We start from the raw sequence: 1,153,433 nt of genomic DNA on the forward strand, positions 1-1,153,433 counted from the left end.
CTGGGCGTCCAGCTCTTGTGCCAGACGGTCGCTGACAGGGAGTCTTCCTTGTGTGACACCACCTAGTGGCTGCAGGTCTGAATTACGGAACCAAAGGAGGAAGACAGGAAGAGGAAGAGAGGAAACACTTCCCTACCACTTTGAGTCCTCATTCTTGGTCCCAGCTAAATTCTAAGATTGAGCCTAACATAAGTCTTTCTCTATCAATAGGCACCGAATTTCTAATTACTACTTAAGTAGCTGGAAGCTTGGCATCCCTAAGGGAGTGGAAACTTCCTGTGCCAGCTCTTAATCTGGAAGCCTGATAAACAAATTCCTTCACTTCCTATAGGATGGTACTGGGAACAATAGGATTTTGCAAGGATTGCCCATAACTACCCAATAAGTAATTACACACTCATCAAGGGACTACTTTTTCTATAACTCCAGCTCCGCAAGAAAGTTTACATTTGGAGCTGCCCTACACGATATCATTAGCATAGTTGCTTTAGAGGGAATTTGAACACCTGCTTTAGTGATGGTTTGTCTTCCTCTTAACCTTCTCACCAGAGTTACCATGCTGCCTATGAACTCACAATGGGACATTGAATAACTCAGCTTATCTCTTTGGACTTGTTTCTTCTGCAAATAAAGGGTTGAACTCATGATCCCTAGTGTCCTTCCTAGGCCTAATATTTTGTGATTCCATCTAGAAGAAGGGTTACGATGTTAGTCATTCACCCCTGCAAGTGAATTCATCCTAGAGGCCTTAACCTAGAGAAAGAGACTGATTGTAGTGGGAGCTGAGCAGTTTTAAGAGCCTCATCACCTGAGGGAAGTAAAATAACAGATAAAAGGGCTTTGGTTAGCAGGTTTAAAATGAATGATAAGAAGGACAACCACTTACTGAGTGCCAACCAGCCGGCACTTTGATCAATGTTCTGTCAGTTCTTCTTTACCTTACAGCAGTGTATCCTAGCGCAGAATCAAAGGCTGTGAAATTAAACAGACCTCAGTTTAAATCCCGAGTTCAAATCCTGACTTTGCCATGCTTGCTCTGTGACTTTGCACAGATTACCTTCACTTTCCCAGTGGAGGTGGGGTGGAATTGGGGTGCAGAACCCTTTTAAAACCACTATCTCATTTTCAGAGTTCCACTTTTCCCCCATCAATGCCGCAACTTTAACAGACAAAACTCAGTAAGATGGGGAATTCAACTTGCTACCAGCACAATTCAGCTTTGACCTGCATTTCAGAAATTTGGCCCTACAACTATAGGAGATAAGAGTTTATTTTAGGGCAATCATAGAAGTATTTGGGTTCCATAACTGGACCCTGAACTGGGAATTTAAAGTCATGAACTCAGCATCATCTTTGCCTAAGTTCCTTAGCACACTTAGAAGCAATCAACCAACCCCTTAACCTCAGCTTCCACTAAAATGTTCTATGCCACAAATACTTGGTCCTCCAGAGCCTTGCCTTCTGCGGGCCCTTGATTACAGGTAACTACAAATGATCATTTAAGTAACTGTTTTGCTACTGCATATCATGGACTTCCAATGTCCCCTTTTGTTTTGGAAACAGGGTCATTAATGACTTTAAAGCTAATCAAATCAGAGAAGCAATTGCAGATTAACACAGCACTATTTCGGAGAACGGATTCTTTTTTTAAAAATTTTTTAATTCAAATATGGTTGACACCCATTAGCTTCAGGTATCCAACATAGTGATTTGAAAAGTCTCTAGAGATCCTATTCTTAAGATTCTGACCGCCAGAACCACTATCAGAGTCAAATCCTTTATCAGGTTTCCATCAAGGAAGCAAGGATTTGACCACAGGTAACTGGGAAAGCTGGTCACACAGTGTATATGAGGTGACCGATTCTCTGTCTGGTGTTGGGATCTGAAGTTTGCGGAGGAGGAAGTCAGGAAGAAAAGATAAGCGAGGTGGGCATCAGGGGGTGCCAAAGGCCAGCCAAGAACTTGGGAGGCTCCGCTGGAAATCGTGATGGCAGACTGGCACCTCTGTCGTCCTCTCACAACTTTGAGACGGAGGGCGCGTCAGAGGCTTAACCACACATCGGGCCCAGAATTCGGAGAAGCTGAAGGGCCTGAGAGGGAGGCTGTGGCTGCCGTGGGCCAACCACGTGAGCCAGCAGGTGAGTTACAACATGACTGGGCGGCAACAGGGCTTCCCAGACGGCGCCCTCTTTCCAAGCAGGGAGAGTAAGGTAGGTGCCCCTCCATTTCTGCCTTCTGGATCTGCTGCCAAACGACGTGGTAGCCAGGCTAACCTAGAACTCTGTAGCAAAGTACTTCTGGGAAACCCAGTTCTGGCTCGGCTAAGCTCACATAATACAAGACCACCGTATCACTGGTCACTGAAGAAATGTCCCTGGAAATAGAAAATACTTGGAATGGAATAATAATGAAAATGCAACATACCGAATTTTGTGGCAATCACAGCAGGCCTTAGAGGGAATTTTGTGGCTTTAAATGTTTATATTTTTAAAGGAAAAAAAATTAAATCAATGATCTGAGCTTCTGCCTTAAGAAGTTGGAGGAGGGGAGAGGGAGGGAGCAGAAGAAAGAGAGGGAGAGGAGGAGAGTGACAGAGAGATCAACTTAAACCAGAATAAATAAAAGGAAAAAGAGGAAGAAATTAACAAAACTGAAGACAAGCAATAGAGAAAAATCAACAGAGCCAAAAGTTGGTTCTTTAAAAAAATCAATTACATGTATATTCTCTCAGCTATACTGAGCAAGAAAAGGAAGAAAACAAATTATCAGTATCAGGAACTAAAAAAGAAACATCAGGACAGATCCTATAAGCATTGAAAGCATAATAGGGGAATGGTACAGACAACTTTATGGCAACAAATTTGAAAACTTAAGTGAAACAGAACAAATTTCTTGAAAAACAGTGTATCAAAACTGACGGAGAAATAAAACTATGAAAAGCCTTGTATCTATTAAGAATCTGAATTCATCATCAAAAATCTTCCCACAAAAATAAGTTCAAGCTTGCTTTGGGATAGGCAAAGACTTCTTAGGTGGGACACAAAATGCAATAATTATGAAAGATGTAAATTGATAAATCGGTCCTAATCAAAATTAATTTTTCTGTTTTTGATTAAAAAAACACAAGGGGGCGCCTGGGTGGCTCAGTCCATTAAGTGCCTGCCTTTGGCTCAGGTCATGATCCCAGGGTCCTGGGTCGAGTCCCTCATCAGGCTCTCTGCTCAGTGGGGGGTCTGCTTCTCCCTCTCCCTCCCATTCCCTCTGCTTGTGCTCTGTCAAATAAATAAATAAAATCTTCTAAAAAAAACCCCACAATTAAGGACATGTAAAGGCAAGCTACAGACTGGAATAAACATTTGTAATACATATATCTGACAAAGGACTTGTGCCAATATGTAAAGAATTCTTATAAATCAAATAATAGAAAGAAAAACAACCTGATCTAAAAAGTGGCCAAACAACTTGAACAGATACTTCACAAAAGAAATGCAAAACAGCCAAAAAGCATGAGAAAAGCTGTTTAACATCATTAGTCATAGAAAATGCAAATTAAGCACAAGGAGAGACACTACTCCATAAGCACTAGAATGGCTACAAATAAAGACCCACAATACAGTGTTGGTGAGGATGTGGAGGAAATGGAATTCTCATCATTCATTGTGGGAATGTAAAATGGTACAACCACTTTGGAGAAGACTTTGACGGTTTCTTATAAAATTAAACATATATCTCCCCTAGGACCGAGCAATTATACTAACAGATATTTACCAGAAAGAAAGGGAAACATAGATCCATACAAAGACTTGTCTGCTTGTTTGTAGCAGCTTTATTCATAATAACCTCACCTAGAAATAACCCAAATATCCATCAGCAGATACGCGGATAAATGAATTCTAATACACTTCAATGGCAGAGCAATAAAAAGGAACAAAGAACAGACATATGCAATAGCATGATTTCAAAACATGTAAGCTAAAAAAAAAGCTAAACACAAGAGTACATACTATCTGGTTCAATTTATAAGAAATTCTAGAACAGGCAAAATTAATCTCCAGAAGCAGGAAGTAGGTCAGTGGTAACCTAGGGCTGTGGAGAGATTGCAAAGGAGGATAAAACTTTTTCAGGTGAAGAAAATGTTCTGTATCTTCCTTGGGCTGGTGATTCCGTGGTGTACACATTTGTAGAAGCTCATTGAACCATGCAGTGAAAACGAGTACATTTTACTGTCTATAAATTATACCCCCATTAAGTAGACTAAATGGAAGAAATCCTAATGAAGGGGTGGACAAAAGTCCCCACCGCAATTGCTCTCAAATATTGGAATGTGCACTACGTTTCCAGGGTCCTATTTCTTTCCTTGTTTGGGAAGCCAAGTGTTCCTTTAACTAAATGGCTTAGTGTGTAAAATTCTAATTTTAAAATAAAGAGATCACCAAATGCTACAAGAAGTAAATGAAAGTCTATAGTACAAATATTTTAAAGTTGAGTGATGGACTCTGGATATCATATGCTATTTTGTGGTTAAGTATGTTTAAGGATATTTGAATCCTGAGTTGTCAAGCAGCTCAGAAAAATATGCTGAGTACACAAGTGTGCCTTTCAGGAGGGGATGAATCAAATACGTTAAATTTCTTATCAAATGTTTAAGAAAATGTGATTAATCAAATCTGTAAACAGTGTTAAGTGTTTAGGAGCATTTAATCAGTCAGACTTCTGAGTTAATTGTTGATCAAAGAACTGAAAACATAATTTCTCTTACTATTGTACAAATTTTACTGTACTTATATTTTAATAAGAGGTGGAGCCTAGATTTAAGAAACACTACGACTTAAGTGTATTTTAATGAAGTATTAACATTAAGTATTTATAAGTATTTTTTTTTCCATACCAAAACTCTGCTTTGACAGTGAATCTCAATAACACAGTCCACACACGTCCTTCTTGCCTTTACGAAATTTAATTTCCAGGGAAGTTAAGTTTCTTCTGCTTTACCTCAAAACCTTGTAAACTGGCCTTATGGTTTACAGCAGTAAATAAAAAAAAATAAATAAATAAATAAATAAATAAATAAATAAATAAAAAAAATAAAATAAAATAAAATAAAATAAATAAAATAAAATAATTTAGCAACAAATAATTTAGCTATCTTACAATTCTTATAAAAAATTTACAGTAGATCATGTGTCAATTTTGGTTTTACTTATGATTTTCCTCTCTGCCCCCTATTTCTAGTTCACCCCCCGTCTTTCACCCTCCAGTGTTAAGGTTGAAAGGACCCAGGGGCTTTTTTCTCCCAGCAATTGATTTCCACTGAGGGCCTATCCTAGGTGTAATGACAATAATCATTGAACCTAGAAAGCAGAGGCATTGAGCACAATTTACATGAAGAATGGCCTCTGCTGACATTTAATTGAGTGTTTCTAACCTATTTAATCTTATTAGGTGGGCAGGATTTCCATCAATTTACAGATAGAGAAACCAAGGTCATGCAATCAGCAAGTGGCAGAGCCAGGACTCATAACTGTTTAAGTCCAAAGCAATTAGTGTCTGTCATTCTTCTCAGGCGAATTACACTCCAGCTGAAGCTATAGCTTTGTCCTCCCTGGTTTGTCATTTCTTGGTGTAATCAACCAATAATTGTGAAGATCTATTTTTTTTCTTTCTGTATCCAGAGCACTGTTATGTAGTAACTGCACACAGATTCAATGAACCCTCTGATCGGTACTCAGACTACTGATTCCTGTATGGTCAGAATCCAGGGTACTGGTGGGTTTTGTTGGTTCCCAGTGGAGGTGGGGCTTTGGGGGGAAAAAAGGATAGTCCGTCCTTGGTGAGGACCCATCTGATTGCTCTTTACTTTCCCTCTGACTCCTCCCAGGCACTCAGCAAATGTCAGCTAATGAATAAGTAAGAAGTGAATTATTGGTTAAAAAGGCGGTGATGAAGAATCTACAGAAGAAATATTTGCAGCCCCTCGTGCAGTGTGGGGCACCTGGTAGGGGTTCATTCAATGTTTCCTGAAGAGAATGACACTTCCATTAGTTCCTTCAGCAAAGTATTTATCAAACCCCAACTATGTCTTTTAAGGACACACAGTTTAATACAGTGATGATTCACATACGGTCTCTACTTTGAGGGAATCTGGGGTCTAGAGTAACTAGGGTGCACTTAACAGTGTTAGAGGACAGAAAGCAGTAACTCTGATACAAGACTGCCAGTCAAGGATTTTGACTTTGAAGAAGGTGTGAAGACAAGGAAAGGAAGTTCTTTACCCCCTACATTGGCTTGTTTCTTGGATATCTTTTTTCACGCTCTCCTCAGACATCTCATGGCCTCAAACTTTTCTTCTCTCTGGGTCAGTCCCAAATCTTTGTTCTGATTCATCTCCCTACTTTCCCCCTTCTCCCCGGACACCATCTCTATTTAAATAACCTGCCAGCACTGCAGACTCCATGCATCAAAACCTGCACTCGGAATTATCTGCCAGGTCTGTCCCTGACTTCTTGAAGATGGGAAGAGAAAGAAACGTGGGCCAGGGCAATGAGAAGTAGGAAATGCATGGCATGTAGAGACAGGCAGACAGAGGAACATACGCAAAGAATAGGACGGCACCCAATGAAAGTCTCTGGGTTTTCGAAATGTGTTCTTGTACCACCCCCTTCCATTTCCTGGTTTCTACCATAAAAGTAGAGAATGTAATCTTGACTTTCCCCTTCTGATCTTCAACTACAAAAGGTTCCAAGTCAAGAGGAAAAGCCTTTCACTTGATGTTCCTCACTTGCACGAATCCTGTCTGAATCCCTCTAATGGAGACCTGGACAATGCAGTAGCTTTCCAGAAACACTGCAGGACCACTTAGCGTAATACTGCCTAATAAGACTAGAATTTAAGAAAAAAGGAGGGAGGGCAGAGACTAGTTCGATCATTACCAACATCTTTAGGAAGCCTTCCTCTCCCTATATATTATGTCCCTTCTTTTCTATTAGCTACACAGTAGTAAGAATCTAGAGGAAACTAACACTCATACTTGCAGTAATGGAATTAAGGCGCCAAGACATCCAGGGGATGGATAACTTGAAGCACTCTGGGGGCTCATTCATCTCTTCAAAGCCTTTACTGGGACCCCCAAAAGAATAAATTATGTGAGCATGGCAAACTGGCTAGCTGTTCCAGAAAGCAGTTGCCCTGTCCTCCCAGGCACAATTAAGACACATTTCCCAGAATCTCTGGTGATCTGAGATGGGCCATTCGACAAAGTTTTGTCCAAAGGAACATGGGTCAGGGATATGCAGGACTTTCGGGCCCTCTCCCCCTGTGGGCTCCTCCAACAAAGAAGACTCTGGAAACTGGAGACAGGCAGCCCCAAGATGGAAGGAGCATGGGTCTCAGAATGACCATGGAAAGCTGTCCACTGACCAAAACATCCACATTGGGCTTTACAAGAGAGAAAAACCTCGGAAAAGTCATGCAACTGCATCCCAATTTCCTCATGTCAAGGACTTGTAACAGTGCCCGATCAAGAGTAAAAGCTCAATAAATATTAGCTGTCATTCCCAACAGTCCAAAACCTCGGGGATGCAGCAGAAGGGTCCTAAGAGGGAAGTGTATAGCAATACAGGCCTACATCAAGAAGCAAGAAAAATCTCAAATAAACAACCTAAACTTACACCTAAAGAAGCTAGAAAAAGAACAACAAATGAAGCCTAAAGCCAGCAGAAGGAAGGAAATACAGATGAGAGCAGAAACAAATGATCTAGAAACTAAAAGAAACCATACAACAGATGAATGAAACCAGGAGCTGGTTCTTTGAAAAAATTAATAAAATTGATAAACCTCTAGCCAGACTCATCCAAAAGAAAAGAGAAAGGACCTTAATAAAGAAAATCACAAATAAGAGAGGAGAAATAACAACCAACACTATAGAAATACAAGGAAGAAAACATGAAAAACACCAACAAATTAGACAACCTGGAAGAAATGGATAAATTCCTAGAAACATATACACTACACCAAAGATGAGCAGGAAGAAATAGAAAACTTGAATATTAGCTGTCATTATCACAGAAAACAAAGTTTACTTATTAATTTCCTTTGGGGGGGGGGCAAAGCGGAGTACTGGAGGCCGGGGGGCGGTGGTCAGTGGAAATCACTGGCTGTATCTATCAGTTACAAAACACCAACTGGTTCTCTACTATGTTTAAGTAGCGCAACACTGTAATAGTAACTCAGAAAAAAGTATTTTCTTCTGGATCCCAAGCATTACATTTTATGACTGGTCTCTTGCTAAACCCCTCAAATCTAATAAAGATATGAAGTATAAAAAGAATGTGATACCCCCTTCTTTCTCCCCTTGACATTGAACATTTGGGGACATTTAAAAGTTCTGAAAATCCACATCATTTCTGTGGTTTCAAATTGACACAAAATTTGTACAAAGAATACTTTGTGCTGTTACAATACTTAACTGATACAGTTTAATAATAGTAATAATCAACTTTTATTGATTTTACATAAATACCTTATAGAATGCCTTTTCCAAACCACGTTTTTCCAATATACTTATGTTACAACACACAACATTTCTTTATGAAACTATTTGTTAAATCTTTTTGCACAGAAGGTGGGAAAAAGTGAAGGGAGAAGAGGGAAAATAAGATTTCAAAACTAATCTTTAGTGATCGGCCTAAATATTTGGCAATTACTTCCTTTTATAGGAAATTATAAGATTGTAACTTTGAAACATATCAAAAGTGCAGTGCATCCATTTAATTAAAAAAGCAGTAGTGTCAAATATATTATCTGGGCATCAAATTTCCCTTTCTAAATATATTCAGCTTCACATAATCTTATTAAATAATGGTTTAAAATAATAACCATCAAAATCTTTAAATAAGCCCAGATCTGGATTAAATTGTGGTAGTATCAGTATTTTTAAAAATTCTAATTTATTTTTTCATCAGTAAAATGTTAATATTTGACAACGTCCCCAGAGAATAAGCTTCCTATGTGTAGGAAGATGATAATCTTATTACACCTGCTATTAATTAGGTCATTTACTTGGCCACTAATACGTTATATCAGATTTTTTTTTTTTTCACACTGATGTATCCACTGGAACAAAATACTACAGGTAGTCATTATCATACCAACATTGACGACTTAACCATTCCTGAAACAAGGAACCATGTTTATATTAGTATTTCTTTGTTATGATGCTTAGTCCTGGTATTATCAAGCACAATGTATTTTTCTTAATGAATATGGGCGGATTAAGGCAAAAGGACATAACCTAGTCCCCTCAATAATTTATTCTCTACCCTTATAAAAACTGTTGTTGAGGCTATACAAGTTACAGATATGCTGGCTACAGAGACACGACATGTCCTTGAGACCAACACCTAATATGGTAAACATGAGGTTAAAATCTCGGTGTTCACAGCATTCCTTCCTTGATCTACATCACGATCATTCCTCAGCAGTACCCACCATGCGGACTCTCAAATACCATTTGCTTGCTATGTCTCTTGGTTGTATGTATGTAGATTATTTTTCCTTATTAAAAATATTTCATAATATTTAATAATAGGGCACCAATCTACTCAGTCTTTGTAAACTCCCCACTGAATAATTTTTCATTTTTACAACCATTTTCTGCATGACTGTTGCACTTTTCTTCTGTCATCTTCTTCACATAACTAAGTGGTCCTTTCCCTTCAAAGGAGGAAGGATTTTTGAATGAGCCTCCAATTCTATCCCACAAGGTGAAATACTGTCCATAGTTATAGTCAAAGAACATGTGGTGGTCTGTATGATGGGCTGAGCCATTAATAAATGGCCTTAAGATGTGGGGAACACGGAAATCACCATCATGAATGGAAATCGTCCAGATGTTGACCAAGATGTACAAACTTAAGTAGACCACCTTGTGTAATGGGAAGATAAAAGGGTATATATGGTAAGGTAGACTCTGAAGGAAGCCATCCACAGGGTGAAAAGCATGACTTGCAAATGGAGTAGGAATCTTCCAGAGATGATGAGGTTTGTGTATGCGCTATAGAAGAAAAGAACACAGTTAAGAACCACCTTTACTTTTCAACTTGGCTTTTCATGCTCACATTGTAGAAATGACATAACTAAAAAAATCTCTTTAAATTCCACAAAATCACTTTATAAAATGCACCCATTTACCTGAAAACAGTAACATGTTAACACAGCCCCTCCAGACCCATAAAGAACAAAAACAAAACGAACCTGGTATCTGTCAGGACTATGGCTACTCAGGTATTTAGTAAGTTAGAGGAAATTCTTGGAAATAGAAAACAGAATTTGGGGGCACCTGGGTGGCTCAGTCAGTTAAATGTCTGCCTTCGGCTCAGGTCATGATCTCAGGGTCCTGGGATCGAGCCCCACTTTGGGTTCCCTGCTCAGTGGGGAGTCTGCTTTTCCCTCTGCCCCTCCACCCTGCTTGTGCACGCTCTCTCAAATAAATAAAATCTTAAAAACAAACAAACTAGGAAACAGAATTTGTAACCATACACTGCTGAAATGTATATATTTTTTCTCTTTCCCCTAAAAATGACTCTACCTTATACACAAGTCTATGATGAAGGCCTCTGTGAATCCAGTAGATCAGCATGTCAGTGAAAAAGAGGAAGGACAGTATACTTATAAAGAGGCGAACCCAGCCTAGGAGAGATAACAGGACATATCAGAATCAAGATCTGGCTTCCAGGACCAGAATTTATTTGGTACTTGTCCATCTAAGTGCACAAAATGTGAGCTTAGACTCAAACACTATAAACTGTTTTGGCTAATGCAATACATTATAAATTAATCTCCCTTAACTCCCTGGTATCTGCTGCTTTCCTCATTTCCCTCCCATAAAAACTTGAAGTTAAACTATGAAGGCAGTTTCGAGATAGAAAAAGCATACACTTAAGGCATCTTTATTATTTAAATCTCTGAGCATAAATAACACCATTTATTTTTCCTTCATATTAATTTTCGTAAAACATATTTTTACATACTATTTTCCTGCTTAGGATCTTATTTTCCACTAAATACCTCAAGCCTAGCGTTTACTCCATAACCCAACACTTTCTCATCTTTCCAACCTCACCTGTTCCTGTACTAAGCAGGCTGGTTTACTCCATGTCCTCCCAACATCTTGAAAGTCTTACCTCTGTACCTTGACTTGTTCTGTTCCAGGTATCTAGAACACTAGTTCTCCTTTTATTTTTACTCATAATCCTATCCACTTTTCAAGGCCTAGCCAATTCATCACCCTACTGTATAATTTTTGTTCCTTCCTTTAAATATCTTACTTGGACAACAGGTGTGTTGGTGCAAGCAAGCCTGGGTTCCAGTCCCAGATCCACCACTTCCTTGCTGAATGACCTAGGCAAGTTACTGTACATTAATTTACTCACCTATAAAAGGAACACGTCATAGAATTGATGTGGAATAAAACAGACTGATACGTGTGAAAAGCTTAGAACTGTAGCTGGTACGTAATAACACTCAGTAAATGTTAACTACTATTCTTACTTTCTAATACTAGATACTAGAGATGTATCTTCATTAAATAATTTCAGAATTTCACAAAAATTTAGTTTAGGCACTGCAGGGCTATCTATAATAGAAAAAAAGGAATAATCTAAAGGTCTAAAAAATTGGGGATCATTTAAATAAACTATGGGTATCTACACAATGTGATACTATAACTAATATACTATATAATGTCAATATTTACTGACATGAAAATATGGGCATATATACTACTAAGGAAAAAAAAAAAATCAAAGTCCAAACCAGTTTATATGGTAGGGCTTCATTTTTGTAACAAATAATGAAGTAGACAGGCATAGAAAAGTGGAAAGATATATGTCAAAAAAGGTAGTTTCTAGGTAGCAGGATAGTGGATTTTAAAACTCTGTCTTTTCTGATTTTTTCTAATTATCATGTACTACTTGAGTTTTTTGTTTTGTTTTGTTTTTAGAGTCTGAATTCAATAAAGAGAATAGTGAATGAATGCAAAGGTCTCTCTGATCATATTCAGCTTTCCCTGGGCACAATTCCATCTACAACCAATACTTTAAAATTGATAGATTAGGAAATGTATGTATGTGGCAAGACATAATACACAAAAACAGAGCATTAAAAACAATTAAACAACTTGCAATTATTTTTAAAGAAAAAAAGAGGCAGATTGGTTCTTTAGAGAAGCCGCTCTGTGCCTGACGTTCATATTATTAACTTACCACTGGGAAACTCTCCTACGTCATCATATAATTTGCTGTAACCTCTCAACTCCAGCAGGAACAGTGACACAGTGGGAATACTAATCCATGGCAATGACTGGACAGTAAACGTAATCTCTCTATAGACTTGATTCTGAAAATGAAATGGCCAGTACTTAAAAATCACAAAATCTGTGTTAAACAAAAACCAGCATAAAATCATCTTGGATTTTTACAATCTCTTTTATATGAAGGAGCTTGCCGCCAACCTGTTTCTGTGAAAATGGCAATAAGTGGTAATGAGTGTGTAAGGAGAACATTCCTTTTGTAAAGGGCAAAGGCAATAAATACTTTAAATTCTGAAACTTTCTCTCTTTCCCACAAAATCTGCATGCTAGATTTCTATTTATGGATTAATCTTGTCTTTCACAAATAATGTCCATCCCCAACCCTCTATTCATTTTTTTTTTCAGTCCTTGGGAGTCACTGATAAATACAAATAACTGGAGTAGAAAAATGATTGTAAACAAGTCTACAATCTCCTATCTAGTCAAAAAATGGGTACGTAGTAAAAACATGTTTCAGTTTGTGAAAGTCAAACATTAAAACAATTACACAAATGTGTGCATTTATTTATTCATCACTATTAGCAAAGAAATTCATTCCTATGTATCTAGGAAGACACAAGGCTTATAATTAAAAAAAACCAAATAACAAAAAACAAAGTTGGATTCATTTATTTGTTTAAATTAAGAGGAGAGAGGGGATTAGCCCTACCAAAACATCTAACCCATCTGAGGCTGGTTGCAAAAATTTTTACTTAATGGTTATAACCAGTTTAATTTGAAAATCTCACATACAAATACCTATTATTTTTACTGTAACAGTAGTTAAAAAGTAGGTAAGAAAATCACTTACCTTTAAAAATTGTGGATGCTTCATTAATGAATGATCATAGACAAAATAATAGCTCAGTGTTGCAAAGAAGAAATAAAGGATATAAGCACCAAGATTTGTTACAATCAGGAGGCTAATAGTTTGTCGGAAGATGTCATCCTCAGACCATGAGGCTGGATAGAAGTATGGTGTAAAAAAATAATAATCTGCAGCATTGAGTACAAGATCCATCTTAGCCCCTAAAGGATAAACATGTGCAACAATTATTTACCCATGCTGATAGTTCTCAATGCAAAAAACCTGGAAAAATTATACAAGAAGTTCCTGCTTTAATAAGCACTTACAGTATAATTCTGCGGCTAGCTACCAGAACCCTGAAATGCCATCGTTAGAGCCAGAAGGGATCTTAAATATCATCTCTAGTCCAATCTCTTCATATTATACCCGGGGACATCAAAGCTCAGAGAAACTGAGGCCCAGAAAGTTTTTTTTCTCTAACATCCAGCTGATAAATGGCATTAATGTAGATCTGATCTAATGCCATCTTTGTGTTCTTTTCCAATGTCTCCTACGGCCACGTGGCAAGTAGTAAAGATGTGGAACGCAGGGCAGTAGATACTCAGATGTTCACTCCTTCGGCTACAAGTTTCAGTGGTACGTCTCTTCTGATTTCAGAGAGTTTTCCTTCAGTGCTGAGACTGAAAGATAAATTTGCTAGATGGATCTATGCTGCCACCTCAGGGACTATCTGTTCTTGTGACAGAAGGAAAGGCCACTCCCATCGACAGAACAAAAGGGGACAGATTCTTGACATTAAGAACTAGAAGACACTTACTCCTCTCCCCCCAATCAATACTCCAGATTGGGGGCTGGCAACTGCAAACTTGTAACTGAAAGTTCAAGGAGGAGAATGCACAAACGAGTTGTCTGCGAATAACTTAAAATTTTCAATTGCCTTCAGTCCAGCCTGCCTGGAGCTTGGCTCACCTGTATGTGTTAGTGAACTAGCCTGAAGATTTTTGCCCAGGTATTTTGTGAGGCTCATTCAAACACTGTGGACATGAATATATACTGAGATATCATTTCTTTGCTATTGGATTAATGAACATCCTACAGTTTGGTGATATTCTCTGCTGGTACGGTTGTAAGGAAATAGGCACGATCCTACACTGCTGTGGGCTTGCCAAGTGACGCAGTTCCTATGCAGAGCAATTTAACAGTATGCTACTACTACGGTATTCCACACCGCTGCAGATTTCTTCAGCACTCAGGCTGTCATCTGGTATTATCGCAGCTAATTCATCAGGGTTATGTTTAGCTGTTTCATGATCAGCAGAATCATTTTCACCATACTTTCAGACATTTTTCACTACATGGCTTCCTAAATTTCTGAACCCTCCCGTCTTAACACTAACGTTTGTCCTCAGTAGAGCAGTTCTTCATGATATATCCTTGCTTGTTGCCCGATCAACAAAGCAATCAGTGGCATTTATTTACATTCTTGTTGTCAAATCCACTTAATCAAAACATGGTTAGCATCTTCATTTTCTCTCCTGGGCTGTGCTTTCCCATTTTTCATTAGTTCTCGGTCCTCACCACTGGTGTAAAACTTCAGCAATCTGTTTTTCCAGTCTCTAAGTCACACGGGGTGGTAATGCCCACGCTGTCTTCCTCAGTAGGAGGGCTCACAGACAACAGGCACAAGCTCCTACAAGAACTCCATGTCTGTACGGGGCAGGGGCTCAGTCGTCAAGCGTCTGCCTTCGGCTCAGGTCATGATCCCAGGGTCCTGGGATCGAGCCCCGCATCGGGCTCCCTGCTCCGCGGGAAGCCTGCTTCTCCCTCTCCCACTCCCCCTGCTTGTGTTCCCTCTCTCGCTGTGTCTCTCTCTGTCAAATAAATAAAATCTTAAAAAAAAAAAAAAAAAAAGAACTCCATGTCTGTGCCATTCCTAATGACGGATGCTTCCATTCATTCTGTTATTCAGATGGGCTATCTTTAACTATTTAAAACAATATTTCCATCTGCAATTAAACCCAAAGTAACGAAAATAGTCCCCGCAAAGAGGGGTAGGGATATCTGACAGGTGTGCCAACACACAGTGGGCAGCTCAGTCAGCTGGAGAAAGCCTGTGCCATCAAATGAGTTTGAGCGCCAGCCTTTAAAAAAACAAAAACTTCTAGTTTTTCAGGGCTTTTCAGACTTTGAAACTGTGGCTAAGGGACTGTGGACGTGCCTTTGTGTGACTTCATTGTTGTTTCACTCATGTATAAGCATTTGGATAGATTCTCACCTTCTGCAATTTAAAACAATGCAACAATGATTAATCCAATATTGCATACATTTCTACAAGCAGAAGAGCTATGACAAAGATCAAATGCGTCGGTAACTTTGGCAGACACTGTTAAATTGCTCTGCATGGGAGCTGCGTCACTTTGCAAGTCCACAGCAGTGTACGATCGTGCCTATATCCCTACAACCTTACCAAAAGAGAGTATCATCAAACTTTAGGATGTTCGTTAATCTGACAGCAAAGAAATGTTACCTCAGTATATAATTTATCTTTTTCTTAATATGAGTGAGGTTGAGCATCATTCCATATATTTAGCATAATTTATATTTTTCTTTTTTTTTTTTAGATTTTATTTATTCATTTGAGAGAGCGTGAGAGACAGAGAGCACAAGCAGGAGGAGAGGCAGAGGGAGAGGGAGAAGCAGACTCCCCGCTGAGTCTGGAGCCTGACGTAGGGCTCAATCCCAGGACCTGGAGATCATGACCTGAGCCGAAGGCAGACACTTAATCATCTGAGCAACCCAGGCGCCCCAATTTATATTTTTTTCAGTGAAATTATGTTTTTATCCTTTGCCCATTTTCCCACTGGGTTTTTAGTTTCTTAAAATCAAATTCTAGAAGTTCTTTATTTATTAAGAGTGTTTATCCTTGTTTGTGATATGAGTTGCAAGCATTTTTTTTTCCTCACTTTGTCATGGAAACTTTTTTTTATATATATATTTTTTATTTATTCATTTGAGAGAGAGGGAAAGAGAAAGCGCACAAGCAGGGGGACGGCAGGCAGAGGGAGAAGCAGGCTCCCCACTGAGCAAGGAGCCTGATGTGGGACTCCATCCCAAGACGCCGGGATCATAACCTGAGCCGAAGGGAGTCACTTAACCAACTGAGCCACCCAGGCGTCCCTGTCATGGAAGGTTTTAATTAACTAATGTCAAATGCCAGATATTAACATATATCCTTCATTATACATTGTTAATTCATTTAAATAACAAGTATCAAGCACTACACTAGGTAATGAGCATACAAATATTGAAAAGATACAGTCTAAATCCATCTGAAAGGTAAGGCAACTATAGAAACAATTACATCAATACAAGTGCTATAATAAAGGTACATACACAAATTCTATATAATCAGAAAAGACAACACAACTACACCAGCTTATAGTAGAAGGCTTCATAGTGACAACAGCTGACTCTGGCTTTAAAGGACTTTATCAGAAAGAAAAGGTCAGGGATGGCCATTTCAAACAGAAATAACAACTTGCAGGGCACCTGGGTGGCTCAGTTGGTTAAGTGTCTAACTCTTGGTTTCGGCTCAGGTCATGATCTCCAGGGTGGTGGGATGGAGCCTCAAGTCAGGCTCCGTGCTCGGCGGGGAGTCTGCTTGAAGATTATCTCCCTCTGACCCTCCCCCCGCTAAAATAAATAAATAAATCTAAAAAAAATAAATAAATAACAACTTGCAAAGGCATGGACAAAGTCATGGTACATTCGTGACTCACTGGGTGTCGCTGGTGGGTGCCAAACAGTGAGACAGGGGTGAAGTAGAGGGGGTGGAAACTGTTCCAGGATAAACCTGGTAAAAGGAAACTGGTGTCAGGCTGTGAAGAGCTGTTGCCCTGCTAGGGAATCTGACTCTCCCTGATAACACGACGGGGAGCTACTAAAGGTTGCTGAGCAGGAAAGACGTTCTAATCAGACCCATATTTCATAGAAAGCACTCCATTAGGAATATGAGTATTGATGAGCAGAAGAGAGAGAGACTACTTTGGTTGCTCCTGCGGTAGACTAACTAGCTCAGCAGCTCTGAGAACACACATGCACGTACACCGGAGATTTAGCAAGTAAAACCCCACAGGGCTTGATGACCAATTAAATACTGGAATGTGAACGAGGGAGAAATCTAGGATGGCTGTGAGATTTTAGCTGGCCTGAGTGGATGGTGATGTCACCAGAATCAAAAGAGGGAGAGCTGGTAGCTGGTAGTCCCCACAGGAACAGGGGCACATAAGGAATGAGGGATTCAGTTTGGGTCTTAAATCTAAGTAAGCAGAGACTAATAAGCTTTAAGTCTATGCTTACTCTTAGACATAAGCAGGAGACTACATACAAATATGAATCTGAAGTTCCAAAGTGAGCTTGTAGTAGTTGAAATTGAAGCCATAAGGAGTAGAGACTGCAGTGAGAGATCATGTAGCAAAGAAAGCAGGCAAAGTAATAGCAGGAAACAAACATTTTGAAACAACCTAACGATTGGAGAAGGATCTTGTGACACCACTAAAGGTGGGTTAAGAGTTTGCAGCCCGATCTGGATGTTACCTTGTGTCCCATAGCCCTAAACCAATACAGTACAGACAAGACTGCACAATGCAGCCCAAACCAACTCAAACAGTAACTAAGACTCTTATTTATTCAACCTTTAATATCAGATGCAAGTAATAACTTTCAAAAGATCTCAGTCCTTAACTTCAAGAAACTCTTTAGTTTTGCTTTTATCTGAAGACCATGCTACTTGTGTTAATTTGTATTTTCCCCAGACATAATTGCTGTTACAGTAAACCAATGCCTGGAAGGGAGGAAGAAATGTACTTCAGTCAATCTAGAGGCAGTTTAGATACTGTGAAATAAAACCTTTTTTAACTGTTTTTAGAATTTTGCTTTCAATTAATTCTATTTGTTGAATGTAATAATTAAATATTCATAAATATATCACTATACTTTCTGACATCTAACAAAAAATCTTCTGAAATCAGGAACAATATGACCTCAAAATTGCATTTCAAATTTGAAGTTTATATTCAAACCCACATCTGTAAAATTATAGAATTGTTGTTAAGGTTTAGAGACTAAGTCCCTAGTGTTTGGGCACCATCTGACAGAGAATTTAGTCAATAAACAGGAGCTATTATTATTGCTGTTACGGGGCCAAAGCTGAGTCAAAATTACTTTAACCTAAGGGAGAAAAAGGTGTCATTTGATTTTTCTTTGAAAAATAATTGGTGATATCTAATATCAATATTTACTATACACTTGGTACCATAAATATTAGCTCCTTTAACACTTTCAAGAAACCCTAAGAGTTAGGTACTAGTGTTACGGATAAAGAAGCTGGGCACAGGAATCTGGGGCACCTGGGTGGCTCAGCCAGTTAAGCGTCTGCCTTCGGCTCAGGTCATGATCCCAGCGTCCCAGGATTGAGACCCACGTTGGGCTCCCTGATCAGCAGGAAGTCTGCTTCTCCCTTTGCCCCTCACCCAGCTCGTGCTCTCTCTCTCTCTCTCTCTCTCTCAAATAAATAAATAAATAAAATCTTTAAAGATTTTCAAGTAATCTGCTTGGGATCATCAAGTAAACAAATGCTGGGGCTGGAACTCAGACACATGCAGTCTGGTTACAAAGTCCCAAAGTTTGTTTGTTTGTTTGAAGTTTTTATTTATTTATTTGAGAGAGAGAAAAAAAGAGAGAGAGCACACGCACACACAAGCAGGGGGAGCGGCAGACAGAGAGAGGGAGAAGCAGGCTCCCGGCTGAGCAGGGAGCCCGATGTGGGACTCTATCCCAGGACCCTGAGATCAAGACCTGAGCCAAAGGCAGATGCCCAACCTAGTGAACCACCCAGGTGCCCCTCAAAGTCCCAAGTTCTTAAACCAAGACTTGAACCAAGTTCGACTGCCTCTTCATCACTATCTCAACTTTTCAGCTCCTTAATTTTTTAAATTCTCAGTGACTACAAACTCACAAAATTTTGCATGTAATTTTAAGGCGTTTATACCTCCTTAGGTCAGGGGCTCCACAGACCCTAAGTTAAATATCCCTGACTAAAACAGAAGCTTGTATTATTTTACCTTTATAGAAACAAAGAAAACTTTTTCATAAAACACAGTTATTAATAAAACACAATTAGGCTAGAATAACTGAGTCTACTATTACTTTGGTTTTACTTTAAAAGTATTGATAATAATAGTTAACATTTGTTGAGAACCAGGTATTATTTAAAAGCATTTTTTATGTATCACCTCGCTTAATTCTCACAACCCTACGAGGTAGGTATTTCTATAACTCCTACTTTATAAATAGGGAAACTGAGGGCAGGAGTATTTAAATAACTTGTCAAGTACCAAGTTACACCTGGGACGTATATTCCAGAGTCTGTTCTCTCAGCTTCTACATTATGTTCTCTCTCAACTTGTATACATACAGATGGGGAATTCTGAGTATCTCATGCTAATTACATTACATAATGAATGGAAAAGCACTCCATAAGTGATCAAGGATCATGTATTTATCTTTTTTTAGATGCTTATCATTAGAAACCTAAACACACACACACACAACGACGGTGATATAAAGACAGGTAACCTGCCAGAAGGTTTTGGTTAAAAATATCTGGCTACCACAAGCTTTCCAGGTTGGAAACTTTTCGTACTGACATTTGGAACTTCACCCATCTATACCACCTCCAAATCCATCCTGCTATAACATATGGATGCCAGTAGACATGATGTTTTCCTTTTACGATGCTAACCTAACAGATTAGTCCTCTCCCCTTTTAGTCTTCTCAAACCGCGGACTGTTGTCCTCCCATCTTAATTACGTTGCAGTAACTAGGGTTTGCGCTGTAATGGTCAGGAGGTCACAGCCTAATTTCTTTGCCCCTTTAAAAAAGAAAAATCCCTCCAACACAGAGGGATATCCGTCTCAAAGTAAAGCATTAGTGTTCGCTGGACGGACTTCCTTGGATGAGCGATCTGCAATAGCCAACATCACACATTTCGTTTTCTGCACGCCTATCTTTGTGCCTGTTTCTTTCACGTGCGGGCCTCCTCGGCGCCCCGAAACCTCGTCTGGCCGGGCAGAGCCCCCCACCCCACCCCACCCCAGGTCTCCGGGACAGCGGGTGTCCCCTGAGCCCCGCACTCGACGCATCACGGCCCGCGCCGGCTTCCGGGATGCCCGGCTGCCTGCCAATCCCTGCTGCCGGTCACCGATAGCCCAGCGCCCGCCGAGAGCCTGACACTCAGGCGGCGTCCCACCCACGGAAAAGAAAGGGCCGGCCGCACATCTTCCCCACCTGGGACCCATCCTGCTGATTGTTCCCCATCCACTTTCCTCGCCGCTCCTCGCCCGTCCCGCTCAGGTGTATTCCGCCTCCTCTTCCCGCCCTCCAGCCATCCCTACCTCCAGACGGTCTGTGGCCGATTCGCCCTTCGCAGGGTCCTAGGCTGCCGGGGCCACTGGGCGGCCGGCGGTGGTCAGCCAGCGGGCCAAGCCTGGAGGGGCGGAGCCAGGCACACGCTCCTAGCGGCAGGGGCCGCCAGCCAATCAGGGGCCGGCGGCATAAGCTGATATGACGGCAGATCGCGCGACTTGGCTGCGCGCGGCTCTCAGTGGTCACGTGGGCGCCGCGTGCTCGGCCACGCCCCCATCGTCCTCCCATTGGAAGGAAGGGCGGGACCCTGGTTCAGGTACTGAAGCGGCGGAGGCTGGAGTTTCAGGTTTTGTTTTTGTTTGCTTTTCAGCTGCCACTCCGGGTGTAGTTCGGAGTCTTGCACGAAGCAGGTTTACTGTGTTTATGCAGACATCCCTAAAACCGATGCTCTACCTTGAGGGAAATAGGTATTTCCTTTGAGTTGAATGTCAGAGGCATTTTCCTACTCTAGTGAGGGAAGCTCAGTAACTGTAAAGCAATTACTAATATTTCTCAATCGGGACCCTGCCCTTTTATATAGCATTGAATGGCTGGAATTTGGCCGAACTAGTTTAGGTAGGTGTTTAAATGACAGGAACGTTTTCATAGAACAGATAAAGCAAATCTATGCAGACTAAACGGGAATATGTGTGGCTTCCTAGAGGTCTGCTTTGGTCTGGGAGTGTGTAGGTTTTTGTGTGTGTGTGGTTGGTGTTGTTTTGTTTTGTTTTTTTGTGGTGTTTGCTTTTCTAAACGTAAATTGAGGTGGTCACACTTGTAAATCAAATTCCTGGGAGCCTCAGTGCAGTGCTTCTCAAAGGCCGACCAGCAGTGTCAGCATCATCTGGGAGTTGCTTGGAAATACAAATTCTTGGGAGCCACTCAGACCTCCTGGATCAGAATCTCCCGGAGGGTCCCAGGAATTTGTATTTTAACAAACCCAAAGTGAGTCTAAACGTTTGTTAAAGTTAGTAAACCACTGTTCTAATGAATTTGACCAGTTAGAAGAAAATTTAGTCCTTCAGTTTTGCTCCCTCCAGAGTGATAAGTAGAAGAAAATGCTGGAAAGTGGGAGATGACTAAGTTTGGTAAAGATCCATTTCTGTTTCCTTATAGGACCATCAGAAGTACGACCATGTTAAGGGGAGAAATTATTAGACTCCAATCATAAAAACCTTTTATATGAATATTGTTTTAAATATCTGTGGCTTGCCTCCTAATTTATTTTTTAAATTGGCCTGTAACAGTATATTAGTTTCAGGTGTACAAAAAATGACTTGCTAATGGTATATTTGTTTCAGGTGTACAACCTAATGACGTGAAATTGGCTCCTACTTTCCAAATCACAGTTCTTGTTTACTTTTATTGTTTTCATTTAATCCTTTAATTTTTGAGATTAAGATTTTTATGTATCATTTCTGAGGAACATAAAAATGTGGTTTGTTAACCTTAAAAATAAAACAGCCAGTTATTTTGCCAGCAAAATGGGTTTATTTGAGAATAGTAGAGGATTGCAATTTGGGACAAGCAAGCTATGGCAAAATCATAGGCAAATCCACAGAACAAAAGAGAGAAACTCTAGTTTATAGAGGAAAAGGGGGAGTTGGGAAGGCTGTTGTAATAAAAAGTCCATTGGAATAAACTGGGAGTTGGAAGTAGAATGGCTTTTCATTGGCTGGGTTGTTGCCAGGGCAGAAGGAAACCTTCCTCTTACCGGGGTAGTAAAGTAATAGCAAAAGTAAATGGGAAAAAAAAAAAAAAAAAAAAGTAAATGGACTTGCAAGGTTAGGCTTTTCCTGTTGGGTCTGCAATTGACTAGGAGTGGTGGGGTGTGAGAGCTCCCCCTGCTGGCCTCTCAACTCCATTTTAGTGAGATTTCCTTTCATTCTCACAGATTTAGAAGGTATTTATCTGGTACAAAGGTTCTACATTTGTGGCTGCTGTAGGCTTGCCAATGTGGTTTGTTTAGTCCATAAGTATATTTTTCCCTTTACTTGAATTAAGTAATTTCACATTTTAGAAAAATGATCTGTTGTGAAAGACTGGGAAATCTGAAATTATAAGCAAACCTCAAATATAATATTCTGAATAGCTAGAATTTTATCATTGAATATGTACTAGATAATACAACACCACCAGATGGTGATACATGCTATGAAGAAAACAAAAGGGTGAAAGGATCAAAATTGATGATGGCTGTTTTTTTAGATGGCTGGTCAGAGTCCGTTTCTCTGTGTGGGGAACATTTGACCAGAGTGAAGTTAGGGAGCCTCACTTGCTCAGAAGCTTCTAAACTGAGATTTAGAGTCTGAGTGTTTTTGATGAGCTGATAGGGCCACTGGCTCACAAAAATCTATTTGTATGAATTTAGTTTTTAGATAGAAAGGAATATTCAAGAAAAAGGTAGGTGCGCAAGTATCCAAAAACAGAGGACGAGAAGATATTTATTCCTCAACCTGGTGCCATGGGTTAGATTTTAACTTCCAGTATGGTACTTAATATTTTAGGGATCAGAGATCCCTCTGAAAATTAGATGAAATCTATGATCTCTGTCCCCCCCCAAAAGTACACATTGCATACAGTAGAAGCTCTTCCTAACTAGTGTCCACTTAACTAATGTTCTCAATAGCCTTTCTGAAATATGCCAGCTGATCCCTGGAAAATACTAAAGACTCACAGCTGGTAGCCTTCACTTTGGTTCACTCCTGCGTATCTGCTTCCACCAATTGAGTGGAATGCTTAGCAAGAGTCAGTTGTGCTTGTTACCAATCTATTGATTTCCGTTGTACTCCTCATAATTATGTAATTAAATTACACAAATTGACAAAATTTGAGTCTGCAAAGAAAAAGAATTTGGGTTTTTTTAAGATCGATTTATTTGAGAGAAAGTGCGCACGCACACTCTCACGCACAAGCAGGAGGGGCAGAGGGACAGAGAATCTGAAGCAAACTCCCTGTGAGTGTGGAGCCCATCTAGGGGCTTAATCTCAGGACCCCAAGATCACAACCTGTGCTTGGGGCTTACGCAGCTGTGCCACCCAGGCACCCCAAGACTTGTTTCTATGAAAACCAAGAATGCTTTGGAAAGACAGCATAAAGATGAGTGCTAATAAAAATTGCTATTGAATTGGGTGTAGGCAAGGTGGTTATGAGAGACTAGAAAGACTTTTTCAAGCCCCAAATCTGGTAGGATTCTGCATTCAATTTGATTTGCAAGAGTCTTTAACTTGTCTCTATTGTGAACAAATTAAAACTGAAAATCAAATGCAAAGCACTAGGCATATAGTTTAGGCAATAAAGACTGCCCAGAATTCCAGTCAGAGGGACCATACTCAAAAGAAAGGCCTTGGGGAATGACTGGAGAATAAATTGGTAAAAATAAAATTCTTAAGTTATGTATGTATATATATATATACATACATGAATATATATATATGTATATATATATAGACGAGGATGTAGGTTAGGCTTCTTGTGACAGACACCCAAAATAATAGTGGTTTACTCCAGAGAAAAGTTTTTCTTTCACATAAAAGTGTTAATTAACATTCTTGTCTGTGGTAACAAAAATTACATAAATTATAATGACCCCAACACAATATAAATTTATTTTTCACTCGAAAAACAGTTCAAATGGATGATCCTGGTCATTGGGTAGCCCTCCTCTAAATGGCATCCAAGTTTTTCCATCCTGTAGTTCTACCATTATCATAACTTTCTGTGTCTTATCTAGAGAAATGGGAAAGAGGGAATGGAACCTGCATACCCACTCTTTTAAAGCCTTGGTCTGAAAATTCCATACATCATCTCTCACATTCTGTTGGCTACAACTCTGTGACATGGCTACATCTAACTATTAGGGAGGCTGAGAAACGTAGCCTTCATTCTGGTAGTCTGTTCAGCTAAAATCAGAGTTTCTAGGGGCGCCTGCCTTCAGCTCAGGTCACGATCTCATGGATTCTGGGGTCGAGCCCCGAGTCGGGCTCCTTACTCAGTGGGGAGTCTGCTGCTCCCTCTGCCTCTCCCTTGAGTGCATGCTCTCTCTCTCTCAAATAAATAAAATCTTAAAAAAAATAAAATCAGAGTTTCTGTTGCTGTAATAGTTATCTCTTGCTTCGTAACAAATCACTCCAAAACATAATGGCTTAAAACAAGAAACATTTACTTCACGGTTTCTGTGGATCAGGAATCTGGATGTAGCTTAGCTGGGTCCTCTGGCTCTGGCTTGCTCAGGAGGCTACAGTCAAGGTATTGACCATGGCTCTATTTGGAGAGGGTTGCTTCCAAGCTCACTCAGTTGTCTGTCAGCAGCCTCAGAAGATCCACTTCCAAGTTCGCTCACAAGGCCACTGGCAGCCATCGAGTCCTTGTTGGCTATTGCCAGAGAAACTGACTTCTTGCCATGTGGGCCTCTCCATAGGGCAGCTCATAACGTGGAAGCTGGAACAGAGCAGGAAGGGGAGAAAGCAAGAGAATGAACAAGATAGAAGCCAGAATCTTTTTGTAACCTAATCTCAGATGTGATTTCTGTATTCTTTTTGTTAGAAGCAAGTCAAAGGTCCAGCCCACATTCAGGGGAGTGGATTTCACAAGGTGAGAACACCAGGAGGCAGAGATCAGAGGCAGAGAATTTAAATAAGTTACCCAAGGGCACAAAACTTGTAAGAATTAGAGGAAGAATTATGAGCTTTTCGTAGCTGGCTGGTGGGTAGATTGGCCCTCTGTGAGTGTTGGGCCCTTTTCCCCTGGATCATCAGTACTCACCAAGGACCCTCTGCAGGTCTCTGGGGTTCTCTCTGTGCAGCTCTCTCCTCTCTGGCACTCTGTCCATGAACTTGAACTGCCTTGGTATCTCCACACTCTTGACTCCATCTCCTCAGCTCAGGGAGCCAACTGGCCTCCACCTTAGTTCTGTCCCTACCCCGCATCCTAGAAACTCTCTGAGCAGAAAACTGGGGCAGTCGCTGGACTCATTCGTTTTCTGTTTTTCAGGCAACACTGTCCTTTGTTACCTGACATCCCGTGTCTTGAAAGCCTTTGATTGGTTGTTGTTTCAGGCAGGAGGGTAAATCTGGTCCCTCCTCCTCCATCTTGTCTACAAGCAAAAGTCAGAGCTCATGCTTTAAGCGCTTCCCTGTATCATCTTCTACAGCATGTAGAAAAGTGCATAACATTTTCGAGAAATTTGTGGCCATCCTTATCGCTATCCTGGGACCGCGATCCCATGTTATGGGGCTGCAGGCAGTAACTGAAGGAGTTTTTGTAAAGACTTCTGTGAATCACAGAGAACAAAGCAAGGCCTCTTTAGGACCAGGTGACAAAACAAGACACACAGTGAGGAGAGGGGCAGCCTCCTCATTTCTTCATGGAACACAGCCTGACTGCAGTCCAGTAGGGACTAGAGGGTATGCTATGTCATTTTAAACAATCTAGTCTATTTTCATCAAAGATGCGTGTGTGTATTATTTAAAAACAAATAATATATAATAGCTTATAAAGGAAAAAAAAAAAGCTCTCTACCTCTTAATCTTGCCCTGGCCGGGTAACTATTCTTTACAATTCCGGCTGTATATTATGCCATGTACCCATGTATTCAAACAAATATTAATCATGCTTGCTGTGCCATTTAGGGATATCTGTCTTTCTCACTTTGGAGCCCTGGGATTAGGACTCTGAGCTAGAAACAATGTTTTTACAGAAAGCTGGCCATGTGACTCCTGTTAAAAACCAAAATTTAACTGAGTAGATCTGAAGATCTATTCGGCTTTATCCAGCCACTCATGAATCGTGCAGCATTCCATCTAGCAAGTAGAGAGGAGCTCCAAGGCGGTGTACAAAATGGAAGGTTTTATAGGCAGGAGGAGGGTGAAACAAGGAAGTTAAGAGTAGATTGTTTCAGGCAAGGTCTCCTTCCCTTAGGGGAAAGCAGGGGGTCTTCTGAGGCAGATCACCTCACTAATGCTGATGAGGAAATCCCAGACTGATTGGCTTCAAATTCCACTCCTGGGAGGCTGAAACTGCAGTTTAGTTAGGAAGTCTTGGTGGGGCTTAGCAAAAGTGACTCCATTTCGGGTCTGTTGTTTCTTTTTAGCGCTCCCTTAGCTGGGTTCCATAACAACAGCAGGACATAGGATCATTCACATGTACCATTGAGGCACACTCATAAGTTCCAGAAATAACAAAGGGAGAGATTTTGTCTGAGACTGTGGGTGAAGGAGCAACCGGTCTGTGCCATTTGAACTGTTAGTGTTGATGTGTTGTCATTCATAACTGTGGGCTGGTGGGTCCTGAGGAAATTTGAGTTATAAATAAAAAATATATGCTGGAATAGAATAGTGCACAGATAGGATACTGACTTTCTCTAAGGAACTCCAGCTTCAGAGGTCAAGTTAAGACTTGAAAGAGAAATGGGAGTTCACTAGTGTCAGGTGATAGGTAGGACTAGAAGGGCAAGGAGTTGTCTGTACTGTGGGTGACAGCATCGAAGAGCGTAGCATGTTCTGGAATGTGAACATGGTACTATAAAAGCTCAAGTTGAAAATTGTCTTATAAACGAGACCTTGAAGGATGGACTGATGAATGAGTTCTATTTGTTGGAATTCTTTTGAAGCCTGGGATGAATTTCTTCATGGGAGAATTTAATTAGCATCTGCCAAGCTTCTGGGGATTCTACTAATCCAAGATCTCTCTAACTTAAATTCTCACTTTGAGGTCTTTAATACTACCAAGACAGCAAGGATTTCGCCCGAGGGCTGGCTTTCAGCTCTAAATTCCCCCTTTTTAAAAAAAAATTTTTTTAAGATTTTATTTTTAAGTGATCTCTACCTCCAACGTAGGGCTCAAACCTACAACCCTGAGACAGAGTCGCACGCTCTACTGACTGAGCCAACCAGGCGCTCCTCAGTTCTAAATTCTTGTCTGTGATTTCCTCCCTTTGCTCAGCAACAACATTTGACTTTATTTATTGACTCCTGTAGTCCCCTGGAGCCAGCGGTGGAAATTTTTTAGTGAAGAACTTTATCCAGACACCTAGGTCACCAAATAATCAGAATGAAAACCATCTTTCTGTTGAAAGAGGCTAGCATTTTATTTACCGGCATCTTACCTGCTGAGAAAATGATTTCCAAATTTCTGTGCTTTATAAAATTTGAAGAAAGGGAAGAACATGGAAATGGCTAGTCCAAATGACCGAGAGCTGGACTTTCCCAAACATCTTTTATCTGCTTACTGCTTTGTTTATCACCAGTGGACTTTGAATGCCAGAGCTAATTTATTCTGATCCCAAGGTTAGTGTCAAGAACAATCGTTTTGAAGACTTGGGTCCAGTGCCGGCATGGTTACACATAAAGTTTGTAACTTTGGGGATTCGTTGCTCCTCTGTAAAACGCAGAACGCCAATCCATTCTGTACCTAGTAGTTTGCTAGGGCTACCATAACAAAGTACCACAAACCGGGCGACTTAACCAAAATTTATTGTCTGACAGCTTCCGGAGGCTGAAAATCCAAAATCAAGGTGCCGGCAGGGCCCCCTGAAATGTTTAGGGAAGAATCCTTCCTTGCCTCTTCCTAGTTGGAGGTAATGGCTCTCAGTCCTTGCTTTTCCTTGCCTTGCAATTGCCTTACCTCAGCCTCTGCCTCTGTCAGTTACGTGGTGTTCTCCCTATGTGTATGTCCAAATTTCCCTTCTTATTAAGGACAGTGGTTACTTGGTGGGATTAGGTATTAGGGCACATACTATGCCAGTAGGACCTGATTTTCATTAACTGATTATTTCCACAACAATGCTATTTCCAAATAAGATTACATCCTGAAACACTGGGAACTAGAACTCCAACATCACTTTTTTGTGGAATTCAGTTCAATTCATAACAACTATCTTCTAGGTTACTCCCTTCTCTGTGTTCCTCAAAATACATCATAGGTACTGTATATACCTTAGTTATAGCACTTATCCTTGTTTTAAAGGCTGCTAACCTTTTTTAAAAAAATCCAGTATAATTAACATACAATGTTATATTAGTTTCAGGTGTACAATATAGCGATTCAATAATTCTAAATGTTATTCAGCAATATAAATGTACTCCAAATCCACTTCCCCTATTTCCCCATCCCCCCACCCACCTCCCCTCTGGTAACCATCTGTTTGTTCTCTGTAGTTAAGACTCTGTTTTTTGGTTTATTTCTTTTTAAATTTGTTTGTCGGTTTTGTTTCTTAAATTTCACATATGAGTGAAATTATATGGTATTTGTCTTTCTCTGACTTACTCCACTTAGCATTATACCCTTTAGATCCATACATGTTGTTGCATATGGTAGGATTTCATTCCTTTTTATGGCTGAATAATATTCCACTGTGTATGTGTGTGTGTGTGTGTGTGTGTGTGTGTATGACATCTTTTTTTTTTTTTTTTTTTAAAGATTTTATTTATTTGACAGAGCACAAGCAAGGGGAGTGGGAGAGGGAGAAGCACACTCCCCACTGAGCAGGGAGCCCGATGTGGGGCTTGATCCCAGGACTCTGGGATCATGACCTGAGCTGAAGACAGATGCCTAACCAACTGAGCCACTCAAGTGCCCCTACATACAATATCTCCTTTATCTATTCATCTACCGATGGACACTTGGACTGCTTCTATAATTTGCCTGTTGTAAATAATGCAATAAATATAAGGGTACCTATATCTTTTCAATTTGGTGTATTCATATTCTTTGATTAAATACCCAGTAGTGGAATCCTGGATCATATGGTAACTCTAATTTTCATTTTTTGGGGAACCTCCTCCATACTGTCTTCCACAGTGGCTAGAGCATTTTGCATTCCCGCTAACAGTACGCAAGGGTTCCTTTTTCTTAACATCCTCACCAACACTTGTTGTTTCTTATATTTTTGATTTTAGCTATTCTTTTTTTCTTTTTTTTTCAACTATATCATTTTTTTATTGTTATGTTAATCCCCATACATTACATCATTAGTTTTAGATATAGTGTTCCATGATTCATTGTTTGTGCATAACACCCAGTGCTCCATGCAGAACGTGCCCTCCTCAATACCCATCACCAGGCTAACCCATCCTCCCACCCCCCTCCCCTCTAGAACCCTCAGTTTGTTTTTCAGAGTCCATCGTCTCTCATGGTTCTTCTCCCCCTCCGATTTCCCCCCCTTCATTCTTCCCCTCCTGCTACATTCTTCTTCTTCTTTTTTTCTTTCTTAACATATATTGCATTACTTGTTTCAGAGGTACAGATCTGAGATTCAACAGTCTTGCACAATTCACAGCGCTTACCAGAGCACATACCCTCCCCAGTGTCCATCACCCAGTCACCCCATCCCTCCCACCCCACCCCCCACTCCAGCACCCCTCAGTTTGTTTCCTGAGATTAAGAATTCCTCATATCAGTGAGGTCATATGATACATGTCTTTCTCTGTTTGACTTATTTCGCTCAGCATAATACCCTCCAGTTCCATCCACGTCGTTGCAAATGGCAAGATCTTATTCCTTTTGATGGCTGCATAATATTCCATTGTATATATATACCACATCTTCTTTATCCATTCATCTGTTGATGGACATCTTGGCTCTTTCCACAGTTTGGCTATTGTGGACATTGCTGCTATAAACATCGGGGTGCACGTAGCCTTTCGGGTCCCTACTTTTGTATTTTTGGGGTAAATACCCAGTAGTGCAATTGCTGGATCATATGGTAGCTCTATTTTCAACTTTTTGAGGAACCTCCATACTGTTTTCCAGAGTGGCTGCACGAGCTTGCATTCCCACCAACAGTGTAGGAGGGTTCCCCTTTCTCCGCATCCCCGCCAACATCTGTCATTTCCTGACTTGTTAATTTTAGCCATTCTGACTGGTGTGAGGTGGTATCTCATTGAGGTTTTGATTTGGATTTCCCTGATGCCGAGCGATATTGAACACTTTTTCATGTGTCTGTTGGCCGTTTGGATGTCTTCTTTGGAAAAATGTCTGTTCATGTCTTCTGCCCATTTCTTGATTGGATTCTTTGTTCTTTTGGTGTTGAGTTTGATGAGTTCTTTATAGATTTTGGATACTAGCCCTTTATCTGATATGTCATTTGCAAATATCTTCTCCCATTCTGTCAGTTATCTTTTGGTTTTGTTGACTGTTTCCTTTGCTTTGCAAAAGCTTTTTATCTTGATGAAGTCCCAATAGTTCATTTTTGCCCTTGCTTCCCTTGCCTTTGGCGATGTTTCTAGGAAGAAGTTGCTGCGGCTGAGGTCGAAGAGGTTGCTGCCTGTGTTCTCCTTTAGGATTTTGATGGACTCCTGTCTCACATTGAGGTCTTTCAACCATTTGGAGTCTATTTTTGTGTGTGGTGTAAGGAAATGGTCCAGTTTCATTCTTCTGCATGTGGCTGTCCAATTTTCCCAACACCATTTGTTGAAGAGACTGTCTTTTTTCCATTGGACATTCTTTCCTGCTTTGTCAAAGATTAGTTGACCATAGAGTTGAGGGTCCATTTCTGGGCTCTCTATTCTGTTCCATTGATCTATGTGTCTGTTTTTGTGCCAGTACCATACTGTCTTGATGATGACAGCTTTGTAGTAGAGCTGGAAGTCTGGAATTGTGATGCCGCCAGCTTTGCTTTTCTTTTTCAACATTCCTCTGGCTATGCGGGGTCTTTTCTGGTTCCATACAAATTTTAGGATTATTTGTTTCATTTCTTTGAAGAAAGTGGATGGTATTTTGATGGGGATTGCATTGAATGTGTAGATTGCTCTAGGTAGGATTGACATCTTCACAATATTTGTTCTTCCAATCCATGAGCGTGGAACGTTTTTCCATTTCTTTGTGTCTTCCTCAATTTCTTTCATGAGTATTTTATAGTTTTCTGAGTACAGATCCTTTGCCTCTTTGGTTAGATTTATTCCTAGGTATCTTATGGTTTTGGGTGCAATTGTAAATGGGATCGACTCCTTAATTTCTCTTTCTTCTGACTTGTTGTTGGTGTATAGGAATGCCACTGACTTCTGTGCATTGATTTTATATCCTGCCACTTGACTGAATTCCTGTATGAGTTCTAGCAGTTTTGGGGTGGAGTCTTTGGGATTTTCCACATAAAGTATCATATCATCTGCAAAGAGTGAGAGTTTGACTTCTTCTTTGCCAATTTGGATGCCTTTGATTTCTTTTTGTTGTCTGATTGCTGTGGCTAGGACTTCCAATACTATGTTGAATAGCAGTGGTGATAGTGGACATCCCTGCCGCGTTCCTGACCTTAGGGGGAAAGCTCTCAGTTTTTCCCCATTGAGAAGGATATTCGCTGTAGGTTTTTCATAGATGGCTTTTATGATATTGAGGTATGTACCCTCTATCCCTATACTCTGAAGAGTTTTGACCAAGAAAGGATGCTGTACTTTGTCAAATGCTTTTTCTGCATCTATTGAGAGGATCATATGATTCTTGTTCTTTCTTTTGTTAATGTATTGTATCACGTTGATTGATTTGCGGATGTTGAACCAACCTTGCAGCCCAGGGATAAATCCCACTTGGTCGTGGTGAATAATCTTTTTAATGTACTGTTGGATCCTATTGGCTAGTATTTTGGTGAGAATTTTTGCATCCATGTTCATCAGGGATATTGGTCTGTAATTCTCCTTTTGGATGGGGTCTTTGTCTGGTTTTGGGATCAAGGTAATGCTGGCCTCATAAAACGAGTTTGGAAGTTTTCCTTCCATTTCTATTTTTTGGAACAGTTTCAGAAGGATAGGTATTAATTCTTCTTGAAATGTTTGGTAGAATTCCCCTGGGAAGCCATCTGGCCCTGGGCTTTTGTGTTTTGGGAGATTTTTGATGACTGCTTCTATTTCCTTAGTGGTTATAGGTCTGTTCAGGTTTTCTATTTCTTCCTGGTTCAGTTTTGGTAGTTGATACATCTCTAGGAATGCATCCATTACTTCCAGGTTATCTAATTTGCTGGCATAGAGTTGCTCATAATATGTTCTTATAATTGTTTGTATTTCTTTGGTGTTGGTTGTGATTTCTCCTCTTTCATTCATGATTTTGTTGATTTGGGTCATTTCTCTTTTCTTTTTGATAAGTCTGGCCAGGGGCTTATCAATCTTGTTAATTCTTTCAAAGAACCAGCTCCTAGTTTCATTGATCTGTTCTACTGTTCTTTTGGTTTCTATTTCATTGATTTCTGCTCTGATCTTTATTATTTCTCTTCTCCTGCTGGGTTTAGGCTTTATTTGCTGTTCTTTCTCCAGCTCCTTTAGGTGTAGGGTTAGGTTGTGTACTTGAGACCTTTCTTGTTTCTTGAGAAAGGCTTGTATTGCTATATACTTTCCTCTTAGGACTGCCTTTGCTGTATCCCAAAGATTTTGAATAGTTGTGTTTTCATTTTCATTGGTTTCCATGAATTTTTTTAATTCTTCTTTAATTTCCTGGTTGACCCATTCATTCTTCAGTAGGATGCTCTTTAGCCTCCATGTATTTGAGTTCTTTCCGACTTTCCTCTTGTGATTGAGTTCTAGTTTCAAAGCATTGTGGTCTGAAAATAGGCAGGGGATGATCCCAATCTTCTGGTACCGGTTGAGACCTGATTTATGACCTAGGATGTGATCTATTCTGGAGAATGTTCCATGGGCACTAGAGAAGAATGTGTATTCCGTTGCTTTGGGATGGAATGTTCTGAATATATCTGTGAAGTCCATTTGGTCCAGTGTGTCTTTTAAAGTCTTTATTTCCTTGTTGATCTTTTGCTTAGACGATCTGTCCATTTCAGTGAGGGGGGTGTTAAAGTCCCCCACTATTATTGTATTGTTGTCAATGTGTTTCTTTGCTTTTGTTATTAATTGCCTTATATAATTGGCTGCTCCCATGTTAGGGGCATAGATATTTACAATTGTTAGATCTTCTTGTTGGATAGACCCTTTAAGTAGGATATAGTGTCCTTCCTCATCTCTTATTACAGTCTTTGGTTTAAAATCTAATTTGTCTGATATAAGGATTGCCACCCCAGCTTTCTTTTGGTGTCCATTAGCATGGTAAATGGTTTTCCACCCCCTCACTTTCAATCTGGGGGTGTCTTTGGGTCTAAAATGAGTCTCTTGCAGACAGCATATCGATGGGTCTTGTTTTTTTATCCAATCTGATAGCCTGTGTCTTTTGATTGGGGCATTTAGCCCATTTACATTCAGGGTAACTATTGAAAGATAGGAATTTAGTGCCATTGTATTGCCTGTAAAGTGACTGTTACTGTATATTGTTTGTGTTCCTTTCTGGTCTATGTTGCTTTTAGGCTCTCTCTTTGCTTAGAGGACCCCTTTCAATATTTCTTGTAGGGTTGGTTTCGTGTTTGCAAATTCCTTTAGTTTTTGTTTGTCCTGGAAGCTTTTTATCTCTCCTTCTATTTTCAATGACAGCCTAGCTGGATATAGTATTCTTGGCTGCATATTTTTCTCATTTAGTGCTCTGAATATGTCCTGCCAGTCCTTTCTGGCCTGCCAGGTCTCTGTGGATAAGTCTGTTGCCAATCTAATGTTTCTACCATTGTAGGTTACATATCTCTTCTCCCGAGCTGCTTTCAGGATTTTCTCTTTGTCTCTGAGACTCGTAAGTTTTACTATTAGATGTCGGGGTGTTGACCTATTTTTATTGATTTTGAGAGGGGTTCTCTGTGCTTCCTGGATTTTGATGCCTGTTTCCTTCCCCAAATTAGGGAAGTTCTCTGCTATAATTTGCTCCATTATACCTTCTGCCCCTCTCTCTCTTTCTTCTTCTTCTGGGATCCCAATTATTCTAATGTTGTTTCGTCTTATGGTATCGTTTATCTCTCGAATTCTGCCCTCGTGATCCAGTAGTTGTTTATCTCTCTTTTTCTCAGCTTCTTTATTTTCCATCATTTGGTCTTCTATCTCACTGATTCTTTCTTCTGCCTCATTTATCCTAGCAGTTAGTGCCCCCATATTTGATTGCACCTCATTAATAGCCTTTTTGATTTCTACTTGGTTCGATTTTAGTTCTTTTACTTCTCCAGAAAGGGTTTCTCTAATAACTTCCATGCTTTTTTCAAGCCCAGCTATTATCTTTAAAGTGATGATTCTGAACTCTAGATCTGACATCGTACTAATGTCCGTATTGAGTAGGTCCCTGGCAGTCGGTACTACCTCTTGTTCTTTTTGTTGAGGTGATTTTTTCCGTCTTGTCATTTTGTGCAGAGGAGAATAGATTAATGAGAGAACAAAATGCTAGCAGGGTAACAACGTCCCCAGAAAATATACTCTAAACAAATCAGAAAAGACCTGAAGCAGTGGGAAAAGAAAGGGAAAGAGAGAAAAAAGAAAAAGAAAGAAAAAAAGAAAAAAGAAAAAGATAAAGATAAAAACAAACAAAAGCAGAACAAAACAAAACAAAACAAAAACAGAATGTGATCAAATATGATCAGGCTGGTTTATAGATCAGTGCCACACACTAGATTTTGGGTGTATTTTGGTCTGTTAAAAGAAAGTCCCTCCCAAAATTTTAAAGAAAGAAAAACTTATATATGTACAAAAATAAGGGTTGATATGATGAAGGGATGGAATATGACTGTAAAGATGGAAATTATAAAAAATTTTAAAAAAGGATTTGATAAGTTGTTTGAAAAAAGAAAGAAGAGGATTAAAAAAAAAGAAAGAAAAAAGGGAGAGAATGTGATCATGCAGGGGAGTAGAAAAAAACCCTACACTAGAGATTTAGAGTATATTTTGATCTGTTAGAAGAAACTATCTCAAGATTTTAAAGAGAGAACAACTTATATATATATGCCAAAAATACGGGTAACTACTATGAAGGGATAGAATATGACTTTAAAAATGAAAAATAAAAATGTTTTTTTTTAAAAAAGGGATTGATAAGATGTTGGTTGAAAAAGGGAAAAAGAAAAATTCAAAAAAAAAGAAAAAAAGACAGTTAAAAAAAATAATTAACTTTGCAAGACTAAAGAATCATGGTAAAAAAGCCATGGATTCTATGTGCAGTATTCCCCTAGCGCTGGAGTTCTGCCATTCTCATTGATCGGTAAACTTGGTCTTGGCTGGCTGTTCTCGCTGATCTTCTGGGGGAGGGGCCTGTTGCCGTGGTTCCCAAATGTCTTTGCCGGAGGCGGAATTGCCCCGCCCTTGCCGGTCCGGGCTAAGTAATCCGCTCGGGTTTGCTCTCGGGAGCTTTTGTTCCCTGCAAGCTTTCCGTACAGCTTTGGAGGCGGAGAGTGAAAATGGCGGCCTCCCAGTCTCCGCCCCGGAGGAGCCGAGAACTCGGGGTCCCGCTCCTCAGCGAGCCCCCAGAGAAAAGCCGTCAGTCACTCCTGTCTCCCCGGTCTCCGGCCACACTCCGCGCTCACCCGGCCTGTGACCGCGCCTTTCTATCTGGCACCCGACCCCGGGTCTAGTCTCCAAACCCAGCAGATCCCTGCGGTGCGCTCCCGCGCCTCTCCTCCCGGGGGAAGAAGGTGAGTCTCCCCGGATCTGCCGCTTGTTGGGTCCCTGCTGGAGGAGCAGTGGCCCGACTGTGCCGCGGATCACGGTTTATGGCAACCCCGAGCTGAGAGCCCGCGCCTGGGCTCCGTCTCTGCAGCCGGCTTCCCTGTTCCAATACCTGGGAGCTCTGCCGCACTCAGGCACCCCCGGTCTTTCTGTGACCCCGAGGGTCCTGAGACCACACTGTCCTGCGAGGGTTCCACCCCCCACTTAGCCACCAGAGTGACGTCCCTCAGCGGAGCAGACTTCTAAAAGTTCCGATTTTGTGCTCCGTGGCTCTATCACTTGCCAGAAGCGGCGGATGGAGGCCCCTCCCCCGCCGTCTATCCTCCCGAATATCGCCTCGGATTCACTTCTCTGCACATCCTACCTTCCAGAAAGTGGTCGCTTTTCTGTTCAGAGAGTTGTTGCTATTCTTTTCTTCGATCTCCTGTTGAGTTTGTAGGTGTTCAGAATGGTTTGATCCCTATCCAGCTGAATTCCTGAGAGGAGACGAAATCCAGGTCTCCTACTCCCCTGCCATCTTGCTCCGCCCCCTCTGATTTTAGCTATTCTGACAGGTGTGAGGTGCTATCTCGTTGTGGTTTTGATTTGCATTTCCCTGATGATGAGTGCTGTTGAGTATCTTCTCATGTGTCTGTTGGCCATCTGGATGTCTTCTTTGGAAAAATGTCTATTCATATCTTCTGGCCATTTTTAAACTGGATTTTTTTTTAGTATTGAGGTGTATCAGTTCTTTATATATTTTGAACACTACCCCTTTATTGGCTGTGTCATGGGCAAATACCTTTTGCCATTCAGTAGGTTGTCTTTTTGCTTTAATTCTTTCCTTTGCTGTGTAGAAGCTTTTTATTTTGATGTAGTCCCCCCAGTAGTTTATTTTTGCTTTTATTTCCCTTGCCTCAAGAGCTATATCTAGATGTTGCTATGGCCAGTGTCAGAGAAATTACTGCCTGTGCTCTCTTCTAGGAATTTTATGGTTTCAGTTCTCACATTTAAATCTTTAATCTATTTTGAGTTTATTTTTGTGTATGGTGTAAGAAAGCAATTTTTTAAAATTTCCTTTTTGATTTTTTGGTTGACCCATTCATTGTTTAGTAACATGTTGTTTAACCTCCAGGTATTTATGTTATTCCAGGTTTTTTCTTGTGGTTGATTTCTAGTTTCACAGCATTGTGGTCAGAGAAGAAGCATGGTATGACTTCAGTTTTTTTGAATTTGTTGAGACTTGTTTTGTGATCTGTTCTGGAGACTATTCCATGTGTGCTTGAAAAAGAATGTGTATTTTGCTCTTTTAGGATGGAATATTCTGAATATATCTGTTAGATCCATCTGGTCCAATATGTCATTCAAAGCCACTATTTTCTTGTTGATTTTCTGTTTGGATGATCTGTCCATTGTTGTAAGTGGGGTGTTAATGTCCCCTATGATTATTGTATTACTATCAATTACTTCCTTTATGTTTGTCATTAGATGCTTTATATATTTGGGTGCTCCCACGTTCAGTGCATAAATATTTACAATTATTATATCTTCTTGTTTGTTCATTTTGATTATGCAGTGTCCTTCTTTGTCTCTTGTTACAGTCTTTATTTTAAAGTCTGTTGTCTGATGTAAGTATTTCTACCCCAGCCTTCTTTTCACTTCCATTTGCATGATAAATGCTTTTTCATCCCTTCACTTTCAATCTGCATGTGTTTTTAGGTCTGAAATGAGACTCTTGTAAGCAGCATATAGATGGATATTACTTTTTTATCCATTCTGTCACCCTGTGTCTTGATTGGAGCATTTGGTCCATTTACATTTAAAGTACTTATTGATAGGTATGTATGTATTGCCATTTTATTACTTGTTTTATAGTTGTTTTTGTAGTTCTTCTCCATTCCTTCTCTTGCTCTCTTACAATTAGTTCACTTTCTTAGTGTTACACTTGGATTCCTTTTTTTTTTTTTTTGCATATTTATTAGCATTTTTTGATTTTTGGTTACCGTTGGGTTTATATTTAATATTTTCTGCATATAGCAGCCTATATTAAGTTGATGGTCACTTAAGTTTGAACCTATTCTAAAAGCATTACATTTTTACTCCTCCAACCCCCCCCCGAAATTTTAGGCATATGGTGTCATACTTTACATCCTTTTATTTTGTGAATCCCTTGACCGATTGTTATAGATATACTTAATTTTGCTGCCTTTGTGCTTTCCTTACTCTTACTTTTGGTCTTTCCTTTCCACCACAAGAGTCCCCTTTAACATTTCTTGTAAGGCTGGTTTAGTGGTGATGAATTCCTTCAACTTTTGTCTGGGAAACTTTATCTCTCCTTCTATTCTGAATGGTAGCCTTGCCAGACCGAGTATTCTTGGTTGCAGGTTTTGTTTTGTTTTGTTTTGTTTCTTTTAGCACTTTGAATATATCTTGCCACTTTCTTCTGGCTTGCATAGTTTCTGTGAGAAATCAGCTTATAGTCTTATGGGGTTTCTGTTGTGTGTAGCTATTTTCTCTTGCTGCTTAAAAATTCTTTATTACTGCTTTTTGCTGTGTGTCTTGGTATGGACATCCTTGGTTTGATTTTGTTGGGAGCTCTCAGTGCTTCCTGGATCTGGATTTCTGTTTCCTTCCCCAGGTTTGGGTAGTTTTCAGCTATTATTTCTTCAAATGAATTTTCTGCCCTCATGTTCTCTCTCTTCTCTTGCTGAGATCCCTATAATGTGAATGTTATTATGCTTGATGGTGCTGCTGAGTTCCCTAAGTCTATTTTCATTTTGTATCATTCTTGTTTCTCTCTCCCATTCAACTTGATTGCTTTCCATTACTCTGTTCTCCAGGTTGCTGATCCATTTTTCTGCTTCCTCTAGTCTACTATTTATTCCATCTAGTGTATTTTTAATTTCAGTGTTGTTGAGTTCTTCATCTGTGATTGGTTCTTTTTTTTATGCTTTCTGTATCTTGTTGAGGGTCTCACTCTACTCTTTTGTCAAGTCCAATGAGTATCTTTATGACCATTCCTTTAAATTCTCTATCAGGCATATTGCTTATCTCCATTTTGTTTAGCTCTCTTGCTGTGACTTTGTCCTGTTCTTTCATTTGGGACATCCTCTTCTGTCTCTTCATTTTGTCTAACTCTCCGTGTGTTTCTCTGTGTTAGGAAAGTCATGAATGTCTTCTGTTCTTGAGAGTGGTCGCCTTATAAAGAAGAGGTCCTGTAATGCAGTGTCCCCTGTTCACCAGAACCTGACACTTCAGGGGCATTTTCTGTGTGTGTTGCATGGGCCCTACTGTTATGGCTGAGCTGCTTTTCCCTGTGGTCCAGTCAGCTATAATAGCTCTCTCTGCCTGTTGTGGGCAGGGTTTGGTCCCTGTGTTGTTAGTGGGCCAGTCTGGGGCCACCCTGGACTTGAGTTGAGTCAGACCAGGCATTTGCCAGAGCTGTGTTAGCACCAAACTGCAGGGCACTCTCCCTGTGTTGTCTCCTGAGAAGCTTTCATTGGTGGGATTGCTCCTATAGTCAGACCAGATATCTGGGGCTGCAGTCAGACTGATGTGTGTGGTTATCTGCCCTCTCTGGGGCAGGGGTCACTCTATGGTGGTGCTGGCCCCTGATGGGGCTGTTTGCACACTGGCAGTCTTGTGGCACGTTTTGGATAGACTCCTGCCAAGGGTGTGTTAGAGCAAGTATGTCTGCAGGAGAATGCTGGGGTGGGGGTGTGCCAGTCCACTGTGGGAACAGAACTGCAGCCACCCTGGAAAACTTCTGCCCAGGCCAGGATGGGGGGTGTCCACAGGAGAGCACAGGGGTGGGGTGTACTGTTAGCAAGCTAGGTGGAGAATGTTCACTCTGAGCTGGTTCCCACAGGTATCCATGTATCTGAGCTGGAGGGCAGGGGAAGGAAATGGTGCCCAACCACTCTTCTGTTCTTGGAGAGGTCTCAAAGATCCCTGCACATGCTCTGAGATTAGTAAATAAATCTCCTTCCCATATACCCCAGGCATTTTTCAAACTACTGCTTCTATGTTGTGTCTCAGCAGGGCTCTTTGTTGTACTTTTTAAGGGCCCGGACTCCATTTCCTATCACCCTCTCAGCTCTTTCAGAGCCAGGCTTGCTGATTTTTAAAGTTCTAGGTGTTAAGCCCCACTGATTGTAAGAACTCATAAGTTCAATGCTTTGACCCACGATTTTAAAGAAATGAGCTTGTTATTTTACTTCTGTGGGATCTCCAGTATGGTCTGAAGCAGCTAGCCCACCCGTACAGTTATCATAGTCCTCATTTCCACCTTAGTTTCTATTGCTTCAACTATGGGTAATGATTTTTAATATTGTTATTTTTCACTGAATTCCATGGATTACTAATGTCATTTTCTACTAGGAAGGTCATCCCTGATTACATGTGTAACCAGGAAAGAAAACCAATTCTTCATGATGTTCAATTCTTAAGGATCTGTTTGTTGGAACCCATACTGACCTCAAACTCTTTATTAGTTAGGATTCAGGTGGGAAATCAGGAAACAGATATTTGACAAGAAGGGATTTCATACATGTATTTAGATACCCGAAAAATTACAGGAAGACCTGGAAGGAGTGAAGGTCAGGGAGGATGGCTGTGAGCTTACAGAAAAATAGACTGTAGAAGTACAGGAAGCTGTCATAGATGATATCAGGTACCTACAGTACTGAAACAGGAAATTCACAGAACGGCTTCCTGGAAGCCAACCTTATATCTGCCCTCTGCCTACAAGTCTACCTGCCAGGGCTGGTAAATAATGGCTTTCCCATCTCTTCTGTTCTTTACATGTCCTACAAGTGCCTTACATTGGCCAATTCTAAACTCCACCCTAGAAAGAGGTTCTTGGGAATGTAATGAATATGCTTCCAAATTTTACAGGTGAAGTGATGATTCCTCCATCAATAAAGCACATTCAACTGCTAGGGAATATTAGAGGCAACAATGAGAAGAAAGATTCTAAAACATGCTCAGAGGCCTTTGAACTAACAACATGAAAAGATGAAGGAAACGGTCCTCAGTTGACAGCAGACAATCCGGCACACTGCATAAATAGTTCCCAAAATATTCCATGGGATGCTGGTGCTATGATGTGATTTGTCAATAAAGGATTTTGTAGCCAAATACATTTGGAAAAAAAATCCTAAAACACTAACTCATTCTTAGAGAGTTATAGGACGTATAGTTATATTAAAGAATCTGAGAAAACCTGCATCCTTTTGAATCCATGGAATTCAGAAACCATCCTTTTGCCTAATCCAGCGTTCCTCAATATTGTTAACTACTCTGGTTTCCCCCCAGGTATCTGTAGAACATTCTGAAAAACATACTTAGGGAAAGGCCAACAATGAACCATTTCTTTGGTTAGTTTTGTTGGCTTGTGTTAGGTCACCATTGACTAAGAATGTTAGAGTGAAATAGGAAATTGCAAATATAGAAATCCCAAGCCACCATATTTGAAATAGCCTGAAGCAATATTAAAAACATGTAGCAGAAAGACTTATTCATATTGCAACAATTTGTATGCACGAAGTAATATGGTGGGATATGTATGCCTGTCTGCAAGCAAAAGTTGAAGGAGCTCTTTACATTCTCTGAGGCATAAGAAACACTATAGTACATGACATCAACATTTTCTAGACAAAGAGTGTTGTATAATGTTGTATAAAACAATGGGAATATCTGAAAAGCATTCCTCCCGATCAAGGGATGGGTACTAGTTCAAGTGTGTTTCATTACTTGCTACCAAAAAGTAATAGCTAATACAAAATCGATACTTGAGATGGGCCATGTAATATAGAGCTGAATCTAAGTGAAAGAAGCCAAACACAAGTGGTCACATATTGTAGATTTCATTTATATAAAATATAAAAGTAAAGTTTATATAAAATAAAAGAATAAGTCCACAGAGACAAAGCAGATGAGCAGTTGCCAGGGGCTACAAGAAGGAGAAAATAGGGGGGACTACTTGGTGGGTAGGAGGTCCCTTTTGGGGTGATAGAAGTGTTTTTGGAACTAGGTAAAAGTGATGGTTGCACAGTGTTGTGAATGTACTAAATGTCACTGAATTGTACACTTAAAATGGTTAATCTTATATGAATTTTATGTTGATTTTTTAAAAAAAAATATAAAACTGATCAAGTCAAAGTGGGATGAGAGGAATGTAAGGAAGAACCCTCCATCCAAGGTAGGAAAGCTATCAAGGTTTGTTTTATGCCCAGAAGTTAGTTAAAACATTGTCGTCTTTTCTTGGTGGTTCTAGACTAAGTATCTGCCAAGCTGGAGCACTTGGTGATGTTCCAGTGAAGTAACATGGTGCCGGAATGCTAGCTCTTTCTTTCAGTCTATAGTAAAAACCCAAGAGAAGGACAGAGGTGAGTGATTGATACGTTGAGAAAGTTGCAGACTAAGCATATAGGCAACAGCAATACAAGTATATAATTTCGATAAGGAAGACGTTTCTGCTCATAATGATTGATCTGAGGTTGCTGGCTGAGAGTCAGGAAAACAAGTATCTTATTGAATTTCAGCAGTAAATTGTGACACCCTAAAATTAGCATGCTGATTGTAAGTAAACTATGGGATATTAGTAAACTGGAAAAGGCACATCCATGTGTATTAATGATCTATTGCTGCTGTGTACTCACAGCCCCTGACCACCCTGCCCATTGCACCCAGCCCCCACCCATCATTCATTGATGCAATCATTGATCTGCAGCTGGCACGGGACTTTCCGCCTTCTTTTATTTTTATTTTTTTGATTAAAGATTTTATTTATTTGTCAGAGAGAGAGAGAGAGAGAGGGAGAATGAGTGCACAAGCAGGGGGAGTGGCAAGCAGAGGGAGAAGAAGGCTCCCTGCTGAGCAAGGAGCCCTATGCAGGACTTGATCCTAGGACTCTGGGATCATGACCTGAGCCAAAGGCAGACGCTCAACTGACTGAGCCACCCAGGGGTCCCTCTGCCTTCTCTAGAATTTCATTTACCTTCTCTAGCTTATACCTATTTGAGGAAATTTTTAGTGGTGTATTAAAGATTACAGTATACATCTTTAACTTATTATGGTTTATTTTTAAATAGTATTATACTATGTTGTAAGCAATCTAAGAACCTTACAACAATATGATTTTATTTGACACCTCTTTTACATATTGCACTCTGTTGTGTATTTTACTTCTACATGTGCTATAAACACCATAAAACGCTATTGTTTGTGCTTTAAATAGTCCATGGTCTTTTTTTTAACTTTTTGAATTTTAATGCCAGTATAGTTAACATACTATGTTATATTAGTTTCAGGTGTACAATAGAGTGATTCAACAATTCCATATATTACTCAATGCTCAATAAGGGAAGTGTGCTCTTGGGGCACCTGGGTGGCTCAGTTGGTTAAGTGTGCAACTCTTGGTTTCAGCTCGGGTCATAATCTCAGGGTTGTGAGATTGAGCCCTGTGTGGGCTCCCTGTTCAGTGGGGAGTTGCTTCCCTGCCTTCCTCCTTCTGCCCGCCCCCCCCACTCGTGCACACTCTCTCAAAAAGTAAATGAGTATTTTTTAAAAATAGGTATACTCTTAATCCCCTTCACCTTATTTCATCCTTCCCCCCACTACCCACCTCCCCTCTGGTAACCATCTGTTTGTTTGTTCTCTATAGTTGAGAGTCTGTTTTTTGGTTTATCTCCCCTTTGTTCATTTGTTTTGTTTCTAAAATTCCACATATGAGTGAAATCATATGGCATTTATCTTTCTCTGACTTATTTTGCTTAGCATTATACTCTCTAACTTCATCCACGTCGCAAAAGGCAAGATTTCAATCTTTTTTATGGCTGAATAATATTCCATTGTGTATATACACCACATCTTTTTTATCCATTCATCAGTTGATGGACACTTGGGCTGCTTCCATAGTTTGGCTATTGTAAATAATACTGCAGTAAACATAGTGGTGCATATATCCTTTTGAATTAGTGTTTTCATATTCTTTGGGCAAATACCCAGTAGTGGAATTACTGGATCATATGGTAATTCTATCTTTAATTTTTTGAGGAGCCTCCATACTGTTTTCCAGAGTGGCTGTACCAGTTTGCATTCCCACCAACAGTGCATGAGGGTCCCATTTACTCCACATCCTTGTGAACACCTGTTGTTTCTTGTGTTTTTTATTTTAGTCATTTAGCAGGTGTGAGGTGATACCTCATTGTAGTTTTGATTTGTATTTCCCTGATGCTGAGTGATGTTGAGCATCTTTTCATGTGTCTGTTGGCCATCTGGATGTCTTCTTTGGAGAAATGACTGTTCATGTCTTCTGCCCATCTTTTAATTATTTGATTTTTGGTGTTGAGTTGTATAGTTCTTTATATATTTTGGATACTAGCCCTTTATCAGAAGCAAAAATAAGCTATTAGGACTACATTACAATATTTGCCGAATATCTTCTCCTATTTGGTAGTCTGTCTTTTTGTTTTGTTGTTGTTTCCTCTGCCGTGCAGGAACTTTTTTATTGTGATGTGATCCTAATAGTTTATTTTTGCTTTTGTTTTCTTTGCCTGAGCAGACATAGCTAGAAAAATGTTGCTATGGCCAATGTCAGAGAAATTACTGCCTGTGCTGTCTTCTAGGGTTTTTATGGTTTCAGGACTCACTTTAGGTCTTTAATACATTTTGAGTTTATTTTTGTGTATGATGTAAGAAAGTGATCGAGTTTCCTTCTTTTGCATGTTGCTGTCCAGTTTTCCCAGCATCATTTGTGGAAGAAACTGTTTCTCCCATTGCATATTCTTGCCTCCTTGGTCAAAGATTAATTGACCATATAATCATGGGTTTATTTCTGTGCTTTCTATTCTGTTCCATTGATCTATGTGTCTGTTTTTGTGCCAGTTCCGTACTGTTTTCATTATTACAGCTTTGTAGTGTATCTTGAAATCTGGAGTTGTGATACCTCCAGCTTTTTTTTTTTTTTCTTTTTCATGATTGCTTTGGTTATTTGGGGTCTTTTGTGGTTCCATACAAGTTTTAGGATTATTTATTTTAATTCTGTGAAAAATGCTGTTGGTATTTTGATAGGAATTGCATTAAGTCTATAGATTGCTTTGGGTAGTATGGATATTTTAACAACGTTTGTTCTCCCAATCTGTGAACATGGAATGTCTTTCCATTTGCTTTTGTTGTCTTCAATTTCTTTCATCAGTGTTTTATGGTTTTTCAGGGTATAGGTTTTTCACCTCCTTCGTTAAGTTTATTCCTAGGTATTTTATTATTTTGCTGCAATTGTAAATTGGATTGTTTTCTTAATTTCTCTTTCTGCTGCTTCATTATTAGTGTATAGAAATGCAACAGACTTCTGTATATTGATTTTGTATCCTGTGACCTTATTGAATTCATTTATCAGTTCTAGTAGTTTTTTTTGATGAGTCTTTAGGGTTTTCTACTTAAAGTGTCATGTGTTCTGCAAATAGTGAGTTTTACTTCTTCCTTACCAATTTGGATGCTACCTATCTATCTATCATCTATTTATTTATTTCAGTACTATGCTGAATGAAAGTGAGAGTGGATATCCTTTTCTTGTTCCTGACTTATTGAAATGATCATATGGTTCTTATCCTTTCTCTTATTGATGTGATGTATCATGTTGATTGATTTACAAATATTGAACTATCTAAGCATACTGGGAATAAATCCCACTTGATCATGGTGAATGATTTTGTTAATGTATCATTAGATTTGGTTTGCTAGTATTTTGTTGAAGAGTTTTGCAACTATATTCATCAGAGATATTGGCCTGTAGTTTTCTTTTTTTTTTTTTTTTTGTGGTGTCTTTATCTGGTTTTGGTATCAGGGTGATACTAGCCTCATAAAATGAATTTGAGAATAGATATTAACTTTTCTTTAAATATTTGGTAGAATTACCTGTGAAGCCATCTGGTCCTGGACTTTTTTTTTTTTTAAGATTTTATTTATTTATTTGTCAGAGCGAGCGAGAGAGAGAGCAAGCATAAGCAGGGAGAGTGGCAGGCAGAGGGAGAAGCAGGCTCCCTGCTGAGCAAGGAGCCCAACGCGAGACTTGATCCCAGGACCCCGGGATCACAACCCAAGCCAAAGGCAGACGCCTAGCCAACTGAGCCACCCAGGTGTCCTTGGTCCTGGACTTTTGTTTGTTGGGCGTTTTTTTGATTACTGATTGACTTTCATTGCTGATAATTCATCTGCTTAAATTTTCTATTTCTTCCTAATTCAGTTTTGGGAGGTTATAGTTTTCTAGGAATTTATCCATTTCTTGTAGGTTGTCCAATTTGTTGGCATATAATTTTTCATAATACTCTCTTAAAATCCTTTGTATTTCTGTGGTGTTGATTGTTATTTCTCCTCCTTCATTTCTGATTTTGCTTATTTGAGTTCTCTCTCTCTCTCGCTCTCTCTCGATGAGTCTGGCTAGAGGTTTATCAATTTTGTTGATCTTTTCAAAGAACCTGCTCCTGGTTTCATTTATCTGTTCTATTGGTTTTTTAGTTTCTATTTCATTAATTTCTACTCTAATCTTGATTATTTCCTTCCTTCTACGGAAGTTTTGGGCTTTGTTCTTCTTTTTCTAGATCCTTCACGTGTAAGGTTATGTTGTTTATTTGAGACTTTTCTTGCTTCTTGAGGTAGGCCTGTACTGCTAAAACTTCCCACTTAGAACAGCTTTTGTTGCATCCCAAAGATTTTGGACAATTGTTTTCATTTTTGTTTGTCTCCATGTATTTTTTTTATTTCCTCTTTGATTTCATGGTTGAGCCATTCATTGTTTAGTAGCATGTCATTTAACCTCTGTGTATTTGTGTTATTCCACATTTTTTCTTGTGGTTAATTTCTAGTTTCATAGCATTGTGGTCAGAGAAGATGCATGGTATGACTTCAGTCTTTTTGAATTTGTTGAGACTTGTTTTGTGGCCTAATATGTGATCTCTTCTGGAGAATGTTCCAGAACGTTCACTTGAAAAGAATGTGTATTCCAGTTTTAGGATGGAATGATCTGAATATATCTGGTTAAATCCATCTGGTCCAAAGTGTCATTAAAAGTTACTGTTTCCTTGTTGATTTTCTGTTTGGATGATCTGTCCATTATTGTAAGTGGAGTCTTAATGTCCCCTCCTATATTGTATTACTATCAGTTACTTCCATTATGTTTGTTATTAACTGCTTTAAGTATATGGGTCCACCCATGTTGGGTGCAGATATATTTACAATTGTTATATCTTCTTGTTGGATTGTTCCATTTATTATTCTGTTGTGTCCTTGGTCTCTTGTTGCTGTCTTTGTTTTAAAGTCTATTTTGTCTGATACCAGTATTTCTACCCTGGCATTCTTTTCACATTTATTTTCATGATAAATGCTTCTCCATCCTTTCACTTTCAATCTGCGTGCATCTTTAGTCTCTTTGTAGGGAGTGTATAGATGGATCTTGCTTTTTTATCCACTCCGTCACCCTATGTCTTTTGATTGGAGCATTTAGTCAGTTTACATTCAAAGTAATTATTTATAGGTAGGTATTTATTGCCATGTTGTTGCTTGTTTTATGGTTGTTTTTGTAGTTCTTCTCTTCCTTTCTTCCCTGTTCTCTTCTCTCCCGATTAGTTGGCTTTTTAGTAATATACTTGGATTCCTTTCTCCCTATTTTTTTCATATCTACTACTGGTTTTTGATTTGTGGTTACCATTCAGTTTGTATATAAAAATCTTCTACATATAGCAGTCTATACTAAGTTGATGGTCGCTTAAGTTTGAACCCATTCTTTACTCCTCCCCCTGCCAATGTTTTAGGTATATGGTGTCATACTTTACATCCTTTCATTTTGAGTCTTTTGACTGAGTTTTTACAGATATGCTTATTTTTACTGCTTTTGTGCTTTCCTTACCCTTGCTTATAGCCTTTCCTTTCCACTTGAAGAATCTCCTTTAACATTTCTTGTAGGGCTAGTTTATTGGTCATGAATTCCTTTAACTTCCATTTGCCTGGGAAATTCTTTATCTCTCCTTCTATTCTGAATGAAAGCCTTGCTGGATAGAGTATTCTTGGTTGCAGATATTTTCCTTTCAGCACTTTGAATATATTTTGCCAATCCCTTCTGGCCTGCAAAATGTCTGCTAAAAAATCAGATGATAGCCTTAAGGAGTTTCCCTTGTATGTAACTGTTTTCTTTTCTATTTCTGATTAAAAACTCTCTTTATCATTATTTTTTGCTATTTTCATTACTCTGTGTCTTGGTGTGGACTTCCTTGGGTTGATTTTGTTGGGGGCACTCTGTTCCTCCTGGATCTGGATTTCTGTTTCCCTCCGGGTTTGGGAAATTTTCAGCTATTATTTCTTCAAATAAATTTTCTGCCCCCATTTTCTTTCTTCCTTCTAGGATCCCTATAAGGCAAATGTTATTATGCTTGATGGTGTCACTGAGTTCTCTAAGGCTATTTTTGCTTTTTATAATTCTGTCTCCTCTCAACGTGATTTCTTCCATTGTTCTGTCTTCCATGTCACTCATCTGTTTTTCTGGCTCTAGTCTACTATTTATTCCACCTCATATATATATACATAATACATGTATTATGTATATATATGTATATATATACATTTTTGAAGATTTTATTTATTTGAGAGGGAGAGAGAGAAAGAGAATGTGAGTGGGGGGAGGAGCCGAGGGAGAGGGACAAGCAGACTGTGCTGAGCACAGAGCCCAGTGCAGGGCTTGATCTCACAACCCTAAGATCATGACCTGAGCCAAAACCAAGAGTTGGACGCCTAGCTGACTGAGCCACCCAGGCGCCCCTCCACCTCATATATTTTTAATTTCATTTATTGAGTTCTTCATCTCTGATTGGTTCTTTTTTATGTTTTCGGTCTCTTTTCTCATGTCCAGTGCGTATCTTCATGATCATTACTTTAAATTCTTGATCAGGCATATTATGTATGTCCATTTCACTTAGGTCTCTTGCTGTGATTTTGTCCTTTTCTTTCATTTGGGACATATGAAGATGTCTCCTCATTTTGTTTCTGTCTCTGTGTCATAGGAAAGTCAGCTATGTCTCCTGCTCTTGAAAGTTAGTGGCCTTATGAAGAAGAGGCCCTGTAGTGTCCTGTAGCCCAGTGCCCCCTGTTCACCAGAAACTGGTTCTTCAGGGGTGTCTCCTATGTGTGTTGCATGCACCTTACTCTTGTGGCTTGGCCACGTTTTCCTTCAGTCTACTCCTCTGTGATGGCTCTCTTTTCCTGTTGTGTGCAGTGTTTGGTCTCTGTGGTGTTAGTGGGCCAGACTACAACTGCCTTGAGCTTGAGTTGAGTCAGAGCAGGCGTTTGCCAGAGATGCAGTAGTACCAAAGTTCAGGGCACTTTCCATGTGTTGTCCCTTAAGAAGCTTTCACTGATGCGTGGGGCATGCAGCCAGACTAGATGTCTGCCTCCAACATAGTGCCGAGGCAACAGTCGGACTTTTGTGTGTGCTCATCTTCCCCTCTTTCCGGGGAAGGAGTCACTTTGGAGTGGTGCCAGCCGCTGTTGGGGCTGCTTGCACACTGCCAGGCCTATGGCATCACCCTGGATGGGCTCCAGGCAAACAGTATCGGAAGGCTCGGATTTGCCTTGTGGGCGGGGGAGCAGGGTGGCAAGTGTGGTGGTGTTAGCAAGGCTTGTGTGCTTCTTGTCCTCTGTAGGAAGGGCACTTGCAACACTGGGCCTGAGATAGGACTGGCTGCAGGGGTCACATCCACCAAACGGCAGGGGCAGTACACGTGGTGTTAGCAAATTAGGCTGCGAGTATAGGCATTGCACTGGTTCCCACAGGTGGCCCTGTGTTTATGCTGGGGGGTTGGGGAGGGAAATGATGCTTGCCAGCTCCTTTGTTCCCGGAGGAGCCTCCCAGCCATCTCTGTCTCTCTGGGGACATGCTCTGAGATTAGTAAGTAACCCTTCCGTATGTCCCAGGTGTTTTTGAAACTGCTGCTTATAATCTTCATCTCCATAGGGCTGTTTGTTGTGTTGTTTCTTTAAGGGTGGGGACTCAGTTTTCTATCCATTTTCCCAATCCTCCCAGAGCCAAGCCCACTGATTTTTAAAATTCCAGGGTTTGGGTGATGGGTATTAAGGAAGGCACTTGTTATAATGAGCACTGGGTGTTGTTATCTAAGTGATGAATCACTAAATTCTACTCCTGAAACCAATATTACACTATATATTAACTAATTAGAATTTAAATAAAACTTTGGAAAGTTGGGGCGCCTGGGTGACTCAGTCGGTTAAGCATCTGCCTTCGGCTCAGGTCATGATCCCAGGGTCCTGGAATTGAGCCCCGAGTAGGGCTCCCTGCATAGCCGGGAGCCTGCTTCTCTCTCTGCCTGCAGCTCTCCCTGCTTGTGCTCTCTCTCTCTCTCTCTCTCTGACAAATAAATAAATAAAAATTTTAAAAAATTTGGAAAGAAAAAAATAAAATGAAATTCCTGGGTTTAAGTCCTACTGGTTGTAAGAACTCGTGAAAATTCATCCCCTCTTATTTTCAAAGCCAGATGTTATGGGGACTCATCTTCCTTGTGTGGGCTCCCCTGTGTAAGGATCTGTTTCTCTCCCCTCCCTGCCTGTGGGTCCCCCACCCCCAACAGACAGTCCTGTGGTCTGTTTAACTCCCCACTGCATCTCTGCCCTTCCTGCCTTCTTTGATGTGGCCTCTTCTGTCTTTAGTTGTGAAGTTTGTTCTGCCAATCTTCGGGTCATTTTCTGGGTTATTATACTGATGTGAGTGTTGATCTCTTTGTATCTGTGGGAGGAGGTGAGCTTAGTGTCCTCATACTCTGTCATCTTCCCTGGAAGTCCATTCCATAATCTTTTAAAGAAATGTAGCTATAAATGTATAATTCTCTCTTTAAAAAGATTAAATTTGTCTTTACTTACCCACATAATTTTCTTGTGTTCATTCCTTTCTTCAGCTCTGAGCTTCCATCTGGTATCATTTCCCTGTAGCCTGAATTACTCTTTTAGTGTTTATTGCAATGCAGCTCTTCTGGAGATGAAATCTCTCCTCTTTTGTCTATCTTAAAATGTATTTTTCATTTGTTTTTGAGTGATATATTTTGCTGCATATAGAATTCTAGGTTATCTTTTTTTCTTCTTCAAGCACTTAAACACTTTCCATTGTCTTCTGGACCACCTGGTCAGCAGTAATTCTCACTGTTGTTTCCCTGTATGTAATATATGTGGCTGCTTTTAAATTTTATCTTGGTTTTCAGCAGTTTGAGTCTGATGTGCCTAGGTGTACTGGGTACTCTGTGTGTGTGTGTGCATGCATGTGTGTGTACACACACTTATGTTGCTTGGAGTTTGCTAATTAACATCCTTCAACAATTTTGGAAAACTCTCAGCCATTGTCTCTTCAACAATTTCTTCTACCCCATTCTCTCTTTTTCCTGGTATTTGAATTACATATATGTATCTCATAGATCTCAGATACTTCATTGCATTTTCTGTCTTTCTAATTTTTGTGTTTTGGTTTATATAATTTCTACTCTCTTTGTTATAGATCATTTTCTTCCTCTGTGCCCAGGCTGCTTCTGATCCTATTGAATGAATTCTTCACTTAGGATATTTTCCATTTCTAGCACTTCCATTTCCTCATTTTTATCATTTCAGTCTTTCTGCTGACATTCGCCATATGTTTGTGAATGTTGTCTAGCTTTCCTATTAGATCCTCTAACATTTTCATGGTTATTTTAGAGTCCCTGTCTCATAATTCCAATGGCCAATCCATCTCTTGGTCTGCTTCTTCCCTCTCATGATCATGAGTTGCATTTTCTTCTTTGTATGTCTCATAGTTTTAATTGTACATTGCACACAGTGTATAAAAGAATAGTAGAGGTTAAAGGAAATAGTATTTTCCCTGGAAAATTAATCAGCCCTTCTTCTGTCAGAATGCCTAGAATCCCTAGCTCTATAGAGGCACCAAGTAAGTACCAATAAGACCTCAGAAATTTCTTTGTTAATTTACAGACTAGACACCAGCTTTTTGAACCATGAGAGATCTCTCTCTGCTTCACAGCCTATTTTCTAGCTTTTTGAGTCACTAGAAATTTCTGTTGGCTCTTCAGTTCCATCCTTATGTTTATATACCCAAGGAGAGCTCTCTCTGTTCTACTATTCTGCTTTCAGTCTTTGGAATTTCCTGCTTTGCCCTCAGTAAAAGCCCAGAGTGCCTGAGAGAGATTTCTCTCCTCTTTCTGCCTTGCTCTTACACTTCACTGAGCATTATATTTACTTGGGAGAGGTCTGAGCACCTTATATGGGATCACTCTGAGCTCTTCTGCTCTTCTCTCAGCCTTTAGCATGTTATCCACGTGCCCTCTGTGAGGGCCTATGGTAAATAGCAGGCAGGTGCACACTCTGTGGTTGGGGCTCCTTGGGGTTCTAGTTCATCATGCTAGTTTACATGTAGTCATTAAGAATTCATTAAAACGTGGCTGGCTTCTCCTTATCACCTACTATGATGAATCTTTCATCTTTCAGTGTCTCCACTAGGATGAAAACAACTATAGTTTTCTACTCTTAAAGGAAGGACTCTTTACTTTCTTTTCATTTAGTTAGATTTATTTTCTGTCCTCAGGTCTCTGTTGGGTTTAAAAACTATGGTTTTGTAGCTTATCTGGTTTGTAATAATTAGGGTAGCACCAGCAATCTTTCGTGATTCGAAGTTGGAAGGTCTGGATTTTGCATTTTAATGGCCTCTAATCGACAGGAGGCAAAGTCTGGATCCAAAGAAGGGTAGGAAGTAGAATCCAAGATTCTAGTATAAGCCAGAACTCTAGAAAGGGTTGATGTAGAAACTAACCACTCAAAGGGAAACTTATCTGTTTAGGTTGGTTCTAGAATGAGTAGGAAAAGAAAAAAAGAATCTACTTTGGAATTTTGAACCATAAGCCCACACTCATGCTGTTTTGGGGACAAAATTCATGCTAACTATGTGGTCTGAATACTATCAAGCCAGATTTCATTTTAAAGTAGCTATAGATTGGTATCGTCCCTATGCTCCTGGCCTGGCAGGAGCAAAGCAAATCTTCCCTGTATGATTGATGAGTGGGTTTCAGCTCTTTCTGTACCTAGAATAGTCATGACTCATGGTCCTGAAGCATATAGCAGCTCCAAAGCATTAGATACTAAACATACTAATGTTTTTGTCCTTTATGCATCCACTGGGCCCTCTCACTATTTTATTAAAGAACAGACTCAGGTGTGCTCTGAGAGGAGAGAAAGTAGATCTGCATCCAGTGATTCCTTAAGCTTGATGGCAGGCTGCATACCAAGATAGGATACCCTGCCAGTTTTATGAATGTCTTCAACATTGACAAGAGTGGTGAGGATTTCCATCTAATCTGTGACCCAAGGGTCACTTTGCTGTTCATCATTATGCCTGAGGAGGCCAAGTAGAAGTTCTGTGACATGAGAAAGATCTTTGTGGGCACCACCCAGATTGACAATCCTCTAGATTGATTTGGAGCTTGGCCAAATCAATTAGGCATTCCATCAAGTTTTGCTAGTCTGTGTATGTTGGCTGAATGTGCTAACGTGGGCCACAGAGAGAGAGCAAGACAAGCTGCTCTTGATGGGTCTCATGTGAAAGATGGCAGTAGCTTTGCCACCAGGCTTTCCAAAATACTCATCTTTGGAGAAGACGACAAACCATGGATTTCCCTGCCCAAAAGAAGGAGTAATTGCCCCACCATTGCTCAAGACAGACAGAGACTGTTATTCAGACAGAGCAATGGGTGAAATGATTTCCAGATCAGAGAAATTGAGATCTCCTTGCAGTTAATTAAGGATATACTAGCAGGGGTGGGAGTGGGGGTAGGGGGCACAAAACATTATTTTGAGAAAACTGCCGCCTAGGGAACAGGCACTCACAATTTTTTCTTAATTACTAAAGCACATGAAGAAACAAGCCCGAGTAAATGAAAATCAGCAGGAAAAACAAACAAAAAAACCCCTGAAGGGTCAGACTCCCAAGACTGATATTGGAATTATTAGATACAGATTACATATCAACAATGTTTAGTCTGTCTAAATTTTAGCTGCATAATGAAAATGAGAATCTTAAAAGTCACAGTACTGAATGAAAAACAAGTCTAAAATTGGTAACACAGATAAACAAATTTTAGTCTGTTCGTACAGCACCATATCATAGAGCAGTTTGAAAAAAATGCACTGGGGCTATCTATACATACCAACGTGGATGAATCTCAGAAGTAGAATGAAGAGTGAGAAAAGCATTTGAAAATACATATAATAATTCTTTTAGATAAGTTTCAAAACCTAGAAAAATTAAACCTATTGTTTAGTGATACATCATATATTGTAAAACTATTAAAGGTATCTGCTAATTTATAATTCAGAATATTGGCCTCATATGGATGGAAGGAAAGGGAGAAGATCAGAAAGGGAGCTCAGTTAGCTTAAAAGATTTATTGGGTTAAGTTTTATTTCTTAAGACAGGAGGTTTAACACACAGGTGTTTGTTTTTATTAACATTATTTAAGTATGTGAGTATATTTTATTCATTATTTTGTATGAATGGTTTACTTTTTAAAACTCAAATCTTGTTTTAAGATCAGTGATCTAAATCTTTATTGGGACGATTTCACTGACTGTAGAACTGCTTTTTCTCTGAAGACAAAATATCAAATAGGTCCATCTAGTGGTGGATTGCAGAATCTCAAACAGGGACACTCCAGCTTACAGGAATACATGAGGATGTAAGGCTTTCGCTCAAAAATAGCACCTTCAACAAATAATTCAGTTAAAAAATGGGCAGAAGACATGAATAGACATTTCTGAAAAGAAGACATCCAGATGACTAACACACACATGAAAAATGCTTAACATCACTCATCAGGGAAATACAAATCAAAACTACAATGAGATATCACCTCACACCTGTCAGAATGGCTAAAATTAACAACACAGGAGACAACAGGTATTGGTGAGGATGCAGAGAAAGGGGAACCCTCCTACACTGTGGGTGGAATGCAAACTGATGTAGCCACTCTAGAAAACAGCATAGATGTTCCTCAATAAGTTAAAAATAGAGCTACCCTACAATCCAGCAATTGCACTACTATGTATTTACCCAAAGAATACAAAATACTGATTCGAAGGGATACCTGGACCCTGATGTTTATAGCAGCATTATCAACAATAGCCAAATTATAGAAAGAGCCCAAATGTGCATCAACTGATAAATGGATAAAGAAGGTGTAGTAAATATATACAATGGAATATTACCCATCCATAAAAAATGAAATCTTGCCATTTGCAATGCCGTGGATGGAGTTGAGAGTATTATACCAAGTGAAATAAGTGAGAGAAAGATAGATACCAGATGATTTCACTCATATATGGAATTTAAGAAACAAAACAGATGAACATGGGGCAGGGGGAGAGAGAGGCAAATGGGAAAACAGTCTCTTAACTATAGGGAACAAACAGGTTTACTGGAGAGGAGGTGGCTGGGGGGTGGGCTAAACGGGTGATGTACATTAAGGAGGGCACTTGTGATGAGCACTGGGTGTTGTATGGAAGTGATGAATCACTAGACTGTACATCTGAAACATACACTGTATGTTAACTACCTGGAATTTAAATAAAAACTTGAAAAAAATAGCCATGAGTACAAATAGAAAAAAAAAAAAATCATGAATCAAGTGACGAACTCTTTGTTTTCAGAAGCATGGTAAAACTTTCAGTTTCTCTCTAACTTGTTGAAAGATTAAAAATCAACTTTAGGCAATTTGTGGGGCTCCATCCTCCCATCTGCATCACTTTGATCCCTCATTGGCAGATTTTTCCCCTTAGTTCCCAGTGCTGTGGCCCTTTCCTCCAGACCTTCTGTTCTTTATTGCATCTTCCTTGCCTGAGCATTGGAGAACTCCTTCCCACCCCATTTTTTTGCCTAAGCTCAAATGTTGCCCTCACCTCTACTTTAAGGTCATGAGATATATTCCTGCAGCTATTCAAGATTCAGGACACTCTATATGTGTGAATAAATTCTCAAATGAAAATGCACAGAGGACAGAACTGTTTGCAGCACATGTTCCCATTTTTTAAAAGATTTATTTATTTATTTGAGAGAGAGAGAGAGAGTACACAAGCAGGTGGAGAGGCAGAGGGAGAGGGAAAAGCAGTCTCACCACTGAGCAGGGAGCCCAACGTGAGGCTGGATCCCAGGATCCTGAGATCATGACCTGAGTCGAAGGCAGACGCTTAATGGACTGAGCCTCCCAGGCGATCCCCCCATTTGTATTTTTTAAAAAGATACATATGTATTTTCATATATAGAAACTATCTGGGGAAGAACACACAAGAAACTGATAACCTAGGCCTTTGGGGTGGTGGGGGGAGGACTCTGGGGAAATTGAGAAAGAGACTTTGTTTTTCTTTTACTGTCTGTTGATGTTGATTGAGTTTTTTTGCAATGTGCATATATTACTTCCTCATACAAATTTTAAAGGGAGGAAATGCTATGTATTCTATACATGTAGATGCTATGACACTGATAAACTTCCTACAGATAAAATACATTGATACTGTCTAACGGATTTTATTTATATCTTCTGCACTGGATATATTTGTGTAAACATGTATATATTCATGCACTGTGGCTGGAGTGTAAGACAGACTTGGGTTGTGAGGGGAATGGTCTTGCTTGGATTGAAGGGCTCTCTCTTGTGTGTCTTTGGACATATTCATTGCATTTAATATTTAGCTGTGACTTTTAGCTTAGAATGATTTATCTTACAATCTTTTTTTTTCCAATTAGGTCAAAAAAATTAGTTTACACTTTTTATTTACGTTTGAGGCTTGATACTTTATCAACTGCGTGAGATCTAACAGCAAACTCAGACTGGCACATAATCTTTGCAAAGATCTTATTTTAGACACTAACTGGAAGACACACCATAATTCCTTTTATCTTCGCGAACTCCAAAATGAAGGTACAATCAAGTATCACCAGTGAAAATGCAAGTGTTTCTGAGCAAATATTTTGTAGTGGGTGGAGTGCTTGATTCTTCAACACTCAGTCTCCCCTTCCCATTGTATGGCAGCAGTAAGCTTTGAGGAACTTCCCTGAGCTCCACTGATAGGCCCGGTTAGGAAGCCAGTGATTGTCTCAAGGACCTAGCCCTACCATTGTTTGGGGGAAAGGTAAATTGGCCCCCAAAGACTGAAGATAAAGACCTCCTTTTGGTGGCTTAGGGAGAGGCAATTTCTCTCCTCTGCTGGCTGTAAACAAAGGCCTAAGCAGGCCTCACTTAACTGGCAACTGTCTACAGCCTGGAGGGGAAACAGTCATGGATGGATACAGATCCTATGGTTATAGAGCAAAGAGAGGGAAAGAAGCTATATTCTTGATGACACGAGCCCCTCAACCAACCCTGGAGCCTGCCCCATCTCTGGACTTCATGTAAAAGCCAGCTGGTCAGTTTTCTATTGTTTGAGTCAGATTGCTTTGGTTGTTTTTTCCTATTCCAATTGAAAGCATCCTGATGCGTATTTCAGTAGAACAGTTAAGAAAAACCCTCAGTAAGTAAATGACACAGTACCAAGGCTAGATTTTGAGTACCATTCTCCTGTTGAATTACTTGAATATTTTAATTATAAAAGCACAAATATATTTCAGAGCATGGGTATTTATATGAAGGATTGGATTGTACATTCTCCCACTAGCATGGTGGAGTGTCTTCCAGCCGCCAGAACCATGAGAACTAAAGGTCTGCTGTTGGAGCCGCCCAGCCTGTGGTATATTGTTAGAGCAGTCCGAACAGACTAAGACACCCCACCGTGCATGGGTGCCAGCAGGGTCAAGTTCTTGGTGAGGCCCTCTTCCTGGTTTACAATGGCCACCTTCGTTATTGCATCCTCACATGGCAGACAGACATCATTTCTTTCATGGCTCTTTTTATAAGAGCACTGATCTCCTTCACGAGGGCTCCACCCTCATGACCTTATTATTTCCCACGGTCCTACCTCCCAATCTCATTACGTTTGGGATTAGGACTTCAACATAGGAATTTTGGGTAGTCCTAGACTTCCAGTGCATAGCATGGAGTGTAACATGGATAGTATTAAACGTTAAACCAGATATTCTATCGTGAGAGAGAAAGAACCCTAGATTAACCATTTAAGCCAAATCCGCACATGCTTAGGTGTTCTAACAAAACAATTATAACATAATGCCATATTATTCTATAAAAAAATACCATAAACTGGATGGCTTATAAACAACAAATATTTATGCCTGACAGTTCTGGAGGCTAGGAAGTCCAAGGTCAAGGTACCGGCAGATTTAGTATCTGGTGAGTCCCCTCTTCCTGGTTCATAGATGGCCATCGTTTTGGTTTTTGTTTGGTTTTCCCTATGTTCTCGTATGGAGAAAGAGGTAAGGGAGCTCTCTGGGGCCTCTTTTATAAGGGCACTAATTCCATTCACAAGAGCTCCACCCTCAAGACCTGTTCACCTCCCAAAGGCCCCTCCTTTTCATATCCTTACATTAGGGTTCAGCATATGAATTTTGGATGTATTTAGTCCATAGCAGTAGGGCACTAGAGAAAGAAGGATGTCATGGAACTTTTCCAAATTGTAATAAAGTCCGTTTTAGATCAGGTTTTAGGAATTCAGTGTGTCCTGATGCTTAACCTAGAAATCAGCTCTGTGATTCAGAAGCTCCACATAAGTTGGCTGGTTTTTCATCCATTTATCTAGCCACTCAAGTGATTGTAGATTATAAACTCCTAATTCAGCTGCTTTCATGGTTTTAGATACATTCAAGCTTTCTGTTTGCCTTTGAGTCAGTTTTAACAAATACCATTTGTATCTGTAGGAAATGGTCCATTTTGTCTGCATTTTCTAACTTAATGGCAGAAAAGTTGTTCACAGTGTTCTCTTATTTTTAAAATCTCCGCAGGACGTGTTATGACCCCTTTTCTCTTCTAACAATTTTGAATTTTTTCCTTGTCTTTTTCTTTACCAGTCATGTCAGGGCTTTTATTTTCTTCCATTTTAGTAGTCTTTCTAAGCAACTATCTTGATGGTGTTAAATAATCTTAAAAAAGAGTAAAGAAAAAGGAATATTTCTTCCACACATTAGAACGTATTTTAAACCTAGGACTGATACAAAAACAGAAACTTCCAAGAGTATGACAGTGTAGAAAATCTATTAATATATGAAATTACACATGAAATTTAATCTATAATGAGTGTCATAAATGAGATTAATGTGTGTACATGTTTGTGTACGTATATGCATATACTTTATAAACCTCATCAATAAAGTACACGAACAATTCATTCACACAGAAGGAATATCAACTCATAACATTTTAAAATCTAATATTGTCAATCATAACACAAATCCAAATGGTAATAAAATACCATTTACACCTAATGAGAGAAAAAGTAAAAAAGTAAGTGTAATATCCTAATTTACATACGTCTTCAAGATAATGGGTTAGCTCAACATTTGTAAGAATGTTAATTCATTTTGGATCCCTGTTTGACAATAGGCATTAGAACCCATAGAAATAATATCCACATCTATTGTTCTAATGAAGCACATAAGGATTTATCTTAAAATAATTCAAAAGATAAAACTATATTCATGACGATGTTTAATGCAGCATTAATCATAAAATTGAAAATGGGGGGCAAAACCTCTAAATGTTCAATAGAGGGAGTGGTTAGGAAAAGCATCATCTATAAACCGGGTTAAACATGTGCTTCTTAAAAACTACAAATGTAGAGCTTGATGTGTATGTATCACCATTTATTGAGCACTTGCTATGAAGCAGGAAGCAGATAGTTGATATAGATTACCTCTAAATCTCATAATCCCTCTGTAAATTAAGTACACTTCGTTCTCAGTTTAAAGGTTCTAGGCCCGGTGCTCTATGACGTTAAGTCACTTGTTCAGGCTTGGTCCCATGCCAGTGCGGTGCCTGCCACTCCCAGGGCCCAGTGAAGGGGGAAGAGGCCCTGCTCACAGTCCCTACCATGTGATTTCTGCACCTGTACGCCACCACCCTTCCTACTGCCATCAGGGTTCGGGTCTTGCCCAAGGGCAGCCAACCCGAGGTCAGGCTAGTATTTTGTGATATGGTCCGTCACGGAATGTTCTGCTAGAGAGGAGAGGCATTATATCCGTTCTTGCTCTTTGTTTACTTTTAGGAATAATGAGCCAATCAGGCAGTTGTTGGGAACTGAAACTAGGAGAATGTGAGAAGGCTTAGAGGGCATTTGAAACTGGGTGCTGGGTCACCCATGCCAGAAAGACTTGGTGGGTTCAAATGGCGCAGAAAAAAACTAATCAAAATATGAAGTAAAGGGAAATGGTCATCAACCACACTAAATTCTGCAAACAGTGCCTACACCTATAAAATCACGCTCATTATGTAGTCTAGTCCCTTCACAATCTTGTCGCTTCTCCAGGCTCATCTCTTAACTCCAGCTAGGTCAGACAACTCATGCGTCTATAAGCACACTGTGCTGGTTATCAGGTTATTGCTTCTCAGCTCCAGATTCACCCTTTGCCTGAATTAGTAAGTACTCTGTGCAGTCCTCTCCCTAGAATGCATTTTCGTTTGCCTAGCTTATTCCTTTGCATCTTCCAAGACTTTGTTCAAGAGAAACTTACTCTAAAAAGTTTTCCATGATCTTCTCCATCACACTGAATCCACCTGAGCACAACTCCATGGAGACCCTCTTGGCTGTAAAGGCTTTATATCAGGAGAAGCTCATTTGAGTAATGATCAGATGTGCAATAAGCAGAAAACAGAAGAGAGGATTAAGTAGCAGCTGTTACAAGGACTGACTCAGGAATGAACATATCAGCCCCTAAAAGTGCTTCCTCAAGAGAGGGAGGCAGACATATGAGTTATAATGGTTTACACATCCTTATTTTACCTCCTGAGTTAAGGTAGATATATAGTATATATGGACATATGTATTGTATGATGTATATATAAAATACTAATTATTATACTTCAATATATATGTATATAATTGAAAGCCTTAAGTGGACAGACTTTTTTTTTTTAAATCCATTTGTAACTGGGGCAAAACTGATCTGGCTCTAAATTAATGAGAATGACACACTATAATAGCAATTTGTGTTACAAACTGTTCTTGAGGCAACCATCTGTACTACACAAATAAATTTGCCTCTGAAACTGCAAGACAACACTTTCCCAGAGTCCTAAGAGAATCCAGATGCAAATTTGCCTGGCTTGCTGCCTTTGCTATATCTCTTTGGCTCACCACTTTGTGAGCAAATTTATATAGAAAATTTACAAAGCTGGCTCAGGACTCTAGTGTGAGGCAGAAACATAATAACAGCAATTTGTATTTATGAAAGTAGAATATTTGTCCTAAATGATCATATCATTTCAAAATATGCTCTCATTCATTTACACCATATTATCAAAAGCTGAGAAGGCTTAAATAAATATTTTAAAGTGATTTAAAGTAAGGGGTCTTTTCAACAGTCTACAGTAGTTTGAACGAGACATGGGTGTTGTAATTTGTATGTTCCTTAGGGAATGTTCCTATGGAGTAGTTCTTTCAACCCAGAAATTTTCTCACCAACTGATTGTTTGAAGTCCCATAAGGTTTTATTTCTTCATCTATTATGCCTATGATCTACCAAACACTGAGCTCAGAACTAGAAATAAGCGAAATCATAAAACCCAAACTTTGGAACACATAAAACTTACAGCTTAATTATTCTTTTCTTCCCCCAACTTTATGGAGATATAATTACATAGAACATATATAAATTTAAGGTGTACAATTGTGATGGTTTGATAGGTATATCTATTGTGAACCACAGAAATGTTGGATGAACACATCCTTTACCTCACATAATTACCATTGTTGTTGTTAACCTAAGAACACTCCAAATCTACTCTTATGGCACCTTTTAATATTCAGTATGGTATTGTTAACCATGGTCACCATGCTGTGCATTAGGTTCCTGGAACGTATTCCTTGTATAACTTGGAAGTTTGCACTCTGACCATCATCTCCTCAATTCCCCACCTCCAGTCCCTGGCAACCAAGGTTCTACTCTTTGCTTCTGTGAGTTCACCTTTTTAAAATTCTACATTTAAGAGGAGATCATATAGTATTTGTCTTTCTCTTTCTGTCTGACTTAATTCATTTAGCATAATGCATCAAGGTCCATCCATGTTGTTACAATGGCAGGATTTCCTTCTTTTTAAAGGCTGAATAAACATTCTGTTGTGTGTTTGTGTGTGTATATGTGTGTGTATATATAGTATATATATAATTTATTAATCTGTCGATGGACACTTTGGTTGTTTTCATGTCCTGGCTATTGTGAATGCTACTGCAGTGAACACAGGGGTGCAGATACCTCTCGAGACAGTGATTTCATTTCCTTTGAATATATAGCCAGAAGTGAAATTGTTGGATCGTGTGATAGTTAGAGTTAAAAAAAATTTTTTCCCATTTTTGATTTTTGGAGTAATCTCTACAGTTTTCCACAGTGGTTGACACCAGGTTACATTCCCATCAACAATGCTTAAGGGCTCCCTCTTCTTCACATTCTTGCCAACACTTCTTATCTCTTGTCTTTTTGATGCTAGCCATTGTAACAGGTGTGAAGTGGTTTCTCATTGTGGTTTTGATTTGAATTTCCCTGATGACTAGTGAGGCTGAGCACCTTTTCATGTACCTGCTGGCCATTTGTATGTCGTCTGTGGAACAATGTCTATTCAGGTCCTTTGCCCATTTTTTAATTGGATTGTGTGTGTGTGTGTGTCTTTTGTTTTGCAATTAAGTTGTATGATGTTTTATATTTTAGATACTAACTCCTTGTTAGGTGGTTTGCAAATATTTTCTCCCATTCCATAGGTTTTCTGTTCATTTTATTCCTTGTTTCTTTTGCTGTGCAGAGCTACTTTATTTTTATTTTTATCATTTTATTTTATCATAGTGTACTCTTAATCCCCATCCTCCCCACCCACCTCACCTCTGGTAGCCATCAGTTTGTTCTCTATAGTTAAGAGTCTGTTTCTTGGTTTGTGTCTGTCTCTTCTTTTTCTTTGCTCATTTGTTTTGTTTCTTAAACTCCACATATGAGTGAAATCATGTGGTATTTGTCTTTCTCTGCTGACTTATTTCACTCAGCATGATACTCTCTAGCTCCGTCCATGTTGTTGCAAATGACAAGATTTCATTCTTTTTTATGGCTGAGAAATATTCCATGGTGTGTGTGCGTGTATCACATCTTCCTTATCCATTCATTTATTGGTGGACAATAATGAATGTAGAAGTGTCCCCACCTCTTCAATTTCTTGGAAGAGTTTGATAGGGATTAATATTAATTCTTTAAATGTTTGATAGAATTCATCCATGAAGCCATCTGGTCATGGGTGTTTCTTTGTTGGGAGGTTTGTTTTGTTTTGTTTTGGTTTGGTTTTTTTAAGTACCATGCCCTTTGTGGAGCCCAACACAGGGCTTGAACCCACGACCCTGAGATCAAGACCTGAGCTGAAATCAAGAGTCAGACACTTAACCAACTGAGCCACCCAGGTGTCCCTGTTGGGAGGTTTTTGATTACTGATTCAGTCTTGCTCAGTATTGGTATGTTCAGATTTTTGATTTCTTCCTGATTCAGTCTTGGTAGGTTGTATGTTTCTAGGAATTTATTTCTTCTAGGTTGTCCAGTTTGTTGGCATAATTGTTCATAATTGCTTCTTAGGATCTTTTGTGTTTCTTTGTATCTGCTGTAATGTCACCTCTTTCATTTATAGTATTATTTGAGTCCTTTTTTGTTGGTAAGTCTAGCCAAAGGTTTATCAATTTTACCATTTCATGACACCAATTCCTAATTTTGTTGATCTTTTCTATTTTTCTGTTTTTTATTTCTGCTCTGATCTTTGTTATTTCCTTTTTTCTGTTAATTTTGGACTCTGGGCTTAGTGTGTTCTTTTTCTGATTCCTTGATGTGTAAAGTTAGGTTGTTTATTTGAGATCTTTCTTTTTTCTTAATTTAGGCATTTATCACTATAAACTCTCAGAACTGTTTTTGCTACATCTCAAGTTTTGTTTCATTGTTTCCTTTTTTTGTTTGGAGATTTTTTATTTCCCTTTTGATTTCTTCTTCACTAGCTGTTCAGAAGTGTGTTGTTTAACTTTCACATGTTTGTGAATTTCCTAGTCTTCCTTTTTTTATTGATTCATTACTTGGTATGATTTCAATATTCTTTAAATTGCTAAGGCTTGTTTTGTGGTCTAGCATATGATCCATCCTAGAGGATGTTCCATGTGCACTTGAGAAGAATGTGTGTTCTGCTGCTGTTGGATGGGATGTTTTGTATATTTGTATATTTCTGTTAGATCCATTTGGTCTAAAATATAGTTCAAGTCCAGTGTTTCCTTATTAATTTTCTGTCTGGATGCTCTTTCCATTGTTAAAAATGGGGTATTGAAGTTCCCTATCATAATTGTATTGTTGTCTATCTCCCTTTATATCTACTGGCATATACTTAATACATTTATATATAAGTTTATGTATATTAACTTTATAGGTTTACTATGTTCCTTTGGTGGTAGCATGTTTCCCTGATTTCTTCACCATCCCTCTAGCCTTGTATTAGATGTCTGTGCATTTGAAGACACAGTCATCTCTTCCAGACTTTATGGACTGATTTTGGTTGGGAAAGACCTTTACCCCTGTTGGTGGGGACATGCCAGAGCATGTTGGAACCCTGGGTCTAGCAGTATAGAGCACCACATGTGGGGACTTGTGATGGTCCAGCTCAGGCTTCTGGGGTCCATGACATCAACAGCTACATGGTTCTAGACAAGGACTGCAGAGGGATTGCAGTGACTACAAGGCATATTGGAGTCCTCAATGGTGCCTCCAGGTCCAGTGGCCAGGGACCAGGGTGAACAGAGCTGGTGACGTGCAGATGCTCGGTTTTGGGGACCAGCTGTAAATGCCTTGTAGCGGCAGGGGTTGGATCAGGCACAGAGGTGGTGGCCAGGGCCAGCGGCATAGTACTGCAGTTAACTGTGGGTGCGCTAGCAGCTGTAGGGGGTCCTGGCCGTCGGCGTGCACCCTGTACTTGCAGACTCACCCTACAGGCACAGGACAGCAGTCTAAGCCAAGGATGGGGGTCAGCCTGGGGGCATGCTCATGCATCATGGGAGGGGCTAGCTGCAGGGGAGCCCCGTGGTGCAGACCAGTGCCAGCGACAGGGCCGGATCCAGGCCCACAAACAGCTGTAAGGGCCCTGGCTTTTGGTGGTCACTGTTGTGGCTGCAGGATCTCTCCAGGGGTGTGCATGTGCTGGCGGAGGCTGGCAGTGGGAATCAGGCCAGGGGCATGTAGGTGCCCAGCTGGGGGGGCTAGTTAGCCCCAGATGTGCACGCAGGGGCGGGGTGTCAGCCACCAGCATCTCGGCTGGCATCTTGTACTCACGCAGCCACAGAGGCCAGGGCGGGCTCCCTACGTAGATCCTAGTTCCGGGAGGGGGGCCAGATTGGGCCCAGAGCAAGGAGGGCATCAGGTAGGCGTTGGCTGTGATGGGGAAAACCTTTGGGGGAAACCCTCAGTGGTGAACTCTGTAGGTTCCACATTGGCTGTGTTGGTCATTGGTTTCTTCAGTGGCAAAAGCTACTGCTGTCCCCTGCGGAACAGTTCACTGGGGACCACAGTCCCTCCTGCTGTGTGGCTGCTACTGGTAGCCCTACTCTTCTTCCTTGCTCCTAGCTACCGCTATATGTCACAGCCTTTTCCGCCTCTGGGTGTGTTGAGACCAAAGTGGGTCCCTTGTGCAGTGCCCCCAAAAGCTAGGGGAGCTTGTCACTCTCCCTGCTCTCCCTTTGCCAGTGAGGGAACTCTTGGTACTGTGCAGTATTGGCCTGGGGGGGTGCCATGATGCAGGCAAAACAATCCTGTTCCTCCTTCCTCTTTTGTGTGGTGGTTCTCAGGTTTTTTTGTTCTGTTGTGGTGCTTGCTGAAGTTTAAGTGGACCCTGAACTCTATCGGAGCTATTTTTTGTTTGTGGATAGCTGTCTAATTGTTGATCTTTGTGGGTGGATGGAGGCTTGGGGTCCCCTACTCTGCCATAGCAGCGATGACACCCAGCTTAATTATTCTTAGCAGTAACTTGGCACCTCTTCTAAAAATCAGATGTTTGCTTTTAGCATGCTTTTTAAAGTATTATAGATTTAATACAGACTTATTTTAAAAATCTGAAAATATAAAAAAGCAAAAGGAAGAATATGAAGCCATCTGCAATCTTAACATTTAGGAATAGCTACTGTTAAAAATTTGGTACATCTTGGGCTGCCTGGGTGCCTCAGTCAGTTGAGCATTCCACTCTTAATTTTGGCTCAGGTCATGATCTCGGGGTCCTGGGATTGAGCCCCATGTCAGGCTCCCTGCTCAGCGGGGAGTCTGCTTGTCTCCCTCTCCCTCTGCCCCTCCCCCTGCTCTCTCTCGAATATAAATAGATAAATCTTTCTTTAATTTTATTTATTTTTAAAGATTTTATTTATTTGAGTGAGAGAGAGAGTATGAGCTGGGAGAGGGCAGAGGCAGAGAGAGAAGCAGACTCCCTGCTGAGCAGGGAACCTGATGTGAGGCTCGATTCCAGGACCCTGAGATCGTGACCTGAGCCGAAGGCAGATGCTTAACAGACTAAACCACCCAGGTGCCGTGGTAAATCTTTTTTTAAAAATTGGTACATCTTGTAGTCTTTTAAAGTACTCACATTAAAATATAAATTTTATGTAGTTTATACAGACCTTGTTTTCCAAATGAAACATAATGTGAATTTTCAAAAGTGGCAAAATACCCTTCACAAACTTTATTTTAATGACTGCATGGTCATTTACACAACCATTAAATATTTTTATACATCTTATTATGTCATTTCCTCATTTCTCGCAGGTTTAAGTACAAACTTGGCAACGCCTCCAAGACTATTATTAAACTTTGCCTTGCCTCATCTCATGCTTTCCTCCTTCACATTCTAGACTAGCTGTACTTAGTTTCCATGTATCATATTCTGTCTCATCTCCTGGACTCTATATATGTGTGTCATTCTAAGACATTTTTATTCTTTTTCCTCCTCATTCCCTCTCTCCACTTCTCCCACTCCTTTTTTCTAGTTAACACCTACCAATCTTTGATGGAGGGAGAGTGTGTGGATAGAAAAATAGAGGGAGGTCTAAGACTAAGTCCTTGATACCTCACTTATAAAAGCAGAGAACCAGGAGAAGGATGAAGAAAAAAAAAGAATGAGAACTGGCCAAAGAGGAAAACCAGGAGAATACAGTATCACAGAAAGTAAGCAAGGAAAAGAAATGTCAAAATGTATAGGCCAACAGAACAGAATAGAGTCCATAAATAGACCCATGTCATATATCGCATATATTGTCAATTGATTTTGACAAAAGAAATAAGGTAACTAAATGAGGGACAAAAATAGTCTTTTCAACAAAGAGGGCTGGAACAACCAGATATCCATATAGAAAGGAAGAACTTTATTTTTTTTAAAAAAGATTTTATTTATTTATTTGACAGAGAGAGATAGCGAGAGCAGGAACACAAGCAGGGGGAGTGGGAGAGGGAGAAGCAGGCTTCCCGCCGAGCAGGGAGCCCGATGTGGGACTCGATCCCAGGACCCTGGGACCATGACCTGAGCCGAAGGCAGACGCTTAACGACTGAGCCACCCAGGCGCCCAGAAAGGAAGAACTTTAAACTTTACCTCACACCGTATACAAAATTAACTCAAAATAAATCATGTACCAAAATGTAAGGATTAAACTACAAAATTTCTAGATGAAAACATAGAATATAATCTTTGAGATTTTGGAGTAGGCAAATAATTCTTAGGACATAAAAGCATGAATCATAAGAAAAAATTTCATGAAATGAACATCAGAATTAAAATATTCTCAAACACCATTAAGAAAATGAAAAGACAAGTCATAAAGTGGGGGAAAATGTATGAATGTGTGATTTATTTAGAATATAAAGAACACTTGCATCTCAGTAAGACAAACAGCCCATAAAAAAATAAGCCAAAACTTTGAACACTTTATAAAAAAGATATGCAAATAGTTAATGAGCACACGAGATGTTCAGCATCATTAGTCATCAGGGAAATGTAAGTTATAACTATAAGATACCACAAAACATCTATTAGACCAATTAAAATTTTAAAAAGTGACCATGACAAGTGTTGGTGAGGTGTGGAGTAACTGGAACTCTGATCATTGCTAGTGAGAATGTAAAATGGTACAACCACTTTGGAAATAGCTTGGTATTTCTTATAAATTAAAATATGCACTTATTTTATGACCCAGCAATTCCATCCTAAGTACTTATTCAAGTGAAATGAAAATATATGTCCACACAAATACTGATACATGAATGTTCATGACAGCTTTATTTGTAAAAGCCCCAGACCAGAAACATCCCAAGTGTCTATCAACAGGTAGATAAACAAATTGTAGCTTGTCTATACAATCTCTATATTACTCACTAATAAAAAGGAATGAGCCACTAATACATGCAGTAACAGATAAATCTCAAAAATATTCTGAGCAAAATAAGTCAAAACAAGAATACATCATGTATGATTCCATTAATATGAAGCTCTAAGAAAAATCTAAAATACAGTAACAGCATTATCAGTTGTTGTTTAGGGTCAGGATGATTGTGGGGATGGATTGGAATGGGCACAAGGGTCCCTTTTGTGGTAGTGGTTGGTACAGAGATGAATATATTTGTCAAAATTCATCAAATTGTACCCTTAGTATGTGTACATTTTATTGGAAATTACACATCAATAAACTTGAGTTTAAAAAATTGTTTCAATTGCTCTTGAGACTTTAGGTAAATCAAGGACAGAGAAGGGGCTTTGGAAATGGCAATATTAGAAGTCATGGGTAATGCCATTAAGAAGACTTTCAATGAAGGGGGGTGAGGACCAAAACCTGATTGAAGTGGGTTTATTTTGTTTAATATTGTTTTTTAATTTCAATATAGTTAATGTACAGTGTTATATTAGTTTCAGGTGTACAATATAGTCATTCAATTCTGTACATTTCTCAGTACTATTTAATCCCATCACCTGTATCACGTATCTCCCCCCCACCCCGTAACCATCTGTTCTCTCTTGTTAAGTCTGTTTCTTGGTTTGTCTCTTTTCCCCCCCCTTTGCTCATTTGTTTTGTTCCTTAAATTCCACATATACATGAAATCATATGGTATTTGTCTTTCCTGACTTATTTCACTTAGCATTATTCGCTCTAGCTCCATCTACTTCTTTATCCGTTCATCTGTCGATAGACATTTGGGCTGCTTCCATAATTTACCTATTGTAAATAATGCTGAAATAAACATAGGGGTGCATGTATCCCTTTGAATTAATGTTTTTGTATTCTTTGGGTAAATACCCAGTAGTGCGATAATTGGATCGTAGGGTAGTTCTATTTTTAACTTTTTGAGGAACCCCCATACTGTGTTCCAGACTGGCTGCACCAGTTTGCATTTCCACCAACAGTGCAAGAGGGTTCCTTTTTCTCCACATCCTTGCCATCACCTGTTGTTTCTTGTGTTGTTGACTTTAGCCATTCTGACAGGTGGGAGGTGACAGCTCATTGTACTTTTAACTGCATTTCCCTGATGATGAGTGATGTTGAGCATCTTTTCATGTGCCTGTGGGCCCTCTGTCTGCCTTCTTTGGAGAAATGTCTGTTCATGTCTTCTGCCCATTTTTTAATTAGATTAGTTGTTGTTTGGGTGTTAAGTTGTATTAACTCTTCATATTTCTTGGGTACTAACCCTTTGTGGGATATGTCATTTGCAAATCTCTCCTCCCACTCAGTAGGTTGCCTTTTAGTTGATTGTTTCCTTCACTGTGCAGAAGCTTTTTATTTTGATGTAGTTCCAGCAGATTATTTTTGCTTGTTTCCCTTGTCTCAGGAGACCTCTAGAAAAATGTTATGGCCAATGCCAGAGAAATTACTGCGTGTGCTCTCTTCTAGGATTTTTATGTTTCAGGTCTCACATTTAGATCCCTAATCCATTTTGAGTTTTTGTGTATGGTATAAGAAAGTGGTCTAGTTTCATTCTTTTGTATGTAGCTGTCCAGTTTTCCCAACAACATTTGTTGAAGAGAACTGTCCCATTGCATATTCTTGCCTCCTTTTTTGTATAGTTTCAGATCTCACACTTAGGTCCTCAGTCTATCTTGAGGGTTTTTTTGTGTGTGTATGGTGTAAGAAAGTGGTCCAGTTTCATTCCTTTGCATGTAGCTGTCCAGTTATCCCAGCACCATTCGTTGAAGAGGCTTTTTCCCTTTGTATATTCTTGCCTCCTTTGTTGTAGATTAATTACCATGTAATTGTGGGTTTATTTTTGGGCTCTCTGTTCTGTTCCATTGATCTATGGGTCTATTTTTGTGTTAGTACCATACTGTTTTGGATTACTACAGTTTTGTAGTATATCTTGAAACCTGGAATTGTGATACCTCCAGTTTTGTTTTTCTTTTTCAAGATTGCTTTGGCTATTCAGGGTCTTTTGTGGTCCCATACAAATTCTAGGATTGTTTGTTCTAGTTCTGTGAAAAATGCTGTTGGTATTTTGCTAGGGATTGCATTATATCTGTAGATTGCTATAGGTAGCATGGACAAGTTAATATTTTTTCTCCCAATCCATGGGCATGGAATATCTTTCCATTTGTTACCTTCAGTTTCTTTCACCAGTATTTTATAGTTTTCAGACCACAGGTCTTTCACCTCTTTGGTTAAGTTTATTCCTAGGTATCTTACTGTTTTTTGGAGCAATTGAAAATGGGATTGCTTTCTTAATTCCACTTTCTGCTGCTTCATTATTAGTGTGCAGGAATACAACAGATGTCTGTATATTGATTTTGTATCCTGCAACTTTACTGAATTCATTTATCAGTTCTAGTAGTTTTTTTGGTGGAGTCTTTAGGGTTTTCTATATATAGTATGTCATCTGCAAATAGTGAAAAGTTTTACTTCTTCCTTACCAATTTGGATGCCGTTTATTTCTTTTTGTTGTCTGATTGTTGTGGCTAGGACTTCAGGTAATAGGTTGAATAAAATTAGTGAGAGTGGCCATCCTTGTCTAGTTCCTGACCTTAGAGGAAAGGCTGTCAGTTTTTCCGCATTGTTAGATGTGAGTTTTTCCGTATAAGGCCTTTATTCAGACCTACTTTGTTGAGGGTTTTTATCATGAATGGATGTTATATTTTGTCAAATGCCTTTTCTACATCTACTGAAAGGATCAAATGTTGATTGACTTGCGAATATTGGACCATTCTTGCAGGCCAGGAATCTCTCTTGATTGTAGTGAGTGATTTTTTTTTTTTTAATGTGTTGTTGGATTCGATTTGCTAGTATTTTGTTGAGGATTTCTGCATCTATGTTCATCAGAGATATTGGCCTGTAGTTGTTTTTTTGTGGTGTCTTTATCTGGTTTTGGTATCAGGGTGTTACTGGCCTCATAGAATTAATTTGGAAGTGTTCCTTCCTCTTCTATTTTTTGCAATAGTTTGAGACAAATAGGTATTAACTCTTTTTTAAATGTTTGGTAGAATTTGCTTGTGAAGCCACCTGGTCCTAGACTTTTGTTTGTAGGGAGTTTTTGATTACGGATTCAATTTCATTGCTGGTTATCAGTCTGTTCAAATTTTCTATTTCTTCCTGTTTCAGTTTTAGTAGGTTATATGTCTCTGGGAATTTATCTGTTTCTTCTAGGTTGTCCAATTTGTTGGCATATGGTTTTTCATGATCTTCTCTTAGAATCCTTTGTATTTCCGTGGTGTTGGGTTTTTTCTCCTCTCTCATCTGTGATTTTACTTGGGCCTTTTTTCTTTTGATGAGTCTGGCTAGTGGTTTATCAATTTTGTTGATCTTTTCAAAGAAAAAGCTCCTGGTTTAATTAATCTGTTCTATTGTTTTTTGTTTTTTGTTTCTATATCATTTATTTCTGCTCTAATCTTTATTATTTCCTTCCTTCTACTGGTTTGGGGCTTTGTTTGTTCCTTTTTACCTCCGTTAGGTGTAAGGTTAGGTTGTTTGAGATTTTTCTTCTTGACGTAGGCCCGTATTACTATAAAATTCCTCTTAGAACAGATTTTGTTGCATCCCAAAGATTTTGGACCATTGTATTTTCATCTCCATTTGTCTCCACATATTTTTTTTTATTCCTCTTTGATTTTTTGGTTGACCCATTCATTGTTTAATAGCATGTTATTTAACATTCATATATTTGTGCTCTTTCCAGACTTTTTTCTTGTGGTTGATTTCTAGTTTTACACCATTGTGATCAGAAAAGATGCATGGAGGACTTCAGCCTTTGAATTTGTTTAGACTTATTTTGTAGTCTAACCTGTGAACTCTTCTGGAGAATGTTTTATGTGCACTTAAAAAGAATGTGTGTTCTGCTGTTTGGGGATGGAATGTTCTGAATATATCTGTTAGATCCATCTGGTCCAGTGTGTCATTCAAAGTCATTGTTTCCTTGTTGATTTTGTTTGGAAGATTTATCCACTAATACATGTGGAGTGTTACAGCCCCCTGCTTTATTCTGTCAGTATCAGTTACCTTGGTACTGCTTTATGGATTTGGATGCTCCCATGTCCATGTTGTGTGTGTAAATATTTACAATTGATATATCTTCTTGTTCTCTCGCTCCCTTTGATTATGCAGTGTCCCTTATCTCTTGTTAGTCTTTTTTTTTTTTAATTTTGTCTGATCTATTTCTATGCTGGCTTTCTTCTCACTTCCATTTGCATGATAAATGCTTTAACATCCCTTCACTTGTAATCTGCATGTGTCTTTAGGTCTGAAATTATAGATGGATCTTGCTTTTTTATCCATTCCATCATCCTATGTCTTTTGATTGGAGCCATTTAGTCCATTTACAGAAAAAATGGCATTTAAAATAACATAATGTAGCCATTTGGGAAAACAGATTCTCCTCACTCTTGGGGTTTGCTATATATCTAGGGTTTTTCTGAATTATGTAGTCTAATCTTTGTGTGGCTGAATTCTCTGATTAGCTTAGTGGTGAGCCAATAATTGGACACAGATTTCCTTAGATGCCTAGAACCATTGTCTTCCAGTCTTTGCAGAAGGGCTGTGTATGTGTATGGGGGCAGGTCTTCAACATCCAGCCAACCTGTTTACAACTGTTTTAGCCTTTACTTTCTGCTTGAGTGGAGCCTCAAGGGTACCCAGAAGTGAGGTCCTAGGACCGTCTCAGCTCTTTCCTGAGCATGTGCATGGTGCTGGCCTTGCACACAACTTTATGCATCCGTATTGCCTTCTAGAGTCCTAGGAACAGGTCACAGCATTTCAGAGACTGTCAATAGATATCTTATTCATTTTTCTTTTATCCCCCTGATTTTTGGTTATCCTATTGTGTTTTGAACAAACAGCTCCTTTCTGCGTCTCTAGTAATTGCCAGGCTGCTGGCTTTAGCTGTGATTGTGGGCTCCTGGTTTTCATGGGCACCATAGAGTTGGAGGAGGGGGTGGTGGTGGAATGGGAATAGGGCAAGTTAAAATGCCACAAGGCTTATTGTTCTTGCCAAGATTTGGCCATTTTTTCTTGAAAATGTTTCCCAATTGCTTGACAGTTTCTGCCAGTGTTCTCATGGCTTTTATAGAGAACTTTTAGATGTCCTGACTCTGCCATTTTTAGTAATATCACCTGTGTCATCTTAAGTTTTTTTTTAAACTGAAAATATATTGTCAAATAGGTTTTAAATAAGAGGTCTATTTATACTGAAAAGAACAGTGATGTAGTCTTCTAATAGTCAACTTTTTGTTTATTTGACAGAGACACAGCAAGAGAGGGAACACAAGCAGGGGGAGTGGGAGAGGGAGAAGCAGGCTTCCTGCGGAGCAGGGAGCCCGATGCGGGGCTCGATTCCAGGACCCTGGGACCATGACCCAAGCTGAAGGCAGACGCTTAACGACTGAGCCACCCAGGTGCCCCATAATAGTCAAATGTTTTATTGTGGAAAGAGATGTTGGGAAAAAGGCAATGAGGAAAGGATGAATTTTACATCCTGATTCTGTAAGTGCTCTACCTGGTTAGGAGGTACATGTAAATATCAGCTTAGAGGGAGGGTTATGTATTAAATGAAGTGGAAATATCCATATTCCTCAAGACTCATTAATAATAAATTGGGAATGTTATTAGGAATTAAGGTGGTCTCTGGCTATGTTAACCATGGAGGAATATTTTACTCTGGAAAATTCAACCTCCCTAAGCGCTTGAAAAAGTAAAAGGGCTTCTTTTTCCAACAAATCACAAGTTAGAACAAAATCTCTCATACAGTGTCTCTTTAAGATTCTAAACTATCAGGCATTTAATCTTAAAAAGGTGTACTGGGTCACACCATTATCGGGCTGGTAGATAATAAGCACTGAAATGCAATGTCTACCCTCTAAAGCAGTGGTTAGTTCTGAGCCTTTTGCTGCCATGACATGCTTGATAAATGATGCTCTTATGTGGGAAACACTCTCAAGGACACATTCATATTTTGACAAACATCTCCCAAATTTGGAAGTCATGCACTGTGATAATTTGTAATCATCAGAACAGTTAACTGCCCATCTGTAGTGGTGGCTCTTTGTGATCAATTGCAGAGATGAACTTGGGCTGTAGGGCAGGACCATTCTCAGCATTCTGTCTATAATGCCTTTCTCTTGTGTCCCGGAATTCATAGTTATGTATATATTTATAATTTCAGCACTTTGGGCTCCAAAGACAAGAAGATGACACCTACTCACCACACTCTTGCCTAGAAGACAATCAGAAATATTTGGTAGGTTTTAGATTATTTTGAAATATGAAAGTTAACCACAAGCATTCAGTTCTGTCTTTTTGTATTTACTATTCAAGAACTAAGACAAGTTTCTGGTGAAGCATGACCCTTTGTATAAGCAGATGTTGAAAGGGGAATTCTTGTTTTCCATGCTTGAGCAGCAAGAACGGTAATAGAAGTTCCTGTGAATGGTTTTCATTTCTGTTCCTTTTAAAGTGTAATTAGAATGACTGGTCTATCATGTAGGTTACAATATTTGCTGGTAAACAACTTATTCACATGTTTCTTCTGAAATGATAAGAGTGATTAAAATGCATGAGACCGTTTTCTGGAATGAATCATTCAAGCATCCTTTCTGATGGTGGGAACTGAATTAGAAAAGTGAGAGCTTATACAACTTAAATATACTTAAGTATCTTCATATGGTGTTTTTTATGTAAGAGGATTTTTCCCCACCTCAAACATTTGCTAACACCAATAATTTGTTTTATGTAACATCCATTTTGAAAAATAAAAGCCATTTCCTGACCAGGGCCTCATGGCCCTTGGTGTAGCATTGTATCCTGGGCTTTCTCCTACCTTTTCCTGATTTTTAATTTAGGTGGAAAAAAGAATGGAGGGTGAAGGATTTGGGAACTGTGGAGAAGGGAATTCTAATAGCTCGTGTGTACTGAGAATATTGCATGAAAAGTGATGATTCCCTTTCTGCTTGGCAATGCAACAGAGCCTAGCTGACCTCCAGGTGTCTACCGTACAATCTCTACTCTGTGGAGGGAAAGCACTTTACCACAGAATGACCAGACTATGTATCTTTCATCTTTACTGTGTAATAGATCAATGTTTTTAATTCCAAGGCCTCACAATATAAAAGTCTTACCCCTCTCAGATTGCAATGATTCCCAAGAGGAATGCACATTACATCCTTTGCAAATTTCTACCAGTCAAGATGTCAGTCTTTTGTATAGTCTATATTATAAAAGAAAAGATAAAATTATACATTTGGAAAACAAAAGTCATCTTAAATATGCTTTTATTCTATAAACAGTGCCCCTTCCCCAAAATGACAAAATGCATTGGGGGATGATGTCTTATTATCCATGGATGAGAATTACTGCTACAAATGAGTGGTCCCCAAATTCACTGGGGGTGGGCAGAACCTGTTAAACTTGTATTAATATTTTTAGCTAACAAGGGAAACAAATTAGACTTTACTAATAGTGAAAGTTAACACTGATACCAATCAGTTGAGAGTAAGTCAACACCTGAGTGTTTTGAGGAAAGAAAGGGAATTTGAGTGTGGAAGGTTTAACAGTGGTACTTTCCTTCATTTGCTACTTTTTATCACATTGTGACTTAGGCAATTTACACTAATTTAAGTGGAATTTATAAGCCTAAGCACAACACAATAATTAGATTAAAATTAAGCATCTTTAATGTGAAAATTAAATTGCCTGTACCATTGAGTTTTAGAGCCATGCAGTATTTAAGGAAAAAAACTTAGGATCAAGCTAAAGCAGTTCTTAAAAACTTATGTTAGAAAAAAAGCATTAGCTAAGCCTACACTTTGAGGAGTTAGGAAAAATAACAAAGAATGTAATAAGAACAAGCCAAAGCCAATAAAATAGAACACAAATACAATTAGAAAAGCTTTACAAAATATTATTTGAAACAATTGACAAAACTGCCAAGATGGATTTAAAAAAGTAGTCTAATAAACCTCAGGAATGAAAAGATTGCTGCAGATGCAGACATTTAAAAAGAGATAATCAACTTAATGCCAATATTTATTTGAGAGAGAGCACAAGCAGGGGGAGTGACAGGGAGAGGGAGAAGCAGGCTCCCCACTGAGCAGGGAGCCCGATGTGGGGCTCCATCCCAGGACCCTGGGATCACGACCTGAGCTGAAGGCAGATGCTTAACGACAGAGCCATCCAGGCGCCCCTAATGGCAATATTTAGAATTTAAATATGATGGAAAAATCTCTAGAAAAGTAACTGCTAGAAGTCAGTTCTATTAAAAGTAAAAATAGAGAACCAAAATAGTAAAAACTATTAAGGGAATTGAAACGATAGTTAAAAATTCTTCCACAAAGAAAACCCTGCGGCTATATGGTCTATAAAACAAAGGAAAATTTCTAATCTTCTAAAAATAATTGCAGAGAATTTTTAAAAATAGGAACTATCCTGGAACTCATGAAGATAGCATAATTTTGGTATACAATTCCAATGAGGACAGTGTAAGAAAACGTATAGGCCGTTATAAACGTAGCAATAGTGTTCAAAAAGATTAATATTTCACAAGCAAGTTTTATGTATCCAAGGAATGCAAAATTGGCATAATACTAGGAAATGCACAATAAGAAAACCCATATAGAATTCTATAGATGATGGGAAAGCATTTGAGAAAATTCAACATCCAGATGTAAAACATAGTAAAAATAAGGGACCTTCCATAAACTAATAAAGAATATTCACAAAGTTTAGAAGCAAATTTCATAACTTAATGGAGACAAGAAAGTTTTCATTTGTATCAGCAACAAGACAAAAGCACCTGCCATCACTCCTATTGAAGAGTGTCCTTGATATCCTACTTAACAGTAAAATAAGAAAAAAGGACTGGAATGAAAAAAATTTTAATAGACAAAAGGCAATCGTATTTCAGCATAGCACCAGTTAGAAGATCTATTTAGAAACAAATACTACTTACATTAAAAAAAAAAAATTAGGAAATTTTTTTTTTTTTTGAAGATAAGAACCTCAGGAGGGGAACGAAAAGTGCATTATTTGGAAAGATTTAAAACCTAAATAGAACATACTATGTTCATGGCTAGGAAATCTCATAAAGATAGTTTTCAAATGGATCTTTGGATTCAGTGCACCTCCAATCAAAAACCCAACAAATTTCCCAAAACACCACAACAAACCTAAGTTTTGTTTATATGAACGCCACACCTGTTATGGAACAGCAAATGCCAAAGAATGGCCAAGACACTCTTGATAGAAACTGTCAGGGAACAAGAAGTCCTGTCCCCTTCAGGGTTCCAGGTGGACTAAGAATCAAAATGGACAGGAGACAGATCAACAGGGGAAAAAAAAAAAAATTTAATAGTGTCCATATGGGGGAACCTACCCAGACATGGAAAGCCCAGAGACAGGCAAAATGGGGTGAACAGGTCATTTGAACTAAGGAGAAAAGGGTAGGGGGTCTGGGATTTCGGGGGAAAGGATTGTACTTCACAGGGTGATGAGAGAATTGTTTGGTAATTAGAGGTTTACCCTGCCATACCGATGGCTCACTCGGATAAAATTAATCTCTGCCAGTAACTCTTGTTCTGGGGAAGACTACCAATTTAGACTCTTACATGTAGTTAAGGGAGGAGCAAAAATTTCTCCTGATCTCATAGGGTCTTGAGTGCCTTCAGCTCGGAATAACCTTTATGCCAAAGTGGTTCATTTTGGGGCAGCCTGACCCTGGGCCCCTACAGTTACCTTCTTTGAAACTTCCATGAATTTTTAGACACGAAAGTTGAGCTGGTGCAGATATACCGAGGTAACTGCCACATCAGCATAACCCGGAAAATCATAGCGGCCACACTGAAAATGGAAGGAAGGCCGGAGGTGCCATCAGCAACCAAACTAATCTGCGAGGCTAACCACCAATGGGAGGGACCCCACAAGCAAGGAGAGGAACAGACCCCACAACCAGGCACCCCAGACAGAGGGGTATCTACGTGGGAAGACAAGTCCTCGTTTGGCTTTAAAAACCAGAGGGGCTTAACTTTGTGGGTGCTTAATAAGTGGGGCTTAACATCAGTGGGTTCAACTCAGAGCTGGAAAGCAATAGGAAATGAAGTCCCCACCCTTAAAGAGAACAGCATAACAAACCACCATCCCCAGGTACAGCATAGAAGCAGCAGTTTGAAAAGAGCCTAGGGTCTATGGGGAAGGAGTTGTATTCACTCATCTCAGAACTGGTGGTGAAGGGGCAGGGATCTTTAGGAGACATCTCAAGGACAAAGAGCTGATGGTGTCTCTTCTCTCCCCTGCCCCCTGCCCCCAGCCTAGATACACAGACACCAGCGGGAACCAGTGTGGAACACTCGCCACCTAGCTTTTGCTAACAGCATGCCTTGCTCCTGAGTTCTGAAGACTGTCCCATCCAACCTGCCTCACTCCAAAGGCCTCCCTCCAAAGCGATACCACAAGGGCCTCATTGCACAAACAGCCTCAACAGGGGTCAGCGCCACTCCGACGTGACTCTTGCCCTGGGGAGAGGAGGAGATACCCACACACACAGCAGTTCAATGGCAGCCCCAGCAAGGGGCGGCAGGCAGACATCTGACTGCCTGCCCCACCCACCAACAGAAACCTCATAGGGTGGGGGCAGCACAAAGAGAACCCAGTAGTTCAGGGTCACTGCAGCCACCATAGAAGACTAGGGACAGACATCTGCGCTGACTCCTGACCTTGCCCACCAATGAAAGCCTCTTGGGGACAACAGAGGGAGAGAACCCTGTAGTTCGGTGCAGCCACAGTTCCAGCAAGTGGGCTGAAGGCAAGCATCTGGTCTGACCTAACTCGAGCCCAGAGTGGCCCCAGACTGGCCCCTTAACAGCACAGGGACCAAACCCTGATGACAACAACTGGCCTAAAGACAAATGTGGCCCAAGCACAACAGTAGGGTGCATGTAACACCCATAGGAGACACCCCCGGAGCACCAGGTTCTAGTGAGGAGGGGACTGCACTACGGGGCATTTCAGGATCTCTTCATAAGGCCACTTCTTTCAAGATCAGGAGACAGAGCTTACTTTAATACATAGAAGCAGAATTAGGAATTATGCCCCAAATGAAACAACAGGACAAAAAAGACAATTTAATGTAATTGTCATAAAGATACTCACTGGACTTAAGCTTGAAAGATCTCCACGTGACCTTCAACAAAAATAGAAAATATAAAAAAGAGGGGTGCCTGGGTGGCTCAGTCGGTTAAGCATCTGCCTACGGCTCAGGTCATGATCCTGGGGTCCTGGGATGGAGCCCCACGTCGGGCTCCTTGCTCAGCAGGGGGCAAAGGGTTCTGAAACTAAAAATACGCTAGAGTGAATAAGTAGACTAGAGGAAGCAGAAAAACAGACAAGAAGCTAGAAGACCGTAATGGAGAGGAACCAAGCTGAACAGGAAAAAAAAAAAAAAAAGGTTAAGAGAACTCAGCAACATCATGTGTAATAACATTCACATTCTAGGGATCCCAGAAGGAGAAGAGAGAGAAAAGGGGGCAGAAATTTTGATTAAGTATCTGAAAACTTTCCTAATCTGGGGAAGTATCTAAAACTTTCCAAAATCTAGGTCCAGGAGGCACAGAGAGCCACCAAAAAGAAAAAAAAAAAAATCAAGGAGGTCCACACCAAGACGCATAATTAAAATGGCAAAAAGTAGTGAGAAATTGGGCGCCTGGGTGGCTCAGTTGGTTAAGCGACTGCCTTCGGCTCAGGTCATGATCCTGGAGTCCCGGGATCGAGTCCCGCATTGGGCTCCCTGCTCAGCAGGGAGTCTGCTTCTCCCTCTCCCGCTCCCCCCTCTTGTGCTCTTTCTCTCTCTCACTCTCTCTCTCAAATAAATAAAATCTTAAAAAAAAAAAAAAAAAGAAAGTAGTGAGAAATTTAAAAGCAGCAAGAGAAAAAACAATTACATACATACAAGGGAACCTCCAGAAAGCTGTGAGCAGATTTTTCAGCAGAAACTTTGCAGTCCAGAGGGGAGTGGGATGGTATATTCAAAGTGCTGAAAGAAGAAAAACCTGCAGCCAAGAATACTCTATCCAGCAAGACTATCATTCAGAATACAAGGAGAAATAGAGTTTTTCAGACAAATAAAAGCAAAAGGAGTGCATGGCCACTAAACCAGCCCAACAAGAAACACTAAAGGGAATTCTTTGAGTGGAAATGAAAGGCCATAATCAGGTATAAGAAAATTAGGGAAGGAAAAAATTTCTCAGGCACATGAAAACATAAAGTAGATTAACCAGTGTATAAAACCAGTACGGAGATTAAAGCACAAAAGCAGTAAAATCAATTAGATCTATAAAATAGTAAATAAAGGGACTCACAAAAGAAGGTAAAGTATGACATCATATACATAAGCGTGTAGGGGTGGGGAGAGTAAAAGTTAACTTGTCCATGCTACCTATAGCAATCTACAGATACAATGCAATCCCTAGCAAAATACCAACAGCATTTTTCACAGAACTAGAACAATCCTAAAATTTGCATGGAACCACAAAAGATCCTGAGTAGCCAAAGCAATCTTGAAAAAGAAAAACAAAACTGGAGGCATCACAATTCCAGGTTTCAAGATATACTACAAAACTATAGTAATCCAAAACAGTATGGTACTAACACAAAAATAGACCCATAGATCAATGGAACAGAATAGAGAGCCCAAAAATAAACCCACAATTACATGGTTGGTTAATCTACAACAAAGGAGGCAAGAATATACAATGAGAAAAAGCCTCTTCAACAAATGGTGCTGGGAAACCTGGACAGCTACATGCAAAGGAATGAAACTGGATCTTATACACCACACACACACAACCTCAAAATGGATTGCGGACCTGTGTGAGATCTGAAACTATACAACAAAGGAGGCAAGAATATGCAGTGGGACAGTTCTCTTCAACAAATGTTGGGAAAACTGGACAGCTACATACAAAAGAATGAAACTAGACCACTTTCTTATACCATACACAAAAACTCAAAATGGATTAGGGATCTAAATGTGAGACCTGAAACATAAAAATCCTAGAAGAGAGCACATGCAGCAATTTCTCTGCCATTGGCCATAATATTTTTCTACAGGTCTTCTGAGGCAAGGGAAACAAAAGCAAAAATAATCTGTTGGAACTACATCAAAATAAAAAGATTCTGCACAGTGAAGGAAACAATCAACTAAAAGGCAACCTACCAAGTGGGAGGAGAGATTTGCAAATGACATATCCCACAAAGGGTTAGTACCCAAGAAATATAAAGAGTTAATACAACTTAACACCCAAACAACTAATCTAATTAAAAAATGGGCAGAAGACATGAACAGACATTTCTCCAAAGAAGGCAGACAGAGGGCCCACAGGCACATGAAAAGATGCTCAACATCACTCATCATCAGGGAAATGCAATTAAAAGTACAATGAGCTGTCACCTCCCACCTGTCAGAATGGCTAAAGTCAACAAAACAAGAAACAACAGGTGATGGCAAGGATGTGGAGAAAAAGGAACCCTCTTGCACTGTTGGTGGAAATGCAAACTGGTGCAGCCAGTCTGGAACACAGTATGGGGGGGTTCCTCAAAAAGTTAAAAATAGAATATCCTAAGATCCAGTAATCGCACTACTGGGTATTTACCCACAGAAAACAAAAACACTAAATCAAAAAGATACAATCATCCCTAGGTTTATTGCAGCATTATTTACGATAGCCAAGATGTAGAAGCAGCCCAAATGTCCTTCCATAGATGATAAAGATGTGGTATAAATACAGAATGGAATATTACTCTGCCATAAAAAAGAAATTTTGACATTTGCAACATAGAAATATAATTATATCCTCTAGATCCATCTGAGTGAAATAAGTCAGAGAAAGACCTATCATAGGATTTCACTCATAAATGGAATTTCAGAAATAAGAGAAACCAAAAAACATACTCTTAACTATAGAGAACTGATGGTTATCAGAAGGGATGTGGGTGGGGATATGGGTGAAATAGGTGATGGGGGTTAAAAGTACACTTACTGAGCACTGAGTAATGTATAGAATTTTTGAATCATTGTATTGTACACTTGAAATATAATACTTTGTTACATTTGGATTAAAAATATATAATTTTCTTTAAAAATTGAGCTGGTAGTTTCACTGAATTGGTCTCTTGGTCATCCTGACAATAATTAGTCTCTTGGTCATCCTGACAATAATCTCTTGGTCATCCTGAAAATAGTCAAACTCACTTTAGGAGGCAGTAAAGCAGGTGTATTCTGGTTCAAGTAATCAGGTATTAAATAGGAGGCATTTCTATTGTCTATACATGAGCTGCTGTTGTGATTTCTCTGAAGTTTACATCAAGTCACTTCTACTTCGTTCACAGGCCTTCAGGAAAAAGGGCAGTTTTAATTCTCAAGTTATTCCAAGTCAGCAAGTTGAGAGAAAAATAAAAATGTTTGGAAAGTTATAGCCAGACATTGGAGGATACTAGAAGAAATCAGGATCTAGTCCAGTTTATAATGGATAGCATTAAAATCCAATACCTACAAAGATGTAATCACCTGCATTTTTAAAAATGAAAGAGTTAAATTAACACGGTTTGTTTGCAAAATTAGTTTAAAAACAAACTTGGCCTGAATATTTATGTAAGTGTAGCAGGAATACTGTTGGGTTAGGTGGATCTGAGATCTGGTCTGCCTCCGACTCCTCCCCCGAGATTGCCTTTATGCCGAGAATGGGATTCCTCATCAGACACAGAGAAGTCCGGCTCCTTTTTTAAACCCTGCTTTTCTGGAACTTTTCATAAGGTACCTCTAGACTGAACTTCTAACAGCACCTCATGGCCTGAAACCAAGCTAAATACTTGACATCAGACTTTGCCTACAATACCTATGGATTTGAGTAAATTCATCTCTTTGAGGTTTCTGCAACTGCCAGGAAGGGACCTTCTTTACTCACCTGGTAAGGCTGCTGGGAACTCTGCAATGAAAGTGTCAGGCTGAGATTTCCAAGGGGCTTCACTTGCTCCATAAAGTCAATCTTAGTTTTTTTTTTTTAAAGCTGTCTGGTCATAAATGAATCTATGTATGTCTCTTGCAAATATTAAATTACAGTCAAAGCCATATTTCTGGTGTGTCCTAAGGAAAACATACTCTTATTGAACTTATGCAAATAAATATTGCCATTAAATCTAAGAAAACTGAGAGACTGAATTCTCAAGGGTTCAGGTAGGGAGAAAAGATCAATGTTTCAATTTGTTCAAGGGTATATTTTATCAAATTGCTGTAAGTTAGCTTAAGAGAAAAAGTTCACTTAAATCTGGAGAAAAAGATTGCTGGGAAGATGGCAGTGTAGGAGGACCCTAAGCTCACCTCGTTCCATGGATACAACTACTTAACTCTCACATTAGTGTAAATAACACAGAAATGACCTGAAGGCTGGGAGAACAGACTCTACAATTAAATATAGAGAAGCCACATTAAAGAAGGTATGAAGGGTGGAGTCATGGTGGGTTGCTAAAGGGACCGTGGGCCATCTATGGGAGGGAGGGACCCATAGGCACAGACAAGGGAGAGAAACAGACTATCACACTGGGGGGAGCCCACATGGGGAAGACAAATCACCATAACATTTGGCTTTGAAAACCAGAGGGATCAAATTCTGTGAGTTCTTACAACCAGCATGACTGAAGACCTGGAATTTAAAAAATGAGCAGGCTGAGTTCTGGGAGAGTCCAGAGGGTGATAGGAAGCTGAGTTCCTACCCTTAAAGAGACGGTACAACAAACAGCCCTGGGAGATACAGCATAGAAGCAGTTTTTGAAAATGGCCTGGGACATTTGGGAGGGAGTGTATTCATTTTGGAGCAGGTCCCAGAGGAGCAGGGATGGCTAAGAGAATTCTCTAGGAACAAAGTTGCTGGCAGCTGCCATCTCCCTTCCCCATGCCACACCCAGCATAAACATGCTGTCACCTGTGGGAACCACAGCAGTGTCAACATTTACTACCTAACTTGCTTACACCAAGCCCCATCCCCTACCCTTTGGCAGATCTGTCCTTTCCAGTCACACCTGTCTTAGTCCCAGTGCTGCGGGTCCCCTCCCCCAGGACACTGGTACAATCCCTGCCAACACCCTGTGCATTTTGTGGGGCCTCGGTCCTGACAGCGGGCCCTGCAGAAACTGGAGGTGCACCCTGTGAAAATTGCACGCCACACCCACGCACGCTTTGCCGATATGCCCAGGCTGGTCCTCGTCCCTGCTGTGGCAGGTCTCATTGCGCAAGCAGGACCAGCACACCACACCCCAGCTGGGGACCAAACACAGCCCAAAAGTCAGAGAGCACTGATGCAGATGAGGGGACTGATAGAAAAAAAGGGCCAGGACACAACAGCAGGGCACAAATAACATAAATAGCAGACAGCCGCCAAAGTGCCAGGTTCTGAGGACCAGGGAACATTGCACTGCAGGGCACTGTGGGACCTCTTCTTCATACAGCCATTATTTTCAGGAGCAGGAAACATAGCCGACTTCCTTAGCACACAGAGTTAGACAAGAGGAGACAGAGGAATAGGTCCTAAATGAAAGAACAAGATAAAGCCACAGCAAGAGACCGAAGTGAAATGGGTATAAGAAATATGCCTGATAGAGAATTTACAGTAATGATTATAAAGATATGTACTGGACTTAAGAGTACAGGACATCAGTGAGACCCTTAAAAGAGATAAAAAAAGAACCAACCAGAGATGAACACAATAAATGAAATTAAAACCCCACTAGATGGAAGTGTGCCTGGGTGGCTCAGTAGGTTAAACGTCCAGCTCAATCTCAGCTCAGGTCTTAATCTTGGGTCAGGAGTTCAAGCCCTATGTTGAGCTCCATGCTGGGCATGGAGCCTACTTAAAAAACAAAACAAACAACAAAAAAATCTCCCCACACTAGAAGGAATAAGTAGCAGGCTAGAGGAAGCAGAGGAACCAATTAGTGCCCTGGAAGACAGAGTACTGAAAAGTAATAAAGCTGAGCAGGTGAGAGAAAAAAAAAATTTATGAATATGAGAACAGCTTTAGGGAACTCAGCAACCGCAACAAGCATTTTAACATTTGCATTGTAGGGATCCCAGAAGGAGAAGAGAGAAAAGGGGAAGGGGGCAGGAAATTTGAAGTAATAGCTGAAAACTTCCTTAATCTGGGGAAGGAAACAGATATCCAGATCCAGGAGGCACAGAATTTGCCCAACAAAATCAACCCAGGGAGGTCTACACCAAGACATGTAATTAAAATAGCAAAGAGTAGTGATAAAGAGAATTTTAAAAGCAGCAAGAGAAAAGACAACCCTTACATACAAGGGGAACCCCATCCCCTCAACCCCTTGCCCGAGGCTGTGAGATTTTTCAGCATAAACTTTGCAGGCCAGAAAGGAATGGGATGATCTATTCAAATAGTTGAAAGGAAAAAAAAAAAAAAAAACAGCCAAGAATACTCTACCCAGCAATGCTATCATTCAGAATGGAAAGATAGTCACTCAGACAAACAAAAGGTACAGATCATGACCACTAAACCAGCCCTACAAAAAACATTAAAGGGGACTCGGAGTGGGAAGGAAAGACCACAAGTAAGCAAGAAAAGTAGGAAACACAAAAGCAGTAAAAATAAGTATATCTGTACAGATCAGTCAAAGGACTCACAAAATAAAAGTACAGTATAGAACCACATACCTAAAATGTGGGGTTTGGAGGTAGGAAGAAAAGAACGGGTTCAAACTTAAGCAACCATCAACTTAATATAGACTGCTATATGCAGAAGATGTTATATACAAATCTAATGGTGACCACAAATCGAAAAACCAGTAATAGAGGTGCCAAGAATAAAGAAAAAGGATTCCAAGTATATCACTAAAAACAGCCAACAAATCATGAAAGAGGAGAGCAAGAAAAAGAAAGGGTCAGAGAAAAACTATAAAACCCACCACAAATAGGGGAAAGATGGTGGAGTAGGGGACCCTATTTCAACTGGTCCCCGGAATTGAGCTGGATATCTACCAGACCACTCTGAGCACCCACGAAATCAGCATGAAATGTAAGAAGATCTGGATCTCTACAAACAGAATATCGCAGGCGGTTGGTTTTGAGGTACGAAGCGGAGAGCCATGATTCTGCGGGCAGATATCGGAGGAAAAATGGCAGCGGGAGGGTGCCTGGACGTGGGGATCCTACACCGCCGGTGAGTGACAGCCTCCCGCGCTGCGGACGGGGCACAGACTCGCAGACCGGTAGTGGCGGGGAAAGGACTGTAGGGCAGCCCCCGGGGCGGAAACCTGGAGCTGCGGGGCCGTGTGCGCACACGAACTGGGAGCGGCTGGTGGTTTTAGAAGCACAAAGGGCAAAGACGGCCCCGACCTGGAGGCAGGACTGGGGGCGCTGCGGAGGGGCGCACAACCCAGGACGCTGCAGTTTATAGCAGCACGGACAGAGATGGAGACGGTGTGGCCTGGAGAGCTCACTGAAGAACAGACTGCGGTCTCTCTGCTCTGAGGCAGAGGGTTGGAAACGGTCTCTTCTGCTCTGACTCGTGGAAGAGACGCGGAAAGCCGCCAGGGAAAGGAGCCAGAGAACAAAAGCCCCAAAAACTGATTCCCACTGAGCCCATCCGCCGCCACAGGGGCGCAGGGCAACTCCGCCCAAACAGGGTTGCCTGAGTAACAGCGCGGCAGGCCCCTCCCCCAGAAGACAGGCTGGGAAAACAGGAGGCCAGCAACCCTAAGGTCCCAAGAAAACAGGTGCATCTTGCTTGGGTTCTGGTCAATAATTTGGACTCTGTACATTCCCTCAAACACCCATCAACAGAAGGACTAGGAGGAGGAGCCCCCAAAATAGAAAAGACTCAGAGATTAGGACTTATGCTGCAGATTTACAAATGGATGCAGATATAACCAAGATGTCGGAGATGGAATTCAGGCTAGCAATTGTGAAGACAATGGCTAGAATGGAGAAATCAATTAATGGCAACATAGAGTCTCTAAGGGCAGAAATAAAAGGTGAATTGGCAGAACTTAAAAATGCTATCAATGAGATCCAATCCAATCTAGATAATCTAACAGCTAGGGTAACTGAGGCAGAAGAGCCAATAAGCCACCTGGAAGACAATATAATAGATAAAAAGGGAAAAGAGGAGGCCAGGGAAAAACAACTCAGAATCCATGAAAATAGAATCAGAGAAATAAGTGACACCATGAAGCATTCCAATGTCAGAATAATTGGAATCCCAGAGGGAGTGGAGAGAGAGAGAGGACTAGAAGGTGTATTTGAGCAAACTGTAGCTGAGAACTTCCCTAATCTGGGGAATGGAACAAACATTCCAGTCCTAGAGGCAGAGAGGACCCCTCCTAAGATCAAGGAAAACAGGCCAAAACCCCGGCATGTAATAGTAAAACTCGCAAATCTTAGAACCAAGGAAACCACCTTAAGGGCAGTTAGGGTGAAGAGATTCCTTACGTACAGAGGGAGGAACATCAGACCTATCCACAGAGACCTGGCAAGCCAGAAAGGCCTGGCAAGACATATTCAGGGTAATAAACGAGAAGAACATGCAGCCAAGAATACTTTATCTGGCAAGGCTTTCATTTAGAATGGATGGAGAGATGCAGAGCTTCCAAGACCGGCAGAAACTGAAAGAATATGTGACCACTAAGCCGGCCCTGCAAGAAATATTAAGGGGGGGGGTTCTATAAAAGGAGAAAGACCCCCAAGAGTGATATACAACAGAAATTTACAGGGACAATCTATAAAAACATCTTCACAGGCAACATGATGACAATTAATTCATATCTTTCAATAATCTCTCTCAACGTGAACGGCCTAAATGCTCCCATAAAACGGCACAGGGTTGCAGATTGGATAAAAAGACAGGACCCATCCATATGCTGTCTACAAGAGACTCATTTTGAACCTAAAGATACATCCAGACTGAAAGTGAAGAGATGGAGATCCATCTTCCATGCCAGCGGACTTCAAAAGAAAGCTGGGGTAGCAATTCTTATATCAGACAAATTAGATTTTAAAGTCTGTAATAAGAGACACAGAAGGACACTATATCATTCTTAAAGGGTCTATCCAACAGGAAGATCCAACAATTGTAAATATCTATGCCCCCAACATGGGAGCAGCCATCTACATAAGCCACTGTTAACCAAAATAAACAGTCATATTGATAACAATACGTTAATTGTAGGAGACCTCAATACTCCACTCTCAGCAATGGACAGATCATCTAAGCAGAAAATCAACAAGGAAACAAGAGCTTTGAATGATACACTGGACCAGATGGACCTCATAGATATTTACAGAACATTCCACCCTAAAACAACAGAATACTCATTCTTCTTGAGCACACATGGAACTTTCTCCAGAATAGACCACATATGGGTCACAAATCAGGTCTCAACCACTACCAAAAGACTGAGATTATTCCCTGCATGTTCTCAGACCACAATGCTCTAAAACTGGAACTCAATCACAAGAAAAAATTTGGAAGAAATTCAAACACTTGGAAGCTAAAGACCACTCTGCTCAAGAATGTTTGGGTCAACCAGGAAATCAAAGAAGAACTTAAACAATTCATGGAAATCAATGAGAACGAAAACACATCGGTCCAAAACCTATGGGATACTGCAAAGGTGGTCCTAAGGGGGAAATACATAGCCATCCAAGCCTCACTCAAAAAAATAGAAAAATCCCGAATTCACCAACTAACTCTACACCTTAAAGAACTAGAGAAAAAGCAACAAACGATGCCTAAGCCACGCATTAGAAGAGAAATAATTAAAATTAGAGCAGAAATCAATGAATTAGAAACCAGAAACACAGTAGATCAGATCAACGAAACTAGAAGTTGGTTCTCTGAAAGAATTAATAAGATCGATAAACCACTGGCCAGACTTATCCAAAAGAAAAGAGAAAGGACCCAAATTAATAAAATTATGAATGAAAGGGGAGAGATCACGACTAACACCAAGGAAATAGAAACAATTATTAGAAATTATCAACTATATGCCAATAAACTGAGCAATCTGGATGAAATGGAGGCCTTCCTGGAAACCTATAAACTCCCAAGACTGAAACAGGAAGAAACTGACAACCTGAATAGGCCAATAACCACTAACGAGACTGAAGCAGTGATCAAAAACCTCCCAAAAAACAGAGTCCAGGGCCTGATGGATTCCCTGGGGAATTCTACCAAACATTCAAAGAAGAAATAATACCTATTCTACTGAAGCTGTTTCAAAAAATAGAAACAGAAAGAAAACTTCCAAACTCATTCTATGAGGCCGGCATTACCTTAATCCCCAAACCAGGCAAAGACCCCATCAAAAAGGAGAATTTCAGACTGATATCCCTGATGAATATGGATTCCAAAATCCTCAACAAAATCCTAGCTAATAGGATCCAACAATACATTAAAAGGATCATCCACCACGACCAAGTGGGATTTATCCCCAGGATGCAAGGGTGGTTCAACATTCGCAAATCAATCAATGTGATAGAACACATTAATAAGAGGAGGGAGAAGAACCATATGGTCCTCTCAATTGATGCAGAAAAAGCATTTGACAAAATACAGCATCCTTTCCTGATTAAAACTCTTCAGAGTATAGGGATAGAGGGAACATTCCTCAAGTTCATAAAATCCATCTACGAAAAACCCACAGCAAATATCATCCTCAATGGGGAAAAGCTGAGAGCCTTTCCCTTAAGATCAGGAACACGTCAAGGATGCCCACTCTCGCCACTATTGTTCAACATAGTACTAGAAGTCCTAGCCAAAGCAATCAGACAACAAAAAGAAATAAAAGGTATTCAAATTGGCAAAGAAGAAGTCAAACTCTCTTTTTGCAGACGACATGATACTTTATGTGGAAAACCCAAAAGACTCCACCCCCAAATTACTAGAACTCATACAGCAATTCAGTAATGTGGCAGGATACAAAATCAGTGCACAGAAATCAGTTGCTTTCTTATACACTAACAATGCAACTGTAGAAAGAGAAATTAGAGAAACAATTCCATTTACAATAGCACCAAAACCCATAAGATACCTCAGAATAAAACTAATCAAAGAGGTAAAGGATCTTTACTCTAGGAACTACAAAACACTCATGAAAGAAATTGAAGAAGACACAAAAAGATGGAAAAATATTCCATGCTCATGGATCAGAAGAATAAACATTGTTAAAATGTCTATGCTACCCAGAGCAATCTATACCTTCAATGCCATCCTGATCAAAATTCCAATGACATTTTTCAAAGTGCTGGAACAAACAATCCTAAAATTTGCATGGAATCAGAAAAGACCCCGAATCGCCAAGGAAATGTTGAAAAAGAAAATATGGGGGCATCATGTTGCCCGATTTCAAGCTATATTACAAAGCTGTGATCACCAAGACAGCATGGTACTGGCACAAAAACAGACATATAGACCAATGGAACAGAATAGAGAACCCAGATATGGACCCTCAACTCTATGGTCAAATAATCTTTGACAAAGCAGGAAAAAACATGCAATGGAAAAAAGACAGTCTCTTCAATAAATGGTGCTGGGAAAATTGGACAGCCACATGCAGAAGAATGAAACTCGACCATTCTCTAACACCATTCACAAAGATAAACTCAAAGGGGATGAAAGACCTCAATGTGAGACAGGAATCCATCAAAATCCTAGAGGAGAACATAGGCAGTAACCTCTTTGACATCGGCCACAGCAACTTCTTTCAAGATGCATCTCCAAAAGCTAGTGAAACAAAAGCAAAAATGAACTTTTGGGACTTCATCAAGATAAAAAGTTCTGCACAGCAAAGGAAACAGTCAACAAAACAAAGAGGCAACCCACAGAATAGGAGAAGATATTTGCAAATGACACTACAGATAAAGGGCTGGTATCCAAGATCTATAAAGAACTTCTCTAACTCAACACCCAAAAAACAAATAAGTCAAAAAGTAGGCAGAAGATATGAAAAGACACTTCTCTGAAGAAGACATACAAATGGCTAACAGACACATGAAAAAATGTTCATCATCATTAGCCATCAGGGAAATCCAAATCAAAACCACATTGAGATACCACCTTACACCAGTTAGAATGGCAAAAATGGACAGGGAAAGAAACAACAAATGTTGGAGAGGTTGTGGAGAAAGGGGAACCCTCTTACACTGTTGGTGGGAATGCAAGTTGGTATAGCCACTTTGGAAAACAGTGTGGAGGTTCCTCAAAAATTTAAAGATAGAGCTACCCTATGACCCCCCAATTGCACTACTGGGTGTGTATCCCAAAGGCACAGATGTAGTGAAAAGAAGGGCCATATGCACCCCAATGTTCATAGCAGCGATGTCCGCAATAGCCAAACTGTGGAAAGAGCCGAGATGCCCTTCAACAGATGAATGGATAAAGAAGATGTGGTCCATATATACAATGGAATATTACTCAGCCATCAGAAAGGATGAATACTCAACTTTTACATCAACATGGATGGGACTGGAGATTATGCTAAGTGAAATAAGTCAAGGAGAGAAAGTCAATTTTCATACAGTTTCACTTATTTGTGGAACATAAGGAATAGCATGGAGGACATTAGGAGAAGGAAGAGAAAAATGGGGGGGCGGAATTGGAGGGAGAGATGAACCATGAGAGACTATGGACTCTGAGAAACAAACAGGGTTTTAGAGGGGAGGGGGGAGGGGGGATTGGTTAGCCCGGTGATGGGTATTAAGGAGGGCACATACTGCATGGAGCACTGGGTTTTATATGAAAACAATGGATCATGGATCACCACATCAAAAACCAATGATGTATTGTATGGTGACTAACATAACATAATAAAATTTAAAAAAATAATAAAAATAAATAAAAATAAGTCAATCAGAAAAAAAATGAGGGGTAAAATATCAAAATTTTAAATAAAGACATGTTTACTAAGTTAAAAAAATAAAACCCACCACAAAACAACAAACAAGATGCTTATAATATATATCAATAATTACCTTGAATGTAAATGGACTAAATGCTTCCATCAAAAGACATCTGGTGATGGAATGGATTAAGAAACAAATCCCATTTATATTCTGACTCCAAGAGACTCATTTCAGACCAAAGACACCTGCAGATTGAAAGTGAGGAGACAGAGAAACATCTATCATGCAAATGGATGTCAAGAGAAAGCTGGGCTAGCAATACTTATATCGAACAAAATATGCTTTAAAACAAAGACTGTAATGAGACAAAGGACACTTTAATAATAAATGGGACGATCCAACAAGATAGAACAATTGTAAATATTTATGCACTCAAACCTGGGAGTACCCAAACACATTAAACAGGTAATGACAGAAAGGGACTAATCAGTCATAATGCAGTAATAGTAGGGAACTTGAACACCCCATGTACATCAATGGACAGATCATCCAAACATAAAATCAACAAGGAAACAGTGGCTTTCAGTGACACCCTGGATTAGATAGATTTAACCTATACATTCAGAACATTCCATCCTAAAACAGCGGAATACACATTCGTCTCAAGAACACATGGAACATTCTCCAGAAGAGATCACATATTAGGCCACAAAACAAGTCTCAACCAATTCAAAAAGACTGAAGTCATACCATGCATCTTCTCTGACCACAATGCCATGAAACCAGAAATCAACCACAAGAAAAAATCTGGAATAACACAAATACATGGAGGTTAAATAACACGTTACTAAACAATGAATGGGTCAACCAAGAAATCAAAGAAGAAATAAAAAATTACATGGATAGAAATGAAAATGAAAACAGTCTAAAATCTTTGGAATGCAGCAAAGGCAGTTTATAGCAATTTATAACAATACAAGCCTACTCAAGAAGAAAAAAAAAAATCTCAAAGCACCTAACTTTACACCTAAAGGAGCTAGAAAAAGAACAAAAAAACCCTAAGATCAGCAGAAGGAAGGAAATAAAGAGTAGAGCAGAAATGAATGATATAGTAACCAAAACAACAACAAAAACAAACAGATCAATGAAACCAGGACTAACACCACAGAAATATGAACAATTATCAGAGATTATGAAAAACTACATGCCAACAAATTGGACAACCTAGGAAAAAATGGATAAAATCCTAGAAACATATCAACTACCAAAACAATCAGTAAGAAATAGGAAATTTGAACAGACTGATTACCAGTAATGAAATGGAATCAGTAATCAAAAAACTCCTAACAAACAGAAGTCCAGGACCAGATGGCTACATGGGTGAATCCAACCAAATATCTAAAGAGTTAATACCTATTCTTCTCAAATTATTCCAAAAAATAATAATAATAATAATAAATAGAAGAGGAAGGAATACTTCCAAATTCATTCTATGAGGCCAGTAACACCCTGATACCAAAACCAGATAAAGACAACATGAAAGAAGAACTATAGGCCAATATCTCTGAAGAACACAGATGCAAAAATCCTTAACCAAATACCAGCAAACCAAATCCACAACACATTAAAAAAAAAAAAATCACTCACCACTCACCACAATCAAGTTGGATTTATTCCCAACATGCAAGGGTGGTTCAGTATTTGCAAGTCAATCAACGTCCTACATCGCATCGATAACAGAAAGGATAAAAACCATATGATCCTTTCAGTAGATGTAGAAAAAGCATTTGACAAAATACAACATCCATTCATGATAAAAAACCCTGAACAAAGTAGGTCTAGAGGGAACATACCTCAATATAATAAAGGCCTCATATGAAAAACCCACAGTGAACATCATAATCAGGAAAAATAGAGCTTTTCCCCTAAGGTCAGGAACAAGACAGGTATGTCCACTTCTCACTTCTATTCAACGTAGTACTGGAAGTCCAAGCCACAGCAATCAGACAACAAAAAGAAATAAAAGGCATCCAAATTGGTAAGGAAGGAGTAAAACTTCCACTTATTTGCAAATGACATGATACTCTATATCTAGAAAACCCAAGACTACACCAATAAACTGCTAGAACTGACAAATTCAGTAAAGTTGCTGGATAGAAAAATCAATGTGCAGAAATCTGTTGCATTTCTATATGCTAATAACGAAGCAGAAGGGAAATTAAGAAAACAATCCCATTTATAAGTGCAACAAAAATAACTAGGCATAGACTTAACCAAAAAGGTGAAAAACCTGTACTCTGAAAACTATAACACACTGGTGAAAGAAATTGAAGATGATACAAACAAATGGAAAGATATTCCATGCTCATGGATTGGGAGAATATTGTTAAGAGGTCTATAATACTCAAAGCAACCTACAGACTTAATGCAATTCCTATCAAAATACCAACAGTATCTTTTCCACAGAACTGGAATAATCCTAAAATCTGAATGGAACCACGAGAGACCCTGAATAGTCAAAGCAGTCTTGAAAAAGAAAAAACTGGAGGGATCACAATTCCAGACTTTAAGTTATATTACAAAGCTATAGTCATCAAGACAATATGGTACTGGCACAAACATAGACACATAGATCAATGGAACAGAAAACCCAGAAATAAACCTACGATTATAGGGTCAGTTAGTCTTCCACCAAGGAGGCAAGAATATGCAGTGGGAGAAAGACAATTTCTTCAGCAAATGGTGTTAGGGAAACTGGAGAGAACATGCAAAAGAATGAAACTAGATCACTTTCTTATACCAGACACAAAAATAAAACAGATTAGGGACCTCAATAGGAGACCTGAAATCAGGAAAATCCTTGAAGAGAGCACAGGCAGTAATTTTTCTGACACTGGTTATAGCAACATTTTTCTAGGTAGGTCTCCTGAGGCAAGGGAAACAAAAGCAGAAATAAATCAACTATTGGGACTACATCAAAATAAAAAGTCTTTGCACAGTAAAGGAAATGAAACTGAAAGGCAACCTACTGAATGGGAGAAGATATTTGCAAAAGACATATTTCATAAAGGGTTAGTATCCAAAACATATAGGGAGTTTATACAACACCCAAAAAAACCAATCTAAAAATGGTCAGAAGACATGAATAGACATTTAGCCAAAGAAGACATCCAGATGGTCAAGACACATGAAAAGATGCTCAACAGCACTCATCCGGGAAATGCAAATTAAAAGTACAATGAGCTATCACCTCACACCTGTCAGAATGGCAAAATACAAGAAACAACAGATGATGGCAAGGATATGGGGAAAAAGGAACCCTCTTGCACTGTTGGTGGGAATTCCAACTGGTGCAGTCACTTTGGAAAACAGTATGGGCGTTCTTCAAAAAGTTAAAACTAGAACTACCCTACGATCCAATTATCACACTACTGGGTATTTACCCGAAGAATACAAAAACACTAATTCAAAGGGATACATGCACCCTTATGTTTATTGCAACTTCACAACAGCCAAATTTCCTAGCGTCCATTGATAGATGAATGGATAAAGAAGGTGTGGAATATATATACAACAGAATATTATTCATCCATAAGAATGAAATCCTGCCATTTACAACAACATGGATGGATCTAGAGAGTATAATGCTACACGATATAAGTCAAAGAAATACCATATGATTTCATTCCTATGTGAAATTTAAGAAACAAAGAGACAAATAAAAAACCAGACTCAACTATAGAGAATCAAGTGAGGGTTAACAGAGGGGAGGTGGGGGTGGGGTGGGGGGAGCAAAACAGGTGAATGGGGTTAAGAGTACCCTTGATGAGCACTTAGTAATGTATGGAACTGTTGAGTCACTATACTGTACCTGAAACTAATATAACACTGTAAGTTAACTACACTGGAATTAAAATATAAGTATCTGGAGAAAAAACTTTAAAGAGTGTTTCAAACAAAAAGTCATAAAAAGTATGATGAGGGAACAGAAGGCAAGCTGAGGACAAAGCAGAACCTGACACCCTACACGTCCCCCTCCACCCGCTTTGGGATACAGGTGACATTCCTCAGGCATTCCTGGCCGCCCTAAAAGAAAAACAAATGGTTAACTGATAGAGATCCCAGTCCTGCAGGACAGAAGTCTCCCTCAGTTTACAAATGTCCTGGTGATTTACAAGGAAGAAGCTTTCTTATCAATAGCCTAACTTTCAGAGACCCATAACTCAGTTCCTGAAGCCCCAACATCACCCTCCCCTCCATAAAATTAAGGGAGGCTGAGGCGGAAGGAAATGTAAATAAAATTGAATTTCTTCTAAACCTAAACCCCATTGGCAAGGACGTGTGATAGGAGGAATGCAACATTCCTCCAGGAAACTCCCAACTGTCTTCATGTTAGTGCCTCATTAGAGGGGAAAACAGCCTTGGCTTGACAAACAACCAGGCCTCCAGTATCCAGAGAGTCTTTAGCATAGTTCAGTCCTTCTGGACACCCCCTTTTTCCTCAACTCCCCAGCTCCTGAGTATATAATCGGCCACCCCTCACAACCCCGGGGCAGCAGGTCTTTCTGCCCACGGGTCCTGTCCCTGTGCTTTAATAAAATCACCTTTTTGCCCCTGTAAAAGAGACGTCTTAAGAATTCTTTCTTGGTCGTCAGCTCCGGACCTCACTTATATTCTAAAACTTCAAGTATAATCATCTTTCTTTATTCAGTCCCATATTATTAATTCTTGTTCTGCCTGAATCCAGTTTTTCTACTAGTTCTGGAAATTTTTACCTAAGTTCAGTTTTAGGATTTTGAGGTTATTGGAAACCTGTATGCTGTTTCCCCCCCCTCCATGAGTCCCACTGAAGATGAAGCACATTTGTAGGAATATTTTTATTCCTTTATAGGTCTGTAAATAATAAGACAAAATGGCTATGGCTAAAGATCTGATTAGAGTTCATTACAAGGTAACTGACAAGGAAATTGGTAACTTTTGTTACATACAACACTTCAAGATACCATACGAGAACATCAGATTCCTAGACAAGTTAGAACACTGAACATTGTAATCTACAATGTAATCTAAGAGGGTTTAATGTCATTTCACAATGCTTCCCATGTAATTTAACATATCAGATAAACCTAATTAGCTTAATTTCTCACAATTCTTTTTTCCTTGAAATGTGCCAGGGAAATTTCAGTTAGACTGGTCAAAACCCTTCTGTTTAGAGTTTGATTTGAGGAAGTAGAGACAGACACACAGACACACAACCCTTCCCCCAAAAATGGTTTGGACATTTAATAGGATCACCAATCATTATGAAACAATAATTCTACACTGAAAGCTTACGGTCACTTTGGTTAAATGGCAAATACAGAAAGTTATATATTTGTGAGCAAAATTTAGTGATTTTACTCTTAAGACTCCATTTTCTTAAGTAGTCAAAGATCTGATAAGTATAGCAAATTATTATGGGAAACAGAATCATTTTTTTAGGTAGATAACTTAAAAAGAAAAACTTGTTTACAATTTCTTATGAAGAGCAGACCAATAGTTCAAGAAAACTAAAGATTTGCGAGAGAGAGAGAGAGAGAGCGCGCACACAAGAAAGCAGGAGGAGAGGCAGAGAGAGAGGAGAATCCTCAAGCAGACTCCCCACAGAGCGTAGAGCTCAACTCCGGGTTTGATTTCACGACCCTGAGATCATGACCTGAGCCGAAATCAAGAGTTGGACGCTTAACTGACTTAGCCATCCAGGTACCCCAAGAAAACTTTATTAAAGAGAAAACAAAAACTTTCCATCAGTATGATGAGGGAACAGAAGGCAAGCTGAGGACAAAGCAGAAGCTGACACCCCACGACCTCCCCCGCCCCATGGGATATATGTGACATTCCTCAGGCACTCTTGGCTGTCCTAAAGGAAAGGAAAAACAACTTCTAGAGATCACAATCCTGCAAGACATGAGTCTCCTTCGGTTTACAAATGTCTTAGCAATCTACAAGAACAAAACATTTTTATCAATAACCTAGCTTCCAGAAGGAAATGTAGATACAATTAAATGTCCTTATAATTTGCTGCCCATTGACAGATACTTGAAATGGGCAAAGTGCAATGTTCCTCCAGGAAGTTCCCAACTATCTTCATGTTAATGCCTCACTAGAGGGGTAAACAACCTTAACCTGACAATGGCAAGGCCTCCGGTATCCTGTAGGTCTTAACATATGAAAATCCTTTTGAAAACCTCCCTTTTCCCTCACCTCCCCTAATCCCATAGTATATAATCAGCCACCCTTCACAACCCTGGGGCAGCAGCTCTTTCTGCCCGTGGGTCCTGTCCCCGTGCTTTAATAAACCACCATTTTTGCACCAAAGACATCTCAAGAATTCTTCCTTGGTCGTCGGCTCTGGACTCCACCCCACTGAACCTCACTTATATTCCAAAACCACATCAAGTATACTTTTGATATTAAAACTCATTTACTTCCATTTATCCTAATCTTAGCTAGTACTGACTATACACAAAATTTCTTTCCAAAGATTCTTTCTGGATAAACATCTTCGCTACTTACATTTAAACTTTGTCCTAAGTTTTCCCTCTTTCAAAATTGGGGCAAAATTTTCTTTTCCCCAACAAATATGTATTTTTATTCCTCAGACTTTCTCTCAAAAAACCACCTAAAAAACCACATCTTACTTTCCAGAGTTGTTTCCCTTATTATTTCCAGTAGTCTTATTAGAATTCTTAATACTTCGAAGCCTCAATTTCCAGTGAAAGCTAAGTAGTAAGTAATTGTGAACTATTACACCAGAACTCTTTACATTGGCAAATTTATGAATATATTTCACAATTTTTAGAAACATTTTTTCATTGTATAGTCTTGATGGGAGAAGCAAAGGCAAAATTAATTAAATGTCCTTACTGCCTACAGCCCACTGACAAGTCCTTGAAATAGGCAAAGTGACCTTCCTCTAGGGACTCAGCTGCCTCGATGTTAATTAATACTTTGCTAAGGGCAAAAGGCAATCTTAGCCTGACTCCCAGGGTCCTGTGAATCTACTGTAAATAAAATTTAATTAAAAATAAAAATAAAAATTCCTTTAGAAACTTCCTTCATCTCTACCCACCGAGATACATGTTTGCAATCATCCCAAGCATATGGCCCATCGATGCACATCTGAAGGGTCTCATGACTAGGGTTTTATTAGACGGTAATAAATGACCTTTTTCTAACAATAGCCAGCCCCCTCAAGGTCCTGGAAACCTTGCTTCCAAAATTCCTTAGGGACTTACACTATCCCTAACCCCCTCCCAACTTGAAAGTATATAATGGGCCACTCCTCATGATCCCAGTGCATCTCTTCTGCCCATGGGTCCTGTCCCTGTGCTTTAATAAAATCACCTTTTTGCATCAAAGACGTCTCAAGAATTCTTTCTTGGCTGTCGGCTCCGAACCCTGACTTCTTTCCTACATGAGTCTTTCAGTAAAGCATAGGCTTAGTAACAAACCCAAATTTATCTTTAGATTCTCTGTAGCAAGACAAAGGGAGATAAAATAATGCAACATTAAGTACTGAACATAGTTTATCTTATTTAGAAAGGATCTGGATGATCGATGAAATTAACTCATTTAACTTAGCAAAACTTAAAAATCTTAGTTACCAAAGGCTATTTAAAAGATTATACACAGTTTTCTTATTTACGTCTAATTCACTTGTTCTTAACAATTATGCTTAGACTACCCATAAAACTTCATGAGGCATTAGATAGTCAACCATTATTTTAACATTTTCTGACAAATTTTGCAAGAGATACCATGAGCTTTGACTTTTAGTAAACACAAGCAGAATATAAGTTTTATATTTAATGCTAACTCCCAAATACAGGTCTAATTAAACCAACAACCTTAAATTAGTTTTAATACCAAATATTTTCCCAAATCACATGAAATTGAGAAACACTTGGGTTAGTTTCTATCCTTCTGAGTTTTAGGATGCCCAATCCTTATACGTGTTTGCTTTCAAACCAACTAAAGCTCTTTTATGAATTAATTTTAGCAGTACTATCTGGAGGTAGAGAAAATCTCCTATTTACAACATACATGAACATACAAAAAAATACAGACAAGATGCAAACAAAATCTTAATTTTGTTTCTACTAATATTTATGGAGAGGTCATTACAGGTGCAATTTTTGAATACTTCCCTCTTTTTCTTCAGTCTCAGGAGACTGTGGGCTGTGTTTACATTCCAAAGACATAAAATTTATCATTTCAATGGACAAAGAAAAAAAAAAAAGAATTTTTAGAGTTTCAGGGTAATTGTTATTTAAAATTTACTTTTAAGTTCAGAACAATTTTGTAACAGCATCCTGATCTTTCATAACATTTATAAGCATTTTGAGAGGTTGGCAGACATAGGTGGGCTTTAACTTGTTTCCAGCGTTTTAGTTCTGGTTTTGTCAAGATTCGTAAAATAAAGACAACTGTTCCTAATTCCCCAATGACCTGGATTGCAGCCTGAATATCAAAGGATTGGCTCATCCTTTTAACTAAATTTGCCTGTTTCTATCAGGAAGAATGTTAACTAAAATGGGAACCAGAAGATTTATGCCTCTGTGAAGTCCGTATAAAGCATTTTAACAAAAGCCTTTTTTCCTGGGTGCATAACTTAATCTTGGCTTCTATTAGCCCCGGAGTGTCAGCCTTTTGCACATCTATAGGAGGGTTTAGGAGGGATTTGGGCCTTTCGTTTCTTGTGCAAAGGGAAGGTTGTAAATATAGTCAGATAATTTTTCTAGTTACTCTCTAAATTCAGAAGAATCTTTTGAAAGTAGAGGTAAAAGGCTTTATAACTTAAAAACTCCGCTGCTGTCTAGGGATGTGAATTCTTGCCCAGCGAGGAGGTGGGCGGGGGGTGGGGGGTGAGGAGGCTAGGATACGCCTGCAAAGGATGTTGTGTGGAAATGCCCAAGGCCTGACAGAGCCCGATTCCAGCGCCCGGGGAAAGTAGGAGCAAAGCCAGCCTTCTTGCCAGTCTCAGGCACTTTTGTTAAATTCATTTTCTGGATTCTAGCATTTCCACATGCAACCTATTACCTCAAACCTAGAGATTCAGGCCAGAGTGCTCTGTCAATCTTGTAGGGAAAGGGAAGTTAAAACAGGCAGAGATGAGGGCAGATTTTTAAGAGGGGGACTTTACCTTGGATGGGGACATTTCTTTCTGTTTCAGGTCTAATTTGTTTTTATCTGATCAAAGGAGTCCCTAAGGCTAGCTGTTATACTAATAAGACAATGGAGAACTTTCCATTTTAAATATAACCAATTTAAAGGATTCATCATCTGGCCATTGAGGAGTAATATCTATTAATAGCGACCCATGCCAACAAGCCTTTTAATGGCTTAACCAAAGATGCAAGAGGCATCCAGAGGCACGGAGGATGCAGACCCATGATCTGCAAGTTTACTCCCGGAAATTAGTTTAAGAAAGCAAAGACCTTTATTTCACAGGCTACAAGGATCATGTAGTGAAAATGGGGGTCTCCGATCTCCCATGAAAACGTGACACACCCCTTGTTACATGGGAAGATACTTCTGGAATGGAATTTTCCCTGCACTAATGAGCAGTGAAGGCGGAGATGACAAGGGTTGCGCTGGGCTGAAACCTCTCATGATAAACACCCCTAAGAACAGGCACAGCAAGACAGACAGCCTCAGGTCCCCGGTCTATTCACTGGACACCAAGGTACATCCCAGTCAGCGCACCCTCCGGATGGGGGAGACCAAAAAGGATATTCTCACTGGTCAAAAAGCCAAGCTCTCAGGACATAGATGAATATCGAAGAAAAAAAAAAATGTAAGTGCTTTCTCTAAGCCTTGGGTCTCTTGCAGCCACACTAATCACAGGGAGGGCTGTGTGGGAGGGCTGGGGACTATGTGAGTTCTACAACGGACCCCAGCACGCATGTTTTCTTGAGGTTGGTGGCTGACCTAGAGTCCATCTAACCCCATCCTGCAACCAATGTACCCTGTCACTGGGGTCTTCTCGGGGTGGTGAGCACGCTTATAGCTTTCAAGTGCTCAACCCGTGCCCACCAATTTTGCAGCTTTGACTTGTCAACATGTCCCCTTAGCGACAGAGGACAGACAACCTACGACACGGACAAAGGAAAAACCATCCATCTCTGGGAGGAAGTGGATCAGTAACCAAAGAGCACGCTACCCAATTTAACCAAAGAGGAACCAGTTCCACAATTATGTTCTCCTGCTAATCTAAGTTTAGAAAGAGAACAAAGGACTCTCACCCCTCTCTCTCCATCGGACTCTGCAGATAGATATTCTGGGAAGCTTACCTCCTGCTGGCCGTAAGTCAGATTTCCCAAGGACTGTTCAGCGGCAGCAGCGTCTGGGTGTGTGCAGGGAGTTAAAGTGTTCTGACGAGGCCACCTGTCGGGAAGAAAGGATTCCTGTGGCCTCACAGGTCCTTCTAGCTGGAGTAGGAAGTGACAGGAGACAGATTAACAGGGGAAAATAAAATTTAATAGCGTACAAATGGGGAATCCACACAGACATGAAAATTCCAAAGGCAGTCAAGCAAAATGAAGTATATAGGTCATCCTGAATGAAGGAGAAGGGGGTACGCGTCTGACACCCAGAGGAAAGGAATCCAATTGACAGGGCGTTAAGAAGAGCTGTTGTCCTGCCATACAGATGGGTCACTCAGATAAAATTTCTACTAATAATGCTTACTCAGGGGAAACCCACCAATTTAGATTCTTCTATGTAGGTAAGGGCAAAAGTTTCTCTTGAGCCTTAAGGTCTCGATTGCCTTCAGCGCAGAATAACCTTTGTGCCAAAGTGGTTCATCTTGGGGCAGCCTGCCTTCAGCCCTTACAAAGGAGAACGGGGTGTCCTTCTAGGTATCAAGATTATAAAGCCATGGTAATTAAGACAATGTGGTTTTTAGGGCAGGGATGAAGAAATAGGCCAAAGGGTAAAACAGAGCTCGGAAGTAACCCACGCATACAAAGCGGGCATTGCCAATGCTTTTGGAAGGTGGAGGTGGTCAGTGAGCTATCCTCCAACTCGAGAGGTCACCTTAAGACAGAAAAACAAAGCAAGCTGCTCCATACCATTTACAGAGCTTTATTCAGGGTAACTTAATGATAGGGCATTGGGCAGACGGACAATCCAGGTGGTAACCAGCCATTCTCTGCCCAGTCCAGATCTTAGTCCCCAGGTTTTATGGAGCGAGGGGCATGGTGGTCTGTGCACCAGTCAGCTCTACCAGTTACCAAAAGGGACACCTTCCGTGTGCCAATTTAGGGAAAATCAGAACAAGCCTTCCCTCATTCTGATCAGGGCCTACATTAACCTCCACAGGGCCAGGGACACGTAACCCCGAGGGAAGACTTCTCTTGGGCATGAACAAGATGGAGGACCAAAGATGGAGTCCGTGTTGTCAGCCATCCTACCCTCCACCCCTGAACTCTTTATGGCCTGTATAATCTTTTACATACCATTTTTCTGGGATGACCCTAGAGCCAGAGGGAGGGGACTTGCATCCCTATGCCACGGTGGTAATGGAACACCAACAGGAGACTAACCAGTACCACCCCTGGCTTTTCACCGTTCCTCATTCTTGAGATAGAGGAGCGATGATCACTCTAGCTACTTCCTGCTGAAAGGGGGCGTAGATGGGGATTTGAGGAATGAAACTGCCTTGCAGCCCATTGCAAATGTTCCCCAGTACGAAGCTGAGCTCCCATCCTTCATGGAGCCATCATGTTGGTGCTCTCGTGTATAGTCTTAGCATCTTATTCCACATTTCGTAACGAGGTCCATTAGGTCTGTTCAGTTAAACAGTGGCCCCATTTCAGGAGGTGGTCCAGCCAGTGGGCTTTCAAAGTCAGGCCTGTTGTGGTCAAAAATTAGCCAGATATACAAGGAAACCAGAAGAATGCAGGATCCAGCCTGGTTTTATAGGTAAACAAATATATGAAGGATAATTATCAGAACTAGAATCTAACAACTATAATGGTGTGTTACTGAAATAATTATTCCCCCTCTCTAAAATCATCCTGATTTCTGGTTTTTCGTAAAACAAGTCCAGTTTTAACAAACTTGGCCTATTTATATAAGTGCAGCAAGAATAGCAAGTTGAGTTCTTTTAAAACTCATAAGGAATTTGAGATCAAGCCCCTAACAGCCTTTCAAGGCCAAGAGCCAAGCCAAACACATGCCATCAGACTCGCCTTCAATATCTATAGATTTGAGTTACTTCCTCTCTTCTCAAAGTCCCTAACGTGTCGTGAGGTTCCTGAGGCTGCCAGGACGTGACCTTCCTAACTCACCTCATAATGCTCCTCGGAACTCTGTGAGCAAGGTACCAGGGTGAGATTTTTCCCAAGGGGCTTCATTGGCTCCATAAAAAAAGTAATAATCAACCTTAGTTCCTTAAAGCCATCTGGTCATCTGAGCCTATGCAGGTCTCTCTCAAATAGGACATTCCAGCCACAGCCTGGGTAATATAACCAGTGTTTCCAGTGGTGTCCTATTGTAAGAATACATTCTCATTGAATTTATGCAAATAACCAGAATTTATTTCCCATTTAGCCACTATCACAAGCCCCAGCCAAACCCTCCTGGATATGAGCTTACATCCAATTCACAACTCACATCTGGCATTAACGCCCCCAGGGACTACACTTGATTTACTACCATTTTTAACTTTAAGAGAGCCTCTTGTTGGTTAGCACCCCAATCCCATTGGCTTCCTTTTCTTTCTTTTTTTTTTTTTTTTAAAGGTTTTCTTTATTTGAGAGAGTGGGAGAGAGCATGAGTGGGGGAGGGGCAGAGGGAGAAGCTGACTCGCCGCTGAGCAAGGAGCCCGATGCAGGGCTGGATCCCAGGACCCCAGGATCATGACCTGAGCCAAAGGGAGACGCTTAACCGACTGAGCCACCCAGGTGCCCCCCCCCACCCCCATTGGCTTCCTTTCTTAGCCAAGGTGTATAAAGGTCTTGCTATCTGTGCTAGATAGTGAAAAAAGGTCTCCAGTAACCCAAAACACCAACAAAGGCCTGTAATTCCTTTACCAAGTTAGGGATTGGGGAAGGCTTGTATTTTCTCATCGACCACCCCGAGCATCACTTCTGTCTTACCTGCCCAGATGAACACCCAGGATTTTTCCTGACTAACCTGGTCCTTGGATCTTGTTGGTATTTACCTCCCATCCTCAGGACTCAGTACGCTTGTAATGGTACAGCTGCCTGAGACAGGGAGGATAAATCATAAGGTAACATCATCTATAGAAGGATAAAGCACCATCTCCACTGGCAACATTTTTTTCCAAATCTCTGGCTACCATCCTGTGACAAATTGTGGGACTATGGGGCAGTGCCTGGAAGGTCCATGGTCTCCCATTCCACAGAAAGGTGAATTGGTCTTGGGATTCAAGTCCTAGTGGAATGCTGAAAAAGGCAGTACTCAGGCCCAGTATGAAAGGATGGGTCTTAATGGATGCCGTGGTGTTTTGTTTTGTTTTCCCCTAACAATAAGGCTACATTAGGTGGCATGGGCAGGTGGGGTAAATTTGTGGAGTTTCCTATAATCTGTTGTCCTTCACCAGGTCCCATTAGATTTCTTTATAGGACAAACTGAACTACTGAATGGGCTTTGAGCAGGTCTGATCCCCCCCACCCCACCTTTGTAATTCTCTTGTGGTGGTAATCTTGTTATACGTGCCAATCTGTAGGTACAGACTAGTTGGTCTCACCTAGATAGTTTGTCCCCCATAACCATCAAAAGCCCGTATGTCTCCCTCAAATTTCGAGGGGTCCCCATAGATAAGTGTGCATTCAGCTCCAGTGTTTATTAGAGCCAATACAGCCTGTTAGCATGAGATCAATACACGGTTAATTCCACATGGGGCCCCTGGTGGCTCCCTACTGCACGCACTCGAGGGCAAAATTGGCCAAACCCCTAGCCTGCAGGGCACGGGCGTATCCAGGCCTGAAACTCCTCTGCGAGCCCTCTTCCAGGGAATGAGCTGCCTTCCTTCAGGCAAAGCCTTTCCACAGTCTTGGCAAGACCAAACTGGGTTGTCTGTCTAGATTTTCTCTCGGGGTCCCAGATGATATTAGATCTCACCACAACTGCTTAAAAGACACCTCGATGGGCCCCCTTTCTGCCATTTTATTGTTGGCAGGATCCTTTCTTTTTCCTTTTTCAATCCCTCTCTTTCCCTTAGGCTGGATTCCTTCCGTTCCACTTAAATCAGCCCCTGTAGAGGCCACTGTAACCATGGGCCAATTAGCCACGGGCAAGGACAGATTAGAGAAGTCCCGAACCATGCCCCAGGGCTGGCTCTGAGATTGGTCTTTCCTACCAGAGGAAAACAATTCTTTGGGCTTCTAAAATGCTGGGCATGCAAGGCAAGTTTCAATCCCAGTTCACACACAATTCCATGAAGTTCTTCCACAGAAGTCCAGTGTAACGATAGAGGGGAGGGCACATGCCCTTCCTCGGGCCAGGGTATCTTACTGCAGCGTTTACCCAATTGATCAAATCAGTTAAGCGCCCGCGATTCTCACCCACGCCGGCGCACACCATCTCCACCACAGGGCAGGTGGAACAGCGGCTGAGGCCATCCCCGACATCCCAAACCCATCCGACACAACCCCATGTCCCCCAGTACCCCCCAACCTCAACAACCAAGCTGCCACCCCTCGCTGGCCCCCCACCCCCACTTGAAGCAGCTGGTTAGCTCCACCAGCCCTGCGGCAGAACATTCCCCACCCAGAGCCAACACTCCTCTCCTCTGTCCAGTGTGTTCTTTACTCAACGGCTCCCCCGCCGTGGGGACTCACAATGCACACAGCAATGGCCAGGCTACTGCAAGACTTCATTCATTGATCCCCTGGGTGTTCTCTGGGTGTCCTCTACTCACACGCCAATCCCAAAAGCTCCAGAGACCTGGCTGTCTTCCCATGTGGCGGTGGCTGGCCAGTGTGGGACTCCCCCCGACATTGACCTCTCCCCCAGTGGCCCCTCTACCCACACTGGTTCCCTTTTCGCTCTCCTGCCTGGCCTGCCAGGGGTTAGAAAGTGGAGGAGAGCCAGTAAAGTATCCTCCAGCCTGAGAAGTCACTTGAAAAACTGAAGAACGAAGCCAGCCACTCCCCGCCACCCGCACAGTATTATGCAGGGTAACTCACCGACCAGGACTCGGGAGGGCGAGGACCCAGCCTGCAACCTGCCATTCTCCACAACTCCTCGCCCTGTCTGGCCCTCAATCCCCAGCTTTATGGAGCAGGGGCGTGGTGGTGAGGTCACGGGGTAGTTATCCAAATGGGCACCATCTGTGGGCCAGAGGGTCTATACTCATTACCTAAAGTGGGGCCTTCTGTGCGCCACTTCAGAGCGGATCAGAACAAGCTTTCCCCCCATTCCAGTGAGGGCATACATTAACCTCCACGGGGCCTGGAACACGTAGTCCCAAGGGAGGTCGGCACGGAGGGCCACAGACGGAGTCCGTGTTGTCAGCCCTCCCACAGCTGGAGCAAGGACAATTCGATAAACGGTGCTTGGGCTATTTGTTACCAACTGGAAAGAAAAAGTGAACTTATCCCAATCTCACACAAAAAATAAAACCTAGTAAATTAAAGACTTAAATATATAACTTGAAATTTTAAAACCTTTAGCAGAGCTTCATGAACTTGAGGTAAGAAAGGATTTCTTACTACTAACCATTGATTGGTAAATCAATTATATTAAAATTAAGAATGTGGGGCACCTGGGTGGTTCAGCTGGTTAAGCGTCTGCCTTCGGCTCAGGTCATGATCCCAGGGTCCTGGGATTGAGTCCCACATCGGGCTCCCTGCTCAGCGGAGAGCCTGCTTCCCCCTCTCCCACTCCCCCTGCTCGTGCTCTCTCTCTCTGTCAAATAAATAAATAAAATCTTTAAAAAAATAAAATAAAATTAAGAATTTATATTGCTTGCAAAAAAATAGAGGGAGGGTAAAAAGAGTTCACAAATTGGGAGAAGATTTTTTTTTTAAGTAGTTAACATGCCCAGTATGGAGCCCAACACGGTGCTTGAACTCACGACCCTGAGATCAAGACCTGAGCTGGGATCAAGAGTTGGGACGTTTAACAGACTGAGCCAGCCAGGTACCCCAGAAGATATTTTCAACATATGTAATCATAGAGATTACAGTCCAGAATATAAAATAACTCTATGAATCCATAAAATGACAATTTATTAGAAAAATGAGCAAAAGACATCAACAGATGGCACAGAAGAAGAAACAAAACTGAGTCATAAATTCATGTAAAGATACTTAACCTTAATAGTAATCAAGAAAATTTAAATTAGAGACACAAGATACTATTTCACACTCAACAGATTGGCAAAAATAAAAAAGCTTTCCAAAACCAGGTGTGGGCAAGGAGTCCAGTCAATGGCTTCTCTCATGCATTTTCCTCAAGGGCACAGTGGGATACAATCACTTTGGAAAACTGTTGGCATCACGTTGTAGAGCTGGACATCCCCTATGAGCCGGCACATCCACTCCTGGATATATACCTGCAGAAACAAAAATGTGCATGGTGGCACTGTTCGTAATAATAGTAATAGAAACCTGGATGCAATGAAAATGTCCTTTTGTAACAGAACGGTTCCTAAGTTGTGGGTTGTTCCTCTAACGAAGTACTATACGGAAGTAGAATGAATGAACTAGAGCTATGCACGTGAACACGGATTGCTCTCCAATGACGGTGCTGAGTGAAAAAAGCAAGTCAGAAAACGCATGTGGTATGATCCATCTTATATGTAGTTTGAACACAGGAAAAAGGAAGTGTTGCATTGTTTGGGGATACATATGTAGTGGTAAAAATATAAGGAAAAAAGAATGAATGATTAAAAAGATAACGGGTATGTGCGGAGGAGGAGGGTTAGGTACATAGGTTTGCTGGGGAGAGCCAGGCGAAGAGGTTTCAAGGTACTGGTAATATTCTATTTTGTGACCTGTATAGTTGGTTCATGAGCCTTTGGTTTATTATAATTCTTTCTTTATCGTTATTCACTCTCGTATATAGATGACATATTTCACAACAAAAAGTTTAATTAAAAGTTTACAATTCTGCAAAGTGTGTATTTGGACACTTCCTTTGATTATTTACCAACATGCATCTCAAAGCTTTTTAATAAATTAGAAGTCACATTCATAAGCAAAAATAACATTAACACTAGAAAATCTTATTAATTTGCTGGTATTTGCCTGATGATTACAGAATTCCTGGATAAGTATTTAAAATCTTCAAAAATAATGAAGCCTATTCTATCACTTTGTTCTACTCAGATACTACTACATAATAATCATTTAAAACCTCATCCTTTAAAAATTTATGTATGCTTTATAATATACATAATAGTAAACTAGTACGGAGATCTAATTTTTTCACTAAATCACCAATACTAAATGGAGGCCCGCCTAAAAAATGTCTTACTGCATAGGCAATCAAAACATTTAGAGACCATTGCTCAAGAAACAGGCAGTGTGGGTGCCTGGGTGGCTCAGTCGGTTAAGTGTCTGCCTTCGGCTCAGATCATGATCCCAGGGTCCTGGGATCGAGCCCCGCATCAGGCTCCCCACTCAGCGGGAAGCCTGCTTCTTCCTCTCCCACTCCCCCTGCTTGTGCTCCCTCACGCTCTCTCTCTGTGTCAAATAAATAAAAAAAATCTTAAAAAAATATACACAGGCAGTGTTTCTCTGACTGAAGATGCCCACGAGTCTCCTGAGCACCTGTTTATTTATTTATTTTTTAAAAAGATTTTTATTTGAGAGAGAGAATGAGAGGGGGGAGGGGCAGAGGGAGAGGGAGGAGTAAACTCCCCACTGAGCAGGGAGCCCGATGCGGGGCTCCATCCCAGGACCCGGAGATCATGACCTGAGCCAAAAGCAGATACTCAACCGACTGAGCCACCCAGGTGCCTCTCCTGAGCACCTGTTTAAAATGCTGTCTCCTGGACATAACCTCCAGGATTCTGATTAAGTCGGTATGGAGAGAGACCCTGGGTCATGTATTTTTAATACACACCCCGGGCTATTCTGATGCTTGTGGCTCACTGGCCCCAATTTTGCAAGTCAAGCCACATCTTTACAGAGCTAGGTCCCCAGACTGTGCAGAATCGCTTTTCCTGAATGGAACTTTGACATGATGCCACTGACTTTCACGGAGGGGCTCTGTAAGAACGGAATGGCCCTTCTAAATTCATGCTAGCACCTAGAATAAAGATGTAATTGATGATATAATATATGTAGAGGGCAGATCATGGAGCCTAGTACAGAGTGCATTTTCAATAAATGGTGGCTTCTTATTGTTATAATTCTGTTTTATGTATTAATTCTTCTTATGAGAGCACTTAAGAGCAAGTTCTTTCTCTTAGTAGAGGGAAGAATTATGCTGTTCTTTATACCATGGCAATTTGACAGTCTGGTTCTTAGTTCAATTTATTTTGATACTTGGTTTAAACGGCTATCAAAGCTGACAAAATGTATCTCCCACGGATATGTAGATCTCAACAGAAGAAGTGACTCATTGGTTGGACTTACTAAATGATTATACCTATTTTTCCTACCTCACTAGTTATTCTAAGCAATTTGTGTGTGTGTGTGTGTGTGTGTGTGTGTGTGTTTACAATAGACACTCAACCGAGTGACGTTTGCATTATTTTCTAGGGAGCTTGGAACCAAATCAGTGGCTCTTAGCACCCAGGTAGAATTTTATGACGTGCAAAAAAGCATCTAATTTTTCATACTGTTTTATATTCTTACCCTTCTCACCTACTTCTAAATGCTATTTTTTTGGTTATTTCTGTATTCCTTTTATTGCTGAAAGAGTCGTTGGAAGGCAGTGAGAGGAAAGAAAGGGAGAGAGGAGTGGTGGGGAGGAACATGGCTGAGCGTGGCGGAGAGCAGGCGTGGGTAGGCAGGAGGGAGCGAAGTGTCTTGGTCAGCCGGTTCCTACATTGTCCTGGTACCGTAATCAGAAGTCGGGGTCAGATATCCCATCCATATTACAGTCTTTTGTGGCTATTTTGCTTCTTCTCTCATGGGTATTTATCTACCAATTCTATATTCATTACATAAATACTACCAAATTAAGAAGCTCTTTTGTGGAGAATTATCTGTGATTTTTGCTTATGAAGTGGTCTCCATTGCATCCTGAAAGGTTTGAGATGCAGCTTTTCAACTGCTTGGGGAACATTTCCAAGTGTTCAATTTAGACAGTAACAGGAGGGGCAGTCCTTTGCCCGTTTCTCTTGGATTCTTTTCCTGAACCTAGAAAATTTATTTTAATTAGTCCTTAAGTTTTCGTTGGTTGAATTTTCGTAGGTTAAACTATACTGTTACCATTCCAACTAGTCCTAATAGAACTTTGTGAGGATAGACGGTTTTGAAAAGAAGTTTCTATTTTTAAATGCTAGTTCAGAGCAGATTTTCATCTTACATTTCTACCTGCTGGTAACATTTAGCAAAAAAAAATATCCAAGTACAATAATAATGGGTCTGAAATGAGTGTGTTTACATAATTTTTAATAAATGAAAGCTACTCATTTTCTTTTCATCAATGCTTCACTGTTTTTAATGGCTTTTAATTTCTCATGCCTTTTTGGAAAGCCTGCATGCTTGATAATTTTCCTTTTTAAATAGTACTTCATTATTCAGAAACACCAGCCAGCTGTAGAGAGTATTCCCATAAGAGCTATGTATGAACGCTTTTACAGTAAGTGGGCTAGTATTTTTAAGATGTTAATAACTTTGCTGAATTGGTCCCTCCTCAGGTTGCAGCTAAAATTAATGGGGGGAAAAAACCCAAACAATCATCGACTTTACAGGACAGCCAAATAGTATAAGGAATGGTGAACAAGCAAAACAGGTGTGAAATAATAATGGTATACTCTCTTGCTGACAATGAAAAGTAGTTTTACAAGAAGAAATTTATTCTTATACCTTTTTAATAGTTGATAATGTCACTAAGGAAAGAGAACTTGTAAAATGCCAGTTTTATTGGCATTCTTCTTTTTTTTTTTTAAGATTTTATTTATTTATTTGACAGAGAGAGACACAGCGAGAGAGGGAACACAAGCAGGGGGAGTGGGAGAGGGAGAAGCAGGCTTCCCGTGGAGCAGGGAGCCCGATGCGGGGCTTGATCCCAGGACCCTGGGGATCATGACCTGAGCCAAAAGCAGATGCTTAATGACTGAGCCACCCAGGCGCCCCTACTGGCATCCTTCTAAACACAATTCTCTACTAGCTTCTCCTGGGCACGTCTATCGTACAAGGCTAATTGATGACATTGAGATAATAATAAAGATTGGAAAAAACCCTACTATCCACTTATTATATACAAAGCCCATGTTAGGTGGCTTAGATTTGTCACTTCACTAAACACTCTGAACAACCACAGGGGACAATGGTATTATCCCTACTTGGTAGAATTTATGGGTTCTCAGAAAGATTAAAAAACTTGCCCAAGATCTTCTTGTACTCAACATAGTTGGCGACTCTGTTCTGCTTGAAATACCCTCTTTCCTGGGTACAGTCACGTTTCCTCTTGGGCTCTCCTTGGCTTTTTCTGGCCATTCCTCAGTTTCTCTTCAGTCATTTCTCCCTCTCTTCCTAACCTCTCAATGTTGATCCTGTAGATTCTCAGGCCCCTTGAGATTGAGGCTCCATCTAGTCTCTCTCTCAACTCTGTCTTCAACGTAAAATGCTATCTAGATGTACATGATTCCTATATTTGGTTTATCACCATCCCAGACTAGTCTGACGAGTTCCTGGCATATCTCTTACTGCCTACTTGACACCTCTACTTGGATCTCTTACAGACATCTCATGCTCAACATGTACAAAATTGAACACTTGATTTCTCCCTGAAACTATTTCTCACTAAGTTTCTCCATCTCGGTAAGTGACATCATCATCCACCCAGTGGTACAAATCAGAAACATTTTTGATTTCTATCTTTCTCCTATCTTCAAATCCAATACATGACCTAGTCCCATAGCTTGTTCCTCCAAAATAGAGCTCAAAGCCGTCCCTTTCTTTTCATATCCTTGGTCCTTGGGCTTTTGCCAATACTCCAGCCCTACACAAATATAGTAGTCACTGTACTTCCTGCTTCCTCCTCTCTCCAAATCCATCCTCCATATAGTATTTGGAATTGTTTTTAAATTGTAAATGGGGGGGATAAGTAGGCGGAGCATGGAGGATTTTTAAGATTAGAGGATTTTCTATATGCTACTCTAGTGGCAGGTACATGTCATTCTCTATGCTTCAAATCTGCACCTTGTCAAAACCCATCGGATCTACAACCCCCACAGTGAATCCTAATGTAAACTATGAACTCTGGGTGATGATGTGTCACTTAAGGTCATTGACTGTAACAAATGAACCACTCTGGTGGGGGATATTGATAGTGGGGAGGCTGTGCAAAGGTGTGGGCAGGGGGTATTTGGGAAATCTGTCTTCTGCTCAGTTTTGCTGTGAACCTAAAACTACTCTAAAAAATAAAGTATTTTTTAAAAAGATTTATTCATTTATTTTAGAGAGAGAGAGAGAGCATGTGCAAGCAGGGGGAGAGGCAGAGGGAGAGGGAGAGACAGAATCTCAAGCACACTCCCTGCTGAGCGTGCAGCCCGATGCAGGACTTGATCTCATGACCCCAAGATCATGACCTGAGCTGAAATCAAGAGTCACAAGCTCAACTGACAGAGCCACCCAGGCGCCCCCAAAGTAAAGTATTTTTTAAAAAGTAAACTGGATGATACCACTCTCCTGCTGCTTATAATCTTCTAGTGGCTTATAATTTGCCTTTGAAATAAAATCCAGGTGCCTTTTTGTGGCTGCCAAAACCCCTGCCTATCTCTCCAGCCCCAGCTATGCCAGTCTAGAACTTTCCGCCCATGCGGGCTCCTTCTCATCTCTGTGAATATGCCACTCGAGTCTCCCGGCCTTGCCTTTGCTCCAGCCTCTGTCTGAAATGCCTCCTCGGATGTGCCCTCCTTCATCCTTGCTTGTTTCCTTCTTTTTTCTCAAATCTCAGCTGAAGCAAGGCCATCTCCGAGGGCCTGCCTGACCGCTGTATCTAAATGAGAACTCCACCCCCATTTCTTCTCGAAACGTCCTCTTTGTTTTCTTCACAAGACTCTTCTCCACCGGGCGCCTGGGTGGCTCAGTTGGTTAAGCGACTGCCTTCGGCTCAGGTCATGATCCTGGAGTCCCTGGATCGAGTCCCGCATCGGGCTCCCTGCTCGGCAGGGAGCCTGCTTCTCCCTCTGACCCTCCCCCCTCTCATGTGCTCTCTCTCTCTCTCATTCTCTCTGTCTCAAATAAATAAATAAAAATCTTTAAAAAAAAAAAAAGACTCTTCTCCACCAAACTCTAAATTCTATTGAGGGCAAGGACTATATCTGTTCTCATTTACCAACTGTAGACCTGATGTCTGGCACAAAGTGCGCCATCAGTAAATATTTGATGAATCAATGAATGAAGGAATGAATGAATGAATGAAGTGCATCTGGCTAGCAAGTGGTGAAAGTAGGGTTCAAACCCAGAAACTGTATGACTCTATAATCTGTGTTCTGTACCATTATGCTGTGAGTAAAATTAATTCATCTTCGGTGGCATTGTAGTGGGAAATGAATTTTATTATAAAAATCTAAAATTCTTTTGACATGGGATAATCCATCTGATAACCCTTCAGTGACAACAGAATGCTTGGCTAGCCTCTATCCTCCAAATGAACGGTGCTGTTGGATAACGTAAAGTATGCCATATTTGGCATTTTGTTTATTAAGATGCCTAGACAAGGTCCCCCGCCGTGATTCTTTCAACTCGACCAAATCCTCTGTGAAATCAGATAAAATGACTTTGGGAAAGTTATTTAACCTCTTCCGACCGCCGGTCCTTCATCTATAAAATAGCGAAACAATGACTTCGTGGGATCACTTAGGAGGACTAAAGGAAATCATAGATGAAACGTCCTCACCACGGGGTTCGTCTAAGGTGAGCAAATAATAACTGTGGTTCTCTTTTTTAGAAAAAAAAGTCTTAATTCTTCAGTTGATTGAAAAACTCTAATAATCCTACTTTAAGGCTAACTAACCAGGGTTCCTTTTTTAAGCTATTTCTAAGCTCTGACATGGTTCAGATGCACTGGATTGACATGCCAAGTCATCAAAAACTAACAATGACATAGGGAGAAGACAGGCGGGAGGGCTGCCCTTGCAGGGGACCTTCGAAATCCGCAGGCAGGCTCTAAATCTGGACCAACCAGATTCTCAATCTCCTCTGAGTTCACACTTTATTCCACAGGTAGCAACCGCCCTGGGTTTGAAGTCGGTACCATTCCTGCAGTTTGTGTTTGGCTCCTAAGTTTACATTCCCACCAAGGCACAGCTTTGAGGAATGTACAAGAAAAATAGGGCAACATACCTGCTCTTTGCTAAGTTACTTTTCAAGAGAAGTTTGGTTCTGTTCATTGATTCTGCCTGGAAGAACAATAACAACAAAGTAAAGCAAAAACTGATATTTAGGGATGGGAAATTGTCTTTCTTTTTTTTCCTTTTGCCTCACAGAACATTGCTGTCCAGGATTTGCCAAGCGCTCTACTTCATGTGCTTAATGAAAGTCGTGGGTCCCATTTTTCTTGAGATCAGTTGGAAAGGGATATTTCTTTCCTAGGAAAAAATGTCAGAATTTCTTTTCTCTCTCTCAGGTTTGGGATGTTATCGTGACAAAACCAGACAAGCTGGTGGAAGAAGCCACAGAGTTTTTAGAGAATGTGGAAATGTAAAAAACGGAATTGAATGGATTTAAAAAATTTAAAGTTGTCATTGAAGTATAGCTGACATATAACATTAGATCAGTTTCCCGTGTACAACATGGGCAATCCAAAAGTTCTATACCTTACGAAATGCTCACTACCATTAGTGTATTACCATGTCATTGACTATACTCCCCATGCTGCCCTTTTCATCCTTGTGACTTATTTATTTTATAATTGGAAATTTGTACCTCTTAACCCCCCTTCACCCACTTTGCCCATGCTCCCACACCCTCCCCTTTGGCACCCACCAGTTTGTTCTCTGAATTTATGAGTCTGTTTCTCTCTTTGTTGCCATTGTTGCTATTTGTTCCTTGGTTTTGTTTTTCGGATTCCACATAAAAGGGAAATCATATGATATTTGTCTTTTTCTGTCTGGCTTATTTCACTTAGCATAACACTCTCTAGGTCCATCCATGTCATTGCAAATGGCAAGATCTCATTCCTTTTATGGCTGAGTAATATTCCTACTGTGTGTGTGTATATATATATATCCTTTATCCATTCATCTATGGATGGACACTTGGGCTGCTTCCATATTTTGGTGATTGTAAATCCTGCTGCAATAAACATAGGGGTACAATCTATGTTTCCAAATTGGTGTTTTCATTTTCTTCAGGTAAATATCTAGAAGTGAAATTACTGGATCGGATGGTACTTCTATTTATAGTTTTTTTTATTTTATTTATAGTTTTTTGAGGAAACTTTATACTGCTTTCCAGTGGCGTGATAAATTCCTAGTGCCTTCTAACTCCAGAAAAATTAAATAGACCTTTTGCTAAGTACTTACTTGTTTTGGAGAAGAAAAACGTAGAGCCACGTACTGCCAATTTTAAGATTTATCATAATGATATTATTTCTTACAACTCACCCTGAGGCCTTATGTTGCTGAATACACACCCACACCCACACCCACACCCACACCCACACACAGAAACTGTAAAATTAATGATACCTTAGCTGCCCCTGATGACTGGAACTTGGGCAAAAGGGGATGGCCAAGGAAATAGTTTAACAACATCCTGGGGGAAAACTATTGGTGTTGCTATGTCTCTTATGGATTGGCTTTAATATTTATTTACTTACTGTTCAAGGTAATCAGTTTAATTTCTTCATTTATAAAATCAGTGAAGTCTATTCAAAGATAATTGTATCAAGACACTTTGTTCTTCTCTTCACATGAGTTTAGTGTCTACAAGGAATATTTTATTAAATTCAAACTTTCTTCCTTAGGGTAATCCTGTCTTTACATTTCATTTCTCGGTTCTGGGCTCCATTCGATTTTTACTCACAGCATTAAATCTGAGAGAGTCATTGTTCTGCTTCGTACAGTATTTCCAAATATCTCAGAAAGACAATTAAGATCATTTTCTTCTACCTTTTAATAAAGTCTACTTAGGGGTTTTGTAGTAAAAGTGAACTTTCTTTTTTTGACATTTTTGGAAAGGGAAGATATTTGGATGCCATCTGCTCAGTCTGGCTCCCTCCAGTTCCCATGGGAAGTCAGGACCAGCCCTGCCCCCTGCGTGCTCTCTACCATCCCCAGCTGCGCTTTGTTACGCACCAGAATGAAATGTTTCTTGGCCTTGTTACCTACAGGAATGAAATGTTTCTTGGCCCACCTTCACAAAACTGAAAGGTTATGCCAACCATGTACATTTACACCCTTCTGGTGAGAGGGAAAAACCCAGAATGGGATTGGAATAGATAACGTGGGAATTGGTGAAAATGCTTACAATTATTTACACCAATAAAATAGCCATAGGAAGACTTTGCCAGTGATCAGTGACTCAAGGTCATGGTTTGGGGTGGCATTTAAAGAACCCATGTCTAAGAGTAGACTCAAAGAGAAGGCATTTTGTTGTTTTTGTTGTCATTTCTTTAACAGAGCACTTCAGAATGATGCTTCTTGGTAGAAGACTTAGAAATTCACCCACACAGCTTACGACATTTTATTATGAAATTTTAAAAATCGCCATCCAGTTTTAAGTTCTATAGTTTCATCCTCCCATCAAAGTATAGAAAACTCTAAAGCAGAGGAAGTAGAAACAGTTCACATTGATGTTGCTGTGAGGTTCTTTGGTGTCTATGAGTCACGGGTGCCTCTTTGGAGGTCTACCAGGAGAGTTGATTTGTGATGAATTTGTGTTTCTAGAGCATAATGCCTAGAAATACCATGAGGTCCTCATGTGTTGTGACTGTTGGAAACCGCTTTTCCTAAAATAAAAAATATTTAGATCCGTATAATGATGTGTTTCCCAATGATTTAGGCAGCCTGGGCTTTTCAGGGTGATTTGCCTAAATAGCATGCATTTAAACTGATTGCAGTCATTGGGTAAATTGTTCACTGTGGTCCAGGGCTAAGATTTCTCTCCCTCTCTTGACTCAGTCCTTGGATTCCACTTAAAGTTAATTAACGAAAGTCATGGTTAATGAGAAGGACGAGGCTAAAAGTATGATTCAAAAATGCCAGCACTTGGGAGATGGAAATAAAGTCTACAGTGGCCGAGCATCTCCGGGCTCTGCTGACCTTGACTTAATATTCAGAATATTCTCACAGCTCTTCTTCGCTTCATTTTCTGCCTTGAATATTCCGATACGACACTTAGACATTTTCACATTATGTGTTCAATCATTTTCCCCTTGTCGAATTAGTTTGCCAAATTGCTTTCTGATCAGGATTCTGCAGGAGAGCAGGCTCCCTCCTTTGTGTGGACGCAGCTATTCCTTATAGCAGTTTGTGGTCATGGACACAGAGACTCATGGACAGCGTGATTGAATATACACTTTGTACCTCTTTGATTTGAATGGTCCATGTAGATATGTAGAATACGTTTAAAGACCAGGACAGCCGGTTGCATTAAGAATGTTTATGGCAGTTCAGAGGAAAATACTGGGAACCATATATTTTCTGCCTTTGCTTAACATATAATTAATAGCATATTTCTATGTGAATATAGTCTTTAAATCAAAAACTTCCATAAGTTCTGGATAGATCCAATGCAAAGACTTTCAAGACCTAAAGTAATGAAATATGTTCTCCCTTTTGATAGATTTTTGCCCAACTAGAAAAGGGTAATATCTGTGGATTTTGCTAAACTATCCCAGGAAGAAATTCAAGAGTAAGGGGGAAAATTTCAGACTTCTGTGTCTAGGTTTTTGGTTCCTAAAAGACTTAAAAGGCTACTATCATCCTCATTGTCTCATGACCAGTTGGAAATTATGAGATAAAGCTACAGGCATGAGCACACATACATGGGTGGGTGGGGCTTTTTTCTTCAGTTAGTACTTGATGCCGGTGTATGTGAAATACCATTTCGAGTTAACACCCTTCCTCTAATTTCCCTGTCAAAATGCAGCATGATTTAGTATTGAACAATATTAAATATAGGTAGGATAGCACTGAAAGTTATGAAAGATGCTACATGAACATAAGGTACTGTGATTTCATCTAATGAGAGCACATCTTAGTTTTGAAACTATTTCACAATCAGTGTCATACGCTAACGGATAAAACAGTGGCTACCCCAGAGGCTACATGCAAACAGAAACAACAAAACGTACAGTGAATGCTCTCCCTTCATTTGTTTCCTTAGCAAATAGAATTTGATTGCCGAGTTCTTCACGGAACGATGAGTCTTTTTGTGTTTTATTTCTATCTATAGACACAGAGCCCTGTCCCTCTGCCATGGAGTTGTCTTATATGAGAATTGTATTTCAGCAAACATAATTAAACCATCACAAACAGAGAGTTCCATTAGTCAGACCAGAGTTATTGCTGTTGTGCTTTGGATGCATTTGCAAGTATTTCACATTCTGCTGGGGGAAAAGAAAGACCGCTAAATATTTCATGGGCTTTTCTTGATCACATTGTTTATTTCTCAATGTTTTAAAGAGATACTTAATTTTTCCCGACAGCTATTTTTGTCAACACGTTGGAGATATAGATATTAAGGGCAAAATTTGCATTGGATGCTAAAAGCTGGTATTTTCCTGGAATGATGCGTACTGCGTGCATTAAAATAAATCTCACACTGTTCCCCCAGAAAATATCCTTGGCATTTGATGTGTTCTCTAAAGCTATATTCTGGTAATGCTCTGCATCTAAGGTTTCGAGGAGGGGGAGAAATCATATTTTGATTGGTGTGGTTCAATAGACATTTGGGTTTCATGCAAAAAATAAAAAGAGGACACTAGAGGGCGCTGTTTGATTTTCTTTTTTCCCTCTCTTGTGCCTCAGATACCAGTGCATCAGGGCACTGAAAAATGCCATCGTGTTCTCCTAACCAGGGCCAAACTGCAATGAAATACAGGGTGTAGAAATCTCCTGAGTTCCAAGAGGGAGGCTGGAAGCTTCAAAATGGGGTAGATGCTAAATTAATTCAGCAATAGTAAACAAGTAATTCTTTATTACACTAAACCTGCTTGATTGTCATCTTTTGAGAATTACTTAATTCCTTTGGTTGAAAGAAATTTTATTAGATTTCAAGCTCTCACTAAATGTCAAATGGTACTAAAAATAGCTAGAATATTAGACAATGTAAAACAATTAGTGCTCTCAAGTTTTGCCATCAGGACTTTGAGTAGCTCACATACCTACTACTGGTTAAGAAACTAATTATAGAATTCCCAATTGTCAGAAATGCCAGACCTCAAGATGTTGTTTCTTTTGATATCAGACAAATACCAAGTTAATAAGATTCCCAATTAACTTCCTTTTTAACCTTTGCTCAGCAAGCGCCTTATTTTTCCTCCCCTTCCTTGAGGCAAATCCCTTTGAGTGGCAGGAAAAGGCAATGTTCTGGAGTTAATCTAAATAAATACTGTCGTATGATTTACATTTGTATAGTGTCACTTTCTAACATAAGAATATTTGAAAAGAAGCTTAATATTCTCCTTTTCCAGAAGGAAAGTTTAGGTATCACGCTGTGGAGTGATTTGTTTCAAGCAGAGAATTAGTAGAAGGGTCAGGATCATCTTCCAGTTCTGCCTTCCCGATAGTCAGCTAAGGGGCCTGTTTGGTTTTAGTTCTGTAAAAATATTTCCTTTGAATACAGATAGGAGTGATTGACTCAAAGATCACATGACAGCTGTCCCCAGGATTTCCAGTTCTTCTGCCTTCCAGGCTCACTGGAAGCTCGTTCTTCCCTGCTCTCATTACAGCCATGCAACTTGCTTCGGACAATGAAATGCGAACAGAAGTGATATGGCGTCCCTTCCCGGGTGTGATTCTCCCCTGGCCTAGGTGAACCCCCAAGCCTGGTGTTGAGCCGGCAGCATCACTAGCTAATGAAGTCTCAAGAGATAACAAGTGTTGGCAAGGATGTGGAGAAAGGGGAACCCAGGTGCACAGTTGGTGGGAATGCAAATTGGTGCCGCCGCCGGGGAAAACAGTATGGAGGTTCCTCAAAAAACTAAAAGTAGGACTAGTGTACAATCCAGCAATTCCACTTCTGGGTAATTATGCAAAGGAAACAAAAACACTAACTTGGAACGATATCTGCACCCCAGGTTCACTGTGGTGTTACTTACAATAGCCAACCTCCGGAAACAACTAGAGTCCATCGAGGGACAAATGGATCAAGAACTGGTGATACACACACACACACACACACACACACACAATTATTCAGCCACAAAATAGAGAAGGAAATCCTGCCATTTGTGACAATATGGATGGACCTGGAGGGCATTATGCTAAGTGAAATAAGTCAGAGAAAGACAAATCCCACATAATCTCACTTAGACATGGATTCTTAAGAAAAAGAGAAAAGAAGAAGAGTTCATAGATAAGGAGAATTGCCAGAGGTGGGGGGGGGCAGTGGGTAAAATGAGTGAAGGGGGTCAAAAATGTACAAATTTCCAGTTATCAAATAAATAAGTCTTGAGGATGTAATGGATGACTATAGTTAACATCTTGAGGATGTAACGACTATAGTTAATAATACCGTGTTGCATATTCTAAAGTCAGTAAGAGAGGAGATCTTAAAAGTTCTCATCACAAGAAAAATATTTGTAACCATGTAAGGTAACAGATGTTAACTAGACTTATCATGATGATCATTTTACAGGACCAGAGCCCACTGGCATAGGCAAGAAAGAAACCTTAGTGGTTTTTTTTAAAAAAAGATTTTACTTATTCATTTGAGAGAGAGAGAGAGAGTGCACACAAGCAGGGGGAGTGGCAGAGGGAAAGGGAGAAGCAGACTCCCCACTGAGCAGGGAGCCCAACGTGGGGCTCGATCCCAGGACCCTGGGATCACGACCTGAGCTGAAGGCAGACGCTTAACCATCTGAGCCCCCCAGGTGCCCCAGAAACCTAGTGTTTAAGTCACTGAGATTCTGGGGCATTCTATTACGGCACCACAACCTAACTTCTCCTAATGATAGACACACTAAGGATGTCAACCAAGTGACAAAACCAAAGGCCAAGAATAAAAGTGTGGCAAGAACAGGTTTAATTAAAAGAGTTAAAAAAAAAAAAACCCAAAACTCAACAAACTATAGTCTTTTATTTAGAACTTTCTAATGACTTTGATAAGAAAATCAACAAAGGGAAGTTGTTAAATATGAAAACACTTCCTCCTTATGTGTTTTTAGTTGAGATTCATTTCAGGAAATCAAGTAAAATAATCGATGAGATATTCTTGTGTTCAACTCAGAATCTGTCTGATTGTGAACACCTAAACCTTCAACTGTGTCAACGAGACGGTTTTTCATGTGAAAATAGGACATGCACGGAACATTGATTTCTCTCTTGGTGAGAAAGCAGCATTGTGTCTCACTTGCAATAGACAGTTGGGTTCCTTAACCCCTCCCAATGCTCAGCATTTGCCCAGATCTCAAAATGTTCAAGCTGAAGTAGACACATCTTTTTTCTCCAACACCACCAGCTACTCTCTTAGCCACCATGTGTAACTGGCAAGACACGCTAGAATTTGTTGACCCTCCCAGACGACTGGGAAGTCAAAGGACCTCAGCACAGACTCAGTCTACACCCTAACTTCTTCAGCCCAGTGCCAGTGCGGTGTGGTGCCCATTACATGCAAGACAGCACCAATCATGTCCATACCCACGGTTAAGGACGCAAGGATTTATGCTCAGCTTTTCACAGAGTTCCCAGAAAAATGCAAAAATACCATCAGCTTAAATCCAAAACAACTTCAAAATAAACTTGAAGTGGGTTTTACTTTGTTTTGAACCTGAAAAAGAGAGGCAGTCCAGGGATTATATTTAGCAGGCCTCAGGTTTGCAGTTAATCACAGCGAATGCGTGTTTACATACTATATACAAAAGAGGATGCTGTCTCTCTTCTGTCCTGCACCTTCATGTCCTGCTAACTCTCTGTAAGTACACACGACAAAACACATTCAAGCTCTGGCCAGTGGGGTCTACCTGGTCCAACAGCCGCTGCTTTTTTTGAAATCAGAGCATGCTATGTAGTATGCAAAGCTTAATATCAGTAAGAAAGATTCCAGTCACCAAGTACTGAGAGTACTTGAACATGAAGTTTATTTAAGCATAAAACACATTAAAAATTATTTGGTTGATTTGTCAGAGAGAAGGGTCTGGGTCTGGGATGGGAGGTGGGGTTCCCCAGGTCTGCAAACAGTATCCCAAGTGGCCAAGCTGCCGTGGCAAGGTTGAGGGACGTGAGGGTAGGGAAGGAGCTCATCACAAACAGGAGTGAGCAACACATGCATATCGTAGATCAGACACTTCCAAACATCATAAAGATTCCTTAAACCTTCCAGTCATTGCTTCTCAATATTGTTCCCACAGGCCCTTTCTCGGTAAAAAACTATGATCCAGAAACAGCACCGGTTGGACAGATTTCCCTGGTTAGACTTCTCTAACCAGAAGTTTTTTTTCCTTTACTGGTTTTTCATGGGAACCAAAGTTTCTAGTGACAACTGTTTGGACATTTTAGGCAAGATACCTGCTTTTGGGAGCCCCGTTGTGTACTTTGAAACAGGAGCTGGGAATTTCACACATTTCTGGGACTCTGACTATTGGAGGCAGGTGGTATCACTTTGAGATGCTGGACACTTTCAATCAGGCTTTGACTTAAGGGCACACACCTTTTATCCTACAGGGAATTGAAGTGAGTAAATTACAGTACTTTATATAGCAACCTTGAGTTAATTATGAGGTCGTGCCTGATTTATAGACAAAATGCCATAGTGAAATCTGGGTCATGATGAGAAGCAGCGTCCAGACTTGAAGTTCAATGGAAGAATTAGAGGCTGTGAACAGAGAGGAACATAGTAAGTCCTATGAAGAAAGATAGCTCTCTGACAGGAATCAGAACTCTGTGGTACTCAGCTAAATGAATGAGCCCACTTTCTTCATTGCCAAGAACTCACTTTATCCAAAAGGCGCTGACCGAGGCAGGAAAGAAGCAGAATTAACTCAACCTTTAGCAGAGTCCCGCTAACCTCAGGGAAACCCATGTGCTAAGGCAACTGCAAGAAATATCATTTGTTGGATCAACCATCCCAGTCCCAACCACAGCCCAGGTAGACTTGGTGACCAGATTTAAGGCCAATATTTGGTCCTTAAATAGTTGGATAACTTTTTTTTTTTTTTAAATCACCTTCATCTTTTAGATAAAAGAACAGGGACCCAAAGGTTAAAAACATTATTATCTGTATCTATATCAATATCTATATCTATATCTCCAAGATGGTGCTAGAATTCCTTGGCATTCCCGTCATCTTTCCATCTTAATATCTGGAATTTTCATAGGTCAATTGCTGACTGAGTGGGCTTCACGAATGAACGTCTCCTCCTCAAGGGAGAGGGCTCCCTGCACCCCCAGCTGCCTGCCCAGAACAGGGGGTGCATCTACCTCTACAGCTCTGGCCATCCGCCTGCAGGGTCCCCGTGACACAGCTGCACAGGGGCCCATCGACCCGGCTGGTGCAAATCTGCTCACACCCTCCGTTGTCCTCACACCAGTCCAGCCCTGAAAAAGAGCAGCTGGTCAGAACAAGGGCAGGCAGGTCAAATCTTCGACGCCGCTCTCGGGGCAATGCTTTAAAACAGAGGACAGCAAGAAGAAAAGCCCAGCGCCGCTGTGGTGTTTTCAGAATCAAGGTAAAGATTTCATCGGGGTGTCCCTCCACCTCTGGTCGGTCACCAGATTCACGTCGTAGTTGAAACACACCCAAGAGTTAGTCCGAGCCCTCAAATCCCATTGTTTTAATAATTTATAACGTGTTTCGGGGGGACATACATACTTTTTCTCCTAATAGGTCCCACTGAAATGATCTGTTCTTTAGGTTCTTTGGTATAATCTGTGGCAATCCTGGAATTTTGTGGGCAAGTCTGAAAGACAGAACACCAGAGGGAAAATTTCACACAATTAAGCTGATAACTTATTCTTCACCATGTTTCCAACCTCCAAAAGAGGCAGTCGTTCCAGCCTCGAGCGCTATCACTACTCCAATTAATTAGAACCAATGCATTCTTGATCCTGGAGCCCACCGGGACTCTGGGCTTTATGTTGAACAGAATTAAATATATTCTCCACATAAGACTTCGATTCAAAGAGGCTCCCTTCCCAAGGATGAGGACTGTTGGATTGCATCCGGCAACAGGGTAGACAGCCGCATGTGTAAGTGGCTTGACCACAATTCACAGCTTGATTCTGCAAACGCCGGGGAAGCACAAAGCTGGAATGTTAAAGGTTAGGGAGCAGATCCCGGGGCAGTAAAATCTTAGGGACACTGGAGTCTGTGGAGGGGATGTAAGCCTGGCATGGAAGAGAGGACTGGTTTGTCACCTCATTCCAGCAGCCCCTCCAGGAGCCCCTGCGGAGCCTCAGGCCCCGGCGTGGATCTGGATGAGCTGTAGGAGAGTCACTGTCTAAAGAACTCCTGGATAAAGTACCCTGAACCCAGGAGTTTGCTTCGATTGTGCAGTGGAGCTTGGCCCCCACTCTCCCCTTCAGATTCAGGTGGCCTGGCTCCTTGAGACTTGGGTGCGGGTGTGGTGGTCCTCAAACAGGGCCAGTTTTGCCCCTCCCTCCCCCGGGGCAGTTGGCAATGCTGGGAGGCATTTTGGGATGTGACAACCAGGGAGGAGGTGCTCTTTGCCTCTAGTGGGTAGAGGCCAGAGATGCTGCTACACATCCTACAAGGCACAGAACAGTCCCTACAACCAAGAACAATTGGGTCCAAAAGGTCAATAGTGCTGAGGTTTCAGAAACCCTGGTCTAGTGCTATGCCCACGACAGACTGACATTTCAGAGACAGAGAAGAGGAGGACATCATTCTACTGCATTCTCTCTCTCCTGTCTGACCAAAGAGGATTGCCGCTCCTAAGCATCTAGGGAGGATTTCGACTTAGCCACTTCCAGGGGCCGCGAGAGCCACAGAACTCCCAGGAGCCAGCCAGATCCTGGCGATCGTGATCCCCGTGCTGGGCAAACCGGGGGCAGTGAGAAATAGGGCGATGCATTTCATTTTCACGCCCTCACTTACTATTTTACAGGAGTACTTTTCGGAATCACACAGTGACACCGCGCAATGAAGATGAACTTCATCGTAATCCCCAATGAACTTGAAGACAGTGACGTGAAAGCGACAGGTTAGGGAGACGCCGTTCTCCTCGATGCCAATGGTGTTATCTTTAATGTTCTGACACCTATTCAGGAGAAAATGGAATCTTTGCTTCACACATTGGCTTCTATTTCATCTAAAGCCGTCATGATAGGTAAGAATGTCTTTGCATTTGAGAGTGACCTCTGGACTGTGTGGGTTTCTCATTTACTCCCACTCCCGTCTGTTTTCATAGTTTGTTTTAAAAGCATCGAATAACACCTCAAATTAATATCCTAACTGCAACTAAAAGCAGGATGACTGCAGGGACTGCCCCCAGTCTCCCCACGGCTTCGGTTTCTCATTCTGCCCCTCACGGAGCCCTGGTTTACTGACACCAACTCAGCAAACGCCATCAGTCCTCACCTCGGCTGTACTTTCTCTGGTTAATTATCAGTGTGTGTATGTGTGTGTGGGGGGGTCCACTGATGAAAACCTTATTGGTCCATGTTAAAATAGGTGGGAGCTGGAGAAGGCAGAGCAGTCCCGGGTGAGCTAAGACGTGTGCGGCAGGCGGCCACCTCTCCTCCCCCCGCCGCCCCCCCTCGTGGTGCAGTGACAGCCACCAGCCTCCCTCAGGCACACGTAGAGTTCCCCAAATGCATCACAGCCCCTTCTGCCCCACTGTCCTTCCGTATGAAGTTTCCCTAATCTGGAAGTCTTCCCACGCATGCACACTCCTGCTCTTTCCCCAGAGCCAGTCTGCGGCTCCCGCTTCTCAGCAGACACGCTCCTACCACGGACCTGACCAGGCGGGAACAGGTGGCCTTTTCTGGATTCCCGGAGCGCGAGAACCCGGATGTCGCCCTCACTGGGTCTCGAACACACTGTAGGGTCTACAGGACGGATCTAAATATCTTTGTGGATGAATGCATGAGTGAACGCATGAACTGTGCCACCGTGGCCAAGGTTGGCCTATAGGGGCTGAGAAGTTATCTAAAAATGATGAAGATAAAGAGTGACTCTTTTTTTTTTTAAATCTTTCCTTCCCATACCCACAGGATTAAATACCTTAGTGATAAGGAAAATTAAAAACCGGAGTTATCCTCCAGCATCCCCACACCTATTAGGTTTTGCAATTAGTCTTCAAGGCGATCGTTTCTTAAATGTTTTGAAGTTAAAGCTTACTTGCCGTACTTTTCCTTGTCACTGTTATTCATTTGAATAATCTAAATGGGTTCAAAGTTTCTAAAATGTTCACAACTCTCCAATCTTCACACAGGCCTTCCCCCTTAACCAGACCACCCCCTCCCAGACCGATGACTTGATATTCAGGTACCGGAAACGCATGGAGCAGAAGGAAGGGGTTGGGGAAGGAGCGACAGGCTCTGTGGATGCCTGCCTCCATGTGAGCACACAAGCCAAGCACTAGAACCCTTTGTCTACCATCAGAGGAACAACTGTCCTTTCCTCTGTCCAGGTGCACGAAGAGGAGACAACAGCGACGGGCATGGTGGGACTTCTGAGTCACTGGGAGATGGTGGTAGCATTGCTGCCCTCCACCGAGCTGACCCCCCAAAATTCTGAAGTGAACCCATTTTGCTGCTCACACGTTCGTCACTGTGCATCAGTTTTCCCACTGGACAAGTTCACTGGGAACACAATAACCACAGCCCTCCAAGAAAGGTCAGAAGGACTCATGAATTAAAATTCCCCCATAGGACGAAAGCAAACAACAGTTTCATCTGGAAGGCCTTTGTTCAGACCCGGGGGAGGCTGCGATTTATGAACACGCGCACTCACTCACTCACTCTCCTCTCTGGGTCAAGTCTATCAAGCACTATTTAAAAACTGCTAAATGCCACTGCGTCCTCCAAAGGAGACACAGGCCCTCCAACCGGGCTGGTATCTGTACAGGGGCTCAGATCTGAGCTCTTTCACTTTAGGAAAGGACTTCGATGGGAAGGAGAGGCATCCAGGCTGCGAGCCACCGAGGAGTCACCACGTCCTTCCCTTTGCCTCTGAAAAGCCCAAGAACCAGCTCAGGAAGTCAAAAGCCTCCGCACCCCGTGCCACCAGTCCTGTCCGGCCGGTTAGGGAGGCTGTGTGTCACGATACTTGAAAGGGTTCCTCTCTGCCGCTGGCTAATTGAGTCACCCTGGGTGAACCGTGTACCTAAATTCTCTGCAAAGCCATGGATATCCAGTTTGCCCAGAACCATACCTTCTTTTGAGAAACTATTCCTTTTCAACCTTGAAGCTAATTGTAGTATCCACAGAGCTCCCTGACCACCTCAGGGTAGGTGTCGACCCAGGCTAGTCATGGGGGTCAGGACACGGTACCCCCCAAAATCGGGCCCCTTGGCATACTGAGTATTTTAAGGTGAAGGAGTTTGAGAAAACAGCAGAGGCAGAAAGGTCACGGTGACCTTCCCCTGACTCTACTCTCCTGAAACAGGTCAAAAAGCCCTCAGGTGCCAGGGGCCCTCCTTCCTTCACAAAAGAAGCATCCTTACCTCCAAAGACAGAGGGACATCAGGAAGAATCCTAACCAAGAGGCTTTGCTAAGCTTCCCCCAGTTTACTACACTTACCACATACCCTTTGACCTCTCATACTTCTCCATGGTCCCTTCTTGGTCTAACCTAGCAGAAAGTTCTCAGGTTCGACCACTTCCTTTCTCCTCATTTCCTTATGGAGGCTTCTGTGTCACCTAAAACCCATATTAAATAAACGTGTATGCTTTTCTCCTGTTAGTCTGTCTTTGTTTAATTTTCACAGCTGGCCAGAACTACTGTTACTTGACATAACCAGTTTTTAAAAAATAAAAATAATTCTCATTATTGTGGTTTGGTCTATAGTCTTTTCTTCTGATTCATTCCTTCTGTAAATTTTGTTATATAACCACCGCGTTTCGGGAAACATAGTAGGTGCCAGGCATTTAGCAGTGAATAAGAAGAAACTCCTTGATTTTATAGGCTATTGTAGTTTCTTCCACTTACTCTCTTATTCTGTTCTATTATTCTAGTTCTTTTCAAATTTTGACAGGTGTCCTGTTCACCAACCTTTCCTTCTCACAATATGCTTTTGTGCAGGTGATCCACATTTCTCTCAAGCTGAAACTCGAAGTCGGCAGGACACAATCCCCTCTTGGATCACATTGCAAACAAAGCATTAATGCCACAAGGACTCGGGGATCTGCTACTAAGTTGCTCTGTGACTTTAAGCAAGTTGCTTGGCCTCCCTGAGCCTCAGCCTGCTCATTGCTCATCCAATGTGTACCTCACAGGCTGTTAAGAGCATTCTGGTTCATGGATGCATAATACAACATTAGCTCCCACTCTCTTCTCTAAAACCTGACGTGGACCAGTATTTATCTGAAAGGCTCTGAGGCTGTCCTCTGATAAGAGGCCACTCACCCTCCTTCAATGATGAAGTATCGGAGTTTGTCATTGCTGTCGCGGGAGGGGGTAGCATAGCATTTGTTCAGTGTCAGGAGCAAGTGTGTGGAGTCAGCTCCAACCACAAAGACCCCTACGTACAGCACATCTCGAGTTGTCAACACCACCTCACCCTGGCGGTAAGGATGTTTGTAGGAAGCATTTTTGTAGAGCGCCATCTTGGTGGTGAAGCTGCCTTCTTGGGTTGGAACTGTGAGGTTAATGACACTAAAAGGGAAACAATCATGAGGCAAGGGACCCCAAACAATTATATGTATTCAATTGCTACTATTTTCAAGCCAAAAACGCAGAGGGAAGGCAAAGCAGATGATAGCAAAGTGTAAGTCCAAAATGGTACCCAAAATGGCAAGCCACATGTGGCAATTAAAATGAAAATTAAATAAAATTTTTAAAAAAATCAATTCCTCAGCACCCCTAACCACATTTCAATTGCTCAATTTTGACATACAGCTATTGTATTGGATAGTAATACAGTACATTTCCATCATTGTAGAAAGTTCTATTGCACAGTGCTGGTCTGAGGCATTTAGGTGCAGAAAATATGAACTGTTTCTTCCCTAGTGTTTCAAAGACAAATGCTAGCAAACAATTTTGATTATGCTAACCTTGACTGTCAAGGAAAAGACAAAGCAATGCACACAGCCCATGAGATTCTTTACCTTAGCATAGGCTTCACAACAGAATCTAAAGAGATCTTGATATCCAGCTCATAAGCGCACGAAAATTCCACATTGATCGTCCGGTCCCTAGTGATGATATTGCCAGTGTTGTTGGCACTTTCTATCCAGACTGTGTTTTTATACATGATATGAGTGCCATTGGACTGCAGAGCAAAGGAAGGTCAGAAATCATTAAATGTGGGAGTATGTGGCTTGCATTTCAAATCCACAGCCCTGAAAGTGGGGAAATGGCTTCATTCCATACATAACCCAGAGGCTGGTATAAGTCAGGATGGAGCAAGCTTCAGCATTTACTAACAGTAATAATGAAAGTATTGCAATAGATGTCAACAGCACCCTTCAGTCTGATAACCTTGAGTGTCCACGGAGGCTGAATCCATGTACCCTGAATTCTAACTACAACTAGCCCTAGTTATCTGTGGGAACCCAAGCTGGGGACAGCATGAAGTATTGCCATCCCAGGGTAATATAAATCTTCTTTTTCAAGTCCTAATCCAAAATCTCTCCTGCACCAAATCTTCTACCAGACTTTCCCACAAGGACCACAATGAACAAAGGCAAGTTGCACCTGCTCACTCCTTTCATTCCCTGATAAAGTGCTAATGAACATGGTTATATATATATAAAATATATATACATATACATACATATATATTTTATAGGAAGGAACAGGAGGATAAGAAGGATAAGAAGGGTAACAGGAGGATAAGAAGCAAGATGCTTTGCCAACCTATACATTGGATAATCTGACATGAAAAGTTGGGACCTTGATGTATTTCTGCAGCCAACCGTTACATGGTGTCTGGGACACCCTTCCCCCCAAAAACTCTTCCTTTACCTGGAAGAACAAGAGAAGCATGAACAAGGTAACAAAAATTTGTCAACATGTAGGGCAAAGGATGACAGCGGACAGCGCAAACCGAGGACAGGAGCCTGTCACTTATCCTGATCTTTCAGTTCAATTAACCACTCAGCACCCGATGATTCTTCTCTCCTTGATGTCTTTCATGTCGGATATGTCTTGTGTTGTTTTCCACGGAGGATATTTCTAAGTAAACCACCCTGAAGTTGGCTTTAAAGATACCCAACGTGCAAACCCTCGGGGCTGTCACTACCTCAGCCGGATGTCCTTTCCGGCCCCAGGTTCTCACCTGCACGATGTTGCCACAATTCCCTTTGGTGTTGTTGATCTGAAAGGAGATGAAATCTTCCCCCTCGATGTGGGAACACTGTCTGTCGTTGATCCTCACACCCTCCCTCTCAAAGCCGAGCTGGAAGAGTCTGCACTTCGATATGGACACTTCCATCTGGGCCGCCTTGCAGGTCACCTCCGCATCAATGATGTCATGGGAGTCTGCAGGGAACAGTTAGTATGAAAGGCAAGTCGGGGGGGGGGGGCTGGTGGCGCTGCAGGGGTGGGGGTGAGGCGTCCCACGACTGGATCCTTGAGAAGAGGCTAGTGATCTTCACACAAAGGCTGGGCGTTTCTAATTAAGCTTTGATCCAACCAAAAGAGCACATGAAGTTATTCAAAGCAATAACCAGGATGTTGTTAAGCTTTTTAAAAAAGATTAACATGCTAGTAAAGTGTGTTTTGTCTTTTCTTCACAAACCTGGACCTTGCCCCACTTTGGTTGGAGCTACTTTCCCCTAAGCTGTGTACCGCATCTGGATTATCCTAGAGAGGCTAAAAGATGTGCCCCGGGGTGAGAGCAGCTCCGGGCAGGCCACTCCTGGAGCCCCCACTAGGAGATTTTTGACACTATTAGGCCAATTGACATTTTCTAGGAGTACATAAACACAAGCTAACGAGCACTAGAGAAACAGAGAGAAGGATTTTATCTGCTCAGGTGAAGCCCTTGAACAGCAGCCCTCCTAGGGAATCTTTCAGTCAAGTAGAATGCTGCAATTTAGCACATGCCTTCTGAGTTATTTGGTTCCAGCAAGGGCACGGGGCTGGGGGGGGGGGGGGCAAAGCAGCACCCCCTTCAGGCCGACATCATGGGTGTGCCCGGTGGGGACAAGGCCTTTCCTACCTTATGGGCACTGAGGTTAGGAGTGGGACATGGGGTCCTAGGTGTTTACTGTTTGCTTCAAACCCCGCAGTCTCCTTCAGGACCAATTAATCTGGCTTTCAACCAGTCTTAAAGCACCTGGCACTCTCGCTCTGAGGGTTTCATGTTTGCGTCAAACTGCCTGACTTCCCTGTGAGACTAAAACATCAATTTGGATCTCTCTGATGTTGAATGGGGCCTCAGATGGAATTGGCTGATTCTATTCATGTACAAATTTAGGTGTTATCATTTATTGAAGAAAAGGCTGTAGCTACGAGGAAGCGAACATTAGCCTACTTTGAAGAAGTCAGATTGCTTCCTCGTTCTGCTTCAACGCTCACGAAAGCTTCACAGGGTAGGTCTCTAACTAGGGCGGCTGCATGGGCTCCACCCTTGGAGTCCTTCTGCGCGGCCGCCAGGCCTCCGCATCAGGCCCAGTCTGGGTGGGGAGGCAGCAGGTGTCACTCACTGTTACCGTAGGGGGGCGGCTCCACGCAGCCACACAGCTCTCCTCCGTTTTCCAGCTCACAGGTCCGGTTGGGACAGTCCGCCCCCACACAGGGATCTTCAACCACTCCTGCTAAAAAGGAAAACAAACACAAACACGCACGACTTGATTTTCACACCCATGCTCGGCAGCAGGTGGCTGCACTCTGGACTTGCCACTTTCATGGAATTGGCCGTGGTCAGATGGCAGCTGAGGATGAACAGACAAGGCAACTTTCCAGAACACGATGACAACACTAGTGATCGGGGCCCTGGCACTGGGCTTTGGTATCTCCTCCAACCCTCACGATCGCTCTGCATGTGAACGAAGTACCATTTCACAGCTGCAACATGCCCAAGGTCCACACAGTGGAAGGTGAGTGGTGAGAATGGAATACAGAGACACAGCGAACTGCCAAGATCTACCCCGATCCCTGTTCTTACCACACTGGTCTACCATTACACGCATTTGTATCTTTGCACTTACACAGAGTGGGGTCCAACCATTTATCTCCATCCTCCCTTGCAGCCAGCCTCCTCATAGTTGCTGCTCAATAAATATTTGTTAAGAATGAAAATTTTAGGGCCAGTAAAGTCCCAGAGAGGTCCTTCAGATAGGACTTGCTGGTCTGTTTTGATTCATGGTCTACTTTCCCCATAAACTTCTATGTACTTAATTTTATAAAAATAGACAAACCCAAACCTACACACAACTCGCCGGCACTGACTTAGATTAATTGTACTGTTTTGCCAACAAGGGTAAAACTGTAAGTAAAAAACAAATGTATGTGGAGTGCCATCATCATCATATTATAAACAATTATTTCTGTAGCAGATGAGTCCACAGACCACCTGCAAGATCGTCAACTCCCCAGTTTAAGAAACACTAATTGAGAGCATTTTCTTTTAGATGCTCGTTTCTTTATTTAAAGAACCTTTCTCCCTATCAGATGTAATAATCCTCCTATTCATCATGGCATGGGATGGTGAGTGCTAAAGAAACAACAACTGTTCAATCCCAGCATGAGCCAAGTTAGCTTCAAGAATTTAAAAACAAAGCAAAACCCCGTGCTGTCTCAGATACTTCTCCTGACTCAGCTGCCACGCCCCTCTGCTAAGTAACTCACTGTGATACGTGGGAGTTTCGGGATGGCTTGGCATCACCCTGTCTTAATTCCCAGAAAGACCACTAACGGAGAGCCATCAGCATAATTTAAATACATTTATTTTTAAAGGCTTCCTTTTATAAAGATCCTTTCATTTGACCAGTGTGTCCGGTGCCTACACAGTGCACACAACGGCCACTCAGCGAATGTTACGGCTGATTAACACGACATGAAAACAGCCCAAGAGAATAGCAAAGTGGGGAGGCTATAGCCCACAGAAGGAAAAAAGCACTTCCCTTACCAATATGGTGGTCCATATACCAATTGGCAAATAAGACATGCCCTTATACAGAGAGAAGTTCTTAAAGGTTCAAAACAGTTCATTTTAAAATTATTGAAACTATTGCTTATTAACACAACAGGGTAAAATATTAAAGTTATCAAAAAATGTATGTTGATTTCCAAGAGAGACTAGTAATTTGCTTGTTAAGAGTTTCTGAAATCAAGGGCGCCTGGGTGGCTCAGTTGGTTAAGCGACTGCCTTCAGCTCAGGTCATGATCCTGGAGTCCCGGGATCGAGCCCCGCATCGGGCTCCCTGCTCAGCAGGGAGTCTGCTTCTCCCTCTGACCTTCCCCCGTCTCATGCTCTCTCTCTATCTCATTCTCTCTCTCAAATAAATAAATAAAATCTTTAAAAAAAAAAGTTTCTGAAATCATTGGATACATATTCTAATCAACTACATTGTTTTTAGGTTCTGAATTAAGTGCATCCCTACTCCTGGTCAGGTTTAGTCTGCAAATTTACTGACATGCATGCAGTCTTGCAATGTGCCAGTTTTTGTGTTGGTACCTGGATGCACACCGGGTTGGCAAAATACACACACTGTTGGCCACAATTTCATACTGCATTAAAAAGACAGGTGATGACACATTTATATATGTTTATATACATATTTGCTCCATCTGTTTGATTAACTTAGTAAGAAAATGACCAAATAATATAATGGATCTACACATCAAAATGATTTTCTTACTACAGAAAAAAATATAAGAATCTATAGATCTACTGGGTGACGGGCATTAAGGAGGGCACGTGATGTGAGGAGCACTGGGTGTTCTATGCAACTGATGAATTACTGAACTCTACATCTGAAACTAATGATGTACTCTATGTTGGCTAATTGAATTTAAATTAAAAAAAGGAGTCTATAGATCATTGGTTTATCAGCTAATTTAATATATGTACAATCCCTTTATAAATCCAACCACAGCTTCCTTTCAAGGCAGGCAGATAGAGTTGGTGCAATTCCAACTCAGCTTGCCACTTGCCACATGCCTTCCCTTTCTGAGCTGGGCTCTGACCCATGTTCAAGGAGGCGAGAAGAGCTGGATTCGAGATCTGAAGGCAGTCAGTATGTTCGTCCCTCTACCTCATCAGTTACTAAACGGGTGCTCCTCCAACCCAAAGAACCTCATCTGCCCAAGCTGGTGTCCCAAATTCCATAGCTGGAGTGGAACCACAGGCGAGTGAGGCTCCCCTGAAATGCCCCCGTCCCCATAGAATCTCTGCTGTAGCTCTCAACTCTTTAAGCCTGGGGACAGACCTATGGCTAAAGGTGGAGGCCAGCCAGCCAGGCCTAGCCCAAGCGGTGTTGCCTGCAAGGCTGTTCTCTTAGCTCGAAAAGAACCCGCAGAAATAAAATAATTCTCTTACAGCAATTCTCCTTCTCGATCCACTCAGTGCTGAGGATCCCGAAGGAGCGACAGGACTCCCCATAGGCTGCCAGGGAGCCACAGACCTGGAACTTGTGGTGGTTGTAGCAGCCGTCCAGGTAGCAGGACTCGTAGAAGGGGAGGGGGTCGAGAAGCCCGTAGCAGGGCTGGAAGAAGCCCTTCATGTCCGTGAGCTTCAGGCAGTAGCCGTCGCCCTGCATCTTCTGGATGTGCACATTATCACACATGGCCGTGTACTGAGAGAACTGCAGCTCGTTGCAGCTAGGAGCGAGACGTCTGGTCAGACGAAGCGAGACCCAAACAGCCCCCCGAGATCCCCGCTGGGAGGGAAGACCCCACCTGTTACCTCGTCTGCTAATCCGGAAGTCAGTGAAGTATGTGGATTCCAAATGCTAATTAGCTATGTGATCTTAGGTAAATCAGGGCTACTGGCCTCAATCTATCCATCTAAGAAAGCGGCACAGTAATTCCTATTGTTGCTATCGCCGGGAGAAGTGAGGGTAAACTAAAATAATGGGTCGGAGGCCAACGTGTCAGATGAAAGGCAGATACCGATATGAAAACTGTTAACCTTTGATAGGATTGATACCATAACCATGAACAGGTATTGATATAATAACCAATAACAACCATAATAATAATGAGAGTTACTATTATTATTAATCAATAATAGTAATAATGATAGTTGGTATAATAGTTGTCTAGAAGCCTTCTAAACTACCTCCCATATAGCTATCAGAGACCAAAAGCAAAACCGTCACAAGAAAATTGGTATCCAGCTGAAATAGTTTATAAAGCAAGAAAAGGAAGGGAGGAAGGAAGAAAGAGAGGAAGGGAGGAAAGAAGAAAGGGAAGAAGGGAGAAGCTCAAACAGAATCGTAACTCCTCAGGAGGAGATTCTGGACTTTGCCACTTACAGGGCCCCTCATGTAATTCATTCTGCTCTAGCTTCCATTTCACCTAGAAAAGGAAGAGATTGGACTAGATATTGCCTGAGGTTTTTTCGGCTCTGGGTCCTATAATTCAGGATCGTCTAATTTATGAGATAGTATTCTGTTTATACCCGCGTCATTTCCCCATCTGGGCATTTAGCTGATGCTAAAGTACAAGGGATGGAACCTTTATAAAAGCAAAGAATTAGCATGAAAAAGAAGCATATCTATAGATCCAGAAATGTATTACAAAATTCAGCAGCTCAGAGGTAATCTGAATTAAGTACCTTTGGAATAACTTGTTTAACTCATTCTATCTCAACTGGCAAGAGAGGGGCCTCATAATAACTTTGGTGACTTCCATTTTTGAAAAGGCTTTCCTGATCTCTGCCAAACTCTACCTGCATTCTGGTGAGAGTCACGGACACATAATTAGACCCAGCCCTGGGAAGCAAGGGACTTTTTCTCCTAAGTCCCAGCAGGTGGGCAGCTGGTCAAGACCTCAGGGGTTAATCCTGGGCACCCTCTTCTGTTTGGCCAAGGGCTAGATGACATGAAGACTTGGAATCATATCATCTAAGCCCAGTTCCTTCCTCTGCCATTCAAGAAATTACTTAGGCCTCTGCTGTGCCTATTTGTCTCATGAAAACTCCCAAGACCTAGGGCTCAGCTCTTTGCAGGAGAGGAGTGGTGCTACTCTAGAGAGTGCATTCCTCATTAACACCTGTCATGGACACGGGAGGACGTGGGACACTGAGTCTAGCAGCTGGAACTCTCACCTCTTCTGCATGCCATTGGTTTTCCAGCTCTGGGCCAGCACCACGCTGCTCACCACTGGCTTCCCCCGCAAGGTCACATAGTCATCAGTTAAGTCCCCATTGAAGTTGCCACAGAGACCACACACTTTGTTCTGCAGCCTCTCGCTGATGCTGATTTTTATGACGTTGAAACCATTGTAGTAGATCTGGATGTCGGGGCTGGTGTCTATCACCAGGAACCCCTCACTGCTGTAGATTTTGGTTGCCAGCCCAGTTATAAATGGAACATTCACTTGTGTGCCATTCACCTGTGGGAGATGGGGGAGAGAAAGTAGATTATAGTAGGGGTTGGCAGTTGTTCCTATAAAGGGCCACTATAGATGTTTATAGGCTTTGTGGGCTATATGATCGCTATTGCTACTCAACTCTGCCCTCAGGGCATGAAAACAGCCCTAGACAATATGTAATTAAATTAAGGAGGCTGCATTCCAATAAAGCTTTATTTAAAAAAAAAAAAAAAAGGCAGCAAGTGGATTTGGTCAAATTCTGTAGCTTGCTGAACACTGCCTTAGAGTTTAAAGGCATTTACTCATCATACTGTCCACAGTTCCCCCCAAAGCTGCAAAACATGGAGGCAGAAAGATAAGAAAACATTATAAAAGTACAACCCACTACAAATGGCTGGATTTTTGTATAAAACTTTCCCCAGCATAAACCAATTACTGAAATGAAATCCCAATCCTGTGCTAAGGAATGTCAAACACGGTTGAAATGAATCTGGGGATCACTGCCATGTTTATTGTTTTCTTGTGTATAAGGTCCAAACTGGAGGTCTCCCCCACCCCAAAGGTCCTATGGGCACAGTATTTTCTGCATTCATCATTCACCTACTTTCTAACAGTTTCTTTTCTTAGCCCTTAGGACAGAACATAATGTGCTTTTCCTGTACTTACCAAATAAATTGATTCCCCCCCGCCCCCGGTTATTAGTAACTTTTGTTTCTTAAAAAAAAGCAGAACCCTTTTGCAAAATATGATTCTTTACCATTTTGGCCAGCTTGGAGTATTTTATTCAGCAATAATGTCAGTTTTGCTCTCTCGGGTGGTCATTTTGACTTTCTAGCTCCCGTATTCGGGAGCAATGCAGTTGTGTCTATGTGGGCCAATTTGTAAGAAGAGCTGGAGTGAGTGTCAAAACCAGTAGCAGCTTTCACTGAAGTTAAAAACCAGTATTAAAATCCAGACTCTTCCTTTTAAGCTTGCAAAATACCGCCAGTCTTTTGCCTAACGCTGCACACTAAGCTATCTGATGATTTTCCAAACAAAGATATGCTCAATGCAATGAGCCAGTGGCGGAAAGCAGAATACACACAATAAGCTTAATTCTGGAAAACGTTAATGTGTGTGTCCTGGCTCTCTACCTGCCCCTCCCCAGCTGGACTCACAGCACTGGGGACTGGCGCCATCTTTCAGGTCTGCCGGCTTGTGAGCAGCCTGGTTTAGCTGAGAGGCTGGAGGTGGCTTTCAGGAGTTTATCAGAGCAGATTATATCTTACATGGAAGGGGCGGGAGGAATCCAAGTTGGGGAGCTGTATCAGTTATGGGGGTTGGTTGGAGATTCACATTTATTTAATATGCCAGTCTAAGATTCACCAGAGACCAGCCAGCCAGGCTAAGGGAGGGCCAACCTAAGAGAAATCCACCGTATTCAGCCTCCCATTTTCTTTCGCTTGCTCTGTCATCATGGAGCCCTCTGATAGTGGGGGATGCTCCATCAGGTTTTTAGCGAGGTCATTATTTTTATAGGCAAATGCTTGCCTTCTCCTGGCTTTTAGAAAGGATAGCAGAAATGAAAGAGCTCGGCTTGGTACAGCTGAGCAGAGCCAAGAATACTTTTAAGGGCTCTGAAAAACAAACAAGATGCTTTTTGGAAATTAATCCAGAGTCAAAGCTGACTTATCTACCGTTTTATCACCTGAGACTCTATTAGCAGCCACGCTGTCATTAGTGGCCCCAGAAGGGTCAGCAAAGGACAAAACAGGGCCGGTTCTCATGCCTGCAGAATCTTTAGACTTTCATTCCTGAAAATCTGGTCATCTGTGTAGGGCACATGCAGAGGAACAACCTACTATCCTCCAACTGGGTTATCCGGAAAAACCGCAAGGTCCCCTAGCCAGGCCCTTGTTCCGGGGCACGTGTCTGAAGAATCGACCACAGGCTTGTCACCTTGACGGTGTTCCGGTCGTTGATGAGAATCTGCTCTTCGTTAATGTAGAAGTAGACGGGCGAGATGATGGTGAGGTTGGGCGCCGACCACTTGTCGAAGTTGATGATGAGCTGGAAGGAGATGTCGGGCAGCTTCTGGCAGATGGTGGAGAGCACAAAGGCGCAGTTGGCGGGGAAGCGGAGGAAGGCGCCGTCGAAGGTGCGGAAGACGCCGCCGCCGGCCGCCAGGCAGTAGGAGGTCTTGGTGCTGAAGCAGCCGCGCACCCCGTTGCGCAGCGCGCACTCCTCGTCCGACTTGCACTGGCGCGGGTCGCACTGGATCAGGTTGCGGCGGAAGCAGCGGCAGCGCCGCGTGCAGTCGCTGTTCCAGAACAGCTGCTTGGGCTGCAAGAGAGGTGGCGGGGGTTAAATGCTGGCTGTGGGCAGTCCCGGGGGACCCCTTCCCCCCTGTGTCCCGGGGGCCGCCTCCATGTGGACCCTGTTCCGGGCTGGGGGCTGGGCTAGCCTCCCGCCAAGGGGGCTGGAATCTGCAACAGGGAGCAGGAGGGGGTTTGCTGCCGTGTAAACGTGACATCGGTTCCACGCCACTCGGATGCCAGACGACATGCAGTTTAGTCTTTATTGGTTTCGGTCCAGAACTTGGGACCCTTATACAGCTGGATTGTAGACCTAATCACAGCCAACCTGTGAATGTCTAGCTGTTAGAGGAAGTAGGTGAAGAGGAAAAATATTTGGTAGGAAAGTACCAGCTCCACCTCGAGGATGAAATTTCAATTTGCTCGGGGCGCCTGGGTGGCTCAGATGGTTAGGCGTCTGCCTTCGGCTCAGGTCATGATCCCGGGGTTCTGGGATCGAGCCCCACATCGGGTTCTTGGCTCAGCGAGGAGCCTGCTTCTCCCTCTCCCTCTGCCTCTCTCCCTGCTCATGCTTTCTCTCTCTCTCTCTCTGTATCTCTGTGTCTCAAATGAATAAATAAAATATTAAAAAAATAAATTTCAGTTTGCTCAAGAATGATAAAAGTGGCCCTTCAGATCTTAACTAAGTTAAAAGAAAGTTATAACCACTTCCTGTGATGAGTCATTTCAACATTCAGTGAGTACAGCCATTCCAAACTTTGTCTTTACTTATCTACTTGGAATTTCCTGTGGTGGCAAGGACCTCCATTCCTACGTGTTCTGAAGGGAGGGATCTAGAGAACAGAGAGGTTCTGGGCTTCAGTTCCAGCCCTGGACCCTATGTGTCCACCCTGAGGAACACTACCAACCTCCCAGAGCCTCCGTTTGCTCAGATCTCAATTGGAGGTAACAATACAGTCTTGCAGGGCAGCCCTGAAGATTAAATTAAGTAAGACCTTATAAGGCATGTTTCCTGGCATAGCATAAGCACTCAATAAATTGTAGATGCTATTCTTACTGGAGAAGAGCCACTCATGCTCTTTGAGAAGGTGAGAAATTACATAGTTACATAAAATACCTGTAGCAAAGTCTATATTCCATGGTGGCAGCCTATAATTTCCTATTCTTCCCCAAACAAGCAATCATCTGTAGACCCAGTTGTACTTGGTGGAGTTTGTGCTCTTGAACTTGCCCTTGTTCTAGATTGAGAACTCCAGGGAATAGTTGGAAATTGGTCATGATCGTCCAGGTGGGGTGTGGTCTCAACAAGTAGACCGCTTCGAAAGACCCGTGATGTAGGCACTAATTCAATTGACCAGAACAGCACTCCCCAGAGATGTGCCAGCTAGGCACAGGAAGGCCTCTGCTTCTGTCTGGTCACTGTTTCCGGCTTCATGGATAGACTTATCAAAATCCCAGCTATCACATATGAGTAATGATCGGATTCGAAGGTAAATAGATAGAGAACGAGATCTCCAGGACAAGTTTTCTCAGTGCAGTGCACGTCAAGATGCCACTGCTGATTCTTTCGTCCTCAAAGTGAAGTTATTCCTGGAACCAAGGCTTTCCTCCTTCCAGACCTGAAAAATATTCCTGGTGCCAGCCGCCTCGCAAATTGACTTCATTTCTCTTATCAGATTTGCAGAATAATTGAGTGGATGGTCTGGCCTCTCTCTGATAAGAAGTCAGACATTACATGGGCAGAAAGAGAAAAATAACCTGGCATATGTGGATATGATAAAGGGTAAATAACTCATCCCCCAGGAGAACTTGATCATGAAGCTAGCTTCACAGGGAAGTCACTGGGCCCAGCGTGGCTTTCTTTACCTTAGTTAGACCTGGCAATGACAGCTGGGTGAGTACCCTACATGCTAATGGCTAGATGTGTTCTCCCTTTATTTCCAAAGAAATTTGTTGTATAACCAAACCCGCAAGCTTGTTTGAATAGTGGCAAGGAGATGTGGATTATTTGTTCTGTAAGTTTGCTACTTCCCAGATAGAAGCCTTTGTCAAAACCCACTGACTTTCTGATAAAAATCGGATAATCATGTTTATAGTGCTAATAGCCGCGGAGAGCTCTCTCTACCTGCGTTTCCTGAGAGTTCCAAGGGCTTTTATATGCATCATTTCATTAACACGCCTGGATTTTTTTATTGACAAAATGCTATTCAAGGGAATAAAAACAACAAACACAATAGCATCTCCCAACTATTGAGCTGCTAGGTGCCAGGCACCTGATGGAGGTTATTTCTACAACAACCGTACGGAGCTGGTATTAGAGCCACATTTCATGGAGAGGGCACCCGAAGCTCAGGGAGATGACACAGCTTGCTCAGTGTCCCTCCACCAGTGGTGTGGTTCAGCGAGGCTCAAACCCGGCTCCGTTCCATGATGCCATGGACACCTGGCAACCCTGCTGAGGGGTGCATGACACCCCTAATGGATGCAGACTCTTCAGTAAGTCTCCGGACCCGGGAGCAGAGATTGCAAGAGTGCTTTTTCAGCTTTGAGTCTGGTTATCTCTCCTCCGAGACTGTGAGAAAAATAGTTATTTTGTTATTTTTTTCTCACAAGTTCTGCCTTTGCCTTTCAAATAAGCAGTAAGAGCTATTTGAAGGTTCTAAGAGCTAAACCCACCTCTCCCCGGAAGTCTTCCTTGATTACTTTTCTAATCTTCTGCCCCACTTCTGTCTCCCTACACTGAAGCAGATTTCCCATTGAACATGAATCTAAAGCAACCCCCATATTCCCTTTCTTTTATTTACTCTCAGAATAAAGTCAACCTGATGGTTCTAGAACGAGGCGATGCATTTTTACAAAAAGGAGACATTCTTTATTTTTTGCCTAATTTATTTCTAATCCAGACGGTTCAATTAGATTTTTTTTTAAGTGCTGCTGTTCTTTTTCATTTAAAATTGATTAGTTCTGTAGGGTATTATTTTTTACTCGTTGATATGTTATTTTGTAATCGTTCTCTTGTTCTTTAACGTGCACGTTTCTCTCTCCTGAATAGACTTTTAAGTTCCTCAAGGCAGGGGACATGCTTTATCATCCCCGGCAGCACCTCCAGCGCAGAGATCTGCAGATAGCAGATACTCGATACCTACGGTTGTTACCTCTCTCCTCACCAATATGAGATGTGCACGTCATCTCAGCAGAGACTGGGCTTGAGGCAGAACCACAGACTAAATACTTTGTCCAGGCAAGACCTTTTCTAGCTTAGTATTATGGCACATAAAGAAAGATTCCAAAGTACAAAAAGTAAATGATTCAGTGAGCTGTTACATAAGGTTTTACTGAGTGACATCTACAAAGGGCATCTTCATCAGCTCTCTGCTGAAGCCCCCATAGAGAGGGAAGCAGAGGGCAGAATGTGGGGGGCACAGCATTAAGCAGTCCAGACAGAGCTCGCTGGGGGACGGTCTCAGAGTGACAAATGGCACACGGGGAGATGGTAGCCTTCACACGCTTTCACGAAGCTTCAATAGCCCAGAGAAGGAAGGCCATTCCTCTTGGCCTTGAGCGCCATATTTTCCAGTTAAAAATGTCCTTAGCTAAGATAGCTACAAATGTCAGATTCACAGCCACCATATTTTCCAACTATAGACACCCCAGAAGCTTTCACTGAGATTTACAGGACAGGAAATCAGAAGGGCCTAGAGAAAGGCATGGCGGGGAGAGAGACGCAAATGCTAGTGGAGAGCGCGGGCAAGTGTAGGAGGCCTCCCAATGCCAAGGACAGGAAGGGACTGAGGCCCAAGCACGTTTCCTCATCCGCTCCTCAGTGAGCAAGGGCCTCACCCGACCTCTCCTTAGCCTCCTTGCCCCGTCCCACCTCCCTGCAGACAAGCACCCTCTTTTCCTAATCAAGGGGGACGACTGGTCAACCATGACCTAGCTCTTGGGGTCGGAGGGAAATCTGAGCTGGCAAGGAGGGACGGGCAGGGCTGGGCCGCCTACCTCGTAGTATTTGCCGTCCGAGTAGCAGCCGCAGCTGTGGGGCAGGATGCAGCTCTTGCCATTGAGGACGTAGCCCGCGTCGCACTGACAGCCCTCCACGCAGTAGTGGTTGCAGTCGCTCTTGAGGCGGATGGCGGCACAGCGCGGTTGGCACACACTGACGCAGCTCTCGTAGTGGCTGTTGGGAGGGCAGGTGACGGCTGGAACACAAGACACACGTCAGGCCTCGCCCGCTCACGAGGACCGTGCACGGTTTCCTTCCGGCCACGGCTTCCCCCACTCAGGGAGGCCTGGCGGGGGCTGAGCCGCGTCACTTTCGCACTACGACTCCCTCTGCTTCTGGAAAGCCTCCATCCGACTCATTCCTGCTTAAACGATGGACCACAGAGCGGTCCCTCACATAATCTTTGTCCTCTGCTCAGCCGTGTTTTTTTGAGGTGTGCTCTGACCTGCGACCTTCACCCCACCTCCCGACATGCATCTCGACTTCAGTCGGGCACCCCTCATGGCCGCCTTTAGACCCTCGCTCATATTGGTCTCCCTTGTGCATGCCCTCCTCGTCCTCTAGGCCTCCCCAAATTCCCCACTCTTCAAGTCCTAGGTGGAGACCCTCTTATTGGCAAAACTCCCCCCACCCTTACACCAATGGCAACTCGCCTTCACCCCAGAACTTCCCCAGAATCTTTTCTAAACCAGGTGTGCAGAGACTGTCCAAAAAGGGGCCCCTGGGCCCCTGGATTTCTGAGGAGGCAAGTGTGTGTTGTGTGTATGTGTGAGTGTGTGTGTGTGTGTGTGAACTATGTTCTACCATTTTCAAGTGCGCGTGGATGCTCTTAGGGAAGGCAGTTAGGGTCCTGGTGAAGAGCATGACTCTGGAGCCAGCTGCAGGAGACTGGAGCCAGTTACTTAGGCTCTCTGGGCCCCAGCTACTTCCCTGTGAAATGCACATACTTACAGCACCTACTTCATGGCTGGGGTGGGGGGAGGAATCATGTGAGCCTGCCTGGCTGGAACAGCGCTTAGCACGTAAGTGTTCAGTGTTAGCCAATCACTAAAGACAGGTTTGCTTAAAAGTTCTAGGGAGTCCATCGTCTCTCATGGTTCGTTTCCCCCTCCGATCTATAGAGGCTATTATTTTAATCAGTGTAAATGAAAAACATGAGTACTATTATGTTGGAACTTCTCTATACCATATACAGTACACATTTGGGGCACATTTTATTTTTTATATTACTTAATGGTAAAAATGGACTTTTTTGGTGCACAGTTCTATGGATTTTACATGTATAGATTCATGTAACCAATATCACGATCTACTATATATATTTTTTAAACATTTAATTTAAAAGGTACTACCTGCCTGTGGTAGACAATGTAAGCCATACAAGTAAAAGTGCAACAGAAAAGCAACCTCTGGTAACAAATTAGAGTTGAATCTTCTAGGAATCTTCTATGCATATACAAGTACCCAGGTGTGTGTGTGTGTGTGTGTGTGTGTGTGTATGCGCACGTGCATGTGCATGCATGTGTGTATTCCATTCCCATTTTTTTCACATGCATAGGAGCATAATATACATATATTCCCGCTCATTGCTTTTTCATGATGGTATTCCTTCCATTACCCTTGAATTACAGTTTTTGCACTGCTACCTGGTATGTATATTTTCTATGTTTATGATGATGCTGCAGTGAACATCCATAGACATATATCTTTGACCTCATGAGTAAATGATTCTGTATAATAAAATCCTGGAAGTGGAATTACTGGGTCAAAGGGTTCGTACGTTTAAATTTTTGATAGATGCAACCGAATTGCCCTATAAAGAGGCTGTGCCAATTCATCCTCCTGCCAGTGCTACATGAGGAGGTTTATTTTCACACATCCTCGCTGACTGTTTAGCACCAAACCTTCTGACCCTTGGAAACGCAAAAGGTTAAATGTCATACATAAATATGACATATACATATCTCAATCCCATATATATATATGTGTGTGTGCACACACACACATATATATATATGGGATTACTACCCAGAATATATAGAGAACTCGTAAAACTCAACACAACCACCACAACAAAAACTCGATTCAAAAATAAACAAATGACTTGAATAGACATTTCTCCAGAGAGGATGATATATGAATGGCCAGTAAGCACATGGAAATATGTTTAACATTACTAATCATCAGGGAAATAAAGATCAAAACTACAATGAAAAACCACCTCACACTCGGTAGGATGGCTACTATTTAAAAAACTCAGAAAACCCGGTGTTGGCAAAGGTGCGGAGAAATCGGAACCCTTGTGCACTTTGGTGGGAATGGAAATGGTACAGCTGCTGTGGGAAGCAATATGGCAGTTCCTCAAAAAATTAAAAATAGAATTATCATGGGATCCAGCGATTCCACTTCTAGATATACGCTCAAAAAATTGGAAAGAAGTTCCTCAAAGAGACCTTTATATGCTTATGTTCATAGCAGCATTTTTCACAAGAGCAAAAACATGAAAGCCCTCCAGGCATCGCTGGACGGATGAATGGGTAAGCCAATGTGGTCTATACACACACAATGGAATATTAGTCAGCCTTAAAAAGGAAGGAAATTCTGCAATGTACCGCAACATGAATGAACCTTGAGGATATTATGCTAAGTGAAATAAGCCACCCACAAAAGACAGATGCTGTGTGAGTCCACATAGAGGAGGTACCAGAAGTCTTCAAGTTCATAGCGACAGAAAACAGAACAGTCGGCTGCCAGGGGCTGGGGTGGGTGGGGCGTGAGGAGTTCGTGTGTCATGAGTACAGAGCTTCAGTGTTGCCAGATAAAAAGAGTTCTGGAGAGTGATGGTGGTGGAGGTTGCACAACAATGTGAATGCAACAATGTTGAGTACTTAATGTCACGGAACTGTAAGCTTAAAAATGGTTCAGAACATAAATTTCATGTTCTGTGTATTTTACCGCAATAAAAAAAATTGAAAAAAACCCCACTATATATCCTTACTTAGTTTGCAGTTCTTCATGAGGCTGATCAGCTTTTCACTTGCTTATAATCCATTTGTATGTCTTCTTCTGTGAACTGCCTTTCGTGTCCTCCTGCGCATTTTTGGTGTTGAATTTTTTTCTTACTACATTGTAAAAGCTTTTTAAAAATTAAAAATAGACTTCTGTCTGTCATATGTTACAAAGTATTTACTGTTTGGCTTTTAAATTGCTTCTTCTTTTTTTGGGGGGGGAGACCTGTATTCGATTGTTTTTGCCGCGTGGAAATTTAAATTTTTAAAGTTGTCGAATTTATGACGTTTTTCTTCAGGCTTTGGGCATTTTGCTTAGAAAGGCCCTCTCTACTGCAAGATTAACAAATACAAAACAAAAATGCCTTTGTCTTCTCCTAGTACTGTTATAACTGACATTTTTATGTTTGATCCTGGTTCTGTCTGGATTTTATTTTTGAGTGAGAAGTAAAGCGGGGATTTAGCTCTTGCCCCCCCCTTCTTCTTGTCCTTTGTTCCTTGCCTATTTATTAAAGAATACATTTTGTTTCCCCCAGTAATTTGAAATACCAGCTTTATGGAATACTAATTTGTCTTTAGTGTTTGGGCCCTATTTCTGGATTTTTCTCATCTTCCCACTGGTTGATCTTTCTATTCATGTCCCAGTGTTAACTTGGTTTTGTTACTGAAGCTCTACAATACATTTTAATATCCGAGAAGATACACCAGCTATTTAGAGATGCCCATTGTTCCAAGTATGCTGGTCCCATTTCCCCAACTAGACTATAACCTATTTTGTACTTCGGATTCTTCCATGGCACCCAAAACAGTCCTGAGAACAGGGCAGGTAGGGTTAATAAACATTTGATTCTTGAGAACAAACTTTAAAACTCCTAATACTGATTTTCTCCACCCAAATGAAGTACCGAGAGCTGTCGGGGCTGATAGCTCTCGGTACTTCATTTGGGTGGAGAAAATCCCCCTGGATTTCCACTGTGGTCACGAATGTGACTATTGTTGGGGCCAGTACACTGATTTCTTTAGCCTTTGTGCCTTGGGGGGGCAGGATGACGGATCCCCCCGAAAAGCGATGCAGTGGACAAGGGCTGTGGAATTGGGCTGAGTGGTTTGAGTCCTGGATCTGCCGCTAACTAGCGCTGTCACCTGGGCAGGTTACCTACTCTCTTGAAACCCATTTCCTCCTCTGTCAAGTGCAGATAATATCTCCCTCACCAAGTAGTTGTTAAGATAAAATGAGGTGTATTTTGCACAGCTCCTAGTCCACTGCCTGGTACTTCAACAACAGTTTCTGCTATTAATAGTGGGAACAGTTGTAGTAGGAGAAGAATTTATTCAACAAGAATTTATTGGATCTGCAGAGAAATCTGTAAGAGAACCCCTAATGACCAGACTTGGGACCCAGGACTCTGAATAAGAAAGGGAAAATGAAAATGATACTCAGCTCTGACTGAGCACTCACCAGGTGTCAAGCGCGGGGTGGCACGGGTTATGAGACATCATCCCACTTAATCCTCACAGTGGCCCACCCACTGTGGGGTGTGTGGGGAAGACACCCCCACAGACCTGATCTTGTACAGAGGTCCTGTACATCCCCTGCAGCATCAGTGGGGGGGGCAGTCCCCAGGGTCCGCGGTCTGCCCAGGGTCAGAGAGGCAGCCCCACCCAGCGGAAGGAGCACTGCCAGGAGCCACTTTTCTTGGGAAAGTTCTGACCTTTCTCAGAGCTTCACTTTCCTCCTCTAGAAAATGAGACTCTTAATGGCACCTGCTTTACGGGATGACTGGGCGGAGACTACGAGCGAGGACTCATGTCGCACTTAGAACAGTGCCGGGCACAAGTCACTGTTAGGCATTGATGGTTTCCTCTCCTGTGGCTTACTGTACTCTCACCATCTACAACGCTAATTTAAGTCCCCCATTAAGGGGCTGAAGAATGACAGACTCAGCTGAATGAATTTTAAGGAGGGGTTAGTGATTAAGACAACGGACCTCCCTCTCCCCCTCTAAACCTATTTGTTCAACTTGGGTGAAGTTTTCCAAAGCATTTACAAATACGGTAATTGGGTAATAAATTATCCCATTGATAGGAACAGTCAATATCATTGAAAAACAACAGCACTCTGCCTTGTCACCAATAAGGGGTAAGTTTGACAGTTCTGGACTACCCCGTTTTCCTCCTGAAAACACCATGTCTCATATCTCGACATGTGAGTGTTGAATTGGACTAATTCTTGGGGGGCGGGGGGACGTGAAGCCTGCCCTCACTTCTCAGACGTTCACGCCACATCCCCTGTGGTCACAGACCCTGTTGAAGACAGGCTTTCTGTGTTCACCAGTCTCTCAGATGGAACGGCTGAGTTAGAACTCAGTCTCCTGCAGCTTTTCTCTGCTTCTGAAATTCAAAATGGAAAACTCAGCTGCCTCCAACTGTGCCCGCCCCCCCATCCCCACCCACATACCTTCTTTAAAGTATAATTTTTCTCTTATTTTAGCATTTCTTTTTTTTCCCCAGTCACTACCAGCATCTATCTCCTCAGGAACTCTCTTTCGGATCTTTGCCCCCATCCTGAAATGCCAAGGTCGGGGGAGGTCTAACTGGCCCTCATGCATCCTAGCCTCAGCCCTGCTGGCAGGCAGCTGGTCTAGGCAGGGATGGGGCCCAAGGCCAAGGGTGAAGCAGGACAGACTCTGCTTTGAGTGCCTTGGATAGAGCTCCCCATTACTATATATGAAGGAGGCAACCCATGTCTGTGTAGAACTTGAGGAGCAGAGAGGGAAGGGTTGCTGGTGGAGAGGCAGAAGAACAAGAAAAAATGGTCTTCATACCCTACAGAGTCTTCCTTTTCAAAACTGTTTCCCAATCCTGCACCATTTTTAGCCCTATGGGTCCAAGCTTGATAGAGGTAGGGGCATTTTCTTCCTCCCGGGTAAGGAAGAGGCTTCCCAACACAATTCCTTTTCCTTCCCGTGAGTGACAACAATTGAGAACTGTCATTTAAGGTGAGAGTTCCTGACATTACCCCCCTCTAAAAACAGTGCTTGCCTATGATTTCCCTGTGCACGGCAGCTAGAAGCAATGGTTTTTGGCATCCACTGTGTCCTGACCCCCATCCCAGCTGCCCCAGGGAGTAGTTCAACCACCACGACCTGGCTACAGGAAAAGAGAGAACTCCTTACAGAAAGTCTCAGGAGGAAGCAGGCAGTTTCTTTCCCAATGGAGTTTCCCCATCCCACAAGATATCTAGGTCCCCAGGTCCAAAGCCCGGTTTTCTGATTTAGGTGGAGGCAAGCTCTCTGGCTACCCCCGTGCTGACCCCAATGGATCCAGAGTACCTTATCCAGACCCTGACTTTTTTACAGGCATATTTATTTCACTGCAGTCACCAGAGGCCAATTCGTCCAGGACAGTGACTCCTGCTGGCATCATCCCCACAATCTCTCACTCAGAGACCAAGCCTGGCTGAAATGGTATTACCATCTTTCCCTCCCTCTCTCTACTTCCTCCCGTCCTTCCCCCCGCCCACTCCCAATCTACATGAATCCAATTATGTGGGATGTAAACCAGCCATGGGAACATTAAACTACAACCCTGGTTCTGGGTTTTCATCGAAATCACCCCTTTTCCAGGAAGGAAAGGGAGTTTATTCTTTGGGACCCCCACTGGATCACTTATTTAGAGTTCTGTGCGTTCAGCATCCATTTGTAACCTTTTCATACACTTAGGCCTAGAAGAAATTTGCTGTCGCTAATGAGATCGAGATGGGAAAATGGACCACGGCAGACCAGCCAAAGACCACTAGGGGTTTCTCCGCCCAATCTTTTCCTATTATGATGTGCTCAATGCAGACAAATTATTCCAGTACATAACACCAGTACAGTGTATATGAGTTGACAGCCTGAGCTTTGGGGTTAGAAGGTCGAATCCTGACTTTGCCACTGAGATTGTATGACCTTAGGCAAGTTATTTAACTCCTCTGAGTCTCTGTTTCTCCCTGACTAATTGGGTTATTGAGGAGAATAAACGAGATAATGTTGATAAAGCGTTTAGCACTGGGCTTGGCTCAGAGCAAACCGTTAATATAACAGCAACACCACTTGGCATGCATACAGTGTGTTATGCTTTCAACTACCTGATTTGATCCTCTGGATGTTTCTGTAGCATAAAGGGTGTAGGCAGCAGCATTATCAAAGCATCATCGGGGGAAACTAAGAACCGGGGAGGAAAAGCAAATTGCTCCCAGGTCACACCAACACTTAAGGACCGAGCAAAGCTAGAATCCAGGGGTTCTAATTCTCTTTCTCATGCTTTTAACGTTCTGCTATGTTTCGTAAACACAAAGACGGACACTTGACATATATGAATCCAACAGAATAGCACACTTAGAGAAAGCATGTAAATGACAAGCGCCGTGATGGGCCCATGAGGTTCTCGAACAAACGAACCTACTAACTAACTCTTCCCCCCATTAGTCCTTTCTTAAAATTGTTGTGCCCTTGCCGAGTCTAAATGCCACATACGGTGCTCTGTGCTTTATGCACGCGATCTTATTTCGTCTCCAGAGCAACACATGAAATAAGGGGTATTATTCCCATTTTACAGATAAGGAAATGGAGGCTCTGGGAGGTTACACATCTTGTTTCAGAGGTCAGATTCAATTCCAAGTGCATATCCTTAGAGGGCTCTGCTCCGTGGACTTCTGTGGAGCTGGAATAGTGGCCCGCCCACAGCAACGGAGGAGAGAGGGAGGGGGAAGGACTCACAGCAGGACGTGTAATTCCTCCAGCCGGTCACGGTGATCCCCTGAGTCTGGCAGGTGCTGGCGTAGTTCTGCAGCCAGCTGCAGGCGGTCTGCACTGCGCCCCCATCGATGCAAGAGTCAAACAGGCAGTTCTTGTAGAAGAAGGCGGGGCTCACTTTGCTGTGACACTTGGCGAAGCCGGCGTTCTGGTTGGGGATCAGGCTGCACAGCTGTTGCACCTTGGAGAACGCTTCCACCTTGGCGCACGAAGGGCAGCGGTCCCCGCAGCCAACCTGGCAGAAGGTGTCCCTCTTCACCCAGCTCTGCCCAAACTCACTGACGCTGGAAGCAAGCAGACCCATGGGCATCTCCAGATCATCTTCGGGGTTGCTGTTATAGCGGCCACACAGGCCGACCGTGCCATTCTGCATGCTCCGGGGGACCGTGACCGACAGGAAGCTCTTCCAGTCATACACGACCTTGAGGCCGAACTCCGTCTCCACTACCACGTGGAAGCCAAAGGAAAAGATATTTATTTTCCCTTGTCCCAGTTTCAGGGGCAGATACAAGCGTTCATTGTTGACCTACAGGAGAGAGAGGGTTGCGGGAGAGAAACACGGTTGGCCCAGAGAACACCCACCTCTCCGGACGATCTGTCTTGAGAGTGGCAGCCCCAGAGGGGGTCGGAGCAGGTTGAACGTAATCTTAGCAAGTAGTGTCGTTTATATCAGTCAACTATTATTATTAGGATCTGAACAGACTTAAATGACTATCCTTTGTACACTAATATACCTATTTATTTCCGTGCCTTCTCTTTACATAGCATTATTTCCCCCCAGGAGTTTAAACTGTTTTCTCCAAGGTAATGAGAGGGTAATAAGAATTCAATTAAAGTTTAGACTAAAATACCAAAATGTAGAACTCTGGTGTTTCTATTTCCAGCTGTATTGTGGATTTGTTTTAGGTAAACCCCAGTTTATTCATTCCTTTGAGATTATTTTTTTTCCACCCCCTAAAGAATGACTTGCCTTTGCTGGTCCTTCTACCTAGGATGCCATTCCTCACCCGTCAACCGCCCTCTCTCTCCCCAGACCCTGCTCCAATGTCACCTCTTCTGTAAAGCAAGACTGTTGGAGCCTGTGGTGAGAATTAATCACTCCCTCATCTGGGCAGCCAGAATGGTATTTATACTTGTGTTCCTTTTCACCTTTGGCCAAGATCAAGCACGTGTGCACTGCCGTGGAAGCACGCATCACAATCTGCCTTATACTATGGTTAGTTGTCTACATTTCTGTCTCACCTACAAGACCATGAGCAACTTGAGGGCAGGAACCACACTTTATTGATCTTTATCTCCATCTTCCCCTTGCTCCCTGCTGGGTGCCAGCGCAATGCCTCATGCTGAGAGGGCCCTTGACACATGGTTCCCCTCATGTATTTTTCATTCGTAAAACAAGGAAATCCCTTAACATACAACCCTGGAAGTGCATTGCCCTTGCACTGCCCTGTTTTGATTCAGATGAGCCAAATCCTATAGCCCTGGCCTGGGTGGGTACATGATAGGAAATAAGACTACTGTAGGGGCCAGGAGAGCAGGTCTCCCTCTCCAGAGAGGCAGGTGGCTGCCAACACTGCTCCCTGACTAGAAACGCCTTCCCTTTTGACCTTAATCTCTCTTGTATCCGACAGCCCCCATCCCCACGGCTACTGCTGTGGTTCAGACCCTCACCACCTTCACCTTGACTACTGCATATTCTCCTGACTGGTCTTCCGCTCTGGTATTGCCCCTCTCCTCCCTTCACTCTCCACTGCCACTCCAGCATCTTTTAATGCAATGGAAAGCCATTAATCCAATACCCTCTCCATGGCTTGAGTAAAATGTCTCATACACTCGGCAGATCACAAAGGGCTCTCCAGGAGCTGCCCCCACATCTCTCAGACCCAACTCACTTACTTCCCCTAGTCCAGCAATACTCAACACTTTGCAGTTCCCCAAATGGACCAAGCTGTGCCATATTCTTTGCTGAAAGTGTGATGGTGCTTTCTGGATCCTGCCCGGGGCCCTCATCCTCAGCCACCGTGACTATGGGCTAATGATAACTCACAGCTGGTCTTGGCCGATTGGAAGCCCAGAAGGTTATGACCCCACTCCATTGCCCCCCTCCACTCCAAGCGTAGCTCTTGGCCAATGACAAACCCACACAGGGGACCAGGGGACCAACTCTGTAGGCAGGTCATGTGCCAGAGCTCCTGGTGGCCCAGGCTGAATCTGGTCTCCAGCTCAGACCTCGTCCTTGCTGAGCTCTCTTCCCCTGGGGCATCCCCCACTTTCCTAAGGATCCCCAGCTCAGACTCTGCCTCTAGGGAACCTGACCTAACCCAGCAATGATGCCCTTCCCCTTGTCCTCCCTCTCTATGGGGTGATGTTCACGCTTCACATTGCAAGTCAACTATCTCCTCTTCTATGAATATTTGTCTAGGCAGAATTTATTTATTCATTTGGCACCATTGTGTGCCACGCATTGTGCTAAATGCCGGAATAAAGCACAGGGCCTTTGCCTTAGTCACACTCATGTGGCAGAGAGGAGTACATAAATCAATACTAAAAACATCATCTGATAAAAGCAATGATAAATAGATGCACAGCACCAGACTCACCCTGGGGACAGAATCAGGCATGCCTGCAAAAGATGATACACACACACACCTGGTCCTAAAGGATGAGTAGTGTTGGCCAGTCGAGGAAGAATGAGATGAAGAATAGGGAATCCCAAGAAAAGGGCACAGCCTAAGCACAGGTCAAACTGGAGAGAAAAAGCCTAATAAATAGGAAGAACCACAGCAAATTAGTGCTGCTAGAGCATAAAATATGGCCTTGGGAATGGTGGGACATAAAGATGGGGAGGTGGGGAGGGCCTGGATCATGGAAGGCCTTGTACACAATATCACACATGACAGAGGCCATGAGATCACACCCAACAAAGACCCCCTCATTTTGCAGAAAAGTAGTCACTGGTGCCTTCATAAGAGAACTTGAGTAGAGTGAGGAGACCAGAAGTCAGAGGGCACAGTTCAACAGCAAATCGGAGCTACGGAAGCAGATCTTCCAGGAAGATCTCTCTTTCCAAGAAACTAGAAAGGAAGGGGAGGAGAGGGACTGAGTAGAAGCTGGTGGTGAATGGGCGTCAAGGTTTGCTTTCAAATGAACATGTTTATGGGTTGAAGAGAAGGACCTAACCAACACAGGAGGGAGAGAAGATGACAGACAGGCAAGATCCCTGAGAGGCAAAACAGAGATGGACAGGTGGGAGTGGCTGTGGAGGGGAGGGGATGTCTCATTCTCTGCACCTGGAAGGGAGGAGGTGAAGAGGATGGTGTGACAGGTCATTTCAGGAGTGCAGGAGGACGGAGGAGGAGGGAGATTATGCCCGGGGAGCACAACTTTCTCAACCAAGAGACCCAGAGGTGGTGATGTGGTCCCCGTGCAGACACAGATCACAGATGCGGAAGGTCATGGAGGGAAGGGGAGACCCACACCAGTAAACTAAAAGCTGTGCCTCTAAAGGCTCACAAGTACCAGCCTGCTTTTCCTCCTGCGTTTCCTTGCATTCTGCATTCCTGGCCACGGGGTGCCAGGCAGGAGGCCATACCTTGGCAGGAGGCAATAGGCTCAGATTCAAGCCAAAGGGCTTGCAAATTCTGTCACTGCCCAGGAGCACCCTGAGAAAGGAACCTCCTCCAACTCAGACAGGCAGGCTCGGCTTCTCTTTGCCTCTGAAGCCCCATGAATGCCACCTCCATCCCAGCCCTGCTGTACTGTCTCTCTTTGTGAGTGACAAACGGAGGGAAAGAGAAAGCAGAAGGAGAGGAGGCCCTGAAAGGAAGAGGTTGGTATGAAGCAGAGCCTGATGACTGGAGCAGGAAGGCACAGAGGAGAAAGAGAACAGGGCATGGGGCTGAGTGTCAGGAAATGTACTGCAAATACTTAAGCATTAGAAATAAGACCACATACCAGATCTTTAGCAGAGACCTTTCCTTTATGCAACTGGCCCTGATCTGCTTCTATAGCTTCTCCAGCTATCCTGAGGTCTCCTCACCCCCCACACTTTGTTTTCTTTTCCTAGAATGCTTTTATCTCATTCTCAGTCTGCCTGACATACCCCTTTAAGGCTAAGCTCTGGGTTACCTCTTCCAGAAAGCCTTTCCTGAAGCCCCCGAGGCTGGTGGAGGCAACCTGTGGGCTCATGACCCTCCATGTGGCACATTTTTGGAGCGCTTCCCATTACATCCAGATAACCTGCTAACACGTCTGTTTCTGCTACTAGACTCTGAGTTCTCTTGGGACAGAGGTCATGTCTGATTCATTCTGCTACCCCCAGAGCTTGGCATAGAATGGGCCTCAATATAAGCCCATCAAACTAACCTGAGCCGGGGTGATGCTCAAACCCTCTCTCTTCTCTGGTGGCCACAGGATTGCCAGTAAATAGAGACACTGGCTGTGAAGATCCTGACAGTCTTCCCCTTTTCCTGGACCACGAAGCTCCTGCTTGTGCTGAAGCCCAGGGGCCACGGCAGGGAAAAGCCCATCTCTGTGGAGCTCTGGCCATGGATGGCTGGGACGTGGACTGCTGTGGTGCCCCCAGGAGTGGCTCACCTTCTGCTGCTCAACCCCGTGACCCTCTCTGGGATATAGATAGCACGTTTATTTCTAGCATCCCTTGTCTTAGTGGTTTCCCTACATCCTTCAGTGCTGCGTAGTGCAAGGCAAGGTCAGAGTCATAGAGGGACCCTGCGTCCCAAGGAATCACTTCCATGATACCTCCAGTTCTGGGAGCACCAGCAGTAACCCGGGGGCCCCTGCTCTGTTTCCCCCAACACTTCACTGCACACTGTCATTGTGATGGTCATTATTCTTGTCTCCGGGAGAGATGGTGACTAATAATAACATCACGGGAAAAACAAATGCAAATCATTGAACAAGCAGATCCTGTAATGCATATTAATAATTCAAAGTAAATGCTAAAATCTATCCCTCAGGCCCCCAAAGAAAAGAACCTTCAAGCATCCTGAACTCAATCTTCATGTCAGAGATTTGCAAGCTATACACTGTTTGCAGCTTGAGCACTTAGGACTTCTGGGTGACTTAGAAAGATGGACCCTGGGAGTGCCTGGGTGGCTCAGTCAGTTAAACGTCTGACTTCAGCTCAGGTCATGATCCCAGGGTCCTGAGATCGAGCCCCACGTTGGGCTCCCTGCTGAGCAGGGAGTCAGCTTCTCCTTCTCCTTATGCTCCTCCCTGCTGCTCGAGCTCGTGTGCGCTCTCTTTCTCCCTCTGTCTCTCTCAAATAAATAAAATCTGAAAGAAAGAAAGAAAGAAAGAAAGAAGAAAGAAAGAAAGAAGAAAGAAAGAAAGAAGAAAGAAAGAAAGAAAGAAAGAGAAAGAAAGAGAAAGAAAGAAAGAAAGAAAGAAAGAAAGAAAGAAAGAAAGAAAGAAAGAAAGAAAGAAAGAAAGAAAGAAAAACAGACATGCCCTGGCTAGGACTCCCCCCTCCACCCCTTTAATCAATTCCTCCTTGATGCCCATTACTGACTCCCTGTTGTGGGTTGAGCTGTGCCCCCCCAAAAGATAGGCTGAAGTCTTAACCACCACCACCACCCCATACCTGTGAAGGTGACCTTATTTGGAAATAGGGTCTTTGCAGGTACATCACGTTGAGATGAGGTCATACTGGATCAGGGTGGGTGCTACACCCAAAGACTGGGGTCCGTAAAGTGGGAGAGTGACTTGCCCCAGAAAACAGAAGGTGCAGAGGGCAGAAAGCCACGTGAAGACGAGGCGGGGACTGCAGTGATGCTGCCACGGGCCTACGATCGCCTACAACCGCCAGAAGCTAGGAGCTGATTTTGGATTCTTAGCCTCCAGAACCGGGAGAGACTAACTTTCTGTTGCTTGAAACCACCTAGTCTGTGATACTTTGTGATGGCAGCCCCAGGAAATGAGTACTCTCGTCCCTCTCCATCACTTTATGGGGGAAGAAGCCAGCCGTGTGATGCCCATGGCTCTTGCCTTTAGCCACGAACACATCCCACGAGACCAGGGCAGGACATATGCCGGGAAGGTGAGCTGACCCATCAGGGCCTTGGCCCGACAGCAGGGAGCGAGGGAGGGAGACACTCAGGGAGAGCGGGGAATCAGCCATCAGGAGAGAGAGCAGGGACAGCCCAAAAGAGAGGAAGTGTTCACAAGGCTCCAGTGGTCTGCCTGTGAAAATAACTGGGTCAGAAAACAGCATGCGAGTCTCAGAGGTCCGTACACCTAAATGCCGAAGAGTGCGGAACGCGAGGCAGAAAATGCAATCTCCTAATACCCTGTATGAGACAGGACCTATGAGCAAATTATATTTTTAAAAGAAGAAAAAAAACCCTAAAAGGTAGAATGGTGGAAGGGTGTTGAATGTCAAGGAGATAAGGAGCTGCATGAAAAGGTATAAATCTAAGGGTAGAAATAGATCAGATGAGGAGAAAAACAAAATGACCCACGTGTTTGTTTTAACACATATGATGACAAAATGGTATCGAGGACCATTACTGCGATGGGCAGCCTCCGCTATCTAGACGTCTGTGGGAAGCCTTATGTGGCTACAAGAAAGGCACCTGATGTCTTCCTATCTTGCCTCCATGGCAATTTAATCCCACAGATTGATGAGGACATGGCCAGCAGCAAAATGGTAAGTCCTGGGGACCGTAGGAGAGAGGGGCTATTATGTCATCTCATTCATCCCCTGGACAAATGTGTTGAGTGTCCTGACATCAGAGTCATTTCACATAAAGATGAACTAGGCAGAGCTCCTGCCCTCAAGAAGCCCACGACTAGTACCGAGCGAGTCAGATATGGGAACCCCCCCACCCCCGGAATGACAATACGATTCATGCAGTCATGGGTATGGACCAACAGTTCTGGAAAGCACCGAGGAAAGCAGTCAGGGGTTTGGGTATGATATCCAAGGAAGGGAAGAAGAATGGGCCCAGCGAGTCCCCTGCCTTAGATGCCAAGAAGGCACATTTTCGGATAAACGGGAAAGGGCAGGCAGTTAGGAAGCTCAGAAGCCTCTGTCAGAGAGGGAGGGTAAGGCGATTCTAAGGAAGGAAAGAGATCTGGAGAGCTGCTCAGGGAACTCCCCTGTAAGAGCTCAGCATTTTTCAGAGAATGTATACAAGGTGAAAAGGAGTCCCCGTAGAGATAAATTACACCACAGATCATCGAGGATCGTGCTAAGAGGCTCACGCCCCGTATCAGCCCCTCCCAAACCTCAGAGCAGGGCCACTGGCTGGTTCGTCAGTGCTCCCGGTTCCGCTCAGAGCAAGACCCGGGGAAGGAGGGGCTGGGTCTTTTGCGGGGGGCTGATGTCCTCAGGCCTGACGGTGAGCACACAGAGCTCCTCCAGCCCTATCTGCTCCTGTCTTCGTCAAGGGAGTGACAAAGTTCACTCCTTCCTATTTGAGGCCCAAGTAGGAAGATTGTAGGAGGCCCCTGAGGGCTCCAGATGCCTGCAAGACTCTTGAACTCTCAGATCTCATGGGGGGCCAACGGGGAGCCAGGAAGTGGTGGGAAGGAGGCCAGAGCAGGGAACTATCATCCTGGGCTCCACAGAGGGGAGGAGGTGGATCGGGCGGTAGTACCACTGACAGGCATCTAAGCCGTGCTAGGCATGTGTTCTCTTTTGCAGATGGAGTGACCGCCCAAGGACACACAGCGGCAGCCCAGCTGGGATTCAAACCTCGGTCTGTGCTCTCTCCAATATACTCTGTTACATGAGGAAGGGTACCATTTCTGCTCCTAATTCGGTGCCTTGGGCAGAACATTTTTGTGTCTGAGGCTCAGTGTCCTTATCTGTAAGATAAAGAGAATCTCCAGGGTCCCTCTCTGCTCTAACATCCTAGGCTTCTCCTAGGATTCTAGGCCAGCCCGGTTCAGCTGCAGCCTGGCCCGCTGACCCAGGACCCCCATGCTCACATCCCCACAACTCCTTTCCTGCCGTCTGGCCTTGACTACTCACCAGCACCGTGTGCTTGTAGGCCCTGTGGATCACAATGCTGTAGCCAAACACGGTCACGTCCACCTGCTTGACCCACAAGGCCAGTGACGGGTCCCGGTCCTCGTTCTTGGCCGTGACGACAAACTTGGGCAAAGTGTCTGAGCTTGTCCTGCTTCCTGTGGTGCACAGGATGAGGGGGCAGCTGGTCTGGAAGTCAAAGGGGTAGCCATCAAAGGTCAGGTAGTGGCCGTAGCCCGAGACGATGCAGGAGGCGTCGGTTCGGGGCCAACAGTAGTACAGGCCTCCCTCCTCCATGCAGTACTCGTCCCCCTTGCACGGGATGCTCTCGCAGTGGACCTTGTTGTCTGTGCCGTTGCAGTAGCAGAAGATCTGGCAGTCCGCGTCCACCCAGAAGGTCTCATTGGTGGCAAGCTGGTGGCCCTCAAAGTTGCAGCCGCACTCGCTGCGGGTGACACACAGGTTGCCTTGCAGGGCATAGTCCTCGTCACAACGACAGCCCTCAGAGCAGCTGTCCACACAGATGGGGCCCAGGGCCAGCGTCTCACAGGTCTCCACACACATCATGCACTCCTCGAAATGGCTGTTCTCCGGGCATTCCAGAGCTGAGGGTGGCCAAGGAGAAGACAGGCTTGAGCAAGGGACAGGGGGCAGAGAGAGTGTGTGTGCACTCGTTAGATGCATGTGGTGTGCACGTGAACGCCGTGTGCTCAGCACTACTGTCATCCTCATTTGGGGTGATCAGAGGCTCAGGGAACCCCTCATGTGCTCCTGGGGCACGTAGCTTTCTGTGTAGAAGATCCCAAGACTATGAGCCTCCGTGAGCACCTGCTACATGCCAGGCATCCTTGTAGACAGTTTGGCGTAACTTTACTCAACAGCCTGGGAGGTAAGCAAAGTCTTCTCATCTCTGTCTTACAGATGAGAAACTCAAGTTCAGTGACTTAACCTAATCCAGCCCGTAAGTACCAGAGAGATCCCAATCTGGATCTCCCAATGCTAAGTCCCCTGACTCAAGGACTCTGGAGGGAGAGTATCCCAGAAAGAACCAGTGCTTTGGGTCCATAGAGACCTGTGGATACCACCTCTGAGCTCGATTTCTTCTTTAATTAAATAAAGATGATACTTATCTAGCACAGTTGTTCTGAGAATTAATGACCTAATATATTAAGTCTACAGTAGAGTCTCAATAAATAGAAAACCTTTCCCCTGTTCACACTTCTTCTAGTAGGATATACTTTATGAAGGCATTTTTACTCTACAAATTGCCTTTCTCTTTGTCTTTCATTTCTTGGCTCCTGGTGCCCTTGGGCCTTTTCTACCTCCTCACCGCCTTCTGCCCCTGGTCCCTCCCACCTTCTTTGCTCACATTCTTTCCCATGCCAGATGGGCCTCACAAAGCCAAATCCTACACATCTGTCAAGATCACTTCACTTGCACTACTGGGTATTTACCCCAAAGATACAAATGTAGGGATCCGAAGGGGTATGTGCACCCCAATGTTTATAGCAGCAATGTCCACAATAGCCAAACTGTGGAAAGAGCCAAGATGTCCATCGACAGATGAATGGATAAAGAAGATGTGGTACATATATACAATGGAATATTATGCACCCATCAAAAAACCCCGAAATCTTGCCATTTGCAATGACGTGGATGGAACTAGAGGGTATTATGCTAAGCAAAATAAGTCAATCAGAGAAAGACATGTATCATATGATCTCACTAATATGAGGAATTCTTAATCTCAGGAAACAAACTGAGGGTTGCTGGGGTAGTGGGGGGTGGGAGGGATGGGGTGGCTGGGTGATAGACATTGGGGAGGGTATGTGCTATGGTGAGCTCTGTGAATTGTGTAAGACTGATGAATCACAGACCTGTACCTCTGAAACAAATAATACATTATATGTTAAAAAAAAAAAAAAGAAGAAGAAGAAGAAGCTAGCAGGAAGGGAAGAATGAAGGGGGGGAAATCGGAGGGGGAGACGAACCATGAGAGACTATGGACTCTGAGAAACAAACTGAGGGTTCTAGAGGGGAGGGGAGTGGGGGGATGGGTTAGCCTGGTGATGGGTATTAAAGAGGGCACGTTCTGCATGGAGCACTGGGTGTTATACGCAAACGATGAATCATGGAACACTACACCAAAAACTAATGATGTAATGTATAGTGATTAACATAACATAATAATAATAATAAAAAAGATTCACTTCATATTGCACTTCTGCCCAGAAGCCTTCCTTGATAGATCGAGTCTCTGAGTCACAAAGGATAGCACATAATATGGTAACAGCCCGTGTTGCTCACCATGGAGTTCCAGGTCATCTTCCCATTTCTCTTTATTATATCAGCCTGCCAAAATTTGACCTGGGCAAGGCATGGATGAATCCAGGAGCCAGAAGAAATCTACCTAGAAGTCTGGGTAGTCTAGAGATCTGCGAATGTCCCCACTATCCCCCGGGACAAAAGAGCCAATTCTTTAAAACTTTCTTTAGCTTTTGTGCATACTCTCACTCCTTAATAGTGTTTTACAACCCAAGGACAGAGAGGACACTACAGAGAAATAAATTGCACGATAATAATAACTCTGCCCACAAGTACCAACTCACCAGTTCTGCACTATGTACTGAGAGCCAATCTTTTTTCCTCTGGGCTAAAGGACTATCTCCACTCCCGTTGACTACAATACCATATGGCTTTGGAGTTGAAGGCTAGTTCAGCCCTGATTAAATATGTCCGTATAGAGGGATTTTCACATTTGTCTCTAAATTATGAATTTTATAACATCGACTGCAGGTTTATGGTGATAGCAAATAACATGACTTATTTAAATGGCTCTCACTTGATGACTTATTGTGTTGTCTGAATTTGTCTGAAAGTCTGGAACATACAGACGTGAAGTAATAAAACTTCCTCTGGCCTCTGAAATGCCTCTGTGAAATTATTTAATTGGGCAGCCTGGCTCTGCCAACATGAGGGCTGGTTCAAAATCTCGGAACACAGCATCAGTGATTGTCTGTCTCTCACTAGGCCCAGAGAAGATTGTGTTCCTGATTTGCAGCTGGTCTTCAGCCCATTCCCCAGCCTGCAAGAACCCGACCAGATTAACCCCTTAGTACCCGAGTCTTCCTTGATCAAACATGCACGCTCCGGTCCTTCTTGCCAGACCCTTGGCTGCTTTTGTCCACATGTCTCTCTCTCTCTAAAAAAGGCAGTGAAAAGAACTTCCCCCAGCTCTGCAGAGGAGGGGTGGTGAGAAGCTATTCTCAGCAACCATCACACCCAGGAAAAGAGGGAATCATCCCCATTCCACTGTGCTTCGCACCGCCGATGCGACCAAAGTATGCTCCGCGCACAGCAAAAGCAATCCAGAAACACTGCCTGTTGGATGGAAGTCATGGTCCGAAAGGACAGCAGACATGGTGACGTGGCAGGGCAACAAAAATGGATTTGGTAGGGGTCAGGCTCAGTAACCCTGAACCGTGAATGAGCTGCAACCAGAAAGCTGAGAGCAGGAGAAGGACAGAGATCATAGTAGATAAGCTGCAGAGAGGACCAGAGAGGATGTGGAGGCAGATTACAAAGAAGGTTTGGGGAACGTATTACAAGGTCCCACTAGATGTGGTGGTCAGGAGAGACCTTGAAGCTTTTCTCCTTGTAGGTGACATATGAATGCTCCCAGAATTCCAGCTTCAGGATTCACAGCGTCTGCTATTCATCCCTCCCCAGTGAGGTTAAGGGTCACCAAGAATATCACTGCCTTTTCTGAGATGAGAGCCACCAAACCATCCACATGCTCCTTGGGCTCCCAAAGCTCAGAAACCAGAGATGTAAAAAGACAAGCCTGTATGTATGTGTGTAATGTGTGTGTGTGTGTGTGTGTGTGTGTGCTAGTTCTTAGCTCTAAGATGTTTCTGTTGAAAGGGCTTAGTGGCAAAGCAAGAATACCCCCGTAGCAATGGATAAGCCTCACCCAGATCTTGGTTTCTAGGAAAAGTCCCCACCGGGGGAAATTAGGGCTTTTTGGAGCAATGGCTGATTCTAGTCTGGGGCAGGGAAGATTACAGGATGAACGTGGAGCATCTTGTTAAACCAAAAAGTAAGAAAGTGACCAAGGCATGCCCAAAGGACATAAGAGGAAGCTCGAAGGGCTCCCGCAGGCCAAATCCGGAATAATTTTAACACCAAAATCATGAACAAATATAATATGAAATAAAAATAATTGAAAAACTATGAATGTGTGTGTCCATATTGATAAGATAGACAGACACAGGTTGTCATGTGTCCATCCATAGCCGAATGGATAAAGAAGATGTGGTATATATACATACAATAGAATATTACTCAGCCATCAAGAAAGAATGAAATCTTGCCATTTGCAATGATGGAGATGGAGCTAGAGTGTATTATGTTAAGAAAAATAAGTCAGTCAGAGAAAGACAAACACCGTATGATTTCACTCCTATGTAGAATTTAAGAGAAAAAACCAGATGAACAAATGAAGAAAAAAAGAAACAAAGAAAAAAACAGACTCTTGAATACAGAGAACAAACAGGTGGTTGTCAGAAGGGGATGGGAGGAGGGGTGAAATAGACAAAGGGGATTAGAAGTATACTTACAGTGATGAGCACTGAGAAGTATATAGAATTGTTGAATCATATTGTACACCTGAAACTCATATAACACCAAATGTTAATTATACTTCAATAAAAAGATGATTGAGTAAGATGGTTGGGTGGATGTGTAAATGGATGATTGGATGGATGGATGGATGACAGGCAGACACACAGACGAGAAGGCAAGCCTCTTGCTTATAGTAGAATGACATCTATACTTTGGTAAATAAGTGAACAGAGTACTGGAGCTGGAAACCATTAGCTTGTAATCATCATGCTAAAAACACTGATACAAGCAAAGATCATCAATGGGCACTAAATAGAGGAGGGGGATTTTGATATTAGCTTACAGTTAGCATTTTGCCCCATTTGCTTTATCATCCTCTCTCACACTTTCTCTGCAAGATACTTGCATTGTCTTAAAGTATCTCCCCACCTGTAGCTGATTAGTTGTAAGAGAACAAAAACAATGTGACCACAGAATGGAGACATTTGACAACACCTGACCAGGGGACCACTGTGCCCATCTCCACTGAGAGGTTAGACAGAGCATGCACTGCATGTGACTTGATACCATGAGGAAAACAGATGTCACCTACGCAGGAGTCTGAGAGGAACGCACAGCAGAACTTAATCACGAGGAAATGTCAAACCCAAATGGAAGGCCATTCTATTTTAAAAGGTGGGAGGCTGTATTCTTTAAAAATGACAATAAAAGAGAAGAAAGCTAAGGAATTATTCCAGATTAAAGGAGACTAAAGAGACATGAGAGCTCTAAACACAACATGGGGTCTTAGACTAGATCTGTATTGAAGGGGGAAAGCCATAAAAGACATCATGAGTCAATTGACAAAATTGAAATGTGGATATTAAATGATTGTATCAGTGTTAAATTTCCTAAGGTCAGTAACGATACTGTGGCTCTGTAAATGAGTGTCATTATTCTAAGGAAATACACACTGAAGTATTTAGGGGCAAAGGGGTATGATGTATGTAACTTACTTTCAAATGCAGAGAGAGAGTGCGAGAGACAATGATAAAACAAATGGGGCAAAATGTTAACTGTGGGTTAATCTGGGTAATGGGTACACAGACACTCATGCAATGTTTCTATAACTTTGCAATTATTTCAAAATAAAAAGTTTTGAGAAATAAACTAGAGAGCAGGAGATTAGTCAAGAGAGATGAACAGATGCAGAGGATGGAATCCTAATGGTAGCATTGGTTTGGGTTTGGGGCTGATTTTTTGGTGGGAAAGGGATGGGTGCTGAAGCCCAGGTGGGGCAGTCCTTGCTCCGGGCATGGGTCCTGCCCTCTCGGCCATGCCTCCCGCCCCTTCTACCTCACTCCTCCCCCTGGCCTCCCCCATTGCCCCGGGTGTTATATGTCAGGGCTTCTCAGCAAGTATTCTAATTACTACTAGTACTGCTACCGCCCTGCTGAGAGGGGTCAGATACTTGGGGGACAAAATGAAAAAAAAGCAACGTGGGACTCTCTTCATAGCCATTGTTAGGCTTGCCCCAGGGAGCAGCGCTAATCTCTACTCCGTGAAAGGCGCTCTGACTGATCACCTTCTATGGAAAGAATGGAGCCGTTCTTTGCCAAGAAAGAAGGCCCTGATGGAGCCATCACAGAGACTTCTAGTCTTTGATATGACGCATATCCTCCACTAGCTAAAACCAAGAGTCAATAGGATGGCTAATCCCTCCACGATGAAGAGACACCGTGTAAGCAGAAACAGAAATAAAGGTGAGAACCAGTCGGGTTTGGGGTGAGGGGCCTTCCAAAGGACACACCAGACGAGGAAGGTACACACAAGCATCGGACTGTCCTTAAGCTCAACTCCTGCCTCTCCCAGGTGGCCTCCCACATCACGGAGCCCCGACTTACGGCAGAAGTCATAGGTCCGCCAGGGGCCCACCTCCACATCGGCGTTCTTGCAAGCGCTTGCATACCGTGCCACGGAGTCACAGAGTTCCGACTCATTACCCCCGCTCTGGCACAGGCGGAAGAGGCAGGTGCGGTAGTAGGCGGTGACATTGACCACCCCGTGGCACTCAAGGAAGGAGCTGTTGGAGGGGTCATTGATGATGCCACACCTGGAGCGGCTCCGATAAAATTTGAGCAGCTCCGAGTCATTGTTGCAAGCCTTCAGCAGGTCCCCACACTCCCCGTTGCAGATCTCCTCAAAGGTTGTCCAGCTTTCCAGGAACACCGCCAGGTTGTCCGTGCACTTGCCATTGGGGAGACAGAACTCATCGCTGACGTTTGCATTAAAGAAGCCACACAGCCCGCCCGTGCAATTGAAATAAACGGTGGAGAGCCGGATGTACAGCAGACCAATGTCCAAGTATTGGATGGTCACAACACCCCTGGACTCTACCGTCGTGCTGTTTTTGTTTCGATAGATTTCCAGCTTCCCCGAAGGATGGAAAAAAGGTAATTCCACTTCCTGACCATTCAGCTGAAAAACCAAATCACTATCATCAATTCCAGATGCACACAGTGTACCCACAATTTCCTAGGTTCTGAAATAAAGACACGGTTCTGCCCCGTGACTCTCCCTTTGAGAAATGTCAAGAAGCTGGCACGCTATGGGAACCACACAGACATACACAAACTGTTTCTGCATGGGCATCTCTTGTTTCTTTCTTTCTCGGCTCCTCTGATTCAACACACTTGCTGTTTATTTGCGTATACATAAGACCCTAAGGTAGCCCAAAAAAAGAGTGAAATGTGAGCAGAAGTTGTCTTGACATATATGTGGCTTCTTCCTTCTGCATGACAGCTCCTTTTCACTGATGGCACCCTTCCTTCCCCACATTTCTGGCTTCTTCCTTTCCTTCAAGTTTGACTGTTCCTGTGCCCCAGCCCCTTGGGAGCATAGAGTTTCTATCTAATTATCTAGTTGTCCACCCACCTATCTCTACCTTTTACTATTCTTTGAATAAATTAATCTCTGCCAGTGTGTCGATGGGAATGAAAACGGCCTCTTCAGTCCTTGGACATGTGTTTTCTGATCTCCTAGCACAGGACTGCATTGACTTCTGTTTTCTAAATTTGACTTCCTGTGATATTACCAAATACGTGTTGGGCTGGGAGTGGGGAGATCTGCCCTCCCGTCATGCCAGCTCCATCACCACTTAGCTGTGAGGTCCCCCATCCCTCACTGAGCCCTTTGGGATCTTCACGCACAAACAAATAGTGGCACTAGATGATTCCTAATGATCCTTCTAGAACGAATGATCTGGATGCCCAATGATGAATATTTTAGACCAGGTCAGAAGGGCAGGAGGTGCCCCTGCGGGTACCGTCTGCATTACCCCACATGGGTTCCCATCTATAGGTAGACGAGTCAGTATAGTACAGGGTAAAGAGCACAGACTTTGAAGCCAGCCTGCCTGGGCTCAAATGCCACTTTATGGCTGTGTGTCTCTGAGGAAGTTATGTAACCTCTCTGTGCCTCAGTTTTCTCATAGGTAAAATGTAAATGAGGATGAAAACATACCCCTCATCAGATTAGGTGTGATCCTGCTTAGAATAGTGCGTGGCACATAGTAAGTGTCCGGTAAGCATCGGCTGTTACAGAGAAAGCCAGTTCTACTACAGCTATCCCTAATTTGTGGGATTCCAGCCTCACTCCGTTTCACCCCCCTGAGAGACTGATTTGGTGCTGAACGTTCGGAAATGCCCCCACTTCGGAGTCATTGCCTTCCTGGAATCCGCTCGTGGTCAGAGGCAGAAGGGCACGCCTGAAGACTACGGCTCCTTCACTTGGCGAGACTCATCAGAAAAGCCGCAAGGGCATCAGGAGTCTTACCTTGACTTCCGAAGCCCCGACTCCTCCTATCTTGACCTCCTGGTCGGCCACTAGGATGCGAAGTCCTCGCAGCCACGCGGGCCCCGCGTCGGGCTTCTTCTTGTTGATGTCGATTTCCAGGTAGTCGGGCCGCTCGGGGCAGGTCTTGAGGAGGGTGTAGGAGAACTCGGTGGGGAAGGCGTAGGCGGCGCCATCGAAGGTGTGCAACACCTGGTTCTGGCTGAGCAGGCACACGGTCTCGCGCTTGGGAAAGCAGCCCTGGTAGCCGTCCTCCACGGCACACACCTCCCCGCCGCGGCAGGTCTTGTTGAAGCAGTAGACGTCCCCACCCTCCTCACAAAGGCACTGCACCGTGCAGTTGGCCGTGGCCCAGAAGAACTCCCCCATGGTGTAGTAGTGGCCATCGAAGTCACAGCCACACTTGTGCAGTGGGACGCACTGGCTGGTGCTGAGCACAAAGCCCTCGTTACACTCGCAGCCCTCCGTGCACGGCGTGGTGCAGCTCTGGGAGGCCGTCAGGTCAGCGCAGGTGTCCGGGCAGCTGCTGGTGCACACGGAGTAGTGGCTGAAGCTCGGGCACTGCACCATGGACACTGACGTGGGGGAGAGGAGAGAGCGGGACAACAGGTGAGTGCCCCAGGTGCTAACCACAGGGATCCAGCACTCACAGGGAACCGCAGGAAGGGCGCTCCTTCTGGACCCGCTTAGCTCCTAGAATGAGGGCCCAGCGGCCACTCATCACGGAAGAGACTTGAGGTGGTATCTGTACAAACAAGCTCCACTGCTTTGTGATAGCCACTGGGAAACGCGATTGTGAACTTGACTCTCATTTGATCATCCTGGCCGAATTAAACTTCAGGTTGCTATCCTAACTAGACAGATTGTTCAACACTGATTTATTATTGGATGATCTACAACCAGCAAGATGCTTTAAGATCTTCGATTGATGGACATATAAGTTGATCTGATCTTAAACAGCATGGCCCACTCTTAGAAGGAAATAAATCCAACTTGCTGGACAAATGAAAAATGTAACCGTGGGAGGAGCCACTTGAAAACGTGAAATTTCTAACAGGGAGGTGCTCGAAATACCTAAGTGACGAAAGAAGACTGTGAAAATGAATACTCTGGGATCTTAAAAATAAGACAGAACCTTGGTTATCTGAAAAGAATGTGTGTGCCTGTTCCTCCAGGAGACTGGGTTGGAACTAAATGCCTCCTCAAGGCCCTTCTTGCCTCAGAAGCCTCTGGTTCTTATTTTAAGAACATCTGAGTCTACATAAATGTTTGAGTCTGGTTGAATCCAAGAGTCAGGGGCTCAAGGGACTGGTAAACTAGCTGTCTGAATCTACTAGAATTCCTCCCACTAACATGAGAGAGGGGTGGGGAATGTGAAAGATAGGAAAATAGTACCACCAGGGGAAAAAGTAGCTATTACAAGTGATTTAATTAGGCAAAGTGGATGCTCTTAGATTATACAAGGATCTTAGATTATACCAAAAAAGCCATCTTCAATCTCAAATTGAGTCAGGATTTGGATGTTCCAGGCATAATAGAGGTTGGTCAATCACACAACCAAGCAACAAGAAAACAGTCTCTTCATGGTTTCATCAATTCTCAAAGAACTGAATCTGATACATGATGATTTTTGAATCCAACCTATACTGATAGGAAAAAAAATCTCCCTTTAGCCTTGGAACTGAAAGAAACTTTGAAACCTTCTTATCTGCATAGGAATCTAAAATGCATGGATATAATGTTCTGGGTACTCTTGTGGAGAAAACCAAGGGCCAGGAAAAAAAAAAGACCCACAGAATTCCAAGAAGCTGTTATTTTGTTTGCTTATTTTAAAAATTTATATAAACAGGATAAGAGAGTTTAAGTGGGATAGAAAGAGAAAACAAGACAACTAAATGGTAAAAATGTTTAATGTAAAAGGTAATTCAAAAGAAACTGAATTTCCCCACACTGTTGGGGCTTTTCCTAACCACTTAGCATTTCAGATAAAGGGCTTTCTTTCCTGATGTTCTTTGCTCCCTGCCGCAGCCCTTTCCCCAACACCAGTGGGTCAGAGGAAGGCTACAGAGCCAGAGACACAGAATCTAGAGGGATGGAAGGTGGAGAAGAAAGAGCCACGGGACAAATGCTGTTGGTTCCGTTTGGGAGGTGAGTTATTTCCCCCAAAGCTGCTTTTGATTACTCAGAGCAGCAACTGTGTTTATTCAATGGCCACAAAGATCACCGCCTCCACCTCTGAAAACCCCACCATCTTGCCTAAGTCTGGAATAGCCATCCCTGGGACCAGACCTTCCTGTGGCCAAGCATTTCCTGCCACATGTTCCGTGTTTCTAGACCACTGAAGCTCATCAATGGCTTCTCGTTTTCTGACTATGGTATTGGGTGGGTGGGCATTGACCGTTCCTAATGTCTGGCTATATTCAGCTCACCCTCACTCTTGGGCAATTGGTCTCAACAAGGAGATTTTTGATGGAGCCCAGAAACCCCCTCCCCGGCCTCCTTGCACCGGCGCAGCCTTCCATTTGGGCAGGATGCCAGCTTACCACACCCCGTCTGGACTCGCCAGTCTCCGATCGGAATGCCCAGGGCTTGGCACACGAGCGCGTAGGCTTGGATGGCCTGACAGAGGAGCGTCCCGTTGTCCCTCACACTGCACAGGTCGTACACACAGCTGTGCACAAAGGCCGTGGGGTCCACGACAGTGCCGCACTCCCACAGGGGGCCGTCTGTCCTGTTGAGGAAGCCACAGTAGTCGGGGCCAAAGAGGAGCGCTTCGGTGGCCGCGTCACACATGGTGCAGTTGTCCACACAGCCCGTATCACACTTCCAGTCGGCGTGGTAGACCCGCCAGCTCTCTCCGAGGTCCAGGACGGACATGGCCGGCCTGCCGTCCGGGCGGAGGAAGTCGTCCAGGGGGTTTTTATTGTAGTTCCCACAGAGGCCACACGTGGAGTTTATATAGGAGCCTGGGATGGAAATGGAGGCGTAGTGCTGGCCGTCAAACGTCACTAAGAGCCCAAAATCTGTTTCCACGGCAGTAGACATGCCACTCTGGTAGATTTTCACCGCCCCCAAGTCTAACGTGACCGGCAAGGAAGTCACTAGGTCATTAACCTGCCAACAACAGTAATGGTAAAAGGCAGGTGAGCAGGTGCCAGGGCAATGGGTCCGGCTGAGGTCAGGAAAGGGAAGCAAAGCAAGTCACTGCTCCGGAGACAATGCCCCCCCCACACACACACACAAACTGCTGGGGCTCCAGTAAGCTTGCCTTCCATGAAGCCCGAGGCCTGGGGGAGCCCACAGAAGCAGGGTGGCGTGGACCAGCTGAGCACAGTGCAGGCTACGGAGGAAGACATGCATGGCCACTACCACTCGAGACTCCTCCGGGGACCAGGTGGCTGTCAACCCTTCCTGGCTGGCTCTAGGGCTAGCTTCAAAGCTTTTCACGAAAGACTAGTTAGCCTGTCTTTCCTTTCCTCTAAATTCATTCCTTTAAGTCTCAGCTGAAGTCACATATTTCCCATGACCTAGTCACTGCCTAGAGCCCTCCCTGACCCTTCCACCCAGCTGAAATGTGTACCATAAACTGGTCCCCACACTTTAGCTTGGAAGCTGCCCTGGTATTATTCTCTGAGTGTTTCACTCTGTTACCTCCTGATGCCAGGGCTATGTCATGTAATCATTCCCAACAACCAACAAATTTAAATGCCTACTGGGTACCAAGCATTATGTGAGGTGCTGAAAAATAAAGAACAAAGAATATAGTTGTCCTGCCCCTCATGGAGGTCTCAGTCTACTGAGGAAGAGAGACACAAATAGGTATTTATACTGTTTTAAATATGCATTAATGGATCATGCAATGGGAGAACAGTAAATGAATCCTATATCCAGCCTCAGGGAGTCCTACAAGACTTTTTGGAGGCAGTTAAGCTTGCCCTGGGTCTTTAAAGATGAAGAGAAGTGGCCAAAGGAAGGGTGGGGGCAGGGAATTCCAGGACAAGAGAATAAAGGCAGGGGTTTAGAAACAGCTGCGTGAGCATGGGGACATTCATCAGGGTGTTACTGGATGGCAGGGGGGGAGGGGTGGCCGGAGATGAAGCTAGAGACATGGGCAAGGTCCATGGTCCATTCATTCAATAAATGGCGATTCAGGCCTTTCTGTGTGTCAAGCACCGTTCAGAGAGTTGGGGATTAGCAATGAATGAAACTGACACAAATCTCTGCCCCACAGAATGTATATTTTGGTTGAGGAGACCAACGACAAACAAACAAAATAAATAAAATAGATGCTAGGGAAGTGCTAGGAAAGAGGGTTTTTAACTTGAAAGAGGATGGTCAGAGAAGGGGATGTTTGAGATAAGGAAGCAAGCCATGCTGTTATCCTGGGTGAGAGTGGATGCCACGGAGGTGACAGCCAAGCCCTAAGGTGGAGTGTGCCTGGGTGCTCCTGGGACCTCAAGGGCTGGCATGGCTGGAGCAGAGACAGCAAGGAGAGGGCGGTGGTAGGTTATGCCAGAGAGATAAGAGCAGCCAGAACAGGGAGACCTTTGTCGGCCATTGAAAGGACTTTGGCCTTGACTCTGAGCAAGATGGGGAGCCAAGAGGGTGTCCAGAGCAAAAGACTGACATGATCTGACTTCCATTTTAAAAGAATTCCTCTGGCCTCCGTGTTGGGAATAGACCTTGGAGGGCCCTTTAAACCATGTTTTAAAACAAAACAAACTCCACAAAAACAAAAACAGAACAACTTGGATTTCTATTCTGCAGACAAGGCCCCCAAAATGTTTTAAGTAAGGGAATGACAGAGTCAGATTTGCATGTCAGAAAGCCCACTCTGACCAGCATGTAAAGATGAGAAGCAGAGAAAACAGACAGGGAGCGGATGCCAAAGTCCAGGGGAATGGAGCATGAGGGCCTAAGCTATGTACTGACATTCGAGGGTGGGACGAGCTCATGGAGTCCACTCGGCAGGACATGTGGGTTTTTTGCAGTGGGGAGAAAGAAGTGGAGGAAACAGTTGAGAGTGAGTCCCATGTGTGTGGGTCATGTGAGTAGATGGCTTGGGAAGCCTCCAGCAGAGAGAGCTCACTTTCTTCTTTTTTTACACTTTGCCATGCCTAGCACCCATAGATATCACATCTGTGTCTGGGATGGGATGGTTAGCCCAGCTCAGTCCTCGGTGGGACAGCCTGTAAGTGCACTGAATCCATACTGATTTCAGGCACCCAGGAAGGACAAGGGTCTTCATGGCCTCCATTGTGCTACTCTCTGAGTTTTCTAGGAAGTGAGGCAGTAGCCTGTCCAAACATCACTCCAAAATTTACTGTGGTAGATGCCATGCGCAATTGCCTGTCTCTAGAGATTAGTAGGACTAAATGGGGGAGGGGACAAAAAAGTAGGCTTGGGAAATAAGCCACCCTACAGAGAGCTACAAGTAGAAAGAAAAACCTGGGGATTGATTGATCCATCCTTGTCTTCTAGGTAGCAGGTTAGCCCACACAGGCGGGAAAAGCCATACTATGAGGAAGGTCGTCTTGCAAGAGCACTGGGTGACTTTTACGTGCTGTCCATGCTGAGATGGAAATGAAGTCTTCCTCAAGGTTGGTATAATTGTAAGTTCCAAATATGCCTGTTGCCAAGCGCCCTCCTCCACTCTCACTCAAGCTTCTGCTAACAAAGGGCAGTCTTCCGTGTCTCGAAATAGGAGCCATGGGGTGGACCGTCTCTGGATATTCCAACGGTCCCCTCCCCCACCCGGTTTCTCTGCGTCGGATCTAGACTGACTTAAGCCCTAGGGTGACCACAGGCACCACCTGGCCCAGTTTTTACCTTCCTTCCTGGTATGTGTTCATTGCACTCCCGTTCACTCCCACACGAAACGTGTCTCAGTTTAAACCACAGATTAGAGTCACTGTGTTTGTCCCCCACAGTGCTCAGAGGAGGTGGTCCTGGGTGATTTCTTATTTCGTTCCTCCAGTCCCACGTCTCAACTCTCGACTAGCCAGCAGGAGATGAACCTCACCTCTTCGCCTCTCTTCTTCTCCCCGTATTCAAGTCATTTCCTCTTTGACAGGATGTGGGTAGGGGGGAGATTAGGAGAGAAAAGGAGAATTGTAGAAGCCTAAGCTCTCAGAACTCAAAGGGATTTTGGTGGTGACGGCAATGTGGGAAGCGCCATGTACTGTGTGCCAGGCTTTGTACTAGGTATCACACATGTGGCTGTTCCTTTTCATCCTCGTGACAAACTTAGAAGGACCTTAGCATCTTCCCCTTTTGCAGATGTGAAAATTAAGGTTCAAGGCTTGAAGACTGGTAGGTGACAGGGCCTGAATCTCAGCAGCTGGGTTCCAAAGCTACTGCTCTCTGCTGCCTCGGTCCCAGTGATGGCTAGAGGTAGCCAAGCCCAAATATAGCCCTAGATCCCTGCCTCCTAGACACTATTACCCCATTTTACAGATGAAGAAAATGAAGCTCAAAGCACACTCAGCCGACAGGGGCGGCACAGATGCCAAGCAGATCTGACCCCAGGGTCTGAGTTCTTCATCACTACCTGCTATTAGGCCTCGATGGTCTTTTCACTGCAGCACCCTAAACTACTTGGGTTTATTTTGGGGAGAAATAGGAAAACTGAGCAGTATTAGCTAGAAGGAGACATCTATTATATACGGATTTTAGCTGGCTGGCTGTAGCCCCCATTAGCATATACAATCCTAAACTGCTTGTTTTGTTATTTGAGAACAATCCAAAGAGGGGAAATCCATAGACAGAAACCAGTCCCCAGCATATGGAGAAAGGTGATCCGTACTTTGCAAGAACAGATCTTGCTGGCCATTCCCGGCCAGGCCAAGCATGTCTGCAGAAGTCAGCTGCCTCACAGACATTTCCTTCTTGCTTCCCATCCCTCTCCCTGCCTGTCCCCACTTCACCCTGGGTGGGGGCTCCGCCGGCCACACAGCCACCCTCCCAGCAGAGCAGGTGTATCCAGAGACACTTGGAAGCCATTTGGCAAGAGGAAAAGGAAGCCATTGTTAGTTCTCAGTTGCAGTCACATAACCTTTTCTTTCTGAAACATTTACATTCACATCCACATCTCCCTATCGCTACAGAAAATTGAGGAATCCATGCCCTATGCTTGGACGACAGAGAAGAGCCACACAAAATTAGCAGAGCTGCTGGGCCTGAAAGAGATGACAGTGTCCCTTTCCTTCTGAAAAAAGAGGCTGACTGTGAGTGAAAAAGAATTTTAATCAAAATGGAAAATAGAAATAAAGCATAAAGCTTTCTTCCTCACCTACAGATATTGTACACATCATCCCCAGAATTCAGGCGAGCAGGGGAATGCGGGAGAACGTTTTTCTAGCTTGAAATCCTCTACAAGGATAAGTATCGAGCTCAACAGCATGATAGAAATTTAAAAGGGAGAAACTCCACACTTCTGTACCCAAAGTCTTACCTTGATTTGATATGCAGAGCTGCCTCCAGAGAGACTAACTAAATAACAGGCAAACTGGGATTGCAGCCACAGTAAAAGCTCACTTTTCTAATTATGACCATGATAAGCGGTACAGCCCTACGACGGGCAGAGCTGGGAAAAGTGGAATTGGTTCTTTGGTCCTGCCTTTTGTTGGACATGCTGTGTTAATTAAAACTACAACCCATTTTTAAAAAAAGAAATCCCTGCATTGGCTTCGGTTCTGGTTTGTAATCCCCATAATGACCTCCATGCATGGGGATAAGGACTGCACGGGGTTGAAGCCATCAACCCCGCGTGGTCTCGGTTATTATCGCTGGAATAAATACATGGTTGCAACAAGGTTGGCATGAAGATTATGAAAATTGGGGCCTCCACAAATTGAGTAGTTGCTAGCGGCTTTTTGCTCTCCCTCCTTTATGGATGCCCCTGCTTGAAATCCAGGTGGACAGTGACAGGAATCATTTGCATATGCTAAACAGACCAGCAGAGAGCCACTTTCTTCGCTCTTCTTCCAGGCAAGAGTGGGGATCCCGTGAGAGGGTGTTTGGACAAAGCTTTCACCGAACCTCCCCCGCCCCTGCCTCACTAAAGAGTTCACCAAGCCCACTCGCGGTGCCTGCATGTGCCTTTGGAAACACCGATCAATTTGGAGCTTTCTCTAACAAGGAAGAAGCAGCTCTTGGGCAAACAGGATGGGGGATGGGTGAGGATTGTTAATGACAGGCTGTACTGAGTTATTAGTGTGTACTCTGTGTTTGCACCATCTCCTAGGCATGACCCTGTGGCTACCACTATTGCAAGCCAGGTCCATGAGACACTGAGCTTACCTCTCTTCCCAGTTACTTCTGAGCTTGGACATGTGTGTGTCTATGTGTGAGAGTGTGTGTGTGTGTGTGCATGTGTGTCTGTGTATACCCATGTTTATGAGGTAACTAGGAATGTAAATGTACTTTAAATTATAGAGCAGATAGGCATATCAAGGAGAGAGCTTAGGTTGGCTCTTGTACAAATAAAATTTAGCCTCGTTAAAAAGTTTTACAAGATATTTGCAAGGAAAGAAGAGCCATGCATCTCTTCGGTATAAACATCACACAGCAGAACGAGCAGATCTGAGAAAGTCTTCCCCAGGCTGAAGAATCTCCAGCTTCTCCATCTTTCCAGGAGGGATAGAGAGGGTCTCACCTTGACTTTTCCGAAGCTTCCTTTGGGGATGAGAATCTTGTAGCCATTGACCTCCACGGAGAGCTCCTTCACCCAGGAGACAGCTGAGCCCCCGCGGTGTTCGTTCTTGGCCTCCACGCTGAAGAAGGGGAGGCTGGAAGTCTGCAAACACTGTCGGGCCAACAGGTAGGCACAGGAGCCTTGGAAGTGGAAGAGGAAGCCATCAAAAGTGTGGTAGTGTGGCTCCCCGAACACCACACATGTGCTGGTCTCCACGGGGTTGCAGTAGAAGAATTTGCCTTTGGGTTCGCACACTTCGTAGGGGCTGCAGGAGGCCTCCTGGCAGTAGATCTCATTATTGAAATCCAGGCAGCGACACTTGTTGGTACAGTTCAGGTCATCCCAAAACACCTCCCCTCTCCGAAGGAACTGTCCTGGGGAAGAATGACATTAAAGCCAACAAACTGAGCACTTACCCTCTGTGCCAGGCATGGGGCTGAGGCTTTCCCTGCCTCATACCATGTAATCCACACAAGAACCCTCTTTGGCAGGTGTTATCGACCTCGCTTGACAGAAAAGGGAACTGAGGCTTCAGAGCACTCAGCCACTCAGGGGTGAAGCCAGGTCCCAGACTGAGGCCGTGGGCATCCAGTCTACCTCGTGGCATCATTATCTCCACGGCTGGTGACCACATGCTCGTTCAAGGAAGGACATGTCGCCTTAGTCCATGGCAAAGGCTACGACCCACAGGGGTCATATCCTTCCCTTCAGGAATAAGAGGAAGGGTATTCCAGAAACAGACCCAGTTTACCCTGGTAACTTAGCAACACAGTTGCTTCATGTGCTAATTTGTTGACTCGTTCACTCACCCATTCACTCAGCAAACATTTGTTGGGGGCCCTGTATGTACCAGAAGAGATCAATAAGCATGAATCAGGAGTCAGCCACACAAGTTTAAGTCCCAGGCTCCCCGGGAGGATTCTGAAAAGGGCTGAACTCTGACTTCAAGGGCTCGTAAATCCTGCAGACACTGCTTAGGCAGAACCTGCATTATACAAGTTGTCTTCTCTCTCACCCCAGGCCTTGTCCAAATCTAGTACTTCTGTGTCTTTATCCACGGGGCAGAACTTCTCGACAGAATCCAGGTCAGGAGGAGAATGGAATGGGGGTGGGGAGGGGTGTGCTGATTTGAAATTATTTACTACTATGTATTTGGTAGACAATCAGTCTTTAAAACCATTTCCCTAAATAAATGATTTCCCCCCACCGAAAACTTCAAACTTTGCCAGTTGTTAATATCAGCCCTCAATGGAAATAGAAGCATGTCTGGGCTGGGACCTGTGATCTTGTCCTTGGTTGGGTGTCAGAGCCAAGAGACCTGGAAAGTGGTCATAGCTCTGCAATCAGCTTCCAAGCCTACTGGCTTGCTTCCATCTGCCTCAGGTTTCCAACCTGTAAAATGTGGGCAGTGCTATTTGCTCGTCCCTGTCCCATGGGGAACAGCGAGACTCTCACAAGCGGGCACATGTGGAGAGAGGGAGAAGCATTTGTAAATCGATACCTGAAAAGGGACATATCAAAGACACAGCATTAAGAAACGTAAATAATGTCATATGCCAGGAGTTCATGGTAGCTTGAAACTGTAGTTTGGAAAGATGTCTCACATTCTGCTACAAAACTGAATACTTAGTGAAGAGCATGGGCTGCAAGATTAACCCAAGCAGAAGGCATGGCTGCCTCGGGAACAGTCCATTCGGTGTCTGTGTAACAGCAACGATGATGTTTCATACCTGTTGAGAATAGAGCCCAAATATGGGATAATAGATTTATTCACGTTCCCAGCAGGTCATATGCATCAGCCCTGAAGGCGGGCGCTGAAGCTCAGTGCTCTTTGGCACTGGTCCAGGCTGCATGCATTTGAACAGCCTCCACTAAGTATGGTTTCCAGCCTCTGTTTTTTCAGGCTTCCAATAAATGAGAGGAAAACGCCTTTGAACAGAGGAGGTTCGGACCAAAAGGTAGACTCACTGAGATAATTTTGTTTGCAAAATGATGATATAATAAACCAGCTCGATGCAAATTTCCCCCAGCTATCACCCAGGCCAAACCCAATTCTCATTAGATTGATATATGTACAGTGGCGCATAAAAATACACAGCAGTCTGTAGAAAGATATTGAATTTGTCCTGTATGTGAAACCCAAACCCATAACTCAGGGGGGGAAAGAATGAAGTCAAGGTGGAGACTTCATCTGTGGCTGGCATCTGACCAGCTCTACAGCTCTGCAAGCCAATGTTTTCCATTATCACGGCATTTCATTCCCAGGACTCGGGCGAGAGGCTGTCACCGGGCACTTAGGTTGCATGACCGTGGCCAGGCAGCTCCGTGAGGCCTGGACACAGGGGCGGAGGTGCTGGGTAGATCCCTAGTCCAGGCCATAAAGGGGAGAGAGATAATGTGGTATTGGTTTGGTATCTCTTGCAGACCTTAAGGGAAGCTGTCTTGCACTTTGTAAGGGAGGAGGGCACCATCTCTGAAAGACGGATGAGCTTTAGAGCTAGGTTCTTTCCCACCCAGCTCCAAAACATTTATTTGCTATTCGGAACATGGAGGACTTCACAGAGTCCACAGAGACAAGGATGCCCAGGCAGGGACATCTGTACAGATGACCTTTCATTAGAGCAAAAGTCCAGAGGTTTGGTAAGCCTGACCGCAATGCAGCGAATGGGGCCAAGAGCGTGGGCATTTCAGGCCCGGGGAATGTGGTTTTTCTTTATATTACACTGACTAAAGCTGAGTCAAAAGAGAAACCTGAGGCCTCCCAGAGCTGCTAAGACACGTGGGTCCCCAGACCATGCTTTCTATCGGAGGGGACAAGAGATCACCTAAAATCTGCATCCCAACCCAAAACTTTCTTAAATATCTGCAAACATTGTCTCCAGGGTCTTCCTCTGTGCTTCTGCAGCCCCCTCCCAATGCACCCATCACAGTATGTCCTATATTGTGTCATCCTTGTTCCCGTGGCTGTCTTCTCTACCAGCCATGTTGTGGGAGTCAGAGCACCTTCATCTCCAACACCTAGTGGAGTGGCCAGCACCTTTTTGGAGCTTTCAAATGTTCTTTGGAAAGAAGCAATGGCTGGCTGGCTAAATGGATAGATGAGTAGACGGTTGGGTAGATGGACAGAGAGCTAGATGGATGATTTCCTACTTCTAGTTGCTGTAGCCTCCACTCCAGAAATACCAACAGAAACACGGTTTCCTGAACACTTTCCGACACGTGAGCAGCAGGAGCCTCTAAGCCAGGATGTTCTTGGGAGAGTCCTGGGCTGTTTTGCACATGCAAAGAGGTTTTGATAGTTCAGAGAAGGCCCCAAACTTTGGATGTCAATGTAAAGAAAACTGAGGGAGGCTCTTACTACCTCTTGATCACACAGACCTGACACAGCTTTGATTGTCCCCCAATTCCTGCCTGTTTTGCTGCTACAGAGAGGAGTTGAGGAGAAGCCACCCTAAAGAGGATGACATTCTCTCCCCTTGCTTTCTAATCATACTAGGAAGTGCTGATTTGCTCTTGTGGAGACTTGGCAACGCTCCAAGCTCACCCACTCCTGCAGATCTACAAAGTGCAGATGGCAGGGCAGGAGTAAAGAGGGGAAGAAAAATGGAAAGGCGAGGGGAGAAGTGGCAACAACAATAACAACAAAAATAATGTTAAACAGGAGGGCTCCCTTCTGTCCCTCTGGCTGAGCAATCACTCGAGAGCCATGTCCACGTTGGAGTTATTTCGGAGACTACAGAAACCACCGTGGAGCAAATGCAGGGTTTCAGCTCCTGATGTGATGAATGTGCATGCTAAAATTACCTTGATCTCCATCACCCAGCTGAGAGATGTCAAAAGAGGAAGGCATCGGGAATGAGCCCGCCCCCGTGGCTTAAAAGCCTGCCTGTCAATCTACACTAAGCAAACCCCACTTTGCCATGGAGAAGAGGAAAATCCTTTACCTCTGGAGGTGCAGCCATTGGCTGGGTCAATTTCCTTCCCATCAACTTTAAATGCCCAGCGGCCTGGAACGTTGACGTTCGTGGTCTCTTGGATATTCACGATATCAGGGGTTCTTGACCCTGGGAGGCTGAAGAAATTGGTGAGGTTTCCACCATTAAATCCTGCCTAGAGCACAAAAGGAAGACGAGACCTGAACACAAACACCACCCTTGTTGGTTAACTGGCCCCAGCACCTTATTTGCAGCATCTGGCACACTGAAATCAGGAGACCCCTTCTCCTGGAGTCCCCGGGGCCACCATTCCAGGTAAGAAAGGCTTGCCTCATTCATGCCACACCCCGATGAAGATATCAAAGATGGGCAAGATTAGCCTCTTGCTCCACCTGCAAAATCAGACACATTTCTCTAGTTAAGAGCTAGAGAAGCTTGGGAGGATTCCCTCCAGGAGGCTGAGCAACATAAGCAGAGAGCAGTGCTTTGGAAACATGATGGAGATGAAATGGAGAGCCACCTACCTGTGCCATCACTCCCCCAAGGCCTGTCAGGGGGTCGCCGCCACTCGCCGTCCCAGTGGTCCAGTTGATTTCATAATAATTGAAGAGCGTGAATGTATAGGATCCATCGGACACCAGGACAGCCTGGAAGGTGTTCACCTACAGGATGGTTGAGAATGGACGGTCTCATGACTTCCCTCCCTAGAAGGTCCTCTCCCCAGCCCCCTCTCCCCTGCACCCTCCCTACCCCCAAGCAGCTCAGAGCTTCTCCAATGCCAGCCCTCATACTCTGCCTCCCCTCTGAATTTGTTCTCACCCCCACTGGGGAAAGCAAGACATGTGGGAGCATGCACCTGAAAGAGAAATCGCCTGAAAAGAACCCAGAGGCTGACTCAGCGCCCCTCTTAACAGCTCTGATTGGAACCAGACAGGAAAGTCAGAGGCCCGGCTCAGCTTGTGATAATGCATGAGCACCTATAGATGGCAGCATGAGAATAAACTATAGGAAGTGGTCCAGGCCGGGGAAGGGCTGCTCAAACACCTGTTCCCAGAGCAGGGTGGGTGGGGCGTAGGGAGATGGGGAGGAGAGCCACCAAATGCTCCTCAGTGTGACTAAGGCCAAGGTCTGCAATGTGTGTTCCCTCGCTTCCTAGAAGACGCCACAAATCCTGGTGAGAGGTCTTCCGTTTTTAAAGTAGAAGTTGGAAAATGATTTTTAAAAAGCACTTTGTGGGAAAAAATTGGTCTTCTAATTGAGCATTTATGTATCACTTTGTATCTGCCAAAATCTCAACACCCGTCTGTACCTCAGATCAAGGATAAGGTGGGCAATTTTCCCATCCGAGAGCTTAAAAACTGAGGGCTAAGGGAAATGAATTGCTGGAAATTACACAAGGACCCAGCAACAGAAAATGGGATTCGAGCTGGAGCCCCCAGTCTGTCTCTTCGTGTGTTGTCATTACGCGCTGTCTTCATTTTAACCTTCTTGGGATAGAAACGTTTTACAAATCCAAACAAGCCTTGCACAGTTTCCAGAAACAAGCTATAGCAAACTCTGTCCTTTACTATTTCCCTTTGTTAACCCCTACCCCTTGACACAGGTTTTCAGGCAACGTAAACAAAAGTAGAGTTAAAGGAGAGGCTGCTTTGACCTTTTCCATTCAAGCCTTGTACTTTTCCCAGCTGTCTGATACCACGCTGGTTAACATCCAGTCAGACACAGAGGAAGACCCAAATCCTTATCCTGTGTAATCAGACTGGGGTAGAGGATCTTGGAAGCCCCAGATCTCCCATCCTAGACAGTCCCAGGGAGGGAGACGAGGTGCAAGGGAAGAAAAGCCTTTTTTATAAATGAGAGCTCTTTCCTCAGGCTTTGTTCTGGCCACAGCCGATGGCGTTTATGGTAGAGTCCTGGAGGTATATGCTTCCATTCTTGGGCCCAGCTCAACAAAAGAGTTAAGTGGGGCGCAGAGATGCACGAACAGTCAGCTCAAGATTGTTCTAAGATCACCGCAGGGTCAGGTTCTGGAGTCAGGCATCAAGTCAAGGTCACACAAGGTCTAAAGTGCAACCCTCCTCCAGACCAGGATTCTCCTTCAGGAAGTAAATCCCTTCTCCTAAAATAAAATTGGAAAGATCTCTGGACCAAGCGGATCTTGAGAACAACCCAGAAGTCACCTCAAAACCAACCAACTACCCTAAGAATACTACAAGGGATGGCTCACCTGCATGCACGTTCTGGCTTGCTCTCACATAACCTACACATATGTATCTCTTCAACATTTGCTCTAAGACTCCTCCAGATCCATTTTTGGACAGAAGGGAGGGGGGTGGGGGGATGGGGTAACAGGGTGATGGGTACTAAGGAGGGCACGTGTGGTGATGAGCACTGGGTGTTATACGCAACTAATGAATCGCTGAACACTACATCAAAAGCTAATGATGTACTATATGTTGGCTAATTGAACATAATAAAAAATAAATTAATTAATTAAAAAAAAAGAAACTATGTTTTCAATTTTTGAAAAGCCCCTTTATACTTTAGAGGACTTTCAGTGATGCCTGGAGGAGACAGGTCAGGAATTGGGAGTTAGAAGATGTTAGCTTGAACCTTGCTTGGCCTCCTGTGAGGTTCAAATCTCTTTGCTTGTCCCTTGGGCGAATCACTTAACTTCTTAGGCCTATTCCCTCACCTTTCAGGCAGAGAGAGTTCCGTTTACTACACAACATATTGTGGGATGATACACATAAATAGCTTATCACTGTAAGCCCTCAATAAATATTAGTTTTCCTTACTTAAAGTAAACATGTCCCCTTCCCTCTCTCTCGTTACTGGGCTTCCCTGGCACCCTCCGCCTCTAAGACACTTCTCATGCCAAGTGCTTAGTTGGCCTGATGATGTGTGTTCCTACAGAGGAGGGGAGTTCTGGGGTGATGGGAGATGGGAGACGAGTCAATTTCAAAGATCAGGATGGATGGACACGTACCATCTTTTCTCCAAGGAGCCCAAAGCACTTAGATGCTACCTCATTCATCCTCATTGAAAGAGTTCTTACCTAGCCCAGAAATTTACTCCAAAGTATAAAGCAGAAAGTATCTAAATTATCTTGCCATTTTTATGGCCAACGGAAGTTTTTTTGAAAAAATAGTGGTCAGCATTTGATGGGCACTTCTTCTCTTTTTTTTCCGCCTACTGACACTAGAATTTATCGATCACTGGCATCCTGCATTTTAACGTTGTAAGGTATGAGGTTTAAAAGACATAAAACATCACCCGAGGAGTCGTTAGCAATCCATAACATGACAGAGGGAAATGTATGCTTCTTGAGAGGTTATTTCCAGCCAATGCATCCACTGTTTAAACTTGTGTCTTTCTGTTCTCCAGAACCTCTTAGCGATAAAGTGCACCTTCATGCTCTGGTCAGAAGGTGCTAAAACACATCGTGCTCACCGAGGGGCAGCCAGGGATGGCTGGCCCTGCACTTGTCCACCTCTGTCTCTATCTCAGGAGTTTCAATTCCATCCCTAAACAAATGACTCATTGCCAAGGAAATTGGAAAACAGATGGAATTGGAAATAATGCTAAGAAAGCAGAGGGCAGATTTTTGAGTGTCTTTGCTTACTGGAAATTATACAGTTGGAGACGTGTCTACGACTTCAAATATCTCCACTGCCAAAGGCACCCAAATGAACCACAGGCTTTCATGAAAACCATGTTCTGTCCGTTTATGTAGAAAGTTGATTATCTCTATGATAATGCCAGTGATAATCTTTCTTATTTGACTTTTATTTGACTGCTCATTTGGGATTTCAGAGCAGATGTTGAAACTTTATTCATGAAACGCTTTAACTGCCCACTTCAATTAGCATCAAATATGAATAATTCCAGACCTGGTCACAATAAAAAAAAAAAAGGTCATAACATAATAAAATGAGCCAGGTCATTTGTACCCAAATCCAGCCCTCTATTTCCTTCTTCCTACCAGGCTTTGTGAAAAAAGGGAAAAAAAAAGCGGGGGAGGGAGAAGGAAATTAACCGATGGAGAGAAGCATTTGTGCCTCTGGCAAGAATAAAGGACCTTTGGGTTCCTGATGCGTCCCTGATCATGTGGCCTGGATGAGGTCGCAGGGCCTCAATCACTCTCCTGCAAAATAGGAATGCTACCTCCTGCAAGAAAATTGTGGAGGGGCTCTTTGTAGACATTCATAATGATGAGTGATTGGGGTGACATGTCTGAGATATCACAGCTGACTGGCCTGGTTAGGTATGATAGCTCCCTCTGTTTCCTGGAAAGTGGATGGCAAGACTCATTAGTTTAACTCAAGAAACTGACATTCCTCCGCTCTCACAATTAGACTGCGTCACAGTAGTGAGGATGGACAAGAATTAGATGTCAGGATATGAAGCAGAAAACAGAAAATGTGAATTATTACAGGTGTGGTGCTGCTCCCTCCATAAAACGTAACTTCCTCCCATGTCACAATGAAAACCCAAGTGGCAGAGAAGGTTGCCATGTCTTTGAAGTACTTCCGGATGTCCTTGGTGGCTCTTTTCAAGATGACAGGGTCCATGGTCTCTCTGTAATAGATCTCGCCTCGAATTCCATTGTGAACATCGGCCCAAAAGGGAGCAATGAAGGCCCTCCCATCCGTCAGGGGAAAGGATTCTGGCGTGAACTGGCTCACTAGCACATTGAAGGAAACTACTCCATTGTTATTGACCTGTGAAAATAAGACAGGTTTGGCACAGTGCATCTGAAAATGTGACAACTTCAGTCACAAACCAAGACAGACGTTCGCCTAATCATATGAATGAAAACAACTTTTAGGTGACCGAATTAGAACCCCCAAGCACCAGCTTCCATCGCTCAACTAGGAGGTTCATTTACTTCCAGACAACTCATTGGTTTTCTTTCACTTTCAATTTGTGGTCAGTTTCATTTCTTATTAATAATCAGTCTCATTTTCATGTTCTTTATCCTATCTCTATTTACACTTATCAAATGTGTGTGTGTGTGTGTCTCTGTGTGTGTGTGTGTGTGTTGGGCCAGGCAGGAGGTAATGTGGACCATAAAAAAGATCCAGCATCACAGATGCAAGATAGATAGAAAAACAGAAAAAACCCATGGAAGCAAAAAGTTTAATTAAAAAATTGTCGAGCTGTATATTAGACCTTGATTCCTAGTATATGACAAAAGAAGAGTGTCAGTAAAAGATAAATCAAACACTCCATTATCGAACTCAGATCTCAGGATCAACCATATCCTGCTCTGGATGAGGCATTTAAAGGACTTCTATTGATTTGATTGACTTCACAACCACCCTGTACCCAGAGCAAGGACGAGGTTACAACCTACAGATGCCCAATTCCATTAAAGCTCTTGCAGTGTGATTCCTTCTTTGTATAATCTCTGCATAAAAATGGAGACATGAAATCTTTACATTGTATATATAAATGACTATCCTATGGTGATTTCTTCATGATTTGCAAAAGACTTAGTAAGCTTATTAAATGACTAAACCTGCTGCAAATCACAGCCAATATATATACTCCATTGACGCAGACCTGTACACAATTCAGCCTCTGCCTGTGTCTGCAGCTCCACGAGATTGATTTAACCCTGTGGCTTGTATGGCTTCAACAGCAGAAATGTCTGGGATGGGGACACTTGCAATTCCTGCATACAGAAAACCTGGAGATCACTTTCCTATACATTTCAGTTGTTTGGTATGTTCCTATTAATTAGTAATATAATGGACATTAACAGTGACCCAGATCCCAGAGGGAAGCTATCAGCACCTGGGCCAAAGGTCCATCAACCTGTTTTGGAAGCAAGGGTATGGGGTTTGGAAAGGAAGCTGGAGACCCAGCTGCGAGGATGTTAAGAATCTATCGTCTGCAAGAGATAGCGAACAACCCAGAGGCTTGAAAAAGATTGCACTACTCAAAGAACTGGAAACCCTGGGAACAATTTGCCCTTAAATAAGTCTGCTCCAAATTAAGGACCCTCCTTTTGCAAGGGCAATAATTGTTCAGACTCCATAGTACGACAGAGGAGAGAGAGGAGCTCAATGAAATACATATCTTCTAGAGCGCTGGGAGACTAAGGCTTCCAGAATGGAGGTCCTGTCCAACTCCCTCATCTCCAAAGTCAGCTCCACACATTCTGAAACTTACCATCAGCTATTATAGGACAAGAAGGCTCTGCTGTAAGTGGAACCCAAAAGGCATTTTGGGATGCCAGAGCAATGTGTTTGCTAGGGAGGAGCAGCTATCTTTAAAACACAGACTAGCAGAGGGAGTTGGTATTGACTGTGGTGTATTTTGCTTATATTCCGTAGTTAAGGTCAGGGGTTCTCAAACTTTTGTGGGCATCAGAATCACCTGGAGGGCTCATGAAAACCCAGATGACTGGGCTCCCTTCCCAGTTTCTGATTCAGCAGGTTGCAGGTAGGCCCCGAGAAGCGGCATTTCTAACAGGCACCGAGGCAGTGTGGTTCAAGGACCACTGGTTAGGTAATGGACAAGGGAATTATTTTCTGATGGGAGTCAGTCCTGAGCTATACAACAAAGTTTGGGGAATATAGAGGTCCCAGATGCAGCGATGGCCAGAGACAGAGGCGTGGGAATTTCAGCTCTTCCTTCAAGGCAAGACGCAGAATAGAATAGGGTGTGACAGAATGGACGTAGGGCTCGCCCCATGCTTTAAAGCCCAAGATAAAGACAGGTTCAGTTGCTCTGAACCTTCTCAATGTGCAACAGTCTCACGAGCAACAAACTCAAGGATCCGAAGAAAAATAGCCTGAGAACACAGGTGCCCAGGAGGGCTCTGACAGCAAACGGTACCATTTCTTCTTGTAGGTTTGACGATGGGACCCCGTGGCATATCTCAGACCCAACAAGGACGGCCCATTCTGCGAACAATTTATATATAATAGTTGATTACCCCTCTACTATGCTCTGGCTCTGTTCCAAATTGGTAGGAAGCCTAAGAACAACAGATGCCTAAACTTTTCACACCCCCAGAAGGGAAAGAAAAATGATATTGCTCCTATTGTGGTTCAGTGTATCTTTTTATCTTGTCGAGTAGCAGAAATAATGTTCATGGCATTGGGGCCTCTGCTTCACTTCTGTGTTTAATCACCCACAAAATCAATTTATTGCCCTGTATACTCCTCTACTATGAACATTAGCCATTAAATATACCTTTGACTTTCTTAATCATAAAACCTATCAGCTCATGAAATCTCAGAACTTGTCGTTCTGGCTGCCAATAAATCTTCCATTCCCGGAGTCCTGGATGAAGGTATTTAAAATGTTTTCCTTAATGACAAACAAAGGGGAGAGCCAGAGAGCCACAGCTGGCCTGCCCCTCCACTTACATAGACGGTGCGGTAAGGAACGCCAAAGAAGAAAATGGGGGTGGCCAACTTAATCTCAGATGAGCTTCCGTCATCTACTTTAGGGGTTTTGGTGTCATTTTGCCAGAATGGATACATGAGCTCCCCAGGCTGAGCTGTCGAGAGAGATGGTGGTTAGATAGATGGCAGAGCCGTCTTCTGTTTGGCAAGCTACTTCCCTCCCACCCGCTAAAGCCAGCTTCTTTCAGTAAGTCTTACAAACAAAATGCAGTTCAGGCTGCCTTTTCATTTATCCTAACCCTAAGCTGTACACAATGCATTATCTTCTGCCTCTGGAAAGGGGAGAATGGGAGCGATGCCATTTCTCCTTAGGAGAAATCACTTCAGGCTTCGTTGCTATGCTTCCATACATTCTGGAGAGAGCAATGGTTAAAACTGGCTGGAAGGTTGTGAAATCACCCCAGCCTGGAGCTCTCAGAACCCTGAGAGCCGGCCTCTCGGTCTGGCATGGTGTAGGACAGCTTCATCTCCCACCACAAGGCAGGTTGAGAGAAGGTGGCCCTGTGGCTATGAACCTCCCTGCTGGTTCCAGCATTCTACTATCGTGTCTTTTCCTGAAAGGAGTCCCCTCCCTCCTGTTACACAGTAGGGGAAGATACCAGATCCCAGAAGGAAATAAACAGCAGTTGGAACCAGGACAGAAGTGGGAGGAGAGGGTTTGTAGTAACTGGCCTGTGAATGACCTCCATTGAGCCCTGGCCCTGAGAGAGGGCTCTCTGCCCAGCTCCTGTTTACAAAAGACAGACATGGGAGCCTCTGGGACAAGGGAGGCTGGGCCCCAAGAACCCTTGGGAGAGGATGCATGGGGCTCTTACTCATTACCCTGGTGAAGGGTGAGAGTCATTGCACAAACACACACAGCTCCCCTCCGGTAAACCACACCACCACCCTTCCTGGCAACCTGGCTTATTCCTCAGAAGTTTCTCGTCCCAAGGCTTGCAAAGGGGGCCCAGTTCAGTGAGAGAAATTCATCAATTTTCCCAGGGTCTACGTTACTCATGATCAGGTCCAATGGCATCTAGGACATAACCGACATTTGGGGTGCATCTTTTCTCTGCCGCCATCCCTTCTTCTCTTGAATGAAAATAGAACAATAGAACATCATCTTTTCTTCCTTTTTCTTTAAATTGTTAGTTTTCAGGGACAGTGGCAAATCCACTAGGGGCTTCTGGCCATAGTACTCGAGGTATCTCCTCACTGTAATCCAGATGCTAACACCCCCTTCTCGGGTCAGGGCCTTTCCTTGGAAAGTCCCCGCTCTGTGCCGATGGAGCTGAGAGGCTGGCGAGCACCTGGCCGAGGACCATCCTGCTCCTTTGGGAGTTTTTATCGAGGATACAACAGCTCATGGAAGGGAGAATGCAGAGTGGTCAGAAGGCAGGACAGCAGTGCCTGGCCAAGGGCCAGCTTCTCTCCTTCTGGAGCAGGGAACCAGAGAGATCTGCCTGGTCGGAGAGCTAATCTGTTTCCAGTGGCTATCATCAGAGGAAAGTGGGGAAACTAGCCCAGTTCATTAGTGCATAAGCATTGATCCCCAAGCCCCGGAAGTTTCTGGGAAGCCAACCAAATCTGAATCGTAAGGAATGCTGTAGCTAGTGTAATTAGAGGGGCCCTGAGTCGACGTTCTTTATTTAATGCCACAATCAGTAGGCCAAAAGGGCTCTTTAAAATTTGTATTTACACAGAAGTAACAAATTCCAAATTCCTAGAAGGTAGGATTTTTTTTAAATCTCTTTATAATCCCTATCATATAGCATTATACATAGGTACTTATTATATGTGAAGGGCGATGTACTTTCTCAAATTAATAATAACAAATCAAATCATGTCATGGATTTATCCTCCATGGGGAACATTTCAGGAGTCATGCCCAAGCATGAATAAGAGCTAGAATTCACACTGAATTGTAATCGTTTTAATGAAAAGATTAATTCATGTTTTGGGAAGTGTTGGCCCATCTGCCTAGGAGCAGGAAAATCCATACCTCTCATGGAGGAGAGAAGAAAGTATGGTCCATGGAGGTTATCCCTAACTTCTTTCTCTGCTCCAAAAGTAAGGCAAATATGCAAGATTCTTCTCTTCATGAGTGATCCTAACTAGTTCATGATTTTAAACAGGAATGAATGGACTGCTCAAATTTTTCTATTTTAAGAAGAATACAAATAGTAAAGATACCCAATATCATAAATACTTGATCAATATGTGTTGAATGAGAAAGGTGCTTTATAAAGGGAAGGAGGTTGAAACTACAGTAGTTTCTACCTTCAAAGCCACTACTATTATAAAAATAGAACTTGTAAACAGCATGGCCTATCATTAGCATCAGAGTTAATAAAAGAAAGACTATCCCTACCCATGCTGGCTTTAGGCTGAGAATTTCACAATAAACTTAACTATGTTCCCAGAACTTTTTTTCCCACTGAATAAAACACAATTTTCTTAGAGCAGGAGTAGGAGGCTAGGGTCCGTGGGACTCTCATTGTTGTTATGCAGTTTCACATTGTCGTTTATATAATATTACTGTTTAAATTTATCCAACCCTGGAAAAATATTAGGGCCACGCATGTCTTACAGATCTGTATACTTAGACTTGTAATCACATGCCAGCTAACCTCAACAAACAAAACAAAGAAAGGTGCCTTAGAATTTTAGTCATAAATGTTTCAAATCTATATAGACCTTCCCATCTTTCTTGTCTAAAATACAAAAATCGTAGAAAGAAACGTTTGTGATCTCTCGCCTACCCCGGGGCAAAGTTACACAGAGAAGAAGGAATCACGGAGGGGAAGAATTTTCTTGTTTCACTTCCCAAAAGTTTTAGATTTTTGCCATTGTAAAAGGCCACTGATTCACAAGTTAAAGACATTAATGCCATCGGGACTTCTTGATTTGAGCTAAAACAAATGTATTTTTAGAATACGCTTTAAAACTTATGCCACAGTTAAATGTCCTAATTGGGATCAATCATCAGGTATGGGATGCACACATTACCTACACCATATACTTTTAATGAAAACTATTCACATTATTTTTGAAGACCTCTTCCATTAACATGGGGCAACCTGGCATATATAAATTTTGTTTGAAGTTAAATAAGAAAAAGTAAGAATATAAGTGAACATCATTCAAAGTTAATGTATTTTGCCCTTGACAACAGAATTTGATTTACATTTTTCTTGTTGTATCTGCAGACACATGTACAGCTGCCCTGACGGTTACAGTTCCAACCAAAGTAGCTCCTTATAAATTCAAGAACATGCTTATCAAGAGCTTTATGGAATTCTGTAGTACTCACCTTGGTGCCGTACGAGTGCGAAGATGAAAGAGACCCAAATTCTAAGTAATGATGAATAATTCATCCTGGAATTTGAAAAAGAAAAAGAAAAAAAAAAAATCCCCAGCTTGCCAGAGTAAATAGAACACCAGGTGTGTTTGGTGGCAAATCCCAAGACACATCACAACCATCATAGAATAAATTCACATAACAACATCAACACTTCTGCGTCAGGTTGAAATTCCCCAAATGCTGGCAGGTCCTCCTACGTTCAATGCTTCATGAACAAATTAGACTCCCCCTAGGAGAAGCCAGTTTGGAAGTATAACAAGATCATCCAAATTGTCAGGAAATTATATGGAATCAATGAGGGTGGCAAAGAGTAAAGGAAACCCATCCATCCTGCAGCTACCAAGCACAAGAAATAGGACCAAACTCTAAAGATGCAGGTCCTGTGTTGTGTCTCTAGAACAAACATCCATCCTCTCTAAGACCTGGCTCTCCTAATTTTTAAAACAGCTTTCAATCAGGATCAAATAAAAGTCGATTAAAGCACAATGTGTTTCTGTAGTTAGTGAGTTTGGCCATCACCTTCTCTATAGTAGGGAGCCAATCCAGCAAATTAATTAAAGAAGGAACATCACAAAAGTGAACTCATTTTCATCTTAGTTACGATCAGTTGAACTGGCAGCTTTACCCTCCGTTAGGAGCGTGGATGGTCTGTGCCGTTCCACAAAGCTGAGACGCAAACACCATGAAAGCTCCAAGTTCTGCATACACCTGCGCGAGAACCAAGTGCATGGGAGAGAACGTGCAGTTTGCTCCCGACAGATTTCTCAAAAATAAAAACCCTCCTCTTATTATTGGAAGCTATTGCAATTCTTCAGCCAAATTTCCATGGAAAATCAGTGGATTTACCCTGTGAGAGCTTTATTGTAAATCTTCAATGTCAGACAGACACATTGAGATCTCAAGCACATGATAAATATTAGTCCATTTGCTGAAAATGGTAGTAAGACTAGCAGAGATCACACGCAGCTATAGCAGAGTGAGAAGCCGTGTGAGGTGAAGACTTAAGCCCTTAGGGAAACAGTTCAGAGAGCAGTAAGGAGGATGCATTTAAGTATTTGTATTTATGAAAAAATGTCACTAACCTGTTCTGTAGAGACTGGAGGAACTGTCAGAAATATTAAGCCAAATCTTGGTAAACCAGGTAAAAATTAGGTAAAACAAGAATTCATGTCAGTTCTCTCCTACTTGCTGCCAATTATTTCTGATTCCTGAAATGATGTCTGAATCCCCTCCTCGTAAAACCAAAAATTCAGTTAGTCCTGCGCTAGAGTCAGATAAGTATTAGGTTGCAATCAAGTTTTTTTCTATTGATTAAGGAAAAGAAAATCTAAAGATCAGTTTCAGGATTGCGTAGAGAGGTTCTTTTCCTGAAAAACTAGACCTTTCTTTCCCCCTCTTAAAAAAAAAAAAAAAAAAAAAAAGTAGATTCAGATGGAAATGTCAGGTACTTGGAGCTGAAACCTTGGTCCTTTCTGATCAGAATCACTTTGCACTGAAAAACACAAAAGAAAACCCCCCTTCTACCTTTGTACCCAAAAAAAAGGCAACTGTATAATGTTACAGAATTAGCATCCACCGCATGGGATTAGAACTGCAAACAAAGCTGCTGCCTCTAACATTTAAATGAAGTTGGTTTCCTACTAACATTTTTTTTGTGTGTGTGTCTCTGGTTTTGAACAGTTGCCACAGATAGACTCTACTCTGGTTTTTTCACAGGTATGCATGAAGTATTTAAAGGCACTTTCTCAAACTTTTCTAGGTTTTATTCCTTCCCTTTTCTCTCTGATACACCACTGTGCAGCATGATAGGGCCAGGGCACGATCCTGTAAAAGGGAAGGAGGTAACCAGTGTAAGGCATGCTCTTTCACCAGGAAAAGAACTAAACTGTGTCCTGAAAACCTCCATTGAGGCCCCAGGACGGTCCTCGGAGGGAGAAGGTGGTGACAGACCCCTCCTGATGAAAATTTGCAGTAAGTAAATAATTTAAGAGGCATTGTACATGTTAGATTTGATTCAGGATGAGGAAAACAGCCTAAAGGCATAAACTAAGACAAAATATTCAAAAATTACTCCAGATTTTTCTCTGACTAGACATTTAAATGCCCATTGTATGAAAAACCGTAATTCCAGTTTTGAGCAAGTTGTCCTAAAATGATCAAGAGTGCTTGGGGAACTAATTTTTTAGTCTATCTTATTCAACATTTCCCCCCAAACCTATGATAATTTAGTAGGTTTTGCACATTAAGCCTACTCTATCACTACTATTATGAACCCTCCACGTAGATTTCCTTACAGATGTGAAAGGACTTTTGCATCTGAAAGGCACATGTATACATAACAGAAAATCTAACTTTTAGGGTGCCGATTTAAAATAAAATTAAATGCAAATCTAAGACCTCCTAGAAAAGCATTCTCCTTGCCTAGTCTGTATGAAGACTTTACTCCTGTAGTCAACCTAAATGTCTTATAGCAAAACGGTTGGCTCTATTTGAAAAACTGCTAGTGACATTTAATTGCTTTGGTTTTCTTTCTTTGTGTACTCAAGGATATTAATATCTCAGCCCTTTTGACCCCTATTAAATGCATCCTTGAGACAGCACTGGGATAAATCCCATCTGGGCATAACCAAATACAAAAGATGGTGGTGTAAGTGAGTCAGAGTGACTTTGAGAATCTGGGTGCAGGCTGGTGCCAGGTGCTTGAGGGGAGACTGGCCTGGCTTATCACTGGTTGGGCTGGGAAGCTGGTCAGTGAGTGTGTGTTCTGGGTGTCCGCTCAACGGTCACAGACGGGGGAATGACAAAAATTTTCTTTTCTGCCATGTCATGTGGGCAGGAGGGCTTGTTTTGTTGAAGGTGCGAAGTGAGCGAAGATTTTTGACAAGATGTAGACCGAAGGTGGTGGTGGTGGGGGGGGGGGCTTGGAGCTAGTAACCCAAGATGCATGCACTTTGCAAAGGTGGCAAAGATCGATGCTGCTTTTCAGACAGGAGGAAAGACGCCTCAAACAAAACCAAAAAATGTAACTCCCTAAAAACAAGTGGAATGGACCTTATGTGCTGATTGTTTTTGTTTTGTTTTATATTTCCTAGGTTTCCTGTACCTTTCCCATGAAAGAGATCGTCAGATTTGAGCCAGTGGGAATTGATGGAGTGAGAAGCGTGGTTGGCCATCAGTCTCCAGATGTTAGCTCCTTCAGACTTAGCCTCAGTGGAGGAGCAAAAGGCATACTCTTCCTGGGGCAGCCCCCAGCCACTGACTGGGCAGGTGGTAGAACAAGAGTCCAGCACTTTCCACCCAAAGCAAGCCTTCTCTAATGAGCAGTTTTGCTCTGGAGAGCCTAGTTGAGCTGACAAAGACACAAGTACTCAACAGAGGCAGCTCCAGTATGCCAAAATCAGGACCTAATTGGAAAAATCTTGTATATGTATATTTAATGCAATATAATTACATATATAGAATTTATTATATATATGTACACGCTCATACGTGTGTGTGTGTGTGTGTGTGTGTGTGTGTGTGTGATGGCATTATTTGGGTAGATAGATTTTGACTCTCCAGATTTCTCAAAATTTCCAAGCCCTCAGACATGTCCCACTCCACCTCATTAAGAGCTAACATTTATCCTAGCACAGGAAGACAACAGAGACGATTCATGCCCCTCAGAAGCTGCTCCCATCTCCTCTTCTGACTGCCAGGCCTATAATCAAGGCCAAGTGGCAGCAGAACCCAGCCAGGGACATGTTGGGCCTGACGAGGGAGGAAAGGGGCCACATTCCAAATGAGTTGCAGGACCTACCAACATATCCTGGCATGGGACGGGGGAGGAGAGTATCCATGGGACTGGATTGTGAGGGTGCTCAGTCAAGGAGACTGGGCCATAACACAGAATAAAGGAAGGTTTTTGGATTTGGGGGCACTCTCTAGGGATACAGGCCTTAACATGCAAGGACCCCAGGGGGTGGAGCAAACTCGCTGCTAGGTCAGCTCCTGGAAGCCTGGAAAAAAAGTGAAGGCCCACACTGAGTGATGCTGAAATGTCTGGATTACTGTGGCAGATGGTAGAAGGGATTAAAGGCTCAGAGAAGCAAACATGCTGGATCAGATATATTATGTGAGTCTGGGAGACCCACCAAATGATCATGTCCCATGCTAAGGCCCAGAGGACAGACACATCCTCCACCAAAGCCAGCAGAACTATACTGGTGAGAGAAGCACTAGCATCACTAAGAAACTCAGGGGTGGCTCCCCTCTGCAGGCCAGGGCTGATGGCGGGACAGGTGATCATAAAACTTGGCTACCTGATAGCAGTGGAGGAGATGGGCTCCTGAAATGATAGAGACCAGGGGGCAGCACTCTACTGCCTGAAGCCAAGGAGGTCATAATCTTCATAGTGACCAAGCAGATCAGAGTGGCAGCCAAGGGGGCCTGATCCATCGAGAATAAAGGAGATGATTAATAGAGCTTGGCATTCCAGGGCAAAGTAGATGAGCCGCTGACAATGGGATTGCTTACCATATATAATTAAAAAGTACAAAAATTGTTGATCAAGAGACTGAAGGCAGTTGTCTTGCCACCCTCCAAATGTTTGATCCCTTGCTCAGTTGATAGATCTGAGTCAGTTTTCAAACCTGGATCCTATACACTAAAAAGGTAACCAGGTCCCCAAAGAGAAGGAAACTTCAAGACCATGACATGTATGTGTGGTAATGATTCTCCCACTCCTTCCCCCAAAGACTTATGGCCATTTACTCTAGGGACTCTAGTAGAAAGAGGTAAGAAGTATTCCTACATAGTTGGAGGACTGTTGGATAAGGGGTTTGAGTTAAGATTGATACCCAAAGTCCCTGGTAGAGTGGGAATACCTAGGGACTAGGAAAAAAAGTGGTTCTGCCCAAGTCCAGCTTATAGTGGGTCCACAGGGGCTACAGACCCACCTGGATGTCATTTTCCAAGTCCTAATTGTAATTGGGATTGTAATTGTACTTGGCCCATTGGGCCTTTTGTCTTTGATGTAAGAGCTATCCTAGCAAGGAAGGAAATGGATCTCCCCACTCCAGCTAAGGTAGCAAATGTAAGAGTACTGCACTGGGGGTCAGAGGAGGATAGTAAAGATCAGCTCACTCTTATAGAGCAAGGGTGGTGGACTCTACCGTATTTCCATTTACCTGGCCAGGATGGATCCCGAAGAATGACTGTTGACTACTGCAAGCTCAATCAAGCAGTAGTGCTAATTTACAGCTCCTCTGTTAACATGGTATCTTTGCTAGAGCTGATTAATATGGATTCAGGTACATGGTATGTGGCCATTCATTCGGCAAATACTTTTTTTCTCTGTCTGAATCAGGAACAAGAATCAGAAGTAGTTCACATTCAAATGGGACAGATAGCAATATACGTGTATAGTTTTGCCCTGGGGCTGAGATATGGACCATTTGGATCCTATAGAACATCACCTTGATTCATTACTCCGGTAACATCAAGCTGACTGGGCATAATGAGCAAAAGAAGGCTACAGCCAAGAGGCCTTGGGAAGACACATGTGCTCCACAAGATGGGAGATAAATCCCTCAAAGATCCAGGGCTAGTACCTCAGTAAAATTTTTAGGAATCCAGTAGTCAGGGACATGCTGAGACCTCTCCTCCAAAGTAAAAGGCAAATTACTATATCTTGCAACCTCTTTACAAATAAATTCTTCCTTTTTTGTTGGTTTCCTTGGGTTCTGGAGGCCACATATTCCATACCTAGGAAAACTGCTCCAGCCCCCATTCCAAGTGATATGGAATTCAGCCAACTTTGACTTGGGCTGAGAGCAGAAAGAACTTTGTTGTAGCTCAAGGCTGAAATGCAAGTAACCTTGACACTGGGTCATATGTTCAGTAGACCCTTTGTTGGAGGTGTCAGTGGTGGAAAAAAAGATAAAATGGGGAGTTTCTTGCAAACCCTAGTGGGAGAACCACAATGCAGGCACCTGGAGTTTTAGAGCAAGGTCATGGCATCTGCAGCAAAGAATAACCACATCTCCTGAAAACCCACTCATGGCATGAAACTGGGCTTTGTGATGGAACATTTGACCAAGATACAAGTGACCATGTGTCCAGAACGTCCCATCATGACCTGGGTCCTATTGGATCCCCCAAGTCATAAAGTCAGGTGGATCCAATAGCAATCTATCATAAGATGGAAATGGTAAATCTGGGACTGGCAATGGCGAGCTGCCTGACTAGTAGCACAGACTCCACACCACCTGCCATAGCTGCACCAGCACTCCCCTAGCCCAAATTACACATACGGCTATATGTGGGGTGGGGGGTGCACACAATGAGCTGAAAGAGGAGGAAAGAGCCTAAACTTGGTGTATGGATGACTCAGCTTGGTGTGCGTATGAAAGCCTAAAGCAGATGGTAGCTGTTACAGCCTCACTCAGGGGTAGCTTTGAAACACAGTGATAAGGGGACATCTTCCTAATGTGTTGGAACTTGAGGCAATATATCTTGTCGTGTACTTTGTGTCAAAGGAGAAGTGTTCTGAGGTTAGACCATGCACAACCTTGTAGGCAGTGGTGAATCATATAGCCAGCTAGACAACGACCTGGAAGAATAAAGCTTGGAAAATCAGTGACAAGGAGCCTGGAATAGAGACATGTGGATAGACAGATGGGAATCGACACGAAGTGTGAAGATCTTTGTATCATATGTTAACACCCGCAAAAAAAAGCATCCACTACAGAAGAGGGACTAAACAACCAAGTAGACAAAATGACTTCGCCAATTGCTGTGAGGCAGCCTCTGTCAGTGTTGGTACAATGGGCGACATGTATGAAGTGGCCACACAGCAGGGATGGAGGTTATGAAGAGGCCCAGGAGCAGGAACTCCCATTTAGCGAGGCTAAACTAGCTTCCATTGCCTCTGGGTGTACAACCTGCCAATCACAGAGACTAAAGCTAAGCCCTCCGCATGTCTCTGTTCCTTGGAGAGACCAGCTGGCCGCTTGGAGGCAAAATGACTACATTGGAGGGGTCGGTAGCTCCTTCTCCCAGGAGTAGACCTCTACTCTGTGTTCTGGGTTCGCCTTTCCTGCCCACAGGACCTCAGCCATTACCATTAATAAGAGGCTTGCAGAATGCCTGACCTATAGGCATAGAATTGCATCCTCCTGAAGGTGCCACCCTCCAGGATACTGCGGATGTATCGAGACCTTTGTGTGATGCAGTCAGTGTCCCCCATAGGAAGAATACATGGATCTGGGAACCGACGTGTGGAAGCAGAGGTGGCCTTGCTTGCCACTACTCCCAGTGATAACTGAGGGACTTTGTGCTTCCCACCCCTTGTCTCTGGGTTGTGCAGTTTGACATCCTCATCCCCGAGAGGGCACACTCTCACCAGGGGATCCAGCGAGAGTCCCACAGAGCTATACACTATGGCTGTGATGCTGTGTGGGCACTTGGGCTCTGTGTTCAGAGACTAGCTGGGAAGAAGATGGGCTACCATCCTGTTAGGTGTCACTGACCTTGATGGGGGGGGGGCTGATGTCACATGACGGATTCAAGGGATAATGTGTGTGGGGCTCAGGTGACCCATTTTGGTGGCTCTCAGTACTCCCTTGCCCAAGTCTGAGCAGCATATGGTTCCCAGGGGCTCAGGCTATGTAGGAATTAGGGTTTGGGAGAAACCACTAGGTAAACACAGACCAGCAGAGGTGACAGCTAAGGTGATAAGATGGACAGTCGAAGAGGGAGACAATGGGTACCAGTTGTGCCCCTGAAATCAATTGCAGTGATGGGGGCTATGGTTCATTCCCCTAACCTCCCTCTTCTAAGGTTCCACTCAGGAAGAGAGAGCCCCCGGAGCATGAGAGGAGCTGGTCCTCATCATGGAGAACTGGATCTATACATTGCATGGAGTGGTCTGTGGTAGATACAAAGGTGCACAGCTCAGATCCCCCTTCAAGAAAGGAATGCTTTCCTGTCACAAGGAGTATGGTTAGCTGACAGCTTCCAGCCATTGGCTCCTTCAGGATTTACATCAGTGTTCAAGCTGAAGTTATGTTCTCATTGTGTTTCCCCAATTGATGACTGAGAAAAGCGTTGGTCGTGGGCCCCAGGCAGGACTCCTCGTTGCTCCAGAGCATCGTACTGGGCTGGCAGACTGTCAGGTCTACAGCATGGTCTGTGGCCTCTCCTTGTACCCCTTCACTTTCCCAGGGGTTATTCCCCAATAAGCCCTTTGCACTTCTAACTCTACCTTAATGTCTGCTTCACAGAGAACTGAATCTGGGATGTTGGTGTCTTGAATAAGTTTGCAAGCCCTCTACAACGGAATGTTTTGCTTTGTTGTATGATCTGTCATGGAGGTTCCAGATATTTCTGTAGTGTAGTTGTTTCTACCCCTTAATCACTGATTCGATGACATTCGACCTCCTAGATCTAGTTCAATAAGGTGGCTACATCTAAGGCTATACTTACATTCTCCCTGAAAAATGGTAGTTATCCATAGCAGGATCCTTGAAATGGATGAGGTCATGTGGAAGCAGTTATGCTTCTGAAGACTTCTCCTAAACAGTAAAGACATTCAGAATGAAATGATTCTGAAGGACATCACACATCTGGATGTTTACTTCTCTTACTGCCTTGGAATCCTCATTCTTAGACATCTAGATTAATGTTCATAAAATGGGATGTTCACGTAGTCTGTTGGGTTTTAATTTTTTCTGAATTAAAAAAATTAAAATTTAATCAAAGTATAGTTGACATATAATATTAAATTAGTTTCAGGTGTACAACATGGTGATTCAACTATTATATACATTACAAAATGCTCACCACAATAAGAGTATTACAATATTCTTGACTATATTCCCTATGCTGTACTTTCAATCTCTGTGACTTATTTATTTTATAATTGAATGTGTGTACCTCCTAATCACCTTCACCCCTTTCATCCACCCCCTCTCCTTTGGCAACTACCAGTTTGTTCTCTGTATTTATTTACTTAATTTTAAAGATATCATTTATTTATTTGAGACATAGAGAGAGAGAGAGAGAGAGCAAGAGCAGGGGGAGAGACAGAGGGAGAGGGATAAGCAGACTCCCTGCTGAGCAGGGAGCCCAATGCAGGGATCTATCCCAGGACCCTGGGATCATGACCTGAGCACCCAGGTGCCCCTGTTCTCTGTATTTATGAGTCTGTTTCTCTCTCTCTGGTTTTGTTGCTCGTTTGTCTTTTTAGATTCCACATATAAGTGAAATCATATGGTATTTGTCTTTCTCTGTCTTATTTCACTTAGCATAATACCCTCTAAGTCTATCCATGCTGTCATGAATGGCAAGCTTTTCCTTTTTTATGGTTGAGTAATATTCCACTATGTATACACACCACACCTTCTTTATTCATTCATCTATCAATGGGCATTTAAGTTGCTCCCATATCTTGGCTATTGTAAATAATGCTGCAATAAACATATATCTTTTTGAATTAGTGTTTTTGTTTTCTTCGGGTAAATACTCAGAAGTGGAGTTACTGAATCCTATGGTACTTCTATTTTTAGTTTTCTGAGGAAGCTCCATACTGTTTTCCAGACTGGCTGTACCAGTTTGCATTCCCACCAACAGTGCACGAGGGTTCCCTTTTCTCCACATGCTCACCAACGCTTGTTATTTCTTGTCTTTTTGATACAAGCCATTCAGTAGTTTTGTTTCTTAAAAGCAAAGTAAAAAAAAAACAATCCTGATGTAAAAATTATTTCTAAATTTTTTCATATAGATTAGTATCATGGTAATAATCATTTAACTGCAAGCTGAAAACATCAGGAGTTCAAATTGTAGCACAAATGATCTGGAATATGTTTTTTAAAGAATTAATATTATTTGCCTTTAAGGATTATTTCTTTTTTGGGCTGGCCTTATTCATTCTAGACCCTGAACTTGGACTAAGCTAAGAAATATGGCTTAATTATACAAAAAATGGCATTGGCTCTTTGAAAACCACATTGAATGACATTAATGTTTATTAACTAATCAGCAAGATTTTCTAGATCTAAGATCTAATAAAAGATGGTCATCTCTGAAATCCAAATAAGCATTCAAAGATATTTTCTGAAAGCAACTTTAGTATCTGTATCTAGCCAAGAAGTTTGGAAGAGTTAATTCTAAGGAGACCCATATAATCAAAAAAGCTCACAATTGGCATTATTCTAACATCCTTGCCAGCACATTAGCAATAAAGCTGGAAAGGGTGGGGGGTGCAGACACACTATATTCCCTATTCACCACGTAGTACCAAGTAGTTCCTCTAAAAGAATTTCACTGATCTGTAAGAAGCAGCTCTGATCAAAGCTTCCTGTAGACAATAAGCAGAGGGTATCAGCGCTATTAATCCATCACTTTTCAAGAGCACTCAGCTGAAACAAATGCTCATACATTGTTATGGATAAATAATACATATACCTTCTCCTGCAGAGGGGAAATCTCACCAATGATTAAAAATTAGATTCCAGAGGAATAAGATAGACGATGTGCATGGCTCATGCAAATCTATGTGTTGAATTCAGGTGCCAAGCTTTGCATGCCTAATTGGGTAGAACCCTCTCTTAGTTGCACAAACCAGGATTCATATATCAAGAACAAGATCAGTAAAGTCTTTGACTTTGCAGGGATGTGACAAATAATAAAGCCAGGAAAAAAAATTCTTTTTATGTATCTCTCATGGAGAACAATTTGGCAATATCTACCAAAATTATAAACACATTGACCTTTTGATCCAATGATCCCACTTCTAAAAATGTATTCTATAGATTCATTTCAAATATGAACATATGCTGTTTACTGCAGCAAATTGAACATAGTAAATAAAAGAGAGGGAGATTGGGGTGGAGCGAGAGAGAGAGAAAGAGGGAGGGAGAAGAAAAACTCAAATGTCTATCAATGAGGTTTGAGTCAAACAAATTATAAATTATGTCTATAAATGGAATATTATATATTATATTGCAAACAAAGGATAGTGTGATTCCCTGTATACTGCTATGGAGAGATCTTCAAGATATATTTCAAGTGAAAAAAGCAAGGTGCATGTTAGTGTATATATGCTAACTTTGCTGTATAAAAGGGGAACAATATATATTATTTGCTATTATTTGTGTGAACCCTGGAAAGACACATAAGAAACCAATAAACGGTGAAGGACAGGGAGTTAGAGTGGGATTTTCCAATGTATACCATCTTTACGTTGTTTGATTTTTTGAAGCATGTGAATATTTTTTATTTAGAAAATAAATTCAAATGGTTTTTGAAGAGACTTCTTTTTGCAAACAAATTGAAAATCAAACCAAACAAAATTTTAACACAGCCAAAGCAATTCATAATGTCCCGTTTCTACTCTTTGGAGTGGAGTAAATCTTACATCTGCCCTCAAATATACCAGATATTTCAGAAAACATTTTTTTCTCTTTTGTCTGTATTTTTTGTCTGCCTCCTTTTATTCTCATTTGTTTAGCACCTTAATTGTATTACTTACAGTGACTACGAAGCATTCAAGGATGAAGAGTCTGTGTAAGACTTGACAAACTGAAATTGCATTGTACTTTTTTTGGCAGATCTAGATCTTGCAGACCATAATAGATAGCCTGTCTCCTCTATTTTGTAAGCAACATTTATATTCTTCACAAGGCGCTGACTTACATTTTAAGGAGGAACAATAGCAGTGACAGCCTCATCCTTTCCTGTAACAAAACATTTCCAACAGGTTGCAGTCAATTATAAAACTTTTTTCCCTCTATAAACACCCATTTTAAGTCTACTTAAACACTCTTGCCTCTGACAGAAGTCTGAGTCTGAACTGAGTGACCTCTCTCACCTCTGTTTACTGAAACAAAGTTTTAAGGCTCTAGAATGTCCTCAGGTTAAAAACCAAATTTTCAGTTTTCTTGCATCATATTATTGTCTCATTTATTCTTGTCAACAGCACCCATCACAAGTGTCCAAGTGGCACGTCAGAGGGGCAGGGAGGACAGTAGGTACATACCAATGGTCATCTCACAATTCTGCACGTGGCCTGAGGACAAATTCCAATTTGGATTTAGAGCCATCAGCCACATCAGTGACTTTGTTATAGAGCAAATCAATTTAGCAAATGGATACTGAGGAGCATCTCAAAGACTAACAATAAAGGTGTGTGTGTGTGTGTGTGTGTGTGTGTGTGTGTGTGTGTGTGTGTGTGTGTGTGTGTGTGTGTGTGTGTGTAGGGTTATGGAGAACTTTAGCAGCAAGTACTACATAATAGATGTCAAATGCCTGGATTCCCCAGCCAAATTCCTTGGGTTTGAATCCTGGCTCTGCTACCCAACTGTTCGGCAGGGACCCTGCTTCTCCTTCTGGCTCCGCCTCTCTCTGATGAATAAATAAAATCTTAAAAAAAAAGTTATAAGTATATGAAATGACCTATACAGGTTATAAAAGTTATCTGGCTGAATTTGAGCTCTAAACTAAGTTGGAGACCACAGATAACTAACTTCCTTTCCAGAGGAGAGTTGGAAAGAGAAAGTGACTTCATTTCTTGAAGGTTAACTTTCTTGATTTACATGCATTCTAGAAACTGGTGGGAGTCACAATATCTTTCAGTCCAGTGGGTACTGGGTGTCTTGACATATGTCTACTTTGTAAGTATACTCGGAGAGGCTCACAATAAATAACTAAATAGCATTTAGTACAGAAGTTAAAAGTATACTCTCTGAAATTTGAGTAAGAGGCAGAAATATTTAAATTTAAACAGATCATGATACTCACACCCTTCTGGAGCACTGAGAGAGAAGTTAATGGTCTCTGTCTTCTAAATACAGAAATAAAGTATAGTTCTTGGACCTTCATTCTTGATATAAGGTTAACTCATTACAGTTTACCAAGAAATTATTGACAAGTGGGTAGGGTTTAAGTGTCCAAAACTCTAATTCTTACAGGAAATCATTTTCTGAAGGCACAAAAGTGTCGCTTGAAAGAAATGTAAATTTTTAGTGCATTAAATTGAGGTTTTCATCCTTACTCAAAAAAGAGGATGCCAAGTATCTCAAAGGGAGGTCTTTATCCTTAAAAGGATAAAAAGGAATTATCAACTACATGTTACAAGTATAAGAATTTGCTAACACAAAAGCAATGACATGCTTCCTATAAATCTTTGTTTTGCAGTTTTCATTTCTAACTGGCAAAATTCCAATGAAATTTGTCAAAATGGTCCAAGTCTTCCCGGCTTTGGCCAATTCCCCAGAGGACTCAACCACAGCAGTGATGTCAACCTTTAGCTATATAAAAATAAGCACGTATCTTGACCCCAGAACTCCAGAAAAAATCAGAACACAAAGAGAAAGTGGACTTGGATTTTTAATTTTTTTTAAAGATTATCTCTATATATATACACGTATTAATAAAAAGTGCAAAGAATAGACCTTCATGTTTAAATTATACTCTAAAATAAAATATATATTTCCATTAGCTGCAGGAGACAACTGGCAAGTAAAGAGCCTGAGAGAACCCAGTCCCTCTCCATCACTACAACGGACATATTATAGTAAAGGAAGCACCTATGAAAAATAGAGTGTTCGCAACACATCTGGTCACACAGATAGATAGCTTCTGGGGGTACTGGAAAGCAGTTTGTTTTGCATTTTCAATCTAACATGAAATGAAGGGAAAAATCAAATTCATAAACAGAAATGACATTGCTTAGAACAATCTATTATTTTGTATTCCTGTTTTATGTGCCCTAGAGCCTAGCACTTGCCATGGAGCAAGTCATGCTCACACATGCATTAGGAAGAGCCATCAGCGGCGTGCCTCGAATGGGGGTCAGTTCCTTGCGCAACCAGTGTTCTCTGGTCTGGACACTGCTGACTTAGCAACAGAGCGGAAACATCTGGTGAGGACTGAACTTGCATTTCTTTAAGTGAACAAAGTTTTAGGACATAGCATTGTAACATGTGGCTCTGTTACACATAGCTCATGTTTTGGGCTTCTTTTCAGCTAAAGGTCTTCAAGAAACAAGGTGTTGTAGGATATCTGCTGCTTTCTTATGTGTTTATGGACATGGTGGCAATAGGTTGCAGAAACAATAGAAACTTTTAATAATAATAATCATCAAAATCATAAAAGACACAGGACTCTAAACTTTTTTTTCCCTCCTTTAAAGCAATCTGAGATATTTCAACAATTCCATTTCAAAAGCTGATTTCTGTTGTGGCTTCGGCAGCTACATGTGGGCACAGAGGATCCCTTGGTTTTGATCTGGCTTTCTTCTATTACTCCTTTCCTTTTTCTCCACTGAAAAGAATTTCTATTTTAGAAAAGATATGTTTTATACACTGTGGCTGCAGCAACATATCTGTAATACTGGCTCTGACAGCATCTTGCCTTATAAATGTCAATAACAGGCTCTCGCTGTATGTGGATGAAGTCAATATTAAAACACAGAGAAGTTGCAGCCATCCATTATGCATAACTTTTAGACTCAAAGGTCCATGGTCTCGTGTCTCCTTCTTTTTGGCCTGTTACAAAAATAGTTTGGGTTACAAGTGTCTACACAGCACCAATTTTATTTCAAAAGCAGCATCTTTACTCAGCCGCCCAAATAAATCTACAAGTACACATGCTCAAATAGCTTTTCTCTTTTACTTCTGTTCTGTAGCTCTAAAAGACCGGTAATTGCATTAGACTTTGTCTCAATCAAAAATTGTTCAGCAACTATTAAAACCATCAATTACAATGCCCTAAAAATAACCACATCCACTGAATTTGATGAGATGTTCCCCTGACATGCAACTGTATAAGAGAGGAATTATCCTGCAGTTGATGGACACTGTGTTCTGTCGTAACAGAAGGAACAGGTCTCTGATAGTAAAAAAGCATCTCATAAAACTTCGTCATATATAAAATATCTTATTAATTGTGACCATTCCACTTATGATTAAAGCACAACCCAAGTGTTTGCTCTGCCTTCTGCTGCGGGACAATCAGGGGTCATACTACCTCAAAAAATAAGAGTGCATCTGTTTCCCAGGCTGACAAAAGGGACAGGCTCAATTACACAGTTTCTCTCTCAAACTCGTCTGCACTCATGCGCACATACACAAAGCACCCACAGTTTTTATCTTCATGACACTGTTTCCACACTTTTTTCCAACTTCCAAAAATCTGTCCGGAAAATGTGATTGCAAAATAATTATTCTTGTCTCTACCCAGCCTGGATCTCCATTGCTCATTCTTAGGATTTTGAAAGATCAAGTCTGCAGCAGAAGGAGAACAGGCTTCATTCATCTTTCTCAAACCCTTTGGTTTCCACCTTTAATGTTACAGTGAATGTAGACTTGACTCAGTAAGCCTGGGTCAAAGGCTTTACAGATACTGAACCTGAAGTGCATTAAGAGAATAAACATCTGCTGTTATGGCATAGGAAAAATTTAAAAATAGCAATAATAATCACAACTCTGCAGAAGTGAAGAATTTACAAGAGTTATCTAAAAATTTCGTTACGAAATTAAAGAATTTTGTAGGAGCGGTGGAATCCTATAACAAAGGTCAAAAGGTCAAATGCAATCAGATAATGATTACATTCTTGGAAAAAATACTTCATGTGCACATCGCCTGCCCTTAGTGATGCCAAGTCTTCCCCGAGTCTCCCATCTGTAAACATGGCGGACCAAGAAAGACGCCTGTCACAGAAAGGGGTTAACCCGATTAACGAAGGACTACAAGAACAAATGCAAAGACTTCAGGGCAGGTGAGGAACGGGCTTTTAAAGAAAAGTGCTTTAAATATGCTTCTGCAAAAAATATGACTTGGAGGCAATTCTGAAGTTTTGACACTTAGACTTTACTCATAGATTAGGCAGAGTTGTTCTTCGGGAGGGGCAGCTAAGTTGAAACGTAAAACAAAAAGAACCGTCCAATTATGACATCACAGAATCCCAGGGAAGAACCGGGAATCAGAAATCCCTTTGATTAAGCTTTCCCACTTGTAATGCAAAGTGCAAGAGCCGGGGCTTCAAATGACGACACGGGCAGGAAGGTCACAACACGCTTTCTCCTGGATGGCTGGACTTCTCTCCCACTCTACTCCCTCACACGCACCAAGAACAGTCAGCTCGCTAACTCCCCACTCTGCAGGCACGTGTATCCTTTACTCTCCTGGGTCCCTCAGAAAGTCAGGCCTCTAGTCCCAATGGTTTAGAGTAAGGAGAAAGACCGCTAGAGATGAGGAAATACATTGGACAAGCAAGAATAAAAGAACTGGGGCACGTGACACGTTTTGGATTACGGAAGTGGGGGTGGGCATCAGGTGTGCAGGACGCGGACACGGGCCTGGGCACGTACAGAGGGGCCAGGGCAGCAGCGAGTCTTCCCAGGGTTTTAACTCTCCGTCGGCTCCTCTTCAAGATCCTAACAGAGTTCCAGGTTCTTACGGAATACCTGAGTTCAGAATCAGGTTGAAAATGCTTAAAGCACTACAATTACTTCAAAAGGGAGAAATGAAGAAAAAATTGCCCACACTGAGAAATGAGAAGTTACTTATGGGCAGGATAAAACTATCAGGTGAACACGTGCTGACAGGAGTCAAAATGAAAAACTGAACCGCAACAGGAAAGGAGGGAGAGAGGGAGGGACAATGCAAGAACTGGGGGAGAGAAGTGCTGGCCCTTCCTTTCAAGATCCCTGCTCCCGATTTAAATCCCACAAGTTGCCCTTCTGAGGGGGGACACACTGCTCACGCTATCTTCACAAATATACCTAAATGGTCGTGATAACCAAGTGGTAGATACAGCCCAGTGAACACAGTAAGAAGTCGGTGATTTCTTGGTCATCTTTCATGAGGGAGGGCACATGGACTGGAGACGTGGCCAATTCTGCTGGGTGAGCTGAAGAAATCTGTGGTAGAAAATACCAAAAACAGCCCCCTACCCATCCTAGAGGGAAAAAAAATATACAAAACCCCCTGAAACCTAAACAAAACAAAACAAAAACAACTTTCTCCCTCCTAAAGGAAACCATATTGGAAACAAATGCCCTGCAAGAAGTCCTTATGTATGTGTTTTTTACAAGGCTGGTCGAGGTTATTTTGTTTTGGATTCCACATAAATTTTATCTCCATCCCTAATGCCAAAAGAATGCAGTGCCCGAGAGCTGTACTTCATTTCCTCTGGGCCAAAGGGTGCTTCATGGTCAAAATAGTAGAGAAGCATGTTGCTTGTGGGTAACTGCACTAGAGTTTTTAATTGTTTCTTTAGTTCTGCAACTGTTTGGTCCAGACGAATGCTCATTTCTTCCACCTGATCGTTAAAGTGGACTTCTACTTTCGCACTGCTCTGGGGTCTTAGGTCCACTTCTGCCAAAGGCTCCAACTTCCCATATTTTGTAATCAGTTCATGATACCTAGAAGGATAAAAAAACAGTGTCAGCTTAAGCCACTAGCACATGAACTACGAACTTCTTCAGAACTTCAGTAAATGACACTGCTACAGCCCTATCCTAATATCATCTCCATCTATTTGCCTGATGAACTATTTGTGTATCTGTGATCTCATACAGTTGCCCTTTTGAGGCCACAATAAAACCACATTCTTGTGGATAGGAGAAGAGTTTGTCCTAAAGATGGCCACCATGCCTGCTGTTAATCGTTATAGAAGAACAGACTTAGGGAGGAAAGGAGAACCTAGAAAAGTAGACAGCACAGGATTACAGAGAGAAGTCTAATCACTCTGTAGAACTTGCTTTCTTGGGTGTCATCATCAAGGGCATATATCTAAGCACATGTTCCTTGGTGACAGATGGGAAGATGGAAGGAAGATGGCCAGTTTCTGACCATCAGAGAAGACAACTTACAAACAACAATAAAAAATCTAGTTGTATGTGAGCTGTTAATCTAGCTTTTTCAGTGATGCTTTATTTGAATGTTCCAGTGTAGTCTCATTGGCTATAATATAAGGTCTCTGTAGAAGAGTCAAGAATATGGTCTTGTGGGGTGCCTCAGTGGCTCAGTCTGTTGAGTGTCTGACTCTTGATTTCTGCTCAGGTCATGATCTCAGGGCCATTAGATCGAGCCCCCTGTCAGGCTCCATGCTAGGTGGGGAAGGCTGCTTGAGATTCCTTTTCCCCTTCTCCCTCTGCCTCCCCACCCCCCCAAAAAAAATAAATAAATCTTAAAAAAAAAAGAATACAATCTTGTGAAAAAGTGGTAAACGGCAAACGAGGAATACAAGTTCCTTGATCAAGGCAGGAATAAAGAGCAGAAGATACTAAGAGGAAAGTGAGTTATAGAGGTGAAACTAGGGCCCATAAGGTCAAATTTCCCATGTGGAAAATCCTGTCTCCACTGCCAGCCTTGGAGGATCTAGGTCTGATTTTACCAAGAAAGCTGAGCAATTTTCTACAAATCAGAGAAGGAAAAAATGATGAGAAGACCTGATATCAGCTTTATTATAACCAAGAAATCCTGAGGTTAATTCAGGATCAGAATACAATGGTCATGTAAGATTATCCCCCCACCCTACTTTTGGCTTTAACTCAGTTAAATCAGTGTTAAAAGTTTGGTAGGAATATTAAAGATGGAGTAAGACATGTGTGGGTAAGGACGGAGGTAATCATTTTCATTAAAGGGAGTAACAGGATATGGTAAAATGGTCCTGGCTTTGGAGTCAGAAGATCTGACTTCAGAGTCTTGACTCCATCTTAAAATTAGCTGTGTGACTCATCAAATCAATCTCTTCATATCTCAGTTTCCTCATTAGTAAAACTGGGATTAAAAAGTCTGCCCTTCCTACCTTATAAAACAGTCAAGAGTATTATATAACATAATAGATGAATAAGTATTTTGTAAATTCTAAGTCTGTATACAAATAAAAAATAAACATTACACTCCTATTCTGGAATTTACATTATTAAAATACACACACCCCTTTAGAAAATAAATGATTGAAATCTATTTAGAACTTCTTTGAAAAGATGGTGCTATGATAAAACAGATTACAGAATCTTCTTCTCCCGGAACTTGTGTCAAAAACAGTATTTTTTAAAGGGTAAGAATGTTACCAGCAACAATTAACAAAAGAAGAGAGGGAATAACCTTATTATGATAGGCTTTATTTAAAAGGAACCAGAAGCTGTGTACTATGTGGTTCTGCTAAGCAAAGATCCTAACCCCCAGAATCCACTATGGAGGAAGAAGATAAAGAGCAAATTCCTGAGTGTGTTAACACTTCCCAATTTAGAGAAAATGGGGCTGAAGGGCTAAGGAGTAAGCCAGGAGAAAGCCTGAGGAAACACTTTGGGGACTAGAAGCCTTTATGTCCCAGGCGCCTGGGTGGCTCAGTTGGTTAAGCGACTGCCTTCGGCTCAGGTCATGATCCTGGAGTCCCGGGATCGAGTCCCGCATCGGGCTCCCTGCTCAGCAGGGAGTCTGCTTCTCCCTCTGACCCTCCCCCCTCTCATGCTCTATCTCATTCTCTCTCTCAAATAAATAAATAAAATCTTTAAAAAAAAAAAGAAGCCTCTATGTCCCCCTACCAGTATGTCAGGATCTTAGCAAAGGTGAACAAAACAAAACAAAACAAGCCCAAAAAGCAAAACCACCAGGACTTGAAATTTTCCAAATTGAAAGAGTGAAATGATTCAAACTCTAAGGGTATCTTTCCCTACCCCTATCTCCTACTATATGCCTTCAAACAAGTGAAACTAGGCTATGATAATTTCACAAAATCTTAGAAAAGACAGCAGGGGTCAAATAGAAGGTGAACCCAACTCAGAGATGTTTTCCCTTCAGACTACAGAAAAGTCGAATTGTAATACCCCAGCTCTCAAACTCTGCCTCAGAGGGACAAAAGAAACAATGGTGAAGGGGTCAAGGAGAGTTTACTTATACTATGTTTCAGTAAAGAGATGGTCTGGAGAGAGGTGCCCACTTTTAAGCATAAGCAGGAGACAAAATGGCAACTAAACACATAACCGCAGCAAAAGGAATAAAAGAAAGAAACACACAGTAAGTAAAATGCAGAGGCAGAACTCAAACTGAAAGAAAAAATAATTGAAGGCAGGCGGTCCAGAACTTATTAAGTGCATGAATTTAATAAAACAAGAGCTCAAAGACAAATGATAAACAGAAGGAGATGAAAAGACAGATCGCAGATGAAACAAATTGAGGAACACAACAATGCCACTGTTGACCAAATAAATGAATTAGAAAGTGTGACCCAGGAATAGTATACCTCGCCAAGCTTTGTTCAGAAAGAAATTTAAAAGCCAACTATTCTGAAACAAGAAGAACTTAGGGAATAGGGTACCCATGCTTCCTTCTGAAAAAGAAAAACTCTGCTCAACAATGAGATTAAAACTAGTGATTAGCCCTAAATCTATTTAAATATAAAACTAAAACTTACAATAATCATTATATAATTCTAGACTTATTTATATTTGGCACTATGGCCAACTGAATTAATCTCAACCATAAACAGATTTGTACACAAAATTATGATCCACAGGCAGAAACTGGCCTACTTGCTACAACTGGCCAAGTCCATCTACAAATTAAATGACCTATAAATTAGGACACCAAGGTCCCATAGTTTTCTCAAATTGACACATCCAGAGATAATTCATTGTCACTCCCCAACCATCTCTTCCGGTCTTTCTCATGTCAGTAAATGGCACCAGGAATGATCGACTCATCCTAGGCTGTAGCTGGACAGTCATCCTGATTCCTTCCTCTCTCTCTTCTCTGCCTCTCTGATCCAATCAATTGCCATGTGCTAACAATTTGATTCCCAAATATTTCCTGAATCTATGTGCACCTCTCTTGCCCACTTGTAATCTTGTAAATTCAAGCCACTGTCATTAATAACCTGGAGTGCTAGAACATTCTGTGGATGAGCTTCCTCGGGATCTGTTCCAGCCTCCTCTGGGATGCCTTCCTCCCATACTGCGAAGACTGGGAAGGTAAAAACGGTATTTTCCACACTCATTTGCAGGTGAGATTTGGCTTCTATCAGTTACATTCAGCAGCCCTGGGGACAGATATAATGGATCTAGCAGATGCTGTGGGCACGGTTTGGGTATAGGCTCCCCAATTACCAAACTGCAGTTCAAACACTGTGTTCCTGGAGTTAAGACCCCTGGCAGCAGTTTGCTGAGCCCCCAGATCACAGCTAAGCTGGTGTGATCCAGCACCAGGGACAGCAGCTTCATGAATGTCTCCTTATCTGATCCCACCAGAGGCAGCAGTGCCATTAGTGGGCCGGTTCTGTGGTAGCACTTTAAGGCAATCCTAGCGACACAGCCCTTCCAAAATTTTTTGTTAAGCACCTACTCCCTGTATTAAATTCCTTTCTTCTTAACATAGCTTGCATGACTTCTGTTATCTATAACCAAATCCCAAATGATACTCCTTCCAAAGGTTTCCCATAACTTTAGGGCGGCCCCACACTGACCCTTGTCTACATTACAGCCAAAGTGACTGCTATAAAGCACAAATGTGACCACATCACTCCTCTACTGAAAATCACACAAAGCCCATCAGAATAAAGCCTGAACTCTTTATCATGATTGTGGAAGGCAGAATTTTGGCCCCTACAATCTTCATCCCCTGGTGCTATTCTCAAGATTATATTATATTGCACTGTTGACCTTAAGATAGGGAGATTCACTGAATGGGACTAATCTAATCATACCAACTGTTAAAAGCAGAGAAGCTTCTCCAGGCAGCAGCAGAAGAGGAAGTCAGAGAGATTCTAAGCATGAGAGAACTTGCTATATCATTGCTGGCTTGAAGATGAAGGTGGCCACATGGAAAGCAGGAGAAAGTACAGAATTCTCCCACCATCCTGAAAGAGCCTGCAAGGTGATTCTTCACCAGAGCCTTCAATAATGAACACAGCCCTGCTAACCCCTTGATTTTGGCCTTGTGGGACCCTTAGTAGAGAACCCAGTTAAGCCACATTGTGCCCATACTTCTGACCCACAGAAACCATGACATAATAAGTACGTATTATTTTAAACCACTAAGTTTAGGGTAATTTGTTATAGCAGCAATAGAAAACTAAGTGACCTATAAAAGGCCCTTCATTATTTGGTTCCTTCATAACTTTCCATCCTTATTTTGTACCATAAACATTACCACTTCTGCACCTGCCTTTCCACTTGTTTAAATCTTAAAATCAATGTTTATTTATTAATTTGCAGGTAAAGCCAATAGACTTTTGTATATGGATAAAGTTTTGATATGGGCTATAACAAATATTCATTCTTTATTCTATAAAAATGAAGGAAAATATCAGAATTGTGTATCACTATACACACTAAATATGCTCCCTTAAAAGTTACATAAGTAAAAATTATGACTTTTTTTTTAGAGGCTGGGGAGGGGCAGAGGAACAGGGAGAGAGAGAATCTTAAATAGGCCCGAAAAGGGATTTGATCTCACGACCCCAAGATTATGACCTGAGCTAAAGTCAAGAGTTGGATGTTTAACCAACTGAGCCACCCAGGAGCCCCTAAAAAGCATGAAAGTATGATTTTAAGATAATATGTTTAATCCCCATTTTCTTATTTTGTATTATCTTTAAGCAGGGCAAATCAGTAAATATAAGAAATCATGATTCTACAAAATGCTCAGTAAATTTCAGGAACCAAATTTTTCCTAGTCTTCCAGTTTAGGTATTTTATTCATTATTCAACAGTCTATCCAAGCTGAACTATAGCTGCAACCTTGGTATTATCTGAGCTTTTATCATCAGCCCCAAAGCTACAGTCTTGAGAGTAAATGGTTTCTGATGACTAAGTATTCTTTAAAACGAATAATCTTGATTTATATTAATATTCTCAATCAGTACTTCTGACTGAGAATAGAAGTACTGATTAAGAATATTAAACACCATTCCACCATGACCTTCTAACAGAAAATGACCAATCTCAAGAGAAATAAAATTTACTACACACGGCATAAAGACCAACATGACCACAGGAGCAACTGAGAATGATCAATGGAAACCAAACGCGAGGTGCAACCTTGTGAAGACTACCACAGGCAAACTGGCATCGTGCTTTTTTCTTTCTTCCTATTAAAGAAAAACACCCACTGAGAGAACAGCTCCTTCCAATTTGAAGGGTCTTTGAATCACGAGCAGTTAGATAACAGGCTGCTGGTAAAGTGGGGTTGAAGGTGGCACTGACAAAGAGAGGGATGGGGAATGGAGCCAACCTTAGTGGAGCGAGAGCAGCTCTGCTTCCAGGGCACAAAGGCAAGCCCTCACACACGAGGGGCTCCTGGGCCGTGGCACACCTGCCTGATGTGATAGACACATGAGCAGATTTCAGCAGCACGACAGTCAGGCTGGGAGAGGTACGCCCCTTCTTCCTATAGCCCATTTTCATTCTTGACTCCTAAGTTACCTGAGAGCATTTCCTCAATCACAATTCAGTCACAGGTCTATGACTCTAGAATAAATGAAGACTTGACACACTACTTAGACTGCATTTCTTACCATAAATCTTAATCTGAGGGTGAATTTAGAATAAAACCTAAAACTCAAAGATGGATGGAGACAAAAGGTTAACTCATTCTCAGTTCTGAATAGCCTTATAAACTAAATAATACAAACAGTAAATATTTTATATAATATTTAGGAAGTTGGAGAACTAAAGTAAGCTTAGACCAGGGGCTTTTAGGCAGCAGAAAGCTTCCACATTTGGACTTCCAGTTTCCATTTCCATAAATGTATGTATAGCTACAATCTCAAGGAACATCCTAGAGAAAAGTGATGGGATTTACATTTTATGCAGGTGCCTAGACCGCAGTGGAACAATAAGTATCTAGCCCTTACAACTGCCTAGAGGTATACTCAAATGTGGCCTATATAGTAGTCATAAGCTAACAATTCTGTTAATATATTGTTCCTCAAATGCAGACCCATATTGAACCAACTGGAGTCTTTATTTTAAAAAAGACCATCTTACTCCAAAATAAATACCTAATACATACATCTCTCTAAGAAATGTGACAAATAAAACATGAAATATCTCTGATGGTTCATTTGTTTTGGTTGAACCAAATCACTTAAGTATAACTAGAAGAAAAACATTCATTTAGTTTACTTCGTTTCCCAAGGCATTATGAAGGACTAAAAATATTTTCCACACATCTGATTGCTGTTATTTAATCTCTCTTGCTATGGTATGCTTCCTCTCATTTTGATATGGTGTCATATCATGGCATATCAAAGAAATCTCCTTAACATTTTACAACTGGGCTTTCACATACCACTGAAACAGTTTTCTCACGGTCGCCAATATACTACTTACTAGAACATATAAACATCACATCTTAGACACAGAAAGGACCTTAGAGATCATCTATTACATATTTTACAGATGTAGTAATTGGGGCCAGTTTGTTAACCCAAAGTCTAGTAGCTGGGGAGTAGAGGGTGGAAGGCTCTCAGACCATTGTTCTGTCTTGGTTCTCATCACTTCAGTGGTTTGCTAGAGTAATGAATACTGTTCTAGAAATTCTCTTCTCCTTTCTACATTTCAAATGCCCCTTTTCAATCTCTCTTTATGGGTTCTCATTCCTCTTTTGACCATCTACACTTGGGTAGTTCTCAAGATTCCTTCCTGGATTCTCCTTCCTTTTCTCTTTATAATCTTCCATCACAGATCTCATTCTCTTACTTAGCTTAAGCCAGAGATATTTTCCCACTTGTCTTCTTCAAGCTTCTGTATTTCACCTACCTCCAGGAATATTTATTCTCACATTTCATACATAGCAAAGTATCTTGAATTGAACTTGGTACTTTTCATATAGTATTTAATCAAGGCTTAAGTCATAGAATTTGTTTCACCTCACTATTTCTTAAACTCAAGTGCTGTCAAAATTACCTCGTGAATGGATAAACAGAATGGATAATTGAATACTATACAGCAGTTAAAGGAATTATTTTGATCAATATTTATCAGTATGATTAGGATTTTGATCAAAATGACTCCATAAATTCACATTTTAATACACTTCTGCTCCAAACATAGAGTAAAATGGATAAAATATGAAAGGTTGAATTCCAAGAAGAAGACATAGCACAGGCTCAAAAATAATAGATATTTCTGTGGACCAGACACAGAAAAGAAATACAAAGCATACAACTAACCACAGAACCAATGGACTCTAAATCCAAAGCAGGCAATGGCAGTCAGGAGCTAAAGTCCTGTTAGGCAAAGGAGATTAAAAGATTAAAAGAGTCAGTTTCACTGCGTGAAGCAGGGGTAGGGCTGGAGGGATGTGAGGCTGGACATAAAATAAGAATGCAAAAAACTGCTGCAGATCCACTGCCTAGGGCTACCTCTTTAGAGCAAAGAATCTAGATAAAAGAAGGAAAAAGATAGCTCTACCACCAGGAATTGCATTAAATCACCTGCTGCTTAGGTGGCTAGATATGTACTAACTGCAATTACTGTGGGATAGGAGTCTGGGGAGCTAGTTAGAGACAACCGCAAAGTCATTAGGTAGGGAGAGGTAAATTCGAACAGGAAGTGTGTATGTACCTAACAACACAGCTCTAGATGTATGTATGTACCTAGCAATCTTCAGTGTGTATGTACCTAACAACACAGCTCTAGATGTATGTATGTACCTAGCAATCTTCAGTGTGTATGTACCTAACAACACAGCTTCAAGATAATGAAGCAAAAACTGATAGAGCTGAAAGTAAAAATAAATCCATAATTACAGCTGAAGACTACAACACTCCTTTCTCAATAATTGATAGAACAAGCAGACAAAGTACTGTTAACAATATAAAAGACCTGAATTCTACTAAAAACTTGACCTGACATTTATAAAACACACTTCTCAACAACATTAGAACACACATTTTTTTCTAGTATGTATGGAGTATTGACCAAAACAGACCATATTCTAGGCTGAAAACATACCTCAATAGGCTTAAAAGAATTAAGATAATACAAAGTATGTTATCTTACTATGATGAAACTAAACTAGAAATCATTAACAGAAAGATAGCTGGAAAATCCCCAAGTATTTGGAAAATATACAACACACCTGTAAATAACCTATAATAGGTCAAAGAGAAAGTCACAAGGGAAATTAGAAAATAATTCTGAATTCAATGAAAATGAAAATACAATATACAAAAAAGTATAGAATGTAACTAATGCAGTGCTCAGAAGGAAATTTATATAATTAAATGTTTATAAGAGAAAGAAGGAAGGTCTCAAGACAATGATCTAAGCTTCTACCTTAAGAAGCTAGAGAAAGATCAAATTTAACCCAAAGTAAGAAAACAAGAACTAGTAAAGATATGAGTAGAAATCAGTGAAATAGGATGCAGAAAAAAATAGAAAACCAATGAAACCCAAATCTGGATTTTTAAAAGATTTTATGTACTTATTTAGAGAGAGAGAGAATGCACACAAGCAGCAGGGAGGAGCAGAGTGAGAAGGAGAGAGAGAATCCTCAGCAGACTCCACATGGAACCTGATCCAGGCTCAATCTCATGACCCTGAGATCATGACCTGAACCAAAATCAAGAGTTGGATGCTTAAGTGACTGAGCCACCTAGGTGCCCCCAAATCTGGATCTTAAGGTGAGCAAATTTGATAAATCTCTAGCCAAACTGATCAAGAAAAGAAGATACTAATATCAGAATTGAACACAGGGACAACACTACAGACCCTATAGACATTAAAGGTTTATAATAAGTGAATATTATGAACAACTTTATGCCCATAAATTCAATAACTAAGATGAAATGGATGAATTCCTGCAAAGACACAAACTACCAAAGCTCATTCAAAAGGAATAGGTAACTTGAATCATCATATCTATTAAATAAATTTAATCATAGTTAAAACTTCCAGCAAAGAAAATACCAGGTACAGAAGGCTTCACCAACAAAATTCTACAAAATATTTAAGAAAGAATATTAACACTACAAAAATTTTTTTAGAAAAGAGGAGCAAAAACTCACAAATTCATTTTATGAGGCCAGTGCTATCCCAATATTAAAATGAGAAAGACATTGCAAGAAAAGAAAATTACAAATCAATATGCCTCATGAACAGATGCAAAAATCATTAAAATATTAGCAAATGAAATCCACCAATGTATAAAGAAGATAATACATTATAACCAACTGAGATTTACCCTGGAAATTTAAGGCTGCTTAAACATTAAAGAAAAATCAGCCAATATAATTCACTATATTGACACATTAAATGAGAAAAACTGTATAAATTTTCAACAGATGCAGAAAAAGAATAAGAAAGGTAAAAAATAAAAATTTTAAAAGTCATATGGATTGGAAAAGAGAAGAAAACATACACCGTGCCTCACAGACAATATGACTGTCTTCAATAAATCTACAAAAGAACTACTCAAACTAATAAGTTTTTAGCAAGGTTGCAGAATACAAGGTCAATATACAAAAATCCCATGTATTTCTACATCTAGCAATGAATAATTGAAAATTGAAATTTTAAAAATGTACTATTTATAACAGCACTAAGATACATGAAATCCTTAAGTATAAGTTTAACAAAATATGAGCAGGATCTATATGTGGAAAAAATACAAAACACCAATTTCTGAAAGAAATCAAGTAAGAAATAAATGGAGAGATCTACTGGTCATGAACAGGAAGACTCAATATTATTAAGATGTCAGTCCTACTCAAATTGTCCTGCAGATTCCACACAACAACAATCAAAATCCCTGTAGATTTTTTTCTATAATTCAACAAACTTATCTTAATATTTATATTAAAAGGCAAAGGAACTAAAATAGCCAAAATAACTTTGAAAAGAAGATCAAAGTTGGAGGACCTACACAATCTGAATTTCAAAACTTACTATAAAGCGACAGGAATCAAGACAATGTGATACTGGCAAAAAGGACAGACACATAGATCAATGGAAAAGAACACAGAATCCAGAAATAGTCTACCTATATGGTTAACTGATTTTCAACAAAAGTGTAAAATCAATTCAAGAAAGGATAGTCTTATCAATAAATACTGCTAGACCAATTGACACTAATATGCCAAAGTTAAAACAAAACACACAAACTCAGGCACTACACTATATACAAAAATTAACTCAAATGAATCAAAAGCTTAAATGGAAAACTTAAAACTATAAAATGTCTAGAAAACATATATGAAAATCTCTGTGATCTTGTGTTAGTCAAAAATTTCCTAGATATCACACCAAAAGCATGATCCATAAAGGAAAAAAGTCAGTAAGTTCAATGTCATCAAAATTTAAAACTCTGCTTTTGAAAGAAACTGTTTGAAAGAATGAAAATGACAAGCCAGCCTGAGAGAAAAAATTTACAAAACACATATCTGGGAAGCAATATATATCTGCAGTATATAAAGAACTCTCAAAAGCCAGTAATGAGAAAACAACCTACTACAAAAGTGGGCAAAAGATTTTAACAAACATTTCACCAAAGAAGGAATTTGGATGGCAAAAAAAGCTCATAAGAATATGTTCAACATTAATAGTCATCAGGGAAATGCAAATTAAAACCACAATGAGATACCACTACACATCTATTAGAATGGCTAAAATTTAAAAAATGAAACAAAACAAACAAAAAAACAGAACAAAAACAAAACAGAAACAAAAAAACGGAAAATACCAAGTGCTGATGAGGATGTGGAGCAACAGGAACTTTCACACGTTGCTGGGGGGAAAGCAAAATGGTGCACCACTTTGGAAAACAGCTTGGCAAATTAAACATACACTTTCAATGTGACTCAGCAGTTCCAGTTCTTGGTATTTACCCAAGAGAAATAAGAACTAATAGTCACACAGAAACCTGTGACTGTTTATCCCAGCTTTCTTCATAAACTGTAAAAAAAAAAGAAAGAAAGAAAGAAAGAAAAGAGGAAATACTTCAAATGTACTTCAGCTGATGAATGGCTAAACTGTTTTACATCTATATAAAAGAATACTACTGGGGTGCCTGGCTGGCTCAGTCAGTAGAGCACGTGGCTTTTAATCTCAGGGTCATGAGTTCAAGCCCCACATTGGGCTTGGAGCCTACTTAAGAAAAAAAAAAAAGAAAGAAAAAAAAAAAGAAAAAGTATACTACTGAGGAATAAAAAGGATCTCACTAGTGACACACACAAGACAGATGAATATCAAATACATCATGCTAAGTAAAAGAAAGCAGACTCAAAAGGCTGCCTACATCTCTTTTCAGGAAATGATAGAACTATTAGACAGAAAATCAGCAAGAATGGGGAAGATTTGCACAAAACAATCAATCAACAGTATCTAATTGACATATATAGAATTCTACACTCAACAACAGCAGAATACACATTTTTTGAAGTTTATGAAATAATCACCAAGATAGGCCATAAAATTAACTTTAACAAATTAAAAAGAATTGCTATTACCCAGAGTATGTTCTCTGACCATACGGAACCAAAGTAGAAATCAGCAACAGAAAGATAACAATTTAGGAAAATTCCTAAATACTAGGAAATTAAACTTCTAAATAATCCATAGGTCAAAGAGGAAGACTCAAATGAAATAATTTTTTAAGGACAAAGAACTGAATGAAAATTAAAATATAACATATCAAAGCATGTAGGATGCCAGTAGTGCTATGAGTGAAATTTAGAGCACTACATGTTTATTAGGAAAGATCTCAAGTCAATAATCTACATTCCTACCTCAGAAACCAGAAAAAGAAGAGCAAATCAAGCAAAAGGAAGGAAATAATAAAGAGAGTGGAAATCAAAATGGCATTTTTTTTTTAAAAAAAAGGAAAACACCACTGAAAACTACAAAACATTGCTGAAAGAAATTAAAGACAAATAAATGAAAAAACATTCCGTGTTCATGGATTAAAATACTTAGTATTATTAAGAAGTTATACTACTCAAAGTAATATACAGATTCAATGCAATCCCTGTCAAAATTTCAACAGCATTTTTTTTGCAGAAAAAGAAAAAATCATCCTCAAATTCATATGGAATATCAAAGGACCCTGAATAGCCAAAATAATTTCAAAAAGGAAGAATCAAGTTGGACGAACTCACACTCCCTTACTTCAAAACATATTACAAAGCCACAGTAATCAAAACAGTTTGGTACTGGCATTAGGACAGACATATAGACCAATGCAACAGAATAAACAGGCCAGAAATAAAACCACATGTACATGGTCAAATGATCTTCAATAACGGTGCCAAGACCACTCAATAGAGAAAGGACAGTTTCTTTAACAAACAGTGCATGCAAAAAGTGAAAGTGGACTCTTATTTTAACCCTATACAAAAATTAAGTCAAAATGCACTAAGACCTAAATATTACAATGCAAAACTATAAAACTGCTAGAAGAAAACATAGGGGAAAATTTCATTGACATTGGATTTGGCAATGATTTCTTGGCTATTACACCAAAAGCACAGGCAACAAAAGCAAAAATAGACAAATGGGACTACGTCAAACTTAAAAATTTGTGCACATCGAAGGATATGATGAGCAGAGCAAAAGCCAACCTACATAATATTGGGAGAAAATATTTGCAAATCATTTATCTGATAAGAGGTTAATATGCAAAATATATAAAGAATCTCTTCAGCTCTGTAACAAAAAAATTAAAAAACTGATTTAAAAATAGCAAAGGACTTGGATAGACATTTTTCCAAAGATGGTATACAAATGGCCAACGAGCATATGAGATGTTCATCATTGTTAGTAATCAAAGAAATACAAATCAAAACAACAATGAAATACCACCTCACACCCATTAGGATGATTACATTAAAAAAAAAAAAAAAGCCCCCACACACATATACAAAATAACAAGTTTTAGCTAGTGGAGAAGTTGAAACTATTGTGTACTGTTGGCGTGACTGTAAAATGATACAACCACTATGGACATAAATGGTATGGTGGTTCTTCAAAAATTAAAAAGAGAATTACCATAGGATCCAGCAATCCCATTTCTGGGATCCAAAGAATTGAAAAGCTGGGTCTTGAAGAGATATCTGCACACCCATGTTCACAGCAGAATTATTCATAATAGCCATGAAGTGGAAGCAACCCAAATGTCTACTGATGAATGAATGGTTAAACAAAATGTGGTCTATACATACAATAAAATATTCAACCTTTTTAAAAAAGTAAATTCTGTCACATGCTACAACATGGATGAACCTCGAGGACATTATGCTAAGTGAAATTAAATCAGTCACAAAAAACAAATACTGTATGATTTCATTTATATAAGGTCTCTAGAGTAGTCAAATTCATAGAGACAGAAAGCAGAATAATAATTGCCAGGTGACTGCAAGGGGTGGGAGGGAATGGACAATGGGGAAGTAATGTTTAATGAGCATGGAGTTTCAGTTTTACAAAATGAAAAATGTTCTGGAGATTTGCTGTACAACAACGTAAATGTATTTAACACTACCAAACTGTGCACTTTAAAATGGTTAAGACAGTAAATTTTATGTTATGTACATTTTACCACAATTAAAAAAAATGGTTAAGATGGTAAATTTTGTTCCATGTATTTTACTACAATGAAAATGTAAAAGAATTTTTTAAATGACAAAAAAAAAAAAAAAAAATTTAACACCAATTGTACACAATCTTTTCCAGAAAACAAAAGAGGAGGAACACTTACCAACTCACTTTAGGAAGCCAGTGCTACCCTGATACTAAAAGCACATAAAATACAGTTTGTTTGTTTGTTTTAAAGAAAAGAATACTACATACTAATATCTCTCATGACCTTAAACACAAAAATCCTCAACAAAGTATTAGCAAACCAAATCAAACAATATATAAAAAGAAACATACACTATGATAAAGAGGAATTTATTCTACATATGTAATGCCAGTTCAACATTTGAAAATCAATCAATATAGCTCCCATATCAATAAGCTAACAAAGAGAAATCATATTAATTGACAGAAAAATCATTTGAAAAAAATCTGATATCTATTTATGATAAAAACTCTCAGCATGTTAGAAATAGAGGGGAACTACTTCACCTTGATAAAGAGCATCTAGAAAAATCCATAGCTAACATTATTCTTAGTGGTAAAAGGCTGAATGCTTTTCCCTAAGATTGGGAGGAAAGCAAGGATGTCCACTCTTACCACTTGTATGCAAGACAGTACTGGAAGTTCTAGCCACTGCAATAAGGCGGAAAAAAGGAAAAAGGTCATACAGATTGGAAAGGCATTAATAGAATTTTTGTATTTGCAAATGACATGAAATACTCAGGCATAAATCTAACGAAAGATTTATAAGACTTGTATGTTGAAAATTACAAAATGCCGATGGGAGAAAATAAAAAGGCCTAAATAAATGAAGAGACATACTGTGTTCATGCATTGGAAGATCCAATATAGTAAATATGTCAATCTTCCCCAAACTGATCTACAGGTTTGATAAAATTCCTATCAAAATCTCAGCAAGATTTTTTGTAGACAGAGACAAACTTAATCTAAAATTTATATAGAAAGGCAAAGGTCCTGGAATAACTAAAATATTCTTGAAGAATAAAGTGGGAAGAATCATTCTACAGGATATGAAAGTTTATTATATAGCTATAAGACAGTGTGGTACTTGTGCAACAATAGACACATAAATTGGTGGAACAGAATTAAAAAATCCAGATAGATACCCACACAAATATACTCTCCCAATTTTTGTTAAAAGTTGCAAAGCAATGCAATGGGGCAAGACAGGCTTTTCAACAAACAGTGCTGGAAAACTGGACAACCAAAGGTCAAAAAAATGAACTTCAGCTTCAACTTTTCATCTTGCACAAAAATTAACTCTAAATGGACTATAGATTTAAATGTACAATGTAAAACTATAAAACTTTTAGGGAAAAAAAAAAACAAGAAAATCTTCAATATCTATGCCTAGGCAAAGAGTTCTTGACACTAAAAACACAATTCATAAAAGGAAAAATTGGTAAACTCATCAAAATTAAAAATTTTTGTGCTATAAAAGCTCATGTGAAAAGACCAAAAAGACAAGCTACATACTAACAGAAAATATTTGCAAACCACATATCCAAAAAGAACTAGTATCTAGAATATATAAACAACTCTCAAACTCAACAGTAAGGAAACAATCCAATAAAAAAATAGGCAAAAACCATAGAGATATTTCACTGGATGTTTTACAGATACAAATAAGCATATGAAAGGATATTCAAGATCTTTAACCATCAGGGAAATGAAAATTAAAATCATGAGATATTATAAACCTATTAGAATGGCTAAAATATAAAAATACACCAAATGCTAGCAAGAGAATGCTGCAGAGAAACTTGATCACCCATTTATTGCTGGTGGAAATGTAAAATAGTACAGCCATTTTAGAAAACCGTATAGTAGTTTCTTATAAAACTAAGTATGCAATTACCACACTGCTCAGCAATTGTACTCCTGGACATTTATCCCAGAGGAATGAGAACTTATGTTCACAAAAAAACCTATACAAGAATATTCATATAATTATGTCATTTGTAATAACTCCAAACCAGAATTGATCCAGATATTCTTCAGTAAGCAAATGGCTAAATAAACTGTGGTACATACATAACACAAAATACTACTGAGCAATAAAAAGGCATAAACTACTGATACATGCAACAATTTAGCTGAATCTCTGGGGAATTATGCTAAGTGAAAAAAAAAAATCCCAAAAGGTTATATACAGTATGATTCCATTTATGTAACATTTTTGAGATGGCAAAATTTTATAAATGATGATAAGATCAATGGCTGCTAGGGAGTAGAGATGGGAGTAGGGGAGCTGGCAGGGAGCTGAGTGTGGTTATAAAGGGCAATCTGAGAGATATTGGTGATGGAACTGTTCACTATCTTGACAATGGTAGTGGATATGTAAACCTACATATGCAATAAGATGTAGAGAACTAAAATACACACAGAGACACACACATACACACACGTGTACAAGTAAAACTGGGGAAATCAGATAAGATCCAGGTTGTGATACTGTACTAGAGTTCTGCAAAATTTTACTATTGGGGGAAAGTGGGTAAAGGGTACATAGGATCTGGCTTTACTATTTCTTACAACTGCATGTAAATCTATAATTATCTCAATAAAATTTTCAATTGAAAGAAAAGGTTACATACTATATGATTCCATTTATATGACATTCTGGAAAAGTGAAAACTAGAGGGCAGAAAATAGATCAGTGGTTGCCAGATGATGGAGTCAGGGAGAGTTTTTTGGGTGATAGAATTGCTGTATATTCTGATTGTGTTAATAGTTACATAATTGTAGTTTTGTCAAAACTCAGAAATGTACACTTAAAATTGGTAAAACTTACTCTATGTCAATTATACCTCAATAGCCCTGGTGTTAAACAAAGGATAGTTCTAAAAATATAATCATTTAGCAGGACTAATCAAAAAGAGAGAGAGGAGATACATAGAAAGAAATAGAGATATGAGGGCAAATATATAATGAGGGCATTGTAGAATGTTACTGAACATCTGTTAAGTGAAAAAAGCAAGATGTATATTGTTTTGTGACTGTGTACAAAAATTATGCACTGAATAGCAATGGTGACTATAACAAGAAAATGGTGTTAGTAGTTGCCCGGGGACCAAATATCTGAATAGCTGCTAAGGATAAAAGTGGGAATAAGACTTGGTTTATGGTCTACACCATTTCAAAAAGTTTTAATTGGGTTCCACGTGGAAGTATCATCTAGTCCAAATGAGAATTAAATAGGATAAAATAATTGAAAAACTTAAACAGCTACTCCCAAATCATAAGAATTTTATGAATGACTGTAAAATTTTAAAACTAAATGGAACAGTTACTTTAATAGAAAAATATAAAATTACCAATCCATTTCATTTTATAGAGCTAATTAACCTTCAATAACAAAACCAGAAAGGAACAGTAGAAAATTACAAACCAATATGAAATATGGTTTGTTTCATCTAAATATGAAAATAGATGGAAACATACCAAATAGCATCATCAAATTAAATTCTGCAGTGTTGAAAGGAATGCAAAGATGGTTCATTATCTGAAAAGTGTATCCCTCAAATTCAGATTCACCTATCAAAACAACATGTTCATCTCAATACAGAAAGAACATTCTATAAGAAATCAATACTCATTCATATTAAAAGAAACTCTTAGAAAAACAGAGGTAGTAACTACTTTAACCTGAAATGAAAGACTGAAAAAACAACAGCAAAAGTCACATTTCATATCAAAATACTTCAAACTGAAACTTTGATGTAGTCCCTTTAAAGTGAGAAACAAGATAAAGATGACCTCTTTCACTGTTCATTTGTAATATTATACTGGAGGACTGTCTACATAGAAACCCAAAAGAAAGTAAAGATTACTTTTTACACAGGCAAGACTGATGGATACGTGATCAACATGCAAAAATACATAGCATTCTTATACACCAACATGAAGCAATTAGAAAGCAGTGACAGAAAAAATGATTTCATTTAAAATAGCAACAAAATGCATAAGATGCCTAGAAACAAAATTTAACAAATATGTGCAAGGCCTTTGAGAGACAATTAGAAACACTGCTGAAGGACATAAAAGATGCTTTGAATTAAATGGGAAGATATCCTATGTTCACAGATAAGAAGACAAAATAGCATCAAGCTGTCAATTCTCCCAAATTAGTCAGTGAATTCAATGCAATCAGAATCCAAATTACAGCAGGATTTTTGTGGTTCTCCTAAAATTCATAGGGAAGAGGGGCTACAATCTCTAAGGTAACTTGAAAAACAATTAGGTGTGGAAACTTACTGAGAATTTATACTCACTACAATTTAGCAATGTAATTTTGCAATTTTGTAATGGTATAGGAATGGACACATACACCAATGGAACAGAACAGGGTGGAGGCAGAAACACAAACGCATATAAAAAACAAGACATATGACAGAGGTGGTATTAAAGATCAGTGGTGAATACCAATTAACCATATGGGGGAGTGAGGAAAAGATGGTGGAGGAGTAGGGGAGCCTATTTCAACCAGTCCCCAGAATTGAGCTGGATATCTACCAGACCACTCTGAACACCCACAAAATCAGCCTGAGATGTAAGAAGACAGATCTGGATTTCTACAAACAGAATATCGCAGGCGGTTGGTTTCCACGTATGAAGCGGGGAGCTGTGATTCTGTGGGCAGATATCGGAGGATAAACGGAAGGGGGAGGGAGCCCAGCTGCCCAGATCCTATACCGCCGGAGAGTGATAGCCTCCCGCGCTGGGGACTGGGCACAGACTCGCAGACTGGTAGCGACGGGGAAAGGGCTTTAGGGCAGCCCCCTCATGGAAACCCAGACTGGCGGGGCCACGTGTGCAAACTGGGGGTGGCTAGCGGTTTTAGAAGCACAAAGGGCAGAGACGAGCCCTGACCTGGAGGCGAGGACTGGGAGCGCTGCTGAGGGGCACACAACCCAGGATGCTGCAGTTTATAGCAGCACACACAGAAATGGAGATAGTGTGGCCTGGAGAGCTCACTGAAGAACAGACTGCAATCTCTCTGCTCTGAGGCGGAGGGTTGGAAACGGTCTCTTCTGCACTGACTCTCGGAAGAGATGCAAAGCTGCCAGGGAACGCCGCCAGAGAACAAAAGCCGCCAGAGAACAAAAGCCCCCCAAAACCGGTTTCACTAAGCCCATCCCCCACCACAGGGGGCAGGGCAACTCTGCCCAAACAGGGTTGCCTGAGTAACAGCACGGCAGGCCCCCCTCCCAGAAGACAGGCTGGGAAAACAAGAGGCCAGCAACCCTAAGGTCCCTAGAAAACAGGTGCATCTTGCTTGGGTTCTGGTCAATAATTTGGACTCTATACATTCTCTCAACCACCTCTCAACAGAATGACTAGGAGGAGGAACCCCCAAAATAGGAAAGACTCAGAGACTATGACTTATGCCACAGATTTAAAAATGGATTCAGATATAACCAAGATGTCAGAGATGGAATTCAGGCTAGCAATTGTGAAGACAATAGCTAGAATGGAGAAATCAATTAATGGCAACATAGAGTCTCTAAGGGCAGAAATGAAAGCTGAATTGGCAGAACTTAAAAATGCTATCAATGAGATCCAATCTAATCTAGATAATCTAACAGCTAGGTTAAGTGAGGCAGAAGAACGAATTAGTGACCTAGAAGACCAATTAACAGACAAAAAGGGAAAAGAGGAAGCCAGGGAAAAACAACTCAAAATCCATGAAAATAGAATCAGAGAAATAAGTGACACCATGAAACGTTCCACTGTCAGAATTATTGGAATCCCTGAGGGGGTGGAGAGAGAGAGAGGACTAGAAGATATATTTGAGCAAATCGTAGCTGAAAATTTCCCTAATCTGGGGAATGAAACAAACATTCCAGTCCTAGAGGCAGAGAGGACCCCTCCTAAGATCAAGGAAAACAGGCCAACACCTCGGCATGTAATAGTAAAACTCGCAAATCTTAGAACCAAGGAAACCATCTTAAGGGCAGTTGGGGGAAGAGATTCCTTACGTACAGAGGGAGGAACATCAGAATAACGTCAGACCTATCCACAGAGACCTGGCAAGCCAGAAAGGCCTGGCAAGACATATTCAGGGTACTAAACGAGAAGAACATGCAGCCAAGAATACTTTGTCCGGCAAGACTGTCATTTAGAATGGATGGAGAGATGCAGAGCTTCCAAGACCAGCAGAAACTGAAAGAATATGTGACCACTAAGCCGGCCCTGCAAGAAGTATTAAGGGCGGTTCTATAAAAGGAGAAAGACCCCCAAGAGTGATATAGAAAAGAAATACACAGGGACAATCTATAAAAACAAGGTCTTCACAGGCAATATGATGACAATTAATTCATATCTTTCAATAATCACTCTCAACATGAACAGCCTAAATGCTCCCATAAAATGGCACAGGGTTACAGACTGGATAAAAAGACAGGACCCATCCATATGCTGTCTACAAGAGACTCATTTTGAACCTAAAGATACATCCAGACTGAAAGTGAAGGGATAGAGCTCCATCTTCCATGCCAATGGACCTCAAAAGAAAGCTGGGGAAGCAATTCTTGTATCAGACAAATTAGATTTTAAGCTAAAGACTGTACTTAGAGACACAGAAGGACACTATATCATTCTTAAAGGGTCTATCCAACAAGAAGATCTAACAATTGTAAATATCTACGCCCCCAACATGGGAGCAGTCATCTACATAAGCCAACTGTTAACCAAAATAAAGAGTCATATTGATAACAATACGTTAATTGTAGGAGACCTCAATACTCCACTCTCAGCAACAGACAGATCATCTAAGCAGAAAATCAACAAAGAAACAAGAGCTTTGAATGACACACTGGACCAGATGGACCTCATAGATATATACAGAACATTCCACCCTAAAACAACAGAATACTCATTCTTCTCAAGCACATATGGAACTTTCTCCAGAATAGACCACATATGGGTCACAAATCAGGTCTCAACCGATACCAAAAGACTGAGATTATTCCCTGCATATTCTCAGACCATAATGCTTTAAAACTGGAACTCAATCACAAGAAAAAATTTGGAAGAAATTCAAACACTTGGAAGCTAAAGACCACTCTGCTCAAGGATGTTTGGGTCAACCAGGAAATCAAAGAAGAACTTAAACAATTCATGGAAACCCATGAGAACGAAAACACGTCGGTCCAAAACCTATGGGATACTGCAAAGGTGGTCCTAAGGGGGAAATACACAGCCATCCAAGCCTCACTCAAAAAAATAGAAAAACCCCAAATTCACCAACTAAGTCTACACCTTAAAGAACTAGAGAAAAAGCAACAAACGATGCCTAAGCCACGCATTAGAGGAGAAATAATTAAGGTTAGAGCAGAGATCAATGAATTAGAAACCAGAAACACAGTAGATCAGATCAACGAAACTAGAAGCTGGTTTTTTGAAAGAATTAATAAGATCGATAAACCACTGGCCAGACTTATCCAAAAGAAAAGAGAAAGGACCCAAATTAATAAAATTATGAATGAAAGGGGAGAGATCACGACTAACACCAAGGAAATAGAAACAATTATTAGAAATTATTATCAACAACTATATGCCAATAAACTGAGCAACCTGGATGAAATGGATGTCTTCCTGGAAACCTATAAACTCCCAAGACTGAAACAGGAAGAAACTGACAACCTGAATAGGCCAATAATCAGTAACGAGATTGAAGCAGTGATCAAAAACCTCCCAAAAAACAAGAGTTCAGGGCCTGATGGATTCCCTGGGGAATTCTACCAAACATTCAAAGAAGAAATAATACCTATTCTCCTGAAGCTGTTTCAAAAAATAGAAACAGAAGGAAAGCTTCCAGACTCATTCTATGAGGCCAGCATTACCTTAATCCCCAAACCAGGCACAGACCCCGTCAAAAAGGAGAATTTCAGACCGATATCCATGATGAATATGGATTCCAAAATCCTCAACAAAATCCTAGCTAATAGGATCCAACAATACATTAAAAGGATCATCCACCACGACCAAGTGGGATTTATCCCCGGGATGCAAGGGTGGTTCAACATTCGCAAATCAATCAACGTGACAGAACACATTAATAAGAGAAGAGAGAAGAACCATATGGTCCTCTCAGTTGATGCAGATAAAGCATTTGACAAAATACAGCATCCTTTCCTGATTAAAACTCTTCAGAGTATAGGGATAGAGGGAACATTCCTCAAGTTCATAAAATACATCTACGAAAAACCCACAGCAAATATCATCCTCAATGGGGAAAAGCTGAGAGCCTTTCCCTTAAGATCAGGAACACGTCAAGGATGCCCACTCTCACCGCTATTGTTCAACATAGTCCTAGAAGTCCTAGTAACAGCAATCAGACAACAAAAAGATATAAAAGGTATTCAAATTGGCAAAGAAGAAGTCAAACTCTCTCTTTTCCCAGACGACATGATACTTTATGTGGAAAATCCAAAAGACTCCACCCCCAAATTACTAGAACTCATACAGCAATTCAATAATGTGGCAAGATACAAAATCAATGCACAGAAATCAGTTGCTTTCTTATACACTAACAATGCAACTGTAGAAAGAGAAATTAGAGAAATGATTCCATTTACAATAGCACTAAAACCCACAAGATACCTTGGAATAAACCTAACCAAAGAGGTAAAGGATCTATACTCTAGGAACTACAGAACACTCATGAAAGAAATTGAAGAAGACACAAAAAGATGGAAAAACATTCCATGCTCATGGATCAGAAGAATAAACATTGTTAAAATGTCTATGCTACCCAGAGCAATCTATACCTTCAATGCCATCCCGATCAAAATTCCAATGACATTTTTCAAAGTGCTGGAACAAACAATCCTAAAATTTGTATGGAGTCAGAAAAGGCCCCGAATCGCCAAGGAGATGTTGAAAAAGAAAAACAAAGCTGGGGGCATCACGTTGCCTGATTTCAAGCTATATTACAAAGCAGTGATCACCAAGACAGCATGGTACTGGCACAAAAAACAGACATATAGACCAATGGAACAGAATAGAGAACCCAGATATGGGCCCTCAACTCTATGGTCAAATAATCTTCGACAAAGCAGGAAAAAACATGCAATGGAAAAAAGACAGTCTCTTCAATAAATGGTGCTGGGAAAATTGGACAGCCACATGCAGAAGAATGAAACTCGACCATTCTCTAACACCATACACAAAGATAAACTCAAAATGGATGAAAGACCTCAATATGAGACAGGAATCCATCAAAATCCTAGAGGAGAATATAGGCAGTAACCTCTTTGACATCGGCCACGGCAACTTCTTTCAAGATGCATCTCCAAAGGCTAGTGAAACAAAAGCAAAAATGAACTTTTGGGACTTCATCAAGATAAAAAGCTTCTGCACAGCAAAGGAAACAGTCAACAAAACAAAGAGGCAACCCACAGAATGGGAGAAGATATTTGCAAATGACACTACAGATAAAGGGCTGGTATCCAAGATCTATAAAGAACTTCTCAAACTCAACACCCAAAAAACAAATAATCAAGTAAAAAAAATGGGCAGAAGACATGAACAGACATTTCTCCAAAGAAGACATACAAATAGCTAACAGACACATGAAAAAATGTTCATCATCATTTCCATCAGGGAAATTCAAATCAAAACCACACTGAGATACTTACACCAGTTAGAATGGCAAAAATTGACAAGGCAAGAAACAACAAATGTTGGAGAGGTTGTGGAGAAAGGGGAACCCTCTTACACTGTTGGTGAGAACGCAAGTTGGTATAGCCACTTTGGAAACAGTGTGGAGGTGCCTCAAAAAATTAAAAATAGAGCTACCCTATGACCCAGCAATTGCACTACTGGGTATTTACCCCAAAGACACAGATGTAGTGAAAAGAAAGGCCATATGCACCCCAATGTTCATAGCAGCAATGTCCGCAATAGCCAAACTGTGGAAAGAGCCGAGATGCCCTTCAACAGATGAATGGATAAAGAAGATGTGGTCCATATATACAATGGAATATTACTCAGCCATCAGAAAGGATGAATACCCAACTTTTACATCAACATGGATGGGACTGGCGGAGATTATGCTAAGTGAAATAAGTCAAGCAGAGAAAGTCAATTATCATACAGTTTCACTTATTTGTGGAACATAAGGAGTAGCATGGAGGACATTAGGAGAAGGAAGCAAAAAATGAAGGGGGGGGATCGGAGGGAGAGATGAACCATGAGACATTATGGACTCTGAGAAACAAACTGAGGGTTTTAGAGGGGAGGGGGGTGGGGGGATGGGCTAGCCCGGTGATGGGTATTAAGGAGGGCATGTACTGCATGGAACACTGGGTGTTATATGAAAATAATGAATCGTGGATCACTACATCAAAAACTAATGATGTATTGTATGGTGACTCACATAACATAATAAAATAAAATTTTAAAAAAAACCCCATATGGGGGGAAAAATCTGTTTACATCTCTATTTGACACCATACACAAAGACAGATTCTAGGCAGATCAAAGACACAAATGTGAAAACACATTTAGAAAAAAATCCAGGAGATTATCTTAAGTGATCTTTGGAAAGGAAAAGATTTTGTTAAATAAGATGGAATAAGAATAAACCATAAAGGATTGATACATTTAATGTTAAAATTTTGAAACTTCTTTTCAACAAAACACAAAGTAAAAACATCAGACTGGGAATCAGCTACAGACTGAGAGAAGAAATTGTAATGCATACTGACAAAGAATTATAAAATCCCACTTTATAATTCAATGGATATATAAAATATAGTAAGTAGACACCAAGTATACACATCAAATTCTTGCCAGGGGTTACTTCTTGGCATAAATAGGATTGAGAACAGGGGCAAAAAATGACTCTAATTTTATCTGTAATACTATTTCTTTTAATTAAAAAATAAACTTGAAGTAGTAAAATATTAGTAATCACCAGTTCTGAATAATGTGAACATGAGTATTTATTTTTATTATTCTCGGTATTTTTTTAATCCTAAAAAGCAAACAAAAACAAAAAAGATAAGACTGGCCCCTGCCCCGGCCAAAACCAAAGTTGACACCAAAGATAATCTCCCCCAAGACCATGAGGTGGGAGGGATGGTTCTTATTCTTTCTCTCCTTTGCAGGTATATGCAAATTCTCATATATAACTCCAATCAAGATTAGGAAGGGAGCCTCTCTTCTGCTGGGCTGGGAAAGTGGCAAGAAGTCAAAATAAAGTCCAAGGTAATTGGAATGACAAAGGTTGTAAGCGACAGGGAAAGCTAACATTTCAGATGCTCTCCACGGTGCGCAAGGGAGAAAGCCCCTTTTGTTTCTCAGGAGACTGGAAGCTGAATGTGAGGAGTGCTGTGTCATGGCCCTTGTCAGAGGATGATGGAGCCTGGCAATATGGAGAACCCCAGGAGACTCATGCCCAATGTAGGAATGTTCCTTCACAACAGCAGGTCCTCTGTCTGGAAGGAATATGAGGTAACAGACACAGTACACTAGGATTTCTCCAGCATCCAAGACAAAGTAAGCCTTCATTGAGGTGGTGTCTGGATACAAGCCTCTGCCCTGCTCTCACAATAATGTGAAGATACAATCAGCAGTATTTAGAAACGCCATTAGTCTGAAGGAGGAAAAAACATACTCTCCATATTTTAAAAAGCCTACCACTAATTACAATCCAATAAGCATTTGAGGAATGTCTAATATAATCCTTGACATCATAAATAAGGATTTCCCAGGGTATAGTTTAGGGACTCCTTGGGACAAAGAGAAAGTGAGGTACCGAAGGAGAATAAAAGTAAAGCAAAGCCCTTTAAGAAAGCCTATTTCTGGCTTTGCCACTCTGTCTCTGACAACAGTGTTTCCTCCCAGCACATAATTGTTCACTAGAGCTATGCCTCATTCTAAGTCTTTATGAAAAACAAAATTTTAAAGTCTGAAAAAAAGAGAGACACCCCAAATTAGTGAATTTACTTGCTTCCCACTACCATCAAAAACAAAAAGAAACAAGGGCGCCTGGGTGGTTCAGTTGGTTAAGCATCTGCCTTCGGCTCAGGTCATGATCCTGGGGTCCTGGGATCGAGCCCCAAGTTGGGCTCTCTGCTTAGGGAGGAGACTGCTTCACCCTCTCCCTCTGCCTGCTGCTCCTCCTGCTTGTGCTCTCACTCAAATAAATAAATAAAATCTTTAAAACAAAATATAACAAAACAAAAAACCAAAAAGAAACATCTTCCACAAATGGTGTTGGGAAAACTGGACAGCTACATGCAAAAGAATGAAACTGGACCACTTTCTTGTACCACACACAGAAATAAATTCAAAATAGATTAAAGATGTAAATGTGAGATATGAAACCACAAAACTCCTAGAAGAGAGCACAGGCAGTAATGTCTCTGACATCGGCCATAGATTGGTCCCCTGAGGCAAGGGAAACAAAAGCTAAAATAAACTATTGGAACTACATCAAAATAAAAAAGCTTCTGCACAGCGAAGGAAACAATCAACAAAACTAAAAGGCAACCCGGAGAAGACTTGCAAATGACATATCCGATAAAAAGTTAGTACCCAAAATATATAAAGAACTTATAAAATGCAACACCCAAAAAGCAAATAATCCAATTAAAAATGGGCAGCAGACACTTCTCCAAAGAAGACATCCAGATGGCCAACAGACACATGAAATGATGCTCATCATCACTCATCATCAGGGAAATGCAAATCAAAACTACCATGAGATATCACCTCACACCTGTCAGAATGGCTAAAATAAAAAACACAAGAAACAACAGGTGTTGGCGAGGATGTGGAGAAAAAGGAACACTCATGCACTATTGGTGGGAAAGTAAACTGGGGCAGCTACCCTGGAAAATGTATGGATGTTCCTCAAAAAGTTAAAAATAGAACTACCCTAAGATCCAGCAATCATATGACTAGGTACTACCCAAAGAATACAAAAATACTAATTCAAAGGGATACATGCACCCCTATGTTTATAGCAGCATTATTTACAATAGTCAAGATATGAAAGCAGCCCAAGTGTCCATCGACAGATGAATGGATAAAGAAGAGGTGACATATTTATATATATCAGAATATTATTCATCCATAAAAAAAGAATGAAATCTTTCCATTTGCAATAACACGGATGGAGCTAGAGAGTATAATGCTAAGTGAAATAAGTCAGTCAGAGAAAGACAAATACATGATTTCACTCATATGTGGAAGTTAAGAAACAAAACAAAGGAACAAAGGGAAAAAAGAGAGACAAACCAAGAAACAGACTCTTCTTTTTAAAAAATATTTTATTTATTTACTTGAGAGAGAGAGACACAGAGAGAGAGACAGAGAGAGCTCCAGCATGAGCAGGGGGAGGGGCAGAAGCAAACTCACGCCGAGCAGGGAGCCAGATACAGGGCTTGATCTCAGGACCCTGGGATCATGACCTGAGCCAAAGGGAGACGTGTAACCAACTGAGCCACCCAGGGGTCCCAAAACAGACTCTTAATTATAGAGAACAATCTGATGGTTACCAGAGGGGAGGTGCGTGGCGGGGTGGGTGAAATAGGTGATGGGGATTAAGGAGTATATGCCTAGTGATGAGCACCAGGTGATTAAAATAAAAACTTAAAAACAAAACAAAGAAACAGTTCAATCCCAAAAGATACATGGTATGTTGATTTCTAAGAGAAAAGTTACATGGTTTTTCTTTTTGTCTCTCTTTAAAACTCAACAGAAGAAGAATGGTATTAGTTCAGTATTAAATAAGCAATTTAAATTCACTCTCTCAGAGGAAATTAAAAGATAAAGCAAATACAACATAAAGGAAACTGATAAACATAGGCAATGTGGACAGACATTTGATAAATGGAACGTAATGATAGATTCGTACAGATTCATAAACGCAGAGGTTTCTTTCTCTCTAAAAATGATACTCTTCTACCCCTAGAGATATCAGGGCCATAAATATCAGAAAACAAGTAGAACTTCACAGCGTGTTTTTAAAGGACTATTTCAAATTCTATAGCGAAATTCAGTCCTAACATGTGTACCTCTGTCAAAGGACATAAGCAGCCTCCAACGCACACTTCCTTTACCAAAGTATCAGTTATTAACGAGGGCTCTCTCTGCCTCTCCCTCTAAATATAAACCAAAATCGGCCCTAGGAATTTCCCCACTTGAAACCTTTCAATGATTTCCCACTGCATTCGAGAAAAAGTCCTTGTCTCCAGCAGGGCATAGCAAGGTCTCTAAGGGCCTGCCCTGGCTCCCACCTTCCTACCCAGCGCTATCTGCCACTACTTCTTTCCCGCTTACTACTTTTCATGGAGTCCTATCAAACTGCCGCACTTCACTGCACATAGGAGTTATTTCCTACCACAGTGTCTTTACTTCCCATGTAGTCCGTTCTGTCTGGAATATTCTTCCCTCACTTTCATCAGGTTGACTCAATCATTCTCTAGGAAGTACCACCTCTTCCAGGAGAGCTAAGTAACCCTGCTTCGTGTTCCGTGAGCATAACGTGAAGATTCAGTCATTTTATTGAACAGCTGCTATTTTGTCAGGCACCACTCTAGGCATTGAGGGTATAAGCAACATTCAAAACAGAAGTCCCTGCTCTTACAGAGCTTATAGTACAGCGTGGGGAGGCCAAGAGTATATAAGAAATGCCAGTTAGGTATTGCTAAATAAGAAAAATACAAGTGGGTTAAGAGAATCGTGGAGGCGGGGTGGGGCTCGCCTGGATGGCTCAGTCGGTTAAGCATCTGCCTTCGGCTCAGGTCATGATCCCAGAGTAGTGGGATCGAGCCCAGCATTGTGCTCCCTGCTCAGCAGGAAGCCTGCTTCTCCCTCTCTCACTCCCCCTGCTTGTGTTCCCTTGCTCGCTGTGTCTCTGTCAAATAAATAAATAAAATCTTAAAAAAAAAGACAGAGAGAATCGTAGGGGACAGAGCTGTGCTATTTGAGATCGGCTGGTAGGGAGGTATCCCCAAGGGAGAGAGCCACAGAGCTAACCTGGTGCATTCCGAAGAGGGACAACAGTGCAGAGGCCTGAGGTGGGAGCGTGCTTGATGTGTTTCGGGAACAGCATGGAAGGTTTTTTTGTTTTTTAAATAAACTTGAGTTCTTATAAACTGACTCCTATGTGGAGAATAAACTATAGGGGGCAATGGCAGATTCGGGGAGACCCAACAGGAGGGAGACATGGTGAAGGCTTGAACTAAAGTGAATGGTGTAAGAACAGTCAGATTCTCTCTGTGTTTTTGCAAGTACTACTGAAAGAAAGAAAAAAAAAAACCCAAAAGACTAGATGTGGGGTATGGGAGAAAGAAATCAGGGATGACTCTGAGGTTTTTTTCCCAAGCAATTGGAAAAATGGAGCGATGGAAAGCTTGCAGAGGAGATGTGACAGTAGAGGAGGGGTCGGGGAAAGGTAAGGGAGGCGATCAAAAGTTTGGTTTTGAACACATTAGGTTTAAACATCCAGGTGGAGATGTCAAGTAGGCATGTGGAAATACTAGGCTGGAATTTAGGGGCAGATAAGAGCTGGAGGTGTAAGTCTGGCAGGTATTAGAATACAGAAAGCATGCAGAGCCACACGACTGGATAAAAGTATCTAAGGGACGAGGACAGAAGAGAAGAGGTCTGAAGACCAAATCCTGCAGTAACTTTATTTTTAGAAGTTGGGAACATGAAGAGGATCCAGCAAAGGAAATATGTCTCAAGAGTAGCCCAGGTGGCAAGCTTCTTGGGAGTAGACACTACTTTTTTGTCTTTTTGTCTCCAGCTTCTGGCCCAGTGCCTCTTGGTTCGTAGTAAGTATTCAGTAAATAAATTAAAGTGTCCTTTGAAACCCAGCTAGAATCCAGAGTTATTTCCTAGAAGTTCCTCTGGTAAACTATAAGGGCCCAATAATTGAAATAGGACCGGCCCAATGAGGACATCTTTCCAACCCCCTGCAGCACACACTGAACTTATTTTGAAATAGCACACCACTCCTACACAAGCCATGAAAAGACAAGGCACAGATGAAGGCTTTAGAAGAAAGAGTCCATTGATTGGAAAAGCAAACACTATGATGTTTAAAGGCCAAGAATCGGGAACAGAGATCTTTCACCTTCTGTTATTTCACAAAGTAAATAAACATGAAACACATAAGAGATTGCTCAGATTTTCGTGTTAGTCCATTATTACCATAAACGTCTATAGTAGAGAAGCTAAACTTCCAGCTCCACATATCAGTAGAAAACAATAAAAAAGGATGATCGAGCACATATAAGAAATTATAAAACTCTTAATTAAGTACATCTCCCTTTTGCCCTCTAAACATTTTATTCTGTTCATCATAAAAAATTGAAATGATTCAGGTAACTGGAGCCTGTATTTTATTCTGAGGTAGAAAAACTGAATATGTAAATTTCTAGATCATCTTTAAAGTCTCCTGTTGCTAAAACAACTAATCACATGGAAACAGATGTGTGTGAGTAATCCAACTGACTCACAAAATAACTGTGCTACCATAAAGGACATTCAACTGATCATAATGGCTTTTTATTCATGCCCTCAAAAGACATATTGCTTAATTTTTCTTATGTCTAAGTTGAGTAGAGGTATTACATGTTTAATGACACAAGACAGGAAAATAGAAGGAGAAGGAAAAGCTCAGGGAACCTAACAACTGGAAAAGGATGTTGTAGAAGTTAGAATTTACAGGAAAATCAAGTTAAGTACTGACTTAAAAAAAACCCATGGTCAAATGAAAAGGAATGTTTCCTCCAAAACAGATGGATACCTCCCTCCATCCTACCTGGAAACCAAAGCTCAAATGTGGTTCTGTATGAAACACCGAATTATCCAGAGTCAAATTTTCACCTTTTACTAACTACACACTTGGCTAATCACTGTTCATTGGTATGTTAGGGAGAGATTATGCATATAATTTGGAAGACAATTAAAAAGATAATAGGTGTAGTAAACACCCTGTTTATAGATCAGTATTCTTAATTCATAATAAATGCATTTTAATACAAAATCCTCTATGTTCATTCACCATTCTATCTTGAGATCAGCATGAATGCTATTATAGCTCTTTTTTAAGTGCCTAACAGTTCCTGGCATATCACAATGGCTCAAAAAATATTTGCTGAGTACATTGATCATTCTACCAGAGGACTTACTAGGAAAACAAAAGAAAACAAAACAAGGGGTGCCTTGGTGACTCAGTTGGTTAAGCGTCCAACTCTTGATTTTGTCTCCGGTCATGATCTCAGGGTTGTGAGATCGAGCCCCGCCCCCCCCAACAGGCTCTGCACTCAGGGCTGGGGTGGGGTGCAGTTTCTGCTTGAGATTCTCTCTCTCCCTTGCCCTCTGCCCTCTCCTTGCTTGCATATGTGCGCACTCTCTCTCTCTCTCAATCAATCAATCAATCCATCTTAAAATAAAAATAAATTTAAAACAAACAAAACAAAACAGACAAAAAACTACTAGGGAACAGGTATTACCGTGGATATATGTCAACTTTGGCTATCCAGCATCTGAATGCCCTTCTGAATTGAGGGGAACCCAAGATAGACGAGAAGTAGGAACTACTTTCCACTAGAGAAGCTAAAGAGAAGTAAATGTTCTCTTTCTTCTTTCCCTGAAAGCCAGAACACAGAAAGGTAACAAACCTACCTAACCACAACTGCAAATACAAAGACACGAGGTCTAACAGGCTTATTCAGAGCAGATATAGAAGAATCAAGAATTCGAAGGCATGACTATAAATGTCGCAGGGTGGGGCAGGGGGCAATGAAGTCTAGCAGTGTGTGATGACTGGCTGGTGAGCAGTGTCAGAAGCATACTGTCTGTAGAGTGAGATACAGAAATCTTGGCTGTGCCCGGCTTTCCATCAATCCTGCCCAAGCCTAATTCTCTAATCTTCTTGTCAATTCTGTGAGCCACACAGTATTCATTATTCTTTTACTCACTTCTTACCTTACTTAAGTTGGCCAGAGTTGGTTTTTGTTGTATGAACTAAGAAATCAGCAGCAGGGAGATCATCAACAAGAGCCCCTCAGGTAATTATGGGCAATTTGAAATTGGTTTCTGGCCTAGTAGGGCCCAGTGAGTGTCATACTGGTGTTCATGGAAGGGATTCTGCAAAGGCCTTAACAAGGAGCGGTGAAAAAACTGTTGACCACTTGTGGTCCCGTGGAAAGCTCCAGGTGATTGAGAGAGTGTTGCCATGAATAAGCCAATGTGAAGGGCAGGAAGAAGGCAAGACTATGAGGTAGAGCATCTGCTATTCTAAACGCACAAGGCAGCCTAAATCAAGAGAATATTAAGGTTGAATACCTATGAACTAGGCTCAAAGCACAGACTGAAACCCAGGTACTTTTAAGAAAAGGCTCTTTTCTCTCTTACAACAATAAAGCTGAGGTAGCTATAAAAACAATGCACAGTTTGATGCTCCGGATTGCTGAATTACAGATCAGTTAAATTTGTATCCATACTGGGACTATTATGTGAAAGTTGAAGCACTGGCTGGAAAGAGAGCAGGGTCGGGGTGGGGGAGAATGAATTGGAGTGGAGGTTTACAGACAGGAAGACGCTGAGGGATGGGAACATCCCGAATCCCTAATCCTCACGTAGGCCCCCTTGTGAGCAGTTTGAATGAGACTGTTCCTCTCTTGCTTGAGAAGGCAGTAAAATCCCCCCTGACTAAGGGAATTAGCTTGCAAGAGTAAATGAATTCCCACCTGCCTCATCCTTCCACATATACACTGCGCTCTCCTACCATCAGATCACAGCATGCTCTGTGGGGTTGACTACAAACACATCAAAAGAATTATAAGAATTGGGTTATATGGACAAAAATATAGGAAATTAGTAAAGGAATAGATTCTGAGCATGCTGACCAAGAAAGGAGAAGCAATTTTAGATCTCGCTGATGTTGTTGATATAGGTACATTACCAGAGATTCCGAGTTCAAAAAGCTAGCTTCAGTGGCTGAGAGTGGTTCTAAATTTTCATCTAGTTGGATGATTAGAAATTGGACTCTTGGTGGTCTATGCTAAAGGAAGCTGAGATGCCATGAATTTGGGGGATAATGTAGAAGGAGAAAATAAAACATTTCAGGACACAGGAATCATGGAAATTATTGTCACCCATGACCTCTCACCCATTCTCCATCCATGAACCCTAAAAGGACCCAGAAGACACTTCCTTTTCCAAGGCCTTGAAAAATACATTACTGAGTAGAACACTCACATCTTTGAAAAATATTTTATAGGCCAGGAAGATACTGAAATCAGTTTGCCCACTTCAATTTCAAGAAGAATGGAAGAGACTAAGCAGTGACATTTAACCACTAGTGAGTGGTAAAGTGGGCATCATTACAAAACAGGCAGCAAGGCCAGAGTGGTAATTAAAATAGCTTGAATCTTTTACAGTAGCTAATTGGTCACGGTCTTTAGGATTAGAATAAATAGGTTATCTCACTTCATGGAGAAAGAAGTGTGTTTTCATTTGTAAAAGGACTGCATTAGGACAGGTGAGGATAATTTTTTTATATCTACAACTATGGGGAAAAGGTATATGCATAGATGTTGGATAGTCAAAATGGCAGACTATAAGAGATGCTCTTTTTGCTTAATTGTTCATATTTGGGGAAATGTTCCAAGACAGGGGAAGATTCTACCTCTCACTGCAGAAGCCAGAGTGACAGATAATCCCTCTCCTTATCTCTCTGAAGACAGTATGTGAGCACATACCCTAAACATAGCCAATCAGTTGGTCAGACACAGATTTCTGACCCTTGGGGAATGAGGCAAAGGTCAGTGAGAGATTATGTTCAGCACAGCCCGTGGTCTATAGAGCTACAAGCGTCCAGGGGTGAAAGTCTGGCCTTGTGGTGTCTGGGGAGGACAGCGCCAGCAGAGACCGGTGAAACCTTGGCTGTCCTTGCCCCCCCGGTTCCTGTCTACGTCTGGTTACTCAGCTTGCCTAACAATTCTTGTAGTTTCTCAACATCCTTCTAATAAATTCCTCCTATGATTGAAGATGATTTCTGTGACCTGCATTTAAGAATACAGACTAGTGCAGAGACCTATATGCACTTTAGGATAATTATGCTAACAGGACAGAAAACAACATACTGCCTGTATATATATACTACTCCCTGTAGCAGACGAAATTAAATAAACTATACGCTCAAAGCCCAAATATTTACTTCTCCCACTAATAAGTTAGACGGAATCAAATGAAACTATAGATATTAGACTATTTTTTACCAAAACAAAACAAAACAAAATTCATGCTGCTTAACCTGGTATTTCTAGGTTGTATTAAAGGCATAGTAATATTTATTTCTCCCTACTTGGTTGTTCTTAGCTAACTTTAAAAAACAATCTTCAAAATTCTTACTTAATTTTTTAAATGTTTAGGCTTTATTTTTTATTTATTTATTTTTGCTTATGAACAAAATTTATTATTTATTTATTTTTATTATGTTCAGTTGGCCACTGTACAGTACATCATTAGTTTCTGATGTGGTGTTCAGTGATTCATTAGTTGCGTGTAATACCCAGTGCTCATCACACACGTGCCCTCCTTAGTACCCATCACCATGTTACCCCATCCTCCCACCCCTCTCCCCTCTGAAACCCTCCGTTTGTTTCCTGGGGTCCAGAGTCTTTCCTGGTTCATCTCCCTCTCTGATTTCTCCCCCTTCAGATTTCCCTCCCTTCCCCTATGGCCTTCTGTGCTATTGCTTATGTTCCACATATGAGTTTAGGCTTTAAAATACTACTAACAAAATCACAAAATCTTTTTATATAGTACTGATTAAGCCTTACAGAGGGTTAACCCCCTCAAAGCTTGTAAATAATGGAAAAGTCTGGGGAAAATTAGATATGTTTAGTAAGAATGAATTAGAATTGCAGAAATTTGTAACCAGAAGGACCAACCGATTTGACTCACGCACACTCCTAATTTGCATCCTATTTGTCTAATGTGATTTCATATTATTTGTTAAAGTGATTAAGGAAAGCATATAACATTTTTGGTAAGTGGTTCTAGTTACCAAAACCTAGAAACCAGTTTTGGGGGTATTTTTTTTCTTGTGTATTTACCTATATCATACCTGCGACTTTCCTTTACATTTATGGAGCATTAAATGTAGCTCCTTCCCAACCGTCACACACTGCTGGTGGGAATGCAAGCTGGTGCAGTCACTGTGGAAAACAGTGCGGAGGTTCCTCAAAAAATGAAGAATAGAACTACCATATAATCCAGCTATTCCACTTTTGGGTATTTACCCAAAGAATACACAAATATTCATTTGAAAAGATATATGCACCCCTATGTTTACTGCAGCATTTACAATAGCCAAGATATGGAAGCAACTCAAGTGTCCACCAACAGATGAACGGATAAAGACGACGTGGCACACAGACACACACACAAACACACACACGTACACACACAATGGGATATTATTCAGCCAAAAAAAAAGGGGATGAGATCTTGCCATTTGCGACAACATGGATGGACCCAGAGGATATTATACTCAGTGAAATAAATAAGATAAAGACGAATGCCGTAAGATTTCACTTATATGTGGAATTTAAAAACCAAAACAAACAAGCAAAAAGCAGAATCAGACCTACAAATGCAGAGAACTGGCAGTTGCCAGGGAGAAGGGGGCTGGGAGGTGGGCAAAATGGGGGAAGGGGAGTGGGAGATACAGGCTTCCAGCGATGGCACGGATAAAAGGTACCGCACAGGGAGGACAGTGAACGGTACTGTGATGGTGTGTGTGGGGACAGATGGTAGCCGTACTTGTGGTCAGCAGAGCACAACACAGAAACCCGTGGAATCACCATGTTGTACACATGAAACGAATGTGACATTGTGTGCCAACGCTACTCAGATAAAAAAATAAATGAATATAAAAAAAGGCAGTTCCTCCTCAAACCATGTATATTACCTCTTCATATACTGAGGGCAATTACAAATTCAGCCCTCAGCATTTCTCTTCATATGCAACCATCCTAATTCCTTTAGTGTTTCCCCCAAAGAGTCTGTTTTCTAGTCCTCTCCTCATATTCTCTAAACCTCATGCCTATTTGCCAAATCTTCCAAACTGCAGAACTTAGTATATCCTGAAAGCAGCTCAATGTGAAAGAAGACACCAGCTTTGGGGGTAGGTGGAGATGTGTCCCTGGAGAAGAGGCTCAAACAGGAATCAATGATATGGAGTATGGAGGGGAAGTAGTCGAATACTTACCCAAACATTCTTAATACAAGTGCAAGGCTAGAAGAAATACACTGTGGAAAATGAGATAAAATGGGTTTGCTTTGTGTTTCTTCCTTTTTTTTTTTTTTTAACCTATCACCAAAGTCCTCTAAGAGGGTCCAGTAACAAATTATTAGATTTGCTCTAAAACAATAGTTCTTAAATTGCCTCAATACTTGCTAAAATGTTGTTAAACCGATGAGGGGTTTTTACCTGAATGGCACTTCTTCCTGTGGAACATCCACATAGTAACGGATAAAAAATCTCTCAGAATCTTCTCGCTCACCATCGGTAACAACACTGCCATTAAGTTTGGAAACTGATGGCAATCTGTAAGTAAAAACCAAAATAAAGGCATTTTAAGACAGTGAGAATATTTAGCTTTAGAAATAAAATCATTGGTTTGAGGCCCCATCTTACTCTCTTGAGAGGACACGTTTGATGTAACTCTGCTCATGTACAACTACTTACACGAACTAAAGTGGTATAGAATAAAAGGACCAAAAATATCTAGTTTCATTTTTAGATGGGACACTGACCTTTTACAATTATATCTTACCTTTCAAAATAAGATTCTAGCCAGCACTGTCCAACTTAAATATATAATGTAAGCCACATATATAATTTTAAATTCTCTAATAGCCATATTTAAAAAAACAAAAATAAAACAGGTGAAATAGTTTTATTAATATATTTTATTTAATCCAATAGATCAAGGATTCAATCATTTCAACCTGCAATCAATACTAAAAAATAACTAATAAGATATTTTACATTCTTTTTTCATATAAAGTATTCGAAGTCCAGTGTATATTTTACACTTAAAGCACCTTTCAGTTCGGAATAACCATAACTCAAGTGCTCAAAAGTCACACAGGGCTAACAGCACCATAGTGGACAGTGCAGGTCTACGTGTAGTCAGGACAAATGGGTTCTATTGTTCAGCAATTAATTTATTATCTTTACAAAAGAATTCTGTAAAGACAATAAAGCATAAGGTCTACAACAAGCCTTATTCTTTTTAGAAGAAAAGTATGCTGAAATGTATTTCTTCAGTGAGATATTAATGTATATGTCCACAACCGGAAAGCAGTAAGGATCTGCCAGGTGTTAGCTGGGCAGGAAGATCAACACCCTGCTTGAAGAACCACTCTTCTTTAGGGAACTGTAAAGCCCCTTTCAAAACTACTATGCATAGTACACAAAGAAAATGAATGAAAGCTCCATGGCCCTTTATATCTTAGCCAGAATCTTAGCGTTGCTGAAGGCTCAGACCTAAATCAACACTCATTTCAATGGTCTTGGGAGGCAGAGTCAGTGACACAAAAGGCTGGGGAGTCAGAGAAAGAACATAACGATGTGGTGGTCATGTTTGAGTCGATGTATATTCAAGAAGAAAACACAGATGCTGCCCTCTTAAGTTTCACACTAATGAAACAGCCCAATTTTTAGGTATTTACACTTTAAATGACCACTATGTTAACAGAGAAAATAAAGACAACTAAAATAGAACTCATTCTCTATTACACCTAGTTTTTCTTCATAATCCAAAATAGGACTTCGAATATTGTAAATATTAAAAAGTATAAAAATAGAATAGATTTGTGAGGGAATGTTTCAGTGGTCCTGGCAAGCCAATTACCTTTTACATCTTTTTTACCATATTGTGTTCCTTTTCTTCTAGGATTTGAAGCTACAGAAGCAGCTCCTTCAAGCACTGTCTGCTCAAGAGACAGATAAACTTACAGTGCACTCCCCCCAGTAGTGCATTACCCTTCTAATGAAACAAGGCCGAGAGAAGAAAGGAGAGTAATCAGGACAACAGACCTGGCTATTACCAATTTCCTCCGCTCCTCAGTGGTATATGGCTGCAGAAGAGGAATTCCTAACAATCTCACTTCTTCAAGTTTGGGAAATGAATTTAGTTTGTCAATGTCTTCCCAGGACTGCAAACCTAATTTGAGAAATATATTGTTTAAGTAAATCCAGAAAAGCAAACCAATAAGAAGATGAACATAAAAAAAAAATTACTTCCATTAATTTCTGAGATGTTAAAATCCTTATAACCTAGTTAGAGATCCTGACAATTGTCTTCATCCAAGGAAAGAACAGAATACAGTTAAACACCATAAATGTGTGATCCCAGTGGTCCCAGTGGTCAAGGAGATAGAACTTTATTCTCCAACATCCCACTAATGTACTGATTCTCCCCCCAAAAGGATTTGTAAAGAGGGTCTCTGGTGGTTCCAATAAGCAAGACGTATGCCGTCATTACATAAAAAAGGTGATGTGGTCAACTCTTTCATCAAATATAGACTCACGGAACGGAACTACTGATCAGAGTTGATACCATCAGACTGAAATTTTTACCTAACAAATTCTAAAATGGGGCAAGGTCAGTAGAACCAGAAACTAAATATTATCTTTCTTACAAACTGTCCTCATTTTGGGGACAGGGAAAACAGATTTTAAAAGTAAAACAAATAAACAAAACAAAAACAGAGAACCTGAACCATTGGGTAAGAAGAACATGCAACAAATTAAAACTGTTTCATGCTAAAAAAAAAAACAACTCTTCTTATGGCTGTGAGCAAATATATCATCCAAGTCGATACTTGGCCCTGCCAGGAAAAGTATGCCTGTAATAATGAAGCTGGTCAATTTTATAATATGTTAAATCTATTTCGGAGAATGCAGTCCCTTCCTATTTCTATCCACCTGCAGCAAGGGCAAAAGCAGAGGGGCAATATACAAGGGCTCTGGTGCGTAACTATCCCAAGTCACAACTGTTCTCTTCCCCTCAGAATGGTATTTCCATCTAGGAGGAAGAACAGAGTTAGCTCAAGGGGTGTTGAGTTGTGCAATCAACAGCTTCCTTATGCAAGATAATGGTTTTTAAAACCTAATTCCTACTCTTATGACTTCTATGGCAAATTAAACTGTCTATGTTTTTTCAATTGTAGATTAGAGTTATTTTTAGTTACGAAGTTATTTTAAGAAATAGGCTGAAAGACAATGTCAAGAGAATGAGAAGAAAAGCCACAGACTGGAAGCATATATTTGCTAAAGACATATCTGATAAAGGATCGTTATCCAAAATATGCAAAGAACTCTTAAAACTCAACAATAAGAAAATAAACAACCCAAATAAAAAAATGAGCAAAAGACCTGAACCGACACCTCACCAAAGAAGATACACAGATGGGACGTAAGCATATGAAAAGATGCTCAGTGTCATATGTCATTAGAGAAGGCAAATTAAACAAGGTTCCACTACACACCTATCAGAATGGTCAAAATCCAGAACACTCGCAGCACCAAATGCCGATGAAGGCATGGAGCAACAGAAACTCTCATTTATTGCTGGTGGGAATGCAAAATGGTGCAGCCACTTTGGAAGACAGCTGGCAGTATCTTATAAGACTAAACATATTCTTACCATATGATCTAGCAATTGCACTCCTTGGCATTTACCCAAGTGAACTGAAAACTTATGTCCACACAAAACCCTGCACACGGAGGTTTACAGCAGCTTTTTCAATAAATGCCAAAACTTTGAAGCAACCGAGATGTCCTTCAGTTTGTGAGTGGATAAACAACAAACTGTGGTGCATCCAGACAATGGGACATTACTCAGTGCTAAAAAGAAATGAGCTATCAAGCCATGAAAAGATATGGAGGAAACTTAAATGCATATTCTTAAGTGAAAGAAGCTAATCTGAAAAGGCTACATGCTGTATGATTCCAGCTATCTGACATTTTGGAAAAGGCGAAACTATGGAGCCAGGAAAAAGATCAGTGGTTGCCAGCAATTGGGGGGTATGGGGAGATGAACAGGCAGAACACAGAAGGTTGTTAGGCAGTGAAACTACTATGAATGATACTATAAAGGTGGAGACATGTCATTATTCATTTGTCCAAACCCACAGAATGTACACCACCAAGAGTGAACCCCCGTGTAAACCGTGGACTTTGGGTGATGTGACAACGTAGGTTCGATTATAAGAGATGTATCACTTTGGTGCTGACACACTGACAGTGGGACGGCTGTGCGTGTGTGAGAGCAGGGAGGATGTGGGAATGCTGTATTTCCTGATCAGGTCTGCTGTGAATTTAAAACTGTTCTAAAAAAATGGAGTTTATTAATTTAAAAAAATAGGCTAAAAATACGCATTCCCGTGAGACACAGAACCAGATGGCAGTAAACTGGTAATCGATCATACATAAATACTAGAAAAGAAAAGTGAGCATTTACAAGGCATAGTAGGGTGAAATTCCTTAACCTAAATCCAGACAAAATAGTCTAGTTTGTAATTCTTTGTACTCCTCTTACTCTGCCTTTTACTGTCCAATTCATCAATTTCATCTCACTCCTTTCATAGCAGGACCTCTTCAATAGATAAAATATAAATAGCTAATAGGATGCTCTGCATTTATGAAAACGAACGCCTTAAATTTAGCTAATCAATAGGTATCTGCATGTCACTCGTGAAAATGCATCCTGTAAGAAGGCAGAGCCACGACTACAAGAAATAGGCTTTCATTTATTTCATGCATAAGTTCAGATCGATTTGCACGTAGAACGAGAACAAGCCTGTACTCACCTGACTTGTGGAGGCTGATGGATCGCAGATTAGGGAACAACCTGGCCAGTGAATCATCAGGCTCCTCAATAGCATTTAAATGATTGTTAGCCAGGACGAGAGTATCCAGTGAAGGAAACATAACTCCTAACTTTCGGATTTCAGTCCAGTCTTGGAGGTTATTGTCTGTTATATGTAGTAGCTTAAGAGAATGACAGCAAATAGAAGGACAAGACACTGTTTCATAGTCATTAAGGCACAGGAAGAGCTCCTCCAAACTGCAGAGAAAAAAGGAAATATTTCATTGTTTAAAGCAGTTAAGTTTCTACTTTGCAGCTACTTTCATTTGTTCAGTAAGGAAGTGCCTACTATGTGGGAGACTCTGGTAGGGATTGTGGAGAAAATATAAAGACGTCTTCCTAAAGCTTAAATACAGCTGGGAAGACAAAACCTAAAACACATAAAACAGCAGAGAATGATATAACCCAGGACTAAATTAATTTTGTGCTTAAATAACCAAGTGCTAAATAAAGCTTTACTAACTCCAAGTACAATAGCAGTTCATACAGGAGGGGCACTGAAATTGCAGTTAGAATACTCAGGAAAGAATACATGGCCTGGAGGGAAGGGTAGACTTGCATAAGTTGCAAGGACATAGAGGAAAATCCCATGAACAGCATGAACAAAATGTTTAGAAACAGAAATAATAACTATCATTTACTGAATTCCTACCCTGAGGCAGGCCCTGCTCCAAGTGCTTCATAGACTGTCCTGCTTTTTCTGCAAGGTAGATACAGTTATGTCCATTTTATAGACAAGGAAACAAAGCTTACTGAGTGAGGCTAATTACCTTATCAGAGGTCATATGGCAGTAAGTGGAACTGGGACTTAAAAGCTCATGCTATGGCATGCTAGATGCTGCATGCGGTGAGGAAACCAATCTCATTAGAGGGATACTGAGAAACTTGGATGGAATAAATGGGGAGAGAGCAGATTCAAAAGGCCTTGATCATTTCTGTAGTTAGACAAAGAAACTATAGTTTCATATATTTCTTTAAACTACTTCCTTTGAACATTTACATGCATACTCTAAACTAGATACAAACAAATCTAAGAAAGTATTTCTAAACTGACAAACAAAGACATAATTTCTTGTTTAAATTATTGAAAAGAGCTCCATTTTCCCATCAGGTCAGTGAGGCACTTAATCATCTGAGTGTTAATATATTTTATAGATACTATGATTTTTTTTTCCTCCCAAAGAAAAGCACTGAGGCAAAATTCTGAAATCAGGTAATCAGAAGATTAAAATGGAGAAAGGGTGGGTTGATATTGAAATGATAAGTGCTTCTCAGGGATATTTTCTTGCCAAAGGATGACAGATCCTATGTCTTGGTGCTACTCAACACTGAACAAGTCTTGCAATGAAAACGCTACTAAATGACCCTCACATCCTGGTTCTAATTACTTTGTTCTTCTGACCTCATTCTCCATCCACTCTGCTGTTCTAGTGTCTCTGAGATGGGAGATCAGCAGTGATTCTATGTACTAACAAAGATGGCGGCACTGCCCCCTCTCCATCATGCCTCCAGGCTTACTCTGGTAACTCCTGCAGTATCGTGTGGACTGTCTCCCAAGAAGCTTTGCTGTTGTTGAGGACAAGTTTGCGAACCCCAGAGAAGGACCCAGCACACGTTCTTTCTAAAACCGACAAATTCAGAGGGTTGGAACTCAGGTTTAGAAACTCCAACTGGGGAACATTTGACACAATTTTACTGACCTAGGGAGAAAAAAAGAAATGCATATCAGGCAGTAATCAGAGTTTTTAAATAGCAATCATGCTCACAAAGCTTAAGTAAGTGGGTCTCCAGGAAAGGGGCCATTCATATCAGGGAGTCCTGTGTTAGTGATGGTACCTACAGAGAGGCAAAGGTAATTTCAACAAATCTTGGCAAATAATTTAATCTTTCTATGAAATAGTGACATAATTGAAAATTAATGGTACAAAAGAAAGACCTTCCATGTTGCCTTGGGCAAGGTTTTTGATTTTGTTCTATATGATATTCTCTTTGATAAATGGAGAAAAGACAGTTTAGAGGACATTTTAGACTGCAAGTTTCTAAAGAGCTGAGACTGGGTCATGTAATTCTCTTTGAATTTCTCCTTCCTTTTGTCCTCAGTACAACATTAAGGCTTTACTGAAGAACACATGGTAACAGCTCACGTGTTCAAAATTGACTACATAGCCACGATCACTTAGAAACAGTTTCAGCTTGGTTCAAAGATGACCGAACTTCAAAATATATATACTCAAAAACCAAAAAGCATCCATAACTATATAAGAAAAGAGAAAACATGATCATCAATTTAACAATTTGGCTAGCAACTTGGTAGGCAAGAAGATTTTTTTTTAAAAAAGGAAATCAGCATTACTGACCTTAACTATTTGCTCTGTATAGTACTAGTCTCTTTGATATAGCCTATTTCACTCAGTTCTCAAAACAACTTGCAAGATAACTATTTTCATGTTAAATAATGAAGAAACTGAGGCTCAGAAACGTTAAATAATTTGACTAAGGTCTCAGCGACACAAAAACCAAATCTAGGATTTAAAAATCAGAGCCACTACATCAAAAACTAATAACATAATGAAAAAAATAAATAAAAATAAAAAAATAAAAATAAATAAAAATCAGACCGTTGTTCTTCCAGCATACCACCACTAGTAAATTATAAATATACCCCGAAAAAAAAAAAAGAAAGAACTAGCTTAAACAAGTAGGAAGTAAATGTTAGAAGCCCAGTAAATGGATTAAGCATCAATGTGGTAACTAAACTTTATGAGAAAAGAAGTACAACAGAATAGTTAGGATTGGTTTCACAGTCAAAAAACCTGGGTTCAAACCAGGTTCCAACACTTCCTAGCTGTGTGGTCTGATGGGTTATTTCACCTTCCCAGGTCTCAGTGTTCTCATTTGTAACACAGAGAAAACAGGACCCACCTGTTTCCCAGGACTGTGGATTGGATTAAATGAGATACATGTGTAAAGCATTTAACACAGTGATTGGTACACCTTTTAGAAATTTATTTTCTTACCTATTCCCCAATAGGATATAAACTCTATGAAAGCGGGGATAGTACTTACCTAGTTCATTACTGCATAGTGGGCGCTTAATGTTTGCTGAATAAATTAATGGCACAAAATCATTCAGTAAATGTAACTATTACTAACATAATAAGTATAGTATGAACCAACATGTCAACCCTAGCTATATGTTATATTGTATTTATCTTTATTTTAATATGTCCTATTTAAAATCATTGGTATGGGGCGCCTCGGTGGCTCAGTATGTTGAATAGCTGCCTGGGTCATAATCTCGGGGTCCTGGGATTGAGTCCCACATCAGGCTCTCTGCTCAGTGGGAAGTTAGCTTCTCCCTCTCCCTCTCACTCTCTCTCTCTCTCAAATAAATAAGTAAAATCTTTTAAAAAATAAAATAAAAATAAAATCCTTGGTATAATTTCAAAAATACACGAATTCCCAGGTTCTACCATAAACTACTAAATCAGGAGCTTCAAAGGTGAGCTAAGCTTCATGGTTGGGACCTAGATTCGGTTTCTTGTCAGAGCCCCATAGGTTATGCCAAAAAGGCAGCCAGCGTTGAGAACTACGGGTGGAAAGAAAAAGTAATGTGCACTTCACCTCAGATTTGTGCGGACCACACAGGTCAGGAGCTCTAAAATCACCGCGAAGTGGACTAATTCCAAGAAGGTTCAGAGTAGGTCAGAGGGCCCGGTCCTCATGCTAGTTCAGCTATGCCACACACTAACCTTGTGAAGTGGGACCATTTTTATCTTCATTTTGCAAATGAAGAAATGAGCTATTTTTTAGAGAAAAACACACTAGGCTTCAGTTTGAAATATAAGTAATTTATACCAGTCTGCGCATATTCTCTTGCCTGATCCCTTTAGTGATCGAATGGTACCAAGCATTTGTGTGACGTACGGCCAGGGTTTGGAGTGGAGTCTGTGGCTACAACACAGCTAAATGGTCCACACACTGATCGGTCCTCTACCTCACTCTACCGCCTGAATACCAGCGCTGTGAAGGGCTCCCACACGGGATGATGGCCGCCTGGCTTCAACTCTTTTAAGGGCAAAAGAAGATGACGAGGAATTGCACTCCAAGTACAGCATGAAGAATAACCAATTATCATATAACCCCAGTTAAATAAAAACAAAACATAAACCTCTTGCGAACCACCATTCCTCGTATTTTATCTTTATAATAAAAAGAAAAAATATCCCCAAATGGATAATTTAAAGGTTTTTGAAGGAATTCTCCCAGAAATTATGTGATAAAATCTTCTTCATATTTTGCATCTATGCAGCTGTCCCGTGATAATAAACATTTAAAATAATGACTCATTAGCTTTGGAATAGTCTAAAAAATTGCAACTGGACTACAGTATAATAATTCAAACAGGAAAAAATAATGTATTTTAGAAATAAATAAATACATTCTTTAAGAGGCTAAAGTTAAAAAGGATTCAGGGGTAACCTTACATTAACGATAAGATTTTAGAAAGTATATTATTTACACAGGGAAATTTACTTATAAAAATGTCCTAACAGCAAAGTCTGCCAAACAAACATTCAGGAAGTCTCTGGGACAGTACACGGACTCACCTTTCTTAAATTCTAAAAATCAAGAAGAAAAAGACTCGTGGGGGTATAGCTCAGTGGTAGAGCATTTGACTGCGAGAAGAAAAAGACTCGTCTAGCTACGGTGATACAGTTGACCCTTGAACAATGCAGAGGTTAGGGGGCACAACACCCTACAAAGCTGAAAATCATCAGGTAAATTTTGACTCCTCCAAAACTTAACTACTAACAGCATACTGTGGACAGGAAGCCTTACAGATAACGTAAACAGTCGATTAACATAGTTTGTATTTTGCGTGTATTATAGACTGTATTCTTAAAGTGAGGTAGAGAAAAATTTTTTTTGTTTTGCTTTTGTTTTGTTTTAGTAACGTGTTTTGTTTTCATATAGAGAAATATAAAGAAAACTAAAAAACACTATAAATTCAACAGCCCACTATCCTCAGTGACGTCAAAACAAAACAATAACAAAATCTTCAGTTATGAAATTCGAACAGAACAAATGAAATTTTTGTGATTCTTCCCAGAAAAAAAAAAAAATGTATGCATATTCCAACATATACACTTACATCTCTAGATATTTTAGAATTTTACACAAAAGAGACCCTCTTGGGGCGCCTGGGTGGCTCAGTCGGTGAAGTGTCCGACTCTTGATTTCGGCTCAGGTCATGATCTCAGGGTCGTGGGATTGAGCCCGTGTTGGGCTCTGTGCTGGGCGTGGAGCCTGCTTGGTACTCTGTCTCTCCCTCTGCCCCTCCTCGCCCTCTCTGTCTCTCTCTTTCCCCATCTCAAAAAAAAAAAAAAGAGAGAGAGAGCCTCTTTTATAGCAAACCTTTTTTTTTTTTATGTTTCAAGTTTTAATTTAAATTCGGGTTAGTTAATAGATAGTGTAATATTGGTTTCAGGAGTAGAATTTAGTGATTCATCACTTACATATTAACACCCAATGCTCATCACAAGTGCCCTCCTTAATTCCCATCACCCATTTAGTCCCTGCCCCACCCACCTAGAGAAAATATTATTAAGAACACCATAAGGAAGAGGAAATTTATTTACAGTACTGTCCTGTAAGAAGTCTGCATGCAAACAAACCCATGCAGTTCAAACCTGTGTTGTTCATGTGCAGAAACACGGAGATGAACTTACATGACCTTCTAGGTCTCCACAATTCTATGATTTAATTGAGGACCCTCTAACTCTGGCTTCTAAAAATGAAGAAACTAAAGTTTTAAGAAAAATGGGGAAAGGGTTGTAAGATAACCATCTGTAACTTATACCCAAGCTATTCTCTGCCTCACCTGAGGGGCTAATTCCTCTCTCCTCTCAACTACTTGGTTTAATTTCTTTTATAAAATGGTTTTGATAAGGAAGGGAGGAAAAAGGAGATGCCTTGGGAAAGGTGAGACGAAAATGTACTTAGCTAAAATTCAAGTCAAGAGCTAAAAAATGCATCTTTTTTCACACGCAGATGCCCAATTTTAGAACGATGGAGACAGATCTTTGCCTCCCTCCACAGTATTACACCTCTCACTGGTATTTATCTTTATCTCTGGATATCCAGCAGCCAGTAGTTTAAACTACAAAAGAAGTTACTTATAACATTAGTGACCACTCAAAAGACTCAAAGAACAAACTATATTATTTTTGTCCCACATCGCTATCTCAAATACAGGCCAAAATAAACTTACTTAATGGCCAGGGACAAATTATCTTTTTGGTAATCAGGTACACGGGTTGCAATGGGGTTGAAATGTAATGTCTTAAAACTGTGACCTATGAGGCATTAGTAGCCTGGCAAAAAGTTTAATCAATCCTAAAAATCAATACGCTTCTGCTGTCAGTACTTCTCCCACCTCTCTGTGCTCTGATAGATATTCTAGAAGATTGGAATCAACTACAGTTAAAGCAAAGGACAAAAAATAAAGGGATGATGAAAACAAAAATAAATGGGAAGATGGAAGCCTAAAGGGTAGAGCAGCGAAGACTTATTTGAAAACTGCCTGGAAACAGACTATAGAGCACATGTAAGAAGATACAAACTGAGCACAAAGGAACATAGGACCCTCTGTCCATATATGCCCACGTGGCCTGGAAAACATTTAGTGTAGACCTTTGTCTAAGCAGAGAAAAGGCTGAACTGCCTAGTGTGAACTTTGTGTTCTGATCCATATTGACATAGATTGTTCTTCTGAGGCAGCAGCTATAAAACTATGAAACTGTTGGCAGTTGGCAAAAGCCTAGCTTATGTACATGGTCAGAGCACAAAGCACAAAACCTTTCTGAAATTTTACACTCCCAAAGAAACACATTTAAGGGAATCAGCCTACGAACATAGGCGAAAAGATTCAGAGGAAGATGTGGTCTGACTTGTTGCCCATGCAGGTTAAAAACTCTCACCAGACGTTCAGCAGCAGACTACTGTGGGAATCAGGGAGGAGGAGGATGAACAAGGCAGTTCTTTTGGCATCTGTGCAGTGTGGACAGAGCACGCACGTCACTTAAGCATCTCAAAGGACCAAGAAGGCACAGATTGTAATTTGTGGAACAGTGAACTATACCAGTTGTTTAGATAAATGAATTAATAAATAAACACATGTACAGAGACTATTTCTTGGAACAGCCCAGTAAATCTGCATATATTAACAAGTCACTTAAAAATCAAACAACATGCATCTCAAAGAATTTGGTAAACATCTCAATAAAAATAGGAAATACAACCAGAAGCACAGTTATCAGATTAAGCTAGACTATGAAATAGATAAATGTAAGAAAAGCTGAAGAAAACTAGGTTATAAACAGATTTTTCTTAAACAAAAAAGCTGTCTTAGAATTTGTACAGCATTTAATACCTACAAAGCACCTCAATGATTAATTTTATCTGCAGCCCTGTCTTAGGGTTGAGCAAAGTGAAGCACTAAAGGATTAAGTGAGTTTCTTAAGATCATAGGAAAAGTTGGACCAAGTGGTCTTGATCAATCCTTAAGATGCAATCATTTGTTCATTAATGCATTCAACAAACATTTGAGTACCTAGTATGACACTCTGGGTGCTGAGGGTAATAAAGACAAAAATCTCTACTTTGAATAAACTCACAGTCTAGTAGGAAAACTGTCAAGTAAGCAAGAGATTGCACTACATTGTGATAAGTGATTGCATTTATCACAGCATCATGATATAGGTACTGGAATAATCTGCCTCTGCCTGAGCAAGAACCAGGGAAAGTTTCATAGAGGAATAGCGACTTGGGCCAAGTCTTGAAAGATACATAGGAGGAGATCAGGTAGACAAGGAAAAAGCAGTAGATTCAGAATGAATAAAAGCAAGGAAGCTTTTCATGTCAAGAGTTTATCATGAGCTGCAAGAAAAAGCATATGGCTAAAGATGGAGATAGAGCTCTAAAAGTAGGCAAGAGCCATATGGTGGAAGGCTACATTTAGAGAGTTCAGGCCTTAGTTTCTAGGCAGTGAAAAGCAACTACAGGACTTTAAGCAAGAGTGTCATAATCTTATTTCATTGATTAAAAGGAGTCTGGTCGCACTATAGAAGACAGCTTACAGGAAGCAGAATAAAACCAGAGGCAGGAAAATCCATCAGGAAGCTTTCTCAAGAAAGAAGATCCTAAATTAAGGCAGGGGAATGAATCAAGGTGAAAGAACTAATTTTTCCTGATTCTTAAGCATAGCTTCCACGAGGTAATGTTATCATCATGTAGGCAATGTTACATAAATAATAAGAAAGAATGTTGTAATATTTTTATTTGTGTACTTGGTGTGCCTTACTCTGAGGTCAAAAGACATCAGTTATGTCAAAACAACTAGGAGACTTCATAAAATAAGGAAAAGTTCTAAAATATTTGGAGTGAATTTCAGTACCAAAAATAAATATTTTTGTAATCTGAGTTTCGAGCTTAGGCAATTTTCATGTCAATTTAGAGCACTAAATGTTGAAGTGGTGGTACAGAATGAACACAGGATGTGTACACTAGTGAGACAGTAAAAAGCCCAATGCATGGTCAGCAGTCTAAACCTCTGTGTCTTATTAACCTCTTGATGCCTGGAAAAAAGCTCCCCAGTGCTTTCCATATTTTTTTTTTTTTTTAAAGATTTTATTTATTTATTTGAGAGAGAGAGAATGAGAGAGAGCACATGAGAGGGGGGAGGGTCAGAGGGAGAAGCAGACTCCCTGCCGAGCAGGGAGCCCGATGCGGGACTCGATCCCGGGACTCCAGGATCATGACCTGAGCTGAAGGCAGTCGCTTAACCAACTGAGCCACCCAGGCGCCCCCCAGTGCTTTCCATATTAATGAAAAACAAATTAGCAATAACAACGTTAGCTGAAAAAAATCACCACAGAACAGCTGAAGCAGTCAATTATTTATCTTGAGACACAGAAATGAGAATCTCAAGTGAGAACCAGAATTCATCAGAAGTCACCAAAATGCAGGAATATAAAAACTACCTCATGCCAGTCTTCGAGTTTGTTGTCAGAAAGATCTAGTTCCGACACATGAGCACAGAAGGCAGCAATTTCTTTTTCGTCTCCTGCACATGTTATTCCACAGCTGTTCAACACCAGCACACTTGGGAGGTTGAGGCGATCTGAATCATGGGGGAAACACAACACTTTTTAAATCAGCCTAATTCTTGTCTAACATATATTCAGCCCCCAGGAATCAAAATCAAATAGTGTGAAATTACATGAGGACCTGAGGAAAAAAAAAAGAGAATATGATGGGGTCCAAGGGTACTGAATTCTAATGGGAAACCGCCAAATATGGCCCAGGAGGAGATTAAAAATACTGGACCAGTACCACCAAAACAGTCTTGCAGGCTTTACCCCTGGCAGGATGGTTGATCTCAACTACCAACAATACAGCTATCATCCTTGCTGTCATCTCATCATCTGAACACTAGAACATGTGATTCATCTGGACTCCCACTGTCTTCTAATTGGCCTCAATTCTTTCTTTTTTTAAATTTAGTTCAAAAGTATCATTCTGGAGAGCTCTTTTTTGTCTGATGTGTATTTCTGCCTATTGCTGCCCTTGAAAATTATCTCAAACTATTAGATGGTCTACTATGAAACCACTTCTGTTCTTCAAATTCATATCATTGAAGAAATCTTCCTTGCTTAAGTGGATCCATTTAAAAATCTAGGTCTTTCTTGTCTATCAATCATTTCCATTTCATATCCACATAGAATGTGTCCCTTATGAAAATCAGACTTTTAAAAATACATAATTGTAGTGGGAGAAACTGTTTCAGAGTCTTAAACTATTTAATGAATTTGGTCAAACTGGGGTAGTTAAACTACTGCCTGATTCAAAAACACATGTGTCAATAACCACATTTGTCCTCGTAGAAAGGATAGACATGAGAATCCAACCACTTTTTCCCTCTTTGGTATAAAATAAGGACTCAGGAAATATTTTATTCATGGAGGCCTCAAATTACATAATTTTTCAACTCAGTACTTTTCTCTATCAAATTTTTCAGAATCGGAATGGATCCTGAAAAAAAAAAAATGACCAAGTAAGAAATCTACTTCTTTCTGCCATTCCAGTTTATATGGAGTGGTAAGACAAGTTGTATTGAGGAACACAAGAACTAAAACACTGTTCCATCCTGATCTCCCATACTCACAAAGAACTACTTCCAAGAACTATTAAATACAAATGAGGCTACGATGTAAGTGAGAGACACACCTTGCACATTTCTCCATGTTGTAGATCTCTCTCACACCATAACCCTTCTCCTAGAATGTCTTGATCTCCCCTCTAACCAAGTTCTATATTCTTAAAGGGTTAGTTCAAGTCTCATAGCTTTGAATCCTTTCCTGATCATACTAATTAACACTCTCCTAAATTTTTGTGCCAATCATTTGGTTCAACATAAGCTGCCTTGTGTTATATGTCTGTAAATGTGAATATCTTGTAATCCAGTTAGGCTGTAAGGTTTTTGAGGACACACACCAGTCTTGTACTGTCTCGCATCCTCCAAGCTCCTCAACAGAATACGTATTTGAAACCTTACAACTCAAATATTGTGTCTTGTGCAACTAAGATGCCTTCTGGCCAATCAGGAGGAAAAGAAATCCTTTTGAGTTTTTCAAAAAATTGAAGTCATGACCAGGGAGACTATGCAATTCTAATTCCGAAATAAAGGAAATAATCTGCAAACAAGACAATATTCTGGTTTGAGGTCCTAAGTACTAAGCTCCAGTAAGTAAACGTTTTAGGTCACATCTTTCTTACCTTTCATAGGAGAGCCCTGAGGTGTGGCTGGGACATGGACTCCCATCCCAGGACCACGACGGTAAGGGAAATTTTCAGGACTATATTTTTCACATAATACTTGCATAAAACTCCTTCCACTAGGCTGATCCATCTTCCTTTCCTAAAATTCTACAAGAAACCAAGAAATCGTCAAAGTTATTTATTGGCCATATAAGAAACTTTTATTGCTAACCAATTATTTATAAGGCACTAGCCCAGGCCTTGCAGACATATAAGACACGGTCACTGTCCCCAGGAATTTACACTGTGGTGAGACCTTACGATTTAGGGGAGCTATGTATGCAGAAAAATGACAGCAATGCAGTTCAGCATATGATAATTTTAATACGGATTAACAGTGCCACAAGATGTAGATGAGGAGACAATCATTTCCAGTCAAGGGTAACAGGAAGACTTTTTGCTGGTACATAGGGTTTATGTGGTAAGTAAGAGGAATAAGGACTAAAAAAAAAGGTGCAGACTCAACATCAGACTAAAGAGTTTGTAGGACTACTTTGATATTTATCCCTCAAAATCCATTCTCCTCTTCTTCCATAGAAAAGAACTTTTTTTAAGTAGGCTCCACACCCAGCATGGAGCCCAATGCAGGGTTTGAACTCACAACCCTGAGATCAAGACCTGAGCTGAGATCAAGAGTTGGACATGTAACCGACTGAGCCACCCAGGCACCTCAGTAAAAGAATTTTTAACTGTGTACATAGTACTTAGGAATGAGTATATGGCTAAATTCTAGTTGATGAGATAGAAATAGTCTATGGCAGCTTCTGGGAATCATCCTTAAAAGACAGCCAGAGTGTATCCTTTGCCTCCTTCTTTGTCTCTGGGTCGATTCTTTTGCCTAGAAAACAAATGCTACTTTGCACTATGGGCCCAAGCAGGAAGGTGGAGCAAAGAGCCGAAAGGAATTTCTTTTTTAAGATTTTATTTATTTATTTGACAGAGAGAGACACAGCGAGAGAGGTAACACAAGCAGGGGGAGTGGGAGAGGGAGAAGCAGGCTTCCTCCTGAGCAGGGAGCCCGAAGCGGGGCTCAATCCCAGGACCCTGGGATCATGACCTGAGCCGAAGGCAGATGCTTAATGACTGAGCCACCCAGGCGTCCCGAGCCAAAAGGAATTTAAGTCCCTGAGGACTTCATGGAACTGAGCTGCCATAGTGGTGCTAGATTGCACATCTCCGGAAATTTCAGTGAAAGATACATAACCCTCTGTTTTATTTAAGCCACTGTTCAATTTTTCAGTTACTTACAAATGGACCCAATCCTGACTAATACAGAATGTCGTTTCTTTTGGTTTTGAGTTTGGGTAGAGTCTTCAGTGTCTAACTTCAGCTACGGGTCCAACTCCAGCATCCTCTCAGTACTCATACATAGGTTAAAACAGGTAATATTAAAAACATGCTAATTTCTGACAGCCTGCTAACCCATTATCTTGAGGGGCTGGTCTATGATCTATATTAAATATGAATCAAAATACAGGCAATTGACTTCTGTAGTTTGAACTATCAGATGACAAGCTTTTTACTAAGGAAAATAAAGAGTACTCTAAGAAGAAGGGATATCATGAAAAAAAGGTATAACAATGTGAATATATGTGGTCTAACAGAAAACAGCATCAGGACTAACTCAACAGGAACCTCAGAGGAGATCATGTGTGCTACATTAAGAAGCTGAACTTTATTCCATAGAAAAGAAGAAGAAATTAACAGGTTTTAAGGAAGGGAATATAACAACCAAATCTTCTGGAAAACTCATTCTGACAATCAAATAGCTGATGAATATGAAGGAATATATACTGAAAGTAGGGAGAAGAGCTAGAAGGATACTATAAAAATATAGGATATCTCAGGCAAGGAAAATAAAAGCAAAAATAAACTATTGGATCTACATCAAAATAAAAAGCTTTTGCACAGCAAAGGAAACCATCAACAAAACAAAAAGGCAACCTACTAGATGGGAAAAGACATTTGCAAATGATATATCCAATAAGGGGTTAGTATCCAAAATGTATAAAGAACTTATACAACTCAACACTAAAAAAACCAAATGATCTGATTAAAAAATGGGCAGAGGATCCGAATAGACACTTTTCCAAAGAAGACTACAGGTGGCCCAACAGGCCCATGAAAAGATGCTCAGTATCACTAATCATCAGGGAAATGCATATCAAAACCACAATAAGACACCACCTCACATCAGTCAGAATGGCTACTATCAAAAACACAAGAAATAAGTGTTGGGAGAGGATGTGGAGTAAATGGAACCCTCATGCACTGTTGGTGGGAATGTCAATTGGTTCAGCCACTGTAGAAAACTGTATGGAGGTTCCTCCAAAAATTAAAAATAGAGAAACCATATAATCCAGTATTTTCTCTACTGAATATTTACCCCCCAAAAATGAAACCACTAATTTGAAAAGGTATATGCACCCCTATGTTTATTGCAGCATTACTTACAATAGCCAAGATAAGGAAGCAACCCAAGCATCCATCAACAGATGAATGGATACAGAAGATGTGGTATATATATACACACACATATATATACATACACACATGCAATGGAATATTACGCAGCCATAAAAAAGAATGAGATCTTGCCATTTGGGACGAAATGGATGGACCTAGAGGGCATTATGCTAAATGAAATAAGTCAGAGAGAGAAAAACAAATACCATGTGATTTCACTTATATATGGAATTTAGAAAACAAAACAAAACAAAAAAACAGACCTTTTTTTTTTAAAGATTTTATTTATGTATTTATTTGGGAGGGGGAGGAGGGGCAGAAGGAGGAGAGAATCTCAAGCAGACTCCCCACTGAGCACGGAGCCCGATGCGGGGCTTGATCTCATGACCTGAGCAGAAATCAAGAGTTGGATGCCCAACAGACTGAGCCACCCAGGCACCCCAAAACTGGACTTTAATTTTTTAAAAATTTTTTTAAAAAGATTTTATTTATTTATTTGACAGAGAGAGAGAGAATACAAGCAGGGGGAGCAGCAGGGAGAGGGAGAAGCAGGCTCCTGCTGAGCAGAGAGCCCGACGTGGGGTTCGATCCCAGGACCCTGGGATCATGACCTGAGCCGAAGGCAGATGCTTAACCGACTGAGCCACCCAGGCGCCCCAAAAACCAGACTTTTAAATACAAAGAAAAACTGATGGTTGACAGATGGGAGACAGGTGGGGAGATGGGCAAAATAGATAAAAAGGATTAAAAGATACAGACTTCCAGTTATAAAATAGTCATGGAGATAAAATAAAAAGAACAGCATAAGGAATATAGTCAATAATATGGTAATAACGTTGTATGTATGTTGTATGTATGTAATAATATTCTAATAATGTTATATGCATGTAATAACATTGCATACTAACTACACTTATCATGGTGAGTATTGAGTGATGTACAGGATTGCTGTACATCTGAAACTAATATAACATTATATGTTAGTTACACTTCAATAAAAAATAAAGTGCAATGCTGTAAAATGTTTTTTTTTTAAAAAAAACACCAAAAACAAAACAGGAGAGAGATGACGAGGGCCTGAGGTGATACAGTAAAACAGTGGCAGATTCAAGGTCAATTTAGAAAGCAAGCTTTTCAGGAATTATGGGGGCTGAGGAGAAGGTAAAGACTGACCCTCAGGTTTCTAGTACAGGTGACCAGGTGACTGATGATACCATTAAGTAAACAGAAAATATGAAGAGATTGAGTTTTGCAGAAGAAAATTATGAATCCCACTGTATACACATTCAGCCTGAGGCATTTGTGGACTATCCAAGGAAACAGTCTGCAGTTGGGTGACAACTGTGAGCTGGAGGGGAAGATTGTGACATCATCACCATATAGGAAATATTATTAGTAAGAACAGCAGAACAATAGAACTCTCTGGGACACTGATGTTTAAGGGACAGGCAGAGGAAGCAGGGTCATGAAGGAAAATAAAAGGAACAACCAGAAAAGAGTGTACAGTCAACATTTTGAGAAGTTTTGATTAGAAGGGCAGCTGACAAGCAGGGGAGGATGACATGGGCTGATAAATGAGGCAGGAACAGGAAGGAGTAGTGAACCGGGGGCAACTGTCCAGATTTTTCCTCTTAAAATAGAAGAGGGCTGAACATGGTTATAGATTACAGAGAAGCAGCCTGTGGATCTGAAGAGGCTGAAGATGACTACTGGTATATGGTCCTAGAAGCAACCAGCGGGTATGAGCATTAAAAACTTCTCAGAAGGCTGCTTGATACCAGCCAGATAATGCTCCAAACTGTTTACCATTGGAAGTGACACATTTACTTCACTGTGTTACACTGGTTTACTTTTGCTTATACAGTTTAATGATACTGAGCAGTAGGTATTTTTCTCATGTGGCTGTCCTAACGCCGCCATTACATTATAAAGGGGAGCGTAGGTGTGTCATTTTATTTCTCCCCCATGAATTCACAGCATCTGGCACAGTGTACTACACATAACTCAATAAATGTTGCTGAGAAGTGATACTAGCCTTCAGTGTGCTGAGTAGAAAGAGCAGGGAATTCAGGATGGGGAGTAGGTGTAAGCCCCACTCAGTTCTACAGTTTTGTGTCATTGGGCAAGACACAATTTTCTAGGACTCCAACGTCTTCGTAAAGTAAGATATGAATATCTATACTACTTGGATTTCAGGGTTTCCATAGAGCTCTAAAATATACAAATGCATTATTGGGATTGCAGGGCTGTTGTAATATTCTAAAATACACAGATGTTACTAATTATACATTACAGGAGGTGGTAGCACGGTAGAAAGCACGTGAACATAGAAGACTTAGGCTGTTATTTACTAGCTGGGTAGAACACAAGCTAGTTATGTAACCTCTCTAATGGGCTAATTTTTTCTCTTGGGTTTGTAACAAGAATTTGAAAAAACTCATGAATATAAAAGTGGACTTTAGTGTTGCCTGAGTGGTGCAGTCAGTTGAGCATCAGACTCTTGGGTTTCAGCCCAGATCGTGATCTCAGGGTTGTGAGATGGAGCCCCACGTCGGGCTCCACACCGGGCGTGGAGTCTGCTTGGGATTCTCTCTCCCTCTCCTTCTGCTCCTCCTCTCTCTCTCTCTCTCTCTCATAAATAAATCGTTAAAAAAGAAAAAGTGGTCTCTAAACTTGGTTCATTCCCTAGATTACTACCAGGACCATACCCACTGTACTTTGTGAAATCAATTCTCAAATGCCTAGAACATAGAGTAAGATACTAATAAGCACATGTCCATCTACTGAACAAAAGTTTCATTTACCAAGGTTTAGACTATCAAGTACATTTCATAATAAGGATATCACAGGTCATCTTGAAAATTCATGGCTGCCCTCGGTCAGGATCCTCATTTGTAAGCTTAAAGACAGAACCAGTTTTAGCACAAGACAGTGTGTTCTTTCTGTCCACACAGAGTGATAAATGTCCGCTACTGTCCTCTATTCCAGCACTGATTGTGTCAAAACTGAACTGTGTGTGTTCATCTAAGACTCCAGGAACTTTCAGGTGGAAGGTTCTTTTACAATGTAAACTTATCACCAACAGCAGACGACACAGAGCAGGACCTAGGCCACCAGGGACAGACAGTACAGTTCTCATCAAGGACCTGTCTCCAGCAGAATGCCAACAGAATTTGTAGATATGTTTAACAGACGTCAAAGAAGTTACACTGCTACCTTCTATACAATTAGCAGTTCAAAAGAATAAAAAGTGTGTGGGGAGGGTGCTACACTGTCAAAATAATACCGAGTTTAAATAGCATCTTTAAACTGGAGGCTTTAGAACCACCTCCACCAATTCAAGGGCAACAATCTCATACACAATTTAAATATAGGCAAACCGAGGGATGGCAACATTACAGACACACTCAAATAAGTGTGTCTCTTAAAATAAGTGCTAGTAAGCCAGCAATCATGGGAACTTAACAAGTTGTTTCTCGTGGCCTCATGCCTTAACAACTCTTCCAAATACTCTGGGTTTTGTTTTTGGTTTTTTTTGTATCTTCTTTTTTTCCCCTAAAGACTTAAAAGCAATGCCAGGAGCCTTCCCCTGGTCATTTTCCAGGATAGTCTACTGGAATAACTTTCCAGGAATGTAGATAGTGTACGCATTAATACACGAGTTTTGAATTAGAACATTAAGACTGCAAAATGGATCAGTAACATAAATCTATGTAAAATCTGTTGGGGCAGTTTTAGGAGGAACAGTAGGTGGGAAAGGAAAACTGAAAACCAAACAGACTGAAAAATGAGGAAATACAGGATGGAAAAAGATCTTTAACTGGAGCCTTTTAAAAGGTTTTTTTGGGGGTGGGGGTGTAATCTACGATTTCTGGAAAGAACCGGTGTCAAATTACATCTGACTACCTCTACAGCTGGCAAAGTTTTAATGCATTTCTAAAGTATTCTGAATTGGTTCAGAAAGCCAGGAGCCAGGAATCTTGGGTGATGTTGCTTGGTTCCATTACCAAGTCCTGGGGTGTGCCTGTGAAAATCTCAACTGCTTTGTGCCTCAGATCCTAACTATAATGCGCTCTTATAAAGTGCTTGGAGAAAGTCAGGATGAAATGAAAACTGGAGGATAAGCTGCTCAGTACGTTTTTGCCAAATAGATTAGTATCAGAATAGAACATCCAGTCACCTAAAACTCCACATACCTGTCAAACTATTTGTACTTTATGTTCCCAATCAAAGGGTCAGGTCAAAATCAGTATGAAACTGAACACAACCGAAAATAGAACATTTCTGATCACTAACACTGGAAGGTATACAAGATAGATCTTTATGCTGGTACGCAAGATCAGTATTGACTTCACAAATAAACTTTATGGTAGAGTACCATACTTCATAAAGTATGAATACTACTGGCCTCACTCACAACTTAAAAAAAAAAAACCAAAAATACCACCCTATAGAGTCTCAAAATATACATTTTAAATCTTACAAAGAAATAGATTGATCTGCTTATATATGCATATGATAAAATAGAAATTAGTAAAATTAGTACCTATGGTTGATGCCAGAGAGAGGAAAGGAAGAATAAGGGTGGGACGGAGATTTGCTTTAAGAAATAAGTTCACCCACTTGAACCACCTGAACTCACTGCATACACACATCATCTTTTGCTTTCATATATTATCTCTCTGAAATATAAACATTTTTAAGTGATATATCTGGAAATGACCTAATAATTTGTCACATGGGTTTTTAATTCCTCATTACTGTCAATTGTCTGTGAAAAAATTCCAAACTGGACCATGTGAAATATATAATATTAATTTTAAAAAGGAATCGGGGAGTGAGGAAGCCAAGAGAAATAAAATAGTGGCTGAAAGGAAATAAATAGTTTTATAAAACAGCATGGGAAAGAAAAAGAATGAAATATCAGAATAAACTGAGGGGGTAAGACAACAGAGACAGAGCACAGTATTCTCTTGGGTTTTCCACGGCCTTAGGAAAGGCAAAGCAAAAGTCCACTAGGATGTGTACAGAAGGGTTGAAAGAATACCCTTCAGGCCTGCTGGGTCCCTTCCTTTGCTAGCCAGGTCAAATGTGTTAATAAAAGTTAACTAAACATTTCGTACAAATCACCCAAACTGTACCAGAACCCTTGTGACTTTGGGAACCACACGGGCTCCAGGAGGCTAGGGAGGCACTGGGAGCCCCAGGCCTCCTGGTCACCTCTCACTGTGGAGACTAACAGCAAGAGTGGTGCCTCCTGCCGCAGGAAGCTGAACATGCAGGATTCACATCCCTGCAATAGTCAATAGTTGGGAACGATACACAGTTCTAAAAAATAAATTGTAATCCTTCAAAATACGCATTAATTTAGGATGAGCCTAAGTATCAAAGGAAGAGTTTTCAGAGCATTAAAAATAATGGAGAAGGGGCGCCTGGGTGGCTCAGTCGTTAAGCGTCTGCCTTCGGCTCAGGTCATGATCCCGGGGTCCTGGGATCGAGCCCCACATCGGGCTCCCCGCTCCGTGGGAAGCCTGCTTCTTCCTCTCCCACTCCCCCTGCTTGTGTTCCCTCTCTCGCTGTGTCTCTCTCTGTCAAATAAATAAAATCTTTAAAAAAAAAAAAATAATGGAGAAGAGGGAAACACTCCTGGGTGGTTGAAAATTATTTTCAGTCATCTGACATGGACCCATTTATATACAACCAACCCATCTTATCTATTCATCAGAGAAGGGCAGAAAAACTACACTCTAAAAGCTACCTGCCAATATTTTGCTACCAAATATTTGAAAACAGAACTTGAATTAAACATTTTGGCAAAGGCTCTACAATGTCACCGCTGGGTCCTTTGGCCAGATGACACTTCATTCCAGCCCGCTTTCTCCACTTAGCTGCCTATTTCCTTTACAAGACAATCTGAGACCAGGAATGTCTTTATCATTTGTTTCATAAAAATGGAGACAACAAATATGTTTAGTTTTCTCTACTATTTGTTTTTTCACACTTTATCAAGTGGTTCCCATTAGGCCTATTTGCCCATTCATTTATTCATAAAATGTGTGCCCTCACAAAGTTTACCATCTCATTTAGTTTCATTCAACAAAGACGAACCTAAAACAAACAAAAACAAAGATGAACCAGACATTGAATCTGTGCGAAATGCTGCACTAAACATGAAAGAAAGTGTGAATGAGTACAATCCACATTCTGCCCTCAGGGCATCCACAGTCTAGAAGGAAATACATGGAGATAACACAATACCTGAAATAAGCCACACAGAAATAGTGAATTCAAACAGAAGAAGTGATTCACTTTTGGAAGTATGATCTAGGAGGCTGAAGGTAAATCCTGAGCCATTTTGAAAGATGATGAAGACTAAGTTAACAGGGTGGAGGAGCGCATTCCAGGCACAGGAAATAATAGAACGTGAACAGGCACAAGAGACAGGAGACATGGTATGATGTGATATGCTAAAATATAAAATACATGTGGGGAGAGCAGGTGAGGCAGGAGGTGGACATGGTCAGCTCATGACTGACCTTGCTCAGGTTTGACTTCCTCTTACAGAGATAAAAGAAAACTTTTGATAGATCGCTATGAATGCAGTACAAGGATGGAGGGCACCGATCTTTACCAAGTATATCAAGAGATCAAAAATGATGAGAACTTTTTAATCCCTAAAGGACTGGGCAGTTAGAAGTTTGTTCCTCTTAAGGGAAGCACTTTCAGTACAGACAGGGGGTAGAAATCATAGCATGAGGAATTCAGGAGATAAGTGAAGACTGATTATAGACCAGCCTTTGAGAAGCTCAGATGGAAGAAGAGGGACAACTGATGAAGAAACACCAAGTGTTTAGAAAGAGAGTTTTATATCTTATTCTTTTTTAAAAAGGTCAAAAGAGAAATTTATAGGCTGAATTTGGGGGTGTGAGTAGGGGGAAGAGGTTGACAAAAGAAGTCTAAAGAGGAAAATCTCCTGAATAGCTTCAAAGAAATCTCTTAGATTAGTAGCTTTCTCAATTTTTGCAAGTTTGTTCTTTTTAAAGCCCACTTAACTTTTGCTTTGTGGACTCCTAATATCATCACCAGAGAGCTTCCTTTTTAGAAAAATCCCCACTATACCCAAACGCTGCCAGATTCTTAGACATTTTAGGTAGCTGGGACTCCAGTCTGTTTCATTTTCTAAATCTTTCTGATTTTCAGCATAAGTGCACCCCAATAAAACATAATTACTCTGGGAAAGTATATAGGTATGTTATATATTTTTCCCTTCAGGAAAGATTAAATAAATGAATGAATAAAGGTCTATTAATAAGCTTCCTTCTAGGAGGAGCAAGATGGCAGAAGAGTAGGAGACCTGGATTTCATCTGGTCTCAGGAATTCAGCTGGATAGGGATCAAACCTTTCTGAACACCTACAAACTCAACAGGAGATCAAAGAAAAGAATAGCAGCAACTCTCTGAACAGAAAAGCGACCACTTTCTGGAAGGTAGGATGTGCGGAGAAGTGAACCCAAGGCGATATTTGGGAAGATAGACGGCGGGGGAGGGGGCCTCCGACGGCCGCTTCTGGCAAGTGATAGAGCCCTGGAGCACAAAATCGGAACTTTTAGAAGTCAGCTATGCTGAGCGACATCGCTCCAGTGGCTAAGCAGGGGGTGGAACCCTCGCGGGACAGTGTGGTCTCAGGACCCTCAGGGTCACAGAAAGACCGGGGGTGCCTGAGTGTGGCAGAGCTCCCAGGTATCAGAGCGGGGAAGCCGGCTGCAGAGACGGAGCCCAGGCGCGGGCTCTCAGATCGGGGTTGCCATAAACCATGATCCGCGGCACAGTCGGGCCACTGCTCCTCCAGCAGGGACCCAACAAGCGGCAGATCCGGGGAGACTCCCCTTCCTCCCCCGGGAGGAGCGGCGCGGGAGCACACCGCAGGGATCTGCTGGGTTTGGAGACTCCACACGGGGTCGGGTGCCAGAGGTAGAAAAGCTCGGTCACAGGCCGGGGGAGCACAGAGTGCGGCCGGAGACCGGGGAGACGGGAGTGACTGACTGCTTTTCTCTGGGGGCTCACTGAGGAGTGAGGCCCCGAGTTCTCGGCTCCTCCGGGGTGGAGATTGGGAGGCCACCGTTTTCACTCTCGTCCTCCAAAGCTATACAGAAAGCTTGCAGGGAACAAAAGCTCCCGAGAGCAAACCCTAGCAGATTACTTAGCCCGGACATGGCAAGGGCGGGGCAATTCTGCCTCCAGCAAACACATTTGGGAAACACGGCAACAGGCCCCTCCCCCAGAAGATCAGCGAGAACAGCCAGCCAAGACCAAGTTTACTGATCAATGAGAACGGCAGAACTCTAGCACTAGGGGAATAACGCACATAGAATCCATGGCTTTTTTACCATGATTCTTCAGTCTTTCAAAGTTAATTTTTTTTAACTTCCTTTTTCTTTTCTTTTTTTGAATTTTTCTTTTTCCCTTTTTCAACCAACATCTTATCAATCCCTTTTTTAGAAAATCTTTTTTATTTTTCATTTTTAGAGTCATATTCTATCCCTTCATAGTAGTTAACCTTATTTTTGGTATATATATATATAAGTTGTTCTCTCTTTAAAATTTTGGGATACCGTTTCTTCTAACAGACCAAAATATACCCTTAATCTCTAGTGTATGGCTTTGTTCTAGTCTCCTGCCTGATCACATTCTCTCCCTTTTTTTTTTTAAATCATCTTCTTTTTTCAACGAACTTCTTATCTTATCAATTCCTTTTATAAAATCTTTTATAATTTTCATTACAGTCATATTCCATCCCTTCATTGTATTAATCCTTATTTTTGTACATATATAAGTTTTTCTTTCTTTAAAATTTTGGGAGGCACTTTCTTCTAACAGACCGAAATATGCCCAAAATCTAGTGTGTGGCACTGATCTATGCACCAGCCTGATCATATCTGATCATATTCTGGTCTGGTTTTTTTGTTTGTTTGTTTGTTTGTTTTTATATTTTTCTTTTTCTTTTTTTTTTTTTTCTTTTTTCTTTCTTTCCCTTTCTATTCCCCCAGTTTCAGGTCTCTTCTGATTTGTTTAGTGTATATTTTCAGGGGGATGTTGTTACCCTGTTAGCATTTTGTTCTCTCACTCATCTATTCTCCTCTGGACAAAATGACAAGACAGAAAAAATCACCTCAAAAAAAAGAACAAGAGGCAGTACTGACTGCCAGGGACCTAAACAATAGGGACATTAGTAAGATGTCGGAACTAGAGTTCAGAATGATGATTTGAAAGATATTAGCTGGGCTTGAAAAAAGCATGGAAGATATTAGAGAAACCCTTTCTGGAAAAATAAAAGTACTAAAATCTAAACAAGTCTAAATCAAAAAGGCTATTAATGATGTGCAATCAAAAATGGAGGCTCTAACTGCTAGGATAAATGAGGCAGAAGAGAGAATTAGTGATATAGAAGACCAAATGATGGAAAATAAAGAAGCTGAGAAAAAGAGAGATAAACAACTACTGGACCACGAGGGCAGAATTCGAGAGATAAGTGATACCATAAGATGAAACAATATTAGAATAATTGGGATCCCAGAAGAAGAAGAAAGAGAGAGAGGGGCAGAAGGTATATTGGAGCAAATCATAGCAGAGAACTTCCCTAATTTGGGGAAGGAAACAGGCATCAAAATCCAGGAGGCACAGAGAACCACCCTCAAAATCAATAAAAATAGGTCAACACCCCGACATCTAATAGTAAAACTTACGAGTCTCAGAGACAAAGAGAAAATCCTGAAAGCAGCTCGAGAGAAGAGATCTGTAACTGACAACGGTAGAAACATTAGATTGGCAACAGACCTATCCACAGAAACCTGGCAGGCCAGAAAGGACTGGCAGGATATATTCAGAGCACTAAATGAGAAAAATATGCAGCCAAGAACACTATATCCAGCTAGGCTGTCATTGAAAATAGAAGGAGAGATAAAAAGCTTCCAGGACAAACAAAAACTAAAGGAATTTGCAAACACGAAACCAGCCCTACAATATAGAAAGGGCTCCTCTAAGCAAAGAGAGAGCCTAAAAGCAACAGAGACCAGAAAGGAACACAGACAATATACAGTAAGAGTCACCTTACAGGCAATACAATGGCACTAAATTCCTATCTTTCAATAGTTACCCTGAATGTAAATGGGCTAAATGCCCCAATCAAAAGACACAGGTATCAGATTGGATAAAAAAACAAGACCCATCGATATGCTGTCTGCAAGAGACTCATTTTAGACCCAAAGACACCTCCAGATTGAAAGTGAGGGAGTGCAAAACCATTTACCATGCTAATGGACACCAAAAGAAAGCTGGGGTGGCAATCCTTATATCAGACAAATTAGATTTTTAAAAAAAATTTTTATTGTTATGTTAATCACCATACATTACATCTCAGACAAATTAGATTTTAAACCAAAGACTATAATAAGAGATGAGGAAGGACACTATATCATACTTAAAGGGTCTATCCAACAAGAAGATCTAATAATTGTAAATATCTATGCCCCTAACATGGGAGCAGCTAATTATATAAGCCAATTAATAACAAAAGCAAAGAAACACATCGACAACAATACAGTAATAGTGGGGGACTTTAACACCGCCCTCACTGAAATGGACAGATCATCTAAACAAAAGATCAACAAGGAAATAAAGACTTTAAATGATACACTGGACCAAATGGACTTCACAGATATATTCAGAACATTCCTTCCCAAAGCAACAGAATACACATTCTTCTCTAGTGCCCATGGAACATTCTCCAGAATCGATCACATCCTAGGTCACAAATCAGGTCTCAACCGGTACCAAAAGACTGGGATCATTCCCTGCCTATTTTCATACCACAGTGCTTTGAAACTAGAACTCAATCACAAGAGGAAAGTCGGAAAGAACTCAAATACATGGAGGCTAAAGAGCATCCTACTGAAGAATGAATGGGTCAACCAGGAAATTAAAGAAGAATTAAAAAAATTCATGGAGACCAATGAAAATGAAAACACAAGTATTCAAAATCTTTGGGATACAGCAAAGGCAGTCCTAAGAGGAAAGTATATAGCAATCCAAGCCTTTCTCAAGAAACAAGAAAGGTCTCAAATACACAACCTAACCCTACACCTAAAGGAGCTGGAGAAAGAACAGCAAATAAAGCCTAAACCCAGCAGGAGAAGAGAAATAATAAAGATCAGAGTAGAAATCAATGAAATAGAAACCAAAAGAACAGTAGAACAGATCAACAAAATTAGGAGCTGGTTCTTTGAAAGAATTAACAAGATTGATAAACCCCTGGCCAGACTTATCAAAAAGAAAAGAGAAATGACCCAAATCAACAAAATCATGAATGAAAGAGGAGAGATCACAACCAACACCAAAGAAATACAAACAATTATAAGAACATATTATGAGCAACTCTAAGCCAGCAAATTAGATAATCTGGAAGAAATGGATGCATTCCTAGACATGTATCAACTACCAAAACTGAAGAAAGTTCAGGAAGAAACAGAAAACCTGAATAGACTTATAACCACTAAGGAAATTGAAGCAGGCATCAGAAATCTCCCAACAAACAAAAGCCCAGGGCCAGATGGCTTCCCAGGGGAATTCTACCGAACATTTCAAGAAGAATTAATACCTATTCTTCTGAAACTGTTCCAAAAAATAGAAATGGAAGGAAAACTTCCAAACTCGTTTTATGAGGCCACCATTACCTTGATCCCCAAACCAAAGACCCCATCCAAAAGGAGAATTATAGACCAATATCCTTGATGAACATGGATGCAAAAATTCTCACCAAAATACTAGCCAATAGAATCCAACAGTACATTAAAAGGATTATTCACCACGACCAAGTGGGATTTATCCCTGGGCTGCAAGGTTGGTTCAACATCCGCAAATCAATCAATGTGATACAATACATTAATAAAAGAAAGAACAAGAACCATGTGATCCTCTCAATATGCAGAAAAAGCATTTGACAAAGTACAGCATCCTTTCTTGATCAAAACTCTTCAGAGTATAGGGATAGAGGGTACATACCTCAATATCATAAAAGCCATCTATGAAAAACCCACAGCGAACATCATTCTCATTGGGAAAAACTGAGAGCTTCCCCCCTAAGGTCAGGAACACAGCAGGGATGTCCACTATCACCACTGCTATTTAACATAGTACTAGAAGTCCTAGCCACAGCAGTCAGACAACAAAAAGAAATAAAAGGCATCCAAATCAGCAAAGAAGTCAAACTCTCACTCTTTGCAGATGATATGATACTTTATGTGGAAAACCCAAAAGACTCCACCCCAAAACTGCTAGAACTCATACAGGAATTCAGTCAAGTGGCAGGATATAAAATCAATGCACAGAAATCAGTGGCATTCCTATACAGCAACAAGACAGAAGAAAGAGAAATTAAGGAGTCTATCCCATTTACAACTGCACCCAAAACCATAAGATACCTGGGAATAAATCTAACCAAAGAGGAAAAGAATCTGTACTCAGAAAACTACAAAATACTCATAAAAGAAATTGAGGAAGACACAAAGAAATGGAAAAACGTTCCATGCTCATGGATTGGAAGAAGAAATATTGTGAAGATGTCAATGCTACCTAGAGCAATCTACACATTCAAAGCAATCCCCATCAAAATACCATCCACTTTTTTCAAAGAAATGGAACAAATAATCCTAAAATCTGTATGGAACCAGAAAAGACCCCAAAGAGCCACAGGAATGTTGAAAGCAAAGCTGGCAGCATCACAATTCCGGACTTCAAGCTCTATTACAAAGCTGTCATCATCAAGACAGTATGGTACTGGCACAAAAACAGACACATAGATCAATGGAATAGACTAGAGAGCCCACAAATGGACCCTCAACTCTATGGTCAACTAATCTTCGACAAAGCAGGAAAGAATGTCCAATGGAAAAAAGACAGTCTCTTCAACAAATGGTGTTGGGAAAATTGGACAGCCACATGCAGAAGAATGAAACTGGACCATTTCCTTACACCACACACAAAAATAGACTCAAAATGGATGAAAGACCTAAATGTGAGACAGGAGTCCATCAAAATCCTAGAGGAAAACACAGGCAGCAACCTCTTCGACCTCAGCCGCAGCAACTTCTTCCTAGAAACATCGCCAAAGGCAAGGGAAGCAAGGGCAAAAATGAACTATTGGGACTTCATCAAGATAAAAAGCTTTTGCACATCAAAGGAAATAGTTAACAAAACCAAAAGACAACCGACAGAATGGGAGAAGATATTTGCAAATGGCATATCAGATAAAGGGCTAGTATCAAAAATCTATAAAGAACTTATTAAACTCAACACCCAAAGAACAAATAATCCAATCAAGAAATGGGCAGAAGACATGAACAGACATTTTTCCAAAGAAGACATCCAAATGGCCAACAGACACATGAAAAATTGCTCAACATCACTTAGCATCAGGGAAATCCAAATCAAAACCTCAATGAAATATCACCTCACACCAGTCAAAATGGCTAAAATTAACAAGTCAGGAAATGACAGATGTTGGTGGGGATGCAGAGAAAGGGGAACCCTCCTACACTGTTGGTGAGAATGCAAGCTGGTGCAGCCACTCTGGAAAACAGTATGGAGGTTCCTCAAAAAGCTGCAAATAGAGCTACCATACGATCCAGCAATTGCATTACTGGGTATTTACCCCAAAGATACAAATGTAGGGATCCGAAGGGGTACGTGTACCCCAATGTTTATAGCAGCAATGTCCACAATAACCAAACTATGGAAAGAGCCAAGATGTCCATCGACAGATGAATGGATAAAGAAGATGTGGTATATATATACAATGGAATATTATGCAGCCATCAAAAGGAATGAAATCTTGCCATTTGCAATGATGTGGATGGAACTGGAGGGTATTATGGTGAGCAAAATAAGTCAATCAGAGAAAGACATGTATCATATGACCTCACTGATATGAGGAATTCTTAATCTCAGGAAACAAACTGAGGGTTGCTGGAGTCGTGGGGGGTGGGAGGGATGGGGTGGCTGGGTGGTAGACACTGGGGAGGTTATGTGCTATGGTGAGCGCTGTGAATTGTGTAAGACTATTGAATCACAGACCTGTACCTCTGAAACAAATAATACATTATATGCTAAAAAAAAGAAGAAGAAGAAGAAGATAGAAGGAAGGGAAGAATGAAGGGGGGAAATCGGAGGGGGAGACAAACCATGAGAGACTATGGACTCTGAGAAACAAACTGAGAGTTCTGGGGGGGTGGGGTGGGAGGATGGGTTAGCCTGGGGATGGGTATTAAAGAGGGCACGTTCTGCATGGAGCACTGGGTGTTATATGCAAACAATCATGGAACACTACATCAAAAACTAATGATGTGATGTATGGTGATTAACATAATAAAAAAAATAAGCTTCTTTCTAAATGTTTTAAAAAATACAAGTGATAGACATTCTGAATTTTTTAAAATTTCCAATTGAAAATTAGCAAAAAACCTATAACCCCATATAGTTTTCATTTAGGTATAGTTTCCCTTTTTATTAGGTGAGCTAAGCATATAACTAAGTGTTACCAAAAGCTTTCATATCTGAAGCATATCATAGCATATTTAGAGCCACAGCCAAACCAGGAAGCTTTGGTCAACAGATTTAGCAAGTAGGTTAAGCCTGAGGATGCACCTAATGGTGTGTGTTTTTTCTGGGCCATTTTTCCATGCTATGTAGATACATTTTTTTTTAAACTTTTTTATTGTTATGTTAATCACCATACATTACATCATTAGTTTTTGATGTAGTGTTCCATGATTCATTGTTTGTGCATAACACCCAGTGCTCCATGCAGAACGTGCCTTCTTTAATACCCATCACCAGGCTAACCCATCCCCCCACCCGTCTAGAACCCTCCGTTTGTTTCTCAGAGTCCATAGTCTCTCATGGTTCGTCTCCCCGTCTGATTTCGCCCCCTTCATTCTTCCCCTCCTACTATCTTCTTCTTTTTTTTTTTTTCTTAACATATATTGCATTATTTGTTTCAGAGGTACAGATCTATGATTCAACAGTCTTGCACAATTCACAGCGCTCACCATAGCACATAACCTCCCCAATGTCTATCACCCAGCCACCTCATCCCTCCCACCCCACCCCCCACTCCAGCAACCCCCAGTTTGTTTCCTGAGATTAAGAATTCCTCGTATCAGTGAGGTCATATGATACATGTCTTTCTCTGATTGACTTATTTCGCTCGGCATAACACCCTCCAGTTCCATCCACGTCGTTGCAAATGGCAAGATCTCATTCCCTTTGATGGCTGCATAATATTCCATGATACATTTTTTTTAAAACAAAACTGATTCACTTTTAGGTCCTTGTGTAACCTGCCTTTTTGCTAAATAGCTCATGAAAAACTTTCTATATCAGTAAATACATATCTACATAATAATCATTTTTAAAGTTTGTAAAGTATTCCATTAACAAGCTTTTGCAGCTAAAGTCATAAATGGCAGCTATCTCACCCATAAAAACACTTCAGGGACACTGTCCAAGGCAATATCATTAAGCTAGACAGTGTCATCCTGTATGACTTCTACTTTCATTTATCATACAGTACGTATACCTGCAATTTTATCTTACTTAACCTCCCCTGACCATTACTTAATACACCTAAGTGGATGGCTTCTTTGGATGAAAAACAAGGAAAATAAACTATAAAGCTTCAGAATTAGTCTATAGAATTACAGTTCAGTAATTCATAAATTTACTCTGGGCATTCCAAGTCCCCAACTTGACTGTAGCTGATAAATCCATTATCAGAACACACCATGCCACCACAATTTCACACCCTACTCTGAACCACCCTGTTTCTCAGTCTCAGCTGTACACTAAACTACATCCAAGTGTAATAATGTGGCACATCAACTCTTCTTGGTAGACGATTAAAAAAAAAAAAAACCAGCAAAAAACCCCCAAACAAACCCAACATTGCCAAATGAAATGTGAATTCTGACTCTTGGTCGGTCCTTGGGATTATGCTTTTTTAGTAGGGCACTGCTACTCTCTTCACTTAGCACAGCACTTGGCTTCACCTTAAGAGCATGACAGACATTGAAATATCTAACCCAGATTCATTTACTTCATTATTATTAGTGGTACCAAAGATGTACATAAAACTGTGACTCTATGCTATGGGCAGGTAGGACTTCAGAGCTGTCTGTATCGTCTACTAAAGAACTACACTGTACACGCAGCACGTCTGATGTTGGACAAAGAGTCTGTTTTCTCATCTACAACAGCACGTTAGCAAACGTGACTTCCTGTCATGCCCAGGGTCTACTAGATGTAAACACAGCACTTGAAATTTCTGATCTGAATGCTCTAGCCCACGAATTTTATGATTTTGATGGAAAAGTATTTGAGAAGACAAAAGTTAAGAAAACACTGCTATTTAAAAAATAAAATAAAAATAAACACATACATAAAAAAGAAAATACTGCTATTTAGACTTAAGTACCTCCTTATGTGAAAATATTTCTAAGCACTTCTTTCTTGATTTGCACAGCTTCTTACTGTCCAGAAATGTTGGCTTAAGTGAGTTGTCTATATCCTATGAAATCAGGCATTCTGAAATAAAAAAAAAAAAAAAAAAAAGCACTTTCCATACACTTTCAGCAATCACAAGAACAATGAAAAAAGTTTAACATTCACTATACCCTTTACTTCAATGGCTTCTAAGGAGAGTTCCCCTCTTAATTTCCCCTCTCGACTCCTTCACCAACAAATTTGCATCCAGCCCTACCTTTCTATGCGGCCAGATTCCATTTGGGAAAATCTCAAGGCTTTAATGTTGCACTCACTCAAAATTCAAGAGGTAGATACATTTATTCTTGAGTTGAAGTTCCCCAAAAGCCAAGTGTCCCCACACCGAGATTCACAATCTTTTAAAGCCTAGTAATTTCCATAACCACCTTCTGAAATAGACAAACTAATACTTATCTCTGTTCACAGGACACTAAACTGTGGTGACTTGTTTGGGTTTCCATGGCCCAATCAGCATGCTAAGTCATACTTTTTGTACCCCTACTCTGTTGAGTCATGCATGCTATCTTTACTAAAAACAAGAATATTTCATGTCAACAGTATATGGCATCACACACAAATCATAGAAATACAACTTATTAAAATAACTGAAAACCTTTACAGCCAAAACACCTCTTATAACCATATCAATGTACCCGAACCACAAAACTAAGTAGCAGGACTGACTGGTCTAGTCACCAAAGGCGCAAAAATTATCAACTTCCTGTTCTCACCAAAAAGCAATGGATATTAGTCTCTCTTTTTTTTTTAAAGATTTTATTTATTTATTTGACAGAGAGAGTGAAAGAACACAAGCAGGGGGAGCAGCGGAGGGAGAGGAAGAAGCAGGCCCCCTTCTGAGCAGGGAGCCTGATGCGGGAGTCGATTCCAGGACCCCGGGATCATGACCTGAGCCGAAGGCAGATGCTTAACCATCTGAGCCACCCAGGCGCCCGGATATTAGTTTCTTGAACAGAGTAGTTTTCATTAGAAGAAAATCATATACGCAGGCTATCTTTCAGCTGTGAATACACAAGTTTAAGGTCATTACTCAGCTGTTTACAGAAGAGATTACCCCCATTATCTCTCCTCCTGAACACCTACAGAAGTTATCAAGTTAAAACAAGGCCTTACTAGGAACAAACTACTAGTTCACTACTCTGCATGCAACCTTCTAGAGTTGTTTACAAACCATTCTGGCTCATAACCAGGGATTACCAGAATGTTAAACATCAGCCACACAGAGAAGTTGCAAAGTTTACAAGTCATTAAAAAAAAAAAAAAATTCACTAGCCCCTTCACATTTAGTGTCATGGAGGTATTGCCCAAGGGTAACACCTGCCATTCTAAAACCAAACTGCCTGGAGGTAAGTCAGGACTGACTCCACTACTCTGTGTGGTGGTGGGCAAATTACTTGGGTTCTCTGAGTCTTGTCCATAAAAAGGGGTAAGAGATAGCCCCTAGCTCATAGCTCATAGGGTTGCTAAAGAATGGAGATAAAACGGGTAAAAAGTGTTTAGCACAGTGTCTGGCACCTAGAAAGCACTTAATAAATACCCATTTACTATTGCTTCTACTGCTACCCCTATCACTACCACCATCACTACCCCGGGAGCATGGGAGCATTAATATACACCTGGGGGTATATTTTTGTTAAATAGATTTGATCTAATTTTTTTTGGTCCCGGGACTATGCCAATTAGTGCCACTTAATTTTATGTATTCTTCAACACCTTGCTCAGAATATACTTCACAGATAAAGGTTTTCAGATATTGCCTGCCATAATGATCTGTTTCCTTTGAGCTGAGCTCATGGAATCTGTTGCCTAAAACATTCAGTGGGCAATTAATCAATCACATGTTGGCATGGCATCATTTTTGTCCCACATGCCATTATCATTTGAACTGTGCACAGTGATGTGATTTTCACGTGTTTGTGTCTCATGGCCTTAGACTGTATAGATCTTGAGGGAAATGACCATACCATAATGCTTCTTTGTATCTATCAAGGGCTGGAATTTTGCATATAATTGGCACTCCATAAATGTGCTAATCAATGAGTTTTCTAATCACTTCTGAGTGTGTATATCAAATGTATTTTACAAAATAAAAAAAAGCAGGTTTATTAATAAACTCGGAGATCTGAGTACTTGTGAACAAAAATGCTTCGTAGCTACCACTGAAATGCATAATTATGTGTACCTCTCCATGGAGATTCCAAAAATAAGAGATGAAATGATAGAGAAATGAATCAGGAGCAGTCAGAAATACTTGCTACCTAGCACAAGTTAAATTCTTCTGCAAAAACTATAGCCACAACAAATTTAATACCGATTATTTTAGTATCCATATACTTTACATTTCATACACAAAAGCTAATGATTTCTGCCATACTTCAGAACAATAGGCACTGTTCAGTAACTAAAGATGAATATACGTGCCTTTCTGGTGAGAATGTAAAATGGTATAGCTGCTGTGGAAAACAGCATGGCAGTTCCTCAAAAAATTAAACCTGTAATTACGGTATGATCCAGCAATCCTACTTGTAGATATATAAAAAAACTGAAAGCTTGGACTTGGGAAGACTTGTACACCAATGTTCATAGCAGCATTATTCACAACAGCCAAAAGATGAAAATGACCCCACTACCCATGGATGGATGAGTGGATAAGGAAAATGTGGTCTATCCATATGATGGAATATTATTTAGCTTTGAAAAGGAAAGAAATTGTGACACATGAATGAACTTTGAAGACAATGTTAAGTGAAAGAAACCAGATATAAAAAGACAAATACCATATGGTTATGCTTATATGAGGTAGCTGGAGTAGCCAAATTCATAGAGACAGAAAGTAGAATGATGGTTGCCAGGGGCTAGGGAAGAGTGGGGAATAAGGAGTTCCTGATTCATGAAGACAGAGTTTCAGTTTGGGAACATGCAAAAGTTCTGGAGAGGGATGGCACCATGAATGTACTTCATGCCACTGAACTATACACTTAAAAATGTTGCTTAAATGGTACATTTTATATTTTACCACAATAAAAATATTTCAAAAAATTAAGGAATAAAATATATGCTGTGTATGTAAAAAAAGATGAACATAGGTGAAGCCCAAAATTTCTGGTTATTACTCTCTCAGCACACTTATCAAATTAACACCAACAATTCACTTAAGAATCTTAAATGGTGAGGGCGCCTGGGTGGCTCAGATGGTTAAGCGTCTGCCTTCGGCTCAGGTCATGATCCCAGAGTCCTGGGATCAAGTCCCGCATCGGGCTCCCTGCTCCGCGGGAAGTCTGCTTCTCCCTCTGCCTCCCTCTCTCTCTCTCTCTGTCTCTCATGAATAAAAAAAAAAAAAAAAAAAAAATCTTAAATGGTGAGTAAGGGATAAACTAGCCAAGTCTCAATAAATGCATTTTGTGAGAGGTTTGATTTATGAAGTATACAATCTTCATTTATCTTTCTTGGACTCCTTTACCTATGTTCACATGGAGAAATATCACTAATGGATGAGGAATTAATAGAGTTAATTTTAAAATTAACATTTTAAAAACCTCCAAAGGGCACTTGCCTTTACAAAACTTACGCCCTAAGTTACTAAGAGTGCCTATGAGAAAATATGATCCTCACACAAAAGTCACAATAATAAGAGTTTAATAATTTACACTTGTTTTCAACATTTTAAGGGCTGCAATTCTTTCCTAAAATTCATTTATCTATGAACTAAATAATGATACTGAGATTATAAATAAAAATATTCTCTAACAAAAAGTGTTTTTATTGAGACAATGGCATTTAGCAATCAGAACTTAGTATCTGAGAGATCCATTGCATTAAGTTATTCTCTTAAAATAAAATGTTATAAAGACATGTGTAAGTTATTCTCTTAAAATGTTATAAAGACATGTGTAAGCATGAAAGAGGGAAAAAAAGTGCTGAAGGTAATGGTGTCCTGAAAAACTGCTTCTCACGAGATTTCATAGTATAATCGAGCGTCATTATTACAGCATTATTTGCAAATTGGCCCACTCCATAAAATTTGTTTCTAACCCCAAAATCAGTACTTGCAGCATGTTCCTAGTTATTTGTAGATACTAATTTGAGGTGTCCAACGTGCATGCTTCCCGCTGAGATAGAACAGGGCCGCACTCTGTCATCCTGCGTCAGCTCTCCTACTGTAAACAAGTGCCCTTTTCGTGATTTAGTGCCATGTTTTTCACATTTTTGTGTGTTTTTGGTTGGTGAATTCACTACTGAAAACGGCTCCAAAGTGAACTGCGGAAGTGCTGCCTAGTCTTCTTACGCACAAGAAGCCTGTGGTATGCCATATGGAGAAAATCCATGTTAGATAAGATTTACTGCGGCATGAACTATCAGTGCTATCCACTCTGAATTCAAAGTTAATAACCCAACAGTATATATTGAATAACGCGTCTTTAAACAGACACACATACAAAAATGTAAAAAAAAGGGGCTCCTGGGTGGCTCAGTCGTTAAGCATCTGCCTTCAGCTCAGGTCATGATCCCAGGGTCCTGGGATTGAGCCCCACATAGGGCTCCCTGCTCGGTGGGAGGCCTGCTTCTCCCTCTTCCACTCCCCCTGCTTGTGTTCCCTCTCTCGCTGTCTCTCTCTGTCAAATAAATAAAATCTTCAAAAAAAAAAAGAAGTAAAAAAAAAAAGTTTAAAAAAAATGTAGCAATCAGTTGACAAAAATGTTATGATCAGAAGCTGGCAGGAACCTAACCTTGTATCTCCTGTAGGAGCAATGCTTCCATATTCACTCATTCAGTGTTCATGGCAACTTTACATAAGTACCATAAAAAACAAGAATCAAGAACCGACTGTACTTTGTTAAACAATGGGGTGGGGGGAATCAATGGAATAGAAAAGACAGCCCACAAACAGGCCCATGTGAATATGGCAGCAAATGGCAAAGACATCAGTAGGAAAAAGGTAAACTTCAGTAACTGGTCTTGGGACAAGTGATTATCAATCTGGGAAAAGGAAAGTGAATCGTCACCTCACAACACAGAAAAACTCAACTCCCAATAAAATGCGAAAGTCAAACTTTATCCCCATGAGAAGAAGATAGTTATTTTTTCTCTAATAGGAGAAGAGCTTTAAGATCTTCATTTAGGGAAATATCTCATAAACAAAACAAAAAGAATCCATTAAGGAAAAATCAACAAGAAAAATAAAAAAATTTTGATCAAAAGACATTAAACATGAAAAACTACAAATCAGAAACTGGAAAAAGATGCTCCCAACACATGTAACTAATACGGAGAACTCCTAAAAATAATAAGAAAAAGGCAAACAATCCAATAGAAAAATGACAAAAGACATGAGCAGTATTTAACAGAAGATAAAATTCAAATGACTAATATATGTAAAAGATGTTAAAATTTAATAATATTCAGAAGTGAAAATGAAAATCTCAGTAAAATACTACTTTATATAAATCAGCAAAACTTAAAAACTTTGGGGCAGCTGGGTGGCTCAGTCGGTTGGGCATCTGCCTTTGGCTTGGGTCATGATCCTGGGGTCCTGGGATCGAGACCCACATTGGGCTCCCTGCTCAGCGGGTAGCCTGTTTCTCCCTCTCCCTCTGCCTGCCGCTCCCCCTGCTTGTGCGTGCTCTCTCTCTCTCTCTTGCTTTCTCTGTTAAATGAATAAATAAAATCTTAAAAAAAAAAAAACTTAAAAATTCTGATAATACCAAAGTGTCAGAGAAAATGTAGAACAGAAACTCTTTCACTGCTAGTGGGAATACAAATACCTTAATAAAAACTGGTATGAATACCTTGGAAAACACTTTATCATTGTCTAGTGAAGTTGAAGATGCACGTACCCTGTAATATAGCAATTCTACTTCTCAGTGTAAAATCTATGGGGACTTGTAATATGTGCACCAGGAAACAAGCACAAGAATGTCCACAACAATACTGCGTGAAATTTTGAAAATCCTGGCCCGAAAAAGGCCCTTATATCCAAGAACAGGTAATGGGATAAATTACATTATACTCATAAATGAAATGTTACAGAGCAATGGAAATTAACAATTGATAGTTCTCTATGGTTTTCTAATCAAAATGAATGACTTTTAAAATCAAGAAATTGAAGACACAAATACATGGAAACATATTCCATGCTCATGGATTGGAAGAATTCAGATTGTTAAAATGTCCACACTACCCAAAGTAATACAGATTCAATGCAATACTTATCAAAATTCCATTGGCATGCTTCACAGAACTAAAACAAATTATTCTAAAATTTGTATGGAACTATAAAAAACCTGGAACAGCCAAAACAATCTTGAGAAAGAAGAAAGCTGGAAGTATCATGCTACCTGATTTCAAACTAGACTATAAAGCTACAACAATCAAAACAGTATGGTATAGATAAAGGGGATTAAGGGTACTTATCTTGAGGAGCACCGAGAAATGTAAAGAATTATAGAATCACTGTATTATACATTTGAAACTATTATAACACTGTACATTAATTATACTCCAATTTTTTTAAGTGTGGTACTGGTACAAAAACAGACACACAGATCAATGGAACAGAACTGAGAGCCCAGAAATAAACCCACACAGATATGGACAATTAATCTACAACAGGAGTGTACAATGGAGGACCGTCTTCAATAAATGGTGTTGGGAAAACTGAACAGCCACATGCAAAAGAAAAAAACTGTATCACTATCCTATACCATACACAAAATTAACTCAAAATGGATTAAAGGCTTGAATGTGAGACCTGAAGCCATAAAATTCCTAGATGAAAACATAAATGGTAAGCTCCTTGACCTCAGTCTTAGCAAAATCTTTGTGGATCTGACTCCAAAGGTAAGGGAAACAAAAACAAAAATAAACAAATGGGACTACGTCAAACTAATGTGCTTATGCACAGTGAAGGAAACCATCATCAAAACAAAAGGCAACCTACTGAGTGGGAGAAGATATTTACAAACCACATATCTGATAAGGGGTTAATACCCAAAATATACAAAGAACTCACACAACTTAACAACAAAAAAAATCCAAACAACCCGATTAAAAAATGGGCAGGGCATCAAAATAAATATTTCTCCAAAGAAGACATACATATGGCCAATAGGCACATGAACGCTCACCATCACTATTAGGGAAATGCAAATCAAAACCCAAAATGAGATATCATTTAACACCTGTTAAAATGGCTATTATCAAAAAGCAAAGAAACAAGTGTTGGCGAGGATGTGGAGAAAAGGGAACCCTTGTATACTGCTGGTGGGATTGTAAATTGACGCAGCCACTGTGGAAAACAGTATGGACATTCCTCAAAATATTAAGAATAGAACCACCATATGACCCAGCTATATCCCACTTTTGGGTATTTATCCAAAGAATACAAAAACACTAATTCAAAAAGATATGCACCCCTATGTTCACTACAGCGTTATTTACAACAGTCAAGATATGGAAACAACCTAACTGTCCATCGATAGGTAGATGCATAAAGATGATGTGGTATATTCATACAATGGAATAGTACTCAGCATAAAAAAGAATGACATCTTGCCATCTGCAACAATATGGATAGACCGTAAGGGTATTATGCTAAGTGAAATAAGTCAGACAAGCACCATATGATTTCACTCAAAAGTGGAATCTAAAAAACAAAACAAATGAACAAACAAAATACAACAAAAATAAACTCATAGATACTGAGGATAGAATGATGGTTATCAGAGGGGAAAGGTGGCTCTGGGGAGTGAGATAGATGAAGGAGGTCAACTGACTGGTGATGGATGGCAACTAGACTTATGGTAGTGACCACTCTGTAGTGTATGCAGATGTGAATTATAAACCTGTATACATGAAACTTGTATTTTTTTAAAAAAAAAACACTGTTGAAAGGATAAAATAATCACAATTATATATATATATATATATATATATAGTACAATTCCACTTATACAAAATTCAAAAACAGAATATTAATCATCATACTGTTTAGGGTCTCATACAAATGTAATACAAACTATGAAGAAAAGTCAGAGAGTAACAAACCCAAAATTCAGGGTTGTGGTATCCTTGGAGGGCAGGGATGTATTATCAGGGAGAGGCACACAGAGGGCAAAAACAGAACTCTTATTTCCCTCTTCAAGCCTGTTCTTCCTCCACCAGTCCCCACCTTTGGAGCTGTATTTGGTTTCTCTCTTCCTCTCACACCCTCATGCAATAATTAATCAGCAAGGTTTATCAACAGTATCTCTCAAACCCAACTCTTTCCATCTCCATTACTTTACTCTGGTTGAAGCCTCCATCCTCTCACTGGGACTGCTGCGATAGCTCCCTTCCTGGTCTCTCACAACTATACAACGCATCCTCCACAACGAAGCCAAGTGATCTTTTCAAAATACTAAGTCAAATCATGTCCTTTAAGTTCTCCAAAGGCTTCGTTCCCTTCACACTTAGAATGAAACCCAATCTCTTATCGGGGTCTTCAGGGCTCCCTCCAATCTGTTCTCTGCTCACCTCTCTGACCTCACCTCCTCCCACCCACTAGGTTTCAGCCATCATGGTTTTCTACTTTTCAAAACTTGCCAGGCTGATTCTCTCCTAAGACATTCTCACAGGAATGCCTTTTACCTGGCTCTCGGTTTTGCTGGCTTCATCTCAGCATCCAAGCCTCAAATTTAAACACAAATGTTACCTTCTCGACAAGGCTGCCTCTGACCAACCCATCAAAAATAGCCCCACTGCTACCATCAATCACTCCAGCCTTTCTCATTCTTTATGGCACTTTCCACTATATGTTAATTTAGGGCTTCAGTCCCTTTCCACCAGAACCTAAGTCCCACAAAGGTAAAGATTTGTAGGTCCAGCTCAGTGTGACATGCAGGAATATCTGGCACAGGGCAACAAATATTTGCCGAATGAATTAAAGAGTGAATTTTACTTTGATGTAACACCTTCTGGCCGTGAAATGAAAATCAAGTATACTGGTGATGAGTATGACAAAATCGAAAGAGGAATTAAGAAAATCACCGGAAGAGCATTAATCTCAGAACTTTTAAATTATCCTTTTCTTAACAGTGCCAGTAATAGATCACATTCCTAAGGGCCATTAATGAATTATTAGTAAAAGTTTCACAAAGCCACAGTCTGGAGTTTTGGAAGTGTGTCATCTTGTTCAAATCTGTTTTTAGAAGAGCACTGTGAGTAAGAGCACGGGGCTTCAGTTAGGCCTAAGTTCAATCACAGATCTGCACTGGAATTTGAACAAGTTACTTACCTCTTTATGCCTGCCTTCTCATTTGTAAAATGGAACTATTAATAGCTATTTTGTAGTCATTAGTCACTGTGAAGATTAAATGACGTTTTTAAAGCATCTAGTTGTATCTGGCATGCAGTAAGTAGTCAACAAATTGTCATTATTATTATTATGAATGCTGAGAAAGAAGTCCAGACAAATGGGACAGCTCAAAAACTGTGTGTACCTACTGCAATGTAAAGCATAATGCTAGGTAAGTAATTCTCAAATTTTACTGTACAGAAGATCCACCTAGGCAAATCCCAAGATTCTGATTTACTAAGTCGAGGGTGGAATTTTCAGAGACCTGCAATTTTCACCATAAATTCAGTCAATTCTGATTCACTTGGTCCATGAACTCTGATAAACCCTGTGCTAGGTGTCCTAAAGATTAGAGGTTGAGCCTCCTGTCCTCTATGAATTTACAATCTAACAGGGGTACAAACAACATATACAAATAATACAAAGCAATGTAGGAAAAGTAATGTAGATAGTACAGGCAAGAAACACTTTAAGGAAGAAGGGTCATCTGTAATAAAATGATGAGTAGGAATTCATGAAGAACACATTTCCCAGACTTTCAGGAATAATGTTACAAAAGAAAGCACAATGAGCAGACAGCTTGGCAGGAACAGAGGATCTGCAGTTAGGATGGAAAAACAATGTCAGGAAAAAAAATAGAGGCTCTAGAATACCATCAATGTCAACCTAAACAGTATGGGCTTTATTCAGTGCTGGCACTAGGAAGTTAATGGTTTTTGAGGAGAGAAATGATAAATTCGGGTGTTGTTCTTTGGAAGAGTACTCTGATGAAGCTATGCAAGATCAAGTAGAACGAGAATAACAAACAATGGCAATAGTGAGGCTGTTAGCACTCTAATCTCAAAAAAATGAAAGTCAGGAGAGGGTAACGAAAACGACTGGAAAGGAAGGAACAGCAACTCTTAATGACTCAGGCATGTAGGGCAAAGGCAACAATCACAGCTGATTGCTTCACTCTCAAAGTCCAAACTGTATCACTGTCAGTTTCATGTTACTTTTTAGAACTTTTTCTTATATAGCTAATTAGACTAAGTATATAAAGAGTTCACTTAAAACACAGCCCACAATTAAGAGGTCAGTAAATAGGCCTCTGACCAGCCAAAATACATATCACATAGTTCATACACTAAAAAGAGTATTTGTGTATATATAATAAACATATATACATATACAATAGAAAGAACATTATTCAGAGCTGCATAATCTTATTTTACACAAAGTTCTAACAAATATAAGCATCTAATTTCCAAACCCACAGCAGTTTGGAAGCAAAAATTAGGAGAAAAGAGCCTGCTATAGGTGGACATACCTAAGAGTCTGAGGTTCAAGGGAAAAAATGAAAACTATAAAAAAGCACACACAATCACTCAGGGTAAGTTCTCCACAACTGTTTATTGACAGGTACACATGATTCCCAGAAAAACGAAATTAATGAGATTCTTCCTTCATGTTCCAAGCAACTACCACAAAAAGAAAGCTTTTAAACATTCTTTAAAGCTAAAGATTTCAAAACAAATATTCACCTGATAAAAAGATAATTTTTAAAGGATGGCTGATACATGCCAACATAGATCCTCTCACCAGTACCCAAGATATAGTCAATAAATATATAATTTACAACACACAAAGTTTGAAGATGATTAAAAATACTTTCATAAGGCATCTCATCAAGAATATGGCCCCAATGATGAAGTTTAATTTGGGTAATTCTTTCCTGATGGCTATGACTTGGAATTCCATGTCCCAAATAATATGAAGGCATCCTCAACAAGAATTAACACCAATAAACTGGTCTTAAATACATACCCTATAAATTTACCTACTGAAATCAGGCAACATTACTTGACACTCAACATCATGTAACAATAGGCTGGATGACAATCTTTAAAAAGACTTTTAAACATAGCAAATTCATGAAGGTCTCTCACTTTGTTCACCAATACTTATTAATGTTCATTATAATACTGTTCATATAAAGACCTAATCTATTTTATAAACAGATGAAAACATCACGGGGGGAATTAGATGTTAACTGACTCAAAGTTACACTTAGGTTTATGATTAAGTTTAAAATATATACTAAAGCCATGAACCTTTATCTTTAATTACGTAGAATTATTAAACTATATATTATTGGAATAAGAAGAGTTTAGGTTTCAGCTTGAGAGTTTTTAAATAGCAGAAAAGCAAATCAGTGTATATTTACAACACTATAATATTAAAATTACCTTAAGTATATTGTAGGGATAAGTCAACTAAATGGAATTAGGCCTCTCATTTTCTTTCACATGGCAAAGGATAGAGAAAATTAAAGCATACACTTCAAAAATTTCATAAAATAATCAGGCCAGATTAAGATATCAAAGATTAAGATTATGTTCCAAAATGCCAAATATGCTACGTCATAAATATGTAAACAAACAAAGCAGTCAGTTGCACCCCCACCCAAACCCATCTCCTTATAATCATCCTGGCTCTTTAGAAGCATACAACATGAGAACACTAACTGAAGCCAAAGAAATGTGCCTAGGAGACAGCGTTTTTCAAAGTGCAACCTGTGACCCACAAATCAATTTAGTGGATTTCAGTCAGCATTTTTAATGAAAGAGAATGGAACATAATAGAAATTATCAGAACGCATCACATGTAATAAGGGTAAACAGTGCTCTGTGAAACTTTTCATTCATATATAGGTATGTACTAGATGATAATGTAAAAAGTACTTCTTAACATGGGGCATGATTAAAAAAAAAAAAAAAGTCTGAAAGCTCTTACCCTAGAGATCTAGTTCTAATGCCTCAGGACCCAAAGGCTGAGTGTTTTCATTAGTCCTCAGCACCTACACGTAATCTCTTTGCTCAAGATGGCCTCTTGAAACCAATTTAAGAGCTCCAGGGCAGCGTAAAAAGAACAGGGACAGCCCCAGCTAAGCCTGTGTCTGGACCTAAAAGGGTTGCTAACTTCCCCAAACGACAGCCCTAGGCGGTGCCTACAAGCTCCCCGTAACTGAGCAACCTTCAGACTAGAGCTCCTCCTTCCTCAACTGGCTGTCAACAGTTGAACTCTTCCAACCAACTTTCCTTAACTACAACTTCTAAAATCACTGTTTCAAGAGAAGACAGTATGAAATCTTCTCGCTTCATCAATTCCCAGATGTCTTCCTGGGAGAGGATCTAGAACTCTGCACTCCCCGTTCTCAACAAAGAATGAAGCTCCACACAGGACCCTTACACTGCCCCCTTCCCAGATCCCAGGACAAGGTACTCCTCCCAGGCCCCATCTTACTCCAATCCCCTCACTCTCAGCGTCTCCCAACTTGAGGGCAAAACGATTCTCCCAAAAGCCCGTCTTAAACTAACGCATCCTTTCATCAGCCGCCTGGAAGGAGCAGGCCTAGTGTCCCAAGAGCCTGGAAATGCCCGCCAGCTCCCTTCCCCACCAAACCTCCCTGGGGACATGTCCTCTACTCCCCCCCCCCCCCCCCGATACAGTAGTTCAGAGACAAAGTTTCCTATTTCCCCAGCACTCGTCTCCATCTCCTACCACCCAGGGGGCATCTTTCCATTCCCCACGCCCCTGGTAAGGTGAGAAGCCGGGATTCTCCCAGGGACTCAGGCTCCTGCCTCCTCCCGTCCCCCCCCCCCCCACCCGCCAGGCCCTCCGCCTCCTCCCAGCCCAGGGCCCTCCCTGCGCCTCCCCAGCCAGGCCAGGCCCCATTCTCCCTCCAGCCGCGGGCAAGTGGCCCATCCCTCCCTTCCTCCCAGGTAGGCCTCGTCCCGCTCCGGGTTCTTCCCCGCGTTTCCCCACACTGCGCCCCAGCAGAAACGGCCCTCCGCGCCTCGGCTCCGGAGGGGAGCGCTTGGGGCCTCGAGAAGCCGGCGGAGCCGGCGGGCCCGGGCTCCACTCACCCCTCAGCCCGGGAGGCGGGGGAGCTGCTGCGGCGGCTCCTCGGGCTGCGCCTCTCCTCCCCCCTCCCGGCCACTGCCGTCGCAGCCGCTCAGCCTCCGGCCTGGTCCCGGCCGGCCCCGGCCCGGCTCCGCTTCACCTCGTCCCCCACTCTGGCCGCCGGAGCCCAGTGTCCTGCATTGACCCGGAAGCAGCTTTCACGGCCCAACAACAACACGTGACCCTGCCGCACGTGTCACGTCCGCTGCGTGAATGGGAGGGGGCGCCGCGGGAGCAGATCCTCCTCCACCAACCTCGGGTTGCCATGGCAACGGGGAGGCCTGCACAGGCCTGGTCCTCGATACTAACGTACTCCATCAGCTCTTCCGCTTGGCCGTCCGGAGGGGACACCCTAGATGCCAAGGAGGAGTAAATTGTCCCATCAGAGTGCGGTGGGGACGGGTCAGAGCAGAGCCTGGGCAGCCGAGAGGCCGTGGCTTTACAGAAAGGAGCATTGGGCTGAACCTTTGCAGACTTACCTGGAATTTTGTCCTGGCTCTGTCACTAATTTTCTGTGTGACCCTGATTAACTCACTTCCTGCCCCTGGCTTCAGTTTCCTCACCAGGGGAGCTCTAGGCTGTAATCTAATAAAAATCCCAAGATGCTTTTGCATGAGGTTGTGCTAGCACTCTGACCTTTCTTCTGTGTCCCCTTTGCAAGGCCGGTGGCATCCTGAGCTTTCAGCGCTTCGGCACCAATGGAGTAAACCAGTTTCCATGCATTGAGCACCTTCCAGGTTCTAGGCACTGTACGCAGGCTATTTCTAATTTTAACAACTTGCAAAAGTAAGCATTTTGTAGAATTGAAAACTGAAGCTCACAGAGATTCAGTGATCTGCCCAAGACCATCCAGTGAGTAAAAGTGATCAGACTGAGATTTGAATCCAGGTCAGTCTGGCGCCAAACTAAAGTCCATGCTCTTCACATTATGACATGCTATTACTCTAGCTCCAGATACATTATATGTGACCATTGGGCTGTGATTGCTTATGGACTTATCTGTCCATTTCTTTTGCAGGAACAAAATGGAATAGGGATGGCGTTGGCTGGTCCTGAAGAGAATTCAGCCTTGTATGGATATGTCAGCTGAAGTGCTAGGAATCGGAAAGGTCTATGTGCTACACACATAAGGTGTGTGTGTTTTTATGTGGTGTGTGTCATGGAGCTGGTGAGGAGTTGTGATATGCATGCACACATATATATTGGTTCCTAGAGTGGGGGAGACAAAATTCTTTAAGGGGGACCCAATGGTAGCTTATCACCACAACTCCTAGGGACTTACTAACTCTCTCATCGTGTTTTGTCTTACCCCATAGGTAGAGCTTAGAGAAGTTAGAGGGGGATAAAAGCCCAAAAGAGCTGGCTTTTTAAAAAAGATTTATTTATTTTAGGGATAGAGAGAGAGCAGGGGGAGGGGCAAAGGGAAAGAATCTCAAGCAGACTCCCCGCTGAGTGCAGAGCCCAGAGTAGGGCTTGATCTCAAGATCTGAGATCATGACCTGAGCCAAAATCAAGAATCAGACGCTCAACTGACTGAGCCACCAAGGTGCCCTTCCAAAAGAACTGGTCAAAGAAAATGCTTTGAGGATCAAGAGGAGGGTGAGCCAAGCAGGGTGACTTAGGTTGCTGAGGTGGGGACTTTCCTCCTCCTTCTGCAGAGAACAGAGCCGTACCTTCAAAGTACCCTCAGTGGCAAGGACCAGAGAAGAACAAAGGGATATGTGCACAGAGGAGGAAGAACAAGGTTGATGCTGCATGGATATTTTGTTGATAGACTTCCCTGTGAGCTCAAGTACCACTGGGGACACACCGAAATACTCAGGAGGCTAGATGTCCTGTGAGCAGCTAGAAAAAGGCAAGAAATGTGGATCACTGGTGGACAATGTATATAAATACATATATGAGTATTGTCTGATTGGGTGTGATTAGTTATATATGTCTTTGTTTCTTTGAGATATCGTCGAGTCATTTTGCTTTTGTTCCCATCTTTCTCCTTGTAGAGCAAACTCCTGAAGACAAGATCAGTTTCTCCACCCTTCTCCTGTCTATCTCCATAAGATGGCCAGAATTATGTTTCTAAAACTCCTATCTGATCATGTTATTTTCTGGAACTTAAAATCCTTCTGAGACTTTACCCTCAGGGTAAAGTCACAATTATTAACATGCTCCTCAAGGCTTTTCAGGGTCTGGAACCCTGCTGACTTCTCCAGTCTCATTTCTTGCCCTTTTATCCTCTTGCATTATTGCCCTCTGTTCAGCCTGGTAGCCACTAGCCACATGTGGCTATTTACATTTAAATTAATTAAAATTAAGTTAAATTAAAATTGCATTTCCTGAGTTACATGACACCACATTTCAAGTGCTCAGTAACCATATGTGACTAGTGGCTATCATATTGGACTCTATTGATACAGAATATTTTTATCATCATAGCAAGTTCTTTGTGCAGTGCGGCTCTATACTCTCAATACGTCATGTATGATATATTCTGTGGGAATTTGCTCAGCTAAGCCCTTTGCTTGAAACGTTCTTCTTCCATGGGGTGCCCACGTGGCTCAGTTGCTTAAGCGACTGCCTTCGGCTCAGGTCATGATCCTGGAGTCCCAGGATCGAGTTCCGCATTGAGTCCCGCATCGGGCTCCCTGCTCGGCAGGGAGTCTGCTTCTCCCTCTGACCCTCCCCCTTCTCATGTGCTCTCTCTCTCTCAAATAAATAAATGAATAAAATCTTTAAAAAAAAAAAAAGAAACATTCTTCTTCCACCTCCTTGAATCTGAAAATTCTACAGAATTGCTTATTTTGTTGTCTCCTTGATAAGCATGTAAGCCTCAATGAAGGCAGGAGCTAGGTCTATCTTCTTCCCCATTGATTCTCCATTATCTTCAAAGGATTGTCATGTAGAAGAAAAGAAGAAGTGTTGAACTAAAGTGAGAGGCAGTAAAAGAAAGGCAAATTTCTGGTCTGGTTGGTTTTTTTGTTTGTTTGTTTTTGTCTTTGTTTTTAGAAATTGTTGATAATTCAATTATTTTGACCTAGAAACAGCAATTTCATACGGTTCAACCTAATAGTAAGGAAGAACTTTGGAAGAATTGGAGCTGCTTCAGTTGGTTCTAATGAGTTCCCTGTCACTGGGATAGGTTAAGCCAAAGCAGACTCTGTTGGAACAATGTGTGAGTATTTCCTGGATTGGGTAGACTGCTTGACTGGTCTGAGTCTAAGAATCTAAATCAGGGTTGGGCGCCTGGGTAGCTCAGTTGGTTAAGCGACTGCCTTCGGCTCAGGTCATGATCCTGGAGTCCTGGGATCGAGTCCCGCATCGGGCTCCTTGCTCAGCGGGGAGCCTGCTTCTCCCTCTGACCCTCCTCCCTCTCATGCTCTCTCTCTATGATTCTCTCTCGCTCTCAATAAATAAATAAAAATCCTTAAAAAAAAAAAAGAATCTAAATCAGGGTTTCTCCAACTGATTCTTTAATTCAAGGGTTGAGTAGACCATAATGACAGTCATAGCTAGCCAAAGTCTATGTACCAGATACTGCTCAAGATACTTCACATAGATTATTTCCTTAATCCCCACAGTGATCGTATGAAGTCCATTTGGATTTACCAAGTGAGACTCAGGTTAAGCAATATATCCAGAACATACAGCTAGCAAATGGCAGAGGCTGAATTCATATTTAGGTCAGTATGAAGCTGAGCTCGTAATAACCCTGTAATTAAGGGATAGAGTTCTACCATGAAGTTTCAATCATATATTTGCACATCCTCTTAATGTAACAACTGTTGGTTTTATAATGAATATATTCCTTGCACTTAGGTAGTTTGGGGAAAACAAAGATGGATAAGGCATGGCTCCTACAGTGTAGTTGGGAAGGTAATGCATATACTCAAATAATAGTGATAGAGAACAATTAATTGTATATTATTTTAAAAGGGAAGTCATCTTCTTAGCTGAAGGCATCTCTCAAGTAGGCAATAGGATGAGGACAGAATTATATGAGAATTCAATCATATATATGAGAATTACATGAGAACAACAACAGTACACATATGGGAACACAGGAGAAGGGAAAAACAACCACTTCACTTGAAAGAATAATGATTGGTTTGAAAATTAAGTCTGCAATATTGGTCCTGGTTTTTCCACTAACCAGCCATGTCACTGGGCCTCTTCCTGCTTTATCTACCAAATAACCTGGACTGGAAAAACTACCAGGGTGAATAATTATAATTAAATAATAATTAAAATATTATGTATATACCTTTATTATACATACATGCATTTTCAAGAGAAAGTGTCAGAGATTCCATCAGATTTACAAAGAAATCACAACTCAAAAAAATGTTAGGTTTCATTGTCACTTTAAATTCTGCAATTCTGAGATTCTATATTTTACTTTTGTCAACATTACTGACATATCTGTCAGGAAATGGACTGTCATGCCAAGCTTACTGACCAAGCAAAGGGCAGAGATATTTTTATTTTAAACTGGAGAGTCATACCTAGAACGATTTAGAAAGTATCCAGATTTCCTTACTGGGCAGAATATGGTCTTAAAAAAACAATTCTTAATTTGCTTTTCTGCAATTTACATAAATGGATCAGTCATGTGGAGCTTAATTTTCAAGGAGGTCTTGCATTATTAAAAATCATTGGCAACAAATTGATGTAAGCCTTACTAACATACATACAGATTACTACACATACAAATGTACACAAATGTACAGCCCAATGAATTATCAAAAGCAAAAACCAGTGTAACACCACCCTACCAAGTCATCGAACATTGCCAGTTTCCCAAAGCCTCCTCCCTAGTCACTACAGCCGTTATTCTCCCCAAACTACTATTCTGACTTCTAATATTGTAGCTTATTTTCCCATTTTTAAACTTTATATAAGTGGAATCATGTGAGATGATTTAAATGCTTAATGCTGTGAGAGTTATCCATTTGTTGCATATAGCTGTAGTTTACTGATTTTTGTTGCTAAATAGTATTTCATATTGTAATCACACTACCACTTATTTATCCATTCCCCTGTTGAAGGACATTTGGGCTATTTCCAGTTTTTAGTTATTGTGCATAATGCTGCTATAAACATTCTTGTGCTTAACTTTTACTGCATATATATACATATTTCTGTTGGGAATATACCCAGGAATAAAATTAATGGATCTTAGCTTTGGATCAGAACTGTCCTAGAAATGTAGTACAAGTCGCCATCATATGTAATTTAAAATTTTCTAGTAGACACATTAAAAAAAGTTTTTTAAAAAGTGAAATTGATGTTAAGCATGCATTTTTAAAAAGATTTATCTATCTATCTATTTATTTTTAGAGAAAGACAGAGAGTGTGAGCAGTGGGGAGGGGCAGAGGGAGAAGGAGAGAATCCCCAAGCTGACTCCCCACTCAGTGCAGAGCCCTGCATGGGGCTTGATCCTATGACCCTGAGATCATGACCTGAGTCAAAATCAAGAGTCAGACACTTAACCCACTGAGCCACCCAGGTGCCCCAAGCATGCATTTTATTAGCCCACGACATCCAAAATATTATCATTTCAACATGTTATCAAGATCAACATTATTAATCAGATATTTTACATTCTTTTATACATATTAAATCTTCAAAGTCCAATATGTATTTTACATTTATAGCAATTTGGATTACCCACATTTCAAGTGTTCAATAACCAATGTGGCTATGAACTACTACATTGGATGGAGCATCTTTAGGTAATACTACCTAACAGTATTCCAAAGTGGCTGTGTGCCAATTTACATTCCTGAAAGCAGTGTATGAGAGTTACAGTTGTTCCAAATCTTCATCAAAACCTGGTACTATGAGGGTGACTGGGTGGCTCAGTCAGTTAAGCGTCTGCCTTCGGCTCAGGTCATGATCCCAGGGTCTTGGGATTGAGCCCACCTGGGATCCAGACCACCTGGGAATCCCTGCTCAGCGGGAAGTCTGCTTATCCATCCCTCTCCCTCTGCCCCTCCCCCCTGGTCGAGCTCTCTCTCTCTCTCTCTCTCTCTCTCTCTCAAACAAATAAAATCTTTAAAAAAATCAAACCAACCTGGTACTGTGAGCCTTTTTAATTTAGCCATTCTGATGGTTCTGCACTAGTATCTTAATTTGGATTAATTTGCATTTCCTTAATGACAAGGAAGTTGAGTCTCTTTTTATGTTTTTTTTTTTTAAGATTTTATTTATTCATTCGAGACACAGAGATACAGAGAGAGAGAGAGAGCATGAGCAGGGGGAGAAGTAGGGGGAGAAGCAGAGGGAGAAGCAGGCTCCCCGCTGAGCCAGGAGCCGGACGTGGGGCTCGATCCTAGGACCCTGGGATCATGACCCAAGCCGAAGGCAGACACTTAAACCATCTGAGCCACCCAGGCGCCCCTCTTTTTATGTTTATTGGCAAATTGATATTCTCTTTCATGAAGAGTCTGGGTCCTTTTTTCTACTGAGTTGGTCTTTTTCTTATTGGTCTCATAAGATTAACTCAAAGGCATTCTCTTTTTTTTTCTGGAAAATCTTGTATATTGGCATTTTTAACTCCTTAGCTGATTGTTCTCCAACAAAGCCGTCTGACCTAGAGTTTTCTATATGGGAAGTGTTAAATTATAGATTCAATTTATTTCTTAATTACAGCACTATTCAAATTTTCCTATTTCTTCTTGTATCAGTTTTAGTAAGTTGTATTTTTCAAGGAATTTGCCCACCCCGTATAAATTTTCAAATGCATTAGTATGAAGTTGTTTATAATATCCTATTATCTTTATCAGAGCTGCAGGGTCTGCAGTGACATTTCATTTTTATTTTAGATATTGGTTACTTATGCCATGCTTTTTTCCTTTATTAGTCTCACAAATTTTGTTGGTCTTCTAAAAGAATTAATAATCAGTTTTGTCAAATCTCTCCATTCTATTTTTTCTTATTTATTATTTTCTATTGCTTCCTTCCTTTTGCTCTTATTGGATATAATTTACTATTCTTTTTCTAACTTTCTTCTTTTCTAAAAATACACATTTAGAACTACATATCTGCTTTTAAATACAGCTTTAGTTGTGTGTCATAGTTCTGATATGTAGCATTTTCATTATCATTCGATTTTAAATATTTCCTAATTTCTCTGGCTTATTGGTAGGGTGGATTACCTTAATTCATTTTTGAATGTTAAACCAGCCCCGCCTACTTCGAATAAACCCTCAGTGGTCATGGTATATAATTCTTTTTACACATTGTTGGATTCGATTTGTATTTTTTTTTTTGAGGATTTTTGCATCTATGTTCATGAGCGATATTGGTCTATAATTTGCTTGTCTTATAATCTCGTTGTTTAGTTTTGGTATTAGGGTAATCCTGGCCTCATAGAGTTAGGAAGTACTCCTGCTTCTATCTTCTGGAAGAGATTGTAGACAATTTATATAATTTCTTCCCTAAATGTTTGGTAGAATTAACTAGTGAATTCTGGGCTTAGTTCTGTTTTGAAAGGTTATTATTGAGTCGTCTCTTTTTTAGATTTAGGGCTATTCAGATTGTCTGTTTCTTCCTACATGAGTTTTGGCAAATTGCATCTCACTGAATTGGTTCATTTCATCTGGGTCATCACATTTCTGGGCATAGGGTTGTTTGGTGTATTCTTTTATTTTCCTTCTCATGCATGGAGTCCATGGTGATGTCCTCTCTTTCATTTCTGATCATTGTAATTTATTTTTCCTTTCTTTTCTATTTAGATAGCCTGGCTAAGGACTTATCAGTTTTATTGATCTTCTCAAAGAAACAGCTTTTGATCTTATTGATTTTCTCTATTGATTCCCTGTTTTCAATTTTATTGATTTCTGTTTTAATTCCTTTTTCTTTTGCTTAGTTTGGATTTGATTTACACTTCTTTTTCTAGTTTCCTAAGGTGGAAGCTTAGATTACTGATTTTACATCTTACTCCTTTGCCTAATACAGACATTCAATGCTATAAATTTTCCACTAAGCACTGCTTTACTGTATCCCACAAAATTTGGTAAATTGTATTTTTATTTTCACTCAGTTCATGTTTCACTTGTTGTCGTAGTCACTTCAAGCTGCTATAACAAAAATACCACACACTGAGTGACCTAAACAACAAGCTGGAGGCTGAGAAGTCAGAGATCAAAGTACTAGCAGATTGGTGTCTGTTGAGGACCTACTTCCTGGCTTTTGATACCTTCCTTCCCCATATCCTCAGCTGACAGAGAGCAAGCTGTAGTCTTTTCCTCTTCTTATAAGTACACGAATCCTGTCATCTGGTCCCCATTCCCAACACCTCATTTAAATTTTACCTCCCAAACCTCCTAAAGGCCCCACCTAATACCATTCTATTGGGGGTTAGGATTTCAACATAATGAATTTTGGCGGGACACAAATACGCAATCTATAACCCTTGTGATTTCGTCTTTGACCTATGTGTTATGTTATACACGATTAATGAAGCATTGAACACTACATCAAAAACCAATGATATACTATATGTTGGCTAATTGAACTTAATTAAAAAAAAGAAGTATATTTCTTAACATCTAAATGTATGGAGATTTTAAAGGGATATTTAAATCAATTTCTAGTCAAATTAAACTGTGGGCAGAGAACACATGTCATAGGATTTCAATCTTTTGGAAATTATTGAGCTTAGCTTTATGGCTAAGCATATGATAAACTTGAGATAATTTTTCTGAGTGCTTGAAAATATGTATACAACAGTTGTTGAGTTCAATGTACTATTTAAGCAATAGATCAGGTTTGTTAATTGTGTTGTTCAAACTTCCTATATTCTTACTGACTTTTTGTTAGCAATTGATTTTATAACAATTCTTACAAGCAGATCCATTCCTTGTTTCATTAGATGCCGACAGCGGTATGTTAAAATTTCTGACTATGACTATGTATAAATTTGTTTTTCCTTGTAGTTCTGAAAATTTTTGATCTGCACCTTTTGATACTATGTTATAAGATAAACACCAATTTCAAATTGTATTCTCCTGCTGGTAAGTTGAACTTTCTCACTGTGAAATATCCCACTTATCTCCAGTGGTGCTTATTAGCTTAAAGACTATTTTGTCCGGACTTCTCTTTGTTGAAAGGTTTTTGATTACTGATTCAATCCTCTTACTAGTTAGAAGCCTATTCGGATTTTATATTTCTTCAAGCTTTAGTCTTGGTAAGCTGTATGTTTCTATGAATTTGTAAATTCCATCCAGGATATCCATTGTATTGCCATACCACAGTTTCTCATACTCTTTTATAATCTTTCTTATTTCTGTAAAATCAGTATAAATATCCCTACTTTCATTTCTGATTTTAGTTATTTGAGTCTTGACTCGTTTTTTTCTTCATCAAACTAGCTAAAGGTTTGTCACATTTGTTAATATTTTCCAAGAACCAACTCTTGGTTTCACTTGATTTTCTCTATTATTTTTCTATACTCTATTTTATCTTGGCTCTAATCTTTATCATTTATTTCCATCTAATACATTTTGATTTAGTTTATTCTTCTTTCTCTAGTTCCCTAAGGTATAAATTAGTTTGTTGATTTGAAATCTTCTTTTTTAATGGAAGCATTTATAGCTATACATTTCCCTCTTGGCACTATTTTCACTACGTCTCAATGTTCGGTATGTTTCCATTTTCATTTATCTCAACATATTGTCTAATTTCTCTTGTGATTTCTTTCTTGACCCATTTGATTGTTTGAGTGTGTTGTTTAAGTTCTACATATTTGTAAATCTTCCAGTTTTCCTTCTACCATTGGTTTCATTTCATTCCATTATGACAAGGAAGAACACTTGGTATAATTTTAGTCTTTTAAATTTATTAAAAATTGTTCTGTGGCCTGAGAGATGATCTATCCTGGAGAATGTTACATGTGTACTTGAGAAAAATGTGTATGCTGATATTGTTCGGTGGAGTATTCTTTATATGTCTATTAGGTCCAGTTGGTCCACAGTGTTGTTGGAATGAATGTTTATGTTGAAGTCCTAATCCCAATGTGATGGTATTAGGAGGTGGGGCCTTTGGGAGGTGATTAGGTCATGTGGTTGGAGTCCTCATAATGGGATTAGTGCCCTTATAAAAGAGACCCCAGAAAGCTCCCTTTCTATTTCTACCATGTGAGAACATGGTGAGAAACTGGCCATCTATGAATCAGGAAGTGGGCTGTCAGTATCTTGATCTTGGGCTTTCAGCCTCTACAACTGTGAGAAATAAATTTCTGTTGCTTATAAGCCATCCAGTCTATGGTATTCTGTTACAGCAGCCCAAATGGATCAAGGCAGTTTCCCTAGTGCTCTCCTGTTTGTCCAGTCTTGAAACGGGGATACTGAGGTCTCCTAGTATTATTGTAGAGCTGTCTATTTCTCCCTACAATTCTGTCAATATTTGCTTCATGTATTTTGGAGCTCCATTTTCTTGTGCATAGAGGTTTATAATTGTTATATCTTCTTGGTGAATTGACCCTTTGATCGATATATACTGCCCTTCTTTGTCTCTTATAACAGTTTTTGACTTTAAAGTCTACTTTTGATATTAGTATAGCCACCCCTGCTCTCTTGACTATTTGCTCAGAATATCTTTTTCCATCCTTCCAATTTCTTTTTTTTTTTAAGATTTTATTTATTTATTTGACAGAGACAGAGACAGCGAGAGCAGGAACACAAGCAGGGGGAGTGAGAGAGGGAGAAGCAGGCTTCCCGCTGAGCAGGGAGCCCAATGCGGGGCTCAATCCCAGGACTCTGGGATCATGACCTGAGCTGAAGGCAGCCGCTTAACGACTGAGCCACCCAGGCGCCCCTCATCCTTCCACTTTCAACCTAAGTGTGTCTTTAGATATAAAGGGAGTCTCTTTAGAGACTGTCATTGGATTCTGTTTTGGTTTTTTATCCATTCTGCTAATGTATGTCTTTTTCTTGGGGCATTTAATCCAATTACATTGAAAGTACTTACTGACAAGGGGGTGCCTGGATGGCTCAGTCTGTTGAGCATCTGACTCTTGATTTCAGCTCAGGTCATGATCTTAGGATCCTGAGATCAAGCCCCAAGGTAGGCTCCAGGCTCAGTGGGGGTCTGCTTCAGATTCTCTCTATCCTTCTCCCTCTGCCCCTCCTCCTGCTCGTGCGCGCTCTCTCTTTCTTAAATAAATAAATAATAAATCATCAAAAAAAAAAAAAGAACTTACTGATAAGGAAGGACTTAATTTTACCATTATGTTATTTATTTTCTATATGCCTTATAGATTTTTTGTCTCATATCTTCCATTATTGCCTTCTTTTGTGTTTAGTTGATTTTTTTGCAGTGACATGGTTTGATTCCATTCTCAAGTCCTTCCATGTATATTCTATAGATACATTCTTTGTGCTTACATATAACATCTTTGGGCTTACATATAACATCTTAAAGTTATAACAATCTATTTTAAATTGATACCCACTTAACTTCAATTGCATACAAAGACTGTATTCCTTTATAGCTCTTTCCCCCATTTTATGTTATTGATGTCACAAATAACATTTCTATATACTGTGTGCTGATTAACAAAGATTTATAATTTATTTCACACATTTGTCTTTTATTGTTTTTAAATTTTTATTTATTTATTTGAGAGAGAGAGCATGAGTGGGGGGAGAGGCAGAGGGAGAAAATCTCCCTCTCAGAAATATCTTTCGGGGTACCTGGGTGGCTCAGTCAGTTAAGTGTCTGACTATTGATCTCAGCTCAGGTCTTGATCTCAGGGTTATGAGTTCAAGCCCCACATTAGGCTACATGCTGGGTGTGGAGCCCACTTAAAACAAAAAGTATTAAAAAAAATGAGGGAGGAATTAACACATTCTCAGATAAACAAAAGCTGAGAGTTCATTACCACCAGACCTGGCTAAGGGGAGTTCCTCAGTATGAAATGAAAGGATGCTCTACAGTAACTTGAAACAGTATGAATATATGAATTCATGGAAAAATATGAAAGTTAATATTATTGCTATCTTTTGTAATTTTTGTAATTTTGTAATTTCAAATTTGTAAATTTTGTCATTTTGTAATTTCACTTTTCATTTTCTACAAGATGTAAAAGATAAATGCATGAGGGGCACCTGGGTGGCTCAGCAGAGGCTGCTTGAAGATTCTTTCCCTCTGCCCCTCCCCCACTCATGCTCTCTCTCTCTCTCTCTCTCTCTCTCTCTCTCTCTCTCTCTCAAATGAATACAAACTTTTAAAAAATAATAAAGACAAATGTGTGAAATAATTATAAATCTTTGTTAATTAGCACACAGTATATAGAGATGTTATTTGTGACATCAATAACATAAAATGGGGTGGGGAGAAGAGCTATAAAGGATTCCCTATATGTGATGTGTTGCTTGTCACTGCTTTCAAGATTCTCTTTTTGTATTTGGCCTTGAACATTTGATTATAATATATGTTAGTGTGGGCATCTTTGTATTTCTCTTACTTGGAGTTTGTTGAGATTGTTGGATTTGTAAGTTTGTATCTTTTATCATACTAGGGGAGTTTTGTCTAAGGTTTTACCTTCGAAAAATCTTTCTGCTTCTTCCTTCTCTTTCTGGGACTCCCATCATGCATATGTTTATCCACCTGATGTTGTCTCACAAGTCCCTTAAGCCCTGTTCACTTTTCTTCATTTTTTTTTTCTTTCTGCTCATCATACTGAAGAATTTCAATTGTCCTAAATTCAAGTTTACTGAGTTTTTTTCTTCTGTTGACTTATATCAGCTGTTGAACCCCCATAGTGAGTTTTTTTTCACTTCAGTTATTATACTTTTCAGCTCTAGAATTTCTGTTCTGTTTGCTTCCTTTTTATATTTTCTATCTCTTTGTTGATATTCTCATTTCGTTCATATACTGTTATCCTGATTTCCTTTAGTTCTTTGTCCATTTTCTCCTTAGGCCTTTGAGCATATTTATGACAGTTTTGTTTTTGTTTTTAGAGAGTGATAGCACTTGCGTGGGGGGAGGAGCAGAGGGAGAGGGAGAGATCGAGTCCTAAGCAGGCTGCACGCTCAGTGCAGAGCCCGACACAGGGCTTCATCTCACCACCCTGAGATCATGACCTGAGCTGAGATCAAGAGTCGGACACGTAACTGACTGAGCCACCCAGGCGCACCAAAGACATTCATTTTAAAGTCTTTTTTTAGTAAGCCTGATGTCTGGACTTCCTTGGGGATGGTTTCTGTCAATTTATTTTATTCCTTTGAATGAACCATATTTTTCTGTTTCTTTGTATGCCTTGTGAATTTTTGTTGTTGTTGAAAATTGGATATTTGATTACTATAATGTGGTAATTCTGGAAATGAGGTTCTCACCCTTCCCTAGGATTTACTCTTTTTTTTTAATTGCTGAAGGCTATAACTTGTTGCAGGTTTGTTTGTTTTGAGGCTTTTACAAACTACTTTCAGAAGGACTATTCCTTGTCATGTGAGCTCACTTGAGTCTCTGTTTTCATGTTCAGCCAAGGTTTTTATGGAGATTTCCTTGAAAGCTAGGAACCAACAAATACCACACAAACATACACAGAAATACACACACACACACAAACACCCGAGAGAGAGAGAAAGAGAGAGAGGGAGAGAGAGAGAGAGGGAGAGAGAGAGAATAACCTTGTTTCCCAGTCTTTGAAGATAGGATCTGTGCTGAGCAGTCCTTTACAGATTAGCTGTACTTCCTCTGAGCCTAGAGATCAGCCTAAGGTGAAAACTTAAAGTCCTCTCACGACTTTTCTGAGAATGGATTTTTTCTGGGTATGCATGTGACTTCTAAATTCCTCTGTATATGTGGTTGCTTTTGAATGTCCTAATTTTCCAGAGTCTCACCTCAGCTTCTTCCCAGGGCCTTTGATGTTATATTGTATGTCTCTACCTAGAATCTCTTGCCTCGGGGGTCTGTGGGTTTATAGCCCCCTTATAGCTTTTACTAGCCATGCCCACCAGTTTCCCCACCTATAGTCCAAAGTGTATAAGGCAGAATGAGTGAGTCAATCATGTCAGAACTGAGTACACAGTAATTTTCAGGTAAAGTCTGTTCTGCTCCCTTTTGTTCAAGATGGAGAACTGGGTTGCTGGTGTTGAAAACCAAGACTGTCACGGCATCAGGGAGGTGGTGGGATGAGGATGAGCAAAAGCACCACAGCGCTTTCCTACAGTTTTGAAGATGTTTTTTCTTGATTAGACATGCTTGATTGCTGTAAACCTTTAATTGTTTTCAAGGCTCCTACAAAGTTTATTCAGATAGTTTTGGGTTTTTTTTTTTAATGGTTTGTGGGGAAACAAAATCTTGGATCTTCCCAGTCTTCTGTTTTCCTGACGTAACTCAAATTTTATTGTTTTTCATCCTTCCTATTATCTACAACCTTATTTCTGGAATCATTTCTTTTGTGTGAAAAACACCCTTTAGTATTTCTTATAGCAATAGACCAAATGTTATTAATTTTCTCACTTCTGTCTTAAGTAAAGGTCTTTATCTAACCTTTGTATTCCAAAAAGATATTTTTGTTAGTTTAGACTTACAGATTGGCAGATATTTTCTTTTTTCTTTAATTTTTTATCTAAATTCAATTTACTTAACATGTAGTGTATTATTAGTTTCAGGGGTAGAATTTAGTGATTCATCAGTTGCAAGTGCCCTCCTTAATGCCCATCACCCAGTTACCCCATCTCCCCACCCACTTCCCCTCTAGTAACCCTCAGTTTGTTTTCTAGAGTTAAGAGTCTCTTATGGTTTGCCTCCCTCTCTGTTTTTATCCTATTTTTCCTTCCCTTCCCCTATGTTCATCTGTTTTGCTTCTTAAATTCCACATATGAGTGAAATCATCTGGTATTTGTCTTTCTCTGATTGACATATTTCACTTAGCATAATACCCACTAATTCCATCCATGTTGTTGCAAATGGCAAGATTTCATTCTTTCTGTTGGCTGAGTAATATTCCATTGTATATAGTTACCACATCGTCTTTATAAATTCATCTGTTGATGGACGTCTGGACTCTTTCCATAGATTGGCTATTATGGACATTGCTGCTCTAAACATTGGGGGGGCCTGTGCCCCTTTGAATCACTATTTTTCTATCCTTTGGATAAATACCTAGTAGTGCAATTGCTGGGTTGTAGGGTAGTTCTATTTTTAACTTTTTGAGGAACCTCCTTTCTGTTTTCCACAGTGGCTGTACCAGTTTAGATTGGCAGATATTTTCAGTCAGCACTTTGAAAATATCATTCCATTATCTTCTAGCTTCCACTGTTTCTTTTGGAAGGTCATCAATTTTGAAAAATTTTACCGACTATATGACACATTTGTTCTTTCCATCTGAGACACTCGTTACACGTATGTTATACTTTCTTGATCTATCCTCTATGTCTTAGGAATTTTCCATGTATTTATCTCTCTACAATCTAGTATGGATATTTTCTTCTAACCTGTCTTCCAGTTCATTAATTCTCTCTTCAGCTGTCCGTAATCTGTTTTACAATCCATCCATTGAGTTCTTTTAACTTTTGAGTTTTATAATTTAAAGTTCTCTGCCCAAATTCTCAATCTTTTATTTTTTTTAAATATTTTGTCATAGTTATTTTAAAGTCTGTGCTTTATAGCTTATTATTCATAGGTCTTACATTGCTTCTCTTGGTTTTCCTTCATGTTTTCTTACCTCTTCACATGCCTGATTAATTACAGGACATGAATTGTAGGTTAAACATTGTGGCAATAATTTAAGGCCTAAGGAAATGGCGATACTTCTCCAGAAAGAATTTAGATTAGCCTTGGGCATGTAACTAGGGCACCAGTAATCTCTGAGCACTCTAATCCAATTTTAGACATTATTTGAATTTAGGCTTCAAAATCTTTGTGAGCTAGTCTAATTCCAGTTCATCCTTCCTTCTAAGAAGTAGTTCTCTGGAGACCTAACTAGAACATGGTAGATTATCAAGTCCTTCCTTGTCAGGTCTCAGACAAATTGTTGTCTTCAGTTTTGTATTCCTAGTCCCATGAAGCTGTCAGAAACACTGCTCAGTTTATAAGCCTCTCAGTGGTCTCTTCCTGAATCAGCAGACACTACCAGGGGAAAACAGCTTCAGTGCCTCTCTGGGTACTGTCTTCCCTTGAATCTTGATCCCTTTCTTTACCTTACTAGTTATCTGATGCCTACAAACAAATTAAAAAAAAATTTTTTGTCCAATTTTTCTAGCTGTCTTCAAAGGGAGACTTAGTTTCCAAGGGTTCATGCTAGAAGTAGAAGTTGCCAAATCATTTCTACCACAACATTTTTTTTTTTTTTTTTTGCTATTTTTACTAGTCCCTGACCTAATTCAAGAAAGACAGTGAGAAGGGATATGGGAACTTGAGAGAATGTTAGGGAGCATTTTGGCCTTAATAATAATAGCAGCTGAACATGCATTGAGCTCCTGCTAGAGCCAGATATTGTTCTTAGCTTTTCATACACTTACTCCTTTAACTTCTAAAGATAAATTTTAGGCAAAGCCAACGTATTTTCTCCAGTAAAGAGTAATCACAAAAGTGGGAATCTCTCTAAAAATGACAAACTCCTTGATCTATAGTTTGTTGATAGCATTCAGTGACTAGCTCAAGACTTGGTCATGGTAGTTAGGCAACAAAATTTGTGGAATAAACATATTAATAAAGAATGTCGGAATGTAATTGAACTAGTAATTGTATTATTGAGTTACACTTTAAAGAACCATTTGTAGGCACAGTTGAAGATGCATAGAAGCATCTAAGCAAATGTGTTCTTAGGCACAATTTAAATGCTGGCTCACAATAATGCAGCTGTTTGTTCTTCACTCTCTGTAACCATTTAGCTCAGCAAAGTTGTGTCCCAGTAAGCATTGCTTCCAAGCCAGGAACATGTCATACATAAACCTGGCTTGCAATTAAGATTAAATATTGCTCACAGGTATCCATCTGTCTTGGAAAGTTTAGCTGTTCACCTACCTCAGGAGGTTCCACTGAGCAATATGAATATGTCATTTTAAAAAATTGTACCAATTTTGAAATAACACTGAGTGTAATTAAAAATATTATACATAATGTTAGCCCAAAAGATTCAGCCAACTATTGAGGTACTGGGAAGCTAATCCTCTTCAATATAAAATTCCATTATGTTATTTCATTATTTACTTGTTAGAATTTTATAGCTGTTTTTCTCTAAGAACCTTCAAGGTACTCCCATATGACTCTTTTAAAGTTGGCTCTTCTCATGTAAAGTTATAAATGAGGGAAGTAAGGTAGCCCAGAAAGGGGAAAGGAAATGAGAAAAAGAAAGGTTCAAGAGGGTCTTTGGCAGAACAACTAGTATTATTCCGTACATTTTACGTGAGGAAGTTGTATAGCAATAAACATCACCTCAGTGGTAGTAGACTAGTTTTTCATAAAATTAAAGATCCCTCTTTATTTAATGACCTTAGTTACTGACTCTGTGGTAATTTTAAAGTATGTCACAAATTCTTTGACACTCCTTCCACTGAGTGGTGGAGCCTGTGTCCTCTCTCCTTGAACCTGAGTGGGCCTTTGGTCTGCCCCAGTCAGTGGAGTAAAATGCCACATACTATGCTCTTGTTCTCTTGGGACACTTGTGCTTAGAACTCAGCCACCATGTTGTGAGGAAGCCACACGGTCAGATCATGGAACAACCCTGGCCAACAGCCTTGGCTAAGGTCTCAGCCAACAGATAACGTCAACAACCAGACATGTAAGTGAGCCTTGAGCGTTCATATATTTCCAGCCCCCAGCATTGAGTATCCCTAGTGGAGGCCTCAGGCTTTATGGAGCAGAGACAAGCTGTCCCACTGTGTTCTCTCTGAATTCCTGACCCACCAAATTTATGAGTGTAATAAAATGATTCCCCCACAAAGTTTGGGGAAGTTGGTTGTACAGCGAATAGACAACTAGAACTCACTCATAATTGAAGACTAGAATCTAGTCACAACCTAGGTTTCCTAGCTCATCTTCCTTGTTCTTCTTGTCCCCACTCCTGTATTCTCTCCCTGCTCTGCCCCTGTCCAATCTGCTCTCCCTTACACAGGCATCTCATGCACTTGCACCTTTGCCACAATTTTGCTGGTGCTATTTCCTCTTCTTGGGCTTTAGTGTCACTAAGATCTGGTTTGAGTCCCATTTGGGCCTCTCAGTAGCAAAGTGATCAATCTCTCTAATCTTTATCAGAAAAAATAGGAGTCAAAATAGAACCTATTTATAGATTAAATGGCTAAAGTATATAAAGTGCTTAGTGCCTGACACACACATAGTAAACACTCAATAAGTGTTAGCTATTATTATAAGTTCTTTCTATACTGGAAAGTGAGTTTCTATTGAACAGTTAAGGCTTAAATGAAACTTTTGTCTTTTAAGTCTGAGCTCATATGTCAATTCCTCTGTGAAGACATCCCCATTTACAAGAAAAAATTAAATTGCTCCTTCCATTATGCTTCCAAGTACTTTTCACATTCTCCTATTATAGTTTTGACAAGTAACCTATTATATATGTGACACCCCACCCTTGGACCCCACATTCCTCAAGGGGAAGGTTTAAGGCAAAGACCTCACAAAAATAAAGAATATCCTTGTCTCTTGTGTAAGTATATGTATGTGTGTGTGTGTGTATTTGATATATATGTACATCAAATACCATAATGAGGAAAGGAAAGTGAAGAATTAGTTAGATGATTATAGTAGGATAAGACTCGAGAATTTATGGAATCTGGGTCCCTGCCCAAATACTCTTTCCACTCACAAGACTTAAATTTTCCAACTTTGTTGAGGATATATAAATGAATTGTGGAAGCCATGTAAGGGGAGGTGTACATTCTTCACTAGTTCATAATTGTCTACTGTGTACCAGTCACCATAGGGGGTGTTATAAAGTTTAGACCCCATGGTCTATCAATATACTCATCCCCTTGCAAATATCCCCAACTGCAGTGCCTGAGGGTGAACCTAACTGTGCTAGGACTAGAGGAGCTGAGTGCTGCTAGAGAATACCACACAACTGAGCTGACTGGATGCATTTTAATTTCTAACTGCAAGTGGACACTTGGTACTGCTCACCCATCTTACTGAGATTTTCTAGTTCCCCACTCCTTAAGATGACTTCCTCATTCCTCAGACTTCCTATATCCCTGGCCTGCCTTCCTGCTAGGTGGATGACCTCACTTCAGATTTCATTAGTAAACATAAATACCATCAGTGGAAACTTATTTATCTTTCTACACCTCCCCCCAAAGACCTGCACTTGCCCCTGTTTCTTCTTCTGCTAAAATGGAGGATGTATCCCTCTACCCATCAAAGGCCAATTCCTCTCTTTGTGTTCCAGATTTCTTTTATTCTCAGCCACCCAAAGTCTTCTACCTTCTGGTTTTCCCCTTCTTTTTATGCTTCACCAATGTCTTCCTCTCTATTGGATCATTCCCATAAACATGCTCTAGTATTTCCCATCTTCTTGACTTCACATTCTATACCCTTTCTCCTACTGCTCTATTTTTCTGCTCCTTTCTCAGGAAAGTTTCTTCACAATAGTTGGCTACACTTGTTGTCTCTGCTTCTTCTCTCACCATTCCCTCTTGGGTTGACTCCAATGTAGATTCTCTTTCCAGAGCTCTCCACAGACCATTCTTGTGAGGGTAACTAATGGTCTGTTTTCATTTTAAATTCACAGTAGCATTTGGTTCACTCAAGTTCTCCCTTTTTGGCCTCTGGGACATTACTTGCTCCTGGTTTTCCTCTGTCACACTGGCTGCTCCTCCTTAGTCTCCTTGACTAGTCTATTCTCTTCTGCCCTACCTACAAATATTAGAGTTCCTTAAGGTTCCCGGGACCTCTTCTTTCCTTGTCCTCTCCCATTTCTCCCTAGATCATGTCATCTATTGCCCTGAATTTAAAGAACATCTTCATGCTAATGAATTCTAAATCACCAGCCCAGATATCTCTCAGCCCCCAGACTTGTATTTCCAAAATATTTCTATGTAGATAGTCCTTAGACATCTCAAATTTAACATGTGTCAAAGGAATCTCAGTCCTGTCCCTGCTTTCCCTCCCAAACTAATCTTCCCCATCTTAGTAAACAGCACCGCTTTCCACACCAGCTGCCAAAACCAGTAACATGGAATTCATTCTTGACTCTACCAAGTGCTGTCTACCTCCAAAATATACTTATCTCTATCTCCAGATGCCTGACTCAGATAGGAACTCTATAAATATTTGTTTAATGAACAAACAAATAGGAAAAAGATTTATGTTTGCCCACCAGAGAAACATGGAACAGGTTCCTGTGAATCTTATGGGATGAGAAGTTGGTGTTCCTGTTGTCAACAGGATCAGAAGACACTGGAATTAAAGCACACTAAAAAGAGGTGGGAAAAATATTTCCCCAGCTTCTGGGATAGGAAGGAAACTTGCCTGGGGGTAGAGAAGAGTCAAGGTGGCTAGATCATTCTGAGTCACAACATTGTGGTGTGCAGAAAGGAATGCTCACATAGAACAGGCAGAAAACTCTTTAAGGCCACTCCTTGGGAACACTCTTATGGAAGAGTTTGTAAATGCAGAGAGTGAGGCAACACTTTGGAGAGCCTATTTAAAGGGCTATAGTATCTTAAGAAGAGGGGCGCTCTGAAGTAGGTAGCATGGAGGTCAACAGCAGTGTTGGTGGTGGAAGTAAAGCAGCAGGGGAATTTTAGAAGCTACTGAGCATTCCTGCCAGCAAAAGGAGGTCTGGTGTGGGCACCTGGGTGGCTCAGTTGGTTAAGCGACTGCCTTCGGCTCAGGTCATGATCCTGGAGTCCCGGGATCGAGTCCCGCATCGGGCTCCCTGCTCAGCGGGGAGTCTGCTTCTCCTTCTGACCCTCCCCCCTCTCATGCTCTCTGTATCTCATTCTCTCTCTCAAATAAATAAATAAATAAATAAATCTTTAAAAAAAAAAAAAAAAAAAAAGGAGGTCTGGTGAAGGTGAGTTTCCAAGCTCTCATGTTCTCAAGTTGCTATAGGTGCTCTTACACACACACACACACACACACACACACACACACACACACACACACACACCTTTGGTCAAAAATGTCTGGGAGAAGCAGCATCTTATCTTTTGGAGAATCACTGAACATATTTGCATTATAAATACTCCAAGATGTCCTTCGGTAGAGAAAAATGGTTTAACTTTATTTCATACAGCATGTCCCCAACATGTTTGGCCTTGGAGCCCTTTGTCATGGAATACCTTATAACATGTCACTGCACCCTACTGTTCCATAAAACACAGAGGATTGATTACAGGGAGGCCATGTTTCCTTAGCTATGGATTCAGACTTGGTGAGGGGTCTGCAAATCCCCGTGTGCACCAAACCCTGAATAAATAACAGCACCTAAATACACATGGCTGCTTAAAAAAAAATGTATGTCAACATCTGTAATCTTAAAAATACCAATTCTTAATCACTCAACACTAAACATATAACTGTGATCCTATTATGTGGGAGCATGAAGAATAATTTCTCATTAAAAAGTGATCTTTATAAGTAAAAATTTGTGGATCAACCATCCTTAAAATGACTTTGATCTTATAAATAATAATGACTGACATATTTTGGTGCTTAATATGCTCAGGTACTATACTAATTGCTTTATTGAGACTGTCTCATTTAATCCTTATAGCAATCCTATGAAGCAGGGACTATTATTACTATCTTCAATGTATAGGTGAGACAAATGAGGGTTAGTGAAATTAAGTGCAACAGTTTGCGGAAAGCCACACAATATAAAGTGGTAGAGTTGGGAATTGAACCTACAGAGCCCACAGCTCAACTGTTAGGGCTTTGTAGCCCTCATCTGAGCAACCTGTCCTGAAGGGAATGAAGCCGTAGGTTTGAGCTTTTTCAGGAAAGAATGGAGATTTTTGTGTCCTGTTTTATGGCAGCTAATTCTGTTCCTACATGTTCTTGAGGAACTTCTCTGTGGACCTCTCTTCCACAAGACCAAGCTCTCCCCTTTTCTCCATTAACTCCACAATTAAAAAAGAAAGCATGCAGTCCAGCATTTCGAGGAAAATGAAGGCATGAAAGAGGGACCTTTCCTCACACTTTCCCCTCGTGACATCACATCCATGCCACCGCACCTCACCAGTACTTGGCTCAAAAAGAATTGGGGGGGAAAAAAAGAATTACAAACAGTTATGAAGCAAAATAGTCTGGCCGGAGGAATGTGTCCCTGTGCCTTTTCTAAAAGGGGAGTATGCGTGGCTCAGAATGGAGGCCCATTACCTCACTTTTAGTCATCATGCTGAATTGTGTGTCCTCTTCTCATTCAGGGACAAGGCATGTGATTTGAATGTCTTAAGATATACCTTTGAACCTGCGGCAAACGTTAATATATATAATTTTTTTTTCAAGCAGAAACACCAGAGAGCAAAAGTCAGAAAGTGTAATGGTGGTCCTTCATGCATAACAATGACAATGATTGGGGAAGTACAAGTCCTTGACTCTGCCCCATAAATGATCTGCTGAGTGCTGCTGGTTAATGTCTCAGATGGGCACTGCTCTGCTCTTTCTTTCAGCATATGAAATAGATTGTTGCTTACACATAAACAATGGCAACCCATCCCAGAGAGAATCCCACCAGGAAAATGGAAGATAAAATTGCTTCCCTGAACTGTTCTCCTTTTAGTAAGTTATTTTCCAGCGTTTTCTCAGCACGTCTCAAGCAGCACTTCAATACCTCATCTCCCGAGGTGCAACACTATATTATAAATGATGTCCTGGGAAAACACTTACTTAGGATTTGGATGGGAGTTAACAATTTAACAATTTAACTGCCTTTTTAAGAGCTGCGCTTTAACATGTGCATAGGAAGGGTCTATGGGAGAAACAAAGCCTCAGACTAGTCTATTGTATACTAATCTATCCTTACACCACCCAGAATGACAACACTACATAATTTCTTTTATAGATTAGTATGGAGCACTATATGGTATATATGTATGTCTCTATGTGTCTTTTCTCAGCTAAAAGCAGGGTGAAAGAAGAAGAGAAAAGAGGGGCAGGAACAAAGATGACTCCAAGGTGAGGCCTAAAACATGCGCACGGTGATGACAGTTTGCAGACTTCATGCTGAGCTTTCCAGATATGGATTCGAAGGAAGGGAACCTTGTATGTTCAGAGTATCCACAGGATCAAACCAATTGCTCAAGGGATTTTTAGCCATTTTTGGCACTAAAATCAGGTAGGAGGTTTTCCCCAGAGGCCTGCTGAAATGGACACCATATGATGCAGTGAATATCATACCCAAATAAAGTCTTGAGTAGAGTCAGTGAGGTTCACTGGGCTGTTCCTTATAAAGACCCTCCATCTTAGCTAGAAGCATCTCACCAAAGGGTAATTCCGTGAGAATAATTCTACCAGAACCCAGTCTAGTCTATAGAATCAGCTCTCTGCTGATCAATAATGTGCAAATGATAAAGTCAAAATGAATCCAGAAAACACTATATTAATAAAATGGACTGACTGGCTATCATCTGAATGCAGAAAATTACATCTTGCTAGTAAATGCTTTACTGACTTAAATTTTGATCAGTTTGTAAGTTGCCTATGCCTTTCCCATCAGCATCATAAATATTAGAAGCAGGGTATATTTGACAGCAATGAGAAATAGCAGCCTGAAAAAGGATAGTCATCATCATCACAAGCTCTACCATTTCTTGGGCCCTTCTTATTTCCTAAGCCCTGTACACATGCACTTTATATGCATTATCTCTGCAATCCTCCCAGTAACACTGCAAGAGGTACTATCTTACAAAAGAAGACATTGGAGATTACAGACATACCTCATTTTACTGAGCTGCGCTTTATTGTGCTTTGCAGATGTTGCATCTTTTGCAAATTGAAGGTCTGTGGCAACCCTGTGTTGAGCAAGACAATCATGGCATTTGTTCAACAGCATCTGCTCACTTCATGTCCCCGTGTCCCATTTTGATTATTCTTGCAATATTTTAATCTTCTGTCTTCATTATATTCTTTATGATGATCTGTGATCAGTGATCTTTGTTGTTACCATTGTAACTGTTTTGGGGTGCTCACATACGATGGCAAACTTAATTGATAAATATTGTGTGTGTTCTGACTATTCCACCAATCAGCCATTCCTCCATCTCTCTCTCTCCCTCTCCTCAGGTCTCCCTATTCCCTGAGACACAATATTGAAATTAGAACAATTAGTGACCCTACAATGGCCTCTTAAGTGTTTAAATGAAAGGAAGATTCACACGTTTCCCACTTTAAGTCAAAAGCTAGAAATGATTAAGCTTAACAAGAAAGGCATGTCGAAAGTGGAGATCGGCAGAAAACTAGGCCTCTCGAGCCAAACAGTTAGCCAAGTTGTGAATGCAAAGGAAAATTCCCTGAGGAAAATTAAAAGCGCTACTCCAGTGAACACATGAATGATAAGTAAGTGAAACAGCCTTATTGCTGATATGGAGAAAATTTTAGCGGTCTGGATAGAAGATCAAAACTTAAGCCAAAGCCTAATCCGGAGCAAAGCCCTGACTCTCTTCAATTCTGTGAAGGATGAGAGAAGTGGGGGAAGCTGCAGAAGAAAAGCGTGAAGCTAGCTGAGGTGGGTTCATGAGGTTTAAGGAAAGAAGCCGTCTCCATAACGTAGAAGTGCAGGTGGAAGCAGCGAGTGCTGATGTAGAAGCTGCAGCAAGTTCTCCAGAAGATCCAGCTCAGATAGTGGAGGTGGTTCCAAGAAACAACAGATATTTCAGTGTAGACTGCACAGCCTTCTATTGGCCAAAGATGCCATCTAGGACTTTCATAGCTAGAGAGAAATCAAAGCCTGGCTTCAAAGTTCAGTCTGACTCTCTTGTTAGGGGCACATGCAGCTGGTGACTTTAACTTGAAGCCAGTCCTCATTTACCACTCCAGAATCCTAGTGCCCTTAAGAATTACACTAAATCGACTGCCTGAGCTCTATAAATGGAAAAACAAAGCCTGGATGACAGCACAGCTGTTTGTAACATGATTTACTGAATATTTTAAGCCCACTGTTGAGACCTACTGCTCAGAAAAAAAGATTTCTTGCAAAATATTATTGCTCATGCAATGCACCTGGTCAACCAAGAGCTCTGCCAGAAATGTACGAGGTTAATGTTGTTTTTATGCTTGCTAACACAGCATCCATTCTGCAGCCCACGGATCAAGGAGGCATTTCGACTTTCAAGTCTTATTATTCAAGAAATACGTTTCATAAGGCTATAGTTGCCATGGATAGTGATTCCTCTATGGAGCTAGGCAAAGTTAATTGAAAACTTTTAGAAAGGATTCACCATTCTAGATGCCATTAAGAATATTCATGATTCATGAGAATAGGTCAAAATACCAACATTAACAGGAGTTGGGAAGATTTGATAGCAACCCTCATGTAGACTTTGAGGGGTCCAAAACTTCAGCGGAGGAAGTACCTGCAGATGTGGTAGAAACATCAAGAGAACTAGAATCAGAAGTGGAGCCTGAAGACAGGACTGCATTGCTAGTCTCATGATAAAACTTGAATGGATGAGGGTTGCTTCTTATAGATAAGCAAAGAAAGTGGTTTCTCGCGATGGAATCTACTCCTGGGGAAGATGCTGTGGAGATTGTTGAAATGACAACAAAGGATTAGACTATTTAGAATATTAACTTGGTTGATAAAGCAGCGGCAGGTTTGAGAGGATTGACTCCAATTTTGAAAGAAGTTCTACTGTGGGTAAAATGCTATGAAACACCATCGCACGCTACAAAGAAATCGTTCATGAAAGGGAGAGTCAGGTGATGTAGCAAACCTCACTGTTGTCTTATTTTAAGAACTTGCCACAGCCACCTTAGCTTTTAGCAACCCCCACCCTGATGAGTGAGCAGCCGTCGATATCAAGGCAGGACCCTCCACCAGCAAAAAGAGATTATGACTTTCTGAAAGCTCAGATGATGATTAGCACTTTTTAGCAATAAAGTATTCTTAAATTAAGATATGTACTTTTTTTTAGATATAATGCTATTGCACAGTTAATAGACTATAGTAAAGTGTAACTAGAACGTTTACATGCACTGAGAAGCCAAAACATTCATCTGATGTGCTCTATTGTGGGGGTCTGGAATTGAACCCCCAATACCTGCCAGGTCTGCCTGCATAGCCATGAAATGAATTGTCCAGAGCTCATTAAGTAGTGGAGCAGATTGCAACTCCAGTTCTGACTTTCCACCATACCAGGCCGCCTCTATATTTCTACCATTTAATTAGGAGGTTCCCTTCTCCCCCCATGTCTTACGATCCCTTTCTATTTTGTATGATTTTCTTCCCAGTGGCACAAGAGGACTAAACATCATTTGAAAAAAGAAATCACTCTGTTGATCTTTTGAGTAGAGTTAATACTCTAGGAGAGAGGGAGAAAGCACTTCTCAACCCTTGTACTCTGTTGGTAGCAACAGTGCAATCTAAGTTCTTGAATAGTCTCATCCAGATTTCTGTTGACTAACACATTCTCATTAAAAACCACTTATCTGCATTCCTGTACTGAGGTCACTGCCCCTTTTGCGCATTTGTGATAGGGAGCTGCTTTGGGGGTTTGCTTTCCTGTTTGCACCTGTTTCATTTCTTCAGCACACATCTAGGGCATGCCAGCACTGGTATAATGACCATCCATGTATTACAGATGTACTCCAACCATGAATGGTTTCCTTAAGGAAAAGCGTCCTTGTTGACCTGAGATTGAAAGTTCCACCGTCCAAAATACCTAGCTGCGGCCATGTCTATATAATTAATACTGCTTTGAAAGAATAGTTGAGCAAGCATTTTTCCTGGCCAATGATTAAACTTGAGAGACTGCATAGTTCACCTGGGATGCAGGGTTCCCACTCAATATTGTATCATAAAGGCTTATCCATATGGAAATATGTAGAGCTGGTTCATTCACTTTTATAACTGTGAATTGTTTCAGTGCATTGATTAAATCATAATTTAAAATATCTATCCCTTTATTGGTGTACATTTAATTTTTTTTCCAGTTTCTTAAAAAAGGTCTGTTTATTTTGCTGTTACAAACTGTTGCAGTGAATATTCTCTTTCATGTCTACTTGGGAACATTTCCAAGAATTTTTCTAGAGTACATGCTAAGAAATGGAATTGATGATTCACTGGGTGGTTCCTCATCTTTACCTTTATTAGCTATTGCCAAATTGTTCTCCAGTTTACATTCCTAGCAGCGGTAGGTGGAGGAGACTTTCTTTGACCACACGTCTTCATCAACCTTTGGTTTTAACAGATTTTTATTTATTTATTTTTGCCTACCTGATGGGTGTGAAATATTCCTTTGTAGTTTTGAAGGTCTTCAAGTGTTTGATAATAGCTGACTTGGTACCTCTGTGAAGATAGAGCTTGTTCTGAATGAAACAGATAGTACATGAGAAGAATTTATTCAATGAGGTCCAATGACTGTGGTCAAGGAAACCAGTTGCTGCCAGTGCTTTGAGTGGTCATATTAAAAAATAAAAATGTCACAGGTATTCATATTTTAACAAGTTGTAAAAAGTTCTTCCCCTTTTCCTATGCTATTTACATTTTTCTATTCAGATTGGGTTATGAATTTGGTGTTAGCAATAGATAAATAAGTCAAGATTGGCATCCATCTGCATGAGGAAAGTAGTTGCTTAGAAATGGGAAGACTGGGGGCACCTGGTGGCGCAGTTGGTTAAGGGCAGGACTCTTGGTTTCAGCTCAGGTTGTGATCTCAGTGTCATGAGATCAGGCTCCACGTCGGGCTCCGCTCTCAGCTCAGAGTCTGCTTGAGATTCTCTCTCCCTCTGCCCCTCCTGCTTGTGTTCTCTCTCTCAAACAAATAAATAAAAAAAAATTTTTTTAAAAGGGGAACGTGAAGACTGACTTTAAACAGTGCTGAACTTCCTCAGACACGCTTGAAGATGTTCTTGGGTGCTTGGGGTAGGGTGGGGTGGGGTGGGGTGGGGTGGAGGGGTTGGCCCCTGCGCTGCAGAGGCAGCCTGGAAGCTGGGCGGGCAGGTGCCCTGTGAGGCTGGGTCATGCTCTGGGGAGCAGCCACAACTCCCTGGCCTGGTTAGTAAGTTGCCTCTTAATCCGTGTTTATTTTCCCTCTGTTATCTCTGAGCCTTTAATTAAGTCTTATTTCATCATTTTAGCCTTATTGCAGCCCTACTACAAGGAATGAAGGAAAGAGTCTTAAGTCTCTTGAGTCCGATTTGTGAAAGAGCAGAAGTGGCCCTGGAGACAAAGATGGCGGCAACAGCAATGGGTGACAAGACTCCAAGGGAAAGGTGAATCTTGAGGGGACTGAAATCTGGTTATCAATCCAGTCTTCTGTTCTATGTAGAGATTCTACCTCCATTCTAATCTCGGAAGGGTTGTAAAGGGAGACAGTTTCCCTTATAGGCTGCTAGGCAGGTGAATCCTGGCTGACTCACTTGTGAAAAAGCCCCGTTTCTTCATTTCCAGGGGGTTGGCATGATGCCACAGAAAGAGCGTGCTCTTTGCTGCCAGCAAACTTGAGTTCACATCCGTGCTGGGAAAGGTTTGTGAACTTGGGCAAATTACTTCAGCTCCCTGAGCCTCCCAATTACTCAGCTCTACAATGAGGGTAAGAGTACGTGCCTTCCAGAAGTACTGTGAGGATGAAATATGATCGCTTAGGTGAAAGCACCTTGTATAATGTCTGGAACACAACAGACATGGAAGAAACATTCATTCCCTTCCTCCCCCACCCCCACCCCTACCCCTCCGTCTCTGGGACCAGCTTTCCCGGCAACCCCCAGCCCCCTAAGCGTCCTTGGAGGCAGGTCTGCTGGCCCCGCACCTTGCATGAGCCTTCATACCTTCACAGAAGTTGACTTCTCCCAGGCTTTGTCTCTGCTATTGGGTAACAATTGACTTACAATGATTAGCTCCATATCGTACATTCTATTGACAATTTCAGGTACCACAGCAGATTTATGGGGGAGATGCAGTATCTGGGGGACAGTAGGAGTCCGGCAGTAATTAACACTAGCCTCCAGATCATACCACTTACCTTCAGAACAAGCCTTAACCGTTCCGTTTGGAAGTAAATGGATTTTTCTCTGAAAGCCCCCAGGGAGCTAATCATTGTCCTCACTGCCCTTAAGGTAACTGCCTCTCTTCACTGCTGGAAGAGGTTTAGGACCAACAGATGAGATTATCATTATCCATGACACTCTTTGGTCTTAAATTAAAATGCTTGAAATGGTGGCTGGCTGGCTTGTGTCTGGCTGGCCTCTGGAACCTTCCATCTCTCAGTTAGCATTTCACATTTGCCCCTGCAGCAGCATCCTCCTCTGGGAGGAAGGCGGCCTCTAATAAGGAATCCAAACAGGGCCTCAGCCCTATGCTCACCCACGAACACCCAGCTGGCTAGAAACATATTCCCCTCTGGCACCACAGCCCCTTCCTGACACGCTCAGTGGAGAAACTGAAGATGAAACAAGTTTAATCTCTGACCCCCACACTGGCCACCTAGCAGGAGTCTGTCTTTAGGGCAAGGGGGATCTGAAATCATTCATGTTGCCCTCACCAGAGTGTTCTTTCTCTGCAGGAGGCTGTCGGCTGCTTAGGGCTATCAATCTGACATACTTCTCTAGTTCTACACAGAGACTAAAATACCATTTACGTCTTGTTCCAACAGTTCTTGAATCATGTGGGTATTACCAAGCATGAAATCATCATCTAAAAACTCAATTTTAAAGAGCTGGTTCTTTGGGAAAAATAAGAAAGAACATTTCCCCCGTTTACTCTGAGATTTGCTTTTTTTTTTTTTTTTCCAATAGTGTGGTTATTGTGTTTTTCTTAATCTTTGGAGATTAGGCTTCAATTTTTCACCTAGGCTCCAATTTGCCCATAAATCTCTTCATGTTGCTTAATTTAAATGTTTTGGCCAACTTCATGGTTTAATAATGAGAAATAAAATTGGAGCCTTAATGACTACTAAGGAGGGAATTTTCATTTCATCTGGAATTAAAAGAGCTGTTAAAGAGGCGGGCACCCTGTCAGAAAAGCTGCCACAACCTTCACTGGAGCGTGCCAAATGTGGCTTGATATTATACATTTCTTTATACCCAGGGCAATCCTCCAATACGATTACTTGGAAATCCTTCAGATCCAGCCCTACTTACATCCACCTGATTGCTATGCCCCTATTGATTAAGCTGGGAACTATTCATTGAATTCAGGCCATCTGAGAAGCCCCCTAGGTCCCTGGGGTGTCCCTCACATGCTGCCCATCAGAGCTAAAGCAAGTTACCCAGCTCCAGAATGTTCCAGCACAGGTTGCATAATGGGGGCCCTGAGACCACAATGATCAGATAACCAGGCAGCAGAGAGTACTGTTTCAGCACCTCTGCCTGAGCAGACAAACTTAAAAGAGAAAGAACTATGAAAAGTTTTAAAACCCCTTTCTCTTAGGTTGACCAGTGGAGAAAGGTATCCACCGCATGCCTCCGTAGCCTAGAATTCCCTCCTTGTCCCAGAGCTGAGAGGAGACACTAGCTGGGTAATTCCCCTTGTGCAGAGAGAGGAGCTCCGGTTTCTTTTGCTTGTATAGAATATAGTGAGTCCATGGAGAGGCTGCTTGGCTCTGGGTAGAATAATGGGAACTGGCTGGAGGTAGATCAACCTGTTTCTACTGGGGGCTTATTGGATGGTTGGAAAAAAAAAGAAGCTCAGATTCTTCCATCTTAGTTACCCCCTCCAGGTATGTCCCACCCAGGCCACTTTCCTCACCACGTGTCACCTCTAAGAAGTATCCTACAAGTATCCCATCCTTCATTTGACAGTCATATATTGTGACATATAGGTGAGAATGTTTATACATTTGCCTTTGAACACAGATTGTAAATGTTCAAAGAATAAGAACCTTGTTTTATAGATTTTATTCATTCATTGACTGATAAACAAATCAGTGACTAAGCCACTCATTATTCCAGCACCTACTATGGCTAAGGGCATTGAGCAAGGCTTATTGTTTGCTACTCCAGGGACCCCAGAGAAGTGTGGTACCTAATTTCTGCCTTCAAGTAGCTCACAATCTTGTTGGATAAGCTCAGTGTGTACGGAGAGAAAGATAATGCAGTAGCACACAGTAAGATCACAATGGTTCAAAAACAAATAAAAATCACTAGAAGACGTGCCCCTTCGGGTCACTACATTTGTATCTTTGGTGCAACCCAATGTTTATAGCAGCAATGTCCACAATAGTCAAACTATGGAAAGAGCCTAGATGTCCATCAACAGATGAATGGATAAAGAAGATGTGGTATATATATACAATGGAATACTATGCAGCCATCAAAAAACCTAGAATCTTGCCATTTGCAATGACATGGATGGAACTAGAAGGTATTATGCTAGATGAAATAAGTCAATCAGAGAAAGACAATTATCATATGATCTCACTGATATGAGGAATTTGAGAAACAAGACAGAAGATCATAGGGGAAGGGAGGGAAAAATGAAACAAGACGAAACCAGAGAGGGAGACAAACCATAAGAGACTCTTAATCTCAGGAAACAAACTGAGGGTTGCTAGAGTGGAGGGGGGTGGGAGGGATGGGGTGGATGGGTGATGGACATTGGGGAGGGTATGTACTATGGTGAGCACTGTGAATTGTGTAAGACTGATAAATCACAGACCTGTACCTCTGAAACAAATAATACATTATATGTTATTAAAAAAATCACTAGAAGACAAAATTTTAATACTGAGTTTCTTTAGGTACTGCCATTTGGGTTCCTTTGTTTTTTTCTTCTCCTTTTTAGATTTTCCAAATTTTCTATAATGCATGTGTATTAATTTATTAATTATATAAAAAAACCTGAACCTTAAAGTATATGTTAAGGAAAACAGCATTTTTGAAACTCATCAAAACTGATGAGACTTCTCAGTATGGTAATCAGTCTATGTGCTAGAGTTGTAATTTGTTGACCTTCAAACTGTGAGGATGTTTTACATTTTAAAAGAAAACCACCAAGGGGAAAGGTTTTGGTTTTCTTGGCAAGTATGAGGAGACTGAAGTTGATTTTGATTATGTTGTTAAAGAAGATCGATCCCATTTGTTCTGAGCAAGTACCACTTTGATGGACTTATATTGAAATGGATAGCCCATGAACCATGTTTTGGTAATTTTATTTTGAGCAGAAATCACTTTCTGAGGATAATGAGGAGAGAAGGGAGAAGGCTGGTTGATTTTTCAAAAGCCAGTGTGGGAGTTGGGAGGCAGAATCCTTCTAACCTATAAAGAGGGCATGTAGATGGCTGGAAGAAAACATTCCCTTGTACTTATTGACTGGAACCAATGCTCCATCAGCCTCTGAATGTTATCAACCTGCTCTCCCCACTCGGTTCATGCCCCAGTAAAATAAGGGAAATCATATTTTTGCCTGGTATATATTATTAAGTTGTTCTATGCATGACTGCTTTAGATCAAGGGTATATTAACAAATTCCTGCCACTCAGTGTCCCACCCGCAGCATTTTTATGTACATTTGGTCTCGGTTGAACTTGCCTCATTCAATGCATTCCTTCATGGGAACTCAATATGTGCCAGGAATCCTACACTGAAAGAATAAAAGATGAAAAAGGCAATTTCTCTGCACTTTCAGTGCCTTACTCTGGAAGGTGAGGGTAAGAACAACATACGTATCAAGTAAATATAGTTCAATGACGGAAGTACTAAGGGCTGTTTAAAAAGTTTGGGAATGTTCAGGAGAGGGAGAGGTTATTTCCTTACTCCTTTGGTGATGGGAATCCTTGAAGACTTCACAGGGGAGATGGTATGTGAGCTAACTCTTCAATAGGTAGGCTTTGGCAATATAGAGATGACTGGGAAGGGCATTCCAGGAGGTGAGCACTGCCCAAGTGAAGACATAGAAGAAAAGCACAGAATAAACAGGATGAAGACAGAATGGGAAGTGGTATGGTTTGACTGCAGGGTGGATGGAAGGTAGGTGAGAAAACTGTCAGGAGAAGTTTGAAAGATCAGCCTGGGCTGGATCAGGGAGGACCTTAAATCCTCTGGAAATAATGGCAGCCTCAGCAAATCTGCTGCTTTGTTTGGAACAAAAGATGTGCTAGCTGAATAAAAATGTTATTTCTGAATTCTGTACTTTATTGGCCAACCCAACCACTCAAATTTTAACAGTGCCATTGTCTTGACCTTTCTGAAAGTTGTTTTCTGCTTAAAATGGACATGGCTATTGATAAGTACAGAGTGTAAATGGAAGTCGACCCGCCTTGCTCTCGTTCTTACAGGTTGTGTTCAGTAACACTATCAGCTTTGTGTTTTGTCTGGTCACTTCTTAATACTAGAGGGACTTTGCTTGGCAGCTGATGGGGATGGAGGGAAAGAGGTTTTAAGAAGTCAGCTCAGGCCTCTTAACACTCAACTGGGAATGGGGAAAAAACATCTTTTACTTCATGCATCTACATATATGGTTGGCTTAGAAATAAATTACATCAAAGATCACTCAGTGGGAACTAAGCCAGAGGACTAGACCTGGCAATATTATCTAGCAGCATGGAGAAAGGCTGAAGTGATAATGCAAAGCATCCTCTCTCTTTTGAAATGGGCATAGGGAGCACTGACAGAACCTGCAGGTCTGTGCTAAACCACACACACACACACACACACACACACACACACACACACAGGCACACACATGCACTCCCCCCACCCCTCACACACGCACGGTTCAGCCTACATACGGGGAAAGGGAAGAAGCAAAGAAACACAACTTAAATCTCTCTGTACAGAACCATTTTTCACCTGATCCTCCTTAAGCTAGTTCTTCAAGTCCTGTCCTCACATTTGAGTGCGTAGGCATGCACAGTCCCCTGGTACTGCCGCTGGATGCTGTTTACCTGTTTGTGACTTCTCTCCCTGACCTTCACATTTGACCAAGTTTTGGTGCTTTGAAATGCTTTTCTATGCTCAGTTAGTGCTACAGGATTATAGATGATGTAGAAATGGAAGTTACATTCTGTTATTCTTAATGGAAAAGCTACCACAAACCTAATCAGAACAATCCAAGTAGAATAACTTTCCAGGCGGACGATGGGTGCTATGGATAACGGGATGGTTTAATGGACTGAAAAGGAAAATCATTCTCGATGTTCCTATACATCACAAATTGGGGGGTTTGGTTCTGTATTAATTTTTCACATTGGTTCCACACCTTCAGTTCTGTATTCACACTCCTTCTCCCCAGTTTAAAAAATATTTGAGCTCATCATCCACTTCAGACCATTTCATTGCTTATTTCAGTTAGTCTTTCTGTGTTCTGTGGGGCTAGGCTGTCTGTCTCTGCAACTAATCCCACTAATATAATTTAAAGAAGCCCAGGAATGAGATAGAGGTACAAATCTCCAGTGTTGGCAGCGAACAGGAAGGGGCATAATAGGAGAGCTGGAGTCCCACAAAAAGGAACATGTGGATGAAGGCAAACAATAGGAACAACAAGCTATCTCTTATCACAAGAGCGCTCAATTCAACGTGAATTAACCATAGTGCACTCCAAGGGAGATGAAGCAAAGCCTTGTTTTTCTATCCATGAAAACTGTTTTTAACAACCCCAAGTCACAGTCCTGCTTCCTCCACTAAGCCCGTCTCAACCACCTAGACAGAGTCCTTAGCCCCTCTGAATTTCTGCATGGTTTATATGCCAAATCACACACTCCAGCACTTGGGTATTTCATGCCTTGCTTCCACTGTTCTTCATAGGTGAGCTCTGTCTGCCTAGGCAGAGTACGGATAATCTCTTCCACTTCTTCATTACATCCCACAGAATCTAATGTGGTGCTGTGTGTTAAAGAAATACCCTCTCAAGGTCACTCACCAACCTAAAAAATGTGCCAACAGGATGAGAGGTCCTTTGGTCCCTCTGACTTCTCTGGCATAGTCAAGAGAGAACATTAGGTTAGGCTCAAGGAATATGAAAGTGGGCACGATCTTTCAGCTAATTTTCTAGCAGGAGGGTCATTGCACTCACATGTTTGATCTCCATTCTCCATAATATGGACTCTACACAGTCTTACCTGTTACTACGGTTAAATCCCCAGACACAACCTCAGTCATAAGGCACTGATTCCCTGACACGCTTCCATACATCCCAGCCAGGGATATATTTATATGCATTGCCCTTAGTTAATACCTGGACAGATCATAGGCTCAGTTTCTTTATGCTCCTTCCTTCTTAGAGCCTCAAGTCTTCTGCCATTTTTGACCAGAGAGGTTGTTTTCCATTTTATTGCCTTTGTAGACTTCTTTCTTTCTCAACACTGGTGCTAACTGTGTAATGGTGATATTAGTATTTTTTCATTCATTCTTCAGATTTAGGAGTATGGCATTAATAAAATTTGAACAATGATGTTCTATCAAGAGTGACAGAACTTCTCTTGCCTGGTGGTCCTTAAATTATAACAGGTTTGTTGACCCCTTCAGTTTTAAAACTTGGCCACTTTTTTCCTCTGGAAACCACACCAAGTTGTAAAATAGAGCTATATCTCTCCTTATATATAGATATATAGATAAATAAATATTTATATTCATATTTATATTCATATTTATATAAGACACATATTTTAATAAAATAAAGTAAAATATATATTTTTTCTCTATGAGAAGAGCTTTTTGAAGGCATGTTATCACCAATCTTTAAGGCACACCATTGGATGACCAGGCTGACACCCCCTAGGGGCACCCTTTGGGTAATGGTAGGGACTTGCCTATGGGGAGAAAGTCATCTTTCACAGAAAGCAAGGGAATAACTCATAGCTCAAGGTAACTAAAGGTTTAACTTCTGTCTTGAGAGGGCCCCATAGGAAGCACCAGCTTTCAGCAAAATCTTTATGAAAGGATTCTTTTCTAAATTTTCCAAACAGACCTCTTTGTTATTACCCCAAGAGAGCGAACAACCAGTCAGGGAATTAAATCTCCCTTATCGTTTCCAGACTATTTTACCTTGCTGTGCACACCCCATTGGTGGGAGAGCCACAAATGGTTCTCTCCAGCTCCATTCCAACCACCAATCTGCCGTGTCTGAAATGCCCCAGCCCTTGCTGGCCTCATGTATTTGACTCCTACACCATGGGGAAGTCCCCCTTGGATTCCAGAAGAAAATTCAACTCCTTGGAATCCAAAACTAATAAACTTTCACAGAGTGGCCCCTGGTGGATTGGTTATCATGATATGTCAGTCTCACCTAACCAATAAGGTGGCTGGTTGGCAAGTTCCCAGGATGAATATTCTCATATGAGCATTGGATTAGAGGAAGCCAAAAGATTTTTGGCCATCTACACGCTCAACTTACACCCCACCTGGGTTCTGGGGTAGAGATCTTGTGACAGTTGGGGCCCTGCAAGGCAATTAAAAGAAATAAAGCAAAGTATTATATTTTAATTGATGTAATCTTCAAGCTCCCAGTGGAATCTGGGGTGATATCTGACTAGAGTTACCCTGGGCATCAATAGATGGCTATTCTGTGAAAGTGCATTTAGGAAGACAAAACCCTACAAATCCCAAACTTCATTAACATGTGTATCCGTTTGGAGGGGAGGGGGGTTGGCTCAGACTCCCAGGACTACAAATTGAAAGAAACCACCTAGACCGTTCTGGGATCTGAACAAAGAGTCGAAGGGGGTGAGGGAGTGGGAGAGAGTGGAGAGAGAGAGAGAGAGAAAGAGAGAAAGAGAAGGGCAGGTGGAGGGGAAGACACCAAGTGGGTTTATATTTTTATTTGCTTTTAGAGTACCTGGATATTGGACACACCAAACTATCCTTCCCAAACCCAAACAGCTTTCATCCATCACTAACACTTCAGGGTTTGTTTCTGTTTTATTGTAAATATTCCAGTCGAAGAAAGATAAACAGACAAGAAAAAACTGCTTTATACAGTATACAGAGTCAGATAGAAAATACAGAATGGAAAAGAAAGCCAACAACCAACAGATAAAAAGTGGAGACAAACCAAGGAAGAGGACTAGCCGGTTGCAGGTTCACCGACCAGCTTGAGTGAGGTGCAGCGATAGTCCCAGCAGCTAATAGAAACTGTCTAGCGCTGTCAGTCTTATCTTCACTCCACGCGGCGAAAGAAACAGACTTTATAAATGATTCATGGGGACATTTATTTCACTAATCCATTAAAAAAAGTTTGCTATTGATCAAGATATCCTGCTCATAAAAACGAGTTTTAAAAAAAAACAACCCTTCCTGCCCCCGGTGTGATCTGACAGTAGAGACCACATTGTTGGAAGCAAGGAACAGAGCTGTGGGTTGGAACAGCGTGGCACCATTGGGGTCTGCGATCAGGTGGCCTTCGGTGCCCTTCCCACCCAATCCACGAGACTCGAGGCAAGGTTGAAAAAAATACTCGAGTCCTCTCAGAGCTTGCCATCATTTGATGGTTAAAGAGGAAAAGAAAAAAAAAGATTCAAATTCATGAGAGAGAAGGTCAGCGTAGGACAAAACTGGCATCCTTAATGGGAATCATCGGGGTCCCAATTGGCCCCCAGGATAGCAGTTCTAACTAACTGGCCTGGCATACAGAAGATGTTGAACCACCCAAATGGTAAACAAAACAAAACAAAACATGGAATTAAGTTCATCATCTTCCAAAGATGTCTTTATTTTAGTACATTCAGAACAGAAATGTGAGGACAATTCGATTCAAGGTGGTGGTGGTGGTGGTGGTGGTGGTAGGGGCTGTTTATTTCTCTCTCCCTCTGAATTTTCTAAGTTTACAATCAGAAATTGCATAGAATTTGTTTTCCATCAGAAGATGAAAACTCTCTGCGTGAAACTCCCAACTGGCAGAGCCAAGCAGAGGTCACGCAGCTGCTGGGAAGCCTCGCCCCTCCCATCAGCTGAGTGCACTGGACCCTGCAGACATCCCACAAGTAGAGCAGTAACTAGAAGCCATCTGAGAGCCTGGAAAGCATCAGTAACTCTGATTTCGGAAGTGGAAGAGAAGTTAAATGCTTTACTTAAACTCAAGTGAGGGGACTTCTGCCCAAGCTGAGGTTAGGGCTCAAGAGTCCCCAGTTCCCAGGCCTGTGTATCAGCTGTTGAGACTCCACCTGTCTCCTAGGAACCTGGCAAGTTCTTGATTACTTAAGGTCTTTCCATTTAATAAACACACACAGCACACACTCACACATACACGTGCGCATGCGCGCACACACACATATGGGCTTGCACCCAAGTCTCACGTCTAGTATAAAGAAATCACCCAATCCATGATAGCCTTGGGGGTCTGGCTTCATAGGCAGCTACTGAGTTTGGTTAAAAAAAGATGCCGTTCACAAAGGCTGCACAATACCAACAGGGTGCCCCCCCCCCCCCCGGGGACTAGCACATTCCATCTGAAGCCAAGGCCAGGGTATGGGAAAAGTGTTTCACCCCACTCTGCTCCTTAAGCAAGGCCCTAGGACACCTCCTGCATTCTGCTCTCCTCCCCTGTCTCTCTCCTTTAGAGATCACATTCACAAAAGACCAAATCAAACCCAGTGACAGTGAAAGTCAGAAAGAGAAAGAGAAGACATAGTAACCCCTGAAATCCCAGGCATTTCAAGGTCTTTCTGAGTAAACTAGGAGTTGATTGGATTTTGGCATTTGAAAAATTACTTTAATGGACTTTTGAGACTCTCCACCTTATCCTTCCCAAGACCCTTCTACACTCTCTGGTGCCCCCAATTCCCACTCAGAAAAGAGAGGTTGGCACCTGAAATCCGATGCACTGGCCGCTCCATGTCCTAAAATTTAGGAAAAAGAAAAGGATTATTTAGACTTCCATTGCCTAACCCAGCCTCCCCCTCCAAAAAACAAAAACAAAAACAAAAAACCACTCCCCAAACAAATGGCTAGAATTGAGAGGACAACAAAGAAGAAAAGTGGGGTGGGGGCGGGGGAAGTGGGGAAGAAGGGAAAACAAAAGAACATTAACAAAAAATATACAAATCCAGAAAAGAAAAACTTCCCTGTTGAGTTTAATTTGTTCTCCTGTAAGAACTAGACCCAGGGTACAACGGCCCCTTCCCAGGGGAAATTCCACTGATGATTCCACCAATTAATTCATTGGACAGGTCTGGGCAGGGACCCCCACCCCAGACTCTGTAATTCTGGCGGGAGGGAAAGGCCCACTGGGAGAAGATGGGTCCTTTTGGTTGGCAGGGAGGGCGTCCCCTCGCCGCTGGGGTGCAACGTCTCTGGGTGGCCCCAGCTCCCGGCCCTGGGGGCTGGCTCTGGCTGGGGCGGCAGGCTCTGCGCTCTTTCGGTCAAGTTCCTGGATCCAGGCTCCGGCGAGAAGCATGGACGCTGTACAAGTCTCGGCTCCCCGCGGAGCGCAGCGCCCCCCACCCCACCCCCGGCCGGCCCTCCCGCCTCCCCACCGGGCCTGCACGTGTCCGGCGCCCCCCAGGCTACTCGGGCTCGCTGCTGTTGGTGGTCTTCTCCCACTCCAGGCTCTCCTCGCTGCGGGCGGGAGACGGCCGCGCCCGCAGGCCCTGGAACCTGCGGCACTCCGGGCAGACGCGGATGTGTGTGCAGCCGCGGGCCACCAGGGCGGCCTCCTGGGCCAGTCTCTGCGCCAGCTGGTCGGGCTCCCCGGCCCCGCACAGCTTGCCGTTGCTGAGCGTCGCCGTGCCCCGTGGCCGGCGCTCCTCGGGAATGGGGGGCCGGGGCGGAGGCACCCCGGCGCGCCGCCGGCGGGGGTGGACACTGTCCTGACACAGGATGATGCTGCGCAGCTCGGTCACCATCTCCTGGCAGACGGACACCTGGGGGGAAGGAGGAGGTCACAGCCCAACCTCTCAGAACCACCCCCTGCGGGTCCCTGGCACGTCCCTTGCCTATCTGTTCCAGTGGGGGCTGGGGGGAAGGGTCTCCGAATCATATCATCGTAGGTATGGAGATATTGGGAGGACCTTTCAATCCATCCTCTCATTCCACCTCCCACTTAGCATTTGAAGGCCCTCCATACCATAGTGTTCAACAGCCCCGCCATCTGGTCATCCAGTCTTTGTCTGGACACCTCCAAAGACAATGTCCTCACCATGTTGGGAGAGAGCCCATGTAATGGTGCTTCCTTCTACAGACTTCACAATTCGTCTCCCTGAAATTTTCCATCTGTCCCAGTTAAATTTGTAACGTGAAGCCTACTAAATAAATAGGCCCTCTTCTGCAGGTCCGTCTTTCAAGTACTTGAAAAAGTACAGAACATTCTGTTCTCAGGCTAAAGACTCTCACTCTTTGGGTCAACTGGTTATAGCTAGAGATAATACTATAACAACAAAAGCGACAGCAACCGCCACGCCTACTGGTCCACAGTCTCCTGAAAAGAAACCCCTGGGTCCAGCCATGTTTCAGAATATTTTCGATTTTAGAGAGGTAATACAACACACATGAAGTATATGGAGTCTGGGGCAGACCCTATATTCAAGCACATTAAAAGTTGTTAAGAGAGTAAGTCCTGAGAGTTCTCATCACAAGGAGAAAATTGGTTTTCCTTTTTTCCTTCTTTCCTTTTTCTTTTTCTTGTATCTGTATGAGATGATAGATGCTAGCTGAACCTACTGTGGTGATCATTTCACAACATCGGTAAATCAGACCATTATCTTGTATGCCTTAAACTTACACAGTAATATATGTCGATTATCAATAAAACTGGAAAAGACCACATTAGCATTTCCGTAGCAAAACATATGGACCTTTACACTGAGTGGGATAAAGACCATAAACATTAACGTTAGCCTCGGACCTATGCACGTTTTGTCACCAAGTGTACTTTGCAACAAATTTATAAAAAATTTGGAACTTTCCAAGCTTTTTAGGTTTGAAACCTGCTCTTTCATGGTCTTTCTTCCAGTCTTTGAGTTCTATCAATGGAACAGTTGTTCTACCAGAGCCAAATAGCTAATGGAGCCTTTACTCTTCATTTTAGCTCTTGGAAGTCCTCACTGAATTTTTCAAGGTACATCAAGGTGCTTAAGCTCTTGAGAATAACCAAATGTGCACAGATCCTCTACTTGAAGTGGCTGCAGAGAAGTAGTATCACCTAATGGGATATGGCCCATTTAGACTTACTAAATTGAGACCTGTTACTAAATATCAGAGACTCTGGGCAAGTCCCTTAACATCTCTGTGCTTGCAGTAATAACTGTAACAGCTAAAACAAGAGCACCTGCCTAATCTATTACATGTGACAAGACATACATTTATTGGCTGTCAACTATGTATCAAGCACTGTGCTTTGCACGGAAATACAGAGATAGTGGACACAGTCCTGACTTTTAGGCAGTGCAATGTTTAGTGAGGAGGCTGATACAAAAATAATTGCAACACAATGTATAAGTGCTTGACGCACAGGTTGCAATGGTGTTGGAAAAGAGGAGAAATGATCAACTCCTCTTGTCCAGGGAAGAAGGCAGGAGAACTGGGGAAGGTTTCATAGGGAAAGGAACACCTGAACTGAGTCTTATAGAGTAAGTAAGTAGCACCACTATTTTAGGAGTGGACAAAGGGAGAAAGCCAGTAAAGTTGGAGGGAGAAGTAGGAGGGGAACCAAGAAAGCTCGGTGTCAGGCAAGGCAAGGGAGGAGAGAGCTTCTGGAAGGAACTGTCCACTTTGTGAAGGGCACACTGAGGTCCAATAAGGCCCATTGGGTTCTCTTTGGTTTTGTCCATTGGGAGGGGTTAGACCCCTCAGCAATGACCTTTCAGTGCAGGAGTAGGGAGGAGCCAGACTGCCCTGCATTGAGGACTGGATGGGAGGTCAGGAAATGGAGACAGCCAGATCCCCTTGGTTTGGAGGAGGAGAAGGATAGTGCAAGAGCAATAGGAACACTGCTATGATTTTATGGCTTTTTGCTAAAGCCCTGCGTGGAGCCCAATGCAGGGCTTGAACTCACGACCCTGAGATCAAGACCTGAGCTGAGATCAAGATTCAGATGCCTAACCTACTGAGCCACCCGGGCACCCCAATACTACTATTTTAAAATAGAGGATAAACTTGAGCATAATTTTAGATTTTGAGGAGAGAGCAGGAAACAAAGATAAAGGAGAAAAAAAGGAACATCCTAGAGTAGCCAAGGCAAGTGGGACGAGGGCAGAGACAGAGTGACGCCCAGGGGCACCTGCTGCGGCTGCAGGGGCGGCCTTAGCTGTAGGTCAAGTTTTCACGGGGGTTTTAATTTGGGGCTAGCCACTCCTGATTTCGTGGGCGTGGGTGGGAGGTAAAATTAACCTTTATGCATGAAGGGGCAAAGGAATATGAGGAGTGGGTGATGGTTTGGAAGTCCTAGTGGGTATGGGAAAGAGTCTGAGCACAGAAAAGTAAAAGGACCAGAAGGCAGTGCTGTATTAAGGCCCCACCTGAGGCTGGACTCGACAGATGGAGGGGCGCATGGACACCCCTGTTTCTCCAGCATCAGTTAAAGGAGGAGACTTACGACGACCGAGAGTTGAGAGACTGAGAGAGAAGCTAACGTACTTTAAAAACTGAATAATGCCATCAGCATGTAAGGATTGGTGCCCCTTCTCTCAGGTAGAATGGAGACAGAATGGGATAAAGTCTTCTTCCTTCTATTCAGACTTCTCAGTCTGTGCGAAATTTATATTAACCCAGTTTCTAAGCCACAGGTTCGGGAATTAAATGGATTCAAAATCCCTGTGAAGGATGATGTACTTCTTGGCTTAATGTGAATTGGGATATCTCTAAACGTCTTTACTGGTAAGGCGAAAACATACTGAAGACGGAAGAACCAGTCTTCGCTTTCACTGGAAGCCTGGTACTTTGGCCTGTTTTTCTTTGCCACACTGCATCTTAAATTATAGTTGTATAAGAATTCATTGTGTGTAAAACACCCATCATGTATTTATCGGCTGGGCTGTTGTGGAAAAGAATCCGAAGCTCAGGGGCTAAGCGCACTTTCTGTGGCTGCATAATTAGTAAGCGATGAAGCTTTAACCCAGATCTCTTGCCCGTGGGACTGGGATTCTTTCCACCACACTGTCCCGTGGGTGCCCTACCCTCTTATGGGATCTCACAGGTTTTGTCTGAAATGACTTGTAGGTGCGTGAGCCCATCTGCCAACGCTACAGGTCGTACCCATTTGACAGTTTACCTCAGTAGCTTCCGAGTGTCGGAGAGTCCATAAAAACTCCAACATAGCCATAAAAATGGCCACGATTAAGCCACAAATAAGAACCACAAAGATTCCACCAATATTCTCCATCCCCAGTCCTGTAAGAAAGTGAGAACAAACACAAAGTAACGTAAGAGGGCTACAAGACATAATCATTCTACCAAAATGCTGAAAGTTGTTTAACCAACCAGAACTTGAGTCTTGTAGATGATTTACACACATCTTCCTTGCAGGAGATATAATTATTCTTTTGAAAAAAAAAGTGTGGCAGAGCTGGAGTAGAAAAGGGGAAGTAGGATCCAGTTGCAAAAGGAGGAGACCAGTGAGAAGCCTCCAAAAGGCCCTGTGGGGGTGGGAGGTGAGAGTCATTTTAAGAAAAAGGTCAGGGGTACTGGGTGGCACAGTCAGTTAAGCGTCCGACTCTTGGTTTCGGCTCAGGTTGTGATCTCAGGGTAGTGAGATCGAGCCCAGCGTCAGGTTCTGCACTCAGCACAGAGTCTGCTGGGGATTCTTTCCCTCTCGCCCTCTGCCCCTCCCCTGCTCACTCTCTTTCTCTCTCTCTCAAATAAATACTTTTTTTTTTTTTTTTAAGAAAAGGTCAGTGAAAATTTGACTCAGCCTCCAGAGACATGATAATACCAAAATACCTATAAATTCTAGAGGTTTCATAAAAAATTTAGTCAATCTTTACAATACTGGGTTTCCTGGATATAAGGCAGTTGTTTCAACCAAGCTATGGATAGAAAAAATTCCATTTATGTATCTGCGTCAATAGGTTACTCAAATACTTATTGAGACAGAACTTTTTTTATCCCTCCGGACCAGTGGTTGCCATCAGAACTATGTGGGAAGCTTGTTCAAAATACAGATTCCTTGTCCTTATACCAGACCTCTTGAATCCACATCTCTGGAGGTGGGGCCTAGGAATCTGCATTTGAAAATACATTTCACAGGTGATTCTTTCCCAGCCAGACCTAAAATTTGTTTGCAGATTAGTATTTTTAGAAGCAATGTACACCATGAAGTTCCTTGACATCAGGCACAGTTTCCAGTTGTATCCTCCCCACTGAGCATGATACCTGGCAGAGAGCATATACTCAGTAAATATTTGTAGGGTTTTATGGTTGTTTCATTTCCACAGTGTCAAACACTGAGTTTACCTATGTCACTGGATGCTTTATTTGGTATCAGAGAAACCCAAACTTTAGGGGAGTGTCATAAGCCCATGAGACCCTGATTCAAGAGGGACCACAATCGTAAATCAAAACGCATCTTTTATCCAGGAAAATGCCAGGAGGGTGGCTTACGCCCTGTGCTATTCCAGAATGCTCACACGTTTGAGGGTCTGTGTAATCAGTCGTAGGACACGGAGCTATGTCAGCATTAGGGAAAGCCAACCTCACACACCACTACAAGATGAGCTTAGTTCAGCAGCAGAAATCTGACCCTATTTCTGCATCTTGGAGAGCTGGAAAAATAGCCCTACGTAGCCATTTCAAGATGCCTCAGGTTTCCTCCCACAAAGCCTCGAGTGATGTCTGTTTCTGTTTTGTTTTGTTTTGACAACAGCCCTGCCCGGTGCAGGGGCAGCCTACACTAATCATCTGCTACCAAGGCTCCCGTCGTGAATGCAACAAAGAGGCTCTGTACTGTGCCCTGCAGGTCCCCACGGTTGACTTTTGAGAACTGTGCAGATTTGGATCCTCTCTATTGAATAGCCCCAAACAGGGGGATATTTAAAAACTCAATTCTAAGGGAAGGCATATAGGGTTTGGAGTAGAATTTCTACTTTCCGGTGCATGGGGTGGGGGGAAGGTGCTTGGGATTCATTTAAACACCTGCCCCTCTAACCTGGGATCATTTGGGCAGAAAGATTTTGACCATGGGAAACATCGGGAACCACGTGAATGGGGCAGCCACAAAGGACACTTGAGAAAGAAGAGCGCACAGAGGCTGGGGTATTCTGGGACCCGCTCCAGCAACAGATGCATGGGTATTGTGATGTGCATCTGAGTATCATGGATGAACTAGATACTCCAGCTGTGGAGAAGGCTGGATGGAAGGCCTCAGTGAAGGGGAAGTGACCACAGTGATACCAAGGATGCCTACCTGTTCAGGTAAACGGACTCCCCAAGTGACTGTGAAGGTACTATAAGACTCTCTGATCACTTTGGGATGGTTCCGCCTGATACAGAAAAAAAAGACTAGGATCCCCCTGAAAGGCCTCAACCTCTCCTCCTGTTTCTACAGAGGGGAACACCCCCTCAGTGGGGCCAATTCTGCCATTTGGGCTCTAGCTGCTTCCCCTGCCTGTCTCAGCACCACCCCGACCCTCCTGACTCTCTTCTTCCTCCTGACTCCCTCTCAGCATATACACATACTCACATGCCTCCCTTCTCAGAGAGAAAATAAGAAACCCTCCTTCCCCTTCCAACTCTGTCTAGTGAACACCTCTTCTCTCTCCTTCCTTCCCTGTCCAAGCTTTTTGAAACAGTTGTCTATATCAGAACTATTTAAAGACATTTTAAAGCCCTTAAAAAGCGTACATTTGGAGGCCCCATCTCACATAAAAGCAAGTAGAAGAAAATGCACCCACATCTTATGTTAAATGAATTTTTAAAATTTTGCTTGTGAGATGACTGAGTAGCAAGCAACAGTTAATTTATAATTCGCTGTGATTTCTCAGCAATCATTGTGCATACCAGGGAATGTTTGCAAAATGAGAAAAATTTAACCAAAAAAATTGTTTCTAAATGTAATGAAGCTTTTATGAATATTAAATTTAAAAATTAATGAAGTCGAAACAATGTTACATTTTGGAGATATTTAATTAAACATGTCTTAATTTTGCAGGTTCTTTTTTGCATCTTGAAGCTAATAAATTTTCTCAGGCCTCAAACATAATTTTGGATGCTTGGAAAAGCTTTTAGGCCCAAGGTAGCTGAAGAAGAAAGTGGTTCTATCTGAACTGACTTTTGTTTTTCCTATTCACTCATCACCGCATGCAATTCCGTCTTGCACCACTAAAACCACCCACACCAAGATCACCAATGAACATTACGTTTCTAACCTGTTGGAAATTTTCTAGTCCTGATCTTAAGTGACCTCTTGTAGCACTTGGCATTGCCAACCACACCCCCTTCTTGGATTTTTATAAAGACATTGCTCTCTTGCAACCTTCTCAATGCCTTTGCCTGCTCTAAGGCACATTGTCTCCTCACTGCCCTGCATTTGGTCTCCTGCTTCTCCCTCCTGCACTGGCTGGTACCAAGTCCTGCTGATTTTGCCTCCTACATACTTTTCAATTTCTCACCCTTCTCTCTATCCCTGCTACCACTTCCCTCATTCACATTCAGGCTCCCACCGTCTCTTGGTTGGACTATTCAGCAGCCTCAGAAATGATTTCCTGCTTGCAGCCGTATAGCTCAACTCTACCGTCCACTAAGTTTGCCTGAGTGATCTCCCCAAAATGCAAACTCTAACTGCGACACATCTCTAGTAACTCTTCGCAGTTCCCGGCACACAGCATTGTTGCCCCTATCTTTTTTCTGTACCTTTACTCCTGTGAGCACCTCCGCCTGGTGCCTACCCCAAATCCCCAGACACACACTGGGCTAACCTTAACCTTTCCTTTAAGGCTTCACTGAATGGTCACTTCCTCCAGGTTGCCTTCTCTGATCTTACCTAGCTCTGTTAGATATGCCGCTTTGGTATTTCACTGATAATGCACTGTGAATCCATCTAACATTGTATCAGATAATACCCTAGTTTGATCTGCTATCTCTGGATTTGCCACTAGACTATGAGTTCCTTGAGGGAAATATCCAGGTCTCCTTCAACTCTGTAACCCCACAATCATGGTGCCTGGTCCATAATCGGAGTCCAATAAATGTTTGTGGAAAGAATGAACAGAAACTAAGAGGATAAAGACGTCTCCTATGTAGAAGCCTGTATTATCAAAAGCTTTGGATCCATACTGTGAAATGTATCCACTCCTAATTAAATTTTGTTTGAAATAATAGTAAAGTGCGACAGCCCTTGTCAGGTGCTCGGAGCCTGGTCACAGAGGCAGATGGCCCAGACTGCAGAGTGGCTGGCCAAGGGTGGACTGAACACTGACATGGGCTAATCCACAACGTGGACCCACGGTACCGGGTCCCCAGCGGGTGCAAGGTTATACACAGACAGGTGATCGGGGGAGGTTTATACACAGACAGGTGATCGGGGCCGGGCTAAGTTTGATGAGATCAGGGAAAGCTTCTCGGAGGAGCTGAGGTTTTAACAGGATGCGAGTAGAAAGCATGCGTCACTGAAACACCCCCAGGTCTTGCTTTCCCAGCTTCTCATGTTTCAGGGCCAGCATGTTAATCACGCTGTTAGCTCCAGCATGCTGATTCCTGGCTGGGCGGCCTCCCCTCCCAGGAGCGAGGCTTGTGTGCCACCCGAGCCTTTAGGAACTTACTGGAAAGTGGAGGCAAGAATAGATAGCTGGCAGAGTCAGAGTTGAGAAACAGATGGAGTGGGAGCAGGCAGCGAGCGCTAGGAGAGCACAGCGGTTCTACTTAACACTGCCATCAGTCACTCTCCTAAAGTCAAATGCCTTCCGCAGCGCACAGCCTCTCCTCGGGCACGGACACCCTCCAGTCTGACCACAGGCCCTCGATGCGCTCACAGCCACCTCGGCCCCTGCAAGGAGAGGGCTGGCTAATCACCGCCCCCATCCCTTCTTCAGCTGGACTCCACAGAAGCCACCTACAGATGGCTTTCAGACTGAGAGTCTCTCTTGACACCTGAGTCTCAGAGCCTCGGCTATGTCCCAGCAATAAGACCGTATCAGCTGAAACAGAACGAAACTCCCCCTGCAAACTCTTGGTTGATTAAACACTAACTCTGGTGTCGCTCCTAGCTTGTCCACGAATACAAATTATGGCTGACAAACTAACAACTTTCCTTGTCTCTAAAACTCCAGTGGGGAATGGCAACCTGCAAGGGAGTCCCTCTGAACAGATCTGAATCTCCACCCACCTGCCCTGCCTTCAGTTCTGACCTGAGAGTAATCATTTTTGGATTCACGTGCCTTACTACCCTTGCATATCTCCCGGTAGCACTATGGAAATTTGCAACTGAGATGCGGGGATGCTCCTTTTGAACAAGGAAAGGGTAGGTCTAGCCTGGGAGGCAAAGAGGCCGAGGCCAAAGAGCCAGGGAGGTGGGTACAGAGAGAAAAGAGACTGGCGCCACGATCCCAGCAAGGGAGAGCGTATTTGTTCTTGGACGTTGGTCAACAAATCTTTCTTGAGAAGCTTCCGTGAGCTGAGCACTATGCTGTGTGCTGAAGCTCTGTGCGGCGTTCTACACTGAAAACACTTGACAAGCCCATGAATTCTTTGACCAAAATGACTTTCGAGCACTATTTCAGAGTCACATTCACCTACCTCCATGCAAATATATTAAATGGTCTCATCTCCCTGGACTTATTTACTGTAAATGGCAACTTCACGAGACCATGTGTGAGCTGACCGGTATGACCTTCCCAGAAAATACGAAGTGACTCGTCAGGTTTGCACGGCTGAGGACAGAAAGAGCAAGTGCGCCATTTACTCCTCCCACGACATTCATTGACTAGACCCAGCAGAGTCTCGAGACAGTGATGGAAGAAGAGCAGGCAAATGGACACGACGTAGAAGAGGGATGGAAGAGGCATCTGATAAATTTTGCAATTTATCAAAACATAAGCTTGGGAGAGGCACTTTACAATTTATCAAAATACGAGCTCAAGCACCTCATTTTTAAAAACATTTGCTATCTCATTCAATTATCATTAAAAACACCTTAAAGAAGGCCCACTGTTGGCATTTTCCAGTGGAAGAAACAGGAATTCAGGAAACGTTAAATGGCCCAAATGTTCACAGCTGAGATGTGAAATCTAGATAAATCTCACTGCCCTGCTAATATTCTTTATAAAAATAAAGCTGACCTTTATGACTGCTTCCTAGGAGCAAGGTGACCAGGCTAAACATTTTAATTGAATCCCTGTGAAACTGGTACCACGTTTGCCTCCATTTTTCTGACAAGGAAACCACGATACTGGAGTCGGGTAACTTGCCCGTGGTCCCATGGCCAGCAGCAAGGGCCAGATCCGAACTGAAGCCCGAGCCTGCGTCCCTACCCCTACCCCACGCTGCCTCTCCCTGGAACTAGGCTTCCTCCTGCTACAGGGATGGGATTACAGACAGCAACCCCATACTCTGATGACTGAATTCATTCCTGGGACCTCGCCTCCCACCCAGAGTAACCAGGAAAGAGGGTCACTCTTTGTGTATGGGTGATGTGTGGGTGTATGTATGGGTGATGAGTTCCACTTACAAAATTCCCTTCTCTCCTTGACAACATTACATCAAACGTTTGAATCGATGCTTTACTGACTTCCCCTTGGCTCAGGATCCACACAAAGCTGGGCTGCAGACTTTATAGTCGCCGACCTCCTTTAATGCAGACACACTGGGCCACCATTTGCCTCTGTTCCTGATCCTGCTAACTGGCATCCCCTGGGAGTTTCTCCATCTCTCAGCAATCCATCTGCTTTGATTAGGGAGAAGCTTCCTCTGCAAGCATCTCTCCGAGACACTATCTAAACTCCCATATTTGGGTTTCCAGTCTTGGCTCTCTCCAGAGAAACCAGAGAACCGGGATAATCAGGCTGGGCCCCTGAGAAGAGACAGAGAGGAAAACGGCCCCCGATTCCACCCCCCACCCATCCCTCACCCCCACTCTCGCTAAGATGTTTCCCACTTTCATTCCCACTGTGCCAGACAGCAAACTCCTGCTCTCTAAGGATTTTGTGAGTCAATACCACTGGCCTCTTTTCCATCCTTGAAAGGGGACCCTGATTTTCACAGCCTGGTGGTGTATTTATGTTCCTTTGAAGCCCAATTGTGAGCTTGTGTTTTTCAAGATAAAGGTATTTGATTTCCTTGGAATTTACCAACTATCTTTTCGTCCCACAATTGTTCTGCAAAGCCTTCAGTAACCCAATCCCCTTGAATCAGGGTGCCGGCATTTATGAGTGGCTAACGGAGATTTCTTTTTATAGGGGCTGAGTGAGAGAATAAATAAAATAAGTGTTTTTGAAAAGAAAGGGCAGAGGAAAATGAAAGAGCTTGGAATCAAGCCTTCCATACGCTCTACCATTTCATTTTTCAGTTGCGGACTAAGGTAGATGGTCACTGAGTTCCAGGCAGGGAAAGAAATCTGGGAGGTACGGTGAAGGGGTAATGTTGTGGTTCGCACTAGAGCCAAGGGAGGCCTGGCAAAAAGACTAGGCTTGGTGGCATCATCCCAATGTTAGGGTTCTTCTCTGGAACTTGGCACTGATGTTTGAGCTATAATATTGGATTAGAAATAGGATAGCACCAGATCCTTTTCTTTGAAATTTCTTGCATTTCAATAGGATAACAAAGTGGAGAAGGATTGTGTTAGCTAGTGTACACTGACTAGTACACGCTGCAGATCTTCCTCGACTTATGATTGGGTTATGTCCCAATAAACCCATTGTCAGTTGAAAATATCATTAAGTGGAAAATGCATTTAATACACCTAACCTACTGAACATGATGGCTTAGCCTCGCCCACCTGAGACGTGCTCAGGACACGGACAGTAGTCTAGGGTTGGGCAAAATCGTCTCACAAGAAAGCCTCGTTTGTAACAAAGTTTTGAACATCTTCTGTAACTGGTTGAACACTGTCCTGAAAGTGAACACTGGAATGGCTATATGGGTGCAGAAGGGCTGTCCGTGTATCGGTTCTTGACCCTGGTGACCTCGGGGTGACTGGGAGCTCTGCTGTTGCCCAGCATCACGGGGGAGGATCATCCCGCACATCGCTCGCCTGGGAAAAGATCCAAACCCCAAGTTCCAAGTACGCTGTATACAAAACGCGGCCCGCTTGCGCAACACCATAAAATTGAAAAACTCTAAGTCACACCGTCGTAAGTCAGGGACCAGCTGTACTTGAAAGCCAAGTGCCTACAGCCACGGTCAGTTTCAGAAGCCTCTGACAAAAGGGCCTTCCTCGCAGTTCCCTTTACCTCCATCCCTGGAGGGGATCCTGCCTCCATCCCTCTCTGCCTGCTCCATAGTCTCCCCCGTCCTTTAGGCTCATGAGAAAGCCAAAGGACTCACATCACGAAAAGAAAGATCACCCAGGAGCCGCTGGGAAAGCAAATTAATACGACTGCCCTTTGTTCGGTTTGAGAAGCAAGGAAAAAAAAAGTTCCTGTGGCTCCTTTCCTGGCAACCATTTAAAGACTTAAAGGAAGAGATCTTTCGGGTCATGCTGGTCCTGTTCTTCTGCCCCAGGAGGGGCTCCCTGGAGCAGGAAGTTATATTCCGTGAAGTCTGATGGCTAATTTGCCAGAGAGAGGCCAAGCGCTGGCGCCTTTCGCTCCAGGCTAGTGCTTCTTGCTTGGCTTGGAGGAGGTCACGCGGACTTTCGCTTGGCTAGGAAGCCCTTTTGCCTCTCTGAGTCATGTTCGTTTGGGTTTCGGCCATGCAGAAATGGGGCCACTGGCTTAAACTGGCACTAGCTGCTGAAGCCCTGGCTCTTATGATGATTTGCACAGCATCTCCCAGACAGGGCCCTTTGGATGTTTTAACACAGCTCACCCTTTCCTTCCAAAGGACAGTGGCACAGAGTTGACACGGGCCAGGTGACAGAACCCTAGCATCTCCTGAAGCATTTGGGACCTGGGCAGGGTGACCTCGCTCTTTATTTTCCCCTTTTCATCTGCTCCGTTCTCTTCTCTGTGGTAGGAAACATTTGGTCCCCAAGTGCAGAGTGGAGCCCCCGGTATGACCTCCCCATCTTCCCTGGGAACCCGATCTCCCTGTATGCCTCCTCCCTCCATCCCTCCTGGGCTCTGCCGTCAGATCAGTCTTCCTCAGCCTCTGTGGACTGGGGAAGGGTTTCCAAAGCCAATCACTTGGCAAAAATTCTAACTTAAGTTTTCTATAAATTACCCATTTCCACCCGATTGCCAAAAACATAGCGACTTCTCAGTCATTTGGGGTTTAAATTCAGCTAAATGCAGTGTTTTCTCTGTTCCTGCTTCACCCATGGATGTATTTCAGGTCCGAGGATAGGAAGGAGATTATGTGTCATGGGGGTGGGTCAGGTATCTGGTCTTAATGTGGGATTCCACTTAGATTTCCACTATTTGTGGGGCCTAGGAAAATGCAGGCCTGTCACTGGGGCCTCCCTGCCCTGGGTCCTCATGTCCCATCTCTCATGCCCCCTCTTCACTGTAGCATGACACATTTTTCTGGGGCTTCCCAAACTCCAGAAGCAAGCAAAAATCTCTTTACCTCTTAGAATCCCCAACTAATCTAGGAGTTCTATCTGCTACTGTCTTATGTCCCAGCAGGGCACAAAGCTCCCTCTCAGGGACCCTCCACATCTTTATATACCCTTTTCCTGCTCAGAAGCTCCCTGTTCTGGCCAGGGTGTTATTTATTTATTTATTTTTTAAATCTGGTTTGCAGACTAGGTGGCCTGGGTCTTCTCTTATTTTTCTACTCTCTAAATTCTAGTGCCAGCTTCATGCCAAGCTTCCTTTAAGTATTAGGCTTCTGTATTGCAAAATACTCTTCTGGCAAATCAAAAACCTTGACTTCTAACAACACTGTCTCTGTGAGTTATAAGAACTGTTGGAACTTAAAGTCAATAATTTGATTCTGTGTTCCTCCCGAGGCAAGGACTGTCCCCTGACACCATGAATGCCAGTGACAGCTCAGAATTCCATCCCAGCACCTGCTTTCATCATGCCCCGTCTTAGCCCAGCACCTCTGAAGTCTGGAGCCAACACTCTCCAACTCAGTCCAGGGTGCCGAGACATAGACAATGCTCTGGGATATTTATGGAGCATCTCCCTGGGACACTAATTTTACTTAGAGTTGAGGTGGAAAAAGCATTTTTACATTAAATAAACATGCCTATGTTATGTCATAAGTTGCAAAACTCATGTGTTTTTAGGATAAAACAGAAGACCAAGGATATTCCAAGCATGGTGGGCTGTTTTAGACGATGTTCCCCGGCCCCCAACAGTATAGGCTTAGTGTCTGCTGCTATTAATTCCTTCCACGGAAAAGCTTACAATAGGCCGGTTTGCAGTCCAAATGCCTCCTCCTGGTTTTCAAGGCTCTCAACTCCAACCTCGTCCTACTTATTCAAACCAATTTCTGAATGCAACAGCTTTGCTCTACAACATTCCTAAAACAGTGACTCCTGATAGATGCTTCAAGGTTCAGGCCAAATGTCCCTAAAGTCTTCCCTGACCACTGCTCAGAATTAATCCCTTCCTCCCCTGGGCTTCATAAACACTTTCTTTATGGTTCTCGTAAAGCATTCCTACAGTGCAAGCAGTATTAGTGATGATTTGTGCCTCTCTCTAGGTTCTAAGCCTCTTGAGGATGGGGCCATGTCTTAGTCCTTTTCGTAATCTCAGAGCCTAGCAGAGGGCCTGACATGCACTGGTTTACAATGTATGCTGGATGCAATGGGGCTATGTGAACACTTTCTATGCCACCAGCTGGGGTGTCAGGGTTCCTGCTTGGGAGGCAACAGACATAGGAAGTGGGACCAGTCTGGAGGTCCTTGAGATGACTGCCCACTCCATTCATTCATTCATTCATTCTTTCTTTCTTTCACTGTTCATCCTTACATCAGACACAGATGTGAGATGATAATGCTAGTCAGCAAGATACAAAAATAAATAAGACACAGTCCCTGCATTTGAGTTTTTTATAGTCCATGGGGGACAAATGTCAACAGATGCAAAATAGATGTCATCAGTGTGGATTTTAGAAGAGCTATCTAGTCTCAAGTAGCATGTGATGAGTGAGCATACTTGTGGTTGTGGACACTGTTCAGACCTCTTACTGTGCCTTAATTGCTCCTCGAAGCCTAGATTTGGGAATAAAATTAGTTCTCACTTCCTTTGTGCCAGGCACTTTTGCAGAGGGTTTATTTAACATGATTTATGTCATTTGATCTTCACAATAGCCCTGGGAGCTGACATAATTATTAATCATCATCTCTATTTCTTAGAGAAGGAAACTGAGGCTCAAAGATGTTTTTTAGTGTCTGTAACAAGGCCATTTATGGGGTGGGGTCCATTTGAACTAAGGCCCATGATCCTGAACCCTATCAAAACTGCCCGAGGGAAGAGAGCTATCCTAGTGGCTGATGGTAGAACAAACAGGTAGGCAGGAGAGTAAAAGTCTGATGAGCTCCCTTCTTGGAGGGTGGGAGGAGGGTTGGGGGAAGTCCATTGGACTTCGGGTGACACCGTGAGTAGGAGAGAGCTGATCCAGATGGGGGGCCGTGAGTGACCATGGTAAGGCACCCAGATCATCGTATTTGCCAATTCTGCTGCCCTCCAACTTTTCTCTCTAGGATTAGCAGGATGCATAAACGAACACAAGCAAAGACATACGTGCACAAAAGAGAAGGACCGGCGGCCGGTTTTCGGGATCAGGGATGAAAGGGGGAAACTGGAGACATGGGAGCAACTCAGCAGTGAGCCTCAAGGGGAAATGTGCTCCAAGAGATCAAACAGGCATCCGGTTGACAAAGGCAGGGAAAGCTGGGGAAACCCACAGCTAGTGGGAACAGGAGGGGAGGGAGATCTGGAGCTGGCAGAGCTGGCTGCCGGCTGGGGTGGGGGACACAATGCAGGAGTCTGTGGGGGTCCCTGCACCGCTCTGAGCCCTGGCTCCTGGCCCCCTCCCTCTGGGTTTCAGCCTCCCTCATCCACAGTGTCTCTGTGTCACCACACCCGTTGGGTCAGCTGCTCAGAGGCAGGAACGACTTGACTGAGTGGAGAGCTCGGACTGAAGGCTGCGCAGAAAGGTCACCGAATCAGTTTCACTGGTCCCTTTGCTAATGTGACCCAGGAGAACACAGCCATTGGTAGCTTTTGACAACTACCAGCCAGCAGCTGTAGTCACACATCCCACAAATATTTACTGGGTCCCTACTATGTGCCAGGCTCTGCAGGGGAGGCTAGGGACGTAGAAACAGATGAGACTGGGTCCACGGCTACGGTGCCAAGCAGAGGAGACCAGGAGCTGCAATGTAGTGTGTTGAGTGCTCCGTCCAAAGTCACAGAAGGCACCCAACCCACTGGGGGAGTGGGGGTGGAGGGGGACCAAGGGCTTCCAGGAAGGGAGATACCTGGACATTTCTCCTATTTCACTCATCGGTCAGGGGAAGGACTCAAGGGCCTTCCGCTCTGGGGCCCAGATCCACCTCTCTGTTTCTTCTTCAGATTGCTCCAGATCAAAACCCACCACTGGTTCTCTCCACCTGCTTGGTAAGATGGTGTGCTATCCCACTGCTCTGAAGTTCATTGTAATCACAGAACAACATTAGCCTAAGTTACCTTATCAATAATCTCATTTTATTTTGACTAGTCCAGGCCCAGTCAGATTTAGATTGTTTTCAAGCCATGGGTCTTTTTGCGGGGAGGGGGTGGTGCAGAGCATTTCACTCCCCACACCTTCCCAGTACAAACCCTCTGTGCAGCTCAACTCTCCCCACGGGAATCTCACTCTGCTCCACCCGCACCACATAGAGCCCCGGCCCACAGCACGGATTCCTGCCGCATCTTCCTCGAGGGGCTCATTGTCTGCAATACCCCCCGACCCTCCCTACCTGCTCAGGTCCTGAGCATCCTCAACATCTCCTTCATTCTACCAAATCCACAAAAGTTTTCTGATACCCTCATTTCTTGCTTTTTTTTTTTCCTGAACAGAGTTAGTCTCCTCCACACTTGATCTTTGGGGAGTGGAGGGCCAAGACATGTGTGGCCTCCATGGGTTCCTGTGTGGGAAGGGGCAGCATTTCCTCTAAATTACAAAAGGCCACTAAATTACCCATAGGTCCATATTTCCGAGACCTCTCCTTGCAAGACAGAGACCCACATAGAGACCCTTGGAAATACAAAGTCACTCATTCACTGTCTCATCATGGATAATCACTCACGCTGAGCAGAGAGGGAAGCACATGGTATTATTCATTTCACTCCTCAGCTGCCTTCCTAGGGGATAGTGTGTATAGGTAAATTTGTTATGTATTTTAACAAGGCTGCAATAGATGACTAGGGTGATCATATGATTTATTGTCCAAACCAGGACATTATGAGACTTAAAGAGGGTTCTAAAAATAACTAATAGGCATTAACTGATCGACAACAGATGTAGCCTGGGACTATCCTGGGCAAACCCCCTACAAAAAATCCTGGGTGCTCAGGGACCCTGGACACTCCACAACCACGTATTATCAGTCAGTGACTGCTTTCTATCCAGCGTGATTTAAACTTCATTCGTTTACTCACTCATTCATTCATTCATTCAATAAAATATCCATATGCCAGGCCCTGTGGATAGTCCTGTGAAGAAGGTTAAGTCCTGCTCTCATGAAACATATTCTGGTAGAAGAAATGGGAAGTAGACAAATAAATGAATAGAACATATAGTATCAGGGAGTGATGAGGCCTGACAAGAAAACCAAAGCAGAGCTCAGGTGATGGGAGAGACGGGTGAGGGCAAGGATGGCCTCTCTGGGGGAGCCTCCTCAGCCCAGCCCTCAGCCCAACCCCGCCCAGCCCTAAGTTCCTTCCAAGGCTTGCTCTCGGTGTGTTCCAACGATCATCATCTGGACTCTGGACACCAGAAACAAGCTGCTGTCCTCTAGAGCAGGAGGGGGACGCCCCTGAACCCCCTTACCTTTGGCTCTGTGATCTTCCTCCTTGGGGCACTTGCCGCCTTCCCACCATTTGCGCTTGAGAATTTCTAGGCGGTTGTTCTCCTGCAGCTGGAGAATGGCCAGGTCAAACTCATCCCGGAAAACTGAACCTGTGGGGTCACAGGAGAGCCCAGAACACAGGGTGTAAGTGCCTGTTATGCGTCACTCCGCTCCTTTCCCCGGCACACCGGGGTGCGCCACTCTGCCCACTTCACCTCAGGAGGAGAGGGACAGACGTGGCAGGGGTCCCTACAGGAGCACGGCTCTCCGCCTGGCTGGTTCTGAGGACCCTCCACAGAGAGGAGGGAGTTCCGGCTGTACGCAGGGCACTCGGGCCTTTCTACTTGCCTTCTCTCTCCACTGACGCCATGTTCAGCCCCCCGCCGAGAACCCAGTGACGCTCAAGTGACAGCTTGACCTTCCAGGCACCCGTGGAGCCCCACTTCCCCACCACTTTCTACTGAGGTTAACCGACCTGCCCACGGACACTCGGGAAGCTGGTCACGAGGCCTCCCATCCGCCTCCGAGAGGCCAAGGTGGGAAACCTGTGACACCTCTCGCTCGGCCAGCGGTCTGTCTTCTACTTGATCTAAATTCATTTCCCAGGCACTTGTAACTCTTGCTACATTACACCTGAACAACTGTTTACCCAGAGCACCCCCAGTGAGAGAAGAGCCACCCCAGAGAGTGACGGAAGCCACCTCTCCACCATCCGTGTGCAGAAGCCAGTCACGGGCAGCTCCAACCTTCCCACCTGCTCGCTCAGTGTCGTCGACGGCCCCCCGTCCCCATCCATCACCCTGTGCACACCGCTCCTCCCTCCCTCCTCAGACAGAAGGCTTCTGTTCAGGGCAGTTCTTTTTTAATTTTTCTAATGGAATATGGTCAAGGAGCTTTGGTTCTGGAATTTAGGTTTAATCACAAAAGTAGGCTTAAATGAAACCATGGAAAGCTCAATGCCTCAGCACAGGCTGAGGCCAGAGATCATAAAGAAAAAGCTGCCAAGAGGCTGGAAACCAACTAAGCTGCTCAGTTTTCTTGCTCAAGCTCTGTGAAGGCCTGATGTGGACAGATGCCTCAGGGGAAAAGGCTACGGTGAAGGGTTCAGGCAGAAGCTTGGAACAAATAGATCTCAAACTTTAATATGCATGGGAATGACCTGGGGATCTGGTTGACCTGCACTCTGATTCCATGGGTCTGGGATGGGGCCTGAGATGGTTCATTTCTTTCTTTCTTTTTAAATATTTTACTTATTTATTTGAAAGAATGAGCGAGAGAGAGAGAGAGAGCATGAGTGGGGTGAGGGGCAGAGGCAGAAGCAGACTCTCTGCTAAGTAGGGAGCCCGATGCAGGGATCGATCCCGGGACCCCAGAGCCGAAGACAGATGCTTAACTGACTAAGTCACCCAGGCGCCCTCTGATTGTGCATTTCTAACAAGCTCCAAGGGGATGGCCTGCCGCTCAGCCATAGACTGCACTTTGACAGGTCAGGGACTAGATCAGCTCCCAGATCTCTTTGGACTCTGACAGCCCATGACTCCACAGAGGAAAGCTTCCCTACTGGAGATACAACTACGCCTGGGCATGCACACCCCCAAGCCTGCGGCGTAGAATGTGTCTATGCAAGCAATGTGGGCCAACATCAAGAGCGCCTCATGTATATAGGTACTCAATACACATGTGCGGTGGACGGCTACTTGAACTTACAGATGGTGCTAGGTGGGGAGACTAATGAACATTCCAGGTTTACAGACAACTGTCCAGCCCAGCCAGGCATTTCAAGCAGTTTTCAAGACATTTTCAACCCAACCTCAACAGCACCTAAGGGGCCCCCTGAAAAGATTATTCGGTTTGCCCCATGTTTGCCTGCTTTGCCCGTAAACCACTTGACTCATTTCCCATCTCATTCCTTGTTCTGTTTCTCTTAATTTTCTTGGGTCCAAGCACATTACTTATTCTCTGGTTATGTCCTTATCCCCTCCCCCTCCCACTTAAAAATGATACACATGCTGTCGTCTTTCCTGGATGTAACCTCAGCTGGATATAAATTCTGTCTCATCAATGGATTGTGTGATGCTCTTCCCAGCCTGAGCTGAGAACCTGGACAAGCTCACAGCTCACTTTCCCACCTATTCTCTTATTGAACCAGTGGGACCCTCTGGCAACATGGTCTGGAAAGTGAAGCACTGAATCTGGAGACAGGCAGTCTAGGCTCAAACCCAGCTCCTCTACTTACTGTGTGACCTTGGACAAGTAAGTTGTCCCCTCTGAATCTCTGTACTCTCCTCTAGGGTGAGAAGGACCACATCTACCTCGCAGGTGGGCTGACATGTGAAAAACAGCAACATGCCAGATACAGAAGAAATGTATTTCCTTCCCTTTTTCCTTCGTTATTGATAAAAATTTCTAGAGTTGGTCTGCTTTGTGTCAACTCTCTACAGGTTTGTTCCAGGAAAACTTTTGAAGCATTTGAGATTTCAATTAAATTTCTTAAATTGCTGGATCCTGATCAAGGTGCATCTTAAAAGTTTATTTTGTGGTTCACTCCACCATCTTGAAACAAAATAGAAGCCAATAAATTTCTCAAAGAGGCCCATAATCTGTATATTAACAAATATCAATGAAATATGGTAAGAGAGTATGTGGGTTTACAAGTGCCCGGAGTGAGGGCTCTGGTTTATACAACTGCTGGTGTCAGAATTCATTGAGCTCAAGAAGGAACTGTATCATTGTCTATGCTCATTGGCTTGGCTTCCCACCCATCTTTAAGAAGTCATCTGCTTTTATCAGATAACATAGGGGATTAGGGAGAAGATGGGGAGGGCACTCATGTTCCCCACAAGCAGGCTAAGTGGGAGATGCTGTGGTAAGGCACCTGACTGGATTATTAGGTTTACCCCTTAATTACCCCATGAGGCAGGTATTAGAAACCTAATTTTACAGATGGAATAACTGAGACTCAGAGAGCTTAAATGATCTGAGGTCCCACAGCCTGGAACCGGGTGCATTCCCAGGTCTGCCTGACTCCAAACCCATGCTTTTCACACTCCACAGGTATAGTGAATCCAATAGAGTTCTGGGTTAGGTAAAGATCAAGAGAAGGAGTGTGTTAGATAACAGCAAAGATGTCCATGCTTTCCCCACATGGTCTGATGGCCTCAGTTGCTGCTTCCCCCCCGCTGCCTTGTACAGGATAAACTTGTAGAAGAACAGTGTTGAGTGAGGACAGCCCTATACAATGTGGCTCTCCACGGTGGGTGGGGGAAGTGTGTATGTGCCAAGCACCCAAGGAATATTTTCAGATTCCCTCGCCAATCCAAAAAGCAGTTCAATATGCTTCCCCTCACCTTCCTTTTGGGGAAGGCCCAAAGTGTGAATATCCTTTAGAAAGCACAGCTGGGAGACCTTTCTGGAAGCCAAACATCCTTACCATGCTATAACAGCCAGGAAGGTACACAGCCAGATAAATACTGAGTTCTACTCCTTCTTCTCAATGACCTATGCTGATTTGGAGTAGATGGGTCCGTGAGACCCACAAATGATCTGAAAACCACTTTATCTCATCATGTCAGTCTCCTTTTGTAATAAGCCTTTCACCAGGGACAGTAATAGCAAAATTAGTTAAGTTTGACCGTCTCTTCCGTCTCCTTCCCACTGCTAGTAGAGAGGTCCATCAACAGAGAAAGGGCCAAAAGGCAGGAAGCAGAAGAGGGGAGAACAAAAGCCCTGAAGAATCCACCAAGGGCATCAAGATGCCCTTGAGTAATTAATCAGCTAATAACTAATCAAGTCACCCTTCCATAATTAAAGATTGAGAATGGGATCGCTGATCAGTAGAAGTATGTGGATTTGCTTGTTTTTTGTTTTTTGTTTTTTAACCTGGAGAATGCCCACCTAAAGTCACTGTTAACTGGTTCTAGAACAGGGTTGTCGAATTCAGTGCTGCATTCAGTGGTCCTAGCTACTCTGACCCTGCCTGGATGGTGCTACCCAAAGGGGCTGTCCCTCTCCTGCATACCGACTGGCATGCCAATCCCATAGCCCTTGGTGTCCAGCAGGCCCCCAATCTGAGTGAGGTTGCAGTTTCGCTGCCGGTAGTACTCATTCATGGTGGATTCCAGAAGGAAGGCGTAGTTGGAATTCAACACCCTGGCGATTCCCTCCTCGGTGCTCTTCACAAACACACTAGGCTGCTTAGAATACATGTAATTCCACATGCGTTGGTAGGTCTGATAGCGGGAATTCTGGGAAAAGAACGCAAGGAAGCAGGGTTAGAACAAGAGAAGGGAAATGTTGGCATTAAAAGGGAGGGAATCAAAGTGGACCTGAAAATCCTGGCCCTTTTGTTACTCAATCCCCTCATTATTTTCAATATAGCCTTTTCCCTTCCGTCTCTCAATGGCCACTGTATCATGGCAGGAGGAGGGGGCTGTGCCTTTGATATCTTTCACAGGAAGGCAAGGAAAGAACAGGGCCCTAAGGCACTGTAAACTCTGCCTAGTGGTTTGATAATCGGTTTTGCCCCATCTACCCTAGAGAAGTCTTCCACTGCCAACCTCTGGCTTCTGGCAGAATGAAGAATGGAAATTCTGGTTGTGTCCTTCGCTGTCCTTTAGGTTGGAGGCAGTGAACTCCAAGCCCTGGCCTCTATTTTTACAAACAATAAGAAGACTGAGAGCATTTGGCCGGGGGGGGGGGGGGCGGGGGGGGCTGTGGGGAGAGGGGAGGTGTGTGTGTCTATCCACACCTGTGGTTCTGCATGATGCCTTTAGTGGTTGTGGTGCCAACAGGAACTGAGGCTTGTATGGAAAACAGAAAACTGAACGCCTTGGACTTGTTTCATGTGAAAATGGACGTCTTGGGTAGTAGGTTGGTTAGATACCTATTAACTCCAGGGTACTTTGTAGAGCAGGGGATAAATGAGCCCCAAGTGAACCTCCAAGCTAGATGTTCAAAAGAGATAATGGGATGAAGATTGATGTTTTTATCTTTAGAGGACAAACATCTCAACTTTATTCTGCCCAATTCCCCATGTTGGTGAGCAGCCCAATGGTTTACTTGGAAGAAGGTCATGCTGGAGCCTCCGTGAATTGTGCCATACTCAATGGCGGTCTGGTCAGCCAGGTCATCCACTGACTCAATGGGCACATCCATGCGCTGCACAGTCAAGAAGGCTGCCAGGTTGGCCGTGTAGGATGAGATGATGATCAGCGTGAATGCCCACCTATGTAGGAAAAGACCAGGAAATCATCATTACCCGGGTACCCCCAGGAGTTTTAGCCCCTATCCCCAGTCCTGCAGCGACACAGGAAAGACCAGGTGTCCCTCTTAGGAAGGAGCTCCCAGCTCCATGGGGGAAGAGAGAGGAGGCAGGGCATATGATGTCAACAGAAATAAACAGAGTTTGTGAGCCTTGCTTGAAAGAAGACCATTAATTTTTTTTCTCATTTCTTAAAAGAGGTGATTATTGGGTTGCTATTCAAAAGAGGTATGTCCATGCACATGAGACCATCTCGGAGACCATGAAGAATGAGCTAGTGAATGAGTTAAGGGTGACAGCTCTGAGGGCTCTGTTTAGAGCTGGGGCTGGGTGGCTGCCCCTGTCTTCTCATGATGCTGCCAACCATCAGATGTGCATCGCCATGTACTGAGCACCTGCCATGAACCACACACACCATCTCACGTACTCCCTACAACTAAGGGAGGTAAAATTCTTATCCCAATTTTGCTGACGAGGAAACGGAGGCTCAGAGAAGCAAAGGAACTTGCCAAGTAACACACAGATAAATCCATATTTTAAATCCAGTTTTACCAACAAGAAACTCTTTAAGATTAACCGGTGACAAGCACCTTTGAACTGCTGAGAAGTTGGAATTAGAAACTAATCTTGTGGGCACCTGGGTGGCTCAGTCTGTTAAGCATCTGCCTTCGGCTCAGGTCATGATCTCAGGGTCCTGGGATCCAGTTCTGCACTGGGCTCCCTGCTCAGTGGGGAGCCTGCTTCTCCCTCTGCCCCTCCCCCCTGCTCATGCGTGCATTCTCTCTCTCTCTCTCTCCCTCCCTCAAATAAATAAATAAAATCTAAAAAAAGCAAAAAAAAAAGAAACTACTCTTGCAATGGGCAAGCTATTTCAAAATAGGAGAGTACTTTATTGGGTAGTGCGAACTCATTTAAAATGAGAATAATTTTGCAACTCAGGCAGTATCCATGCTTAAAGCCATTACAACTAGTTTGTTCACTTAAGTAGGTTAAATAAGCCTTCTACCATCTGGTCAGCAGTGTGGATCTGCATCCCAGTCCATTTGTTTATAGGGGTTCAAAGACACATCCAAGCATAATTGAGGTTGGATAATCACAAATTCTGAAACAGTGGTGTCTGAATTAATGAGGCATTCCTCATTATGAAGACATTGTCAACTAAAGCATAGCGTTTGCCACAAGATTCAGAGGCCGGCGGCTTCCAGGGGATTTTTCAGAGCAGGAAGTCCCATTGTCTCCTTTACCACTGTGTCCAAGGACTCCCATGGGCTGCCTCCCAGGTGGGAAGTGACAGGGCCATCTACCAGCTCAATGGGTAGCTCCATATGCCAGACCACCAGGGAGGTGACCTGGTTTTACTTCTGGCCTTGTTGCACTCCACCTGTGAGACCTTGGGGGGAAAGCCACATACCTCCTCCGAGCTCATCTGCTCGGGGATCATAATGTCTGCTCTGCCTGTCTTCAGAGAATTGTGAGATCAAATGAGATAGTATGTCACTGGTGACTAATACTCTGTAAAGGACCAGATGAATGTGAGATATAGAGAAATGGAGAGATAGACCCTCCCACTGAATATGGGATGAAAAGCATCTGGCCACCTTCCCTATTTGGGACCTGTAAGTGCCAGGTGTCCTTCCGTCCTTAAGACCTGCTTTCCCTGCTCCTGCTTCAGCTCATACACTCTGCTGGAAGTTCTTTCTCGTGACCATCCAGTAGGGGCCGGGGAGGCAAGGTGAGCCATCTCCACGCTGAGGCCAGGATTCTAAAGCGGCTTAGCTACCCTGGCTAGTGCTGTGGGTTCATGAGCCCTGGGTGTGGAGCCCCGGCCTCTGTCCCACCCTGGGTGGCCGTGTGGTGCTTTCTACCACTGGTCACAAAGGAACGGCTCAGAGAGCCAAGTAGCTCAGGGCAAGCCTATCGTCTCTGCTGAGAAAGCGAATCACACCCTCTTTCCCGAGGGGTCAGTGGAGCCCTGCTCCAGTCTGAAAGGCTGCCATTCATGTTGGCAACGTGGCATTTTCCGTCATTTGCTCTGGGAGAGGAATCTAAGGCAGGCCGCCATGGCCCTCTCTTCGGATCTCCCACTCCTTCAGGGAGCTGACCAAACGGAGGCTTTGATTTGATAATGGAGAACTCCGAGAGGCAGAGGGGCTCCCTAACAACTCAAGGGCCCCCCTCCCACACACATAAGGGACCCCCCCCAGGACAGCTATTTAAAGTACTGCTGAGCCAGTGGGCCAAGGCGGAGCAGCCTGCGGGACAGGTGGCCCTCCCTGGCTCTCAGGCAGACATTCCTGTGGAGGAGGGAATTCCTGGGGGTTGGGGAGCTGACAGGTGGATGAAGCAGACAATGGGGCCCTCCATGCAATGCATAGAAACACCACCCTCTGGAAGGAAAATCCCCAGGTAGAAAGAGATCAGAGTCTGTGGCTGACTTCTGCTCATTTGTACAGCTTCTGTCCAGATCTCCAGGATTTTGAGGGAACTCTGTGATTTTCCCTGCCAAGACCGTCCCTTTTTCTGAGGAACGTTAAAACCCAGTCCTTCCCATTGATCTATGTGGTGATTTCTGGGCACTATCTGGTAATGGGTGAGCACCTCGCCCAGAAGTCTTAAATCCTACTGTATTTATCATTTATCAGAGAAAACAAAAACCCCAGCTGGGTAGGGGTCACTGTCCCAGCTGCGTTTTTACCTTCCCATCAGTCCCAGTCCAGTGTCCCTCTGGTAACTGTCCAGACACTGGTGCCCAAGGTGGAAACACCACTTCTCCTTTCTCCTTTGGCTTACACAGGCTGAGAAGAGGGGAGAGAACCAAGGCTGTAAGTCCTATAGGCTGGGACAGCCAAACCCACAGTGGGTTTTTAAGCGAGGCTGGGGAGCTGGGATTCTGCAAGCTTTGCCTCTGTCTGCTATATCCATATACAACACGTGTATGTGTGTGTGGGTTTCATTTCTCCCCATAATGGTCTAACAGCAATGATGAGTCCACATATTTATGTAGCACTTTCGAGTTTTCAGATTGCTTTCCCACACATCGAATCGTTCAACCGTATTCTTTTTGCCCTGGGTGAGCCAAGAGGAGAAGGGAGCTGCAGCCGGAGGCTGGCTGGCTGCCCACGTGGACGGCTCCGGAGCTCCTGTCCAACTCTGAGCCGCAAGAGCCTGCCTTTGCCCACACCTGCTGAGGTGGACAGCTTCGGCAAGGACCCAGAGCCAGGCCCAGGGGGACGGAGTTCAAGGAAGCTGGCAGAGGGGACCAGATGTGACTGCAGCCGGCTTTCCATTCTTCCAGCAGGCACTTCCTGCGGAACACTCCGATTTGCATAAATCTGCATAGGCCTTGGCAGACGGGCCGCTCAACCTCAGGTCATTTTCAGGTCAGGAAGTTATAATGGCTTCGTTGTGTGCCTGCAAGGCTGTTTTCTGCATCCCCTTCCTGCCCTGGCTCCCTCCCCTCTGTCTCCAGACCTCCGAGGCAGAGGGAAAGGGGAAGAGGAAAAGATGGTACAAAGTGTGCCCAAGCCAGGGCTCCCAAGACAGTGCTCCCAAGCCTTCTGGAGTTGGCGGAATGCAGCCCAGTTCCCTGCTAGTCTGTTTTGGAAGGGAGAATTCTCTGTGAGCTTCCTGCCTACCCACAGCCAGAGCAGGGCTTACCTGAGGACCCCCTTGGGGTCCCTCCCCACCCCCACCGGGCCTGGCCCCTCCTCTGCCCCCGATCTTACCAGACACCACTGACACAGCGGGTGGATAAGGCTCGGGGAGCGATGGTGGAGCCCTGCTGCATGAAGCCCCCAACGGGAAACCAGAGGCTGTTGCCAAGGGAGTACTGGTTCACCAGGAGGTTGCACCGGCCCTGGGCGCATGGGTGGGGGCTGTACCACTCGTAGGGGGTCAACCTGTAGGAGAAAAGGAGCACAGACCAGTGCCAGGGAGGGTGGGTGTGACGGAACATGCTGGGGACAGTGGGAGGGGCTCTCCTTTCTGGCCTCACCTCTGTACTTCAGTCCCTGGCCTGTGGCTTTGGCTGGACCGGGATCTTCCCAACCAAAAACCGAGGGGCTTGGACTACGTTGGCTGTGTTTGTACTGCTTTTCTTTAATTAAAAAAACATTTTTATTTTTTTAAAATAAACCATGATGTGGAACTCCAAACACGAAACAGATAAAAGTGCAGGTCCCTGACTAGAAGCTGGGCGTGGCAGGAGGGGATGGCTGGGAAGTGGGGTGTTCTGCCACCCCCAGCCCCCTAAACTGGTCACGGAGGGACCCGAGGGCCCCACAGAGCCAGTGTGAAAACCCTCAGCCTAGAACAGTGGTTCTCAGATGAGAGCCTACATCAGAATCACCAAGAAGGTTTGTTAAAACACAGACTGTTGGGCTCAACGCCCAAAGATTCCGATTCAGGGAGTCTGGGTGCCAACTAAGAATCTGTAGGCTCTTGGGTCACGTTGACGCCCCTGGCCCACACTGAGCAACCCTGACCTAGACAGTCCCTCGGGCTGTGGGTCTCAGCCCTGTTCTGTGTCAGACTCACCTGGGAGCTTTCACAGAAACACCGATGACGAGATGCCACTCCCAGAGGTTCTGATTTCATCTGTCCAGCTGGGGCCTGGGCAACCGTGCTTTCTTAAGGCTCCGCGGGTGAGTGTGATGGGCACCCAGGATTGAGAAGGGCTGCTCTAAGCTCCCTGCCCCTCCCTCCCGCCGCACTCTCCGATGTCCAGAAGGCCCTTTCTTCCCGCCCACCAGACACACGCCTTCCATCCTCGGATCCGTGGCCCCGGCCCGTCTCCCACGCAAAGCCTCCCGGCTCTGCCGAGACGGATGCATATGGGTGTGTGCCGAGCAGGGCAGGCACTGTGCGCTCACGGGCTCCCCGGGTGCTGTTCTCATCACCGGCCTTCCCGTCCCTCCCCTCGGCCTAGCCTGCTTGTTGTTCTGCCGTGGCTCACCCACATGGCCACCGCCCCTCTAGATCCTGAATAGGACGCCAGTGTGTCATCGTTGGCCCGTGTCCCGAGATGTGCTCCTTCTCCCCGTGGCCTACGGAGCTGGCTTGTCCTCGGTGGTTTCCAAGCCCACAGGCTATTGGAAGTGGGCTTCAGAGATACACATTCCCTGTCCCTAGAGGTGCTGAGAGGATCGGACCTGGGAATTCACATTTTTAAAGACTCCCTGTGTGACTCTGACATCAGCCGGCTTGGGAATGGCTGCCTTAGATTAGTGGTTTCCAAATAGCTTTCCCCCTCCAAAATCTCACCCAGAAGTACAATACGTCAAGAGATAAAAGTGGAGCTGGTCTGCACGAAGAGGAGTTGAGGCCTCAGAGCCCAGCCTCTTCGCCAGCCCTCCAAAGTCTCTGGCACCTCCCAGGAGCCTTCATGCCCCATGGAACCCTGTTTGAAAACTAGTACCTACCTAAGGTAGGTAAATTAGCCTAGGTTCATGCATTATATATATATATATATATATATATATATATATATATATATGATATAACATAGATATAGATATATATGGGGGTATTTTTTTTGATAATCCTTTTGTTAATGCTGGATCCTGGGGGCAGTTTGCGTGTGCGTGTGTGTGCATGTGTGTGTGCAGGGTAGGGAAGAGGGGCTGTTTAAGCCCCCGGGGCTGGTTGAAAAGCCTCAGGCTGTGGCAGGCCTGGTAAAGCAGGCTTGTGTGTCTGTGTATCTAGTAACGAAGCCCTCCGACCACTTCCAGGGCCCCCGAGGTCCCCTGAGAGCTGGGCTAGCTGCACACGGGGGCCCAGTCAAAGGGCGCCAGAGTGCATTCCAGAGCCCGGAGCCAGGGCTCAGCACACAGCTTCCCGAGTGCAGCCGCAGACAGCGTGGTGAAGTGGAGAGGGGACGTGTCATCCAGCGCGCCAGCCTCCTGCCACGTCTCGCCCATTGTCACTGACAACAGATACTTGGCCGTGGCAATACCTCCAGGCCCGAGGGGGGTACGTGGCACCCGAGAGAAACACATAGCAGCCTTTTGAAGACCATCAGCTTGTAAGCCAGGCCTTCGGCTGTTTGGCTGGATCTCATGGGCTCAGGCTGACTTTCCTGAACTTGGCTTTGATCTCCACTGGAAGAGGCACAGACCAGGTGAGACAATGCTCCCTGGGCAGGCTGGGAGCTGCCCTGGGGGTTGGGCACTCTGGGGTTCCCTGGGGTTCCGTGTTCTAACTCGAGGGAGCACATGTTCTCTTTGAACCGCTGAGCAGACATGCTCGGGGGGAAGACCTCGCCCCGCAGAGGTGGGACATACACCGGAATCATCTGGTCCTGCCACTGTGGCCCCGAGGCAAAGGAGACCACTACGGAGACAGCTGGAACAGTCTCCACTAGCATTCTTGAAGCTCATCCTGTGGTTCTCTGCTCCTGAGTAACAGCCCTTTTTGGTCCTCCGTTATGGTCAGCTGAGCACTGAGCAGAGAGCGGGGATTCTGAATGAGTGAGCCCTGAGCCGCTGGGCTTGTTCTGCTTCTGGGTAGTAAGCTGGCTCTCCCGAAGCCCAGGCTGATCCAATGGCCCAGGCTCTGAGAGCAACAACCCTCTCTGTCCACATTCATGGGAGGCCTCAGCCATGGGACGCCCTCAGGTTCTTCTGTAGGCCCAGGGACAGTTTCTGTTTCCAGGGGAAGCGGAGGGCCTAATTGTCCCCAACCCCTGATCTGGACCAGTTGTTGCAACTCAACACTACTTGCAAATGCCTCTCTCCATCCCGCCTTCCTGTCGTATGCCATCCTCCACAGCTCTCATTCAACAAGGCAGCTGTATTTTCACTGGCAGATCCAGGCTGGGGAAGGGCCAGGCCCTCTTCAGAGGAAACCTTCTCCCTCGCCCATGCCCTGAGGCCTCCGGTCCCCCCCGCTCTGGTTCTTGTCATTCAGCACTCTGTGGCAGATCCTGGCAAGGTCTGATGCCAGGGCAGGCAAACGCATAGTGCTTAATCAGAGTAATCTTCCTGTCACCTTCCCCACCCCCCACCCCCCGTCCTCTATCTCCTAAGGCCCCCACACAAACAGGGGGCCTAGAGCCGGGGGAATGGGAGGGGGGAGAGGCAAGAGTACAGAAGACAATTCAGACAAGCTGGCTTGTCTGCACTCTGCAAGGTAAGGAAGGTGTGCATAGGTGGGGGGATGGGTAGTGCCAGGTGGACAGCAGGGCAGAGAGCAGGTCAGGTCCCAACTCCCTCTCCCACCCCTCCAGTGTGGCCCCAAGGTCTTCTGACCCCGTCCCTCCCACTCGCCACCCCTCCCATGCAGTTCTCAGAGGTGGACGCGAGGTGGCGGTGCGAGGACAGGGAAGGGGCGAGGAGCTTACCGAGCCACTAGGAAGAGGACGCAGCTGACGGCCAGATAGGCTAGAAGCATGAAGAGCCAGACTCCTGGAGAAAATGGGTCCAGGAAGGAGAAATAGCCAGGTTTGCGTCCCTGGAAATGAAGACAAAACCAGATTCACTGTACCTGGTCGGTCAGGATGGCCCCTGGGCAGGGTGGGGCAGGCCAGAGTAGGTGTGGGGGGTGCAGGTCTGGCCCCAGACGGCCCTGCCCCCCCGGGGTCCTGGGTGACTGGTTTAAATGGCACTGGGGCCCAAGGTGTAGAGGGGCCGCTCCGACACCTAGCCAGCCCTGATCTCAGCAGACCAAACAAAGGGACAGCTGGGGCCACGTCACTTCCTAGGTTGACGGAGGCTTTGTGCTGAGCAAAGGGAACAGGTCTCAGCGTCCCTCATGTACTGCCCTGTGTCCCCCCCCCACCTCCCGGGGACGGCATGGTGGGCTCAGAGGCACCTTAGAGCCCCTGGTGTCCGCAGCGCTGGAGTTGGACAGCACCCCTCTTTGACGCTCCTGTCTTTCTCATGAGGATGCTAATGTAAGGCACCTTGGTTTTTTGTTTGCAGGGTGATCTGACGCACAGTGAGATTTCTCACGTTAACCTCAAAACGGTGCCGTGAGGCAGGTTATGATTTTCATTTTACTAGTGAAGAAACCAAAAGCCCAGGGCAGTTGAGAGATGTGGGTCCAAGGTCGCATAGCTAGTAAGTGGGAGAGCTGGGACTCAAATGCACGTCTTCTGATACCAAGCTCAGGGCTCAGGTACCATCATGCTGTGGGGAGACATGGTCTGTCCCCAGCCCAGGGGTGTGCCTGGCCAGAGTCACGGGAGCCAAAGGGTGGGGCCAGGAACAGAAACCGAGGCACCAAGCCCCCAGACGTTTTCTGGAGGAAAGTGAAACGGAATGAGCAGGATGGAGTTCATTGATCCCCTCTGTCTGTCGCTGTGTGGTCTTGAGCAAGTGCACGCCCTTCTCTGGCCTTGGTTGGAGCCCCTTTAGATCAAAGGGACCACACCGCTGTCTTATCACAGACAGCTCTCATACCACCTGCCTGTTTACCCTGCCGTGTTCGCTCATTCTATATTCGTTACTATCATGGATTGAGAGATTTCATATAAAAATCCAGATTTCTGGCTTCTTTCACAAAACGGGGTGGTCTGGGAACTCTGGGCCTAAATCGCCAATGGCCTGGAGCTCAGTGGTGGTCGCCCCATCTACATGCAGCCTGCTCTCTCCAACTCCTCCTTCCCTCTGTCCTTCCATACCCCATAGCTTCTCGGGGCAAATGGACATGGGTTCTAGTGCCCTGTCGCTCATGACTATTTCACTCCACGTCTGCTAATTGAGAGATACCCAGGGGGGAAAAGAAAAATCTTTCATTGTTGCTTTCTGAATCTGAAACCCCATTAGATGCTCAATGTCAGAAATCTATACCTGATTATATCACAACGAGTGAACTGAGGAAAATGACAGCACTATTTAAAGCTGCCGTATTTGGTTATGGGTGATAAGGAATGATGCACAGTCGTGGGAAAAATTCCTGGAGACTCAAGTTATAAAACATAGAGCATCACACAAACAAGATCAAGACATAAACATAGCTCCGCTGGAAACATATCAGTCATGTTGGCAAGAGAACATCTGATTCTACTTGTGATTGACTGACGCCAACCAAAAGAGCAAGGAGTGGGCAGTTATTTGAGAGTTGGGTCTGGGCTTATACTGCCATGGTTTGGGCTGAGCCCAGGCTGTTTATACAACGGCAAAGAGAAGTATGTTATTTGCAGGCCCCGAACTCCTCCTATTTTTTTCTATGCGGTTGCTTTGGTTGCTTCTTTCCCCCAAAGACATCTGAGTTACTGGTGCTTGGGGGCAAATCAGGTGTCATATGCCACAGGCATTTCCTCCAAATAACAGATTCTCCTTAACCCAGAGGATATATGATGGCGATACTTCCGAAGAACTCAAAACGTTTCACTATGTTCTCTTGATTTCAATACCCAGTTCTCTATATTGACAGATGGAAGAATGGAGACCCAGGGAGGTTAAGTGCCTTGCTCAAATCATTGGTGATTGCTTCAGTTTCTCTGGTGCTCGTTCATCACGCCGCGCCACAGATATGCCACCCCTCCTTCATTCAAATGGCCGCTGGACCGCACCTTCCTCTCCTTTTTATCTTTGCAACTTGCTCCAGTAAACCTCCTAATTAATCTCATGCCTTCTCCCCAATGCCAGCAGAATCCCATCCTACCTTATCTCAACCCCTTAAAGTCCTCTTCAACATTATTTATTTACACCCATCATCATTTATTTTCACTCTGTTGTATTTATAGGCATTTGTATTGATTTATACATGTCCTGTGGGCTGTAAGTTGGGCCAGTTCCTTCTGGTGACTACAACCACTTTGAAGGTAGATAATTGGTTATATATAGTCTATGCCCCAAATGTCCAGGACAGGCCAAGCCCTGCAGATGGAGCTGAAAATTAGACAGCACCAAAATTTAACTAGTTCCTTGACTTTTTTTAAAGAAAGATTTATTTATTTGAGAGAGAGAGAGCATGCAAGCGAGTGGTGGGGAGGGGCAGAGGGGGAGAGAGAGAGAATCTCAAGTAGACTCTGCGCTGAGTGCGGAGCCCGACGCAGGGCTGGATCTCACCACCCTGATTTTATGACCGGAGCTAAAACCAAGAGATAGGCGTTTAACTGAGTCACCCAGGCGGCCATAGTTCCTTGACTTTTGTACTGTGTTTCAGGCTGACCACGCCAGAGCCAGCATTCTCGATGCTGTCTGATGGTGGGAGAGACCCAAGGGGCTGGTCACCAACTGATCACCATCCCAGCGTGGGGAGACCCTTTGAATGTTAGCATAGAGCTGCAAAGTGGCACTAAATGCCCCTTGCATGTCGAAAATTCCTCTTGTCCTTAAAGATAATCTGTTGACGCACAGATACTTCATTCTACATGTACTAGAAGAAATGACATTATAGTGAGAATGCAGTTGCTTTCCCAGAGTCGGCAGCCAGATGTATAAAGACCCCAGAGCCAGGTAATGCAGGACAGGCAGTAAGTTAAAACACAGACTCTGGAGCTAGCCTGCCCAGGACTGAATCCTGGCTTTATCATTTACAACTGTATGACCCAGAACAAGTACTTAACTTCTCTGGGCCTCCATTTCCTCTTTTGTAACATGGAGGGTAACAATAAAACCTACCTCAGGGGGGTGTTTTGAGGGCTGGATGAGTTAACACATAGTAACAGCCATTTGTGGTGGCTTCCCCTCTGTCTAATGGTAGCCATGAATGCGTGGGGAGGGAGGAGGGGAAATGTGACAAAGGACAGAACTTCCTTTTATATTGATTCTCCCTCAACGGACCAGAAATACCTTTTTCTGTCCTACAGTGACAGATGCGGACGATGCTTGGGGAGAGAATGCCATGTGGCCACAGTCACATTCCAAAACTCCTAGAGTTTCTATGGGTTATACTCCACGAGTCATGAGGGCTCCCCAGGGCTCTCCAGGGAAGCCATTAGGGCAATACCAGGCGCCATTCTGGAAGGATGGTTCTTAGAGGCCAATGATTCCAACCTCAGTTCCGCCTCAGCCTTCCCAACCAAGTCACAGATGGAGTGGGTCAGATGTGTGGTGGGTTCTCCCGTGTCCGCGGAAGGGCTGTGCATCCTGGTCCCCCTTTCCTTCGTGGTGACACCACACAAACTAGTGGTACCGGCTCTCTTCCTTCCCTGCACCCCCTCCCCTCTCCCTCAGAGCCAAGGACAAAGGCTCCTCCTGTCCTCCAGGTGGTCTTTACAACTAAATGGCAACGTATTCAGAGGTCTCCTTCAATTCTCAGCGGCGGTCGACAATCAATAAAATACTCTTTAGGGCTGAAGAGATAAAAGGAGGCAGTGCCCGTGTCTCCTTCTGGAAGAGGCAGAAGAAGATGATTTCCTCCTATCCCGCCCCAGGAACCCACGGGTAGCTTTCCTCTGGGTGTCTGCAACAGACTGTCTTGATGATAGTTGGGTTTAGCATGCACTTCCCACCTCTGAAGCCAAGAGGGAAAAAGAAGCAAGCACTTAATTCCTCCTCACATAAAACACCCACATGAGTTTGTTGCCTATGTAACCCACACGCTAGCATATCTATTTTCACTCTGATGGTTGGAAATCCAGTATGAGGAGATCTAAATTCTAATCCTGGCACTGACTTTGGCCTGCTGTGTGATTCCAGGGAGGCCACTCAACTTCTCTGGGTGCCCTTGTCTTCCGGAAAATGGGCCCCAGCCATCAACATGAAGGGGGAATGTGAGAATTACTACAGTAATGTTGATAGAACACCTGGAGCTTCTTGGGATAGGAGCGTCCAATACATAGCCAATATTAAAATGATGATACACCCAGGAAACCATATTTCCATGTTATGGGCTATCATGTTACTTAGCCTTAAGGAATAGAACTCTGCATTTTCTGTTTCCTTATAGCAGAGTATTAAGCAGTATTAGAAATGATTCACTGGTTTACTTAGCATTGTTCTCCATTTTTCTAGACAGTCTTTCTGAAATGAAACAGACCTTCTTGAAAAAAACGGGTCATATATCCAGCGAAAATGTGGGGCATTAATTTAATTTTGGCATTTATGTCTCTCTTACTTTTTAATCACTGTCTGCCTTTTTTTTTTTTTTTACTTTTCTTGACAGAGAAGACTCTAGTTAAGAGTTAAGAAGAGAAAAAGAACAGAGTATAAAACTTTCCCATTTGTTAATCAAAGGTGGAGTAGGATGTTGTAGGGGGATAATAACAAAGTCACATTTTCGAGGGGGTCTTAGATGCTCTGGCTGGGTGGAGACACTATGGGATAGACAGTATCCTCAGATTAGAAAGGATCTAGAATGTTCCCCTGACACACAGCCTTGACATGGAGAAATGCACCTAACTGTCCCATAAAGATGGGTAGTTGGAAGTGTATGGGCTTGGGGACCAGAAACTTGGGTTCAACGCCTCCCCCAACCATTGTGCTCTCTCTTCTTTCCACGGCACCACTAGCCACCACGGCCTTAGCATCCTTCCGTGTAAAATGGAAATCACACTACCTGCCCCTGGGGGTTGCCATATTAAAGCAGAGACTCTATGCGAAAGTGCTTCATAAATAAAGAGACGCCAGACAGATGTTAGTCAACACACAAGTATCCTGGACGTATACCGAACCTCCTTGAATATGTCAACACTGAACTTTTTAAATGTAATTACCCATTTGGGGGCTATATATGCCAAGTATCAAATCTCAGGTCTGGCACACTCGGATGATGCCTTTCTACAACAGTCAGTGTGTGCTTGAGGAATACAAACTTACTTTAATATTAATCGGAGCAAAACATCATTAAGCAAATTGCTGCTGCAGAAAAAAAAAAAAGAGAGAGAGTGAAACGACACGATACGCTCTAATGTTCAATATGAATGTTTTCGTTTTCCTGTGCTCTTCTCTCCTCCATTCACACAGATATTGGAGTGCTCACAGCGTGCATCAGTATCATAAAACCCCGGAGTACAGATGCCTCTGGGTTTCTACTGCTCCAGCATATACAGAACTTCTCAGTAAGAATGAATGAGCTGATGTGCCACAGAAATCAAGAGAGTCTTGAACTTCAGATGTCCTGTTATTTCATTCCTATCCTTGGAATACCAGGGGTACTCAGATTTATTCAGTACCCAGGCTCTAAAGGCTGGACTCCGTATGTATGTTCTGGAAGCTCATCTAGCCCCGCCCAGGGATTGCGATGCTTTCTCGGGTGGGTGCTAGGCTGTGTGTGGGATCTATAGGCATTGGTGGGGAGAGAGCAGTGAGTCCCGGGGGGAGCCGTGCAGGCCTGGAGCAGAAGCTGTGCCTGGGCTGCCGGAAACATCTGCCTCCTATCTCTTCTTGTTCTCCAGACCACTGGAGTCAAGGCCAGAAAGGAAAATAAGAAATCTAGTTAGGTCGTTCATCCTGCTCCTTCCCTCCTGCATTTCTTCTTTCTATAATTATGAGGCCAATACAGCCTATTTAGGATGATCACGTTTCTATACCAAAAACCGTATCAGAAAAGCTCCCGGCCTGACAAAAGGGTACCTTCTCCTCAATGTATGTCCCACTAGGATCCACTTAGGGAGAAAGAGATAAACAAAGAATAGTACAATGCAGCATGTACATGCCGTATCGGAGGTGTGGACAGAGGGCAGCTGCTTGGGGAAAGAGACCATCAGCTCTATCTAGGGGAGTCACATTGAAGAGCAAGTACCATTTGAGCTGGGTATTGAAGGCTCGGGAGGAGTTTGTTCCATGGCCGAGAAACAAGAAGACGGGCACGGACCTAGATAGGAAGAGGCTGGGGTGATGGTGAAGCAGTGAGCGCTATGGGGTGAGGACGCCTGTCGCAGGAGCTGCAAATGAAACAGGAAAGATGGGCTTTATTCTCCATGCTCAAAAGGATGGACTTGGTCTTGTAAGTGATGGGCAGCCAGTGAATGATCTTACATAGGCGGCTGATATGATTCCATTTGCAAAAAAAAAAAAAAAAAGTAACAGTAAACTAAAAACTAACTCTTAGCAAGTCACATACATTTATGAAATATAAAAGCTAACGCTTTACTATGCACAGGTCAGGCACCATTGTAAGTGCATTACTTAAGTACTTACGTATCTTCATTCAGTCTGCATGACAACCCATTGTCGCAGATGAGAAAACTGAGACACAGGGGACATGCAGCGAGTACATGGCCGCTCTGGCTCCAGAAACTTCTCCTGCTTCTTAGTGAATGCTGGCAATGACTGTGACCCTCTGATGGGGATACGGTGCTGGATGAGAAACACCCTGACCTTGAGGAGGATACAGGCCACCAGAACGGCAGCAGTTCAGGTCAGAGATAAGGAGAGCCCGAACCAAGGTGGATTCAGTGGGGGTGGAGAGCACGCTTGAGAACTATCTAGGAGGTGAGCAGACCGACTGAACGTGTGGGGTAAGAGAGGTGAAGGGCAACTCAGGGGAATGGGTGGAGATGTCATGATGTGAGATGGGGCAGGGGAAGAGGAGGAAGAATTCTACCGAATACGGTTTGTGAGACCATAGTTGAGGTTCCTGAGAGATGGTCAAGTGATGTCTAGTCATGCGTTAGAAATATGCTTCTGGAATTCAGGGGAGTGGCCCGGGTCAGATTTATAGATGTGGCAGTGGGTGACATTAGCCAGGCAGAGAGCTGTTCAAGAGAGAAGGGAAATGCACCAGGGACATCCATGGGGCAGGCAGAGGGGGGGTCAACTGGAATGCTGGGGGGCTGGCCACCATCAGAGCGGTAGGAGGAACATCAAGAAGAAACAGTGACCCGGACCCCAGGAATGGAGGGAGTTCTAGAAAGTGGGAGGGATTCATAGTAACAAGTCAGAATTCTCAGCCAGCCTCTGAGTGGCAAGGAGTAGGTGGTCCAAAGAGCAAAACATTCTTCTGATTTTGGTCCTAGAGATGCCTGAGCAGACACATAGATTATACCCCAACGGTGAGAAGAGGAAAATACCACATCATTGACTCTTGGTGATCCCACGGTCATGAAAAACTAATCCTAGGTAATCTTAGATGGCTGGAAATCCACACATTATTTCCGATTGTCTCTAGACTTCAGACACGTACCTGCCACCCCTTACTACTTCGGAGGGTTTTGCAATATTTTTGAAAGAGGCATTTATACTTTGGGTTAATTATTTTAACCTCTGCACACAGGTTTCATCATCACCAGATGCTCACATTTTGGTAATAATCACTCATGACTCAGGTGACGTCAGATATAGAATTAAGATAGAGATTCTAGGTCATTATAGATTATAAAATGAAATTAATCATCTTGAGAAACTATCAACTTGAGAGAAATTCACAAAATAATCACTATCAACCTGAGAAAAATTCACAAAATAATAAACACCCAGTAGTCAACCTTAATTTTGTTAACGTAACACTACTATATGAGAGACAGCTTCTCTACGTAATTTTAGATGGAGGCTTTCGTGGTGAACTGCACTGGGCCATCCAGTGGCATTAGCTGTTTCTGCCAACTCAGGGTACAGATGTTTTAGATACAGCAAAGTTCACCTCAGACCTGTTCTCTCCAGGTCTCCCCCGGTTTCATTGATTCAGGATTGTTCTCTCCAGCTGACTTTTTGCTCCTTTCTAAGCACACTGCCTCACACACCAAATGCACTCAATTAATATTTGTTGAATAAATGCATAAACTGTCAGTTCTGCTTAGTGTAAGCTGTTCATGCCAGCACTCAGTTTTTACTCAGCTCGGCCCCCTGTTATAAATCAGATCTGAGCAGCCATGTGGCATATCAGTGCCTCAGTATGGAGGCTGGAAGAGGGGAGGAATCCTGACCAGAAAGGGGAACCGTATCACTTAGGGTTCTCCTGAGAGACAGAACCAGTAGGACACACATGTGTGTATGTGTGTGTGTATATAAAGAGATTTACTTTAAGGAATTGGCTCACACCACTGTGGGAGCAGTTAAGGCCAAAATCTATAGAGCCTGCTGGAAACTCAGGCAGGATTTCTAAGTGATAGTCTTGAGGCAGAATTCCTTCTGCTTCAGGAAACCTGTTTTTGCGCTTAAGGCCTTCAACTGATTGGATGAGGCCCACCAAGGTTATCAAGGGTAACCTCGTTTATTTAAAGTCAACTGATCATAGCTACTAATCACATCTACAGAATACTCTCATAGAATATCTAGGCTAGTGGTTGATCAAACTTCTGGGCACCATAGCTTAGGCAGGCTGACACATAAAACCTCACATCCCAAGAACTAATACAGTCATAGATTTATGGTGGTAGGTAACCTGTGGCCAACAATCCAATTAAGGATGTCCAGAGGACTGGCGAATGGGAGTTTGGTTCTGGCTGGGGTTGATATTCTGGACAGCGGTGTCCCCGTTGGTGAGGGTAGCCTAGCGGTGGGTGTTCCCAGGTACTGAGTAGAAACACTAGGGAACAGGTGCCTTCACCCACATGGATCCTCATGGTCCATCGGGCTCTAGTATCCTTGGCATTAATCAAGAAATCAAGGCATACAGCTTGGCCATAGCAATATGGTTTGGAGAAAGGTCCTATGTCCCCACTTCTTTGGGATGCTGCCTTGAGGCTCAGTGACAGGAACGGGGTGAGGTGGGCTCAACACATGGTGCTAGCTGGAAAATCACCTAGGGACTACAGACAGGTGTAAGGATGACAAAAACACTGTCCTGAGACTTAGGACACCTAGCTTCCAGGCCCAGCCCTGTGTCAGTTCCAAGTGTGACTTTAGTTTCCTTACTGTCAAGTTGGAATTCTAATACCTTCCTCCTTCTCAAAGAGCAGTCCTAAGGACCAGATGAGAAAAGGTACAACAAGAATGCTTTCCAGGACAAGTTACTCAAAGATCATGCAAATGAGGGGGAGCGCCTGGTGTCCCAGAGAGAACACATGCTCGAGGCACAGCATTCCTGGGTTTGAACTCTGCTCTTTCACCTACTTATAAGAACAACAAAAGTGTACCGGTGTCCTGGGGCTGCTGTAACAAAGTACCACTAACTGGGTGGCTTAAAACAACAGAAATGTATTGTCCCATAGTTTGGAAGTGAGGAGTTCAACATTGAGGCATCAGCAGGGCCATGCTGCCCCTGAAGGCTTTGGGGAAGATCCCTCCTTGTCATTTCTGGTGTTTAGCTTCTGGTGGTTGCTGGCAATCCTTGGCGTTTCTTGGCTTGTAGAGACATCATTCTACTCTGTCTCCAAATTCACATGGTCTTCTACCATGTGTCCACATTTCCCTTTTTTTATAAAGACCCCCTCCTTGGATTAGGACCCGCCCGAATCCAGTGTGACCTCATCTTAACTTGATTATACCTGCAAAGACCCTATTTCCAAATTAGGTCACATTCACAGGTCCTGGGGCTTTTAGGACTTCAACATGTCTTTTGAGGGGACACAATTCAACCCATAACAATAGTCTACATCCTCACAGGTGCCCGAGAGAGCATCTGGCACATGGAGGTGCTCAATGAATGGGAGCTTTCATCATCGTGAAAAAGACTATCACCCTTAATTCACAAGACAGACACATCAATGACAGCGTCTACAATGACCAAATCATCAGATTGCTTTCTGTCTTAGCCTGGGGAGCTTGGGATTTCAATGCTGCCTCTTCTTCTAGATGATGTGGCCTCCTTTTCTAAGCCAGGCAGGGATCATGATGGATGCTGAGGTCCAGCACAGGACAACGCTCCTCTAAGCTGCTCGAACGGGCTCTGTGACAAGGGGACCTGCCCTCTTACAGAAATGGGCTGCGGTTCTTGATGCCCTAGCAGCTCCCGCTATGTGAGCCCAGGCTGGGATAGCGAATACAGACAATCCCCTTTCCCTAGGGCTGGGATTTGGGGCCTGAGAAGGGGTCACTTCTTCAGCAGGCACGTGGGATGAGCGCTTGATTCCTTCCCTGTTGGGCAGCCTTGTGGTGCCAGGTAACACCCTGGAATCTACTATGTTAGCGTGACCTTGGACACCGAGAATGACTTGAGTATTGGGGAAATCCATATAATAGCTATGCACTTAGAGCCAGTTTGGATAAAAGGATGAGAAGAGGGTTCTTCTGGTTCAGTCAACTATGTGCTGACAACATAACTATTATCCTCTTTGTGGATGAGGCTCAGCCAGCATTACTCTCCTGATGCTCCCCACATCCCCCACCAGCCAGTGTCCTCTGTCAGGTCCGTCCTTATGCCCATTGGTGTGCCTTCACAAACTCATTTAGACACTCACTCTAGGCAACCTAACCAGAGAAGTCTCTTTCTCTCTCTCTCTTTTTGAAGGATGCAGAAAAGTGGACAGGCCAGATATAAGTGACATTATTTATTCACCAGTATGACGAACCCAGAGAGGAAGGAGTCTGCATTCCTTCACCAGACGCAATGCTCGGAGTGAACAGAGGTGCACCTGGGAATCTGCAAAGCCCTTGAAAATGCTGGGGTGACTCATCTGGACTGGGGACCTTGTCCCTAGGAGGAAACAGAGTGACCAACAGGGCCACTCCCCGACACTGTATGCACCCAGGGTGAAGAGATCACTCTCGGCCATCCCTAGTCAGTGAGGCAGAAGCAAATTTTACTGGAAAGCCCACAAGTGTGACTTTTCCATTCTTCCTGTTTGTAAGTCCGCGCAGCTGATGGGGGAAAAAATAGCCCAGCTCATTTGCATTTAAGTCTTGAAATCTAAATATTTCCGTGAGTCATTCATTATTACCATATAACTCAGTGTTTGCATGCAAATAGCTTTAATGACATAAATGCTTATAAAATAAGTCTCTTACCATATGAACTCGGTAAAGAATGCTAATTCCCAGAGTCATGAATGGCTTGGAGAAATCTATCACCTTCTCCCGCTCCGCAGTAATGGTGAGGCCCGCCACGGCCAGGTCCGCTTTCTGGAAGGGACAGAGAGAGCCCATCAGTGGGGTGGCCAGGTGAGATGCAGGGACAGGGACTTGTGGCCAGAGGTCGTCACCACTGGGAAGATGTCACTCTGGTCCGGCTTCTCTGCGTGGGGAGTGACTCTGGGTAGTCCTGATCCATCTCCGACCCGAATATCATTCACAAAAGGACATGGGTGTTGAAGCTGGAACTCAGGCACTTTTGCAGCCAGACGCCTCTAAATACATCAGTAAGTATAAACAACAGAGGACTATCCAGAGACAGTCTCAGAATGCCCGAGGGGAGGGAAAACCGGCACACAGGCTGCTGGATTCTCAACAGTAAATAGTTTTTAAATTCAACTTCTTAATTTGCTCAGTCTGCAGAACTTGACGGAAGTGCGAGGTTGAAGAGGAGCCTCGGTGGGGGGCAGTTAGAGAGGAAGAGAAAACGGATGCCACCACAGAAGTGAGAAACAAGCTAACACCACCAAGGAACTGAGCAGGTGGCCCCACGGTGCAGAGCTTGTCCTCGTCAGAGCCGGGACTGGACCTCGGGCCTCCCGGACCCCAGGACACTTAAAGCTGCTGCCAAGGTTACAATTCAGGTGCCAAAGAAGTAAAAGAAGGGTCTCTGGCCCTCCATGCAAAAGTCATCAGAATTTGTTCGGAAGACGTTGCCTTCCCTGCTCTCGGCCCCCTCATGACACCGCAGATGGCCACATCTGATGAGAGTCTGAATTAAAGCCTTCTGGGAAGGAGATACTATTGAATTCCTCAGTACTCCTCTTTGCCAGACAGTTCTTCCTTGTCCCTAATTTAAACCCCTCCCCTGGCAAAGCAAACTCACTTCCTATTGGTCCGCTCCCCTGTGCATGGTGCAAAGGGGAAAAGCCCAGAACCGGCGTGTTGTTCTGGTCCCTCACCAACCCCCTAACCTAGGCCAATCACTTCACATCCCTAGCGTCCTTGACTTTGTCCTTAAACCAAGGATGTGAGGTGAAGACAGTGCTAGGACCCTGCCCGGTAATTCTCTAACAGGGATTCTCAACATCCCGTCTCTGACCACCTGCATCAGAATCACCTGGGGGGCTGATTAAAATGCGAATTCCTGAGTCACATCCCAGACCCCCTGGATCATACTGTGGGCAGGACATGGGCATCTGTATTGGTAACAAGCTGCCCAGCTGATTCCGACTTCCACTAATATTGAAGAACCATGTTTTATAACCTAGGCGTGTATCTCAGACTGGCCCCCACGGGTTTCCATTTCAGCTTAACTCCTTCTTCTGATTCTGGTGGAGCAGCTGATGGAAGAGAGGAAGAGTTCTAGAAAGGAGGAAAAGTGAAGCATCCAACAGTTTGCAAATAGGCCAGGCAGTTCTGAACGAGCACACGCACATACACACACACGTACACGAGTCTACCTAAATCACTACAAAGAAAATAGAGAGAGAGAAACGCTGGCCCTCATTCTGCACACAAGGGAATTTGCGATGTGTGTACAAGAGGGATAAATCTATTGGCAAAGGTCAGTCTCTCCTGCATCTCAACCTTGAGCCTCTGCTCCCGATCGCGTTCCGTCTGAGGGAGCAGCCACGTGATCTGGCATAGGTTAATGAACCTAGGGCCTTATAAAGGGAGGCCAGGCTCAAAGAAAAGAAATGAGGGTGCCGATGTAAGAGCTTTTTAATGAAAAACGAAAAACGTGAATGCCTCATTGTGCTCTTTCTGTATTTCTCCAAGAGAGCGCTGATTGCTGCTATCAAGTGAATCAACCCTTGAGATTAATAAATGAAGTTTGATTAGAAGATTGTTAATGCTTTCATTTGGGGGACTCTTTGGAGGGCTGCTTGGGCCTTTCAGAACCTCGGCCCCTCCGTGACAGTAGCTCTGACTGCAGTTCCGCTCGCTCGAGAGCACAGGTGTAGAAGAAGAGAAATCAAGCCGGCACAAAGACCCAGCAGGCGCAGTGCCGGTCCCATGTGTGCGGGTTTCCAGCCAGTCGGCAGCCAAGCCCTGCATGAACCTTGGGAGGACGAGACGAGAGTCAGCTGGGTTGGATTGAAGGAATTGAAGAAAAGAGGACGAAAACCAAAATAGATGAAATGGGCAAAGGTAAACACAACTCCCATTCCTTTCTCTGGTTATTTATTTATTTATTTATTCATTTTTTTAAAGATTTTATTTATTTATTTGACAGAGACACAGTGAGAGAGGGAACAAAAGCAGGGAGAGTGGGAGAGGAGAAGCAGGCTTCCTGCAGAGCAGGGAGTCCGATGCGGGGCTCGATCCCAGGACCCTGGGATCACGACCTGAGCCGAAGGCAGACGCTTAACGACTGAGCCACCCAGGCGTCCCTCTCCGGTTATTTAAAAACACATATCCCACCCTCCCAAATTAACTGAACTCAACAACTCTGCCCCCAAGGTTCTTTACCTCACCCACAGCTTTCCCCCCAAAAGGGCAAACTTTGGATTGGAATCTGGAAATCCGTTCACAAGTTTATAAAAGTTGGCCAACAATGACGTTATGGTAAAACCATTCCATATGGAGAGAATGCTGGAAACGGACAGTGTCCCAGGACGGCCCTTTCCCGGATGCATGCAGAATGACCGCATACCCAGGGAGAGTGTGTGCCCCAGGCTCGGACAGGGCATCCCTGTCTACTCACAGAGAAACACTTCCCAAACTGGGCCAAACAGAATAACCACCTCATGTGGACACTGCTGACTCCCTCTTCCTTTTGCACCCCCGTCAAGAGTAAGTTGGGGGCAGGGGAGGCAGGGAAGGAGGTGTGGGATGGAAAAAAGCAGTGGCAAGCTAAAAGACACCATGGAGGTTTTGTGGTGGTGTTTTTTTTTTTTTTCCTATTTAATCAACTCAGTATAGAATAGTAATTATCTACCTTGGCTTCAATATACCCCAAAGTTATCAGCAACAACCTCTCGGGATCGGGTTATTCCAAAAGACGCACATTCATTTTATTTCACCTTAGTTAAAAAGACATTATGCTACAAAGCAGTCTTAGATGAGGAGATAATATGCCACGAAACCAAACTAACAAGCAAAGGGGGCTGGGAGTGTAGAATGCTAGCTACTGTCAGTGTAGGGGAAGGTGGGAGGGGTGGGCAGGCTTCCAGTCCGACCCAGCCCTTCTGCGTCTTTGGCCGCTCGGGACAGGAGGGCTGCTCTCTGGCAGAAAGAGCAGTAGCCAGGACATCAGAAGCCCGGGCTCTGGTTGCAGCCAGGCCACAAACTCACTGTGACCGTCGGCGAGTTATTCCATTTTCTGGGCTGAAGTTTCATCCCCTGTAAAATGAAAGGGCGTAACTAAATGCCCTCTAAACTCTCTTCTCCAGCTCCCAAACCCCGCACTTTCATTTCGCTTGGCTCGAACAGGTAGACCTTACTTTCACTGGCCCCTATTTCGCTCAAGAAGATGATGGTGGTCCGCAGAATCAAATGCTCTGGAGCAGATGAGGAGAATGAGCTCTGAGGAAGAAACTCTCAGACTAGTCAGCAAAGAACAGCAGCTGAGAGGGACCCCAGGTGGGGACATTTTAGGGAAAGAAATCTAGAAAGGTCAGGAAGGTACACCACCATCTGGATAGCAGGTCTGGGAGTGTAACTCCATGGGCTGGGAAACCAGAAAAGGTGTGGATCCCCCAGAGCCAGAGGAAGAGAAGGAGGGCTGATAAAAGAGAACTGGCAGAGAAATCAATGAAATAGAAACCAAAAGAACAGTAGAACAGATCAACGAAACTAGGAGCTGGTTCTTTGAAAGAATTAACAAGATTGATAAGCCCCTGGCCAGACTTATCAAAAAGAAAAGAGAAATGACCCAAATCAACAAAATCATGAATGAAAGAGGAGAAATCACAACCAACACCAAAGAAATACAAACAATTATAAGAACATATTATGAGCAACTCTATGCCAGCAAATTAGATAACCTGGAAGTAATGGATGCATTCCTAGAGATGTATCAACTACCAAAACTGAACCAGGAAGAAATAGAAAACTTGAACAGACCTATAACCACTAAGGAAATAGAAGCAGTCATCAAAAATCTCCCAAAACACAAAAGCCCAGGGCCAGATGGCTTCCCAGGGGAATTCTACCAAACATTTCAAGAAGAATTAATACCTATCCTTCTGAAACTGTTCCAAAAAATAGAAATGGAAGGAAAACTTCCAAACTCATTTTATGAGGCCAGCATTACCTTGATCCCAAAACCAGACAAAGACCCCATCAAAAAGGAGAATTACAGACCAATATCCCTGATGAACATGGATGCAAAAATTCTCACCAAAATACTAGCCAATAGGATCCAACAGTACATTAAAAGGATTATTCACCATGACCAAGTGGGATTTATCCCTGGGCTGCAAGGTTGGTTCAACATCCGCAAATCAATCAACGTGATACAATACATTAACAAAAGAAAGAACAAGAATCATATGATCCTCTCAATAGATGCAGAAAAAGCATTTGACAAAGTACAGCATCCTTTCTTGATCAAAACTCTTCAGAGTATAGGGATAGAGGGTACATACCTCAATATCATAAAAGCCATCTATGAAAAACCTACAGCGAATATCCTTCTCAATGGGGAAAAACTGAGAGCTTTCCCCCTAAGGTCAGGAACGCGGCAGGGATGTCCACTATCACCACTGCTATTCAACATAGTATTGGAAGTCCTAGCCACAGCAATCAGACAACAAAAAGAAATCAAAGGCATCCAAATTGGCAAAGAAGAAGTCAAACTCTCACTCTTTGCAGATGATATGATACTTTATGTGGAAAATCCCAAAGACTCCACCCCAAAACTGCTAGAACTCATACAGGAATTCAGTCAAGTGGCAGGATATAAAATCAATGCACAGAAGTCAGTGGCATTCCTATACACCAACAACAAGTCAGAAGAAAGAGAAATTAAGGAGTCGATCCCATTTACAATTGCACCCAAAACCATAAGATACCTAGGAATAAATCTAACCAAAGAGGCAAAGGATCTGTACTCAGAAAACTATAAAATACTCATGAAAGAAATTGAGGAAGACACAAAGAAATGGAAAAACGTTCCATGCTCATGGATTGGAAGAACAAATATTGTGAAGATGTCAATCCTACCTAGAGCAATCTACACATTCAATGCAATCCCCATCAAAATACCATTCACTTTCTTCAAAGAAATGGAACAAATAATCCTAAAATTTGTATGGAACCAGAAAAGACCCCGAATAGCCAGAGGAATGTTGAAAAAGAAAAGCAAAGCTGGCGGCATCACAATTCCAGACTTCCAGCTCTACTACAAAGCTGTCATCATCAAGACAGTATGGTACTGGCACAAAAACAGACACATAGATCAATGGAATAGACTAGAGAGCCCAGAAATGGACCCTCAACTCTATGGTCAACTAATCTTTGACAAAGCAGGAAAGAATGTCCAATGGAAAAAAGACAGTCTCTTCAACAAATGGTGTTGGGAAAATTGGACAGCCACATGCAGAAGAATGAAACTGGACCATTTCCTTACACCACACACAAAAATAGACTCCAAATGGTTGAAAGACCTCAATGTGAGACAGGAGTCCATCAAAATCCTAAAGGAGAACACAGGCAGCAACCTCTTCGACCTCAGCCGCAGCAACTTCTTCCTAGAAACATCGCCAAAGGCAAGGGAAGCAAGGGCAAAAATGAACTATTGGGACTTCATCAAGATAAAAAGCTTTTGCAAAGCAAAGGAAACAGTCAACAAAACCAAAAGACAACTGACAGAATGGGAGAAGATATTTGCAAATGACATATCAGATAAAGGGCTAGTATCCAAAATCTATAAAGAACTCATCAAACTCAACACCCAAAGAACAAATAATCCAATCAAGAAATGGGCAGAAGACATGAACAGACATTTTTCCAAAGAAGACATCCAAATGGCCAACAGACACATGAAAAAGTGTTCAATATCACTCGGCATCAGGGAAATCCAAATCAAAACCTCAATGAGATACCACCTCACACCAGTCAGAATGGCTAAAATTAACAAGTCAGGAAATGACAGATGTTGGCGGGGATGCGGAGAAAGGGGAACCCTCCTACACTGTTGGTGGGAATGCAAGCTGGTGCAGCCACTCTGGAAAACAGTATGGAGGTTCCTCAAAAAGTTGAAAATAGAGCTACCATACGATCCAGCAATTGCACTACTGGGTATTTACCCCAAAGATACAAAAGTAGGGACCCGAAAGGCTACGTGCACCCCGATGTTTATAGCAGCAATGTCCACAATAGCCAAACTGTGGAAAGAGCCAAGATGTCCATCAACAGATGAATGGATAAAGAAGATGTGGTATATATATACAATGGAATATTATGCAGCCATCAAAAGGAATAAGGTCTTGCCATTTGCAACGACGTGGATGGAACTGGAGGGTATTATGCTGAGCGAAATAAGTCAAACAGAGAAAGACATGTATCATATGACCTCACTGATATGAGGAATTCTTAATCTCAGGAAACAAACTGAGGGTTGCTGGAGTGGGGGGTGGGGTGGGAGGGATGGGGTGACTGGGTGATGGACACTGGGGAGGGTATGTGTTCTGGTAAGCGCTGTGAATTGTGCAAGACTGTTGAATCTCAGATCTGTACCTCTGAAACAAATAATGCAATAGATGTTAAGAAAGAAAAAAAGAAGAAGAAGAATGTAGCAGGAGGGGAAGAATGAAGGGGGGGAAATCGGAGGGGGAGAAGAACCATGAGAGACGATGGACTCTGAAAAACAAACTGAGGGTTCTAGAGGGGAGGGGGTTGGGAGGATGGGTTAGCCTGGTGATGGGTATTGAGGAGGGCACGTTCTGCATGGAGCACTGGGTGTTATGCACAAACAATGAATCATGGAACACTATATCTAAAACTAATGATGTAATGTATGGGGATTAACATAACAATAAAAAAAATTAAAAAAAAAAAAAGATAAAAAGCTTTTGCAAAGCAAAGGAAACAGTCAACAAAACCAAAAGACAACTGACACAATGGGAGAAGATATTTGCAAATGACATATCAGATAAAGGGCTAGTATCCAAAATCTATAAAGAACTCATCAAACTCAACACCAAAAGAACAAAGAATCCAATCAAGAAATGGGCAGAAGACATGAACAGACATTTTTCCAAAGAAGACATCCAAATGGCCAACAGACACATGAAAAAGTGTTCAATATCGCTCGGCATCAGGGAAATCCAAATCAAAACCTCAGTGAGATACCACCTCACACCAGTCAGAATGGCTAAAATTAACAAGTCAGGAAATGACAGATGTTGGCGGGGATGCGGAGAAAGGGGAACCCTCCTACACTGTTGGTGGGAATGCAAGCTGGTGCAGCCACTCTGGAAAACAGTATGGAGGTTCCTCAAAAAGTTGAAAATAGAGCTACCATACGATCCAGCAATTGCACTACTGGGTATTTACCCCAAAGATATAAAAGTAGGGACCCGAAAGGCTACATGCACCCCAATGTTTATAGCAGCAATGTCCACAATAGCCAAACTGTGGAAAGAGCCAAGATGTCCATCAACAGATGAATGGATAAAGAAGATGTGGTATATATATACAATGGAATATTATGCAGCCATCAAAAGGAATAAGGTCTTGCCATTTGCAACGACGTGGATGGAACTGGAGGGTATTATGCTGAGCGAAATAAGTCAAACAGAGAAAGACATGTATCATATGACCTCACTGATATGAGGAATTCTTAATCTCAGGAAACAAACTGAGGGTTGCTGGAGTGGGGGGTGGGGTGGGAGGGATGGGGTGACTGGGTGATGGACACTGGGGAGGGTATGTGTTCTGGTAAGCGCTGTGAATTGTGCAAGACTGTTGAATCTCAGATCTGTACCTCTGAAACAAATAATGCAATAGATGTTAAGAAAGAAAAAAAGAAGAAGAAGAATGTAGCAGGAGGGGAAGAATGAAGGGGGGGAAATCGGAGGGGGAGAAGAACCATGAGAGACGATGGACTCTGAAAAACAAACTGAGGGTTCTAGAGGGGAGGGGGTTGGGAGGATGGGTTAGCCTGGTGATGGGTATTGAGGAGGGCACGTTCTGCATGGGGCACTGGGTGTTATGCACAAACAATGAATCATGGAACACTATATCTAAAACTAATGATGTAATGTATGGGGATTAACAATAAAAAAATTAAAAAAAAAAAAAAAAAAGAGAACTGGCAGAAAGTTTTGTATACATTATGGTGTTCCTAGTCTTGGAGTGCGTGTGTGTGAGTGCATGCGCGTGCATGCACAGGGGCATATAAATACATTCCCTCCGAGAGAAAGACCTCTCTCCTCCCTGTTTTCGATTGAAAGTGTTCTTTGAAGAGCTTCATGTTCTGCCTCTGAGAGATCCCCCTCTTTTATCTCCTGGATGTTTGTGGAATTTACAAGGGGAGAGCAGGCTGGAGCAGCCTGGAGGTGACTTCCAAAACAGACTATCCTTTGCCTCATGGAGTTTAATAGGGGTCATGCAACTGGCACCATTCCTATCAAAGCCTGGAGGCTCCGCGTGGCTGCTGCTGCGCTTCTCCTGGGCGCTGGGGCCCTGGCTGGGAAGACGGCAGCAAATTCACAGCAGCGCTCCGGTCTGCATCCGCCTGAGCCTGTTGCTCCCACCAGGCGCCTCCCTGAGGACCCCGCTACCCCCCGGGATGGCCGCACTGGCTCCTGGACCCGCTGCAGGGAACAAAGCACTCTCCAGTGTCCTCCTCCTCTTTTAGAGAGCTGCTGCCCCCTTTCGGGCAAAATGCTCTCCCTTCCCCTCAGCAGGGCCCCAGCAGCACGGACTGACCGCCAGGGGCCTCAGCCCAGCCTCCCCCCTGCCCTGCCTGGCAGCCCCTCCCTTCCACAGAGCCAAGCTAAGGAGAGGATGGGACAGGGCAGAAGACCACATGCCCATAGCAACTCAGCCTCTCTGGGACTCATTTTACTGGGCTAGACGGTGTGGGCAATGCCTGCCCATGACCATCCTGGGAGAGTCAAGGGGGGGTGATGGATGGATGTGGAAGAGTCTTCTAACCCGAACACCCTGCGGAGCTCTGGCAGGCCTGGGGGCAGCTGTGGAGGCAGCAGAATGGGTGGCTGAGGCTCAGCCTTCAGGGTGGGATGGACCTCTCTGGACTTGCTGTGTACTTTAGGCGAGTCACTTCACCTCCCTGAGCCTCAGTTTGCTCATATATAAAGTGGGGATAATAATAGGACCTACCTCCTAGAATTGCTGAGCAACTGAATGAGATGATGCTTGTACACGCCGAGCATGGGGCCCGGTTCAAAGTAAGTACCCAGTGCATGTTTGCCGTGAGGAGGCTAATCTCAACAAGGGCCTCTGGAGACAGTATCCTAACCCATGCTGAGCAGGAACGTCGGGAGGGCAGCCAGGCCTGTTCTAGCTCCATGTATGACAGAGGCCCCAGACACTTGGCCCCTGGTGGTCTTTCCCGGGTGACCCAGGGACAGGCACGGAGCTGTGTTAACACTGGTGTGACTGCCTGTCTCTGAAGATTCATACAAGGATCCTCTTAGGCCTCATCCTGTCCCACTGCTTAGAAAACTCAAGGAAAAAACTGACACCCAACTTGGAGACCAAACCCAGTCATTTCCCACAGTCTCTTTTTTGTTATGTGATGCTCCTCTGGGGACAGATTAAATGACCTCCCCAGCTTCCATTGACTTCTCGGATCTACTGTGCTATCTATGATCAGCTTCCAGATCTTTTCTCTCTGGCTTTTTTTACAGCCCGCCCCCCCAGCCCCCACGTCCCCAGCCTCCTGCCCCCTGGGGAAGCCGACTGCTCCCCGGCCTGCACACACTTTATATCACCTGCTGCTCAGGCCCCACGGTGCCTCACATTCTTTGCTGTCATTTAACTCTGTAATTGTGTTACTTAACTCTGGAAAGCTCTGGGAGGCTACAGATGGAATGAGAAAATGCTACACAGAATAAGGTTGTACTGAGCATTCCTGGAAACCTTCATTCCAAGGTAATTGTCTCTGGAGATCCCCCATATATTGAGAAGGCTTATGGAATTCCAAGCAAGGCCAGCCTAAGGCTGTGAGAACGGAAGCTGCCATACCGTGTAAATGCCCGGATAGGAAGGAGCTCCGAGTCCACCAAGCCCGGCTTGCCAGGGAGGGATAACGCACATGAGGCTCTGGCTGAGGATGACATGGGGCCACTGAGCTCATCGGGCTCCTGGTAAATGCTGTGTCCTGGGATCCCCCCACTTGGGTGTGGGCTCTCGGGGTAGGCAGAGACAGTGCACGGAACTCAATGTGCCCTCTTCCTCTGCGATGCTCAGCATTCCCTCACCCCTCTTTACTGACTCTCCACCCTGCCCCAGGCAGTGGGCCAGGTGCTGAGATACAGGCATGGTCCCTGACGGCAGAGGGCTTAGTGTCCGGTGGGGAGGTGGACAGTCATTAGACTGTCAGAGAAAATGTTTGTAAAATTACGGCTGTAATAGGTTTTATAAAGCAGTCATAGAAGGCACCGTAAGAAGGTAGAACAGAGGGTTGACAGAGTCCAGAAGGTCCGTGGGAGGTCCATGGGGGTTTTCCCAAGATGAAATGCAATTGCCTGAACAGGAATTACCTGTGACAAGGCCTGGGGTGAGCGCTCCCAGTGGAAGGGACAGCATGTGCCAAGGCCCTGAGGCAGGAGGAAGCTTGGTGCATTCTAGGGGCTGGAAGAAAGCCAGAGTGGCTGGAGGACATAGGGCTGGGGGGCATGCTGTAAGATGAGGCTGAAGAGGCAGGCAGAAGAGGCAACAGGTTAGCGAGTAATCGGGTGGCCCTGAGTATTTTAAACAGTGGATGGCCTACAAGATAAGATCTGTAACACTACCATGGCTAACACCTATAGCCCTTCCTGCATGTCAGGGACCGGACTGAGCACTTTATGTGTGTTATCTCACTTAGCGCTCACAAGATCCCTATGAGGTAAGTTACTATTATTACCCCCATTTTACAGATCAGGAACATGAGGCTCAGAGAGGTTAAGGAACTTGCCCAAGGTTGCCCAGCAAGTAAGTGGCCGAACCAGTTTCAAACCTGGGCAGTTTGGTTTCAGAGACTGTATCCTGAACCTGCAACCAATTCAATTGGCTCTAGTGAAGAAAAAACACTAAAGAGGGACAAGAAAGGACCAGCCCCATTTTTCTAAAAATATTAACTTTTGCACCATGACAACTATACCTGTCCTCGCTCTTAAACAATTATCCATGATCCTCACTCCCCTTGTCAGCCCTCGTGAACTCCTGGGACTTCAGCCTCACTTCCCAGCATCCCCTGGGGCCCCCTGCTGCTGAATTCAAACACACCTTGCGCTTTCTTACAGCAATAGCTCCAAGGACGCTGTGTCCTCCACCTAGAGCGTCCAACCTGCGACACCGAGTCTTCAAAGTCCATTCACAGTTTACCTTCTCTGCAAGAACGTCTGTCACCTTCCCAGGAATAAGCCCTTCCTCTGCTCAATCAGCAAAGGCGATAAGACACTGCTTATACACTCAAGGGGCATGTGTCATATATTGCCTTGGATTAGAACAGGGGCCCAGGGCTCCTACTCCAACTCTGTACTTACTCGCTGGGTGTCAGCTCTGCACTCACCTTCTCCGTGCCTCAGTTTCTTCTTCCATAAAGGGGGGCGTGACAACAGTTCCCACCTTCACGGAGTCTCTATGGGAATCAAATGAGCGAGCCATGCAAAGCCTAGGCCTGGCACAGAATAACTCTCCATAAATGTTAGCCCTTCCTGTTATTACCGTCGTTGTGGGCATTCACGTGCCCATCTTAACTCCCCATCAGATTATAAGAAGCAGGGACAAGGTCTTTAAAATACTTAACGTATATACCATTTCAACGTTGCCATTGGCAACGTGTTTTACAAGGAAACAGAGACCCCGAGAGGTTAATAACTTGCTCGAGTACACATAGCTAGGACATGGAGAAAGTTAGCTTCAGACCCACATGTAGTCTCAGGACTATGTCCTTTGCTTTTGATGGCTGCACTGTTCACAGGGAATTTCCCAAAGTGGGCACCCAATAAGTCCCTAAATGAACAACCAGCGCAGCCAACATCGCGGGACACAGGAGGACAACCCACCAAACGTGGCCTACCCTCGAGTGCCTTCTCGCTGACCGCAGAATGAGGCTGAAGCCTGACACGTACCTGTATGTAGGAGGGATTTTATCAGCAAGTCAGAATGGTAGAACCAGATTCAGGTCATGATCCATGCAATCCTCCTCCTCCAGCCTAAAGAAGACTCAACACCCCGCATCCCTGGCCAGAGGGCTCCCTTTCCCCCTGACGCCCCCCCCAGGCCTAGTGCCCTGGAGCCCCACGCAGGAGAGGAACCAGCCTGGTGCTCTAATTCTCCCCCAGGAAAGCACAGGGATGGTTAGGACAGGCCCACGCTGGGCCCAGCGGCCAGCGAGAAGAGGCAGGACTGGCTCCATGGACCTCCTTCCAGACTCTTGCTGGCCCTCAGTCCTTTCCTGCTGCGCAGTGAGCAGATTAACATCTGCAGCTCAGCCCATTTCAAATTAGATTATCTGCTTACTTCCTGTCTTTGGATCGATTCACCTGCTGGGTGCCTTTCTCCCTCCCCCTCCCCGCCCCCGCCTAGCGAGACGCCCAGGGAACCTGCCATGACTCACGGAGGTCACCAGGCCGAGAGGCAGCAGGATCTGAAGGAGACAGGGAAGCTCACTCCCACTCCTGGCTCGAGCCTCAGCAAAATTCATCATTTAGGCCTTCCTAATAACAAGCCTGAGAAGTGCGCACATCTGCTCTCCTGCGGCGGGAGGCAGGCTGACACCCACTCCGCCCGCTGTGCACTGGGGCCAAGGATAAACTCGCTCTGGGGCTCACACGGCACCTGCAAAACAGTGTCCTCATCCACTGGGGACGCTGGATGCCAGCCCCACCACTCCTCCCTTCCTTCACGCCAGGATATGGAAGCAAGGATGAGGGGATAGAGAATAGCACGCAGTTACCTGTCACACGCATATGCACGCACACACGCACACACACACACACACACCCCAACCCAGCCAGTACCCAGGCCCCAAAGAAGGCCTCTCCCTGTTCAGAGGGAGGCTCTGATCACGGCTTTCACAAACCAATCTAAGCCCACATTTGTGGGCCGAGTCCACCCTCGGTCATGCTCGGGGAGCGGAGGTCCATTCCCGGGGAAGTGGCCATGTCATTCGTAGGTCCAAGTGCTCCCCAGTGCTGTTTCTCGAAGTGACAGTCTACTCTCAGGGTTGGATGAATTTCTTTAGAGTTAAATTAAAATCCCCATGAAATATTTAGTTGGCTCGGCTCAGGGCTGCATTACTGGCCTATGTGGGCAGATTTCAGGAAAGAACCAGGCTTAAAGTAAGAAGAGGTTGGCCATTCAGCCACGGTGAGGTGGTGGGGTGCAGGGGTCCAAGCAAATGTTGTTTACCTTTCACCTCTTGTCACGGTCTCCCATTCACGGGCCATGGACCCTCTTGCCCTTTGGGGTCAGACAGATGTATGTTTAAATCCCAGCCCTGCCCTTCACCAGCTAAGCAAATTACCTCAAGTCTGGGCTTCCGTCTCCTCCTCTCTCAAATGGGCAAAATAATGCCTTTTATGGTTGCTGTGAGGATTAGAAGTACTAACCTATGTAAATGGAGCTCAGGTGTGGTCCTGCCTCTTACTATCCCCTCTCCCGACTATAGCCAGAGGCGGCTTTTTGAGAAACTAAAGCAGATTATGCTGTTCTATTCTGTATTGACTTCTTAATCTTTTTTACAACCGTGGACCCTTTTCGTACTCTGGGGAGGTCTCTTCACCCCTTCTTTAGAAATGTTTACAGATGTTTATGCCATTTGCTGTATTGCATAACTGTAGGACGCAGAAAGACAGTTGTCAAAATATTTTTCCATTTTTGCACTACCGGGCATAGAAGAGCTAGAGGTCGGTCTAAGAGCAGCACCATATTGACAGCACCAGTGATAACAGGACAGGTGTGGTGCAAACACCACCACGGGTTGTTGCCCACAGCCACAATGGAAGGAAGTAACACATTTCAGTTTAAGTTTAGAAAAAAAATAGATGTCAATTTGTCCCTTCTGAGTTTATGGTCTGTCTTAATGCTATCCTCAGACCCTTGGGTGTGCACGGACCCCAAGAAAAGAACGCGTAAAGACTTCCCAGTTGGGGCACCTGCGTGGCTCAGTCGTTAAGCATCTGCCTTCGGCTCAGGTCGTGATCCCAGAGTCCTGGGATCGAGCCCCGCATCGGGCTCCCTACTCCGCGGGAAGCCTGCTTCTCCCTCTCCCACTCCCCCTGCTTGTGTTCCTGCTCTCACTGTCTCTCTCTCTCTGTCAAATAAATATATAAAATCTTTAAAAAAAAAAAAGATTTCCCAGTTGATGAACAGAACAGGCTGACCCTGGAACGATGCAGGAGTAGGGCACTGGCCCCCCGCACAGTCGAAACTCTATGCGTAACATGTGACTGCCCCCAAAACTTAATGACTAATAGCCCACTGTGGACCAGAAGCCTTACGGATAATAAACAGTCGATTAACACCTATTTTGTATGTTATATGTATTCTCTACTGTATTCTTACAATAAAGTCAGCTAGAGAAAAGAAAATGTTATTAAGAAAATCTAAGGATAAGAAACAAAACAGAGGAGCATAGAGGAAGGGAGGGAAAAATTTAAAAAGATGAAATCAGAGAGGGAGACAAACCATAAGAGACTCTTAATCATAGAAAGCAAACTGAGGGTTGCTGGAGGGGAAGGGGTAGGGGGATGGGGTAACTGGGTGATGGGCATGAAGGAGGGCATGTGATGGAATGAGCAGTGGGTCTTGTATGCAACTGATGAATCACTAAACTCTACCTCTGAGGGGGAGACGAACCATGAGAGACGACGGACTCTGAAAAACAAACTGAGGGTTCTAGAGGGGAGGGCAGTGGGAGGATGGGTTAGCCTGGTGATGGGTATTGAGGAGGGCACGTTCTGCATGGAGCACTGGGTGTTATGCACAAACAATGCATCATGGAACACTACATCAAAAACTAATGATGTAATGTATGGGGATTAACATAACAATAAAAAACAATTAAAAAAAAACTCTACCTCTGAAACTAATAACACACTGTATGTTAATTAATTGAATAAATAAAAGAAAATCATGAGAAAATACATTGTTCTGTATTACAATATTGTACCGTATTTACAGAAAAAGATCTGTGTATGAGTGGACCCACGCAGTGCAAACCCATGTTATTTAAGGGCCAAATGTCATTCTTGACCACGGCCCACTGCGCCCTGCTGCCCCCTCGCCATGCGCCGGCCACACTGGCCTTCGTCCTGCTCCTCCAATACCTGCAGTTTCATCTGCGTCTTCACATCTCCTTCCTCTGGCCGCAGTGCTCCACCCTGGCCTTGGCCTCGGCTAGGCTGGCTTCTTCCCACTGCTCAGATCTCAGAGCGGGCTTCCCTGTGTGCCCATCTAAAGGACCGCTCTCCCTGACACTCTCTGTCTTATTATCCTGTGTTATCTTCTTCACAGCAAAAATTATGATGCAAAATGGTCTTCTTTCTTTATTTATTCATTTAGCTGTTTATTGTTTAGAATGCAAGCTCCAGGAGGCAGGAGCCTATACTTCCTTGTATGCACATGTATCTCCAGAGCCTAGAACAGTGCCTGGTATGTGGTGGGCACCCAATACATCTGATGAATGAATAGGTGAATCAAAGAAAGTAGGAGCTCTGTTCATGCCATTCTCTAACCTTGATTCTGAACTGGGGGAGCAATTTTGTAGTCGTGTTTTGACTAAGAGTACACACTCCAGGGCCGACCTTGCCACTCGCCAGCCACAGCATCTTAGGCAAGTTACCTAACCTCTCTGTACCTCAGTCTCCTCATCTGGAAAATGGGGACAGGAATAATACAAACTTCATAGGTGTGTTGTGAAGCCCAAATGAATTAATATGTGAAGAGCACTTAGAACAGTGCCCAGAATAGGAGATGCTAGAGAGGCATAAGCTAATATTTTTATTTGTGGGTTTCACATTAAAGGATCAACTTCAATTCTATTAAAAAAATACTGTTTCAAAAACATTGGCATAGGTTTTGAGAGAATGCAAAGAAATCCCACGACTGGAAAACCGATGTGTATTATGTGCGTGACATGGTGTTTGTGTGGTTGGGATGTGACCAAGAAGGAACAGCACCAAGATTTGGGTCCAGGCAGGTTATACCTGTGCCCTGAAGCCCTGAGATGCCCGAGCTCTGCTTGCTTACACCGCATCACCATCATCATCATCCTCCCCATCACACCCGACGTTCTGAAGACCCGCCAGCAATCACATGTCAAATAAAGAAAATAGAATCGTGTTGAAACGTGCAGGATGACATGCTCATTTCTAATACAAACACCCCTTTGCCCCCTGCAAATCGAGAAATCCCTGCAGTCCATGTGACAGTGAAGTCAACAGCAGGCCAGGCATTAAGAGGCACGGAATTGCCACTTGCAAGTCTGCACACTTGGGCCCGTCTCCCACTCTGGCTGGCTGCCAAAGGAGCTGGGTGAGTGCTGGGGTGCAGCGTGGGGCCCCACCATGGATCCCCCGGGGGCTCAAACTTGCAGCCCTGACTGCCTAAGCAGAGGGCTTGCAATGACCACTCTGGCTCTGCATCTGTCTGGGGCCTTGAGGCTCCAAGTCAACACTGCGGGAGCACGTTCACACAGGCTCAGGCAAGGGGCTCCGGCTGGAGGACTCTGACAGTATTGCTAGCCCACGGGGCCGTCTTGCTTTCATTTCCTTTGTCACCTGCCAGCCTTGTAATGAAAATCAGTGTCACTCACCAGCCCTGTTATTAGGATGGTTTTTGTGGGATGAAATCAACTACCACCAGTTGTTGGAAGCATTGCTGAACTTCCAGAGGTTTCCCCTCTGCTCCCTCTCAGCTCCAAGCCAATAAGTCCCCCTCCACGGCTCTGCCCACCCCTCATGGTCCTGCTGGGCAAGGAGCCAGGTCCCAGCCCTGCCTCACACTTGCTCTGAGCTACCCAATGGCACCAGGAAGGGTGAGCAATGATCCGACCGATCAGATCCAGGATGTCGGTAGCACCCAGTCTTTTTCTCATCTGTTATCAGTCTATGCACAAGTCAAAACCCTCGCAAAGGGCAGCAGGGCATTTTCTCAGGGATCCCTATAGTTTTTTGAAGAGGAGAGCGAGAGAAGTCGCATGAACCTCTGGCCACCCTTCTTGGGTGACAAAGTGCATTTGATCCACTTCTGGGAGGTGTCCCACTGTATTGACATGGCTCGTGTGCCCACCAATAATAACATCCCCAAGGTGCTTTTCAGAGACTGTATTCGGCCCCACAACACCTGCCAGGTCAGCAGAAGCCAATTTAGAGCCTGGGGAATGAGGCTCAGCAGAGTCATGAGGTATTAAATCGGGGATAGGGGAGGGGGGTGGGGGGATGGGGCACCTGGGTGACGGGCATTAAGGAGGGCACGTGATGTGATGAGCACTGGGTGTGATAGGCAACTGATGAATTATTGAAGACTACCTCTGAAACTAATGATGTACCCTATGTTGGCTAATTCAATTTAAATAAAAAATTAAAAAGAAAAAAAAATCGGGGATAATGGTTACCTTTGGGCAGGAAGGGGTGTAGAGAGAAAGAGGAGGTATGTCAGCAGGGCAGGGACAAGGGGCCTTCGGGGTGCTAGTAATGGTGTTATTTCTTCACCTGGATAGTGATCACACAAGTATGTCCCCTTTGAGACAATTCATGAAGCTGACACTAAAGATTTGTGTACGCTTCTATATCTATATTTAAATCTAAATATTTTTGAAAAAGTCAAGTGATTTGCCCAAGCAGAAGAAAGAATGGCCCCCTTCAAGCCTGACACGGAGCACCTTGATGACTCTTTGGGACAGGAAAGCCCAGAAGATACCCGGGGGGGGGGGGTGCTGGAGTCCCTGCATTAACTGTACCACAGTCTGGGGATTTCACACACCCCAAGAAAGGTAAGCTCAGGCACGGCGCGTCTACTGTGCATCTCTGTGTAAACATCTGGGCGACTTCTAACTCAAGAAGGGTGGAAAGGAACAGCTGGATGTTTTAATTAGATTTGCATTTGCATCTGGATGCAGAAAAGTCTAGATCCCCCGTCTGGTCCAAACAGCTGAACAGACTACGAAACTTCCGGAGGGGCCAACTCTTTGTCCGCTGCACACCAGGCCTCCCTGCTGGGAGCTGCCATCACCCTCCAGCACCGGGCAGCCCCCACTCGAGGTGGCTCTTGAAACCCAGAGGAGAGGGAGACCAGTCCGTCACAGATTCAACAGCGATGCTCTCGTCGTGTTTTGTGACAGAGGGCTGTCCGAGGGCCCTGGGTGTAAGTCTGCCCCTTGATAGCTATGTGACTTTGGGCAACTCACTTAGCCTCTCTGAACTTGTTTCCTCATGAGCAAAGCAGGAAGGGTAACGGCTTCTATTTCATGGGGTTGTGAGGATGAATGAGCTAAGGTACAAGGCCTGATGCAGAGTCAATGCTCAGGGCTCAGGAAATGCTCACTGCCATTGTTACGTCATTGCTGATGCTGACATCCCGCCTCTGTCCTCTGCCTACTCCCTTTGAAGCCCCCAGGATCTGGCCTCTGCTTTGGGCTGCACCATCCTGCCTGGTGGGGGTTTCCGGAAGGCTGAACCCTTCTACCTGATTTGCTCCAGCTGACTCCTCTTCGCTTTCGGCCAGAATGACACCGACGGGCACATTAGCTATACCTCCTGACCCCATCTCCTCCGTTTGGGTCTCCCACCTGCGACCCACGGTCCGCCACTCCCCGGCTGCCAGCTAGGGCCCCAGCCCACCGTTCCACCGTCATCCAGGACATGGCAGGTCTGCTCCGGGTGTCTCCTGGATTTGGATAAGGGATCCATTTGGCAAGAGTGGACAGTGTCTTTCGGAGCAGTCCAAATTCACTGACTGGGCCACACGCAGCCATTTTAAAAGATGTAGGCCCTTGTTTGGCTGCCTACATTGCAAATGTAGACACAGCTGGAACAGGAGTTTGTCACCAAGCAGGGGAGCATATCTGAGGGCTGCAGAAGAGGAGGAATAATTCCTCGGGTTCTGGAAAGGTCTGGAGCAGAACGGGGCTCGCGGCTGCTTCCATCGCTGCCAATGCATCCACTGGCACGATCCAGACAGGCCTGGTTCTCATGCTGACAAATGGCGGGAGGTCAGTTGCTCCTGACAAGCTCTAGGATGGCGAGAAAAATAGTCTGTGAATAAGCCCCTCAAAGCATATCATGATGCTGGCCAGGAGCTGTGAGAAGGGGAGGCCAAGCCACGGCAATGAGCAAGTTGAACACCACAAGACCTTCTGGTGCAAATTCATTTCTGTGAGAGAGGGATGGCCGGAGGACGGAGGGAGCTGTCACATTTGGATTCTTTGAAGCAGGCCTATTTATTCACAGGAAGGGAAGAGATGAGCTGGGCCTGCCTGCTCGGGCGGGGCAGGGAACCACGGCGGCAGGATTTGATGACTGAGGTACGGCTAGGTAAGCAAAGCCTGGTGTGTGCTCCGGGCAGGTCTGTGCAGTAATTAAAAGAACACAACAGGGACCCATCTGAGCTTGGAGCCCGATTCTGCCACGTCACGGCCACGTAACCTCGGATGAGTTAGCCTCAGAGCCTGTTTGCTGATCTACAAAACGGGGGTCATGAAACTTCACCTGGTAAAGTTCTTTAAGGAATCAATGAGATAATATTTGGAAAGCAATTATTAGCACTGTCTGGTACATGGCAAGTGCTCAGCCAACAGGCCCAGGGTTATCTTTAGAGCGATTTCCAGCCAAGGCACGGGCAGAAGGTCAGCAGAGGGAACCACAAGGGCCGGAGCCCAGCACCTGAGTTTCAGGGGAGGGAACTCAGAAGTCCAGGCAGGTGATCCTGGAGTCTGCTCCATGATGTTCAGGCCGTTGTCCCCCCCTCAACACACAGACTCAGGAAACAAAGCCAGCAAGTACAACGGGACAAGGTTTACTCCAAAGGCAGTTGGAAGATAAATGTGTGTGCGGTGGGGGCTGAGCAGATACCCAGTTAGGCCAGCTGAAGCTTGAAGAGTGGTCAGTGGTAGATCTGTGACTCGGGGAACAAATCAGGAGCCCCAGGGGTCAATTTGAGAGCCAGACAACTAACCCTGGACATTCCCACCTCCTGGGGAGAAGACAGAGGGGTGAGGTTGCTTAAGTTCTTCTTTCTCAAGACAATATTGGCGTGGCAAATGGGGTGGGGTTGGGTGTGCAGTGGGGTGAGGTGGAGGCCCAGCTGTGGGGAGCTTGGGAAGGCAGAGACCAGGAAGGGGAGGCAGAGATTTATAGGAAGCCTATGCAGGCCCCACGGCTGCGTGAAAGGGCAGCCCCAGGGAAGACACCAGCTCTACAACCCCAGCCTGATGAATGCAGCAGCAGACCTAGGCCGCTGGTGTGCTCTCCCTATTACCAGTCAAACGGGTCGTCTGAAAATCTATAGCTGGTTCTTGGCATTGGGCTGTTCTGTCCAGGCTCTAACTTCTTTGGGGTCAGAGGCTGTAATGGTTAGTTCTTTTGCCTTCACAGCATCTCATCCATCTGTCCATCTGTCTGTCTGTCCATCCATCCACCCAAACATCCACCTACCCATCTATCCATCCATCCATCATCCATCCATCCACTCACACATCCATCCAACCTTCTGTCCACCTATCCATCCATCCCGTAATTACTGAATGTTATTGTATTCTGGGCCTGTTCCAGGTGCTACCACTATGCAGATGAATAAGACAGATGTAGTTCCTGATCTCTGAGAACTTACATTCTAGTGAAGGGAGACACACGAGAATAAAGTAGTCCCATAATAAGCAAGATGATTTTAGATGATGATAATCTCATGGAAGATAATGCAACAAAGTAATGTGGTAGAGTGTGACTAAGAGAAAGGATGGAGGTCCCTTAGGGTGGCAGAGAAAGAATGCTTCTCAGAGAAGGTGACACTTGGCTTAGACCTAGATAATGAGGGGGAAACAGCATATTGGAGACTTGGGGGAAGACAGATTTTCGATAGAATGAAGAGCAAATAGGGGCACCTGGGTGGCTCAGTTGGTTAAGCGTCTGCCTTCAACTCAGGTCATGATCTCTGGATCCTGGGATCGAGCCCCATGTCAGGCTTCCTGCTTGGCAGGGAATCTGCTTCTCTCTTTCTCACTCTGCCCTTCCCCACTGCTCATTCGCTCTCTCTCAAATAAATAAAATATTTAAAAAAAAGAATGAAGAGCAAATTTCCAAATGCTGGAATGAAGCATGCTGTGTCCAAGTAACCAAGACAAGGCCAGTAGGGATGCAGCATAGAGAGTGAGAGCCAAGTGATGAGAGAGGTAGGGCCTCGGCATCAGTCCTTCAGACCCCAGGAATATTGGTAAAATTGTGGCAGATGCAAGGCAGAGCATGGGGGAGATGGATATGCTTATTTAACAGGTGAGCAAACGGTAGCTCAGGAAGATTCAGCCACTAATTTAAGGTTCAGGGAAAGACCCTGACTTGCAACTCAACCCAAGAGGATACGTGGACTTACCAGCCCCTTGTCACTTAACAGAGGTGCCTCCTCCCCCAAGAGATGGCCCAGAGAGCCCTCCCTCTGGAGGGAATTTCTGCTTCTGGTGCCCCCTTTTCCCACAGAGGGCAAGAAAAGAGGGGGTTCAGAACAGCACAGCAGGCCACCACCATTGCATAGAACCTCTGGAAGGCTGCTGGACCTCCCCACTGTAGGAGCAGGACTGGACGTGGGCTGCTTGCTCTGGGTTGATCTGGTAAGCTTATACAGTGTCCAGGCACAGTGTGGCAAAAAGACTCGAGACAGGGAGGAACCCGGCCCGGGCTGCTTACATCTCAGGGAGCAGGTGGACATGCGTGCGTGCATGCGTGTGTCGGAGGGGCAGGGATGGATGGTGGGGAGGCTGAGGACCTGAGCTTTAGGCCCAGAGAGGAAGTGCAAGCATAGTCTCCTCTAGAGAGATGAGTAACAGACTCTTGGGACAGCAGAGAGAGGGCTCACCCTCCCTGAGAGTTACCATATGCCAGGCACACTGCCGAGACTGGAGTTCATGGATTCGTCACACTAACCCAGAGGTGGCTGCTCTGATTTCCATTTTGAAGATGAAGACATGGGGGTCAGGAATGTCAGGGGACTTGCCCTCACAGCTCCCATCTGGTAGGGCAGGGATCTGCACAGGTGGCCCGGGGGGCGGGAAAGGGGTGTGAGGACAGGGGTGAGTGCGGTCAGTCCTTCCATTTCTCTACCGTGTATCCCGATGACTCCCAAATGCAGAGCAGGCCCAGCTCTGCCCTCCTTCTGGCCTCTCCCCATGACTTCCTGTCCTTCTCGCCCTCAGACTCACGTCACATACATCTCTGCCACCTAAAGCGGCTCTTTTTCCGTGTACTATTTCTCAGTTCATGACTTTACCAGCCACCTGTCATCCACCAAACAGAGAGCGGGAGTCAGCCTGGAGTCTGCCCTCGCCCTCCCTTCCCTGCTCTCCCCCCGTTCAATAACCAAGCCCATCCATTTCACTTCTGCAACACCTGCTTCATCCGTTACCGCGACTCGACTCTCCATGCTGCTACCATCATTCACGTCTTCATTTGGATTATTCAGTAGTCTCTGCACTGGTCTCATGGCTTCCAGGGCCTCCCCACGCCATCCATCTACTGAGCTGCATGGGCACCAGCGGTTCCCAAACTGGAGATGCGTGGGCACCGACCAGGGCTTTCAAACTTGAATGTGCATCACGATCACCTAAAAAGCTCGCTCAGAGGCAAACTGCTGGGCCCCCCTCCAGAGTTTCTGATTCAGTAAGTCTGGATGGGGCCCCCAAACTTGGATTTCGGGCAAGTCCTGGGTGATGCTGCCACTGCTGGCTCAAGGACCATAGTTTGAGAACCAGGGCTCTAGAACCTATTTCTATACCAAGGATCTAATCATGTCACTCCTCTGCTTACAAAACTCCAGGGGCTCCCTGCTGCCTTTAAAACAGAGCCCCAGCTCCTCACGGTGAGCCTCCCCACCTGGCCTAGGTATGCCTTTCCAGCATCACCAACATCAAGCTACTGACCTCACTTCAGCTTGTGAGGAGCCTACAGGGCATGACTCATGTTCCTTAAAGCTGTCAAATATTTCAGACTCCGTGTCTGCCCATGCAGTTCCCTGCCTGCAACTCTCCCCGCTGGTGCTTATCAAATTCCTACTTGTCCATCAAGGTCCAGCTTTACTATACCTCCCTTTCAGGCATCATAGTGAGTTAGAATGACTATGGACTTTGATGTCAGACAGCCTTGGCTTTGAATTCCAGATCAATCCCTTGTTAGCTGTGTGACCTTGAATTAGCCTCTCTGCTAAGCTGGGGCCAAACTCAGTGTCTTCATTATAAGATGTGAATGATAATAGTCATCTTTTCAGATTGTTGTTGGAGAGGAACTGATCTATGACAAATGCCTGGCAAGGAGTAGACAGTCAGTAAACAATAGCTATTATTATCATTAGCTCTGCTCCAAAGTCCTGCCTGGCTTCCTGGGGGTGAACTGTTACCCTTTTTCTCCATGTTCCCATAAAGTTTTGTATGATTCTATTTTGCATATATCACACGTATGGTCTCATTATTTTTTTATACACCAGGCCTCATTCCCAGTGTAGTTGGGGCCATAGTATGACTTATAAAAATTGATCCTCCCAGTAGATTTAGTGGGCACATGGTTTGGGCAATGAAAGGCATCTCTCTGTAGGAAGAGAATCTACAGGTAGATACACGCCCAGACCACAGTACATGCTTGGTGAGTAGCGCGAGGCTAGGTTTCAGGCCCCATTCACTCCTTGTACAATATACAACCTGTATGGCTGTATTTGGAGGTTCTGTGTATATGGCATGAGAGTTCAGTGAAAGTAAGAACTGTGTCTCATCAACCTGAAGCCACAACTGACGTTGAATCCACATATCCAGGGGCAGGTAATATTGGCTGAGGATGGGAATATATCAGCGGGCGAGTAGGGCCCTGGCCTCAGGTTCAGGGATAGGCTCCTTACTCCTGGAGAAAAGGGGAGCCCAAGGACCAGGGTTAGCCACACAAGAGACTCGGGCTTAAAGAATAATCAGGAGCTGAATTACTAAGATTGGGTGGTGAACGAGAACATGCTTTGGGGACCGAGACAGAAGTTAGGTTCCTGATGCCGAACTGGAATTCTCGAAAGCTCTCCTTAGAGCCCAGAGCCTGCATGAGCCTGCAGATAACACCTCACCTCTGCCGGGTGGGGTGCGCAATCAGGACAACAGGACCCTCAGAAGATAATAAGGTACCATTTTCTATAGCTTCCCTCCCCACCCCTGCCCCAAATCAATGCCCTGCGGCCTGTCTCTTCTGTTGAACGGCAGGCCAATCTCTTGCAAGGCTTTTAGAGATGCCTTAATTAATACATTTCCATTTCTTTTGCAGACCCCTCACTCCCCTTAACGGATGGCACTCCGTGGGGAAGGCGGAAATAATTCCCAAGAAGTGAGCCTTCTGACAATTTCCCGGGCTGCTTCTAGACGCCCATGGGGTTTGGAGGAGTTCCCAGTCTGAAGCGGCTGACATAGCCGTGAACATGGCCAAACTCCAATCCCCCTGAGATGCCCACCTCCACTCCTGTCGTGGAAGAGAACCACCACAGGGATCGAAGGACGGGGAGACAGAGCCCTGAAGTCTTTTCCTGAATCTGGGCTGATCTTCTCTGGCCCTCACGCTCTCAAAGCCTGCTTTAGGGGACATAAAGGTTTAAGCTGTTCACCTTCACAGAGGATGTACGATGTCATTAGTTGGTCCTGCCCGGCTCGGGGCTCCCCTGGCCATGTACTCCCATCTCTCGTGGCCACACCGGAGCAAACATTTCTTTGATGTGCCCATACTCCCCCTACTTCCACACCACCTCGACTGTAACCTTTCAAAGACAGAACCGAATCTGGTCTGCCCTTTGACCCCAAGCCCCTAGCACTGGGACCTACACATAGGAGGTGTTAAATTACCTTCTGCTGATTCAGACGATTCAATTGCTGGCCTGGTTTTCTAAGCCTTGGGTTGCCAGCTGGGTTGCCATTAAGGGATGGCATCAAAGGATAAGGGATGAGCTCCCTAAGTTTATGCAAGGAATACTTAGCACATGGCGCCTTGTTCTGCAGGATTCGAAGGAACTGGTTATTAATGCTTTGCTGTGTTCCAGGCGCTGTGTTAGGTGCATAAGGATGTCAAGATGAATAAGATATTGTGCTTGCCCTCAAGGAGCTGCCAGTCTTCCTTCCACTAAGAATCCATCCTAGCAACCCCCATTCAGAAGTAATTCCTGCCTTCTACACTGCTATTCAAGTACGATGTAGTTTGCACTTATCCCATATAACCTCATGTTAAAATAATTTCTGCTTGTCTGCCTGCCCTTCTAGCTGGAGAGCTCCTAAAGGGAAGGGACCTGGTTTCAAATCCTAGCACTCCCGGGTGTTGGACTCTCTGGGGCTGCGTTCTTAAGTCTGTAAAAAGGAAGCAGTTACCATAACACTCACCTCCAGGATAATAGGGTTAAAATATAAGCGTCAGCCAAGTGTCCCTCTCCAGCCGGCCACTCAGAGCTGTCTCCCTTACTGCCATTCTCCTGGAGTAGCCTATTCCTTCCTCCCCATTATTCCAGCAAGCAGACACGGAGGACAGGAAGACTCGGCCAAAGTCATTCCCTGTTCCAGTCACCAGTTCTCACGGGCCCCTTGCAGTGCAGCAAGACGAGCTCCTCTACAGCATCTGGCCCTTGACACTCCTACTCTCTTTCTCTCCTGGGGGCTCAGCTTTGAACTAAGCAGAGATGTGACCAAGTGTCCAGAGCAGAGGAGACACACACAGCCAAGGGGAGCGAGAGGAAGGAGAACATCTGAAGCTTCGGCAGAACCCTCTGCTGAATCTGGGGGCTCTCCCTGATCTCGACCTGTGGCTCTGCAGCCCCAGTCTTGTGGGGTGCATGCAGGGCGCCCCGGAATGGGGAGAGGGAAGCAGTCATGAAGGTAGACAGGAGAGCCCCTCTGCCTTGGTGGCCGCCGATACTGTCCTGTCCAAAGGACGGGAGTGTGGCTGCAATCTCAAAACCACTTTACTGGCTTTTTATCAGGTAGGTAAAAGGAGGCGCGTGGCCGAAAGGCGGCTTTGAGAACTGGAAATGAGACAGAGTGGTGTAAAGGCAGGGACTGCTGAGAGGGAGGGCGGAGGCGGCTGTGGCCCAACATGTGGTCCAGGGCTCTGGCCCTTTTCTTCTCAAGGACAATGGTCTGTGAATAATGAGTCAGACAAGGTGGATTTCCTCCCTTCCTAGGTCTCTGGGAGCCGTATGCCGGCACTGCTACAAGACATGCCTCCCTCACGATGCTCTTCCAGAAAGGACCTTTCCCAGAGTCAGGCAGCTATCCCTCTTCCCCGGAGAGGCAGGTTCCCAAGCCCGTGCTTAGAGGCCTACAGGAAGGGAAGCCCACTCCACGCAACAGGTCCTATAATCACATGCTGAAATCCCTACATGTCGCCATCTCTTCCTGGGCATCGTCCCCACCTCGGGGCCCCCTCCCGTCCACCTGGATCACGGGGCAGCTGTCTAATGAGTATGCCCACATCTGGTCTTCCCACCTCCAAACCATTCCCCTCTCCCCTGCCACAGGAACCTTCGGGAACCAAAGCCAATTATGCCACTCCCTTCTTCGAGCAAAATAGACCACCTTGCTCTTCAACAGCTCCCCCGAGTCTTCTGGATACAGCTTAAATATCCAAACACATAAATCCGATCACAACGGGCCCCTGCCTATAGCCCTACTCTCCTCTGCTCCTTCCCATGTCTGACTCCAGCCACACAGAACCACTCACATGACTCAGTCTGTGTCTCGGCCTTTGCTGCATCTAGAATATTCTTTCCTACCAAGATGATCCTTCTCCATCTTCACTACATCCTTTCCTTGGTGAGCCCTTCCCTGCTCACACCTGCCCATACTTCTACCAGACCTGCCCCAGCCACTCACTACCCACCTGACCTTGAACAGGTTCCTCATCTGCTTTGTGACACAGTTTCCTCATCTGCAACATTTGGTTGTTGTGAGGACTAAATGAGTTAATACGGTCAAGTGCTTAGAAGAGTGCCTGGCTCATAGGAAACAATAAATGTCAGCCATTATTATTATAGCATGTATCACCCTGTACCATAATTCTTGCTTTACCTGTCTGCCTCTTAGAGTAGTTGCTGGACTCCTTACTGGCAACTGTTCACATCCAAATAGTGCTTGTCAAAGAGTGGGCACTTTGATGAATGAATGAATGAATCAATCAATCAATCAATGAGTCAATGAATGATCATTGAAGCTCATCTCTTCCTGATTTGAGTAAATTCAGAAACCAGGCCTTGAGAGTAAAATTCTCCCTGAGCTTAGCTGTTGCATGGGGGAGAAGAGTTGAAGACTCAATTTTAGCCCCTGGATCAGTATCTTTCTTTAAAGAATAGAATTCTATGACCTATTTGCAGTTAAAATAGTCTCTGGCTTCATGGTGAAAAGTAATCCCAGGGGACTCGCTGTGGTATTTTTTTAGTTCAGCAAAATGTCTCTGGACAACCTTCCCAGTGGATCGAGGCCACGTATGGCCCACCTCACCAGGTCCCTGGCAAACTCGCTCCACAATCCCTTCTCAAAGGGGCCCAGCAGGGGAAATGGAATGAGGTATTTCAGCTTCATTTACACTTAATTCATCAAAATGTCACTGGTGAGAGCTATTTGATGTCAAAGGCTTATGAGCCTTGATTCTAAGCCTTCCAAAGCCCTTTTCCCTTTGAACCTAAATGTGCCATTCTGCCAACATGGTGTTGAATGCCAACAGGGTGGTTGGCTCTGAACTTTGAAGCTGGAGGTGGACTCTTTCTCTTCCTGAATGTGCTTTCGAGCTGGGTCCTGGGGATACGAAATGCAGTCTCTCCCCTTCCAGGATACCAGTTCTCCGGGCTACACCGACAAGAATGCCTCACCCACACTGGGTGAGAGAGGAAGGGGTCCTGGAGGTCCTCTGCCCAGCTCTTTCACTTTCAGGATGAAGTGCCACCCCTTCATGGGCCAGAACCAGATCTGGGGACCAAGTCCCGGGCACCCTCCAAATCCTCTGCCTAGAAGGACATCTCCGAAGTGAATGACACCTGCTGCCATTCCAGTGAGGTGGGGTCATGTGCTGCGGTGGACTACTAGGACTCAGCGCCCAAACCTGACACTGTTCCACCACTCGCTGGCAGTGGGACACTGGGAGAAACATTTTGTACTTCTAAGCCTCAGGTTGCTTATCTATAAAATTGGGATAGTAATACCTACTTCACAGAGCTGTGGTGAAAGGTAAAGAGTGAATGCTCGCGCAAGTGGTTTCGGACCTGAAATCACTGCACAAATGTAAAGCATTGCCGAGACAGCACCCTGGACAGAGACACCTGACTGCACGGCTACCCAGCGATCCACTGCCATGGGGAGAAGTTCTCCAGTCTTGGTGAGGACTCCACACCCCCCCCACCCTGTATTCCTTCCCAGGCCTTATTCTCAGTTCTGAACGCTGAGCAGCCCTTTCCATGGTGAGTTCATTTTAAACAACAGCCCACCCCTCCGCTCCACAGCTCCCTCTAGCTACAACCCCCTCATCCTGCTTTCCCACAAAAGCTAGGCTTCTTTAAAGACCATTCCACCAGCATTGACCATGGCCATCTGATCTCAGTCCAGCCACCCACTGAGACTGTTCTTGCCCGTGACTTCTGTACTGCTAAAACTGAGGAATGCTTTTCTGTACTTCCTTTCAAGGGCTGCAAAACTTCTTTATATCCATTTTCTTTCCATGGCCTTTAGCAGCCTCTTGAGCATGTGTTTTTCTCCTGGGTGATTCTTCACTGCTCATGGCTTCAGCAGCTACCTCCTATTCACGGGGCATTCTAGAAGCTATAGCCTCAGTGTGCCAAGTCCACGGTAGTCAACTCTCTGCTGAACACCTCTACCTGGACATCCAAAAGGCATTTCAAAGTTCCCAGTTCCAAAACTAAACTCATCCTCCTTTTTCCTCCCACACCTGATTTTCTCTTGAATTTTCTACCTCAATGACTGGCACTATCATCCACCTCGATGTCCAAGTTAGAAATCTTGGAGTCTTCTTACTGTATTCTTTCTCTTGCATGGTCCACACTCATTTGGTCCCTGAGTCTTGATGATTGATCTATTAAATAGTTTTCAACAGGTTACAAAACAGTACATCCACTATGACCCCATTGTTACTTGTGTAAAATATATATATTTGTTAAGAAATCAGAAGGGATGGTAAACTAAAATGTTAACCAGGGGTACTACTGGATGGTGGAATTATATGTCGTATTTTGTTTTTTAAAACATATATTTTTAAAAAGATTATATTCTTCTGTATAAAAGAAAAACTGTTACCTTTCAGTTAGCCTTTGAATGTGTACCTTCTTTGAACTCCCAAGTTACTTTTGGTTCTCATCATCTCTTGTGACAGTAAAGCCTTCTCCACGGTTCCCCTGCCTCTGTCTTGTTCCCCTCCGCCCCCAGCCGTCCATGCTCCACATTGCAGGAGGACACCTGGGCCCTTCATCAATGACCACTGCTCAGTTCCTAGCCTCATTTCCCACCATGATCTGTTTTGGGTATTCTAACCTAAGACGGAAACATCCATGCACCTTCAGCCTAGGATCTCGTGCTCCTTCCCCCTGACATGCTCTTCTCTATGTCCCTTCATGCCTGGCCAACCTCTCTTCATCTTTAAAGATTCTGGTCAAGCATCACCTCCTGCAGGCATCTCTCCTAGACATCACCAGCAGAATTAAGAGTCCGTCCTCCAGCCCCCTCCCCATACCCTGCTTTTCCCCATCACTGTCTTTCTCATTGAGATTTCAGCCAACTGTCCCCATCAAAGAGTGACCTGGGACCTATCTCATTCATCTTTGTATCTGAATGCCTCGAACCGTTTCAATGAAATCTCTAAATAAACTTGGAGTGATACAGGAAGCCCCCTGAGACTGTTCCTGGGGTACCTCCTGCTTCACACTATTCTAGTCCATCCCCTCCTCTCTGCCAAGTACACCTCCACTGACACACGCCATCACTGTGGGCAGGCCTGTTGCGGGCTCAGTGGGGAAGGCTCTGACTCGGGCAAAATGAATCCAAACCCGCCAGCCTCCCCAAATAGTCATCCTTCTCATCTCCGCTGCTCAAACAGAGCACCAGAGTGAGAGGCCATCCACCTGGTCCAGTTGATGTGAATTCACTCATCACTCCAACCACACTCCCACTTGTCATGGGATTTGTGCCAAGAGACATATTCTGATGATTTCTAAACAGATGCAATAAACATGCTCGAATGCACTTCTGCAACTAATACGCCATGTGTCCGGGCCCAAGGGCCTTGGGTAAGCAGGTGATAATGGACATGAACTCGGAGGCTCTAGAACACCCACTGGAGATGGTGCACACCTCTGTACTTCTCTCCGTATCACTCACACGTGCGGGAGGCTGCTGTGTTCTTCAAACTCTCTAAAGGAAGAGATTCCTTAGCCCCCCGTGTGTGGGGTGTGGTCCCCCTTTATGTCTAGCCTTCTTCTCTCCTGGGGTAGTTCTACTTGCACTCGCCTTGCCAGTTGTCCAGGGGGAGCTGCTGGGCAGCCCTGTACACACACCCACCGGGTGCCTCCCCCTTTGCACACTCTCTTCCCCCAAAGCTGCACAGGTCTGCAGGACGAGCCCTGAGCCCTGGCACGGAGACGCTGGCGCAGGACCGCTACACCCCCATGAAGAAGTCTCACGCTTACCACGGTGTGGTGCTGTGAACAATCATTTTCACTCTTAGCAGTCAACAGATGACTGGCTTAGTCTCATTTTCTGTATGGGGAAAGGCAATCTCCTTGAACAAGAAGGGGGTTCCTGAGACACGAGCTGCTGTACCTGAATGAGCCTAATAATAATCACTCCTGAGGGGCGCCTGGCTGGCTCAGTCGGTAGAGCGTGTGACTCTTGATCTCCGGGTCGTGAGTTCAAGCCCTGTGCTGGGCCTAGAGCTTACTTAAAAAAAAAAAAAAAAAAATCACTCTTGGTCCAAACCAGCTAATGCTCACCTCCGGGTTCCCCCAGCCACAAGGACTTCTGCTCAGTGTTACCCGTGGCCCCAGGCAGGTGGCCTGATAATCCCTGGCACCTTCTATCACTGCCTTGGTGGCTGGGGCCCTGCCACCCTGGCATTCCACTCTCGCGGCTGGCCTGGCCCACCGTCTGCTCCTCCTGACCCTTTGTGTAGCCTCCCCTCACCCCTTATTCCCATGCCTCCAGCCTCCTGCCCTGAGGCTTCCTGGGGCTGTTGGGATGCAGGAGTGCGCAGGGCCTCCCGGGAACCAGGCTGCGCGGGCTCGTCCAGCCGCAGGCAGGGAGGCGGGTCAGTGGCTCACGCCCATCCACTGTGGCTTGCCCTAGGGTGTGTCACTGTTACCTCAGGATCTGACTTCTCTGAAGGCGGCCCCAGGGTTCTGAAGCACAACCCAGAAGCATAGGGGAGGTGACACTCCATGGAGTGAACCTCAGCCAAGGAGAAATGAGACTCAGCACATCCGGAAGGGGAAGAACTGAAACTGAAGCTCAGGTCTGTCTAGCATCAGGATCTGTGTCCTCCGAGACCATGAGCGCTAAAGTCAGAGAGACCCGGGCTTCAGTGCTGACTCTCCACTTACCAGCTATGTGATCTTTTAACCTCTCTGAGCCTCGGCTTTCTCGTCGGCAGAAGTGACAGATTTAGGGGTGGTGGGCTCGGGAGTTTCTTCCAGGTGGGACATTCCAGGCTTTGCTGTTGCAGCCTCTAAAATGTCCCTGCGTGACTTGGGGAAGAGGTCACGCAGGACGGATCCAGGCTTTAGGACTAACTTTAAACCGAGGGGAACATCTTGGCAGACATATCAAAGCACTGAACCAAGGGAAGGGGGGGTCCCAGCAGCACCCACTCTTGCCCAGGACCAACCCCAGTGGCGTTCAGACAGACTCCGGGCTGGAATGCTCTTCCTATTCTTCGACACCAGCCCCGACATCACTTCCCAAGGGAAGCCTTCCCACCCCTGCCCACTTGCTTCTCAAGACTGGATCCTACTGCCCTCAGATGCGTTCTCATAGCTCCTTTGACTTTGCCTCCCTTGCACTTATGGTGGAAATTATATAGTAATATGATCCTTCGTCAACATCTGTCTCTCACTGGTAAGATTCATGGGGGAGTATCTGTGCTCGTTTTGTCCCCACCGGATCTCCAGCATCTGGAATAGCAGAAGGTATATAATAAATAGTTACGGAATTAATGGTTTAATTAACTAATTAATTAATATTATGTAGCCAGGTCTTGATGAGACCAAAGCAGCAGTGTTTTGGCTTGAAAGATGACCTGGGATGAATTTTAAGATCCCTGGCTGATGGCCTAAGTCATTCGGTATGGAACTGCGTGTCCCAGACTCCTCTCCTCTCCCTGCCAGCCCATGTCACAGCTCATTAGGGTGCTGATAAGGGGATTGGCTCTACACTAACTCTGGCATCCCTGAAGTCACCCTACCAGTCACCAGGCAGCCCAAGGGGGCTGAAGAAACGGGCTCAAGGTGACCACATCTGTCGGGAAGAGGAGGAGGAAAAGGCTCAGCAGCTGAGCTTTCTGGGGTTTAACCACTGGGCTCCACAGTGAGATGCAGACCAGAAAACTGTGCCAGGAGGGGCTCTGGGACTGAACAGAGGAGTGACACATCCTTTTGTGCTGCAGCAAGGGCATCGTCGGCAGGGTGGGCTCGAGTCTCAAAGAGAGCAGACAGCTCTTGGAAGAAATCACTCTCACCCCCTGCCCCTGTGAGATGCTCCCAGAGCTCCTTCTAGGCCTTCTGTTGATTGATCAGTCCTCTGTGGGCAAGCCTCTCCCTGCGAGCAAGGCCTCACTTCGGAATCAGCTCACCCTGGAGCATCCACAGTTCTCTGCACGAGTCTCGCCGTGTACCCTGCTGGGTCATTGCAAATGCTGTCTATCCTGCCAGGCAACCCTTTCTAAGCATCCCTCCTCAGCTCTTAAATATCTTCCCATGCTCCTGTCCAGATAGAACGTTTCATGATGCACTGCCAAGGACTTCTTTTTTTTTAACGGCCCGACTAACATTTTTATCCTTCAAGACTAGGACGGCAAAAATTTGTCTCATGTCCCATGTGTGGCATGTAGGAAGGGTTAAAATCATATTAATTTTAGAGATCAAGGGCAGGGGGAAAAAAAAAAGAAGGAAGGAAAGAAAAGAAGGAAGCCAGGCTGAAGGGGAGGGAGATGTGGAGGGAGGGAGCATCAAAAGTAAGGGGGCAAGGAAGGGCCTGGACTGAAGGATACCTTTCTTGGTGACATCACAGTCCAGCTGCGGTGGTGAGCGGCAGTGGGAAAGAACGTGGGCCCTGGTGTTAGACAGATCTGGGTTCAAATCCCAGCCCCGTCTCACATTAACCTGCGGCTTCAGACAAGCCATTCAAGCCCTCTGAGCTTCAGATGGCTCGTTTGTAAAATGAGGGTAACAACTAGCTAAAAGGTATGTTTAAAGAGGGTTAGAGATAATGTATGTAAGCACCCTGCACGTTGGCATTCAGAGGGAGGCTGCAGGACCCCTGCAGGAGCTCCTTCTCCACTTGGAAAACACAGAGGAGGAGAGGGCTTGGTTCAAGGTCACACTAAGAAGCCAGGTCAGAGCTCTCGGCACGGAGTGTCTGCCAGGCGGACCTGACCACAAAAACTCGGTTATAGAAACATGGACAGTGAATCAGTAATGATTTAATTAACTTTTACAGGTGTTAATAGTGTGTACCAAGAAAACGAGAGATTTCCCCCTGGAAGAACTTTCTCGATCCTTGCTCTAACTGAACAGATGACTGACATTCTGTGATGCTCACCTGCATTTTAACCAAGTCCCTACATTCACTCTGGAAACCTACAGCCTGTCCAAGTGCACCATGGCTCTGGGTCTGTGAGAGCACATTAACAAGAGCAGACAAAGACAAAGAGCAACAAGAGAACCGTAACCACGACCAACTGCTCTGACAGTCCATCCCTTTCCCCCTATTATTTTACCATATCTCCCCTGACGGCACCTGTCCAGTGTCAGAGTCAAAGGATGTGGTGTGTTCTACCCTCTCAGGCCTGTCCAAGCTCTGCCAGGGGGTGCTACCGAGCAGTGAAATAATCAGAACACACAAAAGCACCAAGCTCCTCCAGAAATGGACCCCAAACCCTCAAATCCATGTTGACTGGTCAACACCTCCATTGCACCTGGGACAGGTGCTGAGCTGGGAGAGCCACAGGGCAGGGATCACGGTGGTCTTCTTCACCACTGTGTACCACCAATGCCTGGCTTGGTGCCGACTCAGAAATGATGTGCGCAACGAACAGACAACTACATGAAAAATGCGTGATTGCCTGAATACGTGGATGGTTCATGAGCATACGGCACGACCCTAGGCCCTTCCCTCTCCCTCCCCAGCCCACCTCCAAGTCCAGATCATCTGCCCTTTCCTTACCCTCGCGATCAGCTCCCCGACCATTCCCGTCCAAGTGCCGTTGGCCTCAGGAACACCATACACGCCGTCCCCGACCAGGCGGATCTTGTAGTTGAACCGGAGGATCTCTGCCAGCTCCTTGAGCATGTCCACACAGAAGCCCTCGTAGCGGTCATTGCCTTCCATCTCCTGGTGGTTCCCCTTCAGCATTAAATACGGGTTTTCCTGCAGCAAAACTGGGCAGCTGTCATTCTCATCTTAGCCCTGGTGTCTCAGCCACAAGGGATGGGGGTGCCAAGGCAGAGGTTGGGGAGGAGGAGAGGGGAGCGGGAGGGAAGTGACTCAGGTGACGGGGGGCTACCCTGGAGGTGGCAAGGAGCTCCCCTCCCGACCTCCAGGCACTTCTCATACCAGGAACACACAAGGGTCCCCAGTGCACAGAGGGTCGAGCTGAAGCCCTTCTACCTTGTTTAAGGTCATCATCTGACCTCACCCCCCATTCCATCCCTTCCCTTTTCCTTCCTTTTGTCTCCTGCATGCAGACCTATCACAGCGCATCACGAGATACTAGATTGCCGACAACATAGCAGGTGGGGTAAGAACACCCACTGACCAACTGCACCCCAAAGCAGAGCACGTCAAGCCATGAGAGCTCCAGGAAGAGGGGTGGGGCTCTCTGCTGAAATGTCCAGAGAAGGTTCCATGGGGGAGGCAGAACCCAAGCTGGGCTCCAGAGGGCGATGGAAGATGGATAGAGTAGGTGTGAAGGGAGGCACCATAGGAAGGGGAAACGCAAGACCTAGGGCATGATCCTGAGTGAGAAGGAGCATGGCCTCTTCAGGGGACAATGGATTCTCCATTCAGCTGGAGCGTACGGGGTGGCTGTGAGGATAAATTAGATGATTTAGGGTCTGATGGGCCTTGGAAGCCAGGACAAGGTGGATGCACATTGTACATACATAGTAGGGAAGCAGGGAGGGTTTGCAAGACTTAAGGGTTAAGAATATCAAGTCATAAGACAGACATCTGGGGGTGAGGGCAGACTCTCTCCTGATGTGAGACACTGAGTCCTGAGCCTAGTTTGGCTCAGGTTGTAGTGCTGGGAGCTGGAAGAGACGCCAAGAGAGTCAGGCTGGACAGCAGGGTGGGTGTGGGATGCAGAGGGTAGGGGCCCTCACGCTGGTGGAGCATGGGTGGATGACTGAGGATGGCGTCATCACTCACATGGACGGTTTGGAAGGGAAGAGGACTTGGAACATGTTGAATGTGGGGTGCTGGTAGGCTATCCAGGAGGAAAGGCCTGGATGAATGCTTAAACTGGGGAGTGAGAGCAAGACTGGGCCAGGGCCTGGGAGGCCTCTGTAAGAAGGGGATGGCTGAAGCCGCAGGATACGTGAGGCCACCGAGGGGGAAGCACTGAGGGAGGACAGAAGAGGGACAAGACCCTCTTGTCCCTTGCTTGCACCGTGGGAAGATGAAGAGTAGCCATAGAAGAGACAAAGCAGAAGCAGCCAGAAAAGCTGAGAATCAGGAAAATGTGGCCATGAAAGCCAAGGAGGAAGGAGGTTGGGGAAGGAGCATGCAGACGGTCCCGCACAGAGATGAAACAGGGCTGTGAAGGGGCACCTGGGCCAGGTGTCGCTGGCGATCCTTCTGAGGCAGGTTCAGTGGGGCTGGCAGGACTCTGCAGGAATGGGGAGCAAATGAGAGGTGCACAAGAGAAGGGACCAGAATTCTGAGAAGTTAGGGGATAAAGGAAGGCGGGAAGATTGTCTCTCCTCCTGACGGCTACCAGCCACGTCTTCCTCCAGCTTCAGCTCCCCACCTGTAAACCACTGACACCACGATTTATGATCCTCTAAACTGGAGGGTAGGTGGGGGGGGCAGCCGAGCATGGGTAGGGGGTGGCGATGGTATTGGAGGATGGGAGGGACCCGGGTATATTTGTAGGCAGAGGGGAGGAATCCCGGGGGAAGGAGAGATTAGCAAAGGAAGAGAAGTGCTAGCTGGTGCAGCAAGGTCCCAGGGATGAATGGAAGAAGACAGGGCCAAGGTGAGAGTGATGCTGGGAAGCGGGCCTGGAGGTGAGGTGGAGAGATGGATGAACGTGGATACAGAGAGGAGGGGAGGGGGCGGAGGGCAGGCAGTCTTTGCCAGCCCACAGAGTTGTGTTGGTGGCAGGATTGAAGGCTTGGTGTGCAGAAGGGTTTGACAGAACTGCTCAGGGCCTAGGACAGGGAAGGAACAAGACATGAGCCCAGGGAGTGTCAAGGCCCAGCTGAAGTCGGGAGGTTGACTGTAGACAGGGAGCTGGGATTGCAGGGATTGCAGGGACACCCGGGCTTGGGACAGACATGAGGTGGGAGGGCTGAGCATCATGGTGGAGACTGTGCTAGAAGCTAAGAGACGGAAGTGCTGAAACGCTGGTTTGCTGAGCTCACGCTGGGTTGGGGAAGATGGAGAGTCAGACGGACCAGAGGTCATGAGGGGATGGTATGGGAGAGTGATTTTGTGGGTGTGAAATAGGAGAGAAGGCAGAAGGTTGTATGTCAGGGAGAGGGAGCTCTGAGTCGAAGGTGATGTGGTTCTGCTTCATGACCAAGTTCACTGCCGTGTCAGTGAGATGGGCTGGACTCTGCCTTCCATACATGCTATCCTCAGCTCAAGGGTTTCTCTCTGCCCCAAGCACTCTCCCTCCTCTTCTTCTGCTTAACGTAACTCACCTCTGTCTCTGGGGTCCCATCACCTCCCATGGTGCCAACTCACTTCTCAGAACTCCTGCTGCACTCACAGCCAGGGACCCACAGGGTCCAGTTACTCTCTAGAATGTGCTCCCCGGGAGAGTGTAAGTGGGGCCTGGATGGACCTTTCCCCTTCTTTAAGACCCTCATCTGGCTCCAGCATTAGGCACTCGTGGACTGAGGGAACAGCGCTCAAATGGCCTTAGGGACAGGGCTTGGCTGGGGATCCCACCCCTGGACTGGCAACATCTCAACCTGCCTTTAATTAACCCAACGAGTTTCATGAAATTCTTCTCCCCAGATACTCTCTACTCCCAAGTTAACGTAGAAATTCACTGACATGTTCAAAGTAAACATACAAAAGGCCAATCTTGGAGGGAGGAGATGGGTGGGAAAGTCAAAAAGTCAGAAAGGTTGGGGCTCACCAGCACTTTGGAGTATGTGGGGACCGCGTGCTGGCCTGGAGCAGAAGTCCCTGTCTTGGCAAGAGCATTGCGAGAATGGAGGGGGTAAAGCAGGCAAAAAGTTTTAACTCAGGGTCTGACACAGGCTAAGTGTCCAGGGAGTGAGAGCTACTGCTAATTCTGTGCAAATACATCATTCACATGTCCCAAGTGTACCCCCACAACAACAGGAGACAACAGGGATGTATGCTGAGTTTTAAGGAATAAGTCATTCCGGATTAGCGTTTGCCAAGGATAACCCACAAATGGTCCCCAGGGACTAAATTAAGATCATCAGTCCTGGTGAGTTATTGACTTAGAGCAGCCATCTGAAACACACATGCACAAGACAAGATCTGGGTCTGAATTGTACTTACCGTGTTATTAAATGTCACCTGACACAGAGGGGCCCTGCTGCCACCCTTTGTGAACACACATATGCATATGTGAACAACACACACACACACACGCACACATACGTGCACATGTGCACATGCGCTCATACACACAGAGTCACGTTGCCTTTCCCGGTCTAGAAACACAACCCTGTGGTCTCAGTGTCCCGGGTCCATGCCAAAGTTCTGAGCACTGTCCGAGTCCAGCCCCTGAGAGGGGAAAGAAATATAACCCAGCGTTGACCCCACGTCCCTCTCAAACCCTGGTTGGCTTTTAAGGGACATCCCCTTACCCTGTTGGAAGAAACTCCTTTATTCAAATTCTAATCATTGAGCTCCTACTTTGTGTCAGGAACCCCAATCTTTGAGGCGCTCTCATTCTAGAAGGGGAGTAGGGTGGAAGCAGACACCTCTAACAGCAGAAATGCCACAAGAGAGGTGTGGGCAAAATGCTAGACACGGGGAGAGGGCAGGAGTCAGGTTAGGGAAGACTTCATGGAAGAAATGACATCTCAACAGAGCTTGGAAGGGTGCACCGGCATTCCAGCTGGAAATGGGAATGAGGGGGAAGGGTATTCTGGGCTGAGGGAAGAGCATAGGCAGAGGCAGGGAATGGCATGATACGGTGAGGAAATGGCAGGCAGTCCCGGACTACCAGACCCCAAGCCACATGGAGCGGAAGCAGGTACGGCAGGCTGGGCCTGATGATGAGGGGTCTCTATTCTAAATGCAGGGGTGGTGGGTCCTCCTTAGAAAGACCATGCTGACAAAGGGGAAGGGAGTATGGGGGGTAGACTGAGCAATTGGGAAGAGAGCCTCTAAGGAGGTCACGCTCAGGTGAAAGAGGGAAATGGGCCTCAGGAAGGTCATGGGCTTTAGGGACAGACAGCAGGGGACAGCAGAGGTAGAGAAGCCAGCAGGAGGGAGGTCCCCGCCGTCCTGCTCAGCCAGGATGGCAGCTTGCCATCGCCCAGCGCAGCCAGGTTCTACCAGACCTCAGGAGGGGTGGTGGTGACACCACCAGCCTCCAATCTTTCTGGCATTTCCACGTTGGTTCAGACAGGCTAAGGCTGGAGCTGAGAGGGAGAGTGACCAAAACCCTGGGAGCTGGGACTGCTCTCTCCATCCTTTGCTCTGCATTCCCTCTGCCCAGAATATTCCCTCCCAGAGGGCCGCTTGGCTCCCTCCTCCCCCAGTCAGGTCTCTACTTGGGATTTCCCTGGCTCAATGGGGTCCACACAGACACCTGCGCTCTCAGCACCCTGACTCCCCTCCTCCAGTTCTGTCCATTCCTGGGCACCTACAACAATGCCCAGCATACAGTAGTGCCCCCCAAATATTCACTGAATAAATGCATGAAAATATTCACTGACTCCATCTCCTACCATGAAGGGAAAACTCAACAGCGTGGCATCCAAGTCCTGAAGCATTATGGGCCCAGCCCACTTTTTTGGCCTCATCCTTTCCCCCTCCACCAAGGCCTAGTTCCTGGAGAAGCTGCCTTTTTCGGCACTTCCTAAACACCCCATAATGCTGTCCTTTGTTCATCTCTCCCTCCCCATCTCTCCCTGTCTTCAGGAGCCTGTTTCCAGTGTCCCTTCTTTTCTGGGGGGGGCTTTACTGACCTTCCTGATGGGATGGGACCTCTCCCTCCTGCAAACCCCAGAGTTCTAGCTGTTCCCCTCTTTCCTGGCTCTTCCTGCACTCTGCCCACAGTAGATCAAAAATTCCAGTCTAATGTTCCTGTGCCCCAGGAGTTCATGAAGGTAGGGATGGAGGTCCCAGAGCCCTTTCATTATCTCAAAAAGGCTAAAGAAACAAGACACATTGGCAGACCTTGCGCAATTTGCAATGATAAGGCTGAGCAGACTAACTAGTACATCAAGTCTCTGCTTTGGGCTGGAATTATATCAACGTGGCAACAGTGGTTATCTCCTGCTGATAAGACACTGTGCCAGACCGGGAAATACGCTTGTGATTCATTAAAAGGGGAGGGCGAGGGGAGAGGAACAAACTAATTATTGCTTAATATATGTAGTTGGGGTAATTGACAAATCTTCTAAAACCTGAGGTCCTCACAGGGGAAGAAGACGACGACCTTGGCCATGAATGCACTTGACCTCTGCCATCTACTAAATTATAACCTCTTTGAGGCTAGAGACCAAGTCTTACTCATCTTTGTGTCTCCAGGAATAAGCACAGTGCCTGACCCATGCGGAGAAGGGTTTGGTAATTGTTGACGAGAATTGAATCAAATAAAAAAGGCAGATGGTCCCTTGCTCTATAGATTGAGAACTTTCTTTTGACCATCTGGAAATGAAGAAACAGGTCATAAAAACCTACTGAGATTCGGGTATCTAATGGGGGGGGGCACGCATGTTATTCGGGTATCTACTGCAGGGCGCATTTTTATACACAACAGGCGCCAAGTGAGATAGGCTGTCGTGAAAGAGTGGGGGCCACCGTGGTGGACTGCATCCAGCCCCCTGCTGGGCTTCTCCCCCACCCCCCAACCCCCCGAGTCAGAAGGTCCCCTTCCCTGGGCCAGGCACAGCCACTTTGACTGACCGGGTGCCCCTGGAAGAGGCATCCACAAACTGTGGTGTCTCTCTACTCCATCCCTCTTCCCCAGCTGCTCTGGAACTCATCAAATATCATTTCCATATGAAACAGCAACTTGCGTTTAATTACACTGTCATAAATTGGCCTCGGTGCTGTGATTAGAGCTCCCATCTTGAGTTCCCTGGGAAGTCCGGGCGCTCCTAGAGCTGGAGGAGGCACCCCGGGGAGCTGCAGCTGGGAGGCCCGGGGCCCCCCCACTTACCAGGATGGTGGTGACAACCAGGGTGGTGTTGAAGAGACTGTCGGAGATGTTGGAGGCGTAGAGGTGGCTGTCCATGCTGAGCCCGTCTGCCACGTGCCACTGGCCGATCTGAGGAGACACAGGAGAGAGGGCTGGGAAGAGATGGGGTTAGGAGGCGGCTGGGGAGCAGGGTTGCTGAGGTCATGTGTGGGCCTCCAGGGTTGGAAGGAGCTGAAAGGCCAGTCCCCTGCCTCTGGCTGGGGCCACACAGAAGCTGTAGAAGGAGGCAGGGATATGGAGTATGGAGAGGGGCTGGACGAAGGCAGGGTTACTGTTTCATAGGGTTGAGGGGGTCAGAGAAGATGGGGGGCACTGAGAAAGGAAGGAGAGACAGGGGTAATGACCCAGGAGAGGTGAAAGAGGAAAGCAGAAAAATCAAGAATGGAATGCGTTTCAGAGATGTTCACTCACACGGAAGGGAATGAAACATGGGGAATCACATTATCTTGAGTCAGGAATGAGCCACAAAGCTCTTTTGTTTCAGCCTACCATCAGTAATTCCGATTACCTAAATAAGAATCAGAACGGTATAGCGGAGAGAACCGGCATATACTTGGCCCTTCAGTGAATGTTGCTTGAGTTGTTCAATAGGTGAATGAACTGGAAGTGGGAAGACCCAGGTTCTCATCCTGGTTGATTAACTTACTAGCTGTGAGAACCTAGGCAAGTTACTTAAATCTCTCCGAATCACGGTTTCCCCATCTATCAGTGGGGGTGCTAACGTTTGCCCTCAGAGCCAACCGAGATCCTGGATGCACCAGTTTGATGCTAGATTATTCAGCCCGGCCCAGGAGCATGGGTCTCAAATGCATAACCTCCAAAAATTGACTGACCCCCTCTGAGCATGTCTTCTCATCTATAAAATGTGAATAATCACAGAAATGTCATTGGGTCCTTGTGAGAATGTATTTGACACTATTTTCCTTCCTCTTCCCCATTGTCTTCAAGGGGGGGAAATGCACAATTGACTCAGTTCTCCATTCTAGAAAGTTGCCTATACTTAAACTCAATCTCATTGGGTTTTTAGATGGTTTATTTTCTCAGTGGAACCCCTTTTACAAATATGCACGCCTGTGTGTGTGTGTGTGTGTGTGTGTGTGTGTGTGTGTGATACCAATATATTTCTACTAGCCAGAGCCCCTGGCAAATCATTTCTGTTGCTGAGTGTTGGAGGTGGGCAGCCAGGAAACATGGCTGACAGCTGGCTGGAAACCCAATGAAATGCACACATCCACCTCTGCCAGGCACCTCCAGGCACCAGCAGCAGCTTCCCTGGAAAACCCTCCCAAGTTCCACGGATTCACCAGAGCTGGGCTCCGGGTTCTTCTTGTGAAAAATCGAACAACATGAAGACATATCTCACCCTTGGCCCCTGACCCCACCCAGTAGGGTGTTGGGGAGCAGTAACCCTCTCTCTGTCATCATGGTCTGCAGCTTGAAGAGGGGAGAGCCAAGCTGTGATGGTCTCATAGGTGAGCCTTTCATCTGCCAAAGGGGAGATGACCCCAAACTCCCCTCCGAGCCCCTATGAGGATGTCACTTGGAGAGGGGTGGGCAGCTTTCTCCACATCTGCAAGGGCAGAAGGGTCCTGGACATACACTCATTCATTTCTAGTTTACAAGCAGAGTCTCATGCATAGCCACATGGGAGGCCCCATTTGACAGATAAACTGATGCTGAGATAAGAGTCCCTCCACCTTGTCCTAGGGTCGCCTCACCCATCAGCTGAGAGGCCCGAGCTTCAGCCCCAGATGCATCTTCCCAAGCAAGCCTTCATGGCCATCCTGTCTGGCTCTTCCAGTGTCCTACTGCACATTTTCGTTTGCCTGTCTTGCCCACTAGCCTGTGTGGGGCTGGCCGGTTTATGCTCATACCCTAACATCTTGCTTGGGGGCTGGTACTTGGAAGCAGGGGAAGCCAGCATTTCATATCAGCAGATTGCTGCTGCTGATGGAGTGTGGGCAGAAGGCGAGTGAGCCCCCACTAGCTCTCTAGAGCACCTACTGCTTCTGGAAGGGGCCAGCCACATCAGCTTGTTGCTGGAGCCCCCCTACCTGCCTCTCTCTGCAGGGCATATTGGGTGGGAAGGATGATTTTCAAGCACAGAGTGGAAGGGGACAATAGTGACGAGACACCTGTTGGGCTAGATGTGTTCTATCATCTCTTTGAACTCTCTCCCCAACTTTGTGGAGAGTGCCGACATTTTGATTTATGAGGACACCAAGGCTCAGAGAGATTTAGCGGCTTGCCTAAGGTCACCCACCTAGTAGTGGTGCACAGGCTTGAATCTGGAGTTGTCGGACTCCTAAAACGAGACTTGCCTGTCTCTGCTGCTGTCTCTTGGGCGGGGATGTCAACATGGGCTCCATGAAAGCAGGCCTGGAGAACCAGAGAAAGCAAGAACCCTGGACAGCCTTTCTCTCTTGGGTTTTTACACTCCATTTCCAATGTCAAGTGAGATGACTCTTCTCTTGGAGGCTCATTTCCCTGTCTTCAAAAGGGCTAGAATTGGCTCCCAGTGGTCTCTTAGGGTGGGAAGGGCCAGATTTAGATAGAAGGACATAAAGAACAATTGGGCTGGATGTCAGCATTTGGACGTGTGAGACAAGGACTGAACTTCTTAGAGTCCGATCTGTCACCTCAATGTGTATTTCACACCAGAAGGGCCAGCAAGACCTCAGCTCCGCCCACCCCTACTTTCCCACCTCTGCTGTTCTCAGGGGACCCGATTTTCACTATCCACCTGCCCCAGCCCCAGACTCCCTCATCTTACCCAAGCCATCAGATAGGTTCCCACAAAAGCCAGGGATAGAAATGATTTACTCGGAGCCAGATCTGACAGTCTGAGCAATGTGTCCCCCCCCACCGCCGCCAACCTCTGGGGACACAGCAAAGAGACTAATTAGCCCCTAAGCTCTAGTCAGGAAATGAATCTCCCACCCACCCTCCCATTAGCCCCCAAGAAATTAATAAACTCATCAGATGCAACAAAGCGGCTTTGGCAGCTATCACCCAGCGCAATCTAATTGCAGAAAGGCGGTGGGAGGGAAAGCGAGAGACAGAGCCGGGCGCCCTGGGATACTGGCTAATTGCCCCACCCACTGGGCACCTTCCACACCACGCACATGCCAGGGGTGGGCAGGAGACACAGCTCTCGTGGATGACAATCTGTTGCTCTGCCTCCAGCCGGATTCCCTTGCTCCACCTGCTGACACCTGCCCCCCAAACTTCCTGCAGGAACAGCTGTTTTGTCAGCCTCTTCCACATGCCTTCATGTGCCAGCCTGATTATGTTCAAATGATGTCTTCCCGTGGCCCTCTTTCTGTACTTTCTGTCTCTCCCACTTGCCCTGCCTTTGTACCATGTCCATGGACTTGGACAACACCTTAATGCAGGTAAGAAAAAGGCACCTTCCGCTGGGCCGATGTGGCCACGCAGGTGCACGGCTGGGCGTGCTGGATTCCAACCTGTCCTCGCTCTTGAGCTCTGCACCATCTGCACTATGAATGCGGTGGCCCCAGGGTGGGAGGACCTGAGTTTAACGTGGCTTCTCTGTTGATGAGCTGTGTGACCTTGGGGAAGTGACTCAATCCCCCTGAGCGTCAGTTTCCTCCATCTACAAAATGGAGGTGACAATAGTGATTATCACCCCACAGACTACTTAACGAGACTAAAGGAGATGGTACGTGTGTGAGCACTATGCAAGCATTCGTTAATTTACTTTTTAATGCCATGGTCTGAGACAGAAGGTGGGATCTCTCCCGTGCCCCTACCGCAGGCTTTACTGACCCAAGTCACAGAGCTGGTAAGTGGAAGAAAACAGGACTCGAGACAAGGCCAAATGTGCCGCTTCACGGAGATCATAATGTTTACAATGAATGTGTACCTCTTCTCACAACTGATTCTGACGCTCCCGGGAGAAACATCTCATGATCGGAGTGTTTCGTCAAATACGAACATGTCTGTAAATAAACGGTACGGGATGTGTCTGCGTGTACGCAGAAGGTATCCTTCATCCAACATTCCTAAAGGACGCAGGATTTACGTTAATTTGTGTTCATATGAATTAATAATAATCTTGCTCCTCAAGCACTAAAATTTTGGAGATTTTAATTATTTATTTGAAAGCACTGTTCCCAAAAATTCTTTCAAAGAGAATTACATGTTCCACGGTCCTCTTAAATAGAGTGAGAGTCTTGGCCTTAATTCAGTGTCATCGTTATGAAGGCAGTGCTCTGATATAACGTTGCTATGCGTTACTGCAATGTGGATGGCCACTTGCCTTCATTTCTGTGCTTTGATAAGTTAATTTGTCCACTTCTCAGAGCGTCTCTTCTCCTTGTGAACTGTCACTCGGGACTGCTGTCAGGATAGCTGCGTCTAAGCCCTGGGCGAGCAACCAAGGGACCAAGCTCGAAAGAACTGCTGTAAGGAGAACACAGATGAGGCTGGATGGGATGACAGGGCTCCAGTGAATGGATTCCAGGGCATCAATACAGACTACCCACAGTCCTTTGCAAAGGCCACTGCTGGACAACTGAAGGAGTGTCGGAGACCTGCATCTAATCTGGGTGTGACCCTGGGTCAGTGTAAGCAAGCTGATCACTCCCTCAGCAATCCGCCTTGGGAAATGCTTATCCAGGGCCATGACCCCAGGGGTCCCCTGCTGCTTCCTGAAAGAGCTGGTAGCATGTCACGTGGGGTGGGGAGGCCCACGTTAGCATCTATGCTGTGGCCACGGGGCCCAGGGGCCCTGAGCAAGTCAGCAAACTTCCCCGAGTCTCCCCCTTCCCTGGCCTCCACTCTCGTCCTAGTTCCCACTGAGCTCCCCTTGGACAAGGTGACACTCTGGCCCTTTGTTCTGTTTTCCACCCAGCAGCGGGCAGTTGTCTCGACACAATCTCCAATATGACCCCACTAGCCCCCGGCTTAAAACCCTGCAATTCTTCCCATTTTGGTTTAAGGACAGAGATCCTTCCCACAGCCTATCAGGCCCTGCAAGGCCGGCCTCTGCCCACTGCCCATGCTCATCCCACACTATCTCCTCCAGCTTTATCTGTGTGGCAGTCACACCGACGTGTTCAAGTGCAACAAGCCCCTTCTTGCCAGGGTCTGTGTGCATGACATTTCCCCTCTGGAATGTTCCTTGCTGCATACCCACCCTGACCCCAGGCCTCATTCAGCCATTCAGGGGTTGTCAAACCATGGACTACAGGTGAAACCTGGCTCATTGCCTGTTTTAGGAAATAAAGTTTTATTAGCACACAGCTACACCCGTTCACTTACGTATTATCGGTGACTGCATTCATCTACGAGGGTAGAGTTGCAAAGTCTATTTATCATCTGGACCTTCAGAGAAGTTTTCCAAACCCTGATCTAGGCCACACCTGGGAGTCCTTCAGGCTGCAGGTCAAAAGTCACTCCTTCCAGGAGTCCTTTCTTTCCTTTTTCTCCCAAAGTCAAACTTCTCCCCAAACCATCTTCTCTTCCCTTCCCGAGCATTTGTCTCAGGCTCTAATTATACACTCAGCAACGAGACCATTGCTCACTGCCTATCTTTCTTGCTATGCCACCAAGGGCGAGCCCTCTGCTGTCACCTGAGGAGGTCGGTCCTGCCCAGAGAAGCCATGCGGGCCCCTCCCCAACAGCCCTCTCAGGCCCGCCTGGAATCACTCAGGGCTGTCGTTTTGCCCATTTGTTCTCTCCCAAGTAGGTAAAAAGGGATTCATTTTTAAAGCCCCGAGGGATTTCCTCACATCCTTGCCTGTGTCTGTGGGTATGTACTCTGTAACATTTAACATTCTATGTACATTTGGGTGATTGTTCTTTGCACTCTGCGCTGCCGGGATCTAGCTTCTAGAGAAGCTGACACCACTCCCAGGCCAGGCAAGCCCTTCTAATCCAGAGCCAGAGTCTGCAAACACCTATTGATCACCTTTGCATGCTGGGCACTCAGCCACCGGTTTGCTTACATAAATTTCCCTGATTCTGTTATTTTTCCCACCTGAGAGATGTAGACACTTCAGACAACAGTAATAATGCTTAATATAGGCACTTGATACAAGTTACTATTGAATGACTGAATGAATTAAGGAAAGAATAAAAGAAATGGAGACTCAGGGATGTCAGACAACTTGCTGTGGATTCCAGCTAATAGAAGGTTAAACTGGGATCTGAAGCCATGTTCTATTTATTACTATACCGTCTGGTCAAGTTGGGGCAGGTGTAGGCTATCTTGATCTTAGGACCTGGGCCTTTCCACATACCTCTCTGATCACTATAAACTTGTTCTTTGGACAACACAGCCCTGAGGAGAGTCTCCTACAAGACGCCACAAAATCGAGGCCAAGGTGCAGGGAGGTTGCTTGACACAAGGGGATGCAGGGTTGGGGGATGCAACCGGAAGACCCACATTTTCTTTCCTACTCTGCCATGCATTAGCTGTGTGATCTTGGGCAAGTCACGTAACCTCCTTAAATCTTTCTCATCTGTAAAATGGAAATAAATGAACCCACTTGCCCATAGTACAGCACTGTTGTGGATAATCAACTGAGAGAATGTTATGATGGCTTTTGATGAGCCAAAAGAAGCCATGGGAATGGAAGATTAACAGTACTACTGTCTGTCTGGTAGCAATTCGGCTGACCAGAAATCAGATTTGACTTCAAGTTCATCATGCCCTTGCCATGTGGCTTGGGAAGTCAATTTTGCTACCTAGAAGGTAAGGGTAAGTCTTCCTTCCCTTCTCCACTTGCTGCGATGATCTGAGGTAATCCCAGATGTGACAAAAGTTTAAAGACCTATCCAAATGCAAGCTCTTTTTTTATTCCAGATCCTTGTTCTCTGGGACCATCCAAAGTTGGATAAACCATAACCAAGGACTCATTTTTTTTTGACCTCGGGTTCAGGGTTTGAAGTTGAAACTCTCACGAGGAAGGATGCATACTGTAATACATGAACATCTCCTTGAGTGCACAGAACTGATTTTGACCTACAGGCAGGACAAACGACAGTCAGGAATGAGACACTATGGCTAAAGATCCCCGGAATTAATGAAGATTGAGTTACAGTTTCAGAGTCTACAGTACAGGGCTGTACCTGGCTTGACTGAAGGTCAGTTCAAAGGCTTGTAATGTAAACCCCTACCGTAAATACCCCTGGCATGAAGGAATTAAGCATTTATTGAATTTACATCCTATATCTCCAATCTTAAAGTTTAGTTTACACGGGAGACTGGGTCACAAGGATGGACCCAGTTGACTATCTGAGGGGGTGATTTAGGGAACAAAAGGCATTGCTGATGTTGGCCAAAGACCTTGTTCTCTTAGCCAAAATATTCTTTTAACACAAAATATATGCTTACATACAGAATGCTGTGAAAATTCAGGATCAAATGACAACAACAGCAAATACCAAAGGCAAGAGATCAGAGACAAGCCCTGAGAAAACTGGGAAGACTTTGCATCAAAGGAATGTCCACCTGTGCTTATTAAGCCATGACTCAGTTGGTCTAAGGCAGTGTTTTGTTCGAGTGTGGCTGCTTCCCATTAGTGGGTTCTGAAATCACTTTGGTTGGTTAAGAACTGCACCTTAAAAATGAAATCTAAATCCAGACTTGATCAGAGAGTACAGCCCTCTGTAGGGGCCACCATGCTTCATAAGCTCTGGTTTCAGTTACATACAGGCAGGTGTCCATGTGTTCCTGAGTTGCAACCCATGTGCAAGTCATGCTCCCAAAGTATGAAAGTGCCTGGAGCAAAGGATGTGGACACCTTGCCTGTTCACTATAATCAGCCCCTAGCAGAGCTCCTGGAACAAAGCCGATGCTCAATAAACACATTTTTGGCAGCCATAAATTCCTAGTCCTCATCACGTATAACTCAAGGACTGACTCTAAGAAAATTATACAAGCTAATACTTTTGAACACTTACCGCAGGCCAGATACTAGACTAAATGCTTTACATTCGTCATCTTATTTAATCTTCCCAACCACACTACTAGGGAGATACTGCTACCATCCCCATTTTACAGACTTGAAAACTGAGACTCGGGAAGGGTAAGTTAGTTCAGATTCAGACACAGGCAGGTGCACTGGACTACACTGTCCCTGAGATACTAATTCTCCCAGGCTATGGATCATAACCATTTAGTAAACATCTGAATTGTTATTCCTCACCCATTGGTATTTGCTACAAAGTTCCTGTCTGCGAGTCCACATCCCTGAAGTCAGCTTTTGCTTTTCCCTGTCTTTGATTCTGACTTCCATACCTGGAAGAAGTTATGTATTTATTTATTTGAGAGAGAGAGAGAGAGAGAGAGACAGTGCATGAATGGGAGGGTCAGAGGGAGAGGGAGAGAGAATCTCAAGCAGACTCCATGCTGAGCACAGCACCTGATGCAGGATTTGATCCCAGGACCCTGAGATCATGACCTGAACCAAAACCAAGAGTCGGATGCTTAACTGACTGCACCGCCCAGGTGCCCCACAACAGGATATTTAAATAAAGCTTGAGGAAGAGAACAGTGGGAAAAGTAAAGCTTCAGGAATTCCAGCTTCCCAATCTGGCTCTGCCATCAACCGGCTCGGGTCTCAGAGTCTCACACCAGACCACTAGCTCTAGGAGGCCCTTGCTCAGGTGAGTCATGCTCCCCGTTACTTGGGGGATGCCCACCCGCTCTGACTCAGTCAAGTCCCCATTGCAGGGGCTCACGCAGAGGGCCCTACGCTTCTCCTTTGCAGCACGCATCATGCTTGTAATCATATAATTATTTCAGTTATTATTTGTTTCGGGCCCATCTCCCCCCACTACACAGTACACTCCATGAATGATGAGGCTCTGTCTTGCTCCCTAATATCCCTAATGCCTAGCAGGGAATCAGTGTTTAGTAAACAGTTAGTGATTGCATTCATAAATTCCCCTATGTAGCTCCAGCTCCCAGGACAGTGCCTGGCCTATAAGGTATAATGGGTGCTCGATAAACATCTGCCTAATTGTATTATGAAATTCCTTCGGGCAAGTCACTTCTGTTTTAGTCTTCAGTTATCTCACCTATAAAAGAAGGATATAGTGCAGTCCTATCCAGCTCTAACCTGAATTCCTAAAAATGATGGCTGTATTTATAATGTGGTATGGTTTTTCAAAGTGCCTTGGGGGCAAAGCCAGGGAGAGACAGGCCCAAGAGGGACAACACAGAGACTTTGGACAGGTGACCAGAAGCTCAGCTGCACAGGCTCGAAGATGAAGTACCATGAAGGTGGCCACCAAGAAGGGGGTGTGAGGAAGGGCCCTCTCCCTCCTGCCATGAAATAGCTCTCCCTATGCCCTGTGGCTGATACCTGGCATTCCTCCAGTAGAGCCTGGTCTTGGAGCCAAGACTCCGTTTGGTTAACATGAAAATAAATTGGCAGCGTTAGCACTTCTCCATTGTGGACACCATTGACAAAGGGATGGCTGGTTTGAGGTGAGGGAAGACAGTACTCTTCTACTCAGACCACACCTGAAATACTGCAAGTTGTTCCAGACACTGCTCTTTAAGTGATAAATGAGTGTATTCCAAGGATACTGACCAGGAAGGTGAGGAGACTGAAGTCATACTATATAAGGAAAAAGGAAACACAGACAATGGGAAGGATAGAATAGATGTGTGGACCAAGGAAACAGAAATAAGGTCAAAAGGAAAAGGCTTCAGAAAGAAGGAATTTTGCCCAATAGATAGCAAATCTTTCTAACAATGAGAGCTTTCTACTTCCTATAAGTAGTGAGTTCCCCGACACGGGAGGCATTCAAGCACAGACTCTACTTCATGAGAACACATTTGCAAGAATCCAAACATCTGATTAAAGCAATGGTCTAGAGGACCTTTATTATTCGTTTTGGCCCCAGGACTGTAGGATCTAGATTCTACTTCTATATTAGGGGAACCAGGAGGAAGACCAGGGCATCAAGGAACAGAGGAGACCCTCAGATATTATAAGAAAACAAGAGGGTAGGAGTATGGGGTAGTGAATGCAGAGAGAAAAGGCTACTGTAGGACAAGTTCAACAACTCTTAGGTGCACTCATTCCTGGTCTTCTCTCCTGGCTGAATCTCACTACAGTAGATTCTCATTATTTGCAGCGATTACGTTCAATAAAGTTGCCACAAATACTGAATTCGGGGATGCCGAGCCTCTGCTCCTAGGGGAGATGCAGGGTTAGGGTCCTGGGAGGCTCTGTTACAACGTTTTCCTCAACAGTCAACACACAACCTCATTTTATATGTTTCTGCTTCCTCACACCATACGTTATACATATTGTCGATTCCCTCATATTGAACAACAGACTGTAATTCACACCTGAATGATGCTTCTGGAACACCTGCATTTTTCTGTAAGGCTCATCACGGCTTTCTGGTGCTTAGGTCCATTAAATAGCACTGCAGCACTCAGCTGGGGGCGGGGGGTCATCTTAAACAGCGAAGTCCCCAGGAACAAACACACCGGTGTGAAAGGCATGACAGTAAGCAGACCGCAAAAAGGCCATGTGTTTACAGTACGAGGGCTGAAAGCAGACACAGACGCTGGGAACATGCCTGTCCGCTGACTCACATTTTTCACTCCTCTCCCAGTCCGGAGAAGTGCCGCGAGTACTGTTTCTGGGACACAGGTAGATTTTAGGGGGTGGATGGGTTTGCAAAAGCAGAATCCACCAATAATGAGGAGTCAGCTGCACTCTGTGTGTGCTCGAGCGTTTGGCTCTTGCCAAGATGGGCCCAGACCTCCATCCCGACTCCCCGCCCTCCGGGATATGAAGTGGCGTTTGGCCCGGCCCTCACCGCTCCTGCTGCCAGAGAACAAACCCACAGCGGCTATTTTCAGGGACTCTAGCGACAGATAAAGACTGTCCAGGGCAGCTCAGCGCACGGCAGGCTGCTCTGACTAAAAAAGCCGCCCTCCAGAGACATGCTCGTGGGACTTCGCAGGCTCTCCCACGAGCTTGGGGCTCCAGAAGGGCAATCTCCCGACACAGGGCAGCGAGGGTGCCCGGACTGTGTTTCCTTCTTGTATTTTTGCTTCTCCTTTTGGACAGAGGTACTTCGTGAGTTGAAGAATTTCCTTTACCTCCATCACTCCCTCCTTTTCACTGGTGTGGTCAACAACCTCACAGACTCTCTTCCGAACCTCTCCGGGGGGATGACCAAAGTTGGTCTGGCTCACACTGGCAGGGGCCGAGTGCACGGCAGAGCCTGTAAATAGGAAAACCCAGCTGCACGTCCCTCTCCCACCTCCCAGAAGGTAGAAGGGATTTCAAATGAGCTGCCAAGGAGAGAATTTATCAGAGAGCTCAGGCATGCTTGAGATTTTTCATCTTCTGAGGGAATTACTGCCAATAAACATGCCACGGTTGGGGCATGGAGAGCGCCTGACTTCATTTGTTAAACTCGCCAGGTGGAGAAGTATCTTGGGAAAGCAGTTGTACTAATAACACACAACTTTGAGCTCTGAGCGGCAGATGCCAATTGAACTAATGGTTCTAATGAAGGGTCTGGGCCTGAAGGAGGATGGTTGCTCCCTGTCTTTCAAGAGTCAGTAGGATGCTGAGCTCACAGGGAAGGGCTGAGAACGGCCCATCCCTGCCCCTACCGGGAGGCGGGCTCACAGAAAGCTGGCGTGTGGCGGGGCCTCACTGCACTCTGGGCAGATGGGAAATTTCTAGTTTGGGGGTGTCGGCAGCTCTCGTCGGAGCAGTGCTGTGTTAGGTAGGCCCTAGATGTTCTGTAGATTCTCCCAGGAAGGGAGACCCGTGACTTCTGGGTCTTATCTTCGCCCCACCCAGAGCCACTGCCACGTAGTAGGGGTGATGCTGCCGCATTAAGGAGCAGACGGAGGGCAGAGGTTAGGGACAGAGAAGCAGAGAAGTAGGGGAGGGGAAGGCCATGGGGAGCCCCTCCTGCAGCAGGGAGGGGCTGGATGGCAGAACTCAGCTCCCTCAAGCACGGGCTGGCCTTCGGTGCGTTCCCGCAGGGTTCTGGACTTGGAGCAGGAGTGACGTAAGCACATGGCTCAGCCCTGCTTTGTCCTTCTCTCTGCCCTGAACCAGGCTACGAGCAAGACTCCAGGAATGCCACATACAAAGACAGAGAAATATATACCCAGACATCCCCAGGAGAGAGAGGACAGGACTCAATTCTGCACAGTACAGCAGAATCCTCCAAGCACATCTACAAACAGGCTTTCGTTTTGTTCTCACAATAATTTTATAAAGTCCATAAAGCTGATATCATTAGGACCATCAGCCCTATTTTACCGGAGGGAGGGGCACGGAGGAATAAAATGCTAGGATCCCTGCACATGGCTCCCCCTCACCTCCCTGGGCTCCCCCCGCCACCCGACCTGCCTGCCCTCAACTGCCCACACCTCTGGTCTGTGGCGTGCCCACCTCTCAGCAGAGCTGATGACGCGGGCTGCTTCATGAGACCAAATTAGCAGCTCAGCCTCTTCTAGCTCTCCCAGGCATGAGCTGGCTGAAGAGGCGCGGGGAAGAGTCACTCCGTACTGGCAAACTTCCCCAGGCTGGGCTCAGGATGCGTGATGGGGCATATTACAAGAAATGTATTTAAAATGCAGCACTTTGCAACCCCGCTCCTCTGCCCAAAAGCAGCCCCCCGTTTGAAAATTTAAGTAGCTCTAATTTGTTTGCCGGCTGATGTGTGAATAAGCTTCTGCAGTCAGTGAATTTCCCATCAAAGCTGATAAGCAGGAAGTGCCAGTGCTTTGGGAGAAAGAACCAGATGCATGCGGGCTGGGGAGACAGGAGGAGAGAGGGTCCTGCAGGTCACACCCTTCCAAAGCCAGCTCATCTGCCCCTTAGCTGTGTGTCATCTGGGGGTGGCCAGGAAAGCCAGATGCCCTCCCAGGAGGAGGGACGGAAGAGCCCTTTAATTCACTAGAGCGGGTGGTGCTCTGGGAGAAGGGAAAGACGTGTATGATGATTTGAGGGGCCTCCCATTTCACAGCTTCAAATTCAAGTTGCCAGTGGAGAGGCTTGTCATAGGAACACTTTGAACAAACTGGGGAAGAGTAGCTTTAGAGAGCTCTCATGACAAACTCCTAGGCCCCCAGGGCTTTGGCGGCCCTGCTGGACATGAGCTCCTCGGGGCTAGAATGGCCCGTCCAGCATGTTCCCTGCATACTGCCCCGGCCCCAGTGCCTGGCTCTGCCCACACATGAGTCCCTCGTTCGCTGGCGCATCCCTTTCTCCAGGCCTGTGCTGAGGCCCACTCTCGGCAGGGGAGGGCTGCGTCCATACTCAAGGATGAGGGTCAGCGAACCCACAGGAGAGGCAGAGTGTCTGAGCCGCGTGACACCAGAGGAGGCTCAGAGGAAGCAGGGCCCAGCCTGTGACGGCCTTGCTGGGGAGCTGCAATTTCACTCTGGGAGCAAATGGGGCCCCCGAGGGGTCTCAAGCCCTGGAGTGACACACGCCCATCCGCATTCTCCGGAGGGAGAGCTAGACCCGATGACCCTTCGGGTCTCCTCGGGCTCTAAGAATTTACGCCGTTCTAGGAGACATCAGCTATTTCAAACCTCATGCCCATTCCCCTTCTCCCGGCTCCTTAATTAAAAGGAAGACGCAAGTGACTTCTCAGTAACCTTCAAAGCAGCCCCCATCTTCTCCCCAAGAACTGCTGTCCCAGAATTTCCTCATCAAAGGCAAAGTGCTCACTGGCTCGCTGGCTCAGGGGGAATGGCCCGCCGAGCAGCCTTCCCGGCCGGCCCACTCCTGTCAGCTCTGTCCCCCAGCCAGGGAGCTGGCACTCGAGGCTGCGGATTTCCAGCAATCCAACCCCCGCTCCAGCGCTCCGAGCCAGGCTCCGCAAAGGCAGCTTCAAAGGATCTGCATATTTATGGTAAACTCCTTCCTCAAATTGAAAATGTATTAGACAGTAGCAATCAGGACGCTCTCAGAGCAGCTGGCAACCTGTCTGAGCCTTAATGGCTGTTGTCGTTAGCGCGGATGGGACCTGGGACCCGCGCTGTCACAGAGGCTCATGACGGGAGGGGCTGGGCGAAAGGGCACAGATGCCCACGGAGGGGAGACCCCCTCCTCACTGCGCCCCCCAATGCCACCTGCAGACAATGGTGGCGCAGACTCTCATGGGACAGGGTCTTTCTAGGGTTTTCTGTTGCTCTTCGTTTGTTTGCTTTTGAAGCGGGGAAAAGGGTCTGGAGGTGGGAGCAGGCGTGTCTGTGTGGGGGCTTGTCGGGGAAGGTGGCAGGAGAGGAAATTCGAGAGAGGCAGCCTGTCCTCCCAGCAACTGGTGGGCCCGGCAGGAACTCAGGAAGTTGGAGCTGGATTCCCTGAATCTTCTGGAGGACATGGGACCCCTGAGTTCTTGGTTGGCGAGGGTGACTCACGAAAGCCATCTGGCTCATCCCCCTGCCTCGTTAGAACTACACTCAAGTCATTCCAGAGAACCAGCCCCTTGAAAAGCTGAGTTTATATCAGCTTTGGAAAACGAAACATGGCCATCAGTTCTCAAGGCTTTTTCCTCGCCCACTCTTGGCCAGATCTGCATTTCTCTCCATCTCCATAGGAACAGACTTAAGTACATAAGTGGTCCAAGGAAGGGGTGGCTCAAGCATAGTTTCTATGAAAAGTTCATGTGAAAATAACCCCGAGTATATTGGGGGGTGGGGAGGGGGCAACTGGAACAAATTAATTGACCCCAAGGTCCGGAGTTCTGAATGAATCAAAGATTCGAAGGCTAATTCCAGTAAGCAAGCTAATGCGGGGAGTGGAGATTTAGTGTTTGTGCGGGTGGTGTTCTTAGCTCTATCCCATTTCACCCCATCTGGAATGTGGTCCTCAATTTGGGCTTCATGTTTTAATAGAGACCTAAACAAACCCAAAAGCATCAATGGTGTGAGATTTGGAGGCCATATTGCATTGGGAACAGCTATGGGCTGTTATTTTCGGAAGGAAATATATCAGAGGGTCACCATGGTAATTGTTGACTACAGTTTTTGCCTTTCCCCAAAGATTATGAGCTCTCGAAGGGACCATGACTCATGTATCTCGCATTCCCAGCCCTGGACACAGAGAAGGTGCTCAAACAGTGTTATGCTAAATTTCAGGAAGAAGTGAATGAATGAAGAGAATCAAACTATTTTCAAATATTTGAAGAGTTGGTAAAAAAAACACAAAGTGGGCCATTCTAGCTGCTTCGGAGGGCAGAATTAGGAGGCAGATTTTGACCCTCTGCCTGGAAGACCTGGGAATGTGTCCTTTGGGAGGGAGCGAACTCCCCAGCCCAGGGCAGCTCGAGGAGAGGCTGGGTGACTGCTTCTCTCAGGGACAGCATGGAAAGCATTCTTGCACTGGGATGGAAGATTAGACTAGAGGCCTTGGAGGTCTCCCCTAACACATTCTGGGGCCAAGCTGCAGAGTGGAAAGACCACAGACTTTGAAGATAGCCCAACCTGGACTCAGTTAAGTCTGGAACTTAGTAGCTGTGTGGACGTGGACACATTACTTTATCTCTCTCTGCCTCAGTTTCTTTACTTGCAAGATGGAGGGAGTAGCCTTTATGCATAGCTGATACAAAATGAGAAATTTTAAATATCTATGTACAACACTCAGCATGGGGCATCATGGAGGAGAGCTATTATCATTATTACGTCAGAGATCCAGCATTCTACCTAACCACAGGCAAGCAAAAGAGAGTGCCATGCAAATCTAGTTTCATTAATCCTTGGGTTTAACAAGGCCAAAAGTTGAGGGGTTACCATCTTCACACAGAGGAAGAAAAATGAAGTACCCCCATTGTGATGCACACTGATCCAGTAGGAAATGTGAGATCTGCGTCTTTAGCTAGGGATGTCAGGCCCCCATGCCTCAGCCTTCCTTCTCCCAAAGGCTTAATTAGAGCCCGTTAAGCCATTTCCGATCCTCAGATGAAAGGTGTGCTCATTCTATTACAGCCCTAACAAAGTCACTTGGGGGCTGCTCAGAATCTCTGATCTTTAGACTAAGTTAAATGAAGGAAATTAAGGGCCCTTTAAGGCCGTGCTTCTTTTGTCTCCCTTGTCTCTTTCAAATCTGATTTATCCCAAGTGAAGGAGGGAGATTATACTATTCCAATGCAATCCAGGACATCTTCTGGGAAGTGAAAAGGGAGAATATGGGATGGAGAAGGGAGAGCTCACATAGGCAGAACTAGAGGATGGACTTAGGGAACCCAGAAGCAATACCATTGACTTCTAGGCCCATAAATAAGCAACTGGGAGACGGTCCAGGTTCAGAAATGTCACTTATGGGACACTCTAGGGAATATTTCCCTCCAAACAGTCTCCAGTGGGAGTTCCACAGAATTCCAAGATGGAAAACCCTCTCCAAACAGAATCAAAATAGTAATTTTTTAAATGGTAAAAAATAACCCTGAATCCTGAAAGACTATTTTTAAAATGGTAATAATCCCTTAATCAGCCACCAGCTGGGAATATAGCATTTGGTTCAGACATTTTACCAATTACAACCCACTGGGTCCCTGTGTGGTGCTTTCTAAGTAATCAAAACCAGTTCTTAATAGTCGCTCGCCCAGACAGGCAGAGAAAGAACAAAACCAAATCCAAATGAGAAGACACCATTACTAAAGAAAGCCCAGCCCAGCAGGTCCCTGGGAGCAGGTGACAGCAAAGCAACAGACCTGGGTAAAGTGTTTTGATTTGGGAGCTTAGGGATTCCAGGAAAGTGAGCAAAAGCCAAGAGCAGGAGGTCCAAGAGCATGGGCTTTGGAGTTGGACAAGCCTGAGCGTGAATTTTAGCCGGGCCCAAAGTCCTTGCTAATAGTGAACTTGGGTCAAGTTCCTTATCTTCCTTGAGCGTCAGTTTCCTTATTTGTGACGTGGGAGTTTATCCACCTTCAAGGGCAGTCCCCCAGGTCAGACGGGATCTGTGCAAAGTGCACATGTGGTGTCTCATTCACAACAGGTACTCAAGAGATGTTATTTCCTCTATTCCTGGTCACTCCCCCTTCCCCTGCCAGCACCACCTTGGATGGCATTGGAAGAATATTGGAGCAGAGATACTGACTTTCCTCCCACCCTGAAAAAGAAGCCCAATTAATTATCACTCCCCAAACCATTTCTTCATCCTGTAATAATCAGGGGAAAGACACCTATCAAGAGGCAAAGATTGGGCTGGTGATTGAGATGGGACCTGGGGACCAGGGCTGCAGAGCTACGTCTGTGCCCATGATACACCTTGCATGGTATTCACCGGTATTCACAGAGCCTGAGCGAGACAGGAAAGTAGCAGGACAGTCACCAGATCTGTTGAAGAAAAATGGGTAATAAAGAGGATTATCGCAATCCACTTTATAAATCCAATCAAGAATGTGTGTCCCTGGAGAAACGGGAACCCTCTTACACTGTTGGTGGGAATGCAAACTGGTACAGCCACTCTGGAAACCAGTATGGAGCTTCCTCAAAAAGTTAAAAATAGAGCTACCCTATGATCCAATTGGGTATTTACCCAAAGAATAGAAAAACATTAATTCAAAGGGATACATGCACCCTGATGTTTATAGCAGCATTGTTTACAATAGCCAACTTACGGAAGCAGCCCAAGTGTCTATCCATTGATGAATGGATAAAGAAGATGTGGGGTATATATACAATGGAATATTATCCAGCCATAAAAAAGAATGAAAGCTTGCCATTTGCAATAACAGGATGGATCTAGAGAGTATATGCTTAGTGAAATCAGTCAGTCAGAGAAACACAAATACCATATGATTTCATGCATATGTGGGATTTAAGAAACAACACAAACAAGCAAAGGGAAAAAAGAGAGAGAGGGGCAAACCAAGAAACAGACTCTTAACTACAGAGAACAAACTGATGGTGACCAGAGGGGAGGGGGGGAGGGGGAGGGGGGAAACAGGTGATGGGGATTAAGGAGCGCACTTGTTGTGATGAGCATCAGGTGATGTATGGAAGTGTTGAATCACTATATTGGACACCTGAAACTAGTATTATACTGCATGTTAACAAGTCGGTATTAAAACAAAAACTTAGAAAAATGTGTCTCCCTTAGGGTAGCTGAAGGTCAAAAACACCATCCTCTTTGATGGACTCCTTGGCTCAAAAAGATGGGGGTGGGCTGTGGGGAGGTTAAGAGGAAATTCTATGCACAGAGGGCACTATTTGTCAAAACAGAGCCTGTGCCCCCCGCCCCCCTGCCACACTGTAATCGTTTATCTGAGCGCTAGCCAAGAATAGGCAGATTCCTGGAAGGCACCCCGTTTTGCTGACTCAGAATTTATAGCTGTGGGGCCTGGGAATGTACAATTACAGCAAGTACCCTGGGTCATTCCTGTGCACACCTAGGTTTGAGATGCCTTACTTACCCCAACCCTGTGTGCTGCCAGGGAGAAGGACCAGTAGCTGCTGTTTAGGATGCCCCCAAGCAGAATCTCCTGCTGGGCTGGGCTGGGCTGGGCTGAGCTAGGGGCTGGCGATGCTGTTTCTTCCCAGCCTGAGACTTAGCTGCTGGGAAGCAGCGTTAAAAGGGGAAGAGGTACTTTGAGCCTAATCAGCTGTCATTCAAGCAGAGGGTAGGGTCAGCGCCACCAGCCAACTCTGCCACCCGAGGTTGCCTGATGGAAGGGGGCTGGAAGGGGGCTCTTTCCGGGGAGCACTCCGAACGCAGGCCTGAGGTTCAATGGGGAGATATTCAGAGCCTGGGACTGGGCCTTCTGTGGAGTAAGTGTGGGGCTCGGCTTGAGCATTATGTTCTCCTAACTACTGCTTCCCCACCATGATTACCCCCACGCACTTCATATTTCCCTGCCCTTTTTTATTTTTCCTATAGCACTTATCACTACTGACACTGTATTATATATGGATTTGCTTGCCTATTGTTTGTCCCATACTACAATATGGCCCCCAGAAAAGCTGACACTTTGCCCATTTTTTAAAAACCTGTGCTCACAGAAGTCAGCCTGGCAATTTCCCTACAGGCTGGAGGCTTCATTTGTTCAGGGAATTAGGAGCCCGAGGGCATGATCTCAACTTCATAACCCCCAAATTGCACTTATTATTTTCCCGTATCACCAGACTATGAGCTATTTCAGGGCAGGGACTGTGCCTTCTGCAGCTTGGATTCCTCCGAGCCCAGCACAGTGCCTGACAGAAGGAAGCAGTTCTGTTTCTAGATCCAAGAGTGGAAATGTAATAGCTACTAGGAAAAATTGTACAGAAAAATGTAGGTGTGCTGACCCTCTAGGGTCAAATCCACACTCATAACGACTTGCTTCTTCTGCATAAATGTGTAGTTGGGGAAGCCAGAACTCATACTCATACTGAGCAAATGCTCATCTATTGGTTAGATAAATGAGATGACCATTCGGTGATACTCTAGCCCAGTGTTTCTGGCTATCTACCTAACCCTGGACTCTCTCCTTTTACCTTGTTGTTTTCCAAGAAGGGTGGCCTAGCATATTCACTGGGATCCCCCTGAGCCCTCGGTGGCCATATCAGTTCCTGGGTCCTATCTGAGGTCTACCCAATGGGACCCTTGTAGGGTAGAGTCTAAAAATCTGCTTTTTGAACAAATTACCAAGGTGATTTTGATGCATGATTTGTCTGTCATAACGGTTAAGAACGTGGGCTTCAGGGTCAGAGATGTCTGGGTGCAAAACCAGTTGCCATCACTAACTGTTCAGGGCCAGGTCTGGCCACCTCCATGAGTGTTCATTTCCTCACTTATAAAATAGGGATTAATAAAAAGTACCTATCACCGACTACCAACTAAGATGAATAAACCCTAACTAAGATGAAACAAATAACCTGAATAGTCCTATAACCATTTCAGAAATTGAATTTGTAATTTAAAGATTCCTGAAAAAGAAATCTCCAGGCCCGGATGGCTTCCCTGGGGTGTTTCACCAAACATTTAGAGAAGAATTAACAGCACTTGTATACAACTCTTTCCAGAACACAGAAGAGAAAGGAACATTTCCCAATTCATTTTGTGAGGCCAGTATTACCCTGATACCTAAAGCAGACAAAGGGAGTAAAAAAATAAAGCAAAAAACCCTCCAAGCCCACTGCAGACCAGTAATCACTCAGAACGTAGATGCTAAATCCTCAATAAAATGTTAGCAAACCAAATTCAACAATGCCTAAAAATTATACACTGTGTCCAAGTGGGATTTATTCCAGGTGTGTGAGGCTGGTTAAACATTTGAAAATCAATTAATGTAATCCGCCATATGATCAAGCTAAAGAAGAAAAATAACATGATTCTATCTGTTGACCCAGACAAAGCACTTGACAAAATTTAACACCCATTTCATGGCAAAAACTCTCAGGAAGTTAGAAAGAGAAGGGAACGCCCTCAACTCGATAAAGAACATCTACAGAACACCTACGGTTAGCTGCACATTTAACAGTGAAAGGCTGAGTGCGTTCCCCCTAAGATCAAAAACAGCTTATCAATATTGAACCGTGATGTTCTAGCCACTGAACCAGGCAAGAAAAGGAAATAGATGGTATCCAGATTGGAAAGGAAGAAGACTGTCTCTATGCGCAGGTGACAAACAATTAAAATAAAAATAAACTGAAAGCACCTAGCCTGTAAGGTTAAATGAGAAAACACATATGACACAACCAATATGGTTTATGGCCGGTGGTAAGAGCTTAAGAAATGCCAAGATGCGGGGCGCCTGGGTGGCTCAGTTGGTTAAGCGACTGCCTTCGGCTCAGGTCATGATCCTGGAGTCCCGGGATCGAGTCCCGCATCGGGCTCCCTGCTCAGCAAGGAGCCTGCTTCTCCCTCTGACCCTCTCCCCTCTCGTGTGCTCTCTCTCTCTCATTCTCTCTGTCTCAAATAAATAAATAAAATCTTTAAAAAAAAAAAAAAAGAAATGCCAAGATGCTCTGTGATGAGGATGAGGATGATGATGATGACGATGATGATGATGGGGGAGGAGGAGAGGAAGGGGAAGAGGAGGAGGAAGAGGACGAAGAATCTGAATAATCTCTGGGAAAGGTGACTGTAGCCCCTTCACAGGCACATTCCCTTGCTCAGCTACTCTGACAGCCGGGAGCCCTCCAGTGTGTCTGCTTCCTGCTATAATTAGCACATCAGTTCCTATTTCTCCAGCTTTTCTAAGGCTGCAGAAGGCCTAGCCTAAGAATAGGGGGTTGATTATCTGGTCGACGGGGAGGTTGGGAGAACTTCAGGGAGGCCCCTGGAGTGGCTGTCAGAATCCCTGTCCCACTGATGTGAGAGGACCTGGGACAGAGGGAGAATAAGCTCGTGGACGAAAAGGCGGGGGGGTTGAAAAGGAGCTTCAGAGGACGGAGCCATCCGGAGCTGACGGGAGAAGACAGGTAGCAGACAGGAGGGGAGGGCTGTGACCGGCATGAGGCGGGCGTGGATCGGTCAGGGAAGAGCCAGCAGGAGGGAGCTGGCCGTCCCCTCCAATGCCGAAGGGACCCAATTGGTTCCTTGCCCACACGCTCTCCGGAGTCTGACACTGATTCCAGGGTTAGGGTGAAATTCAGGGAGCAGAGTAATCCAAAATAGTGGGCATGGCTTGGGAATTCCTTCCTTATGTGATACCCTCTTGCCCCCCTGTCCCTACAGAAGGTGAAGGCCTCCCTCTTGGTATTCTGCTGGAGCTGCCGTCCCTATCCCACACTAGCGAATTCAGTGGCAGGAAGTGGGGGAGGCCAGTGCATGCCAGGAGCCGTGCACAGGAAGCAGCCTGCAGTTCCTGGGGATAACTGAGAGCAGGGGCCATCCTGCATGCCAAGGAGAAATGGGATGGGAGGGCTGGGGACACAGAAAGGGACAATGAGGAAGGATGTACTATCATGGCGGCAGAGCCAGACTTACCTGCCGAAAACCATTCCTGGTGAACTGTAAGATTTTCAAGGCATAGTTGGACCTCTGGCCTTTGCTGTTGAATTCAATGTGGCCGGTGAGACCTTCCAATTCTACCTGTCCAAGAGAGAGTGAGTTACAGCACCAAATGGGCCCCGTGTTCTACTTGGCTCCAAGCATTCCACACATGGGCTATTTAAGGATGCCCAAGAGAAAGCAGGCCATCAAGGTCCATTCTCCTGCCTGTCTCTCAGCCACAGGATCTCGTGACTACAAATGCCATGTTCCTGGAATGAATTCAGACTTGGCTGGGGCTGGAGGAGGAGGAGGATGCCCCACACCCAGTGACCACATAGCCACTGCATAAACCGACACAATACCAAGATGGCAGCCTGAACTCCAATTCTCCAGTGTCCCTCCTCCAGGCCGTTGGCTGTTAATAGAATCTACCCTCTTTGGGCAGCTGCTCACCCACCTTTGGGTCTGCAGGAAGTCAGGAAGACCTGACTCTAAATGCAAAACCGAAGCTACTCTGCACCAGGCTTCTCTGAAGGAGATGTCTTCTTCGTGGGCTAGGGATCCACGTTCACCCCACCAGAGGGGACACGGCTGGAGACATGGCTGGGAAAGCCAGCTCCAAACCATACCTCCTCAGCGGGGCGTTGGGGATCAGGGAACAACTGTGACCCAGAGTGCACGGAATGGGGTCACCGCAGATGGCTGTTTGATCTGTGACTGTGATATCCTGAGGAGGCCTGCGGGCACAGGGCCGCGAACAGAGCATCCCACCCTGCCCTGTGAGGCCCCAGCTGCCCCTCACCATGCGCAGGTAGTTCATGAGGCTGGTGCCATGCTGCCAGATCTGGGCCGAGCCGCAGGACAGAGGCTTCACGCCGATCTCCTGGCTCCGATTGAGCTCCTGCACCGCGGTGACCACAGCGTAGACAGCGTCAAACAGCAGGGCCGAGGACAGCTGGGAGCGGGCGGACGGCGGGCGGGTGGCAGCAGCAGGAGGCCCGGGGAGACGGAGGGGTGGGTGTGAACGGGGAGGGGAAGGAAAGGGAAAGGAGGAAGGAAAGAAGGGAGGGGGACCAGAGAAAAGAGAAACAAAGAAGAAATAAGGGCACTTCTTTGTTGCCTGGGGCCCACCGCCTGGCTCTGGGCCAGCTCTGCTTCACCTAAGGGTTCAAGTGCTTGCCCGAGGCAGACAGTGGTGGCAAAGACTTCTCTGCTATTGGACCATCCAGGTGTCCCTTTGAGCCCCAACTGATTTCAAGGATATCCTCTTCTCTCTTTGCTCCAGGGAGGTGGCAACTCCCATTGCTGTCAGAAATCCCTAAGAAGGGGATGAGGCTGCCTATCTCGGGAGAAAGGAAGGAAGGAAGGAACCTGGACGCTACGTTCAGATTTGCCCAGTCTACGATGCTCAACTGAAGGTCACCTACTCCTAGAAGACCCCAGGATATGGCATCTTCCTGGATATACCTACTATCGGTCTACTACTTTGTACTACTCAGTGTGACGGGTACTTACAAAGCACATGGTAAACGCAAAGCCCTACGATGAAGGCGGGCTTCCTGCTTCCTGCTATAATTAGCGCATCAGTTCCTATTTCTCCAGCTTTTCTAAGGCTGCAGAAGATTCCCGCAATAGATTACAGTGGAAAGGAGAGGGTGTATGGGAGACAGGACCCAAACAAGGGTAACGGGAAACTGAGTGAGTGGACACAAAAAGGTTGGCGGGGTCCAAAGAGGAAGATCCTGTTGGCTGATCAAGAAAACGTTTCTTGGAGGACATAGTGTTGGAACTGAGCACTGAAGGATTTTGGTAGAAACGTCATTGGATCTGGGAGGGGGAGCAGCTGGGGACAGGGGAAAGGCACTCCAGAAGTAGCACTGCCCACACAAAGGGGTGGAAAGTGTGGGTCACACTTGGGGGGTGCGTGGGAGGGGAAGAAGCAACAAATCAGCAATGTAGGCAGGTCTGCGGAGGGAGTCAGAGCCCGGGGAAGAAGCCAGTGAAGCTTGTTCGTATCTTCATCTCCCTATTCAACTGCAAGCTCTTAGGGCAGGAACACGCAGGGCCTTCATCTCTATATCCTGCACAGCCCCTAGCACCGGGACCCGGCATGTCGTAGGCTCCCCCAAGACATATTTCCAGAATTGAATTAAGTTTTGGGTGAAATCTGCCCACCGAGGCTCAGCCAGAGCACTGCCCAGTGAGTTGACTTGAGGTTAGCAGCTTTGGGTAGGGGCAGAAAAACAGAAGCTGCCTGCCCTTGAGGAGTGTGCCATCTAAGGAGGCGAAGACACCAGGCTGTGCACATACAGTCCCCGACAAAAAAAACCGACTGAGTGTAAATGACAATAGGGACAAACCATACAGGACCCCTGAGGGGAGGCCCCATGGGAACAGTGACATTGGGGTCTGTCACTTCTTACAACCTCCTCCTCCCTGGCCAGGCCCTAGGAGACTGGCCCCTCCAAGGAGGGAGGCAGGGAGGCCACCTCCTGACCTCTGGGATTTTTTTCAAGCTCTCAAGACAGAGTGGAGGCATCTTGAGGCAGGAGGTGCAAGAGAAAGAGCTCGAAACCGGGAGGACTAAACCCAGAGTTTGGATCCCAGCCCTCACGCGTGTGCTGAGCGATCTGGAGCTGTGGAACCTTGGAGAGAACACCGGTTTCCCGTAAATGAGAGGCAGCCTCCCTGGCTCGCAGGTCTGTAACGTGCTCTGCAAACTGTGCACCCCCTGGGTGAGGGCAGGTGTCAGCTCGGGAAGCAGGTGCTGGCTGAACGAAGGCTACAGAGAGTCACAAGAACAAGGAGCTCAAGGCAGGAAACAGCTGGGAAGAGTGACTTATTCCCTCTGCAGCTCGGCTGCCTGTTGGACAAGGAGTCCTGTGACAGCGACTTGGCGGGGGTGGGGGGGTGGGGGGGTTTGCTGACTTCGGATCATCTTTCTAAAAGGCAATTACAGGGGAGAACAGCCCAAGAGAGTTTCCCTGCCCCAATCCACGTTCACTCGCATTGCAAAACTGCCCGGCCCGTGTATTCCTTCTTCCTCCTTCTTCCCCTCTCTCAATCCCTCTCTTGCTCCTTCTTTTCTTCCTTCCACCTGCTTCTTTTCCTTCTTCCCACATTTATTCAGCTCCTATGATGTGGCAGCACTGGAGACCTCAACCTCTCCTGTTCTCCTCCGAGACACCCATATAGGCAGGAGCCCCTGTGTTCCCTGTGCCTGGGCTGGGCCTTCATCCCTCTCAGCTCCATCACCTCTCCTTTCTGTCCCCTGGCCCTGAAGTGCCCTGTGGCCTAAAGACCAAGCAGGTAGGGGCACTAAACAGAGTGATCAGGACCAGGAGAAAGCTCTGCAGTTGGGCTGAGCCATGCTTGACCAGCCACCTCCCTCAGGTCCCTCCCACCCATCACCTTCCGCTCTCTCCTCCCCACCGCCTTCCCCTCTGCAGCTCGGCTCCTTCTTCATTGATTCCAGGCTCACCTGCAAGGCACTCGATGCTTCTCGGCGAGCCCACAACTGTCCTTGTCCTTTGTTCATTTCCCCGAGTACATGTGGCTCCTTTATTAATGGACCTCTCACATTTCCTTGCCAAAAGGACATATGGAAATGATCAAAGCTACAGACTCTCCCTTTCCAGCTTAGACAAACATTGACCCGAGGAGGGGGGGCATTGGTTACCGCTACTGACATTGGCCCCTAGATCCTTCTGTTTGGCTATTTAAATGATATGGTAAACTAATTTCTGTCCCACTTTCTCCTTTGTCTCCCAGCTAATCTGTCCATTCAGAGAGTCTCAAAATCTTGGCCTGTTAGACTGGGAAGGATCCTAGAAATCAAAGAGTCCAACTCTCTTATTTTACCAATGACGAAACTGAGGCTCGAAGAATTCACATCCTGCCCGAAGTCACCAAGCAGGACAGAGGCAGGGCCAGGACTGGAGTCCCAGGACCCTTTCTCCAGTCTGGTTTCCTTCTGTGTCTGCAACATTGTCCTTCCATCCTCTCGAGAAGCCGGCAGTGAGTCATTACTCTGTCAGATTTATCCCCATGCCCAGCCTCCTGGGACAACATGGGCAATCTTCTAGACGTGGTCACCTTCTCAACAGCAGACAGGAGCATGAGACTCTTGGGGCAGAGCTGGGGGCAGGGAAGGGGAGTGGGCAGGCCTCTCTCTTGTCCTGGGTTTGGCCATCACCCACTTTGCCCCTTGGTCCGACTGGTTGTCCTCATGTTAGCCTCTCAGTGAAGAGCCACTTGGAAATGTTGTTAGAACAGGACAGAGGGGACAGTGGGAGGGGACCATGAGTTGCCTACCTAGCACCCATTCTCCCCTTCTTCCTCCCCAACAGAACCCCCATTTTGTTCGTATCCTCCATCCCCCAAGCAGCCATCAGGGGTGGCTAATCCAGCCCCAGCTCTCCAGGGATCCGGAGTGGTCCAAGAGTCCTCCCATCCCCCCACCAATATGTGACCGATCAGTGGCCCGATTCTGACCAGTGAGACACGAACTGAGACCAGGGGCGAGGGGTCACGTCTCAGAAAAGCTTCCTGTCTCTGAGAGAGGCAGTCCTTCCTCCTCGTCTCGGCACTACCATGTCAGGACATGATGCCTGGGCCTGCGGCAGCCAGCCTGGCTCCGGCCCAGGGATGGACTTGACACCAAGGGGGACAGAGAGGAATAGAAGGAAACTGGGTTTCTGAAGACATCAGTCCAGAGTCTGCCTTCCCTCTCAACTTGCCATGACACAAGGTCACATGCTTCCTTTTTCTCCATAAGGCAGTTTAATACCAGATTTCCATTGTTGGAAGCTGAATGCACCTTAACCAATACAAAGGCCCGAGGGACCCCCTTCCTCCCAGGGCACGGTTGCCTCAGGCCCTCAGAGAGGCCTGAGCCTCCTCATCCCCCTCTACAGGCCCTTCTTCTCAGGAGGCTGTGTGCCGGCCCCCGAGAGACCCCAGTCTCCACAGACTGGCAGACACAGCTCACCACGCCATTTCTCACACCCTCCCACATGCTTCTTGTTGTTCCCACTCGTCTGGGATGCGGTTTTCTTGGCTGATGTTCCCTTATTAGCAAATGGTCCGGATGCCGGGCGAGTGGCGTGTGCCTGTTTGGGGTGTTCTTTTGGCATCTTGTGCTCTGGGACCTTCAAGATTTTTCCAGCACTTCTAGGAATTATAGCCCGGAGAGGGATGCTGGGGGCAGGGGTGGGTGGGGAAGGGGGGCAGCCTCAAGGCTCCTGTCTCCTCTCCATCTGCATATTGCCTTCAGAGAGGTGACATGGTGGCGGTCCCCAGTGCGCTCTGGGCTTCATGGGTCCTCTCTGTGGCTCAGTCTGGGCCCATCTGAGCTGAAACCTCCTAAACCCTGAACATCATCTGCCCCAGTTGGGTCTCCTCAGGGTCCTCCACACATAACCCCTGTCTCACAGGCTCCTGACAACGCACCCGGGCCTCTCACCTGGATCCTCCAACTGCCTCTCTGAGCCTCTGCTGCCCATCCTGCGCTCCTCCTGCTTATCTGCCCCCAGATGCCAATCTCAGCCAATTTCTCCTCTGGCGGGAGAGCCTGTAATCTCTGCCTCGTCAACTGTTCAGCTCACTGCAGATCTCCATCCCAAAGCAACCTGCTGCTCTCCTATTTGCTTTTGCTCTCTGTTATTATTTACTAAGTTAGCTCTGGCAAGCACTTGGGATTGCAGCTGGGGGAAAGCGGCTCTGGGGCAGCGCTCCGTCCATGTCTCTAGTCCGGCTGGAGAGTCCCCTCCGTCCCCCCACCTTCCCGCCTCCTATCCTAACCCATCGCCCTTCCCTTCACCACCCACCTCTGTCTTTCTGTGGCTTCCGTGCCCCATCTGTGCGCACGCCTCTCTCGTCTTGTCTCCGCTTCCCCTGTCCCTGATCTTCTAAATATTAAATCCCCCAAATGGCTCAATCTTTGTTTAAAATCCTCTCCTCTTTCTTGGCACCAAAATGTTGCTTGGCAAGGGACTCTCAATTCCCTTGTTTTTATATTTTCACTTGGTTCTTCATTGTTATTTTCTTTTGAGCTGTTTGTAAATTGTTTAGGGGAACGAAAGACTCTGTATAAATTAAGATGAATCAATCTGACTCAGGGAACAGAGGCTGAGTTTCCGTCCCCTCCCCTGAAGGAAAAATAAGCATATATTCCAAACACACACCTGTAACCCTCATCCTCCACACCCCCCGGCAGCTCCCCTGCCCAGATCACTGGATTCCCATTCTCTTGGATGCCCGTTTGTCTCTGAACCTCTGTAGCTTAAACTCTGCCCCCCAAAATCAGACCAGGACAGGAGCCATTAAAATCTCATCGAATAGTCCATACAATCTGGGTTTTATTCAATGAAATAAACACTTAATTACAAACATCTGTTTTAGTCGAAATTCTAATTACTTAACCTAGCCATCTGTAATTTTAACGATTTTCTACGATTTTTGTTCTTTGCAGTGTGATTAATGGGAACGGCATGTGAAATAGTGGGTATGTGTCTCTATCCACAGCTCGCCTAGCGTCAGGTGGGAAGCAGGGGAACTGCGCGCTGTCAGCCACCTGGAGGTGCAGCCCGGGCCTGGGTGGCGGTGCTCAGCTCTCTCTCTCGAGGTTCCTAACCCCTCAGCTCAGATGCTCCCTCTCTGTGTCCTCAGAGCAGCCCCCTTTCCAGCAGCCCCCTGGGGCACACGGGGGCGGGGAGGCACACAATCCGGGAGGAAGAGAAACGGACAAGAGAGATGCCAAGGGTGCAGAAGGCAGATGGAGCGTAGGGGAGGAAGGGGAAAGGGGAGAGGAGAGGGTGACTGGGGGAGGAGAAGAGGGGAAGGGAAGAGGCCGGGGAGAAGACACGAGAAGGAAGAGAGACTGGACCTGAGACAGAGAGACAGGGCAGAGGGGAATGCGGGTGGGGGGGTGGGTTGTGGAGAGAAGAGGGCCCTGGAGGCAGGAGAGAGCAGGTCGTTGCAGAGGAGTTGGCTGCAGCCTTTTGAGAAAGCTGGATGGGGAGACAGACCGGCCTGGGCTTTCCTGGAACTGATTATTTCTCGCCTTCCAGCTCCCCAGCAAATGAAAGGGCTGGGCTGTTTGTGCTGGGAATTTCAACCCCCAAAGAGACAGGAAGAGGCACTGCTTTTCAAAAGGCAGTTGCTAAGTGAGAAGCCTCGAGAAGGATTTGTTGCTGTTTGAAGCTGTGAGCTTTCCTTCCTTATTCTTCCAGGTGAGGAGTTTCGGTAACACCTCCCCTTCCTCCTCGGAGGCTACAGAGACGGTGGCTACAAGGTTCTTGGCACCGAGAGGCAGTCTTGGGCTCTAATCTCCCTCTTCTGTGCCTCAGTTTCCCCATTTACCAAACAAGGGGTGTGTGACCATTCTCATCTGCTATTAGCATGCCATGAGGAGGAAAAAGGGGGTCGAGGTGGGATAATTTCGTGGGAAGTGCTCCAGTATTCCTCAGCTCTGTGCACAGATGAAACAAATGGAATGAGCACCCCGGTCTCCTGAGCTAGAAAGAACACACGTCCCTATTTTGCTGGCAAGAAAACAACAGAGCTTGGCCAAGAGAAAGCTGACTGAGGAAGCGCCACAATCTGGGACCCAGAACTGACTGTCCCCTCCCGGGGACCAGGGCTAGGTCTCAGGCTCACCCTTAATCTCCTCACGCCACCCCTCTGAAGTAGGCTTGTACTCTTGTTCTCCACCCCCAACACAGAGGGAGCCTCCAGAGAACCCCCCACTCCCTGAACGTTCCCCAACATTCTTGGGGAACATAGGATGCTGAGGCTTTGGGAGGTCCAGGACTGGATCGGGAAGGACAAAAATGAGGTCAGGAGGGCTGCTTCCGTGTGACCAGACATGCAGCCCCAGCTCCACCCTGGATGTCTTCACACCCTGCACAGCGTCCCGCACACTAACTGAGCAGCCGTGAGGTCTTCACTTCCCCCTCCTCTGGGAAGCCTTCCCTGATCATTCCAGGCAGAACTAAGGGGCTTCGCTCTGCTTCCACAGGACAGGATCCCACATGGGACCATTTTCCTAGAGGTGGAGGCAGATCTTACTTCCCACATCATGAACCCCGCAAGGTAGAGGCTTTGGCTCTTCTTCACCAGGATGGACTACGGGATGGGCCCCCATCCTTCATTCTGCCCTGGACTCAGACCTTTTGTCATGTGACTCCTTACTTTTCTTCTCTAAAAGAGTAGAGCCTGTTTCCTCATTCCCCGACTTGGAATTTGTCTGTGTGCCATTCTTTGGCCAACAACATGAGTCGGCAGTTGCCGTGTGCCCGTTCTGGAAAATTAGCACTAAAAGTCTGGTATGTTCCTACTTGCTTCGTCACTGTCCTGCCATCACCGTGAGAATATGCCAGGCTGGCCTGCCTGCTGGGCCAGGGGAAGGATGAGAGGCACGTGGAGCCAGAGCTGCCCCAGCCCAGATTCACGGGGTGAACTGCTCAGATGAGCTGACCCCCAGCTAGATTAGGAATCCGTAGCTAATCCTCCCTCACCCCCCAGATTAGCTGATTGAAGCTCAGAGGCATGAGCTACACAGACGCTTGGTGTCACATGCTAGTGACATTTGGGGGTTGGCTGTTACCCAGCATTTATACAGCAAAAGCTACCCGATACATTAGTAAATGCCTATCCCTGTGGCTGCCATATAGCATGTTAAATTAGCTCATTCGATGAATAACTGTGATTTGAAGGTAGAATTATATTCCATTTTATCTTCACAAAAATCTCCTAAGGTGGTCAAGCAGAATCAGCCCCAAATGACAGATAAAGAATCTGAGGCTCAGAAGAGTTACGTAACTACCGAAGATCACAGAGCAAGAACATGGCAAGGCTGGTATTTGAATCCAGGTCCTAGGTCTCCGAGGCTAGTGCTCTCTCGGGTGCGTGTGAGCACGGCTGGCCCCAGAGTCCCATGAAAGGCACTGACTGGCCTGCATGTCAGGTCCTTGCAAGCCCTCCCGTGGGGTCCTGGGCGGGCTTCTCATCTGCCTGCTTGTGGTCAGTGTGAGCGCTAATGGAAGGGCTCGCTCCTCCGAGAGCAACTGGAAATATGGCACAGGGACCTTTTATTTCACCCAGGCTAGGTGCCAAATGTGGAACAGTCTGGGTTGGAGAGCAGGCAGCAGGCTTTGTTTCCTTTCCTGGTATTATGCTGCGGGCCTTCCCAGTCTGCCAGCACCTCATTAGAATACGGGAGCCAAGGCAGCAAGACCCGCTGGGAAACCAGGGGGCCAGGCCTGCATCCGGCTGGGAGGGACAAGTCCAGGCCTACCGTGATGCTGTGCCTGAGCATGTCCCTCACTGTCCCTGACCCATCTACTGGTGGTGAGAACCGCTTTCCTTCAGATGTCTCACCCCTGCCAGGTCCTTCCTGTGGATTCTCACCTCTTTCAGGTCTAAAATACCTTGTTGGGATGTGCTCCTTAAACCCTTCCTGAAACTCAGTTCTCAAGGGTCTTCTCCTCCCTGACTCCCTGATCATAGCTCCCTGAGCTCTGCATCAGCTCTGACCCCTTCGTTACTCCTTCCTTCCTAGGATTTCCGCCAGGCCACGCAATCACGGAGGTACACAGCTTGCTGGACGGGCACTCTGTCCATGCCCCTTCCTTCAGGAAGCCCACTGCTGGATGACCGCCTTGGCCAACCACTAACTAGGTGTCCATTTGTGCCGATGTCCGGAAACATCCTCGCCCCCGGCCATGTGTCAAAGACAGGTCTCGCTCCTATTTTAGAAGCCTCCAGGGAAGGTCCCATTCCAGGAGGGTGCCCGGTTCCACTGCCACCTCTCAGGACTACTTCTTTTCCAGTTCCTTCTATCTCTAGCTCACTATTCTGCCTTCCTCACTGATTCACTCATTCGTTTGATGAATACCCACTAATTGCTTTCACTTTGCCAGGCCAATTTGCAGTGGCATCACAATGATGCTCCTAGAAAGGGGAAAAGGGCATAGCAGGTAAAACTTTGAACTGGGTTCTGAAGCTAGTTCCTCTGCTTACTAGCTGTGTGACCCTGGGCTGTTTACTCAACCTTTCTGGGCCTCTGTGTCATCATCTGCAAAGTGAAGATACTGATAGCAGACCTCGGAAAAGTTATGGGAGCATCACGTGAGCTGCTTAAATGTAACACGGCTGGGACAGGACCTAGAAAGCCAGGCAATCCCCGTCTCCTGAGAACTTGCCTTTTAACAGATGGACACGAGCCCACATACCTGACCTGCCCCACAGAGTAAGGACATCAAACACAGGGCAGCATGCCAGGGAAAACTTTGCTTCCATCACACACACAGCAGGAGAAGGAAGTACAAAGAGGAAGAATGTGGGTGAGGGCACAAAGAAAGCCTCTCTGCATGAGCTCCTACTCAGGGCAGTGGCCCAGCGTGATGGAGACAGCCCTGGACCAGGAGTCAGGAAATCTTAGAATCTAGTGTCACCCTGCAAAAGGCTTGGCATTTGCCTTTGAACAAGACCTCCACGTCCCCATGCTCAGCCCCATTCCCAGGCTGGGCTTCAGTTTCTTATCCTGAAAAACGAGGAAGCAGATGAGCTATAAGTGCCTTCCAAGAGGAGGACTGTTGGATCCTAAACTCAGGCAGTTCTCAGCAACAGCGTGATTGGGAGTCTGGCTGTAGGAGACAGACGGACATGAGGACATCACTAAATGACAGATCCCTCCCTCTGCACAGGGCTCTCCCTGCGGACCTCCAAGAGGCTTGCTGTTTCCAGCTCACTCCTCCCCAAACCTTCTCCCTTATAACCACTTCCCAGCACTGGTACACACTTCTCTTTGAGCAGGGGCCCAACAGGGCTAGACTCCAGGAGGGTGCGTGTGCACGGAGGCGAAGGGGCGCAGGGAGGGCTCTGGCGGGTACTTACCGCAGGCCCCGTGAAGGGCACGTGGTCACAGTTCTCTTGCCACGACTGGTTGAGGCTCTGGGCAAACTCTTGGAAGAAAGCATGCGACTGGTTGAAGATGGAAAATCCCAGGATGTTGACACGGTCATCCACAAGGCTGTCCATTCTCTGGAGCGAGAACTCCTAAAAGATCCATGAATCAGAGAACAGGGTTAGCAAGGGTGGAGGCGTGGGGATGGAGCATGTCCGGGGCTCTCCGTCTAGTCCCATGAACACTTGCTAGCAGGCACTCTGCTAGGTACTCAGGGTCCAGAGAGAACCACGGGTTGCTCTTCTGAGAGCTCATGGTGTTGGGGGAATGGAGGAGGAAAAGAAATAAGCAGAATGATCTCTAAGAAAGGGGTATGTGTAACGTGCACGGCACAGAGAGAGGAAAAGTCTAATGTGCCTGGGAAGGAGGACTGTGTCCAGAGAAGATGTGACCCTTTGAGCTGAGCTTTGAAGGAGGCAGAGGCGTCTTCTGGGTGGCAAATGAGGATGGACAAAGGTGACTCCAGAAAGAAGTCACCACGGTGGCCGTGATCCGAAGGCACGGAGGTGAGCAAGTGTGGCCCTCTCAACCAGCTGCCTGCCATGTACTCGGACAGGGCATCGCTCCTCGAAGTGTGGTCCCCAGAGTACCCTCCATTAGAAATCTCCGAGGTAGCTTTAAAAAAAAAAAAAGTGACAATTCCTAGGCCCCACCCAGCACCAATTGAATCTGAATCACTTGAACTGAGGGCCAGGAGTCTACCTTTTCAGCGGGTCCCAAGGTCACGTACGCAGCAACAGGTGGGAATTGCTAGGTGAGCACATGGGATGCAGGGGGTGAGGGAACGGTGAGAGATGAGGTTGGGGAGGTCAGCAGGGGCCAGAGCTCAGCAGCCTGGCTAGCGGGCTAGGCAGCCTGCACTTGATCCTGTAGAGGATGGGATCCGAGGGGACTGTCGGCAGAGGAGTGACAAAGCCAAATTTGCTTTTGAAGAATCTCAGCCTGAAGGTCTGCACAAAGAGTTGTGCCTTCACTTATTATTATATTTTCCCATTCATTTAACAGATATTTAAGTGCTTATCATGAACCAGACCCAGGCACAAAAGATGTTCCAGGCACAAAAGATATGAACAAGAGAGACACATGTCCTGCTTTCAAGGAGGCTGTGGGTTAATGGTGGAGGCCGACTATAAGCGCACACACACAAAAACAGAGTTTCAGCCATCTATGGGAGCACTGCTACACCGTGTGTGTGGGGGGGGGGGTGTGCTGCAACTTTAGATGAGGGAGTCAGAGAGACCCCATCCAGGGTAGTGACATTTAGAGGCTCAATCGGATTCTCCCAGGACCCACGCCCCTCTTCCGGGGCCCTGGCTGGAGTCAGCCGTTCTCTCAGCAAGCTAAAGCCTGCAGGCATGAGTCCCACCAAGGCTAGTCAGCGCCCAAGGGAGAAGAATCACCCTCCTCCGGCAGGGCTGAGCTCAAGCGTGCAGGCCCTCCCTGGCTCTATGCAAGGAAAGTAGGCAGAGAGGGGGTCCATTTATTCAGCTCACCAATCCTGCTCCTGGAAGAATGGCTTCCAATGCAGGTCAGGTCATCTTCACACCCTGAAGTCACATCCATCACGCGTTCATTCCGAGTACCCCACACACAGCTCCACACCCCGTGGGGGCATGGTGGTTACAGAGCCCAGGACGAACCCAACAGCCACTCGGCCTGACAGAACAGATGGCAGGTGCCCCAGGCTTATTATCTGGCTGGGCAGAAGCATTGCTTCTGTTCAGGCAGACTCCTTTTCTTAAGACTTAGCTCCTCCGGGGCCCTGGCCTGTCCCCTGTATCCTCACTTCTGTGTAGTGACTGCCAAGGCCTGAGGCCGCAGACCTCAGCTCCCCTGCCCAGAGTCCAGCCTGATTAACTGCAGCTTGCAGGCTGGAATTACAAAGGTTCCTCTGGAGCCTCCAACCCCTGACAGTGTGGAATCAGATGAGGATTAAGTGTATTTCGGATCCTGCCACATTCCCATTAGGGGAACACAGACGTGCCAGGGAACGTATTGATTCATAAATTGGTATTATCTCTGGGCTCTTGAACAGGACACCTGCCTATGCGCTGTGGGCCACCAGCAGCACGAGGGGCAGATGCCTAATAAGAAGAGGTGCATCTGGCAAGGGGCGGGGGAGGTGGCAGGGGCACAGAGCCAGGCTGCTGTCAGGCAACCGAGGGGCCTCACCAGCTGGAAGATGTCCCCTCTCCCTTGGCTTCCTTGTCAATGTGGCCCATCATCACCCCTCCCCTCTGCCCTTTCCCCCACACAGGTTGATGGAAGGAGGCCCATCTCAAGGGAGCCCTGATATCTGAGATGTCTACAGACTCCCCGTGGCTGTAGGTGCATATAGTGAATAAGGGCTTTGGTGTTCAAATCCAGGTTCCACACCGTACTGGACGTATGCCCTTAGGGAAGGTCTTTTTTTTTTTTTTTAAAGATTTTATTCATTTATTTGAGAGAGAGAATGAGATACAGAGAGCATGAGAGGGGGGAGGGTCAGAGGGAGAAGCAGACTCCCTGCCGAGCAGGGAGCCCGATGTGGGACTCGATCCCGGGACTCCAGGATCATGACCTGAGCCGAAGGCAGTCGCTTAACCAACTGAGCCACCCAGGCGCCCCTACCCTTAGGGAAGGTCTTTAACCTCTCTGGGCTTCAGATCCTCATTCTGTAAAATGGGAGCCATCATGACAGCAACCCGACAGGCTGTTTCAAGGAACACGGAAAATGCACACAAAAGGCTTTGCATGGTATTTGGCACACGGAAGCCCTCAACGTATGACAGTGACCGAAATACAACCCTGAGATCTCAGGCACATGCCAGCCCTCCACGTCAGTTCCGGGAATGTGTTACCTTCAACTCTGTGCTCTGGGCAGAGGAAGACTGAATGAGTTAATTACAGACACTTAGAGACAGCCCTTCCAGAAGTCAGCCCATCTGTCTTCTTGCTTTTAATTCCTACCTTCTTATCCCTCAATTATATCCTTTTTCAAAGGCCCCCTTAAGATAAAAAGATCCAGGAGCTTCCTTGATAATTCATTCTATTTATAATGACTCATGGGAGAGCTTGCAAAAGGACAAGAAGGGGGGTGCTGTGTTCTGTTATCATAATTTCCCAGGACACTCTAGACTCTACTCCTCGAGTGCCCTCTCAGGTAGGAAGTGCCTCTTTATGCCTAAACTTGGACTGTCCTGCTGCTGGTGAAGGTTGATTTCTAAATGAATAATGGGGAACAGCTGACCACTGCTGGTTTCTACATGATGAACATCTTCTAAGCCAGTGTTTCCCAAAATGTGTTCCTTGGGACACTAGCTTTTCCAGGATGTTAATAGAAATTTCACAGAAACAAGGTTCCCCGTTGAGGTGAGAACACACTGTATATTATTTGTATCTACCTCTTCTAGATTTATAACACATACTAGCAATGTTAAAGGTTTAAAGAAGTCCTGCAGGAAAGCAGCTTTATTAAAATTTTGTTCAACCCAGAACCTTCCAAATGTATTACCATAGGACACTTCTTTCTCCCAAAACCTATGAGGGTCTCACAGTAGTGTTCTACAAAACATACACTGGGAAATGCTACTCTTTTTTTGAGGGGGGTGGGGAGAGAGAGATAGAGGGAGAGAGAGAGGCTGTGTGTGTGCGAGTGGGGGCGGGGAGGGGCAGAGGGGGAGAGAGACTCTCAAGCAGGCTCCACGCCCAGCATGGAGGATGCAGGGGTGGGTCTCATGACCCTGAGATCATAACCTGAGCCGAAATCAAGAGTCAGACGCTCAACTGACTGAGCCACCCAGGAGCCCTGGAAAATGCTACTCTAAACACATTCAAGGAAACATGGATTATAACCCCCAAATCAAGTGGCAGAAACATTTTGCTGAGAGGGATATTTCATAAAATTAACAAATTTCAGGATTGGAGGGGATTAAAAGCCATCTGGTTCCTGCCGCCCACCACAAGCTCTAAGAACGCACACCTGGCTCGCTCGGCCCCCTGCGCTCCCCCAACCACATAGGCTGGCTGGCTGCAACCTTACTTGAAATGAGAGAAGAAGCTGGAAGCCGTGGGGCTGAACGGGTTCTTAAGGGGGTGGGGTGGGGCCTTCATTCTCTTCTTACAAATGGTTCAGGAAGGGAAATCCTAAGGGTCCCCACTCCTAACAGCTCTCTTCCTGCCAGGCCCACGGGCAACCCCTAAACGGTGCCATTGTTCAGTACCCTGTCCATTGCTGTGACACCAGGGAAATCACGGTGAAGAATAGAGCCGGGGGCTGCCTGGTAAAGCCGAGCAGCAGAGCAGACCAAGACCAAATCTTCCATTGCTCCAAGTCTGCATGAATTCATAACAGCCCCTGTGCTGCCATCACCCTCTCACGTGTGTGGCCTTTCTCTCCAAAGGCCCGTATGTTCCCAGAGAACAACAATGTCTGCCTTGTCTTTGAACCTCACACTGCACCCAGCAGAGTGCCTGATATTCGGCAGCTGTCTGGTAAATGCTGGCTGAAGACTGTCGACTGAAGACATTTCTTGTCAGCTGAGCACCCTGGGGTCCCCAGTGTGCCTAACTCTTACCACTAGTCTGCAGTCTTCATCCTACAGAAGGTGTAAGAACATGAGTAAAATTTGCACCACCCCGATTATCCTTTGGAGGTTGCATTACTGTATTTTGAAAAACAAATTCCTGACAGCTTGTTTTCTCATCACTTGGCTTTCACATTAGAACCTTTTTAAATGTGTATGCATGCATGTGAGTGTGTGTGTGTGTGTGTGAATTCTTGAGTGTGCAATGATTTGCGGGGAACTACATAACTACAGTTGAAGGTCATGTCACAGCCACAGATGGATTCAGGGGATGGTTACCCTTGGATGAGGGGCATTTTGAACAGGCCCAGAAGGAAAGCCTCATGGCTAAGGGCTGGAGAGCAACACGGAGAGGTCATCAGGAATGGTACAACCCAGCTGGGCGCCCCTCACTTTCTCCAGCAGGTGTGACATTTCCAGTGTCCTGGTCCACCAACAGACATCCACTCACCAGCTACCTGCAGAGACTTCATGGCTCTCAACCACCAAGCCAGAAGCAAGGGAAGGCTGTGAGTCGGGGGACAAGGTCGGTCGACTAGAGCTAAAAGCACAAGAGCTTTGGATGATCCAGATTCAGTTCTGGTGCTCGACTTTAAGGAGAAAAGCAGGAAGATAAATCATGGGCTCCTGGGTACAATCCAACCCCTACCCCTACATCACTTGGACCTGGGCGCCTGAGTGAAACAGGAAGTAGCATAGGTGACATTCTATGATGTTCTGTCTCCCCGGCAGCCCCTTCTCTCTTGTATTCCTTACCCAGGAAGCGCATTACTATTACCCCGGTGACGTAACCTAGAAACTCCAAATTCTCCTTCATCTTTTAACTCCGCTTCCAGCCAGTTGCCAGTTTTGTCAAATCTGTCTCTCGAATGTTCCCTGAACGTCTCTTGAGTCTGTCCCTCCCTTTCCAGCCCCATCAGGTCAGGCCTTCATCATTTCTCCTTTGCAACAGCCTGTTACCTGAGACCACACCTCTGACCTCAGGAGACATGGCCACTCCATTGCCCAATTCCCAGGTGCCATCGACATCGATGGCAGTGAGAGTGGCGCCCCCTGAAGTTGTGCAAAGTGGCGGTCTCATCAGGACACTATGTACTACATCAGGATGTAGGAGAAAGAACACAGGCTTTGAAATAAGACAATCCTGGGTTCCAATCCTGATTTGGCCACAAACTGGTTGGGTGATCCTGAGCAGGTCAGTAACCTCTCTGAATATCAGCCTGCTCACCTGTAAAATGCAGGTAAGAACATCTACCTTGCAGGGATAATCCATGGAAAGTGGCTGGTGCATCATGGGCGTTCAAGACATGTGAGTCCTGTTCTCCCCAAATGCAGGCCATCCTCCATGCTGCCCCCTTCTCTCTCATTTTCCTGGTTCCTATGCTATGGCTGGATCCTGACAAGGAGAAATATTTGGCTTGGGGGCTTCTCCTGCCTTTCACTCTCTAAGAAGCTTTTCTTAGCTACTTGTCAAATGAGAAAAGTTTTGCTAAACAAGTCACCATAAGGTGTCAGTTGCTTAGTGTGGCTATTTGTGTCAAGACAGAAGCCTTAAAGTTCCAGATCTTCCAACCATAAATAATTATAACAAAGCAATACTTAGAATACTAATAATTGCTACAATGCATTGACCACCAGCTGTGTGCCTGGCAAAACTAAGCCCTTTCTGTGCAGGATTTCAATTCCTCCCGATAGCAGCCCTCTGACTGATGATAGTAGCTATGATTGCCATTGCGAGCCTGAAGGCACCAAGACCCAGAACAGTGAAGCGGCTCTCCCTAGGGCACACAGCTGTAAACAAAGGGGTCTGGACTCAAACCCAGGCCCAGCTGACGTCAAAGCTAGTGCTCCATGTTCTCATACCACCCACTCACCCCGGCGTGGCCTCGATGTGGGGAGCACCCAGGGCCAGCGGCCCTCTGGGTTCACCGTGAGATGCTGTAAAAACGGCTGGAAAATTGAGTTGCAACTGATTTCAGAACGCACACCTCAACTTAAAGACCGACGAGAAGATTCGCGGCTACAAAATGAACACCGGTAGTCTGAGTAAAGGGATTACCAAACATCAACTAAATCTCCGCGTGAGAAGCATTTTAATTACAAAGGGGTCTGGGGCTTGGTGCAGGCCACAGACTGAGCCACTGAACAAGGATCTTGAGAACATGGAAGAGCCGAGGTTTGCTCCACACCGTTCAGCACAAAGAGCCCGGAGAAGGGATATGAGCAAAGACCAAGGTGAAGCAGGTTGTGGGGGGGTGGTGTCTGGAATAAAGGTGGTATAATTGAAGATGTGTGTGGCTAAGGTGCAGAGAGAAGGCAGTGATGCTGCTTCATGACCTTGGCCATCTTGTGTGAATTATTCAGGAGTCACAGTCATCCCCAAGATCCCTCTACGGTCACCATCATTTGGCCACAGATGCTTCCCCGCTGTCTCACTCATTGGGCTGTCTCGTTCATTGCTATGTCCCTACTGCCTAGAAAAAGTCAGTGACACCAAAAGCTGGCTCACTGGTTTAATGAAATGATTAGGAGAATAATTGTTCTGGACAGAGCGGGTATCAGTGTGGAGTTATAACACTTGAAGTCATATATTGTCTCTGGGTATTTAGTCCTAGACTTTCCTCACTATAACCCCATGTTCCAAAACCAGTCTTTGTTTTTACATTTTTTAATCTCTTTATTTTTATCTCTTTAATTAGACAAGTTTTCTTGGTACAAAGTGGGGGAAATAACACTTTGCGGTGTTGATGTGAGGCTTAAAAAAGACAATACACAGGAAAAGCCCTCCATAGACTCAAAGGATGATATTAATTCATTGAGTTACTAGTATTAGTAGAAGCAACGATAAAAATCGCTCAAGGAATGCATCTTGCATGCGCTTTGAGGCATCGTTAGTTAACAGGCAGGGAGGAGACGGCATTGGGGGGGAGGCCACCAGATGTGCCACAAAGGTGAGCCTCTCCTGTCCTGCGTAAAGCCCTCAGCCCTCGGTGGTCCAAGAACCTAACAGCTCCCTTCTTGCCAGGCCCACGGGCAACCCCTTAGCAGTACCACCCCGATGCCTGACGACCTCTGAAATCTCCCCAGATTTGGCCACCTGGACCCAATCAGGTTGTGACTGTCTTTGCAGACCCTCCACTCCAGAACTGGTTTCTAGTCTTAACAGTGGTGTTTCAAACACACCCTTGCTTTTTTGTCTGCTTTCACCCAAGACCCTGCCCTTGATCCCTTCACCTCCGTGCCCCAGCCCTGGCTTCTCCCTGCCTGAAAGGGGAGGCCAGCAGCCTGCATCACCCAAATCACAAGCCATTTATTAAACATCAGTTGATTACGGAGTTAATAACATTAACTACTTCTGTTGACATGGTTCAGCCTAGCTTACGAGACACTTCCAGATATCACTTCTGGTCTTTACAGGCACAGTCAGAGTGGACAGGACATTCACATTCCCATTCGGGGGAAGAAGAAACTAAGGTGACAAGGAGTTAAGTGTCTTGCCCAAAAGACAGGTGGGATTAAGACCTGGGTACTGGCTTATAAGATCAGTGCTGATTATCCCATTTTTCCCAACTGTGTACTCAGAACTAGGTCACCAGGAGACACAGAACAAACTCAAATGCATGCGCCCTTCATTGAGGTTGTTAATGACTGACAACTTCTAATGTTCTCACTCCAGGAACTGGAACCAGAAGATTCCAATTTCTTAAGCCATTATTATGAGGCTGGATTGATGGAAGATATCCTTAAGACTGTATCACTCCCAAACTTGAACTCCTTATCTTTCACCCCAATCTGATCCCCTCCCTTGGTTGCTTATTTGTGAATGTGACCATTATCCACCCATCATTTGGTCCAGAATTTGCAACTCCTTCTCTGTTTCTTCCATTCTCTCACACTCCCCATCTCATTCATTCCTGGGAGGATGTATTCATGGCTGCTGGAGAACATTTTACATCGTCAACGATCTCTTGAATCTTTCCCCTTTCCTCCATCCCCATCACCTCTGCCTCAATTCAGATCTTCACCAGCTTGTTCTTGGGCTACCAACTAATTGGTTTCCCTTCCTCCAGTCCTGCATTTCTCCAAGCTCCTTCTTGGTGCTATTGCTGGAGGGATCGTTCTAACCCCTACATTTAATCATGAGTCCCTCTCCACCTCCCAATGCTCTTTACTGCGAACAGGACAAAAACTAACTCCTTAGTTTGACACACATGTCTTTTCATGCTATGATTCCTGTCTACCCCTCTGCTCATTCTTCACCTTGACCTCTTCCATCACCCAAACCAGGCAGAACTGGCCATTGCCTCAACTGGGCCACCACTCTACCTCACAGCTATACTTATCATCACTTAGAGCCTTTCATCACATGTGTTTGTTCAAAGCTACTTCCTGAGGACTGGGTGCTCTGGAGACAAATGCACTCACATTACCAGCAGTTACGCTGGTGCACACCACAGAGAAAGAAGTCAACACTATTAGGACGCCTTTGTGGTTTAGTTGGATGAGCATCCGACTCTTGATTTCGGCTCAGGTCACGATCTCAGGGTTGTGGGATTGGGTCCCGCAACAGGCTCCATGCTCAATGGGGGGGTCTGCTTGGGATTCTCTCTCTCTCTCTTCTTCTCTTCCCCACCCGCCCCGACTTTCTCTCTCTAAAATAAATAAATAAAATCTTTAAAAAAAGTTAACACTATTAACTGAATAAATTTAAGCAGGGAGCACCTATCAGGCTGTCCCTCATTTTACTCCATTGACAGTCCGGACCTCTTTAGGGCTAGAGCCACTCATCTTTCCCGGGGACCCAAGGGATGGCAGAGGTCCGGCTCCAGACCCGTGTCTCACAAGTGCTCTCTCAGCCTTTCTCAGGAAAACCGTGGAGCCACCAGGAGTCCAGAGTCTGCTGGGTACCCTTTCACCGCCCCCCGCCCCCACCCCCAGGTTCCTGTCTGTCTATTAATCTGCATCAAAGCCTCTGCTCTCTGCAGGCTGGGCAATTGCTTTTTGTGGAGTAGGTCTTTGAAGAAAGTAGCAGCTGGGAGGCTAATTCATACCCATCAGTGAATTCCATTTAATGGGAGATTTGGTCCTAAACCTCTCAGCCCCCAGATCTCCTGGATTCTTCTCCCTGCATGCTTCCTATTCATATATCCCCATGACCTAAACACGCATATCCATTCCTCCCAGGGACCCTGTCCCTCTTCTGCTTTTCTTTCCCAACGTGAATCCCCAAACGCAGACCATATTCTGTCTTGTTCATTGATCTGTTCCCTGTACCTTACCCCATGCCTGGGCTTAGCAAATGCCCACTACACATTCATTAAATGAATTAATGTTCACCTGTAAACACCCATCAGGGTGGGACCACCTTTCCAAAGCCTTCGGGCTTTGCTCCCAGGAAGAGGAAGGCAGAGGCCGGTGTGGGGGGGGAAGAACCCTCCCACTTGCGCCTCAGGAGCTGAGACCATCTTCATTTTGTATGTCGAAGACTGTTCTGTGCCTCTGGGGCTCAATAAGTGGTTATTAACTGGGAAGCTGAAACCTCCACGGGTTGACCTGACATGAGAAATAGTAGACACGGTGCTCTCCCCTTCTCTGCAGGCCTGCTTCCTTCATCAGGCGTCGAGTCCTTACATCCGAGGTCCCCCACACTCAGGATCCATTGATCAGGCCTCCTGGCTACATATCAGGTGCAAAACCTCTCTCCTCCCAGGTGCCAACTCATCAGCCTCAGGCATGTAGAGACTCCAGGCACCCCCATCCCCATCTCACCCGGGGTCTAAGGAGGTTTTGAGGAAGATGAGTGGTGCTCTCATCAGCAGCCCCGGCCTCCTACTGACTCTGCCAGTCCGCAGCTCTGCAGCAGGACCAAAGGATGGGCTCCCACGAGGGATGCTCAAGATCAGTCAGGACATATGTGACTCAGGCAGGACCAGGACTCAGGTCACTGGGCTCTCAGATATATCTTCCCACGGGTGAGAGCAATGGACCTAATGGGAGATTTTCAGACCTTGGCCCTTCTCACCTCATTTGCTCCACAAAAACGTGAGCACCACCTGCAGGATACATGTCTTTAGGCACGAGATATACAACAAGCCCCGTCCCCGTCTTCAGGCGCATACACTTAGCAGCAAGCGGAGGGCAAGTCCCAGATGGTGGGTCAGGGTGAGTGCTTGAGGTGCCGATAAAGGTGGTCCCTTTTATCAGAATTTCTGTTGATTCTCCTAAGCTGAGAGCTGGTTGCAAGACGAGGCCTGAAAGATGAGCAGGAGCCAGCCAGATGGAGAGGTGGGGGGAGGAGCTTCCCAGACAAATGACAGCCTGCACAGAACCCCAGGAGCGAGGGTGTGTGGTACCTTCAAAGAACTGTCTCTGAACGCAGTCTGGCTGGAGTGAGCTGTGGGTGGTGGGGACTGGGGCAGGGTAAAGCCCAGAGGGAAATGCCTAAGAGGCTGCTCTGGACTTTATCTTGAGGGTCATGGGGAGATATGGAAGGGTTCTAAGCATGAAAGAGAGAGCACCAGGCATGGTTTCAAGAGGATCTTAATGCTCGGGCAAGAGAAAAATTCAGCTTTGCAACTCACAGGAGAGGAATCCACCATGTGGGTTATTGCTGGAGGCTTTGGCCAGATGGGCAGGTGTCCTGCTTACCGCTGGGGCTGTGAACGTGAGGTGTCAGAACCACAAAGACGGGGCTGGGGGAAGCCTCAGATGGTGATTAATTGAGCTGTTGATGCCTTTGACACTGAGTGGAGTCTGATGCTGGGGACAGAGAAGCTGGATTGCTTAGTAATAACAGCACTTGCTACTCCTAATGGCACTTGTAATACAATAGCACTTATAATGTAATAATAATAATAATATGATTTGCCATAATGTCTTTTATTCTCAGACTCCCTACGCTTTCCAAACATTCATTACATTCCAAACACTCTTCTCAGCAGGGCCCAAATTCCTCAGTGCCAGGCGCCTCTGTGATAGCTACAGCAGTGCCCAGTGGCCTCAGTTTCCCCCCTGGACTCCAGCTCTCAGTCTTCTCTCAGGGGCCAGGGGTGCTCCCTGCCCGGAGCCCTGCAGTGGGCCAGCAGAGAGAACCTGGCTGTATCACCTCCCAGGGGATGTGCCATTTCCTGCCCCAAGACCTCCAGTCTCTTCTTCCTGATTCCCTGGCTAGATCCCTCCTTGTCCACCCCTTCTGCAGGTGATAGTGTGTGGGGGGGGTGGATGGCAAAAGATATAAACGGACTTACAAGGTTGGCACAAGGTAGGCAGGATTCTAAGGTGAGCCCCCAAAACTTGCCCCACTTCGCCACACACACACACACACACTCTCTCTCTCTCTCTCTCTCTCTCTCTCTCTCGCCAGGACTGCGGCTATGGCCAGTTCTACTTCTATGATTAGGTTATAAGGTCCAGATTATCCAGGTGGCTCTGACCTAAGGACATGAGCTCTTTAAACACAGTTTTCTCTGGTCGGTTGCAGAAGAGGAAGTCACAGAGATTCAAAGTATGAGAAGGCCTGGCGCACAGGGAGGTTTCCTGTGGGTGAGATGAGCGGGGGATGTCATGGAGGTGGTCACAGGCGAGGACCAGAGAGTGGTCTCTGAATGGTGTGAGCGGTCCCCAGCCAAGAGGTGGGAAGAAAACAGAGATCTCAGTCCTATAACCACAAGGACTTGAATCCTGCCAACACAAAGGAGCCTGGAAGAAGCCCCTGAACTCTGGATGAGAAGAGAGCCGGCCACCACCTCGATTTCAGCCCGAACAGAGAGCCCAGCCAGACCATGTTGGACATCTGACCTACGGAACTGTGAGCTAATAACTGGCATTATTTTAAGCTGCTAACTCTGTGGTCATTTGTTGTAGAGCAACAGAAAATTAATGCAGCACAGGAAAAGCCATAAATATCAATTTGATAAGGACAAGGTGTGGCCTGGGAGGTCAAGGGCAAATTCTCAGCTCTACAAGCTCAGCACGTGTCAGCTGAATGACCTTAGCCAAGGCTCTCAAACTTCTCTGGGCCTCGCTTTCCTGCTCTGTGGAACTGGACCACCTATCCGGGAGTGATGTTTCGAGGACTCGAGATCCTGAACGGAAGAGCTTGGAATGGCGTCCGGCACATCGGTGCCGGCTCCAACTATCCCAGCTGTGGAAATGGGTAGATTTCTATGATCAGACTCTTGACTGGAGGTGATGGGGGATTACTGGGTCACTGGACAGAAGGGAAGGTCAAGGCATTTGTCACTGAATTAATGCAACTTCTGAATCTTTAACAAATTCGTGACTGAGGGCAAGGCAGGCTTTCCCTTCTCCCAGAGCTCTATCAGACACAAGGCTGGGCAGTCAGAGGGGGACGTTTCCATTATGTTTCCAGAGATACTGAACCAGAGTAGTCCCCAGAGCCTGGTTCTTATTTCAATTTGATTTATTTCATATACACAGTCTGGTGCACCCAGTCAGCGACACACACGAGCGTGGATGAGACAGTGTGTGTGCGTGTGTGGGTATGTGTGTTGGGGCAGATACAGGGAACAAGTAAGTTTCGATTTCTATTAAATGGATGATACACAAATATCTCAATTTTAGTTCTGAGGGCCCCGTGGGACCCACGTTCACTGTCATGCTGTTTGTCAAACATCAGCAAAGGGGTTGTCTGATAATTGCCTCCTTCGAGGTGAAGCGGTTTTTTTCACCTCTGTGAGGATCTCAAAACCCCCTATCGAATGCTTCTTCGGTTTCCACCGATTTTCCTGGCAATACCGATTCTGTTCTCACATCCCCTGCCCCGTGCGGTAAGGATTCAAGTGTATTTGGAAGCTCCTGCCTCAGCTTTGGAAACCAGAGCCCGCTGCGAAGCCCAGGTGCCAGGCTCCTCCCCCCAACCCAAGTTCTGGGATTAAGGCCTAATTGGGTCATTTCCATTTTCAATGATCCTGCATCCCTCCTACTGGCGCCTGGTTCTTCCAGGATAACTGATAACAATATCTCATTCCGCGCACCCCCCCCCCCGCCTCCCCACCCAGATCCACGGATTCATCAGCCCCAGCTGAGACCGACTCTTGCTTTGGGTAGAGAGCAGATGAAGGAACACACATGGACTATCTCAAATAGGGTAGTTCTTGGAGAGGCCTCCCATGTCCCTTGGGAGGACTCTTGTGGTCACCTGGGCTTGCCAAGGGGCGGGGCCTCGCCCAGCCTGACTCAGTGAGTAGCCATGCATCCGCCAGCGCAGACAGACAGGGGCTTGATTCAAATGCCTCTTGTTCCGCAGCCCTGCACCACGTACTATCCAGAGTACGGAGAGAGAACTTCCAGAAGCTCTGCGGAAGGAGTGGCCATGGGAAGCGTGGAGATAACACAGGTGGACCGAGGATGAGAAACGAGCCCTGCCAGTCCAGGGTTGCCTGGAGCCCCAGCTGAAGTTAATCCACACCACCTGGCATCTTGAGTTGGGTCTGGACCCGTGCCCACTGTCCTCCGCCCCCTGGACGGCTGCCACAGCTGCCAACAGCATTCCTTCTCCAGGAAGGAGTGGCTCCTTCCCGAGGGCTCAGGCTTGGAAGGCCCTACCAGTGGGGGAGCGCAGAGAAGGGGCCAGTCTGCCGGGCCAGGCTGAGCCTGCTTCACGATAAGGAATGGGGCAGACTCTGGATTGGCAGAAGAGTGTGCCCGTCAGATACTTACTAGCAGCTGCTTCCTGAGGACATCAGGGCCAACCTGCCTGTAGGACTGGCCAAATCACCCCACTTTCCCCCCCAGGCAGCCCTGGCTTCAGTTCTCTCTTTCGGCCGGTGGTGCCCATCACCTTGCAGGGGGACAACTGTTCACAGCTGCCCAAGGGAGCCCAAAGTGTCTCAGGCATTTGCGTCTCACAGTGTTCGCTCAGGTCTGCTTGGGACTCAACCTCCCCTCTTGCCCTGCCTTCCACGGGATAGTTGTAAATCAATGGCCTGCATGTGCGTGAAGTCATGAAGGCTCTGAAAGGTTCTCCCCACCCCAAAATAACCTTCCTCACCACCTTCACAGTTTTCCATATTGCCCACTTTCTTGGTTAAGGCCTCGGTTAAAAAGCAAATGTTGTCTAGGATGTTAAACCGTGTGTATCCTTCATTTAGAATGTCTTGCCCATCCCCCATCTCCACCTGGCTGAGCCCCATAGATTCTTTAAGGCCCTTTGGGGGTAGCCTTCCCCAGGAAGCTTTCTCTGAGCCTGTCAGGCTAGGCCAGGGGCCTCTTCTTTGAAGGCCCCATAATGCCCTGTGAATATCCTCATCATCACTTTATTTCACCTGTTGATTTACAATAACTTACTTGGATTTATCTCCCCCTCTATTCTGACCTCCTCGAAGATGGGACTTTATTCATCTCTGCATCCCTGACACTGTGTGTGCTCAGTTAGTGCTGATCCAGTGAATGAGTGGGCCTGTGCGCCAGGGGGCCGCCTCACTCCTGGCTCGCTCTGAGAGCTCAGGCAAGTCATGCACCCTCCTCAGTTATTCTCCACAACTGGAAAATAATGAGATTGAGTTAGATGCTCTCAAAGGTCCCCCAATTCGATGCTATCATCATTCATTTTGAGGGCCCATCACCCAGCAGGAGACTGGGCTGGGCACGGGAGACGGGCTGGGCGCGGGAGACAGGCCGGCTCCTGCTGGGCAAGGGGAAGCGAAAGACCCACCTGGCTCACAAGTCAGGGGTGCTGCCCCACTTCGGGGACCTGGATTGTGGGGGGCACTGGAGGACCCTGAAAAGCCACGTAGAGGAAAGTCACCTCCTTCACGTGGAAAACATGCTGGCCTGGAGAAGTCACTCAGCCATTCATCAATATTCATCCAATCCATGGAGTCAACAGCACATCAGAGTTGAGAGGTCTTTGGAGACCAGGGGAGAAAGGACTTGTTCAAAGTTACACGCGCGGGCAGTTAGCGGGGCAGCCAAGACAAGACCCTGAGCCTGCCAATGCCAGCTCCGGGGCTAAGAAGTCCAGCAGCTCTGCAGGGCAGATGGGGTGTCATCTGACCGGAACCTTGCTTTGCTGGCTCTGCCTCTGTCCCTCTGCGTCCCCCCCCCCCTTCTCCAGCCCCAGCGCTCTACTGTGCTCTCGCTCAGACCCGTCCCGTACCTCCGCCCCCGTGTCACTCCTCCGTTCTCATCTCTAACCATCCCTCAATAAACGATTAAGGGAAACCATATCTGTAAACCTTCCTCATGCTCCCACAGAGGCCCTAAGTGCTCCCCACTCTGGCCTCCCACACCTCGCACTGACAGCTGGAGCCCTCCAAGCGCCCCCCCCCCATGCTGCTGCTGGCATTCCCCCAGCGCACAGTAGGCACTTTATAAATCTTCACGGCGTACGTGTAGTTGATTGCAGCATTTTGCAAAGGTAAGTCACTAAATCACGGCTGCCTAAGCACTTTATAATCCTGTAACTTGGGCCAAGTGGCTTCCAGCAGCCAGCTACAGTTTTCCCAAGTGCAAATGTAAAGACTAATTCTTTAGTCAATACCTCCTGAATCTCCTTCTAATTCTTTCTGCCATTTCTCCTTCTGAATACACCCCCTCCCTACCAATGACCTAGCTCAGAGAACAGACACAGGAGGGCTAGCAGCCAGAGAGCACAATTTTGGACTAAGAGTTTCTCCTTTAGATGCTGGTATACCCGTGTGGGTGACCCGGAGAGATTTGTTCCTATCAGACCTGCTACCTCATAGGGTTTGCATTTGGTGGGGGGTGGTGGTGCTTGGAGGCTCAGACAGACACATGTAGAGCTTTCACTCACTCCATTACTCTTTTCCTCCTTACACTAAAAACATATTTATTCACCAAAGTGTATGGTATTATGCAGAGTGGTTCTCCTAAAAGGCTTGATAAAGGTGAAATATATAGATAGACTTAATAATTTTTACAATGAACTACACTTTAGAATCAATTGCTCTGGCACCAGAAAGTTGTCTGACTGATGGACTGTAGCTGTGGGCTAGCTGTGTGTGTGTGTGCGTGTGTGCGTGTGTATGTGTGTGTGTGTAGAAATGTGAGTATGTGTGTATGCATGTGTGTGGACATGGATGGTGTGTGCTTTCAGAAAGGACTGCAAGCTATGGAAGGGGCTCAAGCACCATGGGAACTGGGGTTCTGACTAGGTCAGAGGCCAATCTGGAAATGTTTCCGATTCTAGCTTCGGAGTTTTGGAAAACTAGAGGCAGGACATTGGGAAACTAAGGTCTAAGGATGGAAATCCCCAACAGGGGAGTGGGCAAGGAGGGAGGGAAGGGAATAAGCCCACTGAGGATGAGGAACTCTCCGTGTTCTTCACAACATGATGTTATAGGAATTGTTATTCCCATTTTCAAAAGGAAAGACTAAGATTCTAACCAGTGAAATAACGTGCCCCATGTACATCTAATGCATGGCAGGGCCAGGCTTCAAACTCATGTCCTCTCTAATCTGAGGCCCTGGCTGCTTCCCTTAAACCACGCTTCCATCCTCTGTCCCTACCCAAGCTCGTGTGCCAAACCGTGGGGACAGCAGACAGGACTAGATAATTTCATAACGACCTTGAAAACCTGAAGGAGAGGTTTGGTCTCAAAGAGCATTGTGTTCTGGCTCCATGAGGCAGGCACTGGCCTGAAGAGGCCACTTGACCAAGGTTGGTCTGCGCACGGTGTGGCCAGGAGAGAAAGCAGCCCCAGGTGACACAGTGCACTCAGCACAATCAGCTGGAGTATCTTTATACTCTTCAGCCTCTTCCGACTTCAGTGATCATTCTTGGTGTCGACCTTTGGGCTCAGGTTTTGACACTGCTGCCACTCATCAGAACTCCCTGGAATCCTGTCTCTTGGATCTTGAACTAAAACACCCTTGAGAGTCCTACACGTTCTTACTTTCAAGTCTGTCCAGCCCAGAATGGAGGGAGGGCATCATACGACACTGAGTAGTTACCATACGGTCTAAGAAAGTGCGGAGGCATCTCAGCAAAGGGGACGCTGGGCCCAACTCCTCTTGGCTGAGCTGCAGACCTTTGTGCTCATGAGCTTCATGGGGATGTGCTGAATTCCCACTGGATGCAAGGAGATAAGCTATCTCACCTGGCCAACCCTCCTGGTCCAAGAATGCTACCCTGTTATGAACTGCTCCATTCACTGACTCAGTAAGTATTTATTGAGCACCTACTATGTGCCAATAGGCACCTGGGGTACAGGGATAGACAAGACAGACTTGGTCTCGTCTTCATGAAGTTCAAAGTCTGGTGGAGGGGTCAGATACAGAAGAAAGAATTCACACTTGAGAAGAATGCTACAAAATACAGAACACAGGGTGCCGGGAGAGTGTCACAGGGGACCCAACCTAGTGTGGTATCAGGGGAGACTCCTTAAGGAAGTGACATTTAAATAAGACCCAAAAGATGAGTAGGTCTTGTTCACCACAGCAAGGATCAGAAGGGACAGACGGTGAGCATACTCCCCTCCTCTGGCATCAATGGTTTCTCTCTTCCCTGTCTGGCCCGACTCCCCTTTCTGTAATAATTTTAGCAATTTCAATTACTTATGGCTAGTCTCTCTGATAGACCTCTAGAAAAATAAACATAGGCTTGGTCTGCTTGACAATAAAATGAACCCAGAGGAGAAAAATTGGCTGCATAGATTCATTCTGCCCAAACAAGACAGGGGCAGGGGCAGAGAAGGCTTATATCCTGCAGGACTCACTGGGATCCGGCTACTCTTTGGGGATCGGAGGAGCTGTGAGCTGAACAGAAACTACTCCCATGGGCCACGTGGGCCCTCCAATTTCGTGGTTGTCCCCCACCCCCATCTCCAGGAAACATCTCAGTCCGAGGGTGTGGGGAAGTGAAATGCCCCCAACGGGGTGTAGGATAAAACCAGTTCAGGGCTGAAAAGACCCTGAGAGATCACCTAACACAACGCCGTAATTTTACAGATGATGGAGTGAAGCCCAAGCGAGGAGCAATAGCTCGCCTAGACCAATGCGACAGAGTGAAGTGGTTAAGGGCTTCCTGCCTGGGCTCATGATCTGGCTCCACTACTTTTGAGCTTTATGAGCCTCAGCTTGCTCATCTCTAAAATGGGGATAAAACACTGTCTTCTGCTAGAAGGGTTTTGAGGTTTACGTGCGAAAATAACGGAGAAGCACCTATTACAGAGCCTTGAATGTAGAAGGTATTTGCGAAGTCAAGCATCGCTGTTACCGGGTCACTCAGGTGGTTCACAGCAGGGCTGTAACTAGAAGCACAGCTGCTTCACTGCCTGTCCGCTAGAGGATGAGGCCTCCTGTTGCCGTACCCCTGCCCCATGCCTTCCAGCACGGCACAGCCATCACCCGGGCCCTTCTCTCTAGACTCCCCAAGGGAAAAACCCTGCCGTGCCCGCTGCCTCTCTCTACACCCCACAGATAGCAGCCTGGCCTCCGGCACGGCGGTGCCCCCCGGAGCCCAGAGTCCTGGGCCCTGCCTGGGCCACAACAGTGAAGGGGTGAGCCCAGCACCCAGCTGCCAGCCCAGGTGGCACAACCTCCTGCTTCCAGTGCCCAGTGACCTCCTGCCTTCCGCTAACATTTCACCACTTTTGACCCTTAACCTTAAATCTCGACACCACTCCCCGCCACGGCGGCAGCTCGTTCCTTTGGCCCAGGGCCCATCTGCACCCTCCGGCAATAGATTAGGGTGATTTTATCTTTCCTATTAGGCAGTGGTTGCAAATCTCCCTGGGTTCATTAGTAGCTGGATAATCCCTCCAGATTTATTAGCTCCAAAGGCGCCTCCTCCTTTACCTCCTCTCTTTGGATGGCATCTCTGCTGTCCCAGCAGCCACCTGGGCTTTGCCCAAAGGGCCTTAATTCCTCGTGTCCTTTGTCCAAACTTCCATCAGTCTTGTAGAACAGCAGTCCATCCCCGCCAAAGCCTGAGGCCGAGAGGAAGACAGAGACTCCTTCCACACTCAGGCATGGAACAAGCTCAGTGAATCTGTAATTGTCCCAGGCCTGCCCCACCTGGAGGCACAGACCCTTCCAGTTATGAGAGAGCTGATACCCTTGCATCTAGGTGCTAATCAGACTTCCACGGACAGGATCAGTTGCCCTCTAAACAGACTTGCCAGGGCTTAGCACGTTAATTGCTTTTTCCGGCACACATGAGAGAGATGTGTGACAATGATTAATAATTTAATAACGTGGTGGTATTACTAACTGATCACCAAGCCCATTTCCTCTTCTGCCTGGGTACGCAGTAGACTATATTTTCCAACCCCCCTTCCTGGTAGGTGCAGGCCTGTGACTGAGGGCTAGCCAGCGGAATCGTGAGGAGAAAGAAATACTATGCGCCGCTCCCAGGCCTGGGCCATAACATCCTCCGGTGTCTGGTCCTCCATGGTTGTCTCCCATTCCTGGCCCCTAAGAGGACCTATTTATAAGCCAGAAGAAACCTAGGCCTCCACATGACATAATGGAAGGCTGCCCACTGATCAGGAACATCCTTTGGGGACGTGAGTTGAATGAGAAATATACTTTCATTGTGTAAATCCAAGGGGTTTGGGGGTTTATCTGTTATAGCAGTTGGCATTATCTACCAGATCCAAAGTGCGATCAACAGCTAATTTTTAATTTTACCAAAAATTTTTGAGATGGATATTATTATTTCCATTTTACACATGAAGAAACTGAGGTCTTCAAGAGCTTCAGGGCTGCACAGCTAGGAAGCTCCTGACCTGGGGGTTTTCACCAGGTCTGACTGGGTTTTTATACACTGGCTACTTTCTTTCATTACAAAGCTTCTTCATCAGCTTGACTCTCAACTTCAGCCATGTACTCTTGCCTCTTTCGATTTGCAAACTCCAAACAGAAACGAGAAACACATCTGACCACATCACATCCATTAGGACGGCGATTATTAAAAAAATAAATAAAAACAAGTATTGGTAAGGATATGGAGGAACCAGAACCCTCATACATTGCTGGTGGGAACGCAAAATGGTGCAGCCGCTCTGGAAAACAGTGTGGCAGTTCTTCAAAAATTAAGCACAGAATTACCATATGATCTAGCATCTCCATTCCTAGGTATATGCCCCAAATGACTGAAAGCAGGGACTCAGGCAGGTATTTACATACTCACGTTCATAGCAGGATTATCTACAATAGCCAGAAAGGTGAAGGAACCCAAGTATCTCCTGATGAATGAATGGATAAACAGAATGTGGTCTATACATACAGCGGATTGTTATTCAGTCTTCAAAAGGAAGGAAATGCTGACACATGAATGAACCTTGAAGACTTTATGCCAAGTGAAATAAGCCATACACAAAAGGACAAATTTTGTATTTCTGAGAGGTATTTGTATTCTGAGAGGTACTCAGAATAGGCACACTCATAGCGACAGATGATCGCCAGTGGTCGGGAAGAAGCAGGGATGGGGAGTTATTGTAACGGGTGTGAAGTTTTAGTTCAGGAAACTGAAAAGAGTTCTGGAGATGGATGGTGGTGATGGCTGCAAAACTTACTCCTTATTACTACTAACTGGTATGCTTAAAAATGGTTAAAATTGTCAGTTTTATGTTATGTATATTTGACCATATTAAAAAAAAAAAAGAATAAAGTTCTGCTGCATGCTATCACATGATGAACCTAGAAAACAGGATGCTAAGTGAAATAAGCCAGATACAAAAGGACATATATTGTCTGATTCCACTCCTATGAAATATCTAAGGAGAGGCAAATGCGTAGAGACAGAAAGGCGATAGGAGGTTACCAGGGGCTGGGAGGAGGGGGATGGGAGGTCACCATTCGGCAGATAAAGAGTTTCTGTTTAGGGTGATGAAAGTTTTAAAATAGTGATGATGGGGGCGCCTGGGTGGCTCAGTCATTAAGCGTCTGCCTTCGGCTCAGGTCATGATCCCAGGGTCCTGGGATCGAGCCCCACATCGGGCTCCCTCCTCGGTGGGAAGCCTGCTTCTCCTTCTCCCACTCCCCCTGCTTGTGTTCCCTCTCTCACTGTGTCTCTCTCTGTCAAGTAAATAAATAAAATCTTTAAAAAAAAAAATAAATAAATAAAATAAAATAAAATAGTGATGATGGTCGGATAACACTGTGAATGCAATTAATGCCACTGAATTGTAAACTTAAAATGGCAAATCTCATGCTACATATGCTTCACCACACTAAAAACTTTCAGGAAAAAAAAAAAAAAAAGGAAGAAAGAAAGAAAGAAATCTGGATAAAGGCAGGAACCAGTGCTCAGATTGCTTATGCTTATGCATCTGTGTCTTTGGAGACTCTAAAGAGTCATTTTCTTGGTTGCCTTGCTTTGCCCCCTATTTGGGCCTGGACTCTGAACCCTCACCTTGGTCTACCCGCCAAGACTTGCTTCCTTCTGGTTCCTCTCCTGATCTCTGACCAAACGCACATCATGGCTCTTAGCTTACCATTAAAGTTATCAATAAGTTTACTAATCCTCTGCCCTGGCCTCCCCCCTTACCCAGGTACCTTCAGAGGCCCATTCCCACCTGTTGATCAGAGATTCGCTCTGCTGGGACTGAGTCCTGACCCATCACAACCAGAAGCAGGGCAAGAAGCTGTTTTGCCAACTGAACCTCTGAAACCAGTACAAACTACCCCAAATCGCATTTCAAAATAGATGTATAAATAAAAGCGCTGGACATCTGTTCTCTCAGCTAGCTTTGGCTCACTTCCTCTCCCGTGTCAGTTTTCCCTGGTCCCCAAAGCTCAGGGCTGGCACACTCACTCTCCTGCTGGCCACACCCTGACAGAGAGAAAAATCTGTACGTCTATAGGGTCAACTGCATTGAAGGTTTAGAAGTTTGACTCATGATGGAGATTCTTCTCCCAACTCTTATGTTGGGTAATTAGCTGATCAAATCTAGAGCAGTCAATTGGATTTATTTATTACAGAAGCCCTAACTCAACCAGCCTTCTTTTTCAAATGAAAAAAAAATTTTTTTTCATTTTCATGGAAATGTAATTGACATATAAAATTACATTAGTTTCAGATGTATGGCATAGTGATTTGACAATAATATATATTACGAAACGCTCACCATGGCAAGTGTAGTCACCATCTGTCACCATACAAAGTTATTATAATATTATTGACTATATTTTCTATGCTGTATTTTTCATCCCTTTATTTTTTTCATAACTGGAAGTTTGTAACATCTTAATCCCCTTCACACATTTCACCCATCCCCCAGTGGCCTCCCCTCTGGCGACCACCAATTTCTTCTCTATGTTTGAGTCTCTATTTTTGTTGTTGTTGTTGTTGTTCAATTTGTTTTGTTTTTTAGGTTCCATATGCAAATAGAATCATATAGTATTTGTTTCTGTCTGACTTATTTCACTTAGCATAATACCCTCTAAGTCCATCCATGTTATCACAAATAGCAAGATCTCATTCTTTTTTTTTTAAAGATTTTACCCATCCATTTGACAGAGAGAGAGAGTGTGTGCACAAGCAGGGGGAGCGGCAGGCAGAGGGAGGAGAAGGAGAAGCAGGCTCCCCACCGAGCAAGGAGCTGGACGCAGGGCTCGATTCCAGGACCCCGGGACCACGACCCAAGCTGAAGGCAGACGCCTAACCGACTGAGCCACCCAGGCGCCCCAAGATCTCATTCTTTTTTATGCTGAGTAATATGCCATTACACACACACACCACATCTTCTTTATCCATTCATCTATCGATGCACGCTTAGGTTGCTTCCATATCTTGGCTATTGTAAGTAATGCTGCTATAAACATAGAGGGTGTGTATATCTTTTTGAATTAGTGTTTTCGTTTTCTTTGGATAAACAGACCCAGAAGTTGTATTACTGGATCTAACGGTACTTAGATGGCCAACAGACACATGATCAGATGTTCAACATCACTGATCATCAGGGCAATGCAAATCAAAACCACAATGAAATATCACTTTACACCCGTCAGAATGGCTAAAATCAAAAAGACAAGAAATAACAAGTGTTGGTGAGGACGTGGAGAAATCTGAACCCTCATGCACTGCTGGTGGGAACGTAATTGGTGCAGCCCCTCTGGAAAACAGTATGGCAGCTCCTCAAAAAACTAAAAATAGAGGTATCAATCAGCCTTCTTAATGCCTGGATGGGAATGAGGAATGAGAACGGACACACACAAACCCTACTCTGGTCAGTTCAGTCACGTATAATACCTAAACTACCAAGTCCGATTCATTCTCTGCAAACAAATCAGATGGCATTATAAGAGTCACTTTTACTGGCCATTAGAGGCTGGGCAGAAAAAATAGTATCTCTTGTTCTTTTTAGCACATGGGAAGCATAAACAGGACTTCATAAAATAATACCTCCTCTTTACTAAACTTGTATTATGAGCCAGTTGCTATGTGGATACCACCGCCTGAGGCATATATTAATAGCGTCCACTTACAGACGAGGTCTCTGAGGCTCAGAGAGGTTAAGTTACTCGCACAGAATCACACAGCCGATAGCTAGTCAAACCAGAGTTCTAAATCACGTCTACCTAATGCCAAGGCCCATGCCTTTCCAGCTCATGCACTAACTTTCAAAAAGCTAATCTGACCACCTGTTGTATCACTGTGGCAGAGATCAGAGCTGGGCCGTGATGGATATCCCTGAGGAATTCAGAATAGAAATAAAGAAGTATGAAAGGCTGGGTGGCATCTGAATGGGGGCCGGGGGGGAAGGACGGGAGAAGCACGGAGGGTAACTCATTCCCTCTGTACAGAGCCCCTCTCCCTCTGTTCCGAGACTCCAAGGCCAATTGGGCAGGAAGAATGGACTTAAAAGGTAGTTTCTTTCCTCTTAATAGGGGCCTGTCCTTTCCAGAAAGTCAAAGCACTCACAAGAGGCTTCCAGAATATCCTCCCACTGACTGATTTTTACAGTGGCCCTGCTTCTATTTTCCTGAATATTACTCAGCCATCATCATTCATACAGTTACTGTTTTGATTTCCCCTTGCAAACTTACAAACTGTGTGAGTCCTGTTAATTCTACGTTCAAAGAACTCTCTGACTGAGGCAGGTTCCCAGAGCTCAGCTTGTTCAGTTCCATGCCCCCAGAAAAGGAGAAAGCTCTTTGAAACCTGAAAGTATCACAGAGTTATAAAAAAATACCATGCCTTAGAAACCCGTAGTACTTTTCAATTTATAATGCATTTTTACCTATCCTTGTAAGGTTTTAGTATCCCTGTTTTACAAATGACAAAACAGGCTTAGAGAGTCAGTGAGACTCCTCCAAAGCGTATAAGGCAAAGTGGGGTGTTGACCTGAGTCTCTTGACTTCATAAGCCTGTGCTTTTTCTCACTAGATAAATCATCACACTCATTATTATCAGTCCTGAGAAGAGGTAGTGGGGGATGCTTTCTTCACAATCTCCAAGCCAAGCAACTCCACCTTATTCTAGGGACTGTCCTGGGAACTCACATTCCAAATGACTGGCCTCCTTCCATCTGCTAAGTCACCACTGTGCTTCCTTGTTGCTCAGCTCTGTCTTCCTCTGCTGATGTGGCTGCCTAATGTGAGGGGTGCCCCTGGCCTGCCTCTTCCCTCTGCTTCCCAGCCTCCCCAGATGGAGTCCAATTGTATTTTAATCTCCCTTTATTGCTCCGCCAACTTGCCCAGGCTCCCCCAGACGTCTCCTTACTTTAAGCAAATGCTCCTGCATTGCTCTGGGACTAGTCTAATCCTCTTCTCCCTTTTTACATGTTAGTGTTCTAATTTACAGCAGCAGTAGAAAAAAATAAATAAATAAGCAAACAAAGAAATTCCTTCTGTTTTCCATTTTGCGGGGTAGCGCCAGGGAGGGGGCGGGAGGGGGGCTTCTAGGGTGCTGGTTGGGTTCTATTTTTGGATCTGGGTGCTGCTTACACAGGTGTGCTCGCTTGGAAAATGTTCCCTGGGCTGTGCACATATGATCTGTGTGGTCTTCCACATGCATGCTAGAATTCAAGTACAAATTCCAGCAATGGAGCGGGTAGTTTTGTGTGGTGGTGGCAGTGAATGAGGGAATGCTGAATGGCTCTCTGGCAAGTCTGTTATGGTGGGAGACCCTATACCAGAAAAGAAGCTACACTCAATTCCTCTAAGATGTCTCTACTCTGAGAGCAAAGGCCTCAGGATGCTTCAGGGTTAACAATTCCACAGCGGCCCCAAGAAAAGGCTGTTCATAAAAACCTATGGCTGGAAATGAAGAAGGATTATAGGGTCCGAGGCTGTCTCTTTGGACAGGCATCTTCTCGATCTCGCAGGCCATTTCAGGAGATCTGGTCCCTCCATCCAGGGAGGGACACTGCACCATCTCCTAGGTCACCCTATCACACATGCTGACCGAGAAAGTCATAACTGCTCAGGAACCTTTCTCATTTTAAGATTTAAGAGTCAAATCTGTAGAGGTTGTATTCTGCTTCCTAACTTAGCAAGGATCTTAAAATTAATGGACATCTGCCTTACATCCTCTAAATAGGTAACTTTCAAGGATGGATGTAAATAGATAAGTGGATAGTCATTAACTGGCATGCCCATCCCCAGAGCAGTCCATAAGTCTGAAATGACTCACTGTTTCCTGGACAGGCCAAATCTCAAATCTCCAAGTATGTGGATATGCTGTCCCTTAACCCAGAATGCTCTTCTTTTCTTTATCTAGAAAAAAACCCTACCCCCCTATTAGGGCACAGCCTAAAGGCCCCTTCTTTGGTGAAGCCTTTCCTGCCTGCTCCAGGATCTAGAGCATTTTATACACACATCTAATAGAATTTACCACTTTGCACTACAATAAGTACTTTGAGTTTTTCAAAGGCAGCCTTTGTTTCCTATTCCTATGTTAATCCCTAATGCCTGGTCCAGTCCCTGCTACATAAGAGGTGCTCAAAAGCACGTCGACATGGACGGGCCACTGAATTAAGTGCTCTTGACATCTCATGCATTTATAAAATAAAATAAACCCCTTCTCTGAATGATTGTTTCCAACAGCTCTATTTGTAACAGCCAAACACAGGAAGAAACCAAAATGTCTCTCAATAGGTGGATGGTTAAGCCGACGGTGGTACATCTATACCGAGAAATACGACTCAGCCATAAAAAGGAGCAAACTATTGATTCAGGCAACAATTCGGATGGTCTCAAGGGCATTACACTGAGTGAGAAAGGTCAGATACTGCATGATTCCATTTATATAACATCCTTAAAATTATAAAAGTGTCGAAATGGAGAATGGATTAGTGGTTGCTACGGGTTAGGGATGGTGGGAAGGCGGGCCATGGGTGAGACCATAAAATGGCGGCATGAGGGAGATCTTTGTGGTGGTGGGATGGTGTTGTCCTGGTTCCAGTGGGCTTGACGCACATCTACGTAGGATGGACAGATTGGATGTTCTGATATTCTGGTTTTGATATCATATGACCATTATGTAAGATGTAACTACCAGAGGAAATGTGGTTAAAGTTAAATGGTACCACTCTGCACTATCTTTGCAACTCCTGTGAATCTATAATCATTTCAAGGAAAAAGTCATAACATTTTTTTTTTTAAAAACCAGTTCTCCGAGGTTCTTTCTATTCTCTGAGTGTGTATCCTTCACAATGACCATTCTCATTTCTTAATATGTTACAGCTTCAAAATGCTTCCATGGAGATTAAACTACGCCATTTCAAAATGACTGCAACTCTACAACATATGTGCTCTTATCCCCATTTTACAGATAAGGAAACTGAGGCTCAGGGCTCGTTGAAGGGTACACAGTTGGTGTGTGGCAAAGCTGGTGCTCCAACCTGACTCAATACAATTTCTATAAACCTGTTTTCTCATCTGCAAAATGAGGGGATTCAGCCACAACAGCCCCTGTAGGTGCATCCAGTTCTAACACCGTATGACATGTGTACTTTTGTGCCCTAGCTGTCCTACTTCTGACTTAGCATAAGGGTCTGGCAACGTGGCGACTGGACAGCAGGCCAGTAACTGGACCTACAGAGGAGACACATCCATCAGAGGAATCAGTGCTAGGTAGCCGGTGGCATTTGGATGGAGGCATTAGACTCCCCAAATTCCCATCCTCCCAAGGCCAGTAACATTTCTACAATGCCTTGCCTCTCTGGTTGACTTCTGTTCCTCTCCTTTGATTTCCCCCACTCCTCATCTCCCAAGCTTCATTCCATCACACCCCACTGACCCTAGTTATTCATACTCTATGCCAAGGAGGTGAGCTGTGAAAATGTCTTACCAGATTAGTGAAGATGTATGTGTAATAGGCCGACACCATCCCTAGTTCAGCTGCCTGCAAAGGGAAGAGAGGGAGATTAGACAGAAAACAAAAACTCACTGGAAGTGAAAGAGCAGTGAGGGTTCCAAGCGTCCGTCATTTGTCTGACCCACTACCCTTCAGTTCTTACGCTGCCCTTGACTTGGAGGATGGAGAACAGAAACACTGGCCTCTAGAGTAGGGTGTCTCCACTGCCACCCTGCTCTCTACCCTTGCAGTGACATTCGTAGAAGCTGACGTTCTCATGCACAACACATTCCCATGGACATAACCAGATATTACGGGAAACCAAAATGACTTTCAAGGAAATGAAGCAAATAATAAAACATAAAAATCATTATCTCCCAAACTATTAGCAATCACAGTGGCTACCATGTACCCACTATTTAGCATGGGCCAGGTACTAGAAAGCATTTCACTTGGGCTAAGTCGATGCGGTAGGGTTATCATTCCTCCTCTATCCACCCCCATCTGACAGCTGAAGACTCTTGAAACACCAAAAGGCCTTGTAACTTGCACAAGATCACATGTATCCTAAGTGGAAAAGATGAAATTAAAGCCAGGCAGCCTAATTTCAGTCCTTTTAACCTAACTGTCCTCTCCCCGGAGGACCGTGCTGTTGATGGAAGTCCTGACAGCTCTCTTTGGGGCTGAGGCAGAGATAGGAGAGTCTGCGGGTTACGGGTGATTCTCAAATTAATGCAGCCCCTGTCAAAGGTGAGCGAGCGAGACTCATCAGAGTCTTTGAATCTGCAGTAATGTAGGAAACAAGTGAATCATTTGCAAACTTTGGTCCTTTATTAGTAGTACGGAACAAGTTGCCAGTGACATGCCTCACCCTTGATCACAGCACACCCCCGTGTCATCATCCCAGGGTTGGGAAGCTGCAACATCAGAACAGCCTCCCTTTGGTCTGATCTTTGTAGCCATCACAGACGCCCCTCACCACCCTCCCCTGTCCGTGTGCCCGACTTTGAGCGTGACAGGTGCTACGGACACCGACAAGTAGATCAGGTAAATAATGAGCCAGCTCTCCCCAGGGCCCTCGTGCCTTCTGACAGGCAGATATTCATCATGCATCCTGCAGCCCCAGGGCCCCCGGGAAACCGCTTTTGTCCTGCCTGTTGAGGTGCATGAGGGGAAAACAAGGCCAAGGGTGACTACATTTTCCTCTTACAAAGTGTTTACCTCTCAAGGAGCTCCAATAATTTTGTGAGCATTCTTACAGGAACCCTCACAGGCTCCTTGAAGGGCAGTCTGGGGTCCTTCTATTGCCACCATTGCGATGCAAACTGAAGTACAGAAGGGCTCTAGGCCTGGGGCAAGAGGATACGGGGGTCACAGGGGGCTCAAGGCCTCCCTTCTTCCTCCAAGCAAAACTACGTTTCCTCCTCCACTTCCAAGAGGCTGGTGCGGCCTTCTGCCCAGCCCCTCCCTTCCCCGCACACTCAGCACCATCCACAGAAAAGTGCCAGAGTCTGTCACCACTGCCTAGACAGGTGGGAGCCCCGGTTAGCCTGGTCACAGGGATGGGCTGGGGCCAGGGGGTGGGGAGAGGGCACCGTCAGATGGTTAAAACCCATTTGCGAAATCTGCTGCCCAAAGATAAAAGACAAGAGATCCTTGGTTTTTAAGACCTGAATTCTGGGTAAACATGAAGTTTGTTGCTGGAACAGCTGCTCAATAAAGTAGGGGATTACTCCGCAAATCCTTCGGACATCGAGAGACAGCAGAGCGCTGCCAAGCTCCGGGGCCAGGCTCACATGGGCACAGTGAGTCTCCCGGAAGCTCCGTGTGCTCTCTGTTCACACTGCTTCCCACACTGAGTCCATCCTCCCTGGGGCGCTCCCAAGGCTGTGCTGTTAACCCCAGCAAGGACGAGCCTGCAGCCCGAGTCCAGGGCCTGATGCAGGGCCTGCATGCTGGGGGCACTAGGAAGTCAAATGGGAACAAAGAGAGCTGGTTTCCAAAGCCTCGCTGGTCAGTGATGGGCTTGGTGCCAAGGTCACAGGGGCTGGGGCCAATAGGTGGTCTCAGGAAACCCTGCTACTGTCCACCCAGCAGAAACACTTGCTAATAATCATCATTACAGGGAGAATTTTCTTCAAAAGCACAGCCATTAAAAACAACAACAAAAAAGTGTTGTTAATGAAAATATCCAGTATTGGCAAGGGTCCCGTAAGACACCTATTCGCTGCTGGTGGGAGTAAAAATTGTTATGGCCTTTTTAAAAGGCAATCTGGCAAATCATATCAAAATCCTTAAAAGCATACATATCTTTAACTGAGTAATTTCACTTCTGGAAATGTATGCTAAGAAAATATTCATGAATGTGCAAAAAGATTTATGTACAAAGATGTGCATCCTGCATTGTTGATTAGAGCAAAAGATTGAAAACAACCTGTATCTCCAACAATAAAGGGATGGTTAAATAAATTATGGCATATCCATATGATAAGAAATGACGTAGCCATTAAAGTATTTGTAGACAAATATGAATTGACATAAGCAAAATGTGGGACATATACTTAAGTGAAAAAAAAAAGCAGGTTATAGAAGAGTATGTGCAGGGTGATAATAATTTTGAAAAGAAACAAATGTGTCTATAAAGGCAAAAAGGATAGACATCAAAATTTCACAGTGGCTGTTTCCAGGTGATGGAATGTCTTTCTTTTCCATGTGTATCTGTAAGATTTTTCTATCATGTCCCAAAGTAAAGGCTTATAAGAAAGAAAGAAGAAGCTATAATGATTTTTATTTTCTTCTTTGTACTTTTCTGTACTTTCCAAAATTTCAACAATAGACGTATGATTTTTTCAAAAAGAGCCCAACCACATATGCTGGGAGCCATGAAATATTCCTGAGGTTATTACATTATTATTATAAGGGCTGCTCCCGAAAGGCTTCCACCTGGGGGCTGTTCAGGCAAGCTCCGGCTACCAGGGGGCACCGTGCATTCTGTCTGCCCTCTGCAAGGGGCGTTGGGGGGGACCATTATCTCCCTCCCCGTCCCTCATCTTCCCCGGGGACTCCTCAGCCTATCTCTCTGAGGCCCTGAAACTTAGAGGATCTCTTCCATCCTTGATGACTTCATTGATCATAGGCCCAGACACAAGACAAGCGAAAAAGAGAAAATTTCCATTTGAGTGTGTGTGTGAGTGGAGTATATGCACCCAGACAGACGTGGGTTTGGAGCTGTGGAGAATTACTATGGCAACGGGCTGGAGGGACAGCCCTCGGTACTCAGAGAACTCATTCAAATCTCTTCTTAACTCCGAGACAAAAACTAGCTGGGGAGGGGTGGTGTGGGGAAGGGGAAGGAGAGACAATCATCTGAGTGTCTGCCCCGCTCCTCACAGCTTGGCAGAGGTTAACAAGGAGCCTCGCTCCACATTTAAACGCAACCTGGAAGATGGCGGGTTGCATTTAAATGTGCAATTAGAACGGCATTACAAGAGGCCAATGTGCCTGGAGGGGCTGGGGCTACTGCTGGGGGCCACAGAGGAGCGTGCAAGCGGGGTCCATCTATCTGGAATTGCAGGCCTAGCTCAGCCACCAGGCCAGGAGCTGGTGCCAGCAGACTCCAAGCCTGCCCAGATGTCTCCTACTGTTTCTCCAGCGTGGACCCCTCCTACCCCCTGCCCAGCCACACCTGATTTTCTGACCCCTGTATTCTGGGGGTAGAAGGAGCTGCTGATTGGCTATCGGAGACAATAGGTACCCGTTCAGCTCTGCTCCTCACCAGCGAGGCCTCGGACAAAGCCATTCATCTCCCGGAGTCTCAGTTTCTTCACCCGTCCAGGGAAGACGGGGTACCTGCCCCATTTCGTCATTGAGAGGATCAGGCTGGGGAGTCACATGGCAGAGCTTTGTAAACTAGTACACCGTTCGGGGATGACACAGAGGGCCGATGCTCAGCTGTACACACTGACGACACTGCCCTGGTTGTCCAAACAGAAATACTTCTATACCCCTCGGCACAGAGCCTCGGCCTCAAGCCCACCAAGTGCCCTGTGGGAACCCACAGACCCTGGTGGGGAGGGTTCTGGCTTGGGGCTGTCTGGCTGCACCCAGAGTTAATACTTCTACCACATCACCCTCATCGTGCCTTTCCTTTCCGGTGACACCCAAGGCAAGGAGGGAGCAGCATACCAGCTCAGGGGGAGGGAGGAGGGAGAAGGATGCTCTGAGCCCACCGCGCACCCCCCCCCCGGGTCCCACCTTCAGGAGGATGGTGTGGGACATGGAGGCGTTGGCATGGATGATGATGGTGGCGGTCTTGTCGTCCCGGATCTCCTTGAGGAGTGGGGTGGGGTCCCGGGTGTCATCCAGCATCCGGACCGAGAGGGTGTCCTTGGAGATAAGGAATTGCCGGAGCAGCTTCTCCAGGTTTAAAAGGCCTGGAGGAGAGAGAGGATGAAGCCCCTGAGGGTCCACAGTGCTTCCTTGGGAGACATGGGCGCACAGGCCGGACGAGCGCAGCCCTAGGCCAGAGGCAGGGCCATGGGTCTGACCCCGCTGCTGGTGCCGGGCAACAGCACCTTGACCTGAGCAAGTTTCTCAACCTCTATGGGCTTCTGTATTCCCATCTTCAATCTTTTTTTAAAAAAAGATTTTATTTATTTGAGAGAGAATGAGAGAGCATGAGAGGGGGGAGGGTCAGAGGGAGAAGCTGACTCCTTGCTGAGCAGGGAGCCTGATGCGGGACCCGATCCTGGGACTCCAGGATCATGACCTGAGCCGAAGGCAGTCGCTTAACCAACTGAGCCACCCAGATGCCCTGTATTCCCATCTTCAGTAAAAAGAATGTTCCTCTATTTTTAACTTTTTGAGGAACCTCCACATTGTTTTCCAAAGTGGCTGCACCAGCTTGCACTCCCACCAACAGTGTAAGAGGGTTCCCCTTTCTCCACATCCTCGCCAACATCTATTGTTTCCTGTCTTGTCAATTTTTGCCATTCTAACTGGTGTAAGGTGGTATGTCAATGTGGGTTAAAAATAGAGCTACTCTATGACCCAGCAATTGCACTACTGGGTATTTACCCCAAAGATACAGATGAAGTGAAAAGAAGGGACACATGAAGCCAAATGTTCATAGCAGCAGTGTCCGTAATAGCCAAACTGTGGAAGGAGCCAAGATGCCCTTCAACAGATGAATGGATAAAGAAGATGAGGTACATATACACAATGAAATATTACTCAGCCATCAGGAAGGATGAATACCCAACTTTTACATCAACATGGATGGAACTGGAGGGTTTATGCTAAGTGAAATAAGTCAAGCAGAGAAAGTCAATTATCATATGGTTTCACTCACATGTGGAATATAAGAAACAGCACAGAGGATCATAGGGGAAGGGAGGGAAAAATGAAGGGGGGGAAATCGGAGGGGGAGACGAACCATGAGAGACTATGGACTCTGAGAAACAAACTGACGGTTTTAGAGGGGTTGGGGGTGGGGGTATGGGTGAGCCCTGTGATGGGTATTAAGGAGGGCATGTATTGCTTGGAGCACTGGGTTTTATATGCAAACAATGAATCATGGAACACTACATCAAAAACTAATGATGTAGCGTATGGTGACTAACATAACATTAAAAAAAAAAATAAAGAATGTTCCTAAGCCCCCGCGGTCTCCCCCAACTCCCTCAGGAATGCTCTTTTAAAGAGAGATTGAAGTCCCTTGAGTGGGATGAGAGGATCCCCACTCCTGCCCACAGCACCACCCAGTGGCCAAGACCTGGGTTCAGAGGCGAGCAGGCCCGTTTCTTCCCCCCCTAACGTGGCCACTTACGCACCAAGTGACCTTTTCACATGGCTGGGGCTCTTGGCCTCAGTTCCCTAATCTGAGAACCAAGAATAAGAGCAGCCAGCTCCCAGGACCATGTTGATGATTAAATGAAGTAATACATGAAGTGCTTAGGCTGGTGTCTCGCCCATCGCAAATGACCACAAATGTTACATCTAGCTCTAACGAGAGCCAGGCCTTTGTTTTCCTCGAAGATGGTGGACAGCAGTTACCTCAAGATCACAAGGCCCAGGAAATAGTTCTCACAAAAACACTTTGAACTCCTCAGAGCATAGTAGCTGCATTAAGACAAGGTATTATTATGATTATAAGAGGACAGGCTTTGAACTGCACTCCAACAGGCAACAATGCAGGCCCGGAACAAAACGAAAATATGGGACTGTGAGCGAAGGCCTCTCCCCTGCTCTCCCCAGCTAGCTGCTATCTAGGAGCATGGGTGGGAGGAGGTTTTCCAGAATGATGCCACTGAGACACAAGGGTCTTAATCCAGCTTTGCCTCTAACAAGGCAGGTGAGGAAGAGGGTGGGGGTGGTGGGTGAGGGGTGGGGTCTCCTGGGAAGAGGCGGTCTCCACTCCAGTGGAAAGAAAAGTACAGGCATTTGCTCCCAAAAGCAACGACAGGAGTTACGTTTATTGATTCCTTATTGTGTTCCAGATACTGAGCTAAATATTCCACATGGCTTGTCTAAGTCCTCACAACAATCCTACAACGCATTTTAATCTCACACACAGAGGGGAACATGCGACAGGGAGATGAGCAGCTCCCTGACATGGTTCTGCACATGGAAGGCAAGGGAACGGTTGGCTTTCTAACCCAAGACCCCCGTGCTCCAGTTCCTGCCCCAGCTACAGGATAGTCACTGCAGGGATGTCTTCAAAGTGACCCTAGACTCTTCCCCACACAGGTTCCTCACCCTCCTGACCTTTGAGTGATGTGGGAAACAAAGGCAGAAGAGAAATTATTAAATTTACTTACTACCTAGAGCCCACTGACAAGTCCTTGAAATAGGCAGAGTGACCTTCCTCTAGGGACTCAACTACGTTGATGTTGACACTTTGCTAAGGGCAAAAGGCAATCCTAGTCTGACCCGCTCCCCTCCCCCGCTGACCCCCAAGAGCCTGTGAGTCTACTTTCACATATAAAAATTCCTTTAGAAATTTCCTTTATCTCTAAACCCCCAAGAAACATGTTAGCAATCACCCCCCTCCAAGCATATGGCCCATCGATCTACATCTGAAGGGTCTCATGACTAAGGTTTTATTAGACGGTAATAAATGACCTTTTCCTGACAACAGCTAGCCCCTTCAAGGTCCTGGAAACCTTGCTCCCAAATTCCCTAGAGACTTACACTATCCCCAACTGCCTCCCAACTTGAAAGTATACAATGGGCCACTCCTCATGACCCCCGTGCAGCTCTTCCTGCCCACGGGTCCTGTCCCCGTGCTTTAATGAAACCACCTTTTTGCACCAAAGACTCAAGAATTCATTCTTGGCTGTCGGCTTTGAACTCTAACGTCTTTCCTACATCATTGAAGATGAAAAGGTGAGAGAGAGGGCTCTGAAGGGCATCGCAGCCACCTCCCTTGATTTGTAGAGATGCTAAGGCTTGCCTTGTCACACAAGGACACCGCTGGGACCAGGATTCTACTTTCTCATCTCCAGCCAGCCCTGCTCCCATGAGACCAGACGCCCCTCAGGACACGAGCAGCAGGGGCCGCGGGCACAGAGCCTAGGAGGGGCCTGGGGGCGTGCATCTCTGGACTTGGGGAGAAAAACCCACATTGGGTGTGTTTTCTAACAAGGAAAAGGTAGCAGGGTGGAGCCCAGGGGCCTGGCACGATAAAGACAGGAGCTCTGGGAGGGTCCTGCCAACCCCCATCCTCCCGTCATGGGTCCCAACAAGGTGGTCTGGGAAGCTGGCGGCCGCAGCCGGGAGGGGATAACCCTGGGAGGGGCTGTCATTCAAGAGCCTTCAGAGCCCACTGGCCTCTCCTTCCTTCCCCCACAGGACCTCAAAGGAGACTTGTAAATCTCACCCCTCTATCTGTGTCCCCCGCAGCCCCTCCCCACCGCCCCCATCAGGAGGGGCAATGACGCTGCTCAGGTACTTCCTGCCAACCCTGATTTGCAGAAGATCTGGATTCAAGCTCAGGGTCAGCCCTCCCCAGCTGTGTGACCTTGAGAAGTCATCTAACCTCTCAGAGGCTCCATTCTTCATCTGTAAAATGGGATAACTCACAGAGATGCTATGTGGAAGCATGCTAGGAACTGGGACGTATGGCTTCAGACTTGCTCCTCCTGCATTTACTCATCCCCACAACAGCTCAAAGGGCAGGTGTGGCTCGCCGAGGCAGAACAAAAAGGGACCAAAGTACAAGTCTGTTCAACTGACACTGTGTGCGCCCTAAGTGCCAGGCCCTGGGCCGCCAAGACATCAGCAGAGAAGGTGGATCAGATACAGACCCTGCCCTCTGGGAGCTTAGGGTGTAGGGACTTGCAACTAAGTCTACGACAAAGTTCAAATCAAACCCATATTTTGTTTAATGGCCTAAATCATCTGGGTTTCCATGGGGGCAGCCTCATTTAGGTCTATACGTAAAATGGAGAGAATATCCACAGCGTCTTCCTCAGAGACAGCCTTCCTTTTTCACGAAAAGCAAAATCCGACTTGCATAAAGGTTGGAGAACCTGACCCCAAAGACACTGTGAGAAGGTCAGGGGAGGCCACAGGAGCTGGTGTTCCTGGAGTGCTGGCCATCTCTTCGGCTCAAGAAAAGATCTGCAAGGGCGTGCTATGGGGGAAGGAGCACTGCAGCCGGAGGGGCGAGGGAGGGGTGGCCGAGGACAATGCCACAGGTCCCGGAACGTAGCAGGGAGAGTCACTAGAGCCTGGCTGGGAAAGAGGCCAAATCCTCTGGGATCCTTCAGAGGGGCAGTGAAGTTCAGCGGGACGAGACAGGGAAGCTTGGAGGATGGCAGGATTAGGCACAGCATGGAGATGCCTGGCCAAGGCAGTCCAGGGACCGTTCATCCCTGTAAAATTGGCAGGTGCCCTGCGCTCCCAGGGAAGAACCTCCCAGATGTCAGATAAATTGGGGCCCCTGCTCCGATCAATGCCCGGTGTACCCCATTTGACTGACCTGTGGGGTGCTCTGCTGCCCTTTAAACAAGGAAACAGCATCCCCATCGTATCCAGCATACTCTCTTGCGTGTGCTGAAAGGTAGGGTGGGGATGGGGAGGGGAGAAGGGCAGCGAGTCCTTGGGGTGGAGGGTGGGGGTAAGTCTGCATGCCACCCAGGATCTCCTATCCGTCACTCCTTTCCCAGCCTGGACAGCACCTGGAGCAGCAAACAGCACAGTGTGGAAGGTGAGTCCCCAGGTGAGTCCCAGCTCTAGGGCTGCTGGGATTGGCTGGTGGGGGCAACTCCCTCCACCCCTCTGCCCCTCAGTGACCTTATCTGTGAAGTAAGGACAACTACTACCGCACAGGGTTAGTACAAAGAGACCAAGGAAGCAGGACAATGTCTGTCTCCTAGAAGATGCTTCACAAATCTGCTTTCTGTTCACCCCCTCCCCTACCCACTCACATCCTAACTGTCCTTCCCCCATCTCCTCCTCTTACCAGGGTTATTATCCAATCCACAAAATACAGTCCTTGCTTATAAACCAAGCAAAATACGTGGTAGCATATATGCATGCATATATATATTATAGGAAATACATAAACATGAAGTATTTCACGGTGTTGGGTAGGAATTCCCATTTCAAACTCTCCTGCACATGCCCAGTGTGAGGCAGGGTGCACGGGGCTTGCTGGGGAGCTGAACTAGACACTGAGGCTGTGGGGGAAGGGCAAGACCCTACATCCTAACAGAGTAGGGGATCAGCAGTACCAGGTGGGGAATGGACACCATGTCACTTGAGGAGCAGCTGAAGGAAGGGGGTGCCTGGCTTGAGGAAGAGTGGGAAGGACCATCATGAGACAGACCTACTCCTGGCAGCCTCAAGGACTACACCCCAGAACAAAGGGTGGATGGAGGTCACGGGGAGACAGACTTAGCTCTGTTCAAGCTGCCTGAAGATGCAGTGGCAGAGAGCTCCCTGTCACTGGAGGTAGTTAAGGAAAGACTGAAGCCCCTCTTGCTGACTGTCAGAGAGTGAATTAAGCCAGTTGGATGGAAAGTTGGACTAGAAGGACATTGGTGTTTTTCCAGTGCAGGGATTCTCTAGTTCTACGAATCAGAAAGGAATCCTTTTTTATGCTAGGCAGTGGAAGGAATTTGCAGAAGGGAAAGTGTGGGTTAGCGACGTTAAGAACATTAGGAGTTTCTGCGTGCAGTGTAGAATTTTCCAAACGTCATTCTCCTCACTTCTATCTGTTCAATGGAACTAAGGGATTTACCAAAGGCAGCTACCACCAGAGGGGTTAAAAGCTGCTCTCTTCCCAGCTCCCCCTCCGCCGCCACCCCAGCCCTCCTGTCCTGCGGGGCCCTGGGCCCAGCAGCAGGTCTGCCTGCCAAGTCCAAGGCTGAGAGGGACCTGGGGAACCTATCAGTCTCACTCAGGATGCAACGGGATGGATCGATGAGAGCCTCAGCAGGCCGGCCGTTCTGGGAAGCAGGAGGGGGGCTGGTTTCTGCAATGGGAAGGCAGGGGGCCAGGCGGGGCCGGAGGAGGATGGAGAGGCCATGAAAGGCACAGCTGGGTTGGACACGGTCGTGGGACAAGGACACAAATACCTGAGTGATGGGTCTGCGGGCGACACAGAGGACCCTTGTGTCAAAAAATAAGAATAACCACCCATTTCAACTGGCATCCGTCCCTCTCCACGGGCTGATTCCCTTGGCGGCGGGCTCTGCTTCTGGAAAATGCTAATACTCCAGGGAGGGACGGCACTTTCAAATCTTGTGGGAGGCAGGGATGTAACACTGACCTCAGGGGACAATGGCCAGGATTTAGGGAGATGACATGGTTCACCATGGTGACCACACTGCCCTACACCCGATAAGGCTTCATTTCCCTTCCCCCTGCCAGGCCGCATGCCTCAGGGTGTGTGGTTTTGAGACCTTTTCCACGAGCAGATTCTGATGGGGAGATGGGAATGAGAGTCCAAGGAGTGGCCAGTGGGGAAGTTCAAGGGCTTGAATGATGCACTGCACCTGCTTCTTGGTTCTGTCTCATCCCACAGCTGGGCTTGGCCCTGGGAACAGGCTGGGGAGACCAGACCACAGGAGCCGGAGGAGACAGAGAGGGGATGGGGGAGAAGGGGAGGCTTCCTGCTCGCAGGAGACTGTGCTCTGCCTTGCTTGGCCCTGCAGACTGTCCTCTTCTCTGATGGAAAGGGTGGGCGTGGGAAGAAGCTGGCTTCTGCACTCCCACCACCTCCCAACTTCAGGGCATGTCTCCAGCTTGGGCCTCAGCTAGTGGGGGCTCAGCAGATGTCCCTGCCCTGAGCAGTCTTCCATGTTTCCTCAGTTCCTTCACATAAAATTGATTTAACACCCCCAGGGGTCTGGGAGGGCAGGTGCTCCTGGGTGGGGAGGTGTAGTCACAGATCGTAGAGCTAGGAAACCCGTGACAGGCCAAGACCCAAACCAGATCTCCTGATTCTGACTTCCGGCCTCTGATTCCTCACTTGAGTTGGCATGGCAAGGCCTCAAACCAGCCATAAAATAGGAAAAAATGGCCCCTCCCTTCTGTCTTTTCCACAGCGTTCGGAGAAGCAGGGAGAGGAGGTAACAAGAACTATGGGTGTTGAAAATAGACTTAATCTCTCTTTTCCTCATGCAGATAATAGGAATGTTTATAGAGTCTATCTTAGATGGTTATCGTGAGGTTCAAATGGGATAATTTCAAAAGCCTGAGCAGAGTGCTGGGTACACAGTAAGTGTTCAATAAATGGTTCATTTTGTAACACTAGAAGTATAAGGCCTCTCACAGCGTGTGCCTCCTGGGGCTGGTACGGGAAAGGTCTGCTAGTGTCCCACTATTTTCACAAGGGGCTCTGAATATCACCCCTACTCTCCCATCCTCCACCCCCTGCTGCCACAACCAGGATCACAGGATAAAGTAAATAAATGTTTATTATGTTCTGGGCCCAGATTCCTTCGACCCAAATACCCTGAAAAGCAGTATTATTCCCACTTTATGCAGGAGGGGACTAAGGCTCAGGGAGGTACAGTGATCTGCTTGACATCACACAGCTCATGAGTGGTGGAGCAGCTTGGTTTGACTCCAAAGACAGTTCTTTTTACTGCACCATTCTGCACTACTCTCCAGCTATTCTTCCTCCCCAGGATCAGAGTCTGTTCCTCTCCAACAACCTGGACAGAGTTTAGCAAACACAGGGACGGTATAAGGACAGAGCTGAACTCTGGTCATTCTGCTCCAGGTCCTGACCCGGCATTGTTCAAAAGGGATCCAAGGAAGCAAGGAAAGAAAAACTCACGTGTGCCTCTTGTTGCCCAGGTGTGGACACTCTGTCATACTCTTTGTGTATCTCGTCCTATTTAATCCCCTCGGCCACCCTGCAAGGGAGGCATCATCATTCCCACTTTATAGAGGAGAAAACAGGAAGCTGGAGAGTACCTAAGTTACTTTCCCAAGGTCACAGAGGTGGTAAACGGAAAGCAGAAGGACACATAGCCACAAAAAGGACATTAAAATACTTAGAAACACCAAGGCAAACATAAAAAAAAAATAGGATTTGAGTTTGCACAAAGATACCAGGAAAATATCCAGCATGTTGTACTTGTGACAACAAGGAATCGAAGGCCCTGGGTCCATCCTGAGAGTCTCAAAAGGTAACCTTGTGGCAAGGCTGGGTGATCTCACCAAAGGGCCTTCAAGGGCCATGGTGGGGAACCCCAACTCTCCTTGGAAACCCCCAAATGGCCGAGTCCCCTATGCTTGATGGTGATGACCAGTACAGCATGCCTGGCCCCCACACCACATCTCCCTCCATGCCCCAGCCTCATTAGAATGAGGCACTTGCAGATGTCCTGATTTTTTCCCCATTAAAGAAAAATAACATAAAACACAATACAACTCTACTTGGTCCAAAACCTGCCTATTAAAACTCTACTTTTGGAAAGAAAGAAAAAAAGTGGTGTGATTCCCTGGGGAATGGTCTCTGTTATGCCTAATTTTGACGGCTGGTAAAAAGAATTAGATGCTTGTTTCTAATTCAACATGCAGCGTCTATTGGCCCTGTATTAATAAGGAAGGTGGAAGAGTGTCTCCTCCCCAGCTCTGAGCTGCATTTCCCTTCAGTCCCTGATTTCTTCATCCTTTGATTAGATTTTAATCCTCTTTGCCCTTGAACTTCTCCTGCTCTGCCCTACCTTCCTTCCCTGGGCCCCGGTATTTGGGGCCAGAGTCACTTGGCAGCCTCAGTGGATGAGTTCTTCAAGAAGAGGCAGTACTGTGTGGTTGATGAGTCCTGCCTGGGCTGTGGCCTGGTCCCTCTGGCTTCTCAGGCAGGCTCAGCCTCTTCAGGACCATGTCTGTGCTCAGCCATCCTGCACCCTGCTCGAGGGAGCAAGGGGACACACTGTTCTAGAGAGATCTCTGCCCTTCGAAGGACACCGGACCTGCCAGGCAGAGCCTGCCCTGAGCCGCTGTTCTGGGGTTGTCTGTGCGGACCAGAGGGTAGGAGGGGCCATGGAGGAAGAAATCCCAAGTCAAAGAACCTGAATTAGAGTCTTGGTTTGCCATGTATCAGCTGTGTGACCTCAAGCAAGGCCCTTAACATCTCCAAGACTCTGTTTTCTTGGCTCTAGAATGACTAGGGAGGAGGGAGATAAAATGGGAAAATGTATGCGAAAGTGCTTTGCCATCTGCAAGGAATTATATGAACGTCAAGGAAGGTCATGATTCTAAGGGAAAGAGCCCTGGCCCAGGAGGCAGAGAGCTCAGTGCGCAGTAGATGCTCAGCAAACAGGAGGAGCTGAAGCGGAGAGAGCAGGGCTCACCCTACGAGCAAGAGGGACTGTGGCTTGACACAAGAAGGAACTTCCCATCAGGTTGGTGAGACACTGGACCCCGCAGGAGGAAGGCAGCAGGAGAATCTTTGCCAGGAGAGCGTTACGGCCTGTCCTCTGTCTCTTAACATTCCTGCTGTACACATGGGGCCCACCAGTTGGGTCCTGCCTGAATGGGCAGGTGGCAGAAATTTCCAGGGAGAGAATCCTTGGTTTGGTTCCACCACACAGTGGTTGGAAGATGCCACAGGAGGAGGGCCACCTGGTGGAATGCCATGTTCCCCAACAATGTTGTATCAAATACTAGCATCCTGTGGCCTTTTCAATCAGTATCCTTTTGGGACTTATGGTCCATCCTATTTGGAAGAGACGAGGTAAACAGTTGTTTTGGCCAGAGGACAACTCAGCGTATCCATGCTAATGTGTGCTGTGGATCTCCGTAGGGGCGAAACAGAGTGAAGTGTTTATCCAAACATTTCTCCTTTTTATTTTTTATTTCAGCCACAAAACACTTAACATCTAAAGCAGTGCTGTCCAGTAGAACTCTCTCTGATGATGGAAATGTTCCGTGTCTGCACTGATTTTGAGTTTGATTCAACTTTGACACGGGGAACTCCAACACCTCTGGACCCACTGGGTCATTGTGATAATTAAATAAGCTATATAAAAAGTACACATAGTTGGCGCTCAGTTACTCTTTTTCTTGGGTAGCACCGAGTAAATCTTAAATCTGTGTTTATGCAAATAAGGGAACTGAACGCACATCACAGGGAGGCAGTTGGGTGCAAATGCCTCGTAAAGAAGGTGGTTTTGACCCTTGACTGGGAGGGGGCTGTTGTTTACAGATGCTGGAGCAATTCCAGGGCGGAGAAAGGACTTAAGTGGGGAGAGCAGTTCTAAGAACCCATATAAACAGGAGCCCTGACGGGGAGGACGTTCGTCGGCCAGCCCACCCGGACCTGCAGGCGAGCTGCACAGGATACAGATGTATGGGGCTCGGGTACAGGGCCCCAGAGGCAGGCAGTGCCCAGCAGCTGCCTGACCACATGTGGGTGCACAGCGGTCACCGGGAGCAGGCAGATGCACAGATTTGCTAGAAAGTGCTGGCTCAAATTAGCTAAATCTCATAAACACTAAGTTTACATTACAAATTGTCTGAGAGTCAGATAAACCGTATTTTTAAAACCTGCATTTGCAAAAAAGTGCTTTATCAGGCATTGCCCTTGGACCTTGTTCCATCAGCAAAACCCGCTCTCCAGGGGAAGAAGCTCTTCAGCCCATCAAATACAAAATGCATCCAATTTTATATTTTCCCTCTCTCTCTCTTTTTGTAGCTCCTTCACAATGAGGCTGAAAATGTGGGAATTGAGTTTGCAGATGCAAAAAGGCTGAGAGGTTGGCCAGTCTCCCTGTAACCCAGTTCTCTCTGTTCCACCCATGCCTGGCAAAGGGTGTTTCTGGACTGCTTGCACGCGCGCTCTCTCTTTCTCTCTCTCTCTCTCTCTCTCACACACACACACACACGCATGCACACACACACAGGCAAACAGCCAAGGACACATGGGAATGCCTGAAGTGGCTGATCATCACCCCCGCCATCTGAGGGAGCCCTCCCCTTCCTGGCGGATCCGCGGCCAAGGCCAAAGCCACCAGGGTGAAATCCACAAACAAGTGGGGACGCCTGGGGCGGAGCGGCGGGGGAAAGCTTACATTCTGCTTTGGCACAGATGAGGCAGGCGGTGGTACAGTTGAAGAAGTTCAGGATCCCAGCGACAGCCACGCTGATGTCCGTGTTGCTGGGGTGGAGGTTCAGGGTTGTGAATCGCTGGAACTGGAACTTGATAAACTCCTCGGGGGCCACTTTGAAATGAGGGACCTGGGAGGAGGAGCAAAAACAGGCAGCAGGGAGGATCCAGAATGAATGCAAAGGAGAGCAGGCACGAGGACGGCGAGGCTGTGGACAGCGGGTTCTTCTAGGTAAGACCTTTGCCACGCTCCCGTGGAGATGGAGCTTGCGGGACTCAGGACACCCACGCCCCAGGAGGAAGACAAGATGACGTCCTGGACGATGCTTAAAATAGGAACACCCAGGATGAGAACCCCTCTGGCCAGAGACCTGTATAAATGTGCTCTGGACCTTGGTGCTGGGTCTGTGGCCCCGAGGGGGCAAAATCATGGTCTTTATTCTCAGAGCAACTGCCCACTGCTAGGCAGCCAGACAAAAGGCTCTCGAAGCCATAATCCTTATGATATTTTATTGGTAGTTAATAAATCAGAGCAGAGGCGGCAAAAAGAGAAAAACACTGCCCTGGGGACTAAGGAAGGAGCCCCATCAGCCCAGCCTGGTCGACAAATGTGTACAAACCAGCTCCCAGCAAACTTCCTGTGTGACAGCCTGGGATGGGTTCCTCCGCAGACATGCACACGGAGCGGGGAGCACCGCAGGCTGAGAAGCCGTCCAGAGAGCCTCCAAGTGGAGCCAGGTAAATAAAAACGTGATCTGGCTTCATTAGGACAGTGTCAGCTTCCCTCTGTATCTATTACTGACATTTCCAGGAGGCATTGTCCCCACCTCCTGCCTCTCTTCTCCCGGGAAGAGATATTAACAGGCCCAGATGCTGCTGTATTGGTAGCTTAAGCTATTGGGTAGGTAATAGGAAAGTTAAAGCGTAATAAGCTGCCATCCACCTTGATTTTATTTTGTCACCCTCATCCCTGGTACCCAGAGCCAGGAGAGCTACTTGGTGCTTCTACCGGAGATGGACTCAGGAAACCTCAACTCATGTCCTCCCTTAGGACCAGCGTGCTACGGGAGGGCCAAGTCACAGCGAGCATGGGTTTTGAATGATGTTAAAGCAAGTAAGATTGAGGGTAGAGAGCAGGAAGAAATTCCTGGTGGTGAGTTCACTGGCTCCTAGAGTGGGTTATTTATTTATTTATTTTTTTTTTTTTAAAGATTTTATTTACTTATTTGACAGAGAGAGACACAGCGAGAGAGGGAACACAAGCAGGGGGAGTAGGAGAGGGAGAAGCAGGCTTCCTGCGGAGCAAGGAGCCCAATGTGGGGCTCGATCCCAGGACCCTGGGATCATGACCTGAGCTGAAGGCAGACGCTTAACTACTGAGCCACCCAGGCGCCCCTAGAGTGGGTTATTTAGAAATGACTGCAGAAATTGTCTCGGCTGGGGCTGGCCCAGAGTCTGGGAGGATGCTGAATGGTGTCTGTAGGATTCTGCTACCTTGTCCTGTTAAGATTCCGGGAGAGGTCAGCCAGAGAGACCGGAGCTCCTTTGAGACTGAGGGAAGGGAAGGGAAAGATTTAGCAGAAACTAGGGAGAAAATTCCTGAATCCAACTAGGATTAGCCCTTGAACCACAGAGAGACTGAAAAATGCAGACCTGGAGAAAGCCTAGTGAGTTATGAGAGAAGACTCAGAAGAGGGACGTTGATCTGAGGAGTGTCATAAAGGGTCTTTCTTCCCAGCTTGTATTTTGCACTCCATACAATCTGTCTAAAAAGAATAACAAATGCACCTTGAAAGGAAAAACAGGTCACAAAGGGGCAAGATGGAGGCCAAGGCCAGGCAGGGGCAGGGGGGCAGGGGGGCCAGGCTGGCTGGCTTACACATTTGAGCATCTCTGACCCAGGCCCTCTGTGTGTGGCCATCCGGCCTACAGGGTTCCAGCTAACTTACCCCAACAGAATGTACCTGTAGAAATACCCTTCAAGCCACAGACCCTAGAGATGGATCAGGAAAGATACTCAGGAAAATGAAGGACAAATGGGTTTTACAGGTCATAGACTCGGGTTTGCATCTAGGTTCTGCTGTATGATTTGGGGCCAACTGCTGAACCTGTCTATGCTTCCTTAGGACGGATATGCTAATGGGTGCTTTGTGGCTCTTTGGGAGGATGAAATGAGAGCCTGCATACGAAGGGCATTATAGCTCAGGACCTAACATGTTACAAGTGTTCCAGCAATGCTGTCTCCCCTTTCCTTCCCCCTTTCTCCCCAAATCTAGGGGCTCCTGGAAAAGCTCTTGAGTCTGTCCTTGCAGGGGGGTGAGGGATGAGGGACCCCTCCAGGAAGCGGAGTTGGTGGGAAGTTTCCAGCACAGCTTGCCATCTTGAAGGCTGCTGGAGAATCAGCGAGCTGCTCTGATGGGCCCAGGCAGGGATGGCCCAGGCGGATCCTGCTGATTCTCTCTAGGACAAAGATCAATCCATAATTGATTTGCAATTGCAAATGCATCCCAGCAAGTCACTGTGGAGGTGTGTGGGGAAGGAGAGGTGAGGCAGAACGCAGCCAGCCACAGGCCAAAGAGCTGTTAGCGGCATTTAAAGGAATGAACTCCTTGGTGAGAACTCCATTTCTTTTCCCTGGAGTGGAGGGGAATCAGTGTGAGCCAGTTCAGCCTCATATAATATGAAAAGAAATGCATAATCTGAACGGAGAGGAGAGGTTACTCTGGAAGGGACATGACCAGACAAAGGAGGGGTAACCGGCTGGCCGTTCCCAGGGCAGCACGACCTGGCTGGCTGGTCACTGGCACAGGGGCCAAAGTGGCAGGGTGGGGGAGATGGTTGTAAATCAGGGTCTCTGCCTCTGGCCTGAAATGCCAAACAGGGTTAAGGGAAACGTGGCACTGAAGCCCAAAGGAGGCCATTTTGGAGTGGGGGTTGGGAGGGTGACCGTAAGGAACAGTGAGGCAGTGTGATGGGAGGCAGGGAGGGAGGAGAAAAGAGGAAATGGGTAGCTGAAGTCTTGGCAACCTCACTTGGTGAAGATCCCAGTGACTGGTGCTGGAATAACAGCCTGCCACAGATCTGAGCTGCTACTTGGAGCATGGCAAGAAAGATTTAAATTAAACATCAGCTCTAACTTTGTGGGGCCAGGGCCTCTGAGATATGCGTGGATGGAGGGGATAAAGTAGGGGCAGAAGCTCCTTTTTTGGCCGGGATGGGTCAAGAGTCATCTTTCAGGACATCTGAGGGGGTAGGGATGGGGAGCTCTCAACAGAGACCTGACCCGGGGCAAAAAGGCTCAGGGGGCTTAGTCTACAGGGCAGTGGCCCAGCCCTGGGGCAGCAAAACCAACCACAGGACTGGGGTAGGGCAGCCCAACACTTTAAAGTGCAGGTCATGATGCTGAGAGTGGGTTCATGAAATAGGGAAGATAACTATTTTGCCCCAAGCGACAGGGACTCGCCAAGCCTACTGATCATAAAAAGAAGTGGTGGTGTCAAGGGGGTATGTTCCAGAGGGTGTGGGGTAGAGACAGCTTGCTGAGGAGGTGTCTGTCCTACAGTGGGTTTTCTCCTATGTCTAGAATCAGATCCTCCCAAAGCTAACGTTTCTGGAAGGCTGAGCCTCCAGGCCCCAGGAGGTGCAAGATTGATCCTTCCTTCCCCTGTCCCTCTGGCCTGCCCCTTCCCTGGCTCCTGATCTTGCGTCCCCTACCACCAAGCTCATTTTGTTCTCAAGGACCTGGCTAGAAGGCCCTTGAGGCCAGAGAGAGGCTGAGCGGATATTTGCCACCGTTTCCCAGGGATTTTTGTGAAGGGGCAGACAGATTCTAGGAGAAGCTAGGAAGGATTCCGGCAATGAGCTAAGCAAAAACAAACTTTTGACTTTGTTTTCTCCAGGGGAAGAGGAAGGAGAGAGCTGATGGAACAGGGAGCAGGCTGTTACTCAGAAACTCATCCCCGACTATCTTTATCCCCCATGGAGCTGGAGCCAAAGGAAATGAACTCAACACTGAAACTAGAGGGGCTCCAGGTCCAGGTGACACTTGAGGAAGAATTCACTGACGGAAGAAGTAAACACTGGAATTGGTGAATGGGGTAGAAAATGAAAGAGAACTTTTTTCTAGAGAATTTATAAGACAGAGGTTTCAAACTTTATTTTAGCAATAAAATGTAGAAGTGCCTCCTCCCGAAGGCATTCTTCGCCAGAATCCCGATATCTAAACGGATAGTCAGGAAGCAGCTCCTGGGGAGCTCAGACTCCCGCCCTCTCGGTGCCTCCCGGACTACTACCTACCACAGCCTCTACCCTCTACCACCTCTAACAAGGGGCCCCCTGGGGACTCAAAGACCCAGAGGAGCTCAGTTTGAAAATCCTGTTGTGACACCTCTCCTCTGTGTCTCCTCCACCCAAGCCACCTGGGAAAAATAAATGCCCAACAAAGGACCACTTCTTTTCAATGTTGTGATGTTGTTGTTATTGGTAACACCAACCAGACCCAAATAGGCTCTTCCAGACCTCGAGGATCCGTGATATTTTTGGGCCCGGGGCACGGGTTGCCAGCCCGCAGATGGTCCCCCAACCTGGTAGAGCACTCACCTCCTTCTCCCCACAGATGTTGCTGATGATGGAGCTGGAGGCCGGGCTGGAGGAGGGTCCCAGGACAGCGACCACCCCCTTGGGGAGGATCTGACACACTGCAGTCAGCAACAGGACCAAGCGTGGGCAGCAGGAAAGGAAACAAGGCACTCATCAGGTGGGATGTGGGCTGGGTGCCCTGCCTGGGTTTCAGGCTCAAGTCTAACCTTCACCTGCTGGATCCTCACCTTCCACCCCCCCTCCTCACTCCCTTCCCCTTCACACGCTTCCAAACCCAGTGCCTCTCCTTTTCTGGACTATGGGACTCCAGAACAGTTTTATTGGAGTTTATGGACGGTATTAAATGAGGAAATGACCCAGGTTATGACAACATACGGCCACAGCCAACAGGATGTATAAATTTTCTTGGCTGTCACTGAAGGACAGAGGCTAATGGCGGAAACCTGCAGACGCCATCCCACCAGGCCTGCAGTGTGGGTGTTGGGAGGTACGGCTAGGCATGGCTGACACAGGGGCTGAGGGCCCCGCTCACGGAACAGTCACCTGCCGTGCAATCTGTTAGCCTATCAAATATAAAGAGGAAGGGGAAGAAGAAAGGCAGACAAGCAGAGGGAGGAAGGGTGGTGAGGATGATACAGACAAGAGAGGAGAAATCAGACTCAGCTAAAGCCAAAAGGAGTAGGAGAGACATAAGAAGAAAAAGAAAATGAGAGGCACAAAAAAGAGAGTGAGAGGCAAGAAGGGGGTCTCATGTCTCAATGCCACCCTCTGCCCCTCCTGTTCACCTAGACCCCTGCACACTGCCCCTGCTTCCCTGAGTGTCTTGGGCTTCCCTGTGGAGAAGGAGCCCTTCCTTCCTCTACTCTGGACACTCTCCTGTCACAGAGCACCTCGAATGTCTCCTCCTTACACCTTCCCCGGCTCCTTTATGTGGAATTAATCTTCCCCAGGGCTCCTGAGGCCTCCGGTCTGTCCCTCTGTACTAAGACACTTGTAAATGTGCCTATTTCAGCTTGTTGCTTAGATGTCTTTCTGCTCCCACTAGATTTCAAACCCCGTCAGGGCAGGAGCTAAGCCATCCTTCTCTCTAAAGCCCCACTTCTCACCTCCTCAGTGGCCAGCGCATGTTTTTCTAGTTGCCCAGTTCATATTCATTGAATGAATGGATGGATGGGTGGGCTACGTGGTCAGAAGAAGAGAGAATCTCAGATTTTAAAACACGAGCGACCAAGAAAGGAAAGACGGGAGAAGAAGGAGATGACAGACAGAACTTGAGATAATTCTCAGGACACACAACGTGATATCAGAACCCAAGAGTTGCCCCGTGGAATATGCACAGAGTTTCCCTGACACGTTGTAAGGCATTCTTCCCTGCAAAACTCAAAGCTTGCCTCTGGACACGTTTTCTTCCTACTCACGTCAAGAATCAGGCTGAGCCATTTCTCAGGTCAGTAAACTGAGGTTGAGGGATCAGTGCAAGGTTCCTCGCTGAGTCGGCTACAAAGCCACCCCTGCTATCTAGATGTTCTTTCCCCTAGGGTAGGGTCCTAACCATTGGCCCACATGGCCACGTGATCACCCTCATGGGGTATAGGCAGTGGGGAGAACGTCAGATCCAAATCCTAGCGTTGACCATGCAAACCACAGATCTACACCACGGATCTCAGCTGCCCAAGAGAGCCTGGGTACCAGAGGGGGGCCCGTCTGTACTGTGTCAGAACCATTCCCAGTGACAAAGTAACGGCGGGCAGGCTCCATCTCCGAAGAGGACTCTGCCTGGTTCAAGCAGTTTCCGTGTAAGTTAGCTCACGCGATCTCAGCAGGCTTCGCTCTTGTTGCCTGTGAGGTGTCCTAAGTCATCGGCCATCAGATGACAACAGTTTCAGGGGTGAATCTCAGTTCCTGATTTTACCAATAAGGAAACAGCATCCAAGGGATGTCCAGTGACTCCTCCAGGGTCACTCACCTCACACAGGTCAGAACCGCTATCTGAAGCTGAGTGTGCTGGCCCCGTCCTGTCGGGTGCTTCTTCTGCTCTCTCAAGGCCACCCACCTCCTGCGGCCACCTCACGCATCCCTTCCCAGTGCTTCAGACCAGGTCCCCACCCCATCTCTTTCTACTGAATCTGCTTCCCAAAGTCACCAGTGACTTCTTAGCGGTTCTCATCCTACTCTTCATAGCATTTGATGTTACTGATGGCATTGCTCTTCTGAATTTCCTAACACCACCCAGCCCTGATTCTTGCCTGCTTCTCTGATCAGTCTTCCTCACTTCCATTGCCAACTCCTCTTCGTTCTCCACCTGCTAAATCCAGTGTGATCCGTGCCTCCCTCTCCCTGGGCAATGTCACCCTTGCCTTGACCTCCACTCTCGTCTGTGCCCAGGTGATCCTGCACTCTGACCTACGTCCTGGGTTACAAAATCTCGTTCCAAACCCCTGCCAGACATTGCCACAGGGACATTGCCACAGGGACTCACCATGTCCATGGCGGAGAGGCAGAAAGCAGTCATTTAGAGCTTGGACTCTGATGCAAGACGGCCTGGGTTTGAGTCCCGGCTCTGTCATTTCTAGCTGTGAGGCCCTGAGAATTCACTCTAATTCTCCTACCAAACCTCTCTGGGCTGCTCCCTCATCATTAGAACAGGGATTCTAACAGTAGGGGTGGCAGGAGGATCAGAGTGAATTAATACACCCGGAGTGCTTAGAATGGCCTTGACCTGCCACACGGCCTCATTATGCCCACTGCACCACACGTGCTGGATATTTCTCATAATCTGATTGGGCCGTCATGCTTCTAGGAAGAAGATGCAGTATTTGTCCCTCTTTACAGATGGGGAAACTGAGGCTTAGAACATCGACAGAACTTGTTCAAGACCACAGGTAATAAATGCCAGAGCTGGGCTTGAACTCAGAGATCCACTGGGCACCAAAGCCCTGAACCACTCCACTTCACCCCACTCAGCTCCGCAAGCTCCCAGCGGAAGACACCTGTGACTTTTCCTTGGCTTCCCTCACTGAATCCACTCACTATAACCCATCAGTGGCCGGGTTCTGACCCCTTGACCTGCTTGCCCACCGTCCCCTCCTTTCTACTCCCATTGTGACTGTTCGAAGTCAGCCCCTTTTTCCACCTGCCTCTTCAGGGGTTTCTCTGTCTCCAGAACTCTTCATTTCCAATCCATTCTCCAGACTGTGAGACAAATTATAATCCTAAAACACAGGTGTGTGTGTGCTGCTGCAGGGCACAAAGCGTGTCTTATTTACCTCTGCACTCTCCATACCCAGCACGGGGCCTGACTCAGAGTTACGTGCTCAATAAATAGCTGGTGAACCACACGGAAGCCTGCTCAACATTTTCCGTGGGAAATTGGAAATAAGCTAAGGGTCCAATTATAAGGGAATACTTACCTAAAAGTGTGGGTCATATACCCACATGAAATATTGTTTAGGTATTTAAAATGCTTATAAACAGTTTATAAGAGTATTAAAAATATTTATGAAATAATATTAAGAGAAAGAAGAAGGATATAAAATTATACGTAGAGGTATAGGAAGGCTACAACTAAGCAAATACAAAAACCAGGTATGAGCTCAGGAATGAAGGGAAGATGTTATAAAAGCCTGTGTTTACTGAGTCCTAATTATGGTCCATTCTAGCGCTCTGTACAAATGGACTTATTTAATTCTCAGAATGACCCGATGAGACAGGAACTATTATTTCCTTTCACGGACGAGAAAACAGGACAAAAAGGCTGAAGGTCAGAGTCAGGATGCACACCCTCAATCCCTGGGCCCCGGGTCAGCACGCTCACCACTGTACCACGCAGCCTCCCGTGGTTCACGGGGCTTAACTGGACGTTCATGGGGACTGCTGACACTGTATGACTCTCTTCCCCTTTTTTCCCCTTCACTTTCTATAATGAGCATGTATTCCTTTCATAACATGTCATTATAAAATACAGACTGCCATAAGAAAAGTTTCTTCTGAGGAGCAAGTAAAATCCAATTGTATGTGATCTCCTCAAGATACTACCTTTCCACACCTTTCTCCCATTGTGCTCTCGGCTACTTCACGCCAGCTTACCCGGAGCATGCTTCCTATTTTCCTACTCAAGCCTGTTCCCAAGTAGTTCTCCCTGACCAGCCCAGGGATTCTTAACCTGCTGCCTCAGATCTGGGGTGGAAGTCAGTGGTCTGTGAACACCTTGGGGGGGGCGGAAATGACATCACTATTTTTTCTCCTAACTGAACTCTAGAATTTCCTTCAATTTTGAACATAGGCAATAAACCACAGTATATTAACAGCACCTCTGACTTTGTCACCAACAAACATCACAAATGTTTTCCTGTCACCCTGAAGTGTTACAGATAATCCTAAGAGATCATTTATATTATTATTTCAAAATTAGACTAGCAGTTGGACATGTTGCTAGGCTTGGCTATTTAGTACATTAATAAAGAAACACATTTTTAATATATCATTATAAAATATATTATAAAATATAAAATATATATTATAAAATATATCATTATAAAAATATTATAACTGCATTTCCATATAGCTGGTTTTCTTGGTCATCCTATCTATTTTATTTTATTCATTTAAAAACACTTTTCTGTGGGGCACCTGGGTGGCTCAGCTGCATGAGTGGCCGACTCTTGGTTTTGGCTCAGGTCATGATCTCAGGGAGTCTGCCTGAGATTCTCTTCCTCTCCCACTGCCCTCCCCACTGCTCCTGTGCACGTGCTTTTTCTCTCTAAAATAAATAAATAAATCTTAAAAAAGAATAAAAACACTTTTCTGAGAAGGAGTCCATTAGCACCATTAGCACTTCCACACAACCATGGTCTAGGCCCTCTCTTGCCCTTCTGCTTCACAAACTCCTACTGATCCTCCAGTGCCCAGTTCAGATCTTGCCCCTAGGCAAGAAGACACCTCCTCCTCCTTATATGCACATCACACTGTGGCTCTGAGTCAGCTCTGCGCTGGAGCTGCTGAGGCTGATCAGCTTCCCTGTTCTCTGAATTCTTGGCCAGCTTCTGCCCCAAGCTGGTTCATTATGTTGGGCCTCAATAGAGAGAAGCTTCTCCTAAAAATAAATTCTTAATAGAAGGCTAAAATCCCTTATTCCCAATTCCAAAAATCCAAAAGGCTCTGAAGTTGGATGGTTTTCATCAAGCTCATTTGGTGGCAAATCTGATCTAAATGGACAGATGTGAGGCTATTTATAGTATGTGAATATTTGAATATAGGTACGCATGTATTTGAATATGGGGTTCTGGCCCAGGTCCCACCTGGAGATGTTACTTAAGCTATGGTGTATGTACCACATGACTTTTCCAATATCTGGGAAGTTCTGGATTCTAAAAACATCTAGCCTTGCGGGTTTGTGGACCTGTGCCTTCCGTTCTGAGTGTCCATCTCCCATCTCCCACACTGGACCAGGAATTCCTTGAGGGCTCAGGTCACATCAATTCAGCTCTGGCTAAAAGGAATTGCTCAACAGATGTTTGCTCAACTGAATTGAAATGATGCAAAATTATCCATTCCCTATGGCCCGAGGATTTCCTGGTGTCTGGGAATTGCTCTCTCTTTCCCCAGGAGGGATGCCCTGCTCAAGACAAATGGAAACTGTTTATGAAGGGCCTCAGCTCTGAAACCTCGGGGACCCAGACTCGAGAGGCCCAGGCCATCTGCGTGAGGGCCCTGAGCAGTCTGTGGGAGGGACGGGAGGGGAGGGAGGTACACTTTACCTCTGCCTCCCAGGGAGCAGGGAAGAGAGGGAATGGGGAGACATCAGTGACATTGCCATGGCAACAAAGTTTCCCAGCCAGCGAGGCATTGGAAGACAAGGGGCAGAGAAGCTGCTGGAATAAACGACCCTGATGTGGTGTTGTAAGCGGGGAGGATTTCTTCCCCTCAAGATACCAGCTCCAGCCTGGATCCCAAGTCCTTCTCTGAGTCTTCGCAGGGAGAGGAAGGGTCTGGCTGTGATGCAGATAATATAGACAGGTTAACCATGGGCACCACTAGGCCCTCTAGGGCAGGGGTGGCCTCCTGGGCGGGGGGGCATGGTCCTCTTCACTTACAGCACAGCACTTCCGGGGAGCTACTCAGCGACTCCCCGAGCCCATGCAGGGAACGGGCCTGGCCATCGGGAGCTGACAATGAGGTGGACCAGAGGGGGCTGGGAGAACCCAGAGCGCTTCCCATCAAAACATGTCACGATGCTGAAGCCAAGTGGGGCGGAGGGCAAGGTGTCTCTCTGTGGGTCTGGTGGTGCTGCACACTCAGCACAAAGGGAAGCCCGGACTGTCCCAGCGCAAAGCAAACAACGGCCTCGATCCACCTGGAAGAACCACACCTGTGCGAGAGCCTGCAGGAGCGTGCCCCATCTCGACCCCCGCCCGAGAGCGCACAGTGGGCCAAATGGGAGGGCCTTGCTGGTCCCCGAGCCGAGGAGGGGGGCGCGTGAGGGCGAGAGTGCCAGGCTCTGCGTCGTCACGCCCCACGGTGGGGCTCTCCCTGGTCAGAGATCGCAGAACTGTCATTGGCTCCCCCTCACCCATGGCCTCAGCCTGGCCCCAAACCACCACGAGAGCAGCACCTACCGGGGGCATCCCGTGTGCCAGGCACCAGGGAGGAGTTACTCTACGAATTCCTCTTCTACTACTGCTGCAATGTAAAATGTATCAAGAGTTCACCCTATATCGGGCACAGCTCCAAGTCTTACAAGGGCATCATCTCATTTAATCCTCAAAAAACCAGGGTTCCTGGGTGGCTCAGTCGGTTAAGTACCTGCCTTCAGCTCAGGTTGTGATCCCAGGGTCCTGGGATCGAATCCCGCATTGGGCTCCCTGCTCCGCGGAAAGTCTGCTTCTCCCTCTGCCCCTCCCCATTGCTCGTGCTCGATCTCGATCTCTCTCTCTCTCTCTCTCTCTCTCTCTCATAAATAAATAAATAAATATCTTTAAAAAAAAAATCCTTAAGAAACCTCTTGAAGGGGAGCATGGCTGGCTCAGTCTGTTAAGCGTCTGCCTTCGGCTCAGGTCATGATTCCAGCGTCCTGGGGTCCTGGGATCGAGCCTGAGCCGCGGGGCTCCGTGCTCATCGGGGAGCCTGCTTCTGCTTCTGCTTCTGCTTCTCCTTCTCCCCCTGCTCATGCTCCCTCTCTCACTCTCTCAAATAAATAAAATCTTTAAAAAAATAACCTCTTGAAGTAAGAACTGTTATTATTCTCATTTTACAGATGAGGAATCTGAGGCACAGAAGATAAGCCCGAGGTGCTGGTAGAGCCAGGACTGGGATCCTGCTGTGTCCAACTCCAGAACCTGACCCCTATCCTACACTGCTCTCTAAGCCGGGCCCTCACCACTGCCCCACAGAAACTCTCTGCTCCAGCCACGCCCATCTGTCACTGAGCCCAAGGCACAGTTGCTTCCTGCCCTGAGCCCTTGCTCACGCTCCTATACGGTTTGCATGGGTGCCTGCTTCCCTTCTCTCTGCCCACCAAACATTCCGCGGTCCCGCCCAAAGGCCTTACCTGACTCCTGGCTACACCTCAGACCTATTTCCGACCGCCCTCTGCCCGTGTCTGAGCTACACGGCAGAACTACTGAACTTTACGTCACTCTTTGGATGTTTGGGTTTTAACCGCCTCCTGGAAAAGACTATGAGCCTCAGTTTCCCCATCTGATCCCCAACCATGAGGAGGTCAGACCAGATGATTTCTAAGCACTGCACCTCAATGCATTTCTGAGTCCATATTCTGCACACGTGACATGGGGAGTTCAGAGAGTGGGGAGCAAGGAATGTTTGTTGAATGACTCATCACTATATGTGTGACTTTCTCTGGTGGCTTCTCACTTTTTCCCCTTGTGCTGCCTTGGATTTGTTCTATTGAACTGATGGAGGGATGCTCGCCCTCTCTTACTAGAGGTGGCTCCCAATCACCAGAGGTCACTCCCATGGAGCCTGTGAGAAGCTCGGGGAGCTCGGGCAGGAGGAGCAAGCTCACAGCGGGAACACCACACGCCGGGCCCCTGTCCAAGCACACAGGGGCCACGTGGGGCCGATAACCCGCACGCCTTGGGGTTTCCAGGGGAAACAGTGTGGACAGCTGATAGCACGCTTGGGCTCACAGAGACAAACCACGGCAGAGGTGGGGGTTGACAGGGAGGCCCCTGCTTCTAGCTCTGCAGTAGATTAAACTTCGAACTGGCTCTGGCAGCAGCAGGTGCCTCCGGGTGTTTGGATGATAAGGGGGTGGGCACTCCGTTAAGCTCCAATTCGGCAGCCGCGGGAGACACGCTGATCTATGGAACAGAGAGGGGGCAAGGCCTGCGGGACCCTCCCTGCACAAGAAAGGCTGAGGTGGACATAAGATACAGACGCCGGGAAAGGAAAGGGCCAGGTGGGAGGGGGATGACCTCATGGGTCTTGTTTAGCCCTCTTATTTCAGATCGGTGGAGCTGCATGGAAGGAGTCAAACATCAAGAAGCCTGGGGCGATGATGAAGGGGCAGGGAGGGGAAGGGAACCCGACTTGGGTTTGAGGAAGCCCTACGGGTGACCCTTGCTTTACATAAACCCACTATATGAACATCTAGGTGAACCAGGCACAGCAGGAGGTGATTTTTGTACTTGTAACTTTCCAGTGTCCGGGGTTGTTATTAATGATACCCCCGGCTGGTACTTCCCACCTCCCAGCCTCATTCTGAATCATCAGATGAGGAGGTGGAACTCGGGACGCCGGCATCTTCAGTTTCTTTACACTTTGCAATCTTGGATTCTTGAAATAGTCATTGTTCCCCTCGACGGATACTCCCACCCCGAACATGATTCATGAAAGCGCAATTTGTACAGAGCTTTTAGAAACTCACCTACTGCTGCAAGTCGGTACTACTGTCCATTGTTGGAATGTTACCGCCCCAATTTAGAGCAGAGCCTCAGCTCCCCACAACCAAGAACATCACCGCTAGAGTCTCTTTCGCCCCCTGGGAGCAGAGTGTCTGGCCAGGGGTGACAGGTGTGAGGTTGGGGGCACTGTTCAGGGCTCCAGACTGACTCAGATAGCTTTAAGTTAATAATGCAAATTAGCCCTGGACCCCTAGCCTGGGGAAAACACAGCCCGTGATACTGAGCGGCAGCTGGCTTTGGGTGGCCCACGGCAACTTCCAAAGGCTCAACACTGTCAGAGGCATCAAGCCCAGAAAACTGGAAAGAGAAAGGCAATGTCCAGTTACGATGGATGCCCCGGGAGGTGTGCTGACATTAAGACGGGCCCCTTGGGAGGAGCTGGTAGATGGTGTTGCTGCGTAGGGATGGCTGAACTTTGAACAGAGGAGAGAGGCAGACGATGGTAAGAGGGGAAGGAAGCCTGCTCAGAGGAGGGGGTGGGAGCCCACAGCGAAGTCCACAGCAGCCGCTTCCTGAATGCCAGTTACACGCCCGAAGCTAGGCGCCGCACCGCCACCGTCCCGTGCTGTACTCCGCATGACCCCAGCAGGCGACATCACCATCACTCTCATTTTACCAACGCAGAAACTGTAGTGCAAAAGGGTCAGCATCCTGTCCACAGTCACATAGCTAGTAAACAGTAGAGCCAGGATTTAAAGCTGGCCAGTCTGATTCTAAAACCCATGTTCTTGCTCTTTATAACACAGAGGCCCCAAAGTAGGCTTCACAGAGCTATGGTCTCTCCTTGATCCAGGGACCCTGTCTCCCTCCTATCTCCTTCCCCCAACACTGTCACTGAAATCCAGTCCCTGTCTGGCTGTAGCCCACAGCACTAACCCACCACCCGTTCTCGCCCTTACTTTGGGAGGGAAATAGCTGGGCTGGAACCTTCCTATGAACTATCTGGGTGGTGTTTAAAATCCATTGTGGGGGAAGAGCTCTGGCTTCAGATGAAAGGCCTTTGGGGTAGAAAGATCCAGAAGCCCTGTTTCTAACAAATGCTAATCATGCCTCAAACACATTGAAATGTAAAAGCTGAACCAAGGGTTACTAGCTAATACAATACTTGGTGCCTAAAAGAAGGGCATGAAAAAGATGCCCCAAAGCTCTCTAACGTGGAACAAAAATATCAGTTTCTTTTATTCCCCTGATTCATCTGGCTTAATATTTTAGAAGTATTGACTTTAAGAAGCCAGGCTGCACGGGTCACGGGGAGAGGAAATTTACATGTGCTAATGATCTCCACCCACAATGCGCAATCTGTGCTCTCCCCTCCGCCAGGGAAGCCCTGAAGAACCAAAGGGAAGGCAGGAGGCGTTGGCTTTTGGAAGAATGCTCTAAAGCGCTATCTAAGAATCTGGATCCTTGCCAGAGACCTGTCCTCCTAGACAAGGAACCACTACAGACCGGACTAGGAGATTCACAAGACGTTGTCGCTGGTATTTCTGATTTCATTCGGAAGATGGCAGGGAAATTGGAATCTTACTTTCATCGGAATGTTACCGCCCCAACTTAGAGCAGAGCCTCAGCTCCCCACAACCAAGAACGTCACGTGCTAGAATTTCATCTCTCGGCCAGCGAGGATTTCTAGCTGCTCCTTGCTGAATCCCCCCTGCCTAGAACAGAATACAGCCGGCGCTCACTACATGTGTGTTGCCTGGCCGACTGAATAAGCAAGTGGTTATTTCAGGCACCTGTGTCTTCCTCCACTCCCCCATCGGGAGGAATCCGTGTCCACAGATCCCTCTGGTCTCGCCAGGCCTGTTCTGTAGGGCATGAACCCACCCTTGGTCCCTAAGCCTGGACGCTCTCTCCACGGGTAGTTATTACGTCCATCTGGCCAACACTTGTGACTGGTAAGATTGGCCACAGCAAGATGAGCTGGACCCATCAGATCCTCTACCTTGTAAATTCAAACCAAGAGACGCTGAGCGAAGCTGTCACTGATGTACACACTGAGGAGAGAGTGTGAGCCACCTGACGGCAGGGACTGTGTCTACCTTGTTCTCTGCACAGTTCCCAAAGCATGCTATTCTGTATCACGCCTGAAAGAGACTAAATGCTCAATAAAAGTTGCCTGAATAGAGAAAGAGTAAATTGGGCCTGTGTGGCCCCCCTATGGGACAGGTGCATGATGAATGAGCCAGGGAAATCGATAAGCCAGGGAGGGAAGAGCACAGCTTCGATGCTCTAAGAGCCTTAAAGGCAACAGAGACAGAGCTGCTGTCTTCCTCCCTTCCTGCTCTCTCTGGATCCTTAGGACACCCCAACTACTGCACTTGGGCCAGTGGGATGTGTCTCTTCTCTCACACTGCTAATGGCCCAGATTGGAGCACTGCTGAGCCCCCCCTCCCCCAGAAGACCAGCTGTCTCAATATATACCTGAGCAAGTTGTTCTTTTGTTTTTGTCTGTTTTTGCCACTGAGTATAACCAAAGGTTGAAATGGGTGACAAAGGGAGGAGATGAGGCGAAGTCTTAGGGAAGAGACATTATCGCCTCTCCGGGCTGAGGGGCTCCTCTCCTCTCCTTCCCTCTGCACGGGGGTTATTCATCACCAGCTCGGCTCCGAGCCACCGGCCCACTGACTGGGAAGCTCAGCCTGGAAAGTTGTCAAGGTGACACCAGCAACACACCAGAGAGTTCCAGGGAGGTCGTCGTGGCCTGGGCGTGGCCCTGCAGGGTGAGCTCATGACTGCAGGGTTCAGGAGCGGCTCAGCCCTTGACTCGCTCTCTGGATGGGCAAGGTGCTCATCGTCGCTGAGCCTCAGCTTCTCTTGTAAAGTGGGGACAAGGACACTTACCTCTCGTGTTGGTAGAATTAAAAGCCGTGCCCAGCACATGGTAGGGGCTCCATACACGGGACCCGAGTGCCCTATTGTGTATGTCTGTAAAGCACCGCAACTCACAGAGGATTTTGCTATATTTTATGTCCTTTAAATCCCACAACAACCTACAAGATTTGCAAAGTACTGCCTAGCATTCCCATTTTGCAGATGAAGAAACTGAGTTTAAACGGGGTACGTAATTTGTCCAAGGTCACCCACAGAGCGGTCAGACTCCATCCCGAGTCCCACAACACTGCCCTCAGCATAAACAAGCAAGATAGGCGATCAGATGTGCATTGACTAAGCAACCCCCGGGCTGGCTATCTCTCTCTTTTCTTAATCACATACAAGGTTTCATTCAGGGGTTTGTGTACAGTATGTCCAGGAGATGAATGAATCCATACATGAAGGAATGAATGAGTTCAGGAATGAATGAATGAAAGAGTATCCTGTCTTAATTCTACTCCATACATACTTGGCAACAAAACCTGGGGATCTCCTCCAGACTGAGCCCTACGGGGCCTGCTGGTGCATGTTTCTCTCCCTCTCTGGGGACTATCTAACCACAGGCCTGGTGATGGTGCAGCTCACACTATCAGCCCCTCCTGCCAGCAAGGAAAGCAGAGGGCAGACCTGCTCATTCTACGTACTGGTTTCTGCAGTCTCGTACTCGCTGTCTCTGAGAAGCTCAAAGATGTCCACTTCGACCTTGGCCTTGCCCAGCCTCTCAGGAGCGCGGTTGATGCGGTTCTTGGCCAGGGTGATGGAGAGCCGCTCCCCTCTGCTGCACTCCATGGGGTCATCCAAGATAGCAGCTGTGGGCAGGCAACCACACGGAGACAGTTGGTACCCTCTCCCGTTACCCTCCTCTTTCTCCAGTCTCCCCCCCTCTGCCACCTTTCTCTGCCAGGCAGCTCCCCACCTCCCCCGCCCCTGCCATCCTTGGAACTAGTCCCAAAGCAAGTTCTCTATGTGCTGAGGGTCTTGGTTCGTAGCCAAGTGCGGCCGTGAATTCTAATGTGCAAATCCACCTCAGGAACCCTGTAATGTCACGACAGGCCACCGGGGTCTATGTGTAGGAGGCCCCGAGGCCCAGACATGGTGAAAAGCTTAGAGGTACACCAACACACATGTGCCAAGGAAGGGACGCAGTGGCCGCCTTTGACAATGGTATTCTGGGTATCTGCAGAAATCTCCCTGAGACAAGAGAGGGTGAGAGGAGACCGGGCATGAGAGGGAGAGCCGTGGCAGATACTGCTGAACACCTGCTCTCCAGGCTCAGACGCTGACGCATCATGTCAGCCCGTGAGCCAGGCAGTTTCTCTGAACTTCTTTTCCTCACTGAACAGGAAGAGTAGGAAGACAACCTCAGGGGCTTGGTGTGAGGATTCAGTAAGATAATGTATGTAAGTGACACATCACACGAATTGAATCGGCGTGCCTTAATATGAATGGTTGCAGTGGTATAGTTCCAAGAGCTGCCCAACTTCCAGAAGCAGCATTCAGGGTAAGTGTTCTGGTAGCCCAGCTCCACCCTGTATCAGCTCTGAGACCTCGGTTTCCTCACTTGTAAAATGGGGAGAGAGCCCACTCCTTGGGCCATTGTGAAGATTACCTGAATAGTCTGTGTGAGGTGCTTAGCACAGTACCTGAAACACTCAACAAATCTAGCTCTGGGTACCATTCACTCTCTTGGTAGAGGAAGTTACAAGACTGAAAATCTCTACCAAAAACTCGTATATATGTGCTCACAGCCCCATTATTCATAATGGCTCAAAAGTGGAAAAAATCCAAATGCCCATCAACTGATGAGTGAATAAGCCAAATGTGGTACATCCATACAATGGAATAGTATTCAACAATTAAAAAAACCGAAGTACTCACACAGGCCACAACATGGATGAACCTTGAAAACACGATGCTAAGCGGAAGAAGCCAGACACTAAATACTGCATACAGGCTGATTCCATTTATAAGAAATTTCCAGAACAGGTAAATCCACAGAGACAGAAAGTAGATGAGTGGTTGCCTAGTGGCGGTAATGGAAAAGCTGGAACGAACGAGGGGTGACTGCTAATGCATACACAGTGTTTCTTTTGTGGGTGTTGAAAAATGTTCTAAAATTGATTATGGTGATTGATGCGCAACTGTGAATATACTAAAAACCACCATGTTGTATACTTTAAGTGGGTGAATTGTGTGATACATGAATTATATTTTAATAAAGCTCTTACAGAAAAAGAAAAGAAGAAATATCAAGCTTATTTTTCAGAGGTTGAAGGCTCGGAAAAGCGACACGGGGAATCGAGCCGAATAGGTTTCACCGACATGTGGCCCTTGAATCTCTGCAGTGGGCGCGGACAGAAGAGACCCAGGTCCCACGCTGTCTTTTCTGTACATTGCTCCCATACCTACTGGGACCCATTTTCCAAACCGAAAACCGGGACACAGAATATGACAAAGACTTTTTTTTCCTGATTTGTGGATGTGTTTATATGCATTGCCTTGCTGAACAAGAAAAATGAGCCATGCCCAATAAAAGTTACACTGGGCAACAGAGGCACATCCCAAGACCCAGCCGCTAAAGTGGGTTTCTGCGAATTAGGTATCAAAGTCCTCACACACCTGGTGGGATCACCACTGGCAAGAGTGGCCAAAGGGCTATAAATGTGTGATTGAAGAGCCTGAGGACACCCAAAATACCTACCCAGGTGACCTCAGGAAAGCAAGACCAGGATGGGAATGCTACTCAGGAAGCAGAAACCTAAACGATTGTACTGTGCTGTCCCAGGAGGAAGAGTCTGGGAAGAGAAAGGAAGAAGGGCAGCCTATAGAAGTGATTCTCAGATGATGTTCCTTGGAGGGCCCTGGGCTCCATTAGGAAGCAGAGGGAGAGGCCGCTTGGGGGTCTCTGGCCCCTGCCAGCTCCAACCAGCACACCTCCACACCCATCAGGTTTGGATACTGGGGTTCTACAGAAGACTTGATATGGGGGAAAAAATGTTTCACTGTTAAAAATATAATAGAAATCATTAGTCCAGCCCTACAGCATAGAAAAGAGACATCTGAAACTTTAGGAACTGGCACGGCCATCACGCACAAATCATGAGAAAGAGGCACGGGATCCCTGGCACATGGGTTTTATGTGAGCAGGCACACATTTATTCAGTGACATTAGTGTAAATGCTTAGCGGACATGATCTCACTTAATCTCTGCAATGACCCTGTGAGGTAAGTGTGTTCTTTCTGTTATCCTCACTTGGAGATGAGAAAACGGTCAGAGAGGTGAAGGGACCTGCTCACATTCACAGGGCTGGCGAGGGGGAGAGGCGGAAGGTGACCCAGAGCAGCCTCATGCAGACTCTGTACCCAGAACTAAGGCTCATTTTCCTTCTAGTAAATCTTGTCTTCGTTGGGATTTGCTGCTGAGAAGGGGGTGTCATAGACTGGATGGCTTATACAGCAAACATTTAGTTCTCCCAGTTCTGGAGGTGGGGGGGACCTGAGATCAGGGTGCTAGCAGAGTTGGGTTCTACGAGGGGCCTGCTTCCTGGTTTGCAGACACCTGCCTTCTCACATGGTCCTCAAAGGGTGGAGAGAAAGGGACAACATTCTCTGGATAAGGGCACTCATCCTATAGTGGAGGCCCCACCACCCTCATGACCTCATCTAAAGGGAACGCTTCCCCAAGGTCCCGCCTCCTAATACCATCCTATTGGGGGGGGGGTAGGATTTCAACACGTGAATTTTAGGAGGACACAGTTCCATCCATAGCAGGGGGGGCACATGAGCTTCGCAGCCACTGTAAAGAAAGAAAGTCTCACCAAGGCAAATCAACTCTGAAACACTAACAGGCAGGACCCTGGACCTCTGGACATTCCCCTAGCTAATGCTCCCAACCCCCATGAGATTTCTAGACGAGGGGGCATTTTTCTCTTTGGACCATATGACTTTTAAATATTAGGAAATCACTTGCAATAAAATAAGTAATAAAATAATCTCTCAGAAAACGCCCACGTCCCCCGTAAATCTAGAAAGGAACTCAGCTCTCTCGGGGTGTGGGGGGTTACTTCAGGAATGTTTTGATAAGGTTGTTCAGGCTATAGACATGGACTTGCCTCTGTCCCATCAGTAGACAATCAGGGCACTAATCACACCTAAACCACAGGAGGTAACACACATCTGATAGTCTGTTTCAGGGTTGTGTGCTCTCTTCTTGAACAGTACACATTCAGGACACGTGCCATGGACTGAATATGTCTCCCCCCCACCCCCGCATTCACATGTTGAAACCTTAACCCCCAATGTGACTACATTTAGAGACAGCGCCTTGAAGAGGAAATTAAAGTGACATGAAGTCATAAGAGTAAGGCCTTGATCGGATAGGGTGATTGCCCTTCTAAGAGACACCGGAGAGGGCTCTCTCTCTCCTGCTAGGTGAGGACACAGAGAGAAGGCAAGCCAGGAAGCAGGCTTTTCTCACCAGAAACTGACTCTGCTGGCACCTTGATCTTGGGCTTCCAGCGTCCAGAACTGGGAGAAATAAATGTCTGTTGTCGATGCGGTGTCTTGTGATGGCAGCCCGAGCCGACAGAAATAACGTGCCAACACATACCCAGATGTACAGGACACCAGCCAGCCATGGGACACCACATAATCAACTCACAGAGCATCACTGGACATACTCTGAGACAGAGGGGGCGTGACCAGGTGGGGAGTAGGGAATGTGGGGATTTTCTATGAAGGGGCCTAGGAGGTCCCCTGAGTACCTCCTCCTTCTCTGCCTCCCCCACAGTGTCCAAAGAAGGGCTCTGCACTCCACCCAACCTCTGTGCTCTGGGTACTTTTCATTAGGTTTTGGGTTTTAGACAATGATTAACTCCTGTCTGGGAACAGCCTCAGCTGGGTGGTTGGTTGGCATCAAACATACTGGGATCAGAATAATCAGCATGATAACAGGAACCCAGATTCTGGGGCTGGACACAAAGGATGAGGGACCAGCTCAGGCCCCGCTAGGACACCAGAAGACCATGTTCCCAGTTTGGCAGTCCCCAGCGAGGGGCCCCGTGGGTGGAGAGCAGTGTGCTCAGGACTGAGTGTGCAGCTGAGGCTCCTGGCCCCTTGCTCTGTCCCCCAGGCCGGCGATCAAGCTTGGGCCAGGATGCTCAGAGCTCCAAGCTGCTGCCTAACGAGGAGCAATATCATCTGGCACGTCCTCCATCCCCGGGACTGCTCTGCAGAGAAGTCAGCTAGTAGGCATGGTAAGGCTGGGAGGTCTAGGGCTACAGCGAGGACAAGGCTGAGATGGGGACATGCAATCAGGGAGCAGGGTCTTCCCCAGTGTTTCCAGCCGTGGAGACTCTGTGCACAGTGACCCTTACACCGCATGTACTCAACAGGCCTCTCTCGCGCCCGGGGAGCTGGTGAACCCTAACATTGACATTGGGCTTTTCTCCCCACAGGCCAACAGCTTTACCTCTGCCCAGTTCTCTCTAAGGCTCGTGCCAAGGAAAGGGCGGCCTCTTGACTCTGGGCCCACCTCTACCCCAAGGTCTTCTCTCCATGTTCTGGGCCCAGGCCTATGTCTACCCTGGACGCTGGGGCTGGCAGGCCTGGCTCTGCCCACTCTAATCCTTTCTGGCACACCCCGTGAGTGTGGCCCCAATTATCACTCACCTGCTCAAAATCCTCAGCCTTCCCCATTATCCTAGGATTGGTCCCATTTGAGTGTCTAGGATGGAACCAGGCCCTCTGCAGTCTGGCTTCCAAATGCCCTTCTAGCTGCAGCACCCCCTTCCATCCCCACAGCGACAACACCCCCATGTTAGGACCAGGGCTGGCTGACCTTCCCGCCTCCATGCCTCTGCCGATACCAGCCCTGTCCCTTGTTCCCCCTTTCCTTAAGGACTCTCCTTCTTCCCCTCAGACCCACCTCTTCCAAGAAGTCCTCCCTGACTCCTTAGATTTCCCGAGAGACCACTCACTGCCCTGGAGGGGTGCTTACCCTTACATCTCTCTCTAAAACTTCCCTCAGCTAGCTGCAACCTGAAAAGCTCAGCGTGATCTCTCCTTCCTTGGAAACTCCCAGGTTCCCCATCCCACTTTAATTCCCTCTTCCTTAAAACTCCCACAGAAATTTCTCTGTACCTTTCATTAGACACTAATCACTTTTGACTTTTTTATTATGCCTATCTGCTTATCCGTCTTTTCTCCCCGAGGCAGCCGGCTCCTTGAGGCTGAAGGCTGTGGCTGATTCATCTCTGTACTTGCACAATTCCAGACGTGCGTGCAGTAGGCCCTTAATGAATGGTTATTGAGTGAAAGAATAATGTGACATGGTGCAGAAGTATTAGCTATTGCTCAGGCCGAGGGTGGTCTCCCCGAACCAGTGCTGCAGGGTGCAGGGTGGGTGTGGGGGCCTCCCGGGCACCTGGCGGCTGGCGCTTCTACTCTCTGCTGTAAGCTGGAGTAACCTGTGTCAGCTGGAACAGGGCTTGCCCTCAACAGCCCAGAAGTGACCCCTCAGGTTGGAAAATCAGCCTCCCTTAATCCTTCGGGTCTTCCAGAATCTCCCTCCTGAAGATTTCCAAGCACTTTGATAACTCTTACCTCCTAAGGGGGGGGTAGGGGGGATAAAGAGGTTTTACAGGAGAGTCTTACAGGCAGTCTTGACATAGCTCTGCCTTCAGCTGTGTGGCCCAGCCGGTCAGAGCCCTGTCCTAACCGGAAGAGATGCTTGGAGCCTCCAGGGAGCCAGTCAGCTTTGCTCCCAGCCCCAGCGTCACCATTCACCTGGGACCAGCTGTCCCAGCTCACCTCTGAGCTCTCATGTTCCTTTTCGTACCCCTGACCCCTGTGGGTCCCGGTCATCCGCCTGCTGGAGGAAGCCACGCCAGTGTGCAGACCACTCCACCCCAAACCCACAGGCTTCCTCCTCACCTGGGGGGCAACACAGGACCATCCTCTGCCCTTGGCCTCACCTGGCCAGCTCCCACTCACGTTGCAGACTCTATCTGTTTGCTGGGGCTGCCATCACAAAGTAGGGCAGACGAGGGGTGCTTAAACAACAGAAATTTATTTTCTAGGAGTCGGAGATCAAGGTGTGGGCAGGGTCGGTTTCTTCTGAGGCCTCCCTCCTCCGCTCGTCTCCCTGTGTCCTCACACGGTCTTCCCTCTGTGCGCAGCTATATCCTAATCTCCTCTTCTTATGAGGACACTTGTCATACTGGATTAGGGCCTATCCTAACGACTTCATTTTAATTTAATTATCTCTTCAAAGACACTATGTCCGAATGCAGTCTCATTCTGAGGTGCTGGGAGTTAGGACTTTAACATATGAATGGGGGGGGAATTGGACACAAGTCAGCCCATAACCTGGATTTTCACCTCTAGCTGTTACCCAGCTCCCACCCCCTCTCTCTGTCCACAGAGAGATTGATCGGAGGCCACTTGCAGGGAACTGCCTACACTTTGTGCCCCCATCTCTTTAAAAAAAAAAAAATGTATGTATGTATGTATGTATGTATGTATGTATGTATGTATGTATCTCTACACCCAACACGGGGCTTGAACTCATGACTCCAGAATCAAGAGTCACATGTGCCCCTTTCCAACGGGCTCAGATCATGAGGATTCCAGTTCTAGGAGAGCCCCACCACACTTCCCTTCTCCCCTGACCTTCCATCTCTCCCCCAGACCAGCTCATTCCCCTTCGCTAGAACGTGCTCAGGGGCCCTCCACGGACCACACGGACCATATATGGCCCTCTGGCTCTCCCTTCCATCTTACCTTCAATCCAAACCAGACTTCTCAAGTGACTGATTGCTCAACATTTTGCTGACCTCACGTCATGTCAGATCCCCTTCGACCACTGTAATCTGCCTTCCATTCCCACCAGCCCACTCAGGCTATACGTGCAGTCACCAGCAACAGCCGTTGCTGCGAAGTCAGGGGGCACTTTGATTCTTTGTCTGATTCTATCACTAGCTGGCATTATTATTCGCCGTCTGCCAGGGACCGTTTGAAGAACATCGCATGTGTTCTTTCATTTAGCCTTCACCCAACCCTACAACATACTGCCCCATTTTACAGGTGAGAAAACCGAGAAAGGGGCAGGGTGAGCAACTTGTCCGAGATCACACAGCTCTTAATGGCAGCCTGGGTTCGGAGCCCGTGAGCTGCCAGACCGCTCGGTTAAGCTGCCTCCTGGTTTCCTCTGAACCTGAGTCCTGAGTGTTTGGGGTCCTGAGTCCTGAGTCTTTTGCCTGAGACCCTCAACTTCCGAGGCTTCCATGACACGAAGCCCCTGGGGTTTTCCTCCCATTTCTCTGACCATAGTGTCAAGGTCCACTGTCTCCTGCTGAGCCTTCAATTCTGGTGAGCTCCCAGGGTCTGTGCAGAGCCCTCCTCTTGACTCACTCCCACAGGCTTCCTCAGTGATCTCGACACTTTACCTACGCCCACCTGCCTGATGACATCTCCATGTAAATGTCTGATGAGCATCTCAAATTTATTAAGACCCAAAGCAAAAGCACCCTCTTCCCTCTTACGTTCTTCCTGAGTTTAGCTTATGACAGCACCAGCCACCCAGGCATCGTGGCCTCACCTCTATCCCTCACCTCCAATGGCTCTGGCTTTGCCCCTCGCTATTTCCCAGATCTGTCCCCTTCTCTCCAGCTCAACACCATGGTCCAAGTTCAGTCCTTTCCTCTCGACTACTCAATTGCAACCTCTTGCCTCTCACCCGGTTTTCCCTTTCAACTACCACCTGGCAATCCTCAGTCATGCCCACACGCAGCTGCCAGTCACCGCAAGGTGCAAACCCCTGCTTTTAGCTTTCGGTATCAAAATAAACAGAATTCCTTGGTGTGGCACACGAGACTTGGCTCTCTCTCTCAAACCTTCTGTTCTGCTTCTCCGCTCATCCCTCTCTACTTTCTAGAAATAGCGACCTACCATAGCGCCGCCTAAACCCACACGTGTGTGTGTGCATGCACACACATGCTGTTGTGTCCCTGTGCACTTTTACCCATGCTCCTCCTTCTGCGTTCCCACCTTTGCTCACTGGCCACTCTCATTCAGAATGAGTCCTCAACTCAGACATCCCCTCCTTCCGGAAGCTTTCTCTGAATACAGAAGTTGATCGAGGGCTGCAAGTATGTATAGCCATAGAATCCCACGCATACTCTATTTCAAATGATCAGTTTCATCTTTAACTTCCCCTCTTTAATCTTTTCTATCCCCAATCCCTGGCACCCTGCCTGACAACAGGAGGCACTCTGTAAATGTTTGAGCCAAATTTGTCTTGGCTTTTGAGGGATGTTATGCCAACTTCTATTCCTTCCTGCAAAATTACTACTCTGACCCATACATATATGGCCAGCTGATTTTGACAAAAGCACAGTTAAAAAAAATGGTATTTTCAACAAATTGCACTGGAACAGTTGGATATCCATACGTTTAAAAAAAAAGAATTTTCCAACCCCGTCTTGTGCATACATAAAAATTAACACAAAACAGATCGTAGACCTAAGTGCAAAACTTAACATTATAAAACTTCTAGAAGAAAATCTTTGGGGCTTTTATAGTTAGAAAAGATTTCTTAGACATGACACTAAGAAAATAAAAAATTGACAAAGTGGACTTTATCAAAATTTAAAATATCTGCTCTTCAAAAGACACCATGAAAAGACAAGCCACAGGCTGGGAGAAAATATTATACAAAGAGCATATATGTGATGAAGATATATCCAGAATATACAAAGAACTCTCAAAACTCGATAATAAGAAATCAAACAATCCAATTTTTAAAGATTTTTTAAAGTAATCTCTACACCCAACATAGGGCTTGAACTCACAACCCCGAAATCAAGAGCCACATGCTCCAATGACTGAGCCACACAGGCACCCCCCCACACAAACCAATTTTTTTTTAAATGTGCCAAAGATCTGAATACACACTTCACCAAAAAAGTTACATAGGTGGCAAATAAACATGTGAAAATATGCTCCATATCACTAGTCATTGGGGAAATACAAATTAAAACCACAACGAGATCTCACCCTTAATCTACTAGTATGGCTAAAATTAAAAAGCTCGACCACACCGAGCTGGTGAGGATCTGGAAGAACTAGAACTTTCATACACTATTGGTGGGAACATCAAATGGCATAACCACTTGGAAAACAGTTTGGTCATTTCTTAAGAAGTTAAACCTCCCCCTACCATATGACTCAGCCATTCTACTCTTATCCAAAAGAAAGGAAAGCAGAGGTCTACACAGAAACTCATACATAAATGTTCATAGCAACTCGCTCTGTGATAGAGATTGGAAACAACCACCCATAAGGGAATGAATAAACAAGCTGTGGTATATCCATACAACACAATACTACCCAGTGATAAAATGGAATTTAAAAAGTAGACAAAAAGACTATGACTTTATGATTCCATGTATATACACTTCTAGAAAATACATGTCTGTAGTGACAGGAAGAAGATCGGTGGTTGCCAGGGGAGGGGTGAGAACAGGAAGGAGCAGAAATGAAGAATTAGAGTGGCCCCAAGAAACTTTTCTTGGGTGATGGAAAATTTCATCATCTTGATGGTGGTGATGGTGTAATGGGTGTATGCATGGCAAAACTTATCAAACTGGATACTTCAAAATATAGGCAGTTTATTACACGTAAATGATACCTCAATTTTTTAGAAAATGCTCTGATGAGAAAAAAGATTCTTCTGGCTCTTTCTTACCTTCTCCTACCCTCTCTCCTCACCCATGGCCAGTGAGACATCTTAAACTCTGTGATCTATACCTACTGCCTCCAATTCCACTGCATCTTCTCCATCCTCAGCCTCCACCATCTCTGAATTCACTAAGGTTCTCCTTCCTTACAAATATTTCTGTGGTTTTTTAGGATTTTGAGGCTCTGAATCACATGTGACTGGAGGTTTTTTCTGGGTTATCATGTGTTAACATCCCTGATATGACACTGGTCTGATTTTCATTCTGATCACATTTTTCCAAGCCCCTTCGAGCTCCAACTCCTTCCCCTTTTATAACCCTAGTTGGCAGTGTTCCCTAAACCTCACACTCTGGATTCAGTCCTCAGTCCACGTTTTCTTCATTGTATACTTTCTCCCCTGAAGTATACATTCTCAACTATCAGCTCTATGTAGGTAATTCCAAAACCTGAAGAATTCATTCTCAACCATCAGCTCTATGTAGATAATTCCAAAACCTCTATCTCCAGCCCTACTTCCCCATCCACACATCAGACTCTTATTTCTGGTTGCTAAAGGGAAATGTCCCCTTGGAGGTCTTTCCAAACTCCATGTCCCAAATGTAACCATTATCTTTTCATAGAACGGGGGGCTCTTTCTGCCTTCCCAGTTTTCATTAATGGTCTGTCTCCCACACGCGATCCATGGCAGAGTGGTCCTGCACTCTCCCCAGCCCTTCCGCCACTCCACCTGCTCAGTCACTGAGGACCACCAAGGGATGCGCCCCCATCCTCTGCTCTCTTTCTGCTCCCACTGCCACCCCCACCCCCGCCTCTCTCCTGCAATACCCCTCACCTGTTTCCCTCCTCCAGGCTCTCCTGTGCAAACCCAGCTTCTCCATGGTGCAGATTCACCTGCCTGGCACCCACACCCTCCACAATCTGGCACCACACACCTTTCTAGGCTCATATTCTACCAAATTCTTTGACCACTTAGCTACATCAAGGTAGCCCTTGCTGAACACTGAGTAGAGCCTGTCACTTTGCGCTCTCTTTTTTCAAGGTGGTCTCTTCTTCCTGGAAAGCATTCAGCTTTGCTTTACCCATATCCAAATCCTGTCTAAATTATGCGCCATTCTTAAGTTCACTCCTGCCTTGACCCAGGCATGTGCCAGACGACTCCAGCCCACACTGATTCTGCCCTCTTCGAATCCTCCAAAGCGCTCACAGTCTGTGCCACTCATTTAGCACTTAATCTTGGGCTTTGTAACGGATACAGGCAATGCATTCATCCACTTAATCATTCCTTTATTTATTAATTCATCAAATACCTATTAAAACTTCTATTTTAACCAAGGCACTTTGTACATAGAGAAGGATAAGATGTATCTCTGCTTTCAAAGTGTCCAGAGAATATGGCCATGAAATCAAATAGCCACAACCCAATATGGTTAAGTGATATGATCAAACCCCATTATGATCCATCTATAAGCCATCCAGTTGCCCACAGTGCTGGGAAATCCCAGAAAACTATGAGTGTATCTTTGGCTCTCAAGGACATTTCTGGGGAGGGGTGGAGACAATAAGTGGTTTAAGAGAGAAAATCACAGAGTTCCCAGGAAGCACAGACTCTTCTGGATAGCGGAGAGAAGTTGTTGGGAAGGCCTCATGCATTTATCTATCGCACACAGGTGTCCAGTGCCTACCGCTTCCCGGGTACCGCACCAGGCTTCACAGAAGAGACAACCTGGAAGCAGGCCCATGAGCTTCCCAGGGAAGCAGGGAACCGAAGTGCGTTCCAGCGTGCAGAGCCTCTGAAAGCATGACTGCTTCAGCAGGTGTCAGGGGCCCAAGCACCTGGCAGGAGAAGCTGGGACAGGGGGACAGAAGCCTGAACAGGAAGGACCCTTGTGTGTCATGCCCCGGAACTGGAACGGTAACAACAGGAGGACCTTCGGCAGATGGTGACATCATCAGATTTGCATTTTAGGGCCATCACTCATGGCACTGAAGATAGACTGGAGCGGCAACCGAAATATGAGCTGGGAAGGTGAGTCTGGGGTGATGTTAAGAGCCTGGGAAAAAGAGATGAGGCAGGTACTGAGGGGCAGAATGATGAGGATCAAGGGGATGGGGCAGATCTGAGCACAATTCACGAGGTGCAATGAGCAGGGTGGCTGGCTGTGGAGGGTAGGAGGAGATGTGAAGGGCTTCTGGCTTGACTATTTAGATGGTGACATCACTGACTAGCATTGAGAGCACAGAGGTGTTAAGATGAAGGTTGTTCTGTTCTGTTTCTGGAGAAGGACCCAGATGATGACTCTGGGGTCGTATTTGTTAAGTTTGGGGCACGCTCTTTGGCAGCAGTCACTGGCCTGGCTCCCCAGAGAACCATCCGGGCTCAAGACACAGGCCTGGGGGACCGCAGGGCCAGGGTGGTGATGACAGTTTGGATCTGGCACAGAGAGAGAGAGGAGGGATGAGGCTCAGGCCCTGCGGACTCAACATCTGCGGAGCGTGTAGAGAAAGAGAAGCTGATGCAAGAGGCCAAGACACAGCAGTGAGGCTGGATGAAAGTCAAATAAAGTAAGAACTGAGAATTTTCTATGAGATTTGGCAACAAGGAGGTCACCGGAGACCCTGGTGAGCAGATCCAGCTGCTCAAGAAGGGGCGAAGAAGGTGAATGAGTCAAGTAGCTTGTCTTCAATGGAAAGAGTGTGATTAGGGCAGTAGATGGGGTGAATCACATTGCCCAAGGAAGGGTTTTTAAACTCACCGGAAAGGGGCTCAGAAGAAGGAGCCAGAGGGGAGGGAGAAGCTGATAATGTCAGAAGCAAGGGGTCACTTTCTGAAGCGAGTGCTGCAAAAAAGCCAGTAGAGAAAGAGCCTGGGGCACAGGGTGTAGGTTCACGTGGGCTGAGAGAAGACAAGGTAAGAGAAGGGAGAAGTCACGCAGAGACGGCTCGCTGGCCCCCAGGGCCTTTCTCCCTTTCTTCCTTTTAATCATAAACCACCCTAAGTATCACCTGCATGCATGGCTGCCCAACTACACACCACACTTCCCAGCCTCCTCTGCAGCTGGGGGAGGCCAGGAGCTGAAGTGGGACAGTGAGTTTGAGTGGAAACAACCATGACACTTCCAGTCCATCCCCCTGCCCTGGACTCTCCTTCCCTTTTTTTGCTGACTGTAAATATAGCTGCTGCTGACAACAGGAATGTATGGGAACTCTACAGATGAGGACAACACTGCTTCCTGCCCCCACACCCCTGGCCACCCTGGGCCATGGCCGACCTGCAGACTCACACCCGAGAGAAATACCCTTCTATCTTTGAAATACGGCATGTGAATTCAGCTCGCTTTGCTCCTGAGCCAGCCCACGCTCCAGCCCAGCGCCGTCCAACAGAAACACAATGCAAGCCATGCTTGTAATTTCACATGTTCTAGCAGCCACATTTAAAACAAGTAAAAAAAAAAGAAGCAGGTGAAATTATGAAATTAATTTAAATAATGTATTTTATTTAACCCAAATTTCCAAATATGACCATTTCTACCATATAAAATCATTGAGAACTTTTGTGTTGTTTTCATACTAAAACTTCAAAATCCAGTGTGTATTTGGTACTTAACAGTACATCTGAGGGGCGCCTGGGTGTTTCAGTGGGTTGAGCTTGTCTGACTCTTGATTTCGGCTCAGGTCATGATCTCAGGGTCGTGAAATTGAGCCCCACGAGGGGCTCCGCACTCAGTGCAGAGTCTGTTTGGGATTCTCTCTCTCTCTCTCTCTCTGTCCCTCCCCCCCCCACCTGCATGAGCGCATGCTCTCTAAAATAAATAAATAAATAAATAAACAAATAAATAAAATCTTTAAAAACAAAAACCGTCCATCTGAATTCAGATGAGCCGTATTTCTAGTGCTCAGTAGCTAGTGGCTACCATACCGGACAGGGCCAGTCTAATACTGATCAATACAGCTGTAAATAAATATTTGGGGGAAGGGGGAGTTGAGAGGGACTGAGTTCGACAGCTTCTATTGTCTCTGAAGAGAGGCAAGATCATCACCTCCTGAGCAAGAGTGGCAACGATGGTGTAGGTGGTTTCAGGCGAAAGCTGAGAACAGGTGCTCCGACATGTAACCGTGTTTCTGTTTGGGTGCGGATGGAATGAAGAGAAGTTGGTGTGGTTTTTTTTTTTTTTTTTTTTTGCAAGCAGCCTCAGGACACAGATAAAAGCAAGGCAGGTAGATGTCTGTACTATCAAGGGTGGGAGTCACTGAGTGGGCAGGATGAGGGGACACAGGAGTTGAAGGCATGACCAGGAAAGGGGGCGAAACCCAGCAAAAGTTGTCCAAATGAATAGACCCCGCAGGGCTGAGAGGCGATGGAGAACTGGGGAGTACATGGATATGTGGATGTGGCAAGAGCTTTCGTAGTGGGAGCAAGACGGTGAAAGTGGGGAGCATAGGATACTGTTTGCAGACCATGGGATTTTGAAATTCCAGGTTTCAGAGGAAGAAGAGCATCCAGTGTTGCCACAATCCTGAGTGTGGGTTAGAAAGTGACATGGAGAGGAGAAGGCCACTGGAGATGGAGGTTAAGTATCCTCAAGGCAATGTCACGAGACAACGGACCCAAGGGCGCTGGGGACGATCAAGCGAGAGCAAAGGTAGAGATGAGAGAGGCGGTGAGCCAGGAAGCACAGCCCTACCTAAGAACTTGCAAGTGCCAGGTGAGTGGAGACTTGTCCTGGGGAACAAGGCAGGACAGGCAGGAAGGGGAGCAGGAAAATCCAGCGACCCCCCCCCCCCCCCCGCCCCGTGAGCAGTTGCTTCTGGAGATGGGTAAAAGGAAAGCACTCCATCCGACAGATGTGGGTTCTCCCCAGAATGGGGCTCCATGGCAAGCTGAAAAGGGCCTACAGGGAGGTCTGGAGAGGGAGTACAAGCTGGGGAGAAAGCACAGAGCAGCAAGGGGGACGTGATCCCAGGGAAGGTGGGCGACGGGGCCAGTGCACGAGAAGGGGGGACAGAGTGCTGTTTCCTGGTGCTACGAGACAGCTCTCTGAATGCTGAGCACCTTGAGGGCGGAAGCCACATCTCATTACCCCCTGTGCCCCCCACACAACTCAGCACAGACGCGGGCAAACGCTACGCACGACGCGTGCCTCCCAGACTTGTTAGAAGCACCGATCGTGATGTGTGTTGACTGTTGAGACTTTCACAACATGGTTCACCTTTAGCTCCATCCCTTCATCCTTCATCCTCCCACAGTTAACCAAAGGACATGATCCCTGGAAAAAATTTATGAACAAAGTCCCTGGCGTGACCAGCAATTACATCTGCATTTAGTGCCTTATTAATACAGCCGCTCTGTAAGGTCTCTGCACACCCCATTGATATTCCCAGGTAACCCAGAGCTGGCTTCCTTCTCTGGGTTGTGCCACCTCCCTCTAGGTTTTCTCTGGGGGAAGGACGGTCCCCATGTGTTCTCATGGTCACAGAGGGAGCCACCAGCTTTGTCCTTGGCAGCTCCCCTGGCCAGCTTGGGTGGGACCAGATGCACGACTGTGGCCAGGCAGTGCCCGGCATCCCCACACTCAAGGCTCACTGCACACAGAGCCAGGCAGGGGAGAGAAACAGTGGGTCCTGGCGCTGCCCCTTTGTCTTCTCTAATGGCTGCCGGAGACAGCCTTCTGGCCGAGTTACGGGCTGGAGCAGAGTGAAGGCAGAGGCTCGGGGAGTGATGGGGGCTGCCGGGAGCCTTGATGGGTCGAGCACGTCCAAGGATGCCAGGGAGTCTGCCTCACACCCAGAGGACACTGAGCCCAGGTCGGCTTCACCATCTGGGGGAATTCAATTCGATGAGCACAGACTGAACACCTATCTGACACCAGGTTCTAGTGGGGTAGACACCGCTAGGAACACAGGACGTGGAGACATAACGCGACTCTAACCCCTGCTCTCAAACACTCAGGGACGAGTTGGGGAGATGGTGATAGGGGTGGGGAGTGAGGCAGAAAGCACAAGCAGTGTGCCAGATGGACTCTGAAAGGTGAGCTCAGTGGGGAAGCGGACAGGTGCCATCCCCAGAATCCCCCCACCTCTGGGTCACCAGCACTGTGTGTGGTCTGCTGACCCACCTGTCCGTCTCCATCTGGTCACGTCATCATTCCCTCAGACCCCCTCCCTGAGTTTGTGGAGAGACCCTAGACCATCATAGCACTGAGGGGTTCTTAGTGCCCCATTTTCCCCACAGCTGTGAATAAAGGAGGACCGTGCCCGCTACAGTTTACAATGCGGGACCTTATCACCTCCGATCGGAAATGACAATTAGAATGGGAGCTAGAAGTTTGACATGTTTGGATGATGCTAATGTCCCTCCACTCAAAGAAAGAGGCAAGCAAGCAATAATGACCGATTAGAACAGGTTTGAGTTCTTTGCAAGAATATGGCAGAAAAATCCACAGGGCCATTACTTTGATTGCTTCCACCTTGGAGTTATCTCTTTTCCCAGGAGATCAAAGCACAAGTAATAGATCTTATTCATTGTCATCACCTCCCTGGGAGTGAGACCAGGACAGGGAACATTTATCCAGGAGGACACTGGGGCTTAGAGAGTAAGCTAGGGCCCCGCAATGGGAGAAGAACAGACTAGTCATTTGCTCATTCATTCAAAAAATGCATTCAGATAACATCATCTTCTTTCTCTTGCCCTTTCCCTAACGTGGGAAGAGAGGAGCTTCATATCAACAAAATGTGTCAAACTTCTAACTCACATTGTAATTACTATTTCTGATTGGGGAGGACAGTCCCTGTTCTCTGTGCTGGAAAGCAAAGTTCCCATGGAGCCTACATCTAGAATGTAGGTAAGGAACTCTGTCTCACTCCCCATCAGCCTCCCTGAGGCCAGCACCTCCCACATAGTCTACAGAGGTCTCAAACACCCTCTATGGCATCTCACCAAAACAAATACCTCTCAGGTCTATCCTCCTTCAAACACCCATTATATGCACCCTGGTTTTCCATGAGGCTAATTTAGGTTTCAGCAGGTGTCCATGGGCACCTCAGGGTGTCCCTGGGGAATTGTATACGCAGTACTTTGTGGAGGGAGAGCAAGGAGGAGTGATGTGGCCCCTTTGGGGAATAGCAACAGCCCTAGAACCTAGAACCCAGAAGAGCAGCCCAAGACATCGAGGGGCGCACTCCGACAGGAGGCATCTGCCCAAGGTTCCACATCGCAACTCCGCACACCAGGTCTCAGTCTCAGCAACCTCCCACTAACTGGCTGAGTTTCCTAAAGACAGGTCGTTGGCTGAAAGAGTTGCTTAGTGGCTGTCATCAGAATATTCAAAATGCACAGAGGGACAAGGGAAAAGGGAAAAGAAATAGCACTAACTAACCTGCAGGAGATAAAAAGCAGCCCCATTCAGATGCCATATGCCACAGAAGTAAAAAGCAAGTAAATTTAATTTAGTATAGACTGTGCAATTACCTGCTTTAAAAATTAAGGACTGAGACCATAAACCCACTAAACTTCAAATCTTCATAATGGGCAGTTAACTAAGAGAGAGAAGAGAGAGAGGGAGCAGAAAGAGAAAGGAAGAAAAAGGCAAGAGGACAGAGGAAGGGTGAGGGAAGAAGGAAGAAAGAGAAAGGGAAAGGGGAAGAAGGAAAAAACGAGGATTGGCAAGAGCACGAGACAGGTGCCAAATGAAACAGGACAAAAGCATGGCACACAACATTCCCAGAGGAATTTTCTGTGCTTGGGGTCTTCTGATTTTGTTGCAAAAAAGATTGAAAGTCACAATGGTAGGCACAGATGGTGACAAAATCTTACCCTGCCGAATAGAAATATTCATTTTTTTTTCTTTCCATTCCTGCATCCAGCAGCCTAGTTTAGAGCTGTGTTTCTCAGACTCAGCACTACTGATATGTGGAGCCGGAGGGTTCTTTGCTGGGGGGGGGGGGGGGGGGCTGTCCTAAAGGGTCACAGTAAATTGGAGGTCACTATGACTAGATTCCAGGAGCACCTTCCCCAGGTGTGACACCCCCAAATGCCTCCAGATACTGTAGGTGCTGATGCTCAGTGGCTGGAGTGTAGTGAATGACGGGAAGGATGGAAGGAGGTGAGGTGAAGAGGGGGACAGACGGGATCATATTGCCTTGTGGGCCATAATGAGAAGTTTAATTTTATTCTGGCTGCAATGGGCAGTCACCAGAGGGTTATAAGCAGAGCCTGAACTCCCTGACCCAGCTCTACGCTGCATAAACTAACCTCTAACCCACACCCAGCTTCATCGGCTTCTACTCCTCTGAACAAACTTGAGCTTGCATCAGAAGTCCCTGGAGGGGTATGAAAACAAAGACCACCAGAAGTCCCTGGAGGGGTATGAAAACAAAGACCGCCAGGTCCCACTCCCAGGGTTTCTGATTCAGCATCTGTGTGGGAAGCACCCAAGCATCTTCATTTCTAACAACGTACCAGGAGCTAACACTGCTAATCCAGGAACCACACTCGGAACAAACACGACTCCTTCCAAGATATGTCTCCGATCATGCTATTTTCCTTTGGAGGCTATCCACGACTCCATCCCTCCTCTGAAATCTCTATGTACTGAAAACCCAGTTGTCCTCAAGGTCTGGCTCAAAAACTCACTCCCACACATACCTTCAGTGGTCACCCCAGGCAAACGGACCCCTCCCCACTGCCCAACCATCACACGAATTTTGTTCAGACTCATGTGAGAGTCTCAGTTCCCTTCCAAACCATGACCTCTACCAGGGAGGGATCTCACCTTAATAAATCTGTTTAAAAATCCCTTTCTGTTTTCTGTTTTGAAGGAGGTAAGCGACAATGAAATCAAGTGCTTATATGAACCACTAATATTGTGAATCCCTTTCACCTCACACCCATTAGGATGGTTATTATCAAGAAGAAAAATTTAAAAAAAAACAAAACAAAAAACCAAACCTAGAAAATAAGAAGTGTTGGTGAGGATATGGAGAATTGGAACCCTTGTGCCCTGTTGGTGGGAATGAAAATGGTGCAGCTAGAGTGAAAAACAGTATGATGGTTCCTCAAAAAATTATAAACACAATTACCGTATGATCCAGCAATTCCATCTCTTACCCAAAAGAGTCTGATGTATATGGGTATATATCAAAGAGATATTTGTATGCCCATATTTATAGTAGCATCATTCATAATAGCCAAAACATGGAAGCAATCAAAGGGTCCATCGACAGACGGCTGGATAAACAGAATGTGGTGTACATATATATACTGGAATATTACTCATCCTTAAAAAAGGAGGGAAATTCCGACACTTGCTACAGTATGGATGAGCCCTAAGCACATTATGCTAAATGAAAGAAACCAGACACAGAAAGATAAATACTGTATGATTCTATCTATATGAGATACCTAAGAGCGTTCCACTTCATAAAGACAGAAAGTAGAAAGGTGGCTGCCAGGGCCTAGAGGTTGCAGGGAATGGGGAATGATTGCTCAATAGGTAGAAAGTTTTGCAAGATGAAAAGAGTTCCAGAGATTGGATGGTGGTAATGGTTATAAAACAGTACGAATGGGGGCACCTGGATGGCTCAGTTGGTTAAGCATCCAAGTCTTTGTTTCAGCTCAGGTTGAGCTCAGGGTCCTGGGATGGAGCCCTGCGTTGGGCTCCATGCTTAGCAGCGAGTCTGTTAGAGGATTCTCTCTCTCCCTCTCCCTCTGCCCCTCCCCCCCCCACTCTCCCTCTCGCTCTCTCAAATAAATAAATCTTTAAAAAACAACAACAACAGTGTGAATGGACGTAAAACCACCAAACTGTGTACATAAAAATGATTACGATGGTTTTATGTTAATAAACATTTGACCACAACTAAAAATGATTTTTTAAATACAAAGAATTGTTTTCTTTTTCTTTTAAGATTTTATTTATTTGAGAGCGAGAGAGAGACAGAGAGAGCACGAGTCGGGGGAGGGGCAGTGGGAGGGGGAGAAACAGGCTCCTTGCTGAGCAGGGAGCCTGACATAGGGCTCCATCCCAAGACTCTGCGATCATGACCTGAGCTGAAGGCAGATGCGTAACTGACTGAGCCACCTAAGCACGCCCAAAGAATTGTTTTCTTTTACAGATTATAAAGCACTTTCACATGTCTGATCTTATTTGTATCTTATAATAATGTAGGAGATAATAGTAAAATATTGCCATTTCCATTTCAGAGGTGAGCATGCAGAAGCCCAGAAAGATTAAGCCAACTCAAGAACATGCAGCTGATGTGGCGAGAAATTAAAAGTAAACATCAGATCCTTTGCTCCACTACAATATGCTGCCCAGTACATGCCCTGGAATGTTCTGTGTAGTAAATCACTTTTTATGTGCTAAGTGATGTATAAATAGTAGCTGGCTAGTTGGGAGGAAGGAAAGAAGGCAGGGAGGGAGGAAGGAAGAGAAGGAATTATTTGACTTGAGGAAGATTCCTCTCTCATGATTTAGGGAAAATCACTATTTTCTGGATGTTTCCATGTGTCTGGCAGTTTGCATATGTTTTTCCTCTTAACTTTTGCATACCACACCCTATACGGTGGGCATTACTATTATTTTTTTACAGACAATGACAAAGAAAGTAGACCCCTTAAATCACCTGACCACATCCACTGTGACTTTGAATCCAGATCTGTGTGACTCTGGGCCCAGACTCTCACTCCCAGCAAACACAGCGGCCTCCATGCTCTAGAAGGTCTGCTGGCCAACATGAGGCATCCATGTCTTCTTGCCTCTGGCTGGCAGTCAACCCAACTCTCTCTCTTCCTTCACCACCACCCCACCAGGGTATTTGTAATTGAAAGGGGACACCTTCCTGATATTTTCTCCCCCCCGATGGACCCACCCACCAGCTATATTTTGCCCTGTCCTGACCACCCTGTCTGTCTAGGCTTTGAGGATGAGGAGAGACAAGGCTTGTGGGGGTTTCTCCTCCACTTTGCCTTCCTTCCTCACACAGGACTACAGACCATCTCCTCCAAGGATGGTTGGTCCCTCCTCTGTGTCACGGGACTCACACCTCTCAGGGACTTCTCAGGGGGCAGAGAAGAACCATTCCCAGTCAACCACGCCTTTCTTGAAGCCCTTCCCCTCCCTCCTGAAGGAACATACAATGGAGGTTCTGTTGCCTTCTTCTACCAAACCAGCATTCATCCCTCCCCAGCCTAACAGACGAGCAGCACGGGTGCTTCCCATGCAGGGCTGGACAGACTCCTCCAAAAGCACAGGGTTCCCAGGGAACCCACTCTCTGGACCCACAAAGACATCTCACACCACCTTTTCCAAGTCAGTACTTTCTCCCATTCCTGCCTCCAAAGAGTCTACTACTTCAGAGCTGCCTGAGCCAAAGGCATCTGCAGGCCACTCTATTACAAGAGTGTGGAGGGATCTGAGCTCCCATTGATTAGAAACAAAGGCTCATCAACCCCTGTGTAATGAACTTCGTTGCAAATGTGGCTCCAGCCCCTCATTCTCCATTAGAATCTATCATTTTGTAGCTTTCATTCCTCGGCACCCAGAACTGGTTAATCTACCAAACGTTAACCCACTCCATGAATCTGATGGTAATGAGGTCAACTTGCACTTTATTTATCATTAGAGCTGGCAGACCCAAAGGGTAATTTAGTGTTTGAAAGGCTGATTTTAAAACTTTATGTCAGGGGACGCATTGCCAAATGCAGTCTAATAACTACATCATTAAAGACAGACTAGTCTTTATTTAAATTCACGTTCATTTCACCCCTGTCTATAAAACACAGGGACGTCTACAGAGCGAGCCCTTAATCCTCAAAACAAATTTCCCTCTCTTGGTTTTCTCCCCCATCAGTCCTCCCGGAGTCTGTGGGAGTTCGCGGACTGTCCGATCCTGTCTCTCTCATGTGTCAGCCCCCACTTACCAAAAGGACATTCATCACTCCTCAGGCCTCTGCCGCACACCGACACTGGGCAAAGCAGTGGGGATGCAGAGCTGACATATTCCTGGTCCCTGCTCTCAAAGAACGTACAGAAATCACACGTAGAAGTGAAAGCAAATATTCTAACATGATAGGTCCAGAACACTCTGTCCCCAAATGTCCTCCCAAGTCAATCCTCAGGTCCATCCAGTCCCTGCTCTGTGTCAGAGTAGCAGCGAGCCTTCCCTGAGCACCCAGCAAGAAAGAGAAAATGAGCTGGAGCTGTTGGTGGTGAGGGAGGTGGGCTGTGAGGGTCCTTTTAGGCCTTTTAGGCCATTTAAAGGGACTTGAACTTGATCTCAAGGGTACTAGTTGAGAAACCTGTAACAGCATCTTTAGAATTGTAGGGCGGACCTCTGGGCGAAGTTTCTAGTTCCCTGGCAGCTTTCCCAGTCAAGTCTCTGCTAGGCTGTGTGCCAGTCAGCCCCCAGGAGGCTCCAGCCATCTCAGCCTCCTGGAACTCACACCCCTCACACCTTCCCGGGGCTGACCTGCCCAACAGCAAATGACAGAAGTGATGGGATGTCACTTCTCACACTGTGTTCCATCTTAGGGTGGGACTGGGATGCACCACCAAAACCACCACCACCATCGCCCCTCCCGCTCTGCGGAAAGCAAGCGGCTGTGCCGTGACCAACCCTGTGGGAAGACCCACATCGTCAGGTGCTAGAGCCCCCAGTCAACAGCCAGCAAGGAACCGAGGTGTGCCAACAGCTACGTGTGTGAGCTTGGAGCAGACCGTGGCCATGGTCAAGACCTCCACTGCAGCCTTGTGAGAGACTGAGCCAGAACCACCCAGCTAAGTGGCTCCTGGATTCCTGACCCCCAGGAACTGCACAAGATAATAAGCATTGTTTTCAGTCGCTAAGTTTCGGGATGATTTGTTAGGCAGCGGTCGGTCACTCATACAACCTAATTCCCCTTCAAGAGCATCCGGCGGACACCCCCACCGTGGGGACAGAGCCGAGAAGAGAGATGGAGGCTGTCACTTCTGTAGAGGCCACTAATCCTAAAGAGGTCTGGCAGAAAGGAAGGGGAGCTTCTGCTCGGCCTTTGCTAAGCCCAGTGGGCGGGAGACTGCGTGGAGGCCAGCCCCCTGCTGCGCGGGGGCATGCAGCCCTCTCTCCAGCTCTGGGGCGCTTGCCTGCCTGCCTGCCACTGTGGCCCACGCGGGTCCCAGAGGCGCAGCAGAGACGGAGCACAGGGCCATTTTACCGGCCACCCCCCCCACACACTTAATTCCTGAACTCGTCACAGGGTACTGCAGCAGAGTCTACTCGGCAGTACCAGAACTGACGATCCAGGGCAGGAACAATACTTGGAAGCTGGCCTTTCTCGGACATGTTTATTAAGTGTTATTAATACTCTATTTATTTATTTGAGAGGGCAAGTGGGGGATGGGTAGAGGGAAAGGACAGAGAGAACCCCAAGCAGGCTCTGTGCTCAGCGTGGAACCCCCGCACGAGGCTCGATCTCATGACCCTGAGAGCATGACTTGAGCTGAAATCAAGAGTTGGCCACACAACTGACTGAGCCACCAGGTGCCCCTTGTTAACACTCTTAATAAGGCCTTAGGGACTCCTGGGTGGCTTAGTTAGTTAAGCATCTGCTTTCAGCTCCGTCATGATCTCTAGGTCCTGGGATCGAGCCCACATTGGGCTTCCTGCTCAGTGGGGAGTCTGCTTCTCCCTCTCGTTCTGCCCCTCCCTCTGCTCACGCTCTCTTTCTCAAATAAAATATTAAAAAAGAAGAAGAAGAAGAAGGCCGTCATGCCCAGGTTCTCAGACAAACCAAGACACCTTCTCAGGGAAGTCCTAACCAGCCTGCCATCTTACCACGTGGTCTACTATCTACCTGGTGACAACCAGATAGCAAAAGAGGCTCGGCCTGACCCCAACAACCATATTTCATTTTCGTTTTTTGTTATGGAGATATAATTGACATATCACATCATGTTAGTTTCCGGCATAGGGCATGTTGGTTGAATACACTTACGTGCTGCAATATGATTACTACTGCAGTGTGAGCTCACATCAGCATCACTCAGCATTTCCTTTTGTGGTGAGAACAATGAAGATCTAGTCTCTCAGCAACTTTGAAGTTTACAGTATAGCACTGTTGACTATAATCACTATGCTGTGCATCACATCTCCAGGCCCTCATGACAGAATGAATACCTCACAAATACCCCTAGAGAGTACACCGTGTGGTGGGGAGACAGTCAGGCACTCTCAAATTCCAATTTCCGCTCTACCACGCAGTGTCTGCCCTCGGGCAACTTACTTGGTTTGTCTGACCCAAGGGTTGTCATTAGGGTTGCGTGGGGTTTAAATAAGCAGCCGAATATCATATACCCACCACAGGGTCTGGAATACAGCACGTGCTTGGGAAAGGTCTTCCCCCAGATGACATCAGAGTCTCATCGTACCCCATCCCCCTCCAACCGGGACAATGGAAATTCCCCTTTTCTATGCTCTGTGCATACGTTAAGCATCTACAAATAGTACCTATCACTATTGTCATGTTTTATAATTCACAAAGTGAACTCATTATTAGATCCTTAGATAACCTAGTGAGGTCTAGGGGGCAAGGGCTGTTAGCCTAGGTCTGCTCAAGTCACACAGGTGGCAAAGGGATGAGCTCCCCTCAGCTCCACTCCCACCACTCCCCTCAGCTGCCCAACTCCAGCTGCATTTCTAGACACATCCCCAACATGTGGGTGGGCCTCGTCCAATCAGTTGAAGGCCTTACAAGAAAAAAAACTAAGATTCCCAAGGAAGAAGAAATTCTGCCTTCAGACTGCCTGTTGGCCATTTGAATGACTTCTTTGGAAAGATGTCTATTCAGTTTCTCTGCCCAATTTTAATCAGATTGGGGTTATTTTGTTTTTTGCTTTGTTTTGTTTTGCTATTGAATTACATGAATTCTTTATATATTTTGGATATTAACCCCTTATGAATATGATTTGAAAATATTCTCTCTTCTTCCATGTGGTGCCTTTTCATTTTGTTGATGGTTTCCTTTGCTGTGCAACAGGTTTTTAGTTTGATGTAGTCCCAATTGTTTAATTTTATTTTTGTTGCCATTGTTTTTGGTCTCAAACCCAAAAAATTATTACTAAGATTGATGTCAAGGAGCTTACCCTCTAGGTTTTCTTCTAGGAGTTTTACAGTTACAATTCTTTTTTCTTTTCTTTTCTTTTCTTTTTTTTTAAAGAGGGAGAAAAGAGGGCAAGGAGGTGGAGTGAGAGAGAGAATCCCAAGCAGGTTCCACATACCAGCATGGAGCCTGACACAGGGCTCGATCTCATGACCCTGAGATCATGACCTGAGCGGAAATCAAGAGTCAGACGCTTAACCAACTGAGCCACCCAGACACCCTAGAGTTTCAGTTCTTAAAATTTAAGTCTTTAATCCATTTTGAGTTAATTTTGTGTATGGTGAAAAACACAAGTCCAGTTTCATCCTTTTGCATGTGGCTATAGGTTTCTCAACACCATTTATTGAGGAGACTATATTTTCCCTATTATGTATTCTTGGCTCCTTTCTTATAAATTAATTGACCATACATACATGGGTTTATTTTTGGGCTATTATGTTCCATTCATCTATGTGACCGTTTTTAAGTCAGTACTACACTGTTTTGATTACTATAGCTTTGGAATACAGTTTGATCAAGAGTATAATGCCTCCAGCTTTTTACTTTGGCTATTCAGGATTTTTTGTAGTTTCATACAAATTTTAGGATTGTTTTTTCTATTTTTGTAAAAACTGTCATGGAATTTTGATAGGAATTGCACTGAATCTGTAGATTGCTTTGGGTGGTATGGGTATTACAACAATATTAATTCTTCCAACCCACAAGCTCAGAATAGCTTTCCATTTATTTGTCTTAATTTCTTTCATAAATTATAGTAGTTTTTAGCGTACAGATTTTTCACCACCTTTGCTAAATTTATTCCTAAGTATTTTATTCTTTCTGATACTATTATAAATGAAATTACTTTCTTAATTTTGCTTTTTGATAATTCACTGTTAGTGTATAGAAATGCAACCAATTTTTGTATGTTGATTCTGTATCCTGCAACTTTACTGAATTTGTTTATAGTTTTAATAGTTTTTTTGGCAAAGTCTTTAGGGTTTTCTATATATAATATCTTGTCATCAGCAAATAAAGACAATTTTATTTCTTCCTCTGATTTGGAGGCCCTTATTTCTTTTTCTTGCCTAATCACTCTGGATAGGAGTTCTAGTACCATGTTGAACAAAAGTAGTAAGAATGGGCATCCTTGTCTTATTCCTATCTTAGAGGAAAAGCTTCCTGCTTTTCACCAATGAGTATGATATTAGCTGTGGGCCTGTCACATATGGCTTTTATTATGTTGAGGAATGCTTCTTCTATACTCCGTTTGTTGAGTTTTTATTCATGAAAGGATGTCTGCATCTACTGAAATGATCCTATGATTTTTAGCCTTTCATTGTATTAATGTGATATATCATACTGATTAATTTGCAAATGATGAACCATCCTTGCCTCCCTGGAATAAATCCCATTTGATCATGATGATGTACAATCCTTTTAATGTACCACTGAATTCGGTTTGCTAATATTACATTGAGGATTTTTGCATCTATGTTAATTAGGGATATTGGCTTATAATTTTTTTTTCTTGTAGTGTCCTTGTCTGATTTTGGTCTCAGGTAATGAGGTAAGGCCTTGTAAAATGAGATTGGAAGTGTTACCTCTTCTTCTACTTTTTAGAAGAGTTTGTGAAGGGTTGGTATTAATTCTTCAAATGTTTGGGAGAATTTACCAGGGAAGGCATCTGGTCCTGGACTTTTGTTTATTGGGATGTTTTTGATTACTGATTAAATCTTCTTACCAGTACCTGGTCTGTTCAGATTTTCTATTTCTCCCTGGTTCAGTCTTGTAAGTTGTACGTTTCTGGGAATTTACCCATTTCTTCTAGGTTTTCCAATTTGTGTATAATTGCTGGTAGTAGTCTCTTATGCTACATTGTATTTCTGTGGTATCAACTGTAATGTCTCTTTCATATCTAATTTTTTTTGAGTCCTCTTTTTCTTGATAAGAGTAGGTAAAGTTTTGTCTGTTTTATCATTCCAAAGAACCAGCTCTTAGTTTCACTGATCATTTCTATGATCTTTTAGTCTCTATTTCATTTATTTCTGCTCTGAACTTTGTTATTTCCTTTCTTCTACTAACTTTGGGCTGAGTTTGTTCTTCTTTTTCTAGTTCCTTGAGTTGTTAAATTAGATTGTTTCTTTGAGATTCTTCTTTTTTCTCAATGTAGGGGTTTATCACCATAAACTTTCCTCTTAGAACTGCTTTTGCTGTGTCCCACAGGTTTAGTCTATTGTATTTCCATTTTCATTTGTCTCAAGATATTTTTTTCTCTTTAATTTTCTTCTTTGACCTGTTGGTCATTCAATAAGAGATTGTTTCGTCTCCACATATTCATGAATTTTCCAGTTTTGTTCTTGTAATTGATTTCTAGTTTCATACCATTATGGTTAAAAAAATGCTTGATATGATTTCAACCTTCTCAAATTTATTAAGACTTGTTTTGTGGCCTAACATATGATCTATCCTGGAGAATGTCCTATGTGCCCTTGAGAAGAATGTGTATTCTGCTGCTGCTGGATGGATTGTTCTGTAAATGTCTGTTAAGTCCACCTGGTCTAACATATAGTTTCCAAGCTGTACTTCTTGAGGGTCTAATCCTGATGTCTGTTGCACCTGCTAACTCTCATCCATGGGCTTTATCTGCAGAAATCCTTTGCAGCCAGGGTTGAAGATTTGTCCATTTGTGGAGCTCTGCTTCGCTTACCAGAAACTTCAGGAACATTACCAGCCTGTTACCACCTTTTATACCGATGCTGCTACTTGGTAATTCTTGGGCCAGCAGGAAGTATAAATTCACACCTCAAACCCATTAAGGGTACCGTGGTTATAAAGTCTCAGAGAGACCATTTTTTCTCACTCAGTGCCCAAGTTATCACCCTGTGCTTAAGAGCAGGCTATTTTATAAGTCCCATTTCACTGAGGGCGTCTTTATGTGGGATTCTCAATTCTACCTCTCTTATTTTACACAGCTCCAAGGTCTTACCTTCTACCTCTTCATGGCCATTGCAATCCAAACTCCTTGAATCTGGAGACTAGCAATACCCCCCCATGCCCCCACTGCAGGCTGCCACAGCCTCAATTTATATGCTTACCGCTTCGCTTTTCCGCTTTCTCTTCATTTTTGGTCCCTTGTGGGTTTCCTTACTTTCCTTCTTGTTCAGCTAGCGTTCAAAGGTTTGTTATTATATTTTATCCAGCACTTCTTGGTATTTTCTAGGAGAGGCGTTTTCAGTTTATCTAGTCAACTATACTGTCAGAAATAGACATCTGCTGTATTTTAATTATCTGCCTGAACATCTGTCCACCCCCACTGGGCCTGCAAGCTTCTTGAGACAGCACACTCAGTGCTTACAAGCACGGGCTTCCGAGCACAGGCTGACTGGGCTCAAAGCCTACCTCCGCCACTTACCAGCTAGATAACATCAGGCAGGTTACCTAATCTCTACGTCTCAGTTTAACCATCTAAAAATAGCAATAACATTAGCATATACCATTACGATGATTAAATGAGATAATAGATGCTAAAATCTTCAAATGAAAGCAAGCACCACGATAAACACTTAATACATATTGCTATTATTGTTAGGACAGTACACAGTAGATAGATGCTTGGCAAATATGTACTGAATTCATTATTTTCAACTTTATATCCTCATTACCTAGCATAGTAATGCTGGCACATCACAGCATTCAATACAGATTTAATGACTTAATATGGCTAGATGAGTGAATGAATGCATCGATATTTATACCAATTCTCTTTGCTGTCCAAGGGGAAGAGATACCCCTTGCCTGTGTAAGACCAGTCCTTCCAGGTCGGTCCTAGCTCCGACCCTGCTCCACTCTTCACATGCTTTCTCTCCTTTCTCTCATAACTCCACTTTCCCATCCCTCCTTCCCCTCCTCATTTCTCCTGTGTAAAACATGCACACACCACACACACACACACACACACACTCACACACACGTGTGCACACACTCCTTCTTTGACTGTATGTCTTTTAATTGCATATCCTGGCCTATTCACCAAATTTAGCTTCTGGACCAACTCCTTTCTTGACCTTCTGAGCCTGGGTTAGATGCTCTTTCCCATGAGCCACTGTTTTCCTGCCCGAATTTCCGTCCCGATCCTTAGGTATTGCATGGTAATTGTCTGTTTACTAGAGGCTGGGGAATATAGCTCTCCTCTTGACATCCCTAGTATCTAGCACAGAGCCTAGCATAAGTTAGGTGCCCAACAAATGCTGATTAAATAAATGAATGACTAGAAGCCAGTGACAGCACAATATTCACAGTATTTTCTTATTCCTAGTCCCAAGAGGGAGGAAGGAAGGAAGGAAGGAAGGAAGGAAGGAAGGAAGGAAGGAAGGAAGGAAGGAAGGAAGGAAAAGGAAAAGGAAAAGGAAAAGGAAAAGGAGAGGAAGAAAGGGAGGGAGGGAGGAAAAAAGGGAGGGAGGGAGGGAGGACAAAACTTCAAGCCTTGGGATTATCTATATGAATGAGTCAGTTATAAAAGGTCCTAACCAGATTTATCTTCATGGCTATCCTGACGAACAGGCCAAGAGAGAAGTGAGGATGGCCAGGGGCTAGGAAAGGGGCAGCATCTCAATGGAAAGAGCATACATTTTGACATAGTCTGAACTTCTAGTTCAACTATCTGTCCCACCAATATACAAGCTACAGAGCAACTCTGCACTTCTAGTCTCTCTGAGCCTCAGTTCTTTGCCTATAAAATGGGTATAATGATGACAACATTGTCATAGCCTTACTACCCCTCAGGGTTTTATGAGAAACTCTGTGTGTGTGTGTGTGTGTGTGTGTGTGTGTGCATGGGTACTTTATAAACGATGAAGTAAAACCCAAACATTGTTTAATATTGCTTTGCTTTCTGCCCTTTCTCTCCCAGCTCCAAATCAATCCCCACCACATGCTTGCTTTGGCCTGAAATTATCTGGTCCAGAGACAATGTCTCATTGCATAAAATATAAAATTAAGCATAAAATACTAAAACGTCAATGTGAGAAACAATGTGAGAAACACAACTGAAATTCAAAACAAAGTACACCCTGTCAACCCATCTCCGGTGGGACTGGGCAACAGCAGGTCCTTGTTTATAAAGGACAGAGCAAGGTCAGAAAGGACAGAGAGCCTGATAGGGCGATGGGGCTGAGAAAGAGTTCACCACTAACAGCGGAAACGCATCTTCAGAAAGGATGGCTGGAGCCCGAAGCTGCACTTTGGTTGACTTCCCAGTTTTGCTGGGGGTCAGCCCTCATTAACTTTCACTGTGTGGCATAAACAGATGCTGGGAGTGGAGGTCGTTTTATCAAGCCACTGTCATCCGGTCGCTCTGCGCCGCAGAGTTTGGAAAGATTTGTGTGTGTTTGTTTTGCATGCCACGCCTTCGCTATAAAGGAGAATCATTCAACTCTTCCTGCTTCCCCTACTGCGCCCAGGGGGGCTGCAAACATGGTGAGTGTTTCAGTGACTACTTACTGACTAATTGCAGCCACTCCTTAGGGTCTGGCAACAAAAGTGCGGGCCCTGTGTTCACGAAGACCCTGCTAACGTGCATGAATTTTGATGTTACTGGGAAATGACAGGGAGATTGCCCAGCCACAATTTTCCAAAATTAATTCTTTAAATGGCATATTAGTTAAATCTCAATGGAAAGGTGTTGTGGCGGCAGCCAGGCAGGGAGAAGGAAGGGCTGCCCATGAGCTGTTAACAAAGGCTTTATGCACCATGAAGCATGGCCCAGATGCTGTAATGCTCAGTCTCCACCGTGGAGCCACTGGACTTCCTGCAGACCCTCAAAAGGACCCATGAAGGACACTGAGGTTGACTCCCGATCCATTCTACCCCTCCCACCCCGTGTGACAGCAACGTGGTTTGGGGACTGAATCCTGCTCCAGGAATGAGTGCAGATTCATCTCAATCAGAGGTCAGCGTGCTATGTGGCCCATGAACGGAATCTAGCCTGCCACCCATTTTTTGGGAGGTTTTTTGGATGGCCTGCAAGCTAAGATTTTTGACATTTTAAAATGGTTGGAAAAAAAATCAAAAGAAGATGACTATTTCATGACACATGAAAATGATGTAATACAAAAATATTAATATCCATAAATAAAGTTTTATTGGAACACAAACTAGGCTCACTCACTCATGTCTTGTCTGTGGTTGCTTTTTGTGCTACAAAGCACCATATGCAAAGACTCTATGGCCCACAGAGCCTAAAATATTTACTATCTAGCCCTTTACAGAAAAAGTTTGGTGATTCCTGATCTAAGTCAATTGCAGTAATCCCTTACCAGTGTTTTTCTTGTAAGAATCCAGACTAAGCCATTCAGAGCCAGGCATTCCCCAGTGACAATAATTGGTTCAGGGTGGTTAGGTTGCTCCAAATTGGCCCATTAAAACTTGCAGAGAGAGAACTCTGTCTGGTTCTCACTCTCCTGATAGACTTGAAAAAATTGCTACTGAAAGCCCCCAGTATGAGGGGGAGCCGACGTCAGGATAAAGCCGATGCTGTAGCCAGTGGAGTAAAGAGATGCGGAAAAGCCTGAGTCTCTGCCACCTTCACCGAGCCACCAGAGACAGCCAGCAACCAGACGCCCGCCCACCTGTCCCCTTCCTGTTATGAAAGCCGATGCATTTTCTTAACCATTAGGCTGCTTTGGGTTTGGTTTTCTGTTACTTGCAATCAAAAGTAGCTCTCAATTCTGGCCATTGGCCCATACTATTCCCTCTGCCCAGAAAGTTCTCCTCTCCCCATCCCCTGTCCAGCCAGCCCTCCTCATCTTTCAAGTTTCACAATAAATAGCAATGTCTTAGGAAGGCCATCTGCGACATCCCAGACAAGATGACACGCCAGCGCCATACACCATCTCCATCCACAGTGCCCTGGACTCACCGTTCTGTAACATATGGCACATATCTATTATGCAGTGTTTGTCCTGCCTCCTTGCTAGTCTTCCTGCTCCCTTATAGCCCACGCCATGTTTGTCTTGTTCTCCACTCTATCCCTGTGCCTGGCAGTTAGGTGCTCTCTAAATAGCATTCCAACAGGGGCACCTGGGTGGCTCAGTCGGTTGGGCTTCTGACTCTTGATTTCAGCTCAGGTCATGATCTCCCTCTCCCCCTGCTCCTCCCCTGCCCTCTAAAATAAATAAAATAAAATACTTCCAATAAAATAAGTAAACAAGTAAATTGCATAAAAACAGCATTACCCAGGCTGCATTTTGTGGAATAGCAGTGTCCCATGAGATGTTATTAGGTGAGATACCCAAGACATCCTCACTATTTATGCCTCTGTAGACCAATTAACATCTGGTGATTATCTTCAGCTACTGCCTTTATCTTCGGCAATGTTTCACTCTGTGTCATATATGGCCTATATATTCAAGAGAGACTCAACTGTTATTAAGTGTTCCAGGTTTAATATTTAAATATTACCAAGGAACAAAGCTAAGCAGTTGTTTTCACTGCAGGCTTTCTCAGAGACCTCGTGACAGTGCTGGGCATCGCTGAGGCCCTGATTCGGTGCTGCTGAGAGTGGAGTATAACATGCACCAGTTCCCAAACTTCAATGACAATGGTACCCTTTACTCCAAAGCAAGTCATACGCTACTGGACTCTATAGGTTTAGCGCTGGCTTCTTTTAAAATTTGTGCAATGCTGGCTTAGAGCCTTTGGGATAAGACAATGCAGAGGCAAAGCATTAAGAGGTCCTCAGAAGTCTCCAGCACCAAGCAGCCAGTTTGCTAAAGCACTCCAGAAACACAGATGTTAGGCCCAGGGACCCCTAGGTCCTCAGAGTGGGAAAAGCAAGGCAGATAGGCAAAGGTGGGGGCGGAGTGAAGAGGAGGTCTTGCAGCCACATTGTGTCCTTATTGCACTGAACCCCATGCTGCCCCTGCTCCAGGGTGGGGGAAGGGGCACGGATTGCGTTGCACTGAGCGTAAGGGACGTCCAGGCACATGGATCTGCAGGGGTCACGAGGAGGCCAAGGACAATCCCCGGCAGGCATCTCAGCCCAACCTTCATCCTGGGTGGGGAGCTAAAGCATCCTGAAGCCTAGATTGTTGGTGCTGGAGATGGATTCCTCCGGTGAAGTGGGGGGCCACAGGGAATGCCACTTATTCTGCATGGCTCCTCACTGCTGGTGACAAACCGGTCTCCACGCTGTCAGTTCCATAAACTGTAAGACATCTGCAAACTCCTCCATTATGGTACCGCCAAGGAGAGCTTGGGTGGAAAAGCCCAAGGCTACGGATTCCCTTCTTGTTTTCTGACTGCATCCCGGGCAGGTGGGAGCGGCGAAAGCCTGTCCCCAGAAGTCCGAGAGAAGGACCCCCATGGAATTGGCATGTCCCCCCATCCAATCTCTCCTCCACAGACAAGTGAGACTTGGTAACGGCCCTCTGGTCACCGCAGAGGGAGGAAGACCGATGGCTCTGTGCCCGAGAGGGAAAACCAGTATTTAAATGTAGCTCTCCTCCTTTCTGGAGCCTGAGTCTTATTATGGAACCCCAAAAATAAAACAGAGAGGGCTGGGAGACTGAGGTGTCACAGCGGCCGCCTGACCCCAGAGCGCTTCTCCCTTTTATAGCTTTGGAGGTGGACAGATGATAGATAAAGAGAGACTAACAGTTACTGAGGCCTCCCTGGGCCATGCACCATCCTTGGAATTTTCCATGCGTTACAGTTTTGCCTCTTAAACCCCCGTGAGACAGGTAGTACTATTACCCACATTTTACAGATAAGGTACCTAAGGCTCAGAGAAGTTAGAGGACTTACCCAAAGACACAGCCAGAGAAAACTAAAGCCAGGCTTTGGCAAGAAGCCCATTCTCCTTCCAGTGGGCAACACCACCTTCCAGAAAACCTCAAGACAGGCATCATGGCCCAATACACAAAACATGCCAGGCCCTGCCTGGTGGCCCTCTCCATTCTATCGCCCCAGAGGCTGCTTTCAGGGAATCTATTGGTGTCTCTGCAGGGCTGGTGGCTCCTGATGGCCAACAACGTGCCTCCAGCGGCCTCCTGGGCCCACTCTGGGAGCCCCTCCCCAGCTGAGACAGGAGGCAGCTTCACCTGATGCTGCCGCCATGCCATTAATGAGAGACTTACAGGCCGTTGAGCTGATGAGCAAGTACACTGGGCTCACTCAAGGGTGGAATTCTGTACCTCCTTCCAGAGCAGGAAAATCAGCTCCATTGAACTGTGTTCTTCAGGCAGGAAATGAGCTGAGCACAGACTGGATGTCTGGCTGCGGATGTCTGGTACGGTGAGAGGCAAAGGTGGAAAGGGAGCTGAGTTATGCGGGCCGCATGAAGCCTGCAGAGAAGGTGCCTGTGGAAGCCTCCCCTGGGTCACAGCGCCAGGGTGTGGTGGGCCCAGACACGCCACAAACGTGCTTCCTGCCTCTGAAATGATGAAACTGCCCACAAATCCCAGGGTCGGAATCTGCGCCGTGGGCTCACATCAGGCCAATGGAACATCTGGAAGACCCATGGGGTCGGACTACTGGGATCCATGGGCATGACTGAGAAGACACAAGAGAGGCCATTTTCCCTGAGAGAGAAGAGGGTGATGGTAATCTTGGTCTAAGGGTTTAAGAACCGGCGGGAAGAAAAATGATTTGGGGTCCAGCATGACTCATGGATATCACACACGCTTTGAGTCAAACCCCAGAGAACATGCAACGAAGAACAAGCAAAAACAAGAGAGAGGTTTTCTTTCGGATACTGAGCCTAGAAGGCAGCCCTGTTTCCTTCCCTGTGCAGCAGAGGGTGACACATTTTCTCTACATCAGGACACCACAGAGTACTTGAGGGTCAGAGTTAGAGATGCGCCAGGAGCCCCCGGGACCCACAGAGCACCTGAGAGCAGGCTGGGGCATGCAGTCTTAGCATTTTGCTGGAGGGTGAGGCCTGATAGATAAAGGAGGCCAACAACACACTATTGTTCCTCAGGCTGGTGTGGCCTGGAGAACCTCTCACACTGCAAGAGACATGCCATACATCGGTTCTGGGAAGTGCCTGTGACAAGCTTTCCCATCAGGCCAGGAAGCATCACTCCTGTCTTAGGGAAGGCACCATGTTTACCCTGCTGGTGTCGGCTCGGTTCTGGAATCCAGAGAAAGAACACAGCAACACGATGCTAGAGGAAGAACACCTCCAATACCCTATCCCAACAATTAACTGCTGTCGCCTTGGGCAAGTCACTGAACCTCCCCAAGTAACAGCAACACTAACAGTTTACCCACCAGGTCATCATGAAGATCAAGGATAGGAGAATGTCCTGGGCCCCACAAGGAGCAGCAGAAGCATCCAAGCCAAGTTTCCTCCCTGGGTAGGACCAGGTCAACTGCATCTTCTGTTAGCATAGAAATGAAAGCCATCACGGGGATTGAGGGGCCTTCAAAAGCACTTTATTTTCCTAAATAGTTTTCACTGCTCATTTGCTTAGTAAATCTTTTCTGAATAGCAGCCTTAGCTCTTCCTTCCCCAGGGCTCTGCCATCAGGGCTCAGCCCACTGGCTGGATAATGCGTGAGTGTTCTCCTCATACTGACTGTGGACTGCGAAGGCAGACACCACCTTATTCACCCCTCCCTCCTCAGTGCCTAGCACAGGCCTTGACCACCGACAGTCTCCATCACTGTTTGTTGAATGAACAGACTTTGAACCTCTGCCCTGACTAATTCCAAATTACCAGAGTTCAAATTAATGAGGTTTCAATGTAATTAACATGGACATTTTTTTGCAATTCAAAATCAGATATCTTGCTTCAAAGGACACCATCAAGACAGTGAAGAGATAATCCACACGAAAGGAGAAGAGATTTGCAAATCCTATATATGATAAAGGACTTGTATCTAGAATATATAAAGGACTCCTACAACTTAATAAAAAGACAAATCATCCAATTAAAAATGGGCAAAAGATCTGAACAGATATTTCTCCAAAGAAGATACACAAATGCCCAATCAGCACATGAAAAGATGTTCAACATTCTTAGCCATTAGGGAAATGCAAATCAAAAACAAAGGAAATAGGATGCGGAGAAATCACAGGGGCAGGAATGTAAAAATGGTGTAGCCCCTTTGAAAAACAGTTTGGCAATTCCTCAAAAAGTTAAACACAGAATTACCAGATAACCCAGAGATTCCCCTCCTAGAAATATACCCAAGAGAAATGAGAGCACATATCCACACGAAAACTTGTATACTCATGTTCAGAACAGCGTTACTCACGATAGCCAAAAAGTGGGAAAAAACTCCAATGTCCGTTAACCAATGAATGCATAAATAACATGTGGCCTAGCCACACAATGGAATATTATTCAGCCATAAAAAGGAATGCAGTCCTCACACAAGCTCCAACATGATGAGCCTGGAAATCGTGATGCTACACAAAAGCATCCCGACGGAAAAGGCCACATCCTGTCCGCTACAGTTCATCTGAAATAGCCACAAGGGGTAAACAAGGGTCTGAACTGAATCTTCCTTCTCAAATCCCCTCCAGCATCTAAAACAGGGCTGGATGCTGAATAACTACTCAGTAGGTCTTTGTTGTGTTGAAAGCAATGACTCTTTCAGCCCAAAATGAAAACAGGGTATGTGGCCTCTCGTCCAAATTCAGTATCGTCAGGGTAATGATCTCCTGACCTCTAGAGGGGACGTGCTTACCTATTTTACTTTTGTCCAACCGCAACTGGCTGGGATGGTTATGATCTCTATTCTACAGAAGAGGAAATCGAGGGCCATTGAAATTAAATGTCCTGTCTGAGGCAGCAGTTGGTGAATGACACCAGAGTAAATGGCTAGACTCCAGTGTTTTTTTATAGAAGTTTTTTTTTTTTTTTAAGATTTTATGTATTTACTTGACAGAGAGAGAGATAGTGAGAGAGGGAACACAAGCAGGGGGAGTGGGAGAGGGAGAAGCAGGCTTCCCGATGAGCAGGGAGCCCGATGCGAGGCTCGATCCCAGGATGCTGGGATCATGACCTGAGCCGAAGGCAGACTGAGCCACCCCGGCGCCCCTCCAGTATTGATAACCTGTCTACTATTCCCATCCCTAGGCAAAGCTCCCCTAATTTACTCCCTCTGTCCCTCACGGACACACACACACAAACACACACACACACACCCCACACATTGCTGTCTGACCGTTCAGCTGCTGGACAGGTTCAGCATCCACCTCAGCTCCCCAGCCTCAGGCCAGAAGCCCTGGAGACCTCTCAGATTCACCTAAACAGGCTGAATGCAGAGCAGGGCTCAGGCGAAACAGTTTTGTTCTGCGCTAGGGAAAGCTAGGCAAAGCTCCAGAGCTTTCCTGTCTTTGCCAAATCACCCATCCTTAGCTCAGCCTCTCCCCTGCCAAGGACGCGGTGAGAGGAACAGTGACAGGTGGAGCACTAGTGAGCACCCCCCCCCCCCGCCCCGCTGAGCACCCTGCACTCTCAGGATGACTTCCCTGCAGGCTGCAAGATGGGGGGGGCAAACCAAGGAGGCGGCACCTCAAGAGCACCTTCCCACCAAGGCCTGCAGCCGTCCTGCTTCCTCTGACCCAGGATGCACCACGGAGAGAAGGTGAACCGGCCCAGAAGCAGGCTGGGGGTCCCTGTTCAAGGCCATGCTCTGTGCCTTGGCTGCGCAAACAGTGACAACAGGTGGCCCTTTCTCCTGCTTTCAGGAGCAGAGAGCAGAACAAAGGAGAAGCACCGGTGAAGAGATCTCTGAACTGGGGGGTCAGGAGACTGTGTCCCAGTCCTGGCCCCTCGGCAAAGCTACATGCTCCCTGCCCCGCCCCCCAGCTGCCATAGAAGGAAAAAGACATAGACAGAAGACATAATCGATTTACAAAAGTGGGGTCACTTTAAAAGGAAAAAACAAATTTAAACAGATGACCTTTTAAGAGTCATTTAAAGGCCAGCTTTGTTAGACTATCCCCGGAGTGTGAGAAGAGCCGCTGGGCTCAAGAGCAGAGCAGAGATCTCCACTCCCCACTCTGCTGGGGTTCCTCTGGCCTTCCTCTGGTTTTTAGTATGTTCACAGGTGTATGCACCTATCACCACCATCACTTCTAGAACAGCTCCGAGATGGTGGACTGGCCCCACCCCCGCCGCCAGGTCTCAGTTACTGTGGGAGGGCCTACGCCGAGGATGACGCCCCCCGCGCGGTCGCACCCTCCGCCGCTCCCCACTCATGACCACAGAAGTCCACCAGGAGAGCTTGCTGCTGCTTCTTCAAGGACCTCCTACTAAAACACAGCAGGATTTTGAGTGTCGAGAAGGAGATTTTAAATCAAACTCTCCTGCTTCCTGGCGGAGTGACCTTGGGCAGATCTTGGCCCATCTGAAGGTCTTTTCCTGGTCTGGCACAGGAAGTTAGAGACCTCGGTGTGAGGTCAGGGCTTGGGGGGCATGCAGCTGCCCTGGGGCGAGGATGCTGTCACCTTGTGGGGAACACTGGGCATCTTGTCAGCACCCACCCCTGCCCCTTGGAGCACGGGTCCTCAAAGGGTGACCTCCCAGCCCCCAGCTGCATGCTGGAAGTACACATCCTTGGGCCCCCACTCCTGACATGCCACGTCAGTCTCGGGCATGGGACCAGGGGACCTTCATTTCGACAAGCTTCCCCAGGACTATTGTGCTCCTTCAACTTGGGAGAAGCGACGTTCAGCGGGCACAGAACCCAGCCAGGAAGTCCGGAGGAGGTGGGACAGGAGGGACAGGGCCCATGCAGGAAGATGGGAGAAGCCTGCAGGACGGTGTTCTGCTCTGAGTCCAGGCAGGTGTCCTCCTGTGTCCCTGACCTGCCTGCTTCCGCAAAGCTCCACCTACCCCTCCCCCAGCCGCCACCCCCCCCCCCCCCGCCGCTCCCATACCCCTCCCCCAAACAGCCTTGTAGTAAGGGATCCTGGGAACTCAAAGGAGAACCCAATAAAGCAGTAACTTCCCTCTCAGAGCACAGGCTTTGGGAGTCTGCCTGGCAGCTTCACCAGCCCATTCATTTTATTTATTTTATTTCATAAAGCTACCGGTAGGACTTCCTATGCAAATGACTCCCAGATGAGATGCAAATTGGGTTTCAGAGCCAAGAACCACCAAGGCTTTTTTTCTTTTTTTCCCCCCCCTTCCTTTTTTTTTTTCCTTTTTAATTGTAATAACACTGCAACACCTTCTGCCTGGTCCTCTGCCCTCTGCTCAGCAGCCTCCTTGCCACGTGCTTCCTGCCGGCAGCCACGGGCAGGGCCCTGCTCGCTCCTACCAGCCTGGGTTCTGTGCTTGCCACGGGAGAGCTGGTTAATGGTGCTCGAGTAGGGGGTCTGGCTGGCGGGGGGGGGGGGGGGTCTTGCCAAGGTGAGAATGCACTGTTTCCTCTCCACTGGGGTTCTCATGCAGGAGTCTCCCCCCCCCGCCTCCTCCAGACACGGGCGGGTCAAATCTGACGTGGGCATGTTGCAAGGACACCTCCTTGCTTACCTTGCACGCTGCAGAAGGCTTGACTGCCCAGGTATTTCTTTGGGACCTACAGATCCCAGTTCAAATCCTAGCCCAACCACAAACCAGCCACGGGACTCTGAACAAATCACTTAATTTCTCGGAACTTCCATGCCCTCATCAGGGATGAGGATGACAATGCCTTCCTCCCGATTTGACGAAGATTACAGGGAATAATTTATCTAAAGTACTTGGTACAGAATAGCTAATCAGGAGACTATTATTATACTATTTAAATAAAATGGTACATGGAGTACCTCACTTTGAAGAGCTTGTGCTCTAGACAAGGAGATAGAAGGATGAGAGAGAGGTTTCCAATCTGAAGATCCCTTTTGACAACTAAGGAAGGGTCAGCATGTACCAAGACCACGGGTTTCAACAATTGTTTTTCTTCCCTTTTTTTTTAAGACTTTATTTATTTATTTAACAGAGAGAGAGCGTGCACACGCACATACAAGGAGAGGGAGGGCAGGCAGAGGGAGAGGGAGAAGCAGGCCTCCCGCTGAGCAGGGAGCCCAACGCGGGACGCGATCCCAGGACCCCGAGATCATGACCTGAGCCGAAGGCAGACGCTTAAACGACTGAGTCACCCAAGCACCCAACAGTTGCCTTTTATTTATTTATTTTTTTCAATTCAATAACAAGCTTTTAATGACTGCCATGAGCCACCACGGGAGAAACAAAGAGGCTCCATCTTTGTGCTCAGTAGCTTATCCCTCCTCTTCCCACAGAGTGGAGCAGCTGGTGGGAAGGGGGGGCTGGTCTCAGCTCCGCCATAAAGTAGCTGTGTCAGCTCCAGGAATTAATCACTGCAGCTCTCTGCCTCAGTTTTCCCACTTGTAAGATACGGAGGTCACACCAGGACCTCTGAGGCTGCCTGGTGCTAACACTTTGGGATGCCCCACCCAAGGCTCTGCCCTCCCTTCCCTCCCCCAGCACCGCCCAGAACGCACATTAACAAAGGCTTCTCGTGCACACATCGTACAACAACACGAAACTTGGGGCCTACCGCCAGATTGATTTCTCTTTCTCATCCATCAGTGAAAAATAATAAAAGTAAATTTTAAACGAATTCTGAAACTGGCCGCCACCCCGCCAGAGCCCATCAGCCCTCCCAGGAGTCATGCCCAGGCTGCCTCGGTGGGACCACCCTTCTGCAGAGCAGTGGTGCGTACTGCCCGTCTTTCGGCCGCCTCTCTGGGGTTCTGGGGCTATGCTAACTGCACTTGGTTAAGCCTCCGAGTCTCAGCTGAGCAAACCCAGGCCTTTGGGGTCTGACCCCTTTTGGGGAGTTCATCTGCTCTGGTTTGCACCCCCTCAGCTTGCCCGGAAAGCTCCGCAGGTGGCTCTGATCCACACAGCAGCATGGCTGCCCCAAGTGGGGGGGACACTGGGACAGCAGCAGGACTGTTACCTTCTCTGTAGCCCCTTGTCACCTTATGTGAGCTGGGCGAAGAGAGGCCTCCTGGTCCTATTGCAGCCTCCTCCCCCCAGCCACGCCCCCAGCGCCCAGGTCACAGAGCGGGGGGGGGGGGGGGGGGCTCCCTTCTAGCCTGGCACCCCAGCCATCAGCTTCCAGAGGGCAGCTACTCTGTGGAGTTCTGGGGGGGGGGGGGGCTCTGCGTCTTCCCCAGCTGTGTCAGATCAGCAGAAGACTGATGGGCAGGGAGAAGAGGAAGTGTTTTACTCCCCCAGGGCACAAACAAGTACCAGGGGCCAAGCACACATGTGACTCCTCCTACAAAATCCCAAACCCTTGGAACTCTCATCCCTGCTTCAGTATACCCACCTCAGCCTCAGGCCGATTTCCACTCCTCAGGAGGCAGCAGACGAAGGAGGAGATGGTGGCTTAAAACACTTGAGAACAGCCACTGAGCTAAGGCTAGTGAGTTAGAAATAGGAACCCACAAAATTTTCAGTCCAGGTGATGGGTGGTCGGCAGCACATACAGGGCCGACTGGATTAAAGAGGTCCTCAAGCTCTTTTGCCCTCAAGCCCCCAGCCGTACTCCCAGCACGCACACCAAGGATACAGACTGCTCCAAATTTGGTTAAAGGGCATTACCAATTTCCTGAGGAAGACTGGGATGCTTTGTAAGGGGTACTGGGGAAGAGCAGCAGATTTCTATCATAATCCTAGGCGGATGGAAGGCTGCAGCTTGCCCAGCCTCTCTGGCTCCCAAAGGACCCTGGGTGAATCACTGTCCAGGGGTTTCAATAGAAACTGTATCTTCTACATGCAAAATGCTATAGGATATCTATGGGACACTGAAATTCTCAGATGCACGATATTAATATCATTATCATAACCCTGGGCAGATATTAATGGGAGGCTCAGTACTGGTTGGGAACACAGCCATCTATCTTGTGAAGGGTCTCTAAGAACAATAACCCGATATCAATCCCCCAGCAGCAACTTAAATAATTGTAGGGGGAGAAACAACAAAGTGCCAGAAGAGAGAAGCATGGAGCTCCAAAGGAGTCTCCAGATTGGAATCCTTGCCCTAGGTCCACTGTGGGGCAATCCTGGAATGGGGACCCTTGGGAGTGTCAGTTTCCTCTTTCACGAAATAAGTTTGGAACCAGATGATTTCCACTGGTAACCAGTGAGGGTGATGCCGAGGAAGTCGGTTTGGAGTCCTACTGTGAATGCTGAGTAGGGGTGAGGTGCAGGGATGGGCACTGGCCATCAGATGAGAGCCAGGTACAAAGGTCAGAGCCAGGAAAAAACAAGGCATGTTTCATTCATTCATTTCGTCACCCATTCATTCATCATTCTGTCCAGCTATTTATTACTCTCTCACGCGCCAGGTGCTTTCTAGACACTGAGGTCACAGCCACAAGGGCACCAGGGCAGGGGGGATCGGGGAAGTGGAAACGGTGGATTCCAGGGCCAGAGGAGCCCCGGGTGTCCGTCTGCCACACAGCAGCCTGAGACACGCACCCTACTCTCCCTTCTCCCTGCAGACACCAGGGCCTATTTCTATCAAGAAGAGGCTTAAAAGTGATAAATAAAAGTGAGCAGAAAATGAGGTGCAAGAAGAAGACAGAATCAATTATTCCAAGCAAATTAAAAGTGCTCAGCAGGGGTGGAAGAAGATGGAAGGAGGAAGGGGGGAGGCTGGGAAGGTGTGCAGTGGACCCAACAGCCAAGTGCTTGAGGAGGGCCACCGAGGGAGGTGGGGGCGGTTCACTTGTCCACAGGCTTCCCAGAGACCACCTTGGGAGACAACTGCAAACACCCCAGCCAGGGTTTGGTAGTGAATGGAGAGGCTGAAGGCTGGTTCTCAGAGCAGAATCACATTCCTGGATGGTGCTTCTTAAGAGGATACTGAATTAGCTGCATTAATCCACAGAGGCGCCTGGCTCGGAGCAGCAGTTATAAGCTTAATCAAACCATTCCGTTACTGGATCATGGGCTTGGGTTGCAAACAGTCAAGTTCACATGTCATGTTAAGGATTCAGACCTGCATGGCCCTGACCCTGGGTCTTATTTGAAAAGCATACTTGGAGAGGGTGAGCCTTCAGAACTGGGGTGTGTGTGTGTGTGTGTGTGTGTGCTCACAAAGTGTTTGTGCCAGGCCCTGTTTCTAGAAACCTTGATAAAACCCCGAATAAATTATCTGACAATAATGTTTGCCATATTAACCACAATACTAAAAATATTAACAGTAATACTGGGCTGTGCTCACAATAGGTCATTAAGCAGAAGTATGGCAAATTGGGGTATGGAACCAGGAGTCCCAGAAGCCTGGACGCCTCCTCTCGCCCCTTCCACCCCCGCCCTGTTCTGAATACCTCTGAAGCCATTTCTAAAGCCTTAGCTATTTGTCGAAGTTTCTCACAAGCCTCAAACCACCTTAACACTCCTGACTTTACATCTAGGGTAATCCGTTTATGGGGGTTTGGAACTTTTTCCATCACTCCCTGGCTTCCTTCCAGACATCCTCACCATCCCTAACACTGACTGGGTTTGTCACAAACCCTCGGAGGGGAGGGGACTGTGGCGCGTTGAGACAGGCCGGGGATGCACAGGTCTCGCTCAGAACTGAGGTTGTCCAGTGCCTGTTAGGACGTGCTGTTAATCAGCTTCCAGCTAATGTGAGCTAACGACCAGCAGATTAATAGGAAATGCTGAGGAAGAGCCTTCTGCTCGCCCATTAATTGTTTGTTTATGGAACTGATGATCATGGTACTCATTAGGGGCTGTTAGCACATCAAGGCAGTGTCTGCTGGCACTGGGAAAGGCCTGAGCTGGTGGGCCTTAACTGGTTGTCAGGAGTTCAGCGATGGCATACACAGACTTTACTTCAGGGGTGCTATCCCTCACAGAGCTCCCCGTACTGAGAGCTTGCTCTATTCTAGGCATTTTACCTCATTTAATTCTCATAGCAAGCCTGCCAGGAAGGTATTATTACCCCTGTTTTAGAAATGTGGGAACCCTGGCTCAGGGAGGTTAAGTGATTTACGTAAGGTCACACAGCTTACCAGTGGTAGAGCAGGAATCCCCACTCCACAGTCTTTTTTTTTTTTTTTTTTAAAGATTTTATTTATTTATTTGAGAGAGAGAATGAGACAGAGAGAGAGAGCATGAGAGATGGGAGGATCAGAGGGAGAAGCAGACTCCCTGCTGAGCAGGGAGTCCGATGCGGGACTCGATCCCGGGACTCCAGGATCATGACCTGAGCCGAAGGCAGTCGCTTAACCAACTGAGCCACCCAGGCGCCCCCCCCACTCCACAGTCTTAACCAGTCTGTTGAGCTGTCCCCCTCCCCCAACACCTGCCTTCACACACAGTGTCTTCATTAATTCAAGAGTGGTCTGTGCTTGAAATTCTACTGAGTGATATGCTAAGAGAAGGTGAGAAAGCCCGAGCTCTAGGCCTCTCTTCTGAGGAATCTGGGATTCCTGATGATGACAGAGAGACCTTTTCATCGGATGCTTGCAACTCCTGAATATTTCTTGATTTCTCTACAATGTGGCTGAATACAAATGGAAGCTTTATTCTACCATTTGCCTATGTGCAAGCTGTGGCCCATCTGCTATCTGGGACAGCTCCTTGGCTCCTAAGGTGTTTTCTATGCCAGGGCTCTGTGTTCTGGGTCCTTCGTCTCTGAGGGCACAGGGCCCTCCTCTCTTGGCCAGGATAGAAGAGGCGTTTGGAGGAAGAAGCAGTTAGCTCTTCTCATCTTGCTCCCATGACCTATGTATCTACCTACCTACCTGTCCGACCTAACTGTTCTACCTGTCTTACTACTTATCTACCTTTTCTTCCTACCCACCTGTCCTACCTACCTACCTACCTGTCCTACCTACTTACCTGTCTAACCCACACTCTATCTAAAAACCAGCAGAGCACCTCTGCTTAGGTGTACCAAACCAGATGGGTGTTCTCTGGCCACGAGTTTGAGCCTCTTAAACAACTGTGTTTCCTTCAAGTTTTCAAGGGGAGATTCTGGCTTAGAGAGGTTTGGTAACTTCCCCAAGGTCAAAGAGCAAAGAAGAGAAAACACACACTTGTTCTTGAGGTCCTAGGACACTGAACACTGCAGTGGAGGCTGGGGGCACGTGGGGGAGGACTGGTCAGCTTTAAATCAACCTCAGATCCATCATCAATAAAGACACTGGCATTTCAGTAGTGCTTTCTATTTTACAAAGCAATATTACAAGAATTATAATATTTAACCCACAGCAGAGCTCTGTGAGCTGTGTGTGATGGTACCTGTCTCACCCCAGGAAGAGGTTAAAAACCACATCCAAGTCCTGAGCTCATGAACAGCCCCGTTGGAATCCCAGTGCTGGTGTTGGACGGCAAGTCCCGAGTGCCTCATTCATGCTTAGTGCTCAGTGGTAGGTGTTACTGTCACTAACTGAAGTAGCAAAGGGAGTTACCATCACCCCCCAGATCCCTTCCAGGTCACACCACTGACAGCATCCAGTGGGGATGGGACTCGACATCCTGTATTCCAAACCCAGCTCCATCTCCTTTCTCAGCCTTTGTCCTGGCCCCTAAATAAGCAAAAGCAACAATTTCCAGAAAGATCTTTCACAATTTTGCCCACCTGGTGGACATCCTGAGAATCCATCTGACATATAGGACAGAGGTTGTCGGATCTCATTTTGCAAGGTCAATAATGCTCTAGTTGATTTTGATGTAAAACATTCATACCCTCTAACTTTCCAAATCTTTCACTTCGAAGAATTACTCTTCAGAAAAATCTCCTGCAAATGTACAGAGACTCATGTACGGGGATGGAGACAACCCACGTGTCCATCAAAAGGGGAAACTGTTACTTAAACAATAGAATATTCATATAAAGGAAGAACATGCAGCTTTTTAAAAAAAGTAGGTATATTTACATAAACTGACATAGAAAGCGGTTCACAGTACAGTGAAAAAGGCCAACTGCAATCTAAGATGTATAGGATGATACGCTGTCTGTTTTGGAAAGGAGAAAAGTGTATAGATTTAGTATGAATAGAAAAAGATCCAGAGGAATGTTCCCACATGGTGGTTAAGCTGGCAGGTGAGAGAAGGGGAAACACAGGGGCTGGGACTAAACTTTCCGGAAGATGTCCAGGAGGGTCTGGCAGGAAATGCTCCTGTCTCCACCGTTTGCCCTCCAGCTGGGATGGGGATGGAAGCTCCAGGCTTCTCCCCAGCTGTCCTCTTTGGACATCAGTAAAGATGCTCTGGGCAAGGTCATTCCTATTTACATCCTTACCCAACTCTCTCAGCCCCCAAGTCCCCTCTGATTCAGAATGAAATCAAATCATAAAACTGAAACGTAAATTTATTTACCACCACAGTAGGATCAGGCCATTTTTTCCCCTATCAATTTGCTAGCCCAGAAATTGCCTTTTAAATGGATAATGATGATTGTGAGGGTCCAGTTATTACCTTGAAACCTCACATTTTGATCTATCCGATGCTGTTCTCTTATATAAATAACAGTTATTACTGCCAAGTGATTTTTTCACTTGCACTTCCAAAGTGTTCCTGCAGGAAACAGCAAGAAAATGGATTCCATTAATATTCACTTAGAACTGTGGCTTTTTCCAGCACTACGTTCTCCATACATCTCCTCCTGAGTCTTTCTCACAAACGTCTTTCCTTCCACCCTGCACCGCCCCACTCCCTCCACGAATCTCTGCTCCTGATGCGTCTCCATCTCCTCTCCCCGGGAAAAGAGCGCTGCGTGCCCCAGGTGAGCAGCCAGCAGCTGGCATGACACTGCCCCCAGAGCCAACAATGGCTAACATTATTATTGTCATTGTTTGCGGCCCGACTCCCTCCACCAGCCCGAGAACAGGCCTTTCAGCAATTTTTTTTTCCTGCCTCCTTAGTGCTAATTAAATCCCCCAAGTAAACTGCATCAACAACAAAACGCCAAACTGATTGCCGTGAGTCGGGGGCCATGGTATCCCGGGTCCTGCTGTGCCCCACGTCCAGGCCCAGGGGAAAGGAGGAGGCTTGAGCCCCCCAGCTTCCTGAACGTTCTTCCCAAGTCTGCACAGAGTCTGACGGGAGCCTGGCTTTAGCAGACACCCAACAGCTTCCTTCAGGCTCCCTCCAGCACCTCACCCCCTCCACCCCCCGGAAATCACGTAGGGTGTTGTTATTACGAAGTATTTACAAAGACTCTGCCACTGCATGGGAGAGACCAGGGTGCTGGAAGAATTGTACTCCAACAGCTGCTGTCACCGCAGTCCTTCTGCAGAGCACCTAAAGGGACTACGTCGGTCACGCCCTGCCACAAGCCGAGATCCTGGCTTCCCTCCGCACAACGCCGGGCCAGCTGTTATGGTGAAGAGGCCGGTTCACACGCTGAAGCGCTTCCATCTGAACTACATGGATTGTTCCTTACTTTAAAGGTAGTCAAAGGCAGATAAGATTGCTCCCATTTTATACATGGGACAATTGAGGCTCAAGGAGATTAGCTAACTTGCTCAAGGTCACGAAGCTAGTTGGTCGAAAAATATAAATTAAAAAAACACGTATGAGACTTTGTCCACGCTAAACCTAACGTTGCGTCCTTAGACGCATCAGCTCTGCAACGACTCCCCAGCCAGTCATCGGCAGGGTGAGGACCAGAGCCCATGCCCTCCTTACGCTAACTCCGAGATCCCATTACACCCAAACTTCCCTCCATTCCTGGACGAGATCCCCTTCTCCAGATTCCCAGATCAGGCACATGCCTCTACGTCTCTACAACTACAACTACTTTGGGCCATTGTCTGTCTCTGGGTCTGTCCTCTCAGCCTGACAACTCCCTCAGGGCAGAGACCACATCTTACTCATCTCTCAAGCCCCAGCATCCACCACCAGGCTCAGTGGGGCTCAACAGGTTCTGGTTGTTTGAATGAATGAATGAATGAATGAAGAGCAAGGCGATGACTGCTGATGCGTGTGTCTGTGTACGTGCATGCGTGAGCTCATGCCTGTGTATTGATGCCCAGGAGAACAGAGGCATTTTACATCTGACCTGGAAGGTTAAGGTCCCATCTGTGGCATTCATTCACAAGAACAGAAAGCCACCAGAGGAGGGAAGTCTGTATGCTCGTCCTTTGAGGAAAGGCAGGATTACACAGTTGTTAAGAGTACACTGCCTATTCTTCCACCTTCTAGCTCTGAAACCTGGGGCCAGTTTCTTAACGTCTCCAGTCTCCCAATTCCTCAATTATACAACAGGGGATGCTGTGAATGGTAACTGAGTTAATGCATGCAGAGGCTCAGAATGACACCTGGCCTCTGCTAAATGCTCAATGCTAGCAATTACCCCAGGGAAGGGGACAGCATAGCAGTGGGGGCTCTGGAGCATCTACCAGAGATCTGCTTGAGATCTCTGATCCCAAGGATCAGAGGGAGCCTTGGGAATCCCTCTGAGGGACTGATGCTGGAGCACATCACTTAGACACAACCCGCAGTTCTCTGAGGCCCCGCCTCCCTCCAATGGCTAGGTCCCCGGCCCAGCTGGAAGACCCAGAAATATAGGGTGGGTAGGGTCAGGCCCTCAATGCAGTCTCAGCTCTCGGGCTCATATAAAACCAAGGGAAGACGCCATCTCCATGAAAAGGGGAGGGTGCACAGGAGGTGTGGAAGAGACACAGGAGATGGCCCAAAATCAGAGCATTTTGCAAAGCCCATGGCCAGGAGAAGGGAGAGGGAGGCCACCGCACTTGACAGATGCACTAAGCGAGGCACTCACAAGAAGGGGGATTGACTGATGGGCAAGAGGGGAAACGTCACTGTCTTCCCACCCCTCACTAGTCACTCTGCTCCATGGGAACACAGTGGCAGGGACCATCCCTTCTAGACCAACCTCGGGAAGCCCAGATCTCAGACAGATATCAAAGATAGCTACCCAGGTCACCGGGCCATGGCAGACTGCTTCCTGGGCAGTTCCCCTACCCTCTGCCCACTGGGCCTCTCCGTGGGTGGGGTGCATGGTGGATCATGATGCTCAGAGTCCCCGCTGGGACAGGGCCATGGGGCAGCTGTGAATGATGTGGGGTGGGCAGGTTCCTGAGAGGATGCCCTAGTCCTTACCCTTACTCTAGCTGGAGGCTCTGCCCTTCATGTGGAGGTAGAGAGCCAGGGGCGGAGAGCTACTGCCACTGAGAAACCAGCTGTGATTGTCCTCAGTCCCCTCGATCTTCAGATCAAAAGCAGCTGCATGGGCAGCATAGGACTGTCCCGGTGGCCTAACTACAACCCACTGCTATGTGCAGGTATAACAGATTGTAGATTCTAGGGTCCCGCCAGGCTCAGGCATTTTATTAAAATTCCCGGAGGCTGAAAGTAGGCTCAGAAAGGGGGGCAGGGATAGCAAGCTAGATCTATGTGATGCCAGACATCTGGTTGGATCTGCACAACTCAGCCAATGGTCCATGTAGTCCAGATCCCAAGCTGTTCAATGTCATGCAAACCAGCCATCTGCATTTACCAAACGCAGACTCTGGCCACCAGATGGGCTGTCCTGGGGGACAAGGAGGAGCACGTGTGAGGTCTGTGCTGGCTGGAGCCCAGTCCTATGACATGGGTAATGGGTTTAGTGGGTGTATGATCCTGTTAGTGTGATTCTGTTTATAGCCACAAAAGTCACCCTTTAGCCCAGGCTTGCCCTTTAGATATTAGGCAGGCGTGGACTGGGCCAGTTCCATGTGAATTCACCACAAATACTGGATGACAACTTCGTATGTATAACCAAGCTGAGCATTGCCACCTGAGAAAGGGTATTTATCTTCAAAGCGATGTAGAATTCTGGCTCCAAAGTATATATATATGAGATAGCTAAACGTTTTGTCTCAGAGAAAAACAGAATGCGAGAGAGAACTCTAGAAGTCATAGAGAAGGATTTCTCCCCTATGGGCCTCGGTTTTCTGATTTACAAAATCATCCTTGGGCTCCCTTGCACCTCACAACTCCCTGGGCAGTGGGCAGGCTGGTTGAGCAGCCCTGCAGCCCCGTGCATGCTCTGCTATGTGGAGCAGGGCTGGGGGCAAGCCCAGGCTCAGACTCACAGAAGTGTCCAGACAGAACCCATGGAAAACTCCAGGGGCCAGATCAGCTAAACTGGCCCCACGGTGTGGCAAGCTCTGTCCCCTTTCAGGACAGCAACCCATTTTGCTCCTACAGCAATTCTGAGGTGGGCACTGCGGCCATCTCCATATGGATGAGGAACCCCAAGTCTGGCTCTCCATCACGATACCCATTGCAAGGCATGTGGCTACAGGATGGACGGATTCGCAGCCTCAGTAACCAAACTGGGCAGTGGAAGCTTGGGGGACAGGTATGGATCAAGGGCTACAATGCTCCTTTTAAAATTGCCAGACCGCTCTGAAGAAGGCATCTAGACCTGCTGTTCAAGTTTCTCTGCTCCAACTTTTTGGCTCTGATCTTTCCATGAACAAAGGGCTACTCTGCTTCTCTATTTGGACAAGTCAGAGCTGACTCCCCACTGGCTGTCTCCAACAGCACCCCCCACCCCCACGCCTGCCTTGTCATCAGGCGCCAGACCCTCCTGTCTCATCGAGATGAGAAAGGGCCACTGCTGAGCTTTGGAAGGAAGGCATGAACAAGACACTGGGAGGGAGAACTGGCCCTCTCAGCTTTGCCAGGGCAGGTGGGGAGAGAGATCAGAAATCCTGGCTGATGGCTCATTGATCTGAGTAGCATCCTCTCAACAGTCGGCTGTTGTTGCCCACAAGCAGGGTACCTCCTGCCCTTCAGGCCCTGCTTGCCCAGCACAGAAAACACCAGCTGGCCCCCTTGCTGCAGGTCTCAGCCTCTTGCACTGGTGGAGCATGGGTGGGACAGGGCAGGGTGTGGGGTGGAGGGTGATGGATGTTGGCAGAAGAACGTGCCATGTAGCTCATCTTCGGAGGAGAATGTCCATGTCATGGAGCTGGGTCAGATGCCCTTCCTGCTTGGCACTAAGGTAGTTTAGGGCTTTGCTGACTCATCCCTCCCCCCCATACATATCATGTAACATGCCCTCAAAAGTGTAGTCTTTATAGTCTCCAACTCACATTCATTCTCACCTCAACCCACCCTGTTGGGCTTCATCTCCTCCACTCCAAGGCAGTGCTGGCTAAAGTCACCAATCACCTACATCCGCTGAAGCGCGTGGGTAATCTATCCTCCCTCTGTTTAGTCTCTCAGAAGCATCCACCGGCGAAATACCTTCTTCCCGAAGCTTCCCTGATAGCTCGCTCACCTGATTTTTCCTAGCTGTGGTTTTGCTTTCTTGCCTCAGTGACTGTTTCTTCTCTATCTCTCCTTCATGCCAGACTTCCAAATGTTGGGGTGCCGCCAAGATTCAGTCCTGGGTTGTCTTCCCTGTCTACACTCTCAGTTGACCTCACCATTCCCATGGCTTTAAAATCCACTTACAGATTCATGACTTAAAAATATTGTTCTACCTGTTTATTGTAAAATAAAAGATAAATACAGAAAACCACACAAAACAAGTAAATAGCTTAGTGAGTTATTATAAGGTGAACGTCCTCATAATAACTACACAGGTTACAATATAGAACCTTATTGGCCACCCAGAAGGCCCGCTGGTCCCCGACCCAAGCAGAGCCCCAACCTCCCCTCCACACATAACCACTTTCTTGACCTTTATAGTAATTTCTTGTGTTCTTTTTTTTTCTTTCATGCTTTTATCATCCAAGCGGATTCCTTGCCCAGTTTTTGAAACTTTTAATTATCTTAAATTTACAGATTTCTCCTTCATCTCTTTCTCTTCCTGACAATTTATCCAGTTCACTCGCCCTGTGGGGATTCCCACAGCCTCGAGTCCGTGGCCTGCAGGGTCCTGGAGCAGTTAGCCTGCAACTCTGTCTCTTTATTCTCATGAACTGGCAGCTGGATCCGGAGGCCCGAACAAGCTCAAGTCCAAACCTTTAGCTAAGTCTCTAAGTGAAGCTTTGCCCTTTCATCAGGAGGCACACAATGTCCGCCTTTTATTCCTTTTCTGTATTAGCAGCTATTGCTGTTCAATGTCTAAAATCTAGACCTAGATCCATTAATTCATTTTAGTTTTCATAGATCAACCTGGATAATTTTCTACAGAGATGCTCCCCTTTATCTATTATTTAGTTACCCAGGGGCACAGTTCATATAGGAAGGATAGGATACATGCGCATTTCCTTTTATTCACCTGGTTTTCAAGACAATAAATTAGTTCCCTGTCATCCTCTGATGATGACCAATTAGGCAAGTTTTAAAATATCATTATGAGGGGGCGCCTGTCTGGCTCAGTTGGCTAAGTGTCCGACTCTCAATTTCGGCTCCGGTCATGATCTTGGGGTCATGAGATTAAGCTTTGCATGGGGCTCCACACTCAGTGGGGAGTCTGCTTGAGATTCTCTCTCCCTCTGCCCCTTCCCCTGCTCATGCTTGTTCTCTCTCTCTCTCAAATAAATAAATAAATAAATCTTTAAAAAAAATAAGGAGAAGAGCATGCAATTCTTGATCTCAGGGTTGCAGATTCAAGCCCCACGTTGTGTGTAGAGATTACTAAAAAAAAAAAAAAAACCCAAAAAATACAAAAAAAAAACAAACTTAAAAATGTCCTTATTAACTCATGGATATACACATATTAAACCCATCCTTAAACATGGGTTTTAATTCATTGCAATTATTATCTTTATTAGAGTTCAAATTTTCATTTCTGTCCAGCAGGAGTCCCTTTATGTTGGCCTGACATGACCTGTTCCAGGCTTATTTTGTACATTTCCTGCCTAGAAATGGGATCAGACATTTCTCCAAGAAGCCCTGGTTTTCCATTGGGAAATGGTACAGCAAGACCATAATCTGGTTGCATCTCTTGGTCATACTTTCTATGCCTTTTTCAGTGGACAGAGCTAAGGGGCAAAATAGACAAATAGAGATAGAAATATCACATATGTTATATATGACATATAATGTATGTAAAACACATATACAAAGTTTATAAAATAAAAAAATCCAATTCAGGTCTACAGCGTTTTTACTTTGCCCCTGCTCTACCATGTCTGTATTTCCATTCTTTTGCACTGAGAATTCTGGCTCTCAAGGACACAGAAATGATTGACTTAGAATAACCCATAATTATTCATTTGCTTTACCCCGCACCATACATACAACAGTCTTAGAAAAACAGTAGCAACAGGAACACCACAACGGGTGTTATGAAAGTTTTAGAATGTTTTTGCAAATGCTATCTCTATTTCTGCTTTTCTTAATATACTATGTCTTACTGTCAGATCATGTTGACATTGCACCATACAATATAACCCTTTCAACCCTCACGTAGTTCTGGCGCTATAAGGAACTGCATGTTTAATGCTCACCCCTCTGGGCTCATGTCAATGTGTGTCTGGTCATTTGGTGTCTAAACTCATTCTCTAGCAGGTTCCCAAGGAAGAACTCATGGGAACAAAATTCTCTGAGTTTGTACATGCTATTTTGATGAGAGCTTGTGCTCTTAATACTTGAAGGTCAATTTTGCTGAGTATAAAATCCTTGCCTCTCATATTTACTTTGTCTGGAGTACCTTGAAAATGTCACTCCATTTTCTTCTGTCATGACACGGGGTTGCAGGACGTCTGATGATAGTATCATTTTCTTCCCCTTATCAGCCACTCGCTCTTCTGCTTAGATGCCCAAAGGACTTTTTTCTTTTTCTTTAAGGCTCAGTAATTGTACTAGAATGTCTTGGTTCTTCTGGGTCAGCATTCTCAAGCATAGTATGCTCTCTCAACATGCCACTTTAAATATATTTTTTTATTTTCAGATTTTTTTCTGAATTATAATTTTTATGATTTGCTTCATGATCTTACTTTAATTTTCATTTTTTGTTTTTTCCTTCAGGGATACCTATTATCCATGCATTGAATCTTCTTTGCCTTCTTCCATATTTGTCACTTCCTCTCAAACCATGCTTATTGCTTACTCAATTTCTTTTTGGTTTTAAATTTTTCCTTCCTTTATGCCTTCTATTTCTTATAAGACATTATTGACAATGTTTATTTGCTGTTGTGTTCCTCGTCATTAGCCTTCATTTATAAAATGATGGTTTTGTCTTTTATTTCTAATTCTTTCTTAAATTTGATCACTCAATTGCTAAGCTTTTCTAATCCCCATTTTGTGTTCTGTTTCCCTTCTTGTGTTGTTGTTAAATGCCTTTTAGCTCACTGGGAAAACAGCATGATAGAGGGTGGGTTTTTTTTGTTTGTTTGTTTGTTTTGGAGCATGTCTTCCTGCTTGGACACCCCTGCTTTCACTGCCTACCAGGGATGTTACTTTCCTCATTCTCTCTTATAGTAACTTTTATGGGGTTTGGATATAATCATTTCATTCTTGTGTGAAAGGAGTTTTCGTGAACTTTGGTTTTTGGTTTTTGGGTTTTTTTTCATGAATAAGGGGAGGGATAGACAGAAAGGGAGAGGGAGAACCCCAAGCAGACTCCCTGCTGAGCACAGAGCCCGACCTGGGACTCGATCTCAGGACCCTAAGATCATGACCCGAGTCGAAATCAAGAGTCGGATGCTTCACTGACTGAGCCACCCAGGTGCCCTGAGTTTTCCTGAACTTTTAGAAAGAGGCTTCATGTCAGTGCCCTTTCTAACTCCACAGAGTTCCCTCTTCTACTGTGTATGTAATATTAAAAATATAGTGGCTTGCTTTCTGAGATTTCTTGGTCCTCTTCCCTTCCTCATCTCTTACCTGTTGGGTTTTGATTCCAATCCCTGCAGTTTCTCTCCAGTGGGGATCCCAGCAGGAAGCCCCGGCAGGTACTGTTTGAGAATATGCAGGAACTATACTGGTCCACCTGTTGGGCTCCCTGCACTCACCTGCTACTGCAGGGAACCAGGGTAGCCCCCCAATTTTAGCTGCTCCTCTCAAAGTGTCCCACCATCATCTTCACTGAATACCGGTTGCTCCTTGGACGTTCTCTTGATCTCGGATCCATCTCTCCTCTATTCTTCCCGCTTATCATGTATGGACATCAATAACAGACAAGTCCTGTATTTGTTAACGGGCCCTCCCCAGCTTGTTGTAACTTGGAGTTTCTGGGGATACCCTATCACCCAGTTTTATTATCAGTGTTGCCTATGGCATTTCAGTTTTGCTATGCCATTGTTCTGTCTGCTTTATGTGGGGATTTGAGACGATCCAATCCCCAAACTCCGCTGCTACTATCTTACCAAAATCTCTCCCGCTAACTTCCAAATTTTACCTCCAGACCACATCTCTCACCCTGACCTTGTATATCCGGACTATTAATGGCTATGTCCACATGGATGTTCCATCAGGTTGCCTCAAATTTAACTCGGCCAGAAGCAGCCCATTTCCCTCCTCAAATCTACCATCTCTCTCCATCTTCCCCTTGTCAATAAATGGCACCACTTCCCTCCCAGTTGCTCAGGCCAAAAACCTAGGAGATAAGTCTCTTACCCTCACAATCCCAAAATTAATCATATCCGTAGGCCCTGGCCATTCTCCCTCGAGAACACATCCCTAATCCAATGACTAGTTCCCACCTCCATGCTCTCACCTGGTCTAGGCCTCCTCTTCTGGACTTCTGCACGAGCTTCCTGGTCTCTCTGCCTCCCCTCTCCCTTCAGGTCTTTCTAAAGCATAACTCAGATGATTTCATTCCCATGTTTAACACAACCCAAAGGTTTGCCACCACCAGCAACCAAATTCCAACACCTAACCGTGGCCTGTGAGACCCTGAGTAATTTGGAGCATCGTGTCTCCGTTGACTCCATTTCCCTCCACTTTCTCTCTATTCTCTATGTTCCAGGCACCTGGCTCTTCTCTTTTTTTGTCCCCAAAACATCCCCATGTGTTTCTCATCCCAGGGCCATTACCCCTGCTGTTCCCTGCGGTTGCAATGCTCTTCCCGACACCTTTGCAATGCTGCCTCTTTCTCACCATATAGGTCTGAACTCAGGCCTTTCTTTATAGCCTACGCAAAACTGTTAACTATTTTATCTTATTCTCAGCACTCACAGCACCTGCACTGATCTCTTTCATTTATTTGTATATCTAAATATTGTCAGTATGCATACCTTCCCACCACCACCCCCACCGAGAGAATTCTCCTTGTGGTCAGTGATACTAATAGGTGCTCAATCAATATTTATCAGTGAATTGTTTTCCCAAATACCTCCGGATATGGCCAAGGGAACCAAGCCCTGTGCCCCAGCAAACTCTGGAACATGAACATTTTCCTAAAATTGCTGGCTGCCAATCTAAACCTTTCACTCAGGACAGGGCCCTGTCTAGGCTTTGGACAAAGCGTCTGGACCACCTAATTCACGTAAAAAATAGTAGTCACGAACTCTATTAGAACCAACACTCCCTTTCTATAACCAATATTTTATAACACACCTTTTCTATTCTGAAATGAAATCCATATATAACTACATATGCCTCATGGTTTTTGGGAAATCCACATAATTCTCTAATTATAATACAAGGAAATAATTTAAAAAGTATTCTGTAATAAGTATTTTATTATGTAATACTTGACTATAACTAAACCAAAAGACACAATGAAGCAGTCAGATGTTTGCACCTTATTTGAATCACCGTGAGCACAGCAACTATAAAGACAGACAAATATGGGAATGTTGTGTTAGCAACTCAAATGCCATATGCTGAGTTGGCCAGACAGATGAAGAGTGGTGTGATTTTCCAAAACGCTAAACACCTTTTGGTAAAGTTCAGAACAAAACAAAGTTACTTAGTAGTTGCATTAATAGAACATTCAGTGCACACTCTGTTTTTCCAAAATACAACGTACTTAGTTTCTAGGTTCAGGTATTTAGAAGTCAGTAAGTTTATCACTTACATACACGTCCAGTAGAACACCTAAATGTCTTGCAGGAAGCGGGACGCGTCTTCATCGTGTTGGACCCTTCCTGAATCTTGAAGAGCTTTGGCCCATCAAATGGCAGCAGTGCCCCCTCCTCAATTATTGTGAAACCACAAGCGACCCGACACCCTGACAAAATGCCTGCTCTGTTTGTGTTACCATAAAATAGCAGCCTGGCTCATGGTCGCCCAAAACTGGCAATCACCCAGCTGTCCTTGAGCTGGTGAATGGATAGAAAGACACACAGTGACCCATCCACACAAAGGACTACTCCTGGGCATTGAAAAGGAATACACTTGTGTTGCAGGCAACAACACAATTGACTCTCAAATGCATTATGCTAAGCGAAGAACAGCTAGACTGAAAGGCTATAATACTGTATGTCTTAGAATTCCAGAGACTACGTGGCTTATAAGCAACAGAAATTTGTTTCTCATGGTTCTGGAGGCGGGGAAGTCCAAGAGCAAGGCACCGGCAGATTCAGTTTCTGGTGCGAGAGCTCGCTTCCTGGTTCAGACGGTCATCTTCTCTAACATGGTGGAAAGGGGGGAGGGAGCTCTCTGGGGTCTCTGTTACAAGGACGCTAATCCCATTCATGGGGGCTCCAGCCTCAGGACCTAACCACCTCCCAGGCTATAGCACTGCATGATTCCACTTCTATGATCTTCTGGAAAAGGCAAAACTCTGGGGCCAGAAAACAGATCTGTGGCTGCCAGAAGCTGGGGGCAGGGAGAAGGGCAGACAACGAAATGATACAAGGGAATTTCCAGGGGGTGATGCCGCTGTTCTAGATCTTAACTGCGGTGGGGGTTATGTGCTTGTGTGCGTTTGTCCAAAATGAACAGAATTGTATGCTCTAAGAAGTGAATTTTACTGTATGTAATTATACCTCAAATTTTTTAAGTGTTCAAAAAAAATCGGTAGCACCCCCACTGAGAACCACTGGTACAGAGCTTCCTAGCTTCAAAGCATTTCCACATGTCCTGCCCACTGTGAGGGAGCCTGGGCAAGACTCACTGACCCAGTTCTGGAAATAAGCAGGATAGCTACATGCAAAACCATATGGGACTTCATGTGGGAAAACCAGCACTTCGGTTGACGATCTGGTTCCAAAGCCCAAAATTGACCCCTTGGGTATATTTGTGCGACCCAGGGCAAGTACGTTTCTCCTCTGAACCTCAGCTTCTGAACTGCTGGTCCTGACCTTCTTTGAGTCACCAGTTTGCCCTGTTAAAGGCTGGTTCATGGTAGGCTTCGGAGTTCTGATCGTTACCCATTGCCCTCTCTGTGCTAATAATGAGGAAAGGTCTCACAGGCCAGGCACAAGGGAGACCCATCAGCTGTGCCCTCCTACTGAGGGTCACACAAAGGACAGGAGGTGGGAACAGAGCCCAGCAGTGGGTGGAAATCGCTGATACTGGGCACGGAGGGAAGTGTTTCCTGCAGTGGGAAGTCCAGAAGATGGCACGTCTGGGCAAGGCAACTCAGTGACAAAATCAGAAGTCAAGGTCATTCTTGCTGCAAACTGTCCTGACCTTGACAAGGTCCTCTTTCTAATGACCAGCAGCCCAGGGATTCCCAGGGGCTACTTTTTCCCTTCTCTGCCCCATTTACAGTACATGTAAGGGGCTCAGTCTTTCCTTAAGGCTGCCTGACTAACTACCTTGTAAGAAGTAAAGGAAGACGCTTCACATCACAGACTTCCAGAGGGCCTTCCCAGGCTGGGGATTGAGCTCCAGCCTCCAAGTGAACCTTCTAGTGTACCTTCAAGAAGACCCTGGAACCTTAGCCACGCCACCCAAACAGGAGGCAAGGTCAGTTATGGGAACTCGAAATATAGGCTCCAACCCTCAGGATTTCCTTTCTCCCTCTTCAGCTCACTGCAGCCTTTGGAATTTGAACCCTTCAAAATCTTTTGTTTATGGTTCTGCTCCTGAAGCTCCATTTACTGATGAGCAATGGCTGGTGAATAAAGCCCTGTTAGTTACTGCCTCCTTTACACTTCCTTAAGGAAAACATAATTACCAAGTAAATCTCATTTGGGTTCACTCAATGCTCCAAAGGCTTTGGCACAGACTGCCTTTACCCCTTCAAAAGATTCCTTGAAGTCTGGAGACACTCTGTGCGCATGCAAATGAAGGAGGAGCAATGTTTGGGGGAAGCCTGCTAGCGTGGCCCAGGGAGGGAAGCGCCAGTTCCTTGCAGAAGAGCAAAGTTGGGAGTCTGGCTTCCTGACTAAGTCAAGATGTCTCTTTGGAAAAGCCTCAAAATCTTTCTGATCCTCCTTTAATCCTGCTGCAAAATGCTATTACCTCTATCTCGGTGAAAGTGGGAGGCTCAAGTGGAAAGGTTTGAAAGGAAGAATGCCACATGGAAATGCAAGAAATTCTCCGCTTTAATTAAACTGGTCACTGCTGATGGAATGTCACCTGATCTTTGCTGCGCCTTGCCTGGGGCCCACCAGAGTGGCTGTATGGGTATGACACAGCGAGGGAGCTCGCCTAAAAGCCCAGTGCTGGGTGGGTTGGACCACAGCTATTTATTTGCTGTGTGACTCAGCTCAAGCTACTAAGCCTCTCTGAATTCAGTTTCCTCATCCGGAAACTAGTACTTAATTCCTCAAGATGCAGTGAAAACTGAGCTAAAATGTGTAAATTATCGAGAAGAGTAACCGATGCACAGTGTCATTAAATGTTATCCACGATCATTCCTTTAAATGTCTGGATTGACCATGTCTTTCATTCTCTGTATCGAGGCTGTGACGTCTGGAGCCTCACAGACCACACACTGGACTAGACCCTCCCAGGGTTAGCCAATTCCTAAAGAGAGTAAACAATTCTCTTGCAGAGGCACTTTTCAACTACAAACCGACCAATCCTGAGCCCACACCCCCAACCACCTCCCTCACTGGATGCTTCGACTCCAGCATCCACCTGCCCTAATCATCCCAGGGCCAGGTACCAGGCAATAAGGGCCAGCCCCTATGCTCCACAACCCACTGAAATTATTCAAACGAGCCAAACCTAAGCCCGCCCACCCTGCCTCACCCATCCCTTCCCACAAAAACCACAATAAACGTTCTTGCCCACGTGTTATGCTCACTCCTCTGCCTCCTGACCAGCCCTGGTGTCTCCCCATGTGCCCCTCACCCCCTGGTCTGGCATGCCCCCGCCTCTGCGGAACTGCGAGTAACAAACCATCCTTCCAATGGCAGTCCTCTCCCGATCTGTTGGCCTTACCGTTCCTCAAGTTTTTTATTAACACCCTGTATTTTAAAACACTGCCTTTGTCGTAGCTTTCCTTCCCCCCTAGACTGCTGCTCTCTCGAAGGTCACCCATGATGTCTTATCACCAAACAGGAAACCTCATCCGTGTCTATTCTTTCTCTTGCCTTTATTCTAGTATTTGGCTTGGTTGACCAGCTCACAGTTTAGAGATCACCTGTTCCAAGAAGTCTTCCAGAACCACCTCCCCGAGCCCCTGACCAGTGCCCCTCCCATGTGCTCCCACAGCTACTGTCATCCTCCTGTTTTTGTGGCTGTAGACCCTCCATTAGAAAGTCAACCCAGGAGAGCTCAAGCCGTGTCCTCCCTCCAGCATGCGGCATGATGCCTGGGGCTTGGTATCTATTACCAGAAACACACTCATCCAATTTGTATAACTCATTCATCTTCAACTCTTCACCTCTCTCTCTTCCATTCCCCATTCCTCTCTCTTCCCTTCCTCCTCCACCGCCACCCCTGATCCTCTGTCCTTCCCATCACGCTCTGAAACAATGCAGTTACCCCTTCCTCCATTTCCCTTAGTCTGGTATCTCCCCCTCCAACCCATACTGCGCCCCACCACATTCAAGTCCTTAAAACATAACTAAAATCTTCAGTCTATGTCCCTCTCTGCCCCTCCCCAGCCTCTGCTCTCCTGAAATAAATATGAAGTCCCAGTTGCTCATCCTCATATTAGCACCTCTTCCCCCCTGCAATCTCCTCCACCTCTCTTCCAACTACCCGTGGCTGTGCACCAGCATCTCCCACCTGAGAGTTTACTGCCTTCCCAGTCCTGAGCAAATCCTGACCATCGCAGGGCACACAGACACTCACATCCTGCCTCCCACACTGTCCAGGCCTAGGATTGGGGAAGGGGGGGTGGGCTCTGGCACCATCCCAAACAGCTCCTTCTCCCCCCCCGACCCCGAGCTGTAGAATGGTGGGGGACTCAGCCTTGAGACCTGGAATGTGGTGGGGAAATCTGTATTAGTTTGCTCACAGCCAAAGACGCATCAGAGGATGTCTGGAGAAAACAGTCTACAATAAACCAGAGTCAGACACAAAATGCAGTGTTGATCGATTTCATGACCAATCTTGCCTTAGCAGACCTTAATATGCTATGACTGTGGCCGGCAGAAGTAATTTTAATGGTCATGCCAATAGTGGCCCTCGCTTCTTAATCTCCCCTCTCCCTCCTTTCTCTCTCTCTCTAAACACACACATATGCCCGCGCACACACTCGCGCACGTGCACACACACACACACACACAATGTGCTCCATTTTTTAGACATAGGGCAGCGCCGTACTGCTCCTCGATTCAGGCGTACTTTGCTTTACATAAAAGTTGTTTCCTAAAACAATCTGAATTTTTATCACTCGAATCCCAGTTTCCCCAAATCTTACTTTTCTGATCTACTTATCCCTTTCTCTGATTGATCTTTAGGAAACAGAGATCCCTCAAATTTCCTATGTAAGCCTTTAGCTTTCAGCCTCTTTTCTTAGCTTCTCTGGCACACGGACAAAAATGCTCTGCGGTTAGAAGGACCCCAGCAAATACCTTCATGCAAAATGAAGCTTTCTTCCATCGTAAGTCTAGCCGTTGTCCTTTAGTTTTCTATTTTGTAAATTCGATTTTGAATATGAGGTGGGAGAGAAGCTTTTCTAACTCTCTCATTCCAGATAAATCTGATTCTGAAATGAAATTTCTGTTTAGTATGAGAAGGGGTGTCTACAAACAACTCTGGACTCCTGCGGCCTGAAGGAAAATGGGAAGGTCAAGTAGGAGGGAGTAAGTATATGCATGAGGATGCCAGGCCTCCAGGAGACTGACTTCACGTCTCAGCTCATCTTCGCAACTACAAGGTAGGTATTACTATCAGTCTGACTTTACCAAAAGAGACCACACTCAAGATCCAAGGGATCAGGGAGTTGGCCCAAGGTCGCACAAGACAGGTGAGTGTCCAGACTGGGATCTGAAGCTAGATCTGACTCTAAAGCCTTCGCCTTCTACTAGGTTGTTCCTGGGAGGAGGCCAACTGTTCAACTACCATCCCCACCCCTACCTCTAGTTAGGCCAGAATATAGGAAATACTGCTTCCTGTGTGTCCACAGAAGTGGCTATATTCTTCCTGTCTATTAAAAACCCATTACTTTCCTTCTTTAAGCACCACCTTATTCTAGAAAGGACTGGAGGGTTTTAGCAACTCGTTAAAACGAGGCTCAGCCAGTCATGAAATGATTCAGAATGGAGTCATCACAGCACTGACACCAGCCAGGATGACGGGGAAGGGGGGAAAGGTCCAGGAAGCCAGCTTGGGAGGCAGGCAGCAAACAGAGTAAGGAGGTTCCTACAGCCTTGAGTTAAGGACCCAGGCAAGAAGGTGAAGTCAAGGCAGGACCAAGTCAAGGAGGGGCGCTGGCAGACCCTGAGCTGGGTTAGAGACAACAGCAGCTGGGTTAACCTTCCCAACGCATCAGACTCCAGCCCTGGATGTCCATCTGTCTGCTGGAGCTGAGGACTGCACAGGAGATAAAAGCCCCATGCTCAGCTTCAGCATACAGACGGTGCTCAATATATGCTCAATACATGCTCGATGCTCTCCCTCCTTTCTTCCTTCTTGGGAGCAGGATTAATCCCATGCTGGGACAAGGCTGTACTTAGAGCTGGAGGTTAAGTGTCCCCAGCTTAGAATACTAAGGAGAAGCAGCAGCAAGGAGCTGAGCAAATCACTCTATTCAATAGCAGCGAGCTCCTTCTTCACCCCAGCCTAAATCCGGTTTGTGGCTGTCTACGTCTATTTCTTCTCGCTCGGTCCTCAGGGAAAATGGAAACTGGCCAGCATCCACTCCTGAATATGGATGCTTTAGCAACTTAGACACGTTGGCCACATCACTCCTCAGTCTACGGAGATGCAGGTTTTCCTGCTGTTTCTGGAAAGCCCGGGGAAAGACAGAGGCGAGGTGGCCGGGAGGCCCCGACTGCCTTCAGACGCATCGCAGGGGCTGGAGGGTGGGGGTGGGGTGGGGGGCGCTCCCTTGGGAACTCCAGTGACAGTCTCAGGGCTGCTGTCTCCTGGCTCCAGTGCTGAGCCCTGTCTTTGTTCTTGGTGACGAGATGGAGGAAGGAAGGCAACCGAATAGAAGGGAGGCAACAGGCTTCTCGGCACCCAGAGCGGCAAGCGCATGACTTATGACATTCCTCTCCAGAACCAGGTGTGTGTCTAGACAGACACTTGAGGGGAAAAGCCGCCCTGACTTAATTCTATTTGCCATTTCCTCAAGCCCTCTTGCAGCAGGGGACTGCCTCCGTTCAAGGGCCAGGGCGGGCACTAGGAGGCTCTGGGAGGAGTGCCTGGTGATTTTCTACCGCAGCCCGGCGCGGAGCTCAGCCCCCGCGTGCACAGTCAGCTAGAACGCCACACCGGGCTAGGTTTCCAGAACAGAAGCCCCTCCACATACACACACACGGAGGCTGCTCCCAGCGATGCGCTCTTTCACCAGCCCGCTCAGCCTCCTCACATCATCTCGGTGAGACAGGAGCGGGATGATTATCTCCCTTCTCACGAGGAAGTGAGGACGGAAGGGTTCAGCTGATATAGGCACAGTCACCAATCACACCCGGGAACCCAGTGCTTTGGCTCCGGGACTCACGTTGCCTGGCCCTACGTGGTCCTTGGAAACAGGCGAGGAGGTCGGGATGGGGGTGGCCGAGAGGAGAAGCGGGCCCTGTCCTTCTGCTACCTTAGCATTCCCGGGTCCTCGGCAGGCTCGCGGCACCTGTGAGCAGACTCACTGGACAGGACGAGGGTGTAAAAACCCAAAGCGGCAGCAGGGGTCCCCAGCCTGGTGATAATGCAAACACTTCCAACAGGACCCTAGAGCAGTCAGTTTTCTGGAAGCATCTGCTCTTGGGCTCCTGCTGCCCACCACCTGGGTGTGTGCAGTCCCTTCCTGCTTCTCAGCCCTCTGGCTCCTCGGTGTCAGCCCAGCCAGGCAATCCCACCCCCGGCTGGCATTAAGGTGACCAGGTCTGCAACAAGCAGGGGGCATGTGACCTCCACTGAAAGGTCACTCGGTCATAGGCTGCAATCTCCTGGTCCAGCCCCAAACTGCCAGTCCCAGCACCAGGGGGCTGCTTCCTCATCATCCCCTCCCCACTTGAGTATGAAGTGGTCCCACCAGCAAATGTTTAGAGGATTTGGATCCTAAACCCTGCCAAGACACTCTCTAACCCTCCAAGCGAAAACCCCAGTTCGGGGCCATGCAGACAGGCTTTTGTACCAAGGGCCCTGAGCCTCTAAGTGCGGTTAGCACCTCCTCCCTGCGAATCCATCATTAGGTCTCTGCTCAGGGAGGCTTTCTCTCCAGGAAGCCCCCGGGGGAAAAGATTCTCTCTCCTTCTTCTCCTTCTTGGAAGGGACCCTGTGCAGGGTGGGTGATGGCTGGGGAGGGGGCGTGCCGGGGGGCCTGAGCTTCCTTCTCATCTACTTGTCACACTGTTTCTGTTTTCCCAGCCAGGCTGCCAACTCTTTGAAGGCACCGGCTGCATCTTATCTTTGCATGCTTTGGTTTGAGATCTGAGCCTACAAATAGCAGGCATTCGATTCATGTTGGGTAAATTAATGAGTTCTGTAACTGCGCAAACCCAGGTTTGAGCGTCTGCAAATCAGGCTCTCGTTCCTCAGCTCTGATATGGTCCTTCCCCATTTCTGAAATCGCCACCAGCGCCCTGCTGCCTAACAGAACAGTCTGGACTCTGCACCCTCCTTGTATTTAAGGCCGCCAGCATCGGGCTCCAGCCCACCCTCTGGCCTCACTCCCCTCATGGCAACTTCCCACGCACCCAGTTCTTAAGCGACCCCGAAGCCCCTTCTCTGCTCAGGGGGGTGCTGCCCCAGTGCCTTTGCTTGGGTTATTTCCCCCATCTGGAATCCGTGGTGCTCCACACAAAGCAGGGGCTCAGGAAGAGTATGCTGAACTCATCTGAATTTAATTGAAGTCAGAACCCAGAGGAAGCCGTGCCGTATTTTCTGCTTCAGTCTCTCCAGCTCTACCTGCAAAGTGGGATCTGTGCCCCCGAGTCCACTGGCCCCACGACAGCCAGCCAGCGAGTCACCCGTGCTGCCTGGTGCGAGCGAAAGCTATAGGAGCATGGCTTGGGGCCAGCAGGATTTGAGAATCTTAGAGCCCTTTGCAAATGTCATTCTCCATACCTGACTGGGAAGTCACTGGTGGGGAAAACGAATGTCTAGAAAAGGAAATGTGAAGGCAAAGAAGGTGGGGGAGAGCAGGAAGCGGGCAATTAGGAAAAGGCGGAGGAGGGTGAAGGAGCAGGGACCTATGCTCCCTCTAGGGAGGTGCCCTGGGCCAGGGGTTCTTCATCAGACTTCACTCATCAGCCTCTGGGAGGCTCATGAGCTTTGGATCTCTTCATTTGTTTGTTAGTTTGTTTTGAGAGAGGACTCACAGCTTTCATTGGATTCCACTGTGACTCCAAAATGGGCTTCCTTTTCCTGGATTATCTGCTTGCCCTCATAGGTTGGTGCTCCTCAGGATTCTGTCCTGGGCTCTCTGCTCCATTCTGGTGGGAGCATCCACACCCATGGCCTCAATTACGGTTGAAGCGGACTCCTGGCAGCTGGTCAGGACCAGCATTAGGGCCCCCGTGCTAACACAGACGTGGTGCATTCCTATGGCCAGCCATACTTGTCTTCTGAGCTCCAGACCCACATACATATGAAGTGACCTACAGAATGCAGAGCTCCACTGGGAAGCCCAGAAGCATTTCATAATCAGCAGGACTCCAACTGAACACCTCTAATTCATTCTTCTCATTGCAGCTGGAGGAGTGTCTCTAAATAGAAATCTGATCATGTTCTTCCCTGCTTAGAACTCTTTAGTAGCTTTCCCCTGTACTAGGCTAAAGTCCCACCCTCCTCAACAGGATTGCTAAGGCCCTTTATGATCTGGTCCCTACCTACCCCACCAGGTCCACCTCTTCCCACCTCCCCGGCCCCCTCCATTTCATGAAAATATCATGTTCTCTCTCGCCTGAGCCTGTGAACATGCTTTTCCCTCTGACTACACCACCCTTCCACACTCTCTGCACCTGTGCTTAACTCCCACCTTTTATTAAACTCCAGTTCTCCGTTTAAGTTAGGATTCCGTCTAGGAGGGCTTCTCTAGCAGCCTGATCAGGTCACAGGCCCTTGCTAAGTGACCCTTCAGTACCCCATATTTCGCCTATCAGGATGTGTTTGACACTTTTCAATGAGTGCTTAGTCCTCTGTATCCTCCAGTAGATTCTAAGTCCTACGAGGCTAGAAACTGTGTCTGCCTGCTCACCACTGTGTCCACAGCAACTGGTTCAGTGCCTGGCACACAACAGGTGCTTAATAAATAGTCACTGATAGAAAATAGAATTGGGAGAATAAATGAATGGAGGGAGGAAGGGGGATATGGAGGGAAGGGGGCAAGGGAGGGAAGAAGGGAGGGGGGAAGGAGGGGAAGAAGGAGGAAAGGGAAGAAAGAGGTTAATCCTTTCCTTCTGGGAGTCCCTTGTCTTTAGTTTGCACCAGACACAAGCACTAGCGCTTTCCTTTCTCCAAAAGCCCCGAGGTGTAGATCTGAAGTCAAGATGAGCCTCCAGGCTGGGTGAAGTCCTGCCATTATTAAACATCATTCCTACCGTTTAAAAGCCAGGATAGTGCATCCCACACTTTGCATCCCGCGTGGGGCGCAGCAGGGTGCCCTGCATGCAGCAAGTTCTCAGCTTAATAGCGGACACGGTGGAGAGCCCCGCCAGGCGTTAGTTTATAGCGTGCCCGTCACGCCCTTTATCTCACACAGAAGGTGGAAGAGGGATGAGTGACGAGCAGAGGTGGAATCCTGTGAGTAAGAGTAATATGGGAGGCGCAGTGCACCCCGGGGCAAGGAGATCAGAGCCTAAGACCCAGATCCCTGCCTCGAGTCTGTTCTCGCCTCTCAGTGGGACCTCGAGCCGGCAGCAAATCCGTTCTCGACTCAATTTCCCTCTCTGTAAAATGGAGACTCGAGTCCTCCTTTCCCCTCTCTTCCCAGGCTGCCATGGAGAGATAAGGCCAGACACGCACCACCTAGGCGAACGGAACTATGAATATTCATGTCATACATCTCTTAGGACGACCTTCGCGGGGGCCGCTCATCAAGTCACTTGTAGCCACCTCTGCACCTTGCAGGGTTCCAGTTCCAGTCCCACTTGTCTTCCCTCCTTAGAAATCCTCTGTAGCCAGTGAGGATGAAAGAGACACAGCCACATCTATTACCTCCTACGAGCTCTGGTCATAAATCCTAGCGCAATTAAACCTAGCCTGGGAAAGGGCTTGGAGCACAAAACACGCTGCTGTTTTTGCATTTGCCAATTACAACGTGACAATGACTGAGTAGCCCAGTGTCCGCCACGCAAGGGGTGCCCACTCGGCCTTCCTCCCGCTCCTATATGGAGTTTACCAGCGGGGTCTGGGGGCTCACAGCAGGTGCTGGGGAGGACAAGAGCCCACACCTGCCAATCAAATCCGCAGGGGACACAAATCTCGGAGGGTCTGCATGCAGCCTGTCAGGTGACAGAATCCAAACTCAAAATGACCAGCGGAGAAGAATACTGTGGGCTCCCGATAAAATAAAATCTTGGGAGGAAAATGTGAAGTTTTACATTTGATTTCTAGAAATCAATAGCAGACCCATAAACAGGGGGACACCTGGCCTGGGTAGGTTTATCAAAAGAAAACATGTGGGCTTTGCTTGTTCTTTTGTTATTAAAACCACAAGCTTGATGAGGACCAACTGCTTTTTTTTTTAAGTGCCATTTGGGCTGTATTAATAATGGCACAATGTCTGGGACAAGGAGGGGACTGCCTCTCTGTTCTCTGCTCTAGCCAGACTAATGCCCAGCAGGGTGACCAGTGTGGTCACCGCTTTCAGAGGGACAATGACAAGCTAGATGAGGAGAGAGTCTGGGCTAGTGGCGTAAATGAAATCAAGCGGCTGGAGGAGCAGGAAATACTCATCCCAATCTGGAAGCGGCACGGTGGCTGACTTCAAGCGTGTAAAGGACCATCACGAAGAATTCGGACCCCACTTCCCTAGGCCCACAAGTTCAAACCAGGGCTCGAAGAGGGATGTGACGAGTCTCAGATTTGGACTTGACGTCAGGAAAAACTGACCAACAGGCAGGGCTGCTCCTCAAGAGGCAGCGAGCACCCAGTCCCCGGCAGGATTTAAGCAGAGGATGAATTCAGGAGAAAACAAACCTAGAAGAGCCCGTGACCTCGGCTGGTACTGCCTCGGCAGAGCACAGAAGCGTGCTGGAGCATTTCCCGATGGAGCACGGAATGGTTGCGGGCTGCTTTGGGGAAGGTGCTTCCAGAGACCAGCAGGCCAATTTCCTTCTCCTCTCCTGAGTCCTGCCTCTCGGGATGCATTTTCTGCCATTTCTGCCCCCTCTCCAGCCAACCCCCAAACCAGCATACCAACTCCGCCCAACTGGTAAACCATGGCTGGACATCAGGACTCAGCTTCTCCATCAGCCCTTCTGAGGAGGCTTCCAGCAACCTGCATCCCAGCTCCCTTAGCACGAAGGACTTTCCCCTTTATGGCACAAAGTACTCCCTTACTACTCCCTTAGCACGAAATACTTAACCCCTTGTCAGTTACCACTTCCTTATCTAATTTCCCTGCTGCACAAGGCTGAAGGAAGGCAGAGACCTTGTGGGGTTTGCTCGTTACTATATCTGGAGCGCCTCGCACAGTGCTCGGCATGCTGCAGGTGCAAAGTAAGTATTTCTGAACGCATGAACGTACGAATGAACCAATTTGAAATGAAGGGACACAGACTACAGTATGGATAGGTACATTCGGTTACTACGACTTCCAAGCCTCTCATCCCTTCAGAACCCACTTCCTGTCTCCTGCATATCAGCTTTGAGGCTTTTCTAAGCCCTGGGCTCAAGCTCTGGGGAGGAAGCCCCTGTCCCCTCCAACCCAATAGGACTTCTGCAGCTTCTAGGTGGATTAGCTAGCTATCCTTTACCACTGGATAGTCCTGCAAGAGACATTTGGGGAAATTCTTCCCTGGAATACAGGAAGGATTGATCTGTTTGATATTGTTATGCCAGAGATCGGAAAAGATGGTCCCCTGCCTGCCCTGGGAATCTCTGCCCTGGGATTCTAGAAGGGCGGGCCTATCTTCCCAAACTTGGGCTATCCTGGGAGATGTCCCTTACGTGAACATATGCCCCATTCCAGGATGTGATTCGGCAGTACTATGAAATGGATCCGCAGCACCCTCAGGCCCAGAGGCATGAGTCACACCAGCGTGAATACGCTCTTTCTCCCCACACACCTTGGCTTGTAGAGACAGATGAGGGGCACCAGGGGGGTCTCCCACTTGGGACAGCAGATAAAATGCAGAACACTCACCTCCACTTGGTCAGCTCACTGAGAAAGTTAAGACCCAAGGAGTTAAATGCCTTCCTTTGTCCTGCTCCCGAAATGCTCCTTCTCCTCTCAGGAGTGAACACAGTGGCCCTTAAAATGAACATTTTATAACTCATTTTTGTTTACCCTCGGCCTCTACTTGCTGTTGTTGCTATTAATATTTAACGTCTCTTGAGGAAGGCGTGCTTCCCGGACATAACGAGCTCTGGCACAGCATTTATCAGAGAGGCTGACGTGGGCCTCACGGCCTCTCGTTGCTCAGCAGGGCCCACCGTGAGCCCCACAGCAGCCAACGCATCCTCCCCGCCTGCTGCAGGCATCCTGGGTACGGCTGGGAGGCGGGATGCTCGGGTTCTGCACTGCCCTCCGGAGAACGCCAGCCCCTGGAAGTCTGCTGAAGGCTCCCTGTTTATTTATTTGCCTGTTTCCTTAGTCACCAGGCCTCTGGCAAAGAGGCCTCTGGGCACACAAACAGATTTTAAAATAATACAAATCATTAACATTTAAAATAGTAAAGTGGCAACAGTACATTCTACTCTCTGAGGTGGCAAAGCAGCCGAGAGAGAGGAGCCAGGGGTGGGACGTGCAGGCCTCCATCTTTACAGGTGTAGAAGTGTCTAGAAGTGTGCTTTCCTCCTCGGAGAAACGCCAGGTGCTCCTCGCTCCCCTGAGGCCAGAAACCGCCCGTTCATTCCAATCTATTAAGAAAGACTCTACCGTGAGTCGCAGAGCTTGGGAGCAAGGGGCCCACACAGCCAGCGCCTCGCACAGCGGGAACTGGGGGCCAGTGGACCCCAGCAGAAGACCAGACTCAGAAGCAAGTTTGCTCCGTCAGTGCAGGGTCAAGGTGAGACACTGCAGCCTACTAGGAGAGCATGGATGGGGGACCAGAGGCACCAATCACATCTTGACTTTTGTCCTTAAGGAGCTGCGTGTCTTAGCCAGACCTAACCTCCCCCTGCCCCCGCTCAGTTCAACAACTCCATTTTCTCATCTGACAAATAACAGAATTATTTAATTTTAGAGCTGGAAGACACCCCAGAAAATATCTGGTCCAATCTCCTCATTTGAGAGATAACATCTGTCTTCCCTCTTTCTCAACGTTGCTGTAAGTGTTATTGGGAAACAGGACACCTGGACTTGTGGATGCAGGATTTAAGATTGGACAGGGGGTCAGTCATTTCATTTCGTGTCTGCCTTGCCTCTTGCTGACCACCGTTCACAGGTATGACCTGGGGCAATTCTGAAATCAAGGCACAGAGGTCTTGCTCCTAATCAGAACACTTGCATGCGCGTGGCTCCCGCCCAGTGTTCAAAGCACCCTCATCTGCCTTCCCCGTCTGATCACCGTGAGGGGGGTCGGGGGTATCAGTGTGGTAGATGGGAGAATGTAGACAGAAAGACATGCTCTATGTCTCATGGGTCATAAGTGGCCCAGAGGGGACTTGAACCCTGGTCTTCTTACTCTCTGTCCAGGACGCTTTCTTCTACACCACTCTGTTTTTTTTGTTTCGTTTTTGGTTATGGAAAACTGAAGACTCTCTTTGGTATAATCAGAAAACCTAAAAGAGCCTTGGAAAGGAAGGAGCTTTGGGAAACATGTGAACAGCTGTCCAAAGCATTCTGAGTATGACACAAACACTTCTAGATTTGTCTATTTGCAGGGATAGTCAAAGGTGCCATATAAAAGTAAAATATGGTTATTATTAAAATCCCACACTGCATGGGCGCCTGGGTGGCTCAGTCGGTTAAGCGACTGCCTTCGGCTCAGGTCATGATCCTGGAGTCCCTGGATCGAGTCCCACATCGGGCTCCCTGCTCGGCAGGGAGTCTGCTTCTCCCTCTGACCCTCCCCCCTCTCATGTGCTGTCTCTCTCATTCTCTCTCTCTCAAATAAATAAATAAAATCTTCAAAAAAAAAAAAAAATCCCACACTGCAAAAACCAGATGCCATCAACTCCCCAGGACTCCTCTCAAACTGACCTTTTATTTTCTATAAGCTAGTTAGCATTTGTAGAATCCCTTCGGAAATAATTCCAAAAGCTGGTAGGAGGTGATGAGAAGGGTCAGGGAAGTGAATCCTCATTTTCAGATGATAACACTTAGTCCAGGAATTTCTGGAACTATTTCTGGAGTATCCCTTCCCTGGCAGGTACCATGTCTTATTTAACCAAGGCACAGAGTGGGTACTCAAGAGAGGTCACGGGAGCGCTGCCTTTGGCATTCTACATTGGGGTGAGGGACTACAACTGGGTATCAAACTTCAGAATTCCTATGAATCACTGGGGTGCTTGTTAAAATGCAAATGCCAGGGGCGCCTGGGTGTCTCAGTCAGTTGAGCGTCCAACTCTTGGTTTTGGCTCAGATCGTGATCTCAGGGTCATGAGATCTAGTCCCGCATCAGGCTCCATGCCCTGTGCAGAGTCTGCTTGAGACTTTCTCTCCCTCTGCCCCTCCACCTCACGCTCTCGTGTGCAGGTGGTCTCTCTAAAATAAATTAATAAATCTTAAAAAAATAAATAAATAAAAAGCAAATGCCAGATTTGGAGATTCTAGATTCACTAGGTCAGAAAATCTGCATTTTAAGTAAGTTCTCCAGGGAACATTCTAAATAGGTAATCTTTGCCCCCACCCCCAACTTTGAAAAATATAGCTCAGAAAGGACCCTGAATTCCCAAGCTGTCAGTCCTCCAGAGGGCTATTACTATGTCTCCTGTCCACAGAGTCTGCCCCCAAGCTCTTGGGTTTTAGAAATATCCCCAGGCCCACCAGGTAAATGTTCCCACCCAGACTTGGCTCAGACTCTGGGCCATTAGCGAGGAGCCAGCGGCCCTGCTGGAGTCCTAGGAACACACAGACAAACCTCCCACCATGCGGGAGAAGGAGGGAGCTGGGAGGGGAAGGGGAGCATCTGTGGACAGCAGTTCTGGGCTGGTGGCCACTGCCCCGGAGTACCGGACTGCCCGGGCCGCCCTGCCCTACACCAAAGCCTTCGGCCTGTGCAGGCTGCGAGGAGCACATCGGGAGGACACAGGGGCTCAGCAACTCTTTTCTGGCCCAACACAGCTGAGGGCAATTAACCTTCAGAGGGGCAGCTTCATTTCTGGAACAAGCAGCTGCCTCTGTCTTCTGGAGCCTGTTCACAGCCCCACGAGGAGCACCAGGCTGAGGGCATCTCCCTGCTTGTGGCTCTGTTCCAGGGCCTAGAGATTCAAAAGGAAAAAACAACAACACCCAGGCTACCAGCTGCTGGGGCTACACCTCCGAGCCCTGTGCTCATCCCCGCCTCTGCCTGGCGGTTAAGTAGGAAGATATTTCTGGTTTCTCCCTGATCAGGATTATTCATCAGGGATTTCTGTTGAGCTGAGATAGAGGTGGGAGGGGGTAGGCAGACTCAACACACACAAATCCCGTTTAGTGTTTCTCTTACAAAGGGTCTTTCACATAGAACAAAGAAGCGGATCAAAAGCTCTGTGCCGCCCCCTTCCCCCCTCCCCCACCGTCTAAGCTGAACCGAGGGCTCTTTGTGGCCAACATCCACTTCCTCAGCACTTGCCTTTATACCCATTACTACGTCATCAAGACCCTTGGGATTCCAAGCATGAGATAACATCCAAATGACTCTTCATTCTCCATGGCTTGTATGGACATTGTATTTTCCAGAAATGGTCACATCTCCCATCCCATATGCTCGTCTTAGGATGTGACCCTGGCACACTGCCCATTGGGAGGTGGGGTCTGTGGCCCCTCCTCTGGAGTCTAGGTGGGCTTGGGGCTACAGTGGAGGTGATGCTTTATGATTCTGCTAGGTCAACCGTAAAAGGCAACACAGCTTCTGCACTGTTCTTTCGGGTTGCTCAGGCTTGGAACCCAGCCACGGTGCCGTGAGGAAGTTCAAGTAGCCTGCAGCGGCGCCCACATGGAGAGGTCCGTGTGGAGGGGAAGAGAGGGATCCCTGGCCCTCAGTTCTGTTCAGTCTCCAGCCAGCACAACCTGCCCATCCTGGAAGTGAGCCATCTTGAAGCAGATTATCCAGTTCCAAACACACGCACCCCACAATCGGACACCCCAGTCAATGCTACGTGGATCAGAGAGGAGCCTTCTGAACCCAGCCCAGCCCGCCCCCCCCACCAGCCTTCCCCATTGAAGATCTGTGAGCTAAATAAATGACTGTGGTTGTGTTAGGTCACTAGGGTTGCCCAGACTCTCAGTCACTCCCCCTAACCTTTGCTAGTCCCCTACCAAGAGGAGTTTTCTGAGGTTAGAGAGACAAATGTGTGGGATCTACAGGGGGCAGTTCAAAGTTGATTCAGCCCACTCAGACAGGTCCGTCCTCAGGCTTCCCCTCGATGGTTCTCCCTGAGCAGAGGGGCTGTGCCTGGCAGGCTGGTGCCAAGTGAGTGGGTCTCAGCCAATGCACTGATACTGAAGAGCTGCAAGCCCCAGCTCCCAGGGCATGTGGTTCTAACTCGTGTACTCAGCCCGCTCCGTAGCTCTCCAGAGTTCTTGTTTCTGGGCCTCTGTAAATGAGCATCACACTGCAGCATCCTCCCAAGAAGCCTGATGTGGGGAGGTTCACCCAAGCCCGGGGGTTCAATGTTGATAAAGACAAAAATGCCCCACTTGGTTGTAACAAGAACCCTGAGACAGCGAGGATCCATGGGTGTTTATTCCTTTCATGGTGACTGACACAGTGTTGGGCCGTGGCAATGGGGTGTAGCTGTCAGCATCTGGTATGTTAACACGGTGACCATAACAAACACAAGAGTGCTTATGAGAGACAAAGGCCAGCCACCAAATAGAAATCAGGAGGCCCCCTGAGCAGGCAGCCACAGAGGGCTTGGGACTAGTTGCCATCAATTCAGCCACAGCTCCCCAGGGCCTTGGTCATAAGCCCTCGTCTTTGAACCTCCCATATTGCTCTGACACTGCATGGAACAGACTACCCACTCCTGTTCGTCTGGAGTGATAAAGATCCCAGAAGGTTGAGTATCTCCTGGGTCAGAGATCAACCCCAGTCCTTCGAGGGGTCCCCTGTGCTCCTAAAACTTCAGAAAACCACATACACGGCCTGTCAGCCTTTCCAGTCCAGCCTCCATCCCATTCCCTGGATGGCTTCTCCATGGCCACCATGTTCCTATGTCCTGCAGAAGGGGAGGGACCCAGGCAGACCTGAGCAGAGGTTCATATACAACACATGAGTGCACCCCCCACGTGCACATTCACACCCACTCCCTCAGAGCCCCAGCAGCCGACATGGGCATGATGAAGGGGGTGGGGAAGCGGGAAATGAGAGCTAGGAACAAAATATGGGGCCTGAATCAGCCAGGAGACCAGAAGAAACTGGGACAGAATGTTGACCAGAAATCTACACAGGGGTAGGGTTGGGGGTAAAAACATGGTAAGAGAGTTAAAGGCAGACATCAGGGTCAGATCTAGGGCCCTCAATCCCTTCCTGGGAGACACATGGATTTCACGGTGGATCATCAAACTCCTGCAAACAGACAGGAGGGGGTTTCTGTGTCTCTCCTGAGTGGATACCAAATGGACGTGGTCATGGTCCATGAGCACGGAATGGTGCGCTACTCAGACCAGGCTGGACAAGGGAAGCAGTTCTCTGGTGTTCAGGATCCAATGCTGGGGGTGGGATGTCCTGGAGGCCTCACTGTGGCTAAAGGGGGAAGTCAAACAGGAGCCCGAGACACGGGGCCTCCAGGGAAGACAAGCTGAAAATGCACAATTGGCCTTAGACTTTGGAAATGGACTTGGCCCAAAAAAGAGGCCCCAGAACTCTGCAAAAAGTGGCTTTGAAGTTTTATTAACCATGACCCATAGGAAAAAATATCTATCACATCATTAACCAAGACCCACATACCTAGATGTATGTATAAAACAGAAAGAACATTTCATGAAACAATAACTCTTTACAGTCTGTGATGCCCCTGGTGTGTTCTAGTCTATTCTTTTTTAGTTTTTTAAATTGCTGGTTGTGACCCACTAAATTGATTTCCCAGCCCACTAATGGGTCTTGGCCTGCAGTTTGGAAAACAGTGCTCTAGAATAAGCGTTGGCTAACTATGGCCCACAGATGAATAACTGAGGTGAAATTCACACAGTTCCTATGATTTCATACACATATTTTAAAGTGTACAACTCAGTGGCATTTGGTGCATTCACTTACAGTGTTGTGCAACCCACTTTCTCTAGTTTCAAAACTTTTCATCACCACAGAAGAACACCCCATACTCTTTCAGTAATCACCCTCATCCCACCTCCCCCCATCCCCTAGCAACCACTAATTTGCTTTCTGTCTCTACAGATTTGCCTATTTTGGATATTTCACACAAGGGAATGATAAAATATTTGTCCTTTTGTGACCGACTTCTTTACATAGTATTTTCAAATTCATCCATGTCATAGCATGTATCAGGACTCCATTCCCTTTTATGGCTGATTAGTACTCCATTGTATGGATAGATCACTATTTGCTTATTGGTTCATCTATTGATGGACATTTAGGTTCTTTCCACCTTTTAATGATGCTATCAATATTCACATGCAAGTTTTTGTGCAGACACATGTTTTCATTTCTCTTGGGTACCTTCCAGTGAATGGAACTGGTAGACCATACGATGATTCTATGGCTAACTTTTTAGGGAACTGTCAAACTGGTTTCCACAGTGGCTGCACCATTTTATATTCCCACTGGCAGTGTACAAAAGGTTCACATTTCTCCACATCCTTGGCAATGCTTGTTATTTTCTGGGTTTTTTTAATGTTTACGTATTTTTTCATATAACCAACCTATTGGATGTGGTTTTGGTTTGCATTTCCTTAATGATCATTAAGTTTAATATCTTTTCATGCACAGATGATAGATATTTGTAGATCTTCTTTGAAGAAATGACTATTCAAATCCACTGCCCACTTTTAAATTATGTTACCTTTTTGTTGAGTTCTTTATATATTCTAGATACTAAACTCTTACCAAACATATGATTTGCAAATATTTTCCCCCATTTTCTAAGTTGCCTTTTTACTTTCTTGATAATGTTCTTTGATTCATAGAAACTTCTGATTTTGATGAAATCCAATTTATTTTTTCCTTTTCTTGCTTATGCTTTTGGTGTAAAATCTAAGAATCCACTACCACATCTAAGGTCATGATGATTTACCCCTATGTTTTCTTTTAATAGTTTTATAGTTTTAGTTCTTATACTTAGGGTTTTGATCCATTTTGACTTTGATTCTGTATATGAAGTAAGGGCCCAACTTCATTCCTAGCAGATGACATTTTTCTATGTACAGAAAATCCTGAAGAATCCACCAAAACACTACTAAAGCTAATAAACAAATTCAGCAAAGTTGCAGAGTACAAGATGAACATTAAAAAATTAGCTGTATTTCAGATACCAGCAATGAGTAATCCAAAAAAGAAATTAAAAATCATTTCCATTCATGTTAACATTAAGAAGCATAAAGTAGCTAATAATAAATTAAATGAAGGAGCTGAAAGACTTGTACACTGAGAACTAAAAAACATTGCTGAAAGAAATTACAGAAGATCTAATTAAATGGAAAGACATCCCATGTTCATGGATTGGAAGGCTTAATACTGTTAAGATAGCAGTATTCTCCAAAGTGTTCTACTGATCCAATGCAATCCCTATCAAAGTTCCAATGGCATTTTTACAGAAATGGAAAGGCTGATCTTCAAATTCATATAGAATTGCAAAGGACCCTGAATGGCCAAAACAATATTGGGAAAAAAATATTGGAGGACTCACATTTTCTGATTTCAAAAATACCTACAAAGCTATAGTCATAAAAACATGGTACTGGCATACAGACAGACACGCAAACCAATGAAATAGAATTGAGAATCCAGAATAAATTCAAACGTCTATGGGCCAACTGTTTTTCAACAAGAGTGCCAAGACTATTCAATGGGGAAAGAACTGCCTCTTCAACAAATGGTGCTGGGACAATTGGAATACCACAGGCCACCTGTTCTTGTAAATTAAGTTTTATTGGAACATACCCTGCTCATTTGTCTATGGCTGTTTTTGTGCTATCATGGAAGAATTGAGTAAATCACAACAGAGATGATATAGCCCATAAGTCTCATAAGTCTAAAATATCTATTATTTGGTCTTTTACCAAAAAACAAACAACAACAACAACAACAACCAAAAAAAAAAAAAGTTTGTAGACCCTTATATAAAATACTGCTTCTCATACCTACCTGTGGACATTCCTTCATTCAAAAAACATTTACTGATCACCTACCATATGTAGCAGGTATTGCTCTAGATACAACATTGAACAAAACAGACTAAAATGTCCTCATGGAGCTTACATTCTAGTAGGGAATTATCCAGGACAGTCCTGCAATCTAAAGAAATTCAATGGCCCCGTGGGGAGGAGAAGCTGTGAGACTGTCTGTAAATTACAAGCAGGCTTCCAAGCTGAGATAGAAGCCCTGAATCCTCTAAGCTTGGGCTCACCTAAATGCTCCCTGTTGGCTCTGGGTCATGTCTCACTCAGCTGCATCTCCTGAGTTGGGGCCAAAAGTGTCCAGCAAGCAATCAATATTATAGCTCTTCCAGAAATCCTAATATGTTTGGAGCATCAATGTAAGTGCTATAGAAGACAATGGTAAGTAAAAATACAGTCCCTACATTGCAGAAGATCACAGTCTAGTGAAAAATAAACCAAAGACACATCACCGTAACAGAAACAATAAAATACTATCACTTAATGAGCACCTGATAGGTGCTGGGCACTATACAAAAACTTCACAGTCATTACCTCATTCAGTCCTCACAGGAACACAAGAAAGTCTGTTAACACATTTGATAGATGAGACTGAGTTTCAAAGAGCTTAGTATTTTGTGCTGGCTCACAAAGCTGGTGGATGGACACCCAGGAATCTGAACCCAGACTATATGAATCCAAGGTTAACCATCAAATTATTAAACAGATATATACAGAGCTCTCCCAATTTTCTAAGCATCATTCTAGGCTCTAAGGACACAATGATGATGGAGACTAGTGCTCTTTACACCACACCATCCAGTATCCACTATGAACAGGAAATAGGACGTGGCATAATTCACCTGCCTGCAGGAGTTTATTAGTGATTCAGAAAGCAGGACACAGACATTAATGAGACAGTGACAATAACACCAGGTACAGCCTAGTGCCCCAAAAGAGATTTAAATAACAATATTTCAAAGGAATGGCTTAGGAATACAAGAGACAGGGAAAGCTTCAAGAAGGAGAGGAAATGGATGGATGGCAGGACTTATAAATGATCACAAGTAGTAGGTATATTCTCCTCTCTGGTCCACCCAGCTCACAGAGCCTGGGCTAAGCAGTAGGAACCAAAGGCTTTAGGACCCCCTGGAGAACCTATAAAATGACCAATAAACACAAGAACTCTAGGGGATCCCTTAGCTTATATATATATTATCTCATTCTCGCACTCTGCTCTCTTCAAAACATATCAATCTGCTCAGGCCAGATTACCTCTTTGGAACATTCTACCACCTTCTTGGGAAGCAGAGGGCAGATTGAGAAGACCCCAGGCCTGGGGTCAGAAGACCTGAGTTTAAATCCAGTTTTCACCACTTAGAACTTCACTGTCTATTAACATGGCCTCTAGCCACAGGTCATTCTTTATAAATTTAAATCTAGATTAACTTAAACACAATTAAGAAGACATCTCAGTTGTACTAGACACATGTCAAGTGCTCAATGGCCACATGTAGCCCACAGATCCAATACTGGGCCAAGCACACACAGAACATTTCCATCATCACCAAAAGTTGTGTTAGCCAACATTGACTTAAAAGTCCAAGACCTGGGGTGCCTGGGTGGCTCAGTCTGTTAAGCGACCAACTCTTGATTTTGGCTCAGATCATGATCTCAGGGTCCTGAGATCGAGCCCCATGCCAGGCTCCCTTTTGGACGTGGAGCCTGCTTGAGATTCCCTCTCTTCCTCTCCCTCTGTCCCACCCCCCACACCCCCCACCGCCTCTAAAAAAAAAAAAAAAAAAAAGTCCAAGACCTAAAGGCAGCTAGGTTTCCTCCTTGCACCTCATTTTCTTCATCTTAAAATGGGAATAACACTACAAATACTTCCCTAACAGGACTTGCTGTGGGAATAAAATGAGATCGCAGACTTGCAACTATGTCAGTATCTTCCTCTTTCCCTTTTGATCCAATAGCTCTTCCTCCCCCAACCTCCTATCTGCTTTCTGCAGGGCTGGGCCCTTCAGAAACGTTCTCCACCCCTGTCTCCACTACTCTTCCCCAGGCTGTGACCCATGGAACCAAAACCATGTGGAGCATTAAAAAGCAAAATGAGGGGCACCTGGGTGGCTCAGTCAGTTGAGTGGCCAATTCTTGGGTCTTGTTTCAGATCATGATCTCAGGGTCGTGAGATTGAGCCTTGAGTTGGGCTCCTCACTCAATGCAGAGTCTGCTCCCCCTCTCCCTCTGCCCCTTCCCCAGACTCACGCACACTCCCCCTTTCTCTCTGAAATAAATAAATCATTACAAATAATTTAAAAATAATAAAAAAAATAAAACAAAAATCCCCACCGGAGTGATCCCACCTCTCAGTCCACATGTTCCTGGATCTCTTAGGAGCCTTTGTTAAAGCAAACCACTCTTCCCTTGGCTTCCAGAAGACCACACTCACCTGGTTCTCCCACTATGCCCGGGTTGCACCTCTCCATCTCTTTAATAAAGCTTTTTTTTTTTCCCTTTCTTTAATCTCTTAATGTTGCAGTGTCCCAGAGCTTTGTCCTTGGTCCTCTTCTCTCTCCACACAAACCCAGGCTCGCAGCATTAAGTACTATCCATAGTCTGATAACGTTCAAATCCGTGTCTCTGGCAGAGTCCAGTGGCTTGAACTCCAGACTCACATTCCAACTGCCAGTGCACGGTCCTCTGACTGGCATCTCGGCCTCAGCCCAAGACTGAAGTCAAGGGAGCGCCTTCTCCTCACACCAGCATGGGCCCCTTCCCTGTCTCAGCGAATGCCCACTCCATCCTTCCGGAGCCAAGCCAAAAGCCCTGGAGTCACTCTTGCCCCCTCGCTTTCTCTTACATCGCATATTTAAACCGTCAGGAAAGTCTGCTGGGTTTACCTTCAAAATCTGTCCAGAATTCTCCCACTTCCTCCTGCCCGTGCCAGCCACCCCCATCTCTCACCTGCAGCACTGCGAGCACCTCCTCAGCGGGCCTCCTGCTTCCCCCCCAGCCCCCTTCAGTCTCTTCCCGACGCAGCAACAAAGCGATCCCTTTAAAATCTAAGTCAGATCATGGCCTTGCTTTGCCCCAAACCTTCTGACTGGTTCCTGTTTTACTCTGAAGAACCCATGTGGTTTGACCCTCATGCCCGCATCTCTGACCTCACCTCCTGCCGCTCCACCATTGCTCCCAGCCAACCAACCACGTCAGCATCCCCCCCCCCCCCACCGCCCCTCAGGCTGTGCCCTGAACGGGCCAGGCCCACTCCTGCCTCTGGGTCTCTGCGCCTTTTGCACCTGCTGCTCGCCCTCCGACATGATCTTCCCCTCACATCTGCATGGCTCCTTCTCTCACTTCCTTTCAGTCTTTATCCAAACGTCACTCTCTCCGCGAGGCTTCCCCAGGACATCCTAATGTGTTCACACCCCTTCCCTTGGGCCCTCCTTATCCCCTTCCCTGCTTCATTTTTCTCCTTAATACTCGCCCCCAACAGACTAGACACACGCACACACATGTGCACACACACGTGATGCACACGATTTATTGTTTATATTCTTTATGAGACAGGGATAGTTTTAATTCACCACTTCATGCCCAGTGCCTAGGGCAGTACCTGGTCCATAGTAAACACTAAATAAATATTTGTTCAGTGAATGAGTGAACCAAGAGGCCCTGGTGTAGACCTTACCCTTCATGGGGCTTATGGAGCCTGCAGTGATCCCCAGGGGCCACCCACGAGTCCCGAAGTTCAAGGGCAGGAGCCTGGAAGGAGCCAGTCAGATCTTTCCTTAGAGCAGTTTGCCCCTGGCTTTGGAGGAGGGGGGCTGGAACACGAGCCACCAAGAGAGGGTCAGCACAGCTGGACAGTGCCTTGCCACCCAGGGCCAGAGGGCCACAGGCAGCCGTGCGAACTGGAACGATCGGTTCCATTAGCATCTAGTAGCAATGGGAACTATAAAGCCTGAGATGGAGCATGTGTCTGGGGTTGCTAGGGACGCAGGCGGGAAGACTTCCCTGAGCCAGACAGGGTTTCTCCCCATGATGTACGGCAGGGAGGGTGATGGAGTATTTATTAAAAACTCTTACCTGGGGCAATGCCTCCCTGGGGACGGATGAAAGCCAAGAGCCCACTTCCCCTGATTACAACGATGCGCTGACGATATAGGAAAATGTATGTACCCAGGGTGCGGGGTAAATGGGCTCCTGAGATCTGTACTCCCTCCGCCCCAGGGTGTTAGAGCCAAAGAAGCATAAGGATGGTCAGAGGCTCAGGGAGGTCTGAGAGGACAGAGGGCTGGAGGGCAGGTAAGAAGCAGGGACTGGGCTGCCAAGCTGGCTGCAAGGAGCCACAGAAATGGGGAGTGGGAAGTAGCAGGCGGCCAGGGCATGACAACGCAAAATTGTTTCCAGAGGTGAAATAGAGAACAAAGGTGAGGGTGAGGATATCACACATACTGCCAGGAGATGCGTATCAGGAGCAAAAGAAGCAGGGGAGAATTCAGCGCCATATAAAGAGCTTTAAAATACTGCATCTTGTTAAGACCTCATCTCCCCAGGGTGCAGCCACAGTTCCGTGCAATTCACCAGATGGGGCACTGGGGCTCAAAGAGGTTCACCTGCCCAAGGTCACCCAGCTATCAGCACCAGGGACAGAATTGAATAGAAGTCCCTCTAACTCCAAAGCTAGTGGTTCTTAACAGGAGCCCTAGGAGGCTTGCTGGGAACTTGGGGCACATTTTTGCCCTCGCCGTGTAGTAACGTCTAAGCATTTATGTATTGAGATCCATTCTGTTAGTTCCTTTTAATTTATCCTTTATGTTATATTTAGGACATGATGAGTTTTTAAATCATGTGTGCAGAAAGGCTACGGTATCTCTGAATTTCATTTTAGGACAGTAAAAGTGGACTTTTTCAAAATACTTAATATAAAATGGATTGGACTGAACTGGGAAACACCACACCACAAGGAGCCAGAAAGGTGTGAGTGGCGTCCCTGTGGCTCTGGCCCAACCACTCCACCCCTCCCCCTGGGACCCTGGGAGCAGAGAGGAAGGAGGACAGGGCAGGGGCAGGAGCTGAGAACCTCTGTCCATACCTCTCTGGGCCCCCACTCACTGCGGCCAGCCCTTCCCAGGGGGGCGGGCCCCCCAACCCAACAGCCCCACCCCCAGGCCAGTATAAATCCCACCTTTGGGAGTGTGTGGAGGCCCACGCCCCTGACTGTGCCGCTGACCCCTTCACAGGAGCCATATTCTGCCCACAGTAGATTGGCCCTGGCGTGCTTCGTGACGCACTCCTAGCTCCTGTGGAGTGAGCTACCCTTCCCTCTGGTAGCCGGCGTGTGCTAAAGGAACACACACTGTTTTCAAGGTCAGACTTAGTGAGACAAGGCTGAACACAGTGTGCTGTCAGGCATTTAGGATCTGGAGATGGCTGATGCTTCGGGTTGTCCCCTGTTGCTCCCCTTCACTCCCACGACCAACCAAGGGCTCTAACGGCCCTTTCTTTGAGAATAGAACTGGCCGCTTAATCCAAGTTGAGCTGCAAGGCAGAGGTGGCCCTGGGTGGGACCGGAGGGCTACAGTCACAGGGACCAAGGGGAAAATTGGGAGAGGAATGTGACGAGGGACGGGCGGAGACAGAAGGCAGCTTCTCTCCTAAGAGACAACAAACAAACACACTAGGACAAGGGCTAGACACCAGGGTTCCAGACGGGGGGCTGTCCCACCACATCTTATCTCCTCTCTGGGCCTCAGTTTCTCTTCTGAAACATGAAGGAGCTGGACCAGATGACCTCTAAAGGCCTCTGCTCAGGTGTGACAGCCTATGAGCTGGGGAGCCCATTGGCAAGGACGGTGAGAGCAGAGCGGGCTCCGTGTCACTGCGGAAAGTGCCACGGTCTGGGAGTCACCCCCAGGCTCCTTCCTGGCCCACGCGTCCATCCCTGCTGCCACCGCCCTGGCCAAACTCTCAACGCTGCTCACCTGGCCTGCAGCACTGGCTTCCTCCCAGCTCTCCCTGCCCCTGCCCTACCGCCACCCCAAGCCCATCTGGCTGCCTCTAGTTCTCTTCCAAATAGAAATAGGAAGAAGCCTCCCCCTACGCTGATTCCCCACGGCACCCAGGATAATGCCTCTACTCCACGCCGGACGGAGGGCTTCTAAGCCCCTCTCTGACCTCAGGTCTCTCATGTCAGACCTCACTGAATTTGAGCTTCCCAGGCTCCTCTGCCACATGCCCTCCCCTGACATTTCTCTCTAGAACCATCTTGCTCAAAAAGTAGCTCAGATGTCACCTCCCCCAGGAAGCCCTCCTGTATCCCAGCACAGAGCATTCGCTACTCAGTTCAGATTGTGCCTCCAGGGCTACGCACACCGGGTTATAATTACCTGTAGAGACTGCCTCCCTCATTAGACCCTGAACACCTCAAGACAGCAGGGGACCCTCACACACCGTCCCAGACATGAGTCAGGGAAGCCTGGCCTTCCCAAACCCCAAGTGCAATCTTGACTCCATCACCAGCCAGCTAGCTTCGTAGCCTTGAGTAAGTCCTACTTCCTCCCTGGGCCTCAGTTTCCTCATCTGTACAATGAGTGCATAGGACCTGATCCTGAGGCTCCACTCGGTCTGATGCTCCGGGCTCTGAGTTGGGGTGGGCCCTGCCTCTCCCTGCCCACTGAGCAGGATTCCAGGACAGCGTGTGGGTGGCTTGAGCTCTGCCGTTCAGGGTGTATCTCTCCCTGGTTGCCACTGGGGCAGACACACTTCAGCACAGACATGCTCACGCGCAGCCCCTGCAGAGATCCATCCTCTTGCTCTGCACTCCCAGGGTTAATTAGCCTGCAGCATCTACAGGGCTGCTTTCTCTTTTAATAGTCAATTAGATCTTGTTAGCTCTATTGTCATTTGTAGGACAAGTCACAGAGGTGCTCCCATCTTGCAGAAGCAGGTAGGGATCCCTCTGCCCGCGAGGGAGAGCTAGAGGCCTGGCTACTGGAGAGAAGAGCACCGAGGGAGGTGCCCTCAGGAGGAGAGCGCCACCAGGCCCCCGGGGTGGAGGCCCGTGAGCGCCTCGTGCTTTGCCAGTCCACAGGGCAGGGCTTTGTGTGAGCGGTGTGGGGTCCCTCGGGCCCTTTCTGCTGCTTTCATGTCAGAAGGCTCCTTCCCGGGGCGGCCCACAGCAGGGTCCATGGGCAGCGGTCTGCGACCCCCTCTGCCAACCCCGCCAGGCCTCTGCTGGGCCCACCCACATGCAGCCAGGCTGCGCTGCTCATGACCCCGAGGCTCACCCTGGTCACACAGGGGGTCGGCCCGCTGCCGCTTCAGCTCAAGACCGGGCTTTGGCTGCGCTAACGAGGCAGGGCCGGCTCTGCCCGTCTCCCCCTCCCCACCCCGTGGCTGCCTTCCAGGCCGGCGGGCTGACCTCTCTTCCTTTTCTGCATAAATGAAACTTCTGACAAGCATGGCCTCGAGCTCCCTTGGCACTGAAGAGCTGACGTCTTGATGTGGCCGAAGAAACCGCTCTCTCTCTTCGCAGGGAGAGCAGAGTGAGTCGTTCTCGCGGGGGCCGGGGTGAAATATGTATCTTGGAAATGATCCTGAGGCGAGCCACATAAGGCCCTTCACGGCAGGTCACGGCAGCCACGCTGGCCAGGGGGTAGAGCCAGGGCCTGTTGGGGAGAGCAGGCTGGCGCCCTGACAGGCCGGAAGGGGGGCCGGCAGCCTGCCTCCCAGCACAAGCCCAAGGCCCCCAGAGCGGGGGGCCGTCGGCCTATTTACAGCCCCTCTGGGGTCGGGCAACAGCTAGCAAACTCACAGCTAGGGACACGGGTCCCCCACCTTGTGTGAGGCCCCGCCATTCCTGGGCCTGGGGGGGGTGCTGGGGCGAGGGCCCTTAGCCAGGGGTCTCTGGGTCTCCTCCTGTGGGGCTGTGGATCATAAATAGCACAGGCTTCTGACGGGAGGAGAGGGGGGAGGTTCAGAAGTGGCTTCAGATGAGGCTCAGGATCTTTTCTTTTTTTTCTTCTCTTTTTTTTTTTAACCTTCCTAAACGCTCTGGAGGGGAAAAGGAAATAATCAGGTTCCTGTGATCAAGCCTGAGGATGATAAAGTAGGAAGAACTCTCACTGCAGGAGGGAATGGGGAAACATTAGGGGAAGGCTGCCGTGTTTTATGGTCTGTACTGCTCTTCTTTGCTTCTCAATCTTTTTTTTTTAAGGGAAACAAATTAAAGGACTTGGATTTTAATGAAGCTACAGAAAGATAGGCTTCCTCCCCAGCCTCCCACGAGCCCCACTGTGACCTCCAGGAGACTCAAGTGTCTGCTTGACCACACCCAAGTGACCTATGAATCAGGCTCCAGGAGGCTGGCGCTGGATGGAAGGGAGCTCAAAAAAATCTCATTAATTTCTGGTTCTCAAAGTGTGCTCCTCAGAATGCCCTCAGGGGCCACAGCTGGGTGTTGGGAGGTAGGGAGAAGGGAACCCAATCCCCAGCCCCTGATGTCCTGCTTCGACCACAGCGGCTCAGTTTTTACCGATGGGGATTCTGTGTGTGATTTTATTTGAACAAAAGATTTAAACACTAAAAACAAGTTTGTTTGGTCTGATCATCTCATTTTACAGATAAGGGTGTCTGAGGCTCTCCAAGGGGGAAGAGCTTAGGTCATCCTGCAAATGAATGACAAATCTGAGACTCAAGCCAAGGTATCTTGACATTTAGTCCAGGGTTGTTCTTCTGATGCCACCCTCTCCCCTTGCCAACCATGTTATCTGCTCTCATCGTTTCTTTTGCTGCCAATGCCAAAGCTATACTTCCAATCCAGACCCCTCCTTCATGTTTCAGAGCTGTGTATCAGCGTTTGCCGGATGTCTCTACTTAGATGTCCATGGGCACCTGCTATCCCCCACATCTACCGCTCGCCGTCTGCCCCTGCTGGATGCCAGCCTCCGCGATGGTCCATCCAGCCACCCAGGTACACAGTGGCAGGTCCAGGATTTTTATAGGAGGGAATAAAAGGCAGTCAGGCTGAAAGGGGGAATGAGGCTAGTGAACGATCACTGATCCATCCTCTTGCTCAGTCTTACAGCTGAGTCTGCATGGCAGGCACACTGCTTTTCCTTAGGTTATATACCTAATCGGGGTGCTGAGGATGTAATAGAAGATCTCCTCCTGACTCAGCCCCTGCAGTCACCCAGAGGAGAAAACAGCAGACATCCTTACCTCCTCCTTCATGTTCACCACCACCCCATCCAATCAATGACCAAATCCAACTAAACGGACCTCCAAAATGACTCCTTATTTCATCTTCCTTCCTCTACCTGCTCTACAAGACAGGTCCAGACTTCCTCACCTCTCCTATATCAGCTTTGGAAGGCAGAACTCTGCCTTTCTTACCTACCTCTGTATTCCCACCACTCTCCAAGTGCCCGCAAATAGTGGGTACTTGGTAAATATCTATTCAAAGAATGAATGGACAGATTGATAGATGGACGGATGGATGGATGGACTACTGTAAACTTCTCTTGATTGGTCTCTCTTTTTAAAATTTTATCACCCTCAAATATGCCTTCCATCTTACCACCAAGATGACTTATCTGAAATGTAAATTGCTCTCCTCACCTAAAACCCTCTTCAAGAATTCCCTGTTACTCCCAAAGTTCTCTGGCACACTTGGCACACTGGGTCTCCACGCCTTGGCCCTGGATTCCTCTCCAGTCTCACCTCCCTGACTGTCCTACTTTTTATTCCCCTGTGGCATATGCTTCTCGTTCACCTGACCCACTTTCAGTCTTCTTTTAAACCCAGCTCAGGGGACATCTCCCTTAGAAACCCTTCCTGCCTCTGCCACCCCTATTCTAGGCTGGTGGGCGCCTTGCCTCTGGTTCCACACTGCAAATCTCCATCCCTGCAGTTACCACACTGAGTTATCATGTACGGATTATGTGTCATCTCTCCCACTAGACTGCTCACTCCTTGAGAACGAGTCCTATGCCTTACTCATCTGTCTCCCCAGCACAAAGACCAGCATAATGACCACAGTTGGGTTTGAAGTGAGTGAATGTGCCCCCATGTGGTTATTTCTGAGAACCAAGGACTCAGAAATCTTCCCCAGAGCTGAGTGTGCTCTGGAGGGAGGGGTGTCTCCACCGTGGAAGAGCCAAGCCTTTCCCTTGACATGTCGTGATGGGGCACTGCTCTTGTGTGTTTACGCTTATGATAGGCAGAGGGATTGGGGGCGGGGCACCAGAACGATGGTAGACCCTTCCTTACCTCCCACTAAACAACAGAGAAGGTAGCCTACACTCGGTACTATTGAAACTTAGCTAGTTGGCCATGCTGGGCCATCATGTCCTCCCTCTGCTGCCTGGCTGGTCTCAGAGAGGATGGGATGGGAGGCCCCCCCACAGAGGGGCCATGCTCAGGCCAATCCAATGCATAGGTCATAGGAGGGTACACTCACAGCAGCCCCGGCAGGAAGCCAGAGAAGGATAGGTGCAGCATCAACCTATGGGGAAAACTCCCAAACTCTAGGATAGAGAACGCTCTCCATCTAGCTCAGCAGTAGGGGTGCGGCGAGTACAACAGTAACCCCAATATGCCCCTCAGGCCAGTGATAGGGAGGCTGGAAGCACACGCATCCCATTGCACAAGAGGCAGGAAATAACCCGAGTTCAGGATTCAGGAACAGGGATTAGGACTACAACAAGTGAGTTTGTCCTCTGGGTTTTTTTTTTTTTTTTCTGCCAGACCACGCCCGAGGAAAGGCACTAGTCCCCCATAGGAAACAAAGTCCTCACCTTAAAGCTGCTCTGAGTTATAGTGCTCCCTTTGCAAAATCCCCCTCCCACTTTCCTGGAGGAGGCTGCATCGAGTGGAAAGAAAAGCTTTTTGGACTCATCTCACGGCCCGAGTTCAAATCCCAGATGTGCCATTTATTAGCTATATGCCCTACGGGAAGTTATTTTACAATGCTGAGCCTCAGTTTCCTTAACTGCCAAAAGACAGAACTTATACCTCACATGCTCATGTGTGAATCGTGAAGCCACTCTCCGTGGAGTGTCTTACCCTGTGCCTGGGACATCACAGGCGCTCACTACCTGCTGGCTCACACCTCGTTCTACCCTCAATCCTCCCAACCTCAGCTTCCACACTCTTAAAGACTTCTCATCCCCATCGCAAGTCTGGGAATTGGGCCACAGGGAGACTAAGTCCATTACACGGGAAGGTAAAGTTTAGGGTAGATGACTGGAGAACAGTGAGGCCAAGATAAAGCGAGAAATACATAAGAGCATCATCGGGAGAAAGGAGCAAAAAAGCCCCCACAAACAGGGGTCCCTGACTGCCCCCCATTGGGGTCATTCTTGGAACACACTTTGAAGTATGGGCCTTCCTGTTTTTAAAAGAAGCTAAGGAGGGAGTCTGAATACAAAAGGAGGTAATAAAAATGATTAAAGGAATTAGAAGACTTGACCTATAAATGAAGGTTAAAGGCACATAACATGGAACCCAGAGAACCAGGGCCTGCGAAGACATGATAACTTCCCATAAATATGCAAGACAGAGCCACATAAAAGAAGGGCAAGAATTATTTCAGGCAGCTTGGGACACCATTAAAAGAAGAAATGGCCTGAAACTAAAATAAGAGAAAGTTAAATCTGGACCTTGGGAACGATGGCTGATACGGGGTAGTGGAGGGACAAGACAGCACCTGGCTGTTGGTGCCAAGTCATCAGAAAGCGAAATCCACAGGTCCCAGGGCTGTTGTCCCCGTTTGGGAGAAATGGCCCCTTCGGGACCCATCTTGGCTTCTCAGAAGGTGTTCTCACTCTCCACGCTGAACTGCTGTTTCCAGGCATCCGACTCATGACAGGAAGGGCCCTGGCTCCAGCTGCCCAGCCTCAGCTTCGCTCTTGAAACAGAGACAGGTGTAGGCCACCTTCAGCTGTTGGCCCGGCTGGCGGGAGCATGAGGCCAGGAGGCCAAGGTCAACAGTCGGAGCCCCACGTGGGCTTTGCCAGAGTGGTAGTGCAAGAATGTGCTAGACAAGAACTATACCCATTGGTATAAATGTGCCTAAGAGCACAAGCCCCGCACGAAAGGACCATCCCCGAACACGGGGCTGCAAGAGCATTACATGTGGAAGCTACTCATAAATACCTTAACACACTCTCTCAGAAGTGAGTGTTTTTATCCAGTACTTCAACACCACACACTAAAGCCTCTCCTATGCCAGGAGGGTGGGGGGTTGCATTCTGCCTGAGGGCCCCAAGCCTTGGCCATGGCTGCTGAGGGCGGCCCCGTGCCTCTCCACTAGGGGTCTGGAGGGATGCCAAGAGCCTGCTGGTGCTGCCCGTGAGCATCTCCCCAACCTGTTTGCACAGATCCTCCTCCCCGACCATAAATCCCTTTTACAGTTCTTCTCAAAGCTCACATAAAATTTATCTTGCTTTTTGCCTGAAACTAAAAAAAAAAACTTTAATTACAATAAGAGACACCTGGAGCAAAACACATGGAAAGCCCATTCAATACTCATTTATTCATTCGATCAATAAATATTTATCGAGCACCGGGAACACACGGGCATTGTGAGGTTGATGGAGGCTACAAGATGAAAAAGGCATTCTCCCTGCCTTCAAGGAGATTGCCATGGTGTGGGTCGGGCTGCTATCAATAGAGCACAAAAAGCAGTAAGAGAGGCAGAATGTGAGGGCTTTTAACCGAGGAGCAAACTATCAGGTAACTCAGAGGAGAAATGAATCATTCTGATGGGGAGGATCAGGGAAGTTTTCAGAGAGGAGGTGACATATGATCTGGGTCTTGAGTAAAGAATGGAATTTCATCGGGTATAAGAAATGCCATGAACAAAGCCATGGGGGGCAGGAGAATGCTGGTTGTTGACAGGAAGAGTGAGTGGCCCAGTAAGACCAGAGCAGAGAACAAAGCCCTGGGTAGGGCCAGGGAGGGTACAGAGGAGGATGGTAAAAGGGAAGTACATTATGGTCAGATGGTGGAAGGGCTTAACGCACACCGAAGATTATGTACTTTACTTGATAAACAAGAGCAACCCTAGGAAGTTCTTGAGCTGTGAATAACAGGAGCCAGGTTAGAAAGAAAACACGGGTTTGACATGTACAATAGACTCAAGAAGTGAGAGACCAGAAGCATGTGGAAGGTTCTCCCAGGCAAGGGGTCAGAAAGACCCAACCAGGGCAGTGGCAGAGACAATGTGGAATTCTGTTTCTGCAAAATCGTGGGCACGTTATGGTAATACTGGAGCAGCCCATTTCCTCAACCTGTTCCTTCTGCCTGGAGTGTCTTGCACCCCATCCATCCGGCTCACTTCAGAGGTCAGCTTGAGCATTTCCTGGCCCACTCAAGCCCTGTCCCTGCTCTGGGCTCCATCCAGCACCTAGTACCACTGTTAATCGTCATCTGATAACTTGTCGACCTCCGCCATCAGACTGTGAGGTCCTTAAGGATAAGGTCTTCCTTATCTCTGTGTTCCCAGGACCTGGTCCCTACTGGGCACGTCCCTGGAGCACTCTGTGCATACAGTTTCTCTCTTTCTTTCACACCCACACACATAAGCACACTCCACTGGGGTACACGTAGGGGCCGGTCCCATGTCCAATGCCTCTCCGCCATCCCACCCTCACTGCGAGCCCCATCACCCTATTTCCAGTGTAAATTATCCTGCCTAGCCTCTCTCCACCCCATTAAAATATGATGAATTGTTTTCAGCTCTCATGCAGGACTCCATATTGGGTTATCCGGGCTGAAACACAATCTGTTTGCTGATATCAAAATGCAGCTGCTCACCCGGGGGATTAACACTCTGACAAAATCATTAGAAACCTGATGGAGTGGTGAGCCCTCCTGAGCTTGCCGAACACTCATTCCTCAGCCTAATGAATGCCTTCCTCCCAGGCACGTGCTTACAACCCATCCATTTCCCTGCCTCCTTCTGGCTGGGCAGTCTGGAGACTCTAGTGAATGCCTCAAGGAAGGTCCACCCCCAGTTGGCTGGGCCACCTATCAAGACCCCCAGCTAAGAATTGCCCTTGTAATCCTGTGGCTTTTATGAGTTAATAATAAACATTTGCTTTCTACTTTCAGGTAGGGTGGGATAGTTTGTGGCAGATCAATACTTGCACTGAGAACAAGTAGAAATGCTAAATAAAATACAATCATCATCTGTTTTAAGGCATCACAGACCTGCTGGGGCAACAGGGATCAGAGAGGATAGGATGACAGAGAGGGGAAAGTGGGGGGAATTAAGCTGATGTTCTATAGTTGCTTCTAACCTGGAGGGATTTGCCATTTTTGGGCACAGGATGAGAGGCTGGGAGTCCAGGCTTTGCATTGGCACAGGGCTGCTGCTAGGGGACAAAAAAGCCAGGAGAACTTCCGGCAGCTTAGGACTATAAAGAGGAAATTAGAAATGTAAGGGGCCTCACATGCATGGCCCGTTTTCCCCTGAGGTCATTTATAGAATTCTAAAGCTGAATGGAGCAGAAGGCCAAAAAACAAACAAATAAACAACAACAACAAAAAAACCTAAGCAGAAAGTCTCTATAAAACAGCTTTTCCTGCAGTCTCAAGGTGCTGAGGAGACAAGACTAGAATCAGGACCCAGCAGAGAAGGGAACTGGTGAACACACCAGGCCCTCAATCAATGCAGGCTATTTCCTCAGAAAGGGGTGAATCAGAAGTCGATTAAACCTTATCAAAACACAACCCAGCTGGGACTCAGTTGGGTCTTTAATTGGATTAATATCATTGGTTGTACTCTGCCTAGCAAAAAGTAAACCCTCTCTTGAAGGTCAGTGTCCACAGCCTATACAATTATCAGGCATGCCCAGACATAGACTCATATGACCAAAATCCAAGAAGAAGAAAAAAAAAACAGATGATAGAAACAGACCCATGGGTGATCCAGATATCAGAGTTAAAAGGACTCTGTGATAAATTTGTTCAAAAATGGTAAGAAAATGTAGAAAACAGATGAAAATAAAGAATTTCACCAGAAAATTAAAAACTATAAAAAGAATCACCCAGAAATTTTACAAGTGACTAATAATAAATGTCTTAAAGAACTGGAGGTTTATGAAAGGAACATGGTGAAGTGGGAAAAGCACTGAGACCCAAGAGTAAAAAGGCCATGGCTGTGGTCCCTGGCTCTGCCTATATCTAGCTAAGAGAGTCTGGGAAGTCACTTTAACTTCTCCGAGCCTTGGTTTCCCCATCTGTCAAAAACGATAGAGAGCTACTCTATCTACCTCAGGGCATCAGAAGATATAATTAAATAACATACATGAAAGCTCTTTATAAATTACCAATCATTATACAAATGGAATTTACCATTATTATAACAGTCTGACATCAATTCAAAACCAAGTGTTTCTGCTCCAACACCAGAAGTATTTTATGTCCCTGATAGGTGATTAGCATGCCCCTGACAAGTGCCCACAGGGTCATAAAGGGTTTTGACCAGAGAAAGCTAAGAGAAATAAACATAAAACAGCCAATGCTCAGTTATGTCGGGGTTGAGTATTCACTCTGTGGGTTATCCCCAGACAACTGAAAATCCTAACCTAGCTTCCCCCACTGCTCAGCATGCTTCTGGATCATCCCCTTCATTTTCCAGATGGTGCATGCTCATGGAATGCAAACCTACATTAATGTCTGCCAGACGAAACATAATCAGCAAGGTAAATCTGAAGCACAAATACCTCAATGCCTTCCAAAGCCAACAGCAGTAAATTCTGATTCTCCACACTCCACTAGTATATGTAATGGAGAATAATGATTAACTTTCACATGTGAAGGCAATGCAGCCCACCCCCTACCAGTAGGACATCTGAGCTTCAAGGGCATGGAATGGACAGGCACTGTGGTAGGCCTTTTAGAGAATAAAGCTGTTGTAAGGTCATAGGCTGGCCTAAGTGTAGCTTTTAGCCTCATAGGGAAGATGTCATGTATCCAAATAATTACAATACATGGTATAAAGTGACATCAGAGTGACACTTGTTAAAGTTAAAGAAGTACAGGAATTTGTGGGAAAGCTGATTTGGGCTTGAGCTGATCACAGACTTGGCCAAGGTAGCAACAGATCTTGCCTTGAAAGGCAGCAAAATTGGAAATAATCCAATTAGAGGGAAGAGTTTGAGCAAAGGCACAGAGCTAAGAGAACACAGGATGAGTACAAGGAATTGAGTTCAGTTCGACAGAGGTGTTAATCATGAATAAAAATTTTTTTAAAAAAGAAATATATTACACTTACTATGTGTTATCAGTTTATATCCATTACCCCAACTGGACTTGGAAATAATCCTCGGAAGGACGTATTATTAATCTCACTCTTTAGAGGTAAACTGAGACTCAAAAGTAAATTAATTTCCCTGAGATCCCTCAGCTAGCACGTGGAGAGCAGGACTCAAATCCAAATGTGTTTGGCTCTAAAGCCCATATGCTCCCTGAGGGTGGCATCACTGACCCACCGCCTGGGCGGTACTTCCGCACATGGGGGACCTCCTGCACACAGCTGGAGCTGCAGAGGGGTAGGATTGCAGATAACCTGGAAGCTGTTTACACAGAGATGGTATTTACAGCCACAGACTGGACAAGACAGCCCAGAAAGGGTGAGCAAAGCGTAAAGGGCTCAAGAAAGAAGAATAACCAGAAAAGAGATGAAGAAATAGGAGTAGAAAAAGTGAGAAGGAGTCAGGAGAAGGAAGACCCTGGTCTAATGGAAACCATGATCAACAGAGATTTGAATGGAAATCAAGATCAAAAAGGAAGAGGTAGTCAAGACTGTACTGGTCACAAAGAGGTAAAGAAGGATGAGAGGATGAAGACCAAGAAAGCGCCATTTGGTTGGCGGCATTCTTCAAAAGAAGATTCAACAGAATGATTTCATGGAGGGAAGAAAGCCTACAGCAAGTTGTATGCATGATGAGAAAGCTGGCCTGACCCAAGGATGTGGCCATACCAGAGGGAGAGCTTTCAAAACTTTCCTGATGGCAGGCAGCATCTGGGGATATTTATCAAAAAATATGAATTTCCAGTCTTGTCCCTGTCCCACTAATCAGAATTTCCAGGGAGGAGGGTCTGGGAAGCAGCCCAAAAGATTCCCCTTCTTCCCTCCCTCCCTCCCTCCCTCCCTCCCTTCCTTCTTTCCTTTCATAGGCTCCAATGCAGGGCTTGAACTCATAACCCCGAGATCAAGACCTGAGCTGAGATTAAGACTTGAACTGAGATCAAGAGTCAGACGCTTAACCGACTGAGCCATCCAGGCGCCTCCAAAAAATTCTTAAATCACCAGGACTATTTCAGTGTTTCTCAAACTTGAATGATGGTGAGAATCACCTGGGATTTGTCTACACTGTAGATACTGGTAGGTCTGGGGCAGGGCTTGAGATTCTGCATTTTAACATATTCCCAGGTGATGTCAATGCTGCTGGTCTGAGAACCATATTTTTAATGACAATGGAGCAGACCAAGGCTTACTTGTCCCAGACAGGTAGGTAACAACACCTGGCTCCTGGCAGCTTTTGTCTTTCTACCATCTGAGGACTGCATTCCTGGCTCCCTTCCACACTCACCAACAGATGGCAGCAGATCTAAACGTCATTTTCCATAGAAGTGCAGATTCCATTCCATTCCATCTGGACTTCCTATGCACCATAAAGAGCATCAGTTATTCACTCTCCCAAGATACATAATTGGACAGGTGAGCACAGAAAAGCTTCCCTTGACTACTGCAGTACGGTGAGGGTGAGTTCTCTCTCTGCTAGGCTCTTATACCATATATTGTACTATTCATTGGGCACTTAAGATGTGTTTTGCCTTACTGTAGTTATTAGATTGTCTTGGATGGCCCTTCAATTTTTCATATGTCAGTATTGTCTCCACAAGCTCTCAGATGTCAGGGATCAAATACTACCCTTTTACTTCTTAATCTTGACTTGCGGTTTGCTCATAGTATTGAGTATGAAGGAGTGACTGGATCAGCCATCAATTAAATGCATATTCGATTTGTTTCACTCTTTCTTCCCAGGAACAAAGAATGCTTACAAGAAAGCGTTAATGGTCTGGGAAAGTTCTGTACTTACTTGCAAGTCTGCATTCGTGATGTATCCCTTGAGAATTGTCCAACACATCACTAGGGAAAACTTCTCCTAGCCTGGCAAACAGATACTCCAGGGCGAACATTTGCTTTATCCAGGGCAGGATGGGAGGCCACACTGGCATAACATAGTGTCAGCTGGTCACCAGAAGACATACTGGCTTTTTGAGACAACTGTTTACTTTTCTATGGCCAACCTAGCATCATTAGCCGATATTCTCCCCAGACACAAAATTCACAACGTTCTCCTCTTTCTTGCTGGTTAAAATATTTTGACTAGTTGAGACTCATACATACCTTAGTTTGTTTGTTTTTGGTTTTCTTTTTATGTAGGCTCCCACCCAGTGTGGAGCCCAATGTGGGGCTTGAAGTCACGACCCTGAGATCAAGACCTGAGCTGAGAAAAAGAGTCAAGATGCTTAGCCAACTGAGCCACCCAGGCACGTCCCTCACACATACTTTAGCTTTGTGATTTATTGTGGATTCACTAGACGAGGTCTACTTTGCAAAATGGCCCATGAGCCTTGATCATCTTTCTTTTCTGAGCAAACATTGCAGGTTGCTCAGTCATAGGCCTTCCACACTGTTCTCTCCCTAGAAGACTGCTAATAATTACGCTCCTATTTATATCTCTGTCCAAGACTTCCCTTCTGAATATCATGTTATTTCTATTTGACTCCCTGACACCTCCACTTGGATGTCTATAGAACTCCACATTTCCCGGATGGAACCCTTGATGTCCCCTTCCTTACCCTCCACCCCAACCAGGGTTGCTCCTTTCCCATTCACCCCTTCTTCCTAAATGATCCCTCAGACTACTGAGCTGCTCAAGCCAGAAACCAGGTAATTCCTGAGCTTTCCTTCATCCACATCAGTCTACTACCAAGACTGGTCGATTCAACTTCAAAAAGAACTGTTTACTTCTCACCATCGCCACTGTCACCCCCCTAATCTAAGCCAACATCATCTCCGGCCTCGATTATTAAATGGTACCCAAAACTATGTTTTGATCTTTCAACTCATGAGTTCATTTGTTCATTCAACCACTGATGGCCGTACCTACTCTGTGTTAGTCAAAAGAGCAGGAGAAGTTCAGGAAACATCCATAAGCAAACCTGCTACACTAGAGGTATTTATTTTCTCTTAAAGATTTTATTTATTTATTTGAGAAAGAGAGAGCGCGCACGAGCAAGGAGGAGGGACAGAGGGAGAGGGAGAAGCAGACTCCCCACTGAGCAGGGAGCCTGACGCGGGGCTTGATCCGAGGACCCTGAGATCATGACTTGAGCCGAAGTCAGAAACTTAACCGATAAGCCACCCAGGTGCCCCTAAAGATATTTATAAGGCATAATGACACAGAAGAAGGGTATGAGCACTAGGAGGGAGGGGAAAATGTAACAGGGAACACCACATGGGGAACATGACATTTAAACGGCATTTTCGAGAATTACAGACAAAAGTCTTCTGGGTATGGTGGCAGGTAGAAAAGTATGGTGCTTTCAGGGAGCATCGAGCACAGCCCAGAGTTGGGAGGGGAAGTGGTGATATGACTGGTGTGGTAGGCAGGGGCCAGAGAATGTGGGGTACCATAATAAAGTGGCCTATGTTCCCCTAAAATTCATATATTGAAACCCTCATCCCCTCTACAACAGAGCGTGACTGTATTTGGAGAGAGGGCCTTTAAAGAGGTGATGAAACTAAAATGAGGTTATTAGGGCGGGTCCTCATCCCCTCTGACCGGTGCCCGTATACGAAGAGGACACTCGGATGAACAGAGACACACCAGGCGTGCACATGCGCAGAGGAAAGGCCGCGTGAGGAAATGGTGAGAAGGTGACCATCTGCAAACCAAGGACAGAGGGCTCAGGAGAAACCAAACCTGCCAACACCTCGATCTTGGACTTGCAGCCTCCAGCACATGAGAAAATACTTTTCTGTTGTGTAAGCTACCCAGTCTGCGGTACTTTGTGCTGACAGCCCTAGAAAATTAATGCTGCTACTATAAACTTAACTACTACGTGCACCTGAGTTGGGACCTTATCCTGGAGGTAACAGGCAGCCTGGAAATGGCTTAAGCAAGGAAAGGACTCTTTATCCATCTATCTATCAGTCCCCATATGCAATGTGGGAACTGTGCCAGGAACTAGAAGTACAGTCCAAAGCTTTATCTGCAGAAATGACATTTTACGAGAGGGACGAATAGGAGTTGGCCAGATGAAAAAAAAAAAAAGCAGCAGGGCAAATAATAGTTTTCCAGACAAAGAGAACAGTGCGCGTGAAACCCCGAAGACAAGAAGGCTCTGGGCACGCTGAAGAACCAGACACCAGGTCAGAGTGGGCAGAGCTTAGGGAGAGATGCACATGGAAGGGGTCAAGGCTAGATCATGCTTCTTAGGCTTCCAAAGCAAATGTGTCCCCTCTCTGGAGAATTTTCCTGGAAATTTCTAGGCCAACTGGAAGGGCCTGGTCGGGGCAGAAGCTGAAGCTATGGCCTCCAGTTGCTGCCATCTTTCTCCTTCCGTGAGCGGCCAGGGAAGCCCTCCCTGAGGCCCAGCTGTCTGCCCATCAACGCCAAGGTGACACCATCAAATGCATTTCTTCCCAGCCAGTGCTCTGAGAGACACCAGGATTTGCATTTCAATTTGATTTCTTTCCAATGATTCCAGCCAAAGCTTGGAAATCGCTCCCCTGTCATTCTCTCTGTGGTCCTGTTTTCCTTTTTTTCCCTCTACCCCTGCGGAGGGCTGTTTTTTTTCCTTGACATCCTGCTCTTTGATGCAGAGAAAAGTCATCCTTAACAGCAGTTTTATTGCCCAGTGATATTAACACAATGAAGGAAATCACTGCTAATTTTTATGAATTATCTCATCATCTGCAACTAATTAACAGCTGCTCCAAGAGAAGGCAACAGGCTTCCCCTCTGAGAGCCTCTACCACAGCCCCACCCCTGCCCGCAAGGGGGGCCCGAGTCCTCTGCTAGGGAAGGGCACTTCTGCTCCGACAGGTCTCCCTGCCTTCAGCACCCCCCCGCCCCCCAGTTCTGCACCTTCCTGCCTGCCCCAGTCTGGGGAGGCAGCACTGGGCTGACCACTCTGTGGTCTCTAGGCAGCCTGTGACGAGGATGATTTAGGTTAGCTGGAAACTTTATTAAAATCCAATCTAAGTGGGCCGCCGCTGTGCTCTGTTCTCATTACCCTCCCTCTCCAAAATCAGGTCTTGGCCTCTGTGCCATGCTGAATGTGTCTATAAAACTGAGTGAACAGGCAGCCAACAGCTAAATGGCACTTAATCAGGGGATAATCTAGACCCAGGTGGACAGTAAATACTTGGAGGGGCAGAATGAAGAGAGGGAGGGGAGAGAAAACAGCAGAGCAGGACGACGACGGGGAGGTTAAAACGCGTCTGTTGCAGCCTCGAGAGACGGAGAGGAACTGCACAGGACAGAATCCCAGGCTGGAGGCGACCTGGAGGACCACGGCTTGAGAAACGGAGGCCCAGAGAGCCGCCGTGACCCTGAGGGGCAGCAGGTGCCCCGGACCAGGACTCATTCTCATCCAGGGCTTCCCTGCCAAGCCCTGAGCTACTCCAGCCGCCCTTCCTGCCCCAGCCTGCCCTTTCCCCAGTGCCTCTCTACTCCTCCTCCAACCCGACCGGACCCTGTGAGAATCCTCACTCTCAGACCCCTGGCCTCTGGCCAAACCCCTGGCAGCCCCTGGCTGTGTCTGCAGGGATGAAGGGAAGGGCACTGAGGGAAGAGGGAGAAGGGTGACAAAGCCTGAGGTCAGCCCACCCCATTGCGGGGTGGCGCCTCCCCGGGTGGGACTCGGGCATCAGAGCCAAGCAGGGCAGGGGGCCCCTGTGATGCTGGGCCAAGCATATACCATCTCTAAAGGTCAAATGCTTCCCGCAGTGTATTCCACTATAACTGGAAAGCCTGGAGACGGCCCGTCGTAATGACAGGGAGGACGAGACACAGGGAGGGCGCTCCTGAAATCCCCCCACCTCCCCCCGCCCCAGGTCTCTTTCCCTCCCTTCCAAACCCCGAGACAGCCAGTCCACAGCTCCCCTCCCCCCCAACCAGAATGTTCTTTGCTGTTCTATTTCGAGATGCATAACTTAGCTCATTTAGTCCCTGTTTCCTGCCCCAATGTCCCCATTTTCAAAGCCAGTGGGTATATGGCCCCTTGTGGAACAAATACCCACCTCCACAGCAGCCCAGGATAAGAATGAGTCATCCATTTACTCATTCATCCCACAGATGTTTATTTACCACCTGCCATGAGCAAGGCCAGGGGAGTGCAGGTAAAAAGAGAAACCAAAGCCGGCAACTCCTGTCACTAGGTCTCTGTGAGTCACACACCGTGGAAGGGGAACACAGGAGAGGCCAAAGTCCTTGACATAGAAAGGGTGGTCGGGGGGGGGGGTCACAGGAGGAGCTCATAGGTCAGCAAGGCCTTGAATATGAATAAAATCCCACCGGCCCGCAAGGTGAGAGGGTGAGCATTCCAGGCAGAGGGAGCCAAGGTCCAGACACGTGAGAGGCAAGGGTGTTCTGGAGACTCCTGTGTGTCTAGCAAGTGGGAGGCATGCTAGTGAGTGGTTATGGGGCAGGATATGGGGAGGAGGGAGTGATACTGAGCAATGATGCCATCTAGAGAGTGTGCAGCCTGCTTATAAAGGCTTCAGATACCCTGGAAAGAAGTCTGCTCTTTCTTCTAGAAAGACAAAACTAGGAAAGAGTCAGGAAGTGAGAGGTGACAGGGAGGGTGGCCGGGGCCGGGAACGGTAGCAGTGGGCGTGGGGACGTTCAGTGAGCCAAGCTCTCCCCGCAAGGCAGGTCCTGCTCCCCTCAGACTTCTGGGTGGGGATGCCTTGGCTTTGGATCCTGGTGCATCAGGGCCTGACGCCCCCAGGACCCTGCCACCTTCTTGGCTGTCATGCCCCACAGCTTAGGCAGAAGGGGGTCCCACTGTCTGAGTAAACTTGTACTCAGCACCCCAAATGTCGCCTTCCCTGCCCTTCCCCAAGTGCCCCTCCCTCCAGGTCTGTGTTAGGTGGGTGGGCTGTGCCCCGGGGCTGAAAGCTCATCCTGAGCGGCTTGTAAAGCGCCATGGGAGAGCACAGAGAAGCCAAGAATTCCGGTCCCCACACTTTGCCGGGCTCCAGGGACAAGAAGTTTTCCATTATCTTCCTGAGCTGTTTACTCAAGAAGTTAAGCTTCGTCAAAAGAGGAGAAGGGTACTGGTTTTAAAGCTGGGCAGGATGGTGTAATGGGCATCTAGTCTCCAGAGGCAGATGGGGCTCCATCCCCATACCGGCTGTATGACCTGGGGTAAGTTATTGAACTTCTCTGAGCCTCAGCTTTCTCATCTATAAAATGGACATGATGATAACATTAAATCATTTTGAACAGCACTGTCCCTGGCATGTAATAAATACTCATTAAACATTGCTATTATTATAAGGCTAGATACTTCTGGCCCCCAAAGACCCAAATCTTACCCCAAACTCTTCTTTCCCTTTTGGAATGTTCCTTCTCACTCCCATCCCCACTCCCTCTACCTCACAGGATTGCCCCATTTATATAAAAATCCTAGTGGGGCCCCTTGCCTGGTCTTTAGGGCCACCTGCCAAGCCTCCTTCTCCATTCTCCTTCCCCTGGGGCCCCACGCTGATCTTACACAGCAAGAACTCTCTGGGCCCTCTTCCTTGGTGCCTTTCAGGAAAAGCAGTACCCGGTACATTTAATAGGGCTGAATAAATAGCGATAATAATATATGTTCAGCCATTAGCCGCATAAGTAATCAAAGATCACTGCCATATGATTCCTGGTTAAACATCATTTGGAACCTAATAAATAAATGGCTATAAATAAAGGCAGCATGCAGACTTGTCCTCTCTGAGCCATGCAGGTTCTGCTCTTATTTTTAGCCTAAAGGTGCCTTCAGCGCTCCTCCTACGGTTCAATTTCAAGTCTATTGCTCTCTCCCAAATGTCTGAAAAGGAAGCCTGCAAGGGTAAGACCAGGAGGAGGGCTCAGGGGCAGCATCTGCCTTCTGCTTCCTTGAAGAAACTGACGTGTCCCAGGGCCCTTGGGGGGACAGACCTCATTCATGCCCCCCTTCTCCCCACAACTCTCCCCGGGGGCTCTGTGGCAAGCAGCACAGGTGGGGGCAAGAAAGGGAGGTGCCTGGTGTGGAGGACAGAGTACAGGGTTGCAGCCAAAAAACTCTGGGTTCAAATCCAGGGTCCTCCAGGTTCTGCATGAGTGACCTTAGTCTCTCCAAGCCTCGGTTTCCATCCCTAAATACCAGCCATTATCAACCCTATCACCTCTGGAGACTTGCAAAATGTTAAGTACGTAATCCATAGGAAATGATGGGTACATATTAGATGCTCGGTAAACGTGAATATCATTCCATCTCCTGTGCTAACACCCTTGAAAGGGCTGATCCACCACCCTTCCATTAAGCTCACTCGAGATGGAAGCAGGAGATACATCAAAAAGGGCAACAGAGGCCCAAAATGCCACTGTTCTCAAGGTCCCTGGATCACCACGTCCCTGCTGCTTGCTGACCCTTTAGCACTGGATGCCTCCCTGTTTGGTACTGCCCAATGGTTCCTTCATGTCTGAGAGTCCTGCGTCTCCATATTTAGAACATTAACAAAATATTCTCTGTCCCGTATGTCCCACAGAGGCAAGCCCACTGCAGGGCACCGTCAGCATTCAGTAAGTACCGGGGGACGGAGGGACAGGTTGGACCAGCTTCCAGGTCTCCTAATTCCTTGCTCAGAGCAGTACCTTCCTATGTGGTGCTCCTCAAAGCACTGAAGGGAGGATCTGTCCCTTTCTGGAAGGATGACAGGCAGAGTACGAGACAGTCTGCTGAGACTCTGGGGGGATCTTATTCTCTCTGGGCCCTATGACAGGAAATAAACACATCACTCCAAGCCAGGCCCAGCAAAGCCCACGTGACGCGGACTCAGATAACACTCAGCTTGTAGGTTACTCCTTTAGAACCCGACACGTTAAATCAACATGATGAAGGGCTTCCTGTTACATAGTCTCTTCCCGGCTCTCTCCCCCCATGTGCTACAATCTCAGTCACCGTCAGATGGCTGTCCTCTTGGGTTCCCTCTACCCATCAAGGAAATGCACTGGCTTTGGTGCTCTGCGCTGCCCGGTTCTCATGCAAAATGGTTGACCGTAACAGGAGTCAGGCGGCTCGGGCCCAGGACTGGCCTGGGGACAGTTTCCAAGTGCACGCACAGCCCCCTGCACAAGGCTCTGCTCAGGAGGAGGCTTGCAAGTGGCTCAGCCTCCCATCTTGGAGGCCGTCCAAACAGAGGAGCGGAATAATGGCCCCCAAAGACGTCCACCTCTTACTGCCTGGAGCCTGCGAATATGTTACCTTCCATGGCAAAAGGGGCTTTGCAGATGTGATTAAGGTTACAGACCCTGAGATGGGGAGATTATCCTGGATTATCCCAGTAGGCTCAATATAATCTCATGAGTTCTTAAAATCAAAGAGCCTTCCCTGGCTGAGCTGCCATGTGACAATGACTTGACCCCCAGCTCTGAGGTTGGAAGAAGGGGGCCACGAGCCAAGGGATGCAGCGGACTCTAGAAGCTGGGAGCAGCCTTAGCCAACAGCCAGCAATAAAACAGAAACCTTGATTTTATAACTGCAAAGTACTGAATTCTGCCAAAAACTCAAATGAGCAGGAACAGATTTTCCCCTAGAACCTCCAAAAAGAATACAGCTCTGCCGACATGGTAGTTTTCTTCGCCCAGCGAGAGCCGTGTTGGACATCAGAATTACAGACTGGAAGATAATGAATGTTTCTTGGTGAAGCCGCTGAATTCATTGCAATTCATTATGACAGCAATGGAAAACTACAGTAATAATAATTATGATTATTAACTATGGTAATAATAATTAATAGAACTACTGATAACTATTATTTATTGACCTATAAATTATCAGGCACCCTGCTAGCTACTTTGCATATGTTATCACACACCAACCTCAACAATCATCCAGGGTAAGTAATATCACTCCCCTTTTATAGGAGAAAACAGATGCCAAGTAATTTGTCCAAGGTCACATGTTGAAACTATAATTCACTTCCAACTTTCTTTGTCAATAAAGCCCATCCCTATTCTACTACCCTATGACAACATCCAAAAACTATGCTTGCCATGATGTTGAGCAAATTGTTGCTATTTTTATAGTATATATTACTATTTTTTAAGAAACAAAAGGAAATGAAATGTTTATTAAATATTACTAGATGCACACACCATGTACTTTACATATCTCCTCTCAATTAATACAATAACCTCCTATGGTACGTTGTTATCTCCGGTGTACAGATGGGAAATTGAGCGCAAGAAAGGTTGAGTAATGTGCCTAAAGGAATATGGCCAGTAAGGGAGATTCGTACCCAGGAATTTTTAATCCAAGAGAGGCACCGGCTCGTGACCCAAAAGGGAGCCCCCCGCCCAGGCTAGAACCACAAACCGACAGCGGCAGGGCTCCCAGAGAGCCTGGCCCCACCTGCCCTGCTCAAGCCTGCCCCGGGGGCGATGAGGAGGAAGCTAATTAAGGATAAGGAGAGCTCCAATAGGAGCAAGCCACAGATACCTTGACTCATCTCCACCAACGGCACTTATGCCCACTTAACAACCTTAATTCCTTGGACCCTCCTGGCGTTCCAAATTGGCTCAGAAGGGGAGAGTCATATTCAACCACCGTTTCCAGGTAAAGGTCCCCTTAGGTTCAGAAACCCCAGGAGTTCCAGAAGGTACAAGGAGCATTCCTTACTGATGGCCTTCGCAAAGCTCGCCCCCTTGCCTGGTCTGTTGGCCTAAGACTTCCAGGGTGGCTGCCCAGAGGTTTGGGGCCACCCAGGGCAAACCGACTCCCACACAAACTGGCAGCTGATGCCACTCTGGGACAAGTCCTTAGCAGAGCCTCCTGCTGAGGCCCCAGGGGCTGTACGCTTCCCTTTTCTGTCATCTCGGGGAAAACCCCTGCTCTTTCATCTGTGAGCTGAAAGCTCAAAGTCTCATGTTGTCAGATCCCTGCCACTGGGGGGAATTTATGAGTGTTGCCAGCAAAGTGGCATTCCCTCCCCTGCCTGTGTCACTCCCTGCTTGAAAGACCATGTACTAGAAAGGATGGAGAAAAGCACATCTTGGGAGAAGCCACAGGGGTCGCGACGGGGCGGACCGCCAGCACCGGGCTCTTTAACACAGGTGTCTTTACACGGGTGACCCTGGGCCATCCTACTGCAGGCTCTCACCGAGTGGCACCAGCTCTGGGGGCTGAGAGCAAAGCCCAGCCTGTGAAGAGCCAAAGCGGGGGAGCATTTCACAGGCAGGGAGCCCATCACCTAGATGGGCTTTCCTTTACCTCAAGACTGGTCAGCCAGGGCTCGATGGGAATGGGTCCAACAAGGGGCTTTGAGCCGGAGCAGGTGCTTGTGTTCAATTGGAAGCAGTTAAGGGGAGGGCCTGCCTCTGATTTGGGGGCCACATACTGCCTGGGAAGAAGAAAAGAGAAAACCCACTTGGAGGAGGGTGACCAGGATGCTGAGAAGGAAGGAACGCAGGCACTGATGATGAATCTCTGGAAGAAAGGAGATGCCAGGAGCTGTGAAATGACAGTGTTTCGGATCTCAGTGATGCCATCACCGGGAAGGGCAGACACCTGCTCTGCGTGCTCTTGAGGCACAGGCAGGGCTAGGACAGGAGGTGGAAGGCACAGACGGACAGACAGATTTGAGCTTGATAGAAAAACCAATAGTCGGCATTATTCGAAGTGGAATGGGTTATACTGGGGGCCCAGCCACCATCAAGGTTTTGTGAATCGAAGCACAAACAGACAGGCGGGGAGCACAGCCCTGGGAACATCTGCTGGCAGACAACAGATAGGTATCCCAGCCAACACTGGTAGCTTCTGGAAAGAGCTGGAAGCGGGTGGCAGGGTTGTAGCTGGGAGAGTGGGTCCTAGGCCCAGCGGAGCTTGGGCACAGTCAGAATGTCAGAGTGAGGTCTCAGACCTACCGACGGGAGAGAATCTTGGGCATTGCACTAGCAATGCAGCGGGGGGGGGGGGGGGGGGGGGTGATTAGAAGTCAAGAGCCTGGTGTTTGGATCTGAGGGGATGAAGGAAGACCAACAGCCAAGATTCACTGTGATGCTGAGTCATTAGCTGCTGGCTTGGGCTTCCTCAGAATGGGATTGAGATCGGCCCCAGGACCTGGAGTTTGCTGCAGGGACCAGAGAATGTAGGGACAGGGAGCCAGCAGGATCCATTGCACGGACCTAGCAAGGAGCACCTGTTCAGAACTGCTTCTGTGACAAGGGAGACCATCATCGTCTCTGGCTTCCAATGGCAGGCAAATCTGAAGCTCCTTTGGGACCCCCTCTGGGGCTGCATCATTCATTCATCCAGTAGCTATTTAGTGAGTACTTTCTATACACCAAGCACTGTCTGATGTGCTGAGAAAACAGCAGAGAAGAAAACAAAGGGCTTTTCCTGATGGGAGAACTCAGAGAGAAACAATTAGAACCAGTTTGTCAGGTGGCGATAAGTGCTATGGAGAAAATCAAGCAAGCAAGAGGGCAGGCGGCTGAGGGGGGGGGGGTTGCTGTGGGGCAGGGCGTGGCCTGCGGGAGGTGGCAGTATAGACCAGGCAGGTATCTAGGTGAAGCGTGTGCTAGGCAGAGAGCACAGCATGTGCAAAAGCCCTGAGGTGAGCACGTACTTGGCACGTCTGAGAGAAAGCCAGGGAATTAGTGGGGTCAGGGTTGGTGTGGGGTGAGCAAGAGGCAGAGTGGTAAGAGATGGGATAGAAAAGTAACACAACAGTGGGGCAGATCGTGGAGGGTCTCGTGGGACACTGTAAGGATGTTTTCTTCTACTCTGAGATGAGAAGGCCCTGGGGAGGTGAAGAGACATAATCCAACTTACATTTTGAAATCATTATTCTTGCTGCCATTTTGAGAAACAAAAGTGACCGGGCAAGCAGGAAGCAAAGAAACCAGGAGGAAGGCTTTGTGGTAACCCAGGTGCCAGATGATACTGTCTTGGAACAGGAAAACACGTGTGAAGTGGCAAGAAGTGGTTGGGCTCTGGGTGCAGTTGGAAAGTAGAGCAAAGAGGATTTTCTGGTGGAGAAGATACAGGATGCCAGGGAAAGAGAGGATGAAGCGTGACTCCAAAGGTTGGAATCTAAGTCCAAACAGATAGAATGGCATTCCCATGTATGAGATGGGGGAGACAGCAGGAGAAACAGGCATGGAGGGAGACATCCACATCTGGATTTTGGATAGGCCACATTTGAGCTTCTCTCAGACATCCACGTGGGGATGGTGAGTAGGCTCAGGAGTCTGGTGTTGTGGGAGAGGTCGGGGCTGGAGATGAGAGGAGATGAGCCATAAGAACGTAAAGCCCTGAGACTGAGTGAGATCACTAAGGAGTGGGTGTGGAGAGAGGTGTGTAAGGATAGAACCCTGGGGCGCATCCATATTCAGAGGTCAGGGAGATGAGGAGGAATCAGCAGAGGACACTGAGAGGGAGTAGCCAGTGAGGCAGGGCAAGAACCAGGATGGAGCGTGACCAGAAGCCAAGAGCAAGAAGTGTTTCAAGGGAGAGGGAGGGAGAGGTTACATCAATGCCGGTAAGCTGAGGCCTCGGGACAGACAACCAGATGCAGCCCAGTGGGCATCATGGTGGGGGCGACGTTCTGACGGGAGGGAGTCCCACTGATAGGGTGAGAGAGGACAGGGAATGGAGACAGCTTTGAGCAGGAAATTCTCTTGCAGAGTTTCTGTGTAAAGGGAAGGAGAGAAATGGGGCGTTAGCTGAAGAAGGATGTGGGGCTAGGAGACTCTTCAGATCCCATAGCCAGGACCTGGGACCGTCACCCAGTGTGGAAAGCCCACCTCAAGGGTGGAGAAGACAGAGTTCCGTCTCTCGGGAAGCTCTTAGGCTTGTGGGGTAGATGGAATTCAAATAAGGGACAGGTAGGTGTGCATCAGTGAACACAGTGTGGTGCACGCATGAGCATGCACACGACTTGCACTCTGAAAATTCTGGAAGCAAGAGCTTTTCCAACCAGGTGCAGAGTTCCAGCTCCCAGAAAGAGATGAATTTAAAGCAGGCTTTAGAAAAAAGGGAAAGACAGCATTTGGTGGAGGAGTGCAGAAGGGGGCCCCAAGCAGGGGACGGCTGCTGGACGGAGACAGGGTGGCCCCAAAGTGCTCCTTGTCATCCCAGCCATCGCTGTCCCGGACTTACTACACACCTGATGAGGCTCGAAGGACTTTCTCTGTGGTCACTTACTGAACTCTCGTGAAAGCCTGAGGTGGGGATTGCTGTTATCCCACGTTATGGATAAAGAAATTAAAGCACTAAGATATCAAGTTCTTGCCCAAGGTCGTACAACAAATAAAGAGTGGAGCTCAGATTCAAACCCAGGCAGTCTGGTTAGAGTCCACGCTCTGGCATCAACCCCTTCACGATGCTGGAGCCTTCCAGAGCCAACCCCAGTGCTACCCAAAACACATCTGGCTCCCTTTTCCTTGTGCCCTCCACACACCAATCAGCTTGGAATAGCCACAGAAGACATTTGGGAGAGTCTGGGTGGAAGGCGCGGGGAGGAGGAGACACCGAGGGACCCTCTCGTGGGCCGCCACCAATGGCCACTCACCCCCAGTAGGAATACAGGGAGGGAGTGAGAGGAGCTGAGGGGATGTGGCCAATGTCTGTCCCTGGGCTAGAGTTTCAGAACAGTGAACCTCTCCTCTGAGAACGGTCATGCTAACAGAGAGAATCTCAACTCCAGAGAGCCCCAATCAGGGCGGTAGTGCCTCCCAAGTCAAGGACGGGGGCACCATCCACCTGGGCATGCCAACAGAGCTGCATGCTGAGCACCCCCACACCGGTCTGGGCTCTCTTCCCTCCCCACAACCCTCTTCATCAGTGTGAGCGTAATGGGCCTCACCAACCTGGCCACCATGATAGCTGGGCGCCAGGACTCAGCGCCGTGGGAAGAAAGCCACAAGGAGACACGGCGGTGCTGCTGGGCGGCCTGACAGGTGTCTGGGGCCTCCCGCTGCCCAGTGCTCCCCAGCAGCCGAGGCCCAGGCCCCATCAAGCTGATGTGGAACGTGTGTCCAGTCCCACAGACCAGTGAGAGTACGTGTGACCGCTGTCACGCCTGGAACCAAGCTGCGAGGCTGTGAGCAGGATGTTTGGGCTCTGGCGATGGACACATGTGTATCCCACCCACTCAGGCACTCAGCAGCTCCCACCATCCCCCGTGCTTCTCCAGCTCCCCCATCAGTGGCCGCAGGGAGAAAGGAAACACGCAGACAGGTCTACACTGACAAAGTAAAAAGAATCAGGAGGGCTTCATGTCTTATCTGGCTTGCCCAAGCAGCTGGGGCCAGATGGGGTCAGGACTTAAGTTAAGTAGGTGGCTGCCTCCATTCTAAGCCCTTATTAACAGTTGTTAATGAGGACACAAGGATAATGGAATGTCTCCCTATGGAAGTATGAGAACAAACCAAAGGCCAAAAGTATTCTCTCACAGAATCCCAGGTTCAAAGTGGCCTTCGAGGTAACAGGTCCAAACCCCCACTTTGAGGCTGAAATCCCTGTCCAACCGATCTGTGGCCACCTCCAGCTGTGGGAGCCTCAGTCCCCAGAACAGCTCACCCCATCTGTCCGATAAACATTTCTTGACATCAAATCCAAATTTCTCTCTGTAATTTCCACCTTCCCCACACATACCCCAAACCACCACAGGGGGGAAAAAATAGAGCTTGCTAATGACTCACTCCCCATTTCAAGACTTTTGTAAACAATCTCACAGAGCTGGAGACAGGTTTTCAAAAGTCTAACTCGATACCGTTAGGACTCTTCTCCCAAACCACGTGCGTCTCTGCCAGGCCGGGCTTCGTCCAGCAGAGCAACAGCTCCCGTCAGGCCACCACATGTGTGAAGGGGCAAAATGAGAGCCCAGGGGAAACCAGGCCATTCTAGCACAAGTGAACCCACGCAGCCACACACCAAAACTAATCTGAAAATCAGCTCTATTGTCTAGAACTTTTAGTTAGAGAACAATAGCCCCATTCCTCTGCTCTGATACCCCAGCTCCTGGGACCTTTCCCAGTTTCCTCCCAGAGATCATTCACGATATGTTTAAGAAAACGCAATGTTTGCTACTGTTACTTGCCTATTCTCTTTAGCTCAGCTGGATTTCGGGAGGCCTTGGGTCTTGGCACGCTGGTCTCTGGTGGCTTTGGGTCCCACCCAGCAAGAACGTACTGCCGAAAGGCAATTCAGGACTCCGCCACCTTGGCTGTCCTCCAACTCTGCTCCCCAGAACCCCTCTGCTACCCGACCTGGGACATGCCCTCTCCTCTCCTCCCTTCGAGGCCACCACCCTGCTCTGGATGAGCTTGGGCAAGTCACAAACTCTGAACCTCAGGACCCTCTTCCATAAGATGGGCTCACTCCTACCTGCCTTGCAGGTTGTTGGGGAAATTGACCTAACACGGGTGTGAGAACACATTACACACTGCAAACCATGGCACAGAAGTCTCCAGGCGGCTGGGAGTAAGGACTGTGGCACTGCCTAAGGGGCCCTTTGCTGGCTTACTTCACCTTATGGGGACCCCAGTTTTCCTTATCAGTAACATGAAGCCCATCTGGACCGAACTCAATCCTCACGTCTCAGCAGAAGAGACTATGGCCTGAGGTCGTACTTCACAAAAGCGTTCTGGAAAGGTGGACAGAAAATCCAAACTTCCCGAAAGCGTCCTGTGTGGTGTTCTTGGAAGAAGACAAGCTGCAGGTGAAGGCAAATGATGACATCCTGGCCCGAGTGACTCTGCACAGCACATTGGCCTGGAGGCTCCTCCCTCCCCACTAGAGATGCGGCAGCAGGGGTGGGGTGGGAAGCAGGGAGAGACAGCCTGGGGCAGGCACACATGCATACACACACACATGGACTTATCATTAAATGATATTGCTTGGTGTTTTTGAGCACTGACCAATATCTGGGGAGAGAGAAATCTGAAAATGGACGGGTCAAGCTCAAGATTCAAAAACTTGCCATCAGAGCATGCATCTAGCAAACATTTGGTAGGCACCACTCTGGGGCAGGCACCGGGCTAGACCCAGGAATACAGACATAAAGAAAGACACAGATCCCCTAAGGTGTTCGGCAGGGGAGAGATCTATGTCCCGGAAATCTTTCCATATTCCCTCTCTAGATGACAGATGAAGGAGAAAGTCATCAATTTCTGTTTGTCACTAATGTAAAAGACCAATTGATTGCCTACCCGGGTGACTCAATTTGGAAAAGAGATGAAAAGTTACATGCCCATCAAAATTCCATAAATCACCATCACGTGGTAACATTATTAAGGGGAGACCACTCCTCAAAAAAAAAAAAACAAAAACAAAAAACCCATGGTGAATCCTTGGCAAGGCGCACAATTCTGCTGGTATATCTGGATCTCGGTGTCTCAAATATATTTAACACACAGCAGAAGAGGATGAAAAAAATGGTGTTTTTTTATTCTTCCCCCTTCCTTCCCCCAGTTCTCTTATTATCTCCATCTTTATAACATTTGAATGTTCTATGTTTAACGTTCTCTCTACAGGACTTGGAACTCATTGGGGGAAACAAACCAAGTAAAAAATGGTAGTTGTAAAGTGCCTGGGTGTCCTAGTAAGGCAGAGCATCAAATAAATCCAGGTTCTCGCTGCTTTACCAGCCAGGGAAACTCTAAACATGAAAGGCAATGGCTCCCATGACCTGCTCATGTGTCTGCCGCCCCCCACGCTCATCGGGACTTCTGTGCCTCCACGAGCAAGCTTCTCAAATCCCCAGGCCTCAGTTTCCCCATCGGTCAGACGGACTTTCTCTGTGCCCTTAGGAAATTATTTGCAGGGAAAAGAATCAGCGAAGAGCTAGAGACTATGAGGCAAAGACTCCATCTGTCAATTCCTTTCCCGGGTAGAACACGGTACCGTCCACGTGACTGCTTTGATAATGGGATATCCCTAATGTCACCAGGGGTGTACCAGCTGCAGGAGAGCAGAGTAGAAAGAGACAGCTTTGGAGACGGGTTCAAATTTCCGTATCTAGGTGATCTTGGAAGAGTTATTTAAACTCCTCGAGCCTTCATGTCTTCATCTTAAACATCAGGTGGTTAATTCTGACGTGGAGATTGCCTGATATACATGAAATACATAGCACAGTGCATGGCAGGGAGGAAGGCCTTTCCAAGTGGGAGGTACTCTGATGACTATAATCATGCCCCCGAGTCCTCAGCGCTCGGCACCGAGCAGTCAACAGACACCTGTCGAGTGCACTAATGAATGGATGGTTGAATCATCGTATTTATTATTAGAGCCAACATCTGCATAAGAACCCAAGGAGGATCCTCAGCCCATTCTGGTTATCTGTTCTAGATAAGACAGAGCACAATTTCTCCTTCTCCTTTTTCTCCTTTCTCTTCCCCTTCCTCCAGTAAGTCTACGTCTTTAAGCATACGTAAGACCTGAAGACAGGAAGTTAAAACAATGATACCAAAACGTGTTCTTGGGGAACCAGGTCTTGCAACAGGCAACGATCCATCCACACATTCCCATTCACTGAATCCAAGTGATACGTTTACATACATGGAGTGTGTCAGGTGGTCAATCGCCCTTGGAGTTCAGAGTCTGGTGGGAAAATGCCAGAATAACCAGAGCACAACCCAGTAGGTGCTGGAAGAGGTGTTAAGTACCAGGGAATGGGAAATACGACAGGAAAAAGATGATTTCTCCCCGGGAGGGACAGGGTGATCATGAGAAAGGACTTTGCGGAGGAAGAGCTATTTAAGCCTGGGAGAATGGTGATGGAGAAGGAGGAGGAGGAGAGGAAGAGGAAACGTAGTGGTAGCAGTTTTCCAGGCAGAGAAGCTGGAATGGCAAGAGCAGCTCCCAGGCACGGGAGGGGGATGGGTAAAGCCCAGAGTAAACCTTCCTGGTATATTTGGGTAACAGTCAGTAGTTCCGTGTGGCTGAAACTAGGGCCAAGGAAGGAGTAACAGCAGACAGTCTAGAAAGCTGACAAATCCCTACTGAGTACTTCATGTGTCCGGGGCAAGGGTAACATTCCTAACGTCAGGAACAGGATGGCAGAAAAGCACCCGAGACCACACTGCCGATGGCCAACCTGCTTCCCCAGTGGCCAGGCGAGCCCGCAGGTGGGCGGCCAAGCGAGCAGGGCCAGGAGGAGTCAAGGACTCTAGTGGTTCTAGCGTGGGCTGCCACCAGCCTGGCCACCTACTCGCGACATCCCCCCGAGGCCTCCCTCCTCATGTGTGAAACGAGCGGCTTAGAGAATGGGATCCTCAGAATCCTTCACGGCTCTAAGAGAAGATGATGATCACTTGGAGTAATATAGGGCTGGAGAGATGGGAGGGGGGTCTTCTCTGGGCATTTATTAACTTGTGGCTCCCACAGTCATCACTCAGAGAACCCATAGGGACAGAAGCAAAATCAAAAGACATTTTCAGAGGATGGATGACTGAAGGGGGCTGACATATGTGTGAGAGTTTGGGGAATTTATGCGGGCAGCCTCATAGCCATAAATAAAAATCCCTTTCTCTTACCCAAAACCTCATTCGGGGGGTAAACACCGGACACCGTAATAGACAATTTGGCTGGATCTCCCACCCTGTGCCTCACTTGAATGAAAAACAGCAGTCCCCAGGCAGGGTAATGGGTTTGGCCACCTCTTTGCAAACATCCATATTGTCACCGGCTGACGAGCAGGGCTGAGGATGGAGCAGGCAGGGCGATTCATCTCTGAGACTCCTCAGCCCTTCCTGCAGCCTCGCTCTCACAGCTATCTATCCTGAGGCTGAGGGGTTTGGAAGGAACCCTGGGAAAACACCAAATGCAGGGAGAAGTGACCCCTGGGAAGGGGGGGAGCCGCACCCCTCCCTTTCCCATGCACCTCTGGGGGCCGCGGGAGATGCGAGCACCACCGGCGCTGGTCCGGCCCATTGTGCTCAAGGCTGCCTGTTGCCAAGCTCAGCTACTTGTTTTCTTGACCTACTTCTCTTCCCATCCCTGCCTCACTCCAGATCCCCTCTGGAGCCCACAGTAATTAACACCTTCCCGTCCATTAGGTTCAGGAGACTTGAGAAAGCTCCTGGCTCCCAGGATAACCAAGGAGACGGGGAAAACGGGTCCTGGCATTGCGGGTTTGGGTTTTCCTTTTCTTTTCCTTTGTTGGCTTTACTCTGCTTCCTGGCCTGGAGGCCCAGTTTGACCTTGCCAGCCAGCAGGGCGCCTGGCTGGAGACGGGCTGCAAGTGGCCTGGCGTGAACCAAAACAGAGGGCCACCAGCGTCTTGACACAACTGGACAAGCAATGCTCCGGGAGTGGGTATGGGAGTGGGTATGGGAGCGGGGGGGGGGGGGGGGGGGGCGGGGTCCCTCTGAAGCCCTCCATTGTCAGCACAGCCACGAAGAGAGGGATCTGTCAGCTCCACTTTCTGCTTCCCTCCCGGAGAACCAGTGTCAGGAAAGCCAAGGCCGTGAGGCCCTGCCGTTTCTGGCTCAATCCCTTTCCGCTTCCCATTAGCGACAAATGGAAATTGATGGGTTACTGCTTTATCCACTCATCTAGACAGGGAGAAAACCTCACAGCAAACGCTGAATAACTGTAGGCATCTTATAAATTAAGCATCTTAAGGATACGAACCGTTTTGCTTTGCTGCTAAGCAGAATTAAATGAGGTTTTGAAGTTTCGGTAGAAATGAATAGGGAAGAGGGAGAGAAAATTGTTTTTAATTCCTTGCCTTTAAGCATGCAGAGTGGTGAGCGGAGGGCAGGGTGAGAAGAACTAAGTCACCTGTCTGCATTCCTGATTCTAATCAGCTGCTGCTGCATATGCATGGAGAAATGTGCCCACAGGTCCACACGGGGTTAGCCCAGAGACCTGCAGCTCGGCCTCCAGCCCGTGGTGCATGGCCTAGCCAGGGTCTCAGCTTCTGGCTTGCCTCTGCCCACCCGGGGTCTCCTGACCACCACCAGTAGGCCAACCTCTGGGACTCTGGAAAGTCCTGACTGCAACCGGCTTAAAGCCAATTTCCTGAGACTCGGTGTCACGATACCGATACCTTCCTTCTCAATCAGCCTCTAACACTTTCAGGTTCAGGTCTAGGATCTAGGATCCTGTCTCGTTGGCAGCACCCACTTCCCCCCACAGCCCCCCCCAACTCCCTACCCCAGTCTGGGAAGAGGGGCATCAGATGGGTACCTGGCTGTAGAACCTGCCTACGTTTGAGTCCTTCTGGGGCTGTTGCCTCATCTTGCCTCAGGGGTCCTGCTGTTAATCCAGCCTTCTTATGACAATGACCCACCTGCCTGGGCTTCTCACTGCTGTGCCCCCACCCATCTGTCCACACTGAATCTGTTCCCCATATACATACAATCCCCCAATCCCTGACACCCCACATCAGTCTTGGGCTGTCAGATGACCACACAGTGCATGCTGGACTGAACTATCTCCTTGTCCCTACAGCCGGGGATGTTTCCCTACAACCCAGATTAGGCCTGCAGTGAATGAGGCTTGCACAGTCCTGGGGAAGAAGAGGCATCTGACTACCTAGGCACTCCCAGATTCCCAGGGGAGGAAGGCCTCCCTCCTGGAAAGGGGCTGCTGATGGGGCAGGGAGCAGCTGGCCTGCCGCACCTAGACTGGGCATCCCCACAGCAGCAGGGCCAGGGAGAGAACATGGGTCACTGAAGTGGCCTTGCCCTCCCTCTCCAGAACCAGGCCAGGGAGAACAGACACACCAAGTCAAGGGTCCTGCTAAGCAGACGGCCAGGGCCCCTGAGAGCACTCCCTGACTTGATCCGAGGCACACTCTCCAGGAAGCCCTCTTGGATTGATCAGAGAAAACGAGAGGTGATCTCTTCCCTAATCTCCAGCCCTGGATTTAGAATCCCCATGGCCATTCCCACCCTCCTTCTTCATCTGACAGCTGCCCCCTAATGTGCCAGGCTGAGTCCATCACACACTGCAACAGGGACTCAACGTCTTTCTTCTCCTCACAAGGGGGCCGGACAGATCGACCGCCGGATCGGAGCTGTGAGCCCCTCGGCTGCACCCCCACCACCACCGCTAGTCCAGCTAAACTCGGGGAGGGCACGGTGTAGGAGCAGATGTCCCCTGTGGACACCTGGGCTACAGGCGGGGGCATCAGCCAGAGCTGGGCTGCCCCCAGGGTGCCATGTGAGCAGCACTTACCGATCCTCAGGGAGTGCGGGCTGCAGGCGACCATCACGAGCCACGCCGGAAGCAGCACCAAAGGCGCCGAGACGCGGGGCATCTTCTATAAATCCTCATGGAGCCCTCTGCTGGTCTGGGCATGACATAACTCTGCGAGAGAGCGGTGGGAGCCTGTGAGTCTGAAGCCTGTGCAAGGTAGCCACCCACCCGGCCCCGTGACCGGAGCTGCCACCCAAACAGCCTCTGCGGGGGGCCCACAGTCCCCTGCAGAATGGCTGGCAGGACCTGTGGGAAAGCTCCAGGCCAGCTCCAGGCCCCTGTCCTTCCTCCCTATGCCAGGCCCACAGAAGGCTCAGGTTCGAACTCCAGCCCCCAATCCAGTTGGGGGCCCATGGGCGTAACTGTGACTGAATGAAGGGGCTCCACTGTTTTGAAATTCCAACTGGGAATGAAAACCTTCATCTGCTCTTAAGAAACAAGAGCCATGAGTGAGCTGGAGAAGGAGGGGTGGCAAGGTTAGGCCACTGCCCCGGGGACACGCCACATGCACTGCTCACTGGGGAGTGGCGTGGGGAAGGGACCGGGTTCAACTTCAAGTCCTGCTCCTCCACATGCTAGCTAGGTGGCCTTCATGAGGACTCTCCTCAGCCCCTCAGCTCAGTTTCCTCACAGGTAAAACTAGCATGGCGTCACGCGGGTAGGAGAGGTGAACAGCACGCAGACTGAGATAACAGGGGAAAAGCAGCTGTGCTCAGGCCTGGCCTGAAGGACGGGCTACACACCATCAGTCCCTCCCTGGCCCAGATGGGAGAGGTCTGGTCTCAGCAAATACTGAGGGCAGAGCACACATACCAGGTCATCAGCTGGTTTCTCCATCTGCTCCTGCTACCTGCCGAAAACGAACCCCTCCCCATCCTTTCCACCAGTCGGGGCCGATGGGCCTCTGATGTCAAAACCAGAGCCTTGGAGGGGACTGCCTCCCCCCAGGCGGCAAGGGTGCTGTCCCCTGCCTGTCCCCCTTCCCCCTGAGACCTCTGACACCCTGAGAACAGAGTCTGTAGCCTGCCAGCTGCAGTGCATCAATGGGGTCAAAGTGGGGCTGGTAAGCACCTGGATATGCTAACCCCAGGTCACCCTTGGTCAGGAAAGTACCCCCTGAACAGACAATCCAAAAGAAAAATGGGCAAAACACTAGAACAGACACTCCACTAGTCACTGTATCCAAAAGCCTATAAACATTTAAAAAGGGTCTCAACCTCACTGGGCATCAGGAAATGCAATTTCAAACCACAATAAGATACCAATATATGCCCACCAGAATAACTTTTTAAAAAAGACAATATCAAGTGTTGACAAGGATGTGGAGCAACTGGAACTCTCATACAGTGTCAAGGCAAGTGTAAGTTGATAGAACTGATTTGAAAAACTGGTCTTTATGCTCTCAAAACCCAGAGTTTTACATGTACCCTAGGGACCCAGAAACCCTGCAATAGGCATATTTCCAACAGATTGTGTGTCTATGTGCTCAGATGTGTTAGATGTATTCGAGATGTGTTAGAATGTTCAGAGCAGCACTTTGCATTTCCCCAAACTGGAAACTACTCAGATGCCTAGCAGCAGAATGGAGAAATACGGTGTATATTCACGTAACAGAATGTTACATAGAAATGAAAATTAATCATCAGCAACCACGTGCTGAGATTCTGGATGAATCTCATAAACATAATTTGACTGAAAGAAACCTGGCACAGAGAATACATACAATATGATTCTTTCTATAAAAAGTACAAAAAACTGTTAGAATCCCAGCTGGTGGTTACCCTTGGGGGCGGGCAGTGACTAGAAGGGGACATGTGGGGTCTTCTGGGAGTGCTGCTGATGTCCTGTTTCTTACTCTAAGTGCTGGTTATGCAAGTGTGTTCGGTTTGTGAAAACTCCCTGAGCTGTATACTTATGCTTATATTCACTTTCGTGTGTGTGTGTGTTACATACTTCAGTAAGTCTTTGTTTAATGACACCCCCCCAGCACCACACACTTGATGTTCCAGCCACACCCAGCACCAGGAAGCCTCCTGTGCACACCTGCTTCCCTCGGCCTGATGCTCCTCTCCCCGACCCCTGCCCTTTGCCAGAATCCAGAGCCCCTCTCTGTGCCACTGTGGCAGACTATAGTGGCTCTCACAGCACTTTCTCCCACTGCTGGTCCTTTAGATGCCCACACGTGGGATCGGTGTGGTCTTCTTAAGGGCAAGGACAGTTGCCAGCATGCTGTTGTATCCCCAGAGTCTACTTACACACAACAGGTGCACAGTATGAATTTGTTCGATGACTAGAAGGGCTCAAGCAGTCACCTGCTATTGGGAGTCAGAGTTAAAGAACGGTAAAGGACTAAGACAAAGGCAACTCTGCTGTTGGCAAATCAGGCCCAGAATCTGTCCTTTTGTTCACGGGTATTGGTGCAAGGATAGATTACAGCACACACGGTCTCGAGAGAAGCTTGACATTCTTACTCATTATGGATAAAGTTGATTGTTCAGTGATTGTCTCCCCACTGGAATGCAAGCTCAAACAAAGGAGGTGGGGCAGGGAGCAGAAAGCTTGTTCGTCTGTCTCCTCGGGGCCCAGAACGGGGCCTGGCATATATTACAGTCTCAATAAATATTTGTTGAATGGATAAATGAATCAGCTGTCAAAGAGGAAAGAACTGTAAAAATCTGGTTAGGCTATGTAAAAGCAATCCGAACTATAATCATTTATGTCAAATGCCTTCCATTTATGCCGGATCAGCACGCCGCACAGTAATTATTATTCAGACTGCTAAATAGGTGTCAGATTAGCCTGTGTAAATTCTATTTGATGACACAACTACACTCCGTTCGTGCAGCCCTGACTCTCGTCATTCATGGCCCGGAAGCCTAGCTAACCCTGGAGACCACATGTAAGGACAGCAATCACAGAGGTCCTGGGCTGCTCTGGGGCCTCGATTGTAAACCTGGGGCATGGAGATGAGAAATAATCTCCTCCCAAACCTTACAGGAATAAAAAGAACCATGGTGTTACATGATTGTAAGGCTCGCCGGTTTGCAAAACTCTTTCCACGGTCTCTTTCTTCTTTAATCCACAGGACAAGCTCTGGTACAGCTGAGAAGCAGAGCCCAAGAAAGGGGAAGCAGTGCCTAGCTCAAGGTCACACAGCTCTTAGGAGGCAAAGCCGGGGACAGCCAGGTCTCTGACTCCACCGGCTTTTCTTGTACGGCTTTATTGTCTACATAGAAGAACAGAAAGAGGAGGCTTTCAGATTCTTTATCAAAAAGCGCAAAGAAATCTGAGGTCTTGTTTTCATTTTCACGTTTAGATGAATCTGGTCTTAGAACCAAAGAGGGCAGCCTTTATCAACTAAAAGTATTTGAATAATTTAGGAGGAAAAAGAGATACAGCACCAAGGCCCTCTTCCCACTAACACCGTCCCTCCCTGGGAAGTTTCCCCTCCTCCTGTGGCTTCTTACCACCTGCACGGTGTGGCTTCTAAATCAGCATCCAATGCCCAGCGCTCGGCGTATACAGCTGCCTCCCGCGATTCAGAGCACCTCAGACACACCCTGTCCTAGGCAAAGGGTAACCTCTCCCCTGTGCCCACCAGCTGCTTCTCCTCTGCCCTCCTTCTTAGTAGACAGCACCACACCCCACTCATCACCCAAGCCACAAAGTTGAGAGTCACCCCCAGATGGCTCCCTCCCCACACCCCGTTCTGATCAGTCACCGCATCTGGACAGCTCTGTCCCTTAAACCCCATGACTGTCTCTGCATCCTCATGGACTGCCACCCCCACCCCACCCCCATCCAGATGTCTGTCAGCAATGACCTGGACCCTGGCCAGAGCAGCCTTCCTGGCCTCCCTCCCTTGGATCTTTCCCTCCCGGGCTGGTTCTCCATTCAGCTGCGTGACGGGGATTCTTACTAAAATGCAAACATGATAATGATAATGACACACCCAGGCCCAGTCTCCCCTTGCTCTCTCCTGCCTCCGGGATCGAGGGCAAACTCCTCAGTCCACAGGCCAACCCTTCATGACCTGGCTCCTGTTCATCTGTCCGTACCACCCAGCCCACTGCACTGGACGCTCCAGCGGAGCTTGAGCCCCGACTTCCCCAATATGCCAGCTCTGTGTGAGCTTCCACATGAGATGTGGTCTCAACCCCTGATGGCCTAGAAACAGTTTTCTGCTGGCTCACTGCATTACCTCCCCTCTGAGGCTTTCTGTGATCTCTTCCCCACAGGCTGCCACCACACCTGGAACATTCTTCCTTAGGGCACACAGCCTGCTAGGAGGATGCTGTCTGCCCACAGAACCATCAGTGGTGATGGGAGGGACTGTGACAAGCACCTAGCATGTTACTTGGCACGTAGTAGGTGCTCTGTTAATATTGGCCAAAAGAAAATATTAACAGATGGCATCCAAAAGACATTGGTTGGGGTGTCTGGCTGGCTCAGTCAGTAGAGCATGCGACTTTTGGTCTTGGGGTCATGGTTCAAGTCCTATGTTGGGGGTAGTTTAGTTAAAAAAAAAATAAAGGGGCCATTTTTAAAAAAGATGTTTGCTCAGTTTACACCAATATGAAATAAATTGCCAGTTGACTTGTACATTTTGTGTATTTGCTGTGGTTCAAACAATCTAAGGGGACATCATGGTGTGGATCTGGGCACAGCATGGGGAGGGAAGCAAGCATGTGCTGTTCTTTTCTGGCAGAAGTTAAGCTCAAAGCAGGCATCTAAGCATGGCTTTGGCTCTCTGGGGGTCTCTGGCCCCACCTAACCAGAGCTGGGCCTCACTCCTGGACTTTTGGGAACTTGGAAGGCAGAGAGTCGCCACGCAGCCCTTTCCCGTGTCACTGAAGACACTGCTCTGGACGACGTGGGGTAGCTCTCCTGATCGGGCCACACCAGGACAGAAGCCAGGCTGGAGGTGGCTCCGGACCTTACTGAGGGAACACTCTTGAGCGGCTTACTCCCTTCACAGCCCACCTCCTCATCAGTAACATGGGCACAGCGATGCCTACCTCTCAGGGTGATGAGCACCAGGAGAGCGGGGAGCACGCTGGGATCTTCCACCTGTGTCTCCAATGCCTAGCACTAGCTGGCTCATAGTAGGCACTCAAAAAAGATCTGTGGAGATAATGAAAGAATCCAGTCAGATAACACACGTGGAAAAGGCTCTGGCAGTATGAAGTCTTCACCCATGACTTACATTTGGAGCCCTTGCCCGTAAGGAGCCTACAATCTAGACCCCATTTCTCTGTGGCACAGGCTGCGCTGGGAAGCTCCGGCCCTCAGCGTCCATGGTGGCGGGCAGGGTCTGACTGCCCACTGCGCCAAGCGCCGGAAGGACGTGCTGCGGGGCAAGCTGGCTCTCCTGCTTACCAGCCCCGGGGCGGTTTCCTTACCCAAACACCAAAAAACGCTCATCCCCACTTCTTCCGAAAGAAGAACCTAATTAGAACATAATTTCCCTTTTTTTTTTTTCCCAGAATCTCAGGCCGGGGCAGCCTCCTCAAGCCAGAGGGTCCCTAAAGTCTCCAGACATCTCTGGCCCACTTCCACGGTTGTACTCTGAGCTCAGGCTCTGTGAGGGCAGGCCCTTCTCCCTCCAGCTCTCGGCCAGGCCTTCAGCACCAAGAACAGCGCCCGGCCCCCCCCCCCGCGGCCACAAACAGGCCTTGTGCAAGGCCGGCATGAGTGGTTATTTAACCCTGTGCTTAGTTATGTCCTCTCTCCACAACCAGACCGTGAGCTCCCGGGGAGCAGAGGAACATCTCTTCTACCCACGTATCTTCCCGACACACTTTGCTGTGGTGCTTACACTTGAGTAGAGGCTCAGGAAGTGTCTGTGGATCCCCAACCCACGCCGGTTCATATACACAGCACAGCGTGTCGCCGGCTGATGGCGTTCAGGCAGTGAGCTGGACCCCCCGGCCCAGCTGTGCTAAACGGCCTCCCCTCTCCTGATTTGTCAGCAGTCCCTCTCCCCGTCTCTCTCTCTCTCGTCCTCATAGGGCTGTTACACTATTAATCGTGATTTTCCAGGGTGGGTCCGAGAGGCAGCTGACAGCCGCCGGACGGCGTTTGGTGGTGGGGGGATGACAGAGGAAATCAGAGGGGCAGCCAGATTAATTACAGGTTTTCTCTCGTCTGTGGGCAACAAGATTTTGATTACTCCTCATGACGCTCCAGGTTCCCCAAGACAAATGGATGTGGGCTTCTCTGCTGTTCCAACCCCCCACCCCCCCCGCCCGCCGCCGGCTGGAAGATACTCCCAGCAACAGCCAGCAGCTTGGACGGAGTATGCAGGGTGCCAGCATGGCAGGGTGGCCAGGGGAGCGGGGCCACCCCAGACCCTGTGGTCTCCTTGAGGGAGAATCAACCTCCGGGGCCTGATACAGCTGGGCAGCATGTGTATGTTTTTCCACCTCCCCGGCAAATAGTGTGATGCCGGGACCCAGGCCTGTCCTGGGAGGCAGGGACCCAGGTGTTCACGGGCTCTGGGAGATAACCTCTCTGAGCCTCAGTTTCTTGTTCTGTAAAATGAGGGGATTGGCCTAGATGATCTCTAAGTTCTTCTAAGTGGTGTAATTCTGCAGCTCTAGGAATTCTACTTCATGCTAACATTTACCGAATATATACTTAATATGTGCAAAGTACTATTTCAGCCTCAGTGCTCCTCAGAAGAGCCCTGTCAGGCAGATCCTCTCACTTTCTCCACCTGTAGATGTGGAAACCGAAGATGCTAAGGTTGAGTGAGACCCGCTAAGGTCGGCTGGCTGGCCAATGAGAATAACAGGCCACCCGCTCCAAGACCAGTTCTTACTCACTATTCTCTACACGTGCCTTCTCTCTGTATCCCAGAACTTGGCACACAGTTGGTACTTGAGGAAATGTTGGAATGTGATTATAATGATTATCATCATGTTGAAGAAGAGGAGTCAAATCCAAGTCGATCCAGGGCCCATCTGTACAATTTTCACATCAGGGGAAGCAAGCAACAGAGAAAGGAGTCTGAGAGTGTCCCCTGGCCAAATGATCAGCCCGGGAGTCCTCAATTTCTAGGATTTACCATCAGGAGATGCGCCCAGGAGTTTGTGATGAGTTACAATGTGGCAGGTTAGCCTAAGGCAGCTTGCACTGGCTTGGGAGTTGGACCTGGTCTGTCTGAGTCATCAGGATAAACTGAAGAGCGGTGGCTGGCCCCGCCCAGGCCTGATATTGGGGAACGGTATTCAGGGAGCACAGCAATCACAGGAATCTGCTAGCACTCGGGACATGTGACGAGGGATAGCTGTCCCCCCTTCTCAGACACTAGTGAGCAGGACATGAGGAATAAACTGTCTCTTTTCCCCTTCAAGCCACCCCCCTTATAGATTTCAGACTGAAGCCCTCAATCCACTTCTAAACAACTGCCCCTCACCAGAGGCCAGAGCAGACGTCCCTGGCTTCCAATCCCAGAGGCCACTCTGTGTCCTTAAGCTGGTCACCTAAGCTCTGAGAGCTCCATTTCCACAAACGTGAACCATGGACTATGGCACCTCCCTTGAAAAGTTGTTGCAATAGATTTTAGCTGTAATGCAATCAGTCAGTGTGAACTTCTTTCTTTCCTCTCTCCATCCTCCCGTTCAGGGCTCCCTCTAGCCCTACACACAGGCACCTGGAACCACATCCACATCCTCTCCCGACAAGACAGCCTCCCATGCCTCTCGCCAATAATACTGCACAGCCCTCTCATCCCCAAAACGCTGCTCCAAGTCAACCCCATCCCAGAAGCTTTCTCTGAAGAAGTTAGTTTTCCTTCCTCATTCAGACTCAGCCTCGTGGAGAAACAAAACCAGGGATTGGAGGTGGAAAGCTGACTTTGAACCTATCTCTTAACCTCTCTTCTATAAAATGGGGAAATTGTACTTCTACCATCTCCCTTACAGGGTTGCTAAGAGAACCAAATGAGAAAATGAGTGGAGCATTACTTCGCAGATGAGTAAAGTGCTTTCTAAGCAAAATGGTGTATGTTGTTCCTTTCCTCTAGACTGGCCAAAGCATATAAATATACTTAACAGCACTACGGGATTTATGCTTTATTCATTCCACAAATAATTCTACTGAGCGCCTACTACCAGGGACTGTTCAGGCCCTGGAGCTTATAGTCAGGGGAGGGAGATCAATCCCATATCCAGGAAACCGGATGCCATACTTACAGAAAATGAAGGGAAAAGTACAGGATACTATGGAGTGTGTGGCAGGGGGACATCATGTGGCGGGAAGGGAAGGCTTCCCTGAAGACAAAAGGTTTGACCTGAGTTAGCCAGATCTCTCAAAGGGGACAGGGTGGGCAGGGAGAAGATCCCAGACAGAAGAATGACATGGAGGGGATCCAGAGGCCTCTGGTGGGAGCCAGCACAGTGTGTTTTGGAAATGGCAGGGAGTCCAAGAGGATGGAAAGCAGAAACATCTTCTCCATCTGTTGTATTTACATCCAGTCTCCCTCATCAGGCGCCCCCAGGTCCTGGATGCAGTTCTGCATCTAAAGCCGACTGTCTCTTTGAACCTCGCACTGGACCCAGCCATCTTCCCAGACAAGGTGAGGAAGGCACAGCATCCGGATCTCCTTTCCAGTGCAAAGGAGGTGGTTAGAGGTGAGAAGATGGGGACTTAATCACCAGCCTCAGTGAGCCGGGGGAGGTGGGAAGAGGATCCCAGGGTCAGATGTGAAGGACAAGACTGGCTCGGGATGGTGAAAAATGTTCCTGGCATTTATCTGAGGCCACCAGGCTGGGCCCTGGGGGAGATGAGCTCCTAGCAGAGACCACGTGAGCTGAGGCTTTGAAATAAAATTGCCTGGTGCTGGAGCTGTTGGTAACACATTTAGAGTAGAGAGACCTTGCAGGAGTGCCCACAGAGGAATAGAGAGTGAGCAGGGGACGAGGCAGATGCAGAGAGAAACTGCTTTTTAAGGACAGCGTTTTAATTACTTCCAGATAAACACAGGTCTTCCCCCCCGCTCAGGATCTGTCTGGGCGTTTGGGAGGAGAGGGGGCGTCCTGGAGAGGCTTGGCCATGCCCCAGAGTGAGGCTGTATGCACTGCAGCCTTCCTTAAGGAGATCTGCAAAGAGCCGGTTGGGCTGGGTGAGCACTGTGTGATGCGGGAGAGCAGGTACATCAGAATTTAACGATCAGAAGCCAGAGATGGGTTACTATAGACTCATGGATGATGGAATGCAGACAATCTCCAGCTTCACTGAGGTCAAAGCCAGAGGAAAGTGGTCCGATGTTAGTGATAAAGAAGCAGGTCGCAGACACGGAGCCACCCTTGGCCCGGCTCCATCGTGCCCAAGTGGAGACCTCCCTGCCCACAGTCACTTCACGTACATATTAGTTTTTTGGTGTCTCTGATACCACGGTCAGAAAGCAAGGCCCCGTCCTCTTTTTTTAAGTCCTAGCCAGAGTAGGGGCCAATGCAGCCCTCCCTAGGTGCATGCATTCCTTGGGGAAGCCCAGGATGGGCCCCCTGGGCATTGGGTAGAGGAGGAGTGGGGGGTGAGGAGGAGAAGAAAACCAGATATGGTAAAATAAAGGTGCATAACAAAGCAAGTGGTGTCCCCTTCAAGATGCAAAGCAATTGAACTTATTCTACGGGGGTCATCCAAGCTAAGCAAGACTCTGCGACTTGCCGAAGAGCCTGTGAAGGGTCCATCCGCCCCTCCCTGCCATCCAGCTCTGTTAGCACTGACAGCCATCTACTTGGGAAGGCCTGGCACCAGGCTCCGTGAGGGACAGAGAACAGTCACTGGCTGCTGACTAGCTGTCCCCTGGAGAGGGTTCTAGAATGGCAGTCAGGGTAGGAAGGAGACTTGCTTTTCATTCTAAAGCATTCTCTGTGTGCATTTTAAGAGATTGGATTGCTTTTTCAATTAAGAAATCTACTTCATAATTTAAAAAACAATAAAGAATCTCAACTTTCTCAATGACTGGCTCTAAGACGTGGGCATGTTACTTAAGCCCCTGAGCCTGGGTCCTCCTGCTCTGTATAGTGAGGCTAATAACACCTCAGGTTCAAGTGCTCAGTGACTGACTGCTGGGCCTGCCCAGGCCCCTCGCAGCATTTCTGGGCCACTCGTCAGCACCCGGAAGGGAACGGTCCCTGCACTGCCTAAACATTAGGGTTTGCCCAATGACTGGAAAAGAAACGTTCTAGGCTGCCAAGCATTGGGCAGGAGCACAGACTACATGGGTGTCCAAGGAAAGCAGAGCCCCAGGCAGCCCCAAAGCCAGCCTCGGCAGGACATGGGACATCAAACATTCGGCAGAACCTGGACGAGGCCCAAAGGGGAGGGAATCTGTGGAAGAGTCTGGACTTGGGAGTCAGGAGGCCTGCTTTCAAACCTGGTTTGGCCACTGTTCCCTGCAGGATAATGGTGTAGTCGGGTCCTGCAGCCTCTCCACCCCTTAGGTGTCCATAAAACGGGCACAGGGTTGTTCAAAAATCAAAGGGGACATTATGTGTCCAAAATGTTTTCATAACATGTAATCAGAAAGTCAGGAAAATTTTCTTCTAAATCGATCTCTGGGGTTTGTTCATGCTTACCTCCTCCACCCCCATCCCCAACATTTTTTTCCCTGTCTTTTGTCCTAGAATATGTCTGATTCCCCATCTCTCAGACTGATTGAACAGATGAATGATTTATCATTGTTTTCTATAAAACACCTAAGACAATGTTTTCCACCTAGCTGGAGCTCAATAAATCTATGATTAATTAATAAAAGTGAATCTATAGAGGATGTTTTAATCCTACTCATCATTCCCCTACTCAGTGACTCATCTTAATATCAACACTAGGAAAAAAAATAATTAGGATGGCAGGTTGGGAGATCTCTCCCCTGCCCCCCATCTTCATTCACAAAACTCCACGTAATTCCTCCCAGAGGAGGAAGGCAGAGGTTAACAGCACAACTTTGTGTCTGCTTCAGACCATTCCCTGAGTCGGGGCTCTGCTTCTTACTCTCAGTGACTCTGGGCAAGTGAGTCATCTCCCCAAACCTCAGTTTCCCCACCCACAAAAATGGAGAAAATGTTAGATCTTCCTAAGGTTGCTTTCAAAGATTCCCTGTGATCTTAGCACTGTGGCCGCAAAGAGAAAGCTTGCCATGCTTGCCCTGATACTGAGCTTACTGAGAGTCATTATTGTGTTATTGTGACTATTGCCATTATTGTCCAGAGCCAAATCACCGAGATTTGGGGAGGACTGGCATTTGGGTACAGATTTCCCATTAGTGTGGATGATGGTGTGTGCTCTGTGACTGCCAATAGATCAAGCTTCTCATTGCTTTCAACTGGAGAAAACACATTATGTGGAGTTCTGAAATGCCTCGACCCCCAAGCCAATCTAACAACCTGCTATCAAGTGGCATCTGGGGCTGGGGGCACTGAGTGGATCAGTCGCCCTTATGGTGCTAACCCAGCGTTAATGGTGCAAGTGAATTACAAACAAGGCCCACCTGCTGTGCTCAGCAACAAAACCCGGCAGGAGGGTAATTGCCCGGAACTTGAGCACAGGGGGACACAGCAGGCAGGGAACATTTTAAACGACTTCCCAAGGCTTTCCTTCTCCACACAGACCCAAGGAGAAGCCAGCCAGCAAGGGGACAGGAAGCTAGCAGGCACCAGACGGGGAATGCTCCAGAATTGCCGAAGAAAGGTCTTCCAGCAGACCACAGCTGGCTGTCCAGCCCAGCACCCTCCACAGATCGGAGAGCAAGGGAAGAACAGCTGGGTCAGCTCCACGCTGCCTGATATCTCTCCGTAAGCTTGGATGCCAAGGATGTCTGGCATGGCCAAGTACGCCACCCCACGGGAAGGCACCCTCCTTGACAGTAACCCCCACACGAGCGATCAGGGGTAGAACGATGCGCTCACCGAAGCTGGTATAGGCCACGGTGGCATGAAGACCGTTCATCTCTTCATCCATACACTGGGCATGCGTTTATTAGGCATTGGTGGCAAGTGAGGGAAAAGCTAATATGACATGAGACACTCTTTCAAGGAGAGACAGGCACAGACATCCGTCACTGGGCACAGGCTGGGCCGGGCAGTCACACAGCCAAGACACAAAGCAGTGCTGCCACTAGGCAGAGAGCTCTAGTGATGCCCTGGCATGGCCCAGGCAAGGACCATGATGCTGGTGTCGAAGGATGCAGATACACACACGCACGCATGCATGCACGCACGTGCACCCTTCACACAGACATACACTATGTACCATGTGTGCACGTACATACACACATAGCCACGTGTTCGGCATCTAAAAGGGAGGCATGGAGCCCAAGGCTCTCATAGTCCCACCAAGATCTTAACATGTTCTGAAGCCAAAAGGAAAGGGACAAACTCAGGTGCACAGCAGAAAACAAGCCTTGTCTCTGACCATCTTCACCGTCTCTTGCAGGCAAGAGGTGAGCCCTTCCTCTTTCCCCCCTCTACTGGAAATGTTTGCCAAGAACCTGAGAAGTGCCTTTACAAGCAGGGACTTCCCTCCGGGCCCTGGCTGCAAGGGCAGCCCTTCCTCTTCCTCCTCCTGAGAAATCAGACCATGAAAGGGGGGCAGTGACGCTTCAGGAAGCCATCAGAAGGGCAGGCAGGTACATCAGCTCTGCAAGGCTGGCTTCCAATCCCAGCTCCCTCATTTACTAGCTGGGGTCAAGACACTGACCTCTCAGCCTGGGCTGCCTCACCTATAAAACAGTGACGATAACAGCATCTACCTCATAGGGCTGTTGGCAGTTTTAAATGAGAAATGCGTATAAAGTGCCTAGGACAGTGCCTGGCACATAGTTGAGCCCCCAGTAAATATATTCCAAATATAATCCACAATGGCACATTCCTGCTACCTAGAAGGAAACAGCTCTACCGATTCGGGTCCACACATTTAATCCAGCAAAGAACATTTTCATCAGCATGATTTCATTCATTCCACGAGGATTTACTGAGCACCTAGTGTGTGGAAGCATAAGGTCTAATACGAAATGACAGTGTCCTTGTCCTTGAAGCATTTATGAATCATAAAAAAGAAACCCACCTGTGGCCTGCCGAGCTGTACACACACACACACAATCGTACACACATATATATGCATATGCACGTACTGCTGTGCAGACACACAGAAACACGGAGCCCCTGAAAGTACTATTATCCACACTGTGTGACCTGGTAGTTATGAGTCTAGGCAGGCGGCGGCAGAGTAATGACTACACTGTTTCTAGAAGAGGAAACTGAGGCTCAGAGAAAATAAATGTCTGGCCCAAAGGCTAGGGGAGGGGTGTCCCGGGGACTAACGTTACTGGGCACCCATTCTGCACCATGCGCGTACGGGTGACTTAGCCCCTTCCGTGTGCTTCCACCATCTGGTCCCACAAAAACCCTCTGAGGCCCTCATCAGAACCCTCCTTCCTGCAAAGACGAAGAAAGAGAAACTCAGCAAGGGTAAGTGATTCTCCAAGGATCACAAAGCTAATAAGCGACGGGCCAGGATGCAAACAGTTTGTCTGACTCAGACCCACCAGCTTCTCCCACGGGGCCAGAGAAGATTTAGTACGTGGCACAGTTCTGATTAATTGTAGCCTGTCTGGCTGCAGGCCCAGCGGCCGGGGCTCTGACCTTCCACGAAGCCTGATGGTGGGCCTACTTACTACGCACCCGGCAGTGCGCTCTGAAGGGCAACACCAAGTCCCTGCAGTTCCTCGCGCACTCCCTGCAGGGTCCCACCTAGGGGCCTTTGCATGGGTCCTGCCCTTTGCCTAGAACATTCTTCCCCCAGAAGACTGGCACATGCCTTCACCTTCTTCTGGGCCTTGACTCTCAGTCTCCCAGTCTCGGGAGGCCTTCATCCTCCCCATCCCACTTTTCCTTTCTTCCCATAACACCTACCACCTCCTAGCTTATTATGTAATTTGCTGACTTCTTTATGTTTCTTATTTATATGGGTTGCCCCGACACATGCTTTCTAAAATGTAAGCTCCCCAAGAGAAAGAATTTGGTCTCCTTTGTTCCTCCATACAGCAGGCACTCAATAAAGGTGCTGAACGAATAGGAGAAACCTCTGAACAGTAAATGGGTATTAACGTTGCACACTCAGAGTGCTGAGGCCGTGTGTATTCTGGGGAGGGGGCTGTGGCCAGCAGGAGTTTCCCATATCTGCTGGGGGAAGGGCAGCCTCAGGAGCATGGAGATCGGAGGACTGCCTATTGATTACAGTGACAATTCAGACACAAAGGCAACATTAGAAGCTCCCTATTTACAATGTTCTGACAGCAAACAAGATGGAGTGAGAAGAAGGGCATCAGAGAATTTCAAGGCGTTCTTGTCCAGGATACAAGGAGAACCCAAGGCCATGTCAGAACCCAGCTGAAGCCAGGAAGCCAGGCTCTGCTTATCAGCACACCCTGAAGGGACATGAACACGGCGAAGGGCCACGGGGATGGTGGGTCCTCACAGCCTGGAGAGTTGAGTCAGGGAAAACCAAACTCTTGGTGAAGACAGATCCCAGAATCTCCATGCTGCAAGGGACCTTGGAAATCACCTAGCACAGGCTCCTATGCTCACAGATACAAAAATGAGGCTCGGAGAGGGAACACTGACTTAATCGAGGTCAAGAATTGGTGCCTGAGCAGGTTCTAAAACCCAAGTCTCCTGACTGCTTGGTCAATGCCCTTTTCATGTAGTATTCGCTCATTAAAATGTTTCAGGGTTTTTTTGTGTGTTTTTTGGGGGTGGTTTTTGGTGGGTTTTTTTTTTTACTGTCCTCCACAAACCAGCGCTGCACTAGGTGCTGGGAACCAAGACACGATGCAGAACAGATAAACACACAGGCAGCCATCAAATTCACATATAAAGTGCACAGTGTAATCATGGAGGAAGTGTGGCCTGGTTGCCGTGGGAACACCGGGAAGGGGTCCGCATGCCACAGTGGGGGCATCAGGAGGACTCCTCAGAAGCAAGAATGTTTAAGCTGGAGTCAGTCAGAGGGAAGGGGAGCGGTGGGAGGAGGGAACAGGGGTCTTTAGGGATCTGAAAGCAGTGAGAAACGATGCCCAGAGGGAGGCAGGACCCAGCCATCCAAGGCTTTGACAGCCATGCTAAGAGATTTGAATGTTATCCTAAGGGTAATGTGAGCCACTGAAGGGTTAGAAGTAAACGAGTGACATTATCAGAATTACTTATAGAAAGATCACTCTGGCTGCAACCTGAATAGTTTGAGAGGGTTTAGTCTGGAGTCTGGGACTATCGGCTGGATGGGCGTGCTGGCCAGAGACTAGGATGATGTGAACTAACGTAGAGACAGTACAGAAAGAGGCATGTTTGCATTTGAGACCGTTTTAGGAGGTAGGGCTGACAGTGATCAGACCCAGATCGTGAAGAAACCAGAAGGAAGGACTACTCTAGAAGAAGGCGTCTAGAATGAGCACCTGTGTGGATGCTGGTGCCACCAGGGGAGAGACAGGGGCGGCCAGGTAGGGGTGGGGCTGGGGAATGACACCCCACCCCAGGAGAACAGAGGAACCAACAATCAGGAGGAAGGGACAGCAAACCTCGAGATGCCAAGAGCACCTGTAGTATGCATGTCGAGCAAGAAGAGAGTAAACAGCAGGCCCTTGAAATCCTTCCATCTAGAGCTCAGACCATTTGGGCCTAAGCTCCAAGGTCACCTTTCCACCTGTCCGTGATGCTCCCAATTCAGCGGAGCCTTTGGGTAGGTGTACTTCATAGCCTGTGACTTCTTCCCCAGGGGCTGACCCTCTGCTCTTCTAAGGTCAAGGGGCCATCGTGGAGAGGAAGAATGTTCACAAAGGCACAGAAAGTTGTTTCTCACTCCTGAAAAAAGGCAGGCCCCTGCTTCTCATGCCACTTTAGAAGACACAATTGAGAGACGGCAGAGCGTGGTAATGAAGAACGCAGACGCTGGGGACAAATTCCAACTCCACCACCTTGACTAGCTGTGTGATCTTGTGCAGGTTACTTAACCTCTCTGTGCCTTGTTGCCCTTATTAGGAAAATGGGGTTAAAAATATGTGCCTTTTCATAGAGCTGTGAAGGTTAAGTGAATTAACATTTGTTAAAGAGCTTAGAAGAGGGCTTGGCAGACAGTAAGCACTCCATACTTGTTAAATTAATAAAAATACATGCATAACACGGGGATGTAGATGCCGTCACCTGGAACGAGATAATTGGGAGTGGGGGAGGTGTGGTTCCGCAGACCAAGCGGCCCATGAGAAAGAAGGAGCATTCTGCAGTGTGGGCTTAGAGCACTCCGGCGCTCCTCACTAGGGAAAATACAGGGCTGAGCCAAATGAATAGATTAAACCAGCTTTAGCCTCAGATCACTCTGAGAAATAATTATTCTGGGTGTGGATCTTCTTCAAGAAGTTATGTTTCCTGTGGAAACACAGCAAAGGCACCCCAAATAGTTCTGATGTATGTGGAATTTGACTAGCCTCTGTGATATTAGGGGAGGAAGTCCTGTTTTATGTATCAGGCTCTCTCTCTAAAGCACTGAAATTTACAGCACATTTGCTATGCAGCTCAGCAAAAGGTGTATGAATAAAGAATAACCTGCTCCAACAACACCGCTCAGCCAGCGAGCCTGAGAAGCTACTCTGCCTGTAGAAGAGGTTTGCCAAGCGCCGAGGTGGGGGGAGGAAAAGCCCATCCCACGAGGGCACCCTGACATTGTATTTCTACAGGCTTGTGTTCCTGCTTCTACTTTGTCACTTGCTAGTGAAAACAATACAGCCCAAACACGAGGTCACTCGCTTCCCCCGGAGATCACAGGCTCCATGCCTGTGTGGCTGTCCCCATGCCTTGCTTCCAGAAAGGAAAGGAAAAATATCTGTTCATGTGTCTGCTCTCCCTCTTGCTCCTTCTTTCTCTCTTCCCTTCCTTCCTACCTCTTCTCATTCTCTTCTGTTCTTCATGACTCCTCCCTCCCTGCTGGCTACCAAAGGCCTATGTCCAGAGCAGCCCAGAGCATCAGGGCCCTCCGAGACACAGAGGGGGCAGAAGCTCATTTTGCATCAGTTTAGTCTCTGGGTCTTTGTGAAACTTCCAGAGAAGTTTGCTCCTACCCAGCCAGACACCTCTGACCACGGTCCTGGACTCATCCCATTCTCAGGGACACTCAGGACACTCGGCAACACTGTCTCTAGGGAGGAATCCTGGTTGGTCCCCAGGACACTCCAGTACAGCTTTTTTTTTTTTTTAAAGATTTTATTTATTTATTTGACAGAGAGAGGCACAGCGAGAGAGGGAACACAAGCAGGGGGAGTGGGAGAGGGAGAAGCAGGCTTCCCGCCGAGCAGCGAGCCCGAGGTGGGGCTCGATCCCAGGACCCTGAGATCATGACCTGAGCCGAAGGCAGACGCTTAACGACTGAGCCACCCAGGTGCCCCCCCAGTACAGCTTTCTTAAGCTGCTTTTCTTAGACCAGCTGGTATAAAGACCAGCCCCGGGCAAAACTGTGATCTACATAAAATCTGTTCACTCATTCATCCAACCAACACTTCTGAGCATCTACTCAGTGCCACGCACTGGCCTAGGAGCTGAAAATATTACTGCTCAACAGTCCTGCCCTCATGGAGTACTACAGAGTGCCATGGCGGGGGGGGGGGGGGCGGGCGGCAAACACAGGGGCACCAAAGCTCCCCTGGAGACGGAAGTCAGAGGAGGGTTCCCAGGAGAACACCATCTAACCTGAGATGTAAAAGAGAAATAAGAAAGACATGTCCAAGAATATTCGAGGCATCACGGTTCATGAAAGTCAAAAACTGGACTTCCCAACGTCCACCAACCACAGAATCGATAAATTGCAGTATGTTCACACAATGGAACACAGCAATGAAATGAACAAACTATAACAACATGGATGAATCCCACAAAGAGAACGCTGAACAAAAGGAAGCCAGACACAAAAGATGCATGCCATATGATTCCACGTTCATGCGCTTCAGAAAGAGGCAAAGCTTATCTCTGGTCCTGGGAGTCAGGACACTGGAGACCGTGGGGTCACGGGGACCAGTGGGGGGTCCGAGTGGGTCAACTGTGCAGTTTCTCAACCCAGGTGTTGGATATAAGGGTGTGTTCACTGCAAAAAATCGAAGTTGTACACTTATGATTTCTTCATTTGTCGGTACACTGGATAGACTTCCACCAAAAAGTTTACATTTAAAAAAAATTTTAAGGCAAATAAGAGATAAGCTGGCAAAGCAGAGAATCTGCTTGTCTTCAAAGCCCTTGGCGCCGTTCTTTCACTCGCTCTCAGTCACCCAAGTGACCCTATGCCTCTTCCAATCTGCAACGTACCTCTTCATCTACAGTCACACCAGAAAGCACCAGATTAATTAATTCACACTAAATTGTCCATGACTAAAAGCAGTTCAACAGTATTACCCCTCCCTGGGGGAGTTCCTTTTTGATAAAGCAGATTTGCCTGAGCTCCAAATAGTAACCACTGCCAGGCAGGAGCAGAGAGATCTAAGCGGTGGGGCGGTGGGCACCTCCCCAGCACCTTCTACGCACCTGATGCCATCGCTTAATCCAAAGGCCGTGGGACATGCTGAGCGTCCTGCTTCTTCCTGCAGCATGAGCCACAGTGGGGGGAGGCACCTTTTGCAGGGGCCCTGGGGTCAGCCCCAAGGTAAGGAGAGTCGGCGACAGAAATGTACAGATGGGGACTTGGCGGATGTCATGGGTGTGTCCGTGCAAGGCTTGCCAGGGACTCTGCAACTTTATACTGCCAAAGAACAAACAGGATTTTGACCTATAGCTCTTAATTTACATAGCTGATTGGGTGTACTTTGGGCAGCTCTATCGTGTTTCTAAGAATTATCCAAATATTTCCCCGATTCTGAGCACGTGGGAATGGTTAGGTGTGTGATCTCTGACAAAAACTCACAGCAAGCCGAGCAGGAGCCAGATGCATCGTGGGGACCAGCACCTAAGGCTTCCGTGGGGACTGCTGCTGGCCACACCTTGCTGCCCACTGCTGGCCTCCCGTCTTCTCAGTCCTGAAAGCAAACCCCTTGGGCTGCTCGAGGTCCCCGGGTCTCACTGCTCCGTTTTCTCCCAGGCTTGGCTCGGGCAAGGAGACTGGCAGAGAGGAGAGAGAGAGAAACCCCTGGCAGTGGGGAATCGCCCCCTCCTGCTGCGAGGGTCTCATGAGAGCTTTGGAGAGGAAACTCTCCCGAGCTCCTGACTTTGTTCCCAAACCCGCTGTCTCCAGATCAGTGGGTTTTCCAGACATAGCAACAGGTCCCCGGTCTGACAGACTCTGCCCTGAATAGGTCCCCAGGGGAACAAAGACTCTCTCTGAAGTGCCTCTTGGGGAAGACAGGCTGGCAGGCCAGGCGTCTCGCACCTGGGAGGGCTCTTTCCAGAAGGGCCAGCCGGCTGGGGCAGGACCCTTGAGGGAGGAGGAGACTCTGTGTGACAGGTGGAGGCCTCTCCGGGCTCCCTCTGCTTCCGCCTGGGAAGGTGGGATTCACCTCCACCTTCTGTGGGCTGTGGGACCTCAGACATGGCCCTGGTACGTAGTCGGGTGTCAGTGAATGTTAGTGGTCATGTTCCACGACAACCACTCGAACCACCTTAGAGAGACAGAGAGAGTGCCATCAAACACAGGGCACCAGAGTCTACCTCTTGCCATTTATTAGGGGACTTATAAACATGTCAGGTACCACTCCACGTGCTTCGCATACATTATCGCTCTGAAAGGCGCGTCTAAAGAGCCCCATTTAGAGACGGGGTTCGGGAAGGTGCAGAATAAGCAGCAGAGCTGCTGCTCTGACCTCACAGAGCTTTCAAGCGGAAGCAATGGGGTCTGAACCCACAGTTGGCCACCTCCAGAGCCTGCACTGCTCCCCGCGACACTAGCTGTCCCTAACCCTCACGTGCTCACAGCTACTCAGCTGCATAAGCAAAGAGGCTCACATGACCTTTCTGCACATCCTCGTGGTAGGTGTTCTGCAAGTGGGGCACTTCTCCCAAAAACATCTCCAAACCCAGCCATGCTTCCTTTCTGTCTCTGCTTGGCTCCCCCGAGCAACCACCACGAAGCCAGCAGAGGGGAGAGAAGTTTGCATACCCTCTCCCAGCCCTGCCCACTGCAGGCCCCAACACAGCCCTTCCCCTTTCCCCTAGGAAACACATCATTTTCACGTCCCTCTTTACTTGGAAAAGCTATATCAGTACAGTTTTAATGCTTAGAATTTCTCTCTTAAATAATAAAAGTTAACAGCCTCTCGGGTCCCTACTTGAACCCCACCGACAGGTGCGGCAGCCTAACTTCAGACACGGGGTCATGTGCTGAAAAGGACTTTTCAGACCGATACACGCAAACACACACGGGGCCATTCCCGAAGACGGCCTGCTCTCTGTTCCTAATCAGGGAGGGCTGCGATTCCTGAGACTGGCCCCCCCAGCTGCTACCTCTCTGATTCAGGGAGCTGTGCAAGCCCAACACGGCTGCAGATATTTAAGCACTTTAAATATGCCAATAATGATAATTACCCTGCTGATGGCATTTCATCCCAAGTGAAGGCTCAGGCCAAGAAGACTGGGAAATCGCTGTTACCCCACAGACAGTGCCCTTGGCTGATGCTCATCCTTGCCACTATGCTGGTGGCCCCTTGGACAGTGGTCACCCACGGCAAAAGGCAAGGCACTTAGAGCCAGGGGACAGAGGTGCCACCATGTGACTGCATGCCTGAGTGAACCAGGTGACTTCTGGGTCTCCTCATCTGCGAAATAGTGGGCCTGCCTCCCGGGTTCTATGTGAGGAAGAAGGAAACCACGTGGGAACTCTACGAGGGTTACAGACAGGAGCAAGGAATAAGGCATTAGCAGCAACTCCCCCAACCCAGGTGTCCCTCAGCAATGCCCCGTTCCCAGCACACACAACGAAGGTGCCCGGGGGCCCTGCAGAAAGGCCTGTTCACCATGAACACACGGAGGCCTCTGGGGGCTGCCAGTGGTAGTGCAGAGGGCTATAGGGGACTGGGAATCCCCAACGGAGTTCAGCAGGAGCTTCCCCCACCCCGCCCCCAGGACTCGCCAGCAGCGCGACTTGAACACCATTCCTGAAACACCAAAGTTCTCGGCAAGATGAACAGGGGGCGTAATGAGCACCGGGTGTTACATGCAACTGATGAATTACTGAATTCTACATCTGAAACTAATAATAACACTCTATGTTCACCAGCTGAATTTAAATAAGTTAAAAAATAAAAGATGACCAGGGGGCAGGCAGGAGGGGGGAGGGACCCTCAGGAAAGGAGGGACAAGTTTTAGACCTTCCATGGCCTAGAGCTAACCCGGAGGTAGGACTGGCCCACATAGTGATGCCCTTGGCAATGAGCATGGAGTTCTAAGTGGCTCCAGGATTCCAAGAAGGCATGCTGCAGCTTGAAAATACGGATGAAGACACAGAATGGAGATAAAGAGGACAGAATGGGAGCAGCTGGGTACTGAAGCCCCCCCAGGAGCTCGGTCCTTTCCATCCTTCGTCTCACTTAATCCTGCTAAAGCTCTAAGATGGCTTCTGCCATCTCTATCCTTCCAGATGCAGAAGGCTGCCGAGGGAAAGATACGTGCCCCCGGCAGCTGCTGGACAGCACATGACGATGCTGGACTAGTCGGGGTCACCCAATTCCAAAGCCCACATCCTCACACCCCCACCCACCCCACCAAGCTCCAAGGCTGGGGCTCCAGGCAGATGTGTCCCTCTTACAAGCCCACCTAGATTCTGGGAGCTCTGGGGTCAAGAGGAATAGGAGACAGACCCTTATCCTCAAAGAGCTTTCAGAAGAATTTGAGAGACAAGCCCAAGACTCATGAGGCAATCATAACAATCAGCTCTAAATTATGAGAAAATTAAGAGTTCACAAAAAGAATCCTCTTCAAACTCTCATGACATCAGCGGGGAAGACCTCTCCTGACCTCATGGCCCCCCCAGAGGCTTCCGCCCTCTCCCTCTCTCCTCTGATGGCAGGGTTGCTGAACTTACCAGGCTGGTCACATCTCTTCCTGGACCCCACCTGGCTCCCATCCCACTCGGAGGCCTGGCCCCGGGTAACACACGGACCCACCCTGTGCCTCGATGGCCGAGCCGTGCACTTGCAGCCTGACCACTCTGAGCGTGGCCTAGGGACAAGTGGCAGCGGCGTCACCAGGGAGCTTGTGAGAAATGCACCTCCTCAGGCTCCATTTCAGAGGCCTACTGAGTCAGAATCTGCCTTCTGACAAGGTCTCCAAGTGATTCATGAGCAGATTAAAGTTTGAAAAGTGTTCTGGAACGCCCCACCAGCCTCACAGCCAGCACTGTCAGAACTGGAAGGCATGGTGACAATGCGAGAGCAGACATGACAGATGACACGTTCCAGGTGCTGTCTCGGAGTCCCAGGCGCTCTGTGCATCTCTACCAATTCCCACAGAAGCCCGGAGTGGCCGGTGCTGGGATGATTCCCATTCTGCAAACAGGAGAACTGAGGCAGAGACCGGCTAAGCCACCTTGTAAAATGACAAAGCTGGGACCCGGAGCCAGACCATCCAACACTCCCGGCCCCTGCCGCGTTCTTTCCTGCAGAGGTAGGTAAGAAGCAGAGTGCTTCTCCAAGAGCTCGGAGGTCACCTGGGCACACGTTCTCATCCTACAGATGAAGAAGCAGGCCCAGCAAGAGAAGGGGCCCTGCCCGAGATCCCACAGCCGAGACCCCAAAACCCTGGTCGGTGTACTTCCCAGAATCCTACACCGCCCTTCCCCAGCATCCAATGGTGTTGCACGAAAGGGCCTGGAGTAAATCCCTAGCTCATTTGTCTTCAACGCGATGTGGACTCATGGACCATAACACAAGCTCGCTCCTGAGAGTCTCTCCCTTACCTGAAGCTCCCGAGACAGGGTCCCAGCCACCCCGAACACAGCCCGGCGCCCAGGGAAGAAGAGTCAGGAGCCGGCTTCTCTTCAGATGCAGCGCAGGGAAGGGTGGAGAGGGCTGCGAGCTCAGAGCCCTGGCGGAAGTATTGCTTCAAAGTCCGGACTGTCCCCTCTTCCCAGCGGGCTGCCAGGAGCACACACAAGCGAAGGAGATTCTGATTCACCGTTCTTCTTCAGGCACATTTCGATTTCTTTCAGAAACACTCTCAGAAGAGCATCACAAAGTGGCCAGGCAACCTTTTCAGCGAAAGAGCAGGCCCCGGGAGGCCTGGCTTGCCCACTCCCGAGGGGCTCAGCTCCCACGTTGGGGCTGCAGGGCCTTCTGCTCACCCCAGAGGCTGACAGGTGAGCGGCAGCCGAGGGCCAGGGCCCTGACGGGCTGGAAAGAGGAGTGACTCTGTAGCCTGTGACCCTCCCAGGGAAGGGCAGAACGAGCTCAGTGGGCTCCTAGACCCCGGCTGGGAAGGGCAGCCGCCCCGGGCCCCAAGGTGGCCCTCCCACCAACACAAACACCAGGTGCTTTTCATGTGCAGGCGGGGCCCTCTGCACCTGAGTCCACAGTGGGTCCTGCAGGCTCATGACCCTGGATTAACACCAGGACCGCCGGGACGGGCCCAATCAGCACAGAGGCCTCTGGCCTGGTGCAGACAAAATGTCAGGCTCCAGAGGGGGTGGGCAGACGCTGCCTCTGAGGGCAGACCAGCCCCCCTCTCCTCGCAGAAGGCCAGCTCCCCAGCCGCCCAGCATGGCGGGGGGACGCCAGGGAGGTAAAGGTGGCTGGGGCTGTCAAGACAAACAGCATCGGCCTCGCAGGGAAACTTACTTTCTGCCGGAGAGGACAATTGGAGCAGAGCAGGAGGGAAGCTGGGTTTAATTCACCCCTGCTTGAGGTGCTCTGGCCTCCTCTGCTTGGGGGGAGGGGAGTGGCCAAGGGCCTGAGTACATAAGCAGGTGCATATGTGGCCCAGAAGAGAGCCGTGGGGAGGCTGGGAGGGCACGACTGGGCAGAGGGCGGACAGCGGCACCGGCGGTCCTAGGAACAGCAATGGCCTCCATTTCCTAAAGGTGTGCGTCCTCTGGAGCAGCTTGGCCCCACGTGCTCGGTAGTTTAGTTCACCGAATCCTCAAACAACCCTGTGAGGTAGATATCGTGATTGCCCCCATTTTTCAAATGAAGAAACTGAAGCTCACATAGGAAGGTGACTGGTCTGAGACCACGTGGATACTCAGTGGTATAGCCAGGATGCACACTCAGATCACCAACCACTACCCTGAACCCGTTCTGTTCTCACCACGTGCTTCCGACCTTTCCCACCTCTCCAGATCCCCGCGATCGCCCAAGGCCCACCTCTGGGCCGCCTCCTCCACGTTGCCCTCCTTGACTCCACCCAGGCCGGAATGGCTACACCCCCCTCGGTGCCTGCACGCCCTATCTGACCGCCTTGTTGGGTAGTTACTTCATCTTCCTGACTAGACTGTGAGTTCCTAAGAGGGCAGGAGACATGTTCCTCACACTCGGTGTCCTAGCATAACGTAAGGCACACACAGCTTGCTCAATAAATATTTAAGGAAGGAAGGGAGGGCGGGAGGGAAGAGGGATGGATCTTTTCCTGAAACCCTCTTTACCTCACATTTATTTTTCATGGTATAGGAAACAAAAACGAGAACTGAGTGTAGGGCTTCTCACCCTTTCTGGAGAAGCCTTCCACCCCAATAGCTGACGAGGCTGCTTTTACCCTCAGGCCCTCCTGGGTCCGTGGAGCGGGCTTCCGCAGGACCCTTTGGAGCTGCCCTCTCCCGTCCTCCTCCATCCGGCGGTGACAGGGACCAGTGCAGGGGTGAGCTGGCAATCTCGGTGGCATCGTGGGCTTTTGCCCCACAAGTCCCTCTCTGCACAGGCTATATGTTGTCAGGGGGATGCTGGGAGCCCAGTTCCCGACTTCGGGGGACCTACGATCCCCAAGGGAAGCTCTTACCCAAAAGGGCACATGGCCGTCAGAGAGGCCCAATGAACAACAAATAAACAGGTTTTCAAGAGTCAGATTCCTTATTTCTGCCAAGGGAACGGGCAGCTGAGAGGCAGTGAGTAGTGTCGGGGGTAGCTGGGGTCTCCTGATGCCACGGACTGAAGATCTATTTCTAGGGCAAGAGTGATAACTCCTCTAGGCCGGGAAGAAGACAACACTCAGATCCACAAACAGCCTGGCCCAGAGATGTCAGATGAAAGGCCAGGGGATGAAGACAGAGTCCGCTCACCCTCCCTCCACCTACCAGCTCGCCAAGCCTCTGACTTTCTCCCCACATCTGAGCCATCTTTCTAGCACCCCTCCATGGGGCATGCCTTCGCTGCCCCCAGCCTTCTTCAGCACCCCTGCCGCAGGCTGCCTCTACGCCCCAAGGCCACACTCTTCAAACACTTTCACGAGCTTTGCCTCTTACCACCTCATCACGAACATCCTAGGCCCATTTTGCAGACAAGGAGACTGAGGCTCGGGGGAAATAAGGGGCATAGCAATTGCTAGCAGCACCCTGACACGAGCTCGGGAGTCTTCTTTGAAGCATGCCTTGACATTTATTCTTCAAGGAGTATGTTATGACCCGAAGAATGATTTCATGCTGGAATTGGGGAGTGTGCAGCCTGATGGGGGCCGCTCTTAAGGGCCCCTCTCCACTTGTCTGGCTCAGCTGCTCCAGCCGGGACGAGTCAGGCCCTCACACACAGCTCCAGCAGGTGCCCCCAGGCCACAAGCTCGTGCTGCGTGGAGCCCAGCAGCCGAGAGGACAATAGCTTGGCTCCAACAGCGCCTGCCCCTCAGGACAGGTGTCCTTTCTCCCCAGGAGGTGACTTGGGTTTGGGAGCTGCCGGGCAGCCCTGGGGCTGTGTACAGCAGATCACTGAAGGACTGACGGGGCCTCAGTTATACAAAGCAAGCAGGCAGGAGGTGAGGACGACAGGGAGGCGGCTTGGCGCAGCTGGTCCTGCAGGCCTCATCCCACCGCCCAGCCTGGGGCTCTGGGAAACAAAGGGCCGACTAGGAGCAGGAAAAAGAAGAAGAGGATTCTCTAAAACTGGAGGGAGGGAGCAGAGCCCGCCTGTCCCACCGCAGAGAGGCAGGGAGACGGGGTTCACAGAGCCAACAAAGGCAGAGCTGGGGCTAGAGCTCAGCTTTATGGCTCTCCGTCCAGTGCTCTCCCTGCACGGAATGTGCGCCTTCTCCGGGGAAGACCGAGAGAGCGAAGGTTTCCATCTCATGTCGGTTTTGTGAGTAAATGGCCAGTGTTACGATTTCTGATGAATAAAGAACTGGATTAACTTAAGCTCCATAATGTGCATTCACCCACCAATATGAGCGAAACACCTACTATGTTCTGTCCTTGGGGATGCGGCAGTAAATAAGCTGGACTACAATGCAGATGGCCACTGAACCATACAAGCCCAGATGCACCCCCAGGTCCTGCCCAGGGGCTCCCAAGACCAGATCAGCATGGACAGGGCTGCTCCCAGGCATCACTGACTGGTGTGCCCGGAGCCTCGGGCAGAAGAGTCGCTTGAGCCTCCAGGTGTCAGGTGGCACATCAGGAACCGCGGTGCTGACCGTCTGTTTCTCACTGCTAGGCTTGGCTCTCTGCCAATCACATCAGGCAGGTGCTTCTTCAGAGCAGACTATCTAGCAAACATTCTAATCTGTTTGACCCTACAGAGGTCTGCCTAGCTGACTCTACCAGCCTTCTGGAAAAGCCCTGAACAAGGAAGAATGGGTTGAAAGGGCAGTGGGAGGCTTTTCTAGACTGTGTGGGTGCCGAGCAATGAATGGACAGCAGCTTGGTCACTCTTGAGATCTGATCCGAATGGGGGTTCAGACGGATGGATGGACTGAACGAACGCTGGGGGTCCTTAGGGGCTCGGTGCTCCCTGGGAAAAGCCTGGCTTGAGAGGAGCTTGAGAGAGGAGCGCACCAGCAAGCAGTACTGGTCTGGCAGTGGAAAGGTACTCAGGCCACAGGACACGGGGTCCTAGAACCACTACCCTATGTGGCCCTGAGACAACACGACCTCTGGACAGTGCTTCCCAACTCACAGAAGACCTGCTGCTCTGTGTTCCCACGGCAGGGGAAACTCATTAGCTTCCTTCCAAACAAGTATCTACATCAAGTCAATTAAAGCAGGCAAAATGGCTTCAAAATCCTTCCTGGTGTCTAATCAGAGTAATTGAAACCCACTTCCCATGACTTGGTCTCTGTTCCCCTGGTGGCAGAGTCTTGCCTCAATTGTCACCAGCACATAGGGGACAGGGCAGGGAATTGAAGCCCCCTTTTGTGGACTGCCAACAGGCTCTAGATCAATAGCAGCTGTAACAACTCAAAGAGCTACTCCTACATTATATTTTTATGTGATTCCCCCAAACGAATTCTTTTTTAAAGCTTCTTTTTTGGGGGGCACTCTGAAATAATTAAAGTCTTCCCTCAAATTATCCTAGAGATCTCTTTCCATGAAAAGCCTTTAATTTCATCCTCCTTAATGTAATTCTATCCTGGCAGATGAACTTGGCTTTTCATATTTCTTCAAATATTGTGTCAGGGCCCTTAATCAGATGTAGAATCTGAATGGAAGAGGGATGGAGCAGTGTCTGTCCATCAGAGCCTGGGGCGGGACAGGGGTGGCCCCCACTGACACCTCCCCACACCCCTATAGGCCGGTCTCCCCCTGCTGACCAGTTGGTCCCCCAACATGACAATTCTACCTGGAAGTGCTGATTCACCCACCTCCCACCAAACACACCGTAGATACCGTATCTCTGGCACTCTGCTTAGAACTGAGGACGAGAAGAATATACAAGCCAGGGCAGACTTCTGTCCACTGAAACCCAGACCAAAATGTTTCCTCTACTGGACAGATGGAGCTGTCGCTATTAAAAGGGGGGGACAGAAAGATCTAAAAAGAAAGAACAGCTAGGGGCGCCTGGGTGGCTTAGTCGTTAAGCGTCTGCCTTTGGTTCAGGTCATGATCCCAGGTCCTGGGATCGAGCCCCGCATCGGGCTCCCTACTCGGCGGGGAGCCTGCTTCTCCCTCTCCCACTCCCCCTGCTTGTGTTCCCTCTCTCGCTGTGTCTCTGTCTGTCAAATAAATAAATAAAATCTTTAAAAAAAAAAAAAAGAACAGCTAAAGAGCTGACCCATCAGCATTTCCAACGTTAGCGACAAGAAGCGGTAACACTGAATTCCTAACCTAAAAAGAAGCAGTCTGTTAATAATTGACCCACTTCTCTCTAGGCCTCCCCCGGCTCCTCTTTCCCTCCCAGCTGCTCCTGGACCATTCCCTTCTTTATTGCCCTCCGTCTCGATCTCTTTCCCAGCTGACCGCACTGTGAAATTAAAATCTATTTCTAAATATTTGTTTAATGCCAGGCAGTCTCCTGATGGCTAGTCTTTACTTTTTAACACGGGTGCATTTCACCTTACCTAAGTCTCTCTTCCACCCCATGGCCTCCCCCTCAGATCACCGGATGCTTGAATCTCTTTTTTTGTGCGGTTTTCTGAGCTTTCTTTCCGGGACAGCAGGTGGGGTGGGGACTGGCGGGCAAGAGGGGAAGCAAAGGCAGTTCCCAGTCCTGGAAGGAAGACCTGAGAGTTCCCCCTACCAACCTAGGCACTAATGGGTAAGGAGGGAGGGCTGAAATGCCAGCGATCCCCAAGACACTCCAAAAATGCAAATACTCTGGGGAGGGTAAGAGATCAAGTGTCTGTCCTGTGAAGGACTTCACCCAGTTTCCTTTCCTTGCTCTGAGCCCTCTGACTCCAGAGAGGGCGCTGAGAGAACCATGAATTCTAGAAGCCAGGGTGGTCAGCACAGAGGGGTAGACAGGACCAGCCCTCCAGGAGGGCCTGTGGGCTAATTTAGAGCTCAGAGCCTGGGTGTGGGGCAAGGAGGAGACTGCTGAGGGAGGGGCGGCCACTAAAGACAAAAGTTTGCTAGAGCCCGGTCTGGTGGCACCTGGTCACAGGTGAGGGGCTGCAGGGGAGACAACCCCTCAGCCCGGATTTCTGTCCATGTGGGGTCCCACACTGAAGGCCACAGAAAGGACTGGGCAGCCCATCCTTGGGTTCTCTGGAGGTGTTGCTTCCAGAGAACCCCCATGGGGGCCTCGGGAGCCATTGATGAGAGGCTGGAGCAGCACATTGAGATGTTTGGATTCCGGCATAATTATTTCAATAACAATTTAATCATTTAAAAACACTATCTGTGTTGCTCTAATGAAGAGAGAGGCTCTTTTCCACATTGTTTGTACCATCTGTGAGCAATTTTCACATTAGCCTCTTAGAATGGCAAATCAGAGGCCCTACAGTGATGTAGAAGGGTGGGGAAGGAGGAGGAGGGGAGGGGGAGGGGAGGGGCAAGGGGGAGGGGCAAAGGAAAGGAGGGCAGGAGGGGGCAGGGGAGAGGAAGGGGAGGGGAAGGGGGAGGAGGGGGAGGGGAAGGGGGGCTGTTGGCCAGGAGCCAGACACAAACCCTGTCCTGGGGCCAAGGGAGAGCCAGTGAATGGCGATCTGGTCCTGCCTTTGGGGTACCTCACATTCAAATGGGATAGAAGTTCCTAAAATCTGTTGGAAGGGCAAAGAAAGGCAGAATAGCCCACCACAGTGATTTTCAAACTGCGGGTCTCTGAAATCATTTAAATATTAGATTGCAATCAGTATATCTTTTTTAACGGCATAGAATGAACTGTATTGCAAAAGAAATACTGCTCACTACAGAAAGAAATCAGGGCAACCTGGACAAAGGCCAGGTCAGAGGCAAGGAATGCCCAGGTAAGCCTGTGACAGCTTGTGCCAGAGGGCAAGGAATTGTTCCTAGACTAAGGAGGTCGTAACCAATTTTTTTTAAAATTTTGTAAATATTTTAATTGATCTTTTTTAAATTCCTGTATAATTAACATACAGTGTTATATTAGTTTGGGGTCCTAATGAGCAAGGGGCTGACCGGAAGGGGCTCCCACTGGCTGAGGATGGGACAATTTGAGCTTCAAGAAGAAGAGTGAGGATAACTGATGGAGATACACTGAACCATTCACGAGTCCATAACTGTAGTGAGATAAAAGGGGGTCCCCCAAAACCTAAGTCCATGTACTAATCCTTGGAATCTGGGGATATTACCTTATATGGCAAATGGTTTCATTCAGTTAAAGATCTTGAAAAGAAGGCTGACCCTGGGCTATTAGGTGGGCCCTGAATGTAATCACCTGTATCCAGAGGAGACAGACACGTGAGGGACGGTGTGACCATGCAGACTGGAGGGATGCAGTCAAAAGCCAACGACGGCCTGAAGCCCCCGGAAGCTGGAAGAGAGGCATGGAACAGATCCTCCCCTCGAGCCTTTGGAAGGAGCACGGTTCTGACAAGTCCAGCCTCAAGAACTGCGACAGAATAAACTTCTTTCTTTTTTTTTTAATGTTTTATTTATTTATTCATGAGAGGCAGAGAGAGAGAGAGAGGCAGAGGCAGAGGGAGAAGCAGGCTTCCGGCGGAGCAGGGAGCCCGATGCGGGGCTCGATCCCAGGACCCTGGGATCATGACCTGAGCCGAAGGCGGACGCTTAACCATCTGAGCCACCCAGGCGCCCTAAACTTCTACTGTCTTAAGCCACCCAGTTTGTGGTCATTTGTTACAGCATCCACAAGAAACTAATACAATAATGAAACCCAAAAAGAGAAAGCCAAGAGCAGGGGAGGTAGGACTGCCAGAACACACAGACATAGCAGCTCAGCTCAAGAATACATCTATCCGTGGGTCCTCTGGGTTGGGCTCTGAAACGTAGTTCTTGCTGTGGATCGTGTTCAGGAAGATTGAAAAACTGGCCCAGTGGCTGAGATCCTGGGCTTTGGAGTCAAAGTGCAGACAAATAACTCACTTCTGTCCCCTACAGGCTATGTGGCCTGGGGCAAGTCACTTACCCCCCTGCACTCTAGAATAAGGGCTGTGAGGATGACATGAAATCATGCACTTCCCACAGAGCCCACCACGTACCTCATCCTCAAGGAATGTTAGTAGTCGCATATTTGTTGCTATGGTTAATAATAACGCTGATGATACCAGACACATGGGGAGACAGGCACAAGCCATACCCCATGCCATGTTAATTATCACAAAGGCCCTTTGCTTCTCCAGCTGAGAAGCCTCGAGGGATGGCAGAATTGTAGAGTGAATGGACTAAATCATGCAAGCATGCGCCTTCATTTCAGCGAGGGGGAAACTGAGGCCCAAAGAACATTGACTTGACCAAGGTGACGTGGTTAGTAAAATGACCATGATGGGACTGGATCTTAGTCTTTGAACTCCTAAGGCAAAGGCACGATAACTCCAACTCCCTTAACCTCTTATTTGCCCCTAGGACACCGTGGCTACCACTCCTACAGGCCTCTTTCCAGCCCAGGCCTTTGTCCCACTAGCAGGGCCCTACACAGGCCTCCTCTGTGTCCAACCCACAGGAAATCCCTTAGATGCCATGTCCATTGATTATCCGGGAGAGGGTTTCTGCGCCAATGAGCTTTCCTTGCACTGAACAAGCTCACAATATCCTATGATTACCTGTTCAAATGATTCCAATATTTCTCCCTGACAGCTCCAAGTGCCTGATCCCCTGATCCTGTCTAGCAGGAGAGCCTGCAGGCATCCAAGCAGCCAGCTAACCGGAGACAACAGGATGGACTGTGAAAAAGGCCCGACTGGAGAGAGGATTCTGAGGATCACCCGCCAATCCTCCAGACTCACCGTGGAGCCCTGGCAACACTCCTGACCTCACCCGGGACTCAGAGTGATCGTGTTCCTTTCCTAGCTGCCAAGGGCTTTGGGCCAGGCAGGCTGTGTAGACTGCTCCATGGCATCACTCAGCCAAAGAGAATTCAGCCAATCTGGGGCAACAGGGACAAGGCTAAAGGAATCCTCTTTCTCAGCACTGAGCCACCGAGCCCTGAAATAATGGCTGAGGATCCAGGTTTTGGGGTTAGGCAAACTTGGGCTGGAATTCGAGCTTTTCTACTTACTGGCTGTGTGATCTTGGGCAAGTGACTTAACTGTGGTCGGAGCCTCATTTGTAAAAGAGTGGTAATGATGTCTATTTCGCTGGACTATCATAAGGATTAAGGAGATCATGCTTGTAAAGGGCTTAGCACAATGCCTGGCACATCACGATGCCCAGTAAATGGGAGCTGCTAGAAAGAACCACTGTAGCAGTAACAATACTGTAATACTTGGCACATGGCAAGAGCTAAAGAGACACTTATTAAATAAATTGAACAAGAAGTTTTCCACAGGGCTGGGAATGTCTGCATTAGATGCTTTCTTACCCCATCCAAAGGAACGATAATTCCTTTGAATCATCTAGTCATCCAACCATTATCAAGCACTGCTATAAACTGAATGTATCCCCCCAAAACTCTTATGTTGAAATCTTAACCCCCAATGCGATGGTATTAGGAAGGGGGAGGCTTTGGGGGGTGATGAGGTCATGAGAGTGGAGCCCCCATGGATGGGATCAGACCCATTATGGAGGCTCCAGAGAGCTCCCTTGGCCCTTCCACCATGTGAGACCGTAGGGGAAAGATGGGTCTACTGAACTTGCTGCCACCTTGACGTCGGACTGCCAGGCTCCAGAACTGTGAGGAATAAATGCCTATTGTTTATAAGCCCCCTAGTCTATGGTATTTTGTTGTAGCAGCCCACACAAGCTCGGGTGCTGAGCTAGGTCTGGGAATACAGGGGAGAGCAAGGTGGACAGAGAGAGGTTCTCACGGAGCTTATTGAGGTTCTAAACCTTAGCTGCTGAGGGGAGGGAAAGTCCATTCTGAGAATCTGATTGAAAGTTTCAGACTCTCTTCCAGAAAAACACGCATCACTACATATACGTAACATTTCACCAACATTCAAGGGGCTCAGAGAAGGTGGTCAGTGAGAATCTCTGTCCTAGGTGAACTTTCTGCTCCAGCCACACTTGTCTACGACCACCCCTGGAACCCCTCCTGACCCATCTCACGGAGGCCGAGAGGAGCCTTCAAGGAACCCCAGAGCCCCATAAAAACGGCCTGATGCGGTGGGGGATACTGGAATCACTTGCCCAGGTCATCACAGTGTATCTCAGGCTTGTTCAGAATAAGAGAAGCTCATTGGTTCACTGCCTGGGGCAGAGGGTTATCTGGTAAAACTCCGAGCAGCCCGACCCCATGTCTGCTATCTGTCTGCTCCCTCAAGCTATCCACTTGGCTTTACCTGCTGGCCTTGGGTCTCTGACCACCCTTGGGCAGGGGTCAGTGGCTCGTGCTTGTCCATCTCCAGTCCTTCTCCTGCCCACTCAAGGCTCTGCCTCCCATCTAGAACACGGGCCAGAGCTGCTCACTGTTCCCAGATGCTTGTTCCAGACCTAGCCTCATTCCCCCCCAGCTCATCCAAGATGGGCAGGGACGAAATCCTGCCATCAGGACTTTGCTTCTGCAGTTGCCCTAGAGAGGAACCCCCACCCCTGCCTCTCCCTCACCTGGGTGAATCCTGGGGAATTTTCACCTATATCCCAGTCCGTGGTACTCTCTTCTCTTCTGTATTCATCTTCCATGGGGGCCGGGAACACTTACACATGTCCTGTCTCTACCCATAGGAGCTAAGCCCCTTGAGGGAAGGGTCTCCGTCTGATCTACCTTGGGCTCCCCCAGAGCCTCGCACAGTGCCAGGCCCCTAACAGGTGCTTGGTTAATGTTTCGGTCTTCTTTGGGAAAGCAGAGACTACGGGCAGAGAGGGCTGGGTTGAGGGCAGGCTGGGGAGCTGAAGAAGACACTCAGGCATGCTAGCTGAGCCCCGTGCCCTCAGGCTGAGGCCCCGTAGGGGCCAACCTCCAATTCCATCCACCATGGCTGAACAGCTTAGGGTCAGATCTTCTGGAACAAAGTAGCCAGCTTCCATCTGATGGGAGAGAGAGCTCATAATGGCTCCTTGAGGGCCATGTCTCTCATAGCCAATTTGAAAAAACAATCTAACGGGCTCTTCCTCAGGACCCCCTTATGCAAGCTCTGTTCTCCAGTGCTGTCTTTATGACTGAGCTCTGGCTAAGCTGTACCTGGGGATCCCTCATTGAAGGGGTTACTGACCCAGAAGCCCAGCGGGTACAATCCATCATGTCTTGGTCCATTCCACCAGCCCCTCCTTTCCTGGGGCTGGCCCACATTCCAGTGGCTCAAATCTGGCTGTGTCCACAGACCTTCTCCTCCCCAACTACACTACACATGCACAGGTCTCCACATTTTCCCTCTGCCCCTTATCCCCATGAAGATCGATGGCCAGCAGTTTTTTCAAGCTCCTAGGACAGGCGGGATCCAAGGTCTCTGGGACTGTTCTAAGGATCCTGGGTGCTTGAACTATCAGCTGACAGATGGCTGTGACCCAAGGGAGACCTGCGTCTAAAATCAGCTGTTAACCCGCCTCCCTCTGTGTAACCCAGTCACATCCCACGTCTCCCCGACTCCTGGGATCTGAGCGCTAGAAGGGATACCAGATTCCATTACTTATGAAGAAACTAGGGCCCAGAGAAGAGAAGTACAAGAACATACAAGCAATTAGCGGGATTTAAATCAAGATCTCCTACTCCAGGGCTCCTCAGCTGTATGATTCAAATGAAAACTGAGCACCCAATTAAAGAGGACCCTGGGGTCCCCTGTCTGTGAGCTACAATCCTGAAGCCTGATGGCAGAGTCACTGTAGCAGGCCCTGGGGGCTGAGAGTGCCAGCCAGGCCCAACAGGTAGAATGTGTTCCTGAGAGGTCTCCAGGGGCTCCCTGGGACAAAGGGAGTGACAAGCAGAAGCTGGTATGGCTGGGCTTCCTGGACTGGAGGAGAAAGGGGGCCCGGGCAGCTGCCAGGCCCTGCCAGGCAGAGATAAATTCATCAAAGGGCCAGAGGCTGGGCCATTCCTCAGAGCCTGGTTTAAAGGCAGTTGCCGTCCCTCCAGGGGCACATACCAATCAATCCATAATCCAGGGGTTAATTAATGGGCTTTTAGATGAATTCCATCTCATCTGGGTGTCTGCACAAGGAGGCCCGCAGACATGGCCCACCCACGGGCATACACCAGCTCCCAGAGCCTGAGATGAGGCGGGAGGACTGTGCAGGGTGGGACCAAGGGCCTGGTTAGAGTCCCTCATCTGCCTCTTCCAAGCAGTGTGAACGGGGGCAAATCCCTGAACCACCGCACCTCAGTCACCTCAAATGGAAAATAAGCATCACGAGACCTGTTTCATGGGATACCGCGAGAACTAAGATAAGGTACGCAGGAAAATCCCTTGGCACGGCGTCTGGCACACAGGAACCCCTGGAGGAATGATGACTTGTTTGTAGTTTTCATAAGCCAGATCACTGCCAGGCTCTTCAGGCAACAAAAATTGTAGAAATGCTCCTAAACCTAGAGGTTAGCTGGCACCCACGAGCGAGCAGTTTATGGCCATGGGAGCTACCCTCACCCCAGTGGGCCAAGCACGGGTCCGGTCTGCAGCTCGGTTCAGAATGGCCAGGAGAAGCCGTGGGGCCCTGCCCACTGCCCATCACACTCAGCGATCCAACGATTGGAGGCCTCCCAGCTGTGGGCATGGGCAGCTCACCTGAGAACCGTCTGGTCTCTGGAGCCCATGCAGCCCATGTACGTAGGCAGACCCCAGTGCTACAGTGTGCAGCCAGTGGCCATCGGGATACCCTGCCCATTGCTCTGCTCTCTCTCTCATACACCCAGTGGACTGGGCGCTGGGTGCCCATGGTGATAACCTATAACTGCTTTATTGTCTGCTTTCTCTCTGCTATCTTGTTTCTCAGGCAAATGACTGTTTCCTGGGATCATGTCCCAAGTAACCACCTGCACTTACATCTTTACACCAGCTCTGCTTCTGGGGGAGCAAGTCTAGCACAGGGTGTGGGCCAGGCCCCGTGGTGATGGGGGTCTGTTCTCATCCCCTAGCAGAGGGAAGGGGGAAGGAAGGAAGAAGGAAGCTAGCAAGGATGTGGGAAGAGGCTTCTTAGGGAGAGGAGGAGGAAACAGAGGAGAGGGTGAACCCACCGATAACTAAGACCGAAACTGACCCCTGGGAGAAAAGGTTGTGAATCAAAGCAGACCAGAGCATTCACAGATTCCCCACTTCCAGGCTACAGCATGGCTGGCAACGTTGCCAGAGGGATTCATCAGCGCAATTCTTAAGTTCTCCAGACATCCTGAGACAATGAGTGGGGGGCATGCAGAAAGCCAACCCTGCACCAGGCTCTGAGATCATTCCCTTGGACCACATAGATGTGTATTCAGAACTTAGGAGCTTCCCTGTCCCCAGTCCTGGGGTCGCCTGCCAACCAAGGATAGAATCAGAATTTCTGTGATAGAAAGACACGGAAGACAATTCCCCCAAATCCCATGTGATACATTATTCCCCATCCATCATTTCTGCTGTGCCCTCAAGGCGAGAATAAACAACAGGTACACGCACTCAGACATACCAACGTGTGTGCGTGGGCAAATGCATGTACACATTCTCCCTCCCTCCCTCCCTCTCTCACTCTCTGGGCTGCCCTGCGCTCCTGGTCCCCTCCCCCGGGGCAAATAGCCTTGTGTATTTCATTCACACATTAGCCCTACAAAGATTAAGAGGATTAGCTCTTATCAAGAGCTTTGTATCTCCAAAGCTCTTACAAACGCTAGCTAATTAAACAGACACAGTCCCCTTTCCCTTGGCTGTCTTGTGTGGAAAGCGTAAGACATGAATTAACTACACCCGGGTTCTAGTCCCAGGTGGGGAGACACGTCTCCTTCTACAAAACGCAGAGAAACACAGACATCCCTCAGAGATGCAGCGGGTGCGGTTCCAGACCCCCACACTGAAGCGACTATCACAACAAAGCAACAAGCCAAGTGAATTTCTGGTTTCCCAGTCTACATAAAAGTCATGGTTTACACTATCCTGTAGTAGTCTGTCAAGTGCATGAGAGCGTTATGTCTAAAAGACAGTATCCAGGGGCGCGGGGTGGCTCAGTTGGTTAAGCGGCTGCCTTCGGCTCAGGTCATGATCCCGGAGTCTCAGGATCGAGTCTCCGCATCGGGCTCCCCACTCAGCGGGGAGTCTGCTTCTCCCTCTGACCCTCTCCCCTCTCATGCTCTCTCTCTCTCTCTCAAATAAATAAATAAAATCTTCAAAAATAATAATAAAGGGGCGCCTGGGTGGCTCAGTCGGTTAAGCGACTGCCTTCGGCTCAGGTCATGATCCTGGAGTCCCGGGATCAAGTCCCGCATCGGGCTCCCTGCTCAGCAGGGAGCCTGCTTCTCCCTCTGACCCTCCCCCTCTCATGCTCTCTCTCTATCTCATTCTTTCTCTCAAATAAATAAATAAAATCTTTAAAAAATAAAAATAATAATAATAATAAAATAAAATACAGTGTCCATACCTAAATTAAAAAATATTTTATGGTTAAAACCATGTTACCCATAATCTGAGCTTTCAGGGAGTTGTAATCACTGATCACAGATCACCATAAATAAAATGTAATAATAATAAAAAATTTGAAATATTGTGAGAAGTACCAGAAGGAGACACAGAGACCCAGCGTGAGCAAATACTGTTGGAAAAACGGCACCACGAGACTTGGTCCATGCACGGCGGCTGCAAACCTTCCATTTGTTAAAAAAAAAAAAAAAAAAAAAACCCACAATATCCTCAAAGTGCAATGGAGCGAAGCACAATAAAACGAGGTGTGCCTGTAATTACTATGATACCCCACACAAGAGAGGAAGAAACACAGGGAGTAAGTGACTGACCCGAGGCGAAGCAGCTGGGAAGTGGCTGGGCTCAGCCACAGGCTTAAGTCTCTCCAGCCTCCAGAACCCGCACTCCTAACCACGACTGCGTACAGATAGTTATCACTCCCATGATTTCACACTCTGAGATGACCTGGCAGAGACCAGCCCTTCTGGCCTCGAACGACTGTTCACCCCAACATCCCCACCATTCACACACAGAGCTCTACTTCCCAAGTGCAGGACTGTTTTGAACTGTTTTTTCAGACACAGACCCTCCGATTCACATCTTGTGATTGCGTCCTCCCTGGACTCTAAGTTGACAATGGTCATTTCTCTTTCCCCAGGCCCACCAGGACCCCTAGCTCAGGACCCCACGCACGCTGGCAGCTCAGAGCCGTGGGGTGGTCTCCGCCTGGCCCGGAGCGAGCAGAGAGCCTCTCTTTCATTGACAGATGTCACAGGGGAAGCCCCAGCACCGCTTACCCTCCACCACGAGCTCAATTAACCAAGTCGTTATTGAGAGATGCATTTACAGCTTCTATTGTCAAGTCTAACCATTCCCTTTAACTGAGATCTTTTGCCTTCATTAATGGAATCGGGGCCTGTCAGGAAACGATGAAAAAAACTCTTAGGATTTCCACCCGTCATGCTGAATCCCATGTGCCATATGTTTCATCATTGGGACTCAGGCTCAGTCAGTTCTCCCAAATGCTGTCATCCCTTAACAAGGCTAATAAGATTTTTTTTTTCTTCAAAAGTCTTAATAGGACAGAAAATCTGAGGAAATCAATGAGTAACTAATTACCCATTAAATATTATTTGCCCAGTACTGTGAGGACACAGAAATAATTCAAAAGATCCTTCCTTTCTGAGAGCTTAGAACCCTGGATGAGTAAGAAAATTAGCATCACAAAAAATGAGGTAAGAGGTGGACGGGCTCCTGCACTAGAAATCTAAGAATCATTCATTCGTTCATTCATTCATTCAATGAAATACCATTTATATGATACTCACAGTAGAGTTTACTACGGACAAACACCCGGATAGTTCAAAGTGGTGAGAGGTGTCCGATAGGGATAGAGATGGGGTATATCCCCAAAGAGCCTGGGGGAAATAGGCTATGTAAGCAAGTGAATAGAGGACTAAGTAGAACGACAAGTATGTCAGAAGAAGAATGAACCATGTACCCTGGGAGTGTGTACAGACAAGACGGAATGAGCAGGGAAGGTCTTGCGAAAGCAGCAGGCTAATGTCACGACTGGCCATATAAAGAGGTAAGCCGAGTCTCAGGCTCCCCATCACTACGAGGGGATCCTATAACCCAAAAGCACACTGTTCCCTGCGTAGCATGAAAGGACATAGGATGAATCTCGGAAAAGGAGAAGCTGGTATGTTCATGCCCACTGGCGTCATTCCACGCTGTGCTCACCAGGCCTGGGGTTAGAGCCCTCATTCATTCACTGAACATTTGCCGAAGGAAGATACTGAGGATGCTGGGGAGAACGAGGCACAGTCTCTGCCCTCACCGAGCTTACAGTCAGATGGCGGAAGAGACAAGCAGACTCTGGCGACAGGACGGATGGATAAACGCTTGAACCACACTCACGAGTGTGAAAACTCCAGACTCCGGGGGTGGGCGGCAAGGCGACAGGCCCAGAGGACATGACTAAGCTGAATCCTGAATCACAGGGAGCAGGCCCGCTGTGTAGCCACGAAAGCGAACGATGATGACAATAGTACCAAGAATTAGAATGCACCATCAGTACCATCGGTTTAGGGGGGCCTCCCTTTTGTGGCAGAAACGGTACTTGGCATTTCACGCACACCCTCGCACACGTACACACGAACACATCCATTCTAGTCACGTTTGAGTACGTGTGTTTGGGAAACAAGTGATCCTTACCACTGCACTACATCTGAAATATTATTATCCCGTTGGATAAACGGGAGAGAAATGAAATGACTTTCCCATGGCCATACAACTAGCAGGTGGTCATGCTGAGATTCAAATCCACCCCCGTTCCACCTACTGATCCACACTTTGGAATTTGGGCGGTAGGGTGCGGGGGGAGCAGGGTGGGAGGAGGTCAGGAACGAATTCCTCCCCGGCCTCCTGGATAACTGAGCAGTCCACAGGTCCACACAGCCAAAAGAGTGACCCAGCCAAGGGGCCCCAGGCTCCAGTCTCGGCACTGTGGTCTAGAATCCCGGAGGAGCAAGCAAGGGGGGCCACCCGGTTCTGCCTGAAGCTCTGCCTCATTTCCAAGGGTCAACCATGAGACACGGACTAGAGGCTCTTTCGAGACTTCCTGCTCTGACATTCTCCACCTCTGGCTCTTGTCAAAAAGGCCCCACCGCGGCATCGGCAGGGGACAAGAAGCTAGTCAGAATGTCCCATCAACGTGTCTCACGTGGGCCAGCCGGTGACTTAGCAAGGATCCCCCATCCAGGAGAGGAGACCACCTCAGAGCAGGGGGTGCAAACCCCCAAAGTCCCTGAGGCTCAAGATGCCCCAGGGGGTTCCCATGTCCCTCACCTTCCCTCACTTCACCCTCTCTGAGGTGGTGCTGTCTGAAGATAGCACCCTGTCCGTTTGCTCCTTCAAAGACTTGGAGTCCACTCCACGAGGCACGAAGGACAGGCTGCATTGTCTTCTGGGCATGCTGCTCCTCAAGGACAGTGTTCTCTCCCATCTGGTTCCCCCCCCCCCCCGCTGCCCCAGGTCCCTGCTGCCATGCTCCCGCCCTCCATGCCCAGCTCCCAGTTGCTGGGCCAGGTGAGAGACAGGGGGGAGGGACAGCTCACTAGCAGGACCCATTCTGCCAGAAAGCTGTCCCTCTACCCACTCCCTCCCGCGCACACACACAGCAACACCGTGTTTTCTCAGGCTTAAGGCACTGGGATCCAGGAGTGCTGCACACGAGAATAAACAATCTCATCTCCAAGTATATATTTTGTCTTCATTATGCCACCGTGAAGGTGTTAATATACAACTTACAACATATTAATCACCCCTCTAACTTCCAAATGCTAAATGCATCATTAACATTCATGTTTTCTTCAATTACTTGGCTGTTCTGGGGGAGGGGAGCAGTCAGCTGCCTCCTAAATCCATCTCCTGTGGACAGCTCGGAGGCCATAAAAGGCAGCCTGGGCCTCCACCTGTACCATGGAGACGGGAAGGTCCTGCTCCCGGCCATCAGCATGGCTGCCTGGCCCACACGCAGGCTGGTCATAAAAAAAAAAAAAAAAATACAACTAAAGCCAAGAAGTGAGAGGAAGAAATCCAAAGAGGGAGGAGAAGGCACGGGGAGGGAAAGAGCGACACATGGAGGAACCAAATCCACTGAGTCTAACCGCCTGGTTTTATAAATGAGAGGACTGTGGCTCAGAGAGGGTGAGTGACAGGACCAAGATCACACAGCGGGTTAGAGGAGAGAAGAGGAGAGGAAAGAAGGGGTAAAAAACAGAGTGCAGAAGAGGACAAGGCAATAGGATGGTAAGGTGGCAGGAGACAGGTCTGTAAAGAAGTACAAAGAGGGTGAGAAAGAAGCAGCAGAGAAGAAAGGACAAAGGATGAGTAAGGAAGGGGGGACATCTGAGCCAGCCAGCCCAGAATTGGCCCCAATGTCACCCCCAACTGCTCAGCAACCAAATCCCCAGGGTAGGAGACGGCTGGGAGAAGGGGTGTAACACCTCCGATCGGGGACAAACAGACTGGGCTTTAGGGGGAGGAAGGAGCTGGGGTTGGGCCTCGGCCCCTAGGCCCCCAAAATGTAGCCAGACTAAATATGACACACAATTAAAATGTCATTACCCCACAATGGTGCTATCCGAACTTCACCTGGAATTTGTTACCGGTGCTGGTGGCTACAAAATCAATTTGCTATTGTACTTCAGCAAATCAGATTCAATAATCTCCCTGCCGGTGGGTTACACACCAGCCCTGAATTGAAGAGGGAAGAGAGAAAAGGGCTCCTGCTGGCAGATCACCTTTTTGTCCACAGGCTGCCACCCAGCCAGGCCTGTCCACCTTGAGGTGGAAGCAGCCAAGGTCAGCACATACTGGTGCTTCCAGAAGGGGACAACTGGGGGCTCAGAGCCCAGCGAGCAGAGAAGCAGGGCAAGAGGCAGCAGGGTCGGCTTCGGTGGCTACCGTCCCGGGCCTTCCAAAGATACAAGCCCCGGTGGTCATTCTGTCCATACTTAAAAACCCACACGGGTCATCACACCCTAGGCAGTACTTTGAAAAGATGAGCTACTTGAGCCCCCACAACTTAGGAGGTGGGCGAGGCGGGTATCACCATCTCCTCCACGCTGTGAGCTTCAGAGGGGTTAAGGGCACGGCCAAGGTCACCCTCCGGGTAGGGGGAGGGCAGCGACTACGTGTGATAATGGCAACAGCATTCAGCCCCGGAACGCACACACGCTCATGATACGGCAGAGTCTGCAGGCTCCCAGCAGAGTGTGACCGGCGGAGCCGGCCCTAAGAGCTGCCGCAAACATGCCCCGCTCAGCCTAGCGAGTTTGAGCCCCATCAAGTCTTCCTTGCAAGCTGCCGCCCATCTGTCCCCTCTTTTCTAAGCCCACTGCTCCATTCCAGGCCAGGACCCACGATGCCTGAAGCAGCCTCCTCGCTGCCTCCCCCTCTCCAATCTTGTACACCTGTTCCAGAATGATCTTCTAAAATGCCACATTGACCTTGACACTTCTTTGCTCATAAATTTCACACAGCTGCCTCCGCTCTGAGCTTCTGCTCCCACCACTCAACTGAAAATGCTCCCCCAAGAGGCCCCTCACTGCCCAAAGGACGCCTTCCATCACACCTTACTGAACCTTCTCTCAGCAGCTCCTGTCACCTCCAACCACCACCCGTGGAAACTGCCTCCCTGGGTTCCCTGGATTGATTTTGTGTGTCCTTTACCTCTCTGGTTACTCCTCAGGTGGCTTTTGAGCTTTCTTCCTTAGCCTGCTCCATAAATTCTTGTGTTCCCCAGTTCTTTCCTTGGTCACCTGTTCCTCTTACCCCTAATGTGACTGTGACTTCCTCTGAGTCCATGGCTTTGGCTGCAATTCTACCCAAACGAAGCCCAAATCTGTGTCTCGAGCCCACATCCCTCTCCTGAATTCTAGATCCCATCGATTAGCTACTTGCACCAATTAGATGCTTCCCTGTGGCACCCCAAACTCAACATGTCCAGACTGAACTAATCATCCCCCTTTGTGCCCCCAAATGACTACCCCAAAGTCTCTCCTTCTGAAGGGCATCACCACCCAACCAGTTGTCCCGGGAATCATTCTCGACATGCCCCTCTTGCGTACCCACCACACAGATGTTGGTGGTGCCCTGCCCACATCCCCTGGCAAGTGCCATCCGCATACTGCAAGTACCCAGACTTCCTGTCTGAGGACTTCCTCCCGCAGACCACAGCGCTGGGGGGTTCAACGCAGATATAACCCTGAGCCAATGCCATGTGGGAACTGCATGATGAAGACCCCAGCCTCCTGGCCCTTCAGGTGGGATATGTTGGAGCTGTGTTTCCCCCACTGTCTCTGTGAGACCCCAGTGGGATTGAACCCATGTGTCTGTAGCTATAACCTGCTCTTTAATTCTCCCTGCATCGGCTCCCTTCCCTGTCTCGCCTTGCCATTGATCACCTCCCACAAACAAACCTCTTACAACCTAAATCCCGGTCTCAGGGTCTGCTCTTGGGGGAACCCCGCCTCACTGTTCACCCAATCCTGGCTTAGTCACCAATGTCAAGCCCACTTCCCACATGTCTCAAAGTCATATCCTGCTCCTGCACCTGCTTCCACACTCATCATGTCCCACCTAGACCTCAGAACCAGCCTCCCGACGGGCCTGTCCTGCTCAAAACCATCTCCAATTACACATCTGATCACAAAGCATTCTCTTGCCTGAAACGCTGGAGTAGAGACCACTGTCTAGAGGACACAGACCAAATACCTTTATCCTCATGGCTTCAGAGACTCTCCATGACCTGTCCTCACCCCTGTCCACACTCAAGCTTCATCAGGCTCCTCCTTGAGCCCTACCACCCAGCCTTACTGAGGAGCTCCCAGCTCAGGAACAGGCTGCTTCACCCCTCCGAGGCCTGTCTGTGTCCTCCCTCTGCCTTCTGCACATGCACTATTTGTCAAACACTGAGCTCAAGGATCCCTCCTTCTATGAAGTCCATCTTGCCACCCATTGCCTCCCCGTGCCCTGCACGAGAGAACTCTATGGCTTCCCCTCCACACTCACAGTCCCTATGATATGCTTCTCTCCAGACACCTGTGGCACTGTCATGTCCTGAATGGCATACATACCTTCTCTTTGAAGGTAAGGCAACGGTTTATCACCTTAAAATCCCCAGGGCCCAGCTCAGCACCTGACACGTATCAGGTGCTCAGTAAATGTCGGTTGCAAGCATAAGACCTGGAATGGGTGGGAAGAATGAACGTATAGCCTCTTCACCTTAGTCTCTGCCACTGGATTGGCCACCGTCCGATATAGGATCTGGAGATGTCTGGCAGAGACCTTGCCCTTCTGCAAATGTTTACAGTGCTATGCAAATAACCTTTCCTGGGGATGATATATGTGGCCTTTCTGCCCTGGGCCTGTGAAGGTCCAAGCCAAGTGGGCGTCAGTGTGGATGCTTAAGTGAGACACTGAGGAATGCAGGTCTGCAGAGGAGGGGTGGGAAAGGGGATATAATAAAACATCGTACGAGGATAAATCTGGGCCCCATGCCACGAAAAATGTGAGTCTGTCCTTGACTTCGGTGGCAAATGAGGCGTGAAAACATATCAAAATGTGATATTCAATATATGGATGTATTTAATATTTTATGAGACTGGAAATCGGTTACTGAAGGTTCAAACGATAAATCAAGCGCCGAGCAGATGAACTTTCTCAAGTGTCTGCACCTGATATGTGCCATTCGCCATTCCCCAGGAGGAAAAGGAAGAAAGAGAAAAAGCAAGGGTAAGAATGATGGGCCTAGAGACTCTGGAAGGTGAGATCTGGAGACCCCCCTGGACACACCCGCTCTAAGCTGCCCCCTTCCCTCGCACCTTCTGTACAGGCTGTCTACAAGCCTTTTGCACCTTCCTTGTCCAAAGAACTTTATTCCTCCTGCAAAATCCAGCAACTTCCTCAGGAGTTCTAAGCAGCTTCCCTTGGCCCTTGTACGCTCTTGCCCCAGACCCACGGAAAGTAGGGCATGCGTCGCTCTGTGCACACGGGCGCCTGGCGTTCTGTATGTGACGGTTGGGGGCCTTACGCACCTGCCCCCTACCACACTCTAAGCTCTTTGATGATCAAGACCAGGTCTCACTCACTCCAATAGCCTTCAGAGCCTGGAACATCCCGGACACAGAGGAGACCCTCAATCCACGTGGAACTTGAACTGAAAGAGAGGAAGCTCTTACACCAAGAACCACAGACAGCAAGCGGCTCTGAAGAACCCACGGTGGTCCAGATGCTCGGCTAGGAACTTGCTGATGGCTTTCACACTGCTCTTCACAAAAACCCTGTGCTCTAAGTAGTAGTTGTCCTATCTAACTGGAGAGTTAAATGAGACTCAGAGAGACTCTGTCACCTCTGCCTAACACTATTCTGTGCACTCCTAAAGGACAGGAGGCCCGTGCCCCCTCCCGCTGTGAGCCCAGAGCTGGGCATGGCATGGGTCAAGTCTTCAAATATCTGGTGCATGAAAGACTACTGATTCCTAGCCTCCCTCAAATCCTCATTTTGATGTGTAACAGCCCGCACACCCATCTATCCCAGGGGCCCTCCAACTTGGTGGGTCATCACTATCACTTTGGAAATTTTTAAAAACTCAGAGTTCTGGGCCCCACTCCTGGCATTTCCAATTAAGTCCCAGGTGGGGACTGGCCACATACATTTTTTTCTCCTTATTAAAGCCACCTGGCCTATTCTGACGATGAGGCAGATTTGGGAACCACCGATGTGGCCCTCTAAACCTCTCATCTGAATTTTGAGGCTGTTTTCTCCAGCTCAGACTTTAAGGCTAATAGAATCCAGCTGGCCCCTTCTTGGGATAGGAAACTCTTTCTGCTCATTATCACCTTCCCCCCAACTTCTTTTTCTTGTGAAATCCTCCCATGTCTTCATTCGGGGCCCAGCTCCCTCTGCTCAGGGATGTCTGTGAGCCTCTCCAGCCCTATTTTGACTCCTAGGTCTGGGCATAAACCAGGTAGGGCGGAACCAGCCCCATTCCGAAATCTGCCTCGGCTGGACATTGGCTCTTCCCGAAAGGTGTTCCCCCTTCCTGACCAAGATGAAGGTTCCCTTTATTTAGCTCATCTCTTCCCGAGACAGGAAAGGAAGGGAAATACTCAAGGGGGCACCACCAACTCGGCCAGGGGCCCTCAACCTTGGCACTCCTGACATCTGGGGCTGGATCCTTCTTGCGGAGGTTGTCCCTTGCACAACACATTTGTAGCAGCATCCCTGGCCTCTGCCCACTGGATGCCAGGAGAGCCACCTCCACCCGTGATAACCAAAAATGTCTCCAGACATTGCTGTGTGTCCCTGGGGGGCAAAACTAACCCCAATGGAGAACCAAGGAGCTGAGCCATCAAGGAGCCTTGACCTTGAAGGCAAAGGACTTGTCTTTGAATCCCAGCTCTGCCCTACCCTGCATGCATTTCTTTGTCTTCAAGATAGGGTCAGTGAACATTCCCCATGCAGAGTCTTTGAGAGAAGTCAATGAGACTGAATTAAATAAATGAACTTGGGTGAACATGCCAGAACAAATTGGGGAGATTTTTAGAGCAAGTGTCGAAAGCAAATGCCTACACATAGTGGTGTGCACGTATACGAGCTCTCAAATGATAAACCACCAACTAAAGTAAATAAAAAGCTCTGATTCGTCGTGTTTTCTGACTTCTATGGTGTGAGTATGCCCAAAATGGCCAATTTCAAGCTACCGGCCCGATGCTGCTGAATGCGGAATTGGGGCGAAATGTGCAGAATCACTCTCCCTAGCCAGCCAAGCCAATACAGTAAGTGTGACCCGGGCAGGCAGTGGCAGGAGGGAAAGGTGGGCCTGTGGCCTCACTGGGAAATGTCTGCCCTGCTCAAAGGTGTTCAAAGTCATTTCAAAGCAAAGGCATTTCTGGACAAAGCATGTCTGCCCACGGGACCCAGCTCCACCCCCCCATTTGTGATCCCTGCTCTGAAGATTCCCCATCAAAAACCATTCCTCAGCCTTCTTCCTCCCTCTCTTCTGCCCTCAGCCTCTGTTATCAGCGCTAGCACTGAACACAGTGGACATATTTCTAGAATTAACGGGATGCTACTGAAAACACAGTCAGGAAAGGAGGGTACCCTCACACACAGGCCTTCCACCGCCCCGGGTTCAGACAGTCCCGTAGTCAAGCCTCCCCCTGTCAAGACTGGAGGATGCTCCTTCCCTACTCTGGGCTGAAATAAAGAAAATAATCTCATCTTCAAAATGGGCTATCAATGCCCACCCCCAAGGGTTGTGATGACACCAGCTTTTGGGAATGTCTGTAAGATGCCAAGCTGGTTCCTTCCTCCTTCTTCTTCGGGCAGGCCCCAATCCGGCCATCCCCCCATTCCCAGGAAGGGGCTGGCCCTCCCTGAACGGGGCTGCCGGCCTATGAGGCACCAGCAGGGTGGTAATCAATTCCTATAGAGTTCTGTTGTATCCACTAAACGGAGACTGGCCCCAGGAAGCAAAAACTCTTATCAATTGAGAATCGCAAAAGGATGTTTTCAACATCCTCATCATTACAGAGAGAGAAGTGGGGGAGCCACGGCTCGTCAAAGGTAACACAGAGGAGGGGCGCATCTGCGTGGAGCTGGCCCCCAGGAGCTCCAGGATCAATACTGTAAGTGGTGCAAGCTGGAAATGTAAGGAGCCGCCCCGGATGAAGGAGAAGGATGGCCCCGGGGTACCCGGAGGGTGACTGAGCTGGGAGGAGGGGACCCAGGCAAAATCAAAGGTGAGGATCAATGGCCCAGAAGGCTAGAGAGTTCCATGTCAGTCCTCCGGGCCTGCAGGGGCCTGCAAAAGTCGGGGGCCACACCAAAGCCTGGCGCTCCTCATTTAAAGAAAATACCAACCCCCTGGCCCCACTGCGGCAGAAAACAAAATACAGAAACTCGCTCCAGGTTTTCATCATTTATGCTGCTCCTTTTCCATCTCATTAACTCTGGATGAAGAACACATCCGGCCCAACCTCAGTCGTGGCCCATTCAGTTCTGAGTCAGTTTTACCCCCAAACTCACAGCGGCTTTTTACTTTCTGCATCCCCCACACGATGCGCCTGTTGATTCCTTATTTATTTTGCTCATCTCAGCCCCTTTACTTCTGGGAGTGATTCCAACAACAGCAACAACAACAACAAAAAGAACCACCACCACACACAATCAATTAAGAAGCAAGCTGCCTTGCAAACCGCCAGCAAATGAGAAAAAGCCTCGCCTCCTCACTGTGGCCCCCCTCCCCTTGAACATAGGGATCTGATCTTTAAACAAAAAACCACTGAGGTTCGGTGTGATTCGAATCGAGTCACTTGCCCTCTTTGGGCCTGAGGTTCTTCTGGTCCAAAGTGAGAGAGCTGGACTAGTGCTCATGAGCCCTCCTCCATCTCTCTAGGGCTGCGGACTTCTTTGAAGGTGTGATGGATTTACCCCTCCCCCAATTTCACTCTCAATACATAATACAAAATGTTCCCTGGACGGGATCTCCTGCAGCCCTGATTGGAGGAGCAGGATGAAGCCTGACATCCCTCCTCAGCCCTCCATTGACGGAACCGACTAGAACCAGGCAGGCCTTCTGGGGAGGCCCTGGGAGGGGAAACCCCAGCTTCCCTGGGTTAGCCCGAGGCACTGTTTCTGGAAGGCTGCCATTCGGGCAAACAAAGCTGATTTGACATTTGTTTAATTTGCAGGAAAACACTTTACCTTTTTTTTTTTTTTAAGACAAAGGGGAAAAAAAACACCCTCATAAAACCTTTTACTCTCTTGCTCTAATGGGACCCATAAAGGCTGACAGTGAACAAGCACCAGGAGCCAACCACCGTGCTGGAAGCCAGAAGGCTGGGGCCCGGAGCGGGAGCCTCGGGAGTTCCTCGGAGTGCAAGTAGGGTTCAGTGGTGTAGCCTCAGGGCCCCCACCCTGAGGGTCTCAGCTCCCCTTCTCCTCTTCCCCTCCTTGCAACCAGGAGCGACCAGCTGCATTTCCATCCACCTCAGAGCTGCCGCTACCATCCTCCCCGGAGCCTTCCCCCCAGGGGCCTTCAGCCACCTGCACGGGGGTCAAAGGTGAGTTCCCCTCTGGAGCATTTCTCCTGGGCCAGGCCCCAGGGCTAGGTGCCCAAGCCAATGCAGGAAAGGAGAAAACCCAAAACCAGCTTATAGTGTGAAGCAGCCCCAAAGCATTTGCCTTTGGGTCACAGGCCTTGGGGGGCCTTGCTGTGTTTGACTTGCTCCCACAGTGACTGACCCAAGAAGGTGGAGCTGGGGAAAGGCCCAAGGTGCTTATAGCTCCTACTGCCCTCTTCTCTCCCTGGTGGAAGGAGAGTTCCAGAGCAATCTTGAAATGAGGCCCACACCCCAAAAGTACCCAAGGCAGGCTGCCTTGGAACTGGCTTCCACAAATCTCTGATGAAAACCATTTCTACTCAGAAAACAAGTCACCATGGCCTTGGAGGGGCAGGAGAGAGGTTGGGCGGGGCGGGGGGGGGGGGGCAGGAACACAGACTCTGACATTGAGCTGGCAAGATACCTAGAGATTCAGTCATTCAGTCACTGCACCGATCCTTCGGAACCTCTCCCTCCTTCAATGAGCCTAAAACTCTCTGGTCTTCATTTCCCAGGTAATGGGGGGAAATAGGTAAAATTCCAATGGAGAAACCAGAGCGTGCCATGAGCCCTAGAGGAAGGAGGAGGAGGCATGCAGCACAGAGCTGTCCCCTCCACCATCCCTGTAGTGACAAGCCACGGAGCAGGGATGGGCCCTACCACCAAGTCCAAACATGTACTCCCAGGCATCGGAAGCATCTGGTCCCAAGAAATAAAAAATAATGAAAGATAATAGCCGGTTATGAGAATGTGGATAAATTACCACAGGGAGGTTTTGTTTTCTCGTTCCCTGCATGTTAAAAAAGAAAAGAAAAGAAACATCTGTCTGGAACAGCCTTGGTGACATCCTGTCCAGATACAGAGGCTCCGTGAGACGCCCCCCTCTCCAAGCCCTCCACTGACAGGACCAGGAATGGTGAAACAGCCTTCTGAAGAACATTACCCTTTATGGTAGATGGCAAAATGATCACAGTTTTCCCATGTTGGGATGCACACCCTTTCTGATGGGGCTCGCTGGCCCTTCCAGGTAAGAGGAGGAATCTCTTCTCCATCTCTTGAATCTGAGCATGGACAGGTGACCTCCTTTGGCCAACCAGACATTAGCTAACATAAAATAGCTCTAGAAGTGGTTGTCCATTAGGGTTTCCCTCTTCCGCTGCTAGGAACCTTCCACGGCCTCACAAATGACTAAAGACAGACAGGGTTCACGCCAGCAGAGTTATTGCAAAGAGGAAGGATGGGTACCTATAACTGTGTCTACATTACATCTGCATATAAAATATATGGACCAAGAGGCCCAGAGTAGCCCCTTGGGGAAGTGAGAGACCGCATGGCTCTTCCCCAGCTGAGACTGAGTGAGGCCATCCCTGACGTGGCCTTCATCAAGCTAGTCCAAACCCAAGGAACAACCGTGCTGACACAGCGCTGTGAAAAACAATACAGTTTGTTGCTTTAAGCCCCTAAGGTTAGGGGAGGTTTGTTATGCAGTGGAAGTTAACTTCCACTATACTCTGCCATCCACTCTCAAGGGAAAGAACTGGTTGTCTCCCGCAGGGCTAGGGGGGAGCTAGACTGGACCAAGCAGGCCAGGCACATGTCCAGGAGCCAGTGAGGAAAGACCATGAACTCGGCACCGCAAGGCTGACTTCAAACCACCATTCTGCCACCTGTTAGCTGTGTGTGACCTTAGGCAGGATCCTGAGCCGTCTCATCTGCACAGTGGGGCTAACGAGGCCTCGCAAAACATCGATAGGGCAGAATGAGTAAAAACCTTGAACACACAGCAAGTGCTCCATAAGCCCTCCTCTCTTTTGTATTCAGCAGACTAGATGGTCAAGTGGTCCTCCACCGTGATGAAGAAGAGGAGAAAATGCAGGTCCCTCTCGGGACCCACCCTCCCTGGCCCCAGATCCGCTTAAACTGCCAGGTCACACAAGGGCAGGAGGGGAGTCTGTCGCCAAAACAGCCACTTGGATCAGTCGCTGAGGCACTTGGTTTTTAATCTCTCCAAGGAAAGAGACGTTTCATCCAACATTCACTGCATCAGCAACTCTGTAAGTAAAATGCAGGAAACACAATGTCTTTATTCATTCCATCAAGCGGTAATTAGGGTCTGGAATAGGAATTCGGCAGGCACTCTGGCTCCTAAAAGTCAAGCAGGTTTCTAATTGGGCTGGAGGACGACATTGGGGGGGGAGGGGGATGGCACAGGGGCCGCTGAGGAGGGACTCATCCAGAGCCGCAATTTCCCTTTCCCTCTCACACCTTAAGAGAAAAAATTAGCATGCCGCACCATATCAGGAAAGCGGGAGCCGCACCAAATAGACAAAATGCATGCAGCCCACAACCTGGGGGCCCCCCCGCCGATCTCTTAATGTAAACACGTTGGCAAGGCACTTGGCTGAGGCAGCCAAGTAAGACGGAGAAGCAATTTTATTTTTGTTGTTTAAAAAGAAGCAGCTAAAGAAATGGCCTTTCCATCACACGGAGACTCTGCTGTCCGCCACGGGGCTCCGCTGAGGGCCTGGGGGCTGGGGCAAGAGCAGGGGCAAGGCAACACCTGTTGGGGAAGGGCCAGCCAAGGAGGGGATGAAGAAGGAGGGATCTGCAATCACGGAGCTCCCACAGTGCTTTGCACGCTTTGTTAGCCCACGGAGGCCTCTCAAGACCCCCACTTGGGAAGCATCATTGTCCTGTCACAGTGGGAAGGGTCTGTCCCCGGTCACCCGGCAGGTAAGGAGCAGAACCAGACTGGAACCCTAAAGGAAAGGGGCCAACCCTCCGAGGTGAGTAGAGATGCTTCTGGCAACCAGGGAGCCCAGGAACAGAGTCATCTGAGGCTGGACTGGCATGGGGTTGGTGTGTTTGTTCCCAGCTCTCTGAGAGGAGCCACGGACTAAGCCAGGGTCCTGAAGCCCCACCCCACTACCCCAGTATTCACACATAAAGAAGCCTCAGGTGAGGGGAGAACTGGATCGAACAAAAGCCTAGCTGCTGAAGGCCCTTTTCAGAAGCCCCCACCCCAACATATCTCCCTAGCCTGGCCCCTTCTTTACATTCTATAGATCCTAATACATATAAATACAGATATTCATCCTTCCTCTTTGGAAATAACGTTGTGGGCTTGAACCCCCCTTTAGCTGTTCTCCTACTTTGGCTCTGAAGCTCTCCCAGCACCCCAGGCAGAATTCACTGTTCCCTCACGTCTGTCCCCACAGACCCCTTTCCCACACTCACCACATTGTTTTATTTTTACAGGTTAACAGGCCGGTGTCCCTTTCTAGAATGTGAGAGTAAAGGCAATTTCTTATTCATCTTTGTATCCCAAACACTTAGCACAATGCTGGACTCACAGTGGGCACTCAGAAGTATTACTCAAAGGAATCAATTCAACATCTAAGTATTGAATACTTACTATGAACTGGGTGTTAGGGATACAGTGATAAGGAAGTGATAAAGAAGGCATCCCCTCCAGGAGCTCACAGTCTTGGGGGGGAGGGGCAGACTTAGGGACCTACGGTCTGGTAAGTGCTTTGGCGGGTCAGAAGGGCATCCTAAAGGCACCTGATCTGGGGAGGGAAGCTCTGGGAAGAGGTGGAATCTCAGCCAAGACCTACGGAAGAGTGGGAGTATCTGGGAGAAGAAAGAAGAGCTGTCCCAGGCATATGTAGACGTCTGGAGGTGAGAGAGGCTACAGAACGTTCTACAAACTATCATATCATAGGTCAGCAGGGCTAGAGTATAAAGCATGAGACGTCACCGAGTAGCAGAGGATACAGTGGGAAAATTAGTATGGATCAGACCGTTCTTCCGTTCATGCAATCAATGTGCACATAGGAGGTGAGCACCTTCTTTCCATGATGTACTTTGCAAGGTGGCTGGGCCAAAGTGGTGTACAAGACATATGGTCTCTGCCCTTATGGAGCTTACAGCCTAGAGGGGAAGAAAAAAGTAAACACAAGAAATACTTTAAAAATACCACTAGGAGCTACAAATGAAACTAATCAGAGTATAGAAAAGAAAATAATAGGGGCAGGGAAGCCTTGATGTGAGAGCGATGTGAGACCTAAGGATGGACAAGCACTGGCCATGGGAAAAGCAGGCAGAGAGGTTCCAAACAGAGGGGTATGTGCAAACATCCTGGGGCAGGAAAAAGTTTGGCCTGTCCAGGGGCTGACAGAGCAATGAGGGCAAAACACAGCGAGAAGAGGAAGAATACTGGCTAGGACAGGGTCTGTTACAAGCAATGGAAGTCTTCCTAAAAGTGACCAGAAGGAACCATAAAGACATCTATTACCCCATTCAAGGAAGATGGTCCATTACAGGGTGGATTCTGCCATTCAACCATCTCTTTGAGGACCTGCCCCCCCATCGGCCACCCTCAGTGTTGGCAGCATCTCCCCTCATGGTGTCCAGGACCACATCCTCACCCAACATTTGAAAAGCAGGAAGGGTGTCACGGAGGCATCACCCCCATGCACAACTCTCTCATGAGGGCAGCACATCCTTCCTACACATGGCCAGTAGACATTCCTTGAGTCCCAAGGCACAGAACCAATCCCACACCCACCCTGAAACCAGTCACTGGCAATGAGTCACGACATTATCATGATTAGCTCAGCTTCACCATGGTCACCTCCTGGAGTGGAGGTGGAGGGGAGAAGGGCTCATCTCCCCTGAACATTTCACCACCTCTTTCATGAAAAATCCCCCAGCCCGAACACAGTCGGGCTTCTGCTATAATGGAAGATGGGAGGAAGGGTTGTTGGGAGGACAACCAATCAAGAAGAGCATATAAGCTGAGGCTGGATGATTTCATGGATGGGCCAGATCACACAGAGCCTTATAAGGCACAGCAAGGAGTTAGGGTTTTATTCATTATCCTTAAAACCACTGAAGGGTTTGAAGCAGAGGAGTAACGTGCAACCTCTTATGTTTTTAAAATGCTGTGCTCTGTGAAGACCAGGAAGCAAAAATGGAAGTAGAGAGACCAATCCAATCCTACGGTCTTAGGTCAGGAAAGAGATGATGGTGGCCTGGGGATTGGTGGGTGGCAGGGCAGATGGAGAGAGGGGTATAAATATGAGCCACACGCAGGAGGTACACTGGCAGGACTTGGTGGGATAGGAGATGTGAGGTGAGACAGGAGAAATCGGGGCTGACTCCCATGTTTCTGGCCTTGCAAACTGGTGGATGCCATTTACTGAGAAGGAGAAGATTTAGGGAGACACAGATTTGGGAAAAGAAATTAAGAGTTTGCATTGTTGGGGTTTTTTTATATATATGTTTGCAATACCTCTAGAACATTCCAATGAAAAATTCGAATACACAGAATTGCAAGACCAGAGATCAAGAGAGAACTCTGGAAGTCATCACTGTATAGAGAGTATTTAAAGCTTGGTAATCGGTGAGCTCACCTTGCAAGAACACGGAGCGCGGAAGTGAGGACAGAGAAGAAGGCCTGGGGCCAACACTTGGAACCTCCAATATGCAGAAAAGAGTAAAGGAGGAACAAGCAGAGGGGGTGGGAAGGGAGCCAGGGGAATGCTGTGTCCAGAGTCTGGAGAAAGTATCTCCAAGCAGAAGAGGGTGTTGCATGCAGTTGAGAAGCCCAGATGAGCAGTGTCCCCAGGACTGGGCCACAGGAAAGCTACCAGTGGCCCCCACAAGCTGGGTGGTGGGGTGGTGGGGACAGAGGCCAGACTGAAGTGGGCAGGAGAGTGACTGGGGGCTGAAAGAGTTGGGGCTGAGCGTGCCCGTAACTCCTCTCAGTTGGAGGGCCAAGAGAGGGAGCAGAGCTGGAACAGACACTGAGAGAGAAGCAGCAGCGGCAGGGGGCTTTCTCAGAGATGGCCCATGAGATGGCATGGCCCCATATGCTGCCGGACCCGTCCCAGGGGGAGGTGGGCGAGAAGGTGACCGGCTGCGATCCAGAGCACAGGCGGGAGGACCCGCCCTTGGAGCTCCAGCAGGGACGTGTGAGAGCCGCGGCAGGCTTGCAGAGCGGGGCGCAGAGACGAGGGCACTCCATCCCAGGCCTTCCATGTCCTCCCTGTGTCCTCTTCCAGCTCCGGGGTGAGGTGCTGAGCTCAGCCTGAGGGCGTGGGGGTGAGCAGGGAGGTCCCAAGTGAGAGAAGGTAAGAAAGGGAGCCTTGGGGAGCAGAAAGGGAGTCCACTAGAGAAACAGCATAGGATAGTAAATCCTGAAAGGCCATGAACTGAACTCTGATTTTTCAGCTGGGCAATCTCCCCTCACAGCCGAGGGGGTGTAGCACTGAGTAGGGGATCAGTCGGGAAAGGGGCGCAGAGTTCATCATTAAAGAGAAACAGGTACATTTCTGTAGGAATCCCTGGCAACCATCTCTAAAAGGGTGTGGGGGGGCCCTGTTTTGGTGAGCCAGACACATTTCCCCCAGGGCTTACAGACAATTTCTGAGATGCTTCATCTTCATTTCTGAAGGATGTGTAATTGGCACCGGTTCTTAAGCTCGAACATAAAGTTTTCCTGTCCCTAAAGCCCCTCTGTCAAGTACTTAATGACCTGTAAATCACTTACATAAACTAAAAGAGCTCCGGTTTTAAAGAACCTAGCAGCAAATCCTTCAGTAAAGTGATGTGTTTTTTTTGTTGTTTTGTTTTGTTTTGTAACGCGAACAGCCTTGACCTAGTGGGTTTTCCTAAAGAGAGGCCCACCTGCATTTCCGGGGCTCTGTGGTCAGAGCAAGCACCGCTGGCTTGTACTGATATCTCTTATTTCCTGGGACACTGATACACACCTCAAATTAATTACTCTTCCAAGATCTCTCCCCTGACTCATCTGATGGGAACAGGAGCTCCAGCGCCGGCAAATACAGACAAGGAGGGGAGCTCAGAGGAGGGCCCAGCACAGGGACTGTCCAACTCAGCGAGACGGAAGCATCAAACCTTCGCTGGTGCCAAAAATGTGTGTCTGTGAGCATCAGTCCAGAGGCAAACACCAGGGCCACATAGGACGAAGACAGGGGAGAGCTGCATGTGACCGTCCCAACCCACGGAACTTCCGAGAAGAGGTGGCAGTGGAGGGGAGGGAGGGAGGAGAAGGGAGTGAAGGAGGGGGGGATGCACCCTGATTATCTGGGGTTCACCCTTCCAACACGTTCTTAGCCTAAACTCCTGACACGATCGGTGCTCTGGCTAGGATGAGAATATACTAAGAGGAGGGAAGGGAAGTGACACGGAGTTGCATAGACTTGTTCAGGGCAGGCGGCCGGAGGATGGCCCTCGGGATGCATTAGGTCCCCTGCCCAGCAGGGGCACAGTCATGCCCAGGCCCACCTGCCAGAGCCCAGCTAGAGGCTTGGGAAGAGGGGCGAGAGAGCCCAGTCCCCAGAAAATGGCCGGATCCTCCAAGTGCGGTGACTTGCCTCAGTTTATCCCCCAGAAAAGAAGGAAGCACGTGAAAAAGCCAGATCTCTTGTGATTTAACCGCTGAACACACCGCCTCTTGGCAATAACCATTACAATGTGGGACTGTCTCAAGCCTTAGGTCAGGGTGAGGCAACAGAAAACCAGGGAAGGGAGGGAGGGAGCTGAGGAGTAGTTAAGGCAAGGCTCTTAAAAGTTCCTTAACCTCTCAACATCTTCATTTAACCAACCTATAAAATAAAGATAGCAGTACCCACCATAGGGGCTGCTGAGAGAATCAACAATATTGCATAAATCGCCTAGCAGGTGCCTGGCATTGGTAGGTAACTCCCCAAATGAAGGTTAACCGGGGCCTGGAGGAAGGGACCCTGTGGCATGAAGGGCCTAAGATCCCACCGACATGGGTCACTCAGTCATGCCTGAGTCACTGTATGGTCAGACTTGGGGTTCCCAAGAAGAGACCTGAATCCAACTCAAGGGAAGGAACGAAGCCTATGTATGCATCCACTTATCACTCTACAATCATATTTCAGGCCCTGTGCACAGCCTAGAAAAACAGCAGTGAAGGAGATAACCACCCAGCAGCAGGTGGTATTGGGACCTCAGGGTGCAGGGAATCCATACTGAGAATTCGTCTGGGACCACAGACCCAGGCCACCAGGCTGATCCATGCAGCCAAGGCCACCTTCTGGGGAGGACAGCAGAGGCTGTAAGACGATTTCATGCTATTTCCCTGGGAAAGACAGTCTGAGGCTTCAAGGAGATGTTCTGCCCAGGCCAGATGAACTCAGGAACTGTGGCGCCAGGGCCTGTGGGTAAGAGGAGGCCAGCTGAGAGGGGAAGTAGAGGCAGAGTAAGGAGTAGGCGCTGAGGTGGAGCTGAAACACTAGAGAGAAAGAAGAAAAAGTCAATGGGGAATTAATCCTTTATGGATGGAAAGGCCACTGAGATCTCCTGGCCCCAGACCTTGACCTTCAGTATAGGTACATCCTTGAATTGGCAAGATGCATCAGTAAGAAAGATCAGGGTCCCAGAGCCGACTCTGCCCCTCCTCGGCTACGTGACCCTATGACCCTTACCTCCCTCTCTGGCCTTGGGGGTTTGGGTAGAATGACCTTTGAGGCCCCTTCCTGCTCTGACCTCTTAGGAGTGAGGGAGACAGAAGCCTTTACATGTGAAAATGCCAGCCGCCCGGGCAGGGCTGTGTATGGGTCCCTCTGGCCCCTTTGGCCATCAATACCTTTTAAATATATATTAAAAGAGACAAATGTGCTCTGCCCTGCTGAGGACAGCTGTGATTGTGGCCAGAGGGGCAAGGCAGGCAGGGGGGAGAAAGAGGCCCAAGGGGATCCTCTATGCGAAGGGTTATGTTTTGTCTTCTGATATCCCCCTGCAGGCAGGGAGTGCAAACAGGAAATGCTCCCAAAGCTGAAGGGTCAAAGGCTCAACGCCTCTGTGCATTTTTCAAACATTCTGAGCTCTGTCCTCCAGCCGCTGCATCTAATTCAAGAGGCTCCAGAGAATGGGGTAGCCAGCACTGAGAAAGTTCCAGTGGCTAAGCCAATAGGAGTTCCTAAGACTTTATCTTGAGCCAAAAGCAGGTGTCTCCAATCTGTCAAGCCCTCCCTAGACAGGTCTTCACTATTTTGAAGATGGCCAAAGGCAGGATTTTGAGCTCTGCTAGGAAGAGGCCAAGCACTGAACACCCACAGCCTGCAGAGTGTTTTGTCTGGCCTGGGCAATGAGTTAAAATTACGTAGTATGGTTGCTCTCCCAGACCAGCCGTGCAAATATTACCCGGGAACTTGATAAAAATGCGAATTTTCTGACTCTCTACTGAATCAGAAACTCTGGGGGTGGGCCCAGCAATCTGTGTTTTCACCAGCCCTCCACATGATGAGGATGGCTTGGTAAAGCCTAAGAAACACCGAGGTAGTATAACTAAATAGGGGTCATTCTTGGGCCCCCATACAAGCTGTTTAACAAGCACTGCCTTCCACTTGGCCGGCCTGTTGCATTTATATTACCAGCCAAGTGGGCCCCATACTGCGTCTGTCTTTGGGGACCCTTGGCAGAGAAGGTAGTTCTGAACAGAGCAAAAGCTCTTGGTGACCACATGCCCATCAACAGATAAATGGGTAAACAAAATGTGGTATGTACACAATGGAGTATTATTCAGCTTTTAAAAGGGAGGAACTTGAAAGCATTATGCTAAGTGAAATAAGCCAGATACAAAAGGGTAAATATTGTATAATTCCACTTCTATGAGGCAGCTAAAGGAGTCAAATTTATAGAGACAGAGCAGAATGGTGACTCCAGGGGCTGGGGGAGGGAGGAATGGAGTTAGTATTTCATGGGTACAGAGTTTCAGGTTGAAAGGTGAAAAAGTTCTGGAGATGGATGCTGGTGATGCAGCAAAACCTCTATGAATCATCTACCCATATCTCCCCCTTATTTCCAGAATAATGTCCCAACTCCCTTTAACTTTTTTTTTATCGTGGTAAAAAATACATTATCATAAATACCATCCTAACCATTTTAGGCACACAGTTCAGTCATGTTAAGTATATTTGCATTGTTGTGAAACAAATCTCCAGAACTTTTTCTTCTTGCAGAACTGAAACTCTATACCCATGAAACAACTCCCTTTTGCCCCTTCTCCCTAGCCCCGAGTAACCGCCATTCTACTTTATATATCTACGAACTTGACTATATACCTCATATGAGTGGAATCATACCATATTTATCCCTTTGTGACTGGCTTATTTCACTTAGCATAATGTCTTCAAGGCTCATTCAAATTGTAGCATGTGACAGAACTGCCTTCCTTTTTTAAGGCTGAATAATATTCCATTCTGTGTATATGATACATTTTGTTTATCCAACCATCCATCAGTAGACATGTGCATTGCTTCTGCCTCCTGGCTATTGTGAATACTGCTGCTATGAACACGGTTGTGAAGATATCTTTTCAGATCCTGCTTTCAATTATTTTTGGATATATACCCAGAAGTGGGATTTCTAGATCATACAGTAATTCTACCTTTAATTTTCTGAAGAGTTGCCATACTGTTTTCCCACAGTGACGCACCAACAGTGTACAACTCCATATCCCTGTCAATACTTTTATTTTTTTGATAGTAGCCATCCCGATGAGTATGAAGTGATATCTCATTGTGGTTTTGATTGTACTTCTGATGATCAGTGATATCAAACACCTTTTGATATGCTTATTGGTCCTTTATCTTTGGCAAAATGCCTATTCAAGTCCTTTGCCCATTTTTTAATCAGGTTGATTTTGTTGTTGTTATTGAGCTGTAGTCCCAACCTTGACAAGAAACCCAAGGCCCTTCCAGATGGCCAGCCAACCTTTCACTCTTATCTCTGATTATCCCCTACACCAACGATTCTCAACAGGGGGGCGACTTTGCAAGCAGATGTCAGGCAAGTCTAGAGACATATTTGGTTGTCACAACTTGGGGGCTGGAGGGCTTGGATATGACTGGCATCTCGTAGGTAGAGACCAGAGACGCTGCTAAGTATCCTACAATGCCAGGGCAGCCCCCATAACAAAGAATCATCTGACCCAAAATGTTGAGAACACTGTTCTGCTCTATTCCCTGACACCAAACTCTTGCATTCATTATTCTAAACACTTTGCCCTTGGCTTACACCCTTGACCTCCTGGAATGCCTCCCAGGCCGCCCTGCAGACTGAATCCTGCAAACCCCACTCCTGTTGTAAGGCCTGCCTCACTAGGCTAGTTAATGCACAGTAACTCCCTGCCCTCTGAAAACCTACTCCAGATGAGCCAGTGAAGACCTCGTATAATGCTTGCCACCTCCCGCTCCTATCCCCTTCTGTGCTTCCACATAGTACGTACCAGTGTGCAATTATTGATCAGTTGCCAGGCAGTAAGAAAGGAAGGTAACTGGCAGGGTGGTCACCTCACCCTAACATTTCAACACCAAGAATACCATACGCCAAGAAGCTTCTGCCCCAACAGACCCTGAATCCGGGCACCAAGAAGCCTGAGAACCAGAAGCATGCAGAGAACCCCACCTAAGCTCTTTCACCTCCCTCTGGATTCTGGGTATCCCCAAGAGCAGGCCAAGTCCAGCCACACATCAGTAGAGATGGGTGCTCCGAACATCTGTCTTGCTCACCTCCAGCCGCCTGCCCTCGTGAGGCTGCATGCCCATGGTCTGTGTGCCGAAGCTCACAATCGAGGGTGATAAACTGAATTCAGGAAAACGATTTAGCAAACCCAACAGCCAAGTGACTGCCAGTGGTTTTCCTACAGAGCCCTGCAGGGCTGGAACAATTACACCACATCAGTTTGGAATTAGAAAGATCTCTTACTAATGGAGCTCGGGGCTCCAGCAGCGGCATCCTTGTCCAACAAGGCCACACTCTACCCACTCAACTGGAAAGGCAAGTCACCAACCTCCGGCTGCCTGCTCCCTCCCCCTGAAGACTCACCTAGCAGCACAGCTAACCGGTACCTGGCCCAGTAATCCAGCGGGCTCCAGATAGCACAACACGAGGTGTACCTGCCTGTCTGAGCCATCAGGCCAGCCTTGCAAGCAGGATCTAAGATGAATGAGCTGGGCCTGAACTTGCCTGAGCAGCTCCTAACTTGCTCACTACACAAGTTACCAGCCCAAGCACCTTAACACACCCATTCCTACCTAGGACCCCATTCTGAAAAGATCAAGGTAATAACTCCATACATCTAATACTGTGTAAGCGACTTGCCTATGCCATCCTATTAGACATCATTATCCCTATTTTGGGTGTCAGAGACTTTAAATATCTGACTTTAACTTCTCCCAGGTGACACAGGCAATAAATGGCAGAGCTAGGATTCAAACCTTGAGCCATCAGATCCAAAACCATGTTGTTCTCCCCATGTGACATTATAAGAATCCTTTTTCCGTATCAAAATGGCTCCATGGTTCCCTCCAACCACTCATCCCCGCCAGCGCTGCCTTCCCCAGAGGCCTCTCACCCCTGATTGTCAGTGTCATTACATTAGGCTTCTTTTCACTCCAGCTCCCATTATATCATCTCAGCCTGGCATTGTAAAGCAGCCCCATCATAAACATCAGCTTGATTATAAGCAGAGACTGTTGCCTCTAATAAATAAGCATGCGTAATGTATACAGAGGGAGAAAGAGACACCTCTATATTTTCAGTTTTGTAAAGACAAATCGCCTCGATTGTTTAATCAATAAAAATGCCTCTCTAACTCCTACTGTTATTACAAAGCAATTTCAGACAGAGTGAAAAAGAAGCATCGCATCTGTATTCCTGTCAGGACAGACGGGGTCTGATTAGGCCGACAGATGAAGGATCAGACCCAACAGCCGTCCACTGAAGGCCTGTGTCTGGTCCCCCCTCGCTGCTGTGCCTGGGCGGAGGGGGAGCGAGCAGGTGCCTTGATTTCAACTACACATCAGGTTTGCAGAGCACAGAGAGAGTCATCTAAATTGTGGGGTTTGATCTAATCAGGGATCCCGAGGGACAAACACATTCTACGTCAGAGGAAGGGTAGCCTGGCTGGCAGGGCCAAAGGAGGGAACACTATAAGAGGAGTGCACTTATTCTAAATGTCCTCACTGTCCCCTCTAACTTCCCATCCCTCCCACCACTGCCAAGTGCAGACATCAGCAACAAACTCCTCCTCCCTGACCTTCCCCCTTCCTGTCGCATGGTCCCCACTCGTCACCATGGCCCTGGTTATTTACCTGAAACAAACATGTGAGGGCAGAGGCATGGTCACGACCTCGCAGAAAGTCTGTCATTGCTTCACCCAGTGTCTCCGTGAGAAAGTTTAAACTCTTTTCTCTGCAAACCGGCTCTTCCTGAGTTGGCCTTGTCTTCTTCCAGACTCACCCCCGCCCCATCCTCCTAACCTGTGCACCTTTCCTCTGGCTGCGCCAAACCCGACAGCTTCCTGAAGACCCTATGCTTCATACCCCTGCACCTGTGCATATTCTGATCCTTCCCCTGAAATGCCATTCCCCGGGTCCTCTCTTGGCAAATTCCTACTCACTCATTAAGACCCACTCACCTGGCCTCCTCTAAGGCCCTTCCATGTTTCCGCCTCACTCTGACCCAGATCCCTGCCCCCCTCGCACAAAGCTCTATCGCTGCACTCAGCACATGGCATTCAGTGTTGGCTTACCTGTCTCTATGCACCAATGACTTGCAAAATGTCTATCTCCAGCCTTTACTTCCGTCCTGAACTCCAGACTCCTTTGTCAGCTGTCTCCTTGCCAAATGCTCTTATGCCTCATGGGCTTTTCCAAAACACAACTCCCAACTCCCTAACTTGTTCTCCTCTATGTTCCCCCATCTTAGAAAATGGCCCCATAATCCAACCAGATGCTTGAGCCAAAACTCAGTCGTCCTTAATTCCTCTCTTTCCCTTGTGTTCCACAGCCAAACACAAGTCCTATCAATCCTAGCTCAAAAACATACCTAATATAAAAATAATTCAGTGGAGGAAGGATAGTCTTTTCAACAAATAGTCCTAAAAACAACTGGATATCCATTTGCAAAACAAAACACAAAACAAACAAACAAAAACACCTTAACCCATACACCCCTCACCATGTAAAAAAAAAAAAAAAGCTCAAAATGGATCATGGGCCAAACTATAAAATCTAAATGTAGGAGGAAATATTTGTGACCTTGGATCAGGCAATGAGTACGCAGATACAATACCAAAGCACAATCCATAAATGAAAAAACTGACATATTAGACTTTATCAAATTAAGAACTTGCGCTCTTCAAAAGGCCCTGGCAAAAGAATGAAAAGAATATAGAAGAGTAGAAAGCAGGGTCTGAAAGCGATATGCTTACAACCAATTTTATAGCAGCATTATTCACAATAATCAAAAAGCGTAAGCAAGGGGCGCCTGGGCGGCTCAGTCAGTTAAGTATTCAACTCCTTATCTTGGCTCAGGTCATGATCTCAGGGTCGTGAGATCAAGCCCCATGTCAGGGCTCTGCCCTCAGCAGGGTGTCTGCTCAAGATTCTTTCCCTCTCCTTCTCCCCGTGCTCCATCCCCTGCTCACGCATGTGTGCACGCCCTCTCTCTCTCTCTCTCTCTCAAATAAATAAATAAAAATCTTTAAAAAGTGTAAACAAAACAAATGTCCTTTGACACACGAATGGATAAAAAAATGTGGCATAAACATACACTGGAATAGCATTCAGCCTTAAAAAGGAAGGAAAATCTGTCACATGCTATAACACGGGTGAACCTTGAGGACATTATCTTCAGTGAAATAAGCTAATCACAAAAAGGTAAACACTGTATGATTCCACTTAACAAATAGCCAAATGCGGAGAGGCAGAAAGAATGGTTGTTGCCAGGGCCTGGGGGAGCAGGGAATGCAGAGATTTTGCTTTATGGATGCCAAGATTTCAGTTCTGAAAGATAAAAAGAGCTCTAGAGAGTGCTTACACAATAATGTACCTGTATTTAGTGCTCCGGTACCATACACTTAAAAATGGCTATGATACTAAATTTGTGTTATGTGTGTTTTACTCTAATTAAAAAACATAGAAACTACAAGATCTGGTCCATCGCGATAAGATTCTCATAGAGGCTGTCTTCTGAAACCATGCTCTGACTGACAACAGAGGAGTGGTCTGTGATAAAAGAATTATGTTTGCTTTAGTCTTTGTTCTATTTTCATAAATATCCTTGATCTTGTGACTTAGGAGAGAGTGAGCAAGAGCGAGGGAGCATGAAAGGAAGGACAAACCACAGAGTGGGAGAGAACCTATGCAAATCACATCTCTGATAACTTACATCCAGAATATATAAAGAACTCTCAACTCAATAATAAGAAAACTAACAAGCTACACAAAAATGTACAAACGACTTAAACAGATAGTTCACCCAAGAAGACAGAGGGATTGCCAATGAGCATATGAAAAGACACTTACATCATTAGTCCTTGGGGACTGGCAAATTAGAACCACAATGAGATATCACTATGTATCTATTAGAATGGAGGAAAAAATTTTATTTTTTTTTTAAATGGACAACACCAAGTGTTGACAAGGATTCAGAGCAACTAGAATTCTCATCCATTGCTAAGTGGGGATGCAAAATGGTACCTTGGAAAACAGGTCAGGGGTTTCTGACAAAGTGAAACCTACATTTACTGGATGACCCAGGAATTCCACTCCTTGGTGTTGACCCAGGTGAAGTGAAAACTTATATTCACATAAAAACCTGTACTCGAGGGTTTACTTGACATTGCCAGACATGAAAAACAGCCCAAACGTCCTTCAAGTGGTGAAAACTGGTATTTTCATAGAATGGAATACTACCCAGCTGTAAGAAGGAGTGAGTTACGTATTTATACCTGCACACGCACACCTCATGCATGCTCTCGGATGCTTTGCGCTAACTGAAGGAACGCATTGTACAAAGACTCCAAAAACCACATACCGTATGATTCCATTTACATGACTTTTTTAGAAAAGGCAAACCCATAGGGACAAAACCAGGTCGGTGGTTGGCCAGGGGTGGGAGGTGGGAGGAGGGGCTGACAACGGGCACAGGGGAATGTGTGAGGTGACGGGCACGTTCCGTATCTTGAGTGGCTCTGGTCACACAATGTGTGCATTTGTCAAAATTCACAGAACCTCACACTCCACGGTGCATTTTAGCGTATGTGAAGTGTACCTTCATCAGAAAGGAAGGCACACGTATCTGGATCCCGCCCAACAGACATCTGTGGTCGCCAGGGCTGCCCTCCGTCCAAGCCTCTGTCAGCTCGCAGTCAGCCTACTGCCCGTCACTTCTTAACTTTTCCTCCCCTATAATTTATTCTTAAAGGGCAGTCGGAATTATTTTTGCAAATATAAATCAGATTATGTCCCTCCCTGCTTCAAACTCCACTGCCTTCTCATCTCATCTGAGGGTAGAATCCAAATTCCTGCCCGGCCCGCAAGACCTCGCCGCACACCACCCCCCACCCTCTGTCTGCCATGAGCCAGCCCCTCTGGCTATCTTTCCGTCTCTCGAGGACACCAAGCATGACCCACGTGGGGGATTTTGCTCCAGCCTAATTCCCCTCAGCCAGAAGGCTCTGTGCTGACCTCTGTGTGGAGGGCTCCTTCTGACCTTCCAGGTCTCAGCATAAAAATGTCACCTCCTCAGAAAGGTGCCCCGTCAGTTCCCCCTGGAAAGCCCCACACCTCATCCGTCCCAGGGTTTTCATTTTGCCATGACACTTACCACATCCTGATCGTCTTCACTCACCCCTGGTCATCCTCAGCCAGTCTCACCCTCTGCAGAATCCTCGGTGCCAGGGGCAGGGCCTGGCACACAGTACACACTCCACAAATGTATCTTCAGGAAGGAGTCTGCCTGTGGGCCTCAGACACAGGGAAGGCCCCGCACGGCCTGTGGGATGCTGCAGCCTCAGCCCCGCTCTGGATGGAGCAGCTAACCTGGAACTTGCAGTGGCCAGGGAGTGGGCTCAAACCCAGCCGCTGGGGAGCTGGCGTCGGCCACCCTCTCCACCTCTCATCTGGGTACCTGTGGGCATGGGCAAAGTTGGGCCACGCAAGAAAGGAAGGGATACGTGGCAGGCGGTGCAGGGGCCTGCTGGCAGGTTGGGCCCAGCCCACGTCCCGCTGGGCAGCTCCCAGATGGTTCTCGGGTTCCAGAGGCTGATTATACCAGCTTGTACTGAGAGCCACGCCTGCATTAGGCACCTCTCGCACAGAAGGGAGGGAAGGTGGCCGACGTCATCGCCTAACTGGTATGTCCCAGAGGTTCTGGCTGTGTTGTCTCATGTTCACCCACAACAATCCTGGGAGGTTGGCAACAGCATCCTCACTTTCATGTGACCTCAGAGAGGTCACACCCACTGTAAGAGGCAGAGCCTTCTGGAGTCCACATCTAGAGATGGCTCCATCACATGCCTACATACGGGCAGCTCTAAACCCCCGCCTCTCTCAGGCTTCTTGGGAGTCTTTAATCCAGCACGCTCTCAGCCCAATCGTGGAGGCGCGGACCAGAGAGCCCCAGAGGACCGTGGGCTGTGCCTACCCCTGTCCCTCCATGTCCTCATTTCTAAGCTCCTATGGGTGTAGACTCACAGATGAGACCAGCCTTGGCCAAATACCCCTGTCCTGGGGAAGGCCACCACTGCCCTTCTATTTCCCTGCCCCCAGCCTTATTTCTCTCCTTCTCCCGCTCTGCCCCCTCTCCCTCCCTTTGTCTGCCTGTCCCTGATTCGTTGTCTCTCGCACACACATGCACACACATGCACTCACTCGCACGCCGCACCCCCTTCTCCAACTGACTTCCTTGAGCTGTTTCGCTCCCCCTGCCAAAGGGATAGGATCCTGACAGATCAAGGCTCTGGAAAACCCGCTGCAGGGGATCAAGGGAATCAAAAGGATGCCTGGGCTGCGGCTGTGGTCCCCAGGGCCAGAGCCAAGGAGTCTGCACTGCACAGGGGCTCGTGGCCGCCTGGACCCTGCCTGGCGTGGCGTTCCTCATTAAGCTCTCAGCACTGCTATCTACCCTCTGTGGGCTGAGCGGCACACTGGGCTGCCGGTCGGGAGGGACACTGTCCGGCAGCGGCTCCGGGGGCAGCCCAGCTGCAGCCCAGGGGTGAGGCTGGGGAGGGCTGGAGAGAGGAGAACAGGGACTGGCATAATTTCATGTCTGGCCTTTGCTAGCAGACAGGCAAAATGACTCTGTGCTCCCCTAGCTATCTGAATTAGCTGCATTTTACAATCCCCCTGTCTGGCAGGAAATGTCCCATTAAATCTTAATGATGTGCCTTCTAAGAAACCCCTGGCCCTCTGCCCCCTTGGAGGACGCCTAGCCCTGGAAGAGCAGAGTGGCACACTGGTGGGGGAGAGGGGAAGATGCACACCCAGGACATGGTGCCTGGAATGGGCTCCCATCCGGCTTTCATTGGGCGACTGTCTTCAGAACCTGAAGGAAGAAGGTCCTTCCAAACCAAGAGATCTCCATCACCCCATGCAGTGCTTTCCACAGGACCTCACTCCCTCCCACCCTCCCCTGAGGCCACAGCCCACTCACCTGCCCCCACCTCCATCCCAGGCTTAATGTCTCCAGGCTCCAACTCCACAAGATCCAGAATTCGGGACAGAACTATGCCCTGCCCCACTTCTCCATGTGTGCAGCTAAGGCAGGGGTAGGAATCTCTCTTTGAAAGAAAGATGCCACGTGACCTTCAGGATGATTCATATATTAACTACCTAGATAAACAGTTTCTCCTATATCCTCATTATCACCTCTCTTGCTGAAGCTACAGTGCAATTTTTCTCTTTTATATCCAGAGTGGAAGATGCTTCTGGAGACTCCTGGGGAGAGGGGGCAAAATGACAAGGAAGGAGAGGGGGCAGAATCCTCCCAGCTCCCCACCCCAACCTGGGCATGCCCAGCAGGAGCTAAGGTAAGATCTGAAGCAGAAGGCTGGAGGTCACCTGGAACCAAACAACAACCAACCTTGTCCCTGGCCCAGCACAGGCTGATAGTCACAGAGGGGCTTTGGGAACACAGGCTCCCGAGGACCCACCCAGCTCCAAGAGCTCCTTGCATGACCTTGGCCTTGTCACCACTTGGGCCTGACTCTCTGGAAGCCCTGCCACTTGCCCCTGTCCAACGGGCTGTCCATGATCATCAGAGCTATAAGCAAAGTTCCTCTTCATTGACCTTGAATTACACCCTGCACATTCTTGGCTGGACCCTTTCCTTCCTCTTCTCTCCCATCTTACATCACCATTGGCCTTTACCCGCTCAGGTCATGAGAAAGCCAAGCACAGCTGTGAGATCCCTCCCTGCCTCCCCTACTACCCCTGGTCAAAACTTGGTGAGAATCAAAACTCTCACCAAGAGCACCTGCCTCTCCAGACTCCCATCCCCTCCCCTGGAAGGAGGGGCAGAACGGGAGGCCCCGGTCCTCCTGAAGTCCAGCCTCACCCAGCAGAGAAGACAAATCTATGACCAACCTCCATTATTGCAACCCATTTTAAAGTTATTATTGTGGATTCTTAAGATGTCAATAACGAGGAATCCTATTGTCCCACTAATTAATTCAGCAATCTCCCTGAAATAATAGGAGTTGTAATTGTAATTCCAAACTCACCCCTCAACCACTGGAATCAACTAATTAAACAACAATTAGCCAGCACCAGGATTTCATGGGGAAGATGGACTATTCCTTTTTATAGCTACAATTAGGCAACACATTCAACAATCAGAATGAAATACAAATTTGCTCAGGAGCCCAGGAAATTATGACCACTCATACTTTGTTTTCCTATGGTCGCCGCCTCAAAAATGCAAGGGGCTGTGTCTTCCAGCGGCAGCGAAATGCTGTGTGGACCATGTTTGAGCCACTCTGCTCAGGGTCCCCCTCAATAGCTGTCTGCTGCTCAGTCCATAAGCACATCGAGGCCCGCCAGCGTCCCTGGCAGTGCCGAGCAGGGGTCAGAGAGGCTGGTGGTGTCTGGAGGGGAAAGGGCAGAGAACTGGCCAAGAGTAGGAGTTGTATATAGAGCTGTGCCTGGGGCAGGGTGGGAGGCACATGCCCCAGACACATTCACACTCTCACAAGCACACCCCATTCAGAAAACCCTTGGCATCTCCTGCAAAAATGTCCCAGTGGGGAAGGAGAGCGTGGAAGATGGTGGGAAGACCGAGGCGCCAGAGAGAAGGGATGCAGATGAGCTCCATGAGGAGCCACCAAGTAAGGTGTGAACATTACATCAGGTACAAGGCAGTGGCTGGGCAGGGAGAGGAGAGGAGAGACTGGAGACAGTAAATGCAAAGATACCCTCGGCCCGCCACAGGCTGAGCAGAAAATATATGCTTCAGATTTTGCAAAAAAATAATATTCATGTCCTCAAAAAGGAGCAAGCAAAAGATCCAAGCATTAAGGTACATAACTGAATCATCTCGGCTGGTCTACCTGAGGCGGGGGGTGGCTGTGGCAGGGTCCTCTGAGGCTGAGAGGGCTGCCGAGAATGGCACTCATTTGCCCCTTCCTAGAAGCCCTAGAAGGCAAAGTGGGGGCTATTCGCCAAAAGCACAAGAGAGCTTTAGGAGAGATTCAAGTGAAGGGATTTCTTTGCAGAAGATGTTGGAAACTCCTTGATGGTAGGGACGCCTTCCCTGGCACTCAATATGGAGGCGGCACGCAGTAGGCGCTCAACAAACATGGGTTCAACAGAGGTGCCTGGTCCTGGGACGCCCCTCTGCTCATGGGCCCTGTGGGGAGTCACAGAAGAAAGAGCCATCCTCCCTGCAGCCTGGTGGAATGCTTCAGTGGAGAGCAAGTGACACTCTCGCAGTCTGTTCATTCATTCATTCATTCAGAGACATGTACTGGGCATCTACTCCATACCAACGGCACGCCGGGCACCAGGGGTTCAATATGAGCAAGACAAGCCTAGTCCCTGCGCAGACAGAGCCTACAGTCAGTCCTAGGGAAGCGGGACACACAAACAGCCAGAAAGAGTAAGAAATGCAGTGACAGGGAGGTAGAGGGTAGTTGAGCCTTCGCCAAGGAAGAGATGTGAAGAACGCACACGAGGAAGCCAGGTCTCCCATTTCCTCATCTGTGTAGTGGGAGTAATGAGAACACCTGCCTCATAGGGCTGCACTAAGAATTAAATGAGGAAAACAAAGGATTCAACAAGGGCACCTGTGTAAGGCGTTCCAAGAGGCCCTGGTGCGGAGCACGCCCTGTTCTAGTGTTTGCTCATTGTCATTACCATCCCTCCGTCCTTCCCTCCCTGGAAGAAGACCTAGAACCACGGCGGTCCATCTCGCCCAGTGACTCCATCGTGGACACCTGCTCCCTGCCCTGCCCCCCATCTGTTCAGGTACAACCACGCAGTGCCCTGCTCCATTCACCCAGCACTTACGGAGCCCCTACCTCACGCCTGGCGCGTGTCACAGCGCGTCTGGACTAGGGAAGAGCTTCCTGACTTGTTCTCAGGAAGCTTCAGGTAAGGCTGCAGAGAAGACAGGTAACAAAGAACTAAATCTCACATCAGGGAATCTGTCCTGGAGGCCCCGGGGTTGGTCCCGGAGGGGAGAGGACATGTCACAGGAGATGCTCTCGGAGCTGTGACACCCCCAGTCCCTGAGCCGGTGGAGTAGAGTCAGCTGGAGTCCCAAGGCCTTGCCATCAGCTGTGTTTCAGCCACCTTCCATCCAGGACTCTGAGGTACGGAGGAGCCGGAGTGTGAGCACAGGCTTGGCGGTCAGGCCGGGCCATCCCACACAGAAGGGGCTGGGAGTGGCTCTTGAACCCCAAGCCCTGGACCTCTGTGGGTCCCTGGCTCCTGATTCGTGCCCATGCACACACTGTCTGTGGTGGGAGGACCTCGGCCTGCTGAGTCCAAGTCCAGTCCCAGCCGCTCCCCTACAGACTCCTGCTCTGCTCTCTTACATACCTGCTCACAACCACTCTGAGGCCCAAGTACTCCAGTGCCAACTCTCCATCCTTGCGTCTACCTCCTCCTCCCACCCAGAGAGACGAGTTGAGCTGCCATCAAAGAACCCGCAAGCTTGAGCTGAAGATTGCTGAGCGGAGGCCCAGGGTCCTCAGCGGCTGTGGGGTAGCATGGGTGAGCCGCGGGGCCCTAATTCATTGACTCCCTGCTTTCTGTTCAACTTCTCCACAGCAGCAAATTGCCAAGGCCCTTTTCATCATGCCCCAGCTCTTGGAAACCATAAAGAGTCTGATTGAGCATCCTCAGAAACACGTTCAAGGGGAAATTCTCACACACGCGAGTACTGATTTATCCCCTGATGACAATGGCAGGATTAGCTTTATTGATCAAGCATCACCATCAACAACAAACATTTACGGGGCTCTCATTCTGAGCAAACTGCCTGTCCTGCAGCCCAAGCCGGACCCGGAGGACCCCATACCGAGTGAGCAAAACAGCTGGGCCAGCGACCTTGGGGTGACTACAATCTGCAAGAGGTCACGCTGCTTCAAATACACTTTAAATACCTCAAAAGCAAGATTTCATCACACCAGAGCCTAGAACTTTATTCGATCAAGAAGATATCATAGAATGAATGAATGAATGAATGAGTAAATAGCATAGAGTCACCTCCAATGACATTGGGCCTGATTATCTAATTTATAGATTACTGAGGCCTCTTGCTTGTCTATCTTCTTGCAGAATATGTCGTGGCCTTACTTGGGTCATTTCGTAGCTAATTTCTATCTTAATCAGAAGCAGAGGGAGGGAGCAGAGGAAACATAAAGGGGAAAGGCACAAATCAACCAGCGTTGCTCCCTTAGCAGTTCGGAGAAAGGTTTCGTGGGAAGAAAGATGAAAACTAATGGCTAAAGCAGAGCTTGGGAATTATCTGTGGATTTTACTTATGCATGACTTCCGGCATGCATGGCCATCTCGCTTCCACACCGCCTGGAAAACTTCCCAAGGAAGGCGATGCTTTAGGAGGGGAGGGAGGAGTCAGCCAGGCAAGGCCTCCCAGAGACAGCCCCGCAAGGAGGACAGGCTCTCCCACCCTGTTTGCTGCCACGACACGCTCTCACCTACTGAGTTACAAGGGACTTGATGGAGAGGAGCCTGACTCTCTCCCTATGCGCTATTCCTTCCCTTGCTTGACTCAGACCTGAATTTTTCCAGGGGAAGGCGACCAGGCATGTTGTAGAGGGGATCCCCTCCACTGACCTCCTGCCAATGCAAAGGGGCCTGAGCAGGGCTGTGTGACAGACAAAGGGAGGAGGCAGGGATGACTCTGATCCTTATAAACCACATTCCCCGCCGCCAAGCAGACCGGCCACCGAGAAAAGGACAAAACGCCAGGTCATCTCACAGACCTTGGGGTTTTCCCCTGGGAGACTATGCCCTCCCTGGACAGGGCCCAGGCACGGGTGCAGGGGGCTGGGGACACACGCATCCACAATGGGGCTGGCTAGGGAGGAAGGGGAGAAGAGGTGAGGTGTGTTGAGTGAGGCCGGATGGCTGATGAGTGGGGAGGACCAGACTGCACTAGACCTGGCTACGGTAGAAGGAGTACAGATCATAGCTCAGACGGAAGACGACACTGGACTTGAGCCCATGGATCTGGGTTCAAGTCACAGTTCTGCCCCTTACTAGTGTGACATGGGTGAGGGCGCTGCCTTCCTAAAAATCAAAATCCTGCAGCAGGATGAAAGGATAAGAAAAAGACCACGGGGGCTACAGAAAACAGGAGATCCTACCCAGGGGAGAGGACGCTGCTGTGCCCCAGGTTCGGAAGGCACCAGCCCAGAGTGCATAGCGCCACACCACGGCCTGTCCTCACCAGGCCTTTGGCTACTGCACGTCTTTTGAACCTGAGAACACTCCTGGTAAATGTGCTCCATCAAAACAATGGAGCAAGCCAAAAAAGAAGAGGATGCGAGATCCTAGAAATAAAGAATGTATATTACAGAAAGGCAAAGGGATTTCCTGGGACCAGAGCAGAGGGAAGTCCTAGGGTCAGAGCCGTGCCACAGACCTAAGCACAAGCCAACCGGACACGACAGCGGCGTCCAGAAGCAAAGTCTCCAAGACACGTGTCGGAACGGATTGATTGATGAGACTGACCTTCAGGAAAATTATTCTCAGAGGCTATTGGTAAGTACAAAGAAAATCAAAGCAAAAAAGTTAAGCAAGGTGGTTATGAACTTCAGGAAAAGAAAGAAAAAAAAAAAAAAAGGAAACATAACCATAATATAATAGTCAGTTGTGAATCATAGTCAAGTAGGCACAATGTAAATCCTGAATATTGATTTAACTAGCTTAAATACTCTATATAGAGGGTAAGAGTCAGAGGGGATGGCAGCGTAAGAGAACTAAATCCTCATTAGCATAAATAGAAAGTCAATGGATAATATAATTAATGCATTAAACTAAGTGATACATACATATTATTTAGAACTCTAGAGATATGTAAATGTCAGAAAAAAAGAGAGAAAACGTTGAATGCCGTTGCTTCGAAGAGGGGAGGCTGAGGGGTTAAGGAAGGATAGGGCAGAGAAATACTGTCTATTCTCAGAACCCTTATAAGCCTTTTGACTCATAAACTACGAGCCATTGTTAGTTATTTTTCTTATTGGTAAAATACACGAAATAAAATTTACCTTCTTAATCATTTTCAAGTGTGCAGTTCAGTAGTGTTACGTAAATTCACATTGTTGTGGACAATTAGGTTTCAAAATCCTCAAACCCTAACCTTCCGTGGTTGGCAGAAGAGGGAGGCTTTCCAGTGAGGCAGGCAGCAGGCTCTTTCTTCCCTGACCCTTGTCCCCTAAGCTTCATCTTGTCCCACTTATTACTGCCGACATCAACAGGGTGGTATCAGAAACAGCCACCACCCCCTTCAAAGAATGCCTTGCTGGGGACACAGGTCCTTCGCCTTAATCCCAAACGCACAACTCATGAGACTGGAATGATTCAATAAGACTTTTCTAACAGCCTGGAAATAGGAAGGGGAAAGGAACAAGAGGGACACTCATCTACCCAACCTGGCCTCTGTTGGTCCACTTAGACCCACTCTGAGGTTCCCACTTCACCCTTCCTAGCCCCCGCCCACCTGCATGGAGAGAGTACCATTCCCTATGCCCAGCTTCTTCCAAGTCTATATTCACCAGAGTAGGGCCCAGAGTTTCTCCCCTGCCACCCTGAGGTCCTCTTGACCACTCCTGTTTCCTGGCTAACAACCTTCCTCTTGTTCCAGTGACTGATACTGCGCAGCATTACCATTTAGAGAAGCCTACACATCCTGCTCCATATCAGAATTCAACATAAATGGTATATATATACAAGGGAATATTATGCAGCCATCAAAAGGAATGAGATCTTGCCATTTGCAACGACGTGGATAGAACTGGAGGGTGTTATGCTGAGCGAAATAAGTCAATCAGAGAAAGACATGTATCATATGACTTCACTGATATGAGGTATTCTTAATCTCAGGAAACAAACTGAGGGTTGCTGGAGTGGGGGGTGGGGTGGGAGGGATGGGGTGGCTGGGTGATAGACATTGGGGAGGGTATGTGCTATGGTGAGCGCTGTGAATTGTGCAAGACTGTTGAATCACAGATCTGTACCTCTGAAACAAATAATGCAATATATGTTAAGGAAAAAAAAAAAGAAGATAGCAGGAGGGGAAGAACGAAGTGGGGAAATCGGAGGGGGAGACGAACCATGAGAGACGATGGACTGTGAAAAACAAACTGAGGGTTCTAGAGGGGAGGGGGGTGGGAGGATGGGTTAGCCTGGTGATGGGTATTAAAGAGGGCACGTTCTGCATGGAGCACTGGGTGTTATGCACAAACAATGAATCATGGAACACTACATCAAAAACTAATGATGTAATGTATGGTGATTAACATAACAATAAAAAATTTTTTAAAAAAGAATTCAACATAAAATCCCCAACATTTACAAGGAGGACACCGACATACGGAAACGGCCAGGGGAGTGGGGTGGTGGTGGAAGGGAGCCTCTTAATCTGGACAAAGCACTAAACTTTCAAAGCTTCAGTCTTCAGGCTAACCCATCCTCCCACCCCCCTCCCCTCTAGAACCCTCAGTTTGTTTTTCACAGTCCATCGTCTTCTCATGGTTCATCTCCCCCTCCGATTCCCCCCCTTCATTCTTCCCCTCCTGCTATCTTCTTTTTTTTTAACATATAATGTATTATTTGTTTCAGAGGTACAGATCTCTGATTCAACAGTCTTGCACAATTCACAGCGCTCACCATAGCACATACCCTCCCCAGTGTCTATCACCCAGCCACCCCATCCCTCCCACCCCCCACCATGGAGCACTGGGTGTTATATGCAAACAATGAATCATGGAACACTACATCAAAAACTAATGATGTGATGTATGGTGATTAACATAACATAATAAAAAAAATCAAAAAAAAGAAAAAAAAAGCTTCAGTCTTCTCATCTGTAAAATGGGGATGATAGTAACTGTTTCAGTCTCAGGGTGGTTATCAAGATCACACCAGATGGATAAAAGGCAGCACTGCAAACTACAAAGTCCCTTACAAATGTGAATTATTACGGTTAATGATACTTTTTGAAAATCAGCAGATGACAAAGAGAGCTTTGAGTGGCGGGAGGCCAGTGCACTGAAGTTGAAAGCCTCCACCATGGGCAGCCCCGACCGGCATTAACCGTGGGGTACTGTCTGTTGGTGTCCCAGCCAACCTGCGGCTCCGTCAGCTGCCCCGCCCGGAGCTACAGACGCCCCGGGGCACCGGCCTCGATGCCTCAGGCAAATGGCTCCAAACACCTGCGCCTCTTCCCCTTCATAAAATAAAACGGCTCACTAATGCTCTCGGGCTCCTTTCATAGGAATGGCAACAGCCGTTGTTCTTATTGGATTGTAGATGAATCACTTGGAAAATATTTTTGGGCACGTTACAGAGGCAATAACATAAAAGTACCTGGAAAATGGTTCTGTTTTGTTTTCCACTTTGCAAACCCAAACGGGAGCCTGGGGTTGTGTTACATATTTTTGTCCTCTCTCTCTCTCTCTCCCCCTTTTTTTCCTTTCAAACAGAAGTGCTTTGCTCATTTCCTCTATGTGCTGGAAAAGGGACACGTTAATCACTCCTGAGTGGGAAGTGAAACCCCCAAGAGGGTCTAGCTCAGTCTTTGGCAGGAAGAATTTGAGCAAGGGGAGAGGTCAGATTTAAATGCCAGCCTTCAACTCGAGGAAGAGTGACAGGAAAGACAGTGATGTAGGTCTCTGTCTCCACTGAGGACCGAACAGTAGGAAATGGCAGGAGTAAGAAGTCAGGCTCGGTCCACAGATTTAGCTTGCAATCATCTTAAATAGACCCTATTTTATTTTTTTTATTTTATTTTTATTTTTTATTGTTATGTTAATCCCCATACATCATTAGTTTAAAAAAAATTTTTTTTTAAGATTGTCTTTATTTGCGAGAGAGAGAATGAGAGACAGAGAGCATGAGAGGGAGGAGCAGACTCCCTGCTGAGCAGGGAGCCTGATGTGGGACTCGATCCCGGGACTCCAGGATCATGACCTGAGCCAAAGGCAGTCACTTAACCAACTGAGCCACCCAGGCGCCCACATCATTAGTTTTAGATGTAGTGTTCCATGATTCATTGTTTGTGCATAACACCCAGTGCTCCATGCAGAACGTGCCCTCCTCAATACCCATCACCAGGCTAACCCATCCTCCCACCCCCCCCCCAGAACCTATTTTAATAAAGCATGGATTGATCTGACATCTGAGGCCTTACTCAATAGGAAGGAATGTGCAGTCTGATCTCCCTCCTCAGTCACCTCCTGGCTGCATGACCCTGGACAGGTGGCTTAACATCTCTGGAACCCAGTCACTTCCTCTGAAAAGAAGAGTAAATAATATCTTACCTAGATCAGAAGATCTTGAAATCCCCTAGAGTTCAAGAGCTACAATTCCTCACTTAAGGGCCTCTACAAATGAATTTTTTTTCCCCCTTTTCATTAGTCAACTGAAATCTAAGACCTAGGGTAACAGGCAAAGCATAGGCTTTGGAGGCTGAAGGACCAAAGTGTGAGATCAAGCTTGCTATTTACTAAACCCTGGACATAGGACTTAACTTGTCTGGGCCTCACCCACATGTCTATCATCAAAATGATAGCCATGGGCACCACAGCTAATGCACGGTGAACATGGCATCACCCCCCTTCCAGCTTGAGTACCAAAGTCATCCCCCAAGCCCAGCACCACCATGTGGCTGAGCTCTTTCCTCCCCGATTTCCTGTCTACTTTTTTACTCCCATTAGGAAAAGATGGCTTTGTCCATTCCCTACCAACTAATGTGCTATTAAGTTTTCTCTTGCGGCCAGATTATTACCTCTGAATTATAAGTGGAAACACGGAGATGTAAGAAAGAGCCAGGGGGGCAGGAGAAATTAATGAGACAAAGCCAGGAGCCAGACCCTGTATTTCTGCTCGGGTCTCATTAACCAGTGAAGGCTGCCCTGGGTTGGAAGCCCTCTTCCCCTACCTGTCCCTCCCCACTCGGCTGTTCTCTGTTGTACCTCCTACAATACTGGATCTGTTAAATGCTTTATATTCCGTTTGCCAACGCAGGGATGATTCAGAACAAGATTGGGTTATTACAAATTCAGGAGGCACTACACACACGGCTGTCATGTTTCAGTTACCCTTTCTCTCAGTTTAATAAAATTTGCCACACTAATACAAAGCCATCTTTTATCCTTTTCCCTGCAGTTGTAACAACTTGTCCAGCTCCCTCCTGCTAATTAAAGGAGGAGGGGATGCAGCGCTCATTGGAAAGCGAGTTTCCAGGGAGGCTGTCGATATCTTCGCAGCCACTTGGTTCCGGTCTTCTGGTCCTTTTACCGGCCCGCTCCTCCAGGATACCAGCCCTAATGAGGTCAGCAGCTGGAGGCGACCAGGCAGGCGAAGCCGCGCTCCGGGCTTGGCTCGGTGGCGGTGGCGGGGGGGCCTCTCCGCCCGCACAGCGCTCCCCACCGGCCGGATGACGCGGGCTCCGCAGTCCGTCCTCCCACGCCTGCCCCAGCATCACCTCCCCGGCGAAGGGTCCCCAGCAGAACGGGCAGGACTGGGAGGGGGTCGCTCAGACAGGCTCCCCCCGCCCCCCCCACCCCCCCCCGCCGCGTGGAGCCGATCACCGGAAAGAGGGAGGAGGCGGGAGAGAAGGAAACGGGGGGAGAGAAAGGAGCGCTGTAAACAAAGAGCTGCCCTTGTGCGAAGTCCGGAGATGGGTCCCGAGCAGCCGGCTTCCGGAAGGCCCACGCTGTTCGTCAGCCCACTCGGGAGCCTTCAGGGAGCCGGCACGAGCAGGGCGCCCGGCCCCACCTGCCGAGCTAACGACCTGCCACGGCAGCCGGGCGGCGGCCCCTTCAGAATAAGGGCGCGCGGGCGCGTTATCATTCCGGGCGCCGGCGGCCTCCCCTCGCGGGCCGGGCAAGCGCCCACGGGCTGTGCCTGCAGGGAACCCCGGGCCTGGGGACCAGGGCACCCCCCCCGGGGGGCCGCCCCTCCCGGTGTCCAGGTGGGGGTGGAGGGGGGGTCCTGCCCCCGGGAGACACCTGTCTCCTCTCTGGGTCCTAAGACCCTTCCAACCGTGCGCTGCTCCGACTCCCAGGGAATCGGGGCTGGCAGGGCCAAGGGCAACGCCAGGGCGGGGGCGCTCGCAGCGGGCGGCCCCTGCGCACCCCTCGGCTCGGCCCGGCCCCCTGATTAGCATGCGGCGGCCGTCGCCCCCTTCCGTCGCCCCGCGCCGCCGCCCGGATTCCCGGGCCCTCTGGCCGCGCGCGCACACTAATAAGTTTACAAATGGAAGCCGCTGGCGCCGGTCGCAATAAAAGGCAGAGAAGCTCCGCTCGGGCGCTTCAATGAGAGCATTTTCCCCCGTAACAAGGGGCTGGATGCAGCTGCCTGGTGCCCTCTGAGCGGGGCGAGTTGCCAGAGTAACGAAGGCCTAGCGCACACGTGGTGAGAGGCAGCCGGGCCGGGGGCTCCAGGCTCGCCAGGTCCCAGGGCTCCTCATCGGGCCACGAATCCAGGGCTCCTGGACAGCGCCGGTCCCCACCCCAACTTTCTCACTGCATACGTTCTCTCACGACGATGACGACCCCCCTCCAGTCCCCCCGCCCAGCCGCCAACCCCCAATCCCCAGCCTTCCAAAGGCTCCCTGAGAGCTTGTATTGAATTCATGAGACACACCTGCCACCCTTCCTCTGTGGTGGACAGATAATGTACCAGGGCCTCGGGCGGCCGTCAGGAGTCAAACCAGACTGGTGACTGGTGCTGAAGGCAGGCCCCGGAGGCATAACCCATCCCAGGTGTGGCAGGTGCCAGAACCAGGAGAACAGGCAGGTAGGATTCATAAATTCTCTGAACAGGAGGTGGGCTTCTCGGAAGCTCCAGGAAGGGTGGGGGGGAACTCAGAGCCCAGTAACCGGGAGCGCCACATCTAATTTCCTTGGATGGAGGACCAAAGGATAGAGTTCCCCAAGTGCTTAGGTCAGCTAAGCTGAGAGAAGCCAGCTGGATGAGGGACAAAGCCCACCCATCCCAGCCTTAACCTCGAGAGGGCCTCCTGGCCCCCAGCCTAGCTTGAGCTAAGGCTGAACTTAGTTTTCGGTCCTCAGTTTTTAAAAGTTCACATTTTACTCCAGAAAGTGAAGGTGGCCACCCACCCTGCTTTCTTCGCAGGAACCCAGAAATAGAGGGGTTGTCTTCTCTCCTTTTTACAGGCTTCTCCTTAGGCACCAGTTCATCCAGGCCCCAGAAAGTGTTCTCCAGAGCCCAGAGAACCTGGGGTGTAGGGGAACTTGGGACTTAGAGCTCCTAGACTGGGGGCTTTCTGACAGCTGCCTTCCCCCCGGCCATATGCTAGGAACCTAGAAGAAGCTAGGTCCAAGCGCAGTGCTGGCTGGCCAAGCAACCTCTAGGCCATACAGGAAAAGAGGCCAATAATCACACCGTCCATATGTCCAATACAGAAAGAGCCTTCTTCCTTTGTAAAGGACAGAGAAGGGGTTTGCCTGGAGGGGACTAAGAGGTGGGACTGGGCCAGCTGGGCCCCTGCCTGCATGACTGACATCTCAATAATCACATGCATCCCACAGCCCAGTGCTCAGAATGCATCCCATTCATCCATACAAGGCCAGAACGGGGTTCGTGTCAATGGTGAGGATCCCCATGGCCACCAAGCAGGTGGGTCATAAATATGTGGGGACAGGGGGCCCACCCTGGTCCCTCAGACCTGGCTCCTCCCTCCTCTACCCATGGCACCCTCCCCCCATATCTTATCAGCACTACGTCCCGTCGATTCTGCCTTCTAGAGAGTCTCTCAAGTTTGTCCACTTGCAGACCTCAGTGTAAGCCTACATTTCTCATAAATATCTGCCACAGCCTCATTTTTCTGCTTCCTATTACCCAGCTGCCCTACCACCACCAGAGGGTCTCAACCTGTCCCCTTCTGGGTAAATCCTTCCAGTGGCTTCCTGGTGCCTTTAGCCTGACATACAAGGCCATTTATGTCTGATCTCAGCCACTTCTCTGGCTTCTTCTCTCTCCCTCGTACCTTAGTTCCAGCCTGCTTCCTGTTACCTCGACACAAATTCTCACTCGGGGCTGGGTGTTTGTTGAAGCTCTTCCCTCAGCCTCACAACAACCTACCTCTGTTTCTTCTCTGGGCTGGCTCCTGTGCATCCTCTGGACTCAGCTTAGGCATCACCTCCTCCAGGAAGACCTCCCTAGTCCCTGGCCAACCATCCTAGACTGAGTTTGCCCCTCGAACATACTCACCTGCTCTCCTTCTAGACTGAGCTTCTTAGGAGCAAGCCTGGACTCCGTGCTGAATTTTCAACAAGGCCTTATTGGCAAGTGATCCAGAGTGATTAAAAGTCAGATGTGGGGGCACCTGGGTGGCTCAGTTGGTGAAGCGTCTGTCTTGGGCTCAGGTCGTGATCCTGGAGTCCAGGGATCGAGCCCCACATCGGGCTCCCTGCTCAGCGGAGAGTCTGCTTCTCCCTCTGCCCCTCACCCTCAAGCTCGTGCTCTCTCCCTCTCTCTGTCTCTCTCTCAAATAAACAAAATCTTAAAAAATATATATTAAAAAAAATGAAAGTCAGATGTGGGTTTGATTCTTAGCTCTTCCATCTGGGAAGGTCACTTCATTTCTCTGAATCACAGCTTCCTTATTAAAACGGATAACAGTATTATCTTAAGAACTCTTGGGGCTAAATGAATTAATGCATTTAAAGGATTTAGCACGATGTCCAACACAAGGTAAGACAGTCTGTTCTCACTGTTACTTATATTTCCTAGGTATCCAGCATATCAGGAATGTTCCAACAGCTCATCCATGCCAACTGAGTAAGCGAATGTGTGAAAAGAAGAACATGACGTGGCTCTGAGTCTCTTCACCACCCCTGGCCCTTCTCCCCTAGAGAGGCTTCGCTTTGCTGGTTGCCCTTTTCATGTGGGTCCCCCCAAAACTGGTGACTAATTCACACTCCTAACACCATATGTATGCAGTGTAGTAGACAAGAGTCAAGTCCTGATACGTGACCAGGTAAGAAGGCAGGAAAGCAACCCAGGTGAGGCTGGGGGTCTCTGGGTCCTCCTGGGGCTGAGGGAGCGGAGACGGAGCTGCGGGGATGGTCGTGTTCTTCTGGAAGTCAGAGTGGCCCATGTTTAGAGGCCTCACCCACATCTCCTTGTCTTTGCTGTCTCCTGACCCTTGGGGAAAAATACGTGTGCTGCCCCTCTGTGTGGTCAGGGAGACCCTCTATCTACACAAGACCCTCTCACAGCTTTTGCCTTTGCTGGAGCAGGGGATGCCCAGAATGGGCTGCCCTCTTTCAGGGTGGCTTTCCAGCAGCAGAAGGAACTAACGGAAAGGCTCTTGTCCGCGGTGCCACATGATTCCTCTGAGGCAGGACGAGGGCAGGGGGCCTCGCTGGTGGGCTGGTGGGTGGGCAGGAAAGCCAAAGTGGGAGGGAAAGAAGAGAAGAAGGCTTGAAGCCCAGCAGGAGCCGGCCAGATGCAGATCTAGAACACAAAGCAGGAAGCGTCCATCAAAACCATCTGAACTTCAAAGTCTGGCAGACTGAGGACCTGCAGCAAGCAACCTTCTCTGGACTGCCTCTACTCCCCTCCCCCAGGCCTGCTCAGGTTCCTGCTCCCAAGCGGCTGCCGCCCTGCCCACCCTCACCCTGAGACCACACACAGGGGCTAGACCACGCACTCCCTCCCCGGCTGTTTTGCAATTTTAATTTCTCACCTTCCTAAACAGCCAAGATTTATGGCATACTTGACAGAAATATTTAATTTTCCAAATGCCTATTATTCAAAGGCTGTGGAAATCTCCAGCCCTAACATTTCTGCATTAATAATCATCTAGCCCTGAGACCAAATAAAGATCTTACCAGAGGCGTGGAAGAGGGGAAGGAGGAGGAGGAGGAAATCCTGGGCAGAGAGGAATGGTCCCTAGGAACCCCCCCAAAAAAGCTCATACCATCTTCACCACTCTTCCACCAAATCAAACGTTTAGGCTTTTTTTTTTTTTATCATTGTTATTAACATCCCCATGCTCATTATGTGCCCGATATGTGCTAAGCAATTTTAACAGCTATCTTGTCATTTAATTCACAACTCTATGAGGCAACCACTATAATCATCCCATTTCTGAGGCAAGGAAACTGAGGCACAGAGTAATCTAAAATCACCCAACTAGGGGCGCCTGGGTGGCTCAGTTGGTTAAGCGACTGCCTTCGGCTCAGGTCATGGTCCTGGAGTCCCGGGATCGAGTCCCACATCGGGCTCCCTGCTCGGCAGGGAGTCTGCTTCTCCCTCTGACCCTCCCCCCTCTCATGTGCTCTCTCTCTCTCTCATTCTCTCTCTCGCAAATAAATCAATAAAATCTTTAAAAAAATAAAAATAAAAAAATAAAAAATAAATAAAATCACCCAACTAGTAAATGGAAGGGCTGAAATGAGAGCCCCAATTTTACTAAGTCTTAACCCACTATCATACTGTCTCTTTTGTATAGCTGATGGAAATACTCTCTTGCTTTCTAGTGATACAACTATGATACATTCAATTTCATTCCCTATTTCATTAAGTAGATTCATTGATAAATTCAGTGTGGGGGCGCCTGGGTGGCTCAGTCGATTAAGTGTCAGCCTTCGGCTCAGGTCATGATCCCAGGGTCCTGGGATGGAGCCCCACGGTGGGCTCCCTGCTCAGTTGGGGGGGTCTGCTTCTCCCTCTACCCCTCCCTCTCCCCATGCTCATGCATGCTCTCTCTCTCTCAAATAAATAAAATCTTAAAAAAAAATATTCAGAGTGCACATATGTGTGAGGTCCCTGCCCTACATGGAGCACTGCTATGGGAAGAGCATAACAAATGTGACTCGAGGTCCCTTGTCTACCACGATCTGAAAATCTATCTGGAAATTGGTCCTATGTGATTCTTGCACAATCTGTACAAATATCGAATCATTATCTCATACACCTGAAACTAGTATGTTATATGTCAATTACATCTCAATAAATAAAATGAAATTAAAAACTGGGTATATACACAAACAACACAGCATCAACACAAGGCAGCATGATACCACCACCTACCCAGGGGACACAACTCCACTGAGATAAAAGAAGAAACAACAGGGGCGCCTGGCTGGCTCAGTCAGTCAAGCATCCGACTCTTGATTTCAGATCAAGTCATGATCTCAGGGTCATGAAATCGAGCCCTGCGTCGTGCTCCTCGTTGGGCGTGGAGCCTGCTTAAGATTCTCTCTCTCCCTCTGCCCCTCCTCCCTCAAACACCCCCCCAACAAGCTCTCTCGCTCTCTTTAAAAATAAATAAATAAATAAATAAACAAGAGAGACCCTCCCAGACTCCATTCTATGCCTAATGCTGATAGAGTTTATTCACACTAAATGCAAAACAGAAGGGAGGCAGACAGCCTGGCAAAAGCAACAAGAAGCAACTGATAAAGCAGGAGAGAAGTGAAAATCATAAAATGGATAAAGAACCCAAGAAATGAGCAGTTCGGGGCCACTTGGTGTGGGACATAGAATATCCGCATAGTAGCTGATGTTTCTATTAATGACCCTGAGTAATGAGAATGATGATCAAATTGTGCTCCGTGTATACTGTTTAAGAGAGATGCATATTAGTGATCCTTTTCTTGGGTCCATTTGGATGGAAATATTTAAAGTGGCCAAAATATATATTTTTTTAAAATTTTGGTGCTTAAAGAAGTAAGTTACATCCTGTAACTCATTCTGTCCTTCGGCACCACAGCCAGTCAGGACTGGGAGCTCCTGGTGGACAGAAAGATTCTGTCTGGCCCTCTCGGCTCAGGGCGCAACACTGGTAAGCACCCAACGAAAGACGACGGACCTTCACAGGGGTGCTCGTGCCCACGTGCCCCATGCTTGCACAGCCGAGAAGGCAGAGGGAACTGGGGAGCCTGGGCTCCCTCCAAAACCAGTCCTGGGGAGCCCAGCACCTCACTTTCCCAGCTCCCAGGAGGCCAAGCTTAGAGTAGAATTGTCACGAAGGGGGTCTTTGCTATATCCCACGGGGGTCACCACCTCCAGACTTCTCTGGAAGGAGTCCTAACCTAAGTCGTCAGCAGATACGAGAGCACGTGTCTCTCTCTCCCTTTGCCTGCTCCTAAATGACTCTAGTCAACCGCTGCCTGCAAAGATGACAGGAACAAAGCCAAACAACCAAGCAGAAAGGGGAGGGTCCATCAATATCACCGTAGTGAGGCCCTATCAAGGATCCCAGAAGTCTCTGTAAGACCAACAACTCACAGGTGATGAGCCAGGGCAAGAAACAAAGTAAGACACAAGAGAGGGACCCACCTACGGAACCCATGCCGTGTCTGGAAGGTGACAACTTCTGCCTACCTTCTTTCTGTGTGAACAGAAACTGTGCCCTCCCCTCTCTCAACTACATACAGGTACCCCCCACGTGCAGAGCACCTACTCGCTTGTTAATGTCCTATCATTCATGCCGCATGCAGATACTTCCACGTCAGCATGTTGGAACCAAAAATGTCCATGGGGTTTGTAACTTACCTCGTATGGGGGCAAGGAATGGATTTTCATAGAGCCCTTGCTATCATACAGAGAATTTGTGGAGTCTCATCTCATTTAACCTCATAACAGCCCTCTAAGGTAGATATGATGTCCATTTCACACCCAAGAAAACAGAGGCTCAGAGAGGTTAAGCAACTTGCTCAGAGTTGCACAGCGAGGAAGCCTCAAAGCAGGGGTTCTGTTTCAGGGCCACCTGACCCTGAATCTCAAGTACCATCAACAATGCCTTCCCGGCAAAAGAGCAGAGCGAAGCCCCTCAGGTCACACATCTAGAGACAAGGAAGACCCCTCTCACTTCACATAAGAATGTTCCTCCTTTCTGGCCTAAGCTTGTCTGGCATTTCAGGGGTGACTTTCATGATAAATGGGCTCAGGGCACACATGAGATGTAATATGTCTTGATTTAGTGAAGCGCTTGATAGGTCGTCTGATGAAATTTTACTTGCAAAATTAATTCAGATTGTCTTGGCTGGGTGCTCCCATCACCCAGATGGCAGAGAGGCTGGGAAGCTGTAAACAAGTGGCCGGGAGAGGAGGCTGGGATGGGGGGGGTGCAGCACCAGAGGTGGGCGGCTCCAGCAGCAGGACCTACTGCCGTCTTTCCGCTGACGCAAGGACAGGAGCCCGCAGCAAGAAGCCTGCAGGCACATGCAGGAGGAGGATGCTGAACACGACAGTCCCAGGCCCGGGAAGAAGGTTCTTCCTTGGTGGGAAGGGCAGAGGGCGAGGGAGGAGCAAAATGACCCCCAGGGGCTCCTGCAGTCCCAGATTCTACGCAGCCGTGTCGTGGGGCCCAGAAACTCACTGATGAAGCCACAGGAGACAACAGTCAGCCTCGGATGCTGCTCTGGGGCAGCTCCAAGAAGCGGCCGCCTGCCTGAGAATCAGGGGGACTTAAGCCTATCAGGCCAACGTGGCAGTGGGAGTTAGAGGTGGGCGCCTTCCAGGGGCAGGAGGAATCCCAGACGGGTCAGCTCAAGGTGGGGTGTCAGCTCGCCCCAGGAAGGGGAGGCTGGAGGCCCAGGAGGGAAGGGTAGTGAGACGCAGGGGAGACAGAGTGACTAATGAGGAGGAATCCAAGGCCTGGTGCACGGAGTTGAGCTAAACTGACACGAGGGCGGGAACGTGACTGCCACTCACAATTAAGGAAGGAGCGCAGAAGAGATGAGTTACTGCAGTCATGAACCTGTGGAACACAGTAAAAAAAAAAAAAAGAAAGGTCTCTTCCTGTCCTCTTGGGTGTATACACAGCAGGTGAGAGGCGGGAGGTGCCATTTTTTTGTCCTAAAGCAAAGGGTAGGTGGTAAGCCCGCTCCAAAGACAGTCGTTACCCAGGACGTTGAGGAAGTAAGCAGGAACACATAGGGACACAAGGAAACCAGGCAGATCCAAAAGAAAGCAGGCGCTGAGAAACCTCGATCCCCACCTCTCGGTGGAGTGGGCCGCAGGTAAGTGGGATTGATGGGGTGGAGGGTGGAGGGTGGAGGGTGGAGGGTGGACGGGTAGGTGCCGTCTCCTGCCTCCTGGACCAGCTCTGTGTGATCCTTGCAAAATGACTTGAGCTGACTTGCATTTTAAAAGCTTCACTCTGGCTGGGGGCGGCGGGGGGGGAGGGGGGGTAGGGGGCACGAAGCAGGAGGTGGAGAGAGGACAGCAGTTGGGACTAGGGTGGTGGTAGCTAGCAGAAGGGGTTAGATTTGGGGTATATTCTGAGGATGGAGCAAAGGGGAACTGATATGGGTATGAGGTGAAGAAAGGAATCACGAATGAATGAATGCCCCAACCTGCCGGCTTTCCATGGACCCAGGGGCAGGGACCTTGTCCTCACCCAGGCTTACCCCCACCCCTGCCTATCCTCTCTTCAGTGTAAACCTTGACCTATTACCTGCCCCTTCCAACTACCGGATCCCTGGCTTTGATCCAAGTGAAAGAGCCCTGTGTGTGCTGCCTTGGAAACCTAACCACCCACCTGAAAACATAATTCTATAAGAACTGGTTTCAAGTAGCCAACAGCCAATTTGTAAATAAACCACTAGAAACATGACCCGTACATGGGTAGGAAGTGCCCGTTTAAACGCTGTCATTTCCCAAATCGTCAAATCCAAGGCAAAGCAATTTCTGTTGCCCCTGAGACTAATGGCCTCAGCCTGGCCATGATTCTCAGTGGGCAGGGGCATCCATAACGGTGACGGTGGGAATGGGCCCCAAGGCCTCTCGTGATGACAGAGTGGTTGGGGACAGACATAAAAGGAACTTGCATACTTGGTGCTACTCCGAGCTCTCCTGGGAGGCGAAAGACGGCAGGTGGAGGGCACAGCTCTCTGCCCCTCCTCCCACCTCTCCATCAGGACCCTGGCTGCTTCTCAATGCTAGCTGCCAAACCAACTGCCTAGGAGTGGGTAGGTCAGGGAAGGCAGGTGGGCCGGGAGAGAGAAGGATGCCCGCTGTGCGCATCTGGCAGCAGCCTCAGCCCCACCGTGAATCCCACCGAGGGAAGATGAGAAAGTCTGGGAGTGCTGGCTAAGTGAGTCGAGTGCATAGCAGACCCGGCAGAAAGCTTTCTTAGCAACCTCAGTGCAAATCAGACTTGGAGAAACAAAAGCCGGACCTGGGAGTGCTGTGTCAGCTCCAGAGAAGCTTCTCCACTTCTCATCTGGCCCCACTGCCTCACGGTGGCTTCTGGATCGCCACTCAGGAATGAGAGCTCCCAGATCTAATGAATAAACAGGAAGCCACTAGCCAGGCTCTGCATTCGGAAGCCTAGCCTGCGAAAAACACAGGACCACCGTGCTTTCTGGGGCTTCATGCATCCATTTGCAGGAGCTAAGCATGAAGCCATGGTAAAGATGGGTAGATAGCACAGTGACACCTGCACTTTGACCCAAGCGTGCGTGGCCCACGAGGATGTGCGGGCAGCAATCTGTGGTGTCCCGGACAGCGGGAGCAACCGCCCCACCCAGTGGGCTTCGGGGGCCCACCCTTCCAGCAATGTGGCTGCAGTCTCCCCTCCCCACCACTGCGTGCCGTCTGCACCCTCAAGCTGAGCACATCCCTCATTTGCCAGGAGATGAAAAGATGCACAGGGGCTCTCCAACCAAGCCCCTCCCAGGAGACTGCAAAGGAAGAGGGACCCAGAGCACCCCCCTGACTCTATGCCACACACCCGCTGGGGGAGTGGGAAGAGAAACCTGGAGAAAAAGAAAACCCAGGGGAGGCAGAAGGCCTTGCAGGGGTCGCAAGGCTGATACTGTGTTCCCACGAGGAGACCTGACCACCCACCCTGATACAAAAAGAGAGGGCAGAACAGGCCGTGAGATGTGCAAAGGCTTTCACGGCAGAGAATAATGAATTGCCCCCCTCCCCGCCCCGACTCTCCAGGGCTGTTTTAGAGCACAAACTGTCCCTGCCAGTGAAATCCTGGACTCAAAACACTCATGCAACCCACAGATATTTTTGCAGGCCCCATCTGGGCCTGACCCTAGATTTTTTTTTTTTGTTTTTAAGATTTTATTTATTTATTTGAGAGAGAACACATGAGAGGGGATAGGGTCAGAGGACGAAGAAGACTCCCTGCCGAGCAGGGAGCCCGATGTGGGACTCGATCCAGGGACTCCAGGATCATGACCTGAGCCGAAGGCAGTCGCTTAACCAACTGAGCCACCCAGGCGCCCTGACCCTAAATTTTTAACGTCAGATATTCATCCTCCTTTCTTTCACTCCTGGAGCCTTGTGGGTATCAACAGCCTGGGGCAGGTACTGGGGGCTGGGGGTGAAGCCTACAACATTTGACTTCATGTTAGCATCCCTGCATCCAGCCCGGCTCATCAGCACCTCCCTCCAAAGTGGATTCTTGGGGTTACAGCCTGATCTTGACCCTGGGGCCTGGGCCCTCCAGAGTCCTCCCTCCCTTGGCCCCACCCCCACTCAGCAGGTGTTGGGAATGCACAATCTACTTCAGTACTGGGGGAGGGGTGAGCCACCTCGGGGCGCGGGTGCAGCTACTCGGCTGGCGGCTGGTTCGGATTCAGCAGTGCCAGTCCTCACTCCCGGCCTGTTCTCTTGACCCCTTTTAACTTCTCCCCGCCTCTCCAGGCCCAGAGGGCTCTCTCACTCACAGCTCCTGGCCCTGAAAGCCAAGTGCTGTTTTCTGATTCCAAATATAACCCCCGAGTTCAGATCATAACTTCTTTTTCCTACGGCTTCTTGGAAAATTAACCGATTTCTCATTTCTCCAGACCAGGGTCCAGTTCCCTCCGCATCTAACACTTGATCCTCTGACCCTACTCACTGTTTCCCGCCTCCTCCCTTCCCTTCTTGGCTCTGGCCAGCCCCTCCGCCTCTCCTCTGAAAACCTTCTCGTCTAGTCTGGGGTGGCCTCCAAATGAACAGTTCCAGCCTCTGGGACTGCCTGGAAGCAAGCCCCATGCTCGGCCCCAGCTTCTCCTCTTCCCTCGTGCTTTCCACGGCACCACCTCGCCTGGGTTTCCTCCGTCGGTCTTCCCGGAAGGCTCTCCCGTTCACTCCTTAAATGCTGACTTTCCGGGTTTGGTCCCTGGCCCTCCTCCTCCTCACCCCACACACGCCCATGGCCACCTGTCGAAACCCTCACCACTGCCTATTAGCTGATGACCCCAAACCTGCATTTTCCGAGTCTTCTATCTAGACAGTTTGGGGATATGCACAATTATAGCTCATTAGAATCTGTCCCTTGCATGTTAACCTCTAATCCTTTGCACCTTCCTCCTTACTTTTTCTCACCTGGCAAAATCCCACGTCCACCTGCACCCAACTAAGCATCTTCTCCATGCCTGTACCCCAGCACCCGAATGTGTCCAGACAGCCCCACACAGCCGGCTGACCACTGCTCTTTAGTTTATAACCACAAGCTTTCGACAGGCACCCATCATTGCCCTGTGACCACCCCCAACAGATCCCTGGTAAAGTGACCCCAACTCCCTCAGACTGGCATTTTACACCTTTGCCCGTCCCTTGTAGCTCATGGCCTTGCCCCGAAGTCCATGGGGAAAACAAGTACACAGGAACCCCCTAAACTTCCCCCCACCAAACCTACAGACTTGCCTCTGTCTGTCGTCACATTCTCTGTCATCCACCTGACTATTCTCCCATCAGACACCAAACCATTTGTTTTCCAACCCGTCCCTCTCTCAAGTCCTTCATTCTGGAAGTGACCCTCTTTCCCCTATTATCAGTTTGGTCCTGTACCCCATATTCCCATCACTGTACGCACGTGCTCTGCCATCTCTGGTCTTTAGAAATAAAATGCGCTCCCTGGAATCTCCGTCCCCCTCCTCAGCCACTGCTCCTGTCCCTGCACCTGCTCACAGCACCCCTCAAAGACCTTCTCGCGCTCATTCCCCCAGCCCCCTCCTCCTGTTCACTCTTGTGTCGCTCCGGTTGGGGTTCTGATCAAGGCCCCCTTGGGCCCCCATGTTGCCAAACCCTGCAGACGCTTCTGCACTCATCACCTATGTGACCCCTCAGCACCATGGATGCGGCTGACCGCTCCCTCCTCTCCCCCTTCTTGGGGCCCTTTCCTCCCCGCCATGCGGGGCACCACACTGCCCTGGCTTCCTCGCTCTCTGGCCATGACTTCGCCATCTCCATGCCGGTCTCTGCGCTTCTGTCAGGGCTCTGTCCTCACCCCTCTTCTTCTCCTCGGTAGTTTTTTCTCCCCACATTACTGTCTTTCCTCTTCATCACTGGCGACTCCCCAACCTGGACCTCTAGCCTGGGCAACAGACCCGAATCCAACCACTGACATGATAGCTCTGCACTTAGTTGTATCACCAGCATCTCAAATGTAACCCGCTCAAAAGAGAACCCCAGCCCCTCGCGCCCAAGCCACGCCTTCCTCACACTCGGCTCCTCTCCAGTGTCACTCAGCAGCCCCGCCCACCCCAGTGCCCCGCCCCCCAGCCTTCCAAGCCACCAGCAGCAGTCCCGCTGATTCTGTCCCGGCTCGTGCGGTGACTCCTGGCGTCTGCCCGCTCTGCCAGGACCAACCCTCGTGTTTCAGCTGCCTCTCCCACCTCCTGAGTGGTCCGCCTCCCACTCTTGCCCCTCCACAGCCCCTTGTCCCCACGGCTGCCAGAGTGACGTTTTTAAAGTAGAAATCAGATCCCGGCCCCCCTCAGCTCAAAATCCTTTAGCGGCTTTAGTTGCACTGAGAACCAAATCCATGCACGTGGCAGGAAACCCAACTCAAACGGGCTTAGGTGAGAGAAGCTAATTTATTGATACGAAATGGCCGAAGCTGTGGGCGAGCTCGGATCTTCACACCTCCCCATCCAGGGGCGCCTTTTCCACATGGCACAACGGGCCAGGAGTGGCAGCAGGCACGACGGGCTCTGTCCGCTCAGAGGTCCCCCCCTCGCCTGCCCTCCCTTCACAGAGGCCCGTCCCTCGCGCTCCTGCTCTCCCCCCCAGCCCCACCGGCTGCCCCCACGCCGCCGCCGCCCCCCAAACCTCGGGGCTTTCTTGTCCCGGGCTCCTGCGGTGAGCTGAGCTGCCTTTCAGGGCATGTCCCCCCCTTTCCAGGCTCAGGGCCGGGGTGCTCGCTGCACCGCCCCTTCCTCTCTCCCTCTCTGCGTCCTTTTGAAGGAAAGAGGCCTTTCAACGCATGCACTGCAGCTCCCGTGAAGGTATCATTCTCTCTTCGCTACACTTGGTGTCTGTTCACAACTGCCATCGAACGGGACCCCCTGGGGGCATGCGTCTTCTGTGAGAACTAGCCAAGAAACAGAGCATCCTTCGGAACCCGCGGCTCCCACGGCTGCCGGCAATGGTGAAGCGGGAAGGGGGACGCGACCTGGCCACGTACCAGACCACGAACCAGACCACGTACCAGACCACGCACGGTGCCCGGGCCCGCCTCGGGCTGTGTGCCCACCCACCTGTCTGACCGGCATTGTGTGGGCGCAGGCTCACGCGCCCCTGAGCAGAGGCTCTCTCCTGGGCAAGGGCGCCCTTCCTCCCCTGCAAATTCTGCCACCTCTGCTGAGCAACTTTTGAGGAATCGCAGCCTCTCGGGGCTCCGGTGTCCTGTCTGTACAATGAAGGGGCTGGGAGAGTGGCCTTGGGGCCTATTCCAAGTCTACCGTGCAATGCTTCTCTGGCCTAGAATGCTACTTTGGAGTTGTGATTCCACACCAAACGTCTGGCCCCAAAGAAGAAGTTTGCGGACCACATAAGGGGTCTTGGGGCTGGGGTAGGTGGCCCAAGGACTTGCCGCTGCTCTCGGGTGTTTGCTCTGGAGACCCTCCTCTCTCCACCTGTTGATCCTCCATGCTGCCTGCACAGCGCTCTTCCCAAAACACCAACAGGATGGTGTCATTTCTCTCAGACCCCAGTGCCTAGAAGAGAATGTCTAAACCCCCCAGCAAGGCAATCAGGAACCAAGCCGCCTCCAGCCACTTCTCCTTCCTGCCTCCCGCAAGGCTGATGTCCAGCCCAGCAAGACACTGGGCCCTTCTCTGACCTCCCCTTCCTATTTCCACACCACCATGCTTTTGCTCATATGCTCCCTCTGCTTAGAATCTCTCCTTGGCCTCTGTGCCCTGTGCCTCCACCCGTGCAATTCTATTTAAGAATCAAGGTTCTGTGGGGTGCCTGGGGAGCTCAGTCAGTTAAGCGTCTGTCTTCGGCTTGGGTCATGATCCTGGGGTCCTGGGATGGAGCCCCATTTCGGGCTCCCTGCTCAGCAGGGACTCTGCTTCTCCCTCTGCCTCTGCCTCTCCCCCTGCTTGTGCTCTCAAGTAAGTAAATAAATAAATAATCTTTAAAAAAAAAAAAAAAGAATCAAGGCTCTGCATCATGTCCTCTGTGCATCCTCGCCCACCCCTAGCGCGTAGTCAGAATTAGAAGCCCATCACCTGGACATTCATGCCCTGGGTCTTCTACACCCCTCCCAAGGCCAGCGCTTGTAACACGGCCTGATGGCCATTTTGACCCTTCAGGGCACTCCTGGAGCCAGCAGGGCAGGGGGGAGAGGGGGCTGGCCTGGGGAGTCTGGCAGTCTTGCGTTACCAGCAGGCAGAGTTGCCTACTGGCACCAGGTAATGGGTGACGACTCACACCGGATGCCTATGCGTGCATCTCCCTAGCGTCCTCCCCCCTGCACGTGTGTGCTCCCACAGGAAGGCTCAGGAGTGCCCCCGACATAAGGTCAGGCAGCCTGCTCACCCTGGCAGGAGCCCAGCAGCTGCGTGCCGCACACTCCCCTTGCACCCGGCACATTTATCCTGCTAATGAGAAGTTTCTTAAAGCTCTAACAAGGCTCTCTCCACCGAGCAGGTTCAGTAACAGATTCTTATAAAAAATAAATTCGGCACATTAGTGGACCCACAGGGAGGAGACTGAATTTACCAAATACTGGCAGTTGCTGTCTTTTAATTAAAAAATAATGACGAGCTCATGTTTCTGGTCTCTCCCTAAGACAGATTTTCTATGTAGAAAACTGGCGTGGTTTTGTTAGGACAAAAACCATCACCGTGTGGCTGGAAACAAGAGGAAGTCTTCCCTGTTTGGTCTCACCAGCTCCAACCCCCAACCCGCCCCCCCCCCACTTATCTGGTTACTGCCTTGAAGGTCTGTGTGAGACTTCAGGCTGGTGTGACCCCACTTCCCCACATTCGTCCGTCTATCCCTCCAGCCATAGAGCCACCTGCTGAGGTCACTGTGTGCTAGGAGCTAGACATGTGGAGATGTCTGGCCTCCCGGGGCCCACAGTCTAGCTGGAAAACAAACTAGCTCAGATGCTAAAGGCCACAGTTGGAGGCATGCGGGGTGCTGTGGGGGCAAGAGAAGATGAGTGTTTCTAGGGAAGTCTTCCAGGTGAAGCTCCATGGGGGAGACCATGCGCCCGCGGCTCCTGAGGAAGAGGGGGGAGGAGAAGCACACTCGGTAGATGGGACAGCCACGCAAAGGCCTGAGGCACACCAAGATGCCAGCACGCAGCGGCAAAGCTGCAAGAGCCCAGGAGGCAGGGTGCCCGGGAGGCTCCCGGGGCTCTGCATGCAAGAGCCTTAAGCTGGACGGTCAGGTGATGCCAAAGCTCTTGCCATTTGGAAGCTGTGCTCGGTTTCAGAACCTGAGATAGAGGTCAAAGTTGTATCTGGTTCCTCTAGCAAGATTCTGAATCGACTCCTTGCATTTCCATTTTATGTCCTGTCCATGGAGGCCCGAAGCCCACCACAAATTCCATCCTTAGTCCTAGGAGCCACAGGGTGGGGAGGGGACTCTGGAAGGTAGGTGGGGGGTGGGGGAGGGTATCTGACTCAGGAAGGGGACTGACAGGCTAAAGCACTCAAACCCCAGGCCTTCCGCATGCACCATCCATGTGCATGCCAGAGACTCCCGCCGTCGCCTTCTACACACTCTGTGACAGGGCTCCCAGGGGGACACGGCGTGCCCAGCCCCTTCAAGGTGCTGGACTGCTGTCCAGGCTGCAGCCCTCCTCCTCTGAGTGGATCTCTGGGGAGAAGGAATCGGGCTATTGGACTGGCAGGTATAGAAGCCGTCCACCCCCGGCCTGGCAGGAAGTGGGCAGGCACCATCCCAAACTGTCTGGTCTGTTCTCACATGGCTCACCCTCTCTCCACCCCCTCGGCCTCCTTGGAACACACCCCTGATCACTTCTCTGGACCAGATCTAGTTTTAGCTCATCTTTCTCAGGGTGCAGGCCTGAGAAATCCATGAGCAAACTCCCATCAACTGGGGATGAATCAATTAAACTGAAATGGCCAAGCTAAAGCTGTCAGGGTGGTTTTCAAGTGAGGGCTCCCGCCTGTCTCCTCCACACACTGGTTCCTGGGGAGAATGCGGCCCCGAGGGACCCCATGGGAAACACAGAACTGCGGTGTCTCAGGGCCAACACCTGGACCAACGCACAAAGACCAAGGCCTCTGGGTCACTGGCCAAAGGGCACAATGGGGAGAACCCGAGGGTACCCAGGCCCCACTTTGGGACACCTGACCACAAAATGGGGCCCATAGGTGAAGTGGCCCCGAACCACGCCCCTCTCTGAGGAGGGAAGGAGCCTGTTCATTCCCTAGCTCATCACACAGCGTCAGCCTAAGGAACTTCTCATGACAGAATGCAGCTCGGTGGTTCCCAATAACTCTTGCTCTGTCTTCATTAAGCCTGAGTTAGAGAACCTCTAGGTGTTGTTATCTAAAGATTCCTGGAACCGGTGGTCCCCACCTGACAATTATAATCAAGATTTCTGGAGTCCCGAGTAGTTAAAACCCAGTAAACAGCTTCAACTCCTCCCTTTCAAAATTCATTGCTGTTGCTACTTCACATAAGAGGGAAGGAATTTAAGAGCAGGGACCCTGGAGCCAACTGCATCTATTACACTGTTGTCATTTCCTGGCTGTGTGACCTTCGCCCACTTACTTAACCTCTCAGAATCTGCTTTCCTCACATACGCAGAAGGCTTAATAATAATAATAGCATCTTCAAGCCCTTAGAATGGTGCTTACTACTCCACAGTAGGATGATGGATGACTCCCACCCCCTTACATTTGCCTCCCTGTATTTTTAAGCTGTCTTCAATGAGCATATATCATTTTATAATTAGAAAAAAAAAAGCATCTTAGGAAAATAACCTTCAATTAAATTAACTTAATATAGTGGCAGCCATAGGAACATTCTAAAAACTGGAGATAAGCTGGTTTTGAGTGAGCCGGGCTCCATGTCTGGGATGCCTCTGTAACACACAAAAGTGTTCTAGGTTTCCTCACAGCTAGGGCTGAGGGATTAGAGCCCCGTGGTGACCGCCATGGCCAGCCCAGACCTCCTCCAGCTCCAAGATGGCTCCCCAACACAACCACGGGAGACGGGAGCGCTCTGGCTTCCCAAGTGGGCCGCTGCAGCCAAGTTCTGACCCGGCTGCTGACCAGCCACGTGGCCGTGGGAACTGTGCAAGCTCTCTGCCTCAGTTTCCACACACACAAATGAGAGAATACAGGAACTCCAGCATAGGGTTGCTGTGGCGATCAAAGGAGACTCCTCAGACACCCTGTCTGACCCCATCCTGGGAACCAGGGTTGTGCTCAACAAGCCTTGGGTCCTCTTCCCTCCTAGTTCTTCCCACTTTCCTCTTTCCACTCCCTTGGTGACATGGGCCAAACATGGTTTCCCTGATGACATGGCAGGTGATTATCCCCAACCCCCCAGGTCCAGCCCTGACCTCACTCCCCTACTTTAGGACCAGAGTTCTGATGACCCACGAGATGTCCCTCTTCCTTGTCACCCTGGTGACTCAAACTTAGCCTGCTCCAACCCCGAGGAGCAGGCTACAACTGTTCCAATTTCCAAGTTTAAGGGTGTCAGGATGGCCGACTTCCCCAATTTCCAAGTTTAAAACAAAGGGCATTTTTCTTGTCACCTACCTCTTGTGACCCTTGTGGTTGAAGGGACTTAGGTCAATCTACCTCACTGCATTGAAGGTCTACTCATACAAGCTTATTCAGAAGTGAAGAGGACCACCCCTGCCCTCCAGAGTGCCTCGTCTTCTGAGGAAACAGACCCAGGAATAAACTGAGTGACAGGTGATCCAGGAAATCCGGCTAAGGTTTCCTGGGGCTCAAAGGAGGGGGCCATCAGCTCTGCCCAGAGGGAGGGCTCCGAAAAGGCTTGACCTGGGTCATAGAGAATGAGGAGGAGTTTGGTAGGCGGGGAAGGAGGCAAAGACAGAGCAGCACCAACAAAGACCTTGGAGCCTGAACTAGCATAGAACGTTCAAGAAATTATACCTAAATCCTGTGCCTAGACCCCAGGCTTTGAGAGGTGGGGTGGGGCGGATAAAATACACGGGAGCAATTGGCTGGGCAGGTTGGGGAGGGCCTTACACAGCAAACAAACAAGTGGTTCTTGGTATTTTTGAGGCCACAGCCCTCCTTGAGGACCTGATGAATGTTATCGGCCTTGTACCCCAACCCTGAACCCTCTCAGGGACCCCTACACGTTTATAAACCCCAGGTTATAAACGCCAGACGAGCGTCTTCAGGAAGAAACCTGGCAACATGGCCACATCCCTTTGCTCAGAGCCTGCGCTCTGTGGTTTGGGTTCTTCCCCCTAAAAGCAACATGCCATACCTTTGCACAATAAAGCTGCCCTGATCTTTCTCGGCAGGTTGCAGGCCTGTAGGACCTCGGTGATCTCTCCCCAGAGGCCTGGAAGAGCCCCTGACAAACCAGCCCACACCCCACCCTGTGCTATTTGATGACACACATTCTCTCCACCTATGACAAACTCAGAGCCCCACGGAATCTCAAGTATTTTTAAAATTGCCTTTGGTGGGGCAACCTGGGAAGGACTTTGAAAGCCAAGTAGGTTAGAGCTCCTGGTTCCGTTTACCTGGCTGCCTCCTTGCCCCTCAGGTTGCTCCACTGAACCCACCCAGCACCCACGGCCCCTGCAGAGACCCACCACCGTCTGGCTCCCAGGGGAGACGTCTGGCTGCTGCGGCTGGCGACCCTGTTCAGTCGGGAGAAGCTGACATGGCTTTAAATATTTAACCACTTTAAGTACATTGGTATTGATAATAACTTTCCTGATGGCAGCTCTAATTAAGCTCCAGATCAAATAAGATTTGTGGGACCTAACGTTCTTTCAGTAAGGTCCCTGGCCAGCTTCCCTGATAGCAGGCGGCCACAGGGACAGCTGTGTATCCCAGGCAGAGCACTGGACTCAGAGTCCATCTGCTAAGAGGTGCAAATAGTACTCTTTCCCATGGTGGTGTTGTAAAAAAGCGAGGGGACTGTTTGCAAAACTGCTTCTTTTGCTGACCCACTATTAAGTGGATACCAAGGTAAGGGATAATTACCACGGATAGTTTAAGATGCTCATGGCTCATCCACACAGGTCCACCCTGTGATTTGCCAGACTTCTTCCTCAGAACCTCTCCCAGACCACAGGGACACAAGGCCCAGGACTATCCCACAGGTCTCCAAAAGCCACTCCAACCCCAGCAAGGGGGCTACACTCTCCTCCTACAGGGAGATGGTCCCCCGAGGGTGCCTTCCCCTAGGCAGAGAGACCCAGGTGCTAATCTCCCACCTTAGGGAGCCCTCCCGAAGCCAGAGCCTGAGTTGAGTGCCCTTCACCTGATCTGGAAGTGGCTTTGGCCTTGGGGATCCCCAAACACTTTGGGGGGCAGGTATCAGGACTTCGTTCCTTCCTTTACTCAGAATTTCCCAGTCCAGAGAATAAGGAGAGAAGAAACCTCTAACCTGGCCCCTGGCCCAGTGAGGACCCTGACCTTCCCAATGACACCCACAGGAGGACCCCTCACTCATCCTGAGATACAGTCAGAGCTGAGCCCTGGCCTGGACTCAGCATTGTTGTCCTATACACTTTACTTACCAACGAATTGCACTGACGCACCAATGGAAAAACCACCCTTTTTTCCCTCCTGACTTTCTCCTTCTCTGGGATGAGCTAGGTGATTGACCAGGTAGGCTGCCGGTTTAAAGGTCTCGGCCAAGCAGCCAACTCCAGTGCCTGGCCTATCTCCGTACTTCAGGAGGATAAGGGACCTGAGACAGTCTGCCCAGCCAGCCCTCAGCGGCAAGGAAGCCAATGATAATGGCTAATGCAATACACACAATTTCATTACTAATGTGAAAATTGATTCTAACTCATGGAGAAAGAAAGGGAAAATATGCTTGGAATGTTAAGTCCCAATGCTGGATGTGCATGCCCTTGGGAGAGTGAGCCTTTTACAACGTAGACCTCATGGTGGGGAATCAGACACCTGCCTGGTGTGGACTGGGGTGGGGGGTTGGGGGTGCCCCCAGGACAGTGTCTACTTCCCTTACAAGTGCCTGCCCATAACCAACTCCTGGGCTCCATTCTTTCTTCCCAGGAAGGGACAGCATCTCCAAAAACATGCCCTCTCCCCACAGACCCAGTGCCAAACCTGTCTGGGAAAGCAGACCCATCCCAGAGACAGACACGCATCCCAACGGATGCATACGGTGTCAGAGATGGTGGGTGGTGTTGAATGTTTGTTTCTTCCTATCTCTAAAGAAAGACTTCTGCTCTCATTACGGCTGTGTGATATATGAAAGTCTGTGGCGGGGACATCAAAACATGCTTCTGTTTATTAAAGCTAAATACTTAAGACAAGGTTTTTATTTAAACATTGGCCTTGGCAATAAATTACAAACTTGCTCTCTGGTTTTCCTTGCTGTAGGACATATAAATATATATATCCCTGCCCTCCAGCCTGGGTCCATCCCCTTAATAAGGGAAACCCATTCAAAGGCTTGTTTGTTCGGGTTGTTCTTAGGAACAAGTAAGTATACCTTCCAACTTGTACGAAGAAGAACGTATATTTATTCTACAACAGATTCACTCATTCATTATTGAGCATCTACTTTGTGCATGGCATGGGGCCAAGGTGGAAGCTGGAACTAGGAGAAGGCAGTTTCACGGTGTGGGCGGGGAGTAGCTCGCAAACGCATATTCGTTATACGTAGACATACATATATGTGTGTGTGTGTGTGTGTGTGTGTGTGTATATATATATATATATATAGCGTAGACACATAGCGTGTGTGTGTGTGTGTGTGTGTGTGTGTGTGTGTGTATGCGCCTGATAGAGGTGGTGCACAAAGTATTTGGAAACCAGAGAAAAAGGAATGACTAATTCTGCTCCAGGTTTGGAAAGAACTTCCAGAAGCCATTTGCGTTTCCTTCCAGGTAGAACCCCCCAGGCAGTATAGAAACTGCTCTGATGGGATCCCAGAGATCTCATTTGTACACATTCATCTGCCTTGTCTTCGTGCCCAATAAACAGCAATGCAACATCCCTATCAAGGACAGTGACTATTTTGAAGCTTGCTCCATGGCTAGGGCCCAAGGGCACTTAAACTTCTCCAGCGAGGTGCTTCCCCCGCTGCCCACAACCCACATTTCCCCCTGCTTTCCATTCCCTCATTTCTAAAGGATCCACAAGCCAGGTAGGGGGGATGACGGAAGTGTGGGAAAGAAAAGGAGGGGTCCTATGTGTCCACTGGCGGGGCAAAGAGTAAGGGAGAATGACACAAGAAGTCAGGCTCTCTCCTTTAGCCACACTGCAAACCTTCAAACGTCTGGAGCAGCCACTCTGTATCTTCTCTCCCACCTTCCTGCAGCCCCTTTGCCATCTTGCCGGCCTGCTCCTGGATGCACGGTGGCTTTTATCAATGTGTCTCAGAGTGAGGCTCTCAGTTCTGGGCACAATGTACCCCTGAGCATACTCTAACGGGGGTGCAGGGTGAGGAACATGTCCCTCGGCTGCCGACGAGGTGCCCTTCTCAGCACGCACTGGGCAGATGGAGCTTGTGGTCAGCCCCACTGCTTGGAATGTCCTCTGCCCTGGAGGACGCCAAGCCAGGCCTCCCCAGCCTGTGTTCAGGTAATTGATTTTTTTTTTTTAATCTATATGCAAGAGTTCTCATTCACTCATGGTTAATTCCATCTCCTTTGGTTTGGGCCCATTGTTTCTGCCTATTGATCATTCTACATACTGATTATGTCGGCCAGCCGTGTAGCTCCTTTCCTGGCCAGCCTGGTGCCACATGTGAATTTGACAGTCTGCCTTCCCTCTCCCCATCCAAGACATCGACAAATATGTCACTAGGACGGGCCCGAGGATGACATCCTTGGCAGTAGAGACCTATAGGAAGGGTTCAATTAACATTCGTCATACAAAAACATGAGCAACCGAATGAATAAACAGATGAATGTGAGTTCTCTCTAGGTCCACCCTGACCTTTCCTCGATCCCCTGGGTCTGACTGTTCTGCCAGCTATGAATCCACCTGTCTGTGCCACAGGGCAGTTCACAGCTTTTCCTTCTTTTTTTTTTTGTAATAGCTTTCCATCTTATCTCTAAAGACACCATCAAGACATGGCTTAAGGCTCCCTGACATTAAGACACCCATGTCTAAGATACTGAAACATGGCAAGCTTTTGAAAAAGAAAGGGAGATGGGGCTTGACCTGGCTTGTTCTTCGTGAACCCCTGCCAACCCCTGGTGAGCACCTCTTTGTTTTCCCAGAGCTCCAAAACCATCTGCTTCATAAACTCTTTCAAAATGTTGGAGGAAAATGGCATGACACTTATTGCTTTATAATATTTTCTAATCTACCTTTTCCTTCTTTGTGAGAACATCTGCCCGTCTGCAGGCTTTCGGCACCTCTCACCCTCTCCACGATTTCTCAGCGCGATGCTTCCAGAATTGCATTTACAATCTTCAGCTCCTCCCCTCTAAGAATGGTTTTATGATTACCTTTGTTTGTCTGGGTCTCAGATTTATTCCTGGCTTTGGCCCACCGAGGTATAAATGCAGCCCAGTGGTCAGGAGGAGCCAGCCGAGCTTACTAATACCGTATTCGTGTACATTCATGCCTACTACCGAAAAATTAAAACCGTGCCCGCTGATTTGAAAGCAGGTTATAGCGTCATTTTCGTATCTTAAGGACTGCTCATTATGTATGAGCAAGGGATGCATATGAGTGGCAATGCAAATGTGAGCATATGTGCATGGACGTGCATATAAAAAATTCAGCATTCACGGACTTCCTGCTGTAATAATAATAGTTAATATTTTATATCACTTTGCTCAGGTACTAAGTGCTCCATACATTTTACTCATTTAATCCCCACCAAAGCCCTGTATGTGAGGACTGTGATTATCTCCACTTCACAGCAAACAGAAGCATGTCGTTGGCAGCAGGAGAGCTGGGTTGGGGACCCATGCAGCCTGGCCCTGGAGTCAGCCTCTTCTGAGGCATGTTTCCATACATCAGCCAGACCCCGTCCCAAGCCTTCCACTGCATTTCCTCCAGCCCACGGCATGCGTCACATTCCTTATATCCAGATACTCTTCACTGCTCTGCAAACATGCCATGGACTTTTACACTACTGTGCCTCTCTGTTCCTGCTACTGGCTCTGCCTAGAATATCCTTTCCTCTTCCGCCCACTCAGAAAACTCCTATGCATCCCTCAAAGCCTAGTTCAATGCATCTCGGTGAATCGTGTCCTAGTCTCACCTCAGGTAGAATGATTTGTTCCCTCCCTCCTGGTCCTACCTGTTTGCACTATACTAGAACAAGACCATCCAGATCAGGCTTCATAAATAGTGAAAGATTCTGGAATGGGGATGTTAAGAGCTGACACAAATACCAAGAATAAAGTTTGCAGGTCATTGGAGGCTTTCACTTATTAATTCATTCATAACTATTATTTAATACCTACTGTATACCAGGCACTCTTCTTGATCCTGGGGATAGAGCAGTGAACAAAACACAGACATTCCTGCCTTCATGGAGCTTACATTCTAGTGAGGGGAGACCGACGATAAATAAAATAAGTAGAATATATAGCATATTAGCAGGTAGTGAGTGCTGCGGGGAGGAGTCGGGAAGGGGGGGAGGGAGTAGAGAGCAGAGGGGAGGGACAGGGAGCCAAGATCATCCCGTTCACTTGAGGGGGTAGATGCAGATGAGAAAGAACATCTGAAGGCGCAGCTGAAGTGGACACTTGTCCCCGGAGATCACGTCTAACGTTAACTGAGCGATGTCTACACGCACAAGCATGGTGCCCAGTGCTTTCCACGGATTATCTCATCGAATCCTCGTAGGTCTCTATGGTGAGGGTTACTGTTATTCTCCTTTCATGGATGAGAAAGCTGAGGCTTGGGGAAGTTAAGCATCCTGACCAGGGACCCACAGAGTTTAAATGATGGCGCTGGGACTCAAACCCACGTCTTTCTGACTCCGAGGCCACTGTGCTGCCTCCCCACACCCCGGAAGTCATGAGTCTAGAGCTGCACCAGCCAAGCGTCCTGTTGTCTGGGTCGGCCCCCAAACATGCCCGAGAGCAGAGACAAAGTGCAGCACAGGGAGCAGAGAGGGACTCTCCAAGCTGAGCCCTGTCCCAGACGGGGAGCCTGGACAGTCCTGGGATGTGGGCTGGTGCCCGGGGTAGGCGCTCAGCTCTGCAGCCAGAATGGGGGGCGTGGCTGAGGAAAGAGGCTCCAAAACCCGTGACCAGGCCTGACCAGGTGCTTTCCTCCTGGGCTCCCCCATGTGCCTCTCCTGCCTCCCCAGGCTGGCCCAGTGCTGCCGCACCACACCCCAACCTTGCCCACGGAGTAAGAGGGTCCCCGCATTGTCCCTCTTAGCAGCCAAGTGACAGCACAGACGTGCTTGTCCAAACGTGCCTTTGGCTGCCCACCTGTGGCCTCTGCCTCACGTTGAACCTGGCTCCTCAGGGCCGCCCAGCTCCTGCTCATTGTTTCTTCTTTCCCCAAACCCGCACCGACTCCAATACTTTCACCACCTGCGCCCCTGACCACATCAGCCCCAGTGGGTCAGGCTCCCTCCCAGGCTCACCTCTGATCCCTGGCCCACTCCACCCCCTCCAAGCAGGGTCTCACTTTCCTGACGGGTCTGAAATTCACCCAGAGCCCTCCTTCCTCCTCTGGTCCCCGTTGCGGGGAAGCCCCTCTTGCCCCCCAGGCCCCTCCCTCTGGCTCTCTTCTGATGGGTGCTGGAGCCAGCCCAGACCAGCTCATAAGATTTCCCAATTCTGCCTTCAGCCATGTCACATTGGTAGCTTAACATGGACTGTGGCAAGAGTGTTCACACCAAGGCAAGAGTATCCACCCCATGGCAAGAGTGTTCACACCCATGGCATTCAGTAAACACTATGCATCAGGGCTTCCCCCACACGAGCCCTTTGTCAAACACTGACCAGCTCACCAGAGAAAGTAAGCTCTCCCAGAATGACCAACTGTCCCAGTTTGCCTGTGATCATCCCAGGTTTAGTCCAAGTTCCAGGAAGCCCCTGAGTCCTGGGCAACTGAATGGCTGATCACTGCCACCCCCCCTTCTTTACCTCTGCTGATCTTCCTCAGTCAGTAAACCGGGCTCAGGTTTCTCAGGCTGGAGAAGCCCTCCCTGGACCCTCTGCCCCCACCCACGGCTTTTCCTGGTCTCTCCTCCCTCCCAGCCAGGTTGCAGAGGCCACTGTCGTAAGTCCTTTCCTGTCCTGTCCAACACCGTTCCCCTCCTGAATTTCCCCCTTCCCTTGCCCCACCCAATCCTCTCCCAGGAAGGTCACCAAGGACCCCTGAGCTGCCAAACCCCAAAGCACTGTTTGCTCTTGCCTTATTGTATGTACCTTTCTGCAGCGTTCCACACCGGGGACCAGTCCCCCACGTCTACCCAGCCTTCTGAGACACCTTTCTCTCCCGGTGGTCCTTCTACCTCTGTCTACTTCTTCTGGTCCTTTTGTGGACTCAGGCCCTCCAAGTGGACAGTCTCCAGAGCTATCACCAGCCCCCCTCTGTTCTCCCATTAAATGTCTTTCACGGGGAGCTCATCCAAACCCGTGTGCCCCCTATTGCCCCAGTTCCCAAATCTCCACCCCAGCCCTTGCCTCTGTCTTGGGCTCTGGGCAGGCATATTCAACTGTTCACTGGAGATCGCCACGGTCACTGCAAATCAGCGAGTCTAAAACAGGGCTGAGTCCATCATCTTCTACTGCAATCCAGTCCTTGCCTGTATGCCCGGCCTTGGTGAATGACTCCCAGCTGCCCCAAAAGAAGAATCTGAGATAACTAGTGCTGGCGAGGATGTGGAGAAAAGGAACCCTCGTGCACTGCTGGTGGGCTTGCAAGCTGGTGCAGCCGCTGTGGAAAGTACTATGGAGGGTCCTCAAAAAATTAAAAAGAGAACTAGTATATCAGCCAGTAATCCCACTTCTGGGAATTTATCCAAAGAAAATGAGAACACTATGCCAAAGACCTATCTGCACCCCCATGTTCATTGCAGCATTATTTATAACAGCCAAGATACGGAAACAGTGCAAGTGTCCATCAACACATGAATGGATAAAGAAGATGTAGTATATATATACAACAGAGTATTATTCAGCTACGAAAAACAAGAAAATCCTGCCATTGACAACAACATGGATAGAGCTTGAGGGAATTATGTTAAGTGAAATAAGTCTTCTATGTGGAATCTAAAAAAATAAAAATAAAACCAAAACCAAAAATCCAAACTCACAGAAAAAGAGATCAGCTTGTGGTTATCAGAGGTGGAGGGCGGGGTGGGGGGAGTTGGGGAAGATTGGAGGAAGGTGGTTGAAAGGTATGAACTTCCGGGGCGCCTGGGTGGCTCAGTCGTTAGGCGTCTGCCTTCGGCTCAGGTCGTGATCCCGGGGTCCTGGGATCGAGCCCCGCATCGGGCTCCCTGCTCCGCGGGAAGCCTGCTTCTCCCTCTCTCACTTCCCCTGCTTGTGTTCCCTCTCTCGCTGTGTCTCTCTCTGTCAAATAAATGGATAAAATCTTAAAAAAAAAAAAAGAAAGAAAGATACGAACTTCCAGTTATGGGATGAATCGGTCCTAGGGGGGTCATGTATGAGGTGATGACCGTAGTTAACCCGGCTGTAGGAGACACAGAAAGCTGTTGAGAGAGTAGATCCTCAATTCTCATCACAAGGAAACAAATTCTTTTGCCTTTTTTTTTTTTTTTTTGCTTTCTCCTTTTATTGTATCTATGAGCTGATGGATGCTAGCCAAATTCATTAATCATTCCACAATATCCGTACGTCAAGCCATCATGCCGGACAGTTTAAACTTCTACAGCGAGGTTTGTCAATTACATCTCAGTAACACTGGGGAGAAGAAACCACCTGTCCTGGCTGGGGTAGGCTATGAGGAATTTCTGCAGCTAATGAGCCTTGCGGTTACATTGAGAGGGTATGAAGTACCGGAAGGCTTTCTTTTTCACCCTGTGTTGTTTTCACATGCATCTTTTCCGTGTTGGGGGAAACAATGCAATAAATAATGCCAGTGAGTTGACGGTGTATCAACTCATGGTCCTCAGTGTGAGATCCATGCCCCATGAGAGTCTCCTCGTCAGTGGGGAGGACCAGCACACCACGGCTACACACGCACGTGCCTTCTCATTTTAGGGAATGTGGGCGTGAGGCCTTTCCAGGATCAACAAAGTTATTTTGCATTGATTTGGAAATTATAACAGGTAATAATCTGGCTATTGACAAGACTTTATTGTGATGATATGTATTCATGTATTTTACAAAAATGAATGTTTGTAACCTCTGGTTTAAAAAAAAAAAAAGAATCTGAGAATCATCTAAACACCTGCCTTTCACCTAGCACCCCTCACCCAAGTTCAACTGACCCCTAGGTTCACTGAGCCCTCTGTGCCGCCCGAGCCCCCATCCCCCTGCCTTAGGCAGCTACCCAGCCTTTAGTCACTGCCACACTCAGTTACTGCTCTCTGTTCTCTGCAACTGAGGTCGGGGTCACGCCCCATCCTTCCTCCATCCCGCAGCAAGAGCGATTATTTCTAAAAACAAATCTGATCGAGCTATTATTCTGTTTAAAATTTCTCAGTGGTTCTCTGTAGCTTTCAGGATACAGTTTATACTTTTTAGTGCACACACATAAGACCCTCCATAATCTGGCGCTACGGGGATACCCCAAGGTCACGGACCCAACCCTTGGCACAGCATCCCAGGGCCAGACAACAGCCATGAGGCCGTGGGATGCTGGAGGAAGCAGCACCCCTGAATCAGATGCCTGAGTTCCTACCAAGGACATGTGGGATCTGGGCTCTGCCACCGCAGAGATTAAAGATGCTACTAGCACCTGCAGGTAGGATTGTTATAGGTACAAACTAGATAATCCAAGGAAAGCCCTTCGCCACTGCCCGATGCTTAGGGAGTGCTCGCAGATGCCTCTGACATTTTCTTTGCCAGACTAACTCCTGCTTGTCCTCTGAAATCAGCTCAGGCTGTATTACAGGTATTGTTCCTCCTCGAGGAAGGCTTCCCTGCTTCCCACGTCTGATTTCCATGTCCTCTCTGTGTCCCCCTGGCTCTGTGCCTTGACTTCCACCTCAGCACATCACGCTGCCCTGATTTATCTATCCAGTGCTCCATCTTCACTACAAAATGCTGAACTCAGGAATGTGTTCCCTGAGAGCTGAACACGGGCCCTGGCATAAAGTTGATACCCACCCCCCAAATAATGAATGAATGAATGAATGAATGAATCAGCAAAACCAGGGCTCACCCCATAAGTCTCCAGACCCCTGTAGAACGTCTCAAAGCATTCAAATCCCAAAAGAAATACACCAGGCCAACTCTGTCTTCGCCTGGGTCTCCAGATACCAGAGAAAACTCCAGTTGAGGGATGAGTCATGCGGATCCACTTGGGAGGGACTAGTGGCTACAGGGAGGCCAAGGCCAGTGCCAGAAAACAGAAGATGCTCATCATGAAGCCAGCGAAATGAGACCAAGGTTGGGGGGTGCGGGGGAGGAGTCCACATTAGAGAAAGAAAAATGAGACAAAGCAAGCAAACCACTGAAGCGGTCAACTGAGACTCGGAAGGGAAGGACAGATTAAATCAAACTTCTGACAGGCAATCGATGGACATTCAATTAACAGTTACAATATTACTAATTTACACAAAATGTCTAAAGAATACCCTTTCCCCCTCCAGGGAGATCTTGATTCAATGCCTCCCAGCGGGTGGGACACTCCCTGCTAACCCTGCAGGGCGACCCTGCCCACGCCCAGGGCAGACCCCACTGGGACAGCCAGATGGAGAGATCCTGGGGTGAAGGGTGGGCCTGGGCAGGTGCACGGAGCAGGGCCCGGGGCTGGGGCGAGGATGTTCAGAGCACATGGCCGGGTCACTTCTGAAAGTGGAGAGGAACCAGCAGAGACTCCAAGAGGCCAAAATCAGAATCAGGCAGGCATCTGAGGGGCCACAGACCCTGGCTCAGCCTTTGGAAGTCCTGCTCCCTGCAGCCCACGGTGCTTTGAAGGCAAAACACCTGCCAGGTGCACTGAAGTCCATCTTCATGCTCAGGGCATCCAGAGGTGGGGCAGGTCTCCATTTTGGGGTACAGGGGAGAGAAAAGGGAAGGTACCCACTCCACAGGGTCACCCCAAGGTCACTGACACAACACTTGGCATGACATGCCCGGGCCAGAACCTCGAGGGCACAGAGTGCTGAAGGAACCAGGCAGAGCTCAATTCTAACGGTGACCTTGGGTAGGCCCCGCACTGCTCTGGGCCTCAGTTTCCCGCTCCACTGAAATGGGACCACACTGGTGCCCACCCCAAGGCTGGGTGAGACTTGGACAGCACATGGCAGAGCGCCCAGTGCAGCGTGCCGGCCGGTGACATCGGGTGTCCCAGCCCTTCTCGGGACAGCACCACAGAGCAGGTGCATGTGGGGGGCAGGGAAGGCGAAGGGAGGAAAACGCCATGCCCCCTTCCATCGTTCCTGACAGATACGTACTGAAAACTCTTGCAAGCACTACCTACACACACAAACCGCAAGTCCCCTCACATTTTCCAAGCCCTCCAAAAGCCCGGCTTTAAGCAAAGCAATTTCCTGAGGAGAGTGTGAGCGCTGTCTCCGAACATGGGCTGGCTCATGATATCCCATCGCTTACACAGCCCTGTTTTCCCTCTTGATCCCATGATGGGCCAGACAGGTCTCAGCATTCCCATTTTATAGATGAGCAAACTAAGTCCCAAAAAGGTTAAATGATTTGCTCAAAGTCACACAGTAGCAGGTCTTGTCTTTTTTAAATTACATTTTTTACCAGCTTATGATGCTCCTGAGACACAAGCAGGACCAATGAATTACAGGGGACAGGGGGGCTGTCTATTGCAGAGGAGAGGAGGTGTAACGATCAGACCTCTCCTCACCCCAAAGGGCTATCCAGCTCCGAGTTCCCTCAACACCCCAGGGCCCTCTCTCCCTCTTCCCACATCCTCAGACATCGTAGAGCCTATGCTGTGTCGCTTCGTTTGTCTGAGGAACTTCTCCCAGTAAGAATCCTTCCCCCGCCCAGCCCCCCAGTGAGGAACCTGCAGGAGCTAAGTCCCCCGGTCTCTCCTCTCCATGAAATATCCTTCCCTGCATCCTCTTCCCACAGGCCATCGACCAATTCATTTGCTCACCATTGTTTTTAAAACTCGACTTTTATTAGCAGTGAAGCATGAGTAATAAATACTAATACACTGTTTGCACTTGAATTAGGCCTGCGTGTCCTGGGACCACAGGGCTATTTGTCAAAGCCAGATTTGCCCCTCCCACCCGCACTTTGTGGTCGGGACACAGGCCCTTCCAAGGTCACGGACTCCCAGGCGCCAAGCAAGAGCGCAGGGGTCTGCTCTGAGGACTCGCACTTGGGGCTCCCTGATTCCTAAGCAGGGCGCTGAACTGCCTGGGAGGAAGGGCAGCTGTGGTAGGGAACGCTAGAACAGCTGGATCCCAGCTCTACTACCTACCAGCCAAGCACCATGAGGCAAACGTGTCCGCATAACCACTCTGAACTTCTGTTTCCTCATCTGTAAAATGGGTCAACAACACTCGCCTCCCAGGGTTGCTGGGAGTATTACATGAACAAGCTGGATATGAAAGCTCCTAAAAGCCAATGTGCACGCAGCGGGGACAGTGGCCGTGAGGGGCATGAGGGAGGAAGGCTTCTCTCTACCAAGAACTGCAGGATACCTGAAATCACCCTCACCTGGTGCCATGGAAGGATAAATGATGGCCAGCACCTTTCCTGGTCCCCTCCCCACTCCCCACAGGGGTCTTACCCGTTTGACATCCAGGCATGTTTGTGGAACACAATTACTCCGCATCCGTGCACGGCTGTCAGGAGCTCGGTGCGGAGCAAAAACGATGTGGTCACTGGTACCCAGGCTGGGCTTTCGACACCTGCCTCTAGCAGCTGTTCTGGGGCTCAGACTCGGCTGGAAGGAGTCGCACAGACGAGGGGAACCCTTCTGACGCGTCTGGGCCCAGCAACTGGGCTCCCAAAGAAGCAGCTCCAGAACCTTGCTCCTCTCTTTGGCACTCAGTGGCCTCACCTCTTTCCACAAACATCCAGAGAGACTCTCCCGCGTGCGGGGCTCTGTGTTAGGGCCTGGGGCCCAGGAGTGGCCGTGACAGCCCAATCCAATCCCTGGCTCCCCGGAGCTCAGGCCCAGTCAGGGGCCTTGAATGGGCCATTACAATGTGGCGTGGGGAGAGCTCCAAAGGGAAGGAGCGCTGGAGGCTTCAAAGCACACAAGACGGGCCTCACTCAGCCTGGAGGAGGCAGCAGGAAAGGGCTGCCCAAAGGAGGAAGCCATGCACAGGAGCGAAGCAAGAGGAGGGGAGGCGGTGGAGGAAGGGGTTCCAAGCAGGGTAAACAGCATGTGCAAACATCGTGAGGCAGAGAGCCAAAGCTGCACTGGGGAACTAGAGTCAGCTAGCTGGGCTCGATGGGCACCTGCTCAAAGGAGGGAATCCCAAAGAGAGGCTCAAAGGAAGGGTCCTCATACTCTCTGCCCTCAGCCAGCCTCCAGTCAAAGGCGGGTAACAGGATCAAGGTACCAGAGATAGACTGAAGACAAAAATCAATCCTCAACAACAAGAACTTGCTAATGTACTTATTACTCTCTTCACAGTGTATATGTCCTTGCTGAGGACTGAGATGTAACAGGAAGGGGCTGAAGGGGTTAATCAGGGCAGGCCTCCCAGAGGAGGTGAGCAGGTTCCTCTGCTATGAAGCTGTCTGCCCCCCAGCACCCTGAATGAAGCCACTGGGCCCTCTTTTTCCCCATCTGATTGGAAGCCTTGGACAACAGTAAGGCTTTATCTGGTTTGCCAGTTGCATATAAACGTGAACACAGTCCTACCTCTCTCCCCCTCGACAAGGCCACACATCCGGGCGGCTTAGTCTGAGTTCGGCTGACTTGCTTCGCCAAATAATACAGGCAACAAAAGCGCCTGGCTTCCCAGCTTCCTCCGAGCCCCCAGCTTTTGGGAAGATGCCCGCATGTGCCCGGCTTCTCCCGGCTTCTCCCGGCTTCTCCTGGCTTCTCCCAGCTTCTCCCAGGGAGCACGGAGTTCTCCGAGAAGATGCAAATCCCCCAGCGCTGGCGGGAGCTAGGGAGGGAATTCGCACTATGCAGAGCAGCTCCCTCCTCCCTCCAACTGCTGGGAGAAATAATGGTTTTTCCGTCCCTCACCTGGCAGGCATCTGTCCTGGAGGCTTTTTACTGAGCACACCATCACTTGCCCCTGGAGCCTCCACACCCCCTCCCCACCGTGCCCCTCGGAGACCCTCCCACCGAGCACACCGGCACTTGCTACTCTTCCGACAGACGCCCTCCTTCTGGCTCCTGCTTCCCACCTGCTTCCATTCTAAGGGCATCTCCAGACTGGGACGAGCACAGCGACTGTGGCTCTTCCGCCCATCGCAGCACCAGCTGCCGCGCCCAGCAGGAGGCCCGCGCGGTCAGAGGGGCAAAGACAACCCAGCCCAGGACGCTCGCCCCCCACCCCCCATTAGGGGACGGACCTGGGGGTCAGGGCAGCACCGGAGGGCTTCATACTCAGCCGAGAAGGCCCGCTCTGCAGTCAGACCTGGCCATGGGCTGGCTGTGTGACACCAGGGTCATTTATGTCCCCTCTCGGAGCCTTGTAAAATGGGGTTTGTTGCAAGGATTGAATGAGAAAATGCATACGAATGATTAGCTCACTGCCTACAATGGGTTCAACAAATATCACCATGCTACTTCTATTAATGTCATTCAGGCCTCCTCTTAGGCATTCTGTCCAGTGACCAGACTCTAGCCATTAGAATTTCAAAAACTTTTAAAAGTGACATATAATGTATGTATTGAAAAGTGCACGCACCTGTAGAGATCAGTGAAATTCCCATACAATCAGTTCAGATGCAGACGCAGAGCATTCCCAATGGTCTGGAGGGCCCCCTCCTGCCCCCTTCCCAGGGTAGCTACTAGCCTGACTTCCATTACCAAATATTACCTTGCCTGGTCTTGAATCTTATATAACTAAAGTCAAGATGGTATCTGCTGAAAGCACCTTATGGGGACGCCTGCGCAGCTCAGTCGGTTAAGTGTCAGCCTTCGGCTCAGGTCATGATCCCAGGGTCCTGGGATGGATCTCCGAGTCCAGATCCCTGCTCAGTGGGGGAGTCTGCTTCTCCTGCTTCCCCCTCTCCCTCTGCCCCCCGGCTTCTGCTCTCTCTCACACTCTCTATCTCAAACAAATAAACAAAATATTTAAAAAAAAAAAAAGAATGAATGAATGAACGAACCTTATGACTTAAGACGCACTTTTAGAGATGTGACCGATTTGTTCCTCCCCAAGCGCTATGAGAATAGGCTCTTTATTGGCCCCATTTTGTTGCTGCGCAGGGGCTTCAGATATGCTAACTGCCAGGTCCAAGGCTCCACAGTCAGTAAGGAGACAGGGACTCATGTTGCCAGGAAGCCCCCTCTTCCAAGAAGCTTGTGTGGATTGCTCAAAGGAGAGTCATCAGCCTGTCCTGCTCTGCCCATTTCAACCTGGACTCGGAGTGTTCATGCAGCCCTAGCCCGGGGGTGCTCCTGACAAGTGTGTGTACTGCCTGTCGTGGGGATGCCTCAGCCTGGCTCTCCTCCATACGCCTCTTGGAGTCACAACTCCCAGAGAGCAGGGCCTGCTTCTGTGACTCATTCCACATCCTGCCCAGGCAGAGGGAGCTGGCTAGAAGCTGGGAAGGGCCCCAGCCACGGTGCGGGAGCATGGGAGCAGGGCACTGGGTCCCCTGCCTTGATAAGAGGCTCCTTGCAAGTCACAGAGGCACGAGACAGAACAAACCAGGGGTCTGGGGAATCCTGACTCTGCAAGCCATGTGACCTTGGGCGAGTTACCTCCCCTCTCGGAGTAATTTCCTCATCTGTAAAATGAGATGGTTGGCCAAAACCTCACTTGACAAATTCATCCTGCCCTGTGCCCGCGGCAGACGAAAGGCAAACTGGGCCCCGTCCCAGGAGCCCACACTCGGCCCCAGACCCCTCTCAACTCAGCCCTGTGGGCACTGTTGCCAATCAGCAGAAATAGGCCCGGTGTGGGGGGGAGGGGGGGGCACTCAGCAGACCCGGCTGACCATGGCCAGCAGCAGGTGGCCAGAGTCCCTGAGGCTCTGCTTCCACATGGCTCCTGATCATGCCCCAGAACCCAGGGCATGAAATATCAAACAGGACCTCCTCTCATCCCCTAGATCCTGGGTCCCTTTTCATGGTCCCCACACAAGGGCAGCCTCTTCCTAGGCTCTGCGCCTGCATTCCCCACATGCCTCCCTACCCACTGCCCTCCCACACAGCTCACTCCACCAGGGTGCACACGGTCCCAGGTCACACTGGGTGTCTGGAGCAGCATCCACGGGGCTCAGGCCCCTGCTCCTGGAGCCCCCCGCCCCAACTCATAGGAGCACCAGCACCCCCTCCCCCGATCTCAGGTCAGAGCTCCTCCCCTGTGTGCACCACGTCTGCTCTCACTAAGACACCCCTGTCCGGTCCTCCACCCCCAACCCTTCATGCCAGGCTCAGCTGGGCTTGAGGACGGCGTGAAGTGCCTCATTACGGGTCACGCTAACCCCCCGATCCAAGGAGAAAATGTCTTTTGAGATCCACACAACTAACTGACTCTTCAGCCGCACCCGTCTGAGTTACAGCAGCCCATCCCAGCTTTCCAGAGCTAGAGCCTCTTTCCAGAGCCGATCCACGGCCTCTGCCGACAAGGAGCTCACGAACGCAGCCATCCATGTCGCAAGTATTTATTGAGCACCTACTATATGCTGGGACTGTCCTAGTCGTTGGGGGTGCAAAGCTGAGAAACAGACACACCCCTGTGCCAGTGGAGCGGTGTCTCGTCCGGGAGATGGACATGATGACCTCTGCCCACCTCCCCGGGCCATCGGTGTGGCCTGACCCTCCCTGGGTGAGCTGCTCAAGTTCCTCCCCTGCCAGGAGCTGGAGGCTGAACAGAGACACCTACTGGCTCCTCGGAGAAGCACAGGCCCCGGAGGAGAAGCCACAGATAGGGAGAAAGGGCAATGCAACAGCTCAGCGGTGAGACCTAGGCAAGTTACTCTAGGGCTCGAGGAGCACCCCTTCTCTCCTGGGTCAGATGGAACAAATAACCCCCACGGGGCAGGGCTGCCGCGGGGTCCAGCGATGACACAGGACAATGGACACGAGGCAAGAGCAACAGCCCTTACGGGCCCGGGAACATGGGACAAAGGTCGGCCCCATCCCAGCAACTTAGGCCCCAGGTCAAGTATCCCCCATCTCGCACCCCTCCCCCCCACCCCGGGCTAACGCCCTCCCCACAGAGGAGCAGAGGGGAAGAGAGAGAGCTTGCCAGCCATGGCGTGGCCTGGCCAGCCTCCTGCTGACGGACGTGCACTCTCTCAGCTGACGGACATGACTCTCCACCACCTACATAGCCCGGTGGCCTGCTTACTTCCAATCCGCACCCCACCTGGCCGGCCGCATGTTCCAGCCTATTCACTTTGGACTCTGGCAGGACTCTCACTTTTCAAAGGCGAATGGGATGGTGCTATTTTAGCTCAAATAAACTGGGGAGCTTTCTCCATCCAGTTGCCCACTCTGTACTCTAGATTTGGGTCACCTGAACTTTCTGGCCCTCTCGGGGCGAGGGGTATCTGCCGCATCATCTCGCCTCAGAGGAGCTCAAAGGAGCAGGTGGTCACCTCGGGCCTCAGCCCCCTGCCCCCAGGACCCAAGGCCCAGTGCAGCATCCGACAGATTCCGTATCTGTGCGGGCACGGTGTACGGGGTCGGTCGTGGGGTGCACGCACCCAGTGCCACCCTGTGGCCGTGCACGGCACCCCAGAGGAATTCCGGAAACGTGCCCTGTGAATGGATGTGGGGCAACCACCTGCACCGGCCTGTGGCCAAGGATCAGGCAACTACCCGCCCATGAGTCCGAGTCTTAGACGTCTCTCCGAGCACCCGCATCATCTTCCCAGCCAGGGGCCTCAGTGTGGGGAAGAGAGTCTTGGACAGAAACCCAGCTAGGAAGAGCCTGAATCCTGGCTTTGCTTCTGCTCATGAGGTACCTTCACAGCCCGAGGACTGGAACAGGAAATGGGGTAGAAGTGCCTTATGGGGTTCCAAGGAGGGGTGCAGAACGAGGACCCATGGGAAGTAGATTTGGCTCAGGATAAAGTAAAACCTTCTGGTATTTTTTGAAGAAAATCACTAGCATTTCCTGAGCCCCTTCTGTATGCCAGACAGCGTGCTGGGTATCCTCACATGTTCCCTCGTTTACAACTGCCTCAGGAATGGTCAAGAGCATGGCCCAGGGAACCAAATTTACAGCCTGGCTCTACCACCTACTAGTGTGTCACCTTGAGCAAGCTACATGACCTCTCTGGGCCTCAGTTCACTCATAGGGTTGGTTGTCAGTAGATCAACTTAATACACACAAAGCATCTAGAACGTAATCGGTGCTCAATAATGTCAGCTCTCAGAAGATGGAGAGGAAGAGGAGGAGGAGGAGGAAGAGAAGGAAGGGAAGAGGTAGCAACTGGGGCTGGATAACTAGCCAGCGGAGATTCCGTGTGTAGACAAGAGGAGAGCGTCAGGTAGGATGCTGAACGAATGAGTTCAAGTTCCTTCCAGGAATAAGATTCTATTTTTCAGTACCCTCCCTGGGTTTCAGTTTTCCCAGCAATAAAATAGGCACTATCATTTCTGGACAAATGCTGCTTCATTCTGTGGAATATTCTCCACCACTGCCTCAGCTATTTGCATGGCCCATGGGTGACTTTCAGAAGGCCCTGGGTGTGTGGACAGAGCCGGAGTCCTGGATCCTGATCCAACCCTTCAACCAAATAACACTGGTTTTCAGCTCATTCCTGAAATTCTGGGAGTCTGAGATGATCATTCCTAGCTGCCCTCTCTATGTCTGAGAGAGATCCTGGGGGCAAGGGCAGAAATCACTAAGAACATTGCAAGCCTTTAAATATGTGACACCCACCAGGAAGCAGCATTAGCAGCTTCAGCATGAGGGCTGATCGTCTGATGGAAACTCAGGAGCAGTGAACAGCTGGTGAGAAACTCCACAACCACCCCCAGAAAAGGACTCCAGAGGGGCCTTCTGGCCCTCCCTACACCGACTCTAGTCTTCTCTACCTCGGAAAACGTCTCTCCTGCCTCCAGAAAGACATGCCCAAATTCCTATCCTGTCACCAACCTTGCTGGGGACATTCTGTCGTGATCTTAGGAATGGAACCAGACCTGGGGAGATGCTGGAGAGATAAATAACCACAACTGTGACAGAAGTGCTCCATCAGATTTCTTCCAGAGCTACCCCATCATGCCTCTGAGAGTCCAAGACCCCAGCAAGATCCCCCAACTGATGACGCAGGCAGCCACGCACGCCAGCCAGCTGGGCCCCAGGGCCCTGAAGGGGATGGTCCGGGCAGGGTGGGGCTGCTGCGACCTCAAGGAGCCACGTGTCCCCTGAGTGCCACCAATCCTCAAACTTCTCAACTCATGAGAGAGTCTCATCTACGGTTCATGGCGTCCACCCCCAGCCCTTGCCTGGATGGCCCGTGTGTGGGAAAAGACTGGCCCATGATTCAGGGCCCACTCAGGAGCTCTGATGAGGGGGGTCTTTCACCGATTCCCCAATATTGCCAGTGACCTCTTTGGGCATAAACAGTATCCTAAAGTTTAACGTTAGTAAGGGGATGAACTAAGATAATATACGGAAAGCACTTTGTGTCGTGCTTGGTACATAATAATAAGTATTTGAAAAATACTCGCTATTATTATTGCCATCAGTGTTGTTGCTGTCAACTCATTTGTCCACTTAACAAATACTTACTGAGTACCTACAACGTGAGCCTACTGCTAGACACAAAAACACGGGCCGTCTCCTTGACCCCGAGGGGCTCCCAGTCTAAGTGTCTTAGAGGGTTAAGTTTGTGTTCCTGGTCAGTGCCAACCCGATTTTGTTTGGATGCCAAGATGGGACCAAATGGATTACTGACATCTCTCTTTGCCTGCCCTCTCGCTCCTGTTGGAGGGCCATGAAGCCCATGGAAAGGGGCATAGTACGGGGAGCCTGGAGCCCTGGGCTGGCGCCCCAGCTTGGCCACTGCCCACCTTGTAACTTGGACCAGGTGGCCACGCCCAATCCCCACCCTCTCACCAGGAACCGAACTGGTCTAGGAGAAACTCTGTAAAGATGAGAATGTAATCGTACTTGTAACCCCAACAACTGTGACCATTCCCTGGGCGCTCAGCGCACCTGCTGAGATTTCCTTCGGCCGCGATTAGCCTCCTCAGCTCCCGGCCCGACAGCTGGAAGAGCCAGGATTTCAGTCCCCTGCAATCTGAGCCGGGTGTGGCCCACCACGGCACCACACAGCCTCTGCTGGAGGGACACGGGTGTCACACTCCGGCCACCCAGAAAGACAGAGAGCAGCCCCCAAAAGGTGACAGCCGAACTACACTCCCGAAACCCGGTCTCCCTACTCAGGAGCCTCTGGGCTGGAGGGCAGCAACTACCCCAGCTGCCCCGAGATGTGCTGCCATCCTCCACGGCTTCTTAAAATTTTCTTCTTTATTAAGTGCGCTTTGTAGTCAACCTCTCACTTACACATCTTAACCTCCTCTGGGCTATTGATTTCTCATTCTATTAAATCCTCCTCTTTAACTCTGGCCCTTAAACTCCCATTCTAAACATGTGTTTACTCCACAGTCACTCTCCCAGGCCGCCACTGTGATGCCCCTGTCCTTGGGGTCACGCCCCCCTGCACCCCCTCCCCTGCCAGGGAGCCTGCCCGCGATTCTGTCCCTGAGGTCGAGTGTGTTATATGCCTGAGATTACAGAGATCACAAAGAGTAAACTGAGGCAGCAAGAAGTAGCCTGGATTCTGAGGGGGGGAGCCCCAGGACACCCCATTCCCGGAAGCCAGAGGCCCCCTCAGACTTCCTGTCCCCTCCTCACCCACCACCTTCCACCAGGAATTTCTCTCTGTAACAAACATTTGTTAAACATGACTTGGAGCCACTTTAATAAGACAAATATTTACTTAGCACCTGCTCAGTGCATGGCACTGGGGCTACTCCTGTGAGCCAGGCTGGAGGGAAGCTCTGCTCAGGGGCCCATGGAGGCGACAGACCCATCGGGGAATAACTTCCAGCACAAGACTGCTCAGCTGCCATCCTGGAGTCCACAGGCCACCCAGGCTCCATCCCCAAATGCTCCCGGCGCCTGCCTCACAGCGCGTCTGGGAACACACTCCTCAGCTTTCCCTCAGGCCCGCTTTCCCTTCTGGCTTCCCTATTTCTGAAGTGGCATCGCCATCCTGCCGAGCCTCCAGGGCTCCAATCTCAAAGTTCTCTGCGACACTTTCTGCTCCCTCATCTGCTGTTCCCAATCTGTCCGCATGGTCTGCTGCTCCTTGGAAATGCCACTCCAATGCACCCCCCTGCTGCCGTCGCCCCCAGCCCTCAACCCCCCTTTGGGCACTCACTCGTCTGCCCCGGATGCTCCGGGTCCCCCAAACCCGATGCAGCAAGCTGAACCTCTTCTCTTTGGCTTTCAAGGTCCTCTTGAATTTGTTAGTTCTGCCCTACCCCTGCCCACCCTGACTCCCTGAAGACAGGACCCCTTCGTCCCACCGCACCCATCACCCAGTCCCCAGGCCGCCCCTGTCCCCCACTCTGCCTGGGCAGCCCTCCTCCCCCGCTAAGTCCTTCCTCCTCCTCACTGAGTTCCAGCCCCATCCGACCGCCAGCGCCCATGGTGGCCAGGGCGCACCCCTGCACCCCTCCTTTTCCCATCCTGTGGTGCATCCTCCTGCGCTCGCCCCCCAAATCCTAAACCTGCTTCGCTGAGGTGCCTCCAACTACCCAATCCCTGCTTATGTAAATGATGGAAGTGTTGAGTGTTCAAAGAAAACCCGTATCAAATCTTTCCATAAGGAGCCTCTCCCTCCCATTTTTAGGCCCATGTACTGGGGAAGGAAGTGGGGTTCTGGAGTGCTCCCTGGACCATGGCGGGACTCAGAGGGGCCCCCTGTGGGCCCCCTTCCCTCATCTGTAAATATGGAGGTGCGCACAAGAGAGCTGGGGTGACTCTGTGAAATGAGCAGGATGTGCAGTCAATACGGCGTTAAATTGATTCTCTCCTTCCTTCCCATGATTTACCTTGGCTCGTACTGGGGCATAAATTGTTTTTTCACGTTGGATTTGTTAAAGGTAAGGCATACCCTATTTTATGTAACCAAACGTTATAATCAAGCAACAACTATTTCTTCCACTCCTACTATAAGCAGGAGCCAACATATGGGTGTGGAGAGCCAGGGCACGCTCGGTGAGGAGCCAAGGACGGAAACTTCCGGCACCAGGCAAAGGCCTTGCTCCTTCCGGGCGGGGAGACAGACAGAGACAGGTGCACACCCAGAGCAGGCAGGGGATGGGAGCTAAACGAGCACCCCAAGACGCAGCGTGAGAGGAGCCCCCTGGGTGGCCTTCACATTGACAAATCACATTCCCCACCCCAAATACAGCCGTGCTGACAACAACCCTTTCAGGCAGGGGAGATGGTCCCCATCTTATAGGTGAGACAAGAGAGGCTCAGAGAGGTTAAGCAATTTGTTCAAAGTCACCCAGAGAGGGACACAGGACAGGAAGCCAGATCTGCCCAACCCTTAGCTGCCGACGTCGCCACCACGTCCTGCTGGGACTGCCGGGTGCGGGGCGTGGGGAGGGCTTCCCAGGCCACACCCTGAAGGCTGCGCAAGTGCGGGTGGGCAGGAGAGAGGAGGGAAGGGCAGGCTGAGGGCGTCACGGCCCCGGTGTGAGGGTGCGCAGAGGGGGCCCGAGGATCAGGTCCAGAGGCACAAAGCGGGGCCACAGGTGGAAGGCCATGAACTCCCAGCTACCACAGGGAACCGTGTCCAGGAGGTGCGGGGGGGGGGGGGGGCGGACACCGAGGCTCCTGAGACCTGGTCACGCATCACAAACGCCATCTTTGTAGGAAAGCAGGGGTGGTAGCAGGCTGCCTGGAAGCGGAGCCCGCGGGCCACCCAGCGAGGAGGCTGTGTCAACATCACCGGGGCTGAGTCGCTGAAGTCCCGCGTGGGACAGCGGCAGTGCGCAAGGTAGGGTCAGGCTGGGCACCAGACGTGCCGGAAGGAACCGAGCGCCAAAGGGATAAGGCGCCCAGGAGTGGGGTGGGGAAGGCGGAGGCAGAAGACAGAGCCTAGGGTCTGCGCTTCCCCAACCAGTGTCTGGGAGAACCTGGAACTTTCTGCCGGAGGCACTCAGGAGGAAGCGCTTGTCCGGGGTGGGACTGGTGGGACAACCCCCCCAACACACGTGCACACACACACACACACACACACACACACTGGTGGGACAACCCCCCCAACACACGCGCACACACACACACACACACACACTGGTGGGACAACCCCCCCAACACACGCGCGCGCACACACACACACACACTGGTGGGACAACCCCCCCAATACACACACACACACACACACACACACTGGTGGGACAACCCCCCCAACACACACACACACACACACACACACACACACACACTGGTGGGACAACCCCCCCAACACACACACACACACACACACACTGGTGGGACAACCCCCCCCAACACACACACACACACACACACACACACACTGGTGGGACAACCCCCCCCAACACACGCGCACACACACACACACACACACACTGGTGGGACAACCCCCCCAACACACACACACACACACACACACACTGGTGGGACAACCCCCCCAACACACACACACACACACACACACACACTGGTGGGACAACCCCCCCCAACACACACACACACACACACACACTGGTGGGACAACCCCCCCCAACACACGCGCACACACACACACACACACACACACACGCCAGAGCAGCCAGTCTAGGGGCTGAGAACGCAGAGCCAAGAATTAGCCAGATCCAAGACCTGGGCCAGGAGTGCGGGCCACCTGCCAGCCCCCACGGGGAGGGGAAAGTGGGGAGCCCACCCTGGAGAACATGAAGACGAACTGAAGCTCGGGATGGGGAGAGGGAGGGCTGAGCAGCAGAGACCTTCACCAGCGACAAGTAGCAGCACCAGAGCACTGGGCCGGGAGTCCGGAGGCCTCCCGTGTGGCCGCAGAGCCTTGGGCGGGTCACCTAAGCTCCCCGGGCCTCAGCGTCCGGGGGATCAGTGATACCTCCTTGGAGGGTGAGAGTGCAGATGAAACGCTTGTAGGGCCTCGTAGAGATCAGATGAAGCAATTCTAAAAAGCATTTGGAAAACGGCGGCGCTCCTCACACACATGAGGGATTCGTACTATGCAGAAGTGACGGCAGAGGCTTTCTTCCCACACACTCCCTGCCACCGCCTGGCCCACACCAGCCGCACAACCACCTGCCCCTGCCCGCCGCTCCCCTGCTTTTCCAGCACTGTCTCCCCTCGCCCAGGACAGGTCCTCCTGCCCTCCTTCCTTCCTTCCATCTGGGTCTGGCTCAGACCAGCTCTCCAGGAGCCCCCCGCATCCCCTCATGAGGGTCCCCACTTCTCACCCACTCCGCCAAAGTTCCCTCTCTGTCCTCAGGGGAGGAAAACCAAACTGGAAAGCCAGACCGAGACGCAGACCCGGGCTCTGGGAAGAACTTTTGATGCTGATGAAAATGTCAGCCAATGATCAAGATGCCTGGGGGGCGAGGCGGGGGGGGGGGGGGATGGAGAAAACAAAGACAAACCAGAATGTCCTCCCCAGCGCCCCTCCACTCACTCCTCCCTCTTCCCCACGAGGCAGGGCCAAGAGCTCTGGGGACCAGCCTTGCCTCTGGTCTCGGGTGGCAGGTCCGGAAGAGGGCTAGGGGACAGAGCCAGCCAGGCGGGCAGGAGGCTGGTGGGCAAGCCCGGACCACAGCTCCCCACGGAAGGCTCGCTCGCAAGAAAGGAACAAAATACGGAAAATTAAACAAACCCAGACACTGTAATGTGTGCATATTAGATTAACTCTCCAAAGGGTCGCGACCTTGAGGAACACATCCAGCCAGTGAGGAAAATAATAAACCTGATTAATGATGAGGCATGGGCTGCAGCTTCACCAAATACAACCAGCCTGATGATGCCCAGTGGAGTTCCTGGGGCTTCCTTCCCGGGCGGGGGGTGGAGGGGGAGCGGAACACAGCCGACCTCCCCAGGCCCCTCGGGCCAGATCACAGGAGCACAGATACTCGGTTAGGGGGGGCAGAGCGGGACCACACTGCTCTTTTAGATGCCCCCGGCCAACCCAGACAGCCTCTATCCCAGGGGAGGGAGGGATGCCATGCTGTTTGCAGGTGCTCCTGGAAGTGTCACTGTCACCCAGGTGACCCGCAGGGAGCTTAAGCGAAGGCAGCTCTCCGTTCCTGGCAGGGCTCGGTACTCCGGTACTCCGGGCCAGTCCCCAGGACCACTGGGTCTGGCCTCTGAGGGGCCCCGGCCATGCCCAGAACTCCCCTCCTCTTTCCAGACAACCCAGGCCCTTGGGAGACATGCCCAGGAGAGCCACTGGAGGGAGGCAGGGAGGTGGCACCTCGTGGCATCACCAGACAACAGCACCAGGAAGAAGATGGCAGCATAAAGTAGAGATGCCAAGAGCTGTGCAGCCAAAGGTCCGGCGGGGGAGAAGCTCAGGCCGCAGTGCCCCACGGCTGCCAGGCAGGCAGGCCGGCCAGAGGGCCCCGGCCCAGCCCCCCACCGCCGCCTCCCCCGCGACCGGCCAACTCTCCCCCGGGCTCCAGCTCCTCGGCTCTCACTTTCTTCAGCTCCAGGGAGCCGGGGAAAGAGACACAGGTGCTCTCCGGGCCTTGAAACCCCTGTCCCAGCTGTCGCCAGCCGGCCCTCCGCCCTGGCCAGGTCTGAGCAGCTCAGCGCTCTGCCAGTCCTCACTGGAGAGAATCTCAATCAGCTCCCCTCCCCCCCTCTCCTCAGCCCCCTCCCCCATCACACGCCCAAATGCAGGTCTCCAGAGTTTCTCCCTCACTTCCCACTCGGGTGAACTAGGGTGAGATGGGTGGGAGCCTCATTAGTCCAGGGAAAGAGGGGCATTTCTGATAGGACGCCGGTCCCCCCGAAGCGAGCCGGCGTGTAGGGTGGGGGTGTGGTGGTGGCCGGAGTCCAGCGCAGGGGCAGGGGGGCAGCGGAGGCAGATGGCAGCGAGCAAAGGGGGAGGGGGCCTCGCGGGCTCCGGGGCCGCGCCGGGATGGGGCAGAGCAGCCGGGGCCGGGCGGGAAGCGGAGGTGACGGCGGCTGGGGGAGCGCGCCGGCGGCGGGCAGGGGCCGGCATCCCTGCAGGGGGCACAGGCAGGGCTGGGAGTTGCACAGGGGAAGGGGAGGACCAGCGCGGGAGGACCGCGAGCCCGGGGAAGGGCTGCGGAGGGAGGGAGACGGGGATGGAGACTGGAGGAACTACGGCAGCGGAGCGATGGGGGTCCAGAGCCCGGGAGACGCAGGGATCCGAGCGCAGGGGACGGGCGGGCTGAAGGCGGGAGAGGAGAGGCAGGGCGCCGGGGAGGCGGTGGGGGCGGGGGGCAGGGAAGGGTGCGGGGCAGCGGCCCCGGGGGGACGGAGAGGCAGAGACGTCAGAAGTAGGGGGGACGGGCGCGGGAGGGGGCGCGCGCGGGGCCCGCGCGGCCGGGACGCGGGGGACGCGGGGGGCGCGGAGGGGGGGCAGCCCAAGGGGCGGGCTGGGGGCGCCGCGGCGGGCCCTGCCCTTACCTGGGCGGCTCCGCACTCCGGGGGCTGAGCTGGGGCCGGGCCGCCGGGCTGTTGTTTTCCGGTTTTCCCTGCTTCCGCAGCAGCCGCGGCGGCCCCAGCGCGATCCGCCGGCAGCTGAAGGCAGTCTGTGTCCGGCCGCGAGCGAGCGGGGAGCGGGCAGCGCGGGAGGAGCGCGGCCGAGGCGCGGGGCGCCGCCCGGCGGCCAGCGCCGGAACTGCGGCGGCCCGCGCACGCCGCCCGGGGGGGCGCCCCTTCGGGGCCCGGCGGCCGGGCAGCCCGCACGCCCCGAGCGCCGGCTAGGGGCCTCGCCCGGCGCGCCCCGGAGCCGAGGTGCAGGAGGAGCGGGGCGGCGGCGGGGCCGGGCGGCCGGGGGCAAACTTGTCGCCGCCCCGGGGGGCCGAGGCCGAGCGGGAGGCGCGGGGCCGGGGCGCGAGGGGCGCGCGCAGCCGGGCGGCCGCGGGACGAGGGGCGGGCGCTGCGGTGTCGCGCCCTCGAGGCGGGGGGAGTGGGGGGGGAACACGGGCGCGACCCGCGCCCTGCACCGCCCCGCGCGAGGGGCAGTCCGCCCCGGCCCCCGGAGTTACAGCCCGGCCGGCTTCGGCGGGCAAAGGGCGCCCCCTGGTGGGGCTCGGGGGAACCGCGCGGGGGACGAGCGTGCCCGGTTGCCGGCGACTGCGGCCCCGCGGCCGCGAAGATGGAGAGCGGGAGGTTTCGTGCGGAGATGGAAGAGCGAATTGTAACCAGGAGGCCGCAGAGACCCCGCGCCCGTCTAGTAGTTCCAGGGCGCTGTTTGATGAATACAAACGTCTTAGGAGGAGCTGTCTCCTCGCGAGGACCCCGAGGCCCGGAGAGGCGCACAGTCCAGCCCGGAGCCCGGGGCCCCAAGTGAGCGAGGTAGCGAGAGGCAGGACCCGGAGGGCAACCAAGCCATCCGACACGCGGTCGGTGCTCGGTTTGCTGGAGCGCAGCTGCCCTCAGGAGGAGGCTGGGGAAGGAGGGCCAAGGCCATGTGAGGTCCGCAAACATTAGTTGCTCTTTTCCACCCCACACGTTGGCCTTGGGCTGACAACGGAACTGATCACAGAGCCGTCTGGTCCTCGGGGCCGCGGCCCCACACCCACAGCCTGATGGGATCCTCCATGAGCGGCTCGTTCTCAGCCACAGCGGTTGGGACTTGGGCTCGAAGGGATTAGAATACTGGTTGGCATTGAACTCCCCAGGGAGGGTTGGCCGCCCGGCCCTTGCCACTTCCCTGCCACCAAGGCTGCAGGCAGCAATGTGGCTCACAACTTCCCATCCCCCAGCTCCCCACGCTGGCCGCGCCCGCGCTCCTTAGGGAGGACATTATTTAGCACCTACTGTGTGCCCCGAGGACAGCACGTACAGTCTTTCCGATCATCTTTGCATCAACTTTGCCAGGTGGCACTAACCCCATTGCACAGAGGAAGAAGCCTGCAAACCAAACCACGGGGGTCAATAGGCTACACAGAACTGAGTTCTAATTCCAGCTCTAGTCCCTCAGGCTGGGTGTCATTTGCCAAATGGACAGAAGGACTGCACTGGGCCAAGCAGGAAGTACACTGGAGGGGCATCCTGGGATCCTGGGCAAGAGACTTCAGGACCCTCGGCTTCCGATTTCCACATCTCTAAACACAAGAATAGCAAACTAAATAATCGCTAAAGTGACTTCGAACTGTGAAATGCCAAGCATGGATCCAGGGCCCTTTTTCCGGGAAGGATGCAAGATCAGCAAGACCATAGAAGCTTAAGGGTTTGGGAGGAAAAATACTATGTGAAACACTTCATCTTATTCTTTTGCCTGGTGAGCTCATCCTATTAACCAAGGAGGCGGGAGGAGCTTTTGACAAGGTCAGAGAGATTGCTGATGGGTCTGAGGTAGCCTGGGCTGGGACCTAATGAGGACCCCAGGTTCTCCCCTTCCTGCAAGGATGATTCTGTCTTGCCCCTCAGGCCTCTGCCCTTACTAGAAGCAAGGGGCCCTCTACAAGTCAGAGGGTGGGGGGAAGGGCCAGAGAAGCCCACTGGCAGCCCCACCCTGGGGGTTTGCAAAGAGAGAACCTCTCTTCTTTCTGCTACCAGCTGATGGGCTGTCCAGTGCTCACTGCCTGCTCTCCACTTTCCTTTCTCCTGAATGTCAGTGCCCCTGGTCCATCAGAACTTGATTCCAGACAAGCTAAGCTCCCCAGCTCAGCTGGGGGGTGGGGATGGACTGGGGAGGTTAGTCCAGACCATTTGGGGGATTCCCGAGGAGCTGGGAAATGGGGCTCCCTCCCCTAGAACTTCTCAACTGAAGCATCCCTCCTAGCCAGGGTTCAGTAGTGCCTGGACCTGGGCGTCATGGTGAAGTCTCGTGGATCTGGGTTCTTTGGAGGCTGGAGCCCACGGGAAGGAGTCTGTTCTCTCGGATTTGTTGATAGCTTCTTCTTTGTGTTTGCCTCAGGTAGATCCATAGAACAGAACAGTTGTTCTTAAATTTACCTACCACCTCTTTTCCGAAGATCCCTTTGAAGGTTAATCACAAGTTCATAATGAGAGTACGGACTTAAAAAAAATCTATATCAACAGCAGAATGCCTGGGATAGTAGGTGCTCAGTAAATGTGTTGAGTGACTGAACCAACATGAAGTAGGGGTTAGTAAGGTCTGCAGTTCTGGCACATTGAATTTGCTTCCGTCACTGGTCTCAGTGAGCCAGATGGGATGTCCTGATGGGCAGTGTGAACCATTGGTCCCCGCTAAGCTTGAAGCCTTTACAAACCTAAGCTGAACGTAAGGTTCTGCTTGAGGGCCTTGAGGTTGAAGATAGCAAGAGCCTGACCGCACACCCTTTCGGCCCCACGGTGTTAAATGCAGCAACACTCCAACTCCAAGTTAAACGAAATAATTCTCTGTCCTTCTTGCCACCTGTTTGGGGGATACATGGTTCATTCCTAAAGGGTAATGTCTAACAGAACCAGTTGAGAAGCAGAACTGAAATGAGAAAGAGAACTGTTCTTTGATTTTACTTTGATTTTTACTCCTGCCTTAAAGGAGGCACTAAACAGTGGTTTTGCTTAATGACATCGTGGCCAAGTGTCGGCAAAGAGCAGATAGGTACACCGGCGGGTTTCGATGTGCACAGCCCCTAGGCCCCAAGGCGGCACATCGCCCAGCCTCGCTGAGTGCAAAGACTATGTCTTCCACTATGTGATAAAGCCCCACCTCCACCTGACGGCCCTGTTCCGATGCAGCTCCCTTCCCCCAACTGCTCTTATCTCCGTTTTATTAGTCTGGGCATACAGGATTCTGCTCACACTGAAATTACAGTGAAAACTTGGCTCCTCCTTGATCAGAATACAACCTGCCTCTCCTTCTGTAGGCCGCTCTGCTCCCGACGTCAGAACCTAATCTGTCCCCACCTTGTGTCTCAGTTTCCATTTACTACTCTGCAGAGGAGATAAGCCACCATGGCAATTTGTTCTTCTTCCAGAAATCTTCGGTCCCTATTATGTGCCGGGCCCTGGAGACGGAATAGAAAACAAGACAAATCCAGGGCTTGGCCTCTTGGGGTTTAGTCAAATAAAAAATATTGTCTCTTCTCACAGTTCTGGTACTTTCTGATATCAGGTATTTTCTGTGTGCTCTTTCATACACAGTGAACTCCGTTGCATGGTGATGGTCTAGCTGGCAGACTGGGTGGGGGGGAGGCAAGCAGCGGGCACCCGTGGCTTACAGCAAGTCCAGCGTTGGGACCGAGGGTCTTCAGCACACGGGACGGGCTTGGGTACGCACCGTAACGCTCCGCCTGGATCTTCTACAGACCTACGCTGCGGCTGGAGGCCTGCCCCTTGGGCTGCACCTGTGTGGGAAGGGGCATGGCGCTCACCTGCACCATCCAGGCTGGTACCTGGTGCCAAGTTAGCAGGTACTATGCACACGTCTATACGCAGCATCTTCCTTGTGGTGGGCTTTCTGCTTCCACACCCACCTTTTCTCATTTGAGCTCACGGTCTAGGCAGGTTTCACGATACCGTGTTACAGACACAAATCACTCAGTAAGGAGGTGGCAACGCTGGGTTAAAACCCAGGGCTTCTGGCTCCGGGAGGGAAGCACCCTGAGTGAAGGACGCTGAGCAAATCCTCTGTGAGAAGGGGATAAGCCCACTTAGGTCAAATTGGGTGAAGCGCTAAGCAACGACTAAAGAAGTTGTACATTTTCTCACCCTTTCACTGTTGTTCTTTTCCGTCTCCAAGAACAAGAGGAACTGAAGAAGCTCTACAGTCGAGCGGGAGGAAGAGTGAGGGAAGATGAGGAACAGGGGCGCACATTCTACCTGGGAGCAAAGTACGACCGCTTTAGCAGTGAGGGGACACAGGAGAGGGTCTGCCCTCGCGGCGCAACAACCTCAGGATACAAGAATAAGATGCCAAGGGGTGCCCGGGGTGGTTCAGTTGGTTGGGTGTCCAACTCTTGGTCACAGCCTGGGTCCTGATCCCAGAGTCCTGGGATCCAGCCCCGTGTCGGGCTCTGCACTCAGTGGGGAATCTGCTTGGGATTCTCTCTCTCCCTCTTCCTCAGCCCCCTGCCTCTCTCTCTCTCTCTCTCAAATAAATAAATAAAATCTTTAAAAAATATATAAGATGCCAAAAGAAGTAAGTAAATAAGTAAATAAATAAATAATAAATACGATGCCACTTTTCACATCACCCCAGGTAGTTGGGGTTTGCAGCTTATCCAGAGAACAGTTTGGTCTGCACTGTGGCATTAAGTCTTCCTATGAATTATTACAAAACAACCCCAGGATAGTATAAAGGTAAAAAAAAATGTGTGTGCATATGCATGTGTATATACGTCTCTCTACAGATAGATAGGTAGATAGATAGACAGATGTGTGTGCATGTGCATTCCCAAATACATGTATATTTCAACATAATGTTGGCTGGTTCTCTTTTTCAGCTCAATAAAACAGTAAATCAGCCAGCAGCTTCCATCTGCCAGGAATGATATTAGGCACTAAGGGGGACAGAAAGAAAAACTGGACATAGTTCCTACTTTCAAAAATATATGTTCTGGTGCATTTAATTTTCCCTTCTAAAGGAAAACCTTTACATTTTATCTCATAGCAATTTTTGGAGCTTGTGCCCTCTGAAGGAATTCAGAATAGTAAAAAGAATAAGATAGTAGGATTTCTATTCACCCAGGACAGATTTCTTACTACTCCTAGCTAAATGAGGGATGGAGTTACGTTCGAGAACTGTACTGTGTGGTGGACTATGGCCAAGTTTGAATATAAAAGAGACGCTTACCCACTAGGTGCTTTGTAGCAGAAGTTTTGTATTGGGTACTGCCTGGTTTAACACTCAGTTGTTTACATCCTTACTCTTCCAGATTCCAGGCGAAAGTCTTAATTTAGAAGCATCCAGTTATCTTAATTTAAAAAAGACTAAAGGAAGATGTGGTAGCTGTCTTCAAACACTGAAGATCTTTCCTATTTGCTCCACAAGCAGGACCAATGGTTAGTAGCTACAGGCCGATTTTAGCTCAAATAAGAAAGAATTTATGAGTTGCCTCAGGAGATAATGAGCTTCCCAGCATTGGAAGTATACAAGCAGATGGATGGCCATCTGCCAGGATTGCCAGAGAAGGGATTCCAGCATTGGATTAGGAGGGTGAATGAGGTTCCTTCCATCTCTAAATTCTTGGGTTCTCAGTCTGTCTCCTTGGCCCGAGGCAAAAAAAAAAAAAAGTCAATCTTTGGAGAAACATAACTCCTATTGTTGAAAGTAAACACATGCCTTATGTGTTTGGGCTTTTCTCTTTAGATGCATGGGCACTTTTATTTAAATGCAGTGAAGATACTTAATATTGGAAAATACAATAGTCACTTAAATGCTCTATTGACAAAATTAATATTATTGATACACTCAAGTGTTACTAGATAAATAGCATTAATGGCCTTGTTAAAGAAGGAAATCTATTTACAAGACAGGACGATAGTTCCCAAAGAAGACCAATTTGAATAGATGAACATCGTGCTTGTTTTTTAAATGACTTCTTATAATGTGCACATATGCATACACATTCAGGAAGGAAAACAGTGAGTGGAGAAAAATGAAAAAGTATCTCAATATATCTACTGCTTTTATGCCTTGAAATCAGACTGTACCCCTGCTAGAGGAAGGATGGTTTTCTTCATGCATTTTCAAGCGTTAAGCACTTGGGTGAAGCTCAGCACGCACGGTAATACCCTGTTCTTCGGAATACAAATCGACTCTAAGTTATCCTTCCCTGCCCACCCCCCCAGTCTGATGGAGTGCACTGCTTTTCAAATGCTAATTAGGCAGACTGTAGAGGTGACTTAAAAATTTGGCGGGGAAAGAGAAAATAGAGAAACTAAATTAAAAAAAAAAAAAGGCAAATGCAGCAGACCCAAGCAAAAATACCTAAATATAAATATTTAGATATTTAATAACCAGAATAGAATGTAAGTCTTCTCTCTCCTAACCCCCAGAGACAAGATGTGTATTTTCTCATGCTCCTATAAGGATCTGCTTTATGGTATAGTTGGGGTTTCATGAACATTCTGCTCACTGATTGCTGGGTGCCAGGCCCTGTCCTAGGTGCTGGGGAGGCAAATATGAGGAGATGTGGTCCCTGCCCTCCGGAAGCCCCCTCACTCCTTCTGATGAGGCAGGAGAGGCCCTTCTCTAGGAGTCCACCCCCTTAAATCCGGTCCTCAGCTCCACGCTGCTGCCCCTGCACCCTACTCATGAAAAACAAAATAAACCGCTCACACAGAAAGCACTCTCAAGATACATACCTTTCAATTTTGTTATTATGTAGGTCTCTGGGCCATCTCCCTACCATTCTAACAACTGACATTCGCACCCCACTTCACAGTTTATAATGTGCTCTCACCGCCGCTGCCGCCATCATAGATCTGTGTTCTTCATCACAGCCCTGTGACTTGTGGTGTTATCCCCATTTCAAAGATGGGAACATCACCCAAGTAGTAGTAAACAATAAGCCTTCAAGGTGTATTTTCTGATTTTTTAAACAAGAAAATTCCCCTTCCACTGCAGTTCTATCTTAACCACTCTGCCATCCTGATGTAATACCTATCTATTTTCATTCATTCATTCTTTCTTTCTTTCTTTCATTCATTCACTTTTACGTTAGGTAGGCTCCATGCCCAATGTGGGGCTTGAACTCACGACCCTGAGATCAAGAGTCACTCGCTCTACAGACTGAGCCAGCCAGGCACCCCCACTGGTGTAATACATATAGAACCTGAGGAACAAAGTGTTTAATGCAACAAAGCTATGCCACTTCTTGGTTAAGTGAGCTGTAGTCCACACTTCTGCGCCTTGTAACTGAGCCCCGCCACCCATTCTGCCTTGGGCCAAACGCAAAGATCAAAACGTTCGTTGTAGAATGGAAAACATTGGTAAGACCAAAACCCAAGATAGCTAGAAAATTCAACCAATCACTCGAAACAAGAGCAAAAATTAAATCTCACTTTTAGATCAATCTGACTTTTAAAATAAGTTCCAGTGTATTTTATTTATAGCTCTCTCCTTGTGCCTTGTTTTATATATGTCTCTCCCAGGGGCAGGGTCTAATGTGTATTAATTTCATAGAAAATATTTGGAAAACATACCCTACGATGACATACACTGTCCACTAGATATATATTTTTAGTCACCGGCATTGAAACTAAACCCACAAGCATTCTAGATTCTTAATCCAGGCAGAACTATACTATTGTTCGTGTGCAACAGAGCACATGGTTGACATTTAATGAATTTTAGATAAAATAGAAGCAGTACTTCAAAGTAACAATATCTGAAGAATCTCATTAAACACAAAGTAAGACAAACAAGCTACCATCACACATCTGGATTTGAGTAGCTAGGCACCTCCTCCGCCGTCCGCCCCGACTGCCACAAAAGACATGGACTAGCTGGGATCTTACCGGACGAGCTGGGCAGCATTTTCCACCCAACACCATGGTGAGAGACAGAAAAAAATAGACTCCTTTGTCCAGCTCTCTTCCCTAATTATACCTTGGGTCTAAATAAAGAAAATACAGCACACATAATCAGCGATAATTTGAAGTAAATGAAAAGCAACAGAATGGAGGGTTTAATCATTATCAGTGGCAAGGGTCAGAGGAAATGGACAGATAGGAGCACCAAATGATCTACAATGGCAAGGAACAGAGAATGAGATTCAAAGCCAGAGGAGTCGTCAAGAAATTAAGCTTGGTTTCCAAGTTCATTCAAAACCCTTTGTTTGGCGGCTGAAGGAAGAAGCAATGACATCCCCAGCAGGCAAACAGCCCGTTAACGTCTTGGCAAAACATTAACCTCAGATAATTAGAAATACTATGATGTCTCCAGAGAAGCGAAATTCAGATATATTTTCCCGTCCGTCGAGTTCCACTGAATAGAGTATATTCAATCTAGCTGAATAAATACCGAGGAGGTTAAAACATTGATTAGGAAAAATACTTCACACTACTGACATGTGGAAACCAACTGACCAGTTAATAAAGCAGGTGGGGACATTTCGGGTGTTTCGTTCCTCTGAAAGGAACCCTGGTGTTCCGTGGTTCCAGCTGCCCAGCATCGCGGGTGGGTGAGGGGGTGGGGAATAGGAAGCGGAGGAAATGAGAGGTGGGAGGGGCGCCCCCTTGGTGCAAAGCTATTGAGGGCATCTCCTATTGGGTTTGTTACAGTGTTTAATGAAGCAATCCAAGAGATTACCCAGACATCTTCAGCCACCACCAAGGTTGCACTGGACTAACATCGTATAACAAATGGCTTATAAAAGGTGCCCAAATCCCCTAGATGATTGAACCTAAATAGACTGTCTCCTGCCTAGGATTTTGGTGCCGTATCATTTCATCGTATTTGCCTGACCTTAGCCAAAACTGGGAGAAAAAGTCTGAGACCAGGATGAGAATCTAGGGAGCAACTCACTACTTTCACCCCTTTACGAACTAGGTTTGTTTTATCTTTCAGTTACCAAAAAGCAGAGGGCTGTTAGGAAGGTTCGGGTCAGCGGTCTAATGTTTGATTAAGACCGCTCTCAGCTCTTAACATCATTGGCATTTTGGGGAAGGGGTTGAAACGTTGAAACTAAACACAGAGCTCCCCCGCATCTTGATGGGCGTTCCCGCAGTTGTCACGATCCAACAGCGCCTCCGATCTCTGGCCACACTGGGCGTGTGCCTCATGAAGGGGAAAAACAAGCTTACTAGCCAACTGACCTCATTGGCAGTCAAAGCATCAGCAGACCCCATCGAGATTCTTAAAAAACAAGACCGCTAACCAACCTTACAATTTCACAGATTATTCCAACAAGGTCATTCCTTCCACTTGGTGCTATAGGCTTTTTAGGCTATTGGATGACCAAATACATGTAATGATTGAGCTCTTCCTAGGTATTTCTTGTTGTAAAGGGCAGGCGAGAAGTAAGGAAAAAAATTGCCATTGATCAAGTGTTGACTATGTGCTAGGTACTAGATGCTTTACATTTACTCCTTCTTTTTCATCAACACAACCCTATGAGGTGTGCGGACGGTGAGTTCCCTGTGACGGGGGCTGGTGAAGCATGTGTAAGGAGTGTAAGTAGGGGAAGGATGAAAGCCTTGAATCACTCAGTAGGGGAACAAAGGAGGCAATCTCTGAGGTAATTTTTTTTCTTTCATTTTTTTTTAAAGATATAATTCACATACCATAGAATTCACCCTTTTTAAGTGTACCATTCAATGGCTCTTTGTGTATTTGCGAGATTATGTAACTGTCACCACCATCGAATTCCAGAGCATTTTGATCCCTCCATACTCATTTGTATTCTCCCATCTCCCAGCCTCTGGCAACCAGTAATCTGCTGTTTCTATGGAATCACCTATTTTAGACATTTCATGTAAATGAATCATACAATCTGTGGTATTTTGTAACCTGGCGTGAAGTTTCCAAGGACCATCATGTGGTAGCGTGCATCATTCCTGTTAATGGCCAGTAACATTGCATTGTGTGGATGCGCCATTTTGTTGACCAGCTTATCCGCGGATGGACTCTGAAGTGCTTTCCACTCCGAGGTTTTATGAACGCAGGGTTCCTGTTCTATATCCAGCCAGGACACTAACATGTGGGACTCAGTTCACTTTGGCTCCAGGACCACAATTGCAGCTTCTTGGCAGACAGGTTTGTTGATAGACTGCTGCCTAAACTCCACGTGGCAAATGGACCTAATTTCCCCTGACAGCCTCCCTCCTTCATGCTTCCCCACTTCTGTTAATGGCAACACCAACCTCTCAGGTGCACGAAACAGTCTTCTTCTTCTTTTTTTTTTTTTTTAACTCCTCCTTCTCTTGCAGTATCTGTAAACCCTACCTCGACTATATCATTTCCCCCTAATCTGTCACGACCGATTTCAAGCCTCTTGTTGGCTATTGGTGTAGCTTCCCATTAGCTTCCCTGTCTACTACCTGTCCCCTTTCTACTCTGCTCAGTGTGATTCAGTTGTTGGGTTTATTCTTTTTATGTTCAGCTGGGTCCAAACCCGTCCCAAGATCAAACAGCTGAAATGAAGTGCAAATTTCTACCCCTTGGTCCAGCATAAGTAACTTGCAATTTAGTAAGGGAGAAAGGCAGAAAAGCGATAGTCATGCACTTGTCTTCGCTATTTGATTGTAAACACACCTTTAAGGGAAAAACTACTTCCACAGTAGGGTCATAAAGACAAGGCTTCGGTGGAAGCCAGATCTCCTCCTGAATTCTAGCTATTCCACTAGGGATATCAGAATCGCCGCAAGCTTCAGTTACCTCATTTGTTTAAAAAAAAAAAAAAAAAAGGGAGAAAAACCACTTACCTCTCGGGGTGCTTGTGAAGATTAGAGGTAACGTACATAAAGGGACAGCACCTGCCACGTACTTTGTACGCAGTGAACTGTAGCTACTACTTTCATCCTCACCGCTGAGTCCTCCCCAAGATGTGGCGCACTGCTCTGCAGAGAGGGTACCCAAATATACTTGTACGGCTAAGTGCAAGTGGGGGGTTGGTGGAATACAGGGGGAATCCCCAACTGCAGAAAGAATTGGGCAAAGAGAATGGTCACTAGCGGTTGTGGAAAATGAGAAAAGGAGCTTGGGAAGATGAGCCAGACATGGATAGACAGGTCTGTTCTTGGCTGGCGTCAGAGCAAAGGATGAGGAAGGACCACCTGGAGGCAAGGGGAGGGGGGCAGGGAGGAGGCTAAGCCTGACTGGAGGCGAAGGGTCATGATGGGTAGGAGAGGGAAAATCAAGTTGGCCAAATGAATTGTGGGCATCTCAGAAACCAAGTAGGGTTCAATCTCCTTACAGCAGTCCCCATAAAGCCATTATGGTTCTTGGGCAGGAGAGTGACATGAGGGAAGCTGTGGGTTTTTGGAAAACGGGATAAGAAGCCAGGGGCATGAGGGAAGAGCAGGAACTCAGTCTAATGCTGGTGGTTTAGATATCCCCATGTACAACACGACCTGGCCACGGTGGGAACAGAGCAAGGAGTAAATCAGAAAGACAGTTTGAAAGAAGAAAAAAAAAGAATCACAGATCCTAGTAACAAATACTGTAAATGATCCTGACTTTTTGCCTCTTTCCCCTAAGGCCAACATTTTTAATTTTTTTTTTCTCAAAACATCTTCAAACACCTCACTCCTCCAACTCTTCGTTTTCTGAAACAGAGCTAGGAATAAACTGACCAAGTCGTCAGTCAACCCTACAGTCACGCTGCCAAGGTACTCTGACCCAAGATGGGAAGATTCCTGGTTATTTTAATCCACCTACGGGTACCCAGTCTTAATTGCAGTTCGGCTCTTCTCTGAAGAGACCGGAAGGAAAACGTTGAGAATGTAAGTCAATCTATCATAACTCACACTTACAGCTCCAGAACCTTCCCCACACACTCCTATTAGACTGCAGATACCCCCACAGGAAGCAAACATTAGGCTCCATGTGTATCACAGCCAAATGTCACTGACGGCCCAATCAAGTTAGAATTTATCTCAAAGGGGCCACTTTCCAAAAGGAAGAGGAAAAGGTCGAGAAAATCTGAGGCTTTTACTTTTAATAGGTGGCAAAGCATAGGAAAGATTTTGTTGTGCCTCTTTCTCTTCTACTTTAGCTGTTTATAAAAATTTGATTGCATGAAACTTCCAAGTTCTCTGGGACTTATTCTTGCTGTCTGGACCAGTTCTTTGGATGGTGCATTTGCCAGGTAATAACCAATCCAGCTGCCTCATGTTCTGGGCACTCAACTTTCGTGAATTCGCCAAATTTCATAAACCTTTCGGAAGAGGCCATCCATCAGGACAGGAGCAGGAATGGAGATAAGATCTGTCAGTCTCGTGCTCGCTTCGGCAGCACGTATACTAAAATTGGAATGATACAGAGAAGATTAGCATGGTCCCTGCGCTAGGATGACACGCAAATTTGAGAAGCGTTCCATATTAAAAAAAGAAAGAAAAAAAAAGATCTGTCAGTCTCTCCTCAGCCAATGCTCAAAAAGTCTCCTCTGAACCAGGAATGTCAGATCTGCTTCCACAAAAGCCTTCAAGGTTCTTGTAAACTGGCAGTGAGATCGGGACAAAAGGAAAAATGTAAATAATGCCTCATCAGACTGTAGGTCATGCTCAACGAACGAGAGGACTCTCTCAAAAGAAGAGATGCCAAAGAAGAAGAGGAGAAACAGAAATTTCCAGGGACAGACTTCAGCGAGTGACATGAAAATCATACTCTTGTTTTGGAGAAACACACGAGGCCAGGGGAGGCTAGAGCTTCCTCAGTAGAGGATGAGAAAGCAGAGGTCCAGATGAGGTAAATGACTCGCTCCAGGTTAGACAATGAGCTCATGAGAGCAGAGAGCAGAAAGGACTTAAGTTTGGTTTGGTCATGCTTCCTTGGTCTTATGGATGGCTCTCTCCCCGTGGATAGGAAGGGAAGACAGGGAAAACCCCAGAAACCCTGCCCACATCGCCCTTCAGGTCATGATGTCTGGGCTACGGGGTTTGCGTTCTCCAGAAAAGGTCTCAAAGTACATCAAATTCATATTCATATTTATATGTGAATATAAAAATAGCTTATGCTCTTACTGCAGTAGATATAGCAATACATGCATTTTTAGGAAGATAAAACAAAGTCTCATTAACCCTAATGTAATTCAGTTTCCCATTAATTAAAAATGAAAGCAGCTCATACATTTCAAGGAAATAAAGATGTTTCCAAACTACCAAGATCTAGCTAAACTGGCAGATAAACCCTAGTATCAGCCCATTGCAAATGGAAGGAGGCTTTTAGCAAGACAACCACTAGTTACACGTGACTGTGAAATTTCTGGGACATCTACTATGACCACACTCCACCCCCTTATAACAGTAGCACCAAAGTAGCACAAGTCCAATATACAAGTTTCTTAAAACCAGGTTCTTGGGGCGCCTGGGTGGCTCAGTCAGTTAAGCGTCTGACTTCAGCTCGGGTCATGATCTCGGGGTCCTGGGTTGAACCCCGTCTGAGCAGGGTGTCTGCTTGTCCCTCTCCCCCTGCTCCTCCCCTCCACTCGTGCTCTCTCTCTCAAATAAATACAATCTTAAAACAACAACAAACAAAACAAGGTTCTTACTAAATCACCAAGTTTTTTTTCTTTCTTTATATTTAAAAGAACTAGTTTAAACAAGTATATTATAACAGAGACTAGCAACCAAGTTTTAAAAAATGAACATACATTCTCCCCCTCCTTCTCTTTCTCTCCCTCTCTCTCTGTGTCACACACACACATACACACACACGTGAGCCTAGAGTTTGGACACACAAAACCATTACAAAACATGAAATATGGCTGCATTAGTAAGAGAGAGATTAACAAATTCTAAATTCATTAATCATTTTCCACCTTTCCTGCTTTAATTATTTAACTCCTAGAATAAACCACCACCACCACCAACTTTAGAGAGACACTGATCACATGCTTGGAAGTTTCTCATTCACTTCCCCCAACTCCGTTAAGTATTATTGATCCTGATCTGCAGCTGAGGAAATGGAACCCAGGGGGTAATCTGCTTGGGGTCATGCAGCAAGTGAGCACAAGAGCTAGAACTGAATCCAACTGTTCAGGCTCTTTTCACCACCCCGACAGCTCTCAAAGTATGGTCTGCAAACCCTGGTGGTCCCCAAGACTTTGAGGGATACAGGGAGTCATAACTATTTTCGTTAAACTACAAATTTGGAAACATGTGTCCACCGTGAGACTTTTCCAATGAGATCAGTTGTTGATATCAATACATGTGAGCTTTTGATTCTATATAAAGCAATGTGTCAACATTTGAAGGTCTGCATAGTTCATAAACCAGTATTTTCCAAATTACCGATACAGGATATTACAAAATGACGCATAGGTAAAAGATACCATTCTTCGCACACTGAAAGTATAAAATGGACTGATGGATTTTAGTGTCACAAGGTATAAAAATTTCATTGACAGGGCTTCAGATTCCACACTGCTGCTCTCTTTTAAGAAACTACCACTTGTCAAGTTTCAGTGTAGTATGGAAATATCCACAATCATCTGAAAAGGCTATTAAAATACTTTTCCCTTTTTAAAATATGTGTGTGAGGCTGGATTTTCTTCATATACTTCAACCAAAACAACATAGCACGCCGGATTGCATGCAGAAGTAGATACGAGAATCCAGTTGTCTTCTACTAAGACAGACAATTAAAGACACTCGAGGAACTATAAAACACTCTTCTCATGAATAATTTTATTGTGGAAAATAAAATTTTTCATAAAAACATGTAATGGGTTTACGATTATTTTTATAGGAATTTTTTTGGTTTTTTATTGGCTTTCTCATTTTTCATATTAAATGTTCCTTTTTCATTTCTGATAAGGTAAATGTCACTAGGTACAGCCCACACGAACACAAGCTCCTCCAGGAGGCCCGCAATAATTTTAATTTAAGAGTATGAAGTGATCCTGAGATCAAAACGATTGAGCACTGCTGCCCTTCATCATTTAAAATAATGATAGCAGAAAAAAATTGACCTGTACAGATAATTCTCCAAAAAATTTTAATAATTACCAAGATGTACCCTAATTCTTCTTTTTTTTTTTTTTTTAAAGATTTTATTTATTTATTTGACAGGAGAGAGAGGGAGGCAGAGAGAGCACAGCAGGGGGAACAACAGAAGGAGAGGGAGAAGCAGGTTCCCCGCTGAGCCAGGAACCCGATGCTGGGCTCTATCCCAGGACCCTGGGATCATGACCTGAGCTGAAGGCAGGTGCTCCACCGACTGAGCCACCCCAGAGTCCCCTAATTATTGTTCTTGATCAGAATGCGTTCAGGTGGCCCCAACCCTGTGGTCCCTCGTACAAAGAAAAGGATCCCCTGGAATAAAATGCTGTAAGGGAAGCCTTAGTTATACCTAGGTCCAAAAGCAGCCTAATCACATAAGGGGAAAGACATTAGAATAGAAACAGAGCTCTACTTACCTTCAGTGATTTCACACCAAGGCCTCGGCTGACGCTCAGGGAACGATTGTGTCTCGCTAACAATAGGCAGCAAAGCAAACATGCCCCCTGATGGCTAAAATCAGGCAAGTGCTTGCTGTGAGCGGGATGAATTATACTTGACATGACAGAAAAAAAATGAGAAACACCTACATCTAGCTATTTATCTGTAATGTTTTAGGACATTCGTCATAGTAGGAAGACATCATGTTCCACTGAAAAGCAACTACTCATGGGGATAGATCCTCTTATTTTTCAAGTTGGTATTGAACCTTTGGTGAGCCGGTCCTGTAGCCTGGAAGAGGGCAGCCCAAAGTGAAAGGAACTGCTCAAGCGCAGACACAGTGCTCCCCTTAGAAGATGGCCATCCAGGAGCAGGCGCGAATGGAGGAGGTATTCATCCCCCCTCCCAGCTATCCTCGTAAACACACCTGCAACTACTAACAGGTTAATTCCGCAAAGTATATTTGAATAGCCTTAATTTGTAAAAGGCTGAACTAAAAAAATCCTATAAAATACAAAGCATTTTTTTTGCTACACTTATTAGATCTATCAGCCAAATGTGCCCCTGAATGACTGAAAATTCAAATATCATCCCAAGAATAAGTCAAATGATACCTCTATGTCAAAAACAACATACCCAAAAGCCAAACTCAGCGAGCCTTCAGAGTTGAAATGGGATCAATAAAAGCATAGAAGTGTTGCTCCTTTAGTTAGTCCAGCATTGGGGATAAGAATGGTAATAAAGACATCAGATTTTCATTTAGGGTAGCAGGAAGCCCAAATTATTTTCAAGTGAACCATTAATCCCACTGATTTATACACTTAAAAATGGTTAAAATGACAACTTTTATGTGCATATGTTTTACAATTTTAAAAAATACACCAAAAATCACTGAACTGTACACTTGAAAGGAGTGAATTGTACTCTATGTGCACTCAGTAAAACTGCCCCAGGTGCCGCGGCATTCCCAGCTGCTGGTCTCACGGAGGCTCACACGTTAGCGGTCAGCCGGCTGGTCTCACTAGAAAAGATGCTCTCACAAGCAGCAAGATGTGGGACGCTCACTGCCAGTAAGATTAATTAAGGCCTCCTTGGTGCCTAAGCTTTTCCAACGTAACTTGTGTAAGTCAGATCAAGAAGAATATAAATAAAGAGTCACATCCTTGGTTCCTTTAAGCATATTTAATATTTGAACTCTCATTTTCTATTTTCCCAGACCCCAGAAAACAGAAAGTTTTTAGATGACCAATATTTTGTTCCAGAAACATACAGCCTTATCAGCTAATTCATAAAAGAGCTATTTTACAAAGGTACATCTGGATAATTAGAACAATAAAGTCTTTTAGGCATTTCAAAATGTGATCAGTAAAAATACATGATTATTAATAAAGTTTTTTTTAAAGATAGTTCCAGATTTTTTTAAAAGTAATTTCTGTTAAAGAGTACATGATTGTATGGTGAACAAGGAAAATAAAATGCTCTAGTAGGAAGAGGCTTATTAAAAATAACCAATAGTGTGCACATGACAGTTCCCACTTCTGCAGCACATCTTAGCCATCGGCACCCGGAAATGGCAGACAGGGCTTCCTTCTACGACGTACATTTTTTTTTTCTCTACCAATTTATTATCAAAACCATCAGTACCAGTGGGGAAGGCATAAGGAACGAGGCAAAGGAAACTCTTCTTGAAGAAAGAACAATTTTGCAGATCTCGGAAAAGGGGTGCGACAGTCAGAAGAAAACAGGGTTTGCAAAACAAAAACTCTAATGGTAGAGGGGAAAAAACCAGCCAGCAGAAAGAGGACCAGGAGGTCCTGCCAAATTTTCTATTTTGAGGTCCTCTGTACACACTTCTCAGTGATACCCTCTGTGACATACAGGGAAGGAAATATTGACCAATGCTCTAGTAGCTCAAAATAACATCATATACCACCTTCAGAGAAGACAGTTTCCAGTTTGAAATACAGAAGCTCCATGTAATATACCAAATTTACCAACATCACACAAAAAAAGTATGCAAGTAAAAGACAACTCACAGGAAGCATAATTATTTTCTTTAGCTTCTAAAAAGAAAAAAAAAAAGCTTTTCTCCTTTAATCACATTAGGTTCCCCCTCTCTCCTCCAAAAACAAATAAAAAACTGTTTTTAATGAGACGCATCATTGGGGTGCCTAGCTGGCTCTGTCGGTAGAGCATGTGACTCCTGATCTTGGGGTTGTGGGTTTGAGCCCCACGTTGGGTGTAGAGGTTACTTAAAAATAAAATCTTAAAAAAAAAAATAAGACAAAGAGGCACATCCTTTCTAACAGTGGTTAGAAGTTGTTTTGGGGAACGGGAAGCCAAAAAGCTAATGAAATATACCTTCTTACGGTAAAACATAATAAATAGTTACAGTTTAGGTTCTAAAAGCCAAGACAACTCAGGCAGTCCAAGTTAGCTGATTTTAAAGTATGCAAAATATATGGCTTCTAGGGCTGTAATCATGATTTTAAATTATAGCACTTTGGGGGCTTGCTGATTTGCCTTGATTAACTCTGTTCTCTGAAAAGGAAGGAGACACTCCAAGTGTAATTTGCCACTTAATAGCAAAGGACCCATTAGGCCCACAGAAGAGAGCCCAGGGTCACAGCAGGTCACTTCAATGGCTAAAACCCAGCTCTCCTGCTCTGGGGAGGTTGCTTTGTTCACCACCCTTGGATCCAGCTTTTAGTCAAGTAACTTTGAGAAAACAGCTTTGATGGTGACCACTGTCACTCAAAGACAGGATGAATATCTAATTCCATCATCCTGAAGGGCAGATACGGTATCAAAGTAAAGTGGATGTGATTATAAAGGCCCAAAGAAAAGGAGGGTGTGGGAGGCGAGGCTGAGAAGGAAGGAGGAGGGGAGGAGTTAGGCTGGTTAAGATAAAAAGAACACTCAAAATTGTGGAATCTTTTCAGACTTAAGACTTTGTTGTGGGGCTTCATTTAAAAATCTAGATATGAATTTATTTGGAAGTACTAGAGCTATGGTCAAAGTATTTTTCCAGTTAGCCCGGTTCTAAGGAGAGGTTAAACTGCAGGAAAAGAAAAGCAAATCGTTGTTAAGGACAAGATCTGGCTGAGCTAGAACAGAAACCTAAGTTTCTTAAATGCATGCTAGAGAATCACGTGACTACCCCTGGACTATCTGAACTTAAGGTGAAAATTCTATTTTTTATTTACCTTTCTCCTGATTAAATGCCAGCGGAGGACACCGGTGTCATGTGGCTGCGGAGCCGGGAGTGACGACCTGTTTCCAGCCGCACGTAACCATTCCGTTTCTATCTGCTTCTCTTAAGAGCTACAGAAAGCTCAAGTCCCAAGCTTCACTTACTAGCTTCTGCTTCCAAAATTTTTACTCCCATTCTGGTTTAATTGATACTTGGTCTACAACTCAAAATAGCATTCTAATTTAGAGATGAGATCCAACGATCCGAGTTGGGCTACTTAAAAACCTAGATCGGGTTTGAAAAGGCAGGAAACGGGAATGCGGACACGGATGAGCTGGTTAAGCTATAGTGGTGTTTATGGAAGTAGGGAGGGAAGCCTCATCACTTGCCATGAGAGTGCAGGGGAAGAGCAAAATGACATCCCGATTCCCCACAAGGTTCAGAGGGCGCTACTGAAAGATATGAGCGGTGGAGGAATGGTTTGCATATTAACAGAATTTGAAGATTTGACAAATGATTTAGTGCTAGTTGGCAAAAATACTCCGAAACATATATACCCGATGCACAAAGAAAACCACAGAAACCCAATATAGCCGAAGGAGTTCTCGAGTCGCGATTCTGCAACATTGACCCTCTGTAGGGTGCTGCGGTACTATGATTCATTCGAGAGCAGGCAGTCAGCAACCCCTTGCCCACAGTTTCCAGTGTATGCTCTGGTCTGCAGTGGTGAAGGTCAGTCATGCACCAGTGTGGAGAAAGCTCCGGCAGTGAAACCAGAGGATGTGGTTCTGGAGCTGGTCTGAGCAGCCCTGCCTGCTCCACCACATCCTCACCACCCCGCTCGTGGCTCTCCTCTTAACTCAAAGAGCCCTTTGGCACCATCAGTGCAAACGTAATATCAGAGTCAAACCTCCAGGTACGAAAATGTTACTGGCCTTATATTCAGCAGTACCCGTGGCCAACGGCAGCCAACTCAGTAGTGATGCAGTCAGCCAACCTTCCCACTCTTGCCCCCGCTCCCGCCCTTCCTCCACACCCCACCCCGCCACCATCTGAAGCGTCTCCATTTGTTTGTTTTTCCTTCCTGCTTCGTCCGCAGGGATAATTTTACACAAGTGCCGAAGTCTAATGTATAATTATAAAAATGAAACAATACCAAGAATAACAAATTTATAGCCAAGAAAATAAAATTTGCTTTCCTCTCCCTCCCAAATCCCTACCCTCAATAGAAAAGAAGAGAAGAAAACACACCCATTTTCAAGTGCCTGCTATTTAGTACATTGAGGATTTTCTGTTAATTGGGGGTGGATCCCAGCTACAGAGAAGAGGTGCTTGCCTCAGGTGGGAGGAAGCCTACCTAACTCTGCCCACCTGGGTAGCACACAGCTCAAGTCCTCTGCACGCAGGAGCCATGGGCATACTGAGCCTCAAAGACAGTGCCTACCGGGCGGCAGAGGGCATGGAATACAGTTTCGTGAGGGCTGGGTGCTCCTCCCTTCCCCGGCTTACTTCCTCCTCTCTGCCTCCCCACCCAGCCTCCTAATACCTCATCCGGAACTCTTGGCTTCAGGAGCAACTGACCCTCGGGTGTACTAAATACGAAGGGCTAAAACTCTCACTACTCAATTAAAACAAAACATGGCAAAATAAAAATTAAAATGTGCTTTCAAATACGGAATGAAGTCAAATAAATACATCTGATTTTCTCTTTTTCTTAAGTCTAAGTAAAATTTCATATCCTACACCCAAAGCTCTATACATTTGGTTTTTGTTCTGAATCAAAATGAATTTCCGATAGGAGGAGAGCAGAGTGAGAGAGTCAGGGCTCCCTCCCTGACAGACCCGTGCAGCTGCCGGACGGTGAGGAACGAGTCCCGCTCTGGGCGCCCGGGCACGCGGCCACCCCTGGGGGCTTCACAGGCAGACCCTCTGTCACACACACTCTCTGCGTCCACGGTGGAGCCAGGATGGGTGATGCGAGGCCGATGCTCAGAGTCCAACAACCTTCAGTCACCTCCAGGACACACGGCTCTAACTTTTATCTGGGAAGAATAAAGATGTGTGGAGATCAAATTAAGAAGAACAAATGAACACCTGCCATCTGTGGGTCTCGGTATGTCTCTCTGGATCAGAAAGGCCTCACTGGAAAACAGGTAAGCAAATGAGGACAAACTGCTGCACTGAACACAGATCCATTTGCAGTCACGGGGAGACGGCGCTCCCGCCGTTAGGACAGACACCAAGGCACAGCAAGGCCCACGGGGCACGAGCCTCCCTCACATCAGCATGGCAAATCTCTCAGGAATCTAGGATTTACCAGGCTTACCCCTGCCCTGTGTTCTGCTCTTGCAAAGGTAAAGAAGGAGGGGGTGGGGGCGGGATGGCGCAGAAAAAAGACAGCCACAGCTCCTTGTAGAAGGAGAAGCGCAGAGTCAGCAGATAACAGCCTCTGCTTGATCTACGATGTTTGGAAACAAGCGGCTTTTTAAAGACAGGAAAGAAATGGAATCTCAGGAGGTTTCCACTTTAAAGAAGAATAAATCATTTCATTCGATGTACTGTTCAGGCAGAATGATTCGAGAGTCGGGAATCCACAATTTTCACATACCTGAGTGCTTGTCTGTGAGGGCTGATCCAGCCAGCCTTTGGCAAAGCATGCTGTAACTTTCCTCCACCTTCTGTAAAATAAAACCCATCGGTTTGCCATTTGAACATCGTAATTTTTCTTTATGCAAACAGGAAGGCAAGCTTTTTCATATTACCAGTACGTGCTTCTAGATTTCAACATTAACGTCGTTAAGAATTTTGTTAGTGGGGTGGGGGGAGAAAAGTGAACTGCATTCCTTTTACCTGTTTCTCCCTTGAGTGAATAACTTAAAACTCTGTCACGTAAAGGTGATTCTCCTACCCCCAGAGTCACCCTGAAAATGGTCCCACAGGTGACATGAGCTGTGTTAGGGACAACCTGCCCAGAATGGCCTTCTAGATACCTCATCAGCCCCTGGATGACACCACGTACAATCACATGAAGAAGGGAAAACCTATCACGTGAAGTTAAAAGAAAAACTAAGGGACATCAGTCTTTAGCTAAACGGCTAAGAACACTTTTAATGTTCCGAAGCCTCTAACTAAATGAAATCATGAAAAAACGTTTGGGCTCTAGCAGTTGTGTCTACCGATGCCAAACTTTAGGATAAAGTCCTTTTCTCAGAATCACCACTGAAGTCAGTTTTGAAATAGCAGCCTCAACAGTGACCTCAACTCCAATTCACAGAATTCCACTCAAGTCTAGCTCTCCAGATCACGGGGGCCACTGGAGCCAACTTTTGTGTGTCAGAGCGTCTGGGAAACTACCCACATCACCTAACAATTCACGGATAATTAGTAAGTGAAAGCATTTTCTAGCCGACATTCATACCAACACGAGCCCTCCTGTGTCACCGGCTTGCTGTTCATTTTCTCAGGGAGGCCAGCCAATCATCCCAAATTTATCTGGGTTCTTACACTGAGAAACCCACCCAAACATGCCATCTATGTAGTACTACGATGTTTGCTGCTCTTGTGATCTGCAACCAGATGCACTGTGCTGATCTTGGCTTCTTACCCAAGTCTATTCACGGGTAATGGTCAAGGAAAACAGCAAACCTAGAACCTGAACAAGCTCACTGGCTTCAGCATTGTGGTCGTTCTCTACCTCCTCTCTGTGAAATACGTTTCTTTACCCAAGCCGTGAGGACGCTGAGGTCTGAGGTACCTTTAAGTGTTCAAGGTCAGCCTCGATCTTACGAATGTACTCCATGATCTGGCTCTGTGAGTCTGCACAAGAAGGGGGGCTCTGGATCTCAAAACAGGAATCATCCATAGCTCCCCAGCGCTGCTGGACCAGGAATTCTGGGGTGAACGGTGAAGCTGCCCCATCGGAATGGGCACGCTGGGGCGAGTGATGCTGCGGGGGGGCAGAGTCCATGGAGGGGATGCCTGTCGCGGGTGGCGGGGGAAGCGAGGAGGCAACCTCCTCATCCGTGGAGCTCTCCTGCACCGCGTCATAGCCATCCAGAATCAAGTAGTTTCCTGTTGACAGACACAGAGCAGCCTGATGAGCTTCGTGCTGCCATCCTCACATCAAAAAAGAGAGATGAAGTGATATGCTGACAACCTTAAAAGCCATTAGAGACGGAGAAAAACCATTAATTCCCCACTTCCCGAGTTCAGTTTTAAGTACATCAGAATCTTCTCACTTCAGGTTGAAGCTAAACTTAGCAAACTTTCATGTGATTTCCGAATAATTTCAGATTAGTTAGCATCTTAAGAGCTGGAAACTACAAAGTCCCCGTATGATCTTGCCTCTGCTTCCCGGCCGCAGAGCTCTCGCGCCTCATCGCCCACCATGTGCGCCCCGGCTCTCTGCTGCACTCCTGCTCCCTCAGTGCCCACGCTGCTCTGCTCCCATGCTACCCGACTGCCCTGTCTGCCCCTGGGTCTGCCTTACGTTTCCTCCTAATTCTTCTGACCATCTGACATCTGTTGGTTTACTTATTTACCACGACTCTGTCCTCACTAGTACTTAAGCTTCACAAGGATAGTGGACTTTCTGGGTTTTAGTCAATGCCCTCTATCCCAGCACCCAGGATGGGGTCTGGCACAGGGCAGATTCAGTAATTATTTATCTCATGAAAGAGTAAGCTACACACTTACACACACACACACACGCACATGCACACACGCAGAGGATGATGCGTGGATACCCAAACAACATTCGTCTCAGCACACAGCACAGATAACGATCAAAATCAAAGTTTAAATGTGAAAGAAACTTGCCTGAGATGCGCAAATTAACATCCTCTTCCTTCTTAACTGCTCCATCACCTTCTGATGGATTATCATCACTGTGTGCTTCACGGGCATCAAAAAAGTGCTCTCCACTCTCATCGAGACTCCCTTCTGGCTCTGCAGGAGGCATCTCTGGGGTCATAAGCATGTGGTCCATGACGAAGATGGTACTTGCCTGGCTATCTTGGAAGGCCAGTACCACTGAATCCCGTGAAGCCGGAGATTCAGTTGAAGTCCGTGGACTGTGACAAGTTGCAATGTCACCAGTTCCAGTTCTAAAGGGCATCTGTCCTTCGACAGGAGGATAGGCCTTACTGTTCTCTGAGTTCTGGGCCCCACCGTCTGTCTGCACCCCTGACGACGCTGTCCTGTAGCTTGGGAAATGTGGCCAGTCTTCCTGAGCGCTCTTCTCAGTCAAACCCAGCTGTTGCACGAGCAGCTGCTTCAGCAAGCCCACTGGAAGGTTCAGGGAGGGAGGGAAAAATCCATTCACACCAATAACCGCAGACTGCTGGAATTAAATTAGTGTGCGGACTTATCTATTACTTCCAAGAGTAAGTACCTTTTTAGTAACATAGAGTCAAAATATTAATTTCGTGTGATCATTTTTTTTTGTTTTGTATTGGAAAATGAAATAAGGCACCATCTAGAGAAGATGTAATATTAAAGGAGACTTGGAAAGATGTACGCCTTCTGAGTGGCGAGGCACTCCTAAATCTCTGACACCATGCCTTCCTCTCTTTTCTCTTCCACATAACCTGTGTAATACCCCAAGGTCCTTCTTAAAAGGATGTTAAAAAGCTGTGTTATGCTAGAAAAGAAGCCCTCAAAGTTTTGCTTTGTCCAGAAGCAGACACTGTATACACAGGCGTTATTTTTTCTAATTTTATTAGACACACTCTGAACATTTATTTTATCATTTATAATAACCCAAGGAATCTCCTTAAATGGTGAAGACAATAAAGCTGGCCTACAATGAGATTTACTTTCAATGATTTGGTAGCATGTCTACTTTCAAAGGATAAGAAAATGTGTATGGGTTTTTAAAAACGACCTTACTGATGGCACGGCTTCCTTGGGCTGTTGAAAAGAGAAGCAGTTCAATTTTCAACGGGCAGGTGTATGCTGTGCGGCCACTCATACAATGACAGACTCAGTACGACAGTGTCCGTCAAAGCATCGGAAATCATTCTGACTGTTCATTCAGGAGAATCGACAATAAATTAGATCTTAAGAGAATGTGACCAACTCCCGACGCTGAACTCTGGCTGAATTTCTATCTTCTGTTTCTTTGGACAGTCTCCACTAGTCTTTGGCGCTCTGTCCTTCTGCTCTACCCACCTTGCGTAGGTACAGTAGAATGCTATGCATTCCTACGGCTCTGACACTCAAACCCATCCCTTCCCCTACCCTCTCACCGAAGCCCCAGTCTTAAAAACTCCAACCTCCTGCCGGTTACTTCCTTTATAAATAGCTTTGCCAGTTTTAAAATTGAGCCCATAATCTCTGGCAAATAAAAAAAGGGGGAAAAAAGAAAGTGTGGCAGTGGGCTGTGGTGGTCCTTTCCGACTTTGATTTCTGACAAGAACGCTGAAATCATCTAAATATTCCCCTTTCTTTGCCCTTGTACCAAGTCGATTGTTTTGAGTATTTGTTGCGTCCTCACTTGATTTTTATTCCTCTGATGCCGTTCTAGTCCAGACCCCTTCATCAGCCTCAAGCCCCTTCACACTAGCGCCTTCACACTAGCCACAGCCTCCTGGCCTCCCCCCATCCCAACCCTTCCACCCTCTCAGCCTGAGCCGTCTGTTCTCACTAGTCATACCCGAGCTTCCAAACTTCAAATGGTTCTTGGCAGCCAGAGCCACCCTTCTCGGCCTTTCCCCTCCTCCAGCACACCTGCGAGACGGGACAGGCTCCCATTTGTAAGGGATTCTCAGCCAGGCTGGAGAGGGAGGGGGGAGCTAACAGAGTGGCAAGGGCCACCCACCTTGTGGGTGTGCGCTGTGTGTGTGTGTGTGTGTGTGAGAGAGAGAGAGAGAGAGAGGGAGGGAGGGAGAGAGAGAGGGAGGATGGGCCAGGGTGGAGAGTACTGCAATCTCTAAAGACAATAAGAAGAATATCTGTGCTCTGGCACGTGCTCTGCCATCCTTTTTTTTTTTTTTTAAGAAAGAGCGAGCATGTGTGCAAGTGTGTGTGTGTGTGTGTGTGTGAGGGAGGGAAGGGCAGAAGGAGAGACGGAGAGAGGGAGAGAGGGAGGGAGGGAGGGAGGGAGGGAGGGAGGGAGGTAGTGGGGGAGAGAGGGAGAGAAAGAGAGGGGGAGAGAGAGAGAGAATCTTAAGCAGGTTCCATGCCCAGTGCAGAGCCCGATGTGGAGCTCAACCCCACGAGCCTGAGATGATGACCTGAGCTGAAATCAAGAGTGGGACCCTCGACCAACTGAGCCACCCAGATGCCGTGTGCTGTGCCATCCTTAAAATCCAGAGGACTCAATGTGGTGTTCAGGGTTCACAGCGGCTGGCCTCAGCATCCTGTCTCCTACCTTTCCAAGCTTCTCTCCCACACCTTGCACTAACGTGGTCTGCTCGTGGCTCTCGGAGCACCCTTGGGGCCTCCTGCCTCTGTACTTCTGGTCCTACCATTATTCTTACCTGCATATTCTCTACATACCTATCTGAGTCTTACCCATTCTTCAAGGCAATAATCACCTCCCTCTTGTCTCCTGACGATTCCCTCTCCGGTCACCACAACCAGATCAATTCTGACATACCTGTACTGGTTACTTTAAAAAGTGGGAGGTTTTCTATCATCTTCCCAACTAGATGGTAAAATTCTTTAAGGGAGAGGCCAGAGTTCCCACTTCTTTGGATTCTCCCTAAGTGGCTGCACAGTACACGACACAACCCTGGTACTTGGCAAGTATCTGGGTTAACTTATGAGTAAGACTTACAATTCCTTAGTGCATCCAATGCCCACCGTTCTTCTGAGGCAGGCAAGTGTGGGTCTGGGGTTGTGATTTGATAACTTGCTCCAGCTTCCTGCAGAGTCCCATCTGCATGCTGCTCCTTAGCAAACTGTCTCTCAGCCACAAACAGATCATCTACCTCGGATTTCCCAGAGGTACCGAGTGAATGAGACTGAGGTTTTGACGATATTAAGGGAGACTCTAATCCCAAATCTCTGTCTGTTCAATGGAACAGAAAAAGCAGAATAGATCTTAAACAAAGCTTTTAATTTTTAACGTGAAGCATTCAGGAAATACTTGGAACAAAAATAACCACATGAGTACAGAGATCATCGGCTGTTAAGTAAAATATACGGCACTTAGAGCAGTGTTATAAGGGCTCACAGAAGGCTCACAAGCGAAGTTTGCGAAAGTAAACAGCTGATGCGAGAATCTGCATAAATCAAAAGACTTCGAGTTTCTTTGCCTTTTCACAAGTAACACACAGACTACATTCCTCCAGGTTACCCTAACAGATCAGTTTACCTGGACTCTGTAGACCAGGGACCGAAATGCTGTGATGTTCCACTTTTAACTTTGGAGCTGCTTCTTCATCGTTGTCTCCTCTGTGGAAGAAGGAAAACAACCTTTCAGCTTCATGAGGTGCCTAAACATCACTGCAACGAAACGTGAGAATCATCCATTCCCTTCCTGACCAAAGCCCAGAGTCAGTCCGACTACGAAGCAGACGACGACTCACTCGCAAGGTGGTGACTGTGGTAATGGGATCGGCTTTGCGGACTGTTCCTTCACGGAGGCAGCCATCCGGCAGATGAGGTCTTGCCAGCTGCAGGAAGTTTGAAAAGGATCCAAAATCCAAACGGGAAAGGGAAAAAAAAGCGCTTTAAATACACTCAGAAAGAAATAATAACAAAAACAAACCAGAAACCAAAGCAAGCCAATCCAACAAAAAAACCCTCCTTCCGCCAGAGAGTGTCTTTATTTTGGCAACGTAAGTAGAGATTATAAAAAATGGCTGTACCTTAAAGAAAAAGCTAACAAACAACATTATGGATACACTTCGCATTAAAAAACTTCACTTGGCACTTCTGAGAATTTTTCTTTAGAAAAGATACTTTCAGTAGTATAGAATCAAAATATGGGACATCAATCTAAAAAGGAACACGTTCTTAGAAAAACATCTCGAAAAGGAAACAGGAGAAGTGCTTGTTTCAAAGTAGTTTTTGGTTTCCAAAGCACTATTACAAAAACCAAGTTAAGCTGATAGAATAGTATGTTCAGGATAATAAAAACTACTAGAGAAAGGTAGCGCTATCTAATACGTACACGGTCTTTTCGGAAACCGTCTGTGCCACCAGTTCATAAATTTGGGCTCCATTGTCTGACATGGAGATGACAAATAAAGCTTTGTTATCTGGAAGAAAGAAGACAGAAATTACTCTAACAACATGAATATGACCTACAGAGGCCATGAAGGATGATGCTTCTAGGGTCCTGGTTCATTATGCACCTTAATCTGGGTAAAGGTTAATGGGCTCACTTTGTAAAAATTCATCAAGCTATACACTTAAAATTTGTGTGACTTATTGTATGCTACATTGTATATACTATACTTCAACAAAACCAAGATCATAAAAACTAGCAGGGATTCCACAGTAACTTCATAGAAACAAGGAGGTGTCCATATATCTGAATGACTGAACACTAGGACGTTTTTGCATTTACTTTGAATTGCCCTTTTGCTAAACAGTTACTTAATAATATTCAATAAATGGTAGAGAAAAGAGGTCACCAGTTTATCTTGCTGTTATGGAACTAACAGGTTTTAAAAGGGACTCCACTGTTACCACAGTTAATATATAATTTGCTAACTTAAACTGATTTCAAAAATCCCAAACTACACCCACCTCTCCGTTTTTGTTTGTTTGCTCTTTTATCACAAGTCAAAAAGCATACCACTCTAAGGAAAGCCTTTTCATTGGGATTACCTCTCAGTGCACCATCTTCCTTGGTGTCTGTCTATGATTTGAACATGGAATAAAGATCAAAGTAGCGTGCAGGAAATTTTCAAGTGCAGAAAACTGCTCAGAGGAACCTAGGCTTCTCAAGTAATTTGGGGGTATAAACTCTTAATTTACTTTCTAAGCAGTAAATACATTTCATTTCATTTGTCTAAGAATACAAAGAAACAAAACTCTATACTAGTCAGGCTATTTGAACAATACCGAACATCTCGTGCAACTTTATGATGAACCTGAGGGTTACTGTCACCCCGTGGACATACTTGCCTGTTGCCACTTGTCGAACCAACACTGTATTCAACTTAATGACAGGGCTAAATGTGTGTTTGCTATCAGCGGTAGATGCCAGAATCTTACTATGACATCTTAACACCAGTCTGTCATCCTGCTTTTGTAACAATACAAGAATGTCTTCGAGCAGCAATGTGTATAGATCTAGAAACCAAAGTGGGGAGAAGGTGATTAGCACAGAAATTGAGATGTGTTTTATAAACTTTATAACAATTTGACAGAGAAAATTTATTTCCGTTAAATCTAATATGTTTTAAAAATTGACTTGCTATTGTCTTTTTTAGTTTCATTTTTTAATAATTCATTTTTATCTTGTATCACACCAAAGTGTCAGTCTATGACTGACAAGAAATAAAAAAACCCCAATGATTCCTCATCATAGATAGTTTGAAATGGAGTGGTTTAAACAAAGCTTATTAGAAAGCTCACTGGAATACATGAATGCTGGAGACAGGACTGAATCATGACAAATTTTTCTGCTTCAGCCCTCGGTGAATATTTAACGCACTTCACCTAGAACAAAATAACATAAGCAGATCTTCTGCAAAAATAACACAGAGCAGCACTGCTCACTGCTGTCACTGAAACCCGTAAATGGCTGTCTCTTATCTTCCGCCCGAGGGAACTTTACTTCCTCCACTCTCCCCAAAACTGACAGACATTACACCTACCAATAGTTTTATCTCGATTCACCTTCCAGACCAATGGCCCTTCATGGATCATCTTCCTTTTTGTTAAATCCAAATTCTGCCAAAATAAAGAGAATTACACAGAGATTATTTCCAAGCACTTACTGTGATGATATTCCAGAGAGTCTCTTTTCAAGAAATTCCTCATGTAAAAGATACCATTTACTTTCACTATCATTACTGGTATCTGCCAACTACTGAACATAGAATAAAGACTAAGTTACAGTAAGCTGCATACAATTTCCTAAGTTAGAGGTATCTTGTAGAAAAACATTCAGGAGTGCTGCCTCCTAACTCTCACACTAAATATATGATAATTGCTTATGAAAATGAAGTTACAAACATTCAGCCACTGGATTTGTAGCCCATCCCCTAATTTTTCTATGAATAACTAGATGAGGATAATGCATAGCTTATCTATCTGTAAGAGGCCCGTGAGTGCCAGGCTCTAGTTACAGAGTTCTAAGGAATAGTACTCATGAAAAAGTCCAGGTAGTACTTGACCTTGCTCCATATATTAATAATTTATTTATTTTTTAAAGATTTATTTATTTGGAGGGGGGAGCAGCGGGTGAAGGAGAGAGAGAAACCCAAATAGACTCCTCGCTGAGCATGGAGCCCCATGTGGGACTTGATCCTGGGACCCTGAGATCATGACCTGAGCTGAAACCAAGAGTTGGACGCTTAACCAAATGAACCACCCAGGCGCCCCTAAATACTAATAATTTAGTAAGAGAATCATCTCTTAGTATAGGTAGCTCTAGAAAAATCTCATTCTCTGGAAGTGAAGGGGCTGAGCATATTAAGCATGCTTTTGATAAGCTGCTATATATGATATAAAAGTCTAGTTTACTAGCCACCAAATAAATCTACTCAAACAACCACCTACTGAAACAGTACAAGAAAGACTGAAAATCCCAAGCAGTTCCTTAATACAAAAGCCCCACATGATAGAAATGGCAATTACAAAATACTTTACTATCATTCCTGTAATGGTTTCAACATTTCTGCTTTTGAAGAGCTTCATGAAAACATTATCTTGTTTTACTCAATAATCTGGAAAGTTCCCAGAGCAAACACCCCTACTCTCACTCACACTATAAGAACACAATAAAATTAAATAACTAACGTTCCTTAAGTCCCCCACAAATCGTTACATAAAGTTAGTTTTACACAAAATATTCCTCTAATGAAAGACTAAAGTCATCTTCACATAGACCAGACGTTGAAAAGGAAGAACAGAATCATAAATATAGACAATCTATGATATAAGAACTTCTTCAGGTGATGGATGCCCCTCTGAGATGTTAATACCCTGCCAGGTCCTTAGTAAATTGTATTTTATTATTTTTTAAATTATGATTAGACCATCTCTCACCCTGAGCTCTTCCACGTTTGGGTACTCTGACAACTTCAGATTGGAGGTATCCAGACGACGCTGATAGTCTTCTAAACGCTGAAAATTAAGACGAGATGGAGCCAAGGTTACTGCTTTGGGTATCAATGGTCTCCCTGTTCCGAAGCCAAATGGATGTTTTTAACCTGCATTTTACAGAGCTCTCTGCAACACTAGACATGACTGACAGCTCTTTCTTTCTTTGAGAGCGAGCACATGGCAGTAGGAGCAGAGGGAGAAGGAGAGATGGAGAGATAAACTCAAGCAGACTCTGCACTGAGCATGGAGCCTGACAAGGGGTTCAATCCTAGGACCCTGAGATCATGACCTGAGCCAAAACCAAGAGTCAACGCTCAACCAATTGCACCGCACAGGTGCCCCACAGCTCACTCTTTCTGAAACCACCCCCTTTCCCTGGCTTTGGAGACATCACACCCTCCTAGTCTTCCTCTTCCCTCTTTGGCTATTTTTGCTCAATCTGCTTTTCAAACTCACTGACCTCTAACTAGCTTATGGTTATTTTTTGAATATATAAGTATGTACCCGGTACAAAATTTGAAAAGTAATATAAGGCACACAATGAAAATGAAGTCTCCCTCCAATCCTGTCCTCTTGCCTCCCCACCCCCAATTTTCTCTAAAAAAGCAATCTCTAATACCCATTTCTTAGGTAGCCTACGAGAAAAATTCTAAGCAAACAGAATATATGCATATATAAGTATGCTTGTCTCTGTACATGTTGTGTGTGTATATATCCTTTTAAAAAAGATATGGTAGCATAATATATTAATATATGTACTACTCAAATGGTGACATGATCACACACACATCTCTGTGTGTTTATTACTCATCAATGTATCTTGAAGAGTGCTCTACATTAACACATACAGAGAGAACTCACTCTTTAAATGGCTGTATGGTATTCAGCTCTATGAACGATCTACAGTTTATCTAACTACACTTTACTGATGGAGATGAAGTTACTTCCAATCTTCTCCCATAACAAATAAATACTGTCATAGCATGGCCTTAAAACATATATTTTTATAGATACGTGTAGACATACCTGTAAGATAAATTTCTAAAGGAACAACTATTATATCAAATCATATGTGTATTTTCCCCAAGATTATAAAAATGTCGAAGTATATAGAAAAGTCTGAATATGTATAGTGAGCACCCATATACCCACCACTTACATTCCAGTTAATATTTGATATATTTGTTTTATCATAGGTCTGTTCATTCCTCTAGCTATCCCTCAATCCACCATATATTTTGAGTGCATTTCACAATAACTTACAAATGTAAGCACACTTTACCTTTAAACATTTTAGTGTGCATATCATTAACAAGAGTCTGATATTTAGTTATTTTTAAAGTAAAATTTACATACAGTGAAATGTATATATTTTAAGTGTACCTTTCCACAAGATTTCACATATGCATGCACCTGCGTAAATGCCTAGCAAGATACGAAATATTGCTATCACCACAGAACGTCTCCTCATGCTTCTTCCTAGTTAATATCTGTCCCCACATGCCCAGTGACAACCACTTTTCTGACCTTTTTCCCACCACTGATTAGTCTGTTCTAGAAGTTCATAGAGATAAAATTATACACACACACACACTCTTGTCCGCTTTCTTTCACTCAGCATCATGTTTGTGAGATTCATTCAAGTCGTATGTATCAGGAGTTCATTCCCTTTTATTGCTGGAATTTATTATCCTAGTTTATGACTATACCTCATTCGGTTTATGCTACAAACATTCTTGTACAAGTCTGTGGGCACAGATCTTCATTTCTCCTGGGTAGATCACTAGGAACAAAATCGCTGGGTCAAAGGGCAGATGTATGAATATGTGCATTTTTAATTTAGGTACATATTGCCAAAGTGCCCTCTGGGGTTTTATCATTTTACACTCCAAACAACACATTTGAAAGTTCCTGTTTTCCTACAGCCTCATCAACAGAGCTGTCGTCATACTCAGTTCCTAAGAAATTATATCCAGGTCCAGGGATTCAATTAGTTCTATATATGCTCACAATTTACGTTTTTCTCTTCGGCACAGTCCTCTCAGAGGTGGATCCATATAGCCAAATGCATACTATACATTTTCACCTCATATCCCAAACTGAACTCTGCATCTGCCCCACAAATCCAGGGCTTCTTCCCTCAGCCTGTCCACCCAAATGTGCAAGCCAGAGACCTGGGACTTATTCCTACCATCACATCTCTCTTCAAATCCTTCTCTAAATCAGTCACCACATCCTATCAGTTACCTTCTAAATACTTCTCCAATTCTTGCATCTCTTGAGCCACCACCATTTGTCCTGAACTGCTGCAACAGACTAGGCTGAGCTGTTTCACCCCCTCTGTCCCCTTCAGCCCATTCTCCATAGACTGGTGTGAGTGGTACTTACAAGGCGAAAAATCTGAACACGTCATTCTTCTTAAATGTCTATAATGAATTCCTACTGCTCTCAACATCAAAATCTTTTAACATTGTCCACAGTAGGGCCCTGTATGACTTGGCTCTGATCTACTGTACCTCATTTCACACCACTCTGACTTTGCTTTTTAGGCACGATCCACACTAACCTAATCTTTCCGTTCCTCAAACAGGCCATGCTTCCTTTTTACCCCAGGGCTTCTGTATATGCCGTTCCCTCTACTTGTAAGGTTGCCCCCCCTTCCACATTCTTTTGGTTTATTTCCATTTACTTTTCAGAGCTTGGCTTAAATGTCAATTCCTGAAGGAAGATTTCTCCAACGGCCACCACCCAACACCCTCAAACCAGGCTCACCCCACCCCCCCCACACTATTACATATTCCTAGCATCCCAAAATTCTCCTTCATAGCAGCTATCACAACTCATATAAAATACTTGCACTAAAATCTGTTCAATACTTTCTATCCTGCTAGAAAATAAGCTCAGTGTGGGCACTTATTTATTTATTTAAGCACCCTATATCCTATACTCAGCATCCACTCAGCATACAGATGCTCTAGAAATATTTGCTGAATGGATAGATGAATGAGAGAGCAAACAAGTAGCTAGAGATGCTCAAAAAAGCCAAATACAAGTGTGATGTTCTACCACAAAATTGGTCCGGACCCACCTACTACATGAATAGCTACCAAATGCCCCATCTGTCAATTATGTAAGGGTAATTCAATTATTATTTCACAGATCACAGATAACACTAACTCAATACGCTCACTACATCATCCTGGATCTTTGCTTTCCCCCTTCTTACCTGTTTGTTTTCTGCCTCCTTGACAGCCTGATTTACGTAATTTAAGATCTGACGACAGTGATCTGCGGCTTTCTTCACCTTCTCCCTTTCCATTGGCCATTCTAAGCATGGGGCGGGGAGAATCCAGAATGTAAAATAAAAGAAATCAGAAAAGAACATAAATATATATATGTAAATGAGATATCATTTGATGTCAACAGTTACAAAAACATACTAAGACCTTGAATTTTTTTTTTTTAAGATTTTATTTATTTATTTGACAGAGAGAGACAGTGAGAGAGGGAACACAAGCAGGGGGAGTGGGAGAGGAAGCAGGGAGCCCAATGCAGGGCTTGATCCCAGGACCCTGGGATCATGACTTGAGCCGAAGGGAGACGCTTAACGACTGAGCCACCGAGGCGCCCGACCTTGAATATTTTTATACCGGGCTAAAATCTATGGCAGAATCTCAATTCAGATAATCTTTGGACAGATGAGACATCTTATGACAGTACACTAAAACATAAATACTCATCTTTAAAAAGAAGCCATTGTATAGAATACCAAGTTCAAGAAGCGATGCTTTAAATCAAGTATCAGCCCCCCATGTTATGCACTCCAGGGAGTGGGTCTCATTCACGTTGTAAGCTATATAAATGGGACCCCTTCTCCCCTTAGAATCTCCCCTGAGTGCAGAGACTATGTGATTATGTCCAGTGGACTTGTTAAGCAATAATTTTTAAATGATAACATAATTCAAAATAACTCCAGAATAAATTTCTTTGAATTTGGATTATATTTATTTTATTTATTTATTTGAGAGAGAGTGCCAGCATTAGGGGCAGAGGGAGAGGGAGAAGCAGACTCCCCTCTGAGCAGAGAACCCAATGTGGGGCTCGATCCCAGGACCCTGGGATCATGACCTGAGGTTAAGGCAAGACGCTTAACCAACCGAGCCACCCAGGCGCCACTTGAGATTACATTTAAGGAAAGAAAATAGATTATGGCATTTGTATCATTAAAAGATGAAATTTACCAAAATGTGTTGAGATTACATTGAGGCCTACATTGTAAAGAATGCCAAAACTGGAATATTTAAAATTACAATCCTCTGAACAACAGTCCACCTATATTGAACAGGTATATTAAAGTATAAAAATTAACATGTAGGAGTATTTTCAAATTCTCAGGCATAAGAAACAGGAGTTTGATTGCATAAAATTATTAATGAGAACTGAGTATAAGAGCCTAAAGCTCAACTGAGAAACTAGGATTCACTTCCTGGTTCAAAACAGGAGAGCTGGGGTGATAACGCATTGGTCGGGTTTAATTAAAGTACATGTATAGACACAGAGCATCTCTTCACCCAGCATAAGACTTCTTCAAAGCAAATACAACATACGCTATATGAAGGACTGTACAAAGAGCACTTAGTCTGGAAAGCACCAGATAATATTGTGCACTTGAGGGGCTAAATTGCTCTCTGTCACAACTACTTAATTCTGCTTGTTGTAGGCAAAAAGCAGTCAGAGACAATTTGTCAACCAATGAGCACGACTATGTTCCAATCAAACTTTTTTACAAAAATAGGTGATGAGCCAGATTTGGTCCACGATTCGTAGTTTGCCAAATGCTGTGTTTAATGTGCTTCTAATGGAGCACATTAAATCAAAGAGCCTCAAGAAGACTGGATTGGATCTTGTTAGAAAATGCTGCCAGACTCTGGAAATTGAACCCTTGGGCACCAGGACGCGGTGAGAGATTATTCAGCAGGACGTGGGGTTTTTTGTTTTGTTCCTAAGCTCTTTAATTTCAGTGAGAACGCTGTACCTGTGTATTTGGCAATATTATCCAACAGAAGAGGGTACTTGGTAAGCCTCTGCATTTGGGTAGGAATGATATCCTTCAGCTGCAGACGACGACACAGAGGATTACTCTCAGCATCCTAAAATTAAGATAAGTGAATTTGTGATTCTTATCAGGACTATAGTTACCCATCATGTGCCATATATTCATCATGGATGGGTCTACAACATCACCGTCCCGGTTATTAAATCAAGACTTAAAACAAGCAAGGTATACCATGGCCACACTAGACTTCTGCTTTCTCCTTTACTCACACAATGGGGGCAGGGAGCCTTTATCACTAAGCCAGTGGCTTCTTTCTTATCTGTTTAAGCAAAAATTGAGAACACTCATAATCAACTCTAAGAACTGCTTGCTTGTGATAAAACAGTTTTATCTTCACATATTCATTCCTATGATTGGCATTCCTACCAAAAGTTAGTCAGCTGATTTGCTATTTGCCATTCCAGGTAGGTACGATGGATCCTCAGGCTGGATATACCCCAGCTCATCTCTAACAGGGCGTCTGCAAACTTGAGGAAAGTGCCAGACAATAAATACTTGGGACTTTGCATGCCCTGCAGTCTTTGTCACAACTACTCAGCTCTGCTGTTTTAGCACAAAAACAGCCACAGACAGTACGTAAATGAATGAACGTGGCTGTGTGTAGTAGAGAGCTCTGAGATGGCCTTCTAGATTCCCACTCTCTGGTGGGCAAACTCTGTATAATCACCTCCCCCAGAGTGTGGACAGAACCGGCGAACACAACGGGTTATCACTCATATGATTAGGTTACTATCAGTTAATTTTGTGGGGATCAAAAAGGAAAGTGTTTCCTAGGTGAGTCTGACTTAATCAGAGGAGCCCTTACAAGAAAGCTGCCAGAGAGACACGATCCTTCTGGCCTGCGAGAAAGGAAACTATCTTGTAAACTACCTGTAGGGGCCACGTGAAAGAGACACGGGCATTCTCTAGGAGCCGAGAGCAGTTTCTAGCCAATGACGACAAGAAGACAGGGATCGCGGTTACACATTTACAAGGACATGAATTCTGTGAACCACCAGGGAACTTAGGAGAGGACCCCAAGTCTCAGAGGAGAACTGCAGCTCCAGCCGACCCCTTCCTTTCAGCCTGGTGCAAGCACGAAGGGAGGACCCCGCCAAACAGTATCTGTACTCCTAAACCACCCCACAAACGCTGTGACATAATACTCTTGCATTAAGTTGCTACGTTTGTGGTAATCTGTTCTAGTGCAGCAAAAACTTACTACACTGTGTTCCAGTAAAACCCCACAAAAACAGGCAAGAGGCTGGATAGGAACTGTGGGCCCTAGTTTACTGACCCTTGATAGACACCAATATACAGACCTCAATAAGCATGGCTGTTGGCACACTCTGGGCTAGTTATGAGCCCATTCTCATGTTCTGACCATATTATTGTAATAGCTTACATGGGACATTTCCTGACAATATCTCCACGGCAAGGTGGACTTCTCTGTCAAGTATTTTAACCCTGACATATAATCTTCATTATTTATCATTCCAATATCACCTTTATACTCTCCAGGAATTTAAGAACTAACATATGGCTTTAAAAAGGGTTAACATAATCCTTGTAAGAATCTTAGTCTTAGATTTCCCCGTTTATTCTCTATTCAATAAAAAATTTGCACTATTTATTTTCTTACATGACTCACTCAACTCACTTGCACAAAGGTCTGGAATCGAGAATCCTTTTTCTGACGAGACTTGATCATTTCCAGGGCGAAGGGTTGGTTACTGCAAAAGGTAGCAGCGGCGTGCTTCAACTTGTCCTCCCCTGGTCCACTGAACTGTGCCAAGAATGCAAAGAACACAACAAAGAATGGCAGACTGAGCTTATCGAAGGCCAGGCAAAATGAGAGACAACCATGATCCTTTCAATATTCCGCTAAGTGCTCTCAAGTGACAAGAAACGGAGACCTACATATCTCTGTGGACTATCAGTGTTTCTCCATTGAAAAGGTCAGACGCGGACACACCCAGACCTCTTCTGGTCACATTCCAATGTTTTCCTGCTCACAGCCTCTCACAATTTACTACCTTTCCAGTCTAGACCACTTCTAAATTAAACAGAAAGGTTAACACTAGGGGAATAGAAGACACAAAAGGCTTAAAGACTGAGATTGATATTTGATTGTCTTAGAATCTGACAGCTTCACAAAAGTTACTAACTGCTCCAGGAAGAAACTCTGTGGGATTCTAATTGATGCTTTACTGTGTCATACTACAAATTTTCTGTTTCAGGGACACCTGGGTGGCTCAGTTGGTTGAGTATCCAACTCTTGGTTTCGGGTCAGGTCATGCTCTCAGGGTCCTGGGATCAAGCCCCAAGTCAGGTTCCATGCTCAGCACGGAGTCTGCTCAAGATTCTCCCTCTCCCCCTCGGCCACTCACCACACTGTTGCTCTCTCTCTCTATGAAGGATGGATAGATAAATCTTAAAAAAAAATTGTTTCAAGTTGAGTAGTGTGCTGCCAAGCCAAGAGAACTCAGTTACAACTTTCACTGCTACCCTGAGATCAAGAAACAAAATGAGCCACACTATCACCGAGTAGCTGTAGAGTAAGCTGGGTTTTTCAAGGAAGTTAAATCTCCTTGATAACAATAATGCCTGAGCGGGCCTCGAGAAGATGCTTTGGAAAGCTGAGTAAATACAAGGTGAGAGTGGACCGTGATTCCCTGATCTTTTCAATGAGTCAAGTAGCTGAAAGATCTCCTATTGGATTAGTAGATTCTTAGCCATGATCTCAACATCAACAAAAGGAGTAAGATGAACATTGTTTTAGTCAACTTTCTAGTATTCAATCTTTTAAAAAGTTATCATTGTACAGTTACCAAAATCCCGTGGCATTTCCTCAAGTAATCTGCATACTGAAGTAAGTTTCTGTGAGCATATCTAAACAGTTCCTGTTCAACCTGTGTTAATATTTGGAGAACTATGTCATACGCTTCACTATTACTCGCAGCCTTAACTACAGTACTTTCTTTAAAGTTTGGATCAAACCCATTTTCCCCTAGGAAAATTTTCTATACATCCTAGTGTGGGTTTCCCTGCTATATCTTCCCATAACAAACTGTACTCTCCCTTTTTTGTAACTCTTGTCACACTTGAAAGGACTAATGACTGTTTTCCCACTAGTTATAAGCGCCACCCAGGCAGGAGCCATGTCTGTCGTGATTGCCACCGTCTCCCCAGCACCTCGAACAGCGTACATACTGTGGGGTATTCTCACAGAGAGTCAGACAGAAAAACAGAATGTGACAAACAGCTATGGATAGTCTTTGAACTCTTTCCTTGTACTGTAAATAAGATCAAGTAATTGTCACTTTTCCACTTTTGTGATGGTAGTTCTGGATCTACAACTGCTTAATGTTTTACAGTCCAATTCTGAGATTTGGACAACAGAAGATGAAAATTCTATGTTAGTTACATTATTTTCATCAAGATTCATTTGATTCTCTATTTGTTAAAACACAGAGAACTAGTATCTTTAATTTGATGAAAAAAGAGCACTTAGTTCAAATGAGCACTTATTGAAAAATATTAATGAAAAAAAGATACTAACCAAGAGAATACATACTTGGACCCCTTTCATCTTTACAGTAGCTTTGCAAAATGGATGAGTTTGCATATTTGGAAAGATTAGTTACTCAACCGTGAATCTGATCTTTAAGTGTCTATAAAAACATTAAAATGAAACAGCCAATTTCCTTACCCAGGTCAGCAAATCTTCTCCAATCTGATCAATAACTGATGTCTCATTCCTCTTTCGAACAGCCTTCATTTGCTCATTCAATCCAACTAAGGGGGGAAAAAAAAACAACGGAAAATAATTAAGCACGCACTCATTTTAGTCTGCATTACTGGTTGTACTGAGAACCTAAATTTTCAAAAAAAAAGGATTTTCACAGTAGTATAGCTGCCTCTAGTCTCCTTAAATATAAATCTGAACACAATTCTTATGCATACAGATATCTGTGAGCTCTATCTGAAAAACAGGTGCCAAAGCATAAAACAATGTGGAAATAGCACATTACATACAGTATAGGTACATCACTTATGCAGTTAATTTCAAGACCCCATCATAACCATGCTCATGAAGAAATTTAAATAGAACAGGTGATTCTGCCCACTGTTCCTCTCAAAATGTTTATGTTCACAGGCAGTGGATATAATCAACCTGAACTGGTCAATGCATGCTGGTGAAACCTAAGATCACCCACAAAGACATGAAAGGCATCAGTTTGGTAGGCAGGTGTGGGCAGGTGGTGATGGCATCCTTGACGAAAGAACGCTTGAGAATTAAGGATCACAGAGAAGCAGTGACTTACAGAGAGAGGACCTGTGTCTACAAAAGTCTGAGGTGACTATAACCAAGGAAAGCTGGCAAGGTAGAATTTTTTATATATTTACTCAAGCATTTCAAGCAACAACAAAAGAATTTAATTCCTGAAAATTACCCCATCATGAAATTACACACTGAATATTACATAGACTATATATACACACACACACACATACAATTATATGGGATATATTTAAAAACATATACACTGCAATTGATAAGACATTTCCAAGGGTAATTTTAATTATTCATATTTTTCTTTTTTATTTTTTACTTATTTTTTTTATTTTTTATTATGTTATGTTAGTCACCATACAGTATTCATATTTTTCATCGTAGACATTAACTTTAGGCCCTAAGTCCTGTGGTAACACTATATACAAAAGGCTGATGGTGCAGGTGAGTGTCTGGGGAGGGAGGTGTTCAACGATCTGATCACTTCTTTACGTGATGTGCTCATGTATAATTACATAATTTCAGGAATGCTAACATGGATACACTTAGAAGATTTTATTGTTATGGTGCTTTTATATACTCACAATCTTTCATCTATTAAAAATGTTAGGGACAAAGATCAGAGTCGATTTTCTTACTATGAAGTTGAAGAATATCTTCCAAGTTTGAAAAAATTTTCCGTAGTTCTGAAGGTGACAGAATTCCTTCTCTGGACACTCGCTGATAGAATACTTGATCAAGAACCTTCAGTGTTCGAACATGAGCTCTTTCAGTGTAGAATAATTCTAAGCAGAAAAAAAGGAAATATGAAGTGTTACCTCATTTAGAATAATTCCATGAGACCAAACACAGGCTTTAGCTGGAATTAAGCAACAAATGAGCTCTATAATAATTATTTATAGTTTTGAAAGGATGTAGTATCTCTCATGTCACTTTCTTGATTCCATGGGACCCTCCTACATACTGGCTCTAAGAGATGAATGCTGGCAAATGAAAAATATCATTCAAAATTATTCTGGGGGTGCCTGGGTGGCTCAGTCATTTAAACGTCTGCCTTCAGCTCAGGTCATGAGCCCAGGGTGCTGGGATCGAGCCCCAAATCAGGGCTCCCTGCTCAGCGGAGAATCTGCTTCTCCCTCTCCCTCTGGCCCTCCCCCCACTCCTGCTCTCTCTCTCAAATACATAAAGAAAATCTTTAAAACAAAAACCAAAAAAACCCAAAACTATTCTGTATATTAAAGTTAACAATGTACTCCAAAATCCTTCTGTCTTTTCACAATACTACCCACCAATCACAGCTACAACATTGGAAAGCTGTAAGCCCAAACAGCATATAGACTTTCAGTTGAGCCCTCTTTAGAAAGAACAGTACTTTTGGTTATCTAATTGGCCTATAAACCCTCATTTCTGAGGCCAGACTTGTTATTTCACTAAAACTCAAAGTTACCAGACACCGGAAGGGGATTTATTTAAATTGCATCCTAAAGACAGTGGAGGGCACAGCACCCATGTCACCCACATCTCTGTCACATATATGCTAGGGTAAAATAAAGAACCCTGCACACTAGCATAAAGGGACACCCGGATCCCAGTTTCCTCCCTATCACTTATCAGCTAGCTGTATGATCTTGATTAATTCAACTAATCACACTGAGCCTGAGCTTCCTCATTTATAATCTAGGCATAAAAATAACTTTGGATGAAAGTAAAGTGACGGACCAAGGTTGTCTTAATGACTGTTCAAGATCTATAATCTTAAATATCCTGAAAGCTAAACACCTTTTCCTTTCAAATTATCATTAAGAATTGTAGAATCATTTGCATTTTTTGAGTTGGAAAGCTCAAGGATTATCTACCTAGTTTAATTTCCCTTTGTATAGAACAAAAGGCTAGCAGAAATTTTGAAGCAAACTCTAAAGCTCAGAGGCTTTAGTCTAATAAAACTCACTATATGTGAACAACAACAAAATCTAATTAAACTCACCATTAATTACTTCCTGTCTTTTGATCTCAGAAGGCTTTAGTCCCAGTAATACTTCTCGACTAACGAGCTGTTGCCAGTTGGGTGGATCTGTCTCTAAGTCATTTTCAAACTGTTCATCCTCACTTTGACTTTCTCCAAAAGCTATGCTGTCAAACCTGATGAAAAATAAAAATGATGAATTCTATTTGAGGACATCAGATGGACAATGGGAAATAGCACAGATTTTTATATTACGGTAGATAAGTCATATTTCTGAAGTAGTGCTTAGCACAGGGCTGAAACATCACCCTCTCCTACAAAATGACTTACATGTGTTATATATACCTCTATAAATATCTTTTGCATGACTTGTGTTTATTAAGAATTTTCTTTTATACTATCTAACAGATCTGTGTACAGGTTTTCTTTTCCTTTAAAACTAGGATGTTTGAGAAAAAAGATATATTTCTTAAAATATGCCTCTATTGAAAGCTACTTTAGGATTACTCACTTTCGAAAGGGCTTTGGTGTCCCATGTTCAGTCACCCTAAAACAATGGAGAACAAAGAGTCAACACGAAAACAAAATGGTAATCAAGAAATTTATGCCAAGGGACCTGAACACACATTTTTCCAAAGAAGACATACAGACGGCCAACAGACACAAGAAAAGATGTCCAACATCACTAATCATAAGGGAAATGCAAATCAAAACCACAATGAGATATCACCCTGTCAGAATGGCTAGTATCAAAAAGACAAGAAATAACAAGTGTCGGTCAGGATGTGGAGAAAAAGGAACCCTCATGCACTGTTGGTGGGAATGAAAACTGGTGCAGCCACTGTGGAAAACAGTATGGAGGGTTCCTCAAAAAATTAAAAATAGAAATACCATACAATCTAGTAGATCCCACTACTGGATATTTACCCAAAGAACACAAAAACACTAATTTTAAAAGATACATGCACCCCTACATTTATTACAGCATGATTTATAATAGCCAAGATATGGGAGGAACCTAAGTGTGCATCAACAGATGAATAAAGACGCGGTACATTTACACAATGGAATATTACTCAGCCATAAAAAATATGCCATCTTGCCATGTGTGACAACATGGATAGACCTAGAGGGTATTAGGCTAAGTGAAATAAGTCATATGATTTATATGTGGAATCTAAAAAAACAAATGAACAAACAAGAAAAGCAGAAACAAACCCATAAATACAAAGAACAAACTGGTGGTTGCCAGAGAGGAGGGGGTGAGGGGATGGGCAACATGGGTGAAGGGCGGTGGCAGGTACAGGCTTCCAGTTAATGGATATGTGTGAGTCAAGCGGATGAAAGGCACCGCATAGGGAATACGGCCAACGGTGTTGTAACAGGGTTGTATGGTGACAGACAACAGCTACACCCGCGGACAGCACAACATAACGTATAAACTTGTTCAATCACTATGTCCTACACCTGAAGCTAAAGCAACACTGTATGTCAAATATACTTCAATAAAAAGGAAAAAAAAAAGAAATTTATGCCAGGGATACTCAAAACTGGATTAAATTACAGTAGCTAATAAATAATTCTTCTGGATATTCTAATGATTTAATATAAACTAAAAACATTTCAGTACCTAATATTTACTACCAGTAAGTTCTAGGACTTCCTCCCACCAAAAAAAACCACATGTGGGAAAAATGCTACAAAGTATGGCAATGGTATACAATGAAACAGTTGAAGCTACTCTTACCCTCCCCTGCCCCCAAAGATATCACTGAATTACCTTTCCACTTCCCATTCCTCCTCCTGCACTTGGTCTAAGGGAGGAGGTGGGAAATCAAAGACAGTATTGGGAGTCCGAGGGGTGCTATCTATGCAGTCTCCAGATGCTGGTGTTTCTCCAACTTGCTTTGATCCTGAAAAGACAAAATTCGGACACTCAGATGGTGTTAATGAAGATAATAATTCCCCCCCCAAAAAAAATCAGTCCCCAAAGAGAAATTCAACCTATCCACAGCCACATTCTTAAACAACTGCATGTTAGCTAGAACCAAAATTCTAATATATAAAATTTTAAAATGCCCTAAAAAAAAAAAAAAAAAAAAACAGGAATATCATTTTTAAGCAACTTTTAAAAAATCAGCGTAACGGGGGCCTGAGTGGCTCAGTCAGGTAAGCCTCAGACTTGATTTCGGCTCAGGTCATGATCTCAGGGTCGTGAGATTGAGCCCTGTGTGGAGTTCCACACTGGGCGTGGAGTCGGCTTGAGATTCCCTCCCTCTGCCCCCACTCCGCTCCTCCCCCTATGATCATGCACTCCCTCTCTCTCTCAAATAAATAAATAAATAAATAAATAAATAAATAAATAAAATCTTTAAACATCAACATAAGACATGGAAACAACTCAGAAGAGCATATGATGAGGAGAAACATTCTCTTACATCATCTTTTTCTATCCCCGTGTCAATCTTCTTCACCCAAATTTTATTTATTATGGTGGTTTAATTCGAAATAATGACCTCATAATTCTTTTTCTTGATTTACTATCTTTAGGTAATATCTATTTCTTCCTCCTCTGAGGATTCTGCCCACTTATACTTCCCACCTTCACTTTCCCCTCATTTCTTCCCAGTGTGTAATAATATTATTACTAGTTGGGTTAATGCTTATTACCTAAGTTTAAGTGATAGAATTATATCTATACTTGTTCCATCAAGGAGTTAGTACCTTAACTCTCTTCTATATCAAATTAGGTATTTAGTATCCCTATCCTTCCCTTTAATTGTATTTCTTTCCTTCTACCTTTCATTTCTTTCAACTACATTTTTACTTGTGTCATTAGAAGGACTTTTTACATTTCCATGATCTGTGGCCACAACTAAATATTCTCTGCCTTGCCTATTTGGTTGATTCTAAAAGTCTGAAAACCCAGAGTGCTTACCTTACTTTGCCAATCTACATACTGTCATACACAAAATACAACATATAATGTATTACATATACATATTATTCCTGCCAGGTTAGGAGGTATGTTAGGATTAGGTTTCCTTTTCTGCTGGTCCAATGATGCAACTCCTGGGTCACTTGAAATAGAATGTTCATTCCATCAAGGTCATATACTCCATCAGTTACTTCAAGATTACGCCAGTTTTATTTTGTTTTACATTTCTTCCTTTCCTCTACTTCCCCATGTCCCCCTTTCCCTCCTTACTTCTTTCCCTCCTTCCTTCCTTGTATGGTGGCCACAGCTGGAGCCTGGGTAATCTCCAATGGAGTATTTTGTTTCACATTTAAATCATGACTTAACTTTCTTGAACAACTTTGTTTATCTTAGCATTTCTAAACGACTTTATTGCTGTCAAAGCACTTATCATTTTATCAAGTCTCAGATTTCTTCATTTGCTACATCATACTACCAACCGCTTAAAATCTCCCTTTTTCTTATCCCCTAGTCCTTGTGTTCCAATCTGGGGCAGCTGCTCCCTCGGCCTGTGACCTAACTATCGTCCGAGACCTGCCTGCCCTTCACCACTTCCCTGGGATGTTTCCACTACTTCCTGGACCCCGTAACATTTTCTTCCTTCATTTTTCTCTCATTTTACGGGAGTGTGTATCTACAAATCATGTTCAATGAAAGGGCACATTTCAGTTAACATTTGAATCCTGGCATATCTGAAAATGTCTTTGTATCTTCCTTCATTTCTGATAGGAAATTTGGATGGACATAGAATTCTAAGTTCGATAATTTTCTTTCAGTAAGTTGCAAGGCCTGGCTCCCTTGTATTCTAGCCCCTGGTGTGATTATGAGAAATGTGAGGCAGCGTAATTCCCATTTTCCTTCCCTTCAAAGCTTTCGGGGCTCTCTTTTGGTGCATGGAAATTTCCAGAGACATTCTAGGTATGGCTCTTGTTCTTATTATTGTTATTACTATTGTTACTATTCATCGTAGGTGGTTCCCAGTCAACTCTTTCTGTCTGAAGACAAGTCGTCTTCCCTCTGAGATGGTTTCTTCTATCATTTCTCCAACTGCCTCTCCTCCATTTCCTCTGCTGATGTTTCGTCAAAGAGACAGACATCGGCAGACGTCGGACCTCTCAAGTGGCTCACTATGTAATTCTTGTCTTTCCGATTTCTATCTCTCGACATTTCTGATATATGTTCTCAAATATTTCCTTGACTTTATTTTTAGGGACCTTTTTTTTTTTTTAACTCTTGGCAGCTGTGGTGGTTTGAAAATATGTGCACAAATTCTTTGCTACTCCTCTCTCCCTTCAGGGGTGGAGCCTAATTCCTCCCTGCTTGAGTGTGAGCTAGATTTAGGGGCTGGCTTCTAACTTGCTGACATGACAATGTGCATCCACAGAGACTAAGTCATTAAAGGTATGGGGGCTCCTTTCTTGCTCTCTCTTTTGGATCACATTGGGGGAAGTTGGCTACCACGTCATGGAACATTCAAGTAGTTCTATGGAGAAGCCCATACAGTGGGAAGCCAAGGCCTCCTGCAAGGAGCTGAGCCCCTCTGCTACCAGCTACCTGCGTGAACGCAGAAGCACATCTCTGGCCCCAGCTAAGCTTTCGGATGACTGACTGACACCTTGACCGCAACCACAGGAGAGAGAGAATTGCCCAGCTAAGCTGCTCTCATGTTCTTCACCCACCAAAAACGTGACATAATGCGTGTTTTTTGTGTTAAGCTATGAAGTTTTGAGGTAGTTTATCACAAAGCAGTTGATAACAAATACAGTAGTTATTGTATTATATGTAATAGTTATATTAAATCATTTCTTTTTGGTCTCTGAATGCTCTTTTATTCATAGCATTATTCTTGTTTTATAGATATAATAATTTTTAAAATTTCCCCAAGTATACTATCTAATTTAGAGGTATTTTTTTCTAAGTTCTTGTCTTTTACACCTAAATTACTGTTTTCTGCTAGGGGCAGTTTTTCTGTTTATTTTTATTCTCTTTTGTATGTCATTAGTAAGTTTGGCATTATGTATTATCTTAGGTCTTGATTCTAACAAGCAAATTTTGCCAAGAATGAGTAATACTATTCATATCTGAGTATGCAAGACTGGGTAGCTGCTCCGGCTTTCTCTTTGCAGCTATATGAAGTAGGTCCATTTCAGTTGGGAGCTCTCTGGGCAGGGTGAGAGCTTGGCATGTTTACTGCCAGGCTTCAGGCCACCAAATGTTAGAACTCCAGGGCACTGATACCATGGAGGACTTACCTTTCCCTGCACAATTCATTCAACTTCTCTAAAAGAGAGCACACTCATTTTCTTCGGGTACATAAATGATGGACAGCTCATATTCTACCATGCAAGGATCAGTAACTGCTGACATCATTGTTTTGATTACAGACCTTCAATTAATTCATTATTTCCAGCTTTACTTCTTACTCATGCACTCCATAAGACATGCCAACTCAGAGCCCAAAGTCTCTCCAGGGTTCTAATGGGCCAACTGGCCTCCACCTGGGATGGGACTCCTTGAACAAGTTATGGACTCCGGCTTCCTCTATGCTGTTTTATCCTTCCAACCATGCTTGTCCACTTTTAATCTCCCCCAGATTTGTTGAAATCTCTTGCTTGTTGATAACATCTTCTCCTCCTCTACTTCCTTTCTCTTCGTGTTTTTTATTTAGTTGCTATTGGTTACTTATCTGCCATGTTTTTAAGTTCAATGAGAGCTGGGAGCCATGAATTCATGCACGTACTCAACCCAACATCTTCAGAATTCCATATAAGACAAAACCTCCAGATTTTTCTATAACTATCACCCTCCTTCTTTGTCTTAAATCCATGCCCCCCCCCCCACCCCGTTCTGCTACAGCCCTCTCAAAGAGAGACGGATGTTTCCAACAGACACTGTGTACTTCAGGGTGGAGATGAGATAGATACCCTTGTTCCTCAATGCTACTTTTAGACCATATCTTGCCTTCTTATAAAAATCCCTTGCTGCACTGAGGTTCTCATTTCTAGGTATTATCACACGCTCTCCCCCTCCTCGTGACAATCATCTAGCAATACTGAACCTTCAGCTGCTGGCTCATAGTTCTCCTCTCCCTGCTAGTATCACATGAGGTGACCTCAAAACTTGGAGATGTTAAGGTATTCCAACTCCTGGTTTCTTGGTTCCTTACTTTCTTTATCTCTAGTAACTTCCCCTGGGCCACTTCAGTGACCACTCCCACAGCTTTATCCTTGACCATGTCATACCAGAAATTGGACTGCTTCCAAAATCACTAATACAGATAGGCATTCCCTTCTCCAAATAAAATCACTGATTCTCCCAGCTCATTTGCTTAAGAAACCCATTAAAACAAGTATGAAGAAATATGGTAAGAAGCTCTTCTCTCAATGATCTGTAATTACTTCACATCTTTCTCTACTCTTCAAGTCCCCTTTCCCTTCTCGCTAAGCCTTCTCTCTCTGCTGATAACCCTGACCTTCACACACACTCTGCCTCTCATCTCCGCTCTCCTTCTCAAAACTTTGTCCTATTAGTTATATACAGTTTACCACCTGCTTCTTCAACCTCTTCCTCTCAATGGGCTTCCCTTTAGTATTAGAAAAAAAAAAACTTTAGTAACTCAGATTTTTTAAAAAGTCTTTTCAGACTACCCCCCCACATCTGCCTCTAGCTACTGACTAAGTCCCCCCAACACTCCTTTTCTCTTCCATTACTGGATTTGGCACAATTTGAATTTTTACTTATGTGACTATCTCCCCATGACACTCAGCGGTGCAGGGCAAGAATCTCCGTATAATTATTGTGTGCTAACATCTGATACAAAGCTAATGCATGACAGAGAGCTCAGTCAGTATTTCTGAGTGGATGAAAACTCAAAATTATCATTCAGCATGGATTTATCACTGGTTATAGAACATTAGAATGTTAAAATTAAATTAAATTGGGATTCTTGATTAGAAAAATATGCCGCCTTGTTTGTTACTTAGTGTGACTGTTGTAAAATCTTGATACTTAGTTAAGTCGCACTGCAACGTTAGCTCACCTGTATCATTCTCTTTCCCTCCTTCCTGGGAAGGAGCGGCTCCTGATGCCACAGAGGACATGGAATTGGCTGGCAGGTATCCGACGTCTGTTCCTTCACCTGCTGACCCACTCGGGCGCACCTTAGCAGGATCCTGAGGCTCAGGACTTACAGAAGAGGGTGCGGGTAAGTGCTTTGGGTGGCGCTGTTTCTGTAGCTCCATGGCTCTGCCAACTGAACAGAAAGCAAGTGTTAACACTTTGTGTTGCAGAAAAGCTTAAAAAGAAAAAAAAAAAGACGATGTTAAAGGATCTAAAAAAATGTCTGGAACATGGTGGGCCCTAGGAAAATATGGATTATTGCAGAGTGAGGAATAGATAGATAGGAAGAAATGGAAGAAAGGAAGGAGAGAGAAAGGGAGAGAGCAAAAGGAAGGAAGGAAAGAAAAGAAAGGCAAGAGGAAGAAAGAGAGAGGGAAAGAAAGAGAGGAAGGCAGGGGAAGGTGGAGGAGGGCTGGAGAGAAGAGAGGAGTAGGTGGAAGACGATGGCGAGAGACAGGAGGGAGAAAAGGAGATGAGAGCAATGGTGGGGGCGGGAATGCTGAGAGACAGAGGTACACAGAATTGCACTCACTTGTGAGAGTGAGGATGAAGACTGTTAGCTCTGTGAGCTCGTGGTAAGCCCCCCCACACCACCCCCCTTCCCAACACCTGCAGATTCATCAGCACAACGTGCCTCAGAGACTATGGAGATTGCTCGAAGCCTGCTCACGAGCCCTGTTCATGTCGGGAACCACAAGAGGTGAAACCCACTCACGTCATCATTGCCCACATTGCCGCACACCCTCATGCAGCTCTGGACATCCCTGATCCTAAAATTCTTCCTTCCCTCATTCCTAAATCCTTCTTCTACATGCCTTGGAACTCATGGTCAGAATCTGTGAGATACTCCATTCTCCTCAACCTCTTCTCTAAGAATTTCCTTCATCTCCTCAGTGTTTCTCAACAAGGGGCACTACCGGTATCTGACTGAGAATTCCTCACGGTGCAGAACATCCGTGTCACTGTACCACAATACCACCCTCACTCCAACCTGGCCAGTATTTTCAAACGTGGTCCTGCCCAGTCGAAGACCACAACGTGACCTGATTTCCCTCCCTGAGGTACCACCCTCCCTAATTCTCCCCAGATCAGTGGGCTGATCGCTCTCCATTAGACCTGACGGTGGAGGGAGGTCAGGAAATAAAGCACAATGGAGAGGCGGAGAAATTGCAGAAGTATGGAGAGCGAGTAATCTGTATATAGAAAGATGAAACAAAGAATGGTGGAGAAATCCATGCACGTTTTGTTTTTTTAATTTAACAAATAGAAGTTGAATGCAAACAAAATCAGATTAGGTAAGTAAATTATGTTATGGACAACTGCTAAGATGCTGCCATTCAAGAAGATGTTTAAGATAATTACAGAGCCCACATGGGGGTAGTTAGTTCAGAAATAACCTTGAACATAAACAAGGCACAATGGAAGCTCAGTGGGACCATTTCAAGAACACCTTTCTCCAGCAATTCATTCTAGCTAACTGAGCCTCCGAAGGGAAGACGGCAGGGGCTGGTGAGAACGCCGCTTTTCCAGCTTAACATACTTGCACTGTTGTCATGACGGCTTGGTCTCCTTGGGGGTCCCAGGATGCTGGGGAATCCTCTGCGCTTCCCTTTTTCTTCGCCTTCTCGATCTTTCTTCATACTCTGCTAGAGTTGAGGGGCAATCAGAGAGGTGAAAGATACATAACAGAGTAGATTTCTTTTGTGGCTTTCAAACACACAAATGCAATTCTAATGCGCAGCCGGAAGAACTGGTTAAACGGGAGTGAAGGACACTCACACACAGCACTTGGTAGAGGTCGGCACGTGGTACCGCACACACATCAAACTCAAGATGTCTTTTCAACCCCTTTAGAGCTGGCAATTTTGGAAAACCAAGAGGTAGTTTTATAACACATCTACTGGGAGCTTGTTCCAAGCAGTTCATTCATCCGTTGAACGAGTACTTAATAAGCTCTTAATGTGTGAGGGCATTGTGCTAAAAGCTGGGGACACGATGAAGGGGGCCCTTGCCCTCACAGAACTCCACAGCCTCACAAAAAGTAAAGGGATACATCTGTAATGACAAACTGTGACAGGTGCCATACAAGGAGAGGCAAAGGCCGTGACAGGGTTGGGACGGCACTCTGTATAAAGTGCCATCTGCATTCTTCACACCGTCTCACCATTACTTCACATGCCTGAATTTCCTGCTAGATTTCTGAGTTTCTTGAGAACAGGGGCCATATCGCACACCTATCAGCATGCCTAGCACTAGCCCACGGAAACAGGAAGGACTAAGAAGAAAAGCACTGTAGCCCGTGTCAAGAAGCACAGAGACCTGAACACATTATTATCCAGTCTCACCTTGATTTTTGGAAGGAATCCAATCCGACCCCGCTTGTGCTCCAAATTTCGAGGTTCTTTCACTTTTACCCCCAAGTGCTTCATGTACATAAGGATAACATACTGCATTGTTGAACTAGAGGAAAAGGATGAAATCAAATAAGAATTCTGAAAAGGGAGGGTGGACAGAATAAAGCTATCGAATGGCTTCAAAAACCCCAATGCTGGAATCCTTAGAATTCATTCATCAAGTAAAAACTAAGGAGGTATCTGTTCATTGCAAATAGAAAAGGATTCTACTCAAGACACTAGAATATTAGTCAAATAAAATCGAGGCCACCAGAGGGAGATAGTCCGAATTCTGAAGTTAAAAGAAAGAAATCCTAATTTCAGACCAACAGGAGAAAAGATAGTTGGTTTTTTTTTTTTCCATAAAATTCTAGGGGCGAAAAAACCCAGTTATATTACCTCTTATCTTCTTCTACAGCCTGAGCAGTCATCCTAAAAATAAAAATATTTCAAAATTAAATAAGTTGCTATTAGATACCCAAAACAACAGAATAGCACTGGATGCTTTGGGCCACCCTCAATCTCTGTCACCTGGCATAAAATACCAGAAGAACTCAAACCACCGGACTACAGGCTTTTCTCACTCATGTCATCAACTGTCAATGTTCTCTGGCCTGAAATAGTTTCAAAGCCTATGAACTGAAACCACTGAAAGTGCTCAACCTGTTTCTGATCAGTTGGAAATTTTATAGTTACTCGTTTTACCAATACACAGAAAAAGAAACACAAGAACTTTTCTAAAACATCAGCAAAAATTAAAACTTTAAAACCCCCATACATAGCTCCACATACACAATCTGACACCCCTTCTAAATTTGCTCAAAGTGTGCTTTAAGCATAATGAGCATCCCAGGAGAGAGGGCATGTCCCCATATACTTCTGTTACTTACAACACTTCTTCAATTTTGGCAACGATCTGTTCCGCACATGCCCGTTCCTTCTCCAAAGTTACCCGGTCCTTGTCTCGCTCTGCGTCGAGTTTAGTCAGTTCGCTTTCAGCCAAGGTCAGCCCCATGCTACGCTTCTGCCTAAAGGGAACAGAACAAACTTCCTAAGGTAGCCTAGAGAAGAACGATCTCTCTCTGGAGATGCTTTATCAGAGTTTCCATAGCTAGCAATGGCAAAATGTCACAGTTTTCTATTTTGGGGCCCCTGTCACCTAGGACACCAGAGAAAAAGAATTCTAGAGGCGATCACTCAACAGAACACGCATCCTGAAGGAGCACACTTAGCCTAGCAGAGCAGTGAGCTCAAATCCTGAAAGCCTATGGAATGGGGACTAGGGACTAAGCACCACCCCAACTCTTTGACTCCAGGTGTCCATTTATGTTTTAATCACAGTGATAAAGACTACATGCTAGGTGTGTAACCTTTTCCTACCCAAAAAAAGGTTAATTCAGAATGACCATATCAGCTTATATCACCCACCAAGCTTACCGAAAATCTTCCAAGTGCCTCTGAACTTCTGGGTGGACTCTTTCCTGCATAGTTTGGATATAGTGGCGGTGCAGATCCTCGGGTATAAGCTCAGGTCTTCTTTTTTCTGCATAAAGAAAAGCCAAGGAGTTATGTGATTTAAAGGTATATTCTGTGCATTACAACTGGCAACATATCGATGTTATTTGGTGCGAACTTGCAGTAGGACAAAGACAAGTTCTTCAATGCATTTTATGTATTTTACCTCACAATGCAGATTTCATTTACTATCCTTTAAATGTATTACAGATGCTCTTTCCGTTGTGATTCAGATGCCCTACTGGTCACCACATGACCGATAAAACCTTTAGAGATGAATTGAGCCACAACTCTACAGAGATGTAATTCTCCAGGATACTGACGCGCCACACTTACCTAGATCTACTGATATTTCATCAGGCACAGAAACTTTCAGGTGCTGAAACAAAAATGCAAACAGAAAGTCAAACACCACTAAGGACTTTCCAAGATGTATATATAAGTACTTGTATAAAGTGAAGAGATGCAACTTGGATAGCTATTTTTACAATCACATTCAGGTATAAGCTCACTTATCTCATCCAAATGTCACAGCTCTGGAAGGTCCCACTGTTTAAACTTGAAAATAAGCCCTTTCCCCAAGGATCATGCTATACGGAAAACATCTATAGTCACTGGTTGATATACTTAGTTATACATCATTTGAATCAATACGGCTAAAACCTAAACTGTGTGTATATTTTATGAAAAACTTGGTCATATATAACCATGACTTTTTTTTTGCTGTATTTGAGACTACTGACCACATTGCCAGTAATTTCCTATGTAAAGTTAAAGAACCCTCACAACATTCACGCCCCAGTGAGGAGGTACTGGATGTCAATGTTGAGGCTTTGGAGTATTAAATCGCCAATAACCTTCTGCAGTTTCTACTGTTGAGCCAACTAAGGTAACTGAGTCATAATTAACTTCTACTTAGCTAGGATTTTCCCCATAATAACTGTAGTTTCTGGTCCCATTACCACATAGCTGTGTTTTCTCTCTCATCAATCTGGGAAATGACTTAGGGAAAAAACTTATTTTACATTTAGAGAAATAATCTTAACTACTTTGTGCTTACTTTGTATTGTATACCTACTTAAGTCATCTACTTCCAGAACTTAAACAATTCTTATTAGATCTAAAGCTTTATATTAGAAAATAAGTCATTGCTGAAAATTACGAGATCTCTAATATTTGTCTGAAGAACAGTGAAATAGATGTCAAAGCTTTCTCTTTAACTGAAGTTGCCACACAGTAGCTCAAATCAAGTGTCCTAGAAGTATTGCTAGCACAAATGCAAAAAAGGATTTACATGCTCGTTTCTGTATTTATAGGAAACAAATATCACCTGTGGTATAAAAGAATAATTAGCAAATAAATCTATCAGGGTTCTTACACTTTAATGTTGATAAATTTAATACAGATCATGAGCAGCAAAATAAAGATCTGACTTAGCTTGGAGCTCTTAAGAAATGTGAAATTAACTCCTGGGGATTTACCTGAAGTAAATGAAAACACTAATTCTAAAAGATATCTGCACCCCTATGTTTATTGCAGCATTATTTACAATAGCCAAGATACAGAAGCAACCTAAGTGTCCCATCAATAGATGAATGAATAAAGAAGATGTGGTAGATACACATAATGGAATATCACTCGGCCATAAAAAACAATGACATCTAGCCATTCACAACAACATGGATGGACCAAGTGGGTATTACGCTAAGGAAAATGGTCCAGCCAGAGAAGACAAATAGCATATGATTTCACTTATACATGGAATCTAAAAACTAAAAGCAATGAAGCAATGAGCAAACAAACAAAAAGAACAGAAATGGACTCATCAATACAGAGTAAACTGATGGCCGCTAGAGGGTAAATGGGGTGGAAGATAGGTGAAATGAGTGGTGGGGATTAAGAGGTACAAACGTGCAATTACAAAATAAATAAGTCACAAAGTACAACATCCATTCATGATAAAAACCCTCCACAAGGCAGGTCTAGAGGGAACATACCTCAACATAATAAAGGCCATATTTGAAAAACCCACAGCTAACATGTGACTCAATGGGGAAAAACTGAGAGCTTTCCCCCTAAGGTCAAGAACAGGACAGGGATGTCCACTCTCACCACTTCTATTCAACATAGTACTGCAGTCCTAGCCACAGCAAGCAGACAACAAAAAGAAGTAAGGGCATCCAGATTGGTTAGGAAGAAGTAAAACTTTCACTATTTGCAGATGACATGATATACTATATACAGAAAACCCAAAGATGCCACCAAAAACTGCTAGAACTGATAAATGAATTCAGTTAAAGTCTCAGGACACAAAATCAACTTATTTGTATCGTATACCTACTTAAGTCATCTACTTAATGTGTTGCATTTCCATACGCTAATAATGAAACAGCAGAAAGAGAAATTAAGAAAACAATCCCCTTTACAATTGCACCACAAATAATAAGATACCTAGGAATAAACCTAACCAAAGAGGTGAAAGACCTGTACTCTGAAAACTAATAAAAGAAACTGAAGATGATACAAAGAAATGGAAAGACATTCCATGTTCAAAGATTAGAAGAACAAAAATATTGTTAAAATGTGTATATTACGCAAAGCAAAGTACACATTCAACGCAATCCCAATCAAAATACCAACAGCATTTTTCACAGAACTAGAACAAACCAATCCTAAAATTTGTATGGAACCACAAAAGACCCTGAATAGCCAAAGCAATCTTGAAAAAGAAAAGCAAAGCTGCAGGCATCACAATTCCAGACTTCAAGTTATATTACAAAGCTGTAGTGATCAAAACAATATGGTACCGACACAAAAACAGACACACAGATCAATGGAACAGAACAGAAAATCCAAAAATAAATCCACAACTATATGGTCAACCAATTTTTGACAAAGCAGGAAGAATATCCAATGGGAAAAGGACTCTTTAATAAATGGTGTTGAGAAAACTGGATAGCAGCACGCAAAAAATGTAACTGGACCGCTTTCTTACACCATAAACAAAAATTCAAACCATTTTAAAGATCTAAATGTGAGACCTGAAGCCATAAAATACTCTAATAGAACATAAGCAGTAACTTTTTTGACATTGGCTGTAGCAATCTTTTTCTAGATATGTTTCTGGAGGCAAGGGAAACAAAAGCAAAAATAAACTACTGGGACTACATCAAAATAAAAAGCTTCTGCACAGCGAAGGAAATGACAAAACTTAAAGGCAACCTACGGAATGGGAAAAGATATTTGCAAATGACATACCTGATAAAGAGTTAGTATCCAAAATATGAAAGAACTTATAAAACTCAACACCCAAAAAACAAATAATCTAATTTGAAAATGGGTAGAAGACATGAACAGACATTTCTCCAAAGAAGACATACAGATGGCCAACAAACACATGAAAAGAAACTCATCATCACTTACCATCAAGGAAATGCAAATCAAAACCACAATGAGATATCACCTCACACCTGTCAGAATGGCTAAAATCAACAACACAAGAAACAAAAGGTGTTGGCAAGGATGTGAAGAAAAAGGAACCCTCGTGCACTGTTGTGGGAATGCAAACTGGAGCAGCCACTCTGGAAAACAGTATGGAAGTTCCTTAAAAAGTTAAAAATAGAACTACCCTACAATCCAGCAGTCGCACTACTGGGTATTTACCCAAAGAATACAAAAACACTCATTCAAAGGCATACATGCACCCCTATTTTTATAGCAGCGTTATGTACAATAGCCAAGATATGGAAGCAGCCCAAGTGTCCATTGATTGATGAATGGATAAAGAAGATGGTGCCTAGGGTGCCTGGGTGGCTCAGTCGTTAAGGGTCTGCCTTCGGCTCAGGTCATGATCCCAGGGTCCTGGGATTGAGCCCCACATGGGGCTCCCTGCTCGGCGGGAAGCCTGCTTCTCCCTCTCCCACTCCCCCTGCTTGTGTTCCTGCTCTCACTGTGTCTCTCTCTGTCAAATAAATAAATAAAATCTTAAAAAAAAAAAAGAAGATGGTGCCTAGACAGACAATGGAAATTATTCAGCCATAAAAAAGAATGAAATCTTGCCATTTACAATGACAGGGATGGAGTTACAGAGTATAATGCTAAGTGAAGTAAGTCAGTCAGAGAAAGACAAATACCATATGATTTCACTCATAAAACAAATAAGCAAAGGGAAAAAAAGAGAGAGAGACAAACCAAGAAACAGACTCTTAATTAAAGAGAACAAACTGAGGGTTACCAGAGGGAGTGGGGTGGCAGTTGGGTTAAACAGGAGATGGGGATGGGATTAAGGAGGGCACTTGTGGTGATGAACCCTGGGTGATAGATGGAATTGTTGAATCACCATACTGTATACTTGAAACTAATATAATGCCATATATTAATGAACTGGAATTAAAATAAAAGCTTAAAAGAAAAATAAGTAAGTCAGTCATGGGGATGAGAAGTATAGCACAGGAAATACAGTCAATAATACTGTAATAACTTTCTATAGTGACAGATGATAACTACGCTTTTCATGGTGAGCATTATATAATGTATGTAATTGTTGAATTACTATGTTGTACACCTGAAACTAATATGATACCGAATGTCAACGGTACTTCAATTTTCAAGAAAGGAATATAAAATTCAAATATATTTCAATACACTGTCATTTTTTCAAGGAAGTAAATTATCTTAACAAGTATAATATATAATATTTTAAACAATGGCAGTATTATCAGAACCCTAATGAATTCACTCAATAAATATCTGAGTGATCAGTCTGTACCATGATCTATTCAGTGTTGGAGAAAGAGCAACAAACAGAGCAAAAATATCCGCCCTCAGGGGATCTGTACATTCCAGAAGAGCAGGGACAGAGACAAAATAAATAAATAAAATAAAAGTTCTATGGACAAAAATAACACAGGAAAGGTGACAGAAAGGGAAGGGGGTAAAATCTCACGTAGGCTGGTCAGGGATGGCCTCCCTGAGAAGGTAAGTGTATCCCACCACGTGGAGGTGTGTAGGCAACTGTGTAAAGGAAAACAACGAAAACGGGGCAAGAGCTGGAGGGAGGAGTGGAGCCAAAATGTTTCTGTGTCTGTCTGTTTTAAATAAACTCACAATGTTTGCATGCTCATGTGAACCATTCAGCAGAAAACAAAAAATTGGTGATGCTGGAGGGAAGGATGACAATTGGCCAGGTCCCGCTGTTCATCAGGCAGAAGGAAATACAAGGTGAACAGGGAAGAGTAGGCCTTGGAGAAAAGAAGGCAAGCTCTCCGTGGCTTCAGGAGAAAGGCCAGAGCATAGAGGACGGTGAAGGTAGGGGATATATGTGGTAGAAGTTCTTCTGCAGATACTTCAAATTTCTCACAGAAACTGCAAGGTCTTCCACTGAGAAAGGACAGGAAAGGAAGCGATGAGGTTTCGGGAGAGGGAAAGTGGGCAACAGTCATCAAAGAGCAGTGAAACCGTGGAAGGCCTGGGGAGCGGCAGCACGATTACCCAGGAAGCATTAAGGGTTGTGACTTACCCTATGGAAAGGCTAAGAATAATAAAACTCATTAGTTTAAAAACCTTATAAAGATTTCTACTGGTAAAATAAAACACTATTATCATTTATGTAAGATGTTTCCTACCACTTTTTAGTTAAACTTGTGCCTCTGAACTTCAAAGAGGCCAACCAGAGTTCATTATGCAAGTATTATCCTTTGGATCCTAATACATATGTATTGTATCATTTGTGTTCTCTTTTGCACTCTCTTAATTATGCACACAGATAAACCCCAATATATATATGTACCCCCTAACACCTACTGTGAGAATTCATAGCCTACAACTCATTTAGAAATGATAAAAGCAATGGTCAAGAGTAATCAGTAACTGAGATACAGTACAAACGTCAGAAAGTCCAAAACAATAAAGCCCAAAACCAGGGGAAGGAAGACTGGAAGTAGGAGTCCAATAACTCAATGTACTACAGCAAAGATTATATAATATTAATTGGTAACTTACTGCAGATCGATCCAGGAAGAACTGATGAAACTCAAGGAAGACACGACGAGTCTCCTTGGAATTGGTCTGCTTATACAGGTCTGAATAGAGATAACAAAGCTGTAGTAGAGGAAGAAATGGAAAAGAGAGAAAAAGGGAGAAATCATGAAAAATGTCATCTGCTAGATCTTCACCAAGAGGAAAGTTTCCAACAAGTAGGCCACTACGAGCAATGTCATCATTATCGTGCAACCAAGTTTTTTAAAAAATTATTTAATTTCTTTTTAACTATCTTACGTATCTATCCTGGTATGTTTAGAAACTCATCTTGCAGAAGTGAGAGGTTTTATAGTGTAAGAATCAGTGTAAGAACTCTGAGCTGGCTGAACAGTCAAAACACATTACCAGCGTCGCGGGGTCAAACTGTGAGACCACGTGGTGTAAGAAAACAGCCAGGTGAGCAGGGCGAGATTTCAGCAGTTCGATGCTCTGGAAACAGCTGCACTGCCCATTGATCTAGAAGAGGAAGTACCGACACATCAAGAACTCCACCACACAGGTGCAAAATGTAAGGTAAGCTCAGTTAAACACAACTATCCAAATTTCACTTTGACCTACCCTAAAAAAGTTCAAGATTTTAAAAATTCCATGGGAATGTATTAGCATACAGGCTTATGGAATCTCTTCCCCTGAAAATTAATAACCTCATAGAAACAGGTTGGAAGAAAGACTACCTTAGGAGAACGCAAGTTTAGAAGAAGATGATTGAGGAGCTCAGATATCTACATATCAGGATGCAAAAAACAGCATTAACAACACTTTTAAAAATGAAATGGGAGGCATTCTGCCTATTAATGAAATAGACGTCTTTCTTTTCTTTTGAGCTAATGCAGAAATGGTGGTATGAAAATGGAGATGTATAATTTTAAGCAAGATGACTCTGAGAAGAACTCTATGCTCCCTAACTACACCGAGCACAGGAAACTACTAGTTAAACCTAAAGTAACCTCGAATCACAATTTCCATTTAATTTCTCACATCTCTAAATAAATTAGAGAAGAAAGTTAATCTAAACAAATAATACCAATTCTTCACAATCTCTTTCAGAAAATACAAGAAGAGGGAACACTTCTCAAAGTCATTTTAAGTGGCCAGCATTAGGGGCGCCAGGGTGGTTCAGTCGGTTAAGTGTCTGACTCTTGATTTCAGCTCAAGTCATGATCTCAGGGTCAAGGGATCCAGCCCAGCGTCAGGCCCCGTGCACGGGGGGTGGGGCAGGGGGGGAGTCTGCTTGGGATTCTCTCTCTCCCTCTTCCTGTGACCCTCCCCCTGCTCTCTCTCTTTTTCTAAATAAATAAATGAAATCTTTAAAAAAAGGGCCAGCATTACCCAAATATCAAAAACAAAGACAGTATAAAAAAAGAAAATGACAAACCAATATCCCCCTTAAAAACCGATGTAAAAATCATCAGCAAAATAATAGCAAATTGAATTCGACAATTTATACAAAGGAAGATACGTTATGACCAACTGTGGTTTATCCCAGGAATGCAAAGCTGGTTCAACATGCTATTATCAATCAATGTAATTTACCATGTTAAGAGACTAAGTTAAAAAAAAACAAAAACCCACATGATCATCTCAATCATTCCACAAAGTTCAACATCCAGTCATGATGAAAATTCTCAGCAACCAGAAATAGAAGTAAACTTCCATAACCTAATAAAAAGTACCTACAAAATACCTATCATTAACATCTTACTTAATGATGAAAGACTAAATATCTTTCTCTCCAAGGTCAGAAATAAGGCAAGAATGTCCTGTCTCACCACTCCAATTCAATCTCACAGTGGAAGTCCTAACCAGTGCAATAAAGAACAAGAAATAAAAGATAAACAGACTGGAAACAAATAAGTAAACAAGGAAATAAATACGGTTGTCTATGTAGAAAATCCCAAAAAGTTATTTTAAAAAGCCTGTAGAATTAGTGAATTTATTAGCAAGACCATGGGATACAAGGACAGGAATCAAGCCAGTCATATTCCTATACACCATCAATAAACAATTGGAATTTTAAATCAAAAGAATATATATTTACAATTACACTCCCCTCTCCCAAAATGAAGTACTTAAGTGTAAATCCATCACTCCTTATCACCTTTAAAAGCAAAGTCATTTCTACTGGTCAAAGTTAAAATAAAAATCCAAACAATTAAACAATTAATCTTAGTTTTAAGACACGGCCTTAAATCTTTACAAACAGAATTTCAATCTCCAAAAAGCATTCATTTTCACAAAAAATCAAACATGTTGAAGAATTAATAATTTGTGTTTTAGAAAAAAATGTCATCACCTGTTCATGTTCAGTACCGAAATCATCATCCTCTGCTCCAATAATATGAGGTGCTATACGGGGAGAGGGACTCCCGATGAGTGACTGAGTATCCTAGAGAAAAGGAACAGAAAAATTATCTGTTGGTCAAATCAGAGAAAGAATGAAGCCAAATCATCAAAAAGAAATGGTTCACTAAAACTGATTCCTTTTTATTTATTTTCCTTTAAGTGCTTTATTTTCAAAGAAGTGATTCTCAAATTTTCAAGGCAATGAATCACTTTAGCAAAGAAAACCACAACAGTATCGACTGTTCTTGGAGAGAAAAAAAAAAAATTTCCTCTGGAAATAATTAACACCTTTTGCTCACTACACTCTTGGATATCTGATTCTAATCACTGTGTGTACTCCATTCATTTCATATAAACCTTGTCACAGGCAGAAAGTTGGCTTACGTAAATAATTAGAATTCTAAAGAGACAGTAAGAAAAGTGAATGAAGACCACAGGACAAAGGAAAAACGAGAGTAGAAATGATAAGACGAAGTGAGGAGAGAGGTTAATACAAAGACTTCTATTAACATCGCATAATTGAAAGCTGTCCCTGAACCCTGTTTTTTCATTTTCAATTCATTTTCGTAAGTGCATAATACAGGGTTTTTCAACCCTGGCACTGTTGACATTTGGGGCCGGATAATTCTTTGTTGTGGGGGCTGTCCTGTGCATTGTACGATGTTGAGCAGCATCCTGGGCCTCTACCCACCCACTACATGCCAGCAGCAGCCTCCCAGTCATGACAATCAAAAATGTTTCCATACACTGCCAAATGTTCCCTGAGGGACAAAATCACTCCTGGTTGAAAATCGCTGGCATAATGCAACAAAATTTTCAAGTAATCACACAAAATTAAAATCATTTTGTATAGAAACAAAGAACCAAAATTGCAAACATAAATTGTAGGTTGGCAGAGCTCCCTCCCATGCAATAATAGCTCATCCATTTGTCAGCTCACTTACAAAGTTGGATTTAGCATGAAAAAGGCAGTGTAAGGGCATTAACGTATAATGTAAAAAATATGGGATGGTTGAAGATCACAAATACTAAAATCTAAGGCCATGCAGTATGAAGAGAAATACAAATTTGGGAAGATCTAGGGAAAGAATGAGTTCGGCTCAAACCTGACAGCAGCTGAACATGCAAGATGTGGGGCTGAGCAAGGAGAGCGGGGCTATCCTGATTTGGGGGTCGTGTGTATAGTAGTCCGAGCCGAAGCTATGCACATGGATCCAGTTATAAACAAAATACTCCGTAGCTGTTGTCTCCCCTCCTTAGGTGTGATGCAGATCTCTGTATCTGCATTTTCTAAACTCGATTCTGCCTTTCTTACTCCTTGTTTTTTGAACGCCAAGGCTGTAGTCATTTTTTAAAAATATGGTAAAACAAGAGAAATGTGTTTAGAGTGGTGGTCAGACAACTTCTGATTTTATAGCTGTTTCAGTGTCTCTGATTTTTCAGTAGTCCTTATGTTGCTAATAATTGATGGGTCACAATATGCTGTTAAATCTTTTACTATAAAACTTGATACAAATCTAATTAAAAAACAAAATCAGAATGCTAAAAAGTATTCACTTAAGAATATGCAAAATCCAGCAATTCCACTTCTGAATAAATACCCAAAAGAAATACCCAAAAGAAAGAACCTAACAGATATTTGTATTTCCATGGTCATAGTGGCATTATTCACAATAGCCAAAAGGTGGAGACAACCCAAGTGTTCACTGACAGATGAGAGGATAAGCAAAATGTGGTCTATACATACAATGGCTTATTACTCAGCCTTAAAAAGGAAGGAAATTCTGACACATGCTACGACACGGGTGAACCTTGAGGACATGATGCTAAGTGAAATAAGCCAGTCACAAAAGGACAAACTCATATGATGCTTCTCATATAAGGTCCCCAAAGTAGTTAAATTCAGAGGAAAATGGTGGTTGCCCAGTGCTGAGGTAGTGGGGAGGCAGTGTCGAATGGGTACTGAGTTTGAGTCGGAGAAGAGGAAAGACAGATACGGGGAAGGCTGTGCAACAGTGACAATACAACTTAATGACAATGAACTGTATACACAAACTTATTAAAATGGTAAATTTTATATTATGTGTATTTTACTACAATAAGCGAAATAACATTAAACCACCTATTAATGTCAACCAACCACCATGGAGTAGCTCTCCATTTATCAAGTCTTTATTAGTAACTTTAAACTTTTTCTCTCCCAACCCGCACCCCCACCCCCAATCCACAAATATGAGGTGTGTCTGTCTCTGTAGATGGAAAGCTAAAGAAAGCACGACCATGTCGTGGATTTCATACTCACAGTGTCCTGAGTCACTTCACTTTTCTCTGGGTTTTCCTCTAGATAAATCCTCTCTTTCAGGGCACTCTTGGGACTCTAAAAAAAAAAAAAAAAAGACATTCAGTTCATTTCAATAGGCTCACCAAAAAAGGGATAAGGAAAAATAGGGTGAAGAAATAGGTTCTGAATTTCACATTTGTATTTGAAACCACTAAATATCTTTCATATAATACCTGGCTGTACTATTTGTTTTCCTGACTTTGACAAGACACTTATTCTCAGCTGTTTTAGTTTTATGTTGATAAACAGCATCACACTAAGAGAACAGTTGTACTTCGTGAACTCCAGGCCTACAGGCTAATTTCTACCAAGTAACCCTAACTAGATGTATTACGTACCTCAAACTCATTATGTTAAAGTCAAACTCTGTCTTTATCCACCTCTTCTAACCCCCCCGCCCCCAACTCTTCTTTCTATGCAAGTTAAAAGCATTCTGGCCTATTTATATGAATAAAATTAAGCTTCTGTCTATGTTTCTGTGAGTATCATGTGAAAGTGATTTGTGGATGCTTATAAAATTTGCAGGGTATGTTTGGGATGTCCTAATATAAACCAGAAACAATATGATGTGCAGAACTTCAATTCTGGATGATAAGCAACACCCCAAAGCAAGGAAGCCATTCTTCAGAGCAGCTGAAAATGAGGTACAAGAGATTTTTGTGTGAATGCCAACAGGGAAGATGCGTGCTATTTATACATATATCAAGACAGCACAAGATAAAGACAATAGTAGCTTCAAATATAAACCCCACCTTGGAGAAATGGAGGACTTTGGGTATTGGGCAAGAGATATAAAAGAAGAAGCTAGAATAACCTTGTCACACCAAAAAGTAAGAAAGTTACCAAAGGTACTGGGATGTCATGTTAAAAGAATACTGAAGACAACTCAAGGGAGCTCCCACCGCCCAGAAGAGGGACAGTTTCAGCAACAACAAAAAATAATGACTGCAATGGACTAAAACACAATAAACAAATATGTTAAAGTCTACGAATTCAAAATATTACACATATGCATGTGCACACACCACCCCCCCACATTAGTGACCATTAGATTTTGTTAGGGTATTGACTCCTCTGGAAACACATATATAGAGGGATACGAATCAAGTATTTATCCTGCATTTCCTGTATAAGCTATATTTTAGGGTAACCTAAAAGCTAGTAAGAAAAGATTCTTCTTTGTAAAATAATTCCACTAGTAAATACAGAAGGAATGACAAAATTATAATATCATCCTTTTGAAACCACTAATTAAATAATGGATGCAGGCATTTTGATCATCAGTGACTGGTAAGAACATTACATAAAAGCTTAGTGGAAAAGTTGATTATGAAGGAACCATGCTGACATCATCTGAACACCTTAAACAAACTTACAGTCACAGAAAGACAACCAGACATTCACCTCCTGATGTGATGTAACAGGATGAACACAGTCCCACCCATGAATTGTTCTTGCCAAACAACAGCTCCTAATCTGATCAAGACTCTAGATCTCACTAATAGCTTTCAGGAAATATATAGAGATGAACACATTAAACAATACCATGAAAATACAATTAAAAATGTGAGTTTGTTTTACTGGGCATATTACCCAGTTTCTGTCACAAAAAAATAGCTAGGTAAAAAAAAGAGGAGGTAATAAATTAAAAGACTTATGAACCAAAGGCTGAAGACCTTGACTAGATCCGGACTCAGATAAACCAACTGCAGAAAGATCATTATGAGACAATTAGGGTAATCAAATTGTATATTAAGAAATTTAATTTTATGATAATGTTATTATGGCTGTATTTTTGAAAAAGTCTTTTCTCTTACAGACACAGATTAATGAAATAATGTCTTGGATTTATTTGAAAATACTCCAGTATTTGGAGGGTGTGAAGAATGGGGGACACAGACAAAACAAGTCTGAGTACTTGTTGATGACTTCTGAGGCTGGGTGATCAGGTACATAGAAGGGATTGTTATGCTAGTCTCTATTTTTGAATAGGTTTAAAATTTTTCCGCAATAAGTTTTTAAAAACATCAGCCACAAATTCACAAAAATCAGAGAGGCAGATGCTCTAGATTTTAGATGATGATTTGTGATGAACCTGCTTCTGTTGTGAGGACTGGGTGTGTGGGTATTCTTCAAAGCCTTCTCTGAGATGAGCATAAGCAGGGAGCTTTACAATAATAATGATATCACAAACATTACAAGAAGATCATTTTATAAAAGTGAGCAGAAAATGGGAAAAAAAATTAAAGGCACTGATTGAAAAGACAGGAAGACTGGTTCCTACAGTCTTAATACAAATGTGGAAATCCATAAGCTAAAAGCAGCACATCTTTCGCTTCAAATAGATGCTTGTGGGAATTAAACTAGTTTGTGATGAGTTCAGTGAATACCCTATCTGTACTGTATCATCCCTGCCCTGGATTTCTACAACGTCCGTTTATTATTTACCTGGCTTCAGTTTCCTCTATATAAAATGGTGATACTACTTCTTTGATATTATTGGGAGAATTTAAAAGAGTATCTGTACAGCATTAGTCACAACTGCTGACACAGAGGAGGTAGCCAATAAATGTTAACTATTTATTAGCCATTCAGCGCACATTTGTTAAGGGCCTACTAACCCAAGCAGTCCTCTGTCCTTACAGATCTCCCTGTCTCTTTATTCTAATTCATTTCCACACTGACATGTTCCTGATTGTGCTTCTCCTCTGCAAGCAAGATAAAGCCCAAACTCTCATTCATTCTGTTGTTCATTCAAATACTTATGAAACATCTACATCTCAAACAGTCTCAAGTCACTGGAATGCCTATTTCTACACTTGCCAATTCATTCTGTGTTTCATAAAGTTCTATTTCTAAGCCACACATTTTATTGTAACATTCCTCTAAATACAAGATAAAATTCAAATTTTTCTTTCGTACCATTTGTTGTGAATTCCTAATTGTAGGATCTGCTAGGCTTTGGAGACATAAAGTCAAATTAAGACTGTCCCTGTCCTCTTAAGAAACTGTCTAATGGTAGAGACATGAAAACAGAGAGGAGAAGTAGCACTAAGTCTAAAGGGAGAATGCAAGAAGGATTCCTAAGCATAGTACTGCTATTACAACGTGAAGCCTTTTACAACCTGAACTCAAGCCTTTGTTTCTAAGATAAACTTTAGCCATTCCATCCATAACCATAATATAGCAATAAAATTTTCACCAGTCTCCCAAAATGTTATGCATTTTTATTCCTCAGTACCTTTGTTTATATTTAGAGTACTGGTACTTTAGAGCTAGATGTAGGCAGATTACCTATTATCTGGGTAAGTTAGCAAATTAGTTAACTCCCTTTGGCCAGTTTTTTCTTTTGTAAAATTATGTTAACAATAGTACTACTTCATAAGGTTGTTTTGAGAATTAACTAAAATAAGGAATGTAAAACACTCATTACAGCATATGGCATGTATGCCCAATAAATTTTTTTTCTTGAGATAAAACTGAAATTTCTCATTAAAACCTTGAGCCCATCCAATCATAAGACTGCTAACATTATCTTTCCAAAAAAAAAAAAAAACCCTCAAATTTTCCTTGAATGAAGTTCTGATTCATTGGGCCTAAGCCTCAGAAGGTAGCCTGAATGATGGCTTTAACCAGTGGCTTTCAAATTTTTTTTACCATGACCCTCAATAAGAAATTTTACATTGTCAATAGCACGCGAACACACACGTGCATGTGTGTGTCTAACAAAAATCACAAGAAGTAGCACTTACCTTATCTGCATTTTGCAAAACACATTATTTCCTATTCTATTCTTTTCTTTAATGCTAGTCCCAACCCACTAAATTGATTCCACAATCCACAGTTTCAAAAAACTGGTTTAGACTATTTTCCTCATCACTTTTCTAAAGAGGGTGATCTATTTTTAAGTCATTATTCCTATCACTGCATACTACTTACAAAGGATTGTTCAGCAAGCAACAGTGACCTTAGCTGGTAAGTATTCATATGACTACGGTGGTACATCATAATCAACCTGAAATGTTTTCTTATGATCTTCCTAACAAATAATCCATCTTCATCTGGCAATTTGGGGGTTAATCAAGAAAGTGTTACTAAACAAGGGCTATTAACTCAAGTCTATCTAACAGGACTAAGGCTTTTCCTCTTTGTAATGGCAAAGTGCCCCATGATTCAAGACTGAGTCACTCTGACCACAAATGGAATATTAACATGCTCTTAAAGATATCAACAGTTGGCCTCTTGGTTCAGTAAAAAAACACTAGCATTATTAACTTCTCAACCCACAAACAAGAGGCCTGCTGGGAAATTCCACCTCCTCAAAAGAAACATTTGGCAACGTGTGTCTAAGGGAAAAAGTGACCTCTGGAATTAAAAGCTCACAGACAACAGTGTCCAGAATTTCTGCTCATCAAAATGCTACCTTAAGGGTGGTGGTGATAAAAAGTAAATAATAAGAGAACGCCTCTAATTCACTTAACTCGTAATTCACATAACTTAAAATCAAATACGGGGAGGAGTTGTAAAGAAGAAAACAAGATCAAGACGTAGAACACTTACGTCTGCGCTGTCACTACTGGGCCGAGAAGCATCTCCACTGCTAGAGTCAATCCTGCCTAGCCCGTCACCAGGATCGGCTTCCACCTCACTGACTGTCAGGGGGTCACCTAAAGGCTTGGAGGATGTAACAACAGCTCCATCCTAAAACGGATTAGACACAGGCACACACACCAACACAATAAAAAAAAATGCATTACTGACTGCATGAAGAAACAGACTTGCACTGTCATCTAAATGGAGACTGGTAAAGGTTGGCCAGTTTGATGTGATCAAGAATGCTTAAGCCTCTAAAAATTTAAAGCATAAGTAACTACTAATTCTGTGGTTCTAAAATGGCATGATCTTAGAGACAGGGAAAGTGATATTTTAGCAAGGAGAAAAAAAGTTCAAACTTCTGAATAGAGCAAAAAGATAAAATAGTTGGTTAAATTACGTAATTCATATTTCCTGCCCATTATAGTAAAGATTATTACACTATAACTTCTGGTTAACTGCCTCCCAACACTTTAGAATTTCAATAAATTTCCAATTCTGGGACACAATGCTATAATATAATACAGGCTTTTAGACCAGGAACCACGTTTTTATTGTTTGAACAGAATAAGAATGTCATCTTCACTCAGTAATTATAACATAAAACTGTCAACATTACTGAGGCATAATACTCAAAATCTCATATAGCTAATGGGATTGAAAGTAATGAAAAAAGCTAAATACTGTGTAAGTGAAAGTACACTGAACCAGGAAGTCAGGAGATCATTCAGCTGTGTGACCCTGGCTAAGTCATTTAACCTGTTTAGGCCCTAATTTTCTCAATCACATGATTTTTTGACTTTAAAACGAGCAGATGAGGATACATGATCTCAAAGAATCCTTTGAGTTCTATGAAACTGGGGCTTTCACTCACAGACTCAGGAAGCATAATAAATCAAGAGCTTTTACTCATTTCAAATGGTACAGGAATATGTCCATTTTGCTTTAAGATGAGATTATAAGGAGCTTCTCATATCCCAGACCTGAATATTATAGAGTAGAAATGTGGTTGAGCATTGTTTCTAATGAGACCACCATCTCCATAACTTACACCTGTGTAACAAATTCTGTGTAAATCTAGTTTAAAATTTCAGTAAAAAATATAGTTGTTAAGAATATGAAAGTGCTCTGAACTCATCAGACTGGGTTGAAATTCCAGTTCCACTGCTTTTAAGCTACATGACCTGAGACAGATTATTTAATTTCTCTGAGTTTCTCTAAGTGCATATGTAAAATGGGGGCAAACAATAGTAGTATCCAATCTCAGGGGGTTGCAGTGACGATTGGCAAGAAAACACTTGTCTCTGTCTTTAGCATAATGCCTGTCATTTTACAAAATCTTATGTTCCTACTTAAAAACATAACTGCCATTCTCTTTCAAAATGGGAGAATGGGAGAATGAGCCTCGAAATGTAAACATATGTATCTAAATACATTTTAGTAGTTTGTCACAACAAAGCAAGGGCACTCCATTCTTTTTAAAATTATTATGGAACAAAGAAACATGATACCACGAGCAAGCAAAGAATCAGAAGCCCACATTTCTTTTAGCTAATCATTATTTCTGTAACATGCTACACAGGACATCCTCTTGGCCTATGCTAGAAAAAATAACTTCTTAAAAAAGGCAACTGCAACATTCTCTAACACATTCCCAGAAGAAAAATCTCCTGCAAAAAGTTGGGTAGCACTTTTAATAGTGATGCTACCTGAGCAGAGCCTGTGGCTTTGGATAGCTGCTCTTGCAGCTGAGGAATGTGTTTCTTGGCCTCTTGGATCTCTTTTAGCAATCTTTGGGCAGGTGTTCGGTTGTAATCTTCCTGCAATAACTGAAAAGTTATAAAAATATTTTGAGAATTAATTACTTATGTCAAGAAAATATAGAAAAAGTCCATTCTTAATAAAATAGCGGATGGCATTGATTACAATACTGCTTGACTGTGATCACGACAAATACCAACTCAACTAGGCCCACTCACATTTTCACTGGCCTGTAAACTGCCCCGTTTCTAATATAGTACCTGCAGCCGTTCCTGTTCTTTCTGTAACATTTTTCTCAGAATTTCTACTTTCTGGTTATGAACCACATTGTTTTCCTCCTAGAAAAGAGATAAAAAAAACCAACAACAACAACCAACCAACCAATACAGGGCAAGTGAAGCTAAAATAAACAGCGGTTATAGAGATAGGCTGTGAGACATGACACTCAAAGTCGGAAGGTTACAGGGAAATTTCAGCCCTTCTATTTCATTTTTACTAAGCTAGATTCAAGAAAACATTAAATATTGATATTAGCTCGGGAAATGAAGTCGCCTTAAGTACAAGAATAATATCTTACACTTTCCGTCCTTTGGATCTGTACTGTCGATCCCCATGCATGACTCAACTTCCCAGTACTTCCTGACTGAAATACTCAGACAGCTCCCTAACTCCTCTCCACCATCTCTTCTTAGAAGTTTCACAACCTTGTGATATTTGATCTAATTAGCCTTCCTCAAATCCTGCTACAATCACATCACTCTCTGACCCCCCCCCCCAAATTTTAATGGATTCTTACTGCCTCTCCAGTTACACGTAAATTAGCCTGGTAGTTGTGATTTTTCAAAATAAATAGTCCTACTGTTTTCAAGCCTCCCACTACTTAAATCCTTAACAGGCACCAGCCAAACAAAAGTCCTGGAACTTCCCCCAAATACTTGGTGCTTTCTTGGCTCTTTCTCTGTAGTTATTCTACTTCTTTTACCTGGGCTCCTTTCCTCCCCATTGCCACCACTTAAATGTTACCTGTTTTTCAAGGCTCGATTCAAGTAATAGCTTTCCATAAAGTCCTTCCTTATTACAACCGGATGTGCTTCCTCCCTCCTCTGAATTGTCACAGAACTTAATATTTCCCCCTCATAATGTCTACATTCTGCCTTGGTATTATAATTACTCGTATACTCTTGATTCTATCTCAAACAACAAGGGTTTATGTATCTACTATATGCCAAGCAATATTTCAGGTCCGGGGGACATAACAATAAACAAACAAAACTCTGTCCTCTGAGAGTATATATTCTAAGATAACTAAGGACCTTGAACATAGGGTATCTTAATTATATTTTTGTGAATGGCACCCTGTTTTGTACATGGCAGGTGTTAAATATTTCTTAATTCAATCTGCTATCCCAACACTCTGTAATCATCTCAAACTATGACATAATTTTTTTTATATTAGGAAGCTATTTTCCAGTATCCTGAACTTAAATCTATCAGATCAATACTTTAAAACTCTTAATATAAAGCAAAGGCATCATTATAAACTGAGCGTTTAAAAGAAGTTTTCCCCTCTTACCCCCATGAGCACAGGACTAGTAATTCTCTCCATGTTCCCAGATGCTCCAGGTGAATGAGGGGATGTCATGATGGGAGACATATGTCCAATGACTGATGGCTCTACTTCAGATTCGGCGAGTGGAATCTGGGGCAACCCAGGTGGGCGTCCCTGCACAGTGAGAGCTACATAGGAACCAGCTTGCGGTGGAGAGAGAGAGGAAGGAAAAATAACACTATCAAAAGCTTGTTTACAGCATTTTGCTACTTCCCCTTTGACAGTTCTATAAGATCCAGTTATGTGAGCAAGTTTGATCATCTGCTAACCATTGTTCCACAGAAAAAGAAACCAACTTGTCATTTCTTCTTTATGACTCCCCTAAAAATCTAAAAGAACAATGCCATTTTCAGATGGCAAATTACTTTTCATAAGATCAGATATTACACAAAGGCAAATAAAACTTATAATCCCAAGAATTGTTTTTAATTTAGGGAAGGGTGAGTTAACAGCAACCTTATACTAATGGTTATGTTCAATTAATTTCTTAAATGTACATTTAGATTTAAGTAATCATAATTTGAAATGATACTAATTAGGTAGGGTTTAACTGATTTTCTGGAATATCATGATGCAATTTTAAATTAACTTAAAAAAATGAGAAGGACAAAAAAATATCCCACAAAAATTAGAAAAGAACACACAATAAATGTGTTTTTTTATTTTGTTGTTTTATTTTATTTATTTATTTTAAGATTTTTATTTATTTGACAGAGAGAGACACAGTGAGAGAGGGAACACAAGCAGGGGGAGTGGGAGAGGGAGAAGCAGGCTTCCCTGCTGAGCAGGGAGCCCGATGCGGGGCTCGATCCCAGGAGCCCGGGATCATGACCTAAGCCAAAGGCAGATGCTTAATGACTGAGCCACCCAGGCGCCCCGTAAGGTTTTATTTTTAAAATACGGAGAAGACAGAACTTCACTAGGCATATTACAGGAGGAAGAAAGTACAGAAAGCAAAACCAACCCTGACCAGAAAGACTCGACAACAGACATTCGTTATTTATCTAGCATCAAGAAGAAAGGAGACTTTCCAAAGCAATGACTTTTCTAGATAACTGACCTCTGAATGACAAAATCTTCCTCTTAGACTTTCCAATAGAACTTCTAAATGTATTTCACACTTTTCTCCCTATTTAACCACCCATGGAACTCACTGTCAATTATTTCAGTGTTTGAGTTAGAATGTTCTAAAAGCCTTTTTCTACACTTAATGGTCATAAGTGCTATGATATGGGGGTATTTTAGGGACATACACTTTTTAAGGTTTTTCAATTGTATTTCTGTCAGAAAGTTATGTATTATAGCTTATTTACTTATCCATGTATAAGTAAATATATATATATTTATACATACGTAAATATACTTATTTACTTTACTTGCCTCCACTAGCTTCCTATTTCTTCCCCTCTCTTCTACAGCTATGTTTAAACTGCTTTCACTTAAAATCCCTTTTATCATGTCCAGAGGATGCATTACACAGTAGGACATGAGGGACCAGTACAAGTAGAGTACCCAGGTGTGAGGCATTGCAAATTTAGATCTGTTCTAGAGGCTCATAGTGTTTTACCCTTACTTTAAAATTTTAGACAGGCTCTCAGTATTGGATAAGTCATCTTACCTGCTACAGTGCTAGGATTTACTTTTTTTAAGTAAAATTTACACTGGAATGAGTAAAATATATAACCTAAAAAGCTAAAGAAATAATCTTACTCTTTGTAATAGTTATCAGGCATATATTTATTACCAAAAACCACCATATTAATGTAGCACATAAAAATGTATAAACCACAATCTCATTACATAAATAATCAAACTGATTCAAGAATGGGGATTTAATTTTGATCATCCCATTTCTTTTTACAAAGTACTAAAGTGAAGAACTATGATCACAGGGACGATTTAAAGCCCTGGTAGTCTGATGAAAAGGTAAAAAGGATTCAGGCGTTGCTTTAGTTAAACAGTAAGATGGGCAATTCAGTTTATTAAATTTATTCTAAAGATGTCCACTCTATGAAACAAAAACAGGATTAAATAAAATAGTAGTGTTTCTGCTTGGCCATAAACAACTATCTCTTACTTGTAGTCTACCGTGGAAGAGTTTTGATGCAGAAGATTCTAAATTCTTAACCCTGGAGATTTCCAAGAGATCACTACCCTGGTTTTTATTTAATGATTTACTTATCTGAGGAAACATGACTATGCTAGATGATTTTTAAAGTTCCATTTCAGTTCATCCGGGCCATTCCATCTGAATTCTCAGTCTCTTCCCCCTCAGATGACTCATGCATTTCTTTCAAATATATGCTTTCTATATTACCAAGAGTGACAAGGATATTATAATCAACCACATACATGAAGTGGACAAAAGATAGTTATTATTAATTAAGAATTTTCACCTCAGACTTTCCTTTAATGCAGGGTTAAAGCAAACTCCAGCCAAGAGGCTAAGTCTGACCCACAGATTGTTTTGACAAAATAAAGTTTTACTGAAATACAACCATACCCATTCATTTACATACTGCCTATGGGTGCTTTTGTGCTACAAAGAGAAAACAGAGTAGTAGACCATAAGGCCCACAAATCCTAAAATATTTACTCTCTGGCTTATTACATAAGTGTTTTCTGATCCTTGCTTTAAGGCATTCAGAAACCAATTAAAACTGAGAATAACATTCACCTACATTTGATTAGCTTCACCACTTCCAAATGGTTTGAATGAGTCACCAGAGTTCCATTCACCTGTAAGAAAATGAAAATAGCATGTCAGATACATTCCATTGAGAATGGATATATTGACTTTAGGAATTATTATACATAATACAACCAATTATAATATAATATAGCACTGAGAACTATATTAAAATATGTATATATTTGGTTCAATATTCACTTTTATCAATTCTTCTGTAAGGTATACTCAGCAACAAAATGAACTTGAATACAAAACAAGGCCTTGATTTAAAGGACATTATAACTAACCATTAAAAATGACAAAACATACCATTTCTGACAACCAAATATATTTTGACCTATTATTTTATTTTATTTTATTTTTTTAGAGAGGGAGAGAGAAAAGGGGAAGAGGAGAAGAGGGAGAGAGAGAACCTTAAGCAGGCTCCATGCCCAGTGCGGAGCCCAACATGGGGCTCAATCTCACAACCCGGAGATCATGACCTGAACCAAAATCAAGAGTCAGACGCTTAACCAACTGAGCCAGCCAGGTCCCCCTTCACCTATCATTTTAATTTCTACTTCTTTGGTTATCAGTGAGGTGAGACATATCCTCCTTAATACATTATTTATTTCAATTACTTTGGGGAACTACCTGATAAAATTCTTTGTCTTTTTTTCTATCAGGCTATCTATCTATCTATCTATCTATCTATCTATTTATTTATTTATTCTTCTCTTAGGAATTTAAAAGTGCTCTTTACAAGTAAGGTATTCTACTCTGTAGTTTCAAATAATTTTTTCCAGATAGTTGTTTGTAAATATATTCATGGTGCCTTTTCCTGTATAATAATTTGATTTTTTAAGTATTCAAATTACTCAACCGTCTCAAGAGTAATGACTGACCAATCCACTCTTCCTATACTGGTCAGAATTCAAGGCCTGTTGCTGGACTGATAGGACTACATCTAGACTAGAGCAACTTGTTTTGAATTAATCCCTACCATCTCATCTCACACAATACCTATATACATAACACTTTTTTTTTTTTAAGTTATTCTTATACCTCTGTAAAATTCATTTGGAAGACTCATCAGTTTGACAAAAAATGACACATCTCCCCAGTCATATTAATATATTTTGATGAGAATTTTTTTTATTATTATGTTATGTTAATCACCATAGATTACATCATTAGTTTTTGATGTAGTGTTCCATGATTCATTGTTTGTGCATAACACCCAGTGCTCCATGCAGAACGTGCCCTCTTTAATACCCTTGATGAGAATTTCTTACTAACAGATTAGTTTGGAGAGAAATGATCTTTATCACAGTGAGTTACTTTCCTATCTAAGAACACACATGACTCCATTTATTCACACCTTTTATTATGCCCTTCAGTAAAAAGTAATATTAATTTTAAAATAAATGAAATGCTTTTTACAGTCAACAAATGTATCATATATAATGTACTGCTTTTTGTAAAAATCCAAGTGAAAAAAATAAAATATGGTTAATATATGCTGTTTTTAAATCTACCATAAATTCCGTAATAGTCTTTTCCTCTTACCTTGATGATTCGATCACCTGTCTGTACCCCAGCCCGCATGGCTGCTCCATCTGTAAAAGAAATTAATTACTTAAAATGTAATTCATTTGCATGCACTGATAATTTTCAGTACATGCAATTGGCAGAATAACCAAATGGTTAAAAACATGTGCCTCTGCCACTCACTAGTTGTGTGACCACGGATTATGTTTTTTTTCACTCTAAGCCTTAATATCACCTGTAAAATGGGGGTAAAAAATACCTACCTCAAATTACAGCATCCAACATAAAGAAAGTATTCAATATATGGTAATAGAACATATTATTGTCATTTTGGGGAAAGTGGATGTTTTGGAGCATATAACCATTTCTTTAATCTGGTCTACCAAATATCTCTGGTGCCATGAAGAAATAAAATTCCACAAACCTCTCTAAGTGATGATGTATAAAGCAACATGAACAAGGAGTCATATAGTTTCTAAAACTATATAAGACTGTTTTCTTTCTAGTACGTACAAAGAAAATCAATTGGGGTGAATTCATGCCTATAACTAGGACACTAAACACCAATCTAAAACAGGCCATATGACCTGCAATGTATATGATTATTTTATTCTGGGCAATAGACATGAAGCTTTTCTCTTCTTACTCTGTTTGCTCCCAAGTGACAAGACCGTTTTAAAAAATGCCTTGCCTTCTTTGACAGACTGTACGAAGACTGGATTGTCTCCACTGACCGTCAGCCCAAATCCATTGTCATCCTTCTGGATGATCACACAACGCTGAACAAGACCTGCACAAGAACCACAGGGTAAAGAGAGAAGAGAAAATAGGAGAGAAAAAGACATAATTACATATTAGTAATGAACTGTAACAAACTATATTCTATCTGGAGAAACACAAGATGGCACGTGAAACCCATTATCACAAACCACAGTACTAACCCCATAAATGAAACAAAGTCATATGTATTGGTTTCTCACTGGAGAGGTAGAGTAGAATTGCTCCGAGATTAAACACAGCTATGGCAAAGTGGAAAAGAAGTATTAGAGAGGAGACAGAAGGAAGGCCTATTCACATCTCTGCTATTTATTTGTAACATGAAATCCTCCCCACTGCCCTGTGTTTTTGGTGCTCTAACTGATGTTTAAACCCTAGAAAATCAAACATTTTGGGACATTAGGCTAGAAGCATCCCATGGTAAACCCCAGAGAAATCCAATCTCATTCTCAGAAAAATACACTATCTAAAGAAAGGAGGTGCCTGCAGAGCATGGCAGCTCTTCTCCCAAAAGGGAGAAAGAACATGTTCAAAGAGAAGAAAGACCTAGGCTCATAGAAAAAATAAACAGAAAGGAGAAAAAAGTAGAAAAGATAAAGAACTTTTGAGCTCAACCAATCCGTTTCTTTCACTTACTTACCTGATTCCTACAGGAGAATTTGTTTTCCTTCTAGCAAACAGCAAACAAAAGTAGTCAAGGCAAGATGAAAGAAAGAGGACCACAACCAAAGGAACAGGGATGTCCCATCACAGAACCCTGATTAGTACCTAGGGCTGTTTGATCACAGATCAAGATCTTAAGATCCTGAACTCTGTGTTAGCCAGAGATTTAATACTTTCAGCTTTGCAGAATCTAATTGTTTCACCAAAAATCAATATATGAAATGTAAAATAATGCAAGTATATTGATGGTTGGAAAATAAAAATTTCTTCAAAATAAGGATTTTTACACAAAGAGCATGACCTTTTAAGTAAGTCTGATGTACAAAACAAAGGATATATTAAAGACTGCATATTAATGAATACATATATTTCTTGCTGTTAATGAAATGTCACAAGTATGTGAGCCTACTACAAATGAAAGCCCGGAATAAGTGGATCACAGTACAGAAAACATGAACCATGAACTTACTCATAACCTTAAACAAAAAATTAACTTAAAGCAAATCATGTACCTAAACACAAAGGCTACAACTTTTTATAAGAAAATACAGGAGAAAATTATCAAGACCTTAGGGTAGGCAGACATCTTTTAGGATGCAAAATGCACCAACCATAAAAGAAAAAAACCAGGAAATTGGACTCAAAATTTTAAATATCTGTTCTTCTAAAGACACGGATAAGAAGAAGAAAAGGCAAGGCACAGAGTGGGAGAAAATATTCATAATACAAATATCTGATAAAGGACTTGTATTCAGATTATATTTTAAAAAGAACAACTCTACAGTTCAATAATGGGGGACACATTTTAAAAAGAACAAAAGATTTCGGGGCATTTGGCTGGCTCAGTCAGTAGAGTGTGCGACTCCTGATCTTGGGGTTGTGAGTTCAAGCTGCGTGTTGGGCATAAAGATTACTTTAAAACAAAATAAAACAAAAGATTTGAACAAACGCAGCACAAAGAAACATACCCCAATGGCCAAAAGGCACATGTAAAGGTGCTCAACATTCGCAGTCATCAGGAAAATGCAAACTAAAACCACAATGAGATACCACTGTTCACTAACTTGATTGGCTAAAAATAAAAAGACTGATATTACCAAATGTTGAGAAGGATGTGGAGCAACTAGAACTCTCATGCATTGCTGGTGGGAGTGTAAAATGGTACAAACACTTTGGAAAACAGTTTAGAAAATTCTTATAAAGGTAAGTACACATTTACATATGACCCAGCAATTTCACTCCCAAGAGAAATGAAAACTCATGTCCACATAAAGACTGGTACACAAATAGTCATGGTAGTTTTGTCCCCAAGAGCCAAAACTAGAAACAACTCTAACATCTATCAACAGATGAATGGATAAACAAACTGTTGTTTATCCATTATAATAAAGTACTACTTAGCGAGGAAAAAAAGTAATAACTCATACATGCAACAAACATGGATGAAATCACAAAAACATCATGCTAAGCAAAAGAAAGCAGACACAAAAGAGAGTACATACTATATGATTCCAGTGGAGAACAGGCAAAACTAAAGGATAGTAACTAAAAGCAGATTAGTGGTTCCATAGTGGAGAGGAAGGGTGAACATGACCACAAAGAGAAATGAAGGAACTCTCTGGGGTGATGGAAATGTTCTATATCTTAATTAAGGTAATGGTTACATGAATGTATTCCTTTGTCAAAACTCATCCAACTGTACATTTAAAAGGACATCTTATTTTATGTAAATTGTCCCTAAAGAAAGATGATTTGCCACATCAAAATTTGTTAGCCCTCAATTCTAGAGACTACTATACACCAAACAGTATTTGAATTAACAAATGCACCACTCCCACAAAATAGTAAATTGTAATGGGGGCAGAGGAAAGATAACCTATCAGAATTCAATCTTTGACATAATGTTGCCTCCTTCAAGTATTTGGAAAAAACTGTAACTAGAATGGGTATAAATACATAAAATCAAGGAAAAAGCATTCTTTATTAATTTCTACTATGTAATACAATAAATATAAGAATTAAGACCTTCAGAATAGAATAAGGACAATGTTTTACCAGAATCTTTTAAAATCCATGCCCAGTTTTGGAAACATAAACATTTGATGATCTCCTTTACAATTCTTTAAAATTTCAAAATAAATAAATTATTGTGACTTCAAAATAAAAATCAAGACAACTGCAACACAATATTTTTCTCATACTATATCCATGTTCCCCAGTTCTCCCATCCCACCTCCTAAGAGCTAAATGAAAATCAGTGAATTAAACGTTTCTAACGTTGGGGTTTGCTGTGCTAAGCCCCTGGGCTTCTTAAACAGACTGTTTTTCTGATCCCTGTAGAGAATAGGATGCTTGTAAAAAATGAGGGAGAGGAGTAGTTGGCATTAAGAGTTTGTTACGTTTTGGGGCAACTGGGTGGCTCAGTGAGGTGAGCGTCCAACTCTTGGTTTTGGCTCAGGTCATGATCTCGGGGTTGTGAGACCAAGCCCCATGTCGGGTCCACGTTCTGCGGAGAACTGCTCAAGATTTTCTCTCCCTCTCCTTCTGCCCTCCCCCACCCCGTTCGTGCTCTACGTTTGTGTATTTCACTTGTATATAATATATATTAAGTATTTAGCTTAATGCCTGATACAAATAAGGACTCATAGTATTTTATTATGATTAGGGCTACAACGCCCTTGGATTTTCCTGCTCAGGAATATATTACTCATCTATCCATGCCATCAATTAAAAACACTTTTATGTTAAACTCCTATCATTAATGCAAATGCTCCTTAAAAGGATCAATCCTCATTTATGTCTTTGTCTAAATTTTGTTTTGTTTTAACAAACAAGCAAACTAGTTTTGGATGGGGAAGGAATAGAGAAGGGAAATATTATGGAGCAGGGCTTCTTCTAAGAAGTCAACTTTAGAATATAGGAGACAGCAAGAAGGCCTGAAGAAATAAATCACCTTCTCTTGTAAGCTTTTCCTAAATATCCAGACCAGGTTAGGTTCCCCCTTACAGACAGCGCCCTCTATTTACTCCCCTAGTAACACTATGGCTCCCAATTGATACCTATTTGTTTTTATCCACTGACTAGATTATATGCTTCAAGAATGTAGGGGCTCTATTCTTGTTTACAGTCTTATTTCAGGAACTGGCAAATGTTCAGACACAGAAGGAATTTTTTTTAATTGCTCATGAATTAATAAAAATTAGAAGAGTTGGGAGGTCTAGAGATGGATGGAAGCTCAGAGAGGGAGGTTATTGACAGAGTCAATTTTAGCAAATATGCCTAGGGTCCTAACAGACTGCTAAAAATTGAGTAAATGTAGCAGGATTACTTCAGAATATTGCAAACCTGTTTTCTACGATTCAAAATTGTCCAGCCTGATAACTTTCCCTCTTAATTCTACATCAAAAGGAGAGGAGGAACAAAGGATAAGGAGGAAACAGAGAAAGAGCTGTGTGCATATCCTATTCATCTTTCTCCTCTCCCCAACCCCACTATATTGTCCCTTTATTATTATTCCAAGTCTATCTGCTAATCTGAGAACTTGATGTACTTAACATATAAGATCATATAGAATCATAAGAATCACTAAAACAATACAAAAGGAAAACATGCCTTCTGTATACAGCCAATTCAGAATCTATGCAATTCAAACTGATGATACTATTTTGTCCTAGGAATCTATATCATCTGCAAGAACTTGGACTTGGGGTCATAATTAAGTAAAAAAACTAAGCTACCATGCCATTCAAAATTTGGAAATCCAGTCTTTCAAAATTCAGAAATCCAGTCTTTCAAATGCTTAGATCTATTATGTTCTTCCCATTCAAAATCAAATAAAACGCTTTTTCTTTCCTTGAGAGAAATGTTCTACTTGTTGTAGACCAGAAGCTGTTTTAACCCACCACAGAAGATAAATTCCACCTTTCACACCCTTAACACTGAAATCAGCAATACTTCACATTGAAATTACCGATACACCAACCTGAAATCACCAAGGACTAAATTATCACATCGATGAAGTGTCCTTTTTGACAAACAAAAATCCACTTTTTTGTTTTAGCAAATTTGCATCGAACATCTATCAGTCATTTAACACTGCAGTCTGTGGGTGTTGTGAGGAAGACAAAACTTATTACAAGTCTGTGCCCTCAAAGAACTTAAAATCTTGGCAGGAAAGGACAACAGAGACATAGGGAAACAATGGCAATGTCTAATGAAGAATCAGAGTATAGGACAGGTAACAGGCCCCATAGATTTTATGAAAGAAGGGAAAGTTAAAAGTGGAGCCCTAACTCCAAAATAGCCATTTTCACATTTCATTAATTAAAACCAACCAACCAACCAACACCTTCCATCATTTTTACTTTTTTTTTTTTAAGATTTTATTTATTTATTTATTTGACAGAAAGAGAGAGACAGCAAGAGAGGGAACACAAGCAGGGGGAGTGGGAGAGGGAAAAGAAGGCTTCCCGGCTGAGCAGGGAGCCCGATGCAGCACTCGATCCCAGGACCCTGGGATCATGACCTGAGCCGAAGGCAGACGCTTAACAACTGAGCCACCCAGGCGCCCCACTTTTTCTGGTTTTTACACACACATATAGTCCATGGTTTGCTGGCTGGTTTGTTATGCTAAATTACTTATTGTCTATTAGAATTACCATATAATGTGTTTACCTCTGAATATGAGTTTTTATAAGGTCACAAATCACTTTACTGTGAGCTGCATCCAAGCACTGTGTGTGAAGACAGGCAGAGAGTGTCCAATAAATAAGATAATGATGAGGCTCAACCTCCCCTGAAATTTGGTCATGGTAATATTTCTTCATTCTCATCGTTCTTAGTGCCATAGAAGATTTTTTTCCCACAACTATCTACTTTTTAAGGGCACATGGAGTATTGGTAAACAAGTGCATATCTCATGTACTTAACCACAATGTATTAAGATTCTTCTTTTGTGCTAGACTGTGAACTCCTAGAAAGCAGGTACAGATCCTATTATCTTTGTATCTCTATCCCTTGTCATAGTGCCTGGCATACAACAGGTAATCAATGAATATTTACGAAGTAAATTTGAATTCATTTTAGATACAGGAAATTTTAAATCATACCCAATCACTTTCTAGGAAAAAGTAAAATCATAGCCCTGAAAACCATGCCAAGTAGAGAAATACTTTTAGAAGGACACTAACCTCCTCCTGCCCTGCCTAAATTCTAACTGAAACAATTTGATTTCCCACCTACCCTAAAATAACTCCTCTAGTTACCAATACATTTTTATTTATTTCCTGTCTGTTAAGGATTATGCTATTTCACCTGGAAGCCAATAATAGATCTCATGCTTCATATCATCAGTGAAGTAAAAATGTTCTATAAAATTTATATAAATACTATCCTTTCCTAAATTTTATTTTCTCTTTATAACAAAGAGCATTTCTTTTTCTTGTTATGACAGTGTGGTATTTGAAACCAACACAAAACAATTGATTCTTACTCAAAAGATAATTACCAAGGATGGTATTTTGAAAGTGAAAAAAATTAAGCCTTTGTAAGGCTTTGGAGTGGGGAGCGGAAGAAGTCATAAAAAGGTACTCTGAAAAAGAGGAGAAAGTACTCTCAGATTTCACTGTAATACACTCCTGGAAAAAAGCAACAACAATAGTACCAAACAGCAAATTATGGAAAACGGAGTGTTAAATATGCAAGGCAACGTGCCAAACCTTCCATACTGCATTTATTCTAGTGGAAGCACACTAGTCTTTCTTCACCTTTCATTTTATTACATGACCAAACTTCTCTAAGTCTCACCTCTCAAGAATTAGCTTCAGGGAAGGGTGTGGAGAAAGACCATGTGCAACCTCATAAAAACAGCTCATTTTTAAACTGCTGCCAGACATACATGTTTTATGAGTAAGACCTCAGATAATCCTTTGATTAAGAAGCTTCTGGATTCTAAATGCACAATGCTGCCAGCAAGAGGAAGCTTTAACTTCCAAGTATGCTGATTTCATTCTTTTAGACTATTACCAGCAGTAAGTCTCTTTTCTAAGTTACATTTTCTTGTACCTTGAAATTTCTCTGAAGAGAAGAAAAATCCAATCAAGATGCTTATGCTATCAGTTCTCCTTACTAAAATACTTCATTCAGATATCAATAATCACTCATTCAAAACTCATTAAATGAGTGCCTCCACTGTGGCAAGCATTGTGGGAGATGCAAAGACAGACAGAAACACAAATAACTAGATACAAAGCAGGATGTCAAAGGTTAGACCACAGAGGCTCGGGGCAAACCCAGGAAAGCCCTGTGCTGGAGGCAGTATTTGAATTGGGCCTTGTAGGGTGGAGAATTATAGGACGTAAACCATTCAAAACAATGGGAATGGCATGAGCAAAGGAAGAATACCAAGCCATATTTGGAAAGGGAAAACTGGAGGACAGGCTGGTACCTTTAGGTAAATGGTAGGAGAAGTAAGAGCAGTGGATTAAGGCAGAATGATAAACTGGAAACAAATTACAGCACATCTTAATTAACTCTTTGTACTTTCCTAAGTGAATGACCAAATCCTTACTTTAATCATATTAATCTAACAGAGAGAGTGGAATGGAGAAAAGGAAGTGAATCAATGTGAAATCGACGTCAAAGAAAGTTATGAGTCTCTGCAAATAGTCTCATGATGCGATGGAAAACTGAACAAAACAGTGGCGACAGAACCAAAGACTGAGGGATGAAAGATAATGTGATGGTAGAATCCACGGGACCTGGCCAATTGCTGACTCCCGAGGACAGGGGAAAGGGAGCAGTCAAAGATAACTTGAAGAAAACGAGACTAGGTGAGTGGCAGAATGGTAGTGCGATGAAAAGAATCAGGGAATCATGAGGAAGATTGATTTCTAGCCACAGGGAACAAGGATGAATTGCACATTGGTTATTCTGAATTTGAAAGATGGTCAGAGTGAAAGTATTCAGTAAACAGTTAAAAATAGAACACTTGACAAGGGGAAAAGATCAAGGACAGAAACGCGGGACACCCCCACATCTATAAAAGGGAAAAAGCAATCAAGTAAACAAAAGAGAAAACAATTGCAGAGAGAAAAGAACCAGATTAATGTAATATTACAGAAACCAAAAAAAAGGGTATCAGCATTGCCAATTTGTTCAGAGGAAGGTGAGAACTGAGAAAAAGTTCACAGATTTTCAAGTAGGATCTTTTGGTTCACCTTCCAGATAGTATGTGTTCAGAAGTCAGACTTGAAGAGGTTAGGAAGTGAGGGACTTATGAGGACATAGAAGGTTCCTGTTTTACAGTGTTCTCTGCCAGGCTGACGAAGAAAGCAGAAAGAATAACTTGGGGACTTTTACCTTTATACGTTGGAGAAGGCTGAACTTAAAAAAGGTAAGAATTTTTTAAAAATACACTCTGAAGGGCAACTGGGTGGCTCAGTCAATTGAGTGTCTGCCTTCGACTCAGGTCATGATCTCAGGGTCCTGGGATGGAGTCCCATGTCGGGCTCCCTGCTCAGTGGGGAGTCTGTTTCTCCCTCTGCCCTCCCCCCCCCACCCCCCGCTCATGAGCTCTCTCTCATGCTTGCGCTCTCTCTCTCAAATAAATAAATAAAATCTTAAAAAAAAAAAATACACTCTGAAGTATCCAACCAGGACAGTTCAAGTACTAACAGTTTGTTTCTGTTACGGACTACTGTTTGTGTCCCTCCCGCCTCCCCCAGTTCATACGCTGAGCCCTAACCCCTAATATGTAATAGTATTTGGAGGTGGGGCTTTTGGCAGGTAATTAGAATTGGATGAGGTCATAAGAGTGGGGACCTCCTGATGGGATTAGTGTCCTTATAAGAAGAGACACCAGAGAGACTATTCTCTCTTTACCTGCGCTTGCACCAAAGAAGGACCATGTGAGCACAAAGCAAAAAGGGGGCCATCTGTGAGCCAGGAGAGGGCTCTCACCAGAAACTGGCACCCTCATCTCATACTTCTAGCCTCTAAAAGGGAGAGAAAATACATTTCTGTTATTTAAGCCAAGTCTCTGGTATTTTGTTATAGCAGCCCCAGCAGATTAAGATAGTTTCAAAAAGACATGGCTTACTTTTTTGTATATAATCCTATCAACTAGATCTCTTCATGAAGCCAAGACAGAAGGCAAGAAGAGGGTGCTGTGAAACTCCAAATTCCTTCGCTAACTCTCTCATGTCCCACAAAAATCCACAAAATTTCTCCATTACGAGATTCATGAGAAAAATAGAAAATTAAGTATAACTGAAATTGTAGATCAGAAACATGATCTGCATGTGATCAATAGACTCCAAAAGGTACAGAGGGAAAAATAAGAAGAAATGGAATAAATACTGACCTCCTGCCCCAGGCAGAAACTTCACAAAAGAAGTCAATGCAAAACAAGCACTTGGTTTTCTTTTAAAATGAGCCGAGTAAATCTATCTCACCAAAACAGCTCTAAAAATAGCTAAGAGAGTTCAAAATAAACAATTTGTTAAGGGAAGAACTAGCATTTGTCGAAGTATCGAGCTAATGAATTCTACCCCAAGACAGTGTAAAATCTCAAAACTTAAGAAGTGGGCTTGGTCAGAGATCGATCCTACACTAAGGCAAAGTCAGCAGTTGCCATGACTCTACTCAATCATCTTCCATCATTCCCACGCTTTTCTCGACTCCCTAGAGATTCTTTTTCATCTGTGCTAACGGCACAAAGTCTGAGGAAGTCTATTCACACAGGTGATAAAATATTTGTAATGTCAAAGAGATTTAAGTTAGCACACTAATGCTGTTCTGATCAAGTCATCCCTTTTATAAGTGCTTTTGAAGGACCCATGGCTCAGTTCCTTCCAAAAAAAGGTATTTCGAGGGTTTTCAAGAAACAAACATACAGAGAAGCCACACCTTATTTCCCCATTACCACTTAAAATGTTTCTATTACTAACAAGCGAATGGCATGTCTGAACTAGTGTTAATATTCCTATCACTGAAATATTAACATCCAAATCAAACAGCGAGCCTTTGCATACATACCTATCATCCAAAGCAAACATCCTAGCATCCAAAGCAAATAGCAAGCTTTTGCATACATACCACAGATCTAGGAAAATGGTGGGGGAGGTGAAATACAACATTTCAAAGGCTACTGGAAAAGAAGGGAGCCAATAAAGATAGTGTTCACATTCCTAAGGAGAGAATAAGCCATAGGAAGCTCTTTACATGGAACAGAGAGACATGTCTTGAGAAATTCGGAAGCTCTTTCTTACTTAGGAGGAGCCAAATACTTTGGACAGAAGAAAAAAACATACACTTGCCATGCTATACAGCATGGAACACATTTGGTCTTGAACTAACTGTAAAAGGTTTAACTACACACAAAAAGGCACTGGTCACAAAAACCGAAGCAAAGAGCTATATTTATCTATTTAACATAGAAGCAATAACTTGTTTAAAAGCAAACACTGAGGCCTCATAATATTAAAAAGTATGTGACACTATGGGGCTCAAGTGTCAGGAGATATAAAATGTCTTGGGGGGGAGGGGCGCTTTCATATATTTTTTTTTCCTTTCATGTTTATCAGGCTAGGACACACAGCTACATCTGGGGAAACTTCCATTTGATAGACTTTTGGCTCTTTTAAAGAAGACCTGGTTTTCCTTTGAGGCCAAATTTGGAATCTTCTTAAAAAGGAATAACTTATTAGTCTTTCAGAGATTATTTTAAAAGTCTTGGTTCCAAGCAGTATTTCTCCTGTTCACTTTTCTCAAAGCACTAATCGGATGCCAAAACAAGGGAAGAGGGCAGGTAAAACTGTGCAGAGGAAAGGGAAAAACGTGTATGAACTTCACAAACATGGTTTAAATTATCTTTGGAAGACAGGACACAGCCTCGAAATATTAGTGCTTCAATCATCTGTTGCAAAAGTTAACCATTCAGATTAAACCTGCTCTTTGTGAAAATTATTTTTAAAAGGTGTCATTCTGACATTTTCCCATTCAGAATAAGCTGCAGGGAAACTTATGAAAGGCATAAACAAATTCTTCAAGCCACAGAAATAAAATACTTAATGTATTTTTGCTGTTGTGGATAAATCATACACGAACAGCATTTCCAGATGATGAGGCCAATAAAAAGAAACAAATAAAAAAAATCAAATAAACATTCCAAAGAACTGGTAACAGCTCTAAGTCACACCAGTGCTATGCTTAGAGGGAACGACTGGTGCCATGAAATTCTACATGATCCAAACTCAGCAAATGGGACATGGGAAGAAGATGCCAATAAAAGCCCACCCATGTTATATGGAGGAGCCCAACTCAAACATATTAGACATTATCACTTTCCCATCATACGTAAGATGAAAGAGAAGACGGGTCATGTGGCCTACTCTTACTCTATGATGTTAGTTTCTAGCAACCTTAAGCTTCCCAGTGGCAGCCACATTTAAAACCCCAGGCTCCCTTTCCCTGCAGTAGGTCATGCCATGCAGAGCAGACACAAGGAAGGCTGCAGTTATTTAAAAAAAAAAAAAAAAAAAGGAAACAGCATGAAGCAAGCTCCAAAGGTGCAAGGCTGAATTGGCTACATTAGCTTACCATATATCTCGGATCTACTCTCCTCTGAACTAGACTTTGTCTTCTTGGAGGAGCTTTCTGCACAAGAGCGGGAGAAAAGGAGAGAGATATAGAAAATATGGAGACCAATGTGAGGGGAAAAATTCATGGGGGAAAAAAAGAATGAATCATGATCAAGTTAAATCGTGCAAACACAAAGTATGAACATCACAGGTGATAGCACTTAGAACAGTCACGAACAGCACAAGTAATGACATATTTTAAAGATTTATCGAAGAAAAGACAGTGCAATAAAAATATGTTCAAACAAAACAACACATGAACAGTCTACAAAATATATCATCTGACAATCATAGAGATGACAAAAGCACTAAAAGCTGTAATAATCTCATTTTGAAGCACTGCATACCACTTGGCTAAGTCTGTCTTTGGAAATGGGCACACCACAGAGGAATAAGTCAATCTAACAAGACTCTAATGTCTATATGAACATAGGGCAGAAACTCATTAGCAAGATAATAACTAATCATATTAATAAAAGCCTCTGAGCCCCATCATGTCAAAATTAGGTGTCAGAAATAAAAAAATTATCTTTTAATGGAGATCCAGAAGTTATGCCCCACCACCAAAGCCTAAATAAATTGATGATCAGGATTTCATTTTTACCTATGACCCAAGATGCAGGTAAATTATTAGATATTCACTTCCTATTCTTCCCTTCCTCGATAATACTTATGTTTTTTCAAAATAACGGTTTATACTAAAAGTATGAAACATCTGAGTTGGATACAAAAAATATGCTCTATTAAAAATTGTATTTCTAAACAAAAATATCTAAAAAGATACATTTTATTTATGTATCCATGACCTTAGCAATTACCTACTTTATCTTTTGTCATAGGAACATACAACTGAGTAAAACAGTATGTACACAAAGAACACTTATCAGTTTCAAATGACAAAAGCAAATTATCCAGCATTTTTTATAAACTAAATACTAAGTGACTTTATAAGGAGAAAGCAAAAGCCCACATTGTACAACAGGAATTCAATCTATTTATATAAAATTAAGAATATAAATAGTCAGAAGTCTACTAACATGAAAACCTTAGGAAAGATCAACACTACTGAAAAGATTCTCTGAGCTCAGAATATTTTTGACTGAAGAAAAAGGGATCTCTATTCATTTGCTTACTCTAAAATTAGAGGATCATTAATTTCTAAAGTTGGATTTTATCTAATACTCCAATTTACCATGATCACACATGAATTTTTAAATGACTACAGAAATCTGTAGTTGTTAGAGCTTTGATTTTATGAGATACTACCGTTCACACTTAATGATTTATTTTAATATTAAGTCCTTGGTCTGACTAGAATCTCCAATTATGAAATAATGACAATTTTTATTATCATCATTATTTTTTAATAAAATATACTCTACAATGATGCTTCCACAGTGGAATCCATAGTGTTGAACGTTAAAAATGCTTGCATTCCTCCTGAAAGCACAGGTTTTGTATTCTAACATCGAAGAGGAAGGAAGAGTCGGAAACAGACCAAACACTAACTCCTGGGTATTTCAGGTAGTTATACAGCTTAAGCTCAATTATGCTGAACTAAACTACTCTCAATATTCTTTGGAAGAACAAACAATGTTTTACCTGTAGGATCAAAATCATGTGATGCACTGCGCTCAACTTTCTGCTTCTTATCTGTTGGTGACTCTCGGTTCAAAATACTCCCATGCCTAAATTAAAGTAAAGCAGTCAAATATTTACTACAAGCAAATCAACAGAATAAAAACTTAAAAAATTGCAAGTGTGTCTTACAAAGAGAATCCAAGTAATCAGTTTACCTTATACATCCTCATAAATCTAACTTATATTTTTCAAGAAGTTTTAAATTCAGTCTATGCTATGTGTAATAAAGAATCTAGTTATAAAAAGTGCTTAAAAATAATAAAAGTAGTATTTAGTATTAAGTCTATTTTATTCTTAGAAATAACTTAGAAATAGCATTTAGTATTAGAAATAACTTAAATTTGGGATGCCTGGGCAGCTCAGTCTGCCTTCAGCTCGGGTCATGATCCCAGCGTCCTGGGATCAAGTCCCGCATCAGGCTCCCTGCTCAGTGGGGAGCCTGCTTCTCCCTCTGCCTGCCACTCCCTTTGCTTGTGCTCTCTCTGACAAATAAATACAATCTTTAAAAATAAAATAAAATAACTTAAATTCTTTCAGTGGATTTCACAGGTTACTATGACTTCCACTGAACAGGTAAGAAAACAGTGAAAACAGTGCCTGAAACTAATTCAACACCTTAACACTTCCCCTGACCTGACCCTACATATTCTATGGTCAGGTTCAAAATCACTGTGTAAATAAATGTAGCATGGATGAGAAGAGTAAAAAAAAAGAAAAAAAAAATCTTAGGCAAATTTCACTAGAGTTCTAGCTACAGAAGTCAGGCAGGCCCAGATGACACCAGAATTATTATTTTTCCTATGGCCTACCCAATTATACTGATCAGATAATGGCAGGGCAGCAAATAAGACCCTCACTGTAATACATACACTACTAATTAACTGAAATGCCAAGATTAGCATTGGTATCCTGGACCATGCTGTCACTAAAAATGATAAAAGTACTAACATAATTAGGAATGATATACTACCTACATTTTAAATAATATTCATGACAACTAGGATGAGAGAGCAGTGAGAATAAGCACTGAGGAAAAGGCATTTAGTCCCAGGATCTGAATACATATAGAGATATGGCTGTTGACCACAGGCGTATTTGAGCATTTTGGATTTTTTCCTTTACTGTCTTAAAGTAATTAAGACTGATTCAGTTTGCCAAAGTTCATTAACTAAAGGCAGCTGTAGTTACCCAAGTGATAAAATACATCAAAAACTGGCAAGCCATTTACACTCCCCAAGCTACTCACAACTGAAAACAGTCACAATAGATTTTAAAATTAAATCTCTTCATAGGGAGTGACCTTAACTATCAATTTGAACAAACTTTTAAAATGCTTATATTAAAAACATTGAAAATGTTATCAAAACAATGCTGTCTTCCAGAAAAAATATGCAACACCTGTTATATTTTAAATTTGTAAAACATTCTGATATTTTAAACTACTTAAATCCACATTTTCAAAAGCCACAAAACTCTGCCATAATTTCAAAGGAATGCTTCTAATTAAGATTTAACCTAAGCGTATGAAGGGCAACTGAACAACTTACCTTATAGGTTTTTTGAGGGGAAACCTGAAACAAAGAAAAAAAAAAAGGAAATATGCAGTTATTTCACTTATAAGATTGTTATTAGGTTTATTCATTCTACTAAATCAGATTAAGAGATTTAAATCTTATGCTAACATTCCCAAAGCAAGATTCAACAAACAGGTGGAATAAGGAGCTGGATGCTATTTTTTAATAACTCCTTTGTTAAATCTTAAATTGCAGGTGCATTTACCATGATCTGTCACTGAGTATGGGTTCTCTTTTTAAAAATCTAAATACGAATAGCAACAGTTAAATTTACTTGAGGGCTTACTAGATGCTAAGCGCTATTCTAAACTGTTGACACGTGTTATCTCATTTAAATATCTATAAAGATTGGGGCTCCTGGGTGGCTCAGTCGTTAAGCGTCTGCCTTCGGCTTGGGTCATGATCCCAGGATCCTGGGATCGAGCGCTGCATTGGGCTCCGTGCTCAGCGGGAAGCCTGCTTCTCCCTCTCCCACTCCCCCTGCCTGTGTTCCTGCTCTTGCTAACACTCTCTCTCTGTCAAATAAATAAATAAAATCTTTAAAAAAAAATAAAAGATATTTCCACTTTACAGATTTTAAAAAACTAAGGCAAAGAGAAATATCTTACCATTAAAATATTATACTTAGCTTCCCTAGCAAGGAAAGTTTCTTACTGTCCATCACCTCTCCCCATCCCCCAAGATATCTGGGTGCTAATTACTGTTCTATTGATCTGTGTCTACTACCTTTTGATCATAATCAAATCACAAATTCTCATTTATTTATGTTTAGCATTTATAACAGAAATCTAGAGAAAATACCATTGCAGTACTAAGAATATGTTCCAAAAGTAGATAACAAAGGGTACATCTTTTCTTTCTTCAGTTCTATAAGCTATTAAGAACTGCTGCATTTCTGGGGCACCTGGGTGGCTCAGTCATTAAGCATCTGCCTTCAGCTCGGGTCATGATCCCAGTGTCCTGGGATCGAGTCCCACATCGGGCTCCCTGCTCTGCGGGAAGCCTGCTTCTCCCTCTCCCACTCCCCCTGCTTGTGTTCCTGCTCTCGCTATGTCTCTCTCTGTCAAATAAATAAATAAAACCTTAAAAAAAAAAAAAAAAAAGAACTACTGCATTTCCTCCTGGTTGCCTTTTTTCAAAGAAACATTACTAGAGGCTTCTTGATAAGAATTTGCTGTTACACATAAACACTAAGTCTATAAGTGTTTTTGGATCTCCTCCCATTCCCCTTTTCAGATCTGTCATTTCAGAAATTACCTCAACCCATGACATTTTATGTAAAGATTATTTAGCCTGGGTAACAAAAATGGGATTTATTAAGACTATCAATAAAATTTTTTTTTTTAAAAAAGGTTATTAGTAAACATAGTAAGAAACAAACATAAAACAATACTTAAATGACTTATTTATCATGGAGATAGTTTAGTTAAAAAAAAAACTCTAAAGTACAAGTTTAATTACAATTTCCTTTAACTCCTCTATAAACCAGAACTGATCCAAAGACAAAGACAAAGAATCTAAAAACTTCCATAAGAAGTGCATGTTAACCACAACAAAGTTAGGGATAACAAGGAAAAGAGGTTTGGGGTAAGAGTAAACTGCTCTAGAGAATAGACCGACTACAAAAGATCATCAGATTTTCAGAAATAGGAAGTCCATCCTTACTTGTTGGGGGAGTGTGGGGAGGTGGGAGTATGTTTTTTTAATTTAGAAATGAACATAAGAGCTGGCAGAAAAGAATTCCCAACTGAGTTTCTACAAAGGATAATACCTGCAGTTAGCAACCTTAGCCACTCTTCCTGATAGCCATTATAAAAACTCCTAGCCCCAAACAATGCTGCTTGCGTCAGGGACTGCAACATCCAGGGAGATTCTGGTAAAGAATCCCGGAAGTTCCCAGACTACTGATTGTAAGTCAGCTTCCTGAGCTGCCTTCTCTTATGAGGGAATGGAAAAGGAGGGGAAAGAGGATAAAAATGGAATGAAAAGATGAAGAACAAGGACTACTGTATGGTAAAATTTGCTTAACATATTTTCTGTACTACATTCTTAAAGTACAGGTGAAGAGCCTCTCTCAAACAAAAATTTTTAAATCACAGCACTTTTTCTCTAATCACTAAATTCCACAATTAGCCCAACACTAGGCTGATGAAACAATTCTGGTACACAAAATCCTCTATTTTCAAGTTCCTGTCCATTCTGTAATGCAATCATACAACTGTGACAACCTCCTCTGGTTAGATATCTATGGAAAAGAGCTGTAGTTGAATGATGAATTATGTTGGATGTGCTTAATCAAATTGTATCTGGCTTTCGAAAATATATTGATGACTTGGACATTTAGCCAACAATGGACATGTTCGTGCATATTTACATGTGTGTATGTATTTTTCCAGATGTAAGACGAAGTCCAAGTACCAATATGAAGAACCATAATTTAAAAAGGAAAGCGTTGTCAGAAATTAGAGCCATTAGGATAAGATAACTAGATGCCCTTACTTTTGATTACCTATACTAAGCATACTTGAGTGCCACAAATCCTAACCAAGAGCCTTAAAGGTCACAATTACATTTACTCACTTGACTCAGGATGCCTTTTTCTTATATAAGTTCTGAGCTCTAATATTAAAGCCCTAGGTAGCAAAGATAGAGAAGCCTCCCCAAAGTTTTTATTTTCATACTCCTCCCAATATGTTATTACAGTGTAAAAGGAGTTGTGATTTGGTAATTAAATAACCCTAACCCAATAAATAATATTTACTTTAGTAAAATTCCAGTTTTAGCCAGGTTTAACTATACACACACACACACACACACACACACATGCATATTTAACAATACAATACATACATACATATACATGATTTTCTAATTGGGATATCCCTTTAAGACTGTTAAACAGAATTTCTTCTAGATTAAAAACATTACAAAGGGCCATCAAAATTTGTGTTAACACATATTTGCTTATAATATATAGTCTATTAGAAGTCATTTTTTCCTTTTATAGATGACTTTTTGTGAGAAAAGAACTAGCCTTTGACATTACTCCTGAAAGAAAAAATAGAAATACCACATTCAAACCTTAATTCCTACCCTCTCTCTCTCCTTCAAGGTATTAGATGTTTTTTTTCTCGGGTTTACTTATGATGAAGAATTTGGGACTCTGGATGGTTCTTCATAAGAGATGACTGAAATGAGGAGAGTTAAGTTCAGGGTATTTTACCTAAGCTGGATAGTGGGCAAGTTTTCATTAGCAAACAACGTTAGCTACTAAATTTAGAATTCTCAGTAATTCCGTTGTAAGATACATCCTGATCTTAGCAATGTTAAAAGGCAGGATGAAAAGCCTGTGCACCTTGGAATCAATGAAATATAGCAGTAGCTTATTGGAATTCACGCCAGTGAGGAGAGTTGCTAGACAAAGAACTCTGCAAAACAGAACACAGTAAAGAGAAGTCTAAGGCTCAATCCTCATAAAATGATGACAAACATCAAGGCAAAAATACAGCATTCCAATACTGTTACAGTCAATGAAAACTGCATGGGATCCCAAGGCCTCAGGGACAGGGGCTCCTCAGAAAAAACAACAACAATGAGGTTTGTATTCTAGTTTCACAATTTAAAAGGTGCTTTTACACTGGTACAAGGTGCTCAGGCTCTCTAACAATCTTCTGTAAAATAGTAATAAGACTAGTCCCTACCTTAGACATTTGTTTTGAGAATTAGAAAATGCAAAGCATTAAATGAGAAGCACTGCCTAGCACATAATAACCACTTAATTATTATTAACTGTTAGAACAAAAATAAAATCTGAACTTTAGAGACTTAATTTCAAATTAAGTAGAAAAGAAAAATAAACTTAAAGACTAACAATATTCAAATAGGTTTTTAGCTCAGTAAAATCCACAGAAATGCATAATTCAGAGTCAATGATGAAACTATAGGTTTAACTTGCCAAGTCATATAAAATTAACGTCAATACTCAAGTTAACAAACTTCCCAGATGCTGCAGGGTAAGAGAAAAGATCAGGTTACAACCAAAACTTTTAATTTTCCTAGCAAGTAGGGCCAGGGATTTTTTTTTTTTTTTTAAAGCCTGTGAAATTGCATTGACCATACCTGAGAGAGAGTCCATTATTTCTGCATCTCCTTTAAAGTATCAAGAAGGATTAAGGCATTCAGTGTCCTGGATGTAAATCAAGTTTTTTATTTATCTATTTCTACAAAATAATTTAAAGATCCTGAGGCACAACACTAAAATTTGAAATTAGTCCAATGTGAATATGAACCAGCTAGTCCTAGCATTATATCATTTTTCACAAAATAACAAACAAAACAGCTAAAAGGGCATTTGTCTGCAATACATAAGTACCCTTAAGTATAGGGATTTAGAACATATTGCTGACTTCAGCTACACTGTTAATTCAATCTTTAGATCTCTGGACAGTAAGATTCATAGAACCAAAAGTAGTAATGACCACCACCACTCCTATCCCTCAAAAAAAAAAAACACCAGTCATAAATCTTTTCACCAGCTACAATTTATAACTGGTCTAGCTTAGACTCACTAAAAGAACCAAAAATTACAGAAATAGAAAAAAGAAAAGTTCAAAAATTATCTACCATTGTACCTTTTTATTAGGATATAGATCTAAAGCATGGCAAGTTGTTAGCAGAGCTGGCAGTAACATTAGTTATATCAGAAAGACTCAAACAGAAGCTACAGCTGACAGGATGACTCACGGAGAATTTTCATGGTGTTGTTATTAGTTTTAAACCTCTGGACCTTGCAATATAAAACCACAGAAATGAGGACCAGGGAGGCTCAGTTCTGGTGTAAAATTCAAAAATGATTCACTAAAATGTAATGTAAGAAGATCTCAAATTAACTTCTTAAATATAGCTTAGGATACTGCCACTTTTACTGAAGAACTGAAACACATGACAACCCTTAGTAAGTGGCTCTTCTTTCCTGGACATACTTTGACAAATCAAACAGTAAATTCTAAATTATTTTAATTGCCTCTGCCAGATATTATAAATCGGATATTGGTTGTTTCTGAACTGGGAAAAGTAATTCATAATAAAAATAATATCTTATTACAGGCTCTTTTTTCCTCATGGACAATCTGGAACAGTATCACTTTTGGGAATATCTCCTGTAAGGTTTCTAAATATATTACTCTCCTTTGAGATCATGGGTACATCATTAACTTATACAGTGTCTTTTTAGACTTCCAATTATTCACTTCAAAAAACCAAGCAAAGGGAACTGCCAGAAAAAAGTATGAGAACCTCAAACTACTTAGTATCTTCATTCCATTCAACACCATTCAAACTATCAAATCTATGCTTATATGAGATATTAACATCATTAAACAATAAAAACAATAAACAAACTGGACTCTACAGAATAATCTCAAAATTGACAAAACAGTAATGATTTTCATTTGATAGGAATTTAAATATTTTTAAATTTAATTTATTTAAATTTAATTTAATTAACATATACTATATTATTAGTTTCAGAGGTAGAATTTAGTGATTCATCAGTTGCATATAACACCCAGCACTCATTATTTCAAATGCTCTCCTTAATGCCCATATCTCAGTTACCCTATTCCCCGACCCACCTCCCCTTCAGCAACCGTCAAGTTTGTTTCCTAGAGTTAAAAGTCTCTTATGGTTTGCCTCCCTCTCTGTTTTCGTCATATTTTTTCTTTCCCTTCCCCTATGTTCATCTGTTTTGTTTCTTAAATTGCACATATGAGTGAAATCATCATGGTATTTGTCTTTCTCTTGACTTATTTTGCTTAGCAGATAGGGATTTAAACCTTAATCTTATTTTACAATTCCCGATTTCAGAATTTGCTTGGAGAGGTGGTTCAGGACAGCAGTATAGGAAGATCCTAAACTTACCTCTTCCTATGGACACAAAAATTTAACAGCTAAAATGCAACAATTTCTTCTGAAAAAGTTCTGAAAACTAGATGAACGGTTCCTCCACAACAAAAGATAAAAGGGCCACATTGAGACAGGTGGGGGAGGCAGAAACATGCTTTTGCCAAAAACCCACCCCAGGCACAGTGACCCATATTCAGAAGGGATCTCAAAAAATAAGAACTTTTCCCTGAGGAGCAAGGGGTTTGTGCCCCACATCAGGCACCTCAACCCTGGGTCATGCACCACAGAGATGAGCCCCCAAAACTTAATATAAACAGGGATTAGGTCCAGGAGAACCACAGAAATGTAGGCAATTGAGAACACACTCTTAAAGGGTTTGCAGGCTGATTTACTCGCTCTGACACCCAATCCAAAAGCAGCAGTTTGAAAAGCTCCTACACCATATGTGAAGCAGACCCAATTACTCATCTTAAAGCAACTGCCAGAGGGGCAGGTACCTGTTGGGACTCTCTCCAAAAACAGAAACATTGGGAAGTACCATTTTTGTGATCATATTCTACCTTGTTAATGCTACCTTGCTAATTTTTACAATCTCCCTCTAACCTGCTAGTGCAGGTTGGTATCCCCCACTCCAGTGCCTAACCATGCCACAGCCAGGCAACCCCCCTCCACTCCTGATGCCACAGTCACAGCCCCACCACAGCCAGCAGGCATGCGCAACACACACAGGGGATGCTCCTCGAGAGCCTGACTCTGGTGACCAGGGAGACTGCACTTCTGGGTCCCATGGGTCAGCTCCTACAGAAGGCTCCACCTTCAAAACCCAGAGAGGTAGCTGTTTTGCCTAATAAATGGAAACAAACACAGAGACTCAGGCAAAATGAGGAGACAGGAATAGGTGGCAAGCAAAAGTACAAGATAAAACTTTAGAAAAAGTCCTTAATGAAACAGAGATAAATAATCTACCTGTTAAAGAGTTCAAAGTAACAGTCATAAAGATGGTCACCGAACTTGGGAGAATAGACACATTGAGAACATCAACAAAGAGAAAATACAAGAAAGTACCAAAAAGAAGTCACAGAGCTGAAGAATACAATAACTGGAACTAAAAAACTACACTAGAGGGGTTTGACAGCACCCTGAATGAAGCAGAAGAACAATCAGTGAGCTATAAGACAAAGCAACAGAACTCACCCAAACAGAGCAGCAAAAAAAAAAAAAGAAAGAAAGAAACTTTAGAAAATAAAGATAGGTTAAAGGACATATGGGATAACATCAAGTGGAATAACATCCCCATTACGGGGGGTCCCAGAAGGAAAAGAGAGAAAGGGGCAGAAAACTTATTTGAAGAAATAATGGCTGAAAACGTCATTAACCCGGGGAAGGAAACAGACATCCAGGTCCAGGAAGCACAGAGAGTTCTACACAAAACAAACCCCCAAAAATCCACACCAAGAAACATTATAATTAAATGTCAGAAGTTAAAGATAAAAAGAGAATCTGAAAAGCAGCAAGAGGAAAACAATTTGTTATATACAAGGGAAACTCCATAAGGCTATCAGCAGATTTTTTAGCAGAAAATTTGCAGGTCAGAAGAGAGTGGCATGACATATTCAAAGTACCAAAAGGAAAAAAATTCCAACCAAGAATATGCTACCTGGGGGAAAAAATACTCTACCTGGCAAGGTTATCATTCAAAATAGAAGAAGAGATAAAGAATTTTTCAGATAAGCAAAAGCTAAAGGAGTCCATCACCACTAAACTGCCCTTAAAAAAATGTTAAAAGGAATTCTTTAAGCGAAAAAGCAATGGCGTTAATTAATGACAAGAAAACATATGAAAGTAAAAATCTCACTGAAAAAGGTAATATATGTAGTTAAGGTAGTGGATTAATCACTTACAAAGCTAGTATGAAGGTCAAAAGACAAAAGTAGTAAAAGTATCAATAACTACAATAATTCATTAAAAACTAAGTTTTTGCTTTGTGGTTACTGTGAGGTTCACAAATAACATCTACGTATATAACAGTCTATTTTAAGTTGATGACAGCTTAAATTTGAATACATTCTAAAACTACATTTTTACACCCCCCCATGTTTTATTTTTGATGTCACATAAGATAAAAAGCTGTGATGCATTTGTGAACCTCACAGTAACCACAAAGCAAAAACTTACAGTAAATACACAAAAGAAAATGAAGACAAATCTGTACATAACACTAAAGAAGGTTATCAAACCACAAGGGAAGAGAAAGGAAGAAAGAAACAGAGAGGAACTACCAAAACAGCCAGAAAACAATTAGTAAAATGGCAATAAGTACATACCTATCAATAATTTCTTTAAATGTAAATGGACTAAATTCTCCAACCAAAAAGTACAGAGTGGTTGAATGGATTAAAAAAACAAGATTCATATATATGCTACCTATAAGACAATAATTTCAGAAGTAACATAGAGACTGAAAGTAAAGGGAAGGAAAAAAATATTCCATGCATATGTGAACTGAAAGAAAGAAAGAAAGTTGATGTAGCTATGCTTGTAACACAAAAAATAAACTTTAAAATAAACACTTTAGGGGTGCCTGGGTGGCTCATTTGGTTAGGCGCCTGCCTTCGCCTCGGGTCATGACTCTCAGCAGGGAGTCTGTTATTTCCTCTCCCTCTGCCCCTCCCCCCCATTTGTGCACTCTCTCTCTCTCAAATAAATAAAATCTTTAAAAAAAAAAAAAAAGACATGGGGTGCCTGGGTGGCTCAGTCGTTAAGTGTCTGCCTTCGGCTCAGGTCATGATCTCAGGGTCCTGGGACTGAGCCCCGCATTGGCTCCCTGCTCAGCAGGGAAGCCTGCTTCTCCCTCTCCCACTCCCCCTGCTTGTGTTCCCTCTCTTGCTGTGTCTCTCTCTGTCAAATAAATAAATAAAATCTTTAAAAAATAAATACATAAAAATTAAAAAAATAAAGACTTTAATAAGTTAAAGAAAAGCATTACATAATGATAAAGGGGTCAATCCAGCAAGAAGATATAACATTTATAAGTATATATGCACCCAACATAGGAACACCAAAATAAATAAATATTAACAGACCTAAAGAAACTGACAATACAATAATAGTAGACATCTACAGATAAATCATCCACACAGAAAATCAGTAAGAAAACACTGACTTTAAACAACACATTAAACCAGATGTTCTTAATAGATATATATGGAACATTCCATCCAAAAGCAACAGAACACATTCTTCTCAAGTGCACATGGAACATTCTCCAGGACAGATCACATGTTAAGCCACAAAACAAGTTTCAATAAATTACAGAAGACTGAAATCCCATCAAGCACCTTGTCCACAATGGTATTAAACTAGAAATCAATTACAAAAGAAAACGAAAAAACAAAAATATGGAAATTAAATATGCTACCAACCAACCACAGAGAAATCTGAGGAATAAAAGAAATGTCTAGAGACAACTGAAAACAGAAATATGACATACAACAATCTATGGGATACAGCAAAAGCAATTAGAAGAGGGCAATTCATAGCAATGCAGGCATACTTCAGGAAACAGAATAGGGGCACCTGGGTAGCTCAATCGGTTAAGCAGCCAACTAACTCTTGGTTTCAGCTCAGGTCATGATCTCAGGGTCCTGGGATCCAACCCTGTGTTGGGCTCATGTTCAGCAGGGAGTCTGCTTGAGGACTCTCTCTCTCTCTCTCTCTGCCCTTCCCCCCACTCATGTGCACACATGCACACACTTTTTCTCTCAAAGAGTTATATAAAGATTTTATATAAAATAAGATTGAATGTTCAAATTTTGTAAACTGAAGTGAGAACTGTACAAAATTTGTTAGGATAAGCTGCTTTCTGCAGATTTGTCAAAGGATACAACTGCACTTCTGAAAAAGTGGAAAGTTTTAGTTAGCTTTTACCTTTCGTATTGAGGTGTCATTGAGACAAACTCCACCATTAATCTGAACTTGAGAATTTTATGAAAATGTAAAATTAAAACATAAAATGTCAAATAACAGTATACTATACCTTCTATGACGTAAAAAAGTTCTACTCAAAATGTAAATTCTTACGTATCACTTTAAAGCACATATATATGTGCAATCTGTTTGCATTTTTATTAAAGAAAAAATCTAAAACATCCATAAAAATAGCATTCCATAGCAAAGAATACCGATTTAACAAGAAAACAAATTATAATGGATTTATCTTAAATGTTCCTAAACATTTCTTACCAAATACCAACACAATTACAAGAACAGGAATCTTATTTTGAAAATCTTAGGAGAAGGAAAAACAGTCAGAATTACACTAACACCCAAATCACAGAGTATTATTCATGAGTTCTGTTTACCTTCAGGTATTGTACTTGGTAAGCACTCATTCCTTGAATATAAAGAAGCCTAATTCACCATCATATCTATTCCACAAAGCTGAACAGACAAGGATTTGCCAAAAAAAAAAAAAAAAATCACAGCACAAGGAAACATAGGGAGTCAGAGAAGTATAAACTTAGTTTCCATATACTCTAAAAATGTTCACAATTTCCTTGAACTAAACCAACATAGGCCTATTTCTCATAAAGAAATAAAAACTTCATATACTTTCCAGGAAGAACTCTAAGAGAATAAGGACTGTTCACATTCCATGTTCTCTACTTATAATATTTTAAATTATATAAGAAATACATTATGAGTATTTTAATTGCATATCATTAAATTTATATGTCATATGCCTTAGTTGGTGAAATATTTCCATAAGTAAATAAAACAAGCTATATGAATATAAAATATTGGTAAAGACTAATAAAAATTGATCATAGCCAATATCTTTACAATTAAATCTTCTATATAACATACACCCCATATTCATAAAAGTGTCTTATTTTCTTCTAAGGAAATTATTTTTCATTAAAACTACTTTTACTAGCTATGTATATAATGAATGTTATAATGCAATTTTTGGCTTTAAACTAGAGACTTCTCTTCACAAATGCTTTGGTTCTGGCATCAAATATTAACAATTCTTCAATTCCTCTTAGCTATCCACTTAGTTTATCATGATACCACATTTTCTTTTTTTTTCTTTTTTATATTTTATTTATTTATTTGAGAGACAGAGAGAACATGAGTGGGGGTAGGGGCAAAGGGAGAGGGAGAAGCAGACTCCCTGCCAAGCAGGGAGTCCGATGAGGGGCTCAATCCCAGGACCCCAGGATCATGACCCAAGCCGAAGGCAGACGCCTGAGCCAGCCAGGTGCCCCTGAAATCACATTTTCTATACCAAATCTAAATACCCCAAACTTTCAAACCAGCACAAAGGAAAAAAGACCTCTCATTTTGAGGGGAAAAGGTGAGAAAATTAGTTCTATGCATGCTATTCCATACTTTCTTCTACAAGAGTTTTTCTTGGCCCAAAACCATAGAATTAGAGTAGGGGGTATACTCTTATCAGTAACAATGGCTCACCACAGCATTGAATTTGGGAAGTTGGAGAGAAAGTGTGTATTAAATATTTAGACATTCTCTTACATCACTGTTTTACAAAGTTCAGGTCATTTTTAATTCACTGACATTCAGTTCTATTTTCTCCTTTAGATGCTAAAAATGTGACTTATCCTAATGCACTTTTAACACGTTAAGACTACTGACGTTAATTTCTAAACAGAACTATGTTACTATTTTTATAAATTTTCAAGCTAATTCCTCTCCCTCAAGGAACTGAGGAATGAGACTGTTATCTTTCCCAAAGTGTAAAGTTTCCTATAAAGCAATGGTTTTCTACTTTTTAACATGAAGAAATATCTTCTCAGGACGCCTGGGTGGCTTAGTCGGTTAAGCATCTGCCTTCAACTCAGGTCATGATCCCAAGATCCTGGGATCGAGCCCCACATTGGGCTCCCTGCTCAGCAGAGGAGTCCACTTGTCCCTCTCCTTCTGCCCCTCTCCTGCTGGTGCTCTCTCTCTTTCTCTCTCTCTCTCAAATATTTTTTTAAAAAGATATATCTTCTCTTTATTCCCCAAAAAAATACATGTACAAAAATTTTTTAAAAAATACAAAATAGAAAATAAAAATCACCCATAAACTCAATACCCAGCATTTTTATGAATACTTTCCCCATCTTTTCTAAAGATTCAGATTTCTCTATCTGCATATGGTGTAGATACAAGGTACAAAATTTTTTAATAAAAATTACAGCATATAGGACATATTGTTTGGTAACCTTTTCTTTTTTTTTTTAAGATTTTATTTATTTGACAGAGAGAGACACAGCGAGACAGGAAACACAAGCAGGGGGAGAGGGAGAGGGAGAAGCAGGCTTCCCGCGGAGCAGGGAGCCCGATGTGGGGCTTGATCCCAGGACCCTGGGATCATGACCTGAGCCGAAGGCAGACACTTAATGACTGAGCCACCCAGGTGCCCCTGTTTGGTAACCTTTTTAACTAATAAAACACTGACATAATTTTACATCATTAAATATTTCACTACAGCACTGGTTTTAAATTGTGTTGCACACAACCCTAAGGATTTAAAAGATATCCCTCAAGGAGCAAAAGTGGGTAGATGGGGACTCTAGGTTCCCCATACATCAGAGCTGCTTAGCTTTAAAAAAAAGATTTATTTATTTGAGAGAGAGAGAGAGCACGGTGGGGAGGGGCAAAGAAAGAGGGAGAGTCTTAAGCAGTCTCTCCACTGAGATCAATGCAGGGCTTGATTTCATGACCCAAGTCGAAACCAAGAGTTGGACGCTTAACCAACTCAGCCACCGAGGTGCCCCTAGAGCTGCTTAGCTTTATTTATTTTATATGTTGAACTTCTAAATAAAATAAAGATGTGAAAAAGATCTCTAAACAACTAATTCCTGATAGCTGCAAAGTGGTCTGAGATATGGCTATTTACTTAATTTAACCAATTCTCTTTTTAAATATTTGGACTAGGCCCAGTTTTTTTTCAGTAAAACAGATATTGTTGTAACAAATAACCTTGTAACTCAAGTTATGCACTCCCTCTTGATTTCTTCCTTAGGATGAATTTATCTAGAATAAGGAATCCACATGGGAGTTTGGACTAGAAGAGGAGTTTGTGTGTGTACCAGGTAAACAGAAAAGAGGAGCCACTATTCCCCTAACTCAATCCCATGGACCCATGCTTAACCCTTATCGAAAGACACAGCAGCAAGAAGCTGAAAGAGCCATTTTGGGAACAGACCTTGTAAGACAAAGGGCCAGAGTAACATTACTTTGGTGTCTAAGTTGACAAAATTTTTCTCACAAGACACATGAGAGAGATTCTCTGTTAAAAGTGAAAAACAGGGGGGTCAGGGCACCTGGGTGGCTCAGTCAGTTAGGCGTCTGCCTTTGGTTCAGGTCACAAGCCAGGAGTTCTGGGATACAGCCCCCCATCGGGCTCCCTGCTCAGTGGGGGTTCTGCTTCTCCATCTGTCCCTCACCCCTCTCTCAAATTCTCTCTCAAGTAAATAAATATTGAAAAAAAAACAACCCTGAAAAACAGGGCTGCCTGGGTGGCTCAGCTGGTTGAGAGTCCGACTCCTTGTTTTGGCTCAGGTCTTGATCTCATAGGTAGAGAGCCATGCGTGCGGCTTCACACTCAGCGGGGAGGCTGCTTGAAGATTCTCTCCCTCTGCCCCCCTTCTCTAAAACAAATAAATCTTTTAATAAAAAAAGTGAAAACAATGGATGCCTGGGTGGCTCAGCTGGATGAGTATCTGACTCTTGGCTTCTGCTCAGGTCATGATCTCAGGGTTGTGGAATAGAGCTCCATTCTCAGTGAGGAGTCTGCTGGAGATTCTCTCTCCCTCTGCCTCCCCCCCCCACACACATATACCTGCTCGCTCTCTCAAAATAAATAAATATTTTTTTTTTAAAAAGTGAAAACAAAGCAGGGAACCACATAAAACCAGTTAGAGGCATGTTATCCACAAATTGAATAAATACCAAAAAGCTACATGTATAGTTTATTAATTATAACGCCATCATTACATTTGAAAAAAAAAAGTAAACATAGATGTGGAAGATGCATTACTTATGCAGTGTGGGAACTGCACCAAGTGCATATAGAGAGTCTCGGTTCCCCTGCATTAAACATGAAAGCAATCCCTAAACTGGGAACTACTGCATTTGTTATGGGTTGAATTATGTCCCCCACAAAGGTACACTGAAGTCCTAACCCCTGGTATCTGTGAAAATGACCTCATTTGGAAATAGGGTCATTGCACATGCTTTGGATGTCATACCTAAGAAGCCTCTGCTTAACCAAAAGTCACAGAGATTTTCTCCTGTATTTTCTTCTAGAAGTTTAATGACTTTCAATTTTACTTTTAGGTCTATGACATTTTGCATTAATTTTGGTATAGGATGTGAGATATGGATAAAAGTTGATTTTTTTGGTATATGAATATCCCATTGTTCCAGCATCATTTGTTGAAAAGACCATCCTTTCTCCACTAAATTGCCTTTGCACTTTTGTTAAAAATCAGTTGTCTATATAGATGTGGGTCTATTTCTGGAATACCACAGAGGTGAAGTTTCCTTCTTAACACATATCAGGGGGTGTACAATATCAATATGACCTGTCACTAGTAATGTTGGCCGTGATCATTTGGTCAAGGTAGTGTCTGCCAGACTTCTCCCTGGAAAGTTACCGTTTTTTCACTTTTCATACTCTATTCTTTAAAAGCAAGTCACTAAATCCAACCCACACCAGGAGTTGGGAAGATTAAGCTCCATCTCCCAGATGAGGGAGAATGTACACATGCTATTTGGAACTCTTCCATAAGGAATATTTCAGTCGTCTCCTTCACTTATTTATGCAATCATTTATGTTAATACTGAACTCATGTATATTTATTTTATACTATGAGTTCTAATCCAATACTATATTACTTGTTTTATTGCTCAAATTATTTCAGCTTAAGCCATCAGAGGTATTTTAGTTTGGCACTAGTTTCCCTTTGACATGCCCCCAGCCTTTTGTGTTTTTTGAGCACTTCCTTGCTTCTGGCACTACAAGGTGCTCTAGACTCATCTTTTATTTTCCCTACTCCAACCCGCGAATCAACCATTTCTCCAATGAGCCATTTTTTGGGGGAATGGTATTTAGAAACCAGACCTAGGTTCTGGGTGTGCTTGCTTGTTCTATGCTTTCTCAGCAGACAGAACTAGAAAATCGATAATTGCTTCAGTATCTATCCATCTATATCTATATCTATATTAAGCTAAACATGAGTTCATACTGATGTTTCTAATTCTACTCCAGTACTATAGGGTTCATTCATCTTCCCTCTTGCTTGAGTCCCCTATCTGACAGTGAGAAAATTAGTTTCCACTAACTTTGTATTCCTGGGATAAGCTCCACTTGATCATGATGTATTGTTCTTTTTATATGTTTACATATATGTGTGTGTATACAGGTGTATATGTACAGATGTATGTATGTAGGTGTGTATATATACATACAACTGTAAGTGTGTATGCTCACATACATATACACATACATGTATTTTATATGTTCCTATACATAAAAAATAGTTATATACACATATATGTTTGTATATTGGTGAAATTTATAAAATTCTAAGCCATATTTCATGTCAGTTAACTTTATTGGCATAAAGCTATTCATAATATTCCCTTATGATCCTTTTGATATCTGTAGAATCTGTAGTGATGTCACCTCTTTTATTCCTGAGAATGGTAATGTTTGTCTTCCCTCTTTTATTCCTGATCAGCCTGGCTAGAGTTTTAACAATTTTACTGATACTCTCAAAAGAACCAGCTTTTGCTTTCATTGATTTTCTCTATTGTTTTCCTGTTTCTCCTTCATTGACTCCAACTCTGATCTTTATTCTTTCTTTTCTTCTGCTTACTTTGTTTTTAATTTGCTCTTCTTATTCTAGTTTCTTAAAACAGAAATTGATGTCATTGACTTCAGGCTTTTCTTCTAACAAGTGTTTAATGTTTTTTTAAAGTAATGGTTTACTGGCATCCTGCAAATTCTGATAAATTGTGTTTTTATTTTCATTCAGCACAAAATAATTTCCCATTTCCCTTTTGATTTCTTCTTTGGCCCGCACGTAATTTAGAAGTGTGTTGTTTATTTTCTAAATATTTGGGGATTTTCCAGAGATCTTTCTTTTATTGATTTCTAATTTAATTCCACTGTGGTCAGAGAACATACTTTATATGACTTGATCCTTTAAAAAAAAAAAAAGATTTTATTTATTTATTTTAGAGAGAGAGAGAGAGCATGCAAGGGGGGGAGGAGCAGAGGGGGAAGGAACAAGAATCTGAGACAGACTCTGCACTCAGCATGGAGCCAGACACAGGGCTTGATCCCACAACTGCAAGCTCATGACCTGAGCTGAAACCAAGTCCGATGCTCAACCAACTGAGCCACCCAGGCTCCCCTGACTTGATCCTTTTAATTTATTTAAACTTATTTATGCCCATAATACGGTCTTAGGAAATGTTTCATGGATATTTACCAAAAAATTTTTAAAAGTGTACTATGTTGTTGGATAGAATGTTCTATAAATGCAATTAGATCAAATTGGTCAACAGTGTTAAGAATTCTATACCCTTACTGATTTTCTACTTTCAATTATTGAGGGATATTGAAATCACTGGTAATGATTGTGGATTTGTCTATTTGTCCTTGCAGTTATATCAGTTTTTCTTTCATGAATTTTAAAGCTCTGTTATTAGATATATAAAAGTTTAGAACTGTTATGTCTTTTTTACTTGATGCTTTTATCATTATGTAATGACTTTTTTTTATCCCTAATATTCTGAAGTTTACTTTAGTGATATTAATGTATCACTCTATCTTTCCTTTGATTAATATTAGCATGGCATATCTTCTTCTATCCTTTTAAACTATATATATGTCTTTATATTTAAGGTGTGTTTCTTGTAGCATATAGGTGGGCTTTGCTGTTTTATCCACTCTGATAATCTCTGCCTTTAATCGGGGTGTTTAGACTATTTACCTTTAATGTGATTATTGATATGTATATGTTTAAGTCTATCATCTTGTGATTTGCTTTTTGTCTCATCTGTTCTATGTTTCCCCTTTTTACCTTTTTTGCTTTCTTTTGGATTAAATTATTTTAATCAATTAATTTTTTAAATAATTTTAATACTCTGTTAACTTGTCTCTCTCACTAGATTTTAAATTATCTGAAGGTGAGGACCATGTTTTATCTGATTTTTTATTCTAATTTACTGGTATAGTACTGAGCATATACTAGACAATTCAATACATATTTAATAAATGAATTCATTCATTCAAAATACTTTTATTTAGAATTATGGAAGACATAAGTGATTCCCAATACAGACCACAATCCTCCTCCTAACCCCAATTTTATTCAGTTATCTAGCACTTTCCTCAGAGCTGACATGATTCAAGGGAAGCTGACTCCATCTGCAGGAACAGAGAAGGGCTTTTTTGCACTGAATGGTAAGTCCATTGGTGGGTAAGTGATTGGTCCAGAAAGAGACAAAAAGAATAGAAACAAAGTTTGCTAAAAGCATCTGCGAACGTATTTTCCTACTCTTAAGAAAGAACATGAAACTTCTTTTCCTCTCTCCCACTGGACAGGAATGAGGAAGCAAGTAGCCCTGACTGCTACTTAGCATCCATCCTTAAGAACTAGTTTAAGATGAAGCTGACACGGATGGCAAGAGTGGAAAACTGGAAAGAACCTGGGCCCTTCACCCCGGTAAGCCACTAGATCAAAAATCCCTGAACCTTACCTCTGGTGTTCTTTTTATGTGAGCCAGTAAATGTCCTTACTACTTAGGTTTTCTGTTACAGGCCACTAAACACACACTAAGTTACACAAACAGCAATCTGTGCCACGCACTGTTCTAGTCACTGGAGGTTACATCCAAGAACAGATAAAGCCTCTGCTCTCAAGAAGCTTATATTCTACAAGAAGAAGACAGACTAGACAAATAATTGTACCAAATTATTTCAGATAATGATAAGTGCTATGAGAAAAATAAAAGAGATGTGACTGTGACTAATTGGGTTAATTTTGTTTACTCACAGAAGACTTCTAGGGCATTTGAGTTGAGACCTAAATGAGGTGAAGGAGCCAGCCATGAGAAGATCTGGGGCTAGAGAATTATAGGCAAAGGTAATAGTAGGACAAAGGTCATAAAAGAGAAGAAGCTTAGTATATTTGAGAAATACAAAGTCCACTGTGGCTTGAGCACAGAAAATGACCAAGAGAGTAGTAATGAGATGAGATTAACAGATATAGACAGGGGCCAGATAATGTAAGAATGTGAGCCATGTCAATGAATTCGGATTTTATTCAAAGCACAATGAAAACAAGATGGTTTTAAGGCATGACCTAATTGATGTTTTAAAAGGAACACTCTGATGAATAAACCTTCATATACCACAGAGCTGAACACCAAGAGAGTCAAATTTAGTCTGTTTACAGTAGCAGTGTATTCTGCTCCAAACATCAAATACCTATGAAACACCTAATATGTGAAGAACACTACACAAAGTTTATAATGTTGCTATATTCTGTCCCCACCATGTATGAATTCCACATTATCTTGAAGTTAGATATTATTTTTTTTAAAGGATAAAATGAGGATGGGGAGGGGGGGCTGCTAAATTATCATTTCTATCCTAATTTCTCTAGATAATGTCTGAAACTCATAGATGTAACTTTTTTTCTTTTTTAAACCATAACATGACTAATAGGCATCTGGTAAACTTAGAACTATAGTTCAGCATTTAGTGTCTGCCCAGGCAAGTGTTTCAGTCCTGTTCTAACACAAGTATTTGGATTTTTCCAAGAGCTGATGTCAGGGCTTTTCACAGAGACAGAACAGCATTTACAGGCCAGAGAAGGAAAAAGGGTTTCCCCAGCAGCTATGCTCAATGTGGCCTTTGTACTGTTCCACTGCTAACGGCAGGAAGACCCTGCTAGATAAAGCTATTTAGTTCCTGAAAAAAATTCTACCCTGGGAGGGTGAAGGAGGATGAATGGCCAGATTCCCCATTAAGGGAACCCAGCTTAGTTTTCTATCAGTGCTCAAACCCAAATTTAAATGAGCTCATCATCAGAACAAAGGTTTCTGAATTCTTATGAGGAAAAAACATCCTACTGAACTTGTTTTTAAAGAGGAGATAAAGTGGCTGGAAATAATTGTAAATTAGAGAGGTGAAGAATAACACAGTAAGCTATTGCATATTTCCTGGGGTTGGACTCCCTGAAAAATACTCAATTTGGAAAGAATGATTACTTGAGAAACAATACCTTCACGTTACACTGGGTAGTCACAAATCATAGGCAAACTGCTCCAAATATATGTCCTCCATTATTCATAAGAATAATGATTAACAGTTAAAAGCATGATAATAGCTAAACTTTACTTGACTAGTTTCATTAGAGTTATTAACATATGTCAGTCTCTGCATTAAGTACTTTACATATATTAATTTAATTCTAACAATAATTCTAAGAGATAAATACCACTTTTAACCTCATTTTATAACAGAGAAATGTGAGGTTCAAAGAGGTGAAAGTAACTTATACAAGTTACATAACCAGTAGATAGAGGACCTTTGATTCAAACCTTTGTGATCTAGAGTCCCTGTTCTCAACCCCTAGACTACTGCATTACCACAAAACATTATTTTCCCTTTGTATAGTTTTTTATAGTTAAACAAAAGTTTTCACATTAGTGAGAATCAGAAAATTAGATCTGGTATAACTACAAAATATTTAGCTAGAAAGGTATTCATACCCTTTATATAACTGCAGGAAAAGATAAACCAACATAAACTGGTTACAAAAGAACTCCCAATCCTATAGAATCTGCGTCTCCAAATCCCAAAGCTGAGTGGAGAATTCAGTTAATATCTACGTGCCATATGGGCAACTTGCCAGCTACACATCATAAAGGAAACCTGTTTCCACCTGAATGTGTTTCTTCAAGGCAACACTCTCACAAACCACTGGTTCTTTCAATAAATATGCATTAAATTCCAGGTGAAGATGAAAGATAATAAAAACAATTTTCCAGCCTTCCTCAACACTAAAAGCAAAAACAGAAGGGGAAAAAAATCCATCTTCTATGAAGGAGGGTCATAGATTATAACCTTAAACCATTAACTACAAAACATACTTGCCAAATCTACTAAATTTTGGATCTATACCAAAAAAGTCTTGGTAGACCTGAACAGGAAACCAATTTCTTGAAACATAAGGATCACAGATCTGAAATGAAGATCTAACTGTCCTTTGATTAGGAAGTCAATATCCAGTGCAGGGATAGAACAAGGGAATAGGGGACTCTGTAGAGACCCAGGATAGCAGGAGGAAATAAAATTAAAGAAGAAAATCATGCTGACACATTCCTAGGCTTATGATACTGCTGGAGGTAAAGTGGAGATAATGAGGGAAAGACAGAGCACCTGCCATCAGAACACAACACAGAAAAAAAAAAAAAAAAAGAACACAACACAGAAAACCCTGTGACCTCAAGAACATTGCTGTGAACCACATAGCCCTTTTGAACACAGAAAAGAACAGTAAGCAACAGAAAAATGGATTAATTAATATTAACAGCTAACATTTACTGTGCATATAACATATGCCAGTAACTGCTGTAACTATATTACATATATTAACTCACTTAATCCTCAGTAAATACTATTATTATCCCTGTTTTATAGATGAAAAAAATTAAGGCACAGAAGGATTAAGAAATTTGTCCACGGTCAATTAGTAAGCAGAGAAGCTAAGATGTGTTGTGATGTGAACCCAGACCTTACAGTTCTTGTTCTTAATCACTACGCTTTATGCAAGTAAAAATAATATTCAAAAATATACCAGAAAAAAATCCCCCAAAATACAAAATAAGTGAATTCTAAACAACACACCATACTATAAAAACAGACACAAAATAATCAACACTAACACATACATTGCTGAAGTTATGAAAATATACGATTTTTAAATAAAGAGTTATAGGACAAGAGCATTTTTCACAGAACTAGAACAAAGAATCCTAAAATTTGTATGGAACCACAAAAGACCCTGAATAGCCAAAGCAATCTTGAAAAAGAAAAGCAAAGCTGGAGGCATCAATCACCATTCCAGACTTCAAGTTGTATTACAAAGCTGTAGTATAAAAACAGTATGGCACTGGCACAAAAACAGACACATAGATTAACAGAACAAAACAGAAAACCCAGAAATAAATCCACAACTATTTGGTCAATTAATCTTCAACAAAGCAGAAAAGAATATCTAATGTGAAAAGGACAGTCTCTTCGACAAATGGTGTTGGGAAAACTGGACAGCAGCATGCAAAAGAAAAACTGTACCACTTTTTAACATCATACACAAAAATAAATTCAAAATGCATTAAAGACCTAAATGTGAGAACTGAAACCATAAAAATCCTAGAAGAGAGCACAGGCAGTAATTTTTCTGACATTAGCCAAAGCAATTTTTTTTTCTAGATGTGTCTCCTGAGGCAAGAGAAACAAAAGCAAAAACAAATGATTAGGACTACATCAAAATAAAAAACTTCTGCACAGCAAAGGAAATAACCAACAAAACTGAAAGATAACCTACGGAAAAGGTAATTGCAAATTACGAATCTGATAAAAGGTTACTATCCAAAATATATAAGAATTTACAAAGTTCAACACTCAAAAAACTAATAATCTAATTTAAAAACGGGCAGAAGATATGAACAGACATTTTTCCAAAGACAACATCCAGGCCAACAGACCCATGAAAAGATGCTCAACATCACTTACCATCAGGGAAATGCAAATCAAAACTACAGTGAGATACCACCTCATACCTGTCAGAACGGCTAAAATCAACAACACAAGAAACAAAAGGTGTTGGCAAGGATGTGGAAAAAAAGGAACACTCATGCACTGTTGATGGGAATGCAAACTGGTGCAGACACTGTAGAAAACAATATGGAGTTTCCTCAAAAAGTTAAAAACAGAACTACTTTATGATCCAACAATCGCACTACTGAGTATTTACCCAAAGAATACAAGAACACTAATTCAAAGGAATACATGCACCCCTCCATGTTTATAGCAACACTATTTACAATAGCCATATGGAAGAAGCCCAAGTGTCTATCAATTGATGAATGGATAAAGAAGATCTGGGGCATACATATATGATGGAATATTACTCAGCCATAAAAAAGAATGAAATCTTGCCATTTGCAATGACATGGATGGAGCTGGAGAGACTAATGTTAAGCAAAATAAGTCAAAGACAAATACCGTATGATTTCACTCATATGTGGAATTTAAGAAACAAAACAAACAAGCAAAGGAAAAAAAAGAGAGAGACAGAGACAAACCAAGAAAGAGACTGTTAATTACAGAGTACAAACTGATGGTTACTAGAGGGGAGGGGGTAAAGGGATGGGTGAAATAGGTGATGGGGATTAAGGAGTGTACTTGTCATGATGAGCACAGGGTGATGTATGGAATTGTTGAATCACTATATTGTATACCTGAAACTAATATAACACTGTATGTGAACTAACGGGAATTAAAATAAAAATTTTAAAAAATAGAGTTACAAAAAAATTTAAGTCATGTGGTCATGTACCAGTGGGAAAGATTAAGTTAGCCCCAAGATTTCTCTACAAAAAGACTCTATATGCCATAAGATATGACTCCAGTGTGAGAAAATAATGACACAATGTCTAAAATTTCTTTAAAAAATTTTTATGCATACTGGAAATTAAGATACAAGGAATCTATAGAGAAATAAGGAAACAAAGCATCTATGAGCCCTTCTTGGAGAAAAAAAAAAACTACTTACAGACAAAATGCACCCAATAAAAAATATCCTCAAAATGAAGAACTCAGGAATATAGAAGGTCAGTAAACGGACTGAGGGTGAGCACTGGATCAATTAACATACAGAAACTAATAAATACCTGTAACAAAAGCCACCCCTACTGCCATTCAATAAAACATTAGTATTTCCTCAATGGAGAATTTGTCTTAACTTGGTATCCTCGCTATACCCTATATGGTACTTGTGCACACAGTATTAAAAAAAAATGTTTTAAAAAAAGATCATCTGATATACCACCCACCCAACTCAGCACCCCACCTGCAGGAATATAAGCTCCCTGATCTCTGGTTCACTTCTACATCCCAGGGCAGCGCTACACACAGAGCAGGTACTTAATAAATATTTGTCTAATGATACAATGGGCATTAGACTCAGGCAAATGGACTTCTTCTATCTTCTGGGCTCTAAAGCTTTGCTATCTGGGCATATGCATTTACATATACCACTGGCATCTCAAATTCAATAAATCCAAAGCTAAATTCTTACTCTGCCTCTCAAAACTTGCTTCTCCATCTCAACAAACAGACCTTCATCTACCTACCTGATCTAGTCAGAAATCTAGAAGTTATCAATGACACTTCCTCTCCTTCCCCACATCCGATACACCCAACTCTCCATCCACCCAACAATACTTATTGAGCACTTACTATATACCACACATTGTTCTAAAGACTGAAGACAGAAAATAAATAAGTCTCCTTTTTCATGGAGTTAACATCCATCATTGCATTTTACTGATTTTACCTTCAACAGATATCTCAGATTTGTTTATTTCTGGCCTTCGCCATTGCTAGCTTAGAGCTAGTCACCTGGTCCCAAGCCTAGACTACTGTAATAATTTAACAGGCCTTGCCACTTCTACTCTTGCACACATCCTCCAATTCATTTTCCTATACAGGAACCATTTAATTCCAAAACACAAATCTTAGTGTGTCCCTCCCCTGCTTAAATTCTTTCAATAATTTTACATTGCACTTAGAAAAAAAATCCAAACACCAAACATGACATGCAAGACCCAAATATAAAATACAGCTCTTGGGGCACCTGGGTGGCTCAGTCGTTAAGCATCTGCCTTCGGCTCAGGTCATGATCCCAGGGTCCCGGGATCGAGCCCCGCATCGGGCTCCCTGCTCGGTGGAGAGCCTGCTTCTCCCTCTCCCACTCCCCCTGCTTGTGTTCCCTCTCTCACTGTCTCTCTCTATGTCAAATAAATAAAATCTTTAAAATACAGCTCTTGTTACCTTTCTAATTTCAACTTCTACGACTCTCCTGCTCACTTACTATGCTCCAGCTATAGTGGCCTTCCTTTAGTGCTTTACATGCATGCTTCCCCCAAAAAGGGAAGCTGCTGCTGCTCGATCTGGGACCCTCTCCCTATTAACCCAATTCCTGAGTATACTTTATGTCTTTGCTTAAAGGTTGCTACTTTAGAAAGGCCTTTCCTGACTTCTGTTCCCCAATTTAAATTAGGTTCCTCCTGTTACTGTCTCCCACAATTACCCTATTCTTTCTCTCTAACACATTTTATAATTATCTTGTATTTAATGTTGGTTTATATCATTAGGCAGCTCTATGAGTACACAGTAAATTCAGCCCCTGGCACAGCTCCTCAAGGTGTTCAATAAATATTTCTTGAATGAATTAATAATTCAACCATGGAAAAGAGACACGTGGAGAAATTCTAAGCAAGGGAAGAAGCATATGCTGATGTGTTTGGAGAAAATCCAAGTAGCTCAGAATGGCTAGAGCATGAGGGTTGGGTTGGGGGAGAGTAATAATGTCTGAAGAGGGAACTATACACCATACAGAGGAATAGAAAGGTTCTTAACCCAGACTTCAGCTTCTATAGGTATTGAACATTATGGGGTAAGGAAATCTCTAGAGACAGTCTCAAAAGAGGTCCATTAAAAAGAGGTCTCCTCCAAAGAACCACTGCTAGAGACAATGCAGGAACACTGACAGGTTTTCAGCCAGGCAGTAATATGATCCAATATGTATTTTAGAAATAACACCTTGGAAACAAAATGAAGAATGAAACCGTGGGCCAGGAAACCAATTAGAAAATAGTAATAGTAAAGATTTAAAAAATGATGAGGATCTAAACAATATCAAAAGCAATAAAGAAAAAGGAATAAATATAAAAAATATTACAGAAATAAGCACTGAACCTCTAGCAAACCTAGAAAAGGAGTGAAAGAAACTCCCAGGATGGGGCACCTGGGTGGCTCAGTCGGTTGAGCATCTGCCTTCGGCTCTGGTCTTGATCCCAGGTTCCTGGGATGAGCCCCTGCTCAGCGGGGAGCCTGCTTCTCCCTCTCCCTCTGCTGCTCCCCCTACTTGTTCTCTCTCTCACTCTGTAAAATAAATAAATAAAATCTTTAAAAAAAAAAGAAAGAAACTCCCAGGATTTTGTATTAGATGACAAAACATTTGATTGTGCCAATCACCATAGAAAGAAATGCAGAGGAAGTTTGGGTAAGAAGCAGTTTTGTTTGTCAAGGTAACTGCAGGACACCATAGGAGACATGTCTACTAAGGACTTGAGTTCAGAGAAGAGACCAGTCCGGAAATTCAGATTGAGATGACATCAACATGACAGCACTGTTCATGAGAATAGGTGGGATTCCCCCAGAGATCCACTTAACATCATCTGTAAAATGTAAGGGTTAGACTCAATCTGAAAGACACTTCTAAAGTAATGTGATTTTACTCATTATTACTGATCTTTAGGAAATAAAGAAAATCCATAAACTAACGAAAAGTTTATTACAGCTGATCCTTGAACAACACAAGGTTGAACTGAACAGGTCTACTTACATGTGGATTTTTTTTTTAAAGATTTATTTTACTTATTTGAGAGAGAGAGAGCAAGCACGTGTGTGTAGAGTGGGGGAGGGGCAGAGGGCGAGAAAGAATCTCAATCAGACTCCCTGCTGAGCGTGGAGCCCAACCTAGGGCTTGAATCAGGACCCTGAGATCATGACCTGAGCCAAAATCAAGAGTTGGGCACTCAACCGACTGAGCCACCCAGGTACCCCAGGATTATTTTTTTGATAAATACAGTACAGCACTGTAAATGTCTTTTCCTTACCATGTTCTTAGTAACACTTTCTTTTCTTTTGCTCACTTTATTTTTAAGAACACAGTAGATAATACATAGAACATATAAAATATGCATTAACAGACTATGTTACCCGTAAGGCTTCAATCAACAGGAGGCCATCAGTAGTTAAGTTTGGGGAGAGTCAAATGTTATACATGGATTTAATAGCACAGGGGTGTTAGTGCCCCTAACCCTCATGTTGTTCAAGGGTCAGGGTCAACTGTATTTTAAAGTTCATATTATATATCTATAGTTTCTACTTCCTCATCATGTTCTTATAATATATCTGAACTCAACTTTATGTCACAATTATTACAGAGCAGAGAAAATACTAAGAAATTGTTTAGTTGTAAAACTTCTCTTGCAATGCCAGAATTTTGGCAGTGGTAGAATTCTCTGTTAAAAAGAGTATTATCATAACTGAAAAATACTGAAAATCTTTGTTCTTTAAAAATGTAAATGTGGTGTTTTCTACTTAAAATTTTTTTACTTAATTTGAACAAGAGTATTATGAATTATATTTCTAGTTCTTATAGCAATAAACATTCATAAAAAGCCTAACCTGATTACTGGCATCTACAAAAATCTACAGCTGACATCATACTTATGGTGAAGAACAGAAGGCTTTTCCTCTGGGATCAGGAACAGGACAGGGATGTCCCCTCTCATCACTTTTACTCAACACTGTACTATTATTACAGCTAGTGCAGTAAGGCAAAAAAAAAAGAAAAAAGAAAAAGAAAAAGAGAAAAAGAAATACAAGGCATCCAGATTGGAAAGGAAGAAGTAAAACTGTATTTATATAGATTACATGATGATCTACATAGAAAATTCTATGAAATCAACAAAAAACCTACTAGAACTAATTAATAAGTTTAGCAAGTTTGCAAGATTCAAAAATCAATAACCAACTGTATTTCTGCATATAAAATACTAGCAACAGACAATTAGAAACTGAAATTAAAAAGATAATACCACCCATGATAACATTAAAATATTAAATACACAGGGTAAATCTGACAAAAGATGTGTAAGACCTGTAAACTGAAAACATACATGGCTAAGAAAAACCGAGACCTAAGTAAACGGAGCTATATTCCATGTTCATGGACTGGAAATCTCAATGTTAAAACGTCATTCATCCACAAATTGATCTATAGGTTCAATGCAATTCCAATCAAAATCCCAACAGGCTTTTTTCCAGAAATGGATAAACTGATTCTAAAGTTCACATGGAAATGCAAAGGGCCTGGAAGAGCCAACAATTTTGAAAAAGAACATAGCATGAGGACCAACTCTACTTGATTTCAAGACTTATTATAAAGCAACAGTAGTCAAGACAGTGTGGTATTGGGAGTCAAGAGAGACAAACAGATCAACAGAATAGAGACCCCCATGTATATGAACAACTGGTTTTTGACAAAGGTACAAAAGCAAATTCAGTCTTTTTAACAAATGGTGCTGGAATATTTAGATATCCATATGCAAAAAAATACACTTCAATTTATACCTCACACCATATTAAAAAATTATCTCAAAATGTATCCCAGACTTAAAAGTAAAGCTGAAACTACAAAACTTCTAAAAGCAAGCACAGAAGAAAATATTGATTAGGAAAATATTTCTTAGATATGTATACCAAAAGCACAATGCATAAAAGGAAAAACTGACAGACTGGAATTCAAAGTTAAAAACTTCTGATCTTTGAAATACAAACTATATTATCAATAAAGCTATTTACAAAGAGAGAGAGAATACTAAAAGAATGAAAAGACCAATCAAAGACTGGAACAAAATATTTCCAAAACAAGTATCTCATAATGGACTCAGATCCAGAATATATAATGAACTCTTACAACTCAAAAGTAAAAAGACAGCATAACTAAAAACAAAACTTAAACAATTCGTGAAAGAAAAACATATGAATACTAATAAACACATGGAAAAATGTTCAACATTAACTGGTCATTAGGCGAAATGCACATAAAAACTACAATATGATGCCATTATACACCCACTTACATGAATGAAATTAAAAATACTGACAATACCGAGTACTGGTGAGGCTGTGGAGCAAATGGAATATTGCTGGTAAGAACTTAATACAATACAGCCACTTCAACAAACAATTTGGCAGTTTGTTAAAAAGGTAAATATACTCCTTCCACACGATCCAGCCATTCTACTCCCAGGTGAAATGAAAAAATATGTCCATACAAAGACTTATATGTCCAAAGTAAATTTATTCTTAATAGGCCAAAACTTGAAACAACCAAATGACTATCAACAGACAAATGGATAAACAAATTATGGTTTATCCATATGTTGGAGTATTACTCAGCAATAAAAAGTTATGAACTACTGATACACGTAACATGGACAAATCTTAAAATAATTATGCAGAAATTAAAAAGTCAAACAAAAAGAACACATACCATGTATATATTTATACCATGATATAAAGCTCAAGAAAATGCAAACTAATCCATAATGATAGTAACAGTGGTAGCTGGGAATGGGTAGGGAGGATTCAAAGGGAAGAACTGCAAAAGGCACAAGGAAACTTTTGGGGTGATGAATATGTTTATTACCTTAATTATAGTGGAGAGTCTCCCCATTGTATACAAAAATCAAAACCTATCAAACTGTGTATTTTAAACATAAATAGTTAATTACACAACAATTATACCTCAATACACCTGTTAAAATCTCAAAAAGCCTAATGTTCAAATGAACCAAAACTGCCAGTAAGCATTATATCATACTTCAAGAAATATTTTAAGTAAAAGACTCAATGGTCTGAATATTTTCTACCCATTGTAAACGAATAGGATTTGAGAGTATACATAAAGGATATATCAAAGAGGAACTCTGCTACTGGGTTTGTTTGTTTGTTTGCTTGCTTAGGTGGAATAATCCAATAATGCTTTAGAAAAGTATTTTTAAATATAATATTGGGTAAGCCTATGGTCATCAAATTCTATACTATCAATAATTTTGTATGGAGAAATTTCAGCAAACTTAGTTTACCTGCCTAAATTTGATTGTTTTATAGGTTCTCTTCTTTTCAAGATTCTCACTAATTAATTCTTCAAAAGGTCACTGTAATAATAATTTTAGCCCCAACAGAATGTGTTGGTATTAAAAAGTACAAAGTCACTTATATATTTTACCGATGTACTATACAAGTCTATTACTCATTCATTCATCCCGTTATTCAATAAATGAATTTATTACTGCATACTCTGTAGTCAGGCACTAACCGAGGTCCTTGCAATATATTTGGGGTAAAGGGAAGAGGGAGACAACAGACAATAATGATCTTAATAAATATATACTGTAATATGTTAGAAGGTGATACACCTTGTAATGACACATTAATGAGGCTTATTTCCATAAGCCGCACATGAAAATCTCTTACACTGAATAGAATCACATAATGTGAGAGCTGAACTTTAAGGTGACTTAGTCCAATCTCACACTTGACAGATGATGTTAAATTATTTACAGAATCACCCAGTACTTGGCAGAGATTAGGATCCCTATCTCCTGTTTGCTCCACTGGCATCACTCTTTGTGATGTCAAATAATTGTGATAAAATGTTTCAATCTGCTCATATGGAAACAGTGGAGTTTTGGGAATTGACTGGCCCAGGTTTCATGGTTTTGTTTATATTACTTAATCTCTCAAAATATAAATTTCCTCATCCAAAAAAAGGGACGGTCGTTAATTTTGCGACTGGGTTGTTATGAGGATTAAATGTAGCAGCTTATGTAAAATACCTACATGTTAGCACATGACTATATAACCACTACTCGTATCCTAGCACCAAAAATAGTACATCATATGCATGAGTTTTTTATACGCCTCACTAGACTATAAACCTCATATATATCTAAAGCACAGAACATAATATAAACACTCAATAAGTAATTGTTAATTTGTTAATATTCATTCTAAGGGGTCGACCAGCTTTCAAAATGTGGCAAACAGTAGGATAACTCCAATCACCCTGATGGAGATGATCAAATTAACTGAAAGCTTCAGAGTATGCTTAAAAATGGTTTCAGGCTGTCTTTTCTAAACAGAGCTGTCTGCAGCGCTAAACACTTTTTAGTGTCGTAAACTATGGTCCTGAATCTTTCTGTCCACAAGAAGATAACTTCCACCATGAAAAACACATTCAGGACGAAACAAAAAAGGCTGCAGGATTTTATACCACTTCTTTTCACATTCATGCCTCTGCTCTTGTATTCACAGATATGAATGCAGGAAAAAAAAAAAAAAGCAGAAGGCAATTCCAATGCCATCACATAGCAATCCGGCAGCTTCTTCATATTTATAACCAACATTTTAGCTGACAAAGGCAAAAATCCCACAAACCGAACAAAGGATAAAATAACTCAAATTGATAAGAGTGTTTGGCATCATGGATATCACCTTTTCCAAATGACTGTATGTTTCATTTTAGTTTCAAATGAAAAAACAATCATGAAGATTACCCTATAAAAACATTCCCTTCCCCCCACCATAGGATTAATCCCTGTCCTCCCATACCCCATCCGAGGTCCCTTGGGTATCAAAGGGAAACCACTATCCTGAAGCTTCAGATAATTAAATCACAATTTAGAGAATAATAAATCAAAGTCCCTAGCTAAGATTCAAGAGAAGTTATGTCAATTCAGTTCTAAAAAGGTAAAAGAAGGATGCTGCTTCCTATCCTTTTGAATACAAATATCCCTGCAATGCTGGATGTTAAAACCTTTGTTCTCAAGCTAAGCAATTAAAGCACAGATTCTCAAAACTGGAAATTTTCTTCCTTTACGTCACATTAGGCTTTTTTAAAACATGAAAAAAACCTTAAAAGCTATTTTAAGAATAATGAACAATGTAAAGATATCCTCTTCCTTTTTCTATCTTGCTCCTCTGTGATAGGTACATCCCTTTCACTGAAGCTATTTTTCTACCATTTTCCTACATTTCATACACCACCGAGAAAACAAAGACTGCTATAGATTACCTGGATCACCGGACAAATCAGCAGACAAGTAAAAGCTCAAAAGGCTTGTTTCCATGGAGTAAAAGAGAATGAAATCCTCACCAAAACACCATTCCCTTAGCAACCTTAGGCTTTTCCTTTATACATACACTCGACATCCTTGGAAAGGCATTTGCCGGATGATTTTACTGCCCACAAGAGGGATGATATGAAGAAACCCCACCTCTTCTCCCACCCCCCAGTCGTCTACCATCATCACCCAAAGCCCAACACTGTGCTGCTAAAGGAAAAAAGCAAAGAACAGCATCCATGAACACGACTCTAGGTCACAACCACAAAAATATTTAAAAGATAAAGAAAGCAAAGATTTAGCTGACAAGTTTTTTAAGGGAGGAGGCCAAGCAGCTCCCACAACATTAAAAATTCTCGTAAAAGATCTAATTGTAGAGCCACAAAAATTTTCTTCAGAATTTCCTGAATAAAGTATGATTTTTTAGAAAAACATAGTGTCTCTATGAAAAATGGAGTTCCTCAAATATCTTAAAATTTTGTTACTGCTCCTGCTCCCTTCCCTAAAGGCAAATCAACCAAATAAATGAAGATTTACAAAAAAAGGTCTCTTTTTGTTGGTAGTGTGATCCCCTCAACGGCAATCTGGGACAGGCGGTGGGGATGGAGGAGGAACAGATAAAAAACGGGAGGAGGAAAAATACTTTCTGCCCCAATAAGCCTAATTAAGTTTGTAAGCAAGGCTGGGAGGATTGAAATTTCTTCATGCTATTTTGTCTGTGTTTGATTATTGTAAATCTTCCCTGGTCTCTAACTATGCCCCAGGCATTCTGATGTCTGGCACTCCGTTAACTTGCATCCCTACCACTTACAGTACAATGAGGGAGGGACAGAGACACACACTCATTCAATTTAATCCCTGGAAGCCATGTAATTTTGCTAAAACAGTAATTTGCCTCAAATACTGCTCTCTAACAAAGGCACTGCCACACTAAGAAGACTCGTTAGCCTCTATTTTCCTTTCCTGAAGCATCAACCCAATTTGACAATTTGCACACACGTAATTTCTGGGATTACTACATTAGTAATGAATAACAAACATATTCTTTGTTTGATAAAACATATTCCCTAAAACATCTGAATATATCTAATTTTAAGTGAAAACCCAGTAATCATGGCACTCGCTTAAATTATAGCCTAGGGTTCTGTAAACTTCTAAACAAATTCACAGAACCTCGGAGTCACAGTTAGTGATCTATGAAGAATCAGCTTCCATGGAACCACACCTTGGCAAATGCAGTTTGTAAAAAATAAACAAAGGAAGAAGAACCAAAGCATAGACAGATGAGTAGATTTTTAGGTTTGGTAAACTAGAGACTAATGATTTTAAGGCTTTCCCTGGACAATATTAACAAATTTATTGAATTTATGATTTATAAGTACTTAATAGAGAAGCAGTGATACAACTTACCACCCAACCATGTGACCCAGAAATCGCATTCTGAGGTATTTTATCCAAATGATGTGAAAATTTCTGTCCACAGAAAAATCTGTGATGTTTATAGCAGCTTTACTACCTCATCATCAGTGCTAAAAATTGGAAGTAACCAGAATGTCCTTCAGTGGGGGAATGGATAAACAAACATGATTCATTCATACATGGAATATTATTCAACAATTTAAAAAGAATGAAATATCATTTCACACAGCAATATGGATAATACTTAAATGCATTTTGCTATGTTAAAGAAGTCAGATGCAAAATCCAAAGATTTTCATATCGTTACATTCACAGGACACTCTGGAAAAAGCAAAATTAAAAACAAATTAGACAAAAACACAGATTAGCAGTTACTAGGGATTAGGGGAGGGGAGAATGGTTGGCTACAAAGGGGATGCCCAGGGACACATTTAGGGTGCGCGACCTTTTCCGTACGATACTAGGGACATGGATACACGACTCTACTCCTTAGTTAGGAACCACAGAACTGCACATTCTGAAGAGTGAGCTTCTATGAATGCTGACCAAACAACAATAAAAATCCATCAACCAAAATGTTGGAAGACTCCAAGATGAAATGTAGAACCATGATAAATGAATCTAACGGCATTACAAATTATGACATAACTGCACCAAAGAGGTGGGGGGGGGGGGGAATGAGCTGACCTAACTAACCTTGGAAAGTGATGTTTTTACTGGAAATTGTAGGACTAACGACAAAAATAAACACTGGACTCTAATTGGAAGGTTTGTTTCTCATGGGTACACAGGTTAACAGTCCTGAAATAGCTTTTCATATATACTGGAGCTGAACAAATAAGTAAATGGATAATACATGGTTGGAGCCAAATTTCTCACTGTGAAATTCACACATAAACAAGAAAGGAAGACTAGAGTGAACCCTGGTACTGGATTAAAATCAGATATACCAGGAAGAACCCATGCTTAATACATATACAAATGGATACAAAAACAATTACAGATATGTGTGTATGCATAGGTATATACACATTACCTAGTTCTGTCCCTTGAGAGGGTTTAAAAGCATTGGCACCCCAATAGCCGTGAGCATACCCAGCACCCACAGTTTGGTTTCTAAATACCATTCTCCTATAAAAGGAGCTCCTTGGGAAAATGGCTGAAACTAGGGCAAAGAAAATATAAAATGAGCATCTTAGAGTACCAGAAAATAAGGAAGTACTCAAAAAACAAAAAAATATAGAGGCAAGTGCCAACCTGAAAGCTTTTCCAACAGTCAAAGCTGGAACAATATGAGCAACAAAATAAAAACATAGTATTGGATTAGAACTCAAAGTATAAAACAAATATACACTAGTCCACATTGATATAAATAAATAAATAAATAAATGGAGGAAGACACAAAAATCTTCCTTACAGAAGAATTCTGAATCATATATGTAGATACTTCCTCCTCCCCTAAGTGTGGATTGAATGTTAAGTGACTTGCTTCTAAAGAACAAAGTATAGAGAGAGAAAAAGAGTAACTTTAGAAGGGAGAAACCTGGGAAACACTACCTTAGCCAAGTGGTCAAAGCTAATACCACCAATGAGGTCATATAGATGTCATGTAGACATCATGTATCTCTGATACAAAATGAAAGAGCACTTCATTTCTGTCATATTCTTTCCAAAAACGCATAACCCTAATAATAAAAAACAGCAGCAAACCCAGACTGCAGGAAATTCTAAAAGATACCTGGGCCAGTACTCCTCAAATCTGTTAAGGTCATAAAAAACAAGGTAAGCCTAAGAAACTTTCACAAACCAGAAGAGATTTGGGAAACATGAAAGCTGCAATGTGGAATCCTGAATTGGATCCTGGAACAGAAAGAGATCATTAGTGGAAAAGCTGGTGAGATCCAAATAAAGTCTATAGTTTAGTTAATACCAATGTATTCTTAGTTTTAGTCGATGAACCATAGTAATGCAAGATGTTAACAACGAGGAAAACTAGGTGTAAGGTATATGGGAGCTCTCAACACTATCTTTACATCTTTTCTGTAAATCTAAAAGTATTCCAAAATAAAGAAGTTATTGAATAACTAGTATATAATGCTAGAAAGTCAGTATAGTAGGTGCTCTTAGGTAGTGACTTGGATTGTTGGTTAAAAACATTCCCACAAAGAAAACCCCAGGCTCAAATGACTTCATTGGTGACTGTCACAACATTTAAAGGAAAAGATAATAACAATCCTACACACACTCTTTCTGAAAACACATGACACTTCCCAATTCATTCTCTGAGGCCAACATTACACTCAATACCAAAACAAGCAATGACATTTTAAGAAAATGAAAACCAATATCCCTCATGAACATAGATGTAAAAATCTTCATCAAAATACTAGCAAACCAAATCTATCAATATACAGAATGAATAATACATAATGACGAAATGGAGTTTATCCCAGGAATGCACGGTTGGCTCAACATTCAATGTAATTCACCATATCACCAGTCTAAAAAAAACAACAACTATATGATCACTTCACTAGATGCCAAAAAAACATTTTACAAAATTCAATACCTGTTAATGATAAAATATCTCACAAACTAAGATAGAAGATAACTTCCCCAAACTGATAAAAGGCATCTATAAAAAACAAACACATAACATCACACTTAATGGTAACAAATTAAATGCCTTCTCACTATGATTGAGAACAAGGCAGGGATGTCTACATGTCTATGCTCACAATTTCTTTTTTTTTTTTAATATATTTTATTTATTTATTTGACAGAGAGAGACACAGAGAGAGAGGGAACACAAGCAGGGGGAGTAGGAGAGGGAGAAGCAGGCCTCCCGCTGAGCAGGGAGCCCAATGCGGGGCTCGATCCCAGGACCCTGAGATCATGACCTGAGCCGAAGGCAGACGCTTAACGACTGAGCCACCCAGGCGCCCCTATGCTCACAATTTCTATTTAACATGTTAGCCAGAGAGATAAGACAATCAAGTAAATATATAAAAAGTTTACAGACTGAAAAAAATACAATTGCCTTTAACCACAGATGACATGATCATCTATGTAAAAGAGCCGAAGAAATCGGGTTGCCTGGGTGGCTCAGTTGGTTAAGTGTCTGCCTTTGGCTCAAGTCATGATCCCAGGGTCCTGGGATTGAGTCCCGCATCCGGCTCCCTGCTCAGCAGGAAGTCTGCTGCTCCCTCTCCCTCTGCCCCTCCCCTGCTTGTGCTTTCTCTCTCTCTCTCTCTAAAATAAATAAAAAATCTTAAAAAAAAATCCAAAGAAATCTATATTTATAAAAAATAGAATAAGTTTAGCAAGATAACAGTACACAAGATCAATATACAAAAAGTAATTATATTTCTATATACTAGCAACAAATGAACAATTAACTTTTAATTACCATTTATAATAACCTCAAAACACATGAAATATACAGAGCTGAATTAAACTGTGCAAGACCTATACACTGAAAACTATAGAATTTTTTGAGAGAAAAGACTTCAGTACATGAAGAGTGAGATTATGTTCATGAATCAGAAGACTCATACTGTTAAGATACTGATTCTCCCTAACTTGATCTACATTTGACACAATCATCCTAAAAAAATCACAGCATTAAAAAAAAAATACAAATTGACACGCTGATTCTCAAATTCAGATCCATTCAATACAAAGGATCTAGAAAAGCCAAGACAATTTTTTCAGAAAAAAACAAAACTGGAAGGCTTACACTATCTTCTTTCTAAGATTTAAGATAAAGTTACGGTACTCAAAACATAAGGATAGGTGTATTGATCAGAAGAACACAACACAGAGATAGCATTAATAGACGCATATGAATAGGATTGATTCAGTTTTTAACACAAATGACAAGGTAATTCAACAAGAAAAGAATAGTCTTTTATGTAAATAGCACTGGAGCATGACAAAACATACACACACACACACACACACACACACACACACACACACACACACCTTAATCCTTACCTCACACCATATACAAATATTAACTTGATATAGATCATGGGACTAAAAATAAGAGAAAAACTATAGAACTTCTAGAAAAAATGAGGAGAAAATTCTTGCAACCTTGGGTTAGGTCGAGATTTTTTCAGATAGGACCCAAAAAGCAAAAACTTTATAGTTTGCTTTTTTTTTTTTTTAAACAGAAGAAGTTGACAAATTGAACTTAATCAAAATTAAAAACTTCTATTCTTCGAAAGACATTGTTAAGGAAATAAAAAGACAAGACACAAACTGGGAGAAATATTTTCAAAACACATACCTGATAAAGGACTCATAACTTACATCTCGATAATTAGAAGACAAGCCAATTTTTAAAAGATTTGAAAAGACACTTCATAAAAGAAAACAAATGGCAAAAAGCACATGAAAAGTCCTCAATATCATTAATAAGAGAAATGCAAATAAAAAATACAATGAGATGGCCATTCATACCCACTAAAATGACTAAAATTAAAAAGACTGTCAAGTGTTGATGAGAATGTGGAGCAACTGAAACTCTCCTACCTTGCTAGTGAGAATGTAAAATGATAGTCACTTTGGAAAACAATTCAGCAGTTTTTCATAAAGTTAACGTATCATATAGCTTAGCCATCCTACTTCAAGGTTTTTACCAAAGAGAAATGAAAATGAAAATGTAAATCACACAAAAAACTCAAGTGCCAATGTTCAGACTTATTCAAAATAGCCCCAACTGGAAACAATTCAAATGTCCATCAACAGGTAAGTGGATAAAGAAACTCTGGCATATTCACACAATGGAATATTAAGGCAAGAAAAAGAAACTACCATAACATGCAACAACTTGGATGCATCACAAAAGCATTAAAGACAGACACAAAAAGATTATACACACTGTATGATGCACTTACATGACACTGCAGAAAAGGCAAAAACTCTTGTGACAGAAAGCAGATCAATGGTTGTAGGAAACTAAATGAAAAGATGCATGAGAGAGCTTTTTGGGGTGATGGAGATGTTCTATATCTTAATCATGGTAGTGTTAGTTAAAAACTGTATACACTTGTCAAAGCTCTTCAAAATACACAATGAAAATGAGTGAACTTTGGGGCGCCTGGGTGTCTCAGTCGTTAAGAGTCTGCCTTCAGCTCAGGTCATGATCCCGGGGTCCTGGGGTTAAGTCCCGCATGGGGCTCCCTGTTCCGCGGGAAGCCTGCTTTTCCCTCTCCCACTCCCCCTGCTTGTGTTCCCTCTCTTGCTGTGTCTCTGTCAAATAAATAAATAAAATCCTTAAAAAAAAAAAAAAAAGAAAAAGAAAATGAGCGAACTTTATCATAGATAAGTTGTATCTCAAAATTTAATTTTTTAAAGATAAAATGAACAGAATAAGTCCAGAATTTATTTTACTATTTATTTGAGAGAGAGAGAGTGTGTGCACGAGAGCGTGTGTGGCTGCGCACACTTGGGCGGGGGGGCAGACAGGAGGGAGAGGGACAAGCAGAGCGCGGAGCCTGTGTGGGGCTTGATCTCAGGACCCTGAGATTATGACCTGAGCCGAAACCAAGAATAGGACATTTAACCGACTGAGCCACCCAGGTGTCCCTAAGTCCATAATTTAAATAGCTGATAAATTGACTAATTTCTCTAACTCCCTACCTAAAATATAAAACTTAAATTATTGCTTTAACATAAAATCTTTAGAATTCCACAGAAAAATAAACCTTTATTTCAAAAATAAAACTTGAAAGGCTGAGCATTTTAAAAATTTAATTCTTAGCTCTGAACGTGTTATTTATAAAAATACTTAACATTTCAATGAGCACTATATCAATATGATGACTTAGTTCAATACCTAAAGCCCAAGCAATTACCAGAGCAATTCACCCAACTAGGATATTCTTACCAGAACATTACAAACACTTCTAAAGAAACCTGATAAACACTACATCGGCCAGGTGACCAAGGTCATCAACAGTCATAAACCATGTTGATGTGATGAAAATGACACTATACCTCTGTTATCTTTCTCCCAACAACTCACTAACTCCAGTCTAATCAGAGGAAAACAGACAAATTTCAATGTAGAGGCATATTATAAAATACCTGACCAGTACTCCTCAAAACTGTCAAGATCATCAAAAACAAGGTTAAGTCTAAGAAACTGTCACAGCCAAGAGGAGCCAAGGGAGACATGACAACTAAATGAAATGTGGTATCGGGGCACCTGGGTGGCTCAGTTGTTAAGTGTCTGCCTTCAGCTCAGGTCATGATCCCAGTGTCCTGAGATCGAGCCCCACGTTGGGCTCCCTGCTCTGCAGAGAGCCTGCTTCTCTCTCTCCCACTCCCCCTGCTTGTATTCCCTCTCTCGCTGTGTCTCTATCAAAATAAAATAAAATAAAATCTTAAAAAAAAAAAAAAAATGAAACGTGGTATCATGCATGGGATCCTGGAACAGAAAAAGGACAACAGGTAAAAACTAAGGAAATCAGAATAAACTTTGGACTTAATGAATAATAATGTATTAAAACTCAGTCATTAATTTTAACAGAAGTACCATACTAATGTAATACATTAATAACAGGAGAATCTGTGTGCAAGTATGAAGTACATGTTCCTTTCTGTACTAGGTTTTTATTTTTTCTGTAAATCTAAACCCGTTCTAAAAAATAAACTGTTAAAAAAACACTCGTCCCCCCTCCACTACCAATTAAAAAAGTCCATCGCAGCAGAAGAACTTAGAACACAACAGGAAAAGGAAAGGAAAGATACCAAGGGAAGAGAATCAAGAAAAAGATTGTACAGGTATTAATTTAAAGAACATCAGTACAGCTTGGGTAGAAAATTACGTTATAAAGCTTTTCTTTTCTTTCTCGCTCTCTTTTTTTAACTATTTAGTGGAACAAGAGAAAGCATAAAAAGAAAGGTCAAAAGATGACCTAACAGGGATGTTAAAAATACTCTTCCCAATGCTTGTACAGCTGTACTGGTGTTTTGACGTCAATCTCAAGACTCCCATGGATTATAACAACAATTCATTCTTTGGTGTTTGCTGTATAAATTTCAAAGTGAAACCCAGTTGTTAATGAATGTTCACAGTTTCCATGATGAGAAGACTAATTTTGCTTAAAATCTGAGAAATACAGTGGCTAACGATGGGGGCAGGAGAAATGGAGAGGGTCATTTTGAACATGCTCATTTGAGTTTAAAGGAAGTCTTCTCTCTCAGCCCATTAAGTCATTTATCTTTTCATTCTTAATCTTCATTGGGAAACTAAAGTGAAATACCAATCTCTTTCATTTCTTTTACAAATCTGAGAAAGATTTGGTTGGGTAAAAGCAAACTATTAATGTGCCCTCAACTGAGGATTGATACCCAAAAATGTTTGAAATTTCAGTCTGCAGTATCTGTGCTTTGTATGGTAGATTTAACTTAATAGTGTTATATTAGTGATCTGAATCACTAATCAGTATGATTCGATGTAATCAGTTATTCATAAAAGCATATTCTTTGCTAAAACCGCCATATAAAATCTTCACTATCCCAAGAGAAATGTGTTCTTAAAAATTCTTTGTTTCTAAATTTGCAACTACATAAGAACTGATTGTTATACCAAAATTCACAAGGTTAATCTTGCATTTTGGAAGGTAATTTCTGCTATGTTGTATTCCTTTTTTTAAAATATTTTATTTATTTATCTGAAAAAGAGAGAGAGTGGGGGAAGGAGCAGAGGGAGAGGGACAAGCAGACTCAGAGCTGAGCTTGGAGCCTGATTCGGGGCTCAATCTCACAACCCTGAGATCATGACCTGAGCTGAAATCAAGAATCAGAGGCTTAACCGACTGAGCCACCGAGGCATCCCATGCTGTATTCTTAGCTTTGTGAACCTTTGGAGCTGAACAGAAAAATCAGCCAGAGATTCTCAGTTCAATAAAGCCGTTTATAATCAAGTATCCTAACATTCACATACATATTTAGCTGTACACCACAATCCCAACTTTATCTCCAGAAGTACCTCCCCACTCTTTACTGGTGATTAAATCAAAAGGAGTTTAGTGGTTTCTTCTCTACCCAAGGAAGAAATAGGCCAGCAATATCAAAATTACAGAACTGTTACATTTTTTTAAAAAGTTCTAACTATGCAATTCATTTTTTATGAGAAAAAGCGTATCTAAAAGTCAAAGCATCTCTCCTACACTGAACAAAGGTTACACTCTGAAATGATCACCGGAGAAGGACCCAGGAGACATGCAGGAGGAGGTGGTTAATGACAGCATAATAAAGTAAGACATTTGACTATGGGTAACCATAAAAATACATTTTTCGTATTTTAATTTTGTTCTCAAATTAATTTCCATCACTATAAAATAGTTGTTCACTGAAAAGAATATGGAAAAGAAACAGAAAGGAAGAAAACCACCTAAAGTCTTACTACCCATCATTATTCTACTAGTTAAAGAAATTATTATATAGCTATATAATAAAATATGGTACAGCCACAAAGCATAGGCACTCACACAGAAATAAAACATATTTAAAAAGTATATTCCTAAATGAAAACTTCAAATTACAAAACAGTACATATAATTTCATTTGTGTAAAGCAACTTAATAGTTGCTACATCTGGTAAATGAGATTAAGCAAATGGCTGAAGAGAGGGAACCTGTCACTTTATACTTTCTTCGATAGTTGAAAAAGATTAACCTAAACTATAGGTTTAGGGGTGCCTGGGTGATGCAGTCAGTTAAGCGTCCCACTCTTGGTTTCGGCTCAGGTCATGATATCAGGGTCCTGGGATCCGGCCTGAATCAGGCGCTCATCGTGGAGTTGTCTTGGGTTTCTCTCTCCCTCTCCCTCTGCCCCTCCCCCCACCTCTCAAATAAATAAATTAAAAAAAAACAAACTATAATCTCAGTACTGAAGCTAACAGGTATATGAAGGTTCACTATGCTATTCTAACTTAATGTACGTCTAAAATTTTACGTTATAAAATCACGTAAAAGTGTACTTTACATACACTTCTAAGGAAAAAAAATGTTTGAGACTAGTTTCATCCCGAAGAGCCTTTTGTTTGTGTCTGCATTCGTTTTTAATTCTAGAGGTAGGTATCTCAGCTAGATTCTCCCTTAAACAAAAAATTACCAACCACCTACAATTTAATAATCAAAAAATATATTGTTCAAAATCCCTTGAAGTAGATATTATAGTAGATATTACAGATAAAGAGACAAAAGCTAAGTCAGAGAGGCTAAGTAATTTTAAGGTCACTCAGCTAACAAATGGTAGAGAGAGAATTTGAAAACAGACATATCTGATTGTAAATTCTGTTTCCTATCAAAAGCTGGAAAATTTTGTGGGGAAAAACCTTACAAAAATTGAGCACCTGTCTTATAAGAAACAAACTTCAGTTTCCCATAAATAAATCTTTCAAATCCAAGAAAGGATTCCTATACTCTATTGCTCATTTGCCTAGGAAGATCAAGCTATATTTGAAAGCAGATTGAACCCTGCAAAGCAAACTGATTAGTAACCCTGGGGCAAAGGTCTGCCAGAAGAACTCTGTATTGGGCTGGTATATGACACAGTGTACTGCAGCACAAAGAAATATAATTCAGAGGCATTAAATAATATCAAGCCCATGTTAAAGATGGTATCTCTATTAGAATATATGAGAACTTTACTTCCTGAATACAAAAGAAAACCTCATCAGCAGATCAGAGCAGTGAACAGTTCTACTGAAACCCAGACAGCAGTGCTAATGGTGACTGCTTAAATAATGAGGTAATTTACAATCTTTTGTAATTTACAAGGCATCTTTACTGTAGTAGTGGTTACTTTGTAGTTACTACTACTTACCTAGTGTTCTCTTAAAAACTTTAGTGGCTTTCAGGGTGCCACCAAAACTTCCAATATTCAAAAGTATGAAGGTAACATAAAAATGTTTAGAGTACCACTTTTCTAGATTTTAATCCAAGTTCGTGCCTTATAGATTATAAAATATACAAGTAACAGTAGCTTAGTCCATGCAAAGAATAGTTTTGGTGAGTTACACTCTTATCCCTTCAGGTTTTTACTAGAGGTCATTAGAAACGACATTTAAAAAGTTGCTCATAACTTGTTATAAAACTGTTGCAGGAGACACTGAGCCCATTTTTGTCTTGAAATCTATGTGAATAGTAATTTGTTATGAAGTTAATGACAAATAATAAAAATGTGGCTTGTTATAAAGGAGGAAATACACCCACTAACAGCCAAATCATATTTATCTTTTCCCCACAGCATCCTGATTTAAAAAAAAATTTTTTTTGTTTTATTTAAATTCAAGCTAGTTAACATATAGTGTATTATTATTTTGGGGGTAAAATTTAGGTTTCATCCATTGCAAACAACACCCAGTGCTCATTACATCACATGCCCTCCTTAATGCCCATCACCCAGTTACCCCATCCCTCCGCCCATCTCCCCTCCTGCAACCCTCAGTTTGTTCTCTATAGTTAAGTGTCTCCAATTTTTTTTAACTTTTTAACCCACAGCATCCTGAAAGCGGAAAAGCTTACTCACAGTGGTTGTATCAACCGTCATAATTATCATATTTGCATTTCCATCGCTGTAAAAACTTGATCTTCTATTTTCATTTTAATGTCTTTAATTGGGATCTGTGTGTGTCTATGTGTGCATGTGTGTTCTTTATTATAAACCATTCCACATCCTTTGGGATGGGATATAGGGTATAAGTATTAAAAATAATTTTTAGGGGGCGCCTGGGTGGCTCAGTCGTTAAGCGTCTGCCTTCGGCTCAGGTCATGATCCCAGGGTCCTGGGATCGAGCCCCGCATCAGGCTCCCTGCTCCGCGGGAAGCCTGCTTCTCCCTCCCCCACTCCCCCTGCTTGTGTTCCCTCTCTCTCTCTGTGCTCTCTCTGTCAGATAAATAAATAAAATCTTTAAAAAAATAATAATAATTTTTAGGGGTGCCTGGGTGACTCAGTTGTTAAGGGTCCAACTCTTGATCTCAGCTCTGGTCTGATCTCAGGGTTCTGAGTTCAAGCCCTAGGCTGGGCTCCACCCTGGGTGTGGAGCCTACTTAAAAAAAAAACAAATAAAAATAATTTTTAAAAGTCAAAATAAGCTTATGTATTCAAGGTATTTTTCTTTAATAGTACTGGTTTTAATAAATATCTATAGTCTGATTTTGGAAAATAGACTCCTCCCCCATTAGAAATTACTCTTTTTCACATCAAGTTTTTAATTCTGAAAAATGATCTAATCTTATTTGAACCTGTAAGGTAGACAGGGTAAAGGTAAGTATGATACTCCCTATATAGATTAGGAGAGGTAGGCTCAAAAAACATGACAAAAAAGTTGACAGGTTAACATATCTTTGAGGGACAAAGCTGGGACTCATTTTCAGCAGTTCTGACTCCCGTATGTTTTTCTCTATACCACACCACCTTAAATAGGGCTTTCAGCCAGGACAACATAAAATTAAAATATTAGATGATGAAGGACAGAGGAAAGGAGATGGGAATGGGGGATGGCAGAGGGAAAAGAAAAAAAGGGAGAAAGGGAGAAAGGGAGAAAGAAAGAGGGAGAAAGAAAGAAAGAAAAAGAAAAAGAAAAAGAAAGAAAGAAAGAAAGAAAAAGAAAAAAAGAAAGAGGAGGGAAGGAAAAGAGGGAGACCAATTGACCTTCATTCATAACAGTAATGAAAATCATAAAGGCTCTAGGAATTAAACTTAACAAAAAATGTTTTGAGACCTCTATGAATAAAATTACAAATTATTATTGAAGAACATAAAAGAAGACCTGAAATTTCTAAAGAAATACCATGATCAAGTACAGGAAGATGGTATCATAAAGATGTTTGTTTTCCCTAAATTTAGCTAAACAGTCAATGCAATTATAATAAAAGGGCTTTTTATGAAACCTGAGAAGCTGATCCCAAAATTTATATGGGAAAAGAAAAAACCAAGAATAGCAATGAAAATTTTGAAAAAGAACTGGGGTAAGGAGACTTACTCTACTTACAGGCTTAAGTAATTTGGGCAGTTTGGCGTTGGTATAGAAGCAGTCATACCAGTGAACTGAGGGTTACTAGGTGGGGGGGGGGATAGGGTAACTGGGTGATGGGCATTAAGGAGGGCACTTGATGGAATGAGCACTGGGTGTTACATTCAACTGATTAATCACTAAATTCTACCTCTGAAACTAAAAAAACAAAACAAAACAAAAAACACAAAAACAGTCAAACCAGTGGAACAGAACAAAAAGCTAAGAGACAAACACAAAATATGGAAGCATGATATAATGACAAATTTAGCACAGCAAATCAATGGGGAAAAGACAGACTATACAAAGGGGGCAAGACAACTGGTGATCTGTAAAGAAAAATAAAACAATCTCTACCTCATACCATAATCATATTTTATTAATTAAAAACACCAGTTGCAGAATATATTCAACATGAATTCAATTTTTATGAAGTTAAAAAATATGCCCCCCAAAGCCTATAATGTGTGAAGATGCATTAACTATTTAGAAAAAGTATAAAAACATGCATGAGAGCAACAAACACCAAATCTACCATAGTGTTTACTTCCACAGAGGAAGAGAAGAGATGATTAGGGAAAAAAGTACACAGGAGAGACACAACTTTATCTGAAATTTTAGTTCTTCCCCTTCTCCCAAAAATGATGATGCTAGGTAGCAGGTGCATGAATATTCATTATATTTTTTTTTTTGTCTTATGCTTGAAATATTTCACAGTGAAGTAAAATGAGAGGAAAAGAAAATATTAAAATTAGATGTTACAGCTAATTGAGGCTTCTATTTAATAAAACTGAGAAAGCATCGGTTTTTCCTTTTTTTAAATTTAGAATTAATTCACTGAAAGAATATTCTTATATTCCTCCAAAATCCTACTTTTGTTAAAACTGCATCACTCCAATTAATCTCTATAAAATGATAAATGTAGTATTTAAAAGGGCTTATGCCACCAGTTCACTGACTTAAAACTCTCTAAAACTTATCAGCAAGCACCAGTTCCGAAATAGCTGTCCCGTATCTCTGAAATTTATTTTAAGTTTTCAATTAAAAACAAAAGATTTATGTGTACACTTCTGTAGTCGTTAGTCACCATATAAGATCACACTGCTATCATGGAAATAGCTAGAAACCAAGGACAAAACCAATTCTACTTTTTCAGCAGCTAAAGAATAACACCTATGTATTATAAATGCTGGAGGCCAGACGATATTTATTATAAAACTTTTCTAAAAGGGAAACATATGTAGGAAAAAACACGGGTTTTGGTATCATTCAGACTGAGGCCAAAATCTGGCACAGCTGTTCAATGCTCTGGGTGACCCTGAGACGCTTACTGAACTTCACTGAACCTCTATTTCCTCACAAATGATTAAACTAAGGACTTGCTTTACAGGAATGTTGTGAGGATTAAATGAGATAAGCATACAGCCCAGTGCTTAGGACATACCAGGTAATAAACAAATGCTGACTCCCTTTCATAAAAATGCCTCTCAAATAAAAGATAGTATCTTAAATTCCACATTCCACCGAAGTTTTCTTCTCTATTCCACAATGCAACCTTTGGATCTTATTTTATCATTAAAAAGGTATTCCAACATATTTTTTAAAATTATTAAAAGCATGTAAACAACAGGAACAATCTTTTTGTGCTTTTATATAATCCTCGGAAAAGTCCCACTGACATATTTTCCCCCCAAACTACAGAAAAGTCTCAAAAGTATTCACATATCACAACAGTTCTGAGATGTTCATAGCAGAATGGCAGATGAGTCATATACTCTTTCCTTCCCATGCTGTGGGATTCCTACTTGTGTAATCCCCAAAAGAATCAGATGCAGTACATCTACTGCAAGTAAGAAGCAATGAAGCTTCCTAAAACTCTACTTTGCCATAATGTAGTAGTATCCAGATAAAATCTTTTTTCTATTTGTCTCTATCCACCTATTTGGAATATACGTTATCATGTGACCTCCAAGAAAGGAAGACAGGTAAGTTTAGAAGTAGGTAACTGGAGTCAGGATTTGGGGGTCAGACAGTGGTCATATTAATTTACCTGCTGCTCACAGTCAGAAAAGGGAAGAGATCAGCTCATACTTTTGTGGAAAAATAAGGAACCTCATATTTGATACATCAGAACAGAGCATTCACTGTATTATTTTATTGCCCACAGCATCATGAAAAGATTTTAAAAAGAAATCTAATGTAACTCTCCCAAAGCAGATACATTTAAATTTAAGGATTTTATTTATTTATTTGAGAGAGAGAAAGAGAGAGCACTAGTGAGAGAGCACAAGCAGGGTGAGGAGCAGAGGGAGAAGGAGAAAATCTCAAGCAGACTCGGTGCTGAGTGTGGAGTCCGACACGGGGCTCGATCCCATGACCCTGAGATTATGACCCAAGCCAAAACCAAGAGTCAGACACCCAACCGACTAAGCCACCCAGATGCCCCCAGATATGTTTAAATTTAAATTAAATTTGGAGTCATCAAGAAAGATATTGTTTTGTTTTTAATTGACCCTTTTTCCAGAGTCCTGCAGTGGAGGGATAGTTGGCAGGTTATATTATTTCTGCCTCTTTTGTTGTTGTTGTTAGGAGTGCTACCAGGGGTACATGTAATTTCTCCAATTTGACCTAAAAATTATGCTTCCTTACTTGGGAGGTACCCTTCTTGACTAAGATTATAGCTTCAGAAGTGGTGCACGTAAATCGGCGAGTGAGTCAGCTAATACCTATCAGGACAACCAGGTCCACTGACTGGCAATCCACAGGGTGACAAATGTCAGAAACATATCTTCATAGTCCTATCACATATCTGATCTTAACCTTAACAAATTAGAAATAGGATCTTCAATAACAGAGAGGATTTAAAGAAGTATAAAGAAAGCAGAACCTGAAGTTGTTAATGACCACATGAAATTTATATGTTCCACAAATAAGAAAACATTTTTTAGGGGCACCTGGGTGGCTCGGTTGGTTGGGCAGCTGCCTTCGGCTCAGGTCATGATCCTGAGGTCCTGGGATCGAGCCCCACGTTGGGCTCCGTGCTCAGCAGGGGAGTCTGCTTCTCCCTCTCCCTCTGACCCTTCCCCCGCTTGTGCTCTCTCTCTCACTCACTCTCTTCCAAATAAATAAATAAAATCTTTAAAAAAAAAAAAAAGAATACATTCTTTAAGAGCCAAACTTTCATCTCAAATTCTTTACATTTACATTAAACATCCAGAGCAGGGGCTTCCTACAGCCCTCATTTTCCTATATCCCTCTATCTTATTGGTCACTACAGTCCTCTGCAACCCTATCACCACTGCCTCACAGTAGGAACGTCTGTCTCCCACAGTAGCCTCCCAACTGCATTCCTAGTCTCTTTACTTCCCTCTCAGGGGCCTGGCTGGATCAGTCGGTAGACCATGTGATTCTTGATCTTGGGGTCATGAGTTCAAGCCCCACGTTGGGCCAAAGAATTACTTCCCTCTAATCATCTTTCAGAATACTTACCTTAGTTTTTCATTAAAATAAAAATCAAATAAATAAATATATAAATAAAAACTAGATAGAGTTTTCACTTAAAAACAAAACACTTCTAATTACAAAAGCAACATATATTCATCATTGAAAGCCTGGAAAATACAGATAAATATAAAAAGTAAAACAAAAATCACCCATAATCTCACAACGCAGAAACATTTTAAAAATTACTACATGACCTAGAAGTCTATATATTAAATTTTAAGCACTATATATGTTTTTTAAAACATAATTGGCATGATATTTGAAGTTTTATCTCCTACTTTTCACATGCCATGGACATTTTCCCATTAAAGTTTACCTGAAAATATCTTCAGTTCTTGAATATATAATATTCTATCAAATGTTATACAGTAACACTGGTGTCCTGACAGTCTTTGCCATTATGATTTCTAGGTCTGTCTCTTGAGAGCACTAGACTTAGATTGATTCCTCTTTGCCCCTACTACAAATAATGGTGGGGTTGACATCTCTGCATAAAAATTGACAACTAAAGCTTTACTTCCTTTTATGTCTTGAGATACATACCAAAATTGGCATTACTAGATCAAAAGGTTTAAATATTCCTTAGGCTTTTGAGCTATAATGTCAAATTATTTTCTATAAAGTTTAAAACCAATTTATATGCTCAATTGCAGAGTATAAAAAACACTGCTTTACCACAATCCTCCCTGGCATGACATATTTGCTTAAATTACAATAACAAAAGAAAGAAAGAAAAAAGATAAAGTTCCTGACACAGCAAGGCATGGCCTCAGAGATTCTTCTGAAATTTTTTTGCTTGGTACTCAAGATACGCCTTAAGCTATACAACGCCTTAAGCTATAGAACGCTATAACTCTTACTTTGGGTTTACTTGTTTATTCATTCATCTATTCAAATATTTACTGCCTACTGCCTTCTAGGTATGGAACACAAAAGTGAATCAGACAGACAAGCTCAGTAAAGCTGGAAAAATTAGTTCCATGATTTCTCCATCCAAAGCATTGTCCTCAGAGCTATCAAATTCCCTCCAGACTAACTACCTTCTGGATCCAGTCTGGGCTCAATTCTTTTTTTTTTTTTTTTTTTTAAGATTTTATTTATTTATTTGAGATAGAGAGAGAGAGTGAGAGAGAGAGCCCAAGAGGGAGTAGGGTCAGAGAGGAGAAGCAAACTCCCCGCTGAGCAGGGAGCCTGATGTGGGACTCGATCCCGGGACTCCAGGATCATGACCTGAGCCGAAGGCAGTCGCTTAACCAACTGAGCCACCCAGGTGCCCTGGGCTCAATTCTTGAGACGAGGCTGTCCCTATGCTGACCAACATGATCTCTGAGATAACTGAAAGAGGTGAGACATGTCACTGGAAAAGTTAGACAAAGGCCATATCACAAGTGGTCTTAAATGCATGTTAAGGAACTTGCCTTTAACCTATAGGCTACTGTTTCCCACACTTAAATAATACCTTACTAATCTGCCAGTCACATAACCCCTGAACTATCAGTTACTTAATGTTTTCCTTTAAGTACTATTGCTTTCATTTCTGAAGGAAGCTTTATTTCACTATTATAAATAAAAAGCCAATATTATTTGCCACAAATGGAAGGCAACAGTGGACAAAAACAAAAACCATTATTAAATTTTAAAAAAGTAAAAGTGAAAGGCAAATAAAGCATTCTTGGAAGTAGGAACACTAACAATTAGCACACTTGTTACCTGGTCATTACAGCAGCCTTGAAAAAGCATTTCAATGTTTCCCTCTCTTCAAATCTCCTGAAGTCATGACATGCCTTTAGCCATAGAGTAAAAACTGTCCTATTCAATTCACTGATACTAGTGATTGGTCATTTAATGGAAAAGAGCAGTTAAAGTAAGGAAGTGTTAAAAGTAAATAAATAAACACCCATATATACCTGAAGCTTCATTTCAATTTAAAATTCGTAAGTGTACATTTATTTACCAATTTTTAAATGTAGGATCAAGGCCTTTTCCTTAAATAAGGATGTGCTGATTGGAGTGCCCTATTATCTTTCTTGTATAAACTATACTAAAATACCTCAGCTATGATTTATTTCCTGTTTCAGTTTCCTTACAGTGGAGCAAGAAACTAAAAATACTCACTAGACTCTACTTTTCCCAAATAGCTAATAGCTGTTTTTCAGTCACATCTAATAGGACAGCAATTTCTTTAGTGATACGTCTCTACTCGCATTTCCAAGGGGTACACAACTCAGTTGTCACAGAAATGCCTTTCTTTTTTATGCTCATATTTCATCGGTTTTCATAATATTTAACTAAACTATCTAATTCCAATACAAGTACAACAGGTTGGGATTATGCAGTTCAAACGGAAGCAGAAGGTATTCAGACGTACTATGGAGTGGCCTCCTGCACACAAGCATTTAACCCACTGCAGGTAAAAGTCATGCTCTACAGAGGAAATGGAGTGAGTCCATTAAAGTGAGGTTGACCAAGAGATTTCAACTATTGCTTCTCCCCTCTCTTCTTCCTAAATATATTGATCACACATGACTTGATCATGTTTAGCTACCCTGGATGTTACAAGACTTCATGAATTCCTAAATGATCACCCATATTTACCACATTTCCTCCAACAGTTCCTTAACTGTAACCGGCCACCTTAAGACACTCCAAAACTGTATCTTAACATCAGGAATGATACTCTTCCTGGGCACTTTTGCAGCATCTCTAACGCTGTTATTTGCATGCTTTCTGTCAGCATTACAGCTCGAAAACATTCATTAAAAATCTTATGAGAGTATTCCCTATCTTAACTTCAAAACTGGAACTATGTATAGTCTGGCAGAAATAGTGGAAAAGTCTTCACACATCCATTTGAGATGCAGGAAGAATTTCAAATATTTTGGAAGAAATCTTCAATTTGTGAGATCATATGCGTGACTGAGACAAGCTTTGCAAATAAGCACATCTTGACAAATATATCTGCTCATGTGAAGAACTTAAATTTATCCTGACAAATTTAAGTATTCCCCGTACAAAAAACAAAGTGAACAAGATAACTGCAAAACTAGAATCACAAGATATGTGAGTTGGATTTTTTTTCTTCTTTGAAAGGACTACTTGAGGACTCCTCTGAAAAACTACTGAAAATATCCTGAATGTTATAAAAGATGCTTGAAAGATTTGATATTTTTTCACAAGAATTTTCCCAAACTGGATGGCAGCAAAGAGTAGTTGAGGAACCCCTTTTTCCACTTCATGAACATCACCTAATAAATAACTTGACACATTCAGAAGAACAGATTCTAAAAATTCCTTTAGATGATTTCTTGGAACAAAAGACCTAATATTTATTAGTATATAACTGCTGATCAAAGTTGTCCATTAACTAGCTTCTGACCTTTCCAACTACAAATACTTTGAGAGTTAAGATTTTAGTATTTGTTAACATCAAAATTTTAACAATGCATCTGTCTTAATGATCTTAAGTCTCATCTTAGTTATACACCAAGCAGTGTCCAAACAAATATCCCTTCATTGCTGACTAAAACCAGTTTTCTCACTGAGGAACTAATTTTCAGGCAGACATTTCAGTAAACCAAAGGATGCATTATGTATTTCATTTTTAATTTTTAAAAATTTAGTAATAGTGCATAATTTTCTACTGTTGCTTCTATAAGTGGCAAAAATACTGATTTTCTATTTATAATAAGGAAATAAAGTTTCCTTTAGAAATGGATTTTCAATTTAAAAAGCAATGTTAAGAAACATTACAACAACTCAAGTTAAAATTACAAGCAAAATAAAACATAATATTCTATCTTTAAAAAATAAGTAACGGATAGTTCAGTGATTATAAGACTATGGCAAGTTATTAAGGTAGTACCCAAATAATTTAAGTATAGAAAAAAAGAGATTACAAGATAAAGGCAAGTTCCTTAACATGCATTCAAGACCACTCTAATTATCCTTCCAGTCTCTTTTCTCATCACTTTCCTTCATCACAAATTTCATGTTCTAGCAATATTCCACACATAAAAACATACTTTCTGTCTAAAATGTCCATTCTATTATCCATATCACCACCACCACCACCTACACACACTTAAACACCTAACTCAAATCCTTACCTTTTAAAGAGGTTGTTCACAAACATCTAACCTTTCTCCAAGAAAACTTCCCTTAACCATATCTCCTCAGACTCGATTACAGTCATATCTCATTTTATAGCACTTTGCATATACTGCATTTTTCACAAATTGAAGGTTTGTGGTAACCCTGCATTGAGCAAGCCTATTGGTGACATTTTCCCAACAATATCTGTTTACTTCATGTCTCTGTGTCACAGTTTGGTAATTCTCACAATATTTCAAACTTTTTCGTTATTATTGTATTTGTTATAGTGATCTGTGATCAGTGATTAGGGCTTGCTGAAAGCTCAGATGATGGCTAGCATTTTTTAGTACTAAGTATTTTTAGTTAAGGTATGTACTTTTTTTTAGACATAATTCAACTGCACGCTTAACCGATTACAGTATGAGGCAAACAAAACTTTTATATGCACTGGAAAACCAAAAAATTCATTTGACTTGCTTTATTACAAAATTTACTGCAGTGATCTGGAACTGAACCCACAATATCTCAGAGGTATGCCTCTATAAGTTATTAGAAACTTTGTCTTATTTGCTACGTATCTTTCTCTGGTTCTTAGCATAGTTATTCAATACATAATTTTTGGAAGAATAACTCTCCTATGTTTTACTTGACTACTTTGTATCATTTAGCAATGTTAATTACATTTTACTTTCAACTTTCATCCATTCCTGAAGTTTCCTTTGTATATACTGTGCTCTCTGGTACTCCTACTCCTCTGTAATCACTGCCTTGATTCTCTGTAACCATTTCTCAATAGCCTTTGAGAACACTTCTCTCCTCCCCCAAGATATTATTTTGGCCATCCTTCCTGTGTAATCTCATTCTTTTGAACTCGCCTATTCAAATTACTTCAACTAGCATCACAAACACAATAGCAGTAGCCAAGCCCTCACTTCTATATAGATGACACATACGTCATTGATTAGCCATTTACACCTGGATATTCCGTAAGTACCTGTGGTGGGCAGCCTCTAAGATATCCCCCAATGAATCTTGCCTCCTGGAATTCATGCTCTGAATAGGTCCTTCCCCACACTGAATAGAAAGGATCTGTGTTACCAACAGACTAGTACAAAAATGACGGTGTGACCTCTGACTAAGGTCTGCCCATAAAGGTTATTATGGCTTCCACCTTGCTCTCTAAGATCATCTGCTCTGGGTAAAGCCAGCTGCCTCAAACATCCTTATGGAAAGGTCCACCTGATGAGGAACTGAGGCCTCCTACCAACAACCAGCACTCACCTGCCCAGCATGTGAGTGAGTCCCCTTGGAAGTGGATCCACCAGCTCCATTCAAGCCTTTGTTTCAGTAGCAGATGTCTTGACTACAAGCTCATTAGAGACCCTGAAGCAGAACCACCCAGCTAAGTTGCTCCCAGATTTGATCATAGCAAACTGTAGGAGATAATAAATGTTTAGCAGCGGTGTCCAACAGAGCTTCTCACAATGATTAAAATGTTCCTTTTTTAAAAAAGATTTTATTTATTTGAGAGAAAGAGCGAGAGGGGGTAAGAGCAGAGGGAGAGGGACAGGCAGACCCTGCGCTGAGCGTGGAGCCGGATGCAGGGCGTAATCTCACAACCCTGAGATCAATGACCTGAGTGGAAACCAAGAGCTGGAGGCTTAACCGACTGAGCTCCCCAAGGCCCCTGATCAAAATGTTCTATGTCTAATGTCCAACACAGTACCCACTGACTACATGTGGCTACTGAACACTCAAATGTGGTTAGTGACTGAAGAATTACATTTTCAATTTTACCTAATTTCAACTAATTTAAATTTAAATGGCTACATGTGTCTTTAAATGGCTACCATGTTGGATAGTGCAAGTGTATTTACTGATTTGTGATAACCTATATGCAGCAACAAACTACTGTAGTACGTTACTACATGCAGCAACAGACAACTACTATAGTACGTTAAACAAAATCTGCCCCTTGCTGTATCTGTTCTCTTCTCAATATTCATCTAACCAACCAACCAAACAAAAAAAACAAAACAAAACTGTGCCTCCTCCCTTTTATATTCCCCATCTTGGCAAATGGTACCAACACCCACACCCAAGCCAGAAAGGTCCTCATTTTCACCATCTTCCCTTTTCATACTACTGGTATTAACATCTAAATAGCTCTATTTGTCTCTTCTCTTTTCTGGATATTGTCACAATTTCAGTTTAGGACTTCATTTTTTTCATCTGGATTATTGAAAAATGTCTCCCCAGTGGTCTGTCTGCCCCTAAAACTGCTTCTTGAGACTAACCCATTCTTCACACTGCTACCCAAATGATCATTCTCATGATATAACACTGATCTTATTTCCCATCTGATAAAAGGTCTTCAGTGGCTTCCCATAGTCCAGAGGATAAAACCCAACCTCCTCAGAACATAAAAATAATCTGGTGCCTCCTATCACTGCAACTTTACCAACTGCTGTGCCCATCATCAACCTCCCTGCTCTAATCACCTACATGCATTCCTAGAAAACATGAGCTATTTCACCTCTGCGCCTTTGTTCACATTGCTACTTCTTCTACCTGAAATGCTCTTCTATCCCTCACCTGTCTGGTAACCACACCCCTTGTTTCAAGATTCAAAGGAAGTATTCACCTCCTCTATGAAGCTATTTCTGATTTATCCAGAAAGTATTGATTCTTCTCGAGTCCCCACTATACCTTGTGCACTTAGCTGCCTACGTGTCTGTCTCCATTAGACTAGAAATCCTAAAATGCAGAAACTACCTGATTCAATGCTGACTATATCTGGTAGTATAGCATAGTATTCAAGAATAAAGGTTGTAAAGATAGACAAATTCAGACTAAAATCTCAGTTTTACAACTCACTAGGCATGCCACTTAAACTTTCTGAGCTTTTGTTTCTTCCCCTGTCAAATGGACATTTTATAACAAAACCCATTACTTCACAGAGTCATTATGAAAATTAAGTAAAATAATACGCATAAAATATTACAGTACCTATTATATAACTTTTACTCAATAAATACATTTTGGATGGAGAGATTAATGGTTGGGTTACTACCTCCTAGGTAGGTAAAGAAAGAGTAAGAAACGTCAAAATAGAAAGTATCATCTTTGAAATAACTTTTGCTAGGCCACTCTAAAGAAAAATGATAGGTAATCCAGGAAGTCTATTGGGTGTATACTATGTGGTCAGAAAAGTACAGGGAATGGCAAAAGGACTCAACTAGAAATTAATAAAAGGTTGAAGAAGCGCAGAGGTTCTAGATGGCATCAGACAGGAGAGATGAGAAGCCTGGTGATGACAATGAAGGGAAAGAGTACATCCAAAAGGGCATGAGGGAGAAGGAAGAGAAGGTAAGAGATAGAAAAACACAAAAATTTGAAAGTAGAATCCTTCCAAGCAATGACAAGATCTAAGATGTATTCATATTGATAAAGCTCCCAAGATAAATCATATGAAATTGCAAATACTGGACCGCTTTTGACTAATAAAACAGATTGGACCTTTTTAAAATAATAAAATAAAAGTTTGGGGGTGACACATTGATTCCATTTTACATTCTACCTTTTGCCTTGAGTGCCTGAGACAATGTAGGGATCATAAGATAATTTGGCAAAATAAAAAACTGTATTTCTATTAAAGTGTCCTGATGTTCTCTGGATCACAATTTAGAAATTGCTGCTGTAAATTATATGAAAAGAAACTAAATAACCTTCTTTGACTGAAACTTCTTATATTTGAATTTTATACTTTCTATTTGTGTTTGGATTCTAACTTTATGAAAATGATAGGTACCCAAAATTATGTGCAGTAGCAAATACAATGAACCAAGAGTCAAAAGACCTGGATTAGAAACCTGGCTCCAAAAATGTACTAGCTGGGAAATACTGGACTAGTAGTCAATGAATGTCTCTGAATCTAAGTTTTTCCTCATCTGTAAAATGGGAATGATATCTGCCTTGTGATGTTATTATATGTATTAAATATAATGCCTATAAAGCATTTAGAATGATGCTTGATAAACAGAAACTATTCGTTATTGTTACTAAGTGAAGAAATAGTTGTAAAAGTATAGTAAATGCAAATGTAAACTACTACTAGCATCATACAAATACATATATGAAAGTGACAATAATTTGACTTGTTAGATGTGACAAGACTGAAGTGAATCACACTGCTGCGTGATAATAACCTCATTTTTAAATACACAAAAATAAGGGTGGGCAAATATTTCTATAATAACCAGATTATGTATAGACTATGAATTGGTTGTTTACCCCCTTGCTATTTTTTCCAATCTGATTTTTTAACTTCAGCAACCCTCAGAACATAACAGAACATACTCTAGACTAGTCATATCGCGAACAGTAAACTTTTCAAGCTGGATAAGCAAAGGTTTCCTTATTGCTAACAGTGTGAGGAAGCAATGCTAGCTAAAATGAGATATGGTAAATATTTATGCAAAATTAACAGACCTTTACCCCACAGGGAGGCTGCAAGCATGGGAAAAAGCAGCTTCCCAGAACTGAGCATAGCGGATGTCTGTAGATGTCCCTAAGGGCTAGAAAAGTCTCCACATCCATAAGAATGCTTCAAAGGGCATTGCTTTTTTGCATGCATCCTCTCTGTGGGTTTTAAACCTAGTAATAAAATTCTCAAATTGTAATTTCCTACTCTTTCTCTACCTAGAAGCAGTACTTATTCAATAAAAGATTTAGTTTGTAGGCTTCTTTTTTAAATCAACTATCTGCCTACCTCTGTTCTAGATTCTCTGATGTTACTAAGAAAATGCAAGAAAAATAAATAAATAATAATAATAATACAATTTATACTTAAAAAGGATTAGGTTAGAAAACACACTTAAATATCTCTTAAGCAAATTTTCCTTCCAATGTTACGGCATAAAAAGTGGCTGAACTAAAATGATTCATGCCACAGAATTTCAGTAACAACAAAAAAGTCATTTACAAAGAAAAAATGAAGAAAAAGTAACTGTTTTATGGTTCAGAAGATAAATCTACAGCTTTAGAATAAAAGGGATATTTACATATTTAAGTGGTAGAAAATATAAACCGAATGATAAAATATAAAGGGAAGATCATTACTACAACAAGAAATCCTTAAAAAGAAAGTATTATCTCCACTGCCACTTAACTTAAACCCAATTTGCTTAAATCACTTATACTTCACAAAGGCCTGATCACCTAGCATTAAAATCATTCATTTGCTGCCTTTTCTTCCTCTTAGATACTCAGTATAACAATTCTTTGAGTCCCTTCTTACTGCTTTGCGTGCCTACAATACAAAAAACCCTCCAAAACAAAACAAAACAAACTCACAAAAGTTGTTCTAGATGGGCCTTAAATTTACTTCTTAAAAGAACTTTAGAACAGTTATAATGGAAAATGATCTATAAGCAATGTGTATTAGGCTTCAAAAGAGTCCAGTGTTTACACATTTGTGTATATTTAAAGCAATGAATAAGAAACCAAAACACAATGTAGCCATTCTTTAGAGGAAATGAGACAAAAATCCCTCATGTCAGAAATCTGGAAAAGAGAGTAAGCAAATAGGTGATTAAAAATAGAAAGAATAAAATATAGTTATGAAATTATAATGTAAGACAACACTTAATGGTGTTGTTGAAGACAAAAATCCACTTTCTGGGCTTTATCCAACTGATTCAAAAGATCAACTGACTGATCCAGATGAGCCAATCTTACTCAGTATAAGCAAGCCTGAGACCAGAAGGCCAAAAGAAAATGAGCATTGGAATCATAATCCCAACTCTTCTGCCTTATACAAATTAGTGAATGTCTTAAAGCCTCATTTTTCTCTGTTTTAACCTGGGGACAATATTTAACTTAAACAGCTAAAAGATTAAAAATGACAATGCACAGAAAGTTCCTGGGACAGTGCCTAGCACTTACTATGTACTCAATAAATATAAAACCCTTTCCCACATCCCAAATTTCTTTATGAGACTAAACTTCCTCTACCTTAAAATGTTCCTTTTCACCCACAGTCATCTTTCCACCTTTCTGAAGTATAAAACGCTAGTGCAGCAAGTAATCAGGATTTAAGACTGTCTTGCTAAACGAACTATTGTAGTTTCCAGAATCTTTGACTGATCAAATCAACATATTTAGCATTGGATGTACAAAGTATAGGCTTAACAGGTTGTTAGTACCTTCAAAGAGGTAGCTAATGAGTAGAGAGGTTCTCTTTCAAATAGTGACTAAAGCAATACTAATCAATGAAATGTGATTTCTTCTATTCAAAAGCAACGAACATCTAAAGCTTCTTAAATTTCAACTTAAAACACTGCCCTTTTCACTTTAGGTAACTCATCAAAATAAAATTAAACTGAAAAATAAAAAGGAAACATAACAGGATAGTATGTGATGGGACACAACAATTTAATTTGGAAAACAAGATAAATTTCATCATTGATAATTTCATACCCCTATTTCCCCAAAATACACATGACTTCGCACCTTAATCTTTAGCATGAATCAATGAATATCACTCTTACAGGTAAATTTCTTAATTGTTAAATATAAATCTGCAGGTAGCAAGAGCTCAAAGTAACTTTGCCAACACAATGACCTATACAGAGCAGGCATTCATTATTTACTGAATAAATGAATAAACAAATGACCTAATGTTGTAAAGATAGAACCGGACAAATCCTGAGTGATCAAAGGCAGATTTAAACATCAACTGCCAAGCCTAACAGTCTTACCAATTTAGCAACTAGAGGGGTTACTGTTTCAGTCTAAATTGAAATAACTCTCTCTTTTGTCTATTCCTCCCTTCCAAATGTATCTTAATTCTAAAAACAACCTATAATCTGGAATATAAAGGATAGGGAATATTATCACAGCAAGGAGAAAACACTGTCACAGTAGTAGCAACAGCAAATACATGTGAATTCAAAATCATTTTACATGCACAAATCAAATTTTAGGAAAACCAAACTAACTTCAGAGATTTAAACAGTAGGTACTTAAACACATTCTCACTTAACCTTCCCAACAGCTCTGAAAATTAAGTATTGTTACCCTCATTTTTACAGATGACGAAACTAAACTGCCGTTCAGAGAGATTACCTATGGTCTCCCAGTTACAATAAGCATGCTAACAAGTCAGACACACTAAGCCCAGGAAGCTCTTTTTTCTACATCATCTTCAATCAGTTCTCTTCTATTGATCTCTTTTACGAAAGTAAATATATATACATGTATATATTATATAAAAATATATATACACACATAAAATTAAGAGCTGAAATATCTTTTCCTTTAACAACTACTTTTAATTTCTGACAAAGATAGTCTCAAAAAGAATTCTGCCAGTGGAGTCAAAATTAATATAATTGCTAATGTTTATCCATATAATATTCTACTTAATTCCTATTTTTGGAAACAGAATTGTACCTTGTGTCCTATTAAGCAATAATTACATGGGAGAAGCTTCTCTTTTTTTACTAGTCACATCCAGGCAACACACCCAACTTACTTTTAAATGCTGTCTCAAGAATTCTGATCTTGTAGAGCTTCTGGGTAAATACAGTAACTGGAAACCATAAACCTTTCCCCAAATTGTGCAACTAACAAATGCAACTGAAGTACAAATATATTATTCTGACAAAGGTACCGACAAATTATTATCTCTGAAAACGAATGTTTTTCTATTGTGATACAACAGAAAAATAACATGAACAATGGCCAAGTCCAAGAGTTATTCTCCATGGGAAAAAACTATTTACATTTTAAATAGACTATATTGTCCCAAGCAACCAAAGCCAGAAATCAGTTCAATGCCAAGAAAAACTCAAATTTAAATAAAAGTTGTATTTACAAGCCAATGATTTTACAAGCCAAGCATTTTCTACTGCAGTTACTACGCAGATCCTGAAATGAGACTAACAATATAACTTAATTAAAGAAAACAAACCATTTGGATACCTAGAAAGACCATTTTAACCTAAGTGTCTCTAAGCACAGCAAAAGCAGCCCATCAAGAAAGCAAAATTAGCTAGTAGTACTATACTAAAATAAACTACTTTCATCATGTTATATATAATAATTTATTCACTAGTTTGTATAAATCTTCTTTGATCACCTCACTGTCACCTGCCAATCTACAAACCGAAGAAGGGATTCTATCTGTTTAATTTGCTTCCCACTGTTGATTACATAACACCCCTTCCCCCAAAGAATTTCCTGTGAAGCTGATGATCCTAGATGCATAATGAAGAAATGAAACTTACTGTATTATCCTGCATGCTAATAACATCTGTAGTCTTGAGTCAAAATGGAGGCTTTAAGTCCCTCAGACAACTAACCTGAGCAGGTGTCAATTATTTCTAAATTAAAGTTAGACTCTCTTCCTTACTTTTAGATCATCTTAGGGATCTCCTTAAAGACTGATAGAGCCTTTCTCTGCACAGCAAACAGGATAGGTGAATATAAGATTTTTATAAATGGTTCTGATGTTCCTCCTTCAGAGTAAATAACATCACTGACTGGGAACTCCCAGAAGACTTAGAGCCATTAAGGGCTGTGATTCCTTTCAGTTGGCATCATTCCAACAGAGGCTCAGTGAGAAATGAAACCTCTTGCAAATCAAATCTGTTGCAATGTTATTTTTTCCAGGGGTTAATTACCTGCTTCTGCTATATACATACACACACACACACACACACACACACACACACACACACACACATACACACACGGAGAAAAGGAGGTGCTGGGAAAAACATGACATTCTGCTGTAAGCCTCCTCCAGAAATATTCAAAATGAAATCAAAACAGGTTTCTGGCTGTCAAATTCCAGATGCACTCCATGAACATCCTCTCCTACTTGACACCTGTCCGTCCCTAGTACCATTACCTCAAACTATTAGACAGTAAGAATTTACTAAAGCAAGTCACACTTTCGGACTTTTTCAGAGATACTTAGTGAAATATTTATAGTTGAAATCTCTGGAAACTGCTTCAAAATAATCTGATGGAGAAGCAGGGCAAGGAAACAGATGAACCAAGACTGTCCGTGCATTGATAATTATTGAAGCTAATGATGGGAACACGGAGGTTCTTCATACTATTCTCTGTACTTCTGTGTATGTTTGAAATAGTCCATTAAAAAAAAAAAAAAACTTACACAGATTCAAAACAACCCATCTAACAAGCATTTATTGAGCACTTCCTGTGATAGACTACGTTATTGCTCCTAACTTTTTACTCTCCCCTTCCCTTCCTTAAGAGGATTATACACCCTTACCCGTTATTATGTGACTTGCAATGCCACCTGTGGGAGGAGCATTCATCCCTGGCACACTGACAATGAGCTTGACCATATGACTTGCTTTGGCCAAAGATATGTGAATGATTTAGTGTGAACGACTGAGGGGAAGCTTTAAGAGACCCTACATGTTTGCATCAGTTTTCCTGCTCTTTCCCTCTGCCATGCAAATGACATATCGCAGACAGGGGCTGCTCGTTCAGCCAGGGTTCCAAAAATGCTGCAGCCAATCCACAGCTGACAAGGTGTAATGTAAGCAAGAAATAAACCAGTGTTGTAAGCCACTGAAATTTGAAGCTGTTGTTATGGTAGCACAACCTCGCAGAAACTGATAGATGTACCTACTATGGGGTAGATACAAAGAATATTAAAATAATAGGCTGCTATATTTGTAAGGATGTTTTGGAAGACAGACCAAAAAAACCTACCTATGGTTACCTCTGAGGAGAGTATGAGAAGTGGTAGGTGTATGGGGATAGAGGTAAGATCAGAGGGAGACTTTATTATTACCATTATATATCATTTGCATTTTCTTGTGTATTTTTTTTTTAACCTGAACAACATTGTCTGAGTAGTTGAATAGTTTGGGCTATTTTATCTTCATTATGCTTTTTAATATTAAAAAAGGAACAAAAATACAATAAAGCAAATAGTAATTACTTAAAAATGAATAAGAACTATCTTCCTACCCTTGAGGAACTCAAAACTTAGTTGACAATGTAGCTTTAAAGAAAGCCTCTTCCCCAAAAATATTCATTGTTAATTTTTTAAGTGGCAAAGGCTACATGCAAAGGCAAAAAAAAAAAAAAAAATCAGAACTATGACATTTGCAATTTGATCAGTTTGTTCATCTTAAGGTTCCAGCAAAGCCAACAAAGGGTTTTGTATATGGGTGGTACAACCACGGATCTCAAAGGAAATTCTCTAAATTCTATTATTTTAGTATGCCAGTTAAACTAGTGAGGAAGCATGCTTGAACCATTAAGTTTTGTAAAAAAGCTTTAACCAGTACTATAGACAAGGTATCTACTCCATTAAGTTAACCCATGTAGGGTAAAATTATAGAGTTAGAAGAAAAAAAAAAAAAAAGGAAAAAATCCTAACCATGACTCTTACAGTGATTAAACAACACTTGAATGGTTACAAAAGTCAAGGTCCACACAGCAACGCTTTACTGCATGAACATGTTTTTCCTTAAATTTGAGCAATATCTGAACATAGCAATAACTTGCAAACATGATTAGGAACATGTCTGCACTATTCATCTTAGGATCTCAAAGCACTTCACAAACATTAATTTAACCCTCATATCACCTGAGAGGTAGATATTATACAACATTATAACCATCTATCCTGCCACTACAAAATATTTAAATACCCCTTCAGCAGTACTTGCTCTGAGAAGGTCTTACCCAAACAGCCAATAAAACAGGAAATAAGCTGACGGTGCATGTGCCACCAACAATCTCTGAAAAGATCAGACCTTCACCCACAAGAACCACTTCCTCTGAGTTAAACCACAGAGACTATACGGGGCAAACCACATCATACCAGCTTGTGTCTGGAACACAGGCAGATAACCCATCTAAAATCTACGGAAGGGTATGTCTAAGCCCCTTCAAGAGATTTCCTATATGTACTTAAGTATGGACATCATCCTCAACTTATGATAGAGTTATGTCCCAATAAACCCACTGTAAGTTGAAAATACCGTAAGTTGAATTTAGTGCATTTAGTACACCTAACCTACTGAACATCATAGCTTAGCCTAGCCTGAGACATGCTCAGAACGCTTACCTTAGCCTACGGTTGGGCAAAATCATCTAACACAAAACCTATTTCATAACAAAGTGTTGAATGTCTCATGTAATTTATTGAATACTGTACTGAAAGTAAAAAATAGAACGATTATACGCGTACAGAATGATTTTAAGTATATTGGTTGTTCACCCTCATGATCATATGGCTGAGAGCAGCGGGCCTGCTGCCACTAACCGGCGTCAAGAGAGAGTACTGTACTGCATGCCACTAGCCCAGAAAAACATCAAAATTCAAAATCCAAAGTACAGTTTCTACTGAATGCGTATCTCCTCTGCATTATCTTAAAGTCAAACCATTGCTAGTTGGGAATGATCTGTATTTTGGACTTGTTATTCTTCTAGACAAGATATAGCCAACTTCTGTGTTACATGATCAATTTCACATATAACTTCTTCAGATGCTGATGAAATCACCAGTTTTTCAACAATATATATAAAATCTACATTTTCTGAATCCAAAGATGACCTATAAAATCCTCTTTGATTTCTTGAGGGTGTGAACCTAAAATGAACATTTAAATGAAATACTTGACCAAAACTGTAGTCTCAGAGCAGTATCTTTAAATGACTAGAATAGGTTTTATAACATTAAAGAAAAAGCAGTATAACAAGTGGCTAATCAATTGTAAGCATTAACTAAACCAGGTTTTCTTACATTTCTTTGTGAATTTCTTCGTGAATTGTTACTCATAGTCCCAAGACAGGAAATCTAATTTTTCATTGGCCATTAGATTTGCTTGTCTTTCAACACTGGGAAGAAACCCAGGCCTATCATGTGACTATGATCTCAAAAACCAGAATTCAGCATTTGAATTAGTAAAAGATCCTGTTTTGGTATGAATCTAAACTGTCAGCTGCATTGGTGCATGCTGATTCAATAAGGCAAACTTAGTGTATTTCTTCTTTTACTGAAAGTCAACAACGTACGCTTATGCAATTTAGGTAAAGCCTCCGACCTTCAGACCATCGTGTGTTACCTCCATAGAATCAAAAAGCTAAAAATTATTCTAAGGCACTAGCTTCATAGGGTTCTCTTGGAGTCAGGAGCTGCCTCACAAAATCCTTCATATATGGCTATCTTGGCATTCCACATATTCTAAGTTGAAAAATTAAAATGCCCTAACTTTGGCATGTTTCCAAAATTCTAAAGTTTGAGGAAACAAAATTGCTAGCAAAATACAAAAGAACAAAGACTTTAAACTAAGTTACTATCAATGAAAAAGGTCTATCAATAAAATATTCAAGAGCTCTATAATCTTAATGTATTTTATAATTTAAATATGCACTTTTTCCTTCTTTTATGGCCTCTTATCATTAGTAGTAGTTCGTATAAATACAGTGGCAAAAAAGTAAAATGTTATTTCAATTTTAACCATACTGTATTTCACGGGAAAAATAATGCTAAGTATTGCAGATGAAGTCCTTTTCACTCATATGTGGGGGAAAAACAAAAAATAAGGCAAAACTCAATAAACAAAAAAATGGAAAAAGTGACATACAATTTAAGGTGAGACTGAAAAACCTCTGCAAAAAATAAAAATAAAAAAAAATAACAACTTCCAGATGTATCTCACCACATTCCAACAGATACTTCAGAGCTACAATCACATCTCTTCATTTACTTACAAGTTCAGAGATGTTTTATCTTCACTTCTGATTGATTTTCAACCAAGGGTGGCTCCTAATGCTTATTATTTTTGTTTGCTACCCATTTGTCACATAATTGATAACACTTCTTACATTAGGGGCACTCATATTTAAAAGAATCGCTTTGTAAAGAAGCCTTTTATAACATGAGTAATTGCTTAGTTGATTTAGTAATTACGCTGTTTGTATAAATTTATTGTTTTATTTGATCGTGACATCTCCCATATCCATTCTAAAAACTATCTAACTTAAAAGTGAATTAAAATGAACTTCAGAATCTCTTTAGCGCTAATCTTGGGCTATGCCTAGAGAAAACTAAAGCCCCCCTGATTACATTAAACTGAAGTTGGAACTTGTTGCTCTAGAATATGGGTAAAGATAAAATACAGACATTTTGTCCTAGGAGCACATCTGAGGAAAAAAATCATTTTGCACTAGGAGAGCAATTGGGGAAAAGCTAATAAGACATTAAGATGGACAGGTTGATTTTTAGACAAATCAACAGAACATACAACTTGGCTAAGCAAAGAATAAGGGTGGGGGTAGGGAAAAGGTGCTGGTTAACTGTCTGAACCATTTAGACCATTAACCATTAACACAAAATGGGACGACAGCATTATTTAGCCTGCTACAGCATGTATATACAAGTAACAGGACAAATTAAAAGTTTGAGCTAAAGATGAGGAAAAACTTCCTGACTACTAGATCGATCAGATTGTTGTTCAGTCTCGTGAGGAAGTGACCAGAGCTTGATCCTCTAGAATAGATAATTAGAAAACATCTTATAAGAGAAAAAGCCAACACTAACTTGGCCAGATCGGAAAATTACTAAAGGAAAGTAGGACAGAAAAAAATAATGCACATAGAAAGACAATAATTTAAAGTATAAAGGGGGGGACTTGAGAATCAGAAAATCTAGGTTAAAATCATGGGTCTCTCCTTTCCAGTTTTATAATCTTGACTTAAACTCTATGAGTTGCCTAAATGTAAATGATAATCTGCCCTACGGGGAGTCAAAACATTATAAATGTTAAAGAATTACACTGCAATAAGATATCGTTACATACCGGAGAGTATTTTACTCAAAAAGAAACAAAATATTTATAATTTTGCTCATTTTAAAATTTCAGTTCAAATGCCACTATTTTGAGGACTCTTAAATTATTAAAAGGGAAAAGAGAATGTTTTCAACTTTAAAATATCATCAAGTTTTAACAAAGGAGACTAAAAGAAGTTATGCTCCAGCTCCCTGTTCCTGGAAATGTGACGTGGTCAATTTCTAGGAGATAAGCAATTATATGATAAGAAACATTTCTAATAATTTTGTCAGACAACCATAACGTAAGAGTCTCTCCAATGACCTCCGGAAAACCATTAAAATATCCTGCTTTCTTCGACCCGTATCAGTTCGGTAGGCAATTCATACCCATTTCTAGATGGCTTTCAGAAGAGGTCACCACATACGCTCACTCAAAGATTTTCTGTTTTCTCTGGAATCATAATGCTCCACAGAAAAATATGTAAAATCCACCCTGTATGGATTTTATCAAAGTTTGTCTCAAATTTCACTTTTTAAACTGAAAATTCAAATTTAGTTTAAAAATCCTGTACATTAACTCGATGTTATCTACTACATTTTAACGATAAGCCACCAATGCGTTAAGCAGCATTTCCAGGTTACCATATTTTTATAGTGATTCAGACAGATTCTCTTGTCAGCTCACCAAATAAATATGAACATCTTGTAAATGTGCCACTAAGCAGGAAGACTACAGCTCTGCACTTTTTTAAAAAGTTTACTTGGTCCTGTACATGCTGACTCCTGTAAAAGTGTACAAGTGACTGTACTACTGCATGTCCGTATGAACCAGGATTTTATACGGCACTGGAAGAACATTAAACTGAATGTAAAGCTAGCACTGTGATCCTAGTCCCTAATCTCAATTTTGTATTTATCAAATGACTGACTTTACAAGTAAATGGTACACATAATTTAAGCTTGCAGATGACTCAGGCAACCTTGAAAATGGTACACATACAGGAGTCGTTTTGTTTTGTTTTTTAACCAAAAGCATTATATGATGGCAGAAAAAGTAACCTGGATGAAAATGTCAATTACTGCGTGTATGCATATAAAGTCACAGGTTTACACACTCACCAGAAGTTTGCTTAAGTTAAACAACTTTACACCTGAACTTAGTACTAAGAAAATGCCAATACATCAAAAACCTTTGTTTATCTATCAATCAAAACTAACTACATTAGTTCCTAGGTAAGTCCTAGACCAAACAAAGATCCATTTATTTCAAGTAAGACCCTTAAAACAAAACCCCACCTGTATCGTCCCTGAAAATTCACTGTTCTAGAATCTAGCCTGAAATCATTTAGTGAATCCACTGAAAGGGCGTTCTCCCCTATCTCTCAGAAGAAATTCCAAGTGCCGTAAGACTCCTAAACTTTCAGGGACAGAAGATAGGTGTCTAAGAGGACTGCAAACAATTAGGATGTATTTCAGGACTGAATAAAGCAATCGATGCAAACTGAAGAACAGCAATCAGATATTTCCACCACTTTACAAGTGCTGATTCTAAAAGTGGAAAACTATACGTCTCACGGAAGTTACAAAGCAAGACACTAGATGGTATTCATAAGCTGCCTAAATTAAAAAAAAAAAAAAACACTATTCAGACACACTACATAAAAACAGTCGCTACCACGAACATAGTTTGGATTTTAAATTGATGAATACACCTTTTAAAAAGGGGGGAGGGGGTAAGGGATCTGGAGAGTAGAAGATGAAGAGGAAGAGAAGGGAGTAAATGAATGTGTTAATTTAACTGTAAAATAATAACAGGATATAACAGAGTTCTGAGTATCCACAGTGACCAATCAGAGCCTAAACATAGCTGAATTCCATCCCAGCCCCAGCACGTCCCTAACACAAGAATAAAACCCTTCTTATCTTGTTCAGCCATGTGTCGCCTGCCGCAAACTGCAAAACAGAACAACGCCCAAAACCAGCTAGTCTGATTTCAAATGAGGACAGACAGACTCTGTAGTCAGAAGCACCACAATGAAAGAACTCTAACTCACACAGCTGGCCTGGTGGGTCTGCACACTCTACAAAACAAAGCCATACCACATACAGTACTTCAAACTTGAAAGGATCTTTAAAAAGCTTTACTGGCACTGTTAATTTGCCAATAGCTCTAGAATCAGCAAAATATATCTAGAGGACACTGGAATTAGAGAGAAAAGAGGATGAGATAGATAGAGCTGAGAAGAAGCTAAGAACTACTCTATACTCATAACTTTGTTAAGGTACCCTGGAAAAAAAATAAACCAGCACTTCCAGATTTCACCCCAACATATATTCAAATCAGGGACAACTACTCTCCTAGTGAGCAAATGAATGCCTGATATTTACAGAGTAAGATGTGTTTAAAGAAAATGTAACAGTCACCCAAGAATAATCTTGTTTAAAAAAAAAAACAAAAACTAGTACAAATTCCTAAGATACAGGTATCCATACTGTCTCCGCAATGCATATTAAATTAAGCGGCTTTTAAAGTTTTTTCTTCCCCGTTTAAAAAAGTATGTGAAATCAGCCAGCACCTGAACTAATTCAAGGATATTAATACCCAAACCAATTTGCAGATTCATCTTATACTTGGAATACCCGTCTTTTAATCCTTTGTGCCTAGCACAGGGCCTGGCAAAGAACATTCATTGACTGCGTGTTTGTGTTATTTATCCCCCATCTAACTTATCAAAAAACCCCAAATCCTGAGATTTTATTTCCAAGATAATTTAAAAAAGGCAAGAAAATCTCTGAGAAGCAGAGAGGAAGAAGATTATTATGTGGGTGCTATCAGGTGATTTTCATGTGAAATGAGCAGGTGACCCTAGGTTCTATTTCTACAAAATTAACCACCCCTAGTATGACAATAAAAACTACCTACACTACGTTAGTTCCTAATAAGACTTCTTGTCTAAAGGCTCAACACAGAGGGCCAGAATTGAATGAACCAGGAAAATAAAAACAATTACCCACAAACCCATTACAGTGATTTCTCAGTAGCAAAACACCCTGAAAGGAACAGGAATGGGGATGACCCGAAGAAATTGGGATAAGCATTGTTGCTACTCGTTGTTATGGGTACAATCTGAAAAGTTGAAAACTAAACTGCATTTTAAAAAAAATACACAAACAAAGAATATAGTTTAAATATTTAATGGAATCTTTTAGGTGAACATTCACGTGACACTGGAAAGCATCAACAGGAAGAGGAAGTTCTGTTTCTGGAGTAGCTGTTATGGTATGATAATGGAATTTGGCCTTTTTAAAATCAACAAATGAGTCTGACGATTGGGTGAAACTCTCCTATTAGGAAATTCAACTATTTTCTGCAGAAGCACTATTGTTGCGCTTTTCATCAAAGTGCTTTCTTTGGCCCCCTAATTCAGTTATTTGATCTTTTTTTTTTTTAAATGATGTAATGGTTTGAATACTGACTTGAAAAAAAAAAGGTTGACTGAAATTTGGAACCAGCATACAATGTCATAATGAAATTGAGAAATAAAATACAGTAAAGGAATTTACTGTTTAACCTAATATTCCAAAGAATAACCCTTAAGAGTAAAGAAGCTCCATTTAAACCACATAGTCTAGCTCAATTCACCAACCACCAGGCAACATAGATAAGTAGTAGAAAGGACTCAAACTCAACGAATCCACCTGCCATGCTTGTACTACCTAATTCGCTTAGGGTTTGTATCCCTTAAATGCAAATGCTTCTGGAAGATGAAATACTAAAAATGCAGCAATTAAAATCAAGCCCCATGACTTTCCCTCCCCCCTTTTTAGCTCCAGCAAGAGCCTGTGATTTACTAGTAATTTCAACATTCTGGAAAATTATTAGATAATAAACACTACGCAGCTCAATATTCAAAGAAGACCAAGTTCAAAAATCATCATGCAGTAGTCTCAGAATGAAGTTCACAAACAGCAATTCCTAAAATCTAACAGTGTCTAGAGAACTACAGGGCAGGAGGAAAACCAATGATGCACCAATACCCCAGCCGACTTCGGGCACTGACCTTCACCCAAAATGACCTTCCTCTGGTTCCAAAATAAGTACAGAATCCCAATGCACGCTACAAACAGAAAAACCACAATCATGGCTTTACCTACCCCTTCGCTGAGAATCTGGAGAAAAGTTTCTCTCCGGAAAAAAGCTACATTTCCAAATTCAATCAACTGGGTAACTTGGCAGCAACCCCAGTCTAATTGCAGAGCTCCTAAACAACCCTCTCTCCTATGCCTGTCAACTTCACTGGTCAAAGGCAATCGGCAATCACTGACTCTCTGCTAGGTCAGGCCGAATCCAGGGAAGCTAAGCGCAAGGGGAGCTTCATACCAACCTGTCGGTGATAGTAGACTGTGTGCCACTCATTGGGGCCCTTGGCGAGAGGTCCTCCTTTTATCCAACTTGCATTTTACAGTAACACCTCCACCCCACCCCCAGTGCTCTGGGATCAGGCCCGACTCCGTAAGGGACACAAAAGTCCAACTCAAAACTCCATTCAGTCATCTAGAACGTCCGACTGGAAGGGTCAAGGAAAGGGGATGTAGGTCGGAGCAAAACAGGTTATCTCCCAAAACAAACCGAGGAAGTCCGCCAGAAGGCGAGTTCGAGAGCTAGAGCTCAATCCTCGGGAAGGCACAAGGAGAAAACTTCGTCACGGAGGGAAGTCGGCGAGCCGTAGGGGAAGGGGCCCGGGAATCCCTCCGGGGCTGGGGCGGGATCAGCGCGGGGCTGGGTGTCGGCTCCTCCTCCGGAGAGTCGGGGGCCTGCGAGTCCCCGCCGCCGCGGGGCCGGCCGCTCAGCTCTCCGCTCTCTATCTGGGGCTGCCGGCCGCTCGTGGCCGCAGCCTCGGCCGCGTCTCGGGCCGTCCCGCGCCAGGCTCGCGCGGCTCCATGTCCCCGGGCCGGGGGACCCCTCTCGTCTTCCTCGCCGCCCCCACCAGGCTCCGGGCGCTGGGACGACCGCGGGCGCCGGGGGAGGAGGTCCCGCAGCCAGAGGTGACAGGAACCTGGTCTCTCAGTGCCGCGGGTTGCTCCCCATCCCTGCGAGGCCCGGACTCTTCCGCAGTCCGCACGGGCGGCGGCGGCTCCTCCCCGACGCGCCGGTAGGCGGCCGTTCCCGCGAGGGGCGGGAGGTTCCCGTCCGGCCCGGCCTCGAAACACCGGCCCCGGAGGCCGGCGGTGGCGGCGGCGGCAGCGCGGCGGCGGCGACCACTCGGAGCGCGGGGGCCGGCTCGCCGGGTTCTGGGGCCCTCGCGGGAGCGCGCGCGGCGGGCGGAGGAGGCCGCCGGCGGTGGGGGCCGCGCGACGATCGCAGGCGCGCGCACGGGTTCCGGTTCCGGTTCTGTCTTCCCGGCCCCGGCCGCGTCCAGCGCGAGCTCGCTCTTCCCCTCCCCCGCCGACTTTTTTTGGCCTCCTCCCCTCTGACTTCGGGAAGCCGCCTCACCCGGGATCCCTCCGCGGCGCGCGGGGCCGCCCCGCCGCCCTCGCCGCCCGGCCGCGTCGTCGCCCCCGCGCCTCCCCGCGCGCCACGGCCGCGCGGACGCCTCCGCCGGAGTCCTGTTTGGGGGAGCGAAAAAGTAGTTCTGCGAGGCGGAGGGAGGTGGGAACCGACCCGCCCCGGGAGGCCCACCCACCCACCCACCAACCCAGCGTCGCCCCCGAGGGCCCCGCGAGCGCCGGAGAGCTGTACTTTGGAGCCTGGCTTGTACTAACTCGGCTTTCCCCGGAGACCGCCGAAGAACACTCCCCCGGTCCCGAGGCGTCCGGGATGAGAGGCTCTTTGGGAATTACCCGCCCCCTTGCTCTGGAAACGTTTATTCCTTAATGGAATGTACTTGTTCTTATTTTCTGATAACACGTAAAGACCGCTTGTGACTGATGGAAGCGAAGAACTCAGGTCCAGGTACCTGGACACCGTCCCTCTCTAACGCAGCAAACCCCAGCAAAGAGAGGCTTTGGCCTTGGACGCTCACCTGGGGCACCTGCTGGCTTCATCCCAGGGCAGGGGCCGCCACGCACAAATCCTGGCTGCCAGGGGAGAGTTAGAGGACGGAGGTGTGTAGGGCTGGGGGGAAAGAGAGTTTGGGAATCGGAGCCAGGATTTCTTGGTATAATATTGCTTTGGGGCTGCTTCTGCCTTGGCAAAATGAAATGTATGATTTGCCAAATGGAGAAAGCATGGTGCTTTCCACAGCGACTTCACAAGCTTGCTGTGGAGAGAAATGGGAGCAGCAAATAAAGTATTTATCCAGTAGAAAGCATTGCAGTTCTCTCTGAAGAGTTCCCATATTTTTTTTTTTTTTCCTACCGGGTACATTTAGATATCCATCTAGTTTTATGGTTGCATAATTCCATAGTGTAGCAATTTAAGTACCACATACAATATTGTTCAGTTCTGCCTGCCAATGTCTAAAGTGGCTGTCCCTTTACCTGTTTTCAGACTTAATGGGTTTAAACCTGTATTGGTGGGTGAGGGTCCTCAGCCTTTTTGTGGAAATCAAGTGGTAAAGCAAATTTAATAAACAGTGGATGTGGAGAGGGGAAACAATTACCTCTTAACAATGCTGTTTCTAAAAGTCAACCTGCAACAGTTCATGAAAAGATCATTATCCCTGAATAGATGCATGAGCTAAGGCTGACGTTAGAACGGGGTAAAAAAAGGAAAAGATAAACAGAGGCCAAAGATGACTCTTTATTGCTTTCTTTTTTTTTTTTTTTAAGTTCAGGGCACAGCCAGCTAATTTTGTAATGTTTATTTTGGGAAAGAATAGCAGCAGATTAACGTTCCAAGCCACTTTCCTAATGATCAGACCAGGATACATCGCCACCTGCTGGTGTACCCTAGCATAATTCTACCCTGAGAACTCTTGTTATTAAATTGCGTATTTTTTGCATATTAACTGGAAAGAGATCCGTCCAGCTATATAAAATGACCAAAGTGCAAACTTTATCCCCAAACATATATCTTCCTTAAACATACTAAATATCTTTTTGCCAGATTCTAATAATTTACAGGGTAGGTATGAAATTAATTGGACCCAATGACTCATCAAATCATGCCTTTTTTTAAATGAGTTCTCCTCTTCCCTTCAAGAATGCCTCACTTACTTGAGCTTCAGGAATAAAACAAACTGGGAAAGTTTCCTAATTCACCTTCTCTTCCTTGCATACAAAACCTCTTGGCAGGCTGCTTTCAAGATCTTTCCAAACTTAAACAGACCCAAAGTTCTAGCTGTGAGCAAAGAAGGCATTTGCTGTGGGAAAACTTCAGAAGATGGTAAGCAAAGGATTTAATTAAGCCAGTGGTTATTCATTCCAGAACTGTTTTTTTCAATGATGAAAATCTCTGTGTTCACCCACAAAGCTCTAATGGTAAAAACATCCCTGAAAGCCTCTTTAGAGCTGTTGGTAGCTCTAGACTGTTCTAAAGGCTCTATCTATAGAATGCCTTCAGAAGAGTCACACCAGTCTAGGTAGAGCACAGTGCCCACGGTCATTAGTCCCTTACCTAAAAAAATGACACTGGTGACACAATCCATGGCACATGCTCTTTGAGGTTCCCCCCTCCCAGGAGGGGGGCAGGGTGGTTATTCTAAACCACATCCTCATCCGTTCTTTCAACGTTTATTGAGCACCTACTATGTGTCTAACACTGTTCTAGGCATTCTAAACAGTTCTGAAGAGACCTGTGGGCCCTTGTCCTCATGGAGCCCATTCAACATCATCATTTTCAAGGCAATGCCCAGGGGTGCCTGTCAGTCGGTTGAGAGTCCAACTGTTGGTTTTGGGCTCAGGTCATGATCTCAGGGTTGTGGGATTGAGCCCCACGTTGTTGGGCTCTGTGCTCAGCAGGGTATCTGCTTGAGATTCTCTCTCTCTCTCTGCCCCTACCCCACCCAATATAATAAATAAATAAAAATTCAAGGCAACTGCCCAAATGGGTGGCAAAATAAAGAAATTTAGTTCCTCCTCTCTCTTTGGCAATCTTTTTCCTGTATGTAGATTGTTGCCCCCAAAAGTAAACAGTTATTAGGAATGGTTGATGGTAAGAGCAGATGAGGTGTTTCACAGATAAGTATAAATATGGGTCAACATTTCTACAAGCCAAAAGACTTTTTTTTTTTTACTTCTTGGCAAAACCACAATAAAGATATAAAGGCAGACTCTGGGTTGATAAAAAGTTGTTTATTTTTATAAAATTTAGTACAAATCTCATTGAAGTATAAATCTTGAGCAATGTTTGCAATTATTACATAGTAATCCAAAGGCAAATGAATAAAATACTTCATTTTGTCTGACCATACATGTTAATTATTAGCCCTTCGTTTACCTGTGATGTAGAAACATAGCATCTTAACTGCTGACTCACCTTAATGTCCCATTTTTCTCTCAGGGAGGTTCCTTCATAGTTATTAGTTAAGACATCAAGAAAAGCGGAAATGAACAATTTTTCTTCTCTTATTATTTAGGTCATTCAAAACCCAAAAGAAACCTATGTACATTCCCATGAGAGTACCCCTAAAACAGCAAGGTCTGCAATCCCTTCACTTCTGAGGAGTAAAAAGGAAAAAAAAAAAAAATTGGTACCAGATTAAGCCTATTCATTTGTCTGGTATGAAACAGGTTGCACCGTGCCAAAATTCAAGAGCCAGCTTTTTCTTTTTTTAAGCTCCTGCGCCAAGCCACTCTTTTTTACTAGGCTTTTGCTAAAATCAGCATTCCCCAGCATCCAACTTTGACCACAGTTTTGTTGGAAAGAAGCTCACCAGCATTCTGGGGATCCCGATCACAGAAGAAAAGAGAAGGAGACGCTACTGTCAGATTATTTCCATGTGCAGCAAAACTCGTTAACCAGATGACAGTCATTCTGAAAGACCCGCTGTTCACATGCCTTGAAAGCTGCTTTTGCCAGAGCAACAATGACTTCATGCGGTTCCAACGCTCCATCATGCCTGGCCAGTGACATCCATTTTCAAGACCACTCATTAGGTTAGTATTACCAGTGACCACAGAATGGGTGGAGACTTCCTATCAACCTAGGCTTAGCCTTCAGTGGCCCCACACGTTTGCTCACTAACTGAGATCAATCCCCAGTGGTCTCAATAACATAATACATAATCAAATAAATAAATAAACAGCAAATAAATAAATAATACTTATTTTTTTCCATAAAAGTCCTACATTAAAGACACCCCTTAATAAAATGCCACAGTGTCGCTGTGAAATACACAACAGGGTATTTCATTCATTCACCACAGGGTTTAAACCGAGACAAAGAGTACACAAGTGACCTGCCCAATTGATCTGGCAAGTGAGCAGCCAAATTAGTTAAAAGAACCCAGGAAGTCTTGATTCCTAACCTCTCGTTCTAAGCTTACATTCTCGCTTTCCCTGGGTGAGATTAGAGACTATTGCACTAAGAAATATTTTGTTCCCTTCCAAGACTGCCCTTGTCATAATACTTCATCCATAGAGAGGGGCATCTTTTTCAGAGAAAAGAAAAGGTAGTTAAGAGGGCTAAAGGGAATGTATATGAAATTAAAAAAAAAAAAAATTAGCCTCACCACCCTGCGGCCAATACACTTGTCTTTGGTTCTGGTTTGCAGTACGTATAGCAGAGCTGAAACTTGAACTGCCATCTCAAGCACAGTGGAATCCACATGGTAAATCCCTATGGAATTCACTCACAGCCTCTCATGCCTGGGAGATTAATGCACAAAAGCCCTGAGAATTGGCATAGTTTTCCCGGTAGGGCAGAACCCGTACAACAGGACTTGGTAAATCTGCCCACACCTCATTCATCTCTCACCCAAAGTCCTAGCTCTCTGGTTTTTGTGCAGAAAAGAGTTAACAGGGCAGGCCTGAACTCCTGTCCTTGGGAAGGCCAACTTGCAAGGTTGGCCCTTAGCTGGCGTCTGGGAACTTAGATTTCGGGAACGCTCCCTCCACTAACTGCTGAGAATGGCTCACCATGCCTCAGCTGTTTGTGCAAACAATATGGTTCATGCTGAACACCTACTTTCCTGCTGGGAGTCAGGAATTTTGCTCCGTGCCAGGCAATGGCTGCCTACATGACCAGCCCCCAAGAAAAAACTTGGGCACTGAGCAGCTAATGAGCTTCCTCGTTGGCCATTTTACACATCTGGCCACAAATTGTTGTTAGGGCAATGAAGCACATCCTGGGTGATCCCACTGGGAGAGGACTCTGGAAGCTTGGGCCTGGTTTCCCTTCGACTCTGCCCCTGGCACCTTTTCCCTTTGCTGCCCTCTTTGTACCCCTTCACTGTAATTGATCACAGCTAGGAGCTTGACTACATTCTGAGTCATGTGAATCCCCCAAGCAAAGCACCAAAACTGGGGGGGGTGGGTCTTGGGGACCCTCAACAGTTGGTATAGGGAGGCCTCAAGAAGTGACCCATTACCAAGGCCAGTTTCACCCCATCCTCCTCTCAGCTCTTTCCCTTTGTGTGAGCACATCCGGTTCCCTGATCCGATGCTCAGAATGTCAGACGTTCATCTTCCTGAAAGTCCCTCCCTTTATAGTAAATGGGGTGACTTTATTTAAACTGCTACATGGAAAGCGGGAATAAGGGTTTGTTCAAGGAGTCAATTCTCGAAGGGATTCTCAAGTTCCTCCCTGAGCTGTCTAGCCATCAGGCATCCCAGAGACAAGAGGATCCAGGGACACCAGGAACTAACAGGAATGCAGCATTGCTCACCTCACGGCGCTGACGTACTCACAACTACCACCGAGTAGTCTCGCTTTTCTACAACCTCGCCATGGTAGACGTTAGTGTTCTAATACTGGTACGGGCTCCACTCAAAGACTGACCAAACTGACTGATAAGGTGTAGCCCTTTTGTGAAACCTCAGTTCGTTGTAAGCCTGATCCTGTAACAGCCGTGTCTCCAACCTGGGTCCCGTGGCTGGCTGAACCCAATCCCCCGTCTGGAGAAAGCCTTGGCTAGTGCGTTTTGAGATGGCCGTTGTGCTTCTGCTGCCGCTCCTCACTCAACCTGCTCCTCCAGGCGTGGTACTTCTTGATGCTCTTCCTCCACGCGAAGCGCCAGATGCTAAACATGAAACACCAAGACACGGCGTACATCGCTACTCCCCCAACCTTCACAAACCACTTGGGCTTCGGGGAGACCATTTCACAGAAAAGGAGGCGAGCTCCTACACCAATCCTCACTCCAGTAAACAGGGCCACAAAGAGGAAGTCCACCACATCTCCAGTGAAACTGTGGTAGTGGCCTGTCTCACGGAGAAACCAGCGCATCTGAAGCAAGGGGTTGGTGATCTCGCTTCCGAAGAGGACCGCGTTGACCTCTGCGCCGGACTCCCCGAGCACCAGGGCCATGATGATGCCCAGGATACTCAGTGTGTGGTGAGCCAGCATGAGGGGCCCCTCAGACTGGAAGTAGATGCACCAGCCCAAGTCGAAGATGAAGTAGCCCAAGGTGAGACACAGAACGTGCACCTGGAGAGGAGTATTGGGTGAGCCTGAAATAAACCAAGACAGAAGCAAACTGAGTGGCTGGGAATTGAGCTACCCTGCACTGGGACACTGGGGTCCAACGTTTCCCAAGCTTTCTTGAACCACCGAGAGCAAAAACAAAGGCAGGCACATGCATCTGAGTGATGACCAAGAAAGACTAAAATCTAAAACCTTGATCTTTATCAAACCCAATAATGTCACAGGCCTGGGAAATTCTGTTTTGATGAATCAGATCTCAATGAATGATCTGAGCACCAGCCATAATCTGCGTCCTCTCTATGGAGCAGCATAAAACTGAGCTGCTTTGTCCTTTCAATTAAAATCCTACAGCTTCTTGGGGCGCCTGGGTGGCTCAGTCGTTAGGCATCTGCCTTCAGCTCAGGTCATGATCCCAGGGTCCTGGGATCGAGCCCCACATCGGGCTCCCTGCGCAGTGGGGAGCCTGCTTCTCCCTCTCCCACTCCCCCTGCTTGTGTCCCCTCTCTCGCTGTGTCTCTCTCTGTCAAATAAATAAATAAAATAAAATAAAAAAATAATAAAATAAAATCCTACAGCTTCTTTCTTTCTCTTTTTTATTTTTTAAAATTTTATTTATTTATTTATTTGACCAGTTTTAAAGGTCTGTTTCCAAGCTCTTTTAGTTATTCTGCCCTGGATGTTGGATTAATTTCTTAGCTTAATGGGTTAGATTGTCTGGACGCTGGTGGCCCTACCCTTCTTGAAAGTGGACCTTGGAAAGAACCCCAGAAGTTAGTGTATTCCCAGCCCAAGAAAATCAAGTGCGAGGACATGACATGTTCAAATCTACTTAAGACCTTCATATAAGACATACAGCTTAATAGCTGCTTTCATATCAGTTGGAATAGTTTTGGGAAAACCTCAGAAGCTAAATATAGGAATTTAAGGAAATTAAAAAAAAAAAAAAAAAATAAGAAATTAAAAAAAATCATATCCTAGGGGACTTCTGGCCTGAATTGTTACCCCCCAAATTCTTATGTCGAAGCCCTAACCCCCAATTCCTCAGAATGTGACTGTATTTGGAGAGAAGGCCTTTAAAGAGGTAATTCAGATAAAATGAGGTTGTTAGGATGGGCCCTTATCCAATATGGCTGGTGTCCTTATAAAACTTAGGAGATCAGGACACAGACACACACAAAGGGGAGACCATGTGAGGACATGGCGAGAAGGAAGCCACCTGCAAGCAAAAGAGAAAAGCCTTAGAAGAAACCTAACCAGCCAACAACTTGATCTTGGACTTCTAGCCTGAAGAACTGTGAAGACGTAAGTTTCTGTTGTTCACGCTTCCCAGTCTGTGGCATTGTGTTACGGCAGCTCCAGCAAACTAATTCAAGGGGATACAACCTTTTTTATTCTAAGGAGGTAATACTTGTACATCTAGTAGTTTAAAAAAATCAATATAAGTGCTGCAAATAATGTGACATCAGTTAAATAAATGATAGTATATGCATACAACACAATATTACATCACAAATTAAGAAGGATAAAAGAAATCTATGTACATAGATGTCCTCTGAATATACAATCAAGTGAAAATTGCAGGTTATCAAAAAGTATGTATAATACAGGCCATCTGCGTCTGTTTGGAGGGGGTGGTAGATGTTGATATTGGCTTTATGTTTTGTATATTTCGGTGGATTACAATGTAACACGCACTTAAAATTTGTTTTAAAAGTAGAGAGTTATGAAAAGCAGAAGTAGGGACATATACAGTATAAGAGGTAAAAATGAAGACGCCCAATACAAATTACAATGGTAATTATTCTTCAACATTCTCCAATATTGTACAAATTCTGTGAAAATGTCCCTTCCTTCCAAGACTACGCCCCAATTATGATCCCCTTAGGGAAAATCCTCTAATGTCTCCCACCTACCTGGATGGGTAAAAGGCCAGGGGCCATCAATGAAGCCAATATAAGCCGAGAGGCCTATAGAGAGGATTCCATGGGTGAATGTAACCAGCCGGCAGCTCCACTCATAGCTTCGGTGCTTATTCAGGTGGCAGAAAGAAATGTAGAGTGAGAGCCAGCCCCCCAGGCTGCACAGCACCGGCGGACACAGAGCTAATGCCATCCTATGATGAAAAGACCAAAACCAGAAAAACAAAGGATGCACCCTAAGAAAACAGCATTGGGTCAATTTGCATATAATCTTCATTCCTACTCTAGGATAGTACAAAAATACCGCCTTCACTGAAACACTTCTTCCTTTCGACACAGCCAAGAATCTTCCATTAAAGCGTGGCTGTAATTCTGATTCCATGTTCCTTAGAGAGAACTGATAAAAGCTCTAAACCGAAAACCAGGAACTGCATTCTGAGTTGGTAGACTGCCTGATATAACGTGTTGTTACGATGAGTAAATGTCAACAATCACCTGCCAGTGGTGACTGAGCTTGAATACAACACATGTATTAGATAATGTGTTCACACTTCAAAAATCCCAATAAGAAGCTCTCTCGAAAAAAACAGTACCACCACCTGTGGTTTCTACAAGAGGTCATATGACTCATAGCAGTTTTGTGTGGTTTGAAGCTGATACTAAATTCAACTGAAGTTTGGATTTGGGTCACAGGTTTATCAATTAAAATCAAAACTTGAGGTAAACCTGAATAGGGAACTAAAAGGAGTCTAGGTATTTCGGAAGGAAAAAAAAAATCCTAGTTCTGAAATCCAACTCAAAGACTGATCAAGGGGGAAGCAGAAGGTATAAGTGGGAAATTTTTGTTGAGATATAAAAAATATCCTTAAGGCAGTTATTCAGTTAAACATCAAACAAAGTCAGAAAGCTACGCTTTGAAATTTTTACTGATGACAAATATATCAAGCCAAGAATGACTGTAACTGAATCAATTTGGCCATACAGGACTAAAATCTTAAAGTAACCAAGATGTTATTAATACTCGTTAGCTCCTCTATTGAAAGTACAAATAAAAAGGTCGAAAACATTGCAGATATGTGTCTCATCTCAGCAGGAATTTTCTGCATGGCTACACTTATTGCTTAACCCTATTCTGACAAGTGAAATACTATCCATGGACCAACACAAAGCACTCCCGAGAATGCTATCCAGAGAGAGCTTGATGAAGGTCAAGTTCTGTAAAGCGTTCATCTGAAATCAGGTTTCTATTCAAGAAAACAGTAGGCGTCAATCACAGTCGTGAGTTCCAATTCTGTCTGTGCCCCTAACTAGGCATAAAAGTGTGGGCGAATCACTTTCACCTCTTGAGCCTCCGTTAAAAAAATGGGGGGAAGAGAGAAGAAAAGAGGATTGAAAACTCTAATCTGGCCCAGTTCTGACAAGGAGTTCTGAGATAAATTTTGTAAAACATCTAGGCCAATTTTCAGAGCAAGGGCCAGAAATACAAAGTACCCAGAATGAAAAGAACCGTCCTCGCTTATTTCCTTCTAAATGCCAGGGTCACCGGCCAGTAATACGGATCAGCTCATTTGGATCTGCTGATTAGTATTTTTAGAGTCCTCTTCCCTGAATCCTAATTCCCTGGCAGAACAGAGGAAACAGTCTATTTACAAACACTTAAATAAAAGAATAGACATTTGTAAGGGGCAGATACAAGTCTGTGACCTTGGGAAAGTCACTCCATCTCTGGATTTCGGTTTTGTTTTTGTTTTCTTTTTTTAACTCTTGGGTAAAAGAACGGAAGGGTATTGGGGTGGCCGCTCCAGCTCGGAATTCCAAAGCTCCGGTCCTCGCTCCTCCCGTTCCAGGGCCAGATTCGGGAGGAGGAGCGCTGGGCGGGCCCACCTGGCTGGCGACCGCGGAGCAGGCGTGGCTGGGGCGAGCGGCAAGCCGGGCGCCCCGCAGGCACGGCGAGCGCCTCTCCCTCCGACGCGCCCACGGACCGCGGGCCACGCCCGGCTCGCGAGCACCTGCGCCGCGCCGCTGTGCGGACCTCCCGCCGCCCGCCCGAGCCCGGCGTGGCAAGGCCTCCCGCGCCCGCAGGCAGGAGGAGAACACCGCCCCCCGCCCCCAGCCCCTCCTCGGCGGCCAGGCGGGGCCATCTGCCCGCCTCCTTCCCCACCAGCGCGCCGGGCGGACCGGGCCGCCCTGGTCCCCAGCCCAGCCCGGCGGCCGCAGTCCGACCGTTCGCGCCGCGCTGTTACCTGGCCGAGCGCCCCGGGAAGCCTCGGGCGCCTCGGCCCCAGAGCTCAGAGCGAGGATCCCCGGAGCAGGAAGCGGCGGAGAGAGGGAGAGAGGACGATGCTCTGACGGCGGCGGAAGAGGAGCCCGGGGTCTGGGGGCACCTTGTGGCTGGGAGGACGGAGCGCAGAACCCGAGCTGGACGATGGAACCGGAGGGTGCTCCTCCAGCGCTCCGGGCTGGGGGGGGGGGGGGGGAGGGAGATAGCGGGGTGTGACCTAGTGGTCACGTGAGACCCGCAGGCTGCTGCCCTTGTTTGCGTGTTTGTTGTTTGTTTGTTTGAATAATTACCCATCCCGTCCCCCGTCCCCCCCCAGGTTGGGACAGCCCATCCGGTAACTGAGGGTTCGCACCCCTACTAGGCACTGTGGGAGATACAAGATCTCATCGCTGCTCTCACGCTTGAGTCTCAGTTGTGAAACAAGCACACAAATCACTAATTTGCCAGGAAAGTGCTTAGGCTTGGGAATTAGTAGTCCTTTTCGTGACAGCCCTGCCACCAACTTGGCAGTAGAATATAAGGCTTAAAAATAAACCCGGATTGGTTACTGACTCTGTGTCTTTGGGCAAGTTACTTAACTTCTCTGTGCCTCCATTTTTCTCAAACACAGAACGGGGATAGTAATAATAGGCATCTTATAAGGCCATTGTGAGAATTTTACACGCTTTACCTATGTAAACTGCTTAGAACAATGGCGGGCCCCAGGAAGTCACTATATAAATGTTAACTATTGTGGTCGGTGACACTTCCGGTAAATCCTTTCTCCTCTTTGAGATCTATTTTAATACCGCGGAAAGTCAGTTGGAAGAGATGACCAAACAAGTATGGAGGCTCAAATGGGGTAAAGAGGGTATGTGGATTGGTTTATTAGGATGGGCAACAATGGGATGCTGAGGGGCCCAGACAGTCTTAAAAAGAGAAGTCGTTAAGTAGAGGTGTGAGCATTTACACCATGGCTGGGGAGTAGTGAATAATCTAGTTTTGACATTTATCTTGCCAATCTCTCGTGAGTAAGGATCAAACTGTTTTCATCTTTGTTTGTCTAATACCTGATAGGAGGCTGATGTGCTAGATGTTCACTGGTTGGATGGATGGGAAATGAGCCTGGAGAAGTGTCTTGGAAGCATATTGGGGCTCCTAAACCTTGTTAATCTTCTATACCATTTAGGAAATGTCTTCCAAATACCCTTGTAGGCTGTATCTTGAAAAGTATGATTTAGTAGGCTTAGTGTGGGGCCTAGGAATATGTATCTTTTAAAACTTAACCCACAGGTCATTCAGATATTAGTCATGTTTAAGAACCATTGCTGTCAGAGGATGTTAAATGACCCTGTTGCCAGCCTGAGATGCTAGACTGAGGCATCTTATTATGTGGGTAACAGGAAGCCTATGATGTTATTGGGCAAGGGGATAATGTTACCATGTTCTCCAAGCCCTTGTTACTCAAAGTGTGGTCCATAGCCCAGCAAAATCCACAGCTCCCGGCGTTTGGTAGAAACACAGAATCTCAGAATTCCAATGTGTAACCGAAGTTGAGAATCACTGCTATGCACCCAACTGAAGTCATTATAAGATGAATTGGAGAAGACAGCCTGCTTCAAGTGGGTTGGAACAGACCAGATAAGAGGTAATGAGAGCCTGAAGAAAGAGAACGGGGAAGGATCCATTTCACTAAATGGATACTATGCAAATCTCAACTTTCCCCATTTGCTTATAATTGTTGTAGTATTTTTTTCTTCTTATAGTATCTGAATTTGGAACTACTTTCTTGCTGCCACCATTTTCCAGGGAAGAACAGAGTACTAAAAGGCTTCAGGGGTCTAAAGGCTGGGTGGATAAGGGAAAGTTCTTTCTATTGGAGCCTTTAATGGGCCTTTATCCTAGGGTGATTAATAGTCCAGGTTCAAGCTTCATTACCTTGGAATAAATTTACTAATTTACATATGTTTGGCCATAACCCTTGTTCTACCAAATCAGGTACTAGTCAACAATGGCATCCCCCCAAGAAGTAAAGGAGAGCAGGGAACAGGAAGCTCTCCACCAATTTATTAGAATAATAATGACAATAATTGTGATCATAATCACAATAATAATAGACAACACTTATTGTACCAGGCTTTGTTCCAAGCACTTTATGTATATTATTAACATTTAATTCTCACAGGTCTATGAAATGGGTACTATTGTTATCCCCATTTTATAGGTGAGAAACTAAGGCACAGAGCAGTCAAGGAACTTGCTCAAGGTGACATGATTAGTAGGAGGCAGATTTGAGTATGAAGCCAAGCAGTATAGCTCTGGAGGTCATGCTCTCAACCACCAAGATATGCTGCCTGAACTTGACTAGAATCCCCTACAGATGTGTACTGTATTATTAGGTATTCACAGCTCCTAGCCTCAGTGAAGGGCACTAGAAGTTGTTCAGAGGTAAAAAAGGAATTTAATTTTCAAAAATCTTAATTGCCTATTATGTACTAGGGACAGTGTTGGGTTTTTTTTTTTAAGATTTTATTTATTAATTAGCACAAGCAGGTGAAAGGACAAAGGAAGAGGGAGAAGCAAATTCCCAGCCGAGCAGGGAGCCTGACATGGGGCTCGATCCATGACCCTGAGATCATGACCTGAGCCTAAGGCAGACGCTTAACTGACTGAGCCACCCAGGCGCCATAGTATTAGGCACAGTGTTAATCATGGGGATATAGAGAAAAAGAGCCTCCACTATAAGGAGCTTCCCACAGTCTAGAAGGAGAAGCAGAAGAATCAGCAAATGCATACGTAAGATACAGCAGGTGCATGCAGAGTGCACAGGGAGGAGGGGCACTGAGCCTAAAACCTGGGGGCTCAGGGCAGAATTCCTAACTTCAGTCCTGGAACTAAGTTCATTCTCTGAGTTTCACCAAAAGCCCTTAGTATTAGAAGCCCACAGCTGGGCCCACCAGTCGAGTCAACTAAAAACTGAAGTATGAAAATTTGAAAAGTAGCAGGAGCAATTCTTCTCTTTCTTTCTGCCTGGGCAATGACTGGTTTTTGCCCATAGATTCTCTTGTGCCTAGTTTTTAGCTGCTTTTTAGCTGCTGAGGAAGCTAACCAAGGTTTGGTTAAACTTCACTGGAATTTTATAGAATCATGCATACATGGAAAGTGAATCAGTGCCCGCTTCCAGGTTTGACTCTGTTAAACAGTTGTCCAAGACAATGGATAATGGAAGCTACTGGAGGCTGAGCAGTGAGGCTACAATTCTGCATTTCTTTCATAAAAACCGTGGTCAAATAGCCCAGAAATTGACCCTCATACAGAGTCAACTGATCTTTGACAAAGGAGCTAAAGCAATACAATGAAGAAAAGATGGTGTCTGCAACACATGCTGCTGGAACAACCAACATCCACATGCAAAAAAAAAAAAAAAAAATGCATCTAGACCCAGACCTTATACCTTGTGAACCTTGAGTTCACAAAAATGAACTCAAAATGGATCATAGACCTAAATATAAAATGCAAAATTATAACATTTCAGGAAGAGAACGCCTAGATGGAGAAAACCTAGATGACCCTGGGTATGGTGATGCCTTTTTAGATACAACAACAAAGACACAACCCATGACGGAAATAATGGGTAAGCTGGACTTCATTAAAATTAAAAATATCTGCTCTGCTAAAGACAAATATCAAGAGAATTAGAGGACAAGCCATGGACTGGAAGAAAATGTTTGCAAAAGACACATCTGATAAAGGACTGTTACCCAGAATAGACAAAGTACTCTTAACATGCAACAATAAGAAAATAAATAACCTGATTAAAAAGTGGGCCAATGACCTGAACAGATACCACACCAAAGAAGACATATGGATGGCAAATAAGCACATGAAAAGATGCTCCACATCATATGTCATCAGGAAAATGCAAATGAAAACAACTGAGCTACTACTACACACTTATTAGAATGACCAAGATCCAGAACGCTTGGCAACACCAGATGCTGGCGAGGATGTGGAGCAAGAGAAACTCTCATACACTGGTGGGAATGCAAAATGGTGCAGCCACATTCTGTTGGGAGACAGTTTGGAGGTTTCTTACAAAACAAAATATACTCTTACCGTATGATCAAGCAATTACGCTCCTCGGTATTTACCCAAAGGAACTGAAAACTTCTGTCCACATCAAAACCCCACACACAGATGTTTATGGCAGCTTTCGTCATAACTGCCAAAACTTGGAAGCAACCAAGATGTCCTTTGGTAGATGAATGGATAAACTATGGTGTATTCAGACAATAGAATATTATTTATTCAGTGCTAAAAGGAAATGAGCTATCAAGCCATGAAGACATGGAGGAATTTTAAATGCACATTGCTAAGTGAAAGAAGCCAATCTGGAAAGGCTATGTACTATGATTTCAACTATAGGACATTCTGGAAAATGCAAAGCTATTAGAGATGGTAAAAAATCAGTGTTTGCAGGGTGTAGGGGGGAGCTAGATGAACAGGTGGAGCACAGAGGATTAAGGCAGTGAAAATACCCTGCATATTACAGTGATAAGTATATGTCATTATATTTTTATCCAAACCTGCATCACGTGCAACGCCAGGAGTGAGCTCTAAGATGAACTGTGAGCTTTGTGTGATTATTGTGTGTCAATGTAGGTTCTTCCTTGGTTTAAAAAAAAAAAAGTACTTTCTGGTGAGTGATGTTGATGATGGGGGAGGCTATGCACGTGAGGGGGCAGGACTGTATGGGAAATCTCTGTACCTTCCTCTCAATTTTGGTGTAAATCTAAAACTGCTCTAAAAAAATAAAGTTTTTTTAAAAAGATGAAATGAATGAAAACCAGCATGTGGTTCGTGCCCATCCAGGGATGCCAAAAAAAAAAAAAAAGAGAGAAAAGAAAAGAAAACCAGCATTGTGAACAGTGTAACTACCCATGGGCTCCTGGGTCACAGAGTTGTCCCTTTATATATTTAAATGAGTCCCAAAGCCTCCTCTTGATGTCTCTTTGCTGCATACCTAGCCCCTTCCAACTGGATCTTTTCTTGAGACAGTAACCACTACCAGTAGGCTTTCTTCTCCAGCTTCGTGACATGAAATATTTGTCTGAATATAAGGCCCATGCAAACATTAGAAATAGGTAAGTCTTAATTTCTTACATATAGATTTCCCACTTGGATATTGTTTACAACAAATGTTTCGTCCCAATTTCAGTTTTTCCCCATGAGCCATTACATTTTTGAAGGGCCTCCCTTTCCCACAGGTCAGTGTTTCCTTCAGGAATGGTAGCTATTTAAATTTTTATTAACCTAAGAAAAACCACCGGGAGAGCTTCCTTGTCCCTCAAGCTCCTCAGCAAAAGTCACAGTGCATTCAAAAGCCAAATATATTTGATTATTGGATTATGCTTTGCTTTACATATCTATTGCTTCCCATTGTGAATATTTAATAACTGACCTTCAGGATATCTGCAATATGAGCTTTTCAGCCTCTGCTTCCATCTCTAAAGTCTGAATGACTTGGCCTTAAACATTTACCATCCTCCCACTTAAAAATCTTCCCACCAGTTTCCTGCTACTCTGCCCTCAAAGTAGTTCTGTCAAAAAGAATAAGAACTCTGAACTCTTCAAAGCCCTGTATTAATGTTTGTCCTCTTTAGCATCAGTCTGGAGAGTAACAGACTTACTGCACCAATTTGAAACATTTTTCCCCATCCCATTTCTTTTAAGTAATCTCTGCGCCCAATGTGGGGCTCGAACTTGCATCCCTGAGATCAAGAGTTGAATGCTCCACTGACTGAGCCAGCCAGGTGCCCCCCCCATCCCATTTCACTATATGCACTCATATCCCCTCCCCTCAACAAAAGACACAGAACAATAACCTAACCCTCTTCTTATCAATAGTGGAATCATTTTTATCATAACTATACAAATTTATTTAGGAACAGAGAGATTCCTTTGAATCTCAACATTTTCTTGGATATAGTCTTTTTTTTTTTTTTTTTTTTAAAGTTTACCATTTCTGGAATGGCTTCACGTTACATCTCTACACACTGGCCCACAAAGAAGGAGACTAGAGATAATGTTCCCGAGAAGTCAACAAATATTCCCAGCCCATGTGGGAACTCTCTTGTGGAAGGTAGCACAGTATTTCACACTTTGGCATTTTTTTTCCTTTCTTTTTCTTTTTTTAAAAAGGAGATAAAATATTACAGAGATATCTTCAAAATTCACACCTGAGTTAAACATTTTGCTGGAAAATTCCACATTAAGGAGAGAACGTAGCTGCAAAAACAGGAAGGGGCTATACACAGGTATTTTGCCAACATAACTGTTACGTGTTTGCTTTTCTGTTCTTCCTCCTGCAGCCAGGGGAAGGGAGAGAGGACCAGATAAGGACAAGGAAGGAGAGAAGGAATAAACACTCCTGAACTCTGGGGCAGGTGTAGAACACAGAAGAGCACCTGTGGGCAGAGAATTGCGCCCAGGGGACTGAGGGTGGCTCAGGCTTCTGTAAAGAGGAGGGATCCTGGAGAAGGCCATCATGAGTGGATTTGGTTCTAGAAAAGGGGGCGGGGCTACAGAGAACATGGGGTGAAATGAAGAGTCAGTCAGAAAAGTTTGCTCAACAGAGAGAGCATCCAGGCTTTGGTGGAGACATCAGATTCCAATCTTTTCACAGATTTTAGAGATCGGTTCAGAGATTGTGGCCAAGTTTGGAGTCAAAACCATGATCTCTCCTTCTGGTTGTTTGGCACACCAGGCAAACTGCTGTCCCCAGAAGCCCACAGATGAGTTGGAAAATAACGGCAAGGTGTCCTTTCTCAGAAAGACTACTACCATAGGGAAGCCATGGGAAGTATTTGGAACAAGGATTGGAGCACAGGGAAAGAAGGTGAAAATGGTGAACACCTGGTGGGGGGGGGATGTGATTCAAGAGCACTAGGAGCCAGTGCATGGTTTAGTCACAGTTTGGATCTCTGGAGGCCCTCACTCTTGAAGAAGCAAGAGTTTGGGTTGACAGTGGGGATTCTCTTCCACTCTTCTGACAGTAATCTGTCCATACAGAGAGGGCGTGATTCCCTTCCTCCCAAGGGGACATGCAGGGCCAGGTGGATTCGGAGAAACTTTTTGGCCTCAGTGGAGGTAGGTGGGATGATTCCATCGGTACCAAGATCTGGAAGGAAGAAAAAGCAAGTCAATCCTAAAGCTGCTAACGGGATGAGGGAAGGGGCAAATGGGCAGCAAACTCCTAAGAGGTATGGGGTTTCTTTCTGGAATTAGATTATGGTGATGGTTATGCAAAATTGTGAATACACTAAAATCTAGGCGTCATACACTTTAGATGGTAATTTTTACAGTAGGTGAATTCTATCTCAAAACATTTTTTAAAAATGTACATTATATGGGGTTTTTTTCCTCCTTTTTTGGTGGGAGAGGTTGAGGAGCCCCAATATTTTGGGCTGTGCAACCGTGGGCTGGTAAGAGCTGCTGCCTTGCTGAATGGCCTGGGTTTGGACAAGAGGATTCATCTCTTCCCACAGGGTGACTGCCTAACTTTCAAATCTCTGCTTTGTTCTGACTCAGGGAAGAATCTCTCAAGGCACCTGCTGTGAGAATAGCTTTCAAAAGGAGCAGACTCGTGGGCCCCGGAGGCCGCTGCCTTCACTGCATCACAGGTGGGAGCTCGAGCGAGGGAGCGGTAGTCCTTCTCTCTCGTTCTGTCAGCCACACTTGGCCGGTCCGGCTCACGTCAGAACACCTCAAGAACAGGGTTCCCGGCATGAAGAAGAACACTCCTAAGCCCACTGAAGGACCTGGCCCTTTCTAACAGGAGTGTTTGGAAATTTCCACCCTCCCAGTGAGGATGGAAATTTTGGCTTTGTTGACATCAGCTCCTTGCCAGGACTGCTCCCTGGCCGAAGCTTCTCTTTAAAGCCCACTCCCCAGGGATATGGTCCAGCCCAGCTGTCCACTCTTTCTCCCCACCCCTGCCACCCCACTCCCCTTTCCAGCCCTGTGACGAGCCTTCTTTCCAGAGCTATGGACCCAACTTCTCGCGTGTCCCTTGACCCTGCTAGGATGTCGCGGTACTCTCTCCTCCACCTTACCCTGAAGAGTTAAAACTGGAGGAGCTCACTGCCATTTTGGAGTTATTTTGAGATGCAGTGGGGCTGTTGGCCTGGAGTCCTGAGCCGGGAGATGAAGACCTGCTGTTGTTCCCGGGGGAACAGGATGACGTTACTGAGGATGAAGAGAGGCAAAGACAAGGGGAAAATGATGCTGCTGGGTCCTGGGACCTCCTGACACGGCCCTCAGACATGTCTCCCCAGAGAACTCCCACTTCTCCCTGCCTCCCACCCACCTGCCCACCTCCTGCCACGTTAGCATCAACACCCGGCCCCAGAGGGGCTCTCATCATAAATACTCCTCTCAGCGCGGGCCCTGGAGAGTGGCATGGCTGGTTCTGCAGGTCTGAGACTTGCCAAATGCAAAAGGACAGATGCCAAAATCATCCTACTCCAGGACACACCCTGGGCTGGGCATATGTAGCCCCAGACCAAGACAGGGGAGGGGCCAAAGAACAGGAACTCTTGGAAAGGAGGAGAGGAGCAGGAGAGAGAGAGGGAACAGTGAACAGGAGAGGGAAAGAGAATCTGAGAGCACAGCCTCTCTGGTGTGCCCATTTCCACAAAAAAGATACACAGGCTTCTAGAAAGAGCACAGCCAGGAGAGAGGAGCCCCAAGTCTCGGTCCCTGGCCATTCACTAAGCAACTCTGGCCCATGGTGCCTTGCTTCACTTCCCCGAAGCACATTTTTGTCCTCTGTAAAATGGCAGATTTGGATGCTCATTTTTGGATTTCCTAAACAGCGTTCCGGGAGTAAGGTGACAGATACCTTACCATCCAAGCAAGCCAAGATACTCTGAGGAATGGGAGGCAGTGCGGTCGAACATTATGTCAGGACAAGAGGCAGACACTGGGACTGTCCTGGGCATCTCCAGACAGATGGTCACCCTCCTAGTTCTTTGAAAGTCTCTAAGTACTTTTTGAAAAATAGAGTTCGGTAGGAAACTGGTTTGGAAAGCCCTGCCTTCCACACAGCTCCTTTAGGGATGTTAAATGCACTCCGGTGCTGAGAAGTGTGGCAACTAAGACAGAAAGCAAACACTTGCTTTCATTTTGGCTTCTCCAGCATTTCCCAAACTTACTCGATGGTGGAACCCTTCTTCTCCTAGCACAGATCTTCCTAGCCTTCGAAAGACATTTAAGGAATGCTGACCTAAGCAGTTACCGTTCACCTCTACCATCCCCCTGTTGAAAGGACTTCTGGAGTTATTCAGAAACCCCATGGCAAAGCTCACCTGTTCCAGGCATGGTGCTGTGGACAGGAGGGACAGAGAGGGGGCCCAGAGACCCAGAGGGAGAGACCTGAAAGGCAACAGAAGTTTGTAAATGTCTGTGTCTGCTTCTTTCTCCGATCTTGAGTGCTTCTCCCAGGGTGCTGGGCCCCCAGAGGGCAGACAGCAGGGCTCAGCTTCCTTGATGACTGCCTAGTTCCAAACCTACACTTCATCCCCCGCTTCCACAAGAAGGCCTCTGGACCACGGCAGCATCGGCTCAGCTCTGGCCTACTCCGGCAGGGGCTGCCCACTGCCGACACCGGGCCCTGCCTTCCCTGCCGTGGCCCCTGGCAAGGCTCTTCCTCACGGCCAGGTGGGGTGATGAGCGGTACCTCTCGGCTCCTGCTGGGGCAGACACTGTCTGTTGGCTATCTATTCGCCAGTCCCCAGTTCTTTTTTTTTTTTTTTTTTATAAAAGATCCCTTTGCTCAGGGCAGCAGAGCCCAGCAGCTTCCCAGCCTGATGTAGGAGAGGACCCCCAACTCCCCAGAAAAAACTGAAGGGGCTGAACTTTGGACGCTGAAGCTTTTCATTTGGCCCTGGAGACCTCACAGCATCATCAACTCTGAGATCGGGAAGGAACTTAAGAGGATTCAGTTTAAGCCCTTCAGGACTCTCCCCCTTCAGATTACTCCCTTAGCACAACCTAGAACAAGATGTAATAGGAAGAATGGACTTGGGGGCCCAACAGATCTGGGGGTGAGAACCTGATTCCACCATAACGCTCCATGTGACTTTGGGCAAGTGACCTAACCCCACTGAGATCTGGTTTTCTCATTCATGGAACAGAGCTAATACCTTCCCTATATTTCCTTTTAATTAATATTTAATGAGATAACTTCCATAAAGCTTCCCCCTCAATGCTTGACAAAGAGCGCCAGGCTTGTTAAATGTTAGTTGCCTTCCTCCCTGAAGTTAGTCGCCGACTGTCTCTGGACGCTGTTCACCTCTTCTTCTGAGCTGAAGTCTGCATACCTTGCCTCTGCTTCATTCTTCTCACGCCGACAGGGCAAGGACAGGGGAAGGACGTTGGAAGGAAGTTCTGCTCGGGGAGCTGGGATTAGATGTTCCTCCCCTCCCTGGTTTGGATCATCCCATCCCAACAGGATGCAGCATGTACTCATTTCCCAATTAATCAGCTGCGGCTCTTCTGTTTTCACTTACTTGCCCATTTACAAGGAGCCTCCTCAGTAGGCAGGGGGCCCACGAAGGGTGGGGACAGGTGTGGGGCCGTGTGGTAAGAGATGTTATCAACCAGCTCTCTCCCTCTCCTCCTCCTCCTCCCTTCCCTACTGGCACACCTGAGAAATTTGTTGTTGTTTTAAAATAAATAATGTATTTAGTCACTGTGACCAACTTCTTCTGTTTCCTTCTGGAGGCAGGCTATGCATATGCAAGCAGATATATATATCTTGGTATATATGACTCCCCCTTTTTAATTGTTTATATAAATGGTAGCATTCTGCCCACAGTGGTTGGTGCCATTTTTTTTTTTTTTTTTTTTTTGGCTTAACTGTATATCCTGGAGATCATTTCATATCAGAGCAGAAGAAACTATGTCCTAGTCCCAAGGAGACTGTCCCAGTGAGACCTGAGGAGAAGATAGAGTCAGAACATTTTCTCCCTCTGCTTCCTTCATAACATCACGAGCATGAATGGTCATTACTTATTTAACCTCTTTCTCCCCAACTAGGCTGTCGGCTTCCCAAGGGCAGGACGATGCCTGAGGAGTTCTACCACAGTGTCTACTACCATGTCTGGAACTTTGCAGGTGCTCAGTAAATATGTGTTGCATGAATGATGAGAAGGAATCAGGCTCCTTCCCAGCTCCTCTATGCTTCCCACTGCTTTTCTCCATGTGGGTGTCCTGGGTTGGGGTTGAACCAAATTGAGAACCTATTTCCCAAAGCCCTGTGTTTAAAGATTTCAATGCTCTTCTGACATGGCTCCATTTCCTTAACACGCCCGACATAACCTCATCCCCGCCCAGCACTCCCGCCTCCTCATTCACCCTCCCCTGGTTCCAGCCCATTCCAGCCTGCTACGCTTCCTCTTTCCACCCTGCCCAGCCTCAGGGCCTTCGTATACACTCTTTCCTCTGCCTAGAATATTCTTCCCTACACTCTCTCCTCCCTGTGCACCCCCACCCCCATTACTGTCTACTTAGGCTTTGGCCGTCAGTTTGAGCATCATTCCTCTGAGAAGCCCCTGACACCTTGCCCTAGGTTAGGTCCTCTAAATCCTCCTGCATCCCCTCTGGAGATTTTATCCCAGAGGGCATTTGTTCAATGTCTGCTTTCCCCACTGGACTGCAAGCAGGGATCCTAAGCGTCCTGTGCACCCCCGTGTCCCAATGCCAAACATTTGGTGGGTACTCAATAAATATTTAAGAAAGGAACCGTGAATGAATATCATGTTGCCTCCAACTTCAAATTTTCAATGGTTCCCTAGAGCTTGCGGGGTAATTTAGTATCTGTGGCCCATTGTGATCCAGCCCTCATCAACTTCTCTTAGTCCCCAAGCCTTTGCTTCAGCCAGATGGAAATGCTTGCGATTCCCCAAATGCAGCATGTTGTTTTATAATTCCGTGCCTTCTCACAGATGGTTCTTTCTGCCTGGTATGTTGTTCTCACTAACTTCTAATTTGTTCTGCAAACAAATTAGGGGGTCAGCCCTCCCAAACTCCATTCTGATTGGAGTGTCTTTGATCTGTGTTCTTCTGGGCTCCCAGAGCACCCCTACAGGGCTCCTCACACCTTCACTGCAATGTCTTGCCTCTTCTGACTCCTCCTTCTTAGTGTCCTCCCTTGATCCTCTTCCTTTACCCGTCCCTCAAATGCTGGTGTTCCCTAGGGTTAAGGTCTAGACTTTTCTCTTGGTTCCTTTGTGCAAACTCCGTAACTGAGTTCCTCCTCCCCCAGGATTTCAGCCACCACCTTATGCTTCTGATTCCCCGATCCATGTCTCTATCTTGGCCTTCTCTTCTGACCTCCAGACCCATAATTCCAGGTGCCCAAGGACATTCCCACTTGGGTGTCCCACAGGCTTCACTGTACATTATAAGGATGTAAAGAACGGGAATCGTCCCTTTTCCCCACTCCCAAATCAGCTCCCCCCCCTGTGTCTTTCTGTTCCATCAATGGCATACCACCTGCCCCATCAACCCAACCTGAAGGCCAAGAGTCAGAGTATTCCCTTTCCTTCATCGTTCTCCTTGCCCCCACCCTATTTCCCATTCATTACCCAAGACCTAATAATTCTACCTTCTAATTATCTCTTGAGTCTCTCCCATCCCCTCATTCTTACCCGCTAGGTTTACTTCGGCCCTCATTACTTCTCTCCCGGATAAGTGCAAACACATTGTGGCTGGTTTCCCTACAACCAGCCTTGCGTCTCTCAAAACCACCCCTTATACAGCAGAGCGATCATTCCAAAAGCCAAATCTGATGGTGCCAATGGCCTGCTCAAAATCCTTCAGTGACTCCTCTAAGGCTTCAAATTCCTTAGCATTGCACATCGTCACCTCAGTCTGGCCCTTGCTGGTCTGTCCAGCCTCATCTTTCAACATCCCTCCACAGGGAACCACCTTTAGTTCCGGGAACGTGTCATACGTTCATTCTCCCTGCTCCATCCTACTGTTCTCATACTTTCCCCCATGAGAACTCCACCCTACACTTATTTGCCTCTTCACTCCTTGTCCTTTTAGACTCAGCTCAGGTATTAATTATCTCCTTGGGGAAGCCTACTCTAACCACCACCTTGTAAGGCTTTGTTAGCTGCAACTGCTAAGTTCTCCTCGAGAAATTATCATGTTGTTTATCATTTGTTTATTTGTCTGTCTCCTCTGCTAGGCGGTGAGATCCTCCAGGACAGGGGAGAGATGTTATTTATTTGTGTAACCCTAGCACTCTGCACAAAGATCAATATATAGTAGATGGTCAAGGAATGTTTGGTGAAAGAATGAACAATGGTGTCATTTTTATGAGACAGCTATGTTCCACCCCAGACAAGGCTGATTTTTACCCATCTTTGAGTGCTGGAAGATTTGAGGACAATGCCATTGTCCTCAGTTCCCTTAACCTTCTAACCATATATATCATCCCCAAAGATGAAGAAGAACTTTCCCACCTCTACCTTCCAGGCACTATCTCTCCCTGGATGGAGAAGATATTTCTTATTCCCCAAACTTCCAAGTCTGCCTAAACTGCAAATTATTCCCAGCCCTGACCTCCAGAATCATAGATACAACTGTCTACTTGACACTTCCTCTTGGATGCTTAGATGCACGTCTAGCTTAATCTGACCAGCTCCAAATTCATAGTCTTTTCCCTCATACCTGTACCTCCGGCATTCTTCATCACCTTAAAAAAAAAATGGCAACACCTCCGACCAGTTGCTCAGGCCAAAACCCTTGAAGTCACTTTGGCTTCATTTCTCATACTCCGTATCTGAGCTGTCAGCACATCTTGTTGGCTCCATGGTTGAAATGTATTCAGAATCCAACCACTTCTTGTCACCACCATGGCTACCTTCTTAGCCTAAGCTACCTCTATTCTCAGCCTGGGTATTGTAGTTCTCCTCACTCGTGTCCTGCTTCTAGATTATTCTCCACACAGCAGCCCACCTCAACCAGCTCAGACTTCTCTGCCCACAGTTCTCCAGTGGCTTACTTCATACAAACTCAAAGCCAGGGTCCTTTCATTGACCTCCATGAGCTTGGGTGGTCTGCTCTGTTACTCCTCTGACTTTCCCTCCTATTCTCTCCTCCTTCCTCAGCCTACCCCAACTACACTGGCTTCCTTCTCTCCCTCAAACATGCCAGGTCTTTTTACTTACGGGTCCCTCTGCCTGGAACACTCTTTGTTCTAGATAGTTCTTTCCTTCTCAACACTTTGGGCTTCACTCAAATGTCACCTGACCAGGGAGGTCCTCTTTGACCTCTCTATTAAAAAAGCATCTCCCCACAGTTACTTTCAATCCCCTTACTCTTCTTTATTCTCATTTATATTATGTAGATTCTATATACGGCATATTTTTGCTTATTTATTTATTTATTTATTTATGGCATGCCCCTCGCAACTCCCGACTGCCATCTTCCCCAGGATGGAGAAGACTCTTTGCCCTCCAGGCACCATTCCTGTCCCTCCCCCCAGGGCTTGGTGGCAGCTTGGTTCCCAGTCACTCACCAGGCGGGAGTTGTAGATGGGTGATTTCATGGGTGTGGTCACAGGGCAGTTGATTCGCTTCTCCTTCTGACGTCGGTTGCAGAACCAGACTCTTACCACCTCCTTCTCCATGGACAGCTGCTCTGCAATCATGGAGATCTCCTCGGAGCTGGGTTTGGGGTTCTACAGAGACCAAAGGGATAGAATGGTCAGCAAGAAAAGGGAATAGGGTCAAGAATCAGGGAATGGGGGCCAGATGTTCCAAGGAAACAAGATAGAACAAGAGATGGATCAAAAGCTTTAGAATCAGACCCAGGATGGAATACTGGCTTGCTTTATCAGTTACTGTGTATCCTTAGGAAACTGCCTTAACCTCTCTGAGCCTCAGTCTTACATCTATGAAGTGAGAATAATAATGTCTACTATATAGGATTTTTGTGAGGATAAAATGAGAAAATGTGTGTAAACTGCCCAGCATGGGGCCTGCCACAGAACAGAGGATCCATAGATGTGGTTCACTTCTCTCACTTCCTCCTTCAGAAGTTCTGAAAAGAGGAGTCTCCTGCTGAGTTGGGTGGGGCACCCGAAACCCATGTTCCCCTCATGACCTGATATCCTTTTCTTGTGTTATTACTTCCTGTCCTACCTCAAAATAGGAAAAGATAGAGCCAAAGCATGTGGATCCATTGAGACTGAGGAGATATATGTATTATATATTGTATATATTATATATATACACTATATCTATATTATATATAGATATTATAATATATCTATATTATATATAGGTATATATTATAAATGTGTGTATCTATCTATCTCTCCATTCTCTTGTTCCAACCTCTCCCTCCACCCAATCTTTGATCTCAGCCCCTCTCCCTCCTTCCTACACCCCCTTCCCTTACTCATGCTGCTCCAAGAAACTAATCAGCAGGAAAAGCCGGCTCTTGTCATCCTGCCAGAAGTGGCCATCAAATCCTTGAGCCAGATGCCCTGGTGGATTTGCCGGAGTGGGCAGCAGTCTTGGAGGCCCCAGGCCCACAATGTTAAATGAGGCCAAGGGCACCTCCTCTAGGGACATGTGTGGTGTGGTGTGGATTGAGGCTCTGGAAGCTGGTACCTAAGGGATCCTGATTAGAAGCTGTTTTGACACACCTGCTTTCCCCTCTTCCCTTCCCCAGCTCGATGGGGCACGTAGCTGGTATTATTAGCTGCCACATACTGGCTCAGGAATATGCTTTTGCTACAAGTTCAAACAAATGTATGTATAATATGATCACAAGCATTTAAATACATGTGGAAGAAAGAAGGAAAGACAGGTAGATGCCATTTGATGGTAGATTTTTTTCCTTCTACTTCCTTGTGTTTTCCTAATTGTTCACAATGAGCATTTACTACATTTATAATTTAAAAAAATACAAATTCATGCATAGAAAGTAAAGAATTTCAGATGGTAACTATACTTATCATGATGAGCACTTTGTAATGTATAAACTGTCAAATCCCTGTTGTACCCTTGAAACTAACATAATATATGTCAACTATAGGCCAACTATACTTAAAGAAAAAAGAAAGAATTTTATACAGTGCTCTGGTTTACCTCAGTTGAAGACAGAGATCCACCCTCTTCTGGGACCCTATACCCCATTCCTTAAATCTCCCAGTGAGAGGGACACTGGGCCCTCAAAAGATATCAGGGCAAGAAGGGTCAGTGGGGGGAAGAAGTTCCTGGCAGTCCCTTTCATTGGCATATGTGGGGGCCTGCAGAGGGTGTGTGTGCTTGCTTTCTGACCCTTTCCCGGGGGAGGTGTGGTGCGCAGGGACCTGAGTGTGTCCGCTCATCCAACTGTGTACATCAGCCCACCCACTCCCACCCGGGGGAGCCGCTCACATCTTGAAATCTCTTCTCCAGAGTCAGGCGGATATTGGTCTCGATGCTGGTCCGTTTCTTCCTCTTCCTACCGAACACTTCATTGAGGGTGGGGAAAGAGCTGGGGGTGTTCATCAAGGGGTCTGATGGAGAGGTTTCTGTAGGGAGGTGGAAAGGCAAAGGAAGCTCAGAGAAGAGAATGCACTGGCTGGGTCAGGCTCTGTGTTCATGGCCTTGAGGTCCAACACCACTTCCTGGTGAGCTCTGCAGTGGTTCTTTTAGGACCAGCCCCCACCGCCAGCAGAACTGGAACAGGCCAAACATCCTGCTTCTCCTCCTGGCTCTGGGCAAAGGTCCTCCGCGCCTCCAGTGTTTGCGGTCATGGTTCAGGGACACTCGGCCATCGGCGGCATGGGTAGGTGTGAGTGGGTGCAGGCGGTCATGGTTCAGGGACACTCGGCCATCGGCGGCATGGGTAGGTGTGAGTGGGTGCAGGCAGAGCTCCTACAAGGAACGCTCGGGAGTCTGTCTTTTCCCTAAGGGTGCCTGGATGCCTGGACGTGAATACTGAGTAAAGTGGGAAATGGTGTTCTGAGCTAAAAGCAATGGCACTCGGTGCCAGAATGTTGGTGTCGATGTCACTTTCTTTTCAGTGTTTAAGTGTTGGAGCTGAGGCTGTAGGGCCGATGGGCAGGGATACCCCTCAGGAAGGATTCAGGCGTCAGGGAGGGGGTCACACTAGAAATGACTTATAAGCCCTCTTCCCAAAGGTCCTCAGCCCCTCTGGTCATCTCTCTCACTTCGGTGACCCGAAAAGAGTTGCGTAAGGGACAGCCTGTCGGGAGCAGCTTCCTTGCCCCTCCTATGTTCACATGGAGGAACTTCTGAGAGGGTAACCCCCTTGGCTGCCTATCCTTCCTCTCCACAGTAACCACTCGTCCACGTGTATCTACTGACTAGAGTCTGGCCCAGCACAGACCCTGCTCCTCTCTCTGCCCACACCACTGGTTCTCAGCCAGGGGCGATTTTGCACCCCTCCTCAGGGAACACCTAGCAGTATCGGGAGACGTATTTGCCTGTCTCAGTGGGAGACAGGTGCTGCTGGAGTCTAGTGGGTAGAGACCAAAGATGCTGCTAAATACCCCGCAGTTCACAAGACAGCCTCCTACAACAGAGAGTGCTCTGGCCCAAGAAATCGATAATGCCGTGGGGAAACCCTGTCCCACACTGCTCCCCGACACCAAACTCTTCCATCCAGTATTCCAAACACTTGGCCCTCAGCTTACACCCTTGACCTCCTGGAATGCCTCCCAGGTCACCCTGTGGACTGAATCCTGCTAACCCCACTCCAGCTGGAAGCTTTCCCCACTAGTCTAGTGCACCGTAACTCCCTGCCTTCTGAAGACTTACTCAAGATTAGCCAGATAAAGGGCTTGTGTTGTGTCTATGGCCTCCCCTCTCCCCCATGAGACCCTAGAGGACCCACTTCCCTATCTTCCTAACCTAGACATGGTCCAGAGAGCAAGGTGGATACGTGTGTTCGCTCTGGGGTGCTGCCCTAAGGTGTAGACTGGGTGGGTCTCTGGTGGAGAAAAGAATGGGGCCAAGTCTTCATGGGCCACAGACCTAAAGCCATGTCCTCCAAAGGGCCTTCTCAGGAATGAAGCCGACATTTCCATCTCCACTTGCCTGTCTCCCATGTCTTATTTCTCAAATGGTTCCAGACTCAGGAGAAGAAGGGGTCTTACATAATGACTGCCTCAAACCCCAACACAGACAAGCCACTAGCCCCTTCCCTGCAGAATCGTCTAGGGCACTGTCCACCCCTGTGTCTCCGCCACCTACCTGCATCATGCAACCACTTCTCCAGCAGCGGCTTGAGCTTGCACATGTTCTTGAAACTCAGATTGAGGGCCTCGAATCGCGAGATGGTGGTCTGGCTGAAGTCATTGCCATAAAGCTTTCCCATCGCCAGCCCCACATCTCCCTGCACGTAGGGATCAAGAGGGAGAAGCTGGAGAGACAGGCCCCTTCTTTTCTTTGTCCCACCATCCTAGCACCAACCACGCACATGGAGAACCTCCAAGCACCCACCCATCACCTTGGCTCCTTTCCAGGTATTTTCCCTCTCAGGGGCAGTTTGGTTCATTTCCCTCCTCAGACTCCGAGTGGGCTGTGCCCATGGGCCTAACCCCTTGACTGGCTCTCATTCCTCCCCTGTCCCCCCACAGTGTCCTCAGTTTCCTTACCCACGACAATTGTGCCCTATTCTCTGGGGACACAGGGACACGATGGGCTTGCCCCAAGTACATCGAACCTCAGGTTGCTCCTGAAACACACACTCGGGAAGCCCCGTCTCCACTCACTCAACCTAATTCCTTCTTGCTCCTTGCAAACCAGACCTGTGTGAAGCCCAGCTTAATGCGCCTCTGCTTGAAGGTCTTGGCAAACTTCTCCAGCTCTTCCAGGTCACTGGGCTCATCAGCCCCTCCAGAGCTGGGTAGATGCTTGGGCACTGGGAGATGCGGGGACGCTTCCAGATGAGGTTCTAAAGAAGATCCTGGCAGCCCGGGGCGCCCAATTGCCTAAGAGGGAACACATGCCGAACAGATCCACAAATAATCAACTGATCAAATGGCATTTTCTGTTATTGTGTACTAACAGGTCCACTTAGAGGATGACAGACCCCTGGGTACACTTGATTCCTGTTTTTTCAGTGGTGTGGAAGTGAGAACTGAGGGTTTCTATGAAGGGACAGCAAATAGCTAGAATAGTTGGGTAGAAACAGTAGGAGTGCAAGACAGGGAGGTGTCCTTTCTGGGTTTTAGGCTATGACTCATTGTTTGACTCTGAGCAGGTAACTTCCTTCTTTCAGTTTTCCACCGTAAAAGGAGTTGTTTACAAAGATTCTCAAAACAAATCTCAGACTGGGACGGGGAAAAGGTTGTTTGCCTTGCCTGTTCTTTTCCACAAAGCCAAGTAACTGAGGGGTTCAACAGGCATTAACTGAAGATAACAGAGGACATCTGAGACTTGTTATATTAATGGAATTTCCATAGAATTTTAAACTCTTGGGACTGCCATTATACTTTCTACCCCATCCTTTTCTTTCATGAGAGTGTTTCGTTGTTGTTGTTTGTTTTTCAATCAGAGATATTCCAGTGCCATCTACATATAGCTTGATCTCATTTACGGTTGTCAGGAGATAGTCTTCCTTCAGTGTATTTTCATAGAAAAATGGACCTTAAAACCTGGAGTCCATGTTGTGCCCTTTTGGGGTCAGGAGTGAATCCAGCTCCTGAAGACATGCATCGCTTCACAAGGAGCAAATCCCAGGCCAGCGGGGGGCCAGGCACCGTGTCCAGTCCTGGGGCCACTGCCCATGTGGACAACTTCGTCCAGGTCCGCCCTCTTTTCTCCCTTTCCCAGCTCACTCTTTTTCTGGACTGGGGTTAACTTTCCTCCTTCTCTCCTCCAAGACATGCAGATTTACCACTCAGATGGGCATCCTTAAGAGGAGGAAGGTAAAAGGACCAGAGAGAAGTGAAGGACTCGTTTCCCTGGTGAAGGATCTTTTAGAACAGAATGATTCAGAAGCCTTATGGATTTGATCCTGCTTTGTAGGGTGGGGTGGCCCTCAGGGCAAAGCTTCAGCCCTCCTGAGACTTCCTTTTCCTTGATTCATTTGTTTTGTAATCTGACAAATACTGAGTTCTTTGCTAGACCTTCTTCTCCTTCCCTTTCACATCCAATCAGATGCCAAATTGCATTCCTTTAACTTCCGCAAACATCTCCATGTTCGCCCCCTCCTCTCTATTCTTATTGCCACAACCCTAAGCAAGTCCCTTATTACCGCTGCCCAGGACGATCTTAATAACTTTCTGAACAGTTTTTTTTGCTTCTTATAGTGTAAGATGTAAGAGTTGATCTTAGGCCTCTATAAGATCTCTTCCAGACCTAAGTCTATGATGATGAGATTCTGAGTCCTCAGGAGGAAGTGGAAGAGTTCAGGACTCCCGTGTTCCCATTCCTATTAGCCACTAGATGGCACCCTCTCCCCTTCCAGATGCCTTCAGTGCCCTCTCTAGCCCTCGAGAGCCAGGGTCCTTAGTGATGCGTGGGGGATCTTAGCCCAGAGAAGGGACACTGGGGCTCTGCAGTTGTTCCCGGCTCTTCTGCACGTCTGTCCCTGCAGCCGTGCAGGTTATTAACTGCACGGGGGCACCCTGGTGAGGGGAGGCGAGGCAGCCCCCATAGAGATCCTCCAGCTCTTAGCAAGCCACACGCCTGGCATGAGGCTCTATCTGGCCAGAGGAAGGGGTTCCTTCTAACTGGCAACCAGGTGCTGCGTGGAAACATGGCAGCTCTGCAAACTGCCCCCTCGCAGATCGCAGACCTGCTCACCCGCACATGCGCACACACTGCAGGAGGCAGTCTAGAACAGTGGGTCTTGAGAGGGACCCAGAGGCGAGAGACTGTGGCCTTGCGGTCTTGGGACATCAGGCCTATGGGACTCTGGTCTCCTCCTTGGGGCTTGAGAGCACCCGTGGCAGGGCTGGCGGTGTCACCGTGGCATCCCTGGAGAGTTAACTGACCCCTGGTCCTAAGGGGAGTGAGTGAAGCCAGGGCCCATTCGAGGCTGGAGTGGAGGGCCTGCTCTACAGAGCAGGATAGCCTAGGAGCTGAAATCTCTGGGCTCTTCTTCTGGCTCCGTGGGTGATACTGGGTCAATCATTTCTCATGGCTGTGGCTTGTGTTCCCCAAGTGTGAACAGGGATAATCCCTTGCTAGTCCCTCTTCCCAGAGGGGTACGTGCCCCATCCAGGGGGTGGGAGGAAACCAGTGAGCTGCTCTGTCAAGAGCTGAGGCATTCCTGGAGGAAACAGGAAGAATGTGTTTGTTTACCTGGGACGCCAGGCCGGGCCCAGTCTGCGGGAGGAGGAGAGAGCTTTGTTGCTGTGGAAAGGGGAGAAGATTTGGCTGCAGACCTGGGTGAAAGGGGAGGGACAAAGGAACAAACAAATAAAATCCAGGCCATCTGAAAGACGCGCTCCACAGCTCTGGAATGGAGATAACTGTCCCCACCCCCTGAGACCTGGTCAGGTCCCCTCAACCCACCCCAAGCCCCATGAACAGGGCCCCCACAGGCACGGCCCTGGCATTGCCACACACAGGTGGAGGTGAATGAGACATGGGGATAAATATGTAAACAGCCATCCCCAAACCAGTCCTTCCGCTTGCCCGCCAGCCTGGATTGGTGCATGGGCCCAGGAGGCTCAAGGCAGCCCGCTCTGGGATCTGATAACCACGCCTGAAGAAATCCAACAGGGAAGGAAAGGCTGCTGGAGCTGAGGCGCTGATGAGTTCCATTGTGCCTACAGCAGTGGGCTGCAAAGGCCTGGGCAAGTCTGCAAGGATGCCAGACCAAGTGGACGGGGCCAGACAGCTCCATTGGCCAGGGGCTCTTGGCAGAATGAGGACATTTTCTACTTGGGAGGAAGGTCACAGAGAGAACGGAAGACCAGGGGCCAAGCCTCTGGAAACTGTCTGGTGGTATGGCCTCTACCCATTCCTTGTACTGCCTGAGGACCACTTTCTCCTTCCCTCTCCGGGGAAATGGTCCATGAAGGGCTCTGCCTGGTTGCTGGTCATGACTGTGGCCTCCCTCGGAAGGGCCACAGCAGGGAGCTCTTGCTCTCGAGGCAGGAATGAAGCCATCAAGCTACCAAAGCAGACAATGGGGCAGGTCGCCCAGATCACTCAGCACAAACCCGAACCTTGGGGTGTCTGTTGTCCCTAAGCTGCTCCGGGCCACTGATGTACCGATCTGCTGATGCTGACCTTTATGCTCCCCAGTCTGTTAAAGGCAGGGCTTAATTTTTTCTTATTAAAATAAACAAAAAGCTCTTATGAGGAGCTCTGAACCGGGAGTCAGAGGCTTGAATACTAATAGTCATCTAACACGTATATTGCATTTTGAAATGTACAAATGCATTTCATATGCATTATTTCAAATAACCCTCAATAACCTTGTGAGGTAGAATTTTACTCTTATTCTATTTTTTATTATTATTCTGTTTTGTTTCATTTTACTTTGTTTTTATTCAGAGAGGTTAGGTTAACTTTCCCAAGGACATACAGCTAGTAAGTGATTTTTTTAAATTAAAAAAAAAAAATTTAACCAATGAGTTTTCTGACTCCAAATTTTGAGGGGTTTTTGTTTGTTTCTTTGTGTCCCCCCCTGTATCATACACTGTCCTCATTGGTTATATGTCTATGTCTGGGCCATTTTGATATCACTATCTTCTAAAGAGGAAGGGAATTAACTGTTACCTTCTCTTTCCTATTCTAGGAGTATGATAGACATTGCTTGACTAAAATAGATACTTAGAGGTTCAAGTATGTTCTTATTCGTCATTATAAAAATGCTCTGAGATGCCGTGGAACCTAGGGATAGGGACTGTAATTCGGGCAGGTGCTAGGGACAGAAGACAGAGTTGGATTCTGGATTTCCAAAGCCTCTACCTGGGATTCGTACACTGGTGGAAAACTCCTACTCCCTCCCTCTCTTGGGCCAGTTGGTAGAGATGAGAGAGAGAGAAGCAGTACAGGGCAATGGCCAAGAACACAGGTTTCAGACAAATTTGCAGAACTTTATTATGTCACAGGAGACATAGTATGACTATCTACCGCACAAGGTTATTTTGAAAAATGTCAGGAAAGTCACTCATCAGAGCTCCTGGCATATCATGCTCAAGAAATACTAGCTATTATTATGAATATTCTAATTTGTTTGCTCCTGGCCTAGGGGACCTTCTCTGGTAGCCATTTCCCTGCCAAAGAACACCTGAAAACCCCCTCTACAGCCTGTGGGTGGCGCTGCAGCTCTACCCAGACAGAGTCGCAGCCCACTTTGCGGAGATGAAGGATTTCCAAGGAATTGGGACTTGCCCGCCCTGCAGATCCCCAGAAGCTCCTCCTCCCTGTACCGCCGCCCCTCCCCCTGCCCCCAGCTCCTGGTTACCTTGCACCTCAGTCCGTACTGACCAGGACATTGAGGAAGACAGAGAGGGAGAAGCAGAGAAGGATCCTCTGCCTGGAGGGGCAATGCCGAGGCGTCCCTCCCCCAGGTGCCAAGGTAGACAAGCTGGTCTTAAAGCCAGAGGGGTGAGCCACTCACCCCATGCCCCACACTTGGGCTCCCTCATCCAGCAAGCAGTGGCGGCACGTTGCTGGACTTGGCCGATGTGGGGAACGCCAGCCAGGGTTCTTACCTTGCTGCCCAGTTTGGGTCTGAGATAGCAGGAACTGGGATACCGACTGTAGGTGGCCAGGAACCAGCACGAGCTGCTGGAGCGGATGGAGGGAGGTCATGTCCTGCACATGGGGGGGGGAGCACAAACATCACAGAATTTACACGCGGGGGGTGCTGGCTCCATCTGTCCCACGGGGTCTCCAGACTCGGAGACTTTGTTGGCAGTGACCTTGCCTTATACCCCTGTGTAGCTCAAGTCCCTGGCACGTAGTGGCTTTTCCATTAATGCTGGCATTGTTACAGCTTCTGTACTCAGCCAAGCAGTGCCTTGCAGCCCATCGTATTTAAACTTCGCTTTGTTATTCAACTTTGGTGTCTGTCAGTCTCGTCTCCCAACTAGACAGTAAAGGTCGGAGGCACAGGCTGAGGATCACCCAACTCTCAGAGGTTCGCCCTAGAAATGACACGTAATCCCAATCGTCTAATTTTGTTTTTTTAATCTCACGCCACTTGACTATGCTAAAAGTCATGTCTTGGCCATTTCCTGGGCCTGAACCTTTCCTGGACGAAGGAGCAAGTTATTAGGTCTTAATACAAGCAGTTTGATTAGACAGAAAGTCCGTGTCCCCTGGGTTCCTCCCACCAGCTCCCAAAGGGTAAATACCAATCTCAATGCTTGGGGGATCCAGACCCCCAGGCTCAGTGCACAGAGACGGGGTAAACCCCTGCTGGATGAAGAAGAGAAGGAATGGATGCACATTCTAATCTTAAATCTTTCTAGAAAAGGGGTAGTATTTCTTCCCCAGGTCATCCAGACCCAGAGAGGGGCTGGCCACATGTACATCCGCCCTCTCAGACACTTGTCGTTACTGTTTCAGGGTGCCTCCTTCTTCCCCCCACAGCACTCTGTTCTAGTTTGGCTTTGATGCAAAAGCTTGAGGGAGGAGAGTGGGCTCACTGGAGACAGATCTGCTCTATATCTGTAGCAGTGGATGTCAGCATAGGGCTCCCCCGAAATGGCTGGCAGACACCAGCCCCCTAGCTGCGAGGTCCGTTGTTTTGGCAAGATCGGCTCCCTTTTGTCCCAGAGAGGTAGAGGTAGCCAGGCTTTCCCTTTAAGAGGGCTCCCCTGTCATCCCACCTCCACCCCAGGCCTTCATCCCTTCGTCACATTCCCCCGCAGGGCGGTTTTTCAGACCAATCTGGATTCACTGAGAGCCAGGTCTAGAGGTGAAGCATGTTGCAGAAGGCTTGAATTAAACTCACTGGCCCGCTGAGACTATCAGGGCTCCCTGGCACGGGCTGGCATTTACCCCGGACATTTGGTTTCCAGGCATCATGGTGGGTCCTTGACTCAGGTGGCATGGCCGCTGCGAGAGGGTCTGCTGCAGGGAGTCACTGAGGTCCTCAGTTTTAATCTGTACGTGAAAGCAGGACGAGAGCATCAGTTCTGGGCCTCCCCCAGGCAGGCAGAAACAGAGACTTGGAAAAGGTCAAAGTGGATGAGTGACAAGCCCAGAGAGTAAAGAGCTAGCTCAGTGCTTGTGGTGCCCATGGGCTGCAGCTTGATATTCCTGCCTGCTTGTGCCCTTCAGCTGGTAAGAGAGAGGCAAGTGGTGCTCTGGAGTAACAACCTGTAAGCAGGTGGGGAAGGATTCCCTGAGCTCTATCATCCCCAGGCACCGTTCGGCGGGCTGTGCCGGGACGGAGTACAGTTTACCCTCTTCCTCAATGAGATGAGAAAAACTAAGTATATTGTAATGACTTCAAATATTTCTTTTAAATTCTGAGATGATGTTCTTGTTTTTTCCCTTAGGGGAGATGTTAGAATTTCTTTTGTGAAATGATGCTGATCTTAAATTGTATTGTATTTTATTTTTATTTTTTATTATTTTTTCTTTAGTGCTCTCTATACCTAATGTGGGGCTCAAACTCACAACCCTGAGATCAAGAGTCCTATGCTCCTCCGACTGAGCCAGCCAGGCACCCCGTAAATGGCATTTTAAAAACTCCCCACCTCGCGGAGCCTGGGTGGCTCAGTCAGTTGAGCATCTGACTCTTGGTTTCGGCTCAGGTCATGATCTCACGGGTGGTGGGATCGAGCGTCTGTGTCGGGCTCCACACTCAGTGTGGAAATTGCTTGAGATTCTCTCTCTCCCTCTCCTCAGCTCCTCCCCCTGCTTGCACTCTTTCTCTCTCTCAAATAAATAAATCTGAAAAGATAAATAAATAAAAACTCCCCACCTTATTATGTAAAAAAAAAAAAAAAAATGAAAACCCTTGATCAATCTTCCCCATACTCTGTTTTTTATATTCCTGGTCCACAAAATCCCAAAGTCTGGGAGCCAGTTTCCCTTCCATCCCCAACTTGTTTTCCACAGTTATCCATCTTCTGCGTGCTCAGCTGCCTCTTCGCCCATGTGGCTTTGGTGACAGTCTTTGCCTGTCTCCCTACAAGTGGGGACATGTCTCCCTCATAGTCACTACTGCAGTTGCAGCCCGAGGGGCCTGCGATGGCTTCTAAACCCTCTCTAGCCTCTATCCACCACGTTTTGATGACAGCACACCAACCACCCACCTGTGGGTTTCCCAGGTGTCCAAGGGCAGGGCAGGATGACACCCCTCCTCCCACCCAGAGAAAACTTCCCTCTGGCAGGTTTTCGGGAAGTCCACTGGAGAGGGGGGAGCCAAGTGACTGAATTCATAGAATATGACAAAAAGCATAGGATCTAGACCATACCTTTTAAAAGACACTGGGGAGACCCTCTGATGGAAATTCTTGGCCATAGAACCATTTTCTTGGTCTACACTGGGACTGTCACTGACATCCTAGAATCTCTCCTGTCTTAGTTTAACCCAAGTTAAAGGTTCAGATTAACAGCAAAATTTGTGCTTCATCACTGCAGGGAAATGGTCTTTGGATCACAAAAGAAAGATTTCCCTTTGGCCGGAGAGCTAGGAAGATCCTACTGAGTGACGTCAGAGACCAAGAAAAGAGCTAGTGTCCTAAATGTGGTGCCTTGCACATAGTGGGAATTCATGTGAGTTAACTGAATAAAAGACATAAAGAGAACCCATCTCTCTAGAGTCTCCGGCGGGATACAGTCAGGAGAACGTTGAACAGGGAGCTAGACCCTGCTTCTAAGTCCTAACCCCGAGTCTAACTTACTCTGCAACCTCCAGCCATCATTTAGCCTGTAGGAGACTCAGTTTCTCCATCCGTTATGATTCTATCTGATTTTTCTCTCCTCCAGTCCTAAAATGGAATTAAAAGTTCCAGTTCCCTAGTGCATTTGGCAGACTTGTCTAGTCCAGGTTGCTGTGATGTTCTTAGGTAAAGCGGACCTACACAGCACCAACAAGCTGGGGTTACACCAAAATTGGTAAGAGGGTGCTTCTTCCAGGGACCATCTTTCCAAATCACTCCTCTCTTCTCTCACCTAAAGAGACCTATTCTGGAGCCTTGGAAGCGGAGAGGAGGAAGGGAGAGAGACCGGAAGTCGCACAGTGGGGACAGAGAGTTGAGACTTTCTGAAAACTCTAAAGGCATGGCCACGTGGGAGGGATTTCCAAGACAGCCCCCATCCCTACCCCCCAGTGCCCCTCAGCTCTTCCCACCCACGCTTGGCATCTCCGTTTAAGAAGCTCTGGTGTCCTAGTTCTTCCCCTAGAAATTAGAGTTTTCACATCCTAGATTCCAGGGAAACATTTGTTAGCAGGTTTAAAAAAGCTAGGAATAGATAAGACTACTTATTTAAAACCACCAACCACCACCACCACCCTTAAGGTTTGCTCTAAGAGATTTTACTGAAACAAAGCCTTTGGGGACCAGCCTCCCCTCCCCACATCTCCCTTCTAGATCCCCCTCCTGGCCCAGGGCATCCCTCATCCCGGGGCATGGGGGGGGGGCGGTTGGGTGAGGCAGGATGGAGGAAGGGGGACAGAGGGAGAGTGCGGAAAGTTGGAGCCAAAGGCACTCCGGTCCACCGCGGGCGGCTTGGCATGGCGCCAGCTCAGAGGCAAGTGGCAGGGTTCCTTTATAGACTCATTATGCGCAAAGGAGATAAGAAGGTGCAGCTATGACAGAGCTCAAAAACATGTGCTTTGCCTCCAACCTGAGTGCTATCTGTTAGAATCAGTGCCAGGTCTTCCTGCAACACTTAATTTCAGAAACCAGCGCCATCATAAAAGAAAACGCACCCTTTCATCTGCTTCCTGGATCAATTGCCCTCCAAACCCTTTTAGGGGCACTGCCGACCTCCCAGTTCTACAAATGAAGCAACTGATAGCAGAAAATCCCTTTGGGCGTTCATCTGGGGCGTTCTGACAACCCCCTCCCCACCCCAAACCTCATGTGTCATTCTCCTGACATTGTGCTTCACCAACATTTTTCTTCTTTCATTTTTCATACTTCATTAGCCTTTGGGTGTGAGTGGCTGGCAGTAACCCCCAAAGAAGAGAGTCCTATGCAAGCCAAACTGAGAGACACTAAAGGAGATTCCTTTTTCGAGGACGAGTTCTTAAAATCTCTGCTTTGGTGGGTGGGTCTCAGAAAGAGAGGAAGGGAGGAAAGGCACATCCAGGGCTCTTCCAGCCTCCAGCACACTCTGGCAATTCTCTAAGAGTCCATGGGCTAAGAAACTACGATATTAAGAAACAAAGCCCTTCCCAAATCAAAAAATCCCTTTCACTGCTGTCGAATGGAAAAGATTGGAGCCTTTCCAGGCAACTGGGTGTTGGCTGTGGATCTGGATGGTGAGATAGAGAGGCTTCTGTTGGAATCCCATTGACTTCTAATGTGAGAACCCGAGGCAAATTGGGTGAAAATCCAATTTCCCCCGTACTTGTGAAAACCCAACCAAACCCACAGCCTGCCTGGAATCTCGAAGACTGTCTCCAGGGTCCCTTTGGTGGTTCTTCTCACGCAAATGGAATCTCTCCAGGCTCTGCTCAGGACGGACTAATCCTTGGGGATATGGGCTGTCACAGAGGGCTCTGTCCTGTCACAGTCACTGACCATCCTGTCCATGTATTAGATAAGGTTTATTAGTTCAGAATTTTCTCCGCCCACTGCACTGTGCACAGGTATTACACTGAGTCTTGGGCAGTGACCAGGGAGGTAAAAAGTCATCATGCATGATTATCTTTTCTAATCCCAATGAACTCCCTGACATCACCTTCTTGAGAAAGCAGGAGCCTCCTTCTGGGAGGAGAGAGCCCCCTCTGAGGAGCTGGAAGCCTTCACACATTCCTACTAGGCTTCGCCTCCCAGCCGGGGGGGTGTGGGGACGAGTATTTACCTTCCCATCTCATGGAGGCCCAGAGAGCTTCAGAGATCCGTATAAAGTTACATAACAAGACACTGGCAAAAGTCCCTTAAGGGAATGATCCTCTGACTTTTTCCTGGTGCTCTTTTTACAAAACAGTACTGTAGACTTCCCAGGGATAGGAGACAGCGTAGACTATGGGTGATGACAAAGGTGGTGTTCTGGCCCAGACACACCCGTGGACCTCCTTATGAACCATCTGTTTTGGGGTCATGTGATGGGGCAGGGGGTGCTGGGGTACTCCTCCTTAGCCCCTCCCATGACAGTTTCACATGGTTCTCTCTGGGGGAAACAGCCCAACGCTAATGAACAGATCACTGGCAATGAAGACGATCAAAGCTGTTGTCTTGGTTGCATAACTCGTTTGTGGAAAGTGTTTCATAAACATTTCACAAGAAGGAGAATTTCAAAGCGTGAACATCTCCCAACCTGCCTTCAATTACAGGCAAGACTTTTTTTTTTCTTTCTTTCTCCCCCCCTTCTACACTTCTCCCGAGGAAGTAAGGAAGAGTTTCTGTTTTGTAACTGGTCTATAAAGGGTTGGCAGCAAACACGTTGCTCATGAAAACATCCTAAAAATATATTTCAAGCGGTGGAAGGGGGCAGGCAGGTAGCTCATCTCAGTGAACAAGGCTGAGAGTCCCCCAGGAGATGTTGGCTGTGTCTTCACTTGGGAGACTCTCCTTTTTCCGTCGTTCTTGGTTGGTTCCTGGGAGTCCAAGACTCCCTCCTCTTCAGATGCCTCTGGGAAGTGCCTGGGGAGATGGCCTCACCCATTCCCTGGTCTCTAGTCGGACCTACGACAGACCGGCCTAGATGCACCTTTGCCTATGGACACTGGGATCTTCTTCCTGACCGCATCAAACTTCTAGGCAAAGGAGGAGAAGAGACAGGGGCCCTTGAATAAACTAATAGCTTCTTAGGAAGCCTGGGCCACTTGGAGTTGCCACCTCCTGGAAAGAAACTTTTCAAAGAGGCATCCTTGTTTTTCTGGCTTGCACCTACTCTGGAAATGCAACAAGCTTATCAGTCGTGTTATTTAATGCTTTGGCTTCAGTTCTTAAGACCCAGCATTGCTAGTGCTGACACATGCGTGAAAAACCCCATCATTTTAAACCCATAAAAGTTTTCTTCTCCCTCTGGCACATAAGTCCATGCATTCAAGTTTAATAACTCTGGGAAGGGGCTGTGCCCTCACCGAGGACGCATCCTCACTAATATTTCTTGGTGCCCAGGACTTGAGCAACTTTACATTGCATTCCTTCAGAGCCCTCCTGAGATGCCTGTGGCGTTCCCTTCCGTGGGTTGATGGGAGCTCTCTTTTTTGACCCTGATCCCCTTTGAATCAGACTCTTCTGGTTCTCCTGGGAGCCCACCTGGTGGAGAAGAGCCCAGAGCTATGACTGTCTAGGGAGGAGTTCACAGAACAGTTGATTTGCCCACACAGAGAGCTGTTCTGCCCCCAAATGAATGAAAGTACAGGAGGTAGGAGGTGCAGTGGGGAAAGAAATGCTGAGCATGGTCTCTAAATCAAACCCTGAAAACGGTTCCTGAGCCCAGTGGCTATTCTTGGGAGGGGTCTGGTGAGTGAATGCAGTTTGCCATCACACTGGGATCTTTTGCATACGCCTGGGCTGCCTATCATGGACCAACTTTGCTGTCTTTCCCAGAGCGGGGGATGATTATTTTAAAAGGAAAAAAAAAAAAAAAAAAAGACATCCAGAAAGCAAGCACAAGGCTCAGGATCAACCAGGCATCTTGCCTTTAGGTTCCATCCCTGATTCTAACTAGTTGCATGATCTAATATTCAGTGACTTCATTCAGTTCTCTAGGCCCTCGACTGTTTCTCCACAAAAGGAGGGAAGGAGACTAGATGGAATCTGTGTAAGAAATTCATAATGTATAAAAGAGAGTGGGAGGAGGACACTTGGGAGCATAAAGTATGCTTGTCACCAGACCCATTTTACGGATGAAAAGATTGAGGCTTGGAGACATTGAGAGACTTGCTTAAAGTCACACTGCTGGTAAATAATAGAGCTGAGATTTCGACCCAAGTTGATCTGACTCCATAGTTCTCCATAAATCTAACTCTCACCTGTGTGTGATGGATTCACAGGCTCATATAGATTCTTCAAGGCAGCAAAGTGCAGGCCTGCCAGGTGCCAGGCAGACATTCAACAAGTGTTGATGCCCTTCCTTCCCCATTAGAACTGGAAGGAGGGGCGCCTGGGTGGCTCAGTTGGTTAAGTGTCTGCCTTCAGCTCAGGTCATGATCCTGGAGTCCTGGGATCAAGCCCCGCATTGGGCTCCCTGCTCAGCGGGGAATCTGCTTCTCCCTCAGCCCCTCTCCCTCCCCGTGCTCTCTCTCTCTTGCTCACTCTCTCTCTCAAATAAATAAAACCTTAAAAAAAAAAGAACCGGAAGGAAATGCAGCTATCACCTGGTCCAGACAGTTCATTTCACAAGTCTGAGTCCTGAAGCCCAGAGAGGGGAAATAAGTTGCTTGGGGCAACGCAGCTAGAGTTGTCGGCAAGCCAGGGCCCATTAGGATGGGTCTCCTAACTCCCCACTCAGTACTCCATCCATTCCATTGCACTGTGGTGTGGCTCGTTCTTCTATTCCTATCACTCCCATGGTCCTTACCTACCCTGGCTCCTGTCATAACTCAGCAGTAACCTTAATCCCACTATTCTAATGAAATTTCATCAAAAGAAAGGCCCCACTCCAAGTTCTCGATTACTGCACCCTGCACGGGGTGAGGTTTATGTCCAGATAAAGCACAAATCTACTAGATATGATAACATAACATACTTGGCTTAAGAACCAGCCTTCGTATTTCCTTGACGTGTAGGAATGCACTCCAGGAGCTTGATATTTGCTCTTTCCCTCCCTCCCTCATTATAAGGAAGATAAATAGGGAGGGAAAAGCGAAGGTTTAGCCATGCCATGAAATCCCCATCCCACTGTATATTTTACAGTGGGTTCCAAAGGAAAGTAATGTAAGGAAGATGTCCTGCTTGTCCTGGACACACACACACACACACACACACACACACACACAGCACCAGTTTGTGGCTGCAAAGCACTCCACAGATTAGTTCCAAGAGCTTCAGCTCCAGAAAGAGAGAACATAATATTTTTTTAGCACTTTAGAGATTAAAAAGCACTTTCAAATATATCATTTATTCTTCATGATAATTCAATGAGGGAAATAATCTTATCAAACGTTTATCCAGATATAGACACAATTAGGAGAATGTGTGTAACGTGCCCACCATCACACAGCCAGGAAGAGCACAGCCTGACCTTCTACTTGGGGTGTTCACCTCCAGACCCTCCCCCTCTTCTGTCTGTACCACTCTGTGAGGCAACCCCATTGGGCATCCCCCTCCCGAATTTCCCACCCAGAAATGTGCCTGCGGAAGCCCTGTCTGCTCTGTGTGCCAAATTGTTGTCACATGTGGGCCATGGTTGGTGTAAACATTTCCACGAGGGGAGCCTGAGACTGCTACATGTACGTGGGGCCTCCATAGTTATTGAAAGTAAAGGCTGCCACAAGTCTGAATGGGATTCTCTTTGGCATTTCCCGGGTAGCTGCCCGGCACCGGGAAGCCTGCCCCTGAGAGTCGGAGCATTGGTTATCAATGAAAAGTAAACGGTTTTCCCTGGTAGTTCTCATCTTTGAGAACAGTCTTCTAGTAAGGCTGAGGTCCTTGTGTCTTGCACTCCTGTGGCACCCCCAGATAAAGTGAGGCACCCCTCGTGACCCTCCAACACTGGGTCTACTCCAATAGCAGTGGCATCAGCTGGTCTCCTATGTGGCATGCTTGAAACACAGGTTTCCTGTCCCATAAAGGTCCCCTTCCCAGTTCAGTTTAGCGCAAAGAGCATTTAGTATGCGCCTACTGTATACTCCGGGGAATTAGCATCACAAAGACAAACGGGGGCCTCCCAGGTGAATCAGGAGACAGCTCACAGGGAGGAACCAGCTGCCGTGCAATGCTTGCAGTGATCAGAAGTGTGCACAGTGGTCGCGTGGAGAGACTGTCACTCACCGTGGCAGGGCAGAGCACTGCTAGAGATAGGGCAGTGAGGTAAGGAAGGCCCCACAGAAGAAAAGTCCTTCTGAGCAGTCCTGAAAGGTGAAGGGGGCTCACCACGAGAAGGCAAAGAAGAGCATGCCAGGCGGTGGGAAGAGCTCGTCCAGAGTTGCAGAGGACGAGCGCAACAAGCAATTGAGCAGCTGCTATGTGGGGTAGGGAGAGGGAGGCCGGGATGGGCAGCCGGGGCCCCTGGAGGTAGAGGGGAACAGCACGGAGAGACTGCCGTTCTGCTCCGTTATGCCAACAGTGGTGTGGAGTATGGGTTGGAAAAGGATACAACACAAGCAGGGCAGCTGGTAAAAGGGGGTCGAGTGCAACTGTCCAGCTAAGAACCGGTGAGGAGGCGCCCAAGGCCAAAACAGCACAGAGAGATCTAGGGACAGAAAACATGGTTCTACCCCTGAAGCTTTCTCCTTCATAACAAAGGACTGTCGATTTCGGGAATTCCCTGTTGGGTGCCCACAGGACCGAAAGAACCAACCCAGACACCAGTCTGAAAGGCCACGGCCAACCCCACTGCTGGATGGGTGATGGGGTGGAGGGCCGCTGGGGTTCCAGAAGGCATGCACTTGTGAGTTCACCCAGTTCTGCACTGTTTAATTTTCAAAAGCTAATTATTAATTTTAAATGAGAAGAAAAAGAAGATTAGAAACCAGAAGCACTCCAAATGTCATGTATCCATGTAGAACTTTTTAGTTTACGAGGTGTTAAAGTTAGTTGCAGAGTTTCTTCTTTTGCCTGGGGAAAGGAAACACTTGAGAGGTTTAGGGGCACGTGATGGCAATGCACACACACACATACACGTACCCGGATATTCCCGTGTGTACGTGTGTGTTTAGCAGTAAGTAATAACCCAAATCCTTCTCTTTTTGCATCTTAAGTCACCATCTACCAGCAGGCATGGCCTGGGATGTGGCCTACAGACATCCCTTAGACCTTTCCGTGATGTTCTACGGTTTACAAAGCACTTTCAAACATGCAATTTTGGTTGATTTTCAGCATATTCCCACGAGATTGAAAAGGCAGGTGATGTTATTCCCACCCTACAGTTGAGGAAAACAAAGTTGACAAAAGGTAAGAGATTTATCCAAAGTACATGGCTGGCTAGCAGGAGAACTAGGATCTGAACCCAAGTCTTCTGATTTAAAATCCAGCACATCTTTCGAATCCTTAGGATTCTTCCCACCGCTCCCGCATAAGCAGATTTTCAGTCCCAAAATTTCTCCCCTTGCAGCTCCAAAGATTTTTATTTCAGTTAGGGATAGATATTGATTGGTTTCATTTTGAACAGAGATCTTGCTAAAAGGTGACAGATACATCTCTACTTTCCCTTGAAGAGTCCCTGAAAGATAATTTAGTGAATGACTCAAGTCATAATTGTGAACTCCTTTTAAAAGCAATCATGCCCTCAGGGGGACAAAGTGTTTGGCTTCTGTTGGCCCAGGCACTAAACGGCCCCCAGTAGTTTCTTTTTGTTTGTTTGTTTTGGGGGGGTTTTTTTTGTTTGTGGTTTTTTTTGCAGCTCTGCTTTTTAAACTACTTTCTCACACCAGATTTTTATCTGCTACTGTTGGTATGTTTGCTTCTAGCAACCCCTATAGTAGCTCAAATTTGCAGCTTTTATTTGCTAAGGGCTGGAAAAACCAGATCATTAAGCTTATTACAACTGTTTCTAAAATAAAAATTTAAGGCTCTGAGAAAGGGTTTGGTCTTCTCCCTTCTTATTCTTAGCGGGGTTCTAAACAGGTGAGGCTTCGGGCTCTCTGCACTGCGGTAGCTCTATGGAGTTCTCTTTAACATTGGGCTCACCCTTTGGTTCTATTTTTATTGAATACATATCTATCCTGTTACCCTTATTAGCCAGGGATAGGGCTCCAGGGACAATGGTTGGCTGAACCCTTGCAATTGACAGCATAAGCTAAATTCTCTAAGGTTCGGGAGTCGTTACCAAATTTGTTATGAAAATGTTGGGTGAACTTGAGTCAAAGGATTCTCTAACCATCTATCTATTTCCCTACCTAGAAAAGGGAAATAATCTCGGATTCTTACCCAGGTCTCAAGGACTTGGGCTAAATGTCTGTAAAATATATTCCAAGGAAGGCGTTCCTTGCTTTTGCCCCCCAAAACAACATGAAGATAATGATGGTGCTCATTTATTACCTGGGAGACCTGTCTTGCTTGCTACGGCTTGCCCAGCAGAGCATGATGCTGTTACTTAGTAGGTGCTTATTAGATCCATGGGGAGGATTAATGCATAAATGCTTCCGACAATCCTAGAATACAGGAAGCTGGGTTTCAGAGAAGTCAAATGCCTTCCCAAAGGTCCTGCAGCCAGGAAGTAGCAGAGGTGGAACGCGAACCTAGGTCTGACTGGATCCAGAAGCAACCCTCTTTCCACCGTATCATGCTTACTTAAAAAGCCATGCCGAACTAGGCTGATTTCCTTTCCTATCGGGTTCCTTGAAATGAGGATCAGGCGAATGCTGCAGTTATTGTATGTACGCACGTATGCATGTATGTATTACCCCTGGAGGTCAAGATGGGGTCATACGGTCGAGATAGGACTAATTAACAGGTCACTGCCATCCAGGAGGGACGTCTCCCATGGCATGCCACTGGACTCTGCGCATGGTCCAGTCTTGCTACGAATGTGATCAGTAAATGGGATGAAGATATAGCTTGCATACTTCATAAATCTCTGTAGGAGGAGCAGGGCTACCTAGTACTTTGCCCCAACATATCAAGATTAAAAAAAAAAAAAATCTTGAAAATACAAAGGGAAGGATGGGAAGAAAGTAATAAGATAAAAACGTAGGAGCAAATATAAGAATCCTTTACTTAGAATATGAAAATGAGCTCTACAAGTTGAGGCAACAGTTAATATTTAAAAATACTTGAGAGACATTAATGAATTCTAAGAGCACGTAAGTTGACAGTGTGATATAATTATCTTTTAAAACAACCTGTAGGCTAGGCTGTAGTAACGGAAGTAGAGGATCGAGGGAGGTTCCCCTGTCTGACCGTGTAAGTTCCATGAAGACTGGCCAGCTACAGGTTTGTCTGCGCTTGGAACGACATTATCAGGGCATAACACAGATAGAGTACCTGCTCAATAAAAGCTTGTTGAATGAGGAAATGGATGAGCGAATGAACAAGGGACCCCACTGTGCTCTGGCCTAACCAGATGTCATCTGACAATTGGATGTTGCACACCTATGGGTATTATGCCTAAAGAGGGTGATTGGTAGACCGAAATATACGCATATAAAGGCATGAAGGCACATAGGAATTCAAGGGGGTCATCAGAGCACTGAAAAAAAAAATACTTAAAATAACCTACTGCCCGTCGATTGGGTAATAAAAAAGTAAAATTGTACTGGAACCATAGAATTTTATGTGGTCATTAACAAAAATCATATAACGATATGTCTTGCCATGAAACAATCTATAAATCCCATCTTTAAGTTTAAAAAGAAAGTTGCAGAAGAATACACACAGTATAATTTATACACATATATGTACGTATATATGCATTTTCAAAAACCCACAAGCATTTAGACATTTCCATTTGTACCCATGTCCGTGCAAGCTCAGAAAGAAAAGCCTTCTAGACATATTCACGCCACACTGGGAAAAGGAGTTACCTCTGGGAAGAGGGCTGAGATGGGGCAGGATTCGAAAGTCTTCCTTTTTATCTCTATTATTAAATTTTTTTTACAACCAGAAGGTATTCCTGTATTATGTGTGTAATTGCTTTCAGGAAAGTGGTCAGAAACCTGATGTGTGGATCCACTGGGGGACTTGTGGATATCTGCATGTTAAGGGCAAGATTTCGGGGTAATAGCTCTTCTCGAATATGGAATGGCTCTCAGGTGGAGGGGAAGAACTCGGGGCCTGGAGTGAAGGCCAGCAGAGTGACAACTCCAGAGATGGTGACCACAGGGAGGTTGATTGGGGTCTAACAGGAGAAAAAAATGGCCGAATGGTGCCATCCTCTCAACCCTGGAGTGGGCTGCATTTTGGGCGGTGAAGCCGAACTCCCTGGGTGAGCTTTGGCAGAGACATGGGGTGAAGGGCCATCTGACAGGGGTGTGAGATAATTTCATTACATACAACTAATATTTTAACACCAAAAAAAAAAAAAAAAAGCAAAATCTCAAACGGTAAAAACTGAATATATTTAACTTCATAAAAATTTGCTCTATTTTCTTCTTTTAAAATGTCACCGCAGACAGTGAAAGCTTAGTCGTAAGATGTTATGTTATGAATAAGTAAGTGTATTGACATACAAGGTAGAAGGGAGGAAGAAAAAGCCTTTGTGGGGGACAGCAGTGGTCTGGGGAGCCGTTCTGGGAACAGGGGACCTTTGACCTATGGGATCCTTCGGCCCTGAGGCTCTGTGTGGCTTCGACTCACTCTAGAGTTAGAGATTCATCCCAAATTTGCTGATGAAAAATAGTCACAGTGATAGCAGGTATCATTGGGTAATCCTGCCCCCACTGTTTCCATGAAGTGGCCAGGAGAGGGCAGTCCCAGGAGAGCCGCATTACCCTAAAGAGCCTTTGTTAAGGGGCCCCTTCAGGCTTGGGTTCCGTGGCTTGGTGCTGAAGCCCATCCTCAAAGCACTTAAAACCCTGGGTTGGTCAGAGTCCTCTATGCAGACCCTGGATCCCTAGACGGGGAGCCCTAGCACGGAGCAACCACTGAGCCTCAGCCAACAGCTCCTGGCTCCCGGGGCCCAGCCAGCAAGTGGAGTTGGGAAATATTTACCCAAAGCCAACTGGATGGAGCCCATGACATACTCTATTTGCATAATCCCAACAAGCTCACCTTCCTGGGGAAAGGGGTGAGTTTTTGTGGCTCACTTGCTGAGAAAAGGATGACAGGGAGCAGAGCAGCATGAAGAACAGAGGGTCTTGAAAAGCAGAGAGACGGAGTTCATGGTCCTCAGGACCGAGGGATGGCTGGGGAGGTGGGCAGGTTCATGCCAACTATCCCTCAATCCATTTATTTGGGAAACACTTGCCGAACGTCCACCCCGTGCCGGACACTGCTCTACTGTAATAAATAAAATACAGACCCTTTCCTCAAGTAGTTCACAGTCTGGTCCGAGAGACAGACCCACTCATGGTAGAAGCCTGTTGAGACACAGAAGGTCAAGGGGATGGCCCTGGGAGGCTGCCTGGAGAAGGAGACCTTTGAGCTGGGTCTGGAAAGATAAGTGAGAGCCTGACGGGGCAGGGGGTGAGAGTGGGTGTAGACGCCGGCGCCAGGGCTCACTCCAAACAGAGTCAAGCTGCCTGTGTAATTCCCGTTTCTCTCTACCTTCAGGACACCTCCATCACCTCCAAGAGGATTCTCCTTGGTTCTTCAGAGCACCCAAGCAAAACTTACGATGTCCTTGGGATCTGGGCAAGACGGCACCTGATGGCCTCTTGGGAAGTTGGACTCTCCGGATCCTGTTCCCTCCGAGGCCTGCCTGAGCATTCCCTGAGAATGCTGGGCCCTTGCTGAGTTGCCAGATCCCGGGCAAGGGCCGACCCCTAGGTCCTGCTGCTAGTCCCACTTTGCTCTATGCCAGCAAAGTGTCCGTCCCTCCCGCGCCCCTGGGCAAGGCCACGCTCTGGGAAGTACCCTGCTAGCCAGGAAGCTTCCCTCGGTGCTGCCAGACTGAGTGCAGAGGGGAAGCACCAAGTCCTCAGAAAGGAAGTTGGTTCCGGTTCATGTCAGAGAGGAAGAGACCTTGCCTTTGGGTAGCTGCCTTGTTTCTTCCTGGAGATAGAATGCTATTAACCTGTTCTGGCCTGCTCTCGCCCCAGCAACTCGATGGCTCCTCTCTTTGAGGGTCCCAGCCCAGAGCTAGGGGGCGCAGAAGCACCCCACCCCTGCCCACTGCAGGAATCCACGTTTACCCCCAGGGACCGGGTGTCCAAATCTTTCCAGGCCTCATTTACCAGCCACACGAGTGGTCTACAAAACCTACTTCCCAGTCCTCAGATGAGCCCATCCAGACAGATGGGATAAAGTGTAAAGTTGAAACATTGTTCTTGTAAGGATCCCACACGTTCTCCGAGAGATGTCACGGGACAGATTAACATATAACTCACTTTAAGCAAATAAATGCTATAGATGATGTTTGGTTCTAACCGACTGTAAAAGGGCATTTTTCATTATTTGAAAAGATTCAGTCTAGGGGTGCCCGGGTGGCTCCGTCAGTGAAGCGTCTGACTTCAGCTCAGGTCATGATCTCAGGGTCCTGGGATCGAGCCCCGCATGGGGTCTGCGCTCAGCGGGGAGTCTGCTTCTTCCTCTCCCACTGCCCCTCCCCCTGCTCGTGCTCTCTTTCTCTCTCAAATAAATAAATATAATCTTTAAGTTAAAAAAAAAAGATTCAGTCTAATATTCCTTTAAATAGCAGGCTCTCTTGGTGAAGAAAATAAGATTTAGTTTACAAAACTTCAACTTATGGGCATATCAGGAACCACCCTCTTAGGTATAGTGAGGTAGTGAGACAGGCCTGTGTTTACCTGGCACAGACCAAGTCTGGCCTATTTTTCTTATTGTTGCTCCAGTAATGGGCTGAGTCAGGTCCCAGGGCACAAGGAAAAAGCCTCAGAGGAAGGCCAGCAGTTGGGGGAATCTGAGCAGAACTGCCGTCTGGAATAAGGTGAAGCCCAGGCCTCCAGACCCCTGTTACTGCAAGAGCACCGATAACTCAAGTCTGTCGAGCATTTACCGTGTCCCAGATACTCTCCATTCAAAATCTCATTGAATCCTCCTCTTGACAATGCTCTAAGGTTCGTGCTATTATTTCCCCCCATTTTACAGAGGCAGAAACTGAGGCTGAGAGTGAAGTGACCAGAGGACACAGAGCCTCTTGGTAGAGCCAAGATGAGAATCCAGGTCTGTGTGATGCCGGAGCTGGACCTCTGACCAGCACGCTGTCATCTGTGAGCCTCAAACCAGGGACACCCTGCAGCAGTCCACACCAGGAGAATCTGGGTGCCAGCCCAGGAGAGGAGCCGCCAAGAAACAAAAGCAAAACAGGATGTGAACCAAGGATCCTTGGGGGTTGCGAGCCAAGGGGATTTTAGTGGCCACACAGGGCAGAGGAGCTTGACGTGCACCCAAGCAGCAGAGGTCCAGGGAACTATGGGCACAGTGTGGGCAGCTGCGATTAGCAGAACCAGCTGGATCTGGAGACAGCAGACCAGCACTGAAGACAGTGCCTATCGGCAAGGAGACACTGCATCGAGGTAAACTGAATATGCCCTGGCTCGACCACCTCCCTGCAAGTGACTTCACCATTTTAGGGAACTGAACCCTGAGCCCTGGGAGCGGCCTTCAAAGCCATTCTCGGGGCTGGACCCGGAGAAGGAAGTTTGAGATGGAAAAGTGTATTTTCAGCTGCAGCTGTGAGTCTGGGAGAAGTAAACTCCTGGTTACTAGAGCTGCCTTGACAGCCCTCTGACTCGGGGGCAGAGAGAAAGCCAGGTCCCACCCCCTGCCCTGCAGGCACATACCCAGGCAAACACTCCTCTCCCTGCACCCTTCTCACGCACAGGCCCAGGGAGGGGGTGCTTCTCGTGGGGCCAGGGGAACCCTCTGGGTGGGAACCCTTCTTTACCCCACCCTTCACCTGGCACCCTTCCCTGAGCCTGCAGATGCTATCTCTGTCATCCTGGCTGGCAAGCCGTGGCTGTGAGAGGTCTGCAGGAGCCGGTAAGAGTGAGAAGGTTCTGGAAATGTGGAAAAGTACTGTACCCGTGTCGAACGACGGGCTCTGGGTAACGTGAGGTCATGTCTCACCCACAGGAGCGTGCTCTCTCTCTCTCTCTCTCTCTCTCTCTCTCTCTCGCCGTCTGGTAGTCAGAGAGACCTATTGTGAATCTGAGCTCCACCTTGGGTAACTTACTTCACCTCTGAGTTATAGTTTCCCCAGCTATCTAATGGGAATAATAATGCTCACCTCACCAGGCTGTCGTAAGAATTAAGTAATAGCGAATAGGATATAACTCTATGTAAAGTGCCCGGAGCATTCCATCATCCTCGGTTTGAATCCTGGCTCTAAGCAAGGCCCTTGACCTTTCTGAGACCCAGTTTGCCCAGCTGTAAAATAAAGAGCATAAAAGCTACTGCTCTGGGTTGCTGGCAGGTTTAAATGAGATACTACTTATGAAGGACTCAACCCAGTGTGCTCATTAAGCCGAGGGCTCGGGAAATGGTATTAGCTTCTTCGGTGATTGGGGCCAAATCCCGCTTCCCTTTCAACACGGCTGCTCCAAAAAGACTCCTGCGTGAGAGGGGGAAGGGCTGGCCCTTCACCGGAGTCTGCATCCACCAAAGACAACTCACTGAAATCTCCAAGGGAAGTCCACCTCTGCATCCCTGTAGAACCAGGGAGAGGGTCCGGATGCTGGGTGCCTGGCATCCTTGCTGCTCTCCATCCCGCACCTGCGCAGAGAGGAATAGTCCATCTCCGTGCCCCGTCTAGACGCATCCAGCCAGTGCTGGAGCCAGGGCCCCAGAGGGGCTTTGCGGTGGTGGCGCAATCAGGTAACCCTGACTGCACTAGGGACAGGCCTCCTGAGAATCCACAGCTGCTCCTGCACTCCTATCTCCTCCTCCCTGCCCTGCTCTCAACAAGGCTCGGTCCATCCATACTGGGGCTGATGCCCAGGGCCATAAACGCTAAGCAGCTGACATCTGAGCCTCGAGCCAAAGAGCCAAGCATGGCTGGCAAAGGAAGACAAAGTCCCACCTCTCCAAAAGCAAAGACACTTATCAAGGGCTTCCCACCCAAGCCTGGGGTGGGTGGGAGGCTTAGCTTGCGAGCTCAGGGATCGCAGAAAAAAAATTACCATTCTAGTAGCATCTGCAGCTCATCTAAACTGGGGCGAGCCCAGCTCAGCAGCCACACAGGGAGAGAAGAGGACGAGAAAATTATGGGTTCGTCAGAAAGTAATAGGAGCTAATGTTTATTGGTCGATTACCGTATGTCAGAGACCATGCTGAGTTACATATCTCAGCTGTAATTAATCCTTACGACATGCCTAGGAAGGAGAAACTCTCACTGTTGTCAGCTTCGGATGAGGAATAGAAGCACAATACAACCGACTCAGCCCTGCTGTCTGATGCCTCCCCCAAGACAAGTAGGGCTGTGGAGGGGGCGAGGCCGGGCCTTCTGGAGTCCGGCGGGCTGGCTTTCAGCTCGCCTCTGGATGGCGTGACTGCAGGAAAGTCTTTAACCACTCAGCGCCTCGGTTTCCTTATCTATAGGCCTGGAATGACCCCATCTGCCTCACAGGGTTGCCAGAAGTATTTAATGGAATACTGGATATTTGGCATTATAATAATAGCTAATAATGCATTTTGCACTCAGGGCCTGCACACAGGCAGGATCCAGTAAATACGATTATTGTTATATTATCTTGACCACAGTGGGGAAATCCCTCTGGAGAAAGGAGTCATTTAATCTTACCCATCACCTCCTGACGAAAAATTAATTCTGCAGCACATCTAGCTAAGCCATTCGATGAGCCCAGCTTAACCCCTGTTCCGGCAGCCCTGGCTGACATAGCCCTTGTCCTGATATTTTTAGGAATTTCTCAGACCTGTCTCCCTCACTGGACAGCAAGTATGTTCTCCGAGGGCAGAGGCCGCGTGTGTTCTTTCTGGGGCGCCTCCTTCCACTGCTGGGGAGCCTCTGTTTTCCACTACCTTGTATTTCTACACAGCCACGGGTAAATCTTGCTCTCCTGGTGGAAGGGACCTGTCCCCCTGGTGGGTCAGCTGTCCTTACTGGGGATGATGGCCAATCTGGAAATCATTTTCTTTTCTTTCTTTCTTTTTTTTTTAAGATTTTATTTATTTGTCAGAGAGAGAGAGAACACAAGCAGGGGGAGCAGCAGAGGGAGAGGGAGAAGCAGGCTCTCCACTGAACAGGGAGCCTGATGTGGGACTCCATCCCAGGACCCTGGGATCATGACCTGAGCCAAAGGCAGACCTTAACCAACTGAGCCACCCAGGCGCCCCTGAAAATCATTTTCTGAAACCTGTGGGGTGGTTTTTCTGGCTAATGGGGAGGCTTGATTTGCATTTACTGGGCAGAGAGCAGGCATTCCAGACCTGCTGCAATGCAGAAGGACATATTGAACAAGAAACACTTATGTTCCGGGCAACTTTCATTCAACTTCCAAATGCCCCACTGGACATCTGTGTCAGTGAGTAGCCTGCCTATAATCGTGGGAGCCTAGAACCCAATTCATTTTTTTTATAGGAGCACCAAGTATCTTTTGCATACTTTTAATAGGCACTGGCTTTTTTCTGGGGATGCCATTTTCTGTGTAAATTGAGGAAAGATTTCTATCTTATTTTGTTTGGACCTTTATGCAGAGTTAACATTTTGGAAAATCATGGTTTTTGAGCTGCCAATAGAACATGCCATTATCAGTCTGTGTTTGAGTCTGTCATCTGAGCACTAGCATGCTACTGGCCCGGTGAACCCTCCTGGGGAGTGTGCCCAAGGATTTCCTTGTTGAAATATCTATTATTTTATTTTAAATTCTTTTTCATTCTTTTATTCAAATCAGAGCATCCTGTGGATGTTTGTGTTTTCTATAAATTCCATTCTAGGAGATTCAGGGGGCTTTCTAGAATCCTCGTTCCAAGGGACATTGGGTCTGATAAGGCTGAGAACCACAGTTTTAGAAGTAAGTGGGTGTTTGGGGGTTGGTCCCTTCTGGTCCCTCTGTTCAGAACTGCCTGTTGGCTAGCAGGGGACTTTAAGGTCTGTCCTCCCCCAGATCTACACCTGTGCCTGGACGCTGTATTTAATTCTGCAGTAAGGTCTTTGGAAGCCCACTGTAGCCCTTACATCAAAACCATGTCCCCGACACAGTTCCGTCAGGCTCCCGGATCTGATTTTCAATTGCTTTGGCACCTCAGAGGGGAAAACAACGAAGGATGTTCTGTATCAGCACTTGAGGTTGGGCAAAATGCGGTTTGCAGACTCCTCATCTTCTTCTGTCTCTTAGCCTGCCCCCGCACCCCCGTAATCCTGTCTCTACTCGGAAGCGTGGAAGCAGAAGCTGGGTGCCCCGCAGAGGGAAACCAGCCTCAGAGGACCGACAGTCTTGCCATCCTTAATTCCCACCCCCGCCCCCAGGGTCCTACGGGGAGATGTCAGAGCTGCCCTCCGGCTCATTACCCTGACCCATGCCTGGCAATGTGTGCCTGCCCAGCTTTCTGAGACCTGCAGAACCAGCCCCATTGGCATTAATATTACAGCGCAGGGGACCTCCCTCTCTTTTGCTGCCTCCTCCGCTGTGTTTTCTTCCCCACTGGCAGGGAGCTCCTGTGGGCAGGACCCATGTTTAGTCCCCTCTGACTCCTCACTACCCACCGACGCACAGGTCCGTGGTACGAAATGGCTGAACTTGGTCATTCAGTTCCTTACCTTGCCGCCTGGTGCTCAGCCGTTCCGGTGCTGGCTCTCCCGAGGCTGCTCCCTGAGCTCCCAGGGGCGAGCGCCGAGTAGGCTGTCCCGGCAGACCCTCCCTTGCCAGCTCGAGAGCCTGGTCTGGCCTGGCCTGTGGTTCTCTTCCTGGGCCTCCCTGGAGAAGCCTCTCCATCATTCTGGACCCTCAGAGACCTTTCCTTGGGCTGAATTTTGTTGCTTTTAGAGAAGATGCCTCACTGAGCCAATTAAACAGTACAAATCAACACATACTGGGAGCAGCCAGAGAACCAGGGTGGTTCATGCTCAAGAAAACAGTGAAGGAAAATCCCATCCAATTTAAAGCTAAATGTTATATGGGGGCACGCTGGGGTAACTGCTCTTGGCTGGCTGGCATGGGGGAATCATCTATTGGTGCAGGTGAGCTGAGAAAGCTATCAAGCCTAGGACGGAGAGAAAACCTCAGGTCACTGATTCTCAGCTTTGGTGGCAGGAAGCTTAGGGACAAGGACAACTGCCAACTTGCGTCAGATATCCTTCTGGCCTCAGAGAACTTTTGGAGTCTTCTGGCAAAGTGGCACTCAACAACATATGTGGAAACATTGCTCTGATCTGTCTGGTGGAAACTTGTGGCCCGGGGGGAGCGAGGGATCCAGAAGTCACCAGGACAGAAGAGCGTGAGGCTCCCCAGGGGCGCACCTGTCACTGTGGACTGTCCAAGCCCCCTGAAGCCAATTCTACCTTCCAATGTCCTTCTGAAGCTAGCTGTTGGTCCAAAGAGCAGGGAAGGGAGGCGAAGAGCTGTCCCCTGGGCTCCTGAACTCACTGACAGGGCACCCAGCCCTGCTACCCTCTCGGACGAGTCCTTCTCCTCTCCTAGGCTACCCTTTCCAGTGGGTCCTCTGTCTGCATTCTGTCTTTTCTGTCTCCTCTGCTGATGGCATTTCCTATCCCTCCCCAAGCCCACACCCACCGAGGTCTCCCCCGTCTTCCAAAGCCTTCCTTTTACAGTGTCTCCACTTTAGGCCAACACCCCACCCCTTTGTCACCTCATGAGCACATCTCCCTCATTTCCTTAACTCCGACTTGCCCCCCGCCTGCAGCAATCTGGCATCTGCTTTCAGCACACACACCAGATGAGAACATCGCTGCTCGTCTCACTGCCAAGCCAGAAACCGTGTTCAGGCTTTGGGCTCTACAATACCTCTGCAGTCCTTGACACTGTGGCTCTCCCCAGCGCCATGAAAATCTCTCCTTTGTGGGGGTGGTTTTCCTCCCCCCACCCCCACCCCCATCCCTTTAACCACGTCTTCTTCATCCTGTCTATAGGCACCCACTCCTCAGCCTGTCCCACATGTGATTCTTCTGCAGGTCTTCCCAGCGTCCCCATCCCATTCTGCACACCATCTCTAGGGGGCCTCCCTCCCTCCCACCATTTCAGTTAACACGATGCAATGGTGACTCCCTGATAGGTGTCCTGACCTGTGCCCCGGACTCCAGATCCCGATTTGTCACTGTACTGGTACCCATAGCCTTCCAGCTCCTTCCATCGTCTGGACATACTTGTTCTACCTTCTGGCTTCTTGGGCTCTGCTTGCAGTCCCTCCAATGCTTAGCATCCCAAATCAGAAATCTAAGAATCATGCTGGACGCTTCCCATTCCTTTGCCATCTCGTCCAACCTGTTGCCAAAATCCTCTTGATCTTCTCTCAGAGCTCTCTCTCAAATCTGAGCCTCTCCATGCATACTGACACGGTCATAAACATAGCGAATACGTACACAGTTCCTAGGTTCTAGACACTTGTCTAAAAGGCACACGCCCTCTCATTTGACCTTTGCAACAACCCTGTGAGATAGGTACCATTAGTTTCCCCATTTTCCAGATGAGGAGAGTGAGGAACATAGAAGGTGAGGAATTTTCCCAAGGCCACACGATCACGATTCCAGCCCAGGCAGTCTGCCTCTGTGCTCGTGTGCTTGACCTCTTTGCTATAATGCCTCTCCTGAGCTTTGCCCGTTTCTTCATACCACAACAGCATTCCATCAGGCCTCTCCTTCGTCCTTCCTTCCCTCCTCACCCACACCCCCTCTAATGCCCTTCCATTAAATGAAACTAGTCACGCTAGAAAACGCCTAATGGCTCCCTACTGCCCACAGGAGAAAATTCTTTGGTGTGCATTCAAAGTTCTTCACAACGTGGCCCGACCCCCAACTCCTGCTTCCTCTGCCTCATCTCCCCCCATGTTCATCTTCTCACACTTCTCCTGAAGCCACGCCCTTTCTCAAGGGAGCCCTCACACTCACTGGCTCCTCTGCCTGAAATACTCTTGCCGCCCTTCTCAGCCAGCCAAATCCCTTACACTTCCCCTGTCCCCCACTTCAGACAGCATCTCTTTGGTGATGTCCTCAGGCAGGTACCCAGGAGCTCAGCGCTACCCGTCTCTCATGGAATTCACTGAGCAGTTTTGCAATTTATCTTCTTACTCCTGACACACCCTCTCCAGCGCTTCGGAATGACTAAGTATTCAAAGAATGAATGATGGGCCCCAAATCCAGCCAGCTGGGTCCTTCTGCCTCTGCCCCTACATTCCAAACGATTCTTTTCACGGGATCACACAAAATCATAAAGACTGGAAAGATATCATGGGACTTATTTTCCCCCACTCTCTCCAGCTCAGGGTGAAGAAATGGACACTCTCTTCCCTATTTCTCTTCGAAGAAAAAAGTGAAAGGAGAGTGGAAGTCAAACCAACCAGTCTGAATAGGTCATGAAAGAAATAAGGGAACCTAACAGACAGATTGCGGGAGCCTGAGAGATCACCCCCTGCAAACTTCTTCATTTTATCCGGGAGGAAACTGAGGGCCAGGAAGATGGAGAGGTTTGTCTAAGGACAACGGCTAGTGAGAGGTAGAGAAATAGCATCGGCACCAGGACGCCTGCCTCCCCATCCAGGGATCTGGGCTTATCCTGTTGTCCCTCCACTTTCTTATCCTTCCTAGGGACGGCAGGGTAGCCCTGCCTCTGGGTGCCTGGGTCTTCCCACAATTCTCCTCCAAACAGGCTCAGGCTGCTTTCCTGGGACCGGGAAGCTAACAGGCTCAGCGTGAAACTTCCTGATGAGCCAGTGTCCCTTGCTCATGCAACCGTAGGACTGTTTAGCCAGTATCTGGCTACAACTCCCAATTGCACCAACTGGCTTGAGGCTTTCCAACTGGGGCTTCACCGAGGGCAGAGGCTCAGCCTTTGCTCTCCGGTGTCTGCCAACCCCTTCCCTGTGCCATACCAGGCTGCTCCTCACAACCACCCTTTCTTCCCTTCCCCACACCCTCTGCCTCCCATTTCCTCCCAGTTAGTCACAGTGAGGTCACGCTCAGCCCCTGGCTCCCAGCCGCTCCCTGAGCATGGTGTGTGTGCCGGGAGCGGAGAGTGGAGAGACTGTAGAGGAGGATGCAGCAGGCCATCATGGGAAAGATGGGCTCTGGAGTGCAAGAGATGTGGGTTCGAATCCTGATTCTGCCAGTTGGCCAATCATGTGACCTTCGGCACATTAGTTCATCTCCCAAATCCTTCGCCAAAAAAAGGTGGGGCTGCCTGGGAGGCGCCTTCCTAGCCTGTCGAATGGGGATAGTAACCCTTGGTCTATAGTGAGAATTCAATGAGATAAAGTGCCCAAAGCCCCTTCCACAGAGCTTGACAGGCAGTGAATGTTGGTTTACTTCCCTCCCTGTGAAGTGTGGAGGGATGACGGTCAACGCAGCGGCTCGAGGATCCTGGGTGCCCACCTGTAGGTCTGCAGGCGAGCTGGTATGAACGTGAACCTGTGGGTGTCCGTGTCGGATGGCACTGAGGGATAGAGTGACTGGTCTCAGGGAGGAGCCATGGGCGGCGGAGGGGGGGTATGGATGTGTATGCGCGTGAGCAGAGGAGTGCTCTGGCCTAAGAGTGTAAAGGAGTGTGACCTGGCTGAGCCTCTTTCTCCAAAATTCTCCCCTTCTTGAAAGGAAAGATCTGTCATGTCTGTTCTTGTCAGTAATGAGAAATCCAAAAACCCTTTCCAGGGGAGGGAGGAGGGAACAGCCCACCCCATGGGGCTCAGCTAAGTGAAGCAAATTCAAGCGAGGTCCACTCCTGGAAGAAGCCAGCATGCTTTCTCCCAACTGTTGGAGAAACCACACCCCAAAAGATGTTCAAAGAGCCAGGGACCTCTCTGGATGCTGCCTAAGGCCAGAGGGGCTCCCCCCAGCCTTGTCCCAAGCACAAGGGTTTCTCAAGCTTCCAAAAGATCACATAGGCAGTTCAACCCACCAGGCCTGTGGAGCAGGCCACCTCCGGACTGGGCTGGTGTGGTCACATCTTGGTGTGGAATGGGCTCCTCCCTGTGCATCTTCTCCAAGGGCCTGGGACAATGAAAGGTGGGTCCCAGGCTGCCATCCTGCCTCCTCACAGTGGAAAGCATAGGGCACAGGCCCCATCCCAACCTGCTTAGGATTCTCCTTCAGGATCACAGAATCCTGGGGAATCTCCTCCATCCTCCCGCCCTGCAAGCAAACCTGGCAAAACTATCCCTGAGAGAAGACTCTGTCTCATATGCAAAGACCATGGGTGAGAAGCTGACTCTACTGTCTCTTTCCCTTGGTGGCTGTTCCGGTGTTTAATGACCATGTTGGTGGCAAGTCCTAAGTCTGAAGCCTCCCTCTACTTTAGGCCTCGTGTACAGAGAGAGTAGTTTGCCTCCACTCATTAGATGACTTCCACAGTGAACAAAATGCAGAACGCCTGAGAGGTTTTGGCTTGGGACTCCAGATTATTGCTCTCTCTGACCATGAAGGATGTACCCAGAAAGTACCCAGCCCTTTAGGAAACATTAGTAGTGACTTCAAATCACTGTATAGATAAAGGAGTCTGATCTCCAGTCCCACCTCAGACTGTCACCTAAACTTGGACGCAGAATATCAGAGCAAGAAGGAACCCGTGATTCTCCAATGCACCCCCACATCAGGATTTTCTGCCCTTCCACCGCACTCTTCTCTGCCTGACAGAGTCCTACTCACCTTTTAGAGCTAGTTCAAATATTACCTCCTCCATGAAGCCCGCCCTGAGCTCCCAGGAAGAATGAACTCTTTCCATTTCTGTTTGACACCATGCTTTCTACACACCTCTAGTAAAGCAGGGTTGCGAGTGTATTAGAATTATTCCCTGAGGAGTCTCTCTCTCCTCCCTCTCCTTTTATCTCTCTCTTGCACCCTCCATGCTAGACTATAAGCTGCAGCAGGGCAGAGAGCATGTCTTAATTTTCTTTGTATTCCCACACCTGGCATAGTGTATATGCCCCACCCCACCCCCGGCCAAATTTAGGGAATCAATTAATTTTTCAGCTGAGAAAACTCAGACCACCTTAGCTTTCCTCCCGCCAACATACCCTCCCACATCTGCCCTGGCATCATGCCCTGTCCGAGCCCTCTCCCCCCGGCCTCCCGCCAGCCTGATCTCAAGGGGGAAAGTCCCCTCCCTCTGCTCCATCCTTCCCTTCACATCTGTCCATCCCGCACTCTGTCCAACACCATCTGCCCCCACCTGAAGCCCTCCCAGACTAACTCGAACCCCACACGACTCAGTTTTCTTCAAAGGCGCCAAGCTTGTGTCTACACTGTCCCACGGAGCCAGGTTATACACTTTGTCCTGGGCTCTCTTGTTCTGTTCCTCCTGTTTTGTCCCCTATCTTCCCCTTTCAATCGGGAGTTCCCTGAGGGTCTCAGGTCCTCCATCCTTGGTACCTCCATACATTCCTCTCTGAACAATTGGTCCACACAGACCGACTCACCCAAGAGGAAACTCGGACTAAACGCCGTGACGGAAAGAGAGCTGTGGTTTTAGATTCTGCACCACATCAGGCGAGTACTTAGTCCTAAATAAGTGCTCCAGGTGTCAGCACTCTTTTGAGGGGATAGTGGGGACCCCAACGTTGGCTTGTTGACTGGGGAGGGGCTGGACACAAAGGCCCTTGATAGGCCCCTGAAAGCTACTGAGCCTATGAATAAACACCCTCAAACTTGACATAATCTTCTTTATATCTCCCGCACCTGGCGTAGTCTAAGTGGCCGCCCCCCGCCCCTGCCCCTCAACATTTAGAGAATAAAGGTTGCTTTCTGAAAGACCTTACCTGCCTGTTGAAATCTAGGCCATTTCGATCATTTCCTGAAAGAGATAAAAACGAAAATATGAGCTGTTAGTGGGATTGGGACGAACTGAAGGTTAGAGGGAAATGGCAATGTGGGGGAGGAGCTTGTCTAGATTTTGAAAAGGAACACCCGCTTCCCCTGTGGCCAGGCTCTTCCTACTTATCCTGTTTCCCGGAGAGGTCTTTGGAAAATCTCCTCCAGGGTGGTGGATAACCAGGAAGAGTGACTTGTCCGAGGTCACACAGAGTCACCCGGGATGGAACTTGACATCCCGGAGTGCACGTTCTGTGGCACTCCTTCAGACAGATAACAAGCTGTCGTGGCTAAGCAAGGGATGACCGGCCACCTAACACGGCTGCCCCATCCCAGTCCTCCTGGGGACATGACACCTAAGTCATGTCAGATAGACAGGTGTCTGTCCTTGCTTTCTCCCCTCTGGCTTTCATTTCTTGTCTGTTCATCTCTTTCCTTTTATAACGGAACAAGTTATGGTGGGAGAAGTAAATGTGTGCTTAATAGAGAAAAATATTTGTTATAGAGAAGTATAAAGTAGCAGAAAAATCACTCTGCCGAGGGGCAGCTATAATTCATATTTTTGTATATGTTATCATCTTTTTTTTATGTTTGTTTTTCCTCATTGATATTCACCACCCTGTATAAATTTTACCCTGCTTTTCCCAGTGAACATCATTAATATTTCCCCTCTACTATTAAGAGGCACCATAAATCTTTTATTTCTCCAACGCTTGCAAACATCGTTTTTAATGGTTCCCTAATATTCCATTCTGGGGACCGTAGTTTGCTTAAATATACACCTATTGTTAGGGGGACTTGCTTCTATTGTTAGCTATAATAAAGTTTCCTTTTCCTATAATTATCTATGGCAGTGGAGCGCCTGGGTGGCTCAGTCGTTGAGCGTCTGCCTTCGGCTCAGGTCATGATCCCAGGGTCCTGGGATCGAGCGGCATCGGGCTCCCTGCTCAGCGGGGAGCCTGCTTCTCCTTCTCCCTCTGCCGCTCCCACTGCTTGTGCTCTCTCCCTCTCTCTCTGTCAAATAAATAAATAAAATCTTAAAAAAAAAAACCAAACCCCAAAACCGCCACCAAACTATGGCAGGAGCCACCGAACCAGCTTCCTTTATGCGCCATGGCTGGCTGGCTCTGTGACAGCAAGGACAATGACTACTGACTAAATACCATACATTCAGGGCACAGCACTGGGCTTAGTACATAACAGGGGTTCAAAATATACTGGTTGAATGAAAGAATAAATGGACAAGTGAATGAATTCAGGACTTTCAATCAGAAAATTCTTCTGCTTTTCATTGGCTCTTCAATAACTTTGGAATAAAGTCTCCATCCCTTAGCACAACACACAAATCCCCATATGACTGTCCCTCAGGATCCCACCTCGCTCCCTCCCAGGCACCCTGAGCTCAGGTGCAAACATACCAAGCCTGTCCTGTCTCCACACTTAGCCTTGCTCCACTCTGGACCCCAGGAGCCCTCGCTGTCCCTGCATGGCACATCATGGGACTCCTTTTCTGTGGGCTTTTCTCCTGCTAGTCTATGAGTTCCATGAAAATGGGGACATGACCTCCATTCTCAATGGCCACCACGGTTCCTAACATAGCGCAGTGTCTCAAGAAATGCCTGGTAGAACAATGAATGGGACCTAAGAGAATCCTCTGGAGTTTTAACTTAAACCCCTTGCCCTGCTCTGTTCTAAATGAGGATGGGAAAGCGTGCCCTTTCCTCTATGGTTGTGAGGGCATCTCCTCCAGCAACCAGGGCAGCAAGATGAGAGCAGAGGATGAAGAGGGATGGGGTCCTGAGAAGGGCATACGGGGAGATATGGAGTGACCTCTGGATAGCAGCCTGATTTTGAGATCAATGAAGATAATACGTAAAATCTGCAAGGGGAGCTAAAGGTAGGAAGGGCCCACAATCTGAAAGCAGTTGCACATAGACAGATAGACTTAAAGGCAAAATTGCTTTTACCTTTTTTTTCAATTGAGGTGTAACTGACAAATGACATTACATTAGTTTCAGGTGTACCGCATGATTCAACATTTGTATACATTGTGAACACGCTGATCATCACAATAAGTCTAGCGAACATTCATCACTACACATAGTTACACATTTTTTTTCTTCTGATGAGAATTTTTAAGATCCACTCTCTCAGCAACTTTCAAATATGCAATCCAGTTTTAACTACAGTCACCATGCTGTTCATTACATCCCCAGGACTTACTGTATTTTATAACTGGAAGTTTTGGCACCCTTTACCCATTTCACCTATCCCCACCCCTCAGCTCTGGCAACCACCAATCTGTTCTCTGTATCTATGAGCTTGGCTTTTGTTTTTGTTTGTTTGTTTGTTTGCTTGCTTGCTTTTGAGATTTCACATATAAATGAGATCATATGGTATTTGTCTTTCTCTGCCTGATTTATTTCCCTTAGCGTAATGCCCTCAAGTTCTGTCCATGTTGTCACAAATGGCAAGATTTCATTCTTTTTCATGGCTGAATAATGTTCTATGTCCCATGTTATGTGTGCATATAGACATATACACAGCATATTTTCTTTACTTATTCATCCACCAGTGGACACTTTGGCTGTTTCCATGTCTTGGCTATTGTAAATAATACTGCATTGAACTGGGGGGGGGAGATATCTTTTTGAGTTAGTGTCTTCATTTATTTGGATAAATGCCCAGAAGTGGAATTGCTAGATAATCCGGTAGTTCTAGATTTTATTTTTTGAGGAGCTTTTATCTTTAAAAAAAAAATCCTTCCATGACATTGTAAAGTTGGCCTAATAAGGAGTAATTTTAAAACTTGACACAAGAGCAAATTCATTCATCCAATACGCATTTACTCAGCCCACACTAGGTACCAGGCACTGTTCTAGGCGCTGGGAATACAATCCTGGAGAAGATAGCAGAAGTCCCTGACTTCTTTTCGACTTGAGGAGACATAAAAGGAATAAGAAAACAAATATAGAATTTCATTTAGAGATAATTACTGTGGAGAACAATAATACTTTGTCAGGGGGAGGGCGTGTCAGAGGCTGTTCATAAGCAGGTGGTCTGGGAAGGCCACTGAGGGGAGGTGAGGTTTTCACTGAAGTGAGGACCCAACCTTTCGAAGGTCTGAGGAAGATCATTCCAGACAGAAGTATCAGGACCTAAGGCAAGAGCAGGCTTGCATGCTGAGGAATAGTAATGAGGCTAGTAGGGCTGAAGAATGGGGTAATCAGAGGCAAGCTGACGTGGATCTGGCAGACAGGTGATGGTGAAAGCTGAAGGACGACAGGAAGTGATAGAGGGTTTGAGCAGAGGAGTCACATGATCTGACTTCAGTGTTTAAACCTACAGTGATGAGCTGGTAGGGGGTTAGAGAGCAGGAAGCAAGACCAGTTGAGAGCCATTGCAGTGGCCCAGATGAGAAAGGGCAGCAGAGTGGAAGGGACAGCGACAGTGGAGGTGGTGAGAAAAGCTTGGATTTAGAATGTTGAATTGATAGCTGACAGGACTGGCTGATGGATGGGAGGTGGGGTGCAGGGAAAGAGAGGAATCAAGGATGATTTCTAGGGTTTGGCCTTTCTCGATGGAATAATCGGTGGTGCCATTACCAGAGATGGGGGTGACTCAGGGAAGGGCAGGCTGGGGGTAGAAGGTCGAAAGCTATGTTTTTGAAGGAGGTAAGTTTGAGATGCCAGTGAGATATCCCAGGAGAGGCAGGGAAGTGAGTTTGGACTCAGGAGAAGTGTGAGGTCAGAAGTATAACCTGGGTAGTTATCTGCTTATAGGTGGCATTTAAAGCCACAGGATTCAGTGAGGTTACAAAGGAACTGAGTCCAGATGAAGAAGAAAGAAAAGTCAAGACTGGGATGATGAGGAGGAGCCAGTGAAGGAGACGGAGAAAGAGTGGGCACTCGAGGAGGAGGAAGACCAGGCAAGGATGGTGACTGGGAGGTAAAAGGGGAAGATGTTTCCAGGAGGAGGTATTAATACAGTGAGAGAAACAGTGGAGGGCCAAAACAGTTTGACTTGGAGGAGGTCATCAGCTTTGTGGACAATTAAAGAAGGTCTTTGCTTTTGATTTCTGTGAATGCAATTATCATGTTGTTTATGAGATCCACAAAATGGAAAAGATGAGCAAGCAGAATTCAGAGTTTAATTTTAAAACTCACCAGCCAACAAAATTAATAATTTCTCTTGCCTAGAAGTTTTTCCATGGCCCTTCTCAAGAGGCCTCTTATCATGAGGATGCACCTGCTGCACTTGGAGCCTAGTGAGGACATTTCTCCTTCTCATCAAATTCATTCTTACCTGCATTGGTATCTGTACCTAATCTTCCTTGAAACCCAGCCTAAGTGAATGAGGTACCTGGTTGGCCAGGACCTCCCAAGGAGACTGGCCCCATGACACTCCAACAGAGTCAAGAGTGCCCTATAGCTCAGTGCTGGGCACTTAGGAAGGGCTCAGCTCCCCAGAGCCATTCCGGTTCTGATTCTGATTCTACTGCTAATGCTCTAGATTGAAAGATGACTGGTGAGCCGTTTCTGGGACTCAATTTATTCATCTTTGACACAGTGAGGTAGGTGCTCCTCTTTCAGGGAGAAATGAGAGGATGTAATTATCATATTAGGCGAAATCCTGGTCCACGATCATCAGAGACTTACTTTATACCCCTTTGCAATGCTCTGTGGAGAAGCAGCAAGGGTGTACTTGGAAACAGTCCTGGACTTGAAGTGGAGAACTGAGGTTCAAGGCTTGGCTCCATCACTCCCGGGCTGTGTGAGTTTGATCAAGGCAGGCAGCTCCAGAGGCTTCAGGCTTCTCAATGGCAAAATAAGGTCATAATTCCCATTCCACCCACTTTCCAGGATTATAGTAAAGCTCAAAGGAGAGAAAGCTGGTGACCATGCTTCGTGCACTGGGAGGTACTCCCCAGTTGTAGAGCTGGGCTCCAGACATCCTGGGCCATTCCCCTATCCAGGCTAAGCCTGGTCTTATGTTAGGGACTTTGCATGTGCTGTGCCCTTCTCTCCCTAGAAAATACACACTCGTCCTCTAAGACTAAACTCAAATGTCACATCCTCCATGAAACTTTCCCAAAGCAAAATATGGGATTTTCTCTGTGTTTCCACACCTCTTATTTATGACTTTTATTGCACATACCACAATTTTTAGACCCAGTGGTTCATGTGTTTGTTTCTCTCATGAAATCATGAGCTCCTAGAGGTTAGCATTATTATAAATCTTATTCATCTTTGAACCTCAAGTGCCTAAAAGTATCTAATACACAGTAGGTGCCAAATGACCATGTGTTTGATCCAAATTACTAAGGAACTGCTCCAAAAACCAATCTTTGATTCTGACCTGAGAAAGTCACAGGTGCCACCATCTGCCGAAAGTTTGAACATATCATATTTCCAAGCCCTGGCTCCGTCTTTGGAAGGTAGCAATCACTTGCAGGAAAAACAAAGCAGGACAGACACACAGAAGGAAGAGTTGGAAGGACACCGAAGTCCAAACTCAGAGGGGAAGCACCTTGCAGAGGACACACAGCCTCAGAGAACTTGAATCAAGACCAAAGCTTGATTTCTCAACTCTTATACTCATACAGTTTTCCCAGTAAAGGCACTGCATGGGACACCTGGCTGGCTCGGTCAGTAGAGCATGTGACTCTTGATCTTGGGGTTTTGAGGTCCAGCCCCATGTTGGGCCTAGAGCTTACATAAAAAAAAAAAAAAAAAAAAAAAAAAAAAAAAGGCACTGCATCCAGTGGCCGACACAGAGAAACCAAGGGTTTGACTTTGATCAACAGCTTAGGTAAACAAATGTTGATCAAATTTGGAAATGATTCAAAGCAGAGAGGGAGATGAATGCAGAAAACTGGATGATAGAATCAGGATTAGAAAATATTTTGGCATGTTCTAATAGGAAGCCAAAACCAACAAGGTAAAATGTAACAGGAATAAATGTAAAGCCCTGTACTTGGGTTAAACAAAATCAACTGTTTATATATATATATAAAAGACAGGGGAGGTCGAACTGTACACTTAGAAATGGTTAAGATGGTAAATTTTATGTTTAAATTTAATGGTTTATATTTAGTTTTTATGTTATGTGGTTTTTTTTACCTCAACAAAAATGCAACAGACAAAAAGTAAACTAGAGACTTTTATTTTTTAATTAGGGAATTCTGTTTTAACAAATAAGCTAGCCCAGAAATCTGCTTTTCTACTTTATGTTGGGTAGTCCACTAAAGTAGTCAAATTGCACAAAGTTCTACCCAACTAGAAGACTATCTGCTACGTATGACCCAGCAATCCTACTTCTGGGTATATCTCCAAAGTAAGTGAAAACAATGCTATTAAAGAGATATCTGCACCCCCATGTTCACTGTGGCGATATTCACAACAGCCAAGATATGGACACAATCTGTGTCCATCGATGGATGGATAGATAAAGAAGATGTTGTTTATTTAAACACACACACACACACACACACACACACACACACACACAGGGGCGCCTGGGGGGCTCAGTAGGTTAAGCGTCTGCCTTCGGCTCAGGTCATGATCCCAGGGTCCTGGGATCGAGCCCCACGTCAGCTCTCTGTTTGGCGGGGAGTCTGCTTCTCCCTCTCTCTCTGCCCCTCCCCCCCTCGCTCATGCTCTCTCTCAAATAAATAAATAAATACATAAAATCTTAAAACACACACACACACACACGCACACACACTGGAATATTATTCAGCCACGAGAAAAATGGAAATCCTGCCATTTGTGACAACATGGATGGATCTTGTGGGTATTATGCTAAGTGAAATAAGACAGAAAAATACAAATACTGCGCGGTATCACTTACATGTGGAATCTCAAAAAAATTTTTTTTAAAAAGTCAAACTCATAGAAACAGAGCGTGAGAGAGTAGAAAAGTGGTTGCCAGAGGCTGAGGGAGTGGGGGGGATAGGAAGAGGTTGGTAAAATGGTACAAACGTTCAGCTGTAAGATGAATAAAGTCTGAGGATATCATATAGAGCACGGTGACTATAGTTGATAGGACTCTACTGTATAATGGAAATTTGCTGAGGAGAACTGAAAGGTTCTCTCACATACAAAAAAATGTAAATAGGTGAGGTGATGGACGTGATAATTAACCAGATGGAGGGGATCATTTCCCAGTGTATACACATATCAAATCACCATGATGTACGCTGTGAATCTCTTACAATTTTATCACTTGCACGTCAATAAAGCTGAAAAAAACCCCATACTACGTGCTATAATTGGAAGCCTCATAAAAAGCTTTTTCAACATACCAATAACCAATTTCAAACTACAGTAGCAATAGTCATAGCGGATACATATGGTGACTAGGAATTCAAGCATGCAGAGTGTCAGGCATTTTGCCGCCAAAATGTCTGTCCTCTGTATGTTACATTTTGAGAGAGGCTGAATCTCCTAAAGAAATCAGATATGTCTCCCCTGCCAAAAAAGAAAAACAAAAAGGAAGAAAGAATTCTCATTTCTGTTTGTTGGCAGACATTATTTGGAAATAAACCTTTCGAGGAGGGGGCACAAGGGGAGGCTGGCTTTAGAGTATCCCACGTGGAAAAGAAACCACAGAAAAGGAGATTTTTGAGCTGGCCAAAGCTCAATATTAGCCCAAGTGTGTTGCATGTGTGTGGTGTAGCTGCTTAAAAAGCTAAGGCGGTCCCGTTCATTAATGGAGAGGCAGATCAAGGCAGATCCCTGACTGAGAGCGTTGTGCCCAGTACAGGGCGTCAATTTGAAAAAGGGATGAACTGGGCTGATAAACTGGGCTGCCGAGCATGAGGACCAAGATGGTAAGGAGCCCAGATGTCACATCAGATGAGGAAAGGAGATTTAGCCTAGAGATGACAACACTTGTCTTTACATAAAAACTTCTTCATGGCATGGCCATGAGAATTAAATGAGAAATTCGTTTTAAGTATAATAATGGTATTGTAGTTAAGAAGGAAAAGTTCCTTCTGTTTTACAGATGCATCCTTGCCATATTTAGGATGGAAATGTTGCAATTTCTAGAATGTATAAGAAAATATTCCAGCAGCAGGAAGAGCAGAAATGTGATGGTTGTTGAGAGGAGACAATGAGTATATGGGGGCTCATTGTATTTGTCTCTGCTGTCATGTGTGTTTGAAAATGTCCACAAGGGAAAGTTGAAAAGAAAAAAAAAGGGATTTCAGAAACAAATGGATGAAGCAAATATGGATGGCGAGATGTTGACAGTTACTAAATCCAGGTGATGGGTATATGGCTGTTCATTAACTGTTTTCTATGTTTTCCATACGTCTGAGTTTTCGCAAAATAAAAAATTCTAAGTACAATTCAATGAGGGAACATTGGAAAGCACTTGGCATAGTGCCTGGTGCATAGTAAGTGCTTAAATAAATATCAGTGGACTTTTCCTTCCTCTCCAAATATTGGCATGGAAGTGAACCAAGCTTAGCCTGAAGCAGCAAAGAGCAGAGCAGGGCCAAGGGCGAAGCTGCTGGAAAGCAGGCTTCATTGCAGTGGGAGGAAGAATTTTGTGAAAAGTGGATGGGTTCAGCAGTGAAACTAATTTCACATCGTCAGAGCTCCCCATTGCTAGGAACATTCAGCCAGGGGCTGCTTGTATCCAGCGATGTTACAGAAGTGGTTTTGGAATCGAGGGACAATTTGATGGCATCAAGAGGGGGATTTCAGGGAATCTCTAAAATTCCTTCCATCTCTGAAGTCTTTCCATTCAATGCAGCTGGTTGAAATGCACCAAGATTTTTTCTCCCCTCCCAGAAACTGGTCCCTGTAAGCAGCATAGGCAGAGCGAGGCAGAAGAAGGACCAAAGAGCTCTTCTTACCATTTCCCTCTGTCCTGTTTGTTCTGCATACAAACAAAAGATAAGGACATAGAAGGCAGGGGGGAGGGCAGACAGGGCTTGAGAAGGAAGCTTTAGAATCCCCCATTTGGAGGTCTTGGGGGCAAATGGGTGAGATCTATGCCAAGCTGGAAGGGCACCCACTGGGGTCTCTCCAGGCTTCTTTGGGTTCTCATGGCCCCCTGGCAATCTCTGAGCCATGAAGCTTCCAGAAAGAAAGCAGGAGGAGAGCCAACACCTTGAAACCCTGGCTCATGAGCCTGGGGGAGACCTCAGGAGATCATCGGGGCAAGTTCCCTGCCTTTGGGAAGATGAAGCATTATTATTCACCCCATTTCACAGATGAGGAGACTGAGTCTCAGCCAGGTTAGGTGATGGGTACAACCTATCAGGACCCCGGGGGGCCCACAACAGACAGTAGGAGACACACCAGCCCTCTGCATTCCCACCTCTGAGCAGCAGACCTGCTGATTTTCATAGCTTTGGCAGCACCGGGATGTGAGTTTGCCTGGGGAGCAATTCTCTGGGTGAGGGGGGTGGAAGCACAGGAATGGAGAACTGTCCAAGCAGGATTTTTCACTTCTGCCTGGTAAACAGTGCAGAGTGCTCGGCAATGGGGCTGAACCTCTCCCAATTCTGGACTGCTTCTCTTCTCACCAGCTCCGCACCCGGTATAACCCAGTAAGACTTTCAGTGCCACTTTCTGACCACTTGGCAGCTGGTGGGCACTTCCTGGGAGAGCCATGCTTAAAGCTCCCAGGACCCTGGAAACACTCCTGGGCGCCGGCTACCAGAGCAAACCAGGAGAGACTTCCCGGCGCAGTCACTTAAACCAGTCAAAGCAGTTGTTTTCCAGGACCCCACAGACACCATGCCTACCTTTTCTGTTACTTGAGATTCCTCCAAGGAACGGGCAGTGTTGCCTAATGGTCAGAGTTCTGTACAGAGAACACACGGGAAACTGAGCTTGAGGGTTACTTCAAAGGCTGTTTTACACTGGACTTGGGGCAAGTGGCTTAATCTCCGTAGCCTTCAATTTCCCTTAAATATTAAAACAAAAAAGTTTCTGTCTGCATTCCTGCCACCTCCTTTACAGGGGCAAGGAAATGCCCAGGAGGACCCTGAGGAGGACCCCCTGAAGACCCCTGAAGAACGGGATGCAGGACCTGGGATGGAGAGGAGAAAGAGCCCTAGCTTAGGGGTTGGGGGAGATCTGACTCCCAGTTCTCCACTAGCTCAGTGTCCTCAGTCAAGTCACCTTACCTCGGGGGGTGTAGACAGCAAATGCAGACATGCACGTGGGTGCAAGCCATGCCCAGGGACATGTCACGAATGCATCACTGCACCCTCTTCCTTGTTCTAATGTCCCTACCTCGGCGACCACCACTGATGGTCAGAATGAGCTCTCCAGAAGAAACCCATTTACCACCCCAGGACAGGGGGATCTCTCAGGTGCCCTTGACCTCTGACCATGTGTGGAGCTGGGAATTTTCATGATTTAAAGCTTCTTCCTCTCTACCCTAAGGTAGAGCAAATCTCTTCAGGGATTCCTCATGACGTGGCCCAGGTGAGCGACCTGACTGACGCCTTTTCTCCATACACACACACACACACACACACACACACACACACACACACCCTTGTGAGACTGAACCCTGAAGCCTTGCTCTCCGGTCCCTTCCCACAGATCAGGAGCCTGGGGCTGAGCCACAGTGGACACAAGGCGCCCCATGGCACCCCTTGGCTGGAAGGGAAGCCCAGCATCCTCCCAGCTCCCTCTGCCATCCGTCATGATGTTCTTTGACAAATGAAAGGCTCCTCACATGGTCTTCTCATTGTTTAGGCCTGACAATCCCCACTGCTTCTCAGCCTGAGCTGTAGATGGGACTCCCCGGGGCTCCCCTACAGTGCCCCCTCACCTCCTGCTGGCCCAAAGTGGGCAGCACCGTCAGAGGCCACGCGGAAGCAGTATCCGGGCAGATGCACCAAGTTCCAGAAAAACAGGCCAGGGACTCAGGTCCCTGCGGCAAGGAATGCGGCCAGAAGAGCCAGGTCCCCGCCAAAGTCTCAACTCATAGTCCCCTGAGCCTGGAAAACAAGAAAAATCCAACTCCAAAGGAAGAACTCTGTTAGTAAGCCCAGGGTTCTGGTTGCACTAATGAGCACATCTCAGAGAAGCGCCTCACCTGCGATTTTTCTATCAGGAGTATTAAATGCTCAAGAGGACTAGAGACTCCTAGTGCTATCCCTGCCATTTACAGGGAAGGAAACAGTCCCAGAGAGGACAAGTGATGAGCTAAAGGTCATACAGGTAACAAGCGGCACAACAGGAACTACTCCCCAGAGCTCAATGCCCAGACTTGACCCTGCACGACACCCGTGGGGGTTCTTTAAAGGTCGACTCCAGACCAGCACCACTCTGCCCTTGGCCCAGCCTGGGGAAGGAAGAGGTAGAAGAGGCTTAAGGTCAGTCGGAGACTGAGCAGCTCTACCCTAGCCCTCTTCCCGGCACAGAGTGAAGCGGGCTGAGAAGGGCAGGAGGAGATGCCTGGGAGGGCCACGTGGCTGGGCTCGGGCTCTCCCGTGGGTGCGCACATGACCTTGTGCGGCTCAGAGGGGTGCGCGCGTAGAAAGCAAGCTCGGACAGGAGATGCTCTCTCACACTTGCGGAACAACTCACACGTCCAAAAGCTGCCACGGGTAGGCTCTCATTTCATTCCTTCCTCATGGCTTGTTCTATAGACAAGGAAACCGAGGCTGGGTCCCCGCACCAGCACTGTGGGGGGTGCGGAGGGGGAAGGGGCAGGAACTTGGATCTCAAGTTCTGGCTCCAGGGCCGGTGCCCTTGCCAACACACATTGATCACAGTGACACGCACTGGGTTTGCTTCTCTACTGTGCTGTGCATTTCCATCTCCAGTTCGTATGTGGTCCCCACCCCACCTGCCTGTGAGGTCTACAGGGCTGGAATGACAGGACTCTTGTTTCACCAGTGACTAGAGGCTCAGAGAGGGTGGGGCTTGTTATAGGTCCCACAGCCCACTGCGGAGCCCAGACCCCACCACCTTTCTCTCTGCTTTCCTTCTTGTAGAGTAAGGTGGTCCTCCCCTCTGGGGGCTGCAGGGGCCGCCTCTGATGGAAGGGTGCTGGGGAGAGAGAGGAGAGGCTTAATCCAAGGAAAGGACAAAACAGAAACAAAGGACAGAGGATACTGCCTCTGGGGTGGGGGGAAAGTGTTCCTAAAGATACCTCCCTCTCACATCCCCACTGTGACTTTGGGAAAGTCATTCCCCTTCTCTGACCCCAGTCTCTCCCCCCATAAAATGGGAGAATAGGACTAGATCAGAGCATTTTCAAACATTTTGGCAGCAGAACACTGTTTTCAAATAATAAGGAATAATTAGTAGCTGACATTTATTGAGCATTTACTACGCACCAAGCTCTGCAGTAAACATTTTATACACATGCAGCATTTAATCCTTATAACCACCCTATGAGTAGGTGCTCTTATTATCCCCATTTCACAGATGAGGAAAGGAGGCTCAGAGGGGTTCATCAACCTGCCCAAGTTTCCTGATTAGTAAATCGCTGAGCAGAAACTCAAGCCCACGTCTGTCCACCAGGCAAGGCTGTCCGTACTACATCACACCATCTCCAAATGGAGCGTCACATGTGGTTGCTGTAGAAACTCGAAGGAAGTAAAGGACCTTTAGATTTTCCAGAACTAGCAATGTCCCCTAATCTCATTAAACCTGGCCTGTGCCTTAGCACTGGGTCCTGGGGGGAGGGGGTCTCTCCACCTGTTCCCTCCCCTTCCTCCTGTCATTTCCCTATTTTCTGAGAAGTAAAGACAGGCTTGAGTCAGGATCCACATGAGGAGCCCGCAGGGGTGGAGGTGACTGGCCCCTCTAGCCCTCTAGCCGGGCAGGCGCTCAGTGGGGTGACTACTTAGCTAGGGCTGCTCCTGGGCCCTTCCCCTGAAGCAGGCTTCCCACTCCCAAATGCAAGTGGCTACAACGGCCTGTTGGCCAAAGTGAATGAGTTCCTAGGCAGGGCTACTCAGGAGACAGCCTATATTACTACTCGAGGTTCCCTGGATCGGCTGTTGAGTCCCTGCCCCACTCTGTGGACACTTGCTGCTTCTGATACTAATACCAGCAAACAGCATTACCCTATGGCAGGCACTGAGGTAAGTGTGTTTAAGTTAAATATTGACCCATTCGATCCTTACAGCAACCTCATGAGATAGGTACAATTATTATCCCCATTTTACAGACTAGGGAACTGAGCAGGGAACCATTAAGTAACTAGCCCAAGGTCATAACTAGTAAGCAGAGAAGCTGGGATTCACATACAGACTCTGACTCCGAAGTCTAAGCTCCTCATGACTGCACCTTGGTGAGCTGGGGGCAGGGGTGCAGCAATTCACATCATTCCAAGCATCTTACAAATAATTTTAGAGACCCTCAAGGTCACACCTGTTATCCAATGCACAAGCTCAGGCCCAAGGATGGGAAGCGATTGTCTAAGAGCACAGGTGGGTGGTAGAGGCTAGAATCCGTCTGTCCTCACATCTCCTCAGCCGAATGAGAAAGTACAGATTGTTTTTCCAATTTCATGGGTAGAAAAACGGAGATGACCAGTCTGTGGTCACCAGAGGGAGGTAGGCTCGAGTCCAGAAGTAGAACACACTCAATGGTTGCCCTGAGCTCAAGCGTCCTCAGGACATGGAGGGGTAAACTGAGTCCAGGGGCAGGAGGGGGACCTACCCAGTTCTCCCAGGAGGCAAAGGCCACTAGCACCCAGCCCAGCCTGACCTCTGTCACCTCTCCCCTGGCCTGTGGAGGCAGGGGTGGGAGGGAGTCAGCCCAGTGCTGCCTCCCTTTGATAACTTTGAGCCTGGGGCAGACAAGTGCCAGCCGGCTTCACCCCCTTTGTCCGAGCTTCCCTCCTCAAGAAAACCTTAATCATCCTCATTTGAATTTCAAATGACCTCTCCCCTCTCCCCCTCCCCGCCCCAACAGGCTTTGAGGCAGGGATATGGAAATTCACCCTGCAGTATGGAAATCATAGCCCTATGCAAATCGGGTGCCAAGACCCCATCGTCATAGCAACCACTGGGTTTCCTCTCCTTTAGGCACCTCTCTGGGCTCTCTGGCTTGCTCCTCTTCCCAGCTGGAGCAGGTGGGGGAGCGGGGTGGGCAAGCCCCCTGCCAGCGGCCTCGCTGTGGCCCACAGCAGACAGGTGGGGCACCCCTAACTAAGGTGGCCAGCAGGGCCCAGACCTGCCAGCCCACCTGCATGCTTTCCTGGCGCAAATCTGGACCGGACCGAGCCTACCCAAGCGAGGCCAGCCGCTGTGTTTTTTTCCTGGCCGGGGCTAATCCAAGGATGGGCTAGGTGGTGGGGGGGGAAGTTCTGGAGTCTGGAGGACACAGAAAGGCCCCCAAAGGAGGTGGCGGGAGAGGGGAGACCTAGGGGGCTTCCATGGCACCATGGTAGGAGATGAAAAGCCCAGCATGGAACCTGTATGTAAAATGCCATGCAAATTAACAACTATTATTTTTTGAGTCAACTGCACTGGTGCTTTTTGGGAGATGCCGGTAGCTCAGTTTCCCATGCTCCTGGCTTGGCACAAAGGCCTGCCTTCCCTGAGTCTCCCAGGGCCCTCCTGTTACCCCAGAAGTGCCCCCACCCCAGTGAGCACCAGCCCACGGAGGAGGCAGGAGGGGACAGAAATGTCAGTGGCTGAAGTCCCTGGAAATGAAATTTACCGCCTCATTCTCTGAGCCCGCCCGGCCCAGCCAACCCCCCGGGGCTCCAGCGAGGGCGGACCAGCCCTAGCTGGGGTGACCTCAGGCAGCTTCCCTTGTAAGGACACTCAGCTCTGATCCCCTCCCTCTCCTCCCAAAGCTGCTTCTCCCTCTCAGCAACTTTTCCTAAGGATGGGTGATTCCAGGCAAAGCCCTTCCCAGGGGAGGTGTTTCAACATGGGGCCCCACTAGCAAATGCTGGCCTGAGACTCTGACATCAGGTCTCCCCGGTGCCTGCAGCAGAGGTTCACAAACCCCTGCCCAGGATCCCCAGGCTGCCTTTGAAAGAGCAGCCTCTGCCAGGAGGGAAGACTGCCAGTGGATGCACCCCTAGGGGCCGGAGGGCTTGGAGGTGGAGATTTTGTGAGTGTGTGTAAGTGGGTCTGTCTGTGGGCTGGGAGCGGTGATGGGGATCCGAGGGGCAAGGTGGGACTGCATTTCAGTTGCCTGGACTTGGGCTGCTCTTCAAGCCCCTAAAACACATCCTACTTTGGTAGCTCCTTTCTCTTTAAATTCTTTTTCCACTTGGTCAGCACTTTTCCACACCAGGTGTTCTTTGCCCTAATTGTTTCTTGAGGAAGAGGGTGGACCCAAGAGACCAAAAGCATTTACTCACACCTGGGGGGGGTGGGCTATAAATGTGGGGTGCCTTAATGAAGGGTTGAGGCCCAGCAAGCGGCAGTGGTCTGAGTCTCCCACTCTGTGTGTGGGGGTGGGGTGGGGGGGGTCACGCACCCCTGCCCGCAGAGCACAGGCTGGGACCCACCTCTCCTGCTGGATCTCTCTAGCATCACACCCACGATACCCACAGCGGGCGGGGAGGAATGTGAAGGTCATAAGATATACCCAAGGTCGGAAGTACCCGTCGCTCACGGCATGCCAAAGGACAGGGACATTCTGACACCAAGGCCAACTCTAAGACAGGGCCCCTCGATGTGTGCTCAAACGGCCAGGGCTGCTCCGCCAGCTGTTTGTGAAAGTCTGAGACCCGATAATACAAACACAGAGAGTGAACTTAGAAATGTTAAAGAGCCCCCAGCATGTGATGAGTGGGCTCTCCCTGTCGCCGGCAGGTATGGACTAGCTCGATCGTGTGTGGCGGGTATGACCTGCTGTCCTGCGCGGTGGGACCGCGTGCTGGTCTGGACAGACCAGAAGCGGAACAGCTGGTCCTGTACCCCAGCTTGTTGGAGAGGCAGTGCCCCCTAAGGAATGCCCAGCGATGAAACCACACGGATGGTAAAAGACAGCACATGGATGCCCCCCACTGGGCTCCCTCTCTTTGTCCCCTCTTAGGCTGAAGAGAAAGGAGGTCCATGTTCTTCTGGGGACCGCAAAGATGGAGGCAAGAGTGGTGGGGAGCCACTTCCTTCCAAAAGGAAGGGCCGGCACCAGGCAGGACTGGCCCAGTCACCCATGGCTCATCTGGGCAGCTCGATGCTGCCTTGTTTGCCCTGGGGGCTTGGGTTTGGGGATCATGGATGAGCAAGAGTCTGTGAGTGGTAAGGCTGGTAGAGGTGAGAGTAGTTGTTGAAGCTGTTTTGTTTGCGAGGGTTCTCTGATTGCTAGGGGCAGACAGGCAATTCCAGACACCACAGGCTGCTCTCCCGAGATTTCTGGCACGTGGAGCCATGGTATGAAGCCTGGGGAGTGAGTTAGTACCTTCTAATCTCCCTAGCACAGAAACTGGAAACACTCTGGTTTAGAAGGCTCTAACGAGGCAACAGGCTTATGCTGGGGGTCTCAGGAAAGAGATGAGAACGACTTCTAGGCACTGAGGATTGTATCCTACAAGAATAGGGGGCCAAGAGAAATCGTGGGGTTAGCTTTTCTTAAGGAAAATATCTCTAAGACCAGGAGATTCCTTCATTTTCCAGGGATGGTTTTGAAATGTCTCCAAAGGAAGAGAGGCATAGACAAGAATCCCTACATCCTCAGAGTCCTTACACCATCAGGAATTCATATCAATCCCCGCCCCCCACCCTGGACACTTGGAAGGGCTGTGGCTTCATTTTCCTCTTCAAGAGAGGTGAGGGGCAGAGCAGGTAGAGAGGAAGGTGCAGGACCAGGGTCAGCAAGTGCAAATCCTAGAGATTACTAGTCCATCCCCTTCTAGCACCCTCCTCCCCCTATTACAACGAGGAAACTCAAGTCTGGGGCACAGGTAGACATGTCCCACGTGGCTCAGTGACAGAGCGTTGTCTTGTCTCCTGAATGTTTCTGATAATTTTTAACCTGATGATGGATTGTATTTGTACAGTGGTGCACCCTTTGCGAAGCACGTTCATACCCACTCTGTCATTTAATCATGAAAGGGGCGGGTGTGTGTGCACGTGTACCCCATTTAGAAAGGGCTAGGAATAGGGGACTCTTCTTCACCTCCCCCACCCCCCCAAGTACTTCCTAGATTTCTGCTGTCCTCTCTGTCATGGAAAGAATGGTTTTATTCCATAAATATTTGGACTGAAAGCCATACACATCTCTAAAAGACTTCTGCCTGTTTCTGCCTAGAACCTCACTTCTTGGCTGTGATGAAACATAGTTTCTTTACCCTTGGCTTCTCTTCCTGAGGACTCAGTAGGGTGGAGATGGTGAGGAATGAATTGGTTGAGAAGGACTTTCTAGTCTTGGGTCAGTTACTCATTCTTCCTGTGGGACCTTACGAGAGGCACCAGCCTATCTGTACTCCCTACATGGTCATGCCCATTCCTTCCTAAAACCATGTTGGAAGTTCTCAGGTGAAGGGCAAAAGGGTCCCCAGAGAGCTAAGAGGCCTTGGCGGTCCTTCTGGAGGGTAGGGCAGGTGTTAGCCATTCCGCCTCACTGACAGGACAACTGAGGGTGGAGGGGAGCTGCCCAAATGGACAACTGACAAAGCTCAGTCCCTCCCTCATCTCTAGCTCCCTGCCCTCCCGTGGTTCTCCTCACAGAAATCTTCCTTCCCATATCTCTGAGCAGGACAAGGGTGCCAAGGAATTTGCTCTACTATCATCTCGGTTCGCAACCCCATCCCAGTGTCCCATCAGAGGGTTGGGGGCGGGAGGAGACTGGTGCCTTAGTGAGGCTGGCTCAGGATGAGAGGGAAGGAGAAAATTCTTTCTGAGGTTAGATTCTCACCCTCCCCATTTCACCAGAGTTCCTGCTCTTCCCCAGGAAGCATGTTTTGGCCCCAGATAAGTCTTCTGCCTCTTGGACTAAATCAACCCACCTTCCAGGGGTTTGGTTTCCCTCCAGCCCTGTTGGCTGGTGCCCCCTCCATAATCTTGGGACCTCTCCTGATGCTACCAGTCTCCTGTGTCCTCTATCACTGGCTCCTGTGTTGGTCCCCAGTCTTCCCACCCCCATCTTTGGGTAGAAAGTCAGTAGAAAGACCCAGGTTTAACTCTATCATTTGCTAGGTATGGGATCTTGGGAAAATCAGCCTCAAATCCCTCATCTTCAAAGTGGGATGATACCATCTACCCACACAGAACTGTTGGAAAGGCCAAATGCATTGGATGTTTGTGCTCTTTTAGACACAATTGGCACTGTCATCCCTTCCGCCATGAATTCCTGTGATAGAAGGGAAAGCCCCTTGAGGACACGGACTGTTTCTTCATCTTTTTGAGCCCAGGGTCTACACTAGCGTGCTCCTTGGATGTTGGTTACAGGACTACCAGCTAGGTCAGAGCGGAGGATCAGAGGTAAATGGAGCAAGGAGGCTGGCGGTGTCCAAGGGGACACGGAGAAGGCAACTGGAATAAAGGGACTAGGGAGGGGCTGAGGGCGATGCGGTAGCGAGGGAGGGCTTAGCTCTGGGGAAGCCTTTACACAAATGCACGACGTGGAAAGTGATGGCAAAGAATTTGGAAAAGCAGAACGTGTACACTGTTTTCAAGATTCAGCTCCTAGAGATTATCCAGCCCAAATCCAAAGGTCCTGGTGCAGAAACACTTGCCCAGTAATCTGGGCAGAGAGGTAATGGCAGAGCCAAGATAAGAATCCAAAGGAGTCAGGCCTGAGTTTGATTCCTGGTTCAAAGCTGTACAATCCTGGGCAAGTCAGTTTCTCATTCTTTAGCCACAATTTCCTCCTTGATAAAAACAGGGATCATAAGAATGAAATGAGATGATGCACGTGAAATCCTAGGCACACGTCCATGTGCCCAGGTATGGGGAAGAGGCTGCGTGAACGTGGCTGGACTTTCTCTCCTTTTTCCCGTGCCCAGCATGTCTGTCCTCCGCTGTGTTTGAGGCTACTCTGTGATCCGTGTGGTGAAAAGTCCCAGGGTTAGCTGTATGGGTGCTTGGGGTTTGTTAGTTACAGACGCGGGGGCTTTCGAAATGTCGGTAAGCCTGCATATTCTTATCAACCACTCAGTTGAGAACAGGGAAAGAAAATGTTGTCAGTCTCAAGAATGAAGGAAAAATAACAGGGACATAAAAGAAAGGATAGAAAAGCTGATGATTCAGAAATCTAGAAACTTGGCTCCAGTCCTCTGGGAGGGGGATGCCAAGGGTGTCGGGAAGGAGGACTGAACAGGGGATCAGGAGATTTCTGGACTCTAGTGCTGCCACAAAGACACTCGGAGGCTTTGGGCAGTTCATCCTCTGTCCATGCCTCAGCTCCTTATAAGCAGGAGGAAAGGGAAGAATGAATGAGCTGCCTGTCAGGTCTCTGCCAGCCAGGAGGTCTATGTCTGGACCTGAGAACGTCCTCCTTCGCAGTCCTAGCCCGTGTGGATGGGGAAATGACTTCCCTTTCCCAGCTCCCAGCCCTTGTGCCCCTTGGGGATTTCACACAACACAGAAGGTGCTCTCAGGGAGCTGGGGGTTTCTAGGTCACCTTTTGTTTGTAGTTCCTTTAAAACTCAGAGACAAACCACCCCCTAATTCACGCACTGCTGGGAAGGGGGATCTGCCTTTTAAAAATCCAAAGGAAGCCATTTAACCAAGTTGGTAACCATTGTGACTCATAATAAGCTTTTCTCTGTAAAAAAAAAAAAATGAGTCAGAATGACTTTCCAGGAAGTTTGGTTACTTTAATTAGCTACCTCTTTTTTCTCGCCCTTAAAAACATACAGTAATTTGATGATCACCTAAGTATGGATGCTACCAGCCACGGCGCTGAGTCCCTAGAAGTGAAGAATCTAGGGGTGGAGAAGTTCCAGACAGCACAGAGCACGGACTTCTTGGTCTCCTTGGAGTTGAGGAAGACCCACACAGAATCATTTCTTGAATGGGAAACGAGAAAAACCAGCCTCCGGGGCTGACCCCCTTGGCCGGAGTGAACGGGAGAAGGGCATCCCAGCTACCTAGGGCCCCCAAGTGCTTAGCAGCGATGCTCCTTCTGTAAACTACAGAATCACAGGATCTTGAAGATGTCATTAGACGGGATGATGATCACAGCTGCATTGTGTCAGGCAGTGTGCTAAGGGCTTTAAACGTCATCTCAGCTACATTAATTAACCCCCCTCTACAGAAGAGACGAGGCTAAACTAACTTAGCAGATCATACAACTGGTGAGCAGCTAGGCTGTGATTTTAAATCCATACCCTTCGAAGATCATCTGTTCTTGCCTCCTAAGGAGGCAAAGTAGCTGGGAAAAGGTCGCATACGGAACTGGGAGTAGCCCTGGGATGGCAAACAGATCCCCAAAGTGCTAGTTTATGTCTGGATTCTTTCTCCTTCAACTTAGTCTATACATAGCTCCCAGAGTTCCAGATAGGAGGCCAGAATGTGCACAGATCATCTCTTAACACCTTCTTCTTCCCAACCCCCACTCAGAATCTGAACTCACTCTCTCTCCTGGCTCACCTTTTAGGGTTCCATGTAGCTCCTTCCCACTCCCAACACGGTTACCCTGACTCGGTCGCTTAGCTAGTCACAGAAGGCCCGTGCCAGCCAGCCAGCTAAGTGTGGTCTTCTTCCCACATAGGCACTGTCTTAGTTGTGTCCCCACACACCTGGGGTAGTAGACCTGGCCCAGGTGAACAGAACTGGCTCCAGCCAGCCTGCTACCAGGAAAGGGCAATCCAGCTTCTCCTGATAGTGGATTCTGGAGTCTGAGTCTTCTCCAGGGAAGAGTGTCAGAGCCGAGACTGCCTATCCCTCTCCAGCTGAACTGATTTTATTTTCTTTTTTAACAATCTTATTTATTTATTTTGAGATGGAGAGACAGAGAGCGAGTGAGCAGGGGGAGGGGCAGAGGCAGAGGGAGAGAGAGCATCCCAAGCAGACTCCACGCTGAGTGTGGAGCCCAACGCAGGGCTCGATCCCACAACCCTGAGATCATGACCTGAGCTGAAATCAAGGGTCGGATGCCTCACTGACTGAGCCCCCCAGGCACCCCCAGCTGAACTGATTTTAAAACCTTGCTCCGATTCTTTGGGTTGGAGGACATTTTCTTCTCAACTGGGGAGAACAAGTGCCCCCCTCCACAGACTCTCAGTAAAACATACTCAGCAATTAAGTCAATTGAAAAATGAGTGCAACTGGCCCAGAGAGTCTCCTAGCCCAGCTCTCCCTACTCACAAAGAAAACCATAGAACCTACAGCTCTAACATGTATTGTTACCTGTGCAATAGGATTGTTTTAATATTAAATTGTGGGGCAGAAAAGTTTATGGTAAGTGTATCCTGCAGATGCCCTCCACAGGACCCCCAATTATCTTGCCCCTGACCCAAGCTTCAAGAATGGGATTAGACTGCACCTGAAGACTTGGGAAAAGAGTTTAGCTCTGGGGGACATTGATTCTCTTCCACTTCTAATTTCTATGTCTCTAATGATCCAGATGAAAGACTAATTGAGGTCTTGTTGGAAGGCTATTAAAGTTATTTGGGTGGTGTTACAATTTATACTCATATTTCTTTAAGTTCTTTTTAATTATATGGAGCTTTCAAAGCAAAGCTTGGGCTATGGAGTTAAAAGCAGAGAGCTATGAAACTTTCTTCTCAATTCTTTCCTGCCCTCTTTCTCTTCTTTACAAAGCAAAGTCATCTTCCAGGCACCGAGCCTTTCTTTCTGGGTCTATTTACCACCCACATGCATGTAATTTGGAAGAGGAAGACTTGCGCACGGGCCTCTTTGGCTGGTTCCTTGAGTAGGCCTGTTGAGAAATCTGGGGTTAAAAGGCCTTGGTCCCCATCTACTAAAGACACACAGTGCTTTCCATCAGTCAGAGCGGCTAGGACCACAGCCTGCTGCTTCCGGGTGTTGGAATGGCACATCAAGAAGTTGATCTCCCTAACTTTCCTGTTTCCATTTTGTTTTTCAGGATCTGGCCCTTTCCTAGCCTAGTTCCAGGGATTTTTGTCCCCCTCTAGACCAATATCTACTGTTCAAAGCCTCCAGGGTCACATCCTATGTCTCTAAGGGAATTCCTTCATTGCCTAAGCCCCAGCTTTGGGGTTTGATTGGCTGAAAGACTGAGCAAGAAAAGATACCGCATTGTTCCATGATGATTTGCAACAACTCGCTCCCACCCGTACTTTCTTGTTTCATTCCCCAGAAGAGAAGACCCTTACCTGTCTCCACCTGGCTGAGGGCACTGTGAGCATCCGTGGAATCTGCTACATCCCCACTCATCTTGATATCTGCAGGGAAAACACAACTGATTTTAATAACAGGTCACAATTTTTCTTGCTATGACATATGTGGCTTTAACTAAACAGCAAAGATGAATGTGTAATTACAACAACCATCAGACTTTCAAATTCCTGATTCCCGAACATACAACCATTAGAATATTCATAAGCTCGGGGCACAAATCCCCTCCTCCCAGGCTTGCCTCCTTTCCCTGGCCTTTCTTTTCCCCTTCTCTGCTGTTACTGTGGGATCTCTCACCTTTTGCATCATTCATTGTCACTTCCTTCAATCACCAGGCTCAGTTGGTAAAAATTTAACAAGGGGAGGGGTACGGCGAGGTGGGGGGTGGGGGAGAATGCTTCCCATTTTCAATCCTCATTGCCTTTGGGATTTGGAAGACTTATTTATTTATTTATTTTAAGTAGCATAAGAAATATCCGTCTCCCTTCCCCCCCCCGCCCCGTAATAACCCTACCCTGGGAGGTAAGAGTACCCTTGAACCCAGGCTTGCCCTTCTCACCTTTCTTGCCCAGTTCCTGGCCTTGTTCTCTGTCTGGTTCTCAGTGGTCAGCCCACTGTCTGGGGATCAAATCCTAGCTCCTGTGTGGCCCTCCGGAGATCTTTCTCCTCTGGGATCCTTACCTTCTTTCCTACTCCTTCAACGTGCTCAGGGAGAAAGGGATGGTGGGCGGGTCAGTGCCCTGCAGAGAGAGAATACCTACACCAGGCCCGGTCTCAGCCCCCTAGTGCTGCTGGTCCGGCCTCGCTGCCCTGCTTCATTTCAATAAATTAAACATTTACCCCTAACAGACAGCTGCCACCACCTAAGAGGTCCCTAAGTCTCCTCCAGGATCAGCAGAGAAGCAAAGAGGCAACTTTGAACTAACTCATTCTCTCAGCTCCTCTCCTTATTAAACCACCCAAATACTGAAGCCGTTAAAGACAGAAGAATATTTTATTCAAATCGTGTTGACCCCCCCACCACCACCCCCATCCTCTTCTCTGGGGCAGCACTTTAACTCTTTCAAACCAGATAAAGTCTTGGTGAGGCAATTTGCATACCCGGCTCCCCAGCCAATCCCAGTTAAGCATGCAGTCTTAATTTGCATCAGGTAATCAGGCAGTTGGCAGTCAGGACGCCTGAGGTCTGGAGATGATCAGGATGAGGGAAAAGGGTGGACCTCCGCCCCAGGAAAAGCGGGAAAAGCGGGGAGAAACCTACTTTTTTTTTTTTAGGGCAATGATGTGTGTGGCTCTGGCAGAGATTTAAATTATGGCCCCTGGGGGTGTAGTGACTGCAGTGCGGGAGGGGTGACTGCCATGCCAAGCAAGGCAGAGACGGAGGTTCAGAGGCTCTCCAGCTCTTAGAACACCCCAGAAGCAGAGGATGGAATAAGCGACTACGGGAGCCACTGTGGTTTGAGGAATATTTCTGAGACCCACCCAAGTGACGACTCCCAGGTAAATACTTGGAGCTCCATGTCCCGCACAGTCACAGACCACTAGGGGAGACCTTGCAACCACACCTCACCACCTGTCCCACTGTGCTACATTTAGGAAGTCATTTCTTGAGCCTAACCTAAGTCCTTCCTGCTGTAGTTTGAAACTTTCTGTATAGTCAGTCATGTGTGAATATGCAGAACTAGTGTGGGTCACCTGGACACATCTGCAAAGGGCTTCAGCTGTTGCTCACCTTCTGCTCCTATGGAGAAATGGGCTTTGCTTCGTACGACCCCTGGAGCTACGCACGGCCTAACACAGATTTGCTCAGCTCCCGCTTTCCCCATAGGGATTCTTCAACGGTGCTGAGGAAAAAGGCAGAGACTGGCCCCCCAGTTTTCTAAGCGGCCTCAGTAGCATCTAGAGTGGCCTCAGAGCATTGGTTTTGGTGGCCAGCAGACCTCGATTTAATCCCAGCGCTATGGCTAATTATCAGGGGACCCTGGCCACATATTTGAACCTCAGTTTTCTCATCTAAAAATTGGGAATAATGAGGGGCTCCTGGGTGGCTCAGTCGGTTAAGCATCTGCCTTTGGCTCAGGTCATGATCCCGCGGTCCTGGGATCGAGCCCTGCATCGGGCTCCCTGCTCGGCGGGGAGCCTGCTTCTCCCTCTCCCTCTGTCTGCTGCTTGCCCTGCTTGTGTTCGCTTTTTCTGTCAAATAAATAAAATATTTTTAAAAAATAAATTAAAAAATTAAAAATTGGGAATAACAATACTTCCTGAGTTCTTTTAAGGAGCAAACAATACTGAATGAAAACCGCCTGGCTCATTTCCTGGCGCAAAGTAAGCTCTCGATAGAAAAATGAACTAAACAGATACTTAGGCTTCTCTGTTAGTGCTCTTCTCCCATAACAAGAAATAGCTTTGGTTTTCTGTCTCAGTGCTATCATAATTTGTCTTTTACCTGGGAAGCCATATGCATTCTCTAAATTCTGACTTCATGGGGAAAGAGCTCATGGGGACAGTATGGGTTTAAGAGCAGTAAAGGCTGGGATGATGACCAGATTCTCAAATCAACTTATTTCAAATTCTTGATATTTAAGAAGGGTAACTGTTTAGCTAAACCACAATTTCATGCCTGTAACCCAGACTCCCTTCTGACACCCTTTCCCTGCATTGCCTTTAAATATAGCCAAAAGCCATCTCGCACTCAGCCTTTGAATTAGCTTAAAAGGTACTCCTAATCATGTCTAAAAATGACTTTTGAAGGAGGCAAAGGCCCATACTCTGCCAGGAGAGCTTCTCCTTTGATGTACCCATTATGGGATCGACATGGTGACACCTTGGGATTGGACAGGGATTGGAGCCTGAATGGCGGGGCAGGCTGGGATGATCTATAGAAGCTCTTCATGAGTCCCACAGGATGCTAAGACACTGAGAACCAGTTCTTGTGGGTAGGAGGCTGAGGCTGATGGGTGGGACGAACTCTTGGGTCTCAGCCTAAAAATGGGCCAACACCGAAACTCCCCAAGACGCCATAGCCTTTTGCCTGTCCGACAGCACTTGCCGGGGGTGAGTGAGGGAGGTGTGGGGTGGGGCTAGTCTTCTCAGCTCTTATCTGGGCAGGCAGGCGACTGAGTAGGCTCCTTGCCATCACTCCCTTCCCTGGGGAGGCCTAGCTGCTCTGTGTAAGATCCCAGATACCAGACACAGACCCTCATCAGCCTCACTGGCACCATCACACTCTGAAGCTGGGGCAAGACCTGCTGACCTTGCCCTCCCTGTGCCTTGGCCTGACCCACGAGCAGCCCCTCTTCGTACATCTGTGTACAGGATGGGTGTGTGAGCCTGAAGGAGAAAAGTCCGAGAGGAAGCGTCTCCCCCGGGCTGCAGGCTGAGTGTCCACACTGTGCTGAACCCCCAGGTCCAGACTATGCCGGGGCCGGGGGTTGGGGGAAGCAGAGAGCCTACCCTTCTCTCTCCTACTGTCCATCTCCATCTCTCTGAAGGGACTGGAGCTCCCTCCTGACTTCTTCCTCACAGGCTCATCAATGGGGGCACTTCTACCAGAAGGAAACCAAGAGGCCCACCAGTCCTACTTCTGAGCTAGTCATGAGTCCAACTGTCTCCTGGAATAGACTTCTGTCACTTCTTTAAGATGAAGCCACTTCCTCTCACAATGAGACCTTCCAACCCAAATGGTGTTGCTGAGCTGTAACTGGTATCAGTCTGTGAGACTTGATCCCAACCTTGATAGGCAACAGTGAGGAGAAAGACAGAAAAAGAGATGCCCTGGGGCCAACCAGGTGTTCCCCTCCGGCCAGATTCCCACTGTTTTCCTCTGTTTCTTTCCCTCCCCAGCTGTCTGTCTGACTCTTGTCTACCCCTTTGCCTGTTTTTGACCCGGGAAGTAGGGAGGCCGCCCCACATCTTGGCTGGGGTGCCCCCGTGTCTGGTGACCTCATGCCTGCTCAGGTCCTGGAGAGATTCATGCTCCTGGAGAGAAATGCTCTATAAAGTACAAAGTGCCCAGACCCCAGGCCGACCTGAATCATGGCTTGCACCCAGGTCATCTGAGTGGAAAGATGGGCCGACTCGGGGGCCACAGAGCTCGTGGACCTGAGTGCGGGACTCGGTGTGAGCCCGTGCCCTATTTTGTGTGCTCTTTTCCTCACCCAAACTGTTCCAGTAAAATCAGTTGAGGAGGAGTCCCCAAGGGCCCAGGACTGGAAATTCACAGAGAAAGTGCTGTTTGTGAAGAAACAGCAGGACACAGAATTACTGGGAGCGGGGGGGTGGGGGGAGGAGGTAAGACTCAGAAGAGACCAAATTTCCACCAAGAGGATCCTGGACTAGAGACCCTAGAGAGGGACCTGTAATGAGACACTCCACAGAGGGACCCTCCACTTCAGACCCCACACTGAAAGACCCCACAGGATGACCTCAGACTGAAAAGCCCGAGAAGACCCAGCGAGGAAAACCCTTGAATGGAGACCCAGTCAGAGAGATCCACAGAAAGTCCCAAGCTGAGAGATCCCTCTGAGGTGCCACTAAAGGGGAACCAGACACCACTGAGGGGCCGAGACTGAGAGAGCTCTCAGGGTGGTGCAGGTCGACTAAAGAAGTGGGCTGGGGAGGGGCCGCAAGTAAATGTAGACCAGTGAGTCAGGAAACCCACCCAAGGTAGATGGGAACCGTATCTTGGGTTTAGCTCAATCTCCCCTTTTGCATTTGGAACCAGGAGATGGTGAGGGAGGCGTCAGCCTGGAGCTTCCTCCAAGGCTAGGGTGTGGGGGGCTTGGCCCTCTCAAAGGCCTCCTCTCTGCCAGATCCTCTTAGCCCCTAGGCATTTCCCTGCTGGGTCCCAGCTGTCCCACCTCCTCCCACTTCCTCTAGAGCGGGAGCCTCCAGGAGACAATGAAGTGGAAAACCCCTAGGAAGTCTCTGATCTTGTCCCTAAAGAACTTCCCACTGAGGGCCCACCTTTCTGAGGTCTTGCTCCCATTCCAGCCTAGGCCTTCTTGATGGGAAGTGAAGTGGGGAGAGCAGGGGAACAGCCCCCAGGAATGCCCAGCTCCATGTTGGTGCCACAGGGTCTGGAAACAGACTTTCTCCAGATATTGGATGACACCCAGTTGGATGCTTCCTTTGGCCTCATCTGGCCCTTTCTGGCATGTCCTGGCACCTGGGGATCCACGCAGAGTCAACATCTCTCTGTGAGGCTGACTTTCATTCAGCCCCGCCAGGACCATGTTTGGGGAACTGTGGACCCTGGGTCTCCTCATGCACCTGCTGCTGCCTGTTTTCAGGATTGGTGGGACCCAGGAAGGGCCAAAGCCTCCAGACTGCTCTGTTCTTTGGGGTGGGTCAGGAAAATTGCCTCTCCTCACTCTTCCTCCCTACTCCTCCAGAAAGGAGAGCAGGTACAAAATTCCCATCGACAGCCCTGAAATCCTAAATAAAAGTTATGTGGTGCCGCCCTCCCTCTCTGAGAGGCAAACTGCTGGTTTGAAATGGCCAAATCAGTTTTAGCCTTCTACACCTTGAGTCTGTTCTCCACTCAAAGCCTCAGACCTCTAGAAGGCCCACCCTAACACCAAACGTGACCATTCAGGATTAGCAGCACCTGCCCCAGCCCATCTGTGGAAGGATGGATCAGCAGGGTGAGTGGAGGGGCTTCGGTTCACGCCATGCCCACACACCATTCACATAGGGGAAACTGACTCCTGGAAAAGCATTTGCATCCCCTAGCTTCCTTCCCCTGAAGAAAGGGGGGCTTTGTATCTGAATCCATGTGACATGGAACACAGAGGGTGGACCTCTCACCAGCCCCTCTGAGACACGGGAATGGAAGCACCTGTAGGACCACCAGTATACCCACAGAGCCTGTGGGTAGGCACCGCTTCACACGTGGGGTCTGCTCCACCCCCCCACACACACAGGAGGACAGTAGACTCACCTCTGATACACAGGGACACATGTTTCCACAAGCCCTAATCAATACATCGCACCTGCCCCAGGTGTGTCTCTGTAATTGCCAGGCCCCACTCGCTTCTCCTAGCGCACCCCCACCAGACCTTACAAATGCCCACTCTGCCTCCACTTCACATAAAGGACCGAGACACAAAACACGGAACATGTGGATACAAGTATTTTCCTCACTTGTGCACTCCCAGGTCCACACCCCTGGCTGAGTGAGTGAGCCACCCTATTGCGATCAGTGAACAGAACTTCAGCCAGACTACAACAGCTCAGCATGCCCAAGTCCCACACATCTGCCACTCTCCAGATTGGAGGCTTCAGAAGCCCTCCCACCCCTTACACCCGTAGTCCCCACCTCCATTCTTTTCCAGGGTCCCCCAACATCCACCTACCCACGCCGTCGGCCCCTGGGTGACCCGCTACCCACACTGCCATCTCCTGGTCGCTGGGGAAGCAGACAACCCCCCCAAGAACGGTGCCCCTCTCCTTCGCCCCCTTCGCCCCTTCTCTGACACCTGTCAGCGCTCACTCCCTCCGCCCCTCACCTGTGTGCATGGGTTCCAGATTCACCATCCTGCCCCAGGCGGGGCCAAAGCCAGCGCCCCCCCAGGCCCCTCGCGACTGCCCCAGCCGGGCCCCCTGGGAAGCCAGGGTCTCCTTCCTCCCGCCCCCGGCCGCCGCCGCCGCCGCCGCCGCCGCCGTGGAAGCCGCTGCCGGGGCCGTCGCCGCCGCTGTCGCGCGCTCCGCTGCTCCCGCCCGGGCAGCGCTCCGCACGGCCAGGATTGCCACACTCCCCAGGTGAGCACGCGGCGCGGCGCGGGGCGGGGGCCGCCGGCCACGCCCCCCTGGCAGGGCCCCCGCGCCTGGCCCCGGGCCCATGCAAACCAGCGATTTGCATACGGGGAGCTGGGGACCTGGGGAGGGGGACAGGGGCTGCTGCCGGGGCGGGTCCCCACCCTGGGGAACACCTGTCCGCTCTAACCTGGCCGGGCAGCCTCTCCCTAGGGCGCCCACAGCCACCCAGACTCCTGGTCCAGCTCGCCCTTTTTAGGAACCCCTGATGGATTCTCCAGCCGGGGCCTGAGCTGCTGCCTGGACAGACTCCCAAAGGGTAAGCGCTGCCAAGGAGTCTAGAGCGTTTAGAAAAGCCGTGGGGGTGTTCTGGAAAAAATCTGGCTTTGGAGTCCTCTCTCTCCACCGCTTACCAGCTGGGTGACAAGAGCCAAGGCTTTTCACCTTCCTGCGCTCAGTTTACTCATCTGTAAAACGGGCAGGTGCTCATCACAACTGGCATCTATCTATACGCAGTTTAGCAGGTGGCCAAACTCACCTAGCGCGCCCCCCACCCCAAACGTGCTCACAACATCCTGGGAGCTAGATGCGGCCCAGCTTATTATCCCGTTTTCAGGGTGAAGACATTGTCCCCTGCCTGTCCTCCAGGTCCCAGGTAGCTCTGAGTTTCTATGAGAAGATGATGTGAAAATTATTTACCAAGGTCAGGGATTGTGGGGACAGACACCTGCCTCATCTACAGAGGTGGGAAGGGACTCACCAAAGGCATACCATTTCCTAGCGAGGAGCCTGACTCAATCAGGTCTCTGGACTCCCACTCCAGTGCTCTTTGTAGCACCCATTATAAACTCATCATCTAAGCTCCCCCCACTCTTCTCCTCCATTCTTTAGGTCCCAGGAAGTGGTGCTAAGGCCAAGGGCTTACCTGTCTGTAAGCCCAGAGAGCCATGGGCTGACACGAGCACAGGACCTTGCCCTCCTTCCAGACAGGTGTCCCTACTGACCTACCTTCATCTTAGTCTCAAGGACTCTTTCCTGCTCACAGAACAGGTCCTGAGCTTTTCTGCCTCTCTGCATCTTTACGGTGTCTTTCATCTGACACGTTACCCACCCCCCACCCCAATGATCCCTATTATAATATCCAGCATTTATTTTTTTTATTTTTTTAAAAATATTTTATTTATTTGACAGAGAGATAGAAGAGCACAAGCAGAGGGAATGGCAGAGGGAGAGGGAGAAGCAGGGTCTGCACTGAGCAGGGAGCCCAATGTGGGACTCGATCCCAGGACCCTGGGATTATGACCTGAGCCGAAGGCAGACACCTAACCATCTGAGCCACCCAGGCGCCCAATATCCAGCATTTATTGAGCTCTCGCTCTGTGCCAGGCACTGTGCTAACCAACACTTTAAAGGCTTCCGATCTTGTGTAGTCCTCATAACAACTCATAAATGGGACTCTTATTATTCCCATTTAACAGGTGGGTAAAATGAGGCTTAGAGAGTGGAACTTGCCCGATGTTGCACAGCCAGGAAGTACCAGGGCTCCTGTTCTGAAACACTGCACGTTACTCCCTCTGCACAGTTCACATGCCACCTCCTTTCTGAAGTTGGAAATGATCTGATCTTTTACTAAATTAGCATAACACTTCAGTGTGCTTCGTAGCCCTTGTGGTGGGTTCCGTGGGACTTTGCTTACCCTGCCTCCCAGTCGTTAACTAATTGGCTGCCTGTACTCAGTGCCAGGACACACAGGCTTTGGGGGGGGGGGCTCAGTGGGTGCCCCAGAGGCCGTGGAGAAGTAGGAAGTGCTCAGTAAGTCCCTGTTCCGGTTCATATGAACCACGCTCCGCCAGTCACATCAACTTTTCTTCCCACTCTCGGCAAGAGGGAAGAGGACTTTCTTCCTGATTCTTTGGCTGGGGGAAGAGATCAGTAAAGGCTCCTTGGAGGCCCCCTGAACCCAGGGATACCTCTCAGGACACCTCTACCCTGTCCCTTCCTTCCCTCCTCTTCTTCCTCCTTTCCCTTCCCTCCTCCACTCCAGGTCTGGCTCCTTCCCTGAGGTCCCTTTCTCATCTACAGCTGTATTTCGCCTACCATCATGCTAGAAAAATGCCGGCGCATAGTTCATATACCCCCACGTGCTTGTGATTTCCATATGTCAATTTGCATAGCATCTGTCTGACTGCGTACACCGAGGGTCTGCTTCTCTGACCACCGTATCTGGGACCTGCTGCTTCTCTTTCCATGTGCAGAGTTACCTTTCTTCTCTGGGCTTTGGTTTTCCAGAAGCCCGGGGTTGCGGGTGGGTCGGGGGGTGGTGGTGGCATGTGACTAATGGTTTCCAAGGGCCTTCTAGTTCCAGCAGGCTAGGATTCTGGGGCCCTGGGGATGAGGTGGGGGCAGAGCTCTTGGGGATGGCGAACCACTGAGCAGAGGTGGGACCTTGAAGGTTCACAGTTGGAAGCACAGGATTCCAGACAGGGGGTGGGAGGATGGGAGGGTGAGGGGGTGGGGGTGGGGAGAGGGTGACAGACATTACCTCACCTTCATCCCTGGACTCATTCATTCAATAAATATTGAGTGCTTCCTATCTGCCAAGAGAGGTGCGACATGCTAGGCATGCACCTTCTTATTTACTCAGCACACCTTTAGGAGGAAGATACAGTTTTGAGACTCCTTTTATAGACGAGGTTCAGGGAGGTTAATGCAACTAGTAGATGGCAGAGTTAGGAGTTAGAACAGGTCTGCCAGACTCCAAAGCTGGAGCTTTTATTTATTTATTTTTTATTTTCAAAGATTTTATTTATTTATTTGAAAGAGAGAGCCAGAGACAGCGACAGAGTTATAGCAAGAGAGAGCACAAGCGGGGAGTGGGAGAGGTAGAAGTAGGCTCCCCGCTGAGCAGGGAGCCCAACATGGGACTCCATCCCAGGCCCTGGGATCATGACCTGAGCCGAAGGCAGACGCTTAACCCACTGAGCCACCCAGGAGTCCCTAAAGCTGGTGCTTTTAATCCTACCCTCCAGTGTCTGTGCTGAAGTCTCCCCTTCTCTTCTGTGATCATGTCACTCGAGGTGGAAGGAATGTAGACTATCATTCATATGAGGAACCCAGGTCCACAGAGGGAGGAACTTGCCCAGGGTCACGGGGCAGGTGGATAAGTCACAGCAGAGCAGAGACCTTTCTGTTCTCCCTGCTCCTCCTTCATATGCTCTTCCAGAGTCTTAGCAGGTCAGGTGTGTTAGTGGCATGCAAATATGGGGCAATGCGCAAAGCTGGACAATCTCTATTCCTTCCCTCGCCGACTTGCTTGATGATCATTTCAATTAGATGAACTGAATGGGAGTGCAAAAGACCTCTTTATCCCTCCTTCTTTCCCAGAACTCAGAATCTCCATGAAACCAGCTTTTTGAGTTCTGGGCAGATGGGAGATCCTGGGGAAGGTGCCAACCCCTGGGCCTAATACTCCGTGTTCTCTGTTTGGCCTGGGAGAAGAAAAGCTGTGGGAAAGAGAAGAGAGATAGGAGGTTGCCTGGAGGTTAGAAAAGGAACAGAGGAAAGAAAGGGAAAAAGAAACAAGGAGGGGAAATTTCATTGCCTTTGGACATCAAAAGAGGCCTATGCAAATGCAATGCAAATGACATGCAAATGAGCACTCCCTGCTCCCCTTACCCCCACCCTTTCTCAACAGCTGGAGGACTTTTTCAGAGAGTAGCCAAAACCTTACTCCAGGATACTGTAGTCCCCAAACTGTGATCAACTCTGACTCTGCTCCAGGTCCTCCTGGTCTTCCTGGGGTGACATCTGATCCCCTTGGAAGTCGCTAGCTCCCGAGGCCCCATTTCTACTTGAGCAGGCCCTCAGCTTCTTTTGCTTCAAGGACAGAAGCCTCCAGGAACCAGCCTCCCCTTTCAGACACACTGCTGGATGCACTACCTCCCGTTGAGAGAAGGTGCTTAGGGGAGGGAGGTGGGCCCCTGGCCCTGTTCTCCGCCTCGGCAAAGAGAAGTGGCCTTCTTGGCTGTGGGCCCTGTTGCTCACTCTCATTTCCTGTCATGTCAGCTGGATTGAGTTGTCAGGGTTGGGAGAAGGGTGGGGAGGGAGGCATCCTGGAAGGCCACCAAACAACAAGTCCCTTCTAGCTCCTTCTGTCTGCCAGATGGGCTGTAGGGCCCAAAGCGTGGGGGTACGGGGTTGGGGTCAGCTCCCTGCCTTGGGGCAACCACAGGGAATGGAATGGATCCCAGCTCAGGCTTCCCAAAAGAGCAGATGGAAGGAAAGTAGAGGCCAAGAAGAACTTGCAAGCCTCTTTTAAAATCACACCTCAGAGACAATCTGATGGCTCCATTGCCAGGAGGAGTATTGCAGAATGGGGGTGGGGGGGCTAGTGTCAGGTGACAAAGTGAGAGGTGCTCTGGGAACCAGGATAAAGCCACTGTTTCTGGGGAGTGGACCAGAGAGGACAAGGGAGTCAGGGCACTGAGCTATTCCCTGCCCCTGATATCCCTAATGTTGAGTCCCCAACCCCGGACACCCCCCCCCAATACCAAGCCTTCGCTCACCTCTACAGGGAGGAGTATACACATAAACTCACTGCTCACTTGCACTTGAACGTTCTGAAAAAAAGTAATGATACGGATTTGATTTTAAAACAGCATAACAACTGTCTTCCAATGAGCTTTTTTGGTCTCGGGGACTGCATTGGGCCTGGGTCTGGCCACTCTGATGACACCTTCAGCAGAACCCTGCCTCAGTCCTTCCCGGACTCTCTGGGTCTACTTCAGCCCAGGTAAGCCTCCAGGTCCCCCCGCTCGCTCGGGGCAAGTCTAAGGCCAGCGCGCCCTCTTGCGGTGATCGGGGGGCGTGTGCCCTCGGCTCGAGCATCCTCACTTGCAAGACTGGAGACATCTCACTGCTGTGGCGCCCTGAGTGTCCCCTCCATGGCTGGGGGGCTTATGGGTGAGGGCCCCAGTGCCAGGCATGGCGGAGATATTGAATCTTGGTTTCAGAGTGCTGTTGGGTCTTTGGTCCGCGCTCCCCATCAAATGCCAGACTTTGCCATGGAACCCCAGTTGGAGTCAGCCAGCCTTAGCCCAATCAGTGCAGTGACAGGAGTCCTGGCCTTGTCTGGTGGCCATCCTGTTGCTGGACAGCTCTGTTGGTTAAAATATCCTACCTCCCACAGTGCCCTCCGGGGCTTCTGAGCTACACCCCGACACAGAAGGTCAGCGGCCATTCCCCCATTCATCCATTCAGAGAGGGTAGTGAGTACCCACTGGTGCTGGGCGTTAAGCTAGGGGCTGGAAACGTAATGGAGACTGACCCTGTCCTCAGGAAGCTCACAGCCTGGTGATGCTCGCGGAGCGGGGGACAGGGAAGGCAAGTCCCTGATACTGGAGCATGTCCTCTAACTGAAAAACGGAGGGGTGCTATGGGGGCCTGCTGTGGAGCATGACCTACCGAAATCTGGGGGTGGGCACCAGGAAGAGCTTCTTCGAGGACCAGACTTCCGAGCTGGGACCCCGAGCAGAGGGGAAGGAAGTGGGAGCAGGTGTCAGCAGTACCGGCGAAGGCCGGCAGATGCGTGGGGCGCCGGAGTCCCTGAAGCAGTGGAGACGACATCACAGAGCGCCAGAAGCGGGAAAGCCCGGGTGAGGGAGGGCCTGACTGAGTGGGAGTAGTTCACTGGTGTCAGGAACAGGCGTCTTGCTACTATGGATTGCAGCACAGCCTTGAGTCGAGGCAGCGAGGTTGGGAATTGCTGAGGAAGAGGACGTTGGCAAGAAGCGTGACCGAAGACACAGGGAGAAATAGGGCAGAGGTGGAGAGGGACCTGGGGATGAGGTGTTTGTTATTCTGTTTTTGAGGTGGGAAAGATTTAAATCCTCTCAGGGCTGATGGGAAGAAGGCAGGAAAGAGAAGTGGGAGAGAGCGAGGGGACAGTTTCCCCAGGGAGGAGGTGGGGGAGGGCTGGGATTCAGAGCCCTGGGGTCTGGAGGGGGGGGGGCACCTCCCGCACCATCACGGCAGGAGGGGATCAGGAAAGGCCTGTGGGCATGCGGGCCCAGCAGAGATGTGGCGGTCTGTGCCCGCTTCCCATGACACAGGAGAGGGGGAGCCACGAGTGCAGTGGGCCCTCATCCCGCCTCTCCCTGCTCAGGAGTCAGGACATTGCCTCAGCCCGACCTACAGCCGGAGCCACGGCCGAGGAGGGCAGCAGGTCACCGCAGGGGAGGTGGACACCCCACCCGCCGGGCCTGGGGCCTGAGGTAGCTTGTGATGCGCCTTCATTCCCTCGCTCCATCTGAACCCCACTCCCCGCCGAGGCCGGGCTCTTCTCCAAGGAGAAGGGATGCACTGAGCCCCTGCCACGTGAGCCTATGTTTTCCTTCACCTCCCTTTTGCTTTCTTCCTTCCCACTGTCCGTTCTTCTGGGTCCCCAGCCAGGACTGCCGTCTGAGCAGTCAGGGTCTCCGCGAGGAAACAATCAACGCAACACGAGGAACGCCTTTAATGAAGGTGCTGCTGATTCACGGAGGCGCGAGCAGGATTAAGGGAACCAGGGAGTCGGGATGCTGAGAGGCTGGGGCTGAAGAGGCAGGAGGAGGAAACCGTGGTCTAGGAGCCCAAGGAGGTCTGGAGCTTGGAGGAAGGAAGCCAGCGCAGAGGTGTGGTCCAGAAGCAGCACGGAGCAGGGATATATGCCTGGAAATTCCTCTCGTCCTGCCCTCTGGTCTCTGGTGCTTCTCACTGGCTGAGCCCGAGGAAAAGGGGCCCAGGTGAGACCGATCCACAGGTTGGTGTCCTGGGGCACAGAGCAGAGCAGAGGAGTGTAGGGAATGAATGGGGCGGGGCAAACCGGAACAACCAGCAGGGCTACCTACCTGTCACCTGGCTTCAGTCAATAGTTGAGATCTGAGAGGAAACCCCAGAATGCTTTATTTAATGTTTCTCAAGGTCAAAATGGCCAACACCGTACGCGAAGATCAAGTGATAGCAGGTGTGATGGTTCATTTCCCATGTCAGTTTGACTAGGCCATGGTGCCCAGTTGTTTGGTCTAACACGAGTCCAGATGCTGCTGGGAAGGTATTTTTGTGGATGTGATTAACATCTACAATCAGTTGGCTTTAGAGAGATTGCCCTTGATAATGTGGGTGGGCCTCATCCAATCAGTTGAAGACATTGATAGCAAAAAGTGAGGTTTCCCCAAGAAGGAAGTCTGCTTCAAGACTGTAACAGAAATCCTGTCTGAATTTCCAGCCAATTGACCTGCCCTGCAGATTTCAGACTCAGGACGGCAACATCCACTTTTGCCTAAGCTGCCAGCATTTTGGAGTTTCTAGACCCCACAATCACGTGAACTAATTCCTTACTATAAATCTCTCTCTCTGTGTATCCTATTGGTTCTCTTTCTCTAGAGAACCCCGACTGATGCAGCAGGAATGTGGGGAAACGGACCGCTCATGCACTTGCTGGTGAGGGTGTAAATTGGGACCGCCCCATGTGGAGGGCAGTTCGTAAGTCTCTACCAAGTACTGGGCTTTGCAGCGCTCCGTGTTTAGCATTTCTCTACAGCACGGCTTGGAAGAACCAGTCACGGACAATTCAACCGTCCACCAGTGCCACATGCCTAACAATACGAGGTAGAACGCCAGCCCGCAAGGACACACTGATCGCCGGGTCTGGAAGCCCTTCGAGACGGCCGCCTCTTCGCAGATGAGGAACTGGGGGCTGGTGACGGGCGTGACGTACCCCAGATTGCACACAGCTCAGACGAGGCCGGTACCCCCATTCCTCACAGGCATTGTTACCCTCAAGCTTTGCTTCTTGGGAGAGGTCCTTGCCGTATTTTTTGCCAGGCTCCTTGGTGGCTCAAATCACCACATCTAGGTTCCAGGACAAGACTTTCATTGACTAAGGTTGCAGAGAGAGGAGCCTGAAGAAAACCCATGGAACATACAGCAAGGCCCAGCCCAGGCTGGGGTGATCCTGCCAGGGAGCGCCTCGTACCACTTGTGGTTCTCTGGCTTGAAGAGGCTCCCATGAGGCCCAGGGCCCTGGCCTCCCACCCGGAGCCCTGCTTACCTTGGCCAAAGGGACCAAGCAGGAGCCTGCTCCTGCCGGCTCCAGTCGCAGGGGACCAGTGTGCGTACCCCCATATATTCAGTGCTTGCTACTGCCAGACTGCCCTCCCAGTGGGGGCTGCACACTTCATACTGCGCCCCCTCTCCCCACCCCGCGGGTGGGGCGAGCTGTGCTCTCTAGGGCTCTAGGGGGCCAGACTGATAAACCCATTAGGGTTAGTAGGTATGTGTGGCGTAAGAAGGCTGAGGGTTGGATCCCAAGGGTGCTCTAACTAGCTGTCTGACCTTGGGCAGGTCACATAATTTTACTGGTGAGCCACATCCATAAAGTGTCACAGAACTGCTACAAACGAACCGATGAGCTACTTGATAGGAAGGCGCTTCGTCAGCTCGGAAGCACCAGAGAAATGAGCGTTCCTTGTAGATACGTTACCTCCCCCGAGGGTTTTCACAGTGCACAAAGGCCTCTTTAGGAAAGTAAAGCCTTATCCGGGTGTTTCTCAAATAGCTGACCCTGGACATGTATTTAATGAGCTGCACTCCTGAGTGATTCTGAGGTACACAGAACCCTGAGACCCTTGCCAGACAAGTGACTGTGGTGGTGGCATTGGAGGGACCTGAGAGCGAGGGGGTGGGCAGGGAGGGGGGAGGGTCGCTTGGAATGAGCGGGAGTGTGGGCTTTGCCTGAGTGTGGCATCAGCCTGAAGTTTCAGGGCATCTTAATTCTCATCCCCATGCCCTAAGACCAGGCAGGGTAGTTTGTGATGACAGGGTCCAGAAGCCCCCTCATGGCAGGGACAGGCAGGCTGGGAGGTGCTAGTTATTCCCAAGGAAGATTAGAAAAGCACTCTTCAAAAAACAGCCTTATTTTTGGCCATTTGAAAGTGAGTGAGAAAAGTATATGACCTGGGGAGCCCACCCCCAGCAAATAAGGCACATATAAGGTGGGAGGTGGGAGATGCCTTCTCCAAGCAATCTCCTCTCTTTATACTGGGAGGTACTTATGATGTGAAGAGGCCTTCGAGAGGTCTGGTTTAGCTGTCTCAGGTTTACAGGTGAGGAAATGTCTGCTCTTTTCACTAACGATATTAATAACAGCGAATACAGTGAGCACTATGTGCTGGGCACTCCACGTGTATGAACCCACGTCAGTCTCACAGTTAAGCTCATTTTATAGCTGAGAGAGCTGAGGCACAGAGAGGTAAAGTCACTTGACCCAAGACTGCACAGGAAATAAGAAGCAAGGCCAGGATTTGAACCTTGGAAGTCTGGTTCTGGAGTTTAGGCCTTATTTCTTACCTTAATCTAGCTTATGCTGATTACTGTCTGACTTGCTCATCTATGTATGCCTCTTCTTCTTAAGTGCAGTTTTGTCTTATCCTTCCTTAATATGCACACCCCCCCTCCCCCATCCTCTCCCCTCTCCGCTGCACAATGGCTGAGCACACAGCAGGTGCTTTAGAAGGTGTCCCAAGCCGGGTCACCGGTAGAGTAATGGAACCCTTCTGACACCAGGTGGCAGCATTGGCCAAGAGTTCTCGCAGAACTCTGCATTGGGCGCTGTCAGTCAAATAAAAATTTAAACTTTTATTTCTGGTACAAATGATAAATACTTTGCATTAAAAATCTGGAATTCAAGTTTTCCTCATACTTCATGCTCCCTCCCTGCCCCAGAGCCTTACAAAAATATTTCCGTTCAGGGGGGGCACGCTGGTGCCCGCTGTCTCGACAGAGTCTGGGTCTGGGGGACAGAGTCTGGGTCTGGGGAAAGGCACGCGTGGTTTCGTCTCAGGGCTGGGAGGTCCTCACCTGCCCCAGCGCTGGAGCCAGCAATGACAAGAATGCGCTGTGATCTGGCGTAGGGACTATGGCAACGTCCCGGACAGCCCCCTCTCTGGGGCAGGGATCCCCTCATTGTTGGGCATTCGATGGTGCAGAGGGGCCGGCTCCTTCCAGACGGGCGAGTCCGGGGGTGGGGTGGTGTGTGTGGGGGGGGAGGTCGTGTCACAGGCATAGACACCTTCTAGGGTCTAAGCCTTCAAAGAGTTAAATAGAATCACGGGCCATCACATTTTGGTTGCTTGAAAGAGAACACTTCAGGGGAGACTAAGGGGGGGGGCAAATCTGGAGAGCCCCCTTCCCTCTGTCCCCAAGGGAGGCACAGGCTGGGAGCGGGGGGCTGCCTTCACGAGTTAACCCCTGCCGTGCCACACCCCTGTTCACAGTCTAGCATGATGGGGCCAGAGGCTCCGGGGAAGAAGGGAGAAGGGAAATAAGGCCTCAGTGGGGGAGGGGGCGCTGTCACCCCCTCTGGAGGCTGGGGGAAGCGCGGTGGACCCGGAGCAGCTACGTCGGGGACCACCCCCTGCGCCCCCGCCCCGGCTAGGGCTCCTCGTCCCAGAGACACAGCTGCTTCTGGGGCACGTAGAAGTCGAAAGTGTAGCTCTTCTGGCAGCTGCGGATGCCGCACTTGTAGGGGGCCGGCCGGTCGCGGCTGTGGCAGTATTTGAGCAGGCAGGGGTACCAGGCCAGGCTCAGGCCGTAGCGACAGACGCACGGCTTCCCGCAGTCCGCCACCTGCCCGCAGCGCAGCGGCTCCAAGGCTTGGGGCAGAGCCTCAAACACGGAGCTGTCCACACCTGGCGGAGAGGGGCAGGGTCAGCGGCGGGGAGAGAGCGGGAGCCCCCCCCCCCCGCACCCCGCATGGCCTCTCGGGGCCTCCCGTCACCCCCAGCAGCTAAGTCTGGGCCCGGAGGGGTGGAGCGATCTCCCTGAGGTCGCAGAGTAAGGACAGAGAGAGAACACAACCTGGGCTGTCTGACCTCAAGGCCTCCACGTGGCGCTTGCTGCCGCCCGCGCTTAGACACCTCGCTGGACTAGAATGCGACGGGATGAGTGGGAAGTCAAGGACAGCTGCTTCAAGGAGGTGGTTGCGAGGAGGGCCAGCACGAACATGCCGGGATGTCCGCGTGGCCAGGGCACACGCGGGGGTGCTGGAGGGAGATGGCAGTGACCTGGTCTCTGGCCACGGGAGGGACCGGCCTTGGGGGTGGGGTGGGGATGGTATCAGACTTGCACCTCAGCGTGGGGTGCAGCTCCCCGGGGAGCGCTGTGTGCAGAGGGCAGGACCACAGCTCTGTTGGCCATTTCGAAATCCAGGAGTGCCCTGGGAGGGGCAGGCACTTGCCTAGTGCTCAGCCAGCTGGGCAGAAGGACCAGGGACCTGGACTGGTAACCGCGCCATCTCCCTGTGCCCTCTCCACGGAGGACCTGAGGACAGTCCTGGGAACGCCAGCAGTAAAGCCACACGGGCCGAAAGGCAGGGAGCACACAGAGATGGGGGGGCGCTCAGGGATCGTGGGGGAGACATGCTGGCACCAGGGGAGGCACGGAAGAACAGAGAGGCGCTGACTTCCGAGGGGGGCGGCAGACGTGGGTGGGTAGGAACGGGTGTCTTTGGGCCCCACCCGGACCCTGCTACCTGGGCCTCCCTCCATGAGGTCCCACCTGTGTTCTCACTAAGGGAAGGAACGAGGTAGGTGCTGCCCGGGTATCTCCCTCCAGGGGGCCTAGCAAGTCACAGTTCTGTGTGTCTACCCAGAAAGGGTCGCTCCTCTCACTGAAGAGCCACACAGGCACCCCTTCCTCCAGGAAGCCTGCCCTGACCAATCCCAGCCCGGTTTAGGGGTCCCTCCTCTGATCTCCCGTATGTCATGACTCTCTATCACGGGCCCTGCGAGGCCACCATGCGTGGCACCCCGCTGACCTTGCTCCAGCCAGAACCGGACGTCCTCCTGGCGGGTGTAGATGCTATCAGCGGCCTCGGCACACACATTGCGGAGATGGGGACTCAGCAGGCCCCCCTGGCTGAAGTTGACGGCGATGTCCATGTGCAAGTGCTCCAGGCCCCGCACCTCCTCCGCCTGCCTCACCGCCCGTGGATTCTTCTGTGTGGAGAGGAAGAGCCGCTCCCACCTGGCCCCAGAATGTTCTCTGCCCATCCCTCGCCTGACGCCTGAGTGTCAGTCCAGCCGAGGCAGGTCGCCTGGAGCAGGCTGGCAGTCAAGGGCCACTAAGCATCGCCTCTAACTGGTGGAGAAACCAATGCTCAGGGCACAGCCAAACCTTTCCAGCTGGTCACTGGCTGATGTCTGGGGCTGATGGGGAATTCTGACAGTGGCTGGGAGTGGTGCTGGTGGGCAGCCAGGCAAGCTGTCCCAGGGCAGAGGACCTCTGGGGTCCTAGACTTTCCAACACGCAGGGAGCGGGGTCTCTGGGAAGGGCCTAGAGCAGGCCGAGCTGGAGAGTTTAGGGAACTTAGGTGAGGCTGGGGAGAGGCCCAGGGTCCAGGAAGGGACGGGGCACAGGCCAACAGGCTGAAGCATTCTGAACACCGCATGCATTAGCTCATTTAATTCCCAGAAATTCTCATTTCTCAATAAGAAAATAGAGGCTTTGCAGGCGAGGTCGCTCCTGCAATGTCCCCTGGATGAAGAGTGGTGTCGCTGGGGCTGAAGGCAGATCTGACCTCAGAGTCCAAGCCCCCAGCCTCCACCATAAAGGGGGAGGAGCTGAGATTAGGGGACTGGAGGGATCTGGCAGTTGGGGGTCCGTGCAGATTATCGATCTGGGGTATTGGGGTTAGGTTTGGCCTGGGGCAAAATCAGGGGGATGGGGAGTACGGGGCGAGGGTAGGGTGCCAGGGATGAGGGCCAGGGTGGGTCGGGTGCTGGGTGGGAGACTGAGGTTGGGGTAGGGTCCGGGCTTGGAGCCAGGCTGGCTACAGGGCTGGGGGCTCTGGGGCAAGAGCTGGGCCAGGGCAGGCCTGAGGCAAGCACTCACCTGTCGAAGCTTGGCCATGGCCTCACTGGGGATGATCTCATTGTGGTGCAGCCGGGTGACAAAGCAGAGCGCCTGGAACTGACTCTGCCCCTTCTCCAGTTCCCCCAGGATCAAGGCTCGGAAGATCTTCACATCCTGATGGGAAAGGGCAGGAGGATGGGGACAAGCTGGAGCGGGTGGGGCCCCCCTCCCAGCCCACCCAGGGCTCTGCTCAGGCCTCGGACAGGACGCAGGCCTGGACCCTGCCCTGCAATGGACATTTCCCTCCCGCTGGTCTAAGAATTTTTATCTTTTCCATTTAAACCCATGACTTAAAAGAAAGAACACACCCCAGATGTTCCAAAACCTCCTGGAAAATTCACATAGTGAACCACTAAAAAGCTTTTCAAAACAGAGCTGTTTATAAGTATAGAACTTCGCCTTAAAAGAAACAGCACTTTTTTTGGGTGCCTGGTTCATTCACAGCCGATGCGGCCCCTTGGTGGCACCACCCCTGTGGCACCCAGATCAGGGTGGGTCACAGGTGCTATAAACTACCTGACCAGGGCCTAATAGGGGAAGGGCTGAACTTTTTACAAGTATAGATTCCAGAGTTTCTCTCACAGACGTTCTTATTCGGGAGGTGTGGGGGAAGGCCCAGAAATTGGTGCTCCTAAAAAATGCCTCAGTGCTTCCGATCTGCCAGACTCCAGAGGGCACAGGACAGGGCTCAGGGCAGACGCAGCTCAGGCTGCCTACAGCTGTCGCCAACTTCTGGCCTGAGGGAGCTGGGATGGCTCACCTTTCTCCTCCCCTCCCCACTTCCCCTTTCCCCAGCGGCTTACTAATGGCATTACCAGCAGGCCAATGGCTCCTTCCTGTTACTCACTCATTGTATGAATGGGGAAGACTGGAGGGGAGCAGAGGAAGAAGGGAGAGGGGGCCGCAGGGCAGGATGGGGTCCCCCTCCCCATCTGGCTGCTGGAACCCTGTGCTCTGACCCACCTACACTTAAGGTAACCCCCGCTCTCACCCAACTCTGTGCCTTGGCTAACTGCTCCCAGTGAGAAATTAGCAGGTCCCGGTCAAAAGGGGTCTAAATCTGCCAAGACCCCCCGGCCAGGGAGGCACCCTGGCCATAATGACCATGCCCCTCTAGAAACCCAACGGCCCTGCCTTGGCACTGAGCATAGACAGCCCTGCGTAGCTATTCATCTTCCAATGTACATGCCCTGGCTTCGCCCACTAAGAGAGCCCGCATTCACGCAGGGCTTACTGAGCGCCTGCTAGAGTACAAGTGCTCCGAAACGGGGGCTGAGGGCCTGCAAGGCAGTGAGGGGGAGCTGCACCCCAACTCTGCAACGTATAACCAAGCCCCAGACATATCTTCCAGCTTCTGTAAGCCTCACTTGTAAGACAGGAACACTGGGCCATTTATCCAGACCCCGACTCAATGCTCAGCAGGTGCTCGCTGTGGTGTATCTCCTCCCTGCAGGTGCTCGGAGCCAGTGAGTGCCACCCGCCCCCCCCACCGCCCCCTGCACTGGTGAAGTTCCTTGCCTCTACAAGGACTTTTCTCTTGCTTCCTTCTACTATAAATGATCTCTAGGACAAGGAGGTGTGGGCATGTATGGGAAGATTTCCCATCTAATAGTGCAGAAATGGAAACCGAGGCCCAGCTGGTGAGAATGGCCCCATGAGGGTTTTGTTGATGCCAGACTCATGGGGAAGGTGAATCAGAGCTCGGGTGAACCCCAGCTTCCTCTCAACAGGAAATCCGTTCTTGGGCCATGAGGCTGGCATCTCCTCGCCCTGCCAGCCTGGGCCACCCGATCTTCCATTCGCTCGGGTCGGCTGAGGAGACACTGGAGGCTAGTCCACTAGTGTATTTTCCACTCGGGGCTCACTTCCTGCCACGTGAGACCTGATACCAGATTTCCCCTCCGAGGGCTTGAGTCAGCCGGGTGTCCCTGGCAGGACCCCGGGGCAGGAGCCAATGTCTACTTCCCGGGGATTTTCAGCAATGACTCTTCAAAAAAGAACCTTATCTAGAATAGTCACAGCGTCTTCTCCAAAACCACAGCTACGTGTTATACCCTGCGGTCTCTTTGCTCGGAGATATCACCTGCCCACCGTTAAGAGAAAGCTTTTGAACTCTTGCACCAGACCGGAGGATAAAAAAAAAAAGAAAAAAACACACCTGTTCTGAGTCTTTCCCTGACTCTATTATATTAAACAACAATGTTGGCGACAACAGCAAAATGATACCAAAATGGGAATCTGATGGGGGCGAAGAGAGGGACTGAGGATTTCTCATTGAGAGAGAAGATTTACTTGTGGAGGGCAAAGATTTATTGAAGTTTATAACTGGAAGGGACAAGTCATTGTTATTATGAGTCAAAAAGGATGTATTGTCCTGTTTAAAATCTTTACAACAATAGGAGGTAGGGAGGATGATTATTACTTAGTTGGGAATGGGTTACTTGCTCAAGGTCATGGGACTAGGAGGAAATGTGGCTGGAATTTTAACCCCGGGCAGTCTGACTCCAAAGCCTGCGCTCTCTCAACCACAAGGCCCCCACTGCCTCCCAGATGTCCTTGATGCCTAGCTCAAGCAACCGAGAGGCAGGGTGGTCCGCCTTTGGCCACACAGCTGGCAAGTGGCAGGGCCAGGAACAGAATTCAGTTCCCTCTTCCAGCCATGCCTAGAAGTCCTGTGCAGACCTGCCCTGGGAGTGTGGCAGCTGACATTCACAGTTCTGCATGACTAACAAGAACGAGCGTCTGACACAGATAGGAGGGTGACGTGGGGCCGGGCCACCCTCCTACTCCACCTGCCTGCCTACCTGCCCAGAACCTTTGCGGACCCCACATTCTCCAGTCTTCCTGGTCCTATTTCTCTAGAAAAACCACCTTCCACTTGCTGACCCCTGGAAGGGAGTGGGCACCCCTAGCTTCTGGATGAACTTCGCTCCATCATCCTGACCAGGGTCCCTCCTACCTTCTACTCTCTACACCTCCAACTAACTGCCAAGGTTCCAGGGGCCCCTTTCCCTCCAGCACAAAGGGCAGGGGGAGAGGTCTCCCTGCTTCGGCAAACATCTGGCCCGATGCTAGGCCCAGGCCAAAAGGAAGCCTGGCTCCCAAGCTTCCTCCTCGTCCAAGAGTGCCCTGGGATGAGTCACCTGGATGTGGCCTAATGCCCAAGGCAGATGGCACAGCTGGAGATGGCAGGGTGCTGGAGGCAGGTTTCTCAGGTCCAGGACTCAGGCTACGACGCCCGAGATGGAAGTTTCTATAAGGCTCCTGCTCGCATGAGCTCCTGGGAACCTCCAGCCCACCAGGAGTGGGCCACCAGGAAGATGCAGAGCATCGGACACCAGGGCAGCCACCTGAGTGTCAGGGGTGGCACATGCGCCATGGAGATCGTGAGCAGTGGCTGAAGTCCTCTGTGGCTTTAAGTCAGGAGTAGGTAGGTTGCCGGACAAGCACAGGCTCTGTGTTCAATGCTGGCTTTGCTGATATTAGCCACGTAACCTCGGGGGAGCTCACCTCCCTGTACCTTAGTTTCCACATCTGTTAAACGAGTTAAACTAACAATACCTACAGCTCCAGGGATTATTGTGAGGGAAAAAATCAGTGAAAGGTCTCAGAACAGAGCGGGCTGAACCCTTTGTTTATTACTGTTGCAATCTCTGGACTTGCTCCAACTGTGATCCACTCCAGACCTGTAGAAGCAGGAGCAAAGATTGTTCTCCTCAAGATGCACCTGAGGCCCAGAGAGGTCGGGGGACTCCTCTGGGGCTTGTAGGGAATCAGCAAATCCATGGGAGAGCACTGATTAGCATTACCCGGGGCAGAGCCTTCACAGGCACCAGGCTGGGTGGGAAAATGGCCAAGATCAAGGCCGAGGCCCCTGTCTTCAAGGGGCTTCATGGAGATGCTGACCCTCCTACGACAGTCAGTGCACCACATAAGGCCTGGGGTGGAGGTTTACGGGGGACAAGTGCTATGGGGCAAAGGATGGATAAAGGGGCATTTGTTGTTCCCTTAAGGATGGGACTGGGAGGCGGGGAAGGAGGGAAGACTTCTCCAGAGTGAGGGACATTTCAGGGGTCCCTGATAGTCAAAGGATAGGGGGTACTTTCTAGCAAAGAGAGAGAACTGAATTTACAGAAGACAGGGAAATGTGAGGCTCTCATAACATCCCCACCCAGTCTGTCCCTCCACGTTGTCACTGATCTGCCTAATGCCATTCAGAAGCTCCTTTTGCCCTCGCCCTAAAGTGTACCCTCCCAAGGCTGGCATCCACTTCCACTGACAGCCCCTCTTGCACTCCCTGAGCACTGAACTAAAGAGCTGGCAATTCCCAGAATGAGCAGTTCCCAGCCTTGTGCCTGTCCCTGAGCTGATTCCTCTGCTGGACATGCCCTCTCTCCCTGTGCCTACCATCTCTCAGGGCTCGGTTCACATGCATCCCCTCCTCTGGCCTGTCCTCCCAATGTTGCCCTCACCAACCCACCAGCAGACTCAGCCGGCCCCAGCTCCTAACCTCTACAGCACGAAGCCCACTGTGTAACCACCTCTTGCCTTACCTTCCAGACTCAGCTCCGTGAGGCTGGGAAAGTAAGGATCTTATTTTTTTTTTTAAGATTTTATTTATTTATTTATTTGTCAGAGAGAGAGAGAGAGAGAGCACAAGCAGGGGTAGCGGCAGGCAGAGGCAGAAGCAGGCTCCCTGCTGAGGAAGAAGCCCGATACGGGACTCGATCCCAGGACCCTGGGATCATGACCTGAGCCGAAGGCAGATGCTTAACAGACTGAGCCACCCAGGCGCCCTCTGGGAAAGCATCTTATTTGCAGTGATTCCCCGCCCCCTAGAACACAACAGGTGCTCAACAAGTGCCTGGTAAGGAGCACACAAACAAGAGCATGGAAGCATCCTGAGCAAACCACCTGGGACGGGGTGGGGCGAGGGAGGGCAGAGTGATCAAAGGAAGAGGCTGGTACGAGGGGCAGAGCAGCGGGCCTGAGTCCAGCCAAGGAGTCTGAGCTTCAGCTAGCAGATCCCCCGAAGTCACTGGACTCCCGTGGGCCCCGTGGGTGGGTTCTGAGCTGGATCCGAAACGTGAGTTGTGCTGGTCCAGTGTGCACCTGATTTAAATGCCTTCATAGAGGACCCCATCCTCATGTGGCATCTTCTGCCCCGGCAACAAGTCATCCAGGCCGCGCCTGAGATCTGCTCCTGGTTCAAGGGCAGAGACTAGACCCGACTTAGGCAGTAACCTCAGGGTCTGGCCCAGAGCCGGAACTCAACACTCAGTAGCTGAGTGAATGCCCGCCTGCATGTGCGCTCTGGGGCCTCTAACCGCTGCCTCGCCTCCAGCAAGAAGACTGGTAGTTCTACCACTGCTATTTTGGCTTTCAGCAGGTTCAGGGGATCATTTAGTTCATGACCCAGTGAGGTTCCGGCTAGGGAAGTGACCTTCACAAGTCAGGCGGCTGCAGAGCCAGGACCAGCAGCCCGGACCTCCTGACTCACAGTCCAGGGATCCTTATGCTCCTCCGGGCCCCCCCTCCCACCCCCGTCAGCCCCTGTCCACATATCTTCCTTCTCTGTGTTCACCCCATGCCAGGCTGCACTTCTGAGATCCACTGCATCTCAGGGAGAGAAGTCTGTGCTGGCCCAGGCAGGCTGGGGCTCGGGGTGAACACCTAGGAGGACAACGGACAGGTGCCTTGGGACAAGCAGGGGCCCAGCCCTCTTGTGCCAGGCCCAGGTGCAGCTTGCCTGGCCAGAGGCCCCAGGGGAAGCTTACTGCCCGGAGGGGGAGCCACGCTGCACAGAGCCCCCGGAGTTCAGCGGGGATGACCGTGGAGCCGGCACCCTGCCCTCCGCTGCCCACTTCCAGCCTCGCAGAAGATGCGGGCCGCCGCTGGGGTTTTATGTTACAGCCCAGCGCAATCCTAACTGCTCACCTGCTTTCCCCCATTCACGGGCCACATGTCTGTCATCTTCCTGGTGCACTTGCTGCTTCCCGAACAATCTCTTTCACACACAGCTGCTCCCGTCTCTCCCTGGCCCCCACGGTTGCTCACGGAGCACGCTGCCTCCCTCGGTGTCCCCCGTGGAGCCTCCACGTCACCCCTTTCTCCGAGCCTCACGCACTCCCTCATACACCCTCTCAGCCACGTCGAACAAGGTCCTCACACTGCTGTCCCACTCAGCCCCCTCCTCCCGAGAGCCCGCCTGCTCTCTCAGCCCAGCCCTCCAGCATGGGGTGCCCAAAACTAAGGGGGCCGGGGTGGGGAGCCGCCCCGTCCCTCACTGCCCTCCGGGACACCCAGGCGGGGGGCCTTCTCTAGGGTTCTCGCCGAGCACCACATCCCCCACTGCTCCCTGCTCCCGGACAGCCGGCACTGTCCCTGGGAATGTGCCCTGCCATCTTTGTCCCCTTCCTCTCGCAGCAAAAAGCGCATGATTCTGAGGCCCGGGCTGAGCCAATCTAAATATTTATCCCTCTGCTCCTGGCTGGAGCTGCTTCATGGCTAGAGACGGGGCCAGTTTCGTGGGGCTGTGGCCATGAAGAGAGGCAGCCAGGAACCAGCACTCTCCTAACCCCATGCTGGCGGCCCCGTGGCAGACACGGGAGCACCTTGGCGACTCTGCCCAGTCCCCCCGAGCAGGAACAGGGGTGAACGGAGTCAACCCAAAGCCAGGCCAAGCCCATTCCCAGACCGGTGCCCTGGGACTGGCTGGCCCCATTAGGGGTGCCTGTATACCCTCAGGGCTAGTCCTGGGACAAAAGCTTCTTGTTAAGGGGGTATTAGCGCAGCCACCAGCCATGAGCAGCGGCCCCCTGAGCCCCCAGTTCTCTGTCAGCCAAATTGCAAAGGTCACTACTGTTCCAACTGCCCCAGGGAACAATGTGAGGCTTTATGTGGATCAACTGCGCCCCACTGTCCCGCTGACTCAGGGCTCCTAGGATGGGCTCCCGACTTCTCTCTCACCCAGATCCCCAGCCCCAATGCCTCCCTTGCTCCCTGCCCTTTATTGGAATGTGCAAGTGGCTGCCGCTTAAACACTTGCCAACCTAAGGGATGGAAGCTCCTAATGATGCTCTGGCCCCTAGAGCGGAAACAAAGGTGCCGGAAGGATGTGCTTCCCGGCGAGGAAGGAGAGCTGGGGCGGGGTGGGGGGGGTGGGCTGCCTGGGCCCTGGCTGGCACCGCTACTTGACTCCTCACGTGCCTCCGCTGGCCTCCGCTTGGCGACAGCCTCTTAGAATTCACCGCTCACCAGCCTGTGAGCATCATGCTATTGTCTCCGTCCTGCCTGTGCTGCGTCTGAGCCTGGGGCACAGAGAGGGTGAGCGGCCTGTCCAGGCGCACGACTGGTAAAGGGCAGACAAACGTACACAGCGAGTACTCGGGGGTCTCTGTGAGATCTTTTATAAACCGCCCCTGCACCCCCACCTCTCCAGAGGAAGAGTCTCCGGCACAAAGCTCCCAAGGGGTCAATACTCACATCCACTGGGGGTTATGGGCTCGGGGGGAAGGGGTCCAGCCCAAGTCTCTACAGAGGATTCTGCATTAAGGTTTTCTGTCAAACTCCTTGCCTTTCCTCTCCTCTATTCCGGTTTCTTCAGCCTTCTGGAAGGAGCCTTCTTATGGTACGGCCCGCACAATCATGATACAGTGGAAGGATACCTGGATCGGAATCCTGGATCATTAGCTACTTGATCTTGTCAGAGTTACTTTGTAGCTCTGAGCCTCAGTTTGCATATCTGCAAAACGGGGGCAACACCTGCCTCACGATGCAGCGGGGAGAATCGGATGAGGCTGTGCATCAAAGCAACCAACAGCATGTGACTTGAGTGACCTCTCAGTGCATGAGATCCGGGGATGTGCATTTCCCATCACAAGGCTGCACCCTGTCTTCCTGGGAACAGGAGTCTGTCCTGAGTTTTTCTACAACCATTACCGCCCCTGCTTCTCTGTAGCTTGGGCAGCCTGGTAGGGAAGAACCCCAGTCTGCCTCTCCCCATCTTATTTCTAGTAGCCACCCCTCCCTTGGTCCAAGGGGCAGTCTTCATTGCCTGATCCAGGATCTTTGGCTAGGACTCCCCCTGGACATTGGCATTGAAGGGTGGGAGATGCTTGTCAAACTCCAGGGAGCACATCTGCATCTTCAGGCAGGCCCAATGATCCCTGATCCATGGAGGAATTCCTCAGACATGGCAGAAGGACCGCTGTTAGATCCGAGGGCCCCACGGACATGAGCCAGGTCTTTCCATCTGGTGACTTCTCATAAACTCCTATGAGGAAATGCTCTGGACTCCAGAAATGTCTGGGCCTCTCCTGAAAGCATCTCTGTTGCCCTCTGTTCCCCAGGAAGATAACCCATCCATCACACGCCTGTGTTCCAAACTGCTACATTTCAGGGACCTCACAGAGACAGGGGAGGGGGAGACTGGTGTCTAAAAGCTTCTCCTGTCTGACCTCTGTGTGATGTGACAATCCTGTTATAATAAACAGCCTCCGGCACCCGGCGCGGTCATTTGCACATTCCACATCTTCCAGACGGCTTCCCACGCTGCTCCCCCACCCCAACCAGGAGCCCCCAAGGCAGGGACTCTGGTGCTCTCTGGACTGTTCCTTCCTCTGACTCCCACTCACCCACTGGTGCTTAGGCCAGGGCATGGAGGGCTCACGTTTCCACTCCTTCTGGGTCCTTCAGAGTGACCTTGGGCTGACCCACACCACCATATGGCTCCCCTTATCTTGGCTCCAGCTCACAGCCCCTCAGGATCCCTCCCGCCGCACTTCTGGAGTCTGTGGTTCCTTCCTCCCACCACCCCCCATTGTACCCACCACCCCGAAACAGTTGCACATGACTTTCCCCTATCTTTCAGCCCCACCCTAGCCATCCGGTGAGCACCAAACCACGCCGCCTGGAACATGACTCATCCCCTCCCCCAGCTTTTGGACATTCAGACTGGGGGTAAAGGGGAAAGAGAACTTGGACAGGGACACGAGCTTGGGCGGGGGGGGCCAAGAGGGTTGATGGACAAAAAGCCAGCTTAGAGCCTGGTGGGTGGTGATGTGCCTGGTGTTAGATATGCCCAGTGAGTATGCACATACGGGTATAATTACACACACAGGGTCCGGATTATAAAGGAGAGTATTGCCTGTTGGGTGTGTATTATGAATTACAGCGTGTGTACTGAGGGCATGTGGAATTAGGCCTAACGCCGATCCGCTGCTTCAAACACATTAGGGTTATTGTGCGTAGAATGACAGGTTGCAAAGAGGTGAGTGAGTGTGGGCTCTACCTTCATTTAACAGCCTAACCTGGGCCCTCCTCCAAGTCCCCTCCCTGGAGCAGCCACGCCAGTGGTTCCCAAACTCACTGCCCACTGGAATCCCTGGGGCCTCTTTAAAAATACTGTTGCCCTCAGAGATCAGATTTCATTGCTGTGGAAGGAAGCCCAGGCATTGGGAGTTTCCAGAGCAATCCAGGTGATTCTAATGGGCATCAAAGTTTGGGAGCCCCTGAGCCATGGCACTTCTTTTTAAAACCTCAGCTCCGTCTGCCTGATGGTCAGCAGCCTTGGGACAGGGCGCGCAGTGACACATGACGGCGACTGATAGCTCCAAGCTACTTGCGGAGTTTATAATCCTTGCCTGGGCTCCGGGCTATGTGTCCTACAGCGAGCCGATTACTCTCAATACTCTTACTGCCTCACCGCCTACGGGTCCAGCGTGGCCATGTGGGGAGAGCCAGACGGTGCTAGAACCCTGCCTCTTGGAGGAGGTGAACAGAGAGAGGGGGCTGGGGGGGGGGGCTGGGATGGGCCAGACCCAGGGCTGGGATGCGTCCAGCCCAGGGGCACTCCCCATAGCCCTGTGTATTTGGCAGGACAGGAACGACGGTTCTGGGCTCGGAGGGGCTGGCCAGCAATTGAGGAGTGTGACAGTTAATTTTATGCGTCAACTTGACTGCATGAATGGATGTCCAGATAGCTGGTAAAACATTACTGCTGGGTGTACCTGTGAGGGTGTTTCCAGAAGAGACGAACATTTCAATTGGCAGAACGAGTAAAAAAGATGGCCCTCCTCAGTGTGAGGGGCATAATCCCGTCTGGTGAGGGTGTGGACAAAACAGAAAGCAGAGGAAGGGCAAGCGTGCTGTCGGCCTGAGCTGGGACGTCCACGTTCTGCCCTCAGACACTGGTGCACCTGGTTCTCAGGCCTTCAGACTCAGACTGGAACCAAGCCGCCAGCTTCCCTGGGCCTCCAGCCGGCAAATGGCAGATCGCAGGACTTCTGAGCCTCCAAAATCATGTGAGCCAATCTCTTGCCATAAATTTCTCTCTCTATCTTTTGCTCTATGTCCTATTGTTTCTGTTTCTCTGGAGAGCTCCAATACATGGTGCTTCAAGGAAAAGGTTATGATGAGGGGCTCAAGGCACCCTGAGCACTTGAGTCAGTGCTGACTTTGTGTGTGACTCTGGGTCCATCCTTCAACCTCTCTGAGTCCAAGCTCAGCAGGGAGAAGCCACGATGTGGGCAACGATTAGGAAAGTTAGCGGCCTTCTATTTCTCAAGCACTTAGCACAGCAACAAACGCCTAGTGGGTATTTCAGACGTATTACCTGATTAGTTCTCTTGAAAGCCATGGCTTGGTACCATCATCGCCCCCATTTTACAGATGAAGAAATGAAGGCCTGCAGAGATCAAGTACCTTGCCCAGGTTAAACCAGGTCTGTTCACTTCAGCCTGGACTGTCTCCCAAAGGTGGGAAAAGGGCAATGGTCACTATTCCTAAGTAGACTTGGGACTTTTGCCAAAGCACCCCAAATGTGTTTGGTACACAAAAGAAACACAACGCCCAAGATTTCTTGGAAACAGGAAAAATCGTTCCTTCCGGATAGAACCTTGTGCAAATCTACCAAAGACCGTGGGGCACGAGGAAGCCTTGGGAACTAAGTGAGCCACAGGAGAGGTCAGCCACCCCAGAAGGATCCGCATATAAAAGCTGCTCTGGCCAGTGTAGACAGTGGCCTGGGGCAGGGGTGAAGGCTATTCTGCTCCGCCACAGGCCAGGTGAGCAACCCGGAGCTGGGGAGACTGCAAAGAGCTGCTTCCCTTTCTGTACCTTCCGCCCCCGATTCCTGCCCTTGCTGGTGAAATCAGAGATGCCAGGGAGGGTGTGAAATGCCAGCTTCTGGGGCAGAGGCTAACCTGAAAAGCAGACTTTGGAAACCTGGGTGGAGGTTTGAACCACTGCAGGGATTAAAATGGGGCTCTGCAATCCGCTCCAAATGGATTCTCTAACTGGGCCATCTGCCCCCCAACTATACTCTCAGCTCCAGGCCCCAGTCCTCCCCCCACTGCCACAGGGGCTCTCCCCTCTCCTTGCCTGCAGGGTAGAGCAATAAAATCGTTCATGCTGCAGCCAGGGGTTATAAAAGCTCAGCCCTACCCATTGTGCCCTAGCCACAGCCTAGGAGAGGTCCCAGGAATGGGGAAGCCTCTCTCCAGGGTTCCAGATGCCATAGAACAATGGGCAGGGGGCAGGAAATTAGGAGACTCTCAGCTGGGCCAGAGGCTCGCTCTCAAGGACAAAGGGCTTCGATGGAGGGTTCAAGGGGAAGATTAGACCACTGCCTCTTGAGGGGTCCAGCCACTGTTGGGATTTCCCAGGAAAAGAACACACGTGACAAAGTTCGCCTGGCGTATGGGTGTGGGGAGGCAGGAGGTGTTCCGGCCCTGTCAGCTTCCCTCTCTCCACACTCAAAGCTGCCCTTCCAGGCCCCTGCCTGAATGGGAGAACCTAGCTTGTGCCTGCCCAGTAAGGATGGGCTAGAAAGTCTTCCCACCTGTGACCACCCCCCACACTCCCACGGTCCACCTATGTCCCATGTCGGTGATAACTCAGTAGTCTGGGGACAGATCAGCAGTCAAGCCCTATCTCCACTGTCCACTGGATCCCCCCATGCCCCCACCCTGGCCCATGCTCTCTATGGCAGTTTTGCTGGGTCCCTAGCTGACTCCCCAAAGTCTGCCCCCTCTCCTCTCAAGCTCACACTCTCTAAGGGGGAGGAGGGAGAGGTGGCTTGGGCCAGCCTCTACAGCCCTGAGCTTCTCCAGCTGTCCAGTTATCTAACTGTCCCCGCCTCTTCAGTCCCCCAGAGACAGGGCCTCTTTTTTAGCAGAAAAGGGGCTGGGTGTGTGTGTGTGTGTATGTGTGTGTAGATCCCTTTGAGTACCTACACCTCACCCACCCTCTTTCCTTCCAGAATTTCTGCTGTGTGTGTGTGTGTGTGTATAGATCAGGAGACTCCCTTTGAGTACCCACACCTCACCCACCCTTTTTCCTTCCAGAATTCCTGCTGCTGGGTCACTGTTAGTCCCTCGCTAGCCTTCCAGGCCCATTTGCTGATAAACCCCCAGTTCCTCCACTGCCTCCCCCATCCCCAGCAACCTTGGGGGCCAGGTCCACCTTCCAGTCCTTCCACAAGGTTCCCTCTGGTTCCTTACACACACCCTGAGTAGAGGCTGGTTTCTGTCCCCCTTCCTGCAATCTGGGCCAAACCACGGAGGTTGGCCAGCTGTCCTGCCAGGCAGGGTAAGGAGTGGCAGCTCTCGAGAGAGTGGGGACCTCATGTGGGGCCTCTCCCCAGGTCCTCCTTCTGCAAGCTTTCCAGCTTTCCAGACCAAAGAGGAGAGGTAGCTTCTCCTTGGCTCCGGAGGGACAGGGGACAATCAGCTCTTACCCCACGACCCGCCCCCCCCCTCCATGTCTCCACTCTAGGAAAGTGAAACAGGAGAGTTGGTTTATAGACTCCAAAGTGTCAGGGCTGAGAGGCCTGGAGCCACCGCACTGACCTGTACAGAGGTGAAAAAGGAAGCCCAGAGAAGGAAAGGGACTTGCCCAAGATCACAGGGCAAGAACCCAGGATCTCTGATTGCTAGCCCAGGACTTTCTCCTCTAGAGCACAGGGAAATTACCCCAAGAAGGGAGTCAGCACCTGGAGGGCCCTGGGAGAGCTGGAAGAGAAGTGGGCAAAGGGCTGGTCGGCGAGTGGGAGTGAGAAGGGGCCTGGGAACCCCGAGCAAAGGGGTGAAAGGCTGGAGGGGGCGGCGGCAGAATTCCCGGGGGCAGAATGAAAGGGCCGGGCGCTGGGGAGCCTGCACAGGGGTGTAGAGAAGAGCCCGACGACGTGACCCTGGCGAAGCCGCGTGCCCCTCCGGGCGGCCCGCCTTCCACCTGCAGGCCTCAGTGCGCTCGGGCTCCCAGGTCCCGCCGGGCGAGCGAGGGTGCCTCACCTTCTTGAAGTCGGCGGTGAAGGAGACGAGGGTGCCGTCGGGCTTGCGCAGCTCGAGGCTGATGCTGTCGGCGTCGCTGTCCGCCTGCAGGCTCTCCTCGGTGACCTGGCCGTCGGGCAGCCGCACGCGGACCCGCAGCTCGGCCGGCGCGCCCGGCCCCGCGCCCACGCCGCGCGGCGCCCCCAGCAGCGGCACGAGCAGCGGCAGCAGCAGCAGCGCGGGGGGCGCCGTGGGGACCCCGCGGCGGCCGGGCGGGCGCATCCCCGGGGCCCCGGGCCGCCGCGAGCGCGCGGCGAGGGGCGCTGCCAAACTTCGCGCGAAGTTACCGGCTAGTTCGGGGCGCGGGGCAGCGGCTCCCCGGGGGGCTCGGGCGCGGGGGCCCGCGACGTGGCGCGGACGCACGTGGGCTGAGCTCCGCCGCGCGTCCCCCGGCGGCTCCGAGGCGGACGCGGCGCTCCCGGGGCCCCCGCGCGCGCCCACCGACCCAGCGCCGCGACTGCCGCGGCCCCCGACTCCGGCGCTCCGAGACTCTGTTTTGCACTTTTCATTCAATCCCACCCCCCGTCACTTCCTTCGGAAAACAGAAACCACCAGGACCTGCCTTAAAGAGACCGCGCACCTCTCGGCCCTTAAAGGGCTCGCGGCGGCTCCCCGCACTCCGGCCGGGGCCCGGGGGAGGGGGCGGGGACCGGGGACCGCCGCACAGCGGCTTTGTGGGAGAAGGGCTTTCTCAGTCTCCCTTCCTCCCTGCCGCGCCCCGTGCGACCTGGCTGTGTCAGGAGTTGGCTGTCCCGGCAAATCCCTTCCTCCCAGCAGGGGCGGGACGGGTGACTCTCCCCCCTCCTTTTGGCTTGTTCTTGTGCCACGTGGACGAAATAATCGGGCTTGTTGTTTTAGGGGTTTTGTTTCGTGTTTTAGTTTCTCTGACAGCGAATTTCTAAAAAGTTTCTGCAAATTCAGACCTCACCTCTCCTTTAGTCTTTTGATTGCCCTGGGTCTGGAGAGATGAGCTGAGGTTCTCCTCCCGCTTTGCTGTCCCTCGGGTCAGATAGTTTGATAAGTCAGGCCACCTCTCTGAAAGGGGCCCTCGACTTGCCCACATTTTGTGAACCCCAGGGCTGCTTTTCTTTTCAGTCCCATCTCCCTCACTCACTCGCCGATTTCATGGCCTGTCCTCAGTCCTGCCCACCTCCCCAAACCCCCATCCTCCCTCCCAGCAAATCCAGGGAAATTCAGGAGAATGACTAGGGACTCAGGACACTGGCGCTTGACCCACAGGGGTTTTCCCACAAGTCCCAAGAATATATGACTGCCTTGCCGTGCACCCCAACGGTAACCTGGGTGAGGGCAGGGGGATCTGGATTCCTGCTTCCTCTGAGTAGCTGTGTGCTTTGGGAACATTTTAAAAATTCTTTGGGCCTAAGTGTTCCCCTGTGTATAGTGGGAGTTGCTGAGGCCTACGACGTCCTGCCAATTCCATGGAAGAGAGAGCCCCAGGGAGAGCCTCAGAACCTATTGTTCCCTGATGTCCATTTCACTGCTGTTTAGTCTCGGTCCCCTGTTCCTTCTGAGATCTTGATCATAGATGGTGAATAGTCTCCTCTGCTCTGCAGCCTCCTTCCCTTCCAGGTTAACCCCAGCACAATGTTCTTATTAGTATCAAAGATGACAACAGGTACCCAGACAGCCAGGTACTGTAAGGGCACCCATAGCAGGCCCCCATCCTGTGAACTGCAGGGTTGGGCCTAAAACCTGTCTCCTTACTGCCCACCCACGGCTCTTCCTACTGAACTCTGCTGCCTACATTGATAGGACTGAAAGGGATTCAAGAGACTTTGTAACTCAGTGTCTTCCAAATTTGCCTTATCAAAAGAATCATCTGGGTGCTTGTTAAAAAAACAAACACCTGGGTCCCTAAATCTAGCCAAACAGACTCCCTAGAGAAAAGAGCTGAGAATTTGTATGTTTAACAAAAGCCCAGGTGATGCTTGATCTAAGGGGTCTGACAGCTGGTACTTGACAGAGGGTTGAGCAGAGAGGATCTAAAACTACCTTGGCCCCTAAGGAGTTGATCTTCACATCAGGGAGATAAGGCAGGCGGTCAGAGAATAATGGATTAGCACAAAGACTGCTCTCCTGGGCCCTTCCACCCCAAGCTGGCAGGACTGAAGAAGAGATGCCCAGGGTCTCAAAACTGGCTTCCTGCCTGTTAGGCTACTCATCTCCATGTAGCCTTAGAGCTGGGTCTTCTCACATAAGTCAGGCCACATGGTCATTAGGTCATTAGGGCCTCACCCACATTTCCTAACTTTCCCCGTTTCTGGGCCTGTCCCCCATCCATCACCCACTCTGCCCCAAGTCATGTTCCCAAGCCCCTTCCCCTTCACCCCAGGGAGAGCCCGGAAGTAAACAGAAAAGCCCTGTGTGTCTGGCTTCTTTTTTAAGTCTCTGGGGGCTGTCTTTACCTCTATGCAAATTCTGGGTTTGGAAACAAAGAAGACCTCATTTCCTCTCTCACCCCTTTGCCCAAGTCAGCTTCTTCCTTTAGTGTAACCACAGACCAAATTAGATTTTTCCTTTAAGATACAGAATCTGAAGTCTCGCTCTACCGTGTGAGCCCCCCGTCTCTGTCCCCAGTCCTTCCTTTTGATTTTACCCAACCCACTCTTCAAGATCCAGGACAAAACTGGAGTTTCCCAGAAAGACTTTCTCAGCTACTGACCTACAGCTCTGCCCTGTACTTCTCTCTCTGGCCTCTGGACTCCCACAATAACAATTATGATAACACCTCCCGTTCACTGTATCCTTATTATGTCCAAGTTCTTTACGTGTATCATCTTAGTTAATTTTCATGGCAACTCTCCAGAGTAGGTTCTATTCTTAGCCTCTCTTTTACTGACCCGGAAACAGAGGCTTACAGAGGTTAAGTCATGTACCCAAGGCCGCTCAAGGAGGGGGGCCAGCAGGGGCTCAAACACAGGTCTGCCTGACCACAGAGCCCTTGCTTGTAACTGCAGCAGTATGTGCCATGCCTGTGACTCCTGCCAGTGGCCTTTGCTTGCCTCCAGCCCCCTTCAGGCACCCATGCCGTACTATCTCCTCTTGTAATCTAACGGTTTCCTGTGTGGTAGTCTTGTACTCCAGCCAGGCTGTCAGTTCGTTCAAATAGGCCAGCCCCCGTGCTTGGAACACAAGTGCGTCCCTTAAACCAGACAGGCATAGAAGCATCCCTTCTTTGTAACTGTAAAGGCCCCAGAGGAAGAGCTCTAACGAACCTAATTACCCTGACTACGACCAAACAGCCCTCATTGTCAGGACATTCTTTATGTCTAATCTCAAGCCCTCTGCCCCACCATAAACCAATTTCCTTTCCTTTCTGATCTATCGCCCTAGGAGAGCAGTTGCGAGTAGTGGTTCAAAGCAAGGGACATCGGGATCTCAGCCCTGGAGCTTGGCCACTCCCAAGCTGCATGATTCAGTGAGCCTGTTTCTTCATCTGTAAGATGGGCACATCAATGCTTACCTCCCTGGGTTGTTTTGACAATTAAATGAAAGATTTCATTTGGCATATAGTAAAGGCCCAATAAACCATGGCTATTATTACTTAATACTGTTTTTTCGCTCCCATTGTATCAAATATTAAATCCCTGTGTGGCCTGCACACGACCCTCTCCTCTCTTGGCTCACCCCCTAAACACACACACACTCATTCAAGAACACTTTTTTTCTCTGTGTTCTCTTTAGGTCTTCTGGTTTTATATCGCTCAGGACCTCTCAAACTGGGAAGTGGGCCACCAAACATCGGGTGGGAGGAGTCTCCCCTTTGCTTTTTTGGTCTTAGAGTGCCTCAGTTGGGTGATCAAGAAGACAGGTGCTGACAGGGTCCTGTAGAAGGGTTGAAAGGGAAACTGAACAAGTCACCTCTATCCAGAGAGGGGGAGAATGTGATACGAAGCTTGTCGTTGCGGCAGTAGAAAGATTTTTCTTTCAATTTCTTGTTGTGGCTGGCCTTTGGCTTGGGTGACGGTATGGCTCTCAGTTACTGGGCCCTTGTGGATGGGGCTGGCCACCTGTGCATCGAGTCTGAAGAGGAACTGGGGATGCGACGGGATGCTTGCTCTCCTTTGCCTCTCGAGGCTGCAAAGCGCGTCACTTCACGGCCTGAGCAGAGGTGCCAATTAGCTTTACAGCATTACACAATTACTCAGTTACATAAACCCAAGGGTGTGGTGGGAAAGTGGACTGGAGAGGCAGCAGGCCGGGGTAGAGGGTGGCAAGGAAAGAGCCAGAACAGCTGGGTGAGCATCCATTCTCCCCAGGCAGAAAACCCAGCAGAGGGGAAGTTTAGATAGAGTCGGGCTGAATCAGTGACTTTCAGGAAAGGAAAAGGAAGCTTGAGTAATCAGAGCTGCAAGACAAGGTACGTCTTACTCTGATTCCATGCCTGTGACTCTGGAAGGTCAGGAACATAACCATCTTCTTCTCCATGCTAGTTCTTCCAGGAGGCCTTTCCTGCTCCCCCACCTGGATGCTCACTGGTCCATCCATCCATCCATCCATCCATCCATCCATCCAAGGTCAAGCACTACTCGGCTAGATGCTATAGTTACTCAGTGGGATAAGGCAGATGCAGCAATTCCTTACCCTGGGATGGAGCCTACAGCTACATGGGGAGCAGGCATTAACAAAATAAGCGTGAAAGCAAATATTTAAATTACAATTGTTGTAGCTCGTACCATGAAGAATTAGCGGGGACTCGAGCCTAGACCAGGAGGCCTGAGAAGGCAGCAATGTCTAGGCTGACTTAAACGATGAATCAGGATGGATCAGCAGGGATGAGATTCCGGGCAGAGGGAACAGCTTATATATAGGGCCTGAGTCTGGTGGGCCCCCTGGCAACTTTGCCAAGTACCAGGAGTGATAGGGGCGGAGAGCAGCTCAGTCGTTAACTCCGGGAGAGTTTGGCCAGGTAATGCAGGCGGTGCTAGGATGTGGGCTTTGTTTTCCTAAGAGCAGTGGACAGTCACTGTATTATGTAAGGCGGTGACATGACCAGATGTGCATTTTAAAAAGAGCATTCTGGAAGTAGATTGATTGCAGCTGTCCAGATGAGCGATAATGGTGGCTTGCACCATGGTGGTGGCAGCGGGAACGGAAAAGCGTGTCGGACTTCAGCTGTGGTTTGGAAGTAGAATTTGGAAATAGGGTTTGATGTTTCTTTGTACTTGCGGGTGAGGGAGGAGAAGGGTCAAGGACAACTTCCTGGTTTTGGCTTGGGCAGTTGGGTGGCACTGTGAACTGAGATTGGGAAGTTGGGGGAGGAGCCCTCAGATGACTTTTTTGGTAGCTCTGCATCCTCTGCCTTTTGTTGTAATGATTTCACAGCATTTGTACTTGAACCAAAGATACAAAAGAACAGAGGCCAGCTATTAGTGGCTCAGATTAGAAGTCTAGCATTCTGAAGCCAGGCCTAGCCTCCTTCTGTGACCCCACACGGGGTTTCCATTTCATTGCCGGGGGCAGGGTATACTGGATCTGGCCCATCTTTGTAACCACCTCGAGCTCTTGAGACTGGTACAGAGGATGCTCAAAAATGAGATCTTCTATAGCCCTGTGTTCCTGGCACTCTGCCGTGGGGAAGAGAATCTGGGGCACAGGCCCCTGCCCTCAACAATCTTAGTGGTGGGGCGCCTGGGTGGCTCAGTCGTTAAGCATCTGCCTTCGGCTCAGGTCATGATCTCAGGGTCCTGGGATCAAGCCCCGCATCGGGCTCCCTGCTCCGTGGGAAGTCTGCTTCTTCCTCTCCCACTCCCCCTGCTTGTGTTCCCTCTCTTGCTGTCTCTCTCTCTGTCAAATAAATAAAATAAAAATCTTAAAAAAAAAAAAATCTTAGTGGTGTGTGGTCCGTGGAGAATAGGGACCTCCAGGTAACAGGCTGGGCCTCCTCATCAAAACAGAAGACCTCAGGCCATTTGCACATGCCGGTAATGCTCCCCACCCCTGGATAACCACAAAAAGTAGAGAGTATACTACAGATCACAGCAGACACTTATGTGTGTCCCTGAGGGCATCCTGTCTCCTCATGCCCTGATGATTCCATCACCAGGGAGTGCCCTTGGAGACCTTAAAGAAGAGGGGCCTTGCCCCTGCTCTGTGGAACCGTACCCTCAGCTCCAGCAGAGATCTTAGTATGCTTGCAGCAAGAGGAGGGGGCCGGGCAGGGCTGTGTGCCTTGTGTTTATTATATTTTTCATGGCTAAATATTCTTTTCTTTATGCAAAACTCTGAGGAAAATTTATTACTAAAAAAAAAAAAATCGGTTGGATTTTTACCCAGCTTCTTACTGCTCTTACAAAGCTCATGAACACGTCATGGCTTGGGATGGGAAGTCCTGCCTGCTCATCAGGAAGTTGGGTATGAGCAGGTTGAGCCTGGAGGGGGGCTGTTTCAGACCAGAGCCATCGGCTTTGCCTGTCACAGTTGCTGCTGGGTCCTTGTAGCATCTCCATGTGCTCAGGCTCCCATCTGGCTGGTGGTATCATCGGGGCTTTGATAGGATGGCCTAGGAAGGGCCTAGGGTTACCCAGAGAGGGAGGGTCAGGTCCCAGTAGGGGCCAAAAGTGGGGATCACATCTCTTCCTTATCTGATGGAAAAGGGGGGCCCTCTCTCCCAAACCAGAAACTCAGAACCACCATCACTTTCATGACTTCTTTTTTCTAAGATTTATGTTTATGTTTATGTTTATGTTTCTGAGCAAATGGCAAGATACCAGGTTTATTGAAGGGAAAATAACATATATATGATAATATATACATTTAGTGCATTATCAATTCATATCCCAACAGAGCTTTGTATTGTTTTCATCGATTTTGTTCTTTTGAGCAATTTTAGGTTCACAGCAAAATTGTGTAGAAAATTGAGCATTTCCTTGGGGCAACTGGGTGGCGCAGTCGGTTAAACATCTGACTCTTGATCTCAGCCTGGGTCTTTTTTTTTTTTTTAAAGTAAGCTCCATGTGCCCAGCATGGAGCCCAACATGGGGCTTGAACTCACAACCCGGAGATTGAGACCTGAGCTGAGATCAAGAGTTGGATGCTTTAACTGACTGAACCATCCAGCCACCTCATCAGCTCAGGTCTTGATCTCAGGGTTGTGAGTTCAGGCCCTGTACTGGGCTCCATGCTTGGGGTGGAGCCCACTTAAAAAAAAAAAGAACACCCCCATATACCCCTTGCTCCAGTACACACACAGCTCCCCGAATTATCAACATCTCCCACCAGAGTGGTGCCTTTGAGACAATCACGAGCCTGCAGTGACACATCATTATCACCAGTCTGTAGTTCACGTTATGGTTTATGCTTTGTGGTGTACATTCCATGGGTTTCGACAAACGTATAATGACATGTATCCACCATTACAGTATTAGAGAGAGTATTTCCACTACCCTAAACGCACCTATCATCCCATTACAGATATATATTTAAGATGCCTATAATGGCCTCTGGCGACTTGAGAGAAAATAAAACCTGATCGATACTTATTCCAAATGCCCTTCTGAGCTTTGTGGCTTTTATAAAGTTAGCACTTCATGCCATTTCCTATTCTGTTTTTCTCAACGTTACTTCATCTGTGGATTTCCACATATTGACTTGGTTCACATGTTATTTCTAATAGTTCTAGAGCATGCCATCGAGTAAACAGTTGATAGCTCACTTTAGTCATTTGTTATTATTTTTCTACTATATGATCTTGCAGAAAAGATTTAGAAGGAGATCAGAATATGATTTGTAATGCATCAATATAGTATGAATAATAGCAATGCTTTTTGCAAAGGTTGATCTCCTGGACATAAGCTTTAAGCCTGGCCTCCATCCAGGGCCCTATCTAGCAGCCCCAGAGACAGAGTGTTCCATCTCTCTTTTAATGCCCGTGAAGGGAAAAGACCCCATAATATCCAGAGGGGACTTAATTACACACAAGTTGCAATTAGAAAGTTCTTTCCAAAGCACAACACAAATCTCCTTGAATTTAAGCTTTCTACTTTGTTCTCGGTGTGGCCATTTTTTCTCGCCTGTATATGGTGTCCCTGTGCAAATCAGGAGAGTGTGGTCAGTAATAGGAATCATTTACATATGCTAATATTCTATTAGAGAATGTCATGAGCTTTTCGTAAGTTCTCATCAAATCCCAAACAACCCTCTGAGGTAGGTACTACTATGATTTCCATTTGACAGATGTGAAGAGTGTCCAATCAACCCCAGCTTTTAAAAATTATTTCTCATTATATTTGTTTCCTATTTGGAATTTCAAAGTACCTCCCCCCCAATGCCCTACTGATTAAAAATGAAGCAGTGAGAAGCTACGTGGCTATGCACAGGTTGCTTGCTGGGAGCCTGGGGTCTTTGGGTTCATCTTCTTACTTCAATCTTTTTTTTTAAAAGATTTTTTTTATTTATTCATTCGAGACACAGAGATACAGAGAGAGAGAGAGAGAGAGCACAAGCAGGGGGAGAAGCAGAGGGAGGAGGAGAGGCAGACTCCCCGCCGAGCAGGGAGCCCGATGCGGGGCTCGATCCCAGGACCCTGGGATCATAACCTGAGCCGAAGGCAGACGCTTAACCATCTGAGCCACCCAGGTGCCCCATTACTTCATTCTTCTAATACCTCTGGGAGGCAGTTATTATTACTCATTTAATAGGGGAGAAAATTGAAACTCAGAGAAGTGAATACGCTTGCCCAGGGTCACACCGGAAAGGAGTGGGGCTAGACCTAGAACCCAAGTCTAACTCCAAGGTCTTGGGCTTCGGGCTCTGCCTCCCGTCCCTCCTAAATGTCCTGGTGTCTGTGTCAACTATACGGTTCTTAATTAAGAAAAAAAAAAATCTTTTTGCTGCCTCCTGGAAGTTGGAGACCTGGAAGGCCTCTCTCTGTACTTGTGGTTGCCCCGATGACCTTGAACAGTCAGGGAAGACCAGAGCAGCTTGTAAACCCAAGACCCGGGGTAAGATGCGGGTGGGGGGACCGGGTCAAGGCCATCAGGGTGAGGGCAGAGGGGAAGGGACCTGGTGCTCACAGCTCATTCGGAACTTCCCTATCACTTCCTGCAAATAACAGAAGGGGATGTGTGGAAGGGCTTGTGGTGGTATCAGAGGAGGATCGAGAGCAGGAACTGCCCCCTGGCAGCCAATGGGTTTGCAGTTTGAGTCTGTCCCAGTGCCCTAGATTAGGGGGGATCCCAGCTTTGGTGTTTGTTGGGTCTGCATTTGAAATCTCAGCCCTACCATCTAACTGGCTATGTGAAACTGGGCCAGAGACAGCCCTGCCCTCATGCAGAGTCTGCTCCCTCCTGTGTAAAACAGGGATGTTAATTCCTGCGGCGGTGGCTTATCACAGTGTGGAAATGTGATGCGATACATTATTAGCCCAGTCCCTGCCCCAAATGGAGTCCAGTAAAACCTTTTCCTCTCCCCTTCCTTTGCTGCCTTCCCTGTCCTCTGGTCCCGAAGCAAGTGTGGAGTGTCACCTTGTAACACTCTTGGGTCACCTCAGCTGCTTCCTGTCCCCTTCCTGTCCCTCAGACCCCCAGCTCCAACCTGCTGCCCCTGAGTATCCCTGAGCTCTCCTGGAGAAGGACAAGGGAGCCAAGAAACCCAAGCCAAACCCTGGTTTCCTGGGGCAGTGCCCTGGCCACTCCCCGTTTCTGCCCAGACCCTCCTCCTGGCCCTCCCCTCCTCTTTGTCCAGCTCCCTGCTGTCAGCAATGACTCACAGATCAAAGGACACCCCCAGGAGGGATCCTTAACCATGGGTAACTTCAGGATCCAGAACTCTGGAAATTAGAGGCAAATCTTTGTGTGTATTTTTCTGGAATTAGAAACCTCAGGGATCCCTGACCTGATAGATATGAGGTAGGAGAAGGACCCGGTGAGGTTTCTTGCACACGTTCTAGAACTTTTCTTTGAACTTAGCAACTTGCAACTTGCGTAGGAAAAGTCTGGTCCCAACCACAGAAGGGAGTGAAGCAGAGATGAAGGACCCACCTCTTCCCTGAGGGAGGGAATTCCTAGGGGAAGTCAGACTTCTGGCTAAGACCTTACAGAACCCTTTGTAGTCTCTTTCTATTTGGCTCGCTCGCTCATTCATTCATTCCATCAGTCGGCATTTACTGTTACCTACTACGTGCTTGGCTTTGCACTAATATTGGACCTATAAACAGCAGACCGCTGTTCTTTAAAGTGTGGTCCTACAGACCAGCCTCGTTAGAATCTCATGGGTGCTTGTTAAAAATACAGACGCCCTGCACCTCAGCCGCTGAGCGCATCGCTGGGACTGTGCATTTTAAACAGGCTTCCTGGGCTCATTAAACAAGTCGAGAGCCATTGCTAGAGCCTGGCATCTTTCATAGCCCTTGGCATTGGTGTGCGTGAGGTCCCTGCACCGTGGCTGCCCTCAGAGAGTGTTGGGCGGCCCGAGAGCCTGGTCCCAACCCTCCTGCTTCCTTCCTTCCCCTTGCCCTTCTTCCCCTGCTGGGCCCTGTGAGGGAGAGGGAGGGGGGAGCGGCCTGCCCTCTCCGCCCACCACAGCCGTGGCACAGGGGTGCAGTCTCGGGCAGATTGCGAATCCCAACGGCAGAGACCTTGTCTCAGCCTGCACTGCTCCGTCCTCACTGGGCAAAGATCTGATAGTGCCAATTAACGTCAACAAGGCTCCCTCGCCGCCTGGGCCTGTCCTGAGGCTTTGCTAATTAATACCTCTACGGTCCTTTGGGTCCCTGGAATGAGAGGTTTGGGGAGTCCTGAGGAAACTGAATGGTTTCAGGATCTTTCTTCCCAAGCAAGCATAAGGAGACTGGGGCTGGCTTCGACGGCGGCGGTATGAGAAATGGGATTTAGAACAGTAAGAGCTAACATCTTTCGAGCACTCTACATGCAGGCACTAGCCCAGATGCTTTAAATATGGCACCCCACTTAATACCCACTTGCACTCCAGGAGATAAGAACTATGACTTCGCCACTTTACAGAGGGGCACAGTGAGATAAGGTGTTCTATCCAAGGTCACACACAGCTAGTGTGGCCGACTAGGGCTAAACCCCGGGCCGTCTGACTCCTAAGTCTGAGCTTCTGCTTCTGCTCTCCGGGGCCTTCTGCACTCACCACCCCCCGCCCCCCCCCGCCCTAGTCACGGCCTCTCGCCCAGGGCCAGGTGTTCACTCTCTGTTGGGTCCCACAGAGGGGCTGGCAGAGGGAGATGTGCATACTGCTGCAGCCCTTGGATCCCTCTCTCAGCTGTGACTTTGGACCTGATTGTGGACTTTCTGTTCCTGCAAAGGGCGATGCCACAGCGGGGGGGGGGGGGGGGCATAGGGGAGGGACTGGCCCTTCCCCTCCTCAGGGTCAAGAGCCTATAGGAGAATCAGCACCCTGTGCCCTCTGGGACAGCACTGGCTTCCCTACTGGAGAGGTGACTCCCACCTCCCAGGAGAGCATGGGGGTGGATTAAGCTGGCTGGGGCATCAGACACAGGCCACTCGGCCAAGGGCTTGCCTCCTGGCCAGAGCCGGGCATTCACCTCTGCAGTCCGGCTGGTGGCCGAGGTGCAGGGCAAGGGGAAAAGTCCACAGAGCCCGGAGGTCTCAGCTGCACAGTAAGAGGTACTTAACAAGCCTCTTGTATGGCCATACAAGCCGTAGGAGTTTTCTGTAGGTTCCTGAGCCACTGGCAACATTGTCCCATATTTATTAATTAGGGACAATGGAGGCCAGTTTGGGGTGACGCTTGTAGACCCCAATCAGAGGCACTGAAAGCCAGAAATAATTCCAGGGCATCCCGGGCATCTCTACTAGGAGTTCTGCTTTCCCAGTTCCCCTCCTCCTGCCCCTCCTCCCTCAGGCCTGCCTCCAGCACCCCCTCCCTTCTCCTACCCCCCCAAGCCCCTCCTCCACATCTGGATTCAACTAACGAACAACAGGCTTTCTGTGAAGGCCTCCACCTTCTTCTGCCCTCCAGTTCTCCAGTTCAGAACTTTGGTTCTCACGGGGGTGGATGTGGGGAGAAGGGGTCTGGAGAGCCGAGAGAGCTCTTTTCCCAAACCTCCTGCGTTGGGATAAAACCTGCACCAGGCCCCATCCCTCCCTGTGGTCCCGATTCTGACCATTCCCTGGGGCTCAGGGTTCACCAAGGAGCCCGGAGCCCTAGCTCGGAGCTGGGGTTGGCAGGCTACAGACACAAGGAGGAGACATCAGTCCCCCCCACCCCCCAGCCTCCACCCCAATCCCAGGCCTGAGAGTGAGGCCACCCCTCCCCGCCAGAGAAGTCCTGCTGGGCTCCTGGAGGCCAGGCGAGAAATTGGAATGTGGCAGTCACAGTTGAAGGCAGCTGTAACTCTCATTAAAGGGACATCAACCCCACCGCAGGAGGATGCTGTAAATCCAGGGAAAGGGGGCATTCATCCAGGGAGAACCACAGAAGCAAAGAAAAAACCCCATAAATAGAGGAGACGTGGTGTCTGGAACTAACGGCAGGGCCCTGCCTGAAGCCTCGGAACTGGGGGTGGGGAGGCACTCCAGGCTCAGGGAGTGGGGTGGAGGTCCTAGGCAGGCTTGGGTCTAGCCAAGTGTAAGGGCACAGCCAAAGCCCTCCCTCTGGTTGATTCTCCTCTGCTCTCGTTGCACATTCTCGGGCCGGGCCTGGCGCTGGGAGCAGAGCTGGCTTATGTCCCTGGGCTGGGGGGGGAGGGGGCACTGGGGACAGATCACCATTCATGGGCTTTCTCAAGGGTAAGAAGAGCAGGTGGCATTGGCCATTAGAATTATTTCATGGGAGAAATAAGCTGTGGGTCAAACTCTGGGCTTACGGCTGGCCACCGGGCTTCAAATCCTGACCCGGCTACTTGCCGTAGATCTGGGGAGGGCGAGGGCACCTTTGGAAGCGTATTCCTTTCATCAGAACAATGGGAATGGTCACTCTGCCACACAGGCTCGGTGTAGGTCAGCAAGTGGCGGTGCGTGGCAGTCTGAAGGTGCTGTTTGTCAAATGACTAAATAGATCGACAAATCCCTGTAACCCCAGAGGCTGGGACTTCTTTCAGATCCATTCCCTTCTGCATAAGTCTGGTTCTGCCAGTTATTTGCTGAGACCCCTTGGGCAAGGGACTAACTTTGGTTCTTTATTTTTTTTCCCCCCAGGGCCTTGGGTTTTTTTCCCTGGGATATGAAGCCGTTGTAGGAGGTCGACTCTGGGGTGGATGGTATTGCATATCATGTAGAATCATGGGAGAATCATGACCCCTTTGCCTTGGGGTCTGTGGAACAGCCCAGGTCTTGAGGTCCCTAGGAATAATGGGCTTCATTCCAGAACCTTCCTCTGGAATCCTTCTGGACTCCCTCCTCACCACCCGTACCAGGACACTCTGAGGGGAGGCCACAACCACCTTTGCTCTGTAAGACTCCCTGACAGTGATGCTGGTGGCCTCTCATGCTCACCTGAGGTGGAATGAAGGAGAAAGAGTGGGCTGGAGGAATTCCTGCCTGCTCTTCTTTCGTGGAAGTAAGAATGACCTGGAGGGCCCATTAAATTACAGTGGGGAGAGGGGGCTCCTGCCAGAGTTCTGTTTCAGCAGGTCCGAGGTGGGGCCCGAGAAGGGAAGTGCATTTCTTTTTTTTTTTTTTTTTTTTTTATTTAATTTTTTATTGTTATGTTAATCCCCATACATTACATCATTAGTTTTAGATATAGTGTTCCATGATTCATTGTTTGTGCATAACACCCAGTGCTCCATGCAGAACGTGCCCTCCTCAATACCCATCACCAGGCTAACCCATCCTCCCAACCCCCTCCCCTCTAGAACCCCCAGTTTGTTTTTCAGAGTCCATCGTCTCTCATGGTTCTTCTCCCCCTCCGATTTCCCCCCCTTCATTCTTCCCCTCCTGCTACATTCTTCTTCTTCTTCTTTTTTTCTTTCTTAACATATATTGCATTATTTGTTTCCGAGGTACAGATCTGAGATTCAACAGTCCTGCACAATTCACAGCGCTTACCAGAACACATACCCTCCCCAGTGTCCATCACCCAGTCACCCCATCCCTCCCACCCCACCCCCCACTCCAGCAACCCTCAGTTTGTTTCCTGAGATTAAGAATTCCTCATATCAGTGAGGTCATATGATACATGTCTTTCTCTGTTTGACTTATTTCGCTCAGCATAATACCCTCCAGTTCCATCCACGTCGTTGCAAATGGCAAGATCTTATTCCTTTTGATGGCTGCATAATATTCCATTGCATATATATACCACATCTTCTTTATCCATTCATCTGTTGATGGACATCTTGGCTCTTTCCACAGTTTGGCTATTGTGGACATTGCTGCTATAAACATCGGGGTGCACGTAGCCTTTCGGGTCCCTACTTTTGTATCTTTGGGGTAAATACCCAGTAGTGCAATTGCTGGATCATATGGTAGCTCTATTTTCAACTTTTTGAGGAACCTCCATACTGTTTTCCAGAGTGGCTGCACCAGCTTGCATTCCCACCAACAGTGTAGGAGGGTTCCCCTTTCTCCGCATCCCCGCCAACATCTGTCATTTCCTGACTTGTTAATTTTAGCCATTCTGACTGGTGTGAGGTGGTATCTCATTGAGGTTTTGATTTGGATTTCCCTGATGCCGAGCGATATTGAACACTTTTTCATGTGTCTGTTGGCCATTTGGATGTCTTCTTTGGAGAAATGTCTGTTCATGTCTTCTACCCATTTCTTGATTGGATTCTTTGTTCTTTTGGTGTTGAGTTTGATGAGTTCTTTATAGATTTTGGATACTAGCCCTTTATCTGATATGTCATTTGCAAATATCTTCTCCCATTCTGTCAGTTGTCTTTTGGTTTTGTTGACTGTTTCCTTTGCTTTGCAAAAGCTTTTTATCTTGATGAAGTCCCAATAGTTCATTTTTGCCCTTGCTTCCCTTGCCTTTGGCGATGTTTCTAGGAAGAAGTTGCTGCGGCTGAGGTCGAAGAGGTTGCTGCCTGTGTTTTCCTTTAGGATTTTGATGGACTCCTGTCTCACATTGAGGTCTTTCAACCATTTGGAGTCTATTTTTGTGTGTGGTGTAAGGAAATGGTCCAGTTTCATTCTTCTGCATGTGGCTGTCCAATTTTCCCAACACCATTTGTTGAAGAGACTGTCTTTTTTCCATTGGACATTCTTTCCTGCTTTGTCGAAGATTAGTTGACCATAGAGTTGAGGGTCCATTTCTGGGCTCTCTATTCCGTTCCATTGATCTATGTGTCTGTTTTTGTGCCAGTACCATACTGTCTTGATGATGACAGCTTTGTAGTAGAGCTGGAAGTCTGGAATTGTGATGCCGCCGGCTTTGCTTTTCTTTTTCAACATTCCTCTGGCTATGCGGGGTCTTTTCTGGTTCCATACAAATTTTAGGATTATTTGTTCCATTTCTTTGAAGAAAGTGGATGGTATTTTGATGGGGATTGCATTGAATGTGTAGATTGCTCTAGGTAGGATTGACATCTTCACAATATTTGTTCTTCCAATCCATGAGCATGGAACGTTTTTCCATTTCTTTGTGTCTTCCTCAATTTCTTTCATGAGTATTTTATAGTTTTCTGAGTACAGATCCTTTGCCTCTTTGGTTAGATTTATTCCTAGGTATCTTATGGTTTTGGGTGCAATTGTAAATGGGATCGACTCCTTAATTTCTCTTTCTTCTGACTTGTTGTTGGTGTATAGGAATGCCACTGACTTCTGTGCATTGATTTTATATCCTGCCACTTGACTGAATTCCTGTATGAGTTCTAGCAGTTTTGGGGTGGAGTCTTTGGGATTTTCCACATAAAGTATCATATCATCTGCAAAGAGTGAGAGTTTGACTTCTTCTTTGCCAATTTGGATGCCTTTGATTTCTTTTTGTTGTCTGATTGCTGTGGCTAGGACTTCCAATACTATGTTGAATAGCAGTGGTGATAGTGGACATCCCTGCCGCGTTCCTGACCTTAGGGGGAAAGCTCTCAGTTTTTCCCCATTGAGAATGATATTCGCTGTAGGTTTTTCATAGATGGCTTTTATGATATTGAGGTATGTACCCTCTATCCCTATACTCTGAAGAGTTTTGATCAAGAAAGGATGCTGTACTTTGTCAAATGCTTTTTCTGCATCTATTGAGAGGATCATGTGATTCTTGTTTTTTCTTTTGTTAATGTATTGTATCACGCTGATTGATTTGCGGATGTTGAACCAACCTTGCAGCCCAGGGATAAATCCGACTTGGTCGTGGTGAATAATCCTTTTAATGTACTGTTGGATCCTATTGGCTAGTATTTTGGTGAGAATTTTTGCATCCATGTTCATCAGGGATATTGGTCTGTAATTCTCCTTTTTAATGGGGTCTTTGTCTGATTTTGGGATCAAGGTAATGCTGGCCTCATAAAATGAGTTTGGAAGTTTTCCTTCCATTTCTATTTTTTGGAACAGTTTCGGGAAGTGCATTTCTAATCAGTTCTCAGGTGATGCTGACCCTGTGGCGAGAGGGGTCTTGCCAGAATTCAGGCTCCTTTTCCTCCGTGACTGCAGCTCAAGCAAATGGGAGGCTGAGGCCAACTCCAAGCTTCGAGTGCTCCCACTTCCAAGTCACCTGGGAGCCTCAGAGCCAGCATCCACGGGTGCACAAGGAGCTGGTCTGGGGCCTTAGTGGAACACCGGTTCTGAACCTCCCACGAGCTCCCCGGCCGCAGAGGGCACTGATGTGGCAAGTTCAGTTTCCTTGGAGGGCCTCCCTCCCTCCCACCAAAAAGGGTTAGTGAAAAAGGGGGTGAGGAGAGAAAAAAGCAGGAATTAAATTGGGCGAAATGGTCTAGACGAGCAGTTCGGGACAATGAGTCGAAAGGAAAGGCAGGACAGCCAGGCTTCCGAAGTACCCAGAAATGACGCTGGGCTGGGGGAAGGAAGGATGATTCATGTCTTCGGAGGGCCAGACAGACACGGAGTGGGTACAGTCAGCCCTGCTGAATTAAAGGGTGATTCTGGGCACATCTCACTCCCAGGGAGGGAGGCTGATGGTGGAGGAATTGGCCAACCAGACTCAGAGACTTCCTGAGAGTCAGGAGCAGGGGTGGGGAGGGGAGTGGGCCAGGAGGGCCCCTGGCTTCACCAGCAGGACACGGCTCACCAACACAAGGTGCTCACGGGAAGCACCCCAGTGCACCCCATCTGCCGTCTCCTTTCCGGGCACCTCCACTACTGTTCTTCAACCTCTTGAGAAAGCCAGGCCTGAGACTAAAGCCCCCTCCAAGGACAGCGTCCAGGGGCTCAGGGCCTGCTGCCTGCACACCGAACCCACTTCCGATCCTGTAATTAGCGGCTTTGTCACCGGGCCTGGACCAGAGCATTCCAGGCCGTCTGGGGGGTGCCAGGGCTATGGTGGTCCATTTTCCTCACCTCCCAAAATGACGCACAGCCTGCCACAGGAAGGGATGAGCTTACAGAGGCACAAGAAAGAATAAAAGGAATGAGGACTGCATTGGGCTCTATGCTCAGCGTGGAGTCTGCTTGAGATTCTCTCTCTCTCCTTCTGCCCTCCCTACCCTTTAAAAAAAAAGGAGAGGTAAGGAGGGGGCTCTCTAAGTAAGAATTGGGCCCAAATAGGAATGGCAGGCTCCTCATTCCCAGTCGGCCTCTCTGCTATAAGGGAATCCAACTCCCTCTTGGAAACTGGCATTAGGCCTGGGGTAGGAGAAGAGAGGTGGGAGGTTGTAGTAGTGGGCGCGGGGGCCCAGGGCCCAGAGCCCCCATCAGGCTGGAGGTGCTCATTGGAAGCTCACAGTTCTGGGCCTGCAGAACCGCCTCAGCTAAGGGAGGGAGGGGGCTGCGCTGCCCAAGGTTATGACCCCTTCTGAGGTGGGGGGTGGGATAGTCAATAATAGATAATAAATCTATGAAATAAACATTTTGGTTATTTTTTTTTTTAAAGATTTTATTTTTTATTTATTTGACAGAGAGAGACACAGCGAGAGAGGGAACACAAGCAGGGGGAGAGGGAGAGGGAGAAGCAGGCTTCCCGCCGAGCAGGGTGCCCGATGCGGGGCTCGATCCCAGGACCCTGGGATCATGACCTGAGCCGAAGGCAGACGCTTAACGACTGAGCCACCCAGGCGCCCCAACATTTTGGTTATTTTATTGTTGAGGAAAGGTTAAAGAAGTTGTCAAGACTGAATAGTACCTGGCAAAGCTGGGACTCTCATCCAGATCCACAGTGACTTGGAGGATGCTCTCTGCCCACTGGATAGAATGTGGAGGAGACCCTTGACCCTGACCTGTGGGGTCTATAGTGGAAAAGAGCTGACTGGCCAAAGACTGTGTTCAGGTAGGGATGCGAACCCCCCTGAGAGGGGCACTCATACCTCAGGCGCAGGTGCAGGTGGGGGGAGCAGAGAGGGGAGAACAGCAACGGCCTGCGGCAGGCTCTGACGGCCAAGGGGACAGCGGGCAGCTCTGGTGGGGGAAGAGCTCAGGCTGACCACGGGGTCTGGAACCAGAGCTGCCAACAGCTCCAGGCCCGGCCAGCGGCAGCCACAGCCGCAAGCCCCGAATCTTCTCCCTACCGGCCTGTGTGGTGGGGACTGCTGGCTCCCCCAGGCACACAAAGAAGGCTCACCCATGCTCCAGCTGGTCGGCAAGACCCAGGCCTGACCCTGTCCCAGGGAAGGGAAAGGGACTCTGAGGCATCTCCGGCCCTCACCCAGCTGAGCACGCGTCTCCTGCCTGGACTCTGGGGCCTGATCTGGTTGTAGTCAGGGCGGCAAGGGGGAGTTCAAGGTCAGTTTGCTGCCGAAACAACAACCCCGTCTTACAGATTTTCCCTTATCAGGCCCCAACGCCTGGAACATTCTGGAGATGACAATGGAAAGCAGACCCTTCCTGAGCTTTTGTCTCTTGAGGCCCGGATCCAGTTCCAGAGGGAAGCCTAAGGCTAGAGCTGTCCCCCTGAGGGGTGATGGCCCTGGAATGGTTGTGGGGAAGAGTAGCAGACAGCGCCCTGATTCTGGTGGGTTTTCTTAGCACAAATTGGCATCCCCTGTCAAGCTTTGTCATCACTTTGCAAAGTGGCTCATTTGAGCCCTCCTTGTCCCCTGAAGATTCTGAATACATATTTACAGTTCATATAAGTAGAAACAAAAACAACTCTTCTCTCTTCTCCTTTTAAACAGGTCCTTCCCCTGTGAGCATGAGCTATAGACAATGCAACTTTGCCCACGAAGGTTAAGAGGCAGGTGTCTGAAAGTAGCACCTGCTGAATACAGCCTCAGGAATCAGAAGTCTCTGTTCCTTAACACACTCAGCCAGAAATTCCCCTCACCTCAGTAACTGAGATTGAGTGCCTTGACACGAAATGGCAGCCTGGGTCAGGAGCTGGGGAGCGGGGTTTGCATGCAGGAGGCCTTTACCCAGAAAGGAACAGCAGTAAGGCCCTTTTCCAGGGCTGGGCCCTGCTTTGCTCACCTGGTGGGGAATGTTCTTTCAGCCACAAAGGAGGTATCTCCGTGACGGCTGTCTTTTTCTTTTCTTTTTTTTTTTTTTAAAAAAAAGTCTTTGTGAGAAAAATCCTGCGGTTCCACTTGTTTTCTCTGAGTGGTTTGTTAGTTGAGGTGTTTGCATGCTAAGCAACACACACTAATATTTTCCTCCTTAGCAAAACATTAATTATCCCACCTGGTAACCTTTCTCGTGGGCATTTTTTTCTTTACCACCCCCTAAGCTGTGGAGCACCAAGCAATTTCTGTATTTCCCATCATCTCTGCAAGCCGACTGCCATGTCAAAGGAGAGAGCTGTCCCACTTGGCTGGGTGCAGGTCCTCCTCCGTGCCCCTCAGCGCCCAGTGTGGGCCGCTCTCCCAGCAGTGCTCACCCTGGTGAGCACCAGCTGTTTACCTCTCTCGTTCCCCACGGGGCTGTGAACACGCTCCTGGATTCCCAACCCCCAGAACTGCACTGGGCACATAGTAGCGGCTCTACAAAGGTTTGCTGCCGCAGCAGGTGTATGAATGACACGGAAGGTGGTGCCGAAGAAAGGACGAAGGGCCAGGTCACACCTGAGCCTCCCCTGTGGGCACCCCCAGCCCCCATCTCTTACCCCGCTGTGTAAGAGGCAGTTGTAGGCTCAATTTGGGTCCTTTGCTCTTCCTGGCACTTGGTGAGTCCCAGGCTCTGTGCCCATCTGCAGCCATGCTCAGCAGCCAGCAGGTGGAGGGTTCACGGGCAGCCCAGGTACCACCCTCCCTTCCCCATCCTCCCTTCGGCTGTGAGTTCAGACAGGGCAGATGGGAGAATTCAGACCCTGGAGTCTGGGGATGGAGGGACTGGGGATCAAGTGCAGAGCTTAGCAATCCTTAGCATCAGCTCCTTCTCTCCCAGTTTAAAGATTAGACACCTAAGGCCCAGCGAGCTGAGCTGAGATGTCTGGTTCAAGGCCACCTAGCTGGGGAGTGATGGAGCTGGCACTCGGGCCTCCTAATTAAGCCTCTTAATTAATCCTGAGTGTGGGGCCTTTCTAGTCCCTCCTGCTGCTACTTCCCTGCCGCGAGTGACCTCTTTCCCAGGTGAGCAGCACGAACTCCTGTCTCCCACCTTATTTGATCCCCATGGCTTCTCTCTGAAGCAGGCAGACTGGTGATGGGTGTCTCCGTTTTACAGATGAGGGGGCTGTGGTGCAGAGGGCGGGAGTGACCTCCCTGAGGAAGCAGAGCTGACCAGTGGCCGAGGCGGGGCTGACATTCGGTTCTCAGAGTTCAGAGTGTGTGCCCCCACCCCCACTCTGTCTCTCTGATCCGCTCCCTTCTGCTGCTCTACCCTTCCCTCCGGGAGCCCGGAGGCATCTGACTCAAGCTGGCTCCAAGGGACATGGGAGATGCTCTGCTCCAATCGGGTGTCCCTGGGAACACAGGGCTCTGCCCACCCCCCACACCCAGCCTCTCTAGGGGTTTCTGGAGCTTTCTGCTCCGGGACTGGGAGTCTTCAGATGGCTCCAGCTGGGATGACAGGTCTATCAGGGAGCTCAACACACACCACACAGCGGGCTAACGTGCTCGATGCTGGGGAGTGCCCACCTGCCCCTCCAGGCCTTCTTGGGTGGTGTTTGCTGAGATAAAGCCTCCCTCCAACGGGACAAAGTTTAAAAAGGGAAACCTCCCCCCAGCATCCCACCTCGGGAAAGCAGACAGGTAGCTGGCTCACAAAAGGCTTCTCCTTCAGCTCCCACCTACCCTTGGGCCCTGAATTTGAGTGAGCTGTTCCCTAGCAGCAGTGAGCCCTGGGCACTGGCTTAGTCCACACTCCAAAGAGGGGCAGGGCGCTCCCAGGACAGGGTGAGTGATTAAGACACTTCCCTTTTGGGCACGTTGCACCCGCACTCCTCATGTGCTCTAGATAAAGGCACCCATGTGGCTCTCCATATAAATGTGTTTTCTCCAAGATAAGACTTTTGCCTCATAACTTGCCTCCATCTAAGATTGGTTCTTGTTGGCTGGTCTCAGGGTGGAGCTAAGGAGAGAAGATTATCTGAGTTAGTCTTGTTTATTGAGGATCTGTTTCTGCCTGGCCTGCCCCTATAACGTCAGCCATAATGCTGTATAATAGGTTTGTGTATAAACTAATGCTAAAGGTCATAGATTTCTTGAATCCTGTTACTATATAGCTTACCTACCAATGAGCCTCCTCTGAAACCCAGATGCCCCAAATCAAAGGAATTTTACACTTTCAGTAGCTGGCCCAGGGACCCGTTGGTCTGTTCACATCAGTGCCATGCTCGCAAGCTCAGTGGTTCCCCATTAGCCCTGTGCTCGGAGTCTCCCTTCCTCAGCCTGGCCCTCAGAGCTCAGCCCCATCCTCCTCCTGCCAGGCTGACCTCCATGTCCCCACGCCCTGGCATACGAGGCTCTCTCCCTCCCTTTCCACCCTCCTTCCTTCCATTATTTAAAGAGCTCCAGACCCTGTTCTAAGTGCAGTGGACTTGCTTTTGCTTAGCTCACGTGGCTGGGTTGGAGCCAGATACAAACAGATATTCAAACAAGCAAGGTAAATTCAGGTAAGTGGGTACGGTGAAAAGGGTGATGCGGGGTGGGAGTGAGGCCCAGTTCTTCACCCCAGCCCCAAGAGGTGCACAGGTGAGGGCGGCCCAGAAAGCCCGCCCACATCTGCCTCCAGACTGTATCTGCCTTCTGGCCGGGCTCGCAGTGGCTCTCAGACCGTCGAGTCCCGTTGGGCAGCTGAGCTATGAGCTCCCCGAGGGGAGAGAAATAATCTCCCCCAGCTCTGTGCCTTTCACTTGCCCAGCGCATGCCAGGCGTGGAGGAACTGCTGGGAAAATGCACAAGGATCTCTCGGACCCCAGAGCCTAGAGCACAGGGGGCCCAGCCCCCAGTCACTGGCTGAGAAGAGGGCCCCCTCTGTCCCCTGGGGAGGGAGGAGGGAGGAGGGAGGAGCACATTTACATGGGAACTTTCATCCCCAGGGGTGGGGGATTTAAACCAATCCAAGTAATTTTCAGACAGGAACAAGGCAAATTCTTTTAAACTTTTTAAATAGTTTGCTTTGACAAGGAGCCTAAGAAGAGTATCATGCCTATTTCTTGGCTTGGAATGGTCTGGAACTATGCATGGGAGTGGGGGGATTTTTCCTGGTATATGTACTTGGATGAAGAGTAGGGGCTGGGTGTGTGGGATCACTGCGTGCTGGGGGTGGGGGTGCACTTTGCCAGAGTATATTGTTGAGTCTGTGTGCGGCGGGACTGTTTGTGTGCTGTCTGTGACTGTGTCTGAAATATTGGCATAGGATGTGTGTGTGTGTGTGTGTGTGTGTGCGCGGTGATGGTGTGTGTGTGGTGATGGCGTGTGTGTGTGTGTGTGGTGATGGCGTGTGTGTGTGTGTGTGTGTGTGTGGTGATAGCGTGTGAGTGTGTGTGGTGATGGTGTGTGTGTGTGTGTGTGTGTGTGGTGATGGTGTGTGTGTGGTGATTGTGTGTGTGGTGATTGTGTGTGTGTGTGTGGTGATGGTGTGTGTGTGTGTGGTGATGGCGTGTGTGCATGTGTGTGTGGTGATGGCGTGTGTGTGTGTGTGTGTGGTGATAGCGTGTGAGTGTGTGTGGTGATGGTGTGTGTGTGTGTGTGGTGATGGTGTGTGTGTGTGTGTGGTGATGGCGTGTGTGTGTGTGTGGTGATGGCGTGTGTGTGTGAGTGACTGTGGTGATGGCATGTGTGTGTGTGGTGATGGCGTGTGTGTGTGTGTGTGGTGATGGCGTGTGTGTGTGTGTGTGTGTGTGTGGTGATAGCGTGTGAGTGTGTGTGGTGATGGTGTGTGTGTGTGTGTGTGGTGATGGTGTGTGTGTGGTGATTGTGTGTGTGTGTGTGTGTGGTGATGGTGTGTGTGTGTGTGGTGATTGTGTGTGTGTGTGTGTGGTGATGGTGTGTGTGTGTGTGGTGATGGCGTGTGTGCATGTGTGTGTGGTGATGGCGTGTGTGTGTGTGTGTGTGTGGTGATAGCGTGTGAGTGTGTGTGGTGATGGTGTGTGTGTGTGTGTGGTGATGGCGTGTGTGTGTGTGTGGTGATGGCGTGTGTGTGTGAGTGACTGTGGTGATGGCATGTGTGTGTGTGGTGATGGCGTGTGTGTGTGTGAGTGTGTGTGGTGATGGTGTGTGTGTGTGTGGTGATGGCGTGTGTGTGTGAGTGAGTGTGGTGATGGCATGTATGTGTGTGGTGATGGCGTGTGTGTGTGTGTGTGTGTGTGTGATGGCGTGTGTGTGTGTGTGGTGATGGCGTGTGTGAGTGTGTGTGGTGATGGTGTGTGTGTGTGTGTGGTGATGGCGTGTGTGTGTGTGTGGTGATGGCGTGTGTGTGTGAGTGAGTGTGGTGATGGCATGTATGTGTGTGGTGATGGCGTGTGTGTGTGTGTGTGTGTGATGGCGTGTGTGTGTGTGTGGTGATGGCGTGTGTGAGTGTGTGTGCTGATGGCGTGTGTGTGTGTGTGGTGATGGCGTGTGTGTGTGTGTGGTGGCATGTGTGTGTGTGAGTGTGTGTGATGGTGTGTGTGTGTGGTGATGGCGTGTGTGTGTGTGTGGTGGCATGTGTGTGTGTGAGTGTGTGTGATGGTGTGTGTGTGTGTGTGTGATGGCGTGTGTGTGTGTGTGGTGGCATGTGTGTGTGTGAGTGTGTGTGGTGGCGTGCGTGTGAGTGTGTGCGGTGGCGTGCGTGTGTGTGAGTGTGTGTGTGATGGCGTGTGTGTGAGTGTGTGTGGTGGCGTGCGTGTGGCTGGGTGTGCGGGGGCAGAGCGGCGGTGGCCGGCGCGCATGCGTGTGTCCGCTGTCCCCGTCGGGGTGCTGCCTGGGCTGCGGAGGGTGCGGAGGGGTGCTCCTGTGATCTTCCAGAAGGCAGTGGGGCGCTCGCCCGGCCCCCGGGGACTCTGCGCGCCCCAGAGAGAGGCCGGGCTCCTGGGGGCCCTGGCAGCCAGGACTTCACTCTCCCGGGCGGTAGCTGGGGCCTTATTAAGGCTTGGAAGCCACCAGAGCCCAGCCCTCTCTGCTGGCCTTTTGGGGGACACCCTGGGCTCTTCAGCTTTCCTTGGATTTACGATCCCTTCGTTTTGAAGCCCCGTCCTCAAGCACCATCCCCACTCCCTATCCTACTGCCCAGAGCAGACACCAGAATATTTCTGTTTCCTCTGGAAAAATCCTGGGAGGTCTGTTTATGGCTGCGGCAGAAGCGACACACACATCTGTGCCGGGCAGCTGGGACAGCTGGAAACGCAGGAACTGGAGTTTCCTGGAGTTCGGAGCACACTGGTGCTTCCCCATCCGTGCGCGACTGTCACACCGCACGCGGTGGGTTCTTCCTTTGCTGCTCCCGGCGTGCACGCCCCCACACACGCACATCCACTCCTGGAGCCAACATTTCGGTTGACGTACAGAGGCAGGCCCGGGACGCACAAGCACACGGGTGTGCCAGCACGCTGGGAGAACACTCTCAAGCAGGGCTCCTCGGGATAGAGGGGCCCACTTACACACACAGGGCCGGCACCCTGGGGCCTGACACGCGCGTGTGACGCCTCTCCCCGCAGGGAGGCAGGACGACAGATGCTGATTCAGCACACCCACACACGGCCGTGCAGTGCACGCAGAAGGTGTGATTCACTTCCAGCCTCCTACAGAAACCCACCCCGAGCCAGTCCCAGCGTCAGGTGACACCTGCCCTTTCAGCTAACAGGCTAGGCCTGCCCTCCCCTGGAAGAGCCAGGTACTTTCTCGAGCCTGGGAATGCCCCTGTCCTTCCCCATCCTCTAGCTCTTTCCCTGATAGAGGCTGCCCCTCACCTCCTCTTTGGCTCTGGGCACCCTGGATCTCCTCCTCCTCCGGTCGGCAGGAGCTGCCCTCAGCACCTGTGTGCCCCGGGAGCTCAGTGGTCTCCTTGCAAAGGGCGGGGAGACCGGGGCGGAGGGGGGGCTGCCGGGGCCCTTCTGCTCTGACACTCTGGATCCTCTCAGCCTGTTTCTCTAGGGCTGACTGGGCCAGGCCCAGGCTACTTCCCTCCCCGGTCCCAGTGCTCAGGCCATCTGGGGAGGCAGAACTGCCAGGTTCTTGGGAGTATCAGAGGCAGGGCCCGGGTGGAGCAAACTGGGGACAGGGAAGGGGTCAGTGCTCCGGGAGCTGGCTGGGCAGGCAGAGGAAGGCCACTATGTGCTGGGATGCTAGAAGCCGGGGCTAGATGTGCCAGGGGCCGGGGGAGGGGGGGCGGTGGGGAGGCGCTGAAACAGGAAGAAGCTGCCCAGTGGTGCAAGGGTTAACCCGGACCTTGGTGGAAGGGGCCAGCCAGCCCTGCTGCTGGGCCTTGAGATTGTTTTCTGACAGGCCTGGAGGAGAGCTAGGAGAGGGGCCCGCCCGAGTGAGCACTCTGAGTCAGCGTGGCCACCGTTCCTGGCGAGCCCCTGGAGCGCAGCCTGTCTTCTGCTCGCTCCTCAGCCTCCCTTGACTCCGGGCCCCTCTTCTCTGCTTTTGCTCCACTACAGCCTACACCAGACACCCTGATGGGCTGAGCTGGGGCCCAAGTGCCTCCCCAGGGCCCCCACCTACCGTGGGACCCTTCTGTAAGGCAGGGGTCCCCGAGGACCCCCTATCCTGACCTGCTTCTTCCGTTCCTGCACCCTATATCTCTCCAGGAGCTTCGTGGGTTCATCTCACCGGCCTTCCCCCTCCCCCCGCATCTGTCCCCATTGCTGACCCCTCCTTCTGCCCCTTTCATTCCTTCAGGCCTCCTCTTGGATCTGCAGTTGCTGCCTCTTCTCCCTTAGCCAAACCAGGCCTCCCAGATTCCAGCAAAGCTTCCCCCAGTCAGGATAGGAATTTGCTCTTTAGGGCAGATGGGGTGGGGGAGGGGAGCAGGCAGAGGAAGGGGGAGAGGGTACGTGGGAAAGAGAAAGTGGAGAGAAGCAAAGGACCTGACTTTTACTTGGGCCTAGGAGGGAAGGAGGGGCCCATTTGGTGCTGTGGCAGGATGCCCAGTGGGTGGGTGGCCAGGGGAGCAGGTGTGGAGGGAGCAGAGACAGAGCTGTGCTCCCCAAGTGCCCCTTGCTTTGCTGGGCAACCATTTTAAGGCCCCACCTGGCCCACGTGAGGACAAGACCTATGAACAGGCCTCTCCAGCCATGTGTCCCAAACTCCTGATCTTTTCAAGCCGGACCAGGATGCTCCAGAGCTCCTAGTGGAGGGGGGTCCTAAAGAGGCCTGGGGTGCTCTTTAGCCCCCCATCTGTACCCAGGGCTGTCTTGGTGGCCTCCAGGTCCGAAGGAATGTCCAACCTTGTGGGCCTTCCCAATCCCCCTTGGGGCCCTCCCTCTGCCTGCAAGTGGAGACTGCACACAGACCCCCCTTCTCTCTCCCTGATCCCACATGGCAGCCATTCTCAGCTTCCTGTCCATATTCGACAATCACAGGGGTTTCTAACCTAATCATGGTTGGGAACCCCCTCAGAACTCCACTGGAAACCTCCAGGTACACTCCATCCTTCATTTCATATTCATGAGATCCGGGGCAAGTCTCTGTAAGGCTTTGCACCTCAGTATCTTTCTTTTTTTTTTTCTTTCTTTCTTTCTTTCTTTCAGATTTTATTTATTTATTTATTTATTTATTTATTTATTTATTTGAGAGAGAGCGAGCACGTGCAAGCAGGAGGAGGGGCAGAGGCAGAGGGAGAGGGAGAACCTCAAGCAGACCCCCTCTGAGTGCAGAGCCCAACACGGGACTTGATCCCATGACCCTGAGATCATGACCTGAGCAGAAACCAAGAGTCAGGCGCTTAACCGACTAAGCCACCCAGGTGCCCTTGCACCTCAGTTTCTCAAGTGCAACTTGGAGTTTGCATTTAGCTGCCCCTGCCCATCAGGAGGACAGTTACGAGGTCAGCATCTGCTGAGCACCCAGCCCAGGGCCCAATAGCAGGAGGCCTTGCTAAACATTGGGCCTTTCCTCGCCGCCTTTCACTCTTCCAACACTATTTAAGCCAGAGGAGAGCAAGCTGACCCTATCGCCCTGGGACAAAGGAACGATGGCCTTGATTCAAGGGCAAAGTACAGGAGTTTTTGATTAACTCAGGAACACCATTAACTTCCAGCAGCCCAGCTGCTGCGGGGTGGGGTGGGGAAGGGAGGGGAGGTGGCCGAGGGAAAATGTTGGAAGGACAGTGGGAAATTCAGAAATCCACAGGGGACCTGAGGGCAAGGAATGCTGAGGCCAAGGCCTTCTCCAGCCTGGACAGAAAAGTCTGAGGCCCTCCACTAGCCAGCCCCGCCTGGGTCTGTCTCAGAGCCCCTGGGAGAAGGCCTTGGATGCCCCCTCCTCTGCCCCTGTCTTCCTCTTCCATTCCTGAATGCGTCAGTTGTCTTTCTTTCCTGAGCAAGGTCATCCTGGCTTTGGAGGGGAGGGGCTGCTCACCCTCTGGGTCAGTGCCCCTGTGGACAGAGAGCACTGGGGGTGGGGAGGGGGTGGGGTGGGGAGGAGGCCCTCCTCTGCCTCTAGGCCAAAGGACTGCCAACCTGCCCCAGGAGAAGGGCCAACTCTGCACTGTCCTTGAGACCTAACATTCCACCTGATAGCCTGGTCCAGCACAGTCCTCCTGATTTACTAACTTGAATCCTTCCCTCAAATCCAGTGAAATTCTTCAGGTTTCAAGGAGCTATTCATGATATCAAGCAAGCAGTTTGTTTTTCCCCTGGAGAATAAACCAAACTCAGGGAAGATCCTAGCCTGCTTGTCTCCACCCTCTTTCACCAACTCCAGGCCCTCCCAGCCTCCTCCCCACCCAGCCACATGGGAAAATCCCCAGTTAGCCCTTCCAGTCATGTGAACGAGGCCACGATTCAAAGGCAGTGGGCAAGAAGGAGGCCACATGGAGCCTCCAGAAAGAACCAGCCCTTTGTGCTAGACTGGGGTCCGTGGGGGATGAGTGCATTTTTGGCGTATTTAGAAAGATTTCTTTTTTATAATGAGCAGCAGAGGAGGAAAGGGGAGGGAGAGACAGACAGGCCCAAGGCAGGACTTGGGAGAAGAGAAGGCTGGGAGGGAGGTGGAACAATGTCAAGGGAGCTAAGGGCCAGAAATGCGGACAGAGGGAGAAAAGGGCAGTCTTGGGATGGATGGGAATGCTGATGGCGCTGGATAGAGGGCCGAGGAAGAGAAAGGTGCTCCTTTGTGTGGAGGCAGGGGGTGGATGAAACAAAGTGGCAGGGAAGGATCTTACTTCCATTTTATACGCCGGAAACCAGCCTCAGAGGGATGCCGGGTGACACCAACCAAGGCTGACTGAGCTCTCCTGCACGCCGGGTGCTGTGCTAGGTGCTTCGCCAGCCCTGCCTCAGCCAATCCTCACGACCGGCCAAGGGGGCCTGGGCTGTCGTTATCCCCTAGAGACCACTCTTGATCCTATAGAACCACACCTGGGTCCTTCCCTTCAGGGTCAGTTCAGAAGGTCCCACACAGACTTTGATAGAGCACATTTCCCATCTGACTCCTTTTTAAATTTTTTTTAGATTTATTTATTTGAGAGAGAGAGAGAGTGAGCATGAACGGGAGGAGTAGAGGGAGAGGGAGACAGAGTCTTAAGCAGACTCTGCGCTGAGCAGGGAGCTGAATTGGGGCTTGATCTCAAGAGCGTGAGATTATGACCTGAGCCAAAACCAAGAGTCAGAGGCTCAACCGACGGAGCCACCCGGGCGCCCCCATCTGACTCCTTTTGAGAAGTGACAGACGTTTTTCTTTCTTCGAATGCTCTGTGCCCTCAAGGGCCTAAGAAACACCTCTCCCCCTGAGTTCTCTGGAGAGCAGACAGGAACAGGCGTCCTCAGAACCCCTGCCCCCGTGACCTCACCCTCTCGGGGTCCCTGGTTTTCACTTGGCTTGCTGCACCTCCAGTCCTGTTTACATACTTATTTCACCCAGGGATCGCCTTGACTGGCCTCCGGAAGCCTGACACCTGGCCCTGCGCGGGCCACAGCTGAACGATGGTCCAGGCGTTCCACAAATACTCAGGTTCATGCATTCACAGACATTTTTAGAGCACAGACTTGGTACTTGGAGCATGCAAGGAGCTGGAGAACGAGGCACAGTCCCTGTTCTTGTGGAGCCCGACCTAGCTGGGGAGATGGATGAGTGATGGGGATGATTTCAGGGGCTTCAGGGCGGGTGAGGAGCCTGGGGAGGTGGCAGGAGGAGTGACAAGTCCCCGAGGGCTTCCTGGAGGAGGTGGAACAAAAGAGAGAATCTCAACTCCATCAAATTCTGGAGGATTCTGGTTTGCTATGCCCCTTTCCTTGCTCTCATCACCCATTAAAAAAACAATAGTTCATCCACTTGTTATTTTGTTTGCAAAAACCCTTATTGCTTGCCTAATGCGTGTCAGGCTTGGTGCTCATGTCCGGGAACTCACCAATGACTAAGACATCTGGAAGCTCCCAAACCAGCCAGGGAGCAGAGAAGCAGGCCAGCAATGACCTCACAGAGACCACCATGCCAGGGTAGTCCTCCCACTGGGCCCTCTCCCCCATTGCCATTTACCAAGGTCGTGGGGCCAGTAAGTGTGGGATCTGTGACTCCTCCTCAGTTCTCAGCCTTGGAGGCTCTGTTCTGGCTCTGACCAGCCTGGTCCCTGCAGGATTCAGGCTTACTGCCTGGGGGTGACTGTGCCAGGGGCTTGGCTGCCGGCTCTCCCCTAAGAAAGTGGGAACAGTGCACCTTGCCTCCCAGGCTACGTGTGGAAGGTGCATCTGCTGGTTCCCTCGCTGCTTGGCTTCCCCGCAGGCAGGTGCAGCCCAGCCAGCAGCCGTTCTGGGAGCCCCTCCTACAACTTCCTCACCTCCTTCCTCCTCCCTCCAGCTTCCCACTGCCCGCCCCCTCCTCATCTTTCACCCATCCCTCTCCCCGCTCCCCTACTCCGTTACCTTTCCCCTCCTCCTCCACCTCCATCCCCTCCCTCCCCATGTCTCCCTCCACCCTCCCCCTTTCATCTTCTCCCTTCCTCCTCCTCCTCCTCCTTCTGCTTTGCTCCTTGGAGCTAATTGCTTGAGGGGTGAAGACCAGGTCGGCTAGTGAAAACTCGGATCCATCGCCATGGTGATGCTAATTCAAGCTGAGTTCAAAGGAAATTGTTCCAGTTAAAACTAACAAGCTGGAGCTGGGGCCCCAGGAAGGACCAGTGCCAGGAGGAGCAAGCCCCGAGCCCAGAAAAATAGGAAAAACAAACCCTTTGCGGGGTTTTCCCTCACACTCACTCTTTCTGGGTCCTGTGCGCCGCCTGCGGCCTCCAGACCTGCCCAAGCCCCAGGACACCTGAGAGGTCACTGCGGACAGCTCCCAGCCTCAGGCCCAAGCCCCAGCCTCCTGGAAAGCCCTCCCATAAAGTCCTTACACAATCTCCCTCAGCTGGTGGTTCTGGGCCTTATCCACCCTCGCCTTCCTTCCGAGAGTTCCTTCCTCATCACGCAAACCCCTCCCATTGCTTTCTAAGCCGGTGGTATCATCACCCCTACTCTTTGGGTGTCTGGGGAAGAGAAAGCTCACAGGAGGAGAACCACCCAGAGCTCCATCTGAACTCAGCTAGGTCCTGCTGGCTTAAGGGATGCCACCCCCTTGAACTGGGGGTGTTGCCTAAACAAGGAAAAGGGGAGCGTTCGGTTCCAAAGTGCCAGTGAGTAGCCTTCTGGGCTTTCGCTCAGTCCTCCTCCTCGGCCCCCAAAGCGTGGTCCCTGCCAGCTCACATCTGTTCCTCCCTCTCTTGCTCTGGTGGCCCACTCATGTTTCTTCTTTAAGTGCAGGAAGCGTGTCTTATTTGTCTGTAGCATAGGACTGGCCCAGAGTGGGGTCTGGCTAACTGTTAGCTCCCTGTGGGGGTGCTGAATTGGAAACCCAGCCTCTTGGGGGGAGGTGAGTTGAGGTCCACCGGGTGAAGGGAACCCAAGCCCTCTGGAATCTCAGGGAGGCCAACTGAAGGCCTGCAAGAGGAGCCTTTCTTGGAGGACTTTGCAATTCTAGTCCATGGGCAGAGGCCAACACCAGAATCCTGCCCCTGGCAATGCTCACCTCTTCCTCTGACCTTCCGGAAGACCTCACTCCCTTGCTCAAGCCTCAGGTTTTTGTTTTTTATCCTGAAATATCTAGTGATCCTTCCATGTACTAAAGAGATACTGGTGGACCAGGAGAAGATATTCCTTGAAGGCAAAGCCCGTGTAGGTGCTGGTAACCCAAAGCATGGGGCCAAGAAGCTCGTAGGAGAGCCTCATATTTAAAAGAATGAGTAACTTGGGGTCTGGCCACCCTCTGAGGGAAGGACACAGGGGGTCAGAAGGCTTCAGATCTGCTCTCTCCTCAGATGTGCTGGGAAACCTTGGGCAGCTTCCTTACCTCTTTGTTCCTTACTTTCTTCAGGTGTAACAGAAGGATGCCCCTCCCTGAGCCGCCTCACCCTCCCCAACCACGGGAAGAGAGAGTCATAAAGCTATAAATGCATGGTAGCTTCCCCACCAGCATCCAGACCAGCACATCTCCCGGGCGGGGGCCCAGTGATGGTGAATTGAGGTTCATGCCTGGCCTGTGTCCTGCATACACTCTCTGGGAAGACCACCCCGCCCCACCCCACCCCACCCCCTAACTGTCCTGAAAGGAGAGTTCAGTGTCTCTGGATTACCGAGGCAAAATCCAAGCAAGAAGGAGGAAGTGACTCAGCACGGGGGCTGGAGAAGGCTCAGGGCCAGGCCTCCCACTCCCCGGACAGCTTGTGCTGGTTTGTACTCAACTCTGGTGCCTTTCATCCCAGCATCTCAAAGCCCCTTTCAAGCTAAAGCAGCCCTGAGAGTTGGATCATTATCTCAATTAACAGGAGAAAGCTGAGGCCCCAGCATGGTAGAGGCAACTTTCCCCTGAATGAGGCCTTGACTCAGTGCCCAGCAAGCCCAGGACCTCCTAAGCCTAGGCTTCTGACCCAGGCTCTGGGCTGCCGGGGTGTTGTAGAAGGAAGCAAGGGCTGGGCTGATTTCCCCTTGCCTGTCCCTGCACAAGGACTCAGAGGCTGTTTGCAGGGCTGGAATCTCCCAGAGGGCAGTGCAGTGGGTGCCCCCCGTGCCACCATCTTTGTTGTTCATGGCCAGTCTGCACAGCTGTGCTTTTCTGAGTGGGAGAGAGAGAGGGTCCAGGATGGGTGCACGGCAGTCATCAGAGATTCTTGGGAATAGGCTCAGCCGCCTTTGGGGAGACCTTCCATCCTGGGGGCAACATCACTAAAGCCCCAGGCCTTGGGGACCCGGAGCTGTTTTAGCCTGCTGACCCCACTGAGTTTCTCCCGTCTGTCACTGTTAGAACATTCATTGCAGCAAATCAGCCAATGCTCAATGAGGCTCTTGTGCATCCAACCTGAGACAAACAGATCAGAGTCTAGATTCAGCTGTGCAATCCTGGGTAATCGGTTTAAACCTCTCTGAACTTCAATTGCCTTGAAGACTTCTTGGCTCAGTGTCTAGAATGCAGGAGATCCCAGCTGTACTAATATTGCAAGAAGAACTGCAGAGCACAGGGGCTTACAAGAACCTTCCTTGTTTCCCTGCAGGGATGAAGCACAGAGAGATGATGTGGAAAGCTCCAGGTCACACAGCCAGGAGGAGAGCCAGGCTGTCAAGCAGAAGCCTTCAAAGGGTGTCCATTCTTGCCCTTCTAGGCCTGGAGGAGGCAGCTTGCACGCTTGCTGACTCAGGCCGAAGAAAGGCTGAGCGGTTGATCTCAGCAGGTGGGATAGGAGAGGGAGGGTGAGGGTGGGGTGTCGTGGGGAAGCCGGGGGCAGAGGAGAGTCTAGGATGTTGCACAAGGAAGGGGTGGGGAGGGAGGATCCATTTTAACGAGGCAGCAGAGGAGAGGGGCTGGCTCCCTGGACAGAGGCCGCCCACCCCCGTGATGCTTGGCCACGCTGCTGGGATCAAAGCTGCCCTGGGCATCATTCGCTGGGAACGGTGCAAGACCGCTGGGCCTGCTACCACCTCGGCTTCTCACGGGGCCTCCTTGATGGAATGGCCTTGGTCTCTGTCCTACCCAGCACCTTGCCTGCGCTTGCTTCTGAAGAGGCCTGTTCCAGGCCCAGGTGCCCTCTCCACGCCTCCAGCTTGGGTTGCTCACTCAGTCCACTGTGTGGATGCCCAGGGCCACCTGTGGCTGCCGACCGTCCGCCTCATCCACGCCATGCTCCCTGCTCTGGCCCACGGTGTCTTCAGGGCCTCAGCACCAGCTCCGCCGCCCTTCGTCCTTGAGCATGGCTCTGGACTCAGCCAAGCTTGTCTGGCTCAGTAACCTCAGCGTCTGCCTCTCAGTTTTGCCCTTGGCCTTTGCCCGGGCCGGCAAACTGAAGACAGTGGGCCTGGCCCTTCCCCCACCCTGGCCCTTCTCAAAGCTTCCTTCCAGGTTGACCCCTCCAAGTCCCACCATCGGCCTCCCTGTGTTGAGCCTTCTTCCCCTCGGCTGCTGCGTCTGTGGTGGACCACAGGGAAGCCAGCCGGGGTCAGGAGGCTCAGGTCTGTCTCAGGTTCTCCCGTCCGGGAGAGGTCCTGGCACGGGAGCTGGGGGTGAAGGCAGGAGGAGGCATGGCCACAGAGAGGCAGCTGGGAGAGTCCTCTTGCCAAGTCTGGAGGACACATTAGGGTGGGGATGGAAGGAAAGGATTCTCAAGAGGGAGGGGAGCTGGGCTTGATATCAAAATCGTAAGGAGAAAAGAATTTGAACTTTCTTCTGGGGTTTGTGAATTCTAGAGAATGGTTTCTTCAATAGGACTTCTTAGATGCTTATCGGAGGTTCTCAAACATTTTCCCATTAGGGCCTCCCTTTCTCCCTCTGCTCAGATTCCCCGACTCCCCCTCTCCTCCAGCCTCTGGCTCCATGTTTTTCTTGAGCTTTTTGCGGTCTTTGGATGGGCTTAACTTCCCACATTTTTTAGATGAAAAAACCAGAGACTTAGAAAGATCTGGTGATTTACTTACAGACCCACAGCCAGTAATGCTAGAGCTGGGAAACTGACCAGGTCCACCTGGCTCTGAAGCCTGTGCTCATTCCATTACCCCCTCATACAGATGCGCAGGGCGTGTGTGTGTGTGTGTGTGTGTGTGTGTGTGTGTGTGTGTGTGTGTGTGTGAGCTTCGTGCATTGGAGTGTATGTGATTTTGCAGAAATCCTTAGAGGATTTGTTACTGGCCTCCCCTCGCCTCCCCTCCCCTCCCCTTCCTTTTCTTTCCCTTCTTCCTCCCTCCCTCCCTCCCTCCCTCCCTCCCTCCCTCCCTCCCTTCCTTCCTTCCTTCCTTCCTTCCTTCCTTCCTTCCTTCCTTCCTTCCTTCTCTTCCCTTTCCTCCTCTCTCTCCCCTTTCGAGGGTGTAATGGGCTGTCTTTGTTCATGGCCTGTTTTCCTTCTAGGCATTAGAAGATCAGAAATGCCGGCATTTGCTTCCCTGCATTTCAGGACATCCAGCATCCAGCCCTGGCTCGGGAAGAGGGAAATGCTTTTGTAACTCTTCCCATGCACAGTAGCAATCTCTGCACCAATCGTGGTGCCTGGGTGGAAATAAAACACTTTTGAAAAAGGTAAAGTGGAGAAAGCAGGAGGGTCAGGAGGCCTGTGTTCTCGGCTTGACTTGGTCTTTTACCAATTATATGACCTTGGGCAAGTCTCTGAATTTCAGTTGCTTTTTCCTTAACTAGGCAATAGGGATAACAATACTATCATCCTTCCAGGAGTTGGATTAGAAGAGATAATGCACATTAACACGCTTGGCAGACTGTAAAGGGTCAAGTCATTGGTAAATGTCCACCAGGGGAATAAGGAATGTTTGGATGCACTCCCCCCCTCCCCCCACTAGCATCCCACTGGTGATATTATGGGAACAGTATACTCTCTGTACCCTGGTCAGAGACAGGATCTAGCTGGATGGACCATTCTAGATGATAACTATTATTATGGCAGAATGAACTACCTGGTGGCCTCCCCACTTTTCATCAAGGGGATATTAGAAATTAGAAGGAATCTAATTAGTCATTCGAGGTGCTGAGAACACTTAGCAACTGATGTGGTAACGCTTCTACTGTAAGCCAAGCTCGGGAATGAGTGATGCTTTCTTAGGTAAATTAATGCTGGAGTTATTGTTTTATAAGGGCAGGGTCAAAGACAAGCTAAGAGGGAAAATAGCCCTTCCTCCTATGAGACCAGACTGTGTTGGCTCTGGGAAAAGACCAATTGCTCACCAGGACTGGAGACATGCTTGCTTCTTGGCTAATGAGGACATTGGCCACAGCTCTCCCATGGGAGACCCACTAGCACCTGCTGCCAAGAGGAGAGTCTTCATGAGCATCAGGCTAAATTTGAGGCCATAAATACGAGGGCTTTCTGTGGGGAGGGAAGGAGTAGGGACACTGGTCCTTGAAAGAAGGGACTTTAGGGAAAGGATGGGAAATTAAGAAGAGAGACAAAGAGATCTGGGGGGAAGGGGACAGAAGTGTATCTCAAGGCAGGTGGCTGTTTTGCCTCCTTTCTTTGTTGGTACTTGGAAATTAACCAGTTAACTTTCCTCTAAGGTTGTATTGCTATTAAGATCTACCTGATCCTTGAATGAAATGAACAAATCAACTTTGCATATCTCCATTTTAGTTCTCTGTTTGACCTGAGACACTCTCTGGGAAGAAGGCACTGAGAAAAGGACAGAACTCTTTCCCCATCTTCACGCAGGGAATTTTGCTGAGATGAGACTAGAGGGCACTGACTCCTGGTGGGTTACCAGGTAGAGTTACCATGGTTACTGGCAGCAGAAGAGGGATGCAGGGGCCAGTAGTTGGCAATGACCACTGCACCCTACTCATTCAGTGGACAGACTGAGTTCCCTGATGGCTGCTCGTAGGCTGGCAAGGAATAACTTCTGAGAAACCCGAGTAACATCATATGCTCAGAGTCTAGATACAAATATTCCTGAATACTCACTCTAGCTGTAGATAGTTGGGTTGGAAACAGACCCAATAGCTCATCTTGTTCCTCCTCCCCCTGTCTTAGGCAGACTTTTTAAAAAATATTTTATTTATTTATTAGAGAGAGAGAGAGCACAGAGGGAGAGGGAGAAGCAAACTCCCTGCTTAGCGGAGAGCCCAATGAGGGGCCCAATCCCAGGACCCTGAGATCATGACCCAAGCCAAAGGCAGCTGCCTAACCAACTAAATCACCCAGGCGCCCCCAGAGTAACTTTTCATATATTGTTGTCTTACTGTCTTATATAGATTACTTACCCTGTATCTCCAGGAATCATGAGACTATGTACCCCTCCACCCCTCCATCCATTCACCAATCCATCCATCCATCCATCATTTATTGAAAGATAAGTAAGACAAGGATCCTTTCCTTTAAGAACTCATGGTATAGTCTTTTCAGAGGTTCCAGCGCCTCACTAACAGGAGTAATTTCTAATGTCTAATTTACATATCTAATATCATCTAATGTATAAGTTCTAATGTATAATCTCATGTCTTCGTGTTGTAAATAAAGATAAAGGTAAGATGCTCATTCACTTCTGCATAGATTCGTCCTACAAATATTTTTGCGGTGTCTTCTGTTCAGAGTCTATTGGCAGACACCCCTCTATTTTGGACATCCTGCTTGCTTTTCAAGCACGCTAGGTACATTCCAAGACGGGGAAATGAGCTAGCATTAACAATGTGGTCAAGTAAGGCTCAGTCGTAACTCTACATATTCAGACAAAATGGAGCTCCCACAATTCCTTCTGTTTAAGGATCTCAAAATATCTAAGAGCATGATCATTTCCCAGAGGGAGCAATTGTGTGTTGAGGGTTTCATCCAACTGGCATAGGGCAGGCCTCAGAATTCCTAATCATTGGCCATGAAACCTTTTCCAAAGGAGAAGGTAAGCAAGGCTGGTCTTTTTGCCTCTGTCTCAACCTGCCCCCCCAGCCCTTCCCTTGGGTTCCCACTCCCCTCCCCTTGGATCCTCTCAGCTTCCACACCTTCTTCTAGAAGGAAAGAGGGTGGAGGCAGGTGGGCTCAAGAGTGGGACAGGAATACCCCTGGAACATTCAGGCTCTCTCCATTCATCAAAGAGGGGGCTAGCTGGTTGCTGGAAGGAGTGGGGGTGGGGAAGAGAGGGAGAGGGCTCTTCAGGCTGGGAAAGATCCAGAACTCTCATTAATGTCTGACACCTCCAATAAAAGCTGCATATTCCCCAAAAGCGATTTTTGAAAATCCTAGGCTCTTTGAAGCTTGGTGTTTAACTGCCACTCCTTCCAGCACTTAATAGGAAACCAAGCCCCTTGGCTTGCTCCCACGGCTCCCACCTGGGGCAATTTCCCTTCTCTAAGCATGTGAGGGCCTTGTATGCCTCTTACAGCTGGGCATGAAAGGGAGGCCTTGGGCCTCACAGAATGAAGGGTGGCTGCCCCCAGGGGCTGTGGCTCCGGTGGAAACATCCTTCTGGGCTGGTGTGGGTCACAGCTGGGTGGGAGGGAAGCAGAGGTAAAACTTTGGAAATTGGAAAGGGGATGGAGTTGAGGGATGTAGCTGAGTCCAAGCAGTTATTTTTCTAGACTGCCTCTTTTTTTCTTCATTTAACTGGATAAGCAGCACATATACAAATGCTAAAATAGGACCATACTGAAAAGTAAGTCCTCTGTTACCACAGACCACCTGCCTCCCAACTGGGAAGCAACTACTATTAACAACTTTTTGTGTATCATTCAGAGATTTTCTGTGCTTTATATGCATCTCCTTTTTTTGGTGGTAAATAGGAACGTATTATACATACTCTTCCATATATGACTTGTTCTTTGACTTTTTTTAAGTAAGCTCTATACCCAATATGGGGCTTGAAATCATGACCCCAAGATCAAGAGCTACACGTTCTACCGACCCCCCCTGACTTGTTCTTAACAGTGTATCTTAGAGATCATATATTCATTTATATACGCATAAACATCTATTTCATTCTTTGGTATTATATAGTATGGATGTACCATAATGTATTTACCCCAACAATGATAGTTGTTAGTTATTACGAACAAAACTGTAATGGACAGCCTTCTATAAACACATCTGTGGGAATCTAAGAGGGGTAGATTTGTAGAAGAGGAATTGTGTCAGAGAAATATACCTTGGGGTGGGAGACAATCCTCAGGCTGTTTTCTGCCTAGCCAAGACTATATCCAAAGTGGTGGGAGAATGGGTTGTCAACCCTGCATCCCTCCCCCTTCCCCATCTGGGACACCGGGGCGTGGGGGGGAATACTTCCCCCAAGGGTGATAAGAAATCATCTCTTGCTTTGGGATGTGAGCTGTTTTTTTGTTTTTGTTTTTCAGAATGGCCCCTCCCCATAATGATGTCTGCTTGGGCTGACCACTGCTTGCTTCCCCTGAGCAGAGCCACACTGAAGGGGGACTGTGGGTGCCAGCGGGTGTCAGGTGGGCTCCTCAGAGCAGGGCTGCTGGCTGGCCTGCCCCCAGGGGGCTCCATGGGCTTCCCAGCTCTAGTCACACAACTGCAATCATATGCATGGTGGATCTAATTTTTCAAAGCCTTTTGCACTCAACATTTCATTTCGTTTCAGTTGTGAGGGAGGCCAAACAGGTATTGTTGGTTAGGAAGGAAAACTGAGACCCAGAGAGGCTGGGTGCTGCAGTGTGGTCATGAAAAGGGACAGGTTCAAGAGTTGGGGGTCTAAGGTTCAAGTCCACACTGAGCGGTTAGCTGTGCGGCCTCGGGCCTCTGTGGAAGTGTTTGGACAGGATGGTCTCCGAGCTTCACCAACAGGGATATGGCTGGATTACTGTCTAAGGTCTGCAGTTAGCTCGGGGGCAAGCTGGCTGCTCGTATTTCGCTGGGCCCTGTGGTAGTTCACCCATCGCACAGTGGCTCCTGGCTGGTACCCCTGCTGATGTCGCTTCTGTAGAGAGAACAGAGGGTCTCTTTCTCCTTTGATTGGGGCACATCCTCCCAGACTCCTCAGGGGGTGGGCACTGTGGGGCGTGGAGGGGAGGGTACCGTCCTGTGGGCAGGAAGGCACAGCAGGGCCGGGAGCTGATGCAGTTGGCTCAGGCTGCTAGGGAAGAGGCCCCACCCCGACCCCTTTCAGAGACACCATGGGGAGAGCCCCCTTCCCCTATAATTCATGCCATTTGCCCCCTATAAAACCAACCAATCTCCAGAGTCTGACTCTCCAGATGGCCTTGGGACCTAATCAAAGCCAGACCCCCTCTCTGGCCTCTTCCTCTCCTACTGGTCTGTTAATAGCCTACAGCCATCCAGCTCCAGGCCCCCTTAACCCCTTCGTCCCTGGCTTCCTCTCTCCCCCTGGAACTCTGTTCTGCTTCCCTTTCAAACCCCCGCACTACGGTCACACAGAGGGGACCATTCCGAAGCCGAATGTGATTTCTTGGCAGAATTGCTAGGTCGGGATCCGGCGGCCCGGGCTTCTCCCCTGTGGCCACCATTAACGTGCTGTGTGGCTTGTGGGGCCTCAGTTTCCCTATCTTTGGCAACCAACGTTTAAATTGTAATAAAAAGCTTACATAATATTTTTCACCTACTTAACCTCACTTAATCTTCCAAAAGGGGATAATTATGGCTCTTCTAATTACCCTCCCAGGGAGAAGTTCATGAGAACCTGGGTTGGGGGAGACTAGAAAGCAGTACCCAGGTCACCAGTTACTGGGCCAGACTGGGGAGGGGTCGCCAGAGCAGGTGGCATGAGCCTCTCTCCAGGCTGGTCAAGGCCCACCGGGTGTGTGTGTGTGCGCATGCGCGCACACAGGATTTCCTAAAAGCTCCTTGCACCATGATTCTCGAGTTGCTGACAAGACACAGAGGGGGTGCTGGAACCTGAGGAGGTCACCCACCACCCAGGGATCCACAGGATGCCACATGGAAAGCAACACCTTCTGCTCCAGGCCACTCAGCTCAACCCAGTAAGGTGGGGTGTGGACGGTGACATACCTTGTGCTTGCAACAGTCTACAAGACCTTCTCCCCTGAAGACCAAACAGGGGGAAACGTGCTAACTAGTAGCAGGAAGGATTTAGGCCAGACCCATGAAGAGCTGTGTCAAAGGCAGCCAGGGCCCTGGGGTGGCTGGTCGAGCAGGGGCGTGGAGACACCCTGTGGTCGGAACGAGGAACCACAGTCTGGGTCCCTTAAAAAGGTGATGGGGCCAAAGGGGAATGAGCCTGCCTTGAGTTCTCACCTGTGCCGGGCAGGTGCTTCCCACCTGAGATCTCATCTGCTGGACACAGAAGCTCTGGGAGGTAGAGAGCCCAATGCCCCCTTCAGTGTGGGGCTGTCCACCTTCTACCTCTGCCATTTACCAGCTGCGTGACCTAGGCAGCTTACGCAACCTCTTGGACCCCGTGAAATGGGATACTTCAGAGGGTTGCTGCAGGGCTGAGGGCAAAGTGCTTACCCTTACATCTTGCACACGCTAGGAACCAAATCAAGGTTGGCGACTTATAGAGGGGTTCTGTCAGGCCCACCGTCCCGAAGCTAGCACAGACCTACAGAGCACGGGCTCAGCAAGGCTTTCTGCCACTCTCCCCCACGAAAAGCAGTGGACTTGGGACTGTTGAGTGTTTATTCCTGACATGAAGTAGGTGGGAGCTAGAGCTCATCTCGGCCGCGGGGGGGCGGGGGGGTGGTGGTAGCAAGAGAGCTGATTGGCCACACCTCGTTCTCTGGCCAGCCCAACTCAGGCCACTGAGGCAGAACCAGAGGTGGGAAGAGGTGGGTTGCCAGCCCTCCTGTTTCCCTTCTCTGCCACTTCCCCTCCATTCGCCCAGGACCAGGCACCTGGAGCAGATGTGGGGCATTTCCCTTCCATTTTAAAGAGGAGATCATAGGCTTGGTGAATCCAGGTGACCTGGGCAAGAGGGGACCGGCAAAGGGCAGCTTGAGACGGGGCCGTGGGACGCCCTTCTGCATCCCTGGGCTCAGGCACTGCTCCGACTGCCCTGTCTCCAGGCTAGGGCTCGGGTGCGGGGTGTGCCTCCTCCAAGGACTCTCAGACCCAGCCCCCCCTGCTTTGGCCTTCCTCGAGGCCCTCCCTGTCCTACTGGGACTGCTATAGCAGGGTCCCAATGGCACCCACTTTTCTTCCGCACTGTTCTTGGTTCTCCGAGGAGGCTCACTAGGGGATTGTTCATGAGAAGAGGGTGAGTGTAGCCTTGTGCATCTGGCACCCGAGCTGTGTTCAGGAGAGCTGCCTCTGCTACCTCCCCTCGCTCTTTTCCCCCTAAAAGGGACAGCAGGGTTGTCTCTTCCTCCTCTGGAGCCAGCTGGGCAGGATAGGCGGCCAGGGGGTGGGTCCTGCTTTGATTCCCGTCCCTGGGTGTGGGTGTGGCCTGGCTGGGCTGGGATCCTGTCCCCAGGGACCAGGGTGGGACCTCACCTTGGAACATGCTAGAGCCAGCCCCAGGAGGCCAGGCCCCCAGGTCAGCATCTTAGCACACAGGCCCCAGCTGCTTCCCTAGCTCCCCGCTGCAGGGACCTGTCACAATGTGACACTGGCAGGGCCAGTCCGCGCGTCGACGTGTTCCTGCATGTCTGTGACAGATAAGGGATTCCAGGATGTGGCCCCGACATGCCAGACTGCTCGGCCTAATGGGTCAGTCCCAGAGCTGGTCAGGCTGAGCTGTAGGGCATCTGGTTGCCAGGCTCCTGAACCTCAAGGAACGGCCAGCTGGACGTCAAGTCTGATGTTCGAGAACACTTCCCCTCCTCAGCTTTACGACAACCTTCCCTGGGCCAAGGGCAGGGAGGAGAGTGAAGAGGCAGCCTTCATCACCTCTCAGGTCAGAACCTGATGAGTGAGCTAACGCCAGCAGGAGGCATTGCGGTTGGATACCAGGAGGGACTTCCTGGGTGGAAGATGGATCCATGATGGCACAGAAACCATCTCTGTCTGGGCCACCTTCAGTGGTAAAGGCAAAGGAAGGGAACTGTTTCCTGGGGTGCTCAGATGACCACCAGAGGCTGGTCCCCACTGTGCAGAGCCTGACACTGCTGTCCTGATGGACACTGTGGACACAGCGGGCAACCGAGGCTTTGCTTAGTCCTCAGCTCTTAAATGTCCAGCCCAAGTCCCAGCCGTTCTTGGTTTCTGTGTAACCAGTGGGCCTCCCTGGGTTCTTGTCTGCTCTGCCCATGTGCCCCGACCTCAGCGATGAGGGCGTTGATCCAGGGGCGAGCTGGGCATCTTAGGTTGAGTGAGGCTGAGGTTACCGCTCACCCTTCCAGGAGCTCAGAACGTGAGATGCTGCCTCAGCCCCACCATGACTGCTTCCTCGCCACCAGCCATTCCCGCGCTGCAGTGCTTGGGGGCCCGTCGGTCAGGGTGGGCTCTCTGCCCTGGAGCTGGCCAGTTAGAGCCCAGGGAGCTCAGGGGAACTCCCATGAGAAACGCATTTTATCTATCCAGCTCTGCTGCACCTGCTCACTTCTGGCTGCCCGATCCTGGGCAGGTGGCCTCCCCGGGCCCCAGATTCCTCATCAGGCCCCCGCCCCCATGGCAGAGGATACTTGTGAGCATTATATGAGTACATTTGCTCATTCAGTAAGCCTTTGCAATCCTGCGCTGTGCTGGGTGGTCATTGGTGTTAGGGATGGGAAATGAATTAATACTACATGATGGCTGCCTGCAAAGAGAGGAGGGGACCCAGGGCAGGGAAGCAGACCCAGAGACAGAAACCGAGACACTTAATGAATGGGGCTCAGCATAGAGCCCAGTACAAAACACACCACCCGCAGATACTAGCTGGACTGCCGCTTAAAACGGGCACCATCTTTATCTTTCCGGTGACCTGGCTGGACGGTGGATTTCAGAACAGCCCTTAGCCGCCTTGCTCAGGCTGGGCCTCGTCCTCCCCACGCCCCTCCTCCCATGCTCCACAGAACCTCTGGAGCTCAGGCCCCTGCCACCCCCAGATGCTCACTCTTCACCGAACTCAGGTCCCCCATCCGCCGGCTGCCGGGAGCCCGAGGGCAAACACAAGGCCCATTCCAGCGTTGGGCATGAAACAGGCCTTTGTGGGGTGGGGGGGCGGGAACAGCCATCAAAGCCGAGCGAGCCAGGGCAGGCCCGGGAGCGCTGAGAGCCTGGGCGCCACCGGCTTCCCACCCTCCCAGCTCCCAGCCGCCTCCGCCGCCGCACCGGCCCGGCCTCGCCACACGGGGGCGCCCGCGCGCCCGGGCCCGTCCCCTCCGCTTCCATCCTTCCCACGTTCCACTTCATTAAGACGCACGCTACTTTGTAGCGCTTTCCAGCTTTAGGGAGCACTTTCACCGGAGTTACTTAATCTGCACCACAGACTGAGGGGGTATTAGGATGGCACTCAGAGCATTCGTCACCTAAGGATGCCATTCATTCAATAAGCTTCTGCTGTGTGTTACGCTCTGAGGATGCAATGGCCCAGCCAGACTTTGCAGGCTTTGGACCATCTTAGGGACTTGGGTAACTTTACCCAAGAGAGAGATGGGAAGTCATGAAGGGACTTCGGTTGGGCAAGCATGTGAAGGAAGGAGGTGAATGCAAGATCAAATTTGTTTCAGAAAGTTCCCTCTGGCTGCCTAATGGAGAATGAATTGGAGTGGGTCCGAGTCACTGTGGGGAGCGCAGCAGGGGGCTCCTGACAAGTCCAGGGTGGTGACGGGGACAGGCTCACACAGATGCAATGCCCAAGACGACATGTGTATGTGGGATTCAGCCCTTGGTCCAGCCCCTTCTTATTTCTTGTACCACCTCAAGCCACCGTGTGCCAGGCTAGATCCCGTGTCGGGCCTTCAAAAGGGAGCAGTACCTACTGTGTGTATGTGTGTGGGGGGGAGGGGTATCACTGAAATCTGTAGTGTGTCCATTGCTTTCACAACCTGAAGCTTAATTCTGTCAGTGCACCTGGAGGCAATCTATCTCCAGGAAACCAATTCATGATAAACAAACTTACAGGAGACTGAAACAGGAAGCATAATATCAATGCAGCATATAAGATTCTCGCAGGTTGTAAGACATCCTCACACCATATTTGGCAGACTCAAATATTGAGGACACACACACACACACACACACAGCTGTACCAAGAAAGTTAGCTATTACCGTAATGAATGTAAAGCATGTGCAATATTTGGGTCTACCAAATATGGCGCTTCTCTGGGATGCTGATTAAGTTTTGAGGTTTCTCTGTAGGCTCGTATTCAGAAACACATGATGGTTCATTCAGTGTTGTAAAGTGTCACCAGGAAGTCCTTAGTGAGACCCAGTGAATTCCCCCTGTCCTCCAATAGAACCTGCTTCCCTAGTGCCTGAAATGTCCCCTGTTCTCTCCCAGGAGAAATATGATAGGTCTCCTCCAGGAACTGCTGGATCTCATGGAAACATTCTATCTCTTCTTTTTTGGCCATCCTGCTACTCCATTACTTCTTCTTTTTTTTTTTTTTTTAAAGATTTTATTTATTTATTTGAGAGAGAGAGAATGAGACAGCAAGCACATGAGAGGGGGAGGGTCAGAGGGAGAAGCAGACTCCCTGCCGAGCAGGGAGCCTGATGCGGGACTCGATCCAGGGACTCCAGGATCATGACCTGAGCCGAAGGCAGTCGCTTAACCAACTGAGCCACCCAGGCGCCCGACTCCATTACTTCTTGATTACCACAGTGTCGAACCTATCAAAACACACATAAAATGAAATAGAAAATCAAAAGAGTCCTATACCTATCCAGTACATTGAATTTGTTACAGAAAACTTCTCCACAAAGGAAATACCCGGCCCAGATGGTTTCACTGTTTATCAAACATTTAAGGAAGAAATAATACGAATACTATACAAAGTCTTTCAGAAAATATAGTGAGCAGAAATATTTCTCAAGTCTTGTCAGGGTCCAACATAACCTTGAGACAGAAATTTGACAAAGACAAGAAAATTATAGGCCACTATCTCTCATAAACATATATACAGCGAACCCTATTAAAATATCACCAGGATTTTTCACAGAGCTAGAACAAACAACCCTAAAATTTGTATGGAGCCACAAAAGAACCTGAATAGCCAAAGCAATCCTGAAAAAGAAAAAGAAAACTGGAGACATCATGATTCCAGATTTCAAGCTCTATTACAAAGCTGTAGTGATCAAGACAGTATGGTACTGGCACAAAAGCAGACACATAGATCAATGGAACAGAATAGAAAATTCAGAAATGGACCCACTACTATATGGTCAACTAATCTTCGACAAAGCAGGAAAAAATATCCAATGGAAAAAACACAGTCTTTCAGCAAATGGTGTTGGGAAAACTGGACAGCAACATGCAGAAGAATGAAATTGGGCCACTTTCTTACACCATACACAAAAATAAATTCAAAATGGATGAAAGAACTAAATGTGAGACATGAGACCATCAAAATCCTAGAGGAGAACACAGGCAGCAACCTCTTTGACTTCAGCTGTAGCAACTTCTTACTAGACACGTCGCCAGAGGCAAGGGAAACAAAAGCAAAAATAAACCATTGGGACTTCATCAAGATAAAAAGCTGCACAGAGAAGAAAACAATCAACAAAACTAAAAGGCAGCCTATGGAATGGGAGAAGATATTTGCAAATGACAAATCTGATAAAGGGCTAGTATCCAAAATCTATAAAAAACTTATCAAAGTCAACACCCAAAAAAACAAATAATCCAGTTAAGAAATGGGCCGAAGACATGAACAGACACTTTTCCAAAGAAGACATCCAGATGGCTAACAGACACATGAAAAGATGCTCAACATCACTCATCATCAGCGAAATACAAATCAAGACCACGATGAGATACCGCCTCACACCTGTCAGAATGGCTAAAGTCAACAACACAAGAAACAACAGGTGTTGGTGAGGATGCAGAGAAACGGGAACCCTCTTGCACTGCTGGTGGGAATGCAAGCTGGTGCAGCCACTCTGGAGAACAGTATGGAGGTTCCTCAAAAAGGTAAAAATGGAATTACCCTATAATCCAGCAATTGTACTATTAGGTATTTACCCAAAGGATACAAAAATACAGATTTTAAAGGGTACATGCGCCCCAATGTTTATAACAGCATTATCAACAATAGCCAAACTATGGAGAGAACCCAAATGTCCATAGACTGATGAATGGATAAAGAAGATGTGGTATATGTGTATATACATATATGTGTGTGTGTATACACACACACACACACACACAATATTACTCAGCCATCAAAAGAATGAAGTCCTGTTTGCAACGACATGGATGGAGCTAGAGTGAATTATGCTAAGTGGAATAAGTCAGTCAGAGAAAGGCAAATACTATATGATTTCACTCGTATGTGGAATTTAAGAAACAAAGCAAGTGAACATATGGGAGGGGGGTAAAAGAAAAAAAGGGAGAGGGAAACAAACCATTTAAGAGAATCTTAAAGACAGAGAACAAACTGAGGGTTGATGGAAGGAGGTGGGTGGGGGATGGGCTAGAAGGGTGATGGGTATTAAGGAGGGCACTTGTGATGAGCACTGGGTGTTGTATGTAAGTGATGAATCACTGAATTCTGCTCCTGAAACCAATATTTCACTGTATGTTAACTAAATAGAATTTAAATAAAAATTAGAAAGAAAAAACCCCATATATACAAAAGTCTTGAAAAAAATATTTACAAATTGAATCCAACAATATATATAAATATGTAAAAAATGTATTAAAATATTCACAAGTTGAATCCAACAATATATAAAATATATCTGACTATATAAGTTTTGTCCACTTCATGTTTGTAAATCTATTATTATAATCCACCTCATTTACAGAATAAAGGAGAAAATTCATGATTATTTCAATAAATGTGCAAAAAGCATTTGACAAAATCCCACCTGTTCATGATAAAAACTCTCAGTAAACTAGGAAAATAAGAGACTTTCTCAATCTGATAAAGGGCATTTTATGAAACCTACAGCTAATATCATCCTTACTGGCAAAAAGTGAACACTTCCCCATAAGATCAGGATGTCTACTTTTACTAGTTCTCTTCAACACTGTACTGGAGATCATAGTCACTGCAAAAAGGCAAGAAAAATAAATAAAAAATATAAATTTTGGAAAGGAAGAAGTAAAACAGCATGTTTTCACAGATGACATCATAGTTTATATGGATAAAAACCTTCCTAGAACTAATAAGTGAATCTGGTAAAGTTGTAGGATACGAGGTCAATATAAACATGTACATTGTAATTTCACATACTAGCAGCAAAAAATTGGAAAACAAAAAATTCCACTTATTATAAATAACAAAATGTTTAGGAAAGCCCTTAATGAAAGATATGCAAGAACTGTGCACTGAGAATTATGAAACATTGTTAAGTGAAATTAAAGAAGACCTATGGATGCCTGGGTGGCTCAGCCAGGTTAGTGTCCAACTCTTGGTTTCAGCTCAGGTCATGATTTCATGGGTCTTGGGATCTACTCCCAAGTTGGGCTCCATGCTCAGCAGGGAGTCTGCTTGAAGATTCTCTCCCTTTGTCCCTGCCCCACTCATGAGCAAGTGAGCATCCGTGTGCGTTCTCTCTCAAATTAATAAATAAATCTTAAAAAAGAAGACCCAAATAAATGAAGAGATATACAATATTTGTAAAGACTCAACATTGATAAGATGTGATTTTTGCCAAATTAATCTGCAGATTTAATGTAATTCCCATCATAATCCTAGAAGGCTTTGTTGGTAGCATTTTATAAGCTTATTCTGAAATTTATGTGGAGGTTCAAAAGAACCAAAATAATCCTGGAAAAGAAAAGCAAAGCTCAAGAATTTATGGTAGATCACTGTAAAACTTACTATAAAGCTGTAGCAATCAAAGCCGTGTTGTATTGGCATAAGGATAGACAAATAGATCAATGAAACACAATAGAGCTTCTAGAAATAGACTTGTACTTACTCAGCTAATTGATTTTGGATGGAGGTATCAAAACAATTCTATAGAGAAAAGAAAACCTTTCAACATGTGGTGTTGAAACATTGCACATCTTTATCTAGAAAAAAAAGTAAGCCTTGACTACTGAACTTTATACCATATATAAAAAAAATTAGAGTCTGTTGGATCACAGACATAAATATAGCAATTAGAACTATAAAGACTTTTTAAAGCAAGCATAAGAGAGAATATTTTTGAAATCCAAAGGTAGGCAAAGAAGTCTTGAACAGGACCCACAAGTCAATAACCATAAAAGAAAAAAATAATAAATTAGCTTTCATTAAAACAACAACAACTAAAACTGTGTTTATCAATAAATACTTCTGCTTTCAGCATGATGGAGTAACAGGGACCAGATCTACCATGACACCCTAAACAATTAAGGAGCCGGACAAAATACATAATAAAAGATTTTTTTAGATACTAGACAACAGTCAGCACAGGGCCATGATCCTTGAGAAGAGGGGAACAAATGAAGTGAACCTTACAAATACTTCAGTTTATTTCCTGGAGGGAGCTTCCAGATCACAGAACAGGGAGAGAGAGGCTGAATAGAGCCTAGTGTCCTCATTGAATTGAGGAGAAAGTGACTGGTGTAGAAGGGAGCCAAGGCGGTGGACTTACAGGCAGGGTGCCAAAGAAGAGGAAGCTACACAGAAAGAGAGAGCTCTGGAGATCTGCAGAGGGGTCCCTTCAGTCTTCGACTGGTTACTGATCTATACTATGTGAAAGGAAATGGCCCAAAACTAGGGAAAGGAGTGAGCAGAACAAGTTCTGGAGTCCACACAGAACTTGGAAGTTGTTATCCCTCTGGCCAGAGTGGAGAGACCTTATAATGGGACATTGGCTAGAATGCTCAGAAGGGCATTGCCTTAGGAGTGGGGCTAAATTAACCCTGGTCTAAAGGCAGCTGTGGATCCACTTTAATGAAGCTTAAACACAAGGCTTAAAAGGTTCCAACTGCTTACAAGTTAAAAAGCACACAACAAAAACCACCACCCAACACATAAAATTTACAATGCCTAGCATTTAATAAAAATTTCTAAGTATAAATGAATTAGGAAAATACAACCCATAATCGGGAGACAAATCAACCAATAGAAAAACATATACAATAAAATTAGCAAACAAGAATGTTAAAAGAGGTATTATAAAGATGCTGCACAGGTTCCAGAAGGTAGAGGAAGACACGAACATAATGTGAGAGAAATGGATAATATAAAAAGACCCAAATGGAACTTCCAGAGATGAAAATGTAATATCTGAAATAAAAAATACATAGGAAGGGATTACTAGCAGGTTATGTACTGCAGAAAAAAGGATCAATGAACTTGAAGATCCAGCAGTATCAATTATTCAAAATGAAGCCCAGCGAGAAAAACACTGGGAAAATATGAACAGAGCTTCAGTGGTCTATGGAACAATGGCAAGCAGTCTAACATGCATGTAATTAGAGTCTCATAAAGGGGCAGGAAAAAAGTGTTTGAAAAATCCATGACTAAAATGTTTCCAGATTTGATAAAAAGCTTAAGACCACAGATCAAAAAAAAATCCCAATGAACCCAAGTAGAATAAAAATAAGAAAAACGACATCAAGACACATCAGCAAACTACGAACAGAAGACAATTTACACAATCTGAAAAAAAGACTTCTATAAAAAACCTACAGCTAGGGGCGCCTGGGTGGCTCAGTCATTAAGCATCTGCCTTCGGCTCAGGTCATGATCCCAGGGTCCTGGGATCGAGCCCCATATCGGGCTCCCTGCTCTGTAGGAAGCCTGCTTCTCCCTCTCCCACTCCCCCTGCTTGTGTTCCCTCTCTTGCTGTGTCTCTCTCTGTCAAATAAATAAATAAAATCTTTAAAAAAAAGCAACTTACAACTAACATCATACTTGGTGAGAGATTAATTGTTTTCCCTCTCAGATCAGGAAGAGGCAAGGATATCTGTTATAACTATTCCCCCTACCCCCATTTTATTGAGATACAATTGGCATATAACATTGTATTAGTTTAAGGTATATAGAATAATGATTTGATAAATATAAATATTGCAAAATGATTACCACAATAAGTTTAGTTGACATCCATCACCTCACATGGTTACAATTTTTTTTCTTTGATGAGAGCTTTTAAGATCTACTCTCTTAACAATTTTCAAATATATAATACAGTATTATTAACTATGGTCACAATGTTGTGCATTACATTCCCAGAACTTATTCATACTATAACTGGAAGTTTGTACCTTTTGACCACTTTCACCCATCTCCCTTACTCCTGCCATTACAACTTTTCCATTCAACAGTGTACTAGAAGTCCTAGCCAATGCAATAACTTAAGAAAAAGAAATAAAGGGTATGTTGTTTTGAAGGGAAGATCCAAAATTGTCTTTATTTATAGCCAACATGATTTTTTTTGTTTAGAAAATCTTAAGGAGCCCATAAAAAAGCTAGGGTACTAAGAACTAATAAGTGAGTTTAGAAAGGTTGCAGCATCCAAATTCAATTTAGAAAAATTAGTTGTATTTCTCTATATTAGAAATTAACAACTGGAAAATTTAAATTAAAAATAACATTTACAATAGCATAAGAATGTGAAATACTTACGGACAAATTAGCAAAATTTATATAGCCGCTAAAAACTACAGAATACTGCTGGCAGAAATTAAAGAAGATCTAAATAGAGAGATATGCCATGTATGTGGACAGAAGATTTGATATTGGTAAGATGTCTATTCTCCCAAATTGATCTACAGATTTAACGTACTCCTAGCCAAACTCCCACTAGGTGTTTTGAGAAATTGACAAGCTGATTCTAAAATTCACATGGAAATGCAAAGCACTATAATAGCTAAAATAATGTGAAAAACAAAGAACAAGGTTGGAGGAATTACTACCTGGTTTCAAGACTTACAGTGAAATTACAGTAATTAAGATAGTGTCTTATGGTATAGAGTAGACATTTAGATCAGTGGAACAGAACAGAGAGTCCAGAAACAGACTTACACGTAGATGGTTAATTGATTTTTCACAAAGGTGCCAAGGTAATTCAGTGGGGGAAATGATAGTTTTTTCAACAAACAGTGCTGCTGAAACAGCTGAATGTTCAAATAAATAAATAAATAAATATTAAAAAGGAAGAAAGAAAGAAGAAAGAAAGAAAGAAAGAAAGAAAGAAAGAAAGAAAGAAAAAGAAAGAAAGAAAGAAAAAGAAAAAGAAAGAAAGAAAGAAAGAAAGAAAGAAAGAAAGAAAGAAAGAAAGAAAGAAAGAAAAAGAAAGAAAGAAAAAGAAAGGAAGGCACCTGGGTGGCTCAGTTGTTAAGCGTCTGCCTTCGCCTCAGGTCATGATCCCAGGGTCCTGGGATCGAGCCCTGCTTCGGGCTCCCTGCTCAGTGGGAAGTCTGCTTCTCCCTCTCCCACTCCCCCGGCTTGTGTTACCTCTCTTGCTGTCTCTCTCTCTGTCAAATAAATAAATAAAATCTTTTAAAAGAAAGAAAGAAAGAACCTTGTCTTATACCATAAACAACAATTGACTTGAAATGGAGGGTCAAAGACCTAAAATCTTTGTGATCTTGGGTTAGCCAAGATTTTTTAGATAGGACACAGAAAGCACAACTCTTACAAGAAAAAAAAAATCAATAGATTAGATTTATCAAAATGAAAACCATTTGCTTTTTAAAAGACACATTTTAAAAAATGGTAAGGCAAGTGACAATGGGGTAAGAAATATTTGCAAAACATGTATCTGATAAAGGACTTGGCTCCAGATTATTTAAAAAAAAAATTCTCTTTGCTTAATAAGAAGACAAACCACCTGATTAAAAACTGGGCAAATTTGCAACGACGTGGATGGAACTGGAGGGTGTTATGCTGAGCGAAATAAGTCAATCACAGAAAGACATGTATCACATGACCTCACTGATATGAGGAATTCTTAATCTCAGGAAACAAACTGAGGGTTGCTGGAGTGGTGGGGGGTGGGAGGGATGGGGTGGCTGGGTGATAGACACTGGGGAGAGTATGTGCTATGGTGAGCACTGTGAATTGTGCAAGACTGTTGAATCACAGATCTGTATCTCTGAAACAAATAATACATTATATGTTTAAAAAAAAAGAAGAAGAAGATAGCAGGAGGGGAAGAATGAAGGGAGGGAAATCGGAGGGAGAGATGAACCATGAGAGACGATGGACTCTGAGAAACAAACTGAGGGTTCTAGAGGGGAGGGGGGTGGGAGGATGGGTTAGCCTGGTGATGGGTATTAAAGAGGGCACGTTCTGCATGGAGCACTGGGTGTTGTACGCAGACAATGAATCGTGGAGCACATCAAAAACTGGTGATGTGATGTATGGTGATTAACATAACATAATAATAATAATAAAAATAAAAATAAAAACTGGGCAAAAGATTTAGAGAAATATTTCACCCATAGATGTAAGCAGATGGCAAACACATGAAAAGAAGCTTGACATCACGAATCATTGGATAGACATATATTAAAATCACACTGAGGTACCACTACAAAACCACTAGAATAGCTAAGATTTAAAAAGACTGATTCTACCATGTGTTGGCAGGATGAGGAGCAACTGGAAGTCATGTTAGTTCATGGGAATAAAAAATGGCATAGCCACTTTGGAAACCAGTTTGATAGTTACTTATAAAGTAAAACATACTCTTCTCTCTCACGACACTGAGATCAAGACCTGAGCTGAGATCAAGAGTTGGATGCTTAACTGACTGAGCCACCCAGGTGCCCCTAAAGTTAAACACATTCTTATTATATGATCCAACAAACCCATTCTTAGGTATTTCCCCAGGGGAAATAAAAATAAACACACAAAGGCATTTTTGTAAGTATTCACAACAGCTTTATCTATATTAGCTGCAAATGCAAATACCTAGATGTCCATCAAGTGGTGAATGGATAAATAAATTGCGGATTATCCATACAGTGGGATACTACTCATCAATAAAAAGGAACTTTTTATATAGGCAACATGAATGAATCTCAAAAACATTATACTGAATGAAAGAAGCCAGACCTAAATGATTATATACTGCAAGATTCTATTTATACAACATTCTAGAAAAGTTAGAACTATAGTGTCAGAAAGTAGATTGATGATTTGCAGGGGCTAGGGGTGTGGGATTCACTACAAAGGAGCACAAGGGGACTTTTTGGAGTTCCAGATCATGCATTTTATGGTGGTTCCAGAACTTTACACTTTTGTTAAAAACTCATTGAATTGTTCCCTTAAAATTAGTGAATCTTATGTGAATTATGCCTTAATAAATCTGATAAGAGGACACCATTGAGAAAATTAATAGGGAAGCCACAAATTTGGAGAAAATAGCCAGAAAACAATATCTGATAAAGGACTTGTTACCAGAATATATAAAGAACTCCTATAATTCAATAATAAAAAGGCAAGCAACTCCATTAACAATAGACAACAGACTTGAACAGATACTTCAGAAAAGAAGATGTGTGAATGCCAATAAGCACACGAACCCTTGCTTGACATCCTTAATCATCAGAGTGATGCACATTACAACCACTACACACCCACCAGCATGGCTAAATTTTATTTTATTTTATTTTTTTAGGTTTTTATTTATTTAAGTAATCTCTACACCCAACGTGGGGCTCGAATTCATGACACCAAGATCCAGAGTCGCATGCTCCTCTGACTGAGCCAGCTGGGTGCCCCTAGAATGGCTAAATTTTAAAAGCCTGGCAACCACCAAATGTTGACAAGGCTGTGGAGCAACCAGAATGCACACACATGCGGGTGGGAATGCAAAACAGGGTAACCTCTCTGGAAAAGGGTTTGACAGGTTTTTATAAAGTTCAACATACACCTACTCTTTGGGTAATTCTACTCTTAAGAATTCGTCTGCTTGTCTGATCCCTCCTGAGGCTGAGCAGGGCGGGCTGAGTCAATGGCGGCCTCCCATGGCTACCATCATCGGGTTAGTCAAACAAGAGGAAATGAACATTAACTTCAGCTGTAAGAAATGAACAAGGTTGGAGCTGAAGACCTCAAGTTGCGTGATTTTTCCCCGTTGACTGGATAACTAGAACTATCTGTGATGTCTGTGCAGCTTGGGGTTTTTATTATTTTTATCTAAAGAGGTCTCTTTTTAGTAATTAACAAGTAAGTGTGTGTGTAAAGCCTGGTTTTTCTCAATACGTCTTTAAAGGTTTTTAAATCGTTTTATATCTGGTCAAGTTGAGATTTTTTAAAGAACCTCAGTTTTAATTTGTAATAAAAGTTACAATTTGATTTTAAAAAGTCAACAAACAGCAAACACCTGTCAATAAAGGTCTTAAGTAATAATAATAATAATTAAAAAAAGAGATTAATTTGGGGTGGAGGTGGGTAGTGGAATTGACTGGGAAGGAACAGGAGAGAATTTTCCAGTGAGTTGGTAATGTACCATATTATGACAGGGATGTGGGTTACTTGGATAAAAGATTTATCAACATTTCACAGCTAATATTTGTACATTTTAATGTATGCAAATTTTTCTAAAAACTAGCAATGTCAATAATAAAAATTGAGTGGGTAAAAAGGTAGTGGAAATGCAGAGAATGGCACAGCTTGATCGTTGTGGAAGTGGGGTGATGGGTACCTAGGGATCTAAATTATACTATTATGTTTACATTGTGTATTTTTGAAAGTTTTCCATAACAAAAAGTGAAATAAAAGGAAAGGAAAGGATAATTGTGCCTTGCGGGGCTGTTGTGCGTTATGTGAGACAATGCTGGGGAAAGGGTTTTGTAGGCTGGGAAGTACATTTCATTTTGACGTGAGCTTTGTCCCGTTGATCTGCCTCCCTGTCCCTCTCATTTCTGCACTCGGGGTCTTGCTCTCTGCTGCATTCCTGTTCGGCTTCATCATTCCTACTGCTCTCCGACCCGTCCCTTTCCCTTTCTCACCTGCCTGGCCACCTCCCCTCCCCACCCCACTGCCCTTCGTCCGCCCATGGCTCCCGCTGGATGCTGAGCCAGGGCGCTGGCGGCCGCCGTCTGGGTCAGGGCGTTGTCTTGACGCTGTTGGTTGCGTGGCAAGCGCCCTGCTTTGGGGAGATTACGGAAGGCTCTGCTTCTTGCCTTTCTCCTCTCTTGCTCCCCACAGCTCTGTCACCTCCCACCTCCCCTGGGAGGAGGCAGGCTGCTCTTGTTGCACACGGCTCTCTGCGAGCCGGCGCTCTGTAACAGGACGGACAGGCTGCCTCTGCCCGGACATGTCGCCTCACCTGGCCTCCCTGGAAACTGTCAGATTTGAGGGGAATTTGAGCCGGGTTCCCCTCCCTGCACCCCAGTCCACCACCTTCCCAGAGCCGCCCCGCCCCACCCCGTCTTCCATGGGGGTAACTGCCTTATGCTTGTTGTCAGCATTGTTCCCCGATTGTTCTTGCCACCAACCAGCTGAGCGCCTGGGACGGCTCCGGAACCCTCGAGCTTTAGGGCAGGACACAAGATGCCTACAGTCGGCTCTCTCTTTTCTTCGGTTCTAACCATCCATTAACTCGACAGGAATTTACTGAGCACCCACTGTGTACCAGGCACTGAATTAGACACTGGTGGCCATAGAGATGGCCCAAAGTGGTGGGTGCAAAGCTGCAGCAGGTGAAACAGGCCCAGGGTGAATCCTCAATGGCAGGGCCTTCTGGAAAGTTCCGTTTGGTTAGACTTTGAGTGTGAAGGGTGGGCCTGGCCAGGAGAGGAGGATGGCTCCCCCGCCGGAGCGGCCACACCCAGCCTGCCCTGTGCTCCCCTTCCCCTGGGCACTGGTGCTTCTGCCCGGGTCGGGAGGACTCCCAGGTGGGCCGGCCTCCCCTGGAACAGCACAGGACCGGCGTGGGATTGTGCTGAGCTGGTGCCTGGGTGCTCCCCAGTTTGTGCCCCGTCCTTGTCCACCAGTCCTCCCTCCAGATAGCCCTCCGGCCAGGCAAGGACTCAGGTGGAGCTGGCCTCATCTTCTTCCCTGTGACTTACGCCTCTGCCTCTGGGGGGTCGGGCGGCCTCCTCGGCCCCCCTTGCCTTTCAGGGAGTGCTCTGGCCCTGGTTCGGGTTCTGATTGCGGCTCTGTGTCTAGTTCCAGTCCCTGTTCTGATCCCGGTTGTGGCGCTGGTTCTGGGTCTGGGTCTAGTTCTGGCCGTGGCTCTAGCCCCGGGTCTGACTGTGCTATGGGTGGGGGTCTGGCTCCGGTTCCAACTGTGGGCTCAGTCATGCCCACAGGTGAGGCCGTCCCCAGGAAGCCAGACCTTGCCAGGGCCGGGAGGGCAGATCTGACCTCACAGCCTCTCCTGCGGAGGGGCCTCCCCCACGCCTGAGCCGGGGTGGCAGCAGCGGCAGCCATGGGGTGGAGTAGAGACTGGAAAAACATGGAAGACACGGAAGGAATTTTTGGACATCACCGAGGTAGCTGTACGACTCTAAAATCAGTTAGCGTGCTTAGCTCCAGAGGAACAGATTAATCATGCGGTTTAAGGGGTAGGAAGGAGAGCTCGGCCCCCAGATTCTGTGGGGCTCAAAACCCACTTCTGTTCCTTATTAACCTTGTGACCTTGGGCAAGTGACTTAGCTGTTCCATGTCTCAGTTTCCTCCTCTGTAACATGGGGAGGATGGAAGTCCCCACGTTGTGAGATCACGGGAGTGCTGAGTGAGCTAATCCACGTTCAGGGTTGAGCCTGCTACATGGTACATGTTTAATAAGCAGTGATAGGAATGCTGTTTGTTAATATTACTCTGTCCAATCCCTCTGAAGGACAGGGGAGTGACCTTGTCTGCCATCCACTGGAGAACCTTCGCAGGATTTCTTGCCTCCCTATGTGGGGATGAGAGACCTGCAGATGGGGGGAGGGGGTGCCCTCCATCATCCTCAGGTTTTTAGGGGAAATGTTCAGGTTTGGCCGCTGGGGTGTCTTCATGACCAGTTCTCAGTCTTAATTTCCTCATTGGGAAGGTGGGGATAATGCTATCTCGGTGATTAGTGGCGAAGTTTGGTGTGGCGTGGATGGATGGCACAGGACTGAGTCCCAGCTCTGCTTCGTGACTGTGGGCAAGCCGCTTCACCTCTCTGGGCTTCTCTGTCCTGTTTCCTCAGCTGAACCATGAATCATGTACCAGGGAGAGTTGTGAAATCGGGGGTAATCTGTGTAATGTGCGGGGCAGAGAGTCTGCCCTCCGTTAGAAATAGTACCGGTATTGTCACTGATGATGGAGATGGGGAAGAAGCTCAGGGGTCCGAGAGGGCACTGGACATGTCTGCATGTTCCTTGGAAGAAGAGAACTACTGACCACAGCCTCAGGATGAAAAGTGCATTTTATTTTCCTTAATGTCTTTCTGAGATGTTAGCACTGCCGGAACCTGGGCAGGTTCGGGTTGAATGTGTGTGGGAGGGGGATGGGGAGGGGGAGGGCAGGTGCCTCCTGAGGTCTTAGAAGCAGCCCAGGGCACAGAATTCTTCTGATGACCGTCCCTGCTCCATGGGGCTCAAGCTGACTGACCCCCTCCCAACCTCTGGGCTGGCCTCACCACACCTGTTGTCTGCTCTCAGGTTTTTCTTTTCCTTCTAGATTTCACAGTTCTGGGGAAATTAGTTTCCAGAAATCAAACAGCAGGGAGGAAACCCAGAGGTCACCCAATCCATGGCCAACCACAAGGCGGGTCTGCAAAGCACCCTCGCAGCACCCCCTCCCCCACCCTCTAAAGGAGTAGACGTTAGCTCAGGTGGGACAGACACCCCGCTGACCGACTCCAGTCCCTCTAGCTGGTGCTGTGTGTCTGCTCGCTGTTGTTTGCCCTCTGGAGAAGGGGAGAGAAGTTGGCCAGCCAGCGCCTACATCCAAATAACCCTCCCTGGTTAAGAAGGGTGTTATTAAGCCACCCGTCTCCAGGCTAAATAATCCCGGTGCCTTCACCCTTTCCTCTCCGGTTGCGTTTTCCAAGTCTTTAATTATTTTCACTGCCCTTCTCTGTGGGATGCAACCCTATAATCATAGAATTTCAGAGCTGGAAGGTACCTGGGAGATGCATGGGGGAGAGCCAGGCACAGAGGGTTAAAGGCCTCGCCCCACCCGGGCTGGGGGGAGTGGGGAAGGAAGCCCAGTGTCCCCTAGACAGCTCCTCCTCCAGCAGAGGAAAGCCCTGCTCATGTTTCCTTAAACAGAACCCTGTCGAGCAGTTCTTGTGAGCTGTGCACCAGCCTGGCATGTTCACAACTGTTACCTCCTTAATCCCTCTGCAGTCCTTCCAAGGAGCTGTGATTAGCCTCATTTTGTAGGCCAGGAAATTGACTCCAAGAGATTAAGTAACTTGCCCAAATTCACACACCAAGAGAGTCCCAGGGCTCCTTCACCCCAACCCTGCACCCCCTACCCCGCATGCTACTCTCACCCCAACCCAGCTCTACCCACAGAGAGCCGATGTCTGAGGGCCCTGATGGAGGGCCCCTTCTCATGAGAAGCCTCTCAAGTCCCCCAGGTGACCAGAGCGGGGCTGTGGCAGGACTCGGCCAGGACTTCATGGAGAAACAGAATCTACAGGACATATATTTATATAAAGAGATTTACTTCAAGGAATTGGCCATGTAATCGTGGGAGCTGGTAAGTCCAAAATCCGGAGGGCAGACTGGCAGGTTGGAGACTCAGGCCAGAGCTGCTGATACAGTTTTGAGGCAGAATTTCTTCTCCTCTAGGAAACCTCAGTTTTTACTCTTAAGTCCTGTCAACTGATTCAATGAGATCCAACTACTTTATAGAGGATAATCTTCACTTAAAGTCAACTGACTATAGGTATTAACCACGTCTACAAAATCCCTCCACTGCATCACCTGGATTAGTGTTTGATTAAATAACTGGGTATTACAGCTTTGCCAAGTTGACGCATAAAGCTAATGATCACACCCCTCCTTTATGGGTGTTGATGGGGAGCCACGGTGAGAAGTCAATCTGATCCAATGGGCCTTTTCCCCAGAGTCCTAGGCAAGTGTTGGGTAGGTGCCAAGCCAGGGGACATGGGGATGGCAGATCCCACTGTGGACCTCCTCATCTTGAAGGTGTCCTCGGTCAGGGTTATGCCACCAGACCCAGACCTGACCACTTGCCCCTGGTGAGGCCCCTCCTTGCTTCTGCTAACTTAAGAGTTACAGTTAGGACCCAGTGTCTTTTCAGGGGGTGAAAGGCCTGGAAGGAGCAAAGGAGGGGCTCTTGGAGTAGGAGGAAGTGTAAGAAGACTATTGCTTGATTCCTGAGGATCCAGTAGGCCAAAGGGCCCTTGAAGGTGGGGACAGTGTCTCATTTCTTCTGCACCCCAGGCTCGGACCATGGCTCACTGAAAATGTGCATAGGTGTCTGGCCCTTCCCCTTCCCTTGCCCCCTCCCCAGCAGGTGGAGGCCTGGAACAGTCTAGGCAGGTAGAGATCAGTCCCGTTTTTAAAGTTCGTCTAAGAAGATAATTTGAAAGCAGGAATAGTCCCACCCAATCTAGAGAATTCTTAATATACAGTCTACCCTCCCGATTTCAGGATAAACTCCACACTATGAAGATAGCAGAAATGAGAAAATGAGACTTCCGAAGTTTTCTTACTGCTATAAAGTTTTGAATCACCACAGCCTTCTTGCTGCTGTCCACAACTAGGGGACTCTAGGACAGAGAGGCCAGGGAGTCAAAAGAACCATAAAAGCACTCGGACTGGACTAGATCTGTCCCCTCCTGGATACAGTTGTCCCCTATCTCGCCCTTCATTGGGCTGGAGGGTCAGTTCCTCATCGCTAACTCCCTTCCTTATAGAATATTTAAGTTAGACTCAAAGAAGAACTTCCAGCAGTGAACAGTCCTCCAGCTTGATGTGGATGGCTGAAGGAGGTGGTGAAGTCTCTTCCCTTTCGAGTCCTTTAGAGGACGCTTCTAGATACAGTCTTGTTCAGAGGCAGCAGCTGCCACCCAACCCTGGGATCCCAAGGAAGCCAGAGGAGTTTCCTCCTTGTAAGGGGTTTCTTCTTTCATCTGGAGGTGATTGGTGATGGAGCCAAGGGTTACCAGGCCACAGCTGTGGGTGGGTGAGGTCGTGCCACCTGCTGAATCAGGGGAGTCTTCTAGGAGGGGAACAGCTTTGAGATGCCTCATGAAAGAAGCCTGGGAGGAAGTTTGGGGTTGGCAGGTAGGTGGGCGTGGGAGAAAGGGACCCCATGGGGGCTGGCTGGGCCTGCCTCGTCTGAAGGAGCCGACTTCATCCCAGCTCCATAAGGACACTTCCCTGAAGGCCCCACCTGCCCACTCTTCTCACCTCCTAAACCTGCAAGGGCCAGGGTAGGGGCCGTAGCCAAAGTCCACCCGCACCTGGCATAGCGAGAAGCGTTGCAACAGGAGGGCTTTAAGCGAGGTTGGAGGGTGAACAGGAGAAGATGAGAGATGAGTGACCGAGGTTGCTCATGGGATCCCTTTCTTCCAAGGCCTTTAGAAATGAAAACGTTCCTTTGCTGCCAACTTAACCAGTGAGTACAAACAAGAGGGGGCTTGGTGGGGCCTGGGGACAGAGTCCTCAGGTAAGAGGAAACCCCACCCCTCCAGCACCATCCCACACCTCTTCTTAAAACTCTGGCTGCTCTGTGAAAAGCTTGTCTCTGCTCCTGTTCCCAGAGGCTGTTATTGCAAAGGATTAGCGAGTTCAGCCTAGTGAGCCAAAGGGGCAGGGCTCCCAGAACTCCACCCAGATGGTAGGGGAGGACCGGGAAACCGACTCCCCTCCACACAGCCCAGAGCCTGCCACTGCAGCTGGGCCCCATCCAGCCCTTTCCTCGATGGGGGTGCTGGCTGCCCAGGAGCAAGGCAGTGGGTTGTCGCCAGAGGTGACGAGGTGGCATGTCTTGGCAAGAGCCGAGGGTTCAGTATTCCTGCGGGTGGTCAGAGAGAAAGCGGAGGGAGCAGTTTTTCTCACTTTGCTCCCTGAGGTCTGTATTTATATGATTGTCATAGTCCAACAGCTCACTTCTGAGATTGACCGAGTGCTACACTTCACCAGCTGCTTGTTGGAGCGTATTGCCTGTGGCCTGGCCCAGGGAGGGCAGGCGGATTTTCTGAGTCACACAGCAAAACTGCCGTGGAGACAGAGGAGAGTGAAGTGTTTGGGCCCTGGGGCCTCAGCCACCTGGCCTGTTGCTGCCTGCATTCTCCTCATGAATGTTGCTCTGTCCTTTCGGTCCAAACAGGCTCTGACCTGCTCTGATGGCAGTAACATAAGGGCCGACAAATGCCATGTGATTTCACTCCTATGTGGAATTTAGGAAACAAAACAGAGCAGAGAAGGATAAACAAAAAAAAAAAAAAAAAAAGGAGAGACAAACCAAGAAACAGACTCTTAGCTACAGAGAACGAACTGCTGGTTCCTAAAACGGGAGTGGGGGGAGGGGGCGGGAAGGGGGGAAGAAGGGGGATGGGGAAAGGAGGGCACTTGTGAGGAGCGCCGGGTGTTGTTATGGAAGCGTCAAATCACTAAATTCTATACCTGAAACTAATATCACACTGGATGTTAACTAACTGGAATTAAAATAAAAAACTTAGTAAAAAAAAATAACTATTAAAAAATATGAAAAAAGTTCCAATTTAAAAAAAAAAAAAGAAAGAAAGAAATGACCTAAGGGCCGCATGCATCTCGTTAGGGCCGCTGGGCCAGGCAGGACTTCTAGACGTCATTGACATTCGGGCGGCTCCCTGACACCCTAGCTAAAGAAGGGATTTTGGCAGCTCAAAGGTCTTGGGTTCAAATCTCAACCCTAGCACTTGACTGAGGCCAGTGAGGCAGCTTCGTAGAGCTTCAGTTTTCTTGTTTATGAAATAGGATACTTGACCAGGTTGTGGTGGGGATGAAAGGAGCCTCTGTAGGCGACAGACCTAGGACAATGCCTGGAAGTTGGCAAGTAGGGTTCAGTAATCAGAGGTCACTGCACTGCCCATCCTCCAATCCAAATCCAACCAGACCCACCTTTCTCCTTAAGGTGAGGAGGAACTCCACTGTCCCAGGGTGGGAAATCTCTCCTCTGAAATCCGGGCCCGCAAATTATAAGGCTATTTGGCTTGCGTGATCCAATTAATAGCCCTCTGTCCCGTAGACCTCGGCAGACACCTCACCTTTCGCCCCAGGGGCCCCTTGGCTCAGCAAAGCCTGCCCATCTAGGAGGACAGAGGTCCCCTGCTTCCTCCGGAGAAGAAGGTGCGTCAGAAAGGAGCAGGCGGACTGGTTGCTGAGCTGTGGAAAATAATTAAACCAGGGGAGAAACAAAACCCCACGTCCTTTGGAAATCGGGTGAGGTATGAATGTGCAGGGCGTGGCCCCCTGTGTAATGAGGCACTCTGCTGGCTCTGGGAGCCAGCCGCTGGCTCTCCGGGCCCGTTGCGTCAGGCTTGGGCTGGTTGTTCCTCCTCTCCCCTCCCCCTCCTCCGCCCCCTCCTCCGCCCCCTCCTCCCCCACCTCCTCCCCCTTGTTCCCTATAGGTGTGTCTCTGGGTTCTGGCTACCTGACCCACTCCCCGCGCAGACGCCAGCCCGAGAGGTCACCCACCTACAGCCCCAGCAAGTCCCAAACACGCCAGCCGAGTGCGGGCCATGGAAGCCACAGATGCCTCCAGAAGCAACGGGGCCAGCCCGGAAGCCAGGGACGCCCGCAGCCCCCCGGGCCCCAACACCCTGGAGAATGGGGCCAAGGCCGAAGGCCAAGATGCCAAGACCACCAACGGGCACGGCGGGGAGGCGACCGAGGGCAAGAGCCTGGGCAGCGCCCTGAAGACAGGGGAGGGCAAGAGCTCCCTGTTCTCGGGGAACGAGTGGCGGCGGCCCATCATCCAGTTTGTCGAGTCCGTGGACGACAAGGGCTCCAGCTACTTCAGCATGGACTCTGGGGACGGCAAGAGGTCCCCCTACGCCGGGCTCCAGCTGGGGGCCAGCAGGAAGCCGCCCCTCTCCTTCGCCGAGAAGGGGGAGCTGCGCAAGTCCATCTTCTCGGAGCCCCGAAAGCCCATGGTGTCCATCGTGGAGCCCGGGGAGGCCCGGCGGAACAGCTACCCCCGGGCCGACGGCGGCCTCCTCCTGCGCTCCAAGTCGGGCTCCGAGGAGGTCCTGTGTGACTCCTGCATCGGCAACAAGCAGAAGGCCGTCAAGTCCTGCCTGGTGTGCCAGGCCTCCTTCTGCGAGCTGCACCTCAAGCCCCACCTGGAGGGCGCCGCCTTCCGCGACCACAAGCTGCTCGAGCCCATCCGGGACTTCGAGGCCCGCAAGTGCCCCCTGCACGGCAAGACCATGGAGCTCTTCTGCCAGACGGACCAGACCTGCATCTGCTACCTCTGCATGTTCCAAGAGCACAAGAATCACAGCACGGTGACCGTCGAAGAGGCCAAGGCCGAGAAGGAGGTAACTCGCAGGGGCATCTGCTCCCCTGGGTGCTCCTGGGCTTGGGGCCTTGAGTCTCTGCTGTCCCTGGCTCTTTCCGAATCCATTTGTCGCCCCTCTGCACCCGCAGGCTGGGGGTCAGAGGGGGTTTCCCTAATCCTCTAAGGCCTCAGGAGACAGGGGTATTGCCTACATGAGCAAATGGAGGCTCAGGAATGACTGGGGGCTTGATCAAGGTCACAGGATAAGTTCACATCGGATCAGAGAATCCATCCGGGCTCAAGCCTGGGCTCTGTGCCTGGCTGCAGTGTTTCTTCTTTTTTATTTTTTATTTTAGGGAGAGAGAATTCTTACCACCTGAGCAGGACTGAGCGCTGGGGCAGGGGTCATGGGTGAGGAGGAGGGAATTTGGGGTCCACTTAAATGCTTTTTTTTCCCCCTCTGGCTTTAGACTCTGCATTTGCAGTATAGGGGCTTCTGGCTGCTTATCCGACCCCCGCCGGCCAGTCTCTTGACTTCCCCAACGGCGTCCTCTGTCCCCTTCGCTGGGCTCTGTGTGCTCTGTGTGTGTGGTTGCAGGCACGTGCCTGTCGGTGGACGCTGCTCCGGGAGGGCTGCAGTTTGTGGGTGGGTGGGACGCACATATATGTGTCTATATTGTATATGCAGCGGGCGTTTGGTGCCTGTGTTTGCATACGGGACAGGCAAGTGCATCTGCATGATGGCTGTCCGTGTGACGGTGCCCGGACCTCCCTGGGGAGGAGCAGAAGCTTGTGGAGGCTTGTGAAAGGGCTGCACACGGAGAGAAGGCGTTCTGGGCCAAAGGCTCAGCTGGGGTTGCTGCCCCTTGCCCCACAGATACTGGGCAGCCCCCCGCTGGGGTGAACCTCCTGGTGCTCAATGTGGGGGACGTGGCCTTCCTCAACAGCTTCTCTCTACGCCTCCGATTGGGGCAGCCCGGGACCCCTCCCCGCCCAGGCTTCCTGGCCAAGAGTTAGCTGATCCTTTTTCTGTACCCCTCACCCACACCCGTGGGCAGAGAGAGACAGGTTACAAATGGGAAAAGACGCAAAGATCCTTTTCAGGAGCCTTGTTTGGCCCAGGAAGGTGTTCCCAATTCCCCGGTGCCCCCACCCCAGCCTGGCCTCAAGCCTCAGGCTGGGAGACAGTGACGGGGCAGGGCGGTGGAACCCATCCTTCGGGAGCTTCCTTGGGAAACCACAACAGAACCAAGGGGGCAATCATCTTCATCTGGTGCAACCCAAAAAACTGCAGAGCCTCAGACTGGGTTCCGGGAGAGCCAACCAAGTTCCAGCCCTGGTTTTTGCCTCTACTTAGCCGTCGGACCACAGACAAGTCCCTTCCATTCTCTCAGTCCTGGTTTCCCTATGTGTGTGAACCCAAGGTGTTGGACTAGATTGGTGGTCTTCAAATTCCCCCACGGAGTCCCAGGATTCTTGGAAATGTCAGGGATGAGGAGGGGGGCAAATTGGTGCCAAGAAGGCGGTGGCCTCAGGTGCCCACTTCCACTTCAAGCAATATACACGCTAATTTATCTGTTTTATATGTCGGGTTTGCGCGCAAATTGCATCTGAAACCAGAGTGTCACCTAAAGAATACCCGAGTACCCCTGGAGGGCTGAAGGGTCTTGGGCAGCCCTCTGTGGACGCGCTGGGAACTTGGAGTTCACCTTCTGGTGCTCAGAGCTGCCGTAGGACTCAGAGACAGAGCCCTCACCCTTGAGGGCTCACGATGTAGGTCAGGAGGCAAAGCTCAGACGCACAAACAAGCCCGGGGAGCATCCGCCCAGTTACACAGAAGCAACTGTAGATCAAAATCAAACTGTAGCAGGCGGGATGGCAGGCTGGCTGGAATCCTAGCAATCTCCTCCGTCTCCTCCTTCACCTTGCAGACGGGGACACAGGCCCCGGGAGAGGGAGGGACCTGTCCAAGCTAGTAGAGGGTGAGGAAGAAGTCCCCTAATTCTCTTCCAATATTTGAGAGCAACTGAGGGGAAGGGCATTGAGGAGATGGGATTCAGGATATGTGGGCTTTACAGGGATTTCAGGGGAAAATGCCTGATCAATTGGAGTGACTTAAACAGCGGGAGCTTCAGACAGCATGTGTGCGCGCGCGCACGTGCGTGTGTGTGTGTGTCTGTCTGTCTGCACGTGCACCCCAGTGGCGTAGGGATGGTCAAGGAGTGGTGCAGGGTGGCCAGGAGACTGGGCTGGAGCACAGCTGTTTGTCTAGGCTTGGCTCTGCTGGAATGTCAGACGTGGGGGACATTGGTACCGAGCAGGGTTAGTGGGTTGACTGATTGAAATGAATAAGCATGTCAATCCTGGCTTCCTTTGGAGGCATCCCCCGTAGACCCAAACATCAGCCCACACACGGTTTTTTGCAAGGAGCCCTGTCCAGAACCTGTTCAGCAGGCCAGCTGGTGAAGGCCCGGGTGAGGTCATCTGAGACCGATCTTGAATGGTTGCACGAGGCTGCAGGTGACAGCCGGGCCGTGGGTGCTCATCTCCTGGGTTTCGACTCTGCTGTAGCCTCCGAGCGGGGGCCATGTTGGAGCAAAGGCCACTTGATGTGAAAACATGCCCATCCTTCTCTGGTGGATCCAAGACCAGAATGTTCCAGTTCCACTCCGAATGTTAGAAGGGATCCTACAGATGTCCACTCCTCTGCCTCTGGCCATTCCCCAGGCTGGATTAGGCTGATGAGATTACAGTGTACGTATCCACCCTTTTCTGTGTCTCATGGCCCATCCTTCTGTCTATCCCAAGTCCCTCCCGCTGCATCGGATCAGGAAGGATCCTGTTAGGGGCTGGTGGGGGAGCTCCTGCTCTGGGACAGGGTGGGCGAGAACAGAGAGGGGTGACCTCCATGGATGCTGAGGGGAAGCAGTTTATCTTGGAATCTCTTTAGAGACAGGAGGCAGGGGAGGAAAGAGACATTCCAGTTTTTATGGAGCACCTGCTCTTTACCTGTCACTCCTGACAACAGCACCACAGGGTGTGGGCTACTGCATCTATTTTAGAGATGAAGACATAGGCCCAAAGATGCCAAGAGACTTCTCCAGAGTCCCAGCATGGAGTGGCAGAGCCAGGATTCAGACTCTTCTGATGGCAGTTTCCTCTCTACCATTTTACACTTTGTTTTCACAGGATGGCAGGCTATCCTGGGGAGCGTGGGGGCGCGGGGCGGGGGGAGCGCATCCTCAGATTGGAATCACCTGGAGAATCAAGACTCAGCTGCCTGGGCCTTTCTCCAGGAGGTTCTCATTCAGGGGGTTGGGGCCTGGGATCTGTATTTTTAAGTCTCCCTTGGTGATGCTGATGTGTAGCCAGGTTGGGAATCAGGTATCTTGTCCAACATCACCAGGAGGAAATCGAGGCGTGGTAAACGTGGGGTGACTTTCTCAAGGGCCCACTGCCAGTCTGGAGACAGCTGGGTGCTACTCTGTCTACCCCGTCTTGCACGGTCCCTGTCCCGACACCCGAGGAAGCAGAAGGGACTGGGAGCCCCCATCACGCAGACTAGTACTGGGCTATTTGACATCTGGGTGGAAATGGGGAAATCTATCCAGCATTTCAGATTCTTATCCAGATAATTACCGTTTGTCTGAGAGTACAAATTTGGCAATTAACTGGCTCATTTGGCAAATATCAGAGCCAACGGCCCATGTGGTTAAATCAAGCCTCATCCCCCCTTCCCTGGGGCCGTGCAGGTACCACCTGTCCAGGTGAGTGCTCAGGGGTGTCTGCAGCGGAAGGCCCATCGGATTGGGGCGCCCCCCGCTGCTGTGCCATCACTCTGCTCTCAGGGAAACCTCTGCTCCCCCAAGGCCAGAGGGATTTGCGGGCAGGGTGGCCTCCTCAGTGCCCATCCCAGGCAACAGAGCGAGAGGCAACTGGACGAGTGTGGGAGAAAGGAACAAAGGAGGCATTTAGGGACAGGCCTGGGCAGGGTGGAGGGAAGGAACCGGGAGTGGGAGGAAGTGAGGAGGGAGGTGTAGATGGGGATGGAGGGGTGGGGGAGCTGAGGTCCCATCAGATATCAGGGGCTTTCGTCAGATGCCAAGGGAGGAGGGAGAGGGAGAGAGAGAGCTGGGGCCTCAGGGGGCGAGAAGGAGGGTGTGGGGAGGAAAAAGGGGTGACGAGGAAAGAGGCAGGATGGCCAAACTGTACATCTGTGGGGTGGGGGAGCCTAGGCAGGCTTAAGTTAGCAGGCGTGAAGGGGAGGACAATGTCTGGAAGATTCAGAGAAGAGCCTAGAGGCGAAGAGGGCACATAATGAGATCTGATTCCTGTTGTTACATTTTGGCCTCAATGGCTTTCTAGCTCTGAAAACTCAGGCAAAGTTCCTAATCTTTTCAGGCCTTAGTTTCTGCATCTGTAAAATGGGGTAACACCACTTGCAGATGAAAGAAGAAAAAGGCTGGTGCTCAATAATACAATTAGTGTCCTTCCTTCTCCTACTTTTGTGGGGGAACCCACTATCTTGGAGCCTTCCTATGTTATATTCTTTCCCACATCCTGCCTTTTCCAGCTTCAGGCAGCCCTGTTAGCAGGGAAAAGTTGCCAAGAGCCACACAGATGCTGCATACATCCCCAGGGGTCTCACCCCAAACCCTCCTCCGCAGAGGGGAGCCGTCATCCCAGAGGCGAGAAGGGACCCTTGTAGCCGCACGGAGCTCCCAGTCCAAGGCCCCTTCCCCAGGCCCACTGTGTCCTGCAAGTCTGGTCTTGCGAGGCCCCCTCCCAGCCTGGGTCCGACTTCCCCCGTGCCCCAAAGAAACACGGAGCCGAGTCTCTCCTCCCGCCTGAGTCTTCCGCCCACTGCCGCAGACAGTGTGTTTCCGCTTCCGACCCTGCCCTCGCATGCTTCCAGATCGGCTGCTCCCGCCCTCCTGTCCTGGGTCACTGGCCAACACCTCTGGCCCTCCTCGTCACACCTCAGCCAGCCCTGCTGCCTGCTTCCTTCCTTTTCTTCTGCAGGATGGACCCCCAGTGTCTGACTCCCTCTGCCCTTGGCCTGGGCTCTTCGTTGTTCTAACCCCCTTCCTTTGCACTTGCTCTTGGGCCAGTGAATCCGCGCTTGTCGGGTGAGACTTCTCACCTGCAGGCCCCGACGCAGCCTCCTGCTCCCATGGCTCCTGGCAGGTAGCCCCGGCACCTCTGCTCACGCCATATGACTCCTCTGGCCTTAACCTTCTCTGGTCATACCGTTTCCCACGGGCAAGGTCAGCCTACCCTCATTCCCTTCCCCTCCCTCTGCTCTGTTCTCCCCAGTGTCCTCCAAGTGTCAGTTCTCCACGACGCAGGCCTCTGGGCCCACATTTCTCCCTGTACCCCGACAGCCTACACACTATCCCCGGACCCAATACAGCGGCACCTGCTGTCCTCGCTGCTGAACACCACCAAGGCCTCACCTGATCACACCTGCCCACCCCCCCCCACCCGCTCACTTGTGCCCCACTGGCCTGCACCCTCTCTTCCAAGCCTGGTGGGAGGGAGAGCACCCGGCACGGCTCCTAGTGCATGGACCGTGCCCCGCACAGCGCGATGCTGGACCACTGGCCGGGGCTCTCTCTGTGCCGGGCACTTTCTGAGAGCTCCACTTCCCAGCTCCCAGCTCATCCCATGGCTTCTAGGGGGCAGACCTCTCACTATGTCCACGAAAGATAGAGCCACTGAGGCACAGAGAACTTAAGTCACTTGCAGAGGCCACCTGCTTAGAAGTGGTGGTAACTGGATTCGAATGTTTGGACTCCCAGTCCCAGCTCTGGGTGGGGTCCCTCCTGGCTCACCCGTGCTCATTCATGGGAGGGCTGCCCTCCCCACCCTCAGCCACAGGCCCCGGGGCATGGGAGTGAATGCACTTTCGTTCTCTGCTTTCCCATCCATCAGACCTTGTTCTGGGGGTGCTGAGGTAGGGCTGAGAGACCCAGGGACCAATGCCCCCTCTCTAGCCGGGTCAGGGGGTGTCAGCTGCAGTGGGGTGGCTTCCGGCTCTCCCCTTCACCTGGGGCCTTGCTCGGGAGCTCTCCTGGGATGGGCAAGGTGCCTGGCACAGACCCATTGTCCAGCCGTTTGTCTCTTCTTTATGGCTCAGATCCTTCCAGGCCACTGGATCTGCCACCTGCTGTGTCCTGGCTCTCTGTCCTCTGCTCTCCACCCTCCCAGCACTGTGTCTGTTGGCTCCTGGCTTCTCCCCAGCTTTGTTCCAGAAACTAGGCCAAATCCCACCCTCATCTCCTTTCACTCCTTTCCTCCTGACAATCATAGTCCATCTCTGGCGATAGCATTTTCCATGGTGCGGGATTTGCTGCCCATTGCTGGTGGGGCACATGCTACCTGAGAACCTGGAGTCTCCTTGCCGGGAGAGCCCAGGAGTGTGGGCAGAGAGGGGTTGCGGGGTGGGATCAGGGGTTTTCTGTCCGGGACCTCCACAGCTCTTGGTCCGGGCCTTCCCCATCTTCTCCACCTGCTCCCTGACCCTCTGGGCAGCCTTTCCAAGAAAGCCAGGGAAGCTCTCTCCACTCCCAATCCACTTCCCTGGGTGTCTGTGGAGGGACCCCAGTCAGCACCCCGTCGGCCTGGTGGAACCCTCCAGAGGTGCGACATATCTGTCCCCCGCTCAGGACTCCTTGCCAACAGAGCTCACATTCCTAGTGGCTTGTGGCTTCCTCATCTTGACTTTTCTTGTGGGTTCCTCAAAGAGATAGCTGGAGAAAGGCGTGGAACTCTGCTCAAAAGGTAGTGGGGAGACTGTGAGCACCCTAAGGCATTCTTGGATGCCTTAGTCTTCCTGCCTGCAGGGTGGAGATCACCCACCAGTCTTTCTAAGCTGGAAGGTGTTTTGAGATCACTGGCAGGGAGGGATCCCAGCAGAACAAAGAGGTGCCTCTTGGCCTGGCTGAATTGGCTTGGCCTTGGCTTCATGCCTCCCCTTTTGTTTCTGTTGTAGCTGCTTTCCAGAGAAGGCATTAACCCAATGGAAGGAAAATATTATCCATACTTTCCGTATCCATTAGAGCTCACGTCTCAAGGCACCTCGTCGGTCCTCTTCCCAACCCCACCCCCAGACCCCAGCAGGCTGCGTCCTCCCCTGAGCAGGGAGTCCCTGGAGTCTGTTTGTCTTCTCTCCTCCTCCCTTCACTGGCTCCCCCACCTCACCGACCCCGAACAGAAGTCCCTGTCTTGCCCAAACTGCGGACTGCACGGCCTTTCCCATAAACAGGTTTACAGCTGTGCCTGTCCAGACGGAATCCCTGCTGGTTGCAGCCTGGGCTCCTGCTTGCAACACAGGCCCCACGTCATGGCAGAGAAATGCTGCACACTGTTCCTGCCATGGGACACTCCCTGGGCTGGGCTGGGCTGGGCTGGGCTGGGTCCCCTTTCTCCCTGAAGCTTGAAAGAGGTAGAAGCTTCCTTCCCTCCCTGGTGGCCTCAGGTCCATTGAAAGGAGTGGGAACCCCATAAATGAACTAACCTTCCTGCTCACTTTGGGTGGAGGGACGTGGCAGAGGTTTAGTCCTTATAAAGACATGGCTGGGATGCCTAGCCCCCGAGGCCCGAGTTTATAGCGACATACATCCAACAGTTTGACTTGTTGCCAGATCCCTGGTGACAGGCTTGGGGCCTGGCATATCCGAGGTCCCAGTGACTGTTTGCAGAATACAGGCTGAAGGGCTGAGTGGTGAGCTCTGCCCAAGTTGGCTCCCTGGCTGGGCCCACTCCCTGATTCTCTGATGCTCCTCCACCTCCCTACCCCTGCTGGACTTCTCTAACCCTGGCTCCTTCCCTGCAGACAGAGCTGTCCCTGCAAAAAGAACAGTTGCAGCTCAAGATCATCGAGATTGAGGATGAAGCTGAGAAGTGGCAGAAGGAGAAGGACCGCATCAAGGTGAGCCGCCCCTGGGGCCATGGTCTTGCTGTATGCTCACCCCGCCTGTCCTACCTGGGAGGGGGCAGGCGTTGCCTCCTGTTCCAGGCCTCAGGCCCCCATTTATACTCCACACTTCTTTCTTCTGGGTTCTCCCACCCCTCTGGCATCCCCACCAATTCCCTTTCTAAGTCCGGGCCAGGCATTCAGGTGGAATCTCGTCCGTCACCTAATGCTCAGTTGACACCATCCCAGCAAATAAAGAACCTAGATCAACCTGTCCTCCGGTGTGTCCTCCAGTGTCTACTCCATCCACCAGACCACACAGCCACCAAATGCATGACGTTGTCCTTTTATTGGTGCCAGTATGGCTGGATGGATACATGTCTGCCATGGTTTGAGTAATTGCAAACCACTATCTGAAATCACTGACTCTTGACCCTGGCTACATGAACAGCCTGTCAATTCACTTTCTGAATGATGTTTGGTTCTAGTTGAGGTTTCACTGAGTGCCACCTGACTCATGGGGGATCTTCTGGGTCCATGGAGTTGCCCAAGGTTGGAATGATGGCTCAAGTCAACCCACCCAGGGGAGGAGTCATAGATAGATAAAGAAGAGTGGGCTGTGAATGAACCTGGCCATCTCTATTGACATTCAAAGATGCCTTTGAATGAGATCCTTAGCCAAACAGGCTTGCTGGATTGGGGCAGTAGAAATGTCCTGGTTCTGACTCTGGGTTGGGAACCTAAAGATACACCCCACTCGGGAGGTTTTTAAAATTCCCGAAACCCTCCTTCCTCTCTCCTCTCACTCTGGACCCAGAGCTTCACCACCAGTGAGAAGTCTCTCCTGGAGCAAAACTTCCAGGATCTGGTGCGGGACCTGGAGAAGCAAAAGGAGGAAGTGAGGGCTACACTGGAACAGCGGGAGCAGGATGCCGTGGACCAAATAAAGGTGATCGTGGATGCTCTGGATGAGAGGGCCAAGGTGCTGCATGAGGACAAGCAGACCAGGGAGCAGATGCAAAGCATCAGTGACTCGGTGCTGTTTCTGCAGGTACAAAGCAACTCCTCTACCATTCGATCCCTCAATCCTTACATCCACATTCCCAGAACCTTCATCCATCCATCCATCCTTCCTTCCTTCCAAGCTCCATTCCATCTGCCCACTTAATTTTTCCATCCGAGCCATTTCACTACCTACCCCAGAGATGGCACGCAAATATCACCTTGTACCAACTTCAGTTGATATGTACTAACAGTGCTCCAGGCTCAGTAGGAAAGAGTTGTGGGGTTGATTAGTGAGGTCTGCTTTGGGTATGGGGCGTGGCATAGAAGTGCTGCCTATGTGTTATCCTTGACCTTATCTGTCTGTCTATTCATCCACTCACCCTTCCAACTGCTAGAGTGTTTTGGGTACCACTGCATGCCCAGGACTCTGGTAGGTGCTGCGTAGAATAGAGAAGTATAAGACATGGTTTTTGCCCCCAAGGAGCTGCAATCCAGCTGCGAAGATAAGACCTGTACAATTAGAGAGCAATATAGAAGAGTATGTAATTAAATGATAAAGCGTGTGGTTCAGGAGATAAGTGCCCATGGAAGCTCTGGGAAGGGCAAGCATGCCGGAGTGATCTAACACAGCTTTGTGGAGAAGGTGGAATTTGAACTGGGTCTTGAAGGCCCATAAAGGTTTCAGAAAGAGGAGGGACACTCTCCAGCGAGGGGAGAAGGGAGGTGAAAAGCACAAAGTGCAGAGGCAGGCTTAGAGGGTAGTTTGTAAAGGTGGCGGTAGCACGATGACTGACCCAGAACATTCTAGAAATACCTTGCATCTCCTTAGTGCTTTCACTCCCAAAGATGTCACGGCTTGTGTCGCTCTCAGAAACCCCTGTGAGGTAGGATGACGTGTCCAGTTGAAGAGGTGGGAACCGTGGAGTCATATATCTGACTACTAGCACCATCAGGGATCTAGCATCTAGTGGAGTTTGGTCAAACCCTTTCATTTTACAGAAGGAGAAAGGTATGAGGTGAGGACAAGTGGAGCTACTTCATAGCCGAGCTGTGTCTAGAACCCACAAGGCTCCCAGCGTTGAGCCTTCCAGCTGGACTGAGAGCTCCCTGCAGAGAAGTGTTCCCGTAGCTACTAAAGACCTAGAAAGTTAATGGCTTCTTTCCTTCCTTGGTAGGAATTTGGTGCATTGATGAGCAATTACTCCCTCCCCCCACCCCTGCCTACCTACCATGTTCTGCTGGAGGGGGAGGGCCTGGGACAGTCACTTGGCAACTTCAAGGATGACCTGCTCAACGTGTGCATGCGCCATGTTGAGAAGATGTGCAAGGCGGAACTGAGCCGTAACTTCATTGAGAGGAACCACATGGAGAACGGTAGGTGTCCTCTGTGGGCCTGCCCCATGGTCATGGGCACTTTCCTCCCAGGCCGATCCCTGCTGCCTGGGCTGGCATCTAGCCAGCCGGCCTCTCATTGTTCCAAACCACCCGTCCTACGCAAGTTGTAGGGACTAGGATTCAGGGATTGTAACCCTCCACTGAACCGGCTGCCAAGGTTATGTGGTGTTACGAGGGCCCCCAAGGGCAGCAAGCATCTGGGCATTAGCTGCACAAATGTCTCCTCTCTGTGGGTCATCCATCAAACCCAGGGATTGATTTCGTTCAGAGCTACATCTGATTATGGGGCCCAGCCCAGCAGCTGTGTGGATGCTGCCACTTGTAAGGGCCAGGTGCTAACCTGGTGACTTTGCAGACTCCAGTAGGCGTGACCTAGAACTGCATCACGCTGGGAGGGAGACCTGACCTGTCACCATGGCCGCACTGAGTGGTGTTGAACCCGGAGGCTGGACCTGGCCTCACGGGCTGGGCTGGGGACAATGGGACACATGGGTCTCAGTGATTCACGCGCTCCCCTGAAGACAGTTTCTCTTCTGAGTCACGCTGTCCCGTCCCCCACTGAGGCCAATTGAATCACCTCACCGAAAGCCTCTTCATCTGAGAAACTAACCCATTAAGTCTTTTCTCAGCAGCCCAGCCCAGTCCCTTCAGGGCCTGAAGCCGGAGCACTTTCCCCCAAGGCCCCACCCGGTGGCCGAGGCCCAGCACAGGGCTTTAAGGACACTTCTGGCCCCAAACACCCAAAAGGAAGCAGTCCCTGTGTTTTGTCTCCAGGCAGAGCATGTGATTCTTTGGAGATGAGAAGGGGATAATAGTGTGCCGATGTGCTGGGGCTTAGGGGGGCATCCATACAGCTTGGTGATGGTGACATCACACAGTGTCCCTGTGAAATGTGAGGGACATTCAGTCACACCTGAGGATCCCTGAGCCACTGCAGCAAGACAATCGTTAGGCTTCCAGCGGCTTTCGGATCCGGCAATCCTCCTTCTGATGACAATTATGATGGCATTAGCCGTGGTGGCTGACAGTGACCGAGGACTCCCGGTGCGCTGGCTTTGTGTGAGCGCTTTACTTACCGTGGCTCACGTTCCCTGCAGGATGCACCGCATTTCACAGATGAGAAGCCTGAGGCTCAGAGAAGTAGCTTTTCAAAGGGCACGCAGCTGAGCAGGGGATGTAGTTAGGATTCACACTCTGCTACTCAGCCTCCCGTGTCTTCCCATCTGGGAAGTTGCTGTGGCTGGTGGCCAAGCAGAGCGGTTGGGGAGTGTGAGGATCACGGTCCCTGGGGTACAAACCCAGGGGTGGAGCCCCTCCGCTGAGGTCTGCCCAGACGGAGGAGGGTGGCCCTGACTGGGCCAGGGTGGCCTGTGAGCCTTTCAGGGACCTCTGCCTGCCGCCCGTGCACTGTGCCATTTCTAGGTCATAATTGTGTTGACCATGGCCTCTGAGCAGCTGTGGCCCTGTGCCCTGTGCCAAGTGTGCAGGGAGGCGCTGCGAGGAGTAGGGTGGGTGCTGCTGACGTCAGCAGCCTTGCACCTGGGCCTGGGGCCCTGGGCCTCCATGTTGGTTTGTTGGGAGTGTGTCTGGCTATAGGGCGGGGTGGGGGGGATGGGAGGCCAGAGAGTCAGACCTCCTCTCCTCCTGGATGCCAGCCTACCCATCAGACCAGGGACTCAGTCCTACCCCCAAAGGCCCAGGGACCGACCACCATCATCCTGAGCTTGTGGGGTAGGCAGGGGTGGGGAGCACTGTGGGAAGGGCTGGACCAACACCTGGGAGGACACGTGTTTGTCGTGGAGTGCCCTCCTGTGTGTCAGACCCCTGCTAGGTATAGGTGATGGAGATGAAGGATAAGGGCCTGAGCCACTCATTCCTTCTCTTGCCCGGGGGAGAGGGAGAGGGAAGGGCAGAGGGAATGTAGAAGATGGGGAAAGAATGGGGTGGGGGGCAGCTGGGGGAAGGCAAGCGTGGCACCACCCATTTGTCTGGGTTTGAGGGTACACTGGTGGCTGGGGAGTGGAGTGCGGAGAGTCAGGCCCCCCCCCGCACAGCTCACTCCCCTCTGCGCGCCTCTGCTCAGCTGCCTGGATCCCTGGCCGTGGAGGCGGACGCTAGGACCTCATTCCATCCCCGTGGGCTGCTGACGGTGGCTGGGACAAAGTGAGGACGTAGGGATGAGGGCTCACACCCCAACTCTGCCCTTATTGGCCATGTGACATTGGGCAAATAACTTCACTTACTTCCTGAGCCTCAGTTTCCTGGTCTGACACGTGAGGATCTCCAACAAAGAAGAAATGGATGTCGGTGGCACCTTGTAAACTGCAAAGTGCTGTGCCTACGGTCTTACTCATGGGGGTCAGCCCCAGGAAGTAGATGGCTCCCTGCAGACCCTCTCTCACGTCCTAGCAGCTCAGGAGCAGAGGGGATGCTGGGCAGGGTGTGGTCTTCTCTGAGTTTGGAGAACGTCGCCTCTGCCTGGGACAGAGGGGCTGTGGGCTGACTCAGCAGAGCCCAGGGTGCCCCCAAGGGCCCGCTTCTCCCCACCTGCCCCTCTGATGACCGACCTCTGTCCCTCCCAGGGGCTGACCACCGCTACATGAGCACCTACACTAACAACTACTCGAGCGAGTGGAGCACACCTGATACCATGAAGAGATATTCCATGTACCTCATGCCCAAGGGTAAGAGAGAGCAGCCTGCCCCTCAGGGCCATGGGCCCGGAGACTCAGCCGGGTTCCACTCTGCCAGAGTGACCGTCACTGCGTTTGCCCGCGGAAGTCTGGGCGCATACCTGCTGTCCCAGTGGAAGCAAAAACAGTCCCCTCTTCCTCCCTCAGAAGCATCCGGGTTAGAGATAAATTACCGGCACCTGCCCCTCCTGGCTTCCCTCCCCTCCAGTCCCTGCCTCCAGTCTGAACACGTCCTTCCCTTTCCTTCCAGAGGGTCTTCTGGCTGCTGTTTTCTCCAGCAACCATCTGCCGGGCCTGAGCTGTGTTCTGCTCCTGCTTGCGTTGTTGTAGTCCTAGGGGAGGGCCATTCTGCTCCTCGAGGACAGGGAGACAGCCAGCTGGTCTACCTTCCCTCACCTCTCCCTCCCGGCATGCCGCCTGGCCCTTAGCCCTCCCTCTCTGGATCCTGGATGGTCCCGGCCTGTGCCAGCCTGGGTGGAGGTATAGACCAGAGCCTGCCTGTCTTTGGCCTGGGGAAACCTATTGCATCTTTTTGCACCAGCAACAAACCACAACAATGACCGTTACATAAGGGGGGGGGGGCGTGTGCCAGGTGTGTCAGCCCTCAGATAGAGGGGGTGTGTGTGCGCGCGTGATGAAGTGGTCTTCAGAAGAGTGGGGGTGTGGGGAAAAGCGAGAAAGGAGACAGGGAGATGTGGGGAAGGGGCTGGGGACAGGGGAGCGCCCAGGCCTGAGCGCTGATTCATACACCTCAGACACACACACACCATGGGAAGGGCGTAGGGGATTTAGAGATGAGCTCAGCGGGAGGAACCTCTGTTGCTCCACCCAACTTGAAAACAACACCTGGGCCCTGGCAGAGGCCTGGCGAGGCACCTGGGCAGCCGAGTCCCCCCTGCCCCACATTCTTGGTGTGGGCCAGGCCAGCCAGCCTGGCCCCTTCCCTTCCCAGGGCGCTGTCCTTGGAGCCCAGTCCTTGAGCCGGTGAGCGGCATTAACCAGCCTCCCCAGTGTCCCTTGCCCTGGTCGGTCCTTCTGAGGACCCCGATGTGCATTGATCCCCTCAGCTGGTCCCTGCTTGGTTCCCCCAGCTCTGTAGGGGACTGAGGGGGGTGTGGGTTCCACTGCAGTTGGGGAGAGGAACAGAGCAGCAACAGGGGATAGAGGGAGGAACACCTGCCAAGATATTGCCCTTGAGCCAGGACCTGGGGACCTTGGGCCTGAGAGGAGAGAAATTCGGCTCAGATGCTAGGAAGTCTTTTAGCTTGTCACTGAGTCAGGTGGTGACATTTGTAGGTGGAAGAAACAGGTTCATCCTGTGTCCCTGCCCTTGCACTGAGGACAGGAGGAAGGAGGAAATCTGCCCTCTGGGAGCTCCCAGGCTCAGGGTAGAGGCAAGGGAAGGGCCAGGGAGAGTCAGCAAGGGGATTGGGAGACAAGGCCACCCAAGGGCCACTGGCATGAGTCTGGGGGCTCTGGGGCAGTGAGCTCAGGCAGTAAGACTTCCCAGTGGAGGCTGGTTTCCAGGTCCCTGAAAGACGGGCAGTGTGCTCAGTAAAGAGGCACGACCGTGATGGACAGAGGCCATCCAGGTGAGAGGACCCACAGGTGCAGAGGCTTACAGAAGGACCAGCAGGTGCTTGGCCAGGCAGGCCAGATCTGGGAGCGGGGTGTTCGTTAGGTGGGAGGGGAGGAGCTGATCGAAGGACCCGGACACATGTGGGGAGCATGCCTTCTTCATCTGTAAAGTGGGGGTATGGAGCCCACTCTGCCAGCCTCTCAAGATTGTTCTGAGAACCCAAATTTGGAGGCTCCTGAGCAATGTGAGGTCTTGTCCCTGGAGGGGGAGCACCTGGGAGATGTTTGTGGCCACCGGTTCATCATCACTGGTGAGCCCTCACCTGGCCAAGGGCCCAACACCTGTGCCCCCCCACAGCTGCCATGATCCTCCTTTGTCACAGGCACCCCATCTCCCAGTCTCTGGGGTCTCCATCACACAGAGACTGGCTCAGGAGGGAGGTGTCAGCTTCTCCGGCCTTGGTGATCCTCAAAGCCACCCAAGTAGGGTGACCATATGTCCCTGTCTACGCAGGAGGCTCCAGGTGCTCCTGCTTACTTACTAATAGTCTTCCTGTCACTCTTAAGTGTCCTGATCAGGAGGGCAAATTAAACAGCTGCCTAATCTAGACCCAGAGGAGCTGTCTTAGCGGGTCCTGGGACAGGCAGTGGGAGCTGTCTGGGGACAAGGAGTCCCCCATAACCCCCTCAAGTCAGAAGCCACGGGCCTGCCTTGAAGCTGACTCAGCTCATCTGCTTCACAGGTGGGACCAGGACAGCCTACCAGCCGGGGTCCCCCGGCCGCCTCTCCAAGGAGACCAACCAGAAGAACTTCAACAATCTCTACGGCACCAAAGGTGAGAGAGTGGCTCAGCACAAGGAGGGGCAGGGCCTGTGGGGGGTGGGCCAGGGGCCAGGGGGCTGGACTCCCCAGTGTGAGGGGAATGTGGAGAGGTGGGATGGGCTTAGGGGCCCAGAGACAGGCAGGGAGGAGTCCTACTGAGCTCAAAGTGTGTGTGCGTGAGTGTGCACGTGTGTGTGTGTGTGTCTGTGTGTGTGATGGTGTGTGACATCATCAGTTAGGCTGTGGGGAGGCAGCCTGGAAATCCCTGAGTCCATACGATCTTCTTCTCCCTCAACAGTGAGTCAGGGAAACCGGAAGTGGGGATTATGTGTAGAAGCTTCCTTTAGCAAGTGTCGTGACCCAAGGACCTGCAGAGGACCTGGGCCCTTTGCTGATGGGTGCACGTCTGTGTTGAGAAATCATGGTGGTTAAGACAGACTAGAGTTGCTGTAAGCGGGATGGATGGCAGGACACAAAGCAGGGCCGTCCCTGGAGACCCAGGACGTATTGCTGCCATGCCAGGTGAGGGACACGTCCTCAAGACCCAGAAAAGGTGATTGAGGGGTGGAGCCGTGGCTTCCCCAGGGAGAGCTGCCGAGCACGGACACCCCTCTGCCCAGTGTGGCGAGGGCACCCTCGTGCCAAGTGTAGGGCCATGCGCTCGAAGAGCCCAGGGTTTTGGAGGCTCTGGGGTGCCTGCCAGACATGTGCAGGGAGGGTGGGCCTGGGGCAGCTCCACCAGACATGGCCCCGGGAGGTCTCAGGTGGGGAGTGGGGGGCTTCTTCAGTGAGGACACGGGCCCTGAGAGATCTGGAGGGCCAGGGGCACCTGTAGACAGGGCAATGGCCAGGCCTCTGTGTCAGGGTTGGATGCCCACGGTTACTCCCACATGCACGGCAGACTGCGCACTCCGGGAGAGCAGAAGCTGGGTTTCTCTGGCTCACTACTGCAATCCCAGGGCCCGGAAGGAGGGGCTCAGGGAACATGAGTCGAAAGAGAGGAGGGGTGGACAAATGAGTGAATGAAGGGTGGGCCTCTGGCCCCTTGGAGCTCTGGGTGGATGGGCTCATTAGGGGCCCACTGGGATGTGGCAGGGGTTCACAGTGGGGCGGGCAGACACCCCCAGTCGCCTCTGACTCCTGAGCCCCAATGTCAGGCCCCCGCCCTCCTGCAGGCGGCTGTGGGAGAGGACCACCAACCAGGACTGGGCCCTCTGCCACGGAGTGAGCTGACTGGGGAGAGTCCCAGTGCTCCGGGCTGCTGAGAGGGTGGGCCCGGGGCAGGTACGTCATCTGTGGGGGGCTCTGAAGCCCCCAGACTCGAGTGCCCTCATGGTGCTCCTGCTGTTCCTTCCACACCCTCCCCACTGCCTCTCTCCTCTAGACTGCAGGGGCATCCTTCTAAACAGACCCTCGTCAGCCTCTTCCACTTGGCAAACAGAATTTCAGGACTTGTACCAGCTGCCTCTGTCCCCAAGTTTTAGCATGTGTTTATATTTATTTGTTTATTTGTTCTTTCATTCACCCATCAACCATACAATGAAATCTCCTAGGGACCAGGCTTCACACCAGGCGCTGGATGTGATGCTGGGCCAGATAGGCGTGTCCCCTGCCCCCAATTAAACTTGCCACTATAACCCGGGGGGACAAACGGGGAGCAGAGTGATGTGAGGCCTGGGGCTGAGGCACACACAGACTGGGGGAAGAGGACAGGGAAGCTGACACCAGAAGACCCAACACATTTGTTAAGGATGGGAAGCAGGTGGAGTATCTGCATCGTGCCTAGGGCAAGAGAGAGCCTGGGGTGCTGGCGGGAGCTCAGAGGCAGCCCGGATGGAAGGGGGGTGTCGGAGGGGAGCTGAGGGAGGTGAAGCCAGGAAGTGGAGGTGGTGGTGAGGGGGGCAGGCAGGCAGCAGCCCCCGAAATCAGCTGTGTGCTGGTTAAGGACTAGGTACCTGAGTCTGAGCACAGTGGGCCTTCAGGAGCGGCAGGGACGGGCGGACACTTGGTGGTTTAGGACAACTTTGATGGTGGGAAGGATTGGCAGGAAGCATGCCGAGGGGCTGGGCGGATTCACAGAAATGGTCTCGTCCTGCCCGCCACCCCCATGCCAGGCTGCGAGGGTCTGATGCGCCTTGCTGTGCCCCCCAGGTAACTACAGCTCCAGGGTCTGGGAATACTCCTCCACCATTCAGAACTCTGACGAGGGGCCTGCAGTCCAAGGCAGCTCCTCCTTCTCCCTGAAAGGTGAGCTCTCCCCGCCCCGCCCTGCCTTTCCTGTCCCTCTCCAAGCTCTGCTCTGGCCTCTGCTCCCTCCCTCACCAGCCGCCCACCCTGGAGGGGACAGACCGCGGCCTGAGAGCCAGGGAGCTGCCTCCTCCATCCGAGTCTCAGCTGTCAGGGGAGCCTGGGCCCCGGGGCTTGTTTCAGCGAACGCTGGTCCCTAACAATGAGCTGCATTGTCAGGGAGGTGGGGACGCCACACCCCACCCCTGCCCCTGACATCCCCAGCGGGCTTCCATCAGGCCTAACTGAGTCCTCCTGCTGCAGAAAGTTTAGCTTTGTTCAGCCAGCGCCGGCTGGCCTCCGTTGACTCTAGAACACTGTGGCCACGTAGTAGCCTCCCCCATCCTGCAGAGCCAGAGTCCTGTCAGGCCCTTTTCCAGAAAGGCAGGACTAGACTAGATCTCTAAAGCCTCCCGAGTCTGACTCAGCTCCCCAGACCAGGCTGAGTTGGCCAGGCCCCTCCTGTCTCTTCGGAAAGGCCCTAGGGGCAGCTCTGTGCGCTGTGGTGTAAGCCAGTCTGTCTTCTGACGCCCGAGACATCTGGCCTGGACGCAAGGATACCAGGCTGGCTGGGGTCAGGGAGAGGGAAGAGAGAGGGCAGGGCAGGCAGGCCCCCAAGCAGTGGCCTCCGAAGGTGGCTTTATCATTCAGCTGTCCCTTCCAGGCTGGAATCCCAGCCTATCCCCAGGGCAGTGATTCTTGGAAGGACCAGCTCACCTTGCTCACCTTAGAAGGTGAATATGACTGGAGGGACCCAGCCTGCAAGACCCCCGGGGATGTCCTCTCCCCAAGCCAGGCCTGGGAAACTCTGGCATGTGGCTTGACCTGTCTGGCTCCCAGCAGTCCCTCCTGGCTCTCTGGTCAAGCCTAGATCAAAGGCTACAGGTCAGGGAAGACGGTCACCCCCGGTGTGATTTGGAGCTTTCACGCTCCAGAGTATCTCCCCATCGGCTTGCAGCGCCCCCCCACCCCCCCACCCCCCGCCGCAAAGACCTTGCCCTAGGAGAGCCCCTCCTCAAATACACCGAGCCCCGCCCGTGAGGCTGGCCCCCACCTGTTCCTACTCCAGCAGTCCTGGAGGGAGGCTCCCGCATCTCAGCACCCCAGGTTGAGGTGTGACTGCTGCTGGCCCCTCCTGGGACCAGGCTGTGCTGTTAATGCCTCTCTCTCTCCCAGCAGGCACTGGGAAAGCCCCCTATCAGTTCACCACCTTGGGACAGGCCACCAGAGAGTTTTCCAAACCACTGGACGGCAGTGGGCGGTTAAAAAATAATCCTGGTACCTGCCTGTCTTCCCTCCCCTTCTCTCTCCCACAGCAGGGCAGATGGGACATCCTCTGGGGCTCTCTGCCACTTCTAGGGTGTCCTGGTCCTCCTCCCCAGAGTTGCTGGAAGAGGGATGCATCCCCCCCACCCCCAGCACCATCCCTAGCTCACCCTTCCACTGGACTTCTGTCTGCTGCACAAGGCTGGTCTTCTGGACCACCCCCCGCCCCCATCCCCATCCTCACCTCTCCTGCGTGGCTGGCGTGGGTTTTTCTTTCTGGGAACTGAGAATTGAGATCTGAATTCCTCCTCTCTCCACCTCCCACTCAGGACCCATGGAACCCTCTTTCCAAGGCTGCCCCCCCACCCCCAATGCAGGGAGAGACCCGGGTTCTCTGCTCCGTCTCCACCCTCTTGCTAAATGCAAATGGTGGGAAGGGTCAGCCTGGCTGGCTCATCCTCCCTTAGAGCAGCCGGAACAGGGCTCTGGGCTGCCCCAGCCAAGGACAGACCCTATTTATTTCTTGAGCTTCTCCTGTCGGGGTCATAGTCTGTTCCTTCCCAGGCCCCGAGGCCTGTCCCTGCAGGCCCATGGCTGAGACCAGGAGTGCTTTCCACAGTTCTGTGGCCCAGAGCTCCTTACAGATCCCACTGGGCTGAGGGGGAGCAGGGCAGGTGGGAGGACCAGGCCCAGATAGCACCCACATGCTCCGGGCCCCGTGGGCTTGCGGTCTTAACTGTGGACCTTAGCCACTTGGCAAATGACTGCCTGTCCCTGGCCCCAGCCTCCTGCTCCTAGAACGGGCGAGAGGCCCTGGAACCGGGCAGGAGGAACATGAGGATGGGCTTCAGCATCCAGCAAAACCTGGGTTCGCATCCTGACTGCCGCTTCCTGGCGGTGCAGCTCAGGGCAAACTTCTCCCAGAAACGGGGTGAGGGTTAACGAACGAGAAGACCTGTGCGAAGGTCTGCACGGTGGGGAAGGGGGAGCACTGGCCGCGCAGCATAGGCCGTCGGAAAGGGCGCCTCCTGGTGGAAACCCTGGCCAGTTGTGCTCATGGGAAGGGGCGGGGTCAGTGGTGTGAACCTTCAGGGCTCATGGGGGGAAATCCTTGCGGAATAATGTGATCCTGATCCTGACCTGGATTTGGAGGCAACACTCCCCTGCCGCCTGGCCCAGCCCACCTGGCCTTTTCCTCCTCCCTCTGTTTGCCTGGGTGCCTCCTCCCTTTGGCCAGCCTCCCCAGGATTTTCCCCGGTGCCCACCCCCCAGCTGCTGCACATCTCTTCAGGGGTCGCTGCACTTGGTAGTGGGCTGGCTGGAGCTTGGTGGTCACTTTGGAGACGGTACCCGTGCTGCTGTGGTCCCCGGAGGCCCCAGCGGCCAGCCCTGCTTCCTCCGACCAGGGCCTCCTGTCTCTGCAGGCTATCCTTCCCTCATCAGGAGCCAGAGCCCCAAGGCCCAGCCCCAGACTTGGAAATCTGGCAAGCAGACTTTGCTGGTGAGTGAGGGGCTGCCAGGACAGCCTGTCTGGGCATAGGCATGTCCCGAATGGGCACTGAACGGGGCTCCCCGGGGGGCAGCTGGTCATCAATCACCCAGGGGAGGTGGTGGGAGGATGTGACCTCTCTGGGCCATCGGACAGAGGGAGGGGGCAGCAGGGCCTGAATTCCTGCATTCAGTAAAAGGTAGCAGAGACCCAGGGCTAACAGGCAGTGGATCTGGGTAAGCATGCCCTTTCTGGGCCTCAGTTTTCTAATCTGTAAAGTGGGCAGCCCTGATTCTTTAATTTGGCAAATGGTTGCTGGGTGTCTGTACTTGCTGAATGGGGACTTTGGCCCCATCAGCTCTGCGAGTGTGAAATGCTCAGTCCAGGGGACGGCCGTCCTAATGATGGGTCCCACCTTCCTGGGGCCATTCCCCAGCTCTGACAGCACAGAGGCCGTTGGGGTGATAACGTGATGAGGCAGAGGCTGTAAAGTCAGGAATAGAGATATTTAGGGGCTCAATGGCTAATGTCCCTGAACTGGGAATTGAAGAACCACACAAGAGGGGAGCGTGGCCTTGGGGTCTGGCCAGCTCAGGGGATCCTAGGTGAGTCAGATTCCCTCTCTGAGACTCTGTTCTGCAGTTTTGTAATGCAGTACTGAGATACGGTGGTCCCCGATGCCCCTCCGACCTGACCCCCACCCAGGACCTCAGTGAGCAGGGCCTTCCTTCACAGGCTATGACTCCACCGCCCTGAAAGCTTCTCTCCTGGGGCCGAGGCAGACAGACAGCTGCCCTGGGATATGGGTGGCAGCAGGGGCTCGGCTGGGGACAGGGGCTAGGGTCCCCACTTCCCTGCTGTCTTTGCATTTGGAGGTCAGAGCATGGGAGGTGATTTGCTCCAGGCCACGGCGACTGGGGCTGGTTTAATTGGAGAGAATCTTTAATTTGCTGGTGATGGGAGCTAAGTGATTGCGTGTGTAATTTGGAGCTGGGCCCAGGGGCATTGCAAGAGCAGGACTGCGAAAAGCAGATATGGGGAGAAAAAAAAGGTGTTTTGCTCCTGGACTCAGTCCTTGCCCTCCCTACCACACACTCTTCCACCTCCCAGGGCCTGGGTCTCAGCAGAGAAAGCTCATTACCGTCTTGAGACACTTGCTTGGCAGGGCAGGGTTCCCATGTCTGTGGCTAGCGTGCAGCGCCAGAAGAATGGATGCAGGTGCTCGCGTGGGAGGGAGGTTGTCCTGGGAGTCAGGATGCCTGGGGTATGGCCCTCGCCCTTGTACCCACTTGCTGTGTGGCCTCCTGTGAGCCTTTCTTCCTCTGCTGCAGTTCTCACAACTGTAACAGGAGTCGGGGGCCTGGATGATTCTATAGCCCATCGAGCTCTGACGTGCTGTGACCCTGAACCAGGGAGCTGACTGGGAGCAGAGCAGAGCTGGGAAGGTTGTTGCTGGCTCTGTGCTGAGACCGCTCCCTGAATGAGGGGCCAGGATGAGAGAGGCGAAGGGGCTGGGCTTGGGGACCCCACCTCCGTGTTGGGCTGGGCAGTTATTTGCCTTCTCTGCACCCTCTCTGTCAGAGGAATCATGCAGAGAGCCCAGAAGCAAATGCTTGATGCCCTTGAGACTCAAGGAGTAATCTGGAGATGTGGTTGGGGTTGTGGGGGTCGGGGGGTCGTGGGGGAGCTGTGGAGCTGGACTGCTAGGGCTTGAATCCCAGCTCCCCTACTCACCAGCTGGGTGGCCTCGGGCAAGTTTCTTAGCCTCTCTGTGCCTTGATTTGTTCATCTATAAAATGGACATGATAATAGTAACCCACTTAATTGGGCGGCTGTAAAAACCCCACGAGTCCTTCCATACAGGGCACACGTAACAGCATGGCGCAGTTCTGGAGAGGTGAAAATGCTGTGCGAAAGGGAGCTGGTGGTGCTGGGGCGGGGAGGGGGGCTCCTAGGCCACGGAGAGAAGGTTGGATGAGGGGCTGAGGTTCATGCTCATTAGCCGGCTGGCGAGAATGAACTCTGAGTGGGATATGAACCCGGAGACTCTGATAATATTGGGTAGATAGAGCCTGCGGGTTGGGCCACAGGCCCCTAGAACCATGGGTTCAGAGGACTGCTGCTTCCCCGGGGGGATGTGAGGCTAGGGGGGGTCTGGCTGGTCGGCTCCGCTGCCATCTGCCCTCCCTAACTACTCTTGTTTCCCTCCCCTCCCCGACAGTCTCACTACCGGCCCTTCTATGTCAACAAAGGCAATGGGATGGGGTCCAACGAGGCTCCGTGAGTTCCAGACAGGCAGCACACCGCGGCCTTGGCACCCCTGCCCTCCCCGGCTGATCCTGCTGCTCTCGCTACTGTGCTCATCTGCGTGGAAGGGGACCCCCTCCTCCTTCCCCCCGTCAGCCAGGCCCCATCCAGGCCCCTCTCCAGCTTTGGGACTTCTAACGGTCACCATCTCTCCTGTGCTCAGACACCAGCCATCGCAGGGGTGGGAGATAGGTGGGCTTCTCTCCCCTAACCCACCACCCTCCTCTTGGGTGGGATTGCTGGGGCCCACGTGGTGGCAGCCTGCCTCTCCCACCCATGCCGCTGCTGTCATGAGGCCTGTTGGCCGTTTCTCTCCAAGGCTCCTTCCCCGTGATGTGGTCAGTAGGTGCTTGGCCAGGATAGTTGCCTGTCTCTCATCCACGTGGGCCTAACTTCTTCCCACCAGCCCGGTCCCATCAGGAGGCCGAGCCTGCAGCCCTGGGCCACCTTGGAGGGGAAGCTCGCAGGGTCTCAGCATCATCCCCACCTTGCCAGGCGTCACCGTAACCGCATGGAGTCCCGAGGTCCCTGGGGATGGGCTCTCCTGGCTGCAAGGATGGTCTTAGCCAAGATAGGTCCCTCTTCTACCTGCTGAGATAAGCAATTCCCTCAACATGATATAATCCATCCATGAACATAGTTCCTGGCCCAGCTGCCCAAGGGACATGCCATTTTCCTCTGGAATTCTGGTCGTCCTGCTGTTCTGTGTCCTCCCTGGCGACAGCAAGTGAGCAGGCCAGGGGTGTGTCTCGGCTGGTCACTTGCAATTTCCAGGTAACTGCTGCTGTTATTTCTAAGGGTAGCTTACCCACCACCTCCCACCCTCATCCACTGCCCCCATCCGTCTTCCTCCTCCCTCTGACTACCTTCCATGTCGCATGCTGTCATGGGGCGCAGGGCCTGGAGAGGGACCAAAGTAGGAGCAGCAAGGTGGGGCCCTTCCTCCTCTCACCATCCCTCCCAAGGGCCCTGGGGGCAAGGAGGCGGGGGCCAGCTGGCCAGGGGGAGAAGGGGGGCATTCAGCTTGGGCTTTCCCCTCTGGAATAAACCATTGATCACGGACTTCTTTTGTATTGAACAAACATGTCTAGAGGGTCCCCAGAGGGACTGGCTGCAGGTCTTCAGGACACTTTCCCACCACTGATTAGTGTGGGGTCATCTTTCCTCTTTCCTCCAGAAGACATGGCTCCATCAAGTCTCCCTCTCACCCCATCAGAGCCCCTGGGGTGCAGTGCAGGAGACTGGACCTTTGTTCTTCGTGGGCCTCACTAACAGTGAACAGAAGGGAGGATGGGGGGGAGTAGGGCACCCTGGGGTACGCTGAATACCCTGAGGCCTGTGAGTGCTCAGACCGCCCCATCCCCTGTCCCCATCCTCGGTCCCCTGTCCCCATCCCCCACCCCCATCCCTGTCCCCATCCTGGGTCCCCTGTCCCCATCCCCTGTCCCCATCCCCATCCCCGGCAGGGAGCAGGACCCCAGGAATGGCTGTGTATAGGCTGGAGTGGAGACTGGTCAGGGGCTTCTCTGTGGTGGGGAGAGCTTCCTGGGCAGGGGGACCCCACAGCCAAGGCCTGGCAGAAGAACCACCAGGCTCCTGAGGGCAGCACCCTCTTGGGCTTGGGGCATGCAGGAAGGAGAGGAGCCCAGAGAGGCCTGGAGGGGTAGTCAGGGAAGGTTTCCTGGAAGAGGCAAGCAAGACAGGAGGAAGCATGACTTGGAAGAGAGGGAAAGAGGGTGCAAGCAAAACGCACTCTTTCCTTGGTGTGGCCAGGACCGCCCCCCCGGGCCCCTTCATTCTCACTGTCCTTCCTTGCTCTGCTCCTCACCTGAGGCCAAACCACACCAGGGGAGCAGCCCTCTCCCCTGCCACCTAGTAAAAGTACCTAAATGAGCTAGCTGCTGGCGCATCATGGAGGGGCAACCCCCTTCCCTCCTCCCTCTCCCCACCCTGCTGGGCCAGTGGCCAGGCTTCCGGAGGTAGAGGTGGGGGGTCCTTGGGATCAGAAAAGGAAAGGGAAAAATGAGCCAGATGAAGAGGGCAGAGGGGAGGGGGTAGGAGAGGAGAGGATGGTGAGGGGGCCCAGTGCAGCGCCATCAGGAAGGAGGCTGCCTCCCATGGAACCAGCATGCTCCCCCACCTCCGTGCTTTCCCTTGAGAGCGGTGAGGACAGTGTGCCCTGGATCGGCTGCTGCTGTTTCCCCAGCCCCTGATCCGGGTCTGGTTCCATGAGCAATGCTCTCTGGAGCACCTCCCCAGGCCAGCACTCGGTGCCCTGCAGCCTCCCGGACCTGCTTTAGGACCTGCAATCCCCGTGGCTGTGATGGGGAGGAGGGTCACGCTCCTGGGCTCTAGGGATGCTCAGTTCTCGGCGAAAGGCCTTGGCCCCCCACGTTTGGGGCCCTTCCCAAAGCCGCAGCTCCAGAGTAGGGAAGAAGGGGAGGGACCGAGTCCAGCTGAATTCCCTGGACCCCTGCCTGTCCTGGGCCGGGGTCTCACCAGGAGCTGCCACCGGTAGTGTGGAGGCTGGCATGGTGGGAGGACAGGAGGACAGCCGTGTCCAGGGGCCCTGGGCCGTGCTCGCTTCGGCAGCACATATACTAAAACCAGGGGCCTTGGGCCCCTGGCTGGGGCCTGGGTGGGGATGTTCCCTGAGCACCATGCTCTCCCCATCATTCCCCACCAGTTCCATTACCACTGGAGCTGTGATTAGAAAGCAATTGGGGGAATCCTTTCTTCCATTTCTTGTGAATGCCTCCCTCCTCAGCGAGTGAAAACATCGGACCATTGCAGGCTCCGGGATGGGAGTCGAGGGGAAGGGAGCCATCTCTCCCCAGAAAGGGAGAGAAAGGAGAGAAGCAAGACTGTTTCCATTCTTGTTCCTCTCAGCACCAGCCAAGGCTGGTCCATGCTCCCCTGTGTCTGGTCCCCACTAGATCTGGGCTTTAGGCAATTCCAGGCATGCTGTGGGCAGCCTGCTGGCAGATGGGGGAGGACCCTCAGGGGGCTGGGCTGGGGGAGGAGGGAAGCAGAACTAGGGCTCAGCAGGGAGCCCTAGCCAGGTAGTTAGGAGTTCTCTTCCTGGCTCAGTCACTTTGGGCTGTGTGATCTGAGCCAGCTGCTTGCCCTTTCTGGGCCTGACCTTCCCCATCAACAGAAGTTGGTGGTATTTTCACTGGATCATTCCTGAGGTCCTCTCCCAGCTGTAATAGTTTGTGGGGTAAGGATCACAGCAGCAAGGGTGGTTGGGAGGGACTGGAAAATTGAGCTCCCATCCCAGCTGGGGCTCCGTGACCAGGACGGGGTTGAGAGCCAGGTGGATTGGATTCTCAAATCCCCGAGGCGCCCCTTACCCAGCCCAGCTGCCCCTCCTCAGCTCCACACCCTGCCAGTCAGGGATTGGACCCCTCCCCAAGCAGAAGCCTCCCCTGCTCACAAGGGCAGGGGGTGAGGGGGCTTGGGGGCCTCAGAAGCATCTGAGTCCTGCTCTGGGCCTGGATCTCCAGGACCCACTGCAATATGGACTCCATGACGTCAGGGGTTATTCCTTTTTGTTCTAGAAGGGTGTGGGCATGTGGGCAGGCCTTGGAGGCTAAGAAGCAGTTATGGGGGGGGGGCGGGTAATCCGGGACATTCCTGTGGGGAGCTGACACTTGGAATTCAGACTTTGGGCGACAGTTTGGAGCCAGACTGCCTGAGTTAGAATCCCGCCCATGGCACTCACCAGCTGTGTGACCTCGGCTAGCTACGCAGCCTGTCAGAAGCAAACAGCATCTTAGAGGATTGCTGGGGACACAAAAACAATGCGCAAAGCACCTGGCCCCAGCAAGTGCTCAGTAATTGAGGCACAGTAATATTATTGTTGTCGGACTAACAACAACAGCAGCACCAACAGCATCCCAACCCGGGACCAAGCTCGATTTCCCCAGCCTTTTCGGGACCATGGGGGGGTTGGGGGAAGGGGGCCAGTTTCCACTTTCCCAGCCCCGGAACCAGCCTCACAGCTCCCTGTAGTTCTGAGACATGGCCAGCAGGTGGCAGCATTTCACTGCAGTTTATGGGCACTCAGCCTCCCTCCCCAAGCTACTGTCAGGACCGGGGCCCCACAGCCCTCCCACCAGGGAGCCCCTCTCTCCACTCCTTCTTCATTAGCTAAATAGACCTTGCCCCAGGCTGTGGAATGTGTGATTACAGGCCGGCAGTCCCCCAGCCGAGCAGGAATGAGAGGCTTGCTGCTCACCCCACCACACCCCGCCCAGCCTGGCATGGGGACTGCAGTGTGGGGCATGGGAAGGGTCTCATCCATGTGGGGGGCTGCTGCCCTTGGACTCTCCCTGCAGGCAGGCATGCTGAGGGAGGGGGCCTGGTGGGCATGTCAGGTTGGGTTCTGCAGCCCCTGAAGGTTGAGGGGACTCTACAGGTCAGCCTACCAAGCCAGGTGGTAAATAGAAAGCCAGAGTCCTCAAAATCCAAGGCAGGAGAAAATTGAGGGGCAGAGTCCCTTGGCTTCCTTCAGCCTCAGATTTCCTGCCTGCAAGGTGGGGAGATCGGTATCTTGCTCCTGATTGTGCGGGGAGATCAGAAGGGTAAAAGCTGGGGCCAGGACGCATGTCCAGAGGGGGCAGGGTCTTGGAGGCAGAGATGTGAGCCCAGCTCCTATCCAGGTCTTCCCACCAAATCCTCAAATTGCCTCCCAGGAGGGACCCAGGCAGTTTTATCTTTCTGAATGTTGACTATTAAGTTTGAAAATGAACTGTTGTTCAGCCGCATATATGAGGGAGATAAAACACTAATTGCTGAGTGCGTGGGCCAGCCCCTGGTTCCTAACCCATCACCCCGCCAAGGCGGAGGCTGAGAAGGGCAAAGGCAAGGAGGAGGGGGTGGGGCTGAGGGTCGTGGGAACCACTAGACCCTCTTGCAAGAGGGAGAGTGGTGGGGAGGCAGGAACCCTCCCCAGGGCTGAGAACGACACCCTAGTCCCTGGGGCTCTCCAGGAAGGACAGAAGCCAGGCTGGGGAGGTCTTTGGCTCGCACGTGGTGAAGAAATTAATCCTAAGTGGACTGATAATTTGTTTCCGCACTGGCTTCTTGGTTGGCCTGGGGGGGGCAAACTGCATTTCTCTGAGGTTGGTTCCATCTTCGTGTTAAGACCCTTAGTGGACTGCAAACCCTGGTCCTTACAGGCAGCTTGCCTAAGGCGGATCCATCAGTGGAAGGCGTGGCCTTGAGAGCCTGTCCCTGAGAAGGACTCATGATTATTCCTTGGGAGGTGAGGTTGTGGGTCTTTGATGGCTCAGGTGGGGACCTGCCTAGAGGGGGACGTGGACCAGATAACCTGAAGTCCAGGATTGGGTCCACTGTGCAAGCCCAGGTGAGAGAGAGGGCTGGGTTGAGGATTCAGCATGGTGGGACAGAGGGGGTTTCCTTGTCCATTCCTAAATCTTCATGGCGTGCCAAGACCTCGGCACGGGGAGCCAGGAGGCGCTGCCCGTCAGGGAAGCCGAGGATAAAGCCATAAATGAATGCGGGCTGATTTAGATGCGATAAGTACCCTGCAGAGGGACATGGGGGAGCAGGGCTGAGGGAGGCGGGCTCTCCTGGGGGGGTGGTGGACCTGGGGGTAAGGATCGTCCAGCAGGGGACCTGCGTTGGAGAGTGTGTTCTGCAAGTGTGGGGAGGACAGGGGTCAGCCGGCTGGGGGTGCTGAGGAGGGGACACTGGGCAGCGGTGAGGGGGGCGGGGTCCCATCACACAACTCTCACGGAGAGTTGGGGTTTCCTCTAAGTGTGGTGCTGCCACCGCAGGATGGTGAGGGATCAGATTAGCGCCCTAAGAAGAGGGCTCTGGGATGGATGGTGATGCTGTGGAGAGTGGAGGTCCAGCTGGACAATGACGCCGGCCGGAGACACGGACGATGGGCCAATTGTGGCGGGTAGACCGTCCGGGTGGAGGAACGGGCAGAGCCATGGAGGCTAGGAGTATAGGAGGATGAGGCAGTTTGGGAAACCGGCTGAGAGCAGAGGGCCCCTGGGCCGGTGAGGTGGGTGGGCGAGCAGGTCCCAGCTGCGGGGGAAGGGAGGCCACAGCTCAACAGCTGGGGCTTCCGAGCTACGGGGGGGGGGGGGGGGGGGCGGGGAGGGACTCCTGCCAAGGGGTGTGGAAGCAGGAGGGCACATTTGGGTGACATGACCCCGGAGATGGCTCCTTGCCTGTCTGTCCCCCTGGGAGGCTGTGTGCTGTCCTGGATCTGAATCCCGACACGGCCAGTTGGCCGCTGGGTCAGTAGAACAAGTTACTTATTCTTCCTGGTCCTCGGTTTTCTCGTCTGTGCAATGGGGCTCATAATGGAGTCCACTCGGGGTTTTTGTGAGGATCAAATGAAAGGAAGCTAGTAAAAGGTCACCACAGTGACTGGCACCTTGTATCACCTGATAAATAAGAGCTCAGGTGCCCAGAACAGGACAGAGGGTGGGCCCTTTACCCCCTCTGCCCGTTCTCTTCTGACCCCTGCTTTTGCTGCTGGTGGAGACAGAATTCAAGCTCACCATCCCAGGGAAGGACCCGATTATCCGGCAGGACCACCCGGCTCTGGCTCCTGCGGCCGGGCTGACCTGGGACCCTTCCTCCCCCGGGTGGGCAGGGGGCCAGGGGCCCTCCCAGCCGCGTCTGCCAGGTTACCAGGCCGCAGGAACGGACGCTAATGCTTGTCTTTCCCGAGTGCGGGGCCAGCCGCTACATGCACGGGTGGCCGGGGTAATTAATTTACGCATTTCATCCTGCTTAAACTAATAAGCTGCTGTAGCCTCCTTCTTCACTGAGCCCCAGACTTCGTGCTGGGCCTGCCAGGGATGTCATCCAGCCATGATGACACCATCACTGCCATCCCATGGGCTCTGCCCAAGGCTCCGAGGCCCTGTGTTCATGCTCTCAAGCCTGCTGGTCCAGGTCAGCTTCAGAGGCCATCTCAAGGCGCCCAATCAACCTCATGCCCATCTGGGGGCAGAGGGGGGGACCCTGGAGTCCATCCTCACAGCCCCCTGTCCCACTGGCTCCCCGTCCTGGAGCTGCAGGGTCTTCCTGGTTCAAAGATGACGGAAACCTGAAGATATCCCCCGCAGGAATGAGGACAGTCTCCAAGAAAGGTGGTGAGGGAAATAACGTGGAATGTGTCCTGCTGTTTTGTTAAGAAAGGGGCAAATGGACATCCCGATCTGCTTGGAGGTTGGAGCCCAGAGGGATACACCAGAGACTGGCTACCCTGGGGAGAAGCTGGGGCCCTGCAAAGCAGGGTGGAGGGAGACTTCTGCCCCAGATCCTTCTCTACTTTCTGAGTCTCAAAGGCTGTGAACGTATCGCATATTCAAAATGCATCAGCTGCCCAAAAATCAATACAAATGTAACGTAAACACCCCTTTTGTGCAGCTCATGTGGGTTGGATCTCGCTGTGCACCTAGGAGTGAGGGTGCAGAATAGATCATGTCACTCCCTTTCAAGACTGAGAGGTGAGGGCACGAGGTCGTCCTTGAAGAAGATAACCGTCGGTGAAGGCAACACCCCGAAGTCGAGGCTCCTTGGGCTCAGGGAGGAATCTGAGTGGAGTTCGGGGCTTCCTGGAGGAGGGAGGCTTGAGCCAGTTTGAAGGTAGTGTAGGAGCTGACCAGATGGAGAGGAGAGGAAGGGCTGGATGGAGCTGAGGTGTGAGTTCCAGTTCTGATTGTTAAAATGTGGGGTGCACGGGGGCCCGGCATCCGTGCCTGTAACGTGGGAAGAATTTGCTCAGGGAGCCCCCAGAATGATCACCAACCCCCGCTCACCGCCCTGGAGCCGTTGGTAGGAGCTTTAGGACCCCGGTCTGTGCTGACTGAGCCTTCACAGAGAGGCTTTCTCCTTAGCTGAGGACAGAGGGCCCGCTCCTTCCGGCAGCTTCCCCCTATTTATGGATTCCATTTGTACGCTCCGATTCCAAATCCTGAAGGATTTAATATCCACTCTGTAATCTACTGGCACCAATAGGTATTATCTAACTAAACCTTAAATTGAAAATGCTAGGCTTCCATTTTCCCCAAGCCGTCGGGAGAAGTCGGGGCTCTCTACGTCTGATGTAATTTACTCTTGGGCTAATTAAAGTGTGTCGCGCTCCTGTCCTCGGAGGCCCGCCGCCCACTCCCCCTCCCCTGACACGCCCCATGGTGCAGCCCGGGGTGGATGCAGCCAGGCAGGGACTCGGGCTGGCCAGTCTCGGGGCTGCAAGATCCCTCCTGTGCCTATCCTAAGTACCTCTTCCTTTAAGTCCAATTCATTTCATCTCCTGAGAGGTTACGAGTTGTCTTGCTGTAATGGACATTCGTTCATTCACTCACTTACTCATTCCATCACCTGCGCATTTATTAGGCACTCATGGAGGGCAGGGAAATAAAAAATGCTAAACACCTAGTCAGGCTCTTCTTACCCCCCTGTTTGCCATGACAGTTTTATGTGAATTCCCCAGGCCCACCAGTTCATAGAGGAACACAAGGGGATGGGGAGCATGAATAGTGAATGTTATAGATGCTCAATCTTCGCCAAACATAAAATAACTATTTTTAAAAAATTGAGCTTTTTGAGACAGTTGAAGATTCACATGCAGTTGTAACAAATAACACAACGAGATCCCATGTTGCCCCCAATAACACCATCTTGCAAAACCCAAATACAATATCACAAGCAGGCTATGGACAGTGATGTGGTCCAGGTGCAGAGCATTTCCTTGGTTTCCATTCTTTTTAAATTTTATTTTATTTATTTATTTGAGAGAGACAGAGAGAGAGCACAAGCACGGGGGTGGGGGGAGGGACAGAGGGAGAAGCAGACTCCCCACTGAGAAGGGAAGGGAGCCCGACCCCAGGACGCTGGGATCATGACCTGAGCTGAAGGCAGATGCTTAATGGACTGAGCACCCAGGCGCCCTCCTGATTTCCATTCTTTCCACGAGGGTCTCTTCTGTTGTCCTTCCATAGGTACCCTCACCTCCCCTTCCCCCCTCTTCCCTGACCCCTGGCAACCACTGATCTGTTCTCCATTTCTTTCATTTTGCTATTTCAAGAATGCCAAACAAATAGAATCACAGGGTATGTCGGCTTTTGGGATTGGCTTGAAGGACTCCTGTGAGGTGGCGAGGTAAGCATCACACATCCACACTTTACAGACACGCGAGTTGAGGCCAGGGCAGTGAAGTAACCTGCAGGCGCGGGATTCGAGCTCGGCTCTCCCTGACCCCCGCCCCAGGCTCGCGACTGTCACACTGACTGGTGGGTGTTGTTGGAACCGATGGTTCTCAAGGCTCCCGGTGTCAGTGGGGAGCTCCCTCGGCATCCAGCACGCGGCCGGAGGCCCTGGATTGTTGAGGGTCTCAGTCCCAGAGGCAGGAGGTGGCAGTCCCAGCCTGTCCCACCCAGCCTGACTCCTCACAGGCAGACCGAAGGGGGCCCCTGCGCTGGGACCCCTGCTGTGGTGAGGTGGCCGGGGCAGGATGATTCCTGCAGGCCGGCGGACTTCCCACCGTGTCTGGAGGGGCGGGCTGCGGACTCGGGTGCTCTCCCCTGCCTGACTTCACGACAGGCTGGTGGCACTCCTTGGTGGGGGGTGGGGAGGCTCATGCCCTGACGTTTCCCCACCCCCTGCCCACCTGCCCCCCAAGTGCTGTGGAGGCCTCACAGCCTGAGACTGGGTCTCACGAGTCAGGTCAGCCTCGGGGCCACAACTGGTCAGCTCCGAAGCCATGTCATTGCAGAGCTAACCAAGCGTGGGATTGCTCAGATTGCTGGAATGAGCGTGGGCACCCCCTCCCGGCCACCTGCTCTCACCTGGGTCCTGCTCCTGCCATAACCTGACCCGGTGGCTGAGGGAGGTTACAAAGCCAGGACCCATGGCTCCCACATCACCGTGACAAGAGCCTCATCTCCCCGTGGAGGCCTTAGCTCCTGCTCCTTAGGGAGGGGGCTCTGGCTCTCTCTGCACCCAGGGGGAGGCAGTCACTCCCCAGACTCAGCCCTGTGGTCCCTGGGCAGGCCTGGGCTTGTGCCTGAGGCTATGAGTGGGGGAGGGAGGGGCCCCACTGGATCCTGGGGCTGGAGTTAGCAGTGGTGACCCGAGCCCCTCGGCATCAGGGGACTGCTACGGGCAGAACCAGGGCTAGCGGGAAGGAGGTATGATAAAGGGCAGACAGTGTTTACTCAACGAAAGAAAGAATTTTGCAGGAACTAGAAGTATCCAGCAATAGAGCGGACTGCTTCGTGGGGTAGTAAGGTGTCCCTGTCAGTGAGGTCACTCATTCATTCAACACACCCTGATTGTCTACCTTGGGAAGGCAATACACCACCGAGGCTCTCAGCTCCAGAATCCCACGGACATGGGGTCACTCATCTTTAGCAAGTTCTCTGGGCCTCAGTTGTCTCACCTGCAAAATAGGAATGATACCAGTTCCCTACCTATCACAGCGGAGCCCGACCCTGCTTCCGGTGATGCCCACCACACCCCCCTCCTGCCTGGTGCCTGACACACCAGGGCTGACTCCTGTCAAATGCTGTCAGCAAATACTCTCATTTCACCCTCAGGGCAAGCTTCTGCTTAGCCTAGACTCCGAGCTGCAGCAGACCAAAGGCCGTGCGATGAAAGTGGGACCGTGGGTAGGGGCTGAGGATGGAAGAGGCGGTGCAGGCTGGTGGGTGGATCTGGGCGAGACAGAATGCAGGTGGCTCCGTGGGGGTGAGCAGGGCAGGACGAGGCCATGTGCGATGCCCGAGTGTGGCATGGAGGCCAAGGGAACCCTGGAGGAGGGCCAGGGACCAGGGAACTCAGGCAGCCATGGAGGGTCCAGGGCAGTGTCTGAGGGTCATCACGTCCGGGGCGGGCACACCCTGAGAGGCGGAGGCAGCTGGTATGCCCTGAAGACGTGGGAGAGGCCCCTGCGCGCTCCCATGGCCAGCGCTCCCGTCTGTCAGTCCTGCCTGATGAGAGGGTCTCAGCCCCGGGAACCCTACCCAGCGACATTCACAGACAGAGAAGCCAGGTCGTTAGGTTGCTCTGCCTTGTGGTCTGTCCTCCACAGGGAAGGAAGAGAGGGAACCTCTCTACCAGACAACCACATTTAATCCTCCCTATGGTACTATAACTCCACCTTACAGTTGAGGAAACTGAGGCAGAGTTAGCTTTCCGATCAGCCGGGACCCAGAGCCCGTGCTCCTGGCACTGCCCCCAAGCTTCCTCCCTTCCGTGGCTTGGGTGAGAAGCAGATCTTCTTTCCTGGGCCTGCCTTGGGCTCAGATCAGCTCCAAACCCAGGGTGAGAGCAGAAGCTTCTTCACTCCCCAGGGTCTAGATCCGGGCTTCCCTCTGCCTCAGCTCAGGACGCCCATCACCTTGCTGATGTCCTCTGGCCCTTTGGTGAGGCCAGCTTTTGTGGGCCTGGAGGGGAAAAGTGAGAAAGACATGGAAATGACTTTCTGGGCCCCTCAAACTAGGAGAGAACTGGGTGGGGGGGCTGTCACCACATCCATCCCTCGGCCTCTAGTTGGCAAGCAAACCAAGAGCACATCCCCCTTAAGGCTTAAGAATGAGAAAGCCGGTTGCTGGTGTTAACTGAGCACTTACTCTGCGCTGGGAGTTTGCTGAGCCCCTGATCCATTATTTCTCCTAACCCATCCAAGGACCCCAGGAGGTGGGGACTGCTTGTATGACCTCCATCATACCGGGGAGTAGCTGAGGCCACTCCACTGGTAAGCAGGACATTTGGGAGCCAAACCTGGACCCCAAAGGCCTGTGATACCCCCTTTCCCAGGATTCGCCTTGTTCCCTGTTTCCCAGTGTCTTGAGTTGAGGCAGTGGAAAGGGAAAATGTGAGTTGTTGTTCTCGCTCCCCCAAGCGACCTGGTTCAGTGGCCAGTGACAGCCCTTTTACCTCCAGAGACTGAAAACTCCCCGTTTGTAAAACCAGAGGAAAGATCTCCGCCTTAACTGCATTGCTGCCTTGTTGTGGGAATCAAATGAGAAAAATACACATGACTGGGGTTTTCATGCTGTGAGGCGCTGCATAAACATGAGTTATGATTCCACACCCCAGAGCAAGCATGTTCCTGAGCTCGGTGTGATTTTTTTTTTTTTTTTACTAATGCTGTCAGGAACAATAATCACTAATAACAATCCCATTGCTTATGTACACACCTCTGTGTGGGGACCTCAGTGCTCCTGGGGACATTGTCTCTGCACAGAGCCTAAGAGGAGGGGGCTAGTGCTCCCCATTTTGCAGTGGGGTAAACTGAGGACCCCCCCAGCAAGAACAAAGAGCTGACCAAGTTTCCCAGCCCTCCAGGAGAATGTTCTAGGCTTAGAATCTGGGATATCTAGAATTTCCTCCCTCCAGCTGTGAGGGCTCGCAGGCTGCTCCAGAGAGTGATTTATGGCAGAAATTCGCAGACTGAGTGCTGTGTCAGCGCTTCCTTCCCCTCCTACCTTCCCATTCTGGTGTCGGCTGCCCTTGATCTGCCGCTCACCCCTGTTCCTCCCAGCCTGCTGCTCACCTCCCCCTGCTTCTCCCCGCCAGGAGTTGCCCAAGGCTGAGCTGGGCCTGATTTCAGCTCCTTTCTGGAGCGGAGCTGTCCCTAGTGGCTGGGAAACTTGAGGGGGTGGGGTGGGCAGGGAGGGGAGAGCAGGATGGAGACGCGCCCTCAGTCCCAGGCAGGCAGTCCTTTCTGTGGTCCCAGGTGATCTTCCATAAGGCCCCTCATGAAAAAGGCAGGAAGGAGACTTGGAGAGAGAAAAGGCACGTCACGTGCTTGTGTTCAGTAACCATTCAGTAGCAGAACCAGCTCCGAGCCCCACGGTCTGGGGGGGCCCCCAGGCCCATGTGTTCCCTCATCCCCAAGGTTGGGAAAATAGGGACATCAGGAGAGTAGGCAGAGCTGGCCCACTTAGGGCCACACAGATCCCGGTGTGGAGGTCCCGGTGCTTTGCCATCAACTGTAAGGCGTGAGCTACAGGCACCCAGATTCCAAGTCCCACTGGGGGAACGAGCTTCTGGACTGAGGAGTGGGGAGCCGGAGGCTAGAAGGAGGCATTGGGTCCTTCTTCCCAAGCTTTCATCAGGACTGGTGAAGCTGGAGACCAAGGACTTCCGGGAAGGCAAACAGGGCCAGCGAGTGGGTGCTTCCCAGGCAAACAGGCAGATCATTAGATAGTTAAAAACAACAACAAACAAAGGCCAAATATTAAATTTATGAAAGCCAAGGATGTATTGTATTATTAACTTATTTTTTAACATGAAGAAATGGGAAACTCAGAGAAGTTTTTCAACCTGCCCACGACGGTCACACAGCTAATGGAGTCAGAAGAGACGGCTCCGGGCTGGGTGGTCAGAAGCCGGGGTGTGGACTACTCTCTGGCCGGGCCCTGGCTCCGCTCTCCCCGCAGCCCTCACCTCTTACAGGATCCAGAACCTGAGAACACCTGCTGTGCCCTGGGCTTCTAAGCTGAGCCAGACTCAGGGCGAGTGTGCTCAAGGCCACTGTTCATCATCTCTGGTTGTTCGGGACGACACACTGCTCTCCTTTCACGTTCAAGTCCTGGGTGGGCCTGGGGAGCTTGGGAGGGCCTGGCATTGCTACCATGACTCTCATTTTGGGGACCCAGAAGGTCAAGTTTGGTGGTACTGGTGAGTGAAGAAGGAACTTGGGGAACTGAAACAGGACCCCAAGGGCTTGAGGGGGACGAGGCGTGGGCTGTCTCGAGGGAGAGCAGGTCCCACCCGGCAGGTGCAGCTGGGATCCTTGGGCTGCCAGCTCCCGATACACTAACGCCTTGGGCCAATGGGGCCAGACGTTCCGCCTGACTCCCTGTGGCCCGATCCTCATATGCTGACTCTGTGAGCCGGGTGGCACGGGCAGATCTTCCATCACGCTGGCGAACTTGTTAGGAATGTTGATTGGCGAGTCATTTGCAGCTAATTTGTTAATCAACCACAGCCTCCAGCGTGGGTGTGGCTGTCTCTTCATGAAGACTCACTAAGAAGATCCCATTCGAAGAGGCTGGCCTAGGCAGCTTGAGGGGAGCTGGTGGTGGCGATGTGGGCATGGACTCGAACGCCTTCGCATCCACAACCTCCGCGGACCTCACCGCCCTCATCTGAAACTGCCTCTCTCAGATTTCCCCCACCCTCCCCCACCTGAGACCAGCCACTCCTCCCTGAGGCCGCCTTGCTCTAGGACCTCAGCTGCATCTCACCTCATCCCCTCTGCCTCAGTTTCCCCATTTCTTTGACAGGTAGCTACTGGATCTCTCAGTAAGGAAGATGGGTGATGTTTGAAAAAGTCGACCGGGTGCTAGAGCTGCCTTGAACTGGCCCACGATTATTAAACTTTCAGTGATTTTGCAAGCTGGTTGATAAACACGGCCATTATTAAAAATTAAATTACACAAACTTACAATTAAATAAGTTATATTGAACACAAAGGTAATAAATACTCAAAACTCATTACTAAGTCCTAATTATTTTACTCCATTTTACTATTATCTATACTCCTGAGGTTATTTACATCAACTGTATCTCTATGTTGGAAATACTATATAATGGCGCATGGCTAAGCATCTCTTCCCAAATCCACATTCGATAATGTCACGTTGGTAGATTGAAATCAGCCAGGGTGGGAGTCTTCAGAACATGGAAATTAGCAGATGCTTTGAGTCAGGTCTTCATTTATTGTTTTTTTATTTGTTTAGACTTTAACAGTGATGGGGAAAATCTTAATAATGCAGATTGAACTTAAAAGTGTTTTGTGTGTGTAGCTATTACATTGTAAATGGCACCAAAAATCGAGGAAATATTCTTGCAGTAATTGAAGACTATTATCAGATGCAGGGAAGAAGTCACTCACATCGGTGACAAACAGAAAAAAGTTCCCGATGAACACCTTTGTGGTTTCTCTTTCTTTTTACCCATTAATGTAAATGCAAATATCAACCAACATTCAGGTGGGAACTACTCTCATTGTCAATTGCAACCATAGGTTGGCTACGAGTTTTGCAAAAATCAACAGAAGCGTTTTGTGAGAACCCACAGGCTATGCAGAATTTAAAGTAAAGGGTATTGTACATTTTATTAGTATTTCTAAAATATTTGCAACTTATTTTTTATATCAGCAAAATTATGCACATACACCCACATTTTTTTTTCCTAGAGAGCCAGTCATTGAACACTTATCAGCATACCACTGACCACTATCCTCTTCCTTTTTGCCCCCCACCTGGCTCTAGGACTTGAATGGACTTAATGTCTGCTCCAGATGTTGGGGAAGAGGGTAGAGCTTGGCCTTCTCATCCTCCCCAACTCTGTCCATAAAAAACTATTCCTAGCTGTGACTAGGCATATCCCCTGGGGGGACCCAGGGACAAAGGTGTCTGTAGGGCACGTTCCTGGGCAGGGAGCAGAAGGACCCAAGATGGGAACTTGCCTGCTCCACTCTGGGGGGGCCTCTCCACCTGCTGTCGGACTCCATCTGGAATCTGACCATTGACACCACCTTGAGCAGGGCCACCATCATCTCTGGCGTGGATTTTGGCAAGAGCTTCCTGACTTGTCTTCCTGCATCTATCCTTGACCCCCCTGCAGAAGGGGTCAATAGACAGCCAAAGAGATCCCTTTAAAAGCAGATCATCTCCTCCTCTGTCGGAAGCCCTGCCGAGGCTCCCCTTTCAAGGCTTTCCAGTGGCCCCGCGCCATCCCGCCTCTGTGGCCTCGTCCCCATCGCCTGCCCCTCTGTCCTCACTGTGCCTCTTTGCGGTTCCTTGTGCCCGCCAGGCAGCTCTCCTCTCAGGGCCTTTGCACTGGCTGTTCCCTGCCTGGATTGTCTTCCTCCAAGTCCCTGCTGGGCTAGTTTCTCTGCTTCCTTCGGTTCCACTCAAACCTCACTCCCCCAGAGGCCTTCCTCGTCACCGGCCAACACAACACTTGTCCCCCCACCTTGCCACACCTGGTCCCCCCCACCCTAGGCAATTTTTAATTTTTGTCATACTATTTCTCGCCTTGTAATATATTATCTAATTTCCTTATTACATTTGCCATGGAAACTGAGTGTCATGAGAGCAGGGACCTTCGTCTGTTTCATTCACGGATATACCCATCCTCCAAAAACAGCGCCTGCCCCAAGGCGGGTGTCAATAAATATTTTTGAAGAAATGCTTTGTGGGAGAAAGGGCAGTTTCTGAGGAGGAGTCCTTGCAAGAGAGCAGAAAACACTTCCTCTCTTGATCGATGCCAGGATGGGAGGCCTGCCTACCTCAGCTCAGCCTGGCTTTGCAGCTCATCTCCCCATTCAGAGCCTGGGCAGGACCCTGTAAGAGTCAGGATTCTCCAGAAAACAACCGACAGGCATAGATGCAGATACATCGAAATGGAGAGAGAGTTACAGGAAGGAATTGGCTCACGTGATTATGGGGGCTGACAAGTCCCAGATCCGCTGTGGGCAAGCTGGGTCTGCAGGAGAGCCGGTGGGCTGGTTCCAGCCGAGAGCCGCTAGGCTCAAGACCCAGGAGGAGCCCATGTTTCGATCCAGTCCAGAGCAGGAGAGAACGGAGGCGCCAGCTCCAGAGGCACACAGTGGGAGTTTCCTCTTCCTCCTCCTTTTTGTTCTATTTGGGTCTTCAGTTGATTGGACGAGGCCCACCCACACTGGGAGGGCAGTCTGCCTGATTCCCTCTAGGGGTTCAGATGGTAATCCCCTCCCGTACCATCCTCACAGACACACCCAGAATAATGGCCCACTAACCCTTCACCCGCCCCAGCCCTCACAGAGCAGAAGCAGAGCAGGACGCAGCAGCCTTCGTGACACACGACCTTCTCCCAAGGGGGCAATGTGCTGTTGATGGGGCCTCTTAGCCTCACTGTCTCTTCCTGCTCTCCAGGGGCCGAGAACCTAGGTGACGAGGAGCGGAAAGATGGCTTAGAAAACCTTTGTGGCCTTGGCCTAGCCTCTGTGTTCCCCGCCCCCCCAAAGATTTTATTTATTTGAGAGAGAGAGAACGAGCAGGGCAGGAAGGGGCAGGGGGAGAGGGAGAAGCAGACCCCCCACTGAGCAGGGAGCCCTCCACCGGGCTCGATCCCAGGACCCCAAGATCGCGCCCCGACATTTAAACGACTGCGCCAGCCAGGCGCCCCCTCGCTTCTGTGTTCTCATCTGTCGTATGGACTTGATATCTCACAGCTTCAGGGCTCAAATGAGAAAATGCTTTGTCAAATATAAAGCATTTTGCAAGCCCAAGGTATTTGTCTTGCAAACTTTCTGCTCCTACCCAACTCTGGCAAATTCCTATCCCTGCCAAGGGAGGGGTTAAGCCTGCCTTCTTATTTATTCCGTGTCTTTTGTCCCAGGAGGAGGAGCAAGGAACAAGGCATAAATGGAGTCAGGGTCTTTGAAGACAGCAGCAGTAACAACACATATATTTGAGAAGCTAGGCTGAGAACTGATGCCGGTTCTGTCCTGAGCCCTGGAGGGAATCGTCAGATTGTTGGATGTCCCCACTCCTGTGGCCTTGCCCAGTTCTGAACGTGGCGGAGAGATATGATATCAGAGAGCTTCCTGTCCGGGGGCTGTGGAAGAACAGGCGTGTCCCAGATGAGCTGTGTGCGGGCATGCCTGGAAGCAAGGGGGTGAATGGGAGACCCCAGCTCCTATCGGTCCCAAACAGGTATATTCCCACTGCTGTTTCCCCACTGCCATTAGCGCGTCCCTTGCCCCTGGCCCTGCGTGGTTGGGAATGAGAAACCTGAAGGCACCTTCCTTTCTAGGTCTCCTTTCTGGCTCCTCTTATCCAGTCACTGACTGAGCCCCAGTTCAGGTAGAAACTTGTCTGTCTGGATTTCCAGGATTGTCGAAGCCATCCGCCGTCCAGGCCTAAGAGCTCTTGTGCAAAGATGAAGCCATGATAACGGGCGCTAAGGGGCACAGGGCGTTCCAGTACAGGGGCCCATCAGGGAGACATATGGCGGACGGGAAAACTTGCACGGCGGAGTGGTGAGGGCAATATCCAGGAGACAAGATGGCTGGCAGTCTCTGCCCTCCTGTACCCTGCAGAGAGCAGAGGGCGTGGGGGCACCTCCCCCTTGCCCCCCCAGTGTCCATCCTTATCTACTCTGCCCTGGGGATATAGGGTGTGGTCAGGTCAGGGTGTGGGTATAAAGCTACTTGGTTTCATGACATAGTGATGGTGGGGCTCATTCATTTATTCATTCAATCGTTTACTGACTTAGTAGATATTCATTGAAAGCCTATTCCGGACCTGTATGCTGGCACTGTTTTAGATGTGGGAATCCAGATCCCTTTGCTATGGACCTTACAGTCTAGCTGGGAGACAACTGCATCCATGTAAACAAGTGTAAAGAGGGAAACCGGATGGGTATGGGTCTGGGCCTTGCACATGTCACTTACTAGCTCTGTGACCTTAAGCAAGCTACTTAACTGCTCTGAAATTCAGTTTTCTCGGCTTTAAAGTCAGGATGATAAAAACACTGCTTTCATAGAGTTGTGAAGGTTACTTGGGAGAACATATACGGAGGACACAATAGAGAACTGGCTGGTGGTAGATGCACCTCTTATGCTTTCTTGTCATTATTAATATTGCATCTCCAGAAATGGAAGCAGGAATGGCCTCTCATTCAGCAAAGTGACACCCTGAAGGAGGTGGGTCCAAAGCATCATCACCTTTAGTTGGTAAAATATCAAATTCAGCCAACTCCTTGAGTGTTTGGTTAACAAGAGCTCTAACAACTGACTTTTTTTTTTTCCAATGTTGGGATCAGGTGGTTATTTGAACTGGATGAACCAATTGGTGGTTCTAATTGGGTGAATCAATTCATTTTTCTGGCATCATGGGGACCCAATCTGAGATTGGTCACAGTTGGATACAGGGCCCTGGGTGCCTTGTTTCACAATGCATCTTTTGGCCTGGTTTTGTCTTTTTTTTTTTTTTTTAAGTGTTTATTTTAATTCTGGTTAGTTAACATACAGTGTTATGTTAGTTTCAGGTGGCCTGGTTTCATCTTAATTTCATAACTGTTAAAGCTACGTGATTAAGCATGAGGACACGTGTGCACGCACACACAGACTCACACACACACACACACACACACACAGACACACTCACACAAGGAAAAGCTATGCCAGCTCATGATTATCCCCGCTGAGTTGGGACCAAGAGAACCCAAACTTTATAGTTTGCCAATAGCTTTTACCTCTTCTTGGCCAGATCTTTCCCACTGCAGAAGCCAAAGAGCCAAATGGCATCATCTGAGTTTGGTCACTTTCCTGCCAGCCACTGGCCAAGGCCCTGGCGGCTGGCCTACTGCTCTGCTGCCCATTGTGAGGGGGCACCGGCTCTGCCTGGCGTGGAGAGGGGGGCTGGCACTGCCCAGCCTGTAGGTGCTTGCAAGAGGAAGCAGAGGATGCTGGTTACTGGCAGGCAAACCTGTTGCCGCTAAAGCTTGGCACGTCTGGGTGGTTTTAGCAGTCCAGACAGAGAATTAGCACGGAGGGAGAGCCTGCATGGCCACGCCAGCCCAGCTCCTTGGTGCTGGCCGTGGAAAGATCTTTCTTCCTTGGCGGAGAGCTTGGGACATCTCAGAGGCAAATTTATGTGAAGTGGGATAAAGGGGATCCCAGCATGACTATGACCCCATCCTCTGGGGACGTTCTATACAGTACTTTTTGCTGCATGGTTGGGAAACCTACATTTTCTGGGTTTTTCTAGAAAGCAGGAGTAGTGAATGCCACTTCTGAGTTCTTGGGAATTGGTGAGCTGGTGCTGTCTTGAGGATGACTGCTGTCTGCTCTGGGAGCAGTGTCCCCCATTGTCAGCCCCAGCCCTTGATGGAGTGCTTATACTCTGCCTTCCTGGACCAGCTGCTGACAGATGGTGCTGGGAGCCCAGCATTCCAGGGCCAGCCCCACCTTTTCCCAGCTATGGGATGTGGACAAGTTGCTTAACTTCTCCGGGCCTCAGTTTCCATCGGCCCTAGCCCTTGTTGTGAAGACTGAGTACAGGAATGCTGGATAAACAGATATACCTCAACCACATGCAAGACATGAGAGTATGCTCTCCACACACAGCCTTTCCAGCAGACTAGCCCCTGTGGTAAGTTTTCTCCTTGCATCTTCTTAGAAAACTGCTTACTTGGATATAAAACCCTTAGGAGAAGCAAGCTGTCTATCCCGAGGGATGCCCACTACCACCCGGCCCGTCTGTCTTGATCTATAGATTTCTCTGCACACTGACGCCCTCAGCCTACTCCAAAGCCTGTCCCTGGGCAGGCACAGACTGGAGGAGGGGTAGGGTGAGCCCGAACAACTACAGAAACCAAAGATTAGGGATTCTCTTCCTATTTCTTTCTGGGTTTCCTGTTCTGAGATGGGCAAAGCAGCCTGATTTATTTTTGACAAACGTATCTGCATTATAAATTATACTGGGGATGGAATTGTTACATTAAATCGAAGTTAATTTTTGACTTCTGTTCAGGGCGCCATAAATAATCAAGTCTGGGGTAAGGTTATGGACTGAAGTCACCCAAATTATGCTAATGAGGATGATTAAACTTTTGAATTCTAAGTTTCTGTAAGAATAACAATCAGTTAGCATTTACATTTCTGCTGTGCCCTAGGATTTGCAGCTTTTTCTGAAGCCCCTATTAAATATAAATAACAATACCATTTTGTAAAGCCAAGTTGAGCCCGATGGGGCATATTCAATTCTCTTTCCTGGCGCTCAGCTCCTGCAGATGTGGGTGAGGGCTTAGGCTGGGAGTCTGAGGCATGCAGAGCCGGCGGCGAGGGTGGGACAGAGTGCCACAGGACTGCAGTTGCATCTGCCTTGGAACTACAGAGGGATTTTCAAGTTCTAACAGGACAATAATTCAATTTCGCATTGGTCCATTCGGTGAGGAATGCCGGGACGTCCTGTTGAGCTTTAGAAGTGCCCCCTGCACCGCCCCCCGCCCCCATGAGCAGCGATTTCTGAGGTTTTGAACTTAGGATGAGGTCCCAGTTCTTTGCCTGCCCTGCTGGCATGCTGTGGGTCTTTGGGCCCATTGCATTAACTGTCTGTGCTTTGTTGTCCCTCCATCGGCTCCGGGGACCTTTTCTAGGAGGCCGCTGGATTCCCTAGCTGAGCTCGAGAAGGAGCAAAAAGGCCCGGTTGATTTCCAGCCTCATGTTTGGCCACCTGTTATGAAAACCTGCCCCCAAGATGCTCATCTCCTGATGCCTGCTTGAGACCCAGGCAGCTGCTAGCGTAATGACAGGTCAGCTTGGAGGTGAGGCTGCTGCCTGAGTGGCTATTGTTTATCCCAGTTTCAATTTCATCGTCATGACAACCCACACAAGTCATTGTCCAAGCCGATGCCTCTGCACTGAAGGTGTGTGAGGAACGGTCCTCTGGGCTCGCCCCCCCTGAGGGCCGAGGACCCATCTCTACACTCATGGGGCTGCTCCTTTCTCTGCTCCACGTGTTTAGGGTGATCTTATTTTTTTCCACCACTTACCCAGAAATTGTTTTTGAAAAGTGTCTCATTTCCACTGAATTTGGCCCAGAATGATGGGGGCCTGGATCTGTTCTCCCTAGTCAGCATTCTTGTAGGTTCTCTCTGGCTCCCGCAGGGTCCCACACTGCTGTGACCACTGGATGTGGACAGGGGCCAGGCAGTGGGTGGGAAATACACCTGCTTCATGCCCAGAACAGCGGAGGGAAGGCTTCCCGAAAGATCCTGCTCCCAGAACTCAGTGTGGTGCATCTCCGACTGGAAACCTGCCTCTGCGTGGCTTCCCAGCTACGGGGTGCCCCTCCTAGAAAATTTCAAGAGACAGATGGCTGGTGTTTCTGTTTTGCTCTACTGCTTTAAAGAATCCTTGAGTCTGTGCGGGGCTGTTTAGACACCAGTTCTGGATGTTAATGTCGGTGAGCCTTGAAAGAATTGCTCTGGCAGAATGTAACGTGTGTCTACTGAATTTCTCTTTTGGGTCGTCATGTACTTTATGATTCTGAAAGCAGACGTTCCTTTGATTTAGGGAGCAGGCTCAAAAAGGGGCTCTTTTTTGTGTTGGCTCACTGATGAGTCTGTGGGGAGGAGGCCTCGGCCACGTTTGCCCATGGCAGAGGGTTACGAGGCAGGCCTTTATTGGGAAGGAAGCCTGCCTGCCCCCTGGCAAGCCTTCTTTTGGAGGTGGCTTCCCTTGTGGCTAGAGGGTCACCTGCTGTGACCAAATTGATGGCTTATTTGCCTAAGTATCATGGTCCAAGATACACACACACACACACACACACACACACACACACACACGATATTGGGATTGCTTTGCTTGAAAGAGGCCAGAGGGACTGGGTTGCTAATTGAGTCTCCAAATCAAGGAAGGCTGTTATAGAGACAGGTGGATCCACTGCTGTGGGAAATGGGGAAATGCTGAGGTTAGGCCCACATGTGTCAGCCCCTCTGTTATCATGGGGATGGGACGGGATTGAGCTAGGCCGTGGGAGAGGGCAGAAGGCAGGCAGGGGAGTCAGGAGCCGGGAACTGAGCTAAGCCAATCTGGGGTCTGGGGGAGGAACCCTGTTAGAAGGTGGTCAGATAGGGGCCCAGGCCGACACGGCCGGTCAAGCTAGGAGCCAGTAATGTTCACCTTCTTCACCTTCATTCATTCTGTGGATATTTTGCTATATTTGCTGTGTGCCAGGCACTCTTCTAGGTCGTCATGAGTGAGTGGTCAGTGAAACAGGCAAAAATTCCAACCATAACAGAGCTTCGCCTTCTACTGGGGGAGCCAGGTGATAAACAGATCATTAAACACCTAGTGCGTCAGATGGGAAATAAGGTCTACACTTAGGGGAGGGGCATAGGGAGGGCGGGGGTGTTGCAATTTAAAATTGGGTGAGCAAGGCAGGGCTTTCTGAGATGATGCTTCAGCGGACGGCAGGAGGTGAGGGTTAGAGCCATGGGGACATCTGGGAGAAGCAGACCCAGGCAGAGGGAACAGCAAGCTTAAAGCCTTGAGGCCTGGCAAGCTGGGGGAAGAGGGGGGAGGCCCGCTTGGCTGGAATGAGGGAGGGGGGGCCACAGGGGTTGCTGGCCAAGAAGTAATGGGGCCAGAACACTCTGGGCTTTGCAGCTACTATAAGGGTTTTGGGGGTGTGTTGGGAAGCCACAGGGAGATTTGACAGAGGAGAGCTCTTCTGGGATCCTTCGGGCCACTGTGTTGAGAATACATCGAATTTCCATTAGGTCCTCACTCTGTCCTTGTCCTGGGACTGGAAAAGGTGCATATGATTACCAGATGACCTAAACTCTGCTAGGATAGGAACGTTTCTAGGAAAACATTGAGCTGAACGTGTCACACGTTTGTACCCATGAGCGAAGAGGCTGACTTGGCCCAATCTCGGTATGACCGTCGCCTCATCTTCCACCCCTGCCTTAGGGGTGCCAGCCACGGCCAGCTCTGACACCCAGGCTCCTGCCCTGGTCAAGTTCTCCCAAGCCCTGCAGCTTGTCTTTGTGCCGTGGGGTTCTGCCAGCACCTCCTGTCCCTGGCCACTCCACCACGGGGACACCGCTGCTCGCCGCAGAGGCCTAGATCGCAGCTCCCTCTTCTGAGCTGGAGGGATCCCAGCAAAACTGCTGTGTCTAATTGAGATCTGTTCGAGGTCCAGGGCCTCCAGCTCTCTGACCTTCGGCTGACTTCCACGGCCCAACCAAGACTGACTCAGAGCAGCTCAACCCCAGAGGTTTGCACTACCTCTGACCTCCCTGGTTTCCTTTGGAGAGTTAATCCAAGAGTCTCTGGACTTGCCTGTCAGATCGGAGAGCTCATTGCTTCTTCCATGATCCAGAAAACCAGGAACGTCCAGCCTCCTGCTCGATGAGAGGAAGGACAGGTCAGCCACAGGACCATCCCCATGGGTGGTCCCGAAGGTCGGCCATGGGGGTCTCAGTGCTGTGAGAGGCGCTGGGCCCATATGACCCAGGGTCCGTCCCCCTCTAACATTTAAAGTATCTGTGTGATGTCACTTGCTGTCCAGTGAACGGGAATTTACTCTCCTGCCTTACAGGGATGGGTCCGGAGATGTACTTAGGGGCGCTCCTCACTGAATTTCTTCCTCACCACTGACGACAGACTTTGTGAGTTACCGACTGAAGACAGATCTGAGCTGGCAGAATCAAAGGAAGTGGGTTTAGGAAAAGATCCAAATTATGTTGGGGGAGATCCCACTGCTGTTCCAAGCAGTCAAATACCCCTTTTTGATTGAATAGGCTTGTTATTAAAAATGCATTTTAAAAAATGAAATCGAAAGCAAATCCCTTCAGATAAGATTTCAGCCTTGTCTCAGATCCAGGGGTTTATTTGGAAGATCCACTTTCTCACACTCCGTACGGAGCCGTGCTGGGAAGACCACAGACCACAGTCCCCCTGTCCCCCGAGCATGCCAACTCAGGAAGGCACGTTTCCATCACGTTCCCAGAGATGGGCATGCAGTGTGTCTTCCTTGGGCTACTTTCTGGGCTGCTTGCGTGGGGGGAGGTGGTCACCTAGACTGTGTTAAATGTTGCTCCACCAAAATTCCCACTTCCCTCAGGGCTGAAGCCTGGACTCGTGTGGAGCCAGGGACTCAGTCTGTGGTAGGTTCCTACTCACCCTCCTCAGACTTTTACTCCTCTGTCCACTCCATCCCCTGAACTCGATGCTTTCTGCTCCCCTCTGGACCACTTCCACTAGAAAGCTCTTCCTTATTGTATTCGGGGGAGGGGGACCCCACCCTGCTTCTGTGTGGCCTGGACTCGCCCTTAATCTGCAATCCTCTGCAAGAAAGAGAAAGGAGCTGGTGAGGCAGGCCGGCCAAGACAGTGTTAACTTGAATCCTACTTAACTCCAATTGCATGATGAAAGGCTCACTTTGATACTTGATTGAGGTGAGTTTGGGTCAAATAAGAGGAGGTTTCATTCATCACCACAGCCTCTTACTGGGCAAGCATTCAGGGCTGGGCACAGAGCTCGGGGCTCAGGGTCAGAGGAACAATACTGGGTCCCTGCCCTTTAGGGAGACAAACAGAAACAAATAGGACCTAAGGACAGAATATGCAAGCCGTTCTGAAGTAAGTGTGTGTCCCAGCCCTGGGGAGAACAAATAAGGGACCTCTGGCGTGCTGCGGGAGGGGACACCGGGGCCAGGGGATCAGTGAAGAAGTGGACTCCCGCCTTGGGTTTCAAAGGCCTGAGTAATAAACTCACAGAAATAGAATTATGGAACTCATTACCTCCCAGAGAGATTACTAGCAGGAACCGTAATGGATTCTGAGAGGATGGGAGAATGTATGTGCTTGTCACAGGAGGAAGCTGACGCCTGGCACCTGGAGGGGAGGGTCCCCACCCCGTTTGACAGGGGTAATACTTGGCCAGTGTCTCAGCATCCTCGTGCGTCCACCTCCTCATCTGTAAAATGGGACATAGAATAACATGGCGTGTCCTGCCGCCTCATGGGGTTGTTGGGAGGATGAGAAGAACCAGCGCATTGGAGCATGCCAAAAAAAAAAAAAAGAATTCAAGTGTGCAAAGCAAATATAAGGGTATTTTTAAGCGTTTTATTTGGAAAGAATTTCAAACTCACAAAAGTTGCAAAACTAAAAATAATACGAAGAACATCCACATATGCTTTGCCCAGATTTACCTATTGTTTATTTTTAACAGAAAGCTAACCCTCCTCTCCTTAGAGTTAACCATTTTTAAAAAGAGTTTATATATTTATTTATTTGAGAGAGAGAGAGAGAGCGTGCAAGCATGAGTGCACAAGGGGGAGGAGCAGAGGGGGAGGAGCAGAGGGGGAAAGACTCTCAAGGAGACTCTGTGCTGAGCACAGAGCCCGACGTGGGCTTGATTTCATGACCCTGAGATCATGACCTGAGCCAAAACCAAGAGTTGGATGCTTAACGGCCTGAGCCTCCCAGGCGCCCCAGATTCGCCTATTGTTGACAGTTTACCCCATCTACTCTGTTCTTTATTCTCTCTCTCTCCCTCTGTTTGTGTATATATATGTATATATACTATATGTACACATAGTTTTATATGTCTGTATGCTCATACATAATTTTTTTCTGAACAATTTGTGGTAAGTTACATACATGTGGCTCTTTACTCCTAAACACTTCAGTGTGTATTTCTTAAAACACACCCCAACACACACACACACACACACACACCCTATCCTGCCCCAGACTGAGGGTAAACAGTCAAAAACTATTTTTATAAGTTACTTGGATTTGTTCTTTCTCTCTTTTCCCCCCTTCAGTGTGGTTATGATCCTCTCTTGAAATATAATTAGGCTCATTTGTTTCCGTCTTTTCCTTTCTCCCCATTCTTACTGATTTTAATTTATTTTTGGAATTTGTAGACTATTGACATGCTTACAAAAGTCAAAGCGATTGAAAAAAAATAAAAGATACACTCAGAGGTACGGTTTTCTCCCATAACCCTCCCCCCTACCATCTGTCTAGTCTGATCAGGCTGCTATAACCAAATCCCATGGACTGAGTGGCTTACACACAACAGAAATTTATTTCTTAGAGTTCTAGAGGCTGGAAGTCTAAGATTGAGGCCCCAGCAGATTTTGGTGTGTGGTGAGAGCCTGCTTCCTGGTTCATAGACGGTAGGTCCTTTTGGCCGGGTTTTCCCATTCTTGAGGTCTCCATCCTCATGGCCTCGTCACCTCCCAGAGGCCCCACTTCCTAACACCATCCCATTGGGGATTAGGTTTCCACATATGAAATCTGGGTGTGGGGGGGACACAAATACTCCATCGATAGCATCATTCTTTCCCATTTCTTGTAGATAATCCACCTCATTATTTTCTGGTTTAACCTTCCTGTGTTTCTTTTGTAATCCTAAGCTGATATATGTACATTTTTTTGTTTTCCTTTATTTCTCACACGAAAGATAGCATACCACACACGTTCTCTTGTACTTTGCCTTTTTCACCCAATAACATCTGGAAATCACTCCATATCAATTCATAGTGATTTCCTCTTTCTTTTTTTACAGCTGCATGGTACTGTATGCATGTGCCAGAGTATATTCAACCAATTGTCTAGAAAGGCGTGCTGTTTTTCAGGATGGTAGCACCCACTGTGGAGACTTTTCCCTTTGGAAGCTAAATGCACATCATGGGCGACAGGACATTCTGAGCATCTTGGCATCAGCTGGGACTCGGTCCCATTGCTCCTCGTATTGGGGTTGAGTGTTTCTGACCATTGGTCTTGTTAGGGGCGCGGGGGGGCCCTCTCCCAACATGTATGTGAAGGCCAGGGACCTTCCAGGGATTAAAAGACAAATCTGGTCTACTCTTGGAGCATGGACGCAAACATGTCTGAAGGATAGGGGGCTAGAGGGAGCAGGGGGAGGGATGAGACCCAAAGGAAACAGATAACATGAGAGAATGTCAGGGACACTCAAAACAAACTCACCTGAGTGAGAAAGGTATCAGGAACGGTAAGCCAGACCTGGTCTCTGGTCCTGCACCTCAGTCTTCCTGCCCCAGCCCCTTGCTAACATGTGTATGGTTTGAGATAAAAGAGCTGTATGTGCCCTTGAACTGAGATCTCTGTAAGCCGTGGGTGCTCAGGAACCTTGCCGTGGGACCGCCCTTGACTGAGGAAGAAGACGCATTCTCCTTGTTTGCAAAGTCAGTGTTGCAGCTGGGGGAGAAGCGGGGCGGGGCGGGGGCGGGGGGGGAGTTGCTCATCGGAACAGGGCCTGTTCTGGACTGTGAGCTCTGGCATGGCCACCAGGGATGGGGCCATCGTGGAGGCCGTCCCCCGACCCTGTCCAGGGGAGTGCTGCTTGACTATCTGGAGAACATTGCCCTTCTCTCTGTGCTGGGAGCATTGCCCTTTTCACTTTGCGACAGCGACCGTACTGAGTTTCAGTTTCCCCAGGGCTGGCAAAATCAGGGGCCTCCTTCCCGGTCTCCGCCCTAGGCCTTCTTCACTACGGTGTTGGTGGCCTTTGCAGTGGCAAGACACTCGCAGTAGAAAGGAGCCCTAGGTACGTGCACCCCAATGTTTATAGCAGCAATGTCCACAATAGCCAAACTGTGGGAAGAGCCAAGATGTCCACCGACAGATGAATGGATAAAGAAGATGTGGTATATATATACAATGGAATATTATGCAGCCATCAAAAGGAATGAGATCTTGCCATTTGCAACGACGTGGATGGAACTGGAGGGTGTTATGCTGAGCAAAATAAGTCAATCAGAGAAAGACTTGTATCATATGATCTCACTGATATGAGGAATTCTTAATCTCAGGAAACAAACTGAGGGTTGCTGGAGTGGGGGTTGGGGTGGGAGGGATGGGATGGCTGGGTGATAGACACTGGGGAGGGTATGTGCTCTGGTAAGCGCTGTGAATTGTGCAAGACTGTTGAATCTCAGAGCTGTACTTCTGAAACAAATAATGCAATATATGTTAAGAAAAAAAAAAGAAGAAGAAGATAGCAGGAGAGGAAGAATGAAGGGGGGGAAATCGGAGGGGGAGACGAACCATGAGAGACGATGGACTCTGAAAAACAAACTGAGGGTTCTAGAGGGGAGGGGGGTGGGAGGATGGGTTAGCCTGGTGATGGGTATTAAAGAGGGCACGTTCTGCAAGGAGCACTGGGTGTTATGCACAAACAATGAATCATGGAACACCACATCTAAAACTAATGATGTAATGTATGGTGATTAACATAACAATAAAAAGTTTAAAAAAGAAAAAGAAAGGAGCCCTAGAAGTAATGCCGCAGGGCTGCTGCTGGCCCTGGAACTTGGGTGGTGGGTGCAGAGAACAAGGCCAGAGTGGCTCCAAGCCCACATGGGACTTCCCTGAAGAGTCTCAGCACGCTATGGGAGCAGTGACACCCTAAAAGACTGACCTTCCTGCCACCACGCAGCTGGGGGCTCGGAGCCTTGAGATTTAGGCATTAAGTTTAGTGGGACCACTTTTTGACTTCTGAACGAGGAAGCCTGTGACATGTGGGTTGGACTTGGATGTAGAATCACCATAGACACCACTGATGCTCCCCCTTCCCCCGTGCAGCCTGCCTGACAGATGGACAGTTTGCATCATGCTAATTAGTATTACTTCTCTGCTCCTGTGTGCGTGCCTTATGCCCTCCCTCCTGTGCTTGCCTGTCCCCTTGAAGGCAGGGGCTGTCTCTTCCCCTTCCCGTCTCCCCACAACGTGTGTCTGAACTCAGAGGTAGTCAGGCCCTGGGGTTCACCAAGGTCCCCTTGTGCTCATCACTCCTGGTAACAGGTGCTCAGTTCAGGGCCTGCGGTCTTGGATTCCAGGGGGCCTGACGCCCTGAGCTGGGGAGGTAGGAAATGGGGTCCAAGTCTCCTATGCCCCCTCCTCCCAGAGACCTTCCCTGACCCCCTCCCCCCGCCCCGTAGAAACAGGACCCTTGTCACCACCCACCTTCTGACTCTGACTTAGTTTTCTTCTTGGAACTTTTCACTCCCATATTTGCCTATGTCTCTCCCATCAGAACTGAGCTTTATGAAGGCAGGGATTTCTGTTTTGCTCACTGCTAATTGGCCAGGCCTAGAATAGCGCTGGGCACGGAACAAATATCTTGGCAGATACTTGTTGATTAAATATAATGCTGCTGCACCAATAATGATGACAACGATAAAGAATTCCTAAATCCTTTTATCCGTTCTTTTTTTTTAATAGATGAAATATGTTGCTTAATTTAAAAAAATCTTTAAAATGAAAATGTATTATTCTTTAAAAAGTATTCATTGCTAATGGTTTTAAAGGTAAAGAATGAGTCCAAAAGATAAAATATAACATCATTGGTGCAATTTAGTATGGCCTAAATTGTGCCATTTGCAAATGTTTGGGTTTTATTAAAATTCACTTATTAATTACTAGAAAATTATTTACCTAAAATATTATTATTTTTTTATTGGACTGATTTTATGTATATATATAGTTCAATATAAGAACATTTTTACTCTTTGTGTTTCTTTTCTGTACTTTTAGTTTCATTCCATGATTATTACTGAAACTAACTTTGTTGACTATAGGAAAGGTTTTTTTAAAAATCCACTGAATATGGAATATGCTAGGATGTCACTGGATATACCCATAGGAGGCAACTTCTCTTTCCAATGTCCCGCCCCTTGGAACAAGGACCTATGAAGCGCAGGTCCTGCTGTGATGGATAGGAGGCATTTGGGGGAACCTTCTAGGGACAGTTGAGTCCCACCATAAAAGTGGGACAGCTGTGGTGAACACACCTCTTGGGTAAAAATTACACTAAGAGCCTGTAGTTAAGATACAGCTGCAGTATGCTGTAACAAAATCCAAAATATAGTGGCTTATACAAAATAGTTTATTTCTCTTTCCTACCACAGAGCTGGTATGGGAGTGTCATAGTATAGGGACCCGGGACCCAGGCCCTTTTAGACTTTTTTTTTTATTTAAAAGATTTTATTTATTTATTTGAAGAGAGAGACACAGCGAGAGAGGGAACACAAGCAGGGGGAGTGGCAGAGGGAGAAGCAGGCTTCCCGCCGAGCAGGGAGCCCGATGCAGGGCTCGATCCCAGGACCCTGGGATCATGACCTGAGCCGAAGGCAGACGCTTAACGACTGAGCCACCCAGGCGCACCACAGGCCCTTTTAGTCTTGTTCTCTGGCATCCCTAAAGTTGTCCTTGGTGATGGTTAATCTTATGTGTCAACTTGATTGGGCCATGGGGTGCCCAAATATTTGGTTGAATGTTATTCTGGGTGTTTCTGTACTTTCAGATAAATTCAGCATTTAAATTGGTAGCATGAGGGGCGCCCGGGTGGCTCAGTCGTTAAGTGTCTGCCTTCGGCTCAGGTCATGATCCCAGGGTCCTGGGATCGAGCCCCGCATCGGGCCCCCTGCTCGGCGGGGAGCCTGCTTCTCCCTCTCCCGCTCCCCCTGCTTGTGTTCCCTCTCTCGCTGTGTCTCTCCCTGTCAAATAAATAAATAAAATTTAAAAAAAAAAATTGGTAGCATGAGTAAAGCAGATCGCCCTTCCTAATATGGGTGGGCCTCATCCATTCAGCTGCAGGCCCGAGGAACAAAAGGTTGACCTTCCCTGGAGTAAGAGGGTGTTCCTCCTGCCTGCCTGACTGCCTCTGTGCTGGGCCATTGGTCTTTTCCTGCCTTCAGACCTGAACTGAAACATTGGCTTTTCCTGCACCTCGAACTTGCCAGCCTTTGGACTAGAATCACACCATCAGCTCTCCTGGTTCTCAGGCCTGCAGACTCAACCTGGAACCTCACCACTCTTGGGGCTCCTGCCTGCTGACTGCAGATCCTGGGATTTGTCAGCCTCCATAGTTGCATGAGTCAATTCCTTATAATAAATCTCTTTATATCTATGTGTGTGTCTATTAATATACATAAGTAAATATATAATATATATGCAAGTATATATGTTAATTCTGTAGACACACACACATCCTATTGGTTCTGTCTCTCTGGAGAACCCTGTCTGATACACCCTTGTTCATGTGAGCCAGGATGCCTCCCCACAGCTCTGTGTTCCAACCAGGAAGGGAGAAAGGGGGAGGGCAGGGCATGCACCTTTTCCAGCAGCCTTGACCCATAAGTTGCATACATTACTTTTGCTCACATCCCGTTGGCTACAGCTTAATTGCGTGACCACGTATAGCCGCAAGGGAGGCTGGAAATATATTCTTTATTTGGGCTGTTATGTGTTCAGCTAAAAATTCTATTACCACAATAAAATTCTATTACCACAGAAGAGGAAAATGAATATATGGTGACAAGTGGAGTTAATACAGAACTGAAATATTCCTCTTTCCTACCACTGAAGATGGTAACTCAGCAGCAGTGCATTCATGGTCCTGGAAGGGTCATGGATATCATACCCATCCTGGGGGGAACTGCTCCAACTGTTTGAATATCCTGCCTTGGAGCTGGGGAGGAACAGGAGTAAGAAATTTGTGCAACTTCCTTTTTTTGCCCGGCTGTGCCCCTACATGGGCATTTCCCCCTCTTTTAAAAGCAATGTGGTTTTACACATTCAACTCAGCTGACTTGCATGGATGAATTAAGGAGGATGAGAGTAAGCCAGTGTTTCCCCAACTTGCTGGAAGACCCACTCTGGGTGTTTGTGAAAAGTGCATATACTGATCCATCCTGGAGACTCTGTTCCTTGGTCTGGGAAAGAATCCAGGAATCTGTAGGTTTAACAAACTGCCCAAGTGATTTCGAATCAGGTAAATTTGGGAAACCCTGGGCTATTTCCCCAGCTTATCCAGAGCCTGTCCAGAACATGGAGATTGACTACAAGACTATTCATGATAACATCCCAGGACAGGAGCTGGGGCATGGGCCTTACACAGGAAGACGAGGTGAGGTGGGGGGGCTGTAGGGTAGTCTCGAGATGTGGTTTCCAAGGCCCCACAACGGCCAGCGCTTATGGCTCTTCTTTCCAGACTCTCCCTGCCTTCTCTTCTGTGGCTTCTCACTTCTCCAGCCCGTGCCAACAGCTTTATTCTTTCCTTGTCCATTGAGACTGTGATCCAGCTTCAGTTAGCAACTGGGTCTAGTCCCACTCTCAGAGATGACTCCGTGAAATGTGGCAAGGAGAAATCTCCAACTCAGGACACTGGAAGCACCACCCGTGCTGGGTCTCATCACCGCTCAGGCCTGTGACATTCAACTTGCCACGTGGCTTGTCCCTCTGCTTCAGCGGATCCTCCCCACACTGCCTCCTCTTCCTCGCGAGCGTCCAAGTGAATTATGAGATCCACCAGCGGAAGTGGAAGAGTTAATCAAAGGGATGTTTCTTCAGAGACTCTAACTGCACTTAGCAAGTTGACATTATTGAGTCTCCCTAGCTGTTGAGGAGGGGCTCTGAGGATCAGGGGGGGACTTTTCTCTCCAGCCCTGTCAGCATCAGGCTGCCCTTCACGTCGCCCTGGGGCAGGGATTGGGGGTGCAGCGGGGAACCAGGCCACAAGTCGGGGCCTGCCTGGGCCCTGAGTCCTGCCCTCCCAGCCGATGGGAGGTTGGCAACAAGTAGCAGCCCCTCCTCTCGGCAGGCGAGCAGGGTGAGCTGTCCTTCTCAGCCCATTAACACAGCGCACGCAGAGCAAGGTTAATGGAACTGAGATAGGGCTGGCAGGAGAGGGAGAGCCCCGTGGGGACCATGCAGCCCACCTCCTGTCGCTCAGCGCACTCGCCCCTCTTCCCTGCTCTGGGCCCATTCAAGGAATGTGTCCATCTGGGCACCTCTGCTTCAAAGACATGGTGGGGAGGAGGGGCGGAGGGATGCAGAGGGGAGAGGACCATCTTTCTCCCGCACTCTTGCCCGCAGGGCCCGGAGGGAGGGCGGCCATCAGCTCAGTTAAGGGAGTCATTAGAAGAGAAAATCCGTTTTTATGCTCACAGACAGGTCGTGTGATTGAATTGTGGGTGCAGACAGAGGCAGCCTGCAAATCTCGGCATACTGGGACCCCCGTGTTCGCTAGGCGGGGTCCTAAAAGGGCAAGGCAGAAGGAGTGCCGGCCACTGGGGTGAATGGGGTTCCCATCAGCCCGGCTCCCTAGAACCACCATTTACTCCTAAGTGGAAGGAAATGGCTCCAAGAGATGCAGATGGGTCTGAGGTCTGCCAGCAAATCAGATGCAGATCGGAGGGAGGAGGTGAGGAAGTCCCCCAGCTTTGGGGAGGATGTAAGGTCAGTGGGGACACATTGCACAGATGAAAATGACATATTTCATAGCCCAAGATCCGGGTGCATTTTCACACCCACTGATTTGAAAACCAGTCAAAGCTGCTCCGATTCCTTTCCTTCTGAGGGAGAAAGGAGAGGGACCTCGCTCTGTGGCTTGCTGGGCAATGGAGGTGCTGTGCTGTTTGGTGCGGTCTAGGCCTCAGAGGCGAGGCCTTCCCAGAATCCTGCCCTCCTCCCTCCCGGCCAAGCTCATTCTCCCACATCGGGCTGTGTGCGGAGCGCGTGCACCCAGTCAGTCAGGACAACGAGATTGTCACAGGACAGCATGCTCAGGTCCACTTAGGACATAAGACATGAGTGTGTTTCAGGGCTCCCTCATCCCCTTTGAGTTTTTGTTCTTAGCCTGGGGCCCTCCCACCAAACTGAAATTGAACCCAGACATGAGAGGGGGGCCTGCAGCCACGCTGTCTTGAGGCTTCGTGGTGCCGGCCTCCCCAGCACGGAGGGCACCCGCCTCCTTCCACCCAGTTCCGGCACATTCTTCCTCGACTTCTTTCTTGGGCCATTTCTCAGCAGGTGCTAAGTGGAGAAGATGCAAAATTGTCCCCTAACTCTTGGTTCATGGGAACATTCCAGGCTGCAGGGCTAGGAAAGGTATAGAATTTGAAACCAGTTCCGGGGGTTGGGGGGAAGTGTATGTGCCTGTGTGTACGTTTGGGAACAAGCTACTTCTGCTTCCTAAGGAAAAAATAAAAGCTTGAAAGGGATTTGTTAAATCAACTAAAAGGGGTCCCTGGGATCTCCATCTCTCTGATGCACAAACCCTTCCCCAGTATGCAAATGAATCAGGACCCACATGGATCCGATTTCACTCCGAAACTGGGCTGGCTTATAAAACCTGAAAAGGAAAATCACCAAGGGCCAAGTTTGTTTTCATCTCTCTGTCCACACACTCCCAGAAGCTTGTTCTGGCCTCTCCACCCTCTGGGGAGACAGGGTGTTTGCATGTTTGAGTGGGAAAGGGAGGAAGAGAAGTCCCTATCATGACATCTAGGCCAGGCAAACTGGGAAAACTGGGCTTAGCCTTGTTATTTGTCAGAGAATGCATGGATCCTACTCCCCAGACATGGAAACAGAGGGGGACAGACACTCGGGTGCTTGAGAAAGGGGCTCAAAGGAGATGGGAGAGTGTCTTTATCCTCCTTTCTGTCTCTCTAGGTCTTTTTTCTTAGGGCCTGACTAACAAGATGATGTGTAGGACGGGGCTGGCTTAGAAAACATCTGGAAAAAAAAACCCTGGGGTCTGCCTGGGGGTCCAAAGATGTGCATCAGGGGAAGGTTTGAGAAACGCAAGCTCGGCTCACACTTAGTCCTCCCTCAAGGACTGCAGGATAATGCTGCAAGTTGCTTGTGGTATAATAAAAAAGACTGTGAGACAAAATAAAATAAAAACCCCTGGCCTTCGTCCAGGGTTCCTGGCCAACAGCTCCTAAAGCCCTCAGAATCTCCTGAGTGACAAGAGTGTCATTTCTTCTGTGTGCTGATGCTATGACTCCAGCGGGGTTGGAATGTGTGTGGGGGACCAGACAGCTTCAGGATGGGGGCTGGTGGCCAGAAAGCCCAGGCCGGGATTAGAGGGTTACAACTTTCAGTCCCGGGAGGGGGAGAGGGACAGGAGGCTGAGTTCCAATCACCAATGGCTATTGATCTATTCAGTCATGCCTCCGTAATGAAACCTCCATAAAAAGCGCCTGGATGGCTCAGTCGGTTAAGCGTCTGCCTTCAGCTCAGGTCAGGATCCCAGGGCCCTGGGATGGAGCCCCGCATCGGGCTCCCTGCTCAGCAGGGGAGTCTGCTTCTCCCTCTCCTCCCCGCGTGTGCTCTCTCTCGCTATCTCTGTCTCTCTCTCAAATAAATAAATGAAATCTTAAAAAAAAAAAAGAAAAGAAAAAAAGCCCTAACCTGGAGAGCTTCCAGGTTGGTGAACTCACTGATGTGCTGGGAAAATGGCGGGCAAAGAGGGCATGGAAGGCTGCCCTCCCCACCCTTCTCCCAGACCTTGCCCTGAGCATCTCTGCCATTTGGCTGTGTCCTTTCTAATAAACTGGTAAACATAAATAAAGCGTTTTTCTGAGTTCTGTGAGTCATTCTGTGGAATTATTGCACCCGAGAGGAGGTTGTGAGAACCCCTGATTTATAGCCAGTCAGTCAGAAGTCCGGGTGGTCCCCAGGACTTTTGCGACTGGTGTTCAAAGGGGGGCAATCTCGTGGGGCCGAGCCCTGAAACCTGTGGGGTCTGACGCTAACTCTGGGTGGTTAGTGTCACAATAGAGTTGAATTATAGGACACCCGGTTGGCTGCAGAGAATTGCAGGATGGGCTGTGGTGTGGAAAAGCCACACATAGTTGTTGTCAGAAAGAAGACAACTGCATTGCCGGAGCCCCACCTTGTCAGGCCCTTTGTGCACGGACTGACAGGAAACAGGGTAATAATTATATAAAATGACTGGTGAGGGCCACTGGAGACCAAAAGAGGGCATAGACAGACCCCAGTTCCGTTGTACCAGCTCCCCACCTTCCCCCCACAGGGTCTCCCCAGGGGAAACAGGCTTGTTAGCTCATCTTTTTTTTTTTTTTTTAAGATTTTATTTATTTATTTGACAGAGAGAGAGAGAGGAGAGCACAAGCAGGGGGAGCAGCAGAGGGAGAGGGAGAAGCAGGCTCTCTGTTGAGCAAGGAGCCCGATGCAGGGCTCGATCCCAGGACCCTGTGATCATGACCTGAGCCGAAGGCAGACACTTAACTGACTGAGCCAGCCAGGCGCCCCTTGTTTAGCTCATCTCGCAGGTGTCCAGACCACTCTGCCCTGAGCCTCCACAACATGTTCGCAGTCATATCTTCTGATCTGGGGGAGAAAAGGCCCAGTGACCACTCTCTGCCTGTAGCCTCCATCCCTTTTTCTCAAACTCTATTCCAAAGGCTTCCAAGTTAAAGCCCAGACAAGTCACAAAGCTTGTCCAGGGTCACACAGCATATAGGCCCAGATGCATGTGTCCTATTTCCTATGAAAACGCTGAAGCCACAGGCCATGCTGCTTCTCCCCTCTCTAGGGGAGCATAGGGTATCTCGGCACCCCGATGGCTCCCCCTTTCCCCAGCTGCTTGGGTGCCGGGGTCCTCTGAAGTGAAGGACCTCAAGAAGTGTCTGGTCTCTGAAAAGAGAGCTGATTGGCCCCACAAAGCCAAAAGAAAACTGCAAAATCAAAATTAATAAATGTTTGATTACATGTCTACAAAACATGTCAACTAGTCAACTGCCACTTAACTCAACTCCCAGTTATTCTAAATTATAATTAATGTGGAGTGTGTCTGCAGCTTAAGATGATTGATACATTGTGTGGCCTCCAAGTATCAGACTGAATAGCAGATGGAGGTCATAAAATGACCCCGTCCCTCCCCATCTCTGCTTCTGAATCAGAAAGCTGGAAAAGGCAAAAGA

General features: G+C 46.3%; 9 protein-coding genes, 7 long non-coding RNA genes and 1 other non-coding gene across 47 annotated transcripts; 7 read left to right on the forward strand and 10 right to left on the reverse strand.

Annotated features, from left to right (window-relative positions):
• Positions 1–8,473: 8,473 nt before the first annotated feature.
• SC5D (sterol-C5-desaturase) lies at positions 8,474–20,745 on the reverse strand. 2 transcript variants are annotated; one of them, XM_036088011.2, is made up of 5 exons: positions 20,610–20,745; positions 13,158–13,375; positions 12,261–12,393; positions 10,586–10,686; positions 8,474–10,051 (listed from the first exon to the last, which is right to left on the reverse strand). In XM_036088011.2, exons 2-5 carry the CDS (start codon positions 13,365–13,367, stop codon positions 9,596–9,598), a joined length of 900 nt encoding a protein of 299 aa, XP_035943904.1. In that variant the 5' UTR covers positions 13,368–13,375; positions 20,610–20,745; the 3' UTR covers positions 8,474–9,595. The 2 variants fall into 2 exon arrangements, with proteins under 2 accessions (XP_035943904.1, XP_035943906.1); XM_036088013.2 differs by lacking the exon at positions 20,610–20,745 and adding an exon at positions 13,481–14,930.
• Positions 20,746–20,941: 196 nt separating this feature from the next.
• Positions 20,942–129,930, forward strand: LOC118549474 (uncharacterized). 3 transcript variants are annotated; one of them, XR_013442564.1, is made up of 7 exons: positions 20,942–21,195; positions 74,023–74,174; positions 74,942–75,016; positions 115,518–115,725; positions 125,294–125,644; positions 127,043–127,264; positions 128,372–129,930. It is a non-coding gene; the product is annotated as an uncharacterized LOC118549474 (long non-coding RNA). The 3 variants fall into 3 exon arrangements; XR_013442565.1 differs by having other exon boundaries at positions 128,570–129,930; XR_013442566.1 differs by lacking the exons at positions 115,518–115,725; positions 125,294–125,644; positions 127,043–127,264; positions 128,372–129,930 and adding an exon at positions 79,076–80,222.
• Positions 68,569–79,982, reverse strand: LOC118527387 (uncharacterized). The gene is made up of 3 exons (XR_004913096.2): positions 79,918–79,982; positions 75,894–75,982; positions 68,569–74,992 (listed from the first exon to the last, which is right to left on the reverse strand). It is a non-coding gene; the product is annotated as an uncharacterized LOC118527387 (long non-coding RNA).
• Positions 124,574–192,815, reverse strand: TECTA (tectorin alpha). The gene is made up of 23 exons (XM_078058848.1): positions 192,486–192,815; positions 189,152–189,285; positions 186,203–186,490; positions 182,291–182,428; positions 181,776–181,941; positions 177,793–178,205; positions 171,680–172,250; positions 169,119–169,711; positions 167,189–167,762; positions 160,686–161,287; positions 152,651–153,212; positions 144,879–145,078; positions 140,524–140,907; positions 138,320–138,606; positions 136,589–136,884; positions 133,752–133,862; positions 132,380–132,582; positions 131,208–131,371; positions 130,507–130,755; positions 127,033–127,195; positions 125,788–125,875; positions 125,397–125,513; positions 124,574–124,791 (listed from the first exon to the last, which is right to left on the reverse strand). The coding sequence occupies exons 1-23, from the start codon at positions 192,547–192,549 to the stop codon at positions 124,691–124,693; spliced, it is 6,468 nt and encodes a 2,155-aa protein (XP_077914974.1). The 5' UTR covers positions 192,550–192,815; the 3' UTR covers positions 124,574–124,690.
• Positions 192,816–205,891: 13,076 nt separating this feature from the next.
• TBCEL (tubulin folding cofactor E like) lies at positions 205,892–294,462 on the reverse strand. Of its 3 annotated transcripts, none has more exons than XM_078058849.1 (9): positions 294,247–294,462; positions 280,922–281,031; positions 261,889–262,038; positions 260,094–260,233; positions 252,568–252,749; positions 250,991–251,247; positions 248,214–248,340; positions 246,600–246,716; positions 205,892–209,944 (listed from the first exon to the last, which is right to left on the reverse strand). In XM_078058849.1, exons 3-9 carry the CDS (start codon positions 262,019–262,021, stop codon positions 209,626–209,628), a joined length of 1,275 nt encoding a protein of 424 aa, XP_077914975.1. In that variant the 5' UTR covers positions 262,022–262,038; positions 280,922–281,031; positions 294,247–294,462; the 3' UTR covers positions 205,892–209,625. The 3 variants fall into 3 exon arrangements, with proteins under 3 accessions (XP_077914975.1, XP_077914976.1, XP_035969776.2); XM_078058850.1 differs by lacking the exon at positions 294,247–294,462 and adding an exon at positions 281,207–281,320; XM_036113883.2 differs by lacking the exon at positions 280,922–281,031 and having other exon boundaries at positions 294,247–294,461.
• On the forward strand, positions 294,028–320,117 carry LOC118549475 (uncharacterized). The gene is made up of 4 exons (XR_013442567.1): positions 294,028–294,102; positions 295,302–295,414; positions 317,312–317,529; positions 318,477–320,117. It is a non-coding gene; the product is annotated as an uncharacterized LOC118549475 (long non-coding RNA).
• A 13,621-nt stretch (positions 320,118–333,738) lies between these two features.
• On the reverse strand, positions 333,739–750,465 carry GRIK4 (glutamate ionotropic receptor kainate type subunit 4). 7 transcript variants are annotated; one of them, XM_078058852.1, is made up of 21 exons: positions 750,333–750,465; positions 703,261–703,362; positions 626,376–626,507; positions 509,807–509,971; positions 497,371–497,468; positions 492,737–492,902; positions 481,455–481,633; positions 477,195–477,248; positions 449,336–449,497; positions 439,239–439,337; positions 438,431–438,535; positions 416,502–416,609; positions 410,120–410,323; positions 375,289–375,402; positions 363,912–364,021; positions 360,298–360,471; positions 356,371–356,536; positions 355,331–355,556; positions 351,294–351,422; positions 337,489–337,607; positions 333,739–334,144 (listed from the first exon to the last, which is right to left on the reverse strand). In XM_078058852.1, the coding sequence occupies exons 3-21, from the start codon at positions 626,455–626,457 to the stop codon at positions 333,788–333,790; spliced, it is 2,817 nt and encodes a 938-aa protein (XP_077914978.1). In that variant the 5' UTR covers positions 626,458–626,507; positions 703,261–703,362; positions 750,333–750,465; the 3' UTR covers positions 333,739–333,787. The 7 variants fall into 7 exon arrangements, with proteins under 7 accessions (XP_077914978.1, XP_077914977.1, XP_077914979.1 ...); XM_078058851.1 differs by having other exon boundaries at positions 439,239–439,391; XM_078058853.1 differs by lacking the exon at positions 509,807–509,971 and having other exon boundaries at positions 439,239–439,391.
• On the forward strand, positions 492,872–497,509 carry LOC118550404 (uncharacterized). The gene is made up of 3 exons (XR_004924544.2): positions 492,872–493,003; positions 496,671–496,859; positions 497,387–497,509. It is a non-coding gene; the product is annotated as an uncharacterized LOC118550404 (long non-coding RNA).
• A 12,263-nt stretch (positions 750,466–762,728) lies between the features above and the next one.
• LOC118550406 (U6 spliceosomal RNA) lies at positions 762,729–762,835 on the forward strand. Its single transcript, XR_004924545.1, has one exon. It is a non-coding gene; the product is annotated as a U6 spliceosomal RNA (small nuclear RNA).
• Positions 762,836–767,057: 4,222 nt separating this feature from the next.
• ARHGEF12 (Rho guanine nucleotide exchange factor 12) lies at positions 767,058–912,879 on the reverse strand. Of its 6 annotated transcripts, none has more exons than XM_078058857.1 (41): positions 912,138–912,878; positions 841,850–841,873; positions 840,264–840,349; positions 838,621–838,677; positions 827,273–827,371; positions 826,600–826,649; positions 825,041–825,098; positions 822,324–822,502; positions 821,011–821,088; positions 820,699–820,818; positions 818,957–819,097; positions 814,358–814,432; positions 812,006–812,098; positions 810,058–810,168; positions 809,674–809,772; positions 804,010–804,052; positions 803,596–803,701; positions 803,049–803,186; positions 802,558–802,590; positions 802,111–802,225; positions 801,306–801,411; positions 799,686–799,898; positions 794,450–794,582; positions 793,181–793,216; positions 792,691–792,845; positions 791,345–791,491; positions 790,122–790,207; positions 788,070–788,195; positions 786,350–786,464; positions 784,541–784,641; positions 781,258–781,335; positions 779,862–779,937; positions 779,167–779,334; positions 778,205–778,292; positions 777,618–777,704; positions 777,404–777,483; positions 776,864–777,097; positions 773,894–774,369; positions 772,838–773,146; positions 771,692–771,761; positions 767,058–771,125 (listed from the first exon to the last, which is right to left on the reverse strand). In XM_078058857.1, exons 1-41 carry the CDS (start codon positions 912,167–912,169, stop codon positions 771,115–771,117), a joined length of 4,632 nt encoding a protein of 1,543 aa, XP_077914983.1. In that variant the 5' UTR covers positions 912,170–912,878; the 3' UTR covers positions 767,058–771,114. The 6 variants fall into 6 exon arrangements, with proteins under 6 accessions (XP_077914983.1, XP_035971344.1, XP_077914984.1 ...); XM_036115451.2 differs by having other exon boundaries at positions 772,838–773,154; positions 773,902–774,369; positions 912,138–912,876; XM_078058858.1 differs by having other exon boundaries at positions 772,838–773,154; positions 773,902–774,369; positions 801,306–801,408; positions 912,138–912,875.
• Positions 912,880–915,966: 3,087 nt separating this feature from the next.
• Positions 915,967–923,672, reverse strand: TLCD5 (TLC domain containing 5). Of its 3 annotated transcripts, none has more exons than XM_078058867.1 (3): positions 923,442–923,672; positions 921,193–921,381; positions 915,967–919,305 (listed from the first exon to the last, which is right to left on the reverse strand). In XM_078058867.1, exon 3 carries the CDS (start codon positions 919,199–919,201, stop codon positions 918,767–918,769), a length of 435 nt encoding a protein of 144 aa, XP_077914993.1. In that variant the 5' UTR covers positions 919,202–919,305; positions 921,193–921,381; positions 923,442–923,672; the 3' UTR covers positions 915,967–918,766. The 3 variants fall into 3 exon arrangements, with proteins under 3 accessions (XP_077914993.1, XP_035971353.1, XP_035971354.1); XM_036115460.2 differs by having other exon boundaries at positions 921,193–921,392; positions 923,442–923,563; XM_036115461.2 differs by having other exon boundaries at positions 921,193–921,307; positions 923,442–923,527.
• Positions 923,673–929,619: 5,947 nt separating this feature from the next.
• On the reverse strand, positions 929,620–1,003,562 carry POU2F3 (POU class 2 homeobox 3). 5 transcript variants are annotated; one of them, XM_078058863.1, is made up of 13 exons: positions 1,003,428–1,003,562; positions 996,460–996,528; positions 974,205–974,239; positions 948,469–948,573; positions 947,175–947,277; positions 944,806–944,888; positions 942,303–942,485; positions 941,746–941,887; positions 939,922–940,058; positions 938,052–938,213; positions 932,827–932,893; positions 931,573–931,705; positions 929,620–930,638 (listed from the first exon to the last, which is right to left on the reverse strand). In XM_078058863.1, exons 2-13 carry the CDS (start codon positions 996,518–996,520, stop codon positions 930,599–930,601), a joined length of 1,251 nt encoding a protein of 416 aa, XP_077914989.1. In that variant the 5' UTR covers positions 996,521–996,528; positions 1,003,428–1,003,562; the 3' UTR covers positions 929,620–930,598. The 5 variants fall into 5 exon arrangements, with proteins under 5 accessions (XP_077914989.1, XP_077914988.1, XP_077914991.1 ...); XM_078058862.1 differs by lacking the exon at positions 1,003,428–1,003,562 and adding an exon at positions 1,002,991–1,003,149; XM_078058865.1 differs by lacking the exon at positions 1,003,428–1,003,562 and adding an exon at positions 1,002,626–1,002,646.
• LOC118547718 (uncharacterized) lies at positions 1,003,176–1,011,042 on the forward strand. 2 transcript variants are annotated; one of them, XR_004923240.2, is made up of 4 exons: positions 1,003,176–1,003,243; positions 1,007,896–1,008,029; positions 1,009,684–1,010,019; positions 1,010,660–1,011,042. It is a non-coding gene; the product is annotated as an uncharacterized LOC118547718 (long non-coding RNA). The 2 variants fall into 2 exon arrangements; XR_004923239.2 differs by lacking the exon at positions 1,003,176–1,003,243 and adding an exon at positions 1,003,469–1,003,556.
• On the reverse strand, positions 1,005,822–1,009,066 carry LOC118547719 (uncharacterized). Its single transcript, XR_004923241.2, has 3 exons — positions 1,008,701–1,009,066; positions 1,007,803–1,007,856; positions 1,005,822–1,006,740 (listed from the first exon to the last, which is right to left on the reverse strand). It is a non-coding gene; the product is annotated as an uncharacterized LOC118547719 (long non-coding RNA).
• Positions 1,011,043–1,012,897: 1,855 nt separating the features above from the next.
• On the reverse strand, positions 1,012,898–1,030,240 carry OAF (out at first homolog). The gene is made up of 4 exons (XM_036111301.2): positions 1,029,481–1,030,240; positions 1,016,168–1,016,302; positions 1,015,092–1,015,272; positions 1,012,898–1,013,964 (listed from the first exon to the last, which is right to left on the reverse strand). Exons 1-4 carry the CDS (start codon positions 1,029,739–1,029,741, stop codon positions 1,013,708–1,013,710), a joined length of 834 nt encoding a protein of 277 aa, XP_035967194.2. The 5' UTR covers positions 1,029,742–1,030,240; the 3' UTR covers positions 1,012,898–1,013,707.
• LOC118547717 (uncharacterized) lies at positions 1,025,631–1,069,029 on the forward strand. 4 transcript variants are annotated; one of them, XR_013442570.1, is made up of 4 exons: positions 1,025,631–1,025,667; positions 1,026,376–1,026,492; positions 1,062,612–1,062,788; positions 1,064,453–1,066,580. It is a non-coding gene; the product is annotated as an uncharacterized LOC118547717 (long non-coding RNA). The 4 variants fall into 4 exon arrangements; XR_013442569.1 differs by lacking the exon at positions 1,025,631–1,025,667 and adding an exon at positions 1,025,710–1,025,962; XR_013442568.1 differs by lacking the exons at positions 1,025,631–1,025,667; positions 1,026,376–1,026,492 and adding exons at positions 1,051,451–1,051,563; positions 1,068,383–1,069,029 and having other exon boundaries at positions 1,064,453–1,065,810.
• Positions 1,069,030–1,092,514: 23,485 nt separating this feature from the next.
• Positions 1,092,515–1,117,215, forward strand: TRIM29 (tripartite motif containing 29). 5 transcript variants are annotated; one of them, XM_036111297.2, is made up of 10 exons: positions 1,092,522–1,093,433; positions 1,101,231–1,101,326; positions 1,102,129–1,102,362; positions 1,103,492–1,103,690; positions 1,106,294–1,106,395; positions 1,108,726–1,108,818; positions 1,110,957–1,111,052; positions 1,112,268–1,112,369; positions 1,113,782–1,113,858; positions 1,116,068–1,117,215. In XM_036111297.2, the coding sequence occupies exons 1-10, from the start codon at positions 1,092,633–1,092,635 to the stop codon at positions 1,116,128–1,116,130; spliced, it is 1,863 nt and encodes a 620-aa protein (XP_035967190.2). In that variant the 5' UTR covers positions 1,092,522–1,092,632; the 3' UTR covers positions 1,116,131–1,117,215. The 5 variants fall into 5 exon arrangements, with proteins under 5 accessions (XP_077914995.1, XP_035967190.2, XP_035967191.2 ...); XM_036111298.2 differs by having other exon boundaries at positions 1,112,271–1,112,369; XM_078058869.1 differs by lacking the exon at positions 1,106,294–1,106,395 and having other exon boundaries at positions 1,092,515–1,093,433.
• Positions 1,117,216–1,153,433: the final 36,218 nt, after the last annotated feature.

Source organism: Halichoerus grypus, chromosome 11, assembly GCF_964656455.1.
Source record: "Halichoerus grypus chromosome 11, mHalGry1.hap1.1, whole genome shotgun sequence".
NCBI lineage: Eukaryota > Metazoa > Chordata > Mammalia > Carnivora > Phocidae > Halichoerus > Halichoerus grypus.

Excerpts from the sequence above, each read along its gene's own strand:
- SC5D (XM_036088011.2), bottom strand. The coding sequence starts at position 13,367 with ATGGATCTTGTACTCAATGCTGCAGATTATTATTTTTTTACACCATAC. Across the intron at positions 12,394-13,157 it reads AGCATCCACAATTTTTAAAG|AATCAAGTCTATAGAGAGAT; the intron begins GTAAGTGATTTT and ends TTTCATTTTCAG. Across the intron at positions 10,687-12,260 it reads CGTAGGAGAGTTTCCCAGTG|GCTGGGTTCGCCTCTTTATA; the intron begins GTAAGTTAATAA and ends TATCTCTCCTAG.
- TECTA (XM_078058848.1), bottom strand. The coding sequence starts at position 192,549 with ATGAATTATTCATCATTACTTAGAATTTGGGTCTCTTTCATCTTCGCA. Across the intron at positions 182,429-186,202 it reads GAGGGAGCAGCACCACACCT|GTGAACACCTTCCAGGCTGT; the intron begins GTAATAATTCAC and ends ACCATCCTGTAG. Across the intron at positions 161,288-167,188 it reads GCGGACCTATGACTTCTGCC|CTCTGGAATGCCCGGAGAAC; the intron begins GTAAGTCGGGGC and ends GGCCACCCTCAG.
- TBCEL (XM_078058849.1), bottom strand. The coding sequence starts at position 262,021 with ATGGATCAGCCTAGTGGAAGGAGTTTTATGCAAGTATTATGTGAAAAA. Across the intron at positions 260,234-261,888 it reads TCAGGGCTCTCCTATGAAAG|ATCGCCTCAACCTCCCAAGT; the intron begins GTAAGAAAGATG and ends CCCATGATTCAG. Across the intron at positions 251,248-252,567 it reads ATACTGCAGGAGTTACCAGA|TTTGGAGGAGCTCTTCCTGT; the intron begins GTAAGCCTGGAG and ends TTTTCTCTGCAG.
- GRIK4 (XM_078058851.1), bottom strand. The coding sequence starts at position 626,457 with ATGCCCCGCGTCTCGGCGCCTTTGGTGCTGCTTCCGGCGTGGCTCGTG. Across the intron at positions 477,249-481,454 it reads CCCACACCATCCTCCTGAAG|GCAGCTGAACTAGGGATGGT; the intron begins GTGGGACCCGGG and ends TTCCCTTTGCAG. Across the intron at positions 351,423-355,330 it reads TGGGATTGGCATGCCAGTCG|GTTCAGTTTTCCGGGATGAG; the intron begins GTATGCAGGAGA and ends GTGACCCCACAG.
- ARHGEF12 (XM_078058857.1), bottom strand. The coding sequence starts at position 912,169 with ATGAGTGGCACACAGTCTACTATCACCGACAG. Across the intron at positions 812,099-814,357 it reads GTGAAGTGACTCAGGACACT|GATACTCAGTCACTCATCGG; the intron begins GTGAGTATGAAA and ends CCTTTTCTCTAG. Across the intron at positions 791,492-792,690 it reads AAGACAGGAAGTAATTAATG|AATTATTCTACACTGAAAGA; the intron begins GTGAGTTTAATT and ends TTTTCTGCTTAG.
- TLCD5 (XM_036115460.2), bottom strand. The coding sequence starts at position 921,391 with ATGGCATTAGCTCTGTGTCCGCCGGTGCTGTGCAGCCTGGGGGGCTGG. Across the intron at positions 919,306-921,192 it reads CTGGCCTTTTACCCATCCAG|GCTCACCCAATACTCCTCTC; the intron begins GTAGGTGGGAGA and ends GGTTTATTTCAG.
- POU2F3 (XM_078058862.1), bottom strand. The coding sequence starts at position 1,003,018 with ATGGTGAATCTGGAACCCATGCACACAG. Across the intron at positions 947,278-948,468 it reads CTGGAAACCAAATGTCCGGG|GACATGACCTCCCTCCATCC; the intron begins GTAAATGCCAGC and ends CCCCATGTGCAG. Across the intron at positions 930,639-931,572 it reads TCCAGTTTTAACTCTTCAGG|ATCTTGGTACCGATGGAATC; the intron begins GTAAGGTGGAGG and ends TCTTCCTTCCAG.
- OAF (XM_036111301.2), bottom strand. The coding sequence starts at position 1,029,741 with ATGCGCCCGCCCGGCCGCCGCGGGGTCCCCACGGCGCCCCCCGCGCTG. Across the intron at positions 1,016,303-1,029,480 it reads TCACCGCCGACTTCAAGAAG|GATGTGAAGATCTTCCGAGC; the intron begins GTGAGGCACCCT and ends CTTTCCCATCAG. Across the intron at positions 1,013,965-1,015,091 it reads CCGGTTCTGGCTGGAGCAAG|GTGTGGACAGCTCCGTGTTT; the intron begins GTCAGCGGGGTG and ends CCTCTCCGCCAG.
- TRIM29 (XM_036111297.2), top strand. The coding sequence starts at position 1,092,633 with ATGGAAGCCACAGATGCCTCCAGAAGCAACGGGGCCAGCCCGGAAGCC. Across the intron at positions 1,106,396-1,108,725 it reads CATGTACCTCATGCCCAAGG|GTGGGACCAGGACAGCCTAC; the intron begins GTAAGAGAGAGC and ends TCTGCTTCACAG. Across the intron at positions 1,111,053-1,112,267 it reads CTCCTCCTTCTCCCTGAAAG|CAGGCACTGGGAAAGCCCCC; the intron begins GTGAGCTCTCCC and ends TCTCTCTCCCAG.